The 1,071,951-nt window shown below is 50.5% G+C and overlaps 412 protein-coding genes and 2 non-coding genes across 414 annotated transcripts; 216 read left to right on the forward strand and 198 right to left on the reverse strand.

Annotated features, from left to right (window-relative positions):
• Positions 1-7,356: 7,356 nt before the first annotated feature.
• On the reverse strand, positions 7,357-9,087 carry APUU_80001A (uncharacterized protein; the record flags this gene model as incomplete). Its single annotated transcript, XM_041696233.1, has 1 exon — positions 7,357-9,087. One exon carries the CDS (start codon positions 9,085-9,087, stop codon positions 7,357-7,359), a length of 1,731 nt encoding a protein of 576 aa, XP_041561884.1.
• Positions 9,088-10,351: 1,264 nt separating this feature from the next.
• APUU_80002S (MDR family MFS transporter) lies at positions 10,352-12,047 on the forward strand (the record flags this gene model as incomplete). The annotated part of the gene is made up of 4 exons (XM_041696234.1): positions 10,352-10,369; positions 10,433-10,812; positions 10,874-11,306; positions 11,364-12,047. The coding sequence occupies 4 exons, from the start codon at positions 10,352-10,354 to the stop codon at positions 12,045-12,047; spliced, it is 1,515 nt and encodes a 504-aa protein (XP_041561885.1).
• Positions 12,048-24,512: 12,465 nt separating this feature from the next.
• APUU_80003S (fungal specific transcription factor domain-containing protein) lies at positions 24,513-25,617 on the forward strand (the record flags this gene model as incomplete). The annotated part of the gene is made up of 2 exons (XM_041696236.1): positions 24,513-24,946; positions 25,002-25,617. 2 exons carry the CDS (start codon positions 24,513-24,515, stop codon positions 25,615-25,617), a joined length of 1,050 nt encoding a protein of 349 aa, XP_041561886.1.
• A 3,399-nt stretch (positions 25,618-29,016) lies between these two features.
• On the forward strand, positions 29,017-29,586 carry APUU_80004S (uncharacterized protein; the record flags this gene model as incomplete). Its single annotated transcript, XM_041696237.1, has 1 exon — positions 29,017-29,586. One exon carries the CDS (start codon positions 29,017-29,019, stop codon positions 29,584-29,586), a length of 570 nt encoding a protein of 189 aa, XP_041561887.1.
• A 421-nt stretch (positions 29,587-30,007) lies between these two features.
• Positions 30,008-31,703, reverse strand: SEO1_4 (MFS transporter (Seo1); the record flags this gene model as incomplete). Its single annotated transcript, XM_041696238.1, has 5 exons — positions 30,008-30,613; positions 30,662-30,893; positions 30,948-31,123; positions 31,173-31,423; positions 31,499-31,703. 5 exons carry the CDS (start codon positions 31,701-31,703, stop codon positions 30,008-30,010), a joined length of 1,470 nt encoding a protein of 489 aa, XP_041561888.1.
• Positions 31,704-32,347: 644 nt separating this feature from the next.
• On the reverse strand, positions 32,348-34,216 carry APUU_80006A (flavin-containing monooxygenase; the record flags this gene model as incomplete). Its single annotated transcript, XM_041696239.1, has 3 exons — positions 32,348-33,883; positions 33,944-34,048; positions 34,112-34,216. The coding sequence occupies 3 exons, from the start codon at positions 34,214-34,216 to the stop codon at positions 32,348-32,350; spliced, it is 1,746 nt and encodes a 581-aa protein (XP_041561889.1).
• A 410-nt stretch (positions 34,217-34,626) lies between these two features.
• Positions 34,627-36,468, forward strand: APUU_80007S (uncharacterized protein; the record flags this gene model as incomplete). The annotated part of the gene is made up of 5 exons (XM_041696240.1): positions 34,627-35,028; positions 35,100-35,347; positions 35,408-35,590; positions 35,682-35,982; positions 36,055-36,468. 5 exons carry the CDS (start codon positions 34,627-34,629, stop codon positions 36,466-36,468), a joined length of 1,548 nt encoding a protein of 515 aa, XP_041561890.1.
• A 181-nt stretch (positions 36,469-36,649) lies between these two features.
• Positions 36,650-37,786, reverse strand: APUU_80008A (Zn(II)2Cys6 transcription factor domain-containing protein; the record flags this gene model as incomplete). Its single annotated transcript, XM_041696241.1, has 1 exon — positions 36,650-37,786. The coding sequence occupies one exon, from the start codon at positions 37,784-37,786 to the stop codon at positions 36,650-36,652; it is 1,137 nt and encodes a 378-aa protein (XP_041561891.1).
• A 755-nt stretch (positions 37,787-38,541) lies between these two features.
• On the reverse strand, positions 38,542-41,430 carry APUU_80009A (putative NRPS-like protein biosynthetic cluster; the record flags this gene model as incomplete). Its single annotated transcript, XM_041696242.1, has 1 exon — positions 38,542-41,430. One exon carries the CDS (start codon positions 41,428-41,430, stop codon positions 38,542-38,544), a length of 2,889 nt encoding a protein of 962 aa, XP_041561892.1.
• A 725-nt stretch (positions 41,431-42,155) lies between these two features.
• Positions 42,156-43,568, forward strand: APUU_80010S (uncharacterized protein; the record flags this gene model as incomplete). Its single annotated transcript, XM_041696243.1, has 3 exons — positions 42,156-42,823; positions 42,888-43,367; positions 43,424-43,568. 3 exons carry the CDS (start codon positions 42,156-42,158, stop codon positions 43,566-43,568), a joined length of 1,293 nt encoding a protein of 430 aa, XP_041561893.1.
• Positions 43,569-44,224: 656 nt separating this feature from the next.
• Positions 44,225-45,178, forward strand: APUU_80011S (uncharacterized protein; the record flags this gene model as incomplete). Its single annotated transcript, XM_041696244.1, has 1 exon — positions 44,225-45,178. One exon carries the CDS (start codon positions 44,225-44,227, stop codon positions 45,176-45,178), a length of 954 nt encoding a protein of 317 aa, XP_041561894.1.
• A 706-nt stretch (positions 45,179-45,884) lies between these two features.
• On the forward strand, positions 45,885-47,502 carry APUU_80012S (aminotransferase-like domain-containing protein; the record flags this gene model as incomplete). Its single annotated transcript, XM_041696245.1, has 7 exons — positions 45,885-45,969; positions 46,024-46,223; positions 46,269-46,411; positions 46,462-46,473; positions 46,523-46,723; positions 46,772-47,023; positions 47,079-47,502. 7 exons carry the CDS (start codon positions 45,885-45,887, stop codon positions 47,500-47,502), a joined length of 1,317 nt encoding a protein of 438 aa, XP_041561895.1.
• A 135-nt stretch (positions 47,503-47,637) lies between these two features.
• On the reverse strand, positions 47,638-48,574 carry APUU_80013A (uncharacterized protein; the record flags this gene model as incomplete). Its single annotated transcript, XM_041696247.1, has 4 exons — positions 47,638-47,674; positions 47,722-48,276; positions 48,334-48,394; positions 48,445-48,574. 4 exons carry the CDS (start codon positions 48,572-48,574, stop codon positions 47,638-47,640), a joined length of 783 nt encoding a protein of 260 aa, XP_041561896.1.
• A 3,183-nt stretch (positions 48,575-51,757) lies between these two features.
• Positions 51,758-52,804, forward strand: APUU_80014S (sterol desaturase family protein; the record flags this gene model as incomplete). Its single annotated transcript, XM_041696248.1, has 1 exon — positions 51,758-52,804. One exon carries the CDS (start codon positions 51,758-51,760, stop codon positions 52,802-52,804), a length of 1,047 nt encoding a protein of 348 aa, XP_041561897.1.
• A 1,326-nt stretch (positions 52,805-54,130) lies between these two features.
• On the forward strand, positions 54,131-57,169 carry APUU_80015S (uncharacterized protein; the record flags this gene model as incomplete). Its single annotated transcript, XM_041696249.1, has 1 exon — positions 54,131-57,169. The coding sequence occupies one exon, from the start codon at positions 54,131-54,133 to the stop codon at positions 57,167-57,169; it is 3,039 nt and encodes a 1,012-aa protein (XP_041561898.1).
• A 239-nt stretch (positions 57,170-57,408) lies between these two features.
• APUU_80016S (uncharacterized protein) lies at positions 57,409-63,045 on the forward strand (the record flags this gene model as incomplete). Its single annotated transcript, XM_041696250.1, has 2 exons — positions 57,409-62,927; positions 62,985-63,045. The coding sequence occupies 2 exons, from the start codon at positions 57,409-57,411 to the stop codon at positions 63,043-63,045; spliced, it is 5,580 nt and encodes a 1,859-aa protein (XP_041561899.1).
• Positions 63,046-63,340: 295 nt separating this feature from the next.
• APUU_80017A (uncharacterized protein) lies at positions 63,341-63,702 on the reverse strand (the record flags this gene model as incomplete). Its single annotated transcript, XM_041696251.1, has 2 exons — positions 63,341-63,489; positions 63,540-63,702. 2 exons carry the CDS (start codon positions 63,700-63,702, stop codon positions 63,341-63,343), a joined length of 312 nt encoding a protein of 103 aa, XP_041561900.1.
• Positions 63,703-64,263: 561 nt separating this feature from the next.
• Positions 64,264-65,988, reverse strand: APUU_80018A (uncharacterized protein; the record flags this gene model as incomplete). Its single annotated transcript, XM_041696252.1, has 1 exon — positions 64,264-65,988. One exon carries the CDS (start codon positions 65,986-65,988, stop codon positions 64,264-64,266), a length of 1,725 nt encoding a protein of 574 aa, XP_041561901.1.
• Positions 65,989-67,420: 1,432 nt separating this feature from the next.
• Positions 67,421-68,410, reverse strand: APUU_80019A (glycoside hydrolase family protein; the record flags this gene model as incomplete). Its single annotated transcript, XM_041696253.1, has 1 exon — positions 67,421-68,410. The coding sequence occupies one exon, from the start codon at positions 68,408-68,410 to the stop codon at positions 67,421-67,423; it is 990 nt and encodes a 329-aa protein (XP_041561902.1).
• A 1,044-nt stretch (positions 68,411-69,454) lies between these two features.
• On the reverse strand, positions 69,455-69,802 carry APUU_80020A (uncharacterized protein; the record flags this gene model as incomplete). The annotated part of the gene is made up of 1 exon (XM_041696254.1): positions 69,455-69,802. The coding sequence occupies one exon, from the start codon at positions 69,800-69,802 to the stop codon at positions 69,455-69,457; it is 348 nt and encodes a 115-aa protein (XP_041561903.1).
• A 45-nt stretch (positions 69,803-69,847) lies between these two features.
• APUU_80021A (uncharacterized protein) lies at positions 69,848-70,329 on the reverse strand (the record flags this gene model as incomplete). The annotated part of the gene is made up of 2 exons (XM_041696255.1): positions 69,848-70,012; positions 70,069-70,329. 2 exons carry the CDS (start codon positions 70,327-70,329, stop codon positions 69,848-69,850), a joined length of 426 nt encoding a protein of 141 aa, XP_041561904.1.
• Positions 70,330-71,233: 904 nt separating this feature from the next.
• On the forward strand, positions 71,234-71,620 carry APUU_80022S (uncharacterized protein; the record flags this gene model as incomplete). Its single annotated transcript, XM_041696256.1, has 1 exon — positions 71,234-71,620. The coding sequence occupies one exon, from the start codon at positions 71,234-71,236 to the stop codon at positions 71,618-71,620; it is 387 nt and encodes a 128-aa protein (XP_041561905.1).
• A 377-nt stretch (positions 71,621-71,997) lies between these two features.
• On the forward strand, positions 71,998-72,600 carry APUU_80023S (uncharacterized protein; the record flags this gene model as incomplete). Its single annotated transcript, XM_041696258.1, has 1 exon — positions 71,998-72,600. One exon carries the CDS (start codon positions 71,998-72,000, stop codon positions 72,598-72,600), a length of 603 nt encoding a protein of 200 aa, XP_041561906.1.
• A 367-nt stretch (positions 72,601-72,967) lies between these two features.
• APUU_80024S (uncharacterized protein) lies at positions 72,968-73,330 on the forward strand (the record flags this gene model as incomplete). Its single annotated transcript, XM_041696259.1, has 1 exon — positions 72,968-73,330. One exon carries the CDS (start codon positions 72,968-72,970, stop codon positions 73,328-73,330), a length of 363 nt encoding a protein of 120 aa, XP_041561907.1.
• Positions 73,331-73,644: 314 nt separating this feature from the next.
• Positions 73,645-75,899, reverse strand: APUU_80025A (M3 family metallopeptidase; the record flags this gene model as incomplete). Its single annotated transcript, XM_041696260.1, has 3 exons — positions 73,645-73,837; positions 73,890-74,530; positions 74,583-75,899. 3 exons carry the CDS (start codon positions 75,897-75,899, stop codon positions 73,645-73,647), a joined length of 2,151 nt encoding a protein of 716 aa, XP_041561908.1.
• A 422-nt stretch (positions 75,900-76,321) lies between these two features.
• APUU_80026A (uncharacterized protein) lies at positions 76,322-77,853 on the reverse strand (the record flags this gene model as incomplete). The annotated part of the gene is made up of 5 exons (XM_041696261.1): positions 76,322-76,727; positions 76,797-76,919; positions 76,984-77,142; positions 77,197-77,749; positions 77,796-77,853. The coding sequence occupies 5 exons, from the start codon at positions 77,851-77,853 to the stop codon at positions 76,322-76,324; spliced, it is 1,299 nt and encodes a 432-aa protein (XP_041561909.1).
• Positions 77,854-79,040: 1,187 nt separating this feature from the next.
• On the reverse strand, positions 79,041-80,115 carry APUU_80027A (uncharacterized protein; the record flags this gene model as incomplete). The annotated part of the gene is made up of 4 exons (XM_041696262.1): positions 79,041-79,197; positions 79,248-79,604; positions 79,651-79,761; positions 79,817-80,115. The coding sequence occupies 4 exons, from the start codon at positions 80,113-80,115 to the stop codon at positions 79,041-79,043; spliced, it is 924 nt and encodes a 307-aa protein (XP_041561910.1).
• A 377-nt stretch (positions 80,116-80,492) lies between these two features.
• On the reverse strand, positions 80,493-81,311 carry APUU_80028A (chitin deacetylase; the record flags this gene model as incomplete). The annotated part of the gene is made up of 3 exons (XM_041696263.1): positions 80,493-80,545; positions 80,595-80,959; positions 81,022-81,311. 3 exons carry the CDS (start codon positions 81,309-81,311, stop codon positions 80,493-80,495), a joined length of 708 nt encoding a protein of 235 aa, XP_041561911.1.
• A 1,322-nt stretch (positions 81,312-82,633) lies between these two features.
• Positions 82,634-84,236, reverse strand: APUU_80029A (Zn(II)2Cys6 transcription factor domain-containing protein; the record flags this gene model as incomplete). The annotated part of the gene is made up of 2 exons (XM_041696264.1): positions 82,634-84,122; positions 84,175-84,236. 2 exons carry the CDS (start codon positions 84,234-84,236, stop codon positions 82,634-82,636), a joined length of 1,551 nt encoding a protein of 516 aa, XP_041561912.1.
• Positions 84,237-85,328: 1,092 nt separating this feature from the next.
• Positions 85,329-87,493, forward strand: APUU_80030S (Zn(II)2Cys6 transcription factor; the record flags this gene model as incomplete). The annotated part of the gene is made up of 6 exons (XM_041696265.1): positions 85,329-85,498; positions 85,554-86,394; positions 86,442-86,595; positions 86,640-86,820; positions 86,864-87,031; positions 87,079-87,493. 6 exons carry the CDS (start codon positions 85,329-85,331, stop codon positions 87,491-87,493), a joined length of 1,929 nt encoding a protein of 642 aa, XP_041561913.1.
• Positions 87,494-87,571: 78 nt separating this feature from the next.
• Positions 87,572-89,531, reverse strand: APUU_80031A (uncharacterized protein; the record flags this gene model as incomplete). The annotated part of the gene is made up of 11 exons (XM_041696266.1): positions 87,572-87,855; positions 87,951-88,236; positions 88,283-88,315; positions 88,364-88,580; positions 88,637-88,774; positions 88,821-88,851; positions 88,904-88,924; positions 88,977-89,045; positions 89,097-89,206; positions 89,254-89,323; positions 89,369-89,531. The coding sequence occupies 11 exons, from the start codon at positions 89,529-89,531 to the stop codon at positions 87,572-87,574; spliced, it is 1,422 nt and encodes a 473-aa protein (XP_041561914.1).
• A 425-nt stretch (positions 89,532-89,956) lies between these two features.
• Positions 89,957-91,846, forward strand: APUU_80032S (uncharacterized protein; the record flags this gene model as incomplete). The annotated part of the gene is made up of 3 exons (XM_041696267.1): positions 89,957-90,076; positions 90,125-90,338; positions 90,387-91,846. 3 exons carry the CDS (start codon positions 89,957-89,959, stop codon positions 91,844-91,846), a joined length of 1,794 nt encoding a protein of 597 aa, XP_041561915.1.
• Positions 91,847-92,110: 264 nt separating this feature from the next.
• APUU_80033A (uncharacterized protein) lies at positions 92,111-94,913 on the reverse strand (the record flags this gene model as incomplete). The annotated part of the gene is made up of 2 exons (XM_041696269.1): positions 92,111-92,635; positions 92,691-94,913. The coding sequence occupies 2 exons, from the start codon at positions 94,911-94,913 to the stop codon at positions 92,111-92,113; spliced, it is 2,748 nt and encodes a 915-aa protein (XP_041561916.1).
• An 845-nt stretch (positions 94,914-95,758) lies between these two features.
• On the reverse strand, positions 95,759-96,258 carry APUU_80034A (uncharacterized protein; the record flags this gene model as incomplete). Its single annotated transcript, XM_041696270.1, has 2 exons — positions 95,759-95,765; positions 95,819-96,258. 2 exons carry the CDS (start codon positions 96,256-96,258, stop codon positions 95,759-95,761), a joined length of 447 nt encoding a protein of 148 aa, XP_041561917.1.
• A 651-nt stretch (positions 96,259-96,909) lies between these two features.
• APUU_80035S (uncharacterized protein) lies at positions 96,910-97,752 on the forward strand (the record flags this gene model as incomplete). The annotated part of the gene is made up of 1 exon (XM_041696271.1): positions 96,910-97,752. The coding sequence occupies one exon, from the start codon at positions 96,910-96,912 to the stop codon at positions 97,750-97,752; it is 843 nt and encodes a 280-aa protein (XP_041561918.1).
• A 258-nt stretch (positions 97,753-98,010) lies between these two features.
• Positions 98,011-99,244, reverse strand: APUU_80036A (uncharacterized protein; the record flags this gene model as incomplete). The annotated part of the gene is made up of 3 exons (XM_041696272.1): positions 98,011-98,495; positions 98,555-98,986; positions 99,037-99,244. The coding sequence occupies 3 exons, from the start codon at positions 99,242-99,244 to the stop codon at positions 98,011-98,013; spliced, it is 1,125 nt and encodes a 374-aa protein (XP_041561919.1).
• A 750-nt stretch (positions 99,245-99,994) lies between these two features.
• APUU_80037A (uncharacterized protein) lies at positions 99,995-100,977 on the reverse strand (the record flags this gene model as incomplete). The annotated part of the gene is made up of 3 exons (XM_041696273.1): positions 99,995-100,231; positions 100,291-100,734; positions 100,810-100,977. 3 exons carry the CDS (start codon positions 100,975-100,977, stop codon positions 99,995-99,997), a joined length of 849 nt encoding a protein of 282 aa, XP_041561920.1.
• Positions 100,978-102,161: 1,184 nt separating this feature from the next.
• Positions 102,162-103,406, reverse strand: APUU_80038A (phosphatidylserine decarboxylase; the record flags this gene model as incomplete). The annotated part of the gene is made up of 1 exon (XM_041696274.1): positions 102,162-103,406. One exon carries the CDS (start codon positions 103,404-103,406, stop codon positions 102,162-102,164), a length of 1,245 nt encoding a protein of 414 aa, XP_041561921.1.
• A 1,123-nt stretch (positions 103,407-104,529) lies between these two features.
• Positions 104,530-105,718, forward strand: APUU_80039S (MBL fold metallo-hydrolase; the record flags this gene model as incomplete). The annotated part of the gene is made up of 2 exons (XM_041696275.1): positions 104,530-104,918; positions 104,965-105,718. 2 exons carry the CDS (start codon positions 104,530-104,532, stop codon positions 105,716-105,718), a joined length of 1,143 nt encoding a protein of 380 aa, XP_041561922.1.
• A 329-nt stretch (positions 105,719-106,047) lies between these two features.
• Positions 106,048-107,676, reverse strand: APUU_80040A (uncharacterized protein; the record flags this gene model as incomplete). Its single annotated transcript, XM_041696276.1, has 3 exons — positions 106,048-106,135; positions 106,185-107,359; positions 107,404-107,676. The coding sequence occupies 3 exons, from the start codon at positions 107,674-107,676 to the stop codon at positions 106,048-106,050; spliced, it is 1,536 nt and encodes a 511-aa protein (XP_041561923.1).
• Positions 107,677-108,081: 405 nt separating this feature from the next.
• Positions 108,082-109,807, forward strand: APUU_80041S (putative choline transporter Hnm1; the record flags this gene model as incomplete). Its single annotated transcript, XM_041696277.1, has 5 exons — positions 108,082-108,169; positions 108,220-108,528; positions 108,583-108,627; positions 108,673-109,028; positions 109,076-109,807. 5 exons carry the CDS (start codon positions 108,082-108,084, stop codon positions 109,805-109,807), a joined length of 1,530 nt encoding a protein of 509 aa, XP_041561924.1.
• A 699-nt stretch (positions 109,808-110,506) lies between these two features.
• Positions 110,507-112,365, reverse strand: APUU_80042A (uncharacterized protein; the record flags this gene model as incomplete). The annotated part of the gene is made up of 4 exons (XM_041696278.1): positions 110,507-110,754; positions 110,803-111,764; positions 111,815-112,202; positions 112,281-112,365. 4 exons carry the CDS (start codon positions 112,363-112,365, stop codon positions 110,507-110,509), a joined length of 1,683 nt encoding a protein of 560 aa, XP_041561925.1.
• Positions 112,366-112,590: 225 nt separating this feature from the next.
• On the forward strand, positions 112,591-114,147 carry APUU_80043S (putative glucokinase; the record flags this gene model as incomplete). Its single annotated transcript, XM_041696280.1, has 2 exons — positions 112,591-112,705; positions 112,754-114,147. 2 exons carry the CDS (start codon positions 112,591-112,593, stop codon positions 114,145-114,147), a joined length of 1,509 nt encoding a protein of 502 aa, XP_041561926.1.
• Positions 114,148-115,081: 934 nt separating this feature from the next.
• On the forward strand, positions 115,082-116,698 carry APUU_80044S (flavin-containing monooxygenase; the record flags this gene model as incomplete). The annotated part of the gene is made up of 1 exon (XM_041696281.1): positions 115,082-116,698. The coding sequence occupies one exon, from the start codon at positions 115,082-115,084 to the stop codon at positions 116,696-116,698; it is 1,617 nt and encodes a 538-aa protein (XP_041561927.1).
• A 711-nt stretch (positions 116,699-117,409) lies between these two features.
• On the forward strand, positions 117,410-118,057 carry APUU_80045S (uncharacterized protein; the record flags this gene model as incomplete). Its single annotated transcript, XM_041696282.1, has 1 exon — positions 117,410-118,057. One exon carries the CDS (start codon positions 117,410-117,412, stop codon positions 118,055-118,057), a length of 648 nt encoding a protein of 215 aa, XP_041561928.1.
• Positions 118,058-118,088: 31 nt separating this feature from the next.
• Positions 118,089-118,445, forward strand: APUU_80046S (uncharacterized protein; the record flags this gene model as incomplete). Its single annotated transcript, XM_041696283.1, has 1 exon — positions 118,089-118,445. One exon carries the CDS (start codon positions 118,089-118,091, stop codon positions 118,443-118,445), a length of 357 nt encoding a protein of 118 aa, XP_041561929.1.
• A 2,770-nt stretch (positions 118,446-121,215) lies between these two features.
• Positions 121,216-122,945, forward strand: APUU_80047S (uncharacterized protein; the record flags this gene model as incomplete). The annotated part of the gene is made up of 2 exons (XM_041696284.1): positions 121,216-121,713; positions 121,761-122,945. The coding sequence occupies 2 exons, from the start codon at positions 121,216-121,218 to the stop codon at positions 122,943-122,945; spliced, it is 1,683 nt and encodes a 560-aa protein (XP_041561930.1).
• A 413-nt stretch (positions 122,946-123,358) lies between these two features.
• Positions 123,359-124,603, reverse strand: APUU_80048A (MFS transporter; the record flags this gene model as incomplete). Its single annotated transcript, XM_041696285.1, has 1 exon — positions 123,359-124,603. One exon carries the CDS (start codon positions 124,601-124,603, stop codon positions 123,359-123,361), a length of 1,245 nt encoding a protein of 414 aa, XP_041561931.1.
• Positions 124,604-125,923: 1,320 nt separating this feature from the next.
• On the forward strand, positions 125,924-127,315 carry APUU_80049S (uncharacterized protein; the record flags this gene model as incomplete). The annotated part of the gene is made up of 1 exon (XM_041696286.1): positions 125,924-127,315. The coding sequence occupies one exon, from the start codon at positions 125,924-125,926 to the stop codon at positions 127,313-127,315; it is 1,392 nt and encodes a 463-aa protein (XP_041561932.1).
• Positions 127,316-127,726: 411 nt separating this feature from the next.
• Positions 127,727-128,512, reverse strand: APUU_80050A (uncharacterized protein; the record flags this gene model as incomplete). The annotated part of the gene is made up of 1 exon (XM_041696287.1): positions 127,727-128,512. One exon carries the CDS (start codon positions 128,510-128,512, stop codon positions 127,727-127,729), a length of 786 nt encoding a protein of 261 aa, XP_041561933.1.
• A 2,813-nt stretch (positions 128,513-131,325) lies between these two features.
• On the forward strand, positions 131,326-132,593 carry APUU_80051S (uncharacterized protein; the record flags this gene model as incomplete). Its single annotated transcript, XM_041696288.1, has 2 exons — positions 131,326-131,412; positions 131,466-132,593. The coding sequence occupies 2 exons, from the start codon at positions 131,326-131,328 to the stop codon at positions 132,591-132,593; spliced, it is 1,215 nt and encodes a 404-aa protein (XP_041561934.1).
• Positions 132,594-132,597: 4 nt separating this feature from the next.
• APUU_80052S (uncharacterized protein) lies at positions 132,598-133,691 on the forward strand (the record flags this gene model as incomplete). Its single annotated transcript, XM_041696289.1, has 2 exons — positions 132,598-132,965; positions 133,589-133,691. The coding sequence occupies 2 exons, from the start codon at positions 132,598-132,600 to the stop codon at positions 133,689-133,691; spliced, it is 471 nt and encodes a 156-aa protein (XP_041561935.1).
• A 156-nt stretch (positions 133,692-133,847) lies between these two features.
• APUU_80053A (fungal specific transcription factor domain-containing protein) lies at positions 133,848-135,820 on the reverse strand (the record flags this gene model as incomplete). Its single annotated transcript, XM_041696291.1, has 6 exons — positions 133,848-134,134; positions 134,184-134,464; positions 134,511-135,400; positions 135,469-135,590; positions 135,637-135,688; positions 135,803-135,820. 6 exons carry the CDS (start codon positions 135,818-135,820, stop codon positions 133,848-133,850), a joined length of 1,650 nt encoding a protein of 549 aa, XP_041561936.1.
• Positions 135,821-137,635: 1,815 nt separating this feature from the next.
• On the forward strand, positions 137,636-139,216 carry APUU_80054S (uncharacterized protein; the record flags this gene model as incomplete). Its single annotated transcript, XM_041696292.1, has 5 exons — positions 137,636-137,775; positions 137,831-138,203; positions 138,260-138,272; positions 138,321-138,391; positions 138,449-139,216. The coding sequence occupies 5 exons, from the start codon at positions 137,636-137,638 to the stop codon at positions 139,214-139,216; spliced, it is 1,365 nt and encodes a 454-aa protein (XP_041561937.1).
• Positions 139,217-139,880: 664 nt separating this feature from the next.
• Positions 139,881-140,365, forward strand: APUU_80055S (uncharacterized protein; the record flags this gene model as incomplete). Its single annotated transcript, XM_041696293.1, has 3 exons — positions 139,881-139,946; positions 140,004-140,115; positions 140,178-140,365. The coding sequence occupies 3 exons, from the start codon at positions 139,881-139,883 to the stop codon at positions 140,363-140,365; spliced, it is 366 nt and encodes a 121-aa protein (XP_041561938.1).
• Positions 140,366-141,310: 945 nt separating this feature from the next.
• On the forward strand, positions 141,311-142,898 carry APUU_80056S (arylsulfotransferase family protein; the record flags this gene model as incomplete). The annotated part of the gene is made up of 2 exons (XM_041696294.1): positions 141,311-142,147; positions 142,206-142,898. 2 exons carry the CDS (start codon positions 141,311-141,313, stop codon positions 142,896-142,898), a joined length of 1,530 nt encoding a protein of 509 aa, XP_041561939.1.
• Positions 142,899-144,794: 1,896 nt separating this feature from the next.
• Positions 144,795-146,306, forward strand: APUU_80057S (uncharacterized protein; the record flags this gene model as incomplete). The annotated part of the gene is made up of 1 exon (XM_041696295.1): positions 144,795-146,306. The coding sequence occupies one exon, from the start codon at positions 144,795-144,797 to the stop codon at positions 146,304-146,306; it is 1,512 nt and encodes a 503-aa protein (XP_041561940.1).
• Positions 146,307-147,180: 874 nt separating this feature from the next.
• On the forward strand, positions 147,181-148,384 carry APUU_80058S (lactonase family protein; the record flags this gene model as incomplete). Its single annotated transcript, XM_041696296.1, has 2 exons — positions 147,181-147,533; positions 147,580-148,384. 2 exons carry the CDS (start codon positions 147,181-147,183, stop codon positions 148,382-148,384), a joined length of 1,158 nt encoding a protein of 385 aa, XP_041561941.1.
• A 781-nt stretch (positions 148,385-149,165) lies between these two features.
• PHO89_2 (inorganic phosphate transporter) lies at positions 149,166-151,034 on the forward strand (the record flags this gene model as incomplete). The annotated part of the gene is made up of 5 exons (XM_041696297.1): positions 149,166-149,238; positions 149,285-149,803; positions 149,846-150,569; positions 150,622-150,793; positions 150,855-151,034. 5 exons carry the CDS (start codon positions 149,166-149,168, stop codon positions 151,032-151,034), a joined length of 1,668 nt encoding a protein of 555 aa, XP_041561942.1.
• Positions 151,035-151,252: 218 nt separating this feature from the next.
• On the forward strand, positions 151,253-151,699 carry APUU_80060S (GFA family protein; the record flags this gene model as incomplete). The annotated part of the gene is made up of 1 exon (XM_041696298.1): positions 151,253-151,699. One exon carries the CDS (start codon positions 151,253-151,255, stop codon positions 151,697-151,699), a length of 447 nt encoding a protein of 148 aa, XP_041561943.1.
• A 138-nt stretch (positions 151,700-151,837) lies between these two features.
• APUU_80061S (putative malic acid transport protein) lies at positions 151,838-153,055 on the forward strand (the record flags this gene model as incomplete). The annotated part of the gene is made up of 2 exons (XM_041696299.1): positions 151,838-152,803; positions 152,879-153,055. 2 exons carry the CDS (start codon positions 151,838-151,840, stop codon positions 153,053-153,055), a joined length of 1,143 nt encoding a protein of 380 aa, XP_041561944.1.
• A 124-nt stretch (positions 153,056-153,179) lies between these two features.
• On the forward strand, positions 153,180-155,123 carry APUU_80062S (uncharacterized protein; the record flags this gene model as incomplete). The annotated part of the gene is made up of 4 exons (XM_041696300.1): positions 153,180-154,354; positions 154,406-154,474; positions 154,538-154,820; positions 154,869-155,123. 4 exons carry the CDS (start codon positions 153,180-153,182, stop codon positions 155,121-155,123), a joined length of 1,782 nt encoding a protein of 593 aa, XP_041561945.1.
• A 38-nt stretch (positions 155,124-155,161) lies between these two features.
• APUU_80063A (CocE/NonD family hydrolase) lies at positions 155,162-156,931 on the reverse strand (the record flags this gene model as incomplete). The annotated part of the gene is made up of 1 exon (XM_041696302.1): positions 155,162-156,931. The coding sequence occupies one exon, from the start codon at positions 156,929-156,931 to the stop codon at positions 155,162-155,164; it is 1,770 nt and encodes a 589-aa protein (XP_041561946.1).
• A 245-nt stretch (positions 156,932-157,176) lies between these two features.
• Positions 157,177-158,772, forward strand: APUU_80064S (uncharacterized protein; the record flags this gene model as incomplete). The annotated part of the gene is made up of 2 exons (XM_041696303.1): positions 157,177-157,294; positions 157,343-158,772. 2 exons carry the CDS (start codon positions 157,177-157,179, stop codon positions 158,770-158,772), a joined length of 1,548 nt encoding a protein of 515 aa, XP_041561947.1.
• A 399-nt stretch (positions 158,773-159,171) lies between these two features.
• On the forward strand, positions 159,172-160,401 carry APUU_80065S (uncharacterized protein; the record flags this gene model as incomplete). Its single annotated transcript, XM_041696304.1, has 5 exons — positions 159,172-159,359; positions 159,433-159,849; positions 159,911-160,014; positions 160,056-160,187; positions 160,232-160,401. 5 exons carry the CDS (start codon positions 159,172-159,174, stop codon positions 160,399-160,401), a joined length of 1,011 nt encoding a protein of 336 aa, XP_041561948.1.
• A 238-nt stretch (positions 160,402-160,639) lies between these two features.
• APUU_80066S (uncharacterized protein) lies at positions 160,640-161,121 on the forward strand (the record flags this gene model as incomplete). Its single annotated transcript, XM_041696305.1, has 2 exons — positions 160,640-160,730; positions 160,775-161,121. 2 exons carry the CDS (start codon positions 160,640-160,642, stop codon positions 161,119-161,121), a joined length of 438 nt encoding a protein of 145 aa, XP_041561949.1.
• Positions 161,122-161,189: 68 nt separating this feature from the next.
• Positions 161,190-162,161, reverse strand: APUU_80067A (PQ-loop repeat-containing protein; the record flags this gene model as incomplete). The annotated part of the gene is made up of 5 exons (XM_041696306.1): positions 161,190-161,431; positions 161,484-161,757; positions 161,805-162,008; positions 162,054-162,071; positions 162,117-162,161. The coding sequence occupies 5 exons, from the start codon at positions 162,159-162,161 to the stop codon at positions 161,190-161,192; spliced, it is 783 nt and encodes a 260-aa protein (XP_041561950.1).
• A 210-nt stretch (positions 162,162-162,371) lies between these two features.
• Positions 162,372-163,795, reverse strand: APUU_80068A (uncharacterized protein; the record flags this gene model as incomplete). The annotated part of the gene is made up of 2 exons (XM_041696307.1): positions 162,372-162,900; positions 162,966-163,795. The coding sequence occupies 2 exons, from the start codon at positions 163,793-163,795 to the stop codon at positions 162,372-162,374; spliced, it is 1,359 nt and encodes a 452-aa protein (XP_041561951.1).
• A 3,075-nt stretch (positions 163,796-166,870) lies between these two features.
• On the reverse strand, positions 166,871-167,257 carry APUU_80069A (uncharacterized protein; the record flags this gene model as incomplete). The annotated part of the gene is made up of 2 exons (XM_041696308.1): positions 166,871-167,149; positions 167,225-167,257. The coding sequence occupies 2 exons, from the start codon at positions 167,255-167,257 to the stop codon at positions 166,871-166,873; spliced, it is 312 nt and encodes a 103-aa protein (XP_041561952.1).
• A 1,123-nt stretch (positions 167,258-168,380) lies between these two features.
• Positions 168,381-170,024, reverse strand: APUU_80070A (uncharacterized protein; the record flags this gene model as incomplete). The annotated part of the gene is made up of 2 exons (XM_041696309.1): positions 168,381-168,948; positions 169,003-170,024. The coding sequence occupies 2 exons, from the start codon at positions 170,022-170,024 to the stop codon at positions 168,381-168,383; spliced, it is 1,590 nt and encodes a 529-aa protein (XP_041561953.1).
• A 1,946-nt stretch (positions 170,025-171,970) lies between these two features.
• On the reverse strand, positions 171,971-173,614 carry APUU_80071A (uncharacterized protein; the record flags this gene model as incomplete). The annotated part of the gene is made up of 3 exons (XM_041696310.1): positions 171,971-172,532; positions 172,604-173,394; positions 173,459-173,614. The coding sequence occupies 3 exons, from the start codon at positions 173,612-173,614 to the stop codon at positions 171,971-171,973; spliced, it is 1,509 nt and encodes a 502-aa protein (XP_041561954.1).
• A 1,742-nt stretch (positions 173,615-175,356) lies between these two features.
• Positions 175,357-175,896, forward strand: dprC (the record flags this gene model as incomplete). Its single annotated transcript, XM_041696311.1, has 3 exons — positions 175,357-175,546; positions 175,614-175,687; positions 175,741-175,896. The coding sequence occupies 3 exons, from the start codon at positions 175,357-175,359 to the stop codon at positions 175,894-175,896; spliced, it is 420 nt and encodes a 139-aa protein (XP_041561955.1).
• A 242-nt stretch (positions 175,897-176,138) lies between these two features.
• On the forward strand, positions 176,139-177,059 carry APUU_80073S (SDR family NAD(P)-dependent oxidoreductase; the record flags this gene model as incomplete). The annotated part of the gene is made up of 3 exons (XM_041696313.1): positions 176,139-176,181; positions 176,232-176,735; positions 176,794-177,059. The coding sequence occupies 3 exons, from the start codon at positions 176,139-176,141 to the stop codon at positions 177,057-177,059; spliced, it is 813 nt and encodes a 270-aa protein (XP_041561956.1).
• A 428-nt stretch (positions 177,060-177,487) lies between these two features.
• On the reverse strand, positions 177,488-179,764 carry APUU_80074A (Hsp70 family protein; the record flags this gene model as incomplete). The annotated part of the gene is made up of 10 exons (XM_041696314.1): positions 177,488-177,705; positions 177,757-177,892; positions 177,956-178,154; positions 178,206-178,312; positions 178,378-178,483; positions 178,542-178,797; positions 178,845-178,914; positions 178,974-179,018; positions 179,073-179,659; positions 179,707-179,764. The coding sequence occupies 10 exons, from the start codon at positions 179,762-179,764 to the stop codon at positions 177,488-177,490; spliced, it is 1,782 nt and encodes a 593-aa protein (XP_041561957.1).
• A 497-nt stretch (positions 179,765-180,261) lies between these two features.
• Positions 180,262-181,627, forward strand: APUU_80075S (uncharacterized protein; the record flags this gene model as incomplete). Its single annotated transcript, XM_041696315.1, has 2 exons — positions 180,262-181,072; positions 181,125-181,627. The coding sequence occupies 2 exons, from the start codon at positions 180,262-180,264 to the stop codon at positions 181,625-181,627; spliced, it is 1,314 nt and encodes a 437-aa protein (XP_041561958.1).
• A 290-nt stretch (positions 181,628-181,917) lies between these two features.
• APUU_80076A (alcohol dehydrogenase catalytic domain-containing protein) lies at positions 181,918-183,012 on the reverse strand (the record flags this gene model as incomplete). The annotated part of the gene is made up of 1 exon (XM_041696316.1): positions 181,918-183,012. One exon carries the CDS (start codon positions 183,010-183,012, stop codon positions 181,918-181,920), a length of 1,095 nt encoding a protein of 364 aa, XP_041561959.1.
• A 225-nt stretch (positions 183,013-183,237) lies between these two features.
• APUU_80077A (uncharacterized protein) lies at positions 183,238-184,230 on the reverse strand (the record flags this gene model as incomplete). The annotated part of the gene is made up of 1 exon (XM_041696317.1): positions 183,238-184,230. One exon carries the CDS (start codon positions 184,228-184,230, stop codon positions 183,238-183,240), a length of 993 nt encoding a protein of 330 aa, XP_041561960.1.
• Positions 184,231-184,409: 179 nt separating this feature from the next.
• APUU_80078A (cytochrome P450) lies at positions 184,410-186,160 on the reverse strand (the record flags this gene model as incomplete). Its single annotated transcript, XM_041696318.1, has 5 exons — positions 184,410-184,541; positions 184,588-185,461; positions 185,510-185,634; positions 185,684-185,871; positions 185,929-186,160. The coding sequence occupies 5 exons, from the start codon at positions 186,158-186,160 to the stop codon at positions 184,410-184,412; spliced, it is 1,551 nt and encodes a 516-aa protein (XP_041561961.1).
• Positions 186,161-188,030: 1,870 nt separating this feature from the next.
• APUU_80079S (putative integral membrane protein Pth11-like) lies at positions 188,031-189,352 on the forward strand (the record flags this gene model as incomplete). The annotated part of the gene is made up of 6 exons (XM_041696319.1): positions 188,031-188,157; positions 188,206-188,225; positions 188,276-188,312; positions 188,360-188,427; positions 188,475-188,848; positions 188,905-189,352. 6 exons carry the CDS (start codon positions 188,031-188,033, stop codon positions 189,350-189,352), a joined length of 1,074 nt encoding a protein of 357 aa, XP_041561962.1.
• A 667-nt stretch (positions 189,353-190,019) lies between these two features.
• Positions 190,020-191,109, reverse strand: APUU_80080A (uncharacterized protein; the record flags this gene model as incomplete). The annotated part of the gene is made up of 2 exons (XM_041696320.1): positions 190,020-190,956; positions 191,003-191,109. The coding sequence occupies 2 exons, from the start codon at positions 191,107-191,109 to the stop codon at positions 190,020-190,022; spliced, it is 1,044 nt and encodes a 347-aa protein (XP_041561963.1).
• A 642-nt stretch (positions 191,110-191,751) lies between these two features.
• APUU_80081S (uncharacterized protein) lies at positions 191,752-192,502 on the forward strand (the record flags this gene model as incomplete). The annotated part of the gene is made up of 2 exons (XM_041696321.1): positions 191,752-191,817; positions 191,882-192,502. 2 exons carry the CDS (start codon positions 191,752-191,754, stop codon positions 192,500-192,502), a joined length of 687 nt encoding a protein of 228 aa, XP_041561964.1.
• Positions 192,503-193,034: 532 nt separating this feature from the next.
• APUU_80082S (Zn(II)2Cys6 transcription factor domain-containing protein) lies at positions 193,035-194,755 on the forward strand (the record flags this gene model as incomplete). The annotated part of the gene is made up of 4 exons (XM_041696322.1): positions 193,035-193,091; positions 193,199-193,711; positions 193,760-193,894; positions 193,946-194,755. The coding sequence occupies 4 exons, from the start codon at positions 193,035-193,037 to the stop codon at positions 194,753-194,755; spliced, it is 1,515 nt and encodes a 504-aa protein (XP_041561965.1).
• A 315-nt stretch (positions 194,756-195,070) lies between these two features.
• On the forward strand, positions 195,071-196,822 carry APUU_80083S (putative amino acid transporter; the record flags this gene model as incomplete). The annotated part of the gene is made up of 1 exon (XM_041696325.1): positions 195,071-196,822. One exon carries the CDS (start codon positions 195,071-195,073, stop codon positions 196,820-196,822), a length of 1,752 nt encoding a protein of 583 aa, XP_041561966.1.
• A 1,003-nt stretch (positions 196,823-197,825) lies between these two features.
• Positions 197,826-198,260, forward strand: APUU_80084S (uncharacterized protein; the record flags this gene model as incomplete). Its single annotated transcript, XM_041696326.1, has 1 exon — positions 197,826-198,260. The coding sequence occupies one exon, from the start codon at positions 197,826-197,828 to the stop codon at positions 198,258-198,260; it is 435 nt and encodes a 144-aa protein (XP_041561967.1).
• Positions 198,261-199,112: 852 nt separating this feature from the next.
• Positions 199,113-200,429, reverse strand: APUU_80085A (FAD-dependent oxidoreductase; the record flags this gene model as incomplete). The annotated part of the gene is made up of 3 exons (XM_041696327.1): positions 199,113-199,351; positions 199,406-199,976; positions 200,031-200,429. 3 exons carry the CDS (start codon positions 200,427-200,429, stop codon positions 199,113-199,115), a joined length of 1,209 nt encoding a protein of 402 aa, XP_041561968.1.
• Positions 200,430-201,521: 1,092 nt separating this feature from the next.
• On the reverse strand, positions 201,522-203,334 carry APUU_80086A (MFS transporter; the record flags this gene model as incomplete). Its single annotated transcript, XM_041696328.1, has 4 exons — positions 201,522-201,747; positions 201,807-201,938; positions 201,993-202,979; positions 203,030-203,334. 4 exons carry the CDS (start codon positions 203,332-203,334, stop codon positions 201,522-201,524), a joined length of 1,650 nt encoding a protein of 549 aa, XP_041561969.1.
• A 1,651-nt stretch (positions 203,335-204,985) lies between these two features.
• APUU_80087S (putative glyoxalase family protein) lies at positions 204,986-205,447 on the forward strand (the record flags this gene model as incomplete). The annotated part of the gene is made up of 2 exons (XM_041696329.1): positions 204,986-205,119; positions 205,174-205,447. 2 exons carry the CDS (start codon positions 204,986-204,988, stop codon positions 205,445-205,447), a joined length of 408 nt encoding a protein of 135 aa, XP_041561970.1.
• A 125-nt stretch (positions 205,448-205,572) lies between these two features.
• APUU_80088A (glycoside hydrolase family 43 protein) lies at positions 205,573-206,742 on the reverse strand (the record flags this gene model as incomplete). Its single annotated transcript, XM_041696330.1, has 3 exons — positions 205,573-206,070; positions 206,135-206,323; positions 206,407-206,742. 3 exons carry the CDS (start codon positions 206,740-206,742, stop codon positions 205,573-205,575), a joined length of 1,023 nt encoding a protein of 340 aa, XP_041561971.1.
• A 582-nt stretch (positions 206,743-207,324) lies between these two features.
• Positions 207,325-208,323, reverse strand: APUU_80089A (alpha-ketoglutarate-dependent dioxygenase AlkB family protein; the record flags this gene model as incomplete). The annotated part of the gene is made up of 1 exon (XM_041696331.1): positions 207,325-208,323. One exon carries the CDS (start codon positions 208,321-208,323, stop codon positions 207,325-207,327), a length of 999 nt encoding a protein of 332 aa, XP_041561972.1.
• A 922-nt stretch (positions 208,324-209,245) lies between these two features.
• Positions 209,246-214,766, forward strand: APUU_80090S (putative Rho guanyl nucleotide exchange factor; the record flags this gene model as incomplete). Its single annotated transcript, XM_041696332.1, has 3 exons — positions 209,246-213,664; positions 213,715-213,984; positions 214,035-214,766. The coding sequence occupies 3 exons, from the start codon at positions 209,246-209,248 to the stop codon at positions 214,764-214,766; spliced, it is 5,421 nt and encodes a 1,806-aa protein (XP_041561973.1).
• A 567-nt stretch (positions 214,767-215,333) lies between these two features.
• APUU_80091A (uncharacterized protein) lies at positions 215,334-215,924 on the reverse strand (the record flags this gene model as incomplete). The annotated part of the gene is made up of 1 exon (XM_041696333.1): positions 215,334-215,924. The coding sequence occupies one exon, from the start codon at positions 215,922-215,924 to the stop codon at positions 215,334-215,336; it is 591 nt and encodes a 196-aa protein (XP_041561974.1).
• Positions 215,925-216,711: 787 nt separating this feature from the next.
• APUU_80092A (GTPase-activating protein) lies at positions 216,712-220,215 on the reverse strand (the record flags this gene model as incomplete). Its single annotated transcript, XM_041696334.1, has 3 exons — positions 216,712-218,965; positions 219,012-219,363; positions 219,414-220,215. The coding sequence occupies 3 exons, from the start codon at positions 220,213-220,215 to the stop codon at positions 216,712-216,714; spliced, it is 3,408 nt and encodes a 1,135-aa protein (XP_041561975.1).
• A 712-nt stretch (positions 220,216-220,927) lies between these two features.
• APUU_80093A (uncharacterized protein) lies at positions 220,928-222,077 on the reverse strand (the record flags this gene model as incomplete). The annotated part of the gene is made up of 2 exons (XM_041696336.1): positions 220,928-221,800; positions 221,862-222,077. 2 exons carry the CDS (start codon positions 222,075-222,077, stop codon positions 220,928-220,930), a joined length of 1,089 nt encoding a protein of 362 aa, XP_041561976.1.
• Positions 222,078-222,752: 675 nt separating this feature from the next.
• Positions 222,753-224,669, reverse strand: APUU_80094A (uncharacterized protein; the record flags this gene model as incomplete). Its single annotated transcript, XM_041696337.1, has 1 exon — positions 222,753-224,669. The coding sequence occupies one exon, from the start codon at positions 224,667-224,669 to the stop codon at positions 222,753-222,755; it is 1,917 nt and encodes a 638-aa protein (XP_041561977.1).
• A 1,673-nt stretch (positions 224,670-226,342) lies between these two features.
• Positions 226,343-227,552, reverse strand: APUU_80095A (SDR family oxidoreductase; the record flags this gene model as incomplete). The annotated part of the gene is made up of 6 exons (XM_041696338.1): positions 226,343-226,458; positions 226,510-226,660; positions 226,713-226,912; positions 226,966-227,129; positions 227,190-227,448; positions 227,498-227,552. The coding sequence occupies 6 exons, from the start codon at positions 227,550-227,552 to the stop codon at positions 226,343-226,345; spliced, it is 945 nt and encodes a 314-aa protein (XP_041561978.1).
• A 618-nt stretch (positions 227,553-228,170) lies between these two features.
• APUU_80096S (uncharacterized protein) lies at positions 228,171-228,780 on the forward strand (the record flags this gene model as incomplete). The annotated part of the gene is made up of 2 exons (XM_041696339.1): positions 228,171-228,230; positions 228,280-228,780. The coding sequence occupies 2 exons, from the start codon at positions 228,171-228,173 to the stop codon at positions 228,778-228,780; spliced, it is 561 nt and encodes a 186-aa protein (XP_041561979.1).
• A 513-nt stretch (positions 228,781-229,293) lies between these two features.
• On the forward strand, positions 229,294-231,014 carry APUU_80097S (cytochrome P450; the record flags this gene model as incomplete). Its single annotated transcript, XM_041696340.1, has 4 exons — positions 229,294-229,669; positions 229,764-229,964; positions 230,017-230,768; positions 230,820-231,014. The coding sequence occupies 4 exons, from the start codon at positions 229,294-229,296 to the stop codon at positions 231,012-231,014; spliced, it is 1,524 nt and encodes a 507-aa protein (XP_041561980.1).
• A 266-nt stretch (positions 231,015-231,280) lies between these two features.
• Positions 231,281-231,838, reverse strand: APUU_80098A (SRPBCC domain-containing protein; the record flags this gene model as incomplete). Its single annotated transcript, XM_041696341.1, has 2 exons — positions 231,281-231,712; positions 231,779-231,838. The coding sequence occupies 2 exons, from the start codon at positions 231,836-231,838 to the stop codon at positions 231,281-231,283; spliced, it is 492 nt and encodes a 163-aa protein (XP_041561981.1).
• Positions 231,839-232,228: 390 nt separating this feature from the next.
• APUU_80099S (Zn(II)2Cys6 transcription factor) lies at positions 232,229-234,171 on the forward strand (the record flags this gene model as incomplete). The annotated part of the gene is made up of 5 exons (XM_041696342.1): positions 232,229-232,341; positions 232,431-232,502; positions 232,594-233,223; positions 233,274-233,548; positions 233,594-234,171. 5 exons carry the CDS (start codon positions 232,229-232,231, stop codon positions 234,169-234,171), a joined length of 1,668 nt encoding a protein of 555 aa, XP_041561982.1.
• A 27-nt stretch (positions 234,172-234,198) lies between these two features.
• Positions 234,199-236,369, reverse strand: APUU_80100A (transcription factor domain-containing protein; the record flags this gene model as incomplete). The annotated part of the gene is made up of 6 exons (XM_041696343.1): positions 234,199-234,560; positions 234,635-234,930; positions 234,999-235,105; positions 235,160-236,138; positions 236,185-236,239; positions 236,288-236,369. 6 exons carry the CDS (start codon positions 236,367-236,369, stop codon positions 234,199-234,201), a joined length of 1,881 nt encoding a protein of 626 aa, XP_041561983.1.
• Positions 236,370-237,624: 1,255 nt separating this feature from the next.
• Positions 237,625-239,415, reverse strand: APUU_80101A (acyl-CoA carboxylase subunit beta; the record flags this gene model as incomplete). The annotated part of the gene is made up of 3 exons (XM_041696344.1): positions 237,625-238,103; positions 238,160-238,745; positions 238,801-239,415. The coding sequence occupies 3 exons, from the start codon at positions 239,413-239,415 to the stop codon at positions 237,625-237,627; spliced, it is 1,680 nt and encodes a 559-aa protein (XP_041561984.1).
• A 223-nt stretch (positions 239,416-239,638) lies between these two features.
• On the forward strand, positions 239,639-241,674 carry APUU_80102S (putative pyruvate carboxylase; the record flags this gene model as incomplete). The annotated part of the gene is made up of 2 exons (XM_041696345.1): positions 239,639-239,682; positions 239,736-241,674. 2 exons carry the CDS (start codon positions 239,639-239,641, stop codon positions 241,672-241,674), a joined length of 1,983 nt encoding a protein of 660 aa, XP_041561985.1.
• Positions 241,675-241,922: 248 nt separating this feature from the next.
• On the forward strand, positions 241,923-243,269 carry APUU_80103S (putative inositol 5-phosphatase; the record flags this gene model as incomplete). The annotated part of the gene is made up of 1 exon (XM_041696347.1): positions 241,923-243,269. The coding sequence occupies one exon, from the start codon at positions 241,923-241,925 to the stop codon at positions 243,267-243,269; it is 1,347 nt and encodes a 448-aa protein (XP_041561986.1).
• Positions 243,270-248,462: 5,193 nt separating this feature from the next.
• Positions 248,463-248,727, forward strand: APUU_80104S (uncharacterized protein; the record flags this gene model as incomplete). Its single annotated transcript, XM_041696348.1, has 2 exons — positions 248,463-248,540; positions 248,599-248,727. 2 exons carry the CDS (start codon positions 248,463-248,465, stop codon positions 248,725-248,727), a joined length of 207 nt encoding a protein of 68 aa, XP_041561987.1.
• A 547-nt stretch (positions 248,728-249,274) lies between these two features.
• Positions 249,275-250,645, reverse strand: APUU_80105A (putative RNA 3'-terminal phosphate cyclase; the record flags this gene model as incomplete). The annotated part of the gene is made up of 1 exon (XM_041696349.1): positions 249,275-250,645. One exon carries the CDS (start codon positions 250,643-250,645, stop codon positions 249,275-249,277), a length of 1,371 nt encoding a protein of 456 aa, XP_041561988.1.
• A 607-nt stretch (positions 250,646-251,252) lies between these two features.
• APUU_80106S (uncharacterized protein) lies at positions 251,253-253,802 on the forward strand (the record flags this gene model as incomplete). The annotated part of the gene is made up of 1 exon (XM_041696350.1): positions 251,253-253,802. The coding sequence occupies one exon, from the start codon at positions 251,253-251,255 to the stop codon at positions 253,800-253,802; it is 2,550 nt and encodes an 849-aa protein (XP_041561989.1).
• A 333-nt stretch (positions 253,803-254,135) lies between these two features.
• On the reverse strand, positions 254,136-255,713 carry APUU_80107A (BAR and SH3 domain-containing protein; the record flags this gene model as incomplete). Its single annotated transcript, XM_041696351.1, has 4 exons — positions 254,136-254,981; positions 255,030-255,146; positions 255,219-255,533; positions 255,603-255,713. The coding sequence occupies 4 exons, from the start codon at positions 255,711-255,713 to the stop codon at positions 254,136-254,138; spliced, it is 1,389 nt and encodes a 462-aa protein (XP_041561990.1).
• Positions 255,714-256,366: 653 nt separating this feature from the next.
• On the forward strand, positions 256,367-258,041 carry APUU_80108S (uncharacterized protein; the record flags this gene model as incomplete). The annotated part of the gene is made up of 2 exons (XM_041696352.1): positions 256,367-257,427; positions 257,477-258,041. 2 exons carry the CDS (start codon positions 256,367-256,369, stop codon positions 258,039-258,041), a joined length of 1,626 nt encoding a protein of 541 aa, XP_041561991.1.
• Positions 258,042-258,281: 240 nt separating this feature from the next.
• On the reverse strand, positions 258,282-259,334 carry APUU_80109A (class I SAM-dependent methyltransferase; the record flags this gene model as incomplete). The annotated part of the gene is made up of 3 exons (XM_041696353.1): positions 258,282-258,928; positions 259,020-259,133; positions 259,253-259,334. Coding segments are annotated over 3 exons (843 nt in total), but the record flags the coding sequence as incomplete, so codon positions are not given.
• A 794-nt stretch (positions 259,335-260,128) lies between these two features.
• APUU_80110A (putative nuclear migration protein (ApsA)) lies at positions 260,129-264,995 on the reverse strand (the record flags this gene model as incomplete). Its single annotated transcript, XM_041696354.1, has 2 exons — positions 260,129-264,484; positions 264,552-264,995. 2 exons carry the CDS (start codon positions 264,993-264,995, stop codon positions 260,129-260,131), a joined length of 4,800 nt encoding a protein of 1,599 aa, XP_041561993.1.
• A 1,541-nt stretch (positions 264,996-266,536) lies between these two features.
• On the forward strand, positions 266,537-267,520 carry CWC24 (U2-type spliceosomal complex subunit CWC24; the record flags this gene model as incomplete). Its single annotated transcript, XM_041696355.1, has 1 exon — positions 266,537-267,520. One exon carries the CDS (start codon positions 266,537-266,539, stop codon positions 267,518-267,520), a length of 984 nt encoding a protein of 327 aa, XP_041561994.1.
• A 1,138-nt stretch (positions 267,521-268,658) lies between these two features.
• Positions 268,659-269,755, forward strand: APUU_80112S (DUF3431 domain-containing protein; the record flags this gene model as incomplete). The annotated part of the gene is made up of 3 exons (XM_041696356.1): positions 268,659-268,909; positions 268,981-269,634; positions 269,707-269,755. 3 exons carry the CDS (start codon positions 268,659-268,661, stop codon positions 269,753-269,755), a joined length of 954 nt encoding a protein of 317 aa, XP_041561995.1.
• Positions 269,756-270,668: 913 nt separating this feature from the next.
• Positions 270,669-272,854, reverse strand: akuA (putative DSB repair complex subunit Ku70; the record flags this gene model as incomplete). Its single annotated transcript, XM_041696358.1, has 5 exons — positions 270,669-270,998; positions 271,062-271,165; positions 271,222-272,065; positions 272,118-272,729; positions 272,789-272,854. The coding sequence occupies 5 exons, from the start codon at positions 272,852-272,854 to the stop codon at positions 270,669-270,671; spliced, it is 1,956 nt and encodes a 651-aa protein (XP_041561996.1).
• A 446-nt stretch (positions 272,855-273,300) lies between these two features.
• On the forward strand, positions 273,301-274,685 carry HEM15 (ferrochelatase HEM15; the record flags this gene model as incomplete). The annotated part of the gene is made up of 3 exons (XM_041696359.1): positions 273,301-273,522; positions 273,589-274,171; positions 274,228-274,685. The coding sequence occupies 3 exons, from the start codon at positions 273,301-273,303 to the stop codon at positions 274,683-274,685; spliced, it is 1,263 nt and encodes a 420-aa protein (XP_041561997.1).
• Positions 274,686-275,143: 458 nt separating this feature from the next.
• On the forward strand, positions 275,144-277,894 carry APUU_80115S (pentatricopeptide repeat protein; the record flags this gene model as incomplete). The annotated part of the gene is made up of 1 exon (XM_041696360.1): positions 275,144-277,894. One exon carries the CDS (start codon positions 275,144-275,146, stop codon positions 277,892-277,894), a length of 2,751 nt encoding a protein of 916 aa, XP_041561998.1.
• Positions 277,895-278,368: 474 nt separating this feature from the next.
• Positions 278,369-279,879, forward strand: erg1 (squalene monooxygenase erg1; the record flags this gene model as incomplete). Its single annotated transcript, XM_041696361.1, has 2 exons — positions 278,369-279,551; positions 279,611-279,879. The coding sequence occupies 2 exons, from the start codon at positions 278,369-278,371 to the stop codon at positions 279,877-279,879; spliced, it is 1,452 nt and encodes a 483-aa protein (XP_041561999.1).
• Positions 279,880-281,313: 1,434 nt separating this feature from the next.
• On the reverse strand, positions 281,314-284,653 carry PSY2 (SMEK family protein; the record flags this gene model as incomplete). Its single annotated transcript, XM_041696362.1, has 9 exons — positions 281,314-281,910; positions 281,965-282,398; positions 282,448-282,615; positions 282,675-283,475; positions 283,535-283,861; positions 283,951-284,000; positions 284,061-284,142; positions 284,214-284,310; positions 284,540-284,653. 9 exons carry the CDS (start codon positions 284,651-284,653, stop codon positions 281,314-281,316), a joined length of 2,670 nt encoding a protein of 889 aa, XP_041562000.1.
• Positions 284,654-285,838: 1,185 nt separating this feature from the next.
• Positions 285,839-286,153, reverse strand: APUU_80118A (uncharacterized protein; the record flags this gene model as incomplete). Its single annotated transcript, XM_041696363.1, has 1 exon — positions 285,839-286,153. One exon carries the CDS (start codon positions 286,151-286,153, stop codon positions 285,839-285,841), a length of 315 nt encoding a protein of 104 aa, XP_041562001.1.
• A 381-nt stretch (positions 286,154-286,534) lies between these two features.
• On the reverse strand, positions 286,535-288,208 carry APUU_80119A (uncharacterized protein; the record flags this gene model as incomplete). Its single annotated transcript, XM_041696364.1, has 5 exons — positions 286,535-287,271; positions 287,437-287,658; positions 287,719-287,823; positions 287,990-288,046; positions 288,124-288,208. The coding sequence occupies 5 exons, from the start codon at positions 288,206-288,208 to the stop codon at positions 286,535-286,537; spliced, it is 1,206 nt and encodes a 401-aa protein (XP_041562002.1).
• Positions 288,209-294,065: 5,857 nt separating this feature from the next.
• APUU_80120S (PAP/25A associated domain family) lies at positions 294,066-297,592 on the forward strand (the record flags this gene model as incomplete). The annotated part of the gene is made up of 4 exons (XM_041696365.1): positions 294,066-294,675; positions 294,730-294,801; positions 294,864-295,082; positions 295,152-297,592. The coding sequence occupies 4 exons, from the start codon at positions 294,066-294,068 to the stop codon at positions 297,590-297,592; spliced, it is 3,342 nt and encodes a 1,113-aa protein (XP_041562003.1).
• A 1,362-nt stretch (positions 297,593-298,954) lies between these two features.
• On the forward strand, positions 298,955-300,385 carry APUU_80121S (bifunctional triacylglycerol lipase/ester hydrolase; the record flags this gene model as incomplete). Its single annotated transcript, XM_041696366.1, has 4 exons — positions 298,955-299,602; positions 299,729-299,913; positions 300,018-300,271; positions 300,327-300,385. The coding sequence occupies 4 exons, from the start codon at positions 298,955-298,957 to the stop codon at positions 300,383-300,385; spliced, it is 1,146 nt and encodes a 381-aa protein (XP_041562004.1).
• A 455-nt stretch (positions 300,386-300,840) lies between these two features.
• APUU_80122A (Dcp1 family protein) lies at positions 300,841-301,809 on the reverse strand (the record flags this gene model as incomplete). The annotated part of the gene is made up of 1 exon (XM_041696367.1): positions 300,841-301,809. One exon carries the CDS (start codon positions 301,807-301,809, stop codon positions 300,841-300,843), a length of 969 nt encoding a protein of 322 aa, XP_041562005.1.
• A 684-nt stretch (positions 301,810-302,493) lies between these two features.
• APUU_80123S (phosphatase family protein) lies at positions 302,494-305,652 on the forward strand (the record flags this gene model as incomplete). The annotated part of the gene is made up of 1 exon (XM_041696369.1): positions 302,494-305,652. The coding sequence occupies one exon, from the start codon at positions 302,494-302,496 to the stop codon at positions 305,650-305,652; it is 3,159 nt and encodes a 1,052-aa protein (XP_041562006.1).
• A 437-nt stretch (positions 305,653-306,089) lies between these two features.
• Positions 306,090-307,613, reverse strand: APUU_80124A (uncharacterized protein; the record flags this gene model as incomplete). Its single annotated transcript, XM_041696370.1, has 2 exons — positions 306,090-307,182; positions 307,255-307,613. The coding sequence occupies 2 exons, from the start codon at positions 307,611-307,613 to the stop codon at positions 306,090-306,092; spliced, it is 1,452 nt and encodes a 483-aa protein (XP_041562007.1).
• A 1,282-nt stretch (positions 307,614-308,895) lies between these two features.
• On the forward strand, positions 308,896-310,408 carry STE3 (pheromone receptor; the record flags this gene model as incomplete). Its single annotated transcript, XM_041696371.1, has 3 exons — positions 308,896-309,466; positions 309,519-310,011; positions 310,069-310,408. 3 exons carry the CDS (start codon positions 308,896-308,898, stop codon positions 310,406-310,408), a joined length of 1,404 nt encoding a protein of 467 aa, XP_041562008.1.
• A 949-nt stretch (positions 310,409-311,357) lies between these two features.
• On the reverse strand, positions 311,358-311,961 carry RIM1 (single-stranded DNA-binding protein; the record flags this gene model as incomplete). Its single annotated transcript, XM_041696372.1, has 3 exons — positions 311,358-311,419; positions 311,520-311,608; positions 311,672-311,961. The coding sequence occupies 3 exons, from the start codon at positions 311,959-311,961 to the stop codon at positions 311,358-311,360; spliced, it is 441 nt and encodes a 146-aa protein (XP_041562009.1).
• Positions 311,962-311,995: 34 nt separating this feature from the next.
• APUU_80127A (uncharacterized protein) lies at positions 311,996-312,369 on the reverse strand (the record flags this gene model as incomplete). Its single annotated transcript, XM_041696373.1, has 2 exons — positions 311,996-312,174; positions 312,234-312,369. The coding sequence occupies 2 exons, from the start codon at positions 312,367-312,369 to the stop codon at positions 311,996-311,998; spliced, it is 315 nt and encodes a 104-aa protein (XP_041562010.1).
• Positions 312,370-314,114: 1,745 nt separating this feature from the next.
• On the forward strand, positions 314,115-317,737 carry APUU_80128S (uncharacterized protein; the record flags this gene model as incomplete). Its single annotated transcript, XM_041696374.1, has 5 exons — positions 314,115-314,370; positions 314,438-314,570; positions 314,623-314,671; positions 314,726-315,113; positions 315,162-317,737. 5 exons carry the CDS (start codon positions 314,115-314,117, stop codon positions 317,735-317,737), a joined length of 3,402 nt encoding a protein of 1,133 aa, XP_041562011.1.
• Positions 317,738-318,475: 738 nt separating this feature from the next.
• APUU_80129S (uncharacterized protein) lies at positions 318,476-319,899 on the forward strand (the record flags this gene model as incomplete). Its single annotated transcript, XM_041696375.1, has 2 exons — positions 318,476-318,724; positions 318,754-319,899. The coding sequence occupies 2 exons, from the start codon at positions 318,476-318,478 to the stop codon at positions 319,897-319,899; spliced, it is 1,395 nt and encodes a 464-aa protein (XP_041562012.1).
• Positions 319,900-320,396: 497 nt separating this feature from the next.
• APUU_80130S (AP-2 complex subunit mu) lies at positions 320,397-321,890 on the forward strand (the record flags this gene model as incomplete). The annotated part of the gene is made up of 3 exons (XM_041696376.1): positions 320,397-320,733; positions 320,823-321,825; positions 321,884-321,890. 3 exons carry the CDS (start codon positions 320,397-320,399, stop codon positions 321,888-321,890), a joined length of 1,347 nt encoding a protein of 448 aa, XP_041562013.1.
• An 844-nt stretch (positions 321,891-322,734) lies between these two features.
• Positions 322,735-323,565, reverse strand: APUU_80131A (uncharacterized protein; the record flags this gene model as incomplete). The annotated part of the gene is made up of 1 exon (XM_041696377.1): positions 322,735-323,565. One exon carries the CDS (start codon positions 323,563-323,565, stop codon positions 322,735-322,737), a length of 831 nt encoding a protein of 276 aa, XP_041562014.1.
• Positions 323,566-326,370: 2,805 nt separating this feature from the next.
• Positions 326,371-327,405, forward strand: APUU_80132S (uncharacterized protein; the record flags this gene model as incomplete). The annotated part of the gene is made up of 1 exon (XM_041696378.1): positions 326,371-327,405. One exon carries the CDS (start codon positions 326,371-326,373, stop codon positions 327,403-327,405), a length of 1,035 nt encoding a protein of 344 aa, XP_041562015.1.
• A 321-nt stretch (positions 327,406-327,726) lies between these two features.
• APUU_80133S (2EXR domain-containing protein) lies at positions 327,727-328,707 on the forward strand (the record flags this gene model as incomplete). The annotated part of the gene is made up of 1 exon (XM_041696380.1): positions 327,727-328,707. The coding sequence occupies one exon, from the start codon at positions 327,727-327,729 to the stop codon at positions 328,705-328,707; it is 981 nt and encodes a 326-aa protein (XP_041562016.1).
• Positions 328,708-329,356: 649 nt separating this feature from the next.
• APUU_80134S (uncharacterized protein) lies at positions 329,357-331,291 on the forward strand (the record flags this gene model as incomplete). The annotated part of the gene is made up of 1 exon (XM_041696381.1): positions 329,357-331,291. The coding sequence occupies one exon, from the start codon at positions 329,357-329,359 to the stop codon at positions 331,289-331,291; it is 1,935 nt and encodes a 644-aa protein (XP_041562017.1).
• Positions 331,292-335,295: 4,004 nt separating this feature from the next.
• APUU_80135A (uncharacterized protein) lies at positions 335,296-336,300 on the reverse strand (the record flags this gene model as incomplete). The annotated part of the gene is made up of 1 exon (XM_041696382.1): positions 335,296-336,300. The coding sequence occupies one exon, from the start codon at positions 336,298-336,300 to the stop codon at positions 335,296-335,298; it is 1,005 nt and encodes a 334-aa protein (XP_041562018.1).
• A 789-nt stretch (positions 336,301-337,089) lies between these two features.
• On the reverse strand, positions 337,090-338,104 carry APUU_80136A (SDR family NAD(P)-dependent oxidoreductase; the record flags this gene model as incomplete). The annotated part of the gene is made up of 4 exons (XM_041696383.1): positions 337,090-337,346; positions 337,425-337,704; positions 337,767-338,014; positions 338,068-338,104. 4 exons carry the CDS (start codon positions 338,102-338,104, stop codon positions 337,090-337,092), a joined length of 822 nt encoding a protein of 273 aa, XP_041562019.1.
• A 1,470-nt stretch (positions 338,105-339,574) lies between these two features.
• Positions 339,575-340,003, forward strand: APUU_80137S (cupin domain-containing protein; the record flags this gene model as incomplete). The annotated part of the gene is made up of 1 exon (XM_041696384.1): positions 339,575-340,003. One exon carries the CDS (start codon positions 339,575-339,577, stop codon positions 340,001-340,003), a length of 429 nt encoding a protein of 142 aa, XP_041562020.1.
• A 407-nt stretch (positions 340,004-340,410) lies between these two features.
• On the reverse strand, positions 340,411-342,412 carry APUU_80138A (FHA domain-containing serine/threonine-protein kinase; the record flags this gene model as incomplete). Its single annotated transcript, XM_041696385.1, has 6 exons — positions 340,411-341,179; positions 341,234-341,527; positions 341,577-341,623; positions 341,674-341,958; positions 342,020-342,305; positions 342,360-342,412. 6 exons carry the CDS (start codon positions 342,410-342,412, stop codon positions 340,411-340,413), a joined length of 1,734 nt encoding a protein of 577 aa, XP_041562021.1.
• A 449-nt stretch (positions 342,413-342,861) lies between these two features.
• On the reverse strand, positions 342,862-344,853 carry APUU_80139A (putative C2H2 finger and ankyrin domain protein; the record flags this gene model as incomplete). The annotated part of the gene is made up of 2 exons (XM_041696386.1): positions 342,862-344,738; positions 344,805-344,853. The coding sequence occupies 2 exons, from the start codon at positions 344,851-344,853 to the stop codon at positions 342,862-342,864; spliced, it is 1,926 nt and encodes a 641-aa protein (XP_041562022.1).
• A 1,464-nt stretch (positions 344,854-346,317) lies between these two features.
• APUU_80140S (putative extracellular cellulase CelA/allergen Asp F7-like) lies at positions 346,318-347,507 on the forward strand (the record flags this gene model as incomplete). Its single annotated transcript, XM_041696387.1, has 2 exons — positions 346,318-347,031; positions 347,097-347,507. 2 exons carry the CDS (start codon positions 346,318-346,320, stop codon positions 347,505-347,507), a joined length of 1,125 nt encoding a protein of 374 aa, XP_041562023.1.
• Positions 347,508-348,180: 673 nt separating this feature from the next.
• Positions 348,181-349,120, reverse strand: CBF1 (putative HLH DNA binding protein (Penr2); the record flags this gene model as incomplete). The annotated part of the gene is made up of 2 exons (XM_041696388.1): positions 348,181-348,533; positions 348,589-349,120. 2 exons carry the CDS (start codon positions 349,118-349,120, stop codon positions 348,181-348,183), a joined length of 885 nt encoding a protein of 294 aa, XP_041562024.1.
• Positions 349,121-352,401: 3,281 nt separating this feature from the next.
• On the reverse strand, positions 352,402-354,046 carry NTA1 (putative protein N-terminal asparagine amidohydrolase; the record flags this gene model as incomplete). Its single annotated transcript, XM_041696389.1, has 2 exons — positions 352,402-353,363; positions 353,428-354,046. 2 exons carry the CDS (start codon positions 354,044-354,046, stop codon positions 352,402-352,404), a joined length of 1,581 nt encoding a protein of 526 aa, XP_041562025.1.
• A 439-nt stretch (positions 354,047-354,485) lies between these two features.
• On the reverse strand, positions 354,486-358,560 carry APUU_80143A (putative leucine permease transcriptional regulator (SAC3); the record flags this gene model as incomplete). Its single annotated transcript, XM_041696391.1, has 6 exons — positions 354,486-355,150; positions 355,208-355,510; positions 355,561-356,589; positions 356,732-357,692; positions 357,747-357,926; positions 357,979-358,560. 6 exons carry the CDS (start codon positions 358,558-358,560, stop codon positions 354,486-354,488), a joined length of 3,720 nt encoding a protein of 1,239 aa, XP_041562026.1.
• A 1,551-nt stretch (positions 358,561-360,111) lies between these two features.
• Positions 360,112-361,942, reverse strand: APUU_80144A (uncharacterized protein; the record flags this gene model as incomplete). Its single annotated transcript, XM_041696392.1, has 5 exons — positions 360,112-360,791; positions 360,847-361,041; positions 361,100-361,528; positions 361,590-361,794; positions 361,850-361,942. 5 exons carry the CDS (start codon positions 361,940-361,942, stop codon positions 360,112-360,114), a joined length of 1,602 nt encoding a protein of 533 aa, XP_041562027.1.
• A 7,681-nt stretch (positions 361,943-369,623) lies between these two features.
• APUU_80145S (uncharacterized protein) lies at positions 369,624-369,857 on the forward strand (the record flags this gene model as incomplete). The annotated part of the gene is made up of 1 exon (XM_041696393.1): positions 369,624-369,857. One exon carries the CDS (start codon positions 369,624-369,626, stop codon positions 369,855-369,857), a length of 234 nt encoding a protein of 77 aa, XP_041562028.1.
• Positions 369,858-370,332: 475 nt separating this feature from the next.
• APUU_80146S (uncharacterized protein) lies at positions 370,333-370,788 on the forward strand (the record flags this gene model as incomplete). The annotated part of the gene is made up of 1 exon (XM_041696394.1): positions 370,333-370,788. One exon carries the CDS (start codon positions 370,333-370,335, stop codon positions 370,786-370,788), a length of 456 nt encoding a protein of 151 aa, XP_041562029.1.
• Positions 370,789-375,443: 4,655 nt separating this feature from the next.
• On the reverse strand, positions 375,444-380,500 carry APUU_80147A (ATP-binding cassette glutathione S-conjugate transporter YCF1; the record flags this gene model as incomplete). Its single annotated transcript, XM_041696395.1, has 9 exons — positions 375,444-375,701; positions 375,768-375,859; positions 375,917-375,985; positions 376,036-376,190; positions 376,245-377,029; positions 377,080-377,125; positions 377,180-377,283; positions 377,330-380,146; positions 380,219-380,500. The coding sequence occupies 9 exons, from the start codon at positions 380,498-380,500 to the stop codon at positions 375,444-375,446; spliced, it is 4,608 nt and encodes a 1,535-aa protein (XP_041562030.1).
• A 1,070-nt stretch (positions 380,501-381,570) lies between these two features.
• On the reverse strand, positions 381,571-385,442 carry APUU_80148A (exocyst subunit SEC8; the record flags this gene model as incomplete). Its single annotated transcript, XM_041696396.1, has 8 exons — positions 381,571-382,512; positions 382,565-382,672; positions 382,740-382,885; positions 382,938-383,073; positions 383,127-383,558; positions 383,609-383,722; positions 383,782-384,932; positions 385,022-385,442. 8 exons carry the CDS (start codon positions 385,440-385,442, stop codon positions 381,571-381,573), a joined length of 3,450 nt encoding a protein of 1,149 aa, XP_041562031.1.
• Positions 385,443-385,982: 540 nt separating this feature from the next.
• ampp (aminopeptidase P) lies at positions 385,983-388,470 on the reverse strand (the record flags this gene model as incomplete). Its single annotated transcript, XM_041696397.1, has 10 exons — positions 385,983-386,230; positions 386,285-386,329; positions 386,379-386,463; positions 386,517-387,351; positions 387,409-387,454; positions 387,505-387,726; positions 387,780-387,841; positions 387,898-388,063; positions 388,152-388,211; positions 388,275-388,470. The coding sequence occupies 10 exons, from the start codon at positions 388,468-388,470 to the stop codon at positions 385,983-385,985; spliced, it is 1,965 nt and encodes a 654-aa protein (XP_041562032.1).
• Positions 388,471-389,084: 614 nt separating this feature from the next.
• On the forward strand, positions 389,085-392,308 carry APUU_80150S (putative importin 13; the record flags this gene model as incomplete). Its single annotated transcript, XM_041696398.1, has 4 exons — positions 389,085-389,141; positions 389,197-389,387; positions 389,442-389,925; positions 389,987-392,308. The coding sequence occupies 4 exons, from the start codon at positions 389,085-389,087 to the stop codon at positions 392,306-392,308; spliced, it is 3,054 nt and encodes a 1,017-aa protein (XP_041562033.1).
• A 526-nt stretch (positions 392,309-392,834) lies between these two features.
• On the forward strand, positions 392,835-394,079 carry APUU_80151S (uncharacterized protein; the record flags this gene model as incomplete). Its single annotated transcript, XM_041696399.1, has 1 exon — positions 392,835-394,079. The coding sequence occupies one exon, from the start codon at positions 392,835-392,837 to the stop codon at positions 394,077-394,079; it is 1,245 nt and encodes a 414-aa protein (XP_041562034.1).
• A 1,341-nt stretch (positions 394,080-395,420) lies between these two features.
• SNZ1 (pyridoxal 5'-phosphate synthase subunit PdxS) lies at positions 395,421-396,457 on the reverse strand (the record flags this gene model as incomplete). The annotated part of the gene is made up of 3 exons (XM_041696400.1): positions 395,421-396,050; positions 396,109-396,291; positions 396,341-396,457. 3 exons carry the CDS (start codon positions 396,455-396,457, stop codon positions 395,421-395,423), a joined length of 930 nt encoding a protein of 309 aa, XP_041562035.1.
• Positions 396,458-397,351: 894 nt separating this feature from the next.
• On the forward strand, positions 397,352-397,917 carry APUU_80153S (uncharacterized protein; the record flags this gene model as incomplete). The annotated part of the gene is made up of 2 exons (XM_041696402.1): positions 397,352-397,702; positions 397,765-397,917. The coding sequence occupies 2 exons, from the start codon at positions 397,352-397,354 to the stop codon at positions 397,915-397,917; spliced, it is 504 nt and encodes a 167-aa protein (XP_041562036.1).
• Positions 397,918-398,067: 150 nt separating this feature from the next.
• ORC2 (origin recognition complex subunit 2) lies at positions 398,068-399,796 on the reverse strand (the record flags this gene model as incomplete). Its single annotated transcript, XM_041696403.1, has 2 exons — positions 398,068-399,741; positions 399,794-399,796. The coding sequence occupies 2 exons, from the start codon at positions 399,794-399,796 to the stop codon at positions 398,068-398,070; spliced, it is 1,677 nt and encodes a 558-aa protein (XP_041562037.1).
• A 504-nt stretch (positions 399,797-400,300) lies between these two features.
• On the forward strand, positions 400,301-401,755 carry APUU_80155S (bifunctional ornithine acetyltransferase/N-acetylglutamate synthase; the record flags this gene model as incomplete). Its single annotated transcript, XM_041696404.1, has 2 exons — positions 400,301-400,782; positions 400,843-401,755. 2 exons carry the CDS (start codon positions 400,301-400,303, stop codon positions 401,753-401,755), a joined length of 1,395 nt encoding a protein of 464 aa, XP_041562038.1.
• Positions 401,756-402,151: 396 nt separating this feature from the next.
• SEC61 (translocon subunit SEC61) lies at positions 402,152-403,865 on the reverse strand (the record flags this gene model as incomplete). Its single annotated transcript, XM_041696405.1, has 5 exons — positions 402,152-402,233; positions 402,290-403,365; positions 403,440-403,607; positions 403,662-403,762; positions 403,856-403,865. The coding sequence occupies 5 exons, from the start codon at positions 403,863-403,865 to the stop codon at positions 402,152-402,154; spliced, it is 1,437 nt and encodes a 478-aa protein (XP_041562039.1).
• Positions 403,866-404,362: 497 nt separating this feature from the next.
• APUU_80157A (uncharacterized protein) lies at positions 404,363-405,910 on the reverse strand (the record flags this gene model as incomplete). The annotated part of the gene is made up of 1 exon (XM_041696406.1): positions 404,363-405,910. The coding sequence occupies one exon, from the start codon at positions 405,908-405,910 to the stop codon at positions 404,363-404,365; it is 1,548 nt and encodes a 515-aa protein (XP_041562040.1).
• A 1,357-nt stretch (positions 405,911-407,267) lies between these two features.
• APUU_80158S (putative cyclin) lies at positions 407,268-408,241 on the forward strand (the record flags this gene model as incomplete). Its single annotated transcript, XM_041696407.1, has 2 exons — positions 407,268-407,525; positions 407,600-408,241. 2 exons carry the CDS (start codon positions 407,268-407,270, stop codon positions 408,239-408,241), a joined length of 900 nt encoding a protein of 299 aa, XP_041562041.1.
• Positions 408,242-408,817: 576 nt separating this feature from the next.
• ATG3 (ATG3/ATG10 family protein) lies at positions 408,818-409,968 on the forward strand (the record flags this gene model as incomplete). Its single annotated transcript, XM_041696408.1, has 2 exons — positions 408,818-409,341; positions 409,404-409,968. The coding sequence occupies 2 exons, from the start codon at positions 408,818-408,820 to the stop codon at positions 409,966-409,968; spliced, it is 1,089 nt and encodes a 362-aa protein (XP_041562042.1).
• Positions 409,969-410,524: 556 nt separating this feature from the next.
• Positions 410,525-411,280, forward strand: APUU_80160S (uncharacterized protein; the record flags this gene model as incomplete). The annotated part of the gene is made up of 1 exon (XM_041696409.1): positions 410,525-411,280. The coding sequence occupies one exon, from the start codon at positions 410,525-410,527 to the stop codon at positions 411,278-411,280; it is 756 nt and encodes a 251-aa protein (XP_041562043.1).
• A 1,511-nt stretch (positions 411,281-412,791) lies between these two features.
• APUU_80161S (uncharacterized protein) lies at positions 412,792-414,030 on the forward strand (the record flags this gene model as incomplete). Its single annotated transcript, XM_041696410.1, has 1 exon — positions 412,792-414,030. The coding sequence occupies one exon, from the start codon at positions 412,792-412,794 to the stop codon at positions 414,028-414,030; it is 1,239 nt and encodes a 412-aa protein (XP_041562044.1).
• A 698-nt stretch (positions 414,031-414,728) lies between these two features.
• Positions 414,729-415,454, forward strand: APUU_80162S (putative cell wall protein; the record flags this gene model as incomplete). The annotated part of the gene is made up of 1 exon (XM_041696411.1): positions 414,729-415,454. The coding sequence occupies one exon, from the start codon at positions 414,729-414,731 to the stop codon at positions 415,452-415,454; it is 726 nt and encodes a 241-aa protein (XP_041562045.1).
• A 751-nt stretch (positions 415,455-416,205) lies between these two features.
• ALG5 (dolichyl-phosphate beta-glucosyltransferase) lies at positions 416,206-417,583 on the reverse strand (the record flags this gene model as incomplete). The annotated part of the gene is made up of 3 exons (XM_041696413.1): positions 416,206-416,550; positions 416,648-417,415; positions 417,467-417,583. 3 exons carry the CDS (start codon positions 417,581-417,583, stop codon positions 416,206-416,208), a joined length of 1,230 nt encoding a protein of 409 aa, XP_041562046.1.
• Positions 417,584-418,397: 814 nt separating this feature from the next.
• On the reverse strand, positions 418,398-420,931 carry APUU_80164A (uncharacterized protein; the record flags this gene model as incomplete). Its single annotated transcript, XM_041696414.1, has 4 exons — positions 418,398-418,553; positions 418,602-420,085; positions 420,137-420,702; positions 420,783-420,931. The coding sequence occupies 4 exons, from the start codon at positions 420,929-420,931 to the stop codon at positions 418,398-418,400; spliced, it is 2,355 nt and encodes a 784-aa protein (XP_041562047.1).
• Positions 420,932-423,938: 3,007 nt separating this feature from the next.
• APUU_80165A (C3HC4 finger protein) lies at positions 423,939-425,324 on the reverse strand (the record flags this gene model as incomplete). The annotated part of the gene is made up of 1 exon (XM_041696415.1): positions 423,939-425,324. The coding sequence occupies one exon, from the start codon at positions 425,322-425,324 to the stop codon at positions 423,939-423,941; it is 1,386 nt and encodes a 461-aa protein (XP_041562048.1).
• Positions 425,325-427,195: 1,871 nt separating this feature from the next.
• On the forward strand, positions 427,196-428,184 carry APUU_80166S (putative NUDIX family hydrolase; the record flags this gene model as incomplete). The annotated part of the gene is made up of 2 exons (XM_041696416.1): positions 427,196-427,603; positions 427,672-428,184. 2 exons carry the CDS (start codon positions 427,196-427,198, stop codon positions 428,182-428,184), a joined length of 921 nt encoding a protein of 306 aa, XP_041562049.1.
• Positions 428,185-428,273: 89 nt separating this feature from the next.
• Positions 428,274-429,196, reverse strand: APUU_80167A (MutT/nudix family protein; the record flags this gene model as incomplete). The annotated part of the gene is made up of 4 exons (XM_041696417.1): positions 428,274-428,512; positions 428,572-428,812; positions 428,991-429,083; positions 429,146-429,196. 4 exons carry the CDS (start codon positions 429,194-429,196, stop codon positions 428,274-428,276), a joined length of 624 nt encoding a protein of 207 aa, XP_041562050.1.
• Positions 429,197-431,907: 2,711 nt separating this feature from the next.
• Positions 431,908-432,722, reverse strand: APUU_80168A (HAD family hydrolase; the record flags this gene model as incomplete). The annotated part of the gene is made up of 2 exons (XM_041696418.1): positions 431,908-432,651; positions 432,714-432,722. The coding sequence occupies 2 exons, from the start codon at positions 432,720-432,722 to the stop codon at positions 431,908-431,910; spliced, it is 753 nt and encodes a 250-aa protein (XP_041562051.1).
• Positions 432,723-434,194: 1,472 nt separating this feature from the next.
• APUU_80169S (initiator tRNA phosphoribosyl transferase family protein) lies at positions 434,195-435,691 on the forward strand (the record flags this gene model as incomplete). The annotated part of the gene is made up of 4 exons (XM_041696419.1): positions 434,195-434,544; positions 434,636-434,670; positions 434,742-434,914; positions 434,972-435,691. 4 exons carry the CDS (start codon positions 434,195-434,197, stop codon positions 435,689-435,691), a joined length of 1,278 nt encoding a protein of 425 aa, XP_041562052.1.
• Positions 435,692-435,899: 208 nt separating this feature from the next.
• Positions 435,900-436,811, reverse strand: APUU_80170A (aldo/keto reductase family protein; the record flags this gene model as incomplete). The annotated part of the gene is made up of 2 exons (XM_041696420.1): positions 435,900-436,235; positions 436,296-436,811. 2 exons carry the CDS (start codon positions 436,809-436,811, stop codon positions 435,900-435,902), a joined length of 852 nt encoding a protein of 283 aa, XP_041562053.1.
• Positions 436,812-438,268: 1,457 nt separating this feature from the next.
• On the forward strand, positions 438,269-440,462 carry APUU_80171S (alpha-actinin, sarcomeric (f-actin cross linking protein); the record flags this gene model as incomplete). The annotated part of the gene is made up of 4 exons (XM_041696421.1): positions 438,269-438,324; positions 438,470-438,536; positions 438,599-440,206; positions 440,265-440,462. 4 exons carry the CDS (start codon positions 438,269-438,271, stop codon positions 440,460-440,462), a joined length of 1,929 nt encoding a protein of 642 aa, XP_041562054.1.
• A 589-nt stretch (positions 440,463-441,051) lies between these two features.
• On the forward strand, positions 441,052-442,658 carry APUU_80172S (putative RNA binding protein; the record flags this gene model as incomplete). The annotated part of the gene is made up of 7 exons (XM_041696422.1): positions 441,052-441,090; positions 441,156-441,224; positions 441,512-441,543; positions 441,614-441,651; positions 441,726-441,786; positions 441,841-441,916; positions 441,978-442,658. 7 exons carry the CDS (start codon positions 441,052-441,054, stop codon positions 442,656-442,658), a joined length of 996 nt encoding a protein of 331 aa, XP_041562055.1.
• Positions 442,659-442,999: 341 nt separating this feature from the next.
• APUU_80173A (WD40 repeat domain-containing protein) lies at positions 443,000-444,340 on the reverse strand (the record flags this gene model as incomplete). The annotated part of the gene is made up of 6 exons (XM_041696424.1): positions 443,000-443,136; positions 443,207-443,835; positions 443,910-444,005; positions 444,069-444,108; positions 444,160-444,273; positions 444,331-444,340. The coding sequence occupies 6 exons, from the start codon at positions 444,338-444,340 to the stop codon at positions 443,000-443,002; spliced, it is 1,026 nt and encodes a 341-aa protein (XP_041562056.1).
• A 936-nt stretch (positions 444,341-445,276) lies between these two features.
• On the forward strand, positions 445,277-447,773 carry APUU_80174S (WD repeat PLAP family protein; the record flags this gene model as incomplete). The annotated part of the gene is made up of 3 exons (XM_041696425.1): positions 445,277-445,324; positions 445,418-445,871; positions 445,924-447,773. The coding sequence occupies 3 exons, from the start codon at positions 445,277-445,279 to the stop codon at positions 447,771-447,773; spliced, it is 2,352 nt and encodes a 783-aa protein (XP_041562057.1).
• Positions 447,774-447,976: 203 nt separating this feature from the next.
• APUU_80175A (NADHX epimerase) lies at positions 447,977-448,982 on the reverse strand (the record flags this gene model as incomplete). Its single annotated transcript, XM_041696426.1, has 4 exons — positions 447,977-448,512; positions 448,581-448,646; positions 448,720-448,828; positions 448,896-448,982. 4 exons carry the CDS (start codon positions 448,980-448,982, stop codon positions 447,977-447,979), a joined length of 798 nt encoding a protein of 265 aa, XP_041562058.1.
• Positions 448,983-449,440: 458 nt separating this feature from the next.
• Positions 449,441-449,684, reverse strand: APUU_80176A (uncharacterized protein; the record flags this gene model as incomplete). Its single annotated transcript, XM_041696427.1, has 2 exons — positions 449,441-449,595; positions 449,651-449,684. 2 exons carry the CDS (start codon positions 449,682-449,684, stop codon positions 449,441-449,443), a joined length of 189 nt encoding a protein of 62 aa, XP_041562059.1.
• A 219-nt stretch (positions 449,685-449,903) lies between these two features.
• Positions 449,904-450,185, forward strand: APUU_80177S (uncharacterized protein; the record flags this gene model as incomplete). Its single annotated transcript, XM_041696428.1, has 1 exon — positions 449,904-450,185. The coding sequence occupies one exon, from the start codon at positions 449,904-449,906 to the stop codon at positions 450,183-450,185; it is 282 nt and encodes a 93-aa protein (XP_041562060.1).
• Positions 450,186-450,287: 102 nt separating this feature from the next.
• APUU_80178A (uncharacterized protein) lies at positions 450,288-451,243 on the reverse strand (the record flags this gene model as incomplete). The annotated part of the gene is made up of 2 exons (XM_041696429.1): positions 450,288-450,858; positions 450,909-451,243. The coding sequence occupies 2 exons, from the start codon at positions 451,241-451,243 to the stop codon at positions 450,288-450,290; spliced, it is 906 nt and encodes a 301-aa protein (XP_041562061.1).
• A 1,351-nt stretch (positions 451,244-452,594) lies between these two features.
• On the forward strand, positions 452,595-454,235 carry APUU_80179S (OPT family oligopeptide transporter; the record flags this gene model as incomplete). The annotated part of the gene is made up of 8 exons (XM_041696430.1): positions 452,595-452,866; positions 452,924-453,129; positions 453,176-453,249; positions 453,299-453,335; positions 453,384-453,508; positions 453,561-453,809; positions 453,860-453,977; positions 454,030-454,235. The coding sequence occupies 8 exons, from the start codon at positions 452,595-452,597 to the stop codon at positions 454,233-454,235; spliced, it is 1,287 nt and encodes a 428-aa protein (XP_041562062.1).
• Positions 454,236-454,247: 12 nt separating this feature from the next.
• On the forward strand, positions 454,248-455,476 carry APUU_80180S (uncharacterized protein; the record flags this gene model as incomplete). The annotated part of the gene is made up of 4 exons (XM_041696431.1): positions 454,248-454,295; positions 454,425-454,629; positions 454,680-454,789; positions 454,856-455,476. 4 exons carry the CDS (start codon positions 454,248-454,250, stop codon positions 455,474-455,476), a joined length of 984 nt encoding a protein of 327 aa, XP_041562063.1.
• Positions 455,477-457,905: 2,429 nt separating this feature from the next.
• On the forward strand, positions 457,906-458,489 carry MRPS16 (mitochondrial 37S ribosomal protein bS16m; the record flags this gene model as incomplete). Its single annotated transcript, XM_041696432.1, has 3 exons — positions 457,906-457,982; positions 458,140-458,335; positions 458,445-458,489. The coding sequence occupies 3 exons, from the start codon at positions 457,906-457,908 to the stop codon at positions 458,487-458,489; spliced, it is 318 nt and encodes a 105-aa protein (XP_041562064.1).
• Positions 458,490-461,526: 3,037 nt separating this feature from the next.
• Positions 461,527-463,419, forward strand: WHI3 (RNA-binding protein; the record flags this gene model as incomplete). The annotated part of the gene is made up of 1 exon (XM_041696433.1): positions 461,527-463,419. The coding sequence occupies one exon, from the start codon at positions 461,527-461,529 to the stop codon at positions 463,417-463,419; it is 1,893 nt and encodes a 630-aa protein (XP_041562065.1).
• A 1,467-nt stretch (positions 463,420-464,886) lies between these two features.
• Positions 464,887-466,262, forward strand: APUU_80183S (mitochondrial 37S ribosomal protein mS45; the record flags this gene model as incomplete). Its single annotated transcript, XM_041696436.1, has 2 exons — positions 464,887-465,360; positions 465,570-466,262. 2 exons carry the CDS (start codon positions 464,887-464,889, stop codon positions 466,260-466,262), a joined length of 1,167 nt encoding a protein of 388 aa, XP_041562066.1.
• A 2,733-nt stretch (positions 466,263-468,995) lies between these two features.
• Positions 468,996-470,056, forward strand: sho1 (osmosensor SHO1; the record flags this gene model as incomplete). Its single annotated transcript, XM_041696437.1, has 4 exons — positions 468,996-469,064; positions 469,116-469,271; positions 469,323-469,487; positions 469,538-470,056. 4 exons carry the CDS (start codon positions 468,996-468,998, stop codon positions 470,054-470,056), a joined length of 909 nt encoding a protein of 302 aa, XP_041562067.1.
• Positions 470,057-471,259: 1,203 nt separating this feature from the next.
• Positions 471,260-473,955, forward strand: APUU_80185S (response regulator; the record flags this gene model as incomplete). Its single annotated transcript, XM_041696438.1, has 4 exons — positions 471,260-471,733; positions 471,788-472,853; positions 472,900-473,540; positions 473,596-473,955. 4 exons carry the CDS (start codon positions 471,260-471,262, stop codon positions 473,953-473,955), a joined length of 2,541 nt encoding a protein of 846 aa, XP_041562068.1.
• Positions 473,956-474,371: 416 nt separating this feature from the next.
• Positions 474,372-475,240, reverse strand: APUU_80186A (putative nuclear distribution protein RO10; the record flags this gene model as incomplete). Its single annotated transcript, XM_041696439.1, has 2 exons — positions 474,372-474,871; positions 474,973-475,240. The coding sequence occupies 2 exons, from the start codon at positions 475,238-475,240 to the stop codon at positions 474,372-474,374; spliced, it is 768 nt and encodes a 255-aa protein (XP_041562069.1).
• Positions 475,241-476,317: 1,077 nt separating this feature from the next.
• On the reverse strand, positions 476,318-476,632 carry APUU_80187A (DUF1962 domain-containing protein; the record flags this gene model as incomplete). The annotated part of the gene is made up of 2 exons (XM_041696440.1): positions 476,318-476,407; positions 476,456-476,632. 2 exons carry the CDS (start codon positions 476,630-476,632, stop codon positions 476,318-476,320), a joined length of 267 nt encoding a protein of 88 aa, XP_041562070.1.
• A 2,375-nt stretch (positions 476,633-479,007) lies between these two features.
• APUU_80188A (uncharacterized protein) lies at positions 479,008-479,244 on the reverse strand (the record flags this gene model as incomplete). The annotated part of the gene is made up of 1 exon (XM_041696441.1): positions 479,008-479,244. The coding sequence occupies one exon, from the start codon at positions 479,242-479,244 to the stop codon at positions 479,008-479,010; it is 237 nt and encodes a 78-aa protein (XP_041562071.1).
• A 1,279-nt stretch (positions 479,245-480,523) lies between these two features.
• APUU_80189A (uncharacterized protein) lies at positions 480,524-483,269 on the reverse strand (the record flags this gene model as incomplete). Its single annotated transcript, XM_041696442.1, has 7 exons — positions 480,524-480,913; positions 480,973-481,406; positions 481,454-482,716; positions 482,766-482,903; positions 482,969-483,002; positions 483,059-483,127; positions 483,183-483,269. The coding sequence occupies 7 exons, from the start codon at positions 483,267-483,269 to the stop codon at positions 480,524-480,526; spliced, it is 2,415 nt and encodes an 804-aa protein (XP_041562072.1).
• Positions 483,270-484,304: 1,035 nt separating this feature from the next.
• SNF1 (serine/threonine-protein kinase) lies at positions 484,305-486,840 on the forward strand (the record flags this gene model as incomplete). The annotated part of the gene is made up of 4 exons (XM_041696443.1): positions 484,305-484,711; positions 484,790-485,613; positions 485,664-486,248; positions 486,299-486,840. 4 exons carry the CDS (start codon positions 484,305-484,307, stop codon positions 486,838-486,840), a joined length of 2,358 nt encoding a protein of 785 aa, XP_041562073.1.
• A 443-nt stretch (positions 486,841-487,283) lies between these two features.
• APUU_80191S (uncharacterized protein) lies at positions 487,284-488,640 on the forward strand (the record flags this gene model as incomplete). The annotated part of the gene is made up of 4 exons (XM_041696444.1): positions 487,284-488,045; positions 488,096-488,145; positions 488,197-488,247; positions 488,295-488,640. The coding sequence occupies 4 exons, from the start codon at positions 487,284-487,286 to the stop codon at positions 488,638-488,640; spliced, it is 1,209 nt and encodes a 402-aa protein (XP_041562074.1).
• A 47-nt stretch (positions 488,641-488,687) lies between these two features.
• APUU_80192A (uncharacterized protein) lies at positions 488,688-489,866 on the reverse strand (the record flags this gene model as incomplete). Its single annotated transcript, XM_041696445.1, has 1 exon — positions 488,688-489,866. One exon carries the CDS (start codon positions 489,864-489,866, stop codon positions 488,688-488,690), a length of 1,179 nt encoding a protein of 392 aa, XP_041562075.1.
• Positions 489,867-490,243: 377 nt separating this feature from the next.
• Positions 490,244-490,985, reverse strand: APUU_80193A (dual specificity protein phosphatase family protein; the record flags this gene model as incomplete). The annotated part of the gene is made up of 3 exons (XM_041696447.1): positions 490,244-490,425; positions 490,515-490,882; positions 490,927-490,985. 3 exons carry the CDS (start codon positions 490,983-490,985, stop codon positions 490,244-490,246), a joined length of 609 nt encoding a protein of 202 aa, XP_041562076.1.
• Positions 490,986-491,642: 657 nt separating this feature from the next.
• On the reverse strand, positions 491,643-493,481 carry APUU_80194A (uncharacterized protein; the record flags this gene model as incomplete). Its single annotated transcript, XM_041696448.1, has 1 exon — positions 491,643-493,481. The coding sequence occupies one exon, from the start codon at positions 493,479-493,481 to the stop codon at positions 491,643-491,645; it is 1,839 nt and encodes a 612-aa protein (XP_041562077.1).
• A 191-nt stretch (positions 493,482-493,672) lies between these two features.
• Positions 493,673-494,726, reverse strand: APUU_80195A (uncharacterized protein; the record flags this gene model as incomplete). Its single annotated transcript, XM_041696449.1, has 3 exons — positions 493,673-494,233; positions 494,285-494,415; positions 494,474-494,726. The coding sequence occupies 3 exons, from the start codon at positions 494,724-494,726 to the stop codon at positions 493,673-493,675; spliced, it is 945 nt and encodes a 314-aa protein (XP_041562078.1).
• A 1,189-nt stretch (positions 494,727-495,915) lies between these two features.
• Positions 495,916-500,305, forward strand: APUU_80196S (uncharacterized protein; the record flags this gene model as incomplete). The annotated part of the gene is made up of 5 exons (XM_041696450.1): positions 495,916-497,472; positions 497,531-497,563; positions 497,612-497,821; positions 497,875-498,167; positions 498,223-500,305. 5 exons carry the CDS (start codon positions 495,916-495,918, stop codon positions 500,303-500,305), a joined length of 4,176 nt encoding a protein of 1,391 aa, XP_041562079.1.
• Positions 500,306-500,683: 378 nt separating this feature from the next.
• APUU_80197S (glycosyltransferase family 32 protein) lies at positions 500,684-501,888 on the forward strand (the record flags this gene model as incomplete). Its single annotated transcript, XM_041696451.1, has 2 exons — positions 500,684-501,189; positions 501,252-501,888. The coding sequence occupies 2 exons, from the start codon at positions 500,684-500,686 to the stop codon at positions 501,886-501,888; spliced, it is 1,143 nt and encodes a 380-aa protein (XP_041562080.1).
• Positions 501,889-502,186: 298 nt separating this feature from the next.
• On the forward strand, positions 502,187-503,929 carry APUU_80198S (uncharacterized protein; the record flags this gene model as incomplete). Its single annotated transcript, XM_041696452.1, has 6 exons — positions 502,187-502,242; positions 502,300-502,367; positions 502,422-502,427; positions 502,497-502,714; positions 502,799-503,581; positions 503,654-503,929. 6 exons carry the CDS (start codon positions 502,187-502,189, stop codon positions 503,927-503,929), a joined length of 1,407 nt encoding a protein of 468 aa, XP_041562081.1.
• A 220-nt stretch (positions 503,930-504,149) lies between these two features.
• On the reverse strand, positions 504,150-505,571 carry APUU_80199A (phosphoesterase superfamily protein; the record flags this gene model as incomplete). The annotated part of the gene is made up of 2 exons (XM_041696453.1): positions 504,150-504,956; positions 505,014-505,571. The coding sequence occupies 2 exons, from the start codon at positions 505,569-505,571 to the stop codon at positions 504,150-504,152; spliced, it is 1,365 nt and encodes a 454-aa protein (XP_041562082.1).
• A 1,571-nt stretch (positions 505,572-507,142) lies between these two features.
• On the reverse strand, positions 507,143-507,827 carry APUU_80200A (uncharacterized protein; the record flags this gene model as incomplete). The annotated part of the gene is made up of 2 exons (XM_041696454.1): positions 507,143-507,390; positions 507,446-507,827. The coding sequence occupies 2 exons, from the start codon at positions 507,825-507,827 to the stop codon at positions 507,143-507,145; spliced, it is 630 nt and encodes a 209-aa protein (XP_041562083.1).
• A 451-nt stretch (positions 507,828-508,278) lies between these two features.
• Positions 508,279-508,746, reverse strand: APUU_80201A (uncharacterized protein; the record flags this gene model as incomplete). The annotated part of the gene is made up of 1 exon (XM_041696455.1): positions 508,279-508,746. One exon carries the CDS (start codon positions 508,744-508,746, stop codon positions 508,279-508,281), a length of 468 nt encoding a protein of 155 aa, XP_041562084.1.
• Positions 508,747-511,083: 2,337 nt separating this feature from the next.
• Positions 511,084-511,881, reverse strand: APUU_80202A (MSF1 domain protein; the record flags this gene model as incomplete). Its single annotated transcript, XM_041696456.1, has 1 exon — positions 511,084-511,881. The coding sequence occupies one exon, from the start codon at positions 511,879-511,881 to the stop codon at positions 511,084-511,086; it is 798 nt and encodes a 265-aa protein (XP_041562085.1).
• A 647-nt stretch (positions 511,882-512,528) lies between these two features.
• On the reverse strand, positions 512,529-513,317 carry APUU_80204A (uncharacterized protein; the record flags this gene model as incomplete). Its single annotated transcript, XM_041696458.1, has 1 exon — positions 512,529-513,317. The coding sequence occupies one exon, from the start codon at positions 513,315-513,317 to the stop codon at positions 512,529-512,531; it is 789 nt and encodes a 262-aa protein (XP_041562086.1).
• Positions 513,318-513,884: 567 nt separating this feature from the next.
• tom70 (putative mitochondrial outer membrane translocase receptor (TOM70)) lies at positions 513,885-516,016 on the forward strand (the record flags this gene model as incomplete). The annotated part of the gene is made up of 5 exons (XM_041696459.1): positions 513,885-514,209; positions 514,270-514,352; positions 514,416-515,187; positions 515,239-515,712; positions 515,766-516,016. The coding sequence occupies 5 exons, from the start codon at positions 513,885-513,887 to the stop codon at positions 516,014-516,016; spliced, it is 1,905 nt and encodes a 634-aa protein (XP_041562087.1).
• A 1,049-nt stretch (positions 516,017-517,065) lies between these two features.
• APUU_80205S (FHA domain protein) lies at positions 517,066-519,404 on the forward strand (the record flags this gene model as incomplete). Its single annotated transcript, XM_041696460.1, has 5 exons — positions 517,066-517,087; positions 517,166-517,371; positions 517,434-517,566; positions 517,621-517,672; positions 517,724-519,404. The coding sequence occupies 5 exons, from the start codon at positions 517,066-517,068 to the stop codon at positions 519,402-519,404; spliced, it is 2,094 nt and encodes a 697-aa protein (XP_041562088.1).
• Positions 519,405-523,033: 3,629 nt separating this feature from the next.
• APUU_80206S (uncharacterized protein) lies at positions 523,034-523,255 on the forward strand (the record flags this gene model as incomplete). Its single annotated transcript, XM_041696461.1, has 1 exon — positions 523,034-523,255. The coding sequence occupies one exon, from the start codon at positions 523,034-523,036 to the stop codon at positions 523,253-523,255; it is 222 nt and encodes a 73-aa protein (XP_041562089.1).
• A 583-nt stretch (positions 523,256-523,838) lies between these two features.
• Positions 523,839-525,027, forward strand: APUU_80207S (cupin domain-containing protein; the record flags this gene model as incomplete). The annotated part of the gene is made up of 2 exons (XM_041696462.1): positions 523,839-524,138; positions 524,248-525,027. The coding sequence occupies 2 exons, from the start codon at positions 523,839-523,841 to the stop codon at positions 525,025-525,027; spliced, it is 1,080 nt and encodes a 359-aa protein (XP_041562090.1).
• A 181-nt stretch (positions 525,028-525,208) lies between these two features.
• Positions 525,209-528,022, forward strand: APUU_80208S (Zn(II)2Cys6 transcription factor; the record flags this gene model as incomplete). Its single annotated transcript, XM_041696463.1, has 10 exons — positions 525,209-525,326; positions 525,373-525,436; positions 525,487-526,279; positions 526,324-526,357; positions 526,405-526,516; positions 526,582-526,602; positions 526,652-527,010; positions 527,107-527,368; positions 527,442-527,868; positions 527,924-528,022. 10 exons carry the CDS (start codon positions 525,209-525,211, stop codon positions 528,020-528,022), a joined length of 2,289 nt encoding a protein of 762 aa, XP_041562091.1.
• A 177-nt stretch (positions 528,023-528,199) lies between these two features.
• Positions 528,200-529,898, reverse strand: APUU_80209A (putative monooxygenase; the record flags this gene model as incomplete). Its single annotated transcript, XM_041696464.1, has 6 exons — positions 528,200-528,407; positions 528,459-528,568; positions 528,625-528,814; positions 528,863-528,911; positions 528,967-529,022; positions 529,072-529,898. The coding sequence occupies 6 exons, from the start codon at positions 529,896-529,898 to the stop codon at positions 528,200-528,202; spliced, it is 1,440 nt and encodes a 479-aa protein (XP_041562092.1).
• A 1,103-nt stretch (positions 529,899-531,001) lies between these two features.
• Positions 531,002-531,519, reverse strand: APUU_80210A (MARVEL domain-containing protein; the record flags this gene model as incomplete). Its single annotated transcript, XM_041696465.1, has 2 exons — positions 531,002-531,217; positions 531,274-531,519. 2 exons carry the CDS (start codon positions 531,517-531,519, stop codon positions 531,002-531,004), a joined length of 462 nt encoding a protein of 153 aa, XP_041562093.1.
• A 723-nt stretch (positions 531,520-532,242) lies between these two features.
• Positions 532,243-533,243, reverse strand: APUU_80211A (EGFR-like transmembrane domain-containing protein; the record flags this gene model as incomplete). The annotated part of the gene is made up of 4 exons (XM_041696466.1): positions 532,243-532,631; positions 532,690-532,859; positions 532,912-533,056; positions 533,105-533,243. 4 exons carry the CDS (start codon positions 533,241-533,243, stop codon positions 532,243-532,245), a joined length of 843 nt encoding a protein of 280 aa, XP_041562094.1.
• Positions 533,244-533,838: 595 nt separating this feature from the next.
• Positions 533,839-535,386, reverse strand: APUU_80212A (uncharacterized protein; the record flags this gene model as incomplete). Its single annotated transcript, XM_041696467.1, has 1 exon — positions 533,839-535,386. One exon carries the CDS (start codon positions 535,384-535,386, stop codon positions 533,839-533,841), a length of 1,548 nt encoding a protein of 515 aa, XP_041562095.1.
• Positions 535,387-536,193: 807 nt separating this feature from the next.
• Positions 536,194-537,216, forward strand: APUU_80213S (AP-1 complex subunit sigma; the record flags this gene model as incomplete). Its single annotated transcript, XM_041696469.1, has 5 exons — positions 536,194-536,204; positions 536,254-536,287; positions 536,388-536,505; positions 536,619-536,893; positions 537,184-537,216. 5 exons carry the CDS (start codon positions 536,194-536,196, stop codon positions 537,214-537,216), a joined length of 471 nt encoding a protein of 156 aa, XP_041562096.1.
• A 682-nt stretch (positions 537,217-537,898) lies between these two features.
• MAF1 (RNA polymerase III-inhibiting protein MAF1) lies at positions 537,899-538,950 on the forward strand (the record flags this gene model as incomplete). The annotated part of the gene is made up of 2 exons (XM_041696470.1): positions 537,899-537,904; positions 537,970-538,950. The coding sequence occupies 2 exons, from the start codon at positions 537,899-537,901 to the stop codon at positions 538,948-538,950; spliced, it is 987 nt and encodes a 328-aa protein (XP_041562097.1).
• A 582-nt stretch (positions 538,951-539,532) lies between these two features.
• APUU_80215S (uncharacterized protein) lies at positions 539,533-541,834 on the forward strand (the record flags this gene model as incomplete). The annotated part of the gene is made up of 3 exons (XM_041696471.1): positions 539,533-539,589; positions 539,735-540,496; positions 540,563-541,834. 3 exons carry the CDS (start codon positions 539,533-539,535, stop codon positions 541,832-541,834), a joined length of 2,091 nt encoding a protein of 696 aa, XP_041562098.1.
• Positions 541,835-542,204: 370 nt separating this feature from the next.
• APUU_80216A (endoplasmic reticulum-Golgi intermediate compartment family protein) lies at positions 542,205-543,542 on the reverse strand (the record flags this gene model as incomplete). The annotated part of the gene is made up of 3 exons (XM_041696472.1): positions 542,205-542,716; positions 542,772-543,362; positions 543,452-543,542. 3 exons carry the CDS (start codon positions 543,540-543,542, stop codon positions 542,205-542,207), a joined length of 1,194 nt encoding a protein of 397 aa, XP_041562099.1.
• Positions 543,543-544,472: 930 nt separating this feature from the next.
• On the reverse strand, positions 544,473-548,924 carry APUU_80217A (putative protein kinase; the record flags this gene model as incomplete). Its single annotated transcript, XM_041696473.1, has 3 exons — positions 544,473-548,466; positions 548,569-548,746; positions 548,822-548,924. 3 exons carry the CDS (start codon positions 548,922-548,924, stop codon positions 544,473-544,475), a joined length of 4,275 nt encoding a protein of 1,424 aa, XP_041562100.1.
• Positions 548,925-550,012: 1,088 nt separating this feature from the next.
• Positions 550,013-551,672, forward strand: APUU_80218S (PEX28-32 family peroxisomal membrane protein; the record flags this gene model as incomplete). The annotated part of the gene is made up of 3 exons (XM_041696474.1): positions 550,013-550,170; positions 550,247-550,387; positions 550,439-551,672. The coding sequence occupies 3 exons, from the start codon at positions 550,013-550,015 to the stop codon at positions 551,670-551,672; spliced, it is 1,533 nt and encodes a 510-aa protein (XP_041562101.1).
• Positions 551,673-552,293: 621 nt separating this feature from the next.
• APUU_80219S (putative ABC bile acid transporter) lies at positions 552,294-556,871 on the forward strand (the record flags this gene model as incomplete). The annotated part of the gene is made up of 4 exons (XM_041696475.1): positions 552,294-552,332; positions 552,397-552,705; positions 552,759-553,272; positions 553,324-556,871. 4 exons carry the CDS (start codon positions 552,294-552,296, stop codon positions 556,869-556,871), a joined length of 4,410 nt encoding a protein of 1,469 aa, XP_041562102.1.
• A 256-nt stretch (positions 556,872-557,127) lies between these two features.
• APUU_80220A (uncharacterized protein) lies at positions 557,128-557,904 on the reverse strand (the record flags this gene model as incomplete). Its single annotated transcript, XM_041696476.1, has 1 exon — positions 557,128-557,904. The coding sequence occupies one exon, from the start codon at positions 557,902-557,904 to the stop codon at positions 557,128-557,130; it is 777 nt and encodes a 258-aa protein (XP_041562103.1).
• An 872-nt stretch (positions 557,905-558,776) lies between these two features.
• NOP16 (nucleolar protein 16) lies at positions 558,777-559,551 on the reverse strand (the record flags this gene model as incomplete). Its single annotated transcript, XM_041696477.1, has 2 exons — positions 558,777-559,353; positions 559,421-559,551. 2 exons carry the CDS (start codon positions 559,549-559,551, stop codon positions 558,777-558,779), a joined length of 708 nt encoding a protein of 235 aa, XP_041562104.1.
• Positions 559,552-559,807: 256 nt separating this feature from the next.
• APUU_80222S (Zn(2+) transporter YKE4) lies at positions 559,808-561,274 on the forward strand (the record flags this gene model as incomplete). The annotated part of the gene is made up of 4 exons (XM_041696478.1): positions 559,808-559,951; positions 560,067-560,217; positions 560,270-561,203; positions 561,259-561,274. The coding sequence occupies 4 exons, from the start codon at positions 559,808-559,810 to the stop codon at positions 561,272-561,274; spliced, it is 1,245 nt and encodes a 414-aa protein (XP_041562105.1).
• A 623-nt stretch (positions 561,275-561,897) lies between these two features.
• Positions 561,898-563,115, reverse strand: MNN9 (mannosyltransferase complex subunit MNN9; the record flags this gene model as incomplete). The annotated part of the gene is made up of 2 exons (XM_041696480.1): positions 561,898-561,918; positions 562,000-563,115. 2 exons carry the CDS (start codon positions 563,113-563,115, stop codon positions 561,898-561,900), a joined length of 1,137 nt encoding a protein of 378 aa, XP_041562106.1.
• A 681-nt stretch (positions 563,116-563,796) lies between these two features.
• On the reverse strand, positions 563,797-565,117 carry APUU_80224A (putative mitochondrial carrier protein; the record flags this gene model as incomplete). Its single annotated transcript, XM_041696481.1, has 5 exons — positions 563,797-564,216; positions 564,269-564,542; positions 564,617-564,772; positions 564,847-564,856; positions 564,955-565,117. The coding sequence occupies 5 exons, from the start codon at positions 565,115-565,117 to the stop codon at positions 563,797-563,799; spliced, it is 1,023 nt and encodes a 340-aa protein (XP_041562107.1).
• An 828-nt stretch (positions 565,118-565,945) lies between these two features.
• Positions 565,946-566,248, reverse strand: APUU_80225A (uncharacterized protein; the record flags this gene model as incomplete). The annotated part of the gene is made up of 1 exon (XM_041696482.1): positions 565,946-566,248. The coding sequence occupies one exon, from the start codon at positions 566,246-566,248 to the stop codon at positions 565,946-565,948; it is 303 nt and encodes a 100-aa protein (XP_041562108.1).
• Positions 566,249-566,283: 35 nt separating this feature from the next.
• Positions 566,284-567,634, reverse strand: APUU_80226A (uncharacterized protein; the record flags this gene model as incomplete). Its single annotated transcript, XM_041696483.1, has 2 exons — positions 566,284-567,260; positions 567,523-567,634. 2 exons carry the CDS (start codon positions 567,632-567,634, stop codon positions 566,284-566,286), a joined length of 1,089 nt encoding a protein of 362 aa, XP_041562109.1.
• A 3,145-nt stretch (positions 567,635-570,779) lies between these two features.
• APUU_80227A (agmatinase) lies at positions 570,780-572,305 on the reverse strand (the record flags this gene model as incomplete). Its single annotated transcript, XM_041696484.1, has 8 exons — positions 570,780-571,000; positions 571,063-571,288; positions 571,334-571,376; positions 571,427-571,448; positions 571,505-571,528; positions 571,577-571,730; positions 571,793-571,987; positions 572,051-572,305. The coding sequence occupies 8 exons, from the start codon at positions 572,303-572,305 to the stop codon at positions 570,780-570,782; spliced, it is 1,140 nt and encodes a 379-aa protein (XP_041562110.1).
• Positions 572,306-572,724: 419 nt separating this feature from the next.
• Positions 572,725-573,470, forward strand: APUU_80228S (GAF domain-containing protein; the record flags this gene model as incomplete). Its single annotated transcript, XM_041696485.1, has 4 exons — positions 572,725-572,727; positions 572,774-572,886; positions 572,944-573,289; positions 573,360-573,470. The coding sequence occupies 4 exons, from the start codon at positions 572,725-572,727 to the stop codon at positions 573,468-573,470; spliced, it is 573 nt and encodes a 190-aa protein (XP_041562111.1).
• Positions 573,471-573,779: 309 nt separating this feature from the next.
• APUU_80229S (uncharacterized protein) lies at positions 573,780-575,057 on the forward strand (the record flags this gene model as incomplete). Its single annotated transcript, XM_041696486.1, has 1 exon — positions 573,780-575,057. One exon carries the CDS (start codon positions 573,780-573,782, stop codon positions 575,055-575,057), a length of 1,278 nt encoding a protein of 425 aa, XP_041562112.1.
• Positions 575,058-575,844: 787 nt separating this feature from the next.
• On the reverse strand, positions 575,845-577,854 carry UTR1 (putative NAD+ kinase Utr1; the record flags this gene model as incomplete). Its single annotated transcript, XM_041696487.1, has 2 exons — positions 575,845-576,356; positions 576,411-577,854. The coding sequence occupies 2 exons, from the start codon at positions 577,852-577,854 to the stop codon at positions 575,845-575,847; spliced, it is 1,956 nt and encodes a 651-aa protein (XP_041562113.1).
• A 999-nt stretch (positions 577,855-578,853) lies between these two features.
• Positions 578,854-579,674, reverse strand: RRP46 (putative exosome complex subunit Rrp46; the record flags this gene model as incomplete). The annotated part of the gene is made up of 2 exons (XM_041696488.1): positions 578,854-579,267; positions 579,339-579,674. 2 exons carry the CDS (start codon positions 579,672-579,674, stop codon positions 578,854-578,856), a joined length of 750 nt encoding a protein of 249 aa, XP_041562114.1.
• Positions 579,675-581,459: 1,785 nt separating this feature from the next.
• APUU_80232S (putative potassium/sodium P-type ATPase) lies at positions 581,460-584,958 on the forward strand (the record flags this gene model as incomplete). The annotated part of the gene is made up of 5 exons (XM_041696489.1): positions 581,460-581,719; positions 581,779-581,905; positions 581,979-582,073; positions 582,125-584,048; positions 584,095-584,958. 5 exons carry the CDS (start codon positions 581,460-581,462, stop codon positions 584,956-584,958), a joined length of 3,270 nt encoding a protein of 1,089 aa, XP_041562115.1.
• A 446-nt stretch (positions 584,959-585,404) lies between these two features.
• On the forward strand, positions 585,405-586,437 carry APUU_80233S (putative EF-hand calcium-binding domain protein; the record flags this gene model as incomplete). The annotated part of the gene is made up of 2 exons (XM_041696491.1): positions 585,405-585,465; positions 585,539-586,437. 2 exons carry the CDS (start codon positions 585,405-585,407, stop codon positions 586,435-586,437), a joined length of 960 nt encoding a protein of 319 aa, XP_041562116.1.
• Positions 586,438-586,837: 400 nt separating this feature from the next.
• Positions 586,838-587,944, forward strand: APUU_80234S (D-mandelate dehydrogenase-like dehydrogenase; the record flags this gene model as incomplete). Its single annotated transcript, XM_041696492.1, has 2 exons — positions 586,838-587,150; positions 587,211-587,944. 2 exons carry the CDS (start codon positions 586,838-586,840, stop codon positions 587,942-587,944), a joined length of 1,047 nt encoding a protein of 348 aa, XP_041562117.1.
• A 153-nt stretch (positions 587,945-588,097) lies between these two features.
• Positions 588,098-590,180, reverse strand: APUU_80235A (ferric reductase family protein; the record flags this gene model as incomplete). The annotated part of the gene is made up of 6 exons (XM_041696493.1): positions 588,098-588,483; positions 588,541-588,702; positions 588,765-589,164; positions 589,215-589,400; positions 589,454-589,515; positions 589,565-590,180. 6 exons carry the CDS (start codon positions 590,178-590,180, stop codon positions 588,098-588,100), a joined length of 1,812 nt encoding a protein of 603 aa, XP_041562118.1.
• A 1,260-nt stretch (positions 590,181-591,440) lies between these two features.
• APUU_80236A (basic helix-loop-helix domain-containing protein) lies at positions 591,441-594,494 on the reverse strand (the record flags this gene model as incomplete). Its single annotated transcript, XM_041696494.1, has 1 exon — positions 591,441-594,494. One exon carries the CDS (start codon positions 594,492-594,494, stop codon positions 591,441-591,443), a length of 3,054 nt encoding a protein of 1,017 aa, XP_041562119.1.
• Positions 594,495-595,500: 1,006 nt separating this feature from the next.
• Positions 595,501-596,493, reverse strand: APUU_80237A (dihydrodipicolinate synthase family protein; the record flags this gene model as incomplete). Its single annotated transcript, XM_041696495.1, has 1 exon — positions 595,501-596,493. The coding sequence occupies one exon, from the start codon at positions 596,491-596,493 to the stop codon at positions 595,501-595,503; it is 993 nt and encodes a 330-aa protein (XP_041562120.1).
• A 452-nt stretch (positions 596,494-596,945) lies between these two features.
• Positions 596,946-598,444, reverse strand: URG1_2 (putative GTP cyclohydrolase II; the record flags this gene model as incomplete). The annotated part of the gene is made up of 4 exons (XM_041696496.1): positions 596,946-596,951; positions 597,002-597,283; positions 597,343-598,299; positions 598,355-598,444. 4 exons carry the CDS (start codon positions 598,442-598,444, stop codon positions 596,946-596,948), a joined length of 1,335 nt encoding a protein of 444 aa, XP_041562121.1.
• Positions 598,445-599,593: 1,149 nt separating this feature from the next.
• APUU_80239S (uncharacterized protein) lies at positions 599,594-601,079 on the forward strand (the record flags this gene model as incomplete). The annotated part of the gene is made up of 8 exons (XM_041696497.1): positions 599,594-599,610; positions 599,701-599,744; positions 599,815-599,840; positions 599,911-600,001; positions 600,058-600,148; positions 600,197-600,357; positions 600,410-600,701; positions 600,749-601,079. 8 exons carry the CDS (start codon positions 599,594-599,596, stop codon positions 601,077-601,079), a joined length of 1,053 nt encoding a protein of 350 aa, XP_041562122.1.
• A 1,473-nt stretch (positions 601,080-602,552) lies between these two features.
• Positions 602,553-604,256, reverse strand: dbp5 (ATP-dependent RNA helicase DBP5; the record flags this gene model as incomplete). The annotated part of the gene is made up of 5 exons (XM_041696498.1): positions 602,553-602,825; positions 602,885-603,323; positions 603,381-603,878; positions 603,940-604,108; positions 604,202-604,256. 5 exons carry the CDS (start codon positions 604,254-604,256, stop codon positions 602,553-602,555), a joined length of 1,434 nt encoding a protein of 477 aa, XP_041562123.1.
• A 722-nt stretch (positions 604,257-604,978) lies between these two features.
• APUU_80241S (putative actin polymerization protein Bzz1) lies at positions 604,979-607,562 on the forward strand (the record flags this gene model as incomplete). The annotated part of the gene is made up of 6 exons (XM_041696499.1): positions 604,979-605,023; positions 605,085-605,111; positions 605,216-605,743; positions 605,797-605,877; positions 605,930-607,106; positions 607,162-607,562. The coding sequence occupies 6 exons, from the start codon at positions 604,979-604,981 to the stop codon at positions 607,560-607,562; spliced, it is 2,259 nt and encodes a 752-aa protein (XP_041562124.1).
• A 1,292-nt stretch (positions 607,563-608,854) lies between these two features.
• APUU_80242S (uncharacterized protein) lies at positions 608,855-609,160 on the forward strand (the record flags this gene model as incomplete). The annotated part of the gene is made up of 1 exon (XM_041696500.1): positions 608,855-609,160. The coding sequence occupies one exon, from the start codon at positions 608,855-608,857 to the stop codon at positions 609,158-609,160; it is 306 nt and encodes a 101-aa protein (XP_041562125.1).
• A 1,492-nt stretch (positions 609,161-610,652) lies between these two features.
• Positions 610,653-611,576, forward strand: APUU_80243S (SDR family NAD(P)-dependent oxidoreductase; the record flags this gene model as incomplete). Its single annotated transcript, XM_041696502.1, has 1 exon — positions 610,653-611,576. One exon carries the CDS (start codon positions 610,653-610,655, stop codon positions 611,574-611,576), a length of 924 nt encoding a protein of 307 aa, XP_041562126.1.
• Positions 611,577-611,932: 356 nt separating this feature from the next.
• Positions 611,933-613,887, forward strand: APUU_80244S (uncharacterized protein; the record flags this gene model as incomplete). Its single annotated transcript, XM_041696503.1, has 3 exons — positions 611,933-612,344; positions 612,403-612,614; positions 612,676-613,887. The coding sequence occupies 3 exons, from the start codon at positions 611,933-611,935 to the stop codon at positions 613,885-613,887; spliced, it is 1,836 nt and encodes a 611-aa protein (XP_041562127.1).
• Positions 613,888-614,249: 362 nt separating this feature from the next.
• On the reverse strand, positions 614,250-615,676 carry gel1 (1,3-beta-glucanosyltransferase gel1; the record flags this gene model as incomplete). Its single annotated transcript, XM_041696504.1, has 2 exons — positions 614,250-615,011; positions 615,077-615,676. 2 exons carry the CDS (start codon positions 615,674-615,676, stop codon positions 614,250-614,252), a joined length of 1,362 nt encoding a protein of 453 aa, XP_041562128.1.
• A 2,856-nt stretch (positions 615,677-618,532) lies between these two features.
• APUU_80246S (uncharacterized protein) lies at positions 618,533-619,711 on the forward strand (the record flags this gene model as incomplete). Its single annotated transcript, XM_041696505.1, has 3 exons — positions 618,533-618,761; positions 618,824-619,207; positions 619,290-619,711. The coding sequence occupies 3 exons, from the start codon at positions 618,533-618,535 to the stop codon at positions 619,709-619,711; spliced, it is 1,035 nt and encodes a 344-aa protein (XP_041562129.1).
• A 326-nt stretch (positions 619,712-620,037) lies between these two features.
• Positions 620,038-621,360, reverse strand: APUU_80247A (aspartate aminotransferase family protein; the record flags this gene model as incomplete). The annotated part of the gene is made up of 1 exon (XM_041696506.1): positions 620,038-621,360. The coding sequence occupies one exon, from the start codon at positions 621,358-621,360 to the stop codon at positions 620,038-620,040; it is 1,323 nt and encodes a 440-aa protein (XP_041562130.1).
• Positions 621,361-621,890: 530 nt separating this feature from the next.
• On the forward strand, positions 621,891-623,977 carry APUU_80248S (uncharacterized protein; the record flags this gene model as incomplete). Its single annotated transcript, XM_041696507.1, has 3 exons — positions 621,891-622,588; positions 622,646-623,083; positions 623,131-623,977. 3 exons carry the CDS (start codon positions 621,891-621,893, stop codon positions 623,975-623,977), a joined length of 1,983 nt encoding a protein of 660 aa, XP_041562131.1.
• Positions 623,978-624,381: 404 nt separating this feature from the next.
• On the forward strand, positions 624,382-624,993 carry APUU_80249S (YbhB/YbcL family Raf kinase inhibitor-like protein; the record flags this gene model as incomplete). Its single annotated transcript, XM_041696508.1, has 1 exon — positions 624,382-624,993. The coding sequence occupies one exon, from the start codon at positions 624,382-624,384 to the stop codon at positions 624,991-624,993; it is 612 nt and encodes a 203-aa protein (XP_041562132.1).
• Positions 624,994-626,918: 1,925 nt separating this feature from the next.
• Positions 626,919-627,785, forward strand: APUU_80250S (putative GPI anchored cell wall protein (Dan4); the record flags this gene model as incomplete). Its single annotated transcript, XM_041696509.1, has 1 exon — positions 626,919-627,785. The coding sequence occupies one exon, from the start codon at positions 626,919-626,921 to the stop codon at positions 627,783-627,785; it is 867 nt and encodes a 288-aa protein (XP_041562133.1).
• Positions 627,786-628,603: 818 nt separating this feature from the next.
• pex4 (putative ubiquitin conjugating enzyme (UbcJ)) lies at positions 628,604-629,204 on the reverse strand (the record flags this gene model as incomplete). The annotated part of the gene is made up of 2 exons (XM_041696510.1): positions 628,604-628,929; positions 629,048-629,204. 2 exons carry the CDS (start codon positions 629,202-629,204, stop codon positions 628,604-628,606), a joined length of 483 nt encoding a protein of 160 aa, XP_041562134.1.
• Positions 629,205-629,567: 363 nt separating this feature from the next.
• NTG2 (endonuclease III domain-containing protein) lies at positions 629,568-630,821 on the forward strand (the record flags this gene model as incomplete). The annotated part of the gene is made up of 1 exon (XM_041696511.1): positions 629,568-630,821. One exon carries the CDS (start codon positions 629,568-629,570, stop codon positions 630,819-630,821), a length of 1,254 nt encoding a protein of 417 aa, XP_041562135.1.
• A 433-nt stretch (positions 630,822-631,254) lies between these two features.
• On the forward strand, positions 631,255-632,808 carry APUU_80253S (uncharacterized protein; the record flags this gene model as incomplete). Its single annotated transcript, XM_041696513.1, has 1 exon — positions 631,255-632,808. The coding sequence occupies one exon, from the start codon at positions 631,255-631,257 to the stop codon at positions 632,806-632,808; it is 1,554 nt and encodes a 517-aa protein (XP_041562136.1).
• A 785-nt stretch (positions 632,809-633,593) lies between these two features.
• Positions 633,594-636,077, forward strand: APUU_80254S (putative DNA helicase; the record flags this gene model as incomplete). Its single annotated transcript, XM_041696514.1, has 5 exons — positions 633,594-634,165; positions 634,268-634,300; positions 634,361-635,778; positions 635,834-635,894; positions 635,993-636,077. 5 exons carry the CDS (start codon positions 633,594-633,596, stop codon positions 636,075-636,077), a joined length of 2,169 nt encoding a protein of 722 aa, XP_041562137.1.
• A 2,434-nt stretch (positions 636,078-638,511) lies between these two features.
• On the forward strand, positions 638,512-640,248 carry APUU_80255S (uncharacterized protein; the record flags this gene model as incomplete). Its single annotated transcript, XM_041696515.1, has 1 exon — positions 638,512-640,248. The coding sequence occupies one exon, from the start codon at positions 638,512-638,514 to the stop codon at positions 640,246-640,248; it is 1,737 nt and encodes a 578-aa protein (XP_041562138.1).
• A 527-nt stretch (positions 640,249-640,775) lies between these two features.
• Positions 640,776-641,771, reverse strand: GPI11 (PIG-F family protein; the record flags this gene model as incomplete). The annotated part of the gene is made up of 3 exons (XM_041696516.1): positions 640,776-640,941; positions 641,020-641,306; positions 641,367-641,771. The coding sequence occupies 3 exons, from the start codon at positions 641,769-641,771 to the stop codon at positions 640,776-640,778; spliced, it is 858 nt and encodes a 285-aa protein (XP_041562139.1).
• A 226-nt stretch (positions 641,772-641,997) lies between these two features.
• APUU_t80001S lies at positions 641,998-642,069 on the forward strand. Its single transcript has one exon. It is a non-coding gene; the product is annotated as a tRNA-Arg (tRNA).
• Positions 642,070-643,013: 944 nt separating this feature from the next.
• tim9 (protein transporter TIM9) lies at positions 643,014-643,477 on the reverse strand (the record flags this gene model as incomplete). Its single annotated transcript, XM_041696517.1, has 3 exons — positions 643,014-643,208; positions 643,298-643,367; positions 643,470-643,477. 3 exons carry the CDS (start codon positions 643,475-643,477, stop codon positions 643,014-643,016), a joined length of 273 nt encoding a protein of 90 aa, XP_041562140.1.
• A 1,745-nt stretch (positions 643,478-645,222) lies between these two features.
• On the forward strand, positions 645,223-648,150 carry APUU_80258S (putative Rho GTPase activator (Sac7); the record flags this gene model as incomplete). The annotated part of the gene is made up of 3 exons (XM_041696518.1): positions 645,223-645,382; positions 645,596-645,751; positions 645,812-648,150. 3 exons carry the CDS (start codon positions 645,223-645,225, stop codon positions 648,148-648,150), a joined length of 2,655 nt encoding a protein of 884 aa, XP_041562141.1.
• Positions 648,151-648,837: 687 nt separating this feature from the next.
• APUU_80259A (putative MFS transporter) lies at positions 648,838-650,463 on the reverse strand (the record flags this gene model as incomplete). The annotated part of the gene is made up of 3 exons (XM_041696519.1): positions 648,838-650,096; positions 650,146-650,208; positions 650,256-650,463. 3 exons carry the CDS (start codon positions 650,461-650,463, stop codon positions 648,838-648,840), a joined length of 1,530 nt encoding a protein of 509 aa, XP_041562142.1.
• A 568-nt stretch (positions 650,464-651,031) lies between these two features.
• On the reverse strand, positions 651,032-653,024 carry APUU_80260A (GMC family oxidoreductase; the record flags this gene model as incomplete). Its single annotated transcript, XM_041696520.1, has 3 exons — positions 651,032-652,555; positions 652,614-652,685; positions 652,764-653,024. The coding sequence occupies 3 exons, from the start codon at positions 653,022-653,024 to the stop codon at positions 651,032-651,034; spliced, it is 1,857 nt and encodes a 618-aa protein (XP_041562143.1).
• Positions 653,025-653,483: 459 nt separating this feature from the next.
• Positions 653,484-654,990, forward strand: APUU_80261S (aldehyde dehydrogenase family protein; the record flags this gene model as incomplete). Its single annotated transcript, XM_041696521.1, has 2 exons — positions 653,484-653,531; positions 653,584-654,990. 2 exons carry the CDS (start codon positions 653,484-653,486, stop codon positions 654,988-654,990), a joined length of 1,455 nt encoding a protein of 484 aa, XP_041562144.1.
• Positions 654,991-655,228: 238 nt separating this feature from the next.
• APUU_80262A (Zn(II)2Cys6 transcription factor) lies at positions 655,229-656,742 on the reverse strand (the record flags this gene model as incomplete). Its single annotated transcript, XM_041696522.1, has 3 exons — positions 655,229-656,101; positions 656,155-656,639; positions 656,703-656,742. The coding sequence occupies 3 exons, from the start codon at positions 656,740-656,742 to the stop codon at positions 655,229-655,231; spliced, it is 1,398 nt and encodes a 465-aa protein (XP_041562145.1).
• A 249-nt stretch (positions 656,743-656,991) lies between these two features.
• On the forward strand, positions 656,992-657,579 carry APUU_80263S (uncharacterized protein; the record flags this gene model as incomplete). The annotated part of the gene is made up of 1 exon (XM_041696524.1): positions 656,992-657,579. The coding sequence occupies one exon, from the start codon at positions 656,992-656,994 to the stop codon at positions 657,577-657,579; it is 588 nt and encodes a 195-aa protein (XP_041562146.1).
• A 157-nt stretch (positions 657,580-657,736) lies between these two features.
• On the reverse strand, positions 657,737-659,011 carry APUU_80264A (FAD-dependent oxidoreductase; the record flags this gene model as incomplete). The annotated part of the gene is made up of 1 exon (XM_041696525.1): positions 657,737-659,011. The coding sequence occupies one exon, from the start codon at positions 659,009-659,011 to the stop codon at positions 657,737-657,739; it is 1,275 nt and encodes a 424-aa protein (XP_041562147.1).
• A 597-nt stretch (positions 659,012-659,608) lies between these two features.
• On the forward strand, positions 659,609-659,986 carry APUU_80265S (nuclear transport factor 2 family protein; the record flags this gene model as incomplete). The annotated part of the gene is made up of 1 exon (XM_041696526.1): positions 659,609-659,986. The coding sequence occupies one exon, from the start codon at positions 659,609-659,611 to the stop codon at positions 659,984-659,986; it is 378 nt and encodes a 125-aa protein (XP_041562148.1).
• A 228-nt stretch (positions 659,987-660,214) lies between these two features.
• On the forward strand, positions 660,215-661,799 carry APUU_80266S (FAD-dependent oxidoreductase; the record flags this gene model as incomplete). The annotated part of the gene is made up of 2 exons (XM_041696527.1): positions 660,215-661,435; positions 661,509-661,799. The coding sequence occupies 2 exons, from the start codon at positions 660,215-660,217 to the stop codon at positions 661,797-661,799; spliced, it is 1,512 nt and encodes a 503-aa protein (XP_041562149.1).
• Positions 661,800-662,215: 416 nt separating this feature from the next.
• On the reverse strand, positions 662,216-663,293 carry APUU_80267A (pectate lyase family protein; the record flags this gene model as incomplete). The annotated part of the gene is made up of 3 exons (XM_041696528.1): positions 662,216-662,766; positions 662,829-663,141; positions 663,195-663,293. 3 exons carry the CDS (start codon positions 663,291-663,293, stop codon positions 662,216-662,218), a joined length of 963 nt encoding a protein of 320 aa, XP_041562150.1.
• Positions 663,294-665,233: 1,940 nt separating this feature from the next.
• Positions 665,234-667,410, reverse strand: CAO1 (peroxisomal copper amine oxidase; the record flags this gene model as incomplete). Its single annotated transcript, XM_041696529.1, has 3 exons — positions 665,234-665,595; positions 665,653-666,903; positions 666,957-667,410. 3 exons carry the CDS (start codon positions 667,408-667,410, stop codon positions 665,234-665,236), a joined length of 2,067 nt encoding a protein of 688 aa, XP_041562151.1.
• A 1,803-nt stretch (positions 667,411-669,213) lies between these two features.
• Positions 669,214-670,436, forward strand: APUU_80269S (SGNH/GDSL hydrolase family protein; the record flags this gene model as incomplete). The annotated part of the gene is made up of 3 exons (XM_041696530.1): positions 669,214-669,411; positions 669,468-670,100; positions 670,206-670,436. The coding sequence occupies 3 exons, from the start codon at positions 669,214-669,216 to the stop codon at positions 670,434-670,436; spliced, it is 1,062 nt and encodes a 353-aa protein (XP_041562152.1).
• Positions 670,437-670,863: 427 nt separating this feature from the next.
• APUU_80270S (uncharacterized protein) lies at positions 670,864-671,666 on the forward strand (the record flags this gene model as incomplete). Its single annotated transcript, XM_041696531.1, has 2 exons — positions 670,864-671,538; positions 671,604-671,666. 2 exons carry the CDS (start codon positions 670,864-670,866, stop codon positions 671,664-671,666), a joined length of 738 nt encoding a protein of 245 aa, XP_041562153.1.
• A 2,093-nt stretch (positions 671,667-673,759) lies between these two features.
• APUU_80271S (uncharacterized protein) lies at positions 673,760-683,403 on the forward strand (the record flags this gene model as incomplete). The annotated part of the gene is made up of 3 exons (XM_041696532.1): positions 673,760-674,094; positions 674,168-681,891; positions 681,980-683,403. 3 exons carry the CDS (start codon positions 673,760-673,762, stop codon positions 683,401-683,403), a joined length of 9,483 nt encoding a protein of 3,160 aa, XP_041562154.1.
• Positions 683,404-683,884: 481 nt separating this feature from the next.
• APUU_80272S (zinc-dependent alcohol dehydrogenase family protein) lies at positions 683,885-685,080 on the forward strand (the record flags this gene model as incomplete). The annotated part of the gene is made up of 3 exons (XM_041696533.1): positions 683,885-684,026; positions 684,100-684,549; positions 684,611-685,080. The coding sequence occupies 3 exons, from the start codon at positions 683,885-683,887 to the stop codon at positions 685,078-685,080; spliced, it is 1,062 nt and encodes a 353-aa protein (XP_041562155.1).
• Positions 685,081-685,166: 86 nt separating this feature from the next.
• On the reverse strand, positions 685,167-685,739 carry APUU_80273A (cupin domain-containing protein; the record flags this gene model as incomplete). Its single annotated transcript, XM_041696535.1, has 1 exon — positions 685,167-685,739. The coding sequence occupies one exon, from the start codon at positions 685,737-685,739 to the stop codon at positions 685,167-685,169; it is 573 nt and encodes a 190-aa protein (XP_041562156.1).
• A 401-nt stretch (positions 685,740-686,140) lies between these two features.
• APUU_80274A (uncharacterized protein) lies at positions 686,141-687,652 on the reverse strand (the record flags this gene model as incomplete). Its single annotated transcript, XM_041696536.1, has 1 exon — positions 686,141-687,652. One exon carries the CDS (start codon positions 687,650-687,652, stop codon positions 686,141-686,143), a length of 1,512 nt encoding a protein of 503 aa, XP_041562157.1.
• A 1,345-nt stretch (positions 687,653-688,997) lies between these two features.
• On the forward strand, positions 688,998-691,028 carry APUU_80275S (acyl--CoA ligase; the record flags this gene model as incomplete). The annotated part of the gene is made up of 6 exons (XM_041696537.1): positions 688,998-689,273; positions 689,342-689,713; positions 689,778-690,050; positions 690,101-690,263; positions 690,316-690,638; positions 690,699-691,028. 6 exons carry the CDS (start codon positions 688,998-689,000, stop codon positions 691,026-691,028), a joined length of 1,737 nt encoding a protein of 578 aa, XP_041562158.1.
• Positions 691,029-691,385: 357 nt separating this feature from the next.
• APUU_80276S (uncharacterized protein) lies at positions 691,386-692,969 on the forward strand (the record flags this gene model as incomplete). The annotated part of the gene is made up of 1 exon (XM_041696538.1): positions 691,386-692,969. The coding sequence occupies one exon, from the start codon at positions 691,386-691,388 to the stop codon at positions 692,967-692,969; it is 1,584 nt and encodes a 527-aa protein (XP_041562159.1).
• Positions 692,970-693,437: 468 nt separating this feature from the next.
• On the reverse strand, positions 693,438-693,762 carry APUU_80277A (NADH dehydrogenase [ubiquinone] 1 beta subcomplex subunit 3; the record flags this gene model as incomplete). The annotated part of the gene is made up of 2 exons (XM_041696539.1): positions 693,438-693,609; positions 693,665-693,762. The coding sequence occupies 2 exons, from the start codon at positions 693,760-693,762 to the stop codon at positions 693,438-693,440; spliced, it is 270 nt and encodes an 89-aa protein (XP_041562160.1).
• Positions 693,763-694,112: 350 nt separating this feature from the next.
• Positions 694,113-695,690, forward strand: APUU_80278S (CCR4-NOT core DEDD family RNase subunit POP2; the record flags this gene model as incomplete). The annotated part of the gene is made up of 2 exons (XM_041696540.1): positions 694,113-694,604; positions 694,707-695,690. 2 exons carry the CDS (start codon positions 694,113-694,115, stop codon positions 695,688-695,690), a joined length of 1,476 nt encoding a protein of 491 aa, XP_041562161.1.
• Positions 695,691-696,779: 1,089 nt separating this feature from the next.
• On the forward strand, positions 696,780-698,818 carry APUU_80279S (uncharacterized protein; the record flags this gene model as incomplete). Its single annotated transcript, XM_041696541.1, has 2 exons — positions 696,780-696,830; positions 696,911-698,818. 2 exons carry the CDS (start codon positions 696,780-696,782, stop codon positions 698,816-698,818), a joined length of 1,959 nt encoding a protein of 652 aa, XP_041562162.1.
• A 443-nt stretch (positions 698,819-699,261) lies between these two features.
• APUU_80280S (Dabb family protein) lies at positions 699,262-699,733 on the forward strand (the record flags this gene model as incomplete). The annotated part of the gene is made up of 3 exons (XM_041696542.1): positions 699,262-699,280; positions 699,336-699,564; positions 699,628-699,733. The coding sequence occupies 3 exons, from the start codon at positions 699,262-699,264 to the stop codon at positions 699,731-699,733; spliced, it is 354 nt and encodes a 117-aa protein (XP_041562163.1).
• A 298-nt stretch (positions 699,734-700,031) lies between these two features.
• On the forward strand, positions 700,032-702,350 carry APUU_80281S (uncharacterized protein; the record flags this gene model as incomplete). The annotated part of the gene is made up of 4 exons (XM_041696543.1): positions 700,032-700,097; positions 700,154-700,239; positions 700,293-701,328; positions 701,379-702,350. The coding sequence occupies 4 exons, from the start codon at positions 700,032-700,034 to the stop codon at positions 702,348-702,350; spliced, it is 2,160 nt and encodes a 719-aa protein (XP_041562164.1).
• A 452-nt stretch (positions 702,351-702,802) lies between these two features.
• On the forward strand, positions 702,803-703,876 carry APUU_80282S (Ldh family oxidoreductase; the record flags this gene model as incomplete). Its single annotated transcript, XM_041696544.1, has 1 exon — positions 702,803-703,876. One exon carries the CDS (start codon positions 702,803-702,805, stop codon positions 703,874-703,876), a length of 1,074 nt encoding a protein of 357 aa, XP_041562165.1.
• An 836-nt stretch (positions 703,877-704,712) lies between these two features.
• APUU_80283S (uncharacterized protein) lies at positions 704,713-705,048 on the forward strand (the record flags this gene model as incomplete). Its single annotated transcript, XM_041696547.1, has 1 exon — positions 704,713-705,048. One exon carries the CDS (start codon positions 704,713-704,715, stop codon positions 705,046-705,048), a length of 336 nt encoding a protein of 111 aa, XP_041562166.1.
• Positions 705,049-705,770: 722 nt separating this feature from the next.
• FDH1_3 (bifunctional alcohol dehydrogenase/S-(hydroxymethyl)glutathione dehydrogenase) lies at positions 705,771-707,235 on the forward strand (the record flags this gene model as incomplete). The annotated part of the gene is made up of 6 exons (XM_041696548.1): positions 705,771-705,791; positions 705,856-705,870; positions 705,950-706,064; positions 706,115-706,250; positions 706,325-706,962; positions 707,021-707,235. 6 exons carry the CDS (start codon positions 705,771-705,773, stop codon positions 707,233-707,235), a joined length of 1,140 nt encoding a protein of 379 aa, XP_041562167.1.
• A 3,539-nt stretch (positions 707,236-710,774) lies between these two features.
• Positions 710,775-712,428, reverse strand: INO1 (inositol-3-phosphate synthase INO1; the record flags this gene model as incomplete). The annotated part of the gene is made up of 2 exons (XM_041696549.1): positions 710,775-711,672; positions 711,722-712,428. 2 exons carry the CDS (start codon positions 712,426-712,428, stop codon positions 710,775-710,777), a joined length of 1,605 nt encoding a protein of 534 aa, XP_041562168.1.
• A 3,879-nt stretch (positions 712,429-716,307) lies between these two features.
• On the forward strand, positions 716,308-718,746 carry APUU_80286S (LIM domain-containing protein; the record flags this gene model as incomplete). Its single annotated transcript, XM_041696550.1, has 3 exons — positions 716,308-716,389; positions 716,451-716,594; positions 716,648-718,746. 3 exons carry the CDS (start codon positions 716,308-716,310, stop codon positions 718,744-718,746), a joined length of 2,325 nt encoding a protein of 774 aa, XP_041562169.1.
• An 801-nt stretch (positions 718,747-719,547) lies between these two features.
• On the reverse strand, positions 719,548-723,890 carry APUU_80287A (uncharacterized protein; the record flags this gene model as incomplete). The annotated part of the gene is made up of 9 exons (XM_041696551.1): positions 719,548-720,030; positions 720,093-720,275; positions 720,323-721,553; positions 721,845-721,874; positions 721,932-722,323; positions 722,375-722,536; positions 722,583-722,797; positions 722,844-723,693; positions 723,765-723,890. 9 exons carry the CDS (start codon positions 723,888-723,890, stop codon positions 719,548-719,550), a joined length of 3,672 nt encoding a protein of 1,223 aa, XP_041562170.1.
• Positions 723,891-725,080: 1,190 nt separating this feature from the next.
• Positions 725,081-725,152, forward strand: APUU_t80002S. Its single transcript has one exon. It is a non-coding gene; the product is annotated as a tRNA-Glu (tRNA).
• A 376-nt stretch (positions 725,153-725,528) lies between these two features.
• APUU_80288S (uncharacterized protein) lies at positions 725,529-726,032 on the forward strand (the record flags this gene model as incomplete). Its single annotated transcript, XM_041696552.1, has 1 exon — positions 725,529-726,032. One exon carries the CDS (start codon positions 725,529-725,531, stop codon positions 726,030-726,032), a length of 504 nt encoding a protein of 167 aa, XP_041562171.1.
• Positions 726,033-726,933: 901 nt separating this feature from the next.
• On the reverse strand, positions 726,934-728,585 carry APUU_80289A (glycoside hydrolase family 27 protein; the record flags this gene model as incomplete). Its single annotated transcript, XM_041696553.1, has 5 exons — positions 726,934-727,323; positions 727,399-727,967; positions 728,043-728,273; positions 728,336-728,468; positions 728,517-728,585. The coding sequence occupies 5 exons, from the start codon at positions 728,583-728,585 to the stop codon at positions 726,934-726,936; spliced, it is 1,392 nt and encodes a 463-aa protein (XP_041562172.1).
• Positions 728,586-729,350: 765 nt separating this feature from the next.
• Positions 729,351-730,318, forward strand: APUU_80290S (uncharacterized protein; the record flags this gene model as incomplete). The annotated part of the gene is made up of 2 exons (XM_041696554.1): positions 729,351-729,697; positions 729,787-730,318. The coding sequence occupies 2 exons, from the start codon at positions 729,351-729,353 to the stop codon at positions 730,316-730,318; spliced, it is 879 nt and encodes a 292-aa protein (XP_041562173.1).
• Positions 730,319-730,470: 152 nt separating this feature from the next.
• APUU_80291A (putative short chain dehydrogenase) lies at positions 730,471-731,333 on the reverse strand (the record flags this gene model as incomplete). The annotated part of the gene is made up of 2 exons (XM_041696555.1): positions 730,471-730,988; positions 731,057-731,333. The coding sequence occupies 2 exons, from the start codon at positions 731,331-731,333 to the stop codon at positions 730,471-730,473; spliced, it is 795 nt and encodes a 264-aa protein (XP_041562174.1).
• Positions 731,334-731,717: 384 nt separating this feature from the next.
• APUU_80292A (uncharacterized protein) lies at positions 731,718-732,362 on the reverse strand (the record flags this gene model as incomplete). Its single annotated transcript, XM_041696556.1, has 1 exon — positions 731,718-732,362. One exon carries the CDS (start codon positions 732,360-732,362, stop codon positions 731,718-731,720), a length of 645 nt encoding a protein of 214 aa, XP_041562175.1.
• Positions 732,363-733,068: 706 nt separating this feature from the next.
• On the reverse strand, positions 733,069-734,071 carry APUU_80293A (uncharacterized protein; the record flags this gene model as incomplete). The annotated part of the gene is made up of 3 exons (XM_041696558.1): positions 733,069-733,498; positions 733,553-733,857; positions 733,922-734,071. The coding sequence occupies 3 exons, from the start codon at positions 734,069-734,071 to the stop codon at positions 733,069-733,071; spliced, it is 885 nt and encodes a 294-aa protein (XP_041562176.1).
• A 741-nt stretch (positions 734,072-734,812) lies between these two features.
• APUU_80294A (uncharacterized protein) lies at positions 734,813-736,306 on the reverse strand (the record flags this gene model as incomplete). The annotated part of the gene is made up of 1 exon (XM_041696559.1): positions 734,813-736,306. One exon carries the CDS (start codon positions 736,304-736,306, stop codon positions 734,813-734,815), a length of 1,494 nt encoding a protein of 497 aa, XP_041562177.1.
• A 1,024-nt stretch (positions 736,307-737,330) lies between these two features.
• APUU_80295S (D-arabinose 1-dehydrogenase (NAD(P)(+)) ARA2) lies at positions 737,331-738,737 on the forward strand (the record flags this gene model as incomplete). The annotated part of the gene is made up of 1 exon (XM_041696560.1): positions 737,331-738,737. One exon carries the CDS (start codon positions 737,331-737,333, stop codon positions 738,735-738,737), a length of 1,407 nt encoding a protein of 468 aa, XP_041562178.1.
• Positions 738,738-742,374: 3,637 nt separating this feature from the next.
• On the reverse strand, positions 742,375-742,674 carry APUU_80296A (uncharacterized protein; the record flags this gene model as incomplete). The annotated part of the gene is made up of 1 exon (XM_041696561.1): positions 742,375-742,674. One exon carries the CDS (start codon positions 742,672-742,674, stop codon positions 742,375-742,377), a length of 300 nt encoding a protein of 99 aa, XP_041562179.1.
• Positions 742,675-746,334: 3,660 nt separating this feature from the next.
• On the reverse strand, positions 746,335-746,703 carry APUU_80297A (uncharacterized protein; the record flags this gene model as incomplete). Its single annotated transcript, XM_041696562.1, has 1 exon — positions 746,335-746,703. The coding sequence occupies one exon, from the start codon at positions 746,701-746,703 to the stop codon at positions 746,335-746,337; it is 369 nt and encodes a 122-aa protein (XP_041562180.1).
• Positions 746,704-746,892: 189 nt separating this feature from the next.
• Positions 746,893-748,272, forward strand: APUU_80298S (RelA/SpoT domain-containing protein; the record flags this gene model as incomplete). Its single annotated transcript, XM_041696563.1, has 1 exon — positions 746,893-748,272. One exon carries the CDS (start codon positions 746,893-746,895, stop codon positions 748,270-748,272), a length of 1,380 nt encoding a protein of 459 aa, XP_041562181.1.
• A 1,606-nt stretch (positions 748,273-749,878) lies between these two features.
• On the forward strand, positions 749,879-750,232 carry APUU_80299S (uncharacterized protein; the record flags this gene model as incomplete). Its single annotated transcript, XM_041696564.1, has 2 exons — positions 749,879-749,957; positions 750,030-750,232. The coding sequence occupies 2 exons, from the start codon at positions 749,879-749,881 to the stop codon at positions 750,230-750,232; spliced, it is 282 nt and encodes a 93-aa protein (XP_041562182.1).
• A 2,512-nt stretch (positions 750,233-752,744) lies between these two features.
• APUU_80300A (DUF323 domain protein) lies at positions 752,745-755,512 on the reverse strand (the record flags this gene model as incomplete). The annotated part of the gene is made up of 6 exons (XM_041696565.1): positions 752,745-752,811; positions 752,872-752,953; positions 753,008-754,153; positions 754,202-754,417; positions 754,468-755,147; positions 755,217-755,512. The coding sequence occupies 6 exons, from the start codon at positions 755,510-755,512 to the stop codon at positions 752,745-752,747; spliced, it is 2,487 nt and encodes an 828-aa protein (XP_041562183.1).
• A 3,608-nt stretch (positions 755,513-759,120) lies between these two features.
• Positions 759,121-759,627, forward strand: APUU_80301S (putative antigenic thaumatin domain protein; the record flags this gene model as incomplete). Its single annotated transcript, XM_041696566.1, has 1 exon — positions 759,121-759,627. One exon carries the CDS (start codon positions 759,121-759,123, stop codon positions 759,625-759,627), a length of 507 nt encoding a protein of 168 aa, XP_041562184.1.
• Positions 759,628-761,105: 1,478 nt separating this feature from the next.
• APUU_80302S (MIP/aquaporin family protein) lies at positions 761,106-763,072 on the forward strand (the record flags this gene model as incomplete). The annotated part of the gene is made up of 2 exons (XM_041696567.1): positions 761,106-761,165; positions 761,216-763,072. 2 exons carry the CDS (start codon positions 761,106-761,108, stop codon positions 763,070-763,072), a joined length of 1,917 nt encoding a protein of 638 aa, XP_041562185.1.
• Positions 763,073-763,136: 64 nt separating this feature from the next.
• APUU_80303A (uncharacterized protein) lies at positions 763,137-765,116 on the reverse strand (the record flags this gene model as incomplete). Its single annotated transcript, XM_041696569.1, has 1 exon — positions 763,137-765,116. One exon carries the CDS (start codon positions 765,114-765,116, stop codon positions 763,137-763,139), a length of 1,980 nt encoding a protein of 659 aa, XP_041562186.1.
• Positions 765,117-765,566: 450 nt separating this feature from the next.
• Positions 765,567-766,196, forward strand: APUU_80304S (uncharacterized protein; the record flags this gene model as incomplete). The annotated part of the gene is made up of 2 exons (XM_041696570.1): positions 765,567-765,968; positions 766,044-766,196. 2 exons carry the CDS (start codon positions 765,567-765,569, stop codon positions 766,194-766,196), a joined length of 555 nt encoding a protein of 184 aa, XP_041562187.1.
• Positions 766,197-766,327: 131 nt separating this feature from the next.
• APUU_80305A (DUF92 domain-containing protein) lies at positions 766,328-767,595 on the reverse strand (the record flags this gene model as incomplete). Its single annotated transcript, XM_041696571.1, has 4 exons — positions 766,328-766,648; positions 766,704-767,070; positions 767,125-767,351; positions 767,410-767,595. The coding sequence occupies 4 exons, from the start codon at positions 767,593-767,595 to the stop codon at positions 766,328-766,330; spliced, it is 1,101 nt and encodes a 366-aa protein (XP_041562188.1).
• Positions 767,596-769,851: 2,256 nt separating this feature from the next.
• On the reverse strand, positions 769,852-770,520 carry URE2_2 (glutathione S-transferase family protein; the record flags this gene model as incomplete). Its single annotated transcript, XM_041696572.1, has 1 exon — positions 769,852-770,520. One exon carries the CDS (start codon positions 770,518-770,520, stop codon positions 769,852-769,854), a length of 669 nt encoding a protein of 222 aa, XP_041562189.1.
• A 377-nt stretch (positions 770,521-770,897) lies between these two features.
• APUU_80307A (SEC14 family lipid-binding protein) lies at positions 770,898-772,070 on the reverse strand (the record flags this gene model as incomplete). Its single annotated transcript, XM_041696573.1, has 4 exons — positions 770,898-771,251; positions 771,309-771,686; positions 771,749-771,890; positions 771,946-772,070. 4 exons carry the CDS (start codon positions 772,068-772,070, stop codon positions 770,898-770,900), a joined length of 999 nt encoding a protein of 332 aa, XP_041562190.1.
• A 496-nt stretch (positions 772,071-772,566) lies between these two features.
• On the forward strand, positions 772,567-773,667 carry APUU_80308S (alkene reductase; the record flags this gene model as incomplete). Its single annotated transcript, XM_041696574.1, has 1 exon — positions 772,567-773,667. One exon carries the CDS (start codon positions 772,567-772,569, stop codon positions 773,665-773,667), a length of 1,101 nt encoding a protein of 366 aa, XP_041562191.1.
• A 74-nt stretch (positions 773,668-773,741) lies between these two features.
• Positions 773,742-776,078, reverse strand: APUU_80309A (fungal specific transcription factor domain-containing protein; the record flags this gene model as incomplete). Its single annotated transcript, XM_041696575.1, has 6 exons — positions 773,742-774,139; positions 774,220-774,683; positions 774,737-774,907; positions 774,981-775,179; positions 775,241-775,726; positions 775,784-776,078. The coding sequence occupies 6 exons, from the start codon at positions 776,076-776,078 to the stop codon at positions 773,742-773,744; spliced, it is 2,013 nt and encodes a 670-aa protein (XP_041562192.1).
• Positions 776,079-776,522: 444 nt separating this feature from the next.
• Positions 776,523-777,201, forward strand: APUU_80310S (nuclear transport factor 2 family protein; the record flags this gene model as incomplete). The annotated part of the gene is made up of 3 exons (XM_041696576.1): positions 776,523-776,724; positions 776,786-777,027; positions 777,085-777,201. 3 exons carry the CDS (start codon positions 776,523-776,525, stop codon positions 777,199-777,201), a joined length of 561 nt encoding a protein of 186 aa, XP_041562193.1.
• Positions 777,202-777,511: 310 nt separating this feature from the next.
• APUU_80311A (CocE/NonD family hydrolase) lies at positions 777,512-779,200 on the reverse strand (the record flags this gene model as incomplete). The annotated part of the gene is made up of 1 exon (XM_041696577.1): positions 777,512-779,200. The coding sequence occupies one exon, from the start codon at positions 779,198-779,200 to the stop codon at positions 777,512-777,514; it is 1,689 nt and encodes a 562-aa protein (XP_041562194.1).
• A 581-nt stretch (positions 779,201-779,781) lies between these two features.
• APUU_80312S (questin oxidase family protein) lies at positions 779,782-781,180 on the forward strand (the record flags this gene model as incomplete). The annotated part of the gene is made up of 2 exons (XM_041696578.1): positions 779,782-780,238; positions 780,312-781,180. The coding sequence occupies 2 exons, from the start codon at positions 779,782-779,784 to the stop codon at positions 781,178-781,180; spliced, it is 1,326 nt and encodes a 441-aa protein (XP_041562195.1).
• A 2,418-nt stretch (positions 781,181-783,598) lies between these two features.
• Positions 783,599-785,306, forward strand: APUU_80313S (pyridoxal phosphate-dependent aminotransferase; the record flags this gene model as incomplete). The annotated part of the gene is made up of 7 exons (XM_041696580.1): positions 783,599-783,780; positions 783,833-783,899; positions 783,956-784,368; positions 784,421-784,448; positions 784,506-784,783; positions 784,841-785,008; positions 785,069-785,306. 7 exons carry the CDS (start codon positions 783,599-783,601, stop codon positions 785,304-785,306), a joined length of 1,374 nt encoding a protein of 457 aa, XP_041562196.1.
• A 2,466-nt stretch (positions 785,307-787,772) lies between these two features.
• APUU_80314S (uncharacterized protein) lies at positions 787,773-788,624 on the forward strand (the record flags this gene model as incomplete). Its single annotated transcript, XM_041696581.1, has 1 exon — positions 787,773-788,624. One exon carries the CDS (start codon positions 787,773-787,775, stop codon positions 788,622-788,624), a length of 852 nt encoding a protein of 283 aa, XP_041562197.1.
• Positions 788,625-790,188: 1,564 nt separating this feature from the next.
• On the reverse strand, positions 790,189-792,956 carry APUU_80315A (uncharacterized protein; the record flags this gene model as incomplete). The annotated part of the gene is made up of 3 exons (XM_041696582.1): positions 790,189-791,017; positions 791,072-792,229; positions 792,280-792,956. The coding sequence occupies 3 exons, from the start codon at positions 792,954-792,956 to the stop codon at positions 790,189-790,191; spliced, it is 2,664 nt and encodes an 887-aa protein (XP_041562198.1).
• Positions 792,957-801,194: 8,238 nt separating this feature from the next.
• On the reverse strand, positions 801,195-802,778 carry APUU_80316A (uncharacterized protein; the record flags this gene model as incomplete). The annotated part of the gene is made up of 2 exons (XM_041696583.1): positions 801,195-802,598; positions 802,650-802,778. The coding sequence occupies 2 exons, from the start codon at positions 802,776-802,778 to the stop codon at positions 801,195-801,197; spliced, it is 1,533 nt and encodes a 510-aa protein (XP_041562199.1).
• Positions 802,779-803,608: 830 nt separating this feature from the next.
• On the reverse strand, positions 803,609-805,784 carry APUU_80317A (uncharacterized protein; the record flags this gene model as incomplete). Its single annotated transcript, XM_041696584.1, has 7 exons — positions 803,609-803,773; positions 803,833-803,942; positions 804,005-804,328; positions 804,394-804,687; positions 804,790-805,018; positions 805,079-805,185; positions 805,259-805,784. 7 exons carry the CDS (start codon positions 805,782-805,784, stop codon positions 803,609-803,611), a joined length of 1,755 nt encoding a protein of 584 aa, XP_041562200.1.
• A 1,016-nt stretch (positions 805,785-806,800) lies between these two features.
• Positions 806,801-807,301, reverse strand: APUU_80318A (uncharacterized protein; the record flags this gene model as incomplete). Its single annotated transcript, XM_041696585.1, has 1 exon — positions 806,801-807,301. One exon carries the CDS (start codon positions 807,299-807,301, stop codon positions 806,801-806,803), a length of 501 nt encoding a protein of 166 aa, XP_041562201.1.
• Positions 807,302-808,606: 1,305 nt separating this feature from the next.
• APUU_80319A (uncharacterized protein) lies at positions 808,607-811,316 on the reverse strand (the record flags this gene model as incomplete). Its single annotated transcript, XM_041696586.1, has 5 exons — positions 808,607-809,043; positions 809,092-809,127; positions 809,170-809,238; positions 809,288-809,495; positions 809,541-811,316. The coding sequence occupies 5 exons, from the start codon at positions 811,314-811,316 to the stop codon at positions 808,607-808,609; spliced, it is 2,526 nt and encodes an 841-aa protein (XP_041562202.1).
• Positions 811,317-811,722: 406 nt separating this feature from the next.
• On the reverse strand, positions 811,723-812,879 carry APUU_80320A (uncharacterized protein; the record flags this gene model as incomplete). Its single annotated transcript, XM_041696587.1, has 6 exons — positions 811,723-812,058; positions 812,105-812,134; positions 812,189-812,401; positions 812,458-812,529; positions 812,608-812,637; positions 812,709-812,879. The coding sequence occupies 6 exons, from the start codon at positions 812,877-812,879 to the stop codon at positions 811,723-811,725; spliced, it is 852 nt and encodes a 283-aa protein (XP_041562203.1).
• Positions 812,880-813,311: 432 nt separating this feature from the next.
• Positions 813,312-814,555, reverse strand: APUU_80321A (putative pyruvate formate lyase activating enzyme; the record flags this gene model as incomplete). The annotated part of the gene is made up of 2 exons (XM_041696588.1): positions 813,312-814,043; positions 814,154-814,555. 2 exons carry the CDS (start codon positions 814,553-814,555, stop codon positions 813,312-813,314), a joined length of 1,134 nt encoding a protein of 377 aa, XP_041562204.1.
• A 500-nt stretch (positions 814,556-815,055) lies between these two features.
• On the reverse strand, positions 815,056-817,958 carry xlnR (putative C6 transcription factor; the record flags this gene model as incomplete). The annotated part of the gene is made up of 3 exons (XM_041696589.1): positions 815,056-815,199; positions 815,252-817,494; positions 817,553-817,958. 3 exons carry the CDS (start codon positions 817,956-817,958, stop codon positions 815,056-815,058), a joined length of 2,793 nt encoding a protein of 930 aa, XP_041562205.1.
• A 971-nt stretch (positions 817,959-818,929) lies between these two features.
• RPO41 (DNA-directed RNA polymerase) lies at positions 818,930-823,140 on the reverse strand (the record flags this gene model as incomplete). The annotated part of the gene is made up of 2 exons (XM_041696591.1): positions 818,930-822,280; positions 822,346-823,140. The coding sequence occupies 2 exons, from the start codon at positions 823,138-823,140 to the stop codon at positions 818,930-818,932; spliced, it is 4,146 nt and encodes a 1,381-aa protein (XP_041562206.1).
• Positions 823,141-823,655: 515 nt separating this feature from the next.
• APUU_80324A (uncharacterized protein) lies at positions 823,656-824,830 on the reverse strand (the record flags this gene model as incomplete). The annotated part of the gene is made up of 3 exons (XM_041696592.1): positions 823,656-823,877; positions 823,932-824,197; positions 824,266-824,830. 3 exons carry the CDS (start codon positions 824,828-824,830, stop codon positions 823,656-823,658), a joined length of 1,053 nt encoding a protein of 350 aa, XP_041562207.1.
• Positions 824,831-825,656: 826 nt separating this feature from the next.
• On the reverse strand, positions 825,657-830,463 carry APUU_80325A (sulfite reductase (NADPH) subunit beta; the record flags this gene model as incomplete). The annotated part of the gene is made up of 4 exons (XM_041696593.1): positions 825,657-825,686; positions 825,757-830,142; positions 830,195-830,334; positions 830,433-830,463. 4 exons carry the CDS (start codon positions 830,461-830,463, stop codon positions 825,657-825,659), a joined length of 4,587 nt encoding a protein of 1,528 aa, XP_041562208.1.
• A 1,050-nt stretch (positions 830,464-831,513) lies between these two features.
• On the reverse strand, positions 831,514-832,613 carry APUU_80326A (inositol phosphorylceramide synthase regulatory subunit KEI1; the record flags this gene model as incomplete). Its single annotated transcript, XM_041696594.1, has 2 exons — positions 831,514-832,488; positions 832,572-832,613. The coding sequence occupies 2 exons, from the start codon at positions 832,611-832,613 to the stop codon at positions 831,514-831,516; spliced, it is 1,017 nt and encodes a 338-aa protein (XP_041562209.1).
• Positions 832,614-834,023: 1,410 nt separating this feature from the next.
• Positions 834,024-834,914, reverse strand: RAB6A (Rab family GTPase YPT6; the record flags this gene model as incomplete). Its single annotated transcript, XM_041696595.1, has 5 exons — positions 834,024-834,082; positions 834,141-834,543; positions 834,630-834,718; positions 834,779-834,804; positions 834,862-834,914. The coding sequence occupies 5 exons, from the start codon at positions 834,912-834,914 to the stop codon at positions 834,024-834,026; spliced, it is 630 nt and encodes a 209-aa protein (XP_041562210.1).
• Positions 834,915-835,427: 513 nt separating this feature from the next.
• VMA16 (H(+)-transporting V0 sector ATPase subunit c'') lies at positions 835,428-836,267 on the forward strand (the record flags this gene model as incomplete). The annotated part of the gene is made up of 5 exons (XM_041696596.1): positions 835,428-835,485; positions 835,539-835,573; positions 835,635-835,726; positions 835,791-836,099; positions 836,156-836,267. The coding sequence occupies 5 exons, from the start codon at positions 835,428-835,430 to the stop codon at positions 836,265-836,267; spliced, it is 606 nt and encodes a 201-aa protein (XP_041562211.1).
• A 1,073-nt stretch (positions 836,268-837,340) lies between these two features.
• On the reverse strand, positions 837,341-840,388 carry APUU_80329A (DDHD family phospholipase; the record flags this gene model as incomplete). The annotated part of the gene is made up of 4 exons (XM_041696597.1): positions 837,341-837,798; positions 837,847-837,984; positions 838,034-839,315; positions 839,363-840,388. 4 exons carry the CDS (start codon positions 840,386-840,388, stop codon positions 837,341-837,343), a joined length of 2,904 nt encoding a protein of 967 aa, XP_041562212.1.
• Positions 840,389-841,043: 655 nt separating this feature from the next.
• On the reverse strand, positions 841,044-842,393 carry APUU_80330A (uncharacterized protein; the record flags this gene model as incomplete). The annotated part of the gene is made up of 3 exons (XM_041696598.1): positions 841,044-841,712; positions 841,762-842,332; positions 842,380-842,393. The coding sequence occupies 3 exons, from the start codon at positions 842,391-842,393 to the stop codon at positions 841,044-841,046; spliced, it is 1,254 nt and encodes a 417-aa protein (XP_041562213.1).
• A 1,757-nt stretch (positions 842,394-844,150) lies between these two features.
• APUU_80331S (putative FAD monooxygenase) lies at positions 844,151-846,170 on the forward strand (the record flags this gene model as incomplete). The annotated part of the gene is made up of 3 exons (XM_041696599.1): positions 844,151-844,807; positions 844,865-845,158; positions 845,211-846,170. 3 exons carry the CDS (start codon positions 844,151-844,153, stop codon positions 846,168-846,170), a joined length of 1,911 nt encoding a protein of 636 aa, XP_041562214.1.
• Positions 846,171-846,351: 181 nt separating this feature from the next.
• APUU_80332S (CXXC motif containing zinc binding protein) lies at positions 846,352-847,389 on the forward strand (the record flags this gene model as incomplete). The annotated part of the gene is made up of 5 exons (XM_041696600.1): positions 846,352-846,539; positions 846,664-846,778; positions 846,870-846,935; positions 847,041-847,163; positions 847,246-847,389. The coding sequence occupies 5 exons, from the start codon at positions 846,352-846,354 to the stop codon at positions 847,387-847,389; spliced, it is 636 nt and encodes a 211-aa protein (XP_041562215.1).
• Positions 847,390-847,803: 414 nt separating this feature from the next.
• APUU_80333S (small nuclear ribonucleoprotein F) lies at positions 847,804-848,272 on the forward strand (the record flags this gene model as incomplete). Its single annotated transcript, XM_041696602.1, has 4 exons — positions 847,804-847,809; positions 847,881-847,918; positions 847,980-848,135; positions 848,206-848,272. 4 exons carry the CDS (start codon positions 847,804-847,806, stop codon positions 848,270-848,272), a joined length of 267 nt encoding a protein of 88 aa, XP_041562216.1.
• A 582-nt stretch (positions 848,273-848,854) lies between these two features.
• On the forward strand, positions 848,855-850,543 carry APUU_80334S (TPR domain protein; the record flags this gene model as incomplete). The annotated part of the gene is made up of 1 exon (XM_041696603.1): positions 848,855-850,543. One exon carries the CDS (start codon positions 848,855-848,857, stop codon positions 850,541-850,543), a length of 1,689 nt encoding a protein of 562 aa, XP_041562217.1.
• Positions 850,544-851,320: 777 nt separating this feature from the next.
• Positions 851,321-852,784, forward strand: APUU_80335S (uncharacterized protein; the record flags this gene model as incomplete). The annotated part of the gene is made up of 1 exon (XM_041696604.1): positions 851,321-852,784. One exon carries the CDS (start codon positions 851,321-851,323, stop codon positions 852,782-852,784), a length of 1,464 nt encoding a protein of 487 aa, XP_041562218.1.
• Positions 852,785-853,269: 485 nt separating this feature from the next.
• On the forward strand, positions 853,270-855,202 carry APUU_80336S (putative neutral amino acid permease; the record flags this gene model as incomplete). Its single annotated transcript, XM_041696605.1, has 9 exons — positions 853,270-853,424; positions 853,486-853,499; positions 853,558-853,630; positions 853,748-854,079; positions 854,141-854,284; positions 854,350-854,564; positions 854,641-854,866; positions 854,939-855,054; positions 855,116-855,202. The coding sequence occupies 9 exons, from the start codon at positions 853,270-853,272 to the stop codon at positions 855,200-855,202; spliced, it is 1,362 nt and encodes a 453-aa protein (XP_041562219.1).
• A 636-nt stretch (positions 855,203-855,838) lies between these two features.
• On the forward strand, positions 855,839-857,461 carry APUU_80337S (putative MFS sugar transporter; the record flags this gene model as incomplete). Its single annotated transcript, XM_041696606.1, has 2 exons — positions 855,839-856,043; positions 856,110-857,461. The coding sequence occupies 2 exons, from the start codon at positions 855,839-855,841 to the stop codon at positions 857,459-857,461; spliced, it is 1,557 nt and encodes a 518-aa protein (XP_041562220.1).
• Positions 857,462-867,993: 10,532 nt separating this feature from the next.
• On the forward strand, positions 867,994-868,251 carry APUU_80338S (uncharacterized protein; the record flags this gene model as incomplete). Its single annotated transcript, XM_041696607.1, has 1 exon — positions 867,994-868,251. One exon carries the CDS (start codon positions 867,994-867,996, stop codon positions 868,249-868,251), a length of 258 nt encoding a protein of 85 aa, XP_041562221.1.
• A 1,806-nt stretch (positions 868,252-870,057) lies between these two features.
• On the forward strand, positions 870,058-870,342 carry APUU_80339S (uncharacterized protein; the record flags this gene model as incomplete). The annotated part of the gene is made up of 1 exon (XM_041696608.1): positions 870,058-870,342. One exon carries the CDS (start codon positions 870,058-870,060, stop codon positions 870,340-870,342), a length of 285 nt encoding a protein of 94 aa, XP_041562222.1.
• A 12,135-nt stretch (positions 870,343-882,477) lies between these two features.
• On the forward strand, positions 882,478-882,876 carry APUU_80340S (uncharacterized protein; the record flags this gene model as incomplete). The annotated part of the gene is made up of 1 exon (XM_041696609.1): positions 882,478-882,876. The coding sequence occupies one exon, from the start codon at positions 882,478-882,480 to the stop codon at positions 882,874-882,876; it is 399 nt and encodes a 132-aa protein (XP_041562223.1).
• Positions 882,877-884,737: 1,861 nt separating this feature from the next.
• Positions 884,738-885,070, forward strand: APUU_80341S (uncharacterized protein; the record flags this gene model as incomplete). Its single annotated transcript, XM_041696610.1, has 1 exon — positions 884,738-885,070. One exon carries the CDS (start codon positions 884,738-884,740, stop codon positions 885,068-885,070), a length of 333 nt encoding a protein of 110 aa, XP_041562224.1.
• A 789-nt stretch (positions 885,071-885,859) lies between these two features.
• Positions 885,860-886,147, forward strand: APUU_80342S (uncharacterized protein; the record flags this gene model as incomplete). Its single annotated transcript, XM_041696611.1, has 1 exon — positions 885,860-886,147. The coding sequence occupies one exon, from the start codon at positions 885,860-885,862 to the stop codon at positions 886,145-886,147; it is 288 nt and encodes a 95-aa protein (XP_041562225.1).
• Positions 886,148-886,435: 288 nt separating this feature from the next.
• On the reverse strand, positions 886,436-887,332 carry APUU_80343A (glycoside hydrolase family 131 protein; the record flags this gene model as incomplete). The annotated part of the gene is made up of 3 exons (XM_041696613.1): positions 886,436-886,771; positions 886,845-887,155; positions 887,224-887,332. 3 exons carry the CDS (start codon positions 887,330-887,332, stop codon positions 886,436-886,438), a joined length of 756 nt encoding a protein of 251 aa, XP_041562226.1.
• Positions 887,333-888,357: 1,025 nt separating this feature from the next.
• On the forward strand, positions 888,358-889,917 carry APUU_80344S (uncharacterized protein; the record flags this gene model as incomplete). Its single annotated transcript, XM_041696614.1, has 1 exon — positions 888,358-889,917. The coding sequence occupies one exon, from the start codon at positions 888,358-888,360 to the stop codon at positions 889,915-889,917; it is 1,560 nt and encodes a 519-aa protein (XP_041562227.1).
• A 127-nt stretch (positions 889,918-890,044) lies between these two features.
• On the reverse strand, positions 890,045-892,447 carry optB (small oligopeptide transporter, OPT family; the record flags this gene model as incomplete). The annotated part of the gene is made up of 1 exon (XM_041696615.1): positions 890,045-892,447. The coding sequence occupies one exon, from the start codon at positions 892,445-892,447 to the stop codon at positions 890,045-890,047; it is 2,403 nt and encodes an 800-aa protein (XP_041562228.1).
• Positions 892,448-893,955: 1,508 nt separating this feature from the next.
• Positions 893,956-896,128, reverse strand: APUU_80346A (fungal specific transcription factor domain-containing protein; the record flags this gene model as incomplete). Its single annotated transcript, XM_041696616.1, has 6 exons — positions 893,956-894,062; positions 894,119-894,619; positions 894,667-894,926; positions 894,979-895,419; positions 895,472-895,988; positions 896,038-896,128. The coding sequence occupies 6 exons, from the start codon at positions 896,126-896,128 to the stop codon at positions 893,956-893,958; spliced, it is 1,917 nt and encodes a 638-aa protein (XP_041562229.1).
• A 2,365-nt stretch (positions 896,129-898,493) lies between these two features.
• On the forward strand, positions 898,494-899,139 carry APUU_80347S (uncharacterized protein; the record flags this gene model as incomplete). Its single annotated transcript, XM_041696617.1, has 3 exons — positions 898,494-898,754; positions 898,810-899,022; positions 899,098-899,139. The coding sequence occupies 3 exons, from the start codon at positions 898,494-898,496 to the stop codon at positions 899,137-899,139; spliced, it is 516 nt and encodes a 171-aa protein (XP_041562230.1).
• Positions 899,140-900,550: 1,411 nt separating this feature from the next.
• On the forward strand, positions 900,551-901,093 carry APUU_80348S (GFA family protein; the record flags this gene model as incomplete). Its single annotated transcript, XM_041696618.1, has 3 exons — positions 900,551-900,671; positions 900,736-900,944; positions 901,013-901,093. 3 exons carry the CDS (start codon positions 900,551-900,553, stop codon positions 901,091-901,093), a joined length of 411 nt encoding a protein of 136 aa, XP_041562231.1.
• A 1,087-nt stretch (positions 901,094-902,180) lies between these two features.
• Positions 902,181-903,774, forward strand: APUU_80349S (putative citrate synthase; the record flags this gene model as incomplete). The annotated part of the gene is made up of 5 exons (XM_041696619.1): positions 902,181-902,392; positions 902,445-902,642; positions 902,690-903,433; positions 903,524-903,606; positions 903,692-903,774. The coding sequence occupies 5 exons, from the start codon at positions 902,181-902,183 to the stop codon at positions 903,772-903,774; spliced, it is 1,320 nt and encodes a 439-aa protein (XP_041562232.1).
• A 213-nt stretch (positions 903,775-903,987) lies between these two features.
• APUU_80350S (putative MFS efflux transporter) lies at positions 903,988-905,185 on the forward strand (the record flags this gene model as incomplete). Its single annotated transcript, XM_041696620.1, has 2 exons — positions 903,988-904,218; positions 904,283-905,185. The coding sequence occupies 2 exons, from the start codon at positions 903,988-903,990 to the stop codon at positions 905,183-905,185; spliced, it is 1,134 nt and encodes a 377-aa protein (XP_041562233.1).
• Positions 905,186-905,985: 800 nt separating this feature from the next.
• On the forward strand, positions 905,986-906,634 carry APUU_80351S (YbhB/YbcL family Raf kinase inhibitor-like protein; the record flags this gene model as incomplete). The annotated part of the gene is made up of 2 exons (XM_041696621.1): positions 905,986-905,992; positions 906,045-906,634. 2 exons carry the CDS (start codon positions 905,986-905,988, stop codon positions 906,632-906,634), a joined length of 597 nt encoding a protein of 198 aa, XP_041562234.1.
• Positions 906,635-907,480: 846 nt separating this feature from the next.
• APUU_80352S (uncharacterized protein) lies at positions 907,481-908,869 on the forward strand (the record flags this gene model as incomplete). The annotated part of the gene is made up of 2 exons (XM_041696622.1): positions 907,481-907,721; positions 907,782-908,869. 2 exons carry the CDS (start codon positions 907,481-907,483, stop codon positions 908,867-908,869), a joined length of 1,329 nt encoding a protein of 442 aa, XP_041562235.1.
• A 583-nt stretch (positions 908,870-909,452) lies between these two features.
• Positions 909,453-910,142, forward strand: APUU_80353S (uncharacterized protein; the record flags this gene model as incomplete). Its single annotated transcript, XM_041696624.1, has 1 exon — positions 909,453-910,142. The coding sequence occupies one exon, from the start codon at positions 909,453-909,455 to the stop codon at positions 910,140-910,142; it is 690 nt and encodes a 229-aa protein (XP_041562236.1).
• Positions 910,143-910,447: 305 nt separating this feature from the next.
• Positions 910,448-911,080, reverse strand: APUU_80354A (YbhB/YbcL family Raf kinase inhibitor-like protein; the record flags this gene model as incomplete). The annotated part of the gene is made up of 1 exon (XM_041696625.1): positions 910,448-911,080. The coding sequence occupies one exon, from the start codon at positions 911,078-911,080 to the stop codon at positions 910,448-910,450; it is 633 nt and encodes a 210-aa protein (XP_041562237.1).
• Positions 911,081-912,221: 1,141 nt separating this feature from the next.
• ATG22_1 (MFS transporter) lies at positions 912,222-913,741 on the forward strand (the record flags this gene model as incomplete). The annotated part of the gene is made up of 2 exons (XM_041696626.1): positions 912,222-912,327; positions 912,384-913,741. The coding sequence occupies 2 exons, from the start codon at positions 912,222-912,224 to the stop codon at positions 913,739-913,741; spliced, it is 1,464 nt and encodes a 487-aa protein (XP_041562238.1).
• A 746-nt stretch (positions 913,742-914,487) lies between these two features.
• LXR1 (SDR family oxidoreductase) lies at positions 914,488-915,288 on the forward strand (the record flags this gene model as incomplete). The annotated part of the gene is made up of 1 exon (XM_041696627.1): positions 914,488-915,288. One exon carries the CDS (start codon positions 914,488-914,490, stop codon positions 915,286-915,288), a length of 801 nt encoding a protein of 266 aa, XP_041562239.1.
• Positions 915,289-915,748: 460 nt separating this feature from the next.
• APUU_80357A (cytochrome P450) lies at positions 915,749-917,367 on the reverse strand (the record flags this gene model as incomplete). The annotated part of the gene is made up of 2 exons (XM_041696628.1): positions 915,749-916,190; positions 916,244-917,367. The coding sequence occupies 2 exons, from the start codon at positions 917,365-917,367 to the stop codon at positions 915,749-915,751; spliced, it is 1,566 nt and encodes a 521-aa protein (XP_041562240.1).
• An 879-nt stretch (positions 917,368-918,246) lies between these two features.
• On the reverse strand, positions 918,247-920,828 carry APUU_80358A (DNA cross-link repair protein PSO2; the record flags this gene model as incomplete). The annotated part of the gene is made up of 2 exons (XM_041696629.1): positions 918,247-919,854; positions 919,911-920,828. 2 exons carry the CDS (start codon positions 920,826-920,828, stop codon positions 918,247-918,249), a joined length of 2,526 nt encoding a protein of 841 aa, XP_041562241.1.
• Positions 920,829-921,484: 656 nt separating this feature from the next.
• Positions 921,485-921,919, reverse strand: LSM2 (Sm-like protein LSM2; the record flags this gene model as incomplete). The annotated part of the gene is made up of 3 exons (XM_041696630.1): positions 921,485-921,516; positions 921,585-921,835; positions 921,906-921,919. The coding sequence occupies 3 exons, from the start codon at positions 921,917-921,919 to the stop codon at positions 921,485-921,487; spliced, it is 297 nt and encodes a 98-aa protein (XP_041562242.1).
• A 653-nt stretch (positions 921,920-922,572) lies between these two features.
• On the reverse strand, positions 922,573-925,512 carry APUU_80360A (uncharacterized protein; the record flags this gene model as incomplete). Its single annotated transcript, XM_041696631.1, has 1 exon — positions 922,573-925,512. One exon carries the CDS (start codon positions 925,510-925,512, stop codon positions 922,573-922,575), a length of 2,940 nt encoding a protein of 979 aa, XP_041562243.1.
• Positions 925,513-926,913: 1,401 nt separating this feature from the next.
• RPE1 (ribulose-phosphate 3-epimerase RPE1) lies at positions 926,914-927,883 on the forward strand (the record flags this gene model as incomplete). Its single annotated transcript, XM_041696632.1, has 3 exons — positions 926,914-927,156; positions 927,272-927,523; positions 927,620-927,883. The coding sequence occupies 3 exons, from the start codon at positions 926,914-926,916 to the stop codon at positions 927,881-927,883; spliced, it is 759 nt and encodes a 252-aa protein (XP_041562244.1).
• Positions 927,884-928,299: 416 nt separating this feature from the next.
• APUU_80362A (uncharacterized protein) lies at positions 928,300-929,328 on the reverse strand (the record flags this gene model as incomplete). The annotated part of the gene is made up of 2 exons (XM_041696633.1): positions 928,300-929,001; positions 929,113-929,328. 2 exons carry the CDS (start codon positions 929,326-929,328, stop codon positions 928,300-928,302), a joined length of 918 nt encoding a protein of 305 aa, XP_041562245.1.
• A 1,008-nt stretch (positions 929,329-930,336) lies between these two features.
• APUU_80363A (uncharacterized protein) lies at positions 930,337-931,167 on the reverse strand (the record flags this gene model as incomplete). Its single annotated transcript, XM_041696635.1, has 1 exon — positions 930,337-931,167. The coding sequence occupies one exon, from the start codon at positions 931,165-931,167 to the stop codon at positions 930,337-930,339; it is 831 nt and encodes a 276-aa protein (XP_041562246.1).
• A 258-nt stretch (positions 931,168-931,425) lies between these two features.
• On the reverse strand, positions 931,426-933,630 carry APUU_80364A (beta-glucosidase H; the record flags this gene model as incomplete). The annotated part of the gene is made up of 2 exons (XM_041696636.1): positions 931,426-933,403; positions 933,470-933,630. The coding sequence occupies 2 exons, from the start codon at positions 933,628-933,630 to the stop codon at positions 931,426-931,428; spliced, it is 2,139 nt and encodes a 712-aa protein (XP_041562247.1).
• Positions 933,631-933,773: 143 nt separating this feature from the next.
• APUU_80365A (uncharacterized protein) lies at positions 933,774-934,223 on the reverse strand (the record flags this gene model as incomplete). The annotated part of the gene is made up of 2 exons (XM_041696637.1): positions 933,774-934,025; positions 934,092-934,223. The coding sequence occupies 2 exons, from the start codon at positions 934,221-934,223 to the stop codon at positions 933,774-933,776; spliced, it is 384 nt and encodes a 127-aa protein (XP_041562248.1).
• A 523-nt stretch (positions 934,224-934,746) lies between these two features.
• Positions 934,747-936,575, forward strand: APUU_80366S (uncharacterized protein; the record flags this gene model as incomplete). Its single annotated transcript, XM_041696638.1, has 4 exons — positions 934,747-935,260; positions 935,327-935,855; positions 935,916-936,369; positions 936,471-936,575. The coding sequence occupies 4 exons, from the start codon at positions 934,747-934,749 to the stop codon at positions 936,573-936,575; spliced, it is 1,602 nt and encodes a 533-aa protein (XP_041562249.1).
• Positions 936,576-936,642: 67 nt separating this feature from the next.
• APUU_80367A (Zn(II)2Cys6 transcription factor) lies at positions 936,643-938,619 on the reverse strand (the record flags this gene model as incomplete). The annotated part of the gene is made up of 5 exons (XM_041696639.1): positions 936,643-936,779; positions 936,873-937,853; positions 937,902-938,089; positions 938,144-938,542; positions 938,591-938,619. The coding sequence occupies 5 exons, from the start codon at positions 938,617-938,619 to the stop codon at positions 936,643-936,645; spliced, it is 1,734 nt and encodes a 577-aa protein (XP_041562250.1).
• A 2,391-nt stretch (positions 938,620-941,010) lies between these two features.
• On the forward strand, positions 941,011-943,078 carry APUU_80368S (uncharacterized protein; the record flags this gene model as incomplete). Its single annotated transcript, XM_041696640.1, has 2 exons — positions 941,011-941,313; positions 941,459-943,078. The coding sequence occupies 2 exons, from the start codon at positions 941,011-941,013 to the stop codon at positions 943,076-943,078; spliced, it is 1,923 nt and encodes a 640-aa protein (XP_041562251.1).
• A 1,735-nt stretch (positions 943,079-944,813) lies between these two features.
• Positions 944,814-945,450, forward strand: APUU_80369S (uncharacterized protein; the record flags this gene model as incomplete). The annotated part of the gene is made up of 4 exons (XM_041696641.1): positions 944,814-944,854; positions 945,051-945,159; positions 945,222-945,286; positions 945,366-945,450. 4 exons carry the CDS (start codon positions 944,814-944,816, stop codon positions 945,448-945,450), a joined length of 300 nt encoding a protein of 99 aa, XP_041562252.1.
• Positions 945,451-946,085: 635 nt separating this feature from the next.
• APUU_80370A (HAD family hydrolase) lies at positions 946,086-946,835 on the reverse strand (the record flags this gene model as incomplete). The annotated part of the gene is made up of 1 exon (XM_041696642.1): positions 946,086-946,835. The coding sequence occupies one exon, from the start codon at positions 946,833-946,835 to the stop codon at positions 946,086-946,088; it is 750 nt and encodes a 249-aa protein (XP_041562253.1).
• Positions 946,836-947,917: 1,082 nt separating this feature from the next.
• APUU_80371S (putative choline transport protein) lies at positions 947,918-949,692 on the forward strand (the record flags this gene model as incomplete). Its single annotated transcript, XM_041696643.1, has 5 exons — positions 947,918-948,521; positions 948,569-948,908; positions 948,960-949,231; positions 949,280-949,513; positions 949,592-949,692. 5 exons carry the CDS (start codon positions 947,918-947,920, stop codon positions 949,690-949,692), a joined length of 1,551 nt encoding a protein of 516 aa, XP_041562254.1.
• A 1,241-nt stretch (positions 949,693-950,933) lies between these two features.
• On the forward strand, positions 950,934-955,702 carry APUU_80372S (pleiotropic drug resistance family ABC transporter; the record flags this gene model as incomplete). Its single annotated transcript, XM_041696644.1, has 6 exons — positions 950,934-951,529; positions 951,596-952,040; positions 952,102-953,169; positions 953,225-954,709; positions 954,763-955,223; positions 955,279-955,702. The coding sequence occupies 6 exons, from the start codon at positions 950,934-950,936 to the stop codon at positions 955,700-955,702; spliced, it is 4,479 nt and encodes a 1,492-aa protein (XP_041562255.1).
• Positions 955,703-958,976: 3,274 nt separating this feature from the next.
• Positions 958,977-960,320, forward strand: APUU_80373S (putative C2H2 finger domain protein; the record flags this gene model as incomplete). Its single annotated transcript, XM_041696646.1, has 1 exon — positions 958,977-960,320. The coding sequence occupies one exon, from the start codon at positions 958,977-958,979 to the stop codon at positions 960,318-960,320; it is 1,344 nt and encodes a 447-aa protein (XP_041562256.1).
• Positions 960,321-961,273: 953 nt separating this feature from the next.
• Positions 961,274-962,031, forward strand: APUU_80374S (uncharacterized protein; the record flags this gene model as incomplete). Its single annotated transcript, XM_041696647.1, has 3 exons — positions 961,274-961,275; positions 961,341-961,463; positions 961,572-962,031. Coding segments are annotated over 3 exons (585 nt in total).
• Positions 962,032-962,266: 235 nt separating this feature from the next.
• APUU_80375A (proteasome regulatory particle base subunit RPN10) lies at positions 962,267-963,291 on the reverse strand (the record flags this gene model as incomplete). Its single annotated transcript, XM_041696648.1, has 4 exons — positions 962,267-962,818; positions 962,890-963,109; positions 963,169-963,207; positions 963,266-963,291. 4 exons carry the CDS (start codon positions 963,289-963,291, stop codon positions 962,267-962,269), a joined length of 837 nt encoding a protein of 278 aa, XP_041562258.1.
• Positions 963,292-963,691: 400 nt separating this feature from the next.
• Positions 963,692-964,921, forward strand: APUU_80376S (uncharacterized protein; the record flags this gene model as incomplete). The annotated part of the gene is made up of 3 exons (XM_041696649.1): positions 963,692-963,845; positions 963,894-964,182; positions 964,231-964,921. 3 exons carry the CDS (start codon positions 963,692-963,694, stop codon positions 964,919-964,921), a joined length of 1,134 nt encoding a protein of 377 aa, XP_041562259.1.
• A 1,338-nt stretch (positions 964,922-966,259) lies between these two features.
• Positions 966,260-970,147, reverse strand: APUU_80377A (GTPase-activating protein LRG1; the record flags this gene model as incomplete). The annotated part of the gene is made up of 6 exons (XM_041696650.1): positions 966,260-966,685; positions 966,739-967,025; positions 967,082-968,137; positions 968,218-968,868; positions 968,921-969,623; positions 969,680-970,147. 6 exons carry the CDS (start codon positions 970,145-970,147, stop codon positions 966,260-966,262), a joined length of 3,591 nt encoding a protein of 1,196 aa, XP_041562260.1.
• A 2,163-nt stretch (positions 970,148-972,310) lies between these two features.
• APUU_80378S (ubiquitin-conjugating enzyme E2) lies at positions 972,311-974,168 on the forward strand (the record flags this gene model as incomplete). The annotated part of the gene is made up of 9 exons (XM_041696651.1): positions 972,311-972,343; positions 972,417-972,450; positions 972,538-972,632; positions 972,688-972,709; positions 972,773-972,869; positions 972,931-972,942; positions 973,000-973,168; positions 973,228-974,087; positions 974,153-974,168. 9 exons carry the CDS (start codon positions 972,311-972,313, stop codon positions 974,166-974,168), a joined length of 1,338 nt encoding a protein of 445 aa, XP_041562261.1.
• Positions 974,169-975,431: 1,263 nt separating this feature from the next.
• Positions 975,432-976,727, forward strand: ERG26_2 (C-3 sterol dehydrogenase/C-4 decarboxylase; the record flags this gene model as incomplete). Its single annotated transcript, XM_041696652.1, has 2 exons — positions 975,432-976,001; positions 976,065-976,727. The coding sequence occupies 2 exons, from the start codon at positions 975,432-975,434 to the stop codon at positions 976,725-976,727; spliced, it is 1,233 nt and encodes a 410-aa protein (XP_041562262.1).
• Positions 976,728-979,275: 2,548 nt separating this feature from the next.
• APUU_80380A (uncharacterized protein) lies at positions 979,276-979,593 on the reverse strand (the record flags this gene model as incomplete). Its single annotated transcript, XM_041696653.1, has 1 exon — positions 979,276-979,593. One exon carries the CDS (start codon positions 979,591-979,593, stop codon positions 979,276-979,278), a length of 318 nt encoding a protein of 105 aa, XP_041562263.1.
• Positions 979,594-980,544: 951 nt separating this feature from the next.
• RIM15 (protein kinase RIM15) lies at positions 980,545-986,777 on the forward strand (the record flags this gene model as incomplete). Its single annotated transcript, XM_041696654.1, has 2 exons — positions 980,545-981,096; positions 981,156-986,777. The coding sequence occupies 2 exons, from the start codon at positions 980,545-980,547 to the stop codon at positions 986,775-986,777; spliced, it is 6,174 nt and encodes a 2,057-aa protein (XP_041562264.1).
• Positions 986,778-988,114: 1,337 nt separating this feature from the next.
• APUU_80382A (Mechanosensitive ion channel family) lies at positions 988,115-990,982 on the reverse strand (the record flags this gene model as incomplete). The annotated part of the gene is made up of 2 exons (XM_041696655.1): positions 988,115-990,277; positions 990,341-990,982. 2 exons carry the CDS (start codon positions 990,980-990,982, stop codon positions 988,115-988,117), a joined length of 2,805 nt encoding a protein of 934 aa, XP_041562265.1.
• A 2,096-nt stretch (positions 990,983-993,078) lies between these two features.
• Positions 993,079-994,943, forward strand: APUU_80383S (tubulin alpha chain; the record flags this gene model as incomplete). The annotated part of the gene is made up of 7 exons (XM_041696658.1): positions 993,079-993,090; positions 993,280-993,338; positions 993,408-993,561; positions 993,616-993,703; positions 993,762-993,833; positions 993,893-994,396; positions 994,474-994,943. The coding sequence occupies 7 exons, from the start codon at positions 993,079-993,081 to the stop codon at positions 994,941-994,943; spliced, it is 1,359 nt and encodes a 452-aa protein (XP_041562266.1).
• Positions 994,944-995,266: 323 nt separating this feature from the next.
• TPC1 (thiamine transporter TPC1) lies at positions 995,267-996,392 on the reverse strand (the record flags this gene model as incomplete). Its single annotated transcript, XM_041696659.1, has 3 exons — positions 995,267-996,167; positions 996,244-996,296; positions 996,360-996,392. 3 exons carry the CDS (start codon positions 996,390-996,392, stop codon positions 995,267-995,269), a joined length of 987 nt encoding a protein of 328 aa, XP_041562267.1.
• A 442-nt stretch (positions 996,393-996,834) lies between these two features.
• Positions 996,835-998,196, forward strand: APUU_80385S (putative Gamma-butyrobetaine hydroxylase subfamily; the record flags this gene model as incomplete). Its single annotated transcript, XM_041696660.1, has 1 exon — positions 996,835-998,196. The coding sequence occupies one exon, from the start codon at positions 996,835-996,837 to the stop codon at positions 998,194-998,196; it is 1,362 nt and encodes a 453-aa protein (XP_041562268.1).
• Positions 998,197-998,699: 503 nt separating this feature from the next.
• On the reverse strand, positions 998,700-999,607 carry GRX4 (PICOT family protein; the record flags this gene model as incomplete). The annotated part of the gene is made up of 2 exons (XM_041696661.1): positions 998,700-998,774; positions 998,846-999,607. The coding sequence occupies 2 exons, from the start codon at positions 999,605-999,607 to the stop codon at positions 998,700-998,702; spliced, it is 837 nt and encodes a 278-aa protein (XP_041562269.1).
• Positions 999,608-1,000,342: 735 nt separating this feature from the next.
• Positions 1,000,343-1,002,492, forward strand: APUU_80387S (RNA exonuclease; the record flags this gene model as incomplete). The annotated part of the gene is made up of 2 exons (XM_041696662.1): positions 1,000,343-1,000,355; positions 1,000,415-1,002,492. 2 exons carry the CDS (start codon positions 1,000,343-1,000,345, stop codon positions 1,002,490-1,002,492), a joined length of 2,091 nt encoding a protein of 696 aa, XP_041562270.1.
• A 253-nt stretch (positions 1,002,493-1,002,745) lies between these two features.
• APUU_80388A (uncharacterized protein) lies at positions 1,002,746-1,004,445 on the reverse strand (the record flags this gene model as incomplete). Its single annotated transcript, XM_041696663.1, has 2 exons — positions 1,002,746-1,004,090; positions 1,004,150-1,004,445. 2 exons carry the CDS (start codon positions 1,004,443-1,004,445, stop codon positions 1,002,746-1,002,748), a joined length of 1,641 nt encoding a protein of 546 aa, XP_041562271.1.
• Positions 1,004,446-1,005,065: 620 nt separating this feature from the next.
• Positions 1,005,066-1,006,435, forward strand: APUU_80389S (threonine aldolase GLY1; the record flags this gene model as incomplete). The annotated part of the gene is made up of 3 exons (XM_041696664.1): positions 1,005,066-1,005,243; positions 1,005,317-1,006,270; positions 1,006,329-1,006,435. The coding sequence occupies 3 exons, from the start codon at positions 1,005,066-1,005,068 to the stop codon at positions 1,006,433-1,006,435; spliced, it is 1,239 nt and encodes a 412-aa protein (XP_041562272.1).
• Positions 1,006,436-1,007,623: 1,188 nt separating this feature from the next.
• On the forward strand, positions 1,007,624-1,010,753 carry APUU_80390S (uncharacterized protein; the record flags this gene model as incomplete). Its single annotated transcript, XM_041696665.1, has 3 exons — positions 1,007,624-1,008,496; positions 1,008,563-1,008,963; positions 1,009,013-1,010,753. 3 exons carry the CDS (start codon positions 1,007,624-1,007,626, stop codon positions 1,010,751-1,010,753), a joined length of 3,015 nt encoding a protein of 1,004 aa, XP_041562273.1.
• A 1,186-nt stretch (positions 1,010,754-1,011,939) lies between these two features.
• Positions 1,011,940-1,013,435, forward strand: MNN10 (putative alpha-1,6-mannosyltransferase subunit; the record flags this gene model as incomplete). Its single annotated transcript, XM_041696666.1, has 3 exons — positions 1,011,940-1,012,351; positions 1,012,417-1,012,702; positions 1,012,760-1,013,435. 3 exons carry the CDS (start codon positions 1,011,940-1,011,942, stop codon positions 1,013,433-1,013,435), a joined length of 1,374 nt encoding a protein of 457 aa, XP_041562274.1.
• Positions 1,013,436-1,013,553: 118 nt separating this feature from the next.
• APUU_80392S (putative NADH-ubiquinone oxidoreductase 12 kda subunit) lies at positions 1,013,554-1,014,286 on the forward strand (the record flags this gene model as incomplete). Its single annotated transcript, XM_041696667.1, has 2 exons — positions 1,013,554-1,014,055; positions 1,014,204-1,014,286. The coding sequence occupies 2 exons, from the start codon at positions 1,013,554-1,013,556 to the stop codon at positions 1,014,284-1,014,286; spliced, it is 585 nt and encodes a 194-aa protein (XP_041562275.1).
• Positions 1,014,287-1,014,628: 342 nt separating this feature from the next.
• Positions 1,014,629-1,016,198, reverse strand: APUU_80393A (pH-signaling protein PalC; the record flags this gene model as incomplete). The annotated part of the gene is made up of 2 exons (XM_041696669.1): positions 1,014,629-1,014,880; positions 1,014,930-1,016,198. The coding sequence occupies 2 exons, from the start codon at positions 1,016,196-1,016,198 to the stop codon at positions 1,014,629-1,014,631; spliced, it is 1,521 nt and encodes a 506-aa protein (XP_041562276.1).
• Positions 1,016,199-1,016,768: 570 nt separating this feature from the next.
• APUU_80394A (Bromodomain associated domain protein) lies at positions 1,016,769-1,017,416 on the reverse strand (the record flags this gene model as incomplete). The annotated part of the gene is made up of 1 exon (XM_041696670.1): positions 1,016,769-1,017,416. The coding sequence occupies one exon, from the start codon at positions 1,017,414-1,017,416 to the stop codon at positions 1,016,769-1,016,771; it is 648 nt and encodes a 215-aa protein (XP_041562277.1).
• Positions 1,017,417-1,017,737: 321 nt separating this feature from the next.
• On the forward strand, positions 1,017,738-1,019,237 carry APUU_80395S (transcription initiation factor TFIID subunit 7 family protein; the record flags this gene model as incomplete). The annotated part of the gene is made up of 1 exon (XM_041696671.1): positions 1,017,738-1,019,237. The coding sequence occupies one exon, from the start codon at positions 1,017,738-1,017,740 to the stop codon at positions 1,019,235-1,019,237; it is 1,500 nt and encodes a 499-aa protein (XP_041562278.1).
• A 124-nt stretch (positions 1,019,238-1,019,361) lies between these two features.
• APUU_80396A (uncharacterized protein) lies at positions 1,019,362-1,019,967 on the reverse strand (the record flags this gene model as incomplete). Its single annotated transcript, XM_041696672.1, has 1 exon — positions 1,019,362-1,019,967. One exon carries the CDS (start codon positions 1,019,965-1,019,967, stop codon positions 1,019,362-1,019,364), a length of 606 nt encoding a protein of 201 aa, XP_041562279.1.
• A 372-nt stretch (positions 1,019,968-1,020,339) lies between these two features.
• On the reverse strand, positions 1,020,340-1,021,426 carry APUU_80397A (alpha/beta fold hydrolase; the record flags this gene model as incomplete). The annotated part of the gene is made up of 3 exons (XM_041696673.1): positions 1,020,340-1,020,645; positions 1,020,700-1,020,834; positions 1,020,887-1,021,426. 3 exons carry the CDS (start codon positions 1,021,424-1,021,426, stop codon positions 1,020,340-1,020,342), a joined length of 981 nt encoding a protein of 326 aa, XP_041562280.1.
• Positions 1,021,427-1,022,785: 1,359 nt separating this feature from the next.
• APUU_80398S (sodium:solute symporter family protein) lies at positions 1,022,786-1,025,058 on the forward strand (the record flags this gene model as incomplete). Its single annotated transcript, XM_041696674.1, has 4 exons — positions 1,022,786-1,023,076; positions 1,023,134-1,023,395; positions 1,023,445-1,023,722; positions 1,023,775-1,025,058. The coding sequence occupies 4 exons, from the start codon at positions 1,022,786-1,022,788 to the stop codon at positions 1,025,056-1,025,058; spliced, it is 2,115 nt and encodes a 704-aa protein (XP_041562281.1).
• A 502-nt stretch (positions 1,025,059-1,025,560) lies between these two features.
• Positions 1,025,561-1,026,511, forward strand: APUU_80399S (enoyl-CoA hydratase/isomerase family protein; the record flags this gene model as incomplete). Its single annotated transcript, XM_041696675.1, has 2 exons — positions 1,025,561-1,025,889; positions 1,026,007-1,026,511. The coding sequence occupies 2 exons, from the start codon at positions 1,025,561-1,025,563 to the stop codon at positions 1,026,509-1,026,511; spliced, it is 834 nt and encodes a 277-aa protein (XP_041562282.1).
• A 529-nt stretch (positions 1,026,512-1,027,040) lies between these two features.
• Positions 1,027,041-1,027,967, forward strand: APUU_80400S (uncharacterized protein; the record flags this gene model as incomplete). The annotated part of the gene is made up of 1 exon (XM_041696676.1): positions 1,027,041-1,027,967. The coding sequence occupies one exon, from the start codon at positions 1,027,041-1,027,043 to the stop codon at positions 1,027,965-1,027,967; it is 927 nt and encodes a 308-aa protein (XP_041562283.1).
• Positions 1,027,968-1,028,106: 139 nt separating this feature from the next.
• On the reverse strand, positions 1,028,107-1,028,889 carry APUU_80401A (uncharacterized protein; the record flags this gene model as incomplete). The annotated part of the gene is made up of 1 exon (XM_041696677.1): positions 1,028,107-1,028,889. One exon carries the CDS (start codon positions 1,028,887-1,028,889, stop codon positions 1,028,107-1,028,109), a length of 783 nt encoding a protein of 260 aa, XP_041562284.1.
• A 571-nt stretch (positions 1,028,890-1,029,460) lies between these two features.
• APUU_80402S (oxidative DNA demethylase) lies at positions 1,029,461-1,031,529 on the forward strand (the record flags this gene model as incomplete). Its single annotated transcript, XM_041696678.1, has 2 exons — positions 1,029,461-1,029,624; positions 1,029,687-1,031,529. 2 exons carry the CDS (start codon positions 1,029,461-1,029,463, stop codon positions 1,031,527-1,031,529), a joined length of 2,007 nt encoding a protein of 668 aa, XP_041562285.1.
• A 1,596-nt stretch (positions 1,031,530-1,033,125) lies between these two features.
• On the reverse strand, positions 1,033,126-1,033,566 carry APUU_80403A (uncharacterized protein; the record flags this gene model as incomplete). The annotated part of the gene is made up of 1 exon (XM_041696680.1): positions 1,033,126-1,033,566. The coding sequence occupies one exon, from the start codon at positions 1,033,564-1,033,566 to the stop codon at positions 1,033,126-1,033,128; it is 441 nt and encodes a 146-aa protein (XP_041562286.1).
• A 2,147-nt stretch (positions 1,033,567-1,035,713) lies between these two features.
• APUU_80404A (uncharacterized protein) lies at positions 1,035,714-1,036,043 on the reverse strand (the record flags this gene model as incomplete). The annotated part of the gene is made up of 1 exon (XM_041696681.1): positions 1,035,714-1,036,043. The coding sequence occupies one exon, from the start codon at positions 1,036,041-1,036,043 to the stop codon at positions 1,035,714-1,035,716; it is 330 nt and encodes a 109-aa protein (XP_041562287.1).
• A 3,946-nt stretch (positions 1,036,044-1,039,989) lies between these two features.
• APUU_80405S (putative HLH transcription factor (Hpa3)) lies at positions 1,039,990-1,041,648 on the forward strand (the record flags this gene model as incomplete). Its single annotated transcript, XM_041696682.1, has 4 exons — positions 1,039,990-1,040,203; positions 1,040,264-1,040,986; positions 1,041,044-1,041,283; positions 1,041,341-1,041,648. The coding sequence occupies 4 exons, from the start codon at positions 1,039,990-1,039,992 to the stop codon at positions 1,041,646-1,041,648; spliced, it is 1,485 nt and encodes a 494-aa protein (XP_041562288.1).
• Positions 1,041,649-1,041,874: 226 nt separating this feature from the next.
• Positions 1,041,875-1,042,192, forward strand: APUU_80406S (uncharacterized protein; the record flags this gene model as incomplete). The annotated part of the gene is made up of 1 exon (XM_041696683.1): positions 1,041,875-1,042,192. One exon carries the CDS (start codon positions 1,041,875-1,041,877, stop codon positions 1,042,190-1,042,192), a length of 318 nt encoding a protein of 105 aa, XP_041562289.1.
• A 1,029-nt stretch (positions 1,042,193-1,043,221) lies between these two features.
• APUU_80407S (uncharacterized protein) lies at positions 1,043,222-1,047,091 on the forward strand (the record flags this gene model as incomplete). The annotated part of the gene is made up of 1 exon (XM_041696684.1): positions 1,043,222-1,047,091. One exon carries the CDS (start codon positions 1,043,222-1,043,224, stop codon positions 1,047,089-1,047,091), a length of 3,870 nt encoding a protein of 1,289 aa, XP_041562290.1.
• Positions 1,047,092-1,047,705: 614 nt separating this feature from the next.
• On the reverse strand, positions 1,047,706-1,049,256 carry APUU_80408A (BCS1 and AAA domain-containing protein; the record flags this gene model as incomplete). The annotated part of the gene is made up of 1 exon (XM_041696685.1): positions 1,047,706-1,049,256. The coding sequence occupies one exon, from the start codon at positions 1,049,254-1,049,256 to the stop codon at positions 1,047,706-1,047,708; it is 1,551 nt and encodes a 516-aa protein (XP_041562291.1).
• A 529-nt stretch (positions 1,049,257-1,049,785) lies between these two features.
• Positions 1,049,786-1,051,993, reverse strand: APUU_80409A (alkaline phosphatase family protein; the record flags this gene model as incomplete). Its single annotated transcript, XM_041696686.1, has 3 exons — positions 1,049,786-1,050,165; positions 1,050,215-1,051,481; positions 1,051,535-1,051,993. 3 exons carry the CDS (start codon positions 1,051,991-1,051,993, stop codon positions 1,049,786-1,049,788), a joined length of 2,106 nt encoding a protein of 701 aa, XP_041562292.1.
• A 1,015-nt stretch (positions 1,051,994-1,053,008) lies between these two features.
• APUU_80410S (uncharacterized protein) lies at positions 1,053,009-1,053,950 on the forward strand (the record flags this gene model as incomplete). The annotated part of the gene is made up of 1 exon (XM_041696687.1): positions 1,053,009-1,053,950. The coding sequence occupies one exon, from the start codon at positions 1,053,009-1,053,011 to the stop codon at positions 1,053,948-1,053,950; it is 942 nt and encodes a 313-aa protein (XP_041562293.1).
• A 1,762-nt stretch (positions 1,053,951-1,055,712) lies between these two features.
• Positions 1,055,713-1,057,142, reverse strand: APUU_80411A (DUF821 domain protein; the record flags this gene model as incomplete). Its single annotated transcript, XM_041696688.1, has 2 exons — positions 1,055,713-1,056,639; positions 1,056,729-1,057,142. The coding sequence occupies 2 exons, from the start codon at positions 1,057,140-1,057,142 to the stop codon at positions 1,055,713-1,055,715; spliced, it is 1,341 nt and encodes a 446-aa protein (XP_041562294.1).
• Positions 1,057,143-1,057,970: 828 nt separating this feature from the next.
• KLP8 (kinesin-3 motor protein uncA) lies at positions 1,057,971-1,062,963 on the reverse strand (the record flags this gene model as incomplete). The annotated part of the gene is made up of 2 exons (XM_041696689.1): positions 1,057,971-1,062,820; positions 1,062,900-1,062,963. 2 exons carry the CDS (start codon positions 1,062,961-1,062,963, stop codon positions 1,057,971-1,057,973), a joined length of 4,914 nt encoding a protein of 1,637 aa, XP_041562295.1.
• Between the last annotated feature and the right edge of the window lie 8,988 nt (positions 1,062,964-1,071,951).

The raw sequence follows: 1,071,951 nt of genomic DNA on the forward strand, positions 1-1,071,951 counted from the left end.
TTGTTTTTAGCTCAGCTACCCTGGCAACTCATGCTTATAATGATCTATTAAAAATTATGAAATTAGATTATTTTAGCAGGATTCCAGTGGTACAGGGTGGTGTGACTATGCAGAATATGAGCTACCATGTGAATGACCTCCCACGTGACCTAAAAAACTATGAATATGCAGGATTCCTATTGCAATTCATTACTAGGTTTGAACAGGAGAATCAGGGTCAGTTACCTAATCCTAGGGCTAGGGTTATTATTTTCTGCATGTCAAAAACTATAATTGCCACCCTGTTCAGAACCCTGGGGGATCATTCCTATCTAGGGCCTGCAGTAGCTCAATTCCATGCAGACCTACCAGAACCAGAACGGGTGGCAGAACTAGACCGCTTTCAAAGCTGTAAAGCTCGGGTTCTTCTAGCTACCTCTGCAATTAGTGCTGGGTTTGATTTTGATCACGTGGATGCAGTAATTCATCTAGAAAGTGCCTATGGGTTAACCGATTTCATGCAGGAATCTGGCAGAACTGGGCGGGATCCTGGGCGGTCAGGGTGGTCATTTTGTTTAATAAAGCCTTCTGAGCGGAATCCTAGGTCTAGTGATTCTACTGACCGCCTAGAATTCAGGAAATATCTGAATGAGCAAATCTGCCGTCGGCGGCCAATTGCATTGAATTTTGGCGAGGTCCCTAGGTCATGTGACCCTAGCTGGCAGCTATGTGATCTATGCCTTAGGCAGAAAACTTAACAGAATCTAGTTAGGCAGGCGGTCAAGCAATCCTACCAGGAATCTACTGCGGAAATTGAGTTTCTAGCTAGGGCTACTGAATTCTTTACTGATTCAGTATGTTTAATATGTTTTACTAAATGGATTGGTAAGTATATTCCTATTCTATTATATATTTTATATTAATTATTCATCTAGGTGGGTCCTTTGGTGATGCTGCAGAGTTTGTCTTTCAACATGATCTAGAGTCATGTGATGAATTTTCTAATTGGAAAGGAAGAATTCAAGATTTTAGAGAGGATCTAGGAGAACCTAGGGTTGATACCTGTTGTTTTAGGTGTTTTCTACCTACCAGGGTCTGCAGGGGTCCTCTAGAAACTAAAAAGGGAAAGAACTGCAAGAATAAATATTTAATTATTTTATTCTGGCTAGTTAGTCGGATTATGACCCTGACCCTGAATAATTCTAGCTTAAATCCCTGGGCCCAGATAGAGAAGCCTGCTGATTTACAGCTATCTAACTTCCTAAAAGAGAAATGGGAGCTAGATACTGAAATTATTCAAGCAGCCTGGTTTTTCTATCAGTTTTCTAAGCAGTTTTATAAGATATATAGCTTTAGAGTTTAGTATAGTTTTAGTTTTAATTATGTTTTTATTATATTTTTTATTATTTATTATTCTATATTTTATATTCTATATTCTATATTCTATGTTCTATGTAATATTTAGTTACTATCCTATCTTATTATATATATATATATAAATAAATAAACAGTATACTATAGAATATATATAATTTAGAATATATAAAATAGACTTAGGGTTGTTATATTTTGTATAGAGATTACTAGTAAAAATTAACTGGGGTAAGTTTTATAAATAATATATATTTTATTTAGTATATATAGGCTCTATATTCATGGCTGAGGCATTAAGATCACCTAATTAGGTCTAGACTACCCGAAATTAGTATGCCAAGGCCTACCCCAACAAAAAATTTACCTGATTTTTTACCTGCGAATTCTACCTTCCCAAATAGGAAGTCCTGAGGTCTTTTTAAATATTATAAAAATCTAGAACTCTAGCTATCTAGTAATATAATTTTTATTTAGAAATATTAAGAATTAAAGATTTTAAGGGGGGGTACACAGTTCAACCCGGTACCCCCCCCCTTGCCAAGACTTTTTTTTGCAGTGTACCCCCCCCGGTACAGAGACAGAATATAGTTAGGCCTGGCCTATCTATTAGTACTACCGGGCCCGGACTAGAGTCTTTCACCGTACTACCTACTATATAATAAGGATCTCAGGATTCTAGCTATAGTACTACTTAAAGGATATAGCCAGGATTCTAATCTATAGAGACTAGATATTCTATTCTTAAACAGTATCCAGCCCAGGTATAGTTAGGATACTAGCAAGCAGAAAGATATAATATAAAGTAAGAATAATTACTCTAGCTCTAAATTAAAAGTATAGAAGATTCTATACTAACTAGTACCAGAGCTAGCTAATCTAGCAGAACTCCTATAGCCCGGTATTTATTAATCTAGCCTAGAAGTTTACTATATCTTTATACACCCAGTTCCTAGTATAAAAAGCATGGCTGGCCTACTAGTATATAATCTTAATTAAACTCTCTATAATAAGATTCTTCTTCTTCTTAATCCTTTCCTTTTTCTTAATTAGTATATTAGCTTCCGGGACTATAAACTTCTACCGGATAATCCTAATTATAATCTAGTATCAGGCCTGGATATAGATTAACTTATTAAGAAGTAGTTTCCTAATCTAGACTATAACCTAGATTATAGTATCTTTATATTATAGAATCTTCCTAGTAGAAAATATATATTCTAACCTAACAGGTGACACCTAGGCTTGAGTATAAAGATAATCCTAGAATAGCTAGATAATAATTAGATACTAGATAAGTAAATAGATAACTTTAGATAATAGAAACTATATAGACTAGTAGGAGATATTACTCTAGTACTAGTTCTTATAATAGCTCAGGATAAAAAGTATCTAACTATTATATAGAAAGAGATTCTAGATTACTAGTACTAAATTCTTCTAGTATAGAGTAATAAACTCAGTATAATATCCTTACTAGCTAGATCTAAAAAAAACTAGAATTAGAATAGCCTGCAGGAAGTACTGGATAATATCCTTATACTATTAAGTAGTATTAGTAGAGATAATCTATTAATCCCTAATAGTATTATACTAAAAAAAGATATAGAAGAGAATTAGAGTTTATTCTATATATAAAATTAGCTATAGCTATAGAAGGTCCAGATACACATTATTCTAGATATTTATTAAGAAGAACTAGCTGGGTGAGGTAGTATCCTAATTATCTACTAAAAAATTAAGATTTATAGCTAGAATATTCTTTATAAAACTAGACTATCTATTTAAATAGAGCTTCTTTATAAAGAATTACTAGGTCTAGACTAATCCCTAAAAGATTATTTTCTATAGATTAGAAAGATAGAAGATAATCTTAGTATAAACCAGAATCTCTCTATCTACATACTAGTAGAGCTGAGCCGGAGATACCTTACTATAACTAATTTAAAAGTTAAATAGCTAGTTCTCTAAAAATTCTGCTACTAGACTATTAGTATTATTTAATAACTATTAGTCCTAGATCTCTATAATCCCCGCCCTGATATCTATATCCAGCTAATTCTAGATATCTATAAGGACCTAGGCCAGTACTACTACCTAGTAGTTATAGATCAGCTAGAATAGAATAAATATATAATTTCCTAGTATTAACTACTATATCTGATCTAGGCTCAAGAACTGCGTGGCAGCGTAGAAAACTAATACTAAGTTAAACTTATATTAAGGAATCTAGTACTGTATAATAGCTATACTAAACTATTAGATAGCCTGGTCTAGTTAATCCCTTAAATAAATAACCTAGTCTAGTATAGTTTATTCTAGATTAGAGTTAAGACTAGAATAATTCTCTAAATTTATAAGCTTACTAGCTGTCTTAGTAATCTTAATCTATACCTCTAGCTATATATTACTAGGCTAGAAGAGCTTCTTTTATAAATAATTCTATTCTACTACCTACTCCTAGTAGTAGATTAGTTACTTTTATATAGATATATATTTCTATCTAGATTACTAGTTCTGCAGCTTATTAAATAGGTCCTGGGATACTTAGTTCTATTTAAAAATATTTAGTAGGTAGGTATTATAGCAGCTAAGCTAGCAGGATTTAAGATTCTAGTTATATACTAGAATATTTATAATAGTCTTAAGTACTTAACTAATACTCTAATAAATCAGGTAGAGTAAAGACTCCTAATTAGGATTAAATAATTTCTAGCTAGGCCCGAGCTCGCCCAGGTCTAGCTCTTATAAGTAGATATAAATCCTAGTCTACTTTATTTAGAGAGTAAGATTTAAAATATACTAGACTTAATTAATCTATTAGTATAAAGAGCGGGCCTGGGATTATTAAAATTTATATATAATCTAGTCCCAGGCAGCCTTAGAAACTAATAAAGAATCCTAGGATAAGACTAGGAGTAATATATTATCCAGTATATTAATATATAAATATATATATTATAGCTTACTCCCGCTAGAGTAGAGCTAGTCAGCTAATATAACTATAAAGTATTAGGTATTTTAGTACTAGATAAAAAAGATCTATATAAAGACTTTATACTATAATATAGCTTTATAATATAAAACCTGCTACTAGTACACCTAATTATAGTACTTACAGATTTAGTCAGTATTAGTAATCTGATAGTAGTAGTTCTAGTAGTAATAGAAAAAGCCATATATAATTAGTAACCCGCGAATCTTACTAATCCTATCTACTAATTATACTATACTAGTATTAGATATAGCTACCAGAATAAGCTACTCAGACTACTTAATCAGCTTTTATATATAGTCTTTAATCTAGTATTTCTCTAGTAAGTATTATCTAAGGTTATAACAGATATAGCAGTAACTATAGATAGTATAGAGAACTACCTAGTATTATAAAAGTATATATAGGTATAGAGATAAGTTAGGATTAGTAGATTCTAACTATACTACTAAATCTAACTAGCTGCTACTAGGTTAAGATATAATTAATAACTAAATAAGCCTGCTGGAAGGTATCTAGAGTAAAATAAAAAAAATAGATAGAGAAAAAAGTATTTTAGATAATAATAGAGATTTTTATAGACAACAGCGGGTATTAATCCTAATTAGATCTAGCACCAGGAGTATTTTATATAAGGATTAGCTAGATCCCGCTGTTGTCTATCAGATACTAATATTAGGAAATCCTAAAATATTTTTAAATATTCTTATTTCTTAGAACTCTAGCTATCTAGTAATATTCTTAGGGTTAAAAAATATTAAGAATTAAAGATTATATTAACTATCTGGCGAATAGAGGAATTTTATTAAGAAATAGTAGATACTAGTCTTAATTAGGTTTAATACCGGGTAGGTTTTATATAAGGATTAAATAGTATATACTATTCTCTATTACCTACTAATATTAGGACTATTATACTTCCTATAAAAATTACTAGTATAAATAAATAAGGATTAGCTTTAATAAAGATATATATTTTAATTCAAATTAATTTAAATAAATAAATATATATATTATATTTTATAGTTGAATTAAGTTTATTACCTTTTCTATAAAAAATACTAATATAAATAAATAAGGGTTAATTTTAATAATAATATATATTTTAACCAGAGCCTGCAGGCTTAATATTTATGCCTGATACTCAGGATTCATGCCTAAGGCATCAGGGTATCTTAATTAGGTCTAGACTACCCGCTATTAGCATGCCAAGGCCTACCCCAACAAAAATTCGTTATTAATTTTTTACCTGAAAATCCTACCTTCCTAAATAGGAAATCCCGAGATCTTTTTATATATTATTAAAATTCAGAACTCTAGCTATCTAGTGATATCAGTTTTATTCAGAAATATTAAGAATTCATGAAGTTATAGGGTTTTGAACGGCGAACCCGAAAAGCTTGGCGAAAAGTGCTATCTTGGGGCGCTCTGCGTAACCGTATTTTGGGTCGTGGCCGGCGAGACCCATGACGAAATACCCAATAGGCCAACTATTCCATGGTATCCCAGATCACCCATATAGCCTGGCGGGTCTCGTCAATCTTATCCATCCGCGGTGTGGCTACCACGTCCAGCAGGTCCTACGGGTGCACTCTAGTTAGATACCGCGCCTACTGGATCTGCTACAGCCATAGATTAGTATCCTGTAGCTCCCTGGCCTAGATTACCTAGTAGGCAGCAGCCTAATTATTAACTATAGCCTGGGCCTTAATCTGAGCTATCATAGCCTCCTGGTCAGTACTGGAGATAGAGACTTCCGCGGGCTAGGGATTATAAGATTAAATATATACTAAATAGGAGTTCTTCCAGCTTAGGAATACCTGCTGTTATATAATTATATAAAATAACTACTAGAAATCTATTATATCTGTTTCTTACTCCTAGCTACTAATAAACCTGCTATAGTGATACTAGGTCTACCTATAGACCTACTACTAGTATTTCTATATAATTTTAATATATATAGTAATATACTAGTAATACTTAAAATCCTATTAGTACTGTATACCATTAGTATGTAGTTTAATCTTAGGTAATAGATTCTGTAGTATCCGGGGGATCTAGATAGTATAGGATTCCTAGATAATATAATCCTACTATTAGATTGCCTCTGCTATCCAGGCATATTCCTAAGGCTTAATAAAATACTTAACCTTTAGATAAATAATAATCTCTTTGAGATATACACTATATCTATAATAATAATAAATAATAATCTATAAATTAGGAATTAGTTAAAAAAATTGATATTCTATAGTATAGGTTAGAATCTGCTAGATATATATATATATTATATAGGGGTTCCGGACTCTAGTCACTAGTATAAACTCGGGATATAAAATAAAACTAAACTAAAACTAGATTCTCTAATCTTCTTAAATATAAAAATAGTCTCTAAATTCCTGCTGACTATATATTATTAGCTTTAATATATTATTTATATAGTTGGTTACAGGTGGTGGTAATCTTTTATTAAAACTGAATCTATAATTCTAACTAAGTTTAAACTAGTACCACATCCTTTTTAGTTAATGAATGTATCTAAGATTTTGCCTAGTTTAACTTTAATTAATTCTTAATCTGCTGTCTTATTTTAAGCCAGATCATCCTATAAAATTATATGGAGTCATACTTGGAAAAAGTATAGAGTTATATCTCTTCTACAGGCGCTCGTAGCTAATCAGGGAATGATCTGGTAAAACCCTAACTGCTCCGCACCGGGCAGTTATACTGCAACTGCCCGCCGCCTGTGGGTTAGGGGTCCAGTATTTTATTTGCTCCCTGCTACCTCTATTTTTGCTTTTACCACTAACTCAACTCGTCCACTTTCATAATATAGTGCCATGGGCTTGTCCGCTATTGAGTTCCGGTCAGTGCTTTAGTTAGTAGCCATAAACGAGAATTTTTACAAAGGAAGTTCTAATTGACCAGCATGTGGCAAAGTCTATGACAAGAACGCGAGCTTTGCTAAGGAAGAGTATATTTGAGCTGTACGACCATGATATACACGTTTAATTGGGTGTTGCAAACCGTGCCAGACAAACATCATGGCCACTACTTTGATCAATTCTCTCAAACCTGAAGGTGGTGGTGTACACATCGTTCTTGGTGGCAGGAGAGTTCCAGCCATACTGGCGCTGGCGCTGAACAAGAGACCAGCCGCGAGGCTTTCCCAGTGCCTCCATATTCCGAATGTGATTGAACGAGTGCATAAATGATTTATCCATATTGTGGAGGTTTTCATTGTATACATCTGGGATCTCGTCCACTCCGATTGTAATCGACTTCCTGGCTACTACAAAGCAGGAGACTAGGAGGAATGCAAACTCTTCCGGCGAGAGGAAGTGGATTGCAGAGAAGCAGACAATGTGGTCCACCTCACCAAGGCCCAGGTGTTCGAGTAGACAGGTCTGCATGCGGCCTACATGGACTTCATTGTAGAATCCCAGTGTACGACAAACATCCACCATTCCTCTCGATATATCAAACCCTAGAAGCTTGCCACGACGGTGGTGATGGAGCCCCGGCCTGCACTCAGCGAGCAGACGACCAAAGACGCCTGTGCCACATGCAAGGTCAACCACTGTCCCCTCATAATCAAAATCTCTTGTGACCCCGCGAATGATACTCTCAATCTGCGAGGCGCTCTGCAGTGTCTCGTCGTAGCTGGGGGCAAAATTGTCATATATGCCAGCAACCTTTGACCATTCCCTGAGAGCGCCGTTCTGGAGGTAATAATTGGCAATGAAGATATTCACCACCGCAGTATGGCCACCAGGAAGGCTTTCAATAATCGGTGAGTCTGAGAAGCCGGTGGCATCTGGGAGGAAGCATGCTGGCTGGGGGTTGACCTCGATGGCAAAGACCTCGCCGTTTGGTCGGGCACGCATGTCCACATCACATCCCATATAACTATGTCGAAACCCGCCAGTCTCAAATGCTTCCAATGCCACTTCTTGGAGGCGGTCGTATAAGGTGGGATTGTCTTTGCGGCGAATGAGCTCAAACCGCGTTTGCTCGTCGAATTTCACGTCAAAGGTGAGGAAGTTCTCCCCTGGGACTTGCCTGCTATTGACAATGCAAGGCTGTAGAGCCAAGGCACAGGCTCCCATTGCGATAACGCTGACGGTGTAATCCTGGCCACTGATGTATTCCTGAACAACAATGTCGTCACTGGAACGGCTTCCAGCATCGTACGAGTCCGCGTAAGCTTGAGGGTCTCCAAGCCCCAGGGCTTTAGCTCTGCGCAGTCGAGAATCCCGAAGTCGCTCATTGATGCGGCCCAGTGCTTTGTGAAGATCCGTTTCGTTGTAGCAAATAGAGTGCTCATCAATCATTTGACTGGCACACCCTTTGGCTGGCTTCACAAAGAGAGGAAATCTCTCCGTCCCCGGCACAGGGGGAGCACCACGCCGACGGGAGGTTTCATAGAAGTCGTTCTTGGTCATCGAGCGCTCCCAGCTGCGAATGCCTGCAGATGGCAGTCCCAGTGTCTCGAAATACTGACTAGCCTGGATCCCAGCTACATCATCGTCCAACGATCCCCAGAGAAAGTTGATGTAAAAGTCGAAATCCTCAGCGGCAATGGCGTCGATTTCCTCCTTTGCCGTGTCCCTGTGGATGAATCGGTTCTCGAATGAATGCTGCGAAGTGAAGGCACCAGGATTGGGAAAACTTGTGTCTATTTCTTTCAGGCTGGACTCAGAGCCCTCGTACGAGGATTGAAGGACGCAGATTTTCATCCTGTGCGAAATGGTGTAGACGACAACTTTGACACCCGAATCGAGAGCTGGGACTATAGAGGACTGTGTGAATCTTAAAGCCAGGACACTGTTGCTGTCTTGTTGGGACGACGAAAAAGGAAGCACCGCTTATTGATTTCACATCTCCTTGCATGAGCTTCGTGGATGTGCATTGTACGCTCACCGCATGTTTCCAAGGAAGACCGGATCAGACCCTTATTATATCGAGCAGCAGTGCAGGAATGTGGGTATGATTTTATGCACGGATTCTGAGCTCACAATCCACAGGGGTGGTGGTCAATCACATCCCTCGCGAGGATACATGAGATCATGCAATATGACCCTTGCCTGACAAACTGAGCTGATGTTGCGAGGTATTTGATCCTTGCTTTCGGCTTTGCATGCCTCAGCAACAGACAGAATCATTGCCGTCTCGATTGAATATATCGGCCACCTAGGGGCGCAGAGTGGCTGACAGTAGACGCGGTGTCGCACTCCATTAACAGCAAGGATGGACCTACAGGATGAGGATTATGCCTCCCCTATCGATGTATACGCCAGTGAGCCTGTTGCCATAAGAACCTACTATAGAGAATATGGCGCTTTCTATTTTGGTGCCATTCTTATATTGCCGTTCGCACTCCTTGCTTCACATTGCCGATCTCCCTACTGCGGTATGAGGTCTTGGAGTACTGGCTACCGATTCAGTAGCTCATATAAGTGGTATCAGTTGAAGGCCTCTCGAGGCATCCGTCAAGGTCTCACATGGACTTGCTTTGCTCCATTTATCCCCGAAGGTTTGTTGGGATAGATGCAGTTAGGGTTACGCTCGGCAACTCCGGTACCCCAACCTGGTTGAAGACCATAGAAAGGGCTTTTGTGTCCCTTGATTGTTACACTATTCCGGGCCTTTATTCCAGGTCAGGAGCCCAACCAGGGACCAGTTGGCCCCTTACATGTCTCCATCTCCTCGAATCGAGGTGTCTTTATGGGAAAACAAAAGCTTCGTGGGACTTGTCCTCATAGATACTACACATGAGCCTGAACTGTGTACCCAAAAGTAATATCATTTTTGGATTGAAGAATGGGAGCTGGATCAGAGAGCCTACAACCCTTCCCGGGCCATTCAGATTCCTGCACTGCGCCGAAAGCAGAGGAGACAAAAGAAGGCCCTGAACGGTCTTCGGTACATGCGGAAAACGAAGAGCGTGAATATTCCTCATTTCACCATTGGCTGATAATAACGATTGGACTATATTCCACAATGTTTTGCATGTCCTTGGTGAGTTTGGCTTGAAAAAGCTTTCGTTCAAAGCACACCAACAATAACAAACCGCCTTTACAGGATGAAACAATACTGGCCACTGCCATGCCTCGCATTACCGATGAATTCCAGTCCCTTGGAGACGTGGGCTGGTATAGAAGTTCATACTTGTTTGTGCTTGCTGCGGTCCAGATGATATGGGGGAAACTGTACACACTATACCCAACGAAGTGGATCTTCTTATTAGGGTTGGTTATCTTCGAGCTTGGCTCTCTCGTTTGTGGGCTGGCCCCTTCATCTGGTGCCCTGATCGGAGGCCGGGTCGTCGCAGGACTGGGGGCAGGTAGTATTGAGGCGGGGACAGTTATAATCATAATGGACACCGTCCCTCTACGAAAGCGGCCGATTTATCTTGGCGTTCTAGGCTGCGTTCACGGGATAGCTACAGTAGCAGGGCCACTGTGAGTACCACAACCCCGCCCACATACTCGGAGAATCTCCTCAGGACTAATGGCACACCAGGTTGGGCGGTGCATTGACCGACCATGTCACGTGGCGATGGTGTTTTTATATCAATCTCCCCCTTGGGAGCATTGCCTTCCTTATAATCCTGACGCTTTTGCGCACCAAGTCGAATACTCCCTCGTCGAGCCATCTGAGTGCAAAGGAGAAACTCATGTCGATGGATCTACTAGGAGCACTATTCTTCACCCCGGCAGTCATCACGCTTCTCCTGGCGCTCCAGTACGGCGGATCCGAGTATTCCTGGGGCAACTGGAGAATAATTGTACTTTTCACACTGTCGGCCCTCTTGCTCGCTACGTTTGCTGGCGTGCAGATATGGGCCAAAGAGCGAGCTTCAATCCCTCCGGATCTTCTCTGTAATCGAAATATGCTGGCTGTGATCTGGTACTCGACATTTAGCCATGGGGCTCTATTTGTTTTCACTTACTATGTGAGTGTTATCCTAGTTGATTGACATCTTTATTTTCTAATCACAGCATCCTCGCAGCTACCTCTCTGGTTCCAGGCTGTCAAGGGGGCTACAGCAACTACATCCGGCCTTGAGATATTACCTACAGAACTAGGACTGGTCGTCACAGGGCTTGGTGCAGGAGTCCTTGTTTCTATTATTGGATTCCACACACCTTTCATGATTGTATCATCAGTGATATCGTCAATCGGAGCCGGTATGCTGAGCACCCTGTATCCCACCTCAGGGTTAGGACCATGTCTAGGATATCAGCTGTTACTGAGTGTGGGATTAGGGCTAGGGATTCAGAATACGATGCTAGTACCGCAGGTTGAATTTATCGGTGATAATGCGATCATGGCTATTTCCATGCTCGCCTTTTTAGAAACACTAAGCGCATCCATTTCCCTGGCTATAGGGGACAGTGTTTTTCGCAATCGACTAGAGACGCTTGTTCAGGAGATGGTTCCTTCGGTGAATGCTTCTATACTTACTGAAGGTACGGCACTGGTACAGGATAATATCCCACCTGCCTTGCTCCCAAGTGTGCTGGCGGCCTACAGCCTATCAATCACAGAGACCTTTTATATTGGTGTGGCCATGTGCGCTTTATCCTTCTTGGGATCTGTGTCTCTGCAATGGAAGTCTATTAAAGATGAAATGCCTACAGACACTGCGACGCGGCGTTGTGATGACACTCGGCCGGCTGGTGATGAGACATAAGAAGTGCTACTGGTATCAGCGCCGCCTGGATTCCAATAGCCTAGTCCCTAGGCCGCGCGGAATCCGACCTTAGACTGCGGCAACATCCGCGATATATCCAAATCCGCATATCCAAATCCGCATATCCGCGGATATGGATGTAATCTGATATCCAAATATCCGCAACAATACAATATGGATAGTAAAAGGTATCCGCAGTGCGGATTTGGATATCCTGCGGATAGATAAACAGTCTAAACTTGATTAAATCTATTATTACATAATTTATGCCTGTTTCTATATAATTTATAGGTTAGGGGGTGTATCTAAGTCAGTATTTAAACATAAATCTCAGTATTAAGGTAGTTAGGCTGTATATAGAAGACTTCTAAACTGCTATCTAGCTATAGCTTAATAATCTTATAATCCTTAAACCCTCTTAGGGCCTTATAAATCCTCTTAGTTCCCCGTGCTAGTACCTTATTTTAGGGCAAGGGATGTTTAATCTTGTCATCTATCTCATAGGGCTGTTATATATACTGTTTTTCTTATTATCCATCATCTCCTATCCCTATCTCCATACATTATTATTTAGCGGGCTGTTCTTGTATTTCAGTCTTAATATCACCAGTATCATCTTAATTATTACTGACAGGCTTAAAATCTGCCTATAATTAAACAGAAGCTCTCTCCTCCTCTATAGCAGCAACCTCACTAGCTGGAAGATACTCTTTTATTAGTTCTAACTTTTCTTATTTAAGCTTAAACTTTAATATATATATCTACATCATCAAGTCTTTAATCATGCAAGATTTAAGATGGCCAAGGCGATAGTAGTAGATATTATAAGCAGAGTTAAAAAGATATTTAATACCAGTTCTACTAGCTGGGATAGTAAGAACATCCCGAGTAAGACTAGATAGTACTGGAAACTCATGCTCATGCTCTTTCCAGAAGACCCTTAATAATATATTAACTGTGCCTATTATCTAATATTAGTTTTAACTTCTAAGTCTCAGAGCTATTATTAGTACTTACTATTCTTAAGATATTAGATAAGCTCATTATTATCTGTCTTTAATCTAGAGTAGTAAGATCTGATCCCCTGCTGGAAGGCCCTATTTAAAACCAGTATTTTAATCTAGAATAGGTTTCTAGATGATAGTTAAGTGCTTAGTAGTATAGATAAATCAGAAAGTTATCTTATATACTACTTGAAATAATTTATAAGGCTTTTATAATATTATTCATGCCAGCCACCTTCCTAATCTTTTATAGAAAAGAATTAGAGCTTATTTAAAGAGATAATAATAGTACTAATTATAAAGATATTATTATATATCTTATTAGTCTTTTTATAATAAAATAAGAGCTTTATCTTTACTGCCTTAAGTATATAGAGTATTATTATTTTTTAAGTAATTTTTTTAATTTAAAGTTACTGTATTAACTTCTTAAGGTAGTTAAAGAGATTATTATAGATACTAAAGATAAGATAAATAGTAATCTCCTTTATTATAGAGAGCGCAGTAGTATAGTCAAAAAAAGGTTTAGTAATCTAAAGTAGATACTTAATTTAGCGCTATTCTTCTTTATTAAGCTTGAATTAGAGGTATTAGTATATTATACAGTACTTATTAAAGATAGACTATAGTTACTTTACTCAGCAAAGTATTAGATATATAGAATTCTAGTAAGTACAGACATCCTGATAGAGAATAAGCTTTAGCTTAAAAGTCTAAAGACTTAGGAATGCCTCTTTTTACTGTAGACTTATATTAATAAAGATAGCAAGCTATCAAACCTTTCTTCTTATTAGTAGAGGTATATATTTAGAGTAAAGATATTAGACATGCACAACCCGCCCTGAAATCCTATACCCGACCCGGCCCGAATCCAGGTGGGTCCGGGGTGGGATGACTAAGCTAGAACCCGCAGCAGGTTTTTACCCGTTTGGGAAAACCCGTGTGGGTTTGGGTTTAACCCACTAACTCCAGAATGACGTCATCCGGCTAGAATTAGATATTTTCTAGAAATTTAATATATATTCTATTAAATCAATATTTAAATATTCTATTTCTTTTAATTAGAACCTAAAATATTGTATAATAGTGGACTTATTAAGGCTTTTAAAAATATCTTGGCAACCCATTTCAAAATATATATTTTGATATAGAACCCCTAGTGACCACTAACCACCTTTCTAGACCTTATTTTTTAATATTTAAATTATCTATTTTTTTAGTTCTATATAGATTTTTACATAAAAATTTTAATATTTTCTAAAAATTCTATTTTTAGGAAGGGTTTGGGTTTATAGGGTGTATAACCCAGTCCTGAACCCATAATCAATCCCTTCCTAAAAGAGATAGTATACTGATGATCATATCCGAATTAGGTCTAGCTTAGAAATTCTGGGTAGAACCCGCCCTAACCCGGCCCAAACCTATGAGGGTTTGGGCTGACCAATCAGATCCCCGAACCCGCTGCGGGTTGGGGCGCCTGAGGCCTCAACCCGGCCCAACCCAACCCATATGCATGTCTAAAAGATATCATACCTTATTTAATATATTTATAATTTTACTTAAATTACTTCTTTTCTAAGGAGTATATATAGTTTCATCAGGCTACTTCTTTTTAATAGTATTATTAACTGGGTTCACTTTCATCTTTTTAAGTAGTTGATTTAAGCTAAGCTGAATAATATAAGTAATATATAGGTAGACATGCATATGGGTTGGGTTGGGCCGGGTTGAGGCCTCAGGCGCCCCAACCCGCAGCGGGTTCGGGGATCTGATTAGTCAGCCCAAACCCTCATAGGTTTGGGCCGGGTTAGGGCGGGTTCTACCCAAAATTTCTAAGCTAGACCTAATTCGGATATGATCATCAGTATACTATCTCTTTTAGGAAGGGATTAGTTATGGGTTCAGGACTGGGTTGTACACCCTATAAACCCAAACCCTTCCTAAAAATAGAATTTTTAGAAAATATTAAAATTTTTATATAAAAATCTATATAGAACTAAAAAAATAGATAATTTAAATATTAAAAAATAAGGTCTAGAAAGGTGGTTAGTGGTCACTAGGGGTTCTATGTCAAAATATATATTTTGAAATGGGTTGCCAAGATATTTTTAAAAACCTTAATAAGTCCACTATTATATAATATTTTAGGTTCTAATTAAAAGAAATAGAATATTTAAATATTAATTTAATACAATATATATTAAATTTCTAGAAAATATCTAATTCTAGCTAGATGACGTCATTCCGGAGTTAGTGGGTTAAACCCAAACCCACACGGGTTTTCCTAAATGGGTAAAAACCCGCTGCGGGTTCTAGCTTAGTCATCCCAACCCGGACCCACCTGGATTCGGGCCGGGTCGGGTATAGGATTTCAGGGCGGGTTGTGCATGTCTATATATAGGATCCGGATAATTATAGTATTACTACTAAGGTCCTATAACTAGATAGTCTCCTGTAATTTTGCTATAAGAGTATTATTATTTAATATATTATTAGTAGTAATTAATAATATACAGTTAGTGATTCTATACTCTTAAAAGACTTTAAAAAGAACTAAGCTTAGATTACCTCTGTTATGGATACTATAAAGAGGTTTAAACCTAAGAAGAATCTTATAATAGTTCTATTTCTGGTTAATAAAATAGCTAGTAATTACTATAAATACTTGGTTAAATAGTGATATCTAGTAGTCAAGCGTAACTAAAAGCTTCTTATTTAGTAGAAGCTTCTAAAGGAGAGCTTTTTACTTTTCTTTAATATTTTTCTGTAGATACTATTAAAGACTTCTATTAGAGGAGAGCTTTGGCTTTAATAGTATAAGTTATATAATATTAATAAATTTATTAAGCTTATAATACTTAGTAAATTAAAAGAAAAGATATCTAATAATAATTATATTTAGTAACTTTTCTATAAAAAGCTCTTAACTATACAGTCTTTGAGGTAAATACTAATAGAAGAGTAGTATAAGTATATTTAATATATTATATTAGGACCTTATACTAACTAAGTTATAGATAAGCTAGTCTATACTCTTTTACTATTTAGGTACTATATATTAATAGACAGCTCTTTTAAGATGTATTTTTATTAGAGATAATCCTGCCCGGCGGTAACCTGGATAAATAAGAACATTTAAATAGTATTTATATATAATCTTAGACTGGCTAATTTTCTTATTAGTAACCTGATTAAATTATTCTTAGTATAATAAGCTCTTTTTTCTATCCTAATATACTATATCCTATAACTTCTTCTTTAATCTAAAATCTGTTTATAGCTACTATCTTATAAACTTGTTCTTTAATATATTAGAATAAAGGATCTAATTTTTATAAAAGCTAGGCCTAATACGTATAAGGATCTCAGGGGGGTATAGCTGTAGGAGTAGGAAGATAAAATTAGAGTCTGATATAAAGATAATAATATTTTAACTATTAGATATATACTGTATATAATCTGAATATAAGAAATTAGATTTATAAAAGAAGTTAAAGAATTAGGATTACTAGCTCTGTAGTATCTTTAAAATAAGGATTAGAAGCTAAGAAAAAGAGATATAAAAAGACTTATAATACTTATAGAGAGAGAACCTCAGAAGATAGTAAAACCTAAGACTTATAAATATAGAAGTAGGAAGTTGATAGATCTAATCTTTCTAGATTATCTTTTATTATAATTAGCTTACTAGTAATACTAGTATGGATGCCTGTATAATATTTATTAGATATTATATAAAATCTATAGAGAACGCGGGATAATCTACAGATATCTGGTAGATATTTATTAGATATTGTGGATATCTATAGATATCAGGCATATATCCGTGGATATTATATAATAATATATAGGTATCCACGGGCCTTATATAAAGATAAAGAGTTCTATATATTTATACTATATAATTAGGCTATAAAATAAGATATATAAATAGGATTAGAGAATAGAGTTAAAGTAATATAGTCTGGGAAGACTAAACTAATTAATTTATAAGAAGTTCTGGTTTAGTATTAGTTAAAGAAGCAGAGCTAGTAGAGCTAGTAAGTACTGTAAGTTTTATATACAGGATAACTAATATATATTTTATATATAATAGAGGTTAGTATTGTGTAAAGGTGTTGTGTAGTCCTGGTAAGGTTATTATAACTAGAATAGATATATATTACTAATCTTAATCAGCAAATTATATATCCTGTATTGGGCTAGATTAGGTTAATCTAGTAAGAATTATGCTAGTGCGGATAATAATAAGATATCCATATCATATCCGCATGGATTTGGATGTGGATAAAGATAGTAATTCAGGTATCTGGTATCCGCGTGGGTACAATATGGATACTATTTGCTATCTGATATCCGCGGATATGCCGCAGTCTACTCAGTGATATGTAAAGCTGGAATAGGGCCTCCAGCAGCCGGGGTGGGTACAGGCTGGTATGGGTGATAGGACTGCCAGTAGGAGTAGTATGTGTTATTAGACCCTGGGAGCTCTGGTTCCCGGGGTGGGTAGAACTAGTATTATTGCTGCTATTACTATCGCATGAATCCCCGCCTAGCTTTAGGGAAGATAGCTGGTAGGAGCTATTCTTTATATTAGATTAAAGATGATCCTCTCTAGGAACAGGAAGTTCTGCCTTAGGGTTATCTTAAGGATTCTATTATATAGGGATTACTACTGTAATTATCTTCTGACAGGCTGGTCCCTTCTTCCTAGATAGCTCTAGTAAGTCTGGTAATACTGTTATATTTTCTGTAATAGATAGAGCCTGTACTATCTTTTATACCCTATTATACTATTACTAGGGGCGGAGCTAGTAGATAATTAAGTTCTAAATCTACTATAATTTCTCTTAGTACTACAGGCTTAATTAAAGCCTGAGAATCTATTAAAATATATCTAAACTAAGATAAAATACTTTTATAATAAAGATAATAAACTTTTTTTATATCTAATAATACTACTACTAATTATAAATAATTTCTAGTAGATTAAAAAGCTAATAAAATAGCTAATTAGATAAATAACTCTTTAATTAAATCTAAATATAATATTTAGTATACTATATAATCTTCTTATAATAGTCTAATATTAAATCTAGAATATAAAAAAAATAAAAGATATATTCTTTATTTATAATAAAACTTACTAGCTTTTAATTTTAATACTTATCTAACAGAAGCCTATAAAAAATAGAAATATAAAATAAAAGCTTAATTATATACTTAAGAATTTTTTATAGAATTTTTTAATAAATAGTAATTTAGCTAGTTCTTTCTAACTATAGCTATATATTCTTATAAATAAATATACTAGTATAGTATAAGAGCTCTCTCTTCTATTATATTATTTAATAGCAGGACTCTTATATCTAAATATTCTAAAAAAAGACTAGATTTATATTAAAGCTAGTACTAGATAGAATAGCTCTTACTCTATTTATAAAATTATTAAAAATTATTTAATAGGCTATAGTATCCCGGGACTAGATCTAGATCTAAAAAAGAACTAGATAGTAAAGAGAATCTAGATCTAAATATAGACTAATACTCTTTATTAAATAGATTTTTTTTAGATACTAATAGATTAGATTTAGGCTAGTATTATAGAAATTATAGTCTATATACTAAAAGCTAGAAAAAATTTAAAAGACTAAATATTAAAGAGAGCTATATAATTATAATTTTATAACTAAGCTACTCTAGAACTAATATATCTATAAATACTGATTTAAATATTATTATTAATAGTATAGGACCTGATATTACTTATAAAAATAGCTACTAGTCTAGGTCCTATTTATAAAAAGAATATATTAATAGAGAGTATATATAGTTATATACTCTTTCTAATCTAGATAAAAAAAAGGATAGGCTACTTTTAGAAAAATAGTACTTAAAGAGCCAGATATATAAATATAAGTATTTTATTTCTTAATATTAGAAGACTTAAGATTAGGAGTAGGAGTATAATTTAGGAGTTAAGAAAAAAGATCTTATAATAAATAAAGAAAAAATAGAATTAATTATAAAAATTAATATAAGATTTTTTTATATCTATATAAGTCTATATATAGCTATATCCCTAGAAAAAAGTAAAGTATATTTTCTTATAGAACCTATTATAAGATTATTTAGACATATAAGTATAGGAGCTAGATAGATAAAATAATAAAAAAATATAGATCTATTTAATTTATCTTTAATTAGCTGGATAAGCTTAGGGTTATAGAATAAATCTCTTATATTAACTAGAGCCTGTTTATATAGGGCACACGGATAAAAAGTGTGGAATAGGACCCAGTCCGCGATATACTAGAACAGTAGGGGTTAGCAGCACCTAACAAACCGGGCAAACCCCAATCCGGTCATATATATCACCGGATCCCCCCCGTGGGTTAGGGTTCTGTCGCATGGGGATCACTACTGCAATCATCTCCTGGCGGGCTGGTCCAGGGCCGGCCTTCTTCCTGGGCAGTCCTGGTAAGTCTGGTGATACTGTAGTATCTTCTGTAACAGGCAGAACCTATATTATCTCTTATACCCCGCCATACTGCTGCTGGGGGTAGAGCTGATAGATAACTAGATCTTAGATTTATTATAGTTCCTCTTAGTACTATAGATTTAGTTAGAGCCTGAAGACCTACTAGAATATATTTAAACTAAGATAAAATATTTTTAAAATAAAGATAATAAACTTTTTCTATATTTAGTAGTACTACTACTAATTATAAATAATTTCTAGCAGGTTAAAGAACTAATAGAATAGCTAATTAAATAAATAACTTTTTAATTAAATTTAAATATAATATTTAGTATACTATATAATCTTCTTATAATAATCTAGTATTAAATCTAAAATTTAAAAAAGATAAAAAATATATTTTTTATTTATAATAAGACTTATTAGCTTCTAGTTCTAGTACTTATCTAATAAAAATTTATAAAGAATAGAGATATAGATTAAAAACTTAATTATATATTTAAAAATTTTTTATAAAACTTTTTAATAAATAGTAATCTAGCTAGTTCTTTCTAGCTATAATTATATACTTTTATAAGTAGATATACTAGTATAGTATAAGAGCTCTCTCTTTTATTATTTTATATAATAATAGAACTCCTATACCTAGATATTCTAGAGAAAAACTAGATTTATATTAAAATTAGTACTAAATAGAGTAGCTTCTATCTTACTTATAAAATTATTAAAGATTATCTAATAGACTATAATATCCCGGGACTAGATCTAGATCTAGAGAAGAACTAGATAGTAGAAAAGATCTAGATCTAGATATAGACTAGTACTCCCCGCTAGATAAATCTTTCTTAAGTATTAATAAATTAAGTCTAGGCTAGTACTATAGAAACCATAATCTATATACTGAAAGTTAAAGAGGATTTAAAGAATTAAATATTTAAAAAAGCTATATAGCTGCGGCTTTATAGCTAAGCTACTTTAAAACTAATATATCTATAAATACTAATCTAGATACTATTACTAATAGTAAAGGACTTAATATTACTTATAAAAGTAGTTACTAGCCTAGATTCTATCTATAAAAAAGATATATTAGTAGAGGATATATATAGCTATATACTCCTCCTAATTTAGATAAAGAAGAAAGATAGACTATTCCCAGAAGAATAGTACTTTGTAAGGCACCTCGCCGGCGCCAAGGATCTAGCAACTATGAAGCGATGTCGACGTAGTATAAGAATACTGGTTTAACCAATCAGAAGGCTCTATTAGAAACAGAATAAATTGCTTAAGGATCTATAGAACTGGAGTAGCTAGGGACTCTATATAGAACCCTGCAAGAGGGGTCCCCGGCGGGGGTCCCCAACAGTGATCCCTGATGCCTGGTTCAGCTGACTTCTGGTCAGCGCTGTCAGGCAGTCATGCAGTCTATCTAATAGATCCTTCCTAAATAGGAATATGCAAGGTCTTAGGGTATGTGATATATCAACTTCTTGGTGGTTGCCTGTATCAGAGCTGAGCGGAGGTCAGTAGTTGATAAGTCAGCGGTTGCCGGCCTGAGGCGCTCCGGAGGTGCCTCGGCGGCGGTCCGCAGGGGTCGCATGGGAGGCATCACGTGGCGCGGCCTTGGCGGTCGTGACATACTTAAAGAACTAGATATCTAGATATAAGTATTTTACTTTTTAGTATAGAAAGATATAGGATTAGGATTAAGAGTATAGTCTAGAAGTCAGGAAAGAAGATCTTAAAAAAATAAAGAAATTAATTATTAGGATTAGTATAGAATTCTTCTACTTTTAAATAATACTATATATAGCTATATCTCAGGAAAAAAAGTAAAGTATATTTTTCTATAATATCTATAATAAGATTATCCAGGCACACAGGCACAGCAGCCAGATAGATAAAGTAATAAGAAAATATAAGCCTATTTAACCTATCTCTAATTAGCTGGATAAATTTATAATAGCAGGATAAATCCCTCTTACTAACTAAAGCCTGTTTATATAGGGCGCATGGACAAAAAGTATAGAAGAGGACCCAGTCCGTAATATACTATATTATTAGGGCCTCAGCCTGCAGGATCTTCCGTAATCGCTCCGGGGCCCAGCTGCCCTCTCCAGCAGACCAGAGAAATACAGACTTCTATACTCTCTGAGTTAGCTGCTCTAGTACCTTATAGAAGAAGAGAACCAGCTATAGATAATAAACCAGCAGCTTACTAACTAGCTAGGATAGGTACTAATAGATAATCTTAATTATATTACTAATTAAATATCTTTTATAATAGCTGGTCACCATACTTACTAGGCTATACTTAATAAAAATATTCTAGTAATAGCCTTATAAGATATTCTGGTACTATAGACCTAGTAACTCTATAACACACACTAGTTACTCCCCAGTAATATAGACTAGTAGGAGCAGCTGTTATAGAAAGTAGTCTACCTAATATAGATACTAATTTATAAGGCTTTTTTATTATAGGACTTTATTTATCTCTACCAGCCTATCTAATTAGATCTCCAGGAATTCCTCGCGCAGTTAGACTAAGCTAAGAATATAATTTAAAAACTAGTAGTCCTCTATAGTAAGCAGGGCCTTACCTATATAAGGATCCTACAGAAAGTTCTATCTATAGATATTATTAGTAGGATTATCCTGTAGCTTATATAGAGTCAGCCGCAGGATAATCTTCTTCCAGACCTTCTTCTTATATAATAGGAAGAGCTCCTCTAACTTTATCTAGATATATCTAATCTAGTCTATAATAAATCTACAGAGCCCCTATATACTAAGCTATAGATCCTTATAGCTTAGAGTCTATTTATTATTACTCTAATAGATATAACTAAAATTAGTAGTATTATTTTAGATCTTCTTATTATAAGTCTATAGGCAGGTAATCTAGCTAAACAGGACTTATATCCTATATATTAGGAACTGCTTATGTATTTTATCTAGGATATTAGCTAGATAACTAATCTGGCTAGCCTCTACTAGGTAGACTATATATAATATAACTAGTATCTATACTATTTTTATTAGCCTAGATAGATAGCTTATATAGCTATATAAATCCTAGAAGATCTATTATATAGGATTAACCCTAAGAACAGTAAGGAAACTAACTAGGATACTCTTAAATAAGTCACTCTTTAAGCTATAATCTAGGAGAGTAATTAAGAGATCTAAACAGGCCTGTTCTAGCCGGGCCTGGAGTACTGCCTCCTAAGAGGACCGTAGAAGTAGGGTACTATACCCAACAGGCGGGACCGGTGGTGGTAGTGGTGCTGGTAGTAGTGCTGGTGGTAGTACTGACAGGGGAGACACACAGACCTCAACCCAGGGTGCCAGATAGCAGAGGGAGCTGGCTAGTCCAAATTTCCTTTTCTACAGAATCATCTACAGGGAATCCTTAGATATAGAAGGCATAACAGCAGGACCAGACTTTATAGTACTCTTTAGAGCTAGGGCCTGTAGCTACTAGCTATACTCCTTTATCTAATCTAGGACTATAAGCTAGGCGGTATTTAGCTGGTAATATAGATAGATAACCTATCCTGGCCAGATACTATAGTATATAAAGCAGACTAGCTGCTATTAGATTTAACAATACTACTAGTAGATTACTAGCTAGAGATAAATCTAGATTAGCTAGTTCTATATACTAGATTAATAGAAGAAGATATTAATCTAGATCTAGTTAAATTTATTAATTTATCCTTTATAGATAGTATAATATATATAGTTAATTAGCTGCTATATACTAGCTATAAACTAGCCTAGGAATAACTTAATCTAAAGATCTAATAAATAAATTAATATAATTATAGCTATTAGGTCCTATCTCTATAGATACTCTAACTAGTGGGTAAGCTCTAGCCATAAGGAAACCTCTGTAGGATAAGAATCTAGAATAGGGACCTAGCTATCCTAGATCTTAGTAATAGCCTCGGCTGTATATAGGGCCTAGTTAATATAGATATAGATCTATTCTACCAGAATCTAAAAGAATTATAATAAAGAAGAGGTAATTAATCTCTACTTATCTTTTAGTAGTAGGGTACTAGTTCTTTTAAAAAAATAGCTTCTATATCTAAAGATATAAAGCTGCTGGCAGCTAATAATCTAGTTTATTAGTAAATATATCTAGATTATAACCTATCTATCTAGTACTAGAGATCTATTCTACTTATAATATTTTCTAGCTTAGTACTTCTAGACCTTCTTTAGATACCGCGTAATATATAAGTAGTATAGGTATTTATAACCTTAATAGACTAGTAGGCTAGGTACTAGCAGGTCTTCTATAGATAACTATTAATAGGACTTCTTAGCTGGATTAATCTATAGCTATTAGAGTATTATAGCTAGAATAATCTTATATAGGGCTAGTATTACTACAGTTATATAGATCTTATAATAGATATAGAGATAGATTAATAAGATCTATAGAGTTACTATATACCGGTAGTGGGGAGCTGTATAGATCTAGATCTAGTAGATTAGATTATAAAGAAAGAGATCTATAATAAGTTTTTTAGATAAACTTAATCTTTAATTATTAGAGAATAAAGATTAAGTATATAGAAGATCTAAAAAAAAAAGAATCTTTTTTAGTCTTTTTAAGTTTTAATATCTTGTATATCATACACGACCAGACACATATACTAATATAATAAGAAAAAAGAAATTCTAGAATTATAATAACTTTACCTACTATTCTTTCCCTTTAATTAATATAAATAATTAATACAGGCACGTACTAAAGACTATAGGAGCATGTACCTTGAGCTAATCAGCGGGCCGAGAAAGGGGTTGGACGTACGATCCCCCACGGCCTAGGGACCAGACATCCTGCTTCGTGACGGGAAAAGTGCCGGTATGCCCCTGCTGTAAAGATGTTATGAATGGCGTCTCTAACCCCGATCGCCCCTTCAGACACTTCAAGATCCCCATATCACCTGCCCCTTGCCCGACATGGATATCGGCGCGTTCGGCGATTACGACTGGTTCTTCAGCTTCCTGCGATACTCGCGACTGATCTCGAAAATCCAAAACCAACTCTTGACCATCGCTTCGGTGCCAAAGCCCGTAGCTGTTTGCCATTCAATGGTCGATTCATTGCAGTCCGAGCTGGAGAGCTGGCGGGAATCCATTCCTCTTCGCTTTCGCCCGGGGGAGCCCCTTCGATCACGAGTGCTGGCCGAGGACAGAGCCATCTCCATGGCCCTTCGGACCCATTATTACTATCACTATGCCTACCTGACCCTCACCTGGACCCTGCTGCACTGCAACGATGATGGCACCGACCCGGCCCGGCAACTGGGGATCAAGACAGAGCTGATGCAGACTGCTCGTAGTGTGCTTGAGCTCACCAGCTACATTGAAATCTCACCGTCAACCCCACTGTGGTACGCCTCCCAACATCCTTCTAAATTTTAAATAGCTGGATCTGAGTTGATATAGGATTCTAGCCCTGGTACCGCTCTGTGCCCTCATGATCCTGTTTGACTTGGTCATCGACAACCCCAACCACAGCGAAACCAGTCTCAACCTGGCCTTGCTGGACATTGCTAGCGGCCACTTTAGTCGCATCGAGTACTCCAGTAATGGGGCTCTCCCGGGTGGGCTAATTTCTGAATTTGCCCACCTTGCTCGGCAATACGTGTCTGATATTCGACACCACAGCGGCAAAGAGCATCTGGGCGCATCTTTCTTCAGCCGGACCCAGGGCCCCCAGCCACAGTCATTTTTCTGTGAGTCTGCAGGAAATGGGATGCAGGAGCTACCCATGTTGCCTGGCCGTGAAGAGACCAACGTATGCTCGAAGAGCGCATCATACCCACCTGCCACGTCTCTGGCACCGGTGCACCAACCAGTGGTGGTAGGGTCTGGGATTTCTAGCTCGTTGAGTGACATGACACCAGTCACTACCAGTCAAGATCAGCCTTTTTTTCCGTCCGTTGATGGGGATATGCAGCACCTGCAATTTATTGGCGTTGACTTGATGGGCCTCTTCGATCCTACCTATCCTTTCATCGGGTTCGATCACCCTATAGACGATCCTTCCGGTCCGGTATGAGTATGGCTGTGTAGTTATACTGGTGTGTACTGGTCTCTTCCTCCTTTCAAACTTCTACTCGAGTCTATAATTCATACACGAAGGGATGCTCGCAGCTTTTTCGCACCTTACTACCCCTACCTCACTAATATTATGGCGGCCTCACCTAATAGTCCCAGTTTCATTTCCGATCTCCGGTGGTAATATAATATTCAAAAGTCGCTTTTCATTGTTCCTACTATGTTGTCCTCGCTGGAATCCACGCAGTTAGGGGATTCTATGACCTGAAACACTGAGGAACAATATAAGTAATAACATAGGGCATTTTTTAGTAAAGCAGGTGAGGTATTTCTTGGTGAATTAATATAAAGAGGTTCGCGAAGAGAAGGTGTGTAAGGATGCTATAAGACAACGAAGGAGGGCCTCATGAGAAACCCTAATATAAAGTAGGAAATGGTCCTTGCATCCCTGTATAGACCTAGTAAAGAGATATATAAATCTCATGATGCCCTGACATGAATATAGGAATGGCCTATCATGAGAAATATAAACTAAACCACTATCATGACAGATACTGCTATAATCGGGAAGGAAGTTATGAAGAGTTTTACAGGTTTAAGGACTTATAGTATCCAGAATTTTAGAGTTGAATTTGCCGGGAATACTTTGGAAGGCCAGAATATTTTTTTTCTATCATGATACTTTACCCTAGTTGAGCTTTTATATCGCGGAGAGGTTTTCTTATAGTTAATTACTTATAAGAACTATTTAATATTGATCCTTATATTCGCGAAGGCATGCCTTAAGGGACCAAGGGCTCTCTTAATAACCCCTAGCTTTTGAATCCTATACCTCGCGATACTCTATTATATATCGTTAGGTGTATCATCTCGCTTTCGGCTTTCCAGGTGTGATTCAGCCAAGGGGGGCCTGCTCTACACTTCTTCACACGAAGTACTTTTCTGTCTAAAAAATCCTAGGTTGCGCGTCATAACAAGAACCGAAGGTGTACCTACTATATAAGATATTAGCTACTGACCCCGAGACTCCGGCCATGGAGCTTATCACGACAATTGATCTTCCCGGGTCCGTTTTCTCTGCCGAAAGATTGCTTATTCCTTGACCGGCATATCTTATAGCCAAGAAAAAAGATCGCTGCATGACTGCGTTCATGCGGTTATATTATACGGCGTCGGTATCCTGTAGCGACCTGTACCTTAGAAAACAATGCGTCTAGTTAGCAATATTCTGAGTGACTCTGCCAGCTAGCCTCGATAGGCTATACCCCAGCCGCGGCAAAGAGCAAAGCTCGAAGTAGAAGTGATTCTACTACAAAGATAGAGAGAGAACCTGGCTGGAAGCTCCGCCTGCCTGCATTTGCAAAGTAAAAGTCCAGCCGCCCATAATCTGCAATTACTGCCTTAATAATTGCGATGGTCTGTTCCTTAGATAAGATATCCAGAACCAACCCATGCACCTTGCATAGTAACCCAGTCACGCGCACCTCTTCCTGCAGTGAGGGAATGTTAGTTAGTATCAGGTCTATTGCGTAGACAGCCTGTACGCCTGCTGCAGTAAGGGCTAGGACAAGAGAACAGCCGATACCGTGCGGCGACCCTGCACCAGTAATAATGCCAACTTTGCCGGCAAAAAGCCTTGGAGAGAAGGACATGATACTTAAATTAACTAAAAGCTGAAAAAATAAGAAACTAATAGAATTAGATCCGTGTTCGTTTATTACAATCATCGATGCAAAGGCGTCAACCAGGGAATGTATAGTAGATGCCATAGTATCCTGCACAGGCATATACATAAGCACGATTACATTCCTACCGGTCTAATAGCGCCAGCTCTGGGCGTTATTAGCTTGAGGCCGAAGCGTTGACCAGATAATCTAATAAAGAGGTTAGTTATATCCGCAAGCCCGAGGCGAGCCCCCACCCCCTTGGAGGTGACTCAGTCATAAGGGGGATAGCTACCCAGCCTATACTCGCAGGCTTCTACGATAATCCTTAGCCCAGGAAATATTTCTCCCTTCCGATCTCGTTCCAACTACAGCGGCAGTACAAGGCTCCGGAAGGTAAAAGCTCCCGAGCTAAGAAAACTGCAGTTAGGTATTAGTTCTTTGCCTAAAGGTACTCTCTACTTTAGCTATTCGGTTCAGGGGCCTCGTTTAATGGTAGGATTGCCAGAAGAAGTTACGCAGACCTTTAGTTATTTCCACTATATCTTGTCCTCAAAGTCTTATACAGCAGGCTGTGACTACAGTTCTCTCGTCATTTAGTACGCTTAGTATAATTAGACATGCACAACCCGCCCTGAAATCCTATACCCGACCCAGCCCGAATCCAGGTGGGTCCGGGTTAGGATAACTAAGCTAGAACCCGCAGCAGGTTTTTACCCGTTTGGGAAAACCTATATAGGTTTAGGTTTAACCTATTAACTCCGGAATAACATCATCCGGCTAGAATTAGATATTTTCTAGAAATTTAATATATATTCTATTAAATTAATATTTAAATATTCTATTTCTTTTAATTAGAACCTAAAATATTATATAATAATAGACTTATTAAGGTTTTTAAAAATATCTTAGCAACCTATTTCAAAATATATATTTTGATATAGAATCCTTAGTAACCATTAACCACCTTTCTAAATCTTATTTTTTAATATTTAAATTATCTATTTTTTTAGTTCTATATAGGTTTTTATATAAAAATTTTAATATTTTCTAAAAATTCTATTTTTAGGAAGGATTTAGGTTTATAGGGTGTATAACCCAGTCCTGAACCTATAACTAATCCCTTCCTAAAAAGGATAGTATACTGATAATCATATCTAAATTAAGTCTAACTTAGAAATTTTGGATAGAACCCGCCCTAACCCGGCCTAAACCTATAAGGGTTTGGGCTGACTAATCAGATCCCCGAACCCGCTGCGGGTTGGGGCGCCTGAGGCCTCAACCCGGCCCAACCCAACCCATATGCATGTCTAAGTATAATTAATTAATTTACTAAATTTTCAGAATTCTAATTTTATAATTACTTCTTTAATTATAGTTATATTAAATAAGTTATACTAGTTTAGAAATATATAAATTCTTAGTTAAAATAAAAAAAGTCAGGCCCCAGGTAGGACCGGGCGTCAGGTGATCAGCGACAGTAATGCTCTACCAGGGCCTCCTCCGGTCGACAACCTGCAGTCACTCACTCAGCCATGCAGGACGCTCGCGCTCACGGCGAAAATACAAATACATGCAGCTGCCTGAACCAAACTGTAGCTCTGGCCTCGCTGATCCCATCCACCGACTCTGTCACATTCCCCAATATCTCTAGCCTCGGCCGATCCCTTGATGAGACCTGGGCTGGGATTGAAAGGTGCACCTCGTGCGGGAATCGACGCTAGATCGCTGAGTTAATGAGCCAGTCTGTCTTGAAATTGACCATGTTCTGTGAAGCCGCCTGTGTCACCTATAAATTATTAAACAATAGCAACCAACTACAACTGCAACCATTCAGCTCAGGGGCCGGTAGTCAACAACAACAACTGCCAGTAATCGATGGACACGGCTACTCTTCCTACCAACAACAACAGCAACAGCAACGGCCTTTTTATGCCTTTGCCACGCCGACCCCGACGTTAACGCCAACCGACGACCCAACAATGCAGGTGCAGATACCGGCTGTCGTGTGCGAGAAGCGGCCCATGAGGTTACAGAGCTATCTCCTCGACGACGAAGAGGCCGAGTTGCTCGCTCTGCAGATCGTGGGCGCAATCGCGGAAAAGCTCAGCTGCATCACGTTTACCCTGCAGGCCTGGGAGTTTGAGTTTGAGAATGAGAGGGATGCATTTAGTAGAGGGTCTGCTGGGCCGATCTCGAGAGTGTCTGTTGAGGGTATTCAGGCTCGTGTGGGGGTTTTGAGGAGGAATCTTAGGTCGGAGGGGAATAGGCAGTCTCATACTTCTGATAATGTTGGGATATTGTAATGTGATGTAATAAAGGATGTCGTAGGGTTGTTTGATCTGTCTATGGACCTAGTTCAGGTCTCTTGATTTTACTGTAGCTACATGGACACGGTTCTATTCCAGTCGATGTCCTAAGTTGATTCTGGGCCTTTTCTCAACACATGTATGGATCTCCGCGTGAATAATTACGACGATGGAATACTGTCTATGGGAAAAGACCTATTACCATTATCTATTGAGGGTGGGTGAATGCATGTAGCCAGGCCATCAGATTTATGCCTCCCAACACCAACCACGCCACAGGGCTCATCTCGTCAAGGTCCATCCGAATCGAACTCATAAAACGGCCTCTCCACTTGTTCTGATGGCGCGCGTACATGGGCAATGCGCCAGGGAAAGAGCGAACCATTCCATCCCAGAACAACCAGCAATACCCATCCTATCAAGCCTCAGTGCCTTTGTCTTTGGCAGTCGGCTCAAATCCCTCGCTGACTCGCTCAACACTCTCCACGCTGCCATCCCTGTCATCCTGAGCGTATTTCTTCTCGTCCCTAATGGACAACGGCAGCACCACGGCCCACGTATAGACAATAAAGACCACAGACAGGGCACCGGCAAAGGTCCAGCCCTTAAGGAACCTCGGGCCTTCAGAGGTCGGGAACACAGCTACACTGGTTCCTGCAGTACTGCTCTGTGCGATCATGTAGGATATCATCAGCGTAGCAGAGCGGCCGAGCAAGTCCCGCCGCAGGATCTCATTCAACCAGCCGTAAAACAGAGCCGCCGAGGAGACCTGGACGTAGAGGGTGTTGAAGGCGAACCACAACGCAGCCTCGGGCACGTGCCAGATGGCTAGAATGACCATGCAGACTAGATTCCAGGTTAGTGCGAGAGTAAGGGTCATCAGGGGGCCGAGGGCGAGATCAGAAGTAAAGTTAGCGATAAGCACTAAGAGAATACCGATGGCTGGTGAGGTAGTTCCTAACTCGTTTACTCTAGGAACAGAGTACCGGTTCAGGCTCTTGAGCCAGAGAAGATAGCCGCCGTACTAGAGAGATGCGGTGTTACAGTAGAGCGTATACCACATTGTCAGGACCCAGAATTTCCAGTCCCAGAGATACTCGCGCAGGAACTGAAGGGCCGTCCTGCTTTTGATTGTGGCTTCCTCGTCAACGTCGTTTCGGGCGGCTTCAAGGCGTTTTCGGGCAAAGATAATATCCTGTTCACTTAATACCCATCTGTTCGGTTTTGCCGGAGTGCCGGGCCAGATTGCAAAACCGATAATGGCCACGGGGAATGTGATGATAGCATCGAGTATAAATGCCCAGCTGTGCGCGAGGTATTAGTTGTGGTCTTTCTGTAAGGGGGTTTAGGGACTATACCGCCACCCTGCAAGACCATTGACACCGTCCAGATGAGCAGACGCTGCGCTCTGAAGCAACCCGGCGGTGAGATTTCCAAGCATTTGGCCAGTATAGAACATGCCACCACGTCGACCGAGCTCATCGCCTCGATACCACGAGCCGAGCACGTAGTTAACCCCGGGAAAGAAGCCAGCCTGACTCTAATGTTAGGGCTTGCCTCGTGATTATAGATAGGCCTCGTACCTCAAAAACACCAACAAAGAATCGATAAGCCCGGATCTCGGCGTAAGAAGCAGTCCGATATTGCAAGAGAGTAAATACTCCCCAGCCGAATTCAAGCGCCGGAATCGTCCAATTCACAGGAAATCGCGGGAGGAGGAAGATCAAGGGGATTCCACCTATTGCCACGCCTGCGGTATACATTGCTTGAATACTGACCAGCTCGTTTCCGCGGAAATTCAGATCCTCTCTCATTCCTGAAACATATGCATTGTCTGTCATGGTTCAACCGTCAGCTACCGGGAAGGACCTTCATCCAGCGTTTGCTCATCGTGTGCATAGCGACTTACTGACATTAGCCTGGTCAACAAACTTGACCCAGTACGCGACAAAGGCATAAGGGATGATGAGAAGATCGAGCTTCAGGAGCAGTTTCCTCTCAGCTGGGGTATCATGCTTGGAAAACCAATGATACCAAGGCGTCCCTTTGCGTCTGTCATGCTGGCCAGTGGCGCCAATCCGTTTGATTCGACTGAGTGTCCCACCGAGGCCCATCTTGAGTATTTTGAGTATCTTCGGTATTGAGTTTTGCGATTGAGACTTACCCCATGGTTAGGTGCGCTCCTTGTATATCTCGAGGCTCTTTATCTTTTTACACTCCCGAATGTTGGGGTCCTGAGCAGGCGTGTTCGCCATCCGAACGGCAAGAATTGCGTCTTCTAGGCCAGGTTTGACGGAACGGGTTCTCCCTTCCTTCCAAATTGATAGCGATGCTTTGAAATCGCCGGGTGGCGCTATTGCACCTATTGAAGGGAGATCATGCTCGGTTCCAGGACCATATTACGCCACCTACTTGAGGCTTGGAATCAGAAACCCCCCGATGTCTAACCCAACTGGGATAGGAAGCTGGAGTGGGGGACGCTCAAAACCACCCGACAGCGGGGTTATCGATGGGTATGGCATGCTAGATAGCGGGTGAGCCATGCCCTCGGATCTCAGTTGCATGAGCTGGTACACCGTGTAGCCTGGATGGTGCCGACATCTCCACTATAGGTCTTTCGGATAACAGGGCAGCTGCCCAGTCAATTTCTAAGCATGGATTCACCTTGTCCGTGGCATGCAGGCGAGATGGTAATCTGGATTACTCCTTAATGTTCAACAAACATGCATATACCATTCATTCTCCAAGTCTAGTAGCTCTATATATCAAACCAGTTCTCGTGATAGGCACGGAGATCAATCTGGTCCGGCACCTTCAAGTACGGAGTCAAATCCGACTCTTCCTCAAGCTCTTTCTTAGTCCACCCATTACCAAAGAACGCAAACCGATTGCCCGACGGTGAGCGATAGGTATACTCCCAATCCTCCCATCGCGGCTCGCGGCGGACCTGCGCAACATGAGACGCGCTCCCGGGCCAGTATCCATGAATCCGACCTGTAGGGTTTCCGCCGTTAGCCCAGGACTGGCAGTACTCGGTCATGACGGTGAGAGGAAAGAAGGCCTCGGAGTACGCAGTAAAGTCATCAACGGCCGCCTGAGATGGCCGGATCGTACGGATTCTCTGTTTGGATACTTTGCGGAGCACATTAGCCACGTAGGTAGTTTGGGTTTCAACTGTGTGTAGTTGAGTCCCAGATGGCCCCGACGCCTGTGGTCCGTTCAGGAACAGCAGATTCGGGAATAAGGGAGCGGCGAGGCCGAGATAGGAGGCTGGGAATCCAAAGTGACCCCCGGGCCTCCAGGCTGTCTGCAAGTTGACCCTGTTGGCGATGATGGGGAAGGGCGGAGAGAAGTCGATGTTGGCTCCAGTTGCACATATAATAGCATCATAGCTCCGCTCAACCCCATCGGTTGTGACAATACCCGTCTCTGTAAACCTTTCAATTGGCTGTCGGACCAGGCTGACGTTGTCCTCCATCAGAGCCTCCAGATACCCCGGTCCTGGGGTGAGACGGCGGCAATGGGGAGAGAAGTCCGGGCGTAGATAGTCAAGAAGATCCGGGCGCTTCTCAAGGCGACGGGCCATGGATTTTTCAATATCATCCCTGAGGGCTTTGTTCAGTGCTGAATCCTTGAAGAAGGATTCGAATCTCCTGAAATAACTGGTCTCGACCTCTTTGCGGAAGGAGAGATACGTTTCCGGGTCCTGGAAGAAGGACTTCTGCTCCTCTGAGAAGTACACGGGGAGCCGACTTCTTTCTTTGCCCGCCAACGCCGGCGCAATATATGTTTTGTTTCGAGCGTAATGATCCACATGCGATGCTACTTGCTGCAGCTCGGGGAGAAGCTGGACACCACTGGCTCCATTGCCTATCAGAGCCACCTTCTTGTCCTTGGGGTTGAAGTTGGGATCCCAGTGGGAAGAGTGTCGTAGATGACCACGATAATCCTGGATTCCGGGGTACTCTGGCAGTTTCCATGCGTTAAAGTGACCAACGGCAGAGATGACAAAGTCAAACTGCTCCTGGAGTTCCTTTCCTGTCTGGACGTCCAGAAGATGAAGAGTCCACTTTGCATCCTCTTCGCCCCATACCAGCTGTTGAACCTGTCGGTGGAACTGGATATACTGATACGTGTTGTGCTTCCGGGCAGTTGACCTCCAGTACTCGAGAATCTCCTTTCCTTGAGCGAATTCCTCAGACCATTGCGTGTTGGGATCGAATGTCGATTGATATACATGTGCCGGAACGTCACATCTCACGCCGGGATAGATATTCTCAAGCCACGTTCCACCCTGGGGAATCACCGGTCAGCCTGCTTTGCTTCCAAACCCTAATGGCCTTGCCATTCTTACAACATCTGCATTCTTTTCAAATATCGTCAGTTGTATCCCTGGAACTTTGATGGGCAATAATATTCCTGCCGTGATGCCTGAGAGACCAGCCCCAATGACACCGACCTAGACCCTCCGCCATCACTCGTCAGATTCCCCGCGTCGAACAGGGCCAGGGGCTGGACATACCTTGAGTGCAGGGAACTCGTCAATAGCATGGTCCTCAATAGTGAATTTGGGTGGACCCGAAAGATCGACAAGCTCTGGTGGTGTTGGAAGTTGGGACGACATCATGGCTTACAGACAATCGACACTGACTTGATGGTTGCGATGTGCTCTGGCCCACGATGAACCCACGCTCTTTTCAATATTCTTGCCATATTCCACTAATGATCTGGACAAGGTCCCCCTCCCCCCCTCATCCGTGACAAAGACTAGACAGACGCACGATTAAAAGACCCGATCACGCCTTCGCCCTCACTCGATTAGGTCTGCGCTACCAAATCCACCCGAGCTGTGCAATGCTTCCCCTCTCGTATCACGCAATATGGCGGGTTGATCTTGCCATGTCTAGATAGTCAAATTGACGAGAACATATGACATTCAAGGTACAAAAGAATTGACTTGGCTTGTTAGGAGGGATCAGAGTCAAGGATCAGCACAGGAGACATAGATACAGCCAGACAGACAGCAAAATAGTGGAAATGAGTGTCCCTGCAGAGCTACAATCTAACCCTACGACGGGCGAAAACAAGATCCCAGATACAGAGGGGAAGAAGAAACGAATCTATCTCAATGCGTTTGACATGTTCAGTGTTTCCCATCTAAGCCCCGGACAATGGAAGGTCAGTCAGTCGCCCCTCTCCCTATTCATTCAACATCAACACCAGGAAACGCTGACAAGTTGCATCTTTAAGCGGAAAGGAGACCAAAATGCCACAAAACGAAATCTGGATTACTGGATCAATCTCGCTAAATTGCTAGACCGCGGTGGCTTTGATATGCTCTTCCTGGCCGACACATATGGGGGATACGACACATACCAGGGCAGCCTTGACGAGTGTATCCGTCGAGGTGCTCAATGGCCCGTTTTGGATCCAATCATTGTAAGTGCAGTTCTGACCCCTAAGGTTCAAGACCCCAGTACTGGACCTCACTGATTCGTGCACCCTGATAGCCTATATCGGCAATGGCAGCAGTAACCAAGAACTTGACCTTTGGCGTCACGGCGTCAACATCCTTCGAGCCACCATTTCTCCTAGCAAAACGCTTGTCAACGCTCGACCATCTGACCAAAGGGCGAGTCGCGTGGAACATCGTGACATCGTGGAAAAAGGGCGCCTTTAAAGCAATTGGGCTGGACTCCCCTGTTGAACATGACCAACGCTATGCTGTAGCTGATGAGTACATGGACGTGGTGTACAAGTAGGTTCAGCTTTCTGCAGGCAGTACTAAGTGATTTGAGATGGCTTACACCTAATACAGACTGTGGGAAAGCTCCTGGTCAGACGATGCCATCGAGGAAGACGTTGACAACGACACCTATGCGAACCCTGACAAGGTCCGCCAGATCAACCATCATGGAAAGTTTTTCAACCTCGAGACTCGCCATATAGTGGATCCTTCTCCACAGCGAACACCCCTCTTGTTTCAAGCGGGCACTTCATTGTGAGTTCGGTCCAGTTACTTCCTGCTCCAGTCTACCCCCCGCCCTTCTATTCACAAAGTGGATTCTCACATAACACCACTTATTCTGCAGAGCCGGCTCGGGCTTCGCTGCCAAGCATGCGGAGGCCGTCTTTGTAACAGGCCAATCTGCTTCTGCGCTCAGGCCAAAGGTTGACAACGTCCGGAGTCTCGCAAAGGCACAAGGTCGAGACCCGGACTCGGTCAAGTTCTTTGTGACATATGTACCAATTATAGGGCGGACCGAAGACGAAGCCCAGGCAAAGTACCACGAATTCAGAAAGCATGCCTCGGTCATCGGGGCGCTTGTGCTCTTCAGTGGACAGACGGGAGTAGATGCGTCCAATATTCCACTCGACGACGAAGTCCTTACCGTACGCCTCCTAACTTGACCACCCCTACCCTAGAGCAAAAAAAGGACAGCCGTTAACCATCATATCACATAGGCCGAGCATTCTTCAAGCGAGAACAAGGTCCAATCAGAGCTGTATAACCTGCTCGCAGGAGGTGCAGATGCCTCGGGATCGACGCTACGATCGGTCACCGAGAAAGTAGCCATCGGCGTACTCGCTCCGGTTGTAGTAGGGTCTCCCACTACAGTGGCGGATACCCTGCAGACATTCGCCGAGGAATCCGGCGTTGATGGCTTCAACCTCATCCACGTCACTTCACCGGGGAGCTTCGGGGATGTTGTCGAGTTCTTGATCCCCGAGCTGCGCAGGCGCGGTGTGTATCCGGAGCCGGCTGAGGAGGACGAGCAACTGACTGCACGAGAGCGGATATACGGCCCTGGCCAGTCACGCCTGCGAGATGACCATCCGGGTAGCCAGTTCAAGTATGATGCATATCAGGAGGAGTGAGAGGTGAACAGGGACGAACCAGTCGTGAGATGGGGAAAAAGAGTGCTGCGATGTGCGTTGATCTATGTACCTACGTTCTGTAAAGAAGTATAGTGATAGGATCTTCATCGTCAAGCCAAGATCATCTTGTATCACTAGATTCAGGAAATGTAATGATTCAAGCTCGGTTGAGGTAGCTTGATCAACCTCTCCAAAGCTGTATCTGTCCTCGCAAATAACCAACTCGCTGGACGGAGTGATCAAGCACAAGCTGGCTAGCAAGATAGATAGGATCAGTTGGTCGGCTCACAATTGACCGTTGCAGTTCTTCCATTGCGGCCGCGAGCTTCTTGAGACGCAGCGCGAGAAGAGTCTTAAGAAAGGGGTCTCTTGTTTCGTCATCCAGCTTGACGCAGCCCACATGAAGGGTGATGTGGCTCGGCCGGGGGCTGGTTTGTGCATCTTCTTGAGCTTTTCTATCGAATATGTGGTCTAGCATCTGCACAATGCGTTCAGTCACAGCGGCGAGAAGGAGAAGGCTCGACCGGTTGCCCGAACATTTGGCACAGTTCCGTATCTGGCTCTGGTGCATACTCATCTCCCGCATCATGTGTAGAACCTCGTCGACGTATTGCTGGCTGGTCTCGGGGAGAGACTCTCGAAGCGAAAGCATCTGCTGGAGGAGGGCTGCGAAGCATTTCGAGCGGCAGTCGGTCTTGGGTCTGGTCTGGGGTTGAGGTTGAGTAGTCGATGTCGTCTCCAAGGTCGAGATGATATCAGGTTGGAATTGAATCGGTTGCACAGGCGCAGCAAGAGACGATGAGAGATCGACATCTTGGTCAAGGAAGTAAGAAAGATCGTGTGCTTGCATAACAGGGGAGAATCCGCCTATAAAGCTAGGAAGCTCGTCCGCGGGGTTCCACAGACCAGGCATTGTAAACTCGACCTGTCCAGCTGTATTGGTATTCACGCTACCCGAGTCACCGAATGAACCGTCGCTGGGGAGAATCTGATGACCTTGGTCCAGACTAATCAGTGTTCGCTGGCCCTCTCCGTTTGGCGCTCCGCGGGATCTCGCGGATCGTTCCTCGTAGGCCCTGGAAGACTCATTTGTGCTAGTCGTGCATGGCCGCTTACGAGGGCGTCCTACAGCCCGCAAGGGGCTGTATCGACAAGGAGCTGATAGGCGTCTGCAGCGACCGCAGGAAGGGATGTCCTGGCTGCATTTCACCTTGGAGGTCAGGCAAGCATCGCAGGAGCGCCTGAGTCTTGACCAGGAGGCAGGGTCTAGGGCAGAGGTCTCAAAGTTCAAGGAATCGGCGGCCACATTCACGTTCATGGTTGAGATACCTTCATGCGGCTTTGCAGGAGGAGTAGCGAGATGGGCAGAGTTTCCAAGGGAGCTTGAAGCCTTGACGCAAACGCAGGTCGATTACGCAGCAATCATGTAAGATGCGCTAAAATGGCGACTTCCTACGCCAGCAACAACGATGGAGGAGCTGGAATACCAAGTATGGGCTTCCGTGCGTGTTCGTGGGACTGAAGTCTGGATGCAGTATAATAGATCTCTTGGTGGGCCACATGGGCTGCGTTAGTTATCCAGGGAATAAGACATCAACTGCCAATCTGTGGCTGAATTATAATTACTGCAACCTTCACATCCCGTTCCATTTGACACAGAGAGAATAACCCAGCTATTATAAATCAAGGCATTTCTCCCGTTGGCAGCATCGAACCATACCCTGGCTACGCAACAGTGACTGGCGGCGCAACATCTCTCTAGATGCCTACGTTGCCTACAGCAACTTTCTGTTGCCCTTATTGTCACAGACTTTCTAGCGAGCGTATCAATCAATGCCTACTCTTTTCTTCCTTTCTCATTCATATTCAACTCCATGGCTTCGTTCGATAGAGTCGACCTACTGCTAAAGGACCGCCGCTGAGAGGGCCACTGAGAGGTAGTAGGTGGACATCTCCTGGGCCTAAAGCCCATCTTTGCATCAAATGAAGGCTTCAATATCCGTAGAAGCTCTTAATAATCGGTTTTGGTACTCCTGAGAACAAAATTCAAAGGTTTTGCTGCAAGTAGTCATGCTAGAGCCCCCTGTCCCTCAGTACGCTCCTCAATGTGTCCGCAAATCCAACCACATACTCCTTATTCAACATTGTATAGTGTGCCCCTTGCACATCGTGGAACTGCAAGTCTTCTCTAACAAACTCCGTCCAGGCTGCTAGCCGACCCTCGACCCAGTCCTTCCTATCCTTCGCAACATGGCTCAGCGGATCTGCCACAAATATATCCATACACTTGACAGTGCCCTCAGGCTCATAGTCAACCGCATTACTCTGCATATTACTGGCAAGACCAACCCAAAGCAAATAATACTCCTCCGACAGACCCAACTCCGCCCACCGTGCGGCATCACAGTACTGCCTCAGGTAGCGAATCGCATCAAGCCGACGACCATCCCGCTCAAAAGCACAAAGGGTCGCTTTATGCTTATACGCAGTCTCCTCATCCATCAAGCCCACAAAGTAGAACAGATGAATAACGCACTCATCCCAGAACAGCTCGCGCATCCGGAACTTGATATGCGGCGGGAGATTCCAGCTGCCGCAGTATCGCACTTCGTCACCCCCGCGTTCAAGCATTTTTGTCACCTCGAACGCAACCATCCCGCCGAAAGAGTACCCCGCTATCGCGTACGGACCATGAGGCTGTCGTTGTTTGATTGCGGCGTGGTATGTTGTCAAGAGATCCTCGAGGTTCGCAAAGGGAGTTTCGCCCTGTGCGGCGTTGAAGCCTTTTGCGCGAAAGGCGTGGACAGGGCGGTCGGTTACGAGGTGTGCTAGATTAACGAAGACAAGCACTTCGCCGACTCCTGGATGCACAAGCCAGAGGGGAGTCTTGTGGCCGTGGGGTTGGAGGGTTACGACGGGGTCGTATACGTGCGCTACTTGGGATGCCGTGGAGGCAATGCGTGCTGCTAGGCCTCTGGCTGTAGGCTGGCTGAGGGTGTCTGTGAGGCGCAGGGGGTTTGCGACGAGCTCGAGGCGCTTGTTGATGCGTTGCATGATGGCGACGAGGTCCATTGATGTAGCTCCAGTAGCGAGAACGGAGTCGTTAACCCCGAAGTCATCGTCGGATGGAAGTTCCAGCTGCTCTCGGATGATGCTGAGAATGGTGGTTTCCTCGGTGGTCTCTGGCTCGCCTCGGGTCTTCTGTCGATATCGTTTTATGGCGCTGTCATTGAGGAGTTGATGTTTGACGAATGTGCCGGCCTCTAGCGATGCCTTGAGTTTCGCCCGTGAGAGCTTCCCCAATGTACTCTTTGGCATATCTGTCAAGTGCAGTGGGACAACCCTCGGTTTGGATCTGGTGTGCATACTGACAACGCGGATGATATTACTCTGCGTTTCAAACCGCGCCTCGTCGTCGTCTTCCTCGTACGATGGGAGATACAGCACAGCCACGACCTCAGTATCCATGGAGGCATCGCGAGTCCCAAAGCAGCAAAAGTAACTTGAGGTGGCTCCTACAATCCCTGCCTGCTCAAGAGCCGCATCGAGTTCATGAGGCAGATACTTGACACCATTAATGTTAACAATTTCCTTCGTCCGGCCATCCAGATGCAGATATGCGTCCCCGTCAATGTAGGCCAGATCGCCTGTGCGGAACCATCCATCTTCGGTGAATGCATCTGCCGTTGCGATGGGATTGTTGTAGTAGCCCTTGAAAATGGCATCGCCTGTGACTTCCAGACTGCCGCGCTCACCAGGACTTGCCTGAGCACCGCTGCCATCAAGACGGGTGACGCGCATCTGTACGCCCGGCATTGGGGTCCCCAACGCTGCAAACTCAAGGTGCTCACTGCTGTCATAACTTGGGCAATGGGAATTAAAAATGCACCCTGCCACTGTCTCTGTCATGCCAAACGAGGGCTTGAATACATCGTCAGGGACACCATATTTGCCCAGCAGCTGTTGCAGCGCCACGCAGACCTCGGTGATGTTAGCCTCTCCACCAGTGTCCAGGTATAGTGTTTCCAGGTTGAGACAAGCATCCAGGGTATCAGTTTTACCAGCCTCTAGCTGCCGTCGAAGCTTTGCACAGAGGAAGTTCGGCGCAAAGGTGCGGGATACTCGATGTCGGCTGATGAGATTCAGCAGGTTGGCCGGGTCAACGAGGATATCTGTAGCAGGGACTTGGATTTGAGAGACGCCAGAGACAATGGCAAAAATATGGCAGTGCACAAGGTTCGCAACGTGGTCCATGTGCACCCATGAGAGGAATGGACTTTTAGGGAAGCGAAGGCTGGCAACCGCTGATTTTCCCCGGAAGGCTGAAAGAAGCTGGAAATGGGTCAGAGGCACAGCCTTTGCATTCCCGCTACTCCCCGATGTTAACATGAGGGCTAGGACATCATTTGGCGATGGGTGCGGTGTTGTTGGAGGCAAGTCCAAGTCAGCTCCTGCTTTTGCGAATATATCTTCAACTGTTCTAGCATCAATTCGCTTCTGCCCTGTTTGCTCTAGAAAGGGTGCTAGCAAGGAGGATCGCGTGAGACAGATTGGGCCGCCAAATGTGTTGTAAAGATGTTGGAGATGCTTCTGCCGGTCTGCAGGGTTTTGGCTGAACATCCCTGGCCCTGTGACGGCTGGTATGGCTCCAGTGAGTAGGACAGACCAGTACCACACAATGCTGTCCAAGGTATCTTCAAAGTGAATAATGACAACTGATTTTGGGCGACATACTCCTTGTTGAGACAGGACAGACGCGTTTTGCTCTGCCTGGTGTAGCAGGTCCTTGTAGGATAGAGTCCTCGGAGCAGACTCGTTGATGCCGCTTTGCTGATAGGCAACAATGCCTTCTGTTGTATGTGCTGCTGCATACCGCAAGGCGTCAACAATATTGTCGAATGGATAGCCCTTCGGAGAGATGATCACAGCCGGAGCTTCATAATCTGTCTTGGACGGCGCCATTTCCCTGTCTGAATATTGGACTAGACGGTGCACGCGAAATTGGTCCTCTGTATAGAGGTTTAATATATAGCCACGCAGTTCGGAAAGCCGATATACGCGCTGAAACCTGAAACGAAGTCAGTAATGCAAGACGAGGATAGCAGTTGGAAGTTCAGCTTGGGGGGCCTGACGACCTTCAAATCGTTGCGTAGGATATCGACCTTGATCTAGAAGCCTTGCACCTTTTCTGACCACTCCAGCTAAGACGCCCTTGACTCAGAATCTTGATTGTTTGCTCCTTTTGGGATACGAGCTTATGCCCAGGCGTACGGATAAAATGGTGAGATCTTGTTGTCCAGGTCTGACACGAGAATACGAAGGTTTAATGTCAAGCCACTCAAGCACTGCATACATTGGCCCATTTGGTGTATTCGATCTATTGGATGGAATATCCCTGTCGCTGGCCTGCCTGCAGTGCGGCCATCCGTCCCAGGTTGCATCGGTTGACACCCCCAAGATATGCAGAGGCAAGACAGCTGAATCTGCCTCGAATACGAGGCTGTAGCTTAATGATCGTTTGACCTTTTTTGTATCTGCTCGGTATTGCTGTCCGTATTTTTATACTGCCATTGAAGTGACCAAGTTGATCACCCTGGACTTCCGAGCCCGAATATATATTCTAGTGGAATAGACACCCCCCTAGTATACTACACGATAAAGTGCTTCTCTTTGTCTTACTCGTAAAAATGACTGTCGACAATTCTACCTCTCCATCAGAAACATCGCAACCGAGGGCAACAGAGTACTGGTCTCGCCACCTGCGTTCCGTGCTCGCACCACTATTTGAGGCCGCGAAGACATATTCAGCGGCCGATCAACAGGCCCATCTTAAGTTCATCGATGAGCATGTTGCACCCAATCTCGGCCCCCTGCCAGGAGAACCGCACGGTCCATATACCACTCCCTCCTCGCTCGTGGGCTCGCCTTTCGATCCTAGCATCAACCTCGTTTCGTCCGGACAAGCTAAAGTGCGATTCGATTTTGATGTCGTCAGCCCAGCAGAGCGAACAGGGCCTGATCCCTTCGCAGAGAAACAGTCGCGCGAGCTACTGCACCGTCTAGCAGGAGTTGTCGGGGCAGATACCCAGTGGATGAACGGCCTCATGGACGCACTGTACCTCACCCCGGAGGAGAATGAGACTGCCTTGGCAAAAATGCCACCCGGAATTGCCATACCTCCCAGCTCTGTTGGTTTCGATTTCGACGGCCCGAAAAAAACGTTGAAGTTTTATATCCCCGGGGTGCGGAAGGGCATTGCTACGGGGCGTCCATTTGGGGATATCATCCTGGAGACCCTCAGGTCTCTGAAGCCATTGGGATCTGAGCTCACCCCAGCGTTGGATTTGATTGCATCGTGCGTTTACCCCGTGGCGAGTGCAATATTCAACCTGCATGACATACTGATCAAGATAAACTAGATATATATCTACCTGTAAACACGACGCCATGCTTCCTTTGGTAGGAATCGACTGTGTCGACCCAACAAAACACAAAGACGCACGCGTCAAATGCTACATCCACACAAGCGGGAACTCGTTCGCCGTTGTCCGCGACGTCTTAACCCTTGGTGGCCGTCTCACTGACGAGACGTCCCTCAAGAGGGTTGAAATCTTGAAGACAATCTGGCCACTGTTAATCAACGAACCCGACGGCCTCAACACAACTGATGAATCCTGGTCGAAGCCGGAGCGTATTAACCGTACAGGATACTCTGGCATTCAGTACACCGTTGAGGTCACGCCTGGAAAGGCAGTCCCCGATACCAAGATATATGTTCCGCTCTTCCAGTATACCGACAGTTCCGAGGTTGCTGAGCGAAATTTCGAAAGTGTTCTCAAGAAATTGGATAATGAGTGGGGGCATAGTGGTAGGTACAGGAAGACGATGCAGTCCATCTTGTGAGTCTTCTTTGCTCTTCCCGGTTGTTGAATGGTACGGACTAATTGCTTTACAGTAAGGACGTGGACAACTATGGGCAAACGTATGCTTCTTTCTCGTATTCGGAGAAGAAGGGTGTGTATACGACATCTTATGTTGCGATGCCTATCAAGGACGAGGGCCACGGGCTGGCTGGGGACTTTGGACTTCGCGAGAATTAGCAGGAGCTTATTCGCTAGTTATTCATTCCAAATGGATATGTATCACACTATACTGCGAATGCTCTCGATAGTAATCGTGGACAGGATAATCTGTAAACAATACGCCAAATAAGCTGGGTCTTGGACCATTAGTGCAAGGGAACAAAAGCCTTGTCATTCATGCCCAGGCTAGGCCCTCAGACCAGGCTCGTATTTCTATTCTGAGCTCGCGCAATATCTCCATTTTTGTGCCATCTTGCATCGCCGGTAGGCGACTGCATTTCCTGTCCGAAGAGACAGGGGTATTCATTTTTGCCAGGACGCCATCCCCTCACTCGCAAGTGGTGTGTTGCCTCAAGTGGCTAGCAAGTCTCGTATTCAGCCGTGATGCAACCCTGATGAACAAACCGTCAGCTCGACATCTGGGGAACCAACCTGGGATGCTGAAAGAGCTACTCTACGTTTCTACTGCACTTCGTAAATCCCTATCCGACGAAACGAAACACAATTCTGCTCATGGCGTATCCATACGAGGCTTACATGACACGCCCTTCGTAAGCCAAATTTGTAATTGTTAGACCTCCTGTATAATGGTGCCTTTCAACCTGGGATCACTTTTCGTCTCCATCCATTCTAGGTACGCAAATTGAATCTCTCTCGCGGCACCCAACAGCCTCATGAACGCCGTAAGGGTCACCTCGTGGACTGCACCACCGGAATATATTTCAGTCCCAAATCCACCAGCACCTTCACCAACCCAGCTGCAGCTCAAGGTTCTCTCTATAGGAATACCACCAGTCGTACGGCTTCGAGCGGCAGGCCTCCACCCAACAGCGCGCAATGCCGCTCTCCCCTTCGATCCCAGCATCGACGGCGTCGGACAAGATGAAGCTACCGGCGACTTATACTATATTACACCGCTAGCAGCACCCCTTCTTGCTGAGCGGGCGAACGTTGAACGAAACCAGGTAGTGAAACTGCCTGAGGGCACCGACCCAACGACTGTCGCAGGACTCGTCAACCCGGTGTCAAGCAGCTGGATGGCGCTTCGATGTCGAGCAAACGGCGGCTGCCGGGGACGTACTGTCGTGATTGTCGGCGCAACAAGCGCAAGCGGCCGGGCAGCTGCTATCGTGGCACGCTATCTAGGAGCACGGCGGATCATTGGGATATCACGAAACCAGGAAACCCTTGCAGGGGTGAAAGGACTAGATGACCGCGTTCTTTTAACTACACCGTTCGTTCTGCCTCCTGATATTGGACCGCTGCACATAATTCTGGACTACGTGGGCGGGCCTACTGCTGCCAGACTTCTCGAAACAGCGGAGGCAGAGCCCGGAACTGAGCTCCAGTATATTCAGGTTGGTGGACTCGCCGCGGAGGAGACTCATATGCTCAAACTGTTGCCGCCTCACTTGATCTGCTCGAAGCCGATTTGTATTAGGGGCTCGGGGATGGGAAGCTTCACCAAGCAAGACTTGAAGAATGAGATGGAAAGTTTGATTGGGCTTATCACGAAGATGGAGCGGCCGTTTGAGATCTTGAGTATACCACTGAGTGATGTGCAGTCTACCTGGGAATCTGAGGAAGTCAAACCGAAGCGATTGGTTGTTATACCGCACCCAGAATAGCTGTTGCGTGAATTGCAGTTAGCAGTCTACTCCGTTCGAATACTCTTGTATCGGATGCGTATGTTAAAAATACAGCAATGGAGTCACTCAAGTACCATTAATCGTATTTTCAGATATGCGAGTGCGAGAGAGGTGATCTACAATGACACACCCTTGGCTATATACTTCATACGTCAACTTGCCCAGCTGAGACACGGAAGACTCGATATATACGAGCAGTGTCAGCTTGAGCTGAGCTTACCCTGTTGTACTCTGGGTATAAACCTAAATCGCCCATGACGAGCCGATTGTGCTCTTTCCGCAGTGCACCAAGAGACGGGACATTATACGAGGGAAAACGCCTTCTCTTCACTTGGCAAGCTGTGATATGTCAACTCGACTTCGAATCTTGTGTTAATCGCGCCATTCGCATCTTGCCTTACATTCTGTCTCCATTCCAGTTCCTGTGACGAATTCGACATGGTCTAGCCTAGGCTTCCTTGCACATTACGAGATAAAGATTGCGCAATGTCCTTTACAAGTGTGGTTAGTACCTGGAATCGTTCAGTCACACCCAATAGTACGGGAAAGGATCCCCTCGTATCCGTTAGGCAAGATAGACAATAACTGAGGCAACAATGCCACGACCGGGGATGAGCATTTATTTGCCCCTCCATCTCGGTACACTTCGCTTAACTCCCACCTAAATCATTCAACATACTGTACAATGGGGTCAATCGGGCCTGAATGTTCGCAAGTGGACCCTACACCACTATTCTCAACCCGTATAGAAAAATGGGAGCCTGGAGCTAGTAAGTCACCATGCATCAAACGACATAATTGACCCTGTGTTGAAGTCTGTACAGTCCGCAGTCTCCTCCCTCTGGAGTCACAACCGGGGACGATTTCTCTTGTTGCTGGAAAGCCCAACCCAGGGACATTTCCATTTGCTGAAATTGCTATTACCCTGAAAGGCCCTATAGGGACGAAGATCGTGCTTGACGAAGCCGATCTCAACGTTGGTTTACAGTATGGTCTTCCCGCGGGGAATGGCGAACTTATCAAGGTATGCTCTCCTAGCCACCTTCTTGTGCAGGGCTGATTGCTGTAGTGGTTTGAGAGCCTCCAGAGGCGAGTGCATGGTGTTGGCGAACCCAGTGGCTGGGGTTGCTGCATTGGCAACGGGAGTCAGGAGCTTATCAATCGGGCTCTTCAGGTTTTCACAGACCCCGGAGATCCTATTTTAGTTGAAACGTATGTTGAAGTCGTGGATGATCGAAATCAAATGTGCTAATAACCCCCAGACCGGCATATCCGTGGGTTCACCGAGCTTCTGAAGTGGGATCCTGCTAACTCTCCCGCCAGAGGTATCCTTGGGATGGCACGGGCAGATGGGCAGGAACTCATACAAGTTCATTCTGATGCTCAGGGACTGGATCCAGCTGGACTCGAGCAAACCCTGGTGGAATGGCCATCTGATTGCCGAAGGCCCAAGGTTCTATATACAACGCCGACAGGGTCGAATCCAACCGGCCAGTCATGCACCGAGTTACGCAAACTGGAAATGTGAGTAAGCTGCTACACCATTGCCGAGGAATTGCTCATAAACTGTAGACTCCGACTCGCTAAACGTTTTAACTTCATGATCTTGGAGGACGACGCATATTACTTTATCGACTTTGAGGAAATACCATCTAAAAGAACTAGGAGTTATCTTGCACTCGAGCAAGAGGCAAACGGAGAGACAGGGCGTGTAATCCGATTCGACTCCCTGAGCAAGATTGTCAGTGCAGGTCTGCGTGTCGGTGTCCTTACGGCTCCAGTCGCTGTAATTGAGAAAGTCTGCCGAATCACAGAGAATATCAAGTATGTTGAGCGCCGATGCTGCAAGGCTGCAAGTCAACATCGGCTAATTGATCAGTCTTCAACCTTCATCGACTACCCAGCTTCTAGCTCTTTCACTGCTTCGACATTGGGGCCATTCGGGATTTCTTAAGCACTGTACCCAGGTAGCAGACGTCTACCGACGCAGAAGAGATCTCTTCATTGCCGCAGCGGAGCGCCATCTCATAGGAAGAGCGACATGGCATGTCCCAACCGCTGGGATGTTCCTCTGGTTGACTCTGCGCCTTCCGGCAGGACGAGACAGTTTCGAACTACTGGGTAAACAGAAATTGGGGAACGGCATCCTGGCAATTCCCGGCGTCGCCTTTATGCCAGGCAACGAGAAGGGGTGTCACATTCGCGCCAGCTATAGTCTGATTCCAGAAGAGGACATGGACGAGGCATGTGCCCGTATTGCTAGACTCGTTGATGGACTGGGGCTCGAAGATGCTGTTGAATAGTATTATCAAATAGAATACTCTATGGACGAAGTCACTTGGTCTAAGCCCGCATCTCGGTACATTCTTTTATACTAGTTATCATGTGCCACAGTGTTCAAAGTCCGCAGATCTCCTTAAACAGACCATCTCATCGATTTAGCCAGTCGGTGGCTTTTGACCGTAAACAAAGTATCTACGCTGCATTAGTATGCGAGACTCAAAGAGTGAACTGGTACTCACACAGGCCAGTACGCATGAACATCTGGATTTTGCAACTGCTCGCGCACAGAAACAAGGAAGACTCTTGCATCCTCAGGATTCCACCCTAGACCCTTGACCATCAGCGCAGTCGAAAACTCTTCAAACCGCTGGAGAACATTGTACGAGTTCCACTGCCCCTTTAGTTTCCCCTCCTCATCCTCGGGCCACGGGTTAGTTGGCCATTTATGCACGACAGTCTGACAATTGATGAAGCCTGCTTCCTTCATCCAGGCTTCATACTTTGTGGGATTATCTGTTGGACGATTCATCTTCTCTGACACCTCGACCAGTAATCTGCCCCACTTGGAGAGTGGATTGTCCTCTGTGAGGGTGCCGTCATCGCAGGTGGGAGGGTTGCCGAGTTCCTGCATTTCAAGCCATCCCCCGGCATTAAGAAACTCAAGAGATTGGGCGAAAAGGCCGCGTTCCTCGACTCTGCGGTGATTTTGGCGGCAGTGGATGTAGTCGAACCTCTGGCTGTATGGCCAGGGTTTGTTTGCATCGGTGGTGTCGGGGGTAATATTTGCTGGTAGCCTTGGGAGATGGTCTTATCAGCCTTTACCTCCTGGCTCTTCAGGGCTAGGAAAGTACCCCGTTTTGTCCATTATGGTTGAGCTGTTAGCTATGATGGATACAGTTGGATTTTTTTCGGCTGCTATCTGTTAGTTCAGGCATGAAACTAACTATCAGTCTGTTTCGTACCGAAGGCAAGGGCCCAAGTTGCGTCTGCTGTCGCTATATCGAGGACAGAGGTGACATTGTCTGACAAAGGAGACAGGTGCAATTTCCCACCCAGGGTAAGGTGGAAAAGCTGATGCTGAATATCTTTCATACATTACTATAAAGGCAATGGTGATCAAGGGTTCACATACCCAGTCGATCTGCCTGCCATTGTGTAAGGACCTGATAGCTCAGCAATTTGATAAAGCTAGGAATTATTCACCTCTGCATCGCGTCCTTGGAGTGATGTTAGCAGTTGAATCTTCCAAGATAGCTTAGCCGCTGCTTTACCTCGAGTGTGGACTTTCTGTACCTGCCCTGTCTTCCTTATATATAGTTGAACGGACGAAATAGCTGACTCTTTGGAATTATCCATGGCTCATATCAATCTCTGAAGCCCTCAACTAGTGATGAAGAACCCCGAGTATTTAATCACAGACGCATATTTACAAAGAAGTTTTCTCCTGAGAGAAAGAGCCGTCCAGTATATAACAGGAAGTCTGAGCACGGAATACGAGGGCTGAGTGGGGAGCGTTGCTTCGGGCCTTCTTGGCTGCACCTCACGTTTTATCGTCTTATTAATACGAGATTCGATAACGTAAATCCCGGGCGGTAGGTGCGTCCCGGGCGGAAGGTAGTTTTTGCACCCGCCTATTGCTATACAAACTTTCGATTTAAATAACTTCATTAATTCTTAATTAAATTCTTTGAATTAAAGATAATTAGAAACACGACAGCTTGTTCTCTTATGATCTTGTATTCTGTAATTTGTATACTTTAGTGGAGCGCGGCTATATCTCTCTAAAGTTAGAAGAGTAGTAGAGCTTGACCCCCCCCCTACTAACTTAAACTTTATTATTTCTTGATGAAATAAGGTCCCTGGCTTCTGTAAATAAAAGGCTATCTGCAGGAGCTATTAAATATCTAGAATAACTCTTTTTTACTATATTATCTGCTATAAATTTGCGGAGATCTATATTCTCCCGCGCTAATAATCTAGTATTATATATAGCTGTCTTGTACTCCTTCATAAATTCGTCCAGCACCTGTTTGGAGGGGGTTGGTGGACTTTTAGAGCCCTCTTTTAGAAACTTCTTAATTAACGAAGCTTTCTGTTATACTTAGCAGACTGTATGAGGCGTATAAAGTTAAGAGGATGAAATTAAAGTAGTCCCTCTGCTTAGGGGGGGTGTAGGAGTTAATAACTTTAACTGTAACTTATCTAGTACTGTAGTAGGTAGGAAAGAAAGTAATCTAGTTACTCTAAATCTACTTTAAATATTCTCTGTTGTAAAGACCTTCTTATAGGCTTCTGGGTACGCCTTTAAGAAATTATATTTATTGATATGATTAGATCCACAGCGTGCCTTATTCTTAATCATAGATCCGTACGCCTTTTTTAAAGGACCAAAGCAGCCAATATTAAGAGGTTGCAGAAGGTGAGATGAATAGGGAGGCATGTAGATAGGAATAATATAATTATTCTTATATATAAGATTAAAAGTAGGAGTTAGGTAGCTTTTATAGCTATCTAAAATAAGAAGTATATACCCCCCCCTCTGCCGCTTTTGTATAGCTGGAATAAAGTATTTTTAAAGCCAGCGAAGCCTAATAATATCTATTATCTATCTATTATCACTAACTTTAATTCTTTATATAGGTGGAATAGATAGTTCTTTAAACTAACCTTTAATATAGTGCTTTTCTTTAAAAATAATTATTAACGGAATCGACCACCCGCTTGAATTAATGTATTTAATTATTATAACCTACTCCTGATTTCCTGGCTATACAAGCCATGGCTTGCCTGGTATTTCTGCTTGAGATACTATCTTTATTATTGTAATTAGATCTATAGCGAAGCTAGTTTTGTTAAAGTTATAGATATCTTTATCTAATATACTGTACTCGACTTTAACTCTTTATATCTTATTAAAAAATAGGTAAATTATTTTATGATCTTTACAGAGTACTCTTAAACGATTAATCTTTCAAGTAAACCTGGTTTTAATTTCAGGGTGTCTCTTGGTAAATTCTGTTACCCAGTTCTTTCTAATTAGTCGGGATAGGATTGAGGATTTGTCTAGAATAAGTTAGGCCATCTTATAAATACACGAGGGCCTCGGGGCTGCTTTATAAATATTTAGTAATACTATCCAGTCTATTAAGCTCTTTTCTTAACATAGGGATAGCCTATATTAATAATTATAGAGTTCTGCTTAAGAATATTGGTTATTAAGTCTTCCTCGGAGTGTATTTAGATGAATATTATAGATATGTGCCGCGGGCGTAATTTTTTAAAATCTTCTATTTTTAAGGTCTTGAATCATGTATTTGATCCGGCCCTCTTGCTCAACCAAATTTTGATTTATTTGACGCGCTTTTCGTGGCATGATAATTATTAAAAGTTAAGATTAAGAAACGCGTTGATGCGGGTGCAAAAACTACCTTCCGCCCGGGACGCACCTACCGCCCGGGATTTACGTTAAGACATGGCGGCTTATAACAGGCGCCTTTATCATATGCAAGTAGAAGACTAGCAAGAACGAGAACTCACTATCTTATAGCTACCGTGCACTCTAAGCTAGAACCCTCAACTTCAAGTTCAGGTAGTATTCGCAAACCATGATAAAACACTGCCCTGGCGTTGACTTTGTTCCTCCTAGTAGGTTGACAACAAGGACATGTCTATTATGATCCCCGTGGGGTATATACTGGCCAAAGTCCTGCAAGGCCGAGCGGTCGCAGATGCCATACGACAATTGGTGGTACGTGGGGAAATTACTGAGGAATCGTGGTGCAATATTAGGCTGATGTTAATTTCACTGCCGAGATATGTGACAACAAGATCCAAACAGCCTAGGTATGTGACAATCTCTCAACCCCAACGTCCTGAAGTGGTTCTGCATACAAAGAAGTCTCTGGGAAATAAGGAGCATCTCCCATAAAAGAGGACCAGGCAGAAGTCCCGGTGATTGGGGTGAGACCCACCCTCCCCCTATCTATTGCCGGATTGATTGCACACCCGCTCGCAACACATACCGGATATGAACAATATATGTGGACCTCTCGTCATGTCAATCAGCCTTCATATGCTTTTCCTTCTTTTACTTAGGGTTTCGTTGGCCAGAGATCATAGATCACTAATCAAGAGTGATTTACGTGCCCACGCCTCGGTCCCAACAATTACTGGCTTGACGTACCTTTCCCATGTGCTCCAGTGGGCGATGAATATAAAGCTTTCTGGGCTGCGGGGTGACATACCTCTTCCCATACCACTACGATCCTGCTTACGATGGCTATCCCGATGCGCAACCCAAAGGATTCCATGACGTCCACCTGGCGTCTGTGGGATCGCTCGCGGTGGGGAGGAGGCCACTGGCTCCTCGAGTTCCTGAACGTGCACCATGTCGAACTTGACCAGGGTGTCCCAGTTTATCAAAAGACCGACAAGATCCCTTATGCACCAGAGCTGCAGTTCCATGTTTGGGTCCTTGCTCACGCTGCGCTCCCGCTCGTCCTTCACCAACTCTATATCTACTTCTTCGGTTACCCTTCGCCATGGCTCGCGTTTTTCTACTACTATTTCGCCTTCCAGTTCAACACCGTTCACGAAACACATGTTCTCCGCCGCGTCGGACACAAGATCGGATTCCTCGACGGGGACAAGCATCCTCGCGACGGCGTACCCGACGTCGGTGTCGGCAAGACTGTGCAGACGCTCATATCCGTGATTGTGCTCCGTCCAATGTACACCGTTTTCCTCGCCTACCGCCCCGATGAAGGCCCAGCCTCGATCCGATGGGGATGGCTTATCTTCGAGACCGGCATGTACGCCCTCATGATTGACTTCTGGTACTATATCCTGCACCGCTCCGCGCATGAGACGGAAAACCTATGGAAATTCCACCGCACCCACCACCTAACTAAGCACCCCAATCCTCTGTTAACCGCCTATGCGGACACGGTGCAGGAGTTTGTGGATATCATCGGCACGCCCCTTCTTGCATACGGTTCGATGAGGCTAATGGGATTTCCCATGGGCTTCTACGAGTGGTGGGTTTGCCAGGCGTATGTGGTATTCACCGAGATCCTGGGCCATAGCGGCCTACGGATGTATGCCGGGGCAGTCAACCCATGGTCGTGGCTACTAAGGCTGTGCAAGATGTACCTCCTGATCGAGGACCATGATCTTCACCATCGCAGGGGCTGGAAGCACAGCCAAAACTACGGCAAACAAACCCTGGTGTGGGATAAGCTGTTTAACACCGCTGGTCAGCGTGTGGAGGCGCTTGCGGACAACATCGACTATGTGAACGTTGCGGAAATTCCCTTGCTATAACAGTGGCGAGCAGCGCTTCATTCTCAGGCAACATGTTTGTACGATATCGCCCAGCTCCTGGTCCTTGACTCCCTCAAGTTGCGTTTTTCCCACAGAATTACGAGTTTCGCTGCCCTACGACCTGTGCGCAGTTGCTGGGCCTATGGAAAAATCCAACGCCAAAGTCTTTGTTTGTCGACCTTCACATTGGTAATACCTCTGCTGCCCATGTCAGAAAGACCTGCTAACACTACAAAGATTATGGTGCAGATGGATCTTGATCTCAGGTCTCGCCCCAAAGTCGCACGAAGAGCTGCGAGCCAAGCAAGTCAGGCGAGGTTCTAGTCAAAAGTGACTTTCCAACTGCTGCCATCTACTTCTGGAATGATCACAATGGATCGCGATACCGGGCTTCGTACTTTCAGCCCCACCCAGTGTATGGAGCACGGTTATTTCGCCCAGGTGAATCCTGCGACGCAGAGGATCGTCGTGCTGGAAGAAGAGTACAAATGGAGACGAGCGTGTTCTAGACTTCTTGAAGAGATTCGTCCATGCTGAGGTGGGCTCGCAGTCGAGGGCAGCGAAGCTATAGATATATAGATATGGCAACAGCACTATACTGATAGTCAGATAGACATGATGAGCAGAATATTGGTTTTATTTTTGTTAACCCCTCATTCCCGTAAATTATAGCGAGGCAGTACCTTAAAAGATTTCGCTAATAGGCAATAAGTAGTAGAACTGAGGAACAGAGCAAAAGAGCCAGCGGGAATATATAAATATATAACCCCGAAGGGGCTGCATATAGACCTGCTATATCTGTAGACTAGGATAACAATTCAAAGTTCCTTAAGGGTATCTGAGTAATCTGCCCTATTACATGTATGAATTGCTTAATGCCGTGCCATTTATATTACAGGGATGTATATACATTATACTCTACATATCACCGATACATGCTTCATGCCTGAATGTTGCCTGGCCGGTCACGTGTTCCCCATGCTCGGAAGAGACGGCGAACGTAAGTCCGAGCCAATGAGCAATGCGGGACTGTAAGCTGGAGTCCACCTTCTAAATAGCTTCAATACTCCGGAGTACATGTAATTCCTGCACTGGTTACATGCTTCGTAGGTCTATTGGATTCTCTTGTTTTGGACAGCAGAATCGATGTGACCCGAAATACAAGGATTTGCGTCGAATCACGTGGTATGGAGTGCGTCTGTTTGACAAGGCTGTGTGTTGCCTGCATGGCCCCAGCTTCAGCCTCGTCGAAGCTGAACACTTGTCGTTCTCATCCCCCGGGGACGGCAGAAAGAGGGTCGCGCTGCCCACACTGCCTAATGAATCATGGCTCGACGCAGGCTCACTCATCACGAATATACAGTTGGATGGCTATGTGCGTTGGAAATCGAGTTGAAAGCAGCGTGTGCGATACTCGACGAAGTCCATGAGACGCTGCGTCCAGCGGATCACGACGACAATGTGTATACGCTGGGGCAGGTGGCCCAGCACAACGTCGTCATCACATGCCTTCCGAAAGGAATATATGGAACAACCCCAGCTTCGAATGGCGCGCAAAGGATGGAGCTGAGCTTCCCTAATATTCAATACCGATTGATCGTCGGGGTTGGAGGGGGAGTCCCTTGTCCTGGTGATGTCCGGCTGGGCGATGTAGTGATTGGCATCCCTGGTGCTAATTCCACGGGGGTCGTCGCTTACGACCACGGAAAAACAACTACTGGGGGTCATCTCGAGCAGACCAAGATACTCAACAAACCCCCGTTGAACATGCTCAAGGCAGTTCCTCACCTCGGACTGAACCGTGCTGTGTCCGTCAGTCAGACTCTGAACACAGCGATCGCGTCAGACCCCATAGCACTGGCAGAATTTGCCTGTCCCGGCGCAGAGAACGACAATTTATTTGAGGCCGAGTACGACCATCCGGACCCGAGTCAAAGCTGCTCAAGCTGTTGTGATGAGACGAAGATTGTGCGGAGGCTTCAAAGAAAAAATGACGAGCCACATATCCATACAGGAACAATCGGATCTAGCGATCGGGTCATCAAAGATGCTAGAACGAGAGATTCTTTGGCCAAAGCGTACGGAATATTGTGTTTCGAAATGGAAGCGGCCGGGCTAGTGGACTCATGGCCGTGTCTGGTGATCCGAGGCATCTCCGACTATGCGGATTCCCATAAGCAGAAACAGTGGCAGCCATATGCGGCCATAACCGCTGCAGCGTGTGCAGGAAGCTTAATGTTGCTATTGGACAAAAAACGCCATGGATATCAACAATACCATGAGCAGGTTGATGTTCCACCCGACTATTCAGATGCTCGAAAGGAACGCGTTCGGGCCCTTTCATTCAGCAACCCTATTCGACACAGGGAAGACATACAAGACCGAAAAGGAAGAAGGGCCAAAGGAACCTGCGAGTGGATGCTGAAAACCAACGTCTTTCAGGAGTGGCATGGCTGTTCTGGAAAAGACAACGATTCCAACATTCTGTGGCTTCACGGCTTGCCAGCAAGTGGAAAATCAATGATGACAATCTTTCTTACCGAAGCCCTGGAGAGCGATCTAGATCTGGGAGATGCAGGCCTGGTGATATATTTCTTCTGCGATTCCAGCTCCCAGAATCACACTTCTGGAATCGCTCTTCTGAGTGGTTTGATCTGGCAATTGATCAAGGATCGACCGGTAAGCCAGGAAGTCGTTAGAAGACAGTATGAAGAAGATGAGGAGTTGTTTACTTCTTTCAACCATCTGTGGAAATTGTTTATTATGTTGGTGAAAGGGTGGAGCGAGGGGAAGATTTACTGCGTCATTGACGCCCTTGATGAGTGCGACAGGGAGTCACAGAATGCGATACTGAGAAAGTTTGAGAACTTCTTCGACCCGGCGTACTATGATGGATCCCTCTCGCATGTCTATTTTCTCATTACAAGCAGACCGTATGAGGAGATCAGAACATATTTGGGGGGGTTTGTCAACGCGGATATTGGTGGGTTCGCCGAGGCAAAAGATGATGTTGCTGCGTTCATTGATTACTCTGTGGGTTACTTGACCGAGAAGAAGTGGTTTTCCGCTGAGATGCAGGGGAGAGTTCGTCAGATTGTCCAGGAAAAAGCCGAAGATACCTTCCTCTGGGTCTCCTTGGCTATGGACGAAGTGAAGGATGCTGCGCGGCCAGATATTATCGGAATCCTGGAGCAATTACCTGCTGGACTGAGCAGTCTCTATGGGAATCTGCTCGAAAGGGCAACCGAAGCTCGCTCCGGGAGAAAGGGAGACATTCTTCGTATTGTCAATGTCGTGGCAGTTTCTCTGGAACCTCTCAGTCTCCTGCAATTATCCTACGCCTGCCAGCTTTATGGACAGGAAAGCGAGGAAGAACAGTTACTCGCAATGAGAAGCTCCATCGGGGATTGCAAGCTTCTGGTTGTTGAAACAAACGATAAAGTTGCATTGCTACATAAGTCAGTCAAAGACTTTCTGGCGGACGACCAGTATGACAGTGGCAATGGCCTTTGGGCGGCCCATGCCTTTCTAGCGTATAGGTGTATCGATTGTTGCATGGAGTCCGTGGGCATCCCAACTGTTGTTTCGAACCTTGGCGGCCGCAAAGATGAAGAAATTGGCGATACTAGCCTACTCGCCTATGCAACTCGTTTCTGGCCGGAGCACGCACATTTTGCGGGAGAGCAGTTCGAGATTATCGAGAAACAGGAGCCGTTTTTCAAAGAGAACTCTCGTCAGTGGCAAAATTGGTTGTTGCGCCTTTCTCCTTCACAAACCTACAAAAAGTGGGCAGAGCCTTCTCCATTTCACATTGCTGCGATATGGGGAATTCTACCACTCGCCAAGTACATTCTGCAGACCACTTCAGTGGACAGATACCACAGGACCGAATATTTGGACACCGATTTTGTCACACAGGAGGGCGAGACCGCTCTAGAACTGGCGGCTTCGTCGGGGCATGAAATGATTGTGTGCCATCTGCTAGAACAGGCACCAGCAGAGATGGTAATCTTTAGCGCTGTCCTAGAAGCAGCTATCAAAAACACGCAACGAGGGGCGCAGATCATCGACGCGCTCCTTTTGCATCCACGAGCCCACACATCAAACTGGAATCATGCGCACCTCGTCGAAGCTGCCAAAAACCCTACATGTGGTCGTGAGATCTTACAAAGTCTTCTTAAAAAGATCCCTAGGCTACGGAGTTCTTTAGACGACGACATACTAGTAGCAGCAGCAGGGAACAGCGACTTGGAGCCCATGAGACTGTTGCTCAACGTTGATATGGATAACACAAACCTGAGTGAAGAGGTATTACTGGCAGCAGTTGGGAACGATGCAAACTGCACATCACACCGCGAGCTATAGAGCTGATCCTCCGGTTCTGGAGCAAACCGACAGCGCGGGCTCTATTGCGGCAAGACCAGCGCCAGATATCATTCCATGAAGAGGCTTTGAAAATAATTGCGGAACGGTTTGATCAGACAGACCTGCTTACAGTGCTGAATGGGATGCAACACCCGTTGGCGGTGACAGAGGGGATTCTTATTGCGGCGTCAAGAAACAGCCATTGCCACAGGGAGATGCTCCGTATCCTCATAGACAGAATGGGGCAAACTGTCTCAGTCACCCCTCACATCATTAGGGCAATTGCGCGAGCAGATGAAGGGTCACTCGACTTGCTGATGTCCAAGACCGACGGCTGCTTCGAAATTACGGATGATGTGGTGATGGAGGTATTTAAGAACGATCGAAATGACGGCAAAATGATGCGCACTCTTCTCTCCCAGAACAAAGGCAAACGGAGTATAACATCTCAAGCTGCAGTTGCAATTGTCGGACTCTACGATGTGACAGTGGTAGAGCTTTTGCTTCAGGAGTATACGATCGCTGGCCTGTCGAACAACATGATTGTGGCCGCTTTATCCAACATTGCCAACTCCGCTCCTATACTTGACGTGCTTCTAAGAGAGTCGACAGAATGGCAGTTTGATGGGACTTGGTGGAGCACAATTACTCGGGAAAGCTCGCAAGATACCTTTCAGTGGCTCCATTCCAAACTCTTTGATAACGATGTGACATCCACATCGTTCCTAGAAGGTGCGTTGTCGAATCCACGGCTGAAATTTCAAACCATTTGCCATCTTCTCGAGTCAGCTTCTGCGCAGGAAACAATATCTCAACGCTTGGTAGCTTGCAGCGCGAGAAACCAAGCCCATTCCCGCCGCCTTGTCGAGTTCATGTTGGCCAGGAATGATGCTCAGTTGGTCTTTATCACCGAAGATCTTGTGGGAGGTGGACTGGGAACCCAGAGACTCAGTGATGTCGCTATGAAAAATCTCCTCTCTATTGACAGCAACCGAATCAAGGTAACACATAATGGGATGTATATTATACTGCGCTGGTATGGCCAGAGCATTGTCGATTGCCTGATCAAGAGAGCCGGAACCGATTTCCTTCTCACAGCTGACCTGATTCGGGCGCTCATTTTCAATTCAACCCATGGCAAAGATGTTATGCATTGGTTACTGATGGAGAAAAGGATACAGGTTTCGCCATCTCAACTAGCAACGATTATTGAAAGTGGATGCTTCAGTGTCGATGTTCTAAAACAGACTCTGACTTGTCGCTGTATGAGAATGACTGAGCATCTTTTTGATGCCATCACAGCGGCTAAGGATGGATATCCTGTGATGGATGCGTATCTCAATACACATACTCTTGGTTCAATTCGGATTACAGTCCCTGCCATAGTCAAAATGATTGGAACATCCCATCGCCACAATTTGCCATTGCTGAAACTACTCCTCCGCAAACCACGGATCCAGGTTCACATCCCACAACCTGTCATTCGAGCTGCACTCCGAGCACTCAATACTCACGGGCTAGAGACTTTTATTGAAATTCTGACACTATTGATGACGCGAGGAGACAGAATCATGGCAGACGAAGAGTGCATGGCAGAACTACTCGCTCACAAATATCCGAATCGCCTGATGGAAACAATTTGCCATCATACACCAGAGGAGGAGCTTATAATCTCAAATGATATGGTCAGGGGCTTGAAGCGCTACAGTGCTATCGAAACACTCGCGAAGCATGCCAAATTTCACGTTGTCATTACTGAAGCTGCAATGTGCAATATAGTTACCGGATCTAGTTACGATATATCTAATATTCCTTTCAGACCTCGTTACAGGGCCCGTTACAAGATGGGCATGCATTTGCTGATTTCACGGCCAAACTGGGAGATCCCTGTCACGGAGAGTGTTCTTTGTGCAGGCATTATGCATGCCCGTGACAGACCAGATCAGATGTCGGCCCTATTTCAGCATGCGAGGCACGTACAGCTGACGTCGGTGTTTTTCAAGACCCTAACTGAGGCCACATTCGCGACGTCGGACCCCGAAAACAGCACTGAATATATTGAGGGATTCCTCGCCTTTTTCAAGAAGGTTCGCCTCGCTGGTTGTATCAGAGCCGACATGGTGGATGGTATTGTCGAGCACTGCTCTCCTCCAATCGTTCTGGCCCTGTTCGATAGAATTGACGATCCAATTCCGTTCTCCAGTAATACGTTGACATTTCTAGCAAGAAGATTCAGCGAAAAGATCGTTGCAGTGTTCCTCGATCGACACGGCAATAACTCGCTTATTACCGAGCAGGTCCTTGCTGCTGCCGCTTCAAATGGCCACCATGGGCCTGACGTCGTCACTGTCCTTCTACAGCGCAGTGATGTCCTTCCAACCAAGAGCGTCCTGCTTGCTGCAGCCACAAATCTGGGGCAAGGTCTAAATGTTGTGAACGTTCTACTTGCTCATTTGTCCAAGACATCAGGACAGATAGTGGACACAGGTGGAAAGGCCGATGGTCTATTAGCAAAGGATTTCCTTTTTGCATCGCTCGAGACGTGCTTTGCCAGCAATGAGCCTCCATATTGCACTGAGGGACAGCGTGTTCCTGGTGCCAATCTGAAAGGTCAGGCCTTGCGGATGGTGAATATGTTGATTGAGCGTGGAGTCTCTGTCGTCTTCAACGATGATGATCTCCTCAGGCTTTTTGAACTCTACACCCTGGCCCCCCATTTTAATTCCATCCTCCAGACACAGAGAGGGAGGCTACCGACCATCACCACCAATCTGATAGCGAGAGTCCGATTGCTCACAAAATACCTGTCTCACAACGTGTTCGACAGAAACCCGGGCCTCAACCCAACCCTTTACGACCCGTTGTTTGTGCCTACAATTCACCTCACGATCAGGGATATTGATCCCATAACCTTCGACTCTTTGATGAGGCGGAGTAAGCGCCCATCCCAGGAGATCAGGGCAGTCATCGAGTCATGCAGTAGTCAATGGGCTGGGAAACAAATTATGCTGCAAGTATTGACTTCCCAGGAATTGGAAATTACAGGACAAATGATATCAAAGGCAGCACTAGATCAATTTGACCCTTTTGAGCTGTTGCGACACCCAAAAGTCAAAATAACACGTGGCGCATTGCAAAGGATTCTACAGTATCTTCGCCCATGGCACCACAGGCACGTCTTGGAACTGTTGGAACTGAAGTCTATGTCTGGGATCATCGACGAGGAAACATGGATCTTCATGGTCTCGAAATTCACCGACCTCGACACGAGTCGCCTCGATCTCAGTCTCCTGGACTGGAAAGAGGTGATCGAAAAGGCAGGCCGTCGAGGAATGATTTCAGAAAGTGTCTTGTCGTCAGTAATTCGCACGAATGACTATAATATGGTCGACTTGTGCCTGAAAAATTACGACAAGCCACTGATCGTGACACAACAACTCGTGGATGCCTTTGCTCCTCGTTCTTCGCTCCCTTTGAGATCCACACGTCCAATGAACAGCCTGCGCAGGTTACTTGAACACGACTCCCTCGTTCACCCCATTCACTCATCTTGCCTCAAAAGAATACTCGAGATATTCGGCTCTGGAATCGCAGATGAACTCTTCAAAATCACCAAAAATCGGATATTAGTCGATGAATCCCTCTTGATGTCTATTGTATCCACAAAAAACGTGAAGATTATCAAGTCGTTCTTCAAAGAGTACCCGGATAATTTCACCATTACTCCCAGGGTTGTCATTATCGCCCTGCAGACAAATGCGCCTGATCATGTTGAGGTGGCAGCCAACGATGAATCAGATGGATCAGACGAGACCTCGGGGGACAGCCCCGGTTGGCCTGAATCCGACCAATTCCCTGACAGTAGTCCTAGTTCTGATTATTCGGGGGTGTTTAATGATCCCCGAGGGTGGTATGCTGAGCCGAGTGTGCCAAATGATGAAAGAGACGTGCAGAACCTGAAGCTGGACAAAGACACAAACACAGGGTACTACACCTCTGCGCATTTGCTTGAATATCTGTTCTGCTATTGCTCATATGACCCCATGGGACTTACGGAAGATATTCTTCTGTCTGCTATTGAGAATAGAGAGCGCGAGGCCCTGTTTGCAATCATTGCCAAATACTACAGCCTAGAAAACGTGAGAATTACAGAAAACATTGCCAGGGCTGCTGCATCTAACAGCATGCAACGTGTGCAACTTCTGCTGGACCTGTTTCCGGGCAAGCTACCAATCACAGACGAAGTTCTTATTGCAGCAGCAAGAAGCCCTAAAGAGAGCTACGAGACTCTTCAACTACTGTTTTCTTGCTCTTTGCACCGGATATTGGTATCCAAAAAGGTCATGATAGCATTGCTGCAAAATCCCAATTCTTGCCTTTCCGCCTTTCGAATTGTGCTTGAATATGGAGGTGACAATCTACTCAGGAGCCAGGAAATCAAGAGTTTCATTGTTAGGAATGCAGAAAGAACCTTGGTTTTGCAGTTCTTTCTGGAGCTTCCCGGATTCAGCCTTACTGTGACCGAGAGCATGATCCGATCGGATGATGAGAACGATGGAAAACATGGGAATCCCCTCAACAGCACCGATATCCCATCCAGGAGGCAGTCTTCTTTTTGGAAAAGAAGATATTTCCGAAGGTTCGAGGACGTCGAGAACCCCCTAATAAGCAGCAGCCTTCTATTCAAGAGCCGTAAGGCCAGGCTTACCTCTGCTTCGATTGCATTCATCATGGCCGAGGGAGACACAGGCTCCACTATGTCGCTTTTGGAGAAGCTCGCCACTGACCGAGACGACCGCCATTTGACGGAGGCTGTTTTCCTCCATGCTATATCGAATGAGCACAAAATGGCTTGCCTTACGGTACATCATCTATTGTCACGCACAAGCAAGTTCCTCACCGAGAAAGCCTGGATCATGGCAGCCAAAAATGGAGTTAACGGGTGGACTCTGATGCAGATGTTCGCAGATTATGACCCAACTTTACAATCAATGACTCCCACGGTTCTTTTGCATGCTGCACGCAATGACGAGCTCGGCAATTACATTTTCAAATGGCTTTTATCTTACTATCCGTCTAAAGTCCGTTTTTCTGAGGATATCCTGGCAGCCATCTCAGGGAACCCAGTGTGGTGGACTGGTGAGCCGCTCACCAGCCAGACCTACCGGCCCTATCTATGGCAAAATGGCCCTATCCTTGAGGTAATGCTGCATCAAGCCCAGGAGAAGGCAAAGATCACGGAGAATATTCTTATAGCTGCAGTGAAGAACCCTACGCACAGTGTTCGATATCTCAGAGTATTGCTCCAACATCCCACGAGAGAAGCCTTCGATCTTCAAAAGGTCGCAAGAATTGCTGCAGCCCATGAATTCGTGGATATAAAAGCACTTCTTGGCCTTTTTCAACACGGTGCTCTAATTGACGAAGATATAGTGGTAGCAGCAATGAGGAATCGTAGACGAAGCGGTGTTATTTTCGAGCTGATTCGCGTCGAGGATCTCTGGAGGGACTTTGTTGCCACTGATAAAGTGGTGTTGGCAGCAGCCGAGAATAAAGAGAATGGAAATGAATTGCTCGAGGACTTTTTAAGTTCCTACCAGGGAGTCATTGTGCTTCAAGACGAGGATATCAAGAAGGTCGCCAACTCCTTCAGCTTGGATGTGATATGGCAATTGCGCATTCGCCAGAGATCTCCTATTTCCAACCCGCTACCTGTTTTCGTCTATTTTCACTATATTTTCTATCTTCTCCATCGTTGGTTTGTATTGTATTGTTGAGATTTTGGTTTTGGTGCTACCGCTCACAGTGGAAGCAGTGGCACCGGCGAAGGAGTTGGAATCCTGTCGCCCTTCATTATTGGGCTCTCATGCGGTTGATTCATATTATGACTCTCTCTCCTGTATATCTTGAAAATGAGAAATGGCGTAGACAGTTCGGCGTAATGGAAACAGCTTTTTTTCGTATAAACCTGCTATCTCAATGTACCAAGATGGCTTACTCGAAGACCCTCAAGAAGCTAGGTAGTCTACTCTGTTACGAGTATAAGTTTCTTAATACCGTGTCTTTTATAGACTCAATATCTCGTCTGTCCCATTTACAAGTATTAATCAACTACTTAAGATGGCTGGTCATCTTATTAAAGTCGAGATTCCTTATTGGTATTGCTACTGTTTAGTCCACAGTTGGCTTTGTAGTCTCCCTGTCTTCTTCATCAAGCTTTAGGTCTTCCATGCCTTCAATCGCAGTTAATCGAGAGGGTATAAATCGAGCCCGGACATTGTGCTGCGAAAATAAATCGTTCATATCTTCCAATGACAGTCCTAGAGTAGAGTTAGTTGACCAATTCGCATCTACAAGCCGCAATGCATACCTTTGGTTTCTGGCACGAGGAACCAGGTGAAGACTACCATGACAAAACAGAACGATCCGTAAACAAAATAGGTACCGAAGCCATTCACGCCGAGTGTGGCGAACATGCTGGGCGTGGCTTTGGCCACGACAAAATTGAACAACCACTGGCTGGCTGTAGCCATTCCCATTTGTAGACTTCGCATACGAGCCGCCGGTATTTCCTAGGAATGCTGTTAGCACCTCAGGATGGAGTGCATGTCTAGTATAATAGAATCTATCCTTAAGTTTACAAAGGGCTAAGCTACTTAGGATTTAATAACGGGTAGCTTTTATTACTAGGGTTACTCCAGTATACCATACTGGAGCAGGATCTAATGTTAGGAGGGGCTAAGTGTCTATAAATCCTTCCTTTCAGAGATTCGATGATTACTCAAGGCATACAACAACGCCACTGTGGGAGGGATATTTCACCCTCTAGTGATCGTGCCTCTGACAGTCTCTATTATGATTTGGTTTTGGCCTTGTTTGGGGCATATATGGTCCCTCTGCATGGAATAGTTGCGTTTATTGCTGTCCGACAAAATGGGCAGTATAGTGGAAACGGTTTTCCTGGTTTCGTGTAGGAAGACATACTAAATACATATGTGATTTCGTAGAGAAAGATGGATCCGACAAAGGAGAATGTTGCTGTACAGATAGATAAAAGATGGAACCTGAACTATACTGTATCTCTCACTATTAGTTTAGTCCCACTCAAGAATAATAGTATCCCACATAGCACCCTTCCATTGCTCGGTAGCTGTGGTGGTAAACTCGATTGAGTTCGAGCCTTGCTTGATGATGCCCGGCTCAATCGTGTACTCTAGAAACCGCCAAACTCCAGCCACAGGGGAAGAGCGGTAGAGGGCGCTATCAGACTCAAGACCTTGGATCTGGCCTATCTGAACATCATTATTGACCGTGATATCTATGTAGCATCTGGCAGCGTAGGAGGCAAGGGCAACAGTAAGGCGAGCACCGGCATTCTCGTCGGGCTCGCCCTCAAGTTCGAAGTTGATTACCCACTGGCCGTCGTTGCTTAGGACGTAGTGCCAGTCTTCTGTTGAAGAGCTGCCGAGGTTGAATGTTAAGTTTGCAGGTGCGTCATCGGTGAGCCCATGCTCGTACGGACCGCAACCACCGGAGAACTCACAGGGGAGACGATCGAGGGTGCCGATCTGCCATATCTTTGTACGATTCTGGGTCTCCCATGTATAAACCCCAAGGTCAAGTTCGCCCTCTTGCTCGGTAACTTCAATGTCCCACTGAGTGAAGTTGGTAGTGATATCACCTACGGGCGATCCTTCACCTGGCCAAGCATACAGACCATATTTGCCAGTTCGTACATTCTCGAAAGTAAAATATCCATCCTCATCAGTACTGGTTCGATAGTAGTACCCGGTATACTGGTCAAGAGTGGACAACGCGTCGCTGTTATCCCCCAAAAACACACTGACTGTGTCACCAACCCGATTATCCGAGGTGGTAATGCGGCCGGTGACTGATCCAGCACGGCTTTGGTACGCCGCAGAAATGTCAGCATTGGGAAACTCGTATGGCCAAGCGGCAATCTCCTGCTCGGATCTTTCCTCCACATCGGACAGGGTGCCGTCATTGAGATACCAGAGCCACGGACCCCACATGTGACCCTTTCCGTAGGTTCGGTTGATATCGAACTGGTAATGACCGCCACCAAACATATTCAACTGCGCAATATCGCCAGTCTGAGCCTCCATGTGGACCATGAGTTCCTGCTTCAGTTGGTCTCCATTGACGTACTCATGGGAAGGCTGGATGAACCAGCTACCCACATCATCTCCGTAAACGCCCCAGAACTTTGCTTCTGGTACATTTATCTGAGTTGCCCAGTCATACTTGCTTATGTATGTCCCATTGGAGAGCTCAACGGTTGAGTCCTGAACTTCTTTGCCGGAATAATAGAGGTCCCACGTGGGCAGCTGCTCGTCCTTGCGATATGTATGGCCACTGTGAAAAGTTTCGTTGCTGAGTCGGTGAATAACACGCATATCGTTGACACCCCCTGGGAGATTCGTATTGATCCAGTACTGATATGCGCCGGCGAAGTCACGAAAAATTACCCAGTGGAAGCGCGCAACGTCGTTGGTAAACTGAATATCTATCCAGTCGTCTCCGGCGTCGACAATCTCAGGGTCCAGCCAGGGGAATCCATCGCTGTCAACGTAGGAGAGATAGAAACCGGTAGCATCGTCGACTAAGTCCTTTCCATTGTAGTAAATGGGCCGGGCATACTGTCCTGACAAAGTGGCGTTCCAGATCGAGTTGCCGATAATGAAGGTCTCATCGTCAACGATTTCGAGGAAGGGAGCATCTGAGCCAGTTGGGAGATCAATTGAGAGAACTGACGAAGCCCCCAAGAGGGAAATAAGCAGGTAAAGGATGGATGCCATCAGTCCGATTATAGTATGTTTCGAGCTACAGAATAGAAACGATAGCAATCCCAGATGCCTATTCTTATACCCGAAGTTTGTCGCCCTCAGCAGGTCTTACTTCGTTTCACTATGTTGTACTAATCCTGTTTCCACTGTTTTCTTCCTGCAGGATTTCTTGCATCGAATGAATGACACCCCCTATTTCCCCGCAAATTTTACCGACCAGCGTGTCAAAGATGTCATATCACTGCCACTCTGGGAACCAGACGCGTGGTAGGTACGGCCGAAGATGTACCGAGTGGGATACTAATCAAGGTAGGTACGTGCTGTTAGTGGTCTATGTAGACAAACAATTTAATGAATCGTCGGGAGAATACGTGAACTCGGGATTTCCGACTCTCCACAAATAAGTCTGCAAAACGTAAACTATCCGGCTATCCTTAGTTAATTTGATTTATCTGAGTTTTGGACAAGAAGGATATCTTGCTCTATGGCATTCCGTATTGTGGGAGAGCTATAATATCCTGCCAAATATGGGACTGTTACTCAAAAACGAGTGGTATAACCGATAAATTAACCCTATACAATACCCTGTCTTCAAATAACTGAAATCAGATAGTAGGGACATCAGAGTTGTCACTGTAATAAGATGTCCAACCTCGGTACAATCCCGACTTAATTAGAGCTTTGTCACGCCACTAACTCTCTGAGACAAGCATGTATATCCTTTATTGAAAATGTAAGGTCCATTACTCAACAAAACCAGGCCTCTTTCTCAGTACAAATCTCCTAAGTAATAGATTCTCTCAATGACATCGTATGTCCCTAGAGTATCACCTATGGTACTCTATATTCTTTCCAGGCCGCCATAGTTTGGGCTGCCCTTCGCAAGCAATACACTTCAACTAACCTCTACTCAAGTCTGGAGGTAATTCGGTGAGTTACAACGCACCATGATGGGGTGTATAATATTACACGGAGGTCTAGTAGTTCAATTCTGGACATTCATTTGTCAATACCCAATGCAACCTTGTTGATGTTAAGGTGAAATATCTGGCTGTGGTGTGTATGTAGCAGGTACTGCTGCCTATCTTCGTTGGGGTCAGTACCTACCAGGCAAGCAAGGTCTTCATGCTCTTTAGATGACAGGTCATTCATGGTTTTACCGTACTCTTAGAAATGCTGGACGACATTAACATCAGCCGCCCACAAGCTTATTCAAGGATGTTATCACAAGGAATGGGAACCAGGACAACTTTTAGATTTTTCTAGTTCCCTAGTGCCAAATTCGACCATGTTTATGATTGCTTCTCTATCAGGTGGCTAGATCAACAGTTATGAGTCCGAGGACTCACTCTTAAATCTCCATTTCCCCCAGCTTATCGAACGTAAAGCTAGCCAACCCATGGTCAATATTATGAGAAACGATACGTCCCCATTCCAACCACAATCAAAAGAATCCCAATTTCTTCTCATATGTTTTCCACTTCTCACCAATCGGCTGAATAAAAGTCGAGCTCCGCGCACCCTCACCCATCTCCTGCACCCCATTACTCAAATAAAGAGGCGTCATCTCCCCATCATCACTAAAGAAAAGCTTCGGCCTCTCCCGGCGCTGTAGCGTCCGAATTGACCCGTCTGTAAAGTTGACTGTTGAATTAAATGCCTCCTGCGACTTGAAATGCCACGGCCCTGTCAATTCTCTTGCATAGACATGCACCCCGACCCTCGGCCACTGTTGTCGATTATTTTCTACCAGGTCAATCATCCAGTGATCGAGCGCATGCCAGTGTCCGCGCTTATCACGCCATAAAAATGTGTCCTCGGTCCAGGTTGGGGACCATTCGCTCGTGTTCCACTTTTGAGTATGGATCAACTTGTATTCATCGTCCCATTTGTCAGCTAGGTAGATTGCATTATCCTCAACGCCCAGAGCAATCTTGCTAGTACGGTGTTTGGGAGTCCAGAGCGGCCAGGGGGAGGGGTTTGTTGATTGTGGCTCGAGAGAGCTCAGGATCATCTTGAAGGGGGTCCAGGGTCCCTCGATGCTGTCTGCGCTTGAAACGGAGATATTATTCGGCCATTGTTGATAAGTAAGGCTCTCGCACATATCGGGTTTATGGGCATCAACACCGATAGCGTATAGGAGGTATTTTTTGTCCGCGGGGCTCCAAAGGATATAAGGGTTATGGCGGAAAGGCTCGCTAACTGCATCCGCATAGTGATATGGCCCCTGCGGCCCGTTTCTAGATTCCGCGCGAATAATATAAGAATGCGGTCTCCAGCCAGATAGACCACATCCATCAGCGAATTGCGAGGTGAAGAGATGGAACAGTTTATGGTCATGCGGATCCTGTAGAACCTGCCCGCCCCAGGACGCATTTCCATAGGGCCCAAAGTAACTAGGGTCCACCACATCAGTGTGGTTATAGCCGTTCATTTTGGTGGCAGGCGCAAGATCTAGGCGGCCGCAGTCATCGCCAAACCAGCCCGGATCACATTTGCAGACTTTGTGTCTGGGATTGCTTGAGTGGCTGTTCGTCGGTGCCCGGAGACAGACACCATTTAGACTGCAGTGCTCGTCGGTTTCGCAAGCTTGGGTAGTTCCGAGGACGGCAAGGCCGGCTGCTAAGATATTTGCAAGTCGCATGGCCATAGGTGATAGAGGCCACGAGCAGAATGGGAGTTGCGAGGGAGTGAATGGGCTCTGTCAATTCACGTATTCAATGCTGTATCTTTCTCTCTCTTTATATAATAGAATTCTGGAAGGGAGAGTTCAACTCGGTTCAAACTCATACCGTACCGGAATTATCTGGCCGTCTTGGCTGAACTTAACAATTACATTGTCGAGTGCAGGTCCCCGTGGGGAACATCCATAGGCGAATCTGAAGGGGTCTATGAGTTTACGGGGCATCTCTATCGGCCCATTGAAGAATGAGGGATTCTGCGGAGAAAGAGACTGCTCCAACACTAGGCTAACTCTGGAGGAGATGTTCACTTGACGAACTGTGATTGTCTGCACGAGTCAGAAAGAATGGTCGGGAAATTAGATCGGTTAATTTAGGGTAATACTAATTGTATACGACTTGGGTATTTACACAAATAGCCGTGGAACTCCCCAACTCTACCACATATATCCCCGATATCTGACTCGGGTAAAAAAGAGCCAGTGCCATACTATGTAGACTTGGAATATTATGGGTTAGGGCTAGATATTGGCAATCACGAATATAGCCGATTGCTGATACACGGGCCCATGTCTTGCATGTACTTGTATATTATGCCTATCTAAGCACGCTACATCTATCATTTGACGCCAGACACATTACGTCCACAACTTTTGAAAACTAGGGCCAAAAGCCGTGGTTGGTAAGGATTACCGGGTTGATTAGACAGAAAGCAAATATAGTATCAATGTTCCCACGGAGCACCAGCCATTTATCCCGATTTTTTGCTGTATCCCGGCTGTGGAACCCACCATCACTCATATTCTTGCACGTTCTTCATCAGTCAGGTTGTGGGCGTTGCGTGCAAACTCTGTCTCAGTCTGCTGTCCAATATCAATGGAACCCTCAAGGTACATCAGGCCGCCTCCTTCCAGAGAGACATCGCGGGTGGGTACCCACGCTGTCAGACTGGTAGGTGGGCCAGCGCGGAGATAAATCTGGTCAAAGTGTACCGGTGTGAGCTCGCTGTCTGGAACGAATGCTCGCAACATAGTGCGCTGAAGCAGGTGAGGCTTCTCCCAGCCGGTGAAACGGCTGATAAAGTCGCGAAGCTCCTGGTTGGCACAGGAGTCAAGATAGAACTGGGCTTCGTGGACGGATATCATCAGTTTGAGGTATTTCTCGCTTTCTTCGTCGTCTTTCAAGCCCAATTATCGCCGTAGATTGCCTGGTAGGAGATACTTTCTGCTGTTCTTGTGCGAGAATACGCCATCGACGGGCTTGCTCCCTTCCTGTAAAAGGCCGCTGGGCGGCATGTAATTGAAATATGCTTCACGATATATCGAAGAGGCTTCTTTCGAAATGCATCCTTTGACCTATCATTGTTCAATTAGCTTTGGCCACCAACATTTGAGAGTGCGGATTGCCATACAAATAAATAGCCATCTCGCTGGAAGCGTTTGTGCATAATCTCTAGTGGTGTATCAGCAGATGTCGGCTGGAGGTATCCCACATTCTCTGGATCCAATACCCCAAAGTTGGACTCCAAATTGAGGGACTTGAGATCAGCTAGACAACATTTTCCGTAGATGTCGTTTGAAGTGGCCTTCATATGTTCATCGTGCTGCCATTCGACGGGGGAATGAGACGTAGGGGCCTCAACAATAAAAGACGCCAGACGACCAGGAGCCATGATGTTCAAGTTCGTTTAAGAATGATTGAGAAAAAAAAGGTGTAGTTGGTGCCTTCATTTGTGAGACTGATATGGTTGACAAGGCGCGTAGGGGGGGGTTCCAGGAGCTCTATCTATATACTTCGACGAAACTCTTTATATCCTTGAATCAATGCAATTCTGCCAGACAAGACAAATCAGCCCATTTCAGCACTGTTCGTGAGATAGTGGTCTACAGCCGTCCATAACTTCGCCTACATTGCTGAAACAACTCCAGACGACACGGATTGTGCTACCTATATCCGTCCCCGTACCGTCAATTCCCCGTCTACAAGCGTCCCCCAGCACGACGAAAGGTCTCGGTCTCCGGCAATACGAGAACTGCTGGCGATCAAGGGACTTATATACCGCAAAGCCGGATGCCCGGCCTGCGGCAGTCAAGAAATCCTGACAGAGGACGCCGCTGTTGGTTTGCAAAGAGAACAAGAATCACTTCATGTTTTCCTGCTGCGGCGCGGCATCTGGATCACCTTGGCGCTGCAGGACATGACTCGATCTATCTTTCCTCGAGCTGGCTGAAACTTCTGAGCGAATGGAAGAGTTGAAACTGTTGGATCTGAATTCTAGAGCTCCAGTATCCACCCTGTTAACTGGACGCTGGGATAAGTTCCAACATTATACACTGTACTGTTACATCTCTGATTGGCTGGTCCCCCCACCATCTTATCTGATCGATCAGTGGCAAACAACCAGATCCTAGACAAATATGACTGGAGTGTATGATCTGTTCCTGTCTGATTGGAGCAAAGCCCTCTTTGTCCTGACTGTAATGGCGGGGCTGTGCGTGACTCCAGGCAACCGTTATAAAGATGGAATCTTCCACTACCTCAACAATCCCTGAATTATCATCAAAACCACCAAGACCATGGAGAATCAGGATAAAACTCCCGACACCGCGAACACTGCCTCCAATACTCCTGCCATCACCAGCGAAGGGCTTTCAGCCATGACCAAAGACGAACTCAATGACTTTGTTAATACACTGCCTCCCATTACCCGCTCCGTCGTACCAACGCTGATGGGCTGGCCAGCTTCAGGGGGTGTCTGGATCCTCAACCCAACCGAAGCCCAGCTAGCTCAAGTCAACCGGCTTCCGGTCATGACGGATATGGAGGAGTACTGTCGAGCTTTGGAACAAATCGGTGCTACTTTTTACAGCGATCCGAAACAATGCACGGAGGTTCAGGCTATAATAGCAGATGGTATAGATCTGCAACCTAAGCAGGCGTCACCGGAAAGGGAGAACCAGTGATTCCAAGCAGTGATTAAATCTAAAGCATCTGTATTGAACTGGGAGTGGAGGGCTGAATAAGAAAATAGGAATATTAAACCGACAGCATTGGGTTCCATCATTGAATTCACCAGCAGAACATGACAGCCAGCACCTCAGATAGAAATCGAGCAGATTGGGCAAGTTCTACTCCTAAAGAGGCGGACTACTAAGTAGCTCTGAAAGGTCTCCCAGTAACCCATCCTGGTGCATCGAGATGCAGGAGGCTCGTGTGGGTCCTTGGGGCTGTGCGTTCACACTATTATTTTACGTCGTCTGCCCCTTTATTTCTTGCTTCATTCTCCAACAATTGAATTTGATAAACCAAAATTTCATCGAAGCACGGCGAGTTGCCTATAATGAGCGTCTTAGCGGGTGCACCTTCTGAAGTCACTCAAAGCGACACCCACTATCCAAGAGACTCGTATGATGCTGTTGCCGCCCTTAAAATCCTCAAGCGGTGGTTGCCGGCCGAACTAGGCCTGGCCATTCTACATTATGCAGGGTATTGGCTTCGGTCTCGTGTAGCTAGACAAGCGAGTGTTCGTTTCTCAGAATCCCTGTGTCACGACGGATCCCCGTACCTGCTGTCAGAGCCCATAAAGGGCAAGCGATTCCCTGTTCAGCAGATCATAATCGACATTTGGAGCCACGACCAAGGCTGGAGTTCTTATCCGGAAGACCATGGTACATACAGAGGCTCGTGGACGTGGTTCGATCTCGGAATCCAAAGGCCACTGGGGAGGGGGGAGATTGCAATGGATCTTCCACCACTAGTCACAAATGTACATGCAAGCTCGGAGACCAGGCATCATCAGGTCGTGTATCAGAGACATGAGCAGCTCTGGATGGGCAATCTTCAGGCAGGAGACCGGATCTCGATTGCTCCACGAGCGCGTTTTCCTGGCTGGGTGAATTTCACGGAGGGAGCTTCGATTGAGATTTATACCGATCTGTTTTGACATGCAGCCTTGGATGGGTATTGACATATTCGGCTTAATAGATAGCGAAAATACTGTTTGGTGGTGCACCGTATTACGTCCTAAAAACCGTATAGCAGCACGCATTGCATCCGTGTTGTCAATCTCTGCCATCTAGCCCGTATTCGTAAGCGTATTTATCTAGATAGCCTGGAGACATCAACTGTGGTGGACGACAGTGGCCGGCGTATGCGTATGTACTAGCTACTTCGTATACGCTACTTGGGACGCCTGATCTATACACAACTATATAAACCATCATGTCCTCCTGAGATAATGCTCTTCAACAGTCCATCATCTCACAACAGCTCCAACAACCCGTCAATCTCTCCACAATTAACTATTCAAAATGCAGTACCTCACTCTTCTGAGCACGTTCGCCGCCATCCAAGGCGCTCTCGCAGGCGGAGTCTCGGTCTTTACCGGGCCCGACTGTACAGGCAAGCAGACCAACATCCACTTCGACTCCAACAGCATCGTCCCCAACATCCCCGCCTTCGAGTCCTACAGAGAGAATGGATACGGGGCGCATGGACAGAGGATCCAGTTCTGGACCCAGCCCGGCACTGGACAGCAATGCGGAGGTGAATACCTGTACGACACCTGGGCCTACGGCGGCGACTACTTCCAGTCCCAGAAGTGCTACGACATCGGGGCGCACCCAGACTCCCGCTGGCTGAAGGCTCGCTGCATCAAGACCGTTGCTGCGTAAGCGCCAGTGTCTGAATGGGAAGGTTCGCAGTATTGGTAAGTTATTCCGTGCCTGTGTCTACACGGATACTCACTCGGTGCAGGACATTCCCATAGCAAATGATGGAGGATTAGGGTGTGCTGGATGGGAGAAGATATGGCGGACGAGGGTTCGCGTAGCAATTCAACATTGCAAAACGACAAGTTTATACCGGATTACTTTTGAATAGATTATTGAAACCATGCTTTGAAATACGTGTCTTGCGAAGTCGCCGTAGTGATGAGCAGTGTTCCTTTTTCATGCATTTGAAGATAGTTACTGATCTATCGACTAAACTAAGCCAATCCCATCTCTTTGTAGAATGCATCTGTCTTCGGGGGTCGACCCAGGAAGTCAATCAACGTCTGCATCTCATCCTGGCTGCCACCCTTTTCGAGGACCTTATACCGGTATTGACGACCAGCAGTGGGGTTCATGGGGTCGGATTTGAAAACTGTATAGAACATGTCCGTTGAATAGACTTGCGAGCTGTACGAGGTCAGACGTGGCCGGGCGAGGCAGAATATTCCATAAAACTTACCTTAGGTAGCCGTAGTAGCCAGCATCATAGCCTCCCATCAAATGACCAAAGGTGGCCTGGCCGTTGCCCCAGTCGTCGCCCAAACCCAGAACCTCGGGTCCGTCAATCTGCGTGATTTCTTTGCGAAGTCTGTTGTATGTCGATGTGATTGGCAGTTCCTTGATTTTCTCGTGACTCTCGGGCTCGTGGATCGTCATGTCAAAGATGCCAAAGTGGAGCTGACGCAGGTTAAACAAAGCATCGTTGACATGCTTCGCACGGATGAGATTGGCGATCACCTCGTCGGGGATCTTCTCCGACGGCTCTGCCTGTCCGTTTGCCTGCTCCTTCCATGCTGCCAGATACTCTGGGGACAGTGTCGAATAGTGCTTGCTCAGCGACTTGAGATGTGGCGGGTCCCAGCACCAGTTCTCGAGCATCTGGCTAGGAGCCTCGACAAAGTCGCGAACCGTGCTGGTTCCGTGGAACCTCGAGTATATGGTCTTCGAAACTAGATTGTGGATACCGTGACCTAGCTCATGGAACAGAGTGACAACCTCTTCATGCTTGAGAAGACTGGGTTTCTTTGGAGTCGGCTTCGTAAAGTTACACACCAACGCAGTGGCCGGGTAGCGACGCTTGCCCTCCGCATCAATATACCCCTACAGCGAACAGTTAGTCTCAAGGGATTCCTCTCCAACTGGAGCAACTTACGGGTTGAAGGTTAAAGTTGGCGGCATGGCCATACTTGCCAGGGCGAGGGAACAGATCCAGGTAAAGATAGCCAACAAAGCTGCCACCCTCACCCTCGTCGTCCCACACACTAAAGATCTGGACGTCCTCATGCCACACGATATCACTCCCCTTGCCGCTGGTGGCGACTTGATCACGGTCCTTGCCGGTGATCTCCACAAAGACAAGGCCAAACAGCTGCTCGAAGATCTTCAGCATGCCATCGATCGTGTTCTGAAGTGGAAAGTACTCGGCAATGAGCTGGTGGTCCAGAGAGTAATCTTTTTCCACCATCAGACGATCGTAGAAGCGGTGGTCCCAGAGGTAGTAGCCACCGTCGAATTTCTCACCACGAGAGGCGACATCGCTCTTCTTGAGTTCCTGGAGCTGGGCAATTTCTTTCCGGCCACCATCCGTCAGACGGGCACGTAGATCTGCCAGAAAGTCGTCCACCGTCTTCGGGGTCTTGGCCATCTTATCTTCGATCCGGAACGCGGCATGGCTTGGGTATCCGAGCAGGCGAGCGGCCTCATCACGCAAGACAATCGCCTCCTGGAAGAGCGGCACATTTTGGTTGCACTTATTCTCGTTTTGAATCATGACCTGCTTGCGGGTCTCGGGATTCTTTGCATACTTCATCGTGGGGAAAAGATCGGGGTACTTGAAGGTCAACCGGAGCTTACCCTCGTTCTCGCCCTCTCCTTTCTTCAGGCCCGAGACGACATCCTCCGGCACGCCGTCGAGCTCTTCCGGTGTAAACCAGATGCCTCCGTCCTCCTCGTTCAGGTTCTTCCCGAACTCAATGCTGATCAAGCTGAGTCGTTTCTTGATCTCCTTGAAGCGGTCGCGCTGAGGTCCGGCTGGGAGACCCAGGCCGTTTCGGATGAAGCTCTGGTGCTCCTTCTCCAGCAGTCGGCGGGATTCCGGGTCCAGGCTCTCGTTCTTCTTCAGCACTGCATCGACGAGCTTGAAGATATCCTCACGCATCGCCGACTCGATAAAGAAATCGTCCATCAGTTCCTCCGCTTTGGAGGACGTGTCCCTCAGCTTCTGTTCAGTCGAGACAGCCTGGTAAAAGCCGAGGATGTGGGATTCGAGAGCCATGACGTTTTCATCGTGGGCCAAAGGTTTCAGCACGGACGCAAAGCTGGCACTGTCCGGGGAAGTGTTTGCGACGATTCCATCCTGAATCTTGCGAGATGTTTCAACTAGGCGTTTGGCATCGTTCAGGATCGATTCGGCGGTGGCAGTGAAGAGTGGGGGGGGCTGGGGCGGACGACGCAGGTGCTCGGGGGCCATGCTGGCAGTCGTGAGAGGGTGACGATAAACGGTTATGAAAGAGGGACTGCCGAACCTTGCACCACGGAAATGGCCCAGGACTGAGGCAAGTCGAGCAATTGGGGCGTGGGTGGAGAGCGACAGGAAGGGAGCCACGGTGACGAGGAGGCTGACGCAGAGGACAAGGAGGGGGAGGAGGAAAGGGCGGAAGTTCGGAAGGGGAATGGTGAAAAGACGCAGAGATGCCTGATGGAGGGATTAACGAGTTGAGTGGGAATTGGGCAGCTTGAAGAGCAACGAGTTGTTGGCAACAACAGTGCGGAGGAAGCGGGGAGTTACGTTCATACAGCAGTGCTGATTAGTCATCGTGTATTATCCACGTATAAAGTATGCATAGGATATGCACATATCTCAATTTTATACTTGAATGGACACTACACTGACTACACCATGGAACCTGCACCCATAGCCACAAGTAGTGCTGTCAGTAGATCTACCTGTGATGGCGATGGGAAGGACCCCCCATTTCCAGGGACGCTTTCTGAATCGTCACTTGTCTCTGCATCCGAAGTGCCGCTGGGCTCTTGATTACCAGGCTTAGTTGAGCTGTCGCCACTGCCAGTGGTGCTGGTCGGCTCATTCGCGATAGTAGTAGTGCTATTAGCATCGGCTTGGTTGTTATCTTCCGGAAGATCCTTGCGAAAGCACCTCCAGTACCAGCTGCTCTCGTGCCCTGGTGGACCGTGGCTGGGAATGGCCTCCCACAGCTTGACAAGAGTTTCATTGCAGGGCCTTATGGCTCTTGCGATGTCCACAGAGCCTAGATCAACCATTTTGGGAAATTCAACACTAGTTAACAAGGGTAACAGGTCAGTGTGGAGGAGCTAGCAGCAGTCTTGGTATAATTAGATGCAGTACCTCTTGATTTGCCCCCACAGCCACACGTAAAAGGCGGTTTCTATAGTCGAGTATATTTCAAGCGGCATGTCAGTGTTGAACTCGATGCCTGTGGCGGTTTCTCCAAGAGCAGGGAGGCTTATCCTGTGAAAAAGAGAAAGGAGAGTCAGATCATATCTCCCCAGTCATAGAAATAGGGCCACTGTACCGGGATATATTGCCATATACCTGTGTCGACGCGCCTATGGTATACAGCTTGGGGAATTCAACCTCAATCTGAGTCTCGATGTTGAGTCGGAGGCCCTGGGAGAAATCTCGTTCAGGAGTGTCAGTGTCGCCCGCTGTTTCGAGCTCAGGCACCGAGATGCTTGAAAACAGATAATTAGTGAAGTATATGGAATACGAGATAGAGATAACGAACCTTGCCACCTTTCCCTCGACCGTGAACTGGGACGTTGTCTTCAGTGCCGGAAGGTCAACCACCAGCGAGGGTATCTCGTCGCCATCAGAGAAAACATCATCCCCTCGAACAAAGTAGAATCCTAGTTCTCCGGTGACCGTCTCCAATGAGGAGAGGACGATGCTCTTCCAACCACCCTTGAATCCAATATTATCGGCCTCTTTTAATGTCCCAAGCTCGACCTCTCCATCGGGGGAGGACGGGCCTAGGAGGAGCTCACCGGCATGTTCGAGGTTGCCTAGATTCACGGCTGCAACTCGGTGCACGGTGATTGCGCCAGCATTGACGAGATCAGGGAGGTCCAATATGCCTAGATTCCCTGGAGGCGCATCCTCTGAAGTTGAAATGTTGCCGACAAAATCAGTAACACCCTCGAGAACGAAGTCGCCTGAATAGTCGCTATCGATGGCGATATTTCCGGTAATCGTCGTACAGCCATCACGAAGACTATCCAGATCTTCGGGGCTGGACACGGTGAGGATCTCCTCAATGATGCATTCTCGAGCTGATACGCCTGGATGACGTGTTGGCAGGAGATTGCAATCATAGAAATAACATACCAAGAGATAAACTCGAAAGGGCCAGGGTAAACCCTATGCCGAGGTGATATGGTACCATTATAACGATCGCCAGATGCGTATCTGCAAAAGGAAGAGGCTTGGATAATTGGATCCCTTTTAAATACAACCAGATTCATCAGACGCCCGACGCCAGCCTTCTGCTCTGAAACCTTTCCAATCTCGAAGAACTGGAAAGTCGCTGAATTACTGGGCTGATTGGCTCATTCGACATGCTGTCGAGTGCCCAGGCTGCTAGGACGAACTACGAGCTGGCACAGCCCTGAAAGTGGAGGCACCAGAGCCAGTCATCCATGGGCTTGTTCTGATCGATGGGTCTTGCAAAATGAGCTAATCTGGTTCCGTGAACTGTCTATTGGAACTGATAAATAATCGGATCCATGCTCCAAGCGGAGTGTTCAGCGTGAATGCCCCATTTCGCCGCACGGCGCTATCCAAGTCGGTTACCTACTCTGGAAGAAATTCACTAGGAATGCACATATAAATGAATCCATTGTACAGCTAGAACGGCTGTTTCTTCACCTCGGAGGTGAGGACAAGCGAAGGATGCTGCGCAAGAGTTTCCAGAAGGCTAGCCTCGAGCCCCCACAAGTCTGGGCTCGAGGACGTTAAGCCGCCTGCTGTGGACATATCAGACGATCTGCTCCGAAGGCCTGATATGCCTCCATGGTGGTATATACTTTCCAGTATGTCCTGTATTTTTTGGGTCGCCTTCGATAGCAACACCTAGATAGGATCTTCCTCGCAAGCTATGGCGCCGTTTTGGATCTTGGGGTTACTTTGGGTTATGTCGTGATGGTGATGGCCGGAGTAGTCGGTGCAGTCGGCGTAGTCGCAGTAGCTGGAGCTCACGGTGTGGGGGCTTAATGCTTTGAATACGCGTCATATGTGACTAACAACACCTTCACTCCCTCTGTGTCGGCCGAGCATCGATGCTAATACAACGGTTGTGAGGCAGAAGTTGTGTTGTTGTTGTTGTTGATTCTCGCGTCGGCGCGTTGGTCACGTGGTGTCCACATGCTGCTGTATACAATCAAGTCTACAGAGTAGCTATTCATCAAGTCTGAAATTGTCTGTTAGGGTGTATTAAAGGTTTAATTTGCTTTTCTTGTTTTGTTTCGTTTTCAATGTTCGGGGTCAAGAACAGAACTGGTGTTGCAAGTTTACATGAAACATCACTGCCTAAGATATATATGGACTATGATATACAGTAACAGCTCGGCACCCTCATAGCTTAGAACCCTTGTCCTGCTTTACAGTCTGTTTTACAGCAGTGCTCGTCTCTGACCACCAGGGATACATTGCAGAGTCAACCTCCCCGGGATGCGGTGCAAATACAGGGTTCCGCTTGTCCAGGAACGACTGGACGCCCTCTTTATAATCGCTGTGTACGGTCAGCCTTCGCTTCAAGCCCGGGGTATGTATTCAGCTTACCTCTGATTGATCATATGATGGAATACCCGAGATTCAAGAAGATGAGACTCCTCCGGTGACCGTGGACATTCCCACAGCAATGCCCGGCTCATTGACGACGCCAGAGGACTAACATTGTCCGCCATCTCCACTGCGAGTTCAACAGCACGAGGTAGAACCTGGCCCTGCTCTGGAAGAACCTCTGTGAAGAGATCACCGAAATGCTGCGCAGAGGGTGGGAATACTTTCCCTGTCGTGATCAAATGCATTGCGCGCGAGAAGCCGACAAGACGAGGGAGGAAATACGAAGCACACGACTCGACTGTCAGACCGCGGCGTGTGAAGACAAAGCCATATTTACTCTTTTCATGGCAGATACTTCATATATATTAGCAGGTTGCTTTTGAGTATCTGGCAGACATACCGGATGGCAGCTGGCAGGGTCATTGTCATGCCGACGCCCACAGCAGACCCCTGGAGGGCAACGATGGTAGGCTTTGCACACCGATGCATCGCCAGTGTCACTTTTCCACCACTGAAGATGTACCATTAGCTTGTCCTCGTACGGAGTAGCCCCGGCTCCTACATACATGTCTCTAAAGTCCGCCGCCCTGCCTTTGCCGTCTCCGAAGCCCACGGACAGATCGGACCCGGCGCAGAACATCTTCCCAGCCCCAGTCAGTACAACTGCCCTAACACGGCTGTCATGATGAAACATCTGGAATGCCCGTGTGAGGCTATCCGCCATGGACGGTGTAAAGGCATTGAATTTCTCTGGGCGGTTCAGGGTCACCACCACTACCGCGGTCGCATTTGGGGCGTTGGGAGGGTGATGAGAGATTTTAATATGGTCCAGGGCGAGACCTTCATACGAGTTTGGAATCTCCATTGCGATGCATTGTGGGAAGAATGTTTCTGTGGGTGTATGGACTATATAGCTGTCAAGCACATGGGACTCCTCGGCTGCGGTCTCTCTCGGCAAACTTCGGCCCAGCTACACCCGGCAGATCCAGCTGTCTTATAACAAGTTATATTGCTCGATATGATTTCGATATGATTTATAAGGATAGGTATTGGTTTAGTGGCAGGCAGTCCAGCCTGTCGTGGCTGACAACATTAAAGGATTGTATTAGGAGGCCAGTAAGTATAGCTGGCCACGATTAGGATTAAAGAAGGAATTTCCACCGAATACGGAGTGCAGTGAGTATCATCACCATATTAGACATCACCATATTAGAAGCAAGCAGCAGTAAGGATGGCATCCCCCTACCTATACCATTCGTCCAAGGGGTCTCCAAGGCACTCTCCAACCGTGACAGCTATTATCATTAGCAGGCGTCTCATAACCTTCAATTCACAAGGACATACCTCTAAGCCCCCGGCTTTCAGCCTCCTGCAGCATCTCCTCCGCGAGTTTGTAGACTGTCCAGTAGTGGATGTCGTGCGACAGCACAATGCTCCCGCCTGCATCCAGCTCGGTGACGAACTTGTCGAAGCTGACCTCGATCTGGCTCTCGTCGTTGTTCTCGTAGTCCTTGGTGTCAATACTCGCCGTGATCACCTTGTAGCCGAGACGGCCCAATACCTCGAGTACATGGCCGTCGGTGTCGAAATATGGCGGGCGCATGTAGGTTGGCCTTTCCTCGATGGACTGCTCGAGAACGTCGTCAAGCCGGTTCATCTGATCTTCAATTTGCGCATCGCTCAAACCGATGAGGCTGGGGTGGTCGTAACTATCAAGCAAACAAGGGTCAGTCAAAAAAGTGTTGCCAACTGCGCGACATGGTATACATACGTGTGCGATCCGATCTGGTGGCTTTCGCTTTGCATGCGCTGGAGGAGACTAGCACTCTCACTTGCGGCGCTGCCGAGGACGAAGAAGGTGGCTTGAGCGTCGTAAGCCGCAAGGAGATCAAGCAGCTCACTGGTGTATTCGGATGGGCCGTCGTCAAAGGTCAAGGCTATCGTCCCTGGCTGAATGCACTCAGTGATGACCTGGCCTGTCGGCACATCTCTGGTCTTGAGGGGAGAGGAGAACGCAGTGGAGGCAAGAGCTGCCAGAACGAAAGTCACCGAGGAATGCATATTGGAAAATATATCCGATTGCTTTGCAGACTTGGAATGGATTGCAATGGAGAGCCACAGGAGGGGCAGTCGGAGTGGACTATATAGTATACAGGCCCCCCGCCAAGGTCCACCATATCTATGTGGATGTGAGCTGTCAAGGCCTTCCCTGCTGCGTCGGACAAATCACAATGTCCTTAAATTGGAGCTGCTAATTTCTGGGCCGCGATCAGGGCACTGTGAGAGCTGTTATTGCCGCATCCCTGGCAAATAACGGTGGCTGGAATGTTGGCTGTTGAAAACAATTGAGGTGCAAGCGGCAACCCCTTGGGCTGCCCCTTGATGGCTGAAACAATGTCCCAATCACACTCGTACAGAACGCGAAAGTTCAATAGTCAATACGAGTCAGCCTGATTCCTGTGGGCCGGAGAGAGCTGCCAGTGATCCGAGTGTTGTGCGGAAACGGCCGTGGTGGGTAATGATTCATGAACCGGTTGACAGGTCATCTCCATCTTGACTTGGCCAGAGCTCCAGCCTGTTAGATGATCATATCTCCTATCATGCATGCAAGGCCCAGCCGAAAAATACCCGACGATTGCGAATCACGCAAGGGATTCGATGCTCTCGACCGCTGCTCTTCCTCCATGCAGCCAAGCAAATCCTTCGCGGACGAAAACAGGCAAACAAAGAATCAGCAAACAAAAGCAATCAAGGAAATTGACAATTCAGCCGCAGCTGGCCTGAGCTGGCTGCATGGGCGGCCTTGACTCTTGGTGTGGTTGTCAGTGATCTGGCTGGGAATTGCCTGCCTATATTGGCAATTTCTCTTGGAGATAGCTGGCTAGCCCAGCCTTGCCAGGTCTTCTGGTGTAGAGGTCTAGCGTCTCAATTTTCTTAAGTGTATAACCCCCTCTAGCAGGATAAGATGGTGTTGTATACTAAAGACACGGTGTCTTCACTCGTGTGTAGATATCTATAATATGGGTAATATCGCATGGCTGAACCTAAACAAACCGCCTAAAAATTGGCTACACTGGGCAAGAATGTTGGATATTGTACAACCATGGATCACTCCCGGGCAGGCTGAATTGTGGTGATACTCTGTTGCGAATGGTCAGCATTTTTTTGCCTTCTCAATGCAATTTCCACTTTTTCGTTCTCATTCTTGCTATCCTGTTACGGATGGCGTTTCTACCTATCACTGCACACATCAAGGCAACCGGAGACGGCGCTCTTTACAAGGAATAATATCAGACGGAATGTCTAGGTGTTTATTGCATCGTGGCATAACGCTTCAAGAACACAGATGACCCATGTATGCTTCCAGTTTACAGATTTGTATACTATTCTGTCGGATCACCGCACGAAACCTGCATCCGGCTATACCCAATGTCCGCCTGTTTCCTCTCTGTAAAATAAGGCGACAGGGACACGATGCGTGCGGACGCCCCAATTTCCCCAGGAATATACTCAGAACCAGGCCTGAGCCCAGCCCTAGACTCTTCGAGACTGACAATCCGCTCTGCGATGCGCCCCGCCAGCTCAGTATCCCAAAGCCCTTCGCGGCGTCGGGAATGTAAAAGGAGATTAATGGCGTCATGGCGGACAGAGGAGTGGCGGCAGCGAGTAGCGCATATAAAAAGCGGAGTCACAATGCCCAAGGAGAGCGAGAATGTGGCCGTCGGTGCGCTCGAGCTGTTCCGTTGAAAATACTGTCGCGGTTCCTGCAATATATCTGTAGCCAGCGAGATTATTGTTGCGAATACTGGCACGTACTTGTCCCAGGCAAGCTCTGGAGGTGGCCAGTTCAGTTCGAAAAAGACCCGCATCAGCAGCCTCCAGACTTTCATTATCATGACAGTTGGGTCTGTCTGACTGTGGCACGAGTCAAGCCAGACTTCGAAAACGTGCAACCAATTTTCGAGGTCTCTCCGAATGCGCAAATAGCCCTCCTCTATCTGTCGAACTTGGCTAGTAGGGCGTTGATGTGAGAGGACCCCACAAGCCGATTCAAATCGCGTAAATCGATTGCACAAGAGTTGGAATGCCTTGAGCATCTCGCTTACATCAGAAGCCGGGCTTAGTGGGCTGATACTCGGGTGCGTGAAGGAGGACAGCATCGCAGGATGTAATTCCACATCAAGGGCCTCTTCACCCTTGAGTTCCAACACTTGGGTCTCCAGAATGCAAAATGGCAGCGCGATGGCCTCCAGTGGCAGTATCGAGTCTCTCTCAGGCAAGGACTGTTGTTGCTTGAGGATTTTGAGACCCGAAGTCGCATGGCGCACGGCATGCTTGTACTCACCTCGAAGGCACTCGAAACAGAAGAAGAAGATGCAGGCAATCAGGAACGTTTCGTCTCGCTGGACTGTCTCCGGTTGTATTGAAACCAACTCTCGGATGGCCCTATTGTAGTGAAATAGCATGAACTGTGCGTCGGTGCTGCTTGCCCGAGGGCCTCTCCCATTGAGGACAAAGGACCTATGGAGAGTCCCTATAGCGACGGCGATGCTCCTCAGGATGGGCTGGTGGTATGCCACGCGGAGTAGCTGAACGCCGATATCCGCAGTGAACGACTGAGTGGTGTTCTGGTGGAAGAATTCCAGAGCGCGATACTCGTCGTCATTGATGAGGTCCGGCGACTGGGGGGTCTGCCACATGCGAGTTGGCCTCGAAATGCCGGGGACATGCTGTACAATCCGCAGGCTGTTCGACGAGGCACCATCAGGGGCCTCTGGATCCAAAGTATCCCCGTAGCCATCACACCTTCTCCCTGCATTCTCGCATCTGCGACAAGTAGGTCTCGTCTCGTCGCATTTGACGCGGCGGGCCCTGCAGGTTCGTTAATAGCAAGCCCTAACGGGGGTACACTCCGGCAACTCACTTGCAAGTAATGCAACCATTGCGAGACCTGCCCGTGGGCACTCGGTCGCTGGAAGAATCCATGGTAAATATTCTCTTGATAGCTTGCTCATGGAGACCTCGGTTGAAATGCTGGTCTTGTACTGGCCGTACTCTGGGCCGTGGATAAGCCCATGCACTGCCCCCGAGTGAAGCCCAATTGCCCAGTTGCCATTATACCAGCCAAGCCCACCGGTGTTTAACGGACGAATACTTTCTGAACTCGAGGCTTCGCTTCGGGATCGCTTAGACTTCATCAGACCATGCGTTGGGTCCTGGTGGGACTTCCCAACAGCCCAGCATGCATGGGTGGATGGGAAGCGTTGCTGCAAGCACACCTAAGTCCTAGAAGGCAGACTATTAGTAAAACCAACACCTGGCAATGAGGCTCAGGACTGCGCTCACTATGATGTGGCATTTCATGGCCTCGTTCGGTTCCTATCGCAGGGCGCAGTTATCCTCCACCCCCATTCGATGATCATGGTAGAAAACACCAATTGTCCTCTCATACTCAACGGCACTGTTTTTAGACGGATTTATCAACACGCCTCGATGCTTTTCCCTCGGTATTATACACTGCCCCGTTGGTTATCGTTGCATGGAGTACGAAAAGCCTGAGCTTTGGGGGCGCAAATATTTCTGTACTCTGCTAATCGACCTAAGGAAGAGCTGTTAACTTCTGAAGAAATACGAAAGGACGGGAATGCCGATAGTATTCATTCGATTGATTAGTATTGTTCGCCATATTTCGACTGTGAATTGTGGCTTGTGCTGGTAAAATATATCTTCACATGCCTAGCAGAGTGGCCAACATTAGGGGATGTTGAAAGAAAGGGAGAATTCCACGATAATAACCATCACAGCCTCATACTGTTGTCCACAGCTGTTTGTCTAGCAGAAGATGTGGTGTACTGACCAGAGTCACCACCGGCGGTGGACCAGCGGCGATCGGAGACAACTCCGACATCTAAACGTCCAAACCCACCGGCCCACAGATGCCAATCCACGGAATTTAATTGGATAATCCACTGGATCTGAATCATACTTGGTGGGACTGTCGAGTGTGGGGGCGATGTGGTCGGTGCTGCCGAGTCACCACAAGATGCTTGAAATACCTTCATCCTCACAGGCGCAGCCATGTCGACAGCCCAGAGCTCTGCCCAGAAACGCAAAAAGCCTTCCTCGGCGTGTAAACGCTGCAAGGACCAGCATATCCGGTGTGATGCGGAGACGAAAGGGCTGCCCTGTTCGCACTGCCGGAGAGTGGGCAACTCTGACTGTCATATTGCAAAGACGAAAAGAACACGGTATCTCACTGTAGACATAGAGTTACTGAAGAATAGCGACTAACATAGACTGCAGAGGGAGCAATGGGCGATTCGCAACCAGCGAACTGGCCACTGAGTCCACCATCCAACCCGGCCAGACAACTCGCATATCAGATCGAGTTCCTCCATTCTCGATTGACTTTGAGGCACTGTGCAATAGCAATCGTCGACGACGGTATTTATCTAGCGATGGATCATCCAGCGGCCAAGATGGCCTGTATGCAAGCACGCGCCACCGTCAAGCGTCCGCACCTCCGATCTGGGGCGAGAGCTGGTATCTGTCATATGTGATCCAAACGACAAACAGCGACCAAGACTGCTTGTATCGGCCCATACAGGAAGACCAGGGGAACTCTGTGGTGGATCAGCCTCCACGCCGCAGTCACAGGTCGACAAGCACATCGCCGCACCCTCTACCTCCAGAGCTGGTGAATGATCTCCTGCGTGGCTACTTCGCCATATTCCACCCATTCTGTCCCATTCTAGACCGCGAGGCATTCCTCGCCTCCGTCAGCGACGGGTCGGTGTCCAAGGTCTTGCTTCGCTGTGTTCTTTTCATCGCCTCGATCCACTGCGATCTGAAGACTATACACCTCCTGGGGTATTCAGGACGTATAGAGGCAGAAGACGACCTTTTCAGTTCAGCAAAGGCTGCATTTGATTGCGAACAAGAAAGCGACCGCCTGGTGATGCTTCTGTGTTCATATCTCCTCCACTACTGGTCCGGATCTGCCAGCCAGAGCAGAGACTCGCTATGGTGGCTGGCTGGCACGATTCGCTCTGCGCAATGCCTGCAGATGCATCGCAAGTCTCAGCAAAGGAATGTCCAGCCAGAACGAGAGCGCATGTGGCGGCGCATCTGGTGGTTACTATACGTACGTTCTTCGATCTCTTGGATTCCCCTGCTAAGCCATTCAACCAGATTCGCGACAGACAAATATCGATTTCGCTGGGAAAGCCCATGATTATCCATGACTGTGACTGCGATGTTGAACTTCTCTCTGAGGATGACCTCAAGGGTGAATCCCCAGAAACAATTGCCTATGTACTGGCACAGGCCAGACTATCAATCGCAGGTTAGACCCTCAGTCTCAAGAAGAGCATTCCACTGACAGATCAGTCTCGAATGCACTGAGAACGCATTTCGCACCTTCAAGGGATGAGACCATGTCAGAAGCGACACTCATATTCGACTCTATATATACAGTGTTTTCAGCATGGGAATCGGGCCTCTCGCCTGGCCTACAGTGCCCTTCAACTGGCGATACTCAGCTCCCACTTATTCTAAACCTGAATTCCAAGTAAGTGAACATCCCTTAATGGAACAACACTGACTTCTGCCAGTTACTATCGCATAATCGTCCATCAGACGTTCCAACGCACGTTCCAAGACCTGCCAGCGCATTTGACTACCGCCAGCAACGATGTAATAATGGAGGCGGCCGAGCGGATTACATCTATGACTGAAGATGCTGTCACTCATCATAAAGGAAGCCACTTTCCCATGATCTGGTATGGTCCATTTCCCAGGATTAAAGATCTGGGCTGATGATATCCAGTGTATCAGCCATATTTGCAGCCATGACCGCGCAATTCACACACGCAAATGCCACAAACCACTCTAATATCAACAAGAATGCGCTACTGAGCTCCATCAAATACAAACTGCTCGCTTTGAAAGACTTCGAGGAATGCCACGTACTGGCAGGCTGGATCCGCCAGTTATTCTTCGACATGTTTGACCAACAACGTCGGCAGGACAAGGCTGGCCACAGTCCAGAGGCCGAACGCGAAGACTTAACCATTTCAAATTCAGAGACACTGTATACACTTGAAGACAACTCGATGGCACTCGACGTGGACAGCATTATTGCCGATATACCGCGCCAGGCCCCGTGGGAATTGCCCTACACGATGTCTAATGACAATATTCTGTGGCACAATTGGCTACTGGGCTATCAAGATGGGGGATGAGATATTTCAGCGACACTGCCGACCCTTGTTACTAGATAGATCTGTATACTACCAGTCTACCTACACGACAACAGAATACTACAAATTGTAGCGGAAAGTCGGCGCCTTGTCGCCCATCTCGAATATCCCATCCTGATTCTGGCTGGCCGTTGCTTGTCCACGGTCGCGTTTAGCATTAATCCTCCGACACAAGAAATAGTAGAGGACCACGGTTAGGAAGCCCAATGCTACAAATGCCAGCACCAAGGAGTGTCCGAGGCGATATCTGGGGGCGTCTGTTTTCTTGTAGAAATTGGACGCCGCCGCGCCTCCTAGACTTCCTATCCCAATCTGAATCGCCATCCCGACAGCGCGTTTCGTGGCTGGTGCGTAATTGTTAGACGACAAAGCCAGTAGGCCGGGTATAGCTAGACTTGATTAACATAATCCATGACTATCAACGCAGTTGTAGAGGTACCTGGGTAGCTGCCGCTCGCAGCGATAAAACATCCTGCGTATGTCAAGCCTGGGATGAACCGACTGGGGGCGACGGCGATGAGGAAGCCAACAAACACAGCGCCATAGCAAAAAAGTGTGAAGAGGCTCCTCTGGCCCATTCGGTCTGAGAAGTAGCCCACAGCAATACACGCTATGGAGGCAGCGGCGTAAACGGGGATGGTCAGCAGCTGCGCAATGGCGGAACTATATCCCAGGCCTTTTATGATTGTCGGAAGAAACAGCGAGAGTGCATACACAGCGACCGCCTGGACGTGTTAGCGATGCCTGAGTATCTTGGAGCAAATGCCTTACTACTCCCCAGTAACTGATTGTGTGCAGCCATGTCTAGGATATTGTGAGTCCCGCTGTGGTATCGAAAGGATGATAACTCACCTGCCAGTCCAGAACAGCTGCCATGAATTGCTTCCAATCAAAAGCACTCTTCTCCTCTAGCTGTCCCTCGCTAGGGCTCACTCGCGAGTCCGCCAACAGGTCGATGATGATAGCTTTCTCCCTATCCGACAGAAACGTCGCTGTAGCCGGCTCATCCCAGACCAGGAAGAAAGCCAGGACCGCGCAGACTACTGTCAGGAGTCCTTCTAGGATAAATCTATTCCAGATCAACTTCATGTCATGAATGCAAATAACAGGCAGTGAGGCACCGACATCCATCTCCATCCTTCCAGCCCTCCGACTCCATCCATCTTGCTGATACCAAAGGCCAGAAGACCAGAGAACGCCCCGGCCATTGAGGCAGACGCAAAGATCAGGGCGAGTCTGAACTGTGCATTTGCCCTTGGGTACCTGTCTACGTGAGCATTTCCACGCAATACAGACGGGATCAGCGTACCACAGAGAGACGTAAAATGCGAGACCGGGAACTGTATCGGGTTAATAACAATAACCGAGAGTCTGAATTGTATGGATACTAACAAAGACCTCCCTCTGCCAGTCCTGTAAATTGTCAGCTAGATAGTAAAAGATGGGTCAAAAGAGCGGTGCTCACCAAGAAAGAACCTCGCTGCTAATAAGCCGGAGTAATTCTGGACAATCCCTAGAAGAGTTGTCACAACACCTACATAATTAGATATCCAGGCTCAAGATCTCTGTTATTATGAGTTCTTACCCCAGGCCACCATGATGGAGGGCAACCAAATGCTGGGCTTGAACCTGACAAGCAGCAGATTGCAAAGCGGCTCGAAAAACGAGTACGGAAAGAAGAAGATTGTTAAACACCTGCGTCTGTTAATCAAGTCTCAGTGCAATATTTTGGCAAATCGTACCAATTATACTGGTTCCCAACGAGGTTCAAGTCGGTCGAAAGCCCTTGTATCTCGGCATTTCCGATGTTTCCTAGTCAAATTAGCGCTAGAAGTAGCACAATCGAAAGAAACAAACCTCGATCAAGGAAGCTGAGGAAATACAAGAGGGCCAGGATTGGAATCACACGCAGGTCGATCTTTCGCAGCAGCCGGCGCAACTCGGTAGGACAGGGTTGGTTGGCGGCTTCAACCTGTGAAGTCGCGATCTCCTGCGACAGGGTCTCTTTCTCGCAATCCATCTCGTTGGCTGTCCAGTCAGTCAAGACAGGGATACACGAGACAGGGAAGGAATTCACGAGGACTGGCAGCGCTGCAGTGGGCGCAGGCAGGTTTTAGCACTCGGGGGAGCACCGACTCACCCCCAGCCGCGGGGAGGGATGCGATGTGGAGGCGGGAACAGCCAGCCACTCGACTGCTCTGAACACATCGTCGGACTATTCCAGGACCAGACGCTCTGCGGAGAAAAAGAGCAGATCATTGAATTGCCAGTGGGCCTTCTGCACCAGCGCCGAGTCTGTGCTGCATTGCCGACCACCGCCGGTGGTGAATCTGGCGATGATCTGCATATACAAGAGATACTGCTATAAATGCGCCCATCTGGTTCACAGGATAATTAATTTGGTTACCAGGCTGTGCACATTGAAGAAAGAGAGATTTCACAAACATGGCCGAGTACGCTCGATTTCCTTGTCTGCCAGACGACGCAAAGCATGAGGATGGAACTCCAGCTCTCAATCGCCATTCCACCTTTATCACAAGAGGACATGACTTCCCTGCTGCTAAGGTAAGTTTACAACTCTGATGACAATAGACTGTCGTCTCACTCCACCAGGCTATGCTGTACGGTGCAGGAGTCCCCGACCCAGAGACAATGGCAAAGAGCCCACATGTCGGCATTGGATCTGTTTGGTGGGAAGGAAATCCGTGTAACATGCACCTGTTGGACCTGGGGAAGACGGTAAAAAAGGCAGTGCAGGAACAGGATATGGTTGCCTGGCAATATAATACAATCGGAGTCTCGGATGGCATCACAGTGGGCCACGAGGGTAAGTTGATTCAACACTCCACTGCCTCAAAACTCTGACACTCTGTAGGAATGCGATTCTCCCTGCAGTCGCGTGAAATCATCGCTGATAGCATCGAAACCGTCACCTGCGCTCAACACCACGACGCGTGCATCGCCGTCCCCGGCTGCGACAAGAACCTCCCTGGCGTGGTGATGGGAATCGCGAGGCACAACAGACCGTCGGTCGTTATATACGGGGGATCGATCCAGATTGGCTTCTCCCAAACCCTTCGCAAGCGTCTCAATCTGGGGTCAGCCTTCGAAGCAGCCGGTGCATATACGTACGACACCTTGCAGGACTTAGCAACCGAAGACAGCATTAAAGGCCTCCACGCCAAGGACGAGATAATGGACGATATTGAGCAACACACCTGTCCCACTGCTGGAGCCTGTGGAGGGATGTTTACTGCAAACACCATGGCCACGGCGATTGAGTCTCTCGGCCTGAGTCTGCCCGGCTCGGCCTCAACGCCTGCTTCCTCTCCTTCGAAAATGAGGGAGTGCGTAAAGGCCGCCGAGGCGATCAAGGTCTGTTTGGAGAGGAACATCAAGCCTTCTGAAATCCTAACTAAACGATCCTTTGAAAATGCTTTGGTCATGGTGATCGCCCTTGGAGGCAGTACTAACGCTGTTCTCCATCTGCTGGCCATGGCACGAACTGCAGGCGTCGACCTCACCCTTGACGATATCCAGAGCGTGAGCAATAGAATACCATTCATCGCCGACCTGGCTCCAAGCGGGAAATACCTCATGCCAGACCTGTATGAAATCGGCGGTGTCCCTTCAGTACAAAAGCTATTGATCGCCGCTGGGCTTCTCGACGGCGAAATACCCACTGTGACTGGGAGGAAGTTAGCAGAGAATGTTGCAGGATTTCCTTCACTTCCGCCTGATCAAGTTATAATCCGGCCTTTGAATAGTCCCATCAAGGAAACAGGCCATATTCAGATCCTGCGAGGAAACATCGCCCCGGGCGGCTCCGTGGCAAAGATTACCGGCAAAGAGGGAACGCGTTTTGTTGGTAGGGCCATGGTGTTTGACAAGGAGAGACATCTCAACCAGGCCCTGGTTAAGGGCGAGATTCCCCGTGGCGAGAATATCGTCATCGTGGTCCGGTATGAGGGACCCAAGGGAGGTCCAGGGATGCCGGAGCAACTCAAGGCAAGTGCCGCAATTATCGGAGCTAAGTTAACAAATATCGCCCTTATAACGGATGGGAGATATTCAGGGGCGAGCCATGGATTCATCGTGGGCCATATTGTTCCTGAGGCTGCGTCTGGGGGTCCTATCGCGGTGGTCCAGACAGGCGATGTCATCACAATCGATGCGGAGAAAAACCAGATCAGTATGAATGTTTCTGACGAGGAAATAAAATACCGACTGGACATCTGGAAACCCCCAAAGCCTGCTATAACTCGTGGTGCTCTGGGAAAATACTCCCGTCTGGTGGGTGATGCCTCCCATGGCGCAATGACCGATCTCTTCTAGACATACCAATGTACTTGGGTTTAGTCTCTGTTCTTTATAATAATCTAGTTGGCAGTACATGATAATTATTGTCGGCCGGGCCATTTAATTGAGCTGAATTGAATATGTCATTCGCATTGGCTACTATCCATATCGAAACCACAAACATCGCGCAGGAAGGTGTACAACAACGAGTGAACTAATAATACGAGAGATACAAATAGCGCCCTAACCGAGAACCCATCTAAGCGGGTCAGAAGGCTGACGACATTAGGTTGGATGAAACTACTTCTTACCCTCAAACCCCAGCGCTCCAGTCACCGAACCAAGTCCAAGGCCATCGATGAGCTTGTCCAGTCCCAGTCCGCCCAGCAGTCCCTTGAAAAGCCCTCCAAGTCCAAGACCGTCAAGCAGTTTACCGACGAGACCGAGTACTCCACTGAGCAAGAGCCCAACGGCAGCAATGATCTGGAACAGGGGCTCTGATAGCAGTGCCCACAGGGGATTGAGCTTCTTCTTTGCATGTGGCATGTCACTGATGTACTGCCGGCCGTTTTCAATGGTCTCGACAATGGTCTGCGTTAGCTCCTTGAGCAAGTCTGCGAGTTGATATTCTTCCGGCGTGGCTTCGTGCGAGGCGCTGCGAGCCTTTGCAGCAGCTGCAATATGGCCGTCCGGGTCGAGTGCCCTGAGAGAGCCCTTGCATTCTTGCAGCTCGTTTCCTGCTTTCTCAATTAAAGGCTTCACGTCTTTTACGAGCTGCTCCTCGTCCAGCTCCTCTTTTGGTGTGCGGCTGGCTTTTTCAGTACGCTATAGCCGTCAGTATAGTATACTAGGGCAATAAAGAGACAATAAGAGAGCCTACCTGGGTTATCTCCTTGCAAATTGGCCCAACAGAGTCGATTGTCTGCTGCACGATGGTGCACATCTTCTTGGCCAGTTCTGCGTCCTCCTTCTCCTTCTGCTGCTTCTCTAGTTCTTCAGGGGACAGCTCTGGCTCCGGCTCCTCCTCTGGGGTGTATCGCTCTGCCCGGCCGATAACATTGCCAGTCTTGTCAATGATCTCTCCATCCTCGTCAACTGCGCGTCCCATGAGTCGTTGGTGGTCGCCTTCGGTCAGCCTGCCCACGACCTCGCCTGAAGGGTCCATGACCAGGCCATCCTTGCCGACTGTCAGTCCATCCAGGCCAAAAAAGATCCCCTCTGGCTTTTCACGCTCGTCCTCTGGGATCAGCTCCGCCTGTCCGATGACTTTGCCGTTGTCGCTCCAGACCTGGCCGTTTCCATCGACCTTCTTGCCTGCCATCTTCTTCGGATTTCCAGCAACAATCCTGCCCAGGATGGTACCGTGCTCGTCGACAACATTGCCCAGCTTGTTGACCGTGCCTCCTTCAAGAGCAGACAGGTCCTCCTCCTCTTCTTCCTCCTCAGGGACCTCGTACCGTTCTGCACGGCCGTTGACGTTTCCATACTGATCCAGGATCTCACCAGAGATATCGACAGTGTGGCCTCGCAGACTCTTGGGATCTCCTTCCACAACCTTACCAACCACTTCGCCGTCAGCGTCCTCAATGTATCCAGACTCCTTGACAGACAGCTCTCCCAGGCCACTGAACGGACCCATGGATTCTCGCTCGCCCTCGGGGATGAGCTGCACCTGCCCAATGACCTCTCCATCATCATTAAGAATCTGGCCGCTCTTGTTGATGCCCCGACCAGCAACCTCCTTCAGGTCGCCCTCGACGACACGCGCAATCGGTACCATGTCAGGGCCCATTACATTCCCATGCTTGTTTGGCTTCAGGCCTTCCACAGACGAGAAGTCCACCTCTTCTGGCTCAACCTCTGGCTCTTCCCAGGGCTCTGCGCGTCCGAGGGTGTTGCCTCGTTTATCCAGGATATCGCCATCATCATCGACCGCGTATCCAACCAGTCGTTTTGGGTCTCCTTCGACCAGCTTGCCCACCTTTCTCCCGTTCTCGTCTTGGATCCAACCATCCTCTGCCACGAAGATGTCTCCTACCTCCGCAAACAACCCGGGTTTTTCTTCTTCAAGCTCTATCGGTTGGGCCTTGCCGATGACATTTCCTTGGTTGTCCCAGAATTGACCTTGGCTGTCAAGTTGGAACCCTCCCTTTGAAAGCTTCTTGGGGTCGCCTTCGACGAGCTCGCCTACAGGGGTGCCGTCTTCCGTGACAATGCTGCCGAGTTTGTTGCATGTCAGCCCTTCCAGCGTGGAGATGTCGGGCAGTTCTGGTTCCAAATCAGGGGCCTCGTCTACATCGAGAGACACCCCTTCTCCGGGCTCAGCTTGCTCTTCCAGCTCGTCGGGCACTTCGTCCCCTTCCTCTGGCAGCTCTGGCGATTGATCTACGGCCTCTTGCCCCTGATCTTTGAGTTCTTCTGCCTGTTGCTGAATGAGATCAACTCGGCCGATCAAATCCCCATCCTCGTCCACGATCTCGCCATTATCGTTAACGGTCTGGCCGACGAGGTCTTCTGGGTCGCCTTCAACAACTTCACCAATGGGGTTTCCCTCGCTATCCAGGATCTTTCCACCTTCTCCAACTTCAAGCCCGTCCAGGCTGGAGAGATCTAATGGAAGATTGTCCGAGATATCCGGCGCTTCCGGAACATCGCCGGCCTCGGGCACGTCGTCGGGCTTTGGCACATCGTCGGTAGGTGCCTTGTCTTTGGCTGTTTGAACAGTATCTTGAGCCTTCTGCTCGTTCGGGATCTCGTCGGTTTGAGGTAGGTCCACCTTATCCGTCGCGCCTTTGGCAGCCTTGACACTGTCTTGTGGCTGCTGATCTTTCGCAGCACCCGCTTTGTCTTTGACTCCCTTTGCGAGACGTCCAGCCGGAGACGCAGCTGCTTCCTTCCCGCGGCTGGGAAGTGAACTCAGCTCAGAGCCCGATCCGGATGCATCTGTGGCAGGCTTCTTGACCTCGGGGACTTGTTTCTGCCTCTGCTCTTTGAGCTTCGGGGGCGTAGGTTTGGCCTGGGGGACCTTCTGTGTGGCACTCTTTGCTGGCGACGCCGGGGCTTTACCAAGCGGTTTCGCTTTCGGGCGTGCTGGAGACGCCATTATTTTCGTTGTATATACAGAGATCTCGTGTATGTTATATCTTGTGTATTTTAGAGGGTGTAAGCGCTCGTAATATTGTTTTCTCCGATCGGTACGGTATGCGCTTTATGTCTGAGGTGTACTACACCATCATAGTACGCGAATCAAGATAAATAGTTACAGCGATCGATAATCTCCGATCATCAAGATCTGCCATCGCCATGACGATGCCAGTCCCATCACCTCTGCGTCAGTTTGTCGCGGACCCGCACTGGCAGAGCCCTACGACAGTGGCTGTATGCACACCAATCGGTATCTGCCGACGACAGTATATGACGGGCGCGATGACAGCCCGAGATTAAACAACCAGGGATCCAGTCGCACGCACGCAGTCGTTGCCACTCTACTGGGAGGGCGTCATACAACAGAGCAGTTATAGGAGAAGGGAGGGTTCCAGACCCACAACGACTGCGCGGCTTGTTCAAAAGTCGACGGATTAGGCAAATGTAGCAGAGCAAGTCTGGGCGAGCCACGATTCTGGTCAACCATCGCGGGGGAGTATCTACGCTGTACAACAGTTTTGTGGAACGTGGTCCAAGCATGCTGGTACTTGATATCTATTGCTGACGTGGGTACATAACATCTGCTCAACCACTTCCCACGGAAAAAGGAACCGGCGCATCTCGCGAGCTGGATGTGTATACATGATGTAAATTCCACCCATCGGATTAATTCTCCTATCGTCATGCGCCCTTCTTGGGGTACGCAGGCCGACTCCAAGGGTTCACGCTGTGTGCTCACTAGGCTGCAACAAACAGGTAGCTTCCTCGAGAGGAGAAAGACATCAACCTCTCTGTACATCTATATTAGGAACTGCACAAAATTAGAAATTGATCTAAAGCAAAGGGTTATCAAGCCCAACTCACAGCAATGCCAACGTTATATCACCATGGATGCTAGCTTTCAGGTCAACCTCGATGTCGAGGTTCAAATCCAGTCGTAGTTTGAGCCCAGTGTCCTCCTTTTCTTTTCCCTGTACTTGCTCTCCTTGCTGTTGGTCTTGTTTCTGTATACGCTCGCCCGCCTGTGCCGGCGAGGCCTCCTTGTTGGAGAGCTCTTGCGCCCTGCGCCCTTCATAGGGCTGCATTGCTTTGGACTCATCTTGAACATCATCGTCCTCTGAGATCATGTCTCTTTTCTGTTTCTGGCGCCGCGGTCTTTGTCGGACTGCCGTTGGTTTCGCTGCTTTTGCTGGTTTCGCTGCTTTGGGCTGGCGCTGGGGTGCACGCTCTTGTTCATCATTCGAATCCATGGTGTAGACATCGTCATTCTCGTCAGCGTCTCCTTGAGGCGCGTTACCAGACATAATCGTGTAGGACTATGCGAGGAGTGAGAAGTTTTAGTGGTGCTAAGATACTTGCAAGCTGTACAACTGCGCAGGCGCCTGTGTCCGCGATTTCTGCTCACAGTAGCACGGTTCAATCCGGCTGAATAAGATCAATCCTCGCCCCTTTGCGTGGGAAGCGAGTTCACACCCTCGCTCGCCACTAGAACTGTTGTCGGTACTTTTCTGATCAAGCATACCATGCATCGGCCTTGATCGACGAAGCAATGACGCCGTAACCATGCAGACATCCCAGACTGACCATAGGATGATGTACTGTCAACGACCTCCCGGTCTACCTACCCTGCCTTCTCATCCAATACCGATTATCCGAGTTGTTGTAGTTACGTGGATGTGGCGAGACCAGTCCAAAACCGGCGCAGGCGAATATTGAGAGATGCCAACCTTCGACCGCGTCTGTGCCAGTCCCACTGTTTGTGGTTTTCCGTTTAACCTATCAAAAACCATCGGTCCTGACATCAATACTACCGCAGCAGGCCATAGGTAGCTGCAACTCCCGTAGTTTGATGCTTGCCTGGGCAGGCGGACAATATACGTAAATACAGACATACCTGATCGGTATACCACAGATCATCTAAGAGCTGTATCGCCCCGCAGATACTACATCCCACAATGTCACAGAATACAAAGAAGAATCCTACGGAGGATACACCGGCCGGGAATGCCTCTCCCACCCCCGCGGCGAAGCGCAAGCCCCCTAAGCTCAGACAAAAGCCGCCCGCCGAGGCAACGCCAGACGATTCTGGCACCCCCGGGAGCTCTGGTACCCCTCAGCCTGAACGGAACGATAATGTAGGAGACGACAAGAATCCAATGGGAAATGAGACTCCTGCAAATGACCAAGAGAACGAGGACGGGCCCCAAGACAAAGCTCAGGAGGACGCCGAAGATGATAACAAGAAGGATAAACAACCTCGCGAAGAGACAGCTGATAATGAGGAACCGGAAGATGATGAACCCGAAGATGATAAACCCGAAGATGATGAACCAGAGGATGACGAACCGGACGATGATGAGGACGAGCCTCTACCAGAGTCCCCGCCAACTGAAGAAATAGGTTCTCCAGAGCCAGAGCTTGAGGAGGAACCTGAACCTCCCAAACGACACCACCGTCCAAGGCGGACCGTCACGCTTGATCGTGAAAGGAATGCACCCCCAGAGGTCTGGAATAGAAACAAACAGGACCAATCCGGTCAGCAGCTTGCGCGTCTGGATGATGTTGGGCAGACCACCGACCAGGTTGGGGAGCTTGCACAGGACGTCGGTGGGAAGGCAGTTGGTGAAGTTGGGAACACGGCAGGGAAGGCTGTAGGTAGTGCCCTTGGTGGACAGTCCGGTGGTGAGGAAGACAAGGGAAAGGAGGAGCAATTGAGACTGCGACTAGACATAAACCTGGACATCGAGGTCCAGCTCAAGGCAAAGATACATGGAGATTTGACGCTCCAGCTGCTGTGAGTTCCGCGCATCTACAGTTGAGGCTGTATAGCTAACCCAGTTGTCTAGTAACTAAACATAATAGCCATGATGTAGCATTTGTGCTGTATTGGTATTCAATCACTTTACGCAATTTGATGCCATTTGGTCGAGTATGCTCTATTCCCCTATTTCCGGTCTGATGGGGATGTGTATATAGCAATCTCAACGATTCGAGTGCATTGAATGATACTAATGTACAAAATATGACTGCCATTATTATTATCCAACCGTATTGTGTCATGTACTGCTAGATAATACCGTTCTCGCCTCCTCTTTGCCAGTAACTGGGATACGTTGGACTCCTTGTACACCCTGTGGGACATGTCCCGGATCGAGAAGGCCAACCTGGCAAAGCACGCTCGCTTGATCCCAGTAAACATTCTCAGACGATATCTTGCCACCGATGAAACGTACAATGCTGATAAGAATAACCTCCACTTGCTTGTCTGTTGGTGCGACGCCCGGTAGGATCCATGGCATCTCCTGGGAGTGCTTGAAGCTCATGTACAGCTCCTCAACCACTCTGTCTGCACCAGCTGTACGGGAAAGAAGTCGTAGACGCATCGAGGTTGGTGCATTTCCACCGAAGTTATTTTCGTAGAAGCGACGAAGGTCCGTTCCGCCAGACGCGCCCTGTGCCGTTGGTTGACAGGTAACATAGGGGGTCTCGTCGCCTGTATAGCAGCCTACCGAACTGCCGGGCTTGGATGAAAAGTACCTCGCTGAGAACTCAACATTAGCTGTTAATCAGGTAATATTACCAGGTCAAAGAACACAGTACCTTGCTGGGCCTCGTCCCATACTGCCTCCAAATCAACCTCTCTATGGAATGCCAGCTGCAGGGCCTTCAGTGACCGACTCCACGCCAACTGCGCTGATATGTGATTATATTGCTTGGAGTCCTTCTCTGCGAAGCCTGGTAAATAGCCACTGTACACATACGCCTGGTACGCAACGCTGAGACGATCTCCTGTGCCCATTGCCGAAGTGATACGTCTAACTTCTCTTTGGCTCTTATGCGCCCTCCCAGTGGATGGATATACCACAGTGACATCCTGCGCGGCAAAGTGAACTAGGACACGAACCGATGATGGGTAGGCAAGTTCCGGGTCTATGATCCTCGTTGGATAGTAAGCTATCAGTGCGCAGAGCTTACTAGTGTTCGGTGAATGGAGAAAATGCTCCAGGCAGACCGCGGCGGCCTCACCGAAACCTGGCAGAATGAGCGGTCCATTGGTTTTAAAAAAGGATTGGAATGCACACCTATGATGGCATATGATTCACTAACACTTAATCCCGTCTTTATGCCCTCGAGGTCGTGGATAAAAGCTTTCTTGTCCTTGACGAGCGGGAGGTATCGAACGTCAAACCCTTCAAGACTCCAGCTGCGGATAAAGCTGCTGTCAAAGCTGTCCCTGTCTGCGGTTACGCAGAGACGAGTCGCCTTTTCAGTCGAGACAAAAGGTGCCATTATATCTACCGTATACAGGTAACGTTGTCGATACTCCCTTTCGTGGAGCGGCTTGGGAGAGCCATACAGGACGGCCCTTTCGGTACTTCGCACCTCAGACCCCGCGAAGGAAAAGAATTCATATGACGAACATGCTACGCGTTTTCCTCTCGATATGATCCGAGTCACGTTCAAAGCCGCAAGTCCGGACTGATATCATCTACGCCACCAAAGACCATCGCTGCGCCGGAACAGGCTAGACTGCCACTCGAGCTGTCCAGCAGACCAACTCGATTTCGGACACGTCCTGTCTATAATAGTCTTTAAAACTCGTCAATCAGGTAACACCACGTCAGTACCACGAAGGATGTTTAACGTTTTGTGCAACTACCCTGGCTGAGTGTTCCCAAACCGCTGGGCAGGGGTGTGACCTAGCCTAATCGCCAAATAACTATCACATAATACAATGTTGTTTCTCACCGTCCATTATTCCTAAGTTAATGATGTTTAGAATAAACTGGCGAGTTCATATCTAAGACTAGGTAGATACAGGCGGTTGACAGGTGCTGATATACCCTCTCAGTGCTCTCAATAGAAAAGAATCGGGTAGATTGGTGTCCGACCACATTATTATAACGCGAAGGTATTTTCAAAGTAACTATTAAATCCATTCCAGACCATTGGTTTCCCGTAGTATGCTTTTCCCGTCGAAATTAAAAAGACAGGAAGATGGTGAACGTATCCCCCTGGGAAACTGCAGTGGGCGCACGCTCAGTTAGAGTCGTACGTGTTCTGGGCCTCTTCAAGAGTCATGTCTAGGCTGTTCTTGTTCTGGGTGGCTTCCTGAGCACAGGTTGGCACACTGTCGATGATACCAAAGGCAAGCGTGTCAACACCTCCCTCCAAAACCCGGAGCACTTGCGCAACCGGTTGGGTGAAGGGAGTCAAGCTCAACAGGCCATGCTTGCCGATGACAGTCTTCAGGAGTTCCTGATGCACCATGACGAACTATTCCAGCTATTAGTGCCGTCCTACGTGGTGGGCTCGTTTTTGGGAAATCAACATACGCTTCTGAAAGCATTGCAGATGCCCTGCTGCTGGCTATCACTGTAGGCAGGGGGGTCCTGTCTCTTCTTTCCAACAGTCTGGTTCAAGATATTAGCAATCTCTCTCCAGCGGGACACACTCGCATATTCATGACGAACCTTGACAGAGCGCTTGTCTCCAAGGATTTCGCCCGGGTCCTCAACAAGCTCTCCAAGGTCAGCAAGACATTGCTCTATGTCTGTGACATCCAAGCATTCCTGACGAGCTCGAAGAGCGCGCTTATCTCCTAGGATCTCACTGGGGTCATCCACTAGTTCTCCAAGGTCTGCGAGGCACTGCTCGGGGTCCTCGAGATCCAAGCATTCCTGGCGAGCTTTGAGAGACCGCTTCGATTTACCGTCGTTCATGGATGTGACATCATCGGAGGCGGTCTGAATTATGTCCCTAAAGCTGTTGATCAATTGCTGGAATAGCAGTAAGCACGAATGGCCTTATACCAGCAGCCCTTCGGGGCACCTAGACGGGACTGAGTAACATACAGGGGCGGTGCTAAAGAAGTTCGTGACGGATATACTCTTGGCGATATCGTTGGTTTCCGATGACTTCTGTGTGATTTGGTCGATATTAGCGGTCATTTGCGAAGCACTGACCTGGGCAGAGGCAGAGGCAGCCAGGCCCAGAAGCGGCAAAATTGACTTGAAGTGCATTCTGACAGTGGTTTTCAAAGGTCTGGTAAATCAAAAGAAGAGACTGGAGCTTGGAGATTGATGTCGTCCTCAGAGACCGGATACTTGGGGCTTTATATAGCTTCTTCGCTGCCATAATTTCCCAACCCCCTTCTTGAGACCTCTCAGCAAAACCTGCCATGAGAAAACCTACAATCTCCATCGCTCAAAGAGATGTAAAGCTATTGACCCGGCTAATGCGCTGTGATGCATTCGAGTCGCTGTGTATGGAAAGGACTCTGGGCGATCATCGCCATGAAGTCAGAGCCAGCGAAGAGGACCAGGATCCATGTTAACAAATGGGAGAAAGAGTACTCCGGAGCTGGGGCTGATCATCACCGCCTGTTCCTCCTCGAGACCCTGCCTGACCAGTGACGGGTGCATGTTGAAAGGCTTCTTCCTGCAGCCGATCATTGTTCGAGCGAAGATTAACCTCGCGGGGCTGCCGCAATATGCAGGCCTCACTGGGCAAGGGGAGAATTGGGCTGGAACGGGGCACGAATATGGCTGGGTCTGGACTGTCCTCTCTTTTCCAGGTGCTCCACATCTCCATTCAGGGTGTGATGGCAATGCTCCAGTGTTGTCTCGTGGGCCCTGCGGAGCGGCTATCACGTCCCGGGGGTCCTAGTGCCGTAGATCCAGTTTGGCAGCACGGCGAGCCTTGGTTTTGGCAGCGATCTCCTGCCATCGTATATTCTCGGTCATGGCATTAGCTGATTGGATGATATAGAACGCCTTCTCCATCATCCCACCACAGTCGATGTCCACTTCAGCTCGCCACCGCGGACTGGCAGCTCATATTCCTAAATATTTGGCGATCGGACGCCTTTGGACGCACTGGACGTATTGGGCGGTTCTTGGAACATTCTCTTTTCGCTCCATGCTTTGTCCTCTGGGCTACAATGTGTTTGAAACCGAACGGCTACGGTAATGCCAGTGGAGCTCAATCAGACCAACTTGAATCCATGCAGAGCGACGCTGCCTTATATCACCAGTGGATGAAAACCTGCATGGCCTTTCCTTCGCTCCTATACCCAACATTGAACATGTCGTGTTGACATAGACGACGAGAGCAGTAAATAAACCATGTATTTGAACAACATACTAATTCCCATGACATGAGGGTAAGATATCGGCCACAACCGTGGGACGGCAACCGACGGTGACTAAAAGGTAGCCAGCTTTTCCCTCACGTTGATCTTCGTCTTGTTTACCTCGAGATCATCACGGAACTTGACTCTGTTCTGGAAGACGATGACGATGTCCGAACCCCCAAACAAGAAGTACGATATTTCATCACCCTTCTGCACACAGTCTCCTTTCTGCACGCTCATCACCACGGACGAGACCTGGGCCATGCCGATTGGCAGGACAGCAACCTTGCCATGGACGACAGTGTCGATGATGATCAGGCCTCGGGTCTGGCACCACTGGTAGCCTGCGTCGTCTGGGGCGTCCAGCGATCGAAGCTCGACCTTCTTCTTATGGTCCCTTCGTGATATCTCGGTCGCCTCACGAGTAAGGCCCCGGTCAGCCGCCAGACGGGTGCCGTCTCGTTTCTTGGTAACTTGGAGGTACACCTGATCCTGGATGTTCTTCACCTCGATGACCTTACCGCTCACAGGAGCATGCTGGCGGTGATAATCATGGGGCGACAAGAACGCGTGCATCAGGCTGCCATTATCGAAATCCGGGCCTAGGCGCTGAAGCAGCTCGCTAACGGGCCACTTGATCCCCTTCGCTGTAATGGCTTGGTTCTCGATGTTGACGAATCCATCCTCGATGTTCCAGGAGCCACCAAACATAGAATCGGCGCCGTGGACGATGACCGAGTCGTTATCTGCCCCAGCTATCGGACGGGCAACGTTGATGTCCGCCCACTTACGGGAAAAGAACTCATTGAATGAACCCCATTTGCCGCCGGGAGGTTTCTTGTAGAGCTCGATGTCCTTATTATAGATAGGGTTGTTGTAAAAGGACTCGACATGGGCTGCGGATTCTGGCGTATCCATCCAGTGTCCAATTTCTCGAGCAAAACCCACGAGCCAGTAGGAAATCCAGGACAGGTCCGTGTTCGAAGTCTCAGGCAGCACAGGCGTCTGGAGGTTTCGCACAGATGGCTGTTCGAATACCCAGTAGAAGATGAGGATCTTTCGAAGTAGCGCATCTCCTGGGCTAGAGACGTCCGGCGCCCATTTGAGCAGCTTGTCACAGAACCGCAGGTAGTCGTTCAGGTCATAGATCCCTTCCAGGTTCATATCTTCCTGGCCGCCGTTCTCTTTGGCACGGGCAGAGGCAATGGCAAAGTTGAAGGCCCTAGCTCTCTGGTATGACCGAAATATGTAGTCCCGGAGATCGCGGACGATGGCCGCTTCCGGCTCATAGGCAGTTGGGAACGATGAGGAAGACATGGTGGTTGGTATTAGAAAATTAACTCCGTCAAGGCTTCACCTATTGTTTCGGGCCTGGATATCGAACACGTTATCTTTGAGGATCAGGTACTTATTCCTGTAGTCAGATTCAACTAGACTTTATAACAGTCGCCATTGAGGCCTCACCATCGCCCTTTCTCAGTAAGAAGCGTATACCCATGGTAACCCTAGCATCAACCACTGTTCAGTCACAGTTACAGTGGAAATGTTGCGGTTCGAGAGCACGGAGGCTGTCTACACTCGCCGCTTTCATAAATAATGACGCCCTGGACGCCCCTTTACGGCGCTGATGCTATGGTAGGAGTGGTCCCAATCGTTAGACCACCTACTTCCGGTGCATGGCAACACCAAACAGCGACTACTGCAACGGATAAGGTGGTAGCTACTGCGAAGACAGCGACATCCCGACGCAACATGCAATTTCTGGCCCACTGTCCTTTGCTGGTGAGAATGCTCAAGTGTAAAAACTAAGAACAGACAGGAACGCAATTACTGAGATGTGAAGGTGGAGCACGGCTGCATTCAGGTATGCGGGTGGAATATAGATGTCATTGTGTAACACAGTCCACACTCCAGACCGTCCAAAAGCGAACCCCCTTGATTAGCGGACTTGGGATGAACCTTCCAGTTCGATTGGGGTGAGCATTCGCCCTGGAAGTTCAGCAGATAACCTGATCCAAAAGTTTTAAGGTGCAGAGAAGAGCATGAACTTTTGTTCAGTCTCCCTGAGACAGCTATACCCCGCAACTTCCATGTAGAAGGTGAGCATCTTAGCCCATGGCTATGCGAGTACCGAAGCGTAAGATACCCTGGAAGCCAGGTCAGGAACAATCCGTGCGCCTTCTATAGTCTTACCTGTCGGATAAACTGTGATGTTCAACTGTCATTCATAACTGCTTAACTGCATAACTTTGTGTTTATTGTGTGGAATGAGCAGCCGACGCGGGACGACCCTCCCGCCGTGCCGAGTCCGCCCGACCACTCAGGGCCCGCCAGTGGGGCTGCCGTATTCGGCAGCCCCAACAAAGAGTACGAGGGAGGGGCACTGCCCAGTCCGCGGAGCACAAGTAGCCAAGAAACCTGATAGGATGCCCCGCGTTACATGTACATTTCCACGACATCAATTAACCACCATACCACCGAAATGACGCAGATACCTAGCCTCAACATCCCCAGGTCTTCCCAGAGTGTCAATGTCCACGTAATAGACACGACGGTGAAGATCGATGGCCCCGCCGATTTCTTCCTCAAGCCGAGGGTGGGAAACCTGGATCGACTAGTTGCCAATGCATTCACCTTTTTGATCGAGCATCCCGTTACCAAACAGAAAGTCGCTTTCGACCTCGGGGTCCGGAAGGACGCCAACGAACTCTCGAGTCCATTCTGGAAGGGCTTCCGGGAGAATTTTGTAATTGATGTCGAAAAGGACGTCGCAGACATATTGCAGGACAACAATGTAGACCTCACCTCGATTGACGCTATAATTTGGAGGTGTGCAAATACCCCGATAGCCCGTTTATCTGTCTAACTATGAAAGCCATTGCCACGCGGACCACACAGGGGACCCATCGACCTTCCCCCCGTGCGTCGACTTGGTTTTTGGCCCTGGGGCGCCGGCTGCCCGACTCCCAGGATACCCTACAAACCAAAAGAGCTCGTTATTTGAGACCGACTACCATGGTCGGAAACTGGTTGAAATTACACAGGACAGATTCAATCTACAACTTGGTGAATTCCGTGCATTTGATTATTTTGGCGACGGCTCTTTCTACCTGCTTGACGTCCCTGGCCACGATATCGGCCACGTTTGTGGCCTCGCTAGGACGACAGCCAACGGCACGCAAACCTCCGACGACGACAGCTTTGTACTTATGGGTGCCGACACCTGCCACCATACAGGTCAATTGCGTCCATCCGAGTTCCTGACACTGCCATCGGAGATCAAGCCACACCCGAATGACTCGGATGTTATACCGGCACCATTTGCCAGTACCCGCTTGGAGGAGATACACCCAAAGGGACGGATGTATCACTGTTGTCCGTTTTACGAGGTCGGCGTCCTAGATAACGGATTCAGCATGTCAGAGTCGCCCGAAGAAACTGGACAGAGCATCACAAAGATGATGCCATTCGATGCGGCACCTAATGTGCTACTGGTGCTTGCACACGATGTGACTCTACAAGACACCGTTAGTCTTTTCCCAGCCAAGGTTAATGGATGGGAAGACACGTCGTTGAAGGATGAAACCAGATGGCGGTTCTTGCGAGATTGGGCCACGGCTTTAGAGTGAACGCGCCAATATATACATTGCTCGATCGTTAAATATCAAAACTGATAGTAGCTAGTTAATTGTGATTGAACACGCCCTTTGATATCCCAATACACCCAGTACGATGTCATCAAGTCTAGCTAATTTGACTGTTAATGTATGGAACAAATATATCAGCCCACCAGCCAAACTGGTTGGTTAGACGCAGTGATTGTTCAACATCTTGCTAATACTCCAAGACTAACGTGATTTATCACTCCAAGAAGGAACGGGATAGGTGCCACATCAATAATTTCGCTAATGGCAAGCCGCTTCTACATATATGTTCAGACGCACGGCCTCAAGCCCAACTACCGATGCTCAAATCTGAACTGGACCTGCGGGACATCTGAGCTACCAGGCGGCATGGTGAATGTGATATTCCAGAATTCAAAATTACTGCCATATATCAGTCAACCGTGGATAGAAAAAGGAAGCTAATACTTACTGAATAGCCTCGCAAGCACCCCCTAGCAGGCCGCAAAACGATATCTTCGGAGTCAGGTCGACAGTGCCACCAACGACTTCAATCTTAAGACCATACACATCATCGAAGCCGGTAATGTCGCGTGTTCTCCCCAGCGGGTTTGCCGCGAGTGCGAACGTGAATGTACTCGAAGAATTTCCAAGCGGGTAAGTGAGGTTCAGAGCGTAGGGAGCTACATCGGCTTTCAATGCAGTCTCCGTGGGATACAGGCTGAAGTACCCGACGGACTCGTCGGATCGTATCCACTGAACAACCGACGGGCTAAAGGAACTCGAGTCCTCGGAAAAGCCGCCGAGTACGTTCTGGTTAAAAGACTGCGTGCCGATGGAGATATTCGATGACACCCATGTCGTGATATTGCGCGGTTCCAGGTCCGCTGGAGGTGCATAGGCGTGGCCTGTGTATGTATGCTCGCCGGAAAATGAACTGAGCCGCGAAATTATCTTTTCTGGAATGAGTGTTTTGTGAAACTCGGACAACACAGCAATGACCGGCGCAACCTCAAAGTCATCGGCGTGGGCCATGGTCCAGATGGGAGATGTGTTCGTCCACACACTCTCCTTTCCTATCAGCGTCCACATCCAGATTGATATGATGGCTACATAATTGTTCATATCGTAGCCGTACGTACGATCCCACGGTCCAGCCAAGTTCCTCATGCTCGGGTTCCAGAGCTGCGACTCGTAGTCCCATATCTGCCGAATGACGCGGGCTGCATTTTGTCCGATGGTCGAGTTCGTAGGTCCCAGATACTTCGCCGCGATGGTCAGTGCGTATATGGATACACCGGCGTATGTTGGTCCGTTGAACTCAGAGAGGGTCTGGTTACGGTCAAACAGGTTCAGGAAGTCGAGCGCATCTGCCTCTCCGGCAGCAGTCATGTTGGCATTGTTCAGCCTCATTCCGGTCCATGAGCCGACCACAGTTCTCATTAACCAGGCATTGGAATAGCCGGGGTATAAGTTGTCGCCATCGACTCCACCGACACGGTAGCTGTCGCCTATTGTATTGTTGTGCAGGCTTTCGAGTATGAGGTCCTGCACATCTACAGGCAAGAGGCTCCGGAATTCCTCATATATGATTATCAAAGCGGTGCCAATGAATCCGCGCCAGTTGGGATCCCAAGAATTGTATATCTGTTTCGTTAGTAGTGACCTTAACTGCAGGTGTTTAAACATACCACTGGAGGGTACGCGGGACTTCCCACGGTGGGCTGCTCGGGATACTTGGTGTAGTCTCCATACCACTGGGCTGATATATTCTTCTCTTGATCGCCAATGATATTCCTGATTATTTTAACTGCTTCATCAGCGTCGTTGTCGAGATTACGCTGCAACAATCCCACCGAGTACCAGACAGACGACCGGGTCTCGTGAGGGCCTGCTGCGAGGGGAAAGTAAAAGTAACGCAAGTACGAGGCTGCTGGATCGTAAATGGCGTCCTGGAGGGTCATTGAGTCGTTGAAGAGGGTCTGTGCATGGTGGTTTAATTGTGCTGAGTGCACGAGGCTGGCACTCAGTACAGTGTATAGCGCCTGCAAGCAAACGGATTTCATCTCGACAGCTACATTATGACCAAGTGAATATTATTGAGACTTTATCCTTCAAGTATCTCTTTTACCTCGGCCAACCCCACCGGAGTTTGGCCAGACATTCCCCAACTGGAACCGGCAAAGTCCGGCATATTCGGCGCGTTATCTTGCCTTGTGGGGTTTGTTTTATCTGGGGAAGAATCAAGGGATGGAAATACAGCGCTGATAACAGTCCCCTATCACCGCCACGTCGCATCTCAACTGTTACACAACAGTGAAGAGACTCTTTAACGCCCGCGGTTCTCAGTCTGCGCGTCAGACGTCAGGATGGCCGATTCCAGTTCAAAACACGCAGCCGTTAAGGCCAGCGATGCGCCCGGCATGGACGCCGACGAGCTGCGTCTGGCGCAGATGGGTATGTTGGTCTTGAAACAAAATATAGCCCTGTTATTAATGATAATGTAGGCCACACTCAAGAACTGAAGCGTCACTTTAGCATGCTGTCGCTGATCGGGCTGGCGTCGACTACGACCATCTCCTGGACAGGCCTTGGTCTCAGCATCGTCACCGAAATCAACGCCGGCGGACCAAGTGCGATTATCTACGGCTTCATCCTGGTCACGATAATGCAGTCGTTCCTCGGGGCCTCTCTGGCCGAGTTTGTCTCCAGCTATCCAACCGAGGGGGGCATGTACCACTGGATTGCCGCGATTGCGCCCAAGAAGCTGAGTGCCTTTTTGAGCTTCATCACCGGCTGGCTGACCGTTTCTGGCTGTATGTATTCGAAGATATCCATATATAACAAACGCCAGACCTAACGCGTTGCAGGGATATTCACCACCGCGTCGACCAACCTGATCTTCGCCCAGATCGGTATGTCAGAATGCTGCACATCCTCATGATACTAACAAGGAGCAGTCCAAGCACTTTATTCTCTATACCACCCCTCAGATCCAATCAAAACGTGGGAAACGTTCATCATTTACCAGGCCCTGAACATCTTGACGGCGTCGGTGGTCCTCTTTGGGAACAAGGCCATCCCAGCGCTCAACAGGTTCTCTCTCTTCTACCTCCAGATCGGCTGGTTCGTCGTCCTCGTTACAGTCGTCGCATGTGCGCCGACGTATCAAAGCAAGGATTTCGTGTTTAGGACGTTTATCAACAACACCGGCTGGGACAGCAATGTTATCTGCTTCATCACCGGGCTGGTCAACCCGCTGTATGCCCTGGGAGGACTGGATGGAGTCACGCATATCACAGAGGAGATGCCCAACGTGAGTGTTTACCTGTCAATCTTCCGTCTAGAAATCTAATTCAACAGCCCTCACGCAACGCCCCATTGGCAATCTGCATCACCCTGACCATTGCCTTCACCACCGGCCTCAGCTACCTGATCGCCCTGATGTTCAGCGTCCAAGACTTCGCCGCCCTGTCCGACACAAACACCGGACTCCCTCTCACTGAACTATTCCGCCAGGTCACCCAGTCCGTCGGCGGCGCCTTCGGCCTCACCTTCATCCTCTTCATCGCTCTCGGTCCCTGCGTCGTCGCCTCCCAACTCTCCACCTCGCGCGTCCTCTGGGCCTTCGCCCGCGACAGAGCCATGCCCTTCTCCGACACCTGGGCCCGCGTCAGCAAGCGCTTCGGCATCCCCTTCAACTCCCAACTCCTCGTCGCATCCGCCATCGCCGCGCTAGGCTGTCTCTATCTCGGCAGCAGCACCGCATTCAACAGCATGCTCGGCGCCGCCGTGACAATCAACAACGTCGCATACCTAATCCCACTCTCAACAAACATGCTCACCGGCCGCGCAAACATGCACAAGGGCGTGTTCCATATGGGGCGGTGGGGCTGGCTGGTTAATGGGGTTGCCGTGGGCTGGCTGGTCTTTGCGATTGTCTTCTTCAGTTTCCCGTATAATATGCCTGTCACGGTGCAGAATATGAACTATACTTGTGTTGTTGTTGGCGGGATTCCGATTCTCATTCTGGCTTGGTGGTTTCTAGGGAATGGGCAGTATAAGGATAAGATTGCTAGGGCGAAGGAGGAGTAATACCTCCACAGTATAGCATTTATCCATGCAGTGTATCATTTTAAGGTGGTTTGATTTATTCTGTTTTCAGGCATGATAGCTAGCAGACTGGCAGTCTTTACTTATATAGTTGTTGAATGAGCCAAGACTGGGCAATACATCACATCCACAAAATCGCAGGGAAGCTGATCTCTTCCATGGGTGATAATTCTCCTCCAATTGAAGAAGCCAGCTGTTTGTGCAGCATATTACGCGGCTAAAACGGTGGAAGTCCGAGACGACTGACACTGGTTTGCCGGACTTTGCCGGTGCTATCTCACTGGATAGGCCGCGACCGATCGTCGCTGGCTTACTATATAGACAAATGAAGACGGAGGTTGAATACCCTCGGAGATTAGGATGCTCTCAAGGCCCACCACGGGATAGATGTCGGTAACCCCGAAGGATTATAACATGCGTGGTAGCGAAGGAACCCGACCACAGCTCTTCTAGCCCAAGTGTGCCCAGGCTCTTTGTTGAGAGCCCGGGCTGTAATATGGGCATGCGTCTAGCCTGCATCACGGTGGACGTCCATGAATATAGTAGCGAGCACGACTGAGAGCATATTCAGTACTTCCCAGGCGTTGAGCGAGTGTTGCAAGCCCTAGACACTACTCCCATCAATCCAGACTGAACAGGACAGTGTCGAATCTTAGGGCCAACTGACACCAGGCGATGGATTTACTGGGCCATCCAGTCCGAGTACATCATCTGCTGGAGACTGGACTGGTCAAACAACTGCCACGACTGGTCCACGGGTGCCATCATGGCAAGATTCCCGTACACATTCTGCGACAGATTCGCAGACTCAGGGACCTGTATCGTAGCTAGACTCGATTCCAGCCGGGCGACGAGGATGTCCCGGAGACTGGGCTTTGGGCCTGTCATTTGCTTGAGCATTTCAAGGTGTACTCGTATACTCGGTAGATCTGTTTCCTTAGCCACAATCTCGCTATATACATGATATGATAACTTACCATCCGGCTCACCACTCCCCCCTTCGATACCCTGGATGACAATAAGTGCAGCCCAGGTGATGATGACCTGGTCCCAGTTCGACCAGATAGAGTCATCATGGGAATGTAGTTTGAGAGTTGCACGGGCCGAAAGAAGCAGCTCGTACTGTTCCTTCGGGGTGACGCTGTTCGACCACATATTGCACCCTCTCACAGGATGGTATATAGATAGAACAACCAGTCGATGAAGGACATACTGGCGAAAGACGAGTTTGAGATCTTGTTCCGATCCCTCTGAGCTCTGGGTGAACTCAACAAGCCATTCATCAAGCTGGCGAGCCCAATCCCTCATCACCGCCGTGTCGACTGCAGTGAAATTGCTTGTTAAGCTCACTTCCGAGACATCACTTGTAAACGATGACCATATTGTCGGCAATCTCCTTCCTGCGAAATGCGTCAAGCCGGTATGCATCATCCGAGTCAGTCTGTGGAGTTGATCGCGATGCGACGTCCGCAGACCAGGTAAAGGCGCCTCAATGGGAAGCACAGGACAGGAAAGATGCAGAGAGGCATGTTCGAGGTCAATGATCTGGACACCGCTGAAGAGTTTGCGCCACTTGCGCGATGACTCGTCGATATGAGCCGGCGAGTGTTCCAGGATGAGGCGATACGCAACAGAGATCCAGATCCCAGTCTCACGGACCGTCGCTTCATTAAGGAGGCCAGCCAGAACGATTCCTAAGACAGTCTGGAAAGCCCATTCCTCTGAATCGTCAGGCGTCCGGCCCATCTCACTATTGGGGATGCATAGCTGGGCAATGGCGTTGCACAAGACGGTGAAGTAGTGCGGCGCCAGCTCTGCAACACCTGGCGGGCCTCGGACGCTGGAGCAGTACAATATCGAGGCCAGTAGTATCGGATGAGGCGCAGAGAAGGTCTGTTTGTGCGGCATGAAATGCAGTCCAGGCATTCTGTCGTGGAATCTGCACTGTATTAATATAGCAGACAGAGGCATCAGTTTTGTATCACTTACGACAACCAGAGCTCTTTTACTACATCTCTACGCCATATAGAGGAAGGAACAGACGGCGGAACACTTCTCTGCAGCACTGCCACTGCTCCCCAGAGAGCCCCTAAGCCCGACTCCGGTGATGGGTCCCTGCTGTGCTCTACATCTTCCGCAGCCTCTGTGCCCTGCAGCGAAGACTGACCCCCGGCGAGTCCAATTCTCTCCTCAATAACCTTAAGTCTATGCAGAACATCTGCCTTGAATTCGTCGTCCTGCAGGGCCATCACACTCTCCGGCAGAGTCGCCGCATTGGCTCGCGGTAGGAAGATACAGGGCAGCCCTGAGCGGCGACAGCGACGACAGGTATTGTTGCCTTCGACGACGCATCGCATCTTCTGCCGTCTGCAATTGACTGCCTACTAATTAGTACATCTTAACCTCGCACCGACCGATGTGCACGGGCCACAAAGGAGAGAGACGGGGAACTGACTGCAAGCCTTGCGGGGCTTATCCTCCACAGCATTCTGGTCGTTTCTTGGCTCGGGAGGGGTTGCTTGGTTGGTAGACAGCGACATCTTGAAAGTGACCGGCAAAGTCAGGGGAAATCAGGACAAGGGGAGGATGGAGGAGGCAGACTTGACCGGCGTTGTGCGGTCTGTGCAGGGCCGGTCATGTCCGGCTGTTCACCGACATTCCACATTCTCGAATCGCGTACTATCAATTACCACTGTACAAAGTACAAACTCTCAGCTCCTTAATGTATCCCTTTTTACTAGATGTCGAGTGGCCCATTGTCTGGCATGGTCAACCACCAGGGTTGTGCCACGCTGGCCGCGGCAGAGCAGATTGCTGCCGAGTTTGATATCTCTGCTGAGGATATCCAGCGAATAACACGCCATTTTGTTGCTCAGCTGAGTGCGTATCCTTCTTCAACAATGTTGTGGTTATTCTGACAGTCAACAGAAGATGGCCTCGTCAACCAACGTACCTGGCAGCTCCCAGCCTACGTGCGCAGCATCCCCACCGGCACTGAAACGGGACAGTTCTTAGCAGTCGATCTCGGGGGCAGCAACTGCAGGATATGCCTGGTAGAGCTGCGAGGAGATTCGACGTTTACTATGATCCAAAGCAAGCACAGCGTGCCATCCCATGTCATGGTCAATGCCAGCTACCGGCCTCTATTCGATTTTATCGCTCAAAACATCGCAAATTTTCTAGACGTGAATCCGGGATCCTATTCTCTAGGCTTCACATTTAGCTTTACATGCGAACAGACATCACTTGCTGGTGGCCGTCTTATCCGATGGGACAAGGGCTGGGATATCCCTGAGGCACTCGGTCGCGATCCCTGTGTTTTGTTGCAAGACGCAATTGACAGGAGAGGAATGCCAGTGCAAGTAACAGTCCTTGCAAATGATAGCGTTGGAACCCTTTTGACCAGGTCTTATACATCTGGGCCGGAGACGTCGACCTTGGCAGCCATCATATTCGGTACTGGAACGAATGCCGCCTATGTCGAGAAACTGTCCAATGTCAAGAAACTATCCAATGTTAGGAGGCTGGGAACTTGGAATGAAGGTATTATGGTAATGAACACAGAATGGGGCAGTCTAGATGACGAGATGAAGGTGCTGCCGCGCACATCCTTTGACGACGAGCTGGACGAAGCATCTATCGATCCAGGATCGCAAATGCTGGAGAAGAGGGTGTCGGGACTATATCTAGGAGAGCTGCTCCGGCTGGCCATCCGAAGACTAGACCAACTGGGTGCATTGGATATGACATTCACGGAAAAGACTTGTCGCGATAGCATTGATAGCTCGTTCCTCTCCAAACTAGCAGCAAGCAACACCGACAGTGCAACGCTCATTCAGGATACATTGTCTGCCGATAATGTTAGCGAAGACGATGCCAAAGCTATTCAACTAGTATCCAAATCTATTGCTCGACGAGCAGCACGGTTGGCAGGCGCATCGTTGGCTGCCTTGATCATTCAAAGTGGTCGACTTTGCAAGCCTTCAAAAAGCCCCAGTATTGGACGTTTCTGGCGGAGAGTTCGTCTTCTCTGGAATAAAGTACTCACGTTTATTGGACTGTGGCTGGGGAAACCTTTATCTATTCAACAGCAGAAGGCATCACAGACCTACAGAGAGAACATCGACATTGCCGCTGACGGGTCACTAATCGAATTCTATCCCACCTTTGAAGCCGAGATTCGTGCTGCAATCAGAGAGGTGCCAGAAGTCGGTCCTGCAAGTGAACAGAGAATCCGCATCAGCCTCGCAAAGGACGGCTCTGGAGTAGGCGCTGCGTTGATGGCACAGGCTGCCAGTACGACTGCACCATTGTTGAAATGAAAGAATTGCTATTCATGAAGCATATCAAGTTCCTACCCCCGTTCCTTATATTTCTATGTATTCAACCTCCAAAAGCACTGGGATATGGGAAGATAGAAGGCACTTCTACGTACATATCGAGCTGACCCATCTCAAGCTGGTCAGAGTGGCCGCATTCTACGCCGCCCGCCGAATGGCGAAAGGACTACCCTGGTATCTGGCCAGTCGTGTCCCGATGGCATCGACATTCCACGCTCCGCCAGTCGTATATTCTGACGAATATGGGCCCCAATACATCCGTCTGTGATGGCTGTGTGGTCTGCCGACTTGGATGGCTCCGATGTGCGCGAGATATCCCAAAAGGAGGAACCGTGTGACTTGGATGGAACAAGACTGTTCTCCAGAGGGTATTAATTTGGTATAGATTCAGTATAAGTACTTCATATAGATAGGAAATGCCAGGCGTGTTGTTTAATAAGATCTAGGCTATCTGCCAGGCATTCGTCCAGATTCCCTTTGAATATCCGCTTATTACTTGACACCAGGCACCATGACGCACCTTAACCCACTATCTGAACACTGTTACACTTCTTTGTTTACCCAGGTGGTACATTTCTGTGGTCATGGGCTCAAACACAAAGGAAGCCTAAATACGACGATTTCTCAACGACGCAAAGATTGGCGCCCTCACTGAAAGAAAGCCACTATATGGCCATATACTTCAAAGCAACCTTAAATAACCCATAGCCAATAATGCGTGCTAGAAGTCTGCTCATCGATCACCCAAGTTTGGGACAGAGTCGGTGAGATCTGGCGGCGGAGAGGAAGGTATGTATGTCGGTGGCTTCTCTTTACATCGTGTAAATACTGCTATTTCCCCCGCTTCCCCAGAATTTCTACCTTTTGGAAGTTAGACATTCTCTAAATTCTACCGACTACTTTCGCTATAACTGTAATGACGATCCCTATCCCCAGTACGGTGGATGCCCTGGTTGTCGGCGCCAGCTGGGCCGGAATCTGGAACCTGCACCTCCTGAAACGACGCGGGTTGAATGCACTACTCGTAGATGCATGCGAGGACGTCGGCGGCACATGGTGCTATACTCGCTATCCAGGGTGTCGCGTCGACACCGAGATCCCACTGTACGAGTTTAGCGACCCGGATATATGGCAGAACTGGAGCTGGTCGCAGCGGTTTCCCGAGCAGAAGGAGATTCAGGCTTACCTTTCTTGGGTGACTGATCGGTTGCAGCTGAGGGGGAGTCTGGTGCTTGGGACTAGGGTTCAGCGAGCGGAGTGGGATGAGAGCGAGAATACCTGGGTCGTCTCTGTTTCTGGTGCGCGAGTCTACCGCACGACATATCTTATCCTGTGTACGGGGTATTCCACCGTTCCGTATGTGCCCAAGTTCAAAGGGGCAGAGCTGTTCCAGAATATAATCCATACATCCGCATGGCCTGACAGTGCAGAATGGAAGGGGAAACGTGTTGGTGTGATTGGGAACGCAGCAAGCGGGCTGCAGATAATCGAAACGCTGGGCCCAGAGGTTGCTCAGCTCACTGTCTTCCAGAAGACACCGAATCTTGCAACGCCGATGCAGCAGAAGCAGTACTCGTCTGAGAAAATGGATGGGATGAAGCGCGACTTCTACCCTGATATGCTTCGGCAGCGCAACTCGGTGACCGGTTTCTTTGCCTCGCCAGAGCGTGCCACGTTCGATGACAGTCCTGAGCAGAGGAGTGTCTTTTTCCAGTCTCTATTTGATAGAGGAGGGCTGGCGTTCTGGTTTGGGGGGTATTCCGATCTCCTAACGTCGCGTGAGGCCAATATGGAAGCATACAATTTCTGGCGTGACAGCGTCCATCGCCGTGTCTTGAATAAAGTCGTCGCTGAGAAACTTGCCCCTGCGATACAGCCGCATGCATTTGGCACGAAGCGGCCATCGCTTGAGACTTCGTATTTTGAAGCCTTTAACTTGCCGCATGTCGAGTTGGTAGACGTGAATGAGAGTCCGATCCAGGAAATCACCACGCAGGGCGTCCGGACGAGCACCAAGCTGCATGAGCTTGACCTCCTAGTCTACGCCACTGGTTTCGACGCCTTGACTGGTAGCGCCCTGGCAATCGATATTGTGGGCGTAAATGGACTGAAACTCAAATCCAAGTGGGACGTCAGGGCGAATGGAAACGGGGTCTCGACTGCGCTGGGGCTGATGACTGCAGGTTTCCCAAACATGTTCTTCCCAATGGGCCCCCAGGCACCGTCGGCGCTTGGACTGAGTCCACAACTGGCGGAAATCCAGAGTGACTGGGTTGTTAACTGCATTGGCCATATGCAGTCGAAAGGGCTGGCACGGATCGAAGCGACAGGGAAGGGCGAGGGCGAATGGAAGCGAGAGGTGATGGCCGCTGCAGAACGCACCTTGTTTAGTGAAACCGACTCGTGGTATATGGGTGTCAATATTCCCAATCGCAAGAAGCAGCCGCTGTGCTATTTTGGGGGGATTGGAAGATACATCGAGTGCATCCAACGAGCAGCTGGTGCTGGCTATCAGGGATTCGCTCTCTCGTAGCGCCAGCCTCGTGCACTCGCCACTGGCCAGACCTATCTGGATGCTGGATGGCGTGAATAGTTCCTGTGGGCCTAATTCCGGACTAATTTAGCCTGCAGCTCGTGTCCTACGATGCAGCCAATGGTCTGAGGCTGAGCAGGCCAGTTCGTGCAGTCAGGCCGTCCATCAATCCCTGAAGGCACGGTATAACAAGACATATAGCAATAAACCTTGAGACTCGCAATATAACCATCCGCATTAACGCCGTGTGTAGAGAATAGAGGCAGGTGGATACGTACTTGCTGCCAGTCAAGCTGACAGCCCCAGCCCGTTCGAGAGTCTTGACTCGAGTCTGCAATTTATCCTCACTTTAGCTTAACTTGGCACGCCAATCACGGCCGTCTTGGGCGTTGCTTTTCTGCATCCTCGTGCGCTGGTCCAATCAACCAGGCTGCTATCCAGATGCCTGTGCTCAGCTGCGCTCCCGCTACCAGGAGCAGGAGCAGTGCTTAGGGCCATTTCAAGAATTATTTACACCGCGCTGGCGCTTTATTGATGCGATGGAGTCCTGAGCGATAATAATTTTATTCCCTGGTGAAGCTTGTCGTGGTTGATTGCCCCTTTTCGAGACCTGAATAGCCTCTTTTGCGTAGTCTCTTGTACCGTTTCCTTGTTCCTTTCTTCCTTCAATATGAATTGATTTTCCTAATTCTCGCAGTTTCTAGTATCAGCATGAACAACACCAGCACCGACGGCAACTGCGGTTCCAACTCCGACACCGACGCGACGTGTCTGGGCTCCACGTACGGCGACTGCTGCTCGTCCAAAGGATACTGCGGCGATACATCGGCGTACTGCGCGGAAGGATGTCAACTGGAGTTTGGAGAGTGCAGTGACGGCAGTGTCCAGACAATCAGCACGACAGGCAGCTGTGGCTCGACGCTGACCAGCAATGTGACCTGTCTGGGCAGTACATATGGCGACTGCTGCTCGGGCAAGGGCTACTGTGGAGGGAACTCCAGTTACTGCGGCTCTGAGTGTCAGTCGGGCTTTGGCAATTGCGGTCTGGACTCTGTAACTGCAAGTCCCAGTCCCAGTTCCAGTCCGACTGCTGCCCCAGAGGATGGGTTGAGTAAGGGCGCCATTGCGGGCATCGGCGTCGGCGCTGCGGTGGGTGGACTGGCGATAATTGCACTGCTGGTTTGGTTTTTCATCCGGAGGAGGAAAGCAATCTCCGTTAAAGCAGACGAAAAGAGAGACATCAAGCAGGATGTTTCAAATGTTTCAAGTTCAGAGATGCACGAGCTGAACGGGGCGGAGATGCACGAAATGGAGGCAAAGGGGCCCACACAAGCTCCTGTTGAGCTCCCTTCTCATTAAGTCTGAAGTCTATTCTATTCTCTTGCGGATTATGACACGGTTTTCCTTCGCTTCCACATGGCAAGGCCTCGATCTCCACCCTCATCCCCTCCAACGCCAACTGTTTCAACGACTCAAGTCAAACATCCACCTCTGGAGTCTGCAGATTCTGCACGAGCAGACCCACGCTTTCACTCTCGCCTTCGGTTTCGCCTTCGAGAACGAGATGCGCACGCGATACTGCGACCAGCCCTTGCCCCCGGCGTCTTGCTGCGAGCTCCACGTTGGAAAACGCCTGCTTGATCTCGGCCGGAGGGAGCGTGTACTTGGCGTGTTTCGGGTTCATCCTCCTGTGGAAGCCAGACTCAGTCTCTACTCTCTCGGACAGCTCGCGTGTATGTCGGAATAGAACTACGGGAATGTTTTGTTTACCCTGTGGGGCGACTTCGATGCGGTCGCCGATGCGCTCGGCCTGGATGTAGGAGGACCCCCCGATGTGCTCGCCGAGCCCTTTGTAGCTGGAGTATTGGAGTGTGACATGTTTAGTTTATGTTTGAGGAGGTATCATCGGGCTCAAACGGTTCCAATCTTGGTGTTTATGCTTCATTGTTAGAACAGTTGCGTATTTATACAGAGCAGCCATAAATGCTTATGCTTTGAAAGCATACAAAGTAATCCATACAAGACTCAGAAGGTCTGTGGTGACTAGTTATAGTTAGTTAGTTAATAATCAGCAAAATAGGCGTCCAGTACTCTGTATACAGGCCAAGCGTGGCGGAGCGATTCGTGAGGAGATCAGCAGTGGCGACTCACTGGGCCAAGCAGATGGGCACTCATGGAACATTCAGGAATTGGGTCCATTCATGCATATGCGGATACTTTGTAGAGATTGCTCATGGTGTTTTTTGTTGGTGGTGGATACATTCCAGATGTATAGATAGAGAGCACAGCACTCTCCAATGTTTGTAATTATTCTCGTAGCTGTTTGGCAGATGAGTGAATTCAGTTGAAGAGTTAAAGTGTGTTTATTTACTAGAAAATTTTGGTGTGTTGTAGGTAGTTATACGAAGATGCGACCAGAAATATATATATCAACAACACCAACAAACAAGAAACTTGTCGATATTATCCACGAACAAGTAGTTAAATGGATATAGTACATGAGCTGGGTTAAACTCTTCAGAATCTGGCAATATAATTCACTCTACACGTATTCTCCTATTACTGTACTGCTCTACCATCCATCTTCACCCCCATCTTCATCCTCATCGCGATCGCATCAACAGGCCTATGACGCAAATATCACAAGGCAATGACGACAGAGAGTGACCAAAACCCAAAGAGGAAAGTGGTCTAGCATTACCCAGTTCGTGTCTACTCGGGGGGGAACTGGGAGTTTGGGAACGGGGCGATCATCGATCAGACGTACAACACGCCGATTCAAGTCGGGAATTGGGCTGGCTGGAGCTGGAACGGAGCTGCAACAGGGCCAGGGGAAACACTAACAGGGGCCATCTGGACCATCTATATACGTACTAAGTGGAATGCCGAATTTACGGGGAAGGCTCCATACACCGATGTGATCCAGGTACTCGGGCAGCCGGGCTTCAAGGGCTGCAGATTCTGATCCGAGTCAGGGAATAGTCTATCGATCCCATCGACATCATCGACTCCGTACTACCGAGTTTCTTAGTCTTGTGTCGACTGGCTTGGGGGGTGCTGGCGCTAAAGGCTGCTATCCTGAACTATTTGGCGCACTAGGGACAACACAGCAACGGAGTCACCGACTGGCTGGGTCGCGATCGACCAGAAAAACAAATACTGACAATAGCATGCAAGTGCCGAGTCGATGGCGATGGATCAGATTCAATGATTCATGGAGGGTTCAAATGTGACTGATCACGATGCACTCGTGTCTTAATCGATCCTTCCAGCCTTCCGGCCATCCCTGAGACGACAAGCATCGAAGCTCCAAAGACCTATAACGCGTTGACACTGACAGGACGGGACGGCTGCAGAACGCGGTACGAGGTTCGTCATCTATCAGATGCCAGACGAAAGCTGTCGCGGAAATGCGCTATCGAACCTTGCTGGTGAGGATTGATAGACCGGTGGAGCGAGTCAGGGCGCATTCGTCAGTCAGTGTGCTCATAATAATGTCCAAAATGTTGCTAACTGTTATAACTGTTGACTGTTAACTGGTGACTACGGAGTAACTCTTGACTAACTTGACTAACTAATTGTTTGACTCCTCCGTACGCTCGAGGCATGTCTGATTGAGGTTGATAATTCGCCACCTGCAACGATGGTGTAGTGGTAGTCGACAATGACATTAAGGAATATGGAATTACCCCTGGAGATCGCACGGTTCCAGATGCACGATGTCACTGGAGTCAGCCAGCTTCCAGTCAGAGCGTGCTCCAGACGGCACAACGTGTCCCATGCAGGCGTCCGAGGGAGCTCGTGTGGCCCAGCATGAAACACGCCGCGTCGATTGGGTGTTTGTCTTGCGTCAGAATTTGCAGAGTGGGCCTGCGTGCCGAATTGGAGAGATCGCAGCCCAATAGTCTGATATTGGCCCGTCTAGCGCTGCAGATCGAGATATCCAGATATCGCCCACGAGATGGATCAGGAACAGATGAAGTGGCCGAGTGGACCAGATGGGTCAAGAACAGGTGGACGGCTCGATCTCGCACGAATCACGCCTTGGACTCAGCGTTCAATAGCTTCGATAGCCATGTCATTCACGGGAGATTCCTGATCGTGCAGCCCGATCCTCTGCCTCAGTCCCCAGTAGTCAGTTTCTGAGTTCACCCTGCCCCCGCCCCAGACGCGACAATTGGCGATTCAGGTGCGAATTGGCTGCTTCTCTGGCAGTGTTCGATAGTCTTCTTAGTCGCGCAGATCGAGTGCGATTTGGGCCGCTTAAGAGGCTGGCTGCCGGCTGTGGTTCCCTGCCCTGCAGCAACGGAGAAGACGGGAGTTGAAGGCCCTCATAAGTCCGCGTCCCCTCCATCGCGTCGCTTGCTTCTGCTTCTGCTCTTTGGACTCGTTCTCTCTCTTTGCCCAGAGTTCCCTCTTGCCACGCCATCGCGGCCGCAAGCTGACAGCCGACGCGCTTCCAACTACCCACAGTCTTTTAACAACAACACCACTACTACTAATAATAATAATACGCAATGGGGTCCGAACTCGGTATTGACGAACACACCAAGCCCGAGGCTGTCTACAGCCCGGTGGCCATCTGGTGGGATGTCTGGGCCGCCGTCTGGTCTATAGTCATCGGAGCTGGCATGTTCTATCTGATCAAGCGCCGCAACAACCCCATCCTGCGAGTCCGCTCTCTCTCGCTCTCTCTTTCTGCTATCGGTCTTCTTCATCTGTACTGGATTGCCTGCCAGATTGCCGTCATGATCGGCCCCATCATGCCCGGCGACGTGCAGTTCTGGGTCATGGGCATCTATCTGCCCTGTGGCCTGGCCCTGTTCCACGCCTCCAACAGTTACTTCCTGCATGTCGCGAAGATGCAGAAGAAGTACGCCAAATACAGCTTCCTCGTCGACTCGACGCCTGACGCCAAGCGCTCCAACATGGGGCCTGGCCTGATCAGCCGCTTCCGCCGTCTGGACTATACCCTGAAGCTCGTCATCTTCGTGGCCATTGCCATGGTTGGACAGGTAAGCCTCTTACAGTATTTTGATATGACCAACTGCTAATAAGATAGATCCTCCTCACCGTCATCATGTGGGTGATGTCGCGCAAGTACCACCCGTCGTTCGGTATCCCCGGCACTGAGGTGCACGGCAGCGACATGAAGATCCTGACCGAGCAGGGCCGTGGCTGGGAATGGTGGCCTGGCGTGTTCTGGCAGTTCTTCTGGTCGTGGATTGTTGCGCCCATCATTCTGTGGAACTCGCGCCACATCCACGACACCCAGGGCTGGCGTGTGCAGACCATTGCCTGTGCCATTGCCGGTCTCCACGCGACTCCCATGTGGCTCATCGCTCTCTACGTCCCTGCGTTCGAAGTCGTCAACAAGGTCTGGGTTCCTCCCCAGTGGATCTGCCTGTCCATCGTCGTCATGGAGATCTTCACCGTCCTGCTCCCCTGCTGGGAAGTCTTCCGCCAGCAGTCCCTCAAGAAGGAAACCCTCGAGGCCATCAGGCAGTGGGAAGTCCGCACCAAGGGCGCCAACTCGGAGACCAAGTCGCTCGGCTCGACTGCTACTATGGTCGACTCGATGATGTCCGGCTGGAAGTCCAACAACGACTCCGTCCTCAGCGACAACAGTGCCCGCGAGAGCATCCTCAACATGAGCGCCCTGGAATACGTCCTCGAACGCAACCCTACCCCCCTGCAGCGCTTCTCGGCCCTGAACGACTTCTCCGGCGAGAACGTCGCTTTCCTGACTTCTATCGCCGAGTGGAAGGCCAGCCTGCCCAAGGCCATGACTGATGCTGCCGCCGGCGAGCCCGACGAGGCTACCAAGGAGGCCATCCGCGAAGCCTTCAACCGAGCCCTCTACATCTACGCCGAGTTCATCAGTGTGCGCCACGCCGAGTTCCCCGTCAACATCTCCTCGCAGGACCTCAAGAAGCTCGACAACGTGTTCGAATCGCCCGCTCTGATCCTCTACGGCGACGAGGGCAGCACCATCGACCGCGCCACCCCGTTCGAGGCCGCCATGCCCTCGCCCGCATACTCCGAGTTCAGCGAGAGCTCGCTCGCGGCGATCAAGAACCGCGCCGAGTACGTCGGCGACATGCCGCGCGGGTTCGGCGCGTCGGTCTTCGACGACGCAGAGCACAGCATCAAGTACCTGGTGCTCACCAACACGTGGCCCAAGTTCGTCAAGAACCGGCGCTCGTCGACGGACTCGCTCGAGACGCTGCAGGCTGAGGCTGTATAATACAGACTAGACTAGATCTAGATCCAGGCGCACTTTGCGTGTGGCATGTGAAACGCCATCGACGAATCTCGGTCTGACTACCTGGTACTGGACTTTCGCTTCTTGTAAATATTTTCTTCACCCGTAGTAATAGTATTATATACCCCAGTCGACAGACAATGCATTCACTCGTTCTACTACTACTACAGTTAACTTCAACTTCAACTTCGCACTTATACTTGTTTAATTTCGGTAGATGTCTGGTTCAACTGCCGGCCGCAATAGTGAAACTCAGCAAACTCAAATTCAAATCACATTTCCCGATCCAGTTAGCCGTGCCGATCTCTATACATTGAAATAAATAATAATAATAATAAATAATAATATGCAGCACGTGTTATATGTTACCTGCTAACTGTTAAGTTACTCCGAAGTCAGTGCGTCGCATCCTCCTCAGAATCAAAATGCTCACGGGCCCACGGACTCCTCAACCGAATCGCCTCGCCCTTATAAAAGAACACAAACGGAATCGGCACGAGGAGAATCGCCAGAAACCCCAAGAGACTGCTGGCCCATTCATAGCCTAGCGTGGTATACATCTGTGTCGCGAAGAGCGGGAACCCGGCGCCGACGAGATTCCGCATTAGGATCACCCCCGCCAGCGCGGAGGCTGAGTACGTTTGATACCCGTCCACGACGTAGTTCAGGATACTGAGGATGACGATGTACAGGCCTGCGCCGAAGAAGGAGGATGCGACGATGGGCACGATCCAGTGCACGGATTTGTAGCTTGTCCAGCCGAACCAGAACAGGCTGATTGGGATGAGGAGGGCGCCGGCGCGGGCCATCCACATGCGTGCTTCTGGGACGGATTTTCCGTTGTTTTGGGCGACGCGGCGGAGGTAGTATCGCTCTTGGAGGGGGGAGAGGGAGAAGGCGAGGAGAGGCCCGATGGCGAGACCGAGGAAGGCGAGGCCTTGCTGGCCGACGTTGAAGCCGTGGCCGTTGGGGGAGCCGAAGACGAGCGGGAAGGCTTCGTTGAAGAGGTAGACCAGGCCGTATAGGAAGCCGTTGTACAGGGCTGAGAAGAGGGTGATGGGCTCTGTGAAGAGGAAGTAGAATGGGCGGGACAGGGTGATGCGGAAGAGCTGGTGCAGGCTCTGGCGCTGCGAGACGTGCAGGTCTGCTGTTGTCGAGGCCGATGCGAGTCCTTCATGGCGCATCTTCTTCCTGGCTCGCGCGGCCTTGCGCTGGAGGATGATGCTGTGCCGGGTTTCTGGGACGGTGATGGCGAGTAGCACCCAGAAGAAGCCGGTGATGATCATGAGGATCCAGAAGATCCAGCGGAATCCCAGGTCGAGTCCGATATAGCCGGTCACGACGAGCGCCATCGGGGGCCCAAATGTGCTGCTGAGTCCGTAGACGGCCATGGGGAGTCCGCTGGCATTGCGCTCCCACAGATCACTCACGGTGCCTCCGGTGTTGGTCAAGGGTGCGCCACCTGCTAGCCCTGCCAGCAGTCGACAGATGATCATGGTGCCGATATTGGGCGCCAGGGCGAGTGGCAGCTGGAACAGACAGACGAGGAACCACGAAATCAGATATACAGGCTGGCGGCCGTAGTATTCGGACAGGGGAGCCAGCAGCACAGGCCCGACAGCGTATCCCAGCACGTACATGGACAGACACAGCGTGGTCACTTCGGTCGAGACGTTGAAATGCTCTGCAATCTCGGGGGCGCCAGACGAAAAGCCACCGGCGCACCAGGTTCTGTACAGTCAGTATATACAGTCAGAATATGCATATCAATGTCCTTAAGGGCGACGTACGTGACGACGTTGAGCATGCTCACGAAGCAGGTAATCCACCACTTGCGCCAGAACCCCCAGCACCGCGGGTTGTCGCGGTCGCCTGGAGCGAAAACAACGCGCAGAGGCAGCGCCTCGCCAGGGCTGCTTCTCGCACGAGCGAGGGCCTCTTCCTCAGAGACGAGCTGCGTAGCGTCCTTGCCGGCATCTGGATTAGCCATGTCGCAGCAGTCTCGCAGAGAAGTCAGCAGAGAAAGAGAATTAAGCAGAGAAAGGACTGCAGCAGTGAAGGGGCTACGACATGCACACGACATATCAGACAGACCAGAGCGACAGGCAAAAAGGCTAAAGGGAGACAACCAGGGATCCGCAGCTCCACGCTGTATCCTCCGACAGGCCGTGGCGAATTAAGCATGTCAAGCTTCGGTGGCTTATTTTGGCTGGCTTATTTGATTTGATATATTACCTATTTAGTGTCTACGACCCAGGATTCAGGAACCTGAGGCATCGCGAGAGAACCAAGTCCCTGCATGGTCGACGGTCTAATTCTATCACTCTTATCTCGGTTCATATTGTACCGTCTGGTGTGGACCCACCATGACGCATTGTGAATTGTGATTCAGCTACACAGGCTGATACTGGAGCAGTATTGGGGTCAGTATTAGGAGTGGCATAGGATATGGAAGAGATATAGGAGTAGGATCCTGAACAGACAAGCCATGTTACTGGACGAGTGTGCCGGCATGAAGCGAACAACCAGGATCTGATACGGAGGAATTGGCATAAATTGGCACAAATCGATCGACGATAAACCCACTTTCGCACTTGGTTCGAAATTTGTGTTGACGAGTTCGTGCTACACGACCCAATTCCAGCCACAAACCAGCTAGCAGTGCTTGACCGCGGATTCGCGAGCAGCCTATATAAATTATAGGCACTAGACACGCCATGACTCGTGAGGCCCGGCCCGTGAAACTAATATTAATGGCTCGAACTGTCAGACTTGAGTGGTGTGACTGAGTAGAGATTTGGAATACATCGCCCGTCGCCCCGCTGATCGCCGGCTGGACTGGGCTGCGAACGAGGCCGTCCCTGGTTTGCTTTTCCGATCGCAGTACTTAATATTATTTAGCGGACCCCTGTTCCTTGACTCCCTGCAAAATCATCCTTCTACTTGCTTTGGTGGTGATAATGGCCACTTCGCTCCGTTCAGCCCGCGTGCTCTTGCAGTCCAAAGACGCCGTGCGATGGCGCTCAAAAGACGCAACAACCTTCGACAGAAATACCGACGCAATAGAAGACTTTTACTACTGGAACGGAGCCCAGAATTCCCGGAACGGCCGGCGGCATCTCGATCTCACCGTCACCGCGCGCCTGCGAGTCGATCCCCAGGCCGATATCCAACCCGACCATGCCCGCGCTGCATGGGTTAATCTGCAGCAGAGACACCCCGCCCTCGCATCCTCCGTGCACGGCTCAAAACGAATATACCAGAAAATGGACGAGGAGCAGCTGACGAAGTGGCTGAACAAGACCTTTGTGGTGCTGCCGGACGAGGAGGAAATAACGCCAGAGGTGCTCGACAGTCTGCCCGCGACAGATATGCCGGCGATGCACTTTTTACCAGACTCGATGACATTCGCCCTGCGGACGCCTCATCACCTCATGGATGCGCTGGGGACGATTATCCTGTTCAATGACTTCCTCACCGAGCTGAGCAGGACGCTGCTCGGCGAGATCGATACGCAAGACGAGCCAGTGGATCTGGCATACAGCCTTAAAGAAGCGGCATCGTTACCCTCCGCATCAATAGCACAGCGCGCTCGGCTGTGGAATATCCGCCGTCGGTGGCTGCGCAGTTACCCTACAGTGGGCGTGGTGCCGGACCAGGAGGGTCCTCAATCAGGGCTCTCGTCATGGCGCGACCTCGAGTATACCCCCGCCGAGACGAAGGAGATCATCGCAAAGGCGAAGAAGCACAAAATGTCAGTGACGCATGTCATCCATGCGGGAGTCGCCTTTGCAGCGAAGGAGTATGGCCCGTTCCAGCTCACCCGGAACTACAATTCGGTCATTCTGGTGGACATGCGCCGGCGCTTCACGGACGAGCCGTCACGGCAGAGAGACGCCCTCTCCCCGCAGCACGCGATGTGGCCGGTTTCGGTCCAGGTGACGAGTTTTTGGAAGACGGCGGAGATTTTGAAGAACGAGTACCAGGAGGTTGTCAAGGACGCGGACCTGCCGGCACTCGTTGAGCCTGTCTTTGCGGAAACGCTCCCCGGTGCGTCCTCGTCGTGCGAGACATTCCACAGCGCCCCGATATTCGGCAACTGTGGCAGGATTGATGAGCGGCTGGAGTCTTCGTATGACGGCTTTGCGGTGGACGACTTTTCGCTGTCGGTCGAGTGCTCGGGCGAGGAAATCGTCATGGCTGTGTGGACGTACCAGGACAAGCTGCGGATCAGGGCGATGTTCAACGAGGGATATCACAGCGCGAAGAGCATCGAGCAGTACATGTGGTTGACGGAGGTGGCCCTCAAGAATGGGCTGGGGGTGGGCAAGGTGCACAGCTGGTGGCCATAACGACTAATGACACTATTAATGCCAATTTGATATCCATTTTCTTTTGCACCTGTGCTGCCTACGGAGTATGCCTGAGTATGCCGTCTACTCCGGAGTAGGGCTCGGAACTCCCACAAGCCTAGGCCATTCGAACTATTGACCCGATGGATCAGCGATCACAGATCATCAGACATGATCGGTCAGGTCTGACTTGATTCTGACTTGATTCTGACTTGATCTGACTCTGTTCGGATGTGGCGCACTAAAAATCAATAGACCGTACGCTTGTCGATCAGATGGACCAGCAACCACTCTTCCGGTGGACGGACCATAGCTAATCTGTATCTGTAATCTTTCTTGAATGGATTAAACTATTAATTAATAGTCGCCCTAGCGTGCCGACTGGCAAAGCTGTTCATTCTCCCATCTAGTCTACGGAATATCTACCCCTGAGACCTCCCTGCAAATGCCCAACAGCTCCTCCTGCTTGTTCACCTTCGCAGCCCCCGGATGCGCCGACTCTTCCCCCCTCGTCGTGAAGAACGTGCCACTCCTGAGCTTCGCCAGGATGCCCTGCCCCGCGGCCCACTCCGCCAGCGCCTTAGCCGGCTTATCCATCCCCCCCGGCGCCATACTGCCGCCCATCTTCGTGCGCACCCAGCCCGGATGCATGCTGACAATCTGAATCTCGTCCCCCCACCGTCTAGCAAATGCATTCGCCAGCATCACGTCGTGCAGTTTGCTGTTCCCGTACGAGTGTGACTGCGTCGCGTTGCGCAGGCTCTCGTCGCCCCCGTAGTGGCTGTCCGAGCTCATATACAGCAGTCTCTCGGTCGGCCGCTTCATCTTGCAGGTGAGGATATACGGTGCGAGCGTATTAACCGCGAACACAGCCGAGATCTTATCAGCGGTAGTCTCCGTGCTGGAGGTCCCGCCGTATCCGATCCCGGCGTTGTGGATGACGGTGTCGAAGGGCTCCGGTGTGAGATTGTTAGCGTCCTCTGCGAGCTTCTTTGTCTCGGAGATCGAGCTCAGGTCGCCGACCAGTACGGCTTCGGCTTTGGGGACGGCCTTGTGCGCTGAGGCTGCGCGGTCGGCGTTGCGGGCGTGCAGGACGACCGAGTGGCCCTGCTCGGCGAGGAGCTTTGCGGCGGCTTGCCCGATGCCGTCGCTGGAGCCGGTGATGAATATTCGAGTCATGGTCTTGAGAACTGTCATGTGGATTCTGATGCTGTACTGTAGATTGAAGTGCCAGGTTATAAGGGACGTGTCTGCTGTGATGTCATGCTTTCTAAGACTGCATGACGTCAGCTATACAACATGGTGGGTAATCGTGGAGGAGAGCAGAATAGTCCTGCGAATTAAGAAGGAGAGGATAATGTAATACCAGGTCAGTTCCTTAACTGTTGCAGTTGTCTGCGTGAATTGCCCAGGTGGATGTGGCGGTTCCTGTCTTGTCTACAGACTACGTGGATGGACAAGAGATGGCAATGGATTGAATGCCTTCCAATCAACTTGTCCATAACTCTATTTATCTTGGTATTAGTATAGCGGAGAGTGAAATGGACAGCTTTAATCCATGTCCCTACTGCACTTTTGTTAACCGCATAACTGTGTCTAAAGAGCTCCGGAATTTCACAGTCAGTTACTTTAACTACGCCTTCAGTCCCTCGCTCGACCTTCCAGTCTGTCACTGCTTTGTCAATTTATACCGGAGATTTACTAGGGGCCCCTAGTAATGATCGATGGGCGGGAGCGACATTCTGGCTTGCCTCTATATATATTGTAAAGAGATTACCAGGTCGCAGATATATATTATGAAGTTATATATTATGAGCTATATTCCCATTGGTATCAGCATTCGATAGTTTATAGTTATATCGCTACTATATATTAGCAAACTAATACTAACTATTTTATAATCCGGTTCTTATATTATACTAATTCCAGTACCTGTTTATAGTTTATTACTTCTCTTATTAGCTAAGTATGGCCACGGCTGATACGATGCTCGGAGGACGAACTTGCTCACTACAACGAGAGTAATGTTAGCCGCATTCCTCATTGTCGGGGAACCAGCACTCGAAGGTCCTTAATAACTGGCTCGCAATGGGTGGTTGGGATACTGCGTGATCAACCACGGCCTCTCACTGTGGCGTACACTGTTGCCCGCGAGATGGCAGTTGGGCCAAACAGAACAAGATCAAGCCGTGTCTATTGTTGTCTTAACACGTGGGGGGTTACACTTTTCCCTCTATGGAGGCTTCAACTGGTAAAGGAAGATCCGGCCAGTGTCTCGCACCTTGACTGCTGCTACATAGGATCAATGCGGTCGCAGTAGGTGATAATATTCGAAATATGCACATTAAACCCAATACCACGTCTAAGAGCAAGGCAGTGGATGACCGGGAACCATAATACTTGCTAGATATTCACCATTTGTTTCAGTGATAAGTCCTGTAAATATGCAGTACTTGCTGTGCAGGATGTGGGCCTGTGGGTATTCCCCGGATTGCGGGTTTTCTCCGGCGATGGGCCAATCCCTTCTACTAGGCTTGTATTTATCTTCCTGTGCTGTATTAATAAAAGCTGTCTCATGTTGAGTTGCACTACGATCGTTCACTCTGGAGACTTGAGTTCCGTTGTCAGACATATCCTGCCATTATGATATCCGCGTCGCAAGCCCTACTGCGATGTGAGTCGGTCATAACTTACCCTATCACACCAGCGAATAGCTAACCTATGACGGGAACGAAATAATAGCGACGTGCCGTCGTATGCGTTATGGAATACATGTCCTCAGACCAATCCCGCATCCTCCCAAATGCAGCAGAGCCTATCAAACCGAGACCAATCCAGGAAGCAATACCAGCCCTATCCAAATCAAAACCGTTAATCCGCAAAATAAAAATGACCGCCTCGTTGCTCAACGTCTACAACGACCCGTCTCTCCACACCTGACAATCTACAAATGGCAGTACAAGTCACTGGCATCCATCCTGCACCGGGCAACAGGCCTTCTCCTTTCCGGTAGTCTATACGGATTCGCAACTCTATACCTGATAGGCCCATCACTGGGTGTACCAGTTGATTCCGCGACAGTTGTGTCAGTATTCGGCTCACTGCATCCGGCAGCGAAAGTGGCGATGAAGTTCGGTGTTTCCCTTCCATTCACGTACCATTTCTTCAACGGGCTGAAGCATTTGAGCCTCGATCGAGGGTTGTTTATGGGAAGGGAGAGCAGTACGCGCGCAGCATGGGTTGTATTGGGTTCAAGCTTTTGTGCGTCAGCGGCGTTAGCATTTTGGTAGTAATATACGACCAGATCTGAATATAGAGAGGAAGTTAACATCATATTGGCCTTGCATTGTGCAGAAAACCGATTGAATCACAGGGACATAGCCAAGACAGTTGCAGAACATATGGGTGTGATTAACAATGGAAATGCAATATTACGACCGCGTAACATTTTTTGTTTCAAGCCCAGTCCACAAGATAGGACTGAAAATAGAGAACATGGAAGAAAATAGGGTGACTGTCACAGACGCTGGCTCCACAGAACCTTCGCTATTACAAGTCTTGTGCCTTCCGGCATATAATAAGCCCATCACGAAGACCTCCTCGATATAATAGCCGAGCCGATATCTCTGTACTTTGATGAAAAAAGAAACATGCCATTTTCCGTGGACTGGCAAGGGTCATAGGTAATGGCACGGCAGTTTCTTGACTGCACTTCTGGGTATTCGCAGCCTCGCTATACAGACCTTTCTCGTTCAGCGATACACTTATGTAAACACACCCTGTTCATTAACTAACTAACTAGACAGGTATGTGACTGCAGTGATGCTATTTATAGACCAGGCCGGGTGATTGAATCTCATTTGTAGCCTTGATTGCCAGCGATGTGCGCTGCAAGGCTCTGCCAGCCTTGCCATTCAAAAAGGTCGTCTTTACCCCCCTATTTACCCTCATCCTCGCCTTTCCTTTGCTTCTGTGACCTTATCCAAAACCTCTCTCTCATATTAGCCAACATGCAAATTAATTGCTCGTCGATTTGGCAATACAAGCAGGTGTATGACGGCAACGTGGAGTATGATGCGGATATTGTCGGTGCAGGGGTAAGCTTCCCCTACGGTAGTCGGGGACGGTTTGTCTCTAATTTCTCGTCTAGGCTATTGCAAGCTTTACTTTCACTGCAGTAATGGCGCTGGTCACAACGATTGCTCCATTTGTCACCTATTCTGTTCCAGAAGAACTCACGAATGAAATAGACGAGCTTATCTGCCGGGCTTTGCGCATCATGCTAAATGCATCTGAGAGAGTCTTACGGCTGTCAAAGAGAACAGGCATCGAAAGGGGTGAAGCAAGCCAAGAGCGCCTCGAAGCGTTTCAGTCCTTCATGATCTCCGTTAGCGACCAGGTCCTCGCCTCGGAAATAGCCATTTTGGTTGCAGCCTTTGCGAGATATAGCGACATCACACTCTACTCTGTGAACGTTGTTGTGGCGTTAGGATGTCTGGCATCAACTGTCCACCTTGCACTGATACCCCTGCTGATCCGAAGAATCGAAGACCACCATGTCACCAAGCTATTGAGGTGCCTTTTGATGATGGTGGCGGCGGCAATCCTTGTTACACTCCTGGTGCTGCAGCTCTCACAGAGCTGGCAGTCTTATGAGCATGTCTACTTTCGCTGCGCTGTCAAGGACTTTGGATTGGGCTGGTACTACCTCTATTCCAACTGGGCTTTCATTGCAATGCGGCTTATGGTGTTGTATTTCATCATATATACTACTTACGATGTCATTCGACTCTTGTACTCGAAGCCCCGTCGCGATGCCAATCCCACTGCCGCCAGTGCGAGCTCAGATTCCATCGGCGGTATTGCTGAAATAAAAGATCAAAGCCACCGCCACCTCGTTCCTAAGTATACGACGCGTTCCCAAAAACAGAGAGTCCGGAGAGTGTGGCTGCGATATAAGGCTCGACAGGCTGCTGGCAAGAAGATAGGCTTGAGGAAGCAAAAGTTCAAGGCTTTTACACTTGCGGAAACCTGGGCGTTCTACGAGTGTCAGGACAGCTTTACGTGGAGGGTACTGTGGCTTCTCTCTGGGAACATTTACGGGATCACCGATGTATTTTCGACGAGAGCTGACTCGAGCACCATGTCTGGAAACCGTGACACGATGGGCTATGGTCAGATTGTGTCCCTTGTGCTGCTGGTACTTCCCTTCTTCGCTGCAGCGGAGAGCATATACGGTTGGTCACCGCAATGCCACAAACGCGGCGACAAGAGCTAATATCATGGCAGATTATCGAGACCAAGTCAAAGGCGTAGAAGGCGAAACTCAAATGGAAGTATCTGGGCCGGCTGATGCGTCGGGGGACGCAGTGGAAGCAACCACTGTTTCAGAACCATCCAGCAGCACCGGCTCTGCCTCTTCGCGCCCTCCTTCGACAACGGACGCAGAGACTTCATCTCATCCACAGCCACGCGGTGCATCGGATCCTTCAGATTTTACCGTGTGCGGAGCCACCATTTTCAGGCTACCGACCATAGAAACTCTCGACGCCGATGGACACCCTTTTCCAGCTGGCATTGACGGATCACTGTGGCAATTGGGTCAAGATACCGAGTCCTGCGGACACATGCTCTTTGCTCGATTATGGACGTACGTGCATGCACTGTTTATGCTAGCCTTAGCGATTGTGCTCGGGTGGGGGACGACGATGGCGAATGGCCCTGGTTGGGTGATTCTAGTGTTATATGGCGCTTTGGGTGTGGTTGTCTTGAGGAGACTTTGCGGCTGGATATGCTTTTCGTTCTTTTCGTGGAGGGTTAGAAAGGGGGAGGTAGCTGCAACTAATGCTACGGAAAAGCCTGCAAGGGACCAACCCAGCAGTTGCTGCATTCCCAAGCCGGAACGAGGTAGCCTTGGAAGCCTTAGTGTTTGGACCATGTTGTTTGAGCAGAGGCTATTAAGAGAAGTTCTACTGCAGCCATTTGCTCGTTGAGCGAGTCAGCGGCGAGGTGATAGTACATCGTATTATATATCTGCAGCCAATTGACAAGGGTATTCTTAGATCCCTGCGGCTGGCCCAGGCCTGACTGGCTAATATCCAGTCTTGGTATAAATCTTACCTGCAGCCGGCTGGGTTGACGTGGCAGGTGGAAGAGATGTGAACCCGCTCTACACGGCCGGAAATAATGTGATTCCAAAATCTTGGGCAGCTTAAATAGGCTGGGGGTATTCCTTTGGACTGTATTAAGTGTTGCTGCTGAACGGGTATTCAGCAACGCAAAGGTCGCTGCTGCAAATGAGGTCGCGTTACAACTAGAAAAGGCCAAACGAGGCTGTCAATCTGATCCGAAATCTGACAAGGCTGCACTACCGTAAATCTTCTTAGTGGCATCGTGCGCATAATGAATCTGGCGATACAGCTGTGCCTGGACGGCCGTATCTCTTGGACAGAAATTGACAGAAGCCTGCGAATACTGGCTACTACCGCGTATCGAGGGTTAGATCCTCCCTGTAACTAAACAAAGTGCCCTGCTACAATGGCTTCCCTGCTCCTTTTAGTATCCGCCGTAGATCGAGCGCAAAGTCCCTTGCGATACCGCCGCGCTTGGATATAGGTATATGCAAGTACGCCTTGGCAAGGGAGACAATCTCAGGTGCAAACATCATAATGTCCGCGCGGGACATTTCATCAGAGCTCCAATAGGAGCTGCGTAGTTTTTCCCAAAGGGCCTCCCATCGGTTAAGGGCTGTTTCAAGAGTCGAGAGTGTGTTTGCGTAGGCGGGACTAGATTGGTAGCTGAACACGATTGGGTGGAATGCTGTCCCTGTCAGTTTATGAACTCTTAGTCTTAGATACAGAGGGCGTACCACAGGCGAGGATATACATGTCAAAGACTCCAAGGTTCGACATTAGAGTTGGGTCGTCCTGCCATTTATTGCTGAACATGCGCTGGGTGAGCTCGTTGAGAACAGGAGGCTGCCGGAGATCTTTCAATACTTCTAGACCTCGAATGCTCGAGTCACTCATTATATCAACCGTTCTCGACTCAATCGGGAGTTGGAAGGACAGTTCCATGGGCTGGAGGCATGGAGGTTGGTTGCAGAACATGACGAAGTAGTTGTCCAGCACACAGATAAAACTCATAACCCTCGACAAAGTTAATATACCATCCTCCATACTATCTGGATACTCACCGACAGCATACTTCCTCTCGGATAAACGTATCCCAACCCAGCCCACCACCTGTAACCTCCCGATGCCGAGCTCTAGTCAGGCACGACGCCCGCACAGCCGATATCAAAGCCGGAAACCGCTGGACTCGAATCCGCCGCTGGGTCCGCAAATCAGGGGTCGACTTTTGAATAAGAATCATGCACAGCGCGCCCTGGATGCACTGGATCCCTGCGTCGGAGATGTTGTCGTGTGCATACCCAGCCTGCTGCGGGCTATACACCATGTCTTGAAAGATCTCACTCTCAAAGACGGATTCTTCTCCGATATCACAGAACGCTGCTGCAAGGCTTGCCAGCTCGTCTGACTGTCCACACACAGCTCCCAGTAACACCATCGGCAGAAGCAACGGTATGGAAGCGAGTTCCAGATCGAGACCGGGCAGATAGACGATCGGAGCCCGGGGGTGGACATTTTGAAAGTACGCAGCGACGCATTGCTGAACATTTTCTACAGCAAAGAACGTATGTAGCTGGCCCATGTCGAACCCATGCTGCGTAGAATCTACCCCCGCGAGGTATTCGACGAGCCGCCTAGACGCGATCAGGTACATCTCCGGGTCAATATTCGAGACCTCCCCAATAGACAATGACCTCTCTTGGGGAATACCCCAAAAGCTACTAAGCAGCGCATCCCACTCATTCCCAGCCGCAAGCTCAGGGCCATTAAGTTCGAAGCTCGGGAGGGCGGGATCCAAGATGCTGCCTCTGCCTCGCGATTCCGACGCCGTGAACTTGGCAATAAGACGGTCTACATTGCGCGCAGAGCGAATATCTGGAGCGGAGAAGCTCTCTAGCAGGGGCATCGCACTAGCTTTGTCGGAGTCATTCTCTGCGTCGACTCCAGTATGCGCCTTTAAACGTTGGTAAGTACAGCATACACCGGCCTCCTGGCATACAGAGCATGGCGTCTTCTCATTACAGCCGACCCGGAGTGTAGCACAACGATCACACGCCTTGCGCATTCGACCGGCTGGCTTTCGGCCGGGTATGTCTTCGTTTCTGGCTTTTGGACAGGTTCTGTAGTGTCGGTGGAGGACGTCTCTATACGAAATTAGCAGGCCTACTTTCAAATACTAACGAAACATACTTTCTCGTAAATACTCTGCCGCAGAAGTGGCAACGTACGGCAGGTTGAGTGTCTACTTAATGTGTTAGTGCTACTCGATTGGAGAGTTGGGGACTGTACGACGACTGGATTCATGGCGCCGGAGATGGCTGTTGGTTGAGAAGGATTTGCGGCACACTGAGCATACGTGCGGTGAGCTGGCCATGTTGAGAGGCGTCAATCGAGTATATGAAGATGGAATATTGGGATGGGATGGGATGCGATGGAGATGGGCAGATTGCATAAGATTAGGTAAGCATGCACAAACAACTAAGTTGGTTAAATAACTTTCTATCCAAATATAACAAGCATGATTAGTTGCGGGTCAGAGACTCTACCGCGAACCTAAGCTCGGGCACTAGTCTACGGTATGTAGCTAATGGTTAGTAGTTAGTTAATACGATGTCATACGTATCAGGGTTATATCCGAGGCTGATATTAGCATGATACCCAAGCCACATATAGTAGTAGCAGCGTTCTACAACAGACATATATTCCTTAAGAACTCGCTTTACATCATACGGAATACCCAGATGCTGTGTGACGCGAGTTCACTTGCATTCTACGATACACATGGCAACAAGCAGGTACAGCACGAAGGAATCAGTGCATCAGGACCCATTCCTATAGTCCACAGACGCAAACAAAGGTGCACACTGCGCATGGGGAATGCCAGAGCTTAAATGTTTGGGCAAGGATGGGTTACACAGATTATTAAGCTAGAGGCTGGCATTTTAAGTTATAGGGGGTACAGGGCTTTTTGCTGGAAGAAGTATACTCACGCCAATTCAAGCCAGACGGGTGAAAGTATCGCACGGCCTGTTCGTAGAATCCATGCACACTGGCGATGAAACTTCTGCTGGTCGATATCCGGTGGAATGGAATTTCTACCAAGCACGCCACTGATCGTCCGGTGGCATTCCAACTGCAGCGCATAGTAACATCGGAATGGCCAGCTAGCAGGTTGAGGACCTGCTTTTGTGGCCAATTGCAGTGAGTCAGAGAACAACAGCAAATGAGTATCATAATCTTAACCACTTAAGGCGAATTTAGGCTCTCCATGTCTCAATCCCAGGGAATGGGTTTGCATTGTAGACGGTAGTCAGCGAAAGTAGCCTTCCGGCAGGCTTCATGGTAAAAAAGCGTCAAGAGTCAAGATCATGGATCCCAATTTCCAGGTAAGAGACTCAGTATTCGCGACCGATGGCTTCAGACTTGGAGAGCCCGTTCAATCGCGGCGTGGGCAGCTGTCCCTCGTGTAAGGATTGTCTCAGGGGAGAACCATCCCTTGTGGACAGCAGGCATGATCTGGTGCGGGATTATCCGCAGTATTAGGGTGAGACCTTTAGCAGATTAATGTCTTATACGCAGTGGGTAAAGGTGAACGAATGAGTCGATGAAGGAAATTCGACCAGTGTATCTTTCGGGGGTGGATGCATGCGGAAGGGCGACTCTGCGCCAGAACAGCATGTCCCGGAGTCCCAGCCCCGGTGCCAGCCCCAATGCCAGCGTCTGCAGGTGCCTGCTTCTGGAAATAGCGTGGTCATCGCGCTCCAGATGCGTCGATCCCGTCTCGTTGATTTGTGCAGCGGAACGAACATGTCTGGCTGCTCCACCGACTGTCGCCCGGTCGATTGGCTGCGTCGATCCCCACGGCTGGGTGGATTTGGATTGTGCTTGCTTTTTGTCCTCCAGTCGAAGGCTTTTCCCTCTTTGCTGTGCTACGCGGTGGCAATGGCCGTCTCTCCTTCCGGGCTGATCGGATCTGTTGTGCGACATGGCGGTGGCTGACATCTCCAGTTGCGTGGACGAGAGACTCGCTCGGCAAGGATTCATGGCGGCCCTTGCTTCTTTGGTGGCTTGATGATGTTCGCAGAGGATCTTCTGACTATTGATCTTCAGCCCATTTCCTTCGGGCCCAGAAATCATAAATCTCTGGCATGGCCTTTTCTCTGCGCAGCATCCGCATCCCACCGCCACCATGACTTTCACGCCCGAGGCCACCGAGACGCAGAGTCTGCTGGAGGGCCAACGAACAGACCACAGGAAAACCCCCCGCTCGTGGTCGACTCCCAAAAAGGCGGCGATTCTGGGAGTGGTGTCTTTTGCCGTCTTCAACGAGTACGCCGCGACCTGTGTGAGAGAAGACCCCATGCTAACCAAACCACACGAACAGTGCTGTTGGAACCGGCGTCGTCACCCCGGGCGCAACTCAGATCGTCCGTGAATTCCAGACCACCAATCCCGCCGCCACTCCTTTCCTCATCTCTGTCCATGTCATTGGGATGGCCATCGGGCCGCTGGTCGTGTCCCCGGCCAGCGAGCTTTGGGGCCGCGCTCCGCTCATGCACATCTCGAACCTGCTGTTCATGGCCTCCCTGGCCATGAGTGCGCTGAGTGCGAATATGACAACATTACTGGTCGCCCGAGTGATAACCGGAATGGCGGGCTGCATTCCGATTGTCCTGGAAGGCGGATTCATCGCCGATCTGGTGGCCGCAGAGAAACGGGGGAAGATCATAGCGATATGGGCTTTGGCACCGGTGTCGGTATGTACAAACCTATTCAAGTCTACTTACCTTTACCTTGCTGACCAGGATTCTAGGGGAGTGCAATCGGTAGGCGGCATCGTCTCGTCCATTTTGCATATGATTGACACTGTTTAGGTCCGATTGTCGCCGGCGAACTGACGCTTCGATTTGGATGGAGGACTGCATTCTGGGCTATGTTTGTCGTGGTGAGACTTGACTGTCGCCGGCGTTGCTGATATATACCCCCTGCTAATATGACTTAGGCCTCCGTCCAGACAATCATGGCCATGTTCGTCCTCCAAGAGACCTCCGATCCCTCAGTCCTTCGAAAGCATGCCAAATCAGAAGGCTCCCAATCTGCTCGCTGGGACGCATTCAAGACAGCCTTTGCCCGCCCCGTTAAGCTCGCGACGTTGTCCCCCGTGGTCATCCTCTCTGCCTTGATGATGAGCATGGCATACGTCGTCTTCTACATCCTCATGTCCGACCTGCCTGTTCTATTCGGCGACAAGTACGGGTTCGACTCTGCACAGATTGGATATTCCTACATCAGTCCCACCCTTGGAGCCGTCTTTGGATTCACCCTTCTCGGCGGACTGGCCGATCGCGTCTTCCAGAAACGCACTCTCAAAAGGGGCATGAGCAAACCCCAGGACCGCCTCGCCATGATATCATTCGAAGTCCTCCTCGTCGCCTCTGGAGTCCTGGCCTACGGATGGTCCGCACAGGCCCATATGCACTGGGTCGTACCTCTCCTAGGCGCCAACCTGACCATGATCGGAGCGTCCGGGGTCGTCGTATCCCTGCAGCAATACCTGACGGATTACTTTGGGCCGCACGTCCCCGGCGCAATTGCAGTCTGCACTGTTCTGCGAAGTGTACTTGGCACTGTGCTGCCATCCACCATCCCGGCTTTGTACGGCACTCTTGGCTATGGGTGGGGGAGCACTGTTCTTGCGGGTGCAGTGCTGCTATTCTGCCCTATCGTGTCTCTACTTAATCGCTACGAGGGTTATTATGAAGATGCCTAAACATGGACTAACATCTGTACTGATAACTTCGCCCTATTTGTATTTAATACTTCAGAATTGTCTAAATCTAGGACTGTTTGCATCGGAAATCTAAGGATACATATATTGAGCCGTAGTGCGATAGAAGGACTGATGATTTGGATGTAGGATACACAGCTTCATAGACAGCCTCATTGACCCCGCACCCTGGCCAATGCAGCCGGGACTTCCGGGATTAAACCCTGTCCAATCCATCGCACCGGATCACCTCGTATGCAGTTGGTGTAACATCCGAACTCTGGTTCGCGAGCCAGCGTATCAGAGGATGCTAGTGCAAGGATGATGCAAGGAGGAACAAAGAAGAAATTATGATTCCGATCACATCCGAAGGAGTTGCTTACGGCGACGTTCTATAGGCCAGGACACGATGCTGCTTGGCCAGTCACCGTCGATATGCTGCGACTGTGAATGCGAATGTTATGCGAAGCCGGTCGGGGATAGAAAGCCAGCTAGAATTATATTTATACCAACACGCTAACCATAACTAACTAACTAAGTGAATAAGCTTATTATTAAGTGATGGACCTCTTCATGTGTCGAGGCTGGACCGAGGTTGATTTGAAGCTTGAATTTACGACTTCATTATTTTTCATTTCTGATTTAGAACCAGAACAACTCGACTACAATGCCAGACCCTACTCTCCTCAAGGTTGCCGGCTACGGCTCCCTGATCGTATCCCTCTTACACGCGGTCGGCCACTGCCCCAGAACCCTGCCAGACAATTAGCGGTAAACTAACCGACCACAGGCATCCGGAAGGAAATTCCAACGCGCGCGCGAATTCCAAGCCCTCCCAAATGCCGCATACACATTCAGCATGAGCGGGTGGTACCAGGGCAGCGGGTACCTCATCCTAGCTGGTAAGTACCGTCTGCACCAAACACAGCACAGCCTAGGCCAGGTAGGCTACTAACGCAGCCAGGCCTGCTGAATTTCCACTGGGCGCAGAACCCGAGTCTTCTAGAGGAACCTCTGGGGCAGGCCATGGCGTCTGTGCTTTCGGTCATGGCTTGGACTGTCTCGGGCTGGTACCTGTGGAGGGGCCTTACGATTGACGGGGTGATTATAGCGGCTGCGGGGTTGTTCCAGGCTTGGGCGGCTCTGAAATGAGTGCGTTTGTCTGGAAATACTCCTAGTATTATTAGATACCTGTTGCGTGTATAGAGAATACAAGGATCTACACCAAAGTAAACAGAATACCGGTTTCCATCTGATAGCGAGCTGGGGTTCCTGCAAGCAGAAACTATTCTGTTTTATTCGCAACGCGGTATCCATTGGGCACTATAGACTCGTAAAGATCAGACACAAGGGGAACTACCTTCCTGGGTAGGGTTAAGGGTAGGCTTATATAGAGAACGCCTCAACTCGAGACGACCAAATCGGACCCTCACAAGGCGAGATCTCGCTCCAAGCTCGATACAGTCTTAATTCTGACATCTTATTCAAAACATCTCCGGGTCGCTCGTACCAAACAGTTAATGACTAGCCATGCTTCGGAAGCAGCGCTCGGGGTGAGAAATTCCGAGCCTACCAGTGACAAGCATAACAAGGTTGTACTCACCGCACCCATTAGAGCTCTCATATATCCCCGTACTGTGATAGTATACTCTAAAAGGCTAGGGCCTTTTCAGTTAAAGTGCGGGGAATACACCCCCCCAGGGTTTGGGCCGGTGGACAGGTATACTTCAACATCGGCTCTAGTAGGTCGTGAATTGCCGATAGACCAGTATCTCCCCTCACAAGGCAGTCCTTTCCGTCCTGGAGTTACCTGGCAACTTATCAGCAGCTCGGCATTCTACACGGCTAGCAACCACGATCTGAGCGGTGTTTACTCCAACGGGTGATTTTAGGTTTGCCATTGGCTCATGGAGTACCTGTATTTGGAGTCTCGCGGAATTAGCCCGCGGTATCATCGAATGGTGAACTTGGTTTGCAGTGTAGTTTGGAGACAGAAACGTAGGGCTTCAAGTATAAGAGGATCTCTTCCCGGATCCAAGACAAAGTAAACGCCATTATCCTACCTTGGATCTACTTTAGTACGGAGTATACCTCAATATGAAGCCTTGCATCCTATTCCACACTGCCATCTTCACTGCTCTTTCCAGATGTCTTGGTGCTGCTGCAGAGCCAGACAGCCAGCCCAAATGGCCTCTGCAGTCATTCAAAAGCACCCCCCTCCAAGCGCCGTATATGAATGTCACCAAGTATGGAAAAACGGATCTTGGCTACCTCTTCATCTCGCCGCATGATATCCTACGTGAAACAGGGCATCCCACAATATACGCCGATGATGGGCAACTCGTCTGGCAGGGGCCGCAGATGAACATTTCCGCATACCAGCCCCAAATGCTAGACGGTGAACCAGTCCTTGCCTACTGGAATGGATATCTATTCAGTGGCTTTGGTTTCGGCGGTATCAGCATCGTGAATAGTTCCTACGATGAGATATATCGTGTTACCCTGCCCGGGGAGGATCAGAAGTTCTCAACCGTTGCTGACCCCCAGACATTCGAGTCTTATATCGACATCCACGAGAGTCAAATCACCGATGAAGGCACCATACTTGTTACAGCCGTAAATATCACACAGATGGACCTGAGCTCGATCGGCGGCCCAAAAGACGGCTTCGTGCAGGATGGTCTATTCTACGAGATCGATATCAAGACAAACAAGGTGCTTTTCCGCTGGAGCACAGTCGAGCATCTCTCCGAGATTCCACTCTCAGATATCGTCCTGCCTCTTAATGACGCAGGCCGGAACAAGACTGAACCATTCGAATATCCGCATCTGAACTCCATAGCGAAATACGGAGACTCATACCTCGTCTCCTCGCGGTTCATGTGCAGCCTCTTCTTCATCGACAAGAACGGCACCGTAACTTGGCATTTACACGTAAGACACCCATGATCCCATCATTAACTTACATACTAAATAACATCAACCCACTCAGGGCCAAAAAGGCGGCTCCTTCACACTCAGCCCCGGAAGCAATTTCTGCTACCAGCACGACGCGCGCTTCACGTCCCAAACAGACAAAAAGATCACACTCCAGCTCCACAACAACGCAAACGCAGATTTCACCAGCGACACCGAGCTCACCACGGGGCTGATCCTTTCGCTCGATCTAACGCAGCACACGGCATCCGCTGTGCAGAGGTTCTGGGACGCAGAGGAGCCCGTCTTCGCGCATTCCCAGGGGAGTTACCAGACTCTAAGCAACGGACATGTCTTGCTTCAGCATGGGGCGACTCCAAAGGTGGAGGAATATGACGAGGAGGGCGCGTTGGTTATGAGGGCTCGGTTTGGGTTTGATGAGGCTATGCAGTCCTACCGGGGATACAGATTCCCTTGGATTGGGCGGCCCAGGAGTGTCCCTGATGTGGCTGCGTGTGTTGAGAAAGGGAAAGGGAAAGGGAAGACGGTTGTGTATGTGAGTTGGAATGGAGCGACGGATGTGCAGTCGTGGAGGGTTATGGCGGGCCAGGAATCGGGTGGTTTCCGGGTGGTGGAAACTGTTCCTAGAAATGGGTTTGAGACGGAGATTCGACTTGGCGCTACTCTTAAGAAGGTGCTGGTCGAGGCTGTTGGGGGTGTTGGTGATGGGCGGAAATCTGAGGTCGTCACTGTTGGGGATGCTTGCTAGGCTGGACTCACTTGATATAAATTAATACGGAGTCAATATAATATCTAGCTGTAATAGACGGCAGACTACTACGGCAACTGATCTAGTTAAATGGAAGACTGCTATAAGTATAATTCAAAGTATGACAATAATCTTTATTAATGTATTACTGAACTAGAACGAAACGAATAAACAATCACCGCTTCTTCCCCCTCGACGGCCCTGCACCCGACGGCGGAGTCGAGCCCTCACGAGGCCGCTTCGCCATCTGGCCAGGGGGAGTCCGCGGCGAAGGTACCGAAGAGCTACTAGTCGGTGAAGAAGGACTACTGGTTGGCACACGTCCATAAGAACGCCCTAGTCCGCGCCCCCGTTCCCTCGCCGTCATACGGACCGGCTCATAGGAATTGCCGTAGTACCTGGGATCCCGCACCAGTCCAATATCCGGGGCAAACTCCCAAGGTCCACGGGGTGGCCCTTCAGGGCTCCTACCATGCTGAGATCCTGGCGACGATGCCGGTGTCGATGCCGACTGTGCAGGACTCGAACTATACCGTGGCGACGCAGCCGAGGCACCGGCCCCGCGACCCCGTCCCGATATCTGAGTCGGAGGGTTATTCCCGTCCAGCCTATAGATATTAGCCATCGGCGAGCCGCCGCGATTTTGGGGAGACGCTTGCGGAGCACCAAACCCCCAGCCTACCTCGCGGTGCGGAGCTGAAAAGAAACCGCTGCCTCGGCCTCGGCCTGGCGAGGGTGAGGGCGAGGCTGAACTGCGAGAGGATCGGGATGGCGATGACATGTTTCCTCCGCGTTGGGCGGGGGATCCTGAGGGGGAGCGAGATGGAGTTCGTCCGGATCGTGATGGGCCTGGTGTTCCTGGCATGATGACGATGTAGTTTGTATTTGGCAGATTGACTTGTATCTAGGTTATCTTGGAGTAGTAGACGGGACTGTGGTGATTAATTTATATGTTCATGGTCTACACCTATATGCTTAATGTGAATTATTTATCTTTGTTCTTAAAGATACTATGAAAGACTGGCCGTATACAGGGTACTGGCTTTATGTCGTCTGTGAAGAACTGTATCATGAAGGCTTCGTCTTACACATATCATGGGCCGTTCATTATGGGTTGTCCATTATGTTTGAAGACGGTCTGTGGCACATCCTGGTCTGGCCGGGCCCATTCACAGTTGAGATTGGGCCCATCTCAAAAAAGCTCCTCAAATGTCCGTAATGATTGTTCCATTTAAGGGGGATATCATTCCAAGCGGCTTATGTTGCACAAGCTGGCAAAGCATGATAGTTTCTAGCAAAGAAAGACAGGCCTTCACTGACTGCTTCTTTTATGTAGTTTGAGATCAACCTGTACACTACTACATCCCTGCACAAACTTCGGCGGCTATGTCGGGGATGGATAGCAACGAGGGACAAATATGGTTGTTGATACTGCTGATTAGGGCTGTGATCCCCAATAGTCCAGCTAGGGTTGTCAATAAGGGAGATATCGCAACGGATGTGGGTGACGCGAAGGGACAGCAAGGTTGGCTACGTAGTTTAACCCTTCTATAGAGTAATAAATAGCTAGCATACATCATTTGAGTCACTTCGGTCGTCGACTACGGTGGGAACAGCAGCTGTTCTATGAACAGTGACTGTCTGGCTGAGGGTTACTCTATCAGCGATACTGTTGAAAGGTTGTCGACCCATGCGTCCATGCGTGGTCTGAAAGACTTCCAGAGAGAGGAATCAAGGGCAGTCCCACATGGCATTTTCACAAACTTCCCTCGTTTCCAAACGCCAGAAGTGCCGAGATCTCCATGTATTACTGTAATGATATCGCATGTCTTGGCGTGTTGATCGTTCCTTCCGACAGAAATTCAGCCAGTTTCTCCATTCTGTTCTCATCCCACAATGCCCGCCTCTCTCGCCAGCCTCAGCCCTGAGCTCATCGATATCATCGTGTGGAATCTGTTTATCCTCGACATTGATGCCTCATTGGCCCCCTATGCAACAATATCGCACCCATTCCAGGTTGCCGTGGAACGGATTACCTTTGGCAGGGTATACGTCCCCAGTGGCAGCCACCAACAACTGTGCGAAATCGGCGCCCATCCATGGCGCAAAAGATCGCTGCGGTCACTTGCATACGATATAGACCTGCCCCGATATCCGACTTCCCGTCGCTACAAGAAGGAACGACGCAAGGAACACGAGGCTAACCTTGTCGCGTTCCACGAGGGCTTGACGACGCTGTGGAACGAACTTTCCACCTGGAAAGACAAGACACCCACGATCGAACTCCATCTGCTTGTGGAGTCCAAGACAGACCAGTTCGAAGATGAGGTGTTTGGCCGAGAATCTCAAGAATATCGGTGGCTTTACCCGAACCACAGCTTGACTATTGATAGCGAAAGGGTGACGCTCCCTACCCTGGATTGTGCCAGTAGTTTCATGGTTTCTGGTGGCCGGCGGATCCATCCCACAGCATTAAAAGATATCTTCCTGACCTTACCCAATCTGCGTGAGCTGAATTTGACACTACCGCCTGTTCTTGCCCGCTATAAAGCCTCGTGGGCAGAGTACAGGGCTGACTTGGCCAAGGCGCTGGAGGCTCCAACCCTGCAGAAGCTAGAGGTCCTGGCCCTATCCATGCAAGACTCGGCTCCGGAAAACCATGACTATAACATAGCACTATCAGAGGACCCGTCCTATCCAAACGGGGACGTGCTGAGCCATACAATACGCAAGTTAGCCCAGCGAAGCCTCCAGGTACTTATTATGGGAGGCTCATGCGTTATTTCGCCGGCACTATGGAGCACAGGACAGGGTGTTACAGAATTTCCCTACCTCACTGAGCTGGACGTGGACATGACCATCACAACTTATGACGGCCGGTGGTATTACACGGGGGATCCTGCAGCGACTGCCCCCACAGAGCTTGACCCAATGGACGAATTTGAGATGGCAGCCGATGTAGAGTCCGAGTCCGAGTCAACCAATCCCGAGATGTACGACCGGGAAATAGATGAGGTACGCGCTGCATTCTTCAACGGCAATATCCCTTACCTCTGGAGACAGAACCCAGACCCTGAAATGTACAACCCGTTGGTTCGAAGCCTAGTAGAAGCGACACTTGGTATGCCGCAGCTGAAATATCTAAGTGTCACGACCAAAGGAGGCCCGGAATATATTCACGGCCGTGATGTCGAGATTCAGCTTCATTCCCCCGAGTTCGCCGAGATGAATCTGCCGGACCTTGAGGGCGCTACTGGAGAACGGAAAAAGTGGACATGGTCTATTGAGCTCGACCGTGAGGTGTCGTGGGATTTGCCAGCTGATATACAGGAGACGATGAAGAAGCGAGTGGGTGAAGACGGGCAGATTCTCATACACACGGATGGGAAGGTACTTCATCAGATGTAATTACCATATCTACCTAGTTAACCAATTTGCAAATAAGCCTGATTACATGCATCACACGCTCAGGGTTGAAGGACTAATTGTGAGCAAAGGATGCATCTCCAGGGAGTAGAATCGACAAGTCTCTTCACTGCATCTGTACAGCTTCCCATCCACCCTAGATACACAACCCAAGACTGTAGAGATCGCGCTGCTTAGTGAAACCCAGCTGCGCATCGGGAGGGTAGCAGGCCCAACGCACTATCTTCCAGTGGCTAGGCTGAATTGATTCCACTCGACCAAACAACAAGTATACGCCCTCTGGGTGGAGCAAGGTGGCTACCATCCCAAAACCAACTGGTGGTCGGTGATTATGGTGGTGGGATTCACAGCAGCGGGCTCGAGCTCCTGATACAGGGCTTCTCGGCTTTCAGCCAGACGGCAGCTCAAGATAAGATACCCAGCTCCTTCTCGACCCTGAAGGAGATGAACGCCTTTCATCCGCAGAGTCCCAATGTTAGAACCCAAACTCGCAGCGAAGCGCGAGAAGCAGTTGTTTCGTGGGCGCCAGAATGGCCTTCAAGATTGCACTCTGCGGTGCAGGAGAGGAGATGTTTATTGCGAACAGGCGTCGCCAGTAAAGAAGGCTGATATTTGGTCATGTCTGGCGGCACTGGCGATGCGAAGCCATTTGCCCGGCTTCATTTTATTGTAATCCCGCAGATAGAAGCTCAATTCATCTCCGGCTATTGAACTGAGCATATGCCGACGGTGCAGTCAGCCCAATGCTGCAACTGGAATAAATGCGGGGATGCTGTCTCCAATTTAATTAAAATACTGGCAGTGATATAACGGCATAAATAATTCCGTCCCCTCGATTTCTCCATTCCCAATCACCATGTTTCGGCATCTTTTATTCCTCTCCCTGGCAGCCGCCGCCAACCTCTACGCCACTCACTATGACGGTAATATCTATTCTCTTTCTCTTGACGGGGGAAGTTCACTTTCAATTACTTCATCTTTGAAGACATGTGGCGCTGGCCCTAGTTGGCTGACGTTTGACTCCCATACACGCACACTCTACTGCTCTGACCACGCCGGCGATGCGACTGTCAATGGCTCATTGAGTTCATATGCAGTGGACAATAAGGGCAGAATGACCGAACTCGCCACAGCCGTGGACTTGGGCGCCGCGGTGCACAGTGTCATGTATGGCAAGCACGGAGCGAAGTACTTGGCCGTTGCCCATTAGTAGGCAATCCTTTTGAGACAGCTATGACAGACTAACTCTGATCAGCGCCGGCTCTGCACTGTCGACATTCAAACTCCCTCTCCGTTCTGATGATGAGGCCATGCAGGTCTTCCGCTACGAACTATCCCAGCCCGGTATCAGACCAGAGCAGGATGCGCCGCACCCGCACCAGGTCATCCTTGATCCAACCGGTTCTTTCATGCTGGTTCCCGATTTAGGCGCCGACCAGGTCCGGGTGTATGCCATTGACAACACCTCAGGGCATCTGAATGCGTGTCCGAGTTTGAACTACACCGCTGGCAGTGGGCCGCGACACGGGCTGTTTTGGAAGTCGAACTCTGCGCATTCAAGGCAGACTCCAACGACTATGTTATACACTGTCAGTGAGTTGGGAGGACACTTTAATGCATTCGCCGTCTCCTATCCATCCTCCGGTTGTCTCGATTTTAAGGAGACCCAATCCTTCGTACCGTATCCAGGCGGAGAGTTCCCAGCTAATGCTTCGCTATCGGAGCTCCGCATGCATGGAAATTCCCTGTACGCTTCAATTCGGTTTGACCAGAGCTTTCCTCCAAATGACTCCCTAGCGACATTGGTGCAGTTACCCAATGGCACTGTGAGATTCAGCGAAATCAGCTCTTCATATGGCACCATCCCACGCACCTTCGCTATTAACAAGAACGGAACCCTGCTGGCAATTGGGAACCAGGCTTCATCTAATGTCGCCGTTATCAGGAGGGATCCGGAGAGTGGAAAGCTTGGTAGACTGGTTGCGAATGTGCAGGTTGGGGAGCCCGGACAGGCGAGTAATTCATCCACGGGGCTTAGCAGTATCATTTGGGAGGAGTAGTTCAGTAAAGGTTGTTCCTGTTACAGTCTGCGTTTGCATTGCTCCAGTCTGTACAACGTATTCATTCCATCTGCGGGTTTGCTGTCACTACCCGGTCGTTACACAGCGTGACTCCTGTGCTTCGGGATGCGGCAGGAAAAATAAATACATTTCGAGCTAGATGGGGCTAGTTATGTATGACAACGTATATCTGCTGTGTATCCTGCACGTTGCCTTAATCTGACATCTTACCTGTCCTTACTAGCCATTCAGAGATGCGACCCTGTCCACGGGCCGGGCAGTGCAGTGTTGGCTACGTCGAGACTCGAGACCAGTCTGGGCGCGGTGGATGCACGGACGATACGCGCATATCGCGGAAGTTAGCACTGACAGGGAAACACTAACAGTTAAACACACAGGTTGATAATCAAGTCTGGAAGGTCGGTCCACTTTGAACTGTGGGTAAGGTGTTCGGCTGGTTATCCACGATCTGGGATCATCTGGACCTAGAGGACTGGAGACTCAACTGCTTAAGTGGAATGATCGATCTTGAGATATACGCTCGTTAAAGAAAGAAAAGGAATAATAGCCTTCTTATTGTCCTGCGAGTCATGGCGGCCACTGCCAGGGCTTGTCACCACCACGTGGGCTGCTCCCTCCAGCCAAGAAGCTTGGGCTTCATCAGATTATCTTGGACAGTACTCTACCCACTGTGGGGGTCTTTATTAAAACGATCTGTGTCAGCTCATGACAGCTGCGAGTTCATCATGTCTGCCTGCCTGATCTTCGACTACTCGAGCCTATGGCACTCCACCAGTATGACTACATCTTCGCGGTGACGACCATATTCGCCTTTCTCGATGCCTGGAACATAGGTCTGCTAAACGTCTACTCTACAAAGTTGCGTATTGACTCAGCTAGGGGCCAACGATGTCGCCAACTCCTTCGCCTCGTCGGTCTCCTCGCGGTCCCTGACTCTCAAGCAGGCGATGGTGATCGCTGCCTGCATGGAATTCGCCGGGTCCGTCAGTGTAGGCTCGCGAGTCGCCGAAACCGTGCGAGAGCGGATTATCGATCCCCAGTTGTACGAGGCTGAGCCGGCCGTGCTCATGCTCGCCATGATGTGCGCCATCATCGGGTCGTCGACCTTTTTGACGATCGCGACGCGCTTCGGACTGCCGGTTAGCACGACGCACTCGATCATCGGCGGCCTGGTCGGTGCGGGCACGGCCTCGGTTGGGATAAAGCAGATACACTGGGGCTGGCATGGTGTCGCGCAGGTGTTTGCAGCCTGGGGGGTTGCTCCTGGGATAGCAGGGGCACTCGGCGCAATCATGTTTCTCATCACGAAGCGGTTCGTGTTGTCGAGCAAATACGCCGTGCACAGAGCTCTCTTCTCCATCCCGATCTACTCCTTCTTTGCGATCGGGGGATTAACCAGTAAGACTCGCCTAAAGCCGTTGAATCAAGCTAACAGCCCAGTGCTCATCGTGTGGAAGGGCATCCAGCTCGACGTCGAGCTGAACGCCATGCAGGTCTCCGTCTCCGTGATAACCGTCGCAACCGGCTGTGTGATCCTGCAAATCCTCTTCCTGCTCCCCTACCTGTGGCGCCGCGTCATGAACGAGGACTGGCAACTGAAATGGTACGATATCTGGCGCGGGCCCTTCCTGCTCACGCGGCCTCTCCCAAGCCCTCCCCCAGCCGGACGCAGCAGCCTCAATATAAAAGACTACTACCGGGGCCACCTCACCCAAGACGAGCTCAAATGCCTGCGCGCCTCAGAACACCTCCTCCAATCCATCCAATCCACAAACTACAACGACCCAGAACGCCTAGACGGCCAACCTCCCGGGATCGTCGACGGCATCCCTCCCCGCCCCCCGGGTCCATGGACAAGCTGGCCGGTGATCTGGTGGACCATCCAACGCATCCTCTACCACGGGCTGGAGCAAGACGTAATCCAGGCGCAGAAGCGGCAGACCGTGTTAACGTGGGACATCCAGGACATGCACGCGCGGGCGTCGCGCTTCGATAACAGGGCCGAGTACATGTACAGCTCGTTACAGATCTTAACCGCGGCAACGGCGTCCTTCGTGCACGGGGCCAACGACGTCGCGAATGCAATTGCGCCGTTTGCAACCACGTATATCGTTTGGCAGAGCGGGGAGATCCAGAGCCACGTCCCTGTGCCGACGTGGGTGTTGTACGTTTGAACTTATTTATACCCTATACTCAGGGTTAGGCTGACTGGGTAGATGCTTCGGCGGCGGCGCCATTGTGCTCGGCCTCATGACATACGGATACCATCTCATGCGCAATCTCGGAAACAGACTGACCCTGATGTCGCCGTCGCGCGGGTTCTGCATGGAACTGAGCAGCGCCATGACTATCTTGATCGCGACGCGGCTGAGACTGCCAGTGTCAACGGTACCCCACCCCCTTTACCTCCTTTACTTCCCTTCGTAAAAGACTAGTCTAACGACAGCAGACACAATGCATAGCCGGGGCGTCAATTGGCGTCGGTCTGGCGAACGGCGACTGGCGCTGCATCAACGTGCGTCTTGTTGCGTGGATCTACTTTGGCTGGGTGATTACGGTGCCTGTGACGGCGCTGTTGTCGGGGATGCTGATGGGGTTGATTTTGAATGCGCCGCGGTGGCCATCGTAACTATACTAACTAATATAATTTGTAGTTTCATATACCACTGACAAATACGGGACAGCTGCTTGGCTGTCTTGATATGGCCAATAGTATCAGGTATCAGGACATGTAGGATTGTCGCATGCATATACGAGGTCGCATCGTGATGTAATGAGGGGTACATCTCTATATTTATTTACAGCCCAGTCCTTCAAAGACAATCCATCCTTTGAAATCACATCGACATGGCTATGGCATCTCCCACCGTCATCGGCAGCTGCTACTGCGGCAAGACACGCTACCAAACCACCAGTCCCATCTACGGCCTCTCCTTCTGCTACTGCACAATATGCCAGCTCGTGCACGGCGCGCCCTTTGCGCCCTTCGTGAACGTGCAAAGCGAGCACTTCCACTGGATTGAAAACGCAGCCGTCGTCGAACTACGGCTTACCGACTTTGCCACGCGAACTGTCTGCAGTTCGTGCCATGCGCCGCTGACAATGGTCTATGATAAGAGACCGCAGGAGACGGGGATTGTGGCTGTCACGGTTAATGAGGAGGAGTCTGCGGTGCCTGTTCCTGAGTTGGAGTGTCATATATTTGTCGAGACGAAGCCGAAGTGGTATAGAATCAGGGATGATGCGCCGCAGGATCTGGGTGTGCCGGAGGATATGAAGCAGTATATGTATTGATTTACACTACTTATCTTTGCACTCTATATACTTAGTATAAGACTGGTTATGGGATCTATGACATCACGGCCTCGTCACTGCCTGAACCCATAATCTTTTACAGTGTGTATAGAGGAACTCTTTCACAACACCGGCGACATGTCTGAAGAGCTGCATCCAGCGCGGCCGATTCTGCTGGCCGTGTGGAATTTCTCGTCGTCGTGGTTCCTGGCCCCCCAGGGCGTGGCCATCATCGCCGTCATCCTGCACCAGCTTCACTACCAATTCGACGCGCTCCCCGTCCTCGCCAAAATCGTCTGGATCTACGCAATTGTGCTTTTCATTCTAAGCCTCATAATCTACATCACCCGGGCAATCCTCTACCCAAAACACGTCCTCCACCAGATCCGCACCAGCGTCGTCGAAGCCTCCTGCCTCTCCAGCATCCCCATCGCCTTCACCTCCATAATCGACATGATCTCCCTGCAATACACCGGCTCCGCCGACCTCGTCGCCTACATCCTCTGGTGGATCTCCACCGCCCTCTCCATCACCAGCGTAATCGGGGTCCCCTACCTGCAACTCAAAATGCAGCCATCCGGCCTCGAACACGTTCCCCCATCCTTCCTCCTCCCCATGATCTCAATCCTCACCTCCGCCGCAGGAGGGGGCACAATCGCCGAGAACAGCAGTCTAAGCGCCCGCCTCCGTGTCCCCGCAATCATCATCTCATACATGGAACTCGGCGCCGGGATGGCGCTGACCATCTGCGTCGACGCCTGCATCATGTACCACCACTTCGACCAGCTCTCCCCGGTGCGGGATAACGCATACCAGGACATGGTGTTGTGCGGACCATTCGGGCAGGCGAGTTTCGCGCTGCACATCCTAGGAAGCGCCGTCTCGCACAGCTTCGGGGAGTATAACCGGGGCACGCTGCTTACGGAGCAAGCGGCGGTGCCGATATCGTTTGTGAGCCAGTTTGCGGGCGTCATGGCGTGGGGCTTTTCGACGTTTTGGTGGCTGTTTGCGATCCTGAGTATTGTTTATACCCTGCATGTGCAGTCTGGCGGGTGGAGGAATGTGGAGTTTTCGTTGAGGGCGTGGGCGTTGATTTTTCCGTGGGTGAGTATTCACCAAATCACTACCTTGGGCAGGTTGGCTAATTGGTAGGGCGTGTATACGAATGCAGCGGTGCAGATGGGCAAGGAGATGGACTCGCCGGCGTTTAACGTGTGGTCGACGGCGCTGCTGCTGATGCTGGTTGTGATGTGGATTGTGGTCAATATCTTCACCATCAAGGGTATTATCACAGGCAAGATCTTTGGGCTGGAGAGGGGGTGGAGAGTGCCAAAGAGCGAGGAGCATTCTGTATAGTAATATAATCCTGTATAAGTAATAATTCATGAGTGTATTATTGTATGGGGCCGAGGCTCGGGAGGTGGAGATCATATATAAACTAACTGCCCCTCCATCATCACACTGAGCATGGAACTTTGAGATGGACTCCAAGCGCAAGCGGCTGTCCTACGCATGCAACCACTGCCGGGTGAAAAAGACACGATGCGACGAGCAGCAGCCCTCGTGTCGCAACTGCCGCATCGCCGGGGTGCAATGCATCACCACCGACAAGAGACGCGCTGGTGCAGTCGTGACGCATCGCCGGCGGTCTATAGCAGACACACCAGAGTCACAACCACACATACAGACACTTAACACCCCAGTGTCAGCTTCGCCACCCTCAACCAGCCACGGTCGCTCCGCGCAATGCTGGGACCGGTCAGGCTGGCGCAGTGGACGGCTCCCCATGATGCCCCGGTTCGTCGGGGGATGCATGTTCGAGATCATGACCGAGTGGCTGGATCTGGCTTTCTATCGACTGCGCATTCCTGCTCCTTATCCAGCGTTGCCTTCAATGAGGGCCAGCTCGCAGTCAGGGCCCGCTCCTGCACCAGCCCTGCCCCCACCAGCCGAGATGCAGACTCTCGGACAGACCTTCAGACAAACAGTCTGCTCTATACTCCCCTTTCTCTCTGATGCTCAGATCAGCCGGATCTGCGATTCCCCTGCTGAGTGTCCCTCCGATGAAGCACTAGCCTACCTCATCGCGAGTGTCGGCATGACAGACCAGACCAGGAAATCCTCATACATCAACCACTGCAACACGCTCCTCGGGCACATCGTCGCAGAACGAACCCTCCATTCCATCCAAGCCATCCTCCTCTTCTCCATCGTCCTCCGAAGCAGCGACCAAATCACCTGGGCCTGGGACATTCTCGCCCTCGGTATTTCCGTCGCCCAATCCATCGGACTCAACCACCCAGCCGGAGAGCAACCAAATCATGAAAGATCCAATACATGGTGGTGCATCTACGTGTTCGAAAAGATCCTGACTTTTGAAACCGGGCGCGCGTCCTCGATCTCGGACCGCGTTCTCTCCCGTTCTTCCACTGCATCAAGCGACATGCATACCCCGACTTCAGCAGAGAAGTATAAATGGGCGTGTATCAGTCTCGCGAATACACTACACGAAATGCAGGACCGCGCAGCCGGCACCTGGCGGCGCGAGGAGTGGCTCCCGCAGACCGTCGACGAGGCAATCGAGGAGAAGGTCCGGACGGGGGGTGAACTGGCCATGTTGCTGGATCGGTGGTGGAGGGGGATACCTGAGTTGAAGTACACCACCATATACTATCGAGACATTGAGAGAGGCTAATTCGAATACAGGCCTGGGCCAGCTATATCAGATCCGGCCTCGCAGCAATCTGCATTCCTGTCTTTCTACTACAACTACGCGTGAGCCACCCAACGTCCTCCGTACAAACCAACAAACCAACAAACTAACCAACAACAAATCAGCCTCATCCTTCTCAACCGCAGCGTCCTCCTCATCGAACCCTCCGAAATCCACGACGTAATCGAGCGCTACGGCACCGGGAAGCCGTGGAAGGCGCGCATCGCCAACGGGGCGAGTATCTGCGTCGAGGCCGCGCGCGAGATGATCAAACTGACCGTTGCTATGGTCGATTCGGGCCTTCCGTCGTATTTAAATACGCTGACTTCGCCATTGCCCGCGGTGTATGTCCTCGCTGTGCATATTCTGCGCGAACGGCGGTCACTTCTGGTGAGGGCTGATTTTGAAGTATGTCCCTTTTTTTGGTATTGTTTTATTATCAGGCTAATTGTGCAGCTCATGAAAGCTGGAATTGCAGTGATCAGACAGCAGTATACACGGCTGGAGGACGGGCAAAGAGTGGACGGTGTCTTGTCAGCGCTGGAGGGATACGCCGAGGAGTGTCTACAGGGCCAGGTACCGCTGCCATTCGGAGCCAGCAACTCGCTGTCTTTTATGGAACCGATGCTGAATACCTGGGGTCCATCAGCACTAGATTGGGCAGGGTGGGACTGGAATGATCTAAGCCATTTGTTTGAGAGTAGCGAGTAGCTATACCTACAGTATATTTAGCTTTACAGTGTGTTTTTCTATACAAACGGCAACACCAAATGACTGTCATACTCCCCCCCAGTATGAACCCAATGAAATCCTTTATTCCTGACATGGTCGGGTGTCCCGAAATTCGAAATCCCCTGGTAATGCCCACTGACGCGCAGCTGCAGACTCTCGCCTGCTTCATACTCCACCCCCATTCCCCAGATCCCGATTTCCAAACGCGTGACTGTGCCAGGCTTGATCTTGTCTTCCTTTTCGTGTGTGTATAATGGCCAGTTCGGATGCATGGATTTGGCACTGTCGATCGCGCGGTTCGATGCGCGAAGAATCCCCGTTGGGCCTTGGTAGAGGATAACCTCTGTCCGCTTGTCGGATGGGATTTCATCAATAGACGACACGGGCAGGCCTTTCCACGGTATATTGAGGTTATACATGAGCTCCCCAGACGCAGACAGCTTGCTCAGGACCACGAAAACGTCCATGTCGTCGTAGTCGTCGCACCGCATGTAGAGCACGGCCTTGGGGATGCCGACCAGCTGCGTGCGCTGGGCGAACGTGTACGTGAACTTGGCCGTATCTCCGGGATCTTCGGGGTTATAAGAGACTGCCCCTGAGGTTGATGACGGCTGGTCCAGAAGCAAGCCCTCCTTGTCAAGGTACGCCTTGCGATAGACGGTGCGTGGTAATGGAAAGTCCGGCTCGGCGATGTTGGCTATCGGATTGCTCTCGCCGTACCGCAGAATGGCCATCCTGACGCGCGGAGTATCTTCCCAGCCATTCTCCACGCCTTTTAAATACCGGTCGAAGAAACTAAGCAGCTCAGTGGTTGCGTCTGGGTTTCCCCATAGATCGTACCATTCCTGGTAAGGATGCCAGCGCAGCCATTTATGCGGCGACTGCACCTCCACCAAGCCGCGAATGGCACCCATGCCGTGCATGGTATTCGTCCAGGTCCCGGTGATATACGTTGGAATATTGATCTTCCTCATATCAGGCCTCTTGTCATTCCACCAGTCCGAGGCAAGCGGGTGCTGCTTATACATCTCCCGAAAGCTCTCCATCCCCTGCCGCCCACGCAGCATATACTTAACAATAAGATGGTCGAACAAATCCCCGCCATATATACCCCCCCGGGCAAACTGCTCGCGGTAGAGATCCCCACAGCCCTCCCAAGGGGCAATAGCCTTCAACGACGGCGGCTGCAGCGCCGCAATAAACCACTGGATGATAGCCAGATGCGAGTTCCCCGCCATCCCCACACTCCCATTACACCACTGCTGCTGCGCAATCCATTCAATCACATCATATCCATCCTGCGCTTCCTGCGTGCCCATGATCGCCATGCGGCCCTGGGAATCAAACGCGCCGCGCGAGTCGACATTGACAATCGCATACCCGCGCGGCACAAACTCCGCTGGATCCGGCGCCTCGAATTTCTCGAGCCCGCTCAGCGTTCCATCCGGTATCCCTAGATTCCACGGCGTCATGAGCCGCAGGGATTCGATGCCGTTGAATTTCTTCCCGAACGGACCCCAGCAGACGATGGCGGGGGTGGACCGGTGCAGGCTGGGTGAATCGGGGGGGCGATGGATATCAGCGTACAATGTGCAGCCGTCTCGCACGACGATAGCGACATCGTGATCAACCTGGATATCGCATGGTAGAGCGCGTCTTCCGGCTGCGGTTGTGTGGCCTTGCGGTAGGATCTCAGACCGAGGGTTCAGGCCCTCGTACCCGCCGTGCCCGAGTTCGGGGGCCTTGAGCTCTTCGATGGGGATGGCGACGTTGAACTTCACGGTCATTTTGTTTGCTTACTCCGTCGTGGATGCGTATGGAGCACTGTTATAAACTTATAGTAGAATAATGTCCACCGGTTCGGTTCGGTTGGCGGTTCGGGTCGCGGCTCCACGCGTGGACAGCAGCAGATTATAGACTCTGGTTTCCTTAAACTGGAAGTGATAATCAAGGGAGGATTTGTTGTTCATAGTCGGGGTATAAAGAGTGGGGATGAGTTCCATGTACATGCCAGCTTAACTGCACCACCACAATGGACAAAGGCGACGCCATACACGAGGAAATCATCAGCCCAGGAGCACCAGGGGACGTCGAACTGCTCAGAGGAAGCGACACAGTTCTCATCCCAACCCCATCAGCAGATCCCAAAGGTTAGACTCCAGCACACGCCGTCGCAAGACTAAAAGACTAATGGTTAGACCCCCTGAACCTCCCACCGTGGCGAAAATGGATCCTCCTAGTGCTGGTCTCAGCCTACAGCTGCACATCCGTGGCGCTGTGCTCAGGAATGGGCCCCATCTTCTCCGTCATCCAGCAGCAGTATCCGGGCGAAGAAGAACGCGCAAACGACCTCCTAACATACCCTACCCTGTTCATGGGACTCGGCAATCTCATCAGCATGCCATTCGCTCTGAGCTGCGGCCGTCGGCCTGTCTTCCTGGCGTCGATGGTCCTCCTCATAGCAACGGGAATCTGGTGCGCCTGTTCTCAAAGCCTGGGGAGTCACATCGCCGGCCGCAATATCATGTCCCTGGCGGCCGGTCAAAGCGAGGCGCTCTCGCCGGCAATCATACAAGAAATCCACTTCCTACATGAGCGTGGACGGAAACTAGCCTGGTTCATCTTTATCCAGAATGTCACGGCGGGCGTGTTCTTCGTGGTGTCGACGTACATGGTTGCGGCGTGGGGATGGAGATGGTGGTATGGGTTCTTCGCTATTATGAACGCCGTTATCCTGCTGTTCTCGGTGGTCTTCGTGTCAGAGTCCTCCTTTGAACGGTCCGCCCCCGATATGCGCGGCGAGACTGTGCTCAAGCCGGATAATACAGAATCTGGCGCTGTCCGCTCGGCATACGGGACAGTGCTCGATGTGGAGCAATATGGCCCACGAACATGGCGCCACGAGCTTTCCCTGTCAGTTGTAAAACCGCGGTGGAACGACATCCCCGTCTTCTACAACCACGTTCTGCAAGGCGTCTGCATCCCTATCACCCTCTGGCTGCTGCTGCTAAACGGCGCCTTCCTCGGCGTCTACATCTTCCAGTCCGCAACATTCTCCACCATCCTGCTCGCACCCCCCTACAACTTCGCCTTCACCTCGCTTGGCTCCGTGCAAGCAGGCCAAATCATCAGCTGCATCATCTTCCTCCCCCTCCTCGGCTACGGCAGCGACATCACAATCCGCACCTTCACAAAACGCAACAACGGCATCTACAAACCCGAATACCGGCTGCCGGTGATCACAATCCCCGCCACCGTCGGCGTCATCTGCGGCATCATCTACGGGCAGGCCGCCTCCTTCCCAGAAGACTGGCACGCCAGCGCAATCGTCGTCGCCTACAACGCGAGTTTCTTCGCCTTCCTCGGCGCCAATATCGTCGGGATCACATACGCCGTGGATAGTTTCCCGCTGCGCGCGGCGCCGTTCCTGGTCGTGGTTTGTGCGGGGCGCGGCATTATTTCGTTTGGGCTGAGCTATGCGACGTTGCCGGCTGTAAGGTCGATTGGGTATGATATGACGATGGTGGTGGAGATGGTTATCTGTGCGGTGTTGGCGCTGGGTGCGGTGCCGATGTTTTTCTTGGGTTATAGGGTTAGGCGGGTTGTTAGGGGGTGGGTTGGTGTATAGTTGATTTGTCTTATGTGTTTGTATTAGGGTTATAGACAATACATCAACCCACTTATCCTAACTACCATCTACTCATAGTAATGACTATTCTGTTAACTGGCTTCTGTGGTAGACTTCTAAATCGCCGTATGCAATGTCGAATCTCGGCTCCACTACCGATCAACATCAAGATGTGGACATCCGACACGACAGGACAACCCCCCGCAGCTCGCGCAGTAGCAATTAGTCTGATACAGATATACCGATAACCGACTGTCAACCGAACCGGACCCAACCGAGCCGGACCGGCTTGTATAGCGTCATGAACACTGGATATAAAAGTGAACACTGGATATAGAACAGTCCAACATTCCATACCGAAGAAACCATCATCATCCATTCAAATAAAGTATAGGTAAAATGTCCACTACCACTACTACCACCACCACTGTGCCGCCCGGCCGACTCTTCGCTCACGGCACAGACGTCCACTATGGCGACTTCCGCGACGACCTCCTAAGAGACGGCGTCGCGGTAGTCAAAAACGCAGTCCCTCGCGAGCGCGCCCTCAAATACGCAGACGAGATCCACGAGTGGCTAGAAGGATTGTAAGCCCCCCCATTCCCCCTCACATCATACACGGCAGTAGGTAGCAGCAGCAGCAGCAACTCACAGCACCAGCAACCTAGGCTACAGCCGCAACGACCCATCCACAATCCACAAAGACCACCTGCCCGACATCAACGAGAAGGGAATGTGTCTCGGCTACGCAGTCTCGCACGAATCCTTCACATGGGCCGTCCGTCAAGAACCAGGCGTCGTGCGCGCTTTCGAAGCGGTCTACGACACACCAGACCTCATCGTCTCGTTCGACTCCGTGAACATCGGCTTCCCGAACCGGGCGGACGTCAAGCCGAACACCCCGTGGCCGCATCAGGACCAGGACCCCGCGAAGCCGGGGTTTCGGTGCTTGCAGGGACTGGTGAATCTGCTGCCGAATGGGGCTGATGATGGCGGGTTGATTGTGTGCAAGGGGGCGCATTTGCTGAGTGAGGAGTTTCATGAGGTGTTTAAGGACGAGGAGCGGATCTGGTCGTGGTATACCTACCTTTCTACCAGTTTCTGCCTCTACCTGGTTGTATGAGGCTGATAGGTACAGGACAAAAGAGTGGTACGGCTTCACCGACGCCGGGAGGAAATGGCTCCAGGATAAGGGCTGCGAGTGGACCAAGATCACCGCCGAGCCGGGTGATCTCTTACTATGTAAGTCGTTACCATATTATAAAGACGATACTAATAGACAGGGGACTCGCGCACGCCGCATTACAACCTCTCGTCCAAGACGTCGCAGCCGAGATTCTGCGTGTATACGTGCTACATGCCGGTGGCAGACGCTAGCGAGGAGCAGCTCCTGACGAAGAAGATGGCGTTTGAAGGTATGTCTCGCTGATATCAAGTAAATTCAACAGCTGATTGTCAGAAACTAAAATGACGACCCATTGGCCGAATGCTATGCATGTTGTTGAATTGCCGGTTTATCGCAACGGGGAGCCGGACCCGTATAACCGCCACAGTCCACGCAAGCCGGTGCAGCTGTCGGAGAGGGGATTCAAGTTGACGGGGATTCCGTACATCAAGGCAGCTGTATAGAGTCTTATCGTTCAATAGACAAGGAACAAGTAGGTCTGTGGGACTAGTACCTTCAATACTATCGAGTCTGCATTCGTTTTTACCAATCTATATCAATACTTCTGTCCAATACCATGGGACAACGTCATGTATCTGCTGACCGCAGGATTACTTAGTAATTCAGCGTCCGTGCAGAAGTTTATAATTATAAATACGGAGTACTCCCAGCTGTCCCATCCTCCAACAAACCACTCCAGACATGCCTCGTATCCCCATCCCCGTCATTCTGTGCGGCCGCACCGCCGCCGTAGGTAGACCCGTATCGCAACTCCTCCTCCCAGACTACGAAGGTACCACAAATCCCCCCTCTATCTACTGAGTACTAACAAGACAGTAATCCACTTCATCACCTCACCGGAGAGCGCGCACGCCGACCTCCCGGTCCTCCTAGCCGGTCGCGACCCGCAGTCTGCCACGCCCAACGACATCGGCACGCACAACTACAGCCAGCCGCCGCGCGCCGTGATCTTCGGCCGCGGGTTCGCTCCTGATTTCGTCCAGGGGCTGAGGAAGGCGTATGCTGATCGGAGCACTGAGCCCGTGGCTTGGGTAGCGGGGGATCCGGCTAAAGTGCCGACCGGTGTCCCGGGGCCGGGATATGCTGAGGAGACGGTGAATTCGTTGAAGGGTGTACTGGCGGGTTGGAGGGGGGAAGTGGATGATGATGTTCTACTGTACTAGCTGCGATCGTCTAATTCAAGTCCAGTGAACACTTGATAGCAAAAGGAAGCCGTGGTAGAATACAGATACTAAGAGCGTTGTGGGATTCTCCTCACGACATCAGACCCAGACGCCGTCCGGAAAACAGATGTCGACGATGGCATCTGGTGGAGAGTCACTGGTTCTCTTGCAGCAGCTCGCTGTTTCTTCGATCGCTCTGTAATCCAAGGCAGGAAATTAAACACGAAGCCGCAGATGAAAACCCCGATCCACAGCACCAGCTCGGTTCCGTATATCACCATGCCCAGGCTGTCTATCTGCGATTCAAACACTGCCATATGTAAGCAATAGAGGCTATTCAAGTGTCGTGCAAGGTAACACACCGATGGATACGAGCGAGAATAAATCACCAGCGGCATCAATTCCGACGAAGATAAAGCTGATTCCACGCACGGTGCGATGCACGTATATATCCCAGTAGTGTCGCAGAACACCCGCAGCAAGAAAGCATGCGCTTAGAACAGCCATCAGAATCATCGGCCATTCAAAACCCCGGTCTTTAGCGGCACGCAGGGCAAAGATCAAGCCGGTCTCGATACCTCCCAGTATCACAAGAAGAGACATGACCGCGGCGGCACACCTCGAGATTGAGTATTTCTACAACGAATCATGAGACTCCGCCATCACGCAACGATCAAACTAACCTTTCCGTAGTAAAGACACTGGGCCCAGGTGACAAGGCTGAGAAAAGTCAGGATCTGGGCCTGGACGCGCAGCGCCACATTCAGCTCCTCGACGATATTGTACACGCCAAGCGGGACGCCGGCGATGGCCCACAGCATCATCATGGACGCCCGCAGTCCTTCGGTGTCGTGGCGCCGATAGTTGATGAAGATCTGAGGCAGAAGCTGTGGAGGTCAGCCACGCAATGAGGGCTGCGAGATGTTTCTCACCTGGACGGACCAGCAGACCTGAACGTCGTTAGTTGGGATCAGTTGACAAGGGAAAAGACTCACTGCACCGGTGGTGCCCAGGACATTGGCTGCGATCGGGACATCCATGATGGTGTTGAGAATGAGACGCAGTTAGGTACACACAGTCGGTGGAAACCCACGAGACGCTTTGTCAGCAGATTCTATCTCAACTCGTTTTCATTCGCCTCATTCTGATTCTCTACAGTTGACAAGAAAGTACGATCAGGCATGGTAATCGACGGCAAGGTATTGACTGCAAGGTTCAAAGCAAATATCTAACTAACTCGTGCAATACTACTATTGCAAATTTCGGGTCGCTCCAACAATCGCAACTACCAATTGACCCGCGCTGAGGAGAATGCTCATTGTGCCAATGACGACCGCCGCCTGGGCAGCGAATCTCTCTCGTGGATACCTGCGGTCGCTGAAATACTCCCAGAAACCGGTGGGTGGGTGTTTGTTTCCATATTCCTGCAGGCGACGGAGTTGGTTTCCAAAGAAAGGGAAATCAACTCTCGAGTACGTAGGCCAGTCCATTATCCCCCCGTTGTCGTCCAGGAGAGACTCCGGAAGCAATGAGCTTTCAAAGGGCGACACTGTATTACCCAAAGACCAGCGGCACGACGATAGTTGGTCCAAGAAAGGATCAGCCAAAGCTCCTCGTGCTCTATGGGTCTTCAATTCCCTGCTCAGGAGTTTCCGTGACTCCCCGGACTGCCCAAAGAGAAGGCGATACGAGAGCAGCGCCTCTCTGTACAGGCTGCCATGATCCTCGATATCATTCTCTGGTCGAAATGGGTTGGGGTTCATAGTCCAATTGGTGATGCTAATAGAATAGGACGAACAGTCAGCAAGTAAAGGCCGTCGGACGACACCAAGCAATTAACATACTTTTTGTCGATAAGAAAGGCGTTCGGCTTCTTGATCCTCACCACACAGACAGACGGGAACCTGAAAATTGACAGGGTGCGAGCGACTTCGTCAAACACCAGGTGATCCTTCAGTGTCTCTACCCACACAATCTTAATGGCACCAAACCGTCTGAGAGAGGCGTAGGTCAGACTTGACTCGTACAAGGCATCATTGCCAACATCCGTCTCTTCGGGCCTCCTCAATTCCCGTGTGTAGTCTTGAAATGGCGTTCGCACATATGAACTGAGGGGTCCATGCCAAATGATATCGCGGGGGTGGTTAGGTATGGTCAAAGATACCTGGTTTGCAGTCCCTTCCTCGACCTGGCGGCTTTCGGGGGTTCCTGGGCGATTTTCCCGTGGTTGCGTTCGACCATCGAGGGTGATTGCTGTCGAGAGAGAGCACAATGTCTTCAGCACGGCGTTGGCGACAAGGACTTTCTGTTGGTCTGTAGCATCCGTCCCGCCACTCGATCTGGTTGGAAGAATCTCCCTCAACACATCGTGCATTGTCGGTTCCAGATTGTCAGTAGCCGGCTGGGCCTCACCACCGGCTTGTGGTCGGTCCCTACTGACACGACGCAGCTGGTTAAACGCACGACAGACGTCGGCACACCAGCTCCAGAAGTCGTCCGTGTTCGATGGCTTTGGTCTGTTCAGGGCCACCCATATCCTGTCATCAAAAGTCCTAAACTGCCCCTCGAACTGACTCTCCAGGAAATCGCAGAACGTATTAATGCCGGGATATTGCTCCGTCTCGCCAGCCGTCAGGCCGAATAGCCCCTGGATGCATCGGTTTCGGGCAGTCATTGCCTGCCAATGAGTTTCACTATAATCAGAAAAGCTCCTACAAAGCCGGCGAAACTTACCATGGTAGATCGAAGGGTGCGGTGATGCTTTCTTTGGTCCCAAGGCCCCCAAGAAAGAATTGTTCGTTAAGCCGCTGACAGAGGCACAGGGCTTGAATTGATGGACTTCAAAAGTTGGGGGTGTTCGCAATAAGCAAAGTCAAGGGAGCATGGAATCGGGATGCTGAGGAGGAAATGTCCTTATCTGGGATCGCCCGTGATATTTAAGCATTTCTCCAGCAGACGGTAACTTGGCAACTAGAGACGACGATGGAACTTTGCGAGGCCCATGCAGATACAAAGAAAACATGAATGGGCACAATCAATTCATTATTTCTCTTTACTTACTCCATGCTTGACTGGTAGGGATAGTCGGGAGTCGACCTCGTTCGGCCAACAGCCAGTGTCTTGATCAGTAGGTGCAGGGAGGTAGACGCAGGTGCAACCCCGATTGGGAGACCTTTGCAGAAAGTCCGGATGGTACAGCTGCTCATTTGCACAAATACATCAGTGTACTTGATGCACCGGGCTGCTTTAGCGCAGCGAACTTAGGAGCTCGAGTACCACAACTCAGATGCTGATATTCTGCGTACAGGCATCGGGTACCAATCCAAAGGTGTGCATCGGTTGTCTGCAGTAAATATTAAGCCAGGCCATCGCCTGGGCATATATCGCCCTGTTATTCTCGGCCTCGTTCGGGCTGGGGCCTTGTTGCCGGGGAACATTCGAGGATCGGTGCGAAAAAAAAAAGAATGCATGTTCCCGTCGGGATGATGCAGAAGGACTCGTCTTTCCCCTGGAGTTGTATCCCTCGGACAACACCGCAGATCATCATCTGAAATATGTGAAGTTTGCTATGTGACGAGCAGGGTTTGGAAAAGCTGCAGCGCTAGATGTCGTCCGCCTGATACTCCGTACGCGTTCTCGCGCCGGGATACACTGGATGAGGAATGGTTGCCCTCGGCCCCTTTGCGGTCGCGGCGACTACGGTAGCCTGCAGGAAAATACAAATGCCAGGAAGCTGGGACCACCAGTGACGGATTTGACTTGGTCGAAATTCGTGTCCCTCAGTCCGTAGAGACATCATAGGCATTAAGAGCTGGCCACCGACCCAAAAGATATTTGATGGACAATTGGCTGGCTCCTCCGGATTCTGCTTTAATGCTGTGTTTGTTCTGTTGCTCCATCACGCCGGCTTTATTGCCGTGACTTGGTTGCTTTTTCCAGTCGAGGGGCTGAGTCGCGATGATGCTGCTTATATGCCTGTGCAACCAGACACTAGACTTGTCAAATAGTCAGGTTTAAACTAGACCAGCCGCCGGTTCACTGTTTTGATACAATCAGTGTCATCCCGCCAGTGGTTCTATACCTCAGGGATAAATCGATCAGTCACCCTACACCAAATACTTGTTGAATGAATACTGCCTGCTGTTGGCAGACGCATCCTCGGTCACAGCCCGGGGTAGAATTCAAAGGAAGCAGGTTTGCTTTTGTAGCCCCAACTATCTTAGAAGGCACGATGTGTGTGCTCCTGATTGTACTACTAGTTAGTATTAATATATGTGCTGTTCTACCGAGCTTTCCTAATTGTAAACACTAGTATAATATGCTTTAGTAAATTTCATTGTCTAAACAAACACATACATGGCACTCGCAGACAAAAGAAAACAAAAGACACAAAAAAAATGAAAACGAAAAAAAGAAAAATAAAAGGAACCCTTCAACGCTCAATCATGTATATCATGAATAATAGCCGGGTCCCAGTCCAAAACAGCCGTGTGGACGCTGGCTGACCACCCACAATGCAACTAGGTTAGTTCACTTTTAGGGTGCAAAAAGTGAACTCACCTAGCTTACAGCCCAACTAGAAGGGGGCCCTGTAGCTCGCAGGGGTGCATATAACCAGGTACTGGGATAAAAAAGAGTTTACCTAGAAAACGCCTCATCTCGGGTTTTAGGTATATTGAATTGACAATGTCCAGGTGGGTCGGATCATAGCTGTACCAGCCTTGAGCGATTTCCTCAATCACGCTGTGTGCGGGATCCGGCCTGTTGAAACTGTGTCTAATTTCACAATACCAATCGTTCAGAATTGGCAAGCTTGTGGCATAAATATAAACAACGTGTGGATGGTCATAAGGCACATCTACCTACAGGAATAGGGTGTTAGCATATTCTGGGGGAAGGTCCACAAGACAGAAGGTCAATACTTACAGCGTTGCAAACAGCTACTCCGGAGTAGAAGTGATTCATCCTGATGGGTAGGCAATGGGCAACTCCAAATCAAATGGCCAAGCACACTTAAAATGGATCAGAGTCACACAATATGTTCCGAGTGTATTCCGTAAACGGAGGAAGGGAAGCCAAGCAGAGTGGGATATCTGAAGCCTCTTGTAGACAGCGCTGGGGTTCACACTGACTGACAGGGAAGAAACTTCTGGTCAGTGAAGTGCCAGGAATGGCGTTTAAATATTTCTCAGAAGATATCCTTTCTGCTGGGTGGGGAGACTGATTAGTGAATAGCTCCTTTATATCCTTTATGTCTATAATGAGTAGAAAGTTATATACACTATAACATATTTAAGCTGTATTGGGGCCAATGACTACCCATTCACGAATACCCATTCAGCCTCACGTCGAATAGTAAATAATATTCTTGGCTGGATAAAGCTTATTCACAGATGTCCAGCCTCCGATAAAGCTGTCTGTTTTTGATAACTGCTCATACTAGGTGATGGAAAATGGGCCAGACACTCGACGTATTAAAAGGACTCTAAAGTCTAAATACCCGGTTTAAAACGAGTATGTACATTTGTATCTATCAATCTTAGTAGATTGTCCGAAATATAACTTTCATAGGTATATTAATAGTAACTTGGACAAGGCCCTTAATCTAAACGAATGTACAGGGTAATGAACAACATAAAACATACATATAGGCAAGATAAAATCAACATCATATGGGACAGCAATAACAGATATCCATAGTAAAACAAGTACTGATTCTTAAGCAGTTCTAAGTTCAACCAGCGATCGACTAGGCTTCCGGGTTGTGGAAGGTAACCCAGATCCCAGACTCCCCCTGCCTATCTGCTAGTCCGGTAAACAGGATCTTCCCCCGAGTATCGTCGTTTTGGTTGGCGATCCAATCTAGCCATCCGTCTGAGACCGAGGCTGCGCATGTAAACCAATCTTTTTCGTGCTTCCAAATCTTGACACCTTTCCCGCTTGCGATCTCAAACCATCTCTGCAAGACAGACTCATTCATAGCCGTAATAAGCGTGCGCCCCGTCCCATCTGGACTCTTATCAGCGGTCTGTTATATATAATTAGCATCACATACCCTCCTTTTTCTCATTTGGAACTGCAGTGCAACATCGGATTAACTTACACTGACGCGGGTAAGCTGTGCATAGAACGGCATGGTATACTTCAGATATTTGGAATAGTAGTTTATAACAAATGAGGTAGTAGCGGTATATTAATAGTGAAGGTGTTAGATAACAGGCTCTGGAGCTATATAATGACCAGGAGGCCTCACTATTTATACCAGGACGGTGTCCGGGTCTATGACGGGGGACTAAAATCTAGAGGTCAGCAACAATAGATTGACTCCTTTCGGGGTTAACACTACTGCTATATTTACATATAAGGAGTTATATCTTACTATTTTTATCTGTCACATTGAATACCATTTGAGGTAGAAGCCCGCTTTCTCAATATCCCTAGCCGGGTTCCAAGTATAGCCCATCTTTGTTGCACACGTAAACAATACTACACATGCAAAAGAACAAAGAACAGGGGGATATTTTTAGTATAACCGTGCTGGCTGCATCTCATTATTCCCCTCCCTAAAATGTGGAGCATTCTGTTATCCACCTCCTATGGTCTCTATGCTCGGAGCCATATCAAATCCGTGTTCGCCCCCCTCTTCTTTCTCGTCGACCACATGCACCCTACTAGTTCACCGATCGAAAGATGAAGTCGATACTACGGACTTTGATGCTATCCCCGCCATCCCTTATCTAAATCCCGCCTAATATAGCGAGAGTAGTGAGCACAGTCAAGAATAAGCTTGGATCATGCGAGAAGCCGAGGAGCGGACACGGTTCGGCTCTCACAGCCGGGAGCACGGTGTCTTGCACTATCATATACAATAATATATGGATAAGGCTACCCTTGTGGTTACCACTCCTGCCCCGTGCGATCCAAGCTCTAGCCGATGGTGGTTCCCACCGAAATTCTGTTGAAAGGCGACACATCGCCCCCTCTATCACATGAGTAATTGAATGCTGTAAATGAAGAAAGCAAAGGGCATCACGGCTGGGATTGTAAATATGATCCACTCCGCCTACTAGGTCAGAGGTTCGCACGGCCGGGGTGCTTGCGGGACTAGTATGGCATCTTGGGTGAGATGATATATGATAGAGCAGAGATGCAAATATCGGTTTAATATAAACGATTTAACTCTAGATAAGCCCGAAATAGTTATAATAATAAGAAGAAGAAAAAGTCTTTCCCAACCCCCAGCCCTACTCATCTCAGTCTCATTCCCGTGCCTCCGCCAGCTGTCTGGAGGCAATACCTATCTGCACCAGACCAATGGAGATGGTGAGTACTGCCACCGTGAAACCAACCTGGGCAGTGTACATCGTTGCCAGATATCGTCTGTCTGTCAAATAGTCCCCAAAGCCCGTCGGCGGGTGGTTACCCCCGATTGCTTGCAATATCTTCAACCGCCATCCAAATACCGGAAAGTCCATGGACGCGGAATACGTGCTCCATTCGATGATCCTGTCACCATCCCTGACGTGCTTCGGAAGTATATTATTATTGAATCGCATTACGGTGTTGGAGCGCCTCGTCCCAAGACCGAGACAACCCCAGATGCTGTCCTGCGACGGATTCGCCACACACTGTATGATAAATGGATCGACAGCTCTAAGTTTTTCCTTCTCCAACTCCAGTGCGTGCTCCAGAAGCTTGCGGGATTCCAGACATTGGCTGAAGAGAAGACGGTACGACAGAATGATCTCCTGACATACGACATCTTCGTCTTGCGCCGGGTAGGGCGGCTGAGGAAATGCAGTATAAGGCATCAACCAGTTCGTGATGCTGGCCATCCCAAGTTAGCAGTTGCGCAGGATATGACTGATGGGCGTAACATACTTTGCAGTCATAGAGACTTCTCTAGACGGGGTAGCGCCTTTGGCCCTTGCCGCGCAAAGAGAAGGGAACCGAAACAGAGACAGCTCACGTCGTCGCTGGTCCAGGTGCATATGCTGGCTGATCGTGTCCACCCACTTCAGTTGAATGGCCCCGTGTTTCTTCAAGGTAGAGTATGTGACCCGTGACTCGTGCAGGATGTCTTCTTCAAGCTTTGCTGCCTTCCAGGCCACCGGCTCTGCGTTTTGTCGTCCTTTGGCGGCCTGCTCGTACAATGCATGGAACATGTCCCCAAGTTCGTCTTCCAGACGATGCTCGACGGAAACTGTTTTCTCGCCATACTCTACCTCTAACACAATCCCCGATGTGGTTGGAGTTGTGCTGTGTCCCTGTGATATTTCGTCCGCTAAAAATTCCAGACCAGGCCGATGACTCTCATCTGTTGTCTGGGTAATTGTCGCCGATGCTGGGTCTGGCGTGTCCATCGCCTGCGCTGCGATCGTCCCATCCACTGAGCCTGTCGTGGTGAAAGGCCCCGTGGTATCCTGCGCTTCTATAGTCGATGGCGTATCTGGTGGTCGTGGTGTTTGTGGTGCTGCCGCTTCATGTGGTGTAGGCACGTACATCAATGGTTTGACGGCAGCCGAGAGCCAGCATAGCGTCTGCACGATTGCACCAGCAATCACAGCTTTTGGGATCTCATTGAGGTTTTCCATCCTTCTTCGGCTGTATGGGCCCGACAAAAACTGGCACAGAACAGCTTGGATGGTCGGATTGTCGGCTCCGTTATTTCCAGTCCGCAGGGATCTCCAGGCTCGAGCAACAGAGAAACACCATTCCCAGAAATATTTGACAGACTCCTGTCTCTCTCGGCCCAGCATTCCCCAGATGGCGCCGTCGAACCGCCGGAATTGGGGGTGATAGGTATCTTCCAAGTGCTGGCAAAAGTCCCATATGCCTGGGTACTGATGCGCCACATCTATGCCCACCCCAAATAGGACCGACACGCTTAATTCCCAGGTCATTTTGACCTAAGTATCTGTTAGTATCCCCGAACTCAAAATCCTCTGCCCCGGGTCTGGACATTACCCCAGAATGGCCCGTATCAGGGGCTGTTGCTTGGCCATGATTCGATGCACCAGGATTGCCCTCTGGCGCCTGCGAAAGCACCTCACTGCTACCTGGCCCATATTAAATATCGGAAGTTGTATTGAGGCTATTGCGGGTATTGCGACGGGCAATGAGTGACACCGCAGACATCTCGAAGCTCATTGCATTTGGCATGAGCTAGGCGCGAGGCGACGCGAGGAGGAGCTCAACTGAGAATCGTAATGGAAAGAATCGTGACAATGATACAGAGGAAGTAGATAGAATAGGAGATGGTTAGTTACGTATTCCAAGCGTTAGAGATCACGGTGATATTTAAAACTTTGGACGACAGCCAACAAGACCCGACTTGGGAGGACCCGAGCTCTTTCCACCCATTTCCACGAAGCACGACGGTAGCTGCTGCTCTTTTCGTTTGTTTAAGCAGTGGCCCGGATGCAGTGGCACTCAGAAGCACGGTATCTGTGGATTATTCTGAACCGGTACTGGCAGATTGCCACAACCACAAACGGCACCACATTGCGGGCTGCAGAACCTTGTATTACTGGACGCGTAGTTCTGATGGTATGAGACTTGTCGAATAACAAACTAGGGAGCCGCATGGAAGCTGGACCGTTGCCAAACACTGTTTTTTTGCCCCTGCGTTGGCCGGCATCGAGCGATTACCCGCCTGTTGTTGGAATTTGGATCCAGAGTTGATCAATCGATCATATTCATGTCGGAGTAATTTCACCGTTTACCGGTAGTCCGCCCCAGGAGGAGAAGCCAATATACAAACGTAGAGACGTGGACAGGATCCACTCTCCCCAGGTGGTAGACAGTTCAAACAATTAGTAGCTAGTTCGTATGTATACTGTATAAAACAAGACTGCTTTTTTCGCTTACTGCTAGGTACATAAATCTGATCGCGCAATGCTATGCTTGGAAAACAAAAACGCCCACGCTAAATACATCAAAGAGCAGCCATAAATCAGGATATTATTTGTTTCGTGCTGGCATATGAGTACATCCCGACACAAGGCGAAATAAGCACACATACCATGCAGCCCGAGCATTCACGCGCGCCGCTGTCCCTTGGAGCTTGGAATTTCGCTCCTTTTCATCTTTGTTGATCTGTAGTAGTTGGGAAGCATAACAGCAGGTACTCGGTCCTTAATCGCCCTTATGTGCTTATCTTGATTTATAGACTACCGCTGCTAAATATCGATATAGCAATCTGGTATAACCACAAAGACCAGGGGTTATATTGAAATAAAGAAACATTATGTTATCTCTGCTTTAATGGGATAATACCCTATAGACTCTTTTACTATCTTCTTTCTGGTATTGATTAAATGCTACTATCCGCTGAAACGAACCTGAGGCACTGTTACCCGATAATAAAGGAGACATAGGTCATGGGGCTGGTTTTTGGTAAAGGCCTTTATTTATGGAAATGCACAGTACCACCCACTCTGGCGTTGACACTGTCTTTGACCTCTGCTTTCAGTTTATATATTACCGCCGGAGTAGAGAAGCCTGTCGGTCTAAGCGCCCTTTGTCGTACCGTATATATCGCAGGAGATAAAAACAGGGAGCCATTATAGTAGCAATGTATTCCTTGTCTCTCGTTATTCCTAAATCTAGAGTTGAAGAAATGAAAGGGCACCGAAGATAAACCTGCAGGGACGTCCGGCAAAGAAAAATGGTGTTTAATAGTATAATGACGCAAGGTATGAGATAGGATCATGGGGAAAACACTGGATAGGCGACTGCAAAAACCATACCAAGAGCCGCTCACATATGATATGGGCACTGGGATACATGCATCGCTAGCCAGATAAATCATCTTTCTCAGGTTACGACTAGTAGAAAACCCGCAGCTTCACGGTTGCACCTCCATAAGCTGCCGCGCAGCAATGGACGTTTGTAGTGTACCAAACGAGACCGCGAGCACCACAGCGAGCACACTGACTCGGGCAGTATCTCGCCTTATTGGATCCCGCGGATCCATGAGAAACCCCAGGAATTCAGCTGGTGAGTGGTCATTGCCAAAAGCCTGAATTGCCAACAGTCGCCATCTAAAACTGGAGAAATGTATCCACGCAAAATACGTGCTCCACTCCTTTATGAAGCCGTCATCCCGACGACAACGAGCTGGCAGAGTCGCGGCGCTGAAGGGTGTATCTGGCTTTGCGATGCCGGCCCAAACCCTCCAGGTGCTGGGCACCTTGCCAATGCATTGCAGGATAAACGGGTCATAGGGCGTTGACTCCTCAGTTGACTTGTCCAACTCGTCCAACTCTTCTTTCAGTCGTCTGCGGGATGCCGTTCTCTGCCCAAACAGGAGCCGATAGGACAGGATTACCTGTTGGCACACTCTTTCCTCGTTGCCCACGCTGTTAGGCCACCCATAGTCCCGACTGGGGAGCAGCCAATTCGTGATACTGATCCAACGGGCGAGGAAACATCGTCAGTAATCCGCACAACATGACGTGATCAAGGAGTGTTGGCATACTTGGAAATCACTTTACATTTATTCCGGTTCTGTATGCGAACAGCGCAGACCGATGGGTACCGGAAGACAGACAGGACACCAGTGTCTCGGTCCAGTGACAGGTGCTCACTCAGGGTACTCACCCATTTCAGGCGAACACCAGCATACTTCCTAAGGGATGTATAGGTCACGCATGGTTCATGCACAACATCGCCAGTAGCACGAGTAAACCTTTGGCCATCCATCCCCCCTTCCTCCATTGGTATGGGAACGGCGGCCTGATTGATTTGGTGGAATAACTGACCCAAAGTGGAATTTAGGGTCACTGGACGGCTGACCTTCATCCCGTTGTACAGGGCCGTCAGCGATAAAGCCTTCGCCGGTCCGTTTGGAGTCCTGACATCAACCAGATCCTGCTTTTCCACGACTGGCATGATTGTTACCGAGAGCCAGCATAGAGTGTGCAGTAATGCTTTCACAATTGCAAATTGAACGTTCTCTCCGAGTTCCCCAAAACTCACATTTTCCTGGCCGTGCGCAGACAGGAATTCTGTAGCCAACTCCTCGACAGTTGGATTGCTGTTCTGCAAACGCCTGCAAGTTCGGATGACAAGGGCACACCATTTCCATTGCTGGGAGTGGCTCGTGGTGTACACTTCGTTCATCAGGGGCCACATCGCTTTATCGAACTCGGCGAACCGGGGGAAGCACTCCTTTTCCACATGGCGGAAGAACCGGTCCACCCCTGGATACCTACTGCGCTCCTCCTGGTTCCCAAGGCCAAATAGCTCGTGAATGGCAAGGTTGCGGCCCTGAGGAAAGTTGTGTATTAGCACCAAAGCGCCCAGACACTACTCTGTAGCAATTGAAACGTACCCGACTGCTGCCACGGCTTCTAGTCCTGCCGGGTGTCGGGCAACCTTGAGGTACCGCAGCCCGGCCCTCTCGTTGCGACGTGGGATATTCCGCCATTTCAATATCTTCGAGGGCATTGCGGCGACTGCGGACGTTCGCCGTTGATGCCGGCAGCATTTGTGGCGTCTTCAGGCTTGAGGGACGTGGGTGAAATCGAGATCTGCGCTGTCCTGGCTTGACAAATGGTAATCCAAGGTGCCGTGATAGGAGAGAGCATGGAAGTGCTGGTTGGACACGACGAAGGAGTTTGGAGCAACCGGAACCCAACATCTGGCAAGCATCATCATGGCATTTAAGTAAATTTCCGGGAGACAGAAACAAGTGGCTTGCGATCGACCAACGTTACGATGGTAAACGACACTCAAACAGAGGGGCCGGAACTGCGATGGCGTTTGTGTCCTGTTCGTCCATCTCGCTCGTTTGGTTCGCCGGGACTGTCCAGAATTTCATGTCTCTCTTCGCTTTCAAAGGGAAATGTTGCTGGCGGCCGCATGTGCTAGTCCTGCGAGACAGCATTGCTGCCGCTGATCCCAGGACAAGATAAAGACAGTGGAACTGCGCAACATGGATGCGATAACTTCGCGATTACAATTAGTATGGTTTTGTCCAAACTCAGCTCTCCGAGACGACAAGTCCAGCAAACGGGGTCGGGAATAGTATAACATTGTGCAAGAAGCCGAGCATCCGGCTATGATTTGGATATCACAGTCAGGAGTAAGGTCACTTGCAAACTAATCTGCGTTTGATTCTGGGGTTTCCCCAAGTCCAGACGATCTGATGGGAAGCTCTTCAGGCTTCGTATATCTTGCCCCTGGAAATGCACCCGCTCAGAGACCCCTGGGAATTGCTACCATCGGCAGGATAGGACGCCCGAGCTTCAATTGCCAAACCCGATCAGATCAACGTCCAAGGGCCAGGGCGGGCAAGCATTCCAAGTAGATCAGCACCATAATCGACTTCAGAGGATGATGCGAGAAAGCCGCTTGCTGGGGTGACCTGTCGAGCAGACTTGCCATTTCTCTGCTCCGTATCCTGCGCGGTCCCGGATGCCCCTTGTGCTACCCAGATATGCATTCTGATTAGCTGAATGAGTGATAGACGAACCATTCGTTCAGGGGATCCCAGGCCCCGTCTGCGGGAAAACGCAAGCGCCTGTTTGTTCTTGAGCTGGTAAATGTGTATTCTGCTCTTCCATCTTTCCCATCTGTTTGCGCGGCGCTGCGATCAATATCCCCCCCCTCGTCAGCTGGTTGGTGAGGCTTGATGAGCAAACGTGCTTCCTTTCCAGCAGCCACTCCTTGCTCGAATTCTCACACCTGCAGATTTCCTTGGGGTCGTGAACCGGTTATGGAGTAGAAGGATCTGATGCTAATGGCACTCGGTGATGGTTTAGACTTCCTCGCCTTTCCCTTCTGATCCGATCACGACTACGGCAGATAGGCAGACACCGCAGCGTCAAGGTTGTCGGCAGGGTACCGAGAGTTACCAGCGAGGTGCGTTGATCTCCAGATAGTCTCACCGAATCACCCAGCAGTGGGCTCACCGGCCGAGGTTTCGGTGTTTTCCCACACCGGACACCGGTATCCATTACAGATGGGAGGGTGGACTAGGGTTGTAGACGTGATGCATGATAAAAATACATTAGTCACATCTGGCTCGCACGTTCCTGAGCCCTGGATGACGTCAGGCAGTGTCCAGGGAAATGCAGATGAGGCTGCAATCATAATACGTCAAAATGAACCAGGCATGAGCATTCTCAAGAGAACAGCGACAGTGACGTCACAGCCACCGCCGCCTATAACCAGCCCGCCGCGACGACACCAACAATCCATCTCCCATCCTCACCTGCCATCAGAAAAATGGAGAAACAGCCACCTACTAACTACGACGGCGCCCAGACGACAGGCGTCCGCGTCAATGACCCCAGCGCAGATGGCCTGGATCGCGACCGGGCGTACGATTCCGGGTTCAAGTACCAGATCCCCGAAGCGGGACAGCAAAATAGCAGCGAGCCCAGCTATCAACCCCATGCCGCAGTTGGGGCAGACAGTGAGTTTTGACTCTTTCGAACGAGCCAAAAGATGAACGGTTTCTCACCAGCCAGAACCACAAACAGGACCCCAAACTGCAGGCGGAGATATAGGCGAGACCCTCGGCGGCGGGGTAAGGGGAGTTTTCGCAGGGGTCCATGTACGTGCAGCTTCAACCACTGCTGACAATCCAGAAAATGCTGACATTACCAGGGCGCTGGCGAGTGGCTGCGTGGGGGACTCAACTCTGCAGTCGACCGCACCTTCGGCAGCGACGAAGGGGCGACGAGGAACGACGCCATTGCGCGCGCCGGCCAGGAGCAGATCAGATCGGGCAAGTTCAGTGGCGATACCCACGCAAACAAGTAATACAAGTCGAAACAACCAATGTACTTAATATCCGCAAGTCCGGGAATTCGGAGTCTTTTTTTGATAGCGATGGTGATTCGGCGACCGATGCCAGCGCCGGAGTTAAGGCGGGGACGCGTTAACCCCGGCCATGCCCGGACATACAGCGTGCACCGTAGTTACTGTAGCCTCCTCTTCCCCCTTCCCATCTTTCTGTACCCTCAATATCCAATGTGGACATCCCCAGTCGACGATCAACGACCATGTCCCTCCATCTAAATGGCATCGCCCTGATCACCGGCGCAGGTAACTTGCAGCTTCGCCATCCTCTTCTCACCTTCTGAATCGCACAATAGGCCATGGAATCGGACGAGAGTGCGCCCTCGGATACGCCGCTGAGGGCGTCAAAGGCATTATCCTCGCCGACACCAGCTACGACGCCGCTCTCGATGCCGCACAGGAGAGCGAGACCGTCGCGACAAACCCAGCCTTCACGGCGGTAGCCACGCAAGTCGACATGACAGACCCCGCCAGCATCGCAGGGATGGTCAGCAAAGCAATGAAAACATTCGGCAGAGTCGACTACTACGTCGACAGCACAAGGGCAGGGTATACAAACCTCCCAGCAACGGGGTCATCGGAACAAGATCGTATCTGGCAAGACAGCGCGGAGGGAACACTACACTGCATCCACGCCGTGGCACAGGTGATGAAGAGCCAGGCCGTTGGGAAGTACAAGTACCGCGGACGAGTGCGAGAAGCGGGCCGCGGGTCCATCGTTACCGTAGGAGCGCCCAGTACCGACCTGGGCAGGAATACCGTTGCTGAAGATGCAGTCCTCAGACTGATCCGTAAAGCCGGTGGGTAGTGCTACTCCACCTGAATAGCCTGAGCTGATGTACACGTTCCTGCGGACAGCGATTGGCCTCGCTACGTGTGGAATCCGAGTGAATACGGTCTGTCCGGGGTTGACGGACGACGTGGACCCGGTTCTCAATGAGAAGATTGACCCGCTGGTGATGAAGAGTGCCGTTCCCATGACCCGGCCGGCGAGGCCTGAGGAGATCGCCGACATTGCCTTGTTCCTGAGCAGTCCTAGAGCTAGCTATGTGACCGGTGCGGCCTGGGCTGTCGATGGCGGTATGAAGGTGCAGGCTGAGGCAGCCAACGAGATGGGTAATTAGGGCATAAGTACCGATTGCAGTCTAGTGCCTCTTGAAAACCATACATTGCAGATCTCGCCACCGACATTTATTCTCCCCAGAAACTGCATATGAAGATAATAACCCAGGCTGTTTCCGTGATTATCGTAAGAAATTTTAAAACCGGCAATGCAGCATTTCCACATATCCGCCTCAATATAGATAGTATCATCGCGAGACATGTTGTATTCACTATCCGAGATAAGCTTGGAAGTATTCAACCATTTGATGGGACAAAAGATCAAGAGCGTTCATAATTCTCCAGCCCAACGGATACCAAAGAAACTCCACGTCCAGTGCCTTCTCCCTCCGTTCTGCCTGTTATTCCAATTTGCTCCAAACTCTTGCCAGCACCAAACCGATAAACTGTTCTGGCCTCAGTCACTAAAGAAGATTACTGAGCAGGCGTGTCAGTAGAAACTGGTATGGGTGAAGTTAATCGAGGTTGCGCCGATGAGCTGTCCCTCCGAGTGCGCCTCGAACTTCAGCACTCCCTCTTGGGCCCCGAATATAACTTTTATGCCATAATGTAGGTCATAAAGAATCTTGCCCTCAGAAACCTTGTGAGGAAACCTTGACAGATCAACCTTTTCGAAGTTGACAATGATTTCCCCGACCTTCTGCACCCCTGTGATTCTCCAGTCAGCTAGGCTATTGAAAGCAGGTTATGGACAACCACCTTTGTGTTCTACCCGTGTTGGGGCTTGTTCCACGTCGCATGAGTAAAGACTATCTACAAAGACCAATCCATCGCCTTCCCGATGACTAATCGACACTTCCACCTGTTGGGAGTAACCGTCCGGGATCTGTTCACCCTGTTATCACAACTTAGTAGACATCAGCGGATAAAAAAAAAAAAAAAACAAGTTGGGAAGTACCTTAGAAACCATCCATTCCATATATCCCGGGGCATATCTATCTCCGTCATAGATATCAACAAACGAATCCTTTTCATTATCGAGGCATTTCCGAAAGCGATGGGCCCATGTGAATCCATAATGTCGACGGGACCGCCTATTGTCAGCACGAAGACCTTCTAGTCCACGAAGCGCTGCTCCTTGAACAATAGCCGCTTGTCTTCATGAACTCAGTACAACGTTTGCAGAATTCCCAGTGTATTCAACTCACGCATTGTTCGGCACTGTGACCGTGATATTTCCAGCCGGTCCAAACGTGTTCCGGAATGCGTTCCGTAGGTACTCCGAGTCTCCAAAGCCACCAACGAGGATTATCCTCTGGTTTTATTGGCATCAAAGTCCGGAGAGAAACGATGTTGTGGTGGTACTGGATGTAATCTTACATTGATTACCTCGCGCCCTGCCTCTTTATTAGCATCGACAATCTGCTGGCGAACCAAAGATATAATCTTCTCCACAACGGGATCAAAAAGAGACTGAAGATCATTGCTGCAGACCAATTAGAATAGAAATCCACGGTTGGTAGGGGCTATTGGATATTACTAACTGAGAAACTATCACTAAGCTTTCGTCTTCGTTGAAGTATTCTGCATTCACTCCAATGGGATTCATGTTCAGAAATAGCTCGTGGGTCATCTCGGCAGAAGGGTAGCCAAAGTCGCGCTTGATGATTTCGAATTTGTTCATGAAGTCGCTTCCAGGTGCGGTCCGACGGCGTGGAAGGTCACTGAAGGCTTTACCAAAGATCTGGCCCATCAGATTGTAGAACTTGCGGTCAACCGCTGTCGAACCGCATTTCCCTCCTACTTCCAGTGAGCAAGAAAAGAGACACAAGTAGCCAGTTGCTTACCAATGCCTGTGCAAAGCTCTTCGAACTTGAGAGTGGGTTGCACCTGCTTAACCAAGTACGTGGTAATATCCTGTTCAGGAACTTCGTGTTGGCGATATAACACTGGGGATCAAGCGAGGGGAAACGCACCACCGTTCCTCCACCGCAGTCACAAACAAGAACCCCATCGTCAGGCTGTATCAGTCGAATTAGGTGAGAAAACATTCATCCCGACCTTGGGTATCTTACCTTCACCGATAATCCAAGACCATCATTGACCGATCTCCTGAGAGCTGCAATGGCGGCCGCTTCAGGCTCCGGGATGAGACAGATTGTGTCCTGGACATTGCCCTTCCTTGAACCAAATCCAGCCCTTCGGGCAGCTTCCAGCGTCGAGCTTTTGGCCTCATCGGACCAAATAGCCGGCACTGTAAACCAGAACTCAAGGGGTGTGAGTTTCAACGCTTCTTCGGTGATTTGCTTTGCGATTGTTGTAAGGATGTGTTCATAGACACCAGAAAGAAAATCGCTAGCAACCTGTACAGCATCTTTGTCTTCTGGTAATCTGAACATCCCGATAGCAGCAGCACCTTCAAGAGCCGCGTCGTAACTAGTGAGAGGCGTGCCCCTGTCTAGGAGCAGTTTGGTCCACGAATAGGACATCATTCCCGGCTCAACCTGATAGCCCCAGCGGTGTTTTCCATTATTATCCGTGGCGTACGCGACTCGAGAAGGTGTCTTGAGGACGGTTTCGGTGTGCCTCGCTCGTCCGGGCCAGGACTTAATCAGGACGATATCATCGATGGTCTTTCCTCTAGTGCTAACATAACTTGCTCCTTCACACGCTTAGTCCACTCCTTGATCATCTTGCTGGGAAGCTTACCGGTAAACGTAGTACCATAATCAACGCCAACAATGATCTTGTGCCTATTTTGTTCCATTTCGAATTCAAGCCCGGAAGTGAAAGAAGTCGGATGTCACAATGAAAAGGGAAGGGAGTTCCGTGGCCTTCAGTAGCAGGAATTGAAAACGGCAAGGCGACGTATTAGAAGGGTCAATGTTATGCAGAGAGAAAGGCGAAGGCGACAAAAAAAGTGAAAGGTTGAAGGTCCCTGGAAGCGAATTTTCATTTTTCTCATTTCTCTCACTTGTGTTGGATTCCTTCTTAACAACAACCACCAAGCTGGTAATAATCTCAATCCACATCTCTCGGTTTCTCAAATCCTGTCTCCATCCTCCAGATATTGCCCATTTCAGCCTTCTCCCACCATTCTGTTTCTCCATCACAAGCCACGTTTGATTTGCAATGGAGTATGGTCGCAGGCTAGTATGTCGCATGCCCCTAGTTCTGATGTCGCTTTCTCATTACAGGACTCAACGATAGATCGATTGTTTCCGAACCCCAGATGAGAGTCCAAATACAGATACGAGACATAATATGAACTCGGAGCAGAACACGACTCCACAGGCCGGCCCTCTTGTTGGAATCACCAGCAGTGGTGGCCACGGGTCCCCTCCCAGTAGGTCTAGCGGCGCTGGCTTCAGATCCCACCGGGAACGTGAGTATCTATCAGCAAGACTGAGACGGGCAAATCGCTGTATCGACCATCTCATGGCGAGGGAAAGGGAATACCATCGAGAGTTTGAATCGCTAGAGCAAAGCCTGGAAGACGCCGAGCATGACAACTCATCTCTCAAAACTCGCCTGCGTCAGGTCACTGAGGACAACGGAGCAAAGACTGGTTATCTCAGGATAGCAGAAAAGAAGCTTGCAACTTCACAACACCAGTTACAAGAGACACGTCGTGACAACGCCAGACTGCAGGCGGAAGTCCGAGTGGCACAAGATGCCGTTTTGCGTGCCACGGAAAAGAAAGAAGCCCACCCTATGGAAGACAGAGAGGTCCGTGACAAATTTGTGGTCCTCGAAGAAAGGCTCAGAAGATGGGCCAGGAACTATACGGTGGACGATATAGGGAAACTGCATTCGGCGTCGACCAATGAGATGAACCGAATCATATCCCAACTGGATGGATACTGCATCCAGGAAGATTGGTCGAAACTGCAGTCTCGCCTCTCATCTCTCAAGAAGAAAATACCTTTCATGCTCTCGCAGGCGGTACTAGCACAATCCATATTCAAAGATATATTCGGCTGCGCGTTCTTTGTGTTCCCAACCTCGCCAGCATATTGTAACACCCCGAGTCTTGGACAGATGGACGGCCTATACCAAACCCTACGAAAATGTGGTGAGAAATTCCATACCCATCGCTCACTATCCAGGACTGACGTACCTTGTAGCAGACGAACCTGCAAGCCATGCGTGGCGCTCTCAGATGCTTTCAATGTTGAGTAAATGCGAAAACAAATCCAGCGGGCAGCCATTTATTGAGGATGCATTACATGAAGTGGTCACCCGCCTCGTCAACAAAGTCCTCGACGGGCCTCTTCATGTTTTGTTGAAGCCGCTAGCCGGGGAAGCCCAAATTACCAAACGCACTGAGGATCTACGTGGTCTCATCCATGGCGCAGGACAGTTTTCATTCCGCCTATGGTCGCAACGTACTTTCATGACTTGTGCTGGCCTAGATGAACTTGAAAGGTTTTCGTCAGGCGGCGCTTTCATGTCCGCTCACCGTCTCCATCGTCTTGAGGAGGATGATGACAAGTTGGACGGTAGCAGTATTGTCATCCTTACCCACCCTTTGGTTCTAGCATGGGAGGATGAAAATGCCGAGAACTACGACCAACACAAGGTCTGGGGCAAGGCTATTGCCTGCGTGGAGGATCATGCGTCTAACTAGCATACCGCACTCTGCTACGACCCTGATAAGGCCTTTCAGTAAGGACACACGCGCAGTATGCTAGATGGAATTGCAAAATGAGACGAGTTGGTTTTAATGGATGATGGAAAATTGGAAAAGGACAAGAAAATACCATTCACTAAGAAGCGAGGCCTGGATTAAGCAATTCAAAAATGCCACTTAAATTGGTTCAACGTATTTTATTGGCAATTGAAACACCACGATCTAGATTGAGTATCTACACATTGACATCTCTTCCCACATATTCGTTTTACCACAAGGAGATTAGTCTATGCTTCCGAAATAACATCGATGACAGTTAGCCACATTCGCTCCTGGCGATCTTCAATTCGCTTGATAACATCCTCCGCCTCAGAGAACGCAAACCGATGGGTGATCAAGTCGTCGACACTCAACTTTCCCTCCGCCAACCACTGGATAACTTTATTCTCATGCTCGCGAGCATGGCCCCGACATCCAACAATCGTCCAACACTTGCCCATCACGAGAGCCAGTGGCACCGGCAACGGCGACGCATTCGAGCCCATATGGACCAGCGTCCCAGCGATTTTCAATATGGGAATAATCTTCCCTATCAATCCACCAGAGGGCAAATAATCGATTATGGCATCGACGCCATCTGGCGCAGCTGCACGCAGGTTCTCAAGCAGTGTCGGTTGCCCCAGCTCGCCATGCTCGTTTGACGTAACCACGACTTCAGTCTCAACCGCCGTCAGACTCCTCATAGCCTCTAGGCGTTCACGAGATCGACCGACGAGAAGAACTTTCTTGATGCCAAACTCCTGCGCAAGTCGTAAGGCCACGGCTCCCATTGTCCCAGACGCAGCTGTCACGAGCAGAACAGACTCTTTGGGTAAATTCGCACGCTCAAGAGAATACAACCCCGTTGCAACATCATGGACCTTTGCCGCAATCGCAAAAGAAATATTTCCCGGAATGATATCGATGTTCCAATACGGTACCCTTGCATACTCCGCGACGCCCCCGTCATGATATCTATCGTATAGAGGCGACCTTTGCCCAAACTGGGCAAACCCAATCATCGCCCCTTCTCCGCACATATGTTCCCGTCCGCTGGCACAGTACTCACATCGTCGACAGGATAAAACCGGATTGACACGGACACGGCTTCCAACGGCGAGTTCGACTGGGACCCTTTCCCCGACCTTGGTGACTATTCCAGCCATCTCGTGGCCTACCGTTGAGGGCGTGTGAGCCCGGCCCATCTCTAAAAGCCTGAGGGCTCCGGGTGTAACACCGGCAGCATAGACCTGTATCAGGACATCCTCGGGTCCAGTTTCGAGAATCGGAGTCTCCTCCAAATGAAGGCCGGACGTACGATCTGCTGCTCTAAGGGCTTTCATTACGGGAATCATAAATTATTGTGATTAAGTACGTTCTAGCCGTTGCCAGCCCTCTAATATAAGATGGCCAGCTCCGATACTCGGGGTCCGAAGTCCGAAGCTGCGGTATGACCCGTTACGAGCGTGCCTATCGGGGGATTTCTACTCGTGGACCAGATGGAAATATATCAACAGACTGATGGGAACGTGGCCGGCATCATCATCCATCTCATTATTATGCGTGGTTTAATATTGCGTGGCCGCCACGGCTAGCAACCCCGTAACCGTAACAGCAAACAAGCCTGGGCGAAGAGAAACAGCAAAGCCTCCAGCGTCTTCCTGTTTGTCAGTTGAAGGCCCGTTAGAACCGCCGTCATTGTCATTGTCATTGTAATTTTCATCCTCATCTCCATCAGCACTCAGCGGCTCCAACCAAGCCACATCGGCCCTCTTGAACGCAGAACGGCAGGCCTCTGTCTCATTATTAGGCACTTCCACAGTGCCCTCAAACAGATAATCCGTGATACACTCCACCTGCTTCTTATTCTGCAGCTTCGCCTTGCACGGATCTCCATCAATATCATCACTGTCCCGAAGAAACGGACAATACGAGTAAGTCGACTCCTTCACAGCCCACAAATCACCAAAAGCCGGACACTCCTCAACCGGGATCTCAAAATCGAGCCCACTCCCATCCTCAACAACACTGAAAAACTGCACCCCAGACGCAATCACCTCCCGGATATTATAGACAATCGTATTCGGCGGTCTCCTCGTACAAGGCGTCGCATAATACTCCCACTCAAGCCTATAAGGCCCAGGCTTCATGGTGGTAAAGTTATACCCCAGCATCGGCACAACAGCCACATCACCAAAAACCCACTGGAAATCATTTAAACCAAAGGCAGAGTGGCTACCATATCCGCTTGTGTAGTCGGATTCGCGCGCGCCGGGGGTCGCGTTGTACAGCTTCCAGCTTATGTCCCATTCGAAGCGGTAGGCGGATTTTGCGTCTTGGATTGCGAGCACGACGGGGAAGCTGGTCAGGTTGTTGTAGGTTTCGTTGCGGGGGAAGAGCACGTCGATTTCGATCTGGGCGTTGTAGGGGATTTCGGATCCGAGGATAAGGGAGCAGAGGGATAGCCACCAGAAGCTGGTAGGTGTGAGGAACCGCATGGCGTGGATGCTGTGAGTGATTGTGAGAAGAGGAAGGGATTTCTCCGACTTTTCAATTTGCATGGTCAGGCGGCTTCGTCGTCTGGTTCGAGGCGCAAATGTTTGTCTTGGCTGAGGGCCGATACGAGATGCCAAGGCGCTATGCTCTTTTGACTTACTTCTTTAGGCAATGCTGATGTTATCCACATTCAGGTAACCAACATGTTTACACTCAGTGCTTCGATCTCAACTCATTAAATACATTACTGTGCCTTTACCAGGGGGCGCTTGTCGATCGTTATCCACATGTCCCGCCAGAATCCAATACCTCCCTTGATCACAAACTTCGCCTCCGGCTTCCCTGGCACCTGAGACGGCTTGTAGTGACGGAAGAACTGGAAGGGTTAGCTACGACATCGGCCAAGGAAGAACGATACATACCTGAAGCGGCCCCTTGAATAGCTCCATCATCGCAATGTCTCTGCCCAGGCATACTCTGGCGCCATACCCAAACGTCATCATGTACTTGTTCATGAGCTTAGTCCGCTCAGCATCCATCCATCGATCCGGGTTAAACTCCTCGGCGTCTTTTCCAAAGATAATTGGGTCACGCTGAATCACCCAGGGGTTTACAGATATCTCAGTTCCCGCGGGGGCCATCTTTCCATACAGGTCCAGTCCTGGCTCCGAAACATATCGAGGGAAGATATTCGGAGCTGGTGGGCACACCCGGAGGGTCTCGCGAACGCACGCAACAAAGTAGGGCAGATGCTCAAGGATTTCATGGTACTGTGGATTTTCGTCGCTGACAAGGCCCTTCTTGAATGCCCCATCGACTTCCTCCATCATCCGCTCATACACGCCCTGGTGGGTGAGCAAGTAGTGGATCAACGCCTGGAAGACTGTCCCGGTAGTATCAGCGCCCGCGAGCAGGACAAGCAGGATCTCTGCCTTGATGTAGTCCATTGTCAATGGCTGGCCGTCCTCGGTGCGCGCCTCGAGGAACGTCTGAAGCAGGTCAATCCGTGAAAAGCCCTTGTCTGATTTGAGGTCCTGAACGCGCTGCTCGATGAGTCTGTCGCGGAAGCGCATGAGAACACCAATTCCCGAGTCATCCTCGGGTTTCGCGACTAGATACTTCTTCAAGAAGGTTGTCTTGATCCAGCTTGTGAAAGGGTGAAGACGCGCGAGAAGACCAAATGCAGGGAGACCGTCGTGGAATCCCTGGATGAGTCCACCGACATCCTCGCCCTTCTCGACGAAGCCAAAAGGTGCACCGAAGCCAACCTCACTGATAATGTCGTATGCCATGTAGCTATACACCGTCAGTTCATTCCTTCTCCGCCGGGAATGCAGAACTCACACTGCCCACCAGGAGAAGTCGAAACCCTCGCCAGTGCGGACAAATTGCTCGTCGAGCTTGGCAATCCAGTCCTTAATCCGGGCATCAATTAGAGGCTCCATGCGTTTAACGCTGGAGAAACTGTACTGCTCCACTCTCAGTATCTTTGTCGTCTGCATTGTTCGACTATCTTACCGGTCCAGCAGCGTGCTTGCGATACGCGGCATGGGTCTTGTGCGACCTCATGTTAAAGAGCGACTCAGTTTCACCGAATGACCCGGTGATATAGTGGCCAGTCTTATCAGCGTTCCGGTGGTAGATCTCCGGCAGCTTTGTTGGATCGCTGACCACGAGCAATGTAGGAGTGACTCGCACAACAGGGCCTGACAACAGCAGTCAGCACTCAGCAACAATGAACAATAGAGTGCACACGAAAGTACCATATTTCTTTGTCGCTTCATAGACGACTGCAAGCTCTGTCTCCTGTACATTATGCCAGGCTATCCAGAGTCGGGTGACGGACGCCCAGAATGGACCCGGGAAGACCGAAAGTGGATGGAAGAAGCGATAATAAACGATCTGATAGATGAATTTCAAGACGATATAAGCGAGATAGCCGAGAACCAGATTGGTCAGCGTCAGCTGCGCAAGAACCAGTTCCCCGAGACCCATGATGCAGCAGTATGTGGTCGGCGGTCACAGTGAGAGAAGAACCATGTGGGAGAGAAGATGTATCACTGCAGGCCCCAGACAGCTGCAGTTCGCGATCTGATATGCCCTGCACCTCCTCTGCGTTCGCCCTCCTTTTTCACCCTCCTTCCCCTTTCAAAAAAGTGCCACGACGGCGAAAGTCCCGGGCATACCAGTATGGAGTAGCCAACCCAATAATCACAACGGCTACGATTCGCTCTTCGGGCCAAGGAAACAAGACAGTCCGAGGAGCAAATGACGAGCAGAGCCTGGCTCCACATCTGTCAAAAAAGGGCTTTGCATTGATCGTCAAATGCTCCTCCTGGTCTAGTCGTTGACAGTGCGGAGACTGTGGGTGCGGCGCAGGCTCGCAGTGGGCCGTGTTTCGCATTAACAGTTGACACTTGTACGTCTGTGCACTGTCTGGACTGGCCTCGGCTAAGAGTCTTTTGTTGACTCGTTCGATGCCTGTCAGAATGCCACTGCAGAAGTATTTTAGTGTGATGTTTGCGGATTCGTAGTTGGCATCCAGGACATCCAGGCCATCCACGACAACAGAGGCTCGGGCCGAGAACTGAACACTCACCAGGATCAACCTCGCTCGGAGAATGTTCCGTTCGCTAATTAGTAATTAAACTGGCGAATCTGCTGTAACGGTCGTTTAACCCATTTGGGAATCTGCAGCTGGATCCTCATCTGCCAGCCCGTCCTCTTCGTATTCAAGGCTTCAAGCGAGTTTCTGCCTTTCTGGGCTTCATTGTGGATTCGTACCTTGTCTATAAGATCAACACAACCTCGCTCCACTCGAAGCCTTGTTCGGTTGTCTTCATCGCCCCGCAATGGTCGACAAATCGGGCATCTTGAGGCAAAATCCTGCGCGCTGTCTGGGCGCGCAGCCGATCCCTAACGCTTTCGACAGGAGTCTCGATTCTGGCTGTGCCTTGGTGATGCACTCACAGACAGGAGAAAGATGTTGCTCGACGAGTACATGTTCTGAATCTCGCATTCACTGCTGCTTCACTGGCCAAGATGAGAGCTGTCGAGTGCTGTCGAGTGCTGTCTCATTCATTTCTGCCATAGGCTACCAATCACCAATGTCACCTGTAGGCCTTAACAGAGGAGTTCTTTTCCGGCCAGCATGGTCCCCATACTGAAGTGTCTGGATGCCGATCTCAGTCAGGTCCCGCTGCGGCGCGTTACACCTTACGCTGCCGACATAGCGTCCTTCATCTCTGCGGGTTTGGACTCTGGCGGTTCTCGAGTCTCGAGTCTCGACAAGAGTCCACCCCCGCAGAGCCAGGGCCTCCCGACCTGTCACAGTTTGTCGGACGAGTCCTGTCCGCAGTCGATGGCCCGCTGTCCTCACATGTCTCCAGTAGTAGTATGAGTTGCTGGCTCGCAACGTCGAGTTTATGACGGCTTGGCTCGCGTCCAAAGTACTGTACATCCAGTGGCGCCGAGCTCGCCTCCCGATCCCGTGGTAGGCGATTCACTAGTGTGTCAACATCCTGGCCAGGAGATGAAGAGTGCAGTCTGCAGAGCTGCGGACGCAAGGATTAGGCAGGAGGCATCCGGCGAACAGACAGCGACCAGATAAGAAGTCAAAACGAAGTGTCCATCACTGACAGGGGGGCGCTCCGTCCCGCGGGAAGAGCTCCTTTACAAGTTTACAGCTCCTTGCCAGGACAGCTTGTTTTAACTCCTGTCTCAGGTTCCTTCTCCAACTTTATACGCTCCTTGAAAACTGTCAGTCCTATTCGACCTTCCTATCCTCCAGCTTAACCCCCCATGGTTGAGTAGAGCCGTTCCACTCGTTTCTCAACACCTACTCCTCTCTGTTTGGTTATTCAAGATGGCCGAAACCCAGGGCCCGACGGTCGTTGGGATTTCAATCGCATTCGCGGTGATTACCATCTTTGTCATTATCTTGCGGTTGTTCGCTCGAATCTATGTCCTGAAGAAGATGGGCGTGGACGACTGTACGTGACTGTCCTGCCACGAACCCAACTCCCAGCTGACACTTCTAGATCTCATTATCTTCGCATGCGTAAGACACTTGATCGATACCAAGCTTCCGTGGCTAACCAAACAATGAAGTGCTTTTCGTGGGCGTTTTCCATTGTCACAGCCATTGGTCAGTCCTCTCCCGCAGTCCCTGAAACGCCACATTAACGGTCACAGCTGTCAAACACGGTCTTGGTAGTCATATCGAGGACGTTCCCACGTCAGACATGATTCCATATGCATTCGTACGAGCCCCGGCCAGCTCGAATTACTTGAAACTAACCTGGAGTAGAACGTGTGGCTGAGCTCCATGTTCTATGTGGCCTGTCTCGGCTTCGTCAAAACCTCCGTCTGCTGGTTCTACACCCGCCTCGGGGATAAATACCTGACACGCATGTCCTTCATCATGTTTGCCATCGTCGCCTGCCAGGCCACGGCCAATGTCCTCACAGCAGCATTCCAGTGCCGGCCCATTCCCGCAGCCTGGGACACCTCCATCACGGACAGTTCCTGCGTCAACATCAACGTCTTCTACCTCGCCAACGCAGCACTCAACATCCTCACCGACCTCCTAACATACACACTTCCCATCCGGGTTATCTTCAAACTGCAAATGCCGCGCAAGCAGAAAGTCGCCCTCGTCCTCATCCTCTCCCTCGGTCTCTTGTACGTCCCCCCATCCCCATCCCTAAACCAAAAACAAGTCATGCTAACCACCCCAGCGCCTGCGTCTCCTCCATAATCCGTATAACCTATATCCCAGAAATGCTCTCCTCGACCGACGCAACCTGGGCCATCAGCGGCGCGATGTACTGGTCCGCAATCGAAATCAATATTGGCATCCTCGCGGCCTCCATCCCGTCCTTCAAGGCCATCGCCTCGCGCTTCCTCCCGCGTATTATCGGCGAGTATGCCTCCTCCAATAAGCTGTACGGGGCATACGGGCAGCGCTCAGGGACTGGGTTCTCGAAGGTTCGGGATCAGAGCCACGCTCGCTCGGGGACTGGGATGCAGCCGCTCCGCAGTCAGGACCGGGAGCGGGAGCGTGAGAGGGGTGGGATTGTTGGCACGGATATCCATAGTCGGTTTGATCGGACGAGTGAAGAGAGGATCCTGGTTCCTGATGGGAAGATCTATGCGCATACCGAGATTGAGGTGCGGCAGGATTAGTTGTAGGGTTAGGTTGGCTGGCTGGCTGGCTGGCTAGCATGTCCCAGAAAAGTAAATGTTATAGGTATAGTATAGGTACCCAGCCTAATCACCGAGCTATACCTCCTATTATATAGTTTGGGGGGGAGTATTTCTGGTGGTTGGTGGGTTCTTTGGCGTCGGACAGTTTACTGGTATTTCTTTTCATATGTCGGTTTTGCAATTTTGGTGGCTTTTCTGCTTTTGGTTTTTTTGTATTCTATCCTATCCTTAAAAGTGTTATTCTATTGATATTCTAAAGGTATCAGAGCAGCATCCACATTTTACTTAATTTTGTTGGGTTTTTTCTTTTGTTAGGACCTTGATGTTCATGCTACGACTTGGGGCTGTGTGGTCGGGCTCGGCGAAATATATTTAAGTTAGAGTGGGAATAAATTAGGGCAAACCAAGCTATATTTAGTTAAGTTAACGAGTTTAATAGAAGCCTAAAGCTTATTTTAGAAGATTAATTCCATCGATATTATTTTGAATTCATACAAAACAGCAAAAACATACTAAATTACAAGAGATCTAATAACAAGGGTATCAACTCTTCGCTCGCAGCATAAGGCATAGAACAAAACAAACATAAGAAATAAAAAATCAAATTTACCAAATCAAAACCATAACAACATTATCCACCTTCCCCTTAAACAGCCTCCGGCTTCGGAACAGCAGATTCCCTCCCCCGAACATTCGACGCAGTCCCCGCCGAAAACGCGTCCTCACAAACAGGCCACTGCGCAGCCTCCTCCCAGTACTTCGTATGGTGTTTATTCTTCTTCATAATACCCGAGATATCAAGCGGGTCGATGAACGTCTCAATCCTAGGCCGCGAGTCCAACCAGCCAGGCCCCATGCGCTCGGTCATGCCGTCAGTATCGAGATACCGTCTCTTGTCACGGGGGAGATACTGCCCCGGATGAAGCAGATTAATCCAGAAAGTAAAAATGACCATCGGGGCCGCATCGAACGCGTAGAGCAGCCACTCGTGGCGCTGGAAGTAAGTGCAGGTCGCGCCGCACGCGACGCCAGGGGGATCAAGTGTGTAGAGCGATTCGACGGCGCGGTAGATGCAGCGCATAAGAACGAGAGAGGAGGTTCCGTAGAGGGTGTAGAAGAGGAAGCGGAGGTTGCGCGGGAGCATGCCGGCGCGGGCGCACTTGCGGTGGAGGGTTGCGATGACGAAGACGATGCAGAGCTCGACGATGCACTGGAGGATGACGGCGACGGCCATGAGGGTTGCGCCGCTGCGGTAGAGGCGTGGCTCTTTGGCGCCTGTTGCGATGCGTGCGCCGCCTGCGGCTGTGAGGGCTTCGACGAGGGCGCCGATGTAGACGAAGAAATGGACCGTGCGGTTGGGATTCAGCCAAGCGAACATGGGGATGTAGTGCATGATACGGCCGAGGATGTTATAGGCGGAGGCGGAGAAGATGGGGGGAGCGGCGTAGATGAAGACGGTGGCGGCGATGTAGATGTTGACATTGTCCGGGTGGTAGCTGGAGATGGTGCGTAGGACCCAACCGATGGTGTAAATGAGAGAGCCCCAGAACATCCAAAACGTCACCCTCCAGAAGCGATAGTGGCTGCACAAGTCAGTAAAGCACAATAGAAGGCACCGAGTAGACTGACAAGTTCTCGTAGATATGCGTAGACAAGGACAGGCTCAGCACGCATGCAAAGACAATCGGGAGTACATGACTCGCTTTGTACTCGTATATGCCAGTTTGAGGGTCCATGGTGAGAGTAAGAGTTCGTTGAGTGTGAAGCTTGTGTCTCTAGGCAGCTGGGTTCAGCCATGGTTATATACGTAGCTCGTGGGACTCTGTATGAGTCTGTCCAGAACGGCGGCACATAACGACAAACACGGTTAGCGCCGAGTCAAAGTGCTGACCCGTCATTGCGCGGGCCCGCGGACTGTCGCTGAGGAACTCCAAATCGGGTGCGATCTGGCGCCCGATCGCTGACCCAGAGCCCAGCAGGGCGCAGCAGAGGTCCAGGGCATACAGTGTACCTCGCGTGCTCAGATGATCCCTTCCCATCGAAGCGACATGTGCCGACTGTCGCACACACGCCGGGTTCAGCTTGTCAGTTGCAAGATGTGAATCAAACAAAAGAATATCTGCCGCCGCCTGGAATTCAAGACACCCAGGAACTCGTCCAATGGGAGCAGCCCAAGCACGTGAGACCCGGCGCGGTGACATACCCAAAGCGGCTTAGTGTAACGCCTAACTATTGGCCAATCAGGGAGCATGAATGTATGAGTTGGATATAGATTGAGCCAGAGATAGTATAAATATGATGGGAGAGATGGTGAGATAGATAGGAATGATAGGAATATAATCTCAAAACACAGCTGAGCTACGTTTTCGGAGTCGACAATGGCAGACAACTCTCCGTCCCTCATTCCCTTCCTCGGTGCCATGACGGGCTCCCAGAGGGAAGGTGTAAGTACCTCAGACAACTACAATTCGAACAGAAATACATGGGTAAAATACTAACATCATGAAGCAAAGATATTCTGCAGGCAATGGTTCAACCGGTTCACACCCCAACGTCGGCGACATGGAGTCTCCGTATCCTCCCCAGTCCTATACCCAGACACCCGCTCGATCCATCCACATCGACTTTACCGGCTGGCCACAGAGAGTACTCGGAATCACCGAGGGAAGCCCCAGCGGTGCAGTCATCTACCGTCTTGACTTGACACGAAACCGACAGATGAAATTCTCTAGCGCAGGAGCATCCAGCGCCCCGCTCGCAACTGCCACCAGCCGAGGAAGTAGCGGCCTCGACGTGGCCATTAACGGACAGAGAATCGCCGTGGATATAAAGACCAGACTCAGGAAGGAAGGGCAGTATCGGTCACCGTCCTTGCACAATGGACCATTAGCATGGAAGAGCCGGAGTATGAAGGTGGTCGACTTTGAGCTGCGGGATGGGAACGGCACTCTGCTGGCCCAGTTTAATCCTCACCCTTCGTGGTCTCGGCGGAAGGCAGGCCGTCTGGATCTCTTCGGCCCCAGTGTCAGCAGCGGGCGACCGATGGAGGAGATTATGGTGACGGGGCTCTCTTTGGTCCATTCAACCGATGTTCAACTCGAGGCGGCAGCAGCAGGGGCGTCTTCATGAATTGATTTTGTTAGACTTCATAGGGCGAGTCAGTGTTCGTTGGAGTATGGGTTTAGCGGGATAGTATTCGGCGTTGGCAATGTCGCGTGTCTATATTTGGGTCTTTGAGTGGCGTTCAGGCAGACACAGTTGATTTGTACTGTTGCACATAGTGTCGACCGTCAGCTAGAATACGAGAAACAGTTATGCTATATCAGGCCACCCAGAGGTGAAACTGCAGTAACGCTGGATACCTGTGAGACTGGATACCAGGAGAAGAGGCGAGTTCATGTAAGCGTCCCAGCCGGACAATCGGATCTCCAATAGAACCTAGTAAGTCATTCTTCGACCTCGCCCGTCGACCGATAACTGGCCGTTCCATACTCCTGGCGGCCGCAGATCAATAAGGCTGCGCCTCGCCAAGCCCGGCTCTTGGCGCCCCGTTGGGCTTTTCAGCTCGTCTCCAGCTCTTCTCCATCTCTCTCCATCTTTAATGGGCTCGTCCGCTGGAAGTCCTGTCCATCGCATCGATATCCGATAACAGCGCATCACAATGCCCGGTGTACCGTCCGGAAGAGGGTGCGACAACTGTCGCAAGTCGAAGAAGAAGGTGGGTTGAGCCGACTCCACACTGCCCCATCATCCCCTCGTTGCACTTGCAGACGATAGACGATTAGGCTCACGTAGTGTGCGCGGGCCTGCGCTAACTTCTCAAAGTGCGATGAGGTAAAGCCTGTCTGTACGCGATGCGCTCGCCGGGGAATCGAATGCGTCGGTGCCGGCGAAAAGCGCTACAAATTCATGGAAGAAGGCCCCACGATAGTCAAGAAGCGGTCTCCAAAACGTCATCTCACCACCACGCCGTCGCCCGATGGGAAGGATGTCATTCGTCGTGTCGCTGTCAACCCGACTAACAATGCGATGCTCATAGGCCAGGCCCTGGTAGCAGCCATGAAGCCGCAGACGAGCCTGAGGTATAATCTGATGTGGGCGTATGGCGGCTATCTGACCCTTGTCCCGCGGCGTCTGGGTTTGAACGAGGCGTTGGATACTGCGGTCGATGCCTTGGTAACGACCCATGCATCATTTTCGTCGTGCAAGGAGGTTACCATCAGATCTCTTACGAAATATTCAAAAGCGCTGGGTGCTTTACGGAGACGCCTGGATGATCCTATCACGGCAAGCTCATCGGAAACGCTCTGCGCTGTAACTGTGCTGCTCCTTGTTCAGGTAAATAATTGCCACTTCGCTACACAAGAATATCGCTGACAGAACCAGCACATGCTAGGCCCATCGGATTTGCAGTTTACTGGTCACGCTGAGGGAGCCGCCAAAATTCTAAAAGCTCGGAAGAACTGTGCTCCTCGAGATGCCTTTGAGCGCGTACTTTTGCTGTCACTGCGTGGGCCAGTAGTGAGTATTCTTCACGAAATTGTATGCCGTATCTATACTAACGATTTGCAGTTGTTTGAAGGCCTGTTTAACCCTAATATAAATCTAGACCCGGTGGAATGGAAAGAACTGGTGCAGAATGAGCTGGACGCGCATTCACCAGAAGGAGAGATGCTCCTATACCTCTCCCAAGTCCCAGATATCCTGGACAGAGTCAAATCCAACCCCGACGGGCTAGCTGGGTTGTTAATCCTGCAGGCGGAGATGAAGAGCCTGTACTTCAAGACCCGCAACATCTGCGATCTGTTTCGCCTTGAACTGAACCAGGTCGAGGATCCCGGCGAAAGCCCACATCCAAATCCATTCGGACTCTCTCCGACCATGCTCCATGCCCACACTCAACGATTCTACGGCATCTCAATCACCGTCTGTCTATACATGAACTACATCCTTGTCGCCATGCGGACAACCGACCCCGAACTCTCCAAGGACGCCAGCTACCTCGCCCTCGAAATTCTCAGCATCGCCGAGAACGCACTCCAGTACCGGCCGTTCGGCGCCGCGTATGTCACGCTCGGGCTTGTAGCGGGCGTCATGGCCGTGGACAACCCGGCCCTGCGGATCCTGCTTGAGTCGTGGGCTCAAGACTACTGGGAAGATTTTAACATGCCGAGCATGGAGATCTCGGTCATCGTAGAATCGTTCCGTCACCTGGACCCGTTCTCGTCTGCAGATACGCCGGACGGATGGCCTGAGGCCGAAGAAGCGGCCTTGTATCACCCGCTGCTATTGAAGGAAGAGTCCGAGGAAGCGGCCTTGTATGACCCGGTGCTATGGAAGGAAGAGTCTGAGTCGCCCCAGATCCTGGACTTTATTAAGTAGACTCTACACCCCCATATAATAATAAACCGAATCACACGTCCAAATCACACTGATCCATAAATTCATCCATTTATCTTTGTCTTTGTCTCTTCGTCGGCAGGTCAGGTGACTGCTGTCGTGACCACCAACCAATCAGCAGCGCCGTCGTCAGCACAGTCCAGATCGAGCGTCATTCCGTGGAACTGCCCGGCGAGACTTTCACCGTCAACACTCGACCTCATGGGACTCTCGATCTGCTCCCTGCCCGTCGTGGCTCCGTCATACTCTCTTCTCGATTTCTGATCCCCGAAAAAATCTCTCCTGCGATAATTAACCATGGCAGAGCCGTCGTTAAGCTCCTCGCACAACGAGTCCGCCCCCCAACGGGACGAGGCCATTCTCTCCCAGCACCTCGATCCTCAGTTCACCGCTTCCTTGCCAGAAGACGCCGTACCCCCCGAGCAACCCGAGGGAGCTGGGTCGAGCTCGACTGAGCATAACGAACCCCAATCATCGCTGCTTCTACAGGGCGGTGACATCCACCGTGACCTCTACCGCATCGAAGCCAAAACCAAGCGAGCTCGGCTGGATAAACGATCCAACACGTTTACTGTGATCCCCCGACGCCAGTCCGACCTCGTCGAGGAGGAGGTAGCTGCTCTCGAGCCTGGAAGTTTCCGTCGACACTTCATCCGCCAGCACGGCCGGGACAACCCCGTCCTGCACCGTTCGTTCCTTGAATACCTTGACATCTACGGCAATTTCGCTGGCGAGGACTTGGAGGAAACCGAGGACGAAACCGAGCAGGGCGAGGATGAAGCGGAACAGGAAGCGGAGCGACGACCGTTGCTAGGGCCTGGGCCTCCTAAACGCAAGCGTACCCGTACGCGGTCTGTTCGCCCAGGCGATGCCTCGAACGTGAAAACTTTCTTCACCTTGCTCAAGGCGTTTATCGGGACGGGTATTATCTTTTTGCCAAAAGCGTTCCGCAATGGAGGCATCCTGTTTTCGTCGGTCACACTGGTTAGCGTCGCTTTAATTTCGACGCTGTGCTTCCATCTTCTGCTGGAATGTAGGAGACACTACCATGGCGGTGGATATGGTGACCTCGGCGAACGGATCTCTGGGCCGAATCTTCGGTCATTGATTCTGGGATCAGTGGCAATCTCTCAGATTGGGTTTGTCTGTGCCTGCATCATCTTCACGGCTGAGAACATCCGGGCGTTCTTCCTCGCCGTGATGCCTGAGACGATCGAGTCGCTCTCGACATTCCGCTTGATCATTTTCCAGCTGATCGTGCTCATTCCGTTGGCCATGATCCGGAATATTTCCAAATTGGGCCCGATCGCGCTTCTCGCTGATGCCTTTATTCTTTTCGGCCTTGGATACATCTACTGCTACGATATCGCTAGTCTGGCCTCTCGCGGACTGGCACCGGATGTGGAATTGTTCAACTCGACCTCGTTTACCTTGACTATCGGGTCATGCATCTTCACATTCGAGGGCATTGGGTTGATTCTTCCCATCCAGTCTTCTATGAAGAAACCGCAGTCCTTCGATAGTTTGCTCTACACGGTCATGCTCATCATTACCGTCCTGTTTACCGGGGTCGGAGCGCTCTCGTACGCAACGTTCGGCGCGGACACCAAAACCGAGATCATCAGCAACCTTCCGCAAGACAGCAAACTGGTCAACGCCGTCCAGTTCTTGTATTCCATCGCAATCCTCGTGGGAACTCCAATCCAGCTGTTCCCGCCTGTGCGCATTATCGAGGGGAGTCTATTTGGGATTGCGTCCGGCAAACGCGACCCAAGCATCAAATGGAAGAAAAACGTCTTCCGGACCTGTGCCGTTCTAGCATGTGGCATAATTTCAGCACTGGGAGCAGGAGATTTGGATAAATTTGTTTCTCTAATTGGGTCATTTGCATGTGTACCACTGGTGTACATATACCCGGCCTACTTGCATTGGAAAGGCGTCGCAGAGTCTCCATGGGTGAAGCGAGGCGATATAGCCATGATGTCACTAGGATTCGCATTCATGGTCTACACCACGGCCGCAACGATCTCTGTCTGGATAAATGAATGAATGAATGATGATCACGAAGCAGTAGCTAGATACAGAGAGAGCACAGTTTGGAGTTTGGAAGTTTAAATAGTGCAGCAATGCCGATGGGATACCTAATGACCATAAAAAGTTGATTTTGTTGAACTTCAACTGATCCGCGTCTGAAATAAAACAAGTCAATCTATAAACAGCTTCAGCCATGCAGTGATAGTAGCAACCCCCGAGTCACTCAAACAACCCCCTCAGCCCTGGCTCGTGGTATGACCAGCCCTAATCTCACACATGCATGTGAGACCTACCAACCTATACTATAGGTTCAATGAACCTCCAGGTGATACAAGCACGCCAGCCCTGGCCAGCCCCGCAGGAACTATCAATGCATATCGCCGAGAGATTCTGGTTCTGATTGGCCGTGTAGGCCTTTCTTACTGGCTTAGTGTATAGACCGGATTTCGGCCATCAGTCTACGGTATGATTCTGTTGACATTGACGGTATCAGTAAATGGATATCCGATTCTTCACTATCTCTACCACGATAAAGGTGGTAATGTTCTCTCTTCACCAGCATTATTAATGGTGTTACTTCACCATTTATATTATCAACGAAGCCTTTACTATAAAGTATAAAGTTATAGTAGAAAAGTGTGGAAAATCTCTGTGGACTAACTTGGAAAAGAGTATATGGTCTTTATATTTTAGATATGGGAGGACTATTTGTATATCTATATCCTTGAACTAGCAAGCAAGCTTCCAGTATAACCCTATAGTGAATTTCAGTGGTAATGTCAACAGTGAAGTGTCCGCCTTGCCACCTTTAACATTAATAGAGGTAGTGAAGGCTTGTTCCTTCACTAATATCGTCCATCTTGATGGTTATATGAACCGGGTTAGTCCCAGCTATCATCTTCATCTCTCCTACTCCCTTCCACTCGCTCACCACCAGCTCTGCTAATCGGACCCTCCAACCTTCAACCCTTCACCAACCCGCTTCTCTACGTCCGCAGCACGTCAAAGTCAGGTCAAGATGCGTTTCACCCTCCTCGCCCTCCCCACAGCCCTACTCACAGGCGTAGCCTCCGCCCAAGCCGCCAACTGCTGGGGCAAAGCCCTAAACGCGCCGCTCGAAGGCATCGAATACACGATCAAGAAAATGGACGAGATCTGCACCGCAGAGGACCAATTCTACCCGAACGGGGACAACCCGAAATTCCTGTGGCTGCAGGCCAACAGGTGCGAGGAGGTTACCTGCTACAAAGGAACGCAGGTGCGCTGGTGCAATGAGGACACCGTGTGGGATCGCGACATTGCGATGCAGAATATCGTTGATGGGGTCCATGTCCTTCTTCGGGAGTGCATGCATTTGGTCGACGGCGAGCTTACTTCTGGTGGTATGCTTTCCCACCCTGACCAGTGGAGTATCATCCTGCAGGGGGAGGACGAGTGTAAGGGGAAGAAGTAGGGAGGAGGTGCTTTGTTTGTTGTTCTTTGCTGGAGTTAAGGGTTTGGTGCCTGTATGGAATTATGGACAATGGGGTAGGCTATCTATGTTGGATTCAAATAGCTGAATTAGCGACTACTGCGAGAGGTTTTTCCGGCTGGAGCGCCGTTTCCTCGACCGCGTAGTTGACATATACATACAATCTGATTATGAGTCGAGTGCTGGTTGTACTGTACTGCAAGAACCAAGTCCTAAAAAGCCTCGCGTGAAATCCTTCGTGGAGTGTACAGGGTATTCCCCTAAAATCTGTATAAAGTTAAAGACCGTATACTTATAGGTATTTTATAGCTATATTTGATGAGAAGATCATGTACGTATTATAGTATTAAAAGCTTTTATAATTAAAGCCAAAATTGTTTAGTTTATACCGCTCTAATATTACAAACCGAGAGTAGTTTTGGTAATTTACTCACCTACGGATCACCTATAGATCACCTTGCTCATCCTGCTCCCCTATAATAGACTGGCAGGCATCCTTATACTAAACAGACATAGGCCGCTTGGAGAGTCTTTGCTTACTGGAAGGCACACGTCGCGCATATCAGCCCTGAAATGTTACAAGGCAGAGGCAGGAGATTCAATTATAAGAAAAGAGAGATTTGTTACAGTACTTCTAGGAAACAGCGTCTACCCATACTCTTTGATTATTTCCTGAACCTTAATACCAGATCTACTAGTATATGTTTGGCATCGCTCTAGGATAGTAATATTCCTGTACTATCACCTTTACATAACTTATATCTGACAAGCATACCATATTATGCAGTGCACTGGGCCGCTGTGCCATTGTACAGGCCTGAACGAGAAATACCACTAGACTGGCTTCTCACCCAGAAGAGCAAAGCTTCCTTCCTTGTCAACCTTAGCATAGCAATGGCCGTCGTGTCCAGCCTGTCTGCTGGTCTCCACTGCCTCTCTCGCTCGCGGGCGCATCTGCTCCTCATACTCTTTGACGGCGTCATTGATCGAAATGTGGCCATCAGCAGCGGACTTGATGGTATCCGCGAGTTGACAGGCATCCACAATAGCATGGTTTACCCCCTCGCCGCGATCTACTAAAGTGAGCTTAAATTCGTTTCCGTTTCCTCACGGGCAGATGGACTTACAGATCACCATACAATGGGCCGCGTCGCCGATCAAAGTACAGGTGCCATTCCAATTGTCCCACTCAACAGAGGGCCAGTCGACCAGGTTGACTTTGGTAACGACAGTGTCATCAGGTAATGAGTCCACCATATCACGCATGCGAGGGAAGAATGGCCGGCCCTTTTGTTTGAACACGTCAAGCAAGGGCTGCTTGAACAGATCCTCGTCCGCATCGGAAGCCATCCAGGAGAAGTACACTTGTGCACGGTAGGGCTTCCCAGGAGATGTGGGGGTGTCCAGCAGAGACCAAAAGATAAAGGTATCTGTTTCTGGGTGCGTACCCATGAAATAGAGTGGATCGACGTGGTCTTTGAAATAATTGACTTGCTCTTCACTCATCGTCATAGCACAGCCCACAGCATTGATAGGAAGGCGATGCAGTTCGTAGGTTGTAGGCGCGAGAAACTTGCGAATGATCGACGTCGGGCCATCTGCACCCACAAGGACATTTCCTACAATAGTCGAGCCATCCTTGAACTGGGCCTGGATACCACCCTCGAATTTCTCAATGTTGATGAGCCGTTTGCCCCACTTCATTGCGAGTCAGCCTCAGGTAGACAAGAACAAAAGGAAACTTGAACTGACCTGGATGTCCAGACCCTCCATAAGGGCCTTCCGGATTCCATCCCGTCTCAGCCTCAGTCTCTTGCTTTCTGGAACAGACTGCTCGACTTTTCCAGTCGCACCGTTCACCCATGGGACTCCGCGGATTTCATCACGACCGACCGCAGGATTCACCTGTGCTTCACAAACGCGGTCATAAATCTCTGGCAGAAGATGCGCTTCCCACGTAGTCAGCGTGGAGTGGATGGAGACACCCCATCCCTGGTTGCGAGCCTCGGGGCATTCATCACGCTCAAAGACTGTACAAGGCACCCTGTGGCGTCGTAGGGCCTGGGCCAGCGTCAAACCGGCAATGCCTGCTCCGATATACAATCCGTCAGAACGCGACTCAAACTTGAATGTTGAATGACTTGAATGCATACAATTAGGACGCCCTCGCATGTGGGATCTTCTGCTGAAGCATTCGAGGACATAGCTGGCGACTTGATACTTCTCAACTTGAGACAGAAAATTGTAGATTTTGCTCGGCCTTTATATGGCTGCGTCCTCGACCGTACATAATTTCCCCCGGTTACTTAAACGAGAGGGGCACGGCACAGTCTTGCCGGACAAGAATGAACACGTAAATTTGTCTTCCGTGCACAAGCTGGGCGAGTTTTTAGTTTATATACTGGCTGGTGGACCAGGTCCACATCGGGTGTAGATCTTCTCTCCTTATCCGTATTTCCGCTCCGATGTCAAATGCCGCGTTCAAGATAACTAGTTAACCGCAATGACTCCGCTGATTAATCGGAAGATGGAATTTAACGAGGTTCCGAAAAGGTTCTGCTGCAGCTGTTCAATTCGGTCTGAACGAACGGACTCTTCGCACGAGACTTCCGTAGAGTAATTGATTCAAATATTGGAGCACTTGAATACCCAAGCACGGGAACCTATAGCGCATAGTCCGGAACGGCGAGTCATTGCTGCTGCCCACCTGGACATGGATGTAAGGTCTAGATCAAATCCTTCGCCTCCTTATCTCAAAGTTTAAGGGCCGCTATGATGAGCATAATTACTTTGTGATTGAATCTCATGAGAAGTCTGCTTACTGTGTTTCCGCGCCTATCAGTGGTCAAGGAAGGAAGTCGGTTCCCGCTTCTCTTTATCATGTAGTTAAGATCCTAGCCGTTGTGCATGGCAGCAGGACAAGATAAGTAATATACCAACTAGCTCCGTTATGAGTCAGGTTGTATTAAATCAATCTTGCAGGAACTCAACTGCTTCAAGTAATACCGGCCCATTGTTATTAGACCTGACTAATTAAGAGGAGTACCGCATGGCAGACCAAGGCACACAAGAGTATAGGATGCTTAGATAGTAAAAAGGTTAAGCAGGATAATAAAGACTAATATTCTCCAGCGGGTTCAGAACAGGCAGTGAAAGCGAATAAGTAGCCTTTTCCATCTATTTTAAACTGCTAATAGTATTCTATATCTATAACTATCTATCTCTCTGTAAATATTATACCAATCAAGCCTGCTTCTCTACACTCGGCGCCAACTTACTCATCTTCCTTAACCGCGGTCCATATTTCAAAAACAAGGCCGGGATAGGAATCATAAGAACCGCAATACAGCCCAGGAGCGTCCCCGCCCATTGAATACCAAGGTTATTGAACATCTGACGCGTGAAGAGCGGAAAGCAGGCACCGACCAGAGACCGCATCATCGTGTTTGCTGCAAAGGCAGAGGCGGCGCTGATTTTGTTAGTTGGACTCAATATCGTGTAATGCACGTAGAGTTAGGCAGGACGTACAAGTTCAGATACGAATCAAGGATGTAGTTAAACCCCTGCATGAAGATCGACGTCAAGCCAAAGCCAACGAAAACACCAGAGGCAGTGGGCGCCATCCAGTGGATAGAAGGACTAAACCCAGTCCAGCCAAACCTACACTCATTAACAAACCGAACAATAAACCTGCAATACGTGAATGAAGCATACCAGAATAACCCTCCCGCAAAGGCAACACCACCAGCAATACACGGCGGCAACCGCCATTCCGGAACCGGGATCCCACTATTCGCTTCCAGTTTCCTGGTATACGAGTTATAGAACGAGAGAACAAACACCGCTCCGCCTATTAGGCCAATAATCAGGCCAATGAACGGCAATCCGCTCACCCCAAGCGACATGCCATGGACGCCCTGGAAGACGAGCGGGTATGCTGTCAAGAGCGCGTAGCACAGCCCGTAGAGGAAGGACATATACAGCGTCATCAGGAAAGCAATAGGTTCTGTAAAGAGGATCTTGAACGGGCGCGCAAAGTTCTTGGTTACCAGCTCCTTCAGGTCGATTTCTAATTCCTCTTGGCGGGCGTGGATGCCCCAGTTGCGGGTTTGGCGGCGCAGAATGGCTGCCTTCTTGACTAGGATGACAGGGGCGTATGTTTCCTGTGTGAATACGACTAGTAGTGCTAGGCCGAAGAACCCGACTATTGCGGGGAGGTAGAGTGTCCATCTCCAGCCTAGATAGCTGTCTGCTGTATAACCGCCAACGAAGGGTGCCGTGTACGGGCCTAAGAAGACCGACATGGTGTACACGGAGATGGCAATTCCGCGATGATTGCTGGCAAACAGATCAGACAGACTAGCTGGTACCAGCGCAATCAGGCTCGCAGCGAACAGCCCAGAGAAGAACCTTGTAAGCATGAGAGTCTGTGTATCCTTTGCCGTGGCGGTAGCTATAATGAAGATATCGAAGCCTAGCATTCCAATGAGCAACGGCCACCGTCGACCGATGAGCTCAGACATTGGCGCCCAGATTGTCGGTCCTGCCGCAAACCCAAGCACGTACAGTGTAGTTCCAAGCGCAGCGACTTCAGTCCCGAAGCCGAATTCGGCCATCGCACCGTGCGCCGAAGTAGCGAAGATCGAACTGCCATAGGCTACTACCAGGGCAGCAAACGTCAAGACAGACCCTTGGAATACTCTAGTCCAATTAGTATATTTAAACACCAGAACGTCAAAAACATAACTAACCGTCTCTTCATCGGCCAGTTCTGGGGATGCATGGGGTCATCCGAGCCCTCGAACTCGACGATATATGCTTCCACATTCGGCAAGTCAGGGGGGTAGGGCTTCCCCGCGCCCAGAGGCAGCCACTGCTCCCGCGGAACACGACCCCTACTCGACCCAATGGTCTCATGCTGTTGCAGACGGTAGGTGTTGATGCGCTCCAACTCGAGCTCTTCATCTCTCTCGGTCTCGGATATCGGCATACGGCCCGACTCGGCATCGAAACCGGAGCTGTCATCCCCGATCTTTTCGGGCTCTGTCGGCGACATGGTCGGTCGATTTTCCGATACAAATAACAGAGCTTCAGAGACGGCCAGGCTGTTCTCGCACTCGCACCCAGGGACCGCTGATAAATATAAAATCTCAGCCCAGGCAGGTGGATCGATGTCCTCCACCCCTGGAAAAACCCCGTGGGTGGGTCGAATGTGCCCAAGGATAACGCCATAACAAGTCAAGCAAACCACAACCAACAAAAAAAGGCCAGGTCCATCTTATCAGCGGAGGGTTTCCGCGGCCAAGGCACCGCAATGCTATAGAAGCTGGTGCTCCATAATGTTTAATTCCGCGGTCAAGACGCAATCATGGCAGGGGATGGATCCCGAGTGGACAGCGGGCCGGACGCTCGGATGTTCGGCATCTTCTTGCGAATTGATCCATCATGCCGATTCCCACTCGCTTTGGGTCGCGCGCGGGTGTTATTTGATATAAAATCTTCGTATGTCCACCGGCTACCAATCTCTATGACTTTGTGGTATCCGGTGCCGAGGTGACGTCTCGCCTCGCGAGGATGGCGAATGGGAGGCGATATACCGGTTAGTATAGCAAAGCTCGTAAGCATACAATTTCAAACGTAATAACTGTCTGGATTGGTCTATTATTACGGAGATTAGTGTATTTCCGAGTCTTTGAGCCCGGTGTGTAGAATTAATATCTTACCCACTCCCTTTACAAGAGTGTCATTTTGGCATGAACTACACTCACTCGAGCAGTTGCATGTCGCCCTGTTTACCTTATATCCAATCGCACAACATTCCTAACATCTCAGAACCCTCTAAGCCCCTGACGACCTAATAACAAGGAGGTCGATTCTGGAGCTCCTGTTTAGGCAGCGTTGACCAAGTTCCTTGCATCCAAGGAGTTCGTCTCCCATCTCAGCAAACTACCATAACCAGTATAGAACTCATCATGATGAAGATTCAGACTCAACATGAGCGTACTAATGTGGATAGCCAAGGAGTCAATACAGTACAATATACCCAAAATTGGATTCCAAGCGTACGGCCTCTGGGTGGTGCACACATAGTATGACATGTCATCACGATAAGTGACTATACCTTCAACTCAATCAATGTCTCTTCTGCCTCTGAATAGAGCGACTTTCGTGTTCTTTTAGAGTAACTAAACAAAGTACATCATTCGCTTGTCCAATAAAGTCAACCCTGGCCTTTTCTCCCACGTGTATCACCCCGCATGATTTGAAGGCCCACACGGCGTACCAGTGACCGTGTCTTGGCCTGGTAGACTACCTTACTCCTGGACTTGGCCAAGATAATTCTGGCTGGTAAATCCAGGGTGCTTATGCATCTTTACAGCTGAGCATTGTGATCCCAGGACCAGAAACTCCTCACGTCTCCGCTGGAAGTACCAGGTCTTTGGTTCTAGCTGCACTAAGTTTCTACCTAACATAGCCAACCCCGAAATTAAAACGTACTCATGAGGCTCAACAAATATCGGATTCGTATAATGGTATAGCATGCTTCTGGTTGTATGCGGGAAAGAGTTTCCGACACAGACGCCGATGGCGAGATCTCGTCCGCTGCGGGGAACAAATAAGTAGCTGCCCCTCCTCCATCTCTCCCCTTCAACCATCGCAATCGCCATCATCATCGCCTTCACTAAGCCACCCGCACAGAAAACAAGATGATCACCGGCATCGCGCACATCAATGTCCTCGTCCCGCAGGAGTCCCTCGACCACGCAGAGGCCTTCTACGGGGGAACCCTCGGCCTCAGTTCTGCGCCGGTACCGCACCTCCAAAAAGGGACAATCCTATGGTGCGTCCGTCGCGTTCTCCTGACGACAAGTCTCCTTCATTCTAACAATCACAGGTTCAACATCGGCGATTCGGGGCAGCAAGTGCACGTGGCGCCGGGGATCAACGAGACAAAGACTTCTAACCGCCACCCGTGCTTCAAGCTGCAGTCACAGGAGAAGCTGCTTGAGCTGCAACAGCGGATATGGGACCACCATGTGGCAGGGGGTGATGCTGCACCGTTAGAGGCTGATAGCCCGGGCGAGAACTCGGGGACAAAGGGCGTCGAGTATCCCAGTCGGTTCTTTGCGAGGGACTTTGCGGGGAATCGGTTGGAGTTTAGTTTGTGAGGACTGTTATCCGATATATACGAATAGAATGAGAGGCGTTATTGAGTACTGCAATAGCTGGAAGGGCGGTCTTTAAATAACTAGACATTTCTTTGCAGCTACATCCATAGACCAGACTGCAACATCTACAACGCCGCCAACGCATCATACTGCTCCTGCGTCACAGCCAACACCGACAAATGGCGCATAAAGCTCAAATCATGCTGATCATTCCTCGCCCAGTTCCCAGACGTAACATCACTCGACTCCCACGCAACAACTCCAGGGTTATCGCCCACAAGATCACAAAGCAGATAGGCCTTGTCCTCCTCCACATTATCCCAGACCGGATACGGCGCCTCAAAGCTAGCACTATCCTCAATCGTGCCGTCGAGCGCAGTCCACTCGCCCAGGAGCCCATCCGTGCTGATGTCCTGCACGGGACTCGTTGTCGCGCCGTCGACGTAGTAGCGAATTAATGTGCTCTCGTCGACCTTCAGGAAGCTGAGATCAATAGCCGACTCGTTTCCAAGACTGATGTAGGTCTCCGGCTCTGTGAACGTGCGGAAGTCGCTCGTGTATGCATAGCGCAGGCTGTTGGTTAGGGCTGGGTCGCCGCTGTGGCTGGGGTCGTCTTCGGCGTACTACATCCAAATCAGACACGCCATGAAAAGACGGAATAAAAGTAGAGCTGAATGTTATACGTACCAATTGCGCCGCCCAGTGGACAAAATACTGTCCCTTGTCCTCATCCCAAATCGCGTCGGGTGCCCATGCCATCCCTGCCGTCTCACCCTCAACCGTGACCAGCCGCTCATCGGTCCAGTTAATCAAGTCTGTACTCTCCCAGACAAATAACGCCCTGGATCCATTCCGTGTCGCGGCATCCCAGTTCGTCTGATGGGTTGGGTTAGGTTATTGGTTAGCCAAGGCACCCTACCTAGAGCACAGGCAAGCAGAAGACGGAGAAACAAACATACAGAATCAATATCCAAATCTGTCCCGATAATATAATACTTCCCCTCGTCATCGCCCTCACCACGCACAATCGTCGTATCCCGAATCGCCTTGGTGCCAAGGGTCGGCGAGACAATTGCCTTGCCGCCGTTGATGGCCTCGAAGCCCAATGCGTCGTCGTTGGCGCTCAGTGCGAAATACACGCTTTCGTCCTCGGTTGTCCAGTAAACAGCCAGGTAGCCGGCTTTTGTCTCGTCTGCCTTTTTGGAGAGTTGGGTTGGTGCAAGACGTGAGGGGAGGGCGAGGGCGAGGGTGGAAATGGGGAGGGCCAGGAGCCCGGTGATGGAGGTGAGTTTCATTGTGCTGTCTTTTTCTGTCTTTTTCTGTCTGTGTTTAGAGAATTGATTTAAATCCTGGAACTGAAAATTGAAGACACCGGCAGTATCTGCTACACTATTTATATATTCCCGTCGCTGCCATCTGCCATCTCCTCATACCACGCAAAGCCCAGCCGGGTATTTAGCTAGGTAGTATATTCTCCTGCGGGATGACGCTCGGCAAGCCAGGCAAGTCCAGTAACAAGAACAATGTTAATGACGTTTTCTCCGAGCGATCTCAAGAGTTTAAGTGATCGGCAGAACCGCCGGTGATTGACCGGAATAGTCGAATTGATTAGGGCTCTCCCCGCATTGATGGAGAAGCATGGGGACTCCTCACTAGTCGGGTGAATAAGTACAGGGTAATGTATTCTGCCGAGGGATATGGCGGTTAATTTGGGCTCAGCTTGGCTTAATTTGGGGGTTGGGGTTGTTGCTTGTTGTTTTGTTTGTTGTTATGCATCTCAGCAAACATTAAGCAAACTGGCTGATGCTGTTTGCCAGTGGTGATACATCAGATATTGCTCGGTATGAGGTACTTACTACTGGAGCAAACGCAGCAATCTATGTACCACCACCAGATTGACACATCTTCCCCTCCCGTTCGTCCCAGCGACAAACAGGCCCCTTCCCAACATTATAAGTATAATAATTGTCTGTCCCCCCAGACACAACTGCCTTACGGAATGTAATATTAATCCGCCCCATCTGCGCCTCGCTCCCCTTCCGCTTCGGAATACTATGCAACCAGTTCGCCTGCGTCTCTCCACGCATCACAACCATATCCCCCGACGCAAGCCCAAATTTCACCGGCTGCTGGTTGCTACCAGCCTGGGTCGGCTTATGCCTCATGAGGAAATCCCGCTGCGCACCGAGCGAAATGGACGCGATGGACGGGTTCGCGCCCAGGAAGCGCTCGTCGTCCGAGTGATAGGAGATGCTGTCATTGCCCGAGGCGTAGTAGTTCACCAGGCAGAAGTTGTAGGTTGAGCCGTCGCCGATGGCGGCTTCGATGTGGTGGCGGAGAGTGTCGAGGCATTCGGGGATTGGGCGGGGGGTGTACTGGTATTTTGTGGGGGAGATGGGGTTGTGGGTTTTGGTGTCGACTGGGATTGAGGGTGCAGTTGTAATTGCATCTGTATCTGCGATTGCGGTTGCGTCTGGCCGGGTTGGGGGGATGAACTGCGATGTTGCGTCGATGCCAAAGACGGTGGTGAAGCGAGGGTTGTTGATCTGGGTGGGTTGGCCCCCGCGACGGATTGTGTATTGGACTCTGTAGAAAGGGAGCTCTCGACGTAAGAACTGGAACAGGTCGCGGGCAGTTGGAGATGGAATGAGCGGGTGAAAATATAAGAGGTCGAGATGGGGCTGGTTGGCGATTGTCTTGGGCTGTGCGTCCCTGATGCTGGCGAGAGGGTTGGCGATGGACGGGGGTAGAGCTGCGATGGGATGGGGATAGCTGGGGTGGTGGGTGAAGGACAGCGGAGTTTCTTCTGTTTTCGGTTTCTTACTCTGGGGAGGAGAGACTCGTTTGTAAAAAGAGTCGATAGTGCGCTTTGCCATGGCGATAGACTTAGATAAACTACAGACTAAAACTACAGCAGTTTGTTGTACTTCACTTTTCTGCAGAAATTTCGATGATGTCACTGTGAGCTGGCAGTATAGACATCGGAATACGATTGCGAAATGGGCAAGTTGATTAAACATGGGCACAAGGAATGTATTTCACAACTCTGACTGGCTGGTCTGACTGGCTGATCTGACTGGGGAATGAACTGTTTTACTCTGTTTTACTGACTCGCACAACTACACCGAATTTTGCTGCCTTATGGGACCGCAATGAACCATGGAAGTCAGCCAGGCACCGTACAGGTACCTTTTCTGTATTATCATATCAGTATACACCGTAGAAGCTGAAACAATTGCATCAGCAATAAAACCAAGATCAATGATGGCAGTGGCAGCTGAATAAGAGTGTTTGGAGCACTGCCATCTTGGGCGATGGGCGATGGGCGATGGGCAACGGCATAAGCGACAGTTTCACAGCCACACCATCCCTGGCAGAATAACCCTTCTAAACCTTCAGTATTTCTCTCAGAGCTGTCCTGCCAGACTTGCTATCTTCTGTCATATATTTATGGCATGTTTCTGTGCCATCTGAAGTGATCCCTCGACACCGTCCTGGCCACGTGCGATGAGGCTGAATCGGCCTTTTGGGACACAGACCACCTCCACCTCATCTTCGTCTGCGTCCTTCGCTCGCTCGCTGACTTCCCCGTGCTGCTTCTGTTTTGTTTGTTCGTGGCTGCTTCTTTATTCTTTATTCTGCCTCCATTGTCTCTCGCTTAGTCGGAATCCTCCCCCATTTGTTTCCTCTCCGCCTCCGCCCTCGCCCTGGAGTGAGACATGAACCAGCGCTCCTGCGACCGACTCGCCCGCTTCTGACACCTCACTCCTCCCACCAGGCCGATGGTCCCTTTGCAGCATGGCGAATTATCACAATGGCAACCATCATTACGGCCAGTCCGGGGACCAGCAGCGCTATGAGGCCTACACCTCTCCCTCCACCAACCCGCCGCTCCGGAGAATGCCAAGTTACGACGCGGGGGATGACGCGAGTCTCTTTGCTCCTCCGCCCGCCCACAACTTGAGGCCCGCGGAGGCAAGCCATCGATACGGACATGCAGGCCCCGGCGAGCATCCAGGAACTCATAGCCTAGCTGCTGCTGTGCGCGACGACTACGCCGACCCCCGGTACTCCCAAATCCCTTCGGCCAACTCGCCGCCCCGAGCCCACGCCCAGACAGAGTCCGGCTATCCTCAACACCAGTATAATACGTCTGCGAACCCGCTGTCACCAACGCAAACTTCATATAACCCGCAACAGTATGCCTTGCCTGCCACCGCTTCGCAGCAACATACCGGATATTCCCCGCTCTCATACTCCTCTTCTACCTCCTACCGCAACAACAGCAGTACATCGCCGACCCATCAACCGTATAACCCGGCCGCTTACCAGGCGACAAACATTGGCACTCTTGGATCTCCCACGATACAACGCCAGCCGAGCGTGAGTTTCGCGCAAACTCCCCTTTCGCCGAACCCGTACGGCTCTTCGCACCATTCGTTGCCTCCTCCCCCTCCGCCTCGCGGACCCGACCACCCCTACGGAAGTCGTCCCATCCCGCCATACTCCAGCGCTTCGCCAGGCACGCAGTTTGGATTTCAAGCACAGCAATCTAGCCAATCTTCCGTCGCTACTTCGTCCTATAGTCTAGCCTCCCCAGCCACACCAAGCACAGCCTATACGTCTGGTGGATCGCTGTCCAGTATGACCTCTTATAATTCACGTACCTACGCCGGAGGGGTCCCGATTCCCTCGCACATCTCCCATCCGTCTCGCCTGTCCGATTCTGGCCGGGCACCACCAGTCGAAGAAGAGCCCCCGCAGCCCCCAGCGCATCAATCTGGCGATAATTACGACAAGCCATACAGCCCACTCCGTCTGTCAGGGCGGTCGCTTCCTACGCCACCGCTTCACCAAGGTCAGCCGCCTCGGAGAACGGACACCTTGACGCGACACCCTCAGGCACGTCCTCTTCCCGGGCCCCCAGATGAAACCGACGACAGCCAGCAATCGGGTGGATATACGAACGGTGCAGCCGGCAATCAGTCCGCCGGCTATGCCGATCTCGTTAACCAAATTCAGGCTGCAATCCCGGAGAATCAGTGGCGCAATGATTACCAGCCTAATCAAAGGCCACTTCATATCGACATACATAACCAGGTTGGCCGATCGGGATCAACAGGCTCGGCCCATCCCCCAGGCGCAGATCTTGTCCACCTCTCTCCGGATGAAAGACACACCCATACGAATGGAAGTGTAGCAATAGCCACCGGGCAGTATGTAAACTATGATGCGTACAGCGATGATAGTGATGCCGAGGCAGAGGCCGGCGTGGCTTGGCTGCGGATGGCTGATGAGGAGGAACGCGCTCAAGCCGAGCGGCTGCAGGAGCGAACACGGCGAGAATCGACTGTACCGACGACCGGCACTCTTCCCAAACGGTCCTCCGTTTCGGCTGCCTCGCCGGCGCAAACTACTCGTGCGGATTGGCATCCTCCACATGGCGGCGAGAGCTACTCGAGGCATTCTTCGCATGATGATACAGCGCCGCGCATTAGCCCTTACGGCGAAGACTCCGACTACGCTACCCAGCATCCGGTCACGACCTCTGGTTCCCGGCACAGCTCCAATACGTCGGGCGAAGAGCGCGCGGAGTACTCTGATGAATATGACTACCCCCCGATCGAGGATGACTACGCATTCCCATTTCCTCAGCTACCGTCGAGCGCGCGAGTCGATGCAGGAGGCACTGGCGGTTTGTCCGAACCAAGCGCGCATAACCGCCGGATGAGTTTCGATTACGGGGACGAAACGGATGGCTCTTTGTCGCAGCGCAGGCAGTCACAGCACTCGGGGAGCGAAGGCTCTTTCGGTGATAACGAGCCTGGGGATCTATTTTTCCACCCAGGAATGCGGCCACTCCCTCCACCTCCCCAGGAACCCGTCGATAACGCAACACTGATACCCCACCTCCTCCCAGCCGGCACATACCGACACCAGGACTTCGGAGACATTCCACAGTATTCACCCACCTACATCCCTGCACCTTCCCCAGACGCATATTCAGTGACCGCGCCCAGCCCCACCCAGTTCTCCCGGTCTACATCGTTGACGACTCATCCCATTGGACCTCGTGCTGACCCGCCAATCAGGTCCAAGACCGATGCGGACAAGGCGAAATACAGACAGCAGCAGGAAATGCTGCGGCAGGGCTTGCTGAAGCTGGATCCATCTATGGTGGACACCGCCGCTGCTGCAATTCCCCTTGACCTGCCCATAATCCCCGCCGGTCGCCGCAAGAAGTTCCACCCCGCCAAGCTGTCGTCGGAGGACTTCCGTCGTTGCGAGGAACCCTGGGCTCTCAGCACTGTTCTTGCTTGGATTAGAGACTTGACGGAGGATGAGACGGACCTCAAAGAGCATGCCGTCATTGATGCGATAGTTGCCTTGTTTACTCACAAGGTCCCGACGATGAACATCGCGGATGCCGAGACCCTCGCTGCGCGCGTCGTCCAGAACATGCTCGACCAGGGAGCACTCGTCAAGGAGGAAGAATGGGTCAAGTTCAGTCATGGAATGATGTCCGGCGTGCTATTCCAAATCACCGGTACCGGATGCTACTCTCCTGTGCTGCATGAGCAGGAGACTGAGGGTGAGGTTGTTGGGCGCTGTTACTCGCATCACTGCATGCGAACTCTCAGAAAGGTGAATCTGAGGGCGCAGCTCATGGAACCTGAGAAGAAGGTGGAGGACTGGGTCACGTTTTACAAAGTTTCAAAGGAAATCCTGGAAGCGCACCCGAAGAAGGAGATTGACCGGCAGAACAATCTACACGAGATTGTCACCACCGAGGATTCCTTCATAGGCCAGCTTGATGTCCTGCGAGAACTCTACCGTGATCGCCTTGCCCACTCGGAACCCTCGATCATCCCACCAAAACGTGCAAGCAAATTCCTCAACGACGTGTTTGGGAAGATAGATGCTGTGAAGAGGGTCAATGAGGATTACCTCCTGGCGCAATTGAAGTATCGTCAGAAAGAACAGGGTCCGTTTATTGCCGGGTTCAGTGATATCTTCCGAGAATGGATCCGCAAGGCCAAGGCCGTCTATATCAGCTATGCCGAAACATTCCCTCACGCAAACTACCTTATTCGCAAGGAAGCTGAAAGGAACGTTGTTTTCCGCCAGTTCCTTAGTACTGCTCGTGATCACAAACTCTCTAACCGTCTTAGCTGGGATACTTTCCTGAAAGCTCCTATTACTCGAATTCAACGATACACCCTACTTTTGTCCACTGTTCACCGCAATATGCTCAAGGACTCCGAGGAAAAGACAAACCTAGCTCAAGCCATTGAGGAAATCAAAATCGTCGCATTGGAGTGCGACAACAAGGTCGGCGAGATGGGCAAGAAGATCGATCTGAGGGAACTAGCCACAAAGCTGCAACTACGACCCGACATGAGAAAGCGCGTCGAGCTGAACTTGGACTTCTTGGGCCGAGAAGTCGTATACCGTGGCGATTTGCAGCGGCCAGGCTTCCGGACGCGGTTTTTGGTCGATACCCATGCAATTCTGTTCGACCATTTCCTGGTACTGGCCAAGTTGTCCATTACCAAGGATACCGCCCGGACGATCAAACATGAGAGCTATGATGTATCCAAGTTGCCCATTCCAATGGATCTCTTGGTACTGGAGAGCACTCATGAAGAACCTGTCGTGAAATCAGCTGTCAGAGGAGTGGTTGCCGCGGCCCCAGGAGCTCAACCTGGCGCTCTAGCACACACTAACACAGACACATCAGGCAAGGGGTTCGTCCCTACCACGGTGCTCGAAAATTCGAAAGACGACAAGGTTCTATATCCCTTCAAAGTCAAGCATCTTGGGCTCAATGAAACCTACATCTTATACGCCCCGTCACCGCAAAACCGAAAGGACTGGTGCGATAAGATCACCGAAGCCAAAACAAAGCATGCCGCGTCTTTGTACGCACAGAATGCAGAGCCTTTCCGTCTTCGCGTTCTGTCGGACACGGCCTTTGCCAGCTCTGATAGCTCTCCACCACCCAGCGGTGCGGTTATCAAGGGCACGCCGCTCGATCGCGCAGTTAAGGATGTTGAGAAGAACTATCCCTTGTCTTCTCGACCGTCACCTATTTGTCGTGCTGCGGTCCACTGTGCCACTGTTTTCGAACAGCCCGCAGGTCGCAAGATGTGCGCCATCGGGACTGATTATGGGGTCTACATCTCGGAGTACAATGACCCCAGAGGCTGGTCTCGGGTAAGTTAACGACACAGATATCTACTTCAACAAGTTACTGACGAATACAGGCTATTGCCATGGCACGAGTTACTCAAATCGCCGTTTTCGAAGAGTTTAACGTTTTCCTCTTGATTGCGGACAGGTCACTGATTGCATACCACCTTGATGTTGTCTGCCCAGCGAGCGGCATGAATAACCAGACAACCAGTGACTCCGCGCGGCGAGCGCCGCAGAAGCTCTCCGGGAATCGAGAAGTGGGCTTCTTCGCGGCAGGACAGATGAAAGACCGCACCCTCGTTATGTACAAGAAGCGGGACGGTCTGTCGTCGACCTTCAAGGTTTGTTTAGTCCCCGGCTACATTGACTGGCATTTGTTGACATGTATTAGATTCTCGAGCCGGTCTTGCAAAAGTCGGCAACGAGCCGCAGTCGATTTTTCAGTTCTCGCCGCTCGCAGACGGAGTTTTTCCGCGAGTACGACGAGTTCTATATCCCTGCGGAGAGTTATGGCATGAACCTGTTCCATTCATCGCTCGCAATCTCGACACAGAAAGGAATCGAAATTCTCACACTGGACAAGAAGCAGACTTGGTCTGTCCCTGAGTTCCGCACCGAGGCGCAGGAAGCACAAACACACCTCAACGAGATTTCCCGACGGATCACCGGTCTACGGCCGCTGGGCATGTTCCGTCTCAGTGACGCAGAGTTCCTTGTCACATACACCGAGTGTGCCGTTTACGTCAACCAGCATGGTGACGTATCACGCAGTGTGGTGTTGGAGTTTGTCGGGCGCGCACACTCCGCCTGTCTATATGGCAAATTCCTCATTCTTTTCAACGAGGACTTTGTGGAAGTCCGCAATGCCATGAACGGACGTCTACGGCAGGTTATCCCCGGCCACAACGTTGTCTGCCTTGACGACGGCAGCCGCTTCCCTGGTTCTGGGGCAAACAGCATCCCCACGAGCTCTGGCGATACCGTCAACCTCTCAAGCGGCTCATCCAACGGAGCCACCTTGGCCAACCAAGGCCGCACTATCAAAATCTGCATGCAGCATCCTGACCACCCGCGGAACCTAGTTGTCCTTGAACTGATTGAAAACGAAGGGTCAAAGGATTAATTAACCTTTTTCTACTTCCTTATAATCTTTGCCCTTTACGCATTGCAAAATTACTTAGAGTTGTATTTCGCTTTAATTTCTGCTCTGATCACGACTACTTATCTATCTATACGACATGACAACAGACCAGCGGAAGGCAGACACGCCTGCGGTCTACATGCATTTGTTTCCATTTTGGACACCTTACCTATACCCAGCTTTGTTTACCCTTTGGCGTGTTATGTTTCACGAATGACTGTCTGAGTTGCGGCATGCTCGCATTGTACATACTATGCTTCGCTCAATGACTCAAGCTCTACTTATCTTTTTTATCTCGTATTTGGCAAATACCCCGTACCTTCCTGCCTAAATATCCATCTCCCTTGAATCCAAGTGAGGGAACACAGCCAAGTTACGAAACTTATACAACCCTGCAAAAGAGCAGCAGAGACCAAATGCACCTGTAAAATGCTTTCATTTGCTCCCCGTCCCTCTTTTGGAGACATAACAGAAACCCTCGCTATAACATTTTACCCCTCACTAATAACCAACAACCAACAACCATTCGTCTTCATATCATATCATAATCTAAATGGACGCCTTAAACACAACGCCGTCCTTCTTCGCATTAAACGTCGCAATAGCATCCATCAGCGGCGGGCTAAGGGCATCATAACTCTGCAGTCCCAACTTGCCCAGTCTCTCACGCACACTCGGGACAAGCTCCGGCTCCAATCCCTGCCCAATAAGACTCGACACAAAGCCCGCAAACTGCACCCCCTGCCACCCCTCCTTCCCCTTCCCCTCACTCAGCTCAACATGCACAAAGTCCAGGCCCTTGAACGGGTGGTCGACCTCAATACGCCCAAACAGATGCACACCACAGCCCGTGCAAGCGTAGCGCTGGATCGGCGCGCTCTTGTCGAGGATGGACAGTTTTTCTTTGTTGGCTGTGACGGAGAGCGCGGTGGTGGGCACCACGCCGACCACGGAGAAGAGCGAGCCCGCGGGTTTCCAGCACTTGGAGCACCCGCAGGCGTGGTTGTGGAGGACGTCGGAGGTGAGCTTCACGCTGACTTTGTTGGAGGGGCAGTGGCAGTAGAGGGTTCCGCCTGGGAAGTTGGCTTTTCCTTGCGAGACGCCGTTGTCGACGAGCGGGTGGAGGGAGGGAGCGGCCATTGTATAGAATAAGTTTAACTTAAGTAAGGTATATGGCAGGTATGGTATGGTGTGGTATAATGTGATTGGTAGATGGATGGATTTGGAAGAGGAACTTGGAAGTAGATTGCTACCAAGGTTCTCGGGGGGTTATTATATATTATACTCGATCTATATCTCCTGGTCCAATTCTCTCCTCCTTCCTCCTTCCACCCCTCTCTGTCTTCAAGGCAGTAGTGAATAAATCTCCACGCGAACCGCCGCCAAGCACGAAAGAATCACCCCCTCATCAGAAACCACTCACAGAAACTACGCACCCCTCACGCGGGGAAGAAAGGGAAAGAAGGCGGGAAAGTGGGAAAGTGGGAAAGGTAAGCTGAGGGCATTGTAACACGGAGATTCACGTCCTGTGAGGAGAGCCTGGAGATGGCTACTCCGCTCCAGTGACCGGGATGCCTCCCGAGTCTGGGCCCCGGCTGGTTGGGGAGAGGATGCGCTGGATGTTTCATTGGATGAGTCGCTGTGGAGACGGAAGGGGAACGGGGCTGGGCTGCTGGAAACGGAGTAAGAATGCGAGATCCTCCACTTATCAATACGTCGGAGCCGCGTGTGGAGGGGTGATGTCGTGCTCGTTGAGGAGTGCACACAGTCTACTTTCTACTTTGTGTTCTACGGATTCGGTTCAAACATAGATGAATGGTACATTATCTTCCAGGAAACTATCTAACTAGATAACAAGCGCTATTCTGGAATCTCGGAGTAAACAGAACAATCGGTTCGCGGAGTAGGGTAAAGACAGGATGAGCGATCATGACTCAAACTCGACAACCTTGCTGACAACTTTATCATCACGCCCCGAGTCAGAATGCTCATGCTGAGCGCTCTCGTGGTGCGGTTCTTTATCATCCAGCAGCGATGAAGACGCGTCTTCGCGGCCGCGGATATTAACCACCTCCGCACCCTCCAAGAGATCACGATCCGCTTCCCGCACGCTACGGCGCTCCGGATCGGCTCCGTATGCCCCTGCGCCCCACGAGGAGATACCGCCCACCATAGGCGGAGCGGCCGCGCCGGGCGGCATCACATCCTCGTCGTCATCTTCCTCGTCCTCCTCATCTCGATTAAGCGCGTTGCGTTCGAGGTCGCGCTGTGCTTCGTCCATTCGCTTCTTCACCTCGGCCGCCATGCGGATGCCATCGGTCACAATGTTGTCGAGGACTCCCCGGAGACCTCTGTTGGGTGGCACGATACCGCCCGAGGCTCCGGCAACCGTCGCACCTGAAGCGGCAAGCTGGGGCTTAGCAGCACCAAGGTTAGAGAAGGTTGTAAGGTTGGAGGAGAGCGATGGGAGCTGCGCGGCGGCGGTTCCTTGCTGGGAGAGATGGAACGACTGGGGGAAGTAGGAGTCGAAGAACTGCTCTAGTAACTCGTCGGCTAAAACAACCATTCGGAACGTAGGAAGCGTAATGTGCAGCGGGTTGTTCGGGTCCAGGGCAGGGTTGGCAGACTCGGACGCACTCCGGGTATGCTTCGTATTGTCCACCGGTTCGTCACTGGTTGTCTCCGGCGTTTTGGCCTCTGGAGTTGGGGTAGACGACTTGGACTTCACGTCTTCACCAACGTCAATCAGATCCTCATCATCATCATCATCATCATCCCCAATGCTAAATGAGTCAAGCTTTGCGGTGGCTTCTGCTGTCTTCTTGTCCTCCTGGCTAGTCTTGTTGGTAGGATCGGCATACTCAAAGCACCGGCGTATAAAAGAGCTCACGCTGCCCAAGAACCGTTCACCGGTGCTGAGCTTCTCTTGTTCCACGCCGTCTCTGCCAGGGACCAATTCTTCAACGCTCTCACTCGGAGTAATAGCCCCCTCGAAGCCCCGACGGGAGAGGAAGAGCAGCGCTTCCGACATGCGAAGAATACCCTCTCTATCAACTTTGCCATCGCCGCTGTCGTCATACAGGTCGAAAAAGTAACTAATGTTGTTCATAATGTCGCGTGGTCCTTTAAGGCGTGCGATGCCGTTGACAACATCTTGCAAGTTCAACCCATCGGCTGGATCAGACGCCCACTTACGGAAGAGGCGTTGGATGAACTCATGGTCTGCCGGCGCCGGCCTGTTGTTCCAGGCTGGTGATCGTCCAAATCCTCTGAAGCTACCGGTGTACGAATCTGCGTTCGACTCTTTCCGAGAGGGCCCAGGCGAATCAGCTATAGCCCACTTAGCGGTAGCAGCAAGGAATTCTCGGAATGCATCGTAGTCCATGTGAGTTGGGCTAGGACCAAGGCCGACACGGCCAACCTCACGGTCCAGCGAAGGGCCAATTACGGAAACCCGTTCGGATTTCTTTCTCTCCTGCCGCTTCTTCTCCTCTTCAATCACTTTTTGTCTCTGTTGGTAGTCGTATAGAACTTCGTAATAGCGGTCATAAATCGCTCCTAGGTCTTCTAGGTTCAACTTCTTGCTATCGGGGCCAAGGTTGCGGATAGATGTACGCTTGGCGAAGCTTTCGATGTTGTCCAAAACGGCGTCTTTGTGCTTCTCACGCTGCTCGGTAACCGTTTGATGGGTGATCTGGGAGAATTCTTTGAAAGCCACTACCATCAACTCTTGGAATCGAGTGATAGCCCGAAGCTTGGGGTTCTCCGATCGTGGATGGGCCGACTCATCGAGGCGAGAGAAGTATGATTTCAGGACGGAAATAAAAGAGCCGTCATCCTGGACGTCCAAGAGCTCTTCCCCGTTAATTCGAAGGATAGCTAACCCAACCTGGAAGAGGACCTTCGGTCCCTCCAAGAAGAACACGTCCAGCACTCGAAAGGCAAAGACCAGAGGCATGGAGTTGATGTATAGAGAAAGGAACCAGGGAAGGGAAACAACAGAGAGCTGGACATCAGATTTGCCGAGATGTTCCCAGAGAATCGGCATAGTCTTTTCAACAAGGGACTCAAACACCTTCTGGTCAAGCAAGGTCCCGTACATAGTGGTCGAATAATATCCTGGAACCAAGCGGTCACACAGAACAGACAGTAGGAAAAAGGCTTGTGCCTCCGACATATATCTAGTATGGTTAGCACCAATACTAACATTGGGACTCGGCGACCTACATCAATAAGGCTGCAACAACAATATTCATGGCCTGGCAGTAGCCGATTTCAGCGTTCGTCCAACTGTATGCAGTAAGGACTCTCCGAAGACGGCCTATGCCCTCTTCACTCTGGAAACCGGCATACTCGGGTAAACTACGATTCAAGTCCTTCTCAATCTCGTCAATTGCCAGGGACTCTTGACCTTCGAATTTCGCGAGGGTCTGCTCGTATAGCCTGGGTGACCTAAGGCGCAGGTTTAGAGAACCAGATGCGACCTCCCATATCTCGCCGCGAAGCCGGTTGGGAAGACCAACACGAATGAGTTTGTGGAAGGTGGGCTGTCGTATCAACATAGCATTCCGTCCATTTTCTGCAAATGTTTAGTTCAGGGTCATTTAAAGACACGCGCAAGCATTATACCTCTAAAATACTCTCCCCAAAGTCTCATCTTACTTCGATCCCTGAGTTTACGAGCGTCTCCCGGATAGCGGAAGAGCAGTCCTAACCCAGCGTCGGGGGGCGGTCTCGTTTCGGCGCCATCGGTTGTCTGGCTCTTCGATTTGGCGCCGGAGAGCAGATATTCTGAATAGCAATCATTCACCACCGACCGCAGATTCTCAATCTCTTTCATGGAGTCGCGGAGATTCTTCTTCAAGGCATCGCAAAACCGCTCGCAGGCCTGCCTGCTTCCGACCAGTTCGATGGTAAATCTCTGCGGAGCAAAGCCAGGTGCCTGCTGTTTGTTCAGAGCACCGTTCCAGGTCGTCAATGCGAGAGAGAAGATATGGCTAAGACTATTCAATCGTTCCACCCGGCGGATCGAACACAGAGGGATCGTGAACCCATTGCCCGATGGTCCGGTGCCATTGGTCTGGCCGGCCCAGTGGGTCGAAGCGCTGAGAGTTGATGATGGGACAAAGCTAGTCGGTTGAGTTGAGAAGCAGATGAACCGCTCACTCAAATGTAGCCTGCCGGTATATCTGTTTCCGCCACGGTCAACATTCCGTGATTGGGCGCCTGAAGCTGAAGATGATACGGGGAGTATAAGCTCTGATGTGATTTCTTGTAGAGGGTTCTGGGAGTCTGGAAGGCGGAATTGCTGGCGGAATAGGGATGCTTTCGACGGGTTTCGGTCGGAGGACGAGGTGAGGTTTGAGATGTTGAAATTTGCCGGGTCGATGAAGGACTGCGCTTTCTGTACAAGCGATGTCCACTGCATCATTTTGGCGGAAGGATGACCGGCCTGCGCAGGTACTGCAAAGGGGTCGGGGGGAGCGGGTGTACTCGACGGTAGGGTAAAGCTGAGGCTCAGCCCGGCGGAGCTTAGAGTGCACTCGGGGCAACGCTAGGATTGGACGCAAGCCGACAGATGGTCATCAGACAATTCAAGGTCATTGTATAACGTTAGCGCAGCATCGTTCGGATCTTCTACCCGGTCTGCGACTGGGTACAGCACCTCGAGTGGTGGTTGTCTAAACGGGAAGAGGGGAATGGGTCGTTCAAGCCGTGATCGTCCCTGGCAGGCATCCGAATTCCCCTCACGTGATGTAAGGGCGCTGAAACACCCCCAATCTGATAAGCATCTTACAGATCAGTGAAAAGTCGTGGTATTTGCTGTCAAATTTATTTTCATAAAAATATATCATAGAAGAAATTAAGGTACAGGGATAACTAAGATTGGTTCGTTGTTACACTAGGGAATGGATGGGGAACGGCCAAGAAAAATGTTATAACAAGAGGCAGTCAGAAGGAGAAAGAGAACAAATCAAATCCGAGTTCACGAAACCATGTCAAGGTTACTCTTTGCGAAACCAAGCTCACACGTCCAAAGCTCTTCCCGTCCAGCAGCCAGAGCCCCGGCCTCCATTCAGGCGTTCACATCTTTTACATACCATTTCAGGTGACGCCTACTCCCATCATCATCGGCCAATCATTTATGCCTTGTCCGCAGTTTGCTCGGCCACAATTTCATCATCAGTGTATGCTGGGGGTAGATCATCGGTCGACCCGCCCATCAGACCTTGCTTTTCTGTAACAGAACCCTCTTCAGCCGATTCCTTACGGTCGGTACGGCGGTAGCGTTGCCACATGAAGACGGCGAGCTGGCCGACCAGCATACCCAAAACGCTAGCGGCGAGACCAGCCAGAACTCCAAGAATGGCGGGCACCACGATGAAGCGCATAACGCGGTGCAGGGTACGTTCCCAGGTCTTGTGGAAGTTGTGGTTGAAGTGGGGAGGAGGGTGAGGCCCGTGAGGGCCGTGGTGACCACGATGTCCCTCAGCGGGCGAGAGGCGGTCAAAGTCACCATGGTGGTGCGGGGGGAAGGGAGGATGAGGGGGTCCACCAGCATCGGCACAACCCTGTCCCTTGAACATTCCGGTAAGGCGCTCCTTGGCCGCGGCGAACATTGAGTGGATGCGGTGAACCAGGAACTTTCTCAGACATTTGGGCTTTCCACTGCACTTCCTCCAGGATTCATGGTCGGCAGTCTCCTCGATTTCGGTTCCAGCCATGTATAAGGTGCCTTCGGCATCGTGGATAAGAGTGATGGCGATAGTGTCCAACGGAACGGGGTAGCCATCAAGGTCGAGAACAGTGAAACGAACTTCCACCATGTCAAATGGCTCTTCTGGGGGAGACGGGAGCGGCATCATTTCGACGGCGTAGCCCAAGGGGATGGGTTCGGATTCTTCGTCATCCTGTACGTGACGCTGAACAGCCGCGATCGGCGATGGAGGGGCAGGGGGGAAGATTTGGCGGTCGTTGGCCAAAAGAAAGCCATCATCGATAGTAAATTTCAGTGACTGGGGCCGTTAGTCTGCGAAACTCGATTGACTTTCGATCTTAAGAGAGGATGGAACTTACCAGTGCGGTTTCGTCACCACTCTTGATGGCAAATGGGCACTCAGCGCAGGCAAGGTCAACTTGCTGCTGCTGTGCCGCCTGGGCTTGAATGGGATGAAGACGAGCGACATCGTCAGGGATGACAGCGGCATCAGCGTCGACATCTGGGACAACCAGCATGGCGTTTGCGCTGGTAAGCGCGAGGGCGCCCCCAAGAAGAAGCGAACGGAGCGTCATGGCGATAACGATTTAAAAAAGGCGCATGAGAAGGAAAGAGAGGCAAAGGTGAGCAGAGGGTGTTCTCAAAAGTTCGTCAAAAGCCTTACAGGCGATAGAAAAGGCGTGGGTGGGATGAAGAAGATGGCAAAAGAGATGGAAAGGTGGGTGAGACGCAATAATGTATCAGATGGAGTTGAGATACGGAGACTCGGGGGGGCGTTCCCGTGCACAAACGGCCAAGGCTGACGCAACCGCTATTCCCTTCTGGGACTAGCCGGCTTTGTCTTCACTCGCCGGGGTGGAGAGCTGACGACTACAAAAGCCCGTGTCAAACAGGCTGGCACTTCCAAGCAACATCAAGTTTCAGTGGTGTCAGAGACTGGGAACTGCGCCGTTCGGATCTACGCTTGACAGTAGAGTCCCGTCTGCAGTTAGATGATAGGCTCTACCCCTCCAGATGATGCGCTGGGCTTGCGCAGTCAAGCGCTGGGATGGGGCATTGACGCACTGTTTTATTTTTATCCCGATCTCGGGAATCGGGAGATTGGCCGCTAGTCCGGATTGGGTCATTGGACTGCTCCTCTACAGAATGACTTGAACGACATCTTGAAGCTTTGGAATGTTTTTGAATTCTAATAATTTTAACACTTTTTGTGGTTTTCACCGACATGCCTCGATAGGGCCACATCTTTGTTATCCCAATATACTCGGGTCGATATCACTCCATCTCGCAACTTCAAAATCAACTATGGTCGGTGCTGTTCTGGAATCACTTCGCACTGGAGTGCGTAGTTTGGCGACAATGTTTTGGGGGTTCTTATTCACTTCCTTCCAGATTACTATCGGGTCCTCTGGTCTCGCCATGTTGCTGAAAAATAATAGCAAGAGAAGGATGACAATTAACACTTGGCTCCAGTTGAACGACCACTCCGACGCTTTGTCGCCGCTTTCAAGGGGCCAGTCGTATCCTATCGGCTTGTCTCCATCTGGGATGACAGTTGGTTCAGCTGTGTACCTCACCACCTGCTGGGGTTTCCCCTTCTTGTCTTCTTTTCGGCATCTCTCCTTTGGGTCGGGTCCCAGATTCCAGTCTGAAGCGCGAGTTACTCTCTTGTCCCTCTCGTTTCCGGAGAGTGGCTTGGGTTTCCGGTTGAGATAGTAAGGAGTCGAATTGTGATTTCTGCGGGGAATAGGATGTGAGCGGAGCAGGAAAGGATCCGCATACTGTACAGTGATCTCCAGCTTTGCTGATGCAATGTCAGAATCCGTCTGGACCGCGGTCGACTCGACTACCGGGTCTGACATAGAAAACGAGCCCATGAGTTTTGACATTTCCGCGTCGTCTCTCTTCGTGTAAACATTGGGCACCATGCGAGGAGGCCTGAGGCTCCTTGGTATACGAGGCAGCTTGCGCACTTGGGAAACCGCCTCCATTCTTCTGACCATTTCGACTCCCTTCTCCAGGCGCGTGCGTTTGCGTGGGAGCTGTTTTGCGCCTACATTGTTCCGGCCCAGGGGCTTGAGAACATCAATATCATCCTTACCTGGTCCGTCTCGGTACTGGAGGTATGTGCTCGCGGCTCGACGCTCTGCGTACCCTTTCCTGCATTCTGCTGGCCGTGCCGCCCGCGGCACTGGGGATCCAGCTCGTCTAGCTCTTGGTTTCACGCGGGCCAGTCGCCGTCGCATCCGAGTCAGGACCGGGGGGTTATATCTCTCAGGAATAGTAGTCATTTTCGTGTCGGGGTCGGATGCGTCGCTCATGCTGCTATCCACAGTTCCATATGTCAATCTGGAAACACGGGCCGGTTGCCTCTGTTGCCGCTGCCATTCTTGTTGCTGCTGTAAAAGAGCATCGGGTCCGATATTCGCGGGGTGTTGCATTTGATTCCACCTGCCAATATCAGCAGCACGAAGAGTTGTCACCAGATTCACCATTCTTTCCAGTTGCTCTCGAAGCTTCATATTATCCATCGCCAGACCACTAGCCCGGCTATCATATGCTGCAGCAAAGCGGTTCGCGTCAGTGGTGACCTTTTGGAGGTACGCATGATATTCCTTAAGTCTGCTATTAGTTTCGACTAATGATTGCTCAAGTTGGGCAATCTTAGCATTCCGTTCTTGGAGTCTGTCATTCAGCATTTGTTCCAGCTCTTCGCGTCTTTGGGACTCATCGTCATTAGTCACAACCGTGCCCGTAGCCACGGGCTGCTGGCTTCGCTTTATGGCTTCTATCTTCTCTTCTAGTTGCTTGATTTTCTCCTCACCGTTCTGTAATTCGGCGCATGCCGCGTCAAAGGATTCCGCGAGGCTTTCCGATTCCCTTTTCAGTCGATCGTTCTGCAATTGCGCGTCATCAAGTTGTGCCTCGGCCTTCATCTTGGCCTTCTGCTGGTCCGTCAGATAGCCGGTCATGGTTTCGACCTTCTGATTAGCCGTCGTGGTCTTGTCCAAAAGGACGTGTTGTACATTCTTCCGAAACTGATTCTTCTCCATCATCAGTTTTGGGTCGTCATCGTCACTTGCTTGGCCATGGTCAGTCTCGCGCGCTGACATCTCGGGGTAGGGCACAGCCCCGCCCCTGATTGCACTCTTGTGACCGTAAACCATATTGGGTCGTAAAGTGCCCTTTGTGGGGTCCGATGTATATCGTATGTATATAATATGCTGTATACTATTGAGCGAATTATTTATATATAAATATATATATGTATATATATATATATGGCGGTTGGGGCCGGGGTGGGACGGGTTGTCGATACTCAGATAAACTGGATTCTTGAATTAAGGAAAGGAGCCAAACCAAAAAGGGAGTCTGCGCTTATATAACCTCGAGGACAAGGACATAGGGCCGTCAAACCTGTCTTTGTTGTTCTTCATTTGAACAACTCTGTTGTTGAATCGGCTGTGAAACCAGTCCTGCCTCGTTCTTTGTATAGTGCACTTCAGTCTTTCAGCGTTACGGCTTCTTTCAACTACTTCTTTACTGCTGTCTTTGTACTCAGCTGTATGGTTTCGTTCCAACCTTGCTCTATTGTATTCTGTAATTTGCAGAGAGTTGGATATTCAAGCTGAGGTGAATCTGAGGGTGTTTCAGCTCGGTTATGGTGTCAAATAGGCATTGTCGTCTCGATGCACTGCCCAGCTTCTCGACCACTAAGACAAATGCGAGAGGTGCGTTTCCAGGTCCTTTATCGGAGTAGCAGATGATTTAGGCTGTATAGTATGCCACCAGCTTGTCAAATTCCGCAGGTATCTTGTTGTATATCCGAGGCCAAACATGCCGAATTCGATGACTATTCGTCTTCCCAAAACCGGTTATATAAGTCATTGCATACTTATTCGCTGCTGTATTCTTAAACCTGCTTCCATGGAAAGAGCCCAGCGTAGTCGGCATGGCATAAGTGTCAATGTTTAGAGGAAAAGTATGGACGGAAGGGATACACGATCAAGAAAGCTTATGAAGAAAGAAAGAAGATGATTAGACGAGACTAAGTAAAGTAATAATCCTCCACACTCCTTCGCCTGTCCCTCCCATACAAACATCTCCTCCATATCAATCATTCTCCAAAAGAATACCTGAGTTTACACCCAGAATTGACTGTAAGTGCCGATGTCATCGCATGTCATAACTAGCCACATCCATCCCCGTGTCCAAGATTGTCCTCATCCGCACCAAGAATATCATACCTCCCCCCACTAGCCTCGAGTAGGTTCAGGAAAGCGGCATACCTCGAGAATACTCAGGTGAGCTCAGGCTCCATACCAGGATGTGCGCCAAGTCTCAGCAAATAAGAACCTCGCCGACCATATCCCTAGCAAGCGCTATCAGCTCCCAAATTTCTCGAAGCCGGTTTCGTAAGAGATGTCGTCCATGTTCCACTGATCAGGACTATCAGCCCATGTCAAAAAGGGTTCATAATAATCTGACTTATACAACCGTGCTAGTATCAGGGCTGAGAAGGTTATGTAGGACTTCGAAACTCGGTCAGAGAATGTGGCGCGTATGGGAATGCATCTCTACTTATACTTCTCGCAAGTACGAAGTGACAATGAAAGGGTTCAACGATACAGTTATGGCCCTTTAACACATACATGGTGCTTCGTCCCGGCTTCTTTCTGTCCATTCATCTTGGAACATGTCCTCTAACAAAGGACGAAATATGGCTTTATACCACTCGCTGTCAACAAAGCTCCGCCTTATATTGTTTGTATATATCTTCTAATTGGACAAAGGAAAAGTTATCATACTCCAACGCCCCAGAAACAGACTATAATCTGAATCAAAGCTTTGACTTCTTCTTTCCTTTCACGTTATCGAACGTATCGCCTGACAGCAGGAAGTCGGGGTAGTCCGCTGATCCAACGCTAGAAGAGATACGCCAGCTGGCACCGTCCACTACAAACACAGTCAGTATTATAACTCAAGAAGGGAGCAATGGTGACTCACCGACTAATATCTGGCCGCTCACATAGCTGCCAGTGTCCGCAAATAGGTAAACAGTCGCATCGGCGATATCTCGAACAGAGCCTAACCGGCCGAGTGGCTGCGACTTGACGATCTTCTCCATCTTATCAGATGGGAGAAGACGGTCCAGACCCTGGGAGTATTTAGTAATAATACTCAAACGGCGTTTATGTTTTCTAACTAACCTCCGTTGACGCAATAGGGCCCGGGGCAATGACATTCGATGTAACACCTAGCGGTCCGTATTCAAGCGCAACGTTATTAGACAAAGCGTCAATGCCGGCCTTTGCAACTGCGACGTGACCCTGGAAGGGGACACCCGTGTAGTGCAGTGTGGCGCTAACAAAGATGATTCGGCCTCCAGTTCCTGCTGGTGATGGTTTCACTGTGAAAAATGTAAGTCAAAGCGGGCGTAGAGAGATTGTTAAAGCAACATACAAGACTTCGAGTCCACTCTATGCTTCTTTGCCGATTCAAGGAGATGTGGGATTGTCGCCTTGAGTGTGTTATATGAGCCCAAAACATCAATCTCCATTACAGACTTGAAAGCATTCACGGAGATCTGGTTGATCGAGGCGAGGAAGTTACCCGCCGCGCCGGCACTAGACGCAGGTCAAAGTCAGCAAGCAAGCGAGACACCGGTCGCGCAGTTTCCAACATACATCACAAAGTCAATAGCTCCGAGTTCTTTTACGCAGCGGTCCACCGAGGCCTTGAGACTATCGAACGATCGCACATCCACAGCACCGATTCCTATCACCTTAGCACCCGGACGAGCTGTGGCAAGATCCTGTGCAACTTTCTCGGTCTTCTCAACGTTTCTGCCGACAATGCAGGCGTTGGCGCCTAGGTTGACGAGAGCCCGAACCTGCGCGCTACAAATTGTGCCCGCTCCACCGGTGCAGAAGACGACCTTGTTCGCTACATGGCATTAGCTCAAGTTCGTGCATATTTGCATGAGGTCACTCACTGAACAGGCCATCCTTCCATGAGTCGCTCAGGTAATCGGACTTGGGGAGTGGCATTTTGATTGATGATAGTACAGTGACTTTAGATGGTTGCTTGGGTGGATTAGGAGAGGACTGACGGGACGTCAAGCAATTAAATGATGCTCGAAGCTAACAGCTCCTCCGTCTGGAGCCGCGGTTATCGGTTGCCGAGGTGGTCTCCTAATCAGTTTAGTGATCTGTTATCAATACACTGCATAAAATGCATAAGTATTATGCACGCTTGGTCCGGCTCAAAAGTGCTGTATATAGGCGACTTTCACACCAGGTACATCTAAAACAAGCCCTCGTATCACTAAGACTACTAGATATCCGACTTACCTATCCAAATCAAACAGTTAGTAACGTCTCCAACGCACAGTTGGGTGCTCGATTGATTTCCAAATCCACTGCGCTGATTCGCCCGTGCTGTTTATGCCTTAGGCCAATTGCGACGTCACCAACAATTTTTCCGCCGCATCAAAGACAACTTGCAGGCGCGGCTTGTTCATCTCCCTGTATCCATCGACCCCGGCCCACGACAGGCGACTTCCATCACGGTTTGTAGGGCGAAACCCGCAATCCACGAAATAGAGCCATCCGCAACCCTTACATCTTGTCGCGCTCAGTCGCAGTGCTACCGCGTTGTTTTCCGCCATGGCGTGTCCGATCACCGTCACCAAGTTCGTAGGAACTGTCTCCCTCGGCCTCTTAACAGTACGTACTATTGATTCCACCCCAAAATCCGCTACTAATTACTGCGTAGGGTCTATCATACTCCGCGTCTGCCGTCACCGTACCCTCCCTCAGCCTCCTCTCTACTTCCGCCAACGCCTCCAAGTCTCTCAACGAAGTGAAGCGCCTAAACCGTAAGCACGGTCTTCGCCTCGCCAATATCTCCAACATATGCCTCCTCTTCGCATACGGCATCTCACCGCGATACCGGAAACACCCATACTTGGTCTGGATGGTGGTCATGTCGACCGTCGGCTCCTACGGCGTCGACTACTGGTTCCACCGCGAGAGCGGCATCAAGGCCTGGCTCTGCAGCGTTGTACAAGATACTGGATACGCATCTCTATTCTCCGCGAAGTCGCAAAAGAAGGAAGATGACATTGTGGTCGTTGAGTCGGAGGAGAATGTCAACGGCGAGATTGTGCGGAAGGAAATGGAAACTGAGCGCCGCTTGCAGTGCGTTAGGGCGCTCTTCTCCGGCCTGGCTCTTTCAATGGGCATTGTTGGTCTCTGGGGTGACCGCCGTTCTTAATATGGGGGTACTTCAACTACCTGGCCTTGCCAGTAATCCTTTACTCAAACGTGAAAGCTCCGCACCCCTATGAGAAGGAAGTAAATCCGGGACGATCCCCGCTCTGTCGTTTTTGACTGTTCCGGGGATAATTTTGTGACTCTCCTCAGCATATTACGCTTATGATGATGTTATATCTGTACTTTAATTATGAAATATATCTATACGGTGTTTGAATGGTCAAACCTCAGCTTCTAATCATTAGCCTCGGCCCGGCTTCACTTAGTAACCAGTACAGACCCAAGCTGGTTAGTTCTTATCTCCCCAACACTGCTTACCATTAACATACTACAGTACTACGTATCACATACCTAGTGCGGAGTGTTTGCATCGCTGTGATCTCCGCAGTGGCGGTGGGGGTGGGGTCAGCAACCAACGATCTGCAAGCTTGTTCCAGTCCAGTACCTACTTTATAAAGAACCGTTGCAACTCCCATCAAACATACACACAAAATCAAGCACTGTTACCTTCAAAATGCACATCCTCACGCTCCTCACTCTCGCGCCCATCCTTCTCATAACCCGCTACTTCATGTCCCTCCTCTACCTAACCTACACCACACGCACCCTCCAGTGCATCCCAGGCCCATTCTGGGCGCGCTTCACACGCCTCTGGTACTTCCGTCGTCTATGGAACGGGCACTTCGAAGACGACAACATCCGTCTGCACAACCAATACGGGCCTATCGTGCGCATCGCCCCAGACCACTATAGCATCAGTGACCGGGCTGCGTTGAAAACGATCTACGGGACGGGCACCAAGTTCGCAAAGTCCGCGTGGTATGAGGGTTGGAAACACCCGGATCCCGAGCGGTGGACTTTGTTCCCTGATAGGAATATCAAGAGGCATGGTAGGTTACTGTATTCTTTCTCATTGAGTACCAAGGGTTAAGGTTAGATAGTTAGGGTGAGTAGCATGCTAATCTATTCGCGTTTATGTAACAGGTGAGACTCGAAAGCGGTTTTCGAGTTTGTACTCGATGAGCTCGCTGGTGCACTACGAGGACTTTGTGGACCAATGCGCGGATGTCTTCTTCCAGAGATTGGGTGAATTCGCTGAGCAAGACGCAAAGTTCAATCTTGGGGAGTGGCTTCAGTTCTATGCTTTTGATGTTATTGGGGAGATTACTTATGGGCAACGCTTTGGTGAGCTTGGTCAGAACAGTGCTGTTGTGGTATTTATATACTAACTTGATAGGCTTCCTCGACAAGGGCCACGATATTGACGGGACTATCAGCGCCCTCCAGAACCTAATGGCTTATAGCTCCTTGATTGGAATATACCATGAGTGGCATCCCCGGTTGTTCGGGACCCTGAGTCGCTTTGCTTGGTCTGGTGCAGGCGGTCGAGCATACATCATGCGGTACGTGCAGGAAAAGATTGCCCGTCACAGCACTCAGAAGAAAAGCGACGTTGAGCATGGCCCCTTGAAAACCCAAACATTCCTCGAGAAGATGACCCTCGCCAGAGACAAAGACCCCGAAAAGGTGACAGACTACCACGTCTTCATGATGGGTCTGTCGAATGTTATCGCCGGGTCAGATACAACAGCCATCAGCCTCTGCTCAATTATGTACCACCTTCTGCATTATCCCGCCGTCCTCAGCAAACTACGTCAGGAAATCAACGACTACACCGCTCAAGGCCTCTGCAGCGAACGAGTCACCTTCAAAGAGAGCCAAGAAATGCCCTACTTCCAAGCCGTCATGAAAGAAGCCCTCCGTATGCATAGTGCAACAGGGCTCCCTTTCTGGCGCGTCGTACCAGCGGGCGGTGCACAAATCAGCGGCCATTTCTTCCCAGAAGGCACTGTCGTCGGCGTCAACGCATGGATACCACACTACGACGAGACGATATTTGAAGACGCAAAGACCTTCCGACCAGAGAGGTGGATCGAGGCGGAAAATGAGCCTGAGAGGTTGAAGGTTATGAATGAGATGTATATGCCGGTATGTTCACTCTTCTCATACATTAAAGCCCTTGCTAATAGTTTCGCACAGTTTGGCTTAGGCTCTCGAACTTGTCTCGGGAAGCACATTTCCATCTTAGAAATGTCGAAACTCATTCCCCGAATCATCTGTGAATTCGACTTTACTACAGAGAACCGCAAATGGAGTACCGTGAACCATTGGTTCGTCAAACCGACCGACTTAGAGGTACAGGTTCGTCGGCGGGACAAGGCTGTTGGGATATAAAAGAGCCTGTAAAGGTATTTTTAGCTTAGAAGGCAACTGCACGCAGACCAGGGACACATAGGAAGGAACGGCCGATCCATCGCACCTTCCTCACGAAGTTTCAGGGATTTTACAATACTCGGAAGGTGCAACCAACAAAGGTACTTTGTCAGAATAGGAAGGAACATGTCCATAAGGTAGGTATCACTAAGCACAGAGTATATCAAACAAACGAAGCAAGAACGACCCAGCAACAAGCCCCATATCAATAAAATACATCAGCCTACCTACTTGGAAGACTCAACCCACTTCTTAAAATCCGCATTAAACCCCTCAAACCCCTTCCTCGTGTCTTCCCTCATCCCAAACAAACTCCCAAAGTACCCCTCGCCCATAAGTCCCGCCAACAGCCCACTAAACCTTTCCTCATGGACAAGCCTCGTCCGAGCCTCAGCCCCAGTAGTATCGGAGTCGGAAACGCTCTCAAATCGAAACGCATGCGCCCCCGTAAAAATACCCGGCACCGAGCCCCGCCAGCCAAACAGCTCTTCGGTGTTCTGTTCAACGAGAGGCGAGAATTTCCACTTGCCGTAGCCTGCCGTAACGTGGATTTTGTCGCCTGCTTTCAGGTTCTTTGCTGCGGTTGAGGCGCCGTCGGGCTCGATTGAGCGGATGAAGCCGGTTGGGCTGTATGTTTGGAGAGAGGGGAAGTCGAGGAACTGCAGTGGAGTTAATTGGGGTTATAGATATGGATTGGACATGGAGTGGACATGGATGTAAAGTACCTTTTCGCGCACGGTAGCTGGAGATGCAGCAATTTCGATGCTTGTTGAGACGATAGCCATTATGAAATGTTCGTGTTGAGAGAATAAAGCGCAGGAAGTATATATTTTCCAAAGAGTAAGATAAAAGAGCTGAACAAAGATGGCCGTGATAAGAAACCGAGTAGGATAAACAGGGTATTAAGTAGCTGCGAGTTTAATAACAATTTCAGCTCCAATCCCACAGGGAATCCCATCTACTTAAATATTCGTTGCCATCGCAGGCTGCTCGCCGTCTCTCCGTCGCCCCCATGTTGGAGTTGTCCAGCGCCCGCATCTGATTGGTCGAAAGGGACACGGAATTCCGTGCCCCGTGATATCGTCCTCCGCGACTCCGTCGGCACGTCAGCCATCACAATCCTCTCGCAGGCTAATTGTATTGTGTTGGATCTGCGATGCTAAGCCACGAGAGATATGCCCCGAAAACACCGACCCCCGCGCACCCGAGAACCAAAGGCCTGTCGGGCCTGTGCACATGCAAAGGTCCGATGTGAGGGCACGGCGCAGGAGGGGAGCGCGTGTAAGCGGTTAGTATTTCCTAGTATTTCCCGTTAAAAACACAGTACCTTAAAAAATCTGGGTCCAGGCTGTATGCAGCTAATTAAGCTCGGTCTAGATGTCTTCGCTTAAACAAAGACTGCGCGATGCAGCTGCCTGGGGTGCATAAACAGGTGGGTCCACGGCCGTCGTATGTACATACTCTATTTATCCCGGTTGAGTTGCAGTAGTACCTGCAGCCCTTAGGTATTGTACTTGTGTGCTGAATCCTTTGCTTTCAGAGATGTCGCACGGCTAGAGGAGAAACTAAACGACATGGCGGCTGTGGTTACAGCCTCACCTAGGCCGCTGTTGAACGCAAGCGCAGATGGTCTAGGAGGCAGTGCAACTTCTATAATCAGACAAGGTATCTTCGCCGATACCAGTAACGAAGAAGCTCAAAGGATGCTCCACAACTTCCAAACAGAAATGGTTCCTTACTTCCCGTTTGTGGCTGTGTCGTCGGATGCAACAGCCTCAGAACTACGACGAAGCAAACCCTTTCTTTTCTGTACGATGGCTATGGTGTCATGTCTTGATGATACACAACGGCAGCTGGACATGGCGCATGGTGTCCGACAGTATATCGGATCTGCTATCGTGACTCTGGGAGAGAAAGGTTTAGACCTCCTACAAGGACTCCTGGTCTGTTTAGGGTGGTATCATTTTCAGCTTGAGCTGGGATCTCAAATACGCAATGTTCTCCACTTGTCTTTGGCGATGTTGAGTGATCTAGGCCTAAATCGCAGGCCGAGCTCGGTGAAGACGATTCTACCGTTGGAAAGCTTTCCAGCGGACTACGAGAGGCAGACTATGCATCGCACGCTGGATGAACGGCGGGCGTACCTTGGGTGTTTTTATATGAGTGCCATGTATGTTTCACCTCTTATTTCCCAGAAGTTATGGAGGGCTAATAGTGCAGAGTTTCAATATGTTACGGCGACATCGATCCTATGAAATACATGGATTATACTGAGGAATGCTGCCATGCAATTGAACAGGCGGCGGAACATCCAAATGATCTCTATTTGGTTCGTATGGTGCGGCTACATCGTCTCTCGGACATTATCAGACGTATACATTGTAGCCAGAACGACCCCCCAGGGTTTCCCTCGACCCCTATACCAACGCTCATCAAGGCTGTCGAGGCAGAATTGCCACATTTCAAACCATGTCCGCCCAATACCCTACATGACTGTATGTACCGCCTCCTTTCTAGTTGGTCCTGCTAAGCCTTATCAGCTATTCTTCTTCTGCAATACCACAATCTCGAAATCAGCCTATATGAGATCGCTCTGGAAGACGACTTTTTGACCAAAGTTGCAAGTAACTCAGAGCATGCCAACGTCCTCTTATCATGTTTAGCCACGACGAGGACATTCTTCGATGTATTTTCGTCCATCCCACCTCGACAATACCCAAACCTTCCATACCCGGCGTACGCGGCATACTCCCATGCGCTCGGAACCTTTTCCTCCAAGCTCCTTCTCTTTACTGGCGAAGGCTGGGGCTCGGAATATGCGCGCAATATTACAAACCTTTCCGCGGAAATTGACACAGTAATCGCCGGGATAGAGAAGGAGGCGATGGCCCAACACGATGGACAGCCAGAATATCGCTTTCCGGATGCTCTCACCAAAACGATACCACGTCTTCGTGCATTCCGAGAACACCACAGGACAAGATGGAGCGCGTTGAGAAACAACTCTTCTGAACCATCACTTGGTAAAGTCCCAACTGCAGCATCTGAGGATGCCATCCATGATATGATGTTCCCACTTCCCCATGACCTTTCGTGGCGATTCCTTCGGCCATCATGACACCAGATATACAAGCAATCCAAAACATCAAATACCCCCTCCCAAACTCAACCGCCGATACTCCATAATTAGCCCATTCACATCTGTCATATCGGTATTGTCATATTTTTTCTTCGGGTGCTCAAGCATAGGAGCCGAGTCCTCCTCAGCATCAGCATTTTCGTCCCGAATCTTCTCAACGATAATCCGCGCCAGGTGCCATAACTCTGCGGAGTAGCTGGCGTGCCCAAATTTCTTCCATAGCGTGTCTGGGCGGTTGGGGATATTCCTATCCTCGGGTTCGCGTTTGCTCCATAGCCGGCGCCAGTTTTCTAATCCAGTTTTAACCGGTAACAGAGTCGACTCGAATATGATAGAGTTTTGGAGATGGAATGTTAGCGAGTGGATGCCTGCTTCCCCAATTAATCAGTTAACAGCTGTCCCTCATGGTAAATACCCGGGCATTTGATTGGATTAAACATACACTGCACAGCGGTAAATAGATTCAGAGTCCCCATTTTAGAATACTCATCCACGGTTTCAGCCGCCAGTTCTTTCTGGCAGAGACTTTTCACAACAGCAACGATAGATAAATGGCGGTTCCAAAATATTGTTTGACTCCAGTTCTCCAGGGCAGCAAGGCATTCTTCCGCAGATTCGGCTTGGAAGGAGGCCTCCGGACAGGGCATCTCCATTTTGAGTTCGGAGACGACCATTCGGGGTGGTGAGTTGTGGAATATTGTGAAGGCTGCGTCGAAGAGAAATACGTATGTTATCGTCCTAGTTTCATGATTAGTATGTCTCTATGAAGTTCTCTGGTAGTGTATTATTAAAGAAGGGCTTCTCACCGGATTAACCCTTCCTCGATAGCAAACTGCCGCCACCATGGGTCTGAGGGACTATCTAAACTAAGACCCCTATGCGATGCCGTTGCAAGCCCAATATCTCTTGCAAGCTGTGTTTTCAGTTAGATTCCCCGACGCACGGTCAAAGGTCACGACAGACTCACCATCACCATAGTAGCATGCCTGTATCTCCGCACTCTATCCCGCGCCTCAGTTGACCCCTCCCTCTTCTGCAACGAGCAGACAAGGTACGTCGTTTGGATACACTCAAGACGCTTCTTCCTCCGCTCAAGATATTGATCCAGGATAGCAGGGGATGGGACAGAGTTAGATTCCTCGTGAAAAGAGCTATCGCTAAAGGCTAGCTCCTCCACGCAATCAAGCCACATCCTTGCTGTGTCTGCATCATCGGGATGTGGAGAGAGACATGCACCGATTACAAGCATGACACAGAGCAGAGCAGGCGGTGCCGAGTGGGGATCGAACGATGCACGATGTATGAATGGGCAGTTAGGATACCACAGGGACCAGAAATATCCTAAGAAGCGGGTGATATTGCTCGGTGAGAAAAACGAGTGACACAGAGATTCAACCTCATCTGTCCAATATAGTCTCACGACGCTTTTGTCTGTCTTTCGAGTGGCGATGGAATGGAAATGATGGATGATCTCAAATGTTCTCGCAGTTAAGGAGTCAGTGTCCCCCGAGCCCATATGGAGCATTGAAGGCTCGATTGTCTGAGAAAAGAAGGGCCCAGAGACATCGGACCCGACACATGTTGCTATATGGCCGCTGGTGTTCTCGTGTTCTAGAACAATTCTTTGCCGCTCGCCCAGGGTCTCTTGGTCAAGAAATGTCCCCATTCCATTCTCACTAGTAAATCGGGCTAGAAAGTCCAGTCTCTCTGCGGTTATTATACCGTCGGGATTTATCTGTGTCCCATACAGCCAGTCCAGAGCAGCGAAGTCAGACGGAGAGGGCACATTCATTAGAAACTCATCCCCGAGCCCTTGAAACATGCTATCGAATCCATCGGTCGGAGTCAGTATGGAGAATGCAGATGCTTGTGCTGCATCTCCAAAGGAACTATCTTGCTCGCTGTGCCGCACTTTACATGTCTTCTCATGACGAGTCTTCGCGTCTCTGTTGATAGTCAGACTCATTCCGCTGGACATGGACCAGAGCATACCGTCGTGTGAAAGACCGCTGGCAGAGACTACATTCATACGGTCTTTTGTTCTCATCTATGTCACTAGTTAGAAAGGATTTTGTTGTTGGGTAAAGCGACATACGAGACCTGAGATGCCGTCGGAGATGTTCTGCGCGAGTAAATTGTGTAGAACAGAGCCCACACTGCCATTGGCTCTGCGACATATTAAAGACGGGAAAGTTTGGTTAAGAGATGATCTCCATCCCCATTGTTGTAATCTAGATTGAGATGAGATACAGTCAGGCTGGTGAGAAGGAGTAATGGGGAGAAGTGCGGGGAGAAGCGGATAAGCGGAACCGATGAAGTGATTTATAGAGTACAGCCTGAGGTATATGTACAAAGCACCAACCCAGCTACAACCCACCACAACCCTTTCACACTGTTCGCTCTCTGCGCATTACTCTCATCATCAATTATAACAGTCTCGGCCCCTTCACCAACCCACGGCTGCCCCGGAATCGATTGGTTACTCGCGGCCATGACCCCAGGCTCATACTGATTCTCCAACAACGCACAATCGACCCTGTCATCGCTTTCCTCAATCCCATTAGACACTGAAATCGGCAAATCAAAGACCGTGTAATAGTTTGTTCCATTCCAGCGAAATGTTTGGTGCATCGAAATATTATAGTTTCCCCTCGCCGAGTCGGAGTCGGAATCTCCATCCCCTTCACCCACAAAGCAATCGGGCCAAATCCAATTGACATGCTTCACTGTTGATGAGGGTTCAAGGTCAAGGACAGGCCCGACATATGGCAGCTTTCCGTTGTCCAAATCGATGGAGGTGTCGTTTGATATTGTCAGGTTCTTTTTCTTCTCGGAGGAGGTGAGGAAAAGAGTGATTTCATGGAAACGCGTTGGCGCATCGTCAGACGGAGTGAGTGAAAGCTGACCATTTCCTGACACATCGAGGGCGACATGGAGATTATCTTAATGAAAGTCTCTGTTAGTTCCTGGGACTCTACAATAATTAGGTAGTGAGAGACTTGCCTCCTCCTAATGGGGTGGACGGCTGCGGTGCATCAACAATAGCCAGGCCGGGGGTATAGATCTGGCCATTGACGATCGTGAATGCCGTCATGTCTGCGAGAATCAGTTATACTGAGATGATCGTGGTGCTTAAACTGGGTATATCTAGTTTATCAATAGCCAAACCGCTGCCAAGCGATCATTTCGGTTAAATGGACGAGACTCTGATTCAGGGCTGACAGCGCTCCACTCTTTAATATATTTAAAATAATTGACACGATAGACGTTGTGTGACTGGCGCGGAGTATTATATAAGTTTTGATATTGATATTAACGGAGCAATGCCTTGTCCTAATAGGTATATAGTTCAAGAATGCTAATATGTTGCCGCCTGCTATATGGTATCCATGTATAGAATGTCCTATCCCGGCTTCCAAACCATCCTCACAATCAGCTAAATGTAGGATGAATCCTCCCAGCCGCCCGGTCGGTAAGTCTAATCGGCACCAACGTCTTATAAACATGTCTCGCCCACCCACAAACCACGCTCCGTGTATCCTTCGGATCAATAATCTCCTCAACACCAAAGGCATTCGCCGTCCGAACAGGGTTCATCAACCGGCGGTACTCCTCTTCTAACTCCTGGTATCTCTCTTCCTTCCTGCCCTGCTTTTCTGCCTCGCGCAGTTCATGACGGTGTCCGACCTCAATACCGCCTTCTAGAGGGAGAGACCCCCATTGTCCGGACGGCCACGCGACTTGGATATGGGGATCTCGTGCGCCTAGCATGACGCCTCCGGCGACACCGTATGCGCGCCTGGTGATCACACTGAAGATAGGGATTGTAGTACTGAAATACGCCTTTGCTAGTTCGACGCCCCAGCGCATTGTTGCGGTTCGTTCGGCTACTGTTCCGATGGCGTACCCGGCTATATTCATGTTAGCTGGGCGAATGAGGTTTATCAGATGGAGGGGAAATACATACGGACGTCGACGAATTGCAAAACCGGAAGGTTCATCACGTCGCACAACTTCAATAGGCGAGCAAGCTTCTGACTTCCTGCCGCGTCTAGGGCGCCGCTGTTAACTTCGCAGTTTAGCGATATAATTCCCACAGGACGCCCGCCTAGACGAGCCAATCCTGATATAGCAGTGCGCCCCCAGAGAGGCCCAATTTCGAAGAACGAGTCGTGGTCGACAACGCTTTTGATGATCGACCAGGGGTTGTACATTCGGGTTTGCTTGCGGGGAATAATTCGACGGAGGGATTCATCTTCCCGATCCTCTGGGTCATTGCAGGGAAGTACCGGTGGTGCATTGTATCGACCACAGTTAGGGAGATAGCTGAGCACTGTTCGAAGCTGCTCGAAACATTCAGCTTCATTGGCAGCCATGTTGTCAATGGTTCCGTTGGTGCAGTGAATCGCAGGTCCGCCCAAGTCTTGAAAACCTAGACCGTCTTCGAAGGTAGCGCCCTTTACTACCTCTGGACCGGCGTTGAATAGGGCGCCCACATCAGCGGCCATTACAGAAAAATGGCACGAAGTGACACGGGCAGCTCCAAGTCCGATCTGTTCGCATTAGCTATGACCCATAAACAGTTACGGTGGGTAAGAATACGCATACCGCAGGCCCCAGAATCGCACCGACGTTCGGAATGCCATCATTCAATTGCTGGATGACATGGTGAAACATCGGCACGTAGGGAAGATAGCTCCAGCCTTCCGTTCGAATCGTCGTGACACTACCTCCACCAGAACTGCCATCGACCAGTTTAACCACGGGCAACTTGAGCGTTACCGCCAGTTTCTCTAGGTAGATGGTCTTCCCTGCCGATGCGCCGTCTGCGTGCCCACTGCGTAAAGAGAAATCGTCCGCTGTCAACAGCACACGTCGACCGCGAAGTTTCCCCATGCCCTGGACATTATTACTAGGGACAAAAGAAACTGCTTTCTCCCTCATTGGCCCCGTTTTCTTCCATTCTACCGTTCCAGACAGTGATCCGATTTCCTCGAAACTATCCGCGTCTAGAAGCTGCTCAAGCCGTTCGCGTACCCATAATTTACCAGCTTGTTTTTGTCGGACGTAACCCCGACGGGACGGATCTGGTGTTGCTGCGATCGATTGGAGTGTCTTAATTTGTTCACGCACGTCAGCATAATCTGCAGGGAGATTTAGATGCGCCGACACTTGGCGCAGCCGTTTTGTCGCTGACGTGTCGGAATTTTTATCGCCTGGCATCTTCAAATATTAGGATGTCTTAATGCAATCAAGTAAATCAAATAGATGGCGCTGTCATGTAACAGCTCGCCTATCAATTCCCTCCTCATGAGGGGTAAGCACTAAGACCGAGGACCGACGGTTACGTTGGCGGAGAGACAACATACATCGTACCGTACATCATGAACTTGACTACCCCGGACAACGCCAATCTCCATAGCATCTTCACATATTCAATATAAGCATGTCAGCCACTCGCCGGATCCAACGATTGCTAGTTGCAAATAGGTGTGGTTCTCTTCCAAGACTGCCGACGTCGATTATCAGTGCTAATGGACCAGAGGGGAAATTGCCGTTCGCATTCTCCAAGCTACAAGAGAGGCATGTCCAGAGATTGAGACATTCGCCTTATATACGGAGGATGATCGCTCCCATTGCGATATTGGGCGTCCCCAGCATACCCTGCAAATAGGCCCTAACGGGTACTTGGACATCGAACTTCTCGCTCAGTTAGTTCAGCAACATGCAATAGATGCCATCCATCCAGGATATGGCTTCCTCAGTGAGAGTGCGGAGTTCTCCAAATGCATGCAAGATGCCGGAGTTATGGTCATCGGGCCTGGCTGGGAGATCCTGGATCGAACAGGGGACAAGCTTCGGGCAAAGCAATTGGCAATCGAGAACGATGTGCCCGTCTTACCGACATTGGAATACAATATAGCCACTTCATCAGGCTCATCACACACTCCAGCAAACCCAGAGCAGCTCAAGGCGTTTGCTCACAATGTTGGATACCCCGTCATGATCAAGGCCGTTGATGGTGGCGGAGGACGGGGCATCCGGCTTGTACGTAGAGACGACGAACTAGATAACGCAGTTCGAGCATCTACGGCCGAGTCACCCTCACAGACAGTTTTCGTGGAGAAGGCGGCCGTGGACGGATTTCACCACATTGAGATCCAAATCATCGCCGATGGCAACGACGTGCAACACCTATGGGAGCGAGATTGCAGCGTGCAAAGACGGTTCCAAAAGATTGTCGAGATCGCACCATCAGTAATTCGTGATCAAAACCATGCTTTGGTGAAGAAGGTAGCAGACGCAGCTGTGCGTATAATGAAGGCAATTCGATACCAATCTCTCGGGACCGTGGAATTCCTAGTCAACGAGCAGCTTGGTGAATTCTATTTCCTAGAAATCAACCCACGTATCCAAGTGGAGCATACTATCACTGAGTCCATCACCGGAGTAGACCTCGTCCAGTCCCAACTCCTGATTGCTCAAGGGTACTCTCTCACTCAGCTTGGTCTGGGTGGTTGTCCAGAACCCCGTGGTCATTCAATCCAACTTCGACTATGCTCGGAGGATCCGCGCGCTAACTTCTCGCTGAGCGTGGGTAAGGTGACAGAATTCAGCGTCCCCACTGGAAATGGAGTTCGACTGGATACCCATGTCGACATGGCAGGTCTCAGCCCCGTTGTGGTTGGCGCACAGTTCGACAACCTACTAGCCAAGATCATTGTTACCGGCTCACTGAGCTGGCAGGCAACAGTCCTTAAAGCACGAAGAGTGCTGGCAGATACAAGGATTGCAGGTGTCAAATCCAATCTAGACTTGCTGCGAGGGATCATTGGCCAGGAAAACTTCCTCAGCGGGAATATAGACACACAATGGCTAGAGAAGCACCTCGACGAGGCGGTGCAGCTGGGAGACAATATTTCACGCTCACTGCAGACATCCGTCCAGATATCCCGACCTTCTGGTGGTCTAACCATGCCCCAGTCTAGTCTACTGTTCCGACCAGGTGATTCATGGTCGATCACTCTCGAGCCTCTGGGTAGTCAGCAAAAAGAAACGCAAGAGCAGAAACATCACCTTCAGCTAACGCGCGTGCTGCAAAATGATTTTCCCTCGTCCATCTCAGCAGAGGTCGAATATACTACAGCTTCAGCTGCCACAGCATATCGCATGAAGATGGCAACAACGAATACATCCGCCTCGGCCTTGGTCTCGTCCCATCGCCGTGGAGATCCCCGCAACGCACGACATATTGTCCTTCCATTGTCAGGCAAACTGATTGAAATCCTCGTGGCACCCGGTGATATTGTGGAAGAGAATCAAGTTGTCGCCTTTATTAAACAGATGAAAATGGAACTTGAGGTCAGAAGCCCACGGACTGGGCGCGCACAGTGGGTATTCGAAATGGAGGAGGAAGAGGAGGACGTGGCTGAAGGAATTCTCCTAGTTGAGCTAGAAGAAGAACTGCGAGGGAAGCTTTAGAGTAGACAGTCACTGATAGAAGGCGTAATACAGCTATATAGCAGCCATCACCTACTGGGAGATTTCTAGAAAGTTGGTTGCATCCTGATAAACAACTTGTACGGAAAAGAAATCCATCCTTAGGCACCTATCGATAAGCGATAAGATAAGGTCTTATCACATGGACATATCGTCATCGTCATCACCCACAGAGCTTCAACAACTACTCACATTCATCCTCCTCAATCTACTCAACATCTGCAGTGAGAATGTCTTCCATAATGGAATCCCTCCGTATCTATTTTCTGACATACAATTGCGCTCTCACTCAAATCGATGTGGAACACTTTTCCAACCACTTCTTCGACGCCCTCCCAGTCACCGACAATTCTAGCTCCCCGCCCCCAAATCTACTCGTGCTCAGCCTTCAAGAAATCGCTCCTCTGGCTTACGCATTCCTAGGCGGATCATTCCTAGTGCCATATTTTGCATCCTTTACCCAGGCGGTAGATCGCGCTACCCTTCGGCGGTTCGATACCCAATATGTCAATGTCGTCACCGAGAATAGCGGTATGACCGGTCTGATGGTCTTTGCACGATCGGACGTGGTCAACTACCTATCGCGTCCTGATATTGCACGGGTGGGCTTTGGCTTCCAGGATATAGGTAACAAGGCGGCTGTTGCGTCGCGACTATCTTACCAAAGCCACAGAGGCCCACAGGCAGGTGTCGACCTCACTCTTATTGCTGCACATCTCGCCCCTATGGAGGATGCTGTTACTCGCAGAAATGCAGATTGGCGTAGCATGGTAGAGAGACTGGTGTTTGAGGGCTCAGAGGGCTCGAGCAACGGCAATAATGAACAAAATGAGGACGAGTCGGAGAGCGCAGCTTTGCTACCAGGCTCCCCTGAATCGGGCAGCAAGTATCCAGGCATCTTTACGCCATCGGACTATCTCTTCGTCGGAGGCGACCTGAATTACCGCACTGCGGACAAATTCCCCACGAAGGAGGACTCTTTCAAGTATCCAAAGGCAGACGCGGAACCAGGCGACCCATTCCACTACACCCAGCTTTTGAAAAGTGACCAATTGAAACGTGAAATGCAGCAGTCTCGCTGCTTTCAGGGATTATCTGAAGCCGCCATTGCTTTTCCGCCAACGTACAAATATCACCGTGACGCGCAGCTAGCGGCGCGGGATCCAGCCCAGGCCGATAAGGCTCCGGAATGGAAGTGGACGAGCCATCGGTGGCCTAGCTGGTGTGATCGGATACTATTCCTAGACACCCCGCCAGGGCTGGGCGACGAATCCAAAGTTAAAGTCCTGGGATATGATGCTCTCCCGGTGTCACCTACCTCGGATCATCGCGCCGTTGCTCTCACGGTCTCAATTCCCGTGTCTGACAGGCGAGCCGTAAATGAGCCCCAAACAGTAGCTCCATTTTCGATCGATCCAGACTGGGCGCATCGGCGAGACGTGGCACGGAAGAAGGAATACTTTGTTGGATGCCTAGCATACCTAGGATTGACCCGTGAGGGTAACGCAATGGTGTTGGCTTCCACCATCGGAATCCTCGGGGCATGGTTTATCATACGGTCACTACTCAGTTCATGAGTTACTAGCCCTAATCCAACACGAACACGTTGTTGGAACATGAGTCACACACACAGCCATCCATGCAGCAACGGCATGGCAGAGCAAAAAATTACATTCACCGTTTTTGGACAACCCGAGCTACCCATGTCAGGCAGAATCCACCTACTCCATCGTGCAGCTTTCAGTCGGGAGCTGACATGGATAAACGACCTCTCAAGACCTATCATATCCCAACATCCAAATGCCAGGCGCAGAAAACACTCTTCCAGCTAAAACTTCATAGTGAGCGAAGATATACCGCCCGAAAATATCCCGTTCAGTTAGTTGATAGCACGCTAATGCATTAAATCGGTTAATGGTAATACATGATCGTTGAACATTCTTTCTTATCTGCTGGATACTGGTCAGCTTAGCCCCACTGCGTTGTACCCATTTCTGCAAAGTATACGTTCCCTTTTGGATTTCCGAATAAAAGAAATATAGTAATGTACGGTAGGAAGTTTAGATGTGGTCAGGCACCACAATTAAGCAACGCAAGAGTCGGCACAGCGATATCGCATTGGTTTGTTCAGGGATCCAGTTCCTCTGTTTCAATTACAGGGACAAAGAACTGTGTCACTTTCAGGCAACAGGTGGTTGAATACAGCAGGCGAGACGTTTGTTTGTCCCCAAAAGACTCGGGGTACATATCATCTTTCGGTTCTTGGCTCTCTCGGTGTTTGCGCTAGGCGAGCGTGTAGACCTGTAGGCACAGCCGCCAGTCCTCCTTGACGGCGGAAAAACAAAGAAAGCCCGTTATGTTTGGATGATGTGGTCCCCGAATGACTTTAAGAAAACACGGCCCCGCTCGCCGTTCAATTCCGTCGCTTCTTCGGCGTATAGCGGTGAATTCTGAACTAGTACTCGGTGAGTATCACCTGCCATAAACCGGGTTAAGCCACATCTGAAGCAAACCGCGAAAGGCGATGCGAACAAAGAAACTCCGATGCGCGGCAATAAATTCCTCCTCCGCAGTCTGTGGTACATTCAATACGGATCACCGGGTAGCAAAAGTCCCACGTCAAGTGGAAAGTACGAGCGTATCCAGTTCTTTGTTTGTTATAGCGATACCGCAGTTGGGATTGGTTGCATCGAGGGATGAGGTCGAGATCACTCTTGCAGGGAGAAAGAAAGCCGATAAGTCACAAGAACTAGTTTTGGCTTACCTACGGAACTGGAAGGCCAGAAATTTCAAGGCCAGAGCAGAATTCCAAATATCATGTCTATGGCCATTCGGCTGTACCGGTGAGGGGATTCCCGGTAAACTGCTCTGATTGACGCGGATTGGCTTCTTTGACAGGGAATGAAAAGACTTGTCCCATACACCAGGGAGCGCGAAAATCCTCCAGGGGCCCAGCAAACGAGCACCGCCTCGATGCTGAGTATTCGCTCAGATGAGGAAAATTCCACGGTCATTTCTAGGCCCCAAGAACATTACTCGCTGAGCATCGTCTACGTGGCGACCATGAGCCAAAATAACGTATGACCACAATGCTATAGTGGTATCAAATTGGTCGTATACCATGCACATGCATGTAAGCCTGCGGAGGTGTTGGGCATGTGGCATCATTTCAACCATTGGGTTCAACAGTTTGTCCAATCCACCATGGACGGCGGAGGGGGTCGGTTTCAAGGGCGCAATATGCATACTCTTTGTCTACGATAGGATGGCCAATGTCCATTGAAAGGCCGCTCGACATGCTCTCCCCATGCGGCACTAACGCATTGGTGATCTGGTTTCGACGTCGGAAAATCCTCGGTTCACTGAATACGAACTTGGAATCGCGAGCTGTTGAATGTTAATCGCGCATCATTAGAACAGCAGAGCTCGTAACAGCTCTCCCGCTCTAGAATGTTCCAGACCCGTGTTGGAGGAAGAGGAATAATATTCAGTCAGTGATCCAACATGCATCAAACCATGGGAGTTTGAAGGCATCTGCAAGTGTTAGATGCCGGAGATCTATCCCCACAAAGGGATCGTGAATGCGCGATGCAGTGGGGTCGGTCGGCCTTTGCTCTTGCCGTGCATTCCTCCTGCAATCAGGAAACGAACCTTTTTCGCCCCTCTCATAGGTCGTATGTCGCAGCTCCACGCTCAACTGGAGGGAAGCCGGTTAATCGGAAACGATGACCCTCTGCCAGCTGGAGACCCGTCCGCCGCTGGCTCCATGCATGCACACAATCCTGCTAATCAATTGACGCTTCGATGGAGAAGATCAGGACCGTGAGTGTTTCCACACCATCTACATGATAGAACTCAGCCTCGAAGCGACCACAGAATCGGGGAGGTCTGGCCGCCAGTGTCTCCACCGATTCTGCATCCTGAAACAAGGAGGGAGGCTGAGCGCTCGCATAGACACTATTTCATTGTAGTATCTGATATCCGGGGCCGCTTCCAACCACGAATCATACGATGCCGGGGTGCGTGCCGTGTAGAAGAAAAACTTGATATTCCCCGTCATCCCAGCGGCCAGGAGGAAATGATATGTAAGATGACGAATGAGGCACTGCTTTTAATGGAGTTCCAATTTTGTTTAAGAAAGACAACAGAATTCGTTGGACATCAATTAGCTCGTGGTCTAGCCACGTATACCTATGCATATCTCCGGTCTTGTGTTCGGAGTTTCCGGAGCGTTCATAAGCAGATCACCCACCCCTCGAAGCCAGGATGGGGGACAATGATTGGGTTGTGAGAGGAGCAATCAAGGAACTGTAACAAGCGTTGTGTCTGGTTAGGTAAAGTAGGCGGGAGTCGGCAGCGTTGCAGAGCAGCAACCAGGAAAGAAGGAAAGAATCCATGTCCAGCACATGATCTTGTCAAGTGATCCAACCAACTCCCGGGATTTTCCCTTTCCCCTCAACATTCGGTCACCTCTGAGGGATCGCAGGTCAGGACGCGGCCTGTCAACAGGGATGACTATGCACGGCGGCCCCGGCGCTTGAAGCTTGGGCAATCTGGAAAAGCAATGGCTCGTACCCACCTCCAGTACTCTCCTGCCTCTCTCCTACGGTGTATACACAATTTCGGAAGGTATTTCCACTACAAAGCCTTATGATCCCTGCGTGCTGGGGTGTTTCGGCCATCGGTCCAACTTCATTAATTGATAAGAAAATGGATTTACCTAGGTAATTCCGAGATTGCCTAGAGACTGCGGTCGACCTACTTCAACTGGATGTTTCGGCATCGATGCAACCCAAAAAAGGAAAAGGGTCGGGATGCGAGATGCAAGCTGCACAACGGACGTACATAATGGTTGGATAACTTCCAATTGAATCAACTGTGAGGATCGTTGATCGAGATGGGGAGATTGACGAATGTCACCCGGACCAAGAAAGTCGGGCTCCCGGGTGCAAACCAAAAGGAAAGGGCAGCCAGCCCTGCAGCTTCCTGTTGAGTGTTGACATTTGACAAGACCGTGGACTGCGGTGGACCTGAACAAGGGGAAGGAACACAAAGGAAAGCAAGTCCCCTGAATTCCATTGGCTGCGGTTCCGCTTATGCCAGTAAGCGAAATTTCCTGCTCGCTACATGGACCTACAATAATGAAAGAATGATCAATCCACGGAGCCAGGAATGGGGCTGTCTCGCGGACTCGCACTCGGCTAGGCAACGTTCCAGAAACATCGAGTGGATGGGCCCGAGCTGTACGAGACCCAAGATCTAGACACCGACGACACGGCTTCCTGCTGATGCCTCATCTACCCGAAACTTTGGTGGCTATGGATTTACAGGTATGGAACTGCCAGGATTCCCAGGAAAACAGCTAGCAGCGCACGTGTTGTCCAATGTCTGTACAGACTTGCGGCTGTGGGATGATTCTCTGAGACGGCCATGCCTCCCTGTAATCACTCCTCGAGCGTCAGCCAAATGTCTGAGAGTCATATCTCAAACGATCAGGCCGTCCCTAGATCTATCTCGGGAACTGATCGACCGCGTTTCTTCTAGAATCTAGAGGGCTTAAATAAAAATGGATAAAACTGCCGCCCAGGTGGTCCGGGGGGACCCGGAAATCTGGACCAGGGCGCAAACTCGAGTCTTAGACTCTTAGACTCTTCGGCCGAGGTTGGAAGAGATAATGATGATTATTTCTTGAACTTTTTTCACTGGATAGATGAGAGTATGAACCAAGGACCAGTGCAAGGCCAATAGTAAGCAGCGCCGGACAAAGTTTGTTGGCTCATCATTCATTGAAGCTCAGCCTCTCAGGGCTTGACCTGGTCCAGTCGGTGATGCCCAGAGTAACCAGCCAGAATCTGGATGATGGCTGCCTTGCGATCAGTAAATTTTCGATCGATTTATTCAATAAATTTGTGCCCCCGAGAAAATAATACGGCACATTAATTGTTTATTTCCCCTAGCAGGGCCCGTCGATGTCTGTGATGTTATTCGCTGGCTATTATATGATCCCACTCCCATTTCTTCGTGTCAAGTGAAACACTGAGGATAAAATCCCCGGCCAGCAGCAATACTTAAGGTTGCCCTGGCACTCCTCGCTTCCCTCAACAAGACAGATACAGACACAAACCTCAGCTCATTTCAGCGGTTATTGCTGGCTATTATTGCCCTTCACTCCTTCACTCCTTCACTCATTCACTCCTTGGTTCTGTGAACTATTCTCTGTGTGAATCTGTAAAGCGCCGCACCGCCCCTATTCGCAGTGGCGCAGCCCAACCGGCAGAAGTTCAGCACTAAGACATTTAGTGGGCCCCAGGACTCCAAGACAGCGTTTTTTGGGCTGCGATCCTTTTCCGAATTCTTCAATTTCCCTGCTTAGTGTCGCTGCAAGACAAAACGGCGCTCGATCCTGACGTAATTGTCGTGTGGCTTCTGCTCAGGGATTGTCGTTTTTATTGGGCTCTTGCTTTTCGGTCCTTCTTCTTCGAATCTTCTTTTCTTTTTCCCTTTCCATCCGTGCCTCTCTTTGCTTTTTCCAAGTTCCAACCTGACATCGTATTGTCGTTCGTTCATTATAATCCTCCCTCCGCTCCCTTTCGCCTGTCCATTCCGTTCCTTTCTGTCGTTCCTTTCAACTTGATCCGGACAAAACTTTCCTCCTCCCAGCGCCAGCCGAGTATCCCTTGACGGGAATAAGCATCTACCTACTACTCTAATCGCTCCAACTTGAACACAAACAAAACAACCTACTTACCTACCTATCAACAACCGTCATAATGTTCTCTTGCGCCAACTATCCCCGCGGATGCCGTGGCCGTGTTAACATCTCGGGAGGCAAATGCCCCGACTGTGTTGTATGTTCCTTTGCGGCTCGCCTTTGTTTGATCTTCTAGCTAACCAGAGAACCCTCAGCAACTGAACCTGCGTCGTCCGGCCTCGTCTTCCCCCTTTGCTCAGCCAAGGGACTACCGTCGTGCACTCCCATCCGAGATCCTCCAGAACTCCCCATACAAGGCGATGATAACCCGCGAGATGGCATAGGTCGTTGCTGCAAAACAACTACCGGAGTCGGATTGATGCGAAATGCGCGCAGAGGGACCCCAAGACCTTCAACTGGATTGCAAGGGTCCTGCAGGCTGGGACCAGTGTCAAGGAGGCCACGCTGTGTCCTTTCCCCGTCCTTCTCTTCACTTCTCTCCTTCAATTTCCTTATTATCGTCTACATTGATGCTCTGACTTGATGCATTGCCGGGAGTTTACATATACCATACGGAGGGAGGCTATCTCGATTTCCACACATACCTAGGTCCAGGCGGCTAGCTCTGATTGTTTCTTTCCCTTTTTTTTAATGTTCCTGATATCCTTTCCTGTACGGAGTACATATTTGACTTGAGGCGGAACCTTTGGCAGTCCTGCTATTATCCCCTCGCCCCTCGCTTTTGTTTTAATCGGTGGAAAATAGGATGCAAGTGATGGAAGATGTTGCGATGCTTTCGGAAACATCATGACAATTGCTATGAATTTGATTACTGTAACACTCGTCTTTCTTTCTCTATTGTAGCAGGCCTGGCAGATATTGCACTAGCTGTTACTTCTGTTCCAGCATTTCTTGACAGACCCATTGAGCTGTCTGCGTGTGCAAACTCCAATATCTCTCATCTTCCCGGCTCTCAAGATCTTGTTGATTTTTATTTCCCGATTTCCTCGCTAGCGCTTCAATAACAACCAGCTGGTCCCTCATGTGTTCATCCACGCAAGGTTGGCGCCCAGCAGTCCCTAAACCATCTGGGCTCGGTTGCAGCAGGGGGTCATAAAGCTCTCGAGCGAAGTTATCCACACATTCATCAACCAATCCTTTTACCCTAGTGACCATATCCTCTCGCGGCTTATTTTGGCGCTTCTTGGGTTTTGGTTCATCCTTCAACGACCCATATAACGTATCGCGCCCTATCCTAAACCCATTTGATGTATGGGCTACGATCAGCACGTACATGCATGATCGACGATGCGTGACCTCGGTGGTATGGGTCTGGACGGGGACGACTCCCAGATCAGTTTCTTCAGATGAGCGGTGGGTAAAAACGGCTCGGGGTAACTCCTTGAGCCGTTTGCGAAGGGATTTGTGGGCGTAACGCTCCATAAACTGGCGTACAGTTTCCGGTTTACCAATTTGCGCGGTATCAACATGTTGTTGAGCGGCGTTTTTTGAGCGCCCGGGCTTTGCCTTTCCCTTGGAGTACTGCGATTCCGTCTCAGATTGATCGAGATGATCATCAGGGGCGAGCACTGTGATGTCGATCTTGGAAATTGTACCGCGCCGGAAGAGCTGCAGATCAATCTCGTGGCTCGGGCAGTCGCCGTCGGACCCGCCGTTTCCCCTCCGCACATTCAGACTGTCAACCGTAAAGATCACCTTTCCCATCTGTCCGTGACCCGTCGCCCACCCGCGCTGCTCCAAACGCACAGAAAGTGGCGGCAACCCGACCCGTGCGAAATTAGGGATCAGCACCTGGGAGACATAGTCGAATGATGGCGAAGACGAGACATTGGTACCACCAATGATGCTCACGCGGATTTGGTCCGCGGATGTGGAGTGCAGAAGATATGGATAGAGCGCTTGGAACACAAGGAAGACAGAGCCCGGGGTCGGTAGGCGGATGTCGATATTTGAGTCGCTTTGGCGAGCTTGTTGTCCTTGCTCGTGCGACGGAGGATAGAATCCAACAGAGCATGAGCCTACCTGCGCCTTCACGAGTTGACTCCCGCTTAGTTCTGCGAGGGTCGTGATCGCAGCTAGATGGGAAGCTTTGAGGCCCTTCTTGCCTTGTCGATTGCCTCTGATGTTGTCAATTACAACGGCCTGACCAGTTAGAGCAGACAATGCGACTGCTATGCGGACCAGTTGGCCTCCGCCTTCCAGCTTTCTTCCGTCAAGTCGTACTGGTTCTGCGACATCCATATTTTGGTGGGTGCTGAGGTCTTCTTACTGGCGATTTTATCCCAAGGGCTCACGTTACTTTTATCAGCCTGATATTTATTGCTATTGTCTCTTTAGCTGGTATGACTCTTTATTTTCGTCTCTTTGGCCATTCGTGACTGGTGACTCACATACAAGCACAGCCTACTGGTAAAGCACAGCCTGCAGATCTTCACGAGTTGAGTCAACTCCAACAACATCAAACAATCAGCCAATTACAACCGAGAATGTCCCTTATGCATTCAAGACCCGGGCTCTTTAGGGTCTTCCAGGGCTCGCATCATTTCTACAGTCCCTAGATATGAACGTCTCACCCACAGTTCATGATATTTCCATTTCGGGAAACTACGGCCACGGCGGCATGTTTACCTTTGCAAGTAGCCGTGGCCGTTTTCAATATCTAGGAAGGTGCGCTCCTTCGTACCTTCCTTGGAAATCCCGAATCCCCTCTTACCATTCGTATCAACATCGTTCAATATGGAGGCAGCTCATCTCTGCTCCATCACTCTACCTCATCTCATTTGTCTATCACGCATCTATTTTCCGGAATAGATCTAAGCCAGTATAATAGGATCATTTTCCTCGCAGCATGAGCGCAAAAGACATCCTACGAAAACCCAACTCTGCTCGATTTGCTCGCCTCAGTCACGGTAGCTCCCTAAAGTCAGAACCACTTGATCCAGAGCTTGCTCGGGCATTCGCAACAGCCGCAGCGTCCAGGGCCATGGCCATGTCGCGCTCTGTTGAAAGATCGTCTACACTATCCGACGGTTCGTATGGCCGTCTAGGCGGCCCTCGCAGCATGGCGATCCCTCCCAGGAGGTATAAGCGGTCTTCCTGCTCGTCAGGATGTTCGTCTGCTACGGATGATCTTCCGATCCGTCACTCAACATCTTCATCTATTGAAAGTACAGAGGCCGACCAGCCATGGGCTGCAGCCCTACCGTCTATCAGTGAATTTGGCGGACTTGAGGAACGGATCGCGTCACTCCCCTCCTCCTATCGCCGTCTTCGAAAGTCTCGCTCGATGTTCTCAACAAAACAGCGTCCTTCTCATACATCTTATGGATTGGGATCCACCGAGTCATACTCCCCTAGTGTTTCTAGTCGGGGTCAATCCTCTGAACCTCCGAGACTGTATCGCACTTTGAGGCGGTCGATGTCTTTCTTGAGAGGTGAGGGTCGCCCCCAGAACACACTGCGACATGCGCAAAGTCAAGACGCGGCCATTCAGTTAGCACGCGCGCAGTATCAGCAAAATATGCTGAACAGCCCTGATTCCGCAAATTGTGCACCGCTATCCATGCCAAAGGTTAGACGAGAGCATAGACCGTTCAAAAAATCGTTTCGCTGGACGAGTACTTCTGAGGACCCATTCTCGACAGATACGTCTATTGATCATCATCGTTTTAAGACTTCCCAATCCCACTGGAAAGCGAGGGCATTTTCAACCACCATCAAGAAAGGTATCAAACGGGTTTTGGGTTTTTCCAGGAGCGCCTCAGGACAGGACAAAGCGCACGCATCTCCAACATCTTCTCATAATTGGAGGCAGTCTCCCTCAACCGTGGTCAGTCACGAAAACACTTACCCTGATGGGTACGGAGATTTCGAAATCGATCAATTACCGCGCCGGTCAGACGCCAATCAGTCATCAACGGTACGGAGAATACAGAGTTCTACGAGTTTGGCTACAAGTCGATCTCGAGTAACAAGCTGGGCGGACTCGACTGCAGCGAATACGATTGCAACTCCCAAGACAGTGGGTGGGCAGCGCCTTTCTATCATTTCCGAGCAAGGAAACATCGGCCAGCCTGAATTGCCTGCACTAATACCAGGCTCAATTGGACATACACCAAGTAATATTGTCGATAGCCACCGTTTATTCTCGGCGTTGATGAAACGGATTGGCGGAGCGAACGCCCATGCTTCTAAAGAAGATATTATCCTTGGTCAGGTCAAAGAGCATCGGGCAATTCCTACGCGCGGGTCGCAGCATTTTCACCGCAGCCGACATACTATCCGCCAGGTTCCCAGTGATGCCTCAATTAACTCTCCGAAATCATTCGCAACTGCCAATGTCTATCCAATAACGCCTTTTGGACAACCGCAAGACCATCGCGCCGAAGGCTTCTGCAGTGCATCCCGCCGCACCGATATCAACGAAGATGGCAACGAAGCCATACGGGGGGGAATTCCACGACCCGAATCCGTTTCGCCTAGCGTTTATTCTCGATCGACGAATGGACAAGCCAAGGCTGACTCGCCTGATTCGAGAGAAGAGCCTGGTGTAGCTACCATATACGCCTCCGAAAGGACGGCGTACAGTTCTCCTAGCAAACGTGATCAGTCCATAGGCGCCGATGTTTCAGCTCAGCAGGGTACCGATTGGCAGAATTGGATGGACTCACAAATGGCGATAATTGAGAACTCCACACCCACGCGGCATTATCGAGAAAATGCGGAGATTCATGATGGCTACGCACCTAGTTTCTCGTCCTCCGTTCCGACTCGGAGAATCAGAGTAGAAAGCAGAGGCATGGCCGAAGCCGACAATGACCATGACGGGCTCGACCGCAAGGTATCGACAAACAGCAACTTCTCTCGCCCTTTCAGCCGGTCGTCAAGCTTGCGCACAGCGGTGAAAGCCCACAAGCCCTCAACTAAGACACCTACACCTTCTATACCACCTTTGCCGTCTGATGATGTCTTTCGGGATTCTGGAGGGCAGGAATGTTTCGTTAGATCAACCCATGCAGAACAAAGCAATGTTGGAGTATCGCCCATGTTATCAAGATCGAGCAATCAGCCGCGACTGCCCGAGTCACCCACTCCAAAGAGGTTGGCCCCCGATGTCTCCCCAATAATGGGCAGCGAGAAGTATGGACAGTACTCAACCAAGCAGTCACCCGCGAACCAAGATGCAAGGACGCTTCATAGACGGTCCGCTCGCTTCCTGCGCGAGAATCGGAGAGTCACAAACGAAAATATGAAAATGGAGCAGGGGATGTACGATCAGGCCCAGGGCCTTCAGTCGCCGATGTCAAGTAAACGCATGGTTGAAATATTCTTGAATAGCAGACGCCGTCAGATGGGCGCAGACCCCGACAATGCCGCTCCAGAACCAGCCTTTTTGTAATGGACATGGAGGGCCAGTCTCGCTTGTTTAACTTTGTTGGAAACGCATTCCTATTTCTGTTTTCTGGGGTTCATTCTTTTAGAGCAAATACGTTTATTGTCGCTCTGCCCAGTCCTATTAAGCCTGTATCGAATCAAGGATATATGTATTTTCAAACCCGACAGTTAACAATGGCCGCTATTCGCACCACAATTGGAACAGGTCATCATTCAGGCAATATTGGAGTAGACTGTTTGTATTTCCTAGCTATTGTTTCATTATGGGATTATCCCGATAAGAATACTAGTGGAAATTCCTTCCATATACCGCGAGCAAGTACATCAATCAGTCCGCTTATTCCACATAATTCGCCGGAAAACTCCCCTTAACACCATGAAGCTCACCCTCCCACCAATCATCCGTACTATCTGTCCTTTTCACAACGCGAATCCGATCTCCCTCCTGGAACGCTAAATCGCCTGTGCTCTGTCCGCCAAAATCGTAGAGCGCTGTCACGAAGGTCACGTTTGAGGATGCGCTGCGCGGCTTCGGGGGCGGAGGTGGGCGCTTCTTTTGGCCGGCTATCGCTGATAATGATGGCTTGGTTGAGAGTGGTATAGAGGGTGTGAGATTATCAGATTGTGATCCTTGCTGTGAGGGGGGAGGGGTTTCAGAAACTGAGGAAGATGATAATGTTGGGGCTTTATCTTTAAACAAAGATTGCACGCTGTGGGCAGATGGCGCGTATGGTGTCGATTTCGATCGTATACCCAATGAGGGCTTGCTGTCATTCGTCGCGCCCAGTTTCGCATCGGATTGAGGTTGTTGGGTCGGGACATTTTGGTTACTGCGGAATCGACTATTGAGCGCAGTGAGTGTATTGCTAGGCCGGCGTTCATTCGAGGGCTGCGAGTTTGACCGTGCGGTTTTGCCGTTGACGACGCATCCGAAGCTCTCAATTTGTTCATGCACGGGATTGCAGGCTTGTTCCCATTCCGTGACAGTCTCCTCCAGATCCTGTGGCGGGTTGGCAGGAAATTGCTCCTCCTCGCAGTAGCCGTAAATCACAGTATAGTAGTTTGCGAGAAGGTGATTCTGGATCTCGATCTGCGCGGCCAACAAGCGTGGTAGTAGGGAAAATACGGCGGCGATCAATGGAGGCAGACACTTTCGGAGGTGCTCATCGGCTGCGTGATATTCCTAGGGTTGTCAGAAGCATAACCGATGAGAGCCGCGACGCGCGCATACCTCTGTAGATCTGGTCAGGTCATCCTCTGCCTTGGCCAACGAGGCATTTTCACGGTCAGAACGCTTTGTTCTTTTCGAGTAACTGTCGACGCGGCCGGTATGTCGCTCGTAATCCAACTATTTGCAGTCAGCCTCTCTAGCTATAGAGAGTGGGTAACTGCAGCGATTGAAGCTCAAGGGCGGTAGTACCTTTTTATCTTGTCTCTTTTTAATGGTCTTCTTTAATGGAGTCAGAAGTTCTTTGGCTTGCGACGCGGGGTCAATCATGCGCTCATCGATTCCATTCAGCTGCTCAAGAAGGTCTTTCTTCAAGTCCTCGTATTCCACCCGGATCTTCGACGTCCGCGCCAACGTGGTTTCTGGAGTCGGCACAGGTGTGTGCGACGCGGCTTCTGAACTGCCAATTATGGGAGCATACAATCCCTCAAACTCGGTAAACAATCGGTCTTGATGGGTCAGAAGTGAGGACCAGGCATCGCGCCAGGCGCTTGTCGAGTCAACAATCTGATTGTGAGGTCGCAACAATTAGCATGGTGCCAATCCATTGAGGGAATCCATGGTTCCGGGGCCAACCTTATCCAACAATTTGTCAATCTGGTCGAAGTCGCTCAGCAAAACGGCCACCTGGCTGTCGTCGGCTGACCGCTTCATAAACCGGCCAAACTGGCGTTGGACGGACTGCATGGTACTGAACGTGGGGTGGTGAGGCTGAGAAAAGGAGGGCAGGGGGTGCGGGGAGGAGCAGGCGAGTCAGAGGGAGAAAAAGAGACGAAGTTGTAAGGGAGAAGGAAGAAACAGCCTCATAGCGACAAATTACACACCCGTTTGATGACGCAGCCCGCAGGATTGGCTGTCTTAGCCCATTGCGACTTCGAGCTGCAGTGGATTCTGGACCACCGCCCAGTCCGCTGTCCCTCTGTAGATCAGTAATTAATATCCATGCAATCTTCCAGAAACGACCGTTCACAGCCTCGACCAGAGCAGGGGGTGCAGGCGGGGGAGCCTCCAGGATTCTGGGATCATCGCCTTCTGGCTCTGAACTGGTATAGTTCAGGCCGTCTGGGCGTCAGGCAATAATTCGTCGGATTATTTGCTGGAAATACTCGAGTAAAGCGTTCTGGCCGTTCATTCGCTTTCAGCCTTACAGCCTTGTTGCCTGAGGCGCCATAGGTATGTTCTCCGCATCTTTTCTTTTCTTCGTCTTGAATCTTCATCTCTTCATCTCCTGATTTTCCGTCCTTCGCTTCTCCACCTCGACCTCGACGGGTTTGCTTACCCTCCGACCAGATGCCATTCTCGTGGCAAGGCACCAGCTTCGGGCCCCGGTTCGCTCCGTCATGTCAACGCCCCTCTCTTCAGGAGCTCCGCGCTCCTCCAGCTTGGCCGTCCCCGCAACCCAAAACACAGCTCCCGTTGTCAAGTTCCGCTGCCTCTTCACCCATGACATTCGACGCAAGGCAAAGCGCTGGCAGGACGGCTTCCTCCGATACCACACCTTCAATAAGCGCGTGATGGTCTATGATAATACCGGCTATTTCATCGGAGATCTGCATTATCGGGCACCTGAAGGAATCAACGACGGTGATGAATTGGAGCTCGATAAAGGCGTGTTGATTCAAGTATGTGAGCCGCTGGAAAGGACAGAGACCGATATTTCCTCTCTCTACAAGAACAAAAGCCAGGCGTCGCCGTCGCACCCTGGAGACGCACCGCCCTCTTCTCTCCGTTCGGCAGTTCCCCGGTCATCGCTCTCCTCCCAACAGGCTTCGCGTTCTTTAAATGACCTTCTTGGAGTCAAGAAAACTTCTGTTCCCCAGTTGCCTTCTCCATACGAACAGCGCCGCAGACAAATACCGACCAGCTCGCACCAACCCCATGAGCGACCCGCGAAGCGCCAACGTGTCACGCCAGAGCCTATCACAAGCAGTCAGCAGGACGTTGTCGACCTGGCGGACTCCCCTCCGCTGCGACAACAAAGCAGAAATACACAGTCGCGTCCAAATCCCCATCCGACACCCCAGAATCAACGCACAGCAGTCTTACCGGAACCACAAAAGTCAACCGGCCCTCCGCCGCGACAACAAAGCGCAAATACACAGTCGCGCCCAAAGCCCCATTCGATACCCGAGAATCAACGCACAGCATTCTTACCGGAGCCGCAAAAGTCAGCCGGCCCTCGGGGTACCTCCGAGAAGCAGGTCGCACCCTCTTCCAGTCGTCCTACCGCGCAGTCAGTTTCGCAAAACCTCAAAACTTCCAGCTCTGGTGCCGAATCATCCGTCAACACTCTTCGATTTCCCAGTAGCAAACCACGCAGGAAGCTGATGTATCAAGAGTCATCGCTGGCGCCTGTTAAGAAATCCGAGTCACAAACCACCTTATCTCGAACACATTCACAGTCAGTATGTACTACATTACAAGTCAATCATCGCCGCTGACTGTTCTAGACGCCGAACGATTGAACAAGCAGCATCTAGTCCTGTCATCATTCTCGACGACGACAGCCCTAAACTAGATGATGATCCCATACCAGACGACGGCTCTGTTTCAGACGATGACGACCTCTTTCTAGACTTTCAAACTGCTGTACCACACCAAGAAACTCCCGCTCAAGTCGATTCGGATGATTCTTTATTTAGAAGCCATTCACTCAATAGCAACATGGAAGACGGCGTAAATCTTACAGCATCTGCTCCAAACCCTCCTGCAACTGAACATTCGTCAAAACTCAGCAATTCAAATAACCGTTTTCCGTTAATGCATTCCGGGCCATCTCTACCTAACGACCAACATACTGCCAAATTCCTAGAGAACATAGCAAGGCCCCGCTCAACTGGCCTCCGCAAATCATATTCAGACCCTACAACTATCAACAGTTTCCATACTCGACCTTTGCCCACAACGAGTCCGCTCAATCCTTCCGTGGACAAAGACGATGAGCTGGGACCGTGGACATCAGAAGCGCTCGACTTGTTCGACTTCTGGCCGCCAGGACGGCCAAAACCAACTTAATATTCCCACTGACATAGTTCTGCTGGCAGGACATACCATTACGTCCCATTATTGTTCCCATAGATATTATGACTATATGACCATACTCAATGAATGTATTTAATATAACATCAAACTCTCCAAATAATCAAAGACATATCAACCTCCCTTCTTAACAAAAACACCGGCAATATACGCCATACACGTCGTCTCAAACCACCTCTCCACATCTGCACTCTCCCACCCCCCATCCCTATTCGCAACCCTCTTCACAACCCCCTCCGTATCCCGATTCAAACAACAATCCCCCATAACCCATCTCCACCCCAGGAAATGATAAACACCCTGCATCACCCTCGCCAAAATCGACCCCTTCGGCGTCGTCCACGGATTCACAACATGCTCAACAACCAACATCTTCCCACCAGGCTTGAGCAGCGTATACAACTCCTCAACGGTCTTCTCAAACTCCGGCACAGAGCACAGAACCCGGACTGTAATTATCGTATCGAAAACCCCTCGCCCCGTCCCCGCAGCGGAATCCTCCAAAAGCCCAACCTTCTCCAACTCCCTATCCAAATCCTTCTTCACAACACTACACGGTAGGATGGTATACTTAACACCTAGCCCCTCATCGAAAGCTCGCTTGCGTAGCTCCGCGTGGAGACCTGCGCATGGCTCCGCGCCGTAAATCGCCTTTATGCCCGGTGCTTTGAGAAGAGGCATTTGGGTCCCTGTTCCTGGGCCGACGTCTAGGACGAGTCCGGTTGCCTGTGCAAGAATTGGTGGGATTAAGTCTGCGGAGCCTTGGACTTCTTTAGAACCAGTTGCTATTAGTGGTGATTCTTCGGTTGAGGCTGCAGGCGTTTCTGCTGTTTCTTGCGCCTCTTGTGCTTCTTCTCGGTTTGCTAGGGGTATTGGTTAGTTCCAATTGCTTTGATATATTCTTCTCTCCTATATTGGGTAGGGTAAAGACAGAGGGGAAAGGGAGAGAAGTACAGCTAAATGCAACCCAGAATTTCCCAAAGGACTCGTCGCGAAGCTGCTGGGCGTTCAGGATAGGTGCTAGAATCTGTCCGCGCAGAATAGCTTTTATGTTGGCGTCGATGTAGTCTGTCCTTGTTAGCAAGATTCCTTTCCTCAAATACTGGTCTATATATCATGTAGAGATGAAGTAGCTACTTGGTGTAGACTGTATGTAAACCAGACACAGATGTAGTGGAGTAACCTACAAGACATGGACATTGCCAGAATTTGCCCCGGCTCGGTGAGGGTCTTGAGCCATTGCAGCGTTGTCGCATCGCTGCTCGCCATCTTGAGAGACAGCCTAAGTCTGAAAGTGCGTGAGGGGAGAAAGCAGAAGTAAACTGCGAGGGATTTGGGGATTTCTAGTTCTCATGAGGGGATGACTAATAATATCTCCATTCTGCAAAGGCCGAGAGCCCTTGCGAAACGCCGAAACGAGTCTACAAAGTCGGGTACTTAGCCGATTACTGCTACTACTTAGGAGTCTAGAAATTCTTGTCTTCCAAAAGTGATTTTCTAGTTCATGAAATGCCTAGATATATCAATTTCTGGCACTGAACGCAAAGTCAAACGGTAAAATCCAGACAGCCAGCAACACAGCCTGTATTACAACCACTATAAGCATTCAACACTGTCATCAGAGACCGAAACCAAGGTCAAGGTCGGAGTGGAAGTCAAAAGTACAAGAAGCGCAAGCGCCCATATCCGCGCAGCATGTTGGTAAGAGGAAATTCGACCGGGCCATAATGAATGAGTGGCCCGGCGTTCGAGTATGTCACAACAAAAGAAATAAACCAACGGTTCATGCAGGATAATGATGGAATTAATAACAGAAATTCGAAGTGAACATCAATGTTCAGCAAATGCAGATTGTAGAATCAAGGCCCAATGACTAAATCGATATGCAGGCTTATGTCGCAATAAGTGGAAATGACGCTCACTTGCTGGGATGGCCGGCCAACAAAGATATAATAACGGTTGAGCCGAGAAGATGAGGAGCTGTTTCGCGCATGATGCCGAAATTGTGACTATAAGGTGGAGGTTTCAACCCACAAGACTTTTCAAAACGCTTCGAAGATGGATCAGTGATGGGAATGAATCCGGTTGGCACGAGGGCTATAGCGGCTGTTTCTCGAGAGAGAACTGACATCATGCTTGCCATCGCAGCAAGCACGAACGTTTTCGAGTCGATCCCCATCATGATCGTGCACATGTTGAAGATCCTCCACACTGTCATGGTTGTGGAGGCTGCCTTCATTCACACTGGACGCCGCATATCCAGGGCCTTTACGTCCAAAAGACCCCTTGATTGTCGAGTTAAAAATGGTGCTCAGGCGAGACGCTGAGCTCTGGCGAGCCTGGTCCGAGTAATGCGACGGGGGATACGCCGGGGATGCACGGCCGGGTGTCAAACTCGGGCGTAAAGACATTGCTGAGCCTGAACGTTGCTTGGGTAGATTACGCGTGCCGCCACGGCTCTGCCCCGAGGAAACTGACATGCGTGCAGTTTGACGCGATCGAGAACGGAATCCGGGGTTGAACTCGTCAATGTCTTCCAGGGTAACATTGTTATCTGCATCTTCGTCCTCCGGGCCGTTTCGTACAAGCAAGTACGAGAGCGCATTAAACCATGTCTCGTGCCTTTGGCTCGTAGTCGCGGTGAACCTTATTCTACGGCCAGGACTAACAACTTCCAAGCTCTTGCAGTGAAGTCCAGGTGGGTATGGATTATCGTCCGCCACCACTCTGACAGCCTCAATTGGAACGCTCTTGGTTCGACCCTCGCTCTTACCAGAAGATTGCGGATCGTGTTCGCTCCAGTACAATGTCCTTGTGTACGGGTGGACCCAGAAGTATCGGCGGTGTCTGGTGTTGGAGATATCTCCAGACACGGCGCGGCGAGTATATTTCCACAGGAATTCACCAATCATGGTTTGCGTGATTGCTTGAATCATCCGAGGATCAGTTCCCATGGAATATCCCTGCGGTGGTGCAAAGGGTGGGTGGGGTTGCATATTGAAACGCTCTTCCAACTCAGACGCGAATGAAGACACCGAAGATCGTCGTGACATGTGGCTATCACGTCTCATGCTGGCTCGCGATGTAGTTGTCTTTGCGGAGCCAGCTTGGACAGCGGACTCATTCGGTGTTCGAGGACGTTGCGCGCCATTCGTTCTATAGGCGGAAGCTGGCGCAAGTGGTGGACCCATCAAGCCAGCAGACGTCGGACGTTGCTCCATTGATTTCTTCTCCGCAGCCAAGATGGCCTCTCTGTGGTCAACCGGCAATGGAGGGTGGATTTGAACACTTGACGCTTGGCTGTTGGCACTTCCGGGCCTCTTGTGGGGGGAGGTGCTTGAGGCCAGGGGAGCGGGAACAGGGCGTGATCGCACCTTGGGCGTATTGAAAGGTGAGCTATTCATTTCCTTGGTCCGGTCGCTGTCAGGGGGTGAAAGTGGTCTTGAAGAAACACGGTCAAGAAGGAGCTGGTCAATTTGCTTGGACGATAAAATGGTTTGAGCGCCCTGGTCAGCCTGGTGAGACGAGTCCGCCCTTGCGCGGCGAGGGGCTGCGTTCCCAGAAATAGCGCCTAGGGGCAACGTCGCACCAGGCTCTTGAGTAACTGTTTCATCAGCAGTATCCCTGTCTGCGCTGTCGTCCACGACAACTTGAGGTGGGCCATCCTTGATTGCTTTGGAGCTCGCCATTGCACCGGGTGGAGTGTTCTCATCAACCACGGGTAGAGAAGGTAGATATACTACAGCTGGAGCATGTTCGACCGGAGGAGTCTCAACCGAGTTGACCGTAGACAATGATAACTGTGGCACAGATGGAACAGCAACCTCTTGAGTCTCTGGAGAAATTGGCTCGGTGTACGCCGGAGGTATGAAGGAGATGCTCAAGTCGGGAAGGGTCGGATCAGGGACAGCCTCGTCTACAACCATAGGGACAGGAACCACAGTGTCTTCCTTGGCTTCAGGAACAGCTTCGATAGGCTCAGTTTGTTCTGAAGAAATGGCTGAAATCGAGAACTCGACGACATCTGTACTGGTCCCTTGCTCGGAACGAGATACCACCGGTTCAACCTCTGGTACTGGCAGGCTGGCAGCAACTGGCAGTGTATCTAGCACCGATATTTGAGAGAAGACCATGTCCGGTACGTAAGCCGGTTCTGGCTCGGGAATTACAGGGATGATGGGCGATTTGGGTTCGCTGGATTGCGATGAGATTGTTGACAAGGCCACCTCGGGCTGTACAGGAGTTGGGACAGCAATGGGTTCTGTTGTCCCGCCCACAAAGAGTGCCGTGCTCAACTCTGGGAAACTCGGCGCCACGGGTTCGGTTTCTTGATGAGAGATGGATGAAACATCCAACTCGATCTGCGTCTTCGGGGTATCGGGCATCTCGACCTCTCGTTGCTCGTCCGCGTTTTGCCCATCCCATGCCATCTTCGGCGGAGTAGGGACATTCAAGACTTGATCGCCATTGAGGTCTACGTCAGGTTTCAGCGGAGTCCACTGAGTTCCTGAATTGACCAACTTGGGTGACTCCACACCTTCCATGCCAGTACCGGCATCCGACATCGCCGCCTTCTTAGGAGTAAGAGGAACACCACTGACAGTTTCGGCGTCCGAGGTATGAGATGTCAACGACGGTGTCGGTTCCCAAGGATCGGTCATGACACCAGAGTCAACCATGGCAGGCTTCGGCGGAGTCTCCATGTTTGCCTCAGACGGCCTCCTTGAATCAGATCCCGGAACCATGCGTGGCGTGGTAGGCGACTCGGGATCAAATTGCATTGGCGGTCCAAAACTTCCGTCTTCATCTTCATCACCATCAAGTTCGGCAAGTTCCGCGAAAAGACTTTGGCCTTCTGGAGCCGCTGAAGCCTCCCGCGTGAAGCTGGTTGCTGGAGAGTCCCGCGCACTTGAGGGTCGGCTGCCAAACGCCATTGGGGCCTCTCCTGAGGGACGAATCTTGCGAACAACACTCCTCTTCTTCCGGAGGCGGTATCGAGGGGTGGAGAACTGGCTAGCTGACGGCGTACCGGGGTCTTCGCTATCCTCATCGGCAGAGGTTGATGCTGTGCTGTAGTAAGACGTGCGGTCACGAGCCTTGGCCAAAGTCAGGGATGAGACCCGTTCCCGTGGAGTGCTGCTATTGACACGATCTTCAGTCTCAGTGAGTTCATCGCTATCAGTACTCTCGCCAGCCATGCTCTCGACGCCGGTCTGGAAGGCTTCACTTTCGGTGGCGGTTTCTCTTTCATTGGCGGTCTCGAAAGGATCATCATTCTCTGTTGCAGTGTGATAAGCATCGCTACGCTCATCAGTCGACTGGTCCCCGCGGCGCTCGCGAGATTTCATCGATGCTTTGTGGGTTGGGCTTATTTCGCCAGCATTATCTTCCCAGTCGGAATCATGAATCTCAATTTCCGCCTTCTTCCTTCCAGCTCCCAACAAGTCCGGCCGTGCAGCTTTGCGCGATGCGTCAGCCTTTGTCTTTTGCTTCTTGTTGGTAGTGCCATTCGCAGCAGTTGAATCGCGGCGGCGCTGTTCGACCTCATCTCGTGCGTCCTGAAGCATGCGCTTCAGCTCGATCTTCTCTGTCTTCTCTCGATGAACCGTACTCCTCAGATTCTGGATCATACGGTGAGCATGGCCAAGCGAGCTCCGCAGAGTCTCGGTCTCCAGGTGGTTATGACGAGGAGTGAATTTATTCGGTGACGGCGGTGGCGAGTTCTCTGGTGTTGCTTGGTCTTCATCATCAGAATCACGGGACCGCATGATTTCACGGGTAGACTCTGTTTCATGGTGGCGCAACCGCATGGCGACTGCTTTCGCGAGCTCTTGGTTCTGGGAGTTCATATCTTCGAGCTTCCGCTGAAGCGTAGCCTTCTCGGTATCTCCTGCCGTGAGATTCCTACGCAAAAGATGGATTTCAGCATCATTCGCCTTCTGGGCTGCCGTGTGGTCTTCAACAAGTTTGGCGTTCGCTTGTTTTAGATCTTCGAGCTCCCGCTCCATGACACCTTTTTCCGCAGCAACTGCCCCTAGACTGCCATTAAGTTTTCCCTCGCGGTCTGTGGCTTCTTTCACGGCGGCCATAAGCTCGTGGGTCTTTGTTTCCAGCGCCCAGTTCTCGTCCTTATACCGTTCCTCGCTCTCGTCCAAAGCGCGTATCCGTTGGGCATATCCTTCGGCTTCCAACTCGAGTCGCGACTTTTCCAGGTTCACGGTTTTCAAGCTATCCTCCCGTTCGGCTAGCAATGTTTGTAGTTGACGCACTTGGGCAAGTAAGGACGTGGAAATTTCGGTAGCAAACTCGATATCGTGGACGCGGTTTGAAGGCTGGTTGCGCTGTTTTCGTGATGGTACGCTCACCTTACTGGGGGAATTAGTAGCTTGCCCAGCAAAGAATGCTGGACTTAGGGGTGACTAGAAATTGAGGGGTTAGCAACTGGCCCTAACAATGCTGTATTACTTAGGCGCATGGGAAACAAACCTTCTGGTCGAAAGAGGGTGTGCCCACATGCCCATCATCTCCACCAGCAAGACGCTTTGGCGCAAGAAACGCTCGTGCAGTCTCCCGGCCGATTTCATTGTACTCGTGCTCGAGTTCAGACAATTTCCGACGGAGATCTTGTCCAATTTGGCCCTCCTCCTGTTGTTGCTCGACTTCCTTGAGCTTGTCCTCCAGTTCCTTTCGCTGATCAACGAGAGCGGTGCCCAGTTTAGACGCTTCTTCGAGGCGGCGCTCAGTTTCCGCTAGATGGGCCTCCAGAGCCCGTTTAGCTTGTGCGGGCGAAGAGGCATCCAAACTGAACAGTTGCGCATCAAACGAGGAATATTGGTTTGTCTCCAGGGGGTTGCGCGCCCCTTCCGGATTGGTAACGAAAGGGTCATCCATCACGGATATCGAGGCGCTTCCACTTCCAGAAGCGGTCATATTTAAAGATTTGAGGCTGCAAATAATCGCGGTTCCTTGAAATCACGATTTATTTGCAGTTAGGGAATTCGTAAGGTCGTCGCCTCGGTCGTCTTTTTAATCCCGCCTCAAACCAGAGTCATCATTCGACTTCACGTCCAATCCCTCGCGTTCGAGATATTCTAAATCCCAACTAATGCTGTCCGAACTTGCGCCGACCAGCGACTGGGGATTCACAGTGATATCGGCGCTTGGGTGAGGGGAATGGCGGTGGTGGAACGGATCTGAATTAGTACCGCCGTAGGTCGGTGAGTAATCCGCTAAGGTGGCCGTGTCGGTCGTCGACTTGGGAGAAGCGCAGCGCAAAAAAAAATAACGAACTGAATCTAATCGCAGTCACAAAAGTGAAAGCCGGCTTTTGTTTTGCTATAACCAGGCAAAACAAAATAGGAGGATGAACTGAAAACCCGCTCGGGAGCGACCCAAGGACGACAACAAACGCGTTGTGGAGGTGGTCGTAGGGTAACCTTGGGAGTGCGTGCGACCGGGGATTGCGGGCCAACCACGCGAGGGGACGATTCGGAAACAAGCTGCTGCAGTCGTGGCGATTACGTCTTGTCGCAAAACAAAGACAACAACAACAGGCAACAGGTTAATGCGGATGCAATAGTCAGCTACACTGTACAGCAGGCAGCTTCAATTAAGGTTAATCAAAAGGGCTTGAATTTGAAAAGTGCAAAGACAAAAGAAAGTCGCGAAATTGAATAAAAGAAGGGATTAGGTAAAGACGTGTAAGGCAAGAACAGCACAAGTGATTGTAAGAAAGGGAAAGAATAGAAACAAGAGGGGAAACAATAAGAGAACGAGTATAGGACGTGATGCCAGTTGGACAACGAGACGAAAACGACTCGTTGGGCGGGGGGGACGAAGAAGAAAGAAGGGAGAGAACGCGAGAGGCGAGAATCAGAAGATGAGTCCCGGGGCCTGAGGCAGGCCTTGCGAGAGGGCCAGAAGTGGGCAAAAGCGTCTGCTATGAATAACTAACTATGACTAGTCTACGGGGGTTAATCGATCTGATACGTAGCAAGAAATTGAAGGAGCAATTCCTGAAAATAAGAACAGCAGTCTGTGTAGTCTACAAATCCATTATTCGATAAAGACAGCAAATACGGAGTAAAAAACAGCCAAGCAATGGAACGTAAATAAGGTTACTGGACGTTAATCCGACCAGCGCGTGGGAAAGTCACAGGCTCAGGCACACAACAAGAATCCACAACAACAACAACAACAAGATGACTCAATCTGCTAGTGCCAAAACAGACACCCAAAACGGGGTTCGCGACACCCAAACAATTCGGCTCGGCTTGGTTTGTCTTGTTTGTCTGGTTTGCCCATTTTGTTAACATTTCTTGTCCAAGTTGACTAATTAAGCACATGATGTTCAATTGTTACTAATGTTTGTCACGTGCCCTTGCCACTCCGCAACAAGTGTTGGAGCTTATCAGCAAGCACTTTTTTTTCGCTCAAGCAGTTCTCTCGCTCAACCCGTGTACAGTCTCAAAATGGCGGACGCAGCGCCTCCAGTCGCTTTCAAAAAGCGTTCGGTCAAGAAGGGCAACTTCCGCAAGAAGCCTGAATCGCCGCCTCCCGATGCGGATTCCGACTCGAGTTTCACATCCTCCGACGATGAAGAAGGCCATAGAATCAAGAGGCGTCGGAAGAACGCGGTAGTTTCTGCATCGTCAGGGTCAAATGTGCGACGAGCAATCAACTCCGATGAGCCTGTTGCCGCCGCGGCTACTTCTCTAGCCCCGTCCAACGACGCCACCAAACACTCCAACTGGTACGATGATGAATTAAATGCAAAGAACCTCCTAGGATCGATACGAGCTCGCCCAGAGTCCTCTGCCCCGGACGCGCCTGACGGTACATATAAGGGCGCTGCCAATTACCAATCGTTCATTCAGAAAAACCCCAATGCTCCAACGAAGCAGTTCGGTCCCATCAAAGCGCCAACCAATGTGCGGACAGTGACATACATGGATTATGCGCCCGATGTTTGTAAGGACTACAAACTCACCGGATACTGTGGTTTCGGGGATGGCTGCAAGTTCAGTCATATGCGTGAAGATTATAAGCAGGGCTGGGAGTTAGATCGGGACTGGGACGTCAACACGAAAGGCAAAAACGTGGCCGGCAAGGTGGTATCACAACGGGGTGACAAAACTGGCGATAATGAGGATGACGATGAGGAAGAGCTGGAAAATATCCCCTTCGCATGCATTATCTGCAGAAAACCATACCAGAATCCCATCATTACAAAATGTGGTCACTACTTCTGCGAGGCGTGCGCTCTGCAGCGTTATCGAAAGAGCCCATCCTGTGCTGCCTGCGGGGCTGGCACTGGCGGGGTTTTCAACGTCGCGAAGAAGCTCAACAGCTTGCTCGAGAAGAAGAGGGAGCGAGCGCGGCAGCGCCGAGAACAGGCCATTGCCGATGGCGAGGAAGTTAGCAGCGAGGAAGACGAAGAGGCAGACAGCTCGTGATTGTATATATAGAAGCCATAGTTTCAAATTCAAAATACCGGCGCCGCAGCAGGCCTGTGAGGCTGTAACTGTATTGTGATTTACCCCTGAGCAATTTACAATGTGAATGGCATGGGGGCTAGTTTTAGACCTCATACCAAAGCGGGCGATCATGAATGTCTTGCCGCAAGGGCGGCATACGTCATTCGCCAATCCGCTAGTGCTGGGCCCACGTGTTGATCCTGCGGATTCTGTTGGACCCTTGCCCCTTCACAGTTAAGGTTCTTACAGGTTCCCATCCAGCTAGCTTTCCCGGGCCAAAAATACGACCGGGCTCAGCAGACAGTTGCAGGCAGCTCAGTTTCTTTCTTGGGGCTGTACTGTGCCAGCCTGCGATGATCTTCTTTGGCTTACTTCCTGCTGAGACGAGTCGGAGCGTCTAATTCTACAACAGTCCATGCCAGAGTGCTAAGCTTCTCCACTAAACTCACAGCCCCCCGAGACGGCCCAGTATGGTTTCAGCAATCAGCAACAGTTCCACCACCACAACTTTGGGTGAGCCGCCACGCACGCCTGCGGCCTATGGGCCATGACAGACGTCGCGACTGGCGCGGCCGTTTGGCTTGGGCTTGGGGACCACTTGCGGGCCTAACGCGTGGCATATCGACGGGCTCTTGACTCCTTTTCTTCGCACAGTCCTGGTTCCAAATCACTCAGCCTCTGGCCCACGCAATCAACCATGGAGGACTGGCCAATCGAGTCTATCCAATTCCCCAACGCACTCTCAATTGTCGTAGTGATAGCCATGGGACGGGAATTTGCCTCCCCCGGTTTCACTCCGCGGTGGGGGGGGAGGAATTAGGAAAGTTTGGGCCCTGAGTCCATGCTTGGTTCTATGCTAAATGTCGCCAATTCGCACATCCCTGGACCCTTTTCTCTTTTTGCTTTCCCCCGAGATCAAGAAAGGCCAGCCTTTCTGTCCGTCCTTTTCCAACCTCACGTATTGCTCGCTTTGGACTGCTGGATACGTCCTGTCCTGCTCCTTTCATCAGGAAACTCATCACTCCTTCTTTGGGCCCCGACAAGCGTCCGCAGATGTATCAACCCATTCTAGCCTAGTACAACTCGCCGGGCCTCCAATCGTCCATTCTTACTCATAATGAAGAGCGGCTATCGCATTGCACTCTCTCTCTCCTTAATCGTCTGCATCCCCGCATACTTTCTGCTCGCTCATTTCGCAGACCTCTCCGATCAGTATCACGCTGGCGTCTACCTGATCGACTGGCTAAGCAGCAAAGATACCCACCTAGACAAATGGGCTGCCTACAATGGAACTATCAGGGACAAGGTGGTTGTCATGGCAAGGCTCGAAGAGGAGCCTGTACACTGGGTCCATGACGAACTTCCAGAGTATGCGCTCATTCCGTGTCTGAATCGCGGCAAACCCTCCTGTTTCTTGTCCGCATAGCTAACCTGCTCAGTTGGCAACGCGCCATTTATACAGTAAATCCATCCGCGGACACAGTCACCGATAGCAACCGCCTCAAGACACCACGCAACAAAGGCCACGAGTCAATGGCCTACCTTACCTACTTAATAGACTATTACGACAACCTCCCATCCACAATCGCCTTCGTCCACTCCCATCGCTCGGGGTTCCTCATGGCCTGGCACGTTGATGCTCCAATGCACGATAATGTCGCCGCTCTGCGCTCATTGCAGCTCGATTTCGTCCAGCGCAACGGCTACGTCAATCTCCGGTGCAACCAAAACCCTGGCTGCGGCGCCCCCGATAAACCAAATGGACACGTCACTGAGGATGTTTGGACGGAAATATTTGAAGGAACTAGCACGCCGCCTCTAAACTCAACTACAAGTCCAAGTTCACTCGACGAAGACGACGAATACAGCCACGATCACCACGAAAAGAAATCGAAATACCTCCAAATGCCCACCTCAGTCGCAGCAGCATGTTGCGCACAGTTCGCCGTATCGCGAGACCAGGTCCTCCAGCGACCGAAGGAAGATTACATCAAGATCAGACAGTGGGTGATCGATACCGATAAAAACGACGCCGCTAGCGGTCGGGTTATGGAGTATATCTGGCACGTTATCTTTGGCAAAGACTCTGTATAGTATGTGCCAGCTTCCGCACCCTTGCTTTCTGTCTTGATGTCTTGACCATATCGCTAATATATCTCTTCTAGCTGTCCTGACCAGGAACTTTGCTATTGCCAGGTATACGGGCAATGCTGATACACACCCGCGCGCGCCCTTCCTCACGCACTCTCACATGCACAAGACACCACTTCGAGTGTCTAAAGAACTCTTGAATTCCTATCACTGATATATATCTCATTTTTTTACCGTCGCCGGCACAATCATCCACTATTTGCTATCTGCTGCTGGGTCGCTTATGTTGTCTGCAAAGCGTTATAGCGTTCGTTATTATCTACTTATGCCTATACTATACCCCTAGATTTAGAGGTTCGAAAGGTGAACCCTAGAAGTGTTAGACCAATACACAAATACAAGTCCAATTCATAGATCTATTTACTCATTCTCCAACTCTAAATGCTCATCTCGGGTTTCTAGTAACAAATAGACGTGTTGGGGACTTCTTTCCATCTATGAAAGGAGGGGGAAGCACAATTTCAAATAGCAGAATTTCCATTCCATAGTTTCATTATGCTCGAGAATAATTTACTAGTCGTTGGGGCCTATTGTGGAATCGATGCAAATTGATTCGCTCGTTGTACTCGATTTTTTTTTTGACTGGAAAAATTGTGCGAGTAATTAATATATATATATATATATATATTTCTCTATTCCATGCTTCGTCCACAAACCAATATTTCTTGAATTATGACGTGCCCCTAAAAACTAACGATGAGTTATCGATAAATAATATCTCGTACCATTAGGCCTATATTAACCTACTGTTCATGCCAACGACTTGTTTGAGTCGATGATGGATGCTTGGAGAAGTAAGCACCAGGTAGTATGGAGTTACGGCTAAATATCCCGAAATCAAAGAGCTCGATACCTTTATTATACAATGGGTATTCATGATGGAATAAAATATACATGGCTTCAAGTCATATCGTGTCTAGCATTACTAAATTACATGGCCCAGGTTGATCTCATGCCCTACTTCATCGTCGTCGAGCTATTTCGTCTCAAGGAGTTCCTCCACCCGCTCAACAAGCTCTGCCTTCTTACCGGCGGTTGACCGTCCCTGGGTTGTGAGATATTCCTTGAGAGAAGCTACCGTCATTTTGGACAATGTTCCCTTCTCATAGTGTCTCTGGACTTCTTCCTGGTGATTCCCGGAACCACCACCTTCAGCCTTAATTTTCTTCGCCGGAGGCCCGGCTTTGTCTGCTGCGTCTCCTTTTGCAGGCCTTTTGGCGAGTGTGCTTTGTGGTCCTTTGGCGGATATTATGTTGTATTGTTTGTCCAGTTCGTCGGACCAGGAAAGAACGTAGTCACCAGCGCGCTGGGGGAAAAAAAAAGACAGTCAGCTTGAGAGACCCCAAGATCGTTGACGACCGCGGCTTACCTTGTCTATTTGTCGATATTTAGGAAGTGTCTTGTCTTCTGGTTGCTGAGGGACATCTTCGTCGAGTGCAAGCGCTTGCAGTATCCGATAATGCCATTGAAGCGCTAGTTGGTTTGTCAATATTAATTTCCCGGGTGTTAGACACCAAGAGAGTACTTACATGGGTTGGGATATTTATGGGGCTCATAAACACCTTTTGGGAGTTGTAATTGCTGGATGATCGTTCGCATCTGATCGATGAGTGGCTCTGGAGCAACTTCAATGGTAGCCTCTGGGTTCTGCCGAACATCGTCCGCGAAGGGAATTGGCACGATCCACATCCCCGGCGGGAACTTTTGAACGCCATTCTCATCAACTTTCTCCTCGCCGGCCATCATTGCACCAAGGGCTGGGGCCATCGCCTTGCGTGCAATGTACCAGACAAGCGCAACCTTTTGGTCCCTCAAGAGTTTCTGATACAAGGCGGAGAATACTCGCGTAGAACCCACATAGTCTTCCTCGGAAGGGTAGATAAATAGAGGATGCTTAATATTGGCCCAGAAAGGAAGGGCGGAAAGTGGCTTGAATCCAATAATTCGAATCACCGGCTCACCGAAGTCCCGTAAACCTTTTTGTTCTTCTGGGGCGAAGGAGACTTGGTCCCCGCCGAATTTATATGCTTTCTTGATCTCCCATTTCTCAATAGTTCGAGCTGAATCGTCTGCGATCTGTGTAGTAACTCCCTTCGCGATTTGCGGCTTTTCCCCTCCTAGCCACACGAAACAACTCCTCGCCGGCTCCTGACGTTTGAAAAGAATATAGCCAGACACGGATATCTTCAGGTTCGGGCCCAGCTCTAAAGAAAGGTTTGAGAATTGCGCACGGCGTGGTACGGACTTGGAATTGATGCTTGACAAGAGACCATTGAGTAATGAGATACCATCCTGGGAATCTGTTGTTTTCGAATCAGGCTTCAGATAGGCAGGAGCCTCTGGGTCCATAGGGGACGCTTTGTATATGATATCCTATCCATTGTAAGTGATCATGTTTTGCAGAGTTTGGCCGGAATGTACTTACATCGTAAAACCTAGAAGTGTCGAATTCATGTTTAACTTGAGAAATTGGAAACAATTCGATAATAACGCCAAGGTCGTATAAGTCTTTCGCACGAACAGTCGCCGCAGAGCGGAGGGATTTGTTATCTCCATGGGGGTTATCGTTATCAGTGACTATGAACAGCCGGCGCGATAAGAAATTTGGAGCTTTTGATGTGAATATTTGGTTTGCGCAAAACAATACGTTGGCCATGGAAACATGCTCTTCCGACGGTACAAGCACATCCTTAGCTTTGTCTTCGTCCTCGACCAGCGACCGCAATTCGAGAACCTCGTGCGCAGAGGGGATATCAAGGTCCGTGAGGAGGTAGCAGTTGGGGTATGATAAGTCGCCGCGGCTGTTTTCGTCCTCGTTGTAGAATTTAGATTGTTTTGTTCCATACAATAGAACACCAATCATGTCATGGGGGTTGGAGATGATTCGTTGCTGCATAAGATGGTATGCGCACTTCAACGCGGCGGTAGCCGGCGACTCATGGCTGGGTTTCTTCGGGTCTGCGGATGTACGAGTTTCGAGCATCGAGTCACTGACTTCAATGGCAAAGAGGACGGCATCTCTAAATGACTTGTAGCTCTACTCTCACATGTCAGCAAGGCGGTAATTTCATAAGCAAATACAGCGAAGCTCTGTACCGTCTCGTCCAGCTCCTCCTCCTCACCAGCGACGTCCTCTTCGTGGTATTGACCATCTTCAGCCATGCTGTGAATAATAGATCGCTCTGAATTGGGAAGGTTGTGTGAAAGGAGAATTGGGACCGTCCCCGGCTCTTCGTGGTTATCAAGGCGACTGGGGGGTGTTCTGCCTATCTTAGGTACACCAGCCCGGCAAACGCGATTCTCCGACAGCGCTGACGCGGGGAAGACACGAACATCATGTGACTATGCCAAGGCTGATGACCCCGGCTTCCTTGTGATTGGCCGATGGACGGACCGAAGCTTCTCCGTCATGATGCCGATGGCGAGTTGGCGACACATCGAATTGGCTTGCTGACGTTTACGTACTCTACAATATTCAATTCCTTTCTTTATATTAAGTCTGGATGCACCGGAATTATTAATACTTTTTGATACATCGTCTAATCTATATCCTACCCCCCCCAAGAGATACGCTCGTGTCTCAAATTGACTTACCTGACGTTGCGGTTATGGCTCTGCGACGCACCTTTACGCTTCAGCAGCAACTGCTGCGCCCGATATCTCGCATATGTCTAGGGAGTAATGGAGGACAGAGACGCGGCCTTGCAACAGTTGTACCACCAGTTACCCAAGATGCCACGGGTTCTAAAGGACCGACTGCAATGGTCTTCTTAAATATGGGCGGTCCTTCAACAACTGGCGAAGTGGAGGATTTTCTGAGCAGACTATTCGTGCGTTACGGCCCATCCTATCCCATCATCTGAAAATATCCTCTAACCAGTCCGTTTGTCATACAGGCCGATGGCGACTTAATCCCCCTAGGCCGTCTCCAAAACTACCTCGGCCCACTGATCGCGAGGAGGAGAACACCAAAGATCCAGAAACAATATTCGGATATTGGAGGAGGTTCACCAATCAGGAAATGGTCTGAGTATCAATGTACAGAGATGTGCAAATTATTGGACAAACTTAACCCCGAATCCGCGCCTCACAAGCCTTACGTCGCATTCCGATATGCCGCACCCTTAACGGAAGAAATGTATACCCAGTTACTAGAGGACGGATTCGGTAACGGAAAGGGGGGTCGTGCTGTCGCATTCACGCAATATCCGCAGTACTCATGCTCTACAACAGGCAGCTCACTAAATGAGCTGTGGAAATGGAGAAACCGACTGGAAGGAAAGCGTGGAAATGGCGACATGGATTCGACAGGGGCTATCCAATGGAGTGTCATTGATCGCTGGCCAACACACCCCGGTCTTGTTGAAGCATTTGCGCAGAATATCGAGGATCAGCTGAAGACCTACCCTGAAGAAAAGAGAGGCAATGTGGTGTTATTGTTCTCGGCTCACAGTTTGCCTATGAGCGTGGTCAACAGAGGTAAGGCGATTTTGCCTGTCCGTCCCAATAGTCATGTAACTGATGCTGTCTTTCAGGTGACCCCTACCCAGCAGAAGTCGCTGCAACCGTCCATGCTGTAATGCAAAGGCTAAACTTCAGCAATCCCTACCGACTGTGCTGGCAGTCTCAAGTTGGGCCATCTGCCTGGCTCGGCGCTCAAACTAGCGATACGGTTCAGGAATATGTGAAGAAGGGCCACACCGACATTGTTCTTGTCCCAATTGCTTTCACCAGTGATCATATTGAGACCCTGTACGAATTGGATCTAGAAGTGATGGAAGAGGCCAATTCTCCAGGAGTAAAGCGTGCCGAGAGTTTGAATGGCAACCCGGTATTCATCCAAGCTCTCGCAGACTTGGCTCGGGGCCATTTGCGAGCAGGGGACTTATGTTCCCGCCAAATGACGCTTCGCTGTCAAGGCTGCAAGAGCGAAAGGTGTCTTGAACAGAAGAAATTTTTTGCCGGCCAAAAATTCGCTTCTCTTGTACAATAAATAAAGCATACGATTTTCGGGATTATATAATTTGAGATGCTCAGAAGTTTGTGGGCAATGTACCAATATTATGATTCTGACAGGGTAATTAAAAAACAATCGTGAACCTGTGGCCAAATCCTTCAAATTTCGCGACAGCAAGGTGTGTAGACCATCGCATGGCATGATCATCTGGGAGCCGCCAAGGGGATGCTGGTACGGTATGGGTTGACCCGGAACTAAAAGCTGCTACGGCGACCGAGACAAGCCAACCGCGCCGCCAGCTGCAAACTTTCCGAAGAGCGTCTCCGGCACATATTTTGGACCAACCCCGACAATTCAACCAATTGACGAGTCCACATTCGATATCCGGATTTTATTACGAATCCCTAGACTTGAACCTATTTCCTTCTTCACTTTATGGTTATTAGTTGAGATCCCTATCCGCCGCCCGCTGGTTGCGGTGCTCACTCGATAAAATGCCTACCCACGGCCCTCCGGCCGTTCCCTCGAGAAATGCCCTTCGAACGCTTCGGAGGCTGGCCCTCGCTGGATCAACTGTGGGAAGCTGCTGTACAGTTGCTGCTATCACGTATGATGTCCATCGGCGGGTTGGTGTCGCGGAACGCATTGTCGAGAATAAGAGGGCCCTCCAATCCTCCGCCCCGAGATATGATGCGACATCGGCAGCCAGGAGGCTCTCTCGTATGATGGACGCTGCGGAAGCAGGTGAATTTATGGGCCTCGAGGCATGGAAGGAGGAGGAGAGAAAGTTCAGAAAATCGCAAATTCTCGGGTCGGATTGTGCTCGCGACGAAAATCCCCCCGATTTCTCAGTTGACAGCAAGTCAGCAAACTCGTTTGACGATAATACTACAGTTACGATATCGCATGAGGCTGGAGTTTCCCGAGCGGGCATTGAGCTGAATCAAAGCTCGTTGAATTCGGGAAACAAAGCCAGCTTTCCTCCTTCCCGGCCGCCTGAGCCGCCCCTAAAATCGAGAAATATCGGCCAAGAACCAGAACTAAAGACATATATTGGGACAGTGGAGAGTGATCTTGGAAATTCCGCTAAGAAGCAAAAGACACTTACCGAAAACATGGAGGAGCTCTTTGAGCGTGGTGATTACATCAACGCCGCTCAAATCTTCTTGGATGCGCATCCGGCCTCACTCAAAGGCATATCATCCGAGCGGAGGGAGCTTGCTACCCAGGCCTTCTTCTTGAATTGCAGACAGGATAATGTGTTTATCGCGAGAAGCGTCTTTGAGCGTTTGGAAGAGGTGGACCGAATATCACCGACGATGTGGAGAATCCTGATTGTTACACTAGCAAAGAAGGGCTGCATAGAATCAGCGGCGACTATATACATGCGGTATAGGGGAAAATTTTCTGTCCCTGGGGTGTTGTTAGACGTCGTTCTTCGCTGCTTGGTTGAATCCCGTAGACTCACAAGTGCGAAATGGGTTCTACTGCGAAATCTATCCAAGGACAGAGATTGTGGTCTATGCGGTGCATATCTCAGCGGCCTGTGGAAAAAGACAAGAAACATTGAGCTACTGAACGGCCAATTCACAAAATTGTTGATGGTGCTGCGACGTTTGGATAAAGCTCCCACCGAAAAGCTTGTCAACCCGTTGCTCAAGGCTTATGTGGAATTCGGCCGATTTTCGGATGCTGAAGCTCTTGTACACCAGATGACAACGACTTACCGTGTGCCGCTAACTTGTCGGATGAAAGGTCTTCTGGTATACGGCAAAGCTTTACAATGTGATTGGGCAGCTGTGGATGAGGGTCTCCAGGAAATGCATAAACTCGGTCTGACGAGCAAGAAACGAGACTTCGTCTATGTATTTGACCGCATATTCCTGGAATATTGGCCATCACATACATGTGTTGAGATCCAGGACTTCCTTTATCGATACATTGATAAGTTTGACATCAATGCTGATCGGGTTTTCTTCCAGCACATAATGGAGGCAATCGTCGAAAAGGGCGATGAAGCTATGGTTTCTGAATTTACAAGCATGGCGCGCCAACGTGGGTGGAAAGTCAAGGTTGACGAGAAGGCATTTATAGAGCTGTTGCGCAACCGTCGATCAGCGCTCGAAGATTCACCAGTTGGTTTCTGGCAGATGCTGCGTGTTGCCAGAGAAGAAAATATGCGCGCCACTGCCTCGCAGCAACTTCTGGGCCAGGACCGTCGATCGTTTTTACCGGTGACGAACAATTTGGGCGCACAGTTCCCCGACGCATGGTATAAGCGCACTGTGGACGAACTAACAAAATCTTCGAGACCCGTTGATCAGTTCCAGAAATTACACCATCAGATGATTTATTACATGCACATGGGGAAAATGGCAGAAGCCTTGCAGTGTTTCCAGGGTGCGAAATATGCCGGATTCCACTTCAAGCCGCTAGAAGTTGAACTTGCGGTGATTGCTACACTGCTTGAGCACGGGCCAAGCGCCGCCCAAACTCTGTTAGAAGGCCAATGGACAAAGTCGTTGCCCATCTTCTACCGCCAGATAAAAGATTTGGACCCCTCAGCAGAGGACGAAGTCGTCAAGTTGGCTGTTTTCCGCTTCTACAAGATCTGCTGGCTCACCAGAAGAATGGTAATCAAGCATAATATCACCGCCTCGACAAGCCGACGTTTGATTGCATCAAATAAGCCCGAGCTGGCTCTTGATCTACTCGTGACGGTGTATACGTCAAAATATGGACGCTTGAAAGAGTTCGATGCTGTTTGCATTAAGATGTTCCTCCGTGCATTTACTGCGACGAACAATTTTGCGGGGATGCGGTGGTGTATTCTGACCGCTATTTCCCGAGGGAGTGCTCTGAGCCGAGATCTTGCCGTCGAGGTTGACAGGGTTTTGGGGATCGTCCGCCGCGAGGATACGTCGTCCGAGAAGAAGATCCAATTGCGTTATTTGGATTTCGCAGCCTCTGTCCTTCATGGGAAGTGCAATGGCGATCCCAAATACTCGGAGCTGGGGGGTAACGCTGAGTTGAAGAAATCATTTCGGCGAAGACTGAAGGGGTATGGAAACAAGTACGACATGTGGCGTGGCCAGGCGAAGTTGTTCAAGCAGGCGATCGAGGAGTGGGACGAAGAGTACGAGCTCGAGAAGGTGCTGCGCCGGATCGACAACGACGAGTCCTCGATTCTCGCTCAATGGGACGAGGCCGCTTGCGTTGAACTGGAGAGCGTTAATGGACTCTGAGGTCTGTAGTATAGATAGAACCCGATGTAATCTAGACCTGTACCTGTATATTACTATCAGTGAGCATTTTGCATGTGATCGTGCTTGGCGAGAATTCAGCGACTTTGATCTTTCCTATACAAGACACTCTAGGCTACAAAAAAATAATTCCAGTGTTTTTGGGCCAGTAAGTAAGGTCTCATTCGCATCGTACGGTCACCGTTAATCTTAGCAGCCGGTGGAGGCAGTCAGGCCACTTCTGGCGCGGCCGCAGAGCACAACCACAAAATCCGCATCCCCCTTTACCTACCGGTACCTAACCTTCACCTATTAAAGATTCCCGCTGCCTCCTCCCTCCGCCGCATTTTCTCCCCCTCCTCGTCTCTATCCTTGTTCCACCAGGCTCTGCGACCCGAATATGCGCAGCATCCCTCGTTTGTTCTCGTCGATCATCCCTTCTGCGCCGAGTTTCTGAATTTCTCTTCCGCCACCACGATGGCCACAACCCTCGCCCACGGCCATGTCAACGACCAGGCCCTCAAGTCTCCGGACGCCGCCGAGTACCGCAGACGAGTTCACCATGACGCCGATGTCGTTATAGTAGGAGCTGGAATTTTGGGATGTGCATTGGCTGTGGCTTTGGGTGGCCAGGGCCGGAGTGTCCTTCTGCTCGAACAGTCGCTCAAGGAGCCCGACCGCATTGTCGGCGAACTCTTACAACCCGGAGGTGTCACTGCCCTGGAGCAGCTGGGTCTGCGGGACTGCCTGGAGGGAATTGAGGGTATTCCGACTGAAGGATACTATGTTACCTACAAGGGCGATCCTGTCAAAATTCCATACCCCATTCAAAGTCCTGGGGCTCCGCGACCAGAAGGCAAATCATTCCACCATGGACGGTTCGTGATGAAGCTGCGCGAGGCCGCCAGGGCTTGCCCCAATGTCACGATTGTCGAGACCAAGGTTACGGATCTGGTCACTTGCTCGCATACCAAGCAGGTTCTTGGAGTGGACTGCGTGACCAAGGAGTCCAAAGATTGCTACTTCGGTCAAGTAACCGTCGTTGCTGACGGCTACGCCTCCAAATTTCGGAAACAACATCACCCTTATACCCCCAAAGTCCGGTCGAAGTTCTGGGGCCTGGAGCTCATTGATGCGCAACTGCCTCAACCACACTATGGCCATGTCCTTCTAAACACTAATAGCCCGCCCGTCCTCGTCTACCAAATCGGAACACACGAGACCAGAATCCTTTGCGACATCCCAGAAAATCTACCCTCGGCCTCCGTCAAGAATGGAGGTGTCAAGGGTCATCTCCGAAACGTTGTCCTGCCGTCTCTCCCTAAAGGTATCCAGCCTTCATTCGCGGCCGCGCTAGACAAGGGTCAACTGCGGTCCATGCCGAATTCATTCCTGCCGAGTGCCACAAACAAAACGCCAGGATTAATAGTGCTAGGAGATGCTCTCAACATGCGGCATCCGCTTACAGGAGGTGGTATGACAGTCGCATTGAACGACGTTGTCATACTCCGTGACCTGCTCAGCCCGGCGAACGTCCCCAAACTGAGCAACACCGCACTTGTCCTCAAACAACTTTCTGCCTTCCACTGGAGACGCAAGATGGGTGCATCAGTCATCAACATCCTAGCTCAAGCTCTGTACTCTCTCTTCGCTGCGGATGGTAAGACTTTCCTACTTGTCCACTGTCATAGGCTATGGTACTAACTCGTTTCCCGCTAGATGACAACCTAAAAGCCCTACAGCGCGGCTGCTTCGAATATTTCGCGATGGGAATGTATAACCAGCCCGCCGGTCTCCTCGGTGGGATGCTCAAGAAACCACAAGTCCTCTTCGCCCACTTCTTCGCAGTCGCCTTCGTCTCCCTCTGGATGATCATCCGCGACTCCCCGTTATACAAGCTGCCCTTGGCTCTGATCCGATGCGTCACCGTCTTCTGGACAGCATGCGTCGTTATCTTCCCTTACATGTTAATTGAAGCCTTCTGCTAGCCTTCTACTTTACTCGCTTACTTGGCCCCCCGACGGTACCACTTCCTTGGTTCCGTATAAAGCAATGGGCGGCACCAATTTCGTTCTACGTATCATATACATAATGTCCCCTTATTTGTCACGACGATACATGTTTAGTCTGTGTATAACTACTACCCACCCATCTACTCACCCGCCTGTCTATATTTTGTCATTTTAATTCCGCTCAAAATATTCCTAAGAGTATTTCCACTTTAATATCTCCCTCAGTCCATCTCCTTTTCTCCCTTTCATCTTGTCTTGGCCTGTTTTGGTTTCTTGTGTATTATATAGACCCAGACTCAGACTAGACCCTGTGGGTCTGGTTTCCGAGCTACTTCCACTCTACTACCAAAACAATACACTATCCTCGCATTGTTTTCTCGTTTGTTAATTTTGGAGACAGATAGATTGACCCTGTCTTCCTACTACCTACTATCACCATCAATACATGATTACGACAGTACTTTACTTTACCTATTCCCTCAATAGATAAGGGAGAGACGAGACAAAGCATACAAAATCCCTATTCGACATTTCAATTCAATTCAATTCAATTCAATTCGACCCAGACGTAATGCACTGCACCAGAAACTCAGTTCAGAAAGAAAAGTAAAACTCCTAGCAGTGCTGCGTGCTTGCTATATGCTATACCATGACCGCGTTGCGTATGCCGTCGCATTCGCATTCCCATTCGCATTCGTTACTTAACTTATTGGAACAAACCTCTCATGGGTGCTGGATTTGTTTAGGTCGCTTTAACCCTCATTGAACCCAAGGCTTCAATCAATCATTCAATCAATCAACGGAGCCAGTGAGAAAGTGCAAGAAAGGAAATAGACATAAATATAGGTTGATGAATGGCTGGCTGGATGGATGTATGATACTCAAAAGCAGAAAGAAGAGAAGCCGTGCAACAAACACCACGCGTGGATGACTAGACGCCAGGAACACCGATAGATGATGGATGGATGGATGGTATGGTATGGTATAGCAAAAGCGGTTAAGCTAGGTTAAGTTCGGTTCAGTTATGCGTACATATATTGCACGGTATGGAAATATGGGTAGGTTTGAGGAGATCGAGAGAGGGAGTAAAAGGATAGAGGGCTGCGTGCGTCCACCCTCTATTTCCATAATTTGATAGATGCCAAAACGGAGCTGCAAGACACGGCAGGATAGCAAGGACGGAAAATTTTCGCTCAAATATGTTCGAAGACCCGGCAGCAAGAAGATAACAACAAGTACGAAAAAGAAAATGGGAAGACAAAAAAAACCCATGGCACTTCATCTGGTATCTAGGATGCATTCGTAAAAAACAATCGCGAGGAGATTTTCGAAGGCTATGCTTGCAGTGCAGATGCAGAAAAGTTGAATGAAGACTTCATTTGGGCGTGAACAGTAAGGGTGGGTTGCAATTCAACCTTCACCGCTGCCGCTGTCATTATGGTTTTCCTTCTCGTTCTCATTACCAGGCGAATTGGATGCAGGTTCAGGTATGTCAGTCGTGTCTGTAGACTGCTTGGCCGAGGAACTGAGGTTGATGGCGATCCGCTTCGGTGCTGCATTCCCAGCACCCTGTCCTCCTTGTGCGGCTCCCTTTTCAGCAATTATTACCGAACCGATAGAGCTGCTTCGCTTTTTCCGTAGCAACCCTGCACTCCCAGTAGAACTACTCGTAGAGCTTCTTCGTTTAGGTCCAGATGTAAGCTTGACGAGCTCGTCATCATCCTCTTCCTCGCGGCGGCGCTTCTCCGATAACCTCTCGGGAGGCGTCTGCACGACCTGTGAGACTGGAGTCGATGGTTGGTCGCTGGCCGGGTCTGCAGGTGCATCGTCGTTCGAAGTTTCCTCAAGCTGAGGCTGTTGTTTTTGGTTCGCTTCTGTCGTATCCATAGCATCGTTTTCTTCTTCGTCATCATCTGGATAGTCTACCAGGGACTTTACTGAGGGAGAAGCAGCGCCGTTTGGAACCTGCGAGATGAGGGTGCCCGTAGCCTGATTATCTTGCTGCCACTGGAACTCGGAATCAGTATTTCGATCGGCATCCATAGCTGGGCAGAGTCTTACCTCTTCTTCTTCATCCGACGTGTTGAAATACTCCTCTTCGGCAGGATCCATTTCTTTCACGCCTTGCCAACGTCCACTGGGTGGCATCTTCAGGACAGGTGTTACCTCCTCTTGAGAGTAAAGTGTCGAATCCGCTTCCTCACTGTATCCCTGGAGCTGTTCGTAATGAACTATCAGGCCCTGGAAAGTGTCCACATAAGTGATATTTCTCAGTTTGTCGCCATATTTTCCGACCACATGCAGAGTAATCGGCTTGATATGTTCCCGTTTAATAAATTCGAAAAGTTCAAGGCAGGCAGAATTGAGCAGGTTATCGCGAGGCATGGTCTCATAAACAATGTCAAGAATGAGCCCAAATGTATCGTTATGCGTCATCAAAGCTTGATAAAAGGTATCTTGAAGGCTAAGCAGGGTCCTGAAGAATTTTAAGGCGGCTAGAGAACCATTAGAACTGCTCGAATGGAGGGAGTCGACGAAACATACTTAATTTAAGGTGTTTTTGCGGCACCCTAAGTAATTGGGTGATGTGCGCTGCAAGCCGCTCATTCTGAATGACATTGCGGCATCGGTAAAGGTGTTGACGGACGAAGAAGGTGAGAATGTCCACTAGATGGGAGTACAGGGCTACGGCTTGGAAGGTCAAAGCATGGGCTGGAGAGGAATTGTCAGAGAGTTGAACATACAAATGACAATGCGGCTCAAAGACTTACGATTAGACAGGTCCTCGAGTTTTTTCAAAGGTGCAAATAGTCTCTTTGAAGATTCGTCGAAGTGGTTTTGAACGAATGCATCCGAGAGTATATTCGGCCGCACCTTGGTAGCATGTTCGGGGCCAGCCCGAGCCATCGCGGCCTGCAAGGGGACCTGCGGGTCTAGCAAGACCTTGATCGCATCCGCCAGCTGATTCTTCACGCCGAGATCGGCCTCCGAGTGGAGCAGGTCGATTAGGGTATCAGTTAACGGAGTCTTATTCTCATTAACGGCCTTAAGCATATAGCTGCGCATCATGATCGGATCGTGGTCAAGAAGTGCGACTAAAATATCAATTCCCGTCGTCCGAACCGCCGGGTTAGGGTGCTTAATGGCGAACGCAATCACGGCGAAAAGACCATGGCTGATAAGGTTCCCATAAAGCGTGGCTCGTTCCGGTATCTGTAGGTTTTTCGCAATCGATGCGCATTGGTGCAGGAACTGAACTGCATCCTCCTTGCGCTTTCCATCTGGGCTTCGCGGATCGAAGACCGAAAATAGCTCTTTGAGGAACGGGCCGTCTGACTGAATGTGGTTCACAATATCAACTTGGTTGTAGAAGATCATAGAATTAAGGACCGAAAAGGTTGGGTCGTCAAGGATACGTGCGAGAACGACATCTTTCAAATATTGCAACCGCCAGGTGTACCGGATTTTTCGCCGAATGGAGGGGTCTCTGATCGGAACCACTTCCTTGTAGCGTGATTTGTCTGACAAGTACTGGCGATGATTTGCTTTATGTGTAGGGAACTCGGGATCATCTACAGAAAGTTAGCGGCGTACACCCCACTATACGCGCGAGGTTTCCGAGCACACATACATTCCAATGCTCCAACAACTCCAAGTATGACGGGGTCGGTGACAACGGTTTCAATTATAGTGGTGTCGTTGAGAAGGATGAGCGATTTCATGATGTTGCAAAGACGGTGCAAGTCGTCGATACTCTCCAGGTCTTCCGCGACTGTAACCAGAGGAAGGAGTTTATGTATGTATTCATCTCTGAGGACACACTTGGACAGCGCATCTCGGCTGGCCTGGGCTATGCTGGCGGCTCTCATCAAATGATCGATCTCGGGGAGGTTCACAAGTTCGGGCGCGGGCAATACAACGGTCTGGATATTGTCGAGGTCATCGGAGAGAGCGTCATCTGCAAGAAGGCGCGCGTCGCTATCAGCAAAAGTGATCAAAACATGGGCGACATGCGCCACGGTACAAATAACAGAAAAAAACTCTTACCACCTGCGGCGAGCGTGAGAAGGTGTTGTTGAACAGAATTGACAAAATTCCTTTAACACGGGTAAGCAAAAAGCATCACAACAATTGCGCCGGGCCGAATGGCAAATTACCATATCACAGCGCATCCCTCCGCCTCCTGAAAACTCAATGCCATATCCGTCTGGTTCGGCTCGGTCCATACGATCAATGTATCTAAACATAGGGCAAGCAGTGTCAGCGAATACCGAGTGCATTCGTGGTGCGGCATGGGCAAAGAAACCAACCTTGCTGTTTTTGATATCCGCCATCCTTAGAGATTCTGGTCTCCAAAAGCACGCGAACGGGTTTATCTTCCGACTCAACAAATATCCGCGGTTCATCCTACAGGGTAAGAAAATCCGATATTAGCAAAATATCAAAACGCGTACAGACAATCGCGCCCTTCCCATAGGCATTTGCGCCCGGCCGACAACCACTAGTTATTGGCGGCCGGGGTCGCGTAGGCGTGAGAAGGTTTGCGGTGGTGATGCCATGAATCCATTCGTGTCATGTTATACCATTCCACGCGATAGCCACGAGATAAAGCAGTCGGGGGGAGAGCGTCGCTTACATCCAGGATCTGGCCAGTGCAAAACCCTGTTCCCCGATCAAACCAGTCATTCTCCTTCAGTTCGTAAACCTTAACCCGCTTGCGATCGCCGGGCGGCTGTAAATCCAACGCCATGGTCTGGTCGGGGAAGAAGAGGGGCGCTCGTCACTCCGGGACACCTCAGGAACGACGAGTGCACCGGCGCGAGGAGAGCGCCAAGGTAGAGGGCGAGCAAAGCAGACTCAGAGAGCGCGGGTCGGCGGGCGGGCGGGAACAAGGAGAGCGAGAGAGAGGCGGAGAATACGGTCGCTGTGGGGTCAACGGGCGGAGGGAGAAGGGGGATTTCAGGACGGCGGCGATGATGGGGTGGGAGGATGGCGAAATCTGGTGTGGCTGACGATGATGAAAGATGGTGGTGGTGGTGGTGGTGGTGGTGACGGAGTCGGGACCAGCTGGCGGCCTCGGCAGCGGTCGGCGCGAGAATTGGATTTCAGGACGTTCAGGGTCCTGGATCGGACAGACCTTGTTCCTTTGGCGCAGGAGATGCGGAGGGTGATGAAATAAATCCGCCACTGCAGCGACACACGCGACCGGAGGGACAAGCGAGAGAAGGCTGACAGCAGCACAGACTCAGAGTCTAGGCGGTATTGGGGGATCGTTGGGCTGGGTTGGTTTGGTTTGATTAGGCTTGGATGATCAAGGCCTGGGCCAGATTCATGAGTCCAGAATCACAGTCTCATTTCCAGCGCATCCGAAAAAGGAGACCGTGTCAGGGGTGAAGAACGAAAAAAGAAGAAGCTTACTCGGGATGACGTGCGCTCAATCTTAATGCTCCAGCTGATGATTCTATTTCTGACCCAGCCTTCCCCACGTATCCATGGAACTGCTGGAACTGTACACCGTATACGTACCAGCTGCCTCTTATCTATCGGCTCTTTTCCGGACACTGCTAGCTCGTCAATGCTTTCTTCACCGCGACTGATGTACAGAATGTCCTGTCCACGCACAAGCCTATCCATGCATCCAGCTTCCCGCCGCGCTTATTCCCGCCCAGAAACAAAGCGTACCAGATTTTCCAGCATCGCTCCCCTGCATTGATCTACGAGTCTGCTGGGCTTTGGCCCTGTGGGCTGTGATCTATCGCTGTACTAGTGGTGCTCCTTCGTCCCTGCAGCCCTGTTTCGCGGCAACATGCAAGGTCGGGACCCGGGAACCTGCTGCTGAAAAATTACTCTTACACGCACATACTAAGTATAGGATCGAGTCACTCAACTGGTATGGGGATATTAATTAAGAAATAAACCAATAAATACAGAAAAATCATAAGCAGACCAGGGCAAACATGAACACAGTAGAAATGCGGCTCAGATCAAACTCCAATAACTCTTTTGATGTTTGCCTGCTCCCCAAATTCCTTTCGCCCATAACCCAATTCCAAACAGATAATGAGAGAAGAGTAACCATTTTGCTTCCCAAAAACCCAGTGCCAAAAAGAAAACTGCAAAAGAAAAAGAACAAGAGCAAGAAAAAAAAACACGTAGCTTCAGCCATATTTGTAGGCAGCCCAGTCATGTTGAACACCTGAACCCCCCGGATGAGCTGGAAATGAGAGCCGACGCATACACTCGCAAGCATGTAAATACAATCCCAACCTGGCAAAACTGCAACGACAATAACATAGAGATGATCCAAATGCAGCCCAGAAACTGATGGCAACCAGAACAAACCGATAAGTAGTGAAAAGAGGGAATGAATGCAGACAGCAAGCACCAAGGGGGAATACCGACTCCGGAAACCAACAGGCCAACCAAGTTCCAACCAAGCCAGCAAACCATGTACCTAACCGACATCGCATAAACGGAGTCCAGACAAGAAATTACCGTTGCACCAACTTGCACTCTGTCATATATGTACCATTGCCAGCCCCTAGACGCAAAGCCTCTTCTCGAACGCCATCCGCGCAAAATATCAACCTAGAAAACGAGAAGAAAAGATAAAAGGTTTGGAAAATCCTTCTTAACCCCAGACTGAAGCCTGGACACCCAATCCAGTTTTAGAGCCCCATACACCGCTGGTGTTGCTCCAACCAAGCCCAACGCCACCGGATGCATCCTTCACGCCAGAAGGACCAGCAGTGGAAGTCACAGGGTTGGCCGCAGACGACACAGAGCGGTCGCTGATGCTCTCACCCGGTGTGAAACCGAACCCCAAGGGCGAGGGTAGGGGAGTCGTCGATCGCTTGTTCAAAGCTGGGTTCGGCGCTTGGGAAGGGCCGGTCTGCTGAGCCGGGCGAGATCCGATGGGACCAACAGAGCCGATGGGGCCGGCGTTCGCTTTCGAGTTTGCTTGTCGAGAGGATGGGGAATCCGCACTGGGAGACGAGGCGGAGGTCACGGGCTGCTCACCAAACACGGGGTTGATACCAGAGCTCGGGGAGGAGGTGCTGTTCGCACGCGAAGGGGATTGGATGCCAGTCGGGCCGGCGCTAGCCTGAGAGATACTATCGGGGCCGCCTGGAATTGAAGCCTGGCTGAATGGGTCGACGCTTCTGGGAGAAGCGCCACGCATACCAGCCTGACTCTCGGGCCGAGAGCCATCCTCTGCAAAAGTGTTGGGAGGGAAGAAGGCGGGGCTTTCGTTGCCGTACAAGGCTCTGTGTTGGCGAGCAAGAAGATCCCGACGACTTTCCTCGTTCACGGCGGCCGGGCTGATCGAGCGGTCGGACTTGCCAGCAGACATTTCGGCGAGAAGGCCTTTCAAGAAAAAAAATTATTAAACCATGTTCTCCAGAAAAAGTATGGGGTAATACCCCAATGTATTATACAATGCAATGGATACATATGTGGGTGAAAATGTGCATGGGGGAATCTTGGATGTATAAGGAAAAAAAAAAAGAATTCCAAAATGCTACCACGTACTTCGGTTGTACTGCTGCTCCTGATGATAGTTGCGGAGTTCCCTCTCACGCTGTGCCGCCATCCGACGCTTTGCTTGCATCATCTGATCCACTTCATTCGGGCGTCCTTGAAACCGCTGCGAGGCGTAAAAGCCTTGCACATTCGGGGGAGTCGGGTGCATCCGCGCACCATCAAAGTCGCTAATCGAGTGATGGCGCTGTGCTGGGTTGGGCATGCGCGGGTCTGCTGAATAGGGTTGTTCAGGGTATGTCCTTGTTGTAGAAGGTGTCCGAGGCGGCGTACCGTATTCAGGATGGGGGCGGCCCATCATCAGCGGCATCGAATCTCTTCGGGGGGCGGCCCATAGTTTTCCGCTCTTAACGAGGTTATCAATGGCGCGATCAACCTCTGAGGTAAAAAGTCAGCAATCATGATCCGATCTTTCAACGATATATGTCCATCACGATCCATAGGTCCGGCTACACCGCAGTTTCCGCCAAATATCTGGTATTCCACGTGCGGATAGAGATAGTGAATGCTGAGCAAAACAAAAGGAAAATCGTCGAGTGCATACCGTCAAATTGAGAGGAGAACGCGGGGATATCGTCACGCTGGGAGACCGAGCTTGATCCTAATAACAAGTGTGTAAGTTTCTGGTCTGACCCTGCAGCAAAATCTCAATTGCCGGCTATTGCATTCAATCCATACCTGATCGCGACGGAGGGACTGGCTGCTCCCAGGACGCCTGGCGAGAAGAAGGGGCCTGCCAGCCCTGAGGTTCGTAATAAGCCATGTTGACCGATAAGGAGCTTCGGGGTGTAGACGAAGAGAGATGGCGAGGGCAGCTAAATTCGCTTGAGAGGATATCGAACCCTATTCTAGGCTGGAATCCAAACTATTAGCTTTCAATCCGAGAGGGACAAAGTGAACGTGGCCAAAAGCTAACGGATGCTCATAAATATAAAGCAAAAATAAAGCGGCCGCAGTGGTAGCGATCGATAACATCGGCCGGGGGGGGGGGGTCTCGAAGTTCCTGAATTGTGTCTCGGTTGAGGTGTCGTTGAAACTTTTTTTTTCAACCACGTTTGGATGCCAACCCAACTCAATCAGGAATAAGAAAGCCCCATACACTGCTTAAAGCTCTTATAGAATAACAGATCAGGTGTACAAAAAACCGATGGCTTTATTTCGCCTGGTCACAAAATAAAAGGCCTTTGACGAGGGAAGCAAGAGGCAATGCTTTGGTAGGTCGGGTAGAGCACGGCTTACAAGAAAAGGAGTGATTGTCGCCCAAGGAAAGTCCGGGTAACTCTACCACGAGTGAACGAGGCAGAAGGAGCGAGAAAGAAACAGCTTCTCGATCCCAAGGCACGACAGACAAATCAGCCTGACGTGGATGAACGGAAAAGGGAGAGAAGGGGTGGGGGGAGGAGGAAATAAGACTGGGGGGTGGGGAGGAGAGAAGAAACGAGGTCGAGGTCGAGGGAGAAAATGATCAGGAGTGAGGGGAGGGGAGTCTGAGAGGAGAGCGAGACTGAGAGCAGGGAGCGAAGAGGGGGGCCGGAGAAGCGAGAAGTGTGGATGTGGATATTATTATTATTATTATTATTTCTGACCGGGAATAACAAATGGTAATAATAATCCTCCCCAGAGATGGGCAAAAGGAGAGGCTCACCCAGAGATTTCGGTCCATCCGGAGTCGAGCGTCAAGGCAAAATTAATATTAATCAGGAGTCGCAGAACAAATATTAATTTACCACGTTTGACAGTCGGGTGTCGGAAGGGGCGATATTGTTACCAGGCTTTACAAATATTTACACTGTAGAGTTACGTCCTTCTCCGGATACAGAGTGCTCTTAATCAACCAGTGGATTCACCATTTGATAAGAGGCAATAATGGGCTTGACTAGGCAATATGGAGCAGACTCGCTTGGCCCGTTCTTTTTCGAAACTTCCGACCACGACCCTCTTTGACAATGCAATTGACCCCCGAGCGCTATAAAGAGTAAAGCAGCGGGAACGGTCCGAGTTTAACGAATATAAATGCCGCAAGAACCAATAGAACTACACTTCGCTCTGTCTGCTGCTTCTCTGCATTCACAGACATGGTGTTTGCCGAGTTCTCATCCTTGGAATGGAGACACTGCAAGGTCTAGGGGGTCCCACCTGAAAGGTCCCTTTTCCCTCCGTGGGTGGCACACAAACGGTATAGTGGATGCGTGGTTGACAGGACGAGAAATAATACTAACTGACCTTGAGGGAAATTATAATTACCCTCGAAACTAACTTCGTACCTTGGAAGCCACAAGAATAACATACATCCAAACAAATAGAGATGGGTAGAAGAGAAGAAAAGCACCTCGGGGAGCTCGGAATACGAACCCTCCCCACCCTTCTGATTTGACTGCGACGACAGAATCAGGGAAGCCTATCGAAATTTGCCGCTGACTGACTCCAGATCATCAGATGCACAATGGCGTATGCGGGCGACAGTGCAGGAATATGAATCCTTCTAGCCGTCGACGTTACAACTCTCGATCCTCCTTTGAATCTTTAGTGCCGGCCGACAACCTTATGCCCCATTGTCCCACCACCCTCCAAGTCTTGGTTTCTTGAAGGGTATTCTCGTGTTTTATACATAGCGCTGCACCCCTCCGTTATTGCTGTTCAATAATACCACCAGATCCCGACTAGCGTATATTAATTCGGGACTCGGTTGCACGCAGCAGATCGCCCGGTTTATATATATAAAGCAAACGGGGCAGCAATCTAGTACTGCAACGCTTGCCGAAATATGGCTTTGAACTCAGGAGCACCCGCTAACATTATTCGCCACTCCTCTCTGCGCTCTCCCTCCCTTACTTGGATAGTTTACCTAGGTTCTGGGCCTCATGCCGCATGCCGTCATACGATATCGCGTATCCACCAGCTGCTCTGGAGCTAGGGCAGCTACGGCTTCCCCAAACTTCCGACTACTGCACACAGTTAACTAAGTTATAAATTAGTTATTTCCTCGGATTACGTGCAGTGTCTGATAACAAACAGCGATGGGAGACGGAATACTACCGCGTTCTGGCCTGGTGACAACAGGGCCGAGTATACCAAGTTAGGAACCCACTATAGAAGCAATACATACCTTGCGCAGTCTATGGAGATGGGGTTAATAGCGAGCACTGTTAAGTGGCAACTACAGATGATTAGCATAAGAATACAATTGTCATTCAGCCTTTTGCAAGTGCAACCTGTAGATACTGGAGTTGGACGGTGGTGAAAAAAATGGCGGGGGAGGAACTTGTCAGTTGCAGGGGGCCTCTCACTGGCTTGAACAAGGATATAACTAGCAAAAGCAGAGGCAAACAAACCCAGTTACTTAGCAGTAGCGCTTATCAATTCCGCACCTTGAGACTGAGAGGCCTCGAGTGGTTGTTCACCTATCCGGCCGCACCCGTAACTGTCCAAACTGGCTGCAGGCACAGTATTTCCTTCAGCTCAATGCACGTCGTTGCTTACGATAGACTTTGGACTAGGCTTAAGACACAAGGTGGGGCATCTAAAGTTGAGCCTGGATGGATGGCACTCGGATCCCTCCAGAAGGGAAAGTGTATTTCATTGGATCACAAGGGCGTTTCCAGCGTCATTGTACTGTTAGTGGCTTGGATCATATGCCGGTTGTGATTGGGAGCTGCAGTGTTCGGATTAATATTGATTCGTCTCGAGGAACTGGTCTTCTGCGCGCTGGACCACACTGGAGGCTGAAAACGAAACCGAGGAACGAGGCGGGAAAGTATTGAGTTAGTTATCTTGTACTGATGAGCTGTGTCGAGCCCATTCCGAGGCTATGAGGATCTGGGAGATCGTGAGGACCTTTGTGCTTGGCAGGCAAGAGCAAATACGTAGTGTCGAGAGTCGCCTCTTGAAGAGCATATGGAATCCAAGCCGCTTGACGTCAGTGGAGTCAATGCTGTCTTGATACAAGAGTTCTAGGCTTCTAACCCACCGTACCTACAACGTATGAAGGCGGGTTTCTTTGAGCCCAAGGTCCCTGAGTAGCCAGACGGGGCGAAAAGCCAAGCAGGAAGGATGCACATCACAGGATAGGTGGAATATACAGATAAAGACTCGAGAGGGGGCGGCGGTTCCGACCCATGGCTGCGTTGACGTTCCTTCGCTTCGTCTTTGTTGGAGTGCAAATCTCATTAAACCGTGTCAAATAAACCAAACAGGGTACAGAACCTAGCTCAAGCTCGATTCCCATGGCGCAGAACACGATGAAGATCAGATGGACATTGGGAACAAATGAGGTTGACCAAGAAGCGAGCCTGCGATTGAGGGTTGATATAACTATCTTCTCCGCATTACCTTTTGAAAGGACGGAGAGGTTTCCGGAGCCATGGTTAGTTGCTTCCACTAGGTCGAGCGTCCGCCGCTGTTTTGAAGCTGGATGTGGGTGCTCATGTTTGGCAGTTTGCAAACCAAAGTGCGCTGTGCTAGATCTACGTAGGATCCTCACAAGGGCCCTCCCCTAAATATTATTTGCCTTAAGGTTGCGGCCATCGTCTTGGTCGTCGACCTGTCAATGCCAACCATGACCACAAAGAGGAGAAAAGCGCCGAGCGAGGTGAAAAGGAATCTCGGATAATCTGAGAATTGCCCAATCATACATGCTGACCTGGGGCTTTCCAGATTGGGTTCAAGACCTCAAACAACCGTCGCGATCCCTGATCCATTTCGAACTGTTCCCTCCGTCCCTCGTAGCTGAGACAAGGCTTTAAGCCAGGGGCTCCTTGAGTCCTTTCCTTACTCAATATTGTCTCGTCCAGTCACCGGCTCATCGTACGGTCGTGCCTTTTAATTTGACATGAAGAAGTCTGGTCGCTCCTGCCTGAAGTTGGCTGTCCAGTGTCCGAAGCCCTTAAGCACGGCTCGGTCCCTGACCCTGAGCTTCCAGCTCCATCGCGCCTTCCTTTCCCAACGAGTAGGCTTAACACCTTATCCTCGTGGGTGACGGCCCTGACAGCCAGACGCAGTGACGACCGAGTGACCGACGGGTCTTCCCTTCCCCTTTTGCCCCCGCGTTTATTCGTTCCCGAGTCAAGTTAAGCTCCAAGGCCCCAGTGTCCTGTCCGAAAGCAGCCCGGCCGACACGTGTGGCCGTCTTGCTGACGCCCCCTTTAACTCTTCAGTCTTGCTGCTGGTGGCCTTTCTTCGTAGTCTCTCCGCCCCTGCTGCGCCTGAATATTTGTCCTATGAGGATTGGGAGGTATTGTACCTAGCCATCGAGGACCGACTTTGACCGGGCCTCCTTATACGTACAGGGTGGTGAAACCCGAGACATCAAAAAAACAAATAAAATCCTCAGGCTCCCGCTACTAATAGGGCTCTGTCCGTATTCTGGTGAATTTATCTCAGACAAAGCGTTTAGACACTATTACATACCATATACCCTGAACAGGTGAATGAACAGGATGTTGGAGGAGCTTGAGGGCCTGTTTATTCCTCACAGTGTGGTGGGCCTTGTAGTAGTATATTATCTTACCAAGCCCCCACGAGAGAACAATAATAACCTTGGAGATACCAATAAACATCGGAGGGCTGATAATTAAGGCCGTCATTCAGAGCTGGATCCAGAGTAATAGCCACTGGCGGTTGACCGACTGGCCTCTTTCTTTACAAAGCGCTCCGGGCCCATCAGCGGTGGCTGTTATTTTCTCTCAATCCCCTTTTCTAGCCATTATTTTCTCCTGTGCCTCCTCGTATATCAATTTTTTACCCATTCGCTGCATCGATTGCGGCCAACAGAGTTTATACTTGACTCGTGGAGTTGAGCGTGAGTGCTGTGTGTGGGTGATTGACGATTGACGGCCCCTGGCTCTCTCAGCCGATCGCCCTGATTGATCCCCCTCCGCGCGCTGTGCCCCCTCCCCCGTTCACTAACCTGCACGACTTGCCCTACTACAACTCCAACACCCTATTCCTGAGAATCTCTGTACGTCCACCGCAATCCCTCGAATTATTAGGCTGGTCCTTTGATCTGGGGACTTGCCGCGTGCTCCTGTTTTCCCTCTCGACCCTCTGTTTCTAGTTGTGTGGTTCTGAGATTTACCCTTCCCGCTAGAGTCTGTCGCACTCACTCCCCTTAAACCACCTCCGCTGTGACAAGCAGCCCAGTCAGCTTCTCAACTCCCCCAGCCCGGCCTTCTTCGCGTTTGAACCGCAATTCTATATATTTGTCGGGCGTCTTTTTTGGCAATTGCTAATTCATTTCTTGCAGCCCTGCTTTATCACCTCTCACTCTGTTACAAGAGGTGGTAACGCAGCACAAAGACAATTCTGCTGAAACATCGCCGGCCGATACCTCTGCTTCGCACTCTCTCCTCATTGACGCCGCTTTACTTCTCCTTCACTCGTTCTACTCACGAATCACTGCTGTTGTTTAGCCCTTTTGGGAACGATATATACTACACCAGAATATAGGACTTGGGGGTCTCTGCTTGTACTGTCTGTGGCGAGTCTCTTGTGAAAACCGGACGTTTTGGTCGAGCCGACGACGTTTTTGGCGGAATTGGACTCGAGCTTGAATTGATAAAGCACTCCCTTGTGAACTCTTTTTTAGGAGGCCAACGTTGCTCCACAACGTTGGGTGCTGCTATATGGTCACAGTTACCGATGGGAATGACAGTCTATCGTCTAGACCGGGTGAACAGTCACCGATAGCGTCGGGAAATCCTTCGACTATGCCGTGGAATATAAACAACGAAGAGTCTACAGAGACGCCCAATCGACCTCCGTTAACCTCACAACAGTCTAACTCCCTCCCTTCTACACCCTACCAGCATGCCCGGAAAATCTCTTTCCACTCCAGATCGCCTTCGCCTCATCATGGAAGCACCTCACCCCGGTCAACGCATTCGGAGTCGACGCATATCCCTCCGTCCTCTCGGAAACCATTTACGGGATGCAAATATGAGACTGCCATGTCATTTTTTCGGAGGAGGATGCCATACTCGCTGGGTGCCGACTTGCTGCCGGAAGAAAAAGAGGGGCTCAAACCACGACTTCGACCGGAGGAGGAAAAGAAACTCTCTACCGATATGCTGGAAGTGTACAAGGATCTGCTCCCCTCAGGGGAGAGCGACAGTCGGAGACGGAGACTTGTCCGTAAGCTGGAGGATCTCTTCAACCAACAGTGGCCTGGATGTGAGATCAAGGTTCGCGTTTTTGGATCGTCCGGGAATAAACTATGCTCAAGCGACTCGGATGGTATGTTTTCTCTCTGGACATTATTGGTGCGGTCGTCCGGCTAACCTGGGACAGTTGACATCTGCATTACCACTACTTGCAAGGAACTAGAACATGTGTGCTTGCTAGCAGATGTTCTTGCCAAAAGTAAGGCACATTTTCCTTGGCCTTCGCTCGGAATGAATGCTGACAGAGTTCTTTTACTATAGATGGGATGGAGCGAGTCGTTTGCATCTCCCATGCGAAAGTTCCGATCGTGAAAATCTGGGATCCAGAGCTACGCCTGGCTTGCGACATGAATGTTAACAATACGTTGGCGCTGGAGAATACGCGGATGGTTCGAACTTATGTGGAGATTGATGATCGAGTACGACCCTTGGCGATGATTGTCAAACACTGGACAAAGCGCAGGATACTCAATGATGCTGGTATGTTTACTCCCTTTATGGACCGGATTGGCTGCAGTTCATAGCACTGACCATTCATTCACTTTAAAGGTCTCGGTGGCACGTTGAGTTCCTACACCTGGATTTGTTTGATCATCAATTTCCTCCAAACTCGAGATCCTCCGATTCTACCTAGCCTCCAGGCTCGACCGCATAAAAAGAGACTGACTGCTGACGGATTGGTGTGTTCATTCGACGATGACTTGGATGCCTTGGTGGGATACGGAAACCAAAATAAACAGTCACTAGGGGAACTTTTCTTCCAATTTTTCCGCTACTATGGCCACGAACTAGATTACGAGAAATACGTCATCTCCGTGCGAGAGGGAAGATTAATATCCAAAGAGGGCAAGGGCTGGCACCTTTTGCAGAATAATCGTCTTTGTGTCGAGGAGCCTTTCAACACGATACGAAATTTGGGAAATACCGCCGATGATACATCATTCAGAGGCGTTCACATGGAGCTGCGCAGGGCATTCAAGTGCATTTCAGATGGTAGCTTTGAGGATTGCTGTCAGAAATACGAGTACCCCCCTGAGGCCGAGCGCTCATGGGAGAGGCCACCCCCCCAGCCACGGCCAGTTGTGACTGCACCACCACCGAGTTCCTCGCGGGGTGGTCGCGGCGGCCGAGGTGGGCGACAACAGAATCAATACAATCGTGGTGGGCATAGTGGTGGCCGTCGAAGTTCTAACACTGGCAACAAGAATCATTTTCGCCAGCCCAATGGCGGAATCAGTGCGTCAGAACTTTCCCTTCAAGCACAGCATGCCCAGCACCTGCTCCACGACCACCTGTACCAGCAGATACAGATTCTTCAAGCGCAAGAACAAGAGCTACGATTGCAACTGCAAAATCAGGCTCTGCTTACGGGACGGCCACCGCCTGTGCTTATTCGGCAGCCTTTCATCCAATTCCCAGTACCCTCCCAGGAGACTTCCGGCGATGACGGCTCGCGGTCAAGATCCGGTTCAAGGTCAAGTGCAGTAAACCAGCAGCAACCTATCAACGTACCGGGCCGACAAAACGTGTATTATAACTCCGCATATCTACCAGTTACAGTTCCTGGAGGACCAGGAAGCAGTACAAACCCGCCATCGCCTTCCGCCACTGCCGCAATGCCTGATCTTCGCCGTAACCCACGTCGATCATCCGTTGCCAACGGCTCCCCCGGAGGTTCTACGAGAGCTCAATCACAGCCCGCCCGTCCTGTTAATTCCCTTCCGAGCTTCGCTCCCCTATATTCGATCTCCCAATCAACAGACAATCCCCAGTCTTCGAAGCCGCGAAATACGCCCGGTTCCCCCGATGATTCGCAAAGTGAAGATGGTGCATCTGTGTCCAATAGCCTGCCAAACCGTACGCTGTTCATGGAAGACGGTCGACCGAATGATTATATGGGATACTACCTCGGCAGCTCGCCCCAACTCCATGCCTACCACCAAAACGCTATGCTCTCGCCCTTGCCATCTTCCCTCGGGCTAGCATTGCCCAACGGTAACATTATACCCTTTTACGGAAACCCACAAGAGTACCTGTCGGCCGCTACCGGAGCTGAAGCTTATGGTCAGTCGTTCGACAATGGGCCTCTGTCATCTCCCAAGTCTGGCCAAGGGCAGCAAAGGACGGGCGCGCGAACGGCCGCCTCGAGCGATCGTGGGGGTCCATTAATCGTGGATGGATCGGTGCCGCCAAGTGAACAACGAATTTCGCTTCCGTCTGAAAACTATGACCCCTATGGCCTGATGTCCCACTGTCCATCAAATTCTGACGATCAGAATACCGATACTCCTGCTAGTGTGTCGGACTCGTTCTCTCAGGACTTCCAGGACAGTAGCTCGGTAGAGATTGATTCGAATCCCTTCTTCAGCCGCCAGGCTGTGGACTCAAATACAATGGGAACCTCCCCGGATATTTTCCTCAATGGACAAAGTGGCAAGCATAGCCTACTCTCAAGCCGACTCCAGGGTCTCCACGTTTCAAATGGCGAGAAGTTAGCTGAATCACCTTCAAAGACCGCGCAGGAGAAATCGAAAGGACCCCAATCACACCGCGATTTTGCCGAAAGAGAAGCTCCACGTCACAAGAATTCCAGTACGGCTGATAAAGGGCAGTCGTTTTCAAGCTTTGCGACGGCCGCAGAGGCTCACACGGCGCCGCCCAATGGCAAGCGTCGGCACCATGGCTCTGATGTGCCAGAGAAGACTAATGGATCCACTCACAAGGGCAAGCCTAGAAACCGTTCAGATGCGCCGCAATCACAAAACACTGGGCCAGCTGATCAAAAGGAACGGACTGGCGGGCCTTCACGAAAATCGAATGGTGTTGGCTCAGCAGCTCAGGACTCCAGTTTCGCCCACTCCAATACTGCCTGGCAGACAACTAAAAGAAAGAACAAAAAGAACAACAAATTTAACTCGGATCACCGACATGGAATGTACAACGGTGTGGAGCCTCTACCGGTGGACGAGTCTATGAGGAAGGGCGGTTAATCAGCATTGCGAATTTTGGCACACTCTCAAACCCGGAACATTCATATCCAAAGCCATTCGCGGTCAATATGAGCTTTCGCCTTTTCGGCAATCAAGCTTGAAAATCAGCGTTTGATCTTCGACCGAAATTCTATAGCTTTTGGACCGTTGACTTGGCCCATTATTATAGCGACGAAAAATATGCGAGCCAGAAAGCACCTGTACAGCCTGTGCTTAAAGTTCGCGATACCTTGACTTCACAACAGAATTGAGACTCAACGATACCTCTTCAACTGTGGGAAGTCATTGACATTGTATAATTGAGGCACTAACCTCCTGAACAAAACCATACATTGCGGTGAATTGACTTTTTGCCCGGCTTTTTCTTTTCTTTTCTTTTCTTTTCTCATTATGGAAATACATGACACCTTTTCTTTTGCTGCATGCCAAAATTTCGTCATCCAATTATACTCGGTTTATTTCATGCTCATTATCGGCGTTGCAAGGTCAGAATGGATGGGCTTCGACAGTGGGCATGTTGGATTTGCAAATCGGTTCGTGGACTACTCGCGTGGATCGCGCAATTGCATGGTTATTTGTGCCTTGATGTTATGGTTAACACGGTCAACGTGCCGTGGCTTTTGACGCTGTTGGAGCCACCGAAAACTCGTCACAAAATGCTTGGTTTTCGTTGGATGAACCCTGCTCTTTCGACATCAGGTGCAGTCGTACTCTGGACGAGACAGTAGGATAATCGATTCCGTCGACGCCTCCCCCCAAAAAGAAGAACCATCTGTGAGCCGACTATGACATTATCTGCGCATGCTACTTTTTCTCTTGTTTTTTGCTCTGTACCAACTGGACATGTTCTTGTATTGCTGGCTGTGGATTTTATCAGTTTCTAACTGGTATGATTGTTGTCATCATTATCATTGTCAATATACCATCATAGCAGGGAGCCAGGCGAGTGGGTTCAACTTATACATTGTTCTTGTCATGCTTTTTTTGTTTTCTTTTTCTTGTTTACAGTTGTGCTTTTCCATGTTGGCACTGATACAGTTGGCGCCTTGCTAAGATTCATGCGGACCAGGATTGGGCAATGATTAAGATGTAGAACTTGGGATTTACATACGGGCAGACGAAGATATTGAAAAGAGAAAAAAAAAAAAACGAAATGCAACTAGATATATGTATTCCATAAACATTTGCTCTCCTGATGCTTGTAGGGCTAGTAGCTGTTTACTTAGACTTCGGCAGCACTGCGCAGACCCGGATCTCTTGGCTCTCTTCACCGGCCAGCCTATCATCCACCCAGACATCCTTCCATCTCGACCTTTAAACATACGTCTACATGCTTTAATCTATCCCTCTCATCCATCAAAAATGTCGCTCCCCAAACCGCACATAACCCCGGATAGTTTCTTCCACAAAACATCCCCACCGGCCTGCCTTGCACCCTCCCCCTCCTCCTGTCCCACAACCATCTACTTCATATCCGGCAACCCAGGACTAATATCCTATTACCACCCTTTCCTTTCCCTGCTAAGCAAGAACTTAACATCAGCCTCATCTCCAGGCCAAAACTCATTCCACGTCTTCGGCCACAGCCTTGCAGGGTTCGAGCTGGAGCCCGCACCATCACCCAAAACTAACGCCGGAACCGAAAAGGTAAAGACAAAACAACCACCGGGAACTAGCGGCGACTACTATTACAATGTCGAAGACCAGATCCGGTTCGTGCAAGCGCGTCTAGAGGCGCACATGGCTGCTCTGCGCACAGAGTCCGCCAGCTCTAGTGCTAGTGCTAGTGGTACAGATGCGCCGAGCCAAAGACCGAGAGTGATTCTCATGGGCCACTCGGTGGGGACTTATATCGCGATGGAGGTTCTACGACGACATCGCGAGAACCAAACGACTACTACTACCGCTGCTGCCGCCGCTGGTGATAGCGGCTTCGACATCGTCGGCAGCATCATGCTCTTCCCAACTGTAATGGATATTGCGAATTCGCCGGCGGGCCGGAAGTTGACGGTATGTACCTCCAGCTGTAGACACCCCAGAGGTTTCTTGTTTCATGGCACTCCTAGTTCTGATGCAATTGAATCTTCTACATTCATCAATACCATAGCATGATGGGTGTGCTGACCATGGTTTTAGTACCTCCTACGCTTTATCCCGCAACTGGCACTGGTCGTGTCGCTGTTCGCTCGACTTCTAACGTCTATCCTCCCCAACTCCATTATCCGGGCTGCTGTCCGATCCGTGATGCAGTCCCCACCGGAGACAGCTGTGGATGCGACTACCGCGTTTTTGAAGAGTAAACGGGGTGTGCGGCAAGCTTTGTACGTTTGTTAGCCTCTTTCCCCCTCCTATCCTACCCCTGCCTTACCCAATCCTCACTGCATTATGTATAAATACGTTGTTGCTAATATGCATTATGGGGAAGACATATGGGCGCAGACGAGATGCGCACTATCACCACAGATAAATGGAGTGATGATGTCTGGGGAGTATCTAAAGCTAAAGAAGGCCCACAGCCGCAGCAGCAATTACTGACGCGGTTATTCTTCTATTTTGGCCGGAATGACCACTGGGTTGCGGAGCAGACGAGGGAGGAAATCATTGCGGCGCGGGGAGCGGTGCAGAATGGTCCTAAGATGATTGTTTGTGAGGAGTCGCTGCCGCATGCGTTTTGTTTGAGTATGATTTCCAATGGCCCCTTGGTATGTTTGTTACTGACGTGCTATGGTTACAGGGCACAATGAGACTATGGCCAATAAAGTGGCTGATATGGTTCAAGAAATACTAGAGTAAGATGGATGTTCATCAGAGAATTTTTAGACGGGGAAGCGCTGTTAAGACGATATTATGATTAGATGGCGTTGATAATAGAGGGGATCTTCATTAGTGCGTTCAGAGATGGTAGACGCTCCCATTGATAGCAGCAATGAGGCGGAGAGGCCCGATCTTGGATTTCTCGACACGAATGGTTGCTTTTATAGTGGGCATCATCCTGATTTGGGACCTTTAGCTGGTGAATTACTGACCACGCCTGGCCCTTCTCTATATGCCCCAATAACCAGTGATACGGCACGCCGGGACTGCACATAAACCTGTTATCGAGGAAACAGATAGATCATAGACGTAAATCACCGGTTGCGCGAAATAGTGACACCCACAACTAATTGCTTATAGCCAAGTGCTGCCTTTCAAGATCAAAGCATGTTCATGGCCGTCTATAATCGTGATGCTTCGCGGAGGCTGGCTAATCAAGAATTCGGCCCGGTTCGATACGCTAGCCCGCTTCTTCGAAAAAGATCCCCCAAGACATCCGGCTGCTGTAGGTTTGGTTCAATAGGCGGCCCGTCCAACGCAGGGGCCTGCCCCTGTGCTGGTTGGCTATGTGCCCTCACACTCCATGCATCGTCTTGCGCCCTTTCCTGCCCAAACAAATCCCTGAGGGAAATTTGGCGGCCCATCGGAACACTGGCTTGCATCTCATCCAATGGATCCGCGGTGGTCGAAGCAGCTGTTACAGCGGCATGGAGGCCGTTTTGGCTCGCGGCTTCAAGTCGATCGCGCGCTAATTTCAGACTTTGGCCAGCAATAGAAGCGCATTCCCGAATAACCTGGGCATTGATGTTCCGTGTTTCTGACGTGGAACTTGGAGGGGGCTCGGAAAAGACCCAAAGGCCGTATATGCGAATGTGGCTGTTCGCCCTGGAGGTATCAGGTTCAGGGTTGGTATCGGACTTGAGAATAATGTATTCTTCCGTGATCTCCACGTTCTCATTGTCCGTCAATGGAAGATCAAAGTTGTTCAGTCCACGTCGGTTCAGCACGAACACACTGTATCGCTCTTCCCCAAGACTTCCCGCAACTAACTGACAAACAAAGAGAGTGCCCTCAACCCCGGTCTTCTCCCACTGCCGTGTAGATGGACTGAATGTGTAAACGACCGCAAACGGCGCAATGGATTGAATCGACTTCACTGCGGGGTTGTGTCTCTGTAAGACGGAAAGGTTCAGGTCCTCATTTGTGCGCGGAGGGGCCGAAACCATGCTTTGATTCTGCTGTTCGATCAGTTGCTGTGGATCGGAGAGGTAAGCCTGAAAGTCTGAATCGTAGCCCGGACCTTGGAAGTACCCCTGGCTGTGGCTCTGGTGATTGTGATGACCGCTGTTCTGATTGTGGTGGTGGTTGTTGTTGTTGGGTCGACGAGCCCTGCGTGACGCCATGATGAATATCGCAGTCTAAGGTTATCGGAGCATGTGAATTAAAGACCGAAACCGAGCAAGCCGGGATAAATGGCAGGAGCGAGGGCGAAAGCAGGATGCAAGAGATCAAGCAACAACGCATCGAGTGAAGCTCCGACTGTCTCCGTTTACGGAAGGCGGTGAGTGAGGCCGACGGCGCAAGTTGAAGGACCCCTCTTGCAGTCGTCACTGTTCCTCGGGTCCCTCGACTCTCTGTGGCTTGATTTGCGCCTCTCAGCTTTCCTTGTTATCCCTGTGTACAGTTGTTTGTGGACGACAGCATCTGGACCTTTGGCTCTCCGCACCAATTGCGCCTCCTTCATCACCACTCGGCCCCGAGCCTCCTCGGCTCATTTGCTATACTCTCTCTCGTTAGACCTTCCGCTAGTATACCGCGCGTGATGCCCGGCCAATTCCCCGGCTCTTAATTGATCCTCAGCTTCACTCCAGCTTAACTCGTGATGACTGACGGTCACGCCTCGCTCCGCTCCTGTTTACTGCCTGCCACCGTCCCGTGTCCCAGCACTGCCCCCGCAGTCTATACGATCTCTTGAGCCTGTGCGAGTAAGGCGCGAAAGACGAGACCTTGTATATATATAAAACGTGAGCGGTTCCGACGAGGGATGAGCACCCCTCTCACACCATAATAAAGAGTGCTTTGCGAATATGGCCGCCTACGATGAGCAGTATTCCGACCCCGGGGTTAAGGAATACCCCTCTGATAACGATAACCTCGGGGGATCCGAGGATACAGCTTTCGATCCATCTTCCCTTCCCAACGCCGTTAAAGCGCGAAGGGATGAATATACCCGCCATCGAACCCTCCATGTGAAGGTTGGCACGTGGAACGTGGCTGCCATTTCTGGCACGGAAAAAGACATCGGGAAGTGGTTTGTGCAACAAAAGGGAGTATGTGGGCAATTCTCCGGGTCGTCCATTTCGGGTTCTCAGGCAGACTCGGCGTCTAAAACCACGAGCTCCGGAGGTGCCCCTCTGCTCCCTGAGCTTCCACCAGACGAAATTGGCCTGTACGTCCTAGGGCTACAAGAGATCGTTGATGTCTCATCACCTGCGGAGGCATTGAGACCCTACGTGGATCCTGCTCCGGCAAACCGCTGGAAGGCGGCTCTTGAGGATACTCTGCCTGTGGGCTATAAGCTGGTGGCGGAAATTCAGCTGATTGGATTATTGCAACTGGTTTACGCCGCCCCGTTCATTGCCGATAGCGTGTCTGCCGTCAGCTGTTCTAGTGTAGGTACGGGCCTGCTTGGCTACGTGGGTAATAAAGGTGCCGTGGTGACCCGTCTGCTTCTCGGTGAGACTACCTGTATAGTATTCGTCAACTGTCACCTAGCGGCGGGATCGGACAAAACCAGCTTAGACCGACGAAATTGGGACGCCTCGCAGATCGTCGGTCGTACAAAGTTTGATTCGATCGATTCTGAATACACACTTCGCAAAACGCCTTCCGAAAGCATTGGAGACGAGGATTACGCATTCTGGTTTGGTGATCTAAATTATCGTCTTGAGGATATTCCTGGTGATGATGTCCGGCAAGTCCTTGCTCGACACACGGAAAACGAGTACGATAAAAGACACGGAGCTTTACTTGAAGTAAATGGCACGCCGTCTTCACCGCGTGTAATCGTCGGTGAGGACGCAGGGCGGCAGTCACCCGTTTCAGATACCAGCCCAAGCGAGACGCAATCGCTCGACTCTGATGAAGATTTGGATCCTCACCAGGATCCAGCCTCTCTCCAAACAACAATATCATCACTATTTCCGCATGACCAGCTGCGCATACAACAAAATAAACAGAAAGCCTTTCATGAGGGCTGGCGTGAGGGCCATATTTCGTTCTTGCCTACATACAAATATGATATAGGCAGCTTGGCGAGGTTTGACTCGAGTGAGAAGCATAGAGGACCTAGTTGGTGTGACCGCATTCTTTACAGATCGCGCAGGGACAAGTTAAGGTATGAGCGCCTGGTCAAGGAATCTACTGAGGCTAGAAAAAGGGACGAAGAGATGAAAGCAAGAGGTCTCGAAAGCGCCGCGGCCGATGACAACGTTTTATTCGACTACGACCCCGACGCTGATGGTGCGGATAGCGGTGATGAATATGATCCAAACGAAGACCAAACTAATGAAGGTGCTTCACCTGATATATCACCAGAAGCGGACAACTCCATACAATTAGAGTATTATATGTCCCATCAAGGCGTCCTCTCCTCAGACCACAAACCTCTAGTTGCTGGGTTTAAACTGGAGTTGGACTGTGTGGAACCAAGGCTCAAAGCCCAAGTGCACCAAGAAGTTGTGCGGGAGTTAGACAAAGCCGAAAACGAATCACGACCCGGCCTGACAGTCGTGGTGGACAATCCCACCCGTGAGCCCTCCGGGTCAGACATGGATCCGAACTCTGTAGATTTTGGAGATATATCTTTCGACAGCCCTGTCAGCCGATCTTTGACTGTTGCCAACACCAGTGGTGTATCGGCGACATTTTCTTTTCAAAAACCAGAACGTGCTGAGGATTCCGGGACACCATGGCTGGAATACAGAGTTGGGAAGCAACACCACGAGCCACCTGGCGACGAGGGCCAGCCAGCGTCAGCAGACGAATGTACACTCTTGCCCGGGGAGCTCGCTATTATTGAAATCACGATTTGTGTCCGAGATATCCCATTTGTTCGCCTGCTTAACGATGGCCAAGTGAAGCTTGAAGAAGTTCTGGTTCTTCAGGTGAAAGATGGTAGAGACCATTTTATCTCTGCATATGGGAAGTGGATGCCCACGGCTTTTGGTCGTAGCCTGGAGGAGCTTACTCGGATACCCGAGGCTGGCGCACGGAGTCTGACTACCTCTTCATCGACAAAGAGCAGCGAAGATCAATCAGCAGTTCCGGTATCAGCTCCCAGAGAGCTTTTCAAGCTAACAGAAGCAATCTCAGAGCTTGCGGAACGCGCCGTTGCCGAGTGGGGCATGGTGAAAGGGGAATCCGACGACAAGGCGCCGTGGGAGAGGGAACCGCATGGATCTACATGGCCATTTGAACCTGGAACGTGGACGCTCAAAGACAAGGAAGAGCGCGCACAGCTCTTAGCCCTAGCTCGAGGAGCTTTGGACACCAACCAAGCTTTTAGCCAGGTTTTCGCCCCTGAAGTGTCTTCGTTAAACCGTCTCGAAATCCTAGGCGAGATTCTTGTTACGTTTCTGCGCTCTCTGAAAGACGGGATCATTCCAGCCCCTGTCTGGCAAAATTTAGATCAACAAATCCAAGCACGAGAGAAGGCAAAACAACCTCCCCTCCCCTGGGAGGACTCACAGGCTTGGGTGCTTGAGAGCCTTGCCTGGTCCCCAGCCCACAGCGTCTCTTTCACATTTGTGACATTTATGCTCGCGCGAATTGCCAACGAGATTGCACCTATGCCCACCAAGAAACCTCTTCGTGGTCTTGAAGAATCGGCTCCCAAAGAGAACGCGAAGCCTCATACAGACCAAACCAAAGACGATCAACCATCAACCCGTTCCCCAGTATCCCGAGCGTCATTCGTCTCGACTGGTAGCTTCCGGCGGAAGCCAACCATTTCTACACCACCTACTCCACAAGACTCGGCCATCAACGCAATGGCACAGCGACGACTGACTGTCGAGAGTGCTCTGGCTGGTTTCTTCTCCACCGTCGTAATAGCGTCGGACGTTCCTATACCCTCGAAGGATAAAGAGAAGCGAGTCCAGGAGGAAAGGAAACGCAGCATTATTGAACCATTTCTGAAGCCCATCGGAGTGGACTATCATGGTCCTTCAGGTGGTGCACCGTGAGTTTTATTTTTAATTCTTTTTGTATTATGATTTCTTGGATGGCTCTCTGTTTTGTACTCTTTAATAGATGAGAGGAGATGCATATATTATACAACGACTGTCGCAGCCACTTCAACTGGGTCAGCTAATGATAATGGCGACTTCTTTTTGGTGTTTGAACGGGCTGTTTTGCACCTTTTGAAAGCTATATACATAGAGTCATACACATTGACCAACGATTACGATAATACAATGATAGATGAATGATGTTGGTATACCATGACCTGATAGCTACATTGGGACCTAATCCCAGATATCTCGTACTACATACATATTCAAAATGACCATATACAATGTAACGTCCGAAACCAAAAAAAAAAAAAAAAAAAAAAAAAAAGCTCGACGCTCATAAAGCCCGGGATATAGACGCGCTCCGTAAATACAACCCAAAATGAAGATCACTCTTCTATGATAGTCGCCCGTTTCGCCCGCCTCTGCTGCGACGGTACTGATCTGCGTGTCTGTGGCGCTTTACCCTTGCTTGTGCTGCCACTGCCACGGCCACCTCCAGCATTACCCGAGGACCTCTTCGTGGGCGCTTTACCCAGAACCATATCCCTACAAACGAGAGCCCCACGCTTGGCTAAAAGAAGCGGTAAACTGGCCAACGAAACGCCAATATGAACCGGGAATAGAACGACCGCGGAGATCCAATCTAGGAGTACAGCAAAAATACCCTTAGGCTGTTGCGCAGACGAGCGCTGTGCGGCCGCCGCAAGGGAAAGCGCGTCGCGACTTCTGGCCTCGAGTAGCTGCAGCCGAGACTCTGTTTGGTAGGCTGAGACGGCGGTGCGTTTCTCGTAGCGACGGACGGCGCGGTTGAGGGCGTCGATGTCTGTTTGGAAGCCCTTGCGGTATTCGGCGGCAGCTTGGGAGACGAGGGAGAGGGTGTATTCTTGTTCCTGCTGTGTGAGTTCGCGGGGTTCTTCGGTGTTGTTGTTGCTGCTGCTGCTGTTGTTGTTTGATGCGAGACGGGCAGCTGCTGTTTCGGCGACGTGGGCTTCTAGTTCTTCGAGGCGTTTAGAGAGGTCGACGACCTTGCTTGCATCTATTTTGTCTCGGTCATCGTCGTCGGATGAGGCGATAATGCGTTGGAGGTGGAGAGTTCGGGTTTGGACCATCCTTAGAAGGTGTTTAAAAGGTCGGATCTCAGCGGCCAGGAGGAAGATTGTTAGGTTGTAGTTTGAGACAAGGCCTTCGGAGGGCCGGGAAAGTTTGGCGCGGATGGTGTGAAGTACCCATGTTCCTATTAGAGGGAAGATGAAGCAAGATGCGAGGGCGACGAGTTCGTGGATATGAAGCTCTCTAATAGCTGCGGCGCTGGCACCGGGTGTTCGCTGTTCTCTTCTGTGGCCTTCATCGGCGTCTGATTCATCTTCCTGGGTATCTTTTGTAGGCTCTGACACGGGCGGGTCTAGGCCCGCTGGGGGTTCGAGGTCATAAATGCTCTCATGGTGACGGACTTTCGTTCGCGCAGAGTGATACCACTCCCTATTCCGGATTAGATAGTTAGTTACAGAGTTGGGATTAGGCAAGATTGTAGCTAATTAACTAACTACTTACCACGGTAGCCTGACAGACCAGTTCAGAAAAACAGCCGCCAAAACCAACAATGTAACGTCCGTGATCACTGCGCTCCCGTTCTGAAAGAAGATGCCGGCGATCGCGGGAAGGAGGGCGAGGCCCAGCGGCGCGGACTGCCAATGCGACTCTTCATCGGGAGAATCGTCATCGTGGTATCTGGCGGCGCGGGGAAAGAACAGATCATCGGTCGATGAGCGGATGGTATTCCGGGCTTCGGACACAGAATCAGATAAAGTCGAGTTGCGACGCTGGGGCAGGGGACCGGGTGTTTCGGCGATGGTGGCAGCGCGGGTGAGGCCGCGATGGCGGAGGCTCATGGGGCTTGGGGAGGTCGACATGGGCGAGTGTTAGGAGGCAGACAAAGAAACAGAGGCACCCATGGTTTTCATCCCGGGATAAAGGCGGGGAGCAGAGGGACGAGATCATGAAGTAATCTGGAACTTGAGGGCCGGGGCGTAGGACCAGATCGTGGCAGCTCAGCTCCACAGTTCGTGGGGACAGAGTGAGACGGCGTGGACTAACCGGTTTGAGTCACAATGACGATCTGCAGTGCTTCTTGGCTGTCACTCTCAGTCTCCAGTCTCCTCGTCTCTGAACCAGAGCACTTGGGCGTCAGCTTCATTGTTTGACTCGACTCCGTTGCTGGAACAACTGGGGAGGTTCCCAAATTTCCAACCGGTCCCAGTCCTTGCAGCTCGCATGCAAACCGCCTGCAACGCGCCGTATCGGTCACCGGCTTAACACACCGTCTCCTACTCTACACTGTAGTATCGGGCCTCAATAGACACAATGGACCCGGACGAACATGGCCATAAAGCAAAGCGTCTCCCGTCGAACCGCCGTGGCATGCGGACCCGGGCCAGTAACACGGAAAATCAGACGCAACATGATGTCGCTTTGTGAAACCAGCCTGCAGGCATCGGGCTCTTGCTTGTGGAATGTAATCCGACCGCCGGATGTTCCAATCCCGTCTAGGGGGAGGGGCAGATGAGCAGGAATTCAGTAAAGAAAGACGGCAGCCCGGGCGAGTCGAGAGTTCAAGTGTGGTGACACTGTCCCAAACCTTTCAATTGAGCATCTGGATCTATTGACACCCGAATTAGGAAATATCCGGGTCTACTCGATCGCCATCACTACCACACAGCCCCCTGCAACACTGCGGCTTCTTTATTCACCAAAAGGCTCTCGTCAGTCGTCAATGATGTGCGAGAGCTACAGGGTCTGATCGACTGAGACAAACCCACTGTCTGCAGGCCCAGGCCGTTTTCGACTGGTCCCTCCGACTGCAGCGCGCGTATAACATTGCGTGCCTCCCCCGTGCCCTTATTTCTGTACTTGAAAGTGCCTGATAAAATAGGCGATTGACTCAACTTATTGAGGAAACACCGTGATTCTCGACAACTCTGTTTCGGAGTCATTTGCTATTCTATTCGACTACCCCTAGCTATGTCTCTCATCTCCTCCTAACAGGATGTTGCTGGCTCACCGTGTCTCGTTCTTAACCTGCCTCCATCTTCCTCCTGAAGCTGGATTCTATCTGGGAAGCAAAAGTCACGCCAGAACTTGGTTTTCGCATTATTCTCTGGCTTCATCTTTCCAAGTCTATACCCGCCACCCAACATGAGCTCAGCAGGCTCAACAACCATGTCCCGCTCTACGGAGACCGTGGTTATGCAGACACTCTCTGCCCTCTCCATTATGGCCAGTGTACCACCCCTAGCTTTGCACTGGAAAAACAGGAACTTCCCGGCTGGCTCCCTAGTAGGATGGTATATTCTCCTCAGCCTTTTCAACATCATCAATGCTTTCATTTGGCCCACGGATGATCTCGACAACTGGTGGGATGGTGTTGGCCTGTGCGATATCCAAGTGAAGCTCCTAGTGGCTTCATATGTTGCTGTTCCTGGGTGCTTGGTTTGTATCTTCCGGAGTCTCGCGTGTGTGTTGGATACCAGCAGAACGACTCTTGTCCCGAGCAAACGCCAGCGCTGGAGAAACCGCGTCGTGGAAACCATGTTCTGTGTCGTCATTCCTATCGTTGCTGCACTCCTGCACATGATATACCAAGGCAACCGATACTTTATATTTGCGATCTCTGGCTGTGTCAGTGGTCTCGACGAAAGCTGGGTCAGTCTCGCACTGGGTTATATCTGGCCGCTTGTAATTTTCCTTATTGCAGGCTATTACTGTGGTGAGTCGAGCCTCGACTCTTAATGCAAGGATTGTCTCCTAACTTTGCCCAGGTCTTGTGCTACTCCGTCTCAGGCGGTATCGAAACCAATTCAACGAAATCATCCGCGCAGCGAATTCCGGGTTGAGCAAGTCGAGGTTCTTGAGGCTATTTTTCCTCTCCTTCGTCATGGTTATAGCCATCACCCCAGTTCAAATTTACGTGGTCTACGTGCAAATAGAGGCATCATTGCCGTGGCATGCTTTCTCGTTCTCGAACATCCACGGCGGCGGCCACCTATGGAGTCAGATAACCAAGGTCCCAACCCAGGGCAAGGTGTTCTACGACCGTTGGATTCCCATTGCAGCGGGATTTATGACATTTGTCTTCTTCGGATGTGGAAAGGATGCATCTCGGATTTACCGCGCGGCACTCCGGCCCTTCGGCCTGGATCGCTGCTTCAGCCCTATACAGACTTCTTCGACCGGAAGCTTTCCGCGAGACGGTTCAGGTTCTACCAGCAGTCGAGCCCAGCTTATTTCCGGGAACAAGAATCAAAAGGCTCCGTGGGTGCTTTCCGTCTCGTCCAAATATAATGTATCTGTATGCTAACCAACCCAAAGACAAGACTTATACCACGCTTCAAGAATCTCTGACCACGGCTACAACGACGTCGAGAAAGGAGTTTCACCCTCCACCTCTGGATCTTCTGGGCAATCCTCTAAGAAGGGATGGCTAAAGACCCATCTCACCTGGTTCGGCCGTTCATTCCCTGCCCGTCGAGAGGCGATGCGCTCTGCTCCGCACCTGGCCATCCCCTCGAACACAATCTCCACCAACGCCTGGGCTGGAACTAGTACTACTATGAGCCGCGACAGTATCGAGATCGAGCTTATGCCGCCGCGGACCGACTTGATTAGGGTCAAGCAAGTCATCAGGCAAGAGAGAGAAATGCAGGTATGAACCAATAGTCCAGCGAGGGTAGAAGAAATGGCCCTACTACCTAGGCTAGGTTCTCTTTCTACATTTCCCACTTCGCCTGTTTCTTATACTTCTCGTTTTCATTTTCACTTCGTTTTCGTCGTCGTCTTCTTTCTATACAACAGCCATTATACCCCGGTACACAATGTACTTCCGTTCTTACTAGTCGTGTTTTCAAATTTCCATCCCCATGGTGGACATCTACATACGTATAATTTAATGCAAACCTTCTTCCACTTTACCTTTCCCCCATAAGGGCTGAACCTAATCTAATCTAAGTATTCCCAAACCTAACCGTACCAATTCCACACTCCATATCTTAGATACCTGGTAAAACACCCTACTACCCTACATACAAACTGGGCTTGCCCCAAGTCTAGAAAATGAACGCCCAAACGTTTGCGGTTGGAATCGCGACCCAAATGGGCTCGGTAGGTTTCTGACCGGGGTCGCTTGTGAGCTATTTAAATACGTACTTGCCGCCAACTCTCCAAGAGTCCAAGACGTATTCAGCTTCGCTAATAGATACCAAATATCGAAGAGGTAAACCGGGTTCTCAGAGCCTACTCCGAGTAATAATTTTACCGGGAACGCTTGTCCTCTTTGGATGGATGGGCCGGTTCGTGAGGCATGCCCATTCGGAGAGTTTGATGTTATGGTTGGAGAATTCGGACGCGAGTGTAACCATGAAATAGTGTTCAACGGGATATAATGAATTGTGGATATGTGAGTGCCAAACATTGGTATAAAATACAAGGGTTCTGAAGGAACACCATAATAACATATGAAAATAGTCGAATATCACAGGATCTCCAAATCCACCATGACTCGAGCCGCACTTGGAGCAGGGAATAGGGTATTAACCAAGCCAAACCGCCGCATGGGAGTATTGACTGGAGTCGTATTTAGACACGTTTATTTTGAGAAGAGCTTACTCCGAATGACCCGCGTCGGCTTTAGCACCGTGGGGGCGCGAAAGATATTCGAAGCTGCCTAGAAAGACAAGACGAATTAGCCCATGCCCAAAAATATAGATATCCACTGACTTCAAGTCATCGTAGAAGGGGAGGTCCGAAAAGAAGAAATAGCTTACGTTGCGTGAGTCTGAGGGCGTACTGTTCTTTGCCATCTGCAGCGGTATATTTGCTGTGGGTTGCCGTGGCATCAACAGCTACGAGGGAGCTACACACAGGATATTAGCAAGCGCTCAGCGTACAATATCATGGCAGCAATATAGATACTTACCCCTTTGGCACCTGCAGAAGGAACTCCCTTTGGGCGTCCGACACGAAGGCCGAAATTCGAAACCAGCTTGTCTGGCTGTCCCGAGAGCCGCCATTTGTGCCCACTGAATACCTCACAAACTCCTGACCATTTGGCAAAGTGGCCACCTCTGGATTGACACCGAGACGACCGGTGATGTTCATGCGGGCGATAGAACGCGCTGGCGAAGTGGTGAATGTGCGCGCGGGGGTAGCTGCGCGCGGAGCAGCGCGCAGAAAAGAACGCATAGATGACGAGGAGAAGGCGGACATTATGCACTTGGGTCAATAGAAAGACGCGCGGTTGTTATGGTTTGGCAGATTTAGGGGACTTGTTGGGAGCTGTCGGACTTGGATGACGACGGGACGCGATTGCAGTAACGTTCACGTGACCCAACGGCTCTGAGCCAATCAGGCTATAAGGCCTCAAGGCTACAAGGCCAGTTCCATCCTCTTGGTTCTTCGCCATCTCGGTGCAGTGTGCTTCTACAACACAGAATCAGATCCAGGGAATCCAGGCTCGCCCTCGGACGCACGCCATTCACCAGCCTGTAGCGACCACAGAATTTCGCTGTGTCTTGGTTTCAGCTGTCCACATTTTGCGGTATGTTGCATTGAACTCTCTGTGCGACTCGGGATGAATTCGCAGTGTCTCATCTCAAAACCGGCCTCGATACGCATGCACTTATCAGGTGAGCCCTTAAGGTTCACTGGCCTAGCGACTCGAAATGGCAGAAAATCTTGATCTGAGTCGTCATATCTGCCGATTTAGGGACGAGTGTCGCACTTATCCTAGCCCGCGGCCCCCCCTCGCAGAATTAATAATGCTATCCTCGTCATAAGTTACTCATGACACTGCGTATTATTGTCTATCTATCTCCAGAGCATTTATGCTTTCTTCACCGCACCCTTTCGTGCATCGAACTATTGGCTCGCGAAATGACTTGCTATCGCTTTGCCTCTATTATCCGCACGACGGGCTCGCTGACAGCGCACAGCACGCCATGTTGCCTGACACCTCAGAATCAGAAGCCCGTGAAGGAGCGACTGTCACCTTCGTGGCTTCGCAGGAACCATGACCCTTAAGGCTCTAAAAACCCTCTCATGCAGGTCCAAGGAATTGGGTGATATTGACTGGCTGGCGACACAACGAATACCCCTGATTAAAAACAAATTCCAACTTGGCAGTTGCTCTGGACCAGTGAGAACGCAATATTTGGCAACCAGGGAGCAAACCCAATGGGCATTGTTCTCCATCGCTCGAGCCAAATCATCCCCAACCCGGGCTCGCCATCAATGAGAATCAATGAGACGTGTCGCCTGCTGCAGCTGGCAGCTGCTCACACGAAGCGCTCTGGCTAACGCGACCTAGTGCTGCTAGCGCCATCGCACTTTGATGATCGTTGGTCAATGCAGTGGGTCAAGATCAGGATCGCCAGTTCATACCAAGTCGGGTGCATTCAGTGCAGTCAGTGCAGGGCCTGGTTGAGCCGGCAATATTGTTGAGATAATCCTATCGGTCGTATTTGTGATTCTTGGAACAGCCTCTCGAAAATTGCCTTACGCGTGTCTTCATTTCAAGTCGCGGACTTGCGCGGCTAGATGACCAGGATTTGTCCGAGCAAACAACGATGCCCCATGTTTGATTATTCTGTCTTCTGAGGACACCAAAATCTCCGGCGTTCACAGGGTCCAGCGCATCGGGCTTCTGTCATCAATGCCCTTGATTGGGTGTCATCAAGGAAGCAAGAAGACTCATCCTTTACACGCATGCATTACGAGAGTCGAGACTATCCTATCGGTGTGATTGATACCTGAGACGCGCTCAGAGAAGAACGCGCTATCCAATCGCCGCCACCCGTGATGAGCAGCGTACGACACTTGCCTTTTTTAAGTCGCCTGATTTTACCTTTTTTTTTTCTCGACAAGTGCCGGGTGGATAAGCCCGCATATGCCATGCGCCGAGTCTATTTTCCTAATCTGAATCCGATTCTCTCGCCCCAAAACCCGGGCCCAGACGGTGAGCTCTGATCTGGGCTAAATCGATTATTCCAAGAATTCAAATTCTGGAAATTGCCTCCGAGCTGGGTGTCGAATATGTATTTACTCCACGCCAAATCTCAATCCTTGTTCTCTTCTTCTTTTCTCTCGTTTGCTCCCTTTTGTTACTTCATGCCTACAAACGCATAGTGGGTACAACGCTGCGGGTTTCCTTCTCGAGTATCCAAGCACGCCACGTTTTTGTACTTTTGGCTGTCATCCGAACCATTAATCAACTGCTCTTATTATTTGGTTTGTCTCATGTTTGGGCAAGGAAGTATGTGGAGTGGGATCTGAGGAGCATCTTGCAAAACTCCGAGGCTGGCATTATAACTTCGCATCGGTTTCGCAACTAATTCTCAACCCTTCCCGTGCCTGCTCTCAACATGAGGTTCTATTTCTTCATCCTACTGGTCGCCTGTCTATCCCCAACCCTGCTTGCTTTTGTGGCACGGGTTCCTCACGTTGACCGTCCTGAATATGGCGTCCTGCGTGTGAGGGACACGGAAGATACAGGAGATTCTCACAATGCGACAAGCACGAATGCGACGAGCAGTGCAACAGACAAAGGGAATTCGACCAGTAAGACAACAGCGACTGCAACACCGGTACCGACCCTGGACAGCTCAATTGTAGATGAAGGTGAGTGAGCGCCCCGCGCTTTCCCCGGGTGCTGATAATATCACATTTGCTGACAGCTAGACCGTAGATAATGAAACCAACACAACTGCACCCGGGCAGCTACCTGTCAAACCAGCTGTCACACCTGCTCTTGGTGTCGGTGGCTTTATCCTGCTGGCTACTGGCACGATTCTGGCGCTGATTGGGGTTAGGAATCTATGGTAACAAATCACATCCTGCTTCCTCTAAGTCACTTTACTTATACTATTCTAGGGTGCAAGTTTTCCTATCTTCCGCCTTCCTCACCAGCCTAGGAGTAACGGTAAGACTTACGCTACCTAAATAGAATAACGAATCTAATGATTTATTCTTTCAGGTACTCATCGTTTATGTGATGAGCCCTCCGGTCCGTGATGCAATCCAAGGCGCATATCTGGTAGCGATATTTTTCACCGGAATCACATTCGGAGCACTCGCGATTGTTTTCAAGGAATTAGCTGAAGGACTCGGATGTCTACTAGGAGGTTTCTGCGTGAGCATGTGGTTGCTTTCCACAAAACCAGGCGGGCTCATAACGGCAACCGATGCGAAGGCTGGGTTCATTGGCGCAATTTCCGTCGGGTTTTACGCTGTTTCTTTCAGTCATTACACCCGTGATTATGGGCTCATCGGCGCAACATCAATAGCTGGTGGTACGGCCATCGCCTTGGGGATCGACTGTTATAGCAAAGCTGGTTTGAAAGAGTTTTGGCTTTACCTTTGGGGTGAGTGGTCTCTCTAAATTGGCAAGAGCCCCAATTGATCAGAAGCAGCGTTGAACGATGATATCTTCCCTCTGGGGACGAACACTTATCCTGTCACTCGTTACATGAAGGTTGAACTCGCTGTTATCGTGATTGTGGCTGTCATGGGTGTCATCTCGCAATTACGGTTATGGAAGGTTGTCCGCGAACGAAGATCTAAGGACGAGGAGAAGCGCCAAGAAGAGCAGAGGAAGAAAGACGAAGCCGAAACCGAAGCTGCGAAACGACTGGAGGAATTTAATATGAAAGAGCGAATGGAATGGGAAGCTAAGTATGGCGACAACGTAGCCTCATCTGAAACTTCGACAGCTATCCCCGAACTAGCAGCTGGCTCACAAACGGGTCATGCCGATGATGGAAACTTAAAGGAAAAGGACGATGCGGGTGAAAAGAAAAGTATTTCGGACTCCGTGGTTTCTTACCGTTGCTCTGAGTGCAGGGCACAAGGAGATTGTGATGCTTCTACAGATGCCACCGGAGACAACGAGACGCAGAACCAGGACGATGCCGACGAGACAGACAGAAATGCAGGTCCTAGCCCGGATACTGAGGCGCCGGGTGGAGGTCTTCCCAAGTGTTTGCGCAACATGGCGGCGGCAGACGACCGAAGCTCCGACGTTACTGCGATCGTCGGCTCGGAAACAGTATCCGTCTACTCGAAACGGTTCTCGATGCTATCCAGAAAAACGTCCACAAAGAGCAACACGAATCGTCTCTCGGAATCTCAAGAAGCCTTGATAACGCGTGATGACGATTCTATGTCTATGATAGGTGTTGCAGAGGACGCCAACGATGTAAACTCTGATTGCCATACGATTGCCGGGGACAGCCATTACCAGGCCATGTTGGATGAGGAGCAACCAGAAACTCCAATGGAGAAACCCACAGCCAGTCAAGAAGACAGTAAGAAGTGTCGATCCGAAAATGCCGAAAGCGCACCAAATCCGACAAAGGAAGAATCATCCCAGCCACTCGACAGCCCTAAGCCGGAGGAACTGCAGGGCAAGGAAGTTGCTTCCAAGGAATGCACGTCAAGTGTGGAAACTCGCAAGACCGAGCAACCTACGGTGAAAGAAAGCCGCCAAAACGATGAGGTTGAGAATGAAAAGAAAACACAAGTCGATGCTGAAGCTCAACATGTGGAAGCCTCCATGAAAGCGCCTGCAACGACAGAAAAGGATACGCAAAAGACCGAGCAGCAGTCAGATACTGTTAAGGATGACGCACAACCACAACAAGGCGAAACGGCCGCAAGTCAATCCAACGAGGACGGTCAAGCTTCGAGCAAGCCTACGGAAGCGGACCAAGCTAGCGACTTCAAGAACAAGGGCAAGGCTCAGGAGGGACTACAACCGGACAAGGACTCGGCGACAGAACCAGCTGATGGGGCTTCCGCAGAAGGCGGCAATGAACACCTGGGGTTAGAAACCACTAAGAAGCCAGAAGAACCCCCTTCGAGTGAAAAGTCCGAAAAGAGAAAAGAGGAACCGAAGCGACTAAACGCAGAGACCGTTGAGCAAATTCCAAAACATACATCAAGAGTTATCCAAGCCTACCGCATGAACGAGTGGGCGAAACACCTGACGGATGCTGATATCCCTGAACTGGAACCAATTGAGCCGCTCGAAGAGCAACGATCAGACCCAGCTGAGCAAGAAGAGTCTGCAGCACCAGTCAAAGTGACAGAACTACTACAGACGCCACTAAATGCGCAGCCTCCTCCAGCTGTGGAGCCCCGTGCTGCACTTGGACAGGAAGCAAACGAAGGCAACTTCCCGTATGACTCTCGAACGGGCTCACAGACAAAGAAGAGGAGATCAAAATCACCCAGGCGCCTTTCCGGCTTGTCTGTTGGTTCATCTCATAACCTGGCTCAGAATTTGCCTCCCGCTGTGCAACCACAGCTGGGTGACATTGCCACTGCCTCTTCGACAACGCTGCTTCCCAATGTTGCGCCTGTTGGACAGGGTTACGAAGAGAGTGAGAAAACAAAGCCCCGATGGAAAGGTCCGGCTCCTCTGATTGCGGTACGCGAGGACATGATGCGAAATCGATTGTCGTCAGTATCCCTGCCAACCGATCCCTACGCGAGACATAGCACCATCCAGTCACCCCCAGACTATTCAGCCCGGTACCCCTCCACCTTCCCAATAGCTGAAGAGGATGATGATGACATCCCCCTGTCTCAGCGCCGGACAATGCTCCACCAACTGGGTAGTCCGATCTCACCAACAGACACAGTCTCGGCACCAATGAGGTGGAGTAACAGTGGGGTGCCGTCGAGAGCAAACTCCCCGGCAGTTCTGGCAGCTTGGCGGGAGTCTGTCCGGGAAGATCTCAAGGAGAGGCGTAACCCGCTCAAGCTGGCCACCGGTGGCCAGTCAGTGTCACCCACTCCGATGGGACCTGGCGATCGTAGCTCGACGCCATTCAGCCAACTAGGACAGCGCAGTGTGTCATCGCCGAACATTATTGCGGACAAGATCGCTGAAGGAATGCAACGAGGCGACATGAGCGAGCTGCATCGGGAGGCCATGCGGCGGATGCAAGCCAAGGTCAATAAAAGCGTCAATCGGCTCGTATGACAGACAATCGGCACGATGTTTTACGTTCTTTAGCGGCGTCTGATTTGTTTTGTGATGTTTTAGCGATGAGACATGGACTCGAACCCCTTATTTACTTAATCTTATACCCGTACAGTCGATCTTTACACGATCGAGTACGGAACCACGGACCAGTACATAGCATGACTACGACTACATAGTAATACTAATGTGACTTTCGGAGCCACTCAAGACAGACCAGCACCAAAGATGTGATCAAGTCCTTGAAGCCAGTCGCAATTTCGGGATACGGCCCGCCAGCTGCCGATCTAGCCATCCCTTTGAACCGCAGTGAAGTCATCGGAGAAGCCTGTGCCCAGGGGTCTGGAGCGCTAAGACTAGTTCCCCGATTTAAGTAAAGTTGGATCCTTACTTGGGGCTAATATTTACTATTTATTGCTGGTGAGCCGAGCCGGTCACGGCCGGGAAAGGCTGGACCTGGGGATGTTTCGCGTTGAGAGATTATTGTTATTTAAAGAGATCGAATATATTCATAAATCTCTGCTCCCTGCCCCCTACCCACTGCCCAACTGCCCAACCTACCCAGTCTCTCTTTTGTTTTCTCCCAATGCGTAGGGCCGAGTTGATGCATCCATTCGACCCCCTCTACTGACACTCCCCCTCCACACCCCAGTCGTTCATTGCCCTCATTTCTTCACAATCGTTGAATTCGATACTCACATGGAAATTCGCTCGCTTAGTGTTTGGCTGAATCTGTAAATGATTGTGTGGATGTCGAGCTCAGATCATTTCTTGTCCATTGTCCGCGCGCCCCTTTTCGCCCGCCGCCCGCCAATCAGCGCCGCCCGCGACCCTCACTATTTGCTCCGAGCCTTCTCGCTCTTTGTCTTCATTCTTGCCAGTCCAGCCCGCTCTCCGTCACCACGGCGTCCCCTCACTCCCCTTCTCTGCTCTCCTCTGCCATCCGGCCGCCTTCGCCAGCGAAAACGGCCCATTCCAGGCGGCTGCGTGATCTCCCTATCATATCATCGCCCCAGATTAAGGAGCCTGTTCCATCGCATCCGCCCCCGCGCGTTACTCTCCAGTCTCCCCAGGCTCAATCCAGTCGCACTCGCACGTCTGCACCCACATTCGAACGTCTGGAGGTTGAAACGGAAGCACCTCCCTCCCGAACTCGGTCCAAACGCCTGCAGAAACGCTGGGCGGCGCCGAATATCTTGCGCCCCCCGGCCGTCCGACTCGCCAACCCGGTTAATTACGTCCCACGCAATACACCGGTAGCAGCACCCGATCCGCTACAGGCGTCGAGCGAAAGCCTTCCTCTCGAATCGCACCGAGACGCGTTTCCTCTCTTAACAATTCCAGAGCGGCGTCGCAGCCGACTGACTCCGTCGCCTAACAGCCTCGTGGTAGAGCGCAGCCAGCAAGAGTCCGAGAGCGGTCGCTCTAGCATTGCGGTGCCGCGAGGACAGAGGCAAAGCGGCACATTTGACGACATCCCGCTGGATATGGAGGCTACAGCCGATCGACCAACTCACGCTCTGGGGACGGAGGTTCCACGACATGTCCAGTCTCAGCATTCTCTTCGGTCACAGACGCAAATAGCGTCGATTCCGTCGAATCCTGGGGCGCCGAATGAGCCTGATGTCGCAGAGGAGCTGGCATGGGGCCCGGCCCATCCTTGTTTCCCGCATATCAACCCGCATGTCCCGCCTGGATCAGACGAGTACATGACGACGCGCATTATTCGGATTCGGCGAGATTGGATGGTCAAGGGAGATCTTGCCCCGACGTATTCCAATTTATATCCAGAGATTCTTGACTCGTTACTGCCTGAGCACGAGTTCCGGAAGATTATAGCGATGGTAAACGATGAGGTTATCAGCGCATTCAACCCGTACAGCTTCCGCAATTGGATTGACGGCGCGATCGGACTGATCACCGGCTGGATCTGGGAGGACCTGGGAGCGCCAGGGGTCAAGAGCCACCTGAGACGGTTGGAGGATTGGCTAGAGAAATGGAATCGGGAGGTTGGGGCAAAGGACGGAGTGCGCATTTGGAGTCTGCGGCGGACAGGTTATATGTCGCTGGATATCCAAATCCCTGATCCCAAGGTCGGTATCGTGCGGAGCGAGGGTAACCCATCTCGCCCGGGTACACGGCCGGACAGCAGTGGTGTATGAGCATCAAATACCTTCCTACCTTTCACCGTCTTCCGCTTCGTCCTATACCCTTACTTTAATCCCGACTCTGTGTATTAGCGACTCTCAGACTTCTGCTGCTTACCTTCCTGATTCTCGGCATATGAGATCATGCTTTATCTTGATACCATTTTTGTTTTTATTTCGAGGGACCCCGGGGAATGCCTACTAGAGCTGTCCTGGGTCATCAGTGTTGGCCCAATATCTATGCAAGCTACGTGACTGGCTAGATTGCGTCAACCTTGCACAAAAGAATAATCTCATGTACAAGTTCTGTATCTATCTATACCAATTGTAATTTAATACAACATCTGATATAAAACTGGAGGTGGTGCTGCTTCCGTCCCGTAGAGCTCCAGTGCTCCACGAAAGCTCCGCCGTCGCCGATCGCGGGAACTTCTCCCTAAACCGAACCCCCGAGTCTACAACTCCACCTCCTAACCTCCCCCTCTCCTTCTCGCCCAACACGCACCCACGCAATGCTCTCCGGAATCTTAATCTTCAATCAAAAGGGCGAGAACCTCATCTTCCGCGCCTTTCGCAATGACTGCCGCCCGCGCCTCGCAGATATCTTCCGCATTCAGGTCATCTCCAACCCCCAGGTGCGGTCGCCGATATTAACCCTGGGCTCGACAACATTCAGCCATGTGAAGCACGAAAACATCTACATTACCGCTGTGACGAAGAGCAATGCGAACGCTGCGCTGGTTTTTGAGTTCCTGTACCGGCTTGTGCTGCTGGGGAAGAGCTATTTTGGGAAATTTGACGAGGAGGCCGTGAAGAATAATTTTGTTCTGATTTATGAGTTGCTTGATGGTGCGTCTCTCTCCTTTTTAATACTTCTCATTTGCAGTCGAAACGTAACCCCGTGTATATTGAGATATGCTAATGGAACTGGTGTACAGAAATCCTCGACTTCGGCTACCCCCAGAACACCGAAACCGACACCTTAAAAATGTACATCACAACGGAGGGCGTAAAGTCCGCAATCGCCAACAACCCCACCGACTCAGCACGGATAACACAGCAAGCGACGGGTGCACTGTCCTGGCGCCGCGCCGACGTCAAATACCGCAAGAACGAGGCCTTTGTCGACGTAATCGAAGACGTGAACCTACTCATGTCCGCAACAGGGACGGTCCTGCGCGCCGACGTAAACGGGCAGATCGTCATGCGGGCATACCTATCCGGAACACCAGAGTGCAAGTTCGGGCTGAACGATCGGCTCCTGCTTGATAATGACGCCGCGGGGCCGGGGTCTAGTTCAGCGGGCGGAGCAAATATGGGCTCGAAGATAGGAGGATCATCGTCGAAAACAAAGGCTGCGGCAGGGAGCGTCACGTTAGAAGACTGCCAGTTCCATCAGTGCGTGAAGCTGGGCCGGTTCGACGCAGACCGTATCATCTCGTTTGTGCCGCCGGACGGGGAATTCGAATTAATGCGGTACCGCGCAACAGAGAACGTCAATCTGCCGTTCAAGGTGCACCCGATTGTGCGTGAGATCGGCACCACGAAGGTCGAGTACAGCGTCGCCATAAAGGCGAACTACAGCTCGAAGCTCTTCGCGACGAACGTCGTCATCCGCATCCCCACGCCACTCAACACAGCAAAGACAACCGAGCGGACCTCGCAGGGCCGCGCCAAGTACGAGCCCGAACACAACAACATCGTGTGGAAAATTGCCCGGTTCTCGGGAGGCAGCGAGTTCGTGCTTACAGCCGAGGCGACATTAACGACCATGACGAATCAAAAGGCCTGGTCGCGGCCGCCGCTGAGTCTGAATTTCAGTTTGCTCATGTTTACGTCCTCGGGGCTGCTGGTGCGGTACTTGAAGGTGTTTGAGAAGAGTAATTACAGCTCTGTCAAGTGGGTGCGTTATATGACTCGGGCGGGAAGTTATGAGATTCGGTATGTCATCCTTTCCCTCTATTTAAACATCAGCTACAAAGTGCTAACTCCTATATAGATTCTAGTCTACTGCACCGATCCAAGGGTTGGTGGATAAATGGTTGGTTGCATGAGGCGATACTGATATTCATTATCTGCTCGTTCCTTGCTTGCTGGTTGAGCTCGGTGTCCGGCGTTGGTACTTGATACTTGTAGTGTACTTCCACACCGTACAGTGCAAGGTAATTATTCACATTTATTGCCCGTCGCATAGAAGAAATGAGCGTGCGTGCTATCTGCTGTCACCGTATATTTACGTAGTCTTTCCTCGTTGTAGGTCTATATTCTCGTACTGTCTTGGTAGTTAATTTGAGCCATACTACGATATATATAATATCTACTAGTTGATATGAAGACCCAGAAATATATAAATATACAAAGCATGGATTAGCAAACTAACTTAACTAAACTCGTAGGTAGATAGCATCACATGCAAGATCGACAAGAAATATAACTGCAGAAACATAAAAATATACACCATTGTACAACCGGAAAACCAACAAGTCCGGATCCGGAAAAAACTGTGATTGGTAGATGCAGGATAAATGATATAATGTCACAGTCTTGGTAAAAAAAAAAAGGTGAATAAATAACAGTCACAATCCAGTGTGGAAAGAAGAGAAGATGTCAAACCCGCAGGCGTATAGGTAGATAATACAGTCTCAGAAGGGTGGGAAATTAAGAAAGTTGTCCAGTAGAAATTCACTCGGCACAAGAATGAACAGGTAGGAAAAGACAAAAGAAAGATATCTCCATCGAAGCATGGTATAAAAATACAGTCATGATAAATGTGCATCGGAAAGAGTATACATGAACAGATAGGTATCATAAAGCGACAAAATTCTGAGAAAACTCCGGTGATAAAAAGATTTACATCCAATCTTTGTGGATGCGGCTGCGGACCATTCGCCGGCCTCGTCGTAGGCCGACATTGCCCTCTCCGACGAGAGCTTGCCATCGCTGGCCGACGCTAGCGTGGTCCTTGCCCATGCGTTGAGCGCAATCGTCCCAGTCTCGTTTGGAGAGCTGGAATTTTTCTAGAACGAGTTCTACTAGGCGCTGGTCGTCGTCTGTTGACCAGGGCTGGTTATCTGTGGGGGCCGCAGGCTCATCTGATTCCTCGATAGAGGGGAGAGCCGCGTCGGGGTCAAACGATGGTACCCCCGAGGGCGCTTCTTGCTGGCGTGATTTTGCTGGTGACGGAGGAGATTGTGTGACGGGTGGTGAATGGAGTGAGTAAAAGTCTGTTTGAGAGAGACCTAGAGGAAGTTCGTAGGGAAGGTGTCGGCGGCGTTTGGGTGTGGAGGGGTTGGACTGCGAATGAAGGTCGCAGACAGTATCTGTGTTGAGATCTTCTTCGTAGGTATTTCGTCGCCGCTTGTTAGGCCCTCGAGATGGCCTGGGCGACGGAAGTTTGGAGGATGAAGGTTTAGGAGTGCGCCTTTGTTTGCGCGACGAAGCGGGAGAAGGAGGAGTAGGTTGGAATGTAAGCGGGCTTTGGAGACGTGCTGGTTTTGCACGACGCGAAGACGGCGCTGGTGAGCCGTTCAAGAGCGACTGGAGAGCGCGACAGGTCCCCAGCAGGCCGTTGCCTGGGAGGCTGCTGTCGTCGTCGGATGGCGGCGGTGTTGAAAACATGCGAATAGGAGTGAAGCGCGATGCGCGACGAAGGTCGCAGGGAAGCGCTGATGGGAGCAACATATTGCGCGAGGGGCGATTATCGCGATGGAAGAATCTTGTTGGGAATGACACGAGCGATGGTGGAGGGGTGTTTGTTTGTGCGCTGCGCAAGCGGGTGGCTTTTTTTGCGCCGGAAGGGCTCTCGAGGAGCAGGGAGCGAGCGGACGGTGTAAAAACACGTGTAAATAGCGAACCGAGACCAGCGCTTCGAAATGGACTGGATCCGAGGATGCGACGAAGCGTGGACGAGGGTTGGTGATGGAAGAGCGATGAAACGAGAGATGGTTGTTGGGAGGAAACGGGCAGAGAGAGACGCGGGAGCGATAAGTTAATGTGAAAAAGGAGAGTGGAGCCCCCGTTGGACTTAATGCCGCATGCAGCACAACGCCACCAGCACAATGGAGTCAGTCAGTCAATGACTCGCTGCACGTGGATGCAAATGGATGTAAGAATAGATCGCAATGTCAAGAATAGATCAAAAGAATGATGCTGCTCAATGACTGCTCAGCTCAAGGATTGTTCAAAGAGCGATGGGATGGACTCTTCCTTCATTCTCCCTCTGCTCCTTCGCCCTCGATTTCTACTCCATTATAACAGGGGCATGGGCTGGTTATGAAGGCCTCGAGAGCCTGAGTACATCATCTGTGCTGCCCCTCGTGCACTGAGACAAGGAGAAAAGGAGGCGCCCTCGAGGGTGCGCGACGCAAGGACTGATAAATCTCCTTGACACTGGCCATCCTGCTGATCGGCTGCACAGCGCAGGAACCAGACAGTCTCAAGGGCCGTTCCGCTGTGGGACGCTGGATCACATAATGCAGTCGGCAGTCTGCATCTGCATGCACCCCAATTGCTTGCAGATGGCTTTGCAGGTGTCCTGAGAGCGTGTTGTAACTATACAGTATCAAGTATCAACACTACGATATTATTCTACTTACCCAATGCGAACTGTTGTCGCTCAAAGACTAGAAATCTAAATCAAGGGTTCTAAATTAGGATGTAAGCTTAGTCTACCAAGGTCTCCAGGTGGTTGGTCTGATGTCTCACACCCTCTCCTCAGTACCTGAATCCCATCTCCCCATCCTCCTTTTCAAGGTATACTCCTCCTGCGAGCACGGCACCCCGAGGCCTATAAGACACATCTCATCCCGTAATGATTAAACTGCCCTGATTCTTCTGATTGTCCTCAACGGCGCTCTTGCCGAAAATTCAACGGTCCATGGGTCGCTTCCGAAAGAGGCAATATTGAAAACACGAACGCGTCGCGTAACGCGTCTACCCGCGTCAGAGGTGCGCGTCCGCCAATCAACGTCGTGTTCCTGACCAGCTGCCTGAGGCCGTGCCGTCTTATTCCCACCTCGCTGTTGACTTTCAACCTTGAAGTGGAGGTTTCTTTGATTATCCAAATTTTGGTCATTGACGTTGAGCCAGAGCGTTAGTTCCAAGCAGGTGAAAGACATCCCTGCTAATGCTGTCGATCCGGATAGTCCACCGAAGCCAACCAAGTTCCTATCTTATCGATACGCACGCTCCTCAGCCCCCTCCTTGCTTTGTCCATCGAGGGGCTGAGAGCCTTCGCATTCTTTCTTGAGGCAATGCCGACGATAACGTTTTTGCAGGTGGCGTCGAATCCCCTTTGCGCCCAGTGCCCCAGACAAACCCTAGTGTAGCCCAGCCACCAGAGCGTCTGAGACCGTGAGACTCTGAGTTGACGAGCACTCTTACGATCGACCTCCCTTGCTCATATCGATGCAGGTGCACTTGCGGAGGATACTCGGCGATTTCGGTCTCGGGGTAATACTTGCATTATCTTGCAGATAGCATGGAATATAAGCACCATGCACAATTCTGAATTGCTGGTTGATCCGCCATCGAGCCTTCAACTGACCAGCCAGATTCATCTTCCCACTGCCTATATTCAACCAGGACATAAGCGCAACGCTACGCTCGGATCAACTACCCGAACCTAGACACAACCTTGGGACATCCCCTCCCTCTCTCTTGTAAATGTTGCCACCTGCCCTTGAGGAGCTGTTGCCCGATCTGAACGTCATCTAGGGACTGGCAACGACCTATCCAGGTACCGCAGGGCTAGGGCAGGGTTAGGCGTACCCTAGAAGCTTTCAACTTCCTAGGAAGAGGGACACCCAGCCACCCTTCCCCACTCCTAGATAGACAAAGATCGACGCAAAGAACGAGGAAGGGCGTATTTTCCGACGTGCATTGACAGATGCACGTCTTGTGATTTGACCTGCAGATTCGGCGATTTCTGATCCCTTGCGTTGCGTGCTCACACTCTGGCCTTAGTCCTGTAGTGGTAGGAGAAGGAGAAGAAAGGATCTCACATTTACGTATGTCCTTCAACCCCTTCGACTCAGATGTAACCCTTCTACAAGGACTGCCTATGACGAGCTGGTTGCATGACTGCCCCCTCCAACTGCACGCCGTGGCGTTGGCACAAGCACCGATATACCAGGGCCAGGTATCAGAGGAGCAACGTATTATGCCTCCGTCAGGCAACGCACGCCTAGACCGTCGAGGCTAGGGATTATTGGCCAAATCGGGAAATATACTCGATAAGATGCAGGATAGGCGTAGTAGCTTGTAGGGCCTCTCCAGACTCCAATGGGGACTCCATCCATTTCGGCCTGACTGTTGAGCAGTTTCAGGTTGTGGGGTAGGCCTTCAGGTGCGTGCACGGATTAGCAACTCACATATGGAGTTAGTGCTGACGGCCTGGGAGTTGGAGCACAGCGTGTTCCCCTGACATGTTGCCTGAACATTCTCAACTATCCATCTCAACAGCTCTGACTGACATCTGACTGCACCATGACATCCCTTGTCCTCATCACCGGCGCCACAGGCCTAATTGGCTTCCGAGTGCTCCTAGAAACCCTCCGCAAAGGGTACACAGTGCGGGTCGCAGCACGCTCAGAGGAAAAAGCCCAAAAGGTCCTCTCTCGCCCCGCCATTCAAGGACTCAACGCAGGAGACCGGCTCAGCTATGTCCTTATCCCCGACATCAGCGCCGAGAACGCCTACGACGAAGCCCTAAAGGGCGTGTCCTACGTGCTACACGTCGGCTCCCCGGTCCCAGTTCCGGGCTATGACCCTCTCACGCAGATCTACAATCCCACAGTCCAGAGTATCCCAAGTCTACTAAACTCAGCCCTCAAAACACCGACCCTGAAGCGGCTGGTAATCACCTCCTCCATCCTCGCCAACCTTCCGCCGAGTCCCGATCCAGCCGTGACATCCACCGGAGCGACGCGCATCCCCATCACCAACCCGCCAGAGAACATGTCAGGCCCTTTCGAGGCTTACGCCTTGGGCAAGATAATCTCGCTCAATGCAACAGATGAATTCGTCGCGAAAGAAAACCCACACTTCAGTATTGCACATGTCTTCCCGGGGTACGTCTTCGGCCGCAACGATCTCCTCGACGGCGAGGGCAATGAGCTCCTCTTCCAAAACAGCTCGAACGGGTACCTCCTCGCCAGCATTCTGGGTAAGGATATCGGCATGCCGATTCACGGGGGGTATGTGCATATTGACGACGTCGCGGACGTACATCTTCGTGTTCTCGAGCTGGCTCCCACTCCTGACTCTGCGTCTGGAATTCCGGATTCGTTTGGTGCATGCACGACGCTTGAGGAGTTTAATACCTTTGATATTGTCGAGAAAGTTTTCCCCAGGGCAGTTGCTAATGGGACGTTCTCGCGGGGCGTGCTAGCTAAACTACCCATTTCGTATGATTCAAGCGAGACGGAGAAGGTGCTTGGGATAAAGTTTCGGTCGTTTGAGAGTGCGGTTGCGGATACTGCTGCGCAATATTTGGAGAGTCAGGGATTGGAGGTGGCGTAAGGTAAGATGGGGGGTGTTTGTTTTAGTATAGGTGAATACATATCTAGATAGAGCTATTAAGTACCGTTCCAGTCACAACGGGGCAAGACTACGGCGAAGCTGATTGGCAATATATCTAGTAAATATTGACCTAAAGTGGCTTTGAGATTGCGTTGTGAAGTAGGCCTATGCCGCCTTATAAATATACTTACCACCTAAAATCTCTTCATGAACTGCTACCCAGTTGTCCTGCCTGCCCTGGATCACCATCAGATTATATTACCATTACTACCCAGACAACCACTTCTATCAGTCCGACCAAAACACCAAAACTTAAACACCATGACCACAGCCGCCCCCCAATTCCACCAATTCCCCTTCCTACCTCCAGAACTCCGCACCATGATATGGAAAGAAGCCCTCCCACAACAAGACGCACCGGCCCTATACCCGTGGAAAACGGGATACTGGCAACCACGCCCTCTCCAGAAGTCAGACAAAGCGTGGGGGCGGCACGAGGATGTGCACCTGTTTCTTGAATTCCGGCATGATCTATTCGACCATGTCCAGGTTGATATACCACTGTTTTTCGTGTGTCAGGAGGCGCGCGAGGTTGCGTTGGATTGGATACGGAAGCAGGGTATCCATATCCATATGCACACCCATACCCATACCCATACCGATCCCCAAAGCAAGGAAGATTCCAGCCATGGCAATGAGGATCACAAGGACAGAGATAAAGAGAGCCCAGGCTACGATGATGACCATGGCTACATCTTCACCCGCCCCTTTAACGAACTAACAGACGCGCTCTACATCCCTGTGGACAAGATGGCAGATTTCTACAACGACCCAATCCACCGGCTCACTGAGCCGGATCTGATAGGGCAGAAAGCTTGTGTCGCCCCCGACATTGCCCGGATTGCAATTCCCGCGGACCTTTTTCTATATGGTGATGTTTCGACAATACCGGAGCTGCTGAAGTGGTATACTGTTCTGGATGTGCTGTTTGTTGTGGTGAACCCGCAGCCTTATTGGGTGGATACAGATGCAAATGCAGATGCAGGCTCTGATATGCAGCAGGTGCAGGAGGAGCAGTGGGAGGCTGAGAAGGTTGAGGGAGAGGAGAATGGGACGGGGATGACATTTTTGTATGATCATAGACGCAAACGGTTTGATTTGTGTGATGGGGGTGGCGAAGTGGTTGGTGATGAGGCGTTGTATGAGCGGATACAAGAGGCAGGGAAATATCTCACTCAGATTGCCGCTAAAAAGAAGAACGGTAGATTTGAGATTCGGCCTGTTCTTGCTGCGAGGAAATGATGGATCCATGCATGAAAGTACGCTTTGGATAACTGTATGATCATGTATGAGGTTTGGTGGCAAGTTCTTCAATGCAAAGCATGGCAGCATTAGCAAGGACCTTGGACAAGTTATTTCCAGGGTTTTTATTGTAGCAGCAAAGACCAACTTTCACCGATTATTTGGTGCTGGGAAATTAGTAGTCCATGGTTTGCTCAACCCCTTTTACTCCGTATACTAAGAAGTATAAACAATCGCCCCATCGCGCATTTAGTACATGGCGTTGCCTGTACACGAAATAGAATTCACCCCCATTGAGACCAACTACTCCAACTATCATGTTAAGCCTCGCTTAGTTGTTTATGTTAGTAACATATGCCAGCGTGAGGGGTTCTGGTTATAGAGGCGTTAGCGCGTTGGCGATGCAGATCTGATAGATATTCATGCAATTTAAGCGATCTAATTGCGGGGTTCAATACGACCCTCGTGCAATTGATGTAACGCTCAGTAGCACTGCAGAGTATTAGTATTGCTACACTTCTACTGCACCGTGTTGCTGTAACATGCTGGGCTGTCTGGGTATTTGTCAACAACACGCAAGGGGCGCCTCCCCCAACAATCACCCCGACCAACACTTCGACAACATTCCAGAGTTTCACTCTCAACCACCATGTTTTATCCATACTATTTGACGTATCTATGGGCCTTTCTTGTCAATGGTCTTGAAACCAGGGGCCAGAATAAACTCCCCGCAGTGTGGCCGCCGCCTCAGCAGATCTCGTCGTCCGGCGCAGATATCTCGCTCAACGATAATGTCACCATCGTGACCGGCAATTTCACGGACTCTGCTACAATTGACGCTATCAAGGCAGTTGTAGTATCTGCTGGCGGCCATGCCGTCCTCTCATCTGAGCCCACAAACAGTGGCACTCAGATCGTCGTCGGCACTGAAGAGGCAAACGGCGCTGCTTCCGACATTGCGGAGGCACTCACGGGTAAATCTGCAGACGGTCTCGCGGCTGAAGGCTACGTCCTGGCATCGGGCAACTATAGGAATCAGCCGAGCATTGTGCTTAATGGGATAGACACGCGTGGTACTTTCTACGCATCACAGACCCTTCGCCAACTTCTCAGCAATGACGATGTTCCAGGAGTGAAGGTGCGCGATTGGCCGCTCATGGAGATTCGTGGCTCGATCGAGGGATTTTACGGTGTCCCTTGGTCTCACCAGGCGCGCCTTGACCAGCTCGCTTTCTATGGGAAGCACAAGATGAACACCTACATCTATACGCCGAAAGATGATGTGCTTCTCCGCAACGAGTGGCGTACTCTTTATGGAGACGACGAAGTTTCTCAGCTTAAGGAGCTTATCGACGGCGCAAACGAAAACCATGTCGATTTCACTTACGCTCTATCGCCTGGTCTGGACCTCTGTTACTCATCTGACGACGATTTCAACGCTACTGCAACCAAGTTCAACCAGATCCGAGATCTGGGTGTCCACAGCTTCTACATTGCTCTCGACGACATCCCTCTCGAGTTCCATTGCGACTCGGATAAGAAGAAATGGAGCAAAACGGATGATTATCGCTGGATCGCTGACGCCCAGGCTTACTATTTGAACCGTGTCCAGAAGGAGTACATCGAGCCGAACAACCTCAAGGACCTTCAGACTGTTCCGACAAACTATGCCGGCAGCGCACCAGATCCTTATAAGGAAGAGTTTGGCACCAAGCTGAATAAGAAAATCCGCGTCCAGTGGACCGGGGAAGGAGTCTTCAGTCCCAATGTGACCGTCGAAAGTGTTTCGCTCGCCGCCTCAACCTACGTTACCGACAACCTGTACATCTGGGATAACTTCCCTGTCAACGACGGCGATCGCAATCGCCTATTCCTCAACCCGCTTACTGACCGTGACTCCGACCTCTACGAGTATCTCATTGGCTTCACCTCGAATCCGATGTCACAGGCATACGCCTCGATGCCATCTCTTGCCAATTATGCTGACTACACGTGGAACGGCCCAGCGTACAACGCCAACAAGTCAATGGATGCCGCTTTGTGGGAGCTCTCAGGCAACGATGCAAGCGTCCACGATGCAGTCCTCGCGTTCACCGATCTTAACCAATACTGGCCATACCGCGAGCCTGCAGTACATTCGCCACAGCTCAACAGGGACGTCACTGCATTCTGGGCTGCGCGTAACGCTTCATCTAAAGCCCACTATAAGTACCGCAAAAATGACGGAACTGAAGCGCTTCGCAACCGCCTTGAGCTTCTCACAACGCTCCCCGACGTTCTTCCCCGCATGGCCATGAAGGGATTCGCCACAGACGTGGCACCCTGGTCTACCCTTGCGATGCAATGGGCGACTGCGTGCCAGCACCTGATCGCCATGCTAGATGCGCTTGATGCTGGCGACAAGAGCACAGCAGATAGCGAGTTCAAGACCGCGAAGACCTGGATTAAGAAGACGAAGGCCAAGACTGTTGACGACCGAAATAGCGATGGTGAGGACCTGCCGAACTCGATCACCCCGGTGACTGGTGAGGATGCGTTTGGCGGGTTTGTCAACCGGACAACAGCTATTCATAACGGTCAATAGGCATGAATATATTGAGCAGAATGATATCATGGGAGGATGCCAGCATTGGCGTAACCTAGGTAGAGATACTACATATACTTTAGTAGTACAACCCCTGCAGCTCTCCCCACGAAGATAGACATTCTCTGAATTAAATGTGACAGCATGAAATGTCCTCTTGAAAGCTCTACCGTTTATTTTGAGCTGGCAAATTCAAATACAACACTTGCAACAAGAATACCTAACCATCGTTGCGTATAATAATAAGTATCAAATACCGCATATTTATATATTTATACCCTTCTCTACAACCTTTGCCCTCTTCCATTGGAAACCCCTGTTCTCTATATCGATTCATATCACATGGCCTACCCAAATACCTTCGAAGGGTTCATGGTCCACCCCCAAGAGAAATGGAGTGACTTCAAGAAACAAGACGTACGTATTCCACCGAAGTACATGCATGGCCCAATCTCCAATCTCAAAACTTAAATCGATACAAACTAGTTCAAGTCAAAGCCCCTCGCAGATCGCGACATGGAAATCGCCATCGAAGCATGCGGCGTCTGCGGCAGCGACGTGCACACCCTGACCGGAGGCTGGGGCAGAGCATATCCCCGTCTGCGTCGGACACGAAATCGTCGGCAAAGTCGTTGCCATCGGATCGAAAGCCACCACGGGCGTCAAAGTTGGAGACCGCGTCGGAGTCTGCGCACAGGCCTGGGCGTGTCTTGAATGCACGATCTGCGAGTCCGGGAATGAGAATTATTGTCCGCGGCAAATTGGTTGGTACTTACTTTACCTACCTACCGAGCAGAAAGCTACAGGCGCCGAGGCTACTGCCCTTCTCATTCTAGTAGGTGAGCTGCTCTTCTCCTCCAATGTCTCTCGAGAAACATCTACGAAGCAGCGCATTGGGTAGAGACAGTAGATTCGCATGCTTCATGATTAGTACACTGAAGAACCTGATCCTGGTACAGAGCTGTGACTGGTATTCCGTCCCGTTATTAGAGAGTAAATTTAAAAAGTAGCATCTGATGATCACCGGTTAGGATGGCAACGACACCGCCATAGACAGCTGTGTACTTGGGTCTGTATTCTGGGGGAAACCAGAAATGGTTCTGACCATTCCACGTGATCCAAGAATTCTTAATGAAGATTCCACGGGTTTGCGGCTTTGTATCGTCGTTCTCTTCGGCTGACCTGGTAACAGGTCCAAGAGAAAGAGTGCCTAAGCTTGTGTTGAGATACTGGTCGTCGCTTGAAAATGAGAGGCGTGTCATGCCAGGGGTGTCATCGAGAATGTGTATACACTGTCCAGTGAAAGGATTCCAAAGTCGCAGAGTGTTGTTATCTGAATTGGATCTCGAGAAAGTCCAATCGCTGGAGGGGTTACCTGATGCGGTCGCCAGTAGCCTGCCATCGCGGGAAAAGGCAATCAAGGAAATTGCGGTAATATGGCCCTTAAGTGTCTGGAGGCACTGCCCAGTGGATATATTCCAAAGCTGGGCTGTTTCACCAGAAGACGACGCAACGTACAAACCATCCGGAGAGAAAGCAATTGCATATCCAGGTCCATGATATCTATCAGATACACAAGCCCGGAGAGTCTGCAGGCAATGACCAGTCGACATATCACAGATCCGGAGCATTGAATCATCAGATAGTGATGCAAATTTGTCTCCATCCTGTGAGAAAGCTGTCGCGCAAATCATGTGCTGATGGGCGTTCAATGGCTGCAAACTCTCTCCGTTCGACGGGTCCCAGACCAGTATCTGGTGATCATAAGTTATTAATACGATCTTCTCCGCGTTGGGTGAGAAATGAATCGAGTTGATTTTATGGGCGCTAGATGTTTGCAAACGCTCTCTGCTCGATAGATTCCAGTTTAGTACCTGGGAACTCTGAGAAATTAATGCGATCCTCTCTCCATCAGGTGAAATCGAAATAAAGTTTATCCTACTTATAGGATAATCGAACGTTTGCAGCCGCTGCCCAGTGGATAAATCCCAGAGGTGAATTGTGTTCTTATCATTCGACACCAATTTCTTTCCATCAGGTAACATAGCAACTGAATAAACCTGGCTTGTATGTCCATCTAATATCCTCAACTGCTCTCCCGTAAATAGGTCCCAAAGGTATATTGTCTTATCCATCCATGATACCAGTTTCTTTCCATCAGTTGATCGAGTGAAATATTCGAATGTATCCCTCTCAGTTGGATCTATTGCCTGGCCCTGCTCAACTGACGGGCTCCAAATTATCACAATATCATCCAATGCTGCTGATGCGAGTAGCTTCTCACCGTAATTCGACGAAGGTGAGAAAGCAACCGAGTGGACCCAGCTACTGTGCCCTTCCATTTTCTGCAGGCATTGTCTCGTCAATGGGTCCCAAAGCCAAACACTGTCGTCATGGCTTGTTGATGATGCCAGTGTTTTACCATCAGGCGCGAACACAACGTCATAGACACTACCCCGATGATGCCGAAGTATCGCCAAACAGTTTCCGTACAAAGGATCCCATAGCCGTACTGAATTATCGCATGATGCGGATGCGAGTATCTTCCCATCAGGAGAAAAAGAAATTGCGGTCACTTTGTCTGTATGGCCTTGGAGTATATGTAGCCTTTTTCCAGTTATTGGGTTCCACAGCAGTACCTCCGATGCGTTAGAGCGAGATATATTACTTTTGTCACCGTATGCTGCTGCAAGAATCTCTCCATCACAGGAAAAGGCAAGGACACGGAGCTCTTTACCATCAGTTTCAATATCCTGTAGGCACTTTGCCGTCGTCGAATCCCAAATCCGTATGTTGCCATCATCTGATACTGATGCAAGTATATTCACAAAACGTGGTGCAGGTGAAAAGGCGACTGCGCGAACATAGTCTGTATGCCCTGTAAGAACCTGCAGACAATTTCCAGTGCACGGATCCCACAGGCGGACTGTCATGTCATAGGATGAGGATGCAAGTATATCCCCATTGTATGAAAACGCCACTTGAGTAACTGCACGAGCATGGCCATGTAGTACTTGCAGACACTGCCCGGTTAATACATCCCACAGCCACACCCTGTTGCTTGATATCGATACTGACGCGAGGGTTTCCCCATTGGGCGAAAACGCGATAGTGCTAAAAGCATTCTCATAATCGCGTTCATCAACTTCGTTATCCAACGTCTGTAGCATATCTTGGCACTCAAGTGTATTTAAGCACTGTCCGCTTGAAGGGTCCCAAAGACGAACTTTGTGACCTGATGTTGACGCAAGTACACTCCCATCCGGTGAGAAAGTAATATGGAGAACTTGATCAGGATTGCACTCGAGCGTTTGCTGCAAGGAGCTCCAATGAGTCCGAATAGTAGGTAGCTTTGCCATCCACTGCATTGGTACATTACTAAAATGGTTGCGAATCGGACATGTCGAAGGTGCAAACACAAGTGCGCTGAAATAAATTTGCAGCGGAGCCTTTTCCATTATTGACTGATTGGCCCGAGAAAGTCGTTTTGTATGCCAGATAACATTGTTAACTTGAGGGCAGCTACTTTTCTGAATGTAGTATTAGATTGTGTTACGCGCAAGAATCAAACGGAGCTTACTAGAGCAAGGGATTCAAGGAAAAGTAATGCCCTGATACCCTCGGAAACTCTTCGCATCCAGCTAAGTGCCTCAAGCCAATGGAGAACGTGGTCAATTAGAAATTGATGAATTGCATCACCGTTCTTCAGGCAGACATTTGAATCTTGAAGATGTTGTACCCAGTAAAGACACGCATATTGAATCTCCAGCGAGAGGCATTGCTGTTTTTGAATTTCATCAACATCGTCTGCTGACGTTCCAGGAGCATTGACACCACGTATATCCTGTTTCAGGGTAGAGCTCATCAGTTTCACGCAGCTCTCTGTTAATTGAAGATGCACCCTGTGTTTATCGATAAAGAAATCTGGATCTCTGCATCTATGCTGATCGATAAAGAAGCCGCGAAATGACGGGTGATGTAGACGGAGTGGTCCGGTAAAGTCGTCAGGAACGTCTAATATAGCATGAAGGCGCACCAGTATTTTTTTTAGCTTGCTGTATAGGAGCTTGAACCAACTTGCACATAGATCCTAGAGAGAGCGGAGAATATAGGATGACAATAGTTCCGAGGACATGCCTTATATGATCACGAAGTTTTCCCTTTTCTTGTTCTGTATAAGTGGGGAGAATAGCTGCTCTGAGGACAGACATGTAAATCTCGTTAAGCTGTTCCTCTGGTGCAGTACTCGATATGCTTCCTTTAAGAAGACTGTTCAGCCTTTCCTCGGCATAAAGGTCTCCCTCCTGTAGGAAACGGCACGCGGTTGCGCACCATATGAAAAGGCCGCTTGCGCGGGTCGCTAAATGCTCAATGGCCTCGGCACCCGGCCATGAGGGTTCAAGGCCCTGGTCTTGAGCTATGGCTTTTAACTCAAGCTGCAAGAAGAATACAATATCATTCCTGACAGTTTCCAATGGTAGGTGATGCAATATGAAGGCACAGTGGTTTGCTGCTGGTATCCGAGAAAACCCAACCTTAATCGGGAGATTAGGCCGGCTAGTGATAAGCACCCTTAGTATATTGTTAAATGCGGGTTGTGCCTCAGTCAAGAGACTTAAGATGACCTGAATGCCTTTGTCGTCATCACATTCATCGAGGGCATCAATGACTAGGAGGTATGACGGGAAACCGGAGCCGCGGCCCACCTTTGATAACGGATTGAGGATAAGGCAACGCCATTGGTTACCAAGGGACTGCGTTCCTATAGCACTATAAGATGCAATAGCTTCGCACACGAATTTCTGTAGGGGTAATATGTTGCTGGCAAGTTGCCGGGCAATAGTTGTTACAAACTTGCCAGCGTGGCTAATATCACCGCCGCCTCGAGAGAAAAAGAAGCTCGCCCCCAAACATTGCTTATCATAGTATTGGCGTGCAATTGTACTGGCAATTGTCGATTTCCCTGTTCCTGCCCAGCCGTTGAGCCAGAAAATACTCCGATTATCCATTTTCTGGCTCCAGTTGTTGATCTCAAGGACATGAACTCGAGTACCTGCAAGACATGTGCGCTCGTACTGTCTTTGATATGAATTGAAAGTCGCTTCAGCAGCATATGGTAGGCGGTTGAGGGTCTCTTCAATTACTAGATATTCAAATGGTAAGCAAAGCTTATTTGTTAACAGGCCTCCAACCAAACTTGTTTCTCCCTTAGATTTTCAATCATAGTCCGTGCCTGTGCCACTGCGGCTGGTGGTATGACTGACAACAAATTCTTTGTATAGGCTGCGGCCATTGCCGCTGCATACGGCTGCTGTGTTCGCTTTCAGCGTAGTTGACAGAAAATAGTGAAGCTGTGTTGAAAGTAATGGTTTGTTCAATGTTTTGAAGTATAAAACCGGATGATGGCCCACTGTGGGCCTGCTGCAGCCCACTGTTCAGTGTTCACTCTGTTGCCTACGCCAGTTCGTTGCCTAAGGCATGATTTGACCATGGAGATACGAGTTAAATTACACTTTATTTAACGCCCATGTCCCAATTCAAAGATATAAACATAATGAGCTTTTTCGCCTGGCCCCAAAGCATTGCTGACATGATTAGAAGGCTGACTGTGCCCTAGGCAAGCCGTCGTTTCATACCCCTGCTGACTGCACCTAATCACGGTACTTCTGATTAACAAACAAACGGGTCAGACTGTAGGGAGGCATGAATTGGAATTATAAGTTGAATCCGAAATTAGACGATAAGCACATATCGGGATATTGTTGAAAGACCGCGCTGCCAGTGCTTGAGGCCTTAGCCTAGCGAGCACAACTTAGTGTAGCACCCCCGTCAATAACAAACCCACACCCAGTCACATAGCTCGAGCGCGGACTGCAGAAAAAGATGACTGCATCAGCTATTTCCTCCGCTGTTGCCATTCGCGCCAGCGGAACCAGTTTCTGAACGTGTGCATCTATGGGAACGCCACCTTCTTTGGCCTTGTCAACCATCGGAGTATCCGTCCATGCCGGGCAGATACAGTTTACTCTGATCCCATGCGGTGCATTATCGAGAGCTGCAGTGACGGTCAACCAACTTGTTCGTCCGCAACTGAGGGCATTATAGCACGCAATTGTGGTAGAACTTCACTCACCCGCATTCTTCGCTAGCCCTAACACGGCATGCTTGGCGGTTGTATACTGGACCACACCGGGGGTAGCCACGAGCGAAGCACCGGAACCCAAGATGACAATTGACCCGCGGGATGAACCCCGTCCGGACCCCGGGCCTCCATTCAATCTGGGCTCCTGGTGTTTCATCGCGGCTGACACGGTGCGGGTGACCAGAAACGTGCCGTCAACGTGGACTTTGAGGAAGCGTCTGAATTCGGCAATATCGGCTTCGGCGATGGCACCGGGTGTTTCGACGCCGATCTGTATTTAATAAACAAGTGGTCAGTCAGAGGGGCCGGACACGGTTGTTTGGGTGTAATAACCCCTGCACAATTGACACAGTAGTCAATTCTCCCAAAGGTTGCCAGCATGTGCTCAGTCGCGTCCTCCACGGAAATTTCGTTGGTCACATCAATCTGCAGTGCTTCGACTTTAAAGTCCGATGCAGTAGCTGCTGCTTTGCATTCGACCGCAACCTGGGTTGCTGCAGAGAGGCTCAGATCGGCGACAAGAACACCGGCGGCGCCGTCTTTTGCAAGTCCTATACTGCACGCTCGGCCGATGCCGCTTCCTTGATAGATGTGAGAAAAGATATTTGGAAATCATCACTGAGGGAATGCTTACCACCGCCGATGATAAACGCGTAACCGGAAATATTCATAACTGAGATGAACTGGGATGATGGCCCGGAATTGGAGATTGTTTGGCGAGAGGAGGCCTAGACGCAGCTTAAATATTCCGAGTTGTGCTTGACAATGTCGATTAAAATGGGGCAGAGTATTTGACGTGTCACCAGCATGTCTATCACCTATCCTGTTAGGTTGATTCTTGTGAGAGTCTGACAGGATGCAGGTTGAATTAGTCTGGCGTTTCTCCCAAAATAGCAAGTAAGACACCTTTTGTTGAATTGTAAGAAACAGTATAAATAGCCCCGAACGCACCTATATCCACAGAATCCGGTTGAATTATCAAGATTATTTCAAAGCCTCTGTATATGGCCCGCGGAATCCCGTTGTTTTCTCTCCCTTAGCCCTTCTGAGTACACCAACAGTTGCCAACCTTGCATTCTGGCCCTTCGGAAATGGAAAGCATCAGGAATCGCGCTTTAAAGTAGATACTCTCACGGGCTGCTTCGTTCCGCGTCAGTGCCAGCCATTATTGAGGATAGGTGGCTTGCAAACGAGTCTAGGGCACGGTGAGTTTGATAGTTAGAGTCTGACCTCCATCATCAAAGGGGCATTCTCCTTTGTATATGGAGGGAGGAAAGCATCTGCTTACGGGATAGAGTAGGTAAATTCGACGTATATGTATCCCACTCCTAGTAGTCCGAAGTAGCATTCCCCGCTTACGTATAGCATCATGAAATGCTGGATATCACAGAAGCCTGGCTCAGCGGACTTGAGCGGACTTGAGCCAGGATAAGCTCGGGGTATTTATAATCAATTCGTCGACAGAGCAAATGTGAATGCTTGTCTGCGACCCTCTGGATTGCTGTATAAGGTTATTTCCCCGCTCAAACCTACCAGAAGAAATGTCTTCCAAGGCGAATCCTACCGAGACTCTGCGATTGGGGCCGGGATTGAAGGTTATCACCTAACTCACTTTACGCTGCAGCCAAGGAATTGTCCATATTCAACCTTGGTGAGGCTGGTTTCTCATTTGCCGATTGGGCTCCTGGATGGTACAATGAAGAAGATGGTTGGGCTGGAGCTGTTTCAGCAGGAGATTAAGGAGCTGGAACTAAGTTCCTCTGCCTGTTCCATTCCAATGTTGATGTTTAGCTCTTCAGGATAAATGATGTCTGCCTGCGACAACTTAAACCGGATTCGATGGACTTCCAAATGCTTCGGTGAGTGATGAAAAAGATGATGCCTTAAGAATACGAAGCAAGGACCTTGTAGTGCGTGAAAAGTGGATTTAAAGTCGTCACGCTGGAAGTTCGCACCTGGGATGGTTATAAAATCCACCCGAACTAAAGAATAATCAAAAATTCCCCCCACTTACCTACCGTAGTTAGCTGGTAAACGAGTACAACAAGTCTATATATATCTATACTCGATAACATCATAACCCATCTACAACATTCACTCACTTCTCAAAATCCCGCAAGGAGGAGAGACCAATACGCATCATGAGCCAACCCAAAACCACCCCCATAATCCTCCCCGAACAAAAAATCACCTCCCAACCCGCCGAGTCCTTCCCTACCCCCTCAAACGGCCATGTAACCTGGCGCACCCTCCTCTCAACCCCCCAAACACCGAGCAGCGACATGTGCGCCGGTCTCGCAACCTGCCCGCCCCGAACCGGCTTCCTCGCGTGCCACCGACACACCCAAGCCGAGATCTACTACATCACATCCGGGTCTGGGGTGGTGGTTATCGACGGGTCTGAATATGTGGTTTCGAAGGGGGCGGTGGTGTTTATACCTGGGGATGCAGAGCATGGGGTTAGGAATGAGGGAGGTGAGCCGTTGGTGTGGTTTTATGTTTTCCCTACGGCGGGGTTTGGGGATGTGGTTTATCGGTTTAGCCATGAGGATAAGAAGGCGAAGCTGTGAAGTGGATGCAATGTATTAGGTAGCTTATCATAAGTTTTTGTTTTTATATTATTGGTTTGCCTGCGTAACGCAATAATTTATTTGGACTATCTACGTTGTTTAACCCAGCTCTGTTTGCACTGGCGCTTGCATTTGAAGCCTTTCGTGTCATCACTAAGAGAAAGAAAGAAAGAAAGAAAGAAAGAAATTGAATACTCGGACAAGCCCATCATCCAGTAAATGATGCTGAAAAAAGAACGAGAATCACTCTTGGTTAAATACGTACGCCATAAAGCAACTGCTGCCGCTTCCCGGTCATAGGGTTGCGGATCTCTTCGAAAATCTCCGCATTCGACTCACTAGCGTCACTATGAGAGCTCTTGTCTCTCACCCTATTGATGTCGTGATATCGCGCACCATGCTTTGCATCAAAAAGGGGGTGCTTGTTCCCTCTGCGAGTCTGATGAACTCAATGCTGTTAGAGAGTTGGTAAGGTTGCGTAATGGGTCACGCTGACTTGTGGAAGAAATCACGGAAAAAGCGTCTGCATTCTTTGACGATATACGTAAAGGGTTATAAGTCGCTGTGATGCTTTTGTGCGGAGGAAGATCTACATCTGATAGGGTTGCCGAGGGGATATGAGTGAGGCCACTGCTCTGCTGGCCATCCGGTTCGGCTGTTGATAAAATTGAAAAGCCCACCCATTGAGAACACGGTTCTGACTTGATATAAGAATCTTGGCTAAGACCATTGGACTCGGCATTCGAAGGGGATATATTCTGGCTCGATTGGCTAGAACGGGCTTTGGCATAAGATGCAAGCCCAACAATTAGTGGCTCCGTCGCCCTGCGTGGTTTCCAATCGTGGGTAGATCGCTGATAAAGCTTGTCGAATTCCAACTTATGCGCAGGATTGGTAAACCACCCATGCTGGAGTGCCTGCTTGACATCCATGCGCTCCGACGCATCGTGCTGCAAGAGTTGGAAGACAAAGTCCTGGGCACGTTGACCTACTTGGCGCCGGTTCATTGTCCACTTCAGCTTTTTTATAGCGTTCATGCGGTGAGATTTCCCCCCGCAACCTTTTGGCACATTATCGAACAGAGGTACCCCGGTGAGAACGACTGCTGTCAGGCAACCCAAAGACCAAAGATCTGCGGCTTTAGTGTAGCCCTTGTCGCTTTGCACAACCACCTCTCTGCGGCTGATATTAGATCCATCTGCGGGTATTTTGGGGAATAGGCATACTAACGGAGCGCTGAATTCGTACGTTCCAACCATAGTCGACATTCGATTCGAAATTGGGTTGACTAAGGTGGCGCATCCGAAATCTGTAAGTACGACCCTACATCCATCGGCGCGAGAGGTCATGAGGATATTGTCGGGCTTCAAATCTCTGTGCACGATATTCTGGTCATGCAAGTAATCGAGAGCAATCACAATCTGGCGCACAATAACTGCGGCTTCTATGTCGGGTAGCCTCCCGCCCTTGTGCTGTATATAGGAGAATAGATCCCCACCAGTGAGAAGGTCCTGGAACATATATCTATCACCAGTAAGACAGAAGAGCATCTTCTTGAAAATCTCAGACTCACATGGTATTATCACTCTGAATAACCTTTTCCAGACCGATGATATTCGGCTACCACTGGTTAGCTGGGAAACATACTAAACAGACAGAGCTCAACTCACATGCTGCAGGTTTGCTAGTATCCCGGCTTCGCGGTGGTACTGTTCGAGCTTTTCTCGCAGCTTCATCTTGGCATAATTATCCCTAAGCTTTGCACTGATATTTGTACCGTACCCCTGCTCATGTTCCGCTTCCCCTTGCTTTTCCAGGCGGCTCTTGACAGCTACAAGGTCGACAATTTTGCAAGCAAACTGCTGGCCAGTGCTTTTTTTGTAAGCCATATGGACTAGCCCATAGGCACCAGAGCCTAGCTTGCGTTGCGTAACAGTATATTCATGACCAAACATCTGTAACAAGATTAAGTCACCGAATGCTCATTCAATATATTTCAATTGATTGAGTGCTCACCGCCATCTCCAGTTCCTGCGAACGGGAAAAGCTGTTCGCTTGTGGAAAAACCATAGAGTCATATCTTAGATAAACTCCCCCCGGAAGCCGAATGGTATCACCATCACAGAGAAGCAAGCTCCTCTGACCACTTCCCATCTGGTGTTCGTTCCACAGGCTGCCATTCCTTGACATATCCTGGGCATATACCAACGGCGCCACTTCACCCGGGTTATCCTGGTCGAATATAACGGTGTATATCCGCAAGTGTTGATTCGAGACGTAGGGATCATCTATGACATACTGGCTTGAGTCAGGTTAGCACAAGTACCGGCTGTTAGGAGGGAATGAATATCAATACCATTTCGCTGCGTCTCGGCCCACAATGATTTCCTGGCGGCTATATATTGTCATGGGGTCTGAGGATTCTTTTGTAATTGGATTCCATTTGCATATCATGCCCGCTAAGGAACCTAGACGGGACGAGAGTTGTGGTCTCATCTGCGAGGTGCTGGCCATGTGAGCTCATCAAGTGAGCGTTGATTGGTATGAGGAATGAGAGGCAAGCGGGATAGAACCCCTGATGCTGGAACGAATGAATATAATTGACTGATTAACTTGTACCTAATGATGTGTTGAGGGGAGTTTGGCTGAAGAGGGAAAGTGAGAAGTTTGCCCGGAGGAGAAGAAAGTAAAGAAAGCTGAAGGTCCAGGACTCGATTCCGTCCACCATTAGATCCATAGATATGGACTGAAGCTTGTGAGCTAAAAATGAGTTCATTTCTTCTCAAGTCTATTAATCGTAAGCTAAGAATAGATATCGTTACAAAATCTGAGAGGCATGCTAAGAAATCGTCACTTTATCAATTCTGGCCCTGTTGCATTCTTCGAATGCGCTCTTCAGCCGCTCTAGCACGGCGCTCTCTTTCCAATCGCATCCTCATTTCCGGCGTCATCCCGCGCATTTCTTCTTCCCTCTTTTCCTGTGCTGTCTTTTCTACACTTCCCACCGTCCGCCCCCCTTTCTTCGTCACCCGTGACGCTGCGGCTGCCTCCTCCTCTTTTCGTAGGCGATCTATTTCGGCCTTTCGCCGGTTCGATTCTTCCTCTTCTGCGGTTTGCCGTTCTCTCTGTGATCGGCTATCGGCTTCGGCCTTCGATACAGCTGACGGAACCTTTGCAGCTTCCCAATCCCACTTGGATTCGCCTAGTTCGTGGCGCGCCACGCGGAAGGCGTCACGAGTGGCCCGGTCCCCAGACAGTTCAAACGGTGTCCTTCCCTCTCCATTAGTAGTGGTAGGGTCTGCATCAACCTTGGTAAGCAGGGCTAGCACCATAGTAGCAGAATCGAGGTTGGAGGCGAGATGAAGAGGTGTTGGACATCGGAAATTTTGTTGGACGTCAGACGGTTGAAATGTAAAGGAAGGAGCTAGGGAGTTTTTCGTTAGGTATGAAATCAAGGCGGGTATTTTTGAGCGACGGATGAGGGCTTGTATTTGTGTAGTGTGCATGATTGCCTCTTCTTCCTCCTTCGACAGTTTTGGCTTTTGCGGTTGCTGGGGACGAGGCGTCGAGGGTTTCGATGCTTGCTCTCGTTGTTTCGCTGCAGCGGCAGCGAGGGCGGCTTCATCAACCTGACTGACCTTCACACGGGTAAGTTCTTTGAAGCACCTCATGAGCTCGCTCTGCGTTGCTCGTCGAGTACTGAACGGGAACCCTCTTAACCTCGGATCGTTCTGCACCAGCACTCTTCCCTCATGTTGGCCAAACAAAATCCTACGGTTGGTAGAGCCAGCAGCACGAACAAACAGAAACTGGGCCTCGTTGATCATCTGCCTCCAATCCTGCAGTAGTTCTCTGACTTCCTTCTCCAACTCGGCCTCATTGTATCGTCGCAAGCTGGAACCGGCTGAGTGTGCGGCACCCTTTGATGCATCGTTAGCGGACTGAGATCCACCTTGTTTGCGTCTGGTTGTATAGCGGTGGAACGTCTTGTGCGCAATTACGCGAGCCTGCCTTTCCTCAATACCACCTTGCTTTCGATGAATCTCAGGAGCTAAAGAAACTAGCATTCCTGCAAAGTGGCCTCCTCCAATCATACACATGAATATATGTGGACTCGATGATTGCGGCCTTTCCTTATTCTTCTGAGGATCGATCGGGTCAAGTTGCTTCTTCGTTAGGGATTCGGCGAGATATCTGGGTTCCTCCTGCTCGGCATTCGTGAAAAGAGCGCGGTACACCCCAAGGGACGTATTCGGGGGAAGCGCAGGATTCGAAAACCATAACAGTGGGTTCTTCCCAGTGCTCTTCGGTGTTGAGTTTTCGCCTCCTTCTTCAGCCGCTTGGGAGATTTTCGCCTGCCTTTTCAGCAACGCCGTGAGTTGATTTCCCTCCTCTTCCTCCTCTTCTGACGATTCGGAGCCCGAGATTGACTCGTCAAGCTCTCCAATTGCCTTTGTAAACTGAACCTCATCCAAAGCAGCGTGTCCTCTGAGCTGCGCCCTCACGTTGTATTTATGGTGGTCTGATCTCACATGCTCGCGATGTTCCGGCGGGGTTGCGAAGGACACCTTACAAAGTCCGCAGCCCGTCGAACTTGCGATCGCATGTTCTTGCGCGTCATCCGAAGGGTCTTTCGAGGTAGGCTCGGTGGGATCAGCGTTTTCCTTGACGGTTATGGGCTGGTCTTCGCCTTTGAGCGCGATCGATGTGATGAGTTCCTGCGGGAGATTGTATGCTTGAAGTGGAGTTAGTAAAGTTTGAAAACGTGAAAAGATGGCGCATCAGATTAAACGAGACTGACCATATAGCGGTCTCCTGAGAAGCTCCTCCACTCGATTGTCGGCAGCCATAGCGACCGGCTGGGTTGAATGCGAAGAAGAAAGCAGCGATGACGATGACGGAATTGGAGAATTGCCCCTCAAGAAAGTCACCGCCCGAACAAGAAGACGTGGGGTCACTCTCTGTTGATCTTCTACAAATGACCTCTTGCCCAGGATCTATTCATTGGTTTATATCAGGTTTGGTTTATTGTGTCAAGTATGAATTGCCGTTGACTCAGATCTCTCATTCTGACTCATTGATGGGTTAGGCTGTGCTTCAACCGCGCCACACACAAACGCCTAAACGAAGATAAATGACTAACATTGCTCGTTACGAGGAGTCATTATCTTCTCGAGGCTCCATAGAGTCTGGAGCACTGCCCATGTTTCTGAGAATGCACTGAGACAATGAATATATCGTTGTTGGCCTAGTTCAGAGACATCCTCTGTGCGTCCACGGAGACTGATGCTTCTCCACAGCCACAGGTACCAGCCCTAACGCCAGGACTAAAACACCGTTGTAACTTAGTTGATAGGATCCAGCAAGGAATAAAGCTTTATGACCGAGAGAATGAGATGTCCTCTTAAATGCCTCATCCACCGGACCCAACCTAGTTCTGGGAGGCTCGGTCCACAATGCTTATGCCGCAAGGACGACCACAAATACAAACTTTGGCTGGCTTTGTTTTTGATCTGGGACAGCTTTGAAGCATTTGCTATATCCTCCTAGTGATTGGCTCCCATTATATCGCAAGGATTGATCTCAACAGGTACTGTTTGGAGCCTCAAAACCGACATCGCCACGATAGCCCACCTGGCACCGCTGGTTACACTCGTGTTTAGAAGTGGATCAGATTTTGAGAGCAATGGATACGGTAAGTTACCGGTACCTGCTTGCCTACCTTCTTAGCGCCCAGTCATATCTCCGCAGTTGGTGTTTGGACTAGGTTCAGGATATCTATTTTACCCCCGGCTCCAGCGCAACCTACCACTCTCGCTGCTGCACTTCCAAACTGTACATATTTATTGTTGAGCAAAGAAGTCTCATCGACACCGAGCGCAGTTTCATCAGTTCGGCCTCTTCCGGATCGCTGGTCTTGTCATTCCATCCGGCGTTTCAGATTGAGGCCTCATTTCATTAGGGCCACACTGCCAGGAACCCCCAATTAACAGGCACGACAGCCGTGCTTTGCCTTTATTGGAGACGTGGGCCCAGTCAGTTTGTGCTACAGAAATGAGTTAATTTTATTAGATTGCAACAAGGCTGTGGTCTAGAGCTGGTATATGAGATTGCGGTCTTCTACTTAAACCGTCTTCCTCGCCCACCCTTCTTGCTAGGGATATCCCATCCAATTGCCTCGATCTGAGATCCAGGCGTCCATTCATTGATATATCTTCCGTTCTGGCTGCACGTCCTTTGTTCATTCCTACTTGCCCAGCGCAGTCTGAGACTGGCGTTTCGTTTTTCTATCTCTATCCCAAGAACTGGGCACCATGAGGTATCAGAATCTCGCATCGATTGCCCTCGCAGCCCTGAGCGCGAGCACCTCCGTTTCTGCGGTCCCTCTTAAGCCTGAGGAAAATGGCCACTGCCCAGCAGGGTATTCGCCGAGCGTATACTACATCACTGTCACTGCGGAGCCCACTCAGGTTGTTGAACCAACTCCCTCGGTCTCCTCAGTCTACTCCGAGTCTTCAGAGTCCTCCTCGACCGTCTCAACCGCCTCAACTACGTCGAGTACTGCAACCTCTTCAACCACGGAAGAAGCAATTCCTACCATAGGCGCCATTGAGACAATCCCAGCTGCCTTTTTCCAGGAGTCTTCTAGCACCGAGTCAACTGAATCTCCTTCTTCAACCCTATCCATCGTAGAATCAGCACCCACCCAAGTTGCTGTCGCCCAACCTACAACCACGACCACAACGACCGAACCCCAGTCCACCTCCACGACAACAGCAGCTACTGCGAACAAGGAAACCACCACATCGGACGCATCCTCCTCCACTAAAAGCGCAGCCGCCACTACTTCCGGAAAAGCCACCTTCTACGGTGGCAATCTTTCCGGCGGAGCCTGCTCGTTCAGCGACTACACCATCCCCTCGCATCTATTCGGAACCGCCTTCTCCGGTAAGGCCTGGGACAACGCCGCAGAATGCGGTGCATGCGTCTCCGTTACTGGCCCCAGCGGTAACTCTATCAAGGCTATGGTATGACCCACCGCCTCACCCAACTCCAAAAGGAACCATATATACTAACAAACCCCCCCCCCCAGATCGTTGACGAATGCCCCGAATGCGCCTCCAGCGACCTCGACCTCTTCGAGTCCGCCTTCACCGAACTCGGCTCCGCATCCACAGGGATTCTCCCCGTCTCATGGACCTTCACGCCCTGCTCAATCACCTCGCCGCTAATCCTCAAAAACAAAGAGGGCACGTCGGCTTACTGGTTCTCGATGCAGGTTGTTAACGCGAATGAAGCCGTGGCTTCGCTTGAGGTTAGCACGGATAACGGATCAACCTGGCAAAAGACTACACGGAGCGAGTATAACTTCTTTGAGAATGATTCGGGGTTTGGTTCCGAGAGCGTGGATGTTAGGGTTACGGGTGCTAGTGGGAGTAGCGTTGTTGTGAAGAACGTGGGGGTTAGTTCTGGGAAGAGCGTTACTGCGGTTGAGAATCTCTGATTCTGAGCTTGATATTCTTTTTAGAATGAGAATGAGAGGTAGGGGTATTCTTCCTTTCTAGGCCTCGCCACATAGCGGGTCATGCTCTTTTTTTGTATTGACTTGGCTGGTTGTTCTTATGGTTCTAATTTTGGTATATGTTCACTTCTATCTCAGAATACTTGATGATCTGCCTATTAGGTGAAAAGTTTACAATATGAGTGCTCTACGGTAGCGAGGTTCAGGAGGAAAATGTAAAAGTAGAAGAAAATAACTGCATTCTGTCAACGCGCTGCAAACTACAAATCAATAGCCTCAGTGCAAATTAACAACTCCCGGACCCTGTTTCGCCAAACCCATCCTTGAATAACGTACAGAAAGAAGCGGAGCGAGGGAAATAATAGCAAAACAAAACAAGCCGAACCATGGTATAGGTAAGGATTAAAGAGGGACGCGATCGTCCACACTGTCACCACTGTATAACGAAACCCAGACCGCGATGACCTAATTGGAGTGGAATCATGGGAAATCGAAATAAAACACGCGTATTCCTTAAAACAAACGAGAGGGGGAAAGCACGCGAAAAAGCTCTGATCTTTCGAAACATATCATGGCACGATATGTATGGCCTTGGAGCGAAGAACCGCAAATGTGTAAGATGAAAAGGACATCTAACGAAAAAGCTTAACCAGGTTTACACCTGGTTTTGGTCAATGTCGAGAGCTTCAAGCTCCTTGGACTCTTCATAATCGTCGAATTCGAGCCCTGCATCGCGACATCGTTGCAGCCACTTCTGTGCAATATCGCCGCGGCGGTTGACCTCTACCTTTAGCTTCGAGTTTTGGGAACTGATTTCGTTTATAGCGTGGCTCGTTGTCATATTGCTCTGCTCCCATCGTTCGCCCATTTGGCGCTTATCTTCATGTAATTGGTTGATGTATTCAATAGCGCGTTGTAGTATCGCGCCCTTGTTCTTGTCGCAGTTTGGTACCAGGCGAGCAATCTGGTTAATACCTTCGTTGATTGCTTCACGGCGCCGGCGTTCAACTGTAACCATGATTAGTGGGGGAACAAAATCAGTAAAAGACGGATGGGCGCGTACCTTCTTTGTGGTTATTCTTGCGGATTTGATGCCATTCAGGTGAGCCAACGGAGGGCTTTTGGCTCATGCTCTGTGCTTCACGGGCGGCATATACTGCAGCGGCAGTGGAGTTGTGGTTGTGAGTAGTCCCGATGCCCTGGCCGATATCGTCTCCAAATGTCAGGCCGTGCGCCAAGTTGTTGTCGAATGTGTTATCTGGAGGCGGGGGATATTTGTTCTGAGGGGTATGAGCAGCAAGCGCCGCTTTGGCAGTAGTAAGGGCATTCTCATCCGTAATCCCATTTTGGGTTCCGACATGCTGAAGGATTTGTTGATCAATATTAAGCTCTGACGCTGCGTTTGGCAGGCCATGATCATAAGAACCAAGCGCGCTGTGTGTGAAGTTTTGGGTATCCGCGCCGGGGATACTGCCATTACTTCCATGAGAAGACCGGTTCAGGCGTTGCGAGTCTGGACCGCCACTATCAGTGCTCTCACGCTTACGCTTCACCATGTTGCCTTCTGAGGCGCCGAGTTGCTGTGTATCAGCCATGGTGAGTAGTCTAGAAGGATACATGTTAGTCATGGTCAACAAATGTGGATTCGCAGCCCATACCAACTACAAGCGGTATTATTCAGATGAGGTTCTGTGGCAGATATGAAATGCCACTGGTCTGCAGAAGATTGTTAGCGGAATGTACAGGGCACCCTTAAATAATTGTGCAGTAACAAATCAGAAATAATGAAAAGACAAATAAACAAATAAAGAAAAAAACAAAAAACATAGGTTAGAACAAGAACATATATGTCAGGCTGGGTTATGTCTGTATTCCATTATGGGAATGTTGGGCTGTTGTGAACAAGCACAATGATTTGCGAATAGACGCGTTCTGTTGTGCCAACTTGGCTGACTGACGCGCCGAGCTCACACCACCATATTAATAGTACTCTGCGACAAGCCAATACAGCAAGCAAAGGTGATTCATAAATCTCAGATTTACTGAAAGCACAGGAAAATATTATATGTGCAGAACAGAGAAATACACAACAACCCAGACACAGAGGTGTGTGGGCAGCGCGTCATGACGTCTCAGCGACCGGCGGAACCGCGAGAAAGGACTTCAACCACCACCAAGCCGGTTCGAGGCAGGCAGCAGGGACGACATGACGCCAGTCGCGGAAGGCCAAGTAACGCGATACAGAAGCAGGCTTTGAAGTGGGCCGTGATGGAATAGCAAGCAGAAGGAAAGCAAGAGAGGAGCTGTACCTTGGGATGGTCTATCTATCACCTGACAGCAAGTCACCTGCCACGGACAACAACAAGAGTATCGCGAATCGTATCGCAGACGCGAGAACTCGAGTTTTTAGAACGGACGAAAAATATGTGTTGGAAACGGTCGATTTGAGAATATCAGAATCGCCGAATTTGCACTCGGTCAAAATGAAGAAGCAGCTTTTACCCTCGAAAAAAGGGATACATGGAGGAGTAGAGAGAGGTCGAAGTAGAGCTCACGTGGGCGAGAGAGACTCAAAAGAGGAGAAGCGCTGAGGTGCGGCGGGCGCAACAAGCCGGGTGTGCAATTATAGTCACCTGACGCCGAGATTTCCGGTTCCGTCGTTGCACCTTCAATTTCACCTCTGCTTTGAATTCACCAGGCCGTGGAATACTCTTTATACATGATATGACCAGTCATAGCCTTAAGATGAAATCGCCCATAAAAGCGCATTCCTTGCATGAGCATCCCCAAACGAAAGAAAATGATGTCTGATCCAACCGGTTTGGTTCCCTCCCTCTTCTCGTCGTCGATGTCATGTGCCAAAATCCCGTGCCCCTCCCTCTCTCGAGCGCCTCGTCCCGGATACTGATTGGCTGACGGCACAGCCCAGTCCGGTTGGCGGAGGAGGGGTTCACCCGGGATCACGTGGCGCTCTGCAACCCTCCCTGAGGAGGACCTCAAATATTTGCAATGATGACGGGCCTGTGGTCATCAGTAGCCCCCGCAGGCATCATGCAGTTGAAGATCTTAGCAGTATTTCCTGCAAGGCTCCCACCTCACGGATCAAAATCCCGGCCTTAGACTTTGCGACGCAGGCATCCGCCTATCCTGTTATTGGAGACTACCTGCCGCCTCACACTAGAGTACCTGCTTTGCCTCCTCGCGGGCCGGCCCTCCTCTAGTACACTGGTAAGATGGACCGTGAAGGCATGAGGTTGCACGGTCCATCTCCCTTATCGTTTTCTAGCCGCCGATCATCTACACTCTCTTCATGTCCTATTATCTCGATCCTCTTTCAACCCTGCTCCAGCCCATCAAAAGTACCCTTCCAGCTGAGACCAGATGACCTCGCTGATGGGGCTTCAGAGCATCACTCTCTAGATGTGGCCCTGATAGGCCCAGTTCTCTTCTCGACACTCACCTAGTCGCCAACTCTGTCTCAACTATGTTGAGTTAAAAAGGGCCAGGGACTCTACCCGATGACCCATTTCCTCTATTTCCCCCTTCTTTCGCGTTCCCGCTGCCACCTTTTCCCAAGATATGCTTTCTCCGCCATCCTCCCCAGTGCGACTCCATATTACCCAGTGTCACATGTAATGACTGAACCCACACCCTTCTCAGGCCTTCTCTTCCCCTCACACCAGATGATGGTGAAATCCGATCAATCGTTGTGGGGTTCTGAAGAGTTACATCCGAAGCCTAATCGACAAGATGAGGCCTCTTGAAGAAAACCATCTGATAAGCGCCGTCGATCAGCATGTCCAAAATTTGTCATGGGACAAGCGAAACCCCGCCTAGTCGCTTCCAGACCATCTCTTATACAGAGAAGAGAGGAGCAAATAATTGAGTAGTCGCTAGATGGGTGAACATCCTATTATGATACGACCTTATCAAGCTGAGCAACATTCTCCTTGTTTGGATTGAGATCTCGATATGGCAACGATCCCAGGCATTCATGTACCCCAGCCTTGTCACACGGATGCATGCGAGTCATGTCTCACATGATCGTTTAGTGTTAGGGGGGTGTGGGAGCTAACTACCGCGTCATTAAACCTTAGTTAATGTCTCTTAATGCGAAGGTGGTGTGCTGAAACCTGATAGTTGACTGATAGTCCACTCCGTACGTCATATAAAGGTCTAGAATGCGCCGAGGGGCTGAGCATTCCTTTACTGAGACAAAGCCTACTAATTCGTAATTATCTATCACCGCAATCGAATACAGATATCCAGTTTAGTATTTGCAGCGTAGGAATAGATATCGCGCGTCTGCACGGGTCGGGCTAGAGCTCCGTTTTCCAAATCCGGAGTCCTGGAGTCCTCGGAATTCCAGGGGCTAACCTCCTAGTTGCACCTGCCTAGGCTGCAACAATTGTTCTTCGCGCTCTGTGAAGCAGGTGCATTGGAAAGAACGCTCTAACTTGCTCCTTCCTGCCCTGAACAGGGGTTCTTGCCGACCATAGCACCTTCCTAGAAGTACATGCGATGTTACCCTACGTCCTCGAAGGGCAAGCGCAACTACCTCACAGTATTGCACTTGCCTTGTTTGGTGGTACTATATCGGCTTCGAGGAAGGAGCGGTGGGCCATGGCTTGTTCAGGGTAGGAAAGCACAACCACGACACACGCCTTCCTCCTTGAGAATCCTTGCCACTCCATCGCACCTAGCTTGTCGAGTGGGGAATTTATTGCAGTTGCGTGGGAAGGTGTGACTATCAGCTGGAGGTCAGGGTAAGTGCCACTAAGGATAATCAATAGGAAGGAGCACCTGACATTTAAGTCCGTTCATTAAGATCTAGTACATCAAGTGTGCATACATAACATACACAAATATCACCGGTCTATTTAGACGCTTTAACCAACTGAAAAACCATCTTCGGATCGGTTCTTGTATCCGCAAAACAAACCCCCTCTTCCGCTGCACCAAGCATATCCCAGCATAGAACCTTCACGTCAAACGGGGCCTGCTCCTCCTGCTCATCAGATAACTGATCACTGGCCCTGGGCCGGGGCCGCTGGGAAATAGCAACGATGGTACTGGTTCCCGCGTACCGAGCCACGGAGGGAGTGCCGGCTTCCTCGCCTGCACGGTTCGCGAATACAATGATGATATTCTTTTCTGCGCTATCATCTTCCGTACTGCCATCGGCATTGGTTGTATGAGCCATCTGTTTCCGGATCAGGGGCATGAATCTCTGAACCCAGTAATTGAATGTATCCTGATCCGGTAGTCCAGCGAGAGCGTCAAGCTCTTCGCGACTCAGTAGGGTTAGCCATGCCATAGAGAGAATGACCAGCTGAGATTTCGAATCAAGGACACGATGTGCAAATTCGTAGGCCGTGTATGGGGCTTCAAACCGGTAGGGGTTGATGTCCATGCATATACCGAAAGACGTAGCGATTTCATTTCCGACTTTGCCATCATTGCTTTCAGAGGGGGGGAGGATAGCGGCTTCTCCCTCCGCTCTAGCTCTTAAGGAGACAGCGTTTGCCTCTGGGAACGTGAGTTGATGGAATCCAAGCTCGGAGCTCCCTTCGCTCGCCCATGTTTCGTCGGTGTAGTAGAGGAACGTTTTGCGGTAGTTGACGAGGACGTTGCCTTGTTCGTCGACGACAAGGAGAGAGTTGTAGTACTTCTCTCCAGGCTGCCCGCTGTGACCATTTTCGATCTCCACCTCTGGGTAACCAACACAGACTTTGCACTTCAAGCGTTTGGCAGTTTCACGCGCCCAGGCGGCTGATGGTCCTTGGCCAGACCGTTCAAGGTATGGCTTTATAGCTTCTAGTGAAGGAAAGTTGTAACCTAACATACATCAGCATCCAAGTATTAAGAAAAAAACGGAAAGTTATAATATCAGGGAACTAACCCGTCAGAGCCAGCTCCGGCAAAACCAAGATATCCAACTTCGCCTGCTCAACACCAACTGGAACGCTCGCTGCATCATCAGAAACCCTAATCACGGCATTCCTCAGCAACTCATCAGCCCTCTTAACATTCCCCTCGACATCGCCCAGCCGAGAGGCAATCTGCAGCGTAGCTATCCTCATCTCCCTGCGCTGTGCTCTAGATACAGATGCAGCTGCTACAGATACAGGTGCAGGTGGAGGCCGGACCAAAAGACCGCGGAGAGCTGACGTAGACAACAACCGCGCGTTACCCGGGCCCAGGGATTTCTCCAGTTCTCTAATTCCGCAAGCCTCAGGGCGTTTTAACGTGACTTTACCGCGGCACTGGCTGTGGTACTGGTGCTGGTAGTACTTCCCTGAGAAGCAGTGGCGGAATGAGGCTAAAAGAAGAGTTGAAGGGAGCCGATGTTGGAAAGGTCCAACACGGGCGGCGAGTAAGGGACCAATTTTGTCAGGTGGTGGAGGTTTCCCCTGAAAGTATTCTGGTGGTAACAGAGCTTGTCGTGTTGTATACTTTTGTGTTAAATGAATGCAGGTGACTTTGATGGATGTGGAGAGATTGATGTTGGGTTGGGTCATGTGACTGGGTACGGCTTGTGCTGTATCAGTAGTAAGTAATCTCGACCAGTATTTGTAGAAATTATTGATCCTCTAGTTTGTGTACTCTTACTCCAATGCTCCTTATAATGTGGAAAATATAAAACCTGGCGAAGCTGCACATCACGCTTGAGCTCTGCTTAGTAGTGCCATAAATTCAACGTCCCAAAACTAAGGTATACTCAACATGCTATGTAGGCAAAATAAAAACAAGACATTAAGGTATCCGCCAAACACCACGCGCAATGCAAATAATACATACACCAATCAATGCCAAAATACCAGACATCCATCATAAATATGTGACGTAGTGGTTAGGTAGGTAGGTAGGTGACGCGGGAGAAGTATAAACGACCGCGATGGTAGATACAAAAGAGACGTTTCCCTGCTTATGACAGGAAACGCACACGCACAACGCATGTCACTTCCGTGGCGGCGAGTGCCAAGATGGTTTCTTCGGTGTAAAGTTAAGAGGCTTGTAAGCCAGGCCTTTGCCCCCCGTCATTCTAATTCTTTGTTCTGTTCGGGACATGCTGCGTCCAAGTCCAAGATCGGTATCTGGGGCAAGAGAAACGTCGTAACCACTCATAACGGACTGTTGGGGCGATACGCTGCGGGAAAATGCGGCAGAAGATCCGATACTGCTGTGGGGGCTGTAGGAGGAGCGCCAGGATTCATATGGTGCTGAACCGCCACTCAAAATCCGCGGCCCGCTCCTTAGAGACTCTGCGGCTATACGTGCAGCTGAAAGAAGAAGGTCATCTTCGTCAACTCGATTCGGCTTTCGGGGTTCTTCCTTTTGTTCCGCAGGTTTTCGGGCAGTCATTGACTCAATTTGTTCAAGGATAGGAAGCTTCGGCAGGGGCTTCATGGAAGCGAGGGCCATGGATTTCCGAGGTGGCTGTTCGGATTTCGGTACCTTGGGCGCCTTGAAGGCATTGTCCGTGGGTGGGGTTTCTTGCTCAAGAACTCGTTTTCGACTCGCTGGTGTCGAGACAGTATTCCGACGTTTATCAGCGGTTTCCATCAAGTGATTGATCCAATCATCCGGCCTGCTAGTTTCTTCTGCTTCGTCGTCATTGAGCGCTGCAAACAATTAGTGCGCCGTAACCAGGGTGGCTCTCCAAATCGGGGAGCGCTTACCTGGCTCTTCGTTGATAATCTCCACATCTGGTGTTTCTATTTCGGTACTATCGTGCTGGCCATCGATGAATGGTTTGGAAGGCGCTGTCGCTTCTGCTTTATCTGGAACCGATGGTTTAGAAAACATCGGAGGCGCTGGAATTTCATTGCTAGATAATGAGGAAGCCGGTTGGGGGAATGGCGTCGAGCTTGAAGTTTGTCCGTTTGTGAAAATAGCCGGCTGATCCGTGCTCGTTTTCGCAGCAGGAGGCTTGAAAACACCAAACGGGGGCGTTTTGGTAGTTGAGAATATTGCGCCGGTGTCTACGAAACCGTCAACAAATGTGGACCTTTAAATGAGAGAAATTGCATACCTTGCTTCTCTTCCTCAGAGTCAGATGACAATGAAAAAGGGGTAGTCGGTTGAGCTGGTTGCGCCGGGGGTTGCGGTGGCGAGATTTGCGGCGTACTTGTCTGAGGTTCCTGGGTGGCCGGCTGCATCGGCTTACTGAAACTGAACAATGGCGTAGAAGCCTCGGGAGGCGGGGTCGGTTTGGCAGTATCAAAAATACTTGTAGAAGACTGTCCAGCAGTCGAACCATTAGGTTGATCGGGGTTGACATCAAATAGAGACGGCGCGCCGAATGATGGAGTATTAGAGGTTGTAGGTTTTTGGACATTTTGGAAGGGATTAGATAAAGATGTTTGAGATGCCGGGGGCTGAGCCGCGCTCGGAAATGAGAAAGGTGAGGCAGCCGACGTAGCAGGTGGCTTTTCGCTCTGACTTGTTTGCGCAAATGTTCCTGTATTCGAAAAGAGACTTGAGGGCTGGGCAGGGCTTGCGGGTTTCGGAGGAGTAACAGTCGGCTGGCTAGATTCAGTGCCTTGAGATGAAGAGAATGGGGAGAAAGGCTTCGCGAAAGGATTGAGAGACGGGGAGGGGGCGGTTTCTTCCGAGTTTTTAACGCCAAAAAGGGACCCAAATGGATTGGGCGCGGCAGGAAGTTGAGATTCATTGGGCTTGGGAAAGAAAAGCCCCGAGGTAGGTTTTTGCGCGCTCGCAGCAGTGGGTTCCGAGATGCTCCCAAAAGCCGATGCAGAGCCAGAAGTAGGCGGCTGCTCACGTGTCGCACCAGCAGGGCCCTCACTGGGCTGGAAGATGCCAGTAGGAGAAACTTCGTTGTCGTCTTCGCTCACGAAAAGAGAGTCATCGTTATCGAGGGCCATCTGCCCAATGGGAGCAAGACTAGAATCGCGCTCGGAGAGGAGAGACCTGTCTATCATTCCTAAAGTCGCAGCTTCTTTGACGTTCAGTCCAAGGACAATTGAGACCAAATTTCTGCCTGCACGTTTTGACTCGACGTATTCCTCGGAGAAGGAGTGATCAGAGGACGGTTGGAAGGCTGTTACGTAGATAGGGTCAGTTGAGATCACTGCAATCCTTCGAACGGGAGGTACACAAAGGATGGTTGCGCAATAAATACAACAAAGGAACAAAGAGAGCAAAGAACGGCAGAGCGGATCATATGAGAGAATAACACGTACCGACGGAGTCAACGGGGCGGCTTCCCCAATTGAGATACAGCTCGCCATTAGCATTTTCGGCCAACTCTAGATCTTGCTCTTCACAAAATTGTATCGTTTGGTCGTCGTCATCAAAGCAGAGAATATTCGTCAGCTCGTCAACCGTCCACTCTTCGTTCTTATGCTGCTGAGAGGACGGGTAGCGGCAGTATGCCTTCCAGATGGAACGGATGGCTGTCTGGCGCATGTGGTTAAAGTAAATCTCCGCCACACAGGCCATGAGATATGACACGCCGGGGGAGTTGACTAAGTTAAAGAAACGGGAATAAAATCCCTGTGCAATCGCATTAGGCCGTTTTGCGTCAAGAGTACCCTGATACTCCCAGGTGTTTTGGGCTGCAGCGAAGAGTTCCAACGCTACTCGAACGCGCGGCGCGTTTCTTAACTCGGGCGGCCATTTCTGGACACGGGCTTCCAAGTCGGGTCGCTGATCATGGATCGAAAAGAGGATATAGTAGGCGCGGAACTCGTCCTCGTTAGGAAAGGAGATCCGACCCCTGTTGTCATCGTAGTAATACATCAACGAGAGCATCGTATTATTCAGTTGTTCGCGTTCCTGGTGTCGGTCAAAGGGCTCTTCATTCGCGGGGCTCGAAAGCAAATGAAGAGACATGATATGGAATCTAGCAATTCTCTCAAGACACGTCACAGCGACTTTGACGTCCTCTCCTTGAGTCACTTGTTGCACTGAAAAATCATTTCGTATTGATCGCGTTCGGTCCCAAACGAATTTGTGGATAATCCCCAAGGTTTCCGGTCCGCCGATAACATGCCGCGTTAAGTAGTTCATTGATTGAAGAAGGGTGCCAGGTGTTCGAATGTCAGAGGGAAGTTGCTCATCGTATCCTGCGGCGGACCGTCTGAATCTCTTGAGCATCTTCGCCTCCATATTCTGCAGCGTATTTGTCGAAGGATGGAGGTACTATAGATAATGGTAAATGCGAGTAATCAATAGGGCTGTGTTAAGGTTGCATACCTTTTCACTCTTATCAACCATCTTCTGAACTATGCGCTCGACACGTTCAAACTCAGGACACATGCTTGTACAGGTACCAACGGGGGTAATGGCTTTATTCAGAGATATCGGCTGATTTGGATCGGCCATTTGCCCGGCCTTAATGGCCTGCTCCCGTTGCCTGGCACGGTCGATTTTGAGCTATTTTTGAAGCGTAAGCATTGAGCACAACTGAAAAAATCACAAGTCTTACCTGCTCATATCGGTCATTGTAGTTACCCGTAGCAGAGGTGTCCTCTACAGGGACGTGGTCCCCAGTGGCTCCATTTGTCGGCTGAGGAGCAGGTTGCTTTCGGGGGTCCCTCTTAGCATTAAGAGAAGTATCGCCGCGAGTTGACGGTGCCCCAAACGGTGACGGCGATCCGCGTCCAAAGCCCGAAAATGTCGGTTTCTGTTGCTGTTGTGGGATCGGCGCCGTAGCAAGAGAGGCCGAAGGTTGGGTCTGCTTCAACTGCCCGAAAGGCGAGGATGTCGATTGTGTAGACGCTGTTTGTTGTTCTGGTTTATTAGCGCGCCATGTATTACTTGCGGCGCCGGCACCTCTGGCATTTCCTCGACCAGCTCTTGCTGCAGGAGCTCCTCGCCCGCGGCCTCGACCCCGGGAGTTGGGATCCCGCGGAGCATTGGAGTTGCCACCTCTAGGCTGGAAAGCGGACGCCCCTCTAGGCTGGAAGGACGTCGCTCCTCGAAATGGTCCGCCACGTCCGCGTGCCGTTGAACTCGCTGCTCCGTCCGTCTGGTGAAGCGCAGCGAAGGGGTTTGCCGAACTGGCCATGCTACCGCGAGGGGCGGAGGAGCGGCGTATGAAGCCGAGATCCCCCTAAAAAGTAGTTCAGTGGTATTTTGTCGCTCCAATTCTTCGATTGACTTGGGTTGTTTGAAAGGTCGTGTGTGATATCCGTCCTTATGTCGTTCAACTCGTGGTCTCAAACACTGGGTATAATTATGGTCGATAGAAGAATAATCCTATAATTGCTATCCACCGTGATCGTTGGCAGGCGCATAATGAGAGTCAGTCCATGTCCGTCTAATGTATGATAATATCATGATGGCGCGATTTCAATAGAGAAGCGAAGAGCGGAGGGAGGGTAGGTATGTAGGAGGCGGTGGGACGGATGATGAAGGAGCGCAGAAAACCGGTGATGTCGCTGTACCTTTCTCGAATCTGTTGACTGCCGGAAGGTTACCGTCAACGGACTGTCCGACCTATCGATGTTCGGGTGTTGTAGATCGCGTTCATGCGTTGAGAATGGCAGTCGCGAGCTGTGTTGTTCAACCTTGCGGGTCGACAGGTCGCAACAGAAGGACGCCGGCTTAAACACGAAAATTCGACACGGTTCGATTGACAAGTGTGATCGGCGACCTCGGCGGATCTAAGGGGAGGCGAGGCGATGGGAGAAGACCTCGGGGGAGATTTCAACAGCCGAGGGGAGTTGAAAGAGATCCGGAGTCTCTTTGTCCTGAGAAGTTCCCGCGAATCTTTGGAGAACGTGACTGCGTGAATGACGGACGGGCTTTTGGTAGCTCAAGCGCTCTTGGCGCGCGTCTATATATTAGCCGCTCGAATCAACACTCCAAAAGCAACATACGTTTGAATTCGGAAAGGAAAAGTGAATTCAATGTGTGATTGCTTAGGTGATGTGAAAATTTTATCCAGTTCATAATACGTGGTCTTTTTTTGGCAACCGGAACTTATGTTTTATTCAACTCGTCTTGTGGTTAACTATGTACCAACACTACACTATATACACCACCTGTTCGAATTCCTCAAAAGGGTGTTTCTCGTCCTCGCTCTCGACGAGGAGATCAATGTTATTCAACTTCGCCACAAGCGCCCTCGCTTCAAAATGTATATCGACCAAATCTCAAAATTAATTCCCAAAGCCAGCGACAACAGCAACAACGTCCTGAATAGCATTCCAACCCAGAGCGCCGTCAACCCCCTCGACTTTTGTTTCGTATGTGAATAAGGCAAATATCTAAATGCAAACCAAGAGATCCAAAACGGTAGATATAAATAAACAATAAACAATAACCAAACGTATGTACCCAGAAAGAAAATTCATAAATGTGCAAGTGTAGATGGTGCAAGGTGCATATATGCATTTGTCGGTTCGTAAGAGTATGGGAAATTCCCAATGGCAGGCCGCGGTATTGAAAAGAGGAATCAAAACAGCAAGAGTCAGAAATATGGGATTCGTTCACATGGTTCATGAAGTCGTTCAAAAGAGAAAGTCGTCCAGATAGGCTAATCTGTTCGGATAGAGATACAACCATCGTAACGAGGCGGCGATAAGGTGAGTGGAGTGAGGATCTAAGCCAGTCCTTAGAAGGACTTGGTGAGTGACGACCTCCCTCCTAAAAGGTCCATATGCCTCTCACGGCCCAAGTCTTGAGGCAGGCCGTGGGTGGGAGAAGAGTTCATCGCCAGCGGGTAGTGTATTGGGTTCTGGGTAAGCGTCTGAGAGGGTGCGTATTCCATCGGATTGTAGAGACTAGGCCGGAATGGTGAGTTCCAAGCATCGAAGTGATTGGCCTGCTGCATTGGCATCGTCAGAGTGCGAGAGTGCTCTACCGGAGCGGGAGCAGTGAACGGTGTCTGGGATAGATAATCGAATGTGCTAGCAGGCTCGTTCGGGCTGACCAGGCTAGGCGCTGCAGTTCTCAGCATAGAATGTGATTGGTAGTCATCGGCGTACTCGGCGGATGTCGTAAAGTACGGGCGGGTTTGTCTTGATGGGTCGCCGGAGTTTAAACTGTCATTCATCGGGAACGTTTGGCTTCGGTCGTTGCTCATACTGAAAGATCGTGTCTGCAAGGCTAGAGGGTCGACCGCAGGGAATGAAGGCAAATGTTCTGAGTAGGACGCAGAGCTTAATGGATCCTCCTCGTCCTCGAAGTCCTCAGGCTCAATCTTCTGTTCTGTGTCGCTCACCACGGACTCATTATCCTTAATGTCCTTGGTCGGTGCATCACGGTTGCGAATGTATACCATGGTATCCGCGTCTGTAAGTTTCAATTAGTTCCGCGTCAATAATGATGGGTGATCAAAATAACATACCAACTTCTCCCTGTTCGAATCGCTCTTCTAGTCGCCTGACCTTGAAAATCTCGTTGAGGATCTCCATCTTCTCCTCCATGCTTTCTTCAGGGCGAAGCTGTCTTTTGGAGTCTTGTGCGACTTCCTGCAGCTTTTCTGAAGTGATGTTGAACCTGCCCAGCTTGCGCAGGATGTGGATCAAGAGACGGAGTCGTTCTGTGACGATGTGGAATCAGAATCTTGACGCAACCGGAACAAACACAGGATAACTTACGGTCTTTTTTCAGGTGGTCGGGCTCCTTGTGCTGAACTCCAGCGGGCCACCACTCAGGTTTGGTCTTTTCTGGGTCGCCTTTCTCGCCCGGTGGTGCGCCTGCTCTCGGTCTGCCGCCGTTGTATGGGTGCTTCACTTGCTTGCGAGGTTCAATGAATTTGATGAACGCCTTTGCAATGAGACGACAGTTTATTTGTTGGAAGTGCTTAAGGGCCGTTTCGTAGTACTCTAGGACTTTTTCGGTGTGGCCGATTGCCAGAGCTACCATGTTGTTGGTGGTGGGTGAAGGGATCTGCGGGATAGGCTCGGGAAAGTGTTCGGTAAAAGACATTCCAAGGTTAGGGTCCTGAGCGGAGGCCTTGCGGCGTTTGCCGTGACGGTGGTATGCCGTTGTATCATGAGGATGATGGTATTGAGCCGCTGAGGGACCTAGGGTTCATCATAAGCTAAAGTGACTAGGTGTGAGTACTGGTATCTTCACAGCACATACGACGTATCAGTGGCTTGTTGTATCCTATCTTGGGGCCGATTATCTCAAGGAACTTTTCACGGACATCGGGCGTAAACACAGAGCAGTGCTGCTCCTGGATGGACGGCGACTCGGAGACCTTGATCTTACCCATGTTATCATAGTAGATCAATGCATAGTGAGCGAAAGGAAGGCTGAAGGGGGGGCGTAAGGGAGCTCCCATGGGCTGTGTCAAGCCAGGTTAGTCTCATGATTCGGTGGTCCTTGTAACCGTTACTCACAGAAGCGCTCTCCCAGCCAGCACATCCATCTTGCATAGATGACAAGGACCGTTTCAGTCCCTGTGCTGAAGAAACGGGTGTATTGACAACCATAGTGTAGTCAATAAATCAAAGGCCCTTCGGAAGGTAGCTCGTTACTCAGAGGATGTAGGACAGAAGAATAATGTGTGATCAGTGGTCAAAAGCGTCACAGATCAAGAGAGCAACAGTGCAGGGAGTCGAGCATGTGGAAGATGATGGAATCGATTAGGTAGCGAATGTGGTGGACAAGCCGATGTATTTGTAGTTCTTTCCAAGAGGTGCAGAGCGTACTTTGGGGCGAATTCAGGTCGTGAGGCCCCAATAGTTCGTCGTCAATCGACCTAACCGCGGGAGATATTGTTTGACTGTGTGCTGCAACGCTACCAAACTGGCAACGAAAGCCCAAGTTAGCAGCCGCTTTAGCCTTCGGAGGAGCGTGTAAAGTGCATCGTCAAAGGTAAGCGGTTGGTGAGGGGGAGCGGGAAGCGAAAACATGACGGGTATCAACAGTCGAACACCATTCTAGGCTGGCAACTCCCAACAGACAGTGCAGTCTCCCGCGAGCGTAAACAACAAACGTTTTCCGCCCAACACTCAGCCAAACGGAGGGGAAGATCATCCAGCATCGAAACTGATAAACCAGGACGAGGGACCGGCTGCTTACCAGATGGTGAAGGATGTACCCGGGATGGCAGAGGAACCAAGGGTCGAGGTACGGAGTGATAGTGAAGAGAGCTGCAGGAAACGCAGTATCTACCCGTGTATCACAAACCGGTTTGCGTTGGGGATGCAATGGGGTTGGAAGTGGAGGGGGAATTTCTCTTTGTTGACGGGGAACGGCTGGAGGTAAACGGCAAAGGTGACACGAGGGATGCACTAGGCAGCACACAATATACAGTACACTCTTTGTGCTGCGGTGAATGTGCTGGTGTTCTGGACTCCTTACTGCGTAGTGGCGGAGGAGAGTGAAGATAACTGCGAAGAAGAAACCAATGAGGGAGACTGGGGACCTTATAAAGATCGAAGTGAAGCAGTGTTGGGAAGCAAAAGGACTGGACTGAGCCGTTGACTGGGGAGGAGATGGCTTTTCAGTCTGCGAGATATGGCCGAGTACATGTATGCAGTCCATCGAGATTGCAAGAGAACCGCCAAAAGAACCCACTCTGCACTTCTTCCCCCTCTCTCTCACGACGATTGCTCTCTCTGTCTCTCAGAATAATCGAACCTATCCCCAATCGGGGGTTCCAGCAACATGGATGATCCCTGGGCGCACTTCATGGTCAAAGCCGAAACACAGCTAGAAGGCACCGGTACAATGCATGTCTGCAGTAAAGCCATGCAGTCGGGTGGAAATTTGGAATTGCCTTTTTGGGCTTAGAAAATACAATAAATAATGATTTATGGGCCAGGAAATAAAACTAAATAAAATAAAATAAAAAACGAAAAAATAAATAAAAAATAAAAAAGGCAGTTTCTGGTAAATCCAACAGGCCTTTTGCTCGCACTAGTTTTTGCTTTTTGCAGTCTGGCCTCCATCGCCAACTCGCACTGCGATTTGTAGATCTACGCCCTCGCTGACCACACCATCATCTTCTCCGCACCCAATCGCCCGCAATAGAGCCTGTCCGACCGAGTCCCCAGGCTTTCCAGTTTCCGGTCTTCAGTGGCACTGACCGTGCCCCCCAGCCGGATATCTGGAGATGTTCGGAACGGGCCCGTCCAGAGGCACCGTGGCGTCTCAAGTATGGACAGTTCCAAGGTTGGGGCTGCCGCCTGCCACACCCGCAGCCTGGAAAGTGAGTGTTTCTTGCTTAGCGCCTGGGGCGTGCAACAGAAGGATAATCCCTAATCAACGTTGGCTGCGTCGCAAAGTGATAGATTTGAAATACATTTTCGGCAGTCTTTTCAGCCTGACAAAAGCACTTGCTGGGGGAGCTAGTATAGTGAGGGTTAGTCCGGTCACTAGTTGGCAGTGGAGCACTGGGGCACTGCACTGGAGCTACGGAAGACGATCTAACAGCCTCTCGCTTGAGGATAGTATTCGAGCAGCTCCAGCAGCCTCCAGGGATGGCCGTCCCGGGACCAATTCCATCGCGTTCGGGACTTTTGCTCTTACCGCGATTGGCATGGCTCGATCATTTGACATCGCGGCATGGGCCTGCTCTGGCTGCGAAACGCTCTTGATTTGCACTCGGGAGGATCATTATTATTCTTATTTTGTTTGCTCTTTTGCTGTGCCGCCAAGGCCCCTCCACTTGGTCCGCTGGCGCTGCGGCCTCCCATCAATCATCATAGCACAGTCAGGGCCAGTCTGCGAGTCAGCCCTGGTTTATCTTTCTTTGTCTGTTCTTTGATCGTTTTAATTAATTTTACGAACAGAATCTCCGCGGCGACAACTTGCGACATCCGGGAGGATCTAGTGTACCCTGGTCTTGGGGGCAATCGTAGATGGTTCCTGGCCGGCGATTTTCTGTCGCAGCAGGTTGCGCTTCTCCCGAGTCTCGTCTCACTGTTGTTTCTGTGGGTGCAGATGGTGATACGACCGCATCGTACCCTTTTTTCCTTGTTTTGCGCCAAACCTGTCGGATCTCGGGATTGGGGACCAACAGTCGTACTTCTGCCCTCAGCATGAGTGGCCAGGAGGGTCCGACCCCAAATCGGCGTCTCGGATGGCTTGCATTTCGTACGACCTGTAGTAGAGAAGAGCGACTCGATCACGCACAGGCCCGCATATCTTCAGGGCTATCCCACAGTTTCCCACTGAACCTTCTCGAGTCTCGCAGACTCGAGGAATCAAAGATCCGATCGAGACCAAAACTCACACGTAGCAGCACAAAAGTCTCCCTTCAGAACTTAATGGTGTTTTGGGGTCATGATTCGTGTTCAGCTACATACTGAAAAACTTAACATCGAAAAGGTTCTTGCGGACGCCGAAGTGCGATCGGCTTCAAATTTGGATAAGGATAGAAGGAGCTTAGTGCGTTCATGAGACACGCCAAGTGCTGCATCCCTTTCGTCGCATAGTTGAGAACGGTCTCTCCGAGTCAATGGCGAGCCACTGCCACCACCGTCATCTGAATCCCACCTCGGACACAGACAGCGAAGGCCGATATCACCGCAGGTCTTATCAGACTCCTGCGAGGGTATTATCGACTGGCCGGACCAAGACAACAGCTCGGCTTATCGGGGTTTAATATATTCTCTGCTGGGAAAGTTTGGCCCTTGGAAAAGTTACCAGCAGTCTGGGAACAATCCGTGCGCCGTGGAAGGCGATCCCCGATGGCGCCTCACTAAGATGGCCGGGTCCTGAGGGCTAGGACCCAGCACGAAGGTACGAAGAGCATTGTGCGAATTCGGTCAGGAGTGCGAGGGAAGGTTGAGCTAGATGAAAATCATTATATCATACTTAGTGCTAACGAGTGCAAGGGAAAGGGGATTGGATCAAGCCTTTTGACATTCCGTCATACGGGATCAGCCTCGGAGGATGCCCGGATAAGGAACAGTGACAGTTCCTAGGCGTCATCTCGCTAAGCAGTTTTCGAACTGTCCTCCGGGGCAGTCGTACAAGGGCTGTTTCCGGTTTTGGACGAAGTGGTGTCTCTCTTCGGAACAGAATACTATGAACACATAACCAGACTGTGGGCGCCTGGGCAGGCGAGAGCGTGTTATTCGTGTTCAGTGGACGGGGGCGGGAGAAGACGAGGCATGATTCGTGAGAGCGACGAGACAAATGGTATCAGTGTTTTCCTGCCCCGCCGTGTGAAGATTCCTCCTCACCAAACGCCAGATGGCGATCATTCCAGCGGCTCGGGTTCAACAGAATGAAATTGACCCCTTGTCCAGAATTATGGAGCTTTAAGTTAACAGATCTGAAGCCCAAATCACTGATATCCGCCCAGGCGAAACTTTGTTGATACGCTAATCTCTCATCTACATATAGTTACCTGTCCCTTGGGAAGCGCCCGCAAAAGTCAGATACATATTGCTGTCACTCAATCTTGCTTCTCGAAGTTCTCGCACGTAGCCCGAGATTCAACCGCCCGCGACCCCATCATGTGGAACATTGTTGTGGAAATCGCAGCCCAAGTGGTAGCCCGGTGTTCCTGCTGGGTGCTGACTGCTGAGAGGGCAATGGGCGCCCCGCACACACGGTCTACACACGGTCTAACAATCCCAGTCCACAACAAACATCCAACAGCCAACACGCATTCGAAATGAGGTGGTTCGAATCTTCCCAACGTCCTTCTTCGACATGCCGACTACGTACAAGTCTTGGGGTATAGTTGGCTCACGCGATTAACCCCTCCTCCCGTTTTGGGGACCTTAGCACGGATCGGCCCCATTTGAACTAAAGGATTTCAAGTGTCCATGCAGACCATTTCTTCAGCTTACTATCTGGAGACCATAGGATCCACAAACAAAAGGCACCCGTTGCCTTTCATCATTCGGACATTCCCCTGACACAACAACCCTAATATTTGGTTATCGAGATAAGCTACGGTGGCAGGAAGCGGATAACTATCTTTGAAACACTCCAAGTCCAATCTTTATGACAGACGCCGCAGTGGCAAACTCTCAGACGATGAGTATGAATGATCGTCTAACAATCCTGATAAACGTGACACGATACGGTTTATCCACATTTGGATTCGTAGCTCCATCTCAAATTTGTCATTAAGCGCCGAATAATCAGAAAAATCGAAAGGCTACCTAGGATTATCCTCGCTGTGGCTTGGCCATTCTCAGACTGATGTTCCAGGTGATCACCGCTCACCCTCTCTCGTCAAGGCCAAGCCATCCTGGACCAGACTAATGGAGGGTGTGTGATGTGTGATGCCTGCGTTCCCAATCACTAAGCTCGAAACCGCCCCTTCAAGGGAAATGATCACACATTGGCAACCCCTTACAAAACTTGACTGTCTTAAAACAATCTTGAAGTTCCAGGCTCCTTCCAAAAACGCGAAAGTAAGATCTCGGAGACCCTCGGTGCTGTAAATGGACTTGCATATCTTGATCAACGCCGTTTTTTGACAGCTTTCCCCTTGATGGATTATTGGCATGAATACAGAGTAATTCCCCGATCATACCGATGACGTGCAATGTGATTTGCTGTCCCTCAATCCAGCTGCCTCGTATCCTCGCTGCGTCGTGGATGCTACCCGCTATTGCTATGTTTACATTGTTCCAGTACTTCAACGTGGCATGAGGAATTAGCCGTACATACACGAAGTCCTTACTTCTTGCAGTCGACAGGGCTGTACGCTTAACGAGCTTCAGTTGCTCTACGGTGTATGGGAGCTGCACAGTATCTCACCGCTCTAGCATCAATTTCGACTATTTGCCAGCTTACGTCGGCGTACATGAGATATACATGATGCTTTGGTCGATGGCAGCTGGCAGATGATGTGAATGCCACGAATTCCACGTTTTGTCAGGACTTTTTACTTGGATTTGTGTTGCGATTATTCCATTTAATTCCCCTGTTATCGCCGTTCGCGTTTTCTTCCTTTTCGAATACTCGGCAACGACTTGTCAACTTTACTTGGAGACAGCTGGTTGGAATCCCGCGTTTGCCGCCGAGCCATCAACGCCGTCTCAGGCGAACCGTTTCTTCGTCAGATGAGAGTCTATTTTGAAAGTACAGTCCGAGCATTTAGTAGTATACGAGGATACGCAACGCGACATCGTGCACTCCTGATCTCCGCTTAGTCCGGATCCGAGACTTAGCGGGAATGCAAAGAAAGAATTGAAATTAAGAGAAGCGCAAGAACTGGGGAAAGAAGATGAGCCAGGGGCGCCTGTCTCAGAGCTTGGAGGGGAAACGATCCTATTAGCCATTTAAGCTTGCAGTTATCATTGGACAGGAAAGCAAGCCCTGACAGCCTGACAGGCTGACTGCCTCAATGATCAGCAAGCTGCTAACTTAATCTCTGGGCTGGCTTTTACCCTATTTTTGTCATCGCCCAGTTAGCGCCCATCTAGCCCTGGGGCTATCGGCCTTTATTAGCACCGCGATGTCCGAGTCTAGTAGTTCGTGGCCCTCATTGGGTCTGCCTGACATCTGACCTGCTACTAGACTGCCTGTCTAAAATCCTAGTGTTTTCAATGTTGGGCTACAGGCACACCGGACGACCATCAGATTGGTGCCCAAGGGGCAGGATCTTAATGTCAAGGGGGTGGCAACATAAGACAATATCCCTCAAGAAGTCCAAGCTTCTTCACAAATCGCAACACTGTTCTCGTGGCAGACGATATCCAGTTTGAAATCTATTACTTCCTGATGAAGCTCGGAAACTCCACTGGCATGCCGGGAAGTAGCGAGACTGGAGACGGGGATTTTCAACAACGGTTAGGCTCTCCCCACCCAGACGCAGATCAGAGGAGGGTTGAAGGCTGAAACATGACACTCTGACCCTAATTAACAAGTTCGTAGTGATCAGGGGTTCTTGACATGAGTAATGTATGGATCGAGATGTTGGCAGGATTGAGTAATATGGACGGCTTTGCTTCACCTTCAAGCATTCTAGGGTAGTACATCGCCCCAGGTTTGCATAATCTATGCGCAACCGCGCTTCTACAAATAGGGGAACCATCGCGAACAAGTTTGCGTCATCGTCGCAGGGCCAGTTTCCGGTTCCCCCGACAAAGAGAAAGAAAAGGAAGATTTGAGGCACGCTTTCAGGAACAGGTTCCCACCTCGCCACGAGAGTTAGATCTGAGCGTCCCAAACACGACCTACATTGCCAGGCTGCCAGATGACAGATGACAGGAGCTTGGACTCTGAAAAGGCCGCCACAGAGGGACGGGATAGGACAAAGAGAACTGAAAAGTGTCCGAGCTCCCTGAGAAACTGGGATTCGGCCAATTGCGTCCGCGTCTCGCGAGTCATCGAGGTTGGGGCTTGGGAGAGTCGCGGCCACGCAAGGAATCAACCCCGCAATGGCAAAAGGCCGGGTACTTTGGCCTGCTGTCACCTTTTGACCATTACCCGGGCTGGAAATAAACGAGGCCAGCCAGTCCTGAACTGGCAAAAGCAGGAGAATCGCTCTCCCAGCCATCAATCCTACTGGCGGCAGCACCCTGCCAAGGTCCGGCTTTGATCGGTGGGGGCAGCTTCTCGGGGAGTCCGGTCCGCCCGTCGCCAACGCCCGGCCGCCATCCCGGATACGATCTCCAAGCCTGTCAAACGCCAGCGTCTCACCCTCAATTCTTGATTTTTGGTTGACCCCGTGGCTTGACGGCGACGCCCGCCTGCCAAAGGCCCAATTCTCGCAAAGCCGCTGGCCTGGACTGTCGACGGCCCTGCGGCACTATCATCGAAGTCGTCATCTCAGATTGTTCCTCGCAGTTCCAACCGCCCCATTGGCCGATCGAGCTGAATTACGCGCTTGAGAGCCGAATGTGCGATCTGAAGGCATCGTATTGCTTGCGCTCAGACGCGCCTACTAAAGGTACTTACCCTTTTGAGAAGGTACTTCATCATCACTGCTCAGTGCTCAGTCCTCACTCCTACAAAAAGTAGAGTTTCTGCTAAGATTCGCTTCTCAAGGCCTTTCCCAAAGTCCCTTTGTTCGAAGGTTTCCTCCCGCTCCCCCGCATTCGTGGCCGCACTGGCCCTTCGAGGGAAGCTCGAGACCTTCCAGGACGACGGTCGGACGGACCCAGAACCAGACAGATGGGATGGGAACCCTGTCGACACCGTGAGTTCCGGGGCCTAAGCGACGGGCTCCGTCATTAAGAAGTCCCCAGCAGAATGGTGAAGAAGCGCCCAAGCTCAAAGGTCTTATCGCGGAAGCTCAAGTACCGTACCGGTATCGCGTGGAACGCACACGGTTCGTATTCCTGCAAGGTCGAAGTACCTCAAAGGCGGTTTGGAGAGCCTCAACGTTTATTATACGACAACACTGTTGTATTCGGAATCATTCTGCCTTTGTCAAAGCAGAGCGTCCGTGGTCTGTGCCTTGCCTACGACACTGGCTTCTCGTAGTTCGATTTTTACCCCGCCTGAACCAAACACTGACTTGAGTTTCCCGAGATCTACGAACTACCATGGAACCATCACCTCAATGCGATATCGCTGTACCTTCTTCCGACATCAAAAAAAGAATATGACCAAGTGTACTGAATCTATCATGCTTCCATCTACCTGCTCATGGGGCGGGCATATTTTCGATCATCCGCGACGCTTAATACCTCACAATTACATCCGCTGCTGTGCTGTGCACCCGGGCCGGGCCTCGACAGGGTCATGCATGTGGGAGCACTATGCTTAGTGTGCATGTGCTACCGCAGAGGGTCCGACTGAAACTTGGAAGTGGGTTGTGACACACATTCGAGCTCAAAAACCACGACTTTGATGGCGCTCTGTTCTCAATCGGGATGGGTTTTTCGTATCTCTCTTGCGCCAATGTGATGATCGCTCTCGCAGTGAGAGCATCTTGACTTTCGATAGCGGATAATAGATGTCGAAAATCTCCAATAATGACATGGATGGCATGAACTCAAGCTACGGATCCATGGGTCGGAAAGTGCCAACTCATCCGACTAAGTTGCGGGTAATGCGGGGGTCTCAAAGCAAACTATGGAACCACCCACATCTCGTCTCGAACTCCATGGGCGGCATTATACAGACTCAGCAGGTGCATGAACAACTTCCCTGCTTGAGATACGTTTATGATCCATCCAGGCCGCCACGGACCAGCGGGATCGGGCAAGACCAGAGTGGAGAGTTGAGGGCATCGCCTACCGAGAAACGCCACACAAGTACGTATGTCGAAGAGCTTCTGGACGCAGCAGTCAACCACGCCGTAGATACTACTCGCGCGACTACTTTTCTCTGGGGTTTAGGCGCAATTATCCTTGCGCAACTCGCCAACCCACCCGAGATTTGCAGATCTCGTTTCAAACAAACCAGCTGATTCAATTGGGTAATAACCGCCGATTAACTTTGTTTCAACTGCTCGTCTGGTAACTAACTTCAAAGTCCATTATCATCACCGTCGCCCCAACTGCAAGTCGCCGTTTCTGTCATGTGCTGACCCAGCGTGGGTGCGCCATGGCTTTCTCGTCGCCGATGTTTAATCCCCACTAGCGATTATGATCTGTACAATCCTTCTCACCTTCGATGCGCAAAGAAAAGCGACGATCTCCCCGCTCAAAATCTGCAGACACACAGACGTTGCAGACTTGGAGCCCCATACGGATGCAACCGCAGACACCTGTTCCATATTGAGTTCGATCGTGTGGAACAATTTTACCACTTGACTAGAAAGAACACCCTTACTTAGTAAGGGTATTCAGTCTGACATACCCTCCCAGGGTTATAAGCTCTTATACTGTGGTTCTGATATATATAGCCTCTTTCTGTAGATAGCTAGATCTAGATAGCAGGTATTCTAATATTAGGCTTTATTTGTATAACTTCTCGTGATATATAGGTACTCCAGTATATTTTAAGCGCGCGTTTTTGATAGTCTTATTTAATCAAGTTTCATATTTCCATTTAGGAACCTCCCAGGCTTATAACTGTGGAACAATCCTACTACTTGACTAGAAGAGGCACCCTTACTTAGTAAGGGCCCGACTGCATGATACGTAGTCATCCAGTCTGACAGATCGCACCTTTCGCGTGGACGGAGCTCCCGCAGCTGTTTCTTACCCGCCACATCCCTGCTTGCCACGAATGATTGGCAACGAACCGCCCGAACAAACTGAGATCCATTGGATGGATGATATCCTATTTCCGCAGAGGGTCGCACTTTATGCCGCGGAAGCCTATCCATCGGGCCCCCTGAGGACGGCAACGTGGCTAGTGCTTTTCTCGTTCTTGCTTCTCCATCAGTTATTCGTCGCAAGACAATCTCAATTGACTCGCAGGGATAGTCAACGCGATTTGCTGATCTATTACCAGGCGACCCGGGAAACAGATAAACGATCCTGAATCGGACGCCCACCAGGCAGGTGCCTCTTCCTATTGGAGCAGTGTGTACTTTCGACGCTGAATGATCCCCGCGCAATCCGAATATCCACTCTTCAATGTTGTTGTTCACGCCTTGCACGTACCCCTGTTCATTTCCAATCGGTTCGGATTGCTCACCGGAAGCTTTTTGAAATTACTATGATTGGATTATCTTGGCTACGAACCGATCGGTCCGATGCAAACCAATAGTACTGGCCGGGAAAGAAACTCGAGAGTGTGGATATTGATAATGGATATGGATCCAAGCTGCAACGGACGCCCGGGAATGGCAATGCGTTGACCTGTCTCTGGCAGCCTGTCATATTTAATAAAACCTCCGAAGTCTAAACGGCTTCGCCGAGGCCAAAAGGGACGAGATCAAGAGAATGGTACTTGCAGGCACTATCCTTGTCAGCATCAATGAGAACTGCGTAAGGCGCATTACTTTATGGAGACATACAAAGTACCATCATCGGAAACTGATCGGGTGGCGCTTATGCTCCATCACGCTTCTGCAAGACGCTGAACTCTCTTGCCTTCCATGATTCCATCTTGCCTCCGTTTCAGATCAACATACAGTGAAGATTGTCTTCGGCTAACCCCATCGCCCCAGTTCCCCGTCCCCCGTTGACTCTCAGCGGCGTTTTGGACGACGAGACCCACAGGTGGCTGGCTGGCTTCCTGGATTCCAGAAACCCACACAGCGCTCCAGCAGGGATCATGCTCGATAAGCTGCGACTATAGCACCGTGCTCAGACCGCCGGCGGCGATTCTCCATTCCCCATATGGCAGAATACATTATATGGAGTATATAGTTCTCGACCCTGAACTTAGGCAGGTCGGAGATATATCTCAACCCGGTATGGTTTCCGTGTCGCTTGCATTGGCGCGGCCATCGAGTGGAATCCCTTACTCCGTTGATGACCAACGTTGATATACACATTCGCTCCCTCTTCACTCTGCAATGTCGATTCCCGAGATGCCGCTTCCCGGAGAGGAACTTTCTGGTCTCGATCTATCTATTACCCTTATTCCAAATCTCGTTTCAAAGGACCCCAACAACTTCACTCTCTCCCCAGAGACGTTCGTACTTTGGCTGCAGAACTGTGGAGACCAGGGCGAAACTCTAGTAGGAAGGAGCTTATGAGTTCATGCGAGGGATACCCTGGCAAGAGGGCATTTATAAGTATAGTTTCTGCTTGGACGTCTCCATTGACTGTCTACAGCCGATCCGTTGACTGCGTTCGGTTTTGCGGGCAAAAGGTACACACGCCAAACCATCGAGTAAAATACAATCTCAGCCCAGGAAGTATCTGGTCAATGGCAGCGGGCGGCTCTCTGAAGAGAAGTGATCTCATCGGGTCAGCCTTAACGATAGAATTTAGCTTCAACTAACTAAAAAAGCGAACCATGAGTCCATCACGATCCATGACGGAATCCTCCTTTGGTCCATCCGCTGTCTGCACGCCGCTCAAAAGAGCCCACGCCTTGTTGTTCAAACTTTGAAGCCAGTTTTAGTCTCGTTTTAGTTCGACGCTCGGCCGGTTCGAAGAAGGAAAGAGGAAGAAAAAAGAAAATTTATTTCTCCGGCGAAGATTCAGGAAGTTAAGTTTCAGAATGTGTAGCGGGGTCTGGTCCCATGCGTCCAGACTCCCGTCGCCGTCGCATCGAATCGCAACCCCATCGCGATCTCCATCCCAAACCGATCGAGGGTTGGAGAAACGAAGCGCCGTGATTGGAATGTGCATTGGACGGGCGTCGATCCCGGAGGTTCACGAACAAATACGTACTTATCTCTCCCAGGCCTTTAGGCTTTAGATACATTTGTAGCGTATTGCCTGTGCGTGATCATCACAGAGAGGTCTGTGATCATGATGGCAAGGCAGGTATTGGGGAGAAGACGAGACCCGAGGACCGGGATACACCAAGAGCAGAGATGGGAGGGGGCACTCGGTGTTCTCTGGCGGAGTCAAGAGGTTCGAGGGCTGATGATCCATCTCGAACTTGGCGGTTCATGGCTTCAGTTCGTCGGTTCAAAGTACTACTACTTACGTTCTCCGTACTAGTGCCCTCTTTTCCGACTTTCTCTCTTTTTTTATCTATCTACGGGAATTGTCGGTTCGACTCTCCTCGGGCCGCATACTTGCTATAGGTCCAGGCATACCATTCTACTTTTCGTTAGAGAGCATGGCCGGGTATGGGGATCATGGATCGCTGAAGGATTGCGCCATCCAGCGAGTGAGTGGTGAGTTGTAGATAGACAACCCAGCGGCCCAGCCTGCAAGGGGAGGAGCTCAACTTTCGCCATCGCAAACTCACAGAGTTAGAATTAGAGTTGGACAGTTTGGACTCGATCTTGAAGTTGAATTCAAAGTTGTAACTGAAGCTGAAACTGAAGGTCCCAGCTGGACTCTGGGGCATTTGTCCGTGCGCTGCAGAAGTCTGTGCTGTGCTGTGCTCTCGCTTAGGGTTTTAGTTCGGACTCCAACCCAACCACCAAAAGACACAGCAAAGGAAGAACTCGGAACTTGGAGGACAACAGCGAAAATCAGATAGGATACGGACTACGCAGTCCAGTTTGTACATGTAGTCACTACTCATCAATCCAGCCCAATGTACGGTATTTCAGTCCAAGTCAACGAATAATATCGCGGGTGGACTCGCTCACTCTCAGCAGTGGTGGCTGGGACCCAGGACTGACAAGGACAACCCTACTTGTTTAATATCAACAACCAGCCTCTCGCTCTCCGCCATGCAAGACAAGGCCAGGCTCCCATGCCAGTCCAGTGCGAGTTCCCACTAAATTTCAGCTAAATATGTACCGGGCTGGCCGACGGGACGGGCGGCTAGAGTCTCCTTCTACTTATGTATATTAATATATATAAATAAATTAATACCTATTGTTAGCTAATACGGAGGATACGAGGGGCACTAGCTAGCTACAGTCGCTCGCTCCTTCGGCGGCTAAGCAAGCTGCGGCTGCGACAGGGTTCTACATAGTTACTTCTCCGGGGTATCGATTAGCTGCCAACGACACCGCCATCGCCGATGATAATTTCATTGCATCGCATCTCGCATTCGCCCCCCAGCTGAACTCTGACCTCTGACCGGCCCAGCTCAGCGTGGCGCTGGCAGTGGCAGTGGCTCGAGAGTCGAGTCGAGTCGTGCTGGAGGCGGATGCGGATGCGGATGCAACTCGTGCAGCGCAAACATGCAGAGTGCAGCAGTGTCAATAACTTCCCTACACCGCTATTGCGGGATGATGACGGTGACAGTGATGCCACCGCGCGCTCGCTCCCTGAGAACGAGGGGAATATGGGGAAGAAGTCTGGGTCTGGGTCTTTATGAGATCGATCTTCTTTTGTTCATTCTGACGTTTGTTATGTGCAGTGTATAGTAGTATACTAAAACTCGACTATAGACAATAGACACAAAGTTGAAAAAACCACCCAGAAAAAAACGCCCACTACCCAACCAAACATTTGTTTAACAAATCAAACATCACAACTTTTATATTATAATTTTCCTTTTCCTTTTATTTTCACTTTTTGCTCCTTCGATTCCTGCCTTGGGCTGAAAGATGCAGCAGCAGCAGGGAAGGTAAATTTAATCCAGTCACTGTACATTAATTGCGTTGCCGTCACTATCAAGCAAACCCGCTTCCTTGACGAGGTCGTAGAATTTTCCACGTTGCTTGATCAGCGCCGCTGGTGAGTCAAATTCAGCAACGCGGCCCTTGTCTAGAACCACGATCCGGTCGGAGTCGATGATCGTGTTGATTCGGTGTGCGATCGTGATGATTGTGCGGTCTCGGAAGATGCTCGAGCGCAACGTGCGTTGGAGAAGTGCGTCCGTTTCAACGTCAACGGCGGCCTATGATTGTTGGGTTAGGAACGGCCGGGGAAACAAAAAACAAATATCGGTGAAGCCGTTACTCACCGTTGCTTCGTCAAGCACGAGAATGTTACTGGGAGTTAAGAGCGCTCGGGCGAGAGAAATCAGTTGGCGCTGGCCTTGGCTGAGGTTGGAGCCTGCGTGGTCGGGTTAATTAATATAAGCGCGATGCAAGGACTATGGTAGCTACATACCTCCTTCTTGAACGTGCGCATCCAGCTGACCCTCCATTTGAGAAACGTGGTCCTTTAGTCGTGCGTGCTCTGCATACAGTCAGTAAATAGTTTGCACTTATGCGCCTCGCCAAACGTACCAAGAACGCTCCACAGTTCAGTATCGTCATGCACATGGCGAGGATCCAGGTTGTCGCGCACTGTCCCTTCAAACATGGCTGGATCCTGGGGAATAATGGCAAGACGTCCCCGAAGGTCGAACAAACCAATTGTCGAAACGTCTAGATTATCAATGCTAAAGAGAGTTAGTTAAGACCACTAGAGTGCCACCAGATAGAGGAGCCCTTACCTAATTCCACCGTTGGTAGCCTCGATGATGCGGAAGAGCGCTAGTGTTAGTGAGCTCTTTCCAGCTCCTGTACGCCCAACAACACCAATCTTCTCATGGGGCTTGATGTCCAGGTCGACGTCCTTGAGCACCAAGTCAAGCCCTTCGCGGTAGCGCGTGCTATAGTTCTTGAATGACACCGCGCCTTGCGCCGGCCACCCGATTGCTGGGCGGTTCTTGAAGATGACCTCAGGCGCTTCGCTCGGGAGGCTGGCATATTCGAGCACACGCTCGACAGACACGATGTTGGTCTCAACCTCGACAGTCTGTCGCACGATCCAGTTGAGAGACTGGGTGATCTGGAGGGCATAGGACATAGCCAAACCAACCATTCCTGCAGACAGCTTGCTGCCGGTCGAGACCGAAACAATCGAAAGCAGCGCAGACGCCAAAATAATAATGGATCCGATAAACTCGAGGCGAACCGCAAGCCATCTGTTGGCACTGATTGAAGGGAAATAAGCACGGAGGTTTGCATCCATACGCCACTCATTCTCCATGCTGAATCTTTCCTCCTGTCGATAGGCCCTGATCGTGGATACGCCTCCAAGTGACTCCTGGAAGTGTGCGAAGATGGGACTCCGCGTGACACTATCAAGACGCTTCAATTCACGGGAGGTGCGGAGGTAGTACTTCTGGTAGCTGAAATAGATGTATCCCAGGGGAAGGACAAGAATCAAGAACGGAGGTGTTGAGCTAGCAATAACAATCAACGTAAAAATTGCTTTGGCTGAGTTTCCAAAAAGCTAGGTCGCCGTTAGCAGATATCTATTGTGATGTATGCAGACAAACCAACCATATTAAATGTCCGGGCAAGAACCTCGTCGATACGATAAATGTCACTATAAACACCCGTTAGAAACCCCCTACTCAATGTGTTTCTTGCTTTCCCTTACCTAGAAAATCGGTTGAGGACACGTCCAGATGGTGTCGTCTCGAAAAAGCGCATCGGCGAACGGAAGATAGAGAACGCCATCCGCTCATGAAGCTTCCGGGATGCCTATTCCAGTCAGTGGATTTCTTCGGAATTCTTTGATTGCACATACCTCAATAGAGCAAAAGATCCACAAAATCAAATTTTGGAAAATGACCAACACAGATGACCCAATACCCAAAGCCAGATAAATACCGATAAACTTGCCAGCACTCGACGAATCTGACTGCGTTTCACTCGTCTCAGTCCAGTGCTTAAGCCAGTAACTTCCTCCCACCTGTGCTGTCTGCGCACCCACGAGGGTGAAGAGGTAGAAACCGACAGCAACTAAGTTGCTGTTCTTGGCATATTCGCCATACACGCTCCATTTGACTTTGCCTTGTTGCGAGCTCTCCTGGGTCTGTTTGCTCTTCAAAATATTTTCTTCGTCACCAAGCTTGCGTCGAGGGCCTTGCCAGCTTACGGTGCTTGCGCGGCGCAATGTGACAGTGCTCGTTCTGCGGCCAACAGCGGACTTGATTGGGGCAAGAGAGCCAATCTGCTGTTCAGCCTCGTCCATATCAGAGTATTCAGAATCGGGGTCTTCGATCATAGTCGCAGACTCTGAGCTTTCAGGGCTAGCAAGTCCGCGACTTTCGGCACCAGAGCCTTCGTCGTCCGAATCGTTCATGGTCGTGCGAACGAGGTTGGCGATTTCTCCCTTCATGGCCATCAGCTGCTCGTATGTACCCTTTTCGATCAATGTCTTGTCGCGGAGTAGACCGATGAAGTCCGCCTCCTTCAAAACAGGAATGGCATTTGTAGCAAGAATTCTCGTCTTGCTGCTGAGAATACCACTTCGTCCAAGAACATGGTTGATCAAATGACGACCAACATGCTGGTCGACTGCCGATAGAACATCATCCAGGAGGTAGATATCAGCACGAGCGTATACGGCTCTAGCGAGCGTCAATCTGGCCTTCTGTCCTCCAGAAAGAGAAATACCCCTTTCTCCAACCTCGGTCTGATCGCCATCGGGCAGGTTCTTGAAGTCGTCGAGCAGAGCACATGCCTCTACGGTTAAATCATAGAATTGGGGATCCCAGCGATGACCAAACACAATGTTCTCTCGGACACTAGCGTTCATAACCCAAGCGGCTTGAGCGACGTAGGCGATGCGTCCGCGAACAATAACTTCGCCTTGTTTCTTCCACAAGTCACCAAGAAGGGCCTGAAGAAGAGAAGACTTTCCAGAACCAACACGTCCGACAATGCAGTTAAGCTCTCCTTTACGGCAACTTAGATCGATGTTCTCCAGTGCCGTCTCGTCCTTGTACCTGTTCCAACAGAAATCTGCGTCGCGAATACGGACAGACTCATCCCCAATATGGGTGACGGAATCTTCGTATTTCACGGCATCAGCTTGAAGCTCCTCAGCAGTCAGGTAATCTGTCAGACGTGTAACAGCTACAGATGCTTCAATCACTGCGGTAATAACCATGGGGAGGATCGAAAGTGGGAATGTGAGGAGGTTGAAGAGCGTCAGAGCCGGGAATACAATCGATGTTGTCAGAGGCCGATCTTCAATCAAAACAAAGACAGTGAACGTGGAGCACGAAACGAGGAACGGCGTCGATTGCCAGGTGAAGTTTGCAACAGACTGGGTTGCTCCAATCTTGCGAAGGGTATTCAACTCCAAGTCATTACGGATATGGCTCAGCTTGTTCATAAATGCATTGTTCCAGGCGTAAAGCTTAATGCTCTTGATGTTGTTTAGAATTTCAGTCATTAGCCTGGATCTCGCGTCCTTGTTCTTCATCTGAATAAGCTGGAGCTTCTTCATCATTCGCGCAATGATACCATTAAGCGGAATCATCAGAATCATGACAGCGATACCAGCAAACATGCTCACTCCGACCAATTGGTAAAGTGAGATCATACAAAGAGTGATTTGGAAAGGTGCGGACCAAAGCTGCGTACCAAACTGGGTCAGATCAGACAGGCGCTGCTGATCCACGGCCATATGGTTAACAATGTCGCCGGTAGTCTTCGATGCGCGCCCCTCACTCGAAAGCTTGAGGGATTTGGCGTAAATCATAGCAGTGAGGCCGGACTTGACACGCATACCGGTATCAAATGCCCGTTGGAAATATTGATGAAGACATGACGTTTGGGTCACGGAGACCACAAACATGGCAAGGGATATAGCGACTCCTCTGATGATCGGCTGCGGCTCAGGGGTCCGATACGAGTTGATGAAATCAATCAGGACTCGTAAGAGTTGCGGTTGGACGAAGGCAAGCATATCACTTCCGCACTTGATAACTGCTCCACGAATATAAGGGCCACTATAGGATTTGAATAGTGCCGTCCAGAGAGAGGGCTTTTCTCTCTCTAACTCGTATTCCCAGTTCTCCTCCAACGCACTACCGGTGGTACGGGTAGTATCCCGGCGGCGAAGATTCCATAGGTCATCCTGCGTCAAGAAGTTTTTGTATCCGAATTTCATCATAGGCGTCATCCAGCTGAAGGTAAGAACGGAAAATACATCCGCATACTCATACGGACATTCATCTTCGTCACCCAAGGCATCATAGGCACTCTGCTTCTTCGGAACAAAATACTCCAGTGCAAATTCCAGAATTGCAAGGCCCAAGCTGACGTTGACGCAGACGAAGTATGGCAGTTGGTCATTGTAAGATTTCTGAGCTACGTGCGACCGCAGTTTGACAGCGTATGCGATAACGAAGAAAAGCCAGTAAAAGAGGACAACGCCATTTGCGTGTCTGCTGCGCCAATGTTCATAGTACTGTACGGTGAAGATAACACCCAGCGAGGCAAAGACAAGGATGGAACTCCAGAACCGGAAGTCAGCAAACCAGTTGGTGTAGGTTTCGGCTTGAATTGCTGCTTGTAGAGCGGTAGTAAATAACAAGCCGGATAAAACAACCTAGACGATTTACAAATAGGGTATGTCAGCTTATGAATATAAACGGCATCCAGCGCGGACAAGAAGACGAACCAGCTTTGCATAGAAATGCCAGTTCTTCGACACCGGCTGTGGTATGCGCTTCTTAAAGAGAAACCAGATAGCACCGCTTCCCAAAACCAACCCGAACACGGCAACCAACGAGACGCCGACGTCCAGGAAGCATGGCGTAAGGTCGAATCTGAACCGGCTTAAAGGGCCCCAACCTTCGACATTGCCGCAGAAAGGCTGGAGCTTCGCAGGTTGGAATGAGGTCGGCGGCAGGGATCCTGGGGCGATCTCCCCGAGGACCGACTGAGAGCTGTCTTCCAGCATTTTTCCCCGGAATGTGTAACCCACACCTCTATTTCCTCCTCCGGAGCACACAGAAGAAGGAGAATGAGGGAACGGCCGAGCAAAAGCAAGAGTCGCGATCACAGAGAAAGATGGATGCGAGAGTCGGAGAAAGAACCCAAGAGTGACAACCTCTTGGAGACTGCTTACTAAAAGCCAGGCGAACGGATGGCGAAGCTTGAACGTTTACGGTTTGGTAGGTAACCGGAGACGTCGGACTTAAGCGCATCGGCCGATCTACCCGTTTTCGTGCAGAGAAACCATCGCAGTTTTTACTTGAACTGACTCCAGAGCGACTCCTCTGCAACGTTTCTGTTTGCTGATTGAACGAAACATGCGGAGTATGTCAGATCAAGCGTCTGGCGTGAGTCAACACTCACAAGCGAGTTTGTCTCACCCTCACCGCTGTGGAGAGAATCCTGCGGGATCCTTGGCATGCGTACTATACGACGGCCGTCAGTGCTCTGCAGATTGCAGCGAATCGGCAAGCAAAACGGCCGCTCCAAAAGTTTCGGTCGAATTGGGTCTCGGTAAAAGCTGCAGTTCAAAATTTCCCTTAGGACTCCAAATATAATACGGTATACATTCGTGAAGACACAGCTTTCAAAAAGTTCATGTAAGTTCTGAATGAGCGATGATGTAATGAATCCATTGTTCCACTCAGCCTTTCCGGCGCCTCGTGCTTCAAGCTTTGGTGCTTTTGACTCGTCCAATTATATATTTCAAAGTCCCAAGCACAAACAACTAAGAGCCAGGTTATGCAGTGTATCATAGATTTCTTGCATAAACTAGTTGCTATTAGAACTCCCTAAATATTTGTCATCATAATTCAAACAGGAAGAAAAGCGAATCGATGCAATGGCGATTTCCAATTATTTGTATACTCGATTCTACGGTGTAGACTATAGGACCATACTTATGCAAGCGTGTCTATCAAGATATGTATATTGATTCCGCTGCCAGGGAAACCAGCGCTCCTATAACAGCCTCTATTTGGATATCATTGACGTACAAACTGATTCGTTTTCGTTCGCTAAAACAGACTCGGTAGGTTATTTAGAATCCCACATTATTTCGCTCAACCTTAGTAGCGCGTCTGCACTGGCCTTCTTCGCAGCCATGAAATCCTCCCGGTTGTCTTCGCCTCTCGGGCCCCTCAGTATCTCCGAGAAGCAAAGGTCAACAAGAACCTTGAGCTCTTCGTAACTGAACGGCTCACCATCCACAGTAAGCGGCTTACCGGGGTTCGCGGCCAGATATTCCTTTTCTTCTTTCGCGTAATCGAGTGCCTTCTCGGCCCCCTCTAGGAACCAGTCGAGGAACTTGGCGCTTCGCGGTAGAGCAACAACCTCACGATACTCTTCCGCTTCTGCGGTGTCAATTATAACGTTCTTGAGATTTTGCTGCAAGACAAGGACATCGAGTTGGAGTCGTAATGCGCCGTTCTCATTCATGGCCCAGATGTAGCGGGTGCTAGAGACGAAGACTCGGTCTATGAACTGAGCGAGACCGGAGGTGATAAATTGACGTTGGGCAGCTCCCAGATACGTTGAAATATTCGTATCAAAACTGATCAAATCTTTGTTTAACTCAAGGATCGCTGGTGATGCTGCAGTTGGCTGGCTCGTTAGGAGATGCCAGCAACCACCACTAGGCGGTGGGGCGGGAGTAGCGGGTTCTGAGGTGCGAATAGGTTGAGGATTTGGACCGGCCATAGTCCGCGTCAACATATGGATAATGCCGCATCTAATATCGATATGTAAAGCGAATACTGAAATGACTGCGAGGTCGCGTAATGATTGGAGTGTGGTGTCGAATGCGGTTGCGGTTTCGTGATTCAATGGAAGGTATATAGGTTGATTTATACTATCGCGTTTAGGCTTCATGGCGCTGATCAGCGTCCAGCGGCGGTTTGCCGTCCCGGACCCCGATTGCGATGGTCGTGAGTCCACCACCGGCTGTCGTAGTTTCGCAAGGTTGCTAGCAAGCCATTGCTATACCCTTATTAGTTACATCGCTAGAAGCAATGACTTGGCAAGTACTAACCATGCTATTATGAAGGAGGGAAAGTGACACCACCGACTTTGGGTCAGATATAATGTCGAGGGGCTCTAACGGTGTTGTATCTGTGTGTTTTATCAGAAGACCGGTTTCCTGTTTGTGTTAGCATATATCTTAGTATCATAGATAAAAAAAAAAAAAAAACTAGCAAATCAAGTACCTTGTCAACAACTTCCTGCTTGTTGGGATCCGATCCCTGCCATAGTTCGACGACGAGATCGCGTATTGGTCCAGTTTCAGCAAAACCGGCTGCCGCTTTGAGCTGGACACCACCTCTTCCTCGGGGTGAGACCTTTGTGACAATGGCTTTAGACAAGTTAATAAGAAGAACGAGGTGAAGAGTTTTGCGAATCCTTACTTTTGTACCATCCGCAACACTTGTCGTAGTACGTCACTATTTGACTGAGAAGGAGCTGCGTAAATGCTTGATCGTGAGGGATACTGGATAGCATTCTACTGAACTCTCTCACAATCGATATGAATTTCACCGTCCCCTAAATGTGAATCAGCGAAAGTTCCATCGATATGAAGGGCTACTACTACTGACCTTGAACAGTGGTTTTGGTGAGACTGTCGACCATTGAGGGTCTTCCGTAAAAGCATCCGGTGCAATGAAGCTGAGGGTGCAAAGCTCGGTGACGGTCTCATCGAGTTGCGGTAAGAAGACATTGACAAGGAAATCGTCGAGGAATGAGGTAAGAGAACCAGTCACCATATCGGAATCCACGGGAACAACATCCTTGAGTCGTTGGATAAATGAGAGCGACGGCGGTAAGAGGAGGCTCATATTGAATACACTAGGTTCAATAAGAATCTTGTGGCCGGTACCCTGCCGAGCGTCCGAGGGTCGACTTTCATCTGATTTCTCCTCCGATTTGGATACAAGACCAGGAACAGAAGACCTCAGGATTTCGTCCAATTCGTTTTGTTCGGCCTTCATCTCCGTTGTACGGCCAGCCTCGGACAATTTGAATAGTTTCTGAAGGTTGTCAGCATAACCAACCATGACAGTGTTGCGGGAAGGCGTACCTTGTTCTTGTCTCTATATCCCGAATAGAGCTGACGCCGCGCATCAGCCTCTTCATCTACTGGCCTAATGGAATCGCCGTCAGTAGCCAAGTAATCATGCATCAACGACCGGATCTAGACGTGCATAGAGTTAGTAAAGCGTTGGTTTCAAAACCATTGGTTATTTTGCATACCTCGCTTTGGTAAAGTTTCCACAGCTCCTTAAATCCACCAGCCAGGGAGCTGCTTTTTGGTATACCCTCACGTTCTACAATGGCTGCTATCACGTCATGAATGACACGGTGCCCCTCTGCAATTGATTCAAACTTCGCGTAGAGCGTCCACAGGAACTCGGATAGAACATGGCCCCGCTTCTCGATCACTTCCGTCGGGGAGTCGGTCTTTCCATCTTGCGCCATAGAACCTCGTGGAGTTGGATAACGTGAATCAATCTCCGCGTTCGTTTTATCGACTACCGTGAAGAGCTCGACCGGCAGTCGCTGCTCGATGCGATGAACTGCAATATCCAGATGACCCATTTTGTTCAGAGCTTCGATAAGAAGTTGAAGGTAAGAGAAAGTGTCGGCCTCGGGATTTCGGGAGGCGTCTTCCACCATGGGTGTGGACGCATCAAGCCTTGCGAGAAATCCATAAACAGGCCGCTCCCAGGAGCCTGCCCCATTCCCATTCATACCCGTGCTGTCCGACTCTTGAGTTGGGGGCTTCCATCTATCAGAACAGTAAGGTGATTTGAGGTAAAGATGATCATGCAATTCCTCGACTAGGATATCAGTTATAGAAGACTCTTGGTTTTCGAAATATGCACGAATGTCGCCAAGAGATCCAATGTTCTCAAGCTCTGAGCGTCGTAGAAGCCGGAGGGCGTCATGAAGCACTTCCACGGCACCTAAAAACCGCTTGTCAGATAACCTAGATTCAAGCTTTTCAGGAAGAGACTGGATTTCCTGGATCTGGCTGAACAACTGGATTATGTCGTCATATTTTTGAGAAGATGTCGCTAACTCCTTCAACTCAGGCTTTGTAGACATCAATCCACCTTTCGCGTCTTCTAGCGCATGTTTCAAACCTCGGACTCGCCCTTGGGAGCTTTGTATGCTGGCCTGGATTTTGTGGTATGTCCCGATGGAACTGTTGAAGCCCTGGTGGTGCTCATTGACGATGGTTTTGAGGGTCTGCTGAATTGTCTGATGTACATTAAGGAAATCGGGCTCGCGCTCTGCCTTTCCGAGCGTGCTGGTGTCCATCAATTGCAGAGCAACCTGCACCGGTACACAGTTGTCCGTCGCCACGAAATCCCACTCGCGCTGGATGGAATGTAGAACATCTGAGCAGATAGGGTTTAGATGTTAGAATACGTCAAGAATATCGGGGAGAAAAGAAAGAAAAGGGGAGAGAAGCACGCCCAACACATACCCTCAACAGCTTGTGCTCTCCCGCCAGTGGGAGCCCTCCGCTCTCCGCCCTGGTTGCTGGTATTTCCTGGCCTACTGGGTTCTCTCCGAGACCTCCCACTCCCGTCACCTGGATTTTGGGCTCTCCTTTCTCTCTCCGGGTCTGGTCCACGTGTCCGTGATCGCGACGAGGAGTAGGAGCGGTCATCTCGGTCGTATCTGTCGCGGCGCCGCTCCGGCGAAGCGGCGGGTGACAAAGCGGGCTGTTGCGATGCTTCTGGGTAGAATCCGCCATAACCTCCAGGGCGCCGGTCTCTTCCCCCGCCGGCGCCATATCCATTCACACCCAGATTGCTATTGTTGCCATATCCGCCGTCACCGCGATCGTAGCGGCTGGTGTCGGAGTACCCGTAGCCGTTCGCGTAGCCACTCCTGCCACTCATACCAACTTCTTAGCAGTATCGAGAATCGGTATAGACTATTACCAAGTCCTCATGTGCGGGGCGAGTCGGCGGAAGGATAAACGAGCCTGTGCCGGCTTCTCGGTGTCAAGGGGTCGATCTGGTTCAGAAAGTAGGGGATGCGGGCATCGTCGCCAAAGGACGGAAGACGACCTGGAATTCAGGGCAAAATCTGCGAGAGCGCCCAATCGCAAATAAATAGGCGCAATGATCCGTCAAGATGTAGAGGGTTGGAGGGGGCGTGAATGCTGGTAAAAGGCCGTTGCATCGGAAGGACAGCGATTGAGCTGCCCAGATCCCAACTTCCAAGTGGTCAGGCGATCTCCACATAGGCCGCCAGCCACGTCCCACAATGGGGAATGAAAGCAGGCAGCCTTGGAACTACTCGACAATGTACAACTCGTAAATCGAGAAGGTGAATAATCTCGGGTTAAGGACTGGCCCAATGGTTGGCTCTCTATTCAAGTATGGATATTTCTTCCAATATCTATCTACGGTACCCCGTATCCCTTCAAAACCCTCTTATTTTGAGATGGGTTGAGTCTCACGCTGAAGCCAGTTACGAGTGATTTCATCATTCTCAAAAAACTTATGGGTCTTTTCCCATACTTCCGCATGGTAATCATTCAACCACTTGATCTCAGAGTCACTGAGAAGTGAGGGCTCAATCAGGTTGAGACCGATAGGGCACATTGTGACATGCTCGAAACCCAACCACGGTCGTTCACCAAATTTATGAGTAGTTTGAACCTCACGTACCATAATAACATCTATCTAGGCATCAGTATATCAATCTCGGGGGGCCATAGCAGCAAAAAACTCACTCTCAATACGGATTCCGAACTTGCCGTCCTCGTAGAAGCCGGGTTCTGCAGTGGTTAGTCAAATAACCTAATGGTGTAGATACAATTTGCGTACCGTCAGAGATAACGTTTCCGGGTGCAAGAGGGACCTCTGTGTATTGGACACGGGTGCCAATTCCTACGGGGCCTTCGTGCACATTCTAAAAACAGTCAGCGTGGTGCAATGCAGGTCTCACGAAAGTTCCGGTATTACCAGATAGGAGCCAATGCCGTGTCCTGTTCCATGTAAGAAGTCAAGTCCCTCCTTCCACAGGTATTGCCGAGCCAAAACGTCAAGCGCAAACCCGCTGGTACCCTTCGGGAATACCGCGGAATCAAGTCCAATACAACCTTTGAGAACTAAAGTGAATGCTTTCTTTTCGAGCTCAGTGGGTTGTCCGAAATGGTATGTCCTAGTTACGTCTGTAGTTCCATCCAAATACTGGGCCCCGGAATCGCACAGGTAGATAGCGTTGGGATCAATAACTGAGCAGCTTCCCTTTTCAGGCTTGTAGTGGATGACAGCTCCGTTAGGGCCGGTTGAGGAGATGGTGTCAAAAGAGAGACCTGCAAACAGCTCGTGTTTGGATCGGATCTGCTCCAGTCTATCAGCTGCATCAACCTCGTCTAAAGTCGTTTTTTTGTTGGTCAGCTCGTTCTCGAGCCAAGCGAAATATTCGACTAGGGCAGCCCCATCACGAACATGGCAAGCCCTCATGCCTGCCAATTCAACATCATTCTTCACAGCCTTTGCGTCGCCAATGGGGCTACGAGACTCGTCGACATGTTCTTCACCTCCCAAGCTCAGATTCAAGGCCCACGAAGCTTTGTTGGAAAGAAGAAATTTGGAAGAGGGAGCCTCAGGATCCTGCTTCTTCGCTTCGCTAAGCGCCTTCGCGTCTGCGAAGATAGAGTCGTACGGCTTTACAATAACATCGTCTCCAAGGTGTGCCTTCACCTCAGGTGTCAACTTCTCATCCTCGATATAAAGTTCAACGGTTGTCGGAGTGACGGTGCAGTAGGAGAAAAAGACCGGGTTATAGGGGATACTAGAAATCATCCAGTGTCAGGCTGAGAGCATTGTCGCAATAGAGGTGCGAACTTACTCGTTTCCTCGCAGGTTAAGAAGCCAGGCGATCTCATCAAGCATGGCTACAAGTGTTGTTAGAACGCACTTCTCTTAAAGATCGGGTTCAACGTACAGATAACAAAGCCAGCTGCTTTTTTGCTCTCCAATTCCTTCCGTAGATCGCTCACCTTCTCCTGAAAGCTCTTTCCTGCATACTTTTCAGGATGAGCCCTGACCTTCTCTCGTGGAGGTGCGGGCCGATCGCTACCCCAGACCAAATCAACAAGATTTTGTGACACGCCCACCAATGAAGCACCGCTTTTCTGAAGCGCCTCGGAGAGGCTGCGAGCAGCCGCTGTAGCTAGTTAGCAAGTTTTCTTAGACATAATTAGAGTTTTGAGTCCTCACAAGCTGTGATCAAGGCCGGGTCAACCCCGACTACTTTACCACCCTCGGCTTGCTGGGCTATCCTACAAAGGCATTCAGTTCCTGACGTACTGAGAAACGGATAGCACGTAATCCATACCACTCTTGTGAAGTCGGGACACCCTCAACACCTCGCTTGAGAAGGGTCCAGTTGTTATCCAGCTGCTTCGCCGCTTGGTTGAAGTACCGGCCATCGGTAGATAGAGCTGCCTCACTTAGGGAAATGATGGCGGTTCCAGCAGAACCAGAAAACCCGGAAATAAACTCTATATATCAAGAAGTAAGCCTATGGCGCTCGAGAGTGATTGCAGGCGTTGTCGCGTATTTCGAAGGTAGGAATGGGCGCAAGGTTACCTCGACGACCATCACAGGGCGCAATGTATTCCGACTGGTGACTATCTTCTGAGGGAACGACTGCAATAAAAGTCAGAGTCAAGCTTGATTCCAAACTGGTACAAGGGCTATGGGATGCCATACTATATACATCGACTTTGTGCTCTTGCATCAACTGCCGCAAGCTGGACAGGCGTTTGGAAGTATCCACGGCTCCCATGTCGACGGTGTATCTCGGGGTAGATACAGAGAAGAACCTCGGACCAAAGCGCGGCAGGCTTTGAGTTGGCCGGAAAGCTAGAATCCAGGAAAGCCGAGCTGGGGGACGGGAAAAGAGCATCGACTGACGCAATTAGAAAACGGATCGAGCACGTGTCCTAGGTAGAATACCTCGATGGCAAGACGAGTAAGTGCACTTCAACAGAATTGACGATGCGCTGACAACAAGAGCACAATGGAGAATGGGTGATTGTGGGGTTATCCGTGTGTTATACAAAAAAAAAAAAAACGCTGGCCTCGGAAGACTGGAGCTCGAGGTTTGAAGCAGCAAGCAACCGGACCTTGATAAGACGGGATTGGAGTTGACAGCAATGTTGGTGTGGAGTCAGCGTAATTTAGAGTGAGCTCTTACCGGAACTTTACATAAATTACCAGATGATAGCAGGCCTTGACAATCCTCTTGAGTAACTCTCTGGGCTGGTACTGGTGGAAGCCAAAAGCTTGTTTGATAAAAAAGATGTGTAACTCATAATTATCAGCAGTTATATGAGGTACAGCCAAATTCCCCGTAACTAAGTGATATTTCACGGTTTTTCTCCCCCCCAGGAATTCGTTTCCCCCTCCTTGTTATCAGCACGTGATTGACCCTTTTTCTTATCGGTCCATCTATACCACTGCGGCATCGTCAAGTCTCCAGCCTTTTTGTCCACTTCCCCAGGTGCTTCGGCCGTCTCCATGGACCCCTCAGGCCAGGCCGTAGATGCCCAGATCCTCATCAATGAGGCAAGGACGGTAAGCTGAAACGACCTGCTACTAGTCGGATTATAAGCTGACTAGCAATTTCCAGCTTGTTTCTCAACTTTATGATCCAGCAAACACGGGTAACCCCGCCAAGATCAAGATTATTCAGGAGCATCTCCAGAATCTTCAAAAAGGACCGCAAGCTTGGATTATCGCAAATACCCTCCTCACGGATGATAATACAGACTTGAGATTCTTTGGCGCGCTAACCTTCACCGTCAAGGTCAACCATGACTGGTCTGTTTTTGCCTTACTGCAATTGTACTGGAGATCTTACTCACTTTTTTGCAGGTACAGGCTGGCTGAGAACGATTCGCGTGAGCTTATCGGCCGGCTTATTGATCACTATGTAGTCTTGGTCAATGGGGGAGAGCGCGTCGTTATACGAAAATTGGCCTCTACCCTGGCAACGATCTTCTTGAAGACAGATGCGCCCTGGACCCGCGCAATTTTAAGCCTAGGTGCATCTTTAGCAAATGGGAAGAAAGTCCACGAGGAAGACTGTGGCTCACTTAACTTACAAAATAATATCCTTCCGGCGCTGTCCGAGAGCCATATTATCTCCTTGCTGTATTTCTCAAATATTCTAGCAGAGGAGACGGGTCGCCTGGGCATGGAATCACGGAAGGCTGGAGATACCCGGCGCATTTCTGAGAATATCCGAGATGCATTCATACTCGTGGGATTTGTCCTTTCCCAAATATTGCAACATAGCGCCTCCGGTGGCTCTATTGCTAACGAGGTTCTTGGAACAGAAGCTATCAATTGTTACCATGTCAGTTTTGCCTCATTCCGTTATGCCGTTCCTATACCAGTATCTAACTCTATGTTGCTAGGCTTGGATCTCTGTTCGAAGCTCATTCCAACTGCATGATGCCATGCCTGTGTCTCAATTGGTACCAGCTACGAATTGCGTAATTCGAAGCCTATATTTACCGGCTTTATCAAAATCCGCTGGGCATATTCTGGTTGAGCTCATGGGATGGCTTGAACCCGTATTATCACAGGACCACGTGGCAGCTATTCATGAATACGTTATCAGTGATTCCGGAACCGCCCACATCTCCTCCCTCCTGGAAGGTGATTTCGAAGACGAAAATATCACTTTCATAGAGTTACTCCTGTCATTTTCGACAGTAAAGAGGTCCCGACTTTTTACACAACCTTTAGATGAGAGCCATGAAAAAATCATCACACTCCTTCATACTTTGCTCAAGACTCCGGGGTACGCGGCGGTAGACGACTCTGTGTCTCCTCTTGCCCTTGAGTGGTGGACAGAAGCAGCCGATGACCTCCAGGAAGAATTCCTAGATCCCGAGGAAGGAAAGGGTCCTGAAGCTGCTAAGCAAAATCTTGCTCGCGCCGCTTTGGACTGCTTCGAGAAGCTCAAGTACCCCACTGGAGAAGAGCTGCGAGAATGGGGCGACGACGAACGTGCCGAATTTGGGTCTTTTCGGCGAGACGTGTGTGATTTCCTCCTTGCCGCCTATCCCATACTTGGGGTAGATTTGATACATGTATTTCAACAACATGCAAGGTCTTCGCTAGCAAGCCAGGATTGGAGAACCTTCGAGTCAGCTATTTTTTGTGTTGCCCAACTCTCGGAGGCTGTTGATGAGAACCAGCACGCTGACGATTGTTTAAACGCAATATTTTTCTCTGATGAGTTCGCCCGTCTATGCGACGACAGTGAGGTCATGATCCCCGACAAAGCTCGCCAAACTTTAGTGGATATGCTTGGGAGATACCGATCATATTTCGAACGCACCCATGCTTTGCTTCCTCGGGTTCTCACGTTTCTGTTTGCATCTCTGAATGTTGCATCATGCGCCCCAGCAGCCTCTAGATCCATATCCTATCTCTGCAATTCGTGCCGCGATGCTCTCAAAGTTGAGCTTCCCGCATTCATCAGTCAGTTCGAGATATTTCGACTCAAGCCCACTGCTACTGCTCAGACAATGGAGAAAGTGTTAGAAGGCATCGCTGCGATAATACAAACTTTATCCGCTGATGAAGATAAATCTCAATTCCTTGAGAGAATCCTAGGGTTTTTCGTCGAACAAGCAGAGCTTGCTCGGAATGAAGCTTCACATGGGTCTATAGAACAGGCTTGCATGCGCGGTCACATGGTTCTTCGATGCCTTGCGAGTATAGGAAAAGGCCTAAGGTCAGATAATGAAGTGATATTGGATCTCAGCAGTGAAAAGGACGACGGCCCGTATCCACCTACGTACTGGAACTCGGGGAATGGCGCTGTGTCACAAAACTTGATAATGCAATGCATGCGGCTTCTTGTGATGGACTTTCCGTTCGATGCGGCCATTATCGAAGCGACATGTGATATTCTGAAGGCTGGGTTTACTGAAAGAAAGGGGCCATTCGTCTTTCCACCCACATTGACTGTTGACTTCGTTAAAAGCATACCCCTAGGCACCTCCGGCGCTGATATGGTGATGGGCACAGCTTCTGCATTTCTAGCTTCCCACAGTTCGCACCCACACAAAGTAAACGAGGAAGTTGTCGCATTAATCCTTCATGTATACAACACATTTTCCTTGGTGCAAGAGAAGCCAGAGCTCTATGACCCGGAACTTGCGAACAGCGGGATTGACTTTCTTACTCGCCTACTTCCGAAATATCATCCATACTTGCTCGAGCTTACATACACTCCTCAAGGAGTTGGAGAACGGCCACCAGTTATCGAAACAATCTCAAATTTCACGCTCTTCTCATTGCAAGGCCCAGAGCCTATCCCTCTTCGGTCTGCTTCTCAATTCTGGGTAAGCGTATTGAACCTCCCCAACGACGCCGAAGCTGTGCAGAAAACAATTCATAATTATCTGCCGGCGCTTTGCCGCATACTCGTTACACAATTGGCGGGTCGGTGTGCCCGATCGGACATTGAGCATCTCACAGATGTGCTCAGACGAGTTGTATTTAAACAACTAGGCCATGCACGCCCACATATCACAGCAGCACTGGCAGATATAGGAAACGACCATACAGGCCAAGGACACGCCAACGTCCCTTCGCCAGAAGAGAGGCAACGCTTCCTCTCGTCTTTGCTCGCCGCACGAGGCGCCAGACAGCAAACACTCCAGTTAGTACGTACTCTCTGGGTCAAATGCAAGGGAGCCGGTTTCGATTATATTGGCTAGATATCAGTAACTTGACGCAATTCACGACGATCATGAAACATGAAGAGCTTTCATTTGGCCACGGCTGCAAGTAGACCTGAATTACATCCTCCAGCAAGGGGATTACCAAGTAGGTATAATAAATAAGCTGATTTCTGCCAACGCTGACGTGGTACTATCAGGCTCTGCGAACTCACCAAACTCCTTGCCGTTTCATTTCCCTTAATCACACGACACCCGAAGCCCAATGTTGGGATAATTATAGCTCAAGTGGGTCAATATGTACAAACATCAGCCACTGAGGCGGTGCACATACCAGGCATCAACAACACCTGTCACCCAATAAAACAGCCCTGCACGGACCTAAAAATCATTCTTAACGTCGGTGAATGCCTGACAATTTACGCCCTGTGCGAGTTTCGCCCAGTCTGTGGCGGTGCGATTCACAAATTGCAGACAAGGCTGAATATGGTATTTCTCCCACGTTTATATTCAGCCCTACCCATCCAGCTTTGCACTTCCCAGTGCATACACTATAACAACACCCATGCCGTACTTTAACAACACCCCGGAATCCAAAGTATCCCGTTCGGATTCGAAAAATCCAGCAACAACATGCCGTGGAATCACTTCTAGCGGCCATCCATGCCGCCGGTCACTGGCCTCGTCGCCCAATTCATCACCACCAAGAAAGACGGCCGGTAGAGTCAACAACAGCCAAAATGCAGACATTACCGCCCTTTACTGCTGGCAACACAAAGATCAAGCCCAGTCAATCCCGAGCCAACCAACATGGAAACCAGACCCCGCGCAAAACCGGCGACGATCAAGCATCGACACATTAATGGACCGCCTCGGTGTCCTCAATATAAACGATCCGCAATCCCAAAAACCACCGTACCCGCCAAAGAAGAAACAAACCAAACGCTCATTCTGCTGTTTCGATATCATAGAAGAAGAAAACGATGAGCCGGCCCCAAGACCAAGCGCACCGCGCCCTCCACCCGTCCCGGGACGCCCTCCTCAACAAATGAACCAAGTCTCACCTCTCCCACCATCGACAACAAAACCACCCCCTCAGAAATCAACCAGCAGATGGATCCCATCTACTCTCTCCCCGCAAGCAGCCTCCCTTCTCGCAGCTGAACTCGCAAAACCAATATCCGCAGCCGACGAACCAGGCTACATCTACATGTTCTGGGTAACGCCTGAAACATCATCAAGGTCCGCTCCACCACCGTCCGACATCGCCTTGTCTCTCGTCCCGTTAGCAAATAGGGGCATAGATATCGACGGCGACGACGACCCCGATTACGACGATGACAGCGACGAAACACCCGAGCAAATCCGACGCAGCAACACCGCCATTATCCGGGCAAGAGACTTGAATACGCTGTCGTCGAATCCAACGCCCAACAGCCCAGGAACGGTGAAGTTGAAGATTGGTCGGACGAATAATATAACTCGAAGGTTAAATGAGTGGACGAGGCAGTGTTCCAATCATCTTACACTTATTCGGTACTATCCGTACACTCCGTCGTCGAGACGCGGCAATGGAAAAGGTGTTGGTAAGGGCTTGGAGCCGGGAAAAAAGGTACCCCATGTTCACCGAGTGGAGAGACTCATCCATATTGAGTTGGCGGATATTCGAGCGCGCGACCTAGGGCAGTGCCCAGAATGCGGAAAGGAGCATAGGGAGTGGTTTGAAGTGGCTGCTGAACGGGATTCTCTAAAGAGAGTTGATGAATGTATTCGTCGATGGGTGCGCTGGGCACACACTCAACGACGGTGATAGTATGTAATAGCTCTAGACTAGACTATATGCCATCTATATCCCAAACTCACTCCTCAAATGAAGGGCTGCCCTCGACCGATATCAGAATAGTTAAAACTATAACCAGGGTAAACGTAACTCGGATGAGACAAGGGCGCTCATTATTATCGATCTCGGCGCTGTTTACTGCGGAGTCCTAAACCTTTTCCTATATGATCATATTAGATTCGCTTTTGTCAGGGTTTAACTTACGCTTAGTTGGACATTTATCGCTGAAACCATTTCTTCTCACTCGCTTGTTTTGTTTTGCCCGATTCGTCTCATTCCAGCCTTGCCTTGGTTTCTCTGAGCTTTCTGATGATATTTCTTCCTCTGATGGTTCACTTTCGTCGTCCGCATCGTTTGAGTAATCAGAGGGAATTAACTCTGGGTCTCGATACTCGCTTACATTGAAGCGAGATTAAATCAAGGGTATGATAAAATGGAGAGGTTTTGTATGCTGTAGATTGTCTTCTCCCACGGGATCTTGTTCGCTCTGGGAGTCTCGGCTTGGTGGCGGATCTTGCTCAGGCTGGTTATCCTCTTCAGAGTCGACAGGCAACTAGCCGTAAAATCTAAATGCAGCAGTGCAGAGGCTAGGTCCTTTGTGGCTTTGCGCTCGGGCGACTCTCCATTTCTATACTCCGATTCATCCGGGTATTCAAGTAGGCTACGCAATATTAACTGAGCAGGTAGTTCACGGATGGAATGAACGCTAGGCGACATCGTCGTGAAAAAGAAGCAGCTGTCAGTGAAGGGATATTCCGACGCTTGGGGTGTTCGTATTCGGAACGCGAAGGACTGTATAACTGTATAGGTAGATATTGATATGTAAATAGAAACGTACGGCTCTTGGTTATAAATATAAGTGGCCAATGGTATCAAAAAGGGCAACTTGGTGCAGCGAGGTGTGGACTATTGAACTAAGGGCCAAGCTGGGCGTAGCTGCCTGTTCCTTCCTCCTGAGTGGCTTCCATCTCCGTGGCAGCTTCCTTTTTCGGGTTGTGATATAACGGGGGGCTTCTATGGCTCCAAGAGGAAACTGCGGCCTGGGGAAGTATTATAGACTTGCAAGGAAGCTGCGTGGCCCGAGTATGGATGGAAGAGCATGCTTAATACTCTACAATGGTCTAAAATACTCCATGTGCTCATACATCGTAATTCTGAATAAAGTATACAATGCTGGCCTCCCGGAGACCGCAGAATCTAATGCAGGAAGTTGAAGGCCTTGACATCACCCACAAGTATACCGTGGTACACTAACTTTTCCAACGCTCATAAAAACGAAACACAAAAAGAATGTAGTCAAAGCAAGCACATTTACCAGCCCCGCTTGGCCAGCTTGTCTGCATCCTGCATCTGTGCGACGTTGATGCCAACCATGGCCTCCCCAAGGCCCTGGCTCACCTCAGCGAGAACCTTCGGGTCCTTGTAGTGGGTTACAGCCTGTACGATGGCCTTGGCGCGCTTCTTCGCATCACCAGACTTGAAAATACCAGAGCCGACAAAGACACCGTCACATCCCAGCTGCATCATGAGGGCAGCATCGGCTGGGGTAGCCACACCACCGGCAGCGAAGTTGACAACGGGAAGACGGCCTTTCTCGGCACTCTCGCGGACAAGCTCGTAGGGAGCTTCCAGCTGGCGAGCATAAGCACGGAGCTCGGGCTCAGGGTCAGCGGAAGATTGGAGAATAGCACGGGCACGGGCGATGTCAGCGTTGACAGTACGCATGTGCTTGACGGCCTCAACAACATCTCCGGTGCCGGCCTCACCCTTGGTACGGATCATGGCAGCACCCTCCGAAATGCGGCGGAGAGCCTCGCCTAGGTTGCGGCAGCCGCAAACGAAGGGAGCCTTGAAGTTGTGCTTGGTGACGTGGTATACGTTATCGGCGGGGGTGAGGACTTCGGACTCGTCAATGTAGTCAATACCGATGGCTTCGAGGATCTGCAGACACGCTCCGGTTAGCGCCGAAACTTTACATGGGACAGAATGGATAGCAAACCTGGCATTCAACAAAGTGTCCAATACGGGCCTTGGCCATGACTGGGATCGTAACGGCCTCCATGATTTCCTTGATCATCGAGGGGTCGGACATGCGGGAGACACCTCCTTCGGCGCGGATGTCGGCAGGAACACGCTCAAGGGCCATGACAGCGGCGGCACCGGCCTCTTCAGCAATGCGGGCCTAAGAGAGTCAGAGCTGCAGTCAATTGATGGATGTCATGAGTATATACCTGTTCCGCATTGACAACGTCCATAATAACACCGCCCTTCAACATCTGGGCCAGACCGGCCTTGACAGTGAAGTCGTTGGAGGCAGCTCCATTGGTCGCGGGGGCCTGGGAAGCCATTGTACGGGATGATCGGGTTGGAAGGAATGAAGTCTAATTCCAAAGCAAAGAGAGCGAGAGATACGGAGAAGAGCACGACAAAAGGAAGCGAGGGAAACGTGGGGTGGTGTCGAAGAAGGGCGCGTGAGTCACCGAAATATATACCTCAAAGCTCTCAATTATCTTCAGTTCGCCTCAGTTGCACTCGGGCCCAGAAAAACGTCCCCCTCACTCTGATTTGACTTCCCCGCCGAAATTTGGCGCTCGCCAATCACAGGGCCGCGACCCCTCCAAAGTTTGGTGCGCGGTGCAAATTCGGAAGATCCTTAGTTTTCCGCGGGATAGCCAGATTTCAGGAACCACTCCGAAGGCATTTTTGGTTGCCTGCACGGCTTCGAGACTTCATGATTATTCAACTGTCCCATGGGGTCGGCTTCGTAGGGACTGCCCGCAGAACACAGATGGTCCAAAGAGAGCAAGGGAATCGATCGGTATCGATCCGCCACAGTTCCGAGAGGAATCCCGAATTTGCCTTCCCGGGTGCTATGAAATGTGGAGTTACAGCGAAGACCATGTCGTTTATGATAGGGAGTTAGGAACCCGGTGAATGCAGGTGTGCTAGTGGGGTGAATTTGACGCGGAGATCAACCTCCATTTCGCGCATCGCTGTCACTCGAGAGTCGAGTCGCTGAGACTTCGCCCACCGGGTACCCTGCACGGAACAAAGTAGCCCCGAAGTATATACTGCCGTCATCTACCGCCCAATAATACCCCAGCATGACGTAAAGCGCTACCGAGGATATTACCCTCCTTGTTGACATTCGCAGACATTGAAGCTTCATTTTCATTGTTATATTTCCAAGCTACATTAACTAATTTTCCATATTGTCAATTGATACAAAACCAGTCCCCAGAATGGCATCCGGTCTCCTCACGCTCTCCCGGACCTCCGCAGTCGTCGGAATCGGCCTCGGCTTGTCCTTCTCTATGCTCCCTTCCTCCCCCTTTCGCGCCCTCCCTATGAAATGCGATTATACAGCTCCCTACAGCAGACCCGAGTCTACAGATACTGCCTGGGCCGTTCACCCCCAAGATCCACAGGTGAAGAAGCAGGGAACGACTGTGCGCCAAACGGGGATATTAACAGCCTCGAACATGCGACAAGTGAGCATGGGGAGTGTGCTGGGTCTGGTGGTTGGAGTCGGGTTGAGAGCATTTTCTCGGGTTCTGGTCGTACTTTTTGGCATGGGAATTGTAGCAATTGAGGTAAGATCTCGGCTTCTTCGAATGCGAAAGTAGGCTCACAGCGGTACTGACGTTGTTTGTAGTGGGCTGCTTCGAAAGGGTACAATATCCTTCCTGTGCACCGACTGCAGAGATATGTAAAATCCGTCAACCTTGAGAAGATGGTCTCACGGCATGTGCCGTTCAAGCTCAGTTTTGGTGCCACCATGGCTCTGGCAGCTTTTGCCCAATTCTAAGCCGGATGGTTCACGAGACACAATCATTTAAGCGTTGTGTTGGAATATATAGGACAGTTCATATATGCTGAATGGTGAACTTAGGTTAGACAAACAAAAATATATAGGGTATCATGAAATTTTGCCAATGCGCTTCATGCGAATACCATATCAACCCATAACGAGGTCTTCCAGAACTCCTTCCATTTCATCGCGAGACAATGGGACACTGAGTATTTCCCCTCCACTTGTATCCATTCTCGAAGTGATCATCTGGTGATCATGGAATTCCTTCAACAGTGTCCGGAACATCATCTCAGAAGATGCGATGAACTCTTCAGAAGCCTTCTGGTATAACGCTCGGAATTCAATTCCTGTCTCGTCCTTAGGACCATCTGCTGTCCCGTCGGCACCTTCCACGTCATCTTCTGCATTTTGATAGTCATCCACAATTGAGAGTAATTCAATAATGAGCAGTCGGTACAAGTTCTGCGCGTTTTCTGGAAGACTTTTCAACACGAACTCAACACCCTCTTTGCCTCCAACACGTCGTCCTTTCCGACCAAGGAGATTATGAACTTCCTCAACCACATCGAACTCTGCATCAAACGGTACAAATGTCGTACAATCATGGAATACAAAGTTGAACTGATCCCGGAGACTGAGGTCCCACATCAACAGAAAATTGGGCGTGTCTGCGGTTACAAGAAGGTGTATCTTCGGTGTAGCTGCCAGTCGAGCAAGCAAAGCTTGGTTCGCTGCGCGACGAAGGGTCGGAGCATCGATAGAGTTGATAAAGACGGTTATTGGGTTCTGCTGGGGTCTCGACCTGAGAACTGACTGTAATAATTCCAATACTTCTATCGGTTGAGCCCCCATCTTTGAGGGAACATCAGCGCCAAGAATGGCTGTGACTACCGTAGCAAAAATGGAACGGATGGATATGTTCGGAGTATGCCCGTTGGCAATGATGACGGACGGAGGACTTGCGCTGTGCTTGCGATACAGCCAATCCGCAAAACTGTGAGTGAGCCGGCGCTTTGAGCCATATCCGTATAAGCAAATATTAAATCCCTGGTGGAATTCGAAATCCCATTGAGGGAACGACCTGCGATGGAGATCGTTGAGGAATACGGTTTCCCGCTTGCATGGGTCCTGGTATTGCGCGTGCTTCTCGAAATAGTCCTCATGGGTCAATAAGTTCACTTTATTCAGGTTGTTGTTTGATGTCCGTGGTGGTCCAGCGCGATTCTGGAAAAAGTACCGTTCATGCGGCGGCAAATCTCCTTCGGGCGTAGGAGAGCGCTTATTCTTTGCTCCTTTAGGTCTTCCAGCACGACGCTTCGGGGTTGCAGCGGTCTTGTCCTTCTTGTCCTTCTTGTCTGTCTTCGACTCGGTGGTATCCACCTCAACCGTTTCAATCATCTCATTCTCTTGCTCGTTGGTATCACCCTGTGCCTCTTCGCCAGCTAATATCTCCTCTGCGAGACGATCGCCTCCGTCCCAAACATCCTCATCATCCTGCTCAAGGAGTAATCGAGCACTCTTTTTCTTCGCCGAACGGTCCGCACGCGCCCTTGTCGGAGTAGAAGCGCCATTTTCCTTGGTAGGTGTTGAGAATAAGGCCTTTGCTTTCGATCGATTCGATGGGGTTCTCAGTCCGGATACTTTGAGCGCTGCAGGTGTTTCGGCAGTTGGTTTCTGGGGTGTGCTCTTTACACGTTTCGAGGCCGGGGGCTCAGGCGATCCGTCGCCATTGACATGATCATTCTCGGTGCCATTGGCGTTCGAAGTCCGCTGTCTCTTCGGTGTCGAGGCAGGGAGCTCATCATCAACATCGGGTTGCTTTCGTTTCATTTTAGCAGGTGTTACGAAGAATGATCAGAGAACAAAATACCATTTGTGACACGGCCGGTGCCCTATAGCCAGCTCAAAGAAAACAGCTTGCAAGGCACGGACGCAAGGGAGAACTGGGGGCTTCTTATTGGAATGTTGATCTTCCTTCAGGGTTCGAGTCCTTGGGTCTCGATCTGCGCGTGGAACGCGACTTGTTAGGACCGACAGTTTCTCCGGTATCCGCGATATCGGAGCGGCATTTATTGACCGCAGCTATCGTGAAGGGTAGATCTCTCAGACGGCATCATCGCGGCCAACCACGGGAATTGGGCGTTGTCATTGTGGGAAGGGTTCTTTTCTGATCCAGCTGTGGTCTTATCGTCCACATTGCCTTGAGAGCGCACAAAATCGAGTCACTTATTGAACTCCAGCTCTGAGTCATTTCCACTTAGAGCACAAGGTATTTAATTCCCGTCAAAACTTCTCGGTTTCCGAGACTGCTCGGGATACCCTATTCCTTTATGTTGGTTGGTTATTTACTAACCTTCCTGCGTGTCTAAACAGCCTCATGGCCTCTCCCGCCCAACCCACAGCAGCCATGGCTGCTTTCGCCCGGATGGCGAAAGGCCAGGTGCGATGCTACTCCGCACCTGTGGATGTTGCCTTTCCAGCTAGCAAGCGCAAGTACATCCCGACTTCTGGCACATATCCCAAGGGGTTCACTGTTTCCGGTACACATGTCGGCGTGAAAGCGACCAATACCAAATTCCCGGACCTCGCGCTCATCTCCTCCGAGACACCATGTTCTGCGGCTGCCGTGTTCACAACCAACAAGTTCCAGGCGGCTCCAGTCCAGGTTAGCAAGACGATTCTTGATTCCACTCAAGGTCAGGGGATCCGCTCCGTTGTTATCAATTCGGGGTGCGCCAACGCTGTGACCGGCAAGGGTGGTCTTGAAGATGCGACAAGCATGGCTACGAAAGTGGACGAACACACTGGCGTTGCCGAGTCTGGTACCCTCGTCATGAGCACCGGTGTCATCGGCCAACGGTAAGTATACTCCCAACGAGATTTTAGTACACATCGCTAACTCAATTGCTCCCCATCTAGCCTTCCCATCTCCAAGATCCTCTCCAAAATCCCCGAAGCCACGCAAAACCTATCCTCAACCCACGACGCCTGGCTCACCACTGCCCGCGCCATCTGCACAACGGATACATTCCCCAAGCTTCTCTCCCGCACATTTACGCTTCCCTCCTCCCCCGGCCGTACCTACAGTCTTGCCGGAATGACCAAAGGTGCCGGCATGATTCACCCCAACATGGCTACCCTCCTTGGTGTTATTGCTACAGACGCCCCCATCGTTCCCTCAGCCCTGCAATCGCTCCTCAAATCTGCTGTCTCGCGTTCATTCAACGCTATCTCTATCGACGGCGACACTAGCACAAACGACACCGTCGCAATCCTCGCGAACGGAGCCGCAGGCGGCGCCCCAATTAACTCCACCCAATCGAACGACTACGCTGTCATGCAAGAGATCCTCACCTCATTCACGCAATCACTCTCGCAGCTCGTCGTGCGCGACGGCGAGGGTGCAACCAAGTTCGTTACAGTCCGCATCCAGAACTCTCCTGACATCGAGTCCGCGCAGCTTATTGCGTCGACCATTGCCCGGTCCCCGCTTGTCAAGACAGCGCTGTACGGCCGTGATGCGAACTGGGGTCGGATTTTGTGCGCGATTGGATACACCCAGGGTGTTGCGCCGGGAACTGTTGTGCCGGAGCGAACGAGCGTTAGCTTCAAGCCTGTTGATGGAAGTCCTGTGCTGAAGCTCCTTGTGAATGGGGAGCCGGAGCTGGTAGATGAACAGCGTGCTGCTACCATTCTCCAGGAGGAAGATTTGGAAATTGTTGTTGACCTAGGTGGTGGTGAGAAGGGTGAACTTGGCGGCGAAGAAGGCGTGTACTGGTTCTGCGACTTCAGCCACGAGTACGTCACCATCAATGGTGATTATAGAACTTGATTAAATGTATACAGAAGCAAGCGACTTTGAATGCTCAAGATGAAAAAAATGGCTTGACATATGACATATTTGCGCGTTTTGGAGTAATACAAGCTAGAAACGCTTTTGAGTGTTTTCTATAGAATATGGTTACAAACCAGGTCGGCGCTATATACAGTTGTGGCTTGCTTTCCCAAAGCGAAGAGTTCAGCCCTAATTCACGTGCTAACAACCTTTCCATATATTTTCACGATTGAGAAAATACATCCAAATTACTCTGAGCCACAACAGTGCACCACCTGGTAGCGCGGGGAAAGATCATCAAAGGGTGGGGAAATACAAGAACCCACAACTTCCCTTGCTCATGCAACTCATCAAAGCGAAGAAAAGAAGAAAATATTGGCCAGGAGTCCCAGTTTAGTTACCAGGAACAAGGCCCTTGAGGCCACCGCCGATGTCGCCTTCACGAGCGGCGATTTCAAAGTAACCGTAGATAATACTATTACAATTTCGTTAGTTGACCGGCAATGAATATGCGTGGCAATGAGTACTTACGTAACGGCAAGAAGAATACCGGTACCACTACCAAGGGCACCGAGAAGGTCAGAAGCGACAGAGAGAGCACCAATGCAGGCACCACCGAAGGCGGCGGCAGTGGGGATGATACGCTTGAGTTCCCTGTACATGCTCTGCTCACGGTGACCAGCCATGACGAGACCCTGGTCCTTGAGCTGCTTCGCGACATCACGGGGGGCAGAGCCAGAAACCTCAATCCAAGTCTTGGAGAAGAGGGCACAGGCAACGAGCATAAAGGTAATGTAAACAGCGGTGTGGATGGGGTCGAGGAGCGCCTCCTTGAAGTTGAGAGGAGGGGACATGTAGTAGGCGACACCGGAAGCGGCGTGGAGCTGGGCAGAACCCTCACGAGGCTCCCAGACACCGAGAAGCTTGACAAGGATGTTGTCAGAGAAGCGGGAGTACAGCATCTGGCTGATAAGGAAAATGTTGGAGCACAGAGCGGACTGGAGCATAATGGGCATGTTGGAAGTGTAGAACAGGCGAACGGGGTACGAGCCACGCATTCCACGCTGGCGAGAGGACTTGACAGGGATCTCAACGCGGAAACCCTGGAGGTAGATAACAGCGGCGAAGACAGCAAGGGTAGCGAGCAGGTTCATGACGTTAGGCAGGTTCTGGCGGTAGAAAGCCTCGCGCAGAGCACGCTGCTTGTCGGACCAGGTGAAAAGGAGATGGAAGAGAGCAATGATGGCACCCTCGAATTCCGGGCCACGACCAGTGTTGATGGTGGTGGGGGAGAAGGCCTTCCACACAATAGACTCGCAAATGTTTGTCGCAATGAAGAGAGAGATACCGCTTCCAAGACCGTAGCCCTTCTGGAGCAGCTCGTCGAGGAGAATGACGACCAGGCCAGCAACAACTAGCTGGACAATCAACAGAACACAGATACCAGCACCAAGGTCACTTGGCTGGCCGTAGAGACCAGTCAAGACGTACACACAGGCCTGTCCGAAAGAGAGGATAATAGCGAAGAGCTTCTGGGCAGTCTGGTAGAGCTCACGGTCGGTCTTGAGGTCAAGGTTGACGTCAATGAGGTGGGTACCAGCGAGGAGCTATGGGAGGAGCAAATGAGTCAGTACAGCTTCAAGCTTAAGGAACATTCAGTTATTCAACTAGAACCACTTACCTGGAAAACCATGCCGGAGGAGATAATGGGGGTGATACCCAATTCCATCAGGGTTCCCCGGTTACTGGCGAGCATCATACGGAGCCAGTAAAGGGGATCCGAAGTGTCAGAGGAGACAATACCATACAGAGGCATTTGGCTCATAACCAGGAAGATCAGAAGAGTCAACTGCGCGCAACAGTCAGCATATTGAGTTTGCATTGTGGCCACCTAAGAACCTACCCCCGTCCACATCAACTTCTGGTTGAAGGGCACCTTGGTTTCAGGAGCTGCCACCTCCGGGAGGAGGGGCGTAAAGGGTTTGATGAGATCGAGAAATCGGACTATTCGCGAAAGTCAGTATCCAATGGCCAATTGAGGCGATAGGGGCGAGCAGCGTCGCAGGATTGCTTGCGATCGCGTGTCCGAGTACTCACGTCCGCTCATTGTGATCACCTCCCAGCTGGGTCAAAAATCGGGGATAAAAGGAGATGGGGAAAGAAAGAAGCTGGTAATACAACCAGCTTAAGGAGTGGAAGAAGGTATTTTAAAGGGGGGGGAGGGAAACGAATCAAGAAGAAGCGACGTGGAAGAAGAGAAGGGAGAGGAGTTGAGGTTGTGAATCTCCGTAGTGCCTCGCTGGCCACTTTCGAGTTTCCCCCAGGCGCGCTAAACCGCTTGAGGACACTTGGTCGCTTTCCCCGATCGAGCTGGACCCTCAGAGGCAAAGAGTTCAAGGTTCTACGCTCACTAAGGCTACTCAGGTTACTCAAGAATAAAGAAAAATGCGCGTTATTTGTGAATGGATCTCTGTTCCTATACACTAATTCTATATGGATATCTTTCGTTATATTCGTCTAGATACAGTCTTTCATGCAATATCTGGTATAGTATGTGATAACAAGGCCAAAAACAGTAAAGTACGTATGCCAGTTCGCCAGCTCTTATGGCCCAACAATACTCAGACAGTCGTCTATTACCATTTCAAGCTCGCCCAGTCGTATTTTGAGACCCTTATTCTCTTCCTTCAGAACGCCCATGACACTCCACGCTTCAGAGGAAGGCACACCGTAACAGATTTTACACTTCGACGGATTTCCCGCCCAAGCGTTGGTGATGCCACTAGATGCAAGTCCTTTCATAACTCTGTCATACGCCGACGAGCGAGCCAGGGGTGCGGATGTAGGTTTAGGTTCTTTCTGATTGGCCTGCAAAGTGGTGGATTGTGGCACAGGAAGGTTGACTTGTGAGACGTTTGACGAGGCGGGAACAATAGAAGTAGGCGTCTCAGCACCATCCCGGCGTGAGAAGACACTTTCAGCCACGCTCTCATCGCCTGACTCAAAGCCCGAGTCGCTGGGAAGAGTTCCATTACTCTGGCGCTTCGTGTTCCATTGAGGGGCCTGAAGTTCAACCGAGATGTCGGAGACACTTTCATCGTCCGCGCTGGACTTGACGAGCATCACGCTTCGTTGACGCGCTTCCTCTTCTTTACGGCGCATCTGCCTCTCCTGCTCTAGTTCTTCGGCCATGGCCTTCATGGCCATGTCCTGGCGGAGGACCTTTTCTGCCATCCCATCTAGCTGGATCTTGAGATGCCCGATACGCGTCTTTGTTTCTTCAAGCTCTTCTTGTTTCTCGGTCTTCTCGTTGATGACTTCGTGTAGCGCGAAAGTTCGTTGTTTATAGGCTGCCTGCAACCGCTGAATAACGTTCTCCGCATTGGTTCGTAGGTCATCAAAAGCCTCCTGACCATTCGGATTATTGGAGCTAGGAGGGAACAATGCTGCGCCGATATCGAGGTTCAGAAGCTCATCCTCTGCAGGCTCGGGGAGGACCTGTCTGTTTTCTCCTTGGCGCCTCAGGCCAAAGAAAGAGAGGGGATTCGACGAGGTAACTTGCTTCAGCGGCGAGGGTGCGGTCATGCGCTTTTGTGGTCGGCTCGTGAAGGTTCGTGATGTATATGAGGGGGCGTACGGCTCCTGGATGCTCGAGTCTTCCATACTGGTTGGTCCCGTCTCAAGGGATTTCTGGTCCTCTTGACGGTGCAGGAGCCCCAGGTTAGCCTGTTCAGATTTCCCCTGAAATAAGTCCGTCAAGAGCTTGGCCCCCACTTCTAGCTTCTTCCTGGCGAAACTGTCGTTCGATGGGATAGGTCGCGTCCGAGTATAATCGAGATCCTCGAAACTTTGAGCTTGGTTTCCAAACAACTGGGCAGAAGTCGGCCGAGGGTTGCGCGGTCGAATTATTTCAGTATTTGCTCGGCGATGCGAAGACATGTACGGGGTTTGTTGTGTATCGGGATGTAGTGACGGCGTATGGGAGCTTGATGTTAGGGCAGCTGCAGGTGTCTCTATGTGGGACAAACGGTGATCATCACAAGGCTGATACCTATCGTCTTTAAAAGACGGAGAAACCAGGGTTGAAGGAGGGACCGAACTGGTGATTGCTGGCGTGGCGGTCGCTGAAGGGCGCGTGGGCTCCGCGAGCATAGTTAGGCTTGACCTTGGCTGGCAGGCGGGGCAAGGAGACGGGTCTGGAATGGATAAGGAATGCTCTCAGTCACCGCGCCTGAGCGAGAGCTGGAATGCCACGTCGGTAGGGATGGGATGTCAAGCCCAATGCCTCGTCACGCACGTAGAGCACTGAGGCGAGTCGATGGAAAGGGGCAACGACAGTTCAGCAGCTCCAGGACAAGGCCTGAAGTTAGCAATGAGCTGTCTTGCTGCGACGCAGGCTGATAAGAGTCGCAGGCGATATGACAGGACCCTTTGAAACACGGCTGAGCTCGAAGGGAGGTTTCAGTTGCAAATGTCCCCGTCCAGGCCTAGGGGGAAAAGGAGCTGCGATCGCAGGCAATAATGAAACCGCGCCAAGCAATAAATCAACGGGCGTTGTTGATCCGCACGTGCTCCCGCGAAATGCACGAGCTCCAAATCGGCAATGATGAAGCTATTCGACTGGTTGTTCGTTGTTATACAGAAGGTGACCAAACTGAGGTTAGTTCAAAGAGTAGTTGAGACAACTTTCAAGTTTTAGGTGGTTGAATATGGCGAGGTTGGGATATATCTTTGAAAATGCGGTGGCTGAACCAACCCGTTGCTCCACTGAGTGCTGGGGCAACCCGGCTACAGAGAAGCCCACGCAATGGCAGCTTATGATTGGAAGGGTGGGAAAGAGGAAGGACGGCACTGATTTCATCACTGTTTCGAATCCAAGCCGGGTCGTCATAATTGCGAGTTGTATATTTGAAACGACGTATAATTGTGGCTTCTGGGGAACGGGTTATCCCATACGCACCCCTTGGAGTATACAACTGCCTTTATTCAAGCTTGGGCAAACCAACATACTCAGGCATATTCAAGCTTGGGCAAACCAACATACTCAGGCATATTCAACCTTAATTCATATGGCAATACCGGTCATTTCAGTTAGAGTAGCCACTGCTGAGTTTGTTTGAGGTCATCCATGATTGACCAAAAGATGCTCTGCACCGATATATATTGCCGGATGGGACATCACGGACACTCGTCAGCAACGATAAGGTTCTATCGAACCCTGTCATCGGTGGAGATGATTGGTACTACAGCTTATTGCATGCCCATATGACTCCCGTCTGTCATCAATGCAGGCAGGAATGCTCCGTTCCAGATGGTTTTCGTCATCTGGAAGCTCTGTACATGATTCCAAAGGCGGTGTGCAAAACAGCCCCGGCAGTTGAGATGGCCAAGGAAACTCGATATTCTCAACGAGCACCGACCCTGTCGAGCTGCGTGACTCTATCTTGAAAAGGGGATGCCTGGCTGAAGTGCCTCTGCATGAGCTCTCCACCCTCTACGACTGTCGAAAATGCCTCGAGATATCGCTGGGTTGAAGTATCTATCCAATGCGCTTGCGACTGCAGAACAATTGACCAGCTCCTCCTCGGCCATCGATAGAGTTCCAAGTGACCTGGAGACGTCCATTCGTTTCGCGGGAACTCAGCTTACCCAGGCTGCGGGGGTTTTGCTGCGACTATCCCAAGATATCATAGCTCAGGCCATTGTGACCTTTACACGATTTTGGTTAGGACAAGACGGGGGAAGTCTCCGGATTTACTCCGCAAAGGTCTATATTCCATATTCTGGTTTAAATTCTGTAAATCGATAAGGGATCGCTGCTAACTGTTATTGTCTAAGTAGGATGTCTCCGCCGCCGCTCTCTATATGACCGCTAAGCTATCATTTCAACCAACCTCCCCGCGATCCGTTCTGAATGTCTACACGTTTCTCTTATCCCGAGAGGCGTCGCCGCTTTGGTTCGTGAATCCAAAAGGATCGCCCGATAAAGCTGTGCCCGAACAGTATCACCTTACAGAGGGTGGCTACCAAGCCCAACGTCTAATCCTCCTGCGCATCGAGTCGGTCATTCTACGCTCATTGGGTTTCAATACACATGTGGCTTTGCCCCACACAATCACCCTGACATACCTCCAAACACTAGGCGTCTCGTCGGCTGCGGTTGCAAAAAGAGCTTTCGAGCATCTCAACTCCGGCCTTCTCTCCCCGCAGCTTCTCTATGTCACGCATCAACCAAATGCCCTTGCGGTAGCCTCCATCTACTTAGCGGCTCGAGAGACAGGAGTTAAACTCGTCGATGGGGACTGGTGGGAGGTCTTTGATGTGGACCGGGAGGACCTTGGGTTTTTGGTAGTCGCAATGCAAAGTATGGAGGGGTTTGCACGGGCAGAGATCGAAAAGTGGAAGGGTCGCATTCTTCCCTTGGATATTGAACAGGTTGATTCGGAGATTGAGCGGAGACAAATGCTGGAGGCTGGAGAGTGAAGTGGATGGACCTACTGCACAACGAATACCTCATCTAGTCCAAGGCCTGCGATAGCCTCTGCCTCAGGCCACTAATCGCATCTTCAAGAATCAAGAGCGGACAGCGACAGAAATAGCGCGAGCTCGGTCCGGTATCTGGAAAGAGGCTATGTACCTGCATGGCTATAAGATTTCCGGACGACGAAACCGCGCCGAGTTCTGGAACTGAGTCGATAGTACTCTGTATGTATATACTAGGAATGTGATATCTAGACAAGCCTTCTCGGTTCAAGGCAGATGGGCAAAAACAAAACAAGTCAGCTGTGACTCACATACATAAATACAAGATTGATATCTGACTCAAAAAGAGCGCATGTGCTGGTTGTTGTGAAGTTTAGCCTCAGGCACATGATCCTGGATGAATGATGATGTACCCCGCGTGGCCCAGGCAGTCAATCGACCCCGACCGCCACATTACTGATAAGCGTCCCTCTACTGTAACACCTCACAAGTACAACATCCATCACCGAACATACACCATAGCATTTATATACTTATAGTCATCAAGGCCTAGAAGGCAAACTCCAGCCCCGAAGGATGAATATTCTCCAGTCAACCATATCGACCTGGCGAGACCGCCTCGCCCCGGTCTCACGAACCTCCACCTTTCGTACATCCGGGCAGATCACACCCGAAGAGTTCGTCCTCGCCGGCGACTACCTCGTCTACAAGTTCCCGTCTTGGTCATGGGCAGACGCCTCATCACCATCAAAGCGAGTCTCGTACCTCCCCGCTGGAAAGCAGTTCTTGGTGACGCGCGGGGTACCTTGTCACCGACGGTTGAACGATAACTTTGCGGGTGATGCGAATTTCGACGATGAGATCGTCCGGGATTATCTATCTGGTGGAGCAGGGGATACAGAAGGCGGTGATGATGATGGCTGGCTGCGGACAGGTGGTGGCGGAGAGCGCCATGAGAGTACGATCCGAGATGTGAGGACGGTGGATGAATCGGGGAAGGAAGAGGCGGCGGAGGAGGAGGAGGAGATCCCGGATATGGAAGATGATGATGACGAGGAGGCTATCATCCGTGAGCCTGTAGGAAAGTCGAGTACGACGCAGTATGTTGTTTCCCTTTCCTCTTTTCTGCTTAAGCGCGCGGTGTCTAATAGGATATATATAGGCCGACTCGGACATACAACCTCTACATCACGTACGCCAACTTCTACCGGACTCCTCGTCTCTATCTCTCAGGATACCTTTCCGCCTCTGAACCGCTTCCCCCACAACTCATGATGGAGGACATAGTCGGCGACTACAAGGACAAAACCGTGACTCTTGAGGACTTCCCTTGGTTCGACGGAAATATGAAGATGGCAAGCGTGCACCCCTGCCGCCACGCCTCAGTTATGAAGACACTATTAGACCGTGCCGATGCAGCTTTGAAACTTCGGCTTGAAAAGCTCAAGCAAGCGGCCGAGTCCTCTTCACCACAGGAGAAGGCCAAGCTCGCTCAGCCAGAGCGCGGGCTGGAAGGTCTTGTTGACGACATCAAGGGACTTTCGCTGGCCGACGCCCAGAAGCAGGGCGACAAGACCGCACAGGTGGGTGGAGACGAATGGGAAGTTTTGCAGCATGATGAGGAGGACCAAATTGCGATTCGCGTTGATCAATACCTGGTCGTATTCTTGAAGTTCATTGCGAGTGTGACACCGGGTATCGAGCATGATTTCACCATGGGAGTCTAGTCTAAACACTGCTTTCTTTATAGAATGGGATCCTTTACGGGCGAGTCCTACTCACTTTCTGGAGTTTGTGACTTTATATTCTTATTTCACTTGATCAGGGCGTTAGCTTTTAGGGTGATATGATATGATTGATATGATCAACGAAGATGAATGGAATAGGACTTTAATAAAATAGAGTGTTGTCGTAAGATAGGCATAATTGCCCAAATCTGAGTATGCGAACATACCATCCTTCTATTTAGATCACCGTCTCCATGTTTTGGGTCCTGCTTGTTTTGAGCTCTCCGTGTCATACAATATCGTAGTGGTCTGATCGACAGCCCGACTCATTTTTGCCTCTTGCCGAGAACGAATTGCTTGGGAATAATTGGAGCCATTTGCTCTGGACCGTGTCTTTTATCAGTACTTTCGTATGGTTGTATGGTGGCAAATGTTTATATCATCCCATACACCCGGCTTTAAATAAGAAACCTCGACCAGCACCAACCTTTTTTATGTTTCGTTACCATAATATCAATCCCAAAAAATTCTCTTACCGTTGAATCACTTCTCGCAAATGACAACAAAGCAATCGCCCTTCCTCCGCTTGCCACCAGAACTCCGCCTCCAGATCTACGAGTGCGTCCTGGACATCCCAACTCCCTATACAAGCCTAACCGATCACAAGAAACCCCTGATAGTGATCAACGACACCGGGAACAAATTCACCAACCGCTCAATCTACCGCTCTCTACACTTTTCCCCAAAATGGGTCGGAATTGGCGACGATGACCTCTCCCTCCTCTCCGTCAACCGCCAAATCCATGCTGAGGTCGAAAACTTCCTCTACACCTCTCACACCCTATTCTTCCTCAACGGATTCGACCTCGACCATCTAGGCGACTTCCTCGACACACTCAGTCCCACCGCTCGTCGGTGCACGCGGTCGATAGGGTTCGAGGTGTACCTATTCGTTCATAATAGCAACTCATCCGGGAGTAGTATCCCGAAACGGAGTTTCCGGCAGTACGAGCGAGCCGCGAAGGTGATGAGGGAGAAGCTGCCGAATCTCAGGGGCGTGGTGTTTTATATGGATCCCTGGTTTTCGGCCTGTTGTGACGACGCTGTGTTTGGGCCTTGGTGTGATGAGCGCAGTGTTTTGGCGAGGGGGGTGGGGTTTCTAGTCCGGGCTTTTGGGGGGGTCAAGGTGAAGGGAGGGTTGGGGGTGGAGATGGACTTGGACTTCTTACCGGCGACTATGGGATTACTTGAGCTTGAGAAGGGTGCTCATGCATATGATACTGGTCCAAAGAGCTTGGTTAAGGTCAGGTGATGGATATGGGTTGTGGTGAGTTCCCTGTTGGCGTGTTGTATAGATGCTCTTTCTAACCGCTCTAGGAGAACGATATTATCTGCCACTGCACAACTTCGCCAACTCAAAAAGCAGGATATTTCTTATTGGAGCCTTTTCCCGGAGCGAGAGAAAGAGCGAAGCACGATAATCGACCGATCGGTTTCAGTGGCTGGAGCTGAGACACACAAGCTGCAGAATGACGTCTCGAGATTGGCTTTGGGAAGTCACTGATATGTACGTCGCCGATTATGGAACACTTGAGGCCAACATGATACCCCACAGCTCCATTTGGATGTCACTCTTATGGATCCTTTGCTCCGTAAGCGTTTCCTCGGAGTGGTTTACAGGGTAAGCGAGGAGTGTCCCTAAACCGGATGTGGGGGTGCTGCAGCAGACGATTATCACGCGATGGAATGGCAGAAGAATGATATAGTGGAGGGAGCGGCTTGGGCCATATATTGCTCACGGGATATTATATAGCAGGTAACAGGAAACGGCAGACATGCGTGCATTATTTGAGAATCTACAGTTCACCTCTGACATGTAGACCAGGCTGTGATATGTACCTATACCTTAGATGTGGTCGCGGGGCGGCCTGTTAGGATGTAAATTTAATCTGAGAAGCCACGGATATGTCCGCTAAGGTGCCGAGATAGCTAAGTTCCTGCGAAGATCTCCGGGATGCTTTGCATCGACTCCATCGAGCGCAAATGCTTCTTGTGGGCAACATCTCGCATAACGTCATGGCGTGGGCTGCGATCGGCCGACTCCGGAGAGAAATCACACTGCACGACGCGGATACTGATTCCTGACCATCGTTAGTCCTCTGTATGACTTCGCAATGATGGTATATAACGTCTCTAGCCCCCTCATTGCAGTCCCGCCATTGAGCGCCCTTGATTGCTGATTCAGTGCTAGAGTGCAACCTCGGCCTCAACACCGATTCTGCTGCATCCAATCTCCATCTGCTCTCCATCTCCATAACAGCGAATTTCCACCATTGGATTTGGATATCGCATCAGTCCTGGCTACTGACAAGTTTCGAGAGGCGAGGAGTTGTGTCCAAAGTGGGTTGCGTGTTTTCTGCCTGATTGTTGCTTAATACTCCCCCATCATGCTGTGAACCCAAAGTCTGTGCAGTTAAGCGCATTCGCTGCCCACTTGTCCATCACTGTGTGGCTGGCTTGCGCAAGACACTTCACCTTGACCACTTTTTGTCCCCTCGGCGGCACGTTGGTTCCTGGTGATTGAACCACGGTTCCATAGATGCCTCGAGCTGGGGAATAGCGTCTCCACAGTCAATCGTTGCTGTTCTTATCGACCTGAACTGACTATCGTTGCAGCAGCATTTGAAAGCCCACGTTCAGCCAAATTCTCCCACCATCCCTTTATGAGGGGCAAAGAGACCCCTTGGCTTGTCTCAGTCTCCGAGCCTTTTGACTACATCACCACCTAGTAACCGACCCTGTCTTGCTCGGGCGCAAACAGTCATGAAGTCAGCGACCCCCACCAAGATTCCTAATGGCCATGGCAGCCTCTACAAGGAGGTGCGCTTCTCGCCAACGAGTACCCCGATCAAGCGGTCGCATTCGGTGCCAAACAACAACCACTCCACATTGAATCCCGATCCCACGCACTTCTTCGAGACGGCCAAGGAAGGAAGTGCCTCCTTGGCCATCGGTTATCTAGAACAATCGCGGTCACTACTCGATCGCCAACGGATAAACTTCGATCGTGAGCGGATTCTCTTCGCTGACGAAAGACAACTGTGGGAGAAGGAGCGGGCGTTGCTGAAATTAAGGATAACTGAGCTTGAGTCATTGCTGGGGAGTAGGGGTGTCGCGACCACATCTGCGACCGGTATACTCCCCTTCGCTGGCCTTCCTTCAATCTCTCCTTCGCAGGTGTGGGAGGGATCGAGCCCCCTCAGCCGGCCCACAAGGGTCTTCCCCGACGAGGAGAAGCCAAATGGCCATCTGCACCTACCTTTACCAGAGCAAGGGGGAAACTCTGCACTGCCCGCACCGTCCCTAGATGCAGCGCTCTCGCCCAAGTCTCATGCAACCGAATCGTCGGCGAGTGTTCCGGTGCCGATAGAGAAGCTTGACAGCAAGCTAGACGGCATCACACTCAAATCATCCGCCCTACACCCGGATGTCGTCGCTCGCGTTATGACACCACCTTCGCCATCATCCCGAGAACCATCGCCTACATCCCTCTCGCAAGAGAAATCGTCCTCAGAACGCCGAAACAGCGTAAAAATAAGGCTGTCTGACCTGGCCCACTTGGGTCCCCCGGAAACGAACCTCGTGAGGGATGCAGGACACACCCCAATGGTTGTCATCGATCGAGACGTGGATACTGCGCAGGGATCACCAGGCGAAGCAGAGGAACCCTTGGGGGAAGAAGAACAACCCCTTGCTCCCTCCATTACCCGGGTTCGACAGCCCACAGAGCGCTCTGATTCATATTTCGCAGGCTTGACAGACCTTCCAGATGACCCGGCCCTGAAGGGGCCACTGTCCCTGGTCAACGAGAAGGGGCATGACCATGACTTCTTGCAGGAGGTGGACATGAAACTCCTCGGACAGGCAACGCAAATCCTAGGCCACAAGAGTGAGGAGAATGAGGATGAAACGAATAAGCCCTCTGGTCAGGGCGAGGAGGTACCTGAAATTAAGTTCAAGAACTCGACCAATTTTGGCACTGCATTTGGAAGGTCTATCTAAGAAGAGATTGTTTTCATATACTCTGTATAGCCGAATGGGCTTCCTTTCTATATTTGTTCTTCTTTGCCCGCCAAACTGGGCTGTTTTGACATGGATACCATAAACTCACGAATGATGACCCCATCACTGGGAACGATTGTATGTACATGCGCAAATAAACGACGCCATTGCTGATATGTCTCCTGTTCCTGTTCCCTTCTCTCTTCTTGATTGCATGTACTACTCCAACTAGCAGTCCTAGACATCAGCCACCCCCCTTGCATCTGTCTCAGCCTCCATTACCATTATCTGACCTGTATGCATAACAAGGGCAGCACCTTGAACTTGCGCATCACCACCATCCATCTTGAGGAGCCTAGGCCCTGTATTCGTCCCTATGGGAACACCACCGACGCCTTGGAAAGGGCCCACTGCCCTTGGGACACCCTTCTAGCCCTTCAAGCCCTGCAAGCCCTCCAAGCCCCTCAAACCAATACAGCACGCAATGGGCTTGAGAATCTGAGATATAAAAGGAGGCGACTATCATGCCTCTGTCGCTACCTACTCATCTGTCAACCACATTCTCTTTACACTTTTTTGACTAAATTCCTCGAGTTACCAACTCAAGCCACTCATTCCACCACCCATTTATCCCGTCATTCTTTGATACTATCTATACGTTCTTGTGTACCTATTCTATACTACACCACCGCTTCAAAATGCCCAGAATAACCATCAAAACCCTGCCAGCCGTCCTGGCCCTCCTCCTCTCCTCCCCAACCGTTCTCTCCGCACCAGTCAACACCATCGACCGGAGACAATCCAACTGGGACGCAAGTGGCGCCACACACGCAGGCTCAAACATAGACGCCGGAATCCCCGGCGGGCCATCCTACAACAACAATGACTTCTTCTCAAACGAATACTCCAAGTCCCACGGCCACTCTAATCCCGGAAACCCATCAAACTCCCAGTCCGGACACACAGAAGCCGGCTCGAACACCAATGTCGGCATCCCTGGTGGTCCCTACGTGAACCTGGGCAACTACTTCGATAACACCTACTCGAAGACGGAGACATATACCCCTCCTCCACCTCCTCCTGCTCCTCCTGTCACATCAAACCCTCCTCCTCCATCTACACCTGAGGCCCCCCCGCAGCAAGAAGAGGTCCCAACACCCTCTCTCCCGCTGCCCCCGCCACCAACTTCGACCCCTCCCACTGTGAACGAGTACACCCCTGTTCCAGTCCCCAGCCCACCTGCCGAGACTCCAAGCGAGATCCCCGTTCCCCCGGAGTTTGCCCCCGAAGAGCCCGAGGAAGTCGGAGCCTGCATCGTCCCGGAGCTTGAATACGTACCCGAGACCGAGCCAGAGATCGTCCATGAACCCGAGGACCTAGAGAAGCCCGAGATATCCCCTGTGCAAGGGTGTTCATGTGCTTAGGTCGAACCCATTGGGATCCTTGGTCCCAAGGATTTGAACATGATCCCGGATTTCCCGTTTGATTCTACAGGTTAGGAGGTACGGAGTACTGTCCTTACCACTCACTTACTATATTCTCGTGTAAAACTATATCACAGCCTGGATTGAGGTCCCTTCTTCTGTTAGCTAGTCAGGCTTGTGGGATCCATTTTATGTATTGTAATAAGATAAGAGGGCTACGTTCTTGGAGGTTAGTTATTTATTTATTTAATCGTGAATGTCATTGAATGCTTCAATTTTACCACTGTTACCCAGTTCTAATCTTGTACTTACTATATTTGATCTGCATGTAGTAGTACTAGTACTCGCCTCTCAAGGGGTTCATGCCGCTAATTAAAGTACACCTAAACAAGTGCACTTTCTAAATTAGGGGTTCATCGCGCCTTCCATTTTCATGCTAGTACCTTTGCAAGGAAAGGGCGACTGGTCCTGGTGGCTCCTTCCTATTATAGGTAAGGCGGGTAGGCAGCCCTGGAGGGAAAGAACCCGTGGTTGCACCTTCCTAGGGAGTACTTAAGTTATAGGTACCTACCTGTTAGGTAATCTATTTACCCTTCGTTAGGCAGGCGCGACGGACCCCGTCACTGCCGTCCGGGTTGAATACATTAGGGGAAAGAGCATAGAATATGAAATGCCCGAGAATATATTGCTTACTGTAATGCACCTTATACTCCGTACCATATAAAACAAAGAACTATAGTACTGTACCCAATCACGTCCGTCTATAAACCCCCAACGACCACGCAGCCCTCAGAACTGCCAGCCCCCACGCCATACCGATACTATCCCTCAGAACATTCAGCTTGCTCCCGCCGACCTCGCGCCAGTCAACTGGGACCTCGGCAACAGGGATGCGCGCAAACTCCGCAAGCATCAGCATCTCGACATCGAAGATCCAGCCCTCGGAATGCATGTAGGGAATGATGAAGGGGAGAGAGGCGCGCGAGAAGAGCTTGAACCCGCACTGGGTATCCTTGATCGTGGCGGTTTTTGAGGGTGTCAGGAGCCACAGAATTAGGTGGAATGAGTGCATTAGGAAGTTGCGGAGTTTGGAACGCTGCGACGGTTGGTTAGTATCAACAGGTGCTTTTTTTTTTTTTTTTTTTTTTTTTTTTTTTTTTTTAAGATGGCTGCAAGTTTCTGGGGCGGCCTACCTTGACAACAGCGTCACTTCCAACCATGTGCGCGCGAGATCCAACGGCTACACCGCGGCCAGTGGAATCCTCGACATCCTGACAGGCAGTAACAAGTTTACCCAAGTCCGCAAAGTTGGTTGCGCCATCTGCATCAGCGAAAATCACATACTGGCCACGGACGTGTCGCATTCCGTGAGTGACGGCTCCGCCCTTTCCACGGTTCTTGCACAGAGTCACTACACGGATTGTCCCGGGGGGAATGTGCACGCCCTCTTCGGGCTCGGGTGTCCAGGGACCGGCATGGCCCTTGGGGTGCAGCGAGAGTTGATGGTCTCGGGCAAAAGAGAACGCCATTTCTTCTGTGCTGTCCGTCGATCCATCCGAGACGATGATAATCTCCCAGCCCTTTCCGGGAGGTATCCCGGTCGCCGCGTTGCCGTTTGCACTGCCATTTGCGTGTCCGTTGGCGGCGTGCTTCCGTTGCCGAACGGGCTTCTCGTCGGGTTGGCTGTTGCCCAGTGTCCCGTACATGCGCTCCAGGTAGTTTACGGCCTCTTCTAGCATGCCACCGAGGCGGTCTTTCTCATTATAAGCCGGGACGACCAGGGACACAAACAACTCGGCATTGTCGGTTCCCCGGTTATTCTTTTTCGAGCTCGAGTCTTGCCAGGAGGGTAGCGGCTCAGGCTCCGTGACCGATCCGTCTTTCGAGATAGTGCGGTAGGTCGTTTCTTCCAGGAGGGGACTGCGTGGTATCGGGGCAACTAGGGATAGGAAAACATAGAGCTATCAAGCAGAGTCAGCGTGGTCTAAGGTCGTTGCCAGAATAGTACATACACAAACAAACAATCCAACCGCAGTAGCGCCGACGGCGGCGAAGATGACAGAGAGAGGGACGCTGGCAAGGAGCTCAGCGCAATGGACGCAGGTATCGGTCCAAGCTGTTACCGCCATGGCGAATTGATATGTGCAAGGCGAATACAGAATCAATTGACGGCCTGGGTTGACTGAAAAAGGTATTGATATCCTAAAGCGATGGAAGTATGCAAGAGTGAGCAGCGATAGCTCATGGAATGATGACAGCGCTCCTGGCCAGCCATGCGACAGGAGTTTGCCGGCGGGTAATCAACAAGGCGGTAATCCGGCAAGGCGTACAATAACCATCATGGAATTGGCCACGAACGAGAGATTGTGAGGAGATAGGATGACGCGCAGAGAACGAGAGTGGAGGGAGAGGAGTAAGTTAGCAGTCCGCTGTGTCTGTCGCCAGCTTGTCCTTTCATGGTCGGGGGGCCCGCAACATTCCCCACCCAAGGCCTCACTAAACACCGCCACGCACGCCGCCGGCGTATACTCCGCGTGGCATCTAAGTTAATTACGGAGGACTCTATTATTAATTAATATACCACTGGTAATATGTTATTTAATATATATTGTGTTATGTGTCTGACTGTACGATGGCAATGCACATAAAGCGGCTTTTGAATGCAAAGCCCATAGTTAGATGCTAACAAATCGAGCATAAGGGACAAGACACAGTTGTCCAGCACCTTCGCTGACATGGGCTACTTGTTGCCCACGTCTATGCCTCACCATTTGTAGTGTAGGTTGGATGCACAGCCGATCTTTATCCAAGTACTACGGCTGCTGAACTGACACATTGAATCGTGTATGTGCGCCTGGAAATCACATCCAGCGACTCGATAGCAATCAGAGGACGTATGTTCTCCACACTTGAGATAAACATGACGCACAAGCAGCAATAATATCAAGTGTCATGAGTGTTCGTGCCTGTGTCGGGTCGCTTTTGTAGACCCTTTCCGTAGAATGGACTATGCTTTTGAGCTATTTCATCCAGTTTCGAGGTAAATTCTGTTGCGGTAAACTTCCGGGAACTTGTATCGTATGTCATCCAGCGGTTGAACTTCTTACAGTCAGTACGCACCTTTCCGGGGCCGTCGCGCGAACTCACCATAGCAAGCCTGACTCCAAACCATAAGCACCTGTGCATCCGCAAAAGATCCCGAGACGGTGGTTCGATATTTCGACCATCCTCGGAAGTTGGGGCATCGACAAAAAAGCCATCCGGATATAGATTCTGGCTCCAGATTTGGCCGCGGATTAGGAAGTCCTCGGGAAGCCATCTGTCTTCGTTTTTACTTGGAAATTCTGCTCCTTCAATAAGAGTAAAATCGGTAAAGTTGCGTGTTAGGGTGTTGAGAAATGCGGCCATCTCTTTCCATGGCACTAAAGCTTCAATGCGTTTCATGCTACCGGGAGTCCGGGCTAAACACCAGATAAAGGCGAGGGTGGTGTGGAAGGAAGGGTAAATGTTCTTATTGCCAACCTGATCCAGCATAATCGACAATGTCTGGAATGTTAGACAGGAAGCATAAAAAACACCCGGCGAAATGATTTTGGAATCGCGGAGTGCAAGGAAGTCATCTTCGACTTTCTTAAGATCGCTAACAGGCGTCCAGAATTTCCGGGAGGCAAGATAGATATTGTCCAGGGATATTGAGTGCGCACCGTTGGTGGAAAATTCACCTAACAAAAGCGCCTCGGGAGCGGCATATTCAAGCACAGCGGCGAAATTGCAAGACGCAATGTAAACTCCCTGTAGTTTGAAATTGGAACCCATTTCACCTATAGAATGATCCAAATATGATAGGAAATCATCGCAAGTGTCCGTGAAAGGCTCACTCAGTTCCTTGGTGTAGAGATGGCGATGTGCGGCCACGAATGTGGTCACCAGCAGGTCTGTAAGTCGACGAACAGGTCTCGGGGGTTTCCAAAGTGGATTAAACAACAAAAAGATACTTTCCTTAGAGCCGGCGAATGTGCGCACACAGACAAGCGACTTTGTATAGTAGAATAGTTGCTGCACAATATCCGGCCAAGCCAGTACCGCAAGATGATGCTGGATTCTACCGACGCCGGGGTTCTTATCGGCGGCTTTGTTATACCAGTACCTGGCGATCCCGACCCAGACTGCACGTTCGGGAGAGTTGGATTCTTCGAGGGATAGGCGGTACCTTGATATGTCGCCGAGACACTCGATCCAATTGTCTTCAAACGCGGGGGCGATCTGTAGCAAAAGAGTCATCGTTGAGTAGGCCAAATGGATGAACATGAGCATGTGTTCTAAGGAGCCGGGAAGCCGATGGCGTAACACTTCAAACAATGAACCGATCCCATAGCGCCAAAGCCGAACTGGGATACGATATTCCACAGCAAGACGCTTAATGTGGGGGGGTTCTTCCGGAGCTTGCGAAGCTTTGAGAAAGTCGATAACCTCAAGGAGTAGGAGTCGATGTACGAAGGTTATTTTGTGAAGCTGCTGAGGTCCCATTTCGTTCTCCGATTGAGACCATGCCTTGGATTGTTGTATGCAAGCAGATTCCGCTATGAGTACTCCGCCATAGATGTTGTGAATGTATTTATACTTATTATCTTCTGTTGCGGGGCTTAGTTTAACCTCTGGCTGTAGAATGCAAGATGCTGTACCTCCATCAGCCACATAGTCTCCTCCTTCATGCGACTCATCCTTGCTCAGACGCTGGGCGGCTTCCAGACCATAGCTCAAGCCCTCTGCCGACTCGCCGTATGCCTCCGATAGGGCGCGTATCTCATCTAGGTTCGCGGTTGTGATGACTGGACGTTGTTTGTCGTGCGAACTGGGGCTCGAGGGTGGTAGCTGGGATTGCGTCCAAGATGAGCGTTCGTCGTTGCTTCCTAGGCCTTCTGTCGAGTTTATGGAATCCCACGGCCGCGACTCGCTATCACTAGTGCTTGTTTTCCCTGTCCGGTTGTCCGCTGCGTGTTGGCTAACGGGCCGACTGCGCGCAGTTCCTGGACGGGGTCCCTGATTCTCCCGTCGCGGCTGGCGAAGCTCCTGGGGGTGGATTGGATGCGCGATTTCAGCAACCTTGTTACTCGGCGCATCGGAGGCACGGTCATCAGGAAAATCGCTCGAACCAGCTCGCGCCTTGGTGTAAGAGAATGTGGCGGACTGTTGTGCGAGATTCGAGGGTGCCGACTCCTCGTCTGACGAAATCACCATGCGCGACCGTCTGGCCGATAGGTTAGAAAGCTACGACTATCGGTATGAAAGCCCGCTCCTCGCGCGGAGCGGAGGCTCGTTGTTACTCACCGAGGCGAGCTGCTCCCCTCCCGGTTTGCACCTTGGGAGTAGATGAAACCAGGTGCCATCTGTCTGATCGCAAGATTACGGCGGTTTCCGCTGCCGCGCCGCCGCAGCGGAAGCGCTTCCCTATCTCCGTTCGGATTCCCGTCGCTCATCCTGTCTGGAACACGTCATCTGATTTGGTCAGTGATCTAAGTGTTGCAAGCAGGGCAAATGAGAGGCGGAATTAGATGAGAGAGAGAGAACGCGGGGTGAGTGGGGTTTGGTCAAGCAGTGAAGAGTGAAGAAGAACACAATACGCACGAGGACATTATTGATTCTGGATGAAGATGACGATGGCGGGGAAGAGGAAGACGGCAAAACAACGAGGCTCGGTGTTGCAACGAGGCTAAGCGATGACATCAATGCACATACCTGCCACCAGGGTTTGAGGTGATTTATAGAGTGCGGGAGTTAATTATAGGCCGGACATGCTGACACTATTTAAAGATTGGAGGAGATTAGTGTTAGCCTGTTAGGCAACTGAACAGTTCTCGTCGGGTCTCTGCCTGGAAGCCACGATGACTGGCGCGCTGTTGTTGTTGGGTCCACTGCAGCACATGGAACTGTGGAATCGATCTGGAGAAGGCGTGAAGAATCGATAGATCCAGAACACTTCACCTCTTCAAAAAAGCAAAGCAGGTCGCACCATGCTGGCAGGGCTGGCTCAGGCCCGGCTGTATTCCATGGGTATATCAGCGTCTTGATTGCTCGGGGAATAGATAGTAGAAACAGTGAAGGAGCGTACTCTGTAGGAGTGTGACTGTGGACACTGGATGGTGGACTCTCGCCGGGCAGCCCCTAACACTTTTCTCCTGCTTAGTCCCCTGGTTGCCTTGCGCACACTCCATCCAGCACAGCCATCGCGCTTCTTCTCGTTCCTTTTTCCCGTCCCGCTCAAACTTCGCAGCTCATACCGACTCTGGATGCGATGATCGCTGCTCAGGGACTTCCCACGGCCGTCGATTTTCCCAAGTCTTCCCCCGAAATGTTGCAACCTTGTAATCCCTTCCAACCGCTTCTAACCGTACAGCCGATAACATCATGTTCATTGTTCAATCATAACAAGGCTTGCCTGGCAGACCAACTCACCTCCCAGAAGTCGGATTGAATTCAGTCTAGCGATGAGAGGCAAACATCACCTGAGTGCTGTATCAGCCGTCCCTGGAATCCCACGGTGCATCGCTAGTGATTCACCACCGAGTCACCGACCCGTCATCCTGGATACCGTTATGCAACGCTGACAGCTCCATGACTGGTTGCCTCCATCTCTCTCTGACCCCGAGCGCAGCTCGTGACGCCGACTCGCCTTTATAACAGCCCCTTCTTTGTTTGTTGCTCCGGTCATCCTCCCAATCATCCTCCCAACCGGGGGCGGAAGAAACACCCGCGAATTCTTCTGGTGTCCCAGATTATCGGTTCTCCCTTACGTGGACAGCGGGCACCGCTCCCTTTCTTCAGATCCGGGGGCCGAGCGCAATGACATTGTGCCGCCCGCTGGCGAGAGCGGAGGCTCGGTATTGATCCCACGGTAGCATGAACAGACAACCGTCTAGCTCATCGCACCTCAAGAAGAGAAACTGTATACCCGATAGTGTGACAACTTTAATTCCTGATCCATGCGCCACTGCCAACGTTTTTGTACGGCGATTATTTCCGAATATGGAATTCCTGTGTCAAAGCCTATGCGAAGTAGCCCATATACATCTTGAGATCTGGACCCTGTCAGCCTCATCAAAGCGGCCATATATACCGATGCATACATAAACAATCTATTCCCAGTGGTATGACTAACCGGAGGACATAGGTGATTGTTTGAACATCCATGAGGAATACCAGCGGCTTCGTGGAGAAGCCTGAGCTCGCTTCTCACCGTCGTTATTCGCCCCATACCAGAATTTTCGGAAAGTCTGCAACTGCATGTGCCTAACCCTTGATGTGACGCCTCAGCTCCAAGTGTCTACGTTGCACTCTACGTAATCGTCAAGCTCTACCCAACTCATCTACAGCATCCATATCAAATACACTGTGGCCAGCACACCCAGCAACACTCCCTTTTTCATATCCCGGACGTTAGAATGAGTCATACTAACCCACTAGGTTCTGCTGACCTGCCCGAAAAAGCCAATTATCGCCATCGGAAGTCCATCACACCATTTAGATGCTCATGCGCCAGCAAAGCACTACAGCTGGATTGTGTTAGACTTATCATGGCTAGGACGGGCAACCTACTACCTAAAACCCCCTCTCCTACTAGACTACGTACTATATCCACTTCCACGTCGGCACTTTACAAACAGGAAGATTCTCCGGACCTTACATTGTTGACGCACTCGACGAACTTAACCGGATACCTGGCTTTCAGTTGTTCGAGCATGGGTAGGCGCACAGGAGCAATCTTTCATCGTTAGATGACCGGACTAGTGCGAGGCCCGAGGGCCTATATAGCCTGAATAACTGGTTGCCTTGTCTTGACACCTAACTTTTCTTTTTCAAAACAGGGTTCGGCCTGAACGCGGAAGTAGTATGCTTCGACTGGTTTAGCTGAACTCTACAGAACGCACCAAGGTATAGATTAAGCTTTGCGGAAAATGTAACATGGCTAAATATAAGATATAGCTTGTTTATCCCATTTACTAGGCCATGAAAGAAAACGGTATCGTCTGGTTAAGTTTTAAAGAGAAAAGAAAAGAGAAAAAAAAAAATTGTAGCGGTACCCAGACACATGAGATGACGGTTTAAACATCTCCGAACTCCGTACCAGGCTTGTAAGCTTTCGTAGCCGTCCCGACGTGACTGAGAAATAAGGAGATCGAGAAGGGAAAAGAAAGGGAAAGAGAAACCGTAGATACAGATCATTTGTACTTTGTTGCCAACGACATAACATGGTGGAAAATAAGTAGAAGAGAAGAGGGAGAGAGATTAAAACGCCATCCAGACCAGTCTATGCAAACACTGCCCGCTATAACATAACTGAACTCGCTTACTAGAAGCAAAAAAACAACAACTGAGCGCTAATAAAAGCAAAATGCACCACGACTTTAATCATTCGGCATGAATCACGGAAAGTAAATTCGATGCTAAGTCGGTTCAGGTCAGTGATCTCCTGGATCAAGAGTTACGCTATCCAGTGAATATGCGTACCTTTTGCTTTATAGGATCGCGGCACATAGGACAAGCTGCCTTCCCCTTTGGATACCCATTTGAGGAAGGGATGAGCTTGTCTGCGCACCATTGGCAGAGAATTGCGTGACCACAGGGCAGCAACACGGTGTCTACGAGCTGGGTCATGCAGACTTTACATTCCATATTGATGGTTAACTCTCCTGTTTCTTTGGGCTCAGGACGGCATTCCCGTGGGGAGTCAAGTATCTTTTTACTGACGGCGGAAATAAAGTAGGAGGGGTCTATCCGCTGGCTACGAGCCACGGTGGCATCGTATATAGCCCGGACTTCGCTGGCATGCATATTCCGTAACAACTCTTGCACTTGCTCGCGTTCGGAGACTTGTGCGGATACTTGATGATGTTGTGTGGGTGGCCGGCCTGTTGGTATTGTCGTAGATGAGGAATGGTGAGTGGCGTTGTTGGAGGGGTGGTTTCTCTGATTGTGAGTTGATGACTGGGCGGATGAAACTTGTGAATAATTTGCAGGAGAGCTCGTGGTTGTGGGCCGTGGTCGTCCCCGTGAAGAATGGCCGTTAGACCTGGCCCTGTGGTGAGAGGATATTGCTGATGGAGCAGGGCCAAGGGGGTTTGTACGGTGAATTCGCCTCTGATGAGAATTATGAGCCGGGGCACCGGAATGAGGAAATGACTGCAAATTACGGGCTTGTCGAGGTACCGCTTCCGGGGTGGCAGAATGGGCTCCTGCATTCATCATAACTTGTCCATGCGGAAAAGGATGTTGAGGGGGATGCTGTTGTATTTCTTCTGAAGCTTCTGGATATCTCACTGGTAGTGCAAACACTGGGTCCTGAATAGGGGGTGGAGAGTGTGTAGTTGTATTGGGATGGTAAGAATGGCGTGGCGCCGAATCGACCGCCGCTGGGAGGCCAATTGGAGGCTGTGTGAAATTAGACCACTCGTGCGTAAAGTTTTCAAAGGTTCCCGAATGGATAGGCATTGTAGGAAATGCCTCAAGCGTGGTGTTCGTATTCGTATTCATGTTCGCAAAACTTGAACTGTCCATTGGAGGGATGGTAGAATATACCTGGTCAGAGGACCTATCGTTCACATTCGGATGAGTGCTAGGTGATGTGAGAGGATCGACATATGAATGTGTAGATAAACCCGTATCATGAGCAAGGTTGACACTAGTGGAAGCATTGGGCGACTGAGAAATGCCCATAAATTGCCCATTCGGCCCAGAAGAGACAAAATGGAAGAGGGAGGCCGGATCGAATGGAATCGCTAGGTCAACGTAATCAGACGGTATATGTGCGCTGGAGTCCGCAGGATTCTGGAATTCGGGCCCCTGCATATATGGTTGCGAGAAACCAGTATCCATATCGACAAGCCCTCAGGTATAGTCGAGTGCAACTGTTGACTGACGCCAGTATTGATGCGAGTACTGAGACGGATGGTGGTGGAAGGAGGTAAAAAGAAAAGGGAGCTGCGCACAGCGGATATTGGGCGCTTGAGGGAGAGGAAATGTAGAGGAATGGCTGATTGCGAGCGGGGTCAGCAAGATATATTATCCTGATAGACTTGATTGGAGGTCAGTAAATTTGCATAGGAACGAAGAAACGACCATCAGTACAAAGAAGTCAAACATAGAGCTTGAAGATGCATATGTGAATATTGATAAGGTGATTTCGAGACTGAACAAACCTTAGCATGCCCAAAGAAACCCACTATCTGCACCAATATGCTCTAGAGCCGCTGTGATGAAAGGAAATCCCTTTAAAGGTATCAAGTGACGTTTCGATGTGCAAGTAATGTAGGGCCAAACTCAGCGGAAGGGAGTGGATGGCATGCTTTTGAACGCAGGGAGGACTTGAACATCTCTCGGAACTCAATATCGGCAAGTCATTTGATGGGCGAGCAGATATCCTGGTACACTTCGTCTCGTTCTCTGGGGAGTAGTGCTAGCAGGGAACCTGGGCTGACGACAAGGCTGATAAGATACGTCGAGAGACGGGACACTGTAGAGCTGGTAGTTTCGGGTCTACTACAGTGTGACACTGGATAGCGGATTCAAGGTTTCCAAGAGGCAGGCTACGAGAGTACATGGACTCTTGCGGCCATGGTATGATCGAGGTAAAGCAGTGTTTGAAGAGAGGACGCTTGGGGAGAGAGAGGCAATATATAAATCAGGTTAAGACCAGTGGACGCATAATAAATACGCAGTGGACCGAAAGGCGGCTCTTTGGCCTGTGAAACAAACAGACAGGCGAAATCTGGACAAGCCTAAGCACTCCCGCTATTCACTGGTCTGCTATCCTTTGTGTTGGAGGGAGCCGTGGTGGTGGACTGATTACGTCCAGGACCCACGAGAGAGCAGGCAAGAGAAAGCAAAGCCTGAGTAACAGCGGCAGTCAACCTGGCAGCAAAACCGTCGACAGCCGGGTGTTTGGAGTGTAATTCTGGACAACCTTCCGTTTCAGCTCGACGCCAGTGTGCCGGAGAGAAAACACGAAGACAGGTGCAGGCCAGAGAACAGCTTGGAATCTGGAAAAGGAAAAAAAAGGTCCAGAGAAGTCAGTCGACCTGGAGTGCTAAGGCCTAGTCTCCAGGCTGGGGCTGCACCACCAATGATGCTCAGACTGAGAGCCAATGTACACTAACCACTGCAGGCAAGAGATCCCATTTGCCAGAGGGGTTGCGAGGTGCAGGGGCAAAGGGCAAAATGAAAAATGGACAGAACCCCGACCGAGCGAGCAGGGCGAAATGAATACAGGCGGGAATGTTCGAGTCAGCTCAGACGAAAGTCAGCACAGAGGAGAGAAAAGCGTTGGACTGGAACTGGCCCGACCCCGCAGAGTGATTTGGCAGTCGGAGATTGTAAGTACATACGGTAATCCGCGGCCGAGCACGCCGCCATCCGAGCAAGCAAGCCATGATGCGTGTGGTACTTCGGCGGGCACTGGAAACGCTGGAATATGCCTGTGCAGAGGCGAAAACATGGCGCAGCTCAAAACGGCAATGATCATTGATCCAACGATGATGCTGGAGTCTGGAGACCGCAGCCTGGCCGATCGGGAGCTCTGGTGGGTTCGTTCCCGCGCCTCCCGACCCAGACGTCATCGTTCTTTGGTACAATCCATCACTGCACATGCGGGCGGACTGAATCCTCAATCCACGCTCTGGTGGCCTGATGCGAGACGTTCTCCATTCACTACTTTGCTGACTGCTAACTGCTAGCTTCTTCGTCGGCTCATGATTCAGAGACTGAGACTGCTCCGGCCGCTTGCTTTCACGTCCTCGCGACCACAGCCTCCAGTAACTGCGAAACACTCAATGACGTCCTTCACCAGCCCCCCCGACAATGGCCTGGGATCCTTACCCGTCAGCTGTCCACCAGAGCTGTCTAAAGAGGCATTGTCTAAGTTCCCAGCTTTTCGCATCTGGTTTGCAACGCTGCAACGGTCTTTAGCCCGCCAAAATCACCCTTCGCACGAATTCCACAGCGACCCCTATGTTCTGCGCAACATCGATGTACAAGCTGTGGATTTCTTCGGGGCAGGCAGATTAGGCTTCGTGAAGTTGAAAGCAGAAGTATCCAATGCCGGCGGCGAGAACCTTCCTGGAAGTGTCTTTTTGCGAGGCGGAAGCGTTGGGATGTTGGTAAGCGCTCCCACTATCTCAAACCTAATTAGCATAATAGCTAAGTTTGACCTCTTTGTTTTAAATAGCTTATACTTCAATCGGACCATGTTCCTCCATCTTCAGAAGATTCTAAGTGGGCGGTCCTCACAATACAGCCGCGTATTCCCGCCGGATCCCTCGCGTTCTCCGAGATCCCAGCAGGTATGCTTGATGACAGCGGCACGTTTGCGGGGAAGGCGGCGGAGGAGATCCAGGAAGAAACAGGCTTGACGATACCTCAGAGCGACCTGGTGGATATGACGTCAACTGCACTGCAATCGATGGATAAACCCGCGGAGGGCGAGACACTACAAGATGCTGTATACCCATCAGCTGGAGGTAGCGATGAGTTCATACCCTTGTTCCTATGCGAAAAGCGGATGCCGCGTAAGGACATTGAGGCCTTACAGGGGAAATTGACGGGCCTAAGACAGCACTCGGAGAAGATCACCCTGAAATTAGTACCGCTTAAGGATTTGTGGAAAGAGGGCATACGGGACGGCAAAACTCTCGCGGCTTGGGCGCTATACATGGGTTTGAAAAAAGAGAACAGACTTTGAGGAGTCTTGACAAAAAATGAAGGATCAAATAGTAATATAGATGCTGGAATGGACTCTATCGATCTATGGCAACACATGTCAAATCTACATCAAAGCTTCAGCGTCTTCGCCAGCTCAATACCCTCCGCTATCGTCCCGATTCGAGCATCGATAGCAAACCCCTCGGCTTCCAGCCTTTTCAACTCATCGAACAAGGAAGATAATGGGAGAGTGAAGCACTCGATGAACTCATTGTCCTCGAGTTGTGGCTTGGGGTTCTGATTTTCAGGCAAAGACATGTCCACGCGGACATGGACCATGTTAAGGTTTGTGTTACAGAACCCTGGGTCTGTAGGCAAATCAATTAACACGAGGCGCCGAAGAATATCGCAAACACATGCTACTCACCGTTATACATGACAGTGCTTGTCTTGTCAGCTACGCCTACGTAGCCTGTTTCTTCCTTGAGTTCACGCACAGCACAGTCCTCGACTGTCTCGTTAGGATCGATGAGGCCGGCTGGCACTTCGATGACCACCTTGTCGATCGGGGGTCTGTACTGCTTCTGAAGGAGGAGCTCCGGGCCGCTGGACTTGTTCAGGATGGTCACAATTCCGACGCCATCTATCTCACAATTTGCGGGCCGAGTCTGTTTGGTTAAAGCAAGGGATTAGTAGACGTCGCGAACAAACGATTGCGTAAACCACCGTTTGATTGCTTGAGCACGGGCATAATTTCCAGGATTGTTCTTAGTATCAGCACCGAAATAGACCACTTGCATAGCGGCTAGGTGCGGGAACAATCCTTCGAATGGGCTCTTTACCTACCAGGCGTTCCGCCGATTCCCAGGTCCTTTCAATGCCATTGGGGTCGCGATAGGTCGTCTTGACTAGTTTTGCCCACCTCGCTTCTTCAGGATCCTATGGCCGCTGTCAACAATTACCCTACCGAATCCGTGCGCAGCACTGGTCATGGCACGTACCAGGGGTCCTTTTGATAGAAACTTCGACTTGGCGTACAAGGGTTCCGCCATCTTGAGCTGCAAATTCAATCGAGAAACAAAATATAGATAAATAAGTCTACCGTCGAACCGTCAGTTCGTCCCCGGGTGGATTGATATGTAACCACACTCGGCGAGGCCTAAATCGATTGGAGAGCAACGACAGGAGGAATTGAAGAATCACGAGGGGGACAGCAAAGAACCCCCAGAAACGAGGACTCTACCCCACCGCCTCTTGTGTTTGATGTTGACCGCCCACTTCCAAAAGAGGCTGGCTGGAGGACCCGTTCGTGTTGGCTGGAGGATCAGTTCGTGTTGGCCTGAGGTACGAGTCTAACTCGTTGAAATACAGTAGCGTTTATCAACTCAATCGGCGGACATCTCTACTTCGTCCGCGCCCGTACACAATAATGAGTAATTCGCGATGGGCGTCGCTGACTGTCACTAAACGAGCGTTCCCCACCTCTATGAGCGGGGTTCCAATTCGTAGTACCTATAGTATCTCCAATGTACGGAGTATCCAAATTTTTATATCATCCTAATGACGTATTAATCGAGCCGTGGCCATCACCAGAATACCTAGCCCAGAAGCCTAGCTTATTTGAATGGCAGAGTCGTCAAAACATCCGCTTCGCCTCGACCGGGCAGGCTCGGAGGGGTGCCTCAGACCAACAAACATTATTGGGCGTTGACTGGGAGCGTGGGAACTGCCCAAGGTGCCCAAGAAACGGCTTTAATTTCCAGGGACTTTCCATTGGAAGCCTGAGTAACACCAACAGCTCTTAGGCCAGCTCGGCAATATCCGCAGTCTTAACCCGTTCAGAGGATTTCCTATTTATACTAGCACGAAGTAAGTCCTTTGCAACATCCTTGTACCACCGCAGTAGACTGTTAACGGTCACACCCGCTACCCTTCCTGGAACCAAGGAAACCATCAGGGAAACCTCGAAACGAGGAACATTCAAACCAGGCCAGCTTCCACCCGGATTTTGCCCGGTGGCCGGATCTGGTCCCCGTTGAAAGCCCCCGGCCGTGAGTAAAACGAGACACTCCGGCTTCAATGTGCATACCCCCGGCCAGTACCCTGCACTGCTTTTGGACCTCGTGAAGGTATTTATGAGAACATGACTCCGTAGTGGGGGTGAATTTTCCGGGCTCGCCTCTCTGATTCCATCAAAATTGGTCGAGACCCCTATCTACCTCGTACCTTGTTTAACGATCTCGCAGTTCAAGTTCCATCGATACCGGTGTGAAATCCATAATGGCCTGGAACTGAAGTGAAATCCCAGAACGGATGCATGCATATCCCGCCCGGACGCGGTGGCTGACTGGCATAGGTAAGCAAAAAATCCATCTGACGGATCACTATTTACCTAACTTATGTAGTACTTCCGCACTTGCCCTGCCCAGCTGTGTTTGACATTTCCATTCGATATCGAAAAAAACAAAAGCCACAAATCACAATTATTGAAATTCAAGTTTTAAAGCATATTATTCTATTCTGGTCCGCATGCCGAGAAAACACGACATGGCTTCTCTATAAGAAGGTGTCTTAGATAGACTAAAAGTACCGAGTACTGTAGTACGTACCATCTTGCCACCCAGCAGCAAGGATATATTTTCCCAGGACTCCTGTGAATAAGTACACCGTACAAAGCAGTTGTGGTACCGCTGTCGGGCAAATGGGGCGAAGATTGAAAGCTGAAACACTTTCCCTGGCCTGTCGAATCTCTGGGTATGACCAGCTAGCTGTATACTACATCCTTATCTACGGGAATTCGCAACCATGTTACACTCTCCGCATATTAGCCCAAACAACAGCATGGGATCGTACGGGTAAAGTACCTATATATACGAGTACCAAATACAGTACATGAGAAGTAAAGAAGCAGAAGCAAACATCGTCGCCGCATGGGGGTGAATCGTGATCGCCTAAGTAGGTGAAGTATTTACCTAAGAAACAAAAAAAAAAACAAAGTCACTCTCATATTTTATTGAGGTATATATAGCCCGTTAGTAAAGGAAAGATAGGTAGACTCTGTTCGCCATGAGCACATCGTATTATGAATAATATAGTAGGGCATAAAACGTTGACATATGTTGTGGTCGGTAGATATAATGTACTCCGTCCGTGTGATGCTACTACTTATTTCTTTATTGCCTGAGTTTTGGATCTGGGTTCAGGACACTTACTCCGTTGACGTACCTTTGTATGGACATCGATGTGGACCCTTTCATAGTTTCCATCGATTAAGCGTATTTAGCGCGCGACGGTCTTCGGGGTGGATGTTGGATCTCCGCTTTGTAGTTCTACTTCTAGTCTTCGACGATGTAGTTCTACTGGCTTCCCTGTGTGCTGATTGGAAGCTCTATATTTACTACTGGGAGGTGGTTTGGAAACAGAATTTGGGAGAAATTTTTCTATTCTCTTTTACAGGCTATGGGTATCTTGTCCACCAAAGCCTGTCTATGCTACATATTGAAGCTAATATTAATTCATGTGTCCGAACCTGGAAAGTCTGGAACGGCGTAGAAGAAGAGAGATGCAAACGACGTCCCATGCGACACTGGATAGCAAAGTATCACCCTGCGTTTTCAGCGATCCCGAGTGCGGGGCATCTTGGATGGTGAATTAGGTTCGAATTAAGAAGCGCAAGGAGATAACCGAGATGGAAGAAAGGAAATGCGCCCGCTTTCGTGATATCGTGTAAAGGCGTAATAAAAGAAAACAAACGAAAAAAAAACTATAGAGCAGGAGTAACAGCCCGGCCTTCAATTTCCTTTAGGCACTGTGGGAATTCACTCCAGTCTTTCATGATGACCTGAGCACCAAGCTCGGAGAGGCGCTCGCTCATCTCTTTCTGCTTCTCCTCGCCGGGGTAGCTACCGACATAACCAATAACTGCGATCTTGGCACGCACGGCACTCAAAGCACCGGAGACACTGTCTTCAACGGTGACAGTCTCCTCAGCCTTCTTTCCGCACTTCTCGAGAGCGTGCAGGTAGACGGCGGGGTCAGGCTTGGAGGTAGGCTTGGGGAGAGAAGTGGCGGCACTGAACACCTTGTCGTGGTCGAAGAACTTGTCCTGTCCAACCTTCTCGATGGACGCGCGGACACGGCGGAGAGCAGAGGAGGAAACGACAGCAAGGCCGTATTTCCCGTCGTCGAACAGCTTTTCAACCTGCTCGGTGGCACCAACACAAGGCCTCGCCTTCTCGAGCAGCTTAGCAATGACCTTGTCTTCCTCCTTTGTAACATAGGCCTCGAGCTCGTCCTTGCTGAGCTCAAACTTGAATTTGGCCTGAAGGGACTGCATCATGCCGCGAAAGTTCTGACCGACGAAATCCTTGATGAGCTCATCACCAGTATAGCGGACGGTGAGACCCTGCTTCTCTAGAATCTCATTGGCAAGATCAGCGCATGCCTCAAAGGCCAACTCCTCTGAGAGGACCAGAGTGTTGTCGCAGTCAAAGAAAATCTCGGTGATCTAGCACGGAAGTGTTAGTAACAATTGGAAGGGATGATCGGTAGCATTGAAGAGTATCTTACCTTAGCCATGGTGGATAAAGTGCGATGAGGCTTGATAGAGTAAGTGAAGTTGCACTGATGTAGAGAGATCGAGCAAAGTGGACTCGGGAGAGGGGAGGAGTGTTTGGCTGAGAATTGGAGTTGCAGTGAATTATGGAACGAAAAGATCGAAAATGAGGGTATTTCGGAGCCTTAAATAGACTTGGAAAAAGCCGAGACCCAGAAAGTCATACCAGGTTCCTCAAGAGGGGCCGGACGATAATGTCATGGTTATTGTTCCAGGCAGGGGCGAGACGGCGGGGCTGAGGTCATTCCTGACGTTGACGACCGCAAAATGCAGGCCTGTGAGCACACCGAGAGGCGGCGGGTCTCGGGGCCGCACAGCCCATTGTCCACCGCTAGGCCTATCAGAGCGAGCACCCGCGGCCACGCCTGTTCAGGTAACGTGTGTCCCCTTGGCCTTGCCCACTTTGGGGGTACGGTTGGCGTATGGAAATGCGCAGAACCCGGCCCTGCCCTTTGGAGAACCGGATAGAATCACGCTCGTCTAACACCACTCCTTCTACGGGCCTGGTTTCCTTTCCTTTCATTTCGGCGAAAATACAGCTCTGGATTTTTGGAATTTGAAACATGTCTTGGGCAGCCATCTGCAATTCGAACTAGCCGGGTCTTGAACTGAAGCAAATATAACCCTCCGGTGAAACTATAATGGAATGGACGATGGCTCGGGCCCCAGCGCGTTTACGAGACAAGCAGCCGTTTAAACAGCCCATTGATATCACGCGGAGTACTGTGTTCCAGCGGCTAGGCAATGAATCAATTGTCAACCTCGAGTCTTGGAATCAACCTGGAGTTGTCACTCTTCCAAGTTCCCAGGGATAAGCCACGAATCAGCGGTTGATCAGCTGCACTATAAATCGGCCGTATGAGTGGAGTTCGGAGCACTAAGTTGGTTACTTGGTTTCCGCAGCCTTTACCTGAGTGTATGAGGATTATCGTGAGGCAGCCAACGTCAATGCAACCGTTCCTTCCCAAAGCGCTGAATATTGCTCCCCCGGATATTATCCCGGCTGCTTGCTGGTGCCTGTAAGTATCCAATACATGCATCAACTGGAGCCTAATCACCATGGTAGGAGTTGGGGCAGCCTTGTGGACAATGCGGCAGAGTCAATACTGGTTGGTGCCTCAATTATCGGGCAGATACAAATGCTCAAGATCCAAGAATGCTCCCGAGGCCCACTCCTGCACACTTTTGCTGACTAGGTGTGCCTCCTATTGGCTTAATATGCCGGTTGAATGTGCAGGTGGACAAAGAGCAAAGATTCCCGTGGACGCTTTGACGTGGATAGAATATTTTCCTATTCGAGCCAGTTGTCTATACCTCCAGCCTGCCCACGGACCTTGAGGGCTGACTGCACTCCTTGCGACCTTGTTCAAATACCTGTTTGGCTCGCCTGCGCGTTGGTTTGCCTTCCTGCAACGCAGCCAAAGAGCGAGCAGACATGGGTAATATTGCCAATCCAGACTTCCCCGTGTCCGTGTCGTCGCTTCATTTCCCCTCCACCGAGCTGCCATCTGTGTCTCAGACGCTAGCCTCGTTGCGACGATCCGCCCTTTCCGTGAACAACCGACTGCGGTCGATTGATGCCGACGCAGCCTTTGTCCGCGAGGTCGCTGATCACTATGGTCTTCCTCTGGTTGCCAATGAAAGATGCGGCAGTTGGTACATCCCGCCTGAGATCAAGTCCGGGAGCGCATATTTCAAGAGCACCGACGGTCACACCGGCCAGTGGGACTTCAGCTTTCGAAGACTAAACCTGCAGATTCTCCCACTTGCCCGGGAGCATGGGGGGTTAGTGAGCCATGCATTTGTTGCCCTTGTTGAAACATGTGCCCACGGTTTTCGTTCTCTCAAGCTAACTACAACTATCTGATCCTTGCAGTTGTATCATAGTGGATTCCACGCGCCGTGGCAAATGTAAGTAATATGATTAGTCGATGTTGCCCCTAGCCTTTCCCCAGGCGCTTTATCTCACAGATTATTATCAGTGATGCCCGATGCCTTGTCGAAAACTATTCCTATCTGGTGTGCCGTCTTCAACAGAGCGCTCTTCCCTTCGGAGACTACATATCATTCCGTGGAATTGCCGCCAAATTATCTAGGGCCATCCGAAGAGTCGCAAATTGCAAAAAGGATCGACAGCTTTGTCCATTCACTCAAGGTATGTCTTCTAGAGCGCCGCATACAAGAATCAACAATGTGGACTAACAAGATTCAGAGTCTTAAACTTGATCTGGATGATCTCAGAAAACAACTAGGCAAACCGATTCGGGTCGCCTGGGCAAATCGAACGTATTTCCACCCAACTGACCTACGCAAAAGCGAAGATTGTAATCTGTTTGTTCTTTGCTCGGCTTCAAAACGGGTTCATGGTGCTGAGATATCCGAAGGTGGATATATCCAGGGTGCAGGTGATGACAGCGAGGCTTGGGCCCATGGTTTAACACCACCCGTATTTTGGGCTCACAAGCATACACTCCTCGCACGATCAGAAGAAGACCTGCCCGAGGTAATTGAGAATCTGACGCGGGAAAACTGTAAGCAGACTTCCGGTCAACAAGCGACGCCTGTTACGCCGTCTCGGAATCTTTATATTAGCCAAGGAGATCCGGGTTTGGCTGAGAATGACATTTATGATCTTGTCATCGATTGCAATGGCACGCCAGAGGCCACTGAAGCCACGGAAAGCAACCCGAAACGCCTGAACCTAGGCTGTATATCTTCGAAACAAGGTGGCCGTGACCTACGAAACCATTTGGACAAGGTTCGGGATTTTGTGGCTTCTCATTTGAGTTCAAATCCGTCACAATCCCTGCTTGTCATGTGCGAGTCCGGAAAAGATCTTTCTGCCGGGGCCTTGCTCACAATAATATGTTTATTCTATAACGATGCTGGTACGCCGCTCTACCAACACCATTTCAAGTTATTCTTAAACTGATTTCGTGATAGGTGAATTCGTCGGGCCTAGAACAGAAACGATAGGTAAACAGTTCATCCGACAGCGCCTTGCTTGGATCGTGTCCTCAAAACATGACGTGAATCCTTCGCGCAGTACGCTACAATCGGTCAACGCGTTTCTCATGCAACCGCCGGAGTATTGAATTCTTCAAACTTGCATTACTATCATAGACTCTAGACGACGCGATCTACTCGTTCTCAACAGCCTCTACTATGGCCCCCGCACTTCCCTGATCCAGTGCATTCAACACAGCAATGTCCTCATCGGAGATATCGAAGTCGAATACATCGGCGTTGGAAACAATGCGCTCCGGGTCATCCGTTTTTGGTAGCGGGACCCATCCCTTTTGCAATGCGTAGCGTATCAGAACTTGTTGTGTCGCCTTGTTGTACTTCTTGGCAAGTTCGACGAGGGTAGGGTCGTTGGCCTTGTAATTTCGAACGATTGGCGAATACGCCTCGACGATTATTCCGTGCTTCTTGCAGTACGCGTCGATTACCCGCTGCTGTGACCATGGGTGGAGCTGCGTGGTTCAAGTCAGGTTAACACACGTCTCTTGTGCCGAAAGTGTCTGCAAACATACCTCAATCTGGTTGACATGTGGCGGCCAGACCTTTGCGAATGGCTTCAGTTCTTCAATATGCTTCACGCCAAAGTTGCTGACTCCGATACTCTTTGTCCTGCCTTCCTCTAGCAGCCTTTCCAACGCCTGCCAAAGCTCCTTGCGGCCAGCCGACCCGGAGCTAGAGCTGTGTATGAGAAAAAGGTCCACGTATCCATCCTTGCCACCAATCTTATCCACGCTGTCGGATATCTTTTTGTAGGTTTCTTCAGGCGAACCCGCGGGGGCGAGGATCTTAGTGGTCACGAAGATTTCGCTGCGGGGAAGACCGGAGTTTCGGATCGCCTCCCCAACCTCTTTCTCGTTCGCATAGAATTGCGCTGTGTCTATGTGTCGATATCCTGCCTCAAGCGCCTTGAGAGTCGACTTTGTGGTTTGCGCGGCTGGGGAGCGATAGACACCGAACCCAAGTCGCGGGATCTTAACCGATGAATTCGGAAGAGGTAGGACGTCCGTGAAGTCGAGTTTGTTCGACATTGTTTCGCTGTGTAGTGACAATGGTTTGGCGATGCGACAAAGTGACTCTGAATGGAAAAAGCGCTATGGCTATGAACGTGGTGTCTCGCGTGGACGTCGAGGGGATGATATGGGCTCCGGCGGGGAGAAAATCGGCAGCTGCCCCGCCGCTGGCCATGATATCATCCACCCGCTCCAATAGCAACGATGGCGCAATTCTTTGTGATGACTGCGCGAGCTAAGCCATTATTAATGACCAACTGTTGTTCAATTTTGTCTTTTCTTCTTTCGATTGCCTTCTCTACAACATTTCGAATTGATTCTACCAACTCATCCTTGGAGTACTGCTAAGATATGCTGTGAAATGCGCATCTGGCGAATCTCCGCCACTTCAACCACATTTCAGGATCTAGGATACTTATCATGACAGCCGCGCTGACACTGATGATTTCTAGTACGATTTGACGACCAGCATGACAATTGCTGGATTGAACAGAAACCCTCCTTGATCAATGAAAGCTTGACACGAGAGTGCACGGCCCAAATGATCGGCGAGCTGTGCTGTCTTGCCAACCGTTTCCATCTCAGGATATAATCGAACGAGATTACAGCCAGTCAAACCATCCCCGCGCGGACTCCACTATATTGTTTTTTTCCCTGTGGTGCGGACGGTGATGGAGCTCGTTGGAGTCTCGCCTGGTCTATATCCGTACCCAATATGCGATAATCAATTCATTTCGGACAATGGCATGGTACTAGGAGACTGGCCTTCTGCTCATATTGAACCTGCCTGACGGCGCAACATCAGATGCAATCTTGACGACGAGGCAACCTGATCAGAGTTCGGTGCTATCAAGACAAGGAGAGAGCCAAATAGGGAATTGTACGGAGTAGACAATGCCAAAAATAGACACCTTACCTATCATATAGTGTAGCGCAAAAGTGGAGGCTGGGGGGACAATCATCATGCAAGCGCAGAAAAACGCCGTCAAAAAGAAGTATCCGACCAACTCGGCCGACGATGAGAATGATATCACATTTTAGCAAAAAAATTAGATTATATTACCGACCCCTTGGCCTCGCCGAAACCAAGGGTCGGGGGGAGAGAACCGCAATCCAAAGAATGCCGGGCAGCGGTTGCTGTGGGGGCGGAGGGGACGCTTTTTGTGTTGACATGTTCGACGAAACGAACCCCTTAGACTCCGATTGACTCAATCCAATTCCATGAACCGCGGACTTCTTTCAACTCTCAACCGGCTTCCCGCTCACTGTCCTGTCTTTGTCCCGAGTACTTCGCTCTCTTCTGGCTGGGTCTTTATGAAGATCTTGTCCTTTTCTACCTAGGCGATCCGTCTATCAATAGTAACCCGATAGCTTCGCTGAGACGTCTCCCCCTCGATCGCCGAAGACAACAACTGCCCACACGACACACCTTTCTCGCATACCCTGAATGTCCTCGAACCTGAATATCGTTCATCATGTTGACGGTTGATGAGTCGTGGGTTAATGTGCAGCAGAAGACATTCACAAAATGGTTCGGCTACCCTTGTTGCGACCCCTCCTCCCCCTCGATGCCTGCATTTTTTTTTGAAGCCCCCTATGTTCTGGAGCTTATCTGTTCTGGAATCGCCTTTTCTTTCTGTAGAATTCAAGACAGCTGACGCCCATGTTTTCTGCAGGCTCAACAATAAGTTAAAAGTGAGGGACATTGTCCTGAATAATTTGGTACAGGAACTTTCCAATGGCGTAAGTTGTCCCCCACACCCTGATTTGGAGATTCTGGTTACTGATAAATATCGCCTGCTTAGGTTACCCTTATCCATCTCCTCGAGATCCTCGGCGGAGACTCGCTTGGTCGATACGCCGCCAACCCGAAGCTTCGAGTACAAAAGTTCGAAAATGTCAACAAAAGTCTCGACTTTATCAAGGGGCGCGGAATCCAAATGACCAATATCGGTGCGGAGGACATTGTCGATGGTAACCAGAAGATTGTCCTTGGTTTGATTTGGACGCTTATTCTCCGATTCACCATCAGCGATATCAATGAAGAGGGTATGACAGCGAAGGCGGGTCTCCTGCTTTGGTGTCAAAGAAAGACCGCCTGCTACGAGGACGTGGAGGTTCGAGACTTCTCGTCTAGTTGGAACGACGGTCTCGCATTTTGTGCTCTTTTAGATATCCACCGTCCGGACCTGATCGACTATGATTCGCTGGACAAGAATGACCACCGCGGAAATATGAAACTGGCCTTCGATATTGCTGCGAATGAAGTTGGCATTCCCGATCTTCTTGATGTTGACGACGTCTGTGATGTTGCCAGGCCCGATGAACGATCGTTGATGACTTACATTGCGTACTGGTTCCATGCCTTTTCTCAGCTTGAGAGGGTAGAGAATGCAGGTCGTCGAGTTGAGAAGTTTGTTAACAACATGCACGGAGCATGGGAGATGCAAAACTCGTACGAGAAGAGAATGAGAGAACTCTTACGCTTGATTAAGACTCAGCGCGAGGACTGGACGAACTCGTCTTTCGAAGGGACATACAAGGATGCTAAGGAGCAGGCCTCCCAGTTTGCCATGTATAAGCGGAATCAGAAGCGCCAGTGGGTGGCTGAAAAGTCAGATCTCGCAGCTCTTCTGGGGAATATAAAAACGAAGCTTAGCACATATCGCCTGCGGGCCTACGATCCACCGCCAGACTTATCTTCCGAAGCCTGCGACCAGGAGTGGGAATGCATGACCCGTGATGAGCATGAACGGAGTCAACTCATTAACGAGACCATTCGAGATATAAAGAATGCTCTGCGGCGTTCCTTTGCTGACAAGGCGAATGACTTTGCCCTGACACTTAAGACCCTGTCTCTTGCGATCTCGGGTCTGGATGGGGATGTTGCAGATCAACTTGCCCATGTCAAGAGACTTAATGATAACTTGCCGCCCCTTGATGCTTTCCTGGAGACTATTGCAGACCTGGAGGAGCAGTGCCAGGAAGCGAATGTTGAAGAGAATGATTACACAACTTTTACACTGGATGAACTCGCTTACGAGCTGAGCCTCGTCAAATCAAGCATATCCAAGAAGATGGCTTTCCTGGACAACCAACTTGTTGCGCGGAACATGACGAATCTCACGCCAATTCAACTAGAAGAGTTTGAATCAGTATTCCGACATTTTGACCGCGACTCTTCCAATACGCTTCAAGAGCTGGAATTCTCAGCCGCTTTGGCTAGTTTGGGTCTTGTGTATGACGAGGAGGAGATGCACGAGGTTTACGTGGAGACTTGCGGTCCTACTAGACTGTCCCAGAACGGCGGTGTCAGTTTCGAACAGTTTATTCGTTTCATGGTCAGCGTAACAGAGGACCAGAATACTGCAGAGCAGGTATTCCAAAGTTTCCGCGAGGTTGCGGACGGCAAAGTATGTTTATTCTTCCATCCATTTAGACCACCGACACCCAAAGCTGACTTCTTCAAAGCCCTATGTCACAGAGCTTGACCTTCGACATTCACTCATACCAGACGAGATCATCGAACATCTTGTCAAGAGTATGCCTCAGCATGACGGCCCGGATCTTTTGGAGGACAGGGAGCTCCCAAAATACGACTATATCAGCTTCATGGAGAAGATGATGGATGAGAATAAAAACCGCGCCGCTATTAATGGTGCCGAGTGATTCGATATCTGCGACCTTACTGTCCTTCCTTTCCCTTCCTAACTTTTGTTTGATGTTGCTATAGGTGTTGGCTGGTGCTCAATGGAGGTTTTGTCTGCGTTGGCGATTGATTCCATAATGCATTGCACGGGATTTTCTGTATTCCTATGCGTTTCTGATTTACATCCTAGTTTTGCCTGCTTTCTCTGTTCTGACAAAGGTTGTCATTTCCTCTGTTTATGCGGCTGGATGCAGTAATGCTTGGTGAAGCTTGACAAAAAATAAACAAAAAAAAATAGGAAATGTACTAAAGTAAACTGAAATGGCCATCACGAAGTTTTGAATACTTCTACTCTGTATATGTGCGCTAACTAACTCTGGAGTAGTGTTTGTTTGAGGCGCAACAGCTCGGGCCCCAGATAGAGTCACGTGGTGGCCATGCTCTGCCTAACACAGCTTGTTCCCTTCCGACCCTCCTGTTACAACACTAGATTTCAACTCCATTGATATTCTTCTACTTATCGGGTGTGCTACATATTCCGATATTTTATTCTTCTCACCTTTTGACTCCTTCCATTCCTCGGTATATCTCTTACTCGCGCCTAAAAAAATGGACCGCAGCTTGGATGAGATCATCGCAGAGCGCCCTGTAAGGATCTCCAACCCTCCCTGGACATTTCGTCTTCATTGGTTTTCGCTGACATACCCGTATAGCAGAGGCAGAGTCGCGGCCAGAACAGGGGTGGCCGGAACCAAGGCCGCCGCTCAAACGGCGTAAAAAAGGTACCATCCCGCCCCGAGCTCAAGCAAGCCAAACCGTCCGCATTCACTAACTGCCTGCCCTTCGTCCAATGCTCAGGTCCTTCCTCCTACTCCTCCTCTCCTTTCGCGCCTTTCTTCAGCACTGTGATAAGCAAAAACTCGGTGGTTCCGTGATTATTTGTCGTTCGGATACACCTGTCCTGAAGGCTGCGAAAATCGCCACAGAAAAAAATGATGCAGCAGTTCCATGATAGATAACCTGATTTGATTTCGGGCTGACCTTGTTTCTCTTGATCTGATCACAACAGCCTTATAGAGATGAACGTGTTGACTTGGACCTGTACGGCGACCCCATTACCATTTGCGATTCGGTGTCTGGTTTACTGATTCGTTCTTTCGCGGAAATATAGGGATTGGGTCCATGACAAGTATGAAGACGACCGAGACAGTACGTTTTGAAACCTACCTTTGCAACAGCGACGTTGGACGCTTCGCGGCTTTAGTTCTTACGCATATTTTCAGCACGCCCGTCCCGTGGCTCTCGACGGCCTCGTGGTGACCGATACTCCCCGTCTCCGGAACGGTATGGTTGATTAGGATGTCTACTTGGATACGAGTGGCGCTAAATGGGTACTAGGGGCGCGCCTTCGGCTTCGGGAACCAGACTTCGCATTGAGAATCTCCACTACGATATCACAGAGACCGATCTCGAAGTATGCTACGATACTCTATGAACATTTGAGATCACAAGTTCTAACAATATTCGCCCATTAGGAGTTATTCCGTCAGATCGGATCCATCTCGAACGTATCTCTTGTCTACGACCGCGCCGGACGCTCTGAGGGAGTTGCCTATGTTACGTACGCCCGCCACAGCGATGCGAAAACAGCGATCGCGGAGTTCGATGGTGCCAACGCCAAGGGCCAACCCATTCGTATTTCGATAACTTCCTCCGCACCACGACGAGGTCGGAATCCATTCGACAACGTCGAAAAGCCAAAGGGCAGCCTCTTTGACCGCGTTGAGAGACCGGGCGGCCGCGACGCTCGCAGTTTAAGCCCCACTGGAAACCGGAGCGAAAGCGCTGAGGATGGCGGGCGCCGTCGCCGTGGCCGTCGTGGAGGTGCAAACTACCGTCGCAGCGACGTATCCAAGCCTGCTCCCGAACACATTGATCGTTATATCCCCGGCCAACGGTCCCCGGCCCGCCGCGGTGGTGGTGGTGGTGGTCGACGACAGGGAGGCGAGAACAAAGAATCCCGCCGTGGAGGCAACCCGCGACCCAAGAAGACACAGGAGCAGCTCGACCAGGAGATGGAGGATTACTGGGGTAGTGGTGCCGCCCCTGGTGCAGCCGAACAGGCAGAACAAACAGCACCTGCTCCTGCGGCCGCTGCTGAAGAGCCCGCCGCGGCAGCACCGGCTGGTGACGACGACATCGACATGATTGAATAGAGGAATTTGTCAACATTTGTGTGATATTGCGGTGCTGATTTCATTTCTATCCTGTAACTCCCTATGTATGGCCCAGGTTGCAATTTCCTATAATCAAAAGTGAAACTGGGATACGCGTTTAGTTATCTTTGGATCTAGTTTAGAATCTATTCTCATCTCCAGTCAACTAAACAATTGTTATACCTACACCTAGTATAGTTTGTGGCACACCCACTGTACCGCTGATATGTGCGGTGATAGGGAGATTAAGCCTACAAGTACGATCTGCTATTATGTTCTTATTATACTAGTATATTGGCTATACACTTGTCTTTATTGTACTGGAATTATCTTTCTCCATATCAGCGCCACAAGCCATACCCCTCTCTACAAGCCTTCCAGAGCTTGATCGTTCCGTCTTCACTTCCAGTTCCGTATAATTTACCGTCGGGTGAGAAACTGACAGACCAGATAGGGCCGTGATGACCCTTCTGAACTTCTGCTATATGTTAGTCCATTTCTCGATAATCGTAGGTAAGATGTAAAATTAGAGGGGGAAAGAGTCATACCAAGCTCCTCATCCGTATGCAGGTCGTATACGCGTGCCCAAGTGTCATCCGCACTCCCCGTAACTAGACGCGCGGTATCATTGTTCACGGCCGCGCTAGCAACCTCATATCGGAAGTCGATTTTCTTGAGAAGTCTGCCCGGGTTGAGGCCGTCGAAAAGGTAGACGCTCTTTCCGGCGGCGACGGAGAGGATACCCGGGTCGTTCGGGCGACTTGCGAGAGTGTTCAGTTCACAGCTACCGATGTTGCCATCTACAATGTGTTCAACGACTGGGTGACGGGAGCGGAGATCCCACCAGCGGATTTTGCGGTCGTCGGCGGCTGTTGTCAGGATGTTGTAGTCGCGATTCCAAATGATAGATTTGATGATGCCGCCGTGAACGCCGGGGCCGATTTCGTAGCTTGTCGCGGGGGCGCCATTATCTGCTGCAGTTTGTGAGGGGGCTGTTGGGGAGGAGCCGTTGCTACTGCCACCGCTGCGTGTTAGATCGAAGATTCGGAGCTTTTTCTCGTAGCCGCCAGTTGCGAGGACTTGGGGAGATGGTTGGAGAGGGAACGCGACCGCTCGGACAATGTGGTTGTGTTGTAGAGTGTGCAGAGATTCGCCTGTATGGGTATCCCAGACCTTGCTGCGTGCGTAAGAGAGCTGTTAGTCAATTTGCCGTAGGAACTATGAGCGTATAGATTGGTGGATGACACTCACGCCGAGAAATCCGCAGCAGCAGTTGCAGCTATGTTAGCGTCGGTCGACAGGCGTGCCTGCCATACCGCTCCTTTGTGACCGAGGAAAGTGCCGATCCTGAAATAGCGGTTAGTTGATTGTCACCGGGCGCGGAGCTGCACAGGAATAGCCAAATCATACCAATCGCCGGTGATACCATCCCGAAGCATAGGATTGTTATCTGGTAGAGTTAGTCGGTCTGATCGTAGAAGTAGACTGCAATGTTACCAACCTTTACAAGCAGAAACAAGATAATATTGGTCGTCCTCGACAGTGGACGAAAAACTAATATGCGGCACAGGACGAGAGTGTCCGTGGCAAGTTAAAGGCACAACTTTAGGGATATCTAGGGCTCAATTGTCAGCGACCAGGGGACAAAACGCAGAAAATTATGGTAATATACCTGAAGCCATAATGGCGTTAAATTTCGAGCAGAAATGGGGATATCAATTCCAAAATGGCCGTTAACAATGTAAAGATGAGATGTCCGACCCAGAGATAAGCCAAAGGCCTGTCGACGGAGGAAATGTGTATTTGCACAAAGTAGTCCGAATATCGCGTGAGAGAGGAATTACTAGAAATACAGAAGGAAATTCGTCGGTCTCGTCAAGTCATCAGCGCGCTGGAAGGGCGGGGGTTCTGTATAGAAATGACGGCAAACGAAGAGAATGACGAGTCCCGGGAGAGGGAGTGCGCAGTGGAGAAGGCAGAAAAAGCAGGCCTAATATCGAGTCAACCAAAGACTGTACCGGCCACCCGCAACGACACCCGTGTGAAGAACAATTTGAAAGGGAACGGAGACTCCAGCCCAGAAGTGAGCATGAAGGCAACTTTTGAAGCTTGTTCAAGTCATCGGCGCTGCTGGCGGAGAGCACAGCGAGAGGCGCTAGTCCGTATGGGGCTAGCTGTCCAGCACGTGAGGGGTATACTTGACAGCGGCGTCGACCACAGAAATGGTAATCAACAAGCACGTAGTACAGAGCATATAATTGTGACAAAAAGGGTCACCGCTGGAAGGGCTTGGTCCACAGTCCCTCTGGACCTCACAAGGACCAGCACGAACTGCAGTGGTCAGCGTGGCCCTGATTACTCATGATTCTATACTTCTAGCAGCTTCCGGGCCTCACCGCCCACATGACGCCCCTCCCTCACTGAGAGATCGCCGGAGCTGCCAGGGTGGGACTGGGACTGGGACGCCTGTGGCCACGAGCCTCCCCGGAGTTGGGGTCAACTTATCATCTTCGTTCCTTTCATCCCTAGACCTCTTTCTTCCTTGCCCTTCTCAATCTGCTCTCATCTTCCCAGTCCGATTACCACTTCCTGACCTTAAATTCTCCCTCTGTTTATGTATGCCTGAATTCAAGATCTCCGCTGCGTTGGAGGGCCACAGCGATGATGTAAGGAAGCTCCCCGCTCTCGCTGTGTTGACAACACAGGGTGACCAAACTCCCACGACGCACCCTCACTAACAATTTGCCATTTTCCATCAGGTTCGCGCCGTGGCCTTTCCCAATTCAAACGCTGTTTTTTCTGCTTCTCGTGACGCCACAGTTCGGCTCTGGAAGCTTGTATCCAGCCCGCCTCCGACGTACGACTATACAATCGTCTCTCATGGTTCAGCATTCATCAACGCCCTAGTATATTACCCCCCGACCCCGGAGTTCCCTGAAGGACTGGTCTTCTCAGGCGGCCAAGACACAATTATTGAAGCCAGACAACCCGGCAAGACAGGGAATGACAATGCGGACGCTATGCTCCTCGGCCACGCACATACAGTCTGTGCATTGGATGTGTGTCCGGAAGGGGGTTGGGTCGTTAGTGGAAGCTGGGATTCCACTGCACGGCTTTGGCGAGTTGGCAAATGGGAATCTGAAGTCGTACTGGAAGATCACCAGGGGAGTGTGTGGGCAGTGCTGGCCTACGACAAGGATACTATAATCACAGGTAAGTACAACCTTCGACATAAGCCAGATTCAAATGCTAATTTATACCCAAGGCTGTGCGGACAATATTATTCGGATATTCAATACGTCCGGAAAACTGTTAAAGGCTATCAAAGACTCGCGCGATGTCGTTCGAGCCTTGTGCAAACTCCCGCCCTCTCACCCTACTGGTGCGCAATTTGCCTCTGCAAGCAACGACGGGGTAATCCGTCTATTCACTCTGAATGGTGATCTTGTTGCTGAGCTCAACGGACACGAGAGCTTTATTTATTCCTTGGCCGCCCTGCCATCCGGTGAACTGGTCAGCTCTGGTGAAGATCGCACAGTACGTGTTTGGAACGGCACGCAATGTGTGCAGACCATCACCCACCCTGCTATCTCAGTTTGGAGTGTTGCGGTTTGCCAAGAGAACGGCGATATTGCAACAGGGGCAAGCGATCGCATAACCCGGGTTTTTACCAGGTCATCAGAGAGACAGGCGAGTGCCGAGGTGGTCCAGCAATTCGAAACCGCTGTAAAGGAATCAGCAATCCCCGAACAACAGGTTGGAAAAATCAACAAGGAGAAGCTACCCGGCCCCGAGTTCCTACAGCAAAAGTCCGGTACCAAGGATGGTCAAGTGCAAATGATCTCTGAGGCAAACGGCAGTGTCACCGCTCATACATGGTCAGCCGCCTTGGGGAGATGGGAATCAGTAGGTACTGTGGTGGATTCTGCCGGCAGTAGCGGAAGGAAAACAGAATACCTGGGTCAGGACTACGACTATGTGTTTGATGTTGATGTGGAGGATGGCAAACCTCCCCTCAAACTCCCATACAATCTCTCCCAGAATCCATATGAAGCCGCGACCAAGTTTATTGGTGACAACGAGCTGCCGATGAGCTATCTCGATCAAGTTGCTCAGTTCATCGTTCAGAATACGCAGGGTGCAACCATCGGCCAGTCCACTCAGGATACTGGTTCCGATCCGTGGGGCCAAGATAGACGCTATCGACCTGGAGATGCTTCTGCCCAGTCGGGGAATATCCCTGAATCACGTCCGAAAGTCCTTCCACAAAAGACCTATCTCTCCATTAAGACAGCCAATCTCAAGGTGATCTGCAAAAAGCTACAGGAACTTAATGAGAAACTTGTCTCTGAGGGATCGAAAGATTTGTCCTTGAGTCCTTCAGAAGTGGATACAGTGGTCTCTTTATGCAATGAGCTGGACTCTACTAGCGCCTTGAAAGACTCGCCAACTGTGGAAGCAGGTGTCAATCTTCTCTTTAAGGTTGCAACAGCTTGGCCAGCGGCGAATAGGTTACCTGGTCTTGACATCCTCCGGCTATTTGCTGCGGCCACTCCGGTGACGGCCACGGCAGACTACCATGGCAAGGACCTGATCACCGGGATTATCGAAAGTGGAATATTCAACGCACCGCTAAATGTCAACAACGCAATGTTGTCGGTCCGATTGTTCGCCAACCTCTTCGAAACTAAAGCTGGCCGCGAACTCGTTGTCAGTCGATTCGACCAGGTCATCACCGCGCTCAAGACATGTCTAGCCAACAGTGGGGCTTCACCAAACCGCAACCTTACTATTGCGGTGGCGACTCTCTACATCAACGTAGCAGTGTATTCCACATCCGAAGGAAGGAATACAAGCTCCGAGTCTAGCGAACGAGGCTTGGTGCTTCTGGAAGAGATCCAACGGGTGCTTTCTGGCGAGAAAGACTCAGAGGTAGTCTATCGCAGCCTTGTTGCTTTGGGAACTTTGGTCAAAGAATCAGAGACTGAGGTCAGGGCTGCTGCTAAAGAGGTCTACGATGTTAATGCGATCCTGCAAACCATCTCAAGCTCCGGACTTGGGAAGGAACCAAGAACCAAGGGCATCATTTCCGAGATCAGTGAGGCTTTGCCGTAGATGGGTTGTTAATTGACTACTACATTGATAGCGCGCATTCTTGCTTCGAGCTTATACGCCGATATGACCATCAATAGATTTTTTTCCAATTCTGATCCAACTCTGATGCCTAATACCTAGTTATTCCAAGTCAACGACATTGACATCCAGTAAGCACTCAATTAATATATCCTCCTAGGCATCACACATAGATAAGGTAACCCTCAAAGCCTCCCCTCAGCATCAACCCCAACCTCTACCACCTGATCAATTCCCTGATACTGCGGTAAATCCAAGCCATACTTCCCCGCAATATCCTTCGTCAAGAACCTCCCACCAACAAAATGCCTCCCCTTGTAAAACTTCACACAGGGCTTCGGCGCCGTCAGACTAATCAAATACTGCGGCATAAACCCACTCCCAGGTCCCTCCTTGGGCGGACCCTGTTCAATATCCCAACTACTCGGCGCATCAACAGCCAGGACGGGCGCGGCCGCATTCTCGATTGCCGAGATGATCTCCGGAAACGGGTCGCGGAGGGGCCCGCCGAACGAGAAGCCGAAAATTGCGTCGATGATTAGGGATGTTTTCCCTAGGGTGGACTGGAAGTCGGAGGGGGAGGAGATGAAGGGGATGGAGAGTTGCGAGAGTTGCGTTTTTAGTCGGCTGTAGAGCTCCTTTTTGCCTTCTTTTGGGTAGTAGATTGATGGGGTGTATCCGTAGTGTGCTAGGTGGCGGGCTGCGACGAGGCCATCGCCTCCTTTTCCATTGAGTAGTGGGATTAGCTGGGGCTGCTTGTGTTTACTGGGATTTGGGGGGGGGAGGTACCGTTGTTCCCTGGGCCGCAGATGACAAGGATATTCTTTCCTGTGCTTGGGGGGTGGACTCGGTAGACTGCGTTGTTATAGAGTCAAACTTAGGTTTAATGTTGCGGAAATTGGACGGTTGGTAAAGTATTGTCTCTCACCTGCTTGCGATACAGAGAGGCCGGCGAGTTCCATCAATTGGTCGAGGGAGAAGCCGCCGGTCCCGATGAGGTCTTCATCGAGAGAGGCCGCATCTTTGGAGGAAATTGCCTAGAGCCCATTAGATGCTGTGCTCTGCAGAACCAAATGTAAGGTTTAACGATTAAAAGCTCCATACCTTGAGGGCCATACTTGCGGATCTGTGGTAGGACCTTATAGATGCGGGGAAGGCGAAGCGGCGGGCGAAGAGTGCGGGACGGATCATACAATCTCTCCTGGAGGCTCTTGGGCTTTTTTTGTGGAGAAATTATTGAGACAGATACTTGGGATCAGACCGACTTGAGACTTGGGGAGTGTTATGTAGGAGTGATCAAACAGTTAGAGGATGGGGAGCTCTCCTCGAGCTCTACGTCACTCAAACGTTGACAACTTCCGAATTGATCTTAGTACTGCATGTTGCCTGAGGCGCCAAAGATCTCAGCCTGCCCTAACCCAGCCCAAAAAGGCATCTATGTTTAACGAAATGGTTAACTGGTTGGTGAAACATGTTGTCATACGGTACTGACTATTTTCTGAGAAAACTTAAGAATCAAGCTCGTCATTGGAACCGGGCAGGAGGGTACAGAATGTCGAACCCGTAGGACACCCGCGACACAGAAAGGTAGGAATTAATATCGTATGAACAATTAACCAATGTTATTAATAGCTATCTTGATACATAGTTCATACATCCGCCACATCAAAGTTACGGATAAAGTCATAATAGAACTTGACAACATTCAGGTGGTCAAAAATGCTCACACGCTCATCAACGGTGTGGATGTTATCAAGTCCGCGGCCGACAGCTGGCGTCCACCTATAAACATTGCGGGTAAGGTCTGATGTGAAGGTCAGTATGGATGGAATGGACATGTTCTCAATACGGAAACTTACTCAAATAGTATCTCGTGTCTGTATTTCCAGTCATGATGTCTCCAACCGGCACGACGGTCTTGCCCCCTGATCCAAAAGTGTGTCGGATCGTTCCTGAGAAAACGTCCCATACCGCGTCATCGGCAGGAGAGACGGGAGCTGCTTCGGCCTTTGTGGCCCGGACGACAAGGCTCCCGTTGTAGTCGACGTCGCCTCCATCGCGGCGTTTCAAATCGCTGCGAGACGGAGTATCATCTGGAGAAAGTCCGGCGACATGGTCGTGGTATTCCTTGTCGCCATCAAAAGCGTCAACCCGAAGGCCGTACTTCTTGACAACGTCTCCAATCACTTGGATGGCCTTGTGTTGAACATCTACGGGCCTCTGGTGGTGTGCAACCCGATGGTTAACGGCCAGAGTAACAACCTCCGGCAAGGCGTTGATTTTGATTCCGCCCTGGATCAGGTCAACAGCCTGCGAGGTCTGGACGACAAAGCGGTTCAACGGTGTAGTGTTGGCGAATTCCACCGCAAGGGCCTCAAAGTCACCATTTCTTAGTAGCTCTTCGATCTTGGGCTGGGTGTTGGGCGAGTAGCGCGCTTGACACACAAGACGCTTGTGGATGGGACTGCCCTTGGTAATTGCAGGCTCATAGGGATTCTACTCAAGAGCGACAACAATCTCAGAGATAATGCCAATGCCCGTATGCGGCAGGGGAACAGAACTGTGGCCGCCCTTGGCACGGAGCTCGAAGAAGAGATTAATATTGCCCTTCTCTGTAATCGCGGGATGCACATATACGGTGTCTCCATCAAGCGGTTGCGAGCCAAACCCGCCCTCATCAAGGATAATGGCGGCACTGTCGTCGCCGTATCTCTCGTGGAGTACCTTGCTGATCTGCCCAGCGCCTTGGTTGAGGCCGACTTCCTCGTCGAACCCGAAGGCCAGGATTACAGTTCGTCGAGGTTCCCAGTCAGATTCCGAGAGGAGGCCCTCGATAGCAGATAAAATGCCCGTGAGGCTGTTTTTGTCGTCGGATGCACCTCTGCCCCAGATGTACTCACCGTCAAAGTGGGCTTCGAAAGGCGGATACGTCCATGTGGATTCATCGGCAACAGGGACCACATCCTGGTGAGCGAGGAGGACAGTAGGCTTCAGAGAGGGATCAGAGCCTTCCAACGTATAAAGCAGTCCAAAGGTATTGATCTTTTCCAGCTTGGCCCGCTTATGCCTTGCCCTAGTCAGCACCGACCGCTATTCAAACGTGGAGTTCAGGCTTACAGTGTAGGATATGTCTTTTGAATAACTGGAAGGAGCTCGTAGAACGGCTTCCACCGCTCATCCTCGCCGATTTCGCCCAGATTATCGTAGGAGACAGACGGGACCCGCACAATTGCCTGATGGCGTTTCACCTGCCGTTCCAATGCCTCGTCTGAAGAGAATAGGCTCGTTGCCGACGGTAGCCCATCGCCAGCTGGATCGAGAACCGGCGGTAGATCGCATTTAAAGTCAGAATCGAGATTCCCAACTGTCATCGGCGTTTGGCCGAAAAAAGGCAGTACGAACGCCGAGGTGCTGGCGATGTTGGCCAGGAGCAGTAGTCGTGGAGGCACCATGTTTATCGTGAGCCTCAAAGCTCAATTACCATGTCACGATATAAACCAACTGATAACTGATAATATGAGAAGCAGCAGTTAATGGGATTCCAAGGGAGCGCCGGGTTGTTGGGGAGGGGAGAGTTGGAGACGATGGAAGTTCGGCAATAAATAGTGGAGCTCAGGCTGGACTATGGAAGAGGCGATGATGTTATTGATGACATATGCTAGCTCAACGTATACGAAGTTATTTCCATGAGTTTGGCTACGGGAATCTATTGGAGATCGGTGTTGAAACACTCAATCACCACTTGGAGTATCCAGTGGAGGAGCCCTAGTACCGAGCTGGCTTAGCAGCTCATTCTTTGCTGGCATCGCGCAATACGCAGCCCCGAAGAGTCTGGCCGCGCCTTCACTCATTACCACCGAGAATGTACTGTTTTTCGCTGGAGGACACCTTCTTTGAGCAGAATGTCCCACGGCTGTCTATCTCAAAAACAGCCTGTCTGGCGGAGAATCGCAGGCACGTTTCCCAGTACCCGTGCAAAGAGGGCCGATGGTGAGATTTGCGCCTATTATGAGACATAGGTACCGCAAGCTAATATCACGCGATTGAGGAATAAAGAACTACGCGAGCTCCAGGCCTTGACTGCAGATATGAATACGAAGGCTGCTTCTCGCGGGGACGACATTCCACTGAGAACTGGCTTATAGTTCGGAAAACCAGCCACTCACAAGATTACTGCCAGTATAATTTAGGTATTACCCGAGATTATCTGCGGGAAAGGCGCCAGTGCCAAGTGGTATGGTAACCTGGTTGGTCTTCTTTGAAAGGCTGGCGAGCCCTAATTCTCCCCCCTCATTGCACCTTTCACCCCATTTTTGCACCATGTCCGACTATCCCAATAAGGACAGAGATGATTGGCGAAGGCCACTGAGCAAAGACCATAACCTGTTTCTTTGTTCCCGCGAGTTTTTAAGTCGGCTTTGAGCGTCTCTCGGCGTACAGTTTAACCCCTGTCATGGTGGAATGCCCTAAACTGGTGCGGGATATGTGGCGCATTGACCGAGGCCTTACGAATTGGCCTTTGTCATTGCGAATAGGTTGGAGATAACTAACTTTAGTGGCACATCCTTCCTATTCAAAGACTTTCTCCAGCAAAGTGGGTGTGGGATACCCAGTGGCTAGACTCTCATGTCCCGTGTGGAGAGCATCCTTATCTGAGACTACCTGTCGGTATCATTTGCACCAAGCATTGCACAATCATGCCCTACCGTGGCAGATACCTCGGTGATTGACCCCAATGATTTTATAAGTAGATAAGTACTGGCTTCAAAAATATCCCTGCCGATAGCGATCCCCAGCACCAGCATGGCTCCGCAGCAAGAACCACAGGAGCTCCCTACTGAGAAAGTGCAGTCGCCAGATGTTAAGGACCTGGGATCAGTTAACAAGAGAGAGATCGACTCTTCCGACGAGTCTCAATATGATTTTGAATCCGCCGAGTTCAAGAACATCCCCGAGTTGGTGCGGACTGTCGTCAGCTTCGAGGACGACCCTTCGCTGCCAGTCCTGACTTTCCGTTCGATACTCCTCTCAGCGATATTCTGCGCCATCGGTAGTATTGTTTCTCAGCTGTCCTAGTATGTCTTGATCCCAGAAACTTGGTATTGGAGCGTTATGGCTCACTGTGCTACCAGCTTCCGCACGACCTATGCGCCTTTCCCAGTATTCTTTGTGATTCTGGCATCCGATCCTCTTGGTCGCTTTCTCGCACGCATTCTGCCAGCCTACAAGGTACCGTTGGGGAGATTCTCATTCTCTCTGAACCCGGGGCCATGGTCAACCAAGGAGCACGCAATTGTTGGTATTGCCGCAAATGCTGGGAGTCAGGGTCAATGGGCTAGTAAGAAACTCGCTTGTTCCATGTTGATATCAACTAATGTCAAAAGCGTTTCTGCCCACAAACGCTGCCTTGTACTATGATATAACCATGAATCCAGCAGTCGCCTTGTTCTTTGGATGGGTATGTTTAGACATTTATACAGACTAAGCATTATGCTAACCCAAACTAGGGTTCTTCTTTGCTCGGTTTTGCATTTGCTGCAATGGGTATGTTCTTTATGGTTTCCATATATATGCTCTAACTAACTGTCTTAGTCCGGTCACTCCTGATAGATGACCCTGAGTTCATGTTCCCTCTGTCCTTGCAACAGGTGACGCTCTACCGGAGTATGGATACTAGAAACAGATCCGAGCAGAAAAGGGCCAGGGATCAGATGAAGGTAGGCTACTCGTCTAGGAACATTCGCATTCACCCGCTGACTGGGCTCTAAGATGTTCTGGATTCTGCTCCTGGCGACGTTTGTGTGGCAGTTCCTCCCAGAATATCTCTTCCCCTTCGTGGCATCTCTGGCTCCGCTGTGCTGGTTTGCAAGCCGCAACCATGCAGTCAACTTCATCGGAGCCGGGCGTGGAGGCATGGGACTGCTAAACATAACCCTCAATTGGTCCAATATCACTTCGACCGTTGTCACGTACCCATACAGTGTGCAAGTCATTATCTTCCTAGCATTCGTGTTGACGGTGAGCTGGTCCGCAAATTCTCCGTCGCAAAACTGTCTAATTTCCTCCAGTGTTGGATCCTAATTCCTATTGCGTATTTTGGAAATCTTTGGGGGTCGCCGACTTACGATATCATGTCTAATGAAGTATTCCAAAAGAACGGGTCGTCGTATCCGTTGAATGATCTAAGTATGTATTCCCCTCCCACTGAATGTGGTATATATACTAATACTGCTTCAAGTCTACATTGATTCTAACGGCATGCAACATGTCAACGAGACCAGGTACGAGGAAGTAGGGCTTGCCTACTCAGGGGCTCAATATACATGGCAGATCTTCATGGTAGAGTCCATCTTCCATACTCCTCGCTCGTCTGCTGACAAGTCCGCAGTGGATGGCCTCGTATATGTCTTCCTATATTTGGTGTGCTCTGTTTTTGGGCCCTAAGATCTACAAACAATGGAAAGCCAGGAAGCAGTCCAGTGCCTATCATCAAGACAGATTGAGGTAGGGCATAGTCTTCGTGTGTATAAGTTGCCATCACTAACTGATGATAGTCGAATCATCCAACAGTATCCTGGTATAACAAAATGGTAGGCTATTCCTATCATCTATATGTAGCTCTCAACTAATTAGTATGACAGGGAGTGGGCTGCACTCGCTCTAGTGCCATTTTTTATGCTTCTTGGGATAGTCGTCTCCAAGGCCATCTACATGCCCATCTGGACGTATTTTATCGCGCTCGGATTCGGTGCTGCGGCAATGTTGCCAATGAGCTTTGTGTATGCCCTGTCTGGCTTCTCCGTCAAAGTCGGTTTCTTTAACGAACTTATATATGGATGTGAGTAGCGTACTATGTTTACTCTTCAGCGCAACTAACGTTACTCGCAGATATGATTGACGCCAAGGGCTCATCCCGACACCCTTTGGGCCAACTTGCTTATCGAATTATCTCTGGCAACGTATGGTACGACGCGAGAATTGTGCTAGAGGATCAAAAGGTCTGATTCACCACCCGTGACACTATCCACAAACCCACGAAATTCCAAAACTCATCATCTATACAGATCGGCCACTACCTGCACATCCCACCGCGCCAAGTCATCGGAATCCAAATAATAGCCAACCTGCTCGCCCTGCCCATAAACTACGGCGTGATGCGGTGGGTCGTCGCCAGCAAATTCGACTACGTCAGCGGCCGCAAGCCCGACCCCCTAGGCCAATGGACAGGACAAGAATTCCAATCCTACAACACAGCAGGAATCCAGTTCGCGCTCGTCGGGCCCCGGAAACTCTTCGCCTCGCCCTTCTTCAAGCCCATCCTATGGGGCTTTCTCGCGGGTGCAGTCGCCCCGCTCCTGATGTGGGTGCTGCACAAGAAATTCCCCCGCGCGCGGTTCGATCTGTGGAATACAACGATCTTCTTTGCCTCTGCCGCAGTCTTCTACGGGAATCTGAGTACCGGCCCATTTACGACGTTTCTCGTGGGCACGTTCACGAACTTCTTCCTGTATCGGTATCGGCGGGTGTTTTGGAATAAGTGGGCTTATATCAGTGGGGCGGCGCTGGATACGGGGTTTAATGCTAATCTGCTGTTTATCTTTATCTTTTTGGGGACGACCGGGGCGAAGATGGTGCATTGGTGGGGGAATAATGCTGATAGTATTGAGAGGTGTTTTGCGCTGTAGTGAGGTTATACTATGTAGTTAGTTAGGGTTATACGAGAGTGCCGTTATATTTGATCTAACCAACCACCAATCTTAAACAGCGTTGACACAACCACACTTGCAGCTTTCATGTAGTATTTCACAAACATTCAAATTTCTTGGAATGCTATGAAAATGAAGTAGATTTGGCAGATTGTTAGCCAGGCATTGGGAGAGTCGGAATATATAGTTCGGACATGAGTAACAAACCACAACATTTGACCAGTGAATTATATTATACCGGCTAAACACCATCAACTATTTACTAACAATATCTTAGATTAATTACACATATCTTCAATTAGTTGTTCCTGCATAGCTCTTGTTCTCCAGCGCAGAGAGTAACGTAAATCCCGGGCGGTAGGTGCGTCCCGGGCGGAAGGTAGTTTTTGCACCCGCCTATTGCTATACAAACTTTCGATTTAAATAACTTCATCAATTCTTAATTAAATTCTTTGAACTAAAGATAATTAGAAACACGACAGCTTGTTCTCTTATGGCCTTGTATTCCGCAATTCGTACACTTTGGTGGAGCGCGGCTACGTCTCTCTAAAGTTAGAAGAGCAGTAGAGCTTGACACCCCCCTACTAACTTGAACTTCATTATTTCTTGATGAAATAAGGTCCCTGGCTTCTGCAAATGAAAGGCCATCTGCAGGAGTCATTAAATGCCTAGAACGACTCTTTTTTACCATATTATCTGCCACGAATTCGCGGAGATCCGTATTCTCCCGCGCCAACAACCCAGCGTTGTATATGGCTAACTCGCACCCCTTCACAAATTCATCCAGCGCCTGCTTGGAGGGGGTTGGTGGACTGTTAGAGCCCTCTTTTAGAAGCTTCTTAATTAACGAAGCTTTTCGGTGTACTTGGCGGACCGTATAAGGCGTACAAAGTTAAGAGGATGGAATTAAAGCAGTCCCTCTGCTTGGGGGGGGTGTAGAAGTTGATAACTTTAACTGCAGCTTATCCAGTACTGCAGCAGGTAGGAAAGGAAGTAACCCAGTTGCCCTGAATCCGCTTTGAATATTCTCTGTTGTAAAGACCTTCTTATGGGCTTCCGGGTACGCCTTTAAGAAATCAAGCTTGTCAATATGATTAGATCCACAGCGTGCCTTGCTCTTGATCATAGATCCGTACGCCTTTTTTAAAGGACCAAAGCAGCCAACATCAAGAGGTTGCAGGAGGTGAGATGAATGGGGAGGCATGCAGATAGGAATAATATGATTATTCTTGCATGTAAGGTCGAAAGCAGGAGTTAGGTGGCTTCCATGGCCATCTAAAATAAGAAGTATATACCCCCCCCTCTGCCGCCCTTGTACAGCTGGAATAAAGCATTTTTCAAGCCAGCAAAGCCTAATAATATCTGTTGTCCATCTATTATCACTAACTTCAATCCTCCATGCAGGTGGAATAGACAGTTCTTCAAACCAACCCTCAATATAGCGCTTTCCTTTGAAAATAATCGTTGATGGAATCGACCACCCGCTTGAATTGATACATTCAATAGTTGTAACCTACTCCCGATTCCCTGGTTGTACAAGCCATGGTTTGCCTGGCATTTCTGCTCGAGATACCACCTTTGTTGTTGCAATTAGACCCATAGCGAAGCCAGTTTCGTCAAAGTTATAGATATCTTCATCTGATATACCGTACTCGACTTTAACCCTTTGTATCTCATCGAAAAATAGGCGAATTATCTTAGGATCTTCACAGAGCGCTCTTGAACGATTAATCTTTCGAGCAAACCTGGTTTTAATTTCAGGGCGCCTCTTGGTGAATTCTGTTACCCAGTTCTTTCTAATTAGTCGGGATAGGGTTGAGGATTCGTCCAGGATAAGTTGGGCCATCTCACGAACGCGCGAGGGCCTCGGGGCTGCTCCACGAATATCTAGTGATACTATCCAGCCTACTAAGGCCTCTTCTTGACGTAGGGATAGCCTATGTTGATGATTGCGGAGTTCTGCTTGAGAATATCGGCCATTAAGTCTTCCTCGGAGTGTATTTGGATGAATATTGTAGGCACGCGCCGCGGGCGCAATTTTTTGAAATCTTCCATTTTTAAGGTCTTGAATCGCGCATTCGATCCGGCCCTCCTGCTCAACCAAATTTTGATTCGTTTGACGCGCTTTTCGTGGCATGATAATTGTTAAAAGTTGAGGTTAAGAAACGCGTTGATGCGGGTGCAAAAACTACCTTCCGCCCGGGACGCACCTACCGCCCGGGATTTACGTTATACAACTTACATAATCACCACAGCCCACTAACCCCATTAAGAAATCACGGAACAACAAATCCCCGACAAGATTTGGCCGGAGATTTTGGCCTACGCCGCAACAGCTGTCTCTGCGCATTCAGTTAATTCAGCTAATCTATGTTCACCTCGCCCCTCTAATCGACACATCCGCCAGCATGGTCGTCCGCATTCGCCTATCCCGGTTCGGGAACAAACACCAGCCGTTTTATAACATTGTCGTCGCCCAAGCGAGGTATGTCGCTCCCGCCCGTCCCTTTTGCTTTGGAGAGTACCTGGACTTGAACTTGACCTGGACTATTCGGACCTGTGTCCGCTGGCTAGGAAAAAAAGAGGCAGATGACTGCCTGATACGAACAATTGAGCTAATACGTACTCGCCCTCGGTAACAGATCAGCCCGCAACTCAAAGCCCCTGGAGGTGATCGGGACGCTGAACCCGGTGCCGCAACGACCCACGAATCTATCCGACGAGGAGGCCGCGCGCGCGAGAGCATACAAGGAGATCTCGCTTGATCGGTCCCGAGCGAAGTACTGGCTTGGTGTGGGTGCGCAGCCGAGTGATTCGGTTTGGCGGTTATTGAACTTGGTATGTTTGTTTGCTCTTGTTCGTGGGGAGATTGTTGTTGGATTCTTGGATGGGAGAAGATTTGTCTACGGGATGGATGGATTAAATGCTAATATTTGTATGTGCGCAGGCTGGCCTTGTTCAACAGAAGCAGGAACCTCCCAAGTCAACATGAAAATGCGGTAATATCTATAAAGTACTCCGGTTGCCCTGGATTGTTTTGGTTGGGCCACGCGGATCGGCGAGAGGATGGGCCTGTCAGATTTTGATAGGGCTGTATCCGGTTTGATGGTTTCATGTGGCTTGGTATCTGGCAACTCGCTGTGGCTGTGGGAAAGGCCCCAACTATTGTGCTCATGCTCACTGCTCCCGGCATTTCTTTGGCGTTATGAGATTGGATCATTTTGGCATATGGGGATCCAACACTGTATTGTACATTGCTTGTATATTAGGGATATCATGATAAGCTAACTGAAGTTTGAACGTTGTCATTATTACCATCCCTTCTAACACCGGAAGCTTTGATTGACTAGGCTTCGTTACGAGGGTCTCCAATCCAGTATAGTCTCGGGATAGGATCAGTCTGGGAATGACTCGCAAAGTACCAGTTGCCTCCACACGGGTGTTCACATCCGATAGTCATCGATGTTTGGAGGTGGCAAGCCACTAGGTGCTCAGGCAATTCTTTGGCAGGAGTGACACGTTTCCAGACAGCGGTCCGAAAGTATATATCAACGCAAATATCGGCAGGATGGACAGGACAGGAAGGAGCATGTATCAAATCAAATTGGTTTCGATACATCGTCAGTATGCCTACACTTCATGCCTGGAATGGTGCACTCAAACTCGAGGATGAACTCAATAATATCCCTTTGCCCCCTCGGCAGGTAACAATCGATAAGCCAATCCCATTGTACGCCTGGGGTGCCAGGCTTGCTGAGATGGTTGAGAGGGCGCAGGGCAGAAGATGATTGGTGGGCATGAGGAATTTCAGCTGGGAGGATCAGCAAGAGTTCTGCCTTGTTAACTGGCCTTAGTATTCCTGTGGAATTAATCCTGAGGGCAGTTGGCTGGAATCAAGCTGCTGGGCCCGGTCTGACATGGATCATCTCGTGGACTGCCTAATCGTCGATGCATCTGGCATCGGCGGTGCCTATCCAGGAACCATCTGGTTGGCCCGCTTTGTCTTGGAGGAAGGTGATCCTGGCTTTGTTCCGGTGAGAGTCAGTCAGCAGTTTAAGACAGTGACACGCATGTCCTTTTGTCACTGATGTCACGATGGGCTTATCAATATGCGCCCCAGAGGGCTAGACTTCCATCTCACATCCGCCAACGGCACCCTTCTCGTAGCTTGTTTTGGCCCGTTGTGGTGGTTGTATGCAATCACATGGCAATAATACCAGGTTTTAAGTGACTGAAAAAGTCCACGTCGACCAGTTCCTGGAGACTGGAGCCTTGGCCTATTTAGGCATTATTACGTCGGTATTAAGCCGGCGCCAGTTTCCCAAGGAGTCGTAGTTTGGGTTTCGCGCTGGCAATGGGATGGAAGGAAGCTCTCGAAAAACCCTCCGCAATCCACGGAATGGGGATTTGTGGTAGCGCAGGCGATGGTGGCACAAAGGCACCCCTCGTCAGGTGGATATTCGAGGCTGAAGCAGTGACGTGTTTTTGGCTTTTTGCGAACAGCATACTTTCCTCAAGACAAGTATGACTGTCCGTGATTGAGGGACGAGAGATCGCGATGGATTACGGCTCAGTTACGCGTGGTCACTAAGTAAATACTTGATCTTTGACCTTGGACAGAGACCTCTGGAATGCGGGTCCGATATGTCGTCCAAGCACAGGGCGGACGCAAGGGCTGGATAAGATTGAGATGCATAACTCGGAAGCATTTTGCGCTGCCGGCCGTTTCCTGCCATTCTGGTGTGGAATGGTGATGCCGATTATCTTGAATATCTTCCATTGGGTTGGAGATGTAGAGTTGATCGTAATACTCGTACGGCGATAACGAACGGGCCACTCCCCCGCTCGCTTCGGCGCACGCACCACATTTGCTTTCGGACGCGGCCTTTGACCTTGAATGAATGCTCGCTGCACCCGGCAATCCAAAGGCGTCCATGTAATTCAAGGACGCGGTGTCATCCAGGGTGACGGATTCCCATGCTTTCATCACCAGGCCATTGTTGGCGGACTTGTCTCAGGGGCATTCACAATTTCACATGGGAGACCCGCGGCGTCTGGAACAGCCTGATGCGCATCCGGCGCGGGTCTGGATAGCGCGTCCGAGTCGTGTCATCTCGAATCTCGATGCCGGGACGCGCCCAGCGGCAAAGAGTGCAGACTGCAGACTGCAGCTGAACTGCTCGCCGGTACCGTAATTTTCGTAACGCCAGATCACCTCGACCCATGGATAGGCCCGGTTTCTCACCCTCCCAAAAGTCCTCGAGCATCATCCAAAGTCCTCCCAAAGGACCGTTCCGGACTTGCTCTCTAGTCCCAGTGTCTTTTATTCACGCTCGAGGCGGCAGCTGCACCACCGCTGCCTGCGATTCGGGGCCACCTGCTACATAAAACTGCTCTGTTACTGCCACCCCTCCTCCTCCCCCCCAACTCTTCCAGTAACTCTATCGGTTCCCTGTCACTGAGTCTGCGCTAACTCTGGCCCGGCATCCACCTCTTCTGCCCGTCCCAGACTCTCTCCCTCTTCGTCTCCCTCCCCCCTGCTCCCTCTTTCTCTGTCCTGTCCTGGTTTCCCTGTCGCCATTTTTTTAATTTCTGCTCGTTCAGACGTTCCATTCACCTGCTTCTCTCCTTTGCCTCATATTATTTTTCTGTGACTGGCGATCCATTTACTATTCCCCGGTGCCCGTGTCCTACTCGCATCCTCGGTCCGTCGCATTATCCTCGATTTTCTGCTTCATTGCCTGGGCCCCCGTACTATCGCATCAGCAACCCCTGGAAATCTTTATTGTGAGGCATTCCGCGAGATCGACTGTCTCTTTGTCCTCTTGCCCTCGACTGCCAAAATTTATCGCTCCTGCGTCCTGCTGAACTTTGATTCACCTGTCAACTCTCTCGCCTCCCGGTCCGCGCCCCCTTACCTGTGCCTATCCTGCCGAGCGACTCGACTCAACAACTCCCGTGCTGCAACGTCGCCCGCGTGCATCCTTATCAAGCGACTTGATTCCTCCTGAGTTCTTCGGTCTCGAGGGATGACTGGCACTTCGAACCAGTCCAACCGTACAAGTCCGCGGTCCTATAGCACCTCTCAGCGCACGCCCTCAGCTTCATCGTCGGGCGCGTCACCTCCCCACCAGCCGCTTTCTTCTTTCCAGGCGCCCTCGACGGCCCAGAATGCGATGTCGACCGACGTGTATCACTCAGCGTCGCAGGCTGCGAACTCTCTAGGCCCCGATTTCTCGTCCTATTCCTTCTCGCCACTCAGCCCCTCCTCTTCCTTCGATAACGTCTCTCAAAATACTTCCTCGTTCGATACTGTGTCATCCGCTGCCATGCGCCTCGGTGAATCGGATCGGTCGGCGCAGAGCCTCAACGGCTTCATCCGGCAAGCCGATGTGGTGGGCGGCGGCGCGATCTTGATGCGAAAGCTTCCCAAGAATACGAGTCGCGAGGCCTTGCGCAGCATGTTTCTATTCTCCAACGAACTGTTGGATGCTGATTTCGTACATTCCGACCTTCCAGAGGACAAAGGGTTCCTAAGTGCGATCGCGCGCTTCAGCAGCCTGTCGGCAGCGGAAGAGGCGCGAGCGCTGCTCGATGGCAAGCCCAACTCGAAGAACGACGCCACCATGGTAGTCGACATTTACAACAATGGCCCATCAGCCCCATTCATCCCTCGGCGCAATACAATTGATCACTCCGCCAGCCGCCTGCTAGGCAACGGACCATCGACGCGACAGTCGCGCTTCAATGGTACCTTCCAAACAATGGAGAAGTTGTCATCAGCCAATCCAACCGGCTCTTCCGCCAACGAGTCCCTTCCGCCGTCTTCCGAGGCCAACTCACGCCTCCATAATATTTTCGCTCCTCAGTCGCCGATCGGCAATGGCATCCCTGAGTTCCCACGCATAAGCGGCAAGTCCATGATTGATCAAGATATCGATGAGGATACCGGTGAGCTGCTGAAGGATCCGGTCGGTTACGCTGAAAATGGACACACTGGGTCCGTCTCAGTCCCGCGACGATCTACCAATCCCCAGATTCCCACCAGCCACTTCGCCAACCTGTCACTGACAACAAACATCACGTCCCCGCCAGTGCAAAACTACACCCCTGGTGGTTCCTCGCACATGAACGTTTCAACCCCATCCTCGGCCTATCCTCAGGCTGTGAATGGGACCGTGGCCAATCCTGCGTTTCCCTACGGCTCCCAGCATACAGCCCGGCACAGTTTCCCGGCTGCCAACCCGAACGATATGAACCCACCTTGTAACACGCTGTATGTGGGCAACCTCCCACCAGACACCCAAGAGGAGGAACTCAAAGCTCTATTCTCGAAACAGCGTGGTTACAAGCGCCTCTGTTTCCGGAACAAGCAAAACGGGCCCATGTGCTTTGTGGAGTTTGAAGATGTACGCACCGCTGGCAAGACTCTCAACGAACTATATGGCTACAAACTCTCCAATAGTATCAAAACGGGAATACGTTTGAGCTTCTCGAAGAACCCGCTTGGTGTTCGCTCAGGACAACAAGGCTCTATGAGTTCGTCTAGTTCTCTCGCCGCGCAAGGTGCTATGCAAGGAAACACTGGCGCTAGTGGGATATCGAGCCATATGTTCTCGACGGTCAGCGGACCACCTCCTGGTTTGTCCACACCGCCCGGCTTGATGCCTCCGATGGGGCTTAGGAACAACGGTGTTGTGCATCCCTCCGGCTATTCTCATGGACATGTACCTATGAACGGGATGAACGGAATAAACGGTTCATTCAACCCCAACCCGGGTTTGGGAATCCGAGGAAATCCCCTTAACCAGGCGATGATGCCACCTCAACCCTTGCACAACGGTGCAGCGAATGGCGGTAATATTGGACAACGCTCAGGCAACGCTACCCCGAATTATCCCGATTACATGATGGGGCGCTAGAAAGACACAATGTTTTGTACGGGATCAACGTCCGACATGTTTGAACGAATACTGGTATATCCGGCGCATTAGGGGACTTTGTTTGTTTTTTACCGGCTAGGCAGCATTTGGAGGGTATCCTGCCCCTCAGGAGTAAGGATATTCGGACTCTGAACTTCTTCGGCTCGCTTCTTATGGTTACTTCCGCTTGGACATCGTGGCATTTTTTTTTCCCCTTCTCAGCCTACCCTTTTTTTCGCTTTCATTTCTCTCCTCAACTTTTATCCTTCATCGTCTTCATTTCTTCATTCTTCATTTCTTTTCTTTTTGACACACCAACTTGATAGCATGGAATTGTGGGCGCCGTTTTCAGCTTGCTTGTTTAGGAATTATTGCATCTTACTAGGTAGTGTGTTGCTGTGTTTTGATGTCATTTGATACCTCTGAGGGCCGTGAACGATTTTATGTCAGCAGGTTATGCTGTTTTGTTTTGTTTGGCTTTTGCTTTGTTTGTTCGGGAGCACTGTGTCCATACCCTTTGTTTATCCAGATTTCTGCTATTCTTCGGATTATATTCTTGGGGATTCTTTGCATGAGATTCCCTCTATCCCTTGTTTAATGATATTGATTGCTTTGCATTATTGATTACCCGGCGTCCCTTTCTTGCACTAGCGGTGTTTTCTCTTTGCTTAGCTCTCGGTCTCTAATCTCATCATTTGCATTTGCATTGCCTATTCCTCGTTGTTTCTCCCACCGGATTCTCTTAATCAGAGAAAGACTCGAAGCGGGGGAAAAGAGATGAGATAAGGGTTCAAAGATGAAGAGCCCCAGCATGAATCTACATGGCTACGACATTTTCACTCCTCTCATGATTTCATTCAATAAATTTTGCACCGGAAGGCAACCGTCATTCAAGAGCGGCGTTTACAAAGGTATACACCGAGATATTATTGGGGTTGACTATCTGAGCGAGATATGGCATGTATTTTCTCGCGACTTTTTCTTGCACCATTATTTAATTTCTTCTACACTTCAGAATGGAGGCGTTTTTGTGTTTTTTTTCTTCTTTCCTCTTCTTTATTCCCCCTTTTTCCTTCTTGTTTTGCCTGCTGGGCTTGGATTGAGAGGCTGGGAAGAGGCGCATGCTTTATTTGCTAGTTATGAGTCGAGGTCTGTTTTGCGTAAATGCGCTCGATACAGCAGTAAAAAATGTGTTGCTTCTATGAAATAAAAATTGCATAATGACCGGTATACTGTAGTTATCGAAGTAGCGCCGGCCATGTTGGTGGTGTCACGTGAGACCACCACGAAAAGTTTCTTCGACTTCCAGTTCGGCCCCTGCGGTAAATCAACATCTACTCTGCGACTTCACCACCTCACCCATTGAGCTCCTCCCATATACCCCGGGCATTCGCCCACAATAATACCTTTTTCTTCGTTTGATCTCGCTCGTGAGTTGGTCGCTAGTCGACCTTGCACTTTCCCACAATGCCTCCCCGGATACAATCGCAGCGTGTCTCCAATTCCCTTCTCCCGTACCTTTCCTCTCCTTCAGCCTCCTCTACCACTAGAATCCCCCTCTCATCCTCATCATGCTCTCCTTCGCCTTCCTCTTCCCGTTCATTCTCCTCAACACAATACACACAAACGCAACGACGAAGGGAAATGATCTCGTGGCTTCAAGGCGAAGGAGCCAGGCTTAAAACCCACACTCCGGGCCAACCCAACTACCTCTCCACTAGAAGAGGCCCACCGGGTTTGCCGTCTCGACAACCATTCCCCCAAAACCCAGCTTTCGTCAGTGAGAGCATCTTGAGTGAGGAATTGCGAAATGAAATCTACCAGCAGGTGGTGGTGAGGAAGAAGAGCATTCGTGCTGTCAGCGCGGAGATGGGGGTTGATATGAGGAGAGTTGCGGCCGTGTGTCGATTAGTTGAGATTGAGAAACGGTGGCGGCAACAGGTATGATCACCTTTTTTTCCCTTTTTCTATTGTTTCCCTGCCCTCCACATGCAATGATGAGACAACAAAAAATTATCGATTAGTCTTTACGATCCCAGATTTCTGGGGATGTGTACAACGCCTAAAATCCTGATTTGCATACCACTAGCCATGGCTTGATTAATCTCGCAAATGTTGGTTTATACGCGTTCTAACCGTGTTTTAAATAGGGGAAACCATTGGCACTGCCATATGCCCGCTCAGTCCATGAAATGATCGCAACAACTCCGTTGTACGAAGACGCTCGTTCCCGACGCGAGAGACCCCACGAGTCAATTAACGACCTCCCCTCCCACCGCCTTACCGATGCACAAATCTTCTACCCCGTTTCTGAGTCCCGCCACTTCACCCGTTCTGATGCTGGTCGCGTATTCTCTGCTGCCCCAGCTCGCCTGCACGGCGTGGTTGCTAAGGAGGTAGCCAACCCGGATGAGACCGTAAGCCGCATCACACAGAACCCATCGAAAATCGAAACTGTTGGCAAGGGTGCAGACGAGCAGCCTGTGCTCCAGGCTGCCGACGTGCGTATTCCTCACCCATACCTCGTCGCCTACGAGCGTGACCGCGAAGCTCGGCCAGAGGAACGCAATAAAGTTTTCAAGGCTCACGCCGAGCGCCTTGAGAAGGAAGAGGCCGCCGAGAAGGAACGCAAGCGTTTCGCCGAGGAGCGTCGTGAGCGCAACATGTCCCATGTCAAGCCCGAATCCTCCCGCTTCGAGTTCCGCATCAATGATGTCGCCGTGAGCAGGGAGACCACTGGCACCGATGGCCGTGGCCATAAAGCTCCCGGCCGGAGATACGGTGTGCCCAGCTACGAGCGAAAGAAGGGCCAGGTCAAGATCCCCACGCGCGTGGTGGTCTAAGCAGAAGTTTGCCATGCGGGGGATGCTTTATGTGATTCAGATGTACTACTACTACCACTACTATTATACTCCTGTATTTCTCTCTATACTTTGTACAATATTCGCTTAGGACTGAATGTATCCAATTCGATCGGCCTTTGTTTTTTTTTTTTTAACATCTGAAGGGAAGGTACGGCCGTGGCCAATAGTTACCACGCGGGGGGACTTGGAAGGAGCGACTGCAGGTGAGGTATGTGCCTGCCTTATTTGGACATTGAGAAGTCGGTCGTACCTTCTTGCCTCATCATGGACTTACCAGTACATATCTCCGTCCGTATATCCATTCCTGAATTATAAAATTCCCACCCGTGCAGTAGACGATAGGTTGTGCCAAGTACGTACCTACACCAGGACGCAGGATATGTGCGCGCTTAATAATGGGTTGGGCAGATGCACACCGACTCCATGGTAGATTCTGACTTGTACAGAAATAGACCTCCCCAGTAACCTTGGATCTCGTACTTTTGTTGGATATATATGCCATGACATGGGGGGAAAAGAAAGTCCTGGATTACATGTTGAATTGTTGGCGGGATACTTGCGGCAGGGCACGTGAAGCCATGCAAGGAGACATAAACCGGCGGACCCTTGACTTAAAGTGCGTGCCGTGCCTTACCTTGGAGTTTGAACCAAGGAACGAGGTATCATATTAACATCAACGGTTGGCCGCCGTTTCAACGGTGATCGAACACAGCAGCCCGAGCGCGAGTGGCTTGCTCGGGCCTTGCAGACGATCGCCTGCCGGCGTTGAAGATACATACTCTACAGGTTTAGAAAGAAGATCTTGCTGGGTGCTAAATATAGCGACGACTAACGACTACGATTGGCACTCGTTCGCAATGGCCGCTGCGAACAACAATCAAACTCAAACACTCAAGAAGCAAATATAGACGGTATTTGGCGCTAGGTTCCCACCGGCGAACTACGTGGTTCGAGTGTAATGACTCGACAGTTAGGCTAGCTGGGTGAGGATTGAAGAAATCGTGTAAAAGTGTCCACTCAGTCGCTTAAGCGCCGGCTTTTGTGTTTGGGAATCAGGGGCGAGTGTATCATGAAGCGCAGATGATGTTCACTGTTCTTTGTTTTAATTTTGCCCCCTGGTTCGTTCCGAGTCGGATTTCGCGTGCGGGCCTGGGCTGCGCTGGGTTGGCTGCAGGTTTGCCCTTACAGTAAGGGTAAGCAGTTATTGTTACGCCCGAGGGCGAGACTGGATGATCAACGCGTAATGGTGCGCCGTGAGGGTTCTGCAATCGGGAACGGGACTGCAGGGCTGGACTGGACTGGACTTGGCAGGACAATACTGTTAAATTGCTTGAAGCGACTTTTGTGATCAATTTCTCCGAATTGTTTGAGTGGCTTTGGTTTGGCTGCTGAAGAGACAGACGATGGCCAGACCAGGAGATCGTTGCTTCTTTTCTTCATTGTTTGAGCCACACGTCAGCCCCAGTCGTGGTGGGTGGATGGCCTGGACCGGGCAGAGCGAGAGATTGCGTGTAGAGAAGCGGGCGGAGAAGAAAAGGGCCCAAATTAAGAGGATTAGGAGGAGCCAACCGGCCCCACTCCAACCAACAGACCAACTGGTGAACAGCCCAGGAACAAGCGCAGGCACGAACAAGCAGACCGTGGGATGGGAAATGAAATGAAACAGCATTATTGTTGCTAATTAGCAGACGCAGTTGCACTTGACGCTTTCCTTCTGGCTTCTGGTCTTATTCTTTTATTCTTTCTGTTCTTGCTTTGACTTTCTATCCTTCCTCTCTCCAAGTCTCTCCTTTTTCCCCCGGCGGATTAATTATCGCGCTTTTGTTTTTCGACCCTCGTCTAGTCTCGACGCCGTCTTCCGTCCCTCATTCTTCCTTCTCTCCTTTCCCATTCACTCGCTCCCATCGCTCCGTCGACCTTCGCTCGTTATCCCCCTCTCTTTCGCCTCTTTCGCTTCCTTCCTTTCTTTCCCGACGTCTCACCCGTCGTCATCTATCCGGCCTGGCGCTGCTCTTTTCTTCTTTGTTCTCCTGTCTCTGCAAGGGGTGTAAAACAGTCTCTAAACGACTTCCAGCCTCTTGACGATCTCGTTCTTGTCTGACCTGATCGATCTGTCTCGAACGAGGTCGATCCGCGTTTCAAATCAACAGCCTTTTTACTATTATCTTGTTTGCGGTTCTTCATCGACACCCGTCATCTTTATCGTCTTAAACCCCCTCGACTATCAAAAAGCATCTGCCTTCCGCACTGCCATTTAAGGTATGGTAATTAATCAATCGCCTTTTGTTTTAAAATTCACGTCATCTATTGTTTGGTGGCCTCGGCTGGTTTTCCGGTGGTCGCTCTTTTGTCGCCGTTTTCGTCCTAATTATCCAACACTCGCAACGTATTGTTTACTGAATGCGATTGCTCGGTCCAACTAATCCATGGTCATAGTCACTCGACTCGTCATCCTATCGCGCTCATCATACTCGATTCAGGAAAACGAAGCAGCTTGGAAGAAACTCATCGGGCACCGAACGTCCTCGTAACATCCAATTGCGACATCTTTTAAAATCAGCCAACAAACGGACCCATAGTGATTACGCGCACCGAGTCTGACATCAACCGGCTTATATATACCTGATAGCGTCAGCTTAAAATTTACGCCACCATATACATTCGATTTTTCGTCGCCCACATATCGATATCTGCATACGGAACGATACAAAAATGCCAGGGGTACGGATGAGCAACTTGCTGGGCGACCCGTTCGCTCTTGCGACCAGCTCTATTGCAGCGGTATGTCTTGTCGGTGGATATCTGTCGATTTGCAGCTAATTATGGTGCTAGCTCGGATGGGTGATTGCTTTTGTTGCGTCTATCGCCGCTGCTGTACAGGCAAACTACCCCAGCTTTCAGTGGTGGGCCGTTGCCTACACGTTTTGCTGCAATGTCGGTGTGATCGTGGTGTTTGTCACCGACACCGGCCTCACGTATGGAGTAGCAGTATGTTTACCATTTCCATGTCCTTTTTTAATCAGTGCTAACCAAGTCCAGGTCGTGGGGTACCTTGCTGCCGATCTTGTTATGAATTCGATCTCCGCAAACTCGATGTTCAATGGAAGCACACAAACCAGCTCTACTGGTGCAACAAGTCAAACTAAGAATATCCCCGCGTTCCAAGCCGCAGGTGCTGGTTTCATCCTTCTGTGCATGGTTAACGTGAGACACCTACTACGCTTTCTGACCTGGATATGTTCTAACTTTGATAGATTGTGTGGATTTTCTACTTCGGAGCGACCCCCCAGGCGAAGCACCGCGGATTTATCGACTCATTTGCGCTTAACAAGGAGCACCACGGCTCATATGGAGCCAATCGACCAATGTCGTCCGCCTTTGGTGCTCGGCCCGAGACTACTGCGAGCCGGCCGACTCCTCAGATGTACACATCCGCACAGCTCAACGGCTTCGAGACCTCGTCACCTGTTTCAGGATACCACGGCGGGGCCCCTGGCGAGACGCGCAGCCCCTCGCAGGCCCGATTCACCAATCTGGCGCCGCCTACCGCCAGCAATCCTGACACCGTTGGAGAGGTTCCTGCACCAACGGAATACCCATACAAGGCCAAGGCCATCTACAAGTACGATGCCAACCCAGAAGACGCCAACGAGATTGGCTTCGACAAGGGCGAGGAGTTGGAGGTGTCAGATGTCAGCGGCCGATGGTGGCAGGCCAGGAAAGCCAACGGGGATACGGGTATTGCTCCATCCAACTATCTGATTTTGCTATGATCGTTGGGGCAAACCCGTTTCCTTCTTGTTTCCTTGTCTTTTCTGGTTTGGTTTATTCTGTCATGGGTCCTCGCTGGTTGGCGAGAAAATGTCTTTGATACCCTTCGAATTGTATCACTCGGCGCGAGTTCGGATTGCAAAGTCATGTTACGTCTTGATGGTCTTGGGTTCTTTTTTATATTATTTTTTTTTTTTTTTTTGAGATTTTGGGTGACGTTTTTGGACATGGTTTTATTTTTACTTTTTCATTATTTCTTCCCATACCTAGCCTGTTGGACATTTCAAGGTGGATGATGAATGACTATCGCACCCAGGTCTTATAGGATGATTTATTTCCTCTTTGTTTATTGAAACTTATGAGATTGAATTAGACGACGTTCATTCTTCGCACCTCCTGAACGGCCGGGCCAAGGCTTCTAGACTCTAGACCTAGCACTCTGTAGGAAAAAGCACGGTCCCAGTCTGTGCCTCGAACTCAATGCCCAGTGCGCAGTCAGAACAGGGGAAGCATCGTATATATATTCTGAGTGGGGATACTACTGTAAAGCGGTATACACTTTGTTTAGGGCCCTATATTGTGTCTGGGTTATTGTGTATAATCATCGGCAGTCCTCCCGCGCCGGCTGTCTGGAGGGAAATTACTTGCAGCAACTAGCCAAAATCACGGGCCAGAAGAGATCGCGGGATGGCTCAGGAAAGGAGGGAACCGAGGCCGGGCGGCTGAAACTTGATGAGAATAAGAGTGATATTGTGGCAGCAAAGCAGTAAAAACCAGTTAAGTGATAGCACTAAGGCCAAAGAATGCACGGTATGCAGAGTGTGAGCTGGCGGATGGTCTCAGTGGTCTCAGCTCCATTTCTATTTCCATCTTGACAGAGAAAATCAACGGGGCTGACAGCTGGAGCACTGCAATTAAACCGTCTAGCTTGTTTAGTCCCCCTCTTCTGATTTATCCGTATTGTTTTCTTTTCTCTTGCTCTCCAGCATGCTCGCTTCTCGCTCCCTCTCAGTCTCGCTCCCTCCAGCTGCATTAACCGCGCTGCGCTGCCAGCATGACCGGTGACCGCGTCTTGTGGATTCCATCTGCGTCTTGAAGGACGTGATGGCCGATTTTTATTTTATTTTTGCTGCTGCATTTCCCTCTGTTGAGCGCTGTCTCTTTCGTGTTTCTTTTGTTTCTTTTATACTTAGCTGAACGTCAACATGTCGGAGCGTCGATGGTCCACCAGATTGAAAGCGAAGCTGCTGCGGCGATCGTCGACGTCAAGCAAGAAGAACATCGTAACCACCTCCACCACGGCCAGCACTTCTGCTTCCACGCCCGACTTCCATCCCCAGCCTTATCCACACCCCGTCCAGCGAGTCGGCCCCGGGAGAGTGAACGAGGCGGCGGAGGAGCTGCCGGCCGATCCAAACCTTGCCTGTACCAACCAAACCACCACGCCGCTTCTCTCCACACCCTCCAACGACCTCCCTCCTTCCTCCCACCCCCCTCCGCCTCTCTCCTCCGCCAGTCGCCCGTCCATCTCCTCCTTCACCGAGTCCCAGTATACCCCGGACGAGCTCGCCAGTGCTGCCGGCTCCCCAGGCGGCCAATACTTCTTCGTCCCTGAGTACCACCGACCCACGTCTCGCTCGTCTGCCCAGCGACCCGACGAGCAATCTGTCACCCAGAGCGTGAGCCCTACCAAGACGATAAAAAAGGGACTACTGCCACAACTGACCGAGCAGAATCAGCTTATACCCGCCCGGCGGCGATTCGAGCCAGCCCACGACCGCGAGCGTGCCCGATCCGGGACCAGCCGTAAAAGTTTCCCGGCCGAACTGCTCAATTTTCCTATTCCGCCATTACGAAGGGACACTGATCTCTCATCCGTAAACTCGCCGTCTCCTACAACAAAAGCCGACCGTGCGAGCGTGCCGGTTAATTTTGCCCCGCGAGAGCGTCACGCGTCTGCCCCCGCGGAGTCACCATCGACTGCGCCGCTACATGCTGTCGCCGAGAAGTCTGCTATAAATACCTATCAATCCTTCCCCATCCCCCCTTCGGCTCTCTCTACACGCCCGAGCTTAATCAGCCGCCGCCAGTCGCTGCTGCCTGCGTCTCACCAGCACCTGGTGAGCTCGTTGCTGAACACCGGCTCGTTTTCAGAGCCCGACGGATTTGGAAACAGACACATCCCTCCTACGGGCTCTGGGATGGGATTGCGAAAGATCTGGGTTAGGCGACCGGGTGGCTCGGCCACGCTACTTCCCACGTCGGAGGATGCACTGGTCGATGAGCTGAGAGATCAAGTGGTCCTGAAATATGCCAACTCGCTGGGGAAGACATTTGATGCACCCGACATTGTCATTCGTATCGCCACCCGTGAAGGGTCGACCAGACTACCGACCCCCGACCGCATCCTCAGCCCCGAGGAACCGCTCTGGTCGGTGGTTGATTCATTCTACCCGGGTGGTCAAACAGTGGCGGAAGCGCTTGTCATTGAGATTCCGCAGCGTCGGACCCCCAAGCCCTCGCCTCGCCATAATGTATACTTCACACACTCTGAACCGGGTGAGCATGGCGACTATTTCCCGCTTATGCCGACCAATGTAAACGTGCCCACACCTCCAACACATCAGTCAACATCGGCGAATTCGAGTAGCGCCCACGCGGCTCCGTCGATCTCTATCCTTACGACTGGCCATGCTCCTCCCTTACCGTCTCCAAGCGGACGCCCTCGTGCCCGCCGACCTCCTCTTGCCCGACAAACCACACATTCACCGACATTACCTGGGACTGTAACTCCAAAAGGTGTGACATTCTATCTTGGTTAATTTTTGACATACTAACTTTATAGATGGCGCAAGTGTACCAAGTGCAGCGCCAGCTGCCACGCCGCCTGCGCCGACTCCTCCTGTACCGCCTCCGGAGTCACCGCAGGCCCAAGCGCATACTCCCCCGGCGCGGGTTACATCCCCGCGTCCAGGCCCCGGGAAGACGAAAAAGCCCAGCCGGGCGTCGTTATTAAACGGAGCATTCGGCGGTCTTATCGAGGGCACAGTACCGCCGATCAACGTTCTTATCGTCGAGGACAATGTTATTAACCAAAAGCTCCTTGAGGCCTTTATGAAGCGCCTCAGCGTGCGATGGAAGTGCGCTGCCAACGGTGCCGAGGCCGTTAGCAAGTGGCGCGAAGGCGGGTTCCATCTTGTCCTGATGGACATCCAGCTGCCCGTGATGAACGGGCTCGACGCCACAAAGGAGATTCGCCGACTCGAGCGACTGAACGGGATTGGAGTCTTCCCGAAGAAGTCATCCGGTTCTACGATTGCGGCCCATGCGATGGCAAACTCGCCAACTCCTGTAACGGAGGAGGACAAATTACATGATTTATCTCTCTTCAAGAGTCCCGTAATTATAGTCGCCTTGACGGCTAGCAGTTTACAAAGCGACCGTCACGAGGCACTGGCCGCTGGCTGTAATGACTTTTTGACCAAGGTATTTCTACTTCACCTTCAACATAACCATAGTTACCAGAAACTGACTAAACCAGCCCGTCCGCTTCGAATGGCTGGAACAAAAAGTGACCGAATGGGGCTGCATGCAAGCCCTGATCGACTTCGAAGGCTGGCGCAAATGGCGCGGCTTTATGGACAACCAGTCCGACTCGTCCAACGCAGCATCCGGCTCCGGTTCAGGTTCAGGTTCAGGTTCAGGATCGAACTCAAACGGCGTGACTGCGTCCGCAGCGTCTCCATCGCCAGCAACGAAGAAATTAGAAGTCAGATTGGGATCGCACCATCTGAAGCGCGGCGGCCTCGCCGAGGATTCGCCTGATAGCGGGGATGGATCGGACTCGCCGGGCAGTATGCTTGTCGACGGGCCGAGTCCGTTGCATGAGGGGAATATCTAGACTTGCCAGTACCTACCTAGTAGGTGACGGCTACACGGAACATATTTTCTTTCTCCCTCTTCTTGTTATTTTGGTTTGCGCGTATCTTGTCATGTCGTCTCGTCTCGTTTCGTTCATTTCTCGGTTAGATACCCAGCAAGCATAGCCATTTGTATCTGCAGTGGACTTTATCGCGGCTCCTTGAATAACTCAGTATACGAGAGTTGTCAATGGAAATATAGGACTCTATAACAATCTAAATATAACAGCGGAAACGTCCAAAGTTGGAAGTAAAGTAAGTTAAATGAAAAAAGTAACGTAGTGGTATCGAACATCGCATCGCAGCGCACCGCATCACAAGCGATAGATAAAATATATAATAAAAATCCAACCCCAACAGCAAAAACAGTGGAAGAAGCATATCTGTAATTTATATTTTAAATACCCTCCCTCCCAATCGCAACCTCCCCCCTCCTAACCCCCCTCTCCACATTCTCAATCCTCCCCTCCCACTCCCCCCAAACCTCCCCCCCACCAAGCAAAGCCACCTCATAAACCCTCTGCAACACCTTCGCCGTCCTAACCCTGAGTTCCGCAATCTCGCGCGCCTGCCCGTCCTGCACCCCCGAGAGTTTCTCCATGCGCGGCATCAGCTCGACCAGGCCGGCGGAGAGCGTAGGGTCCGGAACGGGCGTGTCGTTTAGGGACGTCAGGCGCGAGGCAGTTTCGGGGATTGTGGAGGCGTAGGACAGGATTATGCTTTGGAGGGTTGAGAGGGGGAGGTCGGGGAGTTGGTTTTGGCTTTGGTTTTGGCTTTCGGGTGCTGCTGGGGATGTAGTTGATGTCGATTCGGGGTCTTGGAGGGAAGATGTGTCGAATGGGTCTGAGGGAGGTTGTGTTGATGAGGATGGTGAGAAGAGGTCTGGGAATCGGTCGTCTATTTTTTTTTATTCATTCATTGTTAGTTCTCATTCCCATCCTTTCATTGCCATTGCCGGTTGGCTAAAAAGTCAAGCGAAGTAAAGGAAAGAAACATACAAAGCCCCAAAACATCCCTCACAGCCGCCGAACGACCACTAAGGTTTTCCAACTCGCCCTCAAGATGCTGCAGTTTTCTCGAGACTGTTTCATTATGCGAGGCTGGTTTTGCCGGGGGCATGGGCGTGCCTGTCCATGCTGTGTCGCCGGTGAGCAGGTATGTGAGGCGGTGGAGGCGGGCTTCCAGGAGGTGCAGGGTTGAGGCGGCGGTTAGTTCGATTTGGGAGGGCGACTGCGATTGCGATTGCGATTGAGTTGATGCGGTCATTTTGGGAGATTTAATCGTGTGGTTTCGTCTGAGGTGGGTTGTTGTTGTTGTAGTTGTTTGGTTTGGGTTGGTGGTTTGGGGTTGGAGTGGTGTGTGTTTGTTGTGTTTGCTGCAGTATAAGGAGTGCAGTATCAGCCATGCGACTTTGAGTTGCGGAGTGCTACAGAGTATAATTTGAATTTAATCTTATCTTCAGCTTACAGGTAGCTATAATTTAAGCAAATACATATAAATGTGGGAATAGGCAAACTCTGTTACATGAGCTCTAAGGCAGAGTGTTCAAAGTGCGACCACATTATATATAAAACAAAGCCACGACTAACGTATTTTCCGTGAATTAGAATAAATAAACGGGTATTTAAACAGATTATTATTAATTGATTTAACGTGCATGCGCCAAATGCCTGTTTCTGCAGAAACCCCCCCGGACCAGGATAAAGCAACAGTTTGCTGGAGCCTGAGCTTAGCTCAAACCGTCGACTCTGTACTCAGTATGTAGTCTGTACAGATGTGCCTAGAACCATGAAGGAATCAGGGAGTGGACTTCCTTCAGCCATTTACCAGTGAGATGGTCAAGTGCCTGGTTGAAACAAGCATCCGCCGTCTGTTGGCGCGTGCTCAGCGCCCCATTCTTGGCAGGCGACTTTCTATATAGGGCTAATATTATTGACCAATACAGAAAGATACTGCGATTGCTATTTTTACAGATCACAAGTTTACGAATTCCATTACGTAGGGAAGCTTATCAAAGTCAACAGTAGCCAGCTAACCCTTTTCCATTTGCAACAATCACCGACTAACTAACGAAAGAGCGACAAAAGTACACCACAGCATAGCAACTCGCCGGTTCAGATCCAACCAGCCAGCCAGCTGATGATGTTGAATACTCCTCCCGCTGACTTGCAAGACCATCGCCAACCAGTTGCCACACACCAGTAGTATATACATACATACACTGGAACCCAGCCGCTAAGTATACCGCCAACCCCCGGGCGAACACTCCATTCCAGCCCGTCCGGGTTATCAGCAGCTCAGCTCACTCAGCTCAGCTTATGCACTGCATAAGTTGAAATGAATCTAGCACTGGGCACCGCCGTCGTTGCCGCCGTGGCAGGTGCCGCTGCCGCAGTCCGAGATCTCGGTCCATGTGCCGCCCTGGCACTCGACCTGCAGAATCTATTAGCAAGAGTAATGGTGTGGGAGAAGGTAACGTACAACGCCAGTGCGGTCACAGCCGCAGAAGTGCCTGTCGCCGTTGGAAGCATCGCAAGCGCTGTTGGTGCGGCGCTGGTCACCGCCGTATCCGGAACCGCAGGTGTCGCGGGCCTCAAGGACAGAGCCGGCCGAGACGGCGGCGGCGAGGAGGGTAGCGAAGAAGATGGAGAGCTTCATTTTGATTGAAAGATGTTGTTGGGAACTGGGAAGTTCGAGTTGAGTGAAGTAGATTGTTGTTTGAGAAGATTGGATTGATTGATGAGAATGAAGACTGAGAATTGAAGCGGATTGTTGGACGTATTTATACCTTTTCGACTTGGGGGCCGGCGTGTCATGACTCCCTTTTCGTCGTCTTGACTTGCCTTGACTTGCCTTGCGCTTCACAGCCTTCCTCGTCTCGATGTGATCATCACGGAGTTGAGTCTCGTCCGTTGACGCCGTGATCTCGACTGGACGTAGAGTATCCGCATCCAAGCCCTACAACACCAATGACAACCCGAAGGATGGCCCCAACAGGCAGGCATGTTACTGCGGTCAGACACCTTGGGGGACAATACGTCCCTGGTAACGATTATTGGAAGGTGAAGCCCAGAGCTGAGCTGGGAACAGCCCACAGGGTGAAGATGATCATTTGCCCCTGCGAATAGGAACATGGTCCGGGGTTCGTATCGTCTAACTCCATACTCAAAGAGGCAGAGAAGCTGCATCTCGATACGTACTGTATATAGGAGCATAAGTCACGGCCCACGAATTGAATTAGTGGTCTACTTGCTTCCATTGTTCAGGCGTCCAGGCTCCGCGGATACCCCTTGATATTGACTTAATCTGACCCAGCTTAACTTCATCGGGTATGTGAGTTGCCTGGTTAGACCGGAAATATGCAGAAAACATGCTGCAACTCCAGCCCAGCGGTCCGAGCCTGCTGTGCCTTGCTGCGTGCAGGATTCATCTACGGCAGTACATGTACATTACACAACACCGGTATCCAGCTGTAGCAATAGCCATGATATAGTAGCTACAGAAATACACAACCTCAACGGGAAGAGAAGTCTAGGCAGAGTGACAGGCCATCTCGCGTACAGTCCATGGCGCATCATTACGCAGCGCAGCTAGTCCATCCGAAGCCATCCATATCATGCATATCCACAGCCATAGCTACAAACCAACCGACATCCAATTCCAATTCCAATTTCGCTTTTACTCTCGTACCAACGTATACTACTAGGCTACTTGTTACTTCATAGTTACTCCATACTCCATACTCCATACAGGCCTAGTGCTGACATGCATAGCTGTGTCCCACTCACGGCCACGGCGGCATTGCACCAAGCCCGACCGGTGATCGACCCCGGCCAATACAGATAGGCGCTGGACTTGGACAGAGTACGGGGTGGAGGAAGATGGAGCTTCTGATTCTTATCGCCTAACGCCTAATTGTACATTGATCGGCATCAGCTGTTTGCGTGGGGCGAGGACGAGGGCGTTGTTCTGACATAAGCATGAGAACGTATCTATCTATCTAGTCTAGGAGCTGATGCTTGGGTGGGTGAGTGAGTAGGCGCGTGCTTTGATTCCTGAATTGGTGCTAATAAGAATGAGCTAGGAGTGGCGAGGAGTTCGTTGGATATCGATCTCTAGTTAGGGCTATTCAGTCTTCTCCCGTGTATACTAGTCGAATAGTGAGAACAAGACAAACCACCACCCCTCAAAAAGCAAATAAAGGCAAACAGGAAACAATAAGACAAAACAAGAGAGAAAGGGGCCAAAAGAACCTCGAATACCTATCTCACCCGGTTTCTGCAGGATTATTGGACAGCCCAATAGCCGCTTCCTACCGAGAATGAGAGATATTCTGAGCCTGAGCTGAGACGGGCTTCTCAAATCCTCGCCCGTGCCCCTGATAATCCCGAGTCTGGAATAATCCTTCTATGGATATTCATGAATATGAATGTTGGCGCTCAGAGTAACCGGATATAGATAGTGCCACGACAGGCCTCAAAGTTTAAACATGCGGGATTTCTCGGCATTCCTGCAGGATAGTGGAGGAGGACAAATACGGCTAGTAAATCGTTTCTTCTCATGTTGAAGAAGGCCAGTCAGGCAGTCAGGTACGGAGTCTGACTTGCAAGGTACGTACTACTGGCGGGTGAGGCTGTACGGGAGTGGGATCGTCGCCCTACTTTTTGTACTCTGGTCCCAGGGAGGGGTCCACTCCAGGTCGCTTAACAACGGGTCCAATTCGCTTTGGCAGTTGGGGAGCTGGCAATGACATATTTGCTTTATCGGACAGGAGTATAGTGGTCGCTGCGTTTTGCTTGCTTCGGTATGATGACATTAGGCACAAACAGCATATTGCATTGTAGAGGACGTATCTCAACTGCGGGCTATGTTCGGATAAAGTACGCCGTGTAGAACATTATTTGAGCCGCCTGACTGGTTCGAAGGACTGTGGATGCTAGCATGGGTCTGGATTGTGACGACGCAAAGAGGCTGCATAGCCCAAGCCCTAATCTCCCAGTTCCCCAGAAAGGATCAAACAGTCAAGTCAACAGTCAGACACCTCGGTTGCGGCGTTTTCGGAACGCTTTGACGGCCAGGGTAATAAGCAGCACCGCCAGAATTATGCTGAATATCTTCGAGTAGTGCATGGAGGATCCGCTGTCCCCAACGGAATCACCTGGTCCGTATACCGGCTCAGCACCGGGCCTGTATTTCTCGTCCTGTCCGCGCAGCCATCGTTCGTAGTCAGTTTCCGGTCTGGAGGGCTCCCCCGGCTGTGCTGAAGCCATTTGCGTTCTTTTGTGAAGATCTGCGCAGTATGAGCGCTAGTTCGTGCAGGGATAAGAGAAAGCTCACCCTGAGTCTCGACTCTCGACTCTCAACAGGGAGGTTTGTTGGATTCTGGTTCTGGGGCTGGACTGTGACACGAGATTGGAGGGGAGATCCGACCGAGGGATCATCGATGGCTTTTGAAGCTATGGGGAACTTGATTGCTCAATATGGTCTTGCTGGGGGAGGCTGAGAGCCCAGCATCTCGATTACTCGACTGAGTAGACCACGAGCCGATCTCGACCAGCAATTGGCAGATTGTCCGAAACAATCAGACAGCAGAGTCAGACTGACAGCAGACAGACAGCGGGGCTGGGCAGCGATCTTGTCTCCATCAAGAATCCTGGATGCACCTTGCCTAGTGCTTACTGCTTCTTTCTTCACGGGCGCTGAATGATGGCGCAGTCTTTGTTTGGTATGACCCAATCATCCTCCCAACTATATTCTGCTGCTTCATTTCAATCTCTTTCAATGAATACACACTACAAAGACAGGATGGGTGACCGCGAGATTCAGTGGGCCTTTCATATTCAGCCCGGCGATCTTCATCGAGTTCAGGCCTCCCACTATGAAGCTTTCCCTCCTGGACTGAAAAAGCGGAGAATAGTCAACTCATCGACAGACCAGATCGAGATTGATGATTCGCTCCACCAGTTCTGACAGGAGGCGAGATCCACGCTGTTGGGGGCGAAACTGCAGCTGTCCTGGACAGAGTATATCCCTGCCACTCAAGAAACAACCAGCATCTGCAGTCAACCGAAGTACAGCCGGAGAAGACACTGACCAGGGTTGTTCCCTCGGAAATCCAGTATCCGTATGGTATGGGCCCATCTGGACGAGTCGACTCATCACGCTGCGGTTAACCCTCTCTTACGTACCTCTGGTGCCTGAAGTTTACACAATTTCATCGCTGTCAATGCCTTCTCCTCATGGACCCTCGTCGGTTGTTCTATCGCAGCGTATGCCTGTGTATGTCCTGGCCTGGCGGGAATACTCGCGGGATAATTCAAAGACCAATGATTCCTATCGTCGAGACCTGCCAGTTTATGATATGTGTCGGGTCTTATGAGCCCACCGTGTTGGAGACACGAGAACCATTTATAAACGAAGGAGAATCAACTCTTGGTACCAGATGTAAACCAGAGAAGCGGACTTTTGTGGTAAGACCTGCTCATTGAAATGGCGTAACTTCGTTTCTAGATTTTATGTACAAATGTGCATATCCCAGAGTGATCCCAGCTAAGACCATTCTGCATGGTCCGATTTCCCTCCCGACGGAACACTCTGAGATTGAGATTGAGATTGAGCTTGGGCTTGAGCTTGAGCTTGACCGAGTAGAGGTTTCCCACCTCTCTCCTGCATTTCCTGGCCCTGACCCTGTCCTTGTCTCTCTGCCGCCGAGTCATCATCAAACGAAGCGACTTGGTAGTCGAAGACATTGACCTTGCTGGCGGGTATGCCTTCCGTGGGTACCTGTTGGGTCGATGGTGAAGGATAAGGCGGGCGAGAGTCAGTGGCGTGGTCCCATTCATCACCGGCAGTGGTTTGGTTTTGCTGCCTCGTGGCTGTGCTGTTCTCCCACTCTTGGAGTTCTTTAGCAAAGGCTGCATTGTCCGCGTTTACGAAGTTCTGATGCATTTGTTAGCTTAGAGAATACACTATTATGTAAGGGGCTTATGGGGCCGTACTTGAAGCGTAGTGGGAGCTGGCTCTTCCTTGAAGTTCATTGCATTGCTGTTCGCGTAGACGAGTAGAACGCCTCTGGACTCTTCGCGCGCGGCCCGGAGGACTTCGACCTCTCGGACTTTGCGCGCCGTGTACCCGATGACATCTGCGTCCTTTGGAGCTGAGGTGTGACCGGCTTGTGCTTGTCGAGACTTGCCGTCATCGACGGAAAAGCTGAGCCGCCACCATTGGTATTCGTCGGGTTGCTCGGACTCGGTGTTGTCTTCGGGGGATGAGGGGTTCCGTCGTAAAACATAAGTCACATGTGGCTCGGTGCAGACACCTCTTAGTGTGTACTTGTGGACTGGAGGCTCGCCTGGCGTGGTTGGCGGCTCCGTTAGGTATTTTGATGTACTTCTGAGACTTTCCATGGCTTGTTGTTGTCGGCTCTCCAGGTCTGGCAGGATGTTAGCGGCAGTTAATGGGCAAAGAAATGCAACGTACCCTTTAGCTTATCTTCTATCTTTTGCGAGATCACCTTTAACTCTCGAGCTATCTGTTCAACGCTAGCAGCTGGTTCTTTGGTTGTTGACTCGGGTTCCGTTGAGGATTGCGAAGAGAGGACAGCAGCAGCATCAGCCGCTTTCTCTAGAATATCCCGTGAAGTTATCCCCCTGTTTGAACCTTGCGGTGTGGAAATACGATCCATGAGCGTTCGCAATTTGTAAACCTCCTCGCGGACCTGAAGTCTTTGGCAACGTTGTTCACGCGCAATATCCCTGCAACTAGCAAGGTATCGGTCCGGATAGAATACGGCGGGAACCTTCACATCTACCGCTCTTGCTGTCGAATCAACGCTGTCTAATCGGATAGTCAAGACATCCGCCACATGCTCCAGCCACACATCGTCGAGACTTTCCCCCGGGCTGTCGGACCACATAGTAGCATCCAGGACATCATACAGTGTCTGGCCATGGACAGGCTCTATGTATGGCTCCAAGGTGAAGAATTCCTTATCAATCGGCGTGTCAAACTCGTCAATCGGCTCGTCGTCCCCTGCAGTCGGTGAGTCAAGCTCTTTCGGCGGCCGTTTATATGCCGTCGATGAGAAAATTGTCGTCAATGGGTTGCCCTTGTCCGCGCGGACTGCTGATTCCTGCCACGACTCCAAAAATTTGCTGACGCCGCTTTCTGAATCGTAGGTTGCCATGGCTTTCAGGCCAGCTAGTGCATCGGCACTTCCAAAAGCCCGGGTCGTAGAATCTAAAAAGGCGACGAGCCTCTGGCTCTCATGTAGAATATCATCCCACTCAGTATCGCCGCCTTGTGCTTCGTGGATGGTTACTACCTTCGGGAGGTTGATCGGCTGTCCATTCCACCACTGCGCATCTTGTCCATAATTCGAAAGGGCCTTGTTCCGTAGCAGGAGAGCCTCGCGGGCTAGTGGTATCGAGTGAAGGATTGTTAGAAGTCCGCTCAGATGTAGACTGTCTTGTGTCGGTCGAATGAATGGGGGCTCGGCTGGCTGTTTCTTGCGGTCCACTGGATCCGGGCTGATGATAAGCTCGCGCGCGCTGGAGTTGAAGAGGGTCATCGCCCAGTCGCCCTCGTCGTAGTTGTCTCGCGTCGCACGACCGAATTTCTGGGCTGTGTTCGTGACGCCAGTCTCCTGCTGCCCAAGGTTCTGGTTCAGGGACATTGCTACCGCCTGCTGGAGCTGATGCTCCTCCTGTTCTGCCAAAGACAAGCCATTGTTGCCCGGGGCTGCTGTGCTGAGGTCAGCGCATGTTGACCAACTCTTCTAGGATTATCCTACGTTTCGTATCTTGTGACTGCGACGGTGGCGGCGGAAGCGGCAGTGTTGCATCTCTTAAATTGGTTGTTGACGGGGGCCGCGAGGGAGGGACAAGGTTAGGCGAGGCCGGTACGGCATCGGAGTGTTCGATTTGGTATGCTGCTACGAGGTTGCGTATTAGCAACAGTAAGTTTTCTGAATTCCTTAGACAAAAGAACACGCACCCGACGAACCGGTTTCATTGGGATATCCTGAAACCTTGCGCGCATTTTTTTGTAAGCCTTGGCTTAAATGGGAATAGAGCTCGGAGGTACCTGTGTATGGGGGCCCGTGGGGTCTTCGAAGTAGGCGTTGATGGCTTTATTAGAGTCGAGGTCGTTCGCCTGCAGAAAAGCTTAATGTCAGTCGGGCGCATCAGTAGCTACATGGGGAAAATACCTTTAAAAAGCTAATAGCCTGCTCTCTAGATGTGTTTGTGAAGCTGGTGAAGTTGATGATAGCTTCCTCTGATGGATCCGACGTCATTTCGGGCACTCTTCCTTGCCAACGAGCACGGCAGGTGTACGGCGAGAGCACGTTCAACAAGATTTCTCAAAAAAGTCTAAATGAGGTTGAAAAAAAGGAGGAAGTAAGAAGCCAAGCTGCCCTGGAAGTGAAGCTGGAGCTTTGGAGCGGGATTAGCGGAGAACAACTGCGCATTGAGCTCCCCACCACATGACGCCAAGCCAGCCCCTCTACAAGACAGCCCGCAGGAGTATCTACTCTGAAGATATCCAAGAGCCCAATTAATTCATATATATCGTTATTTGCGAAAAGTTTACTAGGTGAGGATTGCTGATGTTGATACTCCTATATTTTTTAGATACCGATATGGAATGAGGGGCCATTGTGGGCTAAATGTCAAAAATTGTCAGTCCATGGGTTCAATATGTATAAATCTACGTTTAAATCTATAATTATAGCACTCAAAATTTTTTAAACGGCATTTAGACAAATTCACCCCATGCTCCTGTGCTCCTGTGCTCCTGTGCTCTGTCTGTGCCGATGCAGCTACGTACCAGCAAGTTGGCTGCGGCTGGCGGGACAGTTATATGAGGCAATGCCTGCCGCCCCTCCGTGTCTTTTCCTGCATTTCTCCGTATCCAACTTCCAGTTTCCGATATCCCCATCGGCATATTCTTCCAAGTCCCATCCAATTACTAGGAACTGTCTATCTGCATCGTGCAGAATCTACTCAACCCGCTTGCTTCCTCCAAGTCCGCTACGCTAGTCGACCGACAGAGATCGCTTCCTGCCACCTCAGACGAACATGAACTGAAATTCCCCCCACACCGACAGTCCCTCGGCCGGGTACTCCAATTCTCTGTGAAGCATACTTGCATTCCTGCGAACTGAATTTTTCAGAGGCATTGGGATTTCAGAAATCAACCTGGGCAGAATTACGCTAGGGCGGAGCTGCTGTCGCGGACTGAGTCACGTCACGTTGCCTCGTCCACCTTCACCTCCACTACCGAGAAGAATCCGACGACCTGAGACACCTCAGCCTGCCGGTCCGTCAGGATGGCTGCCGCTTTTGATGATGAGGACCTCTCGGTCGACCTCCCTTCCTTCGAGCGCGACCGTCCTCGCGAACGCTCCGACGAGTCCAACAATCCTCCTCCCAATCCCAACCAGTCCGCCATGGCCATGGCCCCTCCCTCGCGGCCGATCGGAAAAGGTGGTGACCTTTCGAGACAGTCCCCCGCTACAATGAGAGATATGCAGCGCCTGGATCAGTACCATACAGTGAAGGTTCTAGGCGAGGGATCCTTCGGAAAGGTCAAGCTGGCTATTCACCAACCCAGTGGTCGCCAGGTCGCCCTGAAGATCATCTCTCGACGCAAGTTGCTATCTCGGGACATGATCGGTCGAGTTGAGCGTGAGATTCAATATCTTCAACTGTTACGACACCCTCATATTATTAAACTGTACGTTAATCATTCCCCCTTTGCTTCCGCAATCGAGCGAGGCGGCGGGGAAATTTGCTGACATCACCTCTCCAATAGGTACACCGTCATTTCGACCAAAGCGGATATTGTTATGGTACTTGAATATGCAGAACGAGAGCTTTTCGATTATCTGGTGAAGCGCGGCCGATGCAATGATGCGGAGGCGCGTAAATTTTTCCAGCAGATCATTTGCGCCGTTGAGTACTGTCACCGCCATAAGATTGTTCATCGTGATCTGAAGCCGGAAAACCTCCTCATCGACCGAGACAAGAACGTTAAGATCGCGGATTTCGGTCTGAGCAATATCATGACGGACGGCAACTTTCTTAAGACGAGCTGTGGGAGCCCCAATTATGCGGCTCCAGAAGTAATATCTGGCAAGCTTTACGCCGGCCCAGAGGTCGACGTCTGGAGTTGCGGAGTCATTCTTTACGTGCTGTTGGTGGGACGCCTCCCATTTGATGACGATTACATACCGGCGCTTTTCAAGAAAATCGCCGCGGGCAACTTCCACATGCCCACGTACATATCCTCCGGAGCTTCTCGGTTAATTCGGTCAATGCTGCAGGTGCATCCGGTACACCGGATCACCATCGAGGCTATCCGCGAGGATCCTTGGTTCATGCAGGATCTTCCTAATTACTTACAGCCACCTCCGGAGGAGTTTGTCGCAACTGACAAAGCAATTGACCCCCGCAAAATCGCAGCGGGTAAGCCACAGGCGATTCAGAAGAAGATCAGCCAGGTAGCCATTTCCAAGCTTGAGAGAAGCATGGGCTATGGGCGTGAAGATATTGAAGATGCGCTCAAACACCCCGAGCCTAGTGCCATTAAAGATGCCTTCTTCATTATTGTGGAGAATGAAATGATGCAGACAAACTGTAAGAAACACGACATGAATCATGGAAATGCAAATTGCTAACTTTAATAGCGCCTACGGAGGATAACATGATGAACCCTTCAGCTGTACCTCCGCCCCCGTCAATAAACCGTACTAGATCTGGTCGAACAACGACGCCCCAGGGAGCACAATCTCTCCCAACGCGAACCCGATCCGGCTCCTACCGACAATCTCCCGCACCCGTGTCTGGGGAATCTGCTGACGGAGAGGAACCGCGAGTCAGCCATGTCAGGATCCTGCCTACTAGCTTACCATATGTTCACGAGCAGCTCATGGAACAGCGAGAGCGAGAGCGCCAACGGGCACGGGAGGATTTAGAGGAGCAACAAGCCCAAGCTGCGCTGGACGAGGAAGACTCTGGGCGAACTTCTCGCTCGCCAGAAGAGCAGAAAGCAACAGCTAGAGCATTGAAACCTCATTCGCGAAGCATAATTGACCTCGAAAAGCTACGTTTCGAGCCACCGGAAAACCGCGGTGCGCCACATCAGCCCAGGCGATCACGAAGATGGCAATTCGGTATCCGCTCCCGCAATCAGCCCTATGAAGCGATTCTTTACTTGTACAGAGCGATAGCGGCACAAGGAGGAATATGGGAGGTTCAACCCGCCGAATCAGGTTAGTATCATTGCCAGCACACCCTGGAACAAAGCTGATAACTTGGACAGGAACTTCCACCACAGCCGACTCCGGATCTGCGGACCGCCCACTGCAAACCAAGTATCCAGACTTGCCATCTAGTCACTACATTCCTAAGGACCTATGGTTCATCCGCGCACGACTTTTGAAACAAGGCGTACGAGCACCTGGGTCGTCGTCAAGTATACATAGCAGCCGGAGCGACCTGGAAGGACTTCGACGCCGGTTCAACTTTTCCAGTACCACTGGATCTGCGGAGGATAAGCCAGGCAACCTTGGCGAGGTAACCACTACATCTGGCGCCTCATCTGCCACGCGGGATTACTCTATCTCACGTATCTCCTACGGGGTCTGGGTATTCATCGACATCCAGCTCTACCAGCTGGAGGAGAACAACTACATGGTCGACTTCAAGTGTGACGGCTATCAAAATGTGATCCGAGCGGAGGGTGATGCCGAATGGCGTCCGATCAGCAAACGATTCCGGAACAAGGAGAAGGAAATGTCCAGCCCCTATCCATTCTTAGATGTGGCATCAGATCTCGTAGCCCAGCTAGCCGTGGCTAGCTAGATATGGCTGATTGGGTTATGAGAGTAGCTGGTCTGTTCTTCAAAGGCGTTGGGGAGCCTGCGGTTGGTTATGAATTGCATTTTGGAATTGTTTAGCGAGCATCTGATGAAATCCGAGAAAAGGGAGGTATATACATAATAAAATAGCCGATGTCAGTGTGTCACTGTGAACTTCTGGGACCAGTGGTATACAGTCGATAGCATCAGGTAGAATAATGTAGTGAGTTGATTAATACCGACGGAATCCGGGAAATCGTAAGTGCGGGCCCGATTAGGGGAAAGGGGATATTGCGGGCACCAATCAGACGCCAGGGAAATCTTCACATGTCGAAGTTGATCAACATGGAGTTCGTTAATATCCACTGCCCTTGACGCTTTTCGTCAGCGTCATCATCAATTCCAAGTCAATTCAACCTGATCCATCTCGACTATCAGACACAAACAATGGCAGACATGGAGTCAAACTCAAGCCGCTCCGCGCGGCTCAGCACCGCAGAGCGGAAACGTCTCACAGACCGCAAAGCCCAACGCCAACGACGAGAGCGCATCAAGACGTACATTGCCCGCCTGGAAAAGACATTAGAGGATCTAACTGCGACATCGGGGAACGGAATGGAAGCTACCCTCCTCAAGCAACTGGAGCAGCAGCGTTCAAAGACAGAGCGGCTCACCAACGTAATAAACCACATCCACGAAGTCCTAGAAGAGTCGCGCAGCTCGGTATCACCAGCGCCGGAATCACCGCTCTTAACACAGGGTGAATCAAGCATATCTGCTGCCTCTTTACCGCCGTCTATACCGAGCCGTCTGTTAGACCCACTGGAACAGCTGCAGTCATCTACACCTAATAATAACAATGACAAGAATAGACGGGCACCGTTTACTATCAGCGCAGACCTAGCAACACGGATCTCACTGCGCAGCCAGAACCCGGGCAACAGCGGGACGAGGAACTATTTTGAAATTGTCAACGACTCGATTGCGAATGTGTCCAAGGAGCAGAACTCGATTATTCCGTCAACGACGGCGGATGATGACGACCTGGCCATTCGGGCGATTCTGCACGGTTGGGATTCAGTTCGAGATGGCGGCCGGAGTTTAGATCGTGTCTGGGGCCTTCTGCAAGCCCTCGACCAGGGTATTTTCTCTGAGACGGGTCTGGTTGAGCGCGTGGCGGTTTTGCGGTTGATGCGGTCAATGATTAAGGTACCAATTATCATTATTTCGTGTATGTTGCCGATGACTAAATTGGACAGTGGAATCTTTCGCCGAGAGAGCACACGATACCGTCATTTATGTTTCCAACGTAGGGCATCTCTTTCCTTGCATGTCTATGTATGTAAGCTAACGAAAACAGGGTGACACAAAGCATGGTTCCTCATGCGCCGATCATCGATTTCTTTGCATGGTAAGCCCACGCGTTCTCCGGCTTAGTGAAGTATACTAATAGCGCAGGCCTAACTTGAGAGATCATCTCATCGTCTCAGGTATCACAAACATCACGGAAGCGACATCGGCACTGTACGTTTCGCAAATACGACTGAAATGGCCGTACGAGCTGCGGGATATGTGCAAATACAATGTCTCCGAAGATAAGTACCGGTTCTCGAGCGAATTCGACAACGCGTACTACGATCTGGAGTCGTGGACAATTGGCTCGCCACAGCTACAGATGCTGATCGACAGCGGTCCGTCGATGGCTGGGTTCGACCCCAGCACAGTCGCCCAGAACCATGGCAGTGATCCCGATGCCGACGGGAGCTATTGGGACCGCTTGCTGGATAGTTGTGATCAGATGTGATGCGTACCTTAATATCCATATACCCGAATACATTTGTACCATATGTACTATCTGCCAAAGGCAAACGGGCATCCCAAGACAGCTCCGCCTCCCTGCCTGGCATACTCCCCCATCTTCTCTGCATCAGCCAGTACATCCGCCCTCGACTTCTCCCTGAATTCCTTGGGTCCCAGCTCCTCAGGCAAATACCCATCACTCAGGAACTCGGGGCCTGGCAACGGCTTCCCCATCCACAAGCCCAACCCAGTCCATTTCTTTAGAATGCTCAACCACCACGACTCACCCACATACCACGGCTCAAACGCATACACCTCCCTCCTTACCCTCCCAGTCTTCGCATCCACCACCCCACCAACAGGAACCCCCTTCCACCTCGGTAAAAACAACACCCTAACAGCCCAAGCCCTAACATCCAACAACCCCTCCACAACCTTCACCACCCACCCCGGCGGCTCCCGCACCCCCAGCAACGGCCTCACCCGCTCCTCAATCAGCGCCGCAACAACCCCCCTCCCAACCCCCCTCATCCAACCCGGCAAAGCCCTCACAAACAACTCCACCGTCGCCTCCGCACAAGCCACATTACTCTCCGCAAAATACATATTCCCCTCCTCAAACCCCGCCGCCCAAATCCCCAACTCATCAATCGTCCCCGGAACGCCCACCATGCCCATCCTCAGCGCAATCTCCCTCCAATACACAAAGACCGCCACGCGCTCAACCTGCAGTAACGGGCGCCACTCGAACCGGTCAATCCACCTCAACGGCTCCAGCACAAACAGCGCAAGGGTGTGTATCATATCGTCGTTCCGGATCCGGGTTCCGTACTGTCTATGGATCCAGTTCATTTTGGAGAGTGCCTTCAAGCCGCGCTCGCTGTCGATGCTGGAGGCTAGCAGCTCGGATATGAAGATTGCGGTGTCTTCGGAGCGTTTTCCCACGGCGCGCGGGGTGGTGAGGCGGCGGGTGGATGTTAGCAGGGAGGTGCCGGAGGGGATGGCGTAGGATTTGAGGAGGGCGGTTTGGGTGGAGAGGGCGTAGGAGAAGGGGAATTCGTGTGTGAAGAGGGGGAGGAGGATTGTGTGTGCGGTTTGGGGGGTCATGGTGTAGGGGTTTGGTGCTAGGTGGGTGTATTTCTTGCGGAGGGCGTAGAGGTGTAAGGTGCGGAGGAGGGAGGCTAGGAGGAGATATATTGCTACAGCCAGGGCTAGAAAGAGGAGCGACATGATGGCTGTTTGGTTTGAGATGAATGTTGTGTCAGGGTTGATCTAGATAGATGGGAGGGCGGGGACGGGATAGTCCAGGTATACCCTTACGTGCCGCGAGTCAGCAGTGGAGAGTCAGCTATGTGCACATGCCCGGGGGATTTTTGTTATGAGATGCTTATGCAATGAAATACAGTGCTTAAGATTAATACCACTAGTGTTTAGCCTATGAATGTTGCTTGACTGTTGAAACGCTGGACAAAAAGACTGGGCACTTGTCAGTTAACCCTAACTTGGAAGATCTATACAACAACCACAGTAAAACCAAAAAGCAATAGCACAACCTGAGTAATGATTTTAGTCTGCGTAAAGCTTTCTTTACCTCATCGAGAAAGTCCTCATTTTTTGCCCTTCGGCTCAAAGTGACACTCGCCACTCACTGGCCCCTCGAAAGTACTATACCCACATCCCTCCCAAAGCCGCAGTTGACACTCAAACCCATAGTTCGGCTCAATCAGACTCCGCGATTCCCGCGCGAGATTTAGCGATTGAACGTAGGGCGTGGCAAGGTTTTTCATTACTTGTAACAGTGATGTTAGCTCTCCAACCTCATGCGTTCGTTCGTTAAGTAGCGTAGACCGTCGGTGTGTAAATGGGAAGGCCACATACTATAAGCAACAACAACCGCCCCGGAACGCGATATCCCCTTGTTACAGTGAACGAGGACGCAGCCCCCAGTGTGCCCAGCTGATCCGTTCTCGGTGCTGTCTGTATTCGCATTGCCGTGCGGATGTGGTCGTGTAAGAGCATCATGGATCCAATCGGTCATCTCTGTTAAACGGGTGAGGATGTCTTCCGTTTCTGCGTCGGCTATCTCAACCTGCTTGCGTTGTATCGCAGGTCCTATGGTACCTTGAGGAGCTGGGGTAGAATCATGAAAGTGTCCATTGCTGTGGAGGTCTTCCCATCGTAAGATAGAGAGGATGTGTGAGATGCGGTGTTTGGCTAGAAGGGCTTTATCCTGGGCTGAGAAATGACTGGGGATGTTAGCAATTGCTTATTGGGGGTGTGGGTGACTTACTCTGAGATGTAGAGGCCAGGGATTGCACGAATCTGGTCGAGGGCTGTTGTTTCTGCCATATCGATTTATTGTGATTGAGTACAGGGGTTTATTGTAGAATAGGCGATAAGTGTGCATAAGTAAGAATCTATGCCCAGATTGGATATCGCTGCCTTTGTGGTAGGAGCCTATTGCGGTTTCCTATTAGGGAGACAAACACTCTAGACGATGCTTAACCTTTGAGGAAGGTGCATGAACTAACTTCACATCTGGCGAGGTCTCTCCTTCCTTGTTAGCCTGGCTTATCATCTTGCCAGCCTGGGCCCAGAAAGCCCCCAGGATGATGCATCACAGCAGTGTTCGGACATAGCCATGGCCTTCCACAAATCATCCGATCTCTCCAACACGCAGGGGCAACAAGACTTATTATACCTCTAGCTTGAATAGGGGTATTGAGCCCGTAAGGCTGCGAGACCTTGTTAATTCTTATTTTACATAGCCCTAGGAGATTGGAATGTATCGACCATGAGTAAGAGTCACTTATATATACAAATCAACCATGAATGCACCAGTGTTAACTTAAGGTTATTTTAACTAGTTAATTGATAGCAGGGCTGCTATTCATCCTGTCAGCGCAAACAACCACGCAGGAACGGACTATCTAGTTATCTGTCTAGCACCCAAGTTTGTAATGTAGATATCTACAAATAGCTCTAACAAACCATATCAAATGGAAATCAGGCCAACGGAAGGCTGTGCCAATCGAATGTCCAATTATCTCCCCTTTTCAAAGGCCAGAGCTCGCGAAATTGCGATTCCAAGCTACCCAGGTCTCTTGCCATGTCATAGGTTTCCTCATAACTTACTCTTGTGAGAATGAAGCGGTCACTTGGCCGCTCCAGTTTCCACGTTTTCGGCATCAAGCGCGAGAAATCGTCTAAGCCCCAAGGTAGCCTTCCTGATGTCCGAGGGACGACCGTGAGTGACTGTAGAGTTGAACAGTGGGATTCCTCGGTTATTTTTGCAAGTATCGCGCGCACCAACGCTTCATCGACGGCTCGATTGATCAAAAAGTCGCGGATGCTCTCGGTGCCATATGGGTTCTCCCTTGATTTGAAAGCGCAGTCTAACTCAATTGTTAGGTGTTTAAGGCGTACAAGCCTTAGAGCTTTGTATATGTTAATCTCGTTGGCGTCTCCCTGGGTCCTCTCGATGCGCACTGTGAGCGATGAGAGATTCGGACAGGCACTGCTGACCTCCTGAAGCATTTCCGGTGTAATTCTCCATCGCCAACTGTCTTGGCTGAGCTGAGGTACGAGGCCGAACCGTTTTAATCGTGGTCCATGACGCTGTATGGCAGCGTTGAATGATTTCTCAGAGTATGTACTTGAGAGATAGAGACTTTCAAGAGGAGGTAAACTGTAGAGAAAACCACCGGCAGCACTATCCATCCGATATGCTGTACCTTGACGATCTTCAATGTTCATTTTGTTAATACCAAGGTCCAAGGCTAGCGTTTTCAATGAGGAGAAGCGGTAGAGCGGTGCGTTTACAAGCAGGCGCTCATTTTGAAAGGTATGCAATTGGAGACCTTGAAGGTTGTGAAAGGGTATGATCTTGCTCCAGCCTTCTAGTTCATCCTTCGCCGTACCATCGGGGCTTGATCCAGCCATACCCAACACGCGGAGGCTAGAGAGGGTCCTGCTGGGTTGATTGTGGAAGCATTTTGGGAGCGTTGGTCGGGCACCGTGGGTTAGCCAGTAAGGGCTTGTGAAATCGGGAGGGCTGTAGCGTATATAGAGTTGCTCAAGACTTGGGGAAGCTCCAGCGGCCATCTGCATAATAGCCTGTTCCTGAAGTGAGTTTACTCCCTGGTTGACCTCACAAACAACACTAGACAGGGACCGTGAGGTTGCAAGAGTATGCTCATACTCATTGAGCTGGCCGTCTGCAGTGAGGCTCTTAAACCCACTGAATGCTCTAAGGTGTAGACGACAAGCCGGTATATCTTGATGCAAGACATTCAAGAAACAGACAGGAACCTCCACGCCAGTGATCCAAACGAAGTCCTCAAGCCCTGATAGCCTTCGGAGGAAAGAGGCTAGCGGTCTCCAGGTGTCTCTCTCTTGCGGTGGGTTAATCCCAATCCTTGATGGAGAGAAAAATAACAAAAAGTATGTATTTTTCAAACAGGACCATTCGTTCTCGTCGATGAACGCATGCCGATATTCGTCCGGCTCGCGCTCTTCTGGATCATCCATGTGGTCGTATTCGGATGATGGGCCCGTTCCGTTAATAGCTAGGTGGACGCTCAAACGCCGAACAAACGCAAAGGCTTCGTTGCGAGCCAAAATCTGCTCCCACCGTTCAATATGCACCTGCATACGCTTCTCCCCAAGGATAGTGAAATGGACATTTCGAAAGCGATGTCGGTTGGCAAGAGAGCAGCATCGCTTGTTCACAAGAGAGAGTGCGTGCACGCCCTGCAGATCTCCCTCGGCAAGCCGTCCGGTAATTTCAAGAAGGATCTCCAAAGGGAGAGATAGGAGAGGAGAAGCCATGGAAGGTTGTGGCATTGTTGCTCCAGACTGGGAAAGACGCGGGGTCTTATACAGTCTGCCACGTGATAACCCCGCCAGGGCCCTTCCTATTAGGGCATCCGGCCCTACCTTCCATAGTAGGAAGAGACTGTTGGGAAAGGAATTCCTCTTGATTCTCAAGTCTTTTCATTACCAAGCTCTAGAAGTACTACAACCCTTCCTTTCCCTTAATCCAAGAACTTTCTGATTTCCTTGCTCTCGTACATGATCCTCCACCCTCGGTTTCCGTCGCCATCAGCGTCCGGGTCATATTGGAACAAAGCAAACCCACGACACGTTTTGTCAACAAGGGCATATTCGTCAGGGTAACTCCATCTTAGCTTCCGATAGGGCCATACATGCTCCATTGGTCGTATTCCCAGAATATCAGCAATCTCGGCCTTAACCTCTTCGATTCGATTCGCATATTCCAACTCTGTCGTCGTCTCAATTGGTTCCTCCGTTGAAACATACGGAGTCATTATATGTAGTTCAGTCCCATCTTCAGGGTCGTTAAACAATTTCGGGTCAATGGGCGGGCCTTCTGGTGCTATGTAGCCCTTTGGATTTCTTCCCCTGGCTGTTACAGGGTTGGCTGGGGGTTCCGCCGTCCTCAGTGCTCTTAAAATCCTCTGCTGGAACTGCCTGTAGCTGACCATATGTTCGGTTCCGAACTGATCAGGGGCTGGGATAGGGGCACCAGGCACCCAGTCCGAGTCAGCATGGGAAAATGTCTCCCAAAAATGGGCCTGCCGGAGTTTGTAAGCACTCGGCCGCCGTCAAAAGGCCGACAGACCTACCATCCAGACAGCTCGGCGCGAGACCAAGGTAACCATTGTGCAGCCACATAGTCCTCCTGTACCCCATTGGAAAAGCTCGTCGCGAAACTGGGCTTGCCTCATGACCGCTCGCTCATCCGTAGCCGGATCGCCTTTGACCAGTTAATATAGTACTTTGCCGCGGCGTATGATGGAGCATGGATTATTTACCGTGAGAAAACTTCATGACTGGTCCATACACCGAATCCGCATGGCCTTTGCCTATCACGTTTGGGAGGTAAGAGTTCAATTGCCTTTCGCGCATTTCCCTCCCAAATCTCCTAGATCCTGGGACGCTATTGAAAGCCCTGGGGTCGATAGCCTTCTCAGCCGCATGTGGAAGCGAAAGAGTGATATTGTTGGCTTCGGGAATGTCTTCAAACTCCCGGCTCTCCAGGTTTCCTGCAGGCGACGGGCGACACATCCCTGCGCCGCAGGACTCGAGCTCACATCTTGCGTAGCATCCCAAATCTGCGATTCCGGCTTCATTCTGTCGGCGGGAAAGTCCCCAGTCCACCGGTGTGGTGCTAGACGAGCGTCAGGCTGCTTGGTGAATATAATCCAAGGGTTAGGGATCATACCCTCGGAGCGCTTGTACACTTGCAAGGAGAAAGATCAAGGGAAAGGAAACTAGCCAAGAACTAATAGCCACCATGACTGCAGGTCAACAGAGATACTTCTGTCCGTTATGAAACTGCAACTTTGGAGAGTATAGCTGGTGTATGATATATACCTACCTATATATAACTACCTATAATCCTGACCGAACAGCACGTATCCCAGCACCCCCTTTGGGCTGCTCACATGCACCGGGTTCCAACTGTACCAACACTGCCAAGATAAAAAAAAAAGGTATCACAGGTACTCTGTACATCCTTGTTAGTCTATAGATTCTGGGCTCGGCGCTTCGCTTGCGTTGATAATGATTACTTTGCACGAATCACAGACATGAGCATAAAACTACGGCTGCTAGATCTGTTGGAGATAGCTGGCTAGCCACCAGCCTCAGGATCTACATGCTAGCCAAGCCAACCGCGGTGGGAGCATGTGCGCCGCTCCTAGAGCCAAGAAGGGGCCGAAATGCATCCTCATCACGATTCGCGACTCATGGACGATGTGATGAGAGCCGGGGCCCACATGCCTCCAGACTTAGCCCTCACTCATAGTATTCCTAATGGCTACAGACCCTGCAATGCCACCCACGCTAGCGGGTGTTCCTAGAGTACTTTAGTAGTTCTTGTTGCCGCAGCACACTTGCATACCGGAGAGCGTGCCTGATGAGTATCTTTTACTATTCTAGGGAGGAATCGAACTGTGTGCGTTGTTGCCGCAGACCATGATTGGAGTTTATGGTTACATTGTTGGCTACGGAATCTGGCCCTGTAAGCGCTGTTGGTGATTCCTCCTGCATAAATTGACTATCCAACAAATGTCTCGGTCCTAGAGTGGCCATGTGAAGTGCTGGAGGGCAATACCTGGAGTGGTGCGCAGAGCAGACCAGAGCAGACCATCCTTGGATGGGGGAGCATCAATCAATCCATATAAACCAGAGCGTGCTCTCATCCGACTGGCAACGCATAGTCCGCTTCTAATCTAGCTTACTATACTTCAAGATGGCAGTCCTACGCCAGTACGGCCAGGGCATGGAAGCCCTATGCCTTTTCCTGGTTCTCGTGGCGTTGATGAACCATATGGTTGACGCTCAACTGACTTTCCCCCGCCGCTGCCCAGTTGCCTGCAATGAAACTTCTTCCCCTCAAGACTGGGCGCAATACCGCCGTCTCCAGGATCTGAGCCGCTGCGATCAGGATATCCTCTTTGACCTGAACATTTACAACGACGTCGATCACCACTCCCCAATACGGGCCTGTTCTCGGCCATCGATCGAGGTGCCCGAAGCCCCATCGAGACTGAGAAGGTGGCTCTCTTCACGAACATCCCAGCTCAAGCCCCGCAACGGAACTGCCGAGGGCCTCCAAGAGGCTCAGGAGACCATCCAAGTCCTGAAGTGGGATACTGCAACAGCCGAAGTCGACTCGGCGAGTGCTGTCTCTGCTGCGAGCGCCATATCGGAGCAGTTGCAGAATACTGCGGCAGGCTCCTCGGCATACCTCTTCGCCAAATCCGGCAATGCCTTGGTTGGTACCTTTGTGGGGGCCCAGTTCGAGAAAGATACTGCTGCCCGTCTGATCCAAGACTTCTTGGACAACGCGGTCAGCGGGAGATCGGGCCTGGGACGAGTTGGAGCCCAGATATGTGGCAGTAGTGAGCGTTCGTCGAGCACACGCACATTTGGCATTCTTGCGGACTCTGCTGCGAATCTAGCGGATGTCCAGCAGTCATTGCGCCAGTGGCACCAGGCCAAATGCATCTCTGCCCCTCGGAGCGGGCAGGGATGGAAATCCACGGTGAAAATGCTGCCAGCAAGAAAGGTCAGTGGTGGACGGGACTACTCGGTTGCGACAACAGCAGCCGCTGGCGAGTGTACTGCAATCAAAGCTATTGCTGGCGATGGGTGCTATGCGCTCGCGGACCGATGTGACATCACCCAAGAAGAGCTCAAAAAGTACAATCCGCAGGAAGAAGACCTGTGCAAGGCAATTCAGGCTGGGGAGCACTATTGCTGTTCAGCTGGAGATATGCCAGATTTCTCGCCACAGCCTGATAAGGACGGCAGCTGCAAGACATATAGGATCAAGGCCAAAGATAACTGCTACGAGATCAGCGAAGCAAACAGGATGACCAAAAAGCAAATCGAAGATCGCAACAAGAATACCTGGGGCTGGATGGGCTGCGACAGTCTTACTGTAGGCAGTCTGATTTGCCTGAGTACGGGTGACCCCCCAATGCCTGCGCCTATCCCAAACGCTATCTGTGGGCCTCAGAAGCCTGGAACCAAGCAGCCCGAAGACATGTCGAACTTGGCAGATATAAACCCTTGTCCTCTGAAGACATGTTGCAATATTTGGGGCCAGTGCGGAATTACCGAAGAGTTCTGTACTGAGTCCCCCTCAGATACTGGAGCCCCAGGCACTGCTAAGCCAGGTTCAAACGGTTGTATCTCGAGCTGTGGATTGGACATCGTGAACAATGATGAGCCACCTTCTACGTTCATGAAGGTTGGGTACTTTGAAGCGTATAATCTTGATCGGGAATGCCTTCACATGCTGGTGAGTGAGATTGGCACTTTAAGAGTATCATGGTGCAAGGCGAACTGACACACTCCAGCCCCGACATATCGATAGTTCATACACTCATATTGTGAGTCGCGCCCCTTGCCCTTGCTTTGCTTCCTTCTGACGAGCCCAGCACTTTGCCTTTGCCGGTATCACCAAGGATTTCGACGTCGACCTCCTAGGCCTGGACGACATGTTCGAGGAGTTCAAGTCCATCAGAGCTGGAAAGCGCATTCTTTCCTTTGGCGGTTGGTCGTTTTCCACTGACTATGACTCGTTTCCTATTTTCCGAGAAGGTGTGACAGCAGAGCAAAGGCAAACCTTTGCGAACAATGTCGTTCAGGTAATTTCCCTTCTTCATCTGCGAGGGTTTGATCGCTCTAATTGTCGCCGCAGTTTATGGAAGACCACGAGCTTGACGGACTCGACTTTGACTGGGAGTACCCAGGGGCCCCTGATATCCCCGGGATACCGCCTGGATCTGATACAGACGGGCCAAACTATCTTGAGTTTCTGAGGCTTGTTCGCCAGAAGCTCCCAGAGGGCAAGGAGCTTGGGATTGCGGCGCCTGCTTCCTACTGGTATCTCCGTGGGTTTCCGATTGCAGAAATCAGTAAGGTGGTGGATTATATTATTTACATGGCCTATGACCTACACGGACAATGGGACTACGGAAACGAATGGGCAGTGTAAGTGCTACATCTAGCTATCCTATTCCAATGCTTTGTATTAACCCAGATTCAGTGAGGGATGTCCGGCTGGAGACTGTCTCCGTTCCCATGTTAATCAAACTGAAATCGAGTACTCTCTAGCCATGGTTACAAAGGCAGGCGTTGCGGCTAATAAGTTAGTTATTGGAATGGCACTCTATGGAAGAAGCTTTCAGATGACAGATGCCGGTTGCTCCGGGCCAGACTGTACATTCAGTGGGCCAGAATCTGGAGCAAAGCCCGGAAAATGCACTGATACCCGGGGGTATATCTCTAACTATGAGATCCGCCGGGTCCTGGCAACGTCCTCCAATGCAAAACTAACTACAGATGACGCTGGGGGCGATCTGTTGATCTACGATGATGTGCAGTGGGTGTCATGGATGTCTGAAGAAAACTATCGCAAACGCGTGGAATGGGTTAAGAGCCTGAACATGGGAGGGACATCAGACTGGGCAGTAGACCTCGATGGCAACTACGCTGTTGGCGAGGGCCCTGATCCTGATGGGTTACCGGGCATGGTATACATCAGCCCGAGCATCTATGAGGAAGACGAACCTGTCGTGCAATGCGAAAAGTTCCCCTGCACTTTTATCTTCCCCCCATGGCGGCTCGAATCTCCGACGACCATCAGTCCAAGCGCCACGACTCTTACATTTGAGGAATACTGGCATACCACGCAACCTCAGGGGTCTGGGCAATCCGCCGTCACCCGCACGGTGGGATCGCTGACTTCAACGGTCATCACGCCTTCGCCTCTTACATTGACTAGCATCGACGTTTGGAATGTGGTCGTTGAGGATACGGACGATACAGACAGCAAAGGCCTCATCTGGCTTACCAGCAGCATCATCCTACCGCCGATGACATTTACCAAATCCTTTTCAGACCAGCCGCCGGAAACCACCAGTACAACAGATAATCCGGTCTCACGACCACCCATTACCTGGACATGGAGCCCCGGGCCTTACCCTACCATGCCAGTTCCGAATGATGACAATCCAAACCCACACCCCCCTCTGCCTCCGGGTGATTATCCCGCCTCTGTTACGTTTAGCGAAGGCACTCCGAAGCCAACTTGCGCGCCGGACGAAGACTGCGGCGGTGGCTGTAGTTCAGATTGCGACGGAGAAAACGACAGCCACGGGTGTGTAATTTGCGGCTGTATTGGGGTTCCCGATGCATGTCCTCCTGGATTAGGCGGATGCGTTGGTACAGGCTGTGGTGGTGGCGGCGGCGGAGGAGGAGGAGGAGGAGGAGGTGGTGGTGGTGGTGGTGATGGAGGGGATGATAATCCTACAACATGCCAGACCAAAACAACAGCCTCCTGGTGCACGGAGCAATGCACTGTAACCTCCCTCCCCAGCACCACGACAACAACCTGCAAGGAGAAATGCCCACGGACGTTCTCCGCATGCTCGGCAACCGACAGCACAACTACCAGCGACACCATAACGATTGCCTGTCCCTCGCCCACGCCCTTCACTGGCTCCCTCGGCTCTATATTGGCATACACAGGTGACTTCTCATACACGATGCGCGAGATTCCAGATCCCCCAGAAGACGACGAGGAGCCAACATCAACGGCGTCTACTCTGCCCGCGTGGCCAACCAAAACCATAACATCTCGCCCCGACGACCCCGACAACGACCCCAGCCTCGTTGGAAAGTGTCTGGCTGACCTGGACGGCTATCCGAGCTTCTCAAAAGACGATGCAGAGGATGCCATCCGGGGCCTATGTTACGGACAGTTCCAGGACACACTACGCTGGCCCGACCCCGGATTCATCGTATTGGGCGAAACCGCAGGTGCCTGGGTAGACTGGACGGACGACCAGCTGGAGTGCTCTCCCCACAGCAAGGGATGGGAACTAGGCGACTATTGCTGGAAGGTCTGCACGGAGTATATCCTGGCCCCATGTGACAACTGGGATGAGAAAGGGAAGTATTACGGGGGCGGGATAGTTCTTGACAATGAGCGCTTTGGCGGGTGTGTCCAGTTTGGAATTGTGCATACGAAGCTGATGGACGCGCTGGAACGGGCGAACAATGGCACAGCCCTGAGGACCATCACTGTTGGTGCCGCCCCTCGTAGCACTGCTGGGCCAGATCCATGAATTCAGCTGTGGACATTGTCAGAGGAGTAAGTGTAATAGAATAAGAATAGAATAAGAAGAACCCCAGCTGGTTGACTGTCACTGTCACTGTCCGCAAGGGGTGCATATTACATAATCCATGGGCATTTCCGCATCCGGACAAGTTAGGGCCCTCCAAGACACCAACAAGATCCGTTTGCAGACAGCTCCCCTGATTCACAGCTTCACATTCCACGAGTGCTTTCGGAAAGTCACATTAAACAGCCAGTCTCCAGTAATCCAGCCTCTTGCCGCCCACCACCACAACCGAGTAGAAATGTACAAACTCAATGCCAGCCCTACATCCTCTCCCTCTCCCTCCTCTTCGCCACATCCACAGCCCTCGTCACGGCCTCCACGATGATCTACGACCCGGGCAGCTCCAAGTCTGGCCACATCATCGCCCATACCATGCTGCGGCGAAGGAGCCTCCTCTTCGGCGTCCTCGCCATCGTCCTCATCCTCCTTATGTACCCCTTCAGCTCGACATATCTTCTCCCAGCAGCCGAGTTGAGTCCATCCGAACCTCTGGCACCAGAGCCAGAGCCTCAAGTAGCCTCTTCACCAAACACCTCACCATACGAGCTACTCAACCGCCCCATCTCGTCTGATAGAACCTCCATCCCAAAGATTATCCACCAAACATGGTTTCCGGCGGGCACGAACATGTCCGAGTCGGCGCAGCAATGGGTGGCCACTGTTAAGGCCAAGAACCCGGACTGGGAGTATGTGCTCTGGGACGACGAGTCAGACGAGCTCCTCGTCAAGAAGTATTTCCCGTGGTTTCTCGAGACGTATAGGCAGTTGCCGCAGGAGATCAATCGCGCCGACATGGTGCGGAATTTCTACATGTATCTTTTTGGGGGGTACGTCTTAACTTACAACTTCTTCTACTTTATTCCAGTGTTTTAGTTGCTGACAAGTACAGAATGTACCTCGACGTCGACACAGAGGCCCTCCGCCCCATCAACTCACTATTCGTTTCTCACGACGTGCACCTAAGGCCCCACAAGGAAGTGTACTCTGAAGACCACGCCCCGGATTCAAGGTCCGTCCAGCGCGCCTTCATGGGCCGCATGGCGCACACTCTCGACCCCGAAGGGCTCGGCGCAATCCCCAACGGCTGGATGGCCTCGCCCCCAGGGCACCCCTTCTGGCTGCTCCCGGTCCTCAACGTGCTCGAGAACCCAAAGGGCGACGGCAGCGTCGAGGGCATGACAGGCCCTGGGATTCTAGGCCCAATAATTAAACAATACTACGGTAATGGACGGCAGTCGCTCCGTCGACAGCTGTGTCATCGCGTCCAGAGCGTGCAGCCGAGCTGGGACCTGTATTGCCCGCAGTATAGCATGGAGGATATCCCTGCGAGCGAGAGCTTGAAACACTCGCTTATCCTGCTGCCCCGGGAGCAGATCTACCCGTATAGCTGGGTGGACAATGGCGATGTAAAGGCATGTCTGGGGGCAAAGTCGAATCCAAAATTCGACCCAGAGGAGTGTAAGCAGCGGATGGATGTGGATGCGTGGCCGAGTTACTTCATTACATATTGTACGCATACGTGGTAACCAGATGGCCACTTTCTAGATTTAATATTATATAACTTAGATGTATTAGATGCGATAATCATGATATCTTTGCTTGACCTGAAGAGTAGTGATAGTCGTGCATCCGTCTGGGTCGCTACGCTCGCCACGCCGCATCTGGACGACCTCGCAGTAACCAGGGCAGTTAGGGTTGCATTGGTGACGGCTGTTGCATCAGTGCCTGGGCCAAGGCACAACCAGGGCACAACCAAGGTACGCCTCTGACAGGAGTGTTTAAAGGGTAGTCTGCAGGGAAATCCCATCCCAGGCCAGTTTCACCATGTCTGCCAACCCTGCTGCTAGTGGTCGGCCGTGGAGTGTTGTTCTCTGTACACTGTAAGCTCTTCATCTTACTTTCCAGCATCTTCAGGCACGTCCAACTAATAAATGCAGAAACTGGATCGTCTGGTCAAACTGGACTATCCTCTTCAATAAATGGATTCTCGAATCTACTCCATTTCGTGCGTTCCTCCCCTCCATATCTCTATCCAACCCACCTACTAACAGCTTCACAGGATACCGTATGCCCTACCACCCTCAGCTATACCATATAACTACCACTACCACAAAATAGACTAACAAACAAAAAGCAATCCTCCTAACAACATGGCACCTCCTCTTCGCCACCCTCGCAACCCAGATCCTCGCACGCACAACCTCCCTCCTCTCCGCGCGCTCCTCCGTCCCCATGACCCCAACCCACTACATGGCCAAAATCGCCCCAATCGGCATTTTATACAGCGGCAGCCTCGTCTGCAGTAACACGGCCTACATGTATCTAAACGTGGGGTTTATCCAGATGTTGAAGGTGTGCCCCCCCTACCTTACCCTGCCTGCAATATATCTTCATGGACACACGCTAATCTAGTTATCTGGTATTCGATGACAATAGGCCTCCGGCCCCGTAATAACGCTCCTAACAAGCGCCCTCTACGGCGTAACCGAGCTCACAGCGTCCAAGCTGCTCAACATCGGCGTCATCACCGCGTCCGTCGCGCTGACCGTGTGCAGCGAGATCCAGTTCTCGTGGATCGGCATCGCCGTGCAGCTTGCGGCGCTGGTGTTTGATTCTATGAGGCTTGTTTTGATGCAGATGCTTACTTCTCCTTCTTCTCCTTCTTCTTCTTCTTCTTCTCCTTCGACTGCGGATGTTTCTACTACGGCTGAGGATGCAGGTGAAGATGAATATGAAGAGAGTGAGCGTGGACGTGGGCGTGAAGGCATCCTTCTCGAGAGAGACGGAGATGAAGAGGCTTGTCGGGTCAGTTCAAGGGCTAGCCCGGCTATTATCGAGCCGAAAGGTCCCAGTGTCAGTGTCAGTACCAGTGCCAGTACCAGTGCCAGTCTCGGTAATAGTATTACTGGTGAAGCAAGCAATACGAGTCCGAGTCCGAGTCCAAAACCGAAAGTCGAGCCCGGTAAGATGGACCCCCTGCTTAGCTTGTACTACACGGCGCCTATATGCGCGCTCATGAATGGTGTTCTTGCGTGGAGGGCGGAGGTGTTGCCTTTCTTGCAAGGTCAAGGTCAAGGTCAGAACCAGGATCAAGGCCAAGATCAGGGCCATGATGAATCAGGTGCCGGACTGCTGGGAATAGCTCTACAGACCGGTCTTGGGGTTCTCCTGCTAAACGCCTGTGTTGGGTTTATGTTGAATGTTGCTGTTTTCACGCTGGTTCGTATATCATACATACCCTACCCTACCCTATCTACCATATTAGCCATAGCCAGTATTAACGGGTTCTAGATTGGCAAAACCTCGGGCCTGACAATGACCCTCGTCAGCATCCCCAAGAATATCCTCTTGATCGTCGCATCGGTGGTTCTCTGGGGCACGCAGATCTCGGTAGTCCAGGGGGTGGGATACTCTGTTGCCCTTGCAGGCTTGGTTGTTTATGCTGGGGGCGGAGTGTTTATTGCGAGGGGGTATAGGAGGGTAGGTAGGTGTATGGGCTTTGGGAGACGGGGCAGGTATGACCTTTTGGATGAAGGGAAGAGGAAAGAGGGGAAGGGGGTATTTTAATGTTTATATACTTATTCTATTACTTTACTTTACTTACTAGCTATGCTTGATTTTGGAGTGGATATATTCATGTTTATAATACGGTAAAAGAATGTTATAAATACCGGATATAAGACTGCGAACCATAACGTAACTTCATTTTATTTACTCTATCGAGTATAAACCATTCATTACCACATAATTAATCATACCATGCCAGAGGCATATTATATCGGTTTATCTAAAGCTTGACCTTGAAGCGCTGGGGCTCCGGAAGCTTCTCAAGGGTATCCTGTCTAGCCGATCCCTGGATCAAATGCTCAAAGGAGGCCGCATGCTCGACACGCGGGGTGAACGGCTCAAAGTCCCAGAGGTAGCCAAGGGTGCGCAGAATCGACGACGCAGAGTACGAGATCGTTTCGCCGTTGGGGTTGGTGCCCTGCTGCTCAACAACGCCCTTGCTGACCCAGGGGGAGATGAGGAGGGTAGGGATACGGCCGCCGAGACGATCGAAGGGGAAGGTATAGTTCTTGCCGTTGGGGGTCTCGAGGCTGAAAGTGAGGTTGTCGGGGCGGGGGGCCAGAGGGGCAGGGACGTGGTCGTGGAAACCACCGCTCTCGTCGAAGGTGAGGAGGAAGAGGGTGTTGTTCCACTGCGGGCTTGCGCGGAGGGCGTCGTAAACGGACTTGATGAGGGTCTCCCCATCAGAGATGAGGCCGGAGGGGTGCATGGAAGTGGTGCCGACGCCGCAGCAGGACGGGTTGAGGTAGGTGAGCTCGGAGAGGTTGCCCTTGGCGGCGTCGTGGTAGAAGTTCGCCAGGGGCACGATCTTATCGTCGTTGCCGGTCTTGTAGGTCCAGTCGAAGAAGCCGGCGTCGGGGCCAGTGCCACCGTCGGGGTCGACGTAGTTCATCCATGAGTGGCCGGACTCGGTGAGCTGCTGGAAAAGCGAGCGGTTGGGGAGCTCGTGCTTGTCGAAGCCCTCATCGTTGAGGCCGTGGCCGTGTGACGTACCGGAAACAAGGGCAGCGCGGTTAGGGTTTGTGTTCTAAGTTCAATCAGTAAACTTAAAAAGTCACGAATGAATGCAAGGGGAGAAACTTACTCCGGGGATATCGGAGTGCCAGTGGTTGAATGTCAGGTACTCCTTGACAAGGGAAGTCAGGACAGGCACCTGGTCTTCAGTGTAGTAGTGCATGACCTGCTTCACGAGGTCGGCCTTCTCGGCCTCGGCCTCGTAGAGACGCATCTGCTCGTGCGCAAAGCCCTTGTTGGTGGCCTTGAGCTTGCCCGAGGCAATGGCGGCGTTGTCTGGAGTATACTCGCCATAGAACTGGATGTTGTTGCCGTAGATGGCATGGTCAGGGTCATTGATGACCGAGTCAAAGCTCTTGGGAGCAGTGCAGGCCTCGCCCTCGGAGGCATCGGTCAGGTTGAACGGGTTGCAAAACGGGCCGTTCTGGAGGGGGTTCTCGAGGCCCTTCAAGGTCTGACCGCCGAGGATGTTGTCAAAGGAGCGGTTCTCCATGACAAGGATGACCACATTCTTGATGTGCGACTTGAGGTTGTCAATGGAGCGGCTCGAGTGAGGCTGCTGGCCGGTCGGGACGGCCACGGCCGAGACGGCGAAGGAAAGAAGACCGAAGTAGGCGCTGAGATGCATTGTCAGGGCTCAATGGGGAGGGCTCAAGCTACTGCTGCTGCTGTCACTTTTGGATCGGAATCTCAGCGGTTTTTATAGCTGGGACGCGATCGCATTCCATCGGAGCGACGCGAGCTCGCCCTTGCCTACCCCAACCACGTGCAAGGCATTGAAGCTGTGATGCGCAAATGCGCATCGCATTTCACATCAATCTTTACTCGAAGGGGGCCTTGAGATGCAGATCATGGCCATCGCGATAATGGTGGGCCGCACGGTCAAGACGGCCGGCGACATGGCGAGATCAGTCTGGACGCGAGCTCCAATGAGATGGACCTGCAGGTGCACGGGAAGAGCGCATCATGGGATGGTGCACAGGCATGCGTGGAGTGCACAAGACTGCCAGGATGGAGCAAACGGAGGCAACCGGCGTGCTCGAACGGAGGCCGAATGTTCTTACAGAGACCGGGTGGGCCAGCAACAAGACAAGCAATGAAGCAAAGACCAAAAGCAAAGCGCCAGGCGACGAAAGAATGAAAGATCCTCAGGGCGTGCGGAGAGACTGCGGCTTCATTGGCCGCTGCGATGACTATTGACGCCGTCCGATTGGGCAGCGCTGCGATCGGCGACAGGTCCACGGGGAGAAACATCAGGATAACAACCGAATATTTGCTCTCAAAAGAAAGTCAGTTCAGCTTGATTGTTTCTGAGCGAGCGGTGCCAGGAACCGGGGTGCGACCGTGGTTCGGCCACCACGTTCCCTTGTGTCCCATGGATCCAAGCAATGAGACGAGAGCGCAAATATTTACAAGAGCTGAACTGCAGTCCATTTGGCATACTACTGACTGAGTATAACTAGGTCAAATCGCGATCGCATTGCCCATCGAGGAGAATAATAGGCAGCAATCTCCCATCTCGTATCCTTCGGATATCGTCATTTCACTGCTACGACCTTACCCCTCCCGCCAGGAATCTCGGGACGAAGTGCGGTGCTGGGGGGGAACTGAATCGTCTAGTGTCATCCGGATTACTATCGCTGGCACCTGAGATGATGCGTGGAGTAGGGACAACCTAGTCAGACAAAGAGATATATTGCTGGGAAGTGGGCCAGAGAATCAGAGGACGCAATAAGTGAGCAGGCGGACATTGAAAGGTCATTAAGTTCCTGAAAAAGCTCGGCGGTGGAGTGACAATGACCCGATATAGCCGAAATGTATTCAAGTACTAGTAATACTATTATAGAATTATATACAGTGATAGATGGTGGCTTCGACTGGCGATAGCCCTCTGCTGGTCCAAGATCAGCCTGTCATGTCTGCAGTCCTGGTGACTTCCGCAGCTGACCAGCGCCGCACCCTGCAGAGACAACCCTAGTAGGTTTTTGAGCGAGCGAGTGCATCAAGACATTGTTGATGCTGTTCATGTTGGCGTCGACTGAAGAGCTGTCGAGCAGTCTGTAAGGACCATGGCTTTGGCATCCAAAATAGGCGCGGGCAATGCCGCCCAATGAGAACCCGAGTCGGTTCGCGTTCGTATATCATACTGCACAAAAAAAAAAAAAAACGTTCATCGTTTTTCGTTGAGAGAAAAGATAATCAACCGTCGCTCGATGAACTTCCTTGGGATGGTGCGCGAGCGCAGACAAGCTCAATTTGTATTTCGCTTTCCTCCTCCGGCTTGGGTGCAGTCTCCGCCGGAACACGGCCAAGTATTCCAACAGCAACTTGTTGGGCCTGATCACTAGCGGACATATCATCAATAAACCATGACTCCCATGGACTGTCAGGATTTCCATGAGTCTTGACATAAGCTTGTTTGGTATCTTCGTCTTCCGACACGAATGCTAGCAAACCGAGTCAGAACGTCCAGATAAGAGTCTCTTGTGCTTGTGAACTTACATATAACAGGGATATTCTGGACCTCAAACAACGTGGGCGGACAGTTGGGTAAAATCGGCGGGGTTGAACGGAACGAATGGAGCACGTTGCTAAGAGGGTTGGTGTATGTGTCGGCATTCTGCACATACTCTAGTATAGTCTCCTGCAGGTATGTCTTGAGGTCGGTCGAGCAAGCCGAACCCCAGACACCGTCACATCCGTTGTTACCCCCCGACGGTGCGCCGGTTAGATTGCCCACGCGCACTGCAATCTCAGACGTGCGATTAATGTTGATGACAGAGTTGTTCGTGGAGGCTTGATATCCGACCCAAAACCCGGTCTTGATCATCGGCGCCTGGCCTTTGCCTCGACCGTCGGCATCAAAAGCGTAGTAGAAATTCATTGTTTCCAGAAAAAGGGGAGCGAACTTGAATGGGATGGCTGTTTGGGCCAATGGGTCAACACATCCCTTATCCCAAAAGGAACATATCTCGGCGGTCGCGGAGGGCGAAAGCGTCGCCAAAATCGTCATAAGAACTAATAAGCACGGTCGGGCCATCGACCATAATCCAAAAGAGGTAGCCATTTAGTCGGGCAGTCGTCTAGCAACTGCCTTGGAAGGCTCTCTCGATTATGCGGGTAGGGACAGGCCAAACAGCATCCTACTGCGGTGTAGGTGTCGAGAATGAGAAACGCAGACCAACGTTATAGACCAAATATCAAGCAATGTCTTCCAGATCCGACGAGAAATAAACTGATCCGTTGACTCCGTTGCAGAGGGCGCGGACGGAGGGCGAATTCGAAAAGGGATTATGAAACTGTGATAAGGTCGTCCAAACAGGCGCTCCGGCGTTTCAGTGCAGGTCAGAAGAAGGCCCGCCCTTTCGATAATCGGTGGAAGAAATAACGGTCCAAAGAAAGAATGGCAACTGCTCTGCCACACAAAAGGGCGAGGAAATCGGAAGGGTCGCGCGAAGAAAGAAGATGGTGAGAGTCGGAAGTAAAGGGGGGAGGAGAGCCAGATCAAGGGCGACGGCGGAAGCGAGGGAAAACCAGGCAGAGGCGACCAGAAGCGAGGCAATATATGGAACAATAAGCAGGATGCGGAGGACACGAAGCCAACACAGAGGAGACGGAGAAAAGCCGGCTTGAAAAGCGACACACGCAAAAAGGGAGTCGATGATGGAACAAACAGCCTGAGGTCTGACTGCGTTCAAAGTTGGTCGGTTGGTAGGGACCGTAGCCTCCGCGCCGTAAGGTGCTGGTAACAGTAAACAGCTAGCGGCCTCACGGGCGGCTTGGCAGTTATGCTGATTGGCCATCTCCGCACCAACGCTTCCGGAAGGGGCAATTCGAGGTGGGAATCGCTTCCAGGGTCAGCCAAACCAACCACTCACCGGCCTGCGTCGGGTCGCGCTGCTTCACGAGCAGAGATTTGAGACATTCCACTCCAGCCGGTTTTTTATGCTTCTCGGGCGTCTTCTATGATCCTCCGGGCTGCGAGTCAGATCTTGTGTCTCTCGAGTCTCTCCCAGTTCCACAGTAACCTTTGGCCAATTCTTCAATGCTCTTCACCAGCAAAAAGCTGCAAAGCTGGTCGAGTCCTGCCCTGAATCGTGTGGCGCTCTTGGCGACTATCTGACCCCATTTGGCGTGTTTTTCGCAGCTCATTGGCCCCTTCAGGGTCCTTGCGGGAGGGCATTCTCGCTGACCTCATCTGATTCGACCAGGAATGCTCTCAATATGGATGTCTCAAGCAGTGTCTGCCAATGACGCAATCGACATGTCGGATCTGCCCACCAGCACTGAACATCTCCTGGTCCCTGGACCCCGATCAGCAGACGATAGCCAAACAGGCCGATCAGTCCGGTTATCTCCCGAAATTGCAAGCCGCAAGGTATATGCAGTTATGAATATGCACCGTTGTAGAGTGCACCTGCCCTGAAACTGCAAAACCTGCTGCTGCCTTGTTTTCTGCCACGGTTGCTCGGCTCTTAGCCGAGCCCATACACACCACCGACCGGGATAGTAGACTCCTTCCAACTACCGACAGGAGACCAGAAGGTATAAGGCTGAGCCCGTGATGATATCGGCAGTACCATGATAAATTGTGATACATTGGCCACAGGAAAATACGTTCTGGAGGGAAGTCATGCACAGCTAATACGGAGCCTTCGAATACAGATGTCAAGGCACACTCAAGCGTTTGATCTGTACATCTCGAAGTCTTTAGGTAATGCGGCTGTTTTTTACTGCAAGGGCCCACTTCACCTCCGTCGGCTTCGCATCCATGGTCCGATCCACCTTCATCGCAGTATGCTGCAAAATCCGCAGCTTGACCATCTCAATGTCATTTGGGTCTTCCAGATGAGAAATCATATTGCTTTTTGTAACTACTTTACCCCTTGTACTCACGACCTTAGTACAAACTGTGGAAATAACTGATTACCCATATGTGCCTCGTATAAGAAGGAATGCGGATCAAACTCCCGTCATTCAAATTGTTCACTTTAATGCCATGCGATCCAGGGTTAAAACCAAGATTTGTCTCCTGTTATCACTCTACGTAAATGGACTGGTGAGGGTCTGATTTAGGCGCCTGTGTCTGTCCCAATTTCGCTGTCTCCGTGATAGCTTCCAGCCGCTGACCAGGGCCGACAGCAGGACACTGCTATAGTCCTTCCGTTACCTTTCTGCAGAAGAAGAGGGGCGGGCGGGGACATTATTCGGTCCTGTGCTTGTTATCCAAGCCTTCTGGCTGCGGGATTGGCTCTGCTTTAGTGTTGGATCTGTAACATTAATCTATCATCAGATGTAGTAGCTGCAGTGGTAGACTTCTTCTCCTCCGGGTTGGGAGGATTTGCAGGCACAGGATTCCTCATCCCACCGAAGATATACCGATGGCCTCTTGACTTCTTGAGACAATTACACAGTTACTGAGTTTGGAATGTGCCAACGGCCGTGGAGCGGAGCGGCTCGAATCGGACTTGCTGGTGGATACCATCCGGTAACAACCGTACACTCTGCAGTAGTGTATAACCCTTGCCAGCATCCTTGGCTTCAATCACCAAGGCAGTGGTGGTGGTGCTCCGAATCCGAACCCCCTAGTTTGTGCAATGGGGGGTTTGGCGTTGGAAATCTAGTCACCAATGGCCTTGTTTGGTTTGCTTCATTGGGAAACTTCCTAGCCTGCTACTTTTCCGATGGGTTGTACACTTTTCCGTCGCCTCGGAACAATATAATGTTGCTTACTCAGCGCCTACGTGAATGGACTGGAATCAGTATTTTTTTGAAGTTACTTCCTTAGAGAAAGATAGGATAAAAAACGTAATAAGGTAAAGCTGTCAGTTGAAAATAATCTGTATATTGTACAGTGGGTGCCTTCAACCAAATGAAGCGACCGGATTTGGGCAGTGTGCCTGATAGTGTACATAGGTCGTGACAATTCTCGTCGATACATGCAATGTAACACGCTTCTGGAAAGCAGACAATGTCCAGAAAATCGAAAAAATGGATCTGAAAAGGAAGAAGATAAGATAGTAGGAGAGCGTCATATAAAAAACAAATGAATCCCAAACGCCATTGCTCCACGCTCGAATGTCGCATCAATGTTGACATGGTCGAATTTTGTATAAAATGCTCCAGGTAGGGTAGGAGACTCAGTCGTCGTTATTAGAGTGGCCTCGAAGCCAGACACGCTTCCAGGGGCCTTCACCACCCAGAACCACAGACTCGCGGTCCTGGTGCATGCCTTCAAGCACGCCGACTATACCGCCGCTGCGTAGACGCTCCAGAACAACATTCATTCCTTGCTTGCTCTTAACGATGGCGTCGCGAGTCCGATTGAGTCCAATCAGTTCTATGGTCCGTTGAATTCCTGCAGTGGACAGCGAGGTGAAAAATCCCCGCTTGGGAGCTTCCTCTTCGTAATCTCCGTTATTATCCGAGGCAGCCTCTGTTTTCCTGCGACCGAGGAGCTTCCCCTGTCCAAAGCGGGAGCGGAACGTAACAGTCGTGTTCACGGTGGTTTGCTCACATCGCCGATTGTCGAGAGACAGGCCTTCCAGCTTCTCTGGGGGCCCATCTGGTTGCTGGCGTCGATAAACTTGCTTTTCCACAACGCTGAGAATCCCAGTCCACTCCATGTTGCGTGATTCGGACTCCATCCAGCCTTCTTTGGCATCGACGATGGTCGTCTCTAGGATGTAGCTTTGTCCGGAACTGTCGGAACCGCCAATGCCCTTTGGGAGAAGCTTCAGGATCCCAGAGGGCACTTTCGATTTCTTCAAATGAATTCGCGTGGTATGGAGTCGATGGGTCTTCGGGTCAACATATCGATCAATAACATCGGTCGTCAGGACATGCTTGGAGTACGGGTTTGGGTAGCGGAGAAAGTAAGCAAGAGAAACGGCGGGAAAGGAATAATCGTAGGTATAGAGGTTCTCGAAGAATTTCATAATGGCCGACACATATACACTGGATGTGGATTGTAGTACTGGATGGTAGAGGATGGTAGAGGATGGAGAGCGTTGATGTGTGGCGATCTGGGGGGAGGGGATGCTGAGGTCGTCTGCTCAATCACCTTTTCTGCCATCTTCCGCTCGGCCTCCTTTTGGTCGAAGAATTTCTGCCAGCTCTATGACGCTAGCCCAATTAGTAAACGCGGGGGGGAGAGCCGGCCTGTGTCGCCTCGGAGTCACGTGCAATGGTGCCACAATTGCATACAGCAGTGATGAGATTGGGCAGAACTTGACATCATTCGTTTTGGAGCATGCATGGTGCAATTGCCTGTCACGAGTAGGCGATCGAGTTATGATTCAAGGTTGAAGTCAGGTTATGCGGGAAAATTGGCAAAGCGACTATGGAAATCGCCCCAAGTCAATCTACCATTGATACGTTTACGGTGTATCCGGAATCTACTATCACAGTTTATATATTTTGATAAAACCACAGCTAAAACAGCGCCAAAAGGCAATGAGATTTGTATTGAGTATTAAAACAAACTTAAAATGGCCGTCTCCAACTTTTCATTCAATAATACAATAAGAAAAAAGACAATTAAAAACTTTAGCTGGAGACCGTTCAACTGCACGCGAGCACGCAGCTATGCTTTGGTTGCCCTGAGCATAATCCGTCCTAGGAAGAATCCTCTGACCCCATTGCTCAGCAAGCAGACTTCACCATCGATGAGATCGCGGGTTGTGACGATTTGTTCGGCGCAGAAGCCTTGGACTAGAGCATAACGCCTGCTGGTCCCTGCATTGCCGCCACTTGACAGCGGCGGTGTGATCCATTCAGGCTCATCCTGACCCTTATCCTCACGCCGTCGGAAATATGGTGTCGTAATACTTCCCTCCATTATCTCGCCGTTCGGGTTCACCAGAAGAACTTCGGCGGTATCCAGCGGCGACGCAATCCCCACCCGGGCCCGTGCAGCCGCGTAGTCTTTGCGCGCAGTGGTCTTGTGGGTTGTGAGTCCCGATGGTGCCGTAGGAGCGATATCGATGAAGACACGCCATGGGGTAGAGGCAGGGCTGATTATGAACGGGACGAGGAAGTTCTCCAGTTCGATCCGTGCGGCAGGGTTGGCCTCGACCTTGCACTCCCCGTTCTTATCGAGGACTAACCGGACGCGCCAACATTTCTCTTTATGCGGTATGAATGTATCGAGATAGCGGGCGAACTGGGCGAGGTCTTGCTCGAGGAACTTGGATGCATTGTCCCAGTTGAAGTAGCGAGCGGCATTCCGGAGTCGGTCCTGGTGGTATGGGAGGAGGTAGTAGGGAGTAACGAGCGGATCAGGATAGGCGTTTGCACCGCGCTGAGAGACTACATCTGGAAGGGAGGGATCGTAACGCAGCGTGGAGATGATCTGGAAGGACTCTGAAGACATTGTTCACTGGTTGTAAAACTTTGAAGCTAGAGTTGCGATCATTTTGGACCTATCCACGTGCAGAAGGACCGGTTCGCGCCGAGATCGCACTGGGCAGTTAGCAAAAGTCCTGTTAGTCCAAGAGAGCGAGAAATAGGTCGCCCGGCCACCAGCAATCGCCATTGAGGTCCTGTCTGCACGAAAGCGCCCCTATGACGACGTTTCGAAGGCCAACTTCCATCTGGTGAGGGCGGCAGTGGAGCAAGCCAGGAGCTGGCCATCGATTTTGGATCAACGTGATTGGGTCGACCAGCACCAGAGCTCGGGACCGCTGCGCTGTTGCCGGAACGCATAACTTTTTCAAGGCCGCAACTCTCCCATCTCCCCCATCCAGACTGAAACGCGGCCTCTTGCCAACCATCTCTGCGCGGTTCGTCTTCCCTGTCCCCCATGAGTGCTCCTGGTTACCTTTATAATTGACTCGGATTTAATCTGCCCAGACTTTTCCGACGAAAAAGGGGAGCAAAAAACAGCAAAATAAGGCAATTAACTCGAAACGAACCATAACGGCTCCTTTCCCCGGTCATCATGTCGAGCGGCTCACCTCTGCCCGATCCATCCAAGAACGTGGTGGTCGACACTGCTTCTCTTCCCGCCTCTTCCTCAGCTTCCGTCTGGGACCGCATCTCGAAATGGGTGTCTGAGAACAAGGCGCTCGTATACACCGTCGCGGGTGTCGCCGTCGTCGTGACGAGTGCTGGTGTCGTGTACTACCTTTCCGATTCCAACCAGTCTGCTAAATCCTCCACAACTCCGCCTGCAGAGAAGAAGAAGAGTAAGAACCAGCGACGAAAGGAGAAGGAGAAGAAGAAGGCCGAGGAGAAGAAGACCAAGGCGGCTTCTGCCCAGGATGGTATGTGCCTCGACGGCTCTCCATGCCAATACTTGTCGCATCATCGCTGATTTCTTCCAGAACAAACCCAAAAGAAGCCCGAGGAGCCTTCAGAAGAGATCCCTGAGGTCGACGAGGCGACCGTTGGACAGTTGGATGAGGAAGTGCGTTTCAACTAGTCCTTTTATTGCCGATGCCGCCTGCTGACCTATTTATCTCCGGTTTAGACCCGGAAAGCATACGCCGCAAAGTTGAAGGTGGCCGGAAACAAGGCCTACGGCTCTAAAGACTACAACAACGCGATTGATCTCTACGGAAAGGCGATCATTTGCAAACCCGACCCAGTCTTCTACTCGAACCGCGCCGCGTGCTACAATGTTCTGTCGGAGTGGGAAAAGGTCATCGAAGACACCAGTGCTGCGCTTGCGATGGATAGCGAGTACGTCAAGGCCCTGAACAGACGTGCCATTGCGTACGAGCATCTTGAGAAGTTCAGCGAAGCTCTGCTCGACTTCACCGCCAGCTGTATTATCGATGGTTTCTCAAATGAAGTCAGCCGTGTTGCTCTTGAGCGACTCCTGAAGAAGGTTGCGGAACACAAGGGCAAGGCTATTTTGGAGGCCAAGGGCTCGAAGCTGCCCAGCCCAACCTTCGTTTCCAACTACCTCCAGAGCTTCCGTCCCAAGTCTCTGCCTCAAGGCCTCGACGAGTCTGCTGACTTCCCCGAGGAGTCTGGAAAGGGTGAGCTCCGCAAGGGTCTTCTAGCGATGGCCAAGAAGACTGGCGATGGCTATGAGGAGGCTGCAGCTGCTTTCGTCAAGGCCAAGGAGCTCGGCGACCTTGGTGAGTTCGAGGGTCTTGCCTTGAACCAGCGTGCCACCTTCACATACCTGCAAGGTAACGCCCAAGACGCTCTGGCGGATCTCAACAAGAGCATTGAGCTGGATCCTTCGCTCGTCCAGAGCTACATCAAGCGTGCTAGCTTGCACCTCGAGCTGGGTAAGTTCGATCATGACTTTGTGTGGGTGGTACATATCTAATGGACAACAGGCAACAAGGACGCAGCTCAGGACGACTTCGAGCTTGCCATTACTCACAACAAGGACGACCCTGATATCTACTACCACCGTGCCCAGCTTCACTTCATCCTCGGTGAATTCGCCGAAGCCGCCAAGGATTATCAGAAGTCAATCGACCTTGACCGGACATTTATCTTCTCGCACATTCAGCTCGGTGTTACGCAGTACAAGATGGGCTCTGTTGCATCTGCGATGGCTACTTTCAGACGATCCGTGAAGAACTTCGAGGATGTGCCTGACGTCTACAACTACTACGGAGAGCTACTCCTTGACCAGCAGAACTTCTCCGAAGCCGTCGAGAAGTTTGACAAGGCCGTCGAGATGGAGAAGCAGAGCAAGCCAATGGGCATCAACGTCCTTCCTCTGATCAACAAGGCCCTTGCCTTGTTCCAGTGGAAGCATGACTTCCAAGAGGCCGAGCAGCTCTGCCAGAAGGCTTTGATCAGTGAGTTCATGCGTCTCCCGACTTGAGGAATCCCCACGCTAACAACTACACAGTTGACCCTGAGTGCGACATTGCGGTTGGAACCATGGCCCAACTGCTCTTGCAGCAGGGCAAGGTTTCCCAGGCGCTCAAGTACTTCGAACGTGCTGCTGAGCTCGCCCGCACCGAGCCCGAGATTATCAACGCCATCTCCTATGCTGAGGCGACGCGAACCCAATTAGAGGTTCAGGAGAAATACCCACAGCTTGCTGCGCGCCTGCAGAGCATGGGTGCTGGTTTCGGTGGGGCCCCTGGCGGCCTGTAGGGATGATTCCATTGCCTCCTTATTTCGAGCTTGAATTGCCAGAACCGACGTTGAGCTGGTCGCTGGCAACACTTAAACTAATGTACTGGTGCCGGATCTCCCCGGTGAGTGTATTTATTATGTGATTTCTGTTGACTTTTTTTATTCTTTTGGACATTGATATGCGGCTTTGACATGAGTGTGCTCTCCACTTTGATGATCGTGCGAACTTTGAAAACGGGTTGTTCGGAGGCTGGATCGTACCGGCTTACTGGCTAACGATCTCATGTATGTACCATAGCGGTAGGTAATAATGGATAGAGTTGGATTATTATGCGGAAGAGTGCGTAAGTGGTAGGGAGTCCAAGCCCGGGAAGGGACTGAGGAACTGGGGCCTTGGTAGCTTGGTAAGCCCGATCGCCCGGGAGAGTCCACCTGATAACAGGCCACCCCACTTGGCCCGCCGATTCATCAGTCTCCGTCATCCACCTTCACTATCCCCTCATCAATCTGGAGTCACCGCCGTCTTCTAGCTTCGCCTGTGGCTTTCCTATTCACTCCAAAGCTCCTCTACAACTGCTGTTTCATTGCTCTCATGGGCTGAAATCCGCTCCGTTTTCTCCGTGTCATCGGTGTTACCTAACCCAAGTTAAGGCTCCTTCCTGCGCCTTGTCCCGATCAACGACTCAGTCATCGGGCGCTTCCTCTATTCCTCTGTTCCCCTGCAGCTTCACCCCAACACCCGAACTAGCTGGCCTGAGCATTAAGGACTCAGTTGGCCGAATCATTTTGGATGACTTTAACCCCTATCTAAGCCTCAAAAGCTGCTCTGGAGTAGGCGGCTGCCTGTGTGCCTCTGTTGTCTGCCTGACAACGACCGCCCGTTGCCCTTAGGCTAACTCCTACCCCTCCCGGGCTGACAGCCCTGTATTCATCCATCTTCCTGACTGATCATCTTTTTCTTCACTTTCTCACCCTGTAGATGTCCATTTGTGAACCATCTCAGGCCCGTGGGTAATAAACCATTCACTGCAACCCTCCTGAATCGTTTTACCGGGAAGCAAACAACCATGGCTACCAGTAATATGCAAGGTACGCATAGCACTCTTCAACCACACCATCCACACGGTATTCATCGAACAGCATGACTGACCGATTTTTGTTCTGCAGCCGTTGTTCTTCTCCATCCTTTGGATTTCTCAGGTCCCGTCTTCGATCGTACCCTTACCTTTACCTCTGAGTCTGATCGTATCGAAATCGGTAGATCCTCTCAACGAGCAAGTAAGGATCTCTCACCGCGGCCTAATAACGCCTTGTTCGATTCTCGTGTCATGTCCAGGGTCCATGCCATACTGCGCGTGTCACTAAATGAGAAGGTGGGCTGAGAAGTTCCGTTCCAATACGAAACCCCGTTACTTACTTATTATGGTACTATTAGGTCGTTTACGTTCGTGATCCTGGATCCATGCATGGTACTTGGTTGAATAAGCGAAGGGTTCCCGTCGAAACGGATATGGCTCTATCAGACGGTGATGTGTTGACATTTGGGGTGGAGGTCATCCGAGGCTCTGGTGCGTCATCACATTCTATTCCAGTTTAGAATGGTATGTTTAACATATTCCCAGATACTTTCCCGCCACTGGAAGTACGCTGCGAGTCCCAGTTCGAGGAAACTAGGTACGCCCCTAATTGCCGGGTCTACAGACAAGCCACTGACCCACTGCATAGGAAGGAAGCCCCACCGAAGGCTTCTCATCAGACTGCTTCCAACACTTTTAGTGTCCCTGATGATGATGACGACGAGTACGATGATCATAATTATGATGATGAGTATGACGACGGTGAACATCGAGCTGCAGTTGATCTTACTGTCGACCGCGCTTCTGAGTCGAATGATTCAAGTGCCGGTTCGGACTCGGATGATAGTCGTTCGGTGGTGGAAGTTGCTTCACCAATGACTTCTCCTCTCAAGAACTGGGATTTGAAAAATGCTGGGGTTACCGATTCTTCGGCGGCAGTACCCACACAAGGAGCACTCCAGGATCCGACAAGGCCGAATAATGGGGTAGACCTGGACTCAGAACAAATCTTGGCCACCCCAAGAATGACGCCACCTTCAGACCGTTATGAATCAGATAACGCGAGCTATGAGAATCCATATGCCGACGAATACTTTGCTCGTAATTCAGATGAAGAGTCGACTGACGACTGGGATGTGGGATGTGTAGAGGGCGATGAGGAAGAGGATGAAGACGAAAACGAAGAGCAGGAAATTAAAGAGGCTATAGATGCCAATCCTTTGCCTGACACAGTATGCGAGTCTTCTGAACCTGCCATCCATGCCCAGAAAGAGTCGCGCATCCGCTTTTCAGATTTGATCAATGCTGAAGATGACCTTGATGATGCTGCCGCGGTAGACTGCGAGAAGCTACCACTGGTTAACACCATTTCTGACAATGGTGAAATTCAGGCTCACGATTTGAACCTCCTTCCAGAATGCACTTTCGCAGGCACTGGCTCTCAGCAGGTAGAGCGGCAAATTCACGGGGCCTCGTTTTACTCTACGCTCAATTCTCCTTATTCCTCATTCGAGGCACTCAAGGAGTCGCAGCCTCCCTTACAGCCCAGTGGAAATCTGCCTGACCATTATCGATCGAACATTTTCCCTACCGGCACCATTCTGCCGCCAATAAAGCCGAGTATCGAACATACCCCCAGATATTATCCTGGCAACATATCCTCTTATTCCGAGCCAATGGGGCAGTACAATGATGGTCCTTTTGCAACAAACCAGCCAATGCCGGACATCACAGTACAGAGGTCTCCCGCTACCAGTGGCAGTGCTGTGACCGACTTTATGCCTTTCATGGATCGACTGGCACCGATGATGCCCCGCACATCTTGTGATGCAACAGTACCAGTGCCCGAATCGGATATGAGAGCGAATATCAGTGAACAATCTCCAGAACCGAGCGAATGGAAAGCTTCTGGCGTCGAGTCAAAACCTTCATCCTCAAAGAAGAGAAAGGCGGCAGAAATTGAATCAGACCCAACAGAGAGGGATAATTTGGATTCTGATATGGCTTACAGCGAGGAGCAGACGGAAGCGCAGAAATTGCCCAACGAGGACACTCAGTTTCCTGACGCGCAACCACAGAGTATCGCTGCTATTCTTAACAGCCCGGACTCGCAACTCACTCCTGTGAGCATCCCCGAGAGCGCAAGGGGGACCAAGGAGACCAAGAAGACCAAAAATACTAGGGATGGCGAACGACCATCCAAAATGGTCAAGACCTCCCATGGGGGTAGCGTTAGAAGCCACGCAACGACGGCTATTTTGGGGGCCGTGGTGGGAGCAGTAGGGACGATTGCGGCTTTGGCTTCGCTTCCCCCGGACTACTTTGCGTAGGCCAAATTATCGATCAGCAGATGAATCGCCGAGGCGTTACAATGGTTATGTATTGGGTTTATGGCTCTAGGGCTTAGGGTTTTTTTTTTTTTTTTTTTTCTTGATACGTCAATATGGTGTTTTGCTCAACATTTTTCTTTCTTTTGTCCCTCCCCTTCTCTCTTCTCGCTTAATGCCACTCTCACGTGTTTAGTCCATTGGTGTTACTATGAATGCAGATAAGCTAGAAATTGTATTCCCTCCGATAGACAGATTTCTAGTAGACCGTAGATTGATTGTACTGTCGACTGCCAGGTGTAGGGTAGACTGCCCAATCCCAATGAGAGGTATCCCGCTTCATCGAGAGCCCCCTCCAACTTCCCTCCCGTCTCTCCCGCCGCTCCTCCATCCGCTTGTTTTCTTTTTTCTTTTTTTCTCCCCAGTTCACTGTCCGACCGTCGACCCGAGTCCTGGTGCGCATGTATGAGGTGTTCGCAGCCGTGCTGAAGCCTGGAAGGCCTCGAACCTGTCCTCACCTTGTCAGTGGGCGTCGTTGCAGACACCATCCATCCACCAGAAAGGAAAGAGCCAGGGACTGAGCCAGAAACACTCATCAGCTGATCGGCAGTGTCCGCCCTGGATTCCATTTTCGACCTTTTCTGGCTTTTTTGCCGTGTCGTGTCGCTGGATCCTTGTGTGACCATCTGTGTTCCCTAGATCTTGTGAACTGCGCTTCATGGGCAGAGAGGCAGGTGTGTTCTCCAACCGCGTTATCTTTCTTGGAAGAAATAAACTGAAGGGTTTTCCTGGAAGCAGCTACATGCCGTGCCCACAGGAGCTGAGAGTGGATATCTGCGGGCGAACAATGGCAATGACATGGCAGAACCAGCACCGAACTCGTCCAGGTCCCAGCCAATGCGTGATTTTTTGACGGAGGCCTGCAGATCGCTTACATATTGGCTTCCGGACCTGGCTGGGATGCAGGAATTGCCGTCGAGTCGCATTGGATACATTGGACTCCATCGGTGGGAAGGTTGACCGGTAGACTTTGACTAACGACACTTGCCTTTAGGCTGAAGCTGAGCGAATCGGGCTTTATACAAAGATGACCTGTGCGCTGGAATGGCTGCTTCTCGACAGTTCACCTTTGCCGCCATTGTGGACATGTCTCTTTTCCTTTTCGCCGTTGCCTACGTGCACTATTTAGGACTCGGCCACCAGGTTCATCACTCTGCCATCGATCTCAGTCTCCTAAGCGTTGCATGACTCTAACAACAGGTCTATGCAATGGGAAGATACTAGGCTGGTTTGTTTCATATGACGTTGTGGGAATCTCCCTCGCCCTTGGCCAATCGATAGAACAAGACGACTTCATCGCAGTGATTGGTCGGAGTATCAGATTATTGAGTTCTCATGCGAATAGCGACAAATCCTGTTTAATTTCTCCGGGCTCACGTGGATCAATCACTGTACAAGGCCGGCCTGAGGAGTCACCGAGATTCTCTGCACGACGGATACTTGCAGGAGGCCGCTGGGTCCCAACAGGGGTCAACGGGCTCGACGTGCTCGACCACGACTCACGGGATCATCATATTGTCTGCGTCCTGCTTCCTTGGATTGGTCCGACCATTCAGTTTTGTCGTGCACATCTATCCCATTGAACGAACAATGCCGCCAATGACACCAAGACTGTCAAATCCTGGTATAGTTCACGTTGGTTAAACGCTTTTTTGGATTTGCTTTTTCAGTCTCCCGCTTCCAGTCCACCCAGGCCTCGGAGTTTCTCTCATCGAGATGATGTACTCCATATTGCCGCTGCAATTGCAGTAGCCTCGATCCTTCGGCTCGGGTAGTTGTGCTCGTCGTGAGCGCAATTGTGCATGACGTGGTAGGCATAGGATCCCGCCCTAAGCCAATTTGGATTGAGACAAGAACCTTGGATTTGGAGTCCACCGGCTCCTGTTAGACGTGTCCAAAACTTAATCAATTGCTATTCTCTGATCATATGGCCAAAACTTAGGTAACGCTCCGCCGGATTAGGGGAAAGGGAGAGACGAACGGACGTGGATGTGTATTTCTACCGGAGAGCTAGTACATGCTAGAATTCCATAGCATAGCTTGGATGGAGCATATTATAATTGCTGACTCAGTTTAGGTGCATAACTAACGATAACTTATTGAGAATGCTTTCTTATTTGTGTTACCGGATCGTCTCAGCATTTTCTTTGGCTACCATTGCCGAGCGCGCGCGCTCTCGATTCACAGACTGGGGTTTAAGACGTACTCTTACGGAGACTTTCCTGCTGCATATACCCGTCAGTTGATTCAGTGGACTGCCGAAGGAAGCCTCAAGCGTGATGAGTGATGACTCTGCTTAGTGGAGGGTGAGCGATCTATAATGCCTGCCGATGCTGCTGATAGTTGGCGAGTCGAGTCACACAGCTCGCCGTGGCTGCCATGCTTCGGTTTTATCTTCCGTGATATACTGCCTCTTTTTGACTTTTATCATCATCATTATTTCTTTAAACTTTACTTTCTTTTTTCACGTTCTCTCTCGATGAACGACCCAGGTTTTCATGTCTCCACTTCTGCAGCCCATTCTATCGTCTGATCTATCCTGTCAACTCCTATTTGCTGGTCTCTCTACCCGGTGGTTGCTCGATGCTATCACCGAGGACTCTCGCTGTGCTTTGACGTTCATTTTGATGTTCCTAGTCCAGTTGCCAACAATACACCAAGAGTACTAGCTAGTCTGCATCCGGGCTCTACGGATGCTCGATGACGGATGTCGAGTTGTCCATTGTGTGGCTACCGGTTGCCTGGCCGCTGGCTCGCCTGACACAGATATCCCAGCCGACCCTGGCCACATTTGGGGCTGATTATGCGGTCATGTCTCAGATCCTTGGTATATGCCGTGCCGTCCGACGTTGTGCCATTGGCGCGGCTTACCAGAGGGGGTCTCGATCTGACCGAGCGTTCATGACTGCGGATTCGCTCTGGATTGAGATCCCGGGCCCTCATCGGCAGTGCCGAAGTGGAAATTGAGCCGACGGGTCCTTGACTCGAATCCATCTGGATCATGAACCTTGCTGGATGTAGCTCCCACGGCCAGTATCATCCGCAGAAGACGATGATTGTACTGGCTGGAGACAGGGAGCAGCCTGGTTAGCTTGCAGGCAGACCTGACGGATATCTCCCCCTGTACAGAGTGGAGGTTTAATTTCTTCGGATCGTCTTGCCATGAGATATTATTAATTGAATCAGCCATCAACGGGTCTGCACTGATTGATAAATCTTAAATAGACCCCAAGTAGACCGGTTTCTTCTCCGGACGAAAGTTTTCAAACTACAACTGTGCCTTAGGGACTTGACATTCCAATATTTCCATACAATCTACAAAGACCAAAGAACTCTTCAATCAATCAAGATGGTTCACCAAGCCTCCTCCCTTGAACTCGACCCAACCCACACTTCTTGCATTGGTGGAAAAACAGTCCTCACTTGTCGAAGCTGTGCTGGGAACGCCCCTAGGTTCGTCAACTGTCTACCTTTTCTATTGCTTAGATCAACAGATCAGACGCAATGCTAATATAATATCATCCAGAAACCCCGCCAGTATATGCAGCAGCTGTATGGGCCGCGGCATCACCATGTTCGTCTGCTCACACTGCCACCCAGCTTCGGCCGCCAACCGCCGCGATGCCTCCGCTGCAACATCCGCGGTGTCTACCCCGGAATCCCTGAGCCGGAGTTCCTCTACGTCCGTCTCCTCGTACAATGACCGGTTGGCCCCTACTTCGGTACGGCGGTTCGGGGACCGGGATCATGGTTCCGCTGGTGGACGGGTAGAGAATAACCCTCGCCGGACATAAGGGAGCTTTTATGGCTTTATTGGGCTGTGTCTGGGATTTGAATGATGTGATGTGGTTCCTTCTTTTCTCTGGCCATATTTGTTGAGTTGGTTTGACCATTGAATTGGTCTTTGCCCTGTTATCCGGGTTGCTGCTATTCGTTAGTTAGTTAGGGCTATCTCGTTTGAGACTGGTTCCCTATGGTTATACATCGTATATAGTTAGTTCGCTTTCATGACAGTTCTTATTATTACTGGTATCATACCTGCGTAGGGTTACAAGTCACGGCAGCATGCTCTGTTGCAACACAGAGAGGGTCACACCGCAGCATGTTTACAGACCGCCCTTTGTCAAGTCTCTATTTAGTTATTGACAGACAGAAGTCAATGCCATCATATGGTGAACCCTACTTTGACTGCTCGGTGATAGTCGGATATCCCGATTTCCGTAAAAAAAGGTGGATTATCCGAATATCGGAACGTCTGGATACATCTCCACCACCCGAATCTTTAAATACCACTCGATCCAGAGCTCCAACTCTCACTCATCACCTACTACGTACTGTATACGCCAAGTAGTAAATATACCCACTCAAACCACCACAATGACGCTCTTCACCACCAAACCCCCAGCAACACGAACCGCCTACGCAATCCCCCAACTCGAGGGCGAGCGTATCACCATCCCAGGAAGTAAAGGCACATTCCGGATCCTGGCGTCCTCAAAGCAAACCAATGGCCTCATGGCCGTTTTCCAGAGCGGCGCTGTCCTCTCCGACGCCCCCGGGTTCCACTACCACAACCATGCGCACGACGTGTTCCTTGTCACGAAGGGGTTCCTGAAGCTCTGGAACGGCGATAAGTGTCGTTTGATGGGACCGGGGGATTTTGCTTATGTTCCGCCGGTACGCTACTCATTCGCTCATTCACTCACCTGTTTTACCTACTTGTTCTATATCTTATCTGACCCCTACACTACCGCCTGAGAGAATAAGAGTGCTAACACGGAAACAGGGCATAATACACAACCCCGAAATGCTCGGCCCACACACGGAAATCTTCGGGCTGATTACACCAGGCGACTGGGTCGATTTCTTCCGCTACATCTCAGAGCCGTACGAAGGGATTCTGGTTCCCGAGTCCGATAACCGCGATCTAAAGTCTCTTCTAATCCCCAAGGTCATGGCCGCGAAGGGGAAGTTTGATGTTGTTTTCCAGCCTGAGTATGCCCCGCCGGAGCTGGGCGAGTGGGATGAGGATGACGAGAGGCTGCCGAGTGGTGGTGATGGAAACGGACCGGTGCCGTTCTTCCTCAAGGCGAATACGGGCCCGCGCTGGATTCTCGGGGGCGTGCTTTCGAGGCCGTTTGTGACGACGGCGCAGAGCGGGGGTGTTTGTGCGATTTCGAGTATTGAATCCTCGGATGTATACGGTGCGGATGCTAGCCTAGCGGTGTTATCCCGGTTTATGACGTTCCGGACTGTGGATCATTGTTTGGCTGTACTGGAGGGGACGTTGATTGTGCGGTTGAGAGAGGGAAGCGCTGTCAAGGAGGAGGTATTCCGCGAGGGTGAGACGGTGGTTATCCCCGCTGGACAGGCGTTTGCGCTGGAGTTCCGTAGTAAGTATGTGCGGGTTTGGTCGTTTACGGATGGGGATGGCATTGAGGCGTTGGTGCAGCGAGCTGGGAGGGAGATTGAAGGTGTGTTATTGCCAGAAAGGGAGGAGGTTCAGGATGCAGATGAGGAAGTTGTCAGGACAGCAGCGAGAGAATTGTCTGTTGATGTTGATTGAACAATGAATAGTTATGAATGAATTGTGCACTGATTATCATGCGGGGGAGTTGTGCTGTGTGGGGTCACTCGGAATTTCCGAGTTGCAACTTGCATCTCCCCTGCAGCTCAATATCTTCATCCCCGGATTCTGTGGACTGCAGAATCCAATTCATCATCTTGTCTGGAGTCGCAGATGGATCATGCCACGCCCCGAGGATCCCCCTCGCTCAAAGCGACCTCGCGCTGCCCAGGCCTGCGACAGGTGCAGGTCCAAGAAGTACAAGTGCGATGAGCTGTACCCATGCTCCCATTGCAAGAGTAAGCCGTTGCGTCCTAGTTCTCGGATAAGAGCTAATGGTTAAAGAAAGCCATTTGGACTGCGTCTATCAAGGAAACTACCGACAGCTGGAGAACAGCCGCTCTGCCAGGTACCACTCCGGTCTGACAACGTCGACCTGTACGCGGCTAACAGCAGCAGCTATGTCCAGGACTTGGAGAAGAAAATCGAAGAACTCAGTTCCAAACTCCAGGCAGTTGAATCCAAACTCTCGCCCTGCGAATTGGAGCCTTCGCATCTCAACGCAACGCCGAGCTCGATGCCAACTGACAGACCAACTGCCAGGCCGACACTGACCCCAACATCAAGACAGGAACCAGAAGAACCAGCACCTTACGCCGCCGGTACAGATACAGAGGAAACCAGTGACCCTGTCGACGACGAAATATCCGAACTAAACCACCACACCAACGGTATCGAGTTCCACGGAAGCACCTCATCCGTCGCCTTTCTAGGACACCTGCAAAAAGCACGAGATCCACAGCCAGAAGTCCAATGGCGCAGTCGCCCACGAGCACAGGAATACTCCATCGTCTCGACACTGCACAATGCTAGTTTCTCTCCGACAACCAACGCGCCGCAATCGCTGGCCGCGGTGCATGAACACAACTACTACTTTGAGCAGGCGCATGTCTTTATGAGTGGGTACTTCGAGAACATCCACTTCATCCACCCTTTCATCGACAAGGAAGACTTTTACCTGCGCGCACAAGATCTCTGGATGCGGCGCTCCCCAAATCCGGATCCGGGTTTTATTGCTCTCTATCTGAGCGTTCTGTCCTTCGGCGCACTTCTCCGCGTCTGGGACGAAGCCCAACTGGGCGGGTTGACACGGTTTGAATGGAGCCGCAAGCTCTTTAGCGAGGCACAGATGTATCTAAATTACTTGCACTTTCCTAACAATCTAGACGCGGTGCAGTGCTGGTACCTCATGGTATGTATTCCCCTCCATTCCAGTTAACGTGCTGACCCGCGCAGGCCAAGATATGCCAGAACGAACTCAACCCTAATTGTTTGTCCCATCCATGCATGCACAAGTAACCGGGACTAATTCTGCAGTGGCATACATGTACCTCGGCCTCGCCGTCCGCACTTCTCTCGCCGCCGGCTTCAATCGCAACGTACAACACTCCAACGACCCGCGCTCGGAATGGATTTCCAAAACTTGGTGGTACGTCTTCCTTCATTCAGCTAAAACAAACCTAGAAACTCACGCAATGCCTTCCAATCATATAGGGGCCTCTACTCGCTGGAAATGTAAGCTAACCATCCAATCCAACCTACCCTACTAACCACGCAAAAACAGCGAAATGTCCTTCTCCCTCGGCCGTCCCGACACCCTAGGCCTAGACGACTACCACAACCGCCCGCTTCCCCCACGGGACTCCTCGCAATACGCCATCATCCCATGGATGGTAGACTTCGCGCGCATCACGCGCAAGGTCTCCGTGCAGATTTACCACCGGCGCCTAACGCTGAAGGAGAAACTGGCTGCTGCGCTGACTATTGAGGCTGAGCTGGATGCTTGGATTGCGCAGCTGCCTAGTTGGATTCGGCCGGGGTTTATCGGTACCGATGGTGGTGCAAGTGCTGGTGCAGGGGTCGGGAGGAATGATCTTAAGGATCCGAAGTGGGCGAGGAGGCAAAGGCTTGTTTTGGGTATTCGTATGTTTTACCAACCCCCACCCCGATTTACCTGATATGCCACACTATATATGCACTTTGGGTGATAAAAGCCAACCCAGCTGAGCTTATTTACAGGATACTATAACGTCAAAACACTCCTATTCAGACCCTTCCTACGGCATTCCACAGCTGTATCTGGAGGACTCTCGTCCAAATCCAAGCCCGGACAAAAACCAGAGAAACAGTCTGATACGCCCGACACGAACCCACAGGCAGAAACAGACACAACAACTACATCCCAACTCTCCGAAACAATAACCAAATGCCTCAACGCAGCACAGGAAACGATCTCTGTTATCCATGATATATACCGCGTGCATACATTCTTTCGGTGCTGGTACGTTTCTTTCTTCCTTCCCTCACTATGCCCTTTTTCCATCCCCAGATTTTAATAAAGAAGGGGAAAACAGGTGGTACAACACAACCTACGTAACATTCGCCACATCAACCCTCCTCCTCCCTCTTTCGCTATCGCACTCTATACCATCAACACCATCACCATCACCATCATCAATTGTAAATGCAAACCCAGAAAGCATAACCCGCTCCATCCAAAAAGCAATCGAGATCCTCGAAGCAACAGACGAGAGCGTCGTGACGCGCAAATGCGCCGAGATTATCCGGTATTATCTACGGGAGTTTCAGGCGAGACATGCAGATACATCAGGTACAGGTACTTGTGAGCGTGGAACCGGCTCTGTTGGTGGCTCTATTGTTGGTGGTGGAGAAGAGGGGATGGGGTGGGTTGGTGCTGGTGCTGAGGATGGTGACGGATTTGGGCTTACTGGTGCTGGGGCTGGGGCTGCTGGTGGAGGAGGAGGGGAGTTCGATGTCCCGGTATGTTGCTGATCCTAAGTATATTGGAGACGGTGAAGGTACTAACGGGATATAGGACTGGGCGTATGGATTCGGGTTCCCCGATTACTCGTTTGAAGGGATTGCGCGGTTCTTTGATGATTTGGGCGGGCTGCCGATTTTGGATGATGCTTAGTTAGGGCTGATGGTTCACTTGATTCTTTTTCCTTGTATATATTACATACTGCAACGGATAACCACGTTTCATGATCATGATATAAATAGTCACTCTAAATGTATATATTTGCATTCAAACTTATTGGTACATTCAACAAGCAAGCCGAAAACCCTGAAACTACACCAAAATCCTGTATTAGAGAACAAGCTTCCCAACACCAAATAAGAAAACCGGCAAATACAGCGGTAGATACGAAGATAAAGTAGCCCACGAACACACCTTCTGGCCAACCCTGAGCAGCTCCGCGCTGGTACCAAAGATTTTCGGATTTTCCGCAACTGCCTTCTCGACTTCTTGTATGGCGTCGTAGCCATAGAGCCAGGGTTGGACCTTCGGGCAGGTCCTAGTCTCGGTGTTAGTGATGGCCATACCAATTAGCTGAAGAAATACATACCAGCGACTTGGAAAGGCGCCCTCAATCTCACTCTTCCCCAACTGGGAGTGAAAAATGGCGTCTCGCTTCTGCTGTTCTGGTCCATCAGGAAGGTGGAAATCGTGCCGCTGCTACTTTGTTAACGTCCTCGCGCCTTTAATTAAGGTAGAAGGAAAGAGAGACAGACCTGCTTAAACGTTTCTCGCACAATCGCCTCTCCCCTGCTCTTCCGCAACGATTCATATAAACGTAGAATCTGGGGGAGTTGGGCTTTGCTAGTAAGATGGCCGAGGAGTCCGCCTAAGACGGCGCCGTCTTCGAGAGACGAGTTTGCTCCTTGCGCGAGATAGGGGAGCATGGGATGGCAGGCATCGCCGCTGGTCGAGTTAGTCTGGAAGTGCAAGTATGCTGGCCGGGATACCTACACGAAGACAAGAGTCGAGGAGGGGTTAATCCAAGTTTCCATTTCAGCATCTAGAGACCAAATCAGTTAGGGTTGCCTGAGTTGGTCGCTATATTGAGGACATACGGTGCATAAGCTTCCACTTGTCGACTTTGTCGACATGGGAAAGAAACCGGGTTAGGCTTGGTTCGTTAGCATACCTCAAAACAAAAAAGAAAACGACAAGCATACATAGGATCCCATCCCTTGAACAGACTTTTCATCTCCTCCACCGAACCAGCCTCCTTCGACACCCCAGGTGGCAGATCATCCGGAACCAACAGCACGATGTTGATCATATCACCCCCACGCAGAGAGTAAGAGACAGCATGAGCCCCCGGTCCAACCCAAAAATGCACCTGGGGGTTCTCCACAAAAGCACGAAGCTCAGGGTCCCGTATCTGGTCCACGCGCAGGACAATCCGATACGCAAGATCCCCAGTAGGCAAGGGCTCATCTTTTCGATCATGGAGACACTCACGACACCGCGACCACAGACCATCCGCTGCAACAACTAGATCAGCCGTATATCTCTTGTCTGACTCAGTGACCACCGTCGAGGTCGGCGTTGCCGTGTCAGACGACCCAGACCCCGAAACCGGGTCTGAAACGAGGATCGTTTTCACCCGCTCCGACAGAACAACAGTAACGCCTAACTCTTGCGCCCGATGATACAGTGCCTGCTGCAGATCAACGCGGTGGATATCGAGAAACGGCGCGCTGTACTGCTGCCGGATGTGCTTGGCGAAGATACTGTCGTGTGCCAGCACATCGCCTGTATACCGATGCACGGTGAGTGTCTTTGGCTCGACGGACTGCTGCCATATCGACTCGCGCAGACCCCAGTGTTTGAACAGCCTTGAGGCATTGGGGGTTATCTGGATACCAGCGCCTACCTCGGCGAGTCCCTGCGCTTGCTCGAGGACTGTAACGGTGTGGCCAGACTGAGCGCATGAGATGGCCGTTGCGAGGCCCGAGAGACCGGCGCCGACAATTATGAGATGCAGTGAAGATTGCATTTTTGGTGAGTAATGCGCAGACTGGGAATTGGGTGAATGAGCGGTAGACAGCCTTAAAGTTATAGCTCGGCTGGTTTGATGATGGTCTGTGGTAAGCGTCGGGATTTCCGGGTCGGATTGTCCAGCTGTAGGTATAGAGGCTGAGACAGAGGGGCGGAGTATATCCGGGTTTGCGGGGAAGCGAAACGTTGGGGTTTCCAGAATATGATCATCTGAGCCTTTGACGTAGTGTCTCTGATGCGCCTTGTTACGCAAGAGCTGTAATAGAATGGTCGAGTATAGAGTGACTATACTGCTACTGCTTACTACTACTGTGTAGTAGATGGTCGTACCTTCCAGAAGGAATTCCAAGGCTCCTTCCCAATCTGTAGAGAAAACGAGTGCTGGTAGATTCAATATTAGGAAGGAACGACCCTCCAGCCGACAGTCGCAGCTGCCTTGTTTGATGTTTCTTCGTCTCAGTTGCTCCTGCCTAAATGTTTCATCCTCGCGCCTTCCTTTTGCACAGCCTACAGCCTGTTTCGTCAGAGCCACTTCGGGAATTAACACGGCGTTAGCATATTTTACTAGTAATGATTCCACCTCTAAGGCAATTTCCCAACTACTCAGTGGGTGCTTGAAAGAGAACTGTATGCTAACAATGCGTATTAGAGTATAGAGTACCAAGTACTAGTAGTACATGTACAAGACAACAATTCACCTGAAGAAAGATACTGTACAGCGTACGTATTCCGGCCAACAGATATAATAAATCAAAAATCATACACAAATCCAGAAAAAAAAAAAAACACTAGCTAGATGTAGTAGGTGGTAAGTAGTAATGATTGTAGATTCAATTTTCCAACCGCCACCAGCACTGCCATCCACGCAGACACACCGCTCTTCCTATTACCTTATTAATATTATTAGGTTTTTATATCATACCCCCTAGTTTTATCGTAATCGTATTATTCTTGGCAACCGGTTCCAGCCAGATTATACATTGATGCGTATCCCGTATACTGTCGTTGAAATTGACCAATAGATATTGACGTGACAGACGTGACAGACGTTGACATTGTTACTGCCATCATTCATTACCTTGTCATACGGCAGACATCGTCTTAGACCTGCGACATGCCGGGACGGCTGCCGCGGGCAGGGCCAACACGAGGACGCAGGTTGGCGCCAGAGCGGCGGGACTGCAGGATCGAGAGGACCAGTGAGACGGCGAACCCAGCCCACGCAAACCAGAGGAATGCCACTGACGCTTGAGCCTCCCGGCAGCGTTTCGAAGGGTTGTCCGATCCGTTGGTGATTTCGTTGCTATGGATGTACTCCTGTGTAGCGATTAGCATTGGCTAGGGTTTACAGGGATAGTAAGGGGGTGTCGTACCTGGTTGCCGCAGCTGTGGCACCCAAGTCTAGCCGCGAGAGCAATCGCGTTGGAGAAGAAGAAGCAGAAGTTCAGAGCGTCGAGGACGATCATGATGATCGGGTGGATGGCCCAATCGGGGTTGAACGACGCCGGGATGAGGTAGAAGAGCGTGAGCAGCGAGAACGACGACGTCCACATGGCATAGTTGACCGTCGCGGGGTTTCCGGCGAAGGCTTGCGCGATAATGTTACCGATGAGGGCCATGACGAGGACCGTGAAGACGAACTGAGCTGTTAGCAGCGCTCTCTTGCAGGGCGCGTAGGAGACGCGTCTTTCTTACCTGCCACACCCGGAGGCCGAGCTGAATTCCACCCAGACCCATTTTGGAAGACTGTCGCGACGGCGAGTATAGAGTTAGAGATGCGAGACTAAGGTGAAGAGAGTGATGATGAGGGGGAGAAGCTTGCAGCCGGGTTGCAAGGGCTTTAAGGGCGGAAGCTTCGGAGTCAAAATCGAGAATGCGCTGTCGGCTACGTCATTGCGCCCGTGCCAGTGCTGCAGTGTGTTGAATCGTGAAATCACCAGTCGTCCGTCGATCAGCCCTGCCAGATCTCCGATCCGCTAGTCTCCTGCACAGTGCGTTCTGCACACTAAGTTCTCTATTTCCTGCTCCTGCACCCGACCGGACTGCATCTACTGCGCTCCATCCCAACTGCCTCAATGCCATCGAACAAAAGGATGCATATCCGCACCGCGATGAAATCAAGATGCCGTCAGGCGATCGAAGCTGCAAAAATCTGGGCTCGCAGCCGTGGGACCCGCCGACCAGCGACGGAGCCAGTGGAACACAGTCTTACGAGCAACAAGCTCGAGATTAAGTTGCTTTGCTTGGCTCGCTAGTCTAGCCGGTCTTATCCGCTCTATACCTCAGAATACATCACGCCCTCCTCATCGACTCCCGCACTCCAACCAATGGCTCCATTTCTTCTACCATCTAGACGACAGCTCATGGGTCTGCCTTGTACTGGGCATCTCGGCCACTGGGAGCCCCCGCATTTCGGTCGCTGCTCCCGTCGGCCCATACCGGTACTGCGCATTTGCCAACTCTGATGTCCCGAGCGAGACAACATTATTTGGAGCAGCCTGAGCAGGCCCGTAGTACGGTTCCTGGTAGTAGACCTGCTGGACGGGAGCGGTAAGCAGGTGCTTCTTGCTACGCAGGTAGAAGAAGACCACCGCACCGATGATGGCAGCCCCAGCGATGGGCCCGACCACAGCCCCTGCAATCCGACCTTGTCCGCTTGAGTCGTTTCCACTGTCAACGTCTTCGGAACCGTCCGTCGGAGTAGGGGTGGCTTCGGTGGCAGTGGTAGTGGCTGAACGAAAATGAGTTCGCTTTGGACACGGATCAGGATTCTAGGTTCGGTTACTTACTCGTATCAGTAGTGGTAGTGGTAGTTCTCGTGCTCGCTGGGTCATCTGGGCGCGTGCGATATACAGTCCATGCACTCCAGCCCTGCCAGCAGCCAACACTGCTTGCAGAGGGGAGACCCGCCGGTGAGGTTTCGAAGATGGTGAATGTAACGCAGGAATATTGCGGTGCACTATCACCATTAGTTTGTTTGTGAGTATAATGGACGGGACGAGCTGCCTTACCAAACTGCCGTCGCCTCATTGTCCCAGGTCAGAGTGTTGGCTTCGCAGGCAGTGGGAAGACTACACTGGTCCACGTCCGACGTCGAGCACGCTCCCGCATAGTCGTCCTTTGTTATCCAGACATCCGAAGCAGTCATCTTCTGGGCTGCGTCTGTTAGCTGGATGACTGCAAGGAACAAGGCAAGCAACTAACTGGATGTTGGAGCCAGAAACCATCCGATCAAGGATCCATTCTTTGCTGTGCGTGTTGGGGTGGTGTCCTGGGCCTGGTTGACACTCACGATGCCTGCCAGCGTCACAAGCAGAGAAATACGTCCAAACAGCGTCCACATGGTTGAAATGTGCTGGAATCAACAGGTTTGATGGCAGAAGCAAAATTCGAATAGGAGACGAAGGAGTAAATAACGAATGGTGGAGTGGTCGGGGTCCAGAGCCAGACTCAGCTCACCAGACGGCCCAGTAGGTATTCTCGGCCATCCAGTTATCGAGCGAGGACATTCGTTGAATACGCAGGAGACCGCACAGAGCGGACTAGCAGCAGCCTTGTTGAAGCCTCCCGAGTCCAGACGGCCTATCAGCGGAGTCGCGGGTATTGTATAAACTGTCAATGCTCGCTAGGCCCAGTCCGTTGCCTTTAGTGTGCAGAGTGGCTCTCCATGCACTGGTACTCGGTTGCTTCCGTGCAGAAGTTGGAGCAGAAGGGATCCAGGATTCAAAAGTCACCACCCACCGAGTCAGAAAATAGGCGCTGTTGGTCGTTGTACATGTTCCAAAACTCCGCATGGAGAGCGTGGTTGGTTGGTGAGATTTCCGTGTAAGACTGCGAGTGGGACAATCTGCCGCTGCGGCTGAGGCTTCATCTTCATTAATCTGAGGGTGGCTTCTGGGTCCACTGAATACCCAGACGACCGCTAGTCTAACTGTCTACTAGTCTACGCTTGTCCCGAAAACCTGAATCTCCGCCAGACCAACGTTCGTTGTTGACGGGCTAACTTCGGTGATTCTCACGGTCAGGTTCTTGGCCGTTCTGCCTGCAGCATCCACTGTCTTGAGCGTCCCATAATTATCCAGCTCTCCTATTTCAATTCTCTCTCCGCCGTTAAATTCGACTACAGCCCCTGTAATCTGGTCTTGCAAGTTGGGCCGGTCATACAATGCGATCTGGGAAATCGTCTGCGGGCCCTCCCAGCTGAGAGTAAGCCAGCTCCCAGCTTTCCCTCCACCAGTCGCCCACTCATTGCTGTGTCCTGCTGGGAATCCACCCGTGCTGCCATCGATTGCCTTGTCTGGCGTCTGGTTGGAATCTGCATTTGAAGATGACGCTGTTACTCGAGCCTTGAGGGCAATGTTCTCAGGGTATCGCATGGTGGTGACCCTCACAGCAGCCGGACTGCTGCTCGTCTGGTCGTTCTTCACGACGAGCTCAAAGGCCAAAGTACCTGGATCACCAGGCGTCTTAAATGAAGGGTGGTTCGTCTCTGCGTCCTTCAAGTCCACAGATGGCCCGCTAACCTGCGTCCATTCATAGACCAACGATTTATCATTTGGATCCGAACTTGCCGACCCGTCTAGAGTTACGACAGTACCCAGCCCAGCAACTTGCACAGTAACGGCGTTTGCAATCGGTGACGCATCAACCGTATGCCGTCGCTCGAGCCACTGAGGATAGTACGGCGCGAATGTAGGGTCCGCACACGCCATATCGCTGTCACAAACAACTGGATCATGGCTCGCATATGCGTAATACGCAAACTTCTTATCCAGGAGATCTGCTCCCTCCACGTTCTCCGTTTTGTTGACGACGGGATATCCCACGTACCCAGCGAGAGTTGGTTCATTGCCACCATTGCCATAGCGCTTCAGCGCCTCGGTGACGAAATAACCGGTCGAGTGGTGGTCACTGTGGTCGCCATCTCCATACTGATGAACATAATCCAGGGTATTGACTCGTTCCGGCGCAAACTCAGAAGCCAAATAAACAAGCGCATCCACCAACTCATCCTTCGTATACGAGCCAGATCCGCTAACAGTCCGGATCCTAGATATCCCCCCCTCCCAAAGCTTCTGCAGACTCTCGCTCCCCGTCTCCTCAAACCCCTCCCCGAGCAGATTCCCATCAGGAAGCCGTAAGAACACAAGCGAAACGCTTGGGTCCTGGTCGAGATTGAACAATGGAGCTTGGTGGTCTGGGATCCCCGCGTCTTTCTCTGTCCATGAATTCGGGGCGTCGCTCATCACCGCGTATGCGGAACGCGCGCCTGTTTCTCGCCCTTGCCAGTAGCTTTCGCCCCGGCCGGAATCGCCGGCGGTTATGAAGACCGTGCGTACTTCCTGTCCGGTCTGGATGTAGTGCAGTAGGTCGGGGGAGATGAAGAGGAGGTCGTCATCTTGGTGCGCGACGATGTTGAGGATTTTGCCGTAGGACAGAGAGGCGTATAGCGCGAGTAACGAGCTCAGAAGCGTGTAGCGTCTCATTTTGAATATCCTTAGGAGAGAATACTACATATTACAGACAGACAGACCCAAGTGGGAGAAAAAAAAAGTTTTATACATTCCTCAAATACCTACCTCCCTCGAGGCTAGCTCAGCCTCCTCCAGGGGGATATCCATATCATGTCTCAGCTATTCTCTCTACTGTAGTATTTTAGCTAACTCGCAAGCCTCGTTGTCATATTCGCTGTTTGATTATTCTGACTGGGCACCATTAAATGAAACTTGTGCGGTTAATGCAAGGCCCCCAGTTGTCTGGCCTGATTCCTGGGACGCGCAGGCGTGCAATTGAAAGGTGCAGAAGGAATGTAAACATTAAGCTCATGGCGTAAGCGTGCGCGGGGTGGCGAGTATTATGGTTTTTTAAGGAATGTTCGAGCCTTCGAAAGCCCAAAATGATGGTCGTCCACTGTATATAGTTAGTGTGTTCCTGATAGTTAATAATCTTTCGTGCGTCTTTAGTTTGTGTGTTTGGTTGTATATTGTGGGGATAGCTCCCGGAGTCACCCAGAGTTGAGCTGTCAGCATAACAACGTAGCATGCTTTTTATTTGCAGCGGGACAAGAAAAATGGTTGGGATAATTATCTGATATCCAATTCGAAACGAACAACAATTTATTGTCTTGAGTAGATAGTAATGCGCTCTTGTGAGTGAGATGAAGTTGTGTTAGCGGGGCTGAATAAAACCGCCCGAGCCCCTAAAAGCTTTGCCCTCAACTCCACTACTGCACCACCACCACCACCTTTTTTTTTCCCTACTCCCCTCGACGACCCCCTCCCCAACCCTTCACAATGGCAATCCAGTAAGGCTGAATACTGCCAGTTCTCCCAACATGCGCTGACCCCCTCCAGCTACCTGATTCTGCTGTCCCGCCAGGGCAAAGTGGTTCGTCGTCACCCACCCTCCTCCGAGACTGCGATCTGGCAGCTTCGGAAGCTGAAGCTTAAAGAAGCCTGGTTTTGCTAACTGCATTATCCCTCTCCAGCGCCTTGCAAAGTGGTTCACCACCCTCTCGCCAAAGGATAAGGCCAAGATCATCAAGGATGTGACTCAACTCGTGCTGTCCCGCCGGACGCGGATGTGCAATTTCCTGGAATACAAAGGTAGGCAGGCAACAAGGCAACACAAGAGGAGTCCGCAAAGGCCTACAACTCAACACAGCCGTGACTCACTCATTAATATACCAACATTACTGACGTATTGTTCGTTTCTGCAGACACGAAAGTCGTCTACCGCCGCTACGCCTCCCTCTTCTTCATCGCCGGATGTGCGTCGACCGATAACGAGCTGATCACCCTCGAGGTCGTGCACCGCTACGTCGAGCAGATGGACAAATACTATGGCAATGTGTGCGAGTTGGATATTATCTTCAATTTCCAGAAGGCGTACTTCATCTTAGATGAGCTGCTGCTCGCGGGCGAGATGCAGGAGAGTAGTAAGAAGAATGTGCTGAGGTGTATCAGCCAGCAGGATAGCTTGGAGGATATGGAGGTGAGTGCGAATTGTTTGCTGTCTTTTGCTTTTGTTTTCCTACATGCACTTCGACTTGTCTGTCAGCGAGGATATGGGGGTTGGGATGTAGATTGGCAGCCTTGGGCGGCTGCCCGCCCTGGGTTGTTTGGTCACGGCCCATACTATAACCCGCCCACCTTCGATATTATCGTCTGATATGACATCCATTTTCCCGTGGTGTTTTACATAGCGTGAAGCCTATCTTTCTCAACCTCTCTGCTATCTTATCGGTTCCCTGCCTACATGGCGCTAACGTGTCGTCACCTCAGGTTGAGGAAGATGTGGTTACGAAGATCATGTAGGAGTCTCATCTGTGATGGGCTTCTGTTTCTTATATTGGTTTGCCCGTGGGCTTGCAAGGACTGTTTATTGGCGTTCGGACGTATATAGGCGTTGATCTTCTCTACAACCACCCCCAGTGGCTAATAATACTATATTGACTCCATTCAGGACACCAAGGAAATTCTCGGCGCTCTCTCCAAGCAGGGCATTTTGTGAAACCCAATTCGGCACTTGCTGGCTGCTGTTCTCTGGTTCACGTCCGGACCCGTGAGGTAGGTGCGTGATATCACTGGCTGATTGCGGCCCCCACGTGACCGCTCCCCTCGGTCGCAACGCGCAACTTGACCATCCCAGCAGCCGGCTTGAGCATCATCACCCCATTCCCCTCTTCTGATCCCCTCTCATCGTTTCTCATCCCCCCAGTGCCTCGTATGGCTGCTGTTACAGTCACCACAACTTAATATCTGCCCGTTCCCTTCTTATCTCTCCCCGATCGAGCCAGCTGTTCTCCTTGCCGGGCTTATCTCCGACGATAGAACCAGCTGAGACAACAAAGAATCCCCTCGGCTCTTGTCGTGAAACCCTTTGTTGTTGCCATAACTGGAGTGTTGTACAGGATTTCTGGTTTTGCGACATAAACCCCTGTACTATCCTGCCTTTACAGTGCTATTTGGCCACCTGGAGCGTCTTCCCAAGCCCAAGATGAAGGTGAGTTCAAATGCGCCAGTATCAGTGATAACTTTCAAATGTAGACTGACACGATATCTTTCTAGTTCCTACCTCTACCCGAATTCGAGGACGTGACTAGCTCGCTGAATTTCGATACCGCCGATTGTCACATCGTTGGGGGCTGCGATCTGTACACGACAAAGGCCGCTCGATCTGATCGCAAACTGTATAAGAACATCGAACAATCGCTCGAGCAGCAGTATGAATCTGTCCTCCGCTTATCGGCGTCATTATCGCCTCCCACTGCGTCAGATGCGGCCGCTTCGCTCAACCTTTCCCGATCGAGCCCTTTTGGACCCCTGAGTGATCACTCGAGTCGCCGAACGTTTGCGTATTTGATTGCGACTCTCAACGCGAGTCATCCAGACTACGATTTCTCCCATGTCCTACGTCCTTCAGACTTTCATCGCGAGCGGAATTTAAAGAGAGTGATGAACACGATTGACTCGACGCTCTTTAATCTTCGACCGCGCGAAACACTCGACCTTACGCCACCATCGCCGTCTACAGTCTCTGGATCATACAATGCGGAGGCTTCGCCTACATGGGGTCGCAGGATGTGGAAGATCCTTGATGAGCAATTGTCTCTGAAGGATTGTGGTATCTATTCGTACTCACCAGACGAGGATCCCTCTGATGCGGATGATGGAGCGATTTGGAGTCTCCATTACTTCTTTTTCAATCGCCTTCGGAAACGCGTGTGCTACATCTATGTCAAGGCGATACCGATTTTAAGTCACACACCTAGTGAAGGCCTCGCGACGCCGACGACAAAGAGAACATTTGATGACGGCCTTCTCACGCCCAACCTGGGCACGAGCAAGCGTGCTCGCTATTGGTTCGGCGAGGATGCAGAACTCGAAAGCGACAGTGACGTTGAGCCAAATTCCCCTCCTCCGATACGCACTGGCGGTGAAGAGTTCGACAATTATCTCATGAGTGACGAAGACTTCCGGTCCCGATCCGGTAGCAAAGGCACCGTCCGCGCTATGAGTGAGGAAATCGCCGATTCCATGGAAGTTTGAATCCAACGAATAACGATGTGATGCCGTTTCTTTTTTTTTCTCTTCTTATCTATATTTTCACTCTACTCTACTTGCTTTAGTACCCCCTTTGATTCGATCCAACGTGTTGTCTTTTGAGCTGCTTGTTTGCGAGGCGTTTCTGCTTGCTTTCTGCATTCAACCTGCATTTTCAAGGGCTTGGGCGGCGCGAGGCGTTTGGCAAGGCCGCCGACAGGTCCCGACCTCTGCTTAGTTTTGATGTGATTTTCCTATGCTCGCGATGGCAACGCGATGCTGTAGTTATGACTGGAATTGTTTCAGATGACGCTGAAACTTGCTCTTCAACTTGCCCTTAACTTCGTTATTTACATATTTAATTTCAGTTGACCCTTTTATTTAATTATGACCTTCGTATTTCTAAAAGTATAATAACATTAACCGTTGTACGTGAAGTTGTCCATATGAAGTCAATTCTCGCCAGGTGGCCCGTGCTCATACGGGGAAAGCTGTCCTCCCGCCCTGCAATCAAATCGGAGATCCAATCCAACCCACCAACAAACACCACACATACCTTCCCCATAGCGAATCCCTTACCGCCGCACAATGGCCGACGAAGAGGAGCGCGTCAAGGCTGAGAAGCTCGCCGCTGCCAAGAAGCGCGTATGTATTTACAAGTGATTGCACTGCATACTCTCACCCCGCCGCTCTCTACCTTCGTTACCTTACCAAGCGTCCATTGTCCTGCGCTTCAAACATGTAACAATGGGGCAATGAGTGAGCTAACATACATTATTTGATGACATAGGTCGCGGCCCTGCAAAAGAAAAAGAAAGCCGGGAAGAAGGGCAGTACATCCGAGTCAGCGAAGGAGGCTGAAACCGCAGAAACGACGTCACAAGCAAAATCACAACCAGAACCAGAATCCGAACAACCGCAATCAGAGCAAGCCGGCGACGAATCTGGAGCTGGAGCTGGAGCTGCAACATCACCACTACCAGCAGAAGATGATGGCGATAAATCACCACAACAATCGGCGGAGGCAGAGAAGGCCACAGAAGCAACAGGAGATGAAGATGAAGATGAAGGGACCGAACCAATGCCTGACCTCCCCACAGCCAACACGACAACGTCAACACCATCCCCCGCCCCAGGGACAACATCCGACGATGCATCGAGCGGAAAACTAGAGGCGCCGCGGGCCGGGCACACACGGCAGCCATCGCTGTCTATCCAGTCGAAGATGCGCTCGTCGTCGTTCCGGAAGACGTCCATTTCGCAGGGCAGTGCTTCGGCTACATCTCCGTCTGCAACGCTGAAGTCACCGTCGTTGCCGCCGCTCAGTGCGGATGGGGAGGCTGTGCAGGAGGTATACAGGAAGCAGTCTGGGCGGATTGAGGAGCTGGAGAAGGAGAATAAGAGGCTTGAGAAGGAGGTTGAGGAGGTTAGTGTGCGGTTTAAGAAGACAGAGGACCAGCTGGAGGATTTGAGGGAGGCGAATGTGGATGTTGCGGAGTTGAAGGAGAAGTTGAGGATTGCGGAGGGGAAGGTTGAGGGAGTTGAGGAGTTGGTATGTCTTGTCTTTTTTTCGCCACTACCTGCTACGACGGGCCTTGCTGACAATAAATTGGTATAGAAAGCTGAAATCGCTTCGCTCCAGAGACAGACGTCGCATCTCCAAACACGCACGCATCGAAACGCCAGTGGATCTGTCTCTGCGCAGTCAGAATCCCCTCCGTCAGACCTCGTGCAGCAGCTCGAGTCGAAATCCGCGGCCATGGAAGCAATGGAACTCGATATCTCCAACCTCCGCGCACAAATCTCCACACAGTCCGCACACGAGTCCCAGATAGCAGCACTAGAGGAGAAGCTGTCGCGCAGCGAATCCACGCTCGAGAAGACGCAGCGCGAACTCTCAGACAGCAAGAACGCACTCACGCGCGCGTCCGAAAAGGCTGTGAAAGAAGGCGTCGACAAGACGTCTACAGAAACCCTAATCAAAAGCCTCCAGCGTGAGATCGAAGAACTAAAGGGCGAGAAAACCGAAGCGGAAAAGAAAATCGAGACCCTGGAAAAGAAAATCGAAGCCATCGGTAATCTACACAAGGAATCCGAAGCCCGACACCAGACCCGCCTCCGCGAAAGCGAGAAGTTCGAACAGGAAGCCGCCATCCTGCGCAAGAAACTAGCCAGCACCGAGAACGAGAACCTCCGCCTAAAGGAAGAACAAGAAACGCTCCGCAAACGACACGCCGGCAGCGGCAATACCGGCTCGGCAGGAGGAGGAGCAGACGACGACGACCTCGACGACCTCGAAGACGAAGAGCGCTCCCGGCTCCAGCGTCGCATCCGCAATCTCGAAGGCGAAGTCTTCGAACTCCGCCGCGGCGTCTGGCAAGAGAAGCGCCAGGAACTCCAGCCCGGCCCGGACGCATACAGTCCTGACGAGTACGACACCGCGAACGCGAACCCGGCATCCGCGAATGCTTTCGACGACGTGGACCTCGTCGGTGGAAGCCCCGAACATTCGCGCCGGCGCAGCATGGCCCAGAGGAACCAGCACTCCTCCTTCTCCACCGTGCTATCCAGCGGCCTTGCTGCCTTCACGGGTGGTGGGTCACCGTTCTACTCCTCCCCGTCTCCATCTCAAAGCCAACAAGGGCACCACCACCCCCCTGCTACGCGTGGCAGCTTAGAGCTCCTCTCCGAAGAGAACCTCGAGGATGAATTTGATGAGGCGGAGTTTGCGCGCGCGCAGGCGGAGGAGGAGGCTAGGAAGCGGGTTGAGTGGGTGCGGAATATTAAGAAGCAGTTGAAGGATTGGAATGGGTGGCGGTTAGATCTTGTTGATAGTCGTGCTGGGGCCGAGGGGGCCGGGGTTGGGATGGGAGAGATTTTTGAGATATAGATTTCCTTTGCTTTTCCCTCTTCTATTTCTTTTACTTGCTTATGTTTGACTTCTTCTATACCGTGGGTGTAAAGGAGGACGGGATATTTGAGTAGATGAGGTTGTACGGTACTACTGAATGATTATTGATGAACCTGAATACGTCTGTACGCGTTCAAGAACTACGTGTTTACCCGTGTCTGCTTGAACCATTCAGACTCTATGGAATTGGCGTACTGAGTATACAAGCTCTAGATATAGCAAACAATGAGGGATAAAAAAGTGGGAAAAAACGCAATTCTAACACCAGCTCCGAAACCCTATATATCGCAAGTAATAACAAACATCAACCAAGAAGCACCGAAAAATCAAACGAGAGGACGAAAGAAGATCACTCCTCAGTCATCTTCCCATGCAAATACCCCTCGGACTTCGCAGCACGTCTCCTCCTCAGCTCCGCGACCCAGCCACTCATCTGATAAAGCCAACCGCCCGTAACAATAACACCGGAGATGGTATTCACAAGCCTAATTACCAGGTTCAAGAAACCCGTGCGCTCCTCGCTGATGAGAAGCAAGATCGGCTCAATATTGTACTTGAAGAAAATACCCGGGATGAGGTAGGGGGATTCGGGGAGGGCGTCAGATGCCGAGGTCGCCGCGTACTGGTTTGTGAAGATGAGGTTCTTGTTGTGTTTTCGGCGGTCTTGGTCGAGGGAGGAGGGGAGCCTGTCTAGCCGGAGCTTTTGGTTGCGCGAGTAGATAGTTGGAACGATGGAGAGGAAGTATTGGTATTTGTAGTAGTGGGACTCGGTGGTTGCGATTGTTTTGTCGAGCGGGTTGAGGATGGTTGGGTAGTGAGGGCCGAAAGAGAGTTCTGTTATCATGTGCGAGAAGTTGAAGACTGTTCATGTTAGCTGTGCTCTTGACATCAGAGGTTCAAGCATGGAAGGACGTACCAGAATGATCCAAATGCTTCTTCCCATCGCCATAGCCGTGCCCGCGCGCCGTGATGTGAAAGTCGCCCTGGACCTTATTTCCCTCCAGACTACCATAAATCCGACAAGAATCAACCTGTTCTCCCCACCTAAGCTTCGGCCCCTTTGGGAACTTCTTATTCGAATTGCGCCTCAACTCACTTAGCACATGGCTCGCATGCGCGTCCTCTTCCTGCGCCGCTAAGCGCCCCTCGTCCTCACGACTAAGCGTCTGGTATTCCCTACCACCGCCGAAGGCCTCGTAATTGCGCTTATCCATCCATAGCTTCCAGCTTGTTGGTTCGCGCTTTAGCATCTCGGACGCAAGGACGCGGTCACCGGCTGCATCTTGGATGTTGATATGCAGGTCGTCGCAGGGCATGCGGACGACGGCGTCGAGATTGAGCTGGAGGTCGTGCGAGACGCCCTTTTCGACGGTGAAGTGGTGTGCCTCGGTGCCCTTGAGCCAGGTGCGGAGTTCAGTGAGGGAGAAGACGGTGCATATGACGAGGATAAGGATGGTCCATTGGCCGCCGCGGCGGGACGGGGTGGTGTAGGAGGGTTTTGTCTTTGCTGCATTGGCGGTTCACGCGTTAGCATTTACCGAAGAATATGGTAGATATTTCTGTTCAATTGGCTTGGATCAAAGGAGAATGACTTACGGAAGGCATCGAATGTTTGAAGGCCACCCTTCAAGCTCGACTTCTCCGCAAAGGCGTCCTCGTCGAGGCCCTGAGCTGAGAACCCGTTCATGACGATCGGCGTCGCTGCAGTAGTTTGAGCGCTCACGGCATGAGAAGATGAGAACGGTGCAATTAAGCGTTATTGACGGCTTTGAATTGGAAGTTGGGCCGGTAGATCGGGGTTGTCGAGATGGTCGAGGGCGAGAGGCTGCGGAGTAACTGCGAGAAACAATAAGGCCAAGTAGGCCGAAACTCCGCAGCTGCGCCCTACTAAGCCCACTCCAACAGTGAATGCTCAAGTACCCAGTGCACAGTGCACGCACTCCCACATTTCCAATAGAGTTCACAATTAATCTTATCTATTCATTGGTCTTTCTTATTTATATCCATAAGGGTTCTAGTCATAACATGTCCAAGTCTTCAGCCTTGCGGAATACAGCGCAGCGGCAATTCAGACACCAGAAAAAAAAATAGGTAATATACAGACGGCCCCCGAGGACACATAAGCCCTTATTTCCAGGTGGAATCCAATATTGTTTGGCCATCGTTGTCGGTGAAGAAGAGTAAACAATGCAAAGATTAAGTCAGGGGCAAAAACGAATGCCCAAGGTGGCAGACATGCAGCATGTATAAGCTTAACTTCCACAATCATAACAATATCACAAACATGGTATTTAGACGGGGTAACAAAGGAATGAAGGTGAAAAAAATCAAGACAGTCAAATCAAGTCATGGGAGGCATGCAAAAGCTCAAGCGAGGGTATAAGAAAAAATGTCCTGCCTCGTTCACTGGCTTGTTCAACCAGCAGTTTATGTCAAATCATAAGAATAAAATCAAAACCACAAGCATCCCCAGGCCTGCTATGCAACTGAATAATCGAGCAAATTATTATTACAGATATGCAAGAAGTGGAAAAAAGAAAACAAACAAAACATGGAGCAGTCTTTCCCGATCATTTCGGCTTCTGTTTTCAGTTAGCCGCGTTGAACCTTTGATCCGTCAGGTTTGGACCTGTGTATCAGCCGGTCTACCTACCAAGCTTGTCGCCGCGGCCGCAGTTGCAAGATCGGGCTTCCCACTGAGACTCCTTGCAGAAACACGAGGCAACGCAGAACCGGGCGTGGTCGCGGTATTCGTACCTCGCTTGGCGGGTGTCGACGGGGGTAATCCGCTGACGGTTGAATGACGCTTGCCAGAAGTCGCCTTTACGGGCGACGGGTTCGAAGGATCGCGGTTTCGCTTATATGTTGTACCAGGCGGTTCTGGAAGAGGGCGGCCTGTAGTTGGAGTGGCAAGAGTATTCACCCTCTTCCCAGGAGAATGGCTTCCAAACGGTCTTGGCCGTGGCGTCATTTTGTGTCCCGTCATGAACTCGTGTCTGAGAGCTTCGCTTGGAGTTAGGCGGCGAGCAGGGTCCCATCTAAGACAGCGCGAAAGGAAGTCCAGAAAGGCCTCGTCGTCACATTTCAGTACCTGCCTCAGCTCCTTCGAGCTCGGACGTCGTCTCCGGCCCTTTGAAGAGACCGTGATTCTTGGCTTGCCCAGAGAGTCGAAGAAAAGTTTCTTTCGAGTGCTCTTCTCAATTAAATGTTTTTCCGGTGGTCCAAAGACCTCCATGATGCACGCAAGCTGCTCCTGTTCATTCTCTCCAGGGAAGATCGGATAGCCGGTGTAGAGCTCAGCCAGTATACATCCTAGACTCCACATGTCGATTGGCATGCCGTAGGACATACCAAGGATGACCTCGGGTGAGCGGTAGAAACGACTTTGAATGTATGTGTATACTTTCTCGTTCTCAAAACAACTGGAGCCAAAATCAATCACCCTGATTTCAGAGTTCAAAGGATGGACAAGAAGGATGTTTTCAGGTTTAAGGTCACAGTGGATGACTTTCTTTGCCTGCAACAGCGTGAGAGTATGAAGGATTTGCCGGGTAAACCGACGGATCAACTTGATACCGAATCCTCTGAAATCATGGGCCTTGATGAATTCGTAGAGGTTGATCCCCAGCAGTTCAGTAGATATACATAGATGACCTCGGAAGTAAAAGCTCTGGGTGAAATTAACCACACTATGGCGGCGATGGGGATCCCATTCCTTGAGCTTTTGAAGGAGGTTGACTTCTATCAAGGCTTGCTGGTGGAATCGTTTCTTGTTGCGGATGATTTTGATTGCAACCAGGATTCCATGCTTGTGGTCGATGCACCGGACAACCTGGCCAAAGCTGCCCTTACCCAAGACGTCAATAACCTCATAGCGGTAGGCCATATGATCACCAAGAACAATGTTGTAGTCTCCACGATCGTCGTCATAGCCGAAGTTCGAGGACGAAGCGCTCAAATCCCCAACGTGCTTCTTTGCATCCTGGGTACCGCAGAAATAGACGTCCTTAAAGTCGATTATCTCCCCACGTTCAAATATGTTGAGATGAGCCACTCTTATGGCTTGGGCAGGATTGACACGATCTTTGGGTCCAGCTCTGTGTCGTAGGTCGTCCAACTCCCTTGCAGCTTTTTCGAAATCCTTGCGCTTAGTGCCAAGCCGCCGCATCTCCTCATCTGCAATCGTAATCTCGGTTTCGGCGCGATTTTCAGCTGATCCAGAGGTCGCTGCCATGTTAGATTTGGCCGAGCTAATTATCTTATGTACTGGGGAAAGAATGGAAGATGCGGAGCGGTGCTGGGAGTTGTCGCTTTCATGGGATTCGCGGGAGACGGTCGGAGACAACGACAGGTTTTGATCGCTGCTAAAGCTTGGTTTTCTGAGAGCGGGGTTTGCCGCGTTCGACAACGATGACTGCCGCCTAGACTTCAGATAGGCTGGCTTCAAAGTTGGACTCGAGTTCTTTGCGGTCGAGAGATTGTTCCAAGTGGCCGAAGCCGGAAGCTTGGGAGGAGGCATCAGCTCGGACTTCTTGGGGTCAGTAGTGGCATTGACGCCTTGTGGTTTAGAATTGCTCCGCTTCCGTGACAATGTAATTTTGTTGCGTAAAGACGAGTTGGGCAAGCCATTATTATCGGGATCAGAAGGTGTCGAAATCTGGCTAACGGTATCGGCGTTTGAGATAGCGGACGACTGGGTTTGAGGACGAGGGCCAGTCAATTTGTATGACTGGGATATCCTAGATGAATAATCCGCGCTCGGCTTTTGGCGCAGATGGTTAAATTCGCTATTGCTTTTGGGTAAGGTGTAGGAGATGTAAGGTGATACAGTTCTAGCACCCCCGGGCGTGCCATCATGAGAAGCCAGGGCACTAGAACTGCTAGCTGTTCTTAGCCCAATATTAGATGAAGTACTCAGGGCGAAATGCGACGTGCTGCTTCGTGCCTGGGGAAGCAGGTTCGTATCTTCGTCATCACGGAAGGAGAAAAAGTTTGCTTTGGAAGCTGTCAAAGGCGTGCTTGGAGTTTTGGAAATCACTTGCGCTGACGGGGTGGACGGATAGTTATCGTCGTCCTTATCTGTTAATGCCTCAATTTTTGATGTCATTGGTGTCCCTAGAGGAAGTAAGTTTAACGGTGGCAGCTTCATGTTTTTCCTTCCAAAGGCCGCGGTGGGCTGGTGTTTGGCTTCGGGGGTCTTCATTGCACGTTCATCCAAGGCCTCCGAGTTCTGCCGCCCAACGTTCGAGTTCAGGTCCGAGACGTGCATGGATTTCAAAAGTTCAATCTCCAAAGGCAAACTCGATTTGCGCGGTATGGGAAATTGTGGCTGATCCATTTCGCTCTTTGGCGACTCGTATGCCTTTGGGATAGCAGGAACTGGCGGAACCTCTTCGCTAGTAGTCACAGATTGTTGTTCTACACGAGGCTTCGGTGTCGGGAGTCGAGACGAGGAGAAGTTTTGAGAGAGTCGTGTTTGGAGTGACCCACCAGAATTCCTCGCAGAGTTGTAGCTCGTGCTTGACGACACAGACAGACCCGAACTGTACGATTTCCGGTTCGGATCAGGTGTTGTGCGCGAGGAGGAAGGTGTTGCACTCTTTCGTGGAATACTTGAAGGCGAGTAAGTTGATGAGCGCGGACGCACAGGCAAAGGTTCGGTTTGGCTTGGAGGAGTATATGGCACTGGATGGGATTGAGGTGCCGTTGAGAGCCGCTTTAATCGTCGGGCATCAGTCGGACTAATTGTACGTGCACCAAGACCCGTCGCATGAGGGGGCATCATTGATACCCGCTTAGACGATGATGTCGGTGTTGTGGCTTCCCCAGCGGAATTTTTCACAGGCGTTCTAACAGCATTTGTGGATGAGGATCGAGAGTGGTCGCCAAGCCCAGCCGTCGTCAAGAAATTGTCGCCCATTTCGCCTGATGGAGGTTGGAATGATTTGGCCTTTGCACTCCGAACATTGGTCGGAAGCCTCTGGGCATTATTCCCGTTGACTTCAGGATGCTGACTCCGCGGGCGAAGATAATGTGTTTGAGCAGTGTCGGCACTGGCTTTTCTAGCTGACAGGCTCTGTCGTCGTGCAGTTGCAGTTGTAGGGAGGGACCCAGGCAGGGACCCAGGCCCAATTGATTTTCGTGGTGCCCGTTGGGTGGAGTTGACTGGTGCTTGATTTTGAACAAGACTCTGACGACGATTTCGACTAGCTGCTGTGGATGCCGGGGGGCGAGAAGGCGCATCCGTAGAAGGATTCTGCCCAACAATGCTCTTTCTCCGTGACGTGTAGTTTTTAGGTTGGCCAGATGTGTCATTGTCGGTGCTATTGTTAGCCCAAGGATTAGTGGGATGAAAAGACGATGGCTGTCGGTCGTATCCAGTTGCTCCGCTGGTAGGCATGGGGAACTGGCTTAAACTCGGTTCTGCCATTATGCTATTATGAAAATCATCGAAGTTGACAGGGGCAAGGAATTCCATGCTCTCGGACGGATTCTGGTTAGCAAAATTGCTCATGCTGGTGGTCCGGAGGTTAACACGAGAGTTGCTGTTCTTCAGGGAATCGTTCGTCGAGTCAATGGAGGAGTTGCCGGAGTGTTGAACCGCGCCCGAACTGTGACACAATTACACGTTAGATACTATCCAGGATTGTAGACAAGGACCGGCTCCACAAAGTCCGGTCTCTTATGAAGTGGTTAGATAGGGGGACACAAACCTGCGTGACTGGTCCTGTGGTCGCGGGCCCTGAGGCACCTTCTGATCGCGAATAGAGAGCCTCCTCTTGGTCAGAGCACTAAGTCTAGATCCAACAGGGTTGTTTGGGGTGTGGGAAGAGGCCTCGGATAGAAGGGTTGTCGAAGGGTGCTTTTGCAATCGCCTGCGGCCGGGGGTCTCTAGAGTTTAGAATTAACTCTTGTTAGCCACTTGCTGACCTGTGAACTCCCACACACCACCTCGAGATCCCTTACCTCCCAAAGCGGCGTTTTCATTTCCCGAAGGACTGGACGGTCTGGATTGCACTTGACGCGACCCCTTTCCTGCAGTCTGCTGGCCCGACAGCTTTTCCGGCATGGTCGGTCACACTTTCGGTCGGGGACACTCTGAACGCGGGGAATACACCGAGAGGGAAATTGAAGGCGGAAAAAAGAAATAAAATTCAGGGTAAAGGCCCAATCGTCAAGACATTCAGAAGCAAGATGGCCTCAATGCCTAACAAGAGAAAAGCCTTGACCAGCACCGTCGCGCGACCTCCAACGGTCGTTAACGGTCCATCGCGGGGATCAAGAACAGTGGACTCTGTTCCGAGGGTCTGCGAGGTATCGTAGGCGCGACGCAAGTGCTGCAAAAGAGAGTCTGCCGTTCCGCTTCCTGGAGAACTCGGTCGGGGGTATAAAGTCGAGCAGTTGGAAGAAAGTTGACAGAAGTTTGGCCGGGGCAACAGTTCTGCTGGACTTGGCGTTCGTAAAGGGTACAAGCGGATATCACAACCACAACAGTTCAGGGAAGGAACTACTACAGAGCGTGAAAGAATGACCCTAAGGAGAGAATACAAACACGGCGAGGTTGGCTGGGGTCTCCGGGGCCTTCCTGGACGCGAGCAGGAAGAGGAGAATGGTCTAAAAGAAAGAACACAGTAAACAAGCCAGCCGTCAATAACAATCTCTTGAACCGCTGCAAGACAGTGTCTGCCCCCTGCTCCTTTTTTTGTGCTGTGAACGGGCGCTGGCTGCAAACAGCGCAAACACCTGAAATTACCTGTCGATCTGCTGCAGGCCGCCAGCCGCAAGCCCGCAACCAGCTCCGTTCCAGAACGTTTTTCTGCCTAACGAGGGCCACACCAAACAAACGGGGTTGCCGGGGAGGACTGTCGGGCTGGACGGCTGTCATTAACTAGATGCCCAATTTTTGCCTCAGATTCATTGTCTCAGAACTGTAGTCATAAAGCGTGCCAATCGTAGTACGTAGTCGATACATCGAGGCTTGGCGGGCCGTACCCCGACTTCCCAAGTCCCAAGCTTTCGGCTCTGTGCTTGAGCATGTGCTCCGGCGCCCACGACCGAGTCCCTCCATCGTCATCGCCTCACCATTCGTCCCTTTTTCTTCCTCGCTAGAGATGCCGCATCGCCTTGCCCTCCCGGCAACATCTCGCTCAAGGTATCATGGAGGAATCCACCCCCGATGCCTTCGCCGACCGCGATGATCCCACCCCGCCTTTCAAAGGCAGACAGAACGCATCTACAAACGATGCGAACCCACGCCGCCATGGAAGGTCCGTGTCGGACTTTCGACACTCCGTGCAAGATAGGCTAGTCACAAAGTACGCAGTCCCAATCAGTGGCTTTCGGCCTGGCTGGGAAACCGTCACAGCGTCCGTCTTACTGACTCCGCATCAGAATACTGCAACAGGTCGTTCCTGTGGAAAGCGTGCAAGATGAGTCGGTCTCCGTGGGTGCGAAGAACGTCCCTTCAGACACCAAGCGACCAGCCTTTAGTCTTCCTGTGATGGGCAATAATTTCCGGCGATTCAATGCAAGGTAATTATAAATTACGGGCAACGATGTTGGGTCAAAGCTAAGCTTTTGCAGGATTGGAATTGTTTTCAACTTCCAGAACCAGGCTGAGCAACTATTCAGTTGGAAGCAACCGTCTCATACTTTCTCGTTTCTGTTTGTCTACTCTTTTATATGCCTAGATCCTCACCTTCTAGTCGTGCTTCCCATTGCGACTTTACTTCTATTCGTCATGGTCCCAACTTTCCTTGCGCGCCATCCTCCGCCACCGTCAACCTCGACCTCAAGTATAACTCCTTATTACTCGTATCAGGGACCGGCCCTGGGGCCGCCGAAAACAATCAAGCCAGTGCCGGAAACTTCCAAAGACTTCTTTCGCAACATGCGGGATCTGCAAAACTGCATGGCTGATTTCTCTGACTTGCACGATTCTGCCGTTTCTGCACTCGCTCCGTTGACGAACTTCTCAAACGAAAGACTGTCTTCTGCTGTGTTTCTCGCGTGCACAATCCTTACTGCGGTGCTATTCCTGACCTCCCATCTCGTTCCCTGGAGGTATATCCTGCTTTTTGGTGGGAATGCCGCAATTCTGTCAAGTCATCCCCATATCCAAGGATTTATTCAAGACATCACCAAGGAACTGGGCACTGAAGACAAAAATCCAGTGCCTCCGGCAACTTCGGCTACACCTCAGATGCCTTTAATGCAGCTATTAGGCGACATATCGCTGGACTCGTTCCCCGAGGAGCGTGAAGTGGAAATTTTCGAGATCCAATACCGCTCGCTCGCTCCCTACGCTGAACAAGACTGGGAAACATTTCTCTTCAGTCGCGTGCCATACGACCCACTATCGCCGTCCCGTATTGCCGGTGATCGACCCAAGGGCTGTCGCTTCTTCGAAGATGTCCAGCCTCCCGTCGGGTGGGCCTGGAAAAGCAAGAAATGGGAACTAGATCTCGACTGCCGAGAATGGGTCGTTGAGCGCATGATCACCGGCGTTGGTTTCGAAGTACCCGGTGGTCCTTCGGAAAGTGGTGCCGGCACTGATGAAATTGGAGGCTGGGTCTGGGACCTGCCCCCAGCATCCTTAGCCAGAGCCGACGATGACGTGGTATCGGCACTAGGTTACGAGACGTACGGCCAACAGGTTTCCGGTGAGAAAAAAAAGGGAAAGAAGAAGGGGAAAGAGAAGGCGTTTCAAGACTACGAAGAGAAGGGGAATTCCGGATCTAATGTCATGGGCGAGTGGAGGCGAAGGCGCTGGGTTCGGATCGTTCACCGAGTCAGTATGCCAGCTGAGAAGTCGTAGAAAGACGAGACGTATGATGGCGATAGATGGATACTTATCTCTATCGAAAGCCGTGCTATCATTAGATATTCATTTGGTAGCAACTCAAATATTCAATATGGATTGCTCTCGTTCCTATTGTGAGAATAGATAGGTATAATAGGCCTTACCTAGCTGTGTTTAATGGGAACTCATGCACTCTTTCCATATTGACTTTGTAGAGAGTTTTCCACAAAATGAAAGCGTTTGCCTGTCCGTGGTTCTCGCGGCTATAACATGATATTACTAGGTAAACGCCGCGTGGCTTAAACCTTGAAGTATATATTTCCGAGACACTGAACATGAATCGTCATGCCGTTGCCAATACACATCCACTTGTAGTGATAACAGCAAAGAAAACACAGTCTAGAAGCCACATCCCCAAGAAACATGTAAAATAATAAGTTAAACGTATAGAGTGCTCTTGGAGTGGTATAGTGAGGTCGTAGTGAAAAATTGATGCCCCAGGCACATATACCGCGGGCCAATGAGTGTCGGAGAGCGGAGGGGTTGCCCCCCCTCGTTCATCATGATCCTTCAACAGTCCGTCAGCTTTGGAATGCCTCCTTGTCCCTGAAATTTGACCATCCATTGCCATTCGGAATGGAATATGGCACATTGAACTCATGCCGAGTCATTTGGGCAAGCCACTCTTCCCAGCGGATCATGGATGTTACGTCGGCTCCTAGCTAACCGTTGCTCATAGGACTCGCCGAATGCTCGGCTATCACTGTGTGCAATTGAGTATTCTACTCTGATCCCAGCAGTCGTAATTTCCTGTGCTTGGTTGAGCTATGTGCTTCGATTGCTGCCCATCGTTCGTCGCCCAAAATGGACTCGGCCTTTTGTACAGGAGTTACCTCCATGCCCAGACCTACCACTAGAACACACGAAGCACCGTCTGGGCTGGGTCATCGCTCTTTTGGCCATCTCAGTAATCGGATTTGCTGCTGAACTTTTAAAGCTTGTGCTAAATGGGTTGAATATGGCCAACTGGGCTCTTTTTGCTTCTTGGGTAAGTAGACCGCTGTCTCTATTGCGAATAGCAGCTGAATCTCAGTCGTTCAGACTGGGAGCGTGATCCTTACGGCCATCGAGCGCCCGAGGACAGCACCGAAATTGCTTTTTACTTTCTTCCTAGCCGCAGGGATCACGGAGTTTTCCTTTATTGTTAACCGCAATGCTTATGCAGTATCCAACCTGTTTACCTTTAAGCTTGCGGCAGCGGCTTCCCTGTTGGGTTGCACAGTTACGCTTGCAATGCCGCTTCGTCCAGCTTTGTTACCCTGTATTGATATAAGTGCAGTGGGACAGAAACCATCCAGCGAATTTCGAAGTCCGGAAGACAACCTGCGGCTCTGGCAGTTTTTCACCGTGTCTTGGATGGCGCCACTAATGACCATGGGCAAGCAACGCCAGCTAGATGAGGATGATATCTGGTATCTCCCTTTTGAATTTCAACACAAGAGGCTCCATGAGAAGTTCCACCAGCTTCGAGGAAGCGTCATTGGCCGCCTACTTCGGGCCAATGGTATAGATATTCTTATTATCAGCACAATTTCAATAGTGCAGATGATATGTGGTAATCCCACCGGGGTATTCTTGACCATATACTCGCTAACCTGATATGCAGAATTTTCGACGCCCCTTCTCCTCCAGCAGCTCCTGCAGGCAATGAAAGCCGAGAACCGGTCTAACCGTGTTGCATTAGTTTATGCGATGTTGTCACTGGTTCTTCGTCTGATTGCTGCACAATCTCAGGTATTTAACCTCTGGTACGGAAGAAGATGTTATGAGCGCAGCCGTGGTGAGATGATGATGATGGTATACGAGAAAGCGCTTGTGAGGAAAAATTTGTTCGAACAGGGCGCGGATGATAAGTCTGCAGAAGGCGAACAGCAAGAAGGGGAAGATCCAAATAAGTCTTCGAAGAAATCGTGGTTATGGAGTTTATTAACTCTGTGGCGATCTCCCCGTAAAGAGAAGTCTAAAGCCCCCGTTTCAATGGGGAAGATCTTTAACTTACTTCGAGGTGATGTATACGAGGTTGCCCAACGTTTCTGGGAGGTTGACTCCTTAATCAATAAGCCCCTGGGCTTGGTGATTGCTGTGGTTCTTGTATGGAAAGTTTTGGGACCGTCCTGCTTCCTTGGGGTTCTAGTGGTTGTGGTTGCACAGGCAGTCAATGCACTTATCACACGCACACTCCTACGGTGGGAGAGAGTGCGAAGAGCCGCAACGGATGCTAGGCTTCAGGTCTCTTCTCAATTTGTGGAGGCACTCCGCCATCTCCGATGGTACGGCTGGCAAAACCACTGGCTCGGCCAAGTCATGGACGCTCGAGAATCCGAGTTGAGGTTTCGTGTGATTACGAGACTATGGAGTCTTGCTATATCTTTCGTCAATGTTCTCGCCAGCGGCCTGTTTCCTGTCGTGGCTCTCTACTCCTATACGCTTTTGGCTGGACACCCATTGAGTATCGACGTTATATTCCCCGCACTACAACTCTTCACTATGTTGGAGGCCCGCCTGCGAGATATACCTAGTTTGATTACAGTTTTGATCAACGCTTCAATTGCCATGGAGCGTATACAGGATTTCATGACCGAGCCTGATAAAGAAAGCAGGGCCATTGCATCCTCTGAAGATGCCGCACCACTTCGGCTGGAGGCATGCTCTTTTGCTTGGCCTGGAAAATGTTCTCCAGTTCTCTCAGACATCGATCTGAGCATTTCTCCGGGTCTCACTGTTGTCCATGGCAAGGTTGGGGCTGGAAAGACTGCTCTCCTTCAAAGTCTTTTGGGTGAACTAGATAAAATTCAAGGCACTTCTTATATATCAAGTGAAATGATGGGATACTGTGCCCAGACACCATGGCTACAGAGCATGAGCATTCGAGACAATATCCTTTTCTCCACCCCATATGATGAACAGCGGTATAAGCGAGTCTTGGATGTTTGCGCATTACTCCCAGATCTCTCCCATTTTAAACATGGTGACCTGTCCTTCGTGGGAGAGAACGGAATTGGTCTTTCTGGTGGGCAGAAAGCACGCGTTGCTCTAGCGAGAGCAGTCTATAGCACGGCTAGGATACTACTTTTGGATGACCCATTGTCAGCATTGGACCACAACACGGCCGAAACAATTGTCCGCAGGTGTTTGACGGGCCCTCTTATGGACGGTCGTGTTGTTGTTCTTGTTACACATCGCATTCACCTTGTTCGACACCTTGCCGATCAAATTGTGCACATCCAGGATGGCCGGGCAGCGCTCGAGTCGCCGGCGTCCTTGGAAGATATGGACGACGAAACTGAAGGCTCAAATGATGCCGATGCAGCGGATGAGACGGAGCTCGAAGACCACTCCGCCGCCGTGCCGTCCAAGTTTATCGAGGAAGAGCACCGAGCGGAATGGGGCGTGAAAGCTGCAGTGTACTGGAACTACATTAAGGCCGGGAAGTACAAATGGTGGTGGGCGCTGATAATCGTTATGTCGATTTATCGTTTGATGTCAGTTGGACAGTCCTGGTTTCTCAAGGAATGGGGAGAGGCATACAACGAAGTTGCAAACGTGCTAGGGCATTCTGTCTCAGAAAAGGCTGCCTTTGGACAATGGACAGCATTCTCAGCACAACCAAGACCACTCTTGTGGACTCCAACAGACCCTTTCGACAAGCTCCCTGCGCCAATTGAGAATGTGCGGCCATGGCTGTTGGTTTTTCTCGGAATCACTATGTTCACAGCTATTACAATGCTTGTTGCTCAGCTGTTTATGCTTACCATTGTCTATTGTGCGGGCCAAAAGCTCTTTCAAGAGGTCATGATAGGTGTTAGCCATGCTACCTTCCGGTTTTTTGATGTCACTCCTGTTGGGCGATTGATGAACCGATTGACATCCGATATTGGGGTGGTGGATGGTGATATCAGCCAACAATTCCAACTCATCGCGTTCCTAATTATCACCTGGATATCGTCGGTCCTCGTTATCGCTTCGGTGACACCGGTATTCTTAGCCTTCACGATCCTCCTCACTGCATCATTCGTCTTCACATTCCTTCAATTCCTGCCAACCTCTCAAAGCCTTCGCCGACTTGAAATGGTCTCCCTGAGCCCTTTAATATCCAATTTCGGCGAGCTCCTCCACGGACTCACCACCGTCCGCGCATTCCACGCAGAACCTCGCTTCCAAGACCGAGTCATCGCAGTGGTTGATAAATTCCAAGGAATGGACCACTTCTACTGGTCCCTCCAAAGCTGGCTGTCTTACCGCTTCGAGAGCCTCTCTGCCCTTTCTACCTTCGTCCTTACAGCCCTAGCCCTCTACACTGACGTGACACCCGGTCTCGCTGCCTTTGCATTGATAGCAGCAAACAGCTTCGTCAGCGCGACCCACGGTCTCTGCCGCCAATATGGGCAGCTCCAAATGGATTTCGTTTCCGTCGAGCGCATTGACGAGCTTCTCCACGTCGACCAAGAACCACCCGGCGCAATCACCCCACCAGCGTCGTGGCCGAAATTCGGCGCCGACATCGTCTTCGAGGACGTCGAGATCCGCTACGCACCGCATCTAGACCCATCCCTATCCAACATCAACCTACGTATTCCTGGCGGCTCTACAACAGCCCTGATCGGCCGCACCGGCAGCGGTAAATCCACCCTGGCTGTCTCCCTTCTCGCCGCCGTAACCCCATCCTCAGGCCGAATCCTTATAGACAACATCGACATAGCAGCTGTCGAAAAACAATCTCTCCGCACGCGTGTAACATTCGTTGCGCAAGACCCCGTTTTATTCCCCGGAAGCATACGCAAGAACCTCGATCCGGTTTCCGAATACAGCGACACCGAGTGCTCAGCCGTCTTATCCCGTATCTGCAGCCGGCGTGGATGGACACTCGAGACCCATGTTGAAGCTGGAGGCCGCAACCTAAGCCAGGGCGAGAGACAGCTTATTGGGCTTGCGCGTGCCGTGCTGCGGCGCAGCTCGATTGTGATTCTGGATGAGGCGACGGCGTCGATTGATCATGAGAGTTCGTTGGAGATTCAGCAAGTATTGCGGGAGGAGATGAGGGAGTCGACTGTTGTGACTATTGCGCATCGGTTGGAAGCGATTAAGGATGCAGATTATTATATTGAGTTGGATGGGGGTAAGGTTGCGCGCTATGGGTATGTAAGTGATATGTGAGGTCCATACTACGTACGTAGGAAAAAATGATGGGTTTGTCTGAACGTATTTCTTCTTTTTTCTTTTCTTCCAACTATTTGTTTTGGAGACAAAAGGAATATAAAACATGAGAAGTCTTTAGATGACAATGACTCGAGTGGTGTACATCCCAAAGAAAGTACTTGAACAAAGCTGCGTGAACCAACCCTTTGGACAGAAACAAGAAAGACCTAGAATTGAAAAAAAAGAATGTTTTTAAGCCCAGCCAACTGAGAACCTAAAAGCATTGAAGAAAAACAAAAGTCCACAGCACTAACGTGAAAATACCCACAACTATCACAGTCTTAAAATTCACGTACTCGACACCGTTCGATAAAACAGCCCCAAGCACTCCACTGCCATTCCGCTTTGTGCCCTCACCACTCTGACTTTTAACGGTGGTCCCGGAATATGTCCCAGTGTCCGGTGTTGGTGTCACGGTACTGGGGAAAATATCACTGCCTTCTGAAGTGACCATGGGAGAACTGATATTTGTTGACTGTGTCGCCCACACCGCAGAAGATGAAGGCTGTGACAGCGAGCTCGCGACATCAATCTTCTGCGTAGGGATCACGAGCACGATATCTAACGTCATTCTATCACTTGTCCTTGTATCTCTCGTCCAAGGATTCGAGCAAATGGGACTATTGTGCTCTCTCACATCGCTCGGAGCAGGCAGCGGGATCGAAGGTAGCATGGCCGCGCGACGTATATTTTGCAAGGCGATATCACGCTGCCTGGGAATTGTAGATCGGGGTTCTGCTAATGCATTTGAAGGTATGGACGCCTCGTCAGATGCATATATTTCCGGCTCATGCTCGTCTTGTCTTTGGTTTGCCTCCTGCGCTTTCTCGTTATCCAGTTCGTCGATGGATGGAGGTATCGGGAGCATATTATCACACAGAGCTGTCTCCGGTATATACATTTTCAGTCCTGAGGGTGTGTAACCTGTCCCATTGAAAGCGCAAGCTGCGTTGCCGGAGCGGGCGGATACTTCGTAGCCTATATGTCCCATTGACCTCGATTAGTGAATGCAAGGATCACAGATAATGACATGTGGATGTAATTTGATTCACTCACAAACCGCAGCTCCTTTGTATTCCGCTGGAATTATGCCCAATAGCCTGCTTATCATTAGCTTAAACCGCCCTTCACAATTTCCCTTTCGAACTTTCGTGATGGGAAGATACAAGATGAGCGAAGCAAAGCCAAGACATACTCAACATGACAAGACCTCATCTCAGCTGCTCCATCAGGCCCGCATGATATGATGGACGAACCCAGGAGAGATTCAGTGGCGCAGTACGACGTGTTTGGCGAAGGACAGTGGAAGCGGTTTGTTTGGGAGTCACTGGGGATTCTAGATTAACTTCCATCCTTTAGGAATTTGGGTAGAATATTGGATGGGATACTGCGAAGAGACTCACTATCTGATCTGGGCATGGATGAACGGGAGGGAGAATATGATGAGAACCATCAGGAGCGGGTGCATCATGGTAGCCATGGTTTCAGTAGGAGCGATTGAGTTGACAAGGAGTAATACAGATAGAGAGGATGAGAAAGACAAGGAAAGAGGAAACGAGTTTTGAGTGTTGACAAACGCGTAGTATGGTAAACGAGCGCAATTTGCTACAGTTGGGCTCAAGAATAATTTCTAGTGGGAAATTGAGCTGAATACCAGGAACCCCATTGCAATTAAAGGGCATTGTAGTATATATATGGATATCAATGTCAGTGTACCATATAGACACACCTTGCATGTCTATTTTGAAAGTAAATGGGTCGAACATCAACAATTAACCAACTCTAGAATCCCGTATAGACACTTTTGTCCGAAATCAACCTAACGCCGTATTCGCCGCATATGCGCTTTCAACCAGAAAACAATCAAGCTTTAGTCGCCTTGCACTTGCTGATCCTCCGTCGTAAATCACCTGCATTCTGCTGCATTGGGTTGAGTTTCCTGTCCCGAGCCATAGCCTGGTAGTCATCACCGTATCGCTCAACCAATCTCGTGATCCATTCTTCCTCCCGTTTGCTTTGGTGGCGCGGCTTCTTGGGGGCTTGTCCCTCGGTGTCGGCTTGCCTTTCAAGCTGCTGCACAATCTTGCTTGCCGACTTCTTCTCTTGCGGCGTCAGATCTTCTTCATCGTCGGACAGATCGTCCAGTGGATCATTAAGTGGGTTTGAGCGGCGGACTTTGCGTCCCCCGATCTCGACCTGGTCGTCCTCCTTGCGGATAACCCGAAGAATCTTGCCGGTTTCAGGATCACGCTCCACCTTCAACTCGCTCACAGCGTTGTTTTTCTGGGCATCCACACTGCCCTTGATGTGTAGCGAGTCTGTGACCTCCTCTTCTAAGCCATTCTCAGTCTTGCGCCTCTCGGATCCTCCAGCTGGTGCGTTGAGTCGATGGACAAGACCCAGACGGCGATAGTTTTGTGTGAGAGTCGACTTGCGATCCCTAAAATCGGCACATGATTAGATTTGTTGCTATTGTTGGTGGAAGCGACCAAGCCTGGCGAGCATACCAATTTTCTGCGATAATAGCATTGCCCAGAACATTGATCTTCTTCTTTCCGTTTTTGAGTACGCCAGACCGCTTGGGTTTCTGCCTGGGCGCAGTGGAGCGATTCTTCTTTGTTTGGCGGATATTACCCATCTTGAATGTATGCAAGAGAAATGCAAAAATGACGACTGGTTGTAGAGAAGCTAAAGCCGCAGAATAAAAATCCTTATCGATGCGGGAAAACCGCCGGTGTGTTTGCACCCGGCCTTGGCGTGTTTGGCTGGTCCCTGATAAGCGACATCGGCGGCTTTATCGCTCTCCGTCGTGTCAAACACCTCCAGCCGGGGAAGAGTACCTTGAGACGGACCTTCAGTTTCATGTCTAGCCTGTTCTAGACTAATCCTCTACAATGCCTCTGTTTACTCTATCACCCGCCCGCAAGATTGGCCTTGCGCTGGCTGTTGGTCTCGCTTTCTTCTCTGTTTTGGCAGCTGCCCAAGATGCTATCGCTGTCGGCGATCTGTCCGTCAGCGAGATCGAGGAGCAATTGCAGGTGCGTTAATTATGGCCGTACATTAGTATACGCCAATGTGGTGTATACATTGACCGCTGCCTGCGATAATACCACCACATCCAGCTCTTTCCAGACCCGATCTAACGCGAACTAGAGCTGTCCCCTCGTTGAATCCCTGAATGAACATAAGCGCGCTACAAGTCCCGAGACAGCAAGCTTGACTTCGAAGATCTTCTCAGTTCTGTTCCCAGGGAGCCCAGCCGTAAACTCGCTTCTTGCTACGTTGTACATTTCGGGCCCTCCAAGTAAGTTTTGATTTAGAAACTGTCGCGTGCTATCATGTTAACCCCACCATAGACTTCCTCCTTGCACTATGCCCTCCGAACATCGACCCCTCGTCGCTGTCCGTTATGGTTGCTTTCGCGGTTGGAGGCCTCCTGGGCGATACGCTCTTTCATCTTCTCCCGGAAATATTCCTCGGTGAAGACTCCCCAGACCATGTGAGCTTCGTCATGGTCGAGCCAAACCGCAATCTCCTCCTTGGTCTCGGCATCATGGTAGGGTTCTTCACCTTCGTCGCCATGGATAAAACTCTGCGCATCGCCACAGGGGGAGAAGGCCATGACCACTCGCATTCACACTCCCACGGCCATACCGTGCAAGAAGCCGCCGTAACCACCGGCGCCAGCACGGACTCAACTAACAAGGAGCTCAAGAAGCGCAAGTCTGCGAAGACAGAGCCAGAGACACCCAGCGCCGTCAAAGATGAGGTTAACCCGAGCGTAAAGCTAGGCGGCTACCTCAACCTGATCGCCGATTTCACTCACAACATCACTGACGGCCTTGCCATGTCCTCCTCCTTCTATGCTTCACCTACCATCGGCGCAACGACCACAGTCGCGGTCTTCTTCCACGAGATCCCCCACGAGGTCGGCGACTTTGCTCTCCTGATCCAGTCCGGCTTCTCCAAGCGCAAGGCCATGGGCGCGCAGTTCGTAACAGCCATTGGTGCCTTCATCGGCACCCTTATTGGGATCGCGGTACAGGAGTTTGGCGGCTCTAACCCCACTACCGCAGATGGACTTTCGGGCTCGCCTGCTTCTGGTCTCTTAGGAACAAGCCTTACATGGGGCGACATGCTCCTGCCTTTCACCGCGGGAACCTTCCTTTACGTCGGCACCGTCTCGGTCATCCCCGAGCTGTTGGAGACGGGAAAGAACAAGGGTGAAGAGATTAAGAAGACCATTATCCAGTTCATCGCTGTCGCTGTTGGTGCCGGGATTATGCTTGCGTTAGTTTGCCTTTCCGATTTACATTAATCTGTGATAATACTAACCTGAATACAGTATCTCGTGGGATTAAATCCAGAGAGAACAGTGTCCGTCTAAATCAACAATGAATCAAGCCATTGATCCTGACTCACCCCGACAACTTATGGAGGACCGCCCATACCGCATCCATGACGTCTAGACGAACCGCACCAACCACACAGGCTACTACAATTTCGGGACAATCCCTTTGACTATCTCTATATCCGCAATGCCACATACCCTAATATATCCAATACGGTTTGCGCACACCTATACATAGAAAAGACATTCACTCATAAAGAAAAGACCTAGAGGAAGATCTAAGCCAAGCAAACATATTACCAGTTAACTCAACTAGATAATAGAGTATATAAACTATATTATTTCACTTCCCAAACGCCTAGTGTCAACCCTACCGTACCTAACAACAACCACCAATATGGAAAACCCTAGTATAGAAAAGCACAAAAAAGGTTAAAAAGCCCCAGCCTGCGCACAGCGCGCGGGATTATGCCACCGGCCATATGCAACCGTTCCCAATCCCATCCGTTCCATTCTATAAGTAAGTAGTAGCCCTACCTTAACCTAACCTTGGTACATGGTGAAACACAAACAAACACAAAAGCAGTATTTTAGACCCTAGAAACGGAAATAGAGAAAGAGAGAGAGAGAACATCACTCGTTATAATGGTATACCTGAACCAAAAAAAAAAGAAGGATCGTTAGCGAAAGACACTCGTCACAAATTAGTCGGTGCACCGAATCGAGGGAACGTACAAAATAATCTGGCAGCCCATGCACAGTATACCCCAGGCGTTTCGCCATACGGGCAAATCCCTCCGTCTCAACGAGATGAAAAAACGGGAACGGCGGGAACATTGCGCCGTCGCGGTGAACATCCGCCTTGACCATGAGGGCGGTGCCACCAACACCGTCGAGATCGATAACGCGGTTTGGGCGCGGGTTCCTTGTATCGGCCATGTAGGCCATAAGGCTGCGGTATGTAGGGAGCTCGACATATCCCTCGAGCAGAATATCGTCGGGGCCCAGTGTATCGCCGAGAGCCTGGGCCGTAGGCGAATCAATCCAGGAATTGAAATCGTAAGGGCGGACTTCCTGTCTCTTATTGTCGTTGTTGTAGTACCGCTGGAAGCAATTGGCTACGATGACAGGGCGATTGTGGGAGGTTAGGTCTTGGACGAGGGTTGGCGGGGTTTCGACGATGTCGGAGTCCAGCCAGAGGACCCAGGAAGTGCCTGGGCCGAGGGTGGTGAAGACGAGGCTGTTGCGGGCGCGGGACATGGACTCGCGGCGGGCTTTCTGGTTGGCAAGTTTGTGACGCTCTTTTTCGTCCTGCGATTGGAGCGGCGGGTCGAAATCTTGCCGGAGGATTGAGATGCTTGCGAAGCGGTTGGGCACTGCGCCCGTTTGGGTCTTGCTGATGGCCTTTTCGAGCGCTGCCACCGCGGCGTTGCCTTCTTTTGTGTGTGGTACTATGAACCCCAGCGAGATGAGCTCGTGTGGGTATGTAAGTTTCTCGACATTGTCCCAGTATCCTTGGTAGAAGCGGGCGAGGGGGGTGAGAATGAGGACGCGCTCGCCCTGGCTAGATGCGTCGCTGCTGGTTGTAAGGCTGTTGAGGTTGTACTTGACGACCGGGGGAGGCGGCTGGTGGCCATCCTTGTAGACTGGTTGCGGGATAAATGGTTTCGTTGGAGGAGAGAGAGGGTGCTCTGCTGTGTCTTCGAGCCTTGATTCGGTGGTGGGGGGAGGTGAGGATGAGGCCGGGGGCGACGGCGAGGAGAGCAAAAAGCAGAGAAAACCGAACGCCAACAGGCAGGCAAGTATGATTGTAATTGGACTCGTGCGCCGCATGGTGCGCGCAACGGCCATGCTGGCCGGCTCGACAGTCTTCGAGAATGAGGGTTGCTGGCAGCGGAGTGTAAAATCGCAGTGTGTCTTGTTCTCGTCGTACGTGGTCAATCGTCGGATCGGCGGTGATGGTCTGACAGCCGAGGTTTCGTTAATCGAAGGTAAAATTGACCTGGGCCGGGAGCCTGAGAGACATCTCCAGCTTGCGGATAAACGAGCGGACGTCCCTGGTCAAGCCGAGGGAGAAGGAAGTCGAGGGCCGTTTGAGATGGAGATTCTTGGGGAGAGAATTGGCGGGCCGAAGATCGCCTGAAGATGATGGACGACGAACTATCCGCAACGGGAAGCCCGCCAGTCTATATTTGGACACTCGACTGCAGCGTCTGTCGCGGTCCAGACATGCGGCGTTAAGGAACCTGGATCTTAGCAGAAACGCTGCTCCTACTTTGCAGGTAACAATAATCCCATCTAAGCTCTACAGATGCGGGTCTTCAGTCGCCGAAAACGGAAATACCGTGGAATCTGGGTGAAGTTGACACCCACCATCACGTCTATCCAGGTCCCAACTCTCAGAGTAGCCATCTGCAATGTAGTCTTCTAATCGTTAGTATTATTTGTTCGTCTAGTCAAGATCTATAGCCCGTATATATCTCTATTCCCATGCCGCCAGAGCCAAAATCATCAAGGTGCTGGTGTTGAGCACTATGGTAACCAGCGCATCACACCTTCAAATGCAACCAACGCCATCGCATTCGCCGGGAATGCTCGCAAAAAGCATGGCACAAAGCCCCTCCAGTATCCTCTCCACCCACGTTCCCGATAAACTGCCACTGCGGCGTCCTTCCACCACCGGAACCTCCTTTGCCCGTCACCGAGTGCACCGCCCATTGGATCCGTCATCAGGCGCTGTTTCACCACATCCGATGGATACGACGTTAGCCAGAATACCTGGGCAGAGATACCACCGGCCCAGAAGTTGATCGCTGGTGCTGAGAGGTTTGTGCGCTCTTTCATCATCCGTGTTAGGACGTCGTAGGATCCCCACCAGAAGAAGAAGAACGAGCGGAAGAAAATGGTTGCGCAGAGGCCACGATAGAGGCCTGTGATTCCGTGGGTACCCATCTATAACGGGTCAGCACACCATACTCTCTAGTATTTCACTTAAACCTCTTACAATTCTGCGAACGCAATCTATCGGCCCGCTATACAGCCGCTTCGACTTATCCGCGGCATACTGAATCTGAAGCCGCGCCTTGACGTGTTCAACGGGCGCAGCGATGAAACTGACTGTCGTACCAGCCATAATACCCGCAATCCCGTGTCCAAAACTAGGCAGCGCGTGGGGGTCGGGCTGGTATTTGGCAAACGGGGTAATAGCGCGTATTGACGGTTTCGAGAAAACATTCTCGAGAAGCAGGCGGCGGTATAACGTTAAAGAGCCGAGCATCCTACACATCTTGTCAGCCATTTCCTCTACCCAAGTATACCACGACGCCGTCGATAAGGCCCGACTCGGACTTACACTGAGTCCATAACCATCCACCCGACTAACGGAGGCGTAGCCCCCTTGTATAATCCAGAGATACCCTCTTTTCTAACCGTCTGCATCACGCAATCCAACGGACCCCTGAAATGTCCATCTTTGCTCGTCTGTAACCGCACCTTAACTGTGTCGAATCTGTCAGATCCCGGAAGTCAATACATATTCATTCTGAGCGGAAATTATAATTCGAGAAGCGGCAGCAAACATACGGATGACCAACTAAAATCACACAGCGCAACAATTAGCATATACATCCAAAAATGGCACACAGGTAGAATTCAAGTCCAAGGCCGAGACCGAGGCATATTCAAACTCACCACTCAACTTCGCAATCCCCGAAAACACACCAGCAACAAACCCCTTATAATTGCGCTTTGAATCGCCCACGGGCGGGGGAGCTTTGGCGAGGTTCTGCGACGAACCGGACGCGTCGATTGTGCTCGTTGTTGAGCTCGGTACGGGCGCCGCGGAAGACGACATCTTGTTGCTTTCTTTTTTCTTTTTTTCTTTTCTTTTTTATTTAGCGGGTATGCAATCCGCCCAAGCCGTGTCGCGGCGGTTAGGTCCGAATAGCTAACGATATAAGCCGTCCTCGCCGAAGCCTTGATATCGTGCTCGAGGTTCGTCTTCGTCCGTTATCGGGCAGTGCGGCGACTCGGTTCCGTAGCTGCGCCGACTCAATTGAACATTCGTCTCTCTGCTTGAGGGTATAGAAATTGAGAGGGCCGAAGGTTAAATATTAGGTAGAAAATTAGATTCGCCCCTTTAACAACAACAACGGGGGATAAGCTGGTCTTGAAGAAGAGAGGAAGAAGAAAGTTGGAGAAGTTGCAGATCTTGAGGAGGGGGCTCTCGCTCTGCGGTCTGCCCAGAGGCTTGTATGTGCTTGCCGCCCCACTCGTCCCCGGCGGTTCGGGGAGGAGATGTTCTTCTCCGGGAGGGTGCCAAGGTGTCCTGCCCCATCTATCACTTTAACTGCACGGCCTTTCCTGGTTCCTGACGGGCATTATTGGGTGGATTGCGTGATGGGGTAAGGGTTGCCCCGATTTTAGAAGATATCCGTAGTTTCAATTTTGGGGAACAAGCAAAAGCAGTTAAAGCATGCTTCGGAGATTGGTCCGGGGTCGGAAGTGCTGGAGTACTTCTCCGGATTTCATATATCTTGCTTACTGGGTAGTCTTGGAAGGATGTCTTATTCAAGTGTTTAGAATTCGCTGAGTAATGCGTCTATGTAACAAGAAGTTCTAATTCGTCTTCATTGAGTGAAGATCTAACAACAATAAAATGCTTGGTACTGTTGGACCCAAGCTACAATTCTGTTCCCGAAATGAGTGCGCTAATGAAGGTCGGTGATACAATATGAGGCTTACAGGAATGGAAATCAGTTGGACGCCAGTGGGGAAAAACAAAGTAGTTGATGGAAAATGGAGCCACGAGTCCAAAAGCTTGAGGCTGAGTGGTCGCAATGCCGATGCGGGGTATAACATAATATCGAATACAGGAAGTGAAGGGTAAGTTTTCGGAGACGTGTGGAAGAACAGGCTCAAGCCGAACTTTTAGCAGCTGGAACGAATATGAGGTCCTCAGAAGAGGGTTCTGGACAGAAGGCATGGTTGGTCATGCGCGGTGGTTGACGCCCATCCTTTTCACCACCCTTTAGAGGTCTTTCTTGCCATTTGTCTAACCCTTTCGTTTTCGCGGGCAATAAGGCGGTCCAATAGATCGGGCGCGGGTGCCGAACGCTGGAAATCTCGTGAGGACAGCTCAGATCTATTGGCGCCTGCGGACAGATAACCACCTGCTTCTTCCAGGACCAACGGTGTGACAGGACCCGGACTGTTGAGAGGATCCAACCGTGGAGCGGACGGGCCAGGAGACAGCGGACGCGACCCCGGTTTCTGAAGTACAACCCCTTCGACGAAATCACGGTACTGTGATATCGGGTCCCGTGAAACTGGAGCTGGACGATACACGTGCTGTCGAGACTGGCGTGGCGACGGCGGCTGTCCGCTTAGCGTCTGAGAGCCCCCAGACGACTGGTAAACGGCAGGATGGAACCGCGGCAGGTCATTGAGATGGAAAGTTGGTGCTGATTTGGCCGCATTTTGCACACGAGAGGCTGGCTGCGGGGAGCCGGGACGTCCAGACGAGGACATGGACTGTGAAGTAACAGGAGTGTAAAAGTTCGAGCTGTCAGGACGCATTCTGAGAGAGCGGTGATCGCTGTAGCGACGATTATTTCGGCCGCGAATACGTCCACTTCGGGTTCTCTCAGGTGATAGATCGCGATGAGGGAAGTAGTCCCGCTCGAATCGTCCGGTTAACGGAGTGACAGGAATGTCCTCCTCGTGAGTGTTGAAAGGCGACTTGGGTATTGGGATAGGTCTTGATCTGGTTTGGTAGGTTGAGAGCTTTTCAAAGGAATCGGACAAGTCGACAACTGGCGAGCGAGAGCGGGGGAGGGGCGATGGAGGGTTATATGTGGAACACGTTTCGGTCAATTCCTCAAGGGACGACAATGAGAAGCGAGTGGGACGACCGTGTCTGGCGATCAAACTTTCCAACTGGTCACGAGTGCGAGAAGGTCGCCGATAGGGAGACGAAGATGGGGATGAGAGGTTTGCTGAGCGAAACATGATTAGCCAGAAAGCATCAAGCTTGCAACGCTAGAGACGATTGACGAAGCATTCCACACGTGTCAGGTGGGGATTTGTATCGGGAAGCCAGCGAGGAATGTCAAAGAGACCACCGGGCAGGACTAAAGAGACAAAGACAGACAAAGAGTCCGAGACAGTGGTGGGAAATGAAATGACGCTTGGAGGGGAAGATCGCTGTCGCTGTCGCGAATGGCATGATGGGGGACAGGCGGCAAGAAATTGACTTACAGGCGAGAGGGGGGACAGAATCCGCAGAGCTGCAGGAGGACGGATAGAGCGAAGGGGAGGAAAACGAGGTCGGAGTTGAGAAGGAGGAGGAAATGCGCGGGGAGACAGGCATTCTTGGACTTTTTTTTAGCGAATCTGACAGTGAGTGGACTATGCTGGCGCCGGATGTTCAGGAACTAGAACTAGCGCTGCTGACGTTTCCTGGTGCCTCCCAAGTTCCTCAATATGAAAATTGTGGAAACAGAATTTGACAATCAATTTCTGTGCTTGCCCTCCTTTCTCTTCTCCCCTTTACACGTCAAGAATGGTTACACGGCGTCAAAAACAAAGCATGACCTAATTCAACCTCCAAGCGTCAGTCGATTTGCGGGGAAAGGAACAGGGCTTGGCAGGCAGGACATGGCGTCATCGGTCTGTGCTCATTGGCTGTCAGGGAGAATAGTGGGGTTTCGAAAACGGTAACGGACGGTACCGAACGGTACCAGACGGACGCATCACCACCGTCGCCAGGAACAGAGCCGGAAAACAGAACAGGAATGTGGGTGATGCCAGGTAGCATTTAGCAGAACTTACACTGGGAAATTAGGGTGTGGCACTGGCGTGGATTCCAATAGGTGACTAGCCGCGTGGATGTGTCTCGCTTCAAGGGCGAACAAATGCAGTGCTTGGCGTCGGTCGGCTTGCAGCAGGTTGCATGCTGCAGAGTATGCGCCGTGTAGCTATAGGAGGAAGAAATAAGAGCACGAATGGCAAGGTTTGACAGTGAGAGTATGGGACACTGCGCCTTTATATCAACAGCTGGAGAACGGGCCGCCAGCTGATGTATGGTTTTCAGCAGTCACCTACTAGAAGGGCCAGTCGCATGCGAAGGACTCGGCTGACCAACTAGGTTGAGAGGCAGTGAATTAAAAGAAAAAAAAAAAAAAAAATAGAAAGCAACCGAGACAAAATCAAGGCAGAAGCAACCACCAAAAATATGGTGGTGTGCGTCAAGCTTCCAAGGTCAAAATGGGTGGGTTTCAGAGCAACAGGGGATCTCTCTGCCCAGGTGCTTTACTCTCCTTGTCTGTCAAGGTTGAATCTGCAATCATCCTGATACTAATGCGAGCAGGGCTGCAGACTACGCCGGCTCAGATCCCGCCATGCCACATTAAGAGCTGAAGATTCATCGTTGTTGTCAATCTGTTCTCTGTCCTTTACGATATCATGCGGCCATCGGATACTTGCGCATCCATCAGCCACACTAGGCAGCATGATCAGACGATCACATTGCACTCAGGCCCCTCCTGCACCTTCAGCTTCAACGTTCACGCGTCCTCTATTTAAAGCACACCTGCTGCTTAATAACACCTATTCACCTTTACGCGGCCTTCCACTCCCTACTCTTCCTATGACCACGGTCCATCCGCTGTATCCGGGCCAAGATGGAACTACCTAGTGATCCAGTCATATCCGACAAACCTGTTTCTCAGATGAATGGTCACATAGTTGGGAATCCCTCTGACGTCTTTTTCCTATCGAGCAGCTGAAGACTTCCGGACAACTAAAGGATATCAACTAGGAAGGCAAGACGCTCGGCCAAAAGAGATTATTAACGTAGCACTGAAGTCCTGATAACTTCCTACTGCATCAAATACTTTCTACCTAGTACCCCTACACTTCCATCCGGAGCTATTCAACACCAAAACCCGTACGACTATCAACTGCGTATATCAACTGCGTATGCTTGCCAGTGTGCGATGAATTAATCGACCTGAATACAAGATAAAAACAGTACTGGCACACATAGTACTAGTGCCATATGGTAATTTATCCTCAACTTGTTTTCATATGTCACAGAGGGGTATATGTCCACGACTCTAAGTGGTGGAATGTTGGTAGTTTCAGACAAGAATTCTCTAGAGGATTCACCAGCTGAAGATCATTCGACATCACCAAACAAAACCTCAGAAAACAGAGTAACTGGGCGTATAGGATGAGATAGGAATATTATCGAAAGGATATGTGATTGTTGCTGCTGCTGGTGACGTATCGCACTGGGCCTTGGTGTTCACTCCAGCTCCCCATGTCAGATTACCGGCTTAGTGAACTACTTAAATATTAGCTAAATCTTTCTAATACAGCCACAAAGCGCGCCATAGTTACTCTACCTTATGTAATTAGCAATATTACTGAGTCCTTACAAAGCTGAAGTCTCCTGCACAGTGACACCCCGGGAATGTATGACTAATGCAACCCAACCTGAACCCACCTCATATATTGTTGTTGGACGCGGGGGAGGAGAGATTTAGTGGGAAGTAGCAATGAGTACCATGTCAATAATAACAGCAATTATATCTAGAGATTCCGATATAGCCGAGGATAATAGAAGAGGTCTAACTCGCAGCTACCTATGGGTGTTGGGATAGATAGGTAAGGTAGCAGCCACATCATCAACACCGCTGAAATCAAGGAAATCCAACCAAGGTTGCCTTTGAAAAATAATGTATAAAAGGGAACCAAGGGGACAATTTCATATGGCAGGGGCCGATTCAGCAGGAAAGTAGTATTCAATATAATAGCAGCACTGGCCGGCAGACGCTACTCGTTCAAAATTTAGGGCTAAACTTTGCCGCCTCAGGCAGACTCGACATCATGTCAGTATACTTTCCTTTTGGCCTTCCATATGGGAGAAATATAATAATATCCAGTTGCCAAAATAACGCAAAGTAAACTGAATATATGTGTACGGCGTACAGTTTGGAATTGGGCTTGTCGTTGCGTGGAACCTCACTCTGTCCGTCTTCCCGTTGATGCGGTAGAGGTTCTGGTACTTACTGGGATAGGGAGGAACGAATTGCTGTTTAGGCAGGAAGGTACTCGCTCCAGTCTGGCTCGGGCTTATCATCGCACCTACCTTACTGGGAGAAGTAGGCATTGTCGATATCCCAAGGAAGGCGCGATTGAGGACAATAAGCAGGAACGACTGACGCGCCCACCTCAGTTTATTGCACCTTCCTTGCGTGGAATAAGCACCGGAATTGTAGGAAGGCGCGACCATCTTTGTTTACGACTGCCTAATTAGAAGACTGATCCATACAACAGGAAGGTGAAGCGGACGTGGGTCGTTCTTTCCTTTTGATGGTGAAGAGGTATAATGGAAGCAATTTCTTTATAAAGATGCGGTGAGCTGCTGGAGTGTTGATTGGTGTTTATTAGGAAGCGCAAGTATTACATGCTTTTCTTGGCTGTATCACACCCATCCCTTGGAAAAACCATTACACATTTGCTTTTTGACTAACCAATGGAGTATGCACCATGAGGCCAAGCAAAGAGTGCGCAACCTCCGCTGCTGCTAGGGTAGTAGTTTCCGCAGCCGTATCGTATATCGGGGCTACCTCGACTACGTCTGCACCAATAATCGGGAGACCGCGAAGAGAGTCTATGATGGTGAGGAGTTCGCGAGTCGTCAGTCCTCCCGGTTCCGCGGTGCCGGTTGCTAGATATCATTATCAGTATCAAGTTAATTGAGTATCGAAAACCCCGACTGAGTGTAAGTACCTGGTGCAAATGCCGGATCCAAGACATCAATGTCGACCGAAATGTAGACCTTACTATTTCCAACCCGCGATTTGATTTCCTCCACAACACCGGCTACACCGAGACGATCGAGGTCGCGGGCTTTGATTGTTGAGAAACCGCAGCGGATATCGTTTCTAATGTCGCCTTTCCCACGGTTGAGGGGGGCTCGGATGCCGACGTGGATGGAATTATTATGGATGAGGCCCTATAACTGTGAGATTTGGTCTAGAGATGGGGTTGATTGACTTACTTCTTCGTGTGCGAGGTGTAGGAACGTCCCATGGTTGACGCCACTGTTATCTATGAGTAGGATTCTTCAAGTATCATGTAGTAGTTGGCTTACGCGTAATGAGATATTCCGCCACCTAAAATCTAGGTCAGCTCAATTCATGGTAAGCAGCTTTACATAGAGATGTCATACCTAGCACCTTGGGATCCCATGTATCTATCACAGTCAGTCAATCCATACAACTATCATGAGGGGAAGACTAACCAATATGACTATCAAAATGAATCACCGACACTGGTCCAAAATGCTCATAGGTAGATCTCAAAGCCGACAGTGTCGTCGTATGGTCCCCGCCCAGAGTCACAATTCGAGGCGTGTGCCCATGATCCGTACTGTTTGTCGCGCGAGAAGAAACAACCTGGACAGTGCACCCATTAGAGTCTTGCACGCGTATACTAGTTCCCTCACAAAGTTAAATACCTTATGCGCAAGGTCAAGCTGCCTTAGCGCAACTGTATTATCCAACCATGTCAGCGGCGCATCCCCGCAATCCACCAGCTTCGCCCAGCTCTCGAAAACATTCTGCTCGGTGTAGATGTTCCAGCCCTGGATGCGACGAGAGCCAAGGCGGATTCCTCCGGGCCCGTATCTTGCTCCCGGGCGCGCAGTGACACCCTAGAATATGGATTAGGGTCAGCAGCTGGGCATCAGGGCGAGGAGAGCTATGTGGGAACGTGCGGTGTCAAAGGGAGCGCCAAGGATCGCGATGTCGTACGGGGACGGCTCGGCCTCGCTGTCCACGAAGCAATTCACATAGGGAAGGCGGGCGAACGTGGTGAGGCCGGAGAATTGGCTACCACTGGTGATGTCGATCTTGTTACGTTGTCCGAGGAGGAATTGCTCCGATTCAACGCCTGCGACTGGGGGAAAGACGACGTCTCGCGCGTTGGCGGATAGGAGAAGAAGAGCGGACGTTAGGGTCGTGGCGTACATTTTTGGATCATGGGTATATGGAAAGATGTCGGTTAATCTTCCGGGAGGAGAAGAAACCGCTTTAATAGTCCCGTGCAACACTACTTAGGCAAGGCCGCAAGAGTCTCCAAATGTCAAGTTTATCTTATCAGTGATAACCGAATAAGCAGTTGGAGCCGACAGCTTGGGATGAATCTCTTGGAGATCCACCGAAGATCCCATTCGATCCCGATGGCGGAATTGGAGTCTAGAATTAGAGACAGCACTCATCACGTTAGAAATCCCCAGAAACGTGCCTTGGTGGACAATTGCAGCGTAGTTGTCAGTTGTATAAGAGACGCTCCCCGCACCCAATCACACCCCCACTTTCTTATCACCACAATTTTCTCCCGTCATTCCGTCATTCATTTTTTTGCGACTTTCACCTCAATTCTGCAAACATGGTATGCTACCCAATTGACTTACAATTCAGTATGCTGATTTCCTAAGCCTCACGCGGACTCCTCCTACTTCGGGTCAGCCAACGGCTCCAAAGCCGATATCTACACCCAGGTCATCCAGCAAGCTCAGGGCCTTGTCACAGGCCAGCGCAACTGGGTCAGGTAGGGAATCAGCCCGTAAATCTCTCTGCGACCAGAACTGACTCTTTGAAACTAAAGTAATCTCTCCAACGTCGCCTCTCTACTCTGGCATGCCTACGCTGCTCTCCCCGCCCCTTCGTCGTCCGTTAACTGGGCTGGCTTCTACATCCGTCGCGATAAATTCCCATCCTCCAACGCCCCTACAGAAACCGGTGCCACGCCGGTAACAAACACCCTCTGGCTTGGTCCCTTCCAGGGTCGGCCGGCGTGTCAGGAGATCCGGTTCGGCCGTGGTGTATGCGGCGCGGCGGCGGAGAAGCGCGAGACGGTTGTTGTTCCCGACGTGCTGGAGTTCCCTGGACACATTGCCTGCGATGCCAGCAGCAGGAGTGAGATTGTAGTGCCGATTTTGGTGGGTGGGGAGGTAAGTCATATTCGTTGTTATTTTTATTTTCCCTTGCATTTCGCTAGGAAGTGTGCTGATGATTCGTTAGACTGTCGCAATTATTGATATAGATTGCACGGAGCCGTCGGGTTTTGATGACGAGGATAAGAAGTACCTCGAGGAACTGGCTTCGCTTCTTTCGACGAGCTGTGATTGGTAGACTGGGTATATAGCAATGGAAACTATACTGCTCTTCGCATTGCGCACTGCCGTTGTAGCGGGTGCAGGTACTGAGACGCTCCTTCCCATATAATTATCTCTACCGGGGCCAGGAAAAAAAGTCTCCTCAAAGTGCCAGCGGCCCTTCCGAATACTATTTTTGGCATTATCCTAGCAATCTAGGTATTAGCAATACATCATTATCGTTTTCAGTCCTTTTATTACAGATTTATATCAGCGCATTCTGAAACCCTTCGCTTCGGCTTCTTACCTTCATTCAACTCACCTATCCATTCTGCTGGGTTTCTCAATGGGGGACACACTGGATCTCCCCTCGTCAATCTCAGAGTGGCAGCTAGCCACTGAGTCCGAGGATCTCGTCGGCGTGGGCATAGAAGATGGGCCTCTCGTTGGAGCCGGCTACTTGAGCTACCGCCGGTTTCTCACCTTACGCGTAATCTGGAAGAATATCTCGGCGGTGTCCTTTGATCCAAAAATGTTCGATCTCGATCAATGGATGGGGCACGCTACCGATGTACTAAAGGACTATCAATCATGGCATGATTACAACGAAAGTTTCAATGGAAACCCTGACGAAGGGAACTTTGCTCTCGCACGCGTCTTCCAGGCCCAAGCCAGCCAGGTTCAAAGTAATAATATTGGTGACAAAGTTGTGTTTCGCAATAACGCCACATCGTCCTCTGGGACTTCGAGCCTCTCCGACGATATCCCACGACATGAACTCGAAGAATGGCCACAAAACGAATACGAGGACTCAAGTTCAGACATAGATCCAAATATAAATGAAGACTGGAACATGGAGTACTTAGAACCTGATTGGGAGCCCACGATAAAGACCGCGCTTGTTCTTTTCCTAACTGCCATCACAATGTCCGTCCCAGACCTCGGGGTCGAGTGGGTGATGTGTAGAAAGACATTGACGACCAAGTTTATTCCCGACATTGTGAAATACAAAGTCCACGTGGATGCGTTTCTGAAAGGCAAAAACGACGACGTGGCGCGTGTACTCGTCGATGTGAGGGAGCCTAGGCGAAGTGAGCCTACGCGAATTGAAATGACCTCTGAGATCCGCATTCAAGAAAGCGCGCAGATGGTGGCCTGGTTGATGACGAGCCCTGATCGTCCCCAGCGGCAAGTCTATCCCACCTCTCTCTATGCTCAACTTGTGTCATTGATAAGATGGCTTCATCTTTCCCTGTATTTGCTAATTCCTGCCAATAGACGGATCATTATCTCGCAAGACAAAGACGAGATATTCCTCATCTTCGCTGAATACGGCAAGCCATATACGAGGTATCTCGACTCGATAGGGGAGGCAAACACCCACTCCATCGATCCAAAATCATTCTTGACCATGTATGAGGTCGGTCCTTTCAATACAAACCATCAGCCGGCCATGAGTAAACTCGGAGCCATCATACTTGCGTTGGTACTTCGTGATGCCCGGTACATTTACAAGCGGCCGAACATGGACGGAGGGACTTGTCCACGAGGGAAAATCGTATTTGGTGATCTTACTCCGGCTGAAATGTATGGCCCTTTTCAAGCAGACAACATCTGGTTTTAATACAAAGTCATTCGTTTACTAGATAGACTAGCAAAACATGCATGATCAAATTGTTAACAAGTCCTCCAGAACCTGGACCTAGAGAGGTAAGAAGACCTATCAATGAACGCCTTCATTTCTGCCCTCCATTCCCACCATTCCCACCAGAAGGAGTGTAGGTCGAGCCACCATTTCCGTTATTGTAGTAGGTGCTCCCATTAGGGTTGGAGTAGTAATAGGACCCATTGCTAGGCAGGCATGTTAGCATTGGCCTGACCCTATCCTGATCTACATAGGTACACAAAGATAGTGCTCCATCTGCGTAGCCATGGAAATAACGCCGAAGGAGAAAGAGGCTTTCCAGCTTTTGGGCCTTGGGGCGGGGCGGGGATCATCAGTAATGAATATGTAGTGAATTATGGGTGTTGTGGGTGACTTCATCGTTGCTGTTATTTGGTTGTTTTTGTTGGTTGTATAGTGTTTATGTATATAAATGACATCGAATATAAGTGAGCGTTGCCTAGGTGTCCAAATGCAGGAACGAATGCCGAGTTGGCGAGACTCGTATGATTTAGGACGATATAAATGTAGTAAATGTAGAGCTAGGCCAAGTACCGTGGCCTATTAGAAATGCAATCTATCATCGCTAGGAAATAACAAAACCCGAACGCAGAGTAGTGCCCAAGTGCGCCAGAGATACATGTATCGTGTATCAACCCAAGAGAAATAAACTAAGCCCGTGTCCAGCACACAGGGCCATAAAATACAAATGAAATATATGTGTAAGTAATAAGTAGTAGTTAGTCGTCTACATGCCGAGCATGCTCATCTGGCGTTTCATCGGACTATTAGATCCGGTGTCGCCGTCTTCACTCGGCCCGAGGCCGCTATCGGTACCGTTGTACCCGGCATCGGTGTCTATATCCCACTCTTCGTCTTCGTTTTCAACGTCGGTGGGGTCCATGGATGCATCGCCACTGTGCCAGCTCTTTTGGACGGCGCCACGGGTGTTCCACCGTAGGGCTCGCTGGACGCTCTGGAACCACTCCCCGTTGTTGGCTACAACTGTTGGGAAGGGGTACTGGCTCGCCTCGACGGTGACGTAGTCACCCTGGCGGAGCTCTACGCGGCCCTTGCCGTCAAATGAGCAGTATGCCGTCGACCGGGACCCAGCCGGCACGGCAATGCGGAGAAGTAGCGAATCGGAGAGAACCATGGGCCGGAAAGATAGAGTGTGAGGGCAAATAGGTGTAAGGAGAATTCCAGGAATATCGGGATGAATGAGAGAGCCGCCAGCGGACAGTGAGTAGGCGGTGGATCCTACAATGTGTTAGTTCCTTCGTCTATGTATGACATAATGGTGGGAGTACATACCAGTTGGAGTGGAGAAAATACAGCCATCCGCTTGCACAACAGTGAGCAGATCGTTGTCGGCGTACAGTTCAAGATTTGACACGTATGGCGATGGCCCTCGGTCAATCACTAGCTCGTTGAGTACCTCGAATTGCTCGCCTTCCTCCACTGCGCCGGCTTCCGCTCCTTTGCTCCGGTCCTTTCGGAATACCGTGCAGGTAAATCGCATTCGCAGGTTCACTCGCATCCCAACATCCCCCATAACTGCGTTTAAATGAGACTTGTAGTTTTCAAACTCAAAGTTCGTAAGAAATCCAAGACTCCCTAGAGAGAAACAGAGGACGGGTGGTACAATGCGTTGAAAAAGCCAGGACGTGAAAAGCACAGTGCCATCTCCACCTAGCGTAAGCACAAGGTCAAACTTCTCCGGAGACGTCCAACAGAGGTCTGGTGTCCAGTAGTGAATCATATGTTCAAAAGCTGGATTCTTTTGGATCAGACCCTGGGCATCAAATCGCTTCGAGTGCCGTAGCTTAGCATCCACATACACGTTTACGCCAAGATCGCTCCCGTACCGGGGGGTGGATAGAAGCCACTCTGTAAGATCGCGAGTCAAGTGAACCAAGCTATTATCTCGCGCCTTTGTAACGATCATGACATTTTTGACCGCACGCTTGATCGGTCGGCGCTGAAGCTGTTTAGACACCTCTCGAACCCCAGTCGCCGTCTGCAGAAGACGAGAATGCGATAGCCATTCGTCATCTGTGACCTCTTCCAGCACCTTCTGAAGATTCACCGCATCATCGAACCGTTTATGGAAGAAACATGGGGATTGCATGATCAGGCGCGCAGTAGAGGGGGCACGCTCAGCATACGAGCTGAGCTGTAGATTTGAGAGCGCAGCAGAAAGCTTCTGTGAAGATGCTGACGTGTGTGGACGACGCTCTGTGTCTTCCGGAGGGCTGGTGGCCGAATTTTGAAGACTGAAGGGCGCCGCCAGCGGCATATTGGAGCTGTGGTTATTGGAGCAGGGCCGAGAAGCGAGCGCTTTCATGAGAGTCTGCCGGGGTATTAGATCGCAAGAGATGGCGTTCCGACTGTGCCGACCTATTGAGGGCGCTGCACGGAAGGGAAGGAAGGGCGTGGACGACGTGGGGGGTGAGGTCGATGTCGTTTGGTTTTCTCGCGCTTGCATGGGGTGCGGTGATGCTGCGCTTGCAGCGGGCTTGAGAGATTGCTGGGGCGTAGCTCTCCGACCGACTTCGTTGGCGGTCTGTGAAGGGTCTATGTGGAAGGCATAGTCACGCAAGAGCGAAGCTCCGACGGCCTTGGAAGTTGACGGCGGAGGAGATGGGTCTGATAATAGCGGTGGGGCGGCGGAGTCGGTCGCTGGCGAAGGTGAGCACGGATGGTCGGGAACCGTCTGGGAATTTATAGAATCATGACGGAAGGCAGGAGAAGCCATGGAAATGCAATTAAGGGTCGTATAAGCCGGTGCGAGTTGGCGTGGTTGCGGAGTCAGACGGACTGGCTCAGGCTGGCTGAGGAATCCTGACCTGTCATCCGCGACTGACAGAAAAGAGCGGGAGAATTCACGGCACACAGGCCGAGTTCGGACGTATCGGTGTTTGGCCGGAGGCTAATCACACCAGGGATAAGCAGACCAGCAGGATTGACTGCAGTGCTGGGTCCTGATGGAGTTGCTGCGAAAGTGGAAGATTATTTTAAAAGTTGAGTTGGAACTGGCGATTCCCCCACATTGGAAAATGGCCGAAGCCTTGCGAACAGCGGAGCAACGCGTCCCGCCCCGACCTGCGATTGAATATTTACGCTGTATTTCGAGGTCACAGCCTTACAGGTCTCGGTCTAGCAAAGAATAAATCCGATTAACCCACTTCGATCTTTATGGCGCTTCTTTACTCCGCGGTCTACGTGCAACGGTGATTTGTCACCCATTATTCAGGCTTCAATCATGCATTTCATTCATGAATCAGCAAAGCCGGACTAGTTAGTGGTAGATTCCATAGGAATGATGTCGTCCCAGTTCCTCTGTCCAGTAAAAGACGGCCCTAATGAAGGCAGGCTGCTTCTTTGGGAATTCTCCGGAAGTATCCCACGTCAGCGACCAGAACACTTTGGTAACACGGCCCCGCATTTGCAAGTCAAAGAAATCCGTCTCTGCGCCTGTTTTGGTTTCCTGCCCACCAATCCGCTTCAAAAGGGCCGAACTGCCTTTCGAGAGGCCGAGCGCGTCCCAATCATATTGATGGGAAACCCTTGAGGCCGTTACCGTGCCTCCGGCATGTGAAACCAGCTGTGAAATACAAGGGTATATTCCATATAGATAAGGCGGCATGTGTCCTACAGAGGTAATCCGACCGCACGTGTCATGGTGAATGGTGACAATCGTGTCGTCTGCGGGAAGTGTTTGCCTCTGTGAAATTGGCTGGGAATATTGCAGCTATCAAGCAGCGTCAATCTTCCAGGCGTAGTCTGAATGAATCTGATCCTGGACCGTGTCCCGTAATAGTCCCTCGAGCGGCTGACTATCCTCGTTCTCGGCCATCGCGACATCACCGTCAGAACCGGCCGCTGACGCCCCATGGCATATCACCAGTGCGCGCTCGTAAACCTCCTCCCAGGTATCAAAATCAAACTTCCCCTCGCTCTCGTTCAGTAGCAGATGGCCTTTAGATGTAAATGCTAGGACGTGAAGAGAAGTAGAGCTCGCTGTGTCTTTAATTGAGGGTTCGCGAACGATCTCATGAGACGAATTCACGGCGAGAACAGTGGCAGACAGTGTCATCGAAAAAGGGACAGAAGCCGACAACATTGCAAGAGTGGCAGTATGGAGGAGTGCAGGGAGCAACGGAAGATACTGGTCGACGTCTAGAGTTTAGCCATCATCCCAGAATTATAGTCCAGAATTATAATTGTTTGTTGACTTACCGATCCTCCTCTTCCCACAAATTCCCCACCAACTATAGCCAATGTGACAACAACACCTCGTCTTGGGTATCCCTTTTCTCGCCCTAGGATCAATCGGCCCAAAGCGCTTCTGATAATGCCCTCCACATATCGCTCGCCGACGCCGCCAGGGGCAGTCCCTGGTTTCACGAAGACTTCAACGGTGGCCTCTTCGGGCTTCAAAGCATCTCGGCGTCCGGGGAGTTCGACAGGTGCATTAACTGAGCCAAGGATGTTAGAGCCTGTCGAAGGGCATTTATATGACGCTGAGCCATCGGCGCGATCAAGCGGGTGAAGAGAGGCAATTGGCCCTCCCATCGTGCGAACTGTTCAGGTTGGGTATCCGATACCAGTGAAAGTCTTTGAATGCGACAGTTGGTATTTGGTGTGGTAAAATAGACTCGCAATACGAAGAATAGAGAGCTTCTAATATGGTGTTCGCGGAGATTGTTTGAAGCTGCAGCTGGAAATTTTGACGAACCTGGCGGAGATTGCGGGCCACCTGTTGATTGGCTATAAAATCATGCCTCAGGCATCGAGTTCTGCCTGAGGCCTCACACCGTGCTTTCTTGGAGACATCATTATTCACGCCATCTCTCGAAGAACGTGGAAGAGCATGGAAACCATCAGATGATTTTAATAATGGCATATCTTAAGTATCTGAAAATAGATCATGATCTTGGCAATATGCCCCGGGAACCGGCTCCCTTTTCGGCAAAACTCACCGAGAAGGCAGGTTTACTGGTGGCACATGGACACTGGGAAAGAAGCTGAAACCTTCGATCAAGCTCCTACAAACCGCTGGTCCATCCATCTTAATCTTGCAGCCTCCTTCGTGCCCGCACTTGAAATACTAGTAGGTGCCAGAGTTCAAGATCTCAATCCCGCGGAGGTTGCTCCCACGAATTATAGTTTAAAATGGGCGAAAGATACGATTCATGGACATCCAATCGAATGCTCAGGCGTCTTCCCGTATTGAGCCAATGAGCAGACAAGGCGTAATATTTACGAGATCGCCTGGTTGATGGAGGCTGTTAAACCGGTTATGCCTGGATAAACCGTGGTCCATGGACGGGTATCAGAAGGGAATCTCTCTCGGCACGGACTATTTGGATAATGATCCTCGCCATTCGCACAATGCTATTTGTTGGATGATATGAGCCGGTGACTGAGAGAGATCTCCAAGATGCCGAGATCGGGTGAGGCGAAGCAGCGGGGACGGTGAAGCGTAGTTGTCTTGGGTCTCTTGGCTGCGAGGTTCCCCAACACCGATTCTGTTGATGAATGCCTACGGTGTACGTGTTGATCATCAGTCTCACACTCCAAGCCCAGAACGCCCAGGCACACGCCGAGAGACATGCGACAGTGGCTGGAAGAGGGAATCCTGCACAAACCAAGAAGAGAATTGGTCTTCCACAACCAGATGCACCGAAGCAGTGCAGACTCCCGCAGACTGCAGAGTGCTTTGACAAGTGGTGAACCGTGGGAGCAGCAAGGACGAGGAGTGGCTGCCAGTGGCCGCAGCAGCTCACGTGCCCCCAGCTACCGGGGTCGGCTCCTTCATCGTCAACTCCGGGCTCCATCGTCTCAATTCCCCTAGCATCCTCACTGGTTGCCCTCCATGATCATTCATAGCCGGGAAAGCTGGCCACGATTTATCGCGCGAGGCGTAGTCTCCGCCCAGCAGTTCGCCAGGCTTGGCTACGCCCAATCTGCTCCGGCCCTGTCTCTTACCCAAGCCTGTTAGTGGCTTGACCTGTGGTTGATATGTAAAGTGATTATGGCAGTGATGCAATGGGCCAAGATGGTGTTCCAGATTCTGCGATTTGCGAGACACGAATCATGAATGGTGCAGGCTTGGTAACCCCTCATGCCGTGATTGCTGGTAATCTCCATCCCCCGCCCTCGAGCCGACTTCCCCTGCCAGGCTATAAAGTACGTCCTGGCTATCGTAGAGCCTGGCGAGTTCAGTGTTGTGAATCTCCTCTTCTCGTTGTCTGCTGATTTCCGGAGGTACTTGGATCATTTTTTGCATCTTCTAGAGCATTTCCCCGTCATTTCTCGCGGTATAAGCAAGCATCTCCCTCCCACAATTTTAATTGAATGGGCATAGAAATAGCTCCCCTTGATGTCGAGGAAGCGACAGAGCCTCCTATATGTGCTTACTCACAGGAGCACAAGTCACAATACCATAGTCATCCTAGAGATGTAAAAGATACGCACGATATCGAGAAAGCCTCTCCCTTGCCAGAGCAAGCAGATGAGACAGTTCGGCATCCTGGACAGGACCTACCAAGTACCTCAGACCATGCTCACACTATTGACCCCTCTAGCCTCTCCGCAATTCTCAATGTCGACCTTCAGTGTGTTGCCCTGTCCTGTATAACTATTTGCCTTAGGGTTGAAGGACTGATCATTATAGTCATGGGCTTTCAAACGCCGAGGCGTCCTCTCGCCTCACACGCGACGGGCCAAATAGCGTCAGGGAGATGGAGGGACTATCCGCATGGAAGATCTTCCTGAGGCAAGTGTCCAACAGTTTAACTTTAGTATGGCCTCAGCCCATGAATCGAAACCAGCCGCCTCGCGGTGCGGAAAGTCATCATTAACTGTTGGCCTTAGATTCTGGTTATTGTCATGGGGGTATCCTTTGGGATCCACGATTATATTGAAGGGGGTGTCGTAACTGCCGTTATCCTCCTCAATATCGTCGTAGGGTAAGGAGTCCGTTCCCGTCGGGGTGGGACTTTCATTCTAACTATGTCTAGGTTCGTGCAAGACTACCGTGCAGAGAAGGATATTCTGTCATTGCAGCGGTTATCTGCCCCAATATGTAAGGTACTGCGGGATGGCCAGGTTGCCTCTGTAAAGGCTGAATCGCTTGTGGTCGGAGATATCGTCCAACTGGCTGTCGGTGACATCGTCCCGGCGGACATGAGACTGTTCGAAGGCATGAACGCATCGATGGATGAGGCACTTTTGACTGGGGAATCCTTACCCGTAGCAAAGACGCCGCAGACTACTCTCCTTTCTCGTGATATACCCATTGGAGATAGAATCAACATGGCCTACTCTGGCTGTAGCACAACCCAGGGCCGTGCAACTGGAGTGGTCACTGCAACAGGAATGATGACGGAGGTTGGAAAGATCGCTCAGTTACTCCAAGATAAAACTGAACACGATGGCTCTAACCTACTTGTCCGCATATTTCGCCGCTTAGTTGCATCCGTAAAGAGCATCCTTGGCCTTGTTGGAACTCCCCTGCAAGTCAAGCTGAGCAAGTTTGCGTTACTCCTCTTTGCGCTGGCCGTACTCCTCGCCGTCATTGTTTTCTCTGTGAGCAAATGGAACATCCAGGGCGAGGTCCTTATCTATGGGATATGTGTCGCAGTTGCTGTGGTTCCCGAGTCGTTGATTGCAGTGCTCACGATTACTGTCGCAGTTGGTACGAAAGCGATGGCGAGAGGCAATGTGATTGTCAGAAAGCTACAGTGTCTCGAGGCTGTCGGGGGAGTCACCAACATTTGCTCAGACAAAACTGGTACGCTCACGCAGGGCAAGATGGTTGCGCGCACTGCTTGGATTCCAGATACTGGGACCTTGACCGTCCACGACACTACGAATCCATTCGACCCAACAAGTGGACTTATTCGACTAGACGGTAAAGATACTGAACCGAAAGACATTCAAGATGATGCCTCGAACACATTCATTACCGCTCTCTCCTTGTGCAATCTATCCGTTGTCCACAATAATGTGCAGTCTACTTCTTCAGACAAGGTGCCTACCCAGGTAGCCGAGGGAGAGTGGACTGCTGTCGGCGAGCCTACTGAAATCGCTCTGCGAGTTTTCTCTATGCGGTTTGGGTTTGAGAAGTCCAACATCATCAGTGCCAGAGATCTTCGTCTTCACACCGAATACCCTTTCGACTCTTCAATAAAGAAGATGACAGTGGTATATGCCAACCGGAAAACAAAGCTCAATGAAGTCTATTCCAAGGGAGCTCCGGAGACACTAATCGGTAGTCTTGACATTAGTGATCAAGAGAAGGAAACCATCCAAGAAACAGCAGAAAGAATGGCCGGTGAAGGTCTCCGGGTGCTCTGCATAGCCTACAAGAACTCCCCTGCCGACGACGAATCGCAAGTATCTCCCCGCAACAAGGCGGAATCCAACCTAAGGTTCGGCGGCCTCGTAGGTTTGTACGATCCGCCACGCCTTGAAACAGCAGCAGCCGTTCGAAAGTGCCAAATGGCTGGAATCACTGTTCATATGCTTACAGGCGACCACATCCGAACAGCGACAGCGATTGCATCGGAAGTAGGAATTCTCGACCCCATCATCAACGCAAAGTCCAGTCGCCTAGTAATGGCAGCAAAGGAATTCGATCGCTTGTCGGATGCCGATATAGATACAATTGAGCAGCTGCCCTTGGTTATTGCACGCTGCAGTCCTACCACGAAAGTTCGCATGGTCGAGGCAATGCATCGGCGAGGGGCGTTCTGTGTCATGACAGGTGACGGGGTCAATGACTCGCCTGCGTTGAAGCGCGCTGATGTAGGTATTGCCATGGGCAAGAACGGTAGCGACGTGGCGAAGGAAGCGTCAGACATGGTTCTGACCGATGACAATTTCGCCTCGATAGTGAAAGCCGTCGAAGAAGGACGGAGGCTCTTTGACAACATTCAGAAGGCAAGCTCACTTGTCTCGAGAATCTGGGTTTTGCTAACTTTACTAGTTCTTGATGCATTTATTGATATCCAACATCGCCCAGGTGATCCTTCTTCTGATTGCCCTTGCATTCAAAGATGAGGAAGGGAATTCAATATTCCCATTGTCACCCTTGGAAATTCTCTGGGCCAACTTGGTGACTTCCTCCTTCCTTGCTCTCGGGCTAGGTCTAGAAGAGGGCCAGCCAGATATCATGTACCGCCCGCCGCATGATTTGAAGGTTGGTGTCTTCACACGCGAACTCATCACAGACAAAATGGTCTACGGCACCTTTATGGGCTGTCTCTGTCTCGTTGCATTTGTGAGTGTCATCTACGGTGACGGCTCGGGTACTGCGAGCATGGGACACGACTGCAACGAGGGATGGAACAGCAGCTGCGGGACTGTCTTCCAGGCACGAGCTACGACCTATGCAACGCTAACCTTCCTCCTGCTCGTTACTGCATGGGAAGTCAAACATTTCTCGCGGTCACTTTTCAACCTCGATCCGGACCGGTATCCCGGCAAGCTGTCGGTCTTCAACTCAATCTGGAGGAATCAGTTCCTCTTCTGGGCCGTGGTCGCAGGGTTCGTGATCGCTTTTCCGGTGATCTACCTGCCCGAGGTGAACCGCGTCGTCTTTAAGCACCAGGGTATCACCTGGCACTGGGGAGTGGTATTTGGATGCGTGGTGGTTTACCTGGCGCTGGTGGAGAGCTGGAAAGCGACGAAGCGGCGCTTTGGCATTGGGACGGGAAGGAATGCAACACTCACCAAGGAGGATGCTGAAATGAGAGCTGGGCTGAGTATTCTGTCGCCAATTTCGCTGAGTGCCAACGCCAGCGTGGAGGCGAGTATGAATGCCAGCGTGGTGACGGAGCCGAAGAAGTAGCGGACTTGATTTCCGCTTGGTGGCATGTTCAACCATGCGGGGACATTGGACTGATTCAACATGGTCCAGTCTTATCTTTTTGTTTTGTGTTTTTTTGTGGACCGACCCTTGTCACTCTCTAGATCCGTACTCAATGTGAAGTCATTCCCACTCTGGGCCGTGTGCAACACTGCAGATAGTCAGGCTTACACCGTAGATTTTCCGGAGTCCGAGCTTTGCTTGCAGTGTTTCACGGGCAATTCTCTGGCAGATAGACTCAGAGTGGTCACTGGTGCAGTCACCGCTCCTTGTGATTCTGTTTTGCTTTTGCGAGTCATACCGCTGTCGCTGTCAGTTTCTGCAAGGGGATCTCCCACCGCATCCTCCGTACTTATTTACACCTCATCCCCTCATCAACCCCCACCTCCAGGGCCATCTTCTCACACCCAAGTTCCGAGAGAATAATAATGAAAGTCCTGTGCCTCCACGGTCGAGGCACAAGTGGCGCAATATTCAAATCGCAAACCTGTCAGTGCGCCCGTCCAACTCCCACCTCACCATCAGCCCAACCACTAACCGCTAATGGTTATACTTATAAAAGCCTCTCTTCGCTCGCGGCTCACAGACCTCAATCTCGAATTTGACTTCCTCGACGGTCCCTACCCCTCCAGCCCAGCCCCCGGAATCGACCTCTTCTACCCAGGCCCATACTACTCATACTTCGACGAGACCCCGCAGAACACCACATTCGAGACTATCGAGACAACACGCGCATGGCTATCAGATATCATAACACAACGCGGGCCGTACGATCTCGTCCTGACCTTCTCACAGGGCGCGGCTCTTGCGGCGGGGATGCTTCTGCTGCATGAAATAGAGTCGCAATCGCAGCTACGCTTCCAAAAAGAAGCTAGCAGAAGTGGAGCCATCATAAATGGCGATGCAGATAGAGACAAAGATCATACTCACAAACCACCATTTAAATCGGCAATCTTTATATGCGGCGGGGCGCCTCTCCCCCTCCTCGAACACATCGGATACACTATCCCCACCGCCACGAAAGAGCGCGACCTCGCAAGCAGAGCGGCACTGTCGTCCATGGCTGGCTCTGCTGCGATTCTATCCCGGGGGTCAGCAAGGTGGACAGCGAACGGGCTCGACATGGAATTCCCCTCCACCACGAAATCATCACCCTACAGCTACAACCATCTCAGCAACGGCTCGCTGCAGTTGACGTTCAACAGGGAAGACGACATCCGGCGGGAGATATCAGGACATGGACATGGGGGCCTGAGAGTCAAGATCTCTATTCCGACGGTGCATATTTACGGCGAGCGTGACCCGCGCTATATTGCGGGCATTCAGCTCAGCGAGGTGTGTGAGAAGGCGAGGAGGAAGGTGTATAACCACGGCGGCGGGCATGAGATTCCGCGGTTTGAGGCTGTGAGTGGGGCGATTGCGGATTTGGTGAGGTGGGCTGTCAGGGCTGCGGGGGAGTAAGCATTTAAGAAGTGGACTTATTTGATTTGATTTGACGTGTGGTGTGATGTTTATTCTGAGGAATTGGATTGTTTGCATTTATGTGGTCGGGTTCGGGTTTTGACTTCCTGGAGTATGGGCGGGTTCTGTACACCACCATCCACGTTAGTGAGCCGCCTATTTAGGTAACAACATCTATAATTGAGTTAATGAAGAACAGAAACGTAAGTCAAGTCCTGCTGCGGTAGAATAATAGTCGGTCTCTTTCCCGAGCAGTCAAAACCCGCCCTCATCGGCAATCGGTCTTTGACCCGACGGCTATTGAATGTATCTCCGAACTATATAGATCTCCCTGTAGCCTTCATCCACATCCCCGGGCAATCCATTCCAATTGACATAATTGACAAGATCATTCTACAAAATGGCCAAACCTAGAGTCCTCCACATCGGCGACCCCATAAAATACAACCACGATGTATACGCGCGCTTCGCCTCACAGTTCGAGATCATCCGGCCGTCCACCGCCGAGCGCCAGCGCGATGAATTCATCAAAGCCCTAAAGGAGAACCGCTGGGGCGAGTTCCACGCCGTCTTCCGACCATTCTGGAACACTGGTGGCGAGATGGGACGCTGGGATCGAGAGCTCATCCCTCTCCTGCCCAAGTCCGTCAAGGTTATGGCTTCTGCTGGTGCTGGGTATGATTGGGCTGATGTGGATGTTTTTGCTGAGCATGGTATATCCCCTTGTCTATGACTCCTTAGACAAACAGACAGTTGTTAATAAATATTGTCAGGAATAACATATTGCAACGGCGCCGCCGCCTCCTCCGAGTCCGTGGCCGACATGACCCTCTTCCTCGTCCTCTCCGTCTTCCGCAACCTCGCCTGGTCACACGCCGCCGCAATCTCCCAAAACCCACGCGCATTCCTCGACGCACACCAGAACTCACCCCTCACAGCCCGGAACCCACGCGGCCACAGCCTGGGAATCGTCGGCCTCGGCCAGATCGGATACACAATCGCCCAGAAAGTGCACACCGCGCTGGGCATGAAGATCCTATACCACGACCTGTTCCGCAAGAGCGCCGAGATCGAGAAGGGCATCGACGCTACATTCTACCCGGATCTAGATACCATGCTCGGACACGCAGACTGCGTTGTTGTCGCGACGCCCTTTGCGGGCGAGACGCTTATGACGGGGTCGCGGTTCGCCAAGTTCAAGCGCGGCGGGCGCTTTGTGAATATCGCGCGCGGGTCGTTGGTCGATGAGGAGGCGCTGGTGGCGGCGCTGGATAGTGGCATTCTGGCGGGTGCTGGGCTTGATGTCCATGCGAGCGAGCCGAATGTGCACCCGCGGTTGGCGGCGCATCCGAGGGTGATGATGATGAGCCATAATGCTGGAGGCACGGTGGATACGCATATTGGGTTTGAGAGGTTGGCAATGGAGAATATTGAGGGGCTTTTGGTGAGGGGGAAGGCTTTGACGCCTGTTAATGCGCACTTGATTAAGAGTAAGAGTGTGTTGTAGATTATTTCTTTTCTATTTTCTCTTTTCTTTTTTCACATATAGAGATGAGTTAAGGAAATGGGATTTCATCGTCAGCGGTTCATAAACTCTAGGCATCGAAACCAGCAATAAATAAGAAAAAGAAAGAAAATAAAAGAAATAAGAAGAATGCAACTACCAAGAAAACGTCTCTTCATACAAATCCACCGTCTTCCTCCCCTGCACCGTCCGGACGGCCTTCCTCACATCATCGCCCATCCCTCCAGGCCCGCACACAGTCACAGCCATCGCACCCACCTGGCTATCTCTCTCCTTCGCTACGATATGACCAAAGCACGGCTTTCCAAAGTCAATGCTCACCTGGACCCCAGGCGGTGCAGAGAACGCCCATGGGCTGTCGCTCTTGTCGGCCATGTACTCCTCGCTGCACCGCCTGTCCGTCACGTAGATGTGGATTGACACGCCCAGGCCCTTGAATTGGAATGGGTGTTGTTCTTTAGTGTGTACGGCGGGGTGCGTGAAGAGAGATGTCATCCAGGGTTGGATCCATGTTAGGTGGTCTATATGAATTCGTCAGTATACTGTCGTGCTAAAGGGGAAATGAGACATAGACATACCGAGACTGCGAACCACCCAGATCAGGTTCACTCGTCGAATGGCAATTGTCCGCGCGGAGTATCCCTCCATGAACTCGTGCATGTAGGACATTGGGTGCGTAATACCGATTCCGCCTGCTATGAGCATCACCGTTCCGTAGGAGGACAGGGAATGAAGACCGCCTACACCCGTTAGTTATACACAAGAAAACGATAGATGGATGAGAAGAAGGCAGGGAACAAACCAAACGGCCCCTCCGCAAACGCCGTCGCAGTAAACCGACACGCCTCCGAATCAATAGCCTTGCGCAGCAACTTGCACGTAAACCCATCCCGGCGCTTAATGAGGAACGACACCGTCGTCCGCGTTTTCTCATTGAGCAGCATATTGAACGAGTCGTTGGAGTCTGCCTTGTCCACCACGCTGGTTTCCTCGGTTGCCGTCCAGGCGACGGAAAATGGGTGCGAGGTCCACAGCCCCAGGGACGGGATGTAGAGGTACATGTATTGGCCGGACTTGAACTTCCAGGTTCGAGCGAGGGCGACGTTAACCCGCGCGACATTTCCGGGGAGAACTTCGACGTCGGCGATTGTGCGTTGCTTGCCCCAGTTGCGCCAGACGAGGCTTCCTAGGCGTGCGGCTCGCTAATACGATTAGCCTGTAGTTTATGAATATTGGGTGGGGGTTAACGTACCTCCAGTCCCCATAAGATTATTGTTCCAAGAAGCACCCATTGCTGTGCCAGATTACGCAGGTGGTACCAGAGTCCGACAAAAGCTGCTACTGCGAGGAGGATGTGGAAGTGGAGGAAAGCTTCGTAGAAAGCATGGCGAAGGGGCGAGGTGGATTGGACTGCGATCAGAAGGAATGCGAGAAAGGCCTGTTGGTCAGATTAATTTTCTGGACACCCTTGGAAAGAAAAAAGAAACATACAACAAGTCCGTAAATAAAAAACGGAACATGGAATATAAGCTGAGTTGTCGTTTCCACACCAACTGTTCAGGTCAGACTCCAGCCAAGACAGCGAGTTAGGGCTAAGCTCACCTTCCGCAGCCTTCGACGCAATCACACAGGAGACATGAACAACTGCACCAACCACAGCAAGCCGACCAACCCAGCGATGCAGCAGATTAAACGCATCAAACTGAATCCCCAACAGCGGAATCAACGGATTGTTCCGGCCAGCGGTCAACACCAGCGCCGGCGTATTCATCACAGCCAAGTGGCCCGCCGCGTACTTGAGTTGGTACATCAGTTCCTCGTAGTCCTCCCACCAGTCGATCAAGCAAACGAAGAATGCTAGATTTATCCCAAGGTAACCGGTGAGAAGCACGGTCTCTATCCGCAGCGGCAAGGTGCCCATGTGAATTCCCCCGAGGTTGAACTCGCGACTATGCCGGGTTGACAGCAGCGGCGCGTAGAGGACGTGTTTGTTGATCCAGGCCATGAAGCCATTCCGCTCTGTGAACCTCGACTGGTAACCATCTTTCAGTATCGCACGGAGACGTCGCCGGCGGTGCAGCGCTATCGCGAGACGGCCGAGGAAAAGAATCGCAAAGGCGCCCACGAGCACGAACAGCGGTGCTGCCAGCGCTACATTCATGGGAGGATGGACCTCATGAGTGCGGTGCTGGCCGGGCGGCAGATGATCAACCCCCATTAGGTAGATTTCTCTTGTCTCAATGGGATGGATATTGGGGGAAGAGGTTGACTTGTTTGGCTTGGCTTGTCGGCGGGTGATATAGAGAAGAGTTTGACAGGAAGACGGCGACGCAGCGAACGCTGCACTCCTGTACTCATTGAAAGCCAACTCTATGAAGATCCCCCGGAGAGAGAGGCGAAAATTCCATCTCCGGTTACATATACTCCAGCACAGCTTCCGAATACAGGTGGCGCTGGTAGTGACAAGCGGAGAAGGGCCCAGGGCAGTTCGCCGATGCCGTCATGCATCTGGGCCTAGCTGCTATTGTGATCCCGGATAAGTCACGAGGAGTGGAGCTCGTGCCAATGGATTGGTGCAAGATCACGGCTAGACGGAGTATGCGATTGCAACCGAGAGGAATGTGGGGGGAGATGGTGGAAGAATGCGGATGATTCCCCTTGGGGCCGGCCGGCTGGACAAGGCTAGCAGCATGGCGAACCAGCCCTGCGGCCAGGCTCTAGAACACCAGCTTGAGACTAGGAAGCTCGACAGCCACAATCAAAGCGTCGTAGGCGCTGTGATCGACAAAGAGACCTAGACCGTGGTGGATGTCTTGGAGCTGCGCCGAGTGTGTGGATGAAACCGCAGCGCCGGAAGCGGAAATCGTGAACATCCAACAAGTCAGCGCCCCAGAGTAAGAGTTAGGTTCAGGTGCAGATCCAGGTCATTCGTGGGTCCCTCCTTTCCCCTGGTCCGCCTGGAGGTTAATTTTCTTCTCGTCGTCTGCAGCGTTCCGTTACTAGCGTTGAGCTTGTCCCTGAACCTTTGCGCCGGGCTCACCAAGAACCAATCTCGGACGACGGCAAAAAGTGAAATAAAACTCTTAAAGATGAGTTCACGATGATGGGCATACAGTCTAGTTGGCGTGTACTCCAAGCCTCCCAGAAACGTCACCAGCAGCGGGGATAATACTACATCGTTGCGTTGCCCAGATCGGGGCTGTAACGTTAGGCACCTTGTCTATTAGTCCTTTATCTCGGTCCAGTCCAGTTGCTCAGTCTAGCCTACATTATCCACATACAAAGCAAATCCTGTGATTGTAGTAGAGCGAAGATATCGCAGGGAGGTTTTGGTAACATCCATAACGCCTTTCCCATAGTATTACCCGCCCCGGGATTCCCTATAACCTATAGCCAATGTAACACGCCATAAAAGAACACACTAAAGGGTACATAATATGATGATCCCGTGGCTGGCCCGGACCGTAATTTGTCAGCCCTAGCCCACCTTCTCAGAGGATCCTGCCTGCGGTGGAGCTGGTTGGGGCTCTGTCTGCAGCTTCTGAGACTCGTCTGAATCGGTACGCGGACGGGTACCCTCGGCAGATCCCTCGGCAGATTGGGTACTTTCGTCCACTGTCTTCAACGGTCGGGTTTGTTTGCTCTTCCTCCTGCCCTTGCGCTGGCCTGCCTTTAACCGCTCCCGGTGGAGACGAGAATAATCAGCGACATCAACCCCTGCGCCCCGGCAAAGAGAGGTACATTCCTCTTCAATGATTTGAACCAGGTCGGAGGTAAAACCATAGAATGTCGGGTTGTAGGCGTTCTTGGCCCAGTACATAAGCTCCGATGCAACACGACCTAGGAGTGGGACAGGTTGAGAGAGGATTTTCTTGTATGTGATAGCCGGTTTGTCATTGGCTTCATCTTCAGCCTGGTCATCCGAGGAGTCCCATGGCGATGAAGAGTTCTTAAGCGCTGGTGACGACGGTCGTGACGAGTCTGAGGATGATAGGTAGCCCGTGTCCGAAGCAAGAACGTGCAGTAGGTGGTAAACAGCGGAGAAACCAAGAAGAGTCAAATCAACAGGGTCAAGCGGTAACTGGCTAAACCAGGTAACGGCTTTCTCCATGGTGAACGACTCTGGCAGTGAAGTGTCATCACGCGATCGCGCGGTGAAGATAGCTGCAATCATGGCGCAGCGAACTGCAATGGATATTTCTTCCCGGACGGACACCGGGAGAGAGGAATCCAGAAAGTTAAACGCCAGGTTCTGCTTGCTCTTGCCTTTTTCCTTCGGCAGCGCAGATAGGACGGCCCCGATATTCTTGACCCGGTCTTGCTCAAAGAACACGGCCATCATCACGAGAGCACGGGTATGAGCTGCGGAAGGCTGTGGTGCAACGTTAAGGGCAAGCTGGATCTTGGACTTGAACATATCACGGCACTTCTTTGTATCTGGCCCGCGTGCGCTAGCCTCGAAATACTGAAGCAAAGCCCGCTGTAGCAAATGGGACGACCACCACGCCGCCAGGGCGTCCAAAGACGATTGGATAGCAGGATCCTCCTCTACTACGTCCAAGAAAGCATCGTCGCCATCGGACCCTTCCTGGGTAGGACTATTCCAGGTCAAGTTGGCGGCCCTTTGGGTAATACTATCGATCATGACGTCCTCACTCTCGCATCCAAGTAGGGCTTTGAGGTGCGGAGGGAGGGCATCTTCGTGGTCTTTTGGCAGTGTTGCATCCTTCCGCCGCGCCAAGTCCCATTGATACCTCGCAAGAGAACGCGCAACATCATTAGATACCCCGTAACTCCATTGACCTGGTACTCCAACTCTCCAAAGTAAGATGCGACAGTGAAGCGCCTTAAGCATCATCCGCATAGGGCTTCGAGGAAGCGTGCCGGCAGCGAAGATGGTGAGCACCAGTCGGCTCTTGCTAATTTCGGCATCGCCGCCAGAAAGTTGGGCGTCAATTGCGATGTCCCAAGTCTTTACGCGACCTTTCTCGTCTTCCGCGGTGATACCAGTAATCGATGAATAGAGCTTCCATCCCAGAATACACCGGATAACGTACTCGAAACATCGTGAAGTCACGACGTACCATTCGTGGAAAAACCGATGTCTTGGTACACCAACCCGTTGCACACTAGTAAGCCACGCTTGGCGCCGGAAGTTCGAGGAAGACAGCATGACTTCCGGTGTAGACACCTTGGACGAGCTTTGTCGACCAGGACCCGAGTTGAAAAGGTAGACGAACACAACGAAAGCTGAGCCGAGAACAAGAATAGCAAGGAATAGGAAATGTAGAATGGCCTTAGCATGCCAGGATGACCAGAAGTTGGGACCCATCGTTTCCCAGTAGAGAGAAGGTGGAATTTGAAGTCTCTTGAAGTAATTCAAGGGAAGTGCAAGTAACCCCTTGGCAGTTGAGTCGGTCTCCTTCTCCTTACCAAGCCCCTCAAAAACCATCAATCCTGCAAGAGTACCAAGTACGTATTTATTGGGGTAATGTGACCGTCGACGAGTATTGCCAGACTGTGATGACCCGCCGTTAGATGTTGGTTGTATATAAGACTGCGACCAAAGGTTGTTCGTTGCCGGTTCGGTTCGCATACGCTTGAAGGAATCTGGCATTTTGATCATGCCCGCCGCTGGGCGAGACGATGAAGGGGGCGAGTGTTCAGTCGGGCTGTCTTCTGCATTCGAGAAGATACTAGGAGATGAGCTTGCTCCAGACTCCGTGGATACTGTATAGTTGCTAGGCGATGACACAGATGCTGCGGAGGTTAGGGTCTGATCTGCCGCCTTTTCCAACTCACGAAGTCTGATCTTCAATGCAGTATTCTCGTCTTCGAGGCGCTTGTTGCGGGTTTCCAGGTGTTTGATGTGATCTGTCGCCTTGGATAGGATGGACGCCTTGTTCAGTTTGTTTGCTGGTGTAACGCCTTCCCCATCGTCATCGTCAACAACATCTCCGCTACCCTTGGTTGCACGAAGGCTGGGAACACTATCTCGAAGTTCTGCTATTTTATCATTAAGATTTGCACGGTAGCGCTTTTCAATGACATTGTGTGCTCGCTTCTTTGACGGAACCTTCTTGGGTCCCTGCACCATGCCACTAACCGTCGATCCATCGTCATCACTTCCAGACTTTCGCTTCTGGCCGATAGCTGTCGATAGAGGGGACCCGGACACGACAGAATTTGCCGAAAAAACATCTGCGCCGTCCTTAAAGAAGGTCTGTGATGGGACAACACCGCCATTATCCTGCTTCAAGAATGGCTCGAACGAGTTCGTGCAGTCGAGGGGAATGTCGGGAGAAAAGTCGCCAGTTGGGAAAATATCGATGTTCTTATCCCTCGTATCAAACTGTCGCGATGTAACAGACGGGGATAAGGGCAGGGATTTGACCGCATCAGAGAACGCCTGGTCATCCCATCTCATCCACTCCGTCCAGTCCTGGCCGGCGTCATCCGTTCCCGAATCGCCCTGAGGGCTCTTCTTACCCCTTGATTGGGCGGGGGAGAAGAGCTGGAAGTCACTTCCCATGCCTGGGGCAGCCATCTGAATCAATATTAAAGGTTGTGACCATGGACCGTAGTCCGGTTCGCCGATGTCGGTATATCGGCTTGTATCATACACCCGTGCGGGGGTTTATCACTTTGATGGTAGATATCAGCAACAAAGTAGCGGTACGGTGCTTTGATATTGTCATCCGGTGTTGAAAGACATACAACGATGTGAAAGGAGCAGACTTGTTATATCGAGGTTCGAGCCGCCACCTGAAGTTCGAAAGAGTGACTGCTGATCAACAAGCCAGTCCGACGCGCTAAGGGGCCTAACTTGCTGCACTGTGGAGCAAGGCTGATCGGACCGAAGAACGGAAGCGTGCGAGTCGAATTGGGTCACTTCTGACGTTATGAGAGTAGCAACACTGCAACTAACTGAAAGGTTCGTCAGACACAGGGAACAGAAGAGGGATTGAGCATAGGTTGCAGGTTGCAGGAGTTACCTATTTGAAGATCTTATCAAACCGTTGGGGCTTTGGTTGAGCGCGCGGCCTGGTAGTTTGGTTCTAGGCACCGTGGTTCCCTCCTTCACATGGAAAGATATTACGGAGCTATCGTTCCACCTGACAGGCCTGCGTGCCTGGTCTTTGCTTTGACTTTTTTTTGATAGCTCCCCGTTAGTCTGTCAGACCTCACACCATGAATGACGCTGATTTGTCGCTTGCCAAATAAGTCCAGCGGTTGTCAACAATTGGTTATTGCTTCATCTCTGAGGAACAGTTGCCATCGACTGCCTGTGCCTCGCAGGCAGTGCAGACACCGACACCAGCCATTGAAAATTGGTCATTGTGAGCCAATCGAAGGATGGCGGTGGGCGTCGTATGATCGCGGGATGCTGCACTTCCGGCTCTCCGCTCTTGACAGCCCCATCGCCCAGGACTCTACACCGCCCGGCAAAAACTGATTCAAACGTGTATAGATGAGTAATGTTTCATATTTTAATGTGCATAATATTCTAACAGTAAACAGGGCATTACAAGTCGCAACTAAAAAGTCACCTCAACCTTCGCCATGCCGTCCATCAGATTCCGTACAACCTTCTTTGCGCCTTCTGCGGGCTCCTCATATGGCGTCCGAGGCTTCAACTTCTCCTCCGCTCCGTCAATGCCTGCCAACTTCGCAGTATAAATTGCCGTCGCGTACTTGGTCGACGCAATACCACTCTTGCAAGGACTCTCCGCCAGCGCAGCCTGCTTCTGCAACTCAATCGCCTCAGTCACCTTCCCAGACACGTATAGCTCATAAACCTTCGACGCCGTGCGTGGGAACACATTCGCAAAAGCTGCGATACACCCCGCGGAGCCGACACTCAGCCCGCCGATCAGGAAATCCGATTGTCCACCGTACACGGCAAATTCAGCCGGCGAGAATGTCGCTGAAAGACGTGTGATCTTCCCAACGGACGCGCAAGTTAACTTCACGCCAACTACGTTTGAGACGCCATTGGGGCTTGAATTCGCGGACTCGCGCACGATATCCGTGATCGTCTCGGAGTCGATGTCCACGCCGTTGCAGACACCGGGGAAATTGTATATCACGACGGGGAGGGGTGCCTTCTTAGCAACGTCGGAAAAGAAGCGCTTGATAACGTTCGGGGTCGTTGCCTTGCCGAAGTACGCGGGTGGGAGGACAAGAAGGTAGTTTGCGCCTGCGGCTGCGGCATCTGCTGCTAATTCCAAAACTTGCTTTGTTGAGTGGGCGCCTACACCTGCCATCAAGGGGAAGTCAGGGCCGACGGCTTCGCGGGCTGCGGCGATCAGTTGCGCGCGCTCTTCTCGGGTCAGCAGGAAGGCTTCGGAGTTTGTTCCGAGGATGACGAGGCCGGCGAGGCCAGTCTTGGATAGGTAGGCGTAGTATTTCTTCTGCGACTCTAGATCGATCGTGTCTGTTGCGTGGTCGAAGAATGTCACTGCAGGACACCATACCCCCGCTTTGGGGATATGGGGCTGCGAGTTGACTGCGGCGGACTGGGAGCCCATTGTTGTTGTGATTTAGGTGAGTCCGAAGAAGGGGGTATGGGGTGTCAAGAATGTAGGGACGATTATTCCGCGAAGTCCTGAAAAACTCAGTGGGCTGCTTTGCTTTATCGCAACCCCGCCAATATATACTCATACAATCTTGGAGCAGGTGGGGTATATTGAATAAGGATAATTATCCGACGTCGGGGGTGGAGGCCGATGGATTTGGGGTAAGAGCGCCATTGCGCCCCATACTATCTCTCTTGCCTCACGGATGGTCCAGCCGAAATGCTCGGAGGACTTCCGAACTCAAGTATATCGTTACGATACTATCTTTGTACGGGTGGTCTCTGATTTCACCTTTTTGTTTCGCATTTTCTTCACGAGAATATATAGCTAGGACTACGGAAAGCAATAAAGAGACACACTCGCCGACGCTACGTCGTCCAACCTGAATGCATACATACAATCCGTTAATGCTGTTCAAAATTGTTAGCATGGTCATTTTTCTCGCGAGCAAGCAACGTACCGTTATGTCCTCCCACTTCTCCCAGCCTCGTCCGCGCACCTGGGCCAGTTCTTCCATCGTATATGACTTGCCAGTGGTGAAATATCCGGCATTAATCTTTGCGTCAATCTCGACTCTCGAGTCGTCGGGAATCATGTCCTCGGGAATGGGTATACGCTCATGGATCTTGATGCCTGAATCAACAATAGCATCGTGCTTCATGTTAGACATTGAAAGCATCCGGTCGATCTTTTTTATCCCCAGCCAATGCAGGATGTCTGGCATGAGGGCTTGAAAACGCATCTATATGGGTCAGCATCGGTTGGCCAAATCAAGTGCGAATGGTAGTCTGTTGAACATACATCTCGTACTCCGGCAATATTCTCTGTCCGAGTAAAGTATTTGTCGGCGGTATCACCACCACGTTTGCGTGCATTGTAGACCAAATATTTGGTCACCTCTCCCAACGCTCGGCCCTCTTTCCGGAAGTAAATGACAACACCGCTACCGCCGTTCTGTGCTTCTCGGATAGCCTCACGGATTCCAAATGCTAGGTAGGGCCGGCACGTGCAGATATCTGATTGGAACACATCACTGCCATTGCATTCATCATGGATTCTTAGAGCGAGCTTCACGTTCTCGTCGGATATCCGCTCCGGGGGTCCGAAGATATAAACCGTCAACCCGCCAATAGGAGGAAGGAATATCTTGAGGTCTGGTCTCGTTATCAGCTCTGGGTAGCTACCACCGGTGTGCTCGAACAAGGTCCGACGAAGAGTTGGTTCGTCTACTCCAAACCGCTCAGCTACTCCGGGGAGATACCAAACCGGCTCGACTGCAACCTTGGAGACGCGCACTTCCCCTGTGGGATCTACCACAATTGTCCCATCAACTTCCAAGTGTCCATCGCGAATGGCTTCCCCAATCTCTGCAAGTTTCATGTTGGCACGAGTAACCGCCATCGTAGGCCGAATATCCCAACCAGCGGTGACTTCGTCCCGAAAGTACTTAACAACATCATGGCCATAAGGGTCCATTGACACGATCTTCTTCTTGTCCGCCCAGGCCGGTTGCCAGGGGAAGTCGAAGGTAGGTTCGGTATTCAGGAAATTTGGTCGGAAGTCTGGGTCTAGATCTCCCGCGGCAATGGCCAAGGCATTGTAGATACTGTAGCTCCCACCGTGGGCACCCATAGCATTGCGACGTTTGAGCTGTGCTCCGCTGCGTGAGACGATGACAGGTCCCCGAGATTTCGCATCTGGAGCGCCCCATTCTAGAGGGATGGGGTCGACACCGCTTTGACCGGGATATGTTGTCAACTGAAGAAATTAGCGGTACGTCTCTTTTTTCGCCCGCTTGTGCAAAACTGCCTACCACTATGTGCTTACTGTATCTCGAGGCGGAGGTTGGGGATTGGATAGTTGTCTCGGCCCCCTTAGGGGTATTTGTATCTTCCTCAGTCATGCTGAAGAACTATCACGAGGTAAAGTCCTTGCAACAAATTTCTTGGAAACAAAATAGCTCATGAAATACGAAAAGAAATGAAGAAGGGGGGAGGGGGAGGTGGTAAAGAGCTGGGAAGGTGCAGCATCCATGTGACTGGCTTCTCCGCACGTTATCTGCTGAGCTGCCTTACGTCGGGACCCCATACATCTGCATTCTTCCTCGCTCCGCCACCGAATCGCTCAGAATGCTACACACGGAACGATTGTAACGTTTGCTTTTAGTTTCCTTTAGTGATGTTTAGTCCACGGGAGGATAGCCCTCCCTCCTCCAGGCCATTCCCTATCAGTGCTTATCAGTAATTCCCCTCATCGGCGGCTGCCGATCAGCGTTACCAACGGCGACACTGATAAGGCCAGGAGCGCCCACCCCAAACTCAGCGCCTTGGTACCTGATTTATGCAGCCATGGATTCAGAACAAGCCAGAGGTGTTTCACTGTCGACTACCTTTTCCTTGCGAAATTTGTGATTGAAAAAGGGAGCGACTGCTATCTCAGCGCGGTGAAGCTTGGTCAGACTTATTAGTAGACGCCATGCTTATTCATATATATTTCGTGCGCTCTTTGGCACAGGACGGGTACTAAGCTCACGACTTGGACGATCGTTCTGGAGTTTAGTATATAATTTTAAACGCGAACCCAAGTATAGGTACTTGGCATCGTGACGATGATGACAATATTGAATGTTTTTTGGTGGTACAGTGTCGAGCTCTGAGCAGAGTAAGGTGCTTATCGATAAGCACAGCATCTCCAGAGGAAAAATGTAAACATTGGCCCCGTGTCATCATTTGTCCAGGAACTAAACATTGCCTTGTACAATAATATACAACGCATATACACTGATTTTCAAATTGCATTTGGCTGTGGTTGAACATTCTCCGCCAAAGCCAAGGGATCTGCTGCTAAAAAAAAGGCACCTGCTAGTGCTGACGCATTCTAGACTGGCCTGTGCTTTGGCCTGCAAGCGGGCTGAAAGTGAAACAGTCTTGACTTCTGCCATTGCGCAACATACTCCGTTCTCCGTATTCCGAGTCACTCCTCCGCGCCCTCGTTTAGTATTTGTATCATATATTCTCTATCCTCCCCGACTTGATGCCTGGCGACCGCGGTGATGGTGGTAGACGATAAGTAAGTTTGTTTAGTGGTTGCCTAATGGCTCAAATCTAGCCTCTGTCGGCATGCCCGCTGACTGCCTTTTGTTTTGTTCCCCTTCACCAGATTTATTGGCCTTAGTTTGGCAGTGCTTTCCTCGGTAGCCATTGGTATGCTCGCATTGTCCTTTCATCAGACACTTTTACACAACGAAGATTTACTAACGGTCGTTATGCGCAGGCTCGAGCTATGTCGTCACTAAAAAGGTCCGTCGCCTTATCGCATCTCGTATCCTATCGATCGCCGTGAAACTCAAATCTAACCCGTATATACTAGGGCCTTATGTTTGCGGCTGAAAAGTACGGCTTCACGGGAGATGGCTTTGAATACATACGGAGTCCGGTATGGTGGTGTGGGACAACCATATGTACGACTCTAAGATTGAATGGGTATTGCTGTGAAACTGACAGATTGCGGCTGCAGTGGTATCGGGGGAGTTGATGAACACCGCGGCATACGCCTTTGCTCCAGCAGTGCTGGTTACGCCGCTTGGAGCGCTGAGCGTACTCATCGGGTGAGCTATGAGACCCTCGATCGCATTTGCCGCCCTAATAAGTTGCAGTGCCTTGATGGGCGCATATTTCCTCAAAGAAGATATCAAGGTCCTTGGAAAACTTGGATGTGCCACCTGCCTTCTGGGGTCGGTTTTGCTGGTGCTGCATGCTCCGGGCGACAAGGACATCCAGACGATTGATGAAATCCTACACTTAGCGATTCAACCATGTTAGCATTCCTTCTCCCGGTTTGGCTAGCTCGTTGGCTGACAAGTTCCAAGTTTTCCTGCTCTACTGCATTTTCGTTACAGTGTTTGCCAGCTATATGATCTACAAAGTCGCGCCGGTACAGGGCCGGACGAACCCGTTGGTCTATATCTCGATTTGTTCGACGGTTGGATCAGTATCTGTCATGTCAGTCAAGGCGTTTGGGATTGCGGTCAAACTCACCGCGGGCGGAGAGAACCAGTTTACCCATGCGTCGACCTACGTTTTCGCGTTGGTATTGGTGGTCACCACCTTGACTCAGATGAACTATTTGAATAAGGCGATGAGCGAATTTCCCGCCTCGCTGTAAGTTAAATCGCCTCTAACCATTTCTGCTATACTGACAATCATAGGGTGAATGCGATGTACTACGTTGGGTTTACAACATGCACCCTCTCCGCCTCAATAATCTTCTACCAAGGATTGAACACCAGTAACTGGACTGATATAATCTCGATGATGTGCGGATTCCTGCTCAACTTTGCGGGTATCTCCCTCTTGACACTCTCCAAAACGGCATCCTCTGTATCATCTAAAGAGGGTGGAATGGGGTCAGTGCGGGAGATGAGTATGCGCTCGCTGGACCTTTCTCAGGGGCGGTATGACCATGTGCGAACAAGTAGCATTGAACTTGAGCATGCTCGCGTCCGACCATCCTCTGGACCAGAAGAGGAAGAATCATAACAGCTCCCTGGCCAGCCCTACAGCCTGTTCCTACATTTATAGGCTGGATTGCACCTGTTGACCGGTTTAAAACCAGCGGACCAGAGGAGGCCCACCGTGCTTGTCTAAGTATACCCTGGATAGATAGACGTCTCAGTCCACCTGCCACGAATATTATTACGAAGAAAGAAAGCAGACAAAACGACCGCCAATTATATATATATGCCCCCCAAAACATACACTAGAACACCCACCTGCGTAACCACATACTAATGGCGCATTGCGACTTGCACATTATTGGTGACCGGGGCCCGTAGTTCTGTGACTGCGTTGGAAGTTAGAGTTAGTTAGGGCTGATGCTGGTGATGACCCACCACGACCGCCAACCGCCAACATTGATGGAACACCGAGTGAATAACACAGTGGATAAATTCTCACAGATACTCATAACTCAAAACTATTTCGTTCTTTTTCCGCCCGTCTCAGAGGTTCGAACAGACTAGACCCGGTTTCCTCATGATCACAATGCGGCTCTCAACGATAGTACAGACGTGGTGATATCAGTTCGTGTTAGGGCTAGCGGGGGAAAGCAGATAGAATTCCGTATCCTGACACCTGAGCCCCTTCGCGGTACATTGACCAACGTCAAACCATCCTCGCGATAGGTGAAAATCGCTAAACTGAAACAAAAATTCTTCAGCTGCCAGAGGCTAAAATATAAATGTGGCAGAGGGTGAATGGCATGGTGCTCCAGCGGGGATTTTCTGTGCCGGACGTCTGATGGATCAGGAAGTATTTTGCAAAGGGCTCTGAGTTTTCTTCAGCTTGGAGATGGATTTAGAATATTTCCCTGGTATATATGCGTGCTTGGTTAGATAGATTACTGTGGATGGTAGAATAAATTCATTTACTGTCATTCAATCTGGTGGCACTGGCAGCCCTGACGGAGTAAATACTTAATTCCCCAAGTACTTAACTATTGAGTATAAGAACACGACGCCGAAACGCCATCATTCAATAATTGCAAGATCCCTCTATTTGCAGGCCTCCACAAATGTTGACGCAGTGCAAGATATATGCGAAGCAACCGAGTTCCAGACATGGGCTGTCACGTCAAACCTATTGAAGCACACGGGATACACGACATACTTCACCTTTAACTTCAACATACCATCTTAGATGGATGTCTCCCCACTGCCGCATACAGTGCTTCGGGAAACGACAGCCAAATTTACGGACAGTTAGAAATGCGGTTTCAAATCTACAAAGGTGGAACCATGGGTATATAAATCAACTGGTATCTCTAGATTTTCCTTTAACTTTGATAACATTGAAAAAAAAGTCATTAATCTTCACACATAAACCTCACGAACTATGGACGAGGTCCCCATTAATCTCCTGGTCTAAATGCTCCCCATCTATAGATTGAGAGAGCATAACTTGGGTTGGTCCAGAGATAAAGAGGCTGGCTTCCGCCGGTAATTACACGCTTGCTCACCGTCCAAAGTTGGACTGAGCGCGAGTGTTCTTGATTGTCTTCTTGATAATATCCTCAACCTCGTCCCAGTCGTTTGTGTCGATGCGCTGGATATCGGTGTTGAAGTAACTCTGGATCTGGGTGAGCATTTCCCACTCTTCACGGTTTGAGACGAATGAGATCGAGACACCGACACGGCCGAAACGTCCGGTACGGCCGATACGGTGGAGGTAGGTTTGGAAATCAGCCTGGCGCTGACGGTTGCCTTGCTGGTAAACTTCGGGGATGTCCTATGGGACGTGTCAGTAGCTCCCATGTGGAGAAGTTCAGGGGAGAAGGTTAAACCTACGTAGTTAATGACCATGGAAACGGTAGACACATCGATACCACGTGCAAGAACGTTGGTGGTAATCAAGACCTTGGCTTCACCAGCACGGAATTTGTCGATAATGCTGTCACGCTGGGAACCCTCGATACCACCGGTCAAAGATGCGACGGTGTGGCCCTCGGCGACCATTCTCTTCTCGATCTCCACAGCCGACGCACGGGTCTTGACGAAAATAATAGAAGAACCGACGGTAAGTAAACCGTAGAGGTTCACAAGCGTCTTATATTTATGCTCCTCATTCTCGCAGTCCAGATACAATTGTTTAATCCCTTCCACTGTCAACTCCTCATGTTGCAGAGTAAGTTCGTTGGCGTTTGGTGCGAACTTTGAAGCATATTGGTGCACGTGGGCAGGGAAAGTAGCAGAGAAGAGGACGACCTGAATATCCCTTGGTAATAGACTGTGCAAGGGTTAGTAGTGCATCAGGAGAGGTTCGGAGTAGTAAAGGGGAACTAACGCTTTAACTCGGATACACTGGTCGCCTAGACCTTGCTGGTCTAGCATGTTATCTGCCTCGTCCAACACAATAACCTTGAGTTTTGCAGGCACCATGATACGCTTCTTAATCATATCCATGACAGTTCCAGGCGTACCCACGACAACAGACGCTTCCAATCTCGTCGGGCGCGCATTTGAATCTGCCGGAACAGCAGTTCCAATATTCAGCCCATCCAGGAACTGACCCATGACCTGAATGACGCCAACAATCTGACGGGCCAATTCTCGTGTTGGGGCCAAGATCAGGGCCTGTGGTGTTTTTTGGAGCTGCTCATTTGACAGATCCAAGCGGCTAAGGACGTTCAGGACGAAAGCAGCGGTCTTTCCAGTTCCTGACTGGGATTGGCCGACCAGGTTCTTCGCAGGGTTACCCATCAACAAAGGCAGAGCTCGCTCTTGGATCTTGGAGGGTTTACGAAAGTTCATAGCGGACAGGCCTTGGAGAATGCGGGGATCCCTGCGCAGATTGATTATATTAGGCCACCTGGTCTGTAGCATACAGGCACAAAACAACTTACAGTCCAAGGTCCTCGAAGTTCTTCACCGAGAAGAGCGGGTTGTTGGGGTCGTCTTGAAGGTCGCTGAGCTTAACCTCAACTGTGTACTCGGGTTCCTGAAGATCAGAGCCACCCTGTTGAGGTACGGCGCCGTCGGACTGGCCATTCTCGCCAACAGCCTCTGTCTTTTCTGTTCGTCGGGGTTATATTAGCGAATGTTGAAATGCGATCAAAACCGAGAGCGGGGTAATCGCTTCGGGGTGCATCGGGGCAGCGCGCGTACCTGGTTGTGAGACTCGATCAGCAAGGGAGCCACTGGCTGGAGCGTCGGATGCCATTGTGTGTGAGATCGTCGAGAAGGGAGCAGTATCGCGAAGTTGAAGAAGTACTGGCGGAGGGTCGCGCTTTGGCGGGGTGAAAGCCGACGAACACAGTGGAGAAAGACGAGACAAAGGGGGGTACACCGCTCTTAATGCGAACGAGATGCAAGGCAATCACAATTATCCAGCCAATTTGAGGAATAGGCCAGAAAGAGCTGGTGACAATGAAAGATCAGGTAACTGACAAAAAAAAAAGCAAAGCCGGGACCCTCGAAGCTTGCTCAAAAAACGCCAAGACACCAGCCTCGTTTGCATTCACAGACGAGTAGCGTAAACAGGCAGGCGGTATAAAAGGCGGAGGTGTATATATGTGACGTAATTGGTAATTAATCTGCCATCAAGACAGCAGATGTGGCCTGACAGGGCGGTTCGGTATTGTCACACTCACCACCAGAGGGCTGTGCTGTTACGCTCACTGTGCTTTGGGTATTCCCCGCTCTCCCGCATTTCCTGTCCTCAGATCGAAAGAAGCAAAACATACTGTCCTCACAGGCTCTGGCGCATTGTCCAGTCTGTTGGTTGGAAGCTCGCGACGAATTTACCCAGTACCATTGCCTATCGCAGTCGCCTGACACTGCCCCTCGCTATTGGAAGCAGGTTGTTTGGTCTGCCTTCTCCCGCTGCTGCCTGAGATCCACAAGTCGCATGTGCCAAAGGTTCTAGGTACTGTCGCGCCTACAATGGCAGCCGCAGAGGCCGCTCCCCATTTTGGGGCAGAGTTGAAGGTAGGTTTCGCTTTTAGCGGAGTGCTTGCAGCCGCGTGGTCTAACGTTTCTCTGCGAATAGGATGCTTTCAAACCAGTCAACAATTGGGTACGATCCTCGATATCACCTCCCCGCATGTACGATGCCTAGGGCAAAATACAGCAAACGCAATTGCAGTACACGAGCTCCGGTACTAAAATGGCCATATATAGGTTTCCAATGGAATATCCTGGATGGAGGAAGTACAGCAGTTTTATCGGGAACGAAGCGTCATCGAGAAGGAATATGCAGCAAAGCTTACGGCTCTATGCAAGAAATACTATGATCGCAAGGCAAAGAAGATCAGCCCGCTGAGTGTCGGGGACAACCCTTCCATGACCCCCGGGTCCCTCGAAAGCGCTTCCCTTACGACGTGGACGACACAATTGTCTGCGGTTGAATCGCACGCTGCGGAGCGGGATAAATTTGCGACAGATCTGGTAGCTCAGGTCGCGGAGCCACTGAAACACTCTGCAGCCCAATATGAGGAGGTGAGGAAGTGCCACGTCGATTTCCACGGGAAGCTTGAAAAGGAACGAGAGGCCAGCTTCGGCGAACTTAAGAAAGTCAAGGGCAAATATGACGGTGCCTGTCAAGAGGTCGAAACTAGGAGGAAGAAGATGGAGAACGCTTTTGATCACAGCAAGACAAAGGCCCAGACGGTATATCAACAGCAGATAATGGAGATGAACAATTCCAAGGTAGTTATTATTGTTCCTCCCCCCCCCTACTTCTGGTTGCTGACAAAAGACAGAACACATATCTCATAAGTATCAATGTGACCAATAAGATGAAGGAAAGGTTCTTCCACGAATTTGTGCCTGAACTGCTTGATGTGGGTTGTGGATGTCAAATATGGCAAGGCCCTAGCTAACAAGATTCATTAGGGACTCCAAGACCTCAACGAGTCTAGGGTAGCAAAGCTCAACTCGTTATGGACTCTTGCAGCTCAGCTTGAGAAAGCATCGCTAACAAAAAGCTCGGACCACATGTCCAATCTGATCGCCCAAGTCCCTAGGAACCAGCCTCATCTCGACTCCCTCATGTTTCTGCGGCACAATGTTACGCAGACCCAGGAGCCAGCCAACATGGGTTTCGAGCCTAGTCCCGTATGGCACGACGATGAAGCAATTATCACCGACGAAGCTGCCAAGGTGTTCTTGCGCAACCTTCTTAGCAAGAGCAAAACGCAAGTCCGAGATCTGAGGGTCGAATCCGATCAGAAGCGACGCGACGTGGAACAAGCAAAACGCGTACGGCAGAACATCCAACAGGGGCGCGACGAGCGAAACGAAGTAGATGTTGTAAAGTCTATTTTCTACATCCAGGAAGCGCTCCATGAGATAGAGCGTAAACGACTCACCGCCGAAGTTGAAACAGCAACAATCATATCGGTGGTTGGAGATCTCTCGGTTGGAGCTAAAAACCACAATTTCAAATCCCAGACATTCAAGATTCCCACTAATTGTGACCTTTGCGGAGAGCGCATCTGGGGGCTGTCCGCCAAAGGCTACGACTGTCGGGACTGCGGGTACACCTGTCACAGCAAGTGTGAGATGAAGGTTCCAGCAGAATGCCCGGGAGAGCAGACCAAGGAAGAGAAGAAAAGGCTCAAAGTAGAGCGTCAAGAACAAGCCAGCGCGGCACCAGCTGTTGATCTAGGGCCCACTAGCTCCTCGTCGGTAGCCCCATCACTTGCTCGACGAGACACGATGAACTCCTTGAGCTCCGGCTATGCAGTCAGTGCTAACAGGTCCTTATCCAACGTTAACACTCAAGAGTCTGTTGCAGAGCTTCCGGATAGCACGCCTGCAACCCCGGAGGCCCCTGCAGCACCTGCGCCTGCGGCTCCTACTGCAACCAAACCAACGGTAAAGCGAAATAGGGTTCTCGCTCCCCCACCCGCAGCGTATGTCAGCAGTCCACCACCGGCAGAGTTACCTACTCCCACTGCGTCGAAATCCAGCGAGCCTCGTGGAAAAATGCTCTACCCGTACCAAGCCACCGGGGCAGACGAAGTCACCGTTCAAGAGGACGAGGAAGTAACCATTCTCGAGCCAGATGGTAGGCTGCCCGCAATTCCATACGTGTTATAGACAGGTAGCTAACAATACGACAGATGGATCGGGTTGGATGCGCGTTCGATCTGGATCCTCCGGCGAAGGCCTCGTTCCCGCGTCTTACCTCGAAGCATTACCCGCCGTATCCACCTCGGCCAGCCCTGGTATCCCAGCCCGCCCCGGGTCAACTTACTCAAACTCTTCCGCGTCGCTAGCCGGTAGCACAGCAGCGGCTGGGGGGAAGCGAGTAGGGCCCGCGGTGGCACCCCGTCGCGGAGCAAAGAAATTGCAGTACGTTGAAGCGCTCTACGATTACGATGCCCGAAGCGACATGGAATGGAGCATGGCGGAGGGAGACAAATTCGTTCTGATCAACCGAGACACCGGCGATGGATGGGCGGACGTTGAGCGCGGCGGCGTTACAAAAAGTGTTCCCGCGAATTACATTCAAGAAGTATAGAATTGGCGATTGTACAGCGACCTTTGCACCGTCTCCATGTTTCTCCTTCTACCTTTTGATATACTTTGTATGTTTCGTTTCTGATCTGACCTGCATCATGGAGTTTGGAGACTATAGCGGTTTTGTTGTCCTCGTCTTTTTTTTGTCGCTCCCATTTTCGTCTATCCATCTGCACAGCTGATCTGATCGCATCTGTATAGCACGTAGAAGCCAATTAACTTTTTCTACTACATTCTTGCTCTGGTATCATCATCGCAGTTTGCCCGGGCACCTGAGGTGTTTGCGCCTTCCGCTTTAGGAAACATGGCGGAATCCTGACCAGTGCAACAGCGCATACTTGGCCATCGCTATCCAGGAATATTGTACGTAAAAGTATTATCTAGTGAGGGATATTTGAAAAAAGGGTCAAATCCAGCGGACCGGAATCCGACTCAGGGGTGTGGCTAGTTTTGCTGCTGCCTGGGAATGAATGTGAAATGAAAGAAAGTAGGGCTGGTGGAGTGGCGCGGGGCCGGCGATAAGCTTTGCTGCTTTGGAAAAACCTCACACACCAACTCTGCAGGCTTTGTTGCTCAGCCACCTCCATTCATTTCGGCTGTCTCGCACTGACACATGATTGGTACCCTGGTTCTGCTGGAATTGCATCACTAGCCGCATGGTGAACCGAGCGCTGACCCTTTTTTTGCTCTTGTCTTAGTTTTGGGAGAATCCTACCCATAGACTGTCAGAGAATAATAGTAAATGAGTGGGATAAACTTTGGACACCCGAGCTGGGGCAGTAATCGACATTCTACAATAATTGCGCTCAATGCCATGACCTCATTAATTGATTGCCTTCGGTGGCTGCGGATCATACAGGGGGATTTGAAATTTGGAAATTTGCTGCCCTGGTGCTGAGTGCTCCGTCTCACTATGAGGGAATTGTTTGCTTGCTGGGCCGTCCGGTCTGGCTGCAGCTAAGACTGATGGGGCATCTCGCTGCTGGAGCTGTTCGTCGGCGTTGGGACTCATTTGCTCGGAAAATGCCGCACACGATCAGCAGTGCAGCCCTCGCTGCAGCTCTCAGCTCTCCCCAGACAAGCTTGCAATATGGTGATGGTGGTAGGTATTGATGGTGATGGGAGTCTTCCGTAGAGTCGGTATTTATCTGTGCGGACTGTAAGCCACACTACAGTGACTACACCAGCATGGACCAATTTAACTAAATCACTGACTAGAGATGAGGCAGAGCTAGCTACTCCGTCCGTAGTTTCAGATCTAACTGGAATGAGGTTCAACTTTCTGAGCTTCTGATGTGGTGGCTGTGCGATGCCGTCGACCGCGGCTCTCCAAATGCAGCGAAAGAGGAGCTGCTTCTGTCATCGTCCACGGTTCAAGTTTCCAACCAGCTTCGGTTGTTTCTATCGCTTGCCCTTTTGTTCGCTTTCGCTCCTTTCCCTTTCTTTCCCAAGCTCCATTCCCTCGCCGTGCTTTCGTCTTGTCCCCCCGTCGGCGATCCACCATCCGCACGTATAAATCGCATCGCGTCCTCCCCCTCGCCATGGATTCCTTCCTTCTCTTCCACCTCCGTGCCTCCAAGGGATGCTCATAGACGGTGAAAAGTGGGCTTGTGAAGCTTGCGTTCGCGGCCATCGTGTTTCCACCTGTAAACATCATGGTACCTCGTCTCCCCTCCCCTCGTGTCCTGCGTCATCCTCTGTTCCAGTCTCACCGCTGATTCCGTCAGATCGACCGTTAATTCGCATCAATCGCAAGGGTCGCCCTTTCTCGACCTGCTCGATATGTAATTGCACCCCCTGCAACTTACCGGACGAGCACAACAAGCTGAAACGCGAGGCGGAGCTGAGAGCTCAAGCGCAAAATGTTAGAGCATCACCACTATACACCCACTATACACAAAAACAAAGAAAAAAAAAAAAACAAACTTACCACAATAAGCCAAAAACCACACCATCTCACACAAATTTCAAATTGGAGATGTCTATACTAATTGCTCTTCTTCCTCTCGTCGGCGAAACAGAGAGCATCTGGTAGACACGCTCGTTCAAATCCTCCTGCGCTGCTCCCCCTGGCGCCGCGTCCAGCCTCATCCTCTCCGCCGTCCGAGACCCAATCCTCCTCGCGTTCGGGGTATGGTAACAGCCGTGGTTCTCAACCCCCCGACAGTACTGCTTCTACCCCGCGATCTAGAGCTGCAGTAGCTACCGGGGGTCGAGGCGCACCACAGGGAGCGCCGCACCACCGCACCAACTCCCATTCTCATTCTCATTCTCATTCTCACTCCCAGAACCCGTCCTCTCCCAGATCGGGATCGGTCTCTATGCGTTATCTGCAGCATCAGCAATATTCCCCGCAGAACCAGGCCGCACCAGTCCATTACGGCGGCCTCTCCCCTCTAAGCATGCCTCTGGGGTCATTCTCCCCATCTCTGTGCTCCATCTCCGATATCCCCGCGTCGATGTCGATGGTCAGCCCATTCGACCATCCATATGGGGACCCGTCATTGCTCGATGGGAGTGGAGGGGCTGCTGTGTTTCCTTCCTTGGAAGACTTTGGTCTGGGCGGACTGCCGGATGAGCTTATGCAGGAGGATTGGAGGTGGTTTGCTGATGACAATGAGCTTCGATAACGATTGTGGCGTTGCCGTTCCCGTTTTTGATTTGCGTGGAAGGGTAGTACCACTTTCTGTTATGATGGCCACGATTATGATGTGATGAGTTTCTTTTCTGTGATGTTAAGCTGAAGCAGTATCTAGTTGCTTGACCTGGATGTGGCGTAGACTACCTACTTAGAGACGTCCAGAAGTCGAGAAAATGTTCAAGCACAAAAGCTATCTGTCCGAAGTGGTCTCCTCCACTCCCGTAAGTAGTATTTAATTGAGTATACCCAAGTTAATTGAACTTGGAAGAACGAACGGCTCTTCCGTCGGAGCTTCCGCGCGGAAGCAGCCCGTTGACCCGAGGCAACTGATATATTTACCCCGAAAAGCACCCGCCGTACTAACACACGACGAAAAGTACGTGCCTCCGAAAATAATAAAATCCTACTTTGCAAAAGGCAAAAGGAGGGAAATAAAACAACACACCCAAAATGCTCGACCTAACAGGCAAAGTCGCCCTAATCATTGGCCTGGGACAAACCGCCCCGCCGAGTTCAACCTCAACCTCAACCACAACCTCAACCCCAGCCACAAAGCAAAAAGAAGAAGAAGAAGAAGAAGAAGAAACATGGGGCATCGGCGCCTCAATCGCACTAAAACTCTCGTCCCGCGGCGCCATGATCTTCGGCGGAAACCGGTCACTCGCCTCAGCATCGCGGACCAAAACCCGAATTGAATCTCGGGGAGGCACATGCGATATCTTCGAGACGGACGCGACGGATTCCGCGTCCGTCAAGGCGCTCGTTGATGCCTGTATGCACAGACACGGACGCATTGATATCCTTGTTAATAACGTGGGCAGGTCGGAGCCGGGGTGTCCGGCGGCCATGGAGGAGGGGACTTGGGATGCCCAGATGGATGTGAATGTGCGGAGTGTGTATCTTGCTTGTCATTTTGTGTTGCCTGTTATGGAGGCTCAAGCTCAGGCCGCTAAAGCACAAAAGGACGGGAGAGGAAGTGGTGGCGGTGGGTGTGTGGTGAATGTCGCGAGTGTCGCCGGGCTGCGGTATATCGGCAAGCCGCAGGTGGCGTACTCTGCTGCCAAAGCGGCCGTGATGCAGTTTACGAAGGCCACGGCGGTGATCTATGCGGGGAAGGGGGTGAGGCTGAATACGGTTGTGCCGGGGTTGATTTATACCCCGTACACGAGGGCCATGGCGGGGAGGTATGCGCCTGGGGGTGATGAGGGGGAGTATATGCGGGCGAGGGATGCGCAGGTGCCGATGGGGAGGATGGGGAGTGCGTGGGATGTAGCTAATGCGGTGGTGTTTCTGGCGTCGGATGAGGCGGGCTATATTACAGGGCAGGAGTTGGTTGTTGACGGGGGGTTTACGTCGTCGACGGGGAGGGTTTGATGTACATAAAGCATTACTTTCCCGGGCTAAATAAAGTATGGTTTCCAATATCTGCAGTACTATCCAACTAAGATTATAAAAAGGTGATATACATAATGTGGTAGACGAGTCCAACTCCGTACCCTAGACACTCGGTAACGGAGTATTTGCCTCAGCTAATTTATATAAGGTAAATAAACCAAGTATTAACATCATACTTCTAGACATACGATCAGAATCGCGGTGGTGCCGCATCGGATCCCTCCCGTCAATGCAGCGGAGCGCACCCGCATACTGCATAGCCGGACCCTACATAAATAACCCAGGATTCAAAGCCCAAAGTAAAAACAATACATATCCAATTCCCAAAAGCCACAATGGATACATCACAGCCAGAAAACAAAGACTACAACCTACAGGAACCCATAGTCTCAACCACCGGACTCCGACAAGGGCTAACCTCCTACGGAGACGCGCACTTCTCCCTCTTCCTCCGCAAGGTATTCATCAAAGCCCTAGGCTACTCTGAGGATGCTCTATCCCGTCCAATTATTGGAATCATTAACACGGGCTCCGGGTTTAACCCGTGCCATGGGAATACACCTCAATTAATCGAGGCTGCTAAGCGCGGCATCCATCTGAATGGCGGGATAGCTATTGACTTCCCTACTATCAGCTTGCATGAAGGGTTCTCGCATCCCACGAGCATGTTCCTGCGCAATCTCATGAGTATGGATACGGAGGAGATGATCCGCGCGCAGCCTGTGGATGCTTGTATAATGATTGGAGGTGGGATCTATAATCTATACCTGCACGGGTTCAAAGGGGCGACGCTAATTATGTATAGGTTGTGACAAGACTGTCCCAGCGCAGATAATGGGAGGGATCTCAGCAAATAAACCCGTCTTGCCGCTCCTGACAGGGCCTATGATGCCAGGAAGCCACCGAGGGAAACGGATTGGGGCCTGCACTGACTGCAGAAACAACTGGGCCTCGTACCGCGCAGGAACTATAGACGTGGAAGAAATAGCTGCCATCAACGAGGAGCTTGCACCTACTGTTCGTCTTTTCGTTTCCTGCACTTCTTATACTTGCCTTCCCCTAGCTTACCTTTGGATAGATCGGAACCTGCGGCGTCATGGGAACCGCCAGCACAATGGCCTGCATCACTGCAGCCCTAGGGCTCATCCCGCTGCAAGGCGCCTCCGCACCAGCAGTCTCCGCCGCAAGACTCCGCATCGCCGAACAAACAGGCGCCAACGCAGTCTCTGCAGCCATAAACCAGCAAACACCACAGACAATCCTCTCCGCCGAGTCCTTCTACAACGCCGCCGTGGTCCTGCAGGCCATCGGCGGCTCCACCAATGCAATGGTCCACCTAATGGCCATAATCAACCGCCACCCAGGCATCAAAAAGGACACCATCAGCCTAAAAACCCTCGACGCCATCGGCCACCAAACACCCCTCCTCGTCGACCTCAAACCAAGCGGCGACAACTACATGACCGACTTCCACAACGCCGGCGGCATGCCCGCCCTGCTTAACCGTCTCAAACCACTCCTCCACCTCGACGCAAAGACCATCACCGGCAAAACCCTCGGCCAGCTCCTAGACCAGCTCCATCCACCCTCAAACTTCACCTTCGACTACTCAACAAAGGTCATCCGCCCCCTCTCCAACCCCCTGCACCCAAACTCCTCCCTAGTCGTCGTATCCGGCAACATCGCCCCGAACGGCGCCGTGCTCAAAGCCTCCGCATCCAAGAACCGCGCTCTGCTAACCCACACCGGCCCAGCCCTCGTCTTCGAAAACCCAGCTGATCTCGCCGCGCGTCTCGACGACCCAGATCTGGATGTAACGCCCGACACCGTCCTCGTCCTCAAGGGTATCGGGCCCATTGGATCTGGGAGAGGGAACCCCGGAATGCCGGAAGCAGGCATGATCCCGATTCCGCGCAAGCTTGCCGCGCGGGGGGTTGTGGATATGTTGAGGATCTCGGATGGGAGGATGTCGGGGACGGCGGGGGGCACGATTATCCTGCATGTGTCGCCTGAGTCGGCGGTTCCGGAGTCGGTGTTTGGGGTTGTGAGGACGGGGGATGTGATTGTGTTTGATGCCCGGGAGAGGGTTTTGCGGGTTGATGTTGATGAGCGGGAGTTGGAGAGGAGGGTTGAGGAGAGGAAGAGGGGGATGGGGGAAAGGAAAGAGTCGAATTTGAGTCTGGCGGCGACGAGGAGGGGGTACTGGGGGCTGTATGTGCGGGAGGTGAACCAGGCGCATGAGGGCGCGGACTTCAAGTTTCTTACGGCTGAGGGACCGATGGCTGAGTAGAGCGTACTTGAGATGAAGAATTAAGCACCGTCTTTTTAACTTGTCGATTGCTCGAAGGGCCCTAACTTAGGGCAAAACGCGGAAAAGTTTCGTTTGCTTGTTCTGTATCAGCCAAGTACAATTAAACTACGAGATTTTTACTGGAAATCTGCAAGAACATCAGGCCATTGATTACGAGTCTATACTCAATGCACTAAAAATGACTAACAAATGTGCCATCCAACTGTACAACGGTGGAGGCTCCTTGTGCGTCGCGTGGGAAGAGCCAGGGGCATATCAATACAAATCCCATCTGGCAAGTCAGAGAACTCCGAAAGAAATAAATGTGATAAGAACATCCTAGACAATCCAACTTCCATCAACTAGAACAGAGCCATACCGGCACCGACCAGACTAGAGAAAATAGTCACCATCCCGACGAAAACGGGAGAGATCTGAAGGCCAGCAGCAGCACCCTCGTCGTCATCGCCGCTGCCCGAGTTTTGAGTGTTGACACTGCCATCAACGGTGTTGCCCTCACCATCGGTAGTGTTGCTGGAAGAGGGGGTACCCGAGGTCTGGCTACCAGAGCCCTTGAAGCCAGGGCCATCACCAGCACCGTCCTCGAAGTACTTCTTGGCCGGCTCGGGCATAGCGGGAAGGGTGTCCTCGGAGTCAACGTTCCAGTTGGGGGCGTTTCTAGCCGGGCAGGGGTTGGCACCACCAGTCTTGTTGTAGCCACCGTCACCCTCGGGGTTGTTGGTCTTCTTGAAAGCAGACTTGAGGGCATCAAAGTCCTTGAGGTCGCTGAGATCGTTGTTCTTGATCTTAACAAGTCCGTAGTTGCTGGGCTCCTGGGAGTACTCGTAGACAAGACCACCAGAGTAGACGCCGGTCATCTTGGTGGAGTAGAGAGCCTCAACCTCACCGAAGTCACGCGTGTTGGTGTTGCATCCGTACTCAGAGAGGAAGAGAGGGAGACCATAGCCAGTGAAGTTCTTGACCTTGGCATCCCAGCCGGACTTCGAGAAGGAAGAGGGGCTGCACCAGGAGTAGTCGTTGAAAGCAAAGAAGTCACTGCGCTCCTCCTTGGTACCACAGTTCATGTACTCGGCCATCTCACGACGGTTGGTGTCAACGTCGGCCTAGAAGAGCCCTTCATTAGTACTTGCCAACACGGTCTTTTAAACAGGGGTTATCTCAAACTTACAGCGGAGTATCCGACAGGAACCTGACGGTAGTCGCGAGCGCTCATGTAGTTGCGAAGGTCACGGGTCACAGCCTTGACGTAAGGGGCAGTGATGGAGGAAGGACCATCGTTGATGACCTCGTTTCCGGAGAAGAAAGCCAAGGTGTTCTTGTACTTGACGAACTTGTCGACAGTAGCAAAGATGAATTGAAGGTACTTGTCGTTGTAGGAGACGTCGGGGGATTTACGGTTGATCGAGTACTTGGGAGTGTTGACGTCGAGCACAAGGTGGATGCCAGCATCAGCCAGGGCGTTCATACACTCGTCGTGGTTCTGGGAGTTGTCGACCGAGTAAACACGGATGGTGTTCAGGCCGAGCTCCTTGAACTTCTTGATGTCGCGCTTGCACCCCTCAGTATCGGCGATGGGGTCAGCCAGGTCGGAGGAACCGCCAGGCTGGTAGTCGACACCGCGCATATAGAAGCGCTCGTCTCCCTTGAAGAAAGCGTTACCCTTCACAGTGACAGGGGTAAAGTCATCACGGGCGGACAGCTGCTGGGGCGAAGCCAGAACGCTGGAAACGCTCAGAGTGAGGGCGGTAGCAATAGCGGAGCCCTTCATGGTGAGATAGTTGGTACTGAGTTGTCAATCGATAAATAAGGGTGATTCGGCGATGAAATGCGGAGGTAAGTCGCGGGGGCGCGAGAAAGCGAGTGTGAGAAGTAGAAACAGGCAAGTCTGAACGAATGACGGGACGACGACTTGAAGTACGTCGAAAATAAGAAAGAAGGGATTCACAAACGATGGAAGGGATGGGAGGGAGAGAAGAGAAAGAAAGTAAGAGGCAGGGAGCGGATGAAAGAAGGAGGGAATGGAGGCGCCTGGTGCTGCATAGGGGTGGCGGCCTGGCGGGCCAGCCGAGCCTGCGCCCAGCACCAACAAGACGCCCAGACGTTCCTATTTGACGCTCCACCATCATCCCCAAACACACCTCTGGATTCGGCCCTTCCTGCTATCATTCACTGTAATCGCTACGCCCGCTGAATGCTCCTTTCACCTACCAACTTCACTGTGTTCCCATCGTGTTGAATACTCTCTCTCTATCCTTTTGATTCCCCGCACAATCCGGTGGGTTGTGCCATGAAGTCATTGGAACGCAGTGTAACAACTTTACATACAGTGACCAACCCGAGTCGCAGCCAATCCGCACCCCAGCAGGGGCATTCGTCATCCTGTTACAGTTTCAAGATGCGCTCCAGCAGATCACCTTCTGGTGTGGGCAGCGATAGGCGGATCGCCAGGGGAGGCGACTTTTGAATGGTCTGATGGGTGGCTTCCATTTCGCCCTCAACTCCAATTGTGTTCAACAGCCGATGGCTGTGCTCCAGCAAAGCATGGGTGGACAAATAAGAGAGTGCTAATCGGCAAAAGGAATGAAGATGCTTCCCTAATGTTGATGTTGTGGTGGGGCAATGTGGGCCCGCGTGAACTGGGGTCCATTCTCAGTCCCTGAATGCGAAATCCCTGTCACAAGCTGTTGACCCTTCACAGGAACTCAGGATACTTGATGACTGCAATCTGCGTCACTCTTCTCCTTGAGAAGGCTTTTGACTTTTGGGGATCTCCTTGTAGACTCCTTAACCATCCTTGTGACCCCCTGAGCCGAGTTGGACTCTGGGGACTGAAAATTGTGCGTTTGGCTTCGGCCGTCACGTGTCCCACAACAGCCGCTCCACCGCGATATTAATATCTCTCAATCTCGTCCCTGGTTATTATTTATCCATTTCCCATTTATTCCATGCACGACTCAGATCCAAATGAAAGCCTGTGTCAAAGTCACCTTGAAACGTACTCTCTGCCAGCGCATACATGCACCGTATCAGCGCCTCTGCCTTGAATTCCTTTCCTGCTTCCGTCCTGTCTCACCAAAAATAAGCAGCTGACGTCAAATGCATTGTCTCGGTTCCTTAGTCCGGCGAGCGAGGATCGCATGAGTCGCGCCCGTTGCAGCCGAGCGTTCCATGGCTGACCAGCCAGAATCCAGATCCCGCCTGGACCTCCAGGATAATTAATCTTGCGAAATCAGATTTGATGGGCCTTGTTTCACGTTGAAATGATTGGTCTAGACTCGCATTCCAGAATCAAAAGATACCTTCGACCCTCCGCAATTTCACGGAAGCGAGCCGCCATGGAGGTAACGTGCTATTTATGTCAACTCGAAAGATCCCTTCCACGAAGCTTAACTGCGAAGGATGATCTTGCCAACAACATTTGCTACCGAATGCGATTAATGTCAGGCAGCGCACCCCGCATTATTTCCTGGAATCCTGCCTACGTAGTTCGAGATGACTTGTCTGCACATGGCAATATGCAGCGGTCCTATGCAAGGTATACGCCAGACCGCTACTGCAAATCACCAGGTATGAACAGGTTCGTTGGATTGAACTCGTAAACTTTTAAGAGGATGGCGGTTCTCGTCGTCATCAAACGTCTATGCAAACTCTACTTTGCAGTCTTGAGATCGCTCGACGACAATCTTTCAGACCGATATTTGACACGGATAGTCGGAATCCTTGAGCACCGTAGTTCCAGGCTAGGCTTCTAATATTTGGCTAAAAAATTATTGAATAACCCGTATTGGTGCGCGGTTGGACAATAGCCCTATATTTAGACCACGGCCGACACAATGCCACGGATTTCTTCGCCGTTCTGTTGAAGGATGAACTCTTCCACTAACACCAAGTTGATCATCTGTATTGTTCGGAAGGAACCCCAAGACCCATGTGCTCGTACTCCAACTGTAGAGCTTGACGACCCTGGTTTGAGTAACAGGCACGATTTCCTTCTGATGTTGGTATTGGGGTCCATGGTCCAAAAAGCACTCGTCATATCACTGAACCCGCTGGCGTTCCGGGACTAGGTTTTGGGCCAATATTGGTCGAAGGCTATACTGTGTCCATTACCACTGCAGATAATCCAATATCCCCGTGGGCACTATTTCAACAAAGTGAGTTACGATTAGTGAAGGGAAAACTCATTCCCTGGTAGACCTGGGTTGGGAAGGGTAGGTCTGGGCGAGCTGTATCCTAATAGGTACGTACTTTTGAAGGCTTGAAAGGAAAGTCTTCAGAGCCGGGCAATTGCTTTATAAAGCATCGATATTGAAGACCTGTGGTAAACGATACTAGTTGGTAACAGATGGCTGTTGAAAATAAAGAGTTCTAAGTGATGGAAGCAGGCAGAATGCAGTGACGGGAGCATTTCGCTCCTTCCACAACATGACTTAGTACATCCATCATCGGGATTGAACCTAAACACTAAACCCAGAGTTAAGCAACCTCTTCATCATCAACTCCTCCGTCACCATCGATCGGTTCATCATCAGTCCACCGGTATTCCTATCATGGTTCAAGCTGTCATCCACCGTGATTGCCAACGCCATTGACCATCAGAAAATGGGACTATACCCCGCTAGCCATGCCCAAGGGACGACCAAGGTCTCAATACCTCATTCTCGACATGGATGACATCTGGCTCTTTCCCAAGTGCTACATCTGCAGTGCCAACTTCGACTACCCCGCAGAATGCAAAATTCGTCCTGGAGTATATTCCTATAAGGATGATTTCGAGGTCTTCTGGGACTATGACGCGTGGAGTCACTATTTTCGTCTGAGCAAGTCACTCACATATCCATCCCAATCGCTCTGTTTTCTTTCTCGCCCCATGCCCACACTATTGGTACTGACTAACACATCACACTATACACAGTTCTCCATGACCCACAGATGGATCTGTGTCGGATCTCTGGCATCTCATACTACGTCCACGAAGACCACTGGCACGCTACAACACTTTCTGTGCCGTGGGATGAAAATATAGCCATCGTCGACCCCACTAGCAGAAAGACTAAAGGCAAATGTTCCCTTGCGGAAGCCCATATTCCCAGGGAAGGAAGAACCGTGCCGGGCAATAAGATGTCTGGATATATAGTCCATGCTAGCTGCTGGGAATTGCTTCTCACACACAAAGTATGGGAGTCTGCAAACATGGATACGAAGGTGGTACTGGGTGCACTTTGGAATAGGTGTATTGATGACTGGGGCGATCCTGATGGGCCCGAGTTTGAATGGACTGTTTTAGACTGTCCCTATGGTAGGTGGCGTATATCCCTGGAAATTTGAGCTAATCGTTAGATGGGTTATGGGCTGGTACTGATACCGGGCTTGTTTGTTAGACCCGGCCTCCATCCGTGTTATAAACGATTTGATCGACGAAGCGCGTCAAAGAGCAAAGAGAGTTCAAGCTAAGCGTAGGGCCCAGAAGCAGGAAAGGTCCTTAGCCAATCGTCTTCCGATTGAGATAATACTCTCAATAGCCGATTACCTTCCCTCAGAGGATGTTGTTATCGTCCAAAAAATGATTGGGCAATATATGGGAGACAGGTTCTGGCGGTCTAGAACCCCTCAAGACAACTTTTTCCATGAAGTCAGAGCTTTGGCTAGTGAGGAACATGAGATTACCAAAGTCGACTGGGAATACCTGTGCATGGGCCTTGAGGAACTCGATCCAAACTTCGGAATAGACCTCCTTGGGCGTCAGTATATCTTAGCGATGTTGGATGATGTGATTCCTTATATACCCCAGAGCCATAAATAGCTGCCAGTCAAGTATTCTCTAAGTTACGGTTCATTATATCAGTCTCTTAGACAAGGTCCTTACAAGACAGACGGCTGATAATATCTCATTCTCTGAGGGGTTTCATGCAAGTGGTGTTCTTCATGATATCTCTACGGGGGCAACTTGTGGCGCGGTTGTCCGCGGGGACATAGTAGAAAGATTTGGAACAGGCAGGGGATAAGAACCCGGATTTGGGGTTATTATCAGTAGATTATCCTTGCTTTATAAATATTCTTCAAGGCGGTAAAAGCGACGTCGTCCAAATTATACCTACCACAGATCCGTATACACGGTTCGAACTATTCTTATGCAGATCTAGTCTTCAGAACATAACCAAAGCACTCGTCCAGAATCTGCAGACCCTCCGCAATCTCATCAGCCGTGACAGTTACCGGAGGTGCAAGACGGAAAACGCCGCCCATGCCAGGGAGGTTGACAACGTTGCAAGAAAGTCCGCGGGCCATAGCCTGGTCAGAGACAGCCTGTCCCAAATCAGAGCCTGGAGCCCGAGTCTCAGGATCCGAGATTATTTCAATGCCCTGAAGAAGGCCACGGCCACGGATATCACCAATACACCAGTACTTTTGCTGCAGCTTCACGAGACCTTCGTGGAGTTGGGCACCACGCTCGGCAGCTCGCTCACAGATGTTATCACGTTCAACAATCTCAAGGACCTTGTTCCCGACTGCTGCAGTTAAGGGGTCATTGAGATGGGTCGTGAGCCATAGGAAGCCAGCTTCCTTGCATCCTCTTTCGATTTCCACTGTAGTGCTGACAGACGCAAGAGGCAGGCCGCAACCCAGAGTTTTGGAGAGAGCGAGGATATCAGGTACGATCTCGTCGTACTCGAAGGCGAACATCTGGCCGGTTCGCCCGACACCAGTCTGGGCTTCGTCCATAATGATCAGGATATCACGCTTTCTGCATTCTTCGGCCATGCGCTTGAAGTAACCCTTGGGAGGGTCTAGGATACCACCTGTGGATAGAATCGGCTCCATGATGAATGCGGCGATGGAGCCGACGCTTTGGCGATCGATCATGGACCAGGCGAAGTCTATCTCCGTTTCCCAGTCGTAGGACCCGTCGGGCTTCCGGAATGGCGAGCGGTAGGCGTACGGTGCTGGGAAGGCGAGCTGTCCGGGCATAACGGGCCCTCCTCTCCGACGACCTGCTGAGTATGTGGCCGAGCCAGCGCCCTGGGTTAGACCGTGATAACTGGCGGCAAAGGCGATGATTTCGAATTTTCCAGTATGGCATTTGGCCATTTTGATGGCCGCCTCGGTGGACTCCGATCCGGTGTTGAGGAAGAAGGATTTCTCCAGCGGAGGTGGGAGGAAGCGGGCCAGACGTTCGGCGAGATCAACAACCGGGTGGGTGATCATGTTGCTCAATAGGTGATCGAGCTCGGCCACATAGTTCTGAACCACTTCGACAATCTCCGGGTGGGAGTGGCCAAGGAGGGAGCTCATCTGGCCCGATGTGAAGTCGAGAATTGATCGGCCATCTTGATTGTAGAGTCGAGTCCCCTTTGCCTTGGTGATTACAACGGGCGAGAACGGCACTCCGGTGCTCATAAGGTATTTATCGGCTTTGGCGAAGAACGCGGTGGCGTTATCGACGGAGCCCATTTTGATAGTTGGGAGAGGTTGGGGAGGGGCAGGAGAGGAAGTCAAGCAAGACAGAACAAGATTCGAGGTCGTCTTAAATATGCCGATGGAGGGTGGGCGTGTAAAGTGTTACTGTCCGCGGGCGGATGGCCGCGGCGAAATTGACGTGTAGTTCCAGCCTCGGTGACCATGGCTGTCCGATGGTTGTTCAATCAGGATCTGGATAGACTCATGTTGTCTGCTGGAAACATCCTATCTCAAGGCCTGGACCCACCACTTCGCCGCGGCCAACTTATCAACGATCTGCAGAGCTGGATAGTTCGCACGCCACAGCCTGCTCAATTGAATTAAAATGAACAAATCAATATATTTAGATAGTCATAACATATATCTTGCATCTCGTTTGAAAACGGAGTCCTCCGAGGTTGTCAGATAAGAAACTCTGCTGGTGTCAGTTGGCCGCGGAATTCCCCGCACAGTACCGGTATGTATCCATATCTCTGGCCTCCCTCCAACTCCCACTCCTGTTCCTCCATACCACAGTTATCAGTATGGAAGACCAGGCCAATTCCCAGCATGAAGGACGGCCGTACCGGTCTCACCTTCACCCAGCTTGTTTCTCATGCAGAAAGCGCAAGTCACGCTGCAAGACAAAAAGCCCGGCGGAGGTCTGCGTGATGTGCCAGGCCCACGGTACAGAGTGCATTTTCCCGCATCCGGATGACCCTCGACCACAGCGATCAAGTTGGCCGCGGAAGCAAGCATCCAATACGCGATCTTCTAGATTCATGCGAGGCAGAAATGATGTCTTGCATAGGCCAACCCAGTCGCAAAGTACGCGAACTGCGCAGCGGCCTATAGGCTCGCAGACACCTGCAGGTCTGGCTAGCCCTGCAGAACCGCCATCAGGTACAGCTGCAGGTTCATATATATCCGGAGGAAGAGCAGAAGGTTTTCCTCACCTCATAGGAATTGTTGCCGAAGCAGACGATGATAGCTCCCACATCGTTAGCCCAGCGGTCGCGGATGATAACGACATCCTGGAGAGCTATCTTTCCGCCACTCCCTCTGCTCAAACAAGATATTTGATTCGTACAAGCTCTAAATCAGATCGGCATTTGGGACCAGTGCGGTTCAATGCTGTACCCAGGCGGCCATTGGGTGTTGTCGCGAATCAATCTTTTGCTGCCTCTAAATGCGAGCTCATTGAAAAGTACATGGAGCCCGATATCGACGAGTACTTGAACCTGTGTGTATATCTCGGTCTACTTATAGCACATTATAGCATTCGCTAATGCGCTTTCAGATTCTTTCGCAAAGCCAATCCCTGTTTTCCACTTTTTGACGAGGCTTCCTTCCGGAGCTCATATTCCTCCCACAAAGGGAAAATCTCACCTACCCTTCTTTGTAACTTGTACGCCAACTCTCTTGTGTATTGGACGAGCTCTTCCAAACTATCTTCTGGCCGTACTCCAGACATACGCTATATTTGGAATCAAGCCAATGAGGCTCTCCATTCGGAGCTGTTTTTATCCCCTGGGATCTCCTCAATAATGGCTATACTCATTAACGTTTGTGGCAGACCCAGTACTTCAATGTTTGGCAATGGTGGGATGGTCGGTATGGCAGTTGCGCTGTCAAATGCTTTGGGTCTGAATCGAGATCCTTCTGGGTGGAACATATCGTCTCTGGAGAAAAGCCTCCGGATAAGAATATGGTGGCTAGTACTTATACATGACCGCTGGTAGGGTGCTTTTTGAATCGACCACGGCTCTTGCTAACATTAATCAGGTGTAGCTTGGCGTACGGAACACCTCTACAGGTGCACCGTGCACAGTACGACGTTCCCGTGCCTACTGTGGAAGATATCTGTCCAAATTCAGCGACATCGTCCGACAGGGCTGCTGCATCCGTCTTCGTTGCTCTATCAAGCCTGACTGATGTGCTAGCACGCTACTTGGAGCATGTATACAGCGTTTCAAGAGACTTTTCACAGTCCACGGAAACGTCTGAGATGGATCTGGAACATGTCCTTCGAGAATGGGAGGATTCTCTAAGCGATGATGTTCGGCACCTTGTGCTCCGCGGTGTCCATTTAGAAATACCTGGTGCTGCAAACTTTCGATTGGCATACCTGGCCGTCAAGCTGTTGCTCCGCCGCATTCAACTAAACATGAACAAGAGGTCATTGCAGGTCGAAGATGATATGGTATCTCCATTTTACATGCATGCTCAAAGAGCAGCAGAGGATATCGCCTATCTCGTGCAGGAACTAGATGAATCTCAGTTCCACGGGTTTTGGATCCCAGTCCACGCATTCTCATTGACATCGGCAACAATGTTTCTGCTTCGGAGCGGCCTGCGTATGAGGAATGAAAGTCGCAACACGCCCCTCAAAGTCGCCCGGGATATGGTCAATGCCCTTCAAGCCCACCGACAGAATTTTGATTGGGATCTTGCCGATAACTGCTTGACCAATTGCGGTGAATTAATTGACAGGATTGGCGTGACAGAGAGCAACAATAGTACTGTCGCCCCTGAATTTCCAGGAATTCCAGAGAACTTGGATATAGAGCCAGCTGTTCTAGAGGAGCTCTTCGGAATTACTGGTTTCTCGGAAGGGCTTGATATATGGTGAACAGGGACAGGTTCAAGGACCGCAATGAAAATTATGGCACTCTGTCCGTGTATCACTTGGCCATTTCCCGTGGTGTAGGACGATAAAGTTGAACTCAGATGCTCTGGTCCATGTTGAATGGAAGAGGAAATTTGATGGCCTAGCAACCGTTTCCAGTCTGCGCCTTCCGAGATACATCTTTGTCAAATGGACATCGGTCGCTCCTTCCCAGTTTAGACATTTGGCCAAACAAGTGGAACGTATGTCTGAGCATCAATGATTTGTGACTTTTCATCGCTCCAGAGCTCGATCGTTTACGCAGATCCACGCCTATACTCGTTTACTCCACAATAAAGTCATCTGCCACGGTGAGTAAAAACGAGCTCATATTGGAACAGTGAAAGTTGTTCGCCTAACGATATTAGATGCGTTACCTTCACCATGCTGTCGATTTCCTGTGGCTCGTTGCTGGCGCCGGAGCTTTGCGGCACACCAAGCTCTTCACCAGCTCACTTGCGTTCAGGAATCATCCTTTCCCAACAATTGCGGTCGAATGTCCCGAGCTCGGCCCATCGGGCACCTACATTGATAAGGACCACACTTCAGAGGGCGCCGGTCTTATCCCATCGCTAGCGTGGCCTGCTCCAATGGATGATACTGTGGAATACCTTCTTGTCAGCGAGGACCCGGATGCACCGATTCCCGAATCTATCATTCACGGGATATACTATCGAATTTCGCGCGAGAAGACTGGGGTCCAAAACCCCGATTTTAAAATTAAAAACGATAGCTGGGAACCACATATGCTTCAAGGCGGCTTCAAGTATGGAAAGAACAGACACGACTCGGTTTATCTGCCGCCTACCCCATTCTTCGGTGCCGGTCCCCATCGCTATTTCTTCGAGCTCATTGCGTTGAACGATTCGATTGAGACGGATAATATGAGCACCTTGGCAAAGCCCGAAGAGATCCAAAAGCAGATCCTTGGAAAGGTTGCCGGCTGGGGTGAATGGGTTGGAGTGTACGAGTACCGTTGAGGTACTTTGTTGAAAACTTATGAATTACTTATCGATGTTTCAAACCATCTGTATACTGGCGCTGTTTCAAGCACTTTTGCCTTGTGTTGCTACCCAGGGCTATCTTTATTCAAATGGATTCGGAATTCCAAGTTATAATGGCTACCAGCATGTCTTTCAATAGCATTCAATTCATGGGGTTGTACATCGCCTTTTGTCCTAGGGGATGAGATCTTCAGGTCATATGCCGCCATCGAAAGTATGAAAATAAAACAAGACAGTGGGTAGAGACTAGGGAGTACTTATGCTGCTAGTCGAAGTGCTAGTGGAGTGGGGTATACGAATAGAGAAGCTACGTAGTGCACCAGCTTGTCTCACCCTTACAGCTAAACATAGAGCTCTTGGTCTTCATAGTGGAACTAGAAGTGAAGCACATTGTGTCATGACGTATAGTCTGCATGATAAACGGCGACTCTTCCCCAAGATATGTAAGATCGAGGGGCATTTCGGCCGTCAGACTCTAAATAAGAGTATTATGCAGGCTCTGGCCTTAAGTTAGTGATTTGAGTTGGATATCACATGGCAACGGCCAAAACGCATGTGGCTGATAGCGTCATGGCTATATTTTAAGCCAGGCTTCAATATCAACCCGTTCCATCCCAGGAAGAAATTATTCATCCAGAGATCTCCTTCGATCCACCGCTGGCTTGAAATTGAAGCTGTTCGAAATTGGCGTAGCAGCTATTTACGCTAGTCCAATAAGGGGTTAGCCCTTGCTAGCACGGAGAGTCGCAGCCAATAGTCTTGGGCAGCAGTACCAAGAATAAATCTGACCCATTTATAGTCATTCCAGATTTGGTAAGGCGTTGCCGGCCTAAATTCGGGTTCTTAACTGCCGATTTCCGAATCTTGAAGAGTAACTGGGGGAGAATTTCTGCTTCACTATTCAAGTTAATGACGTCGAAAGTCATTTTCATTATCAAATATCAATGTTGGAACTTGGATTGCGGGACTGAGTCAGTCTCCGCAGGAGTCCCTGGCAAGCGAGGAACCATTGCGTGACCTATCCATGGAATTGATCGAGTTACTGCGTCATATCCCTGGAACACCAAAGTCAACTATTTTTGTAGAGCGGGGACAGCATTCAGAGTCTTGGAAGATCGCACTCGCAAGATCGGATGCCAGAGCTTGCCTGAGTTAGGAAGTCCGGGTGTTTGGAGTGCATCTCTCGTATTCAACTCTCGGCCTCCGCCACCGAGAGCCGCAATTGCGAGTGAAGTCGCCTGGTATGCTTCCAGAAGGATTCACTATACGAGCATGTGGGATGAAGAGACTGCTCCAGGGCTCCTCCATCAAATAGTCCAAGAAGATACAATTCCGACTGCAAATCAGATCATCGCATTAATGGTGCGTCTGACACAATTCCCAGCGAAGCTTGGGCGAGTGCACCGCCCAGTGCCCACCACACCAAAAGTTCGGTGCTGGGTCGCGCCACCAACCACCGCTCGGTGTCCACTTCGCTTCTGCCCTTTTTTTGGCTGCACTGCGCCGATGCGTTGGACGAACTATTTTAAATAGCTGAGCTTCGCTATTTCTTGCCCATTGACCTCTCTGGCATCTGTGTTTTGGCTTTTCCTCTCCTCTGCTCCTGTATCAGATCGCTGAAACCTGCTCAAGCGGTGGATTGCTATTGGCTGCTGTCGTTCCCTTTATTGTGAACTGGACTGGTAAGAAAAGTGGAGTCGTTTCTCAAGCAGAACCAACATCAGGCAAACGGTTTCTTGTTTTGGGCTCGGAAACCTTGATTATCAACCTTCTTCCTGGTCCTGTAGATTCTACTATTCGCCTTCCTCGACTCTCACCATTGACTCTTCCCATCCGCTGTTCAACAGCTGTCATCTCCGCCATCTCTCTACTTCCCCGGCAAGCCGATCACACTGAACATCATGGCCATCATGAACCGACTTCTCCAGCTCCTCTGCGTCTCTCTCATTGCGTCATCCACAGTCGCAGCCCCGGCTCCCGAGAGGCCAAAGCTCGAGCGTGGCACTGTTTCTCGGGTTGAAGTCCGCGAATTCATTGAACACATCGACAGAGATGCCGTCCAGAGCCTCGTTGAGAAGCTTCGCACCGCCCGTGCGGACCTCAAGGACCGTGACTTCGCTTTGTCGAACGGCCTTAGTTTCGTCAAGAGGCAGGATGTCTCTCCTGGTGCAAGTGATACAGTGACCGACGGGCCAACCTCGACTGAGACTGAAACAACCGATCCTCCTAGCTCTACAACCGAGTCTGATACCAATACCGATACCAGCTCCCAAACAGACACCGAGCCTACCTCGTCAGAGCCAGAGCCGACATCGACAGATACTCCCCCTACAACCACCTCAACCGACGAGCCAACGTCGTCCACTGATGAGCCTACCTCGGGCCCAACTAGCACCTCTGAGCCTACCTCCACAGACACACCTACCTCACCCACCTCATCCGACCCGACTTCTTCTACCTCCACCACTGAGCCAACCTCCACCGAAACATCCAGCACGATAGAGCCAACCTCTTCAGAGGAACCAACTACTACTACCGAGTCCACCAGCAGCAGCAGCATTTCCACATTCACCTCGACAGATGCCAATGGTGACCTCGTCACAGTCACCTCAACCGCCGTCGTGAACCCAACCCAGGGCCCTGACGACAACGGCACAGAAACAGGTCCCGAGCCAGGCCTACAGACAAATGGCGCCTCCGCCTCCGGATACGCCAGAGAGCTGTTCGTCATGATGGGCGGTGCCGCTGTCGCTGTTGCCGTGATCTAAGCGTCGAATTGCCAAACCAACCTACAATTCCCACCCCGTTACCAGATTCTACGCACCTACATCACCCCACATTCCTTACGACTTGCAAGTTACGCCCCGCCGGAACCGCTCTCTTCCTCGATGCATATATCTTGTCTTCCAGCTATTAGCCATTCCTTTTGCATTACCGGCGTTGTTACCTCCTTCATCGCATACGTTATGTTTCTGTTTCTGCTCTCGCAATTTAATGCCGTTACGCCGACCACATACAATCCTTTGCATTCTGTATAGATACTGCAGCGGTGCTTGTTATCTCGGTCCTTACTATGGACTTCTCAGATACTGATTCAATCGGCGTTTGTAAATTATTGCTTGTTTTATGAGCTTTCTTCCGGACAGGTTTCTTACCCTCCCTGCATTTATTGTACCTGTCTCTAGCTCTACATCTAGCGAGTGCATCTTCAAAATTTGCAGACTAAGGACTGCTCTATGGAATAGTTAAAAACCGGTCTATTAATCCTAGTCGCCTCTATTTTATCTGATGCAAATCCATAATAGTGAAAGTAGATAAACAGCGTCTTATGTTCGGGTATGTAAACGCAATAAAAAGTATGTAGTTATATGCTATTAATATCAACAAAACAAATCTTTCAAAAATGGGAGAAACAATAGCTAGTCATCACGGCATATAATATATACCCCAACCACTCAGGCAGGCCCAACAGTTGTATATACCTCTCTCCTTCTCCCTCTCCCTCTCTCTTTTCTCGCTTGCGCACTTATCACCCTTACTAACTTTCAACCCATCAATCCATCGACCAACCAAACAAGCCGCAAACTCAAACCCTCCCCTTCCACCTCTCCTCCTGGGTATAATACCTCACAATACTCTCCCAAGCAGGTACATCGCCATCACGCAACAACGCCGCAACATCCACATTCAGCGGCGAGTCAGGCCTCGGGTCCGTGAGGAGCTGGTGGACCGCGGTTAAGGTAGTCGAGAGCGTGTAAACGGGGCTCCAGTGCTCGGTCGTCAGCAGCGTGAGGCAGATTTCGCCGGTCGTGAAGGAGATATTCGGGTGTGAGATTCGCGTCGTGAAGCGGATTGTGGGAGGGGCGAGGGGGTAGTTCTGTGGGATTTGGATCGAGAGGGACCAGAGGCCGTCTGTTTTAAGAGTGGGGTTGTTAGTTGGTTGGTTTAGTTTGAGGGAGGGGAGGGGGGGGGGGCGCGTTGTGGTTTGAGCGCGGAGTAGCAAGGGGAGAGATAAGGTGACAGGACGGACCTTCGTAGGGTGTTCCTTTTACGCCTTTGAGGACTGCCTCCCAATTGAAGAGGTCGTCTTCGTCTATTGGGCCGAGGTGGAGGAGGGCTTCGTTGGGGGAGTTGGTGTAGTCTTTCAGTTCGCGCAGTAGGCGCTGGGTTGTTGACGCTGCCGGCATGGTTCGGATTTCTGGGGATTGGGATGCCGTGGTCGATCAGGAGAGATCGAAGATCTATCGAGGTGCAAATCAGAGAGGGATGGGGTTGTGGTTAGTCGAGTGGCTGGGCGCGGACTGGAAATGCGGTAGAAATAAAGAGGCGTTGAGAAGCCCATCGGCCTGAAGCGGCACGGCCGAGGCTTAAAGCGCGGTGGGTCCTCTCTCCAGACGAGCTCCCACGGTCGGGGCCGAACCATGTGTAAGTCGGGATTCTTCATTCGCCCCTGTAAATTTTCGTCGATCTTTAATTATCATTCTACTTCAGTTCATGTGAATCTGCCTGTTTAGTGCTACCATTGATATATTCAGGCCTTCACTGGAACTATGCGTACATCACGCGCCTCCAAGGAAACGGCAAAGGTTCTGCAGGCCTTGTCGCCTCCTTCGCGTCGCCAAACGCGCAGCACGTCCCGTTCAGGCTTGCTCAGGGGATTCGCGTATAACGGAAAATCGAACGGAGCAAATCCGGTCAAGAATGAAGATGACAGCTCTTCTCTCTCATCAGTTGATACTGTCGACATTGAAGATATCTTGGAACCGCCAACTAAACGACGCAAAACGAAAGCAAATACTGCTGCCAAGGAAACTACAGACGCGTCGTCTTTAACGCCTGATAACGTGGAAAAGCGCATCAAGAGTGAAAGTGTGCCTCCCAAAGCGCGCCGAGCTCCTGCTCGGAAAATCAAGAGTGAGGATGGTTCTATCGCCGTGGAGCCTCCATCTAATTGGGAATCAATATACTCAGCCGTCAAGAAGATGCGCGAAGAGAACCCGACGGCGCCTGTGGACACGATGGGCTGTGCAGAGCTATACTGGCGTGCGTCCTCTCCGCGAGATCGGCGTTTTCAGACCTTGATTGCACTGATGCTGTCCTCCCAAACCAAGGACACAGTCACCGCAGTGGCGATGCAGCGACTACACACCGAGCTGGGTGAAAATGATGGCCAAGCTATCAAACAGGAAACAGGGGAGGGCAGCGATTCAGCATCTCAATCCCTTCAAGATAGCACGTTGAACTTGCAGAATGTATTAGCTGTCTCCCCGGAGCGGCTCAATTCGCTCATTGGTGCTGTAGGGTTTCACAACAACAAAACCAAATATATCAAGAAGACAGCCGAGATCATTCGTGATCAATATGATTCCGAGATTCCTTCCACTCCGGCCGAGCTGATGAAACTTCCTGGCGTCGGCCCAAAGATGGCGTATCTATGCATGAGCGCAGCGTGGGGGAAGCACGAGGGTATCGGGGTCGATGTCCATGTTCATCGTATCACCAATCTATGGGGCTGGCACAAGACGAAAACACCGGAAGAAACTCGCATGTCGCTGGAATCATGGCTACCCAAAGACAAATGGCACGAGATTAATAAACTGCTAGTAGGCCTGGGACAAACAGTCTGCTTACCAGTTGGTAGAAGATGTGGTGATTGCGATCTTGCTGGGACGAAGCTGTGCAAAAGTGAAATCAAAGGCATGGCTCCCAAGTATGGCAGTCGAGTTGTACCAAAGAAAGAGGAAAACAGCGCAGAAAGCTTCTCACTGGCAGACGAACCTAAGGTCAAAGTTGAGGGTGAGTAGGTGCCTGCGGGTTGAGGCAGCTCTGGTTGAGCAGGTTTCTGCAACGGTCCTAGAGATTGTTTTGATATCTCCAGGGCGATTTGCTTGTGTATTTCTTCACTTCACGCTTTATCTTTCATTTGCTGCCAACTTTCCCACGAGTTTGTCCATGTCGATTCACTCATCTATTCATGGAATGTCCCTCTTGATCTGCCGCTAGAGATTTACTCTTTAACTGCTAGCTTTCTCTATCTCTCCCCCATCATTGAGTGCCAGACACGAGGTCACTCGGTCTTTGGCTTTGCTTTCACCGTCGGTACGTATCCAAAACTTTCGCGCGTTTCCACGCGTCCTCCGAGGCCGCTGCTAACACATGGAACACGTCGGCTGTTTCTAGAGTATTATGACGTTCAATTGTTGTGATAATGAGGATGCTTTTCATCAGCCATTCGAAATGGATGCCGAACAAACCCCGCCCGATGCCGACGGCGAAGCAAGCGAGATGCCCATGGAAATTGGCAATCCGCCTGGGACAAATACTCGGAGGGAAGTTACTTTCCTCGACTTGCCGCAAGACGTCAAAATCAGGATCCTGCAATATGCTGGACTATTACGTCCTTGCCCTATCGACATCCTCGTTGAGAAACATCGACCCAAACCCAATGTGGGACTGTGTGGCAACGGCAAACCTTTGCGTATGACAAGGATACCATGGACGGCGAAATGGATGTCTCCTTATTATGGACCGTGCGATCATCCTCCACTGCCTGTTAAGGTATTTCTGGCATCCCGTGCGATTCGCCAGGAGCTTGGGAGCCTTTTCTTCTCCCGAAGCCTCTTTTCCATCCATATCTACGGCAGACAAGATTTCAGGGTCTTCAATGCAGCCACAGAATGGGGGCTGCTCCATCTAAAACACCTGCATTTGACCCTTGGCGCACATTACCGTTATCTCAAATTGAGCCGTGGGATTCACCGCACCACCCTAAACATATGGACACAGTTCTGTCTGAACGCCAAAGAGAAGATGCCTGCTCTCAGGTATTTCAGTCTGAAATGCAAGGTCAAGGAACTCGATGTTGCGAGTCGGCTAATGTGCATAATGGATCCCTTTCCAACTCTGGCTCACTGTGCGTTCCATTTCAGCGACAATCAGGACGATGATATCCGGCCTGTGATAAAGCGAGCTGCATGGAGATTGACTGGTAACCTTACTGACGACAAACCTCCTTTTCCGTTTGCGAAGCTACCCAAGGAAGTACAGCTCATGATTCTCGAGCATGTCTTAGTCAGTCGCTCGGATCCATTCTTGTCTGCTATAGAGCGCAATGCAGCAATGGTGGGACTATTTGATCGAAAGTGTCAACCCACATCGGGCTCAGCTCTTTCCTGTTGTTGCACTTGTTCTCCTCTTCGCGCAGCGTGCTTCTGCGATACTCGTCAAACCGCATTCTCTACCAGCTGCACCTGTTTCTCCTCCCCCCTGCCCTATTTTCTTGTGAGCCAAGAATTTTATCAGGACTGTCGTCGCGTATTTTTTGCCAAATGTCATTTTTTGTTTGTGGACGAAGAACCCGACCCCGTTATGCGTTTTCTAAATTCCATACCCACTTCGTATTCTATGCAAATTCGCCGTTTGTCGTTCAAGTTCCCCATGACCTTCAGAAATTACGCCAGAACTCCAAAGGCCGAGGAAGCTATGATACTCTCTTGGTCTGTTTTACGTCGCTTTATCCGCGAACATTTTGACCTTCCGCGCCTTTCCTTAAGTGTTATCGACCACGGAACAAGGGGCTCTTCTATTAATCGGAACAAGTACAATCGTCGAGTGCTCAAAGCATTTACAGAGCTGCAGGGTCTACGTGAGTTCCGCGTGTTTCTGGCAGATGATCCTTCTTTTGAGAAGGAGTTGGAGCGCCTTATCACGGGCAGAGCAACCGTTGGAAGATATCAACCGTATCACAACATGCGGTCTCTTGGGAACCATATTCACTTCTACGATACATAATGCATCAGAAACAGTGGCAGTGTTTACTTTTGAAAGAGTTTCATTTTAAACATCCCTTGAGTGCCGCTTCTATTCGCTGGATCCCTGTTTTATTGAGTTACTTTGATATCACGCCTGATCTTTGCTTGTATTGTGATATCACTTCAGTTTCACGCATGTACTACGATTTCTACTTTAGCTATTGCAAAACTGGCGTTACAAAGGCTTACTTACTAGTTTCAAGTTTTAATCTACCCAGGTCTGTCCAAATTACCATATGGCTGGGAGCGAATAAGATTTGCAGTTTGTAATCACTACAAATAGTGTTTAGCATGGGAATTAATTCTTCCTTACTCTTCTAAGCAGTGATTGAAAATAAATATATATATTGTGCAAGTTACGAGCCACAGCCAAGGTGAGACGCAACAAATACCATAATCAAAACATCTATAGACATACGTTTTTAAGAATTTAATTGTATCAAGACCTTGTAAACGTATGCAGTAAATTTCACCTAAAGAATCGAGGTCAGTTTGTACTGGGGGTCTTGTTTGCATAAACCGGAAAACAGAATTCCCTGACTAAGCTTTGTGTACGGGTGCCTATGAAGTCACTGCATTATTTTCTTTCTCCCCGCACAAGCTCAAGCTCAAGCTCCAGCTCTAAACAACTCTTCAATTGAACTTCGACATTACAGGCAACCTTTCGCTTACAATCCTTAAATCGAGTCATATAAGCAGAGGTCCTTCACTGGAACAAGTCATCCCACCCACACACCCAAAACCCAGCATCATAGCCAGCCCTTAATGGCCCCGCAAACACCAATCTCCGTACCCCTCTTCGCGGAAACACAACAACAGCTCCTTCTAAAAGAGCATGAAGCCGAAGTCTCTTCATCCAAACTCGCCAGCACAGCCTCTGCGTCTCCGTCGACGCGGCGCACCCTCCAAGCAACCGGGTATGCGTTAACGGGGGTGGTCCTCTCACAGTACCGGACTGGTCTTGGAGGCCGGCTGGTAGGTGAATTTGCGGCGGACGCGGCTGTTTCGTCCGGAATCGGAAAGGGGAAAGATGGTGGTGAGGATGATAGGCTCGGTGCGAACGGGAAGCCGAAGCTTGGTGCGCATGGTATACGTGTCGGGGATATTGTTCGTGTGAATGAGGTTGGGGGTGCGGGGAAGAAGGTAGGAGGGGGGAAAGAGAAAGGGAAGGATGCGGCCGGCGGGAAGGGGGGTAGCCCAAAAGGACCGGAGGGAGTGGTGACAAGGGCTGGAGAAAGCAGTGTGTGGGTTGCTTTTGGGCAGCGAGGAGGTGGTGGTCGGTCAAAGGAGGAGGATGAAGAGGTGCTTGAGGAATTGTGGGGGAAGAAACTTTGGTTGTATGTTTCTCTTGCTTGCCTGGATTTAAAGAACTGGGACTCTGGCCTTCTATATGAAGGCTCGGTACGAGGTTGTACGGCTTCGCTAATTCTGGGTTGCAGTATCAAACTTGCGAACGATGTCACTTACCGACGGTACGTCTTTGGGATATGGCATCTGATCATGACAGCCTAGCTAATCCAAGTTCTGCACAGGATGAACCAAACCATGGAGAAGATGGGAAAGATGACGGAAGCTGACTATACGCATTTTCTCCGAGTCGCCTTTGGGCATACGACTCCGCTGCAGCCAGACTACGAAGCTTCGGGGGAGGTTGAGTTTGTGGACCCAACACTGAATGACTCCCAGAAAGAAGCAATTCGATTTGCCCTGGCCTCAAGAGATATTGCCCTCATACACGGTCCACCTGGTACAGGGAAGACGCACACTCTGATTGAGCTAATTACCCAAATGGTCAAGAGGAACCTTCGAGTACTTGTGTGTGGGCCATCAAACATATCGGTTGACAACATTGTAGAAAGGCTAGCTCCGAACAAGATCCCGGTTGTGCGCATTGGCCACCCGGCCCGATTGCTACCTTCGGTCCTTGAGCACTCTCTGGAAGTCCTGACTCAAACATCTGAGGCTGCCGCTATCGTGAGAGACGTGCGAAAAGAGATTGATGAAAAGCAAGCCAGCATTCGGAAGACCAGGTTTGGCAGAGAAAAGCGTGCAATATATCAAGACTTGAAGGAGCTACGTCGGGAGTTCCGGGACCGGGAATCAAAGTGTGTGGACAACCTTGTTCGAGAGAGCAGCGTTGTACTCGCAACACTGCACGGGGCTGGAGGCTATCAGTTAAAAAACAAGAAGTTTGACGTGGTTATTATCGATGAGGCTAGTCAGGCATTGGAAGCTCAGTGCTGGATCTCACTGGTGTCTGCGCCAAAGGTTGTCCTTGCCGGAGACCATTTGCAACTCCCACCGACTGTGAAATCTACCATACAGAGGTCGAAGGAAGAAGGTCGGAATGGCGAAAAGGGCACAGCTGACTTCTCGCTTGAGACAACCCTCTTTGACCGGCTGCTGTCGATGCATGGATCGGGTATTAAAAGAATGTTGACCACGCAGTACCGAATGCATGAGAATATCATGCGGTTCCCGTCAGATGAACTATACGAGGCTAAACTTATCGCTGACGAGAGCGTCAAGTCTCGACTCCTGACGGACTTGCCCTATGAGGTCCAGGAAACAGATGACACCAAAGAGCCAGTGGTATTCTGGGACACACAAGGGGGAGATTTTCCGGAAAAGGTTGAGGATGAGGACGCAGCAAAAAAAGAAGCACTACTTGGCGAGAGCAAAAGCAATGATATGGAGGCGTATGTGGTTGCCAGGCATGTCGATAACCTAGTGCAGGCTGGTGTGCGGCCTGAAGACATCGCTGTCATCACTCCATACAACGGGCAGCTAGCTGCTTTGTCCCAGATGCTACGAGAGAAGTATCCGGGCCTGGAATTGGGCAGTGTGGATGGTTTCCAGGGCCGTGAAAAAGAGGCCGTCGTAGTGAGCCTTGTGCGTAGTAATAGTGAGAACGAGGTCGGATTTCTTGGGGAGAAGCGACGACTGAATGGTAATTCCCTCCAACAAGTCTCCTGCTATATTCGGGAATATCTGACGTGATCAAGTGGCCATGACCCGACCCAAACGGCATCTTTGTGTCTGTGGAGATTCGGAGACGATAAGCAAGTAAGTCGCTCTTTGTTGCTTCAGCCTTTCACGGACTCAGTGTCTCTTTTCCGGGCCCTGCTTTACCCATTGTAGAGAACGCTGACATTGCCGAACAGAGGAAGTGGGTTTTTGAAACGATGGATGGCACATCTCGAAGAGCATTCCGATTTGCGCTACCCTGACGCTGGAGAGTTGCTTTGAAGCTGATATCTGCCCAAACCTCCATTCATGCATGGAGGCCTGGAAGCGGGCGAGAGCCTGCAACGCCGTAACAAGAGTATAGGCCGCTTTGTTCGAAGGATCAGGATATAGATCGGCGCCAACATTCTTTATCCAGATAAACTTCCGAAACTTGAGTCATGGCGTCCGAAGGGTTCTCACTTGGACCTTTGTATTTCAAATCAGATCGACGATGCCTTCGGGGAATCCGTCAACATACCTAAGGAACCGCACTGGCACGAGGGCGAACTACGGCCCGCACGCGGGCGGGCGCTTCGGAGTGATGCCTTATTCAGGGTTACTGAGACAGACAAGCGCGGGAATGCGGGGGCTCTGATCGGTAGGGCAAAGACTTGCGCTGTTTCATGATATTTTTCCCACGGGAGTGACAAGGTGCCAGACTACCAGCAAGCCGCTCGTGGCCTTATGTGGCACATGTGCACTCTGCTCTGTGATCTCGTCCTTGCTCTGAATCTTTACGCTACTTGACCAGAGTGGTGTTTCAGTTCATCCTAGCACGAGGGTTCCCTAATTATCGCATGATCGAGAGAGACTAGAAGCTCTGAACGAACTCTGAATAGAAATCTTCGCGGCCATCACTGTCGTTATAGAATATGAACATTGAACAACCTCGAATTCGATGAAACCGAGTGGAGTGCGAGATATGCAGTCAGCTACACTAGAGCCTGTTCCAGAACACAGAACAACAAGCCAGTGGAGCAATAACCGTGCGCCTTCGCGGTCGAGTTCCACTCTGGCGCCCAAGCTGAAAGGCCATCCATGCAAGGTGGTTCTTTTGATCTTTTCTGGAGAAATCTTGTCGGCGGCCAAGGTTTGGGATTGGAGGATATATTTGAAGAGAGCACGCCGGGAGTCCACGACTATGTACTTGCTGCACACCTCGTAGGCCTTGCGCAAAAAGAGTCAACTAAGCACCAGGTCTTTGAAGTCGAGCCCTCATCAGCTCCTGTTCCATAAGCAATTTTAAGTAGTGTAACCCGCTTCCGGTGATGATTTGGTGTTCCACGGAGGATCAGTAGCACCACACTGGAATAGGGGGGTCAATAACGTGCCATTCCCAACAACAGGCAACTGACTACGAAGCACACTTCTTGCGGGAAAATGGCGGACTTGCCCGGGGAGAAACTGGTTTAGTTTTTGTTCCAAATGTTTTGATAGCATGATGATGGTCAACCTCACATACCGAATATGGGGCCGATGCCTGTGATTGTTTCGGATACTCCCATTCAGCCTCCGCTCGAGGCAATACAGACGACGAAGTCATTATAGCGGTCAATGGCCCGACCGCTGGCAGTTGACGAGTTCCAAAGCCGGAAGCCTGGACGCTGGAAGTGGTGACTGAGAGAGCCTGACACGAGAACCTGAAACACGGCAGCTCAGCACAGACGCTTTTGCTCCGACTCGCTCCCTCCACTTCTTCACTGCGACGCCCAAAGTAATTTCCCCTCAGCACCCACTCAACACTCCCCCTGTTCCTGGTCTCGCCGTCTCGCCCTTTTGTGTTGGCCTCTCCATCTCCATCCTCGCTCTGGGCTCTTCCATCTGCTTTCAACGGGCTCTTGTCCTTCCTTCGCAGCACAACGGTGTGTCTGGCAGAGTCCAGCCTGCAATTGGCCCACCTCGTAATATCTCAAACGCCCGTCCCCGCCGGCCATGCAGCATCATCCAGTGTCCACCACTCCCTGCTTGACATGAGTTCTCTCGGCGTCCTGCCCCGTCTGATAAGCTCCACAGATCCCGTCCTTCTTTTCTTTTTCGACCCGGGGCTCCAGCCTGAGAGCCTGTGAGTGAGATATTAGCCGGGCGTAGCTTGCACACCTTGTCGGCCGCTGCAGCGCTGCATCATCCATCATCCTCTTTGTCTTCACATCCCGGCCTGCCTCGCTTCGGCCTGTCGGACGAGCAAACCTTACCGCTCCCTGGCTTTTCTTCATACCTATGATCGCCTTTTAGCTGCTTCTTTGCGTCTCGCATCTGTCTCTCGTTAAACCTTGTTGGCCTGTGGCCACGAGCATTAGCCGCGTATACCTTGCTTACGAGCGCCCCGTACAACTCATCAACGAATTTTCTATATCTGCCCGATTATGCCTGGAGCTCTTTCTGCCAAGGTAAACATAACCCCTCTCCAAAGTGCTCGGTTCGTTTGTCACTGACCCCTGTTTGGTCCTACTTTTAGCCCGCCAATCCGAGATACCTTTCGCTGTGACTCGAGTTCAATCCGCCGATAGTTTCATATACCCCAACTCTCTTCGCTGACACTCGCTTTCACCTCTTTCATGCATGAGCATTTCTTTGTTAATACTTCGAGCGGTAACACTGTTGGGTTCAAAGCCCTACTGATACATTCTTTCTCATACTTGATACCCCATCATCCACCGTCGTCGTCGGTGGGCACATGTCCTCAGCTGCCTCAACAACCACCATCATACAAATCCGATCTATGCCTCTCGAGAGGAAAATGTCCAAACAAATTGGGAGAAGTAGTTCCGTCCGGAACCCTCCTACACAGCGAGACTTTTCAGCGCCGGCTGTCCTCGCAACCGATGCTGAGCGATATGATACCGCTTTACCTCCCATGAGCTCCAAGGATCTCGTGGTCTCCTCGCGGCGGCCCCAAGGTGGAACTCCGCGGCTACCATACCCTCACAATCTGACATCAATTCAAGGAAACGCTGCTGGTCATCGTCGGACTGGAAGCACGCTAAAGACTGTCATGAGGAAGATCTTCACACGAAATAGGCGGAGCCGGACAGACGAGACGGACGATCCCACATCGGATTTCCACTTTGGAAATAACAACACAGCTCGCGTGACTGACGGGCAGAGGTCGCCGGGCCCTTCACAATCAGGAAGCTCGCTTCAGAGTAGCCAGCCCCAACAACCCCCGGAGACATTGACGACATTAGACGTTGTATTAAAACAACTAGACACCGAACCCCGCCAGAGACGAGCAACGTTACCCAGTTTAATATTCTCGGATGATGGATCCCGCCATGCACTTGAGGAGGTTATCAACCCTCGGAAAAAGCCGAGCAATAGAAAACTCAGTCCTCACGCGAATAGCGACCCGGACGAGATGCGGCGCCGTCAGATGCGAAACGTTAAGCGGCGCTCTCGAAGTGCAGGGGCCCTTCGTGCGCTCGCACGGGAACACCGTATGTCTCCGATACAGTGGAAGAGACGGCGGAGCGTAGAGTCGGAATATGTTGTGTCGACTGCTTACGGCGCCGCTTCTGATAGCGAGCTTTCCCGGCCTCCTACCCGGACTACAGTGGCCAGTGCCTCCAAGCCTTCCGCGGAAGTGTCTGTTTTCGAGGCGGATGAACCGGAAGACGAGCCAGGCCCTGTTTCTCCGGGTCTGCCTTCTAATGTCGGGGAGCTCATCAGCTCCATGCAGAATGATGACAACGCTTCTCTCGAACAGCGCTTGACCACGTTGGAAGTTAAACTTATCGACCTAGAGTTCGCGATTGCGCGGATGCAGAGCGGGCGTACAGAGACACCTACAAACTCGCCAAACCAGAAAAACAGCCAAGATCCATCACAACATAAACGTCAAAAGTCCTCGGGCCAATCCCCACCGGAAAGCCGCGACGACTCCCCAACCACAGAACATGTAGCTGGCACAGACCGTCCCTTGAGCACCAGCACGATCCGCCCCAGCATAAGTGACATCCACCGCGCTCGGGCCCTGCAAGCCCCGTCCATGGTTTCCCTAAACAGTGACTCTGGCGCCATCTCCGTGCAACAATACAGCGCACTAGTTATGCTACTCCGTCGCGAACAAACAGCTCGTCGAAACCTAGAACAACAACTCTCCGGCCTACGAGAAGACGTCGACCGACTCAATCGCATGACCCGAGACTCAGTTGGCATCGGAACCATGTACCCAATTCGCAGCTTCGAGTCCCAAGAGTACCTGCGCCTACGGCCCGACGAGTCACCCCCAAACAGCTCCCCGCGACAAGCAGAGGAAAGGGTCACTTCGCGTTACAAGAGCGATTCAGATTCAGAGCGGGATCGCGAGCGCAACCACGACCGAGACAGGCCCGGATCTGATACACGCACGAAGGACGATCGATTTCGACCCTGGCAGGCAACTCGCCGGGTTGAAGTCGCCAATATGATCTAAACCCCCAACCACTCTGATACGTCCATTTTCTCTTTGTTTTTGTGTTTTTTTGGCCCATGAGAAGGAAATTTTCAACGACAAGACAAAATCTAGACTCCTTTCTTCGATTATGACCTGAGATACCACATACATACAGAACATATATCCTTGTTCCTCTCTTCTGTTTTGCCATCTTTGTGAGCGATTTGCGTTTTGGGTTGGCTGGCTGTGTTGATATCTATTCCGTTGCTGATTCTCCATAGCGCTTTTTTGTACATAGCATCACCCACTTACATATTTGCATAGGCCGGTTCCTAGAATCTATTCTCCATTCTATTCTTCACTATACTTCATTTGTATAAAAATGAACCAAGAAAAAGTGCAGTATAATATGTCTAATATAATATGTAAGATGCATCCGCCAGCCGCCTCGAATAATAATGCAACGAGAAATGCAGTAAATAGAACCCAGGCCCATACATACGTGCTACGTAGACAAGGGGCAGCTTGAGTCACAGCCAGTTGGTCAATTTGTCAGTCAAAACCAACTAATCAACTTTAATATCCCGCTCCTGTTCACCATCTTCTGGCCCCGGCGCAAACTCGATCTTCTTCCCAAACACCCCCGGAACTCTCCCCAAAAGCACACCAAGAGCATACCCGATATAAGCACCTGTAAGAATTGTGATCGGATACGCCTGCCACGGGCGGTCCCTAATCCAGCACAAACAAGCAAACGTTAGCCAAGCTTCGATGCATAAAAAAATATCATAACGAAAGGTGAGAACGAACCAATCCAACGGAATCGGCACAGCCCCAATCCAAGCCCCGAAGCAGGCTCCCAGGGCGCCGCCCCAAACGGAATCCATTGGTCTATAAGCACCCCAGATCTCCCTCCAGACGGAACCATCGACACCGTGGGCGTAGATGAGCGGGAAGCAGGAGAGGAGCGCCATGTGGGCGGCGCAAAGGAAGGTCAGGGCGTGGTGGGTTGTTAGCGGGGCGCCGAAGAGGATGAGGAGAAAGGCGAGCACAGGAGTCGCGAGGAGTGTTGTTAGAGTTAGGGAGAGGAGGGCGGGCTGTATAAATTACTTTATTAGCTATATCTGCATGTAACGGATATGGAGGAAGTAGGTTACCGTTAATTTCCAAACAACCTGTATCAGACCAGCCGACCACGGCGATCCAGCGCCGGACGGCTTCCCTCGACGTCTAGGAGCGCTGCCGGGCACCTTTTTCTTGGTGTCATCTGTTCCGGAGCTCGAGCTCTCTTTCTCGCTCCCGGCCGGTGGGAGACAGCCCATGACGAAGACAACCTGCAGTGCCACGAGGTACGGGATGTCGCTGAGGAGCTCGCTGATGGGATGATCGATGACAGAGCTGAATCGGTAAGTCACAAGCGAGAGGAGGAGCGCTGGGTGGGCGACAGCATAAACGCGGGCGAATTGTGAGGAGAGAATTGGGACTGGGGGTTGTGAGGGTTTGGGTTTCGAGGTTGAAGCTGACGCTGTCGCCGACGTTTGGCTTGGGGCCGAGGAAGCCATTGTGGAAGAGTTAGGTCTGATAATTGGGGGCTGGATCGAAGGTCGGTGTGGGAGTAGGAGGCGCTGTGCGCCTGGTTTATTGGGATGTTCTTTCTGCAGACGGGTGCTTGTACCTTGGAGGGCGGAAGTTCCGGCGAGATGCTTGACATAAAGAGATTCTGATTTAGCGATCATGAAAGTTCCCACAATGACATATACATTTGGGCGAAATGGAAGTTAAATCATTGGCCGGTTGGCCTAGTGGTAAGGCGTGTGCCTCCTAAGCACGAGACCGCGGGTTCGAATCCCGCATCGGTCGTATTTTTTGGCCAGCATACAGTTAATGTCTAAAAATATGCAACAAGACCACAATTCTCAAGGGCTCGGGCTTAAGTGTAATAGTGTTGGGGAGACAGATTGCATTTTCTGTTTTAGCTCTGTATAGTTCCAAACAAAATAGTGCAGGCAAAAATGAGAGCTTTGCTATCTTCCGGTCTTATGCTTTCGGATACGTTCTTTAAGGGGGACACTTTGGCCTACGTAACTTCGCATTACGGGAATAAATTCCGAAAAGTCCATTGACCAATATGATGCTAGATCCTGTTCCAGACTTCAGCGTTGACTTGCGGGTACAGGTGAGCCGTAGGCAATTGTACGTATATATGTAGAGTTTGCTGCAATGCAGCTCCGCGCAACAAATGATGTATCACGTACGCGGAAACATTAAATGAACCTCGGTGATGATATGTCTGTCCAGGGAAGCTTGTATGTATTTCAGTTCAAACCCTGCTCTTCTGGCGATTTGAAAGCTGGTTGTGATCCGGAAGATCCGATCCTTCACTAAGAAGTTAACGCAATTGGTATGTTTTTCTAAAGTTGATATAGCCCGCGAGGGAGGGCGTTTTATAGTCGAGTTGGCATACCGTGGCTATTGGTATGAATTTTGTGCCGCCGAAGACCAACCCCCTCGTCAAATGTTGTCGATTTCACCGGTCGATCATAAATAAGAGAGGGCGTTAATTTTGCGGGAAGGCCCGGGGTCGTAGACCGTATCTCGCTCTGGCTCTGAAATCTGTCAATGAACAAATATAGCCGAGAAATCCTAGAAGGCAACTATTGTCGGTCTAATCCAGGAAAACCCCTTGGCGCGTTAACGATCGAAACCAAAAATTGAGCCGAACAAGGCGAGAGTATCATTGAAAATCTAGTATACACGGAAACTGCCGAGTGAAAGCAACAAGTGAAGTCGGGAAGATAACGCGTTTACCGTCCGGGCAACTGTCCACTTTGCATCATAGCGGCGTTCTGCTCCTGGAATCGTTCGTTCAACCGGCCGGATCCCTTCAGGAACTTGTCAACGCAACGCATAACACATCCCTCCTCGCGGGAGACGAGGGACTTGGTGGTGAAGTCGTTGACGCAGTCGTCGAAGCATCGCTGAACGAGCTTGGAGTACATCTAGACGAGCGGAGGCACGATTAGAATCTGAATGGCAGGATGTCTAGGATTCGAAGTGAAAATCGTAGAGGCTGTTAGAGACAACGTACGGTCATGAATTCCTTCATCTGCTTTCTCTCCATGCGAGAAGCAAACTCGCGTTGTTCCGAGGCCGTAAGTCTGAGTAAATTAGCATAACTCCGGTGATGCAACGCAAATTAGAGGCCATCTTTTCGATTGCCAAACTGTGTAGGAAAATGATAGCAAAAGGCGAATACTAACCCGTCCATTGTGATATTATGTGGAATAAATTATGGGAGGGTGGAAAATGTGGAGGTGTAGTTGCAGACAATAATAATCTTCTAGCCTGGGCCGAAGCTCCGGAGCTCAGCCATGACAAGCTCTTCAGTCCCCAAAGTCACCTGATGTCACGTGTCAAATTTACACGTGATATAGCCCACGTGACAATTACCCAATCCGGCCAGGTATACCACCACCGAAAGAGGAAGGCGAGCCTGCCAGGGCTGCTTACTCAGGGTTTAAAAAAAGAACATTCTGTGACATGATGGAGTCTGGCTAACTAAGTCAATCTAGAGCCTAGGCCCTCTGAATCACCTTGAATAGATTCCCGTATCCATGGTCATGATACTGGTGATAGGCAGGCAACCGGACCTCAGCATCTGGTGAGGTGGTTTCCGGGATGGACCGTCAACCCAATTACCCTTACCCAGGGGAGCCAATCCTTTGCCCACCACTGATGCGAGGCGGCTTTCCACCGTGCAGGGGCTTGCTAGCCTCCTGGTTTACTGAGAGGTCGGTCACGCTAGCGGAGGAAGCCGCGGTTAGGTGCTGATTCTGCGGCTGTGTGATGGGGAGTTCGGGGTTGCATTGAATCATCCTTCAGGGCCAACGCTGCCAGCCAGTGTTGGGCTGTTCGTGGATAGGCTCGTCCTCCGTCCGCTAATTTTTTCGGCGATGTTTGGCCAGCAGATCGGATGCCTTGGGAGGCGAATAATTCTCGAAAATGAAGATCTTCCAGAAGACCACGCACGCTCCAGTCGGCACATCAAGAAATAGATTAAATCGAGTCGACTGTCAAGCCCCCAACCAGGTCTGCAGCGGGACATTCGCTCGTAACGACGGTACGCTCTAGTCGGGGACCACTGTCAAGGATCGCTAGTGTCTGGAACCTCCGTTCCAGAACCAGGACCCGAGTCGACTCCCAGACGAGCTCCCGTTCCTAATTCTGGTTCCTAGGTCTTGACCCAGCCGATGTAATGGTGCTCGTGATGCCTCGAGAGCATCCGAGTCGAGGGCAGCAGGATAGCGGCGACCGTAGCGAGAGCCATTGGCTTGATAGTAATATACTCGAGAAATAGATAAAGAAATGGCCCAGGAGTAAGTAGCCGTTGCGCTGCCCGTGATGGATGGTCGTGTGTGCTGCCTTGATCAGTCGCAGTGACGCTGGCTGCTCCCTTGGTCTCGTCCCCCTCCACCCACCGCTCCGTCCACTGCTGAATGTTATTCTTCCCATCCGCTGCTTCTGCTCGTCGACTGACCATCTACCGCTGAACTCTGCTTCGACCCAAACTCGAGGGGGCCAAAGTCTCCTGTCAGCTTGTGGTTGATACACCTGGATTGACTGGCTGGGCTTTGCCTCGTGCCTTTTCCTTCTCTCCCTTCTTACTTCTCCCTTCCCCCCTCCCATCGATCAATCCACCACCTCGATTTCTCCCTTCAATACTCTTCGTTTCCTTTCCTCTTCATCCGTTTCACTCATCGCTTCGTACGAACTTCACGTTGAAACTGCCCCGCATCCGCTTCGTCGATTCTATTCTTACTTTGCCACGCCGGGTTTGTCGCGGTCTGCGACCCCAGGCCCCCGTGCTATTTTGGGACCATCGTCATCCCAACCCCGGAATTCACTGCGCGCCAACTGGGCCAGTGACGGAATAATTGGCAACTCGATTTCGCCATATCTTTATACCCTCGATTATATCCCACTGTTCCTGCCACCCGTCCCACAGTATCCAAGATGGTAACTGGAAAACCGCACGCCGGCGCTGACTCCTTCGTGCCCTATCCGCCTTCAGCACCTCAGCGCGAGGTTTCCCCCGCCTCCCCGCCGTCAAAACGAGATCTCACAACATGGTGGAGGCAATTCAAGAGGAATACTAGGAAGGAGGAACCGAAAGGTACGTGCGGAGACAGATTGCTTGATTTAAAAGCCCCTCGAGTGTGGGACTTTGGTATGGAAAGGTGCCGTTCGAAACGAGCCGGCCAATGCTTTTCTTGGGCTCAACTACTGAGGGCTTAATGCTACCTCAATGCCTCTACACTCGATGTGACGCGATCTTGCATTCACCGCGCTTCGTTCGAATCCCATCATGCTAATAAAGCGACTCTAGAGAAAACACAGCAAGGTATCTTCGGTATCCCGCTCAAGGTCAGCATCAAGTACGCAAACGTCGCTATCTCCCTCACAAACGACAATGGAGAGAGTTTCATTTACGGCTACGTGCCCATAGTCGTCGCAAAGTGCGGAGTGTTCTTGAAGGAGAAAGGTACGAGCTCCCGAGAGCGCGGTGTCCTACGGTCGGCGCTAACATTTTCTTTCTCATTAGCGACCGATGTTGAGGGAATTTTTCGTCTAAATGGGTCTGCAAAGCGGATCAAAGACCTTCAGGAGATTTTCGACTCTCCCGAGCGATATGGGAAAGGCCTGGATTGGACTGGATATACTGTCCACGATGCAGCAAATGTCCTTCGACGCTACCTTAATCTGCTCCCAGAACCAATTGTCCCCTTGGAATTTTACGAGCGATTCAGAGAGCCCCTTCGCAAATTCCAGTTGCAGGCAGAGGAAAAAGGAACATCTCAACAGGACTCGGAGGCCACAGAACATGCGAAAGCTGTTGCTGCTTACCAGCAGCTGATCAGGGAGCTCCCTCCACTCAACAAGCAGCTACTGCTATACATTCTTGATCTGCTCGCGGTCTTTGCCTCGAAATCGGACCAGAATCGAATGAACTCGGCCAATCTATCCGCCATTTTCCAACCCGGGTTACTTTCCCATCCGCAGCACGATATGTCGCCAGATGAGTATAAGTTGAGCCAAGATGTCTTGATCTTCCTTATTGAAAACCAGGATCATTTCCTGGTCGGCATGAACGGTACAGCTGCTGATGAGCAAACTGTGAAGGAAGTTGAATCTGGCAATGCTCGCCCTCCGACGTCTCAATCGACCATCCGTCGCTCTGTCTCCAGTGCCAGTGGGGGAGCTGAAAGCTTCAAAAAGTACGAGTCGCTCCGAAGGAACGTTTCCGTATCTTCCAAGAACTCGCGTGCCTCGAACAATGTTTCAAATCCCGCCACTCCCACCTCCATGGGTGCTGTGGGGGTGCACCGGAGTAACACATTACCGTCCAAGATGTCTCCCGCTACTCGATATAGTCGAGTCGTGGAATCCTCAAATTTGAACGCCCCGGGAACGTCTCCGCATCAGTCCCGATCTTCAAGCCGCACACCGCCATCCACCGGGAATGGGGTACAATCTCCCCCGGCATCTGTCAATACCGAAGCGGCCACCCCTGGGCTCATATATGTGCACTCAGCCACACATGGTCCGATGCCAAAACGTTCGTCCGAGGTTGAACGTGCCCCGGAGAAGCTGGAGCAAAAGTCCGAGCAGAAGCCCGAGAAGCCTCGGGATGTTATCTTGCCACCACCTACAACGTCATCCCCTCCACCGGCTGTTGTTACTCCGACCAGGGAGCGTAAACTCTCGAGTCTTTTCAGCAAATCCCCCCCGCCAGGCGGAGACTCTAGAGAGACGCGGCAACCAAATAGATTGAAGAAGAAGCGAATCCCTGGAAGTGCAAGTGAGAGCGCGCAAAGTTCATCCATCTCGCTCCAAGGCGCAACATCCGAGTCAGCATTGATCACATCGCAGGTGCCGCCGCGATCAGAATCCGCACATGATGACGGGGGCGCTACTCCCAAACCACCCAACAACTCAACCCCAGAGGAATCTGAGGCTCAGAGAGTGGGAAGATCCGAGAAAAGAGCGGGCCAATCAGAAAATGGACAATCAGCTGCAGATGCCTTACGTCCACATGGTTCGCGGACGCCCTCTATGAACTCGCGGTCCTCTTTCACGGACTATTCTGATGTTGATCACACTGATGACGCATCTCGCTCCGAGCGTAAAGAACACCGCCGGAGTTGGCGCTTCCCGCGATCCGCAAAGCGAAGCAATGAGCAAATTGGCCTCGGCTTGGCGTCACCCCCGCTTACGGCTTCAAGTCCGGGGGCAGACCGCAGTACAAGTTCAATAGGTAGCTGGCACCATTCCAGCAAGAGCTCACCTTCCGATCTCCAGCAGTTCGCAAACGATCCTTCTTCTCAGCCGCTAAGTCTAGATGCTGAGGTTCATAACAACGGTACTGCCAAGGAAATCCCACCTTCAGAGCCTGAGAAGCGAAGTCTCTTCGGAAAGTTCAAGGCCAAAGTTGCCCAGGTTAGGGATGGAGTACGTGAGTCATCAGACAGGGATAGAACAAGGAGCCCTGTGAACTCCGATGATATCTCGGCTTCAAGTCAAACTCTGCCTCCTCCCAAGGATACTACTAGCCCTCGGCCGGCTCCCATTGACGTGAACCGAGAGCCAAAAGAGGCACAGACTACCACACCAGTGTCCCCTCTACCCAGTTCCGGATTACCACCTCCTATTCCTGAAGAGCCCCATACTCCTGACAGTCCCGTGGCGCCGGTCAACCCGATTACGCAGGCGGAGAAGGTGGACAAGCTCGACAAAGTTGAGGAAAAGACAGATGAAAAAGAGGTTGAGAAGGCAGTAGCTACCGAGGCGACTGCGTCAGAAACACCCCAAACAACCCAAGCACCTGCAGCTGAGACTGAAAAAGAGGTCGAGGCCGCTGAGGCCGCGCCGAAAGCACAGTGAAAATTATGATGAACTTTACCTAACGTCCCTCTTGGTTTTGGATACGCTAGGTTGATAGATGGATTGATTCGCGATCTCTTCTTCTTTGTCGTTATCTACGGATTTGTTTGCCCGGAGACGCCCAGTTAGTTTCCTTTGTATTTCCTTGGACGAGGCGTGGGATTGTATGCTTAGCTTTGGCTTCATGTTTCTGCAAACCTGTTCTCATACCCCTACCCCTGATACTCGTTATGGCTCACGAATAATGTATTCTTGCTCTCAATATCTGAAATCCGTTCTTGTTAACTTGTTACTAAATATGTATGATCTTGAAGCTCTTCAGGACATACTTTTGCTCCGATACACTAAAAGACTTGGTCATCCTAGGGATTGAAGCAAACGTAGAGGTATATCGGCATAATCAGGGCTCACATAAGGTTCACTTGCGTTTCTAACTTCTATCTGATCATAAATGCAGTAATCACTGGAAATTCTTGTACGCCAGAGTACAAAGTGTAAATGACGAGTGTCTATACCGTCCCTTGTCATTCACGCCATTAACAGCTACATACCCTATTACAACTCACGGGGCGTTCACCCCTTTAAATACTTCTTACTACTGGCCACATGGGTATCCATACCCGCTGCAAGCCGTAACAAAGCCTATATAGATGCATCCCTATACCAAGCAAGTCCCCACCAAACCGCCTACAAAAACCACCGAAACTCAGGCGAAGCAGGCCCATCCCGCAAACGATCCGTCGGGATATCACTAGCCCTAACAGTGACGCCATCCCTGCGATCTCTCCTCCGATTATCAAAAACCATATACAGACCCAAAAGGCCCGCAATAACCGAGCCGGTCGCCCCAAACGCACCCACCGTAATCAGCGCAGGCATGTACTTCGGCTTATCCTGCTCGCGGAAGACGTTGCTCGAAACCACGCCCATTAGGTTCGCAAGCGGCACGCCGATACTGGTGAGCAGGACGCGGCGGCCCTCGTGCGCGATGTTGTTGTTGTACCAGGTGCTCAGGAGGACGGAGGGGGCGGAGGTGCCCCAGGTCATCATGAAGGTTGCGAAGTAGGCGACTTTGATCTGGGCCTCGACGTCTGTGACGGAGGCGTAGATCATGAAACCCGAGAAGGTGAATAGGAATCCTAGAACGATGAATGGGGAGCGGAGGCGCACGGCGTCGGAGCTGAATGCCAGGACGAGCAGCATGACGGCGCCTGTGACGTTGGGGGCTACAGTGTATAGGTTTGTTTTGACGGTAGTGTAATTCAGGCGTTGGATGATCTGCGGCATGAAGAGGGCGACGCCTTGGAGTGGTACGCCGAGGCAGATCTCAATCGCGAGGAAGCAGTAGGTTGTTGGGTGCTTGAAGATACCGAGGGCTTCGCGGATATTGAACTTTTCGTTGACGACGGCGCTGGAGTCGACCTGGATGCGGTGGAAGGCGAGGGCCTTTTCGTCCTCGGATAAGAATTTGGCCTCCGCGGCGCTGCGCGGGAGGTACCAGAAGGCGAAGATTGCGAAGGTAGTGGTTGCGCAACCCTCGATGATGAATAGGTATCGCCATTGAGATATAGGCGTGTTCTCAATCTGGAAGACGCCGAACGCGATCAGACCGGAGAAAGCGTTGGCTATGTTGGAGGCTGCGTAGAAAATGGCCAGTCGGCGAGCCAGCTCAGCACGACGGTAAAAGGTAGTCAAATAGTAGATGACTAGAGGGAAGAAAGCGGCCTCCGACATCCCCAGGAACCAGCGAAGGGCAAAGATTCCACCGAAATTCTTGGTGGACGCTGCAAGGATCGTGAAGGATCCGAAGCAGAACATCAAAATTGGCATCACCCTGGCTGGGCTAAAGTGTTTGCCCAGCATGGCGAAGGGAGGCGCAAAAATGACATATGGGATGAAGAAGATAGACAGCAGCAAGTTGTACTGCCCCGGTTTGAAATTGAGGTCTAACCAGTTAGCAACGATGAACCTTGCAGTATAAGATGGACTATTTACCATCGCTCATGTTGTCTGTTTCTGCATTACCGATATTTCCCTTGTCGAGTGCGTTAAACAGATCTGCCTTGGATTAGCTGTAGTCCTCCGTGGGCAGCGGCATCACTCACACATGATAGCCAGAACAGGCATTAACCGCAGATCAAATCGACGACAGAGCGCCCGCTCAGCCTTGTGGTCGACAACACCGGCGACATCCTCGACGACCCCGGGCGCATAGCGGCTAGTCTTGTTGGGATCTTCATCGGGCAAAGAATCTCTCCCACCGGATACAGCCGTGTCCACAGCCGTCAACGAAGAAGAAGCCTTGTGACCCATGGCCGCTGTCTCTCTGTCTCCCCAGTCACTTAGGGTATGTAGAACAAGGATGGAAGAACGAGGGGAAGGGAGAGTGCTGCGTGCTGGTCGGAGAATGGATGAAGCAAGGGAGGGATAACTGCTAGAGACGAGCTTGATAGGGAGCAACAGCACACCGTATCATCGGAGGCTCCATCTCCAGCGCGATTGGAGTCTCCCCCGACTCTCCCTGCCGAAGTCAAGAGCGACAAGACTCCAAGGGTTACATTGAAGGAGCTTATCGCGCACAGCTGATGCGACGTCAAGCGGTGCGTGCAACGAGGATCAATGCGGGGAGACGCCGGATCAGGACTAGACTGAGGGATCAGATAACCTTTTTGGTCAAGAATGAGGAAGACTCTCAATTCACTCTCCGTTCACTGCGATGGCCGGTCTGTGTGATTGGCGCCCTCAATCGTTGTTATCGAGTCTCAGGGACCTCGGCGATCCGAGGGAGTCCACCCTTCACAGGAATGTTCTTTAAAGTTACCTGGCATACTGATGTGAATGGAATTTAGGCTGGTACAGTAGGTACTAGAAGCTGATTATGTCACAGATTAGACCGAAGCGTGACCGCATCCTCCTTGATCAAATCCACCGCTCTCTCAGCCACAGCATACACCGTGGACAGGATATTCCCGCTCACGTTCCCCGGGAAAACGCTGGCATCGACCACTCTCAGCCCCTGCACTCCATAAACTTTCAGCCTTTCATCCACCACCTGTCCGATAGCGCACGTCCCGCACGGATGATACTCAGTCAAGCAAAAGTCCCTGACAGCCTCGGACGCAGAGGCGCGGTCATGCACATCAACGCTCTCCGGGGGATACGCGCGCCGGTGAACCTTGTCCTTTAACGCGGGCGACTGCGCGATCTTATCAGAGAAGCCTAGAGCAGTAGCGAGGACGTCAACGTCTGCGGAATGGCTGAGGAATGCTGGATCGACGGCAGGGTTTTTGGCTGGATCGCTGTTGGTGATGTGGACGGTGCCTCTGGACGCGGGATACTCGACGCAAGACACGATCGTAAACCCGTCACGGTCGTTCTCGTTGAGGGTTTTCTGGAACTTGCCCTGGTCGCCGGCGACTTCCTCGACGTTCATCGTTCCCTGCGTGAAAATGAACTGGATATTTCCAGATATAGGGCTTTTGAGTTGCTGGACGACTTGCTCCAGTTGTTTCCGCTCGAAAGGTGTCTTTTCTGGAGATTCGAGAATCTTTTGGCATGTTCGCTCTACCTCTGCCGGACTGGCCATCTTCGAGTATGGCAGGAAACCCATTCCACTGGTAGCAGCCCCCAGGATACCCTTGGAATCCTTCGCATACATGTCTAGGTGCTCCTGCAGATTGTGCGCATGGCGCAGTGAGTCGAAGGACGAAAAGCCGTCCTTCAGTTCATATACAGCAGCGGTCAAGACGTGATCCTGTAGACTCGCGCCAACACCTGGCAGGGGGATGTTGCACTGCACACCTGCTGGAGCGAGGATCTCCGGGTCCCCGATTCCCGAGAGCTCCAGGATCTGGGGAGACTTGTACGTGCCGCAGCTCAGGATAACTTCTCCTGTGGCTTTGATATCGTGCGTTTGGCCGGCACAGTGGATGCGGACACCGCGAGCCACATTGCCCTGCAAGATTACCTTCATGGCTAGGGCTTCGGTGAGTACCCGGAGGTTCGGACGTCGGATATTGGGAAGCAAGTAAGCAGTGGCTGCATAGCTACGAGTCCCTTTTCGCACCTTTCTGTCTATAGTAGCCAAAGACGAAAAGAACCCCAGGTGGTCTCCGCCACCTGGATCTCGTGGGCCCCCAATCCCGGAAACTTGTTTCCCGGCCTCGATGAAGCTTCGTTCGAGCGGGCTCCGCCAGTTGTTGAAGCTGGTCTGCACGGGACCAGACACCCCATGGCTCCCCGACTGGTAGTTAGTGATGTTGGTGTCGGACGGTACACCACCACCCGGGGTATCGTCGAAGCTTTCGTGACGCCGGAAATAGGGCGCCATGGACGACCATGACCACCCTTTTCCGAAGGCAGACCAGTCATCGTAGTCTTTCTTTGAGCCGCGGACGTACATCATCTGTGGCTTTATGTTAGCATCAAATGTAGTATCTTGGAAGAGAACGGGAACCGCTAACACCGTTTGTAGCACTCGATCCACCCAGCATTTTCCCACGGGTCAGGGCATGGACTTTCCCACGGTTTCCTTTCTAATGGACATCAGCATTATAATCATAACAGCTAACCAAAATACGGCCAAATAACCAAGGCAGATCAAGGATAGATACCTGAGGAACTGTAGCCAACATCCAGTCATATTCCGGCACACCCAGTATCCTGGGAAACAGAGCCGGGGTTGAAACGCACTCATTCTGAGTCTGGTCTTTCCCGGCCTCAATCACGCCCACGTTGACAGTTGGGTCTTCACTGAGCCCAGCAGCTACTGCGAGACCGGCTGTGCCGCCGCCGATAATGATGTAGTCGTATGACACTTGGAGAAATTCCTCGAGGGAGCAGATGGCGCTGCCGGGGGCATCAGATGAGGCCATGATGAATAACGCGTTGATGCTGAGAGGAAAATACAAAAAAAGAGTGAAATCCGAAAGAGAATAAGCAGAGCTAACAGGTGAAACTTAGGTTTTGCTCGGCAAGATAAGATGTGTGATATTTATGTCTCGAACCCCTCTATATTATTGCCGTTTCTCAGCCAATCAGGATGTATTGCGCGGGCCTTCCGGGGTACAAGATTTAGTTCCGGCCCCCCGCCGCCATCCACAGATATCCGGACAGACTGGGGAAATTCATATCAAATGAGGGTTCATTGCGCCGCCTTTGCCTGGAGAATCGGCGTTGGAGAACGGGCTCGCGAGATCTTGTGCCTGGGCCATTTGCCGACCTCATAAGAAGGGGCCACATCACACCTCCGCTGTCAGCTCGGATTTATCTTACAGTTCTCTCTTATTCTGTTTAGCACCACTCGTGCCTATTACTAGCTTCCCTCATTCACCATGACAACTCTACCAGATTTCCAGGAAAAACTTTTCATTAACAATCAGGTAAAGTAATGCAAAGATAATAGCAAATCGAATTTGAACTGACATCTGCAAGTACGTGCCAGCCAAATCCAGAACATACTGCGCCGTACGTAACCCCTACGATGGCAAGAACATAACCGACAAGATCCATTGCGCCGGCAAAGAAGACGTCGATGATGCAGTCAACGCCGCAAGCCACGCCTTCCAGAGCACATGGGGCCAGATGCCCGGACAAGAGCGAGCCAAACACATGCTAGCCCTCGCCGACCTACTAGACTCGCATGCAGACAAGCTAGCACATCTCGAAACCCTCTCAATCGGGCTCCCCATCGCCATTTCACGAGCTATCGCAGGCGGCCTCGGAGCTGTCTGGCGCTATTACGCAGGGTTCTGCGATAAGCTTCCCGGGGAATTCGTCCCCGAGGGAGACGACCGGGTTTACAAGATCGTGCGCTACGATCCATTTGGCGTCTGCGCTGGTATCGGCGCTTGGAATGCGAGTCTGTTCTTCCTATCCATGAAGGCGGCGCCTGCCATCGCGGCCGGGAACACATTCATCTTCAAGTCCTCTGAGAAGTCCCCGCTGGGCGCGCTTCAGATTGGCGAGCTAATCGTCAAGGCTGGGTTCCCGCCTGGAGTGATAAACCTGTTGAGTGGCGAGGGTGCGACGGGAGTGCATCTCGCGTCACACATGGATATCCAGAAAATAGGCTTCACGGGGTCTCTGGAGACGGGGAAGAAGATCCAGATCGCTGCGGCGCAGAGTAATCTCAAGCGAGTGACATTGGAGCTAGGCGGAAAGTCGCCATCGATCGTCTTTGAAGATGCGGATGTCGAGAATGCCCTGCAGTATGCGTCTCAGGGCTTCCTTGTGCACTCGGGCCAGATTTGTGTGGCTCCGTCGCGACTGCTGGTTCACAGCTCAATTTTTGAGCAATTCATAACGCAATTGAAAGGCCGATTCGCGGCACTGGCGCAAGCAGCCGGTGATCCTGAGAGCGCCAATACGTTCCTGGGCCCAGTTGTCGACGAAGGACAGAAGGATCGCATCTTATCGCTGGTAAAAGGAACGCAGGGAGACGTAGTCTTGACTGGAGGGGTATCGGCCGGAGGGAGTTTTGTGACCCCAACCATACTGAATAATCCATCACTAGATTCAGACGTTTGGCGAGAGGAGATCTTCGGGCCTGTCCTCTGTGTTCGATCCTTTGACACAGAAGATGAGGCGATTCAGCTGGCTAATGCATCCAAGTATGGACTGTCTTCCTGCATCTATACTCGAGATATCCCCCGCGCTTTGCGACTTTCCAAGCGGCTGCAAGCTGCTGGCGTGGCCATAAATTCTAACCACCAACCCGAGTATGATGTCCCTCTGGGAGGATGGAAGCAGAGTGGCAATGGCAGTTATGAAGGGGGTCATGGGGCGTTGATGGGATATCTTCAGGCCAAGACAGTATTTCTCAATATGGCGAAGCTCTAGAGGTGACAGAAGTAGCGACACGTCGTGGTAAAGAGGCATCATTAATTCGCTCATAACTTCGTAGTCTTTATATTATATTCCCGTACCAGTTACTTCGGCTTGAGTCTTCTTTTCTTGTCATAGCCTGATAGCATTTAGGGTGACCTTATTTCCCGTATTTTTAGGACTAGGTTTCCATCCCCAGAAGAATTGGCAGCGGCTCCTTAACCAGCAAATTTTCATTTCCATTTCGTAGGCATCAACCTGTGAGCTGCAAGAGCCAATCCGGATAAAGCAGCATATCAAACGGTTCAGGACAACCAGGAGCTCCGGACTTTGGATCCCGCAGCGACCCAGCAAATTGGGCATTCTGGCGTCTGGAATCGAGAATCGCTCGACAGAAGTTGGCTGTGCGTTGAATGTCGCCCCAGTGAGATCTTTCCCATAGCTTTTCCAGCCTCCCCAGTAAGAAAAGCATCTCTGTCTCGCGTTGAACGACACAGCCGAGAATCGCAAATGGCCAGGAGTAATGCTGGTTCCAGAAGAGTCCCTGCACGTCGGATTGCAGGACTTTCATGATTTGCTTGACTTGGGTCTGGACTCGGTTGTCCTTGGCTGTGAGCTCTGGGTTGGTTGCTTTTAGTAGTAGAATATCCGCTGATAGCGCATATAGTTGCGCCGCTTTTTTGATCTCTTCCGCTTCATGATCGTGGCCTTCTTCGCTGCAGATGGTTTCATCTGGAGTGAGATGAAGAGGCAGGTATGGTTGTAGCTGATCGCGCAGACTACTGGCCAGCTGTTTGTCGTGGTCGTTCAAAGGCGTGCGACGAGCGAGGCGAGAAATTTCAAGTATGAGCCGACACAGCGTTGGTGGGATAGCAAAGAGGGAGGTATAGCTGGGCTCTATGAACTGCTGCAGCTGTTTCCATGTCGTGCCCTCCGGTAGTCGGGAAATGTCCGGGCTGAGAAGAGCGGTTGTCGCGGCGTGGTAAAGTAAGGACGCGGCGCACATTTGCTGAAATGGACTGGTTCGGGTCAATTGATCTGCAGAACTTCTCACTTTAAGTGCCATGATACGTGATGCGCCGAGTAGATGGGACATGGCTTCACAATACGGTCCAGATTGAGCGCGCTGTTTATGATTAGACTAATTTTGCACTATGCTAAAGTCATCGGTGTACTTGCCTCGAAGATACAAAGCAACAAAGCCTGCAAGAGCAGCCAGTCTTCTGTACCATTTACCCTCGACTCTTCAATCATTCGTCTAGTATAACGGAGGGCGTCCGAGTAGTACGTCAACGCTTGCGGAGGGGCTGGCACGCCGCTGCTCTGAGATAGAAACAGAGTCGCACAGGCTAGAAAAGAGTCCCTGACGCAAGGGTATTGCGCTGCGAGAGGGATGAGCTCATTGCCGGTATCCAAGGGAGTCCCAGGGATCAGCAATTGGGGTATCATGGTTGACGCAAAATACTGAAATAGGGACTCTCTGGAAGGGCTATCAAACGGAGATGGATATTTTAGGGTGGGAGTATGATTATTTAGGGTAGAAGGCGCATTGCAGTGACGACCCACAGGCGTCTCCTGCGGCGACCAGATGCAGGTTAGGCCATTGCGACAGCATGACTGGCAGTTCGGTGATCCTTCATCACATTTCTTTCGTCTCATGCGGCCTGGGAGCAGAAGTCAGCATACGACAAAGCAACGGGAACTGCGGCGATGAGGGGCCGGCATACACGTAAGACAGCCCGACTTGGTCCTCCACCTAGCTGGCATGGTGGGCGGTATACCATTCTTTTCTCAGCTCACAAACGTTGAAAGTTCGAAGTTTGAATCCATTGGAGAGTCAGTCGTCTCCGCACAACGAACCGTAAGCAGGACCCGAGAGCCGAGATGGAGCCAGATCGAGTGGGGCAGATTGGACTAATCTAGCGCCCTTTCAAGCAGCAACATCAAGCGAGATCAAGAATTGCCTGCTAGACGGCCCAGACAGCACCTGAGTGTTTGATCACAGAATGCCAAGTGATGATGAGACCCCGGAATAAACCCCGCATCTTCATAACGCTGCACGCTCGTGGCAAGAACTCGCTGGGGGAGAACCGCACCCGTCTTGGATACTCCGCTTACCACTGGGGCATCCTAATCTCACCGAAGAATAAAGTTACGCACCCAACGTCAGCATCCCAGTCCCCGACATCTCCATCCGCCTTGCACACCCTCTTCGATGTCACTGATTCACTGTATGCTGACCCGGTCACTGGTGAGGCTAAGGAGAACTGGCGGTTCCGGGAGCGGGGTTCGCCTGATCCAGTGATGGCGTTTCAGATCCTGGCGAGAGTTTTCGTGGGGAAGCTGGACCCTACATGGGGAGAGGCTGACGGCGTTAAGGAAAAGTTCAGTGGTATAGTATTACCGAGGAAGGGGGTTCAGGGAGAGAGTTGTGTTAGTTGGACGCGGGAGGCGATTGGCGTGTTGAAGAAGATGGGGACTTTGCAGGCTGATTTTGATATCGCGCAGTTTATGGATACTGCGTTGGGATTTGCGGATGAGAGTTTGAAATGGAAGGGGGAAATGGGTAGCATACTGGACTATATAGGGACCGGAGGTGTGTAATTTCGTATAGTACGGTTAGGAGGGTGAAAAAGGGAGAGGCTGTGAGCAGCCAATAACGAAACATGACATGATTTGATACTAAAGCTTTGATAGACAAAGATCTAGGTACATCTTACCTTGGATGTCCTGCTTAGACAGCCGTCTTGTCTAAAGCCATCTAAAGCTTCGCCTTCTCTGACACTGACATATCATCCATAGATACAGGGATCAAATCGAGCAGCGCATCCTGGACCAACTTCAGGACGTCCGCCGCACAGCCAAAGGAAAGGCTCCATCCGGCTCCTCCATGACCGTAATTATGGATGATGCGACTCGGCTTCCCACCCTGCATGCGCAGCTCCCTCTCGACACGAACATTCTTGCCGCGGAATGGCCTGAGACCCTGCGCAAGAGGATAATCAGGGTCAACACGCGCATTCTTCAACGCGGGCAAAAACGACTCACAGCGGGCCCGCATGCGCTTGATTATTGGCGAGTCCAGCGTGAGGTCCAGATCCCACTCGTGAGGCTCCGTTATTCCACCCAACACAAGAATGTTATCGCTGCGAGGCACGAGGAAGACGATTTCGTTGGATGGAGCGGGGGGCTCGTTGCTGCCATTGGTTCTGGTCCCTGCGGGAATCGACATCGCGGTGGTGAGCTTGGGGAAGTCAGTTCCGTCGTTGATGATTCGGATGAGACCGCCGCGAATCGGGTAGCATGTTTTGTCGCCTACGAGGGTGAGCGCGTCTAGGCCTGTAGCGTTGACGATGGCGTCGGCGTTGTAGTCCATTCGGATCTCGTTCTCCTGGGAGAAAAGATCTCCGGTGATGGTTTGTGTTATCAGGGTGGCGCCCTTTTGCTCGACGAGCTTTGTGAACCAGGCCATGCCGGTGTCGGTGTCGATGACCGGGGCGAGAAACTCGAAGGCGTCGACGATTCCATAGGCAGGGTTGATGCCATATTTGGGGATGAGATCTGCGTCATGGATTACATCGCGAACGCCGCTGGTTCTCATTTCGTTTACTTTCTGGAGAAGGGAGGGGGATTCGGCTACAGGGTGGATGGTGAAGAACGTCGCGGGTTTCATCTGGACACCCACAGCTGCAGAAAGCGATGGAGAATTGGCAATAGCATCCCAGATGTTGTAGCTGATCATGCACCAACGCTTCGAATTGATGAGAGAGATGGCATCAGTGTGATGACCACAGACAGCGGGAGGGAATTCCCAGAGGGCACCGGCAATCTGTGAGGTAAGGCGCTGCTTGTCGCCCCAGGAAGCCCATTCCTTGGAGACAATGGTAACTTTGTAGCCGTTGTCAAGAAGAACCCAGGCTGTGGTGAGCCCAATGACGCCGCTGCCAATGATGAGAATGTGAGCTGCATTGGCACGGGGAGGGTTAAGGGGAGCTCTCTCGGGAGAGACGTCTTTCCACAGCCTGAGAGAAGTCATCTTGAAGTTAATGCATGCTCACAGAAAATATTTCATTGTGTTGATAATTTTTTAATTTCTTATACACGATAACAATTCCATTGTGGTGAATGTCAAAATGACAATGGCTTTGACATTAGTACTTTCTGAACATCATATTACTATTGAACTCCCCAATGCATGCAATAATATTCCCCATAGAATGCAAGTAATTAACATGAAGTTTCACGGATATGAAGATAGTGAATGTAATATGCGGCAGCGCATATGCAAGTCACTTGATGGACATTAAGCTGCAAAAAGTGCATAGACAGCCACGTGCATGATGAGATCACCTATTTACAATATGCAGTCAGGCCCAGCAGGGAATTTGGCTATATGCTATGGTTTTATTGGATTTCATAATACCCGACGATAATAATAGCAGGAAAGACGTCAGAGGTGCTGGGCGTGCTGGGCTAAAGAAAGGAAGGAAATGGAGGAAATGGAGGAAATTGTTGATCAGCAGCCTGTGATGTCATCGTTGGGTGTGCTTAAATACCGAGTCGCTACCTGCTGCTCCCCACGGCACAAGACCACCCCTCAAGCTTCTTTTCCTCCATATTTTCCCTTACAAAAATGCCGGCCATTCACCAGCGCATCGAATCGGAGATCATCGCGCAGGAGCGCACTCTTTGGACCGCGATCACTTCGGCCGACCCAAAACCCGAACTTGAACGGCTGTCGAGTCCGAACGCCGTCTTTCTCTTTCCCAAGAAGGACATCGTTACCGTGGATGAGCTGGGCGAGACCTTCACCAACAAATTCCACAGATTCGACGATTACGACCTGCAGGACGTGCGGGTGATTGTGATAGATCTGATGGCGGGTATAGCTACCTATCGAATCCGCGCGACGCAGAACGGCAAGGAGTACGTGGCAACGGGGACCTCGACCTGGGGCCAGGGATCGGACGCTGAATGGCGGTTGATGGCGCACCAGGAGACGCTGCAATGAATTCTCTTCCTGTCATTCGTGTATTTCCTTTGCTTATGATTGATGATGTGTGATGTGTCTATCTCGAACAACCAGCGGCCGCTAGACTCGTGTGGCCGAGAAATCTCCACAAATACCGGCGCTAGTCTTAGCTACTTTAATCCCTGCTACTAAATCTATTTTCTTCACGCTACCTTAATTTTGAAAAGTCTTCACTCCTCACCCTCCACTCCAGTATGCTGGTAGATCATGCATTTGAACAAGGATAACGAGCCCTGGTCTGGCTACGTCGTGCCTCTCTCCATCCCCGATCCCTCTCCGCGCACCCGCAAGATCCTCATTGTTGGTGCGGGTATTGCCGGCATAGCTAGTGCTCTGGCTCTAGTGAAGGAATTGAAACCCCACGAACCTAACCTCCAGATAACCATTTTCGAGCGTCACGATGTCCTTTCGACCTCCGGCGGTGCGATCAATCTCACTCCGGTCGCACAACGACATCTCGACCGACTAGGCGTTCTCTCTGAACTCGATCGTCAAGGTGCTGACGGTGGTGCCGATGTCGATGCAATTGAACTCTTCTCAAGCCGCTCCGGCCGGCCGCTCGGCTCAATTGATTTTACTGATGGCGATGGTAACGGCATAAACGGCTACAAGGGCCGTAGGGTGTTACGGATTGTCCTCTCTCTGGCGATGTTGGCCGTTATCGAACGCCACCCGAACATCCGCATTGTATACAGCAAAAAGCTTACAAGCGTCACGGAACACAACGACCAAGCCGTCCTGCACTTTGAAGACAGCACCTCCGCCGCAGGTGATCTCGTCCTTGGATGCGATGGTGTCCACTCCGCCCTCCGCGCGCAATATGTTGACCCCAGCCGCCCGTCGGAATATACTGGCTTGTCATTTCTCCAGACAACAATGGCAACCCCTCCTCCCCCTCCCCCTCCGTCTGTGAGGACCAGTTTCAGCCGTCCCAGCACCAGTGCCAGCGAGGGCACACACGCCTCCAGCAAAAGCCGAAGCACTACCCGGAGCGTCAGCAACCTATCTCACCCTTCCACCCAGGCTCTCTCTACCGAAGAAGCACAACAAACTATGCATCCGCCACCATTCGCCACCAGCGGTCTGGCCCTTTCCCGCCATGGCGACCTCCTCGGAAGCTTCTGTGACCGAAACCACTCAATCCTCTTCCTCGCCGCCATACTCCAGATTAGCGAGTCACGGCTCCCACGGTACCGCATTGACCCCCCTTCCCCAAATACTCCAGACATGGACCCCCGGAAGCGAGTCGCCATCCACGCAGCCCTCCAATCAGAGATCCGTTCCCGCTTCGCAAACTCCGGGAACCCTTGGATTCGGGACGTCGCTAACCTTAACACAAACTGGATGCTTTATCCTGTCTACCAAGTTAGACCAGGCGGCCGGTGGTGGAAGGGGCGAGTGATTTTACTAGGTGATGCAGCACATGCAGTGAGTCCCCAACCAATCAACCAATCAACCAATCACGCCAAGTTCCTCAGCATAAACTAATGACAATATCTAGATGCCACCCCGTGACGAATCCGCCGCCTACGCCCTCGACGACTCCATCATGTTCTGCCGCATCCTCGCCCACAACCGCGACGAGGACCTCCCCGTGGTCTTCTCCAAATACGAGTCTGTCCGTCGGGCCCTCGTCGAAGACGCCTTCTCCGCCGCAAGGCGGATGTGGGCGACGCATCGCGACATGGGGTTCCTGGAGGGCCGGTGGAAAGAGTGGACGATGCCATGGGTATTGCGGAAGAGTCGGGAGACTAGAGACGCGGCGTGGAGGTTTGATGCTTATGATATTTAGTATTTAGCTTGGGTGTGACTGGACTGACTGCGTTTGGGATTTTTGTGTGTTTCTGATTCGGATTCGGATTCTGTTTGACTGGAGTTGTTTGGATTGATAAGATCACCAGGTGCTTTGTATACATTAAGGATGGCTTGGTTGATTGGCTGATTGGGTTTCATATAGATAGGTACATGGGTGGATGCGTGGGTTGATGCATGGAAAGAGGCGAATTTTGTTTCTATTGGTTGGTTAGTTAAGGCTGGTTGTATTTGCTGTATACGCACAAGCGCTGGAACGGCAAATTATGTTAGAACGGCATGGACATTGGTTGAATGATGAATTGGTTTGTGATAAGAACTAAATAGGCCATCACTACTCTAAAGGCCTATAGGCGGCTAGCGAAGAGAGAAGAAAAAGATGTTAAGAGGGAGCGCTTAAAAAGTAAGAGTCTGCCCGGCAGTTCCCACAACAGCCTCCTTAACAGCATCCGGACCAAGAAGATCATACTCATAGTCGACGCTGGTCAGAGTGCCCTCCTCGGCCTCAGACTTAGCACCACCGAAGTCGTTGTCGCGCTCAACAGCATAGCCTTCATCGGTCGAGTAAAGGGCCTTCTTGCTATCAACCCAGGTGTTGGACTCGACCAGGACCTGTGCACCAATACGGGTGTTGATGCCGTCGCTGACATTTTCGTAGTAGTTGTTGTAGAGGTGACCGGTTCCGAAGCGGATTGAGGGACCGCGCGAGTTCAGGTTCTGCCAGTAGTTGTTGGCGTAGGTGATGTGGAGCTTGCCCTTGTCCTCGTCTTCGTTGCTGTTGGAGTGTCCGACGAGCGAGGCCTTCCAGTGGTCGTGGATGTAGCTGTTGGACACGGTGATGTAGTCCGAGCCACGCTTGAAGTCGAGGAGACCGTCATAGTAGTCCTTGTCGTGGTCCTGGTCAGAAGAGACGTCGACGTGGTCGATCCAGATGTTGCTGGAGTATTCTGTTCAATCATCAGCCATTTATTCATAAGAACCGACCAGTAATCGGGTTATTGTGTCGTACCGCTACCAATGGCATCTCCGTTCTCAGCGGTGACCTTCTTCACGCCGAGGTTGCGGATGATGACGTTCTCAACTTCCTTGAGTCGGAGACCGAAGCCGTCGAGGACAGCGCTGGAGTCGGCACCGAGGATGCTGGTGTTGCTGCCGACATCGACCTGCTTCGCGGACTCGGAAATGGCTCCGCTGACGACGACGACCTTGGCCTCATCGCCCTCGACGGCCGCGGTGAATTCAGCGTACGAGGAGACGGTGGTGGTGGTACCACCAGCACCACCGGTAGTACCCCCGTTCAGGCTGGCGAAACCGAAAGCGGTCTTTGTATGTCAGCGTGGATATTTGCTAAATGGGGGAAATAATGGAAATGTACATCATCAGCACGCTTGTTGAAGTCGGTTGTGGGAGTCGGAGCTGCAAGGGCCGGCCCTAAGCAGCTGACGACGGCGAGAAGAAACTTAAGGTTAGACATTTTGAAATGGCCTTAGTTGAAAAGAAGGTAAGAAGTTGAAGCAGATGCGAGAAGGAGAGTGTGTATGCAGAATGATTGACAGGCTAGCTGTTGAGGAACGAAAGACCCGACGTCCAAACGGCTTCTTATATAGTCCTTCCAAGCCCCATCTTGCTCCACCGGAGTCATGGTCCGCGGAAGAACAATTGAAACGACCAACACCTGAAATTCCCGGATATAGACACGAAAGCCAGTGAAGGCTCACTGGAGCTGAGCTAAGGCCATAGCATATTGGACTTGGCGTTACAGCTAAACTGGACAGTGGTTCGTTGACACCGGATAATCCGGGCGCCAAGAACTCCTTAACGAAAGAGACTGGGGGTACAAGAGGTGACGACTTTACGGAAGTCAACTTCCTGAAGGCCGAGGCGAGTCCGGTTATGAAAGTGTTTAAAGTGAGACCGGAGAAATTCCTCAAACGATGATAGTCTGTTTCAGAGTACCTGCCAAGAATTAATGGCGATGGTGGGCGGAGATTCGTCACACTTGACGCCTCAAAAGCGGAAAAGCTGGCCATGGCAGCTGGTAGTCACCGTCTTCGCTTTTGGCAGGCTGTGCAAGGATGGAAGCTTTTGCCTGCAGTCTTGGATCGTCCGGTATTCTGCCCTACAGGGCACGGAACTGATCGTCAACTGTCAGCCTTATGACATTCTACAGACGTGTAGAGTTGGCAGAAATGGAACCACAAAAGCTCAAGAGTATTTGCGCCACACTTGATGTGTTTCTCGACAGATAATTCTCCGGAATTAATTTATTTCTGGTGGTATGCGCGCCTGGGCCCTGGTTTATGGAGTTGGTTGGCCTGTCCGGGAGCGGAGCCGATGGATATTAGAGGAGTCAACCACCAAAGCTCGCGCACTTTGTGGTTTCGATGTTGAAATATGATGCGAGATTGTCTCACTTACGACTCATTCACACAGGAGACAAAAGGACTCGGTTAGAGTCCACGCTTTGGGCACGCGTGATCACATCGATTCCCTCGGGAACTGAGATAATGCGCCAATGGCATATATCTGAGCTATGCATAACTCGATGTCGTCAATTGAAGTATTTGTTGCACCCGAGAATGATGAGCCTTGGCTCTATGGCGTATACGAGTCATGTTGCTCTCGCCACACCCCCATCAATATCGCGAAGCCAGGCGGTTTGTGGCTTAAGGAGGCTGACAGAAACAGGAGCATCAACTCCACGTTGCCAAGTCTAACCAGGCCCACTACAATGTAAGCGACGAGCATTCCAGGGTAGGAGCGAGTCAAGGTGTCAGGTACCATGTGGTTGCCAAGGGGGCGATTAATATGGAGTCTTGATAACCGGCAGCCGAACGGAAATAGAAAGCCCAGCTGCACGGTGGGACGATGCCAGGGATGCTGTTTTGAATGGCAGGGTGTAATCTGACCTTGGCCAGTGTGTTGTGCTGGAACCGGCGGTACGGTGTTTCGGATTGTAGGAGAAATGAAGGAGCAAGGATGAGCACCTGACACTGACAGCCGTCTAAATTAAATTGTCAAGGATTTTTTCACACTATTGTCTAGGTCTTTGAATTCCACTATACACTATTTTTGATCGAGAGTTGCACAACCCTTGCTCATTTTGCAGTTTCTTGGTGCTCTTCTAGGTGCATCATTATGCCTGGCTTTTCTAACAGTGGGGTTCTTCTGATAGCGACACCCGCGACTGTTCATCTACGACGTACGAGGTTGACCATGCTTGGCAAGGGATATCAACAAACAGTCTATAACTGAGATTCGTTCTCAAATATACCGCGTCGACAATCTGAGGGGAGTGGAAACCAATCAGAGGAAAGAATTAACGCAAAACTCCTACATACATGAAAATGCCATGCAACATTATGGACAGACACCAATCATTGGTGAATGTCGTACTTCAACAACGCCCCCGCCTCAAACCAGCACGCTGGATCCATCCGGTGAGTTCTTCTTACTATTACTGCACCCGCAAGCGGCAGTGCCTGCGGCAGCCTGCGACGGCGTACGCGCATAGCTAGGTGGGACATCGAGGACCGGGTTGCGGGTGAAGAAGTTTCTTGGCCGCAGAAGGACAGTCATGGGCTCCGCGGGCATGATGGGATAATCTTCGGGGGTGGGGAAGTGAGTTAGGCCGAAAGTGTGCCAGAGGACAACGTCGGTGTTGTCTATTGAGCTGTTGGGACCGGCTTGTGCGATCCATTGTGGGAGACCTTGGGAGGGCTCCCCGGAAGTCTGGGGGACATGGCGGCCTGCCGGGTGGACTTGGTCGTCCGAGTCTGTTGGACAGTGGTTAGTTATGAGGATTTGTTTAGATGGGATGTTGTAAGACTTACACTTCGTAACGTGCACGGCGTGCCTAGCGAAACCAGCTCGCTTCCAGACGAGTCCACCCTCCTTGGGGAGGAGACCTGGAACTTCACGGCTGACAAGCTTATATGAGACGGGCTTCTTGCTGTACGGGTTGAGCTTGTTGGTGTTTGCGATTTCCCACGTTCGGCTGGTGGATCCGTCGTAGTCGGACATTGCCTCAAGAGGAGTGGTGAATTTTGTCTTCTTGGCATAGAAAGCATTTCCGTATTTGTTTTCTACGCTGCCGACTTCACCGGGACCTTGAGTTGCGTCGACTTGGAAGACAGTATTATGTGGACCGTCTACATTGGCGTCGACACGGAGACAGAACAGGTGTTGGTGGTTGTGGGCATTGACACCTGGGTAGACTTCGGTGCCCCAGCCGTGGGTGTCCTCGCCGGGGTTCATGGCGTAGGTGTTCAGGATACCGGTCAGCTTAATGTCCAGCTGGACAGTGCCATCCTGGTGGAAGATCCAGTAGACGCAGTATTCGTAGTTAGCGGCGGTAAAGATGTGAGAGAGGATCAGTTTACGGCCACGGGTGACGATCATGGACTCGTCGCGGAAATCGGTATGCTTGTAGAGGATACCAGCATCTTCTTCATGGATGCAGATAGCGTTCTTCACAATCGTGCTGGCACCGGCGCGGTTGACAAATGCTGCATCCATGTAGTGGATTGCGCCCTTGCAGTCGCAGCCAAGAGACAGGCTGTTGGTCATGTAGCCGCCACCGTACTCTCCCAAGTCGAAAGCGTGCTTTCGTTGGTGGGGGTGATCGGGGTTTCCGTATGGGACAACCATTTCGGCTAGAGACAGTCGGTAGAACACGGGACGGACGTTGCCCTTGTCGTTGTAGGTGATGTTGTTAAGGACGAGACCCTCGCGGTAGTTGAAGCCAACGTGGATGTTCCAGTTTTGCCAGTCGATACTGCGGCCATTCACATTGAAAGAAACACCTTCCGGCTGTGTGATATGGATTGGTTTGATGTCTGTTCTGTAACCGCCCTCTTTTTCAACGGACTCTGGGTGGTAGTTGTTGGGAGGAGCCTTGCTAAGAGGGCGTCGCACAGGCGGAACATCGATGTGGATGATCTGCTTAGTCTCTGCATTGTAGATAGGACAGAAGTCCAAGGGATATGTATATTGGGAGTCATCAACGTGAGGTCGGTAGTACATAAGGGCTTGTTGCAGGCGGACATCAGTGCCGAAGCGTTCGTCGTATCCGATTGTCCAAGCTATGGCTCTCGTTAAGAGATGCAAAATAGGTTATTATTGAGGCCCGACTTACGATCACAGTAAACCTTATCCATATCATGTGGAGGAATACCAAGGATTCCACACTGCTCAATGACCTTAGGGTCCTTGCGAACAATGTGCTCTACCTCCTGCAGATCCTCCATAGTGATCAGAGGCTGCACGCCAGGCGTGTGCTTCCATTGAATGATTTTCTTCGCATTAAGGTCGACAATTCCATCGTAGATTTTCCCACCAGGAGCAATAACAACAACGTCGGCAGTACGAGTGGGACGAGGGGTGCCCTCAGGGTTTGCCAGCCAGGCCATCATTTGCTCCTTGCGGGGTTCGTAGAGCGTAACCCCGTTGAAATTGAGCTTGCCATGTTCTTTACGAACAATGTCAACAGCACTCTCGATTTCAGTAGTTGTAAGAGGATCCAGCGGATGAGGAGGAGGCGCCGAGGCGCTGACCTGCATGGTCAGCTGCTGAAGACGGTCGAGGACCATTGTCGTATATGAGCGTTGTATATATTGGTGGAGCGGGGAAGTATGAGTAAGTGTGATGAGGTGGAGAGTGAAGGGAAGTAGTCGACAAAGTCACGTCGACACCGCAATTTCAGAGAAGCACAGAGAAAAAACTGTATAATCCCAAGTGAAACAAAGACTTTCAATGAGGGGAAGAGGGGGTGGTTTATAAGTTGGAAACAGCTGCATCCTGAGCTTCCAGTGTAACAACCGATAAGAAACGAGTCCGATAAGATACTCGGATTTCTTGGCCAAATCGGGGTTAGCGTGTCACCTCGTGTTGTCGTTCCCCAAACAGCAGTCGAAACCACTCGGTCCAACTCCAACTTGACTATCTTGGCTTCCATCGAGACAGGTTCGGCATTTGCTTACGAATTTCATTGGTTCAAGACACGGATCCTCTGTCCAAGAGTGGTTGGCCTTGCGCCGCTCTCCCACTACCCCGGATTCTCTTTTGCGCGTGCACGCCCCCATGATCAACTCCGCATCTTAGGTCGCCCAGCGGCATTACCGACCTAAGCTTACAACCTACAAGATATCCGAACGTGCATATCTATGAGGGATCTTACTAGTTCATAAGTCATCGTGTGTAACGCTCGCAAGCGATTGAAATATGCTTCGGGGTCTTTCCATTACCCCCAACGCGGGACGATTCACACGAGAACTAAGACATCGATCAGTCACCAAAGAGAAAGTGTCATAGCAAACTTGATCAAATTGCATGGCTGTTCTCCCTCGCGTCGAAAGAGGAGCACTGATGAGATGTCAAGTTACCCTTCGACCGAGAGCACTACGCGGGTATACGTTTATCAATAAGTCTGATATTGGGCTAGAGGTGCGATGAACCCTTTATACTCGTCGAGGGATAAGAAATGTGGAAATTGAAGATGAGTTCTCAATTGAACGGCTCCATGATGTTCATTATCGGAATTGACTCAATTGAGAGAAGAGGTCTTGTGGCGGACTGTGGAACTATACGCGAGCAATGATCGGCAAGACCAACTCACTTGCACGACGTTGAGATGCGATTGGATCATTAGAGTATTAGACCTGGGGTTTGGCAAGGTTCGGGATACAATTGAGACAGGTAACCCACAGTTCATGCTGGAGAATATAGCCGCAATTCCGCTGTTCACCCGGTGTAGTTCCGCGCAGGACTGCACTAATTACAAAACCGGTGTCTGCATTAACCATTTTTTTATTGTTTCTATGCCAAGGCCTATGGGCACTGAGCTCTAGGCATCAGGTACTTGTTGTTTCTTCGCGTGGCGAGAAATCACAGAAATTGGAGGTGGTTTTGGGCTCAGCAAGGCTCAGCAAACGAAAATCCTAATTCACCATGCTGTGCTGGCGCAAGGAACCATCACGGGCCCTGGATGATTTTGGGAAAAGCGGACTAGAGCTGAGTCGATGACGACCTTGGTTTGGCAGACCCAATTTGAGTCGGCCAATCAGGAGTTCCACCCAACACCCGCAGCAATAAAGCCGGCAAATACTACGGAGTAAATAGTCGAGAGAATTATTGATCAGAGCGTGTCCTGGCATTGATACAACAAATTAGGCTAATTAGCGAGGAGAGAACCCCTGCATTTTCTCCGCCGACTCCGCACCTCTCCTTTTTACGGCGCGGGATCGGCCATCCGGAACATGGACCGTGGCAGATCAATCGTCAGTTCGTCACCCAAGCGAGTCGGAAACTTTTTTTTTTTTTTTAAAATTGAACAATCGCCTGGCTATAACTGATTTTTCTTGTCATGCCAAAAAATTGGAGGATTGATTACGAGAATGGTCGCGCTTCCGAGGACTCTTGCAATTTTGCTTTCAGCCCTGAGCACAGCAAATGCGGAGAAGGCTCACTATTGGGGCCCAAGCGAGTGGAAGGGCCTCGTCACATTTGGAAATAGCTATACCGACGATTCCCGGCTTGGATATTTCTCGAGTAACGATGGGACGGCACCACAGGTTGGTTGGAAACAGCCCGTTGTGAGTCTCGCCGCTACCACCGACTGAGTTTCACAAGAGCGCTAACAATCTCGAAGAGCAATGACTCGGCATCTGGAGGGTATACCTGGGGACACTTTGCGTCGCAAATAGCGAATCTGACTCGTTATAATTATGCCGTGTCAGGGGCTGTGTGCTCGAACGAGATTACACCGCGGACATTCGACGCCATCAATGCCCCGTTTCCTTCGGTTCTGGAATATGAGATCCCTGCGTATATTGCGGATAGCGAATACACCGAGCCAAATGGGAATGAGTTTATCAATATCGGGCCGAATGAGACCGTCTATGCTATATGGATTGGAACGAATGATGTGGGTAACAATGCTTTTCTCACGGACTCCCAGGTCAAAGGGGCTGTTATTCCAGACTTTATCGAGTGTGTCTATGAAGCCCTGGACGCGGTGTACGCCAATGGAGGCCGACACTTTGTGATCATGAACCTGGCGCCGTTGCAGCTGGCTCCACAGTATGCGACTTATGAGAACGGTGGGCTGAACTCAACAAGCGGATACCCCGATAAGGGGGCCAATATCACGGAGATTAGCTATCGGATGTGGGAGACTGTGGTTACAGTCAACGATGTGTTCCATTACAAGACGGCGTATGAGTCGAGAATTGCAAATCGGTACCCGGGGGCGCAGCTTGCGGTGATGGATATGTATGGCTTGGTATGTCTTTTTTTTTTTTTTTTTGTTTACTTCCTTTTCATTCTACCCCACCTTCCATGGTCTTGGTTTGTTTCGGCATTTTTTGGGGATTTGCTGACAGTGTAGATCTCCGATATTTGGCATAATCCAACCGAATATCTGGCATCGCCGAGCAATGTCACCGGATTCGTAAAGCACTGCGATGAGACGACTGGGGACTGCGAGCGGCTTCCGAACGAGGCGGCCTTTCTTTGGTTTGATGAATTACACCCTTCTGAGCGTGTTGACAAGGTTATCGGGAGAGAATTTGTGAATCTTGTTTCAGGCAACAACAGCCGGTGGGCAGCGTACTGGTAGGGCGTTATCAGCCGAGGCCAGGCCATAATCCCGTACAGTTAGGAGACCCATGAACACATCCGCAGCACGAGAAATGATAAATACTAATTCTCAAGCCCACTTTGGGGATTTAATCATTCATGCAGCCTTATTTGCTTCACTGTAGGGATCCCCTGAAGCGTGGTCGCTTTGGGGGCGAAGGAGCGGGCCGGCCCAATCAAGAGGCCAACCCCCCCAACATCGCCAACAAGGCAGACCCAGCGTCAGCCTGGGGTCCTCTCTATGCTGTTCCCACTTCCCAGCGCGACGCTGCCCATCTCCACTGAAACGCTAAACACTATCGTAGTATGAGCCCTGTTGTGGAAAAAGGAGAGTTATATATGCCTTGTCTTTTCCCATATCCCCAATACATTGCAGTAAGCCCAATGTCAACACCAACAAGTCATGCATGGCGCCCCCCTTCCAGCAACCACCAGTGCAACCAAGATGGCCCTTAGCAATCCGGAATGAGACCATCACGACAGCCGAGCCAGAGACGATCATCACAGTCCGCAACAGCCCCGAGCCATGGCATCCGCTCGACTACACCGTCACCCACGAGAACGGAGCAACCCTCTTCACAGTCAACGGCAATCCATGGGGTCTTGCGCAGCGCCGCATCTTCCGCGATGCATCAGGTCTCCCTCTATTCGAACTACGGGGTCGGTGGTATGACTCGTCTACGCTCGAGCTCAAGCTCCCCGGCGGTGCAGCAACCAGTGAAACCTTACTATCTGCAAAATGTCGCGTAGCAGTCCAAGCGCCTAGGGCTGTGCTCCGGTTCCGCAATTCATGCGTGCCGCTAAATGCGAGACCCACGCAGAAGCATAAGAACAAGAAGTCGGTATTAGATACCCTTATGCGGCCGTCGACCGTCGACCCTGAAACCGTCCATCGAGAAGTCATGGAGATTTACTCGATGGACGTGGATAATTTTGCCCAGGTTGCCGTTGTAGATGGTCAGCGGGTTGCGAATATTGACCGAGTCACGGATCCGGGGGAGTTGGCGCAAGGCCAGAAACCGCCGTTTCGGTTTCGGCCTATGTGGAGGGTTAGAGTTGCGAGGGGGGTGGACTTAGCTCTAGTGAGTTGGGACCCGATCTGTTTTAGAGAGCGTGATTCTGACAGGGAGTTTGTTTGGCTGGTTAGATGGCAGTTGCGGTGGTAATTGTTGGGCAGCAGGCTGCTGGCGACGGCCTGGTGGACCAGTGACGCCGTTTTGGCGTATATCCAAATATGCAGGTGCCATGGGCACTGGAAACTGACTGCTTGGGTTGTTTCCATCGTCACATAAAAATCATGAATGTGTTGGTGCACTGCCCACTGGGACCATGCGGAGTTCTCGCTTCGAGTGAGGCAGTGACGGTGTCGAGATTTTGTACTATATTCTGATTCGGCCTTTGTACGGTCTTCTGACATTGAACCCATGTATTAGTTATCAATTGTTTCCTCATGCCGAAATTAAGGACTGTCAAACGCACATGAGAATTGCTGCTCCGTCGGGGAAGACAACAGGTCGAAACTCGCAAGCGTTGATGGCAGGGCTGTGCACGGGTGACGGGACCAACCGCCTGCGAGCAAATGGTGCGTGCGAAGCGAGGCGGGGTGAGATGCCTTACTCATAGAAATCCCTGCCTCCAATCTTATTCTACGCTTTGCCTGCTGCCTTCCAACCTTCTTAGTGTGTTCTCCGCGTTCCACTTGGTGTTCCATGATGGCTAGCGGCGCCGGTCTCACAAAAGGCCACTCGACTACCTCAGTCATCTTCTAGTAATCTCATTGATGACTTCCTCATTGCAGAAAATTCGTCTCTGGTAAGACAGGAGCTGCGCTGACTTCTAGATCTCCACTTTTGCAGCCCAAACTCGCTGGCTTGTAAAGAGCCTAGCTCAGCCACAAGGGCGTCATATGTAGACAGCTGGGTCAAGCGGAAGGAGTTTATGAATCGGCCTTGGAATCATGGCTAGCAAGGGGGTTTCTCTCTTCAAGCGATCTTGCGGTGCCCATCCACCAATGCCCCGGTAGTGCTAACTTTATCGAGAATGATGGTTCTTCATCGCCTCGAATACTTATTGCGTTACAAGTCCACTTACTCCCTGATGGGAAGCCTTATTATTCTCCGCCGCTGGAATTCCCAGTTGGTATTCCCCATAATACCACATTTACCGCCTGTATCACAGGCCTCCCTAGTGCTTACCGCAACCTCTCTTACTACCTCCAGATAAGTACCATGAGGTACTACTGAGGTAATACTAGTATTTCCCGCCGCACTTGTCCTCGGGTCTCCAAGATGGCTGAAAGATAATTAGGGAATACAGTCCATGATTTAGGCGTTTCTAAGTACATACTAGGTCCTTTGCTCTTTTGTCTTTGCGCAAATATTACGTTGCCAACATGACCTACGAGTTCCCTTCTATGCATCCACCGTAACACTAGGCTCCCTGAGAAAACCAAAGATAAAATTGTAAATATTCACACGGAGTCCCTTACAGCCATTACTGCTCAATGGAAGTGGTCCTCAGTGGACCATGTTTTGCGGTTCTGTTTGGTGGCTACGAGGAAGGTTGATATATCCGACTTCAACTGAAGTGATACCGTATATGCATATTTGCCACTCAACAGATGACAATTTGCGTATTATTTCAGGATAGATAACGATTTTTTTACTTTCTATTGAAGCTTAGAGCTAACAACTAAGTGTCCTGTTCTTTGATATTCGGGAGGTGGGTGTATCTTGGAAGATGCATGTTCCTTGTTCCGCTCACAACGGCCGATCAGATATCAAGTAGTATGATTCGCACTCACAGGGAATCTAAATATCTAACTGACGCCACTTACAATATCGCTGTCACTGCTTCCAATGTAAATACTTGGGCATAAAGAATATCTTCTAAAAAAGCCTGACCTTCCTGCTATCCAACAAATTGTGCCGCAACTGTTGTGCCGTAACTGTGCCGCATTCACACCACAGAATTCGCAGCCTATTTCAAAATGTGAACTGCCTGGTAAGGTTGACTTGGTTGCCGAGCCTTTTGGATTATTAAAACTATTTTCAGTGAGCTCTCAGAGACTTTCGTGTTTTCCTTGTGGGCTCTCTGCTTGAGGCACTATCCTCCTTCCCACAACACAACTCACCAGATATTTCCACCTTATCCTGCAATCCCTTCCTGCCATTTCCTACCTCTCCTCACCTATCTCGCAACAATCCCAGCTTTCTTTCCTTGTATCACACGGGTTTGCTGTTTTCCCTCTTCCCTGACTTGTTTCTCTCCGCTGAGCGATTCAAACGGTCAGATCTCCTCGTCATGGCTACGCGAGGCATTCTTCTTTCCATTTTCAATCATGTCGTGCTCCCTCCTGAGCTTCCTGGTAAAGAGGATGCACAAAGTGATGCCGTCGAGAAGGAGTTAATCTGCCGTTTGATGGCTGCAGTGACAATTATGAGAACCAACTCCGAAGGCGATCTGCTTTCCACTTGGCAGATGATCGAAAACACATTGAAAGCATCGTCTCTTTCGAATGAGAATGGGATTTGCAACAAAGCAGTGCTTATGAGGGTGCTAAAAGAGATTTCTTCAGAGAACGCTCTTATTCTTCGCGTTCGAGAGCAGAATGCAGGCCTTCTCATCCGCCGAGCGAGGTAAGCTATTTTTGCGGGCTTCCTGCTATTCCCTCTGGCAGCACACGGTGGCTAATACTTCTGGTGTACGAAGCGGTGACGAAGCAACTATCATTTTCGAAGCGTTTGAGACGTCTCCCTCTGCTGATCAGACTCTAGCCGCCAAAGGCGCTCTACAATGGGATTTCCCTGGGGTTGCGGTTTCCATTCCCGTCGCCGTCTTCGAGGACCGGGCCTTCCAAGAAAGCCTGGCAGCGTTCATAGAGAAAGCCAGTGTCGAGTACTTGGATTTGTTTGTTACTAAGGTACGAAAAGCTGGGGTGGAGGTGTCTGAGACTCGTGATACTTCAGATCCATCCATCATTACGCAGTTTTTGATCACTCTACTGGAAGCAAACGGCGAACGTCTTTGTTTGCCAGTATTGCGAAAGCGTGTCAATGACGATGTCTGCTGGGACACGGCTAAGACTCCTTGGCGCCGGAGTCCTTTCTGGCTTGTTCTAAGAGTGTCTGTCCAACGATTGCTATACCTACACCTTGGTAGCGCGGCAGGACGCATACAATACAAGGCTTTGATGTGCTTATTCTTGGCGGATTTGCTCAATGATAGTGTGAGCGGGCTGAGCTCAGAAAAGTACCATCTATTGAAGGTTAAACTATGCCGACGCCTCGCAAAACTTGACTCCGAAAAGGGATACCTGAGCGGTACACCTCGACCTGCCCAGGCGTACAAGCATGTTCTCGGGGTGATTGAACCTCATTGCACCAAATCGATTGATCTTGCTACCATGGACGAAGAGAGGGAATGGAAGACCTGGAAACAAGACTTTCAACGCCGGATCCCAAAGCTGCCTCCATCTGCTTCTCCGGACGACACTAAGCTGACCCTTCCGAATAGCATCGGGTACTTCAGGGAGATCCTAAAACCTCGCCAACCCGAAAACGCGCCGGCAAAAGGTATAGATCCAAATGATCTCAGAGAAATTGCGGTGAAAAGCACCAGTGAGCAGTTCTCAGACTTGATCAAAACTTATTCATCGCTTGCAGCTCGAGAGGCGGCCATAGGGTCAATGCCCTCTGACATTCCATCCGCGATCGAGGGTTGTAAGGCTGAATGCATCGAACTCGCGAATACAATCACAGACTATCTTAGTGCTGTTGGAACCAAATACGACGGCAATTCTGAGCAGATGAGCATGTTCATTATGAACGTATTCACCATGTGGGAGAAAATGGACAGATGCGCTTTGGCAGCTTACCCCCTGCTCAAGGACTACCATCCATGGTTTGAACCAGAAATCCTTGACGTCTTACTACTAGAGCGCTGGAAACATATGAAGCGTGTGCATATGATACAGTCCCATATCCAGTCTCGCTGCATGCAGGCTAAGCGAGGTAAAATGACAATCTTCGCAAATCCAGCACCGGGGTGCTTTGCTGAGACGTATTTTGAAACTGCTGATGCCGTCGACCTCCAAACACTGCAGCTACGAATTTTAACCGACTCAGAGCGCGCGAATAAGAAGAAGATATCTGAATTACGGTCGATCAATGACGAATTTGATAGTCTGACTGAGCAGCTTAGACTAACATCTTGTACGCTATTGAGGAACCCTGACGGGACCCATGACATTCGCGGGTGTAAACATTGTTACTATATGCGGTCTCGACGGCGTCTTGAGGTCCATGTCCATGAAGACTTCCTTCCGGTCGAGCACAGAAGTCTCGCCCAGCAGAAGGCCGTTGTCTTCGAGCTACAAACACCAAGGGCCTTTTCTGCGTATCGTCAGGCCACCTGGGATATAGTGAACGCGTTATGTCCTAGGCCCGAAACTCCGAGCAAGGACAGACCAGAAGTGTTGCTTGCTCAGTACTCTCAACTCAAATCCTACAATTGTAATCCAGATTCCACAAGCTTCTGTCTCGCGTCACACACCAAATCATTTCTAGGAACACATTACAGTTACCGCAGGCTTCCTGTTTCTGCCACTGATGTCGTACTTCCGCACGGCCTGAGATACTCGTACTACGATTCAGAGCGCCATCTGTGGTCCAGCGACTACCCAGTGCAGCTTACCCTCGCCAATCATTTTGCTTTCAGTATCCCTAAGGAGTTTCCTTTCTCAGCACTCTACTCTTCCTCTATATTTGCTGCTGACGGAGATGGGCCCTCCTCTTACGAAGTTGCGGCAAGTATCGGACAGTGCCCGTCGGAGCTAACTGTTCATGAATACATGGCCCACCAAGGTCTGATGGGCGGAAGAAACAGACGATGGCTGTCTATTCTGGCCGAACTTGGGTCTTCCAATATTAACTTTAGTTTACAAGATACCATGGTTCTTTTCCATCACCTTGCATTACAGGCGGGCCCGAGGCTAGAGCATGACAGCATGCGAGCCGTCCACGTTATGTTGAGGGATCGTGCATTTTGCAAAATATTGGCAGAACAGATTTGTCGGCATGTTGAATCGATAGCCACGAATTGGCGCGAGACGAGCTACATGGAGACTTTATTGACACTGTCTCTTCGACTGTTTTTGATCGGCCATTTAGAGTCTCGTATTGACTCAAAGAAACTCGTCTTGAGGATTCGGCAAATAACTCTGAATTGGGTCACCCTGCTACGAAGTGAAACACGACAAGCCGAGGATGTGACCCAGTCGGATAGGGCTGCGAGATACTGCTTTCTTTCAGCGCTTCTATGTCGCAGGACCTTCTTCCCTTGGCTTACTAGCCAGACAGCCCTTGACTTGGAAAGCATGAAATGTTTTTTCGAGGCATCTTTGGCCATGCAAGAGAGCTTGGTTGTAGACTTGAGCAAATTCAGCACGATAACACGTAACATGCTTATTCGCGATATCAAGATGGTGGCTCGTATGTCATTGCTGCTGCGCACAGGCGCTATGAAATACCCCATGAGCATCGGGGCCGCTATTGACGCTGCCTGGCCTGGAGCGGACAGCAAAGAGAGGACTTATAACTCATGGAGGCTGCTACTTCCCCCGCATGAGGACTGGGCCATGTCAACAATTATTCCCTCAGAGGGAAGTCGACCGCAAACTCTATATTTCCATCTTCTTGAGGGTCACTTTGTTGTTGATGGGAAGACTATTGGGAAGCTTCCCGCTGATATCCGCGATTCGCATATCTTGAAGGAACTTTTTGGCAATCAGCGCCTGTTTGCTCTCCCGTCCAACCTTCCGGGCATGGACCATGTCCTCCTGAACCGCGCAGACGAACACCAGATCCATCTGGGTTACAGGGCGGGGAAACTTATTATACAGGCTCGTGCGTTTAGAACTGTGTTAGAGCTCGTACCGCGGGAGGCATTCGGAAATGGCCCCGCCTTTGACCTTCCATACTCTCTCATTTCTGATTGCATGCACTGGGCCGACCTGGGTACCGGGAGAATTGAAATCAGGCCTAAGCCACGTATTTGGAAGAGAAAGGATGGCAACTGGAGTATCGATATCCGAGCTCGAAAAGCCCACCGAACGAACGCACAACGATATGTGCTGACCTTGATTGACCCGTTCTCACAACTTGCACAAACAATCTCTCAGATTTTCCTTCACTTCGAACATCCTGCCCGTCTTACCATTCAGCAGCGTTCCAATGGCATCTCCGTCGATCTGAAGCGAATGGACTTGACTTTCTTTGTTACAAGAGAGGGTCAGCTCAAATGCCAGCAGCTTGGAGCCACTGTTGATCGCAATCAAGACCCAGGAACATTTTATGGCCTGCAGAGTATGCTCGTCTTGAAGGATGTCAATGACTGGTCTCAGCGCAGCATTATTATCCCTCTCGGAAAAGCCCGTTATCGGCGCCATCGCAGCCATGTGCTCCTTGAAATCGAACACACAGGCAACTACATGAGATACACCATCAACACTGTGCTTCAACGTCTCGAGTGTCCCGCTGACCCGCAACTTCTATATTCAAAGGCTTACTTGCACGCGCTCACATCTCACTTATTGCCAGATCCCCTGACAGGCCGAACTGGCACTCAAGAAGCTCTTGCCTGTTTACAGTCGGGATACTGCCAACCATGGCAACCTCTTAGGCCCGATCCCCTTAGCATTTTAGTGTCGATTGCTAAACTTACGCCACTCCGAAAATTTTACCCCAAGGACAAGCGGTGCCAGCAGGTCGTATCATGGGACTCACATTTGACAGCGAACATCCAACACGAAGGGTTTCGAGTTGCTGTTGAGGCCATTGTTAAGTCGTCTCGCAGACTGAGTCAGTTTAGTGGAGATGTACCAAATTCCACACTGCCTGAGATACCGAAAAATACTGTTCGTCTCTGCGAAAGGGCACAGTGGCGACGATCACTATTCGAGTCTTCTGACACTTTATCCGAGAAGCCTGTTCAGCCTAAGGATACCCCATATGCTTCACGGGATGGTTGGGCTGCGTCTCAAAAGGTGCATAACTTGCGTGAGATTCTGGCACTACTCCGCAAACAACCGGCTTCCATACACACTGCGCGTGATATTGTCGGCCTTCTCGAAAAGTGGGAATTAATCGGCGGCTACATGAACACATCTACTCTTCATGACATCGGAAACTGCTTGAATGCCGACCTGGCTGGGGAATGGGGTGGCCTGATTAATCTGTGTCGAGAGTCGAAAATTGAAGAGGTGTACAGCCTTATGTTCCAGCTAGGCATAATAGCATTCGGAGAACGGGTTAATATGACGGCTCTACGGATCATTGTATCCTTCTTCCTCATTCGCGAGCTTAAAAGCTTGGAGCTACCGCAATACCCATCTTTCGTGGGCTTCCGCGTTGGCGAGTTGCCTACCACCGATAACCTGCTACCTATCATTAGGATATCATACCAGCCACAAAGACCGTCGAAGGTTCCGAAAAAGCGCAAAGGTAGTGTTCCCAATGAGAACACAAAGTTCGGGTACGACGTTAATTGCGAGAAAGAAGGTGTAGCATTGGCAGAGTTGTTGGCCCTACAATGGCCTTGTCCAGAACCGTCTGTTGAAGGGTTCGAGCCAACCAATATGGACCTTCACGAGGCCATGAAAGCCATACTACCAGAGTGGCAACGTATGTACCGGAATGCCCAGCTACAGAACCATCTTTTCAAGGTACAGGCAATTTTGAATCACCATTTCGCAGTCGCAAATGATGTGCCTGTACCACCGGCTTCTTCCAACCGTTCCCAAAAGGACATACTAGGTACCCGGGCAAAACCCCATTTCTCCTATCCACGGTTAGGAGAGGATCTCTTAGGGAAAGAGGCACTCGCCTTCGCCAACCATTCAGGTACTCTCGGGGAAGATGTCATTGCGCCGAATGTTGGAGCACTGCCTGTTACTAGTGATTCTAAGTCCGAGATGCCGCAAGCCCCGACCCGCGAAATCGTTGAGCTCGAGAGAATCGTATCTAGGTTTGGCCGATCTGACTGTTCAGTGAGGACTAGATATTCCCAGGATTTACAACAAAGCATCACAGCACTCAAGTCAGTCAAGCAAGAGCCAGATTACAGTCACAATCCTCAACTCAAGACGACCAAGGAAAGAATCAAGCTTGATGGTGATGTTAAGGCAGCCCGCGAAAATGTCGACATGTGCCATCGTTTTATCGTTAAATCTCTGTCTGTGCACGATACAAGGTTTATGTGGTTGTCCAAAGGTGGTCTTTGGCCCCGTTTAACCCCGACCACAATACTGCAACAGTTGCGGTCAATATCACGACATGATCTCGGTCCAGGAATGAGTGAAATGCTTATATCATACGCTCTAAGAATTACCGAGTTGCAGAAGATCTTAAGGTTGAGAGAAGCTACCGTGAAACGAGATGAGACGAAGTTGCATCAAGAGCGTATGGATCCGGGCCACGTCAACTGGGACCCAAGCGACTTCCCCGACTGGGTATTACTGGAGATTGATGCGAATATCCGAATAAGGCAAGACCAAGTCACCGTCGCGTTTGAGATGATCTCTCCAACGTCTGGTTCGAATTCTGTCCTCCAAATGAACATGGGACAGGGAAAAACTTCCGTGATTATGCCCATGGTAGCAGCGGTTTTGGCCAATGGACAAATGCTTAACAGGCTCCTAGTACCCAAGGCGCTGTTAACACAGGCCGCGCTAATTTTACAGTCACGTCTTGGAGGGTTCCTAGGACGCCAGCTCATTCATATCCCATTTTCCCGCCGAACCCAGACCCCGGTGTCCCTTATTGAAGATTATCGTGGACTGCATTCGGAGATGTTGGAAATCGCAGGCGTAATACTAGGGATCCCCGAACACATACTGTCATTTAAACTTAGTGGGCTGCAACGGCTTGCTGACTTGAAACTGACTGAGGCGGTCCAGATGGTCGAAACTCAGAAATGGCTAGACGAAATCAGTCGCGATGTTCTTGACGAATGTGACTTCACATTAGCTGTGAAGACACAGCTGATATACCCCGGCGGCTCGCAGCATATAGTTGACGGACATCCTGATAGGTGGGAGGTTGCGATGGCTGTTCTTGGTCTCGTTGAGCACCACCTCAAAGATCTGGCTCGAGAATATCCCAGGAGTATTGATATACTTGAACGCAATTCCACAGGATTTCCCGTCACCCATTTACTTCGAAAGGATGTCGAAGAAGCTCTGGTGCGCAAAATCGCCCAGGATATCTGCGAGAAACGGACATCGTTGTTGCCACTAGGGGAGTGCAACGAAAAGGCCAAGGAGGCAATCAGAGTCTTTATTACCCAAGAAAAGGTCGAAAAGTCCGTCACTACGCGTGTCTCAAAGCTCTTCCCTGATACCCCCAAAGCGCGCAAGGTTGTATATTTACTGCGAGGGCTATTAGTACACGGGATATTGATTTTGTGTTTGAAAAAAAGGTGGAACGTTCAATATGGGTTGCACCATGGTCGAGATCCCATTGCCGTTCCATTCCATGCGAAGGGGGTTCCATCGGATCAGGCTGAATGGGGTCATCCTGATGTTGCCCTTTTGTTTACCTGCCTCGCGTTTTACTATGAAGGCTTGAGCCAACAGCAGCTGAAGATAAGTCTGGAGGCGGTCTTGAAGTCGGACCATCCTGCCACGGAGTACGATAGATGGATCCAAAACTCAACTACACTGCCCGAAGGTCTACGGCATTGGAACGCTATAACTGTAGATGATGCCGGCTTGGTTGCCGAGATATGGCGACACCTACGCTTCACACCCGTTGTCATCAACCATTTCCTCGGTAATTTCGTCTTCCCTCTACACGCCAAGCAGTTTGCAACCAAACTCCAGGCTTCTGGCTGGGATGTTCTTTTGAACCCTCAAAATAATGACGCCGACTGGATCCACGCAGGGGTCACAACAGGGTTCAGTGGCACAAACGATAACCGCGCGTTGCTTCCACTTACCATTGAACAGTGCGACTTGCCGGGCCTGTCTCACACGAATGCTGAAGTACTCACGTACCTACTGCAGACAAGGAATCGACGATATCGTGTCGCAACTAATGTGAATGGAAAACGTTTGGCAGAAACAGAACTGCTGGACTACCTTCACAAACAAAATATTCGTGTTCTCATTGACGCCGGTGCTTTTATCATGGAGATGAATAATATGGCAGTTGCGCGCGCTTGGATACAAACAGATTTTTCCGCCAAGGGGGCAGTTTATTTTGATGAAGACAACAAGCCCTGGGTCATGTACCGGAACTTCAAAAGGGTTCCACTTTTCGCAAGTCCATTTGCAGATGACATGCGCGGATGTGTAGTATATATTGATGAAAGTCACACAAGGGGAACGGACCTGAAACTGCCCCCAGAGGCTGTTGGAGCTCTTACTCTTGGCCTGGGTCAGACAAAGGATCATACGGTTCAAGGCAAGTTGTTATGTCGCGTCCAATTTGCGTCTCATATTATAGATTGCTAATGAACCTATAGCTGCAATGAGACTGCGTCAGCTCGGAACGACACAGTCAGTAACTTTCATAGCGCCACCCGAAGTACAGCAAAGCATTCTGGACGTGTGCAACAAAACTTCCTGGGACAAATTGGATTCCTCGGACGTCGTTGCGTGGCTCCTCGACCAAACGTGCGCGACCAACAAGGAATTACAACCTTTGTACTTTGCACAAGGGAAGGACTATTGCCAACGAATGCGAGCTGCTGCAGCACACAGGAAATTCCTCTCGAATTTGGATCACAGAAAGGCTTATCTCGAGGTTTTACAACAGCCCGAACAACAAACGCTGGAGCAGCTGTACGAGCCGACGTATAATGAAGTCATCGCTTCCTCTCCAGAATCTATTGCCTTGGCCGCCTGTGGAGGGCGAGTAGAGCGGCTAATGAAGGCGCTTCAACAACGGCGACAAGAGTCTCAAGCTTTTGAGTCAGTCATTGGTTCGGCTCTAGAAGAGGTTGAGCAGGAACGCGAGGTGGCGTATGAGATTGAAGAGGAGAGAGAGATCCAACGTCCCCGTCGCCCCAAGGCTCACAAATTCCCAGGCCTGCATGAATCAGTGCTAAGCTTCGCTAAAGGGAGCCTCCTGGAATCGTCTAGTATATTGACGGCATCGGAAATGTTGGAGACCACACATATTGGCGAGAAATATAAGATCGACGGCTCCTCATTGGTTCCTCATATCTATGTGTCCGAGGAGTTCACCAAGACGATCAAACAAAAAAAGTACACCGTGGACGGTACTTATACTCGTCTGGTTAACTGGATACTGTACAACAGCGTCACAGAAACTGCACTGGTTATTATTCCCGAGGAGGCCGAGATTCTGATACCAGTTATGCGCGCCTCCATTCCGTTGAACACCCACCTTATCCTCTACGCAGCGCCATGGACCAAATCGATGCTCCATTTTGATACGCTTTTGTACTATTCTGTTCCAGAACTTCCTGACGGATGGGCGCCTCCGTCCTGGCTTCCATTCGAGCTTGGCGTCCTCGCTGGGAGGCTCTATTTCCGGTTTTCAGAGTATGAAAGCTTACTTAGTCGGCTCTATTCGCTTTCCGGAGACCCAAGTGAAGAGCAAGAATCGTCAAGTCTTTGGGCCGTCGCCAAGAACCGTCTGAACTTCTTGCAAGAATGGTTGGCAGTCCGTCGCCAGGGACAGGATATCACTGATACTCCGATGGGCTATATCTGTCAAGACTGGCCACTACGCAGTGACCATCCCTTCTTCTCGACGAAAGCGCCCAGACCAGACGGGGTTAACGCACCTGGACTGGACTCGCTCCGGTTCAGTGCGACAGACGATGAGGAGGAATACTATAGCAGTGATGACGGGATGGGCATCGATCAGATGGACATTAATGACGATGAAGTGGCGGAAGACGATGTTGATGTGGAATGATGAGGGTTTCAGGGTGCAGAGGTACAATGTTTTGAGTAGTATCTGCGTCAATTTTTGTTTCGTTTATCTTAACATTAACATCAGTGTATCTTGCGATTTGCTATGTGGGGGAAAAAAAAGAAGCCTACATTATTAATGAGGGGGATGTATCGAAATAGCTCTTCTACCCATGGTCCACCGCAAAGCGCATTAAAAGCCTATAAAAACCTACGGAGTAAAAGGCATTACTCCGTAGTCCAGCCCGATGATAACTTCTGCGGAGTCCTTCAGACCTCAAATTGGGCCGTTCAGTGGGGCGTTCCAGCTCTCGGCAGTCGGGATTAATAATTGATAGCTGCAGTAACTAGTAGGTAGTAGAAGGTGAGGTCATACCCAATTCCCCTCAATATTTTTCTTGCCGGTGAGGGGCACAAGCGCTTTGCAATTGAACACTTATTCACATAATCCTTTCGCTCAACCATAAACACTAATTAATTGCATCATGTCTTCAATCCAGCAGTGGACTACCTCCCTCCAAGGCTTGGATAGCCTTCAACTGAGCGAAGCTCCAAAGCCCACGGCAGGCAAGGGGGAAGTCCTCGTTGAGATCCGGGCAGTGTCGCTAAATTACCGCGATTTCGAAGGTAATTTCCCCAAAAATAAGCACCAAAAAATCAAATAGGAATGCACGCGCTAACAAGGCACTTCCTATTATAGTATGCAGCGGCGAATACAACCACCACCGCTCCGTCAGCCAGGACAAAGCCTCTCTCGTCCCCTGCTCAGACATGTGCGGGGTGATAGCCGAAGTTGGAGACGGGGTCACAAGCTGGAAAAAGGGCGACCGCGTACTTTCAACCTTCCTGCCGGACCACCAGACCGGCCAGGTAACTGAGAAGATGATGGCCACGGGGATGGGTCTTCCGCAGCCTGGTGTTCTGGCGACGTACCGCGCTTTCCCGGAGCATGCGCTTGTGAGGGCTCCGAGCTATATGTCTGATGAGGAGGCGAGTACGCTTCCGATTGCGGCAGTGACGGCTTGGATGTCGATTAATGGGATGAGGCCGATGGGGGCGTCTGGTGGGGAGGGGGAGTATGTGCTTCTTCAGGGGACGGGGGGTGTGGCTGTTTCGGGACTGCAGATTGGGAAGGCCGCTGGGGCGAAGGGTTTGTCTCGCCCTGTTTTTTTCCTTTCCCTGTTGGTGCTGATATTAATTTTACTATTTAGTGGTTATTACGTCTTCGTCGGATGAGAAGCTGGAGGAGGCGAAGAAGCTCGGCGCCGACTACACCATCAACTACCGCACGAACCCAAACTGGGAGGAGGAAGTAATGCGCTTGACGGACCAGCATGGAGCAGATATTATCCTGGAAACAGGTGGAGCGCAGACACTCAAGAAGAGCTTCGACTGCATCGCCTGGGGCGGGTTGATTGATTGCATTGGATATCTGTCTGGAAAAGTGGACGCGCCTGAAGACAGGACAAACGTGAATCTTCTAGCCCTGCGTCGCAATGTAACACTGAAGGGAATCATCAATGGTCCCAAGGATCGGTTTGAGGAGATGGTCACTTTCTACGAGAAGCACGGCATCAAGCCTGTAGTGAACCGGGTTTTCTCGTTCAAGGAGGCACCAGAGGCTTTCAAGTTCCTGGCCAGTGGCTCGCATTTTGGTAAAGTTGTTATCAAGATTGCATAAGGGCTTCTATATCTCAATGATTATCCAGATATGAAATAATGACAATTCTTTCATGTCGAACCAATTATCGTCATGTATGCCAGACCCTAAGAACTATGCAGGACACCATCACCCTTAGCCTGGGTAAGGTCCTCGCCCAATTCCTGCCCCCCAACAACCAAAGGCTTGCAATCCTGGAGCACAAACAACATCCTCGTCCATCCATTTTCCTGCGGATTGCGCCAGCCATGCATAGTCGCCCTCTGCACAGCAACATCGCCCCTCTTCAACAACCTCGTCTCGCCAGAGTCAAGAACCATCTCAATCTCCCCCTCAAGAACAACCCCATAATCCAGACTCTGCGTCCGGTGCATAAGCGGAGCAGACTTTGGCGCAAAGTCAACCTCGCGCACCACGGTTCCGCCCTTTTTCACCAGACCCAGGGTGCCCGAAGCAGCGACGCGCTCGTGCGCTTTCAGGTCTGCATCGCTGTTGAGATCGGCGGGGAACTCTGAGGTCGTGTAGGCTACGGTGAAGGCCATCGAATTGCCTTCGAACGGCGACCATTCTGCGGGGTTTTCGACTTGGACGATTGCCTTTCCGGAGGCGTCGTGGCCGGTGATGTAGCGATTCACGCCGGGGAGGGATGAGAGTTGGCCGGGGTTTGGCGTTGAAGTCATGTTTAGAATTGCGTGTTTGGTAGGGCAGGGCTTCAATGTAGAATACTGAGGTGAGCAAAGGAGAAGGTGAATCTTACATGTGCGATGGGGGTGAGATGCCCCTCCTTAGGCCTGCGGTCAGAACAAGGCATGTCGGGTGGCTTCGAAGGTTGCATGTAAGCTGCAGAGTGCAGACGCGCTGCCCGACGGCCGCATTACTTCTCGTCCGGATTCGGGGCGATTAATAATATGGCCGTCGGGCTGGTTACACTGTAAATCAAATTGGCGGAGGTGATGGAATGTAACAATTTCACTATAAACTCAACAAACTCTGGCTTTATTTCCGAAACTAAATATATCGAAGCAAAAGTAGGTGCATAAATATGGGCAACACAAAACATCAGGAAATAAACACTTAGGCACTACAGGCCCATTTGTTGAAACTTATCCAGCAGGGCAGCATCCTTGTATAGATCCTCAATGTCCCGTAGACCTTTGTTCCTCCACTCCTCTGGAGCACACACAAACGCCTCCACCTGGCTGATGGAGCAGCAGTACCCATTGTAAATAGAGGTATAGTCTGTATCCGCGACCACATACCGTGCATCGACCTTGCTGTAGAGAGAGAGAGATGGTCTCTGAAGCCCTACTTGTCTCACAGTACACCCAATGGGATCCCACCTCCAAGGTTCATTCTGAGGCCAGGAACAATCGGGATCAATACCATGTTCAACCGCACGTCGCTTCAAGTCTTCCAAGAAAAAGGGATTCGGACATTCTTTCGCTTCAAGAACCATTTCCCAGCTGGGCTTGAAATCCGGCAAATCTCGATAGGTCGCCGCCAGGTTCGCCACAATGCATGCGCGGGCAACTGTACCGGCCATTTCTGGGATTCTTTTGGCAAGTTCCAAATAGGTAGACCAGCTCGCCACGTTTGGATACCAGATACAGTCGGGGGCCGCTCTGGGATGTGCGAGTACATACGAAAGGTCATTGTTCATGATGAAGCGTGCGGATATGGCGGCCTCGATCTGACTAGATACCGGTATGTTCGTGAGGTCTTGCAGCGACCACCATTTGGCAAACATGGTGTTGTGGAATATGCCGCGGACAACGCATACGTTCTCACGATATATCATCATTGGGCGCCGCAGTCGGACATACCGATCGATGTCGCCATAGTATGCTGCTGTTAGAATGAGGAGGTCTTTGTTGACAGTGGGCAAGTCGACTGGGAGAGGGGCGTAGAGGAACGGTGTGACATCCTCCGTAATGGCCTCGTCGCCATATGTGGTGTACGAATCAATATTCATGTCTTCGGTGATATTAAAGTACCAGAGATTGTCCCCGAATTGCCAATCTTTCTCATGCGCGTGCTTGACTTCCAACAAGGAGCGTACCTGTGTGTCGCCATTAAGGTAGGACTTCGGTGGATTTTCCAGGTTGACGGTACGATTGTAATCATTCATCACATCGTACTTTGCTTCAGCACCCATGATCAAGTCATGGATCTCGGTGCATCTGTTGTTGCGCGCTTCTTCAGCAATGTGCACGTCTGGAAGCAAGTTCAGCTCCTTGTATAAATCCACATAACCCGCAACAGCACAGGCACGCCCGACTTGGTAACGCACCTGGGGGTACCGGGCCGCCAGCTTGCGATATGTTTCCTCAGTCGCAATATCGGGGTACCAGATGCAGTAGGGCATATCGTCAGGGGCAGTCATGTCAGGAATGACGTTGCTCATGATACTGCGTGCATTAAATGCCCTGGTGATAATCTTCCTGTGTGACTGCTCTTGCAGTTCGGTCGCGAAGCCGGGATGGTATCGAATGCCCCTTATGAGGCAAAGAATATGGCAGCCGCCCAGCTTGTCGGGGATTGCTTCACCATCAATCGCGGCATCGCATTGGTCTGGCCTGTATTTGAACCCCATGATGCCGATATAGCTGTGGTTTCAGGTTGCGAGAGAAACTCCAGATATGCCCTGAAAGCATGATCGAATTGAGTCGCATGTGCAGCGATGCCCATTTATATACATAGTAATTCGTCATTGTTTGCTGACATGAGAGTAACAATATAAGCTACAAAGGCTGTTTGTTCATCTTTATAATGCCTTCCGGCCAAGGAACATGTGAGTGAATCGGCATGGATGCTGGTATTCACTAGAAACGCCAAAATAAAACGTAGTAAGGCTCAGTATCCAGCTTACCTATTCGGGAATCCACGAAGCCGTCGGCAGAAATCTTGGATAATCTCCATCTGGACGGTAGCTAGGTAGTGTGGTCATCGTAAATTCAATCCGCCCCGTTTCAAGCTACTTTCGGCCTTACCTTATAGAACTTTTAAAGGGTCGCCTACTAGCCTGCTGATTCTCAATCAAAGAGCATCAGGCTTAGCCCTTTGTAGTTTGGTCCGTATGTTGAAGTCCTTCCAAGCCTCTCGGTATCGTCTCATCAATGATGCTCGGGAGGCCTGCGCGTACGAGCGGGAGCGGCAAACGAACCCGCCTTCGGGACAATTCCACCGCCACCCCAGGCCGCCACCACCTCCGAAACACGGTACGGCGGGAAGGGGGCGGCCACTCAGGTCGCACAGAAATGAAACCTGAACTCTGCCCTGGGCGTCTGCCTCGGCTGTTCGGGGCCAATCAGTAGGCTACGCTGGTAGGAATAGAGAGGTGAAAGCGCGGGTGTGCTGCTAGATAAACCACCGGGAAATAACGGCGGGTAATATCGCAAAGCCCGAGGGGAGTTCCCCAGAAAGTTATGAGCTCGTAACCGTAAACCGTAAATCGTAATAGATTATAGATCTGTGGTCGGGGACTTGATCTCCGCAGCAGTTGCTCCTTGCCCACGCGGGTATGTGGATCTTGGGGCTGGGCAGTCGGCATGAAGGCAAGGGGGAAAGGTCTGGGGAGGAAACGGATGGAATGCCGAACAGGATCGGAGAAAGCGACGAAGTGCCTAGGTACCGACCGACCAGTGGACAGTGGACAGGAAGGGAACAGCCTCGGACAACGACCGACAGCAGAGTGGGCGGCAGTGCGCGAAGGGAAGCTGGCAACTCAGAAATTCGGCATACCTGATTGATTCTAGTTCGCTGGAGCTTCCCCCGCAGTGTTACTTAGTCCCCCGGTTATTCTGCCTCTCCTTAGCCGAATCCAAATACTCCAGTGCTCCTTGCTCTGCAGCTACTCGGCGAGAGTTTGCTTTATATCCTCCTCTCTTCCTCAATTTCTGCCCATTCCAGCGATCATTGTACTCATACCCGTCGCAACCATGGTCTTCAAACCCGCTGCTGTCGCTGGCACAGTGCCTCCAATCCCGGACAACATCCCCATTAGCGAGTTCATGCTCACAGAAGGAAATGGCCGCTATTCCTTGTCCAAGGCGAGACACCCATTCACATGCGGTCTCACCGGGAAAACATATTCCACGCTTGAAGTGAAGGAGCGGGTGGATTACATGTCGCGTGCGCTCGCGAAGCTACTTGGCTGGGAGCCCAACAGCGGCACCGAATGGGACAAGACACTTTGCGTGTTCAGCTTGAACACAGTAAGTTTCCGACCCCTGATCCCGAAACCTGTGACAGCCAGCTTATTTGGGAATTTTCCTTTTGTTAGGTTGACACACTACCCCTAGCGTGGGCGACGCACTCGCTAGGCGGCATCGTCTCCCCCGCTAACGCTGCGTACTCCGCAGAGGAGCTGCGACACCAGCTCCTTGACGCAAAGCCGAAGGCCTTGTTTACTTGCGTCCCGCTTCTTTCCACGGCGTTGGAAGCGGCCTCCGCGGCGGGTTTCCCAAAGGAGCGCATCTATTTGATCGATGTTCTACCGGAAAGCGGGAAGATTCCGACGGAGTACAAAACGCTCTCGCAGCTTGTTGAGGCAGGGAAATCGCTGCCGAAGGTGGAGAAGGTTAGCTGGCGTGCCGGAGAGGCCGCGCGCCGGACAGCGTTTTTGTGCTACTCTAGTGGAACGTCGGGGTTGCCGGTAAGTGCTTAAACCCACGACGCCGATACGGATCTCCGAATTGGGCTGACAAATGCGATTGAAGAAAGGAGTGATGATCTCTCACCGGAATGTTATCGCGAATGTTCTACAGATAGCAGCTTTTGAGAAAACCTGGCGCGACAAGCAAAAGACTGCCGACGGCAACTACTATACCGATGTCTTGCTCGGACTTCTTCCGCAGAGTCACATCTACGGATTGGTCGTCATGTGCCATGCCGGTCCATTTAGGGGTGATCAGGTTATAGTCCTCCCCAAGTTCGAGCTACGGACGTATATGGCGGCTGTTCAGAACTTCAAGATCTCGACTTTGTTCGTGGTAAGCACGGCCGGGTTTCCAAGATCAATTCCAGCTCTAACCAGCTGTAGGTGCCACCAATCATTATCAACATGCTTCGGAGTCCGGAAATCTGCGGCCAATATGACTTTAGCTCCGCGAGATCGCTTTTCACTGGCGCGGCACCCCTCGGTAAAGAAACTGCTCTCGAATTCCAGAAGGCATATCCGAATGTCGCAATCCGACAGGCATACGGTAGGTGACTTTCTCCAGGAGTGCGCTCTGTTCGTACTAACATGACTGCTAGGTCTTACCGAGACCTCAACTGTCGTTACCGCTACACACTTTGATGATATCGTTTTTGGATCTTCTGGCTGGATCGTGCCTGGGGCCGAGGCCCGTATCGTCACCCCTGATGGTAAGGAAGTGACTAGCTACGACACCCCCGGTGAGCTTTGGATCCGAAGCCCGAGTGTCGTCTTAGGCTACCTCAACAATGAGAAGGCCACGAAGGAGACGTTCTCCGACGGATGGATGCACACCGGTGACGAAGCCATTATCCGGAAGAGCCCCAGGGGCATCGAGCACGTGTACATTGTCGACCGCATCAAGGAATTGATCAAGGTTAAGGTTTGTAGCCAGATGAAAACGCGTTACCTAATCCATTGACTAACCTTTTTTTCTTCTCAGGGTCACCAAGTCGCACCAGCCGAGCTTGAAGCTCACCTTCTCACCCACCCGGCTGTTGCTGACTGCACTGTCATCGCCATCCCTGATGATTCCGCGGGTGAAATCCCCAAGGCCATTGTGGCTAAATCGCCCGAGGCAGGCCCAGACGACGAGGCAACAATTAAGTCCATCATCAAATACGTACAGGACCACAAGGCGCGACACAAGTGGTTAAAGGGTGGTGTGCGGTTTATCGACGCTATCCCCAAGAGTCCTAGTGGGAAGATCCTGCGCCGACTCATTAGAGACCAGGAGGCGGCGATGCGCAGACAGGCTGGGGCCAAACTGTAAATTTCATAAATTTGAAGGGGCGAGGCCATTGGTTTTTTGGAGGTTTCTTTGGATCTGGATGCGTTTTTGCGTATGTGTATTTATGCAGATTATACATAGAATTTCCACTGCGGGAATGCGCGCTCTGCGCTGATTAATAGTTTTTTATGATGACCACTTTCGCTGTTTGCAGTGTTTGATGGAAGCGCGGGGAAGAAATGAATTTCTAAGCGGGGTGATCTAAAAATTTCCAGTTACTTCATAATAACCCAGCTTGGCTTCAGACAAAGGATTTGAAGCATTTCAAGCAAATTACACCTTCATACCCTATTTTCTCCTTCTTTCACACCTACGAATTTCCTTCACTCCCCCTCTACAATGTCCTCCTCAAACCCCAACCGCCCCAACGAAGAAGAGGACGCCTTCATCGGCGACGACGAAGCAGAAGAAGTCTTCACCCGCGATGAAGACCACCCGATGGACTCAGACGGCGAGGGCGATGCGGGCGGCGACCAGGAAATGGGCTACGAGCAAGAAGAAATCGAGCTGCAGAACGACTCGGCAGCACACTTCGACACCCACACCGATTCGATCTTCTGCATCGCGCAGCACCCAATTCACAGCGCCATTGTCGTGACGGGCTCTGGCGACGACACCGCGTACTTATTTGACTCGACGCCGAACGCGGAGCGGCCGGTGTTGCCGGCGAGCTATGAGAGTGACCCGCAGCCGCGCAAGGAGCGGGACTCGCTGAAGCCTTTGGTGAAAATGGATGGGCATAGCGATAGTGTGAATGCGATTGCGTTCACGGAGCCGCGTGGGGAGTATGTGGTTACGGCGGGGCTGGATGGGAAGTTGAGGGCTTGGAGGGATACGACGAAGAATCTGGATGGTACGGCGTGGGGGTTTGTAGGTGAGGTGCAGGAGGTGGAGGAGATTAACTGGGTTGCTGTTTGTCCTGCGGGCAATGGCGATGAGGAGAAAGGGAATGTAGTTGCGCTTGGTGGAAACGATGGTAGTGCGTGGGTGTTCCGGATTAACCATAAGGATGCGTCGGAGCCTGTTTCGATTGTGCAGAGTTTCTTTCAACATACGGCCCCTTGTACGGCTGGTGCGTGGACGCCTGATGGCAACTTGCTTGCAACGGTTTCCGAGGATGGAAGCTTCTATGTTTATGATGTGTTTGGAGCCGCGGCCGCGGCAGGCGTGTCATACTCTGCTGGAACAAGTGCTGTTGTTGGGATGACGGCGGAGGATCAACGGTTTGCTGTCGAGGGTGGTCTGTATTCCGTTGCGATTGCGCCAGGTGGTGGATTTGCGGCCGTCGGAGGTGCCGGGGGGCACATCAAGATTGTTGGTCTTCCTCGACTCGGATCTAGTGGTTCAGCTGGGCCCGGTGCAGGTGCCGGTGCATCATCAAAGACGAAGGGCAGATCAGCTGCACAGACATCTGCCGCGACAGCGGGTACGCTTCTCGCGTCACTCCAGCCGCAATCCGACGGCGTCGAGACCCTCTCATTCTCTGCGCCTCCGTTGACTCTCCTCGCGGCTGGCTCGGTGGACGGCTCAGTTGCCCTGTTTGACACAGCCCACCGGTTCGCTGTTCGCCGGCACATTCGGGAGGCGCACGAGGGTGCTGTCGTCAAGGTCGAATTCTTGCAGAGCCGTTCAGCGGCTGCCCCTTCGGTTCGCCCGAGTCCCTTAGCCCCAGGCACTACAGCCCACCGATCATACCTCCTTACGTCCGTTGGCATTGATGGCGTCGTCAGGCGGTGGGATGCTCGTGGTGGAACCACTGCAGCTGGTCAGGGAATGCTGAACGAATGGAAGGGCCACTTGGGGCTCACGGAGAACGAAGACGGAGAGCAGGCCGGTGGAATCATGGGCTTTGTTCAAGGTTTTGATGGCAAGAGGGTTGTCACAGCCGGTGATGACGGCATTTCATTGGTTTTCGAAGAGTAGTGTACAATGTACTCTTGCATTTGTGGGTTTGGTTAATTAGTACATAGACAAATGATGACGCTTCAATTCAAATATATATAATATTTCTATACAGATTAGTTGGAAATATATATCCAGCTACTCCACCCCTTGGATGCTACAACCTGAAGAATAGTTGAAGTCTACTTGTGCCACAAAGGAAACGGTAGTTTTGATACACAAAAACAATGCTATGTACAGTGACAAATCAAACGCCGTGTGTAGAGCTAGGGGTCATGCCTGCGGGATAACCACACGATTCCCGGTCAGACAGCCCTTCTATAATATCTCATAACCTCCACGCGTATTGTTTCAGGAGCGACTGCTGCCTTCAAAAAAGAAAAAGGCTGTGGATTCCTTGTCGGTGGAAACCCAGGGCATCCTTCGTTCCCAGCGCGCTCCCTATTCTACCCGAATCGTGTCTTCTCTTCCACCCTCATCGAGAAACGCTTAGTGGTGGCCTTCACCGTGGTGGGCATCGCCGTGGTGGTGGTCGTCTTTCAGAAAGAAGTGCTCGTATGCGCAGTAGCCGGCGAACGCAACGGTCGCGATACCCAAGCCCGGGAAGATGTTCTTGAATCGGTTAATTCGGCTGAAGGGGCCGGTGTATCTCCACGCCTCACTGCAGGACTAGTTAGTTCATCCAGACCGTGGCAATATGGACATATGTATCGTACTATCGGGCCCAGGGATCCCTCTTAGCATAAACCGACCGAGGCGAAGCGGCGGCCTTGAACTCGTTGATGTTGAAACCGGTGGGGTTGTTGGAAGGCATGGTGTGGATGGGAATTGCGTGGCTGGTAGGGAGTCAATTGGTGATAAGGAGCGACGGTAAGAGATTTCGCAGCAGATCCCACCGTATTCCGGACTCAAAGGAAGCGAAGAAGAGCGTGCAGACAGTCGCAATTCGCCGGGTGAATGTTGAGGTCGTCAGTTCGAACCTGGAGAAACTCAACTCTTGGCAGACTAACCATAAGCAGACTCACACAGCCTCTCCGCCTTCCCCATTCAGCCGGTGGAGGCGGCATTATCCATCGTCTTCTCTGTCTTCATCCCATCGAATCCCACCAATCCTCAGATGCATGACCAGCCCCTCGAGTCGCAGTTGACCCCGATTCGAATACCATGCCCCCTCCCGTTGGCAGATATGGGCCTACCGGTCTAACCGGGCCCTATTCGCATCTAGCACAGCAAGCTCACCTCCAGCAACAGCAGCAACCGCAGCATCACCCGCCACACGCTCAGTCGAGCAACACAGCTTTGCCGCCGCCCTCCCTTGGTGGCCATCCAGGCTTCGCTACGGGGAATCCGAACACGAATATCAATCCGTTCACGTTATCTGGTGCCGGTGTTGGCAATGGAATGTCCGTTGCGGGATTCGGAGGCTCTGCAGATGGAGGAGGAACAGGACTCGCGAGCCACGCAGCTCAAATGGGATTTGCAAGAGGCGCGCAGATGCAACAGCAGCAATTGCACCAGGCGCACGACGGGCGATTCACGCTTGAAGGGAAAGCTGGTGGTGTGAAGACGCGGATACGCGATGTTTGGAAACACAATCTTGCACAGGAGATGGCCGTTTTGAGACAGCTTGTCGAGAAATATCCCTACATAAGCATGGTATGTTCCGAGATACGGAAGCGAACTTATATATATATATATATATATATATGACATCTTACTACGATGTCGGCGGCAGTTACTAAGATCATGATTTCACAGGACACTGAGTTCCCCGGTATTGTCGCCCGTCCGATTGGAGCGTTTACGAACAAGGCAGACTACCACTACCAAACTTTAAGATGTAACGTCGACCTGTTGAAGATGATACAACTCGGGATTACACTCTTCTCATCCACGGGTGAGGTTCCGCCCCCGGATGCCACCGATGCGAACGGACAACCCTTGGGCAATGGCTTAGTACCCGCCCCTTGCACATGGCAGTTCAACTTCCGGTTCTCGCTGGAGGAAGACATGTACGCCCAAGAGTCAACAGCCATGTTGGCTAAGGCTGGTATCGATTTTTCTACACATGACAAGAACGGTATCGACCCGCTTGAATTTGGAGCTCTGCTGATAAGTTCTGGATTGGTATTACTGGATGATGTTCACTGGGTTTCATTCCATTCCGGATATGATTTTGGATACTTGATGAAGATCATGCTTTGCCAAGAACTTCCAGAGAACGAAGAGGAATTCCATAAGCTCCTTAACATCTTCTTCCCATCATTATACGACATTAAGTATTTGATGAAACACGCAGGACGCAACCAAGCGGTCAACGACTCCCCATTAACACCAGCCGCCGTTCAGATCCTTACAAATCTTGGCCAAAAGTCCGGGCTTCAGGACATTGCAGACGAGCTTGGAGTGAAGCGGGTCGGTATCGCACATCAAGCCGGCTCCGACTCCCTCGTAACGGGTGAGATCTACTGGAAAATGCGCCAACTCGTCTTCAACGGCAAGATCGACGATTCCAAATATTCTGGGCAAATATGGGGCTTGAATGGCCAAATGCCAGCATTGACATACCATATCAACCCGCATCAAACACCAAACCTCAACGGCGCCACAATATACTCAGCTGCTGGTACGCCGAGCACCCCAAATGCTGGCGTTCAAACCCCTCAACATCACACACCCGGTGCGCTGACACCTGGAGCTACAGGCGGAGTCCTAGGACAATTTCAAATGGCGAAGTCATGAGGCTTTCTAAGCCTCTTCTCCGATTCACTAATGTATAGGCCCTTGGTCAGCTTTCGCATAATTGTCATCTTCCGTTCTCCACGCTGCTTCTTTATCCGCCAATTCGCTACCTTCCGACTGTTATCGATGGATACGACTTGACGGATGTACATATCATGCGGTTCTCTTGTGATTTGTCCCCATTGTGCTCTTTGGTGCATTTTGCCATTTCTGTGAGGGCGGTTCCCACTCGCTCACTGTGGGTTTCTTGTCACTTGGTTTTGGAGGGTGTTCTCTAGCTCGAGGGGTCGGGTGTATGGTGTTGCTTTCCTATTTCTTTTCTCTGTTTATTTCCCTTCCGGCTGGGATTTGATTTTGTTATATGGGCGTTTATAAGGATTTGTATTTTCTTTATACTCTCCGTGCCTTCGTTATGTCTATTTTTTTATAGATACGTGTAGGTAGAAACCCGACGGGCCAGATCTTTCAGATTCTCGTTTAGCACTTTTTCTTGTAAGGCATTGGTAGAACTCCGTTATAGCCGTCTCAACCAGTTTTATGATTCTTCGAACAAGGTGTCCGCTGGAGTTGCTTCCCTCCCACCATTATGTCAAATAGGCATCTTAGGCTGTAATAAATACTTAGCAGGTAGGCTGAAATGCAGCAATATCAGAATCGATACCCGTATATCTAGATGTTACTAGAATCCATTGTTCTGGGTGGAAGTGAACGCAGAATTCACAAAACAACAGTTCCTCAATGGGGACATTGGTTCCGTGCTGCCACTGTTTCTTCAAAGTGGCTATATTGATCAAACGATGGAAGGAAGGCAGTGTTTGGCTGTCCATGTGTGAAATATTCTCACATCGGCGAAGCATTGAGTCTGTTTTTCTTGACCTATTCTCAACACAGGGAATCGTGGCTTTTGTCTTCTCTCACATCAACCGCTGTCTTCTTCTTTCCAGTCTGTGTGTTCCTCAGCTTCTTATTACTTTCCTTCATTCAATTCCTCCCGTCCTTCATCAGGATAGGCCAGCTCAGCAAGCCAATACACGTCCGTACCAGGATTCTCTCGAACCCTTGCAGTCATTCTCATCTGAGCAGCTAGCAATGGAGCTGGAACACCTTCCCACTGAGATCTTGCACCATATTTGCCTCTTCGTACGTATTTCAACCGTTTTGGTTTTAGTCATTCATCATAGTTCGTCCTTCTATCTGCAAACCGTGTTAACCATGAGTAGGTTCGAGATGATTCCTTCCATGACCTTTCTTCCTTGAGCCGGACGAGTCGAACGTTGTTCTCGATTGCCGCACCAGTATTTTACAGAAATCTTATTGTACATTGGAACGCTGAACAGAAAGATGGCCCTGAGATGGCAGTTGCGGAGCTGCATAAGGCTGGGCTCGGCCGCCATTATCTCAAATACGCGAGACAGCTCGATATTTTGTGCTATGATACAATGACGGAAAGTATTCCACAATCAACAACAAATGTGTCTTTAAAATTCAGCAGTCATCGTGTCGAGTTTACTAGCGAAACATTTTTGGGCGCATATTTGACTGAACCCTTAGAGCCTGGTCTTGAACACCTTTGGGTGCCAATGATCCGAGAATATGGCAGAACCCAGAACTGGGTGACACCTCTCGTGGTCATGTTGAAGAATATGGACAAGCTGATCGAATTTAACTACCATCTGAAAAGCTCCTTTCCAGAGAGTATTTTCGATTGCATTAAAGGTCATCACCCTTCCTCGAGATTGAATATCTTGGGATGCCAGTTTGTGGCCCTCAACGAACATGATTCCAGACCCCCGATAGGCTTCGAGTACATCAGCTACAGAGAGCCCATCCAAGCTTCCATATTTGACTCCCCGACTCTCGAAACTTTCACACTGTATTATCCCTGGAAAATTCAAGGTGTTCCCCCACAATATGTGCACGATGAATATTTCTTGACCCTTGCTCGAGTTCCGAATTTGAAGCATCTCCGGATTTGGAATGTTTCCACCATGGAAGTCATTGCTAAGGCTGGACCGGAGACAAAACAAATTCTTGGTCATCTTGATCGGACAACATCAGCTTCGACCCTTGAGTCTCTCGTCTTTTTCGGTGGATGTTACCAATCGTGTGAGCGTATTATCCTCAGAATATCGCGCATCTTTGATCTTTCGCGCCTTCGATCATTGGAGATACCCCTGACAGAGGATATGACTCTCCTAGGGAAAGTAGCCCCAATCCTGCATAGCATAGAGCGCCTCTCCGCCATGCGCCATCAAGACAACCCAGAAGATCTACATATTTTTCGCGATGAGAGTCGTGCTGTCGAAGCAATCCTGTCATTCAGGCCATTAAAGGATCTTCGAATTCAAGTTATTAGAAGTTTTGATGCGCTCCATACAATCCTTCTGCACCATGGAGGATCTTTGCGGAGTTTAATCATAGAGCCAAGCGGTACTTTACACGACGCTCAGGATAGAGCTGATGGAGGCTATAAGTTTCCTCGACTGGATTGCCATAGAATTCGTGAATTGGCACGCCTGTGCCCAAATATCGCAGAACTACACCTACAAATAACGCGGTCAGCAGGTGACACCGATGAATATGACGCGTATAGAGCACTTGGTGAATTTGCCTTTCTCCATACTCTTTTCATTGATCTGCAATGTGATCCCCGACAAGAACCCCTTGATGTCGATGCAGAGCTCCCGTATGAGCAAATTTTCATGAATGCAGCAACCGATGAGGTTCTGGCAATAGCCATCTGGGATACCATCGCCTCTCATAAGATCGGCAAAAAGCTGACGAATTTGCGTTGTACACCATTTGGGCAGCCCTTTTATTCCACGACCTTGGATTATGTTCTTTCCATCCTCGGTAAATCAATGCTTATCAAACGACAGGATTCTCAAGGGCCCAATTCCTTGGAAGTAACTGCGATTGGCGAGGCTCAACGATGTCGGCGGGTCAAGGGGTATCTGTGGGATATCGGTGAGTATGTAGATTCCGAAGAGGGTGAGACTGAAGACGAGGAAAACATTATTCCAGTCCTGGATGAGGAGATCGGGGATGCTCTCTCCCACATTTGGCCCGGGTGTTGGAGGACTACTTGGCATAGCTTTCCTCAGGTTGAAAATGGTTACGGTATATGAAACCAGTCAAGCATGGGGCGTGTGGTGGTCAGTACAAAGCTCGCCTTGCTTGGGGCTCGGTCAATATGTGGTATAACTATGTCTTAAGCGACCTCTGGGTTATACCTCCTGCCAAGAACAGGTCATCTTACTAATATCTCTCTAGTATTTCAATAATATTTGCAAGATCGTATCTCGTTATTATCCCAATTATCCAGGCCATTTCCGGGTTGCGAGGGTCGACGGACCGCATCCGCCCGTGGAAGGAGTAGATTATTCGGAACTTGTCCGTTGCGTCGGTAATCCCCGTCTCAGCTATATTCCTTGCTGTTTCTTTATTAGAGGGTTGCGCCAGGTAATCTCTTGATTGTTCAAGTTTGATATCAGTTCTACATCCGCTTGTTCTAGTGTCCATATACTCTACATTTTCTCATCCTCAGATATACGCTCACCACTCCATCACAATGACTCTAATTCATATTGGTTAGCCTAATTCCTCGTTATTAACCGTCTAGCTTACACCGAACTCACAATCCAGTCCTTTTCAAATTCCGCCCTGGAATTAGCGATGAACAGAAGAATGCATTTATTCGAGAACTGAAGACATTGAAAAACCTCCCCTCCGTCAAAAACGGACGGCTCATTGTTGGGAGCCCCAGTGTTACGGACCCCATTGAACGCAGCAAGGGCTTCCAGATTGCTCTTGTGAGCTACCATGAGGATTTGGCAGCATTGGCGGAATATCAAGCGAGTGAAGAGCATCACCGGTAAGGAATTTCTTTTCGATGTTCCATGATATCGTCTATCTTTTGGCTAATTTTGAGACGTAGCGTGACTTCTACGTACTTTATTCCCTACCGAGAGGACCTGGTCCGGTTTGATTTCGAGGTGGATGCTGAGGATGAATATATGTGCCAATTTCCTTTGTTAACCTAGACGTGTTGGGACATGACCCAAGAATCTTCGTTTTAGACAATTTTATGGAATATAAAATCCGCTCGTCGGGTTGACCTCAATGTTACGTGGGACACGGGAATGTCCCGCCTGCCCGCGGTCCTCCCGCCAGATCTTTTCTTCTCCACAAATCTTCTTCCACATACCAAAGAAGCGCCTCTACCGGCAAAAGTATCAGAGCATCACTTTATTTTTGATTGCCAGTAAAAGGCAGTTATTGATCGGCCAAATTCACTCTCCATTACATATTCGCTTCATTTCAGTTCATGTAAGAACACAAATGGACTCACCGAGAAGAGCCCGGAATCGGGCCGCCTGCAAGCGTTGTCAGCGACGGAAAATCCGCGTACGTCTAACCGAAGTGTGATGGCCAAAGAAACTAGAAGCTTATCAGTCTGGCAGTGCGACGGCAATATACCGTCTTGCGGCTCGTGTCGGAAGGCCGGAGTTTCCTGCATCAATGATGGCAAGCAGGAGGTCCATCGCTCGTGAGTCTTCTTGGGCTCCATTTGGGGTGATTGGCAATACTGACGAGTTGAAGATACATCGCGAATACAGAAAGTCGAATAAAATGGCTCGAGTCGATTATACGAGATCGATGCTCCGACGTTGACCTCAACCGACCAGACGGGCCACAGGGAGCCCTGGATGAGGACCTGCGGCCTGGAACGCCGGACGAGACTGGAGCTAATGTTCATCACGATGCATCATCAGACGACATCCAGGAAAGAAGACAACCTCAAGTTGAAGTTAGCCCAAGGATCATAGTTTCCCAGGACCAGGGAGTCCTGCAAGAACCACCACAGGCATCCGGGGTCAATGAAGAGCCTCAACAAGCGCATGAGATCGGTCTCGTGTCTCTATCTCCCGGAGGAGACCCCCGATATATCGGTCCTTCCAGTGGCTATTTCTTTGCGAAACGCATCCTAACAAGGGCCGGCTGCCGCGGAATACCCAAATCATCACCCAGTGCACCTTGGGATTCAGCACACCTGTCTCTCGAGTTACTAAACACGCCTGCGGCAATGCCAGCACAGAAGCAGAGCACGATAGAGCTGACGACTAAATATTTTCGGACGGTCCATCTTCTATACCCGTTTTTGCATGAACAAGCACACATTCAAACTATCGACAGGGTTTACGCCTCGCACGAACACAACCCTCTCGAACTCTTCCAAGTATATATGGTTTTAGCAATTGCCTCATTGAACCTTTCACGTCAGTGCAAGGTACATCTTCCAGTGGAAGGTTATTACGCATCAGCGATGAAACATGTGGACTTTGTTTGCAACCATGGCTCAGTTACTTCACTCCAATGCTTACTACTTTTGATGGTGTATGCATTGTACAACCCATCATGCAACATCAACATCTGGAATCTGAACTACCAGTGCCTTGCGAGTGTGATTGACCTGGGGCTTCAACGAGATGTTCGAGCATCGTCATCGCTTCACATATCAGTGTTTGATCAAGAAATGAGAACCCGTATATTCTGGGTCGTGTATACATTCGATCGAACAGTCTGTACCATGATGGGACGGCCAATTGGAATTAGAGACGAGGCGTGCGATATACGTGTAAGTTCTACGAGGCTTTGCATTGGCATAATTTAATCACCATCGTCTAGTTTCCCCTAGCTATATCAGATCATGATCTTAGCAAGATTTCGCCTGACTATCAGACCTACGATAAGTCGACATCTCACACCTCATATTCCATCCACTTATTCAAGCTGGCTCAATTGAATTCGGAAATAAAATATATCATGCACAGCATAAATCGAAATGCTCCCGCTTACGCTTTACCTGCCGTCAGAAACATTTTAACTTGGCAGCAGGACATGATGAAATCTCTGGACAATTGGTGCCAAAATATCCCACACCAGCCACGCGGGGAGGAATCTGAAATAGTGCTGCTGTGCAAGGCCAAGTATCACGAGACGATGATCTTGTTGTTGCGGCCGAGTCCGGGAATCCCAAATCCCTCAGACGAGATTCTTGGCGATTGCTTCAACCATGCTCTCATGTTGCTTCAAGAGTTCAGTGCATTATATGCTACGGGGATGCTTCTCTATAACCGACTCGTCGTGCATTCAATATTTCTTGGTACATTGGTCATGCTGAACTGTATATGGAAACTACCACGAGCTGCGGCAAGGATTCCCGTGGACGACCTTATCTCAAAGTTCAATACTTCGCAGAACATTCTTAGTAGCATCGGTGAACACTGGTCGGAGGCTACACGAGCGCGAGACTGTGTTAGAGAGTTATCGACAATGACGATTCAGCGGCTCTTAAAGACTCAGCCGGCTCAATCGGACTCGCAGTATCAAGCCACTGACAATCAACGGTTAGCACCTGAACGGCCTCAGCACCAGTATCAAGTCGATAGAAGTCAGGGCCAGGCTACCACTGAAGGGCCCGCGAACATCATAGCAGATACATGGCCCATTGGAAATGCACAGGCGGTGTTTGAGCCCCCCGCTTCTGAATTCTCAAATTTGTTTGACGACTTTCTGCAAGGAGATTTCCCGGGTTGGAGTGGAATGTCTGATATTGATGGTCTCATGTGGGATATATTCAACAATGGCCCGCAATGATATCCTACTATAGTGATTAAACCTGGATCTACTCATCCACATATGAAGCAACCTTTTTCCACGTCGAAGGCTCTGATCTAGTGGTTCGTTCTTATAGTCTATCAGGACATCCGATTTAGAGGACGGTTAAATCAATTAACAACGGCTACGGTACATTGCTAACGGAATCGGGCCGAGTGAGACCGTATCGTACTCCGAGTACCGTCAGTTTCGGTGAATGTTGCAATCTTCCTGTACCTTGTAAGGCTTACCGGCGTTCCCCGCGGCGGAGTCCTTCCGAAAAACCCACCTCCACCACGCGGATGCCAACCGTCAACGCACTTTGGATCTTGAACCATAAAAGCCTCGTCCACCGCGGCCATTCTGCAAAGATACCGGGATAACTCGAAAATCTAGCTCAAAGCTTCAGCTCTCAAGTGTCTAAAAATCAAAACTTTATTGATCACCTCACCATGTCTGGACCATCAGCTACAACACAGCAGATCCACCATATCAAACCCGCCGATCTGGAAAGCTTCGTCCACCGCGTGCTAGTCGCCAACAATGTCCCCGAAAGCCACGCCTCCACAGTTGCCAGCTGCCTCGTGCAAGCAGATCTCCGCGGTGTGGACACGCATGGCGCCAACCGCATCCCCTCATACATGCAACGCATCCGCCAAAAAGTCCTAGACCCATCAGCAACCCCAGAACTGCACCAGATCACACCAATCGCCGCGCAAGTCGACGGCAAAAATACCTTCGGCTTCGTCTCCGCCCAGAAAGGCATGCAGCGCGCCGTCGAAATGGCCCAGGAATTCGGCCTCGGCCTCGTCTCCGTCAAGCACTCAAACCACTACGGCATGTCCGCCTGGATCGTCCAGCAGGCAATCGACGCAGGGATGATGGCCCTTGTCTTCACGAACTCTTCCCCCGCTCTCCCGGTCTGGGGCGGGAAGTCTAAACTCATGGGCGTGTCCCCGATCGCCTGCGGAGCTCCCGCTGGCAAGGAACGGCCGTTCATCCTAGACATGGCGCCGTCTGTTGCGGCGCGCGGGAAGATCTACAAGGCGCTCCGTCGCGGGGAGAAGATCCCTACGGACTGGGCACTTGATGCCGATGGGAATATCACCGATGACCCTGCCCGCGCGCTTGAGGGTGTGATGCTGCCAATGGGGGGACCCAAGGGTTCTGCTCTCTCGGTTATGATGGATGTGTTCTCTGGTGTCTTCTCTGGATCAGCATTTGCCGGCCATGTTACGGGGCCCTATGACCCGTCAAAACCGTCGGATGTGGGCCACTTCTTGATGGCTATCAAGCCAGATTTGTTTGTTAGCCTTGATGACTTCAAGGAGCGCATGGATTATTTGTATCAGCGGGTTGTTGGGAGTGATAAGATGGGAGGTGTGGACAGGATTTATTATCCTGGGGAGATTGAGCAGATTATGGGGGAGAAGAGGTTGGATGAGGGGATTCCGTTTACGGAGGTGGAAATTGAGAACTTGAATAAAGAGGCTAGGCTTGTTGGTGTTGAGCAGCTGAAGTTTTAGTAGGAGGGCTTCAGCGGGTACTTTATAAATGTGGTGTTTCTTGTCCTGGCTAACTTGAGTGATTATATTCCGTCAAGCATAAAAAGTTATAATATTTGTTGGATTATGGGGCGAGGTTTACTGCAGAAGGGAGGTAATGATTAATTACCGCCATAGCTTTACTTAGTGGTTACTATCAAATTAACAATATTAGGGTTTAGAAACGACACAGGACCGGCGCACTGCGCAGGTTGCATTTGAGGCAACGGTGCCTGCAGGTGCATATGCCCGACTGGAAGTACCTAAGTGCAAGCAAAGAGCTTGATCTTGTAGCTATTCAACACATTCGCCAGCACACCTGTTCTCCTTGCGGCTGCAAAATACAAGGACCCTTTCCATGTTCTAGGGAGTTTCTCTGTCAGTCACGTACGGGACCCTCCGAAAAGACGAGGCAATGATTCGAAGGGCTGTGATTCTCAATCGAACAGCCGGACTGTGTCTGCTGCTTCCCTTCTGCTCTTCAGCGGCTTTCAATGTCATTGACTACTTTGTGAGTCCATTCTCTAGAGCTCAGGCCCGCCCTGGCTGACTGACCATCAAAGGCGCCACCGCCGCTGAATTAGGCCAGATGCTCCTCCCGTCGATCATCGGGCTCTCCGTAGCGGCAATCGGGTCGGGCTTCATCGTCTCCCCGATCGGTTACTATACGCCGCGAATGCTCCTGGGATCTATCATTATGGCCATCGGCTTGGGATTTCTGACTAGCTTCACCCCCTCTACCTCACAGTCCACTTGGATCGGGTGGCAGGCGATGTTCAGCATTGATCCGGCTATCCTTTCCACAGCCGTGGTCCGTGATGCAGACGGCGCTAGATCCGAAAGATATCCCCGTGGGCATGGCGGGCGTGGGATTCGCGTTTAGCATTGGCGCGACAATTTCGATATCTGTGTCGCAGAACGTGTTCGCGAACCTGCTGCGCGCGGGGTTGGATGCGGGTGATGTGATTAAACAGGGTGCCACGGGGTTCTTGGAGCATGTCGCGGATGATCAGAAGGGGCTGATCGTGGGCATTCATAATTCTGAAGTTACGAGGACGTTTTGGATTGGAGTTGCGGCGGCTTGTGTCGGGTTGGTGGCGGCGCTTTGCATGAGGTGGAATTCCGTCAAGGCGCCGAAGGAGAGAGAAGTATAACTAACGTCCCTAGTGCAATTGCTTAGTATGATAAAGAGTATTTTTGAATTTCATCTAATTGTCGTTATCTTAAGGCCGGGAGTTAATTTTCCCACCTTGAATTATAGGAATTGACGCTGTAGCATGACGCTATCCAAGAGCTTGGCGGGCACGGGCCAAAACATCGGCAGGAGGGCCGGAAATTTTGACCATTTTGGGAGGAGCAAGATGCATCTCCAAGAAGAGATTCACGACTTAGCAATGATAAGAGCTGCTTGTCCAGGCTCTGGGGTCGATAACCCACTTCCCTGTGAAGGCCGCGATATGTAGGTGCCAACAAGCTGGCATTGGCTATGAACTTGTACTCTGTAAGTTGTCACCCACCAATTTCTCCAACGCAGTGACCAATGACTCAACTGGCATGCGGAGAATGAGGGGACACTCCAATATGGGCTGATTCCGCTGGATTCGCTGGGAGTTGGCAGCGGGTGAATGCTGGGCGAGACGCGGTCGCGGTAGACAAGAGCCCCTCATCGAGAACCCCACCCCCTCCTCCCCCTCACCACGGCCTCTTTTCTTCTGCTGCGTCTTTTCACTTTCCGGCGGATTCCCTCTACTTTCCCGATCCTTGATAACAGCTTCCGGCTCTTTCTATCGTCCGTCATCTTTCTTCTTCCTTTCCATCTCTTCCTTTCTCGTCTCCCATCTCTCCAGCTTCAGTAGCTTCCACCCACATCATCATCATGGCTAGCACCGTAGGCCAGGTAAGTCCTCTACTCCCTACAGTCAGTCATCTATTTCTACTTGCGCCGATACTAATTGCTGCAGACTATCACCTGCAAGGTAAGAAGACCAGTCGTTCGCTGAAGAATGGATAAACAATGGGTTTTCCGTGTTCGTTTACCAACTGAGATTTGTTTAGGCCGCAATTGCGTGGGCCGCCGGAGAGCCCCTCTCCATCGAAGACGTTGAGGTCGCACCTCCCAGAGCCAACGAGGTTCGCATCCAGGTTCACCACACCGGTGTCTGCCACACAGGTTGGTTTTCGAGTGCGCTCAACTGAGCTGAATTTTGCTGACAGCCACAGATGCCTACACTCTCTCCGGAAAGGACCCCGAGGGTGCTTTCCCCATTGTCCTCGGTCACGAGGGTGCCGGTACCGTCGAGTCCGTCGGCGAGGGCGTCACCTCCGTGAAGCCTGGCGACTATGTCGTTGCTCTTTAGTATGTTTTTTTTTTTTTTTCTTGATTTTTGCGGGAGCCAGACGTAAAGAGCACTCGTCTAACATTTTTTGCAGCACCCCCGAGTGCCGGGAATGCAAGTTCTGCAAGTCTGGCAAGACTAACCTCTGCGGCAAGATCCGTGCCACTCAAGGCAAGGGTGTGATGCCCGACGGCACCTCTCGTTTCAAGGCCCGCGGCAAGGACATCCTCCACTTCATGGGTACCTCCACCTTCTCCCAGTACACTGTTGTCGCCGACATCTCCGTCGTCGCTGTTACCCCCAAGATCCCCACCGACCGATCCTGCCTGCTTGGCTGCGGTATCACAACCGGTTACGGTGCCGCCGTTGTCACCGCCAAGGTTGAGGAGGGCTCCAACGTTGCTGTTTTCGGTGCTGGATGTGTCGGTCTTTCCGTCATGCAGGGTGCTGTTAAGAACAAGGCTGGCAAGATCATTGCCGTCGATGTCAACGACACCAAGGAGGAATGGTCCCGCAAGTTCGGTGCCACCGACTTCGTTAACCCCACCAAGCTCAACGGTCAGACTATCCAGGAGAAGCTGATTGAAATGACCGACGGCGGTTGCGACTACACCTTCGACTGCACGGGTAACGTCGGTGTCATGCGCGCTGCCCTCGAGGCGTGCCACAAGGGATGGGGTGAGAGTATTGTCATTGGTGTTGCTGCTGCTGGCCAGGAGATCTCCACTCGACGTAAGTTAACTTTTGTCCTTGAGTCTTCTATTTGCTTCGTTTGCTTACCAGTTTCCAGCATTCCAACTCGTCACTGGCCGTGTCTGGAAGGGTTGCGCCTTCGGTGGTATCAAGGGTCGTACTCAGCTCCCCGGTCTCGTAGACGACTATCTCGACGGCAACCTCAAGGTTGACGAATTCATTACCCACCGCGAGGCTCTGTCCAACATTAACACCGCCTTTGAGCAGATGAAGGCTGGCGACTGCATCCGCTGCGTCGTTGACCTGTCATAAGTCATATAAAACCATGTTATGTGTATGTAGTTTGAAATGAGATATGAAAAGTTAAATAACAAATAAATGTCATCATTTTTGGATGTTTTTGTATGGACTTTTCGAAACGATATATAAAATTTTGGGAAAGTGAGGAAATAAACTGGCTACGAAGTAATTATATATGGTCAAAGTGATGCCCTCAAGGTCCTCAACCCAAAGCACACCGACATCACACCTTCTATAACCAGTAGTACTACTACTAACAGGGTACCAAGAACGCGTGGCCATCATCCGACCGGCCGAGCCTGGATATATTCTATTCCTCGGTGAGGTGGAAAGGCATGTAAACAATCAGTAGAAGCAGCTAGAGTCGTTCCGGAACGTACTTGGCTCGATCGATGATATATAAGAGTAATCAAAGCGACCACCGCCCAACTCCATGGCTCACCTCAAGACGCCAAAAATCGCACTAAACCACTTCTTTTCCACCAAGGTTCCTTCCTTCCAAACTTATGGTATCGCGGGATTATTATCGGAGATGCACCCCCATTCCCGTCCCCACCCGGACTTTACCCCTCAGGTCCCTCAGGTCCCTCTTCATGTCCCCTCTCTTCCATTGCTTTCCAACAAGCTGCCAGGTCCATAAATATACAGTACTTATACCCATTTGGTTGAATATATTTATATAATCTATCAATCCAAGCTGCATATCCAGGGAAATACCAACGTTAGCTTGTTTGAGCGTCTAAAACTGTCAATACCAACACACATATATATCTACTGTTACAACTACCACTCATGAATTAACACCAGTCTACGGAATCGGAGACACCCCAAAGTATCCATATTCGATTCTTTTCTCCGCACAAGCCGAAACAGAAGAGGGTATACGAGCGACTGGGTATCCACCTTGGGAGTTGGGATTGCAGTGAGGGGACGGGATCGGATCGGGCTCGGGTCCGGGTCCGGTTCCGAACCGGGTGCCTTGCCGAACCGGGTTGTCTTTACAGAGTATAAATCCTTTGGAGGGATACTGAGCCAACTAATTAGCGGCGTTCCTACGTCGGTAGGATGATGGAAATAACTTAACTAAAGGATCTAAGTGGAAATAGTAACTAAGGCTTTTGTTTGTATAGGTACTACCTCTGATGGGGTAGATGGAGGTACGTACTTTAACTAGCCTGCCTCTTTTCTGAATTAATCACCAGGAGCTGTTGTCTGAACTAAAATAGGCTCCTTGACTAGTCAGTACTGGCTTCTTAACTAGAAATAGATCAAGGTAGGGTTTACGGATACTATAACGTTGGCCGGGATCATGTGGTATAACTTCATAGCCATGACAGATAATGCGGTCGAGATCGGGCTTGCCAGCCATGGCACTAGGTTGTCAATTTCTTGTTGGCTACGTTTGTATAGCCCTTGACCTTGTGTTGATCGTCCGTTGTTTATCGGGGGGTTTCAACCCTAAGTCCATGTGAACGACAGGTATACGTACTTTTGGAGCCCAGGAAAGAAATGACCTTGAGGAAAGGTTTGGATAGAAGTCGAGTCGATGGTTGGACACCTTTGATATATTAGTGGATATTGGTGATTAAACAGACGGTTGTTGCTTTCGTGAACTTTGGTAAAGCAAGTAGAATAGTAACTTATGACCATTTTTGTGTTCTGACTAAGGAGTAATGACGCTCTGCAATGACCCTCAACTTTCAAGTAACCTTTTCATCTCCTTCATACTACTGATCTGCAGTATCAAGATGAGACCAATAAATTGGATTACTAGGCAACTTCACCTCTCCTCACGCAGCCGACGCACGGTGCTACTTTCTAACCTGGAACTGCTACCGCTTGGACTGTTACTCCTCATAACAAACTTCCTGGCAACCGCCGACATCATCTGCTTAAGCCTGTGCAGCCGAACGCTGAAACATTCCATAAGTATTTGCGACTTCAAGCCACTGCGCGACAGGTCGCTAGCTTTTTCCGTCTTCACCAGAGTAGCCCGAGACCTCCCTCAGATGTTTTGCTGCTACTACTGCGCAAAACTACATCGTATCATCGATGTTCGCCATCCAGCATGTACCGGGGCCCTTGTTCACAAGAAATGCCCAGATCTGGGACTATATTACCGGGAAGGCGGACCACTGCCGTCGCTTCGGTGGTACGTATCTATCCACCGCCTCTCGAGCCGTTATCACTTCCACCACTGCCACCTAATCGCCGCGCTGTAGAACTACTACTGTGGCAGCCGCCACGGGATCAATACTGACACCCTGGCCTACACTGAAGTGGTGGATTATCCCGCAGCTCCTGCAAGAACGACGTTGTTGTCGGTGGAAGGACGGATCTGCACGCCTGCTGGGGGAGCTTGCCCAATGCCATCTCTAGTCCTGCAGATACAGCAGTGGATGTTATTTCACGATGTTGATATCGCTTCTGACTGGGACGCTAAGGTATCTGAATGGGTGCCCCTTGATCACAGCATTTGCGGCTCGCAGACGCTGCGTACTCAGGAGATAAAGGACGAGATTCCATCTGCTATTCGGCAGCGGGGGTTCTGTCGGGATGGGCTGTCGACTGCTGCAAAGTGTATGCAGTGCTCGACTTGCGGTGTTGAGTTTGAGATCTCCCTCCGCGACTGTGGCAAGGATGGAAAGGCGCTGGTATCACTAAATGGCTAGACCTCGGGGCGGGGATAGACCCCAAAGATCCGAAATGGAAGAAGAAATCTACCCCAATTTTCCATGACCCAGAATATACACACGAGTTTGCTTATGTGGTGGCCAGCTCGGGGGAGACTCGACGGCTATTTCGTGAAAGCTCTGATCAAGAGAGTGACCCAACGCGGCGAAACGAATCATACTTGACGGGGAGGCGATACCTTTACGCGATGTGGAGGAGCTCGGGAGGCGTGTACTACTTACTCCGTCGCTAATTAGCTTCTCGATCATGACTAAATGATACAAAGCTTGGTATCGACCCTTGGATGTCTGGGTCTATCTAGCTTAGCAGGTAGGCGCTTTTAGGGCATAGTAGCAGCATTCGAACCAGCATCGCCTCTAATAAACGAACCCAGGAGAGTGCATTTACAGGATGTGCGTGAGACTCGAGTAGTTGCTGAAGCTTCCTTGTCTGATGAGCAACGACCGAGTCGGGGAGGAACCCAGCTCGTCCAGAATGGAAGGAACGACCCGGTGGATGGTACGAGGAGGATGCGGAAGCCCGGGGGTTGCTTGTTAGCTCCTGGTATGTTTTGTTTTGAAAAGTAGATGCGTACTGAGTTGCAGAATACCTTTGGTACAGTCAATTCCGTTGGTAAGACACCAGGAGGGCCCTCTCTGCAGTCATACTTAAGGGATGCTCGGCCGCGCAACCACCCCTAAAGCTATTGAGCCTACGGTTATGAAGGAGTCGCTACAAAACTACAGGGGGGCATCTGGAATCAGGTAGATCAATTTGGTTGCGTTCATTGCATTTCTTCAAGGAGTGGCTATAGTTGGCGAACAGAAAGGGACGATTTGCGTGGAATTATCCCGCGAGGAAGAGTTCCGAGTGCGACTCTAGAACAGCTTGTGCTCAAGAGTCATGTCGGACTCAGGCTGCAAGCCAACACAGGCACGGAAGATGTTGGTGAGAGCGCTGCGCTGCTTGGCCAGGGAGTTGACAACTGGGGTGCCAGGTGGAGTCAAGGGAGCCTTGAGCATGTAGCTCAGCACACTGAGGACGCTGTGGAAGCCCTTGTATTCAGCGTCGTCATCGGCCTTCCAGCTAATACGAGTCATCATCTCGGCAAGCACAACCAAGTCAATGATGAGAGGAGAGGCAAGCAGCGAATCCTCACAGATGTTGAACAAGCTGATGGTCTGGTGACCTCCCATGAAAATCTCCGCATAGTACTCATCGAGAGCACGCTTGTTGTCACCAACGCCAGGCATGTACTTGATCACAACACAGTGGTCGGGGTGCTCATCCTTCTCATACAGAATGTGGTTGGCAGCAACCATGTCATCGACTACATTGGACTTGGAGATCTCCTTGGAACGGAACTGCTTTTGAGAGCTCAAGTTCTTGCCGTCATTGTTACCAAGGTGGTTGTAGCTGGCAATCGAGGTAAGTTTGATACCAGCGTTGATCAGAAAGTCAACAAGAGCCGACTTCATCTTGGTCTGGCCAGACTTGAAATCGTCACCACCGATGAAGGCATTGTGCTTCTCAGCGAGGTCAAGGGCACCGGGAACAAAGGTGTTTTGGGGGGATCCATTGATGAAAGGAGTCTTGTCCAAGATACAGGCAACCGCGAAGATTGTCGAGGGGGAGACTTCAGCGTGACCAGTCTTGATGGAGTTCAGAAGGTTGTCGGCGGTGTCGTTGACGCCAGGGACGATGTCGGCGTAACGCTCGGTATTGGCAGTCCACATGACGATCACTTTGTCGAGACCATTTTCAGCCTTGAAGTTGCTGTTTTAGTTAGTACAAATCTCTCTCAATGAAGCCCAGCTAAACTTACCGAATGTCGGCCTGGATCTTCTCCACGTGTGCCCAGGTAGCCTTAGAACCCTCGAGGACGTTGTCGGCACGGTCCTCCTGGTTGGCAGCGATGAAGTCAGGGTAGTAGACACTGGGAAGGGGCTTCAACTCGGCCATCTGCTTGCGAACAAGCTGCTTGAGAGTAGGCTCAAGGACCTGAGCACGGTCCATAGAGTCAGCAAGGTTCATACTGCTGATGTCCCAGCCGCCAATGACAAGATCGTTGGGGTGGACCATAGGCAGCATATCATTGAAGGGAATGTTGATCTCGTCGCCGGTCTTGGAGTCGGTTCCAAGCTTGATGGTAGAGCTCATGACAAGAGACCCATAGTAGTTGGCAGCACGCGGACCCTCCTTGGTCTCCCAAGTAAGGTTCTGGCGGTTTCCGATAATACCGGCAGTCACGGTGGAACCGTTGTTACCACCCCAGCCGACCATCATCAGACCAACCTTGCCAACCTTACGGTCGACCTTGAACTGATAGTTGGCCGCCTTGGGGGTGGCGACAAGCTTACCATCCGCAGCGCGGGTGATATCGGTAGTATGATAAGCATAGGTACTCTTGATTTCATTGTCGGTGTACTCGACATTGGGCGAGTTGACGGTAAATAGAGGGGCGCGAGCAGCATGAGCGGACCCGTTCACGGCGCCACTGGCAGCAACATCCGAATTTGCGTGGGGGGCCATTGCGTTCAGAATTTCGAGAGTAATTCAGGAACAGTTATTGACGTATATGGCGGGATTGAGGATGTTCGATTAACGCAATGGTTATTTTAGTGGGTGTATAATATACTGGCTGGTGCTCCGCCACGGTTGGATGAGCGCCGGCCGTTGAACGGGTGGTGCCGCCTAAAGAACGAACAAGTTAGCAAATAGCTTCTGACATGGTGGAAAATGCAGAGCACGCCCAGATAGCATTGTCTCGCCTCTCAATGGCTTGACACAGTGGGATGGTGTTCTGCAGAGAACACAAGAGGTGAGGACTCACGAGTTAAGATGTGTGGAGAAAATCTTGACGGTGTTGAGAGATCACGCCTCGGAGAAGAGTGTGATCAAAAGACCTTAGATAAAAGCAACTGTAAAAGCTTGAAACTGAGGTCAATGGAGTGTTTTGAGGTGGAGAGAAGGAGAGAAGGAGGAAGCCGGAAAGAGGGGAGGGTCACTTTATAGCGGGACACTAGAGTCCGGGTCACGTTTATCTTATCCGTCGCGGGACCCGAAAAAAAACACACTATCGTTCCTTCTGGGCGGGCACCCCTCCAAGGCACCGTATGCAGCCAATTGGGCTAGACTCTTGCTTTCTTCATAGGCGGGGCATTTGGACACGACATGACTTGAAAACTGGGCGAGGAGTTGCGGTGAAGAGGCATCGAAGTCTTGTCGAGTTTCGACGTATTATCACTATCAGTCACCCCCGTTACCCCTCATACCGAGAGTTTGCTACCACAAGTGCCCGGTAATAGCTTTCTGATTTACATAACTATCATTTTCTTTGTTGTCATCCAGGCTGTCCAACTCTTCGCTTCTGCCCAATGGTGTGCTCTACATGTAATCGCTGATTTACTATAACTACGTACACCTCGGTTCGATACTGTTGAGCTCCTGTGGTTCAGCGATCCACCGAAGGTCGGGGGGCCCGCATTAGGTACCTTGTTTGATTCTCACTGCTTTCGCGGTTCAGCCAGCTGTCACTACCCTCCTCCGGGTTTCGAAGATTGCATCAAACGGCAGAGGTTAACGACGATAAATGGTGCTGAATAGATGTCGAACGCTGGGCAAACAAGTTGGGGCAAGAGCCTTTAATAACATGATGCGCTCTCCAGTCCCCAACATTTTTTTTTCAAGCACTCCGCAAGTCCACAGTCTGGAGGTGACCCGCATTCAGACGCTGACAGGACTCCGCTCACATCACCATAGCCAAGGGGCCGGAATCGGAAGCTGCAGATGTGACTGAGAGCGCCGAGCACCGAGAAAACGGTTTCACTGGCTGAATTTCAATAATGGGCGAAACTAATGCGGTTCTTGAGGGTGCATAAGAATATCCGCGAGGTGGTTAGGCATCATTATTTCGGGTGTTGGCCTCCGATTTATGCCATTCCTCGCGACGAAAGTTTGGGGGCCCCCTGGTTTGTGCGCTGCGGCGGAAAGCTCGGATGGGGTTCCATGGTTTGATTCTTCCTGAATGCTGCACCCCCTGAAAGCGGCCGCACGCGGCGATGATAGTTCGAAATCTTCAATCGGGGCTTATTTTTATTTTCACTAAATGAATCGTCATTCATGCTGGCTGTTGTTCTTCCAGAATTATCTCTGCGACGCTGGTCCCTTCGTCTCTGAAGAAGATCGGCCCCTGATGATCCAAGCGAGCGCCTCGCCGACTTCTCGTCAAAGCCCAGTGGAGCTGCATTCTTCGTTCGTTCCTGCTGCTGCCAAGGGTTTAGCCGCGCTTTTCCGTTTAAGGCTGAGTCTAACCGGCATTGGTAATTGACATGTGAGACCAATGTCTGAAACACCATGATCGATGGGCTTTCATGACGTCGGATCGATGACTTCACTAAATGGGGCAATGATTAGTACGTATCCGCACTGGGTGTAGATTCAGGGGGTGTCTTCACTGCCTTGACATCGCAGTGCTTTCGGCGTTTTCCAAAATTAGATAATGACTGACCGTCGCAGATCGATCGACTCGGGCTGATCGACCATCTCGAAACTTTCGTCCTTCGACCCAATGAGACATATTTGGCTCACTCTACGGGTATTTTAAGATAGAAACCAGAGTCCAGAGCCAGGCCGCCAGACTTGCCAGACAGTTCGATTGATCTACAGGTGGGTTCGCATGAAGTTCATGCCATCACTGCCAGTTACGCAGTTAGAAATAGCTCTCGTGATTACTCCGAGTCAAAGGTGTCATCGTGAACAGAAAATGAGATCTCACTAATAAAGTTCAATAAGCTCGGGTTTCTGGATTCCATGGGAGAAATATGTCCTCACGCCCCTCGCCTTGACTGGTGAGCGTCCAACTAGGATAAGGAACCCAAGAGTCTATGGCTAAACTTGTGGCTCATGGGGCAGATTTTTGATTCCGATGGCTTGTTCCGATAATTAGGGGACAAGCTGAAACCTACTCTTTGGCGGCACTGGTTGACAGTGGGATGAAAACTTGGGAAAAGCTCTCCGTGCCTAGCCGACGGTTTCGGCCAGCCCGTGGGACTACCATGGCGTTTCGTTCAGTGACTACTACTCTGTACTAGAATTCTCTAAAATCTTACCCTGCCTAAGAACGCCAAGTGCGAGTCGCACTCCCATCGGCCAATCCAAGGTACCAAACTTGACGAGTTCATGCCGAGTTTGTAAATTCAACAATTATCGGACCCCAAACCATCAGTTCCGGTGTATGTACGTGTCCGTGGGGTAGGGTCAGGGACCCCAAGGAAAGATGACGAAAGAGACCCATGGGTATCCGTAGTTGATGTGATATATACTCCGTTTGAACCTTGGAGTTGTTTGATGTTCGAAGTAGGAGGAAAAAGCAATGTTACAGCGTGGTCCCTTGTGGATTCTGGAGGTTTGCGTCGGAGAAGCTCGTGCAGGCTAGTCGCAAATCTGCAAGGATGTGCGTCGATTGGAAGCAAATGCGGCGAGGATTCAAGGTGCTGATCAGATGAAGTGACAGAGGGGTAAGAATGAGCAAAGCACGGATGGTGGCTGTGGTGTCTTGACTGTGTTGTCAATGGTCGAATGGTCGGCCCCTGAGAGATCTGCAGAGAGATAGACGGCTCACTGAGTCGGTGCTCAGGGGCTAGTGGCCGGACTAGCCTTTTCAGGAGGATCGCACCTTGGCTCCATCCGGATCTCTGCACATAAAGGGTTGGCTACTCAGGCTAGTGGGGGGAAGACTTGGGGGTGGAACTGGAAAAGGGGTAGCGAGGTCGATAACCATGAGACGACACTCGACCCTGGGAGGCTTGCTGGTCAGTCAAGAAGAATTTGTTTGCAGAGAATGTAGAAATAGATGGGGAGAGAATAACGTCTTGATGAAGACGATTACCTACCAGGCAGAGTAGGAGACTGTCGGGAGAGAAATTGGGATGAGAAGGCTGACGTTGGGAACGCGTGTTGCTCGGATGGTTCTTACGGAGTAGTCTTGTCTTCTCTTGAACTTCAACCGCACGAGGGTTGTCGTTGGCTCCGGCCCACAGTCGCTATAATTATTGTGATTATTCATTTCTTGTTATTATGGTCGCCTCTTACCATTGGTCACTCTGTCACAAGATTAATTAATATCGTTGCTATGATCCCCCGGGTAGCCTTTCTCGCTCTGGCAACTTCGCTCCGTCGCCTTTCGACATCATCAACAACCATCGACTTCAATCATCACAATCTCGGTCTTCCGTATCTGAGATTGTTTATCGGGGGGAACAGGGAATTTACGCACCGCACCGCCTGACGAGTCATTGTCTCGACGAATGCACGACCCATGATTGAATTTAGCTTCAGTCTCCCAAATCGGATGATTTTCTAACAACGGGGGATTGACCACTCTGGAGAGCGCGCGGCGCGTTTGTTAAGATGGCAGGAGGTGGTATGATGATAAAGTGCTCCGACTGTGGGAGCAATGTAGATATCCTTGCGATGGGAGACCATGTCTGCGGTAAATCTCCGACTGGTACCATAGCCAGGCCCCCGATGATGCTAATGCTCCCCGCCCACAGGTACATCGCGAACACCATCTCCTCCCCCGCCTGCACCTCCTCCCAAGTCGGAATTTCGGAGACCAACATTGGGAGCAGAGGATGCCTGGTCCATCAAAAACGGGCGAGCAGGACCGCCGTCACATATCGATCCTTTTAGAGCTAGTATGTTTTCCCCTAGGCATCATTTTGATTCGTTTAATAACCAATTTGTGTAGACCAGCCGTTTCTCCAACCTAATGGTGGGCAAGACGGCAATAATTCTCTTTTCCCATCTCCTCTTTCACCCTCTCCTCTTTCACCATCTCCGGGGTCGCGGTCACCGCTGCGCACTTCGCCCCTCCCTCAACCCCCTAGTACAGCAAGCAGCAACGGCGAGAGTTTCCCTAGCTTCCCTCTGCCTCGATCGATGTCCGGGCGGCGGGTTAACGGGATGGCATTCAAGGATGCCATTTCGGCACCATTAGCCACTTCTCCTGCATATGCAGATGCAATGAACAGGGATGTTGATCAACCTCCTCACAGTGCGCATTTGCCATTCGAGGACCAACCACCACCACCACCACTACCGAAGGATAACGCATACTTCCATCAACACAATGCTTCAATAGAGAGTAAAAGCAGCTATAGAACCTCTCTGGCGAGCACCAGGTACGGCGATCGAAATTCAAAAAGATCAACAGCAATCTCAAGCCGGTCGTTTGGAAGTGTGGCGTTGGCTGGGTACAGATATGAGGAAGACATCCCCCCTATTCCGCAATCTCCTCCAAACCTGTTCCACCAGTCAGTTTTCTCGGATTCGTCAATGTCAGACACGTCCTTTAGGCGGGATGGCAAACACGACGTTCACAGTGGTTTCGATTTCGGACCAGGGTATCTCGACAAACCAGCAGCGAGCCCTCTACGTGCATCATCAAATGCGGACTCGGAACGTTTAAGTGGTTCTCGTGGATCCGGCGGGCTATTCTATCACAGCCCTTCGGAGAGCACCTATGGGCCTCCAGTGGATTTGGCTAACGAAGCGGAACGATCAGTATCGCCAACCGGATCTAACAAGACCGACTACAAGGTTTTCAAGCCCTCGGCGTCGGACTATTTACAGCCAACTCTGCCAGAACAGAATGAACAACACGAAATTCCTAGGAAAAAGTCGGATGCTAGTAGCGAAAGTGCCATTTCAGTGTCCAATTTCGCTCGTGCCCTTGGTCTCGACATTTCCGACGAGGCCGTGGAGGATTCGACAGCGTCTTCTGACTCTTCACCTTCAGAAACTAGAAGCGGCACCTCGCTATCTAGCGTTCAATCGGACGTGAGCTCGTCCAGGCGAAAGCCCTCCGATCTGCCTGCTCTCGGCCCAGTCGTTGAGGAACCTTCGAAAGAATCTCCGGCGAAATCAGAAGATTTCCTGGATGAAGCCCACCACACGCAAAGTCCCATGACTCTCGAACCCCCCCGCATCCCCGAATTTTTCTCCAGCCCTGACTCCCCAACAGACCCAAGCCTTGGAAAGGGTGGGCTGTCTCTTATTCCCGAAGTGCCTAATGACTCGGAAGACATGGAAGAGCCCAAACCACTAGCACGATCCGAAACGCAATCTTCGACCCGTCCACAACAAGGAGGAAAGCCACGAGGACCCTGTCGAGGCTGCGGCGAGGTAATTCTAGGCAAGTCCATCTCATCGGCCGACGGCCGTCTGACAGGCCGCTACCACCGCGGATGCTTCGTCTGCTTCCAGTGCGGCTCAGCGTTCACAACAAACGACTTCTACGTCCTCCGCGATCGCCCCTACTGCGCACAGCACTACCACGAAAACAACGGCTCCCTCTGCGCCGGTTGCCGCTCTGGTATCGAAGGCGAATACCTCGAAACAAACGAACGCACCGGCCCCGGCCCCGCCGACCGCCAGAAATTCCACCTCGACTGCCTGCGCTGCCGCACCTGCAACATCGATCTCCACGGCGAATACTTCGAATGGAACGGCTTCGTCTACTGCGAGCGTGACGCCCGCCGCGCCGCCGCCTCAGTCTCCCCAAATCGCTTCCGCCGTCCAACCATGCCCTCCTCCCCTCTCGCTCCTCCAGGCATGATGCCTCCTCCAGGCCGCGGACGACCACCTCCTCCAGGCTACCCCGGCCGTGGTCGTGGCCGTCCCCGCCCACCACCAGGCTCATTCGACGGCTACGGAGCACCCGGGCCAGGACGAGGACCATACCCACGCCCTCCACCTTCTCCAGGTCCCAACCCCAGCCACCTCGGCCCACCAGCAGGCGCACGCCGCTTCCCTGAGCGCCGAACAACCAAATTGATGATGATATGAACGTCCCGTCTTTTTTTTAAACTGTTATTTGTTTTCCGGATTCCAAATATACAGGCGCTAGACTGGAGGCTTTTTCTCTTTTTTTTTTTTTGCTCTTGTACTATTATCATACATTGTTGTTGCATGTATCACCACGTCTTTCCTTCCTTGACTTGATTCACGTGTCCGTCGGTCCGTCTATGTCTTCTGGAACGATCTCATGCTCTTCCTCTCTTTCCTTGCAAAAGAAAACCGGCCTGATCTGATTTGCTGTTTATTGTTTATACCCAGGTTGGTTTGGTTTGGTTTGGTTTGGTTTCCCTTCTTTTCTTTTCCGTATATATTTACACACATACCTTCACTTCTACACAATGCTGTGTTTGATTTGAGTTGCTTCGACAGCGAAATTCACATTTGATTCCTTATTTGCTCCGTTATATACATACATTCTGCGTTGCCGTATATATTCTTTATTGCATGCATTTCCCGTCTGGATATACTTTTGAGTTTGCTCCTTCGTTGAACATACGCATGCACATACATGTATCGGTATAGCCGACCACGCATAATGTTTGATCATTGGTATTTAACTCGGCGATCGGGTGCCGTTGCAAAGGATTAGCATATAATATATCTATTCAAGCTGAACACTTGTATTTTTAAGACCACTGTATTCCAGAATCTTAAGGATGTCTGGCTGTCCTAACTCGTGTAGTCAAGGTTTTGCTCATCAATTCCCCCTGTCTCATCACTCATAACGAATCCAAATATCCATAACTGCTATTCAGCTTACCACGAACGCCGAGTGCCCATTCTGTTATTTTAGCCTCGAAGTTTAGAGTTTGGCCAGAACCTTCGCCTTCGCTTCGGATTCATCCAGTCTGGGTTGGCGTTTATGGATTCCCAGCATAGCCCGTCAAGCACTCGAGTGTGGTCAGTCACTATCCCTGTAACCCCAGCTCGGATGCACAATTTCATATCGTCCGTGCTGTCAGCCTCAACGTACACGTCTCTACCTTCTCTTCTTGCGTTGTCCATGAACGCCGACCAGCCTTTGGCAGCGAGGACCTCAGAGTTGAATTTGAACTGCAGGAGATGGTGAGGGCTATAAACCCTTTCCGCCAGTTTCAGATCTCCCTTGCAGTTTAGCACAAGCCTGTACCCGGCAAAATACATCCCGAAGACAACGCGATCGATTTCGTCCGGTATGAAAATAACTATACGGGCTCTCCACATTTCAGGCTGCGAAGTTTTGTGCACCACGCTCGAGATAGCTTCGGCAACTCTTGCGGCCGGACGCCGTGACTGAGGTTCTTCTTGTCAATTGAGGTCTACCAAAGATAGACAATTGCGAAGGGCCATCGCACCTTAATTTCCAGATACACCTTTCTATGCAGGCACCCCTCAAAGCATAACGACTCCAGCAGGCCGTTTAGATTCATAATACCCGCATCCTGATCCCTTCCTGGCCTTAGATGGATCCCCGACAGCTCCGACCAATCCAGCTCTTCTGGTTTTCGTGAATCGTTGAAGCGCGACAGCGTCTCATCCTGTTATTGTGAGCAGTAAGAACTAGAGTTGATGATAGTCCACATACAGGGAAAACGAAAGGAACGTTGTCCTTGGATATCCGAATTCGTGCCGTCACGCCAGCAGAGGTGTAAGCAAGCGTTGCATGAGCTCTGGGTGTTCCTTTGAGGAATAGCGATGGGTGCGCTTGGTCGGATATCACCTGAGGATGAAAAATTGGGTATTTCGTGGTAGGGGACTGCCGCGAGCTGCCTTCACCTGCAGTCGGATGCTGTGGTTTATCGCCTTGTCGTCTTTCTCCATCATGTCGTCCATCGCCACTTGGCCCACCCTCGCCCTCTCGTCGAGAATTGCCAGGTTGTCCCGATGCTCCCTCGCCTGGCGGAGGTCCCTGACCCCCCTGGTCCGAACCTCCGGTCCCAGATGGGGTTTCCGCCGCGTCATCGTCACAAGGGTTCCCTGGAGGTTCTTCTGACCGAGCGCCTGGGCCAGCACCGATCCCCGAAGATAACACGGTATTGTTGCCAGAAGTGGAAGACTCGTCTACAGGGTTGGCCGTATGCGGATGCGGACCTGATTCTTGGGAATCGCCGAATCCCGTATGTCCAGGGCCCTGCTCGTTTAGAGGGAGCTCGTCCAGAGGTGATCCAGCTGATGGCTCAGGAATAGGAGTCTGACTTTTTCGCACAGGTCCGCTCGGGCCCTGCGAGGCTGTGAAACTAGAATCAATATAGGCATTGGTCGACGAGAAACGGACACATTTTCCGTCTGGAGGAGTACCACCTGAGCTTCCACCAGGCTCATCTTGTCTAGTCTGTGCCGACTGCCCGGTGTCTCCAGTATCAACATTACTCGACGGCACCCCGACTGTTGCAGGATTCCCACCCCCAGGTGGCAAATGAACACCGTGTGGGAACGTTGGAGTGACTGATGCGCTACCAGCCTGGACACCGGCACCGGCACCGGCACCACCATCTCCAAACGGCGTGGGATGCATGAAATCGCCGAGATCAATGGCGCTATCGCTTCGGCGCGGCATAGAAGGTAGCGTCCAGCCCTCGGTTTCTCGGTCGGATATTGATGTGTCATTTTCGTTCGAAGACGCGTCTATAGCACCAGTGGTTTGATCAGGCAGCATATCGTCTGAAGCCGGCCCGTTGTTTCCTATGAGCGTGCTTGGATATGGTCTTTGCTCGTGGTTAAAAGGAGGGGGGAAGACATCCCTTCCAGTAAACCGGTATACGAAATCGCTGGCGTAAGTGAAGGGTTTTCCAGCCCATTTCCTCTTCTTGCTCATACTGAATTCGTGGATTTGGACTGATTCGTTAGCGAGTGTGGGGTAAAGAATGAAGAGTGTAAATAATTAGATATTTGTATCAAACGAACGTGGGGTTAAGAGTTGCAGGAGGTCAGCTTTAGCTGGAGAATTGTACTGGAAAGGTGGAAAATGTAATCAAATCATTCATTCATTGTCATATAAGGAAGCCGCGATGCAGCAGTAGTATGTGGAAGGTACATTAACATCAACGTAAACCAACACTCGACAGCACCTTCCACTCTGCATCTATACGCCTACAAAGAGTACATACACGGCCACTGTGATACTCGCGAAAAGCGTGCTGCTCATGGTCAGCATCCATCAATTTACAGACAGGTACATGAATAGGGGAGCTCACATATCCGAAAAGCTCACAGTATGACTCGACAAGCCCTTATCATCACTATCCCGCGCACCAACACGGTTTGGTTTCTCCCCATAGACGTTGAACTTCTGCGGCCCCTCGGCCCAGATATGATATCCCAGCGAGCACTCCGTGAAGGAAACCCGGGGCTGGTTTGCGTAGAACTTGTCGAACGACTTGTCCAGGGCGTCGACGATGTTTTGCACAGCGCCTGCGGGGTGCAGCTGGGCCCAGGGGTCTCGGCAGGAGTCCTCCGTGCATGATTTCAGGACCATCATGAGGGCGTTTGCGCGTTGGAAGACCTGCTGCAGTGGCCTGTTGGCGATTTTGTAGTCCTGGTGTTTGGCCGGCTGTGCGGCCAGGTTGATTGTTTGGCGGGGGTCGGCCTGTAAGTCTGTGAGTAGGTGCTTTTCTGTCAATGAGACATGGGAGGGTACCTTGAGGTCGTAGAACTCTCTTTCGTTATTACAGTATACTGCATAGTAGAAGCTGTAGTCGTCCGAGACTAAACGCAAGCCCTTGTAGGTGTTGCCGTTGTACGCGTTATCAGCCTGGTCGGTCTGGTTGCTGATGTATCCGTAGATACCCTCTGGGACGGCCTGCACATTGTTAGTAGACTGCCAGATGTCAAGGTTCAAGACATACCCAGCCCCAGTATTCAATCGCAGCGTGCTCTGTCTTGTTTTTTGCTGCTGTGTCCAGGTTAAGGACGGACTTTCCATCCAGGCCCTTTCGTCCTGAGGCCCCAGCAATAGAAAGGAACGTCGGGGCAAGGTCGGTATGACTTGTGACAACGTCTACGGTAGCACCCTCTTCGATGCCGGGTCCTCGAATGACCAAGGGGACGTTTGTATCCGTGTCTGTGTCCGTTAGCACATGCCACGCAGTCCGTAAACGAGAACTCACCATATCCGCAGTTCTTCCCCGGCTGCATAGCATGCTGTCCCACATGGTACCCATTGTCGGTGGAAAAGACGACATACGTATTCTCAAGAACCCCAGCCTTATCCAGTCTAGAGATGAGCTTGTCGATCATCTCATCCACTGGCTGCAGAGCACGCAGTCGGCGGCGTTGGTATTCGTCAATGTAGTCAACCTGCTTCGGACCCAGCGGTTTCAGATCCTTGACCCAGCTAACCGCGCCTTCAATGGCAGTGTTGAAGCTCTTGTCTCTGGGGATCTTGTAGTCCTTGAACAAATCCGCGTAACGGTCCGGGTACTCAGGGTCCCCAAACCAATGCACACCATCAGCCGTATTCGAGCCGTTCGAATGCGGCGCATTCGGCGCAACCGTCAACATCCAGGGCTGGTCAGGCGTCTCCAAGGCATCATCGAGGAACCCAAGCGCCTTCTGCGTAAGCAGGTCAGTCGAGTAGTTCCCACTATAGTCGACCGGCGGGTTTCCATTCCGGGTGAGCTTGGGGAACCAGTAGCGGTAGGTAAATGGGTCGAGCAAGAACTCGGACCCATTGAACCCCTTCGCATAGGGCTTGTTGTAGTTGTCCGGGGTGTGGGCGTTCCAGAGTTTGCCGACATAGTACGATGCGTAGCCGGCCTCCTGCATCCAGATAGGCAGGTAGTTGTCGTTCCACCCTGCTTCGACTACTCGTTGGTAGCCTCCGTATGGCATGCCCACGTCGGTGATGTTGGTGTTGTGCGGCATCTTGCCCGTCCAGATGTTAGCCCGAGATGGGCAGCAGACGGCCGTGGAGCAGAAATGGCTTTCATATGATGTGCCTTTTTTGACGATGAGTTCCTACAGCTCATTAGTTCTCTATTACGCTTTGAGGTATTATAGCTGTATTAGCGTTGAAGTAGGGGACATACCTGCAGACGAGGCATATGATCCATTCCTCCCATGTATTTTCCTTGGTCATCAGTGAGGATGAAGAGGATATTGGGCCTTGCGGCCGCGAGGCCCCAAAGGAGCACCAGAGGCAGGGTGAGCAACATTCTGGACACGAATGGGGATTGAGAATAGTCCTGAGAGCACACTGCAGCATGGCCGGGTGGCTCATAGTTATACCCACCACAGCTCATTCATTGAGCCGGTCCAACCTGCAGATCATCAGGTTGTGTCACTGCCCCAGATAATGGCATCATGAATGACTTGCGACCCCGGGCCTATTAACAGGAGGGGCCGGCTGGGTCAACAATTAAGAAAGCTTGGCCTGTGAATGCGCCCAATGGCGGCGGTATTCATAGAGTAGGTTAATATAGTACGGGTATAGAATGCGGGTATAGAATGCGGGTCACTTGATTGCGAGATTCTGACGATCAATTCACAATACGAGGATCACAGGCGATCGTCGTATAGTCCTCTACAGTCGACGACTCTACACCGTATAGTTAGTCCACGTGTGTTGCGATAGACTGAAGCTATCCAGTATAACTCGACGATCCCAGTCCAATTGTATCCATAATAGGGTTATAGAAAATGACCATAAAACCAGTATATCTCGAGTACAGCTTTCAAGGGAAGCGAAGAGGCGCTCCACAGCCCTAATTAACACGGGGGTCTCGACTGCACGAAAACAAGCCGTGGACGCGCGGTGAGATTTCGGCTTTCGGCGACAAGAAAATGCTACTAAGTCGGTGGTATCATGAATGCTTAGGTCACGTAACTCGGCGAGGATCTCGTTGGACGAGACGCTGGTCGAGCACCACAGATCGACGACCCGCATCGACGAGACAACCGTGCCGCTCAGCGGAGACTGAGCTCGTGGTCCGATCAGCACCGACCTCTTCGGGGAAGTGCGATAGACATACTAAACTGGAAAGTAAATAATACTACGTAGTTAGTAGTTACTCCTGAAGTTCAGGGCATTGACTATTGACGTCAAATCAAGTCAGCCAGGAATCGTGGTCTCCCGTTTGGTATATAGTGCAGCGAATTGCCAAAACGCGGAAATGCAATTGATGTGCCTTTAATTGTGCCTTCAAATGGAAGGATACTGTTTCAAAGTAAAACAGAAAGGGCTTGATTGTAGCCTGTATGAGTATACAGTGATACAACTGATAATAGACGCCGTGCTTATGCAACAGCAGGATAACCAGGACAAGCACTCATTACTTATTAAAAGACCCACACTTAATCTCTACTCTTGGAGCCATAAGTCGAATTTCTGCGCCTTTCCCACACATCCGATGTGGTGTAATGGTTAACATCGCCGTCTCTCACACGGCAGCTCGGGGTTCGATTCCCCGCATCGGAAAGCCATATGTTTTTTGATATTTTTCATATTCCGATTGATATTTTATATTCTGGTGCAGCAATTCACACTCAGTTGTAGAGTTGTCGGTGGCCTGCAGTTAGGGTTAGCTAAGTCACCTGGTGGAAGGAGCGAAGAGGTGCCTTCCCAAAGCAGTAATCTTACAATACGGTACTTTACCTGTACAGTATTCTTCTTTTAATTAATGTGAATGTATGTCTTCACAGGCCTTCTTACTGCCAATTCACTATTGTCATTCCTAAACAAGTCCTGCCGGAGTGTGCCATGTTTCGTCCGTACAGTGTTGACCTTGTCAACAAACAATGCTTTTACGACAACCAGCAATATATGACCAGGCCTGGGCTCTCTTACCATAACAATGGAGAATCCACGGAGCCAGGTTCTCTTCGGAGTCCAGCTCCCAGCAGAAATCAATCATCTGATTCTCGAGTTCGCGGTGGGCGGTTCCCTGTCGGATGGGTGTTTCTTCTCCCTCATTCCTGCGAAATGGCGTCTGATCAGCCGAATCTGGAACGAATATGCCACGCCCTTCGTCTACAACGGCTTCTGGTTCCATGGAAGTCGCAACAGGATACACTTGCTATGGAACTTCCTGCACATGGTGGTCACCCGCCCAGACAGGGCTGCAATGGTGAGGCAGTTGGAGCTGACAATCATGCGTCTCAATGAGGAGTTTTCCACCCACAACAATCTACAATTCCAGGCGCTGCACATATTTCGAGGATATGTTGTGTGTCCACAAGCCAACAGAGAAACTGTCCGTCACATCCGTGCGCAATACTCGCAAGGGAACTGCAGGCTTCACCCGGAACACAGCGAGCGCATCAAGAGCTGGTACTACCGGTCATATAAAGGATCCTGAACAAAACTCCAGCAAAATAGAGAGCCTTTTTCTTTTCGGGGCTGGCATCAGAGGCCTCCAGCTGCGTGGTCTTTTACGGTTCTCTCGTAAGCTCCGGAAGTTTGCCCTTACTATCATACCACGAGCAGGCGATTCGAGACAAACGACGCCAGCTTCATTCTCAGCTTATGGAGCATGCTTGACAGCTTCAAGGACCAACTAGAGTATCTCGATATCCGCCACGACAGGCTAAAACCCAGAACATTCAACAGTTGGTTCCGCGCAGGAACACCCTTCTGCTGCCCCTCGCCCAGTTTCCACAGTTCCGTCAAGCATACCCATATTCCTTATAATCGGGCACAACTGCCAACATACTAGCTCCCTAGCCCTCTGCAACCACCTTCCGCCCAATATCGTGATACTTGGACTCTACACAGCGAATATGAATAGAGACTGCTTTGAGGCCTTCAAGCTGGAGCACGACTTATTTCACAACCCCAGCTGCCCGCTGCCCGCAGTTGCCTTTGATCGCGGCATCGATATGTGGCAACTCTGCCGTTTGGAAGGGAATTTTGTAGTCGGGAACTACCTCGTATAGGGGTGGGACGGAGCTTGCTACCAACGCTTATAGCTGCGATGGAGGTGCAGCAGTAGACGTTTATTCCAGAGGGATACAGTAACGGTTTCATGGGACTTGCAGTTACTAAGGCTGGAAGGAGTGTTGTTATGTTGGATACTATTTCAAGGATAGACGTTGGCATCGATTCTATCTCCATAATAAAGTGTCTTCCAGGTCGTTTATGAGTGATCGGTATCTACGGACTAGAATAAGTAGGTATCAATGTAGCTGAATGATACCTAGGCAGTCAAACCCGAGCAATCAATACAGGGTAGTATACGATATATATATCGATATATCTACCTAACAAACATCCCCAACAACCAAAACAGCCACATCATGGCTCTCCAACTCAACACTCAATCCCCCACGCACACACCCCAACTCCCCCCCCGTCCAAGCATCCACAACCTCATACGCATCCCCACTACCCCAAAGCTCCGGAACCTCACTCCAAACAGCCCTCCGGGTACGGACCCCATCTTCTGAATTCAGCATAAGCACCAGTGCCCCATGGAGCGTGGACGACGGCCCAGACCAGTATTCTGCGGGGTGAGCAGTGTCGAATGTGTAATCATCGTTATAGCCCCATTTGTAGGGGTATGCGGGACGGCCGATAAGCGGGTCTTGGTGGAAGGCGAGCAGGTATTTGTTTTTGAGGATCGTGAGGTGTTCTGCTTGGATTGTGTCCAGCTACACCCAAACACAAGCTCAGTCAGTATAATATAGCCCAATTCACGTATCCAAAGTGAACGAATAAACAAATACCTTCGTCCCAATAATCAACGGACTCTTCATGGCAGTCCAAAGCGCAAAATGCGCCCTATTCTCCGCCGCCGTCAAGTTCCCTTCCTCGTTGCCAACCTCCAACATATCCGCATCCGGCCACCCCCAAAAGCCCGCATACCGTCTGCCCAGAAAACTGCCCTCATTCGCAATCTCCGCGATACGGGTCCAGTCCGCTATCCGGACTCTATCGGGCCCTGTCTCCCCGCGTCCAGGCGAGATGTCGCCGGAGATTCGCCATGAGTTGCCTGTCTCGGTTCCCCAGGTGTTTACCCCTGCTTGGCCCCAGTTGCAGAGGGAGTAGAGGATTGTACGGGTACGGTTTTGGTTTTGGTTTTGGTTTTTGGTGTGTTTGTTGAGGGCATCGAGCATGCGTCGGTAGCGCCGGGCGCTTTTCGAGGCCCCCCAGTTGTATTCTGCTGGTGCTGGGTTTGGTATATCGGGACAGGTGCCGTTGGGGAAGGGGCCTGGTTTGTTTGCTGTGTCTGGGACGCAGGAGGTGTATTCGTCTTTCCATTCGGGTGGGACGCCGCAGTCGTCGTATTTGAGGTCTATCTCACGTTTTCTGTTAGTGAAATGTTATTATAAAGTGCAATGGGGGGAAGGAAACTGGGAATGGGAGGTACAGTCAATCCCCCACTCAGCGAACGTCTCGGCATCGATATCCTCGAACCCTAGACTAGCTGGGTATCCGGCACATGTAGTCTCCCCGGCACTGCTATAAATGCCTACTTTAAGCCCGAGATCGTGGATCTGGGAGGCTAGACTGGCGATTCCGTCGGGGAATCTGGCTGGGTCCGGGATCATGCGGTTTGTGATGGGTTCGCGGTGGGTTTTGACAGACCAGCAGTCGTCGACTACAAGGTGTCATTAGTAGGTTAATACTGCAGTAAGCTTTGTTCTCTGAGAGATGGAGTACTGTTTATATATTCATAGCCCGAGTCCTTCAGGCCGAGTTTCACGGTTTGTCTTGCGGCCGTTAGGATCTTGGTTGCGTCGATGTCGCATTCGAATGCGTTCCATGAACTCCAGCCGAGTGCTGGGAGACGCCCCTATAGTCTGTCAGTTGGTAATTGAAAGGGGCAGAATGAGGTACATACTACACCGTCTGGCCGCACGAGTGCATTGACTTGGTGAACCAACCCTATTAGGGCTATATACTTGAACATGTTGGAGGTAAGCAAGGTATCCAGAGACAAGACGAACGTCTCCTTAATCTCTATTTAAAACCGTCAATTGCGACCCCGCTATATTTACTTTTTAGGAATCCTTGTACGACATCCGGTCAAGCTGCAGATGCTCGCCACGAATCCCGAGCTGCTATCTGGAAGAGCCTGGTAATAAACAGGCCAAGTACCGACTTACGATCCGTATATTGAGGCTATTTATACAAGGCCTGAGGATTTTTCGGAGTAAGAAAACATTTTATGTTATTTTTACTCTGTATCCCGTCTCGTGAAGAGCGGAGGTCTACTGTACTTCTAAATGGCCAGCCTTGTGTGCCAGCCCCCTCTAGGGTTTTCAAAATGTAGCATTACTGTTTGGATTGAAACCTTAGGATCTAAGTGTCAGTTATATTTTAATAAGGTGAAGGTGAGGATTAATGATTTGAGACTGGGTGGCGATGCGGTTATGGCGAGTTTGTATGAGTAGTCTCGTTACAGGCTTATGTCCTTGCTGGATGTTGGAGTTAGGGTATGTATGGTATTTTAGTAGTCGAGAGTTGTAGAACTATATTAAATAAGACATAAAAAGGCAGTGAGAGGCCGTAGCCCTAATACTCCCACTGTCGACGTCACCGATCTCCGCACCCCAACCCGATGAACCCGGACACCGACCCAATATCCGGACTGCCTGGCCATATAGAAAGTGAACAAAACAACCAAACCCTCTGAATTACCCCTTCCACCGCATAAATCTCACCCACAGCCAAAATGAAGCTTCTAACCGTCGTCGCCGCAACCAGCCAACAAGGCCAATCCATCATCCAGGCCGTGCTATCAGACCCCCAACTGCGCACCGAGTACACAATCCGGGGCACAACCCGTAGTCCCGACAGCGTCTTAGCACAAAACCTGATCCAGAAATACAATAGCAAGAACGGTGGATGTCTTGAACTGGTAACCGCAGACGTCACCGACCCGTCTTCCCTCAAACACGCCTTCACAGGCGCAGCTGTAGTCTTCGCCACCAGCATCACCGTATACGACGGACACACATACTCACACGAAGTCTCGCACGGACACGCCCTTGCCGACGCCGCAGTCGCAGCTGGAGTCCCGTATATCATCTATTCGACGCTCCCGCACGCAGGCAAAAATTCAAATGGGGCGCTGAAGCACATGGGCCATTTCGACGGGAAGGCCGAAGCGAAGCTTATATCCGGTCCTTGGAGCCGGTTATCAAGAGTGCATTTGTTGCGCCGGGTAGTTTCATGTCGAATTTTGGGGACTTGATGGCGCCGCGCCCTGTGCATGGTCTGCATGGTGACGGGGTTTATGCGCTTGCGACGCCGGTGAGGGCTGAGACGAGGCTGCCGCTTATTGATACGCGCGCGGACTTTGGGAAGTGGGTTGCGGCGGTTCTTGCGGATTTGGACGGTTATGAGGGGAAGACGCTTTGCTGTGCGACGGGGTTGTATAGCTTTGCGGAGATTGTGGAGGTGATGGATCGGGTTTCGGGGAAGAAGGTGGTTTATAGGCAGGTGCCGGAAGAGGTGTGGAAGGGGTTTCTGCCAGAGTTGATGAGGGATCATATTGCTGATATGCTGCGGTATTTCCAGGAATTTGGATACTATGGGGATGGGACGAAGGAGAAGGTGGAATTGGGGGCTGCGCAGGCTAGAGGGAGGTTGACTACGCTGGAGGAGTATCTAGAAGCCCATCCGCTGCGATTGAAGTAATAATACGATGGTTAAAATGTAGCAGTCAGAGAGTACATCGAACACCGTCTTGTCTGGTGGGAGTAAGTTGGTTGTTGAGTAATAGTAACGATTCACTTAGGGCTGAATGAGATATTGTATACCAGTCCCATACTATAGAAAGTATTCATCAATCACCACTCCTGAATCCCATCCCTGGTCAAGACCTTCCCAACATCCCCATCCCTCTCCCCCTGCACAACACTCCTAACAAAAGGCCCAGCAACAGCCGGATCCCCAGCCCCCATCTTCTTCAGAACCTCCGCACCAGCACCCAACCCCGTCGCCAAAAACCCAGGACTAATCGCAAACACCTTCACCCCATCCTCCTTCAGCACGCGGTGCCACTCCCGCATCAGCATATTCAGACCCGTCTTCGCACTGCGGTACGCCGGCACCCCGATAAAGCCAGCCTTGGGCCATCCCGCCGATGGAGAATTATTCACGGCCAGAGCCTGGTTACTGGTGCCAGACAGAGTCGATGTCCCTGAGGTTATGAAAAGGAGACGCGGGTTGCTGCTTTTCAGCAGTAAAGGGATGAAGGCACTTGTCATGACCTGTGTGCTGGTGGTGTTGACGCTCCATGACTTATCCCAGAGCTGGCGCTCTGTGGTGATTTCGCCGCTGCTGAAGCGGGGTTCGAATGAAGCCCCTTTATACCATGATAGTCAGTATTTACAACAAATAAGTCTATTTATACCTGTCACGGAGGTGGCATACCAGCATTGTTAATCAGCACATCTAGCTTGCCATGCGCGGCAGAGACCTGGGCGAAAGCGCTCTGAATCGACTCGTCCGATTCGATGTCAACAACTACGGGATAGTACTTGCTGGTTGACGAGGGGAATTCGTCCTGGGCGGCTTTTATTGCATCGTTTGCTTTTGCTGATGATCTGGCGCCGACGAGGATGTGGTAGGGCTGTGATGAGTTGCTGAGGGCACGCACGATCTGAAAGCCAATGCCTGTGTTGGCGCCTGTTATGAGGATGGTTGTCATTGCGTATGTACAGTTGGAATAGAAATTCTGGAGGTACAGCTTGGATAGTGGAGAGTATAAGTATGCGGACGCTCGGGGACCGGTGTTAACTCCGGATTGATCGCCATCTGGTCAAATTGGCGGGAATACATCGATCTCCGTGAAATGTATTTGTAATCAATTGTGGGTTTGGCGAATACTACAAAGTGTATTAAGAACGGTGGTTGTATATCATTGAATTGAAGATGGTTGTAACTTCCCAGCCCTAACGCCATATACAATGAACGTAGCTGTATAGCAATGTCCCGAAAACAAGCCCGATTCGCATCACAATCACATAAAAAAGACACCCATGGAGAATAAAAAGAACATTTTGAACCATCTCAGCCCCAGGTATTGCAATATCTACTGCTCACTCCTCTTAGCCCCCTGCTCCACCTCCTCCAGCAACGCCAACAACTCCTTCCCCCCCTCGCTCGCCTTCCCCTCAATCTCAACCCCACGATGAACAAGCGTCCTCGCCTCCTCCCACCTCGCCATCTCAACCAAGCACTTCCCCCCGCGCCACCAAGCCTTCACATTCCCCATCGGCTTCGCCTCAACACTAGCCTTCGCATCCACCAACCCCTCAACCCAATCCTGCTGCGCCATGAACGCCTGCGCCCGGTTCGAATACAGCGCCGCCAACTCCTCCCTCGCTACAGCAACAGGCTCCCACCCAGGCCGGCTCTGCGCCATGTCAATCGAGAGCGAGTACAACTTGATCGCCTCGGGAATGTTGTTCTTGCGGAACGCCGTGTTGGCGCTGTCGCGGAGCTTGGTGATCTGGGCGCTGCGCTTGGGGTTGAGTGGGATGGGCGGTGGGGGGATGGTTGGCGCGTCGAGGGTGAGTAGGCTCCGGTGCAGGAGGTTTAGGGCGGCGAGTTCGGCGTTCAGCGAGCTGGTTTGGGAGGGGGTGTATCCGCTTGCGTTGCTGGAGAGGGAGATTGCTTTGGAGGATGGGTCGATGATTAGAGGGTATTCGGTGAAGAGGTCGATTGAGCGGGCCATTTTGGCTTCTTTTGTTTCTTTTGTTGTGACGGAGACCGGTTGGTTGTATGGTGCGGACGGTCTGTCTGGTGTTAGTGTTGTGGGGGAATGTGGTGCTGGTGAGACTCACGATTATACGAGGTGGCAGTATTTACAGATTCTGGGGGTATAGTGAGTCTGCCTGCCCGCAGATGTAGATTGTGAGTTGAGTAATTTGGCAAGTGAGTCCTGGTCCTTTGATATCTCGCAAGCTGTCCAGACCGGGCGGTGACTGGTAAACTATGGGTGAATACGGGCGGTGTGAATACTGCTGGCACTACGGAGTATTCTGTCCTTACATCTACCAGCGAATAATTATCATAACAGTTGAGTAATTGTACTGTTTCAATACTAAATTTTTACGAGGCTAAATATTGGTATTTATATATACATTCATCGTCCGCACTGCAGGTATCCCAATTTGAGAGATCGTCCAATCGTCAGAAACGGCACAAATTGCAAGATGGACGAATCAACCGCCGCGCAATCGTCGCCAGAATCGCAGCAAACATACAACCGAAGCAAAGCTTGCATGTACCAACAAGAATGTCAATGTCAATGTTAATGTTAATGTTAATGTCACCGTGAGAAACAATAATAAACAGAGGCTAAAACGCGCCCAACTCCGCTCCATGGTCATGTCGAAAGATAATTGAAGAGGAAACGAAATGATCAAGCGGAGTGGTATCTAGCGGTGGTAACTGCCGAGGGTTGAGTCGTATTCTGACGGGCCCCCGTAATGCTGCCCATGGGCACCGCCGTAGCCGGTGCTGCCGAATTCGCTGGGATTGTATTCATGTAGGACTGATCCGCTCGCGTTGGTGGGATCGTAGGTGCCGTGCATCGCAGAGCGTGAGTTCGGGTTGCCCATGTCGTCAACCTCGCTCTGGTGGAGCAGAGCGTAATCCTCGTCGCGGTCTCGGGCCGAAGAGCCCATTCCGCCACGTCCCGAGCGAAAGTCGTCCTCTTCTTCAAAGTCCTGAGCGGGGTTCGAGGAGAAGGCGGCTTTGCTCTGTGCAGCGAAGGTGGGATCGGAGACGGCGTCAGGCAGCGTACCTGTGCGGCGGAAGTGCATGACATTGCGGAAGGACATCCATGCCGTTAAGAGGAAGAGAAGGCTAAAATAATTGTTAGCAGAGAACTCGCATCGTTGATAATATCGGAACACAAACAAGATAATCACTCCGACAATAGTCGTGGCGGTGCTAACATTGCATTTACTGGCGCTGCCGTATTTCCAGTTGTCGCACCCACTCTTATTATCGCTGTCCTTGTCTTTGTTATCCTTGTCATCCTTGTCCTTGCCCTCGCTCTTGCCCTGTGCCACATAGCTGGCAAGGCAAATCCAAGCGCTGAACCACAGGACGGTATACAGACAGTCGACGGTCGCAAAAGCGTAGACGTTTCCGAATCGTCGGGCGCGGGGCCACATAGGCACAGCTACTAGATAAATGAGACCGGGGATGGAGAACCAACACTAAGATCAAAATATTAGAACTGATGCGTCCGTTTTGCATTTTGCAGCCTCCAGGAGAGCTTACCAAGGCGAAGTACCAGGCTGTTCGCCCATCGATACCGTCTCCTTTTGTAAAGATGGCGATGGTGAGAGCCCAGGCAAGGAAGATCAGGAAGCCCTGAACTCCATGGATGAGGTTCTTCGTCCGCCCGGGGTTGAAGGACGGTAGCTTCATTGTGGACGGTAAATTCGCAACTCGGGATCAGAACGGGAAGTGCGGCGGAAGGGCAAAGGGGGAATTCCGCTGTTATCAGGATAAATCCGGGTTTAATGAGCAGTTCGTGGTGTTTGAATCGTGGGTCGTGGGAGGAAGTGAAGAAAGAGGCTCGAGGTGAGAGCAGTGTTTACGGCTGGCGCTGACAGCTGGTGGAACGGGGCAACCCGACTTATACGCCGCGCGGACACTAACCCGTTGGCGCTCGTCTGACGAAACACGCAAAATGCAAGTCCAGGGTCGGAACAGCCGGAGTATGTACTAAGCAACGGATATGAGAGAATGAGGATAATAAGGAAGTTGATGAAGAGATTGAAGACTAGAAAAGAGAAGTGGTTGAGCTGAGGCAGTGAATGTGGCGCATTCGAGGAATCCTTGCACAACTCGAATACTGGAACCTAACGGTGCATAAAGCCAGAAATAGCACCTGACATCATCACCTCACAGGAAATACTACTGTCGCTTTAAGGATGCCTTTTAGAAGTCGATTTTATTTTTCGCATTTTATCGAAGGAATCTACCTTAAGATACATGCAAAACCCGCGAGCGTTGCTGTGAGACGATGAAAGTCAGAGAATTGAATGCTTCTATTTCAAGAATGCCCGCCTGGATCGTGCGATCGGCGATTTCAGCCTCGCAGATGCTCCCGCGAACCCACTCACTCGTGGCCTTCCACAGGTAACGCTGCTACCTAATAACCCATTACGTTCGCGAAGCATCAGCCTGCTTTTTCGAATGGAGCAGCAGGTCGAGCTCTCTCAGTGGCCAGTAAACATGTGTATGCCACCACCATGGCAACGGGTCCGCGATTGAGAACCGCCAGTTCTTCCAGAACACCAGCAGCTTGCCTGCTTCATCAACCGCCCAATCAATTCCTTGCGCAAGAGGGTAAAGCGCGGGAAGCACCTTGCGGACATCATAACTCTTGATAATTTCATATACGCTCGGCAGCCGAGAGAAGCTTTCACTTGTGAATGCGTTTACTGAAGCCTTCGGTATGCCATCTTCTGATAATGCCGCCAAGTATCCATTGACCAAAGCATGAGGAGGTGTGTCCTGCAAAAGATGGGTGGTGGCAGCCGCGCCCTGAGTACAGTCTGCAATATTTACCTCATAGCGTACAGAGTTCGATGTCAACTCTTCGTCTACCATCAATCGCACGGCGAGGTGTGCGGTTACTCGAGAACCACTTTTTGATGCAAAGCTGTCCACGACCCTATGTATTGCTGCCGAAAGCCCTTCGTGCAGAGGTGAACAACCCCAGACTGAGTCTCGACTAGCCGGACGGATCATGATAGCAGTGACGTGGCCGCAGACGATCAACAGCTCAGCGATGAACTCCCCCAAACGAACATGCTGCTGCATGAGCCACGGGCTGTCCTTGGAGACTTGGATTTGACTGACTTCGGTGTATGTCGAGCTGATGGTTCTTTTCGGCAATACAATGGCCGCCTCCGTATTAGTCGGCGGGGTTGGTTTGCGCATGTGATAGACCTTAGTGGGCGACCGATGTAGGATCTTGTGTATAGAGTCCCGCGACTGGACCTGATGGTTTTCGACAACCGGGAGATCGCGCTCGGTCAGGTATGGGATAAATGTCTCCAACTGGCCCCACTGGATTGCTAGATCGGTATTAAGAGTGCTGCACTTGCAGCTCGTCCGGCTCTCAATTGCTTGCTTTGCCATTGCGTCGTCAACAACAGACGCATCGCGCGAGCAGGGAATCCATATATCCACCTTCTCCCTCAGCACGATGTCCAGCAGCCTGGAGACATACTGCGCTTTGGGAATGCGGTAGTAAGCCGCAAAGGCCCTCGACATACTCTCTCCAGAAGTGCATCTGGCGTCTGTAATATCAGCACCCACCACCCGGTGGCCTTCATTATACCAGCATCGCGCAACCCGGAGGCCGTGCGGGGTATCCACCCCAGTAACTAGAACGGTCTTCGGTCGAAATTGCAGGTCCTGCAGTATCTTCTTTCGCCGGTGTAATGCTTCCAGCCGTCGGAAGAAAGGCGACAAATAGGTCAACAACACAGCCACGAAGAGGATCAAGTTGTCTAGTGGTAAGAGAACAAGCGAGATGGCGATACGAAATAAATGGCTGATGGTCTGGCTGTGGAACACTCGTCGGGTCTGTTGAATAATGTGCCGCTTTGAGATGACATTCGCCCGTCGCACTTCCAGAGCGGACATCTTGCCTCGAGGATGAGACTCATCTCATGCTGGAAGAGAACGAGGGTTTGGTGTAGTGAGCTGTTGTGTGGAGGAAATGAACCCCTCCGGCATCCAACCACGTCAGCGCGCATAAATCCCGTGCTCACTGCAAGTCTGCAAGGCTTCAGCTGCATGCACATTTTTAAGTAATTTAGCTCAAGAAAATGGAAGTTATGCTGTTCGATTTGATTGGGCCTAGAACCGGCAACCTTCAATACAACATAGCTGTCTACTTGGCTTCACGATGAATTTGTCATTTAATGTATAATACTAGTGCAGATGACCCTCTATCACCAAATAAATTCCGAGGTTGATTTAAGCGTAGAGACTGCGTATGTTCGTGAATGTTATTGTTGACTGTTGACTGAACGGGAAATCGGCTCCGATCGATCGAGGGCGGCAGAACACGGCAGAATCACGATAGGAAATGCCGATTTTGCACCGCGGAGATAACAATAAAATCCTCCGCGGCGTTTGATGAATCTGAAATGGCCATATTATGTAGAGTATACAGTTTGTATCGTTGATTTATTCCTAAAGTTGGATTCTATCGACTACAATTGAGTTGCGGTCGTAGAGTGCAGCGGGGATAAATTCTAGAAAGATGGAAATTTACCTGACACTCCGCGATCGCCACTTTCCCCTCTCGCTCCTCCAACTCTCCAGCTGTCAACAATTAATGGGCTTCAAGGACGGACTTCATATGACTGTTCCTCCACAATCCCGATATCGATCGTCCACACCCGGCTGCTTTCCATCGCCATTCGTCCCTCCTGGCACAGCTAATCGGGTCCAGCCATGGCGCCATCCGGTGGGCCCTGGACAGTCTCGGGATGGAATTGGAAATCAAGCCCTTTTTTTGCCCCGCGACTTCCCCTTATCAACCCCAAATTTCTCCCCTTCCTGATTTCTCTTCTACATCTCGTTAAGGGTCGAGCTTGAGGGTTGGGCACCGCTATTCCATCTCATTTCACTTATACTCTCCCGCCTTGCTGATCCCACAATGACCCGCGACTACTCCCGCCCTCTTCCGTTATCGGCGGCCCTTCCGCCGCTGGTAATGGGCACAGCAACATTCAACTCGCAGTACAACGAAGACCCCTACGCTCTCCCAACAACCGAGCTGGTGCACCGCGCATTCGCCAGCGGAGTCCGTGCCTTCGATACCTCCCCGTACTACGGTCCTGCAGAGGAACTCCTCGGCCGCGCCCTAGCCACAGACTTTGTGCAGTCAAACTTTCCCCGGCAATCATACCACCTCCTCACAAAGGTCGGACGGATCGCAGGCTCCTCATTCGACTATTCCCCGGCGTGGGTTAGGAAGAGCATTGCCCGGAGTCTCCGCCGCCTTCACACGGAGTACCTGGACGTTGTATACTGCCACGATGTCGAGTTCGTTTCACCGCAGGAAGTACTAGAGGCAGTCCGCGAATTGCGCCGGATCCGGGATACACAAGGGACAGTCCGCTATGTTGGTATCTCGGGATACCCAGTGGACGTGCTATGCGATCTCGCAGAGTTGGTTCTCCGTGAGACCGGCGAGCCGCTCGACGTCGTCATGTCCTACGCCAACTTCACTTTACAGAACACACGGCTCCTAACGCAGGGTCTCCCGCGACTCGTAGCAGCTGGCGTCGATGTTATCCCCAATGCCTCGCCCCTTGGAATGGGTCTACTGCGCCGAAAGGGTGTCCCAATTGGAAGCATGGGTGATTTCCACCCCGCCCCAGACGGGCTCCGAACAGCCATCCACAACGCATCCGAGTTCGCCGACTCAGAAGGAGAAAAGATTGAAGTGATTGCAATCCGCTTCGCTCTTGAATCTTGGCTTCGCGATGGCGCAAAGGGTGGTGCTCTCGGCCCACCACTCGCCCGCAGCCCGGATGCAGACCCAGGCTTCATATCCGTCGCGAGCATGGGCACCGGTGAGCGACTAGGCGTGAGCGTTATGGGAGTTAGCAACATCGACGAGTTAAATGAGACTCTCCGTGTCTGGCACAGTATCGTCGACGGACTAGAAAATAAGGACGATAACGACGAGTATTTTGAAACCCAAGCTGCGGCCGTCCCTTCCGCACCCAGTGCGCCGGCCATCCTCACCCCGTCGGACGGTATCATCACAGACCGCGTGTGGTCGTGCGAGAGGCGCAGTCGGATTTTATACCTTGCGAACCAGGTCCAATCTATCCTTTCGCCAACTTGGGTAGACTACACATGGCCCAGTCCAGATCCAGGCTTCGTCAATACTTTACCCGCCGACCACCTTGCTTCTCTGAATGACACCACAAAATCGGCCGGCATACCTGGCCAAACCGTACAAAACGACGTACCTACGCAAGATGCTATGATGACACCCCCGTTGGAAGCACAAGAGTCAATGATACCCGTGGACACTGTCCCATCTTTATGAGCTGCACTCTTCCACTGTACATACATTATTTTTCAGCATAATGGCGGCTTTTCGGTTAATTTCTAAAAGGAACGCAATACTCAGAAACCTCTACTTTTCTGACCTCTACTATTCAAGTTGATACCTAGCCCTACAATAGCCTGTCCTTTGCAAGAGGCTGGGATGTCGTAGAAACCTTCAGCATCCTACCTACTGCAGTGAGTCCTCATCATAAAACCCGAAGGATCAAATTGCAGGAGCTCCGACTCATCTCTTCTCTCGCCCCTGTACCATATCCCCTTTCCCCAGTACCATGACTGAAACCGTAACTATTCAGTTAACTAGAAGGCAAACCCTTCGCATGCCAAATAATGACCCAACGACCCAGGAGAGACCAATGAATATCCAAGAAGAGAATGAGGAGCCACAGGGGAATGGAAATAGTTCTCAGGAATCCCCATCACCACAAACGCAGCCCCCGCCTGCATCCAACAGAAAGACATGGCGGTTTTGGGCGGTCTTTCCAGCATTATGTGTGACCACTTTCCTAGCTGCCCTGGACACCTCCATCCTCTCTACGGCACTGCCGACCATCGCGCTCGATCTTCACGCTGGCGAGCTGTACATGTAAATCACCAACGCTCATATCCTGTCCTTAACAGTGGTGCTGCCTCTGTTCGGCTAAATAGCCAACATCCTCAGCCAGCGGTGGATACTGATCAGCTCTATAGTTATCTTTGCAATAGATAGTGCAATGGGCGGTAGTGCGAACAACACCAGTGCTATCATTACCGGGCGAGCAGTTCACGATATCAGGGACAGAGAGATTAATGTCCTTGTCAACACTATAATCTATGATCTTATGGCCCTGCGCTAGCAAGGAAAATATATAGCCCTCATAGTATCAGTCTGGGCTATGGGCACAGCCATCAGTCCCGTCCTCGGTAGCGTCTTCACACAGTATATTAATATTCCTGCTTGTATTCTTCCATATATCCCCCACGGGCACCTAATATAACAATCTAGCAACAGTTTAAACAGGTCGACCTAGCCAGGAACACAATCCTAACCCTCGCTATTATAGCAATTTTGCTAGTCCTAATATGGGCAGGAACCACCTACTCCTAGTCCTCCTAGCGTGTTCTCATTCTGCTCCTTAACCTTGCCACCCTTGTCCTCTTCATCACCTACCAAGCCTTCTATTTTTATCCAGAACCCTCTATTCTGTGTACTACAGCTCTTTCCAGTACCACAGTCTGCGCCCTCTGGATTACCTTCTTCCAAAACATTCTTCTCTACTAGATCGGCTACTTCCTCTCTATATACTTCTAAGTCCTCCACAGCCTCTCTATCATAATCTCCGGCCCACGATTGGGCTGGTCTCCAGGTTCTCTTTAGTATCAGCTCAGGTATGATATTCTCCTATACTCTGCTGCTAATCCAGGCTATACTGCCTGAGTCTGATATTATAACTGCTACTGTAACATAGGCTTTCATATACAGCTTAGGCTGTATCAGGGAGATTATAATCCTAATAACTATCTTTACCACGCGTGTACAGCAGGGTTAAGTGCCGTGAGTGATCCCGCGGTAAAGGGAATGTTGGCCGATGGCGGTGCATACGCTATCGTGAGCGAGGGGTTGGTTAAGAGTCTGTCTGATCGCCCGGCCTTGCAGGGAGAGGTGCTGCAGCTGTATGAGACTAGACTGCAATAGATATGGTGGACGAGGGTGCCGTTTGGGGTTGTAGGGCTTTTGTTGGCGCTGCCGGTTAAGGAGGTTGGGTTGAGGGAGGACCTGGAGACGGAGTTTGGGCTGCGTGGGGAGGCGGAGCAGAGGACTTAAATAGTAGATACGTACTTTTATGGAATTCTTAGAAAGCTATCTATAGTGAGAGGAGTAGAGTGTGTAAACCCCGCTGTCAATTCGGAGAACCAACTGGTACCTAGGAGCTAACTGCATTTCCTGCCTGAACTGGTCTCTCGGACATGGACGGACCTTGTATTCTCAAGTATTTCAAGATTGGGAAAATAAATGGATTTGCCTACCTTATTCCGGTTCTCCTACTCGATCTGTGAAATAGGGATGGATTCATCCGGCAGAGGACCCTGTACGAACAGACGAACAGCATTCTGTGGCTAGAGTAGGTATTAACTTAACGTATTTCCCGGGTCCACCGTAGTTCCCGGGTCCGCCGGGGGCCCGCCTCCGAAAACTATGCTTGCTCAACTTTGAACCTCTATACAACAACAAAAAGAGACTCAAATTGAATAAACTAAACATTCCGACGATTAGGGCATCTGACCCTTGTATGACCCTGAATATTACATTCTGAACATGTTGGTGGGGCACGTTTAGGCCTATCTAAAGTTTCTGGAGCAGAAGTGCCAGTACCCCCTTCCTCTTTATTCAATAACTCATTTCTCAACAAAATAAGATCCCTGCCTTCCTGAATTAACAGGCCAGTTGTAGGAGTCATCTGGCGTTTAGAATAACTCTTTTTTTACCTGTCATTCTCTATAGCTGAGCGGAGATCGCAGTTTTCCCTTGCTAGTAAGCTGGCATTATAAATAGCGAATTCACATCCCTTTACCAACTCATCTAGAATATTTTTAGTTGGAGTTGGAGGACTTTTAGACCTTTTCTGAAGCAGCTTTCTAACTGAGAAACCTTTGCGATGTACATGGCGCACGGTATAGGGCGTACCAAGCTGAGAAGAAAGGATTAAAGCACTCCCACGGCTGGGAGGGGGGGTAGGAGTACCCAGGTTGAGATTCAACTTATCCAGTACTGCCCTAGGGTTGAAAGAGATCAACCCAGTTGCTCTGAATCCACTTTGAATATTCTCTATAGTAAAGACTTCCTGATGAGCTGCTGGATAAGCTTTCAAGAAGTCTAGCTTATCAATATGATTGTATCCCAGGCGTCCTTTCTGCTTAATAAGCTTGCCATAAGCCCTCTTCAAAGGACTAAAACAACCAACATCCAGAGGTTGCAGAAGGTGAGATGAATGAGCAGGCATGCAGATAGGTATAATATTATTTTCCTTGCATGTCTGGTCAAATTCAGGCATGAGGTGGCTTCCATGCCCATCTAGAACCAGTAGTCAATACCCTCCCCTGGTACGCCCATTTGTAGCCGGAATAAAGACTTTTCGAAGCCAGCGAAGGCCAATTATATCAGAGATCCATCCATTAGGACTTAATTCAATCCTCTATTCATGTGGGATCCCTGCTTCATCGAACCATCCCTCAATATGGACCTTGCCCTTGAAGATAATGGTAGAGGGTACTGACCACCCTCTTGAATTGACGCATTCAATAGTTGTAACCCATTCGCGATTCCCTGGCTGTATAAGCCATGGTTTGCCAGGCATTTCCGCTCTAGAAACCACCTTTGTTGTTGCAATAAGACCCATAGCGAACCCAGTTTCATTAAAGTTATAGATATCTTCATCCTGGATCCCCTACTTATCTTTGACCTTCTGTACCTCATTGAACCATTGGCTAATGACCTTAGGATCTTCACAGAGTGCTCTCTGGCGATTAATCTTCCTAGCGAACCTTGTTTTAACCTCCGGGCGCCGTTTGGTAAACTCAGTAACCCAGTTCTTTCTAATCGGTCGGGATGGAGTTGAGGATTCGGTATCTAGTATAATTTATGCCATCTCTCGTACCTGGAAGTACCTAGGAGGTGCACCACGAATATCTAAAGATACTATCCATCCTATTAGTGCCTTCTCCTGGCGCTCAGATAGCCTGTGGTTGTGGTTACGGAGTTCTGCTCGAGAAGGGTGTCCCTTCAACCGATCACGTAGGGTTTGGGGCGGTAGGTTGTAGGCATGTATAGCTTGCTCGATATTAGAGATTTTTCCGTTCTTTAAATCGCGAATCGCGCATTCAATCCTGCCCTCCTGCTCTATCAATTCTTGCTTCGTTTTACGCGGTTTTCGTGGCATGGTGGGTGGTTGACTTTAGTGGGTGGTAGACGCGTTAGAAATTTTGAGGTTCTCCGGCGGACCCGGGAACTACGGTGGACCCGGGAAATACGTTAACTACCGTGCTTAATCATCTGGCGCCCGGACCCACCTGGCGCCCGATTTCTCTTATACACCGACATTTTCCTGTAGACTTCAGCACCTCATAACTCATTCAATATGACTTCAATGGATGCGGCGCTGGCATATTTAGATTCTCTGGATCCTAGCGAATCGATTAACTATACTAAAGTTGCAAATAAGTATGGTTTAAACCGATCAACGCTTTCTAGGCATCATCGCGGGGTTCAACGCTCGAAAGAAGAGCAGTATGCCAACCAACGATTTCTCAACAACCAACAGACAAAAGACCTTTTAAATTATATTAATAGATTGACGAGATCCGGCCTATTTCCATCCCACCAGATGATTGCTAATTTTGCGGAGGAAATTGCTGGAAAACCGCCTGGAAAGAACTGGGTTTCGCGCTTTGTAAAGCGACATGAGGACGAGCTTGTCAACCGCTATACAACTGCCATGGATGCCTCACGCAAGCGGGCTGATTCTGCATTATATTACTCTTTATACTTTGATGCGCTTGAGCGGAAAATACGGGAATATGATATTCAGCAAGAGGATATTTACAATATGGACGAAAAAGGGTTTCTTATAGGAATTCTTCCTAAAGGCAAGAGAGTCTTTTCTAGGCGCACCTACGAGCGTGAGGGTATTCGACAGCGGGTTCAGGATGGTAATAGAGAGTGGATCACAACAATTGCCTGTATCTGTGCAGATAAGACCTCTCTTTCTCCTGGTCTTATATATCAAACGGTATCTGGAAAGCTTCAAGATAGCTGGCTGCAGGGCTTTGAAGAGAACTCACACCAGTGTTTTTTTGCATCCTCGCCATCTGGATGGACCAACAATGATCTAGGATACGCCTGGCTTCGAGATGTATTTGATCGCGAGACCAAGGAGAAAGCTAGAAGGCGTTGGCGGCTTCTAATCCTTGATGGCCATGGATCTCATGTCACAATGAAGTTTTTAGACTTCTGTGATAGTAATAAGATCCTTACTATTACCTTTCCGCCTCATTCCACGCATTCCCTGCAGCCATTAGATGTTGGGATCTTTGCTCCTCTCTCCAAGGCGTATGGGGATCGATTAGAACGATTTTTGCATAACTCTCAAGGCATCAGTGCAATTAGCAAGCGAGACTTCTTTCCTCTCTTTTGGGAGAGCTGGGAAACGGCTTTGACAGCAAAAAATATTGAGAGTTCATGGAGATCTGTTGGATTATGGCCATGGAATCCGGAGAAGGTTCTAGCAAGGTTTACCAAGCTACCAGAGGAAAGACCATCATCTAGTGAATCGTCAAAGTCAGTACTGCAAGCAGAGGACTGGCGGAGGATAGAAAGACTTTTAAAACAAGTTGTTTCTGATGTTTATGACCAAAACACCAAGAAACTAAGCTCTACGATGTACCACCTCTCTACAGAGAATATTATACTGAAACTCCGCTGCCAGGGCCTTGAGGAAGCGTTGGTGAATGAGAAAAGGAAACGCCAGCGTGGTAAACCGCTTATATTCCAACTTCAGGATGCAGAAAGTGGTAATGCAGTGTTCTATTCTCCAAAGAAGATCCAGCAAGCACGGGATCTCCAGAAGGAGAAGGACCAGGCAATTAAGGATGCTAAAGCTTCAAGAGAAGAGGCTAAACTTCGCCGCCAGCAAGAAAAGGAGGAGAAGCGACTAATTATTGAGGAAAGAAAGAGGATTCAGGCGTCTAATAAGCAACTCCGCGTGCAGCAAGCTGAGGAGAAGAAACGTCAAAAAGAGGCTGCAAAGGAGGAGGCGCGGATAGCTAAGGAAGTGGATAGTCAGCTTCAAAATGATATCAGAACTGCTAGAAAGGGTAAAAAGAAGCAATCTACACCTTCAACGCCTCAAAATAAGCACGATATTGTTGTCCAGGAAGCTGAGGTTGTTGAAGAGTCCTCTACAACGATAAATCGTCGAGGGCGCCAGATTCGCCTCCCCCACCGGTTTCGTGACGATTAAAAGTGTATATAGGGTTTTCAGCGCGTCAAATTTGCCACACTAAAAGATCTTTAAGAAATATAGAATGTATTGGGTTCAAAAGCTTCATTTTTAGTAGTGTTGTTGTGTATAGAAATCGGGCGCCAGGTGGGTCCGGGCGCCAGATGATTAAGCACGGTATCACAAGACATGACTAATCACAGGAACCCGGAACCCCGCCCGGCCCGTTCCAGAGCGGCGAATCCCGAGGTCGCTGGCGCAAGATGCAGCGGATCTCGAAGGAGTCCTTTGAATCTCTGCCTTAGGGATCTAGCTCCGCATGTATTTGTCTCGGTTGTAGTAAGGCTTCGAGTATGCGAAAGGCTGTCACGGTGGTTAGGACCTGTATATACCCTCTAACTGACCCGAGGAATGCGGAAACGGAGCCCCAGCTTGTGTATTCTGCGAGCGGTGTCCTGTGTCATAATCTTTTGCACACATACGGGATAGTAATTAATGATGTTTTCCAGCGCTGGGCCTTCCTATGAGTAGATGTCTTCTTGTGAAATGCTGGGTCTGCGGTGTGTTGGAGTGGCCACCAACAGATTGACGATCGCGCCGCTGGCATAAACGTTTGGTCTGTATATGGTGTGCTGATCTCGGTCACACCAGGAGTGCAGAATCGAGAATTGGAAAGATATGTGGAAAGGGAGAAAAGAAGAAAACAAAGGTTTGTGCTCGGGCACTCACCCACCCACCCCTGTGTCCTTCATGAATATGAATGGTCGCCTGATGCGAGTTGTCGGGGTGCGAGCGCCTGGTCGCTGTACATCCAACGGCCAAGATGGCTTGAAGATGAACTTGATGATGGTTGCTTCTGGCTACAGTCATTGGGCTCGATGGGCAAAAAATCTGTGGTTGAATTTTTCCCAATGCGCATCTCCACGGTGGTGCACGAGGACTGATGGACCAGTATGATGACAGAGATCACCCCGAATCGATGAAGGAGAAAGAGCGGTCTATGATAAATAGTTTACTTCTGGCTTGAGAAGTTGGGCATTCAGTCAGTTTCATCGATATCACACTCACATATAGTTTTCGAGTTGGTGGGACGACTGCATATGGTTCGCGCGGGAGGCTCTAGTCCTAGAACCAAGCACGTCGTTTCAGCGCTGTTTATAATGATTTAGTGAAGGAAACTCTCGCGAACACACATGTACTTACACTCCCCATTCAGATCATTTCCCTTCTGCGCCAGGATCTGTCAAATACTTCCCATGCTGCACTCGGGGTTCGAATCGCGCGAGAAGAGGCTGACTTAGAAACAGGGCCGTCGCGGCCCGGGGTATTTGCGCCTAAGTCATGTTCCAGATGGAGTTGAGTCACATATTGGTGCGATATGAGGTGCAACAGCCGTACTGGCTTCGCAGCCTGACTCGTTGTCAGCAAGACACTGGGCCAGCCTTGCGTGCTACCCCACCCAACGCATGCCTGCCATCAAGTCAAGAACCAGACCACACATATTATACTTGGTATCCAACCCATTCGTGTCACTTAACGATAGTGCTGTGGTCTATTGGTCCTTTTTTGTCTTCACCGCTTCATCGCTCACCATGTCGGTTGCTATTTGGAATCCCGGTCGACGACAGAGAGATTAGAGATTGGCGGCACCCACGTTGTATGCATGTCATTATTGGCGCCAACACGTGAAAACGAAGAGGAATCGGCCTCTTGCAGAGCGAAGGGTGGTAGAGGTTGCAGCACCGCTCTCTGGAAATCCGAGCAGGTGTTGGTCGACGATTCAATGAGAATCGATTCTCCTCCACCTGTTTGATAAGTTTCTCGAGAGGTGCAGACCGCAAGAACTATCAAGGACGAATAGAAGATCGTAGCTGTAGACGTCGGGCTCCAACTCCCTGGTGGCAGGGGCATATCAGGTCTCATTGGGAGAAAAGAAAAGAGAACCATCGTAGCTACTTCGTGTGAAGTCATGGGCGAATGACTCCGACGCGAACCATTTGGAATGACGGTGTAATGTTTCTTGGAGCAGGTGTATAAATAGACCGATGGTATCTGCGTTTAGCAGTTCCTCATATCGGTCCTCCTTCATTCCAAAATCTCACACAGTCGAATTTCTTATATTATCCTTTGACATCCTGTGCATGCGCTGTAACACCCACCATGAGCCCAGCCGCAGACGCCTCAAGCTCGATCCATAAACGGGAAACAGCCATCGAACAGTTTCTCGAATGGTACGAGGAGAACCGAAAAGATTATGTTGCTGTGGCCGAGGAGTCTGCCGGGCGACTTCTGCAGGCTCTAGGCGACGCAGGTATGCCGCATAAAGTCGAATATCGCGTAAAGGATACGAAAAGACTGAAAATGAAAGTGGACGGACGAAAAGATGACCGGGAGTATGAAAATCTTGACGATATTGTCAAGGATATTGTTGACCTGGCCGGGGTACGCGTGCTTGTCTACTTTGCGACAGACAAAGACCGCGTCGAGAAGTTCATCACTGAGAATTTTGACGTGCAGTCGAGTCCTAGGTTTAGTGGAGCACAGGAGACAAAGAATGGTGAGGCAGGCAGGGGAAGGACTCGCCAATATACTCCAAAGTATCCTGAATATTGCGCCAACCATTACGGGACGACCCTGAAGCTTCAGGACGGCACAGAACCTAGACCCTGGCATAAGTGCCGGGTGGAAATTCAGGTCACGACAATTCTCCGCCATACATGGGCGGAGGTGAGCCATGATTGGAATTACAAGCAACTGGTCCCTGGGGGTGACGATGAGTTTTGCTCTCAGCTCCTTGATGGGCTGAGTGGAGCACTGGACATGGGAGAATTTTTCCTGGAAAAAATGCAGCAAGCGCTTGTGACTCAAAAGGTGCAGGGCGACACGCCATTTGGGTCGCAGTACGGTCTGGGCTCATTCTTGACAGAGTGGGCGGCCGTCAGTGGCAGGCACCAGGATCGAGTCGACGTCCAGACACTGTGGGAGGTGCTGCGCCAGTTTGATTACGACCGACCCACGAGGTTGCGGCAGATCATGAACAGCTTGGACCTTTCTCCAGAGCTCGCTCGCAAATATGAGCCTCTTCCGCTCAACATTGAGACCTCCATCATCCACTCCATTATGGAATCAGACGAGAGATACAAGCGCCAGCGCGAAAAAGATGCAGAACACCGTGGCAGGTCCCAGAAGTACAAGCTAAAGGTCGTGAGAGACTGTTTCATCTGGTTTGGACGTCTCTTCAGATTCAATCATAAGTGGTTTACCCTGGTCTGCTCTGAAAATGACCCCAAGCGAGTGGTAGAAAACATGGAGTGGTTGGTCAACCAGAGCATGAAGGAAGGCGAGCGTCTTTCCTCAGCCGATGAGAGGATCCTGGATGACCTGTTCAACACCTTTGAGCAGCATGGTCGGCTGGCAGTGCAATATGTCTTCTTCCTAGCCAGGCTACGAGTGAAAACCTTTGATGCTGATGGTTATTCTATGCGAATGGTCGTCAATCCCCTGCTTGAGCTCCGAGCACATCAGCGGCGTCGGCTGTAGTAATGTTGGGTGGTTGAATGGGCCAGGCTGCGAATTAAAAGTTCTGTTTCATCCTTTTGAGATGTTCTCTTGCTTTCCCCTTTTTGTCATTCGTACTTTGGTGACCGCTTTTTTTTTCTTAATAAAAAGAAAAAGAAAAAGAAAATTGCAAATAAACTATTCGGATCGTCACCCTCCCAACGTCATCCCAACCTTCGAGAACAGCATAGGAAATAAAATAAGGCCCTAAAGAACGAGTGAAGCGGGTTGCACGTTTCCAGCCGGAATTTCGGTTTACAAAGATCCGACGTGAAATCGTACCCCTGTGAGCATACGTCTTTTCAGTCCTTGGAGACCCAGAGGCTAGGGTTAGTAGCCAACCCGTGGAGTGGACTAAAGACCATCATAAGAGAATGCAGTCTTACTCAAATGGATATATTAACTAACTATCACGAGACTCGGTTCAGTTGACTCACTAACATCCAGGTCCCTGGGCCCACAGGGGGCCAGCCTCGTGAGGAGTGTGCACTGGAAGCAATGCCCCGGCAACGGTCCCAATAACAACATTGAGAGGGCGATGCACTCGACCAGATTCCTCCAACTCCCAATGTTGTGTTTGGCACTATTTCTGGCGGATGATGAGCTCTTGGCTGGCTATCCACTCTGGGAATCTCCGTCGTCAAGTACGCAGACGTTCGCTTTGTTCCCTTTTTCTTCCTCCTATTTTGGTCTTATCTTCTGGGAATGCTCCAAGATGTTAATTTTGCAAGGGAAGCGGATGCTAATTGTGCTTTTGGCATCGAAATAAAGGCCACAAGGCAGCGATCTACGGAAGACTATCCGGATATCCTGAACCCCTGGAGCCTGACGGTCTTTATGCCCAGGGTAACTTTCCATCACGTTCTTTTCTGCACGCCCGCAAACCAGAGGATCAAGGAACCCGGAAAAGCAAGATGCTGATCTATCCTGTTCTAGATCAGGATGGCAGGGCTTAGGCCTCCAGGATGATCGTTGTGATCTTGCAACCGAGAATGGAGGTCAGTACCGCCCGGGCTCAAGACTCTGCGGCCGCTTTCTGACAGGCCAAAAAACCGCGAGGTCGTAAAAGGCCCCTCCAGTGTACTGGAATTGTTCGAGCGAATTACATATCCTCTGCTGAAGCATGCCGTTTTATGGAACGTTTCCCCGAGACTCTCAGCGACCTACGATCAAACTTGGCCATCGTCGTTGATCACTCCTCGCGGAACAACGCACGACATGAAAATGACTTTGCCTTTGTTTAAGTTCAAACCTACCAGCAGTCGTCCCCAGGAACTGGTATTTTGTTGCATATCTCTTTTGCAGTGCAAGCTGTGGTTCGCTCGCCTGCCTACTGCACCCAAAACAAATGTCCAAGTCGAGACCGTATCGTTTGCCACGACAGCACGCGGAGCGAGCCGAAATTTGATGTGTCGCAGGAAACCAGTGGCCCTCATTTAACGTGTTTGTTTTTCTTTTCTCACTGCCCTCTTCTCACTTCCTTGGCGAAATTGGGACTATTTAAGGGGCCTACCATGCCCTACAGATACCACACACAAATATTTCTCTCTGCAAATTCAAAGCTCTTTACTCTCTTGAACAGACGGCAATGATGAGCCAGGTGCACCTCAGCCAGGCCCTACCCCAGCTAGACCTGGCTCCAGGAGGTTTGGGAGAACCAGTGCAAGGTATTCCTCTCTCTCCATTGAGTATACGTTATGTTGTCCAAATCAATTACAGATCAGCTAATTTGTCCTAAGAGTTTGACATTGAACTTGTCGCTCAAATTGTGGGCGTCCTCGATGGCGATAATGAGGTTTTCGGTGAACATGATAGAAGATATATCCGCTTTATCTATCGTATCCTTCGCGCCCTAAACCCCAATGTCAGCGACGAAGAAGACAGGCGCCATAGTCTTCTTAACCTGCTCTGTGCCATGGTCTACTATTCGAGTGTCTGCTGAAACAAGACGCAGCAGATTGGCTCTTAAACCAGAGAATATTGCCGATCCTTGCGAAATCGTACAGTGCCATGGGCTGGCAAACCTCTCCCCCCTCCCATGATAGAGATGCTGGGCAGGGGTAAAAGTTTTTTGTTTCTTCGTATCTGTTATGCTTTGTGAGACTGTGGGAAATGTTGTGATCGCTCGCTTATTTATTTTCGGGTTGCCCAATATCTTTGATTGCATTGTGTATCTGCGTCTTCGTAGCTTATACTGAATCATGATTGCATCGTGTGCGTCGTTTCGCCGTAAAGGTAAGATATATCTCGGTAACCTGTTAGGCAGCGAAAAGTCAATATATTCTGAGTCCTTCCCGCTGAGTGCTCAAGAGTAGTCATACCATGGGCTTCCTTGACAGGCCCATAGAAAGCAAGTGCCTATGTTCTTTTGCCACCCCGTTGCGAGCTAAAACGCGGACTCCAAGTGGAGCCAGGGATCGAGAAACCCTTGACGGGCTTCGTTAGTGAGGCCCATAAGGCATGGGCCGTATTTGTTGTGGGGTGGCCGTAAAGATCGCGGTTATCGCTGGTTTGTGCCCTAGCTCCACACGCGGTCGCCCCGCATAGATACCAGCATCGACTCCATTGAGCTCGTAAAAAGGTAAGTCATCCAGGAACGTGAGATCGTGCAAGGGAAAGACACCGAGCAGAGCGACGAGGAGCCATTCACAGAATCCGCGGAGTCAAAGACGCGAGGAACGCTTGAATGATGATCACGTGATACAACCAGTGCCCCAGCCGCACACCGACATGTTCGAAGTGTCCCAGTCCCCCCCCTATACGCGCCTCGAGGACACTTCAATCCAAGTCCACCATTTTACTCTGTGCGTTGCAATGAAAAAACAAAAAATAACAATAAGAAGAAAAGTGCTTGTTGACTTATCTAATTATATCCTCCTCCGCTTCTCTATTTATCCGGTAGGAGCTCACTACTGTGACGGGTCATCGCGTACCTGATGTTATGGGGGAAAATGAGGACTGGGGAGAGCCTGGATGCGGAAGCTGATCCGGCGTTGTATTACATCGTGACTTTTTACCGGTAACGCTATATACAAGATGCGTCGATAATCATCGGTGGCCTTCATTGCTGATACATACGACCCCTGGCCCCCTTCTAACCCCTTTCCACCTTAGCACTTCCAGACATGCTGCTGACCATGTATCTGAGAACAGAACTTTCGGACATGGTTATACAAATTTCTGGTAAAGCTCGGAACAGACCTCAAGCATGGAGATTGATACTTGGTGAAGGACGCCTGTCGCTTATATCTCTTGCCTGAATGTGTACTTGACTACAACTAAATCTCCTTTGAAGCAAACGACGTTGAGATAAGAACAAAGCGCCAAGGTCGAAAGCAAAGAAATGATGTGTCTTTCGGTCTCATGCGGCATCTGCATCTGCATTCTGCATACAATTCAGGTAAGGGGTTTCAATTCGCACCGTTGCGGTGGTTGTTTCCACCAATCAGGTTCTCGCGACATTTGCCAATCAATGGCTATTAATACAGGTATACATACGTGCGGAGTATACTGAAATTCCAGAATTTCCGATATTAATCGGATTAAGCCCACGTTTATAGTCCCCTCAGCTCTATGATATGGGCGTTCGTCGAAATACCATCAGTATCAATAACAACCGTCTCCCACTCGAAGATCCAATAAGAAGCAGCTAGATGTTAGATACAAATACTCGGTTAAATCCATCGGGCCTGTTCCCCATATAGCCAATATTATACTTATTATGGCATCGTGTTTCGTTCGAGGTATCTGAAACAATAATGAAGGCCGACCAAACAGATTAAAGAGTTTTGTCCGCTCCCTAAGGATAGGCAGCGACACGATGAGGAACTCGAAGCATTACAGCTAGAAGAATAGTAACGGCTTTTAGGGTTTGGGTTGTTAGTAAGGTCCTACTACTGGAAAACACCACCCGTTGAAATCTCCTCAAACATTCCTAATATATAAGCAATACAACTTGCTGGCGTAGCTTTTCCTTGCTAAACTTAGTATATATCTTGGTCTCGAAATTATTCTTATTAAATCAAGTAAATGCATTGTTATGGGAATCTCACCCTGTCTATTGTGCAGTGATCCTAGACTCGACCTGGTCGCGCGACGGTAGGAATCCCAGCTGTTGTGTGTTTTTGCTTTCTTATTTATCTCGCCTGTCCAGTCCACCTTCATTTAGAATATTGAATGAAGCCCCGGGGTGGTGATGAGGGAAGGTATAAGCTGCTTCTGTGGATTGCACTAAGGTACTTGAGAGCGCTTCTAACTGGAGTCATTTGATTGGCTGCCCTTCTCTGGAAATGTTTTGTCATATCACCTATCATGGCGGTTTTCGAAGAAACGAAGATCGCGTATCCCGGATGATGCCCAATACTATCATTGGGTACATCACTTGCATTAAGGCTATATTATACTACCTCATGACATCTCATCCTTACTCTAACATACGAACTCCACGGTTACCTCTAAAGGTCCCGTACGAGTCGCGCTCCAGCCCATGGGTACGGATAGTTCCGTTGGTACCAGTTCATGCTAGAAGCACTGTTAGAGATCTTTTTCTAGACGGTAAACCCAATACTGCAAAATACTTACAAGGTCGTCCTCCCCGCAACACGCGGGTGCGTTGCCCAAGACCCACCTAGGATGATGTTATGTTTTCCGTCGAAGAAGTCGGCTGCATAATCTATTAGCCAGGGTCATTGGAAATACAACGACGAGGGGAACTAACATGTATATCCAGGGTATATCTCCATCGCCTTGAATCCATCGTGCTTCGTCAACGGTGAGGAAGTCCATTCCCAAACGCCGCCGAATTCAGCATGGCCGGCGAGTTTGTCGCCGTCTTGGATGACCGGCGTTGGGTGCCAGTGTTTGAATCCGACGTTGCAGTTGGTGAGGTCGCTGAATACGGGGGATGATGATGCGGTTGGGGCAAGGACGGGTTGAGTGGAAGCTTTGACGTAGCCGTTCTTGTGGTACCCATTGGTGTGTCCGTTGGTTACCTTTCCGGTTGTAGGTCTGGTGGCCCCATCCAATAGAGTTTCCTTCAACCGGGCCGAGTGAGCATATATGCTTTTAGCTTCTTCGAATGTTGGCAAGCGGCAGTTCATCCAGGAAGCATATTGCTCAAGCTCTTCGTACGATGCGATGACTGGCCAGTCCTGAGCGAGCTTTAGTGGCACAGAGCCGAAGACAGTCCGAACAGCGAGGCTGGCTAGCAGATCATCCCCAGTGCTACCATTAGAGACTCCGTTCGTATGATCGAGCTTCACCCAAGAGGCCGGAACATCTCGTAATCGGTTCGCTTGGATGTATTTGGCATATTCGCCATTTGTTATAGCTCTTCCTTGCGCCTCAAATGCTTGGACCGTCACAGTGCGGGAAGGAATTTCGTTATCCCACCCAAATGATATCTCAGGCATTTTGTGCTCCGGACAGTCGAGTCCAACCGACAGCGTTTGCTCAGGTATAGCAAACCATTCGTTCATTTTTTTATTCTCTCGGGCATCAAGGAACATCTTCTCGAAATCTGGCCGTGGTATTCCCGGTGGAGGAAGAATCCTTTCACTCTGTATTAGCATGTAGAGGAAGGTCTCCAAGTGCATTGCTTCATGTTCGAATCCGAGCCAAAGAGCTTCGCCAAGAACTCTATTCCGTTCTAAGTCGGGTTTCTCTAGTGTAAATTGTATCCTATGTCTCACTCGATCCTGGTAATCTAGGATATCTGAACGAGACGGCCATTCGTCCGGTATTTCACTGTGAGAATGACACTGTTCTGGATCGTCGACATCCGGGTCAATGCCGCGCTCGAATATCAACTGATAAGCCTTCGGGTCTGTGGGCTTCGTACCCAAAGCACGGGTCAAGTGGATATCTAGAACGAATAAGCAATTGTCGATTTGGGTTTGTACGGAGCACTCACCGGCGAAGGTAGGGATGTGTCCCAGGTAAAAGATTAACGAATTCCGCAGTTTTATGGGCTTCGAGAGCAAATCTTCCTGCGGGACCATTGCTTTGGTAACAATATCCCAAGCAGTCCACTGGGATTGGAAATCGCCGAGACTTGGAATCGCATGAGCTGCGTACTGTGAAGGCGAGAGTGGCAGATTTAATGCCGCAGACTGTAGCAGATGAAGATCTAATCCAACAATTAGTGTATTCCCATCGACAGAGAATCAGGGTCCATACGGTAGTCACCAGAATTGCAGGCGAGCTCGGCCGCCTCAAGCAAACCAGCATCATGCCATAATCTCTCGCGCCCTTGCGCGCCGTATTTGAATGCCTCTTCAAAAATTATTCTCTCACCCTTCCGTAGCGACGCGTTACAGATAGTCAAGTCCGTCTTCGGGACGTAGAATGCTTGGTGTTGGCCGTCAGTGGGATTGTATTCCGTGACAACCTCCCATTCATCAGGCCGAAATACTTGGCGTCCAAGAGCTCTATTCGCATGAACAAGCCCATTTTCGTAAAACTTCTTTGTGATCCCAGCTGTGTCGTTGTACGCGCTGTATACCCGCGCTGGGTCATCGCACGCGTCGAGTCCAATCACCATCATATCCGATGGTCCAAGAAGTTTGGCGAAACCAGCAAGGAAAGCCGCTGCTTCTGGTGGGCTGAAGTTTCCTAATGAAGACCCCATTGACATTACAACTGTCGGCCGCTCTCTATTCTTGGGGTCACTCAACCAGATGTGTGCATCGTCATATGTCCCATGGAGACCGTGAAATCCAACACTTCTATATTCTTCAAGACAAACATTGGAGAAAGTGCGCTCAAGCTCGGAAAGAGAAAGGTCAAGGGCGTAGTAGTCTACAGGTTTACCAGCCCGTTCAAACTCGCGGAGTAGGATCTCAATCTTCCGAAGGTTCCTGTCATTGTTCAGTTAGATCCGCTGTCGCTGAATGATAACCCTGCCAGTTCAAGGAAAGACGACGTACCCACTACCGAGCTCTAGAAGCTGCGCATTGCTGGGGATCTTTTCTACAAGCCTCCGAGAGTGTGTTTCCAAAACCTCAATCTCGGCGTTCGTCAGGTAGTACTCCTCCAGGTAAGTTATCTTCTCGAACAGCTTCAGTCCCTCGGTGTCGTATAATAGCATTGTGGGTAACGACCGCCTAGTCCCGGTGGAAGGATTTAGGCCTTTTTCTATTTCGTGAACCAGGGAGTATTGCAGGTCATTCTCACGGATGTCGACTATGTCAACATTCCCGGTCGACAGTGCGGAGGGACTCATATTGTGTAGTATTTATCGCCAAGAGATCGATATAGCGAAGAAGATCAGTAGTAGGATTCCAGCAGGCAGGCAACGGTGGCAACAGGCAAATATTAAAGGTAGCGAGAGGGCGGTGCTTGAGAAGAGGGGTAAGTGAGGAGAGCTTAAACTCATGCAAATGTAGTAGTGAAACACGAAGGCTCAGGAGGAAAAGTCACGGTGATAGGCTTGAGTAGAAGCACAGAGCATTGTGAAGAATGAGGAGGAAGTAGGAACGGCATGCGCGGCAGCTTGGAAATAGCTTCCCTGCAGGCCAGCCCATCCTGGTCCAATGCGCGTGGAAGTTTATTCCTGATCGACCCGGTCCTGGGGCAGACTGCAAACAGCCCACACTCGCAGCCGGGACGAGATTGGGCGAGGAGAGCCAGAGGAGTGGCTGAGTGACATCAGGACACCGCATCGTATCAAATGGAATTGGAAATCGAAATGCATGTCAGTAACGAGGCAGCCCAGACCCCCGCACGGGCCTTCCAGATGCATACGCTTCTCCAACCAGGCCGGGCGCCCGCTGGAACTCGCCCTGGCGCAAGAGTCATTCTGCTGACCCCGTCCTGCGTCTGGAGGGATGTCATTGGCGCGAAGGCAGAGAAGATGGGCTGACCAGGCCGCTGCCTCCGATCGATGGCTGGGCAATGACGTCGCGCCTGCATCAGTGTGTGTTGACACCTTTGTGCCGTTTGCACGTTTGCACATTTACATTGTTTGCACGTTTGCGGGGGTTGCATGTATGTTTGTATGTTTGCACTGTTTGCGCTTCCATCGCTGCCTCAGGACCCTCGCACACAAGTGAAATCTAATGAGGTCAAGTATGAGGTCAAGTTTATTCACCAAATATCTTGATAACTTATCGAACTTGACTGTCTCAATTAAAGTGGTCGCTGGTCTTATTTATAGAGTTTTGTACTTGTAACCATTTCTTGTCTCAGAATTCGGCAGTGCTTATCGAATATATATTTTACTCAGGCCCGTGTAAGAAAAGCCGATTACATTGTTTTTTTTTTATTCTTCATAGATACAAAATTTTTGAAACCCCGTAGTGCATTGAACGGACATTTTGGAAGCAGAATCAGTGTACAGAGAGGGCGTATCTTCCATTCCGCTGGAAGGGTGTCATAGGTCGATCCCACATTGAGAATGAATATTTTGTGGAAGGACTCTGATCAGCTTTAAGAAAAGAAGTGCATGTCTTTTATTTCACATAACTAAGGAAGGCCCATTTATATGTGTACATCTCAACTCTAGTGATAAGCGAGACTGACTGTGTAACCCGGATGGTGAAAGCTTCGTTTACTGTACAACCGGTGGATAGTCCTTGCCCTTTGGTGTTAATGGAAGAGGTGAAGCTTACCGCTTCACCAATGTCGTGAAAGATATAGCAAGACAATTTTGAGCTGTAACTTGCTATTTTGACAGCCTAAGAGGTTTACAAAAGGAAATCGCAAAGCAAGCTGGGCCATGCACTGCCGGCGTGCCGGGACAAATACTACTCGTAAAGCGCCCCAGAGGATATGGGGTAACACCACAAAGTAGGGCACAGTGTAATAAGAGTCAGCAGTTGATTGCATCATCTTCAGCTCTTACTCATTGCGCCTGCAATTAGATACTCGACTGGCTCTTCATGACGTACAGGGCTCTGTTACACCACTCTAGTTTGGGCGAATCGAGGCTGAAGAGGCTGATGGCATTTCCTGGTATCCCGGCATGATACAGTCAGCAGCTGAGGAGTGCAAGTAAGCACTTGATTACAGTATAAGAGTGCTGGACTGGTGTGGTCAATCTCCTGGCTGGTCAATCCTCTGGCCTGGTTGATAAATGCCTGACAATGGGGCTAAACTGGGCTCTCAACCTCTAGATAGCCGGAGCAGACTGCTACAAGAGATAAAGACACAACCCTGTAGACCACATGATATGCCAGTCTCATTTCCAATTCATCATGTCGGACTGTATGGAATCACTGGATGACTCACTGGACGCCTCAGGCAGCGCAGCAGTGCCAGCGCATCGATGACCGCATGTGACCGCAGTTTCTCGCCAACACACGAACATGTTTCCCGTCTCTCTCTGCCTTTTGCTTCTGCAGGTACCTTTCAATCTCGTCTTGGCTCGACCAGGCACCGGATCCTCTCGGGCTCGTCGGAGCAAAATCTTCATAATCATTACGAGATGGCCACGAATGAGAGCCATCCACATCACATCCACCAAGGCCTAGAGCTCGCCAGGGCCCTCACGGATACAACCTGACAGAGGCAGAGACCCTCTCGCGATGATACCCATTGTGCGGTGTCCGTGCCCCATCCGGGATTTAACCGTTTAACGGCAGTGGTGAATGGACAATGGAGTCTGGTAGCCGACGCCCCAAATACCGAACCACACAATAACATAACCCGTGGAGATACGTATGCTGTCCTCGAAATAGAGTGGTGGCGGCCTTTCACCGGCGGTTGACAAAGAATTCGACCAGCCCCGCGAAGGCTCCCCAGGCAAATAACATTGCGGCATGGCCTCTACATCAGGCACACAGTTTGGTATGCCAATGACGTACAACCATGGAAAGAGAAATTCCACGTTTCGGCAGTGCTGCTGTCAGGAACACGTCGAGTGTGATTGTGCGAACCGGCTGGTCGGGTGGGCGGCGATGAACGCTGACTCGGTCGTGCCCGTTGCAGGGTCCACTCGAAAAAAATGGATTACGGCCAGGCGTCCGCACACTGCACAGTGAGCACACCGACTTACCGCCATCACTGCTACGGTACTGGTTCCTGTCCCTGGTCCTGATCCTGGTCAGATTTTGTCGAGTCCAATTTTGGAGCTTTGTTCAGTGGTTCCCCGAGACCACAACCAATGCTTGCGACCGCGAGGTATCTTCACATCAAGTTTAGACATATCGACCACTGCAAAGTCGCCGCATTTCAGGCTCAGCGGCCAGCAGTCTAGACCGGGCGAACTTGCAATCTTTCGAGACGTAGCGCTTGCACTAAGAATCCTTTGAGTTTGGGGGCTTGTTGACCAACGGTTTCAGGGCTCAAACGACGTGGATCCAGTCGTCAACATTGATTTTTTTATGATTGGCTGAAATGTCAGGTACCGAAGTTATTTGGCCAGCCTCGCAGTCTCTGATTGGCGCGCCGGAGATGAATCTGTGCCTGAGTATCGGCGCTAACAACGTGGCGCACACCAACTTCAACAGACCCATGCAAAGAGTTCCAACGACAATGAATCTGATGCCTCACTTTGTTGGCCCACCGGGCGCAGACCTGTTCTCGAAAGACTCTGCGTCTGTATCCAGTTCGTCTCCGAGGATCCCGCGAGAGGTGGATTGGAAAATGCCCCCCACCCTGGGCAGAGCAGGCCCTGCAGGATAAATAATCGGTCATCCCTCTGCTTCATCCTGCTTTCTTTTTTTCTTCTGCACCACAAAGCATTCATTCCTTCTTTGCAACCTGAGGTCGAACCTCCCACGGTCCTTTAAGCCCATCATCACATTCTTTTGTCTGTAGATCAGACCCTTTGTCAATCCTTTACAAGAATCTCTACGATCTCTTCCACACTACAACTATCACTCTTTCAAAATGCTCTTCGGCAAGATCCTCAGCATTGCTGCCACTCTGGCAACTGCCTCGGCTCTGCCTCTGAACAACGCTCGCCGTGGTCTCAGCGGCGGTGTCACCATCGTCAACAACTTGGCCCAGGACCTCTACGTCTGGTCTGTCTCTGGGACCTCTGCGCCCATGCAGGTCCTCCCCGCCGGCGCGGCCTACCAAGAGAGCTGGCAAATCAACCCCACCGGCGGCGGTATCTCCATCAAGCTCGGCTGCTCCGAGGATGGCAGCGATGTCCTCCAGTACGAGTACACCAAGGTCGGCGACCTCCTCTTCTGGGACATGTCCAGCATCGACCTCAAGAAGGAATCCCCGCTCGTCGCCGCTGGCTTCGCCGTCAGCATTGACGACGACTCCTGCGACACTGTCACCTGCGCTCCGGGTGACTCTGCCTGCTCCGAGTCCTACCAGCTCCCTGACGACGTCAACACCCGTGCCTGCTCCACCAATGCCGCTTACACCCTGACTCTCGGTTAAGCGATTTGAAACAAAAGATGGAAGAGAATACTCGAAACGTCAAGTCACTCCTTTATTTCCCGACGTTTCGTGGATCTCCTACCACAACACCACAAACCAACGACACGGGCAGGCCCTCGCCCAGGCAGGCGGTCTTGTTACGACTCACGACTGATGCGCTCCGGTGAAGCGCTCGCGGTATATATGGGAACGGAACTGGCGCATATGAAATAGGATATACCTGGGATGGGGATAGACTTGATTGCTAAAATAAATAAGAAAATGAACAAATCACAAAAACTATTCACAGGATAATAGTAGTAGTTGCTGTATTCTGGCATAGTAAATTCGACAAGTAACCAGATCCCCACTCGCGCATACAATTCCAGTCTCACCCATGGCTCACTCGCATTTTGTCAAAGGAAAAAGTCCCACAACGCCAATACATTTTCTTCATTCACTCTCTAGATTTTCTGGTTCAACGGCGATTAGCCAAACCCAATTGTTTCCAAACTCCTGGCTCGACTTGATCATTTTTCCGCGGATTTACAGAGTTTGTCCCTCACTCCAGTCCCAGTCCCAGTCCCAGTCCCCGCTGCAGCTCCAGCTCCACATAATCCTGCATACAGTCCTGCACTGAAACCCGAAACCGGGGACCAAACGGTTAATGCTCCCGCTGTCTCGGATTTATGACGAACGACGGTGACAGATAGTAGAGACCGCTTACTTTGGTTGTTTTAAGCATTGATCGCGCGGCAGCTAACGAGCTAGTTGGGAAAATCGCAACTCGCAGCCTAGTGTGATCAGCCGAATGTGAAACACGCCGAGTCGGGGTCTCCGAGATACTACTAGTGCAGTACTGCTCTGTATTCGGTGTACTGGAGAGGTAGAGCGGATTACTCGGGCAGATGATGTACATGATAGTCATGGGAGACTAGAGATGTCAGTGTCAGTGTCACTGTCAGGCAGGTTGCTCGTGCTGCTTTCTCCACGGCGGCGGCTGGTCGGGTAAGTCGGCTAAATTCATCACTCAACAGAGCATTATACTCCGAGACAGCTTACTTATTATTATACCATTATCTGAACATGAATACGAATATAAGCATACTGAAATAAACAAGCCCAGACTATTTCCCATCCAATTCACAGTTCGCAGTTTGCAGTTGGCAAGTCGCAATTGTTCAGTTTGATGTCATCCAGTCCCAAAGAGGAAAAGCATAAGCATCCGGCCCACTCTCTTTTTCTCTCTCTCCCCACTACAAAAAAGCTGCAATGGCCTGAATGCACGGCCGTTGCGTAAATCTGCGCTCAGCGGCTTTACCGGGGAAAACAATTACCAGCAATGACATGTTCGGCAGCAGCACTGTACTGGTAGGAGGTCAATGCGCTCGGGATCTTCTACTTTACTTGGGTTTCTCCCGACCTCGTCCATGGATCTGTTGACCAAGCTTGTTCTGAGTTTATAGACACGAACAGGTACAGCTAGGGAAGGCGCTCGAATGGCCGATAGCAGCCCCGGCCAGGGACCTAGTCGTGGTCCCTCGCGGCCTCGAGCACAAGTGCGTATTAACTGGTTAATCCTCCACTTGTCCATAACTAACAAACGCAGTCCGAAGCAACACGCCCTAGACCCAATGATGAGCAACAAGGAAACCTCCTCAGTCCAACCTGGAGCTTAGGCGCAGACCGGCGCACATCCTCCGCCCAAACCCCAGGACAAGGACAAGGACTCGGCCTCAGCACCGAAAGCTCAGGACTCCGGTCTCGCCGCAGCCGAAGCAACCGAGTCCCAAGCATCGCGTCACGCACAACACTAGCACGACGCACGCAAGGAAACTTCACACTCGCAGGGCCAGACGAGACTTCGGCACTACGCCAGGCCCACGAGCCATTCGTGCACCCTAGCTACGCGGACCTGAACCCAGAGTACGAGCAGCCGAACAACGCGAAGCCCGTATGGAGTTTAGCAAAGCCGCTGCCGCGCGTGGTGCGGCCGGGGATGGTCCCTACGAAGGACGAGGTGTTGCAGAATCGCATGGGCGAGAAGCCGTCTGTGCCGGCGGCGGAGAACTCGCAGAGACTGGGGATGGAGGATGTGGATCCGAATGAGCTGGAGGCGGGGAGGATTGGGAAGAGTGCTGATCCGAGGAAGATGATGGCTGGGGTGGATGATGCGAGGGCGCAGAGGGAGAATAATTTTGTGAATAAGTTGTTGACTGGGGAGACGGGGACGGGGACGGGGACGGGGACGACGGCGGCGGGTGGGTCGAGGATGTCGAGGACTTCGTCGATGAGGAGACAGTCTTCTGCTGCTGCTGCTCCCGGGGATCAGTTGTCTGCTGTCCCTGAAGGTGAGAGCCAGAGTGTGTCGCCGGAGGGGAGGCAGGATCTGAGTGATGAGCATTTGCATCCCGTGCCAGAAGAGCATGAACATGAACATGAACATGATCCTGGACAGGAGTACAATAATGACAACGACATAAACGACCACCTCAATCACTTCAACGAATCCGCCTACCCCGAAGACCTACACCCGCTGGTCCAAGACCTAGTCGAAGACGAAGTCCACAACAACCACACCGTCTGGTCCGTGATCCGGACTCACCACCGCGAAGCCCTCGCCGAGTCTCTGGGCGTCTTCGTACAGCTCTCCATCGGCCTCTCTGCAGACCTCAGCGTCGCCCTACCCGCAACCACAAACCCCAACACCGCCGCCTGGGCCTGGGGGCTCGGCACCATGATGGCCATCTACATCTCCGGTGGTGTCTCCGGTGCACACCTCAACCCATCCATCTCCAGCATGCTGTGGTTCTACCGCGGGTTCCCGAAGCGCAAACTGCCCGAGTACTTTGCTGCTCAATTCATCGGGGCCTTTGTCGCCGCTCTCGCCGTCTACGGTCTGTATTACCAGTCTATAAACGAATACCTATCAACATCTTCCTCCTCCACATCGGCAACCGCAACCGCAAACGTCATGAATAGCTTCGTCACAAACCAGCGAAACCCCTGGATCACAACCGCAACCGCCTTCTTCAACGAATTCTTCGGCACAGTCCTGCTATCAATAACAGTTCTCGCCCTAGGCGACGACCAGAACGCCCCGCCGGGCGCGGGGATGAGCGCGCTCGTCGTGGGCCTCACGGTCTACACACTCTGCATCACATTCAGCTACCAGACGGGGGCGGCATTCAACCCGAGCCGCGACTTTGGGCCGCGCCTGGCGCTGCTGGCGATGGGGTACGGGGGTGATTTGTTCCTTAACCCGTATTGGTTTTATGGGCCGTGGGCGGGGTCGCTCTGTGGGGCGTTTATTGGAGGGTTTTTGTATGATTTTATGATCTTTACTGGTGGGGAGAGTCCGGTCAATTATCCGTTGGAGAGGACGAAGAGGGCGATGCGGAGGAAGAAGATGAAGTGGAAGCGGAGGTTGAGGTTGGAGAAGAAGGTTGATAAGATTGCTGTTTAATCAATTATCAGTATGATAGACCGAAGTACTACAATACTATAGAATATGTGTATATAATCATATTTCACAAAACTAGCCAAAATACCAGCAGTATCAACGCAACCACCACCACAAAAGCCCACATGGCCCAATCCATCGCAGTCTCAGAATCATCAACCTGCACAAACATCCAGCGATCGTGATTCCCCCATTTCCACGGTTTTTGCTTAAACCGCCCATTCTGCGTAAACCGCCCATTCTGCGTCTTCCCCAGCTCGCCCTTCCCACTCTTCTCCCTCACCAACTTCTGAATCCTCTCCCTCTCCCACTCCAAAAACTGCATCGAGAACCTCTCCCCCTCAGGAACAGCTTCCTCAAACATATCCCAGTCCGCCTTCTTCGGGATAAACTCCCACGCCTGCTCCGGGAAGATATTCGTCTTGCGCACTCTCGGCGCCATATCACGCATCGGCATGGCAAAGTGGAACCAAAAGTCCGTTCGCCATGGGATGTAGTTTCTCAGTTCCTTGGATTGTGTTCCTGTCTGCAGGGGGGAGGATTGGGTATTGTCTTTGTCTTTGTTTTTATCATCCTGCGAGACTGTCTCGTTTAGTGGTAGCCATTCCATGTCCCAGTCCGGCTCATCTTCCTGTAATACCAAAGTCTTGGTATGCGGATGCCAGAATAAGGCGCTGAAGTCGCCATCGTCCAGGTCGGCGTTTTCGTCTGTGCGGTACCACGGCTTGGGATACTGGGGTATAGGCCATTTCCGGGGAAATTTGGATGAGATTACGGCTCGTTTGGAACTGAAGTTGCGGGTGTAGGTGTAATTCATATTCGTAGAGACCACGGGGTCGCGCCGGCGGCGCTTGCGGATTATTGTTGCTGTTATAGCATCCTCGTTTTCGTCTCCGTCGACCGTTTCAGCTTCGCTTGCACTTTCGCTGGAAGAGACATAGGAATCGTGGTTGTTGTAGTGGCATTTACGGCAGTTGCGGCAGTCGCAGTCGCAGTAGACTTCGTCTAGATTGTCTTCGTTGCTGTTGACTTCGGACGACGAGAAGAGCTCCTTCTGCTTGAAGTCAGCGTAGGTTTGCCAGGGGTCGTACCTCTGTATCAAATCCTTTCCTGCTGGGGCAGGTCTGGGAATGTCCATCTCGTCGTCGTCGTCAAATGAACGTGGTGGGACGGGTGTCTGGGGCCGGTTGCGAGGGTCGAAGTCGTTCGCATACTGATCGTCTTGCTCCTCCTCGTACTGTTGGTCTTGGTCGTTGTCATACTCATCGTCCTGATTGCCTGCGTTGTCACTGCTGTGTAGATCGTCGGTATTACCGCCATCGATAGCCTCATTATGGAACTCATGATTCTGACTGCCAGTATCGTTCTCGGTGTCGACCTCGTTCTCGTTGCCATCATACTCATACCCCCAGTCACCTCCCTCGTCAAACTCATCAGCGAAAAGGTCCCCCAGCACCTCCGCCCCAGCATTGGGACTTGCTCCGCGGATCCCAGCATCATCAAAAGACATCTCTCTCTCCGTCGGACTATCCCCGTCCTTCCCCCCCTCATCAATACCTCTTTTATCCTGCCCAACACCCCCCACCAAATCCAGCAGCTTCTTCGCACGCTCAATATTCTCCCGATCATCCAACTCAACCGCCATCTCCAGCCCGTTATTCGCCATCTCCTCAGCCCGGCCCGCATCTCCCTCACCCAGCATCTTCTCCGCATCAATAAGCAGATTCACCATCTCAGCCACGGCCACGGCCCGCTCGGCACCGCTAACGAGCTTCTCGACGGGCTCCATCGCCTCGGCCATTTTGTCGAGCTCATCGAGGATGGGCGGTGGCTTTACAGCGAATTCGGAGAGGTCCAACTGTAGTTGTGGGGTTGGGGTGCGTTTTGGGTCGGGGGGTGTGTTGGAGCGGGTGTTGGTGTCGTTGCTGCTTGATCGGGACGGGTTGGACATGAGGTGATGATGTTGCTGCTGTTGGGGGTTGTAGAGATAGCTGTCGTCTGATAAGAGGGAGTCCGGGGAGGACGAGGATTCTCTTGACGCTGGCATTTTGTTTGTGTTATTGATACTGGGTTTGTCTGATGTCCACCGGGGAAGATCAGTGTTGTACTTTGTTTTCTGTATTTGGTTGTAGATATAGTGAGGCAGACTGGATTGATCTTCGAGCTTAGGTATGATTATGTGTTTACCTGAATATTAGGTAGTTCAGTCGTTTAGCGAAGTCTTTGAGGGGATGAAGTGATGGTCTTATTTAAACGCGACAAACAAAAAGACAAAGCATCTTTATCCAACAATGGTGCCTTTTGAATATGCTGCGTTGCTTTCAGACAGAGACTTGTTGCATGTGTTTCCGTCTTTGTGTCTCTAACAGGTAAAGAACAGTCTCACCCATACCCATACTTTCCATCTGATACAGTACCATAGTATTCAGTGGTAAGGAACAGTCAGGCACCGCACAACCAACCAAACATCAACGTTCCCGCACCTCGACTAGACAGAATGCGGGATAGCTCCGAGGGGCCAATCGAGATAAGAAATGGAAAAAAAAAAGTGAAGAAAAAAAAATTCACCCCTCAAATATCTCCAGAATCCAGACCACAGCAAGACTTCAGCCTCGCTCTATCTCACCATCCATCCCTCTACCCGGTCTCTTATCCATCCACTTCACATCACATCACCACTCACCATGGGAAACGTAAGCTGCTAGCCCAACTTTACCTACCTACCTACACCCACTTAACATTTCTCCATCCCACCATCTTATCGGGTGTACCCGCTCTGCTTCTCCATCTCCATCCATCTCATCTCACTAATACCCAAAACCAGGGAGCAAAGGCCGCCTCCAAGCGCGAGCGCAACGCCAAAGACGCCAAGGGCACTGGAAAGTCGCAGCTCAAGACCGTACGTATCCTACTAACTTCTGGCAATACTGGTATTACTTATGGCATCCTCCCTCTAATTATTACTTTTTTTTAGAATGAAGCTGCAAAAGACATCATGTGCATGGTCTGCCGGTCGACTTTCCTCAAGACAACCCGCGGCCCGGCTTTGACGGAGCATGCGTCGAATAAGCACAGTAAGACGCTGGAGGATTGTTTCCCGGGGTTTGTGGAGGTTCCGAAGAAATGAGCTTCTGGTTTATCGTGTCTGTGCAATCTAATTTGTTTATCTGAGATGGGTGGTGTTGTGGAGAGAGCGTTCAGTTTCTTTTTTTTTTCTTTTCTTTCTTCCTCTTCAATATAAATCGTTTCATTAATTAATTAAGCCAAGATTTCAGAAATCGGTAAATCCCAGATATAACCGGCGACTCCCACTGCCCCGACGCTCATAGTCAGCGCCATCAACACGTTCACGGCATTGTTATCCAAAATGTCCGCTCCGCTCTCCACACGGCGGCTTTCATGGTGGTCCTCTTCGCCTGCGTCTGCCCCCGCCGATGTCCGAGTAGCCCTAGTCCCCTTGAGCGCGGCGGTGTTAGCCGCGGCCTCTGTATTGCGGAGTTGGGCACCCGACGCGCCGCCGGAAGGCGGGAGGACGTCCTTGGCGTTTCCGGGTTTAGTCGAGAACGGATGAATAAGGACCTGCAGTGGCTTGTTAGCATGGTTCCGTAAGTAGGTGGGAAGGGACGACTTCTACCTTTTGCCCTCCTGTTCCCTCGACAATCTTCCCACTCCGCCTATCGACGACACTAGCCTGGAGTAACCCGCCAAGCACGCTATCCAAGATACTCCCCAGCGTTCCCCACACTGTCATCGCAACGACCCAGAGTACCCGGTCTTGCACAGTGTCGAGCAAGGAGCTGCAGAACGGCAGAAGAATAGCAGATGTAAGACCGATGGTGAAAGCGCCCAATGAGCCAGCGAGAATACCCGTCCCTGTCACACCACCATTTGTACCTGGTGGAACAACCCGGAGCGTAGGCGAGATGATGAGACGCGGGTGAGATTTTGAGAGAATCCCGAGTTCGGACGAGAACGTATCAGCCGCCGTCGCAGCGTAGTTCCTAAAAACCGAGATATAAGCGCGCGATCAATAGAAGTAGTTTTGGAGAGCGTACGCGATAATTCCAACCACAAGTAGATCCGCCGTATGGCGCCCGTTTGAGAAACATTCCGCCGTCGGACCGTCCAACGATTTGTTATTCGCTAGAACCCACGCATGGACGAGACTGAGGACGCTGGCGACGATCGAGTTTGCGAAAACCTGGACGTGGGTGCGGGCGCCTTCGCCGCCGTGGGAACCGGTCGCTGAGAGCGTAAGCTGGGCCTTGATGTCATGTTTCACCTGTCACAGTACGGTCAGCGTCGCGGTACAACAAGAGGAAACAAATGGTGACGCATACCTTCGTCGCTTTAGTACCGCCGACGTAGAAGACAAGAAGCAGGAACAACGGGAGTGACCAGGGATTCAAGGCGTGGGCGACAGCTGTGAGAGCTGCAGCGGCGAGGCCGAGCGGAGTCAGGGACTTGCGAGACCACGCGCGGTGAAGGAGGGCCGCGATTATGGGGACGGAGAGGAAGGGATTCATGGCTGGTCGCAGTCACACTCCGAGGGAAGAACGAGGGGGAGCGAGCTGGAATTTCAAGATCTTCAAAGAGCTGAATTCAAGAGCTGAGGTGGGACAGCTATGGGGACGAAGCTTGAGTGGATCACTAAGCAACCAGTGGGCTTATCTCCGGGACTTACTCCGGACCCCATCATCATACATTCAAGCCTTCATCCTGGAATTCCTGCTAGAGGAGTGGCTGTTGAAGGGACATAGAAAACAGCAAATTGCTATTAACTAGGTATTCATCCAACTCTTCGTATGTTATACAACAAGTCAATAAAGCCCTAACTCCCGTTTTGTCTACAACCTCCGAGGCACTGAATATAAAAGGATGCCATATCCCCTCCAAACCCAGTTCCCTCTTCCCTTCTCATCTACTTCTCGTCTGTCTTTCTCTTCCTGGCCTTGAGCCAGGTCCCAACCGAAGACAGGTTGCTCCATAGGGTGGCCTTGACGTTGCTCTCACGCATCACTTATGCACCTTGCCCAATCACCCCAGTCATAATTGAGTCCCTCGTCCATATTATTACCCTACCTCACGTAGACATGATGACAAAGCCTAGTAGCCATTTCCCAAGGCTTCAACTCGAAGTGATACCCTGTTGGACGGGGCACTTCCTCAACGGCGTCCCTCCAGTGCCGAAGATAAGCCAGTAGTGGGGTTCTCGTTCCAATACCACCAAGACATCCGAATCCAACTACTTCCGTGGAGTACTGGGGTCCATGGCGTCCTTGACTACAATTCAACGGTTATTACAACTGTCATCGCTGTGGCGGCGGCTACTGACAGCCGCGCACGGTGGGAATATGTCCGCAATCACGAAACGGATAAACTGCAGCAGATGGCTCGCTTTACGGAGCATAGTTGTGCAATTTCGCCTCATCTCTGTTGATTCTCCAAGTTACAGGGATATCAGGAACAGTCCGACCCTCTCAAGTTTGTTGGCGATTGAGAAGCTGGAATGATGCCACCAAACTTGGCAGGTATTAGGACACATATTGAGGCGTTTGACGCACACAGATGATTCCCGCGATGTAAGTATTCCATAGATATCAAGCCCGGGACTCTGCATGAACTGACCTGAATATAGGAGAATGCCGATGGGACAGACATGCCGAATTCGCTCCGTGCCTTGCTATCACTGTGCGAGACTGGTACCCCGGGAGATGGCGACGGCGAATTGCAAGACTGGACCGGAATCTGGGATAAGGGCTGTCTCAGACTTCGCAGAACAGCAACAACAGCCGCATTAAGCAGGCTTTGAGCCTTGCTTCAGTTTTGGAGTTACCTTCCCGATGGGTGTGGATGTCAGCCCTAACGCTGCTGGTAGGATAGTCTGCGCGGCTGAATTTCTGTGTCTACGGATGTGGGTGTTGGCTCAACGGCTTAAAGATTTTGCAATTGTGCCATAGTCTGGCTACGCTTCGTCCACTCTTTGACTGATGGCTGTTATGGATATTGGAAACTACGGCTGTCGCCCATGCTGCCACCGTTGTGGCAACGCACCTCTTGGATAGAGGTGGCTATCCCACTCACCAGGTAGCTACTTATTTAGGACACTTATCTCTGCGGGATAGACAACCGACCAGAGGGAGGCAGAGGGAAGCCGAAAAGATACTACTCTTGACTATACCACTCTCGCATATTGTCTGCTTTGCCACCGCCGGTACCCTCTCGAGATTGTTACTGCTGTCCACGGCAGGATGTGGCACTCTTAGTTTCCAACCGAAAGCCACTGTCGGCCGCACAATACGAGTAGGGCTTTTGAATGGATTACCGCCTGCTTCAAGTAATCCCGCACTAGGGATTTCACCAAGAAGCCGCATGTCGAAGCCGGGAACGGCTACTATCTGGACCCAGGTATACACAGAGTAATGCCAGCGGGCCGCATGGACTATGCCTTGTGGCATGGTAAACGAAATGAGGCCGAGACCAACCTATGGTGGTCGAGGCGAAAACCGTCGGCGGGGTCCAGGCTGGAAGTACCAGGCCATATCATACATGGGTGAGTCGGCTATACACGATCACCACCGCTAATTAGTTAGATAGTAGCTTGCTAAGGAGGTTATACCAGTGCTTGTTTATATAGAAATATACTCCCAATATTGGGAGCCTATCTTTTCCCTCCAGATGGTAGGGAGTTCAATTACTATGGAGTTCATACATGTTGTATAGTATGTAGAGGACTGTAAGTACTAGCACGAAAATACAAGTTATTAAGTCAAGACAGCTATCTACTCCGACTTCTGTCTAGCAGGCTCAGGCAACGACGTCTGACCAGCCAGGACCTTCTGAATAGCAGGGCGACTCTCCAGCCTATTCAACCAAGCATTCAAGAAAGGATACTCGCGCCCGAAATGCAGCTTGCCATCGGTAATCCAAGGCACAAACTGAAACCAAATTACAAACGAGATATCCGCAACGCTGCACCGATCCCCAACAAGATACTCCTGCTTCTCCAAAGCCCCGTTCAGCACCCCCGCGACCCTCGCAATCTCATTGAAATACCGGTCGTAGCAGCTCTGGATGAACTCCGGGTGGTGTACCTTGAACCACACTGCCTGACCAAAGTAAGGGCCTTGCCCGGACATCTGGAAATGCAGCCACTGCTTCACTTGGTAATACTCGGGTGAGTCAACGCGGAAACTGATCGTCTGCTGCGGGTCGTATCTTTGAACGAGGTATTCGATTATGGCGCCGGACTCCCAGAGGGTGATATCAGTGTTGGGATCAATAATGGCCGGCACCCGGCCGTTGGGGTTGACGTTCAGAAAGGAAGGCTGTTTCATTTCGGGGAATTCGAGGGTCTTGACATGATAGGGGATCGAGAGCTCTTCGAGGACCATGCGGACCTTCTTCGGGTTGGGGCCGGCGGAATGGGAGTAGAGGATGATGGGTAGCATGGTGGCAACAGTGGACGTGGCACCTATACAGGGTAGTCAAGGATAGTACAAGGATTTAAATGGGAGTTTAGGGTTTATAAATATCATTCACAGGATTGTGCCATCTATGGAATTGGTCTTCTTACAAACTGAAGAGATGAAGTGGGAAGGACAGTGCGGGTGAGTCTACTCCGAGTAAATCCCTTCCAGTGACAGTTCTGGTTGACTGTCCTCCGGTCCCACCTCAGGATGATTAAGACTGCTCCAGACTCCGAGTAGTTCTATCGGGAGTCTGGACTATGTAGTTCTCACTTGGACTAATATGCCTCTTGCATGCTCCTTGAAGAGATTGAATGGTGGTTTGCGAACCCTAAGTCTAAGCCCATAAAACAAACAAATCACCGCGGACAATAGTCATTCCTCCTCGGCTTCCCATTGACCGTACCCAGCAGCTTAATACAGCCATCCTTAAAAACGACAGGACCCTGGGCAAAAATCTCTCCCTGGTCTGTTTTCTCATAGAGATTGTCAACGAGCCGTCTAGCATGACAGTCTAGATTCGGCAGGTCCTGCCACGCCCATTCCAGATCCCCGCCGTACTCAATGGGTAGGCTCGCCGGGTCAATATGCCTGCGCAAGACATCCCTTGCTTCGGATCCTGACAGGAGGAAGATCTTCGACCGGGTGACGGGGTCGAACCACTGACTGATCACGTCCCAGATGGATTTAAAGAAAGCGGGGGCGCCGACGACCTGCCAAACACGAGTCAACAGGGTTGATATCAAAAAGGGAGGGCGGATTGAACATACAAACACCTTGCCCATGGTCTCTGGGTAATGGGTCGTGGCAGTGGCGCTGGCCTGCTGGAGATACTTGCGGATACTCCAGAACTGGCGAAGGCTGACCCCGCTGACATCGACGATATGCGTGGAGGCGCTCACGGCTCTGGACATGTCGGGCCTCGGCAGCTCCGTGGCAAGGGGGAAGACAAAGTGCAGCAGGTTTTCATAGAGGGCGTGGAAGTGGAGGTCTTCTGGGGACAGCGTGGAGGCGCGGTGAGTGTTTGATGATGGACAGGACGAGATTGTTTTGAGATAAGCGTCCAGTTTCTTCTTGGTTAGATGGCGAACTGGGAAGACGTAGATGGCGTCTCCGTCTTTGTCTCTTCGGCCTGTCCATTGGGGATACTGGTGTTGGTTAGATATGCTGCTTTGGTATAAGAGTATAGTATACCTGCGGGTGTCCATACCATTTTTCTGCTTGCTTCGTAATAGCCAACGTCCACGTTGCGGTAGAAGGATGGAATGTCGTGCTCCTTGCGCCATGTTTGGACATGGTCGAACTGCTGCAAGGCGAGAGTGAGATTGAACTTTTGTGCAGTTAGAAATCGGCTGTGCAGGTGTATCCGGTTAGCGACCAGGAATTTGCAGGCAGAGAATGTCGTACAGTAGAGTAGTGTCGTCTGTATTTTCAGCTGCATTGTCCAATGCATAACCTCGCTGTTTCAGCAGGTCCTTGAACGGATTCAGCTGTTCTTTGAATGCTGGGGTTGCAGCTGTTGTACCCGACATTCTGGAAGAGAGGGTAAGAATGATATTGTGATTTGGGATATATTGAGAGAACAAGCATAGCATCGATTGGAGATGCTTCGACCTGTTGAAACCTCGTTTATATACCCACCAGGAGTGTGGCAAGACAATTTCTACAACACTTGCGCTTGATGGTTCTGCAATTGGATTATCAAGCACGCTCTAGAGTCTGGGCGTGGAGGCGTGGTCTGGAGGGTGTCGGATGCTGCACCGATGGTCCCGGCCATCTACCGTGGATGAGCTTGAAATGAAGTTCCATGGATGGAATTGGATCCCTGTTTGCCATTGGAAGGTCCGGATATTGTGACGATAAGGCAGCCAATTAGATGACCGGTTCATTGTATTCCGGTGCTTTAAACCCTAAGTTCCCCTGACAAATGGATGGCAATGGGAAACATCGATCAGGAATATAAATATTGTCTGTCTGATTGCAGCCACACCCCTCTGCCCTGTCACAAATACTACCATATCACCTACCATGCCACGGTTATTCACCCCCCTCAAGGTCGGCCGCATGGCCCTCCAACACCGCATCGCCATGGCTCCAATGACTCGCCTGCGCGCTGATTCCAGCCACGTCCCTCTGCCCTCTGTCAAAGAATACTACCAGCAGCGCGCCGTCATCCCCGGTACGCTCCTAGTCACCGAAGCGACTGTCATCAGTCGCCGGCACGGCGGCTACCCAAACGTCCCCGGAATCTACACCGACCAACAAATCGCCGCCTGGAAGGATGTGACAAAAGCCGTGCACGAGAAGGGCTCCTACATCTATCTTCAACTATGGGCGCTTGGTCGTGCCGCCAACCCCGCCTTCCTCCAGCAGCAAGGACTCCCTCTGGTCTCCAGCAGCGACGTGCCCATGAAGAGCGCCTTCAGCGAAGAACTCCATCGCCCCACGCCCCTTACCGCCGAGGGCATCCAAGACGCCATCACAGACTTTTCCACCGCCGCGGAGCACGCCATCGAGGCCGGCTTTGACGGCGTCGAGATCCACGGAGCGAACGGCTATCTCGTGGACCAGTTTCTGCAAGACGTCTCGAACAAACGCACCGACGCCTGGGGCGGCGGGGATATCGAGCGGCGGAACAAGTTCGCAGTCCAAGTCACTCGAGCAGTCGTTGAGGCCATCGGACAAGACCGCACGGCAATCCGCCTGAGTCCCTGGAGCCGCTACCAGGGAATGCGAATGGCCGAGCCGATCCCGCAATTCCGGGCTCTGGTCGAGAAGCTGGCGGACTTGAGGTTGGCCTACCTGCATGTCTGCGAGTCTGATGCCCAGGCAGACGACGGGCATCTGGGCTGGCTGCTCGATGCCTATCGGAATGCGGGACCGGTGGTGGTTGCTGGGAACTATGACGGCGACAGTGCGGTCAAGGCGCTGGAGGCGCAGTATAAAGATCACGATGTGGCTGTTGCCTTTGGACGGCCATTTATCGGCAATCCAGACCTTGCTTTCCGAGTCACGCAGGGGATCCCGTTTGCGTCGCATGATCCTACGACGATGTATGCGCAGACTTCGGAGGGGTACACGGATTACAAGTACAGCGAGGAGTTTGAGGCTGTGACTGCATCTGCCTAGCGCAGACTGCGGGACAAGTATATATGTGTAATCTAGACGGACTTGAACCTGCTAAGGTCGAGGAATATGACTAGCTAGAATTCAATAGGCAGTTCCAGCGCCGTCCCATCCTCACCAAATGCCAAATGGTCCAGATTAACCCTGAATCCCTCGTCCATTGGAACCGCGTTCCAATCAAAGATCGACAGCGGGAAAGCCACAGAGCCCGGCTGAGCCTGGACGGCTTGAAAGTCCTCTAGTCCGCCCTCTGCATCCCCATGGCGCTGGACATATGCTTCCACAATCGACAGAAGCTTGTGCAGCAGTTTCCTGCATCTCAGAACAATCCAGGTGCCTGACCCGATGGCCTCGAGCGTGTCGTAAGCCGTCTTCAGACTGTCTAGGATATCGTTGCGGGTGCACGACGACCGCACGGGGAGGCCGCGCATTGATAGTAGGAAAGACGCGAATAGGACCAGGGAGGCATTGAGCACTATCGATATGGAATTAGACTTCATCACTGCACTAGTAGTTGTGCGGCCTGTCAGCAAAACAACAGTTGAATACACGTACCGTAGTAGACAGAGTACCACCAGATCGGGAGCAGGATGTGGTGGTCTGCGAGGCTGGCAACAACGAGGATAGTATCCCGTGCGGATCGGCTACATATGTCAATACTGCCCTTGATGATTGTCCAGGAGAAGTCGGTCAAGCTGGGCCCTGACAGTGTCGAGCTAGGACACACCAAAAGCCACTCCAGGACCTTCCGGTGGAGCAAGGTGCTTAGGCTGTGATAGCGCAGACTGAGGACTACTCGGAATCTCAGCAATTCAGATCTTGAATCAAGAGGCAGCTCCACAACTTCGAAGCCACCAAGGATCTCCAGGCCGGGTGGGAGGCCGAGATTCCATTGCGCCAATTGCTGGTCTATGTCGATGACTTGATGCAGTTGGTTGACCAGGGAAGTGGAGGGGCCGGCTTCTAGATTGCTTCTGTATAGATTTTCTATCACCTGGCCTAGGATTATGTTGAGTTTCCTGCAGGTCGAACCGTCAGCACATCATTGGTATTCATAGAGGGGAATCCTCACGAAGTCTCCAGAAACAGCCTTTCTCCAGATACTGCTGAAGCAGAAGCAGAAGCCGGTCCACTACTACCGGGACTTCCATCATCCAGGGCGAGTGCCTTTAAAGGAACGTCGAGAGGTAGCTCACACTCCATATGACCATTGGGGATCAGGGGCGGGCGGCCGAAGGTCATACTGCACATCCTTGGTAGGGGTTATGGGTTAGCAGGTCGCCAAAGGATGATCACGGTGGAGGGCGATGTCTGACTTGTCCATCATATAGCACATCCACCAAGTCCGCCTTCGGACTTCAGCTTCCAAGGAGCCGACTCGGAGGCCATTTGCGGAGGGATGTCTCCAGAGCCCGATCTGTAGGGCGCCCTGGATGGCAGAGCTGGTAATCGTCCATGTCTGAGCCGAGCGCTGTGTACCTTGCACGTACTGGGCCACTAGTAACGTGGCCTGCACTGGAAAATGTCAGCCATTCTCTTATATCATCTTGAGCTCAGTGGATCCTCAGGTCCATACCTGATTCCAGTGTCGCATCAGTAGGCCGCATTCCACCTAACATGTAGAGGGCTCTACGGAAATAGGCATTCCCCTGCGATAGTTTATCAACAATGCTCGTTGACCTGGACGGGGTATGGATTGATGCAAAGGCCATGACCATATTCAGGATGCAGAGATACGCCCGGTTGGCCTTGGCCGGGTCTATTGGTCTTGAGACGGCATTGAGGTCGAAGATGGCTGAGGAATACAGGTATGGAAACAGTCTCCCGGTGTTGGTGAAGAAGACTTCCAGGAGGGTTACTACCTCTTGATGCTGGGGAAGGTAGAAAGGGTTCACAACCGCGGCTGCAAGAGAGCTGGTGCTTTGGCCGTCTGGACTTGCTTCAGGCGGAGGAGACGGTGGCTTTGATATTGGCGGGCGCCTGGCTCGAGGGTCGGCGCCAGAGTGGATTTCCCTCGTCGCGTCGATGATATTCTTGAAGAACGACGAGCTGGACGTCGGTCCTGAAGGAGATCACTCAGCATACCGGATACCTAACCAACAGAGGGGAGGGAGCAGACCAAAGTATCCGGGCACGTATTCGCCAGCAAAGGTTATGGCACACATTCCGTCGACGCTGTCAGAGGTAAAGGGATGCACCTCTGCTGTAGCCGCAGCGGAAGCGGAATCGGTCCATGGAGTATCTGGCAGTTGCGGCTCATTTGATCTGGAAAGCAGATGTTGGATTACGGCTTCCATTGCTTCCAGGCGGCCTTCCAACGGACTGACCAAGGGAGTGTCGGGCGCACGAGCTTGGGGGTGGACTGGATCTCGATAGTGGCATTCGAATCCCATGCCCAGGCATACATCGCACATGGGGCGGGCCCCGTTACAGCGAGACTTGCGCTGCCTACATGAGTCGCAGGCGTGGGTTGTTCGTTTTCGCTTGGGAGCTGCGTTGGTTCGTAGACTCATCCCAGCAATGGTGCATTGGCGTAATGTCAGATGGAATGCTGAGGGAAACAGTATGAATGCTCCGAGTGAACGAGGTGAACATGAGGTGACGTGATCAGCAGTGGCACCGACCAAGGACCAGTCTGGCGAACCATGGTTGGCTCATATCAAAGAGGATCAAGCGATAAGTCTGGGGAACGGAGTATGCTACTCCGTCACATCCGCCACTTCCCCGGCCATTAGGGTTGAGATATTGGTTGATCTGTGGGGAAGTTGCTTGTCTTAAACACATCCCATCCTCCGACCTGACTGTGTATACATCCCATCCAGCTGTGTAGACTTAGGGTTACGCTCTTCAAAACCACCATGCATCTGCACAACACCCCCCTCCAGAAGACCCAAGACACCCTTTGGCCGTCCCATGTCCCATCCCACATCAAAACATGGGTGGACAGATTCTTCCAGCTCCTCGATGGCTACACCCCAGAAGCAGCCCGGCAATGGGCAGAGCTATACACCCCGGACGGAGTCTTTGAGGCCTTTGGACAGTCCTTCAGAGGACCAGAGGGTATGCAACCACCCTCTTTAAAACATTGCCCAGCGTGCTAAGACCCTGGCGATTCCCACAGCCATCAGCGCCCACCTACTCCGGTTCTGGGCTATGTTTCCTGGCCTCCTGCACACCCCAAAGTCCATTTACATCAGTCGAGGCACTCACACTCACCCCGGGTCCGCGATGGACATCATCTCCGTCACCAATTACGCCGTGACGTTCCCCAACGGCCAGTTTGTTTCGGGGGAGTCGGTCGCTGTGCTGAGCGTGGTCAAGGAGGGCAATCGCCTAGCCATCATGTTGAACAAGTTAATTCTAGTGCGTACAAACAAGGCCGATGGATTCAACCCTGACTGACTGGATGACTGAGTCTAGGACCCAAATCCCCTGATGGAAGCGTTGGCGGCCCAGTCGTCAGGAGCGGGCGACAAGGCGTGCTCGAGTAGCCACCATGAGAATGTGGCGGAGGATATTCTGGATGCCCAGACCTAAATCTAGATACCATTCATGCTATTGCTGTTGGGCTACGACTGATTTATGTTTCTTGAAGGTCGACCACCCTGTAGCCCTATACCCTCCTACCCTCGTACCCTCCTACCTTCCTACCTTCCAGCGAGTTACGTGAGTTGGTGCAGAGATTTTAAAACTCCAAAGGCGAGCTGTAGATATCTACGATTTTAGCCTAGTTCCGCTACGCATCAATGATTTATGAGTAAAACCTTTCATTGATATAAAGTATAATATACGCTGTGGCGCGCAGCAAGACTCGGCGCAAGACTCAGCGCAAGACTCAACGAGCATTCTATTCAATAACGGGAACTACAAGGTAGGATTCATACACGGATCCAGAGTAGATCGTGTGCTTGCCCTTGTTCACGCCGTCGTCGTGGAATTGGACGACATCAGCGGTAGTATGCCGGAAGGAATCGTTGCCTTGGACCTTGACCCTCAGGCGCTCGCCCCGGTGGAACAGGTTTGACGCTGGGAGGATTTCCACATCAATTGGGACGATCTCGTTCGGACGAAGGGCGAGGCGTCGATTGTGCTTGTGGAACGGACGGTCGATGGTGGACTTGGCCAGGTCAAGATCACGATGGCTCACGCGCAGCCACCCGAGTCCTAAGGGGCCGTCGTCAATCATGGAAAAGGCAACGAACGGCGTCACCTTGTTTTCGCCGTCGATCTTGTCTAGCTGCACGAAGACATCCATGTCGTCGCCGAGATCGGTCGAGACCCAGAGGCGCAGGCGCATGCTCCCAGTGAACTCGGTCTCGCGGTCGAAGTCAAGGAAGAAGTGCGCGCAGCTGTCCTGCACCTCCGAGTCGTATGTCGTCGTTGTCACCGTCCGGGGAGACTGCTCAAGAAGCTTGCCCGCAGAGGCGTCCAGGTATTTCTTCGTGAACTGCGCGCGGCTGAGGGGATACTCGACCTCGTCTCGGAACTGTCCAACATAAGCGCGATCGCGGACTTCAAGACGGACCTTGGGATAGCTGTCGATTTCGCTGGCCTCGCCCTTCAGGAACTTCTGGAAGAAAGCCTCCTGCCGCCGGACACTCTCGGGCTCGAAGAAGTACCGCCACTTCTTGCGGCCGTGGATTTCGAGCCACTTCTCCCTGGAGCTGATGCCGCTATATCCATTCAGCGTCCCGCGAGTGTGCATGCCGTGGTCCCCCCAGTCGGCGACGATATAGGCTGGGGTCGTGATCTTGCTGAGATCCTGAACGCACTTCGAACGATGATAGTCATCGAGTAGTGGATGCGCCTTGTTGTTGGCGATCAGGTCCTCGACCAGGTTCACCCCGGCACGGCAGGACCACTGCGTGAAGTGCAGGAACTTGGTCTCCGGGATGCCGCCGTGGTGCGTATAGTCGCGGTAGAAGTCGGTGAAGCCTTCCCAGGGGACAAACGCCGCCAGGTGAGGCGGGTTCTGCGCCGCGATGCCCCATTGCACGATGGAGAGGTACGACACACCGATCATGCCCACCTTGCCGTTAGACCAGGGAAGAGTGCCGGCCCATTCGATACAGTCGTGGCCGTCGCGGCTCTCCTGTTGACTGAAGATTTCCAGGTCGCCTTCAGAGCCCCAGGACCCTCTGCTGTCGCCGTTGATGACCGCGTAGCCCTTCTTGGTCCACGGCACGGGATCAACGCTCTCCCAGACAGTGTATTTCGAGATCCACCCCTTGGGCACATCGGCACCAGGGAAGATGTCGAAGGTCTTGGGGCCGTGCTTGCCGTACGGACTGAAGGTGAAGATGATCGGAAGCTTCCCAGTTGCGCCCTGGGGACGGAAGACGTCGACGTAGACTTTGACGCCATCCCGCATGGTGACCGGAACATCCCAGGTGATGTCCATGCCATCTGCAGTCTCCTTTTTGTTGGGAATGAGCGGAGGCCGCTTTCCCTCTGCAGGCTCGATGCCTTTTTTCCAGTAAAAGGGCTTCACGCCACAGGGGGTTTTGCCGGGGGCCTCGTGTGTAGTGCCTTCCATGATGATGAGAATGAGATTGTGTGGATTGTAGCAGATGAATAAGGGGAAGTGGTTGATGAATGGCTTGCACAGTACTTCAATCGAAGTTCTAGTATCGTGGTGCGTTTATATATGGAGGCTCCATATCTACCTTCATTCGACAACCACGGCTTATCCCCACGATATCGGGGGAGATCCGGAGACCCCTTCCTAACTCCACAGGATCCTATCTCCATCCATCCATCCATCCATCCGGGGTGCAAATCCCCGGGACAGTTCCGGCCTGATCCGTTGGATCCGATGGCCCAGGCATAGCTGGTCCGGGGAACTGTCGGGGGAAGCCCAAAGTCCGAACAAACCTGGGGATATGTGACGGAGTAGCATACTCCATCCCCAGAGTCCCCGGAGACATGCAAGACAGATGCTTGATGTATACACTTCGTAGCAGCATAAAAGGCCCTTGTGTGTTGTACCCTACTTGCATTCCACCATCTTTCGTTGCCTACTACGGGTATATACATACTCCAGACAGACTACATTTCTACATCAGCCTACCTCGGGTGTATGCACCAGAACACTCCAGACAGACTACATTCCACATCATGGCCTCTCACTCGGTCGTATCAATTGGCCCACAAGACACCGGGGTGTTCTCTGTTTCGCAGATGCCAACCTGCTCCCGCCCCGCGCTCAATCAAATCCTACAAGAGAACCACGACCGATACCACCCATTTTTCAATGACAAGGGATTCCACAACCACATCACGCATTACATGCTCGCTGCTTATGCACTGGGTGCAGACCCAGAGCAGCTCACCCGGGCCTGGGTTCAGGAAAAGGCCAATCAACGCCCTCAATTCCCCCTCAACGAAGAGAATGTGGTCCGTCTGGAAGACAGTCAATTCTTCCTCAGCTGTCTGGGCAAGGAAGAGCATTACCGCGATTATCTTGTTTTCTTTCAGCAGCAAATCAAGGAAAGGGGGACGGGCCCTGTGGTCAATCAATACGTCTTTGATCGGACTGAAGTGTCCGAAGCTCTTTTCACTCGCCTGTTTGCAAGTAAGTGACGCATCCTTCGGGCTTGTAGATATAATAAGATAAAATAAAATACAGAGGCTAACAAGACACACAGGCTTTCTTCATCCGATTATCCATCTTGGGTACGGAATCGAGTTCAACCAGCCAGCCATTGTTGCAGAGGCTCTCGCACAGACTGCCATACATCAGAACGAGGTGGCCATAGTCATGAAGGGCTGCGAGGAAGCAGCCAGCAGCCGGTCCGAGCTCAAAACCAGGACGATGAACGGGCTGCTATCCAAGGTCCGGGACAACGAAGGCATCCGCAACGCGGCATGCTGGGGAGACGGAAGCTGGATCGAAGACAACCCATTGACCTCTGCACCGAAGGAACTGATCGAGACAGCTGCCTGCTGGCGCGTGCAGCCGGACGAACTGTTTGAAAAGTGTGCTGAAATGATCAACGTCAACGCATATTTCTGCGGTGCAGCACAGAACCCACCCAAGGAGTACAAGATCGATTTCTTCTTCATCCACAACCTCAACTGCTCGATCTTCTTCCCGGCCTTCCTCAGCCAGAAATGGCTGAGCCTGGAAAGCAAAGTGCGGCTGCTGGAGTGGAAGGGCCGGTTCGACATTGTGGCCTATGCTGCTCGGGGATCACCGCACTTGGACATCAATGAAGTGATCGAGTACCAGCCCAAGCGCCCAGGGACAGGCTGGGCCGATCTCTTCCAGCGTGTGCACAATTTCGACGATGACTCGCATGTCACCAAGTTTCTTCGCGCGCTTGCTCATGGGAGTCGGCTCTGCCAGGGCTATGATATCAGCAACAGCGAGCGGTTCCCAGTCAAGGGTGATCTCTGGCTGCAGATTGCACATATGGCCATGGATACCACGGAGAAGGAGCCGATTGCGAAGCATCGCTGGGTTAGAGGTGCCGGCTTTCCCTCTCAGTGGGAGCACTTTCACTCTCGCTACTAGCCTTTTTGTATATAAAAGCTATGTTATTCAACTTCATGACCCCGAAAGATTGAAGTTTTCTACCAGCTCCTGGATCGGGGAACCGCGGAGGCCGCAAAGGAATGGAGCAAACTATGGATACCGGACGTCGGTGAATTCCACGCATTCGGCCAAATCTTTAGGGCCGGGGGTTGCTAAGGTGGATATGGCCGCGATTCAGGGTTGAAGACATGCGCGTAATACGCAAGTATTCTTATATTACAAAATATTTTTGCTACCCTGTTGATACCACGCTAAAGTATTTATATATCAATATATAGGATAACTGCTTCTCTTTACATCTTATCTATTATTCTATCTGATCCCCAATATACTTCTTAGGGATATAGATATATAGCCGAGAATACTCCTAAGAAGAGAGATCTAGTACAGGTCAATATAAAGCTCTACCAGTACCTTAAAAAAAGGTAAATAAGTTTCAATAAGTCCAGGAACTTAGTAGTAGGTTACCCTTATATATCAAGTAAATGCGGAATTAGAAACTTGCTCGAGGCGTCTAAATCCCGAAGCTGACGAAGGAATGTAGAATGTCTTGACGAGATACGGAACAATTTTATGGGATAGACCTACAAGTGTGCCCTTGCCATTAAGTAACAACTGATACTTGCGACGAATCTTGAGTGGTGAGACTGGGAGATTCATTTCCGTGGGCACCCTTTCCTTCCTGAAGCTGATCGCAGATAGCTTTGAGCGCTCCCCCCCCAGGTATGCAAAATCGTCTTCTCAGATGTCTATCTCTATTCCTCACGACGACGGGGAACTACTTTGGCAGTGAAGGTTAGTACCATATTAATGGTTAGTAGTTGGACAATGGATCCTGACTGGGACTGACCTCTGCCACAGACACATTGATGCCACTCTCATTCTTGTTTTCTGAGCAATCCTATTGTGGACTATCTGTGGTCACACAACGCAGCTGTAATGAGTCAGGGGGCCAGAGAAGAGCGTTCCCAACCATTTATTAAGGCTAGTCTCCCGTCGAGCATATCTACATTCCCTACCTCGCTCTAGACGCGTCCGTTTCAGTGATCAGTATGAACTCTTTGCACTTTGCTGTGTCAACGACGCAGTCAGCAAACCAAAAACTGGCGGACTCGCTCAATTACGCAAGGCTAACCCAAGGCAAGTACAATGTCGCACAACATACTCATGTAACAAGCAAGGCAAGGTATGCCAAAATACACGTATCCCATGGGGCATATGACAGCGGACTAAGCGAGACTCGACAGGGAGCTCCTGTAAAACCCAAAATGGGTTTTGACGAAGCCTACTAGGGCTCCATAGGGCCGCAGATCATCTGCTAGTCCTGCAATGTCTGTCAATAGTATGTTCACCTTGTGGTTTTCTCTTCAGTTGAAGTAGTGGAGGCCCAAGGGGTACAGTGACCCTTTCCATGGTATGTCTGACACTGGCAAGTGAGCTGATTGAGTCCTTTTATTGCTGGAAGACTCGGAATGGTAGCGGCCAAGTGTAAGGTACTACTTTAGTACATTAATACAGGACTGTGGGTCCTTTATATGGTATTTATTGAAATAAAACCTACTATGATCCATGCCAAATATATATAGATATATATATGCATCGAAGGATGCCTGTAGTGTCTTATATATAGCCTTAATACCTCTATAGCGTGATTTACGATTATTAGCTACAGTAATTTCATACCATGATAGTTGCTTGTTATAAGGGTGAGGTGAACCAGACAGCACCGGATGGTTGGTAAACCATGTAGTACAACATACCCGAACGGGGGGTTTTACATACCAGGCAGCCCCATGGGTACCACAGTGTCGACCAAGAAACTCTTCACCATCTTGCAATTCTGCAGACTCGGCATTCCTATGTTGTGACACTGCCGTGGTTCTATCCTCCAAGGTCGAATCAGGAATCCTGACTACCGGGTACCCTGGGCTGAGGGCGTGAATGTATGGGTTATGAGATCCACTGACAGCGCCTTGTGGGTAGTTTACATGTTTGGCTAGAAGGGGAAAATAATCATAATAAAAATAATAATTTACATTAATTTATTCACCTAACGGTCTTTTCAATCTCGGGTTGGATACAGGACGCGATCCTAAGCGAACAATCGCAAATCCATGCACGAACGACACCCGTGGGCCGTAATCTCATTATAATTGCCGGTCGTTTTCAAAAGGAGGCAACAGGTAAAGGTGGAGATTACTTGCCAGTCTCCCGAGTATGTGGATTTTCTGTCCCAAGCTGACAGAGTGCGTCATATGTCCGGACCCCCATACTTGATGGCCAGATCAACATAGCACAGTTGTTGCTGGAAATAGGTCATAATCCTATTTAACACTGCACCTCCCTCGCAGTCAATCTAGGGAAATACCTATACTCATTGATCCCGGCCATACGATCATGAAGTCCTTCGTCCTGCCTCTTGCGGCATGGTTCAGCTGTGCTACAGCCCTCGAGTCCGCTGCAATCGACTACATATCGCCTCGGGGTAAGATAGCTATTGATGACAACAAGGGATGGGAGTCTCTCAGCCAAAATGTTCTTTCCAAACCTTACGAGCCAAAAAGATTCCCTAATGGGATGTATGTTTCCAACGCCTTGCTCCCAAAAGACATGCTAAGCAGGGAATCATAGCATCAACCTAGGTCTCGCCGAAAACTGGCTGATCCAAGATGAACTGGCCGCCTACCTGAAGGACAACGTAAGAGCATTCCCTATTAATATCGTGGTCTTTTCACTAATCGGCTTTTAAACAAGTTCACAATTGATCCCCTCTACCATCTAACCTACGGCCAAGGAGCAGCTGCCTCCCCCAAGCTTCGCGAGGCTCTTGCTACCTACTTCAATGAATACTTCAATCCGGTTTACCCCGTCAACAAAACGGAAATTATTGTTGCTTCTGGTGTTACATCATTGATTGATTCTATAGCCTGGAATACGTGCAGCGATAATGAGGGGATCATTGTTCCTCAGCCATTATATAACGGGTTTCCAACAGATATACACCTTCGTGGCCACGCTAAGCTGCTGAAGGCATCTTTTGTTCGGGAGGGCCATGAGTATTCCCTGGACGATGTCTTCGATCCCGCTAAGATTAAAGATTCGCTGCAGAGGGCCTGGACGGACTACAAAAACCAAAACATTACCATGCGTGGTGTTATCATTGCCAAGTATGCTTCTCCTTCCTTCGAGTTTTGTAACTGAAGCTTACCTTGACAACAGTCCGCATAACCCCCTAGGACGCTGCTATGTTCGTGATCCCTGTTCGGAAATAAGAAGGCGTTACTAGTTGCTGACTTCCGTTTAGTCCAAAGACGCATTGGAAGCAATCGCCAGCTTCTGCGGCGAACACAATATTCACTTCATTTCAGATGAAATATACGCCAACTCGGTCTTTGAAAACAAAAACGCGACGAATGCTACTCCATTTACTTCAGTGCTTTCACTTAATGTGACGGATATTATAGACCCCGATCTTGTTCATGTCATGTATGGGATGAGCAAGGATTTCGGGGCAAGCGGCCTTCGACTTGGCGCGCTACATTCACGCAATGAACAGATGATCAAAGCCGCTTTTGGTGTGAAGTAAGTAGACGGCCGCTATACAGAGACGATCAGAGCCATGGCTAAGAGGATCCATAGTCTATTCTCGTGGCCGTCCTATCTGGCCCAGGACATGTGGGCGCGCCTCCTTGAAGACAAGACAGCGACCACGGACTTCTTGAAAAAGAACAGCGATCGGCTGGCAACGAGTTACGAATATGTCACTCAGTGGCTAGACAGCCTAAAGATTGAGTATTATCATGGAGGGTGAGTACTGTGCCTCCCTTTCCTGTAGTCCGCTCAGCCTTGACTCATGCATATGAACAGAAATGCCGGGCTCTTTATCTGGGTTCGGATCCTTCGCGAAGGGAGCACTGTTACACCGGAACAGCTTATAGGCGAATGTCGCAAGCGCGGTGTTAATATCGGGGACGGACAGAATTTCCTACCAGAAGGAAGCACTGGATGGTTCCGTATCACGTTTTCGTATCCCCGTTCCATGTTAGAACTTGGCCTCTGGCGCTTGAAGGAGACTCTCACTGAGCTAAAAGTAGTCTCAGTGTGAGGACCAGAGATAGCGATGACTCTTGCCTTTCAATCCCTGGCCGGCTGTGGATTGACCGGCATACGTCCTTTGCATTAAGATTTGACATGTTGAGAAACATTCTTACTGTTAGTAGGTGTAGCATGGCTGTTAGTAGCCAATAACTGAGTTATGTTTTTCTCTCCATGTTGTCTGCATAAGCATTAATTAACCTATTGAAATTTCAGAGCAAAAGTTAGTTAAGATAGAGTTGTTTAGTTTTTACAACGGTTTACCTGGCCCCGCTAACAATTACAGAAAGGCATTCGTTTAAAAAAAATTTGTTTCCACTCGGCCAGTTCTGCTACCCTTGCTCTCCGCACGTTGACAGCTGCTTCAACTGGCCGGATTTGCTACAAGCTGGCTGTGTTAAGTAAATAGTACCTTTAAGCCGCGATGACGGAGTATTAAGAGAGAAAAGAACTAATAAAAGACTAATTTCTTTATAGAACCTTATTCTAGATTAGAGGGCTATTATTTAAATAATACTAAGCTATAAATATGCTAAGTCTAGTGCTAAGGAAAGCTTATTTATTATTATCTAGCTTGATAATAAGTTAATAACGTTCGTGATTCTTGTAGCAAGTTAACGATTCAGTATGGTCATGGATTAGCAAATTAATAATGGAGCTAAACAAGAACTAGTAAGAAGTTATAAAAGACGGGAACTGTACAGTAGACTATAAAGACCAGTAATATAAAGCATACAGAAAAACAGTAATAGTAATAACCGGAGGAGTTAGCAAGGTAAGCCTGTAATAGTATAAGAGGTATAATAAAACCGGCGTCCTCGTCAGATTAGGTATAATAGGAATCTAGTCTAGTCTACTCTAACAAGGGGTCGCCGACGGGTTCCGGCCTTGTAGTACAAATATTCCGTAGGGCGACGGCAGAAATTACTGTAATTGGAATTGAAAGTGAAAGTGAGAGCGAAACCAGAATCCGTGAAGTGATGCCGTGATGCAAACATGCTACACAGAGAGCAGAATGAACGCTAGCAGAGACTAGCGTGTAGACTACTACTTGCCTAGATAGACTGCATAGGGTCCGGGCTTCGAGTCCTAACTCCCGAGTCGAGGCCCGTCTATAGGAACGGGCCTGTTTAGGCAGCTTTTAGCCTCGAACTCAGCATGGACTCATTTTAACACCAGTATACACGTGCCATGTGACTCTAATCCGAAGCAAAATCAACACCTAACCATACCATCCCGCGCAGATGAGGGGTAGACTCTTGCCTGAATAGTCTCGAGGGGCCATGCTGGGTAATCTCCGAGCCGTACTCAGCTACTATGGAATCTATTCTCCGACACGCCAATGAAGGTGGACATATCCAGTGGCGTCGTGTGGCCCAGTGGCGTATAGTGCTACTTTGCTACTTTGCCAGCCCAAGGTTCCTACCTACTGGCTAGTTGGTGGAACCTTAGCTGAGAACATGGAGGACAGGTCGGGATTTTTGATCTTTGGTTTTTAGGTAGATGTAGATCGGAGACATGGGCAGGATAAATTCAGGAGCCTTATTACCTACTACGCTATTGTAACGAAATCTCCAGCTGGATGAACATATATATCGTAAGGTAGCATGCATGATGTGCCCAATTTGTATTCATCAATCACCTGTTTGTAAGTTAGGATGGCCTAGACTAGTACTAGTTCCTCATAGAGGTAGTTCATTATCTATCCATTATCCCAGATTTCCGCTAGATTAGAGAGATCAAACCCTCACATAAGCAGGCCCGCATGCAAAGGCTCGAGACAAGACAGTAGGATCATAAGGTTGTGGATCTCAACTTCATTATCAAGCCAGGTGCAGTGTACAGTAGTTTAGATAGAACCCTAGTGATGATATGCACAACGCCTACAGGGTCTGGATCAGTCAGATTTTCCCGTCGGCTCAGCTATCACCCGATAATAATGCCAGCTTCCGAGTCATGCCCCTGCGAGCGAAGAGAACACTGGGGCTGCAGGGTGCTGTAGAAGGCTAGACAGTCGCTAAATAAAATTAACCCACGATAGCGCCGGTATTTCAATTACACTTTCTAGACAAGTTAGCGTAAAAAAGAAAAGTTCCTCTGGCCTATTGTAAGACCGGAGTGGGCTGCCAAGGCTTCTGAAGCTCATGCATGTCCAGAGTAAAAGTGCAGATTGCATAAATTCTCACGCGCACGTCCTAATAGTGAAAACCTGAACTTGTCCCTGTCCATTCAGACCCTCTTTCCTTCCCAGGTTGGGCTGTAATCCGTGGCAGATCCCCCAGACCCTGTCCCTGCGAGGCATTTCTGTTTAGCTTGCGGGTTTATATGAACATTTCCCCCCTTTTTCGTGCATTTGCCTTCACTTCCTATAAATCCTTCCTCGCCTGCCTAACATAAATTTTTAAATTAGCCCTTTATATATATATATATATATTTTCCCTTTCTCCGCAACCCCCCCAATGCCATATTTGTCAACATGCGCCTCCAAGCGACCTGGTTCCTGGCAACCCTGGGGGCCATAGCCTCTGCCTCCACTACTAGTCGTAACAATAACATCCTGGAAGTGGACCTCGTCTTCCCACAAAACAAAACCTACACACCCACGGCATGGTTCCCCATCGTCTTCGCCTTCCAAAGCTCCGCGCGCGCCCAGTACCTCAATTTTGAAATCACCTACCACCTTCGCGCCGTCGATAACCAGGCCAACAGCATCACCCGCTCCCACGACCTCCGATTTGCAAATTGGTCCTCCCACGACCCGTACTTTGCGCACGAATTCTTCAGCTTGTTTGACAGCCCGGGGAGATGGAACCTAGCCTGGACGGTTACATGGCAATCATGCAATGAAGAGGGCTTCGAGAAGCGTCCCATGACATCTGATATGGTTTGGAATATGACGAGTTTCTCAACCTGGTTTACTGTCCAGGATACAGCGGAGAGTGTAGATGCGGATCTTGTATCTGCTACATCTGAGACTTCCTGCCCTGATCCCCAAGGTGAAACTGCCATTGCTATCAACGTTACTGATAAGACAATGTCCGTGCCGAGCTGGGTGCAGTGGTCTGGCGGGAAGTATACGAATAGTACGTGTGCTGTTGTTGCTCCGACGCCGACAATCCCGGATCCTTGCAGGGTTGATATCGATCGGACTGTTGTTGAGAGTATGCAGGCCTCGTTGAAGGCACGGCGATGCAGAGGGTTTAATCCACCGGATGATTGTCCCGAGGACGATGAGGAGAGTTCTGCGCAGCCGCAAGGGGGGCCTCTTTTGGGTGTTTTGGGATTTTTGACATTGCCTGGGGCACTGGGGTTACTCGGTCTGATGTGATGTGTTCTTGCTATAACTATCTTGCTCTGCTTCTTGAATTCTATTTCTGTTAGACGCTTCATAGTAAGTAGTATTTGTTGGGCGGGGTAGCCAGCTAATAGGGCTAGGGCTTCGCCATTACTATAAGGTCCTTGGCCTTTAGAGTTGTTACAAATAGTGTGAAAGAGTGTAAAATACTTAATAACGAAAATAAAAAAATTATAAGACTTAGATTTTAAGAATTTAAGATAATTAATAAATTAATATTAAAGTTCTAATATTATATTCTTTATAAAGTAAAGCGACATCCACACCAGCAACGTATGCATCAGGGTATCTCTTCGCTACCTCAATTGCGCAGAACCCCGTCCCACAGCCTATATCGATAAAGCGCTCATTTGGAGGATGTGGAACATGTATTAACTGGTCTAGTGATAAAGATCTCTGTACGCGGCTAAGGAAAGCTTTAAGAAAGTCAATCTTGTCGATACCGGGCGGAAATAGAACTTCGTGAGGGGTTTTATCTTCTTCTATTCCTAGAACCCCGAGAGCATGGCGTTTGTCGAGCTCGGCATGAATCACATCCAACTAAGGATCCAGGTGTTGTTTCCAACGCGAATACTATAGGAATCCCGCCAAGGATACCATCGCTGCAATACCGACGGTAATTAAACCCAAACCTCTCACCGCACCTGCTCCGCTGGTACAATGAACATTGCTGCCCTCTTTAGCCTGGATATAAATTGTTCCGGCCAAGTTGGTGATACCATGCATGTTGAAGGCTCCGGTATAGTTGTCCATGATCTGGACACTCACATGCTCTAGGATGGTACATTCTTCTGCGAGAGCGTCTAGTTGGTCCTGGGAACTGATTTCCTATCTGCTGTTTCCTTGAAGGGTCTCGTTCCCAGTACAGATCTACGCAACCGTTCCTGTTAAACTACTTGAGGGAAATTGTGGCGGAAGATAGTCCTGGATCAATCTCCAGCAGGATGCAACCCAAGGGCTAGGCACCCTCGCGTACACTGGGAGAACTGAGGTACAGCCGCTAGACCCTAAAACAATCCGGGATGTTGTGATTTAGAAAAAGGCTGAGTGATTCATTCACATCTGAAAACTTGAGGGTTTATATACAAGGCGAAGACCAGATTGATTGAAAACCAATCTTATTCAATCCGGAATAAATTCCGTATACGAGGCTCTATTGTGTACCAGATCAAGTGTCGACTCACAACATTTCCCCTCAGGATCGCCATGCTTGCACGGTATTACTGTACAGGCGAGAATCGACTAGGCCTCAGTAAAACCACTAAAAGCCCTTTGGGGAGAAAAGGTGGAAAGAGCGTCCCTGTACGATTCCTGTTTGAATCATGGCGGCGCGGTATGTAGCCTCTGAACGACACGGCCACTATCATATCAAAAGGATTCCTGATGTCTCTGTCAGAAAAATCCACAATTAGTAAAGGCTCATTTTGCCTACTAGATAGCTAGGTAAGATATACATCATGCTTAAATAGCCAACGAGTGATATTCTTCTCTAACTCTCTATTATAACCGTCCCTACGTGCATGTAGACAAGCCATGATCAACAATAACGAGTATTACAATTTGGTTTCATGACTTCTTGAGACGTAAAACTGCAATGGGGGTAATCTCCATCCATGGAAAGTCCTTCATCATTGAATATGTCCTCATCACATAATCCGTCATTAGTCCCCTGCGACCGCGCTTGTGCGTTAATAATCTGCCCCCATTTAACCGGTTTCAGTGATGCATCTGTATCCCCGGGTGGAGGGTGACAAGCAGCGCTGATCGCAGCGCTACAAGACGAAGCCACTGGCATATCTGATCGAAGACGACGAAATCCCAGCCCAATCAGTATGGCCATTGCCAGCGTGCCAACCAAGATCGTCAAGAACATCGCCTTTAACGAGAAGCTGCAGGCCGTTTCAGACCCATACTCTGTTCTGTTCCCATGCACATCCAAATTATTAATCTTCACCAGGAAGAGGCTCTGAGATAAAAGCCAATGCAGCACAATCGATACAACGATCAGAGGAACGCCATAGCGATATGGAAGACTAATGTAGTAGGTCGATCGTTGCTGGCCCAAGGGCCAGGAGACGCGGAGGGGCTTCCGCTCGGTTGCGTAGTCGTTGTATTCCGCTGCTAATAGCATGTTCGTGAGGAGGCCGTTGGAAAGGAAGTATAACGTAGAGTATACGAGTTGTGGGGAATTGACCAGGAGCACGAGAGCAATAATCTCCCGTCCACGGACGATGATCGTTGTGCCGGTTGGTTTCCCCATTTCTAAGCTCCAAATGTTGGACATGGAAGTATCCATTCCACGAGGCCTAGCCCGCGCTACACCCGCAATGTAAAGTCCGATAGATGTACCTAGGCAGCTGAAGAATCTGGGATGGTATTATCAGCGCGCATGTCATTGCTTTATGCTGGTGCAAACCTACAGACTCAGAGACCATATCCAGGGTCCCAAGCCGGCCGACGGACCCCATCGCCCCATTCCAGGGAGATGTTCTGGATACCTCTTGCGTTGTCGACCCTCCGATCCAGGTGACTGAGAGGGTAGGTGACGGAACAGGTAACCGTTTTGTTGGATGGATGGGTAAGCCATGTTCTTCGAATAGTAGGCACCAGGACACCACGGGGAGTCGCCTCCCATCATATCACGTCGGGATAGCAAGCAGCGGCCTTTTGTCATTCGCTCTGGCGTGTCAAGGAAGGAAGCCAGCGCGTCTCCAACAGTGAGAAGGATTTCTGTGCGATCGGTCTGCGCAGTCAGATACATGCATATCACTTTGATAATATTGCATACAATGACCGCAAGACATATTGGCAGGCTGAAGTATAGCTGACATTGTTCTGCAGTGTCTTTGCTAAAACACGCATGAACCCTCGTTCCGCAGGGCGATAGAAGGTAATCCATTGAGTGTGCTAGACTATTGCCATTGGCAGGACCATCCATCTGAACACCGATTTGTTGAATCCATGAGACGTTGTTCCAGTTGGTACCATCTTTCATATAGTCTTCCAGGCGTTGATGTCCAGGATTGTGGCAGAGTATGTATGTGTAGAGCTTCTTGATGTCTTCTTTGGAATCGTCATGCAGGCCGAGGCGCGATTGATAAAATGGCCCGTAGTCCTGCCATGTACTATTATCTGTCTTCCCTGCCATCGGGTCTGCGAATGACCAGTCCGGGTAATTCCAATGTCCTGTATCTACCACGACGGTATCGTCTGTTTGCCAGTATTCTGCCAATCGGTCTATCGAAGAACCTGCCCCATTCGCCGCAATGAGAGTTTCCCACTCGCTGAGGCTAGAAGACCCATCGAAGTACTTCCGGTCTGCCACGAATAAGAGGGTACTTTTTTTCGTGTTGTACTCAGTATTGTACTGCTTAAAACATTCCGAGAGGCGATGCTGTTTGAAAGCCCCATCTCGATAGTCCGCATGCACACGTCCGGGATCTTCACCCACCTGCTGCAGAAACACAGCGGTTTCATAATTATCTTTGGTCAGGGCCTCACTCCCCCCGAGATCATCTGGAACAATCACGACCCCATACTGTTTTGTAGTAATCGAAGGGAAAACGGCGGAGTTGTACCTGAGAGGAGACGTTAAACAATCACCCCTATTTTGAACCGGGAGGCCGACATCATATGGATCGGGATGGAACTTATTAACAGAACCCCCCAGAGGGCTTTTCGTTTGGTGTCCATGGCCCGGAGATTCCTAATACTAAAAGCCCCAATATCAAGCCAACTGTGGCGTGCGTGGGCACAACGAACATCCTCCCTCGTCGGGGCGCTGAGACACTGCATGGAATAGTTGCTCGCAGCGAGAAGACCTGTGCTTAGGGCGTTAATGACCAGATGCATGCCGGTTGTCCAGCCATTTGCCATAGAACAGCTCCCGCGATATAGCTCCGCATAGTCGAAGTGCTTGTCGGAATCGGGGCCTCTCGAGTACGCGATGCCCATCGCAATAATGACGAGTATCACGTTGAGAACGAGAATTGTGCCGGTTCCCCACATGCATAGCAGAACACCTTTAACCCATTTTTGGCCGGGGTCGGGCGCAGCTTTGAGGAAGGGAAGCGGGATTTTATCGATGGAAATCAGATGCGCTGCCCTTTGTAGGAGACCTTTTCCTTTCGAGGTGTAGGGGCGGAGGCGTGAATATTGAAATCGGAAGACCAGACGGCGTAGGGCCCGGGAGTTCCACCATTGACGTGGTTTGCGACCGTTGTCCCCTCCATCTCCCTTGTCTAGCAAGGAGATCTGCGAGGTTGGCGGTTGATGTGTCCGTTGATCGGACTTGGGAGTGACCATGTCTGTCCACAAGAACCACAAAACGCATTGGCTGCTGGGGCGAGGTTCATCGATGCCGAACAGTATTGAGAGGACTTGGAAATTATGAGGATATTCTCATGGGGGATCCGTGTAGATAAATACCTAGGGGGCAATTGGGGCAACCCGAAGGCGCAGCCCCGTGTCTCAGCGCCAATTAAATTCTGAACGGCACCTTCACTGCCCCAAAAGCCAAGAAACTTGGGGTAGCCTGATGACACCCCTGAAAGAAAGCCACAGTAAAAGAGCCGCTTGATGACTGTTCTCCACACCCGGTGGTTGTATGTACTCATTCCCTCGAATAGGGGATCTATATAGGAAGTATAAAGACAGAATGCATAAAGGAATGGAATACACCAGGTACGCAGGCTATGAACCGATGGGGGTATCGGTATGATCTCTGGTCGCAACTTAAGGTTTCTTTATTAACCAGCTATCATCCCAATGCATTTTCACTAATTTTAGGATTGTTATTATGCTCAGATTGAAGATATTTCATAACAAGATACACGGGTAGTTTTGCAATTCACACCCTTATAGTTTTGTTTATTGGACTACTGCATTGCTTATATATGCCGAAGATCTTATATGTTGACACTATATATAAACATGGGCCAGAGGAGCTCTCATGACACTGTTATCGCCTGTATCTAAGGAGCACTATTTCGCCACCTGATAAGAAACCAACATTCCCCAATGATAACTGATACATCTGCCCTCAGACAGATCGATTAACACCGACTCGGCCTGTTTGAGACGTATCTGTTATTATTATTAGGCATGCCGCACTGAACATGTTGCACAATCTAACCCACATGTGACATATTTATATTGTCGCATCTTATGCTCAGCAAATTTTTCCCTTTTTCCTGGCTCCCATAATTGTTGTTCCCACGATGGTAATAACGGAGAGGTAGGAGTGTGTTCTGGGTTTAGACATGAATTTAAATCCTCAGGCATTAGAACGATGAGACCGAAACGTACTATTTAAACGTGTTGTTCGATAACATTGAAAAAGGGCCAATGTTGAGACAATTGCTCCTGGAATGGCGAAGAGCAGGGTAAAAAAGCTAATCGTCACCGAATTTGACCAGGTCATTGCTGCCGACAGGTGAGGAAGATGAGCGAACTACAAATGCGCCCTTGGAGACAACACGCTTGCTTTTATATCACTTCTAATGGCCTCTTCAGGGTGAGAGATACATTTATAAGATTTAGACATAGTACAAAGCCGCAAGAAAGAAGCAACAGATTCTGACGAGGCTGTACAAGCCATCTCCTCCCCCCAACCTGGCCCCGAAGAAAAACTGCCCATTGCAAATCAAGATGTCGGAGTGGAGATGGACAACAGACTGTCATTGAATGAAGTGTTTATCGTTGGGCACTAGACTGTCCAGGTCTTGTTCAGCCCGCTTATTCTAGTGGAAACTACTGCATAGATCGCACGGAACAGGACAGGACAGAACAAGACAGGACAGAACAGGACAGGACGGAACAGGACAGGACGGAACAGGACAGGACGGAACAGGACAGGACGGAACAGGACAGGACGGAATGGGACAGGATGGGACGGGAGGCCAGATAGTAGATTACTATACATTTTTCAGCTGCTTGCTGCCGGGATTCATGCCAAATAGACGAAATAACCATTTACTCTTAGTATTACGGCGCTCAGTCTAGAGGCACAACTCTCAACCATTCTTCAACTATGTAGATAGCAGTTTAACAAGAGTACCAAAGATAGGCAGAAAGGGGATGAAGTGAGAACTAATGTCTTAGTGTTATTTACAAGTCACCTGACAAGCCTAACACGCGAGCACGAGTGTCACAGCTCGTTAGGCCAGGGCCAGGACTCATCAGACAGTAGGGCAATAATACCTGATTGAGGATAGGTTTTCTGTACAGAAGACCTAATCGAAGAAGGGTTTAGGCTGTCCACCACTTAACCCGCGCCTAAACCATTTTTGGCAGAATACACGTGTCGACCAATATGGTATTCGGTATACACCGGCAATGCATTGGTCACCTAACGAATGTATGAGGTTCTGACATTCGAACTATCTGTGTTTTCGAGCTGCTTGGATCTTTTCAGTTGATCACGTGTAGGCTTCCATAAGGAGTAAAAATCTCGACGGTGGCTGAATAACTCAGAATTTTTGAAGCTCCGAAATAGCGGTTATTTTGGTCAAGTTCGACCAAATCTGCTTCAACCCTTCCAGTATGGAGGAATCCCTTCTGTTCCTATTTCCAAACTCTTGTCATGGCTAGCCCTTTCTCACTACAGCTATACACAATGCTGCCATTCGATCGTCAACTCCAATTCTGGGCGTATGTTCCTTGTTTAGTCATTCGCGTTCAATCGTAGTCTTACAGTTGGGTATAAACTTGGCTACTAGTATCAACTTGTCGGTACTCTTCTACAATTGAGTATACATACTGTATTGGGACATCACTTCTCTTCTTGCTTTATTCGGATCTTAGGATCGCCTCTTGTCGGAACCCCAGGTTCACCTATTGGAACTCGAAGGGAGTTCATCATCGTCAGATAGCAGGTAGCTATTACAGGTTTGTATCACCTTTACAAAGGCCTCATCAGAGTACAAGCGGTAGTCATCGGACAGCGAAAGCCTGAAGATAACCGGGTCTTGACAGGAGAGCGCAACTTCGGTATGGTTAAATCGTTGTCCATATCAAACACTGCAAAACCAACATCAATCAACTGGGCGAAGTTGTCAAATGACAAGCTGAGAAGAGTGCTCGTTATACGAAAGAGTTTTGACGAGGATTGCTCCGGTCTATGGACGCGACAGGCTTGCGGCTCATAGTGTGGACGGGTCTTGAAAAGTATATGAACCTTTTTGGGGATAGTCCAATCGTCCATTTGTAGGAAAGCTCGGCTGCATTTAGCTCAAATACGGAAGATTATACATGGAACATTGTTGTATCAATTCGTGGCGGCCCGACGGTTTCCATTACTCCAACTCTCATGATACCTATTGTTGTGATCGGTTCATTCACGGGGCAAGTTGACAAAAATGACGACAAAACTCTGGATTTAGATATGGCTGAGTCAAAAGCACCTACTCCACAATTTAGATAACAATCGAATTGAGAGATTGAAGCAGCTATAATCCCCAGTCAGCTAAGAGAATCAGATTCTCATACATTGGTTTCAATAACCACTGCGTTGCTGAGGTGGTGCATGTCGAAAACCAAGTTTGACTGATATTAATAGCTAGATCCGCAGATAGTTTTGCAATTCAAACTTTCATATATTTGTTTATGGGATCGATGCGTGAGTGGTGTATACGGAATACCAATTTTTGCTAACATAAAACAATTATTCGATCGTTTGATTGCTCGTGTAAAGACCGTGGGTGTATAGCATGGTCCTTCGGCGTCTAACGGGAGCGCCTCCTTTGGCCGTGTTGAAGATCACCATGCATTCATCTCTGACCACAGTATCACTAGCGTATACTGAATTTCGCATACTTGACAGAAAAATGAATGGTTCTCGTCATTTCATCTGGTTCAAGCAGTCTCCTCACCAACCTTGTGGTCGTATGTACTATGTTATCTGTACACTTACATAGCTGTGCCGGTACCTTGGATTACGGCGGATTACTAGGTATTCACTTGAACAATTTTTGCTATCTAAACGAGAAATCTGTTTTTGGCTCATTACAAGCGGCGCTGGGCGATTTAAGTGACCTGTAAATGTAAGATAGCCTCAGAACAAGTTGCTGCTCTAGGTAATACTACATAGACTGAGGGTCGGACTATTGATGGACAGAAACCACAAGTCTCAAGCTTCGTCCTACAGAGCATTACCCAGGCAATGGAAGCAGGCAAAGCATGTGCATTATATAGTGGATTGTTATGACATTACTCATGATATCCTCATTGAAGCCACTATTGCTTTCAAACTATATTTGGAAATCATATAAATACGGCTTAATTGATACGGCATAAGTACCAGGACACCGTGACAAGAGGAGAGTCGGGAAACAAAGAAGCGAAGTGAATGCTATTATAAACAGCATTTAAACCCAATGCACTCATGACTATGCAACGAGAATTGGTTTCTGGTCCATCTATTTCTCCGAACCTGGACCCTCGAAGATGATACCTTAGAGATTCTATAAGTCCAATTCTGTTATTCTTTTACAACCAGCTTAACAGCGTCATCCATTTCAACTCAACCGCAATAGCATTATTATGAGCAGTATAAGTATATAAACTTCACACAAGGAGATCAGCCCAGCACTGCATCAAACTCCTCTCTATACCACTCGGTAGCCATTGTTCCGGTGGCCATGAGAAGAACCCAGTACACCCATCGCCAGCCCGCCCGCTGTGCTATGAATCCCCCAATAATCGGACCTAGCACAGGGCCGAGCAGTGGGCCGACTGTGAACATGGCATTCGCCCTCCCGCGCTGGGCGAGGGGGGAGAGGTGGCGATGATGCCTCCCCCAATTGTCAAGCATGCTGAGCCGCCGACGCCGCCCAGAAAGCGGAAAATAATCAAACTAGGCAAATTTGGTGAGAGCACGGCGCCTAGTTGCCAGACGGCATGAAAGAAATTGGCTCTATTCAAGACTACTTGTCGACCATAGGCTTCACTCAAGGGTGAAAGTATTAACGGGCCGAGCTAAAAAAAAAAAAAAAAAAAAAAAAGGAACCCTTAGCATCACAGTTCTCTTCGTTGTAAAGAGGAACCTACAGCAAAACCAACGACAAAAATGCTGACAGTAAACGAGTTTAAAATTTGCGGATGTTTCCCAAAGGCCTCCCAGTGCTCGCGACTGATATAGACCGGCAGGTCCGGGGCTTCGGCCACAAGGTCTTCCAGGCCACCGGCGTGATTATTATGGAGGTGGCTTAGGATGACACCCTTCAGGCCTGTTGCTTTCAACCCCTGCCGATGCAGCTGGTCCAGAATTCTGTCATCGCGTTCGATAGTGAATTGGCTCAGGAGGCTACCGAACAGCGCGGTGCGAGGGACGTAGCCGCTGTCGTTGCAGCAGGGCGACTGTCCCGTATTGAAAAGAACATACCTAAGGAACAGACCAACAGGGATGGGTTCTGTCTACCTCCTGTCACACACTGAGCGCAGACGGCGCAGTAGAGCGTATCCTCTAGGAGGCTGAGAGCGCACCAAGGGTCCGATTCGTACAGTCCCAGTCGTGAGGAAAGTTAATTGCACAGCAGTGCTGCTCGGAAGGAGGAGGTCATTGTCCCGAATTAGTATCTTGAGGGAGTTCTGAGGTTTCGGAGAGAGGTCGGAGACGAAGAGCAACTCGCAGCGCCGACTCCCTACCGAGTACCGAATGCCGGGTGGCGTGTGGTTCACTGCGCTTACTTCACTCTGCCACTGACATTGGGCATTTCACCAAAGATGTCCCCAAAGTCTGTTCGGGATGGACGATGCCCTTGCTCAGGAATTTTCCTGTCGAGGCCTTTATATATCTATAACAGCGCGAAATCTCGCGGAAATTTAAGTCCTCAAGGCATTGGGAATACAGACAATACCGCTACACTAATATGGCCGCAACTCAGCAGTCATACCGTGAGCACGGTAGCCAGCGATTGAGCTGCGGTCCCAGAAACTCATTGCACATATATTATATCAAATGAGCACAAATCTAAGCTACTTGTTCATTCCTTTCTATTGCCCTAAATGCTACCAACTCCCTAGATCGATTCAGTGCGCGGAAAACCTAAAACACCCCACAGATAGGACAGACAAATCACATCCATTCAAACATTTCTCGCAGCTTCAAAAATTAAAAATAAATAAAAAAACAAAAACATACAACAGCTGGGATTCGCATGTGGTCACCCACCATACTACTAACCAGCCGGCGTGTGGCTTAAGTACGGCTGAGCGGACGGGAAGCCCTGTTTTCCACACCCTGTGGTCGTATGTACTGGAAGCAGCTGTAGATATGCCTATGAGGGCATTTTACCGCTCGCTTACAGTCATTGATCAAGGATTGGCCATCGGAGTCATTGTTGAAAACACCAGCGCAATCAGGGCACATAACACAGCCACAAAAACTTTGCCGCCTGGCTGGTCAGAATAAGGGGTTTTATCCAGAAGGCCAGGAATACACAAGGAAGATGTGACGCTCAAGGGGGCCCGATTGGCATAAAGTGGTTCAGCAATTGTATCCCACGCCTCGGTGACCCGGTGTGAGGCTTAATCAGAGCCTTTGGGACTATGTACTGTACAGACAGAGCTCTGAAGGACGTGCATTTGCATCGTTCAAAGGCTACGACCCCTAACAAGTGGGTAGTATTCTCACAGTGTTGTCACATTTCTCACCTGCACTTACTCAAGATTTAGTACTCATCACCCCTAAAAGCAGCAACGCACCCAGGGCTCATTGTACTTCTAACTGCGTTGATAATTGCGGCTTGTATGCGGTCCGGGTAGGTGCCGCGCGGGTGAGGTGAAGGTGCTTTTCTCAGCATCAAGTGTTTCCTCTGATTCGATATTTGTACTTGACAGGTTGCCATTCAGGTCAGTTTCCCTGGTTTCAAGGGCACTAGCTTGTGGGTTTCCTGTGCCTCCAGCCTTGTTTTCGGTATTGCTGAAAAAATGTGTCTTGATCGACTTTTACATTCTAGCAGCAGATCTGAGAGCTTGGGAGCGGAACGCAAACCAACTCAAGGGTATCCGGATTACGGCTGACACGCAAACTGCATATTTGAGTAGGTTAGGCAACTCGCTAATCGGACTACATAGTAAAACGAAGATCCACGTACATATTATGGGGAAGACCCATCCTGCTCTATACTGTAGATCGCCCGAAGAATTGTGTGGGAAGGCTGTGATGTCCACAGCAAAGAGCGAGACAAGGAATGACATTGGTAACTAGGGGATCTGTTAGTTTTTGTTTTTTTGGGGATAAGTTGTCTTACAAAGATGATCGTGGCAACCGTGAACGCCATCAGTATCCTCCCTTGCTGGATTGTCTCCTTGGACTGGTTGAGCGCAATAACATTCTACTCCAACGTCAAAGTTGCGTTGACCTGGAATAAATCAATATTAAACCCGTCTTCCAGCGGTAGGTAACGTGATGTACTCAGGGCTTTGTAGATTCGCTCTGTGGCTGTGTCCATCTTGTTGAGATCGTTGATGAGGTAGCCTGCTGTGCAATCCGACTCACCCAGTCCGCGCTGCACAGCATGTTGATCACCGATGATGGATTTGAATTCATCCATTGCATCTGCCGCACGTCAGCTTTTAGTAGCCGCTAGCTATCCAACAGTCACTTACATTATTAGCCGGCAGATGAATCCACCTGAATTTGAAATTGTCCGACGAGAACACATTGTCCCTGCCATTATCCAGATACAACTCCTGGGCCTTCTCTTGCGCGGCCTTCATGACACTTTTTGGGCCATGTTCAGGATCGTAGATTATTTCTTCGACTTGCCGTGCACGGTGTAGGAATCCAGATAGGCCATTACCGGCGTAGAAGTCAACTATTGCAGCGTCAAAATTCTTGAGACTGAACTTCGTACTTGGCTTCAGCATCTCACAAGTTTGAGAAACGGTAGTTCGGACAGGAGGGGGGTTGCGAAGCAAGTCTAAAACAGGCTCGTACTGTTCGCGTTTGCTTGGTATCTCAGGCAGGCGATTGCTGAGCAGCTTATCACCTTCTTTTTTTGCTCTTTGGTCAATGCGCTTGGACGCGTTGTTGCCCTTGGGTTTAGCTCCACGATCTTGGGCGGCTGCACTCTTCAGCAATTTGAGGACCTCTTCCTCCGCAGACTTCCTTTCCTTTTCGGCCTTTGATTTCGAGCTTGATGCAATGCTGCAAAGAAGTATCCTGACCAGGGTTGAATCAGCGTGACAAGCGGCCCAGCATAAAGCGCTTGTCTCTCGGTCACCAAAAATCTCTTTCCGGCCCATGTACCTGCCTTTCCGGGCTAATAATACAAATATTTCGTGTACATCGCAATTCTCAGCAGTCCAGGTAAGGACCTCGTACTCAAGATTTGTCTTGCCAAAGCCAGCCGTTGCCGTATTCTCCAACAACAAGCGTAGCATATCCATATCCCAATTTCCAACAGCCGGAAAAGTGCAGTGTGTCCGGCAGCATTTGTTTTGCTTGCGTCTGCTCCAGGTTTCAGCAGGATGTTAACAACGTCAGTATGCTTGGGAACCAGCTCGTGGTACAGTTCTGGTACCACTCTATCTTCATAGTCAAGCTTGGTCGTCTTGCCGTTGTGGAAGACAGCCATATGCAGGGCTGTCGAATCTTCGTTGTCTTGGGCATTCAACAACTTCACCGAGATGCGCGGGTCTCTTAAAAAGTGTCTTAACGACCTCCACGTACCCTTGCTGACTAGCAAGATGCAACGCAGTGCAACCGCCATGACTCCGCGAGTCTAAGGCTGCTTCATTGTCCATGAGTAGTTGTACAACATCAGTATGACCATAATAACTTGCGTAGTGCAATGCTGTCCATCCTTTATCACTTGCAGTATCCACACGCGCCCCATGCTGGACCAGCTTCCTGGCAATTTCACAATATCCTAATTCGCTAGCCACTGACAACGGTGTCTGGCTCTCATTTCCAGGCATGTCAATATCCGCAGGTGATTCTGCATCCAAAAACAACTCCGCCAGCTTAGTGTCGCCAGATCGACAGGCGTATATCAAGGGAGTCCAGCCATGATTGTCTTTCCTGTTGACTTTTATGCTCTTGTGGGCTAATAGCAATGAAACGATTTCCCTGTAACCACTTGAACAAGCCTCAGCCAACGGGAATCGACCCTTATTATCCTCCTTGTTGATATCTATTCCGTTGCGGGCTAAGAGCAACTCTATTATTTCTTTGTTGCCAATCTCACATGCTGGGTTTAAAGGGGTCCAAGCACTGTCAGGTGTATCATTAGGATCTGCTCCGTTGGCTAGAAGCTTCTCCATGATGTCAGTACGGTCATAATAAATGGACGTGACTAGAGGCATCATGCCGCTGTCATCAGTGATGTCGATTTTCGGTTTCGGTTTATGGGCAAGCAAACCATCAACGATTCCCTCATAGCCGAATCGGCGAGCGTTGTCCAACGCAGACAATTCTTCATCGTCTTGCTCGTTTATATTCGCATTATGTTTCAAGAGCAGAGACACGATATCTGCTCTCTCGTTCCAAGCCGCATGGCAAAGCGGCCAGCGCTCATCCTCACGACTTTGGGTTATCCGCGCCCCCTCTTCAATCAAGAGTCTTGCGAAATCAACATCCAGCTTCTCCAAGGCGACAGCCAGTGCCTTTTGCTTCACAGCACTCCAATCTCTGCTCTGGTCATTCCTCATCCGCTCGAGGTCTGATTTAAGGATGTCCAATGTGGTACCAGGGTTCTCAACCAGGAGCTCCAAGAAGGACTTGCCGTCCTCAGAGATGGCATGAGCATTGCCGTCTTTTGATAGCAAATCAAGCACTCCGGGTGGGTCATTTCGTGCAGCGTTTTCAAGAATCTCAGGTTCCTGTTGTGGACTCGTAGAATCGCCGCTGAGTTGGTCGATTTCGTCGGCTGTTTTCGGTTCGTCTGGAGGCGTTTTAGCTTCTGCTTCGTCAACTGATAATTGTTCCTCCTCCTCCTCTTCCTCCTCCTCTTATTCTTCCTCGCCGGACGGGGCTATCTACCCTCGGCTCACGAGGAAGGGATTTGTATCGGACTGGTGCTGCGGAATGTCCGTCTCCCTCCCCTCGTCTACCATCTTCGGTGCCTCATCTGGACTTGCGATATCGCCGACCTGATTGTTTCTCTCGCTGGATTGTTCCATAGTCTCCGGGCTCTCAGCCTCAGCCTCGTCAAGCGGCGATTGTCTCTCGCTAGAGGCAATATAGCCCTGCTATCAAAGGAGACCAAGGCGCTTGAATTGATCCGCTGAGGTATACCAGATTCTTTCTCTCCGTCTTTGACTTCTTTAACGGTTTCAGAGGGTGGAATTGCGGGTGTATCTTGCGACCGAGGACAGTTCTTAGGATAGTTATGCGTGATGTGATGCGTGGGGTGAGGCCTTGACGAGGCTGCGACCTGAGCAAACAAATGCACTGTGAGGCAGTCCAGAGACAGAGTCGGGGGAGGGTTGCAAATCAAGTAAGAGATTATGGTATAAATATTATTCTCCGGTTCTCATCTGTGTAAGGTTGAAAAGCTTCGATTAAATTTCTGACATGGAAGAAAAGGTGGAAGTGGTTCTGTGGAGAGAAGAGAAAAGCAATATACTAACACGTCAGACACTAACAGCCTCATCTTTTCAGGGCCAGAGCTACGCTATCACCACCCTGGACTTAGCATCTCTTACTGCTAACAGCAGCGACACACCCGAGGCGTGTTTTACTTCTAACCACGTTGATAATAGTGCCTTAAGTACGGCTGAGCGGACGACACCCTGTGGTCGTATGTACTGACTGTAACTGAACAATGGATGATATGAGACGTATTGGTGCAGCCTAAAAGGATCATGACAAGCTAGACGCTATAAAAGTCGGGTGGGTTGATGAGTATGAGTATGGCCCCGATTTCTTGAAAGCCGTAAACGATATCTTGATTTACCTCTATAATCAAGTCGAGATTTAAGAATATTAGCAGTGTGTCCATCGCTGCGCTCTAATTCTTCGCCACGAAGCCTGTGAGTTCCTCGATCGTCTTCTGACGGGTGACGGTGTTCGAGGAGGCCGGAGAGGGGCATGAAGCCTCATGCACTATCTTGTGGATAAGAGATATCACTATGTTGTCTTCCCCGCCGTCCCAGCTTAGGGCGTGAACATCAACCTAATAAACCATCAGTCTTAGCTCAGAATGCCAATGTCAGTTGCGTAAGAGTATCTCACCACTCCAGTTGCATCCATCCGGATGAATTCCCAGTCCTTCGTATCAGTTGCTATTCCATAGATGGGAGCCTTGGCCCGCCCTGCCTTTCTGCGCGCGTCCTGAACAAGCGCTGGTATAGCTCATTAGTAAACTGTTATGTAACCAATTATCGGTGGCGAATAGTCGACTCACCCATGTATGATATGGCCTGGTATCTTCCAGCGGGGACCTCGCCGACGGCCTTCGCCTCGACCACCATCAGTTTGGTCTCGGCCTCGTTTTGTTTACCATACCATAAGGTATAGTCCATGCGGCCCGTCAGCTGCTTCTTGCCCTCCGCAGTATTGTAGACATAATTTATGGGGTTTTCGAGCGACATCTGAAGGGATTTGCGGGATTCTACTCTCTTAATGCTGGCCATGGTCTCTAAAAGGATAGCGTCGATTGTGAGGCGGATTACGGCCTCGTTCTCGTCGGCGCGGCCATACACCAGTCGAATATCCTCAAGGTTGCGCTCTAGAAAATATGTTCTGTTAGTGAAATCTCCCTGCAGCACGCTGGATAAGAAGCACTGCACTTACTCAGGTGGTTGGAGACGGTGCGTCTTTCGGTGGGCGCAAGTTCCCAGTGTTTCCTTCCCACCGCGCGATCCTCTCGCTTCAAGTTAAGCGTCTTGAACACGTCTGTTGCGGGTATATCGGTGACGGCGACGGAGGGAATAGGATTCTCCTTTTTGCCTTTCTGTGACTCGGAAAGGGCATTCTTGAACTCCTCGTTGATTTCCTCGAGATTGTCAGACTTTGGGATCTGGTTTTCCAGCTTGGAAAACCACTCCATTTTTCTTTCGTTAAATACATGGTAATTCGGTTGTTGTTCTGGGAAGTGATGTTATTAGTTTGGAATGTAGAGTTTGACAACACTGTGTTTGTGTTGTGTTGTGTTGATGCAATGGAAAGTTGTTGGTTTCTTGCACTTACCATTTTCGTTCTCGAGTGAATAATCATCCTCCCCTTCTTCTAAGTAGACACAGCGTGGTATGTCCCAAATACTTGCCATCCTGTACCAATCAAGCGTCCACGAGAGTTGATTCAATTCCAGTTTCTCCCCTGCCATCTTCACTGCGACTGAAGCATCCATGATCCTGCCAATTAGGCCGACAATGGCTTGCTGTTGGCCCTCGAGCCAATCTAGCCTCAACGATGAATACTACAGTATCAACAACAGCTTAGCCGTTTTTTCCCCTCACAGTTACGATACTATACATACCTTATGGTCCTCGTCGACGCGAAAGAACACCCATGCCACTCCGTCTGTCAGTATTCCGTATGTTTCGTCAAGGGCGGGGTTTTTGGGTCGATTTTGTTGAACCATTGCTATAATGGCCCGATTAGTATAAGCCATCCTTCAATTGTTTTCAGCAGTGAAGATGACGATGAGGAGGAATACCTATAGCGGCAAGAACAGCCAAGTATCGTACGTCCCCCATGCCAGCATCAGCATCACCTCGCAGCTCCTCAGTCCTAACAACAACCAAGCTCGCTTCCAACTCCCCCGGGTCCCCATACCACAATACATCATCCAGCACCGCGTGCCGAATGCAGCATGAGTTCAAAGAGAGCGAGAGCCCTCGTAGCGAAACAACCTGCTCATTCCCCCACAAAAGCGTTTCCAGCCGGTTCTCTGCATCCCTGCACTGCTGTGGGGTGGCTGCCGCGCTGTTCAGCCGTTTTCTCTTGGCGAGAGCAAGCGACATGATGAGGATAGCGTCCACTCGAGCTCGGGAAGTAAGGGCTCGAACATCGCCGGTGGGCGTAAAGGCCGTCGCGTAGTCTTGTATGCGGGAGGTGACGGATACCAATCGCTCGGGGTCGTGGGTGTAGTGCCATATTCTACTTGTCGGTTCGGTGTCCGCTGTGATGCCGCAGAGCGAGAGGAACTGGCTGTCGGCGGTGATGTTCTGGTCGTGCTCCATGGTGTTGCTGTTAGATTGCACTGGTGAGAATGAGAATGGGAGTTGTTGAGGTGAGCTTGACTCATCCACTAACTTTCATGTTTAGGTTTACTCTGATAACAGGTGTAACAAGGTTAATGAATGCTCAAATAATTCATGCTAAATAAATAAACATCAAGCACGCCCAGTGTCCTTTCCACAACATGGTTCCGTTCCGAGCCAGAATCACTGATGATAGATCTTTGGCTCCGTTGATGCTAGTTGTGTATGCCACGGTTAGCTACTCTCATACTTATACAACAGGGGAGGGACAACAAACCTCGACAAATGCTAGCAGGGTGCAAAGTGCCACTTACCCGGACCCAAGTCACATTCGAGGCACAGTAGCACGCGATGCTGCCGTTCGAGTCGGCGATAAAGGAAGTGGAGAAGTGCCCGCAGCTCCAGTAGGCTTTGCGGAGGCACATTTGGACTAGCAAGGGAGTATATCTTATAGAGAGAGAGAGAGTATTTTGGTGAGGAGGTTAACAAATATTGATGCTTTGGAAAGTTTTAGAGGGTTGAGATGGGATAGTTACTGTTTATATAGATCCAGTGTCGTCATCGAGAGCTTCAGCCTTTCGTGTCGGTTACTTTTCTGGTGTTGTCAACTTCAGCCTTTCGCTGCGGGGAAAAGAGGATCATTCGTCCAGCATTCTCAGTGCCAAATCATCAGCCTTTTGTGGTCGGTTACTTTTCTGTGTTGTCAATCTTTCAGCCTTTCGTTCCGGGCGAAGACACGGCACCACCCAAAGCTGGTGACTGGGTGACCACAGCTGTTGCTTACAAGGCAAGAGCCGTCTAACCCCAGTCCATCTCTGGATTGATAGAGCTAGATGTTGCTCGTTTGGGCCTTATTTGCTAAATATTGATTGTGCCTTGCTAGCCTTTTTGGTGTAGCAGCACCATTCACTGCTGGATGAATGCGCATATAGCTGGTTCTCAGCCATTATCATTATCATTATTGAAGAATCTATACAACAAGACCTGATATGACATCACACCCGTTTCCCATTCGCCGCGAGTTCAGCTCTACTGCCGTGTTTATTCGCGTCCAGTTCTGGTATCACCGCACCAGAGAGCTCAGATGGCGATTGCATATCAAGCGGCGCACGCGGAGGATAAGCGCCTACTCCCGCCGTCTGTGGAGGTGGATGTGCATGTTGCGGCCGTACTCTGTAATGCCTCCAGAGAAGTACTGCGAATCCAATTAAGAGGATCCCTCCCACCGCTACTCCCGCGCCAATGCCACCCTTTGCACCCGCTGATAAGCCTCCGGCATTATACGTAGTCGTAGTCGTGGCCGTGGAAGACGGCTCGGAGGACGACTCGGAGGTAGGCGTTGTATCAAGCGTCTCCGGTGGTGTAGATGTCGCATTCGGCGTGGTAGACGGCGTGGCAATAATGGTTGATATGGATACCTCAGCTTCAGCTTTCTTGACGATCCGAAAGCCACGCGAAGACGACTCTGGTGTCGTGTCATCGAACCGGGAATCCATCGAGCGAACGGGGGGTTTGAGACGGTAGACAAATTGCCCGTCGTAGTCGTCCACGGCGGAATCAAGCGGCCGAGTCTGTACTTTCCATCCCAGGCCAGGTTATACGTACGGAGTACTCCGTACATCTCCTGTCCATGGTCACTACCCTGCCCAACGCAAGTACAGCTATCCACCATTATTTACGTTTCTTCTGGAGGGCTTTACTGTTTCACTAATCCTTTTGCTCATGCCATGGCCATCTGCTCCATGCCGATCTTTATCTATAGGCTTGGCATAGCGGTCCATGCACAGCGTTGCCCAGCCATTTCTGGCCATTTATACTGCGATCGCCAGGTGTGCTGATTCACATGGACGCGCCCACACGACTGTGCGTGGTCGGTGCGTGGGTAAAGGCAAGGTTTAGATGCATCAATGCCTATGGAGTAAGACTCGATCCTAAGCAGTGCTTAACGTTGCTGAAACTGAAACAATCTCTTAAGCCTCCTAGAGGTGGAACCGTGGAAATACAACGGCCGAAGTGTAGTTGTACAGAAGGTCCCCCAGCTCCACAGTCCAGCCCTAAAGCCGTTTTCTACCGCCTGGATAAAAGCCCCTGGGGTTATGAGCATCGCGGATTGCCTTGTCATTGGCTTAATCTGTGACTGTGCAGGACTCGCGTCAGATTAATATACAGCAGGAGTACTCCGTATGAGTACTATGATGCTGCTTCGGTTGTTTGCCTAAATATGCCGGCACCTCCAGTTAACTGCTCCTCCTCAATTTTCGGCTTATCAAAGGCGACAGAGGCAGTATGAGAGAAAAGGAGTGTAGAGAAACGCCCAATATATACAATACATCATTATATAAGGAATTACTTCCTACCAAAATAGTAGGGCTGGTGGCTCGGTTGCGTAACAGCCCAAGCATTGCCTGCAGATTCGACATGCTCATGATTTGCTTCTACTGGGGCCATGATTAGAATCTGTTTATTAGAAAAACACTCACTGTATTGTATTTGATTATTCTGCAATTATACCTCACAGATAACGAGGTCAGGCGTGGTAGAAATTCTTATCCACGGAATATACTTCGCTAGCATTCTTGTTAGGGCTTGCTGGCTACCCTTCTCAAATCCACTCGAGCTGAGGTTCTTATCATTGCAGAGGCCTTGAGCAAATAGGGAAATGGATCTGTGATGATACTGTGTCGGAGAGGGTTTGATATCTGGGTATTGCTTTGCTCTTCGCATACAAGCCTACAAGCACAATGAGGAGTATGAATAGGATATATTTGCTATTCAAGCATAAACGTAGTTCCAACTAGTGCTTAAAGCACTGTACTCTCCACGTTGAAGTCTATCCTCTGCTGTTCTGGCTCAGGGTCATCGCCACTCCAATGCGTCAGATCAACTGCCCAGTTTGCGTAACCCCCAAACCTCAAGCTCTTATAGTACTCCACGCGGCGTCTCATTGTGCCTTTGCTCATAAACGCCACCCATTGGGTGTCGTTGTACACCAGGATGTTCGAGTCAGAATCCGCATCGTAGAAGGACTCGTTGATATCCCCCTGAATTATCAATTCCTCGATTTCTGCATTTGCAATGATTCCCGGAGTTCTAGTACACCTTCCAGGTAGTGCTGTAGTCTGTGGTCCCTCAAACCTGCACTCTGGTCCTGTGCAGTCCGCATCCTTCATCCCAAAAGCACGTCCGTAACTGGCCACTCCCACCGCAACTTTATTCTTCGGAACCCCTGCTTTCGTGACTAAGTCTGTAAGCAAATGCCCTTATAAAAATGGTTTGATATACGTACTCATCGCAAGGGCGTACTCAGTTTCCGTCAAGTTCACTACTCTGTTAGACATAGCTCCTACATGGGATTGCAACTTACCATGGCTTCTTAGACAGTTCCCTCCATTGCACCAGTCCTGTAGTACGAACTCATTGTAATCCCATTGGCCTGGATGAGTTAGTATGTTGGTCATTGATCTCGAGATCTATTGTCCTACCATGGAAGTCATAAGTCATATATATGATATAGTCGACGTACTGCCACATCTGCGCAAGCGGAAACGCCCTGAGATGCCAAAAGGATGCAGGCGCAGCTATGGAGATAACCTTGCCGGGCGGGAATGCGCTTTTGAGCTTCTTGAGGAACTCGAGGTAGTTTGCGCCATCCGAAGGCAAGCTAAAAGAGGCGGCTTGGAGGTCTGTGGCCTAGGATGGTTGAGCAAAGCAAGGTTATTGTGGAGGGAAACTTACACCCGGATATTCCCAGTCAAACTCCATGCCGTCCAAGTTATGCTCTTCAAGGAAATCCAGTATGTTGATGATGAACCTGTCTACATTCGCCGGGTCCAGAGCTTTGCGGAGCACTTCGTAGAATGTTGTACTGATCGTAACTCCCCAGCCACCAAAGGAGACTATCCGTTTCACACCTTGCAGGGCAAGGAAATCCGCCCATTGTCCATGGGGATCAACGATGTCAAGCTCGAAGTCGCTGTCGATGTTAGCAAACGCCCAGTGAATATGGGTGTAGTCGTTGACTTGGATATGGGCTGCGCGAAGATTGAGACAAGGTCGGTCAAGATTGAACGACGCATAGTAGCCAATCCTCATGAACTCCGCAGGCTCGTCCGAGTTCTCAAGTATCTCCATGCCGCAGTTAGAGATGCACCCCTTGTGGCCCGGAGACGCTGTTCCTGGGTTTCCGGTTGGGCCCTCCTCGTTGATGCAGAATTCAGGAGACACTCCACAGTTTCCCAAGATATTGCAGCATGCATTCAGGGGACATGGGTTCAAGTCGGCAAGCGGCTGGCCATCCATTGGCATCTCTGTTCCCGGGACAGTTGGTCCGCAAGTTGCGTCAGGGCGAGGATCAGGGAGCGGTGGATATCCTTCGCTCAGGCAGATCCTGAGCCCAGGGTAGATGTAGTCGCAGCCAGCCCAGCCCCATGTCCTCCTGCCATTGAAATAGTTGATGTCTGCCTCCTCCACACCATGTTTCTGGGCAATCACGGAGCAGGTGTCGTCGGGCTCCGTTACATATGCTGCGCAGGAACCATTCCTGTTCATCGATGGCCTGGGTTTGGGAACCCTGACTCTCTCTGAGCAACAGAGCTGGTCGTCTAGATGTAGAAGCGTGCACCAAGTATCTTCGTTCTTGCCAGTATCGTTATTCTTGCCATCGTGTTCAGAGTTGTATCTCATAAACTCTTCCAAGGGAATGCCACATCTTTCGGCGACGGCAATACAAGTATCTCCCTTCACGACCGTTTCTAATCTGCAGGTGTACTCTTTTAAGAGGCTTTCTGTAATAGGGTTTCTTGGCTGTATGCGTATCGGCTCGTCAGTAGTACCAATATCCCGGACGTTGAGAACTGCCCTGTCGCTTTCCACGCAATGAGCTTCGGTCCATGAATCGATCGCCCGTTTAACAGTCGTCATATCACCAGTTGTGGCGGCTGCGATTCCAAATGTATGTTCAAGATCGTGGTTGTCACCGCACAGCTGGATTGCCACAGCCTTGCGAGTTTGGATATCCTCGCTGCTCCTGAATCCTTCAATTATAAACGTTGCCATGGACATATCAGCCGCCGCACCACTGTATATACCGACAGTTGTATTGTTGAAATGCCCAACGACACTTCGAGTGTCCCGGTTCGAGGTATCGGTCAGGACGGTTTGTACATGGTGGAGGAGGAAGTTGAGCTCGTGGATGCTAGAAGTTGTCTCGGCATCAGATATCGCTGACTCTAACGGTTCAACAGGATTGCTAAAGAGTTCTGACTGGACCTCAAGGTCATCGGGGTGTTCGTCGATGGTACAGGCGTGGATTCTGAACGATGCTCCGGGGAGGTCGGGAGATTCGTGGGACGAGATGTCGAGCAACACTGGATGATGGCAATCCTTCAGGCTCTCGAGGGACTTATACGGCGTCCACTTGCTGGGGTCTGCAGTGCAGGGTGGAGGACACACAGACTGTCTCGCACCCAGGACTGCTGGGAGAGCCCAGAGAGCAGTCGCATATGGCCACATCCTGACTTCCGTCGTAAGAATACACGAGTAACGGTAACACAAAGTAAGTCATACACGGCGTAGCACACGACAGTGTCCCTTTGGTTGGAGACTTACGGGGAAGAAGACGAGGGAGGAAGGAGGCGGACTTGGACGAGATGCCACGAACTACAGAGGAAGGAACAAGCAGACTACGCCTTCTGAGCGGCGGTAACTGGTAGTATTGTACTGTTCCTAAGTACTTGCAGACTATTTGCAACTGCAAATGTTGTCGGGTGTCGAAAATACGAAACTAAATTAAAGCACAAAAACGATTTCAAGATCCGGTTTCAGATACCATATTGGCGTCAGTGCCAACAACGCTGGGATCCCAAAGCATAAAGCATAAAAAGCATAAAGCATGACGTCGGTTGTACAGGTCACTTAATCACTCAGCTCTTTCCAGGAAGAATTGAGAGTGAGCTTTGACGTCGTAGTGCTGCATCCGACCACCTCTGTGCAGCGCGATCCTAACTTCATTAGACTGTTCGGTGAACGGCGTAGCGGATGTCAAATCCTCAACTTCGCTGTCAAGGAGATCTTGAAAATCAGCTACAACCCTCGGGACTATAGCCGGCATTCGGGCGTGAATGCCGTTGCTGTTCGCAACGAAAAGGCTGTTCAGATGGTTGGTATACTGGCTGGCTGTAGCTGGGGCGAAAAGATGGCCCGGGGTGTTGGTGAACTCTCCGTTTCTACTGAACTGACCAGCGGAGGAATTGTCCTGTAAATATTAGCCAAAGAATCAGCTTCGTCGGGAGGGTACCCACGGCAAAGGGGCCCTCGAAGGTGAAGCTGGACTGCAACACAACCGGTTAGTATGTGTGGGACGTCTGGAGAGGTTGTTGACCTACCTGAGACTGGGTGCTCGGTGGCATAGTTGCATTTCGATCGGGGGGGAACATCCCGTCTGTAGGAACTGGGTCATAGGATGAAATGAATGCGTTCTGGGAGTCAGCATCGAACATATCGTGCAGGGGAGCGAAGCTGGTGTCGTTCTCGCCCTGAGTCTGAGCCACGAAAGAGTTCTGCTGTTGCTGCTGGGGCTGGGGTTGGAAGAATGCAGACTGTGCATCTGTCAGTATCATCCTCGAGTTCAGACTAGGGCAAGGTCTATACGCACTTGCACTGGCATGGGCAAGGTCTGGGGCGGCTGCTGTTGTCGCTGTCGCTGTTGCTGCTGCTGGCGCCTTTCCTAATCACAAACAGCAATATTAGCTTCAACATCAGATAACCCCTTCCTCCGGGGTAGACAAGCAGGACCACCACGTACGGCAGCGTCTCTCTCTCGCCTTCTCTTGTGCTACCAGGCAAAGTCAAAGTGTTAGCCAGGAACAGAGCCACTCCAGCACCACCAGAACTCAAGTAACGTACGCTCCTGTTCGACGATTTGCGGCAAAACCAGCACGTCAAGGTGGGCTGTCCCCTGTCACCGACAAAATATGTACACTGGTCGAACCACCGGCCACACTTTTTGCATCGTTGACGGACAGGCGATCCATCGCTGGGATAAAAAAGGTCTTTGCTAGGGATTTTGATCGCCATGTTTGTAAGTAGGTGGGATTGAGCTGTTGTAATGGAATACGCCTGTGAAAGAAGCAAAAAGTGTGGGAGGGAGGTGTTGAGGGGGAAGCAAGAAGAGAGAAGTGAGAAGTGTTATGGGAGAGGTAAATAGTCCTGCCCTGGGCATTGCCCAATAGTATTTGCTTAGTCGTGAACTGGTGGTGGAGTGTATGAGTCGTGATATTTACTGATGGTGTCGTTCGGGCGACATTGCAGGGAGAGGGAATAGAGCTATGCGCATAAAGACAAACGCATAAACATGCACACCAAGGCTGCAGTCTGCACAGCCCATGGTCCTCTGAACATCTATCTAGAATGGCAAGAACACTGGATTAATTCTATCTCATGTTTATCATACAAGGGTGTATACATACATTCACCTGCGCTGCAGCTCATCCGAGCCCTAACTCAACATCACAGATGGAACAGACTCTTCTCGTTCACCTCCACAAACCTCCAAAGCCCAGCATCAACAGCTGCATCCTTCACGCTCCCCATCTCCTCATCCTTGACAGCCCGGTTGATCTCCGCGTACCTCACCTCCTCGACCTCTCCCTCTGCACCGCCGCCTTCCTCCCCTGCGGCCTTCCGCCTCGCAACCCTCCTCTTCTTCCCAACATGCGCATCAGGATGATACTGCTCCATGACATGCACATACAGATCCCGGCTCACATTCTCCGCTAGCCACTTCATAATCTCCCTCCCCTCGTCCTCCTTCCCCGGCATAACAAGGTGTCTCAACAAGACGCCCTTTTTCGCAATCCCGTCACTCGTAAACGCCAAATCCCCAACCTGGTCGTGCATGGCCTTGATACTCTCCTTCGCCGTCTCCGTATAATCATCCGCCTTAAGCAGCCGCTTCGACGTGGCCGATTTCCACACTTTGAAATCGGGCAGGTAGATATCCACTAGTCCGTCTAGGAGCTCTAAGGACGCCAGCGAATCGAACGACGATGTATTGTAGATGATAGGGATCTTAAGCCCCATGTCTCGCGCAGCAAGGATCGATAGCGCAACCTGGGGTACGACATGCTCCGGCGTCACAAGGTTGATGTTATGCACGTTTCCAACATTCTGGAGCTTCAGGTACCAGTCTGCCAGTTCTTCGGGCGTAAGATCAAATCCATTTCGTTGGTGCGCGATATCCTACAGAACACATCCATCGCGTTAGCGTACCATACCATCATCAAGCCATCCATGCAAGTATAAGCTGCCTCCCGTGATAATAAGCCAAGAAAGCTGTTCCAGAGACATACATGATTCTGACAAAACACACACCGCAGATTACACCCGGAGAAGAACACCGACCCACTACCATGGAATCCCTGGATACAAGGTTCCTCTCCCCGATGCGGCGCAATGACATTAACCTTCGCTGTCTCGGCGCCGATCATGCACATGCCCGTTGTTTCGAACCGATTTACGCCGCATTTGCGCGGACACAGATTACAGTTTGCTAGATGCGCGTAGGCCTTGCTGCGCTTTTTCGCAGAGTCGATCGAGGTGAGCAGCGCATAGCGGGGGATGTACTCGTCGAGGAGGTATTGCGGAGGGATTCCGATATAGCGGCGCGGGGTGAGAGGGAGGAATTTGGTTGGTTTGGAGGGGAGGGTGGTTAGGGGGCGGAGAGGTTTTGTGATACTGGTGAGTAGGGACATGGCTGCCAAGTTGGGATTATGGGGTATCGATCTCGTCCATGTCTTGGGGCGATTTGGGGGAGTTGGTTGATGGGAGGAATTGGGCGATGAGGAGATGCCGCGGATAATTTAATGCACGGTGCTTATCGCCTTATCGCCTTATCGATTATCTCAGCGGTGGCGTCATACCTAATCAACTGGTTTCTTACTGGTCCGTCAGTCTTCGAGAATCGTGCATAATGTGCATAAGGTATCTAGATTCAAGCAAATATGGGGTATGAGTGCAGCTATACTATACAGATATTCAACAGCAGAAACAAAACCAAAACAGGAGGTATATAAACTATATATGACGAAAACAAGCCAAGGTCACATCGAGTACAGGAACCCAGAGCACGGCAAAGACAACAGCAATACTGCTCCGACAACTCCCAAGTACTCAATTCGGCCCAACCATATTAACCACCTCGTATCTCGTCAAGTCATCAGTCCTTATATATTCCAAAGGACATCGTCAATCCCTACAGGGCGAGACCTGTGCCATCACCGGTCCAGCGGTAAAGGGAAAGCACCTCACGTCGGCGCTGCTGCTGCTCGCCAAAGTCGTCTGGGATACGGCCGCGAACCTGGGCAAGGGCTGAGCGCATCACTTTGCGGAATGTTCGCTGGGAATCGTCAGTTAGTGCAACAGATGTAAGTATTAACGGGAGAACAAACCTGATATTCAGTATTCAGTGTCACGACACAAGCCTCGTGGGCACGAACAATGGTCTCGCATGCCCGGACAACACTAGGGTTGGCGTCACCTTGCAGCTTATCGGCGGCGAGTAACAGTAGGAAGCTGCCCTGTAGTAGGTAGATACCGAAGAAGAATGGCATAAAACTAAGATCCGGGTCGTGTTCGAGGATGTCAGCCGCGGCCTCGGCAGCACCAACTGCATGGCTCATCGCGGCGAGGAATGACTCAGATGAGATCCACATGTCATGATCTTCTAACAGGTTGATTGGATCCCATTTCCCAGCCAAAAGGATGTACAGAACGTGCATTATATGAGTCCCATACGCAACGACCATCTTGGTGTGAACAATGGATTCGTTGACGCGAGATCCAACCGTACTACTTGAACGGCCAGATGGACTCACATGGTCCAAGTGCGAAGTCTCGATAGGCTCATTTTCTGCAAGAGCCAGACTGTTGGTATACCGCGCTTCAAAGTCTTTCAAGCTCTGACCATATGCGTCAAGCTGCTGAGAAAGCGCCATGGTATGCTGGTCCCATTCGGTTCCGCTGCGGAAAGCAGGCCCGTATCGCGGGTGCTCCTTTGCCTGGTGCAAATCAATAATGCCTCCTAGAATGGCCATCAGTGGCAAGAAATAGCCAAACATGCTATGACCAGAGCACTCAATTGGCGGGCCAACCGCACGGTACGTGGCCGACGGAAAGTCCCCGGTCTGCCATAAGTCATCATTCATCGGCTGCAAGAGCTGCGCGCACTCTTTGTCCAGCAACGTGAGCGGTCTGTTATAACACAATGCCAAATGACGGTCAGTTGCATATAAAAGCCACCAAAGGCGCCGGCGCTCTTCTCGTTCCTCATCCGTTACATTAACATTCGAATTACCAGGGCCGTGTGCGGAAAGCATGGACGAGGTGTTCCGCTTCGACGGGTCATCACCTTCGTTTTCTCGCTCCCCGTCTTGACCTGATTGAGACGCGTTCGGAGGCAGCTCGCGGCCAAGTTTCAGCTCTCGGGCCAGTGACCACGCGGCCGTCCACCAACGCATGCTTGCTGCTTTGTATTCGCTGGCGGACACAACCGTCGCGAGATGAACGTACGTCGCAACATCGTCTACCGCGCCTGTTGCACTGCTTTGGGCCCCTAGCTGATCCATCGATACTCCAAAACCACCGAGTGCCACCCCATTGATAACCATGTTTGCTGCATAATTCGGAGACGCCTCGCCCAGGGCCGGTCCGTGGATCAATGGACGCAGAAGCCCTACTGTCAATTCCAAAAGCTTCTGGCATACTCGACCGCGTGCCGATGGCGGTGAAGTCAAAAACGGCGCATCGCTCGTTTGCGCCCCTACCCAGAGCATACTCGCTAGCAAGCCAGGCGAGCAGACACGCGGTTTGGTTGGATGGAGAAACGATTGCTTTCGAAAGATATAACCAACGACGTAAGGAGACTGGGGAGAAAGATGTGATGAAGATAAGCTTGTGAAATAAAGGTCGAGAAGGTCGCAGGCAAGGGACTGGGGTATTATTGAGGCTATATGAGGAAGGACCGGTTGGAGAACGGGGTAACGTAGACTGGTTCCGGAGAACGACGCCATAGGAAACGAAGGGAAATTGGCAGGCGACGGTGACGGTAGCGGAAGCCACCCTGGGGATTGCGCCGGAGGTGAAAGGCCCAGGAACTGAGTAGGATGGTGTTCTGTAGAACTTCCCAAGCGAAAATGGTTGAGCGAAGTTGTATTCGCCTCTTGGGAGTTCAACAATGAAAAGGCGCTGTCGTTGTACGCCGCATTTAGACCGTGAGGAGGAAGAGCAGCTTGAGGAGAGCGAGGGTTATTATGGAGGATCTGTAATGACCGAAGATCTGAAAGGGGCATCTGGGGGCGACTGTGTTCATTCATATGGGTGAACTGGTTCAAGTGCAATGCATCAAGAGCAGATCCCAGCGGCGGTTGCGAATGCGCTGATTGAGTGTTCTGAATACCAGCCAGGCCGTTTGTAGGTATCTGCGACTGAACACGCGGTGCCTCGAGCGCCGAGTCGTACCGGCCACTGGCTTCCTGTGACAAACGTCTATCAGAAGGCGACGGGACATCCGTGTTTGCGCTATCATTTCCTTGGTGCCCGAGTCCTGCGGCAGCTGCCGCCGCAGCCAAGTCCTTTTTCGAAGCTTTCCCACGTTTCTTGCGTTCACGTGCGTATTCGCATGTCAGCCCGAATTCTGCGGTGAGAACGTCAGCAACTCGCGTCAGCTTTGCCCGGGAAAGCAGCAAAAGTACCTATACAATGAGCGCACGGGTTCTGGCCGTCACATTTGGTCCGGAGCTGGTTGCATTGATCACAAGCTCGACTGATCCTCCGCCGGACGGGGCCTGAGGAAGAATTTTTGCGAATCATGGACCGGGCTTCGGCGAGCGAGTCACGAACAGACGAAGGTTTGTAGACGGAGTTGCTGTCGCCGTAGAGTTGGTCCTTCGGCCTAGACAAAGAATGTCGCAAAGAATCGGAAGTATTGTTGTCGATGTTACCACCTTCTCGCGACAGCTGCAATTGTTCCAGTACGTATTGCGAGCCCTCGGCGAGCGTGTCTAGGCCCACTGTCTGAGATTGGGTCATTCTCGCCGACTGCGAGTTCGAAAAGGGAGAAAAGGATGTGGCGAACTGCTGAAGCGAGGTAGTCGACATCCTCGCGGAGAATGGGTCAAGAGGGCATGAGAGGTGATGATACAGGTCGTCGAGTGTCTGAGGAGGAAGACGACGAGTGGAACGATCAGGTGAGGAGAAATCACAGGATGTGATCACTGACAGAGATTCAGTTGAAGATCAAAGCGGTGGGGACAACGAGGAGAGTGAGGAGAGCTGGGCAGGACAATGCCGGCAGAGACCCGGGAACGCAAGAACGGAAGAGGGGGCTACGACGGTAGGCAGCGAAGAGACAAGGCAGTAGACACCAGGGAAATGCAAGCTAACCCCAGAGCCGAGATCGCAGGAGTGGATGGGGATGGATGGGGAGACGGGGGTCGCCAAGAGCACGAGGATGTCAGGCCATGCGTCCAGTCACCAAAAACAGGAAGGATCCCCGCAGTCAAACTCAGGAACTCGAGAAGAAGCAGAAGCGAGTCGAACAGTCCATGCAACTCAGGAGAAAAAAGGAAGAAACCCGAGAAATGAAGACTGGAAAAGGTGGGGAAATCGCAGCCTCAGGCAGGGATATCCTGGAGTTCGCCTGCAGAGAACACTAAACGCCATGGCGAGTTGGTGACTTGAGATTAATTACCAGGACCTAAGCAGGAAACTTAATTTGACAATGTCGCCTCCTGTAATTTAGCACTGTGACGCTACTCGCAGGGCACGGAGTATGATTCAGGTCAACAGCCAAGACCCGTCCCTTCAGCCGAGTTTTGCCTAAATTACCCCAGACTGTCTGTCTCCGCCGTTTAACCGAACTGCCCACCAGGAGAAAATGCAAAGAAATTTACACTTTATAACGTTGAATAGTATGTCAGTTGTCTTTAGTATATACAGGTACTCATACACGGATATCATAATGTACATAGCCGCCAATGACGGACAAAAATATCAAACAAACCCAAACGCCACTATAGCTCACCCCTAATGTACTTTTGCCCAAAGCGCCAGTCCGTGATTATATGCAATTAAGAGAAGAAATATTTGCTCTCGCGGATCCGCGACAGATCCCACTCGCCCTTCTTCGGCACCTCGCGGAACCGAAGGGGCATCCACAGCCAAACGTGCTGAGCCTGGCGCGACTTCTTTTTCTTGGGCGCTTCCGCTTTCACTCCCTCCTCCGCTTCGGCCCCTTCCTCCGCCACGTCGACCTTCGACTCCAAGTCTCCGTGGAAATCGTTCCCGAGAAGACTGGCGATCGCCGGGTCCGATCCGTCGGTCTCTAGGCCCGCGAGTTTCTTCTCCGCAGCCTCCACATCCTCGGGGACGTGTCCAACAGCTGTTTCACCGAGAGAGTTGTGGATGGATAGATCACTGTCTGTTCCACCAACTTGTTCGAAAACACTCGCCGCTGTCTCCATCGCACGACCTTGGGCCTGTAGTTCAGGGTCGTCCGAGTTCAGCAATTTCTGCCGCTTGTGCTCGTCAAAAAGCTCATGCATTCTTGAGTTTCTCTTCTTGTTTCTCTTTCGGAAGGCAGCAACCGCTTTCCCGACTTTGCTTACCGCCGGCACCTTTGCGTAAAACATGTTGCGGCCATATCGCACGTTGAATTCGGATGACAGCCTCTTGATCACATCATCAGAGTGCATCTTGACAAATGCCTCACGGAGAATCTGGTTCATCGAGTCGACATCAGAGGCGTGGGTCCAGAACGAGTCGTGCACGGCGGAGAATGTAAGACCAGATTGGTGACAGGCAGAGGCGGACAACATCATATGGGTGGCATCAAGCGAATGGATAAAGTTGGGAGGGAATGCCTGCAGCTGCTTCCGCTTGGAAACAACAAAGTTGGAGTCGCGTTCAACAATGTTCAGACCCTGGAAAAATGTGTTGACACGGCGTGATACCCGAGACCGATACGGCTGCACAACGGGCAGACCCAGAGGCGTTGTCCAGATAACTGTTGAGCGGAAGTGAGAGTTCGGGTTATTTTGCTCCGTCGTGCTGAGGGCCTTGCTGCCGCGCCTATTCGGGGTCATAAGCTGTTTGGCTATGGCTTCGATTTGTTCCGGAGGAATGGACTGCGTAATGCGGCTGGCACAGTCGCCGAGCCAGTATTGGATGTCATGGGCTCCGTTGAACATTGTGCCAAGGGCTTCGAAAATCTTCCTAGCAATGTACAAGGCGCCGATCCTCTTTTGCTCACTAGAAAGGTCGGGGTAGTGATCCACCAGCTGTTTTTGAACTTGCTTCATGGCACCGATAAAAGTAACACCGTAAACGTTGGTCATGACTGTCTGTTTGACAACCTTGCGAGTAATCCTTCCATCCAGCATCTTCGCAGTAGCGTTGCCCTGTGCCGCTTCTCGGGCAACAGTTTCTTTGACGAATTCCGCAACACCGGAATATACATCTGATGGGCGATCGGAGGGCTCAAGGTTGACCTGCTGTGCACCGATTTTGTCACCACCGAGGGCAGCATAATGCTGTAGGCCGTTGCAAGAGCCATCCTGGTGAATGGGCAAACGTGACGCATATTCGGCGGGGTTCGGAAGCTGGAGGGCATTTCGGAGCTCACAGCAGGCAGCCAGGCATTGCCAGGGATCTTCGGCTTTCAGCCACCAACGCCGGCCATGGAGGCCGTTGTTAGCGGAATCAAGCACATCGTCCAGGTGATCCATAGCAAACTGTTCACGCTCGGAGAGGCTAGCTTTGTCAAATCCAGAAAGATTTGCAATCTGGACCTTCAACCACCTCAGGCCATTTTGTCCTAGTTGTTTGGCCTCGCTGAAGAGGAGAAGGCCACGTGCGTTATCGGCGCCCATCTGGTTGAGATAGGGAGGAAGCGGATACGCTCTACCGCGGAAATCCATATTGTGAGGAAGATAGAAAGTTTCGTTCAAATACGCACGTGCCACTTCCAGTTGGAAGTTCTGGAAGCACCGCTGAGAATGGTAACTACTCCTTTGGTTTTCAATGTCGCGCACAAGGATGTTCCACTTCTTCTCAGCTTCGTAGCCCTCCTCGGGTGATGGTTTTGGCGGATAGGGCAAATCTGGCTCGGCCGGTGCGAGATCAGCGATAGGTTTGCCACCATTCCATGCCTCGAGCATAACATTGAAAACGTCGCGGTTGATGACCCAGCCTGTGCCACCGAGAATGTCCAGACCCTGGCGTATACTCTCCAGGCCGTTGTTCTCGAGTGCCGCCTTCACGTACGTCGGTTGCAAAGCCTCGCCTGGCGTGGTGCGGACTATGCGATTCTGGTGCAGATAATAAGCGCCGTCTTTGTAGCCTGTCCACTGTCTCGGTTTGGAGATCATGGGCAGATGACGACCCAGCAAATCTGAGACCGGCTCCCTCGTGATGACTTTGACCAGCTCCGGGTGAACATGGATATAACCGCTACGCCTGCCCCAGTGGATTTGGTACGAATGTTGGAATCCGGGCTGCATGGTTATCTTCCGTTTCTGATCCTTTGCCGTCTTGTCCATTTCACCAGCGACAGGGACCTTAGCAACCTCGTAAAGAAGACTCAACAAAACAGCTCCAAGCTTCGCCCTGAGGGATGTTGACCAGACAATGTCAGGCTCTTCTTTCTCCATGTTCCGAAGCAGGTGGTTCCACTTGTTTCTGCTGTCTTTCTCTTTGCGCCCAGAAAGCATTTTCTTAAGCATCTGAAAACGCTGTAGATTATTCTCAGACCTTTTCTTGGCCTGCAGAAGCTTGTCGGACATCATCTCATCGTAAAAGTCATGTCCGAGAGAGACTGCAAGCGGCGCAAGCTTGATCCCCTTTTCCAACCCATTGCGAACGAGAACACCCATGGTCGTCAGAATCGTCAAAGCTGCGAGTTTTTCCGGTTCAAGGGTGCGCAGGTAAACGCCGTATTCGCATCGTTCTTTTTGTTCGTTAGTGACGATGGGGTTCGCCTCTGCTTCCTTAATAAAATTCAGTTCCTCCTGAATCCTAGACACAAGATCCGCATGCCACCGAGTAATTATCGGTGATAGATGCTTTCCGCCTATCTTAGCGTCGGGCTTCGCCTGCTGGATTGTCTCATTCTCTTTTCGCCAACGATGCAGGGCCGACTGCATGACGTCCGCTTCGAGTTGTTGTTGCCGGCGTTGCTGGTATAGCTCCTTGCTTTCAATATCCGTGACACCAACTTTTCTAGGGAGAGGGTCATTCGAGAATAGCGCGATTGAATCCTTTAGAGAGGAAAGACCAAGTCCTTTCTGTGGGACGGGTTTAACTTCTGCCGCTTCCTCGAATGGTCTGGCCTCTGTTGGCGCAGGCCCATTCTCAGTCGTCATACCTCCAGTCGATAAACCCATGCTGTCGATAGCAACTTGCCTGAGATCGGCAGCGCAAATCTAGCGCAAAGAAAGTCAGTATCAGAGTATCACGATAACAATATACGGAGCGGGAGGAAACAAACCTGGGAGAGTTCGCCGAGCTCACGCTCTTCGAGAACAGGCACCGCTAATAATTCTTCTTCGACATGGGCTTGTTTCGCGAATTGCCAATACCGGCGAACAGCTCGCTCCCGCTTGGGGCCGTAAAACGAACGTAAGGCCATCCGAATCATGATCGCGTAGGTCGTCGCATCTCCCTCAACTCCACCATAAGGCATGTCCACTTCAAACCATCTCTGCATCTGCTGCACCAGCGATTTGTCGCCGGTGTGAACAATATGAGTAACCATGGCCTGGAGTAGCCTGTTGTGCAGGTTAAGATAACCCGGAGAACCGATAGGGTGATATTCCCGTAGTCGATTAATCAGATTCGAAGCGCGGTCGAACTGGGCAACCTTAAGCGACAGATCCAGGTTGGACATCATTTCATCCTCATCGCCGCCAACACCTCTGATCTTCCTGAAGACCCTTGGGCTTGTCTGTAACTGATCGTCCACAATTACAAGGGACGATGCATCGAAGGTCTCGGGGATAGAAGGGAACAGAGAGCTCCATTGCTGCTCTGCGTGTAGATCGGAAGAGAGGGATTGGTGGTCCAGTACGGGGTCGGCGGCGGTGGCAAGATTGCGGCTTGACTGGAAAGAGGACCTACGTCGGCGAGTGTCTGGAGAATGATTATTTGCTGAAGTTTGCAGTGCGTTGATCCGACTCGTCTGGGAATGATGGCGTAATTTGGCCGATGATTGCAGTAGAGAGCGTCCTTTCAAAAGCCGAAGCTGAGAGACAACATTTCGTTGTCGGGCAAGTTGGGACAACATAATGAGGACGCTATTAAACAAGAGAAAAGTATTATACAATCGTGATTAAAGTTGGGAAAAGATATAATGCAATTAAATGAGACAAGAGAATGAAAGGTAGAAGAATTAAATGGGACGCAAATGCAGGAACAAGGTCGACAAAACGCTCAACACCCTCTCAGCAGGAGACTGTCAATCCAGACTGACAAGACGTCCCACGGCCTTTCTCAGCTCGCGCTCCAGCAAGTCTGCGAAAAGAAGGAAGGTAGGGGTTGATGAGGAATGAGAAGATTGAAGCAAAAGTAAGGACGGGCAACATTCGCTCCGGAGTGAAAAATACTCTGGCCCGAAAAGGGTGACTACGTCACGTGACGGCTGACACTCCATTTGCCATCCACTTCCATTGGCGGATCACAATCAGGCTGCTCCACTGCAATTATCCACCACGCGATCTGTATCCTTCTTGGGAGCTTACAATCGTCGACAAAATATCAGAATTCGTGAGCAGTCATTTCATTTTATCTACATATGTTTGTCTAGCCCTCCTCAGTGCTGCTTCCCGATGATTCTGTAGCCCTCTGCTTCATCCGGTTCTGCTTCATTGCCCACCCAGTCAACTCCGGCCGCGCCGGGTCGATCCGCGGCGCGCTCATCTTCTCGAGATAGTCCTCGCCGTTGATCGCAGATTCAAGCTGCGGCAGCTCTTCCACATCCTGGTGCATCATGTAATTGTCGTATATTTGCCACGATTCCTCGTTCTAGCCCAAAGTCAGTGTTCTGTCTCCGCGTTCATACTCAAAGAAGCCGCATACCTCGGCATCAACCCAGTCGTAGCCCTTCCACCGCTCATCCTGCATCCTCTTCAAGAGGTCAAGATTTCCCGGCACCGTGACATCCCTATCCTCCGCGCCCTTAACCTTGACATCAACGGCTCTAGCGTCCGCCTCGGGCCGCTCTTCCTCGCCCTCTTTTCGACCTTTCCCAGACCGTCCCTTCGGCATCTCATCCATCGCATCGAGATGATGAAGCTGTGGATGCAACTGTACAACCGCCGTAACCGGAGAAAGATGTAGCTTACCTGTAAAAGGACAGCATTAGTTAGCCTCATAATCCACCAAATGCGCAAAAGAAAGAAAGGATACATACTCCCCCGAAACGCAGCAAGCATATAAACCGGATCCCCATCCTCAGGCGTCTTAATCCGTCCACCCAGAGTCTGCACCTTCAACAACGGCGTCTGATCCCCAGGCGCCATCCCCATCACCCCTTCCTCCGCCTTCATATCCTCTGCCTTAACCTTCCCCTGTCCCTGTCCGCCTCCCTGCTGCCCACTAACGCTAAATCCACCAGCCATACCATACGCCCCGCCCTCGCGCGCACTTTTACTCTTCTTCAACGCATCCCCGTACTTGACACCCTTCCCAATATCATAGTTCAGCCGCGTGTTAATCGGCACGTCGACCTCGACCAGGCCCGTATCGCGCTTCAGACGCAAAGACGTGGGTTTCTGCCCGTTTGTTTCGTCGTATGCGTGCCCTGCTGGACGGTCGAGGTATTGCAGGACGTACCGGCTGATGTCGGAGTTTGTGAGGTAGATGTCGTAGGAGGCGATGACGGGGTCTTCTTCTGAGGAGGTGGCGGTGGTCGTGCCGGGCTCTGCTGTTGTTCGGGGTGGGTTGGAGGGGGGTGTTGCGGTTCGTGGTTGTGACATTTTGGCGGTGTGATGGAGGTGCAGCAGCACCTATTTGTGGGGGGTTGAAATGTTTAATTTGAGATCAATAGCACTGAAAGGTTATAAGGACGTCATTTCATTATCCAGATCGTTTGTATAGAGTAGGAGGGCTGGTGCAAGCGAATGGCCCTACTTTTTTTCCCGCTTGAATCATTGAAAAATGCACGGCAGAAAGATTTGAGCTCAGTACCGCCTTCTCCAATAGGCAGTTATTCTTGTCCGCCTAGCACATAAGTTGGGTGGTGGTTGATTACTCATCCATACAACGGAGCATCCATCCAGAGCCATGAGCATGCAAATGGACATTAATTCTATCATTTATGTCCTCTGATGAGGGTATTTTCAGATCTGTCCCCTCAGTTATCCCCAGGATTAATTGAGTTAACTGGATATTTGAAAGTCCGTACTAGCACCATGGGCTCGGAAATCAGTTGCATGCGGCTAAATATATTTCGGAACTTCGCCTCTGGAGCAATTATACTCAGCGAATAACAACAAACTCGGACCTCCAGATTGAAATAACAATCGTAAACTACTTTCGCCAACAATATATTTGTATGCAAATATTCTAGAGTAACAGAGGACATTTCTAACATAAATCGTATTCACTAGGAGAAATTTTTGATAACCATGGTATATCCAAGTAAGTCAGATCAAACCAATAAGCAAACAGGGAATTTGGTAATCTAAAAAGCGCAAAAAAAAGAAGTCAGAATAACATGACAATCGTGAGATATGCAATATAACAACAATAGGACGTAGACCGTGACCGCGTTTCGTTTTATCTATGTGCATCTGCAGTCGTCTACTCCTCTTCTTCGTCTTCCTCGGCAACCTAATTGCGATTGTGTTAGCATATGAATGATTATATAGAGCCCCGAGTGGGTTTATGAGGAATAACTTACTCCTTCATGGAAGTTGGTTCCATCGGTAGTCGCGTTGATGACACCAGCACGGATGAGCCAGTCACCGAATCGTTCGGGCTCCTCGCCGTCGGTGTTGCGCTCAAGAGCGTAGCGCCTAAGTAGCGGCTTCATGATGTCGAGTATCTCATCCTCCTTGATGGAAGAGCGGTACAGCTTGTTCAGACGCTGTCCGTGGTAACCGCCACCTAAGTACATGTTGTAGGCGCCATACGCCTTACCGACGAAGGCGACTTCGGCGAGCCACGGTCGGGCGCAACCGTTGGGGCAACCAGTCATACGCATGACGATGCTGTCGCGCGCGAGACCTGCCTCCTCAAGGGTTGACTCGAGCTTCGAGATCAAGACGGGAAGGTAGCGCTCGGATTCGGCCATGGCGAGACCGCAAGTGGGGAAAGCAACACAGGCTGACGATGACAGACGGAGACCGCTGAAGGCGGTGTTGTCGAGCTTGTACTTGGCCATCAGTTCCTTGATAGCGGGGAGATCTTCGTCCTTGACGTTGGAGAGGATCAAGTGCTGGTTACCGGTGAGACGGAACTCGCCCTTGTCGAGCTCCGCAAGCTCGCGGAGACCGGTGCGCATGCGGAACTCGGAAGTGTCTTCGATACGGCCGTTCTCGATGAAGAAGGTGAAGTGGTTGAGACCCTTCTCATCCTTCTGCCAGCCGAAGGTATCGATGTTGGAGGCGAACTTGAAAGGACGGGGCTCCTCGAAGCGCAGGTTGCCAGGAAGGAGAGCCTCGACCTTCTCCTTGTAGGACTCGACGCCCATGTCATCAATGGTGTACTTCAGACGAGCGTGCTTACGGTTCTTACGGTCACCGTAGTCGCGCTGGACGAGCATAATCTTCTCACAAACAATGTGGGTTTGATCAGCTGGCACGTAACCGAACATGCGGCCGGTCTGGGGGTACGTTTTCTTGTTGTTGTGAGTGCTACCCATACCACCACCAGCGAGAACGTTGAAACCCTCCAAGTGCCCATCGGCGCCCTTGATGGCGATCAAACCGATATCGTGCGCGTAGACATCGGTATCGTTGTGAGGGGGAATGGCGATAGTAATCTTGAACTTTCGAGGAAGGTACGTAGGTCCATACAAAGGCTCGTTGTCAACAATGGCATCACCCGCGACCTGGACCTTCTTGTCATCTTCGTCCTTGAGCCAAATCTCGTGGTAAGCAGTTGTGGAAGGCAGAAGGTGGTCGCTGATCTTCTGGGAAACGGCGTGCACCTCGCGGTGGTAGTAAGAAAGCTCAGGGAGAGAACTGCACATGACGTTACGGTTGACATCACCGCAGGCGGCAATGGTGGTCATAAGAGCCTTGTTAATAGCACGCATCGCGCCACGGAGGTTGCGCTTGACAACACCGTGGAACTGGAAGGTCTGACGGGTTGTGAGCTTCATCGTCTCATTACCGTGAGAGCTGCTGATGGCGTCCATCTGCAACCATTGAGATGGGGTAGCGACACCACCGGGAAGACGGCAACGGATCATGAAGCTGTAGGCGGGCTCAAGACCCTGGGCCTTGCGCTCATCACGGAGGTCACGGTCATCTTGCATATAAGTACCGTGGAACTTGGTGAGCTGCTGATCGCTGGCAGAGATAGCCGCGGTGCTCTCGTCAAGCAGACCCTCAGCAATAGTACCACGCAGGAAGTTGGACTGGATCTTGATGTCCTCGTTGGTCAAGGGGGCGGGCTCCTCAGGGAGACCCTCGACCTTGTCGACACCCATAGCCTGCCAGAGACGGGGCTCCCACTCGGAATAGCCGGTCTGGAAAGCGTCGGGGTCCTGGTCATCACCAAGACCAATGTCCGTTAATTTACGTCCACCGAGGAAGGCGATGCGAGCATCAAGATCCTTAGCCGGCTTGTTGTAGTAGATCTTGTCCTCCTTGCGGGGCCAGTAGTGGCTGTCACCGAGACCGAAAACGGAGTAGTTGATGGTAGACAAGTCGAGGTCACCAGAGTTCTTCACGAACTCCCACAGGGCACGACCGTTCTGGGGGAACTCTCCCTGACCAGCGACACTGGAGATGAAGACAATGTTCTCCTCGGTCGAGAGGTCTTCAAGAGGGTAGTCTTCCATGGCCATGACAATGCTCTTCAGACCACGTGCACGGCCACGGTTTGCCAGACGCTTCGCCAATGTCGCGGCATTACCGTTGTCAGAGGCGAATAGGATGGTCAGAGGAGCACCGAAAAGACCCTCAAGCAGCTTCTCGTAGGAGTCCTTGGCCTTGCGCTTTTGGAGCGAGCGAACTTCAGTGCCGTAAGACTCAGAGAGAACGGGAGAGTACTTGGGCTGACGGTTCATGAGTTGAGTAAGCTGGTTGTCCCGGCGAAGAAACTCCTCAAGCTCACGCTTGACGCGCTCGGAGTCCAGAGCGAACTTGGGCTCACCCTGGTCCTCGTTGGCCGGGTTCCAGCGGTACAGGGGCCAGTAACCAAGGTCGATGGCCTTCTTGGTCTCCTGAAGAACAGTGAGGGCAGAGTCGTTCTCCTGGTTGTACGGGAGATAAGCGACAACGATGGAAGGACCCTTGAACTGCTCGGCCTCGGCCATAGCCTGGAGAACCTGAGTGTAGGAGCCGTACACAGCAACGGAGGCGACGTACGCGTTGCCGAAGTTCATAGCGTATAATCCAATATCCTTCTTTCTGCGACTGGGGTCGGCGGCGGCACGCTCGGAGTAGGGCTGAGAGTCAATGACGAGCATGTTGACATCCGCTCCGGAGGCAAGCACGTGGTGGACACCGGAGTTTCCAAGATCGTAAGACCAGGCATCAGAACCAATCAACCATTGAGACTCGTTGTAAAAGAGCTTCTTGGAGTCCAAGAGCTGTTTGGAGAGAGTAGAGCCATCGTTGCCGAGGCGGGAAATGACATCAGGAGCCAACTTGTTGGCCTTGATAGCATCCGTAGCATTGATAGCCCAGTCTGCGAGCCACTTCTTGACCACCTCGGTGGCAAAGCTGTTGGACTTGGACGCATCCTCAACTTCACGGACGAAACGCTTGCGGTGTTCCTTCCTGGCGATCAATGAACCGAAACCGTACTCGGGGCTTGCTGCAATCGTGGAGGAAATGCCGGCGTTCTTCGAGCCCAGCTGGTTGGCAAGGTATAACCGCTCGCCGAAGAGCTGGTTCAGGATCTTCAGGTACGCGTTCTCAATACGGGGCTGTTCAAGAGCGGCCTGAAGAGTAGGGACCTTGGAGCTGCCAATCTCAAGGTTCTGGATAGGGGAATCAGAGCTCAAGTTTTGGACAATTCCACGAAGAGCCTGGGAGGCAGTCGAAGGCTCAACGTAGCCGAGTCTGTAGCCAACAATTTGGGGGCTACGTCCGCCAGCGGAGGCGGGTGTCAGACTGGACAGGAGGTCCATGAACGAGGGACCCCATCTCGTAGTCTTGCGGACTTGCTCCAGAACAGCAATCTTCTCGACTGACTGGGGAATGGATTGCGAAATCTCGGAGCCAACCCAAGGACGATAAAGGCGGGCAGTGATCAAACCGATGTTGGCTAGTTCGGCAGGGACATCCTCCTTTCCGAGAACATCGACAAACACGCCAGTCGAACCGAACACAAAGATGGCTTCCTTGGCATCAGACGGGCCAGTGTACTCGATAGCGCGGTAGTTACGGCCGACGGTCTCCGACAACACTTTCCAGATCTGGTTGGTCCACGCAAAGATATCAGCAGCACTCACAGGACGCACAGAGCCATCCACGGTGGTAGCGGCTGAGCTAGTTGCACGGCTGTCAACACTGCTATCACGAACTGAAGAACCAACCGACGAGTTGGCCACGCTGCGGCTGGAGGGCGTCTGGGAGGGCTGCTGAGGAGTGGCAGCTCCCTCACCGACAGCAGCTGGGGCTTCCACGGTCTCATCAGACACTGTAGCAATGCGGCCACTGTCTGTGTACAGAGTCTCCACACCATGTCCCTCTGAGTGTGAGACAGCACCAGAGCCCAGGTCTAGAAGCGACTTGAAGGCATTTGCGTTCTCCTGCTCGATGGGCTCATCGTTGGCCGAGTTGGCGGGGTCGAAGAAGTGGATGACACCCTTCCCGGATTTGCGAGCCAAAGCATGCGCAGTGAGCGCAATGTCCTGGGCCTCTTGAAGAGTCTCAGAGTGCAAGAATGTGAAGCCGCATTGCCGGATGGAGCTGATGGCGGAGTAGTCTGGGAAGGGGTAGGGTTCCAAAGCGACGTGGAGAACGACGGGGGAGTTCGCGAGGCGGTAGAGGTGAGGGATTGAGGTAAGAAGAACGGACGAGCTTGTCACAGCAGAGACGAATTTGCCGGTCTTTAGAGGGTGGAAGGCAGAGAGGAGAGGGTCTTCATTGTACCGAACAGAGACAACCTGCAGCCATGATCAATAACCCATGGAATCCTATAGTTCCGAAATAACTAACCTCTGGTACACCCTCAGGAATGACGCTACGGGACCCGGTAGCCCTCAGGTTCTTCAAGGTCTGAGAGAACCAGGAATCACTCTGAAGTGATGGCTGGACGGAGAGGACGACCTCACTGGCTTGGTAGGCGATTCTCGCCACTATAACCAAATCAGCCAATTGAACTCATTTCGAAAACCTACAGCCAGAATGGCGGCCGTGGTCTCAAGAAAAAAAATATCGATGGAGGGGATTTTACCGGCCTCGCCAGCAGTTGCAATAGGAGCCATATTGGCGATTGCCGGCCGCACTGCGGAGAGTCTCAGAGAGTCGGGTGGGATAGAGGGTAGGGTCGGAGGGGTTGGATATCACCGCATACGGTGATTCCGTGCAGAGAATCAGGGCAATGAAAAGTGTGATTGAAAGGAAGGAGGAGAAGAGGAGAGAAACGGCGTATGATATTTTAAAAGTAGTTATTTTTTTCCCCAAAGCTCTTCAACTCCAACTGCGGGCGACGATTCACACGCTCCGCAGGGACATTTTTGAACGATTCTCCGCCATCGGGATTTGAACAGCGAATCAATGATTGGTTTTCGATCACGACATCGATGCAAACAGGCTGTCGTCTTTAAGACAAACATACCTCTTCGGGCAAAGTGCGGGGTTCCCGTGACTCGAGCGCGAGCACAGCAGCCGACACAAGTCAGGTGACCGGACTCCAATGGTCTTCGCACCGAGCTTTAACCTTTATCTGAAGAGCGCTAAGGGAGTAGGGCACAGATCTAGATATTTTTCCCGCAAATCGAAATATTAAAAGCAATACACATTCTTATGTACGATACAGAGTATTCATTGGCAATATGGGGCAATTATAGATCCTCTCCAACGCCGTAAAAAGAAAAGTCAAACCCATATCGATGTCATATCAATGTACAAGTCCTAGGTGCCAGGACCTTGGGGGAACGGTTCGCCCCAGGCAACCAAATAAGGCTGCCGTGCTTCTGTTTACCATGGAGCTACCACTCGTGCTCCAAATATCTTATGAACTTGAGACCTAACGCCCTCCCATTCCCAAGAGTTGTGACCGTGGTGGATAACAGACGGTACGGATCTGTCGAAAGTTCCTGCCAACGTAGTCGACCGTCCGATTCCCAACCAGGCTATATATATCGTCACGGCATATAAAACCAAAATCGCAGACCAAGTATGCAGTGTGTGTAGGTAGCAAGAAAATGCTAAATGCGGCAGTTGAAATTTCAGGTCGCCGGTACACATTCTGTCCAAAGGGAAAAAAATTTGTTTCCCATGGACAGACGACTACCGGATGGTTGTATAGCGAACTACCTTTCATCCCAATCTTGCACCTTGACGGTCAATCTCGGACCGGCGGTCAGCTCATGTGCCGGCTGCTGTAAAGAAGCCGCTTGGACGGCAGCCTGCGAGGGCTGTGGTGGTCCCGTTCCGGATCGACGACGTCTCTCCCGCTCAATGGGGCCAGGGGGTCCTGCCGTAGGCTCTCCGCGAGTGTGGAATCGGTGGCTCATGTTGACCCATGTCCCGTCATCCTCGTCACCAAGCCAGTAATTTCTTCCAACACCGATCATGAGACGTCCCAGCTTGCCCTGCCATCCCTGTCCATCAGGGCTATAGGGCGAGAACGGTTCGCGGTCGATGTCAGCAACGCTGGCCATGCTAGCGGCAGAGGTATTTCGGCTATGGGTGGGTAATTGGGTGTGGCGAGGCATAGCAATGTATAATCGCAGAGTATGGCGAGCAAACGCGAGCATAACGAAGACGAAGTAAAGGCGAATGCTCCATAGCGCACAAATGAAGAGAATACTTTCGAAGCTCTCTGGCTGAGTGACGGCATCGCCGAGTTGATCCGCGCTCCTCTCACCCCTAGCAGCCGACCGCGTCGTATCGTACTCAGAGCCAGTGAATCCCGCAGTTTGGCCCATAGTATCACTTCCCGGGCCTGATGCCTTTGTGTTATCCGAGTCCGTGTGCTGAGCAATAACCAAGAACCATGTCACACCAAACGCGGCGGTGTAAGCAGCGTTGATGGCGCTGTCGAGAACATAGAGCCAGGCAAGCGCAAGACATTGCAAAGGAGACTGTTTTCGAATGTGTGGGAAGAGCAGAACTGTGATAGCAAGCGCGATCAAAGAGTAAAGGTACATGGATAGCTGAACGGGCGAGAGGTGGTATCCGGTAAGCAGCGCGAGCAAGCCATAAAGACCGCTAATTTTGTTGAGTAATAGCGACAGAGTAATCAGCGAAGCGCCTGTTTGCAGGCTCATAACGTAGAGGAATGTCTGTGGTTGCGAATACCCCGTCGCCGGGGTAATAATCTGTTAGCGATGGAGCGGGTTGACGGAGACGAAGAACACCAACATACCTCTGGCCGCGGGATGCGGAGGAAGCGAGTTGACAAACCCATCTTGGATATCACCGCCGGAGATATCGACAGATGGGGTTTGAAGGAAAATCGATGAAAAGGAGAGCGAGATACAGGAGAGAAAGCTGAGAGGAAAACAGGCTGACAGTGACAGCGCTTGCAAGTTGCACAGGTTGTGGTTTGCGGTTTGCAGTTTGCAGTTGCACAGGGGCGCGGCCTTCCGGTGGCTCCGATCCGGGCGATCGTTGCCCTTTATTTCGTCACCACCTGCTCTCCTGCTGAAAAAAGAGTGCAGCTTGCACAGGCTCGTCTGCACTGGGAAAACTAGCGGGTGACCTGTTTTTCAGTGCCGTAATTATGCCCCCTTATGCTTTGCTCGCCTCCATTCCTCGTCGGAACGCCGAACCTCCCCCGTCGTATTCGTTTCCACAATCGGCAGCCCTCTGAAGTCATCGCCTCACCAGTGGGTCTTTTTTCCCAAGCCACCTTTCAAAACAACTTGGGCATAAGCGCCTAAGCACATCAGCACCTCCTGGACGAGAGCAGACGCAGCGGCTTGATTAACTCACTTAATGGGCGTTACCATATCATTTTTAATATTACTTCCAGACTGGCACATTTTTCCATTGTACATCCACCATTCTTAGTGTCAAAACATGGGCATTTACACTGTAGTAAGCCTCCCAAACTACGGACTAAAGATCCAGAAAGTTAAGGCGGAGTAGACGGGAAATCTGACCAAGAACTACATAGAGGCAGCAAAGCGACTGCTAATAACATGATCTCGACTGCTATCCGACATCTAGGTTCACATTCAACACCGGGCGGTGTTGGTGTCCTGACAGGGGCAGATAAGTCCAGCTTTCTCCATGGATATTTGTGGTAGCGGGATGCTCTAGAAAAGTTAAATATAGAGTTAAGTTAAATAAGGTGCTGCTGAAGACAATATATCATGATCGCCGAACGAAGATTAATACATACCACGGCAGGTGGGCGCATCCGTTAAAACAGAGGACCGCTGGTACGTAATCTGCTACGTAGTAAATAAATTAAAAAAATAAAAATCAAAAAAGATCTACCGTTATTGAAAAAGGTGTTGCCTATTCCTACTCTTACGACTCCGTAGGCGTCGAGACTCGTCAAAATTCAACACGGACATGATACAAATGACGTCTTAAAGTAAAACAACCAACCTACTAACAAACATAAGCCCAAGAAGGAAGAGATGCTGGACACAAGCAGAACGCCCTCCAATAAGCCTCAAATGGCGGTAGCAAGAGCAAAAGCAGTCATCGAGAAACAGCATTGATCTAGACTCGCTAGTCAACTGATGAGCAAGGAAAATGTACATCTTAAGAATGGCAGATATTATAAACAATCTCAACCATCATTATTGAGATCCGAGCTGGTATGGTGCGGTGAGTGGTGATGTAACCACGGTGAGAGGCACGCTCAGCAGGCGCATCCTTCGTTACTCGTCGTTTCTTTGGGTTGGATGTTAACGTCAATCACTGTAAAAAGCAGGTCAGTAAATGATATAAAAAAATGTTGTAATGGGTTGGAACGAACTCTGGCTTTCTCCCCTGTTGGCTTCTCCCTCCATGCCGGGCAGAGCTTGAGCTATCCGCCTAAAAAGCTGCTTGACGTTGTGGCCAACCTTTGCACTAGTCTCGATGAACATGAGACCGTTCTTCTTCGCCTCCTCTTCACCTTGCGCCGTTGTGACTTCACGCTTGTCGCTCAAATCAGTCTTGTTACCCACCAGCACGATAATCACGTCGTTTCCTCGCTCGCCCCGCACATCGTCGATCCATTTCCGGGTGTTCTGGAAGGATTTGGCATTTGAGATATCGTAAACCACGACTGCTACACTGGAGTCGCGAATGTAAGAAGGAATCAGAGATCGGAATCGTTCCTGGCCGGCCGTGTCCCAGAGTTGAAGTCGTACGGTTCGGTCTTCGAGGTACATTGTCTAACACCAAATGTCTCAGCATGTCGATCGGGCCTTGAAGCGAATACCGCCCATTGTCCTGTAATATGGCGGGGTCCGTTGCTCACCTTCGACAGGAAGTCAATCCCAATTGTCGCCTGGTATGTGTTGTCGAATGAGTCGTACATGAACCTAGTAATCAACGATGTCTTGCCGACTATATGACGAGTATTAGGAATGCGCGAGTGTTATGAAACTTTGAAGTGGGTGTCCGTACCACTTTGCTCGCCGAGGAAGACAAGCCTAGACTCAAGTCAGAATTATATTCAGATCCAAGCCAGTGTGCTCTAATTGACGTACTTGAATTTCTTCAAAGGGTTCGAATACGACCCAACACCGGATGGTGAAGACATGGCGACCAAATGAAGAATGTAGAGTCAGGGGAGATCGGGCGGTGGGAGGGGAGGAATAGGAGAAAGAAGAATTAAAGACGGCGTAAGGTCATAGAAATCGGATCAAATGTGAAAAGAGAAATGTCTGGTTAGACAAGGGAGCCTAGAGAAGGCTGCGACCAAACCAGCGGCGTACGAGGAGGTCTGGGAGAGCGATTGAGAAGGGACTGAGGGAGCTTTAGTACATGGGAGTCTGGGGAACGGACATCCAGCTTGATAGCGGCGGCGGCCCGTGGTTCGCAGTCAGCGGTCACTGACCACTGGCCCGCGGCCGCCGCGCGGATTAAATGCGGCCCGACCTCCACCTGCTGCGACTTGTTGCTTTCCTGCCACTGCCAGCTCGGCGAAGAGAGACCAGAGCTCCGCCAAACAGCTATCCAGCCCCCGTTTCCGTCTCACTCTTCGCACTCGAGACCTTTCTGCTTGTTTTGAGATCCTCCAGCTTCGCGGGTGTCTACCAGGTTGGGGGTCATCATGGGTCTCACTTATCCCGTCGGTTTGGCAACCGTGTCATTCCTGGTGATCGGAGGGTGTAAGTGGGCTGCTCGGATTGATGAGGACGCACGCGCTAATGTTTTCTGATAGATATGCTCTTCCATGGAGAGGGTGAAGCATTCAATGTATGACGCAGCTCTATCGATCCTATATCTCCAGTTCAGGGCTCCCGCTAACCCGGTCTAGGTTGGCCAATTTCTCGAATCCGTGTCTCCGTACGTTTGGGCGACTCTAGGAATTGCTTTCTGCATTGGGTTATCGGTTGTCGGTGCAGCATGGTAGGCTATACTCTGGTAGTATGGGTTGGCTCGAGGCTTGAATCGCTAACAACGCCGTCTTCAGGGGTATCTTCCTCACGGGCTCATCGATTGTCGGCGGAGGTGTCAAGGCTCCGAGAATCCGAACGAAGAACTTGATCTCCATTATTTTCTGCGAAGTCGTCGCTATCTACGGTGTCATCATGGCCATTGTCTTTTCTGCGAAACTCAACCTCGCGCCCGGCGATGAAATCTATTCCCGCCAGAGCCACTATACCGGCTATGCGCTGTTTTGGGGAGGAATCACTGTCGGTGCCTGCAACTTGATTTGCGGTATCTCCGTTGGTATCAACGGTAGCGGTGCAGCTCTTGCTGATGCTGCTGACCCAAGCTTGTTCGTACACCTGTCACCGATTTCTCTGGGAGTTAAGAACTAATGTCTATGTACAGGTTCGTCAAGATCCTCGTCGTCGAGATCTTCAGTTCAGTCTTGGGACTGTTTGGTCTCATTGTAGGACTATTGGTTCAGGGCAAGGCATCCGATTTCGGAGCAGCGGCATAAGGCAATCTTCTCTGCGAGAAGAGCCCATACTAGCAGGGGCATCCCATTTGTACGACTTCTACTCATCTCATTTCTTGGCTTCAATTTGTCCTCTTTATATAGCGCATTGAGGCGTAAGGGTCCGATTCGGCTGTTGAGTCTTTGTCTGCGTGAGATTCATGGATAGGTAATCACTTGGTTTTGCTGCGACGACGAGCCGGATGGATGTGGTGTACAGTACAGGCGCCGGAAATAATGGACGTTTCCATCTATACGATAGACTGAATGAAAATTCCCCCATATGAACTCCTTCTAGACATCTATAACGCTGCACTCTAACGTTTATAACACACCCGCCGCAGGCCTTTTCTTCACGAAGATCACCTCAGCAGAGGATTGGGGGAGGGGTTTGTAGCTGGGGTCGGTGATGAGGGTGGATGTTATAGGGGTTTTGTTGAAAATTGGGGGAATTGGGGGTGGCATTTTTAAAATTGTTGTTGATGGTTTTGAATGGAGATCCGGACACGGTCGAAGTGGTGTAAATTTTGTTATTGTGGTGGTTGCAGTTGTATATAATGGCTGGGAGACCGATAGATGTTGTATAGTAAGGGATCGATGATTTGCTGACTGCTTAGTGGACGGTCAGACTTAATTGATTTAAGCATATATTATTTAGCATACTGTCCTTGCTATGTCAGGATAATTAAGAGATATATGGCTTGTTGATTGCCCCTCGTCCTGGACGTTCTCTATACCGACGGCAGCCGGTCCTTAGCCGAGGCATCTCAAGATGCACAAAAATATGGCTGAATTGGCATAACCAGGAGTGTCGAAGAGTAATTAGATCCACGTATTTATGTGCAAGTGCATGTATACTTTATGCTCGAAGCTAGATGCCCAGGTCTATCAGAGTTCGTGTCGTCCCAATGCCTTCGATAAAAGTAAATTATGTTTAAAATCCCAGGAATTGGGAGGCACTTATATACGAACATAGTTCATATCATTCCATAAAGGTATCTATCGACTCGTCTCTATCTTACCCATAAGAAAAGATAACGCTAAATACAACAAATCATATACTAACATCCACTATACTATCCTTTATGATATTTCCACCCTTTCTTCTTCTCCGCCCTCAGCGCCGGCAAGACAGCATCCCGACTCTGCTTCCGGGCAACCTCAATGACCAGGAATCGCACAAAGTCTGTAAGTGTCCAATAACTGCTGTGCGCACTCAGCATATTAAGGTACTGGATGTTGAGTGCTCCGCCGCCGCCAGATAGAAAATAGTCGACCTGCCCGTTGTCATTCAGCAAGAGCATTCGCTTCTCAGCTATTTCCTCCCGGGTGAAATCGTGCGTCTCCATTTCTACATTAGATGGGAGTTTTGTGATGATGGATGGTCGCTCGGGGGCGGAGACGGCCGAAGTACCCCAACGGAAGGCACCGCCGAATGAGCGCCAGAAGGATGCCGTGGAGCCTGGGATGGCGGCCGGTTTTAGAGTGCTGGCTAAGTCGCTATCGACTGCAGCGTTGACCCGATATGCAATGGCTGTCCAGGTTAGTTGGAATATTTCGCCGCGGTGGTGACTTGACTTACGATCTGTAGTGTGCATGATGTTGTAGAGATTGTCAACAGCCAAGCAGCCGTAAGTGTCTACATCGCCTGCTACTCCATGAAGCCGGTCGTCTCCGTTACTTCCTGGTTTACCACGTCCCTTTCGGGGTGAAAGGTTCGCTATGATACGTTAGCTCAGCGCATACCCACTTCAAGATGTATATCTTACCCTTGTTGATAAACAGGAACAGGCCCACCGGACTTCCACAGATGAATAGGTTCTTCGTGTCAAACTCAAATATATCCGGGCGGATACTGGTATTCGGAAAGTCAAAGTCTGGGATTTTCGTCGGCTGATGGGTGAGAACATCTACTGCCATTGCACTTCCGAGCGAGTGTGCAACCAGATGGACGCGACCATTCTGCTGAAACCCGGGGTTGTTCTGGCACCAGAGCCGGAAGACTCGGTTGGCTTCTTTGACAACCGCTTGTATCATCTTTGGTTTGTGATGTGAGAGGTAATAGGGAATGTCAAGAATAACATCGCTGATTAGGGACCGAACAGCAGGTATTGTTTCTGGGGTGATGTCCTTCAACGTAAAATGATTAGTGGCCGGATCGTCTGTCACTTGGGACTCAAGGTTGGCGTCTTCTAAGGATAGGGTTGAACGCCAGTTGATAGGTAGCACCATGATCCCACCATGGCCATCTCGGACGTGTGGCCATACTTCCTCGCTGTTGAGTTCCACATTGACTTGTCTCCGAAAGGCATTGATGGCGTGCGTGAAATGGAAACTCTCCATACGCTCCGACAATTTCTGTCCAATACCGTGAATGACAAACACGAGATCAGTTGGCGTCGGCCTTGACTCCTCCATTGCACAGGCATAGCAAATCTCGCCGCCTCGGCCGGGTCTCATTGTTTTGGCTTGAGGTCCACGGAGGTAGTTGCGCACGTCCACGGGACTGGGTTTTGACGGGTGCAGACGTTCCCATGCGCGCCGACTGAAACCACGAACTACAGGTATACCGATCTGACGTCCTTTCCGCACGGCGCTAAGGGGCCTCCGCCCTCTAGACACTGAGGGTAGCAGACTGGGTCGAAGGATCTGCGCGTTCTTTCCATCGGCATAAATGACACTGGATGTCATATAGGGTTTAACAGCCGCTTCATGCGCGGCTGAAGCACCAGAAGCCCAGTTATCAACGTACTCCGACGATTCCGGGTCCTGGCTTTCGACCTCTTGGGCTATAACGTCTGCGCCTGGTACCACATCGTCTTCTTTGGGCCATAACCGATGCACGGTTTTCAACTCAGCGTCTGCCCCATTCTCCACACAGCTATTGAGTTCATCCTGCCACGTTTCGGTCCATGGTTTGAGATAAACGTAACCATCTTCCAGTTTATTGGCGAGCTCGGTTTCCACCGGCAGCATCGTGTTTTTGTAAAACCATGTAGCGCGAAGAACATTGGACACATCGTGAAGCGGGCTCCAATAGATCGGTTTCATCTACGGTATATAAGTATAGGTCCAATGTTGTAGTAGGGAAATAGTACCTTCAGACTTGGCAATTCGACGAGATGAAGTCGAGAAACGCCCACCGGGATTTTTGATTGGACATCTTCATCTCCTTCCGAATCAGCATCAGTATGCTCGGCAGTCTCATCTTGCGACTGGTCTTGATAGGTGCTTGTTCTGAGGCCGGATGGTTTAGACGCAGTATAGCTATGACTGGTTGTTTGACGCTCATGGATCTCCTGATTCCCGTCCGTGACGGGAACAGATTCTACGGATCGCGATAAAGGACTGGACGGCTGGGTGACAGGAGCTCTTATGAAAGGCGACCCGCTGATGCTGACGTCGCGAGAATAATGACCGTGAGAACCTATGCCTCCTTCTTCTAAATTTGGGTTCTCGTCCCTTGAATCGCTGATCTTGCGGCGGACACTCTTTGCGTTGACTGCCGGGGATATCTCTCTTTTGCGATACAGCGGACTGCCTATTGAGACGCCGTCTCCAATACTCCCATCGGGCATCGACTGTAGGCTCGACCATTTAGATCCCTCATCCTGTTGTTCTACTCTGCCAGCATCGCTATCGGACCGAGAAACTGGCCTCTGCGGTAGCTTCCGCGTATATGAGCCAGAAGATGCCACGGCACGTTCGCTGCCTTGGCTGCCCGTCCCCGCTCCCCCACGACTACCTGGGGGACCTTCCGTTGGTCCAGACTCTCTCCCTGGAACGGCGACACCGGGATTTACTTTCGCACCACTGGTGTCACGAGACTTCTGTTTCCCGGGCTTGTTTTGCTTCTCCTCACGTTTGATCGACAACCAAGCCTCTTCCAGCGCGATATGGTCTCTGACTGAAAAGGGCTGCGGGGGTACCCTGTCGTCTAGTTGGGACTGACCGCTCGGTGGAGGCGGTAGCGAGCTCAAGGGGTCGTCTATCGGAAGAGAGGAGACATAGAAGAACTGAGGCCGGGGCCGAGGTGGATGAGGAAGAGAGTGCCAGGCAGAGGGATTCGGATCGTCATCGGCAAGGAGACAGGTCGTTCCGTAGGTGTGGAGAGGACCGGCCATGGTTTATGTTGGCGACTTCCACTAGAAGTCTAGAACCGAAGCCTGCAGAGAAAACAGCTGAAGCGAATCAGTCAGATAAGACACGCATCGTGGTGAGCAAATGGAGCCCGGAAGCTTTGGCTGGAGCCTTCAGTCCTGACGAGGACTAGCTGGCCGACTAGCAAGGGATAACATTAAGAGCGACTGTCGGAAATGAAATAATCCAAGGAGAGAATTGATTCGTGGAGTAAGCGTAGAAGAAGAGCTGTTCCTGGATTTAGGAGAGAAGGGAGCTCTTGGAGTCTTGAGGCTGCGTGTGGAGTTGACTGCTTCGTATCTGTCGATCAGTCTTGTGAGCCTATGACGTCGCCCACGTGCTATCGCCAAACAAACAAGGCTTCAAGTTCCTACACCGGACACAACACTCAACCAGGCTTAGTCGCCACTGTGCAATACGTCTACCGAATTCATTCTGGATGTTCCATATCTGAATAGAGATTGTCATTTTGAGGAATTGACCGATTAAGGTGAAAAACGACTGCACTTTCAAGGATAACACTGGACAGAAACAAAACCGCAAGAACTGAGGAGACGGGTTAATATACGTGATTCACTACTAATACATGACTGGATTTGAAATATACGATTTGGCGTCGAAAAAGAAGAACTGGATAACTCAGTGAGATGAATAGCTTGTCCTCGGCGACGTGCTTGGACCAGACGAGCCAGGACCCGACGATACGCTGAGCCCACGCTCGGTGAGATACCTTTTTGTCCTCTGCTCCTTCATCAAAAGAAGTGTCCGCATCTGCAGCTCTTCGAAGGCAAGGAAGGTGGCGACTGGAGCGCCCAACATGTCAAGAAGCTTCTGGATGTCATGCATGTGTTTACGGATGACACTGTCAGGTGAACAGAAGGTCCGGACGCTCATTTCCTTGACGACAGCTTTCCAATTCTGGAGATTCGAATGAAGAGTTACTGGATTGGTTGAGCTTTCTCCATTGAAATTCATGGTGCGAATGTTGGATAGGATCAGCTGGCGCTGGGTGGCTTGGTCAAACTGGAACTCGACAACCTTCGGCCTGTTCTTGGAACCCCAGAAGTTGTTGACCTTTTTGATGGACTCTTTCGATATGCGGCCTTCGTCGTGTTGTTGGACGAGGAATTGGTTGGCGCTGACGCAGATCATCACTTCAATCTCGGAGTATAGCTTGGCTTGGGTGGTGGGATCTAATGAGATGGCAACTGTCGACTTTGGCAGTACTTTCGACTCTCGGGAGGCGTTGAAGGGGAGTGGGATTGGGAGCTGGAGTGGGAGTGGATGTGCTTTGGCCATGTCAGTGGCCTACGCAGATTAGCCACCTCTTCGGTCATGAAGGGGCCAGTGGACTTACGATATCTTCCATGTGCTGCTTGAACTTCTTTCCAAGACCGATTACTTTCTTGTACTTCGGCGTAGTGGGAGGAGGCAGCTCGGCAGTGCAACCCAGCCAGCCATTTGTGCCGAAAAGCTGCTTGTGCGAAGACCTCACGTTGCCAAGCGCATGATTGACAGGATCAAGTGCCTGGCCCGTCTCAAGGTCTTCTGTGCATTCGAGGACGGGAGATAACGGTCTGCCCATGCCTTCTTCGTCATCAACGATCGCAACCTGGCTCGACTCAAGATCGCGACTTTCGTCAAAGGTAGGCCTGTACTGACCACCACTGTGGAATACGGGCTTGGGGCTCAGGGGATTTTTCGGGAATGGACTGTCTGGAAGGGCCCTAGGACAAAACAATGGAGAGACAGCCATATCATCGGGCGCAGATAAGTCTGAGCTAGAGGCAAACGACGGAAGAGAGGTTGAGTGGCACAAGGCACCCGGACACAGCGAGTGGTCGGATATGTCGCGAGAGTAGTCCCAAAAGGTTCTGTACTCCTCATAGAAGGGGTTCAACTTGGCGATATCTTCATAGGTGAGTCCTCTGTTCTACCATCAGTACTGTTGTACGCCGGTTAGGGCCGCACTTACTCGAGATCGAGCATGATGGGTACGTCGCAAGACTCAAGTTTCATCCCACTGCGGTAAGTGAGATGCCTTAGTAGTAGGGGACTGAGTTGAATTGTATTGCAGTTACGAGATATCTAAAGTACTGGAGACCTGGAGAAAAGGAAGAAGATGGTCTCTCGTATACCCGTGTCTACGGGGGGTTACATACTGCAATCACCTATCTGTAGGTGAAGTTGTCAATACTCGATTCCGTATTGTTGAGTTAGTATATTGGAAGCTGCATTCTAAACAATAGACGATGTCGCCGTCATTGAGGCTCTGATTGTTATGCAGTAACTATTTATTCACAGAGTCTATTGTTTTGGCGGAGAGGTGGGGAGAGTGGAGGACGCGGTGAATATGTAGGGAAGAGAAAAAACGGGGCGGATTGAGGGTTTTCTATTCTCTCAAACTAAGCTATTCAGAAAACAATAAGAAGAGCAAACAATAGACAACAATACCATGCCATTGTTCTATTGTCGATTGCCATTCATGCTGGCCACTATTGTATAAATAGCGCCAACACTCGACTCCAGGCTCCAGTGCTACACTATGGTGAATTGGTGAGCACTCATGCCTCCTCAGGCCACAAGGCACAACTCGGCATGCCGTAAGGTGTCGATCCATATTACAGTAGTACTCCAGTCATCTGTTCTACGAGTGTACGCACGAATTCTCAGGACGTTACGAGAGAAGATCACCCGAACTCTGGATAAAACCTGGATCCAATCTCGGCGGAACGGGAGAAAGACGGGGGCAGTAGTGCTGGTGTATTGCTTGAGCAGCGGAGGAAAAGCCGACCTCGAGTGCCCGCGGAATGGATATTAGCAGCGCTAGCGTAAGGCACTCTAGTTCGGAGACCGGAGGAGAAGTGTCACCCACGGCAGTCGGCTCCACTACAGCTTGGACTAAAAACGGGGATACAGCGCGGTAGTCTGGTATATTGGAGCTTGGCGGGAGTCAAGACGGGAATGAGTGATGCTATACAAACACAACCTCGGCCTTTAGTGTCTAGTCTAGTAGGCAAGTTGCAATATTGAGAGGTTACCATTCCACCTAAATAGTAAAGACATTAAAATGTTGAATCATTGAAACAGTGATAACGATACAAGTAATTAATTAAGGCGGTTCTCGGACCATGATCATTTGGGATGATTAGAGCTGGCACTGGCAGACGAGGGACAGCAGCAGCCAATGGCGAGGCCGCTAATCGAAAGAAATCCTGGTGGAAATCCCGGCCCAGCCTGCCGAGTCTGGGTCACGTGCCGGCTCCCCACATGCCGAGCTGCTAGCCGTTCCCAGAAATGGACCAGAGCAGCGGCTGTGCACGCCCGGAAAATGCACCGGCATTGGGCTGTCCTCCCCGCAAAGCCCAGCAGCAAAGGCCCCTAGTTCGTGCTGGCCTGCTGCCTGTGGCTCCCCTACTGTTTGGCTCAGCCTTCTGATCCAGCTCGTCATTTCTACAGTCCCCACGATCCAGCCGAGATGATTGCCGTGGTGGCTCTCCGTTGCCCTTTTCCTTCCAAAATGACCTGTCTTCCCCAGTCTTGCCGAATTATTATTTATGAGCCCTTCAGCCCTTTCCAAAGATGATCACGACTTTTTCTTTATCCCATCCTGACCCTCCCTCCAAAGCCGGCGGTGTTAAAAGGTAGTCTTGTCTTTTGCTTTACCAAACACTCCCAAATCCCTGGCTCTTGACGATCGTCTCATCGGTTCTGGATTCGGCTAGCTCATAGCTGTCTGTACCATAATGACGAACGACAGTTACCCCAAGAAATATGACATTGTCATCGTGGGCGCAGGCCCCGTTGGCATCCTCCTCTCGCTTTGCATGTCCCGCTGGGGCTACAACGTGAAGCACATCGACAACCGCCCCGTGCCTACCGCCACTGGTCGCGCCGATGGCATTCAGCCGCGATCCACCGAAATCTTGCGCAACTTGGGGCTGAAGCGCAATATCATGGCCTACGACCCCGCTAAGGTGTACGATGTTTCTTTCTGGGACCCGCGCGCCGACGGAAAGGGTATTCAGCGGACTGGCAACTGGCCCAGCTGCCCGCGCTTCATTGACACGAGGTATCCTTTCACCACTCTTGTTCACCAGGGCAAGATCGAGACCGTTTTCCTCGACGAGATCAAGAAGGCCGGTACCTCCGTCGAGAGACCCTGGACGATCACTGGATTCAAGAACGATGGCCTAGACGAGACGTACCCTGTTCAGGTTAACCTCAAGTGCCTGGACACCAACGTCATCGAGACCGTTCGCGCCAAGTACCTGTTCAGTGGTGAGGGTGCTCGCAGCTTCGTTCGCGAACAGCTTGGTATTCAGATTCGCCACAAGGACCCTATCTCCTACGTCTGGGGTGTCATGGACGGTGTTGTCAGGACCGACTTCCCTGATATCAAGGTGCGATCGCCTGTTTGTTGGTGTTGATGATTATTTGCTGACTAGATAATGTTGTAGACCAAGTGCACTATCCACTCCGATGCCGGTTCCATCATGGTTATTCCCCGCGAAGACAACATGGTCCGTCTCTATGTCCAGATTGCCTCTTCTACCGACCCCGACTTCAACCCCAGAAAGACCGCCACCGCGGAAGAGGTCCAGGATGTCGCAAAGAAGATCCTCAAGCCGTACTACTTGGAATGGGATCGCGTTGAATGGTACTCTGTTTACCCCATTGGACAGGGTATCTCCGAAAAGTATACCCTGGATGAGCGTGTCTTCATGGGAGGTGATGCCTGCCACACGCACAGCGTAAGTTTCGCATTCCGAGTATCCTTTAGAGCTAGCCACTAACTGCCTCTAGCCCAAGGCCGGTCAGGGTATGAACACTGCTTTCCACGATGCCCTCAACATGGCCTGGAAGCTCCACGCTGTTGAGTCTGGATTGGCCGACCGCTCTATCCTCAGCACCTACGAGACTGAGCGAAAGAACATTGCGGAGACGCTGCTCGACTTTGACAGCAAATACGCCGCTTTGTTCTCCAAGCGCCGCCCCAACGCTGGCGAAGTTGGCTCAGCTGCCAGCACTGATACCTCTCGGAGTGTGGAAGAGGACCCTTTCGTCAAGACATTCAAGGACTCCTGCGAGTTCACCAGTGGCTACGGTGTTGCTTACCAGCCCAACGTCTTCAATTGGGATTCCTCTCACCCAGCCCAATCTCCGCTGTTCAATGTCCCCGGCATCAACCTGGTCACCGGCAAGGCTTTCACGCCTTCGACCGTCACGCGCCTAGCGGATTCCAACTTCGTGCACCTTGAGCAGGAGGTCCCGGCAAACGGTGCATTCCGCATCTTCGTCTTTGCTGGTAGACAGACGAAGACCAAGAAGGCCATCACCGATTTTGCGGCCAACCTTGAGAAGGAGCGCTCATTCCTCTCCGAGTACCGCAGGTCCGATATTGCGGACGTTTCGTTCTTTGAGCGCCATGTGCCCCACTCCAAGCTATTCACCTTCTGCGTTGTCTACGCTGAGAAGAAGAATGACATCGATCCGGAGTCGATTCCCCAGGTTCTCCGTGACTACCGCTATCACATCTACTCTGATGACATCCCCGACGTGCGCGTCCCCAGCGCCACGTACGCTGCCCACGAGAAGCTTGGGTTCGACCCTGAGAAGGGTGGTGTCGTTGTTACACGCCCTGACAGCCACGTTGCCTGTACAGTGCAGTTGACCGAGGGCAGCGGCACGGTTGATGCTCTGAACGCATATTTCAATGCCTTCTCCACGAAGCCTCTGGGTCAGGACCAGCAGAGCCGTCTGTAGTCGGCTTCGCCGCATTTAAATCTATCAACCTTGTATATATTCTTATCGGTGGACTACGGCCTCTGTCTGATTATGATTAGCATTACTGGCGTTTCTGTAAATACCTAGCCTTCAAATTCAAATTCAAAAATACATATGAAATCCAAATTCCCCAATATTCTCTGCGTAGAACCTAGAAACCATGTTGTGCCCCCTGCCCACACTCCTGCTGCGGGCACAACCTCACAACACCAAAAAAGCTTCACATCTGCCCCGCTCGAACTTCCACCACCACATTTACCAAACACCACCAACAAGCACCAGAGAAGCCAACGTAGCCAACAACGCCATCGAAATGCTTTCTCTAATCCTCTCCGCAGAACTCACCGGGTAAGCCGTCTTCCTACAAGCCTAAAATAAACACGATTTCGCATCGCAGTGCAGCGAAGCTACTCCGTTCCCCGCACATCCTCATCTTCACCCATAGAGGCAAAATAGTCGCTAACAAAAACAGAGTCACGGACCTCCGCCCGCAAGACACAGAGGAAGACCCGTACTACTATACCTTCAAGGTGCAATGTACCTCATGTCGCGAGACACACCCGAACTGGGTGAGCTTTAATCGCTTTGTACGTCACAGTAACAGTATCCTTGCACCACCACTTAAAATCTAGGTGGTTAGTTCTACAATGTCCAGGTATCTAACACAGTCGAAAACAGGAACAGATTGAAATCCCGGGAAGTCGCGGCGAGGCGAACTTTGTGTGGAAGTGTAGGCTTTGTCAGGTATGTCCGATCGATCGCATCTGAAGTTAAATATATCTTGGATGCCTGGGGACCTTGGGAAAGAAATTAGTTTGGACTAACCACCTACTGCCGACCTTACTATAGAGAACGCACTCGGCTTCTATTCTTGCAGCCCCAACGGCTTATGCCGACGACGAGAAGCGCAAGGGGAAGAAGGTGATTGACCTTGATTGTCGCGGGTTGGAGTTTACGGAGTTTAAGCCTGATGTTTGTTTCCCTGTCTTGCCTTGCTGGAGGCTCCAATAGTTTCATCGAGGTTATGATGGTATAGTGCTAATGCTTTTTGTAGGGAGAATGGGAGGCTAAGGGTGTGGAATCCTCTACGGCGTTTACGGGGATTGATCTTGCAGACGGCGAGTGGTATGATTATGATGAGAAGGCTGGGGATGAGGTTGCGATTAAGGAGATCAAGTGGGATATTGGACGAGCATGAGGCGCGTATTGTTATGATCGGGATGGGATGTGTAACATTCGGACTTGTCTAAATAATGAATTATCCAAATTATCACCAAGTGTGTCTGTCTGTTCATGTTGAAGCCTGAGGATGCAAAAAATATATGTAGCCTGAGGCATGAATAATAAAGGCGGTGGTCCTGCACTAATCCTGATTGGACGATCGACACCGCGTCGAGCTTCAGCACATTTTCCGGCTCAAGATCAAAGGACCTCTGAACACCGAATTGACCAGTCGTGCCCGTGTCGTTGCAGTCATTATAATCACCAATCGAAATCGATATCTGCGCGATTCCCGACCGCAGAGTTGACGCATTTGGAACGGACTGGCTCCATCCATCGACACCACTGATTTGATTCCGATTCCGCAAGCCGCTCGCTCAGAACCTTTACGATGAGTGTATGTCCTCCTCCACTGCCCAGATTGCAGTTTTATATTTAGTTATGAGTTATACTGATTCATGCCTGCAGCTTCAACCCGTCAACCCTCGACCCTTCCTCCAGGCTAGGTACGCTCGATTCCTTCACCCGCCCGTCACGATTGAGACCAGACCATGCTAACTCACGCAGGGTCGCAACCCAAGTCATCGTCCGCCTGAAATGGGGCCAGACAGAATACAAGGGGCTTCTGGAGAGCATTGATTCATACATGAACGTGCTGCTGCGGGACACAGAGGAATTCATCGACGGGAAGCCCACGGGGACTCTGGGTCTTGTTTTCATACGGTGCGTTAGATATAAAACATCAGCTATCGCTTGGTATGCTTTTACTGCCGATGCTAACTTGATTGAATAGGTGTAATAACATCCTCTGGATGGGATCGGCGGAGAACGTTGAGATGACGGATCTGGGATTACGATAGACGGTCGCGCGAGAGAATTCATATACCAATCGATCTTCGTTTCGCTTGTTTCGTTCGCCTGAATGCATAAGTTGTATAAGGAGGAGATGATGGAAATGGCCGCGGTCAACGCCTTGAAGAAGAAGCGAGCGATTCGGCCAGTCGTTGGGACGTTCGAACGTTCGAACGCTCGTCTGGTTTCATTTTCAGTTCGATCCGCGGCGTACGTGTTTATTTACGACGGCTTTAAGTAATACTGATTTGGGAATGGTCCGGGTTCGTTCGTGGAATAAAAAGTTGAGGTATAATATGCCAATAGCGATGGTCATGCGAGCGAGATGATCCGCCATCACTCCTTCTACCTACATTACCAGGCGCAATACACGGTGTTGAGGGCATTTTGGTTCTGTAGTGTTCTATGTATGAAACCACCGTGTAGTTAATAGAAGCGTGAACTCTCAATCTGCATATAATGCATATAATTCGGGTTGTCAGGCAGTAGACTAGCAAGTGGTGCCACCAATACCATACCCCACCTCATCAAGAACACCAACACCAACACCAACATGACTATACCACAACCCCTCTAATCAAACCAACACCATGTCCCCCAAATCCCAACCCCAAGAGGATGATTATTTCAACCTAGGCACCTACACCCGCCCGATAAGCACCAAAAATCCGCAAGCCCAAACCTGGTTCACGCGCGGCCTGATCTGGACATACGCATTCAACCACGAAGAAGCAGCATCCTGCTTCCAGAAAGCCGCAGACCATGACCCGTCCTGCGCAATGGCATACTGGGGTCTGGCATACACTCTAGGCCCAAACTACAACAAGCCGTGGCAGTTCTTCGATGAAGGCGAGCTACAGGCTACCGTGAAACGCACGCACCAGGCTGCGAGCGACGCCAGACACCACGCCGCAGAAAATGCCGAATCTGAATCTGAATCTGTCGAAGCAGCTCTCATTGGCGCCGTCCAGTCCCGATACCCAGACGAAAAACCGGCTTCAGATTGCAGCACCTGGAACCAGGCATACGCAGAAGCAATGGGCCCAGTCTACGCCCGATTCCCAGACGACCTCGACGTCGCAGTCCTATACGCAGATTCGCTCATGAACCTCACGCCCTGGGAACTCTGGGATCTACGAACGGGCCAGCCGGCGCCAGGTGCCCGCACACTCGAAATCAAAGACGTGCTTGACAATGCCTTGAAACTCCCCGGTGGTTTGAAGCATCCAGGTCTCCTGCACTTGTATATCCATCTCATGGAGATGTCAGGCGCGCCGGAGAAGGCGCTTACAGTTGCAGACCATCTACGAGGTCTTGTTCCCGACGCGGGACATCTCAACCACATGCCCACGCATCTGGACATTCTATGCGGGGAGTACAGAGCGGCGATAGCATCGAACAGCGAGGCGATTGAGTCGGATAAGCGGTTTGTGGAGAGAGCCGGGCCCGTGAATTTCTACACGCTGTACCGCGCGCATAACTACCATTTCCGGATCTACGCGGCGATGTTTGCGGGACGGGCTGGGGTTGCGTTGGATACGGCGAGGGAACTGGAGGGCCAGATTCCGGAGCAGCTGTTGAGGGTGCAGTCGCCGCCGATGGCGGATTGGCTAGAGGGGTTTCTGGCCATGAGGGTTCATGTGTTGATTCGGTTTGGGAGGTGGGAGGGGTTGCTGGGGTTGGAGGTTCCTGGGGACCAGGCGTTGTATTGTGTTTCTACGGCCATGGTGCATTACGGGCGGGGGGTAGCGTTTGCGGCGCTGGGGAGGGTGGATGAGGCGAGTGACGAGAGGGAGATGTTCAGGGAGAGTGTGAAGAGGGTGCCGCGGAGTAGGATGCTGTTTAACAATACCTGTGTGGATATCCTGGGGATTGCGGGGGCGATGTTGGATGGGGAACTGGAGTATCGGCGGGGCAATATTGAAGACGCCTTTGGGCATCTGAGACGGTCGATTGAACTGGACGACGGGCTTCCGTATGATGAGCCGTGGGGGTGGATGCAGCCGACCCGGCATGCGTATGGAGCGCTGTTGCTGGAACAGGGCAGAGTCGACGAAGCAGCGGCCGTATACAGCGCCGATCTGGGGATGGACGACACGCTGCCGAGGGCGCTGCAGCATCCGAACAACGTCTGGTCGCTGCACGGGTACCACGAGTGCCTGGTGAAGCTGGGACGGAGCGCCGAGGCGAGGATCGTGAAGCAGCAGCTGAAGTTTGTGGCCGCGACGGCGGACATACGCATCGAGTCGTCGTGTTACTGTCGGACTCAGTACAGTTAATCGGGGACTGAATTCCGACAGCCGAGTTCACGATAATTGCCACGAGAACTCCCGATGGAGAGTTAAGTGAAGCGCTAGAAGCGCCTTGCCGGAGTGCTTCTATCCGTAGTTGGACGGACTACGGTGTAGATCAGTGTCGCTGTATGGACTCTGGAGGCATTGCCTGCATCACTAATGTACGTCTTACTCGACGTACTTTGCTGGACTAATGCAGTATGTACGGACTAATATGGACTATCCGACTAATATACTACGTACGGAGTACTCTCTAGTCTCTATTACGGTGTAGACGGCACATTCTCGGTGCCACAGTCCAACTGCTGTGACGCCGTCTGGTTGAAGAATCTTAAGATCCACCGATGGCGAAACTGAACCCACTGGACCCAAAATTCAAGATCTCAACTGTACACCGAATCAACGCCCGCTACTGCTCGCCTTGCCTTCCGCATGGGAACAATCATGCACCTAGCGGTTGATATAGACGTTAGCTGGACCGACAGTCGAATCGCTTCATTTTGTAATTGTTGTTGATCAGTTCAACCTCGCCAGTCTTTCCTGCGGCGTGGTTTGATCCGGGATGGACCCGTGGGCCCAACACTCAATTCCACAGATGAACCGCCTGGCTCTGATTGGCGTGGCAATGGCAGATCGTTAAAACTCATCAGAATATCGATGACAAAATCGGCACTGACAGCGACAATGGGTGGACTCGGTGGGTTAAAAGCTGCTGCTCCCCATACATCACTGCATCAATAAACACATAACGGGTCACAGTCAATGGGCGCCATGGACGCCCTCAATAGCGACATCCTCCTCCTGGTCGGGGACTACCTTGACTCCCACAACGACCGTTACAATGCCACCTTCGTCAACCGCCGCTTCAACGGTCTCTTCCCTCGCTCTCTCTACCGCTCAGCGGCGTTGAAGAACCGCTCGCAGGTGCAGTCCTTCTTAAAGGCAATCTTGCTGCGACCGGACCTTGCCGGCGTCGTCCGGTCTCTAGACTTCAGCGACTGGCAGTTCCAGCAAGGTCATGACCTCACCGAGCCCGAACTTTCCTTATTCATCGCATGGGCCGCTGCCATCGCCCATTCAGAGGCAGAGTCCTCCCAATGGGAGAAAGATCTCCGCTCCGGCGTAGACGAGGCCTGGCTCGCGCTTCTACTTTCGTCAGTGCACAACGTCAGACAGCTCAAGCTGGTCTACCCATCACTACCGACAGAGCCGCGCGGGTATCCCTATCTGGACCGCGTGTTCGAGCGGGCTACGGCGCGCCAGAAGCCGTTTGATGCCAGCCCGGGGTTTCACCGGCTAGGGGAGGTGTCGCTTCGACAGGTCACTGGGCCTGATGATGACCAGGGGACGTTCTCCCCGTCGCAGGTTATGCCGTTTCTGCAGATGCCGTTACTCCAGACGCTGGCTGTGGATTCGCTGATTGAGTATCGGCCTGATGCCGACAGCGAAGAACAAGCCGGGGATGAAACGGCCGAGCAGAAGCCAGAGAAAGAAGACAGCAAAGAAGACAGCAAAAAAGACAGTAAAGAAGACAGCAATGTACGATCATACGTCTCGGAAATCACACTCACAGCCAGCAATGGCGCCCGGGGTATGGACGAGCTGATTGCGTTCTGCCCGTCGCTCAAATCGCTCAAGTATCAGCACTCGGACGCCCGGCTGCTGGCCGATGGATTCCAGCCCTCTGCGTTCAACCAGTCGCTGTCTCGCAACAAGAACACGCTCGAGACAATCTGGCTCGATAACCTGGGCGAACACCTCCCGTTTACAATCAACGGGCTCAACGAATCCCACGACGAGTGGTTCGGGTCCTTTGCGGACTTTACCGTCCTCAAGGACCTGCGCATCCGCCTGCCCAACCTCCTCGACGTGCAGTACCAGATGGAGCCGTCACTACCGCTGACGGAGGTCTTGCCCTCGTCGATCGAGTCGCTCTACATCGAGGGTTGCAAGGAGCACTCGCTGTCCATGCTCACCCGGCAGGTGAAGGCCGTGCTGGAGGCGCGCAAGACGCGGTTCAAGGCACTGCAGTGTCTGCACATCGAGGGGGTCTTCCACGACGACGACGAAGACGCCGACACGTCTGGCGACGGCGGCGGCACTGGGGGTGGGCGAGTAATTAAACCGCGTGTTTATGAGATGGTGGAGCCTTTGCAGGAGGACTGTGCAGCGGCCGGTGTGCAGCTGTTCCTGCGCGACCGCATGTGCTTGCAGACGATGGACTGATTTTCATCCATGAGTTTCTACTCCGTATTCCGTGCGGCATTGCATTGCATTTCGCTTATAGACTTTTGATTTTTTTGATCTTCTTGCATTACATGATTCCCCGTCAGCAGGCCTGACCTCAACACAATAGACAGTTTCGATTAGAAATAGAATTGCCTAGCTCTCATTATCCTCCTCCAACTCCGCGGACCTCAGTCAATTGCTGTCACATCCTGCTTACTGCTGCGTATTTATGACTAACACCAAATATACGAATGTCACCCCGCATCAACGTCGCATTGTCTCCGCCACTGACGTCCGAGAGATCCATGGGACATCCACATCTACCACGCCATGTGTATCTAACCCCGTGGAGATGGATGGATTGACCCTGATGCATCGCGACTTTGTGGGGAGTATAAAACGGTGACCCTCCGCAGTGGAGTTTTCAGTCTCCAGTTTTCCCCAGATTTTCGCAGCGTTCTACAGTCTACTCCGAGTTCACCATGCAGACCGGCTATGCGACACACGCGGACATGAAGGACGCGACCGGGCGCACCACTGATCCCGAGAAGAGGGACAGTGAATTCACCCCCCAGTATGAGGATCCGTTTGGGTGTGAGGAGATGGGCGAAGTTAAGTATCGAACGCTGGAGTGGTGGTATGCATTCCAATCTACATTTTGATCGTGTTGGTTGCTTTATTGACGCTGACGATGGCAGGCAATGCGGAATGAGTACGACACCACCATCCATCTCCGGACTGAATATTCAAGCTGACAACATCGATTACAGTCATGATCGCAGAAACGATCTCGCTGGGAATCCTCTCCCTCCCCTCTGCCATGGCCACCCTCGGTCTCGTCCCGTAAGTCCAAGCCTTCCAAGCCAGCCACAGCGCATCCATTGGACAACCAACCGTCCAAGCCGCCATGGCTGATACAAGCTTTACTCTTGACTGACACTTGTCTTTCTCTTGGTATAGCTGCATAATCCTCATCATCGGCCTCGGCATCGTCGCCACGTACACCGGCTATGTCATCGGCCAGTTCAAGCTCGCATACCCACACATCCACAGCATGGCGGACGCGGGCGAAGTCATGCTGGGCCGCTTCGGGCGTGAGGTTATGGGTGCTGCGCAGCTGCTCTTCCTGATCTTTATTATGGGGAGCCATATTTTGACATTCATAGTCATGATGAATACCCTCACCGAGCACGGCACTTGCAGTATTGTGTTTGGGGTCGTTGGAATGGTTGTCTCGTTTATATGCTGTTTGCCGCGCACGCTGAGGAAGGTTTCCTGGATGTCGATTTCTTGTACACTCACCCACTTCTTTCTCTTTTCGTCTCAGTATATGGACTAACTGGTTATGCCCAGCATTCGCGAGTATCCTCGCGGCAGTCCTCATCACCATGATCGCAATCGGCATCCAGCGCCCAGGAAACGGCCACGTCGATGTCACGACCAGTCCAGCCTTCTACGAGGCCTTTCTCGCTGTGACGAACATCGTTTTTGCATACGGTCCGTCACCAACTCCTAAACCCGACACTATGTCAACAACATATTCTAACGTGTTGTAATAATAGCCGGCCACGTCGCCTTCTTCGGCTTCATATCCGAGATGAAGAATCCCACCCAGTACCCGCGCACGCTGTACATGCTGCAAGGCACAAACACAACCATGTACACCGTCGCCGCGATCGTGATATACCGGTATGGCGGGGTCGATGTTGCGTCGCCGGCTTTGGGTAGCACAGGGCCTGTGTTGTCGAAGGTTGCGTATGGGATTGCTATTCCAACGGTACTCCAATATACTTTCCTTTCCCTTCCGTTTCCAGCTTCAAGATGTTGAGGAGCTAACGGGTATTGGTTTGTAGATCGTCATAGCAGGCGTGATTAACGGACACGTCGCATGCAAGTACATTTACGTCCGGCTCTTCCGAGGCACAGACCGGATGCACCAGCGCACTCTGCTGTCGATCGGGACGTGGGTGGTGATTGGGCTCGTGCTGTGGACGATAGCGTGGATCATTGCCGAGGCAATTCCGGTGTTTAATGACCTGCTGAGTTTGATCACGGCGTTGTTTGCCAGTTGGTTTACTTGTGCGTCCACCCTGAATAACTGTATAACTGCATTGAGAGAAGAAAGGCATTGCTAACTGGGTGGTGTGGCAGACGGAATGAGCGGCATCTTCTGGCTATTCCTGAATAAAGGACGGTATACGCAGTCGAAGAGGAAGATGTTCCTGACTGGTGTGAATTTGATTATCTTTGCGATTGGGGGGTGCTTGGTATGTCGCTCTCCCGTCGTTGTTCATTTCATAGATGATAACCCTATACTGACGGCTGCAGTGCGGACTGGGTCTGTATGTCTCGGGCAAGTCGATCCACGATAACCCCAGCAGCGCCAGTTTCTCGTGTGCAGATAACTCGGAGTGAAGAAAGGTGACATTGTTTGTCGCTGGTATTATCTAGAATGTATTAGTTATCCTTGGTAAATGGGCATGTTGATTTATATAGTGGCGGGCTGCGCCGATGTCCAACTTCCAAAACAATATCTCCAACCAGTACTTGTCAACAATTGTCAAACACATGCAACCCAAGAATAAACGAATCCCCAGATTCCCAGTATATGCCATAAGCCAAGAACGAACTGTTACTCCTCGTCCTCGTCCCTCGGTACTTACTACTCGTCTCCATCGGCCGGTCCCGAACGTCGGACTGTGGATCTGGCCGTACCCAAGAATTAGGAGAACTTCCCCAGTTCCACCGTCCAAGCTTCGCCCGTCTCTGTCCCCCGCGATCGGCACCCTGGCCCAATTCCAATTCCAATGCAGCCGTTAAGCTCGCTTCGACTAAGCGATGTGGGGGACTCTGCAGAGCTGCCACTGCCGCTGCCACTACCAGTGGCCGGGGCGGGCACCGCCGATGGCCGCCGCGGCAGAGCTGTTATCTGAGCTCTCCTGCTGGTATAACTGCGCTGTATACCAGTCGCTACTGCTGTGTGGTACTGGCAGCGGCTGGATCGTTGTCTCTCTACTCATCTTCTCTCTTCTACACCAAAGACAGATCAAAATGCCACCGTACTTTGGCCTGCGCGGGGCCACACTCAACCGGGCGATTATCTGGCTCGTCGTGTGCCCGGCCTTTCTATGCTATGGATACAACCAGGGCGTCATGGGCGGTCTCTTGACACTGGAAGCGTTCGCAAAGACATTCCCGCAGATGGACACGCTGACGACCGAGGGCGCGCAGCAGCACTATAACTCTACTATTCAGGGTACTTCCTGGTTTAGCCATACCCACAAGGATCATCATCGAAGCTAACCGTGGCATCCGTGTATAGGGACGGTCGTGGCTTTGTACACCGTCGGCGGCATCTTCGGCTCCCTATCGTGCATCTATCTGGGTGACCTCCTCGGCCGCCGGAAAGTGATCTTCTTCACCTCTGCTGTGTCTATAATCGGTGCAATCCTTATGGCGAGCTCGTTCGGGCTCGCCCAGTTCATTGTCGCCCGGCTGGTCCTCGGGGTCGGTACAGGAGGGTACGTGGCTACAGTGCCGGTCTGGCAATCCGAGATCTCGCAGGCGAAGAAGCGTGGAGCGCACGTCGTCACGGATGGTATCTTCATCGGAGCCGGGATAGCCATCTCGCTGTGGATCGACTTCGGGTTTTATTTCGTCACTGGGAACTCGGTTTCCTGGCGTTTCCCGCTGGCGTTCCAGGTTGTGCTCTCTCTTATAGTTATGGGGTTTATTACTGTCTTCCCTGAGTCTCCACGCTGGCTTGTTAAACAGGGCCGTCTTGATGATGCGAGAGATATTCTCGCAGCCCTATCTGATGTTCCCTCTGACGATCCGTCAATAACTCAGTCCTTGGCTGACATCGAGCGCTCCCTCGCCCTCTCCGGCTGCGGCAAATGGAGCGATATGCTCAAGATGGGCTCGCAGCGTCTCTTCCACCGCACTGTGCTCGCAGCGTCAGGGCAGACATTCCAGCAAATGTGCGGAATCAACCTGATAACTTTCTACGCCACGACGATCTTCGAACAATACCTCCTCCTCAGCCCCCTGCAATCCCGCATCCTCGCCGCCTCAATGGTTCTCACACAGCCCTTAGGCGGATTCTTAGCCTTCTTCACCATCGACCGTCTAGGCAGACGCCCACTGATGCTGTACAGCGCCGCAGGAATGTCCGCATCAATGGCCATCCTGGCCGGCACAACCTCCCTAACAAACAACAACGCCGCCCTCGTCGTCGCCGTGATTTTCCTCTTCGTATTCGAATTCATCTTCACAGTCGGCTACTCAGGGCTCACATTCCTCTACGCCACCGAAGTGGCACCACTCCAGCTCCGCGCCGCAATCAGCGCCGTCTCCACAGCCGCTGTGTGGATGTTTAATTTCCTACTTGCGGAGGTGACCCCCGTCGGGTTTAACACGATCTCGTATCGGTATTATATTATCTTTGCCGTGCTGAATGCGGCGATTGTGCCGACGGTGTATTTCTTTTTCCCGGAGACGAATGGCCGCTCTTTGGAGGAGATTGATGAGATATTTTTGCGGAGTGAGAGTATTTGGGATCCGGTGAGGCTGGCTAGGACGTTGCCGAAGATGTGTCTTGCGGAGGATGTGGATGTTGGCGAGGACGGGGTCGTGGTGAAGGGGGATGGGGATGGCGATGTGAAGGAGGTGTGATGGTTATGATTATGATTGATGATTTGACTTGATGACTTGATTTGTTTATTGCGTTAGGGCTTGGATTGGGACTGGTATGCTGGTATTGACTGGTCTTGTGGCTTATGGACTGCTGCTGTAACTTGGATATGATGATGTCTGTTAATTCTTGGTGAATGAACAAGATACTTAGGGCTTCGCGTGGAACGACACCAGGAGGTCTTGCTGGACTCAGTGCTCCATGAGGTTACCACGTCTATCAATGGCCTGGATTAGATTTTTTAATGGCATGCAGTTACACTTAGATCCAAAGTAATGCTGCCTGCTCTATCGTCTGATGCGGGATTCTTGATTGAGGTTCGATAAAACGAGCCTTGAGTTTGCAAACCAAAGCCGACTTTAGAAGGTTGAATCACTTTCCATATCTAGTAGGAAGCAAGAGCCAACGTCTAGAGAGGCAGTAAGACTGGCTGACGGCAGAAGGGTATCGATACCGATCTCCCTGGCAGGACGAGCATTCTTGCTGTTGAGGTCGAGCATAGACAGGGTGAATGAGCTGTAAAATGATGACTCTTTCCCACCTGTTTGGGCATATTAACTATGCCGTGCTCAATGGTATAACGACAGGATATCACTACATCCGTTCTGGAGTGTAATCGAAGAGCACTTTAGCATGTTACAACACCATATATACCTCCTCACGGTTACTGCAGTGGTTATCCCCCCCGACTGTTAGGCTTTTCGGCCAGGATATCTGGGGTATAAATACCCCCTTCTCCCCCGTCGAAGCTGATCCTTTTCTTCCTCTCTACCAACTACTCTGGATTTCCAGACTTTGGATCTGCCCTTTGGGCGGGGTCTATCCGTCTTCCTTTGCATTGACTGATCCATCCACCATCCTTTCCGACCCTCGAGTCTCCATACCTGGTCAGTCCAGATGGCCTTGACCCACCCATCCTCTACTGATCTGGCTCTTTGGTACGTTGTGGAGTCAGATATGCTGGCTTTATTCTGGACTGATACCATTCCTTAGTATCGAGACCCGTGGGATCTGTGTCGACCCAGTCCAATTAACGTACGTCGTTGACTCGGGCTGCAGCAAGAGCTGACCCATAATCACATCGGAAACTCAAGTTCCAAGCCCTGATCACAGGCCAAATAGTCAACTCGCCAGTAGACATTGTAGTCTACGGCGGGGTAGGGCTTAGCCGATCGACTGCCGTTTTGTCAGTGCCGCATCAGGTTTTCTCTGCTCAACTTGCATTCCCAAGATAGGCCTGAGGCAATTCCATAATTCATGTAGGGCCAGCACCTCCTATATACGGCGGGGGCGCTCAATCCCAGCCGATATTGTCTGACCGTTGCCTTCATACCACCATTTTCAGAGCCGGTTTGAAAATGCCCCGAAAGAAGCACCGTGAGTTAATCATTCCCCAACCATTGCTTATCACCCAATACTGACGGCCGAACTATATTGCAAGTCCAACCAGGTACCTGGCGTCCACACTGTTGATTTCCTGGAATAAGCAGATGCAGCACCGTCAGTGTTGAACGTCTTCATGGCTGCAATAATCGCCAAACCTCTTGAGGCAGAGTCCGAGATGCGTGTAAGCCAACACCCGAGCCCACTGTCATATTTCGGTTATCTGGACACCCACAGCAGGCGCGTGCTCATTCGATAAACGGCGCATTAGGGCTGGACCTCTCGGTCTTCCATGGCACGGTGGACGACACTCCCCCGGATTCCAATAACCCAAACAATCCCATTGGCTTGGTATTCTACCAGACGAGTGGCTTTCAAGTTGAAATGCTGGACCATGGCACAATGTTAGCCAGTTCATTTATCCTCGTGGCAATCATTTGCTTCTGACCCAAACCGTCCCTGTGCAGGCTTCGTGCCTTGCAGGGATGTTCTGGCTATCAGAGGGGAAGAATGATAGATAGGATACAGACCTCCCAGCAGGAGATGAGTATTTCGGGCATTTAAGAAATGTTCTCGGCTTTTGAATGAACCACCTTCACGTCAGAGGAGGACGCTAAGCCATCCCCACTGGCAGACGCTGCTAGTCAAGACCACGTCTCTGGTTCTGATGTTGATTATGATATCGACATCCTGCTCTCCGGTGGTCTACCCACCCGTGCCTGTATACCACGGCCAAGTCTCAATCCTAACTTACCGGTAAAGGTCCGACTTGGAGACTATCATACCGGCATCTTCCGATGTCCTCCACCTCCGATGTGCCCATTAGTCTTGGATACCCTGCAGGGTAGGTCCAGAACACCGATTGGACCAGACATGTCACTGCTTGAAACGTGGATTTACGTGCTACCGCTGTACGCGACTATGGAACGCTCCCGGAGAATTCCAGCACTGTTTGTCGCGGGTATTGCGAAGATGGGATATACCTCGCAGGAGATGGACCTTGTGCAGGACAGTTGGCCGTCATTGCACACCAGATTGCACTGGAAATCGAGAACGATACGTCTCTGGCTTTTGAAAGACAGGATACCGGGGAAGACGGTGATGCCCCACCCCGATTCGTCCTCTACAGCTAGATGAAAGGCGGCATTCAATGAGGGAGACTCGCCAGGGGACCATGTCATCAGCAATGAATGGCCCATGTATATCCACTGACACCGCAAATGCGGCTGTGGGTACAAGGAGCCAGCAAAGGGCTACCAGACTGGATCAGTTCTCCAGAGCAGCCTGTATCGGCAGTGCTACCATATCTTTTCTAAGTCATTGCCAGATCCTCGCCGGACCTCCTCGCCTCGTGCATCCACTTCTACTTCGTTGACGCCAACCCCCCGCGTCTCACCACCTTTATTAACTACCCTCTGGTGTCGGCATTTCGTGACAGCTTGACTGTGATACTCCAACAGTGTATCTTGGCTGACTGTGTTGAAATAGGACCGCGGTGCGAAAGACCGCCGTCACATTGTGCCTTGTGCAAAACCGTCGATTCTCTTGGAAACTCCCTCTGTGTCTTCCATAGGGGAGAAAACATGACGGCTCACTGTTGTTATTCCATAATTTTCCAGAAGCGCCGCATCGGCCTGACAGCGATGAGGGTGTTTAACTCGAGTTTTGCACACTCGGGGTCGGAGGGCACATCGACACGACGTGCCTTGGAACAGCAGCAGATTCAGGGACATAACAGATACTTGCTGAACATCGACCTCTACGTTTTCCCAACAAGCGCGTCAGAGATCTGGGCTGCTGTTTTCCACATTCCACAGCCAGATCGTACACTGTGGCTTGTCCGTTGCCCATATGCACGGACTTTGCTCTATCTGCATACTGATGAGGCCCAAGGAAGACGCATCACCCACTGCGCCCACCGACCCGCCGAGTTGAGACAGGACAGGATACAACAATGGGAAATGGTTTCGCAAAGCTGAAAGCCCCCAAGGCCTGAAGATGCACTGGGCATATACAAACATGTCCAGTCCATACACCTGCTTAGCCCGGCAGGGCTCTTCACGCGCGATTCTTGAGCGTCGAGGATTTGAACCTTATACTGCGAATTTAGCACGGTCTCGTTGGGGATTGGGATGTGGATGTGCGGTGCCAACTCTCCAGCGGGAGATCATTGAAGTCCAGGCCTACTTGGATAGTATGGTTTGTCTGGTGGTTCTACATCTCAGCTCATTTTGGCCGAAACACTTTTTGCACCTGCATCGACGTGCTGCACAGCTACAGCAACGGCAGAACGGGCTCTGCACAGTTCTCACAGAAAGGAGACCTGTCACTTACTGAACGCATAGCTGGAAACTACAGTACCTTGCTTGGTAGGCGGGTACTGGAGGAATACCTGCCCTAAGAATCCTAAAAAAGCCAAACCTGATCTTTTCACACAGCTAGGGCTGCGGCCCATCTGCTGAGCCTTCGGATGGCTGTATGAGCACTGCTTCTACCGAAAGAAGCTGTCTGGATCAATATCAGAACAGAGTTGGGATGGGTCTTGTGGTTAATGACAGTACCGACTGTGACGAGGACAACAATGCTAGCAATACTCATATTTGTCTCGTACCAGGCAGGATGGTTCAAATGGGATCCCTACATCACACGCCTTGACGCAAGTGTGGGCGACATCGAACACTTCGACTCGCTCACTCCATCTGCAGACCAGAACCCACAAGAAGTCGAATATTGCATGTTTGGTTGAAAAATCATGTTTCGACGCTTGGGCGTCTACCATGGGGTCATTCATGCCCTTGGAAATGCCGTCATTCACGGCATCGTGTCCGACAGCCGTGGATATATGTCTCTCAACATTGATAATGACATTGATGACGCCGGGACCAAATTGCCGGTGCTCTGCCAGGGCATATCAATCGTCGCACTGGCGGAAGAGCCCTAAAATATGTCCTCACTGCTCCACCAGGTACAATGCCGTCTCTTCATTCTAACTTCACTCCGACCCATCGTCATCGCTCAATCACCTCCATCGGCCTCTTCACCGGTGCGATAGATGGGTTAAGCCCTATTACAAGCACCACTTCTAGTATCATCAAGGCACTGCGGTGCTCGGCTCCCTGTGGCCAGTCCATTCAAGAACAAAACTCAAGACGGATAATGGCCTCGAAAACTACAGTATTTCTATTACGCCTTTAGACCCCCGGATGCGTGGACGGACGGACGAACGGACGAACGCTTGATCGAAGAGCTTTACAGCTACGCGGGATGGCAGACATGACGGCTTAGCCAGTATATTATAATGCTTATTGCGGAGCCAGGACTTCAAGAGGGCCCCTACTTGGATGCTAGGGAAAGGCATCGTCGCCATTCACAGTCGGCTCTAGGAGTTACAGGCATGACATATTCCGTGGCAGATTTACACAAGGTCAACATATTTCTCCGTTCTATTGAACAATGGAGGTGAGGTTTGGTCACTGCGCCAATTGCCACTTCAAATCGATGCATGACCAACATGGTGGAGCATCAAAAGCTGTGTTGTGGCCCCTGAGGGCATCTGGACTTTACTGAGTGTCCAGGTGGACGCAGGTTGAATGCAATGACCCTTTGAGTCCAAAGAGAAAGCCGAAAGATTCGACTGCGACGTCTGCAAGCAAAAGCAAACCAAAGGCCAGGTGTCAAGGGAGCCACAGAATGTCACGAACCTGGACAGCAACAATCCCGCATCGATATAGTGTGCAGACGTGCAAAGAGCCAGCCTTATGCCTACCACTGAGCCTACAGTGCTTATCCATCGCCTCGCCACGCTCGCGAAGAACTGTCAAACCCTTGACAGTTCTTCTGTTTGCATTGTTCCTGGTTTATTTCCCCCGTGTTCGAGTATGATGCCTTTGCACACTTCCATAATCACAGCAGTGGCGTGACACTCCAGATGCCTGAGTCGGATGCTGGGTGAGACACAGTATTGGCCCTTCCTGCGGCATCCTGGACGAGGGACTGCACTACTCCATGAACAAGGTCTAGCCAGACATGAATGCAAGGAGGAAACATCGTGGTTCCAATAAGTAATTCACTAAAACCTTGAAGTGGAACCTCTTGCGAGCCAAGCAGATATGCAGACCACCCTGTGTTCACATATCCCTGCATCATGGGTGATGAGCTGGATTACTGGATGAATATATCTAGCTCTACTTGGCTGAGATACGCGAGCGAAAGAGAGGTTCACAGATTGCCTGGAGACGGCGTATCCATGACGGGAAAACAGACCAAAGAACATGCGAAATTCAGGCAGACGTCGCGCTCGTGGCGTGGATCAAGGAGTACCCTGGATACCCAAACCGGTACATACGTCTCTGCCGGACAGCGAGCAGGAAGCCAGCATTATCAGTTGACCTGGCCGTTCACCCTTCCATGGCCTAGAGACATGGGCATCAGCTCTGAACATGCCAACGAAAAGGCCACATGTGGTTGTGTCAAATCCACCATACATGGGTGGATTTAAAATTGCAGTGGCGTGGGATAGACATGGGCGTCCTGTGATAACCGTGTCTCCTGGAATTTAATACCCGGACGCGTGATTTCATCGAACGATATGGCAAAGTCCGGATAATAGGCGACGAACTGTAATGACAATAGGTTTAGTCTATGGTGGAGCCATACAATCCGCGAGTGCCTTGCCTTCATGCCCACCGACCGGGCACACGTCGCCATATACCTGGGGGTAGAATATATACTCTAAGGGACCCAGAAGCTGCTCAATAAACCGCAATTTAAAAGTCGACTGGTGTTATTATATCTTACCCAGGACTGTGGTTGACTATTTCACCAGCAACAACTCGAAGAAGAAAGGACTGTGGCTTGGAGTTAGGACACTACAATTCCACAGTTGGACTGTGCAGTGCGGGCGATTACGACGAGTATGATACTTCATGCTAGCTTTCTAGGGAAGCAGAAGTACATTTCTCTGCCTAAGACGAGGCTGGCCGGTTGCACATCCCTGACATGGGATTCAAAGACCACAACTCCGATGTTGGATTCGGCTTGACACTTTGGACTGGAAACTTGCAGCATAGACGGTATTGAACCATTAGATGTCCCGGTCTGGACGACCATCTCCAGCAAGAGTTTCCAGGCTGCGGATGGGGTGCGCGCCATATATTTGGTGTCTGACGGCAACCCCGATGCACAACTCTATGTTGGATTTGGGTACCTAGCCCGGGGTGGACCCATCGAAGGAGCACCTGCAATGCATCTATGGACATACATAATGTCAATTGAACAGCGAACAGCGGCGCATGATTGTGCCTGTTTCCAGTTAATGCAAAAGCTGCAACTCGCCCACAGGTCTTGGCATCAAAAACCAAAGCCCTAAGTCCCAACACAAAGCCCATGATATCAGTAGTGCTAGGATTGATCGAGGCATCCTCTCATACTACTGTAAGCTCAAGCTGGGCTCACAGAGGACTCATGTCGGTCCTTGTGCCGTGGTGATCGCTGCCACACTGTGTGGTCTTGCTCGGTGGGTGGCATTTAATGCTGTCCACCCGAGAACGACAGTGGATGCCTGCGCCAGTAGTTACACATGTCCAGCACCGCAGCCCTGCCCCCCCACCTGTATTTACAAAGGCCACACAGGGAGAACCAATCGAAATGGCACCGGGCAGGGAAAGAACAAATGTATCAATGGGGAAACTAGAAAAGCACGCAATGGCGTTCCCAGAACTGGCTATCTCGGTTCTGGACTTCGAGAGGAAAAGGTCGGGGGTCTGCTACCTGGAATCCAGTGGGAGGCTCCAGGACTGGACTACATTCCTACGGCGCGGTGATGGAAGATTAATTGGTCTCGATCATGGATACTCTACTTGCTCGTGAAGTTGGAGAAAGACCGGGATTCGAAGGTGGGTGCGGGTTGGAAATAATCATCTGCCGCTATGACCTGGATGAAAAGCTATGGTATTGTATCCCATGGGCTGCTATATGCCAATGTACCAAGCAGACCCCTACAAACCAACCCACTGCATGGTGCGATGGTGGCTTATCATCGTTCCAAATTTGCCATGGGTCTGGTATTGAAGCAGGGTTTGCGTATAGAACTGCCCTTGTCGAGGTGACTACGCAGGACACCAGCTTTTCTCTATTTTATGACCATGTCGAAATGAGACTAGACGAAGGACCTGGGTAGATGCACGTACCTGGTAGCGAAGTCTGCCTTACCACGGAAATAGACAAGTATGCGTCTCCTAAGGGAAGCCCATGCCTGGTGCAAGACAAAGCCGGGCCCGAGATCCAAACCTAACAAAAAAGCACCGTCCATTGTCCAACATGTCGCATTTGAGCCCTGGGCAATAATGAGTCCTATGCCGGTGTCTGGCAAATACATGGCTGATCTGCCACTGCAGAGGCGATGGTTGGGACACTGCGCATCGCTTCAGATTGCGGCGTCTGAGAGTGATCCACATTACCGCAGAATACTGGGGTATGGCCATATCGAAATGGTGTATGGTATGGATGGGCACTTGGAGGTGGCAAGGCCTCTAAATGCCTGGTTCCAGTATTCTCGTCCCATGGCCGTTGAACTTGAATACAATGATATAATGTCATCTTCGTTACCAGGACTCTGTAATTTTCGATTCGGATCGATCAAAAGATCAATGCACTGTGCTGTGTCTTTGCCGGAAATCAACCAGGCCGGATTCCCTTGTCAGGTTCCCCTGGCTAGCGATACGTGCGGAGCCCAGGGGGTAAATCTGACCTTGCGCGTGCCAGAGTGATCTGTTCCAGATGCCTCTGGACACCAATATAGCTTGGAACAGCAGAGGACATATGTCGACGGCAAGACTGCTGTTGTGGGTAGCAGCTGATTCAGAAATGGCTACTGTCTCCTGGCTTTCCCTCCTGGCAAGAAAGGTGGACTATTGTATTGGGTATGGCACCTCTGGTCTCCCGTCCTGGAAAGGAAGTATATCAGCTGCAATCCCAGTTATGCACTGGCATTGGAGCTGGTATCTATTCCCACCGACCGCAACGAGAGGGAGCGACATGAGCCATTTCCTGTCCATATATATCCACTTTGCCAGAGTGGTTCTTTGATACTATCCACGGTTCGACGAGGAACTCGGTATTACCGGCTTCTCCACCGTGTTCTGGCATTTGTGCATTTGAATGGGCCTATTCCCGGTCGTCTTGCTTGAAGTTCCAGAGGGACATCGTCGTCGGAAGTTTCGCCTGTGTACAACATACCCACACCCCGTATCCTGATTGCTTGGTTCTCCATGGGATTGCCCAATCGGTCTGAGCTTTGGATATCTTACTCCCGCACGGGTCGACTTCACTCGTCCTGAAGACTGCCCGAAGTTCGTTTCGAATAAACAGGTGACTGAGGCGTTCCGCGAATCCTTAGTTGATCTTGGTGGCACCCGTTCTACCACAGTTTACGCCGGTGACCCCTTCGCCACTTGCCTCCTCGGCTCTTCGACCTTGCATTCCCTGCTCGGGCCCCTGTGACGGCTGTAACCATGATCTCTCCCATGACGAGCTTTGCCCGCTGGTACGTGGTCTGCGGGGCCTTTCGCAGTGCCAGTTGTGATGGGCTGCTACACGCGGTGCCAGGTACTGTGACGAGGTAAGTTAGGCATCCTTGCTAATCTTGCGCCTGGTACTTTCAGGCCGTGGCCGTGCCCGTGCTCGTGACCTGCCAGTGGTAATGGACTTTCGTCGTGACTTTTGTGTCGTGAAAATGGTTGTCCCGGAAGATTTCCCGGCATGGGTCCCCTGCGGGGGTTGCATGTACCTTCGAGTTCATCGTGACGGACGAGCAAACGGCCGTGCCCTTGCGGCTTCTCTATCTGGTGTGATGCGCTATTGCTCTCGGACGAATTCCAACTTATCGTTGTGCGGCATGCTACTATCACAAGCAGTGAAGGTATCTGAATAGGTACACCCTGGCGAGGTATACCGCTGTTTATGGTTGTGGATTGTACTACGGCATTAATGCGCCTCTACAAGATTCTCGAGCCAAGGACCCACGGTACGGGGTGAAGGATGCAGCCTAGTATGTCGCCGACCTGAAGGAGCAGAAGGACGGATAGCTCGAATACAGCGTCCTGCCAGGGCCACTTGTATATAGGCCAGAACTGACAGCGAGGACTTCATCTGGGTAATATGCTGCTGCCCATTCTAGGCTTATTAGTCCTACAATACCCTGTACCAGGGAGAATGTCCGTCAGAAGAAACACACCCATGTCGACGTCCGAGGCACGACGTTGAGAGATTGCTGTGGCTTTGTGGTACAAAGCCACACTGCCATGGGACATCCGGAAATACCAAGACAAGAGCCAGACATTACGGTTCGAGAAAACATGATTTTTCTATACCGGCTTGGGATCCTTAGCCGCAAGGATCCGATGTCTATTATCTATCCACCCGCAATTCAGCCAGAACTCATCTCCTAGGTGGGGAGGCCATACGTTAATGTCCCGGATATACCAGAAGACATTCAATGTCCGAAGGGTCACCGTGGGGACAAAACCTCGCCTCCCTAATCTTGAGGTTGACCAGGTCTTTGGATGTATCAGGATTCTTCGTCTTTTGTGTCCCGAGATAGTGGAAATCCGGCCCGCAGTGTCCTAGCCTTAGATGCGAAAAGCCTTCACGGACCGGGGCCCCAGGTGGTACGGTACCATAGTCAGAGCGCCTGCCGTTCGACCTCCATAAAACGGGCTGGCTTGCTTTCCAAGCTTGTGCTCGCGTCTGCTAGCGATCCTTATATGGGAAGTTGCTCCAACGGGGCACCGCCGATCTCGGTGGACTGGTGCTTACCAACTTATGGCCCTCGGTTGGACTTAAAGACAGAGACAAGAACCCGATTGGGCTCGGTGCAGAGAGCTGGGGATGATGCCTCATGAAACCCAACTCCAGCTCTGGCGAACAGGGGTTGCTGGAGTGGCCATAGTGTATACTACCTTGCATTTTCCTTCAGCCTCTTGTAATACTTCTATAGGAACCGAATCCTGGATGTACGGGGGAATCACTATCCCAAACCCACTTGCTAAATACATCAGATGGACTGAAAGTCACCAAATACCTCTCTATCCGGCAGTTAAATGCACCATTCCCTGCGTCGTTCCAGCCCGACATGAACACTGCCATGGAGTTTCTCCACGGCTTCAACGAGGCCGACCTCCCCGTACTTCCTGACGAAGGTGCAGGGTCTAGTAGCGCGTCGGACGGCCAGGAGGATCCCAGCGCCGCTGATGGACCCGCGAATGGAACCACCCCACCCAACATGATCCACGAGCACCATCCTGTCCTGGTGAGCTCAGAGGGGCTGACCGCAGCCGGAAATACTGGGAACGTCGATACTTCCATGACGGCATCGAACTGGCAGCATTGAACCCGTCATTCTCATTCGGCCAAGGCAGCAAATGCCAGGGAAGGCTGGACAAAATAATACGGGCCAGAGAGGATGTTCAGGGCATGTAAGGGCTTCTCGACTGACCACTGGCAATGGAGGGGCGGGTTACCTGCTTGACAGTTAGGGTTTGCTGTGTATTAGGGCTCAAACAAAGCAACCACATTTTCTACAAAAGCTCCTACACAGTGAGGAATCTACTGGTCCATGTGGAATACTGCCGCCTAGTCTCTAGAGGCCACCCAGGATCCAGACAAGTATCATGGGAGCGTCCTGGCCTGTTGTGGAGAGCTGTTTGGAATGGCTTCTGATGTTTCTCGCTTCCAGCTTTGTATGGAAGCCGAACGCATGGCCCACTCAACTACAATCCGCCCAAGATTGCCGACATCTAGATACTCGAACCTTGCAACATATACCCAAAGCAAAGGATTATCGGTGATATCAGTGCATGCACCACTGGTGATATCGAGATGATTGGCCGGGCTTTCGGATTGGCACAGACAGTTCTATCCACTGGCCTGATGAAAGCGACCCTAGCCATAACGACTCTTGGTCTACTACACTTGCAAGGGTGAGCTGTACGGTTCAGCCTGTTTGTCAGGAGTGCCGTTATATCAGTAATATGCCAGGCTTGCGGTGCCTATTTCAGGATCACGCCTTGTTCATGATGAAAACCAGGAAGCCCTCCTGAAAACGTGCATCGTGAGAATGACTTATGCATTCAACGACACTACAGGAGCACACAGCTGCCCGCCCCCAGTTTGTGGGGAATGCCAACTGACCTAACGTATCCCTCAGCCGAGCCTGATCCGCCATGTTTATTGTGGGTGGTTGGCGCCAGCTTCTCGGCCCCAAGACTGACGCCACGTGGGCCCAGCAGGTAGAGATGCTTGAGAATGTTATCAAGTACATCTTTGGCCGATATCTGTATGCAACCTTACCTGAATCCTTCAAGCCCGATATGGACATAGCCTTGCAGTATCTCCAGGGTTTCGAAGAAGCAAATATTCCTGAGCTTCGAGGCAGGCGCAGGGTCCGGTGGGTCAGAAGAAGATCCAGGAGATCCTCTCACCACCGACGGAACCGCGGATGAATGGATACTCCTGTCCTGGCTAGGTTATTTAGGGTTTGGTTCGAGACTTCCCTGGAGTGCCAACAGTGCCGAAATACCCGGATGGAAGTATCCCATTCGAAACAGCATCCGAGGCATATAGTCACCCTGTTTATCAGGCTGTCGTTTGTCAGGGTATCAATCAACTACCAATATGTCTAAGCTGCAGCGCCTCCCCCGGGTCTTTGCGCCGTTATTGAACAGGTCAATGAAACTGGGCAAGCCGTCCTGCCATCCTTTGACCTCCTCGATATGTCGTTGCGCTGAGTGGCACAGCAGCTGCAACTCCTCATGCCCTGACTTGGCAGCATTCAATGAAAGCTGTCTGACCTTAGCCCGGTCAGTGGAAAAAGGAGCCAGTCTGCCTTCCCCTGCACATATATTCTATATAGTCGTTCGGCTGTCTGGTTTGGGGCTTGCTCGATTGCATGTGGAATGGCAGGGTTAGCAAGTGTTCTGTTAGTGCAGCTTGTGGTTAACTGGACTGGACCTCATTGTGCACCGAGTAAGACCACTCTGTACTGACTGGGCTCTTTTCCCTGCCCATCGACAAAATTTCCCATCCGAAAGAGCACCCCGAGGCATGCTGTTCCTGGAGCCCCCTAGCAGCGCCTACGTTCACCTGGCTGTCTCTTCCTAACGGATCTACATCTTGGTAGGGTGGTACAGTACTGCCCATGGCTGCGGCCTTCCCACACTATCTTTGCATCGTTATTTTTGGCGCTGAAGTCACCCCCAGCCGTGACCGCAAACGACTTGATTCCGTCGCATTAACCAATCCTAATCCCTACACGGCGGCGGATGTGTTCGATCTTGCGCGCGAGTTAAATCGGCCAGACTACTGGAGGGTATACCCCTGGGACCTACGGACAGTGCCTAGCCAGCGGACTGTCGATGGGGCCAGTTTTTATAGCGATCCAGAGGTGTACTTTGTCATCACAAGACACACTGCGCAGCTCTAGTCATACTTGTTGGCGGCCTGGTGCAGCTTGTACCACACGTTCTATATTGGACTGTGCCACCTCCACCCGATAGGAGCTCAGCTCCGTAACGGTCAGAATCTGATGCCGTTCGCGGGGAGAGGATAGGACTGCAGAGCACTTCTCTCCTACATGCCATCGGGAAGGACACATGTGGATGATGTGAGGTCCACAAGAAATGGGTGGCTCGAGACCAGAGCTGCATCGCTGCGATGCAGCCGAGAGGCGGGAGTCAAGGAAAAAAGAAAATAAAAAAGATTTAAAGTGAACATTAGGATATCAGGTTAAATACGCCACCTGCGTACTCAACAATCATATAGCATCTCTGGCGGTGGGAAACAGACCGTTGGTGTTTACCTCATGGACGAGCTCTGGGTTTCCGCTCGCACCCTAAATGCAACACGCTGGACCACCCACATTACTTGTGTGGAATATGGCCCTAGTCTAGGCAAGCTCGAAACTGCATGTCATGGACAGATGCCATTATCTTCGGGCTCGCTGAGAAGAATGCCTGGAATACTGGATGGACACTGGGCCTACCTGACCAGAATACGTGCACTGGACGTCCCATGGAAAGATGACAGAAAAATACCATGCCGGTATGCTCGAACAATACATAACGGGCATATGTGTCATTGGCAATGGCCATACGCCCTCCGATATACATGCTTCTTGTGACGAGGACGTTGTTGAACCACTTGACCGTGTGCGTGGGGCTCTGTATACCTGCCGTCTAATGATGAAGGTCATGGTGGTATTGCTGGTGTTGAGACAAGGATTTAACTCATTCCACCTGCAGCTACTAACTCCACCCCCAATACATTTGACATATTAGCTGCGCCGTTGGAACCTCAACCAGACACACAATGCCAGTATAGTCACCGGGCACGTGACACACTTAGGGCTACAGAATAGATGCTATTAACCGCATGGTGGCTGTCCTGAACCAGATGCCAGCATGGAGACAGTAATCAAAACTTCGGACGTGCTCTGTTAGAAGCTACGAGAATATCCCATGCTGCAGTTAGCATACACGGTGCGCCGGAAGAACCGAGTCTCGTCATGAGTAATGCGCTGGAAAGCCGGACTTTTACCCGTATTGGGGAGATATCGAATGGCTCACGAGGGTACTCTATATATCTATGGACACCGGAGCTGTGTCTCTCGGTGGACAGATTGCACGAAGGATACTCACGGGGTGTGTCGGCTTCGCACCGTGCTAGCAACCCTGGAAGGGCATCCATTCGAAACCGAGTGGCTTCCTCGCGGATGAGATGATCTTGGCAAGGTACGTCCATGAAGGGTTGGCCCTGGTATCCAGGAATAACTAACCAATCTAGACAATCATCGCATATATTGCGATTGTCCTCCATCGATGGATTACCATTATAGAAGACGATGTGCGTTCTGCCCAGGAGCATAACCTCCAAACGTACATCCCTCCCAATGCCACCCAGGGGAAATGTCCCAGGGGGTCGAAATTCTCGATTTGCTGTCTGTGTGAGCAGAATAGCCCGACCACGCTCGTGAGAAGCCTTTATAGACTCTTATCCTTACCCCCCAGCAGACCTTCACGTCTGGACCTCCCAGTGGCATCAATGGATTGATACCAAACACCCTGACCTTCGCCTTCAATTAGTGATTAGCCACAGCAAATATACCAGCAAGGCCGACGGACAGTGGAGCCCATGTCGGAACCAACTGATGCCTTCGAGGAGATCTCCGCTCGTTTTGCGGTGGCAAGATACGTGGATGTCGGAGACACCGTCTAGAATTCGATATTCGGCCAGTACCACAGTGACAACTGACAACCGGGGTCAACGCGAGTCTCGACCACAACTCAACGGTTATTATAACTGTCATCGGGTCTGCCGTTTGAGATGCACTTCAGCTTCCGTGAAAGTCCATTACAGGCTACTTCCGGGCTTTGAACTTAGGGCTGCGGAAGCATGAGAAAGCCACAGAGCCAGTGGAGGCCACCACTGAAAGACGGGATCCCAACCATAAAGACATATGAGGCTCTCCATTGATAGCAAAAGCTCCATATGGTCGAAAGGCCGATACCAAAGGACAAGGTAAAAGAATAGGGCTGCATTGAAGCTCGAGTAAGACCAAACCATTTCACTGGAGCCAAATAGCGACGGCGGAAAGCAGGCTTGGACCATGAATACGCAACTAGAAGATGCCGCTGCGAGTTAATACAGCTTGTGTTGGATTTGGGAAATTGCAATCAGCGAATCCGAGGCCCAGCAGTTGTATAGGATTGTCCTACACCCTTGTTCGCAAACCGACGCTGATCCCATTGCTGGATCCCATGGCCGCCCCGCTGTGCTTTCTGCTACAGTCTGCTCTATGCTTCCTTTAGAAGGCCAAGGCCATCTCATGATGGACAGCCAAACATATCCATGCCCTGCCGCTTGACACTCCCCTATTTGGAACAGAGTGCACAAGGTCATTTGGTTCGAGGCAGGCCTTCCTTGGAAGCGAAGACTGATACGAATGTCTAGCCCGATCTCCAACAGGCTTTTGCACAGCTATGCTTGATCACCTATCTGGTCTAATTTACGCCGGGGTTTTCAGTGTTTAGATCATCAAGCCTTGTGCCAGCAATACCGCGAACGCACCAGCGACAGTTCAGTCGCAGTAGCTGTAAGTCATGGCTACTTTGAATTACTGCTTCGATTATAACTGATCCAGATTTTTAGATGCAATCTTTTGACAAGACTGCGCTGTCTTCCGGGCCCAAACTACAGGCCTGGTGTGGCGGACTTTCTGCGACGGCGAAATTGTATTTCTATGAGCGAAGGAAGATAGATGCCGTCGCCCTAGGGTAGTGATTTGTCAAGGACTCATGGAACCATGCCTCTTTAGACGTTGCGCATATCAAGACAGGGTATCGATCTTGATCACACTGATGAGCACACAGAACATGCAAACAAGTCAAGGCTTGCTTTGGTGTGCTCCCTAGGATAGGTACCGCTGGCATGGCTAATGGCCCATTATCCAAGATACAAGATATGGGATACCTGGCTGATTCAGAAGCTCATGAAGGCGTTCTGGATATTGATGGTAACAGGGACACACCTGTGACTACAGTTGGGTACACTGGACATCCCCAGTACTGGAGTCACTGAAACATCGGTATTCCGTCCACAAATGGGCAAATGTCCTGCCCTATTACCATTGATTGTTTCCCTGATGGCAGAAGCTTGCAGGCAATGAACCCGCACCGTTCAAATACAAGGCAAACGCAGAGCAGCAACAACGACTGAATGCTATACATCATGTAGTGATGCTGGACGTTATGAAGAGATATTCGGTTTCCAATGATGATGCATATTCACAAGGAGGAAGCTTGGAACGTGGTATAAAGACTGTATATCACTCACTAACGCATTTGTTCCTCACGGCAGCTTCCTAACAGCAAGCCACTGGTATATCTACACGGAATTGTTTCACCTTTTGGTTTGAGGGAAATATTTCTGGTCTGATAACAGCGATATGCTATCCGGTACTGAGAACGCAAGCAAGTCAACCGTCCTCTGGATGGATACCAGCTATCTCCAGAGCAGGATCGCTGCTCGAAGCAAACACAGCATTCACAAGCATATGGCAAAGAGAGGTCCTTCCTGCCGGTTTCTGGCTCATATGAGAGGGTTCTATAGGCGCAATCAGTATACCTGAGAAGGTCACGCACCCGGTACTACCAGATATATGGTTGATTATAACGAGAGGCTCAGCTGCTGCTTAGCATGTGCTGGGAGTCTCACTTTACGGGTGAAAGGGAACCAAGGCTTCATTTTTCCGATCTTCGAAGGAATCTCTCTTTTTTTCTCTGTTTCCTTGACTATCCGTACTTCTTCAATTCTTTGTCACGCTTCGATCTTTGATCCGTAAGAAAATGTCGTCGCTTACCGAGGATCTAAATGCCGAGGACGAGCAGTATCAGTTGCACATTTTAGCCACATGCCTCGCTATCACGGTTGTTGTCCTTATATCATCCTACCTCCTACCTTGTCTTGATGACTTCGTCTGTCGACCTACCGCTAACTTCGCTTATTTCTTTGTGGCACGGCACGAGGCTTGGTCTAGGTATAGCTGCACTGTTCAGATTCAATGGGACGAAGCCGTTAACTAGGTCGTTTAACTCGCTGTCTGAGACGCCAGATCATGACTATTGGCAGCAGGATTGGGAGCCGACAGTCCATAGGAATCACGGGGAGTATAACGGCTCTGTGCCTGGGCCTGTGCAATGGACGAAATCGCTATTGATTTCAATTGGTCATGATTTCAGGGCATTATAAGGCTGAGTGCCGCCTGAATATTGTTTTGCTGGCAGTTTTTGGTGACTGCATCCGTCTCCTTATGGGCTTCCCAGTTCGTATTTGCCCAGCATCAAGGTCCTTGCTCAACATTCGCCTTGACATGCTGCGTTCAAGTATCAGGAACCACTTCGTCTACCGTGGCTCCCTCGCCATTGTTGGCTACCCTCGCCTCGCTTCGGTCTGTGACGAGAGAATGAAACTTTTTCAGCTTCTGGCGGGTTCCTGCGATTTGCTGATATCTGTCGCCGACTCGACTCTACATTCAGGCCAATTCCGGCTTATCAGAATTGACCCAGGACCTGACTGTCTGGCCAGTCCGATCCTTTGCTGATACAGCCTCTCCACTGATGGTATACCTATCTCCCACCAGGTCGAATGCTTTGGGGCTTCGTCTAGCTTATCTTGGGTCTGCCTCCTCCTGTGTAGCAAGCCATGGCCCAGCAGTAGCTGCAGTGTCCGTTTGTGGTGGTAGTAAAAGCTCTCTGGTTGTCAGCAGGGGTGTAGCAGCTGGCCTGGGAGCAGCCCATATTATTCCACGTTCGCTCTGCGCCGAATATCACTCCAGAATCCGGTTCTGAAGCCTGCGATCGGATATGCCATTTTATCAGAATGATGGGAGCAGGATTCGGCCATGCGTGTAGAATGGCCGACGGAGGTAACGGGCCCAAATGAGACTCCTGCTCTGGGTTTGAGTTGAGTCAAATATGACGATATACAAATAAGAGAAAAGCAACGACCTAGATACTCGCGTTGCCCGTGTTCAAACACAAGCCGATCGAATGTAGGGCTCGGCGTCTTCAAGCCATGACAGAGACGCAGTTTGAGCCCCAGTCAGGCTCTACACACAAGTCAGAGAAGATGTTATTGATATCCCACGCTCGATAATATCAACCGAAACTTCACGATGGGCTGCGAGAACTGCAACACTCCGGGGTTTCCAACGCGACCAACTAGCGTTTGGGTGTTCCCTATGGCCTTGATTCTGTGGTTGTACTACCCCAGGCAACGCAGACACTGGCCTGTTGAGAACTAGATACTGTGGTTCTTGATAGATGTCCCATAGGGCCCATGACAGGCAGTACGAACCTCATCAGGCACTACTCGCCTTTCTCTCTGACGGGAAGGTGTGAAAAGAACCCTGTTCAGCCCACATGTGCGCGGGCCATCAAGCCCTGGCCTTTCAGAGTACGAAGAAAGATTGGTCAACCACCGTTGGCCTGACTGAGAACGCGTGAAGCGTTTCCTGACTATCATCCTCTAATCGGGCTCCCAAAGCCCCGTGGAACCCGTCACCGAACAAGGCCCAGGCTGCGAACGTGAAGGCCACCACGGCTGATACATGCAATACTGTTTGTAATAATCCTGGAACTACTACTCAAATACCGACGGTGTTGTATTCCGCTGCCTTCCTCACGCATACTTGACGGACGCCACACTGTGTTTACAACGGGATTTTATCCTTGGGAGTTGCTATAGCAGCCACAGGTGCACACTGCACGATGGATTCACGGCGTCGCAGACTCGGACTGCCAGGTGATCTACTGTCCTTGGCGGGGATTGTACATCTGACGCCATTCTCCTTTTAATACTAATACACAGGATACTTCTCTTTGGCTCCATTCTTATGGTGATCACTCAATTGAACATCATGTCAGGAGGCCACTTATCAATTACCGATACGCTGCTCTACGGGTCGGCTTGTGCTTTATAATAGCCCATTGGTATCTTCACCCTGAGACGTTTATTAAAGGTCAAGCATCACAGGATGAGGAGCGTGTTTCATAGCAAGGAATTCCAAATCTAAAAGTCTGTGGTCAACCTTATAGGCCCGTCCTAAGTGGTTGACTGAGCAAGGGTTCTAGAAGACTTGGGTCCCTTTGGGCATTTGGCTTTATATCTCAGGGTCTCGGCTTGCTTCATGATTGACGAAGCGCAAACCAACATACGGCAACTCGCATCTGTGGTATGCTGTGAGCTTGCCCAGTGTTTTAAGGGGTACGAGTACTATCTTCAGTTCATATAAAGTCCTCTCCTTGGTTGCAGTCATCAGTGATAACGCTGCCAGTGCTGGCCAATGCACAGATTGTCTCACTGCCCTTATCCAACGGATATAAGCCCTTCATCTGGTTGTTCTACAATGATATACTGAGAATAGTTTGGTTATATGGTCAGGCCATTCTGCCACAGGCGAGGTGCAGCTATTGCCAATGTTGGAACTGCGCATCCAGCCACATAATACTTGCTCCTGTGCACGCTCATGAGGGGGAATACCTGCCTGCTTTGGCGAGTATTGACTGAAAGCCGCTGAAATGCCACGGCCCCCGACACGGTATGATAATAAACTGGATATCAGAAGAAGTGATTCAGGGTGGCTTCGTCAAGTCCGTCGAAGTGGCTCATAACATTCCGTCTCCAAGGCAGCGCAAACCGGCTGCGTCTGCGGTGGCTGCATGAAGCGCCTCGAGGGTCGTCGGAGATCTGGACCAAGCTGAATCTTGTGAGTCTTTCTCCTTACTCGCATTTTGTCTTGTTTTGAGACCCGGGCCATGCGCTGTACGCAATATTCCTGTCGTCCGCGAACTTGGTTGCGCGTGCGATCGCAAAGGAGGACCAGCCATGAAGGAACCTCGAGAAATTCATCAAGAGAGTGGCTACGAACTGCACATCCGTGGAGAGGCCCTGCCTGCCCTTGCAATTAAATACATGCTTCTTGATCTCACCAGCCATGGGTTCTGGACTTGAGAGGCCCTCTGTATGAGCTAGGGTGTATGCCCCCCAGACGCATGGTGCGGTACTCCCTACCGGCGTGGTGGAGGATGATGCTGCGCCGCTTACCTTAATTCCTATCTCTTTGTTCGATGCAGCCATAGAGGCGCGAATTCTGCCAATACCATACATGTGGGAAAGGCATGCTACGCATCCAAGTACGAATGTGCGTCCTCCAGCGCTTTCGACACTGACCAAAAAGCAAAACCCCGGCTGTGTCTTGAGATCCGGAATGAGCATTACACATGCACAGAAAACACCTTCTGTGGTTGTCCCTGCTCCTATTCGACGTTCGCGTCCATGGCAGTGCTGCTGTGCTGGCGGGACATTCAGCGGGCCTGCCTTTCCTATTTACTGAGCTGGTCTAATCTGCATTTCCCTCTCGATAATCGCTCGTCCTTTCCTAGCAGCATTCAACCGCTGTCTCTCCTGTGGGGTGTTGCTACGTACAGATTTTGCGCTATGTACACACCGGATATAGATTGTGTAGAACAGAAGCCCTGCCTGGAATATAACGAACTCACAATTCCCACTTCGGGTGTGTCCCTGGACCATGCTTCTACACTTGGGGGAAATGTTTGTTGCAAGTTACAAACCCTGGACTCTATCACCCAGGTATGCCTTGAGGGTTCCGAGGGTGATGATAAAGTGGCCAGCCCCTCGTACATCCTTTGTTCATATCTCGGACGACGATGACCGATCCTATCCGCATTAGGGTAACCCTAATTGGGCAACGAAACCAGATTATGGTGAAAGGTACACAATTGGTGACCACTGCCGGACCTTCCACGGCCAGGGCTTATCTGAACCAAAGACTGGTCGTTACTGAGCACTGGCATTTCCGCGGAATCATGAGCAAGTGTTTATTCGGATTCTTCGACCCTGACAAGTCTACAGGCTCGCTTTACCGTCCTCGGTGAAAGGTCTCCAGTCATCCCTGCATGCCCTGATGCTGATCTACGTGACTAGCCTGAAAGAAACCCTGGCCTCTACTGGTAAACCGCGCAGACCAACACTGATTATTGATGAAACACTAGACCACTACATCAAAAGATCTTGCAAGGATGGTGGCTAGCCAGCTATCTCCAACAATTACGGTTGAATTGATACGCGGCTCACCGAGATCCCCCGTCGGCTTGGGTATGCATTTAGAGTCCTCCTCTTCCACAGTAACCCGATACATACCGGGGACTTTAAAAGGAGAAACCTGACAATCGAGACCGTGGACGCTCTTAAGGCGAAACTGAAGAGCCTGGACCCTAAGGATCCCGCAACTTCCCGGACTGTAGTCGTCTCTTCATTCACGACATGGGCAGCTGGCTATCAATCTAACAAGGCCCTTCCGAAACAGTTCAAACCAGCTCATATTGGTGGATCTGATTTTGAACACCGTCAACCCACTGCAGTGGGTCGATTTCCAGTATACAGGAGTGGATCAGGGGCAGCGCCATAATAATAACCCCAGGCAGCCATCAAAGCAGCTGCAAAGCAGATCTATCAAAGGCCAGCCTCGAAAGGCATTCAGTGACATGCTGAATACTATGAAGAGCAAGGCTCAAGTACTGATGTACTGAATCCAGAATTGGACTGTGGCATGGGCGAAATATCATTCTGTGACCATTTCAGAGCCTGGATTATTATCCCGAAGATGGCCGGTTCGGCCCTCGTTGCATGACCTACCACTCTCACAGGCTTTCTCCACGGACTGGATCTGGGCATCTCCTCATCTGGGAACATCGTTTGGTGTCTAACTGTTGCACCGGTCGTGGGAGACCTGCAATACCGTGGCTTTGCTTGTATCTCGCTTGGCCATGTACGCAGTCTCGGGAGGCTATCCTTGTACTCCCATAGAAACCGCTGTACAAAGTTTTGGCAGATCACTGGCCACTTAGCATATCTGTCGTGTTTCTCTGGTGGGATGGGTCAGAACTGCTCTGTCCTGAACCAAAGGTAAAGCATCGTAAGAGCCCGCAGAGACTGGGTTGGTCCCTTCGGCCTACGAATTCGAGACGCCAATGTTCACTTGGGGGCATAAACGAGGCTTGATAAACTTCAACTCTTCTTGCCGACTAAACCAAGGCAGTATTGTCTTTCAAGCACATGCACCAGAAGCAGGGAAAACGACATTGACAAATGCCGAATATGACAAGAGAAGATATCCCCTGTATCAGGGAGCTGAGAATGGTTCCCTGTTGGAATTCCACTACAGATCGCAGGTGGCGCACATCTACCCAGTGTCTTATTCGCGCCAAAGCCAAAGCCGAGACCAGAGCTGTAATTGCAGAAAACGGGATGGACGCGATCTATTCGATCAAAGTTGCGGTAGTTCGATCTACATCGAGCAGTAAAAAGCAATAGGCCCAACCTGCATACAGCGGCGAAAAATACAGCCAGTGGCCTTAGTCGACAAATACCAGGATGCCGCTGCATTGTGGAGTTGAATATTTGGTCGAAGACTCTACCTCCCTGCCAGAAACCCTGGCCTTTAGCCAGTATTCTTGAGCCCTTCCCAGGCGTGATTCCCGTTGCTGTTTGTGTATACTGCAATATAAGCACGTTTCCGGTATAGGGCTATGGATTGTCACGGGGTCTATACCAACGGAGTGCAATTCCTCATATCCCGCAATACGACCAATCGAATTGCCCATCTCTCCGCGGGATAACGCTGTGGTGTCGTTATGGCTGCTCCCGGATGGCCTGCAGGCGTCTTTTAACTTTACCCGCTGTTGTTGTTTCTTCGTCTGCTACGGGTACAGAGATAGCTTCCTGCTCTTTGCTACTTTGGAGTGGCTGGTTATCCCCATAAGTGCATGTGTCAGACTGTCTTTGGGTAAGGCGGAGGTATACGCCATTCTTATGGACCAGAGACTTTATGTCGCTAGTCGGTAGGAAATGGTGGAATGCAGAGCATCATTACCGCTGCAGCAACCGCATTTACCGCGTGTTAATTCCGACGTGTACACGGTGAGACAGTCACCGCGGAGGTGCGCATTGCTGCCAACCCTAATCCAATATATCCGATGTGCCGGCTGTGGTGGCGCTCGCCTACTCGTTGCTGCCATGTCTCCAGGGGGCTGCTCTACATCAACTCGTGTGCCGTCCCGCGCACTTTTCTAATCCTGTACACCGGCGTGTTGTTCCAGTATTCCTACCAGAATACCTTGACGTCTCATGTTTGGCAATCGTCTACTTCCCTACGAATTCATGATGAGGGCCTTCGCCATCTATCTAGAAACTGCCTCCTTAAGCTTCAAAACCAAGATGCGGATACCACCCTCCTGGGCGACGATGACAGAAGCAGCAACTTCCCCGATATCATCAAGGAAGATCTATCTCGTTCAGGGCTCCGTACGCACCTTGCTGCGAAATAATGAGAACAAGCAGTTTTCGTCCGCTCGACCACTGTTTTCCTCATGTGTTCGGCTTTGGGAGAGGCACGTTTTGACACATTTTTATTCTGCCTCTTGGGCTCGTCCTCGTTATGAGGATCCTTGCCTTCCAGACGTTCCTTACTCCATCCGTTACCAAGGCCACGCGATATAATGAATACTTTTCTTCATCATTTTGTCGTCTTCTCCCCGGAGACGTGGGGTTCGGCCCATAGTCGGCTGCGAAGCCAGCTTTTTATCATGCTATCGAGGCGGGATATATACTGCAGCTTTCGGTAGCCCTGAGACCGCGGAGGGGGCTCTTCGTATGGCAGTCCTGAATGATGAGTTTCCCGATGTTTTCTATGGGCTTTGCAAGTGCTGCCCCTGCGAGGCCGATGGGCCAGCCCGCGGATCGGTCAACTTCATGTACCGAGGATCAAGCCTTGTACCAGTGCCCAGGTCACTCCTTCATGGGTTCGAGAGTGGGTGAATCGGTGGATAGGGCTCCAACTGAATTTCCTGCACGGGCACGCCGACTATTCAAGGCAAGAATCTGACAGGCTTCAATAACGCAAAGGAACGATACTAGTAACCGCAACGCGCTGACCCCGGATGAAGATCCGTTATGGCAACAATGGAATGCCGGGGAATGGGTAATAGGTGATGTTCACAATCTCATGGGGTCTGCCGAAACATCTCGCAGAAGCACGATTGATAAACTACTTGAAGCCTTGACCTTGGACCAGAAGATTGCTATTATCAAGTCTTCAACAACAGCATATTCCTTCTCACACGCCTGGCTGATTCCCACATTCCCACATCGGACCTTAAAAGATCTCTAGATCCCGTTGCTTCACCGGAACCAGAGAGATGTCCCTAAAAGGAAACTGAGTATGAGCACCATTGGGCGTACATAGGGGATCTAAGACCCCCCGTGGAGTGAAGGGTCAGTTAGAGGAGGCAGAGGAGAAGAGAAGCTCGTGCACACTGAATAAAAGTATTACCAGCTGCAAAGATATGCAGATGGAACTATGTCACGCCTCAAGACGGCTAAGAAGGGAGAATGTCCACTACGAGAGGCTCAGGCTGAAAGAGTGAAGGAAACAGACGCCTGACTACGGCGCATGAGGGTCTTTACACTTGCCTTTATGAGCTGAGTCGCTACTAGTCAAGGAAGGTTTGCTGGATGATGGCGAGAACGCACTGGGAAGATAAACCGGATACCACGACGAATTCTAGGGCCTATATTAGCGATGCCTATCGCAGCAACATGGGAACGATCAGCCATCTCTATTATTACCTTCTCCATGACAGGGGCCAGGCCAAGATATCAGTCATCCGCACCGTGGGTCAGCTACGTGACGACACTCAAAGTAGGATTATGCCGGGCTTGTCTTTGTTATCTACGAGCCGGCCGATCCAACCAATACCAAGGGCATTAAACAAACAACGCTGCGCTGGCGTCTGCCTCTTTGCAGCAAAACTGTTCTCTCGTCGCCTCTCCAGAGGTCAGAGTGTCGCTGCTACCTGCCACCAAGATCATCCAGCCGTGACAACTGCAAGAACACTGGTAAGCCCACTGAACCTCCCTTCCACCAGCCATGCGCTGAGCCAGTGCTATCTATACTAATATACAGTCGTGTCATAGAGCAGCCATGACTCCAAACGCCGATCTCCCCCCGCCCGAAACCCCGGAGGTCCAGCTCAATGAAAGTCCGCGCAAGCGAGTCAAGCGGGTCGAGCGTGAAAGAAAACGTCGTGAGCGGGCTGAGCAGACCAATACTACAGAGCAGCCAGAGGATGAGCTCGTGGTATGTGACGAGGGACACGCCCTCAAAACGATCAAGTCCCGCCAGCACCAGTCCGTTGCCAAGCTGGAGGCCAAGTACATATGGTTTCTCACCGCGACGCCTTTGCAACAATACCGACTACCAGGAGAAGAGAGGATGATGAAGTCGACGTTCAATTCCCCATTATTCATTGCACCACGCCGGGTCCCAGTTACAAGCCAAGACGAAACGGTATACCTGATTTCCACGGGCGTGGGGGTATAGACGAGCTGGATAGCCTCTCCTCAGACAATTAAAGTCAGGACGGAGTCATCACCGATGAAAATGGAATATCGGCTGAAACCTCCCCTTGCCAGCCACGACGAGGACAGTCAGTAATCGTACTTATTTCTTCCCTGTTCTCCTCCCTGAAAATTCACAAACACAACAGCTCTTCTGCATTCTCCCGGGAATTGGACAGAGTGTCTTTACTACTCATTCCTACGAGAAATGCCGGTAAGTCAGACAAGTGGCACGCTCACTGGAAGAATGATCCACAGCCGAACTCCGGTTCCCACTCGTAGGGACTAGGTATTCTTATTTCGAGAACGGTCACTGTGCGCAGACGGCAACAGTATGGCACTCTGGAGCGAGTTTCTCGATCTCGATCCTGGGTTCTTATCCAGCTGGTGCTCGTATGACACGGCTTGGGCGTCTCGTCAAAATGACCATCGTCGCAGCAGTCACAACTACTAAACACCTTCCCTTCTATGGATGACCCCATGCCATCAGTCTGGAATCCTTCAGGCCTTCCTGGCAGGTACAGTCTGGCCTGTTGTTGTTCTGGAAGTGGCATTTTAAGCAACTAGGGCTAAGCAGCACTCGGACGTCCGGTATGGTTAAGGGCCTTAGAACTACATCTACGGGGATATATCTAGTTGCTGAAGGCAATACCGGGAAACAGTCAATAGCAAGGGCGAGCGTGCATAGAGATCCCTATCAACCTCTGAGGTGGGAGCCTCAGCAACGCAGTCTTCCCCTGTTGCATTTGCCGAAGATGATATACTTCGTCCGAGGGATCGGAATGTCAATTCTCAGGCTGCTTTTAAGGCTTCCGGTTTTGTTAAAACCGCTACGCCAGACAGGATACCTTGTCCTACCTCTTGGGCTTTAAGTCATTACTCTGCCTTGAATACTGTGGTGTATCCATATCAGCTTCTTGCCAATATGGGAAAGGACAAGAATAATGCTAGGCACTGCCTGTTAAAATGGATTGCAAGCCTTGGTTAGCTTGTATGATCTACAGTGTCCCAGCATCCGCTGCACTTCGTTTTAATTTTACTTTCAGGTCGTGTGTTGTTGGCCCCGTATACCGTCGCTCCGCGGTGTGGCTCGGTGCGTGCTCAAATTGCCTGTGGAATGGAACAGGGAGCAAATTCTCTGCCCACGCGGCTCCAGATACCACACACAGCAACTGAACATTCACTATCACGCGGTTGTAACTGTGGAACCAGAAGGCCAGAATCAGTCTGCTGGTTTAACCAAATATCCACTATCTGGAACCGCCTTGACGCCACCCGTCAACTGACACCGTGCTTGGAGCTTTCTTCGAGACCCTTGACCGCAAGCAGGGCTTGTGGGCTGAACCTGACCTTCAAATATCATAGCAAGAAAGCTAGTCGTACTTCAAGCACAAACGGCAATAACAATGGACCCGAAACTCGCAGTCCCAGCGAGGCATACAACGCTAATCAACTACGCAAGACACAACTACTGAAGGGTGGTCCGCCAAAGGCCACGCTCGCCTGGAATACAGCTACTGAGTACTCACCCACTGAGCCTGGGTCTGCCTGTCTCGTTTGGGCTGTCCGCAAGGTCCGACAATACATCGAATCGTCGAAGAATCCCCTATAATGAAACATCTTGCTTCTTCTTCTAGGAGACATTCAAGACCCATCAAAGCAACCAAAGAGGCTGACTGGTCTATTGGTTTATGTGAATTCGATGGTTTTGCGTCAATCTTGTGCGGCCAGTGCTATGGCCGTGATGCCCTGTGTGAACACGAGAGTGTGCTATTGGTATGGTGTTTCGGTATTGATTCGGCGTGTTAACGGTCTGGTGTGTTTTATAGCTTCCTGCTGGAATCATGGGCGATGCTTTCGATTTTATCTTAATTCTGGAGTTTCTCGCCGGGTTTTGGGTAGAGGATGGTGAGGCGTATCGTTATGATAAGGCCTTGCGAGATATTGCTGTGAAAGGGGGGCACGAGCTGGGTAAAGCCTTTGTTTCGATTGTGCAAGCTCATCGAAAAGAGCATAGTTTGGAGCCTGCTCCAATATGGGGCCTGGCGTGTTTGGTCCTGTCTTTTCCAGGCTCTGGGCTTCGTGCCTTCCGTATCTTCTCTATGATTCATGAGCCAGATTGGGCACCCGACCATAAGGCCCGGTCTGTCGTGAAGGACGTTAAAGCCGCATATTAACAAGGGTATGAGCTGCATATTCGCGGTGAAGCTTCAGACCAGGAAGAAGCTTGTTCGCTCACCTGGAATTCAGGTATATTAGAGCTGCATCATAGGTCATGAATACCGCCTCTCAGCAGTATTACATCACCTGCGTTAACTGCGTTTGGATTGGTACAGACAGCAAGTTTTCAGCGCCGCGATCGCGGACTCCGATTGGACTCAGTTGTGTACTGAGTCACTGTCCCTGTCTCACTTTGCCCTGCTGGCCTCGTGACAACCAGAGATGAGAAACGGCCTCTTCTAGCCTGCTATACTCAATGGAGATCGCTTGGATGGAGGGATACCAGTTCCCTTCTGGCCGACGCCTTCAGCTGCATCCTGCGACGGTAAGAACTCTGTTCCAGCTACAGCGAACCGAAAGAGTTCCGTACAGGAGATGTTTCCAGTCAAGCGCTGCCGACGACTTGCCGTATGGGAAGTAAGCAATACCGCGCCCTCCGTGGCAGAAACATACTAACTCATATGCAGAATATCGCTGGTTTAAGCGAGGAAGAGGTGGCCGCATTCTTCAAATAATTCAATGCTCCTGAAGATCTGGTCTCCCCAAAGTACGCCATGGAGTAGGGAAATAGACCAGCTATATCAATGCAACGCAGAAAGGGAATGCGGACATTCCTAGCCCATGGCATATCAAACGTGGGAAGTGAACGAGAAGTTCTATGCGGTTTATGACATCCTTGCATTAACCAGGGATGAATTCGCCGCATACCGCGAAGAGTTTGAGCCTGAGAATCTCCGCGCCTCGACATGGCCGCCGACCTGGTCCGCGAGTTATTGGAAACAGTAGAGAAGTCCTTAGACGCAAGGCAGCAACGAGACATTGTCAGGGCGCCGATGACCGCGACCCAGCGACAGGAGCTGATCACTCTCTTGGTGGAGAAGAGTGACCAGCTCAAGAGTAAGAGTATCCTATATAAACCAGCTTCGACGATCGGGTTACTTGAGACCGCCAACCTATCCGCCGTGGTCGGCCAGCTGGATCATCCCGACGTCGATAACAAAGAAGGGTTGGACGAGGAGCGATTGGGAAGATGAGTACCTTACGGACCCGGGCGAAATCGTGGAATGCTTGAAGAGCATAGAATAAGAGGCAAAACAACAAGCGCCGTATGCCTCCAACGCAGAGGATGGAGATGAGGAGGAATCGGAGGCGTCAAACTAGTCCCAGCTGTTACCGTACCAGTGGCGTCGGACAAACACATGTCGGGGTCATCTCGGCTTCAGATCTACTTAGCAGACGGTCATATAATCCAACAAAAGCCATTTATATTTACAATCGCACAGCAACTGAATATTTACACCCCATAATCCCAACCCATCCACCTAAACAGCAAGAGTAATATCCCCCTCCTCAACATAAACCCCACTCCAGTACCAGTCCTCCGCAGCCCCAGACTCCCCATTATCCAGCCTCAACTGTCCAACGTGCCAGTCCTGCGAGTTCGTCTCCGCGCTCGCGCTGACTGGCTCAACAACCTGCTTCAAGTCCTCCCCGCCAGTCGAGGTATACAGGGAAACCGTACCCGCGGCGAAGTCAATTCCGTACGCAAAGTTGTACCACACTCCAGCTTCGAGCGGCGTCGTCCACTGCGAGGATCCGCCGGCGTACCAGGCCAGCTCGGAGTCTGAGTTTCCGTATTTGAGTTCGGTGAAGTGGCTCTATACGTTATTAGTATCATACGCCAGGACGATGACGTTAAAGCAAAGCTCGAAAAAGAAACGGGAGACATACTTCGAAGAACGCCACCTGGTGCTCCAGGCTTTCTACCGGGAAGTTCTCCTCCTTGACACTAAGGGAGAAATGGTAGAACAGTTTGCCGGAGCCGAGATCCGCGTCGCCTTCGACCTGCGGGATCAGTTCCGAGCGCATCATCGTCTGGCCATTCCAGCTGGACGTGTCGTCGATGGTTATCCTCACTCCCTGTGCCTCGTCAAGAGTAGAATTCGGGTTCTGGTAGTCTGGCGAGACGTCGAGGTAGGAGGAGGTGTCGCCTGAGCCGTGGATGTACCATTGGTATGGGGGGAGTTGGGAGGACCAGGACCCTGGTTTGTTAGTATTGCGAGCCCTTTTGATATGGCAAGGAGAAAGAAGGGAAAGGAAGGGGAAGTACATTTATCGAAATCCTCGACCGTGTAACTCTCGTTGAACAGGCCGCTCCAGAGGACAGTGCCGGCCGAGGCCAATGGGGCCGAGACGGAGAGAAGAGGGAGGTATCTCATGGCTTAGCTTTTGCTTAAATTTCTTGGTTTTTTATTTTACTCAGAGAGCAGGCTGTGAGGGACTGGGATGTTATATAGAGGCAGTGGGCTGGTGGGAAATGTCGTTGTTTCATGCTGTTTCATGTTAATTTCTTCCTTTCCGGAAGCGTCACGGATCAATTGGCAGCAGATTTATCTCAGACAGGCACGGCCTGCTCGGGTCAATAGTGAAGACGATCTGTGCGTTTCAATTTGATTTAATTCCCCTGTTGTTGGCAGTTGTGGTCATTTCATCGCAAGACGACACCGCGTAGAGCTTCTTTCTACTCCGTGCCGAATGGGTACAAGCAATAGGATCCAGGGCCAGACTACACGAATCTCACCATAGACGGCCCTTTATTCGCAATCATAAGCCTGATAAACGTCGGCTGCAGTCCCGGGTCTCCGGTACAACCTAGATTAATACTGAAGCCCAAACCAAGCTTTCTATGCCAATCAAGCCAGCAAGCGGCCAGTGTTTCGACCAGCACATCACATTCCACAAAACGATGTGCCATGCGTGCCTTCCTCGAGCGGGCTTGGAACTTCTGGGTGGCCCCTGCCTCATTTGTAGTACAGTACTATTTGCGTTTATAAGGAAAGAGCGACCAGCAAATATCCAGTCGCACTTTCCTTAACAGTCGAAATAAATTTGCTAAATTTGGTGGTGTATTTGTAGTTATTTCGATACAGTGCGATAATATATATATGAATTAGGCATGCCTGACCAGCAGTCATTCGAGTTGTATACAATGACTAACCAGAAATAGACTCTCAATACAATCCGAGTAAAGCTAGCTTTGAACTGCATTCTGATATCACAGTTACTGGAAGTGTGACGACCTTCCCGATGGGGACAACCAGCCCACCACAGTTGCCGAGGTTTCCCCGAAGACCCTCATCCAGCTGAAATATTGATATAAACCGGCTCTACGCCCGACCACCGTGAGTCGACACTTAAAGGCATTGGACCCCAGTAATACACCCATCCCAATTCATACGACAAAATGGCACAGCTAGCCCCCAACATCGCCAACTTCACCTGGACATCAACAACCCCAGGCCGATGGGAACGAGATGTCGATGAAGCCGAGCAATTCTATACTTCCCTGGCCAAAGCATACGAAGGAACAGGGCGGACTTTCTTCGCTATGACGGGGTTCATCTCACTATCAATTCCTGTACCTGAATCCACGCCCCAGGACGAAGCAGTGGAGAACCTCGAATCAGCCCTCCGAAAAGCCTGGGCGTGGCTGCGGTATGACCATCCCACAATTGCTTCACGTGTAGTGTACGACGAGAATCAGAGGAAATGCAAGAAAGTTTACGAGACCTTCTCTCCCTCATACACCGTCCAGGACTGGCTAGACGAAACATTCATCACCATCGACGACGGAATCTCAGGGTTAGAATGGTGCAACTCAGACCCTCCTGTCCCGGACTTTCCAACTATATTCTTCATCAGAACTGGCCTTCATAATGGGAGGGTTACAGGAGACCTAATCCTGCGCTCCCACCACGACATCATAGACGGAACGGGAACCCTGCTTCTCTTCCATAATCTCCTCTCGCATGCTGCACATGCACACCAAGCCCAAAACGAACCGGGATATAAACTCCCCCAATTCGGCACTGAATATCAAAACCTAAGCCCACCACTCCGCATCGCAGCCCAAATCCCGCCAGAGCTAGATGAATCGCACAAGCAGCGCATGGCCGAGATCCAGAAATATAACGCGACTCTTCGAGAAAATGTCGAACTCGCCAGTCCACCCTTTAAACGCGACAATAGCGGTCCAGGGAAACACCAGCGCGTTGCAGTTACACTGTCCCAGGAACAGACGGCTAGCATCCTCGCTGCGTGTCGAGAGTTAGGGCTTAGTATTACACACGCATACCACGCTGCTATTCCACTCGTCGTGCGAGACCTGCAAGAGAAGGGGGAGACCGAGCGTCAAGCGCGGTATCTGAACTATAGTCTCATTAACGAGCGAGTGAACTGCGTGGAGCCGTATAGCACTGCTTCGCATCCGGCTTCAGTGTATCATTCCGTCTCGGGGAAGGGGCTGGCTGTGGATTTAACCGTTCCGGCATTAGAAAAGAGTTCAAGAACAAGCACGGATTCCAACTCCAACGACACAGTTTTGGATCAGCGGAAAGAGTACGCAGATGTCGCATCTATAATCCGGGCCTTCTACCTCGATATCCGGCACGACAAAGATCATATCTTCCTCGTCCCCTCGTACTGGGGAATGGGAACAATCCCGTACCCCGCTGATGGGAAGACACAGCCTGTCCCGGCCCGGAATGAGACACCGTCGGTGTCGATATCGAGCATGGGAATTCTTGACAAAGTGATCAGGCATAAGTATGGGGAGTTTGAGGTTGAGGATCCGTGGGTTACGGGTGAGGAATTGGGGACTGGACTGGGTCTGTTCTTGGGGACTTGGAAGGGGAGGGTGACTCTTAGTGCGGCGTATAATGATGCGTGGCATGATAAAGAGGAGGTATTGGGGTTTCTGGATAGGTGTAATGACACTACCTTTAGTGGGTTGGGTTTGGCCTGAGAGCGGCTTTGCAGTGCCATAATCATAACTCGTAAATTGATTGATTAGAACGTTCACATTAATCCCATCATATTCCTAATCATACTCAAACCAGGTACATACGAGAAAAACGGTACTTTGAGTATGCCTACCATTTCTCCGGCCCAAACTTCACGCCCGTAACTTGCACCGCCGTGCCCGAAGCGTCCATCGTATCAGCAGCGATGTTGGTTCCCCACCAACTCGGAAACTCCGTCTTGGTCAGGTTGAGCGTGAGGAAGATGAAGATTGTGCATAAAGCCAATCCAACGTCCAGTCCTGCTGACAAGACGTAGTTGTACTGCATCCACCACCCGCGCCAGCGGTCGCGGATATACTTGTTGAAGATGAACCCTACAATGCCCCAGGAAAGGTAGTTCAATGGGGTAGCAGGCGGAATAAGTCCTGTTCCGCCGAAAATAATAGGAGCATTAAGAAGACGGATATAGCGTGCATATTTGGTGTTCCTTGAAAGGTGCGCGAGGACGTAAATTACGACCGGTAGCGAAAACCCAGCGAGCCAAAACCACATGAGGCCGGAGTACATCTGGCCAGGGGAGAACATGCGGGCAGGTCCGATTGTGCCCCAAATGACAGAAGCATTGAAGAATACGCGGCCATTGGGGCAGGTATAGCGGTTCGCTTGATCTAATTCGCACACGTTCGAGATGGAGCCCAGTGCCCAGTTCATAACGCAAATCTGCACAATGGAGGACCAGATGCAGGATACCATTTGAGCGGCGAAGGTCACCCGGGGAGGGATTTTCATGTAATGCCCCAGTTTCATGTCCTGACAGAAGAAAAGTCCTTGGTACATGCTGATGTAGCCGTATGTCTTGAATAGCATCATTGCCATTGGTCTGCCGGGTTGCATGTAGCCGATGACAAACTCGGTAATCACGTTGAGTCCAATTTGGATGTTTGTTGAGGCCTGAATAATTCCACAAGGTACGAACCAGACTGCCGCCATGACTAGCGAGATGAAGAATGCCCACCAAGTAAGATGCGTTGGATACCCTTGGCTGACCCCGAGAGCAATCCCGATCATGATAAGTGTGATAACACCATACCACCACAATGGAACTGGTTTGAACCTGGCCATAAGGCGTCCATGGACGTCTTCCTCTTCCTGCCCAATCCGGCGGAGTCGCGCCCAAATATCCTTTCCGTGGAACAGCACAGCATGAACAATGACGGCAATAATCGTGGCGAAGGACAGGCCATAGCAGAGGGTGAACGTGGTGGACAGAAAGAGAGGTGAGTAGCTTTCGTATTTAGCCAAGTCCAAAGTCATTTCCGGAGTTAGGATGCGAGAAACATTGTAGACCTGACCAGTGTTGTCATAGCTGCTGGAATCGCTCATGGGCAGGTACTTGTAATAGTTGATACCGGTGTAGTGCATGGCAGGAGTGACAATCCAAAAGAAGATCACCAACCCAAGTAGGGTATTTGCAATGCCATGCCAGGGCGAGATAAGAGGGCTGAAGTTGAAACCCGAAACCTGGGTCCAGTCGAACGTGATTGGAATCAGCGACAGCCCAGTCCACCCGCCGAACAATTGATTGATGACCACGTTCTGCGGCTTGATCCAAGTTACCCAGGCGAAGACACTGAGGAATGGTGCGATGTACCCGGGAAACCAATACCACACAAATGACCCAATCATACAGTATAAAAACATCCTGTACTTGCCAATAATCCAACCTGACACCTTGGCGGGATCGGGTCTGCTGTGGTCGTGGAGGGCCGTGAACAGTGATGTGTTGATGAGTGTCGACGGCCAGATCATCGCGGCAGGAGTGACTAGAAACCGATGGAAGAATCCGGCCATGCCAAAGCCCAACATCTGTGTGGATATGCACATGAAGATCTCAAACACCCAGTCAAAGCGTTGCTTGTAGAACGCGCGCTGCGCAATTATAATGTCGGTAGCATACGCCGCACCGCCGCCAAAGGTGGCATTGGCCATTATAACAGAGATGGCATGCTCCTTCTTGGTATACGGCCCCGGATTAAGACTGAATTTGATTCCAAACACGTTGTACGCCTTTTTCGGCATGACCTTTGCCCAGGCCACACCGATCGGGTAGGCGACGACCTGAGCGACGTAGGAGGGGATAATGATATAGGGTTGGCGCATAGAAAACAGGCTGTTGAGAGCCGACCCGATGGTTGCGAGCAAAAGGCCGATGGCCCAGGCACGAAAGGTGTTGGAGTATCCGCCTTCATCAGTGTTGGGGACAGCAGCGCGCACTTCAGGGTAGGGAGAGTTCTCGAGCAGACTGTGGGTTATTTCCCGGCGAGTACCCTCGTTATTGGTGTGCAGAGCATCGTCAATCTCATCAGCAAGGTCATCGGGGAGATTGGGGTCCCAATGGTGATGCTGCTTGATGAGTCTCAGTTGATGGGCAGTGTTACTGGGGGTAGCGCCGTCTCCAGAGAGAGCACCAGAGCCCTTGAGCGAGTCTTCCGTCGAAGTAACACGGACGGGGGGTTGGTATTTCTCCTCCATTGTAGCAAAAGACCAATAGCCTAGATAGCTCAATGGACAGTGTAGATTCGAGATGGACGATACAGGGTCGATGGGAGAAGAGGAGACAGGGAGTATTAAGTGAGAGATGGCTGCCCGCGGCCATCTGAAGTAAATACTCTCACCTTCCTAATTCGGTAACACTTCATATCGGCCTCACTGGGGTAGCATTCGCTTCCACTCCTTATCATGACCAGGACACGAAACAACAGATACCACTCCATCTAGCCCTCTCTGGCAGCATCATGCGCGACACGCCCCAGACCAAAATAGTCCATCTCCAGCAATCTCTCTGCCGCAATCACATCCAATCGCAAACCAACAGGCCGTCCACAGAGCCTAACAAACAACACGGCCATTGGCTATATTATCACAGTAGCACATCATAGACCCCGTTTCCATGTTATTATCCCCTTTTGAGTTACAGAAGACCACGCGCAAACCTTCCATCTCCGACAATATCCGCAACCCCGCAAGTATGCCAGCGAAACCGTGGGTATAGGGGTATTGTGGCACGCTGTGGCTCGGGGGTATTCCCCAATTAATGGACGGTGGCTATCTGGCGCGAGCACGGGCGATCGAACAAGTGTAACAATACGGTACTATCTTCGAGGGGCCCGCGTGCTTGTCCTCGATAAGCTAGATGCGAAGCTCATGCCAACACGCCAAGTCACTCTCGACCATCGTAGTGGTGGAAGCGGCCAGGGCGTCCTATATCCCGTGTCAACCGAGCCAGTACTTAGTGCTAATCCAGCTAGTACAGGAAACCCGAGTCATTCGCGCATGAGTAGGCCAATCCTTGCGGAATAGGGCTTCTTGCCATAATCCCCGGGGCTTGCGATGGGAAGGACAAGATCGATTGGCCGACATCAGAGTTCAGGCTAATGTGCTAAACTAAAGGTTCAAGAAGGTCCTTGCGTGCTCGGGCGTTGGTAATTAACCTTGGTGAAAACTGGGTGCTGACCTCCCACCAGGCTAAGCACTGGCCTACTGGTGTTAGTGTTAGTGATAGCACTAGCTGGTTGGTTGACATCTGTGCCCATTGACGAGATAGCAGCGTTACATGGTCTCGGTTGTTGCGGTAGTGGTTTCTCCAGCAATGGCGCCATCTTGTCTCAGTTCAGACACAGTAGGGAAATATGATTGCAGGTTTGTGCATCTCTCTTCTGTACAAGACCGATATGTCGGGCCAATTGTAGCACTACCTTTCGCGCCGTAATTCCGACCAACACCATCCATGTATCCTATCTCCCAAACAGGGACGAAAACTTTGAATGGAATGATAATGGTCGGTTCAATCTCAGTTAGTCAAGGACCCAAACGTCAAAAATCAGGGAATCGAACATTCGTTCCACAATTAGAACAGTTCCCCAACCGATGATGGTGATACTTAACATCAATATCGTGTAATATCGACAGAAAGTCAAATTCCCAGTGGCAAATCAGTATAGCCATATCATACCGCGCGGTTGCAGTCGGGGTCGCATCCACTAATCAGGGATGTTGAGTGCCCACTCAAGGTCTGTCCAGAACTGGTCATTGTATAGGTTCACGGACTCAATGCTGGCAGGAACATTTTCGCTGCTTTCCTCGGGGACTATCAACATGTTAGTGATAATAACAATGCAACGCAGCGGTGATAGTGAGACGTACCAGCTAGCGCTGGCTCAAATTCCTCCTTCCACCACCACATCGTATCAATAACCGGTGCCAGGGCAAGGCGACTGCGAATCCTTAGCGCAACCAAGATACTCCCATCTGGTTTCCGAAACGCCTTGTTGCTGTTATATAGCTGGCTTAAGCAAGTAACTATCCTCGTTGGCATATCACTGTTGGTTACGATCATGAGTTTTGTCAAATTCAACGACTTCATGAAGTACTCTCTCGCTTTGCCGAAGTCGACGATGTCGGTATCGTGGCCCTTGATCATGCGTAGCAGAATTGACCCAGCGAGGAGAAGGCCAAACCAGACCTGAGAGGGGCAAACAGCTAGAGACTCGAGCTCGTGGGCCATTATTTGGATGGCGTCGATTACAGCACAGGCGGCGGTCTGGAGTTTTCTTAGGCAGTTGTCGGCGTATAGCGTAAGGTTTTTCAAGAAGTGCATTCCCTGCACGCTAAGACTAGCCACGAGGACGTCGAAGCGGACCATTGCTGAGCCATTAGTTTTAGCAAGAAACAAGTCCAGGTGGGTGGCTTACATGTCGGTGCATCAATGTGCAGGTCACAAACTCGCTGTTCGTATGCCTTCAGAAGAAGGTCGAGTCCGCGCTCTTCTGCAGCAGCTAAATTAAGGACGCCGTATTCGTTTACGGCTGTGCCGCACTGCGTGACGATCTCCTGGGCCTTCAGGCGGATCCGAACGTACGGAGACATGTGCTGGTATAGGACCTTGCGTTGGCTTATGTCTTGAGTGAGGTCTGGTAGAGATCGAGGGGGTTGTCCTTTCATCAGGCATGCACTACTCTACTTTAGCACAGTTGGCGTGATTGTACAGGCGGCAAGTCACTTACCGCTGATAAGTGATTATGGTGTATGCCCATAGTTCCGAACGATGGGTGATGTCGACCGGCGACGGCAGCTGATGCCTTGTCTTGTAGAACTCATGGCTAGATACTGGGTTGTGCATGCCATACTGCATGGCCACGTGCAGTAGCAGTCCTGCCAAGGGGAATATAATGTCAATCCCATCGTCATTCTTGGGGAAAGGCCAGTTGAGAACGATAAGTAGGCCCTGCACAATATTCCACGGTCCACAGCCTGACAGGGGGGAAAGGAATGCCAAGTCTACTATAGGTTTGACAAGGGCTGGGAAGAGAGTCGGGTTCTTAACACACGTTTTCGAGGCGGTTCCGATTATAGCCCAGAATAAGAAGTCAGATTGTTCGTATGTATGGTTCGGTGTGCTTTTTGTGTCGAGGACGGGTATGAAATGTGCGTACTGGCGGTAGAAACTAGAAAATGTCAGTGGGAATCCAGCCGACATCAACGGAACGAATAGCTCACAGATCAAATATCTCGTCGATTTCATCTCCGCTCAAGCTCACACCAGAAATCGTTCGAGGTAACGTACGGTTAGGGTCGACCCCAGCCAAGGCAAGATGCTTCTTCGTCGACACCACCGGGCCCATCCCGACAGGGGGCTGTAGAGGTTGTGGTCTGGCCTGTCCAGTAACGGTGTGCTTATACATAGACCCAGGTACCAAATCAGCGAGCTTTGAACTGTTGCACGCAGAGGTATCCAGCGTAGCGGCGGCAAGATGGGGCAGCGCATCAGGGCCAGCCTCGGAAAGCAAAAAGTGCGACCCATCAGCCGTAGCATAGGTAGCATATCCAAGGTTATTATCGTCATCCCCCAGCCCCGGTGCCGCTCCGAGACGCCTGAACCCACCGTCCGCGGGATTGGGTAACAACATCATAGCAGGGACTTCCTGGGCTGGGTGGCGTAGACTGGACGATGCTTGTGCGGACAGTTGCTTTCTCAACTCATCAGTTTCCTTCTCCAGCTGCTCGTACTTCCTGCCTGAGTGTTAGTACCTGTCAGACTCCTGGTTTAAGCTGCAGATACGCACTGCCGTTTGTGCTCCCTCCGGAATCCCTCCGACAAGACGCATCGTAACTCGAGTTTCTCACATCGACTGCAGGGCTGTTTCTTGAAAGCATCGCAGCGGGCCTAACGGCAGATCCATATTAGCATAATAAACACAGATAATTTCACGACAAATATTCTTCCCCGGCTTCGGAATGAGGATTGACTCATGCCTTCTGCTGACGGCACTCAGTACAAGCCTTCTTATTTCTCCTCGAAGCAGACCTGTTCGGTTTCGAGTCATCAGCATTCATGAGGCCCCGGATGGTAAGCATCTTAGTGAATAAATTCTCTGTGGATGTAGTGAGCTTCGATGCTTAAGGGATAGCTTACGAATGAGGACTCTCAGGCTCCTCCATCTCGACAACTCAGGCAGCTTCAGGCACAGATAGTATTGTCACTGGATCGGATATATGGGTTAATTGTATATCCGGGACATAGACTGCCTGTGAATACTAGCAGTTTTGGTTGCTGTGTTAATTCACTATGAGGTGGAGTGGGTGTGTGTGAATTCGTCAGTAAATGTGTGAGTGAATATGTGTGGGAGTTGGCGACATCAGGTTGACCTGAGGGTGGGGACCTGTAAACAACCACCTAAGCTTTTGATAGCAACAAGCAGCACTGACAGGTCTGACCACACTGTTTGTTTAATTTTCCGTCTTCTGTGATTTGCCTGTTGGAATGGGCTGCAACGTTGCGGCTAACTGCCTTGCAGATGCCGCCATCACCCCGAATACGGCCCCTACCCACAATGGCTATCATGGTTCGTCAAATAATTGGTCAGACTTTGCGAAACTGGTCCTCTTGGTCTAATGGCAAGTTGGAAGTTCCCAACAACCACAGGTGTTTAAAGTGCCCTGTACCGTGCGCAGTGCATAGGAGTCCATCCTCGCCCAAGTACAACCACACCGATCGTTACCTACTGCGGTCGAATATCATACCTCATCCAGGGCCCAGGCTGCAACAGGGTAATACCTCATCTCCACAAATTGGTGACATGAGGCCAAGGTGAAGCATTGCCATGCAGGCTGGGATGACCGGGGCGGTACCGGCTACTGTGCATGGGCTCAGTAGAATTGACCGGTATGAACCGGGCTTGTTTGTCTCCGGCGCCTTTTTTTTACTTCGCACCAGTATAGATCACCTATAAGTTTGAATGGGTTATTCCGTCTAGGCAGGTTGCGGGGCCGTTGCTGCTCCTCATCTCAAATACGCTACATAAGCCGCCGATGTCTGGATATAGTTCTAGTCGTGGGCAAGTTATATATACAGATGCTACCCGGCGAACACTACTCATGAGTGCAAATAACCCCTTTTATCAACGAAGATTCCGCCCAGTCTGGAAATTGTGACTCGACTCGCAATATGACGGCGCGTCCCCTATGTGATAACATGCCTCCCAGTCTTGTGCTCGGCCTACTTCAGCAGATCATGTCGGCCTTGTTCCTCAGGTTCGACTCCCTCCCTATCAACTTGGCACGAGCATCTACAATTGCATGTTTGCCCCTGGTCAGACTCACATGCTGCCGAGATATGTGACACAAATAGGCAGGCTTGCGCGCGTCGATCCAGCCTCGCACGATGACGAAGCAGGGCGAGCCCAAACCCACGAGGGTAAATCCGCAAGCAGCCTGCGCGATCCTGACCACAACGCTCTCACTGATGCTACAGTATGACAACCGGCACCCAAAGTTACTTCTACCTCTGGTGACATGATGCCGACAGTGACATTGGAAGGTTTCTTCGATAGACCGTGCTGGTACTTGCTGGGTCTTTTATTTCTCCTCGGGTACTGGTCACAGCAGAGGACAACTCATTTCGCCTTGTTTAGGGCTCCAGGGGGCCCTGTGGGGGTTGGGCAGTTTGTAGCAGCTCATGCACATCGAAATGTGCCCTTGGTTGTTCGGTTCGCATATTGTTTGTGTTACATGGATACACCCAGTGACCGACGCGCAGGAGTCCAGGCCATCCCATAGAGGGCGTGACTTCGATGCTTCATTGCTTGCCTACGGCTGAGGCCCACGACGGCTCGAAGTCTTGGTCAAGGGACGCTCGCATCGTTTGTGCTAATGTAGTACATGGGTACTGCTCATGCCACAGTGTTGGTAGAGAGTGCAGCGGAGGCCAGGGATTGCTAACATTCTGTGCCGCCAGTCAGTTACTTAGAGCAACTTCCGACTTTGCTATGGAAGTGTCGAAATTCCCTTGGTGTTCTACCAACCCTAGTACTCCCCCATCGGCCCCTCATTCAACTACCGATAGATATGCCCTACAAGCGATTCTGTGTTGTGGTTGGCTGAGGGCGATGTCATCAACATCCCGTCTTAGGCTATACTGACATCACCGTGGCGAGCGAGATATATAGAAAACTCATGTAGAACCATCCAACAACTCACACTCACCTAATATCCGTAACAAAACAAAGATTTCAGCCCTATTATGTCTTCTGATTTGCCTTCCATCGACGAACTCAAGCGCGCTGCTGAAAGCGGCCAGCGCATCACACCTGAAGATGTTTCGGTGATTGGCCATATAGAGAGCGAATTGACAGGCGGTGGTCCGATCCAGGGAGGGCCTGCTGCGATCGCCCAAGGTCTGGCGATGCGACAGATGAGTTTTGATGAGAAGCTCGACGAACTGGCCCACAAACCCCAGAATCGGATTACGCAAGAAGATGCGAGAGAACTACAGGAACTAGAGGTTTGTGTTCCGGCTCCTCAGAGTTGGCGGCAATGACATTGATCAAAGTCTACAGGGTCGTGCTTTCAATAAACCCCCAACAGCGGGATCCGTTGCCTCGCAGGTTAGGTCAATTGCAGATAGAAATGAAGCACTCGGTCTTCCGCCAGTATCAGCGAATGCGCCAGAAGCATTTGTGACAAAAGATGATGCCAGCGACGCCCAACACGAAGAATCGATGATCTACGGCGGACAAAATCCGAGGGGTGGGATGGCGGCCCAGATGCAGGTGGGTAGAACTGCGGGGCGGCATCAAGTTCTAACCACCCTGTTCACCGATACAGATTTTGCTAACTATGAAAAGAGTGCGGCCGATAAGCTGGTGCACGCGAGACGTGATAGCTAGGTCACTTTCAGTCTGTTGATACTCGAGAGATGCGAATACGCATACGCATAGTATATCCGACTGAGTACGTGCCACGAAAGCTGTCAGCTTGATAAGAGTTGACATGGTTTGCAGCCGGTGAAATGCCGGGATCGACCTGCACGGGTAAATCAATTCTTTGTGGGTGTCTGAGACGGACCGCTAGATTGGCCATAATTGGTAGGTCGCAAGAGTCATTCTTTTGAGGTGCATATTGTTTCCAATAAATGGACTTTGGTGTTTCAAAGGCTGGTGTCTTGCAAAGTAAATATCCAATCGGAGGTGTGCGAGCGGCATTTTTGGGATATCTGATTTGAAATTCTCCCTTTGACCGGCAGTAGTGGTACCTTATCACGCTGCATTAAGGTTTGGAGGGGCCAGAATTGTTGAGGGCCACATGGGTTGAAGTTTTAGTGGTCGAGCCGGTGGGCTGATAGCCGCGAGTTGTATGCCATATCTTTGGTGGAAGCCTTCGAGAAACGTAAAAAGAGTAAAAGACCCTCGTATATTATTCCTCTCAATGTTGACGTGGGTATTCCGCATGAAAGGCAGATTTGCGGATCCACCGCAGGTGATTATCACAACAATTCGTCCAGTGACCAGTCCTGTGTTATTCGGAGGCCCTGACGGTGACAAATACTTGCAGCGGGGCCATGATTTGAGATAGCAGCTGCAAGGCAAGCTCCCGACCGGAGTCGGGCCCTCGCTTCAGCTTACTGAGGAGCTGGCAGCTGCACCGGATATAGTCGGCGCAAGGACTGATTGGTTCGAATCGAGGATGGACTGCTCCGAGCGTCTGGGCTTGATGGAGAAGACTCCAGCGCAAATCCGGTTCGTTCGTGGAGGCTGGGGTTGCCGCTCTGCCCCTCCATAGCATGCTCGCATCGAGGAGCTCGCATCGAGGGAGCTCGTCAAAATATGTCGTCACAGCTTGAGAAAGAAGAAGTTGAATTGATGTAGAGTAATTCGTAGGACGCAATATTGTTCGGAAGTGCAATTGATGCGCGAATTGATAAGAATTGATGGAAGATAGCTGGAGTGTTGTTGTGATTGACAGTGTGTGACGCAGGTGTTGCCAGCCAACCCCTCACCTCCTTCTGCCCACTTCGCACTCCTCCGTCATGACAAATTCTGGGCTTAGCTCTGTGGTTCCCGGTCGCTCGGACGGTGAGCAGCAGTCACTTGGACCATGGAATCCTGGATCACTCGAAGAACTCAGAATGTCGCTCACCGGCTGTTATAAATACCACTTCCCTCCGCACGTCTTCTCAAGGGTCCCCAATCCGTGAGCACCTTGATCGCTATCCTCTGCCTCTCGTCCAATCAAAGGCCCATCCCGCCTCGAACTTCTCGAGCAAAATCGCCCTAGTTTATCCAGTTCCATAACGTCACAATGCCTTTGACTGGTCACTGTCTGTGTGGTGCTGTCACCTACTCCGCCGAGGTTGACAAGCCCCTCATCACGGCCTACGACCACTGCGATGACTGCCAGCGCCAGAGCGGTTCAACCTACTGTAAGCAATGCAAACCCACCAATAATTGTCCAATCACTGGAGAGTAGATTCTAACTTCTTGCAGCCCTTGTTACTGTCGTCCCCAAGGATTCCTTGACCATCAAGGGACCTACCAAGAGCTACGCAAAGAACGGCTCCTCCGGCCAGCCCGTCCACCGCATCTTCTGCTCTGAGTGCGGTTCTCCCATTGCCCACGACCCCGAGGCTGCTCCCCCAATTATTGCTCTCAAGGCTGGTACCTTGGACACCGAAATCAAGAAGAATCTGAAACCTGTACGTTTCCTGCAAAACAATACCGGAAATGCCGCCAGAATAGCGCAACTAACCCCGCATACAAATAGGACACGGAGATCTGGACCGTCAGCAAGCTCCCCTTCTGCGCGGAGCACCTGGCCAATCCTTTCGAGCACATGCCCCAGTAAGCGACACGACGCGACGAAAAGTTGGAGACGCCTTATGAATGGAACGATATGCAAGTATTTGACACGATAGTATAGCAAAATATGAATGGTACTACTTTTGGCGCCTTTTCTGGACCCTATTATTTCGCCTTGCCCTCTGAAACTAAGCCCATGGAAGTACAATGAACCCTGAGCTTTCATTGCTCCTCCCACCATCTTCCTGTAATACTGGGAGCAACTATGAACATCCATAAAATATCCGTCTCTTGAATTAGTCTAGACTTGGAAATGAGCATATGCCTACTATACTTGAAGGCCTGATTAAACCCGCGAGCTGGGAACTGCGAATTTCATGAATCCCTTCAAGGAAAGAGCCATCGTTGCGGCCGCTCCTGCCTTACGAAACTGCGGTCATATAGGAAGGTACAGCCGGTCCATCGTTCCTGCCTGCCGAACAATTAATAGGAAAGAGCCGTTGGTGTCGGTTGTTCTTTCCTACGAAACTACCGGCATCATGGATGGCAGCGGAAGGCGCGAAGGGCTTCTGAACGAAATAGGAAAGTGCTCAAGTGAGGACAACCCAAGCAGGTTGCTCTATAATCGACGGAAAGACGGCGTCGTGATTGTTTCAACCACATTCTCCTAGCTGAATCGAGTGGATCGGTGATTTTCGATAGGCACCAACCACTCTAGGAAATATGATAATGGAATGCTTAGGTGAGTATTCCATTCTGACATCGCAGCTCGGAGATCGCAGCTCGGAGATCTACGGTATCCAGGCACCTCAGTTTCGCCCGCCAAGGTTCCAATCACACGGTCCGGAGTGATTCTCGCAACTATATTCGCGCATGGGTGCTCGGTGAGACAAGACGAAAACCACCGCCTGCTGTCGGAGAGATACAAACACGATATTATGAGCTCAGCCCGTCATCTCTGTGTAAGGAAGCTTACGGCTCCGTTCCTTATAGCAAAACAGAGTTTTGCGGACTCAGCCTCGACTCGTACTCACCGAGACTATTTTCGATGGCAGAGTATACATACAAGAGATCATTATCTCCCAGCCCAGGCAACTTTCCACCAGAATTCCTGATCTGACCATCACAGAACAATGTCTTCGGGGACCCTCTACGTCAGGGACTCGCGAACCGACATCAAATATGAGATACCAATAAGGCGAAACGCTGTTGCAGCCACCGAACTGAAGAAAATAAAGGCGCTTGCAGTAGGTTCGAACCGAGCTGATCAGGTTTCAAGCGGACTCAGGGTGCACGATCCAGGATTACTGAACACAACTGTGCTCGAATCTGCTATTAGCTTCTCGTATGAGCCCAACTTCCCAAATATGGGATCTAGTGAGACTAACGTGCTCTAGAGACCATGATCGCGGCCTCCTCCTCTTCCGTGGGTACAGTTTGGAGGAGCTATGGAACAGCGACTTTGAGGACATGTTATATCTGCTAGTATGGGGGTCATATCCGACAGCATCACAAAGAGAGGATATTCGCTCCCAGTTAGCGACATATATGCTGGCTGTGCCCGACAGCGTTCGGAAGGCAATACAAGCTATGCCGTGCGTGCTTTTCCCATACAAGTTGCACCTAACTAACTCGTTTATAGAAGCACTACCTCTCCATTGGCACTCATGCTGACAGGACTCTCTGCTTATTTGGCCTGTCTACCAGATTCAATCCCCGCGTCGACATCCGCACACCAGTATCAGGGTAACCGGGACAATGTCGATAAGGCTGTCTTACGTACTGTTGCCGGGTACGCGGTCGTGTTTGGAATCGTCGCCAGTCACCGAAGGAAGACTAACTTTACCCTGCCATCATTAGAAAAAACCTACTGTGAGAACCTGTTTACCATGGCGGGTCTCGTCGATCCTGCAACGGGAGTCCCTGACGTTGTCAAGCTGTCATGCTTCCGTCGGTTCGCCATGCTCAACGCTGATCATGGAATGGCACTCACTGTATTCTCTGCACTTGTAACGGCCTCTTCTCTAACAGACCCTATTTCATGTCTCATCACATCTGTAACATCCGCCTGGGGACCGCTCCACTTCGGCGCCACAGAGTCGGGCCAGCGAGCCCTAGCGGAGATAGGAACGGTGGACACAATTCCTGCCTTTCTAGAACAAGTCAAACAAAGACGCAAGAAGCTATTCGGCTACGGTCACCGCTGCTATAAGGGTGTCGATCCACGAGTCCGTCCAATCCAATCAATCCTGAAAGACCTACCATCTCCCCGTCTCCTGAAATTGGCCGAGGCAATTGAACAGGCTGCTTCCGCAGATGACTACTTCCGCAGCAGGGGTCTATACCCAAATGCGGACTTTTATGGAAACTTTGTCTTCAGTGGCATGTAAGTAACCTTCACTTCCTTCCTTGCGCAAGTTGCATGTCTGCAAAGCACAGACTGGCTCATGTTACTGACACCCTGCCTCCCCATTAGTGGAATCGAGCTCGAAATGATCCCGGCAGCCATGCTAGCGCAGCGAATCATGGGTATCATGGCGCACTGGCGAGAGTACATGCGTGAGTCCAAACGGTCCCAGTTCCCGCTCTCGATACAACGGTGATATCTCGGTTGATTCTTACGTGTTCGTTATCTGGCGGCTAGTGACATCCGGCAAGTTGTTTCGCCCAACGCATCTCTACACGGGCGATGCGAGAGAGGACACCACTAGTCGCCCGAAAATCTGAGACCGGCTACGTACCTTAGTGACAGACGGGAGGCAAACTGTTAGTCGTTTGAAACATTGGATAGATCGGACATGTGGCTACCTAGTACTGGTTCGATTCAATAGAAGGCCCTCGTCTGAACTGCGCTCCTATATTCCTAGTCTCGTACACACCACCCCTACCAACCCCTACTAGCTATCATTGCTGTCATTCGTGTCAGCCACCGAAGAAACAATGGACGGTCATCCTACAGAAACAGCGGCCCTGATACAACGTCCATCTGAAACTCTAGAATCCAACTCGAGATTCACCCCCTCCCAAAAACGCCTGATCATCCTAGCCGCATCCCTAGCATCGGCTTTCTCCCCTCTCTCCTCAAACATCTATTATCCAGCACTCAACAGCCTCGCGTCCGATCTCCACGTCACGCCCTCCCAAATCAACCTCACTATTACAACTTACATGGTCTGCCTCTGCCCAGCCTAATCCAACCAACAAAACATTACTGACTTGGAAAAAATACCTAAAGATCTGCCAATCCCTGTCTCCAACCCTAACCGCCACGCTCTCCGATACGTCTGGCCGCCGCCCCGCCTATATCCTTTGCTTCACGCTCTACATCATCTCCAACATCTCACTCGCACTCTGCAAAACCTATCCGTCCTTGCTGGCTCTCCGCGCCCTACAAAGTACCGGGATAAGCGGGACAGTTGCGCTCTCGGCTGCTGTTGCAGCTGATATCATTACGCCCGACGAGAGGGGGAAGTACATGGGATTTACCTCGCTGGGGAATATTCTTGCGCCATCTCTTGGACCCATTCTGGGTGGGGTTTTAAGTGAGAGTCGGTTTGGGTGGAGGGGCGTCTTCTGGTTTCTGGCGCTGGGCGGAGGTGTAGTCCTTCTAGGGCTGGTGGGTTTGTTTCCTGAGACGAAGACCGAAACAAAGAAAAGGAGACAACGCCCAGAAGCGGCAACAGCATCAGCAGAAGAAGAGGAGGAGGAAGAAGAAGAAGAAGAAACAAGAAGCCAGAAGAGAAAGCTCGTACTCGCCGTCCCCAATCCGCTTAACTCCCTACGGATGTTATTCCACTTTCCCACAGGGCTGATTCTACTCGCGAATGGGATTGTTTTCGCGAGTTACTATGCCGTAACAGCAGGGATTCCCGCACAGTTCAAACAGATCTATGGTCTTTCGGAAATGGGAATCGGATTTGTCTTTATACCTACAGGACTTGGGTCGTTGCTATCCGCGGCGTTTAACGGGGTGGTTGTTGATTGGAATTATAGACGGTCGAGGGATCAATACATCCAGGAGGTTTCTAATATGAGTGAGAACTCAGGTGCAGATACGAATATGGAAAAGTTTCCTATCGAGCGAGCACGGCTTCAGATTGGTGCCCCAATGACAGTATCTTCCACCCTTGCTGAGTAAAAATATGTGGGAATCGCTAGCTAACACGATGCACAGTTTCTCTGCTCTCTTGCAATTCTAGCCTATGGTTGTGTGCTAGATCTTCATCCACCATTATTCGTCTCTCTCATCTTAATATTTCTAGTATCATTTTCGGTAACGGCCTCATATAATGTCATGAACGTATTGCTTGTGGATCTGTACTACAGCACGCCCGCCACAGTCATGGCAACAAACAACTTCGTTCGGTGCTTTTTAGGCGCGGCGAGTACAGCGTCTGTGGTTCCAATGATTGAAAAACTCAATAACGGCAAAACGTACGCTTTAGTTTCGGGAATAATTGGAGGTCTTTGCTGGCCGATTCTAGCCATCGTCTATATTAACGGGGCCAAACGGAGGTCTTGGAGGGACTCGTGATCTCAGAATCAACATGAATGAGCCACGGAAGTATTACAGTTACTTATTATGCTTGCTGATTGGGATGATCGGCTCCCCTAACTCGCCGAGCTCCCAATAGTCACCGAGATAAACTAGAAAAAGCCACAAGTTACACATAAAGACTGCGCATAGCGGCTGTTCCTATAAAGAGAGTGTCTGTTCAAGATGTAAATGGGTTTCCCCGTCAAGGGGTGGCCACGATAGCATCATATCGTAATTTAAAAGACAGTTGTAAAATGCACCCGCACAAGGTCATCTACCTTACTTCTCTGTTATTGGGTTCTGTCTTCGCCACGCTGCTGAACCCTCTCCCATCCAGTTTACCAATCCTTAAACTTCGGTATCCCAATACGCCATGGATATCCCCGGGAGATACCATTTTAATGTCAGGTATGCATCCCTTGCGCATTCATTGGTGCATCCAGCACTCAACTTTAAGCAGATACGCATCCTCTGCCGCGTATCAGCAGTTGGGGGCTCCACGCAAACTCAACTTACCTCTTGGTCTTTGTTGATCTCGACGTTCTGTATGGTGAAAACCTAACTGTTATTCTCCATTGGTACCAGCCGGACATGGCAATGCACCACCCGGATCATCCCTGGGTAGAACCAAGTGGGCGTGGAAAGGGCCAACACGGGGAGCACATAGCGGAGTATATTGCCCCTCAGCCCCCAGCAGGCTCGCATCATCGATATGTCTATCTTGTGTTTGAGCAGCATGAAGAATACACTTTCCCCGGGTGTTTCAGGCACATTTTCCCAAAAACAATGGACGCAAGGGCTGGGTTCAATCTCCGGCAGTTCGTAGAGGTTACTGGCCTCAAGCACCCGGTGGCTGGGAATTACTTCTTTGTCAAAAATGACGACGCTGCAACGGGGACGTTGACAAGCACCGTGTCCACCACGAGCCCAACAACAACGTGGGTGAGATCGGCACCCTGCACTCAGCCGGTGATTGCAACGGCTACAACTCTATTAGGAGTTCAGCAGCAGCATGTGAGAGGGACGCGAGGTCGGCAGACTATCATGTAGGACAGGTGTATGCGAGGACAGGTGGGGTTAGTATCCGCTGGCGGTTTGGTGGACGGCGTTGGTCCCGTTGTCCCGGGGGTCAATTAGCTCTAATACATGGTGTAACCCACATGGTCTAAGGCCGTTAGTTTATGCACTGGAACCGTAGAGAATTCAGACGTGCTAATTCGTTGAGCACTTCTGCTCTCCCTAGACAAGGTCCAAGGCTGAGCCTAACTAGAGGTGATCAACCTGCAGGAACTCTACCAAAGGGCAGCATGCAATCGTGCCACAACGCCTGTGATAAGCATTTGCACCCTTATCTAATATGACACAAACAATGCGTGCTTCCCACCAGCAACAGGCCGAACACCATAGTCTTCCAAGGACTTGTTGGCACACCATGTGGTACGTGGTTCGTGTAACATGAGAAGACAGCCGGAGGAGGATGCAGTGCCATTGCTACCCCGGCTCCACCTGTATTTATTGTAATCTTATTAGGAGAAGCGTTAGATGCCTGTGGGATTGAGACAGAGTGAAATGCCACGCCATAAACCGCGTGCGTCCATATATACCACGCCGAGACGATGCATATTTGTGTTTGAAACTCACGCTAGTGCCATGAAACAGTGACTAAGAGACACTGGTCGAAGTACCCCCATGGAAGGCGAATTATCTCCAGATAAATTACCCAAGAGCGTCAAGGTTCGCTCAACTTGCAATGCGTGTCAACAAGCAAAGATTCGTTGCAGCCATGAAAGACCTTCCTGTAAACGATGTCAGAAACATAACATAGACTGTGTTTACAGCATATCCAGGCGGTTAGGGAGGCCGGCTAAAAAGAGAGACCCGAATATTGATCCCTCTATGGGTCAGGGAGGAAGTGATGGGCCATCGAATAAGAGATTACGCGGCCAGAAAAAGAAGAAGGTTAAAGAAGAGCCCCTTCCAGATTTCGATACGAGCGAACAGTCTGTCGATGGTGAAAGCAAACCTCTATTCGACACCCTTACTTTCGACCATGGACACATTGACGACATACCGAATGAAGATCCTAGCTTGCGCACCCCAACGTTCATGGACATCGTCACGGCCGCGCCCTTTTCAAGTTCGTCCACTCATAATCCTCTCATGTCAACGGTCAGACTGACTCGTGAGCTTCGCATAGTGTCCAACGATATCGATATGGCCTCCGATAGCTGGCTGCATGAGTTCATGTCGAATCCCTTCACCGACCCCACTCAAAGTTGCTCTTTTGTCGACCCGTTCGACAACGATATTGGGGTTGACGACACAACAACAAGAACATCGACGGATCAGGATAGTCTGCCAGTTCAATCGGAAGGGCTTTCAGACTCAACGCCAGAAGCACTCGATTTATCATCGTCTTCAAGCTACTACCCCGCGCTCAATGACTGCTTATCTCACAACGAGTCTGTATCCAGTGCTTCTCAAAGCCGCCTTCAAGGAAATTCTGTTTACCCTGAAAGTCTTAAGCACGAGGCGTTTCTCTGGTCACAATCACTTCCCTCTCTAAGTGGGCCGGAGCCATCAAGTTTCTTTCCTCAGGCCAACCCTTCAAAACGAACACAAGACTACAGTTTCTCGGGTGAAGAACTGGTGACAAATGTCGGTAGCATTTCGAGCATCTGCCCGTGTCAAAGTCACGATCATACCGTGCGGGACCTGATCCGGGTAAACGCCTGTGCTTTGCAGACTGGCCCCACGGTTGCTATCGACTCGATCCTAACATGCCAAAGGGTACTGCAGCAGTTGACTGAAACGATACTTCAATGCCGAGGCTGCTCTCAAACAAGGATGAATTTCCTCATGGTGATAATGTTCAGTATCGATAACCTGCTTGTCACACTGGACGCAATCACGTCAGCCGAGAACGACGTGGTAGAAAGATTATTTCCCGAGTACTTCGGAACGGTAGCTCAGGGATACAGGGCTGACGCTGGGATCACAAACCACAACCGAAGATTCAACTTGGGCAGTGTGCCGCTCAGGGCACAGCTCGATGCCTGTCCATTGATAATTGGTGGTTTCTGTGTGCCGTCTGAGGAGAAGTTCGCATTCGTGAAGCGAATTTTGCATCGTCGCCTGGCATGTTTGCAACGGACGGTCCATCGGATCCAAGTCTACACGCAGGAATACCTGGCACCGTCGGCAGGTAAAGTGACGATGATGAAAGAAATCTATCAAAGGCTGCGGTTGATTATGGTGAAACTGAATAAGTTAACGAGGCCGTGATGTAATTTCTTTCAGACGGGTGATGCAAATTATTATTCATACGTACCATCTTTATTTAATAGTCAGAAACCAACAGCGCACTCACGTATCCGGATACACTTTGATGGAGGTGAATGTAGCTCAATCGCCTGTATTAGGAATGACCGCCGTCCCAAGGCCATCACCGCAGAAGACTAAAAGCTATTTCGGGCACCTGTAGGCATCAAAGACCAATGTGGCCCATATTGGGCTAAAGGTTCTGGCAACCGCACCCTAGTTATGGTTTACCCTAGATAGCTGTGCGACCTTCGACGGGTCGGAGGGAGTGTGTGGTTCCACGATGATTTGGCGACATGAAGGAACAGGCTAGCAAAATTTTCGCCCTGATGTGATAAAAACTGTGAGGCTGATGAAATGACGCTTCCCACGAACCCGAGGTTGTATCTCCCATCCGTGAATACCAGAGAATCATATGCACGTGAAGAAATGTGTTTTGAATATCGATACTTCCATTTATATTAGCTTCTTCTGTTCCACCCAGTACCGGTATACTAGGCGTGATTCATTCAGGGGACAGAACTTATGAATACAACAGGGGTCAACAATGCCGACATACCCCAGTCCCAACACATCGAAGCCGGGCAATACCTATTTGTCAAAGGAAGTATCCGACCGCATAATTTATCAACTCATTCTCGCCTCGATGGAATCAGATGCTGGGTGTCAATGTTCGATTGGAGCTTTGCAGATCATGAACGAGCTTCAGGGCGTGCACGCAGTGGTTGAACTGGAAACAATCCTCAGCTTAGTCGACCGTATACATGGCCTGGGCCAAGCGATGCTAAGATGTAGGGATTGCAGAGCCAACCCAGGTCCATCTCTCATGACTCTTCCAGCCCTCACCGACCAGTCTCTTGCTCTCTTTGAAGCAGCCTGTCTGGCCTACAACGTCACCCGAAAGGATGTTTTATTCGACTCGTCATTGCCCGTTTGCATACCGAGCAAGTCGCAACTGGGTCAGATGGAGCTGGAAGATGAAGAGACTGGAGTTCTAGTGCGCATGTTGCTTGGCAAAGGGTCGATGAAGCTATTGGAGCTGCTGAAGGGGCTGCGATCACTATCCAAAGATAATGGTCAGTCGCTCAGAGTTGGTGTTGGGACGTCAAGATCAGGCGATCCATCCGTCGAGCCCGCGATCCGTCGTATTGTATTGTTTATGGAGCAAATCGAAGGAGATTCAGGTGAGCACATCAGTGCCGACGCTTGTTTGGTGCAGGGCCTGACCAAGCTCTAGGGAGCTAAGTGAGTGGACAGTGGCAGGACGAAAGGAATGCCCCGAGGGGATAAATGTATTATCCCATATATCGCTGGAGAGGTCGAGTCATTGGGATCATAGATAGTTGTGAGACGAGCCGGTTTGGATAACACCGGGCGAAGTTGTAGGGAGCAATAATTGGAACCCTTGGGATATAGGAAATTAGTAATAATAGGCTGCGCATGCCTGAAATTCATGAACCTCATCCAAATATCACTCTCTAGGCCCAGTTCCATATGACGAATATGAAATTTGTGGACATCAAGCTAATACAGAATATCGGCTCAGCGAGGCCAGGGACGTTCGAAGTAACCAGCCCATTGACCCCAACCGAGAACCTTGCCAACCAAGGCCTTTTTGACTTGACTTTTGGTAACTTTATCGGGACGATCAAAGTGAAGAGGCTCATCGAGCGCGATTATGGTATAGATATAACGATGGACTCCGTGGCCCAGAGGCGCAGCAGCCCCCATGTAGGGAGTTCCCTTCATGGTCGGGACAAATCCCCAGCCCGCCAGGGTGAAACGCCCGGCACAGTTCATATCCTGCTCAATATCATCGTGGAAAGCCTTGGTGGCTGTAGGTGGAATACCGAAAAATACGCCGTGAGTAACAATACAGAAAGGCATAGGCGCGTCAACGTCTTCGCAGATCAGAACGTATTGCTTGATGTTGAGATCGGAGGGCGCCCTCCAGTGCAACTCTGGCATTCTTCCAGTACTATCTTGAGCAAGACAGGTGTGGTCTGGGAGCAACGGTGATCCAGAATGACCACACTCGGGAGCTTCTAGGATCATGTTGGGCTCAGGTTGATCTTTGAACGCGCGGTGGTTGATAATCTGCCGAGAGTCGTGACCACGGATGCGATACAGCAACCGGCTCAAAGCGAAAATAAACCAATGAAAGATGATCCACATTGTGAAATCCGTAGGTCTAGGGAAAGTTGATTCTTGAGGTGCAGTCTGCGGATGAAGCAGCGCCGGGTGTCAGAAACGAGAGTGAGGCAAGACTAGCACATAGGGACAGGAATGATGGTAGCGACAGTAGGATGTGTTGGTGTACTATAGGATAGAATCGGACAAGAATGGCTTAGGGGGTCAGAAGAAGGGGAAGAGGAGAAGAGGAAAAGAGAAAAGGGCGAAGAGGTGAAGGGAGAATGGAGAGAAGTGACCGGACTCCAGACAGGAAAGGCACAGTCGGGCCGGGACCGGCGACAGCTTCCTGTGTAGGGAGGCCCGGGTAGTTTTGAGGGAACACAAGAAAATTCAATTCCATAATGCGTAGAGACCGGAATCTGCAGTTATCCATCCAACATTTGCAGGCCTGTCTGTGCAAAGTAATAGTCAGTATAGCAGATGCAATCGTGCTCGACCAAAACAGTCCTGTGCAGTATAACAGCTCATTGACCAATCACAGTCTAGGGTACAGTCTCCGCACCGCCTGCTGAAAGCATACATGGTACTGCCAGGTATTCCAGGCGGTGAGGTATATCCGGGCTTTCCGCTGCCCGCCAGTTCCGATCTTCCGTCATCAGCACAAGAACGCAAGATTGTTGGACGACCAGACGAAGCATTGCTGCTGGCTCCACCGCAGCACTGCTGGGTGCTGGTTCCTCCAGCCATGCTGCTCTCTTCAAACTTTCATGCCCGTCCAATGTTGTTCTCCTGAGTTTCTCCTATCACCAGCTCCCATGGCGTTTTTCTCCCAGCTCGCCTCGTCGCCCGAAGAAGCGGACGCGGACTCCGATCGACACCGATCTCCGCGCTATCCCGGCGAGGATACCTCCCCCACATCTCGCCGCGAGATTTGGGGCTGGTACGCCTACGGAATCGCTGCTGAGGTGTTTGCGGTATGCGGTGTCGGTATGTACTTGAAGACCAGGCTACTTGGTATTCGCAGCTGAAGTTTCCAGGCTCGTTTCTCCCGCTTACCTTGGAGCAATTGGCTCGTGAACAGGGCCACTTCCTCTCCAGTAATCTACCATGTGTCGGTCCAAACGCGCCCTCCGCGGCCGGTAACGGGACCGCGTCAACGGACGATGTATGCGTGGTCCCACTAATGGGATTGAATGTCAACACGGCGAGTTTTGCTATGTATACCTTCTCTCTGGCGGTCCTTATCCAAGCCTTGACGCTTGTGTCCTCTAGCGCACTGGCAGACTACGGTAAGATGGCGGTAAATGTTCCGTTGCATGATGGATTGATGCTGATTTCGTTGCAGAAAATAACCGAAAGACCCTTCTGCTGACGTTCGGGTTCATTGGGTCCGCAACGTCCATGCTCTTCATGCTTATTGCGCCGCCAGTGTTCGTACTTGGGGCACTCCTCGTGGTTATCGGCGTCACCTGCCTCGGCTCGTCGTTTGTCGTTCTGAATTCGTTCTTGCCCATCCTCGTCGCCAATGATCCCTCGATTCAGAATGCGTCGGATAAGAATGGAGACGAACTACATGACCTTCATACGGACCCGGATGAATTCTCGCTGCGGTCATGGACGGATGAGGAGGACGGCGACACCCGTCCTTCCCCAGCGGAAGGCCGGGAGAAATCTGGGAAGCCTTCTAGCTCCACGTCACCTGAGCTTCAGCTCTCCACGCGTATATCCTCCCGGGGTGTTGGGCTGGGCTATTGTGCTGCGCTCTTTGTGCAAATCCTGAGCATCTTGCTCTTGTTCACACTGTCGAAGACATCCATGGCCAAATCAGTTCCCACGCTTCCAATGCGATTTGTTCTACTCTTGGTTGGAATATGGTGGGCTTCTTTTACTATCGTCTGCAATCGGTGGTTACGTAATCGCCCTGGCCCACCGTTGGACGGCATCACTCCGGGTTCAGGCTACCGGCAGAAATGGCGCATCTGGTTAAGTCTCGTGGGGTTCGCATGGAAGTCTCTCTGGAGGACAATCAAGGTTGCCCTGCGTCTGCGTGAGGTTGTAATATTCCTTGCAGCATGGTTCTTGATATCAGACGCCATAGCCACTGTTTCTGGGACAGCAATCCTCTTTGCGCGGACGGAGTTGCATCTGAGTACCATTGCTGTTGGTTGCTTGTCGGTCACTGCGACAACCTCGGGAATGGCGGGAGCGTTCCTGTGGCCTGTTGTGGCCCGGCGGTTCGCGCTAGCATCAAACCACACCATTCTTGTGTGCATAGCGCTGTTTGAGATTATCCCACTGTACGGAATGCTGGCTTATGTACCTTTCATCCAAAACTGGGGTGTGTTTGGATTGCAGCAGCCATGGGAAATCTTCCCTCTTGGTGTCGTACATGGAGTCGTCTCTGGGGGACTTGCATCCTACTGCCGTTCATTATTTGGAGAGCTGATCCCACCAGGTAGTGAGGCTGCCTTTTACGCACTGTATGCGGCCACCGATAAAGGAAGCTCATTCGTGGGGCCGGCGATTGTCGGCGCCCTCATCGATGCGACTGGCTCCGTCCGGTCCGGTTTCATTTTCATTGGAATACTGATTGTTCTGCCAATGCCACTAGTGTGGCTGGTCAATGCAGAGCGCGGCCGACGAGACGCCGTGGCAATGGCAAAACATGCGCCTGGCGAGGAGGGAGATGGGTTACTTCGCTAGACAATATATATACGAAGACAGAATTATAGATGATTGAATGCGATATGATACTACCAGAGCAATTGACGGAATATTCCAGCTCGCATCAATTCGTAGATCAAAACAAGATCGACACGTCGTACGGTGTAGATTGAGGTCGGACACGCGAGTGATGAGTTATCATCAGTAACCCCTCTGTCAGCCGCCGCTATCTGGAACCCCTCACCAAATGCTTCAATCATCCGTGACAAACTCAGCCATGAACAGCACTAAAAACCCAAATAGTGAAGCCACCCCTATCAAACCCTGCAATTCAAGATGCATCCGCTGCTTAGTATATTATCTCTAATGCTGACCTCGCTCGTCTACTACAGTAGCTGTGCAGTGGCAGGCAGCCAAGGTCCCCACACCCCTCTTCGTGGCGTCATAGACCCAGCAATGCCCCTCACCATGCGCAGAACAAGAAACAATCCGAGGCCCCTCCACTGGGCTCCCTAGCGACCGGCAGTCTAGAAGTGAACACATAAATAGGAGCCCCATTTATCTTGTTTTCGAGTGAGCTCACTGCCTGTCCGTGAAGCATCCGGGTCTCCGCTCAGTTTTTAGTGTGAAATCACGCCGACGTCATCGCAAGCTTCTCTTCTTCATATAAACCAGCTTAATTCCCTAGATCAAGCATCTATCTAACTTACCATATAACCAATCAATACTTTACGACTCTACGTTACCTCATTTTATATTTACCTACCTACGCAAATACCACCACCATGCCTCAGCAAGTCCCCAAGGCCTCCCACCTCCAAGACCTCTTCAGCCTAAAGGGCAAGGTCGTCGTTGTCACCGGCGCCTCTGGCCCCCGCGGCATGGGCATTGAAGCCGCCCGCGGCTGTGCCGAAATGGGCGCCAACGTCGCAATCACCTACTCCTCCCGCCCCGAGGGTGGCGAGAAGAACGCCGAAGAGCTATCCCGCGACTTCGGCATCAAGGCCAAGGCCTACAAGCTTGACATCGGCAACTATGAAAGCGTGGAGAAGCTAGTGAAGGATGTGATCGCAGAATTCGGACAAATCGACGCTTTCATCGCGAATGCCGGACGTACCGCGAACTCGGGTATCCTGGACGGCTCAGTCAAGGACTGGGAGGAGGTGGTGCAGACGGATTTGACGGGGACGTTCCACTGCGCCAAGGCTGTGGGGCCACACTTTAAGCAGCGCGGTTCGGGCAGTCTCGTTATCACCGCCAGTATGAGTGGGCACATTGCCAACTTCCCGCAGGAGCAGACGAGTTATAACGTTGCCAAGGCTGGATGTATTCACATGGCCCGGTCGTTGGCGAATGAGTGGAGGGACTTTGCCCGCGTCAACTCCATCTCGCCTGGTTACATTGATACCGGGTTGAGTGACTTTGTGGATAAGAAGGTTCAGGACCTCTGGCTTAGCATGATCCCTATGGGCCGAAACGGTGATGCGAAGGAGTTGAAGGGTGCCTATGTCTACTTGGTCAGTGATGCCAGTACTTACACAACTGGTGCGGACCTTGTCATTGACGGTGGATACACTGTGCGGTAAACGCTGTATTTATATACATTTTGGTTGGAGCTTGAATGGATAAGGTGGTATGGTAAAAATGAGGATATATGACTCAATGAATGCAAATTATTAAGAACCTACTGTTTTGGCCCGACAAAAGTAACGAAAACTATCATTATTATATTAAGATGAGCATAAGAATGTATAATTTAATGAAACTAAATACTATGAATTAACTCTAGCGGCAGAATCCCGGAGACGTACTTTACTCTTTTTTCTAAATAGTTCCTATTGAGCTTTTCCAGTTTCATGCTTAAAAAAAATGAAGATTTGAAATATATACAAGTAAATCGTTTCATCAGGACTGCATACAATAGTCATCACAGGCCATGTGCAAATTGTCTGATACAGTGACCTAGGTATATTCCTCCCAAGTTCCTCTCATATTCCATAAACTGAATTTCGCTGTTTTTCAGTGCGAATGTAAAAATGAAATAATTTAGACAATTGCTCTCTTCTTAACACCGACGGTCAAGCCTAGAGGCTTCCGTAGGAAACCTTCACTGGTCTCCATGGGTCCTTCCTGCTGCAACTGCCAGTCAAACATGCGGAAGACAGTAGCGCAAATGACAAGGAGTTCCATCTCAGCGACGTTACGGCCAACACAGGCACGAGGACCAGTGCTGAAAGGAATGAAGGCAGCCTTCTGACGGGGGGTGAGGCGCGCAGGGTCCCAGCGCTCGGGAACGAAGTCGTCGGCATCAGGGCCCCAGATTTGCTTGGAGTGGTGGATCGTATAGCTGGGGACGGAGAGGACATCGCCACCCTTGAAGACGTGGCCACTAATTTCGACGGGGGCGTTTCCTTCGGGAATCTGACGGGGGAGACCCATAGCGGAGGTGCTGTGAATACGCATGGTTTCCCAGATGACCCATTGCAGGCTGGCAAAGCAGTTAGCCGAATTCAAGACTCGAACAAGTACGGTTTAACTTACTAGGGAATGTCCTTAACCATAGCGTGCGTAGGGACATCGATATCCTTGGAGATGGCCTCATCCAAGCACTTGTGGAGCTTGTCAATGACACCTGGAGTGCGAAGGCACCAGTAAAGGATGGCACAAGAAGTGTTCGATGTAGTGTCAGAGCCGGCGATCAATTGGGTCAAGGCCTCAGCGGTAAGTTCAGCACGGCCAAGCTTGTTGCCGTTGGCGTCCTTTCCTTCCATCAAGCGAGCAAGAAGATCCACACGAGTGTTGTTGGCCATGACTTCGGGCTTGAGACGTTCGTTGACACAGGCAACAGCGATACCGGCCAAGTTCTCAACAGCCTGGATACCGTCACGGAAGAAGCGATCGGGAAGGTACTTGGCAAACGGCTTGATAGCAGGGTAGCAGCCAATAGTGGCCGAGACTTCACCACGGCGGTTGAGAACCTCAACAGCGCGGACGTAAGAAGGAGGGTCGTCGGGGTTCTTGCGCATCTCAGCAATATCCTGACCCTTGTCAAGCATGCCGAATGGAGCACCGAAAGCAAGGTCACCAATGATATCGAAAGCCACGAAGTTGAACCAGTTCAGAGCATCAACGGTAGCATAGCCGTTCTTAGGGTTACGCTGGAGCTCGGAGGTGCGGTTCAGCTGCTTGACGAGGTTCTCGATGTTACCGTGAATGTACTGCTCAAACTGACCAATCGACTTCGCAGAGAAGGTGTGGGAGACAGTCTTGCGCTTGCGGGTGTGTTCCGCACGATCGCGGGTGTTGAACAGACCACGACGGATGGAAACGAAAGCATCATAGAAATCAGCCTTCAAGAACCCGTTTCCGTGTCCATAGACAGCCTGGATAGCTGCGTCATCGGCGATTGAGACGTGACGAGGGGCAATGCGAACAAGCTTCCCATGCTTCTTGTGGGCAGCGTCGACGCTGAGGAACCGATGGCCCTTGCGAGTCTGAAATAACAACCAAAAGTTGGTCCACGCAGCCAAACCTGGAGCGGGGACATCACTCAGTCGCCATGTCGCAAGGTATGGGAGGATGTAGTAAGCGGCCAGGATCCCTAAGAGGGCATAGGCCAACCTCTCGGGAGAGACGAGGTCTGGTGTGATAAGATCGGTAATCATGGTGGGCGAACCTGCAAGTAGAGTTTAGTACCATATAGTTACACCAGGACGACGAAAAAAAAAGGCGGAATGAAGATCCCAGCAGAAACGCAGAGGAACAATGAAGCAAAGGCACTAACCCAGTTGGTGGTAGTTGAGACAAGAGAGCGGAGAATCTAGCGGCGGGCAACGCGTCGTTTTGAAAAGGGAGGCTCTTATCAGCGGGAAAAAAGAGATGGGAAAAGGTAGATTTGAATAAGTCGACTTCGCTTCAGTCCATTGTGCTCAAAAACTCAAGTAAAGACAAGCAACAGAGCATTCCGTATGGAGATATTTATGGAAGGCAATCGACGATGCGGTCCCCGAGGCAAACCAACCGCACGGAAGTCGAGGTCGGGAGTCTGGGGTTTCGCTCGCAGTGAGTGCCAGCCGACTCACACCCCCGACACTGCTTCCCCGCCCACTTTGGTCGGTTGTTCTTGAACGACGTTAGACTCCATTTGGCGCTGGGAGATCCTCACGGCCCCTCCTTGCAGTAATCCTTCGTCTGTGACTGGAGAACCATGAGGAAGCACTTTGTGGGTTGGCGAGCTGAGCCAACCAGCCAAGAGAGACGCTCCCGGAGCCAATGAAGGAATTCGACGGCTGTGGCAACCCCGCCTGGAGATGGAAGAATGGAGAGGAAGATGATGAAGTTTGGCGAGATGCTGAGTTGCTGCCGCTCCGTCTATCCGTCCGTGCTCTCTTTTGCCATTTTGGGTCTCGTCATCATTCCTTTTGCCGGCCCCGTGATTGGAGGTCAGGTGGGCGCTTCAGCCTCAGGCAGAAACAATACATATTTGATCCTCTTCAATCATGTTATGCGGCTATATGCACCGGTGTATCACTATATGTACAATACTACCAATCATCGCCCGTCACTTTAAACAGCCCACTCTTACGTTTCTCTGCTTCCCACTTGTCAAACCAAGCTTTCATCCGCTCCCGACTCTTCTGGTTACCAACATTGACTGTTGGAATGATCCGGCCTATCCGCAACGCACAGCAAAACATGGTCAATTCCCGGAACGAGCTATGCTCACTATAAGGGACACCGAAACAAGCACTTTCTCGCGTGCTCCCCCGCTGCGGTGTAAGATCACGCACCGAGAACGGAGTCTGCCAGTGTGCAGAGTGGAGCACGGTTGAAACGGGCGGGTTCTCCAGCGTCCTGCCAGCCGGCGGTCGGTATGTCCATCCGGTTGGTCGAAAGCCGACTACCCGAGTAAAATGCGGCTTCATTGAGTCCAGATAGTCACAGAGCGTCTCTGCCCGAATCTCGACGAGAGTCTGCATGTGTACCTGAGCTTTGAGGGGGTCATCTGTAAGTAACGAGGATAACTCCGGATCTTCCAAACAAGCGCATACACGTTGTTTGGCGGGCGTTGCGTAGATTTTGCTCTTTAGTGCGCGTGCTATGGCGAGGCATATCCGCTCTTTGCCGATACTGTAGGTGCCGATCACGACGAGTACTCGGTCTTTAGGCTTTGATTTTGTTTGGGAAGGGGACTTGACAGCAGTAGTAGCGGACGAGAGAAATTTGCTGATTGGATTATTTGATACGGGCTTGCTAGTTCCGGTCTGAAATGGCATGTGGCCAATGCTATCATATTGGCCCTGATCAATGCGCACACAAAGCTCAGCGCATGCGCTCACGACATCTGACTGCTTCGGGAACGCATACTTTGGACTTAGATAGGTGGTATCAAGATAGCAAGCATCAATTCTCTGCTGCCAATTCTTACCCGTCTTCAGATCAACAACATCTGGACGAAGGAGAGGATGGTTCACTTGTTGCGGAGATGCTCGGAAGTCACCACAATGCAAGACTCTGTGGATTCTTGTAGAGGGTCCAGAGCTCACAACCTTCTCAAAAACGAAAATGGCGCTTCCGGGACAATGGTTGGCCTCGATCATAGTTACCTGCACTCCCCCGGTTCCAGGAACTTCGGTCTTTTTTTCAAACTCGAGGTCAACTATCCACTTTGGATCGACCTTGAGTTGCTGACGGACCAGATTCCCCGTCGGTCTGCTGCAATATATCGGCCCATGGCGCCAGGATTTCGAAAGGCCCATGTAATGATCGCTATGAAAGTGGCTTAAAAAATATGCGTTACATGCTTCCACTGCGCCGTAGCGAAAAGCATCCACTGATATTGAGAATCCTGTAATGATCTTATAAAAAGGGCAAGTTCTTTGGTAAGCTTGTTTGCCTCGTGATGCAACATCACTTGCTGCTGCCTCCGCCCATGCTGTGTCTTCAGCATTACCTGTCATGATTTTGGAGAATGCGGAGGAAGGCCTCGAAGCTTTGGATTGAACGGGATCTCGTTGCGCAGGCCTGGCCACAGCAGCACGATCCGCTAAGTTTACTTTCTGCGCGGACGGGCCAACGTCTGTACTTGGTGTCTTCGGCAGGACCATGCTGGGTTTGCCATCGAGACAATCATTAACATGAGCCATGACGTTCTATTGAAATATTGCCTTAGTTTCTTCAACGCCCTATTCATGATGACCCAACTTACTGTTTCATCAACCCCTTCTAAGCTCCCCTGGCATACTGGACAGGTAGGCGTTTCATCTATGTTGAGAGTATCCGTAGATAGATCGTTTGCATCGGGATCAAAGGCGGCCTCGCACTCTCTAACCTCATCTCCATCTGAAGCACCTAAGAACTCTTCCCCTTCGACTTCGTCCCCTTCTATATCGTCAAAATCCGGGTATTCATCATCTTGCATATGGCTCGTGGCTTCTCTTACCAGCGGTGGTACGTCGGCGGCGAAAGTCCGTTTCCTTGCCGTTTGATCTCCGTCAGAGGGCATCGCGAGTTCCTCCGCATCCTTCTTCTCCAAAACCTGCTCTTGGTCGTCTCCGTCCCCGATATCTCTAAATGCCTCCAGGCCTTCATCCTCGCTGTCCGACTCATCAATAAAGGGACCGCTAGCTTTCCGCGCCTTCTTCGCCGTTTTCTCTGCCGAGGAAGAATCCGCCTCTGCCGAATCCATCTTCCGTCGTTTCATCGCAGAGCCATTTTGGTTATATTTGTCCCCCTCCTCTAAGGATTTCCCATTATCAAAGTCTTCCTCTCCCCAAATATCATCCGGCGTACGAGACCTCTCCTTTCCCCTCGGACTCCCATTATCCACAGGGTTCTTGGCTCTTTTGCTATCCCCCAAGAACAACCCTTCCTCGCCACCACCATTCGTCGAACTAGTTTCCCTTTTTAACAATCGAGGCCGCGGAGTCGTAACGCGGCTACCCGGTCTTTCTCCCTGCGCGGTAAACTGTGTAATGCGGGCCTGTCTCGAGGCCGATTGTGGAGGCCCGTCCGCTTTCTGGAAGAAGTTTAAGAGCGTGTTGTTTCGTTTCGCGGACTGCGGCTTCGCACCAGAGGACTTTGCGGGTTTTGACGGCGTTGAAACCCTTCGGTATGATCCTGCCATAATTGCGCGTAGGAGTTTAGGTTGAGAGAGAGTAAAGGAATAGAGGATTACGGTAAAGGTGCGGGGAGTGTTGGTTGATCAAGAGAAGAGATAGGTCCGGTTCAGTCGAGTTGCATTGTATCGGATTGTCGAAGAGTTATTACTCGTCTAGTATGCTGGGTTCTATAGCAAAGGTCTTTTTAAAAGCAAGCATATATTAAAAACGAGAGACGATAGCGCGGTTACTAGGAGGGAGTGTCTAACATCTTGGGGGGGGCGCGGCGGTCTCGATTTTCGCGACACGAAGTCACGTGCCGGAATCGGCCGACGAATTGGGAAATATCAAGAAAGACTTGCGAAAAGTTATACTAGTGGGATTCGCTATTTTGGCGCAAGCAATATGCGTAATGTGCCCAGGGTTCGTTATTATGCAAGGACACTTATATCCCGAGGACTATAACCTCGAGAGAGTGTGACTGTTCCTCGAGATCCTTCGGTGTTTCCAACCGGAAGGCCCTTCCTCAGTACAGGCCGGATCACCACCATAGTCCGTCTAAAACCTCGACCTCATTGTGTTTCCCTCAGACAACACAATAACGATATCACATCTCATCGTAAAAGCGCATTCATTAAAGTAAATAGGTCTTCGTATAAATATTTGTCGACTCAAACCCAAATCACCGAGCTTTACCCGCCTGGTTCGCGGCCTCTGCAAAATCAATCGGCGTTAGCTCAATGAAACCTGAAAAATAAAGGGGATAAGAGCTATAGCCGTACCTCTCCGTGTCGCATCCTCCAAAAGCCCAACATCAACCTCCGACCGCGGCAGCATCACATACCGCACCACGCTGCCACGGATGAACATGTTCTTTACCGACGATAGATGCGGGTATTTGTCCAAGTCTAAAACATCGATATCGTCGAGCTTGATGTTGAGGTATTGGTCGACTGATTTCAGAGTCCCGCGGATTCGGATGTCATTCTTGAGTTCTATCGTGACGACCTGGTTCGTGAGGGTCTTGAAGAAACTGGACGAGGTTATCGATTAGCGGAAGTACTATACATGGCGTAATTGAAGGCATATTGCATATTACATACCTGAAGAAAAGCATGATTCCGGTTGTGTAGGGCTATAGAGGGGTAGTCTATTGCGGATGGGAAGGCGGAGGAAGCTCTGGATGTCCAGAGAAAATGGGGTCACGTGATCAGCTTCTCTACTAACAGTAAACGCCCACGGCGACAGTTGGGCTGCGAGACGTTCTAAAATCATAAATATTTGTATCTTAAATCCTTATTGTAATCCAAGTCTAATCCTCTAGCGCATATGTCGTTGCTAGGTTTTGCAGGTTTTGCAGGTTTTGCGCAATGTATCAGTAGTGAATATATAAAGCATTACACTTCCTCGGGTATAGGTTTCATTCAATATGGAAAATACGATTCGACCACAGAACTACTAATTGGCATTTAGCCATTCTTTGGTAATGTTTATATGCCAACAGATTTGAATAGTATGGTTTCATTGTTCCTTGTACTTGTTATTGGTATCAAACTTCATATAATCGTCCCCTCCAATCCTCACTCGTCAAAACATGCTCACCAAAAACCCATCCAGAATCCACATTATTATATCAGATTAACGATAGTGATTGATCGCCTCCAGGACGATTGACAGAAAGGAATGAGCCACCAGGGCACAGTATTAAACAATTAAGGAGTGGCGAAAGCGCAAAAATGAAACACAGATTCCAACCGACCCAGAGCAGGTTCAACGCCTGTGGTTAGGCAAGGGCTTCATAGCCCAGCCGGACAAGCATGTCCAGCCGGAGCCATTCTTGCGGCCCTCATCAAATACACTTCCAATACCTTCGAGCAACTTTGTGTCATCGCGACCCATCTCAACTTGCAGTTTCAGAAGCCACTGTTCCCATACCCACCCGCCGAGTAATCCAGTGATTGGCGCGATATCAACTGTGCTTCCCAATGGCCCTTGGACGGCTTCCGTGTCCTCGATCACGCTCTTAACCCTTGGGTCAGGAGTCTCTCTTGGGGCTTGAGGCTTCCGTGGTTCGGTACCCATGGGAAGATACATCCAGCCTCGCTTGATGTTTACGAAGTCTTGCTTCCGTAGACGGCCAGTGAAGTTCTTGGTGGGCATCGGGTCATACCCTCGAATCTTGAGGTTGAAGGCGAACTCAATGGATGTCGCAGAGGCATAAGGACCCGCGCGGGAGACCTCAGCGTCCATGACGAGGTATTCCAAGTAGCCTCCAGGCTTGAGGCAGCGATAGCACTCCTTAAGACAAAGATCATACTCGTCTAAGCTTTCTCCCGCCGGGGGTTCGGTTTTAAGGAAAGCGGGCAGGGAGCGAGCCGAGATCACGTCGAACTTGTTGTCAGAGAACGGAAGCTTCCATAGCTGAGACACTTGGATATAGCGATGGTTTACAGGACCCTTGATGGCCTTGTTGACTTGCTGGTACCCAGTATACACTGTATAAATCTTGACATCAGGATACTCGTGTGCAAGTTGCCAAGCCCACTCCGCCGTAGCATGGCCACCTAGATCAAGAACCCTAACCTGACGGCGCTTGGGATTCTTTCGAGCGGCTGTGCCGGCAGTACTCCGCGAAAGACGCTTTTGAGCAGGGCTGGCAACAAGCCTGCCAGCATTCAAAAACCTTAAGGCCTCCATGGCCCACATCGGTTGGCTTAATTGCAAAAGAACTAATTGTTCCTTCTCAATCATGGAGAATTGGGCTTTCTCTTGCAGGACTGAACCCAGGACAGATTTGCGGGGAGACTGCGAGAACGGCCCGCTGTACGATGGTCGCTCAGGAAGAATCAGTTCGTAGCTTCCACGAAGGCACTTGCTGTGCACACCGGACAGACCCTGGCGGGTAGATTGCATAGCATCAAACCGAGTCGCGCGGTGCACGAAGGTATCTCGACGTTGAGACTGTTCCAACAAAAACTTAAAACCGCGCCAGTAGATCGAATCCTTGCTGGCATGGATAGCAGGAAGAGAGCTGGGAGGTTCCGGTAACGGCTGGGAGTTCAAGTGTACAGAACTCTTCCGCCTAAGCTGGGGCGAAGAAGCCTTTTGACTACTCTGCTCGTCAACATCGGAAACCCGGTCGTCTTCTTCCTCAATACTGTTCACTGGGTTCGTTTCGCTGAGAGCTGAAAGATACGAGGCCTGGGCCGCCAGCCAAACGCTGGTTCTATCCAAGCTTGACATTGCCTTCTTTTGCAGTTCCGCGGCATAATTCTCATCCTGTTCATCTGGATCATACGTGGTAGCGGGTCTCGAAATCTCATGAACCCCTTCGCTGATAGGGCTTACTGAGCCCTCGGTTGGTGGATGCGCAGGGCTCTCTGGGATTCTGACCGCAGTTGGTGGCGCGTATACTGCAGTCAATTGCTCATCGTTCGACCTATCCGGAAGATTGACAACTTGCTCGACGATCTCTCCTTGGCCCCGCGAAAATGGAATATTGTAGAACGTCTCGGCTGTGGCCGATGTGGGTGCTTGGCTGAGCTTTGGTAGAGACCAGGTGTGACGAGCTCGAGGACCCAGCGAGTCAAAGAACCCTCCAGGTGATGGGATGTCAAGACCAGTAAAGCTGTACTCTGACAGCTGTGAAACTGGAGTATCATCATCAAGTGAGCGTCTCCGAGGGGCTAGTGGGATCTCCGACATCTCCTCGTTATCAGAAGTCTCGGACCATGGTTCTGGCGTTCCCTCCAGAGGAATAAACTGTAGTGTCGCGAGAGCGCCCTCGGGAAGAGCAACCCCTCGATCGGAAGGTGTATCCTCCCGCGGAGGTTCAGCTTCTGCAAAGTAACCTGCAGTGGGTGTGGTTTGACCGGTTATCTGTGGGAAGTCTCCAATAAATCGCCGCCAATCGTCGTCAACACTTTCGATTGGTACCTCAATGCGCGGTACCTCTTCACGAGCCTCTGAGTTGTCAAGATCTGAGTGATGCACGTCTGCCTCGAGATCTGGAAGAAGGTGAATCCCACGCGAGTTCCAGTCGGTGTCTGGGAGAGACTGTAAGGACGGAGTGGATGGAGTGCTAAGGTTAGATACTTGGTCTGACGACACACTACCATCTAGCGACGGCGTTGCGTGCATTGCCGGCACTGAGCGTGAAAGCAGCGAGAGGGCGGCTGGCGAAACGGGAATCTTTTGCGGGGGGGTCGGTGGAACTGGCGAGCTCTTCGGAGCACCGTTGAGTGATGGCCATAGATTCGATGAAGGAATATCAATAGATGGATACCGTCTTCGGGAGCCTTGAGATCCCACCGAATCCCTCGCTGTCGTTGGTGTTGTCATGCTCGTAGGCCGAGTGCTAGAATACGACGCGCACTCATCACTGAAATCCGAGTCGTCGTCCGTGGCATCATAGAGATCATCAAATTTGTTCATTTGCTCTTGCCAATCTTCATCTGAGCAACATGAGACCGAACTTGCAGAGAGCGGTGACAGGAACCGTTGGCGTGGAGCCGCCTGTGACGACAGACCAGCGGTCCTCAGTTTCAATTGCGGTGCCGGACTCCTTTGGCGATTATCGGTTGGGCTATGTCCAGGCTTGTCTGAAAATTGCGTCTCGCGCGAATCCTCGATTATTGTATTAAGCCTCGTTCCTCGGACCTGCCGGGAGGGAGGGCATCTAGCGGTAGGACGATTCGGCGCAGCCATCATCGTGCCTCGCAGTATGCTAGATCAATTATTGTACGTGATCGGTGAACCGGGTCAACTCAGCAGACGGTACTTCTAGGGGTATCTCAATGCGTTCGACCCGATCAACGGGACTTCACGGAAAATGTTAAGAAATGGAATATAAAGAAAGGTGGCCTAGCTACCAGAGCTGAAAGCACGATCGAACAAACCGAGAAAGACACGCAAGCAAAGGACAACTCCACAAGAGAAGAAACAAGAAGACTTGCCGCCAGAGGTAGCGCAAGGCTATGATAAATAGATCTCCAGCGCGGGGACGAGTGGAGATCAAGAAAACGCTTTCGCACCCGCCATCCTCGGTGCAGAACCTAATGCAACACTGCGCACACTTGGCCCAGGAATCTCTGTCCAAATGTCTTAGCGCAACAACTATTGGCTGTCTACAGGGAGGCGCTTCGAACAGGAGGGCCTCGCTGGGCGCTGACAGGCAAGCGTTGAGAGCCAAAGAAGCACCTAAAAAGGCCGTCACACCAATCACGATGAGCGAATCCTGATTGTGACTGCAACGAACCGCCGACCCAAATTGTTTCCCCAGTCACCTACGATAGACATCGCTGATTGGCGTGATGGACGAACTGCAAGCGCCGGGCAGGCTATCTTTAGAAACCATCCATGTCTGCTCCTGTGCGCTGTCGGAGGGAGAGTCTCGCAACAATGCTACTTGCACCACTGTCGAACGGTGATCAGCAGCCAAACTTCTTGCTTGAGCTCAGCATGATGGCACGGTGCCACTTGGGCGCGAGTTGTTGAGTGTTGCTAATTATGGCCGATTTCTACCAGTAAAAATCGCTAATTAGGCACCTTTTCTGCAACGATGCTCCAGTCAGAACAGCGGGAAAGACCGAAAAGGATATTCCGTCCGTGGTCAAACAGTGTCGGTCACCCGACCATCGTTTTGGAGATCCCAATATAATCGGCATTGAAAAAGGAAGAGCTGGGCTGACGCTAATCGCCCGACCATCACCAAATCGGTGGAATCTGGTTCCCGTGACTTGAAAGTCAGGCATCCAGGCCCTGTTGCCCCACCCAGAACCCACGTGCAAGGCTTGGCCCTAGCCCTTATCCAGCTATGCTGACTTCCTAATTGGGCTCTCCGGGAGTGACGTCGAGGCAAAAAGTCGGTGATATCAACTGCTGGTAATTCTTATTTGCTCTGCCCGTCATGAGCTCCTCCTCCGGACAAACAATTAACAATCACAACCCCCCCATGAAACAATCCCTTACTTAATACCGGACCACAGCTCGCCGCTCATTTTTTGTTGCTTTTGTCTTCTTCCATTTGTACATATACCTTTACATAGACTATTTCATTAACTTCAACAACTTCTTATCACCCCTCCTACCCACCCACTTCCACTACCAAACATGTCTCCTCCAGCAATTATAGCCCCCTCCATCCTTAGCGCAGACTTCGCGACATTGGGAAGCGAATGCTCGGCCAAGATTGAACAAGGAGCAGACTGGCTCCATGTCGACATCATGGACGGCCACTTCGTCCCAAACATCACTTTTGGGGCCCCCGTTGTGACAAAGATCCGCCCACATGTCCACCGTCCAGCTCAACCCCACGGAAAAGGGACGTTCGATTGCCACATGATGATTATGGAGGTCAGTGCCCTGAAGCAAAGTTTCCTTTGCTCTCCGAGATGATCCGTGCATCCCAGTCAGCGCAGTCGGCGCAACCCAGGTCAAAACAATGCTAACTATTTTGGCTCCGTAATAGCCCCATAAATGGGTCAAGGACTTCAAGAAGGCCGGCTGCGATCTATACTGCTTCCACTACGAAGCCGCCGTCGCCTCAGTTGCGGCTGAGGACCCTGCCGACTACAAGACGACCCGCAAAACAAGCCCTAAGGAGCTCATTCGGTATATCCATGACGAGGGCATGCAAGCTGGCATTGCAATCAAGCCGGATACACCCGTCGACGTGCTATGGGATATTCTCGCGACGGAAGATGACAAGGAACGGCCAGACGTGAGTGGCTACCAGCCCGCCCCGATCCGATATACTCCCGTTCCACTTCTTTGATGTGAACAATGGCGCTAACTAACATTTGCTTTTTCTGATTAGATGGTTCTCGTCATGACCGTGCACCCCGGTTTTGGCGGACAGAAGTTCATGGCTTCGGAGCTCCCCAAAGTGCGCGCGCTGCGTGAGCGATACCCGAACTTGAACATCGAGGTTGATGGAGGGCTAGGCGTCGGCACGGTCGACCAGGCGGCTGAAGCCGGTGCCAACGTCATTGTCGCTGGGTCGGCTGTCTTCGGCGCCCAGGACCCCGGCGATGTCATCCAGAAGCTGCGCGAAGCGGTTGATAAATACAGAAAGGAATGACTGGAACGCCTGAGCGGAGTTGGTATAATTAGAGCTTTTAAAAAGGAACGATTATGACGGAACGAGATCTTTTAATTTCGAATTGCAAATTTTCCTGATGTGACAATTATTCAATTGTTATTATTATTATCTTTTGGGGGGGCTTACAGAGTTAGGGCAGTGAGAACTAGCGCCCCCGATTAATCGAAAGAAGCAATCCATTGATTGTACACTGATCAACATGAAGAGCCGAAAGAATAAGCTCAAAAATGCATTCACCGTGGTATCCGTACATATGTAAAACAAACATGCAATGCCGGGTCATTCAAACATCCATTAATCATTAAAGTCGGCCGAAAAAACTATCAAAGCGCTAGGACCGCCATAACAACGAGCGTTTGCAGAAAAACGCCCGAAGTCTTGCGCTGGCTGTCGCCTCAGCCCTCCAACGCATCTTCAACCGTGGCGTCTGGAACTGGACGTGTCGCCCTCTGCTCGCGCAGCGACTCGAGGACTCCGTGCTGGTCCCCGGAGATGGATTTGCGCAAATCCTTGGCCAAGTTCTCTGCCTCCTCCTTTGACTCGGCGGCGATGTTTGAGTTACGATGATGGTTGATCAGCCCTAAAGCTTCAGCGTTATCAGCACGAAAGTTGGCAGAGGACACCGCAGCAACCTCGGGCACCAAAGGCGGCCGTTTTGATCCAGGCTCTGCGATTTCAGGAGCGACCGACTTGCGACGTACAGTATGCTCGCCATCTCCTTCCTTTGGTTCTGCGTCAGTTTCAGGTTTCGAGGACTGGGGTTCTGCAGCAGCGGCTGCTGGTGCGGTAGATTTAGTAGTAGAGGAAGTCTCCTTGGCCTTGGCAGCGGCTTCCTCGCCCGCCTGACGCAACGCCACAGTGATGGAATCATCTTTCTGAGTTTCCTTCTCGGGCGGGTCTTGGATTTTTATTGTGCTCGTCTTGGGGGCAGACGAATCGGCCTTGGGAGCGGGTACAGAAGCAGTTGTGCTGGTTGATTCCGCCGCCGGCGGCAGGGGGTTGCTAGTAGCAGCCATGCTGTCGAAGTCGTCTTGCACACTGTTGATTTGCATCCTTAATTCGCCAAATTCGTTCCATTCTTCAATTTGCTCGAGGTCCTACAGTCGTCGTGGTGTCAGCTGTATTATGTTCTTCAACGCGGGTGAGACTCAAGACCCCATTGCCTCCCCCGCTCTGTATCAGGAGGCAGCGACAGGTCAAGAACATACGCCAACAACAGTTCCGTATTTAACCAACCCAGGCAATTTCTTGCCCTTTGACCGGCGACCCCAAAGTTTCCTGGCAGCATCGTCGGTGGCAACATCAATTGCGCGGAATGGGATCTTGTTCGCCTTTAGAATTGTCTCCAAGCGCGAGGTGGCGGTGATGATATGGGAGGACCCCGCAGTGAGCGAGGTGTAGAGGTAGAGCGTGGAATCTGACATTGTTACTTGGCTAGTTTTCGGATTCCACAGAATATATAGTGGTGCTAGTAGAGAGCGAATAGAAGGGGCGATGCAGGAGGGAAATAATAGCAGAGAAGATGAAACAAACGGTTTCTTTAGGATTGTTGTGCCTGTTCAGTGTTCTCCTATGCCCTTTTCTCCGCCCGCTTCTTAGTTCCCGTACCGGTGCGCCCATGACGTGGCTGCCAGGTCACGTGGCGATAACCCTCTATTTTTCCCTCACTGCAGACTGCAGGATAACAAGGCTCCCACCGATGTCATCCCCGTCAATCACTGCACTGCATCATACCTGTCATTGTCCAAGCGCCCCATCCTTTCGCTGCCACGGCTCCTCTAACCCGACAAAATGAATAGCGACAATCACAACATCCTGACCCATCAGCGCTCCAACTGAGGACACCCAAACTTCAACTACCGGAGTCAACCTTAACGCCCCTGTCATCAGAGTGCCTTCATGATTCGCGGACCAGTCTCTACTGAATGCGCGATTTCTAGATCGGAGACCAAGTCCCTCCAGTCTGTCCTTCATCCAAGATGATGCAAAGTTAAGCCAAACTCTGAGTGGATGGTTTCCGCCGGTATGAACCCAATGAGGTCACTGTCGCCACATCTGTACTCCAGCGTATGCCTGATCGCCTTAATTACACACGAACGGTTCCGGAAAGCTTTCCCATTGCTGGGTGGTGTCCCGCGACTGGATGATAGCTCCGGGTCTACTGTAGATCCGTACAACGTATACCCAAAGTGGCTGTCTGCAGCTGCTACCTTGCGTCCGGGAAGGGTGGCTGATATATATATTGCGTTAGTATGGCGGTTATGATGTCTGGCGCAGTGGTGAAGTATGCCTTGCGTGCAAGGGCTAGCTCCTCGCCCGGAATTGGCATTTCGTGTTAAAAATCTCGGCAAGAGACAACTAGAAGCAGCAAAACGTCATGGGGTAACGTATACACCGTGTGTGATGCGACTATCTACGTGGCCCCAGATTACCTACTCCATTCCATTCCAAACCATCTTGGCGATTTCTTGAATGTCATGTTCTAATATCCTAAAATCCTTCTCCGTGTCCGTCGCGGGATTACGTAGGAACATCTCGTGGAACCCAATGACCAAGGGCGCCCCAGTCACTGTCGCTGGGCGGTTGTGAGTTTTGGTGAGAGTGATGGTTTGCTCCCGCAACGCGGAGCGGCCACGATTCCGGAGAGCAGGGCCAGTACTCAGGGGTGCCGGGTTTGGAATCCATTTCTCAATCAATATTCTCCCCCTTGCTCTCTCAATAGAGATGATGATAACAACTTTAACCTGCCCGTCCGACTCGCTTACCCATAGATTCGCTATCTGCCGCAGATGAATGGTACTCTCTGAGTAGCCGCTCTCGATAACCACACTCGGCCAACGTCGGTCTCGTCCCGCAGGAATGGTTATTGGCCTGAACGCGGAGTCGGGTTCCTTTGATATATTACCAGAGGTGACTCTGGTACTTCCGAGTGACTTTAGATCGCCGAGAATGCCCATGTCCTTGGCTTGTATCACTATTTGGTCGGAAAGGGTTCTGTGTGCTACCTCATGAGGCTCGCTAGTGAGTTTGATGATGAGCTGCCGAAGTCCTCTGTCATAGAGAACCCTCGCACATTTCGTGCCAAGGATCTGGGTCGGTCGGTCATTGGACTCCTCGACAATCTGGGGGGGCACATTCGTGAAGTTGATTACGGACGGGGGACCGGGAGAGTTCATCTGCAGTTCGACAAATTTACGAATTCCGGCCGCACTCGATCCGACTGCTGTCGGCGTACCGACAGGAAGCGCGAAGCTGAGATACATGGTGGAGTTTTTCGGGGAGGTGCTAGAGACCTCTGAGTCGTGGTTTGTAAAATTAGTGGCCAGGAAACAGCGTGTTAGGTAGTGATAGGCTGATAAGCTGATGTGAACCATGGTTACTTGGTTAGCAGCTATCCGGTTTTCAAGAGTTTAAATACATACCTTTGATGATTGATTAATTCACTTTTTAGTAACGGAAGTGTTGTTGATAAAATGTACTGTGAGATTTGACATGAAGTAGAAATCAAAACATTCTCTAAATTAAAGCCCAGTCCACTGAAATCCCTTTTCAAGCTCAAATTCCATGACCTGGAAAATATGCTCAGCTGAGAGCCCAACAGAAAGAATATATCTCGCCGCATCTACCTGCCAGCACTTCTCCTGCACATTATAGTGGCTTACCGCATACTTGTCGAGTGATATAACGACCTCTTTCTCCTCGCCCGGTTCGAGAACTAGTTTCTGGAACTCCTTCAGTTCTTTCAGCGGCCTGTCACGGCCAATATTAGTGCTAGGCTGAGGGATACTGATATAATACTGGAGTACAGTTGCGCCGCTTCTGGTGCCGTGATTCTTAACTGAACAGGTGAATCTTATCAGTCCTTCGGGGTTAGAACCCAGACCGACGCTGTCTGGGTCTATGAGATGTAAGTTGGAGATTCTAAAGTCCGTCTCATATCCGAGACCGAAACCAAACGCGAACAACGGGGTAGGTGTATCTTGTTGATCGTAGTATCGATACCCCACATCGAGCCCCTCGGCATACCGAACAATGTTATCCTGGTCGCACGGGAAATTGCCGAAGGTGGGATTATCTTCGTCTCGTGCTGGCCAGGAAAAGGGGAGTCGGCCGCTGGGATTGACGGCCCCGGATAGAACGAGGGCCAGAGAATGGCCGGCTTCCTGACCGGGGAACCAGGCTTGGACGAGAGCCGGAACTTTGGAAACGAAGGGCGTGAGGTCGATTGGACTGCCGCTGAAGTTGGCAACGATTGTGTTTGGATTTGCGGATGTTACGGCAAGTATTTGATCATATTGAGACTGAGAGAGCGCAAACGAGGTGCGGTCGAAGCCTTCGGATTCGATCTCGGTGGTTGTTCCAATACAGACGATGGCGTGTGAGGCTTGTGAAGCGGCATTCCTGGCGGTTTCCATGCGATTTGGAAGATCGACGAATTCGTGGAAACGGAGGGCTGAGCCTTGGAACATGCGGCTTTTAAGGCGGGGCCCATTGAGGATATCGGGATCGGTGTTCCACGATTCAAGGGTGAGCGTGTAAAAATGTCCTGCTTGCATAGGATATGTGAAGCGGCGTTCGAGCTGAGATTTGAAAAAGTAGAATGACTCGGGTTTGAGGTCTGTTTCCTGGGATCTTGTAAAGACCTTCTCGCCGTTAATGTAGCAGATGGCTGGACCAGTTGAAATGACTGAGAGGATATGCTCGCCGCTTGTGGAGGGACGGATGTCGAAAGTGATTCTGGTGCAGTACTCGGCGCTGAGATAGGATGGCCATTTCTCCTTGATCATGTATTCCGGCGAGGCTTTTGTTTCTTCATGAACTAGGTTCTGTCCGATGACATTGCCATTGAACCATTCCAGGGTAACCGGCTCCGCGGTTTGTGATTTTGTGCTTGATACGTAAAGTATTTTCTCATCTGCATGAGGCAGGGCACCAAAGACTGGGGCCCCTGGAGCTTCTATAACATTGAATCCTGCTTCCTTTAGTCCTTGGGCCGGGCTGATGGCACGTAGTGAATCCACACGGGCACTGCCACCTCCTCCCAAAGCAGCATTTAGAGCATGATGCCCAATGACAGCAACTGTTGCGTTCTTCGGTAGCGGGAGGACGTCATTATCATTCTTTAACAGAACCATCCCCTCAGCACCTGCAATAGCGATGAATCGATCTCGCTCGGGGTTTTGCAGAGCCAGCTCTGGTGGCTCTTCTGGGTTCTCGAAGCGACCAAGACGTTTTGCAAGCTCTAACACGCGGGTCGCAGAAGCGTCGATGGTATCCTCGGATACTTGTCCGTCCTCTTTAGCTTTCAATAACTTATTACCACGCCATTTTGTAGGTCCTGGCATTTCAAGATCGACTCCTGCATTTATGCAGTCTGCTGTGGAATAAACGCCCATCCAGTCTGAGACCACTACGCCGTCAAAGCCCCATTCCCGCCGTGCGATGCCATTGACTAGCCTATTGTCATCGGAAACGTACGTGGCATTCACTCGATTGTAACTGCAGACGTTCAGTTAAAAGTCAGAGAATATAACAAAAATCCAGGAATTAGGCTGGGCTATTCACCTTGTCATAAGACACCAGGGCTTCGACCTTTTCATCAGTAGTTGAAAAGGGAGCAGGTAGACCTCTCGGAGAGTCTGCTCATCAATCTGTGCGGATAGTACTGTTCGATTGTTCTCGGTCTCATTGGCGACGAAGTGTTTTGGTGTGGCCGCAACGCCCATCGACTGACAGCCTAGAAGGGGCAGTTTAGTTTCCCCAGGGTGGTAGAGCCAGGATTAGCACAGCCGCTCACCATTAATAAAGGCTGCAGACAACACCCCAAGTACAACAGGATCTTCGGAATATGTCTCGTAATTCCGCCCACCTAATAGATTTCAGCAAAATTCCCCCTCTGACAGGCTGTAGACGAACCTCGAGGAGAGCGGATCACATTCAACGTGGGAGCAAGCAACACATCAGCCGCCTTCGACTGGGCTTCCTTTGCTATTTCTTGTCCTATACGGAAGAGAAGATCACGATCGAATGACGCTCCCAGACTCGATCCGCATGGGAAACAAGCTGCTTTGATTCCGCTCACGTAACTTTCGCCTCGAGCACCGTTGGGGCCATCGGTGGTCTATCGAACAAAAGAGTCAGAATTGCGACATATTTCGTGAGGCTGTCTAGGCAAGTGTTATCTGACCTTGATATGGGGGACGAAAACATCATCTCGTTTAATGACTGGAGTGCGCCACCAGTCAACTGCTGCGAGGAGAGAGACTTTCTCCTCCAAAGTCAGTTTGCTGAGAAGAGTCTGGACGTTGTGAGATTCCATGGTCAGTAATGAATTGAAACGTTCTGTTTGGGGCAGGGAAAAAAGACAGACCTACATGTTATATCTAGCACCAGCTGTGTCGTATCCATCACTGGCCCGGCGCATCTGCGAAAGCAGCATAGAATATTACCCGAAGACCATGAGGTGTTGGAGTCACGAAACATGAAAGCGACACCGCGGACTGCACAAGTTGCTATTGGCTCATTCTGCGGAAGCTCCGAGAACGCGGCCCGGTCTTCGGTCACCCGCAGTCACCATTGGACTGTCCTTGGGAGAACGTCAATCTAGTCGATCACCTCATGGAGAGGGGGGGTTGTGTTTCTCCACAAACTAGTCTACCCTCGAAGATACGCGGGGAGAATCACGCCAGAATGGGTTTCGGTGCCATGGACAGCGGAGAAGTGTCAAATCCCCCGGTTGGGGCGAGTTGTATAAAGCGCCCTTGACATCCGTGGTGCTTGGTTGATAACTTGCCATTTTTCTCTACGCCTTTTCCTTCATTACTGGGGTTGACACTGGCACAATGGTTGACAATCAAGGCGAAACCGAGAAAGTGAAAGACGGCCCCTTTAATATGGTTAAAAATGTCTCGTCCAAGCAAGACGTGGAGGTCCTCGACATCGACGCCCGCCTGCAGGAGCTGGCCCAGGCGGCTCCTCCTTTCTATAAGAACCGGAACCTCATCAGTCTCTATCTGCTCATGGTTCCAGGCTGTCTAGTACCTGCCGTTACCTTGGGGTTTGACGGTGCCATGATAAATGGTCTACAGGCTGTCGAAACATGGATAAGTTGTATGCATCAACCGTATCCAGCCGTAAAACTACGGAAGGAGAAAGACATGACATTGACAACTACAGACTTCAACAATCCATCGGGTTCATTGCTAGGTTTGATGACCTCGATTATTGGCGTCGGCGCAATCTGTGCAACCCCATTCATCAGTATGTTGGGCGATAGGTTCGGTCGACGCTGGGGCATCTGGTTTGGCTCGGCCGTCATGGCTGTTGGCGGAATTATTCAGGGCGCGTCCGTACACAGTGAGTTAACTCCCCATCCAAGAGAGCTCGAACAGTATTGTCCATCCTGACGCTGCAGATGTTCAGTCGGCATGTTCCTTCTCTCACGTTTCCTCCTTGGATTCGGGTTAGTCTTCGCCAACGCCTTCGCCCCCATTCTAATTGGAGAGCTAGCCCATCCAAGAGATCGTCAGGTTGTGACCTCTCTATACCAGACATCATGGTATCTCGGAGCCGTTGCGGCTGCCTGGGTCACTTTCGGAACATTCAACATGCCCAACGAGTGGGCATGGAGAATCCCATCTCTCCTCCAGGCATTACCGGCCCTAATCACAATGGTTGGAATGTTCTTCCTTCCAGAATCGCCCCGTTGGTTGATTGCCAACGACCGTGCGGCAGAGGCAAAGGCGATCCTAGTAAAGCACCACGCGGACGGCCGCGAGGGCGACGAGATGGTTGAATTGGAATTCGCAGAAATGAAACGAGTCATTGAAGCTGATATGGCTCTGAAGACATCATGGAAGACACTCATTGCCACCCCGGGCAACCGGCGCCGCCTACTGCTCATGATCATGTTGGGCTGCTTCTCCCAGTGGTCAGGCAACGGGCTTGTCTCGTAAGTGAACTCCTCTATCTTTTCTCTGTTTTGGTTTGGACAACTAACAGCCCGCTATAGGTACTACCTCGTCCGCGTCCTCGAAACAGTCGGTATCGCCAGCCGCAAGAACCAAAGCGTCATCAACGGCTCCCTAATGATCTGGAACTGGATAACCGCAATAGCCTCCGCCTTTCTAACCGCCAAACTCCGACGCCGAACCCAGTTCCTTGTCTCAACGGGCGGCATGCTCGCTATTTTCGCTAGCCAAACGCTCTGCGCAGGCCTCTTCAACAAACACAACAACCAAGGTGCCGGAAATGCCGTCATCGCAATGCTCTTCTTCTTCTACACCTTCTTCAATCTCGCCTACAATGCGCTTTTGTACTCATACCCAGTTGAGGTCCTGCCGTATCCAATCCGTGCAAAAGGGTTCTCGGTCCTGATGTTCTGCGGGAAGGCATCGAGTTTTGTCAACGCACTGGTTAACCCAATTGGCCTGGAGGCGATTGGGTGGCAGTATTACTTTGTTTATGTAGGTTGGCTTTGTGTCGAGTTGTTTTGTGTTTGGATGTTTTTCGTCGAGACAAAAGGGCCCAGTTTGGAGGCTATTGCGGAGAGGTTTGACCGACCCAGGCGTGGGAAATAGGGTTCACCGTCCAGATAACAGCCGAAAGGGAAGGTGCGATCCAGGACAAGAAATACCCATACGGCAAGTACGGGGTGGCCGGGGCCAGGTAGCTCCTTCCAATTATGAGCATAAATCTCAAAGACACCCTTTTTGAAATGAAAGGAAAGTAGGTGACAGTTAACGGGACCCAAATCCAGACGGAGGACCACCTCTTCGTGCAATATAAATAGGTGATAATATTGGCGGGAGTTGATTCCTCCTATGTTGCTCGCGGGATTCGGCGGTCGCGAGGCTCTCTAACCCGCTCGAGCTGCCTGTGAATTGGTTAGAATGTGAGGCCAGTAGGTACAAAGGTGGGATTGGAATAGGATGGAATATCACGGCAGGGCATAGAAATAGGGCCTTACAAGCAGTCTCATAGTCCAGTCGTTCAAAGCTAGTCGCTAGAGACATCACTTGGAACCGTAGCATGGACTGCCACTGCTGCTTGTCGTAAGGGAAGTCTTCCTGGGTGCATATGCGGAGGAACCATTCAGCTTGATCGAACTGGGGTATAGTAAATATATGGTTATGCGGATATTTCTCATACTGACTTACCACCAAGTTATAAAGTCGACAGTAGGCCTTAACCCGGACAAGGCAGTCACGGAGGACGAGAATCTGAGTTTGGAGGATAACCATAATTCTAGGATCAGCTGTAGTCAGGAGACGATGTGCAAGGACGACCTGAGCTGTTTTGACGATTTGACCGAAGCAGGGATTGTGAATGTCGATTTCGGCGACAGTCCAAAGTTGGTGAACTATGTTGGCAATGGTTGAAGCATGCTCATAGATAGGCAGTATACTTTTATAGGCGTCTGGTGAAAGGAATAATGCACCTGATGCCCAGTCCATGGAGTGGAAAAGAATAATTTGCCAAATATGCGTATAAAGTAAATGCATGTATGCAAATGGGCGAATAGAGAACTTTTGGTGGTCTTCAAGGTTCCCTTGGTTGAACACGAAGGATTCATGGAGATTCGCTTGCCATTCAAATAACTTGTTCTCGAGGGTATTTCGTCTTTCGATATTGGACGTTCCGAAAAGTTGGCATGCTTCGTAATAGAGCTCAGAGAGTGTGAGGATCTCCTGCGCAATACATGGAGTTGGCTGGAGACGGGGAGGTGCAACGGTTGTATTCTTTATTATATCAAATTCTTCCTCACTGTATAATCGGGGCATAGGACGGAGTGGCAAAGAATACTGCCCCATGTTCAAATACTGGGGGAAAGTGTTCTCCATCAGGATAATGGTAGCTATCAAGCGTCGACAAAGTTCTGCCTGCACAGGATCCATGTCGGTGGCAGGCTGGTCGAGTTTTAATATGCCAATAAAAGTACGCGCAAAACCTAGGAATCTGTTAACCAACGTCTTATTAATTTCTCCAGAAAGCATACTTAGGTAGATCCAAGCCTTTCGGGCTCCTCCAAATGTTAGATCGTAGCTAGCAAGGAGCACGTAAGCTTGGATTGTCGTCAAGGATGGGCGATCAAAATCCTCTTTCAACAGTTGTCGGGCTTGATGATATAAGGGTTCACCCCAGTGCGGACGCATATGAACACTTTGAAAAGGCGCATGGGAATATCTGCAAATTAGTTATCCTCGTACATTATCAAGAACTATATATATTACCACCCACCGAATACCCAAAGCCATGATGGCGAACAGGAGCACTTTTGGAATATCTCCAAGTACATAACGGCGTAGAAATATAGTCTGGTCAAACATAAAATGGATATCATTGAAATTTTGAAAATAGAGCAGTAGTAATGTTCGTGTTAGTTCTGCTTCTCGTAGCAGTTCAGAGGGCGTGCCAGTGCCAATATCAAGACCTGAATTGCTGCTTGATAGCTGAAGTCCCCAATGAGCGTTCGTGTCGCGGTCTGAAGAAGCAGAGCTTCGAGGAGCGTCATCCCTACTGCTTCTCTGGAAGCTGGAAACAGTCATGGGTTGGTCATACGAGCAGATCAGGTTGCGAGCCTGGCATCGTTTACACTTACTACCGGTCTCTGAAGGGACGCACCTCACCTTCCGGCTTCTTTGCCTTAGTTTAGCAACGGTACTTATGCAGAAGAACTCTACTCACCGGCATCCGGTGCAGGCATTTCGAGGCATCCTGAGACACACACAGCACTGATGTGTCGACTTAACAACTTCATACAGACCTATCCATAGGCACACGCCTTGTGTCAAAAGTCCATGTTGGGACGCTTGTTGACGTAGCGTCTAGAAATCTGGTGACTTATCCATCATGTTGCGCTGACAGCACACCAAGTCTTTGATAGACCCGTCAGGAGTCGAATGGGACGGCAAATTGGCGCTGCCGGTGTTTCGCCGTCGCTTTACGATTAGTCAGGGTCCCATCCAATCACATGAGCTGATCGACACCAAAATCCGCTAGCACCAAGATTGTTTAGTTTCGATTAAAAAGTCTAAAGACTGGAGGCTCATAACGGTGTCGTCCCTGAAGTTGCCTGAGGTGACGTCTCCCGAACGTTTTCCAGCCATCTCCCGGAGATGGAACGAAGATTTAATTTGGGATCCCATGTGGGCCGCTGGGAGAGTTGCAGTCTGGTAGAATTCGGTGTTTCAAGCAAGCACAACGGGTCTCACGTGACTGTATCCACGTGAGGCCAATCTCCGATCCTTTCCTGGCGGTCCACACCACCTAATCTACAGTGAACACGGTTCGAACTTCGAAGGCTCCATTATTGATGAACTTGAGGGACTCGAGCACGGGTGCATATCCCTAAAAGGGAGGGAAATTGCTCCGTAATGGGAAGGTTGGTGGTAGAACGTGCGTGTTACTACGACGTACTCTGTCCGTAAACTACGCGGCCTTCGGGACCTGAATTGAGAGTGACTGAACCTTGGAAATCTTCCGTCTGGTACCCGCAGTGTTCCAACGGGCGGAGATCTTTGAGGTGACCTCTTCGGACTTCCTCCTTATGCACGGTGTTCCAGAAAAGAGAGTGCTGCGTGCAAATTTGCCTGAAATGTCCGTTTGTCGCGAGCAAGCTGCATTCAGGCGACAACCGAACAATCATCGATGAGATGGGCGTCGGCTGGCTCGTCCTCTGCAGCACGATAACCGACTGAACCGCGAAGTCAACCCCAGGAAGTATAGCTTATCGTCAAATCGTAATGGAGGGTGTTGGGCAAACAGGCACTTTGTTACTCTCAGCGCGATGGGTAAAAGAGGACCCGAACGGGTGTAGCCCAGAACAACGTGGCAGCCGGCGAGTCGAGGGGGGAGATTTGCATCAAACCCGAGTGGCCTGGAAGCTGGCAGAGACGGTCAGTTGAGCACCACTCACACGGGCTGCTCTTGGGCTGGCATACATCGCTAGTCCTCCTTGGATTTCTCTCGAAGCACGGCCAAATCCCGCAGTTGACGCCCCATGGCTGAGCAGCAGCCCACCCCAAAGAACAGCAGCATACGTTGTCGAATGAAACGACACGAGCAGCAGCGCGATCAAACAAGTGAGTCTGAGAGTCTTCAGATGACTGAGCCGGGCAGCGCAACAGCTGCAGCGGGTGGTCGGGGTGTTTTTTCGCGCGATCCGTTTGGGCGCCTCACTTTGAGGGCGAAGAGAGTCGGACCCGTTGCAACCCGCTATAGTTGACTAGTCAGCGGTCACTGGTCCCTTTCCCTTCTGGTCGCCCGTCGCTCCTTTCTGAGCATTTGGTCCTGTCCAAGATTGTCCACCTTTGCCCCAGGCTGTTTATGGCGCCTCAGCTAGCGCTCCGATCATCGCGAAAAGTCTCATCTGTCCATCGCCAAATAGGATCTCAATTATTTCGTTTTTGCCTGTTCCAGCAAGCGGCCTGCCCATCCTTTCGGGCTCCTGGGTCCAGACCTCCTTCACGTCATCCAATCCCGCCAGCTTTGCGATTCCATGAACTGCTCGTCTGCTCGTAGCCTCGTAGGCTCGTACCTCTGCGCTCATCACACCCGGGTTTTCAGGCTCAAACTGTACCTTTTTTGTCCTGGTTCATTGCGTTTGCATCCTGACGCCGGTGACTGTCTGGACTAACCTGGATTTGGCCGTAGTGTTTTCTGCGCCCATGATATCTATCTCGCGTTCCCTCTTGCTCCCTCGATCATCCCCATCTTCATTCCAATCGTCTCCAGTCCTGTTCTAATATTATTTCCTCCCTCTGTTACATCTTTGCGTTCCATCTCTCAGCCTCTTATTGAAATCTTCCGTCCTCCTCGCTCCCTGTTCACTGCCTCTTTCGTATCACCTTTTCCCTCTTTCCTCATATTCGCACCTCTATCTTATCGGGGTTTTATCTCCATCGTGTCTATCTGCCTCTCTCACAGTCTGTCTCCCACCCTCGTCTCGCGCTGTTGAAACCTACAACTCCCACCTCAGTTAGAGACCGCCATAACAAATATATACTGATTCAAACTCTCAGACCCCATTTCCAACCCCAATAGTCTCTCGCACTGACAGCAGTTCTTCCACCCAAAGAGACGACAACCAAGGAGAACATCCCAGCATGCCTGTCAACATGGTCGACGACGACCTCTTTACGCGGGCCATATCTGGGTATCGGGACGCTTTTTTGGATCAACACTCCCATCTTCCGGAATCAGAGCGCCTACAACTATGGAGTCAACGCTTGAGTCAGTTCTTGCCGCCAACGGCTGTTCCACCCACGACACCCGCATACCGACCAGTAGCGGGTTCCAACATCCTTGGCCAAGACACCTCATCTGAGAAATCTGGGAAACGGACACGACGGGATACTCCTCGGACACTACCTGGTTCTGGACCTCCCCCGACAAAACGGCGAGTCACCGTACGTGATCTACTCTGGCCTTCTCCTCCCGTCCCGCGTTTCCTGCACGTCTCGTCCCCACCCGTCATTGTTCCTACTGCGCTATCTCCCTCATTTCTTCACTCTTTACTCTCGCGCCAACAGTCCCTGGATTGACACTTGGCAGACTCCGGATCTCCCAGAGCACGTTGAGCTGAAACGTGATCTCTCCCATGCGTCCTCCCCGGCGGCACCGGAAACGACTTGGCAACTGTCGAGAACAACATCGCAGGCGGACCACTTGCCTCCCTCTTCCGGTTCTGGATCCGCACCCCGACCATCAGCTATGGTTCGTTCGCAGAGTCAACAGGTCCCCGTGTCGTACCAACATTCGACAACGTCCACGGGCCATTACCGATATTTACCTGGACACCAACGGCGGCTCCAGAATGTTAACGAGTACTCGCCATCCGAATACACCAAGCAATATTTAGGCGAGTTCGAGGACCAGACAAGCGCGTCTCCAAACGCTTTGGCGTTTCCAACGAATCCCGTGCAAGTTGGATCACAACACCAGAGCTCTTTGCCCACCCAGGTCCCCCAAGGGCATATGGGCGGCGAGAACTCCCTGACTGCGGCACCCGTCCAGTCTACTCTGGGAGCTGTCGAGATGAGCCGGAGCACTACAACAGAGTCTTTGTGCGGGAATATGGGAATGATGCGTTTCGACTCTTCAGGTCCAAGTATTGAGCCAGATTATTCCTTCCTCCCATCGTCCTTCCCCTCCTCCAACCCACCTCTCAATATACCCTTCTCCAACAGTATCACTCCAACACCACATATGGACAACCAGAGCCAATTCGGCCTAGTAGATCCATCCATATCCCTGCCCTATTCTTGCTCTGCCCCTGGTCCAACTTCAATGCCCATTATTCCCCCTTCTACCCCCACGGAAATGAAACTCTCTATGTCTGGAGAAGGCGATGCTACATCAAGTAGCCAGCCATCCAGGGCCGCGAGGAGAACACAAGAACAAATTGTTCACAGCGCAAGGCCTATCGCTCCAAAAACAGAGTCTCAGAGTGTCTCCCCGCCTAAAGTGGCAGAGCCCAAGATGATTCGGATCTCATCATCCGACGGCACCTCAAAAGAGGTTGCAGCTATTCCCAAAGCTTCCGTCCAGCGACCTCCTCGGCAAAAAACGTATTGTACTTTGTGCAATGACCAGCCCGATGGTTTCCATGGAGAGCATGAGCTCCGTCGCCACATCGAGCGCGTTCATGCCATGGTTCGTAAAGTGTGGGTGTGTATCGACATTTCCCCTGACAAGAAGTTCCTTGCAAACTGCAAGGCTTGTCGGAATGGAAAGAGATACGGCGCCAACTACAATGCTGCCGCCCACCTCCGTCGCACCCACTTCAACCCATGCCAACGCGGTCGCGGAGGACGCGGTAAAGACAGTGAAAAGCGTGGCGGGAAAGGAGGTGGTACTCACCCTTCCATGGACGTGTTGAAACACTGGATGGTTCAGCGAGAAGAAGTTGTCTTTGAGAATGCTCAGAATATCACCATTGACCAAGACCAAAAAGCTGATGGCTTGGTAACCCCACCGACGGACTCGCTAGACAGTTCTTCCTTCGAATCGGTTGTCACCGCCGAAGATTTATCCCTTGCAGGGATAGAATCAGCCGGTATGAACGGTTATGATACCTTTGCCAGCTTCGCTACGAGTTCATATCCGTCGTTCGAGAATACCTGCTATCTCGAGTCTCAGCATATGGCTCCCGAGATCAGTTCGTATGTGTGATTTACTTATAGTCTTTTCAACATTTTGATGATCTGGGGAGCTGCTATTCTTGTATACATTTTACATACATTCTGAACTTTTTGCTTGCACATTTGGGCTATTTTGATTTCTTTTCTTTTCTCTTTACTTTTTTCTTCCTTATTTTGTTCCCTCTATATTGGGACTCGTTTTACCATCTCCTTTCTCATTTTTATTCTCTTTCTCTTTTGATCCTTTTTCTGTCTTTTGACCCGCAACTTTTTTTTCGACTTTTTCTTTTCTTATTTTCACCTCATTGAGGGCCTACAGGTCGGTTTTTACGACTTCGTAATCCTCGAGGAGGGATACGACATAATGTGTGATGATGAGCAGCGGACCAGTCTACGAGACTACTATCCTGAATACAGTGATTCGGCAGACATGCCTGAGAACAACCACGTCGCCTTGGTCGCCCCAAGAGTGGGAAGCAAGATGAGCTAGTTTCCCAAAGCTTCACCTTTAGGGTCTTTGGCGGTAACTTCCATTATCCACTACTTCTCTGCTACCTTCAGGCTCGTCCTGTATTATCTTTGTTACTAAGTGCGCAGGAACTTCCAGCGACGATAGAAGAAGACGTGAGGAGCGAGCCATCGGAGTCGGTGATTTTGCTGCTATGGCAAATGGGAAAAGAAATCGCATCCCTATGATGAGCATCAGTCTCGCACTGAACCGGGCACTCTTAGCGCCAACCGGTTTCATGGTGCCTAGCACAACCGGCTCCTGTTGGCTCGTCACTCATCGCTTCGACTCTCTAAGCCACGCAAGCAGTCGGGCAACGGTGCTTTGAGCGGCCAATCTGGGGCCGTAAACCACTTATATAATTAACGTGCATGGCTGGTGGCAGTGCACAGCCCCGAGTGAGCTGGACGCATCTACTAGTAGGGCTGGCTGGGCTGGACTGGTGTGGCTGAGCCTCGGACTGTACCAATGATGTCACCGTATTGATTGTAATTATTGCATTTATTTCAAGCACCGTAATTCAATCTCTATGATAAGGTTTTTCTGGGGTATAGTAGAGTTGAATAAAGATTGGAGGCGGGCACCCTGGGTTGCGACTACAGCAAACTGCGAAGCACTTCTGATGAGGTATTTGACACAGTGGGACAGTCCCTGGAGCGTTAATAATGACACCAGTTCTATAACCAGTCAACCTCAACTCAAAACCGACAGTGGCTTTGTCGAGCAAGAAGCAAGCGCAGCTAACTATGTTTGAATAATTAGTAATCTGCATAAATACCACGTGATAGGCTGCACGAGGCCCCTGCGTATTGGTATTACTAGTCCAGTGATCAGCTCGTGGGCGGTAGAACGGCTTTCAGGAGGAAACTTCAAGGAACCCTGGATTGCCTCCGAGTGAATCGAAGGCGACAGCGAACCAAAAGAGGATATCGAAGGCTTGTTATTAATATCTCCTGATCGCGCCCGTTTTTTTGGCCATCGCCTTCACCTCTCCTTATTTCTCTTCAGTCTTCAGCACCCCTCCGATCGTTTTACCCTGCGTTGGTTCTAAAACTTGGCATTTTCTTGGGTACGGTCCTCCCTCTGATTATTGGCCCTTGTTGCTCGCCCCAGAGGTCGAGAAGCGTTCTTGGGCTTCGCCGTCGTCATCTTCGCTTTCTCATCCGCTGTCGATCTTGAATCAGCTTTTGCGCACCGACTGACACTCCTGAGACAGCTTTTCACGCTTCACACGACCACTCCGTTCGTTCGCGCAACCATGGCCGCCAACGAGTTTTACAACCAGGGTCCTCCGGGAGGGTAAGCAGTCCCCTTGCTCCAGCTCCGCTCGTTTCTTATCGTTGTTGCGCGACCGCACGAGCTTCAAAGTGGGAACTAGAAAGAATCCACTGTCGCTGCCAACCCTCGATTTCCAATCGTGAGCGTTCTTAGCAGCATTCAATAGTAGCTCCTCGTTCTTTTTCGCGACCATACTGACTGGCTCTTTCTGTTCCAGATACCAGGGCGGTGGCTACCCCCCGCAGGGTCACTATCAGCAGCCCCAACAGCCTTACTACCCTCCACAGGGCTATCCGCAGCAGCCATATCCCCAAGGACCACCACCGGTACGGCAACCCCGAAACAGAGAAGCCGAGCGGACATAGCTGACGAGATCTTCTACGCACAGCAACAGATGGTGTATCAGCAGCAGCCTCCTAAACAGAAGAAGAGCCGCGGTTGTCTTGGAGCCTGGTAAGCTTCGCTTCCCTCGTCTTATTGCGCGTGCTCGTGATCGTAGCCTTTGTCGCTAATATATTTTTTATCCCTCCAGTCTTGCAACCCTCTGCTGCTGCTTCCTCTGTGAGGAAACCTGCGAATGCTGCTTCGACTGCATTGAATGCTGCGAAATGTGTTAAACGATCGATACGATACCGACAAGACGATACCGTTGCGCCGTCCCATTCCAAGCTAGCTGCTATCCATACGCTGACGGACTGCTCGGAGCTGGACGCGATGTTTCTGATATCCCTACAGCGTTGTTGATATCCCTACGGCGTTGTTCTGTCTTTTCCTATACGCTATGCACATGCATGGAAAACCGGCTCCGTTGCTATGATCTTGAGGAATGGGAAATCTAGGATCCGACTTTTCTAGATTACTGTGGCCATAATAACTTTGCACTGGGATACTTTGATTGAAAATGCTTTTGCTTTCTCCTACTGTTATCCCTTTCTCGCGTCGCTTTTGGTTTTGGTTTGTACTTTCTAACGCCGCGCATGGATATTTGGGGACTGTATACTTCCTTTATGACCGCTACCTTCTCAATGCACATCTACATGATAGCTAAGACTACACTAACTGTACGTAAATGGGGCTGTAAGCAAGAGAGCAAATGATACAGATGGGGTATGATTCCTGTAATCGCATGCCTAACCCTCATTCATGTACCACGCACGAAAAGGTAAATGGCTGATACTAGATCTCTTCTGTCAGTATCTACATTCTACTAATAACCCTCTAATGATTTACAAATTGCAAAACCTCAGGCCCATCAAGACCTAAGCACAGAGTACAGCCCAGCTAAACTATTCACCTTCGGCAACGAACCCACAAAGTCAATCGATATCGGGGATTTCTCATCGAAGTGAACGGCCACGATCCCTTCTTCCCGCGCCGGTAAGACATCTCGAGCTTCATTATCCCCAATATAAACCATTTGGTCTGCTTGAATTCGCTGTCGTCGCAATACCTCTCGGAACAGCCTATCCGTCTTCGAGAACCCCAGTTCATTCGACGTTACAAGAACATCCACAAACGCCTTCAGGCCAAGCTGTCCGATTGTCCATTCTTGCGCATCCCGTGGACCCTCAGTGATGACAATAACTTTCTTCCCGAGCTCTTTCAGCTTCGTAAGTAAATCCAAAGCACCAGGCTTCAAAGTCAGTGAGGTGGCAAGGGATCTCTTATACAATACCAGAATAGAATCCATATATTCTTCTAAACCAACAACCTGGATTCCCTGGCTCTGTAGTAACGCGGCGAATCTCTCTCTCCGGTACTCGGTTGATGATTTACCGTCGGAGAAAGCTCCCGCTGTCTTTGAAGCGAGAATAGTATTGTACGAGGATTCGAGGGCTGAGATGGGAACGGAGTAGTCGTTGTGGATTTGGTTGAATGCACTAAGTGATGCGGCGGTGGATGCTCTGCGGAATTCGTGGAGTGTGTCATCTAGATCGAATCCGACCCATTCTTTGGCTTGTAGAAGGGTTCGGACCGAAGCTGTATTCTCTTCCGCTGTCATGTTGCAGGTTTCGAATTAAAAGCGAACGTGGTTTTAGTTAACAGACAAATGAATCAGATGAATCAGATCTGGAAATTTGGTCTAGCGCGAAAATTGCGTGCTCTCTTCCAGGATCCATTTCTCTACCTCATTCATGTCTGTTGCATTAAGAGGTCGCCAACTAATCTCAACACCGAGTATATTTCCAACAATAAGACTACCATCGTCAAGTCGTCCCAATCACTGAGACTTCAATTCCGAGATGTCTCACATCTTCGAATTTTGGGCCTCCGGGTGGCCTCTGAGGCGCCTTCAGTGCTATTCGATAACGAATTCGGCGTATGCCTCTAGTCCAGAGCGACAACCCAGACTAGTTACGGAGTGAATATGAATATAAGCTTCGTCATAGTCAGGAGCGACTGTTTTAGGTTCTGAGACTAGGAGTGCAGGATGAGAGTCCTGGCTCAGGTGTTATGGAAATGGAACTACGAAGAGAGCATCAACTCGTCAGCCAGGTCTCGGTCAACCTTGGAACGCCCTTGAACTCCCCACAATATCCCAATCCACCAACAAACCAGCAACCAGGCGATCCAACCCTCAAGGAGGATGCCTAAAACTATATCTCACCAGGCGCGGATTCACTCCGCAGTTGCCGCCCCCGCAATCCGCTCTCCAGGCCCCAGACCACCATCAAAAGCGCCTAGTGCTGTTCCCCGCGCTGTCAGGTCGATCTTAAGCCGAAAAGAACAAGCATTACGGGCTCATTTCCGCTATAAAGGAATCCGTGCTGTGCTGGTGTCCGATAGCACTTGCTTGATCTGAGATAGGGTTTTGGAGATGGGCTCGGAATTCAAGGTTCTTTCCGATATCACCTATCAACCTGTATCTCTCTATCGGCATGGTTTACAGGGAACTCCAATCATTATGTAACTGCTTTAACGCTTTCCGAAGCTTAGCTTGATGCTTTGTTTCCTGGTTTTAATATCGAGTGGCCCCAGGTTTCTTCTATCTGAGAGGGCTCTGTCCAAGCGGAATCCTAGCCCTTACCGCGGGTAAGACTGTATCCTTTCGTCGCCTTGAGATTCTGAAAGAACGTCAACATTATGGATACCGTCCAGGAATCTAAGTCTTCAACATTCAAAGCGGACCATGGTGCTACTCCTACTCCCGATGCCGAGCTGGCAAAGGGCGAGGTTGGCATCGCGGGCCAGCTAGACATGCCCATGAAGCGCAAGTTCAATATTTTGAGCATCGTCGCTGTGGGATACAACATTTCAAACAGCTGGGTGGCTATTGCCGCTAGCTTCGCTATCGCTATTCAGTCAGGAGGCGCCGTGTCTCTGCTCTATGGGATCATCCTCGTCACCTTTGCCATGCTCTGCACGGGCGTGACTTTGGCCGAACTAGCCAGTGTCTACCCTACTGCTGGTGGACAATACCATTTCACTTCTATATTAGCTTCGCGGCGTTGGAGTCGTGGACTATCATACTTCAGCGGCCTCGCGGCGATATTCTCCTGGATCTGCCTGGGTGCTTCGATTAGTTTGTCTTCGACAAACGTACTCATGGCAATCATAATTCGTTGGCGACCACAATACCAGCCGCAGACATGGCATTACTTCCTTGTCTATCAGTTATTCAATATAGTGATCGTTCTTTACAATGCCTTTCTGACCAACAGGACCCTCTGGGTGTACAATGTTGGATGTACGTGACTGTTCCCCATCCAGCTTGGTCCCGCTAACAATCTCTAGTTCTCCTTTCCATCTCAACCTTTGTTGTTATCACTATTACGTGCCCAGCTCGGTCTGGTGTGCAGGTCGACTCACGAGAGATTTGGGGTACATTCATCAACGGGTCTGGTGGCTGGCCAGACGGTATATCGTTCTTGACAGGCCTCTCAACACCACAATTTATGCTATCTGGTCTCGACGCAACCCTTCATCTGGCAGAAGAATGTCTTGATCCGGAGCGGGTTGTACCCAAGGCAGTTATGGTTACTGTAATTGTGGGGTTCTTGACTGCATTTCCCTTCTCTATTGGTATCATCTACAGCAACCGCAACGTCGGGGAGTCGTTGTCTACCTCGACTGCGTGAGTGCTTTTAATAACTTGAATTCGGATTTGATCTAATCTTCCACGCAGGTTCCCTATCTATTTCATCTGGGAAAAGGCCACGCACTCACCTGCAGCCGCAACAGTGTTTATGGCCTCCCTGTTCGTCATCTCCTGTGTCGCAATCAACGCCGTACACCAGACAGCCTCCCGGCTTACCTGGTCTTTCGCGCGCGAGGCCCTGTTCTTCTCACGAAAGATATCATCCGTACATTCTTCACTTGGAGTCCCAATATACGCTCTCATTCTCAACGGCGTCCTCGTCTTTCTTGTCGGGATCATATACGTGTGCTCGTCAACAGGTATATTCCTCCTCTCACGTCAGGCCCAACATTAGACTAACGTCCCAGCTTTCAACTCATTCATCAGCACGACCGTCATCGTCGCGCAAATATCGTTCGCTATCCCCGCTGCCCTCCTGATCTCTCGTCGTCGCTCAACCCACTACCTCCCGTCGAACCGGCCATTCAAGGTGCCAAATGTGGTGGGATACATCTCAAATGTGGTCTGCATTATTTGGGCAGTCATATTGACCGTCTTCTTCTGCTTCCCCACTGAACTTCCAGTCACTGGTGGTAATATGAGTGAGTTTTGTCCCCTCTGCTAGCCTCCTCGTGGTCAACCCATTTCTTGGTGTAAACGAGCTAATTAATTCGGAAAAGATTACGCTTCGGTCGTATTGGCTGCCATGCTTGTGATCGGGGTCGCGAATTGGTTTGCGTACGCGAGGAAACATTATCATGGGCCTAGGTTGGAAATTTAAGCATTAGTGCGACAACAACAATCTCAGTCGCGTCACAGGTAGTGTTTCTCATGTTTGGGGGTGGACTCGGACGATTCATCTCAGAAACTTTCCGAATTGAAACAAGCGCATAAACTCTCATTCATGTCCACTACCTACACCGTATCCAGCTGGAGTCGGGAGTCGCCAACTGTTCGCTTACAGGCGTGTGTCTGATTGGACAGGCTTCTGTTGGCGATGCGGGGAACGCTCCAAGATGCGATCTCAGCTGTCTCCTCACGTCAGCTTATTCAAACCTACCTGCTCAGTGCCAGTGCTCGTTAAATTTATAGAATATCGTAATCAACATCAGAGACGATGCCAGGTAATCGTCTAGCGGGACCCAGTGATCAGATTGGGCCGGAAGCTGGAAATCGTTATGAAATGCTGACAGGCGCAATTATTTGGGCATGGCTTGCACAAATCCAAGCATTAACCCAAAGCGGTTAGATCCGGGGTTTTTGGAGCCGGTGGAGCCACTAATCACCCGTTTGATCGTCGACTGAATACGAAATACGAAACACGACGGATGGCATGCTCGGACTCCGGTCGGGCAAGTGTGAGTATCGCCTTTGTTCCTCGGGAGTCCTGTCGCTCCGAGTATTTTATTTCTGCCTGGATTGTATTTATGCGACAGTAAGCAGCGTTGTAGATGCAAGAAAGTAGCTATATGTATGTACCTGGGGTAAGGTCCACACTGAGATTCCACTCTGCTGTCAGATGGGGACAGCCCGAAGTCTGCCCCAGAGTAAGAACTTAGCAGCCCTACGCTTATATTTAACTATCAATCGCTGAGATCACAGTCTCCATAACTCTGTAATTCCCGGGTCCAACACTGCTGACGCGCCAAGGGAATATGACTGTGGAAACATGGGCGTGTTGACACGATTGACTTGCAACCATCGGGCCGGGTCGTCTTGGGTTCCCTGCTTGTGAGAGTCACGCCGCGATTCACATCTCCGTCGGATGCTGCCTTTCCGTGATCCGTCCAGCGTCTAGCTTTTCTGCGACTCGATTTTCTTTGCTTTGTCCTGCCTTCCTGTTCCTTCTGGAGTTAAACTTAGTGGGCCGACTGACCCTTCCTCTCTCCTCGTACACTGCTTCTATTTAACAGATGGTCTTCCCCCCTCAGAAATCTGACCTCTGTTTTGCACCTCCCTGGCCTTCTTTGCTTCTGTCCCGCTCAAGCATGTCTATCTCAGGTTGAGCCTCCCCAGCGAGCGATGTCTTCTCAACCACCGCCTCCCCTACCTTCCGAGGGTGGCGCCCCTGACGGTGAGGGGCAACACCACGCATTCGACATCATCAGCAGGATAACAGGCGACAACGGAGCCTCATCCTCCAGGGAGAAAGCGGACAGCTCCGATATCACGTGTGCCAACTCTGAGAAGGATATTGACCAGGAAAGCGAACAGAAGATCACAGCCCTAGCGCGGAACCTGTCCCACCTCTCCCAGAAGAGCAGCGCTGTAGACGGTACAAACACTTTCCTCGACGCCTCCAGTGACCCCCAGCTGGATCCCAATTCCGACAATTTCAACGCCCGAAAATGGACCAAGAATTTCCTCTCCGTCGCCAATCGCGACCCGGACAGATACCCGCGTCGCACTGCTGGTGTTTCATTCCGCAACCTGAGCGCGTTCGGCTATGGAACCGCCGTCGATTACCAGACAGATGTTGCCAATATGTGGCTTAAGGGGTATGGGTGGGTTCGCCGCATGCTTGGATTCGGGGACCGAGTCCGCATTGACATCTTGCACGATTTCGAGGGTTTCGTTCGGAGTGGTGAGATGTTGGTTGCTCTCGGGCGCCCTGGAAGGTAACACAGCCTTACCACTTAATTTTCCGATCTCCGCTTACCCCTTGCGTTTTCTTCTTTTTTTAGTGGATGTTCTACGTTTCTGAAATCAATAGCCGGCGAGACTCACGGTCTCTGGCTTGATGATGGAACTGACATACAATATCAAGGCATTTCCTGGGACGAAATGCATAGCCGTTTCCGCGGCGAAGTTATCTATCAAGCTGAAACTGAGATTCATTTTCCCAATCTTACTGCTGGTGAGACGCTGTCCTTTGCAGCTCGTGCGCGTGCCCCGGCCAATCGATTCCCTGGTGTAACTCGAGAGCAATATGCGACTCACATGCGCGATGTTACGATGGCTATGTTGGGACTCAGTCACACGATGAACACGATGGTAGGGAACGAGTTTATACGCGGTGTATCTGGTGGAGAACGGAAGCGAGTCAGTATTGCAGAAACAATCCTCTGCGGTTGTCCTATGCAATGCTGGGATAATTCAACCAGAGGTCTCGATAGCTCAACTGCGCTGGTAAGTGAATATATAGCGCGCGTCCCTCCTGGCACTTGCTGATGGCTATTTTACAATGCAGGAATTTGTAAGAAATATCCGCCTTTCTACTGAATACACCGGTTCTACAGCTGTCGTTGCCATCTATCAGGCGAGTCAGGCGATCTACGATGTGTTTGATAAAGCCATTGTCCTCTATGAAGGTCGCCAAATATACTTTGGGAGCGCCACCGATGCCAGACGCTTTTTCATCGAGATGGGCTTTGACTGCCCCGATAGACAGACTACCGCCGACTTCCTTACATCTTTGACAAGTCCCACTGAACGACTCGTGCGACCAGGATATGAAAATGCCGTCCCTCGAACCCCTGATGAGTTTGCAGCCCGATGGAAGCAAAGCGTGGAGCGCAAGCAATTGCTTGCTGATATCGAGGCCTTCCAGAACGAATTCCCTATTGGCGGGAACAAACTTGAGGAATTCAAGCGCTCTCGAGCGGCGGAAAAGTCCAAGGGTACTCGTGCTGGTTCGCCGTATACTCTCTCCTACCTAATGCAAATCCGCCTCTGCTTGACCAGAGGCTTCCTTCGTCTTAAGGGCGACATGTCCATGACCCTCGCTACTACTATCGGCAACAGCATCATGGCATTAATTATCTCAAGTATCTTCTATAATATGTCACCCACGACCGACGAATTCTTCTCTCGCGGAGCCCTGCTTTTCTTCGCTATTCTACTAAACGCTTTCTCGAGTGCGCTGGAAATCCTGACGCTCTGGCAGCAAAGACCAATTGTGGAAAAGCACTTCAAATATGCGCTGTATCACCCCTCCGCAGAAGCAATTAGTTCAATGATTGTCGACCTACCCGCCAAGGTGCTCGTATCGATTGTGTTTAATATCATCCTCTACTTCATGACAAACCTCCGCCGTACACCAGGACACTTTTTCGTCTTTTACCTGTTTTCATTTACGACCACACTGACCATGTCCAATATTTTCCGCTGGATTGGTGCAATATCCCGGTCTATGGCGCAAGCAATGGTTCCCTCGTCAATCTTCATGATGATCCTTGTCATTTACACTGGGTTCACTATTCCTGTACGCAATATGCATCCGTGGTTCAAATGGCTCAACTATCTTAACCCTATTGGTGTAAGTGCCTTTTCCCAGAATTCTACGTTAAGTATTCTGCTCACCGTTTATTTAGTACGCATTCGAATCACTCATGGTCAACGAATTCAGCGGCCGGACGTTTGATTGCGGAGGCTATGTACCCAACTATCCCGACGCTCCTCTGTCATCAAAGATTTGCTCCAATCGTGGAGCTGTGGCCGGTGAAGATTTTATCGATGGTGACAAATACCTGAATACCTCGTTCGAATATTACAGGTCTCACTTGTGGAGAAACTACGGCATCCTTCTGGCATTCATGTTTGCCTTTTTGGGCCTCTATATCATCTGTAGTGAGTTTGTCCGGGCAAAACCCTCCAAGGGAGAGATTCTGGTCTTTCCAAGAGGCAAAATTCCGGCTTTCGCAAAAGAAATCCGACGCGACGCGGAGGAAGCTGCTCCAGTTGAAAAGGCCGTCCCAGTTGGTCAGGATGACGCAGACGATCATGTTGGGGCTATCTCGAAACAAACAGCAATCTTTCACTGGCAGGATGTGTGCTACGACATCAAAATAAAGGGCGAAAACCGACGCATCCTCGATAACGTTGATGGTTGGGTAAAGCCGGGCAACCTAACAGCTTTAATGGGGGTTACTGGCGCCGGCAAGACCTCTCTACTGGATGTTCTAGCTGACCGCGTTACTATGGGCGTGGTGACTGGCGAGATGCTTGTGGATGGGCGCTTGCGAGATGACTCTTTTCAACGTAAAACAGGTTACGTCCAGCAGCAAGATCTGCATCTTGAAACCAGCACTGTGCGCGAAGCGCTAATCTTCAGTGCAATGCTTCGCCAGCCTGCTACCGTGTCGCGGAAGGAGAAAATTGCATACGTGGAAGAGGTGATTAAGATGCTGGGCATGGAGGAATATGCTCAGGCTGTAGTAGGTATTCTGGGTGAAGGATTGAATGTCGAGCAGAGGAAACGCCTCACTATTGGAGTGGAGCTTGCAGCAAAGCCAGACCTTCTTCTTTTCTTCGATGAGCCGACATCTGGCCTAGACAGCCAGACAGCCTGGTCTATCTGTTCTCTTATGCGGAAGCTAGCAGACCATGGTCAGGCGATCTTATGTACGATTCACCAGCCATCTGCGATTTTAATGCAGCAGTTTGATCGACTTCTATTCCTGGCCAAGGGCGGAAAGACTATCTACTTTGGCGAGCTTGGTGAAAATATGGAGACCCTGATCAAGTATTTTGAAAAGAAAGGCTCCGCTCCCTGCCCCAAGACCGCAAACCCCGCTGAATGGATGTTGGAAATTATCGGTGCAGCCCCAGGATCTCATGCAGATCGAGACTGGTCTGAGATCTGGAAGCAGAGCCCTGAACGCGATCATGTACGTCAGGAATTGGCAGAGATGAAAGCAGAGTTGTCGCAGAATCCAGAGCCCCCCAAGGCGCCCGAATATGGAGAATTTGCAATGCCGCTCTGGTCTCAGTTTCTCATATGCCTCCAGCGCATGTTTGAGCAATACTGGCGCAGTCCGTCCTACATTTATTCTAAGGCCACCATGTGTGTGATTCCGGTAAGTTCTATGTATCAATATCTTATTATAGAAGCCAAACTAACTTGAAATAGCCGCTCTTCATTGGGTTTACGTTTTGGCGAGAGCCAGTTACCTTGCAAGGCATGCAAAATCAGATGTTCGCCATCTTCATGCTCCTGATTATCTTCCCGAACTTGGTCCAACAAATGATGCCGTACTTTGTGACGCAGCGTGCTCTATATGAAGTCCGAGAGCGACCTTCAAAGGCATATTCATGGAAGGCTTTTATGATGGCCAGTATCTGCGTGGAGCTTCCTTGGAACGTCTTGATGGCTGTTCCAGCCTACTTCTGCTGGTATTATCCGATCGGGCTGTATCGTAATGCAGGCCCTGGGGAGACGGTCGAGCGTGGCGGCACCATGTTCCTGCTGATTTTAATCTTCATGCTATTCTCGTCAACTTTTAGCACCATGATCATTGCTGGCATTGAACATCCAGATACTGGTAGCAATATTGCTCAACTCTTATTCTCGCTATGTCTCGTCTTCAACGGGTAAGTCCAGATACCTCTGTGTCAGAAATACAACAAATGTCCTAACAAGCATCAGTGTACTTGCATCCCCAAGTGCCCTTCCCCGGTTTTGGATATTTATGTACCGAGTCTCACCGTTCACCTACCTCGTGTCATCAGTACTATCAACGGGCTTGGCAGGAACCGAAGCATACTGTTCTGACATCGAGATACTCGCTGTCCCTCCACCCGATGGTCAGAATTGTACATCATACCTTGGCCCCTACGCCGAACAAACCATGGGGACTATCCTGGACCCAGCCCCCAATGGCGACTGTCGGCTCTGCAGTATCTCTTCGTCAAATCAATTCTTGGCTCAGCTCAGTATTAACCCTGACGACACCTGGCGAAACGTGGGGATATTGTTCGTGTACATCGTGTTCAATGCTTTTGCAGCCGTTTTCCTCTATTGGTTGGTTCGGGTGCCAAAGAAGAAGTCTCAGCAGGTGAAGAAGGGCTAGTGGAAATTCGGTGATGAAGGATCAGGGAAGGCTGACAGGAAAGTCTAAGCCACATGGATCGATGTAGAGTAGGCTTGGTGGGCTGCTTTTTGTTATCGTGATAGAGTAGGTTTAGTTACTAGTTCATGATACTAATGTCAAAATTGATAATTCAGATATATATCTATACATGGACATGATTATGGATTCGGCCAGATTGCAGCGCATCGTCCCCTTTTTTTTTTTCCTGCTATCGAATAATAATCATAATAATAGCATCACTGTTGAAAGTTATGCAGCTAGCTGCCAGCATAAAATAAATGTCAAAGCGAACGCCCCCACAAGTCGTTCCAAGCCACCACCATGTCATGTCATGCCGTGCGACGTCTCCCTTCCCTCGTTAAGCGCCAGGAATTCAATTTCCGGGGGCATGCTTGGACAACAAAAAAACGCCACAGCGCTCCAGCACCCAGCCGTCAGCTCACCAGGAGGAGAGGTGGGCTAAGGATAGCAGTCGACAGTGTAATACTAATATGCCAACAAGAGATGATCAGGGTGATCAGGATCTGGCTGGATTTCATCCAGGTTGTTCCCGTGTTTCCGTCGTTCCGGGCTAAGAATAAAGGGCCAGTTGTACGGAGTGAACCTTCCTGGCTCGCGTCGAGCCAAAAAAAAAAAAAAAAAAGCCTTACTTACGGTGTATCCCTAGTTATTTGGAGTAGAGATAGACAGCGAAGGCGCAACGGAGGGTGACATGAGACATCCCGACCTACCGGCGGAATTACTAGTGGGAGCAAAGATCAGCCTGGTTAAGCCTTGCGAATCGGACCTATCACTTTATATTTGAGGGTTTGGGGAAGTTCTTGACCAGCAGAGTGTAATCCGCGGAGTTGGCCCACAGGCCACGCGATGATGGCTTGTCTGGTGACCACTGACGTTGCGTCTCTCTTCACACCGAGGAAGGGGCCACCGGCCTTGGCTCGGGCTCATCCTGTCACCCCGTCGTTGCCTGGGCTTGGAAGAGGGAACGAGATGGAGGTGTGGCACAGTCACTACCTATGCATCTAGGTGGGCCCTAGGTTTGCCCGAGCATAGCCGCTGCTGCAGTCTGGTCTGGTTCCGCGCTCTGCAGGGGGGGTCACCCTTCGAGGAGCGAGATGGTCTGTCCTGTCTGGTTGGGCTGTGACAGAAGTTGTGGCTCTGTCGATGGACGGCCGGTGTGTTCACGGTTCACACTCCGCAGTGTCTCGGCTCCATACTAAGTGTCTCGGAATTGCTTTTTGGGCTCAAGGTTTTAGGTTGTTAGCGCGCTGCCTCCTGACTCCTGCATATTGCAGACGGGGCGTGCGCACGTCTTACTCTTCGGCGTCTTCGCCCGTTTTCGACCCAGCGACAGCCACGAGGAGCGATGGGCAGGAGTTAGCCTTCGCGTGAACCTTGTTGTGTGTCCCTGAGAGCCGAAACCAATTCGGCGAGGTTAAGTGGACGGATGTCGACCGGCTCCGGGCTCACTCTTCAGCTGACGCACACTAGAAATGCTGTGCAACTACGCAGCGCTTGCGAAGTTGTGCCCAAGGCGAATCTCTCCATATCGGGGTGATGCTGCTCCAGGACTTCAAGCCGAATTAAGTTAAGGTCAAGGTGAGATTTCGGTGCAGACTGCAGATTGCAGTCTGAGCCTGTGAAGCCCGGGTTTTCTTGACGCTGCAGGCCAGGAACGGGATCCTGGGCTCCGGCCGAGTTTTGTATTATTGGGTTTTGGTTTGGGCTGCAGTGAGATGAGAGAGGATCATAGGATGGGATAAGTATAGCGATCGTCGGATTGTGTTCGAGAGTTATCGCTGGCGATTGGTCCGAGTTTTGGAAAGAGTGTGTCTGTCCGTGCCTTGGCTTGCTTTAGCAGGCTTCCTTGAGCAGGTGTATCAGTATCAACAGCCCTCATGGGAGGGAGATAGAGATGGGACCCAGACGGGGTATGGAGGTGGATCAAGATGAGGGTCGGAATCGTCAATCTTTGACGAGCCAGGAATAGGATGGTGCCAGGTGGGGATGCCCCAAACTGGCAAACACTGAGCCTAGTGAGCCTCCAGTCCAGACTCTTCCAGGAAAACACCTCCGTTTCCCGTCAAGAACCCGACGGAGGTCTCTTATTTCGTGATCCCCGGTATTAATTGCAGAGCAGAGGCCTTCCATTCGGGGCCGTTTGTCTGGCCGTAAAGAACAGCTCCCAATTTAGCGCCGCTATACAAGGTCGAGAAGGGGGCCGGATCTTGTGGCCCGCCAGTGACAGTCAGACTGACCACCACCACCGATGCACCTGGCTCAACCATCATCTCAGTCCCGTCCTGTGCCTCTCCTTCCAGGGCACCCACTCCACTCCAATTGCATTGCCGATCTTTCTCGCATCATTCCGTCCCCGTTCTTCGATTTGACATGATAATCTGCGCCTAGCGCCTGGCCGGGGTCTCGCCAGGGCAAACGCCTTCGGCCAACACTGCCCACTGCCCGCTGCTACTGGTCCCGTCATTCCATCACTCACGGGATTCGCTGGCCACGCTAACTTCCCGAAGGGCCTCACACCTGGGATTGAGGGCCATAAAAAGAAACTAACCAGCCAACCAATGCATTGCGACTTGCGAGATGGCAGTGGCTGGTGGGTTGGTGACGACATCCTGCATACCCACCTATATCAAAGCCCGGATAAGGCACATTATGAGGGGGGAAGTGAGGCTCAACTGAGTTCTCCTCGCTGTTCTCGTCCTGTATTCGCCTTGTAACGTGCTCCGCCCTCGCGCTGTGATCCCCGAAGATATGCGCTCCACAGGGGCGCAGACCCCGACACTCCAGCGACCAGCCACTTGTTTCGCCTGTACACCGTACAGTATTTGACTTTCCATCCGTCTAAACCAGTTCGGGCTGCAGAATAAGTAATATCCCGGTAAAACAGCAAAAATAAGGGGAAGGGTGGAGAGGGAAAAGTGATGGATGGCTCCAGCGGTCGATGGTATCGGCGGCAGGCGCAAGACACGAATTCCATGTGTCGAATGTTCGTCCATGATGGAGGGTACGCATTCAGAGCATGAGGCTCAATCCGCGCTCCCCAATTCGTGGTTCCGTCATCGCCCGTTTGTTCCCCCCAATTGACCAGGAAACAGACGAGAGGATAAATGGCCCCATGGGTCCGCTGCAATTATGGCGGACTCAATTGTTTTCACTCAAGCTTTGTTCCCTATACCGAGGCGTTCCTTCTATCCTTTGTTGATATAAGTTCTTCATACATCTTGTCTGTGCAACAATGGATGACCACTACCCTTGCCATGACTTCCAACAACACTTCCATGTGCAAAGCCATGTGCCAATTGCGCAGGACATCCCTTATCGGTACGGATACTACGCTCACTCCGATGACCATATGTTGGCGACTCCCACGTCAGACGCGATGAATGGTGTTATTCCCATGCCCTCGAACGCTGCCATCAAGGGCCATTATTTCCCGATCGTCGAACCACTGCAATACACTCCTCTGCATCACAATTCAGCCACTGCATATTGGGGCACGTCGTCCGAATATGACGAAAATTTGCGTAGTGTGTCGCCGCAGACGGACTGCCAAAGCAACAGCCGCGCACCTACTCTCATCTACGACGATGCCATGTCAAGTAGATCCGGCTTCGAGAGCTCGCCCTCCCCTTACCCCGAACCCGTCTCGATGACTTCCTACAAACAAGAATCAATGAGCCCACTCATTGAACACGTTCAGCCAATGCCACAACAGGGAAACCCTATGTTTTCCTCAGTTTACGCCGGTCAACAGCCTAGCGAATATAGCGCACCCCCGACCTCATCCCCCAGTGAGCCTCCCAAGAGCTCCCGAAGAGCCTCCGCCCGCAAGGGAAAAGCCCGCAACGGCGTTCAAAAACGCAACGGCAAATCACCTAAAAAGACACCAGCCAGGCCCAGCCGCGCTGAACCAGTGACAACTTCCAAGCAATCCCTCAAGAAAACTGCCGACCGGCGCTTCGAATGCACCTTTGCCCGCTATGGCTGCGCGAGCACCTTCCCTTCCAAGAACGAATGGAAGCGGCACGTCAGCTCTCAGCACATACAGCCCGGTTTCTACAGATGCGACGTTGGCCGGTGCAACTTGAATAACATCAAAAATCGCACTACATCCCCCAACTGCCAAACGCAGTCTTCCCCGTCACCCGCCTCGCCGAACTCCCAACACCCTGCCATACCGATAACACCCACCCTCGTCAATGACTTCAACCGCAAAGACCTCTTCATCCAACACCAGCGCCGCATGCACGCGCCCTGGGTCGCAAATACAAAGACCTGTAAGCAATCGGTCTCACAGGCCGAGAAAGAAGCCTTTGAAATGAGTCTTGACGGCGTGTGGAAGAGGTGCTGGCAGCAGCTCCGTACTCCGCCAACACTGAGCCACTGCGGCTTCTGCGATGCGGAGTTCCGCGGCATCAACGCTTGGAGAGAGCGTATGGAGCATGTTGCGAGACACTATGAGCAAGCAGACCCGGGCCCTGAGAAAGAGGACCTCCCTCTTAGGGAGTGGGCGCTTGAGAATGGAGTTATTGTCCATGTGAATGGGGAATGGAAGTTGGCATCGCTTTGTCGGGAGTGATTCTCTCGTCGCGAGGGCTTATCCTGTATTTCCCCCCATTTTTTTTATATTACGGCCTCCTATATATTTTCTATGGTTTTTTTATATGTTTTGTTATTTTGGATCGCTTGGGAGAGTTAATGTCGATTGTCGGTGCGGACCCTGGTACGGGTTTGGCTTTGCGTTAGGATTTGGGCTGGCATAACATAGCGTCATGATTTACGATGCGAGATGATATCCTGTACTTAATATATGTAGCTATTTAGGTCTCTTACTCTGTCTAGTGATGACAATTATAACATTGAACTCAAAACCTTCATACTGGAGCATCCTAGTACCTCAGTGATCCATGTACCTTGACCAAGATCTCACATCAGATCTCTCTTCCACCTTCAAGGGAACCCTGGAAGTAGTACACATTCTGAGTAGGACCACTAGGTAATAAACGCGGGAATACGAGTCGAAATTTTGATGACATAAATTGATAAGAAGAGGGCAGACCCTCTAGTATATATTTTTCGTTTCTACGAGTAAAACCATACTACAACCTAAAAGTTCGAAATTTCGAGAGAAAGACTTAAACTGTGCAAAGTAAAACGGAATAAAAGGTAGTCAATGCTTATAAAGTCCTCTTGAGTAAGATCCCTTCTGAAGCACTGAACTCTTGTAAGACTGGTATACTCCGGGTCTCTATACCGCACCCAAAACTCCCCTGGAGGGTGCAGAATAAACACCCAGGAAATCAATCCACCTCCGCATTTGCGCAGCTTCTCCGTGATATTCGACCAGCTCTCCCATTTTGAACTCGATACCCTCGCATGATACCTCGCAAATGATACCCCAATAACGAACAACTCCACCTCATCCGTTAAGCAAAGCTAAACCAGGCCACCCGCCATCAGACCAGCCGCAACCGAGCGCGCACGCTCGGAGTCCTCTCCATCTTTCTCCCCTCGCCTCGCTTCCCATTCACAATGTTTGTTTCCCTCTCCCCTCCTCATATTCTTCGGAAACCGAATTGTATCTAACATTATATCATAGGCCTGTCTACTCTCTCATAATCATCAATAAAGCCGGTGGCCTCATCTACCAACGGGAATTTCACCCGGGCCTGCACAAGCTCTCGACAAATGACTACCTTGTCCTTGCGGGGACATTTCATGGGTATGACTCTTCCAATTTTCCAATACTCCGGATGCTCTTAAGTCGGAAATTCAAAAAAAAAGAGAAGAAAAGAAAATCCAAAGCTAATACTCTATTCTACAACCACAGCGTCCACGCAATCACGCGCTCCATAACACCCAAAATCCCCAACCCATCCGCGACACCCACCCCAACATCCAACAGCCAGCAAACCTCCACGCCATCGAATCCATCAACACCAACGCCGGGCGCAGGGACAACCCCAAACTCCTCATCCGGCCTCCCACCACCACACGCATCCTCCGCCTCAATCTCCAACTCGACATACCCCAACCCGTCCATCCCGATAAGCGGGCTGGACATGCTGGAAACGGACAAGTTCCGGCTGACGTGCTTCCAAACGCTGACGGGGACGAAGTTCTTGCTGTTTACGGACCCGCTGATGGAGAATGTGGATGTTGTAATGAAGGGTGTTTATGAGATTTATGCGGACTATGTAATGAAGAATCCGTTTTATCAGATTGAAATGCCGGTTCGGTGTGAGAGGTTCGATAGGGGAGTTGGGGGTTATCTGAGGGCTAGGGGGTGATAAATATTTATTGATATATCCGCCGCTGTTGGGCTGTCGGTCTGTATATTTTCTTGACCTACAGTCATTCTTGCTTCTGTTAATGGGATGCTGGGAATGATGATAACCGTCTGGGATTTGGTTTGGCGTTTATTGCTAGAACTACTGATGACTGATTTGGTTTTCGTATGAAATAGTTACCTGGAGGCAGGTAGCAACGCCGGGTATGCATTAACATAAGTAAATAGAATACATTCTACGCAGTATCCATCTTGTCTGTATCGTCATTATCTTTCTTCCCAGACGATTGCCCCTCCTCAGGAATGCCTTCTAGATTCGCCTTCTGCTCCTGCTCTTCGCGATCCCGCTTCTCCTTCTCCTGTCGGTTCTTTTCCTCCTCCAGCGAAAGTCGGAGAGCAAAGGCCAGCTCGGGGTCGTTCTCAGCAGCAGCATCCAAGTCAAAGCCGCCGGCGTCACCGCCCTCAGCACCCATTCCACCTGAACCATCACCAGCTTCGGCACCGAGGATAGCTGTGGCCTGGAGCTCTTCGCTGAGTAGGTTCGGACCGGGTGGGATGATGGCGAGGTTGGAGCCGTCGCCACCCCTGACGTTTTCGATGAAGGCTTCCAGCTTCTTAGTCTGGTCGGATTCGAGATCGCCGAAAGCGATTACGTCTATGGAAACGTTGTTCTTCTTCATTTTCTTTGCGAGCTTCACGAGGGTCTTTTCGTCTTCTTCGATGGGGGAGCAGGAGAATACGACGATGCGTTGACGCTGCGATTTCTCAGAGCGGTGTTTGAGGGCCAGCTATTCGATTCATATCCCTTGTTAGCTTGACCACGCCCGGGTCGAAATGGTGAAGAATGTGGAAGACATACACCGGCAACTTGTATACTCGAGCAGAAGTGGGCGGTCCCGTGGATCTTTGTGCGATGTAGTCCGGCCAAAATGCCACCGAAATCAGTAGTGAATGTAGAGAGCACCTCGGGACCCTTTCCCCCCATACTCATCAGTCCGACGGCCGACTGAGGGTGTACGCGCATCTTTGCTGTGTGGACGACGCTGACGGCGTCAATCTGGGCTTGCCATCGTGTGGAGCTGCGGCAATTAGTCGCGGATGATCAGGAGAATATATAAAGTACAGAGGTGTAGCTCACGTATAGTCGCCATTTCTGCTGCTTTCGCTGTTGTCGACGCTGGGATGGGTTAGCTAGCTAGACTCCCGACCGAGCTCAGCGGATGGGGCTGACGAACATGATCATCGTAGCTTCGAGCGACATCTTGGCGGGTCAATCGGCGGTGCGGAATACGTGATGGAAAAAGAGAGCGATAAAATAGAGTATGAGAAGAGCCGTGCGGCTAGATAAGCGGAGGAGATAGAGGTTTGATGATGGCGGGAGGATGAAGCTGGAGAGAGGCGGACACAGAGATGTCACCCGCCGTGAGGAGAGTTGAGGTTGAGCTAACTTAGTTAATAACCTAAGCTAACGACGAATTAAGTCAGCGCTTGTTTATTCGTTCCCCATCAACCACTCCCGCAACAACAACCGCCCTCTCTTCCTCATCCCTTCGCCCCTCAACAACACAACGCCAACTGCCGCATGAATTTCTGGACTGTTTGAATTAAATCGTTGGTATTTCACATTATTCAAAAAAAAACAAACATTCGGTTTTTGCACAATGGCTACGGCGACAAAGCGAAAGTCTGGCGAGATGGACGACGCGTATCCCAGTATTGAGGACGCAACACCCACAAACACTACACCACCCAGAAAGCGGATGCGAATCACGCGAAGCCAAAAACAGTCCCTAATTGACAATTTGCAGCTGGAGAGTATGTTCTTTTAATCTCGGCTTGCTAAGCTTACACTGACAATTGCAGTCACGGAAAGAGCCCGCAAACTCCGCGCACAGTACGCCCTCCAAGCACAAGACCTCCGAGCTAGACTCGAACGACGCGTCAACCGAATTCCTGTGGCTCTTCGCAAAGCGAACATGGGTGAGCTGCTCGAGAAACACAACTCCACCCTCCGAGCTCAATCAGAGCACCCTTCGCCAAGGAAATACCGTAGCCCAGCTAAAGGATCGCGCAATTTCACGGCGATGTCTGCTTCAGGCAGAAAGAAGGCTGCGACAGTCAGCCCAAGCCCTCGCAGGGTTCGGAAACATAGGTATGTAGCGAGGCATCCTGAAGCCACGCGCTTGACTAACGTGTCCAGTCCCGCCGGTATCTACTCTGACAAAGAAAACGCACCCGCGTCAGGCGAACAGCTCGACGTTCTCAAGAACCCCAAGAGGCGCGGAAAGACTGGTGCAACCCCGGGAACATCACGCGTTGTTTCCCAAGAAGTCCGAGGGGCGGACTACAGGATCCTCTCGCCCAAATCCTCAAATTCTAGAACGTATCCACAGTCCCCTCTGCGCGCTTCACCCGAGAAAGGCCAATCGTCTTCATACCTATCTCGGCCCATGTCACCACTAAAGCCCTCCAGTCCTCTCAAATCTACCACCGGTAATCTTGGAAGTGCTCGTCCTGGCTCATCACGAGGCGCCGCTCCTGCGCGCCCACCATCTTCCCAAACTAAAAGACCTGCAAGCAGAGCCGCCACTGCGGGCCCTAGATCTGTCCGTTCTCCCCTTTCGCGGCCTGGTACTCGGCAAACCGACCGCAGGGGTAGCGTCTCATCCACCACATCATCCGGTACAACCGTGACAAACACCAAGGCTGCCCCGTCGCGAAAGGCAACAACTGCAAGCTCAGCAGCAAGGAAGGCGACCGCCGCAAGATCACAGGCGCCTTCTGCGACTTCGAAAAAGTCTGCAGCCTCGGGAGCTAGGAAGGCCACGACGTCGTCGGCGGGAGGTGAGACTACAACAGGCGGACGACGCACTCTACGGAAGCGTGCATAGGCTACTTGCATATTTAGCATTTTTATCTCATATTAGTGTTTGACATCTGGATCATTGTTGCATGTCAATTTACAAACAGTTCGACAGCGCGGAGTCGAAGAGTTGGTCTTTCATTCGGTGGTGTTCGGATGTTACTATTAGTTGTTTGGTATTGGAGTTCTAGGTCTTTTATCTATTTACTGAGTTTGAACTTGTTAGATGTCTCAGGTACCATAATTTCGTGGTTCTGAAGTCCTTAATTAGCTTTTCGCACGCAGAAGGTTCAGTAAAAAGGCATCTTGCTTTATTCTATTCAATAGCTTCAATACATAGTGGATTCCGATCACTTAGTTTACCTGAAGTCTCAAGTTATTAACTGGCGAATGCCATACCCTATGTCTACAGAAATAAATCGACTCGGCCAGAGGCATTTCCATTCACAACTGACTGTAAATAAACTACATCACCTATGAAGGACGAAAAGGAACATCATATGGACGGTGACATGTATGGATGCATTGGAGGGAGACTGGAAAAGGAGAAAAAAAAATGAGAAAAGGAACCACCGAACACTTACAATGGACTCAACGACAAGGCAAGACACCGCTTCGAGGGGGAGATAAGAAAGAGATGTTGAACAAAAGGGGAATTAAGAAGGAAAATGGGTAATAGTGAGAGGTAGAAGGAGAAAATAGGACTCGCCAGAGTAAGGTATCTTAACAGTCTTAATCGACTGGCAGGAAAGTAAAGAGAAGAAGAAAAGAGAATAGAAAACCAATTCATGGAGTTAGTGATTCTGCAAAGCTCTCGCAGATCAATGGTGAGGCGAAAATTTGGAATAGAAGAAGGGAAGTGGAAATGATGGAGACAGAAGAGAACAACACCGCTGGATTACAGTGCAATATTCATGACACAGCTGGTTGTCAGATGCAATGCAATAAAAGGGCGCAAAATGAAGGGTAGAAAATGACATCCAAGGTCCTGAAACGTGGATGGTGAGCCATGGCTAAACAGAAAAGAAGGCCCAAGAGGTTGGTTCTTAGTGGTGGCCATTGACCTGTCAACGAGAGAGAAAAGACAAGAGATGAAACCTTACGGCCGGATGCAATGCATTTTTTGAAGATGAAAAGGGACGAGATGAGGTCGTTTCAGAAACTCAGGCCAGAGGATCCAAATAAGTGATGTGGAGTTGGCATTAAGCGGAAAGGAAAAATGACCGCGGGAAATGCTGGCAACGCCAGAAATACGTCAATAACGTTCCTGTCGTCGAAAGCCAAACAACAGAAAAAATCCCGACACGCGCCTCAAGAGTGTGTAAATGAACAAGCCCCGACTATCGAACGGAAAGCGAAAAGACAATCAACTGGCAACGCCCATGGGTCCCGCATTCGGGCGAGCTCTATATGGCACTTGTTGAGATTGGCCCTCGGGTTGACTCCCGGTGCTGGTGCTGCGGTTACGGCCATCAAAATCCTGGCTGCTGGGTGGAGCAATGGCACTGCTTGAATGTGAGTGTCCAGCCGGACCGGCCACATGCCGGACCGAGCTTTGCATTTGGGAAGCAGCATCTTGGGATGGGTCTGTTTCGATACGAGCCGAAGTAGGCACATTGGCTCCACGGCTTTGGTTGGTAATGGTGAACGTTTCACCGCCGTTGCTTGCTTTCTGGGAGAAGCCTCCCCTTGCAATATCCCCGTATCTCTTTAGTATTTCTTTTGTAGTAACTTCTGAGTCTCCCTTGAAGAGGGTACTGTCACTAAGGACCGACTGAAGGTCCTCGGGAATCTATACATTCTCATTAGTAAAGAAAATTTCCAAAGAAGGGTCAGTCAACATACCTCGCACATGGTGTCGTTATACGTGATAAGCGCATTGACTGCTTCAATTGCGAGGAAGCTCTCGTCTACGGCGCTGGTCTTGGCATTGGGATACAGAATGTTGGGTGTCATAACGGTCGCGAGATTGTGGATGTCCATCTTGCTTCCGGTGTCTTCATCTACATGAGAGAAGGATGATGTCCAGTTTAAGAAAGCGAACAAGACTTCCATGGTGTCGCGATGGGCTTTAGGAAGCAAGCAGCATGTGAGATGGAGAACCCGCTTCTGCTTCTCAGGGTCCGAAATTTCTAAATCTTTTGTCAATATATTGAGAGCGGCAGATAAAGTAAGGATTGACACATACTTTGAGAAGCAACAAATAAGCGATGCAATTTAAACGTTAGAAGAGGATCAGGCATTTCGCGGAGGAATTTCTTAAGAAGAGCGGCGATTTGAACGGGCGTCTCCTTGGTCAGGTCCACTTGCTCATATTTGTTGTCGATCAGCTCTGAAACATCCTTCAGCCGTCTGATATTGCCGTTCTTTCGGAAGACACCTTCCACAGACATGTCCATTTGACGCATAGCGGACACAGAGTCGTCAACAAGTGCCGGAACACGAAGGGCTCCCGGACCAACACCATGACTTGATTCAGTCCCTTCCTTCTCGACAAGAAGATCGAGGTTGACGCCGAACACTCCTTTCTTCTTTCCGCCTTTCTTCGCGTCCTTGGCGAAAGCCCTCCCAAATATATTCCAGATTGTCGGTTTACGAGACTCGATCAAGGAAAGCAGTTCCTCTAAAGTGAAGGCACCATCCAATAAAGGCTCCATAGATAGCACGGCAACATGTCGGACGATGAAATACTCCAAGGCTGAAAGCTCTGAGAAATACCGTTTGCCCCTCCCAGTTGCGGCGGGGAATGGTGCTTCCAGGCCAGGGGTAGACATGCCACGTTGATGCCCGTGGTTATACCTAGGAAGCGGTTCAGTAGTGTTTATAAGTTTGGTGCCAGCGTGCTTGTATGCATTCGGGCGCTGCTCTTTGGCCTGTTCAGCTGCAACAATTCTTGGAATATCATCCAGAGTTAAGGCATCCTGGTTGCCAAACGCCAACTCAGTGACTGGGTCCCCGTTAGCATCCTTCTCTTCCACGATTTGGAAGCCCGGTCCCCTGGGATCTGAACCCTCGCCACCAGAGGAGCCGGGCCTGACACTCCGTCCTTCTGGTCCGTCAATGATCCTTGACGCTCGGGCCTTCTTGTAAGTTGTAGATAAAGTGCGCTCATTCCTGATCGACCGTAGGCGTCGCATCTCACCAACAGTCTGCTCAAGGGAAGATCTGTCGGCATCTTTTCGGCGGCGCAATTCACCACTCGGGGGTGCTTGGCTATTATCATTTTGTGAACCGGAGGGGTCATCTACAAAAGAATTGAACCAGAGCATTAGCATTCATAGGAATTATTGCGGGGGATGGGAGTGTGGGATCCTAGAAACCTACCGGATGGGAAAAGGGTCCCTCCAGCTCGTAAAACAGCCAGAAGGCGGGCCAAAGCAACCCTAAGCAAGAAGACGAATTGCTGAAGTTTTGAAATATGCTTGAATCCCTTTTGCATATCGTTTGCAATTCCCTTGTGAGTGACACAGTTGGCGCATAAAGCTTGCCTATCTTTAGTACTTAGGAAAGCGTTCTGAATATTGGTAGTCAAATCAGACTGGCACGAAGCACAGACGAGGTGAGGGGGCTTTATATGCCATCTGTTGTCGCCTAACATGACACACTCGTCATCAATCGGCTCTTTGCATGCCGCGCAGCAATCGGAGAGTTGATCAGCTAGAGTTTCCACGCCAGCCAGCAGATCTGCAGGCGTCTCCTCCTCCTCTAGTGGCCGCAGCGATTCGAGATCGCCGAGACGGTCGAGAAGATGATGCAAGCCTTCAGGGCTACGTTGTTCTCTCTCCAGCTTGAGCGCCCCTTGCAGCCCGATGCGGATGAGAAGTTTGAGGTAATGGGCGAGCCCTGTGACGAGCGATAGAAGTTCCTGAGTCACACCGAGTTTTCGAACACCCGTTTCTTGCGTCTTAGACAGCAATGCAAAAAAGGCAACAATTTTTTTGCAAAGCAGTTTGGCTTCCCGGCCAAAGGCAAGGTCTAGATTCGGTTAGATGAGTGTGTATATAATTATGATTGTGTCAAAACTTACCCTTCATCCCTTGGGCCTTGATGAATCCTGCAAGTTGATCGATGGCCGAGAAAAGGATTTCGACATGGCCGATGAATTTTTTGGCGACAAGAACACCGTCAAGATATGCACCATTACTGACATGCAGAAGCATATCCGAGATGCAGGCCGCAGAAGACTCTTCAAATGTGGAGAGAGTGCTCCAAATTTTGTAGACTTTCTCCTCCATCAGATCCTCTTCTTCGCGGATCTGAGTGCGTTCTTCATCGGTGGCGTCTTCTTTCAGCTGAGGGTATTCTAGCGGTTGGCCGGTCGGAGCAAGGCGAACATTCCAAAACTTATGAATCATGTAACATTCAGGATGCCAATGTTGGTTCTGTCCATTGCGGAAGATCTCAACGAATTGTTTCAAGATCGCAGTGTGACAGCCATGGCACCGCTGGGCGAATTGCGTAGAGTAATGGTAATGACAATATACTTTACCCTCATGCTCATAATATGAGTCTTGTGCCCCGAAAACTGTGGGGCAGACCGAGCAAGTAAAATGCTCAATGTGATACTTGCGGTCCAGTGCAGTAATATACGAGCCTCGCAAGGCGCCACCGCAATCGTGACATAGAAGGTCTAGTCTTCGAAAGTAATCGATCTCACAAAGCGGATATTGCCCGCTCCCATCTTCTGCATCAATAGGGAAAAATTTTGACGCCACTATTTGACCGCAGTCCTATTACTTTTGTTAGAACTGAAAAGCAATCAATGGTTCCGATGTAGAAGACTCACTTCACACTTAAAACATTCGAGATGGTATGTTGCCATTAGGGCTCGAACGAATTGGCCAGTGAGGGGTTCGCTGCACTTCTTGCATACCCTTGATGAAGCACCTCCTGGTGACTTAGCGTGCGATCGGCCATTCGGTCGGGGTCTGTCCAGCGGTCCAGAACCCTCCCAATAATTGGCCCGGTCTTGAGGCGTTGTCGGGTCTCTGGAATCAGCTGGGTTCGAGTCTAAACGCCGAACGGGCCGACCATCAGATGGGCTTGGACCTGCATCATATCCAGCAGATGCGTTCCACGGCCTTGTGCGAGGAGAATCGAAAGGAACAGTGCTATCGGCGGGCGACGTGGGCGTTTGTGCTGGCAGGCTTCCCCCACCATTGCTACCACCATAGCCGCTCGTGTTCAGGGAGGGACGGACAGCCCCGTTGCCCGGCACGAGGCTGTCCGGCAATGAAACGTCGCCGGGAGGCATGTCCGTAAAGAACTATGCCTTTGTAATAGAAATCCAACGATTTGTCTCCCAAAAATAATGCGACAATACCTCGACCTTGGTTCGATTGTGGTTGAATGAAAGGATTTCGAGGTTGAGTGTGTTTGATCGGGTTGCCGCCGGGATCAGGGAGATTCGAGATTCGGGGGCGGTAATTCGAAAGCGTTTAACGGACAATTCGAGTGAGAAACAATGGAAACTATGTAGGCAGTTTGTCCCCTACTAGTCGAGAATGCAAAGTTATGTTAGACGGCATTCTCTCAGCTTCGCGCGGGGCTGGGAGGAAGCATATTTAGGGTCGTTTCAGAGCGTACTCACCTCAAGCCATTCAGGTACGACTTGCGGGGAAACTCGAGGAACAAGGAACACAGCGCGTGACTGTCGGAGAACGAAAGTAACGGGAAAATGGAGGTATTTGAGTGATAGAGAGACGTCGATATAATTCAGCGGGAGAGCGCAGCCGCCCGTGGAGAAGGAATTGGACTGAAATGGTCGGAGCTCAAAGTGAGACCAACAAGCGGCGGAGGTCGAAAGCCAAGCTCACCACCATACCTGATCCCTTTCAACAAAGGGTATCTTTCCACGGCCGAGGCCTAACAACTCATGAAATAGACCGCGTTGAAAATCAGTTGTCGGCAGTGAATGCTGGATCAGCCAAAACCTGCAGCACACAGACCCAACAAGCAAAAGAGTATGTTTGGGGCAGTGCGGGTGCCGCTGTCAGTTGTTCCTCTGCCCCCCTATGCTTCCATCTTGGTGAATGGCAGTCACGTGCAGGGGTCACCGCTTGGCACACCGCCTGAAGAGAAGAGTCATATGTTTGTTTTGCACCTTCATTATTTGGGTGGCTGGAACTGTACCTGAACAAAAGCAGGCACGAAAAAGGAGACATGTTGGCTGGAAGATAGCAATGTCATCGCGTTCAAAATAAGTCAGTTGAAAATTTTCAGGAGACTTAATTGATATAAGAGGCAGAAAATTCGAGCCTCCTACACCTCGTATTAAAATGCCTTACGGCCTGAGGCTTTAATTTAGGCCTCAGGCCACAAGCCGACGGCTGGATCCTGCAACTGGCCCTGAGGGGTTGAAACTTGATTTGACGGGAAGGTTCTCCAGCCTCCACCTCCTGAATTCATCAGGGATAGTATTCATCCTCGCTAGGTGCCAAATTTCTTAGCTTCTGTGAAGACTATGTCTGGCATGGTCACTTCAGCAGGGGTCTACGAGCTGGTGGGGGCTGTTGGGCGGCTCCAGTCTGACTTCTAAATAAGCCGATGGTACGGAAGGTTGACAAGGTTGACGATACGAGACAGTAACTGGGCAGTTCCTGTGGCTTTATATATTAGTGAATCTCTCACCCGTCTTGCTAAGTTATCTATCGCTTGTACTTATGCGTCTTCAACGCCTGGATTGGGACCAAGACCTTTCTAGCCACCCTCATTGTGTTACATCACAAGGCCCACGCTGCCTACCTAAAGTAGGCACAGGCTACACTACCTAGACTGCCTTCAGGATACATTCCTTGAAGGAGCAGTAGAGAAATCGTAAGGCAAGAATTCTGGATTGTTGAAGATACCTTGCAGTGCCATTCATCGTATTCTTCAGTACAAACTTCACCCAAAATTACAGTCTTGAAAAGAAGCGCTTTCTTTGAATAGTGGAGGTACCCAAAGCGAGGGAGCGCGCATTTTAACAAAAGATAGAGTAGTAACTGTGGTGGCATGAGGTAAATTTAGTAAAAATGGTTTTGCTCCTAGGGCAGTTGTTTGCATCATAAACTTTATGCGCAATTGACTGCGTCCTGGAGGCGATGCGGCACGGCTGACTGCTGTGGTGGCATGTATGTATCAATCAGCTCGTTTGACCTCCTTTCTCTCTCCCACAACTACCTAGCTATCCACTGACTCACATTACATTTAATGATTTCGTTTAATTCCTCTCTGTTCTTAAAGGTCTTATTCTCTTTCTCTTTGGGTCTCGCTTCTGATAGATAACGTGCCCCTCTTCTCGGAACTTTTCACCGTCGTGACCGTCCACCTGATGCGAGGCTTCTTGGTAGCGACCCGGATAGCATCACCATCTAACAAAAGACGCTAGAATATTTGCACCTGATTGAGAGGTTTCGTCTCGAACCTATTTGTCAAGATGTCCGATCAGGCAATTATTCGCATTACAAGGGTACTAGCTGTCTAGTTGTATCCTGGCTCTCTTCCTGGAGCTTCGCTGGACTAACACGAGTTCCGTTACCCAGGAAATCAACCAGATAGAGCAGAGTGCAGATCTCTGTAAGTACCATAATCCAAATTACTGTGCTTTCCACTGTAACAGCAGGGGTGCCAACGTTAGATAGTTTCGGCTAACTATGTTCATAGCTTTTGCGGTCGACTACGAAGAATCCGATATTCGAAATGTGCGAGCAATTATCTTAGGACCGCCGGACACGCCCTACCAGTTTGGTTTATTTGAGGTGAGCTACTACCACGTTTGGTATGGTAGGCATTCTACTGACTTTGGGATAACAGTTCACGATCAAGTTCGGAAAAGGTTTGCTAAACCGGCCGCCAATAACCGCCGTATTTGCAGCAAGACTAACCAAGTACTTTCTAGACTACCCTGCGCGTCCCCCGAGCGTAAAGGCCGTAACCACCAATTCCGGTTCCTGTAGGTTCAGTCCAAATCTATATGCTGCGGGAAAGGTTTGCCTGTAAGTTCACTTGATTGGTATCAGGTTGGTCGTTCCCCGCTAACGTACAGCGCACAAAAAGGTCGATTCTTGGGTAAAGCATAATATCTCTTGCGTTTTGTGCTGAGCAACAGCTGCTAATCATATACAGTACATGGACTGGTGAACGAGGGGAACAATGGTCATCCGCACAGGGGCTCGAGTCTATCCTAATTTCTATCCAAAGCCTTATGTCGTCAAACCCTTACGAGTACGAACCTGGATATGAAAATGCCAATTCAAGCTCAGACCAGGAGCATATGGCGCACTACAAGTCCAAGGTAATTCTATGCCCTCCCAGCAGTCAGCAAGATTGAACAGTAACACCCATAATCTCAAGATCCGTCACGAAACGATACGCATAGCTGTTATTCAGCCCTTGGAGGTGGCCCTGGATATCTTGCCGGACGGAACCAAGAAAACCTTACTCGCAATGATGGAGGATGATGATTATATCTCAGACGACGGCAGCCCTATCTCTGATAATCCCTTCAACGACCTTCGGAAACGTCGCTTCCTCTGGTATTACGAATCGTATGCGCAATTAATCGACAAAGAGTCGGGAGATTCCACGCCCAAACGTAAGTTTCAGAGAATGCCTTTCGAGAGTAGCGGCAATACTATGGATGGGCATTTCGATTACCCTGAACTGAAACGGCGATTGGATTTTGTGAAAGGCAAGATCATGGAAGAGACAAATGACTGGCAGGCACAAGGGCTACAGGCAAAAAAGGACGAATTGGGAATCTCCGTAAACCTCCAGCGCCAGTACGAACAAATTGTCGAGAGTCTGAAAAGCCACAAGAACTACTCGATTGATTTGACTCTTGCCGATGATAACCCTTTCCTCTGGAAATTCACCTACTTTGGCCGGCCAACAACACCTCTTGAAGGCGGTATCATCAAAATCAGGATCCATTTGAGTCCTCGATTCCCAGAGGAGCAGCCCCGGGTTTTCTTGGAGACGCCCCTGTCTCACATTCGTGTGTCCAAAGACGGCGTACTGTGTTATTTTCCGAGAAAGACCGAGGACATGCGTGCCCACGTGGAATCAATTGTGGCCTCTCTGGAAGAAGAGGAGCCACCTTATGACCCTCGCACCACAGTAAACGCAGAGGCATCGAAACTGTTCTGGGGCTCTCCGGAAGACCGTAAGAAATACAAAAGGACTCTAAGAAGGGATGTGGAGAGATCTGTTGAGTGAGTTCTACCATCCTAATGACAAATTTTCCCAGGCTAACTCCTCCGAAATTTCAACTGCACAGGGCCGCCTTTGAATAACCTTCGATATTACCCAGCCCCAGTTCGCTCAAGTCTGAAATTGCAGTCCAATATCAAAATTGTCTTGTACACTTTCACAGTATGGCCGTATAGCCCGTCTATGGGCCGGGAGGGATACGTTCGAGGTCATACCTTTTTGCAAAGTATGAAATCATTCGCAGTCTCCAGTTTGTACCAGGACCGTTCAGCGATGGTCCTTCAATGATGCGCTGCATTAATACGATGCCGTATAATGCCCGAGTTTAGGATCTATTTTCCATAGTGCCCTTTTCCGTGCAAGACAGCCATCTCTAAATCCACATTAATGGCGAAATTATGCTCAACGTGACCCGTACCCGTATTTAGACAATATCGAGACGTATATTACCGAAGAACAAGACTTAGAAGTTGAGGCAAGTCCCAAGAGGTTTTTTTAGAGCATTCAGCCGTGCTTTTCCTTCAGGTGTGTAGAAGCATGTTGGTCATGAATTTCATGAACCGATCTCCCGAAGCATAAAAGCTTGGTAGAGGCTATTAATTGCTGATAAAGGAAACGTTCAACGTGCAGATATGCTAGGCTTATGGCCTACTCTACAAAATTGGCCATCCGTGGAATATTTGCTTCCGTCTAGAAAGGGATGCTGAGTATCCATTAGGTACCAAATATCTCTAATCTTTGTCACCGGGCAATTGAGACTGAACATCCAGAAATCCTCCATCTTTACTTTCTCTGCATCTGTATAGGGTTGACTGTATAGTTCGGATACGTAGAATGTCATTTTGAGATGGCCTGCTGGTCAAAGGGGAGATGTTGTTTCCATTCACTTTCAAGCTTGAAACTAGACTGTCACACCAAAATATAAACCGCCAAAGAAAAAAAGAAAGTGACTGTCTCTTACTCGTAATTGTCATGAATGGCCGCGAGTATATCATTAGATGTACCACAGCGGCACAGCCCGGTCATGCTTCCCCATAGCCAAACCAAGATGGTTGATAAGTTTGAAGACAGTATCTTATCAAATCTAGAACTATTATTAAAAGTCCCAGTCAAACAGGTGGTTAAAAAATTAAACAGTAACGGTCAAGGCTACTAGGTCACGTGCGTCATACGGATGGAGCTAGCCCCAGGTTGTCGCTCGGCCCCAGATCGACTGACTTCTCCGAGATTAAGACAGATTTCAACGTCTATCCCATTCACCAACTCGTGGGCCGCCGCTGTCGCTCTCTCACCAGTCACCTCTTCCAGTCCTTCGCGATAATTGAACCGGCCATCCGAATCTCATAATGTCTGTCAAGAGACCCACCATGGACCTGGGTTCCGTCCTGGTAGTTGGAGGATGCGGCTTTCTAGGATCTCACATTGTTGATCAGTTGCTGAACTTTCCTTCCGAGACCGATCCCAGCGCTGCCCTTCCGAAGCCCGAGGGAGATAGCCGATTTGACTATCCCAAGCTTGGAGATCGCTACCCGCGATGCATTGCCAAAGTCTCCGTGGCTGACCTGAAAACTACGAACAACCGATTGCCTGGCGCACAATACTACGAAGCCGACCTAACTTCGACCGAATCGATGCTGGAGGTCTTCCGCGCGACCAAGCCTGATGTGGTTATTCATACGGCGAGTGCGATGTTGACAGACAAGAAATTACTCCACAAACTTAACGTCGAGGGAACAAAGAACTTGCTAGAGGTTGCGGGTGGTGCCCGTGGAGACTGGGGTGGAAAGTGCAAGGCATTCGTGTACACGAGCTCAGCCTCTGTTATCCATGACACACAGAGTGACCTGAAACATGTGAACGAGGACTGGCCCCTGGTCAGAGGAAAGCTGCAGCAGGAGTACTACTCGGATACAAAGGTGCGATGATGTTCCGTTCCTGGCTCATCCTTCAAGGAATACTAACAGTGAATCGAATTGTAGGCCGAAGCTGAAGAGGCTGTCCTTAAATACAACCGCTCATCGCCCTCCTCGATGTTGACCTGCGCGCTTCGTCCTTCCGGTATCTACGGTGAAAAGGATGGCCAGGTCATTCTCAATATGCTCAACCATGGTGTGAATGCATCCTCGATGGTCCTCAAGATGCAGCTAGGTGAAAACGACAACCTGTTCGACTTCACATACGTCGGAAATGTAGCATACTCCCACCTGTTGGCTGCTTTCCGCCTTGGCGCAATCCACAAACGCGTCGACTCCGGTCAAGGCGACCTCCTAGACTACGAGCGCGTGGACGGCGAGGCCTTCCTCATCACCAACGACCAACCCATCTACTTCTGGGACTTCACCCACTACATCTGGGCTTTAGCCGGCAAAGTCGTCGAACCAAACCAGGTGTGGGCGCTTCCCGAGTCCCTTCTCGGTCCCATCGGCGCGCTCGCAGAAACGGTCTTGGGCCTTCTCGGCAAGACACCGAAGTTGACAAGGCGGGCTGTCCGGTACTCGTGCATGACGCGGTACTACTCTTGCAACAAAGCTAAGCAAAGACTCGGATATTCTCCTATTGTCCCTCTTGACGAGGGTGTTGCCCGTGCTGTCGGATACTTCTTGGAACGCTGGCGACTAGACGGCGAGAAGAAAGGGCTGTGATTTATGAGACTAGATGGATTAATATCTTCGTTATGTACTATATATCCATGCTACCCGAGGCTACCTTACATTATTGAGCCTTACGTAAATACCTAATTGTGCTGATTGGAAGAGAATCTGCTTTCTGGCTTGGGCATTCCATCCTTCCTTACACCAGGTCTCCGTTTTGAAAAACTGGCATATGAAGCATGCCTATAGATATGGGTGGCCTCCAGCTTTCTGTCCGTTGATTTTCCACCGACCGCGTTGTTGCGTGCACTGTCCAAAAAATATCAAACCCTCAGCTCCATCAACGCGCAGCCGATCAGACGCCCCATCCCGTAACCTTGAAAATTGGGCCAATTGACATAACGGGCAATGAATGACACAACCTTACTTTTTTCAAGAGAAGATGCATTCGGTGTAGACTCCAAGCACAATGATTTAATATGATGTAGCCTTGCATGTTCCAAATCAAGGGATATTGTTACAGTCTATTCTGTGAGGTTGGGTAGAATCCAACCCGTGGAAAGCTGCTCCGTGTCCGGTCCAGTGGAACAAGCTCCAGGTTTCCGCGAAAGGGAAATGATAAGCCAGCCAGGTTTGGCTCCCCCCATTGTACGAAAGGGGGAGAAGGACGTCACGTCAGCCCCGGATGATGAAGGTTGGAGAAACAGCCACTCCAGGTTGTTGATCTATTACAAGGTACGTCCAATAGGTCTCGGAACTGACCTTCCCGGACGCAGGTGGAGACATAAGCGCAGGTCAGATTTGATTCCGAGCAAACTCGAAGAAGCAGGATTCACGGATGGAGTCATTCACGGGGCATTGTGTAGTAATAACTTTCCAATAATGGAGGTACGCAATTCGGCTTCTGGCTTCCGGAAATGCCGCATCCCTTCCAAGATCCAACAGTCCCATTACATCGCCTTCGGTTGGGTCAGATGATCATTTGCCGGAGTTATGTAACAGGGAGAGGCAGGTACATCGAGCGCCGCACGACCCGAGTCATTAAGTTTCTTGCCTGGTTCTCATTGTTTGACTGTGGAGGCTGTGTGGGTGAATTGGCTCTCCTCCGCAATCCCCGCAAGGACGATGATCAATGCTTGACCGTGCTCTGGGGGTCAGTTTTATGTTATATCCTGTGGAGCAACTCAGAAGGTGCGAGGAGCAGTAGATGTTTTATCTCTTGTGGTTTCTGCGGTTCTCGTTCCAAGGCAGGAATGCTCAATGTAGTGCCTACATTGCAAGACGGTCTCCGTAGTCGAAGCGCCAGAGTCGGCCTACAGCGGCAATCCACGGGATTGAGAGTTTTCGGAGAATAGATTGAAAAAAAAAAAAAAAAAGAAAAAGAAAGAAAGAAAGACAGAAAGAAAGCAAGCAAGCAAGCATGAGTCCGCCGCACCTTGGCCGAGTCTCGCAGTCTGGAGGAGCACAGTTCGGATGGTAGGTGGTGGTTGATCGGTCTCAAAAAAATAGGCTGGTTGCGGTCAGTCCAGTCGGCGATCCTCCCCACCATTTCTACCCCGCAGGCCAGCATCTTCAGAGTTTAGACCCTTTGGAGTCAAATTGAGTTTCCAGAACATTGGCTGTTACAACTGCCCTTGACTAAGATGTTCTCTCTCGGCAAGATGAAACATTGCTTTCCGAACGCATCCTTTGAAGGTGTGGGTGCAAACTGCAAAAGTACCCCACCTGCGTTCAGTATGCAGCCGCGGCTCATCATGGAATCATGGCTGTCTAGGGACAGCCCTTGAGGAAGTGATAGGCATTCCTGATAGAGTATTGATGGTCTCGGGGCCCTCCGTTGTAGTATTCACATTCAAAGGGGCAATATACCTCAACTGTCGAGTGTTCAGGTAATATTGCCAGGGGAACTCTTGGGATAGTTAGAAGGTACGAATTATCTAAGCCTAGCCTTGAGTGTGAAGAATTGCCTTAAACATACCGGCCATGTCTCTCTGTACTATGGGGTCATAAGCAGCCTGGCTTCAAATCCGTCCAGTAGCTACTCTTGATGATGACATAGCCAAAAATAAGAAGTCAAGTGAGGAGACTTCCCTTTGGGTCTGGACGCAGCCATCCATGGGACAACTTCGCACCTGATGCTGTTGAAAGCTCCCACCATAAAGTGGCGTTCCTGACAGTCCAATGAAATAAGGGAGCAAAACGCACTGCACGAGCGTATGCAATATCAGTGATCCTTATGGGAAGCAAGATGGAGACAGCCAAACAGGTGGGACGGCTGGGTGGGACAGGATGCTTCGTCGACCACCGACAAGAATCAAGGTCAAATGGCATGCCGGCGTATATGAAATGATCAACGATGGGCTGTTCGACGCTCTTCAGCTTCCTTGCTAAGTTATGCTATTCGCGATGGACCTGTGTTCACCGTCCGAAGATGGCTAACCGTGGATATATATATCCCTCCATCCTGGACCATGATGGCATTGATATCAGAGGCGCAATGTTTGGGGGTCATCCATGGCTTACTATAATAATAATAATAATAATATTAATAAAATAGCTAGCAATTATTAACGGTAGATACCCCGAACGACGAGCCGTCTCAACCTCCAGCATCATAAAGTATAGTTGACGCTAATGCTGGGAGGGCTGGGGTGCTGACGAATGAAAGTCTTCTTCTATCCAAGGGCGAAGAAACACGGGAATTGGCCAAGTAAACATCCGTGAGGATTTGCTTTGCCCCTTGTGCTGCTGGGATTGTAAAAGTAAATAGTCGGTGGTCTTTTCTGCAGGGAATATTGACATCGTCTGAGGCCTGAGACTCGAGAGAAATGAACGAGTCTGTTTGTGGCGTCCTTGATTCTCCCGTCCAGAGTGGAGCTGACCAGACGATCATACGGTAGAGCCAGATCGGACCCATACGTACTTGAGGAAGTAAATATAGTCTTGCTCTTCACTGTTCTACAATTTCTTTTGGCAAAATCAATTTCAGTAGCACCAAGGAAAGCAGCAAACAGATCGGCACCAGGGAAGCAGGAGGAGCGTGAATTGGATCCAAAAAGAGCGCCGGCATTCTCCACGTGATCCTCCCGAAGCGTTGGCCGTTTATCCGCGAGTTGGATCTTAGTCAGGCTGCCATTTCGGATTGGCTGCTCACTTCCAGAGTCCATTCTTACCGTATCATACTACTGGTTCCACTCGAAATTGCAGCAAAATACACTCTTTTCGCAGTATTTTCAGCAACAGTACATGCTTCTCGACCAACTGTGGTATTATTGACGCTCCCACGCTTTCTAGTACCTAACTCGCTCTCATCGCTGCTCTTCAGTTGGCCATTCTCCTGGACACCCTATTCATCGTCCTCATTTGCTTATTTCCCCCCTGCTCTCCTGCCTCGATAATTTGTTCCATCACCCGAACAACCCTTCTTCCACCCATCCTCGATCGGAGGTTAACTGGTGTGGATCATCCTGGCTTTCGCGTTGACCGTCGCGCCATTCAACCCCCCGCATAGCCGCTTGCTCACTCGGCGTTTCGAGTTTCGACCTCTCGCTTTTTACGTGATCCCTCGCACTTTTCCTCCCCTACGGTTCTTGTCTCGTCAAGGAGAGTACGTTATCGACTACTGCATTCACAATTTCGATCGTTTCTTCGTCGCGGTAGGGCTGCTCGTGCTCTTTACCACCCCCGCGATTCCGCCATGGCCGGTTAATGCGACGAATGAATCCATAGCCAACAAACAAGGGCACCCGCTCTGCCCGGCAGACGGTTCTGCTCAATTCTTCTATAGATCTCTCTCAACGTTTTAAATCCTTGACCCGTTCTCCGACGGACACCTATCCTCTCCTCTCGGCGGCTTTGTCTCGCCAATATGGCAGGCAATGGCACGGAAAATGTACAATACCTTACTCCTCCGGCCGTAACTGCCTTGCGGCAGGAGGCCCGGAGTGTCGACCCGAAAAAGCACCCCGTAATGCGTACCTCGAGCAGTGATAATATGCGGGAAGAACGGGAAGACTTGAGGGAAGCGGCGGAGCAAACTCTGAATGTTATCGTCGACCTCGACCTAGATGGGCGCGTCAAATGGGTTAGTCCTTCCTGGAAGCAGGTTGTGGGGACAGCTCCGGATACCATAGAAGGACAAATGATTTCGGATGTTGTAGTGGACAACAAAAGTGCTTTTTGCGACGCAATAGAATCTCTGAAAGAAGACGACTCTCGCAGTCGTTTTATTCGCGTTTCAATGCAGTTAGGACCCGATTCCGTGTTGAAGTATTCACCTGAACCAAAACCGGAGCAGGCAGATGGCACGAACGACGTGGAGGAACCGTCAACTGAGTCGGAGGAGCATGGCTCGCATGTTTTGAACTTGGAGGGGCAGGGTATTATGGTTTATGACCGCACGACAGAAGGGGTTGCTCATGTAAGTTGCCACCTCGTGATTTTGACAGGCTACCTTAGGCTAACGTGAACTGTGAATAGACCATGTGGATGTTAAGACCATTTTCCAAGCCTCGAGAAGTCACAATCGACTTGCCATCTTCGTTGGTGGAATCCTTGGGGATTGGAGCCGAGGTACTCGCGAACTACCTAACAGTTCTAGCAGAAGCCGCTGCCAATGAACCGGATCAATCTAAACACCCTGCACCGGAGCCTATATTGTGTCGCATTTGTGAGCGACAGATAACTCCTTGGTGGTTCGAGAAGCATTCAGACCTTTGTCTTCAAGAGCACCAAGCAGAAATGGACGTTCAGATCGCTCAAGAGAACCTAAACGAGCACCGGCATGCCATTGTTAGGGTACTAGATGCTTTGGAGGCAAGGCAGGGTAGACCAGTGACTCTCCGTGACGGCAGCACCCCGCCATTGCCCCAACCAGAGTATAAAGGGTTGCCGATTGGTCCTTCTCCCATCGCTTCGGCGCCATCCTCAGGCTCGGCATCGACATCTAGCTCTGCTCCTGCTACCCCTCCAAGGTCCAGGGATCAGTCGGTTTCTGGCACCGGCCATTCGCGGGCGCGATCCTTCGCAGTTCGGCGGCCTCTAGCCCGTGTTGTTGAGTTGATTCTCGACCTCTGTGATACCTCGTTAGAGATCAACTTGCCAGTTCTCAGAGAGTCCCGAGGTGATAACGGTGACGATTTTCGGACCATGTCACCACAATCGGAGTCTCGCATTTCCCAGGTACTTCAGTGGCAATCACCAAGCTCTAATACCCTGGAGCAGGAGCAAGGCCTTGCTGCATTGTGTATGGATACAGAGCAGGTTGCCAGATCAAAGGTTGATGCAATTATACGTCACCGCAGAATTGTCGAATACGCAGAAAGGATCCGGATTGAGTACACAGTGCTGGTAGAAGAGTGTATTGCCGCAGCTTTGAGAAAGGCTGAGCGTATCGCTGCCGGCCAACTAAGCGATTCAAGCTCTTCCTCGGAAGACGATCTACCGCAGGACGATACTATCCCCGACGCTGCTGCTTCTTCGGCTTCTATTCTCACACAAAATGCAGGCCATGAGTCAGAGCTGCCTCCACCAGTTTCGGCTTTGACAATGTCGATGCGTAACGCGCCCGACCGGGCTCAATCAGGCCAGTCAGGTCACTCTTCTGAGGGGAAAACATCATCCGTTGCTGTTTCAACCGGGCCATCTAGCCCCATGGAATGCCCAACTCCTCGCTCCCACAAGAGTGCTGCTGGATTGCTCGGGACTTCTCAAACTTCGCGACGTGGTTTATCACTGGCAGATATCGATTCAGGCGACCAAAGTGATAGCAGCATCGTCTCGTCCACCATTGCAGGAGCCATGCGAACCGACTCGCCTTCGTCCGATAGGAGTATGGATCGTAAACGCAGGAGCCTGGTCCTTCCAGGGCTCTCCGGCTCACCTCGACGGCAGCATTCCCCAGCTAGGGTGTCTGGCCCTCATTCACCACTACGCATGCCTAAACCGCGCCTTTCTACTGGAGCTGAAAGTCTATCATCACCAATCGTATCCCCGTCGGCCAACCTAGGCGAGTTATCTCTGCACCACTATCGGCATCATCGTCGCCAGTCGTCCACAACTTCTTCTGATGTACCCAGGCCACCCGTCTCACCTCATCTGACCACTGCCAGCCAGCCCCAACCTCGACCTATGCCTCCATCTATCAAAGATTTTGAAATTATCAAACCTATTAGTAAGGGTGCATTTGGCAGCGTCTATCTGACCAAGAAGAAAACGACTGGAGAATATTATGCAATAAAGGTGCTGAAGAAGGCAGACATGGTTGCTAAGAATCAGGTGACGAACGTCAAAGCCGAACGAGCGATCATGATGTGGCAAGGGGAAAGTGATTTTGTCGCGAAGCTATACTGGACCTTTTCCAGCAAAGACTATCTCTATCTGGTAATGGAGTATCTGAATGGAGGGGATTGTGCTTCACTTGTCAAGATCCTAGGTGGCTTGCCTGAGGATTGGGCCAAAAAGTACATCGCTGAAGTTGTTCTAGGCGTGGAGCATCTCCACAATCGAGGGATTGTGCACCGTGACCTCAAACCAGACAACCTACTCATTGATCAGAAGGGTCATCTCAAGTTGACCGATTTTGGATTGTCTCGAATGGGCCTTGTTGGGCGTCAAAAGCGTGTTCTGAAGACTATGAACGAACAAGGAGTGGACATCCTGAAGCAAGGCGCGTTTCCTAGAGCTACATCAATCGCTTCGTCTCGATCTGCTTCATTCGATTTCCAGGGCAGTAACTCCCCGGGATCTACCCCATTGATCACGCCAGACGCGGCAGGTAGCATGCCTCAACCGTCCTACTTCAGCTTGAGCCAAGGTGGGCTCAGTAGACAGACTTCTCGCCGAGAATCTGGGCATCGCAGTGATAGTGGGGGCAGCGAGAACCTAAATGCTATCTTTCGAACACTGTCACTGCACGAAGGCGAAACGCCTGGTGCATTATCTATCCCTATCCCCCCACCTTCCTCGTCTGATAGTGCACACGAGGAAGAGGGCCAGAGCGAGACAGGGGAATCTCCCTATCTACAGCCACTTCAACCATCGCAAAGCAATTTGTCAACTGGCACACCACCTCAGCAAAGCATGATGCCTCCGTTGATGGCTTTGTTCGATCCCGAGGACCATAATAGACGCTTCGTTGGTACACCGGATTATTTAGCACCAGAGACGGTCAATGGTATTGGCCAGGACGAAATGAGCGATTGGTGGTCTTTAGGCTGCATCATGTTCGAATTTCTCTTTGGCTACCCACCTTTCAATGCTGCCACTCCAGATGAAGTGTTTGAGAACATCCTCCATAGAAGGATCAACTGGCCCGACGAGATTGAAGAATTGGCATCACCCGAAGCTATTAATCTCATGAACAAGCTCATGGCCATGAATCCTCGTGAGCGAATAGGCGCAAACCTGGAGGAAAAGTACCCCAACGGAGGAACAGAGATTCGGCATCACCCTTGGTTTGTGGATATCAACTGGGATACACTCTTAGAGGATAAAGCCCAGTTTGTCCCGAACCTAGAGAATCCTGAAGATACAGAATACTTCGACGCTCGTGGTGCCACGCTTCAGGCTTTCACTGAAGAAGACGAGAGCTCCCCCCAGCCTCCAGTCACAACTGGCTCATATATAGACCGACCACATGATGCACTTTATAAGGTTCGCTCGCAGGTCAACTCGATCAAACGACCTTTGATGCCTTTGCATATTCCCCCGCATGTCCGGGAATCTAGGAGCAGGAGATTAAGTGAACCTTCATTGGCAGATGACTTTGGGAATTTTGCCTTCAAGAACCTACCTATGCTTGAGAAAGCCAACAAAGATGTGATCCAGAAGCTACGACAGGAGGCATTGCAAGCACAACAGCGCCAGGCAAGCAACCCGGGGGCTCAGCAACCCCCACAGACTCAAGGCCAGGCTCACAACCAAAACCAAAGCCAGACTCCAGCTCAACCCCAAGGGCCCAGTCCACCCTCCTCGGGGCCGTCACTGGAAGGAAGTCCATTGCCGATGTCCCTTCAGCGGACTATGTCTCAGTCCAAAGGGAACAACAGACCTGCGTCCCCGTCCGCTCTCAGTCAGGCCAACTCATCTCCAAGTCGGCCATCACAGCCTTCATCTCCGCTTCTTGTTCAATTCAGCACCGGCCATAACCACGAGCGGAGAAAGACTTCAGGGTCGTCCTCAACAACAACATCTCATCAGTCCAGTGGATCTTTCCAGCCTACCCCTGCCGATCAAACTCGCACGGCAAATAATCAAAATAACAAATTTGTCTCTGCAGCGTCATCTCCGATCAAACCAAGAGGAGGTGGAACACTTTCCCCCGATAAGACAGTCCCCAGTCAACATCGGCAGGGTAGTGCGCCGGCAACGAGGACACGGTCTCAAACAATTGGCTCTCAAGATGGGGGTGAATTGTCCTCCTCTCTGGCTAGAGAAACTTATGTCGGTGGCCACCATAAACGTCGGAGTCAACTATTTGACATCTCGCCTTCTTCGTCTGACAGTGAGGATCCACGTGCAAAGGCTCTACTAAAAGTGCAGCGGCGCCGCCAGAGCTCAAGACGACTTTCGCAGATTAACTTCCCCGAGGGCCCCTATTTCCGACCGCTGGACATACTTATTTGCGAAGATCACCCAATCTCGCGCTTGGTCATGGAGCGTCTTTTTGAGAAACTCCGCTGCCGCACTATCACCGTTGCAAACGGGGGAGAAGCAGTTCGCTACGCGCTTAGTGAGGTGCAATTCGATATTATTATGACTGAATTCAAACTCCCACAAGTCAACGGTGCCGATATTGCGCGAATGGTCAGGGAAACGCGCAGTGCCAATCGTCACACGCCCATAATCGCTGTAACCAGCTATCTAAAGGATCTCCCAGAAACACATCATTTCGACGCACTTATCGAAAAGCCGTCGACACTGACAAAGCTAACTGAAGTTCTATGTAAGTTTTGTCAGTGGAAACCGCCTCCAAAGGACTACAATCCGTCGACGTATACAGCTGCTCGCCACACACCTCCCACTCAAGCCGAGAATAGTCCAAGCTCAACCGTATCATCTAATTTTGCACATGTGCCCTCTAGCTCATACCGGGGCTCCAGCCGTGAAGATTCAGTTGGGAGTAGCTATTTCGGCGACTTGGATTCGATCAAGGCTGAGGATGTTCCTGTCATCGTAAGTCGACAAACAGACGACTGGGGCCAAAACGCAGAAGGCTTGGGCATATCCGAGGAATCGAATGATGTCCAGGAAATTGCGGATAACGACTACGAGGATCAGAACACAGTACCGTTCCCGAGTTTGCCTCACGCGGCTTCAAGTCCACCAACACTAAGCCCTTCCGGCATGCTTACGCCCCGAAAACAGCGTTCCAGTGAAGCAATTCAAGCAAAGAGAGAGTCCCTCGAGCGAAAACGCTACGAGTGCGAAGAATCTGGCGATGATGAAGATGAAGAACTGGGAAACTTGCCGCCTAGAACGCACAGCCCGCGGAGTCGCTCGAATCGCCCTGGCTCCAAGCTAGGTATCGAGATGATGAGAACCAACAGCAGAGGAAGTGTGATTAGCACCGGTGAGGAGATCCTCAAGAAGGATAAAGATTATGGTGAGAGACGCAAGAGTGGCTCCGACAATGGAGATGAGCACGGAGGTGACGCAGCCAAGTCTGGCCGGAGCTCGTTGGAGAGCAAATTTGAGGAGCTTAGTATTCCCGAGGAGGTCATGTTGCCGTCCATTGAAGACGATTTAAGCCCGAAACATCCGGCATCTCCTCTTGCTTTAGCCTCAAAGTCAATGCTATTGAGCCCCGACGCTAAACCACCCTATTCTCGGTACATTACGGAGATTTACAAAAGAGCGGACGGTCGAGCTGGCTCCGAGTCTCCGAAAAGGGGACAAATAACCCCCCCAATTGTTTTCCCTGGCCGTGCCTCAGATTCCAGCGACTCCTATCCAACTACTCCTCCAATTGTCTTGTCTGGTATCAGCGGCGACACGAGGTCGGACCAGTCAAGTATTCAAGATTCTGACGCTACGCCTCGGCCCATGCATACACCCTGTCCGAATCCGGATGCAGATAATACTCCTCGACCGGGGAGATAGAGGAAGAGATAAAACCTGTATCTGCGTCTTTCTCTGCATCTTTAGAGCTGAACGTTCTGCGTGCGCTGCGCCTCTCTGGTTATTCAAGGCGAGAAGATAGCTCGCTATAGCCAGCATGATTTCTATTTCCTTTATTCCATTATACACGCCCACTCACGTCCATCATCATTACGACCTTATTTCCTTCTGCTTTTGTCCCATTATCATCTTGTCAAAATATTTTCCTTTCTGTCTTGTTCCGGCTTGAGCGGGAGTTTGGGGCGCTATGCTATGTTCATTTATCTATCTTACTCAAACCAGGTTGTTTGGGTTTTGCATTCTTTTTTCCTCCCTTCTAGGGAATTTCTCTTTTCTTTATCTCATATTTATCGCTCTCCCAGACCTGTGATCGAGTGTTCTTTTATCATTTTTTGCGCAGAAACTCGCCCGTCCTTTCTTTCCTTTTTTTTTTTCTTCTTTTTTTTTTTGCTTGTATCTATCTATCTACTTGGCAACCCCGAGCTTGTCTCAAGACTGTATGTATGTTATCAGGTACAATTTTTAAAACGCGGAAAGCCGTGGGAAATTGAGTTGCATATTTTTTGCAATCTACTTCAACCTTGCGTCTCACTCCTATTTTTACGTTTCCCTTGGTGGCCATTCGTCGTGGGTTGACGACTTAACGCCTTACAGTAGACTAGTTAGTATATATAGTATATATAGACCATCGGAGTTTGTATGTCCCCAGCTGACTTGCTTAACTCCCAAGTCATTCAGTAGGAAGACCCATGTTCACCGCACCAATTAAAGAAAGGGGAGTTGATTAACAGAGCGTGAGTGAACCAGCCAAATCGTACGAGACCGTTAGAAACGTATATATTAACAAAAAGTGTGCACAGGTTAATCAGATGCAAGCATTAGAACAGGCGTTTTGACTGAACTTGCCATGTATGTATTGACAGCACGTTCGAATTGCCAGAATCCAAGTGCTGGGCTTTCGAATACTTGACTCGAAAATATTTAAAGTGGGGGTGGGAAATGAAACAAAGTATGATGGCTTGCGTAATGCGTATAAACAAAACCCTGTATCCTTGGAGATGTAAAATGGTAGATAAATAGCAAGAAATGTTCAAAAATGTTCAAATAGTCACCATAGTATGGTGTATCAAGGAGCGCTAGAGGCTAAGAAATGATGGAATCGACAACACAAATGCAGTAAATGCATGGCTGAGGATATAGGAGTTAAAGGACGGATATATCTGAATATATATAAGGAAAGAAGGAAGGATGCGAAGAAAAAAAAACGAAGAGAGCAGTAAACCACACGCAATCTATGTCAAAGACTGTAGGACATCAACTCATAGTCTCTTCTCTTCTGGATGATCATCAGAAGATGGAACGGGACGAATGTTGGCTGCCGAGGAAGAACCTTGTGCGGCAGAACGACCCTGTTCCATTAAATCTTCCTGGCGGGTGCTCTGGGAGCGATGGCGGAAGAATCCGTTGCGACTCATCGAGGACAACTGGGACTCGGTTGAGCGACGGCCTTCGGTAGCCTGCGACGGGACGTTTAGGTTAGACCGAGAGGCTGTCGCTCTTTGGCGAGCAGAATCCGTGCTTCGTCGCTCAGCCTCTTCCTCCTGGAGTCGGCGCTCCGCGATCACCTGCCGGACTGCAGTTTCAGCTGTGGGGCTACGTGCTTCAAACACATCACCCATAACATCTTCTGCGGACACATCGCGCATACCAAGCGAGAAATCCACGTGCTTTCGCGAGGATATAGACTGGCCGCGAGCTCGGGCGTTGGCGGTAGTCATGCCCTTGCGGAGAATGGATGTGCGGCGGGCGGCGGGGCTGGAGCCAGGGTGAGGGTGCTGCTCGTCGGCTAACGCGGTAGCTGGTGGATGTTGACCGTCGTCGTTGGCTGAGTGATCTTGAGCTTGGGCCTGGTATGGCGGGGGATAACCGGCGATATGATACGGAATATCGATGCTCGCACCCTGGAGGTTCATGCGTGGGCCCTCAATGCCGATTTCTTGCAACGCAACCATGAGCATACAAATGAACTTGTTGCGGCGCTGTAGGCGTAGACCTTCATTCTGCCAATTTGACTTGTAGAAGAAAACAACGTTAAGTGTCACGGAGAAGTTCTCGGTCACTGAACGAAGCTCGGTCAGAATATTACTTTGGAATTCACGTCGCTCGCTGCGAACAAATTCAATCAGACGCTGGCGAAGCGAGTCCATTTGTTCAAGAGTTGTGCCGTATTTAATAACGATAGGAATGGCCTCCGCAAGTGCTCCAGATCGTCGCTGGTTGAGAACGAACAATGTGTTCAGATAGCTGTTCGGAGCTTGGACAATGTGGCCTTGCATTTTCTTGAATTCCGTGTAGAGAAGAGAAATCTGCTTCACGTAGTAATCATCACCAAGACCAGCATCACCGGCGTTACCGTAAATAGTCACGCGGTCACCAACATCGAACGGGTGTTTGACAAATACAAAGACCACAGACTGAAGGAACTCTTGAGCCGTAGCAGAGAAGAGCCAAGACAGGGCGAGGATACTAGACCCGGCTGATGTAAGTACACCAGCAGCAGAGGTCGAAATAAGGGTCAGAAAAACGATGATAGAGACCACAGCAACAAAGAACTCGAAAACATTGCCGAGTCTAGAGACGACCGAATCAAGATCCTTCAAAGATGCAGTAATGGCCTTGCGTTCTCGACCAATCTCCACGCAGACTGCCTCCAGTTCCTCCATGGAAATGTCGCCGTTCATATCCTTGTCAAACATAGTAAACGCGGCCTCAGCCTCATCATTATCGTCGAACGCCTCCTTTAGATCTCCAGGAAACACGGTGTCAAACCCTTCGCGGACAAAGGTCCGGTAGAGCCGACGCGCTAGGGTTTGACAGCCGGGTGTTGTTCTCAAAAGAGCAATGACAACTTGGGAAGGATGGCTGCTATTGTTAACCTTTCGACCAGTAAAGTCCGCTGCAACTGCCCCAGCAACATCCCCGACCCTGTTCAGAGCGCCTACAGCAAGCCCTTTGGCCTTTCCCGCATAGCGTAATGGAGTCTTGCTGCCACTTCCAGAGCTGTCCTGTTTTTCTTCAAAAGCCTCGTCCGTCTCAGTGATCTTGTCGCGAGAAAACGCGTACAACTTCGTCAGACTGCCGATCTGGAACTTGTTGATCTCAATGCGATCCGAATATGTACGCTTGTGAAAGTTCATGGCGATGAGCTGAAGAATGAACTTTTCGACAAGGTTCAGGATCACCCAAACGAAAATGGAAATAATAATTTTATTAAGGGTGTTTTCCCAACTTCGCGTGCTAGAATTCCCATCGACGTGGTGGTTTTTCATGGTAGGCAAAAAAGAGATTTCTATACCGAGCCACCAGAGGAAGAGGGTAACAGGTAGCTCTAACTGTATTGCCACATCGCGCCATTTTTTTGAGCTGTTGGTGAAAATGCTCGCAAACAAGTTGATAGGGCTCGGCAAGAGCTTAGCAACAATCTGCCATTGGACATTAGCTTATGAACACGGATAGAACCAAATAGTGGGATCTGTAAAACATACTCGTCCCGCCCAGAGTGTCAACCAAACGATTTCCAACCAGACTGAGAACCACAGAAGTTCAACACCACCAACACTTGCGTTTGGGAACGCTAGTGCACCAACGAGCAACGGAATGAGCAGCAGCAAAACGACAGGGACAATGTAGGTAAAATAGCGAACAATGAAGCTTGATTCGTGTACTTTCTTAATGAACCTGGCAACACCGGTGGCGGGGTTCTCCGGCGGATTGTAGACAGCGGCCTTCTCATGTAATGGATTTGTGGCCTCGTCAAATTCATCAATGTCTTCAGGTCTGCGCGAGCGCGAGCGGGCCAAAGAGTGACCACTGCCACTTCGATTATCCTTCTCGCCTTCATGAGTGGAGCGTGAGACCATTCTCTCCGCCTCAAGAACCGCCAACTCATCTTCGAGTCGCTTGCGCTGCTCCCGAGCTGCCGACGGCGAGCGACTCTGCTTGTTGAAATCTTGAAACGTGGTATCAACTTCAAGGTGCTGGGGATGGTCCTCATTGCGCGGCGGCCGCGAGCCGTCATGGACGTAAGTGCCTTCGTCGGTGGTCGGAGAAGAATCGCTTCCCGATCTACCTCTACCTTCGGGCTCCGGGTATGCCGGAGCAGGCACCTCCTTTATAGGAGTCGACATGGTGGCACCAGGCCGAATGAGCCGACTCGAGGTAGTGGAAAGTTGTATATGGATACAGAAGGAGTGGGACTGGACGGATAGTCAATAATGATGAAAATAGGAAGTATAGAAAGGTGGGCGAGAAGCGACAGAAGTGAAGTTAAAGATGAAATAGAGAGATAATTAGAGAGTGAGGATAGAAAAGGAGACACAAAGGAGATACGGAGAACTGAGAGGACGTTACACGGAGAGATGCAGGAGAAAAAGAATGACAGCAGGCTCAGCAGCAAAGCAAGAGGCGAAACAAACGGAGATGAGGAGTGGGGAAGCTGCGGAAAGAGTGGCTCCTATACTTAAAAAGACTTCACAGGTCCGCGGTCTCGACTTCTTGGTCTGGAGCCGAAGGATTCCCGTCTGTCCCAACGGCGCAGCTGAACAATGAAGACAGATGAGTCGCGTTTCGAAGAGAGGAAATCATGTTCCTATAATAAGAGACTCGCAGCGAGCAAGTGCAACACAGCGAAGGTCGAGGTGAGGAGTCGAGCCGATCACCATCAGGAGGTGAAGCATTGGCCCATTTGAGGCCGGTGGAGTCACTGGCGTGGAAGGCTCGAGGCCGAGATTTTCAGTTCCAGAACGTCTGATATGATTTGATAGCCTCTGCCAAAAGTAGCTTGGACGGAATTTTCCATGGGATTGGCAGTTTCGATTGGTCTCGCCTCCGCGGACTTTCGCTTTGCTGGATTGCCCAATGTCATTGTCGATTATTCGGACCCAGGGATGCACAAATGAATGTACCACGTATGTGGTTCATTTGGGATTTCTTGCTCGTCGACGTAATCGTGCTTCGATCTGGAGCCAATCGATCGGTCTATCTTGAGCAATGTCCGCGGCGCGGGCTCGAGGGGCGACTGCCAAGGAACGCCACATCAGGGGCCCCCGACTCTTTGCGGCCTTTGTGGTTTTTTTTGGCTTTTTGAGACGAACATGATATATAACATGAGTGGTGCAGGGATAGTCAAAACCTGGCTCGACTAACCGGGTCGTTTCCCTGTATGTTGTTATGGACGGGGGTGGCCGAAGAACCAGAGTGCCAGAAGCATGGATGCGCAAGCTCGGCCCGAAATGTCATCTCGCGTCATTGCATAAATAATACAGCTTATGAGCACAATATTCTACTGCATAATTCACATGTACAAGCCTGCAACTGGTCTGTACTCCGTCCAGTGCAAGTAACCCTAACGCTCTCCGATGATCCACATCTCTCCCCTAACTGTGTGGCCCGTGGGGCCGTGATACGTATCGGTCTCAAGTTTCAACACCCAAATGTTGAGCTTATTCTGCATGCTAGTATTATTTGCTGGGCTCTTATTTCTTAAGCTCCGGGCCTCCGGCACGGATATAAGCAATGCTTATTCGTCAGTTATTGTCTTCAGTTCATGCCGCCTGTGCTTTAGCACGTGATACTTCTGTCCATTTCTGTCGGGGACACAGTTCAACGTGGGTTGAAATTCTCAGAACGTTGGTTGAAGTGTGGAGATGACTTTTCAACCTTTGTCAATAATGCAATTCGTTCCTTACAGTAGATAGAAGTATAATTCTACGTCCGAATGTCTCTGAAGAGTACGAAAGGGTCCAAAATCCAAACGCCTTAATGGCCCGCCTATCATCGAACATCCTACTCCACGGGTCTGTGTGCACGGATGCATAAACTGCGACAATCGGTAGTTGTAGTACGGACCTGGGTAGAGTCCCGCATTCCTCGGAAAATCGCACGTGGTGAAGTTAGACAAAGCATGGAGATACAAGAAAGAAGGTAGCCATTCAAGTTGACCTTTTCAAGAGGACTGCAAAATAATATCAAGGAACACTGAGTGCAACCGAAAGACAGCAGCCACAGTAGCGTGATGATTGGCGGTGCAATCACTGCTCGATGAGGCTAGTGACGAACCCCTACCAGGATGATCCGTCTCTTTTCGGCCTCTTCCTCTTTCTTTCCCACCTCCCAATCCACCAACACCTTCACCCCCGACATCTCCCACTTGTCTAATTGAAGGCTGCAAGGGAAACTCTCATCTACTTGAGATTCACCAACACCGTCGGACTCATCACCCAAAATGAGAGGCGAGGTACGAAATTTCCTCCCGCTTGCTTTATTTACCTTTTGTTTCCCCCGCACTACGCGTTGGCAGCCCCTCCCCTGAGTATTGGATCGATGGATACACGCTCTTTGCCTAACGCCTACCCCATTGCCACCGGTCGCGCTTTTGCTTAGTTGAATGTAATCGCATTGTCGACTGTTTCTGACCCCGACTTAGATTTGCCATATTCACATCGGCCAGGCTGGTACTCAGCTGGGTAACAGTGCTTGGGAGCTGTAAGTCCACACCGCTTTTTATTTGGGTATCACCACAACAAATACTCATCACCTGTGTCAATTATTTAGGTATCTCCTTGAGCACGGTCTCGGCGCAGATGGCCGTCTAGACCCTGAGAAGGTTGATGAGGTTAACCAGGGTGGTTCTTTCGAGACCTTCTTCACCGAAACTGGCAACGGCAAATATGTCCCCCGATCCATCTTTGTTGATCTGGATCCATCGGTATGGATATGCCCAAATTCATGAGTAATGTTGACTGGGCTGATATATTGGTAGCCAATTGATGAAATCCGCACCGGAGCCTACCGCCAACTCTTCCACCCCGAACAGCTAATTAGCGGAAAGGAAGATGCCGCCAACAACTGTATGTCTTGGAAGCCGGACTACACTATAGGCCTAGGTTACTAACGAACCCACTACAGACGCCCGTGGCCACTACACAATTGGCAAGGAGCTTGTTGACTCTGTTGTTGACCGTGTCCGTCGGCTTGTCGGTAGGTCTTTGCGTTTTTATAGTGTAGTTATTTGGTCACCTACAGCTAACAGCGACCAGACAACTGCAGCTCACTCCAGGGATTTTTGATTTTCCACTCTTTTGGCGGTGGCACCGGTTCTGGTTTCGGAGCTCTTCTTCTTGAACGTCTTTCCACCGAATATGGCAAGAAGTCCAAGCTGGAATTCTCCGTATACCCCTCTCCCCGTGTATCGACTGCAGTCGTCGAGCCTTACAACGCCGTCCTATCCACCCACAGTACCATTGAGAACTCCGACTGCACTTTCCTGGTGGACAACGAAGCTGTTTATGATATTTGCCGCCGCAACCTGGACATTCCTCGCCCGGGCTACGAACATCTTAACCGCCTGATTGCCCAAGTTGTCAGCTCTATCACTTCCAGTCTTCGGTTCGATGGTGCCCTCAATGTGGACCTGAATGAGTTCCAGACTAACCTGGTGCCATTCCCTCGCATCCACTACCCGTTGATCTCGTATGCCCCGGTCATCTCGAGCAACCGCAGTTCCCACGAAAGCTTCAGGGTCCAGGATCTCACCCTCCAATGTACGTGTTCATCGATCTCTATGCCTGACATGTGACTACAATCTTGGACCTGTACGATAACTAACAAATGTCTGTAGGTGCCGAGCCTAATAACCAGATGGTCGTTTGCGATCCCCGTAATGGTAAATACATGGCCGTTGCGCTCCTGTACCGTGGTGACTGCGTGCCTCGCGACTGCTCCCAGGCCATTGCGTCTCTCAAGGCCAAGGCTTCTTTCAACCTGGTCGAATGGTGTCCCACTGGCTTCAAGTTGGGCATCAACTACCAGAAGCCTGCGCGCGTACCCGGAAGCGAACTCGCTCCTGTCGACCGTTCCGTCAGCATGCTCTCCAACACGACTGCCATTTCTGAAGCCTGGGGCCGCCTTGACCACAAGTTCGATCTCATGTACTCCAAGCGTGCCTTCGTGCATTGGTACGTGGGTGAGGGTATGGAAGAAGGTGAATTCTCTGAGGCCCGTGAGGACTTGGCGGCTTTGGAGAAGGACTATGAGGAGGTCGCCGGCGACAACTTCGACGCAGAACTTGAAGAAGAAGTTGAGTACTAAGCGGTAGGGACTTCTCGCTTTACCTTTGCTGGTTCAAATCTTGGTATCCCTGATGTCTCCTTGTCAAAGTTTAGTGTTTATTTCGTTATTCTACTCGCGATAACCCCCTTTCTTTCGTATCCAGCGTTCGTTCATTTGCTTGTGCCTTTTTTTAATTTCTCCGATAGCCAAAACGCTAGATTATGGACGGCCAACCGTGAAATACAAATGAATATAAATCCTCTCATTTTATTCAAACAAGACACCAAACGCCAACCCATAGTACCCATGTCCCCACTGGGCTATGTATGATAAGGAAATCTATAAAATCTAAAAATCTTGCCCTACACATTGTGACCAGCAGCTACTTCATATTCTTGAAGAAGCTTCAACGTCCTCTCGTATGTCCACATAGTCACCGCACTAGCCGGCGCAGCCTTGAATAAGCTCACGGTTAAACCGCGGTATAGGCCGCGCACGCCTTGTGTCCTCAATATAAATCCCATGGTATTGAAGACCCCGCGATATTCAGGGATATTCCGGTGAACATACAACGCGCGTGTTGGGCCCTGTACTTGTAACCGTTTGCGCACGAGATCGAGCGGGAACACACCCGTTTTGGCCAAAACACTTGCAACCACACCCGCTGCGGCATCCCCAGACCCTGGTGGTAGGGGGATTGGTAAGACGTCAGGTGCGGTTGCCATCACAGGGCGAAGCGTCTCGTATGTGGAGAAGAATAAACCCATGTAAGGCACAATCTGGCCAACTGCGGCGCTGCAGCCGCGGAAAAACCCAGCTGGTCCTTCATATCTTGCGATATCCCTTACCGACGAAAGGAGGGAACCGTAAACGCGGTGCTCGCCGGACCCCTGCGCCGCGAACCGTGTCCTTAGCAAATCAAGCGGATACGTCGACGCGGTTGCAACTCCACCGCCCAAAGCACCGGATATAAAGGACTCGACAGGTTGCGGGAGACGGTGTGGATCCAATTGGGATAGAAGTTGCGTTGTGGTTCGGTAGGTTGTGAATTGTATCGCGCCGTAGCAAACGTACATCAGTTCTGCTGGGATGTTGCCCTTCCATAGCCCCGTGATTCCTTCTTCGCGGAGGATGGTCTTGATGGTGGAAAGGGTTCCTTTGTAAACAGGACCGGATATGTGGGCGTGGGAGGCTGGGTCAGAGAGGGAGTGTATTTGGAGCTGAAGACGGATTTTGACGACATCTAGCGGGGCTATACAGAATCTATTGCCGGAGAAGGGTCGCGATGTTAGCCTGGGTTAATTATTTGGGCTCAAAAAAAAAAAAAAGAGATGCCTACCGTGAGATGAGGCCGGCTATCCCGCCCGCGAGGACGACTTGTCGTCGGGTGCCCTAGTCATTGTTAATTGTCTCTTCCGGGAAATTTGTATATATACGGATATAGTCAATGCGTACTTCATCTTTTAAATGCTCGCCGCCAGCCGACATGCATGTGACAGGAATGAAAAGTGGCTTGGGATCGGAGGTTATCGGGGAAAGAGGGTCGCTAGAGGATGTGCACAGCTGCCACGGTCATCGGGGGATTTATTTCTTCTGCTTATTTTATTCGCGACACGATATAGAGATGGGACTGAGTAATTTCAGCGGAAGACTATGTGTTGGTTCTCTCGTCTAATAGGTGATTGTTGTTGAAGTGTCCACGGTCCCAAGAAAAGAAACACGAGAGCTAAATTAAATACATAGCGGTATTAATGTGACCATACGATACGCTGTTCGCAGACCTGGCCAGCCCTGCCTCGGTTGAAGGGGATGATTTCCCCGCGTTCCGTCGATCGACCAGTGTTGACACTGACAGCCATTTTTTGTTTGGGGCCATCCAGCTCCTTATTTCTTCTCTGGAATTAGATTCTGCCATTGAAATTCAGCGGTCATGATCCGGTCTCTACTACGTGCTCCCCGGCGCATCCACAGAGTATCTGTACCAACAACTCCTGCGCTTCATTGTCGACCCCCTATCACCCATCCATTCAACCGTGCCAGCCAACGATCCTTCACAGCTTCACGCGGGTTCAGCCAAGATGAATCAGATATACAGATTCATCTACGCAATGATAAACTTATAGCTCAACAGGATGGTTTCCAGAAATCACTGTCATTTATCCGACTGCGTGACTGGTGTACATGTCCAACTTGCGTGGACGTCCATTCCAAGCAACGAAACTTCCGGACTTCTGACATCCCCTTGGATATCAAACCCAATTCTGTCAAATGGGATCAGGATTTTCTGGAAGTAACCTGGGAAAACGATATTCTCGGATTCGACCCTTCTCACACTTCAAGATATGCAATGAGCGAACTGGACGGTATTACGCGCTACGGTGTTACCTCTGATACCGGCCTTAAAAGATACCGCGTTGACTGGGACGGACCGCTCATGGAAAAACTACAGCATTGGGTGTCATACGAGGATTACATGAACAACGGACCCGAATTTACACGCGCCATGCGAAACCTATCCGTGCTGGGTATGATATTCGTGAAAGATGTCCCAGATTCGCGGGAAATGGTTGAGAAAATTGCCACGCGCATTGGACCTCTCCGAAACACCTTCTACGGACCGACATGGGATGTCCGCACAGTCCCCCAGGCTAAGAATGTTGCTTACACCAGCCAATTTTTGGGGTTCCACATGGATCTCATGTACATGCGGGATCCGCCAGGCTTTCAGTTTCTGCACTGTCTTCGCAATTCGTGTGATGGTGGGGAGTCGCTGTTTGCGGATGCATTCCATGCTGCCGCCAAAATGCATAAATACGAGCGGGAAAATTTTGACACGCTAACGAAGACAAATCTCTCGTACAGCTATCTACATGAGGATAGTAAATACTGTCAATTACGGCCGGTGTTTGACGTGGGGGCTGACAGATCGAAAGGTTCACTCCTTGAATTTGTCAACTACTCACCTCCCTTCCAAGGTCCTAAAATTGAGGGCATGGACAAGGCATATGGGTCAGTAGGGTGGCAGAAAATGGAGATCGAAGCCCTGCAATCTTTCGCCAAGCGTCTCGAATCCGAAACCTCAATATTCGAATTGAAACTTAATCCTGGTGAATGCGTTATATTTGAAAATCGTCGCGTGGTTCATGCTCGCCGTCAGTTCAATACTGCTACGGGTGAGCGGTGGCTTGCGGGAGCTTATCTCGACACCGATGTAGTTCAGTCTCGTTTCCGTGTGCAAAAGGAGGCTGACACGTATGCATGGACAAACCCTGCCGGCTCTGGCAAAGGCTAAGCTGCAATCTTATGGGATATCAGGAGTTAAACTGCCGGAAAATCTGAATATGTCCAAATGGTCGAGAACAGGAAGGGTTGGCTTTGAGTGATTCTAGGCTGCCCAAAGACAATACAGCTGGACTGCTTCTTGGGGCTGTGTATAGTATCCCAGAAGCCAAGAGAGCTTTGCTGTTCGAAAGATCGAACTTGATGGAATTGGACGAAGGAACATGTAAACGTATTTATGTGTAATATCAGCCACCGTCTCTGCAAATATGAAATACACACGCATCCCCAGTGATCTCCGCCAATCTTTTTAAAGCTTACATATTTTGGCTTCAATTAAATTTAAGAATATAGCACTCGTGTTAACTAGCACTTGCTACGTAAAGTAATCCGATATAAAGCATGCCAATCCATAACAGCCGTCGCTTGGTTCTGTAAATCTAATAGGTAATTTGGAAAAGTGGCGTGAACTAAGTCCACAAATTGACCCATTTTTCTTTTATTTATTTCTCTGCATTAGGCGGCAGCAGTGGCTTTGTTAACGGAGAAGCTCTCAAGGAATTCAGGGTCATTTTCAAGTTCCTCCTTGACCTGTATCGAGAATCAGATGTTAGTTAAGCCACAATGAAGAAGAAAGCCACCAAAAATGAAAGGGGACATACAATATCTAATCCTCCGACTAACTCCCCGCCGACCCAAAGCTGTGGGAAAGTGGGCCAGTCCGCGAATTCCTTCAAGCCCTGTCTTACCTCCTCGTCCGCAAGGATGTTGAAGAATCCATACTTGACACTCCGCTCACGCAAGATACCAACTAATTGCCGACTGAATCCACACTGAGGCGCGCTAGGCGTCCCCTTCATAAACAACATAACTGGTGCAGCTTTAACCAATTCCGCAAGACGAGCGAACAACGCCTCCTTCGACTGTTCAGGTGTCAAGGCCGGCGCACCATCCGCACTCTGACCAGCAGACAACATAGGCGCCTGTGTAGCTGTTGCCGGGCCATCCTCCCTGGGCACAGCCGACAATGCTGGTGGGATAGTAGTGAAACCAGCACCATTGGCGCCGGCGCTTGACCCGGCACCAGCATATCGCTCGACAGCATCGCGCACCTTTGTTGCCTCGCTCCCGCTAATGGATTCCAGAACACTACTGTCCCTGAGAAGGACGACATATGGAACAGCCGTAACATCGTATTCTTCGGAGATATCAGGCAGTTCTTCGGCGTTGATGCTGAAGAAGGCGACAGTTGGCGGGGAAGTGACGGGGTATTGAGAGGCGAGGGCGGAGAGGACGGCTCGCATTTGCGCACAGGGGGCGGCCCATGGTGCGTGGAAGTAGAGAACAACGAGGGTTGACGCTGGGATGGAGGCGATCTGAGGGATAAAGCTCTCCTCTGAGGTTATCTCGAGGAGGGTAGACATCGCGTGAGGAAGGTGATTTTCTTCGTTCGGATGTGGGGTGGGCTAGAGGCCTGGCGTGGGAAAAACGGGAATGTACGGGAGAGCTGGGTTGGGCTCTCTGGAGGCTGGCTGTCAACTTTGCGAGGTCAGACTCAGAGGGAGAGCGAGCGATAGTAAAAGAGAGAAGCGCACGCGAGAGAGGCGACACAAAGATTGATGAAGCTGAGTGTCAAGTCGACGGAGAAGTAGTAAGAAGACGAGAGGAGGCGGCGAGATGACGATTTGATCTGATAAGCGGCCAAATTCGCGCTCCGGTCGCGGATCGAAACCTTTTTTTTTTTCCCGCTCAATGTATTCCGATTACACGATTGTTACAGAGTACATTCACCCAACTGCGGGTTGGTGAATCATCTATTGGCTAATGCAGGAAATTCAATGTCCGTGCCTCATCTACAACTTTAGTGATTTGCTCAAAACGAAGACCACCCACTACGTCGATGGAGCACTGAAAGACGGAAGACATCTGAGCATCCAAGGTGATCATGATCGATCAAGATGACTTGTCGTGGGGATCAGATAACGAGCTGGTGCATACAACGGGTTACCGTATTAAACCCGCTATCATCACGTGAGAAACTCAAAAGTTGACCGACCCTTTCGGAGTTGAAAGACCTGCCCTGCGATTGGAACGAAACCCCAACAGGCACAATTCATCTGCTTTGTCTCTAGACATGCCAAATACAAAGAAGCGCAGGCATGCAGACCCTGGGTACTCGGATGATGAAGTCCCAGTCGTATCGAACCCTGACTCACAAGGATTTGGTTTAGGCCAGACTCTGTCACTGCTACAGAAGTCGAACGAACCTGTGCCCGACGACAGCACCGCTTCTGCTACCGAATTGCCAATTGCTGTCTCTGAGGAATCGACAAACGATGCCGAGGCTATATCAGACAACCAACGACCTGCGAAGAAGAAACGATTGAACGGCGAGAAGGTTAAATATCCCACCCTCACTTATGTTGAAGGCCGACAGCTGCAATCCTCAATCCGTATCGCCGACCTCCAGAATTTGCTGCTGTTCTGCTTCGCAGATGGCATTGCACCACAATGGATAGCTGTTAAGAATAGCACTCGTATCCGGAAGGCAGTATTCTTGATGGTTCCTGGATTAGAGCTAGGAATGCTTGACGGAACAGTTCCTTTGGATGCACCGCAAGTGAAAGAAGACACTGGAGATAAGCCGGCTGGTGATGGCGTTGATACAAGGGCGGCTGAGTTCGCAAGATGGAAAGAAGGTCTGCCACCTGAGGACCGGTCTCACTTGTTCAGCCCCCGTCCTCTATCCACCAGCACCGTCCCTGAACCTTTACAGCCTTTAGCAAACATCTTTCCCCACGCCTGGCCAATCCGGGCACCTGGGGATTCAAAGTATAACAAAGTTCACTCACCTTTGCAAGCTGTTCTTATGGCCCCTCTACCTAAAAACAAAGATAAAAATGGGAAAGGCCCGAAGCCGCCTCGAGTCGACAAAAATCACACACCAAAGCGAACTCCTATCACAACGTTCATAAGCCCAGTTGGGGAACTACGAGAGAATGAGTATCCTCTACACCCTGCGCTTTCAGTATCAGAAGAGGAGAAGTTGATTTTGGACGAGACTCGGAAACGAGCCGGCCAGTCTACGGAGGATGGGTGGGTAGACACTCATGTAGAAAGCATCGAAGCTGGTATCGTCCCTGAAGCTGAGATTCAGCAAGGGAGTATGACGGCAGGACGTGACATAATCGCCTTGGATTGTGAGATGTGCATCACTGAAGGCGGTAATTCAGAGCTCACCCGCATCAGCTTGGTCCGCTGGGATGGCGAGGTTGTACTGGACGAGCTTGTAAAGCCAAAGTTGCCTGTGATTGACTATTTAACCCGATTCTCAGGAATCACCGAGGAGATGTTAGACCCTGTCACTACTACACACGCGGATATCCAGCAAAAGCTACTTTCCATCATCACTCCTCGCACGATCCTTGTCGGCCACTCGCTTAACTCAGACCTAAACGCCCTGAAACTGACCCACCCCTTCATTGTCGACACTACATTTTTATACCCTCACCCTCGCGGGCCCCCACTCAGAGCAAGCCTGAAATGGCTTACCCAGAAATACCTCGGCAAGGAAATCCAGAAGGGCACGACAGGCCACGATTCCATCGAAGATGCACGTGCCGTCCTCGAGCTCGTCAAACAAAAATGCGAAAAGGGTGAACAGTGGGGCACAAGCGACGCCTCCAACGAGAGTATCTTCAAACGCTTAGGTCGGCATACCCCTCCTGGGAAGGCAGATGCAACCACCACGGGTCGCACAGGCGCGGTCGTTGATTGGGGCAGCCCCGAACGTGGCCTGGGTTCGCAGGCCACCGCCTCGATTGGATGTGGCGATGATGATGCCGTGGTAAAAGGTATCTCCGCTGCCGTAAATGGAGATGAGGGTAATTCATCTATCCCTGGAGATGGGGTTGATTTCACCTGGGCTCGAATGCGTGAACTTGAAATCTACCGGGGATGGTGCAACCGGATCCCGGACCCAAAGAATGCCAACGAATCGACAACCATCACCGAAGAAACGGACTCCCCGTCCAAGACGCTATCAAGCTTCGTCTCGCGGACCGTCTCCCGGATTAATGAGGTCTATGAATCTCTTCCCGCCCTCACGCTTTTTGTTGTGTACTCCGGAACTGGTGATCCTCGGGAGGTGGGCCGTTTACAGGCCATGCAAAGGCTTTTCCGTGACGAGTACCAGTCGAAAAAGCCGTGGGATGAGTTGACCGTCAAATGGACGGATACCGAAGAACAGGCTTTGAAGAAAGCTTGTGAACGTGCTAGGGAGGGTTGTGGATTTATGTGTGTGAAGTAGTTGGTTGAATAAATCATTGGATGGTTTAATTCATGTTGTACATGCTCTATCTACCTTACTATATTGGATACATGTTAGGGATACCCAATTAAGCACCGCAATATTAATAAACAGCGTTCTAGACTTTTTGTTAAGGAATTAACCCAAATTCCGAAGCATGGCCGAAACTCGCCAAACTGCATCTTTCAAATAATTATACATTGTAATAGAAATGAACGCGGTATATTGGTACATTTTCTCGAAAATCGAAATGCTATCGGACATTCTCGGTATCCATAGCTTCTTCGCGCTGCATGGCTATCTTTGCCATATTATCCCGCGCTGCGGTCTGCGCCCTGCGTTTCTCGTTCACCTCAACCCTAGGCCCTTTCCCGCCATTAGGCTGTGATCCGCGGGTTTCGACAAGGGAGTTTTCTTTGTCCAGTTCGACAGTGGGTTGGTTGCTGCTTTCCGTAGGCGTGTTTTTGTTTTGTTGTGGGTTGTCTGTGGACACTCTGTTTCTCGAATTTGGCGATCGGGCTCGCGAGCGGCTGCGTAGGCTGCTAGACCGCGTTGGCCGGTTCTCCAGCGTTCCCTGATGGTTGGTTGGTGTAGACTGCTGGGGGTTGCTATCTTGCTCGGGTACCGAGGCTGGCTTCGGATTTGTAGTTGAATCAGGTTGCGTGGTCTGACTGATTGACTTCCGAGGAGGGCGGCCCCTGGGCCTCTTGTTGGAGCCCATGTTCCCACTTGACGAGAGACGGGGTCGCTTCGAGGGGGGTTGGTCTAGCGAGAGGGACTGTGGAGTATCGTTGATTGAGTTGTCAACTTCGATCTGAAGGCTGTGAGACCTTGAAGACATAGGATCAAGGGTTGGTTCGGCTGTTGTTTCATTTCCCTTTAGTGGGATTTTAACAGAGGGTATGCCAGTTTCGCCTAAAGTAAAATCGATGATGCTGTCTTCTTCATCGCCATCATCATCGAAAGAATCCGCAACTGGCCTTTCACGGCCACCTTGGTAGTAATCTGGAAAGGGGAAGGGTCGCTTTCTGCCTTCCCGAAGGAGTCCCGGAGTTGCGACTTCTGGAAGTGGTGCTTCAACGGTCAAGGTTGGGAGCGGCTGTCTTGTGTGTTCCTCCACATAACGATTGCGAAATTTCAACGCCTCGATCTCGAGCTTCAGTTTCTCGATCTCATCCGCCTTCGATTTCAATTCCCTCAGCACTGTTGTCACCATATTGAAGTCGGAATTCGTAAGATCCCGCTCGCTCGGAAAGCGGCTCGGGCCATTCAATTCGATGCGCATAGAAGTAAAGGCATTTTTCAGTTCGTGCATCGTATCGTGTAGATTACTAACAGAGCTGGAAATATGGTCGAGATTTAGACCCTGTCGCTGGATCTGATGCTCTACAGACACATCGTAGTTGTCGACTTCACTGGGGTTCGTTGCCACTAAAGCTCCTGTATGAGAGGATGGCCCGTCGACTCCCAGTGTTTTAGGTCTGGGAAACAAAAGATCCTCGAGCACCCTATCTCCTTCTTTAAATGTCGGCTCTACCGTGCGCATCGTGACGATCTCAAGTAACGAGACTTTCGATAACTTCCAGAAGACATTCGGGCTGAAAGATTAGCTTTGAGAGCTTGCGCAAAGTTTCACCTGTTGAGAAATTGAACTCACCCATTGTCCAGAGCACACAGGACCCCCAGTTTCTGTTGGCAAAGTTTACATCCTATCTCCTGAACAATGCGACCACGTATTAAGCTCAACTCGGACGACTGCGGAATCTGCTTCTTTTCGCTGGAAATTGTGAGACGGTGAAGCTGGATGCTAAGCCAACCAGAAACAACCGAATACGATTTCGACAGTTTCACCCATTCGTTCTCAAGAACTGCTAGAGAGCTCAAGCATCGCGAACACTGGCAAAGTATTGCCGGACGGGTGAGTCTAGAGAGATCCATGGTGCTGGTCTCCATGTTGAAGCGTGAAAATGTCGGCCGTCGGGTGTGCGCCACCTGTCATGGGGAAACTCTGAGATCATTCCAGAGCTGCACGTCAAGAGCAAAGATGTCCGCAAACCTGATTCCAGAGGGGAGTCTGGACTGCTGAGTCAACTCAAAACTGGCACACGCTGGCGGGACCTTTCTTCTTTCGGCATATCGATAAGCGCTCAGGCGCCTTGGCAGTCGGCACTCTAGTCAAATTAGGTTGGCGTATTTCCCCCAGCCTCCAGACAAAAACGGAGCTAAAACCGCTAGCCTTATTTGGGCTAGCGTGTCTGCCTGCCATTTCCAGCCAATTGCACGAGGCGTATCTTGACAGAGCTGGAATTGTTCCTGATGCCTGGTATTCAGTGACAACCAACGGAGATCGAATTCCTAGTATAAGTGCAGCTATTTTGAAAATTCCAGTAGATTGTACCCCTATAATTTGTTAGTATATTTAGCAAATCTGTGGCGAGAGTCGTCGATGTTTTCGCAAAACAAGTCGAGCCAGTCAACCCCACATCGATCATCGACGAAGGAGAGGGGATTCTTTCTCCAACAAGATCTCCCCTCTTTCTTCCAACAAGTCATGCACCCGGATTTAGACCTGAATGAAACGTTTCGCTGCACCTCTCGTTCAGTCTCCACGTCTGTTTCGACCTACCTTGTCGATTCTACAGGCCAGGCACGGTTCGAGACCTATCGCGAATATGGCAACATCCTCTGAGGCTGCCGGTGGTGGCCGAACAACATGGCAGGGCGCCGGCGCCGCTGAATTTGATTTGAGGAGTGAGTTAGGCTCTGATACTCTAGGCGCATATCAGACCTATTTGTTTTTTTTACTAAATGTCTGCGGGGGTAGGTGACACTATGACCAAGCCAACTCCTTCCATGCTCAACGCGATCTGCCAGACCACCCTCCTCGACGATGTTTTCGAGGAAGACACCGTGACAAATGACTTACAAACATATGTTGCGAAACGTACTGGTCACGAGGCGGGGCTATTGGTGGTGTCGGGTACAATGGGTAACCAGGTTGCCATTCGCACCCACTTAGTCGAGCCACCATACTCTGTTGTTTGTGATTACCGCTCCCACATCATTTGCTATGAGGCGGGAGGTGTCAGTGCCTGGACCGGAGCTACAGTTATACCCGTTATTCCCAAAAATGACACCTACATTACGCTCGAAGATGTTCAGAAGAAAGTGGTAATTAGCGACGATGTCCACAAATGTCCCACCAAGTTGATAAGTCTGGAGAATACACTGGATGGGATGATTATGCCGCTACAGGAAGCCCGCAGGATTACGGAGTGGGCGCACATAAATGGAATCAAGGTACACCTGGATGGCGCGAGATTGTGGGAGGCCGTGGTCTCGGGAGCAGGGAGCTTGGAGGACTACACCAGCCTCTTTGATAGCATCAGCCTGTGCTTCTCTAAGGGTCTAGGTGCACCTATCGGCAGCATTGTAGTTGGATCGGAAGCTTTTATCAAAAAGGCCCGCTGGTTTCGCAAGTCAGTAGGAGGCGGTACTCGTCAAAGCGGAGTGATAGCTTCGGCTGCAAGGGTTGCTCTGGATGAAACTTTTGGAACAGACGCTCACGGACAGCAAGGAAAGCTCCAAGAGACACATGTCAAAGCGAAACATGTTGCAGACATGTGGACGAATCGTGGAGGCAAACTAGCTTACCCTGTCCATACTAACATGGTATGGCTGGATATTGAAACATCTGGGCTGGGGCCGAATGACCTGGCCGAGACTGGAAAAGAGAAAGGCCTAAAGCTCTTGGGGAACAGGATTGTTGTCCATTACCGTACGTCCCCTGTCCCCACCCCATGTATTTGCATTCGGCAAGTCCTAACACCTGGCAGAGGTATCAGATGATGCAATTAGCCGCCTTGAGCAAGTGTTTGACCTGGTGCTGAGCGGTCAACACAAACAGAGTGCTGACAGCAGTAAGCCTTATGGCAGCCGATAACTATGGTCTGTAAGCACATAGATAGATAGCAAAAGTCTCCAGACTTCGCAAAGTTTCCTCATCGTAGATCGTAGGTCAGACGCTGAGATTATGATCGTAATCGCAGACTTCTACAGTTCGCCAGTTACCGAAATGAACCTTGGATAATGTAAACGCATGGAAGTTGCGCATGGAAGTTGCGCGGGAAAACCTGTGTCCGCCTAATTGAGCTTAAACAAAGCAACCATGGTCGACTCCCGTGAGCCCCATCCAAGTGAATTTCCATTGGCTGGAGTGCAGTATTGTGGCCTCAGGAACAAATAGTGATGCCTGATTTCTGCCTGTGGCTTTCTTGGAGGCTCATAAAGCTGAGCCATCTCCCGTGCCTTCTTGTGCGTTCCTCGGACGACGAGTCGACGACTCGAAGACTCAAACCAGAAAGTCTCTCGTCTCGTCCCGATTGCTGACTCCGCCTGCCAAGCATACAACCCATCGTTGCAATCAGCCTTGCGTCCTCGCTGGTTGTTTTGGATGGCTGAGGCGGATTTTATCAACTGTGTACGTCCGAGCTCCATCTTTTTGTTGAACTAGGAAGGACTGCATAGAACTGACTGCCAACGACTGCTGCAGATATAATCGCACCCTCCGTGAATATTCGTGTACAAACTGCTCGCCGTCGCTCGTTTGTTTCAATGACATTTTGCTGCCCTCGAGGAATAGTGTTTGAAAATAACGGATCATCGCCATCGTTGGAGGCGATCAGCTTAAACAAAACGCTCTTGGCTTTCTTGAACAAGTCCAGACATACCCAACTTTGTATATTTTACATTTTGTTGCATTTCCGACCGCTTACGCCACGTTGGCTGTATCAGGCTGCCTTCAAGATACCTTGGTGATATATCTCGGCGTACCTCCAAACCACGGCTACCCATCAGGAACTTCCAGCTTCCAAATCAACATACCACAGATACGTTCCTTTTGGCTTCATCCTTATAAGGTAAAGTGCCTGGCCGTCAAACACCAAAACGTTGTCAGTACTGGTATTTAGATCACGAACACTGATGCGTGGTCAGGTGGATGATATGGACCACCTCTAGTGGAGCAGAAACATTCAGACTTATATCAGGCCTTTCCATATGCCCTTTATTTTCCGTCTTGGTCTTATATCCTAGGTGATACTGTTCTATCAGGACCACTTGCCTTTCCAGCATGGAGGCAACACAAGAGTCAACTCAACCATACACGGATCCTCGACGCGAAAACCTCAATAATTCTGGATTACTCGAAGAGGACTTGGGGGATGTCATTTGTATTCTTCATCCGAGCTCCCCGGGGGGTCTCGACGCAGTAGCCGCAACAGCTCGCGTCGCACCCTGGCATATTCTACAGAGGGATGCACTTGAATACGGAGTTTCCGGTGCTCCAGCTCTAGACATTGCTCTTAGATTGTCCTCAAAAGTGAATGATCCTAGCCGTGGCTTTTGCTTTGGACGTACACTCGGCCGTTCCGATATACTCCTTGCTGCAGACACTACTTCCAGGCGTATCTCCAACACGCACTTTCGGATATACTTTACAGATAACTGTATTCTCATGCTTGAGGATGTCTCCACAAACGGCACGATTGTAGACAACTGCCGCCTTCGCAAGCGGGAGAAAGAGAACAGCCGAATGTTAACCAATGGGTCCGTCATTCAAGTGGTCAATGGTGATGATCCCCCGAACGAAGTGAAGTTCGTGGTTCGCATGCCCAATAGGGATGGGTTTTCAGAAATATATGCCAAGAACCTCGAGAAGCACATTGGACAGGCCCAGGGTATTGTGCAACCTGGGAAGCGCCAACCGTCAACCCATGGGATTCCGTCATGGAATACTCACGGGATGCACTGGTCGGGTGGCCCAACGTACAATGTCACTGGACAAATTGGGAAAGGGGCTTTTGCAGTGGTCTACAAGTTAGCTACAAAGCAACATGGAGCTGTATATGCAGCTAAGGAACTTGACAAACGCCGATTCATGAAGAACGGAATATTGGATCAAAAAGTTGACAACGAACTTAAGATTATGAAGGACCTAAAACATGTGAGTGGATGAAATTGTATCACGAGTGCTTTTTGTTTCACTTTTACTAATCTAATATCTAAACAGCCCAATATTGTTCAGTACATCGATCATCATGAGCATGACCGCTGGATTTATATCATCATGGAATATGTTCCTTGTGGAGAGTTGTCTACATACTTACAAAACATGCTCAAGATCCCCGAAGATATGGTGAAAACAATCGCTCGTCAAATATTCCATGCACTGAAGTATCTGCATAAGCGGAAAATTACGCATCGTGATATCAAGCCGGACAATATCCTGATCGCATCCCACGAACCACTGAAGGTGAAGCTTTCGGACTTTGGATTGTCGAAGGTTGTTCAGGAGGAGACGTTCCTCAAAACCTTTTGCGGAACGCTCCTATATTGCGCACCGGAGGTTTATCCTGAGTATGACATGTATCGTCGTGGTGAGGTGCGGAAGAGACGTAGGGTTGGAGATCCGTAGGTGACCCCATCCCTCCCGCTTTAACATTTTTTAACTTGTCAAAAGACAACCAAAAACTTCGCCCTATGACCAATCTGTGGATATGTATTCGCTTGGTGCCGTTCTTTACCACCTTCTTGCCGGTGTTCCGCCGTATACTGGCCGAGGCGATGATCGAGGAGCACAGATGCTGCAAACCATCATGACAACAGACCCTGAATACAATATACTCCGCGGTGCAGGTGTCTCGGAAGCAGGCATCGACTTGGTGTCTAAGCTTCTCAACCGCGACCCCCAACTCCGACCCAAAGAGCGGGACTGCCTCAAGCATGATTGGCTGGTTGATGTTCCTGATGTAGATGAATACGAAGACGACGATAAAACGTCGGACTACTCGGATGGGCTCTCTGACATAGTTGAACATGCGGAAGATGACCTGGGTGCTTCTCAACTCTCTCTAGAAGAAGGCGGTGATTTGGATGAAAAGTTCGCTGAAAATGACAGCGACTTGACTCAGTCAAAAAGACCCAGGATAGATTCCCCCCTTGCAGAGATCCGTTACCCGTCACTTCCAAACATTGAAATTTCTCAGGATTATCAGCAACTAGCTCAGTCCACACCAAGACGCCTTTTCGGGGAAATATCTTCATCGGCTCTTCGCAGCTCCCATGCCTTGGGCGACAATATGGATCCATTCGAGGATGGCAATTTTAGCGTCCATGACTTCGTTTCTTCAACCGGTGAGTCGATGATCAGTTACGGCGGCAGCCTCCACTCCGTCATATCCCTCCCGGAAAACCCCGTTCCTGGATCGGCACTTAGCTTACTGGGCGCTGAGAATCTCGTCCGGCAGCTCAACATGAACTCGTGGCACCCTGGCACTTCCAGAAACCCTCTCCCCTCCGGCGAGACAGCAAGCCCTCAACCCAGTGAGGGCATGGGCGCTGTTGACGATAAAGTTCAGGAAGAAATTCCGCAAGCCAATTCTCATACAACCCCAAAAGCAGCCAAATTCAGTCGGCGAATTGAGTTGCCTTTACCGGACACTGCTAGTGAACGTTCTAGCTCGGATGATAGTAACACACGGAATGTAGGCGGTCAAAATGGATACTCAGCGCGTGAACCTGGAGAGATTTTCGACATCGAACTTGCCAATACGATGGACGCCCAAACCGGTCAGTCGGTCCGTGAGCAATCTGAAACAAGAGGCTTCCAACCCCCCGAAGACCCAACCCAAATCGGCGGCCCTGTTGCAATACCAAGGCCTCTTCCGCCGATCGGCCAGCCACGACCTCTACTAGGAAAACTTACCACTCTACCTGGGTCAATAATTGATCTCACTCTCCGGCTGGAGGGTCGAATGACGTCCTGGGGCCGTGGTCCTAAAGCAAGTATCTGTTATCCTGACCCAATGGATGATCGTATTCCTGCCTACGCCCTTGAGGTGACCTTCTGGGCACCAAGGCTCGAGGAGCGTGTTGCGTCTGGACAAGACTGGATGAGTATCCCCGGGACGATGGCCTGTCTTTCGACGAAGACTCGCAATTGGATTTGGGTGAACGACGTCAAACTCCACAAAGGCCCAGAAGGAGGCAGTCATTATGGCAAGCTGTATACCGGCGATATCATAACGATCTACCGCCATCGCAACAAATTTTTAAAGTTCATTTGCGAGTTCTACCATGGGGATAGCGCGCGCGAACGACCAGAGAACGAGACCGGGTTTGCAGTGCGCAAAGCACTGACATCCAAAGACGCAGAGGCCAATCAACAACCGGCACGACGAAATTTTAATGTGAAAGGGTAATACTCTAGGGATTGGAGTTTTTGGTGAACTGGTTTCAATTTGGACTTTATTCTTAACGGCTTGGAACAAGAATGTAGGTATTGGTGCCTTGGTTTGCTACCCGCGTTTTGGTCTGGGTTTCTCCGACTCGACACGACATAAACTCACAAAAAAAGCAAATAAAAGAAAGTGGAAAGAAAAGAAAAAGTCGCGGGAAGAATCAGCTGTACCTTTACTCATCAAATCTATGTAGAGCGATATCAATACCATGTACATTGATGTGCCACTGCCCTTCTAGAGTAGTGTACATCTGACTGAAAACGGAAGCCTGTGGTTCTAGGTAGCCCGGCCACTGGCCAGGACTGAGCCTTGTTGCAGTTCCAACTTCAACTTTCACATTCCTCGCAGGAATGACCGCCCACTTGCATTCCCAGGCAAGTTTTTGAACAGGTAACGCAATAACTAATGATCGACCTGTCTGATATGCTTCCCCTCCAGATCCGCGGCGTCTCAGCCTCAATTGTCGCCGCCTCGGTCTGTCGCAATTTCGCCATCCAGACAACCTTTCATAATAAAAACCACGTAGCTACAGAAAGTTACTTTAAATAGCGGGTATCTATTCCCCTGAGCACTGTGGGTTTTCTAACCTCGTTCCATGGAACCTGGGTTCCTGGACCCTGAGTCTCTGGCACAGGTGGCTCTCCAGGCTTCAACTGACGAAAGCGGGCAAGCCGTTCGCGGCAGGTTCTCTCCAGATAGAGGCCCAAACTACTTTGAGGTCGGCTAATTTTCCTGCTTCAACTGCTGATTTCCTCTCGTTTTCCTTGTGCGGTCTCAGCACCTCTCGCTATATCTAGTTGTTTTCTGATTAGCCATAGCTCGCTGAAGAACTGCAGATCGCTGGGAAGATCTGCGCCCATCGTCTGCATACCTAGCGCATACTCTATAGCTATCAAGTGTGACAACTCACTTGGGAAAGCTCCCCCCGCACATCGCAAGGTCAACACAGCGCTTTATTGTTATAATATCGCTGTTGTTCGAGGTGCCGCAGTGATCTTGACACCTAACCTAGTCTTTTTCTTACTGTGAGGAACCGAGCCTTTGGGTCGCGTTTCCGTGTCCTCGTGAGACAACTGGCGTACAGCGAGTTGACTGAATTTCGTCGGCTACTATCAGCCCTGGTTACCTTAGCCTTTAACGCTTTCCCATGTCACTAACTCGGTCGCCCTCTCCACGTCCGGGAGGAGGGTGGTCGAGCCCTGGCTTGACACCCGGCAGTGGCAGATCAACGCCTCAGAATAGCCTTCACCCACCAAGTCAATCCGACCCGTGGCTAGCTGCTAAAGCGAAAAGTGATGAGATCCGGGGCTACCCGTCCTTTTCTACTAAGAATAACGGGTTCTTTTCGCGCTCGAAAACCCAAATATCTGCCACTCTTCCAAAGTTCCGAGTGAGCTCTAGGTCGCCGAAGGGATACTCTGAGAAGGATGGCTCTCCATATGGGCATGGACGAGATTGGCGGCCGATTTGGTTGGGGAGGGCCGTCATGCGACGAAGGAGGTCACGACTCCTTCTGGCACTGATGCTCTTTCTGGTTGGATACATATTATTTTGGACGTGTGAGTTATTCCTTATGCAAATCCCTTGATTATATTTGGAGCCGTAATTGACGTGGTTTATCCAGTCTTTGTCGAAACCTTTAGGCGATCAGCCTTTGGAGGTGGACGAAAATTCGTCATAATACTTGAATCCAATATCGAGGGCGGAGTTATGGAATTGAAAAGTACAAGGGAATGGGCCATCGAGCGCAACAGCATTAAGAATAAGAAAGAGTATGCTAAAAGATGGGGATACGAACTGGAGACCGTCAACATGTTAGCAAAGAAGCGCTATTCACATGAATGGCGGGAGGGTTGGGAAAAGGTCGACATTCTCCGTGATACCATGCGGAAGTATCCTGACGCGGAATGGTATGTCAACTATGGAGTTCAAAATCACACAGCAATTGCTAATACTCCACTCTATAGGTTCTGGTGGCTTGACCTCACCACTTATATTATGGAGCCCTCCTATTCCATCCAGGACCACCTTTTTTGCCGTCTCGATGAGATTGTTTACCGCGATATAAACGAATACAATCCCCTAAACATTACCCATCCTCCCACACAACCGTACCTTGATGAGGTATCACGCTCGGCAGATGGTGATAAAGACTCGTCGTCGATCCATTTCCTGCTCTCACAAGATTGCGGTGGGTTCAACCTGGGGTCGTTCTTTGTCCACCGATCCCTTTGGACCGAGCGACTATTAGACACATGGTGGGATCCCCTTACATATGAGCAGCGGCATATGCAATGGGAGCATAAGGAACAGGATGCGCTTGAGTACCTCTACACGAACCAACCCTGGATTCGCAACAATCTCGCCTTCGTTCCCCAGCGATACATCAGTTCTTTTCCCCCCGGGGCCTGCGGAGATGAAACTGATCAACAAGTCCACTATACGGAAGGTGGACGGGATTTTGTTGTAAATATGGCTGGGTGTGACTTTGGCCGGGACTGCTGGGACGAGATGTACCAGTACCACGAATATAGCAGGTGGCTGAACCGCACAGCATGGGAACGCATACGAGACAGTCTGCTTGAAATATACTATACATTCTTTGGCGGAACTCGATACTTTGACAGTTCGCCGCATGAGTAGTGTCGCTTGGCATGGTGTTGGGTTTTATGTATAATACATGATAATTCTTCTGCATAAGTTCATATACGCGTGACATTGAAATTAAATTAATTGTTACTTACTCCAAACACCCAATAACATGACCTTAATAACTGCCCTTCTTGTATACATGTCACGTGAGAGTAACAGAACTGCACTAGCTGTAAAAGCCGGCAACCGTACTGCCGACCGCCGACCCAACATCCAATCACAAGGCCCCAATTGCATTCACCCCGATCACCAACTTCCGGCAGAAGCCTCAACTCCAACTGCACCAGCACCGGCCCAAGCCCATTACACCTCCATCTCCGTCCTCACCGACCTCAACCGACTTTGCGAAACGTGCCGACCCAGAAAAGGGCACAAGAAGACCGAAATGCCGACCCCCGAATCCGCCGCCTTCCTCGCTAAAAAGCCTACCGTCCCGCCGACCTACGAGGGTGTGGACTACGAAGACAACGTCGCCGTCCACAATGCCCGCGATGCTATTATCCGCGAGCAATGGGTCCGCAGCATGATGTCGCGACTTGTCGGAGAGGAATTGGGGAAGTGTTATGCGCGTGAGGGCGTGAACCACCTCGAGAAGTGTGGGAAGTTGAGGGGTATGTTTCATTTTCCTTTTTCTTTTTGGCCCTTTCTCTTCTTGTTCCAAGTCTGCTTGTCTTTTCTGCTATCCTGCATTATACTGGCTGTTCGGAGTCATTTATATACCTATAGAATGGTGGCTAATTGTGAGCTTTCTGTGTGCAGAGAAGTACTTCGAATTGCTGAGCGAGAGGAAGATTAAGGGATACCTGTTCGAGGAGAAGAACTATTTCTCAAAGTCGACGTAAGGAATTGGAGAATGTGAAAGTGTTTAGACGGGTCCAAGAGGACGGGGTTTCTTACTACATTTTTTTCCTTGTGTTTTTAGCAGCTGATGTACTACCAATGTACTTTTTTCTTTGACCACATTTACGAATATCTTTTATTACTTTGAGCCGATTTGATACAGTCTACATTTAGAATGTTGGTAAATTGGTGAAAGGAGCCGGTTGAGAAACTTGTTTTATGATCATTGTGGTTTGTTCATATACATTTCCAGATATACAGAAGATGATGGTATATCCAACTGCCAAAGGCAATGAACTAGACCTAAATAAAAGCAATATATCCAAGCTGATATAAACCGGGTATCAATAATAAGCGCTGTCAGTCCGTTCGGGAAAGGCACCGGGCGTATCCCCCGCAGCCGGACTTTCGACATCACTGTCCTCAATGTCACTACCAGGGCTCAACTCGAGCTCCGTAGGTGGAGCACGCATCCGGGTCAAGTGCTCCTCATCTAAAGAGGGAAGAACGTATGAGGGCTGGGGTGGCAGGACGTCTCGACCCGAAGGCAAATTGGCAAGATAATCCACAGAGGAAGGAATCAATTGCGTGTTTATCTGGCTTCTATGTGAGCGGATATAGGAAGTAGAGTTGGTTTGCACTTACGGTATCATTCATTCGCACCCACTTCGCCTCCAACATCTCAAGCACTCGCCCCTCTTCCTCTCGACCAGCGCTATCTCCAGGGCCTAGCTCTCCCTTCTCCAACCTCTCACCCCCGGCACCCTTTTCCATCCGGCGCTCCTCACGACGCTCCCTAAAGCCTTGCTTCAACTTGGACAAACCCCGACTTTTAGTGGCCGGCTCTTCTGTAGGCCCCGTACTCCTCAACCCGAGAGCCCCCTTGGCTGCCCGAAGCCAGGAAATTCCTTCCCCGATCTTTCCAGCAAGCTCCGCATCAACTCCAAAAAACCGGCAAGCTCTAGCCCGAGCCACCAGTCCCAGAACACGAGCATACTGTATGACGTCCGGGTCAAGCCCCGTTCTTCGCCCCTCAACGCCTACAGAGCCCAGTCCCGTAGCCGCTTGCTCCGCATACTCTGCTGCACGAATGCACAATCGGGCAAAAAGATGCGCGCGGACCTTGGGAATCTCCGGTGTTCGTACCATCCAATCCTTGTCGTTGGGATTTCGGGACTGGATGCAAGCGACTACGTACGAGTCATCTTTCAGAACAGCATACAGGGTTGCCTCAGCTAGAGCGAGAGATGATAGAGCAGCCTGCGTCGTTGGTGCTAAATCCGGTGTTCCAGCGACTTCCAAGACCGTTGTAAAGTATTGAGATGAGGACAAGAGTGAGTGTATGGTGCTCGCTTGGAGGAGGTGCTTTGTCGCGGTTTGGATGGCTGCCGTGCGTTGTTCAGCGCTGGGTGTGGAGGATGCGTAAAGTGTGCGGGTAACGCCGGACCTGGCAAGAGATGATAGAACGTAACCTAATGTCGTGAGGGTGAAAGCGAGTTCATACTGGATGCCTGGTCCGCGCGTGCGATTCGTAGTGGCTCGAGGGCTTTTGAGAGGCAATGAGCTTGCCGACAGCGTTGCGCGCCATTCAGGCTCAAACTCGGTGCGTTGGGTCACTTCAATTTCCTCGCCCTGCGAAATATTGGGGTTCACGGTAGGGTCGATTGGTTTCCCATTGAGTCCCTGGGCAATTGCGATGAGAAATGGGAGGTAGTCGTTGAGTGCGGAGAGGGCGGAGGTTAAATGGGAGTCGCGCTGGGGGCCGCGGGGTAGGCGGTTGTGCGCTTTGAGGGTGAGGCGGAGAGCATGCCGGGCTGTAGTTGCAGACTGTGGAAGGGAAGGATGCGTACGAGACGAAAGGATAGTCTGGAAGGAGAGGTGCGCCGTTGTCGGAAGGTCGAAGGGATAAACCATACTGATGCAGTAAAGAACTGGTGGTTGCAAGGAGAAAGTACAGTTTACGTTGGGCGTAGATAACTGAATATTGATGTCACCGCCAGGTCACAGCCAAGAAGCACGCCCCATCGTCTCCGTTTCAATTAAATACGCGTCTCTATGAATTTCGCGTGTAGACGTGATACAAATATGTCTAGACGGCCCTTTGTAAACCGACTGCACCCGCTGATTATTTCCCAAATACCATATTCACGCCTGTAGTCACCCACCCATCTGTCCGAATATCATCGCCTTCCACCTGGGCATGTCGCTATCTTCGGTGACTCTTTCGGTATATATATTTGTCTCACACGTGTCGCAAAAGCCTGGGTTGAGAGCAATGTCGGTTGGCCATATTGGGGTGCCCGTAGCCTGGCCTAGCCGATCGTACGGCTCAGCGTACGATGAGGTAGTCGAACAAAGTCTCAATGGGTGTAAATTGAGAAATCGACGTTTGGTTCTTGTAATGCATAACTGGAGTCGCCATAGCAGGAGTCGCGTACATTCTCTGCTGTTCGAAACATAAGACAACTCACATACGCACCCTAATCATACATCCATGCCTTCGGTATCGGATAGATTGCTCGGAGCACTGCTGACACCCGATGAGTCGCTATCCGCCATATAAGGCGCTCGTGATCGCATCTGAGAGCTCCATTCCTGGATTGTGGGCGCACCTCCCTCGATGACAACCGGATGTTCTTCGGCGTTTTTCCCAAGAATAGTACCAGCATATCGAGATTCCTCTCCCGTTTTACTATGTTTCTTTTTCAAGGCCGTAAGGTAGTCCTCCTTCTCGAGGGAATCGGTATCGACCACATCACCTTCACTAGGAACGAAACCAGCGATACGTCGAATTTCGCTGTTCGAAGGACCCGTGAACCATGAAAGGAACCCTTCCAGTCCCCGCATGTCTTCCTCTCCTTCCCACCATTCTTCCCACTCTTGTAATTGTGGTCGCAGTGCGCCAGCGTCCTGCAGCGCTTGGTAGACGTCTTCTAACACGGGTATCGGATCCTCTGGATGGGCGTTCGCGGCGTGATCTGACGCTGAGGAGGCAAGAAGCATTATGTATCGGGCAGTAAGGTCCGCAAGTGTGTCTAGAACTGACGGGCATGTGGCATGAAAGCCAGTTGCGCGTAGAATCTGGATAATTGGTGGTCGGAGAAGGGCATTGTGAAGACTTGCGCCAGACATCGTAAGAACGGGCTCAGCAGCCCTTAATTTAGCTAAAACAAGTGAAGAAGTAGCAAAAGCTAAGTTTAGTACTCCTATCTGATGAGGAGACGAGGAAAGACGCGGAATAATATATCAATGTGTTAGATGTTGATTGTTGAATATTGAGTTGAAGGAAGGCGGACGAAACCCCGGGTGGAAGCTCCTGCTCTTTCTTGGCCTTCGCCGCCTTGTCCAACTTTCCCAAGTTCCCAACACCTCACAACACAACACCTCACCAACCACTTCAGACCATTCACATATGAGAATCAAGTGACCACGCGCAGTGGCCCTCACATCAACATGTCGGACGCATCTCGACCGTCGCTGAAGCTCACTTTCGGCAAGAAAAAGGCGCCTGAGCAACCGCCGAGCCAACCTGCTCCTCCTCCCCCTTCAGATCAACCTCCAGCGCCTCAACGGAAACTCACACTCAAGATTGCGCGAAAACCCAAGGAAGATATGCCAGCAGAAGAGAAGCCGAAAAAGCAAAAGATTACTTTGAAGAAGAAGAAACGACCAGCCGATGAAGCTGCGCCAAACGAGCCTTCCGCTGCTGGCGCATCACAAGCAAGCGGACCAAAGCGACTCAAATTGAATCCATCGAAAAAACCTGGAGCTCAGGCGATTCGAATTAAAAACAAGGGCCTGGTGCCAAACAGACCAACGGGTGTCGGCTACGATTCGGAAGCATCCGATACGGAAATCGACCCTGCGATTGAGGAACAGTTCATTCTACGTATGTTACCCGGAGAGGACTGCGAATACCTCCGGCGCGCCATCGACGAACGTCGTTTCGACAAGTCCGAGTTTAACTTCAAACCCTTAACCCGCGAAGGCCGACGATCTGTCCTGAAGATCCGGGACAAACAGTATGCCGCGGTATTGGTAGACCTACCGTGCATCATTGAGGGAATGAAAAGCTGGGATAAACGGGGGTGGTACAAATCGGCGGATATTTGCCAGATGCTCTTAGTTCTAGGGCCCGTCTCGGCCGAAGCAGAAGCTCTGGATTACCCACTTCCTGCTGAAATTCAACGTCCGGATGATATGACCCTACAGTATCCCCATGGTTTGGCCCCACCTCTTCGATGGGTGAGAAGACGGCGTTTCCGGGACAGAATCAGCACCCGTACCATTGAGCAAGTTGAGAAAGCTGTTGAGGACTTGATAGCTCAGGATGATGCTGCTATTGGTCCACCTCGTTATGAGCTGGTGGATAAGACATCGCTCGATCGTGCTGAGGGCCTTGTACAAAGCGGAGAGTATGACGACTATGAGTATGATGATGAGCAAGATGCTGAAGGCGAGGTGGATGAAGCCATGGGCGAGGTTGACATGTTTGGTGACCTCGAGGACACTCTTGCTGCAGAAATGGAGGCCGCTCTAGCAGCTGAACCAGGAGAGGACGGGACCACAATTGAGGCTGGCATCGTGGAAGAAGCCACCGATTCCGGGGTGTATCAAGCTGGTACACCCATGGCCACCAAACCCTCGACCCCCGCTCCAGATGCAGGCGCAGGCGCAGACACATCGGACGACGAAAGTGATGGGTCAAACGGCGAGGATGAAACGCCTGAGGATGAGCTTGATGAGGAGCAACTTGAACAACAACGACTGGTACAGCAATCACGTGAAGAAATTGCAGAGTTGGAAACTCTCATTCGCACAGAAACAGCGAAATGGGAAATGCAGAAGAACCAAATTCTCAAGGGCAAGCTTGCCAAGCGTATCCAGGACCTGAAGACAGAAGTTTCTCTGAAAAAGGTCTCGATTGGCGAGGGAGATGATGCAGATAGCTGAGTTTATTACCGAAAACCGCGCGAACATTTGTTGTGATACCCAATATGAATTATGTCTAAGCTTCACTCCAGTGGATCTCAATTGCCTGTATAATAATATACATAATAAAAAAACATTCATCATACTACCTCCCAACAACCGGGCTCCCCGTCGCCTCCCTCACCGCATCCCCAACATGCAGCTCCCTATCTTCCTTCAACTTCCTCGACCTAAGCCTCTCCCTCTCTGCCGTCTCCCCATCCGGCACCGGTGGCGACCGTCCAACCCTCTCCCCCAAAATCCGCTTATGCTCCTCCCCCTTCCGATCCAAATGCGCCATCGTATCCTCCCCCTCACCATACGCCGGCATTCCAGGCCCCTGCGCAGTCCCAACAGCACCAGCATGTGCACCCGCCTGCATCCGATGTCGCGAGTGGTCCTCCACCGCGTGCGCAATTTCACCCTCGTTAGGCTGCTGCTCAACCCCGTAGTCCGTATCCACGTCGCCCTCGTCCTGCATTGCCTTGAGGGACGCCTCGTGTCGATGTCTCGCGGCCAAGATTGTTTCGTTTCTGGACGGTTTTGATGATACGCCGCGGGTTATCAGGCCCGGTGCGGTGCCGTATGAGCGTTGCTCGCGCTCTTGGCTTTGTTGGGTTTCGTAGGGGCTGTGGGTTATGGGGTTTGCAGACTGGGTGTAGGCGGATTCTTTGGGGGGTTGGGAGGGTTGTTGTGCTGTTCTTGATGACATTTTGGGTGGGTTGGGTTGGTTGTGTAGAAAGGGATAGGTATTATGATACTTCAATTGCAGTGGTAGAGAGATTTGTGCTTATTGTAAGTGCCTTGATTGTTAAGTGCTGTTGTTGGGTGGTTTATATGTTGATGCTGGCATGACGTCAACAGGATGCTTCAAGAGGTATAGAGTATGGATGGCCTCGTAGATTACCGCATGGGGGATTTTGGGATTTCGGTAGAGGTAGGAGTGAGATCATTCTATATACTACACAGCTCTTTATAATTGGGCATTATAATATGCAATAGCGGAGTTTGTTTCTTTGTTGCGTTGAGGTGAGATTGGGTATAGTATATCGCGGGCTTCTGAGTATATCAACAATAGATGGTTCTACCGCTGGAAGAAATTCTGCAGAATAGTGTTGATTTCATCGCGTGCTTCCAGTTGCACCCAATGGCCTGAAGTACTCACTCTTTCGAAGGTGAAATCAGAGGCAACCTGCTTCATCTGTTCTTCAATGCCTGGTAGCTCGAGCCTACTTGACTGCGGACTGACCATCAGGATGGGCATTGGGAGTACCGGGTCGAGGTCTGCTTGAATCTCCTCTTGCTCATTTATATTTCCTACAAGAGCATGGTACCACTTCAGTGCTGAGCCGTGGTGGTTCCTCAGAATGTCCTGGTGAATTTGTCGCTCCTAGGTACCATTAGATGTTCGGCCTCTGGAAACGGTGCGGAGCATTCCTCTTACAGTCTTGTTAACGTATGCCGGTTCAGAACCTTTTCGGTCCTGAAGTAACCATGCCAGCATCGCCCCTGTTGGGCCAACGTGGTCTATCCATAAACTGGGGTCTTGTGGGTAGAAGAGGGTGAAGAATGAGTCGGACTTCTAGGCATCAGACGAGCTGACTGTAGGCTTCAGATCTAGCGGAACTTACATGTTTATCAATAATCTCTCCTGCATCAGCTCTGGCGAAAAACTCGAGATATCCGAACCGTTCGTAGCCCAAGAACTGCTTTGTTAGGGCATTCACAGTGGCGAGATCAAAATGTTCTCCTGGCTTGGAATAGGGTACGTCTAGGAATGTGCAAGACAGTAAACGATTTGGAAAGTAGTTTGGCAGCCGGGAGAGTAATATACATCCTGTATCATGAGCCACAGCGTGAACCTTATCGATGCCTTCATGGTCTAGTAGCTCGATGACTTCAGCTGCCATTCTCCTGGTTTTGTAGTCTTCTAGGGTTGTGGGCTTGGCTGTATCGCCGTAACCAAGAAGATCCGGTGCCAATACCCCATATCCCTCTTGGGAGAAGAAATGGATCTGGTGACGCCAGTCGTAGCATGAGGATGGGAAGCCGTGGAGGAAGAGGATCGTGGGCAGTGAAACATTAGCGGGAGCATGATAGGCGTAACTATAGGTATGAGATGTTGAAAGGGTATGGCTTTTTGCAAGTTGAGGGAAAGCAACGCTCGCCATTTTCGCAAGTTAAGATAGTAAGTATTTGGTCTCTGTGAGTTTAAACAGTAGCGGTTGGGATCATTTTTAAGTTATGCCATCCCCGTAAGACGGAGACTTTCGGAGACTTTAAGGCATTCGTCAGAGCCAACATCAGTATTCGACGTATTGGGATTTCAAGATGAGTTACTGTGCAACATTGTTTGATATTGCGAAACTGTTGAGTTAACTAATCCCTAGGATATCTTTTCCATGTCTTGTCGTCATTCTAAGATTCAAGGATTGAATCCGATTTCTTTCTCGATGCAACTAAAATAAGCTTAAATTAGTCCTCCCTCGGAACACAAGCACTATGCATGCAACAAAGTGTTATTGCACGATCAATCGTATTTGGGCCTGTTGCAGAAGAGCATTACTAGTCTGAGAGGAGATGGTCCTGGCAGTTGTCGGTGGTTACCTTACTAGGTATCAGGCCCGCCAATGGCCTACTCGGCCACGAATGGAAGCCATTCAAGTTAATTCGGGGCACAGGGGCATTTTCTTACTTCATGGGCTCCTCATTATTGTCACTTGCCTCATGCATGATCTATCTACCGTCCACTTCTGGCAATTAGATAGTCGCATTGATTTTCGAGGTAGAAGGCCGTCTGCACCAGCCAAGACCGTTTGTTGTCTTGGAGCATGATGCGAAGCTTCGAAGGACTGGAGACTGATTTCTTGGTTGAGCTTGTTCATTTGTTTGAGCTTGGCTTACTGGACAGATTTTTCCAGGTGAGCAGCTCGAAATCGCATAAAAGCGTCGAACAGGCAAGTAAATCGATATTTGCCATGACTAGATATAACGCCCATTATACACACCGAGTCGTCCCTTCGAATTGTCTATTTCATAGCTTCAAGAGAGTCTAAAATATTATTATCATTTAAGCTCTTCATTTTGAAAGGCTCCAGTGCCGGTGCGTTGATTGGTGTGGTTCGCCATAGTCAACTCCAGGCACGCAATCCACATCCTCCATTGCTCACCTCGACACACCTTCACAGCGTCCAATCTCAAACAAACTAGAACGGGATTGTATCCACTTCAGCAGATATCTCAGCAAATTGACCTTGGTCTATTCCTATTTCCATGTTTCTCGGCCGGGTGCCTCATAACGCGATATCAATCTCCTCCTGCGTGATGCTGTCAAACTGCAAGCAAAGGCGTTTCGAATCGCGTCAGACGTGATAAGACGTTCCAGCCAAAGTGGGCGCGCTATTTAACATAAATATGGTCTTATCCTCTCCGACCCTTGGAGGCTCAGCAAATGCTCGCCAGAACTTACGAATCCGCCCTCGGATCCATATGATTGATATTTCATCAGTCTCCCTACTCCGTACAACACCATGACTCAAGCACAAACTGGGATCCATGGGGTTGACCTTGTCCCACAAGGGACGGCCTACGGGCTTCTCATCGGCCTCGGTATTCTCTTCTGCGGTGTGATCCTCATTGCTATCAAGGTCCAGAAAGCCTATCTTTCCGAAGATTCAGCAACCTCGGAGATGTTTATGGTCGCGAATAGATCTGTCGGGACAGGACTTACGGCGTCGGCGGTGTTCTCTTCATGGATGTGGATTAACGAGACGGTGCTATCGGCTGCCATGTGTTACAGATATGGACTGGCGGTGCCTTTGGTATGTCCTTCACTCTGACCATTTGCATACGAAATTCTCCCAGACTGACCGGAACAGTGGTGGGGATCAGGTCTCTGTTTTCAGATTGCTCTTATGGCTGCTCTTGGGGTCATGGCCAAGATCCGAGTCCCTTACGCGCATACATCGCTTGAGATTATCAAGATGCGATACGGCACAGTCGGGCATCTTGTCTTCATCGTCTTGAATTTGACAAACAACGTCTTCGGCTGTGCGTCCATGATTCTTACGGGATCTCAACTGGTGTATGGCATCTCCGGTATGCACTTCGTTGCTGCTACCATTCTGATCCCTCTGGGAGGTGAGTACTTCTTGGTACATATAAACGCATCAAAATTTAACAGGCCTAGTTGTCTTGTACACTGCGGTTGGGGGTCTCAAAGCTACCTTTCTGACGGACTTCTTACACACGGCTGTCGCACTCATCCTCATTATCTTTTTTACCTTGTCAATTTTAACCAATGAACATATCGGTGGACTGAGCGGCCTCTACGACAAGGTGGTAGCTACGGCCAGCGAAAACTACATTCCTGGTAACTTTGAGGGATCGTTGCTCACGATGAAGTCCAAGGAAGCCATTATCTGGGGGCTAATCTTGAAGTTCGGAAACCTAGCCCTGGTCGTCATGGTGAGTGTTTTTGTAGTTTCTAGTATTTTGTTTAGTAGTTAACCTTTCATAGGATACTGCCTTTTGGCAAAAATCCTTCGCAAGTGAGGTTAACTCAACCGTGCCCGCATACAATCTCGCAGCGATTGCTGTCTTCGGTATTCCATGGGGCTTAGGGACAGTTATTGGGCTGGCCGCTAGGGCACTCCATCAGACTGCTATCTTTCCCACCTACCCGGCGGACATCACCCTGTCAGAGGTGGAGGCAGGGTTGGTAATGCCATACATCGTCAAGGCCCTCATCGGAAACTCTGGGATTGTCGCATTTTTTGTGCTATTGTTCATGGCTCTAACCAGCACAGTCTCTTCTTCCATGATCGCAGTCAGCAGTATCCTATCTTTCGATCTTTACAAGACATACTTCAATCCCAAGGCAACAGACAAGAAGCTACTCCGTGCAAGTCATATTACCGTTGTCTTTCATGCCATTTTCATCACTGGGATTTCCATCGCGCTGAACTATGGTGGCGCTAATATGACATGGATTGGCTACTTCCGGCCAATCCTCTCCTGCCCTGGAATTATACCTCTCGGGCTTACTCTCTTCTGGGATGGTCAGACAACGCTAGCGGCAATCCTCTCGCCTGTGTTAGGCTTTTTCACAGGACTTGCCATCTGGTTAGGTACTGCAAAATCCCTGTATGGGGAAGTAACCATGGCCACGACAGGTGAGGGCTTGCCTGCGCTATACGGAGCGATTGGATCATTCTTCTCGCCCGCTCTCTACTCGGTTGTGATCTCCCTGATATACAAGCCTTCCAAGTTCGACTGGCGCATATTCCTTCGCATCGAACTGGCCGATGAAGCACAAATCCACGAGTCCGAGACGCCTACCATCACAGAGACCAAAGAGGAGCCCGGTACACAAACACCCCAATCCGAGACATCGACCGCAGACCCCGAGCACACCGGTGCTCACGATAAACCGATCGCGGTGTCGAGGGCTCGTTTAACCCCACCGTCACAACTTAGCCTAGATGACATCCGTCATCCATTCGACGAGAAAACCTTAAAGGAATTAAACCGCTGGATGAAAATTGCATGGGCTATATTTGTTGTCCTCGTCCTGGTCACCTTCATTCTGTGGCCGATGCCGCTATACCGTGACTATATTTTTACCAAGTCATTCTTCTCGGGTTGGGTGTCCGTTGCCATCGTCTGGCAATTCTTTGCCTTCTTCGCCGTGGTTGTTTACCCGCTGTATGATGGCCGGTATGAAATTGAGAAAGGTGTGAAGGGGATGTGGAAGTCCGCAAAGGGGTTCCTGTCGAATAGGCGCTCAAATACCCCTATTTGAACAGTCACGTTATCTAAGGTATGCTGTCACCGCTAGTGACCTATAATGAAGAATATATAGAGTAGGATTTGCTTAGATTTGTTCAATATATACCGGTGTTCGGGAAAGTTTGCAAATGCGCTCCACGAGGCTCTATCGAGATATCATGTAAAAAGGCTTCCATCCCAACAAAGACCTTCAGATGAACCTTTCCCTGGTATTACATTAACATAACCAACTTATATTATTCCCAAACTTCGTGTTTGTGATAAATAGTAAGCCTAGGTAGGACTCAGGAGTGTTCACGTCATCAGATCTTATCCTGAACCGAGGCATATTCTAGTTCGGTAATCCACTTGGCCAATCTCATCTCGTATATCTCCTTGTCTCCAGACTTCCACGTGGAAATCCAGAATAACCTACATGGAATTATAATATAAATTCATTCCCATCCCTCTACCCTAACAGCCCACCACCCGCCCGGTAACCCACACTCGTATATTATAACCCATTAGAAGACAAAATGGCAACCCTCTTCACCCTCCCCATCGGGAACACCGGCTCCATCACCGTCACAAACCCACCGGCACCATCCTCAGATCCAAGCTTCGACACTAAGAAAATCTACGTCCTAACTTTCACCTCCCCGGCTGACAACCGCCTCACACCAACCTTCATCGACGCCTTCCTCCTAGCTCTCGATATCATCGAGCACCGCTACCCCAAGGGCGTCGTGGTCACGACGTCGGGGATCCCAAAGTTCTACAGCAATGGCCTTGACTTGGCCATTTTGCAGGAGACGGAGGGGTTTTTAGAGAGACATTTATGGGTATTGTTTAGGAGGTTGCTTACGTGCGTTTTTCTTCTTCTTCCCCCCTCCCCCCCCCCGAACTATCTGGGTTTCCTCTTAAGGGTGCCCCTAGAGTAGTGATAAAATTAAAAGGATACAAAACGCTAACAAGAGTATAGATACCCCATGCCCACAATCGCGCTCCTAAATGGACACGCATTTGCCGGTGGGTTCATGTTTGCTCAGTACCACGACTACCGTATCATGAACCCGCAAAAGGGCTTCCTGTGTATAAACGAAATTGAATTCGGGGTCCCGCTGCAGAGTCCTATGATGCATATCTTCACTGAGAAGCTGACTCCCGTGACGTATCGCGACCTGGTCCTAGAGGCGAAGAGGATCGGTGGTCCGGATGCGCTGAAGAGGGGTGTTGTTGATGGGGTTGGTGGGTTGAATGAGGCTGTGGAGTTTGCCAAGGAGCGGAAGTTGGATGGGAAGGCCGCGACTGGGATTTATGGGATTATGAAGGAGGAGATGTATAGGAAGTTGCTTGACCTTTTGGACGACCATGCGGGGAACTTGGAGTGGAGGAATCGCGTTGAGGATAGGAAAGATGCCTTAGAGAAGGAGGGAGTTAAGAAGGTTGAGGCGTGGGAGAAGGGGATCGGGAAGGCGAAGCTTTGAAAGGCGCAGTGAAGATTCAGTGAGGTGCTGGAGGATATTCTCCTACTTGGAAGAAGCAGGATGGGTTTGGGAAGTGATGCTTTATCATGACCAGTATATATGCTCTTCTTGTAAGTAATTTCAGAGTTATCAATGTAATTCTATAGAGTTATGGCTCACTCTTAAGCATCTCTTTGTCTTAATCAAATCCTAGAAGATATTTATGAAGCAAAGTTCAGTTCTATTCATTGTTAATCATGTCTATACAGAAACACTACTACCCTAGGTTTAACCTTCTCACTTCCACCACTCTATCAGTAATTCCAAACACATACCATTCCAACATCGCAGGTCCTTGAATTCTGAAAAAGCATGAGTCTAAAAATTTACAGGTTAGTGAATAAAGCCAACCACACCGAAATCCCGCAAAATGACCTCGTCCCAAACTGCCTTTACCCACGTCCAAACCCCTTCTTGATCTAACACTCCACAACCAGGCTCCTCTCCTCGGCAATTGAAGACGAGCAACGGTATACGAAGACGAAATGAAATGGAGGGTCTCGCTATTGTAAACAAACCCCAATGCAAGCGCGCGCTAGAGTATTCGCCCTCGCCACCAGACAACGAATCCATCAAGAGAGATGCACCCGGAATCAGCGACGAAACGTACGCCCAGAGATATCAGGAAAAGCTAGAGGAGTACAGAGCTGCCAAAGCACAAGACTTGGAGGGGCCCTTCGACCCTAACACCGCTTCTGCCCCTACCGACTGTGCAGGGGGGGCCCGGGCACCTCAGGAACCAGTGCCATTGCCAGTCGGTCACAGTAACGTGAGTTTTCTGGGCTACCCAGGAAAAATTAGGATACTACTCAATGACCGGCTACTGACCCGAATTGTTGGGAAGCGTCGAATGCAGAGAATACCCAGGTACCGGGTAACTGAAAATCACACGCCTCTTTCAAACGATGCGATTGCGGGTGTTTTGCTTCGTTGTACGCCAAGTTCACCTACGGCCCAGTCATGGCTCAGTGCGCATAGGGGGAGCAAGGCGGTTGAGGAGAGAAACAAGGCAATTTCAAAGGAGCGTGACAAACTCAGAAGACACGTGCTTCAATTGCGTCCCAAGAGCGAGTGGACCAAGGTCAGTAAGGCGAAGACGAAAGAGGTTGTCGAGGGTTATAATGCAAAAGAAGTTATGGTGAATAGCGAACAAGTCGTCCCTGGGGCTGGTGAAATGAAAGATGAAAGTTGTGCGGCGCAGACCGGGATTCAACCAACGGAAGAGGAATTGAGGATAGCCAGGATGCAGCATCTTGAGGCTTCTTTCGATTCAGACGAACCAGTAAAACAAATTTTCGAAGTCTTCAAAACCACTGCGAGACTGCAGATAGTGACATGTGATGATCAGGAGCCCGCGAATATCTCTGATCGTTTCAGGGCCGAGATTCGACAGTATTATAGACACCCTGACGAGTAACGAGAAGCTGGTCGTCGGCTGTCATATTTGTTGCCTCGTGAGACGGTTTGCATAAAGATCTATGATTATGTACTTTATCAAAGACTTCCCCCACAGGACTGTATCATAGAATCTAGCTCTCAGAGATCAGATGTAAGCCTCAACCCTTTTTGCTCTTGCTAGTTCCCTTCGCTTTTGTTGGACTCTCCAGTTTATCTACCAGTGGTCGATATGGCGACGCTAGAGTATATTCCGGTGCGGGCATCTCGTCCCGTCTCGGTTCACCAGTAGAGGGCCGACGCAGCTGTTCCTCGTGCATTTTATCCAGGCTCTCCCCAACTACCTGGTACTTGGCCCAATTTATTGGGGGCATGCGGACAACATTCTGAGGCTCAGGGAGGGTACCTAGCTCTGAACCCCTTCGGACTCCAGCATCGGGTATTTCCGTGTTCTCGTCCTCGGTATCCTCTTCATGATTGAAGTCGATGAATCCACCCTGGTCTTTCCTCGACAACTTCCCCGCAGAAAGTTCACGGGCGAACTTTTCTGGATCCTCGGCGGCGGCTTCTTTCATTTTCTCTAGTGTTCCGATATCCCGTAGACTCTGTTGCTTCTGGATTTGTAATATTGAGATTGCTGAACGCAGTGCAATGGCATCGGGATTCTCGCTTTCGGAGATCGGTACAGGTGGAGGCTCCGGGGCAAAAGTGGGAGCTGCTGGAGGAGGTAAAGACGAGGATATTGAGTTGTAAGGAAGGGCTTGCGATGTTGGAGATGGCGACGTCGCCGGCGGAACTATTGTCTGTGACCCATTTGTGGCGGCCGGTGTGAGATGGGCAAACACTGGCGTTACGGGGGAATAAGGCGGCTGAGGAGGCGTTCCTGGCCGAGATGTTTCATTGTTCTGATCTTCTTGGGGCGGCTGCATTGTTTCCGAGTTCATAGTGCTCTTGTGGGGTGGCTGAATCGTGTAGGTATATCGCAGGTTGTTGATTAGGCTGCGGCGATGACCTGTTTTGTTTGGCGTACGGTTTCCAGAGGCACTATGCGGTTATGGGGGTGCTGAAGTCGTGCTTTGATTCAGGTGGTATAGGGTAGGATTTATTTTAGGCCATATTGAGCAAAGTTTAACAGGCAGAAGTGGGATGATGGTGCGAAAGCCGTGGCGGCGATGATGATGGCGGATGGAGTCCATGTCTTATCGCGACTCCGATAGCGCAATCGCGGAGAAGCACCGCGATAAGTAAGAATAGCTGGAGATGGACCTCAATGCTCCGGAAAGCCATTTTATGATGTTTCGACTTCAAAAATCATTCCAAGTAATTATTATTTACTCCATTAATACACTAGCAATAATTTAGTAGCTCCAGGAGCTCCTAGCATCGAAAAGTAGACAAGTTATGGCCTGATCAATGGCCTGATTGCTCCAATCTCACCGCCCGGGAAAAAATCGCTCCAACAGACAAAATTTCTAGAATTCCCCTCCAACAAGCTGACCACGCACAGGAGCAAAAATGAAGCGTAAGACAAACAGCAGAGAGTCAGTGGACGCCAATGGCCAGCCCGACACCAAGAAACGGGCTCTGTCTAGCGAGGAAGTCGCGTTGCGCTTCCGCGACGGCCTGTTCGAGCCATCCGTTCAGCAGAACTATACCAAGGCATACACCCAATCTAAGCCGTATGTTCAATTTATTTTAACTTCAAGGTTACGTTATATTCGGAATGCTAATTGTATTCAAGGTACCTCCACGGTGTCATCCACCCCCTGATCGAGGACTCTCTCCTGCGCTCCGTCCGCAACGAAATCCAGGAGCATCTACACTTCACCGAAAAAGAGACGGACATCTACAAGATCTTCCAGTCCGGAGATCTCGCGAACTTGGATGGTCTAGATGATGGGTCATTGTCACGGCTGCCTTCGATCCTCAAGCTTCGCGATGCTATGTACTCGGCGCGCTTCCGTGAATTCTTGTCCTCCGTCACAGGTTCTGGCAAGCTGAGTGGGCAGAAGACCGATATGGCCATCAATGTCTACAACGAGGGATGTCACCTCCTTTGCCACGACGATGTCATCGGAAGCAGACGCCTTAGTTACATTCTGTACCTGACCGACCCCGACACCCCATGGCAAGCGGAATGGGGTGGTGCACTCCGCCTGTATCCTACGACGACCAAGAAGGATGCCAAAGGCGAGGACGTCCAGGTCCCTGGGCCCGATTATACTCTCAGCATCCCCCCGGCCTTCAACCAGCTTAGCTTCTTCACAGTCCAGCCCGGACAGAGTTTTCACGACGTCGAAGAGGTTTACCATCCCGCCGAAGGCGAGGATAAGTCCAAAAAGCGGGTCCGAATGGCCATCAGTGGGTGGTTCCATATTCCTCAGAAGGGCGAAGATGGATACGAAGAAGGGCTGGAGGAGAAACTCGCCGAGCGAAGCAGTCTGTCCCAGCTCCAAGGCCGCGCCGATATTTACGACCTGCCCCAGCCAAAGACCGTAGTCTGCGAGGACGAGCCACAACAGGAAGACGCCAAGGGCAAGGGTAAAGCCAAGGTAGAGGAAGAGCCTAGCACCACTTTCACCGAATCGGACCTCAGCTTCCTCGTCCAATACATCGCTCCTTCGTACCTCACCCCAGACATCGCAGATGAAATGTCCGATGCCTTCATCAACGAATCTTCCCTCAATTTGGAGCACTTCCTGTCCAAAAAGTACGCAGCAAAGGTCCGCGCCTACATCGAAGAGCAGGAAAAGAAGGGTCTCCCAGCGTCTGCCGACGAAATCCAGGCCTCAACAGACTGGACTGTCGCCCGACCACCCCACAAACACCGCTATCTTTTCCAAGAGCATTCTACAAAGGCCACGGGTGAATCAAAACACCCTATTCAGGAACTCATCAATGATCTCTTCCCCTCAAAGCCGTTCCGGAAATGGCTCTCCCTCATCACTGGCTCGGACCGCATCACTAGCTACAACTTCCTTGCTCGGCGTTTTCGTCGCAGTCAGGATTACACCCTCGCCAACTCCTACGTCGGTGAAGAGCCCCGCCTTGAGCTCACCCTCTGCCTAACCCCGACACCGGGATGGGAGAAGGAGGACCCCGAAGAAGAGGAGCAAGAAACCGCCGACAGTGCCGACGCCAACGGCAAACCCGAGGAAGGCTCAAGCTCAAGCTCCTCTAAGAAGCCCGCCAACGGGAAACACAAGCCAGAGTCCGATGAGGAGATTGCTGTCGGCGGATACGAGATCTATATGGCCGGCGATGACGAAGAAGAAGAGAAGAACGCCGCTGATCCGGCCATCTACCAATCTGCGGCGGATGATGAGGACGACGGAATCCTCTTCAGTACAGCTGCTGGGTGGAACCGGCTGAGCATTGTGCTCCGTGATAGTGGGACGCTGAAGTTCGTCAAGTACGTCAGTGCTGCGGCGAAGGGAGATCGGTGGGATATTACTGGGGAGATGGGTGTTGAATTTAACGACAATGATGATGACGAGGACGAGGACGAGGAAGGTGGTGAAGACGAGGACGAGGATGAAGATGAAGAAGATGGGAACGAGGACGAGATGGAGGAGGATGAATAAAAATAAAAATAACGATCCTGCTTGATATATAACTAGGTAGCTTTTTCATAGTTACCCAATAATTTTTTGATTGAATCTGAAGCCATTGATGAACAAACTCTATATATTTACACATAGACCCAGCTTTAATGGTATATAGTCAGTTAACACCCCGGGCGATAAGTATGTTTCAATCATCCGACTCCCAGCTTTCATACCTATAAGTCGACCAAACTATACCGACCAAGCGCCGGCGAATCCTTCGCCTAGGAAATCGGACTCCAGATCCATTCAATTGAATACCTCTATCGAACGGAAGCTGCCGCCCGAATCTCTCTTCCCTCTCACATGGCTTATCCACTTAGTCTACTCCGTAGAGGCAGGCGAATTCGAAGTGAGTGCGAGACGGGGATGCCGTAGGGACAATCGGTGACTCCGAGTGGGCTCGGTGGCCGACCCCATGATGGGTGTACGCCGGCGGGCTTGTGATTTTTGTCGATCGTAGGGGGTCAGAGGAGTTTGACAATTGAGATCGTTTAAAGACAAGGTCTTGGTATAACTAAGCGGAATAGTTATATACAGAGTAGCCTGGTGAAGCTTATAACTAACTATAGAAAATTGTATGACTGATTACCATCATTACTTGTTTAAATAGCAACAGTAGAATATTATATTATATGCTTGTACTATAAGAGCCAAACAGAAACAAGAATGACGAAAGCCCTTTTTTCTTTCGCGATATGAATACTATCTATCCACAGTGGGGGGGGTGGAATAGGGGTAGTATATTAGGCGCTTGGATAGTCTTTTGTTGATGTAGTAGTACATAATGAACCGTTATAAAATTTATATCGGCTAGCTGGATTGGTCGAGTATCAAGTCATGAACAAGTTGAATATCATTATTATTATATGAAAGCTTTTTAAAATCAAGTAGAAAAGACGATACCCAGTTATCGACTATCTTCATTTATTCAAGGAGAGATAGCTAGGTAACTTAGTTAACTAGTTAACTAGTTAGTTAGTTAGCTTATGATAGTTATGTAAGATTCCATAATAAATGATCTACAATCTCTCGTCATATCAAGCTTATCCTCCTCAAGCAGAAATATCTAAAATAAGCGATACAAGGTGCCTCCGTGGAAACACACCGTACTTAAGTCGTTGCAGTATCATGTCAATCAATACAATTAAGGCCTGAAACGGGTATTATACGAGATGGTAAGCTTATTTCTCAGCCTGGGGCTTTGGAATATACGACAAACTCTACTTACAGAGATGAGGTATGCATCAACTAGCTAAGCCGCCAGGATTCCTTCAAGAAAAGTACGAAGATGTTCCCATATTATTGGCTGTGGTTATAAAACCGCTAATGCGGAGCACAGAGAGGGAGTTTGTGGCAAGCTCCCAACATTCATTTTTTTGTTGAAGATGATCGATCAGATTACTCTTAGTTATATATTTCGAGGAAAGTACAGCCGAGGCCACGAGGACACAAGCACAACCAAGTGCCGAAGCTGGAGAAAGGTGTCCACATGGTTGATCATTGATATAATTGGCGAGAGGATTTCAGACGTCGAGCTAATAAGGAAAATTCCGAAGGTCTGTCACATTTAGTTCAGCACGATTGCGATGCGGTACAGACTGTGGCGGGAAGTTGAGCTCGCCACGAATAGCCTCCAACCGCAGCCGTCTGCGGGGGAATCAATTGATTGATTGATTGATTGATTGATTGATTGATTGATTGATTGATTGATTGATTGATTGATGGATGATTATATTGTTGCGATCCCAGCCAGCCGATGGCAATTTCAGGCGGAACTGGCTTGAATCCGGAGGGGCATTGCTGTGTAACTGCCTCTTCCAGGCAGTCGCGTTCTTTTGTGCTGCAACAAACAGCCATATAATTGAAGTTGGGCACTGAGTGGTTCGAATTATCTGCGCTGGATACAGCGACATTAATGGTCAGGATCTTCAGCCTCGACAGCAGCCCGATGGGTCCGAGACTCTGAGGCGAAGATAGACTGTCTCGCAAGAAGGGTCCTGAATCCGGCCCCATCTCAGCTGTCCGTCTGCCACTCCAGAATGAGAGTAGTGATAAGATGTGTTTGTGTGAAAAAAATATCTCAGATCCAATAATAATGCTTGCTCAAATGATCCCCTGTCAACAAGACGACCCCGCCATTCTTGGCTCTTCGTACATTTTAGTGTCCGCCATTATTATTCGACTTTTCGGCAACGATTTGAAGCGACGACGCTGCATTAACTGTATAGTCGTGCCCACTAGTACTAGTCAGACTCTGACTCAGGTAACCAGGCTTCGCCAGGGCCCTTCCTAGATGGGTCACATCGCGAGACAAAGTACAGTGCATGTGGCCTGCGGACCTTGTCCGTTAAGTTAACGTATGCATTCTGTGCTGCGGAAAGTGCTGTGCTTGTATCACGCTAGGTCTCATTGCTCTTGTGCTACGCCGTAAGAAGTCTACCCATGCGGAAAGAAACGGCGTCAATTCGCTCTCTTCTTTCGAAAATCCCCTGGAAGGAAATATTTAGGTTGGTTGTGAACTGGACGACGGCAAGTCATTGAGGGGGATCTACTGGTATTGGCTGCTTAATGCTCAGCACTGCTCTCGCGATACACAAAAAGCGGACATGTTGGCAGGGCGTTTGAGCGGGTGTAAGTGCTCGGTGTTCTTCCCCAAAGTCCGTGGTTGCATCCGGCATTATTGCTCTTGATAAAAATAAACGATTTCCATGGGGGCTGAGAGTATCCACGGGCTCAAAATTGTGGTGGCCAAGCACGCGGGCGCCAACAAGGAACCCTTGTTGATCGTTGCGACTATGAATTCATGGGTGGGTTGAAGGAATGAGACTGATGAGGTCACCCAGATTGTTGAGTTTGCCTTGCTTTGCAACTGGTGTCACCTCGCTCACAACTGGTGGTTACAGAGCATATTCGTCGGGACCCTTGGATCAGACAAGCCCTCGGATTTAGGCCTTGAGGGAGGCGAACGCGGAGTTAGGCTGAGAACGTGGCCAGTCCATGTTATGGTGGCTGAATTATTGAAGCTAGGTTCCTGTTGTACTGGACGACCAAAGGGCAGAAGGCAGGAGAAGCTTGATTGTTTCTTGTCCTTTGGAAAAGGGCTTCCATGCCAGGCGCTGCAGGTGCCAAAGGGAGATCATGATCTTCGTCTTTATCTCAGGGCTTTTGTCAATTGATCGTCTAACCTTAAGCCCAGCCGCCTCCCGACTCAAGTACTCCTGGACTCATGACTCGTATGGCGAAAGCTGTCAAGCGTCACAAGGCTTCCAAATTCCAAGTTGTCATGAGTAAAGTAAGGGCGTATACCGATCGACGAGTGCGAGTCGGTGAAGCATGGCAAGGAGGCACGACTACTTGTAGCGGTTTGAGGTTAATCCCAAAGAGGCCACTAACTGACCTTTTCGAAGAAGCCGAGCACGCTGGAGTCTCAGTTGTGAGCATCCAGCTATTGAAACTAGGCTTGAAGGATGTGGGAATGTAAGATTACCCATCGGCGTAGATGCTCAGCATCAAGTCGCGTGGTGACTCTGGGCCGAAGAATCAAGAGATAAGCTGACAAGTCGTCCGTCTCCGCATGTGGACGGTTGCATGCACCTGCATCATTGAAGAGGCGATGTACGAGGACTGGACGGAGTATCTGAGTCACACTCCTGAGCGCGGGGCATATGGCCCGAGACTGGGGAAGCTACTTGGGGGCGGGGGTGACAATAAGAGATGGACATTGCGGATATCGTTTGCTCAGGCTTTGAGAAAGCAAGGGAAGGAAGTCCGCCTATTCCATCCGATAACATCATCCCTTGAGAAAGCAAGACATGCATGCTGCAGCTGTCTGGGACTCTCGCGTCATAATTGAAGTCAAACAGCAAACAGCCGACGGGGACGTGTTGCCTAGCGGCGATCATTCCACAGTGTCCCCATGGATGCCACTACTGCCATGTGTCCGGGCTCCGGTGTCGTTTGTTGGAACTTGGAAGTCAAAATTTATGGCCAAACTAAATTCATTGCTGCATTTGAAATATTTTCGTCATGCCGATCATGCACTCCTCAATAGCCCAGAACTCAACACATAGAGCGATTAGCATAGTCGCCATGTCTGCGAGCTGGTAACTCCGATTTGAATACGTCTTGCCCAAGTTTACAAACCGGCTGTCAAGCGGCAGTCATGATTGAATGCGAGGAGCGGGCGGTGCGCGCCGGGCATCGGGCATCACAAGGAACCCAGCATGGCCTCCCTTGTTCATTGGCCAAACAGCGCTTGATGGATAACGGTATGTGAACTGATCGGCCTCTTCACAAAGGCACGAGACACCCGCTGCGGCGCTGAGAGGAAGGTGTCTGAGAATGGTCTCTGCCTGGCAGTGCCTGCTGGGCTTCCCCACTGCGAGACTCGTCCAACCCCAACCTGCAAGGCTGCAAGGAGGCCATGCCGCCAGAAACCACAGTTGCTCGATTACGTGGCTGATGAATTGACCATGCTTTGGCGTTCGCATCCCTTGAACCCCTGGAGCCGATCGTCTAGCCTGGCGGCCCTGGCCACGTGAATGTAGCCCACATCGAGATCGCTTCCGGTCGGGGATAGCCTCTGTTATCTCTCCTTGTCGCCCTTCTAAGTTCTGAGGCGTCAACAAGATAAGTTATTGTACAACCAAGTGACAAGGTCAAAGCCCGTGCATCTGGGAATGAGTCGGGCCAAAAGATCGTACTGGATGGAGGGCTATACGGTCAATATTCCGAACCAAGGATGCAAAGACTTGATGTATAAATGACGGCTAGCAGGCAAAAAGGTCTTGTATGGAGCCAAGGGAGCGCCGGAGTTAATCCCTGCCCTGCCCGGAATGTCTCAGGCGTTCTCTTTTTTTTTTTTTTGCTTCTGTTTTTAAACGTACCGTGGTTGGTCGTTGCGCTTCTCCAACCCATGGGACATTCCGGTGAAGAGCACGCTTCTTCAAGGTTCTGCTGGACAGCCCATCTCAAGGTCTCAACATTGCAATGATGTTCATCAGCCCATGGTTGGTCCAGGTCGGGGTCCCAGCTTGTCCGTTCCGATTTGCTTGTCCAGGCTAGATCGTCTGCGATCCTTCCTTCCTGCCCCACTTCCCGCCTGGCCTTGCGTGCCTGCCTTTGAACTTTCAGCTTGGGGCACTGTTCGACGTCCTCCGTGGTGTTCCATCCATAGCACCTCCCTATTTAGGCAACGCCCAGCTCCTTCCTGGTCCAGGTCAGCCGCGACCACGGTGACCTCATGCCCGCAATGACCCCGTGCCTGTCTTTGTCGTGGCGTCGGTCCATGTTCCCAAACAGCATAAGAATACTCAAACTTCGGCGTTGGTGGTGGCTGCCAAAGCTCGTTGTTATTCGCCTGGGCTCCAGAGACCAGAGAGCGGGTCCAGCCGACGCCCGATGCTAGCTTCTTTATCATACTCTTACTCGAGAAGCGGCCGAAATCGAATTATCTGCTTGGATAGGTCCAGGGCTCCAGGTTGCACACAGGGATCCGCTGCGAAATTACTCGTCGTACGAAGTCGCATTCTTTACGCCCGCACCCACAATCCACATGTAACAGCCAGGTGGTGTGGGGTATGAACAGTCCGCGCTCATCCCGACTCCCGACTCCCCTGTCCCTGCCACGGATGATGCGAGCAGCGAGTCGCGACTGCAAACCTTGGCGGATCTGCACACCAACTGCCTAACTAAGACCCCACGATTACCCAAGTCCGGCAAGGGCCTTGACTCCAGCTTCCTGATTATCATCGATTCACAGTGCACACGCCTTGATCAATCGGACTTGGGTCTGATCACCAGATGGATGCTCTGAACAGATCCTTCCACGAGGATTCCGTCGCGCGCATTTACTAAGGACCAGGAAAACTCGCTCTGTTGGGCAAGAGACCCCAGAAGTGAATATTACGGCCAATCTTCAAACAATGAACTTGAATTTCGACGTATAAAACACGGATTTTCCTGGTAGCTCAATCCTGGGTATGGCGGTGCTTGGATTCCGACCTAGGTTCTTTGTCCGTCGATCCTGGGGAGCTCTGCCAGAACTAGAAGTGACGAATTTTGGTGCCTGGCAGTGCCATGGCGTGGTGGCATTATTATTGGAGTGGAATTATGCAACGCTGTTCGAACTTCACAGGTCACACCAACGCTCAAAGTTTTGTGGCGGAGAAAGCAAGCGACGGAACAGCTGAGGCTGGACACGAGCCCATGACTCCATAATCCTCATTGGAAAAAGCCGCCTCGCCCTCGTGGCGGTGGGCTGTCGAATTTATTTCCATTTTCCATCATTTTTTGGTCCGCAGTAGTGTGACAAAGTCCGATGCTTGGCCACCTTTCGTCTTTGCTATTCTTCAGCTTTCTGTTTGCAGTCGAGCCGACGGACGTCAATTCCAAAGCTTCGGAGTTGCAGCCCCTCGCTAGTAAATGCACAATGGATGCGACGGTACGACGGTACGATGATATATCCATTGGTCCCGCAAAAGTATACTGTGTGGATGGGAATGTCCCAACCCGCAGTCGGGCTCAACTAGGAAACAGACACCACTCTTGGACTATGAGTTAACGAGGCTGCGAGGCATAGTTTGGGGCCGCCAAGAACAATCTATCATGTTCGGCTTGTGTTCAATTTGTGCTGAGTCTTCCCGTAAACGTGCCGAATTGCAGGGTTGGTGAGATCCTCCAACTTTGGTTGTCGCGCAGCCCCCGTGTGACACGAGTAGCCGCTGAGGAGTAGCCTTATAAACAGCCAGATAGAACGTAGAAGTATCAGTATCAGTAGATGATGCAAACTTCGGTAGACGACGAACTATACGCGGCCAGGCGGTCTTTTCATACTTTTTAAAACTACGCATGATCCGGACCTTGGATGTAGCTTTTGATACAGAAACCGGAGCCACCGTCCTTTCCACTTTTCATTTCGGTCATAGTTTGGTGGGAGGGTAAAAAGAAAATCTAATTGAAAAATTTACACCAGTCAGAGGAGAAAAAAGAAAGAGAAAAAACTGACTTCCGCCCTTGTCTTTCCCTTGCGCGCCTGTCATCATCATCAGCATCACCACCACCAAGTCTTTCATTTATTGGTTTACCCTCTTCTGTCTTTCTTCGTCCAGACACACTCTGAGATACAGTCGTCTACTTACTGTTTCTTTGTTTCGGTCTTCCTTCCCTGAAGAGCAACTCCCTCCTTCCACTCATACTCTGCGCTCGTTTCGCAGGTGCAGTCCCGGAATCCTGGATTCTTCTCATACTCGAGCCTTGCCGAGTATTGACCTCCAACACCAGCGCTTCCCAGCTACTGTGGAGTGTGGAGAAGACTATTCTTCAACGACCCTTCTAATTTTTTTGTTCACTCTTTGGACGTCTTCATCTTTGATCTCGGGCTAAACGTTGAAAAGACGGTATTTGTTACCGCTGAGTGACGCGACAGTGTGACTCGGCAGCGACCAGAGTCTCAGTGATCCTTCTGCAATTTCTCTCCCCTCCCACGTTCCTCGCTGCAACTTTCTCTTAGTCGTGCACTACTCGAGTCGTCCCCTTGCTGGCGCCCGCTCCCCACAGCCTCAGTCTGGCTGGTCTCTCGGACTCTTTGCCCTAACAGTTGCCCCTGCCCAATTGTTCGTCCTTCTAGATCTCGTGCCACGTTCTGCTCCAAAACGTTTGCACTAAAGGTAAGCGACCCGCTCTCTGCAAGCCAACCGCCCTAGATCTCGAGATGATCCCTGGTCTCATTTCTTCCCGCTCGATTTCACAATACGTATTCGTCGGGCTAATCTGAACGTGGCTTTGATTCAAACAGATTTTTTTAATTTTGACATCCCCCACCCGCCTTTCCTTCCGCTCTCGCCGCTCGTGAACTCGCTTCGTTTTTGTTCCGTCGTATTATTACCACGACCCGCCCTCCGCTTTCCAACCACTATCGCCGACTATCCTCCCCTTCACGCTCCCTCCTCCTTCCCTTGCAGATTCTACTCCCTCGGCTGTTCCTTATCGCTCTTCGTTTCTCGCTACGGAATATCCTCAGACTTTCCAGTGCTTTGCAACCCGCAATTCCTCGTCCGTCTACATTGACCTCCGCGGTCTGCAGGAAGGGTTAACTCGAGAGGCGCATCCCATCCCAGGATAGCGATCCATTCAAAGAAAGGATTATAACCCGACTTCTGAAGAAGAGTTATATTTGCCCTCCGCATTTACAGAAACCAGCACCGCCCAGAGATAGAATATACCCACGCGGCCCTTGCTCGGCATCCGAAGACCCACGCAAACACGAAAGTGATACCACGCTCCAAATCCTCCCTTACAGATCGTGACGAGAAGAAATCAGTGATCACCAACCTGAGACTCGCAATTCTAATCGTTGGAACATGAGATAGCGCATCCGCTTCGGAAGTTTTCGACCTGACCTTTTTCGACATCGCTCGTTTACCCGTCCCAGTGAGAATGGATTCAACGCTGAACCACCGGCTATGGGGCCCATATACAGCCGGGCCACAAAACCCTTCAGTCACAGCTTCTTCGCAAACCCTTCCCTCGATCTCTACATTGACTGCCAACATTGGCCATACCCCAGCTCCAGCAGAGAAGTCGCCAGGGAACGCATCTCTGAATACAATCGAACGTGACTCGGGGAATTGGTCAATGCCTCAAAGTACAAGTTCGTCTCTTATCTACCAGTGCGCATAGCCAGGATTGATTCTAACCAGTTGGCTTTTAGGATCCTCGACCTACTCTACGGCAACGAATGGGACTGGCCCTGCCCCCAACCAACCTACACTCAACTTCCTCACGACCCCGCATCCCTCGCCCCAGCGCGGTTCGTATGTATCTGATCGATCTCCTTATCCCGGCGACCAGTCGCACACAACAACACCCCCATCAGCTGGGGCACAACCGTCTCCAAACTTTGTTTCGTCACAACCAACTTCAACGCTACCATCTCTCAACCAAAACTACGACACACCCTCACACCGAAGTAGTGTCGCGGAGCCCGTTGAATCCCGGCGGAGTAGCGTCGACAGCAGGGTGAATCAAGGGATCAATTCTCTAACCATAAATAATACCGCCTCTCCATACCATAGCACGAATGCTTCTCAAACTTCAATTGTGTCGAGTTTGCAAAGAGAGCGCGGGATATCCACAGATGCCAACACTTATCGAGGACCACGTTATTCAGGGGCTTCACCACTATCTCCATTGTCATCGCGAGAACAGCGCCCAATTGCGGCTGGCCGCACTGCACCCGCTATCTCGTCGAACCCTCGATCCGAAATTTACAACGCCGAGGCTCCTACTGCTGGTCTTGCCTATGCCTTCCCTGATCCAGATGTCTCGACGCGTGGAGATTCTCTGGACCGGAACTCTTTTTCTAGGAGACCGAGTGCTACCGAATCTATGTCTAGTATGTACTCTGATTCTCGACTACCTCAAGGCCAACATGGTATGTGACAAATATAATTCAATCTGTGAAATACCAACGCAAACTAACTAGTTTTAGAACTACCTCAAAATGTACACCATCACAGCTTACAGCATAGACAAGTCCGTGGTCTCATTGGAGAATCAGATCCCAACTCGGGCGCTACCCCTTACAGCAGGACGCCTGAGCTTAGGGTCACACACAAGCTGGCAGAAAGAAAGCGTCGCAGTGAGATGAAGGATTGCTTTGAGGCATTGCGACTTCGTCTCCCTTCGGGTCAGAACAATAAGTCTAGCAAATGGGAGACACTCACAAGAGGTATGTCCAAGACGATACTGGTTGTATAGATCTGAATGGAAACTAATGATTTGGTAGCAATTGAATATATTACGCATTTAGAGGGGTCACTTTCGTCGGCTCACAGGGAGATGGACATGATGCGCCGCGAAATAGACGAGATGAGGCACAATTCACAGCAACCAAATGGTCAACATCGGCCGCCGACTATTTACGAGAACCAACAAATGCCCGCGCCAACGAATGGCCAGACACATGGGCCAATGTTTTCTGGTTATAATGGGGGGCCGGGCATGGGACAAGAGCAGCCGCGTACTTTACCTCCGCTGATCAACGGCTCTTCTGCACCAATGCAAGGCGTGCAGTACACTGATGACCATCGGTAACTGGTGGTAGCTGAGGCCACCGGCGCCCATCCCTGCACACCATCCGATATCTGCGCAAACGACCACACCGAGTCTATGGATCAATTTTTTTGGTTATAATGCGAGGCGTTTCCAAGACTGGAAGAGCCCCCTCCTCGCCTTTTATAAGAAGCCACCCTGTATCGACTCGGACTGAAAAACAGCAATAGCTATCGGAAACTGGTTCGTGCAGTTGTGGCTGCCGAAAATGTTTTATTCGAAACGCATACACGATGATCACCTTTACGTCAACCACATGGTTCGAATGGTTTATGAAATCGTCTTATCACTTTCTCTTCTTGCTACGCTATTTGTAGATTTGGATTGGGTGGCTCTTTTTGCTTTCTTTTTATTGCCCGTTCAAGCGACGACCTTTGCTTTGGCTGGTGTCACTATGCATCGTCCTGTCGAATGGGCCACGGCTATTATTTTACCCTCGCATAATGACATGGGATTGGTGTACTTTTGCATTGGGAAGGCCTGTGTGAATCTGGAAATGGGAACCGACAGATACGAATGTATTTGAGGTTTCTTGGAGTTGGAGTTCCGAAATTGGATTGGTTTTGTTTGTATTCGTATGACTGTTTTCTATAAAAATCGTTGGTAACGCGGCGCCAGGAGCAAGTCCTGGACAGACCTTCTAGGCGCCGTCAAGATCCAAATTTGTCATTTTTGCAAGAATAGAATCTTCAGAAATCGTAGTGACGATCGCAGTGAACAATAGAATTGAACAGATGAAACGAGGTCGTGGCCAATGAGGAGGGCTCGGAACAAAAATAGCTCTTGGGAGCGCCGCCAGTGCGTCCACCCCCAGTCCGGCGCTTCCAGAGCTCTGCAGCTGCTCTTCACAGCCAATCCGCGTCTTCTTCGTCTCTGCTCTGCCTCTCCTGCAGCGCCCATCTTTAAATCTTGTCCAATGAATTGTCTTCAGGCCTTTTGTCCTCTCAAGGATCGTGTGTCCGCGAGATTTGAATCTGCACGCTCTGGCAGAGTGTGTCCACAGTCTGGACCATGCTCTGGTGCTGGAGCTTTGGTTGAAGATGGATGACCCTGGTAAACAAAACCGGCGCTTACTGCTGCTTTCCAAATTCCCTGCATCTTCTTCTTTTCTTGGGATTTTGTCTGCGTTCGGTTCTTGTTCTGTCTCTTTGTGCTCACTGACTTGTCTTTGCAAACTGCAACTCTGCCCACTGTCTAGATCAACTTGCTACACTCTTTGCTTCACCTCAAACCTTCTCATGGCTCTTGAATGACAATAGTTGGTGTTGTTGGGCTTCTATCGGGAGGATCGGCTATTTGGTTGGCATTGTTCCATTGATTCTTGATTCTTTGCGTCTTTCTTTGAGTCATTCTCTTTCAATTGTTGCGTTTCGTCTTGCTGGCATAGACGCTCTAGACCGTTTCAGTCGCTTCTTTGACTCTATTATCTCTTTATTCAATCACTAGCATTTGTAGGTGTCTCCATTTGACCCTCCCTTCTTCATCTTCATGATCTGCGACTAACACATTTACCATGACGGATAGTAGTATCCAGTTCAGGAGGCTCAGGAGGAGAATGCGGCTAGCCTCAGGCCCAGAGAGGCAGAGGGCGCAACTGACAATACCAAAAGTGCCCAAGTTCCCGTTATCGTCACCGATCACGGATGAGATTGCCAGTCCGACTACCACCACCTCGTCATCCCCAGAGGATCGAGACTTGGAAAGGAACCGGCCGTTCGAGTTCCTCTCCAAGATGTCTAGCAGGAATCCGTATGCTACTACTGCACCCGACAGGATCCGGAACTTTGAACAGGGCGTTATCTCTCACACAAATGAAGGACGAGGGGATGTTAGTTCGAACCCTTTTGCTGCACCGAGGAATCCGGAAAGACCTGTAGGGCTGAACTTGGATATTCCGACTTCGAACCCGCAACCGCGCAAGGAGACGGCTGGTGCTTTCGTGGATTTGAACGACCTCAAGGTGCTTTCAAAGGCGCGGGAGGAAGAGAGGACGGCGCAGAAGCTAAAGGGTATTCTGAAGAAGGGCGATGCGAAGAAGGAAAAAGGAGATACCAGAGGGTTCCAAAGGTTGCCGGACGACCCGTCAGGCTCGGAGGAAGGAACTAAGAGGGCTTCGCTGCTCGAAGCCGTCTCTAAGGGTTCTAAGAATAACGATAGACACGACGGTATCTCACCGACTGACCGGCCGATCGTTATAGGGTTCTCAGTGCCCTATGACTCCCCGGACTTCCACGATGAGAAACCAAAGGAGCTTGATAGTGCAGGTACACTACATACTCCGCTTACACCTTCAATCATAGTCACTCCTGCCAAAGAGGATGGCTTCTGGGAACAGCACCTTAGCCCAGAGAGATCACGCCCAAGAGCAGCATCCAGTGTTTACTCACAGCCATCACCGCATCTTTGGACCAATCAAGCCGACGTACCGCCCGTTCCAGCGCTTCCGGCGCTTTACTCTAGTGGTAACGATGGAGGTAATGCGTCACCCACCGGCCCAGGGGTATCAGTTGACTCGGTCCGGAAACGCCGCTCGTTCTCTACGGGTGCCGTCAATGAGAAAAGCGAGGAAGATCAACTAGAAGGGCGTCCTCGATCGCAATCAAACGAGAAGGGTTCTCGCCCCGCTGATCGACTCACTATCAACACATCACTAAATGCTCGTGCGTCCCACGGGTGGTGGAACTATCTGCTTTCGCCTTTGCTGAGCGCCAGTTCGCTTCTGAGTCCAAAGACACCAACAATCAAGTCTCGCCCGAAGGTACCCACCATTTCGACCAGCTCAACAGGATTGACGGATGAATGGTGGGATGAGAAGGAAAAATGGGAGGAGACGGAGAAAGAGAAAGAGAAGGAAGTGTCACATTTCTCGCCAGATACACCAGAGGCTACGCGAAGGATATCCAGTTGGCGAACTGCGAGCATCAACCCGTTTGCCGATTTCGACTGGAGCATAGAAGAGCAGTCTCAAGCGCCCAGAGACCGGGATGTTGCGTCGATGATGTTTTCAGGCGAGAGAATTCAGGGCGAGGCGGCCGAGTACTACCAAGCGTGTGCCCATGAGCTGTTCAGCGGAACTCCCTATTTTGAATGCGTCAACCATGTCTGCTCCATTACCCCGAAAGACAAGATTCCCGTTGTTGATGCTAGCCTTACACAGCAAAACAAAGAAGGAGACCGGGGTCTCCTAATTGATGTGGACGATATGCCGCGTTCACATAATCAGGAGTCACCAGCTTCTGGGATTACGTCTATAAATTCAAGTCCATCAGATAATGAGAGCAGGATACCTAGGGATTTGAAAACATCACTTGGCGCCTCACGAGCAGCCCCAAGCGAGAGGGCATCAGAGACGCCAAAAGCTGGATCTCCAATTCCTGGATCTGATGGAAACACCAGACAACTAGAATCACCAGGTCAAGGACATCCACCCACCAACCCTTTCCTCGAACAATCAAGAGGATTCACTCCACCCCCACAGCACGCTCCTTTTCAACCTCCTCCACCTTCAAATGTTCATATTGAAAGTGGCCCCGTTCCAGCTCCGGCGAATATCCACATAGAAACACCAGCAGCTCAACCTGCTCCGAACATCCATTACCAAGCACCTCCATCTCCACCACCACCTATGGCACTTGACGCTCCTGAACCCTATGTGGCATCCAGAGAGCCTGTGCCTTTCCGCGAACCTTCACCAGAGCCCATTGCACGAACCCGTGCCGCTCCACCTCCCATTGCAATGCCTGGCCCGGAACAAACGCCCCCTCCAAACTACGGAGCGCAATCCCACTCTCCTTATCCACGTTCTCCAGAAAGTCTCCAGGAGTCTACAGAGAGAGGCGCTGTTCGGCTTTCAAATATGCCCGTGGGCCCGGCTCCGGCCTATACGCCTCATGACAACTCTGCGCTCCCTCCTCGTGTGAAAGCAGTCCCCATCACGCAAGACGTGCTAGGACACCCCGTGACAGAGAGAGACCGGATAGAAAACCGCCGACGACGATATGAAAGGGAGGACGCAGTGGGCAGGAAAGCCGGTGGGTGGTGGAGAGGCAGAGGCCCCTTCAGCAACAAAGGATGTTTCGGGCGAACAGGCCGAGAGGGAAGATTGAGACGCCGGTGGTATTTTGTCATCTGTCTTTTCTTCATTGCGATTGTGGTCGGCGCTATTCTTCTCGCCGTACTCTTGACGAGGAAGGGAGATGGTACTCCAGTTCAATCGCAGTGGCTGAATTTGACGGGCTACCCGCCAATGCCAACAGGAATATCGACAATTGCCGGCCCTGAGGCGCAAACGCAGGAGTCAGGATGCATTGTCCCAACATCACTATGGAGCTGCGCTTTACCGAAAGAGCAGCAAGCTGACAATAAGCCGTACAAGGCGAATCAGCCTAATTTCCGTATGGAAGTTAGGTTCCAGAACGGAACGTACAGCAGAAGTACTGCAATCGCATCACGGTCTCTCCAAATGCTCTCAAGGAGCGTCAATCAACTATTCAACCCTAATCCCTCGCCGCCACCTACGGACGAACAAATCTTCCTCGGGGAAACGACAGATAAAATCTCTGAGCCTTACAACGGCGAGGAAACCCCATTCTACATAACCATGCTCTCCGCAGAACACCTAGCCTCATACTCATCTCAAATAGACAAACGAGACTCAAATTCATCACATTTTCCTGCACTAGATGGCGTTGTCCCATCACCAGCCGTCGACTCAGACGGATCTGCTGCTCCTGCAGTCCTCTACCCATTCCCTTCATCCCAACCCGTCCGCCTCTACAACCGCGGCAAAGACAACGAGCACTACGGCTTCTATACTTACTACGACAAATCCATCTTCTCCTTTTCATCCACCCCTCTCACAGGAGAAAAGGACCCCTCTGCAAACGACACAGCCGGCGGCTCAACCAAAGCCAACGCCCGTGTCCGCTGCACATGGGCTCAAACCCGCTTCTTGGTTCAGATCTGGACAAAGCCCGAGAAATCGGGAAAAGTCATATTCGACAGAACCGGAAGTGGTGGTAATAAGACAGCCTCTAAAACCGAATCGTCGCCATCGCCAACATCCACTTCATCTTCTGCGGACTCGACCGCTTCTTCCTCTGCAACGGACTTCACTCGCCCCGGCTCCTTTCCTTACCCAGTAACCATCACACTGGATCGCCACGGCGGTAAACCAGGCAAGAAGATGTTGTACTGCTATGGTATGGAAGGCGACGGACATGTTAACGGTACGGAGAAGATGATCCAGATGGAGGAACGGGGTTTCGCGGGGAAGCTGGTTCATAAGGCCCCGGGAATCTTCAACGATACGGATTCTGGTGATTCTAGTGATGATGAGGATAAGGATGGGAAGAAATATGGCGGGTATGATGGTGGGACCGGGGGCTGCTCGTGTCAGTGGGTGAATTGGATTGGGTCTAAATAATTTAACATTTTCCTTCTATTGAAGGTGAGCGGATTGCATTGGGTTGTATTGTATCATGCATTGCTAGGTTTGATTACTTGTGAGATGGACTAATGACGGCATCATTTTTTACTATTGTTAAATTATATTACACAGAAATGAACACTTATGACATACTTCACTGTTATATAATAATATTAGATAGTCCAAAGTGAATTAGGATTCATTGTACGCTGACTATTAAGATGCAAATGTATATTGGTCTCGTATATGGCAAATTCCAAGTCGAGTATCGCATCTAAAGCAATCATATTATGTCTATTAAACAATTCATTGTCTCATCATCTCGTGTCTCCATTAGTAGTAGCATCCTCAGATTTCTCCTCAGCCTTGACCCCATTTGGGCCATCATTCTTCTTCTCTGTTTCCCTCTTCTCCTCCTTCTTTTCCTCATCAAACTTCACATTTGCAAGCTCGGCCTTCTTCACCCTCGTCTCCTCAATCCACTTCTCAACCCCTTCAATCGCCCCCTCGGGGTCCGTCTTATAATTCAACAAGTATCCCTGGATCTCGGCAGGTGTAAACTCGCCCTCAGGAACCTTTGCCGCAAACTCCCCGGCCCAGACGCCAACCTGCTAACCAGTGAACTTACCCAGTATGTGAGTAACAGCTGGGCCCTCCCCAGTCTTCTCATGCAGTTTCTTTTGCAGCTTCGGGGCAAGACGCTCGGCGCTCGACGCACGCAGGTCGCCCTCTAGCGTGGAGTAGATAGCCGTAAAAAGCTCCTTGATATCCGCGGCAGTGGAGTATCTAAAGGCAATGGACATATCGATCCGGCCGGGACGAACCAGCGCGGGGTCCAGCTTTTCGGGGTGGTTGGTTGTCATGACGAGAATGCGGCCTTCGCAGGCGGCGACGCCGTCGATGACGTTTAGGAGGCCTGAGAGGGAGACGCCTTGTTTCTCAAGGCCCGTTGCGGGGCCGCTGGTCTTGTTGTCTCCATTTTGGGATTCGGGGTTGTTTTGACCTTCGGGAGGAGCGGAGGAAGTGGAGGGGTCCGTGCTTCGCTTCTGGGACATACCGGCGCAGTCGACGTCTTCGAGGAGGACGATGCACCGTCGTGGGAGTTCCTGGAAGAGGCTCATAAGTTCGTCCTCGTCTAGGTTCTTCGAGCTTAGATTAAGAAGGTAGAGCTGCAGGCTCAGCAGGCCTGATGCAGCGAAACAAAGACTCGTCTTGCCGGTTCCAGGTGGTCCATGGAGGAGATACCCCCGGCGATAAGGAATGCCCCGGTTGGAGTACCATCGTCTTGTCCGTGGGTGCAGGTATTCTTTGATATCACTGATAAAGCTCTGCTTCTGTTCCTGATCCAGCACAACGGTCGACAGTGCCCTCGGCGCCCGCGCCATACACCGCGACCACTCCGTGTACCCGCCGCTCTTCTGGCCGCGGTAGATGACAGTGTTGTTATTATCCTTCGCAACGTAGGAACGCTGCGCCTCGAGCAGCAGCTCCTTCAGCACGGACGGATTCCGACCCATGCAGCTAATATAGAGCCGCTCCAACTGCTTTCCGAATCCGTAGAAGCCCCCCGAGTTCTGGTTTTCTTCCTTCACCCGAATAAACGCCAGCGGGCGTCCATTAAACCAAAAATAATGCGTCCCGTCACTGGGGGTGAACTGCAGCCGCTTGTGCTTGTCCCGCGCCGTAGCCTTGGCCCAGTACTCGTCGAAATCAACGATGACATTTCCCTCATCATCTATCTCGTCCACCTCGCCCCATTCATCCTCGTCGTCCGAGTCATAGTACCGCGATGATGAAGAGATTTTAGTCCCCGCGACAAAGTGCGTCGTGCGGTTCGTGAACGGCTGCTGCGAAAGCCAGTGCATCAGGTAAGTGTAGACCTCATCATCGTGCCGGATTTCAGCGGTCGAGATGCAGTGTTCATTGAAGAACTCGCGGACTTGATCGAAGATGTAGCGGGCGGCTGCGCCGAGGACGGCTGCGGCGATGAGGTAGGGGATGTACAGAGAGAGGTCAATTTGAAGGTAAGAAATTAGAAAACGCGAGAGCATGGAGTACCCCGGGATGAAAGTCTCCAGGAGCGCGGTGTCGGAGGGGTTGAGGATGGGTGTTGAATTCATGGTTGTGGTGTTTTTGTGGATGTCTGCCATGGCCGATGCCATGGCGGTGGTCGCTTCGGAGGATTAGTATCCGTATTTTGTAACCAATATAAAGGGAAAAGAAAAAACAAGGTTGTCTTTCTCCGTTGTCTTAATAGATTTGTCGATTTGGAAGTGAGACCTTCGAGGTGCTTATCTCTCAGGGTTCTTATAGCAGCGACAAGACCATGAGTGATCAGGCAGACATGGTCACCTATTTTTTATTTATCATCCTTCGCCCCCAGGCAGCCAAAAGCCAGTAGCGATCACTCTTGGGTTCGAGTTGCATGAAGAGGGATTCAGCGCTCTCCACTCTGTGCACCAGTGAGTCACTGGTTGGTGCAGACGGTCAGCCTCAGCTGAGGATCAATGACAGCAACAGCGAGGGTTCAGGCTAGGCAACATTATCCAACAAAATTCAATTCATGACAGGGGTATCTCTAACGATTATTATGGTTGGCTGGTATTACAAGTTAACTATGGATGAACACTCGGGCTGACTTCGCCTCCAAATCCCCACAATCGAGAATCAGCTGTGGCGCGGCGGGCACCATTATGAGAAGTTGTCTTTGACATCCTCGAATAAATCGGTCGCCCAGTCCGTCAGGTCCTCCACTTTATCCTCGACTTCGTCCCAGACAGTTCCCCACCAGCTTGTGCCTTGCTCATCGCCGGCGTCTTCTTCGGGTTTAGCGCTGGGTGAGGCTGACGCAGACTGGGATGGGGCGGAAATGGTAGAGGTAGAGGTAGGAGAAGTAGTTGCGTCACTTGCAACACTCTGTGTGATCGGGGGGTCGGACGGATTGTCCAACGCAGGTGCATCCTCATCCGAGTGAAGGCCGCTCGTCTTCAATGGAAGGCGCAATGTCCCGTTGTTTGGGTGCGGATCAATCCCGAGTGAGTCGCACAGGATGTTGTAAACATTGATGTTTTCTAGTCGGTCAGCAAAAAGAACAAAACACCAGGGAACTAGACCGCTTACGGAAAACATCAACCCGGCTGTTGGCAGCATGCGGGAACGCAGGGCCTCGTGCAATGAAAATCGCACGCATCAGCGGATGCTCATGGTCATACCCGTGAACCCCTTTTGGGTGGTAGACTTCGCCTTTCTCAAGTGCTGCCTGGGCATCGAAATCGGGTCGCTCAACGATGGCCCAGCCTGTCTTAGGTATCACCCATAGGGGGGCGATACGATCATTGTTCTTGAAATGGTACCGCTCTGGCATGTCCTCGCGGGTGTATATCTCAACCGCATCTGAATATTCGGATGCAACAAGCTCTAGCTGGTCCTGTATAGTCTTGAGATCCTCAGGGCGCTTGGGCCGAATTCCGCGCAATGGCCAACCGTCGATATGGCTCGTCAAGCTCAAGTCAATCAAATTGTCGAGTTGGACAAGTCGCTCGGTGGAAGTTGTGGCCATACCATGGTCTGACACAACAACAATGTTCACGAGATCGGTGAGGTTTCGCTCCTGAAGACCAGAGAAGAGATTTCCCAGCATTTTGTCTGCTTCTGAAATGGTGCCTCGAATCTCGGTGCTATTTGGTCCATATTTGTGGCCATCAGCGTCCACATTTGGAACATACGCAGCAATAAACTGCGGTCGTTCGGGGCCGGATGGCGACTCTTGCTCGAGCCCAGGTAGGTCGAGTAGCTCGAGGATGCGCTGTGTCTTCCGGGAGAGTGCCTCTGAGCCATTGTATTTATCGAGATACGTTGGCTCTAGATCTCCAATATGCGCCTCGGAGCCAGGCCACATGTGGATAGCACTTTTCACATTCTGATTTTCGGCGGTCATCCAAAGCGGCTCCGCGTTCCACCACTTCGACTGCATGCTAACGGACGGGTGGGTATAGTAAAACTGCTCCTGTAGTTCTGGGTCCCAGAACGTGTTCCCAACGATTCCATGGCTCTCCGGATATAACCCAGTAACGAGGGTGAAATGATTCGGGAATGTCACACTAGGGAAGCTGGGGAGCATATAGCGCGGGGAGACACCCTCTGCGACAAAGGCGTTGAGTGTAGGGGTCAACCCGCGATTGAGAAAATCGGCCCGGAATCCATCAAGCGATATCAAGATAGTCGTAGGCGCAAACAGAGCGGTTCCGTTGGAAAGTAAAGGTTTCGAAGAGTGAGATTCGCGGAAACCGGCGGAAGCTTTGTACGCCCCGAGAAGGAGAATGAGAAACAGGACGAAGATAGCGGAGAAGACGAGAGTAAGTTTCCGCCAGGAGACGGTCTGGCCGTCCTACACAGAGTCAGCGTGGCCAACGAGAGGATCATATGGTAATCGTAACATACCTGAGTATCCGCATACCTCTCTTGAATCCGTTCATCTAGCTCGGATGAAGAGCTACCCAAAAGGGAACTGTCATCTCCCGGGTGTCCTTCTTCCATCTCATACATTTCCTCGTCGCCATAACCGTGGCGTTTCTCACGGAGTGCTTTCCTTGCAGCTCTCTTCTCCTTCCTTCGTTGCCGTCGGGCTTCTTCCTTTCTCCCGATTCTGATATTACTCCGGTTGGGGCTGAAGATTCGACGGATATCGTGAGTCGGACCAGACCTGGTGAGTAGCTTTTCGGTCTCCTCTTCGTCTTCGAGAACGGCGCGGTCATGCTGGGAAAGCTCTAGAGTGGTGCGGGACTGGGCGAGGAATTCGTCGTCCTCGCTATCAGAGTCCTGCTCTGACAGCGGAGACCGCAACGACTCGGCGTCGTCATCGTAATCGCGCGGCGAAAGAAGGTCACGTCTGGGCGCCATTGGCGAGAGTGAGGGTCATGGTCGTTGGAAAGGAGATGGAAAGGAAGAGAGAGTGAGGTCTCGACCACCGAGGTGGCTTGCCAAGAAATGAGTGCCTTCAACACGAAACACTTGCATCTCCTTCTCCAAAGACCTCTAGTATCCGATTCTAGGTTCGCATTTCCCGGAGAGGAGAATATCGAGCGCCATTATCCATATATATTATAAAAGACTCAACATGGTAGTCTCAGTCACTGCAGGAAAACATCCCCGCGGAACCCCTCCAGCCACATCCGCAATATTCACCTATGGGTAATCACAGATACACCAAGCTCTACCACTAATCACAACCTATGTTTCTATGTTTCAAGGCAGATTTCATTCGACAACCAACATGTCCAGCAGAATCTGAACAAGGTTCTCAAAATTTTGCAAACGTCTCGAGCGGGCCCCCACAGTTCGGGCTACCTACATACTCAAAGTCCGCGTTCTGCAGTGCTGCGCAATAGAACCTTTACGATCTTTGAGATCAGGTCGCATAATCAAGAATGGATCATCGTCTCCTCTTAACTGCTAACGATGCAGCCCTGACTCTGGGGATGTCTGTTTTCATGCACTCAGCGACCTGCTGGAATCGTGAATCACGTGACTGGCCGGTCCATGCTGACCTCCAGCTGGAATGTTCAAGATCGAAGACGGAGACGCCCCCGCGACTGCTCGCTTCGATTCCGATTTGGAGGTGATCGGCGGTGCCGGATTGCATAAACAGATACCCGGATGCAGAATGTACTCTGAGTAATTGACGCGAGTGCTCTAACATATCATCCCGGTTCCAGATGGGCAACGTCAACACAGGACGAAAGAAGGCCCGCTTGTTTGCTAATTCGGAAATATCAAAATGGTGGTTGTTTTCGGCTTGGTGTTCGTGTACTATAAAGAACGCTCAAGAGCTCACCCAAAACTCGAGACATCCATCGTCCCTGTTTGATTCGAGCTCCGTTATCCTCTCTCAAGTTTTATCCCAAACACAGTCGCCATGCATCTTTCTAAGTCTTATACCTTGCTTGCCTTGTCCCTCGCGGCTGGAACTGCCAGCGCGCGTCCAAATGGAGATTCGGGCGCCGTCGGTCAGAGCACTGCCATTCAGTCTACTGCGGTTGCTGGAAACAAGGGCCCCAAGGAGTCCTCCAGCGTCATTTTTGCTCCTGAAGGGCATGCAACAACCTTTGTCCCCGAGACTACCTGGGTGACTGAAGTTACCACCGTCTGCACCCATGAAACCTGCCAGGGGAAGCCCACTTCAACCCCCGTGGCTGAGCCTACTTCTGAGTCTAGCGCCACCACTGAAACCACTGCGCCTGTTCAGAGTGCTCCTGCCCAGAGTGCTCCTGTCCAGAGTGCTCCTGCTCAGAGTGCTCCCGCTCCCGCCCAGAGTGCTCCTGTCCAGAGTGCTCCTGCTCAGAGTGCTCCCGCTCCCGCCCAGAGTGCTCCTGTCCAGAGTGCTCCTGCCCAGAGTGCTCCTGTCCAGAGTGCTCCCGCCCAGAGTGCTCCTGTCCAGAGTGCTCCTGCTCAGAGTGCTCCCGCTCCCGCCCAGAGTGCTCCTGTCCAGAGTGCTCCTGCCCAGAGTGCTCCTGTCCAGAGTGCTCCCGCCCAGAGTGCTCCTGCCCAGAGTGCTCCTGCCCAGAGTGCTCCCGCTCAGAGTGCTCCTGCCCAGAGCGCCCACCCAACAAGCGCCCCTGCTGCCTCGAGCACGCCTCTCATCAAGCCAACTCCCGCTTCCTCGAGCGCCCACGCAAGCTCTTCCGCTCACAAGACCTCCAGGCCTACCTCAACGAGCACGAACGAAATCAATGAAGGAGGCGAAGCCCCGGCCGGTCCAGAGTCTACCGGAGGCCCTATCAACCCCGGTTCTAGGGTCATTATCCCCGGAGTTGCCACCTTGGTTGGTATTGCTTTCGGCTTAATCTATATGGCTTAATTTGGCCCATTTTACCGTTGGCGCTTGGTGATCTGAAGTTTCTTGCTCGTTCTTTGTTTCTTGTTCTGGGATATAAATTTCCTGTTCGCGTTTGTCTGCCATTTTCCAAGTCTGACGCTTAATATGTTGTACATCACATCACATTCCCTACATCCATCCTACACCATAATGCTAGAGTACTTATTTATTTGGGAACATGCATTGCCTACTAGCTTAAATAGTATCTAAACTCTCAACTTTCATTAGCCAAGAATAAAAGAGATCATTAGCCAAGAATAAAAGAGAGGAAGGTTGTTAGGCAAGCTTCAGCTAGGAGACATGGACCAATAATTTACGGAATAGACATGGCTAAAACTCGTCACCAATGCAGGGCGCGCCCAGCCCTGTTGGAATGCAAATAAGATAGGCTCTTAGTAAACGGAGCAGCAATGGCCCTACTTATACACCGGGAAAAACATGAAATTGGAGCCATTCCTCTTAGACTCTGCACCGAGCCTGTGATGAAGTCTCCATGATTGCTTCCAATCGCGACAAAAAGCCGATCCTAGTTCAAAGCAATATTCCACATTCTTAAAAAAAGAGGAACAGAGATGTCGGTTGAAATGGTCGTAAAGACCTCGGCGTCTCGCTCGATATCCTCGCTCAGCAACCTCGACTCAGCAGGCTCTACACCCAAGCCACGCTCTTCTTCCCTCTCCGCGACCCCGCCTCGGAGGGAGAACATATCAATGTCTTCAGCCGAGAGTGTATAGAACTAGCGAAACATTTTTCCTAAACATCTGGAACAGTTGTTTTAGAGGGTGTGGTTTTTCAGATCAGCCCTTCCTGGACGCCGGTCTTGTTGTAAAGGACTATAAAAGCGGCGGTCATGGCGTCGGTCTCCCAGACTATACAACCTTCAAACAATCCCGATTCCCATTCAATATGGTGAATGAAGCGCTTGTTTCACCTGTGAAGGCTTTTGGTGAGTTTGGTGCTGAGTTGCCTGTATTTTTGATTCGAGTTTCTTGTTCAAGGTGGCTTATCCCTCACCTTCAACAGACAAGGGTGTAAAGACCGAAATCTACCGCAAAGGCTCATCTCAACAGACGATGCCCTCTCAGTGGAGGAAATATTCGCAAAGCCTCTAGGGGAAATCGCGCTGAGTCTTCGTCGTGCACTAGATCCAGACACTCTAAGGGATAAGACACTCGCCCAAGCTTCGCTTATAATCCAGAGAATCAACGGTGACGGTGACGGCAGAATGTCCTCCAAGGCAGAGTCTGTATCTGGGCCTACTGGAACCGTCCCACCGGGCAATTCTGCGCTCGACGTGCGGTTAAATTCTTGGGCGAAGGAGGAACTGAGTGGGTTTGATTTCGGGTTTGGACTTGAAAATCCAGAAGCGATTTGGAGGCCTGCGTTTGGACCAGGGTCCAGAGAGGGTTTGGTGTACTTACTGACCAAGGCCCTGTCTGGATGGCAGTATTGTTGTGGGGGTTTGTTTAAAAGGTGGGGACATGGAGAGACTAAAAATGGATGACAGGGTTAGGAAATATGCCATGCATATTGGCTGAGGTCGACTACACTTCCATTAAGGGTATTTGAAGGGCATTCGTCAAAATTTGTACAGATTTCATGTCTAAATACACCCAGATACTGAGCACTCTATATGAGTCATAATATAACATACAACACTTAAAAAAAAAAAAAAAATAAACACCATATACGCCCATACTATCATGTCATCACAAAATATAAAAGTCGAGAAAAGGCCACCTCTTCAGTGCGACTCAAGAATCCAACTTTCAAAATGCACACCCCTATCTACCCTCTTTCCAGTCCTGGTGGTCTCATACAACACCGGCTCAAAATCACAGGAAGCCGCATACTTCCTTATTAGATGCCTCCAGTAGCATGACTCCGCCGCCGGCGTTAAGTACCTATCCCGAAACGTCCTCGCCGAATTATCTGCAATCCGCTCCGCGGTCTCGGGGTTATCGATAAGGAATGCCATCTTCTTGTCCAGGTCTGAGAAGTCTCTCTCCACTTCAACGAAGTTTGCATCAGGACCAGAGGATATAAAAGCGCCATGATGCGCTTCTAGCCACTCAAGCTTGTGTGAGACCAGCACGGACCGGCAGTTAAGGAAGTACTTGCCGCGACCAGAAAAGCTGCGACCTTCAGTGTGCGCCAGGAACATATACCGGCAGTATTCTTCCATGGGGAGAAGGTTGGCTTTGACATGTGCTGGATCACCCCAGTTAATCTCGTAAATACTAGCCCAGCTTTTCCCGCGGGAGGCTTCAATGAGGCGGCCCCTTACGTCGGCGTTCGTGCCCACATTGCCCCTCCAAGCAAGTTGCTTCTTTTTATCCTGGAACCGTAGACCGCGGTGGGATTTGGTGCCGTCGCCTTCATCGACATCTGCAATTCGTTGTCGGATCTCCTTGTACGAGCCGACTTTGACTTCCGGCCATGACCAGTATCCGAAATCGGGCATTAGCCAGACACCTTCCTCGCCAGGATGTTTGGAATAGGTCCAGACTGGAGACTGCCCCGTGCTGAAGTCGTCTGTTGAAAATACAAACTCGATGTCGGGGAGGCTTTTTCTATCAGGGTACGCTGTGAGGGCGCGATTCAGGGCGCTCAACGTCGCTTTCCCTCGAGAGAATGTATACTGCATGTTTCCGAAGTCGAGTACATACAACTATGACAACCACCATCAATCGTTAGCAATTTCGATCCCATCATTGAATTTAACGAAACAAAGCAAGCTGTCAGAAGCCATGGACTCACCTCCCCGCCCTTAATGGCCGCCCTAACCATACCGTTCTCCTCAATCTTCCCAGCTTCGTCCACCTCTTTAAACGTAATAACCCCTTTCTCCCCTTTCTCTCTCGCCTCAGCGGACCGATCAACGTCCGCAAACAATTTCGGGAACGCACTCAGGCACTGACCCTCCGATAACCCATGGTTATCGGCGTCGCGCCGCGCATCGAATTCCCACTCCCCCGTGCCATTAAGCTGCGCTTCCACGCACTGCTCTGGTGATAGCAAGTTATAGCTTGCTTGGTCTTTAATCACGTATCCCGAAGAGAATCCATAACCTTCAAGGCGTCCGAATGTGAGGAATGCAAGCAGAATCAGCGATAGGACGGCGCCAGCGCCGAGGAAGCGAAAGAGGGAGGATTGCGGTGGGCGAAATGGCATCCCGGGTTTTCGTTTCGCCTATGTATATATAGCCTACTAGTATAGACCTGGATGTGAGGTTGTTGCAAAATATAAATGCGTGGTACGTAATTATGAAGCAGCTGGTTAGAGCTCCGCCCCAGCGTTACTAATCAAATCCTGCTAACTAGGTCGGTTAAGATGACGTGCGAGTTCGTACTGCCATGCCGGTCTTGGCCGAATTATAGGCAATGACCGCCCTGCTCGAGAGTCATTCAGAACTCTGGTTCCAAGATCCAGGGTTTTTTGGATCAGGACGCTGGTCCGGTCGTGGTTGAGTGTGCGGATAGCGTTTCCATAGCAACAATCGATCACGCCGAGACGTCACTCAAAGATCAACAGGTTATCCTTAACGGCGTCGAACTTTGTTAAATCTTGATTTGGTTACGCCTATAATCTATCGAATACAGACTGTTTTGCCTGTAAAGAAATCAACGGAGGCACTGCCGCCCGCGGACAGCGACACTGGGCTGTCATCAACCAGTGGATCTATACGTAATTTCTAGGTAGGTAGGTATGTACACACATGAGATCTCAAGTGCTATAGTATATAGGGCAGGTGTATTCGGGGGTATCTCAAAGCCAATCAATATGTAATAGGGAGTGGGAAAGGGAATGTCAACATGGTTTAACGAAAGGATGGCCTCCAAGGCTGCTAACGGCCACAGAAGTAACAAAATCCAAGACGTAACGGGGATGGAACAAGATACGAAGCGCAGAACGGCAAGATCCATCGGTATATCACGTCCATAAGTCGGCAAATTCGTGTAAATTTTTCATCGTCGATTAGTTGTAAATATTATGCGGAAATCATCTCCCGGGTCCGTTCGTCGTCGCTCGAGGGGCGTTATTGCTGAAGTAGCTATCATCAATCTTCAAAATCCACTCAACTTTCTGGGCCTCCGTTCGCGCGGCAAAAAGGAAAGTATTCTGCGGGCCGTATACTGCAAAGACATTCGGCCGACCTCTGGCTGACCCGTCAGCTCCAGGGCCATCAAGAAGTCTAGCGAAATCAGGCGCATGGTCGACTCGGGCATTGCGCAGATTGATAGCATTTATTTCGTCGCCTTCCGGAATAGAGTAAACATGTAGGTACGGTAGGCGAAGTTCGACGAACCGCCGCGCCCAGTGAGTATAAGTGTCGTCAGGTGCTAACAGGTATCCGGTCTTCGATGCGGACGGGTTCTTCGGAAGTGTTTGCACGGTAGCGTAAAACCGCGGTGTGAGGGACTCATGTTCATGATCGCCATTGGTGTCACCATCTGAGGGTGATTTTCCGCGAGAAGCAAACGCCGCGCCACGTTCTGGAGGCTCCGTGTTGCCTCGAATGAGGATGGCATCAGTAGGATCGGTCCTTGCAGTCCAGAGGTCAACGTATTTCCGAAGGAGTTTGGCCTTGCGATCAGGTTCTTGGCCACGAAGTGGTGTCGACCTTCCACTCCGTGGAGGCGAAGCGACCGTGAGGCTATTGAGACTGTGAGCTCCTTTGGCGGCATTTAAATCGGCAATACGTCTCCGTCGTTTACGGGAACTGACATAGTCGCGCACAAGCGAAACTCTCCTTGCAGCCCATTTAGTGAGAAGCTCCTCGCCTTTGACATAGTCATTCCGGGTATTCATGCGCCAGAGATCGGCGGCGCGTTTTGCGGACACGGGGCGAACTGCAACGGAGTACATGCGGACAGTGGAATGAACAACGCGCGTTGTGCTGAAGAAGTTCTTGAGTATGGACTGTGGACGTACATATGCTCGGCCTTGCACTTGAAGCGTCAGGTCAACCTCAAATGAGACAGGATCCTGCAAGCGTGAAGACTGAAGATCCCATCTAACCGTTACTTGTACGCGATATTTCTCTGCAGTCACCCTGTCTAAAAGAAGCGACCCGTGCAAACTCGAGTCCCACTGGCCCACAAGGGTAATTTTGGATGTCCCATCGGCATTGTCCTTGACCATGGGCTCTTGGATAAACTTCAGTGGGACGTCTGGGGTTTGAAGGTCCTGGTCCGGTATCTTGCCCCATGGATCCAACAGGCGCACAGAGCCAACACGGATGTTGGTAAGATCGTCCCAGGGAAGCGTTTCCGTGGAGCTGTAAGTCAGATTCACCGAAACCCGGCGCTGGAGTCCTTGGTGGAGCTGATATGTCCCTGCATCACAGGCGTTGTTTTGTACCACTTCCACAGGTAGGTACTCTCCGGTCTCGGTCATTTCCAAAACTTGGACTCTCGCAAAAACGTCATGTCTCTCCTCCGAGAAATATTCGGATTCTGCAATACGTGGCGTCTTCTGATCTTGAGGTCCTTGCTCGGCCGAATCACGCATGTCATCCCAACTAAGAAGCTTATCGAGATGCATCTGAGTCACACAGGCATAAACGCAGATTTTCAGCGCAGCATTTCGCGGGCTGGAGAGCGGTAGGCTCATGCTGTGAACACTTTCAAATCGAACTGGCGTCTCATCGAAGCCGTTGATCATCTGGGTCGTCGTCGCTCCACCTTCCTCAGAAATACCAGGGACGAAGAGTTGGGCATGCACATCCGTTCCCTCCCATTCGGCGAACCCCGCCATATCACGCATGACAACATTGAATTTGAGCGTAGATGACGGCGCCTGTGCCGAGGATGGCTCCAGAGACAATCGGATGATGCCCACTACACCCTGTGTATACGGCGAAATCACATCAACCGAAAAGTCCTGAACCCGAGTCTCAAACACCGCAGTGAGAGGAATATCAGCGTCGCCCACAAGGGAGTACTGGGGCGAGCAGGGCTCAGAGAAAGGGTTTTCAAGCTTGAAGTGTTGGATATAGTCCGGTCGATCAATGTATTGGTGTAGCTGTCGCATGGCCTGGACCCGACGCTGGAGCTTCTCAATAGACCAGAGATGGATGACACACTGTTTGAAATCAATGACACGAACAGCAACACAAGGTTTCTTGGCATCATCAAGAATGATATCCTCGTCTCCAGATATGCCGTTCAACACGAGATCATAAGACGAGGCCATGTTGTGTCCATGGTCGACGATGGCGAACTGGAAAACGACGTTTTTGTCCATTATATGGCTCATGACTTGAGCCTCCTTTATCAGCGACGCGTACTGCAAGACTTTCTCTGCCATTCGAACGTAGTTTTGCTGAGACCAGTGCTCAAAGACGGTGCGCGCAACCTCCAACTCCCTTGGATCCAACTTGGGGTAACCGTTTTCGTAAATCCTCGGGATCGGCTGGCCTAGTTCCTTCATATGGGTTTCGAATGTCTCTTTTTGCTTCCGAAGTTGCTCCTCGTATTCTTCCTTCGCTACTCGAAGAGCTTCTTCCATGCGGACTTTCTCGGAGCGTACATCCTCAATGCCTTGGCTCGGAGAGGCTTCCGAGTCTCTTAGTTTATCCAGATACTGCTCCTTTTGTCGTTCCAGTTGTCGTTGCATATCCTGGCGTACTGACTGTAGGGTGGAAAGACCATTCTGGCCATCGTCCTCGCCTTGGCGAGGCGTCCCTGGCATTGTAATAGCTGTGTCCAGGGAGAAGTTGTCGATGGTGCCGTTGGACATGTATTTATCACGGGTCGGATAAGAACTGAGTGAATCAGAATCTTCCTCGTTGTCCATCAGACCGCGGCGAGTGGCCCTCACTTTCTGCACGTCCTCAAAAAGAGCATCGAGCTCGTCGTCAGGCAGGTGAGATATATGATCCGGTCCCAGCACCGCGCTCACAGCTTCACGACGTGCATAGAACCAATCAGACTCCCGCCCCCGTTGAGAGGGCATTGGAGACTCAGCTCTGCTTGAGTCCCAGCCTAAATCTGAAGCTTTGCTCAGATTTCTCTCATGGGTTTTACCTGGTGCCGGTGAGCCAAGTTCACTCGTTGTAATAGAATGACGGAGTAAACTCTGTTCCACTCGCTCAGCTCGTGCTTCCTGGGGATGATTGAACCGGAAAATATGAAAATCGCCCAAAATAATGCGGAATCCACTCTTTAATCGCTTGGGCTTGTCGACGCGCAGTCCATTAACCATCACTGCTGCGCCCTCGCTGGGCAGAATGGTGACAACATTGTCGATGTTTTCGAATTTGCAGTGATCAGCTAGGATCTTTGACCCGTTCAGTCTGATCTCAATGTGGCTTCCTTGGTCCATGTTGCCCACCTGGGTAGTTCCTGGTTTAATATTATACACGAGACATTCTGCAAGCAGTGGGTCATCGCTCAAGTTGACCAAATGAGGCATCTTTTTGGGTGTACTGAGACCAATAAAGCCCTTTTCGATGCTGATGCCGAGTTCTTCCAGAGCAGCTTCACGTTCCTTGTGGATGTGTTCGGTCTTCACCAGTTTCTCTTCCCAAGTTTGGTTCAAATCCTTGTAGAGTTTCTCGCTCTGGTTCAATTGCTCCACAATTTCTGCTTTGCTCACTTTAGTGACACTGCCGTCGGACTGTTGAATGGAAACCATCTGCTTCTCCATAGGTGTGTCCGGAGGATATTCCTCTGCAACTATCCCGCCACCACCTCCTGCGGCCGCGCCGCCCGCTCCTGCACCTCCACCAAGTTTCGCTCGAAGCTGCGCCAATTCGTCCTTGAGTTCTCTGATCATCCGCGCGTTGGGATCCTCGTTGACAACAGCGTGGTTCTTGATTCGCTTTGCGGAGTCGGCGTAACGTAGTGTACCCAGTGTCTCGTCAAAGTTAATATCGGCAGGTGAGATTGCGGCAATCATTGCCGTCATGGCATTACCTCCAAGCGAGTCTTTAAGCAGCCATGTAAGAACTGAATCACGGTATGGCACCATCGAAGCAGCCTTCTTCGACTTGGTTTTTCCTGCGGCCAGATCCGCCAGCGCCGCAATGACACGCCCAAGTGTAGAAAGGGATCTGTTAATTTCAGCACCTTCCTTTAGCCTGGCTCCTGTGGCTCCAGTCGATGTTGCTCTCTCGGAACCCGCAAGATCGACTAAACTGATCCGCGACACCTTCTCCGTATCCATGGACGTCTCAGCGTCGTGTCGCTTCTGGGCAAGCATCAACGTGAAGACGGCGTGCGATCGACTAGATGTCTCGTTCATGTTCGTGGCGGCAACAGTTCGAGCTTTGTTACCCTCATCCATCAGGTTTTCGATTTCTTCAAATGAGCGAACCGCAAGCTTGGCAAGATCTTCGACATATGGACCCGTGGACGGGTGCTCACGAACTTTGAGGTTTCCTTTATTTGAGGGGTTCAGCAAGTCCCGAACCCGTTCATTGTAAATTTCCAGGTAAGAGACTTCCACGGTACAGGTAAGGTTCTTATCCTGTTGTATGGTCGCAATGCGCTCAAACATAGATTGACAGATCCGAGGAATAACACCATATTCCTTGCCGTACCCCATCATCGAATATGACTTTCCCGAACCAGTTTGACCATAGGCAAAAATACAGTTATTATAACCCTGAAAGGCATTGTCCAGAAGCGGTACACCCAGATCCATGAACAGATTATCCTGATCCGCAAAGTTGGAGGCCTTCTTGTCGAAAGACCAGTACGACCTATCGAAAGCAAACGTCTTCGGGCCCTCGACGGCACCTTTAGCTCCACCTTTTCGCGATTTCTCTTCGGCTCCTGGCGGCGGCGTGAGGACCGTTTGGGTATCTTTCATTGACACGATACATTTTGCACCTCGTTCGATTTCTAGTAGATTTCAAGGCACAACCCGTCAGTCAAGCCGCCTAGATCTCCAAGTAGGGTAAACTGTTCCAAACAAACTGACCTCGACTGTTGAACGGTCGTACTCTCACCACCACCTTAATGTTTCCACCTCCTCCGGGCGCCATTTTGACCTATGCCCCATGCACTCCGGGGTCCTGGTTCACTTCGGCGTTTGGGCGCTGATAGCCAGGGGGCGGAACAAACTAGCGGACAACAAAAGTCGCGAGCGCCGCAGGAGCGCCGCCTTTCAATGTATCGCAAGTTGAATATTCCTAACTCTTCTGCACGGTCCCCAGATTATAATATTTTCGTTTTCAGGAGGCAGCCCTGAAAGAATCGACGATTTGTGGTGGGGTCAACAAAAGACGTCATGTACCGGTACCGCTTTGTGTTGACAAGGAATGTAGCGCGTCCCAGTATTGAAATTCGCGATAAGAAATCGAGCACGCGGTTTTCAGCGTGGTCGGTCGCACGACGGGGAAGGTCTCCGCGGTATTTGCGAGAGTCTGATTGAAGGGAGAGGAGGGAGAGGAATTAGTACGATTGATGGTACCGGACACAAGAGCGGCGGAGACCCTCCTTCCCCGGGCACTCGAAAAGCCACCTGAGATGGTTCACTAACTTATCGCGGGATATTAGATAATCCATCGTCCCCGGCGCCCGTGCTCCTGCTTATGTGGACTTGTGGAGGGTTCCAATATATTCACACTTTTCTAGATCTTTTCTACGATGGTGTTCGCTGCTGGCTGGTTTAGTCTCAACTGGGCGCTCGCCTTTGATTTTCTTTAATAACCAAGTACCCGCCATGGAATACCTATGAGAGCACTCTTTCGGCCCCAGGCCGCCGTCCTTCCTTCCTAAGCAACAGCAATAGAACGAATACATTTGTGGGGATTATATGACCGGTTCCTCTATTGGCCCAAAAATTAGGCATCCGAAAGCACTTACCTCTGTTTCAGGGTGCAGCTTGACATCTTTGTGCTAATATCATCTCCAGCTTGTTAAGACAACCAACAGCGCTGATCCTGTGTATATGGGATCCTACAGGCTAGGGCCACTTCGTACCACATGATGTAACAGAATTCAATCCCAAGGAATTCTAAACAGGTCATGTCCTCGTTATCGTTCGATCTGGGTTCGCGTGCGCGTGGTATCGTTCTCTTCACCATCAAGATGTTTAGTAGCCTGGTGATCGAGTAGATATCCTTCTTCTAAGAGCTTTGTTGGAAGCTCGTCCCATAGCCGGAAGACTGTTCTTCTCTCATGTGCCCAGAATATTTGTGCGCGCGCGGCAACCACTCCAAGCGACACTAGCCCTAGTAACCGTTCTCATATTCCGGTAGGAGGCATCGATACATCGTAGGTGGGAGCGTCGCGGTAGGGGAAAAGATGACTCGCGGGATTATATCGCCCGGAATATGAACGGGCCATCAAGTGGATATTGTTCGAAGCTGAAGCTTTATCTTCCTGCTCTGGGTCTTCGAGTGGAGATCGCGGCACAAGGGTGTTACTGTTGGTCCTGTTGGAAGCATTACTTGGCCCACGATCAGGCATACTAGGTTCTTCCACTTCAAAGCCTCCTTGTAGCAATGGGTTACACATACCAGTGAAGTTCCGGTGATCAAATCATGCAAATGGCCTAGTGCTCTGCGCGAACCTGGTAGTTTGTATCTCGAGCTGGTCATTGCTGTAATCCGAATCGATACTCAGAGTGTTTCACAGGGTCGTTGGTGCAGTTAAACAGCCCGAAGCTTAGGTCCATGTCTTCACTATGTGGACTTCAGTTTGACTAAGTGAGTTGGGCAGTCTGTAACAGTATCCCATGTTTTGAGAAGCAGAAGCCAGATGGAGGTTAGATTCTTAGCCCTCAGGGGTAACTATATCGAGATAAACACCAAGCAGTCTTGCCCGTTGTTTAGTTTCTTTTTGATTCAGTTAGACATTACCAGAAAATTAGCAGGACTTGAGGTCCCTGCTGAGCTTCTCAAGGGCGTAAGCGCGGACGGCATCATAGCAAGTTATGCATATTTCATCAGTGAAGCAGGGATAGCAGTAGCACCGTCAACCAGAGAAAGATCCATGGGTGTAATAGAAAGATACTCTTTGGAGTCGGTTACCTTCCCGAGTCTCAACAGACTCAGATCTCACTCGTCTTGAGAGCGATTTTCAGCCGGACGCAGCCTTGGGGGTCTGGAGGGGTAAGACTGTAAGATCGTTAGGTGAGCAAGAAAGGAAAGACATCTGAGCTAGGTGCATCGGCCAACACACCCCATGCGAGACATAAAGGCAGCCAAGATAGACTACGATCTGTTTGTCAGCTCCATCCCGCCATCATGTGCTCCTCGAGCAAACAAAACGCTGCATACACGACTCATGCAGCAGTCGCCTTAGACATGCCTCCTACTGGTGATTGAGCCAGGCAGGCTGCAGCCCATTCCATCCTAAGCGCTCCAGGACGCATTTGGTTTGAGGGGGTTGAGGCCCAGAACAACGGCCTCCGCTAAAGCCCTCTTCGCACTCACACGATGCGTCTAAGGTGGCTATAAACCAAATCTCTAGGTGGGAATTGAATCCAACACCGGCAATCGCCAGCTGTGGGTGTCGGACTTTGCTAGAATGCAGCCTGTAAGAGACGAACAAGTAGCATCGGTGCAAGAGAGGGATCATAATTCACCTCATTATAGAGAGGTTGGAATCAGGATTTCGAATTGCTGGGAATGCGTTGGACAACTCAGAAGAGTGTCCACGGCAGCCTGGGCTGCCTGGTAGAAACGGTATGTGCACGGCACGCTGGTGGGTTGAAAATAGGCCGAGAGTTGGGGGTTGATGCCCAATCAGTTAGTTGGCTATGCGATCCATTGTTCAGGGCTCAGCCCTCGGCTTAGGTACTGCTGGAATTGAGATAGATACATAATTTTCTAGGCAGCCTTACGGTCTGTATAGATTGGTTTGGAGTTTTGGCTTATGCGTGAAATAGGCTGTGTATTGGTAGGTTTCAAGGGGTCGGGCACTCACAGCCCTGGTTAGTATGATGGGCCAGGCATATACCCACCCACATATGGATCTTCTGCTTTCTGAAAATGGATAGAGAATCGAGATAAAGAAGAAATTTATCGCATCTCCTTCCTGAAAAGGGATATGAACAACCAAAAAGAATGCAAACAGTCCTTAGACAGTAACGTGGCTACTTTGCACCGTGCGAGATATCAAATGGGAGAAAACCCCGATCCATTTCAAGACTAGAATTTATCAAACGGTCAAATGTAATCACCAAGCACGTTCAAAACTTGTGATGGGTTTGGGCCTAAGGCTGGGGCTGAGACATCCTTCACAGCTTATGGTCAGGGGGTCAGAAGAGACCAGAGCGCGTACTCAGACAAGCAACGTTCTTCTCAGGAATACCTCACGGTATTCGGGTCTTCGTTACATCATGCTGGCTCGTTTACGTATCGGAAGCGGACTCTCATATCTTCTGAAGTCGCCACTCGTTGGGGAGGGATATGGGGAGAATTCGACAACCCTATGACACCACTGGTGTCTGTAGAAGTGTGACAGTGGTGACTAGCGACTCCCTCATCGAGACGGCCCAGAATGAGTGTCTCTATTCCTGGATTCAGGCGGAAAGAGGCCAATGAGGCGGTTATACTGTGAGATCCACACCCGGCGCTGCCCCGTCACAGCCCGAGGAGCTACATGGCAAGTCCGATTGGGTATGTGATTCAGGTGACGAGACCCTACACATACTTGAATAGGTCGCTAGTTAGCGCCGAGGCCATTCACAGGGCAACATCATCAGCTCGTTGCCTCATCCCTCTGCGCCAGCTCTCGTTGGCAGGTGTCTCTCAAGGGTTTTACGAGAGCAAGATAACAAGCTTAGCTGCGTAATACGGTTTCGTAGCTTTGTACTCGAGGGTCGAGAGTATCAGCCGAAATCCGGCCTTGCCTCAGCCACGTCAGAGAAGGGCAGCTTCCATCGAATGATGACGCAGAAAGGGATACTAAGCATGACAGCTGCTGCGTAGCCCGTACTCTGCGATGCATCTTGTGCTTCCCATTGAACAAATATGGCTCGTCAGTCTTGATCTTGTGCTTCATATGGCAGGTTGACATTCGAGCGATTGGTCATGATCACAACATTCTCTGTTTCGCGACCTTATCTACCATGATGGTGATGGAGTCATCATCAGCATCAGCCTGAGATGGGCCTTCCACTCGAAACTCGGTGTCCGTGTTTAGAGAATGCAGGCGCTCGGGCAGGAGAAATGATTCCAAATGGTTGCAGAACGATCCTCTTCTCGAAAATACGTCGCGCAGACGGCTATAGCCCCCAGCTGCTAGCAAATATGAAACCGCCCAAGATCTCAGCACTGTCCATATTCACGGATCCGAAGTATACCTATCAACTGATGTTAGCTCGGCCAACGTAAAACTTGATCTCGAGCATGGACTCGGCGAAGGCAGCAAAGGAGACTCGGTTGTCGTTGTGCAACGTTAACCACAAAAGCTCGAACGGCCCAGGCTATCCTCTACTCTGAACACAGCAGCAGCATCTTGTTATGATGAGATAATTCGGTCCGCAAATTTCTTCAATTTCTTCTGAGGATGTCCGAGTGTAAAGCGTCTTCACCAAAAAGAGACGACGCCAGCGAGGTATATCGAGTCATAAAAATCGTTATCTGACCCTAAGTTCGGGCATTGGCCTGCTCTGAAGGAGTACTCGATGGAGATATGGTACGAGTCAAACAAGTGGACCGTGCACCACGAGGAGAAGATAACCCTTGGATAAAATAATGGCGCGAGCTTCATCCGCGTGCTCACTCGTTGGGAGGTTGCAGTCGTAACCGTGGCTCGCCAGTCGCAAACCGAGTTTCCACAACAAACCAAACCATGATTCATCAGATACGGAGGCTGGGAGTTGGATCTCGTCGAAGAGCTGACTCGGCAAAGCGCTGAAGCCGGCTCCACTTTTCAGATCGATGACATCCTCGTGGAGTCGTGGGCCGTGTGGTCAATGAGGACAAAGAAACCGCGCATTGAGCATCACTGAAAATCAGAACCATCTTGTTTCCCCAAGGAGCGCGAGGCAAAAAAAAACTTTCGACACTGAAGCAAGAATTAAGATTCTCCTGCCTGTCTACCTTCAAAAAAAAGAAACAAAAACCAAATTTATGCAGTTCTCAGAGCAAATAATGAAGCGGTGTGGGGGTTGAGTTCAAGTTGACGTCAGATCGCACGTTCACCAATTACAGTACATAAGATACCGCCGCAGTAAGGAAGATACAGTTTCGAAGGCACAAAGTAAGTAAACACTACCAAACTACGGATAGAAAGCAGCAGGATCCTAATGCAGCGGCCAAGCTCGGCGTCGGGCTTATCGGCTTCAGTTCAGACCTCAGATGTAGGTATGGAACCGAATCCCATAACATGCATCGCAGCCACTTCAAGTTGGAGAAGGCAATCGATACATCGATACTCTCGTGTCTAACTTGCCTCGAAATCTCGAATTGGCGGCCCTGAACCTGGAAATGAAACACGCGAAAATAAGCAGGGGCGCAAAACGGCCCTAAGTTGCGAGGCCAAGCTGTCTGTGTAGACTGAAGGTAGGCAGTCGAGGTCGCTGCGTTTGAATACTGGTTGGGATGTCCAAAATGCGCTGGCTTAAGGTTTGCTCGTATTCTCAGACACCTCAGTCGCACACGGCAAGGATCACTCAAAAGCGGATTTCAAATCTCGACATTGCTCGCAAGAACAGCACTCCAAGTTCTCGCGTCAGCGCTCGTGTTGTTCATATTGTCGACGCGCAACGTCCGTTCTAGGCCCCTGTCCATTCCCCAGGTTCGCCTCACCCGTCTCAGATAGCATTTCTGATTTCACCGCTTCACCCTTCTGGATTATGGCTTATGATTCTGTGAATGAACGGACAGAGGGGTGAACAATTAAGGTAAGTTTTATTGTCGATATACATCTCTTCGGCATATTCTTTTGGCTGCCCAATCCTGACAAGGCTGCAACTTGGGTCTTCCCGTAATGGGGAATATAACCGAGGCCGGGCTGGGTTTGACTTTACCGCTGTTTGGCTCAATACGGAACACATGTCCGTGGAACAGACCTCCTTGGAGTCTTCAACCCTGGGATATGCTCGCCTTGCATAACAGCGGAAACTCATACTCAGCACGGTTAGAAAGTCTGTACCCAGAAATCACATCTCGAGTTACACAGCTGGCAGGGAAGAACACTCTTCAAGAGCAGAGAGCCAGTCAAAAAATCCGTTCAGCAGAACGAATCATGATTCGCAGAAGCAGGCGAGTCGCCGCAATCACACCAAGACTGAGTGGAAGCCTCACCTCCAGTGCAGCGGTTGCGGAGTGTCACAATCTCGGAACTGTCGGATTGGCCACGTATAAGCGTCAGGACAAAAATGAAACAGGGGGGATCAGAATAAGCAAGTACAATTTCTCTCTTTTACCTCCGGATAAATCTGACAGCCTCGATTCCCTCACGCGGATAACTGACAGCCTGAGCCTGATGCTGACTGTATGTTTGTATGTGTAGCATAATTTTACGGCGCATTACGGTATTGTAATAAATGCTCCACCAGGCGTTCCGGCTGGTACAGCAACCGTCCATTCATACGCGATCACACCTCAGCTCTGAGGGGCTTCATAGAGAGTGTGAACGCTCTCTGATCTAGGTGCATCCTCTAGAAAGGAGAACCAACCTCTAGGCAGTTGTAGTAGTACTAGATGGTTAATACTAGGAATAATTATATTATTTTATAGTGAATAAATCTACCGCCCACAGTGGTATCATGGCGATTCACGGTCGGCGCCAAGTGGGGCTGACCCTCCAAAGCGCTGGCCGGTGTTGAGGGAAGTTGATTCACAGGTGCTCCGGTACAAATTCTCCATCGCCCGCCCCTTCTCGTCGCTGCGGCTTTCTCTCTCTGCTCCCTCTCGTTGGTCATCCAGCCTCCAGTCCTTGCGTTCCTCCAGTCATCGACTCTGTCCTCCTGCCCGCACTTTGCCCATTGGCCTTGCTCCTTTTTCTTTTTTTTCCTACTCGCTCGCCGCTGGCCACCCCTTAAGAGCCCTGATATTCCGTCGTCCAACCGCATCATTGCTTGCCTTCCCACCCCATCTGCTGTCCCTCGTCGTGATTGATCACTTGCTGGCGACCTGGCCATTTTCCACGGTTTGCGATCGAATCACCATCTCCAGGTACGTCCCAATACACCCATCGTGCTCCCCCTTACTCAAACCACCGTGCTCTTGTGTATTTTTGCTCTTGTGCTCCAATATCGCACACCTTAATTTGTCCGTGCCCAATCCCGTTGCATACTGTCTCCCTCGAGGCCTCTCCCAGCAAATCCCATCACTTTCCAACATTGCTCCTGTGTCTGCATTCCCCAGGTGCTCGGCTGCATTCTCTCGTTGGTTTCCAAACCATCGGTTGTTTTCCTTCCACAAATCACATCACTTTGGCTTCATCCCTGAACCTTCCATCCTCCACATTACCGCCGACTGTCTTGTTACTCGCGCCGTGCCGTCGCCCGCCTTTGTCGCGGACCCAACCTGGCGAGACTGACATCAGCGGCAGCCCACTGTCGCGCAACGAGCAGTGCTTTGGTTGGCACAATTCGCGCGGTCAGTCGAATTGGCTCCTGCGACCAGAAGAAGTGTACGGTTTTGCCGCGTTGTTTGATCCTTTCCTATCAATTTCAATCACTTCTACCCTTTGCATAAAATAATCGCACGTCAAAAAGTCGCTCACCCACCACGGCTGAGGGTCAGTGCTTACTACTTGGCTTCCACCGCGGCCCGGGAAGACCGCGACTGCGACTGTGATCCCAACCATCTTCCCCCCTTCCCACTCAGACAGCATTACAATCTGAGATCCCGGGCCTGCATATTCTTTGAGATATTGCAGAGTTGCAGAGAAAATCCAACTTTTTTTTCCACTTCATTTTTTATTGGCATATCCTCTTGTCATCGTGCATGTGGAAACTTGAGTTTGTCTTGCTGCACTCTGTTATGTTTTCTGTCGCGTCCCGCTTTGCGACCCAATCACCACGCGTCAACCTTCATAGTCCTCGAGCTGCTTCTGACATATCTCTTCAACTAGACGCTGAATAGTTTTGAACTGGCGCGATCACTGTTCTGTGCATCTGCGCGCAACCTGAAAGATTGACAAAATTACCCTGGTTGGGTGGTGCGTCGAATTGTGACGAGGTATGTCATCGGCTGCATCATGATTCCCGCTTGCCAACGCATACATTCCCTCAGCCCTGGAGAAACTAAACCGCGACAACCTTGGTCTCTCCCATTCCCCGCCACCCCTTCCCATTCTCCTCATCATGACAGCGCACAAATCAAGTGCCAAAAATAAAACTTTATGTAGACAAGGCCGCTGACGATCCTTTACAGGTGCGCTCGTTGGACAAGCCCTTTGAAGGCGGACTCTGACATCAATCTTCGCAAAGTCCCTGGTTTGCCTGTGGGCTACATCGGGATCAACACAGCGCCTCTGCGGACACGCTGTTTGCACCGCCTCAGATCTTTGTTTCCTGCCGTGTCTCCGCCTCGTACGGACGTCGCCTGGCAGCCTAACGGGTCCAAAATCTGGATGACCTGTCGTCTCAGATAAAACCGTGTAGCTCCCGAATCCCCCGCTCTTTGCCTCTTCATTTTGTGGCGGCAATAAGCAGTAGTGCGTTTCTATCAAGCGATCGCGCTTTGTCTGACAACACATCGAGTACGAGCCCAGGCGAGGGCACCCTGGCTAGCTGCATCCGAGCCCAACCACGTTACACTTGGAGCTGAATGTAAAAAAAAAGGCGGACCCTCCGAAGGATCTAGTTAGAAGTGGTTCTGTGAAACAAGCATCTCCTCTAGCTGATCTCATTGACGCTGAGAGTTGAAAAGCTGAGAGGACGGCCAAAAAAGGAACCAAAGGTAAGCGCCCAAGTCAAGCGCCCCCGTTCCCATTCAACCCCACCAATTGACCCAGTGACCGCGCGGTGCTGCGCTCCAAATCCACTAGCTGATCAAGGTCTGCAGTCTTTGCACATTTGATCTACAAATCATAAGTTACAAGCAGCGCCTGCTCTGTTACTG

This window comes from Aspergillus puulaauensis, chromosome 8 (assembly GCF_016861865.1).
Source record: "Aspergillus puulaauensis MK2 DNA, chromosome 8, nearly complete sequence".
Classification (NCBI taxonomy): domain Eukaryota; kingdom Fungi; phylum Ascomycota; class Eurotiomycetes; order Eurotiales; family Aspergillaceae; genus Aspergillus; species Aspergillus puulaauensis.